The sequence below is a fragment of the Anser brachyrhynchus genome, assembly GCF_964034855.1.
Source record: "Anser brachyrhynchus genome assembly, chromosome: 8".
NCBI lineage: Eukaryota > Metazoa > Chordata > Aves > Anseriformes > Anatidae > Anser > Anser brachyrhynchus.
In genome coordinates, this window is record NC_137702.1 from 26,491,050 (window position 1) to 27,544,533 (window position 1,053,484).

At 38.5% G+C, this 1,053,484-nt stretch overlaps 18 protein-coding genes and 5 long non-coding RNA genes across 73 annotated transcripts; 10 read left to right on the plus strand and 13 right to left on the minus strand.

Annotated features, from left to right (window-relative positions):
* Positions 1 to 130,020: 130,020 nt before the first annotated feature.
* Positions 130,021 to 189,477, plus strand: LOC308198768. Its single transcript, XR_013954194.1, has 21 exons — positions 130,021 to 132,329; positions 132,655 to 132,781; positions 133,147 to 133,279; positions 142,434 to 142,515; positions 146,204 to 146,336; positions 148,341 to 148,469; positions 148,950 to 149,255; positions 149,857 to 149,965; positions 152,737 to 152,860; positions 155,009 to 155,111; positions 159,875 to 160,087; positions 161,993 to 162,154; positions 162,289 to 162,653; positions 164,334 to 164,410; positions 171,431 to 171,572; positions 174,124 to 174,257; positions 175,263 to 175,593; positions 177,697 to 177,787; positions 177,955 to 178,076; positions 184,927 to 185,040; positions 188,714 to 189,477. It is a non-coding gene; the product is annotated as an uncharacterized lncRNA (long non-coding RNA).
* A 6,039-nt stretch (positions 189,478 to 195,516) lies between these two features.
* Positions 195,517 to 286,467, minus strand: LOC308198769. Of its 4 annotated transcripts, none has more exons than XR_013954195.1 (6): positions 285,855 to 286,467; positions 274,486 to 274,593; positions 227,248 to 227,332; positions 226,098 to 226,269; positions 201,473 to 201,601; positions 195,517 to 196,037 (listed from the first exon to the last, which is right to left on the minus strand). It is a non-coding gene; the product is annotated as an uncharacterized lncRNA (long non-coding RNA). The 4 variants fall into 4 exon arrangements; XR_013954196.1 differs by lacking the exon at positions 285,855 to 286,467 and adding an exon at positions 274,693 to 274,750; XR_013954198.1 differs by lacking the exon at positions 285,855 to 286,467 and adding an exon at positions 249,977 to 250,053 and having other exon boundaries at positions 274,486 to 274,686.
* NR5A2 (nuclear receptor subfamily 5 group A member 2) lies at positions 281,239 to 371,834 on the plus strand. 4 transcript variants are annotated; one of them, XM_080601759.1, is made up of 8 exons: positions 281,239 to 281,588; positions 290,556 to 290,693; positions 292,137 to 292,255; positions 293,522 to 293,663; positions 296,398 to 297,044; positions 332,936 to 333,055; positions 345,355 to 345,502; positions 368,534 to 371,834. In XM_080601759.1, exons 1-8 carry the CDS (start codon positions 281,525 to 281,527, stop codon positions 368,779 to 368,781), a joined length of 1,626 nt encoding a protein of 541 aa, XP_080457885.1. In that variant the 5' UTR covers positions 281,239 to 281,524; the 3' UTR covers positions 368,782 to 371,834. The 4 variants fall into 4 exon arrangements, with proteins under 4 accessions (XP_080457885.1, XP_080457884.1, XP_080457886.1 ...); XM_080601758.1 differs by lacking the exon at positions 281,239 to 281,588 and adding an exon at positions 288,783 to 289,360; XM_080601760.1 differs by lacking the exon at positions 281,239 to 281,588 and adding an exon at positions 289,435 to 289,653.
* LOC308198767 lies at positions 292,277 to 305,557 on the minus strand. 2 transcript variants are annotated; one of them, XR_013954192.1, is made up of 4 exons: positions 305,297 to 305,557; positions 299,320 to 299,421; positions 296,827 to 296,909; positions 292,277 to 292,599 (listed from the first exon to the last, which is right to left on the minus strand). It is a non-coding gene; the product is annotated as an uncharacterized lncRNA (long non-coding RNA). The 2 variants fall into 2 exon arrangements; XR_013954193.1 differs by lacking the exon at positions 296,827 to 296,909 and having other exon boundaries at positions 305,297 to 305,553.
* LOC308198770 lies at positions 312,095 to 321,925 on the minus strand. Of its 3 annotated transcripts, XR_013954199.1 has the most exons (4): positions 318,602 to 321,925; positions 318,279 to 318,441; positions 313,664 to 316,022; positions 312,095 to 313,204 (listed from the first exon to the last, which is right to left on the minus strand). It is a non-coding gene; the product is annotated as an uncharacterized lncRNA (long non-coding RNA). The 3 variants fall into 3 exon arrangements; XR_013954200.1 differs by having other exon boundaries at positions 313,664 to 313,864; positions 318,279 to 321,925; XR_013954201.1 differs by having other exon boundaries at positions 318,279 to 321,925.
* On the minus strand, positions 337,655 to 398,372 carry LOC308198766 (uncharacterized protein). Of its 7 annotated transcripts, XM_080601762.1 has the most exons (11): positions 398,226 to 398,372; positions 396,624 to 396,859; positions 394,214 to 394,339; positions 393,259 to 393,309; positions 389,352 to 389,465; positions 385,794 to 385,835; positions 360,146 to 363,023; positions 356,932 to 357,040; positions 356,056 to 356,091; positions 355,359 to 355,556; positions 337,655 to 337,918 (listed from the first exon to the last, which is right to left on the minus strand). In XM_080601762.1, the coding sequence occupies exons 7-11, from the start codon at positions 360,232 to 360,234 to the stop codon at positions 337,856 to 337,858; spliced, it is 495 nt and encodes a 164-aa protein (XP_080457888.1). In that variant the 5' UTR covers positions 360,235 to 363,023; positions 385,794 to 385,835; positions 389,352 to 389,465; positions 393,259 to 393,309; positions 394,214 to 394,339; positions 396,624 to 396,859; positions 398,226 to 398,372; the 3' UTR covers positions 337,655 to 337,855. The 7 variants fall into 7 exon arrangements, 1 of the variants encoding a protein (XP_080457888.1); XR_013954186.1 differs by lacking the exons at positions 356,056 to 356,091; positions 360,146 to 363,023; positions 385,794 to 385,835; ... (3 more) ...; positions 396,624 to 396,859; positions 398,226 to 398,372 and adding exons at positions 343,787 to 345,010; positions 357,442 to 358,576; XR_013954187.1 differs by lacking the exons at positions 360,146 to 363,023; positions 385,794 to 385,835; positions 389,352 to 389,465; ... (2 more) ...; positions 396,624 to 396,859; positions 398,226 to 398,372 and adding exons at positions 343,787 to 345,010; positions 357,442 to 358,576 and having other exon boundaries at positions 355,359 to 356,091.
* A 15,668-nt stretch (positions 398,373 to 414,040) lies between these two features.
* Positions 414,041 to 449,450, minus strand: LOC308198926 (uncharacterized protein). The gene is made up of 7 exons (XM_080602189.1): positions 442,559 to 449,450; positions 422,305 to 422,430; positions 421,426 to 421,517; positions 421,003 to 421,200; positions 417,232 to 417,942; positions 415,491 to 415,651; positions 414,041 to 414,825 (listed from the first exon to the last, which is right to left on the minus strand). Exons 2-5 carry the CDS (start codon positions 422,352 to 422,354, stop codon positions 417,827 to 417,829), a joined length of 456 nt encoding a protein of 151 aa, XP_080458315.1. The 5' UTR covers positions 422,355 to 422,430; positions 442,559 to 449,450; the 3' UTR covers positions 414,041 to 414,825; positions 415,491 to 415,651; positions 417,232 to 417,826.
* A 544-nt stretch (positions 449,451 to 449,994) lies between these two features.
* Positions 449,995 to 454,666, minus strand: ZNF281 (zinc finger protein 281). Its single transcript, XM_080602177.1, has one exon. It carries the CDS (start codon positions 454,420 to 454,422, stop codon positions 451,756 to 451,758), a length of 2,667 nt encoding a protein of 888 aa, XP_080458303.1. The 5' UTR covers positions 454,423 to 454,666; the 3' UTR covers positions 449,995 to 451,755.
* A 5,295-nt stretch (positions 454,667 to 459,961) lies between these two features.
* KIF14 (kinesin family member 14) lies at positions 459,962 to 520,350 on the minus strand (the record flags this gene model as incomplete). The annotated part of the gene is made up of 36 exons (XM_080602164.1): positions 459,962 to 461,330; positions 464,973 to 465,053; positions 465,711 to 465,812; positions 486,066 to 486,183; positions 488,311 to 488,534; positions 489,300 to 491,853; positions 492,516 to 492,566; positions 492,954 to 498,633; positions 498,766 to 498,904; positions 499,509 to 499,583; positions 501,086 to 501,205; positions 501,916 to 502,074; positions 503,329 to 503,513; positions 503,678 to 503,899; positions 504,676 to 504,770; positions 505,457 to 505,557; positions 506,014 to 506,152; positions 506,919 to 507,012; positions 507,593 to 507,719; positions 508,395 to 508,547; positions 509,283 to 509,430; positions 510,268 to 510,428; positions 510,636 to 510,738; positions 511,498 to 511,682; positions 511,876 to 511,939; positions 512,046 to 512,193; positions 512,807 to 512,979; positions 513,783 to 513,901; positions 514,416 to 514,532; positions 515,428 to 515,535; positions 515,881 to 515,911; positions 516,495 to 516,547; positions 517,125 to 517,223; positions 517,939 to 518,026; positions 518,614 to 518,868; positions 519,248 to 520,350. 29 exons carry the CDS (start codon positions 520,348 to 520,350, stop codon positions 498,242 to 498,244), a joined length of 4,956 nt encoding a protein of 1,651 aa, XP_080458290.1. The 3' UTR covers positions 459,962 to 461,330; positions 464,973 to 465,053; positions 465,711 to 465,812; positions 486,066 to 486,183; positions 488,311 to 488,534; positions 489,300 to 491,853; positions 492,516 to 492,566; positions 492,954 to 498,241.
* Positions 520,301 to 550,449, minus strand: DDX59 (DEAD-box helicase 59). 11 transcript variants are annotated; one of them, XM_080602186.1, is made up of 11 exons: positions 550,359 to 550,449; positions 549,992 to 550,164; positions 539,880 to 539,975; positions 530,954 to 531,779; positions 528,969 to 529,136; positions 528,329 to 528,418; positions 527,676 to 527,927; positions 526,660 to 526,812; positions 525,565 to 525,693; positions 523,588 to 523,847; positions 520,301 to 520,438 (listed from the first exon to the last, which is right to left on the minus strand). In XM_080602186.1, exons 4-11 carry the CDS (start codon positions 531,773 to 531,775, stop codon positions 520,417 to 520,419), a joined length of 1,896 nt encoding a protein of 631 aa, XP_080458312.1. In that variant the 5' UTR covers positions 531,776 to 531,779; positions 539,880 to 539,975; positions 549,992 to 550,164; positions 550,359 to 550,449; the 3' UTR covers positions 520,301 to 520,416. The 11 variants fall into 11 exon arrangements, with proteins under 11 accessions (XP_080458312.1, XP_080458311.1, XP_080458308.1 ...); XM_080602185.1 differs by adding an exon at positions 544,956 to 545,073 and having other exon boundaries at positions 549,992 to 550,360; XM_080602182.1 differs by lacking the exon at positions 539,880 to 539,975.
* A 116-nt stretch (positions 550,450 to 550,565) lies between these two features.
* Positions 550,566 to 631,489, plus strand: CAMSAP2 (calmodulin regulated spectrin associated protein family member 2). 4 transcript variants are annotated; one of them, XM_080602168.1, is made up of 18 exons: positions 550,566 to 551,061; positions 562,304 to 562,563; positions 592,409 to 592,570; positions 593,221 to 593,304; positions 598,861 to 598,893; positions 603,096 to 603,237; positions 606,262 to 606,401; positions 614,114 to 614,207; positions 615,277 to 615,364; positions 617,981 to 618,051; positions 618,562 to 618,631; positions 619,392 to 621,603; positions 622,709 to 622,845; positions 623,314 to 623,534; positions 624,554 to 624,653; positions 626,044 to 626,159; positions 627,030 to 627,148; positions 628,219 to 631,489. In XM_080602168.1, the coding sequence occupies exons 1-18, from the start codon at positions 550,923 to 550,925 to the stop codon at positions 628,522 to 628,524; spliced, it is 4,494 nt and encodes a 1,497-aa protein (XP_080458294.1). In that variant the 5' UTR covers positions 550,566 to 550,922; the 3' UTR covers positions 628,525 to 631,489. The 4 variants fall into 4 exon arrangements, with proteins under 4 accessions (XP_080458294.1, XP_080458295.1, XP_080458296.1 ...); XM_080602169.1 differs by having other exon boundaries at positions 624,581 to 624,653; XM_080602170.1 differs by lacking the exon at positions 598,861 to 598,893.
* On the minus strand, positions 626,487 to 636,253 carry LOC308198927. The gene is made up of 2 exons (XR_013954282.1): positions 636,145 to 636,253; positions 626,487 to 635,449 (listed from the first exon to the last, which is right to left on the minus strand). It is a non-coding gene; the product is annotated as an uncharacterized lncRNA (long non-coding RNA).
* A 262-nt stretch (positions 636,254 to 636,515) lies between these two features.
* On the plus strand, positions 636,516 to 660,480 carry WDR47 (WD repeat domain 47). 5 transcript variants are annotated; one of them, XM_080602174.1, is made up of 17 exons: positions 636,520 to 636,683; positions 637,782 to 637,910; positions 642,365 to 642,531; positions 644,032 to 644,115; positions 644,555 to 644,639; positions 646,282 to 647,084; positions 648,655 to 648,781; positions 651,245 to 651,423; positions 651,539 to 651,570; positions 651,679 to 651,796; positions 652,619 to 652,694; positions 654,492 to 654,649; positions 656,121 to 656,290; positions 657,218 to 657,388; positions 657,813 to 657,944; positions 658,361 to 658,579; positions 659,062 to 660,480. In XM_080602174.1, exons 2-17 carry the CDS (start codon positions 637,794 to 637,796, stop codon positions 659,202 to 659,204), a joined length of 2,781 nt encoding a protein of 926 aa, XP_080458300.1. In that variant the 5' UTR covers positions 636,520 to 636,683; positions 637,782 to 637,793; the 3' UTR covers positions 659,205 to 660,480. The 5 variants fall into 5 exon arrangements, with proteins under 5 accessions (XP_080458302.1, XP_080458300.1, XP_080458299.1 ...); XM_080602173.1 differs by having other exon boundaries at positions 651,539 to 651,796; XM_080602172.1 differs by having other exon boundaries at positions 648,658 to 648,781; positions 651,539 to 651,796.
* A 909-nt stretch (positions 660,481 to 661,389) lies between these two features.
* Positions 661,390 to 675,769, plus strand: CLCC1 (chloride channel CLIC like 1). 2 transcript variants are annotated; one of them, XR_013954307.1, is made up of 11 exons: positions 661,390 to 661,774; positions 663,629 to 663,724; positions 664,623 to 664,730; positions 665,674 to 665,895; positions 667,028 to 667,168; positions 668,558 to 668,651; positions 669,764 to 669,861; positions 669,942 to 670,088; positions 670,668 to 670,965; positions 671,526 to 671,772; positions 675,442 to 675,769. XR_013954307.1 is itself a non-coding variant. In XM_080602294.1 (11 exons), exons 1-10 carry the CDS (start codon positions 661,643 to 661,645, stop codon positions 671,751 to 671,753), a joined length of 1,563 nt encoding a protein of 520 aa, XP_080458420.1. In that variant the 5' UTR covers positions 661,392 to 661,642; the 3' UTR covers positions 671,754 to 671,772; positions 675,442 to 675,769. The 2 variants fall into 2 exon arrangements, 1 of the variants encoding a protein (XP_080458420.1); XM_080602294.1 differs by having other exon boundaries at positions 661,392 to 661,774; positions 670,668 to 670,961; positions 671,523 to 671,772.
* GPSM2 (G protein signaling modulator 2) lies at positions 673,335 to 699,258 on the minus strand. Of its 5 annotated transcripts, none has more exons than XM_080602291.1 (15): positions 699,105 to 699,245; positions 690,059 to 690,371; positions 683,514 to 683,735; positions 682,321 to 682,456; positions 681,740 to 681,882; positions 681,123 to 681,246; positions 680,727 to 680,842; positions 679,940 to 680,095; positions 679,025 to 679,133; positions 678,478 to 678,607; positions 677,800 to 677,870; positions 676,394 to 676,570; positions 675,424 to 675,586; positions 675,087 to 675,304; positions 673,335 to 673,954 (listed from the first exon to the last, which is right to left on the minus strand). In XM_080602291.1, the coding sequence occupies exons 2-15, from the start codon at positions 690,118 to 690,120 to the stop codon at positions 673,790 to 673,792; spliced, it is 1,992 nt and encodes a 663-aa protein (XP_080458417.1). In that variant the 5' UTR covers positions 690,121 to 690,371; positions 699,105 to 699,245; the 3' UTR covers positions 673,335 to 673,789. The 5 variants fall into 5 exon arrangements, with proteins under 5 accessions (XP_080458417.1, XP_080458415.1, XP_080458416.1 ...); XM_080602289.1 differs by having other exon boundaries at positions 673,335 to 673,978; XM_080602290.1 differs by lacking the exon at positions 699,105 to 699,245 and adding an exon at positions 695,794 to 695,813 and having other exon boundaries at positions 673,335 to 673,978.
* A 99-nt stretch (positions 699,259 to 699,357) lies between these two features.
* AKNAD1 (AKNA domain containing 1) lies at positions 699,358 to 711,199 on the plus strand. The gene is made up of 15 exons (XM_080603584.1): positions 699,358 to 700,952; positions 701,557 to 701,686; positions 701,799 to 701,950; positions 702,064 to 702,123; positions 702,595 to 702,728; positions 703,068 to 703,203; positions 703,539 to 703,696; positions 704,170 to 704,263; positions 704,844 to 704,935; positions 706,359 to 706,444; positions 707,620 to 707,739; positions 707,828 to 707,938; positions 708,779 to 708,860; positions 709,755 to 709,836; positions 710,227 to 711,199. Exons 1-15 carry the CDS (start codon positions 699,822 to 699,824, stop codon positions 710,344 to 710,346), a joined length of 2,688 nt encoding a protein of 895 aa, XP_080459710.1. The 5' UTR covers positions 699,358 to 699,821; the 3' UTR covers positions 710,347 to 711,199.
* A 142-nt stretch (positions 711,200 to 711,341) lies between these two features.
* Positions 711,342 to 735,970, minus strand: STXBP3 (syntaxin binding protein 3). Of its 2 annotated transcripts, none has more exons than XM_080603592.1 (19): positions 735,793 to 735,970; positions 732,216 to 732,265; positions 730,532 to 730,613; positions 728,643 to 728,719; positions 727,930 to 728,008; positions 725,892 to 725,992; positions 724,711 to 724,865; positions 722,912 to 723,002; positions 721,800 to 721,924; positions 720,217 to 720,321; positions 719,969 to 720,026; positions 719,695 to 719,760; positions 719,205 to 719,285; positions 718,144 to 718,282; positions 717,423 to 717,529; positions 716,829 to 716,927; positions 715,826 to 715,911; positions 714,889 to 715,037; positions 711,342 to 712,773 (listed from the first exon to the last, which is right to left on the minus strand). In XM_080603592.1, exons 1-19 carry the CDS (start codon positions 735,833 to 735,835, stop codon positions 712,682 to 712,684), a joined length of 1,785 nt encoding a protein of 594 aa, XP_080459718.1. In that variant the 5' UTR covers positions 735,836 to 735,970; the 3' UTR covers positions 711,342 to 712,681. The 2 variants fall into 2 exon arrangements, 1 of the variants encoding a protein (XP_080459718.1); XR_013954653.1 differs by having other exon boundaries at positions 712,107 to 712,773; positions 716,829 to 716,985.
* Positions 735,971 to 736,710: 740 nt separating this feature from the next.
* Positions 736,711 to 754,306, plus strand: FNDC7 (fibronectin type III domain containing 7). 4 transcript variants are annotated; one of them, XM_080603591.1, is made up of 14 exons: positions 736,711 to 736,853; positions 737,334 to 737,443; positions 737,938 to 738,195; positions 740,058 to 740,312; positions 741,020 to 741,280; positions 741,788 to 742,045; positions 743,480 to 743,734; positions 744,457 to 744,714; positions 745,128 to 745,382; positions 746,129 to 746,383; positions 746,933 to 747,193; positions 747,844 to 747,873; positions 748,343 to 748,406; positions 749,634 to 754,306. In XM_080603591.1, the coding sequence occupies exons 3-13, from the start codon at positions 737,946 to 737,948 to the stop codon at positions 748,378 to 748,380; spliced, it is 2,376 nt and encodes a 791-aa protein (XP_080459717.1). In that variant the 5' UTR covers positions 736,711 to 736,853; positions 737,334 to 737,443; positions 737,938 to 737,945; the 3' UTR covers positions 748,381 to 748,406; positions 749,634 to 754,306. The 4 variants fall into 4 exon arrangements, with proteins under 4 accessions (XP_080459717.1, XP_080459715.1, XP_080459714.1 ...); XM_080603589.1 differs by having other exon boundaries at positions 736,719 to 736,853; positions 737,334 to 737,352; positions 748,814 to 754,306; XM_080603588.1 differs by having other exon boundaries at positions 736,719 to 736,853; positions 737,334 to 737,352.
* On the minus strand, positions 752,302 to 761,593 carry PRPF38B (pre-mRNA processing factor 38B). 3 transcript variants are annotated; one of them, XM_080603612.1, is made up of 6 exons: positions 761,093 to 761,593; positions 757,874 to 757,942; positions 757,417 to 757,568; positions 757,272 to 757,332; positions 754,657 to 754,880; positions 752,302 to 754,378 (listed from the first exon to the last, which is right to left on the minus strand). In XM_080603612.1, exons 1-6 carry the CDS (start codon positions 761,375 to 761,377, stop codon positions 753,520 to 753,522), a joined length of 1,650 nt encoding a protein of 549 aa, XP_080459738.1. In that variant the 5' UTR covers positions 761,378 to 761,593; the 3' UTR covers positions 752,302 to 753,519. The 3 variants fall into 3 exon arrangements, with proteins under 3 accessions (XP_080459738.1, XP_080459739.1, XP_080459740.1); XM_080603613.1 differs by lacking the exons at positions 757,874 to 757,942; positions 761,093 to 761,593 and having other exon boundaries at positions 757,258 to 757,332; positions 757,417 to 757,431; XM_080603614.1 differs by lacking the exons at positions 757,417 to 757,568; positions 757,874 to 757,942; positions 761,093 to 761,593 and adding an exon at positions 755,524 to 755,594 and having other exon boundaries at positions 757,272 to 757,315.
* Positions 761,594 to 766,469: 4,876 nt separating this feature from the next.
* Positions 766,470 to 775,737, plus strand: HENMT1 (HEN methyltransferase 1). 2 transcript variants are annotated; one of them, XM_080603610.1, is made up of 6 exons: positions 766,470 to 766,601; positions 767,440 to 767,552; positions 768,661 to 768,795; positions 769,145 to 769,327; positions 770,048 to 770,225; positions 771,791 to 775,737. In XM_080603610.1, exons 1-6 carry the CDS (start codon positions 766,485 to 766,487, stop codon positions 772,199 to 772,201), a joined length of 1,137 nt encoding a protein of 378 aa, XP_080459736.1. In that variant the 5' UTR covers positions 766,470 to 766,484; the 3' UTR covers positions 772,202 to 775,737. The 2 variants fall into 2 exon arrangements, with proteins under 2 accessions (XP_080459736.1, XP_080459737.1); XM_080603611.1 differs by lacking the exon at positions 769,145 to 769,327.
* Positions 775,738 to 776,434: 697 nt separating this feature from the next.
* On the minus strand, positions 776,435 to 800,820 carry EEIG2 (EEIG family member 2). The gene is made up of 11 exons (XM_080603615.1): positions 799,395 to 800,820; positions 787,721 to 787,841; positions 787,008 to 787,037; positions 786,418 to 786,534; positions 785,171 to 785,217; positions 781,634 to 781,737; positions 780,596 to 780,691; positions 779,836 to 780,022; positions 779,618 to 779,745; positions 779,218 to 779,287; positions 776,435 to 778,890 (listed from the first exon to the last, which is right to left on the minus strand). The coding sequence occupies exons 1-11, from the start codon at positions 799,634 to 799,636 to the stop codon at positions 778,848 to 778,850; spliced, it is 1,185 nt and encodes a 394-aa protein (XP_080459741.1). The 5' UTR covers positions 799,637 to 800,820; the 3' UTR covers positions 776,435 to 778,847.
* On the plus strand, positions 796,615 to 831,252 carry SLC25A24 (solute carrier family 25 member 24). Of its 5 annotated transcripts, none has more exons than XM_080603607.1 (11): positions 806,591 to 806,967; positions 817,625 to 817,751; positions 818,239 to 818,326; positions 818,785 to 818,896; positions 821,471 to 821,629; positions 821,971 to 822,123; positions 823,059 to 823,166; positions 824,950 to 825,117; positions 826,287 to 826,437; positions 827,107 to 827,299; positions 830,790 to 831,252. In XM_080603607.1, the coding sequence occupies exons 1-10, from the start codon at positions 806,785 to 806,787 to the stop codon at positions 827,283 to 827,285; spliced, it is 1,428 nt and encodes a 475-aa protein (XP_080459733.1). In that variant the 5' UTR covers positions 806,591 to 806,784; the 3' UTR covers positions 827,286 to 827,299; positions 830,790 to 831,252. The 5 variants fall into 5 exon arrangements, with proteins under 5 accessions (XP_080459735.1, XP_080459733.1, XP_080459734.1 ...); XM_080603608.1 differs by having other exon boundaries at positions 830,794 to 831,252; XM_080603606.1 differs by lacking the exon at positions 830,790 to 831,252 and adding an exon at positions 827,626 to 829,667.
* Positions 831,253 to 869,332: 38,080 nt separating this feature from the next.
* On the plus strand, positions 869,333 to 1,044,410 carry VAV3 (vav guanine nucleotide exchange factor 3). Of its 3 annotated transcripts, none has more exons than XM_080603587.1 (27): positions 869,333 to 869,553; positions 906,823 to 906,939; positions 937,955 to 938,013; positions 938,946 to 939,011; positions 941,761 to 941,869; positions 945,889 to 945,981; positions 946,086 to 946,154; positions 949,378 to 949,481; positions 951,646 to 951,745; positions 953,122 to 953,217; positions 954,930 to 954,998; positions 957,378 to 957,464; positions 957,953 to 958,038; positions 958,419 to 958,551; positions 958,855 to 958,964; positions 976,192 to 976,293; positions 978,786 to 978,886; positions 985,891 to 985,913; positions 989,015 to 989,060; positions 1,011,620 to 1,011,756; positions 1,019,923 to 1,019,988; positions 1,024,034 to 1,024,068; positions 1,025,446 to 1,025,562; positions 1,026,247 to 1,026,334; positions 1,030,059 to 1,030,188; positions 1,039,903 to 1,040,054; positions 1,041,873 to 1,044,410. In XM_080603587.1, the coding sequence occupies exons 2-27, from the start codon at positions 906,880 to 906,882 to the stop codon at positions 1,041,912 to 1,041,914; spliced, it is 2,280 nt and encodes a 759-aa protein (XP_080459713.1). In that variant the 5' UTR covers positions 869,333 to 869,553; positions 906,823 to 906,879; the 3' UTR covers positions 1,041,915 to 1,044,410. The 3 variants fall into 3 exon arrangements, with proteins under 3 accessions (XP_080459713.1, XP_080459711.1, XP_080459712.1); XM_080603585.1 differs by lacking the exon at positions 869,333 to 869,553 and adding an exon at positions 877,231 to 877,513; XM_080603586.1 differs by lacking the exon at positions 869,333 to 869,553 and adding an exon at positions 877,231 to 877,513 and having other exon boundaries at positions 978,786 to 978,883.
* Positions 1,044,411 to 1,053,484: the final 9,074 nt, after the last annotated feature.

Here is a 1,053,484-nt window from a genome sequence, read left to right on the forward strand (position 1 = left end):
GCAAGCAAACATCTGTCCAGGAAGATTTATTTAAGCCATAATTAGTAGCGTCTGGAGTCTTTCAACAATTTCTCCTTATTGCACTTAATTTTTTTTTAAAAGAAGTCTGCTCATCTTTCACTTAGAAACTGTTTTCACTTCATGCTTTATTAGAGATCCAGCCCAGCCAGGACCGAGTCAGATTTCTATTGTCTTCGCTTCTTCCCCTCTGAATGTAGTTTTCAGAATCTAACTTTTGCTGGGGGGAAAGGGGGGCAGCCAGGGGGAAAGACCTTATTAAAGGTCTTACAAACATTTGCAAAGAAATGAACAAAAATACAAATCGGTGCCTCTTGTTAGACAGTTATCCATTTGGCTTCAATTTCTTTCCCAGAGAAGGAAAAAAGCTCTGCTTTGTCTGTTGCTTCTGTTTGAGAACTCTCATAAATCTTGCCCAGAAATCAACTTGGGCTTAAGGAGATCTGGCCAGCAAAGCCCTGGGAAGCATTTGCAATGCCTCTTGCTTAGAAATATTCTCTTCTTTCTGCCCCCTTCGTCCCCAGTGCCCCCTCCACCCCGACCTTCTGACGTTGTGCCGTGGCGAGCCCCACACCCTTCCCCACCCCACCGGGCAGGCGAGCGAATGCAAATCGCAGTCAAGAGGCAGTTAAAGTTGCTTATCAAAAAGCCTCTCCTCGGGCTGAGCGAGTCCAGATCTTGCGCCGGTGGTGTTTTCTCAGTACAGCCATAACCCTCTCCTCGCGCTCCCCCGGCCGCTCGCTCTCCCCCTCCCCCCGTGGAAGGGGTGGGATGGGAACCTTGCTCGACTTCATTGTTCCAAATGTTAGAGCTATTTGCCCCAAAGTGTCTTCGCTGTCTTTCATAGCTAATTATAATAACTGTCAGATGAATGCAAAGTCTGGGCTGCCCTTGCTGGCAGAGTTAAAGTTTGCCTTTATTTTTTCCCCTTGGGGACAGATCAGGCCTGATTAGACACACGGTACAAATAAAAGTGAACAACGTACATGTGTAGGGCTTTTTGTCTTTGTTTTTCTTCATGAACAAAGCAGCATGCTGGCTATATCAGGAAGCAGTGTGGCATGCAGCGTGCATGCAGGCACTGCCCTGGAGGAGAACTCTTTTTTTTTTTTTTTTTTGAAGCATGCAAGAAATATTTCTGAATTTGAATAACACTTTTGATACTTGTTCATCTCATACAAAAAAGTAACCCTCAATTTGGTGCACATAGCATTTTGATGATTTTAAGCGATTTGCTTTTCAGACTGAAAATAAAAATAAATAGACCTGTACTCACAGTTTTGTTGTGCTGCGCAGGTTGCTGTCTCCTTCCGCAGAGACCAGGAGGGTAGGAGGATGTCAAGGGTGCAGAATTCCAATTTAATTCAGCAGAAATGTACAAATGCACTTCTTGAAGTCGCCTGGAAGTCAGCCACTTGTGCTCAGACATCCCATTGCTGCTCTGCACGCTATACTATCTGCAGTTCTGAATTGAACTAAATACTGCCCATGTGAAAGACAGGGGAAACACAGTCATGTGGGACACACAAATCCACTCTATTGGCTCTGAAGGCACAACTTCAGCATTCTTGCATTTCCACCATTGGTTAACAGTTCAAGCTGAAAGAGTCTAGGTCCTCCTAGTGAGTCCGTTTTCCCTTTATGTGTGGAAGAATGACTGTAGGATTTTACAGTGACAGGATTAGTTAAGAAAGGGACTGAAGTCATCCCTTTGACTGAAGCTGGTGGGTGGGGATTGGAAGCTGTGCTTTTCTCAAGTCGACGTTTTTCCTTTTTCTGCCTGCGTTCGGTGCGTCAGGAAATGCTTGCAGTTAACTTGGGAAGCACAGAGGAACTGAAGTGACTTTCTTCGGGTTCAGGCACAGGGACTTAACTTTAGAGTGAGACAGACTGTGCGATGATTTTATGGGAATAACTCTATTTACTTTGGCTGGCCACAGAGTGGTTATTTTCTCTTTTCTAGATTTTTAAGCCTAGAAGGGGCTATATTAGGATCATCTAACTTGAGCTTTTGCATCACACAAGCCAGACAAATAAATCCAGCAGTTCCAAAACCTAGATTAATAATTTGAGTGGCAATAGAAAATAATTTTTTACAAAGTAATTAAATCTCTTGGGAATATTATGATGTAGTCGTCATATTTTGTAAGAAGCAAGAAATTTGATAAACATCTGTAATTGATGATATTTGGTCATTTTTAGAATAACTAAAGTATTAATATTAAATAGGAGGGAAGAAGATTGACTATTCCCTATTTTGGTGTTCTGTCATTGCCTGATTTAGTTATGCCGGCGTGAGCAGTAATTTGAAACAGTACTCAGTCATGTGTGACATACTTCTCCAATTAACCCTTATTAAAAAGACCTTTCTGAAATCCTACATGCATGTTCTCCTAGAGCCACAGAAAGCAGAGGTATGACAGATTTGTCAGGAGTTCTGCCCATCCTCTCTGGGCAGGTTTGTTTCCAGGGTTTTGACTGCTGTCGTTCTAAATACCCTGAATGTGTGGCTCCTGTCGCTGGACTGTTGAATTTAGGGCCCTAATTTAGCTGCTGAAGGGCTTAACTAGTCTTGGAAATTTACCAGAATAATTCTTCTGCAATAGTTAATTCGTTATAAGCCTCGGGTGTACGCAAGGCCAAGCACTGACAAGCCACGTTGCGAGTGCTTGTGCTACATACAAGCTATTATTCAGCAGCTTATGCCTAGCTCTGGGTGTCAGGGCATCTTTTTGTTTCTACCAGTCAGGCTTGTTCAGACCACCTTAACACAGTGCTTCTTCCTCTTTGGAGTTCACCCTCTTAAGCTATTTATAGACTTTTATCATCACCTCATTGACCACCCTTGTCATCACTTAGCTGGACGCCGTCTTCCAGGTGTAGCTGCAAAGGAACTGCACAGGGTATGGGAATGTTCCTCCGCAGCTTATGACCTGGTATCACTGCAGCAAATCGATATGTGCTTGCTCAATAAGTGAGCAGGAAATATTTATATTTAAAAAAAAAAATCTACTTACACACCTGACAAGCAGGATTTCAGAGAAGATGAATACGCTACATGTTCTACTCTCACATAAGAAGAAGGTCTTTTGCAAGGCCTTCTTTGCTTGTGAGTGCTGAGAAGATGCAGAATATTTATTTTCCTTTAGCAGGCTCACTTTAAAAAATGGTTCGTAATAATGTATAAAAGATGGGGTTTAATTTTTGTTGTTGTCTTTGGCTTTTTAATCTTCATGAAGAAAGGTAATTGTCTGGTTTGGATAAAATAAGACTATAGCAGTAGCATCAAAACTTTCTCTCCTCCCTCCAAAAATGTTTTCGACTCCACTGGGCTTTCCACATCTGGAGTCCAGAACAGTGAGGAGAGAGAACTGAAAACCCTGGGAGACATTTTCTTTTTTTCGCAGTGCTGGTGGTCTTCGTAATTTTGGTTACTTTTTTTTGTTGTTGTTGTCGTTTAATTCAATTAAAGTGGGAAGAAATACTAATAAAAGAAACCCTACTCCAGAGAGCAGTAAAAACTCTTTAGTTTTAAGACTAGGACATAGTCTTGTGTTAAACACATCTTTTTCATGAGTGTCAGTTTCTGATTTTAAATGTTGAAAAGTTATTTAAAGAGAGCAAATAAACATCTGAATTCGTTTAGTATTGTTTAGCTCTTTCCTCTGACAAATCATGGGTGTATTTTGGAGAAACGTAGGTAATCTGGAGCAATGATTGTTTACCTGCATTTCTCAAGCCATGATTCAAAGGCTTAGGTGATACAAGCAGATGTTTTTGTGATTTGTAGTATAGTATTTTGGAGAACAAATTAATAGTTAGCATTTTTTTTCCATATCATCTCAATTGAAAAGAAATCAAAATGAAGACTGAGTCTACATCAGTTTCACTCTCCTCAATTAAGAAGCTGCTGCTTCCTCTGTTATTGGTTACTAGAAAAGGCTTCACAACTATAGGAGCCAATGGATGAGAGCATCATAAAATTATCACAGCATGGGAAGTAACATTACTTCACAAATTCTGTTGTGGTGATGCTTACCTGAGACAAGATGTTGCTGTATGAACAGGGCTGTCAGTCAGGGGATCATACTGTTACTGCTATGTGGTCCTCTGCGATTCCATCCATTGACAGAAAGGATTTGATACTTAATTAAACCAGTGTTAAAATCTAGTTGAATCAGTAAGATACAAGCATAGGCTTAACTCCTACCTAATAGAGGTCCTGTTCCTCAGAGTTTTCACTGTCTCCTGACGGGGAACTTCAGGAAATAAAAGAGAAGACTGAAGTAAGTTTGAAATGGTTGTCAGTAAAAGTGCTTTTTTTAATTCACTGGAATTATTAGAGAGCGTATAGTGTGAGATGAAAAAATAGGATGTCCTTGATCCTCTCATATGGGGTACATTTCAAAAGAACTTCACCAAAACAGCTAGTGATTTTTGTTGTGTAAATCCAAGCACAATGACTTCTGGAGGGGGGAAGCCCCTTGGCTTCTTTATTATGACGTGTGCCATATTTAGAAAGGCAAAACATCAGATAAATTTCTCTCAAAAATACTTTGAATAAAGGCACTTATGCAGTTTGCTGGTTGATGTGGATACTTCTGAAAATGTTAACTGTTCCCTTAGAAAATCAAATGCAATTCTATTTTATGTATGATGTAGATTTCACTTACAAGCCTTTTTATGTTTTTTTTTTTTTTTTTTTTCTCGTGTGGAAAATAACTGAACTTTATTGTATAGACTGTGTATTTGCTTGCAACTTTGCCAGAGAATGCTTACTGTTCTATACACCTTTGCTTTTTATAGTTCAGCAGTAGGTGGTATCTGCTAAAGTTTAAATCTTGTATTAGTCACTGCTGGTAAAATCCCTTACTGTGATGGTAATGCATAAGGAAAAAAAGAAAAAAAAAACTCAAACAGGAGATATCAGAGAAGCTGGAATAAGGCAGAGAAGAAGCAAAGTTCCAGGAAGTCCAGGGGGCAGACAGTGGAGAGAAGGCACCCACAGGCCATTTCATAAGGAGGAATTACCAGGGCCTGGAAATATGCACGTTGCTTGCAGTGTGTGCTTATATTCCAGAAATGATTTTAAACCCTAGCTAAGAGCAACCTTAAGCTAACATGTGGAGATTTTCAAGTGCAGCTGATAAAGGAGGGCTCTGAAGGAATGTTTGTTCTCATCTCCTGCACCAAAAGGGGCGAAACTTGCGTAAATGCTGTCTGAGCAAGTCATCTGTGCTGTATATAAACCAGCTGGTCATGCTGCAGTATCTACCATTTCCATAAAGTAAAAGCAACAACAGAGCTGTTAGTGTCATAACTCATTTTGATTTTTTTTCCTGTTTTTGTTTGTTTGTTTCACCTCCAAAATGATTCCTTCATCATTCCTCTCTCTCCCCTAGCTATTTATGTAGATAAAGTGAATAAAACCAAATGAGATGCTGGGAAGATTTTCAGCAGGTGGAGTGGGAGTTTGTATCCTACTACTAGTGAAAGTCAGAGGAACTTACTCCTGTTTCCTTTGTAGGCTTCCTTCTATTTGGGGTCAAGTCTTGGTGAATAAATTAGATAATCTGGCTGCAGTTTAACCACTACAAAAACTTCCACAGATTCAGTATGTTCTTGACCTATACATACTGAAATTAATGTATACTTCAAGCTATTAGATGTTTCATATTTACAAACCCGATTTTGGTTACAGGACTCTTGGTGAGGAATTCAGATATCATCTCATTCAGATGAGGTGATAACATTAGGAAAAATCCAGGATTTTTTGCTACTCTATTCTAAATATTTTTGCAAGATTTATACAATGACAATCAAAATAATCTGATAACTGTATTTGTAGAGGGAAATTTCTAGATGAAACAACCATCTATAAACAATGGGTTGGTAACTGCAATATTGTTCAGATGAAATGAAGTGATAAAAATGTTTGAAAACTTGGCTATATTTAAACTGCCACAGGATTATGATGTCCAAAAAGATTTGATCGACAAAGCTAGAACCAACAATGCTTTTAAGCTGATATACCTCAAGTTTAAAATATATAAAATACATGGTGACAATTAAGGTACCATTAAAATGATGGACATTTGAACATTTTTTAGATCATATCTCCGGATTCCAGAAAGTCTGGTGATTTCCATAAAATGATGCATTATTTTTTTCCAGGGAGCTTTCCTGAATTTTTGGTGAATCCTCCAGTTTTAGTCCGTTTTCTCCAGACAGTTCTTTCCATAAGTCCTTTCAGTACAATCAAATTCTCTTCTCCCTAATACCTGAGCATGAAGCTCAGCTGGCCCAGTTTTCACAGAAGAATGAAGGACTTTGAAGGGGCAGTCTGACTTGTTGCTCATTATTTTATACTTGTTGCTCTCTTTTCTCAGACTATTCTGATGGGTTTATGTAGCTCTTTCTGGTTTCAAGTAAGTTCTTTGATCCCCACATACCCTATAATTGTATATAAATGTATAAACTTTATAAATTATGTATCCAACTGCCACTTTATTATAGAGGTCTGCACTTGGCACTTCATATTCTCAGTTCCTTCTGCTGTAAGATGTTCTACGGGCTTCAAAATCTGATATGTATCAACATTTTGTGCCAATATTTAGTGAAGAATGATGCTACTTACCAGTTCACATTTAAAACATTGAAGTCTTTTGATGTAAAAGTTATATGTGGTCTAATTTTGTAATTTTTTATTTAATAGATCCTTCCCCTAGGATAAATCATCTCTCTTTTCACAGAGGAAATAGATGAATGATTAAGTATTTCACACTATATGTAACAAAATTAAATAGAGCATTAACTCTATTGTCCCAGCACCTGCAGCACTGTCTGCAACAGAAGTGCAGTATTGTTGGTGAAATTAAAGCATTGCAGGGAAACAAGTCATATGCAATTGCAATTTTTTTCAGTAAAAAGATATTACAGTTATAATATATAGTAAAACTTGTTCCAAAGTAATGGATTATTTGGGGGCCAACATAAAAAGCTTGGAACTGATTTTTTTTTTTTTTATTAATAATTTTATCTGAAAAGATTTCCCATTTTGGGATTTGTTCTTCTTGTCTGATATTTCTGTCTCTTGGGGATTAAGACAGTAGGTAGTTTGCCCCACTTGTGTTCCAGTTTTGGGTGGTCCTAAACCAAGATAGTATCAAAAGGATTTTTTTTAACCATCTGCCCTCCACATTTTACTCCTTAATGATTTTTTTTCCCCTTAAGGGAGGTTAATACTGCATAAAGGCAGTACTAATACTGTAGTTTTCCTTGCAAGAAGCCAGACCTGTGACTTTAAGGATGTGCATTTTTCCTCTGGTAGCTTATGAAAATTTAAATTAAAAGGGTTTAATAATTTAAGCAGCATAGTTTAGTGACTGAGTGTTGAAGAACAGAGGAGTTTGAAATTGCTAGCAAAACACTAGACATTTCAGAGAATATAGCTCAATACTGCACTGCCTTAAGGCACTGATCCTTGCTACGTGCATGCAGGGTAGAGATGCTTTCAAAAATAGATTATTGTGTAGTTGAATAGAACTGCTACTTAGTAATGGCATTCTATCTTTAATTATATATTGGATTACATATTCTGTATTGATTAATGAATTTCTTATATGCTAAAGACCAAAGAATTCCTTCAGCAAGAGTATTTTGATCTTGGGTAAAGGACAACGTGGAGACAGAGGGGAGGAAAGTGGCGGGGGGGCGGGGTTGGGAATCAATGCAAACCACACTTGTTCCAATAATTGTAGTCACCAAAGGATGTTCACATATTTGTCTAATCCTTGTAGGGAAATAAAGTCCTATCCTGAGCCCTCCTCAATGCCCTCATACTTTAAGTAATGTCTTTCTATCATTTTTGTTTAGAGAGCCATCATGATGGTATCTAAATATCCTTACACTACCCCTCTTGCTCGGTTTCTCCTTTTCCTTCCCACTGTTTAATTATGGACCTTGTTTGTGGCATATCACAATCTAAACTAGAGGTTTCTTGCTTGAGGGACCTTGGCTGAGATCCTGACCTTGGTAAAATCAAGGAGGAGAGTGGGTTACAGAGTCTTAAGTGGCATCAGGATTTCACCCCTGCCTTTTTTTCAGGACACCTCTGGACAATTGGAACAAGTGAGAACGAAGTGCTTGAGTAATAAGCCAATTATTTCTTTTAATTAGGACATGTATAGAGAGCTCTTAAACTGAAGAAAGGGTGGAATCTACTGAATAAATTATTCACAGTAAATAGTCCACCCAGCTCTAGTTCTGACAGAGATAAAGCTGCAGTGGCATCAAAGTATCTGCTCTTGCAGGGTGTTGCTCTAACACAGATGTCAGACGACAAATCAACATGAGGTGAACAGATGAGTCCTATTCACTGCCTTGCTCAGCTGGAGAGATCGCCAAGGGTGGTCAAATAGGCTCCAAAGATGCTTTTAGAGCATCCTTTAGCTGTAAAAGATAAATAAAACTGGCCAGGAGGTAACTTCTGTAATTCTTTTAAATCTGCTTTGCAGATATTACAAAGGGGAGACTACAAATAGCTCCAGAGCTATTTACCCGTGTGGCAGGGAGGATCAGTGAGACTTTGTGGCCGCCTCCCCTAAGACTGAGAAGAGACCTAAACATTTGAAACCATTTTCTACTGGTGAAATGGGTGTTACTAAACAGGAGTTTAAAGTAGCTGTGGTTCATTTTACCAGTACTGAATTTGCCTCCATATTTTTTGCTGGTCTACAGTGAGACATCTTTGAGACTTGGTAACAGTGGTGAAAATTACTAAGGATGTCACAAACAGACAGCGATTTAAGCCCTATTATGGGGATGATGTCCTGACTGTTTGTGTTTTTTGAAAATGCAGTAAAAATCATAGTTTCCTTTGGGCTCCTGTTACCATGTGCAATTCCTGTACCACCTGCTGAGTAACTCCAGCTTCTTAGCCTATTTTCCATAAAATTGAGTGCTTAATCAGGGAAAACCAAAACCACCAGATTAAAGACCCTTTAAATACTTCCTGAGGACAGGCATCTAGGAAGGGGCCTCATTCATAATATTCCTCCTTCACGCAGGACTTTGGTAGAACTGTTTAAACGTATGCTGTGAAAAGAGCCGTGCCTACGTGCAGAACCTGACGTGGCAGCTGGGGAGATGGGGTCGGCCAGGGCTGCCACACTAAGGAAATTTCTGAATTCAGAACAGGTGCCCCTCTAGCCACCAAGCTGTCATTCATGTGTTTTAAATGGCATAATGTTGATAAAGGGTAATTTGGGCTGAAATAATCTTTTAGAGCACCAAATTTTACTGTGGGTAATAAAACAGGCTTTAAAAAAAAAACAACACACAAAATAAAAATAAAAATTATTTCATCTCTTCCTTAAAACAAATACAAAATGAGCACTAGTACTTTTTGCTGCTTTCTGTCCCTCCTGTCAGACTGTGCTACCTTCGCAGTCTTTGTTCTCTAAGTAATGTTTCAAGATGTAATTTAAAATCATTGTAACTCTGTATCAATATTTTTTTCAATACTTTTTTATTTTTATTTTTTTGGAAATTGTGTAAAATGATGTTAAAATGCAATTTACAGTCCTGTGCCATAGTGAAAATACTTATTTTGTAGTGACACATTTTCAGGGTAATAATGATACTTACTGTATATGAGATATAGGTTAAAATTCTGTAGCTTTTCAATTCCAGCATTCTGAAATTTCTATGAGTGTCTTCCACAAAAACAGATTTATACTGAAAATTAGTTTTATCATACCGTTAAAAACTGTACATCATAGACAAACAATTCATGTAGAAATATGTGCTTGTTCCTTTGAGAGAGGTGAATAGATAAACTGTCCAAGGTACAGGGAAATAGAGCATGGATAATGTGGGTCTGAGATATTCTGTTGCTTAAGTGATGCATTAAATCAATATTCTGCAAAGCTTTTTCTTGTTAAGTTATTTACTTGGCTGCTGTCACAATTCACCATTTAGGTCATCGTCTTTTTTTAAAAAAATGTATTTTCGTGTGGCCTAATTTAACTTTATCTAAATACTTTAGTTCCTTAAGTAATGAAACTTCTTCAAATGCTAAAACAGTAGCACTGTTTTAATGCCAATATTTACACTGAAATTCCTTGCTTGGTTAATAGGCTAGAAAAAGAACAGACTTTCAAGTGAATGACTAATTTATCTGCATAAAAATCTATTACTATAAATGAATAGCAGAAGGAATAAAATGATGTTAATAATCTAATAAAAATGGGAAATACTTTAATAGGGTTCTGAAAAGAGAATACTGAGAAGAAAAAGACAAGCACTCTCTCCAACTATTTTGATTTTAATGTATAACTGCATAAATGGAATCAGAAGTTGCTTCTTCTGAACAGTCAAAATAACCATTCAAATATAATTATGGAGAAAATCAGTGCCTTGTTTTAACAGGAGCTGAAGGCGTGCGCTCAGTAACCTTCATCCTCCCCCCGTTCGAATGGCTGAGTAAGAGCCGCAGAGCTTCAGTACCCTGGAGGTATTTCGTTTGTCCAAAAACATAGGCATGTCCTGGATCATGAATCACCTCTGTTGTGCTAAGGTTTTACTGAGTTTAAGATAACAAAATCATTTTAAAACAAGCAATTTATACAATTAATTTTTCCTTTAATCAAGATTTAAAAGGGTAAGATCCCTCACTTCCTGTTGTAAACTGTCTTAATGGTCTATCATCTATACCGTGCTGTCTGTGAGATACCGTTTACATAACATGTAATTAGTCAGTGTCTAAATATGCGTGCAGCACTTCACTTGTAGGTGGGTTTGTATTTTTCAAAGAATTTTTGAAGGAATTATAATCACAAGTGACAGCCAAAGAGCTGCGTGTCTGGTTTTTGTGTTTTGGGGTCTTTTTTGTTTTGATTTTTGTTTGATTGTTTTTCTTTCTAAGCAGTTTTTAAATTTTCAGCTAGACTGAAAACCTGAGTTTTCAAAGAGAATTTCCTCATTCTCATAAGGGCATTTTAGAAATATGGGTATTCAAATAGTGATGAAAACAGTGACGTGTGGGGCTTGGGTTAAGGAGACTGCAAAGATTAGGATTAATTATTTATGAAGGCAGAAGAATTAAAATGGGCCATGAGGAAAAAAAAATCATGAAGTACTGAAGCCTGTAGAGGAGAGAGATTGGGATTGGTGTCATGACTGTCTCTCACACAAGGGATGAGAGAGGTCTTCAACCTAATCTGAAGATAGAAAAATCAATAATTTTTTTTCAGGAAAGGATGTGCTTTTACACACAATGTGTAATTAAACTGTGGAACTCACTGGCAAGATGAGTAAGGCTAGACCTGTTTCTTAATTACTATATAAGGACTGTATAAGGACTGCTTTGATGCCCTTCCGTTATTTTCTTCATTTGACTGTCTCTCTCCCCATTCTCCATAATCAAAGGTGTTGTTGTTGCTTTGTTTTTGTGAAACCTTTTCTCATGCACCATTTCCAGTTTGTGGGAACTGAATGCAAAACATTTACTATCTTGCTATCTACTTTTCTTCAAATTTCAGAAGCTTTTTAAGAAAATACACAGATTGGGCAGTGTGATTATATTTCACCAGTACTCTGTCATGTGTTCATTTAGAAAAAAAGCAGGATTCACTGGGATGCTATGGAAAAAGAAGGTATATCTTGTTAATTTTGCTTAGATAAGAATATTTTCATTGCCTATCATTCTTCTGCAGAAATAAACTTTTTTTTTTTATCCTCAGTATCAGGTGAAAAGAAAAAATCAGTACTTGAAATCTGCTTAACAGAATTTCAACTATGTAAATCATTGCACTTCGCAAAAGTAAAGATGAAAAATTAAAATTATCTGAAGTAAATGAAGTTAGTTTTCTGATTAATATGGTAATGAAGAAATATTTATATGCTTTACTGATTAATTAAAGTGTACAGGAAGCATACCTTTCTCCAAAAAAAATCCCAGTAAAAAGGAAAAATTCTATTTTTTACATCTTTTATATATGTTCAGCTACCTATTAATGATTTTGTGAAAGTGTTGTATTGTATTTGTATTGAATAATGCTGCATGCAATGAAACGTAGTATGACTATCAAAAGTACCATAAAGTCCATTCCCCAACTAGACAAAACACCTAAACTGCATGAAGCAATACACTTTGCAAACAAAGCAATTGTAGACCAGATAGTATAGATGTCTTTTTTATTTTTTATTTTTTATTTTTTATTAATTACAAGCGAACTCTATCCCATGTCAAACCAAGGGGAAGTTGCTTTTAGTATGTTCTCAGTGATCTGAAAGCATAAAAGGATGCTAGCATGTCGATGGAACAAACTACATCAAGAAAAAAATGGAATAGCTGCATTGATGAGAACATGAAGTTCCAATGAGCTAAAAATTCACTAAATCCAAAAATGTAATGTGCTGACCCCTGTTGACCTCAACAAGTTGTTAATTAGCAGAGGATTAACACCCTTTTCATGTGGTGGCAATCACTAGAAAATAATGTGCATGCATCAAAGAACTTGAGGGTCTAACAAAAGATTAAACACAAAGATTCTATGGATTATAAAAGTGGAACCTGAAAGGGGCACTGCACTGTCCTGTTGTCAGTGTTGAACGAATGACCAATACACTGGAAAATAAACTATTTTAGGAGGAAGCTGAACTGAAATTGAAATATTTTTAAAAGCTTATTTTTTTTGCATTCACTTCTGAACTCAGTGTCCTAAATGTTAACAACTGACAGCAAGAGGTATTAGAGGAAAATCTGGGCACATTTTAAAATATTGCAAGTTTATTTAAGAAACATTTTTCTTAAACTGCTTTTCAAAAGTGCTTTAGAAAACTTCATTCCTGTTTTTAATGACTATGGGCACAAAGTAATTGAGGACTCTATATAAACCATGACCTGAGAGGAATACTGTTGTAAGACAGTAAGACCCACCAGAATCCCCTTGTTCTTTCCATTGCGAACTCGGTTTGGGCTTGCAAAGATTGACGAAGGTTGAATCGAGTCTTGTGTCAGCAGACCGGTGAGGTGAGGTGGCAACCTGCAGCGTTTTAGGTGTCGGCATGCCTAGGAGGAGGCCGTGCTGCTGCATGTGCCCAGTGCCACTGGGCAGGTGGCCCTGGGCCCCACGCTGCCATTGGCCTGGCAAGCATGGCCTCCACGGGCCCCAGCACTCTGCAGCTCCCGGCTGCACAGGGACGGGCACACGGTGCTCCAGGGACCTGCCCGTGGGCGAGAGCTGACTGAGGAGGAGCCCAAGGAGCATCAGCTGGGCTGTTGACTGGGTCCCAGCAGCTGAAAGCTTAAATCGCAAAGCATGTCTGTTTTGGCTGATGAGGATCGAAACCACACCAGCAGACACAAGCAGAAATAAGGCATTTTTGAGACTTTTTCAATGACTGCAGCTTTTTAAATGTGTTTCTAATAGCTTTGAATAGAATGCAATTTCAATCAAAGATGTATTGCTTTCTCTAAAAGGGTTGGTTGCTTCTTAATTCTAAAAATGTGGCTAATATTTTGAATGTACCTGCTGGAAAACAGAATTGATTTCCTTTCAAGATGCACACATAGCCTCATAATTTACTAATGGTGTAGGTCAGGACTTTTATTCTGATTTGGACCCCAGAAGCCACTGGGGTGTTGGAGGGCTGCCTGCATGCTGTGCCATTGTGCGGATAACCCGCAGCTTGCAGGAGAGCCATGTCCCACCTGGGTTGCTCTGTACTATACCTCAGCTAAGCAAGGAATGTGAAGAAACCTAAACCATGTAAATGTAGCGAAGCAGCATCTGCCTTTCCCTGCTTTTGTAATTGCCAGCATCAGAAACTTCTTCAGGGAGCTGGCCACCGGGGCACAGCCCTGCCCTCTCCCAAGCTCGTGATTTGCTGCACAAAGCAGTGGGTTGATGAGCATTTCTTCTTCTTGTAGAGCCCGTCTTTCATTTCAGTATCCCCACAAATATCCAAGCCATTAAACAAGTGAAACCTTTCATCGCCAATGTGACAATGTGTTCTGCAGGTTAGTTATAAAAATGTGTGTCCATTCCCAACCAAAGGAGGTAACTTTTGTAACTGCTGTTTTATCAGAAGTACAGTATTCTTGCTTTTCTAGGAAGATAAAGGCCCCTTAGAACATTTTAGTTGTTTATTTTTACTTCAGTCATGCCTAGTTTCATCTTACCAAAGTCCTTTTTCTTTTGTTCTTCCTGCATTACAAATTTGGTATATTTAAATCTTTATGATGGACAGATTATGGAGTTATTTGTATCGTGAAAGGGGAGTATTGGTGGCTCCACCCATGATTTTCAGTGCTCTGTTCATAACTGAACTCATCAAAAGGAGCCCATGTTTTGACTCTTATCTTTAAGGTCAGTTTTGCAGGGCTGACAACTAAGAAAAAATATTTCTCAGATAAGCTGAGTGAATCGGACCTGGAAGTTTCTGAAAGATAATAAACAGGAAGCTGTGCAATTTTCAGACTTGTTTCTCAACAGAGACACAATTGAAGCAAAAAGACATTCTGTCTGTTGTGAATATGATCTCCTAGTACTTATGGTGGGTTCTGTATTTTCAAAGATCTTTTACATGATTAATTATGCTCAGATGCAGACTAGCATGTGTTCTAATAGTATGATTGGTTTGCCTCTCACCTGTTCAACTACTGAATGAGAATCTGAAGCCTCAAGTTGATGCATAGGGCTGCAAAAAAGCCTGCTATTTACTGTTGCCTGGTCACCCCCATGACTTCTGAAACATAACCAGATTCAGTTTCAGACTTTATATGTTAATAGTTAAAAAGAAATGAAAAGAACCAATCTTCTTAAAAGAGAAAATTAACATAATGGGCTCTAATCATATGTAATTGTATATGAAAAAAGCTATTGGTAATTAATATATAAATAGGCATTAATTTAACTCATTTATTCACATAGTTAGGATGTTAATTCAGAAATGTTTCGTATGGTGACTGTTTAATTCTCTATTATGTTTACTTCAGCATTCTGATGAAATACTGCCTGTCAGTTATCTCCCTTCCTAATTAGATAAATGTTTTGACCAAAATTCTTGGAGGGCCAGATTTAAATTGTGTTTCCATAAAAGCTCACATATGCAACTTTGACATTTGCTTTCTGCAAATGTTCATGCCAGCAGAGTTGATTATTTGAACACTGTTGGAAAGCAAGTAAATTAAAATGAGTATTCATGAAAGGTGTTGCTATTTCAGATCTAGGAAATGCACCTAGAGAGACAGCTGCACAGCTGTAACTGTTTCTAGCAAAACCTGTATTAGTGCATACCAGATTAAGCCTTCCTCTTTATCTAAGACTATGGTCTCATAAATACTTTAAACTATTCTAAATCATGTCTCTCCAAAAGGCAGAATTGTCCTTTCCAGGAGAAATATTTGTCTGGCAATGAGGGAGGTGGAGCGTTTCCTTCTGTTAGCATGGCTTTAAATTGGTGTAAACCAACTGTGAACTCTGCCATAATGTATGATGAAGAGAGAAGGTAAGAACACAAGAAGATAGATTCTTTTTCATATAATTTCCTACTGCTTAAAACTCTTAAATCAAGATGAATGTTTCATCAGAGTTCTCATACTTTTCTCAAGACTTGATAAAATTAGATTATTTCCACTCTTTAAAGGTCACAAACAGCATCTTTTGTTGACAATAGCTAAAACTCAGAAGTGATCTCTCAGAACACTCAAAACCCATGTCTGAATGTAGAAAAGATTTGTTTTTATGGAACTAACTCCCTATTTCAGTGTTTATTGTTCGTTTTCATCCCTTTCTGTTAACAAACTCACATAAAGTTTGCTGCAGTTACTAAAATCCACAGGCTCTGAGGCATGCACAACTTGTAATTATTTAGAATGATAGACGGTGGCCACAAACATCCCTATAGGTTCTGCTGGCTTTTCTTTTTCCTTGAGCATTAGATTAGATGTGGCAATACAACATGTGAAGATGAGGTGTGGAATGTTACCCATATCCAATAAGAATACAGACTAAAAGCATTAATATGGGTATGGTAATTTTATTTATTATTATTATTTATTTTTTTTGTGATATCCCAAACCTATCTTATAAAACTTTGGAGTCCCTATGAAATGCAGATTTAGTTCAATTACAAGACTAAGTGGATCAATTCAAGGTTTTTCTTGGGGGCACTGGCTTTCATAATTCTGCACTCTTTTTCTCTGCAAAGTAGTGTGGAGGTAGTGAAGGAGCTGATTTCCTTGCTTTCCAGAAGTTGAGTTTGTCATGGAAAACTCCATGGACCTGCAGGAGCTTGAACAGAAATAAAGTATGGTGGAGATTTTGTTATAATTGTCCTGTTCTTCTACTGCTCCCACTAATTCCAAATTTAGCCCCTGCTTATCACATGGTGGGAGCTATTTTCATTATTGTTTTTATTAATGCTGTTCATGTTCAAAGTTAGGTTAGCACTGCACATCCCATTTATCACGAACTCAGTATGGAAAAGCCATATGGTGATCAAGGCTGGGAATTATGCCCCAAGTTTCACACTAAATGCACTTATATGGTCTTATGGCTACTTACGCTTGATGCCCATCTGTTAGGATGGCAGGGGGCCCACTGCTAAGTTGGCCAGACAGTTGCCCTTGAGGATAGTTGCCAGACAATGTTTGAGTGTCAGTAGGCAACATAGCAATGGAAAAGCCATCATTTTTGCTAAAACTCACTCCTTATACCAACAATGCCTTCTTACGTGCACTTGTAATTTCTATTTCACATAGAAAATTTATGAAATAGAAATGTGACAATGATGATTTATGTCCCTTGCATTAGTGCAGGTTATATTGCAGTGAAGAGATGCAAAAATCATCTTGGAAAACTGTTTCAAGTCAGACTGCAGTAGGTTAAAATTATGGATCTTCGGTAAACATATCAAATGGAGAACTAGAAAACACTCTGATGTAATACATCTGTGGCAAACCCAAAGATTCAAATTGTAAATGTGCTTCAGGAACTTAGCTCAGGAAATGAGCTTTAGAAAGTGAAAATTGTATGGTTCAAGTCGGTATCCACCATTCAGAAGGTGGATGAATGATAGCTTTGTCTTTGCTAATTTCAAGCAACCAAAATACTTTGCTTCATTAAAAAGCTAAGGAATTAAAGTATTGCTTTGGGGAAAAAAAAAAAAATCCTTAGTTTGCAATCTAAAACAAATTTGGGCACTGAAGACAGTGTATGAAAATAAGGGTAAGAGGGTAAAATGATAAAAAGTTGATAAGGACTGAAAGTGATGAGTATACATTATATAGCAAATAGATTTTGTAAGACATGAAAGTACAGATTAAGCTAAGAAAGGAGGAACTAGGAATGGGCAGTGCAGAAGGAGGTATAAGAAGCAGGGAGAAGCAAAAAATCAGTAGTTTTTTTTATTTTCATTGGAAAAATCCATTGTGGTCAAAGTCTTAGATATAGACCAGGAATTGACTACACTGAAGTTAAAAGCATACAGTCATGACTCCAGGAAAGAGAGGGAAAACATAAGCAGGAAAAAACATTGTCTAAAAAAAAAGAAAAAAAAAAAAAAAGCTTTCATGTGAAGGGGAGCCGGGAAAAGGCAAGAAATTAAAAGCAGGTGGTGGCAACTGGAGTTCAGTTCTTCCATTGAGTTGTGTGGATTAGGGTGTAGTAGTTCTGAAAACTTGATTGTTTAACACTATGGCTGAGAAGAAAAGAATTTCTACTGATCTCAAAGTGCTTTCTGGGTCTGGACAGCTCTCCTGCATCTAAAAGGTCTACTCTGTCAGAATATCATCTTTGGCTATACAGATGATGGTTCATTTATTGCTTTAAAAACACTGCTTTTTGTATCTCTGCAAGATGCCTTAAACTTCATATTCTCATTTCAAAATTCATGTTAATCAGAAATACTTGTTACTGAAAAATACTGATTGGCATTGAAACTTCTCATAGGTTTATAACAGTTTTGACAGAGGTTGCATTGGAAGTGATCTTTGAATCCAGATGGGATAAATCCAGAGCACAGTTTGGTGTTCAGAAAAACTGCTTATGACCGAGAAAGTTGCATGCTAGGTCTTGTTGTATCTGGTTCATTCCAGAATGTTCTGGCACATAGGCCAGGCAAATGCCTTGCTGGTCTGGCTTTCCTGGAGGAAATGGGCTTCTTTTCCATTGTCTTGGTTTCATCTTGAAAAGGAATCACTGAAATGAAAATATTTAAGAGCATGAAAACCTCCAGGGTCACATGGTAAAGGAGCTGTTTTCTGTGAAGCTTTAATGAGGAATGGGAAATTACTGGCCCTGGGATGTGGTGTCCCACCCTGGAAGGGCCCAGGAGAGGTGAAACTGGTTGTAGTTCAATAGTCAAAACTCCTATCAGGTAACCAGGAGGAAAGTCTAATTTCTGCTGTGGAGATGTTGGTAGCCATCTTGAGTGTGTCCAGTCTGAAAGGGGACTGAACTAGTTGGCTAAAAAAATGCTTGAATTAGAATTGTTGTTAGTGCATCTGATTGTTTTTCTGCCCTATTTCTTTCATTTCATAGATAGGCACTTTCTAAAATAATAATGAAAATCTCTCTCACTACTGTGTGGCTCAGGAGATTAGGTCAAGTATGCTAAATGATAAGGGAACCACTCATGCAAAATGGTAATTTTGCTTGGAATTATATTTTTGTAAGGACCTTTCTTTCTGTAAATAAGCTTGGTTGTTTGGTGGGGGCTTTGTGACATTCTGTAGCAATCATAACAGGATTAATAAATTAAAAATGAGCTTCTATATTCTTTAGTATGTCTTTTGGCTGTGTAACATTCATAAAGAGAAATAATACAAATTCATACTGACTTTGCAGGAGGCTTTTCAGATGTGAACAAAACCCATGAATTTAATTTTAGCTTGGCCCAACATCTAAGATTAAACACGCAAGAACCCAGAATATTCAGTTCATTCTGGACCAGAACTCTAGCAAAACACTTTCGTCTTTTAAGTTTTTCTGAATTAATTGAAATACAGTACCTATTAGTAACCAGTTGTAATTTAAGGAAAATACTTTCAGTTTTAACAGATGGGCCTTTCAAAACCAACTACATGAATCTAGTTTATTTTGAGTGTTTTGTTCCTGGAGGGACAGCATTTTATTTAATCATCATAGCTCTTATTTGCATATTGTGTTTCATTTGTTTCATGACCACATTAATTAGAAGAAAAGGCTATCTTGCTGTACATGACATTTCAGTTTCTGAATGAACTAGGACATGAGCTGCAGGCAAGTTGCATTAATTTGGTCTGTATAGAAATTAATAACTAGTGTGCTTCAAACTTTCCCCTCAAAAATAATAATTTGAATATTAATGCATTAGAAAAGGCCATTCCTGACCCACGGCCAAGAGGTTTTTTTTGTTGGCTTATCCATAGAAAAATATTTTAACTATATTTTACATGAGTGATTTTTGAAGCATAACCATAGCACACCATTCTTACAAAGACTTGATACGAAATTTGTTTCATCAATTTGTTTCAATCAATTAGGACATTGATGGTGACCTTAGAGGCTAATCTCGATCTTGGAATGGAAACGCTAAATAGAAAAGTTCTAGACAAAATAAACATGTACGTCCTAATGAAAATCCAAAATTTTGGACTGTGAATCATGTAGTGACCAGAAGAAGGGAAACTAAGGAACAATGATGTATTTCATGAGTTTTAAGTCCAGAAGAGCCTATATTAAATTTAATCCAATTTATTGCTACTGAAAATGCTTCCAAAACTCTCTTTGGAAAAGATGTCTAATCCTGAAGTGTGGATTTCATGAGGGAGAGGATCTACTTCATCTGTTGTTGGTTGTTTTGGTGATTAATTCATTCTTTGTTTAGGAATGAGTGTCTTCTCTGAGCTACCCAGCTTGAAACCCTGTCTCTAGCTCAAAAGAATGGTGAAAATGTATGGGAGTGCATGCATAAATAAACTCCAGGGTAGCGTGATAAGGTCAAATAAAGTCCCTAGTCACTCCAGGAAAGTACAAAATCTTAGGGAGGTGTGCTAACACTGCAGTGCCATTCCTGAAGAGGAATTTTAAATGTGTCATAGTTTTGAGATGAAAAAAACTCATCTTAGAACTAGAAAATTCATTACATATACATAATTTCTAGGACTTGGACTTTTATATCTTAGAATTTTTATTAGGCTTTCTTGATAAGCAAAGTGTGCTCTGAGAGTGTAGCTTCAACAAGAAGCCTCAAGTAGTATGTAAACCATATTGACATAAAATATTTTTCTTTGAAGATATTACAGTTTCATGGGTTCCATTGGAGAAGAAAATCCTTTTCCACTCTTCATTGCCTGGAGTGCTTTATACTTGCAGACTGCATACTTTTTAAGATCAAGGGGAAATATAGTTGTCCCTTTACCATTGCTTTTCTGATTGTTTGGCTGGAACTAGGACTAATTATCCTGCCCTAAACTTCATGGGGATGCTCATTCCTGGGAAATTTACATGAAAAATATCATCTTGAAAGTCACTGAAATTAGTGCATGCAAATAAATAAAACATTTGTTTTTAGAATCTAATTTTTTTCATCATAATTCTATTTTTTTGCATGGAGAAACTTTGTGGCATCTGTCTTTATGTTTTTATTTTAATCATTATCTTCTTTCCCCTATTCGCTTTTACAGGTGTTTAGCTATATTCCTACAATGGCAATGTCATTCTTAGAAACACTTTAGAAAACAGTGACTTCATTTTGATTTTGACTTTCCATTTACAATTTCTTTTTTTTCTTGTATTTTATTCAATCTTATTTTCCTAGCAGTTCAACAATTCTGGTCCTATTTCCAACTGAACCTGAATGTTTTGACTTCCAGATCTCCCAGCAAGGGAGTTATACAGTCTCCTAGACTTTCAGGGACAAAGAACTGAGGTACAAGGAAAAGGAAAAATATACTTTTTTACACTCTTCATTGTACCTTCTTCTTATCCTTAATCTGAAGACAAAATACACAAAAACTGATAATAAAAGCAAAAACTGTATCGCCTTTCATGTTCATTTCAACAGTAATTTCTCAAAATAAACAAGACAAGGAATCAGCCCCAAGGCATTAGAGACTAGGTTTATTTGGCAGTAATGGTCCATCATTTGTGCTTGATTTTACCTACACAGTCAGTAAGAAGGGCATCAAGTTATGGTAACTCAAATGAGGACAAAGCATGATCCATGGCTTGAAATATTTCCTCAGCAGCCTGCAGAGAAGCCTCAGCCATTTACAGTCATCTGCTTTAGCACTGATGTCACTGATGTTGTATGTTTCTGCAACAGTTACATGTATTCCATTCATTTTACCTATACACATTTTTTTCTTTCTTTTTTAGTTCTAAGCTTCCCAATACGTTTCTTGAAGATGATTAAGCAGCTTACAGATCACATCTAATAAAACACTTGTATCAGGTTTTGCACCTATTCCATCTAGGTTCCTTTTAATCTGAGAAAAAGAAATATATTCCAGTAGCCATTATGTTGTTAATGCAAGCAAATGATGTTTAAGAGGGCTGGGGTTCCCCAGCAAATCTCCTTCTATTCTGCAGCTCTTTTTTTGCTTGCGTTTTGTTAATTTTTGAGTGCTGCTTATGAAGCCAGGAAAGCAGTAAAGTCTTTGAAAAGCATGAAATAAATTCTGTTCAGTGAGTGGGTAATTGTTCAAGGTCATCTGTTCGTTGTCTTTGTCTTGATTGTTTGAATTAGTAGCTAATAATGGGGCTGAACCGTGAATGAATTATTATCCATAGGGCATATTTTGGGGAGTGTCAGGAAATATTACAGGGTAATTAAGGTTATCCAATAGCAAGGCTGTGTTACCAGCAGATGTCTAGTAATTACTATGTTTAAAAAGTGTGGGGATTAAACTAAGATTATAGCTTTTATATTGTCTGCCTCTTTACAAGTCATATTTGGAATTTATTCAGTTTATTCTGCTGCCCTTTTCCTTTTGTTCTGATTCTGTCACTTAAATTCCAACTTAAACACAGGCCTTTCCTGGCGAATTAAAATAAACATCAGCAGATGGTATGCAGTGCATGTGTATACAAAATAGGAGTGTGATTATTGAATACTATAAAGATAACTACAGTGATAAATACTTACTGCTACTATTTGCTAACAAGTTCTGATTCTGCTGTAGGGCTTTTTAGGTCCTAAAATAGTCCTGAGATGAGATCTTGGTAATATTTTTCAACAGCATGATAGCATTTAATATGACAGGAGGGCTCATTTGTTGGTTTTAATTTAATGCATTGTGTTGGCCATTTTCAGGCCAAACCAAAAGTCCCAAGTTCAAAGTTCTGCTGTTATTATGGACCCTAAGCTGGCTTAGTGCTACCAGAGGCCAGGGAAGGGGAAGCATTTGTTTAGTCCCTGATCCAGCAAATTTGATTTTAGCAGATGGGCAGAAGGGAGATAATGTAATGGACAAGTATCTGCGGCATCTGGAATGTCTGGATTTAGCACAGTTGACTGACACTGGGGTGGGGAGAACTGCACAGAAGCTGTCTGCGCAAAAAGTGAGCCTCAGAGGTAATGGGAAACCTCCCGGTAGAAAAGGATGATGACTAGGGAGAAAATGCCTGGACATTGAGGGCTTAAAGCAGTAAAAGAGGAAAGGTGTGAAGCCTGAAAATGGAAAAGAGATGCAGAACACATGACAGGAAAGGGAAATCTGGACAGCAGTGAATGACGGCTTTTGAGCAAGTATTCACATGCTTTCTGGTGCCTCTTGCAAGAGGAGCATGCTTGCAGCTGTTTTTTCCATTAGCAATCATTTTAAAACACAAAATAGAGAGAGTTCACTTTGCAAATTGTGGGTAACTTTCTGAAGTCAAACTTTGTTCTAGAGAATTTTGATCCTGCCTTTCCACTTCTTTACACCCTTTTTCATCTGGCTAGCATTAAGCATCCTAATTTATTTATTTTGCAGACTGGTGGCAGTGAAGGAGGTGCTTATGCAGAAGCATTACAACCTTAAAAGTCTGGCGTCTGTTAGTGATTCTTACTGGCATGTGGCTGGCTAGCTAGCAGCAGGTGAATTAGCCTAGGGGAAATGCTACTTGTTGTGGTCCAAGCTCCTGCTCACTCTAGCTGGCTTCTGCAGCCATCGTACTGCACATTCTGTAGTTTTAGAACTTTATAGCTAAACTAGAAGGCATTCATTAACGTTGCATTGCCAGCTTCTTTGGCTTTAAAATAAGTGTGGTAAACGTTATGTGTTTATGATTAAAGTGTGTGCAAGTTTTAAAATACTAATTACATACTTGCATGCATGAGCAAAGAATAACCTGCAGTAACCTGACATGTCAACACGGGCAACTGGCTTAATGTGGACATACAGTACTGAGATGAAACTCTTAAGAGGTGTAATGCACAAGAATTGACTTAATTGCATGTGAGATTTTATTAAATTCAAAGGAATTTTTAATGATTTAAAATTACAGACCACCTCGAGTTTTATATTTGACTAAAACCTTCTCATGAAATTCTCACTTGAAGGAATTCAAAATCAAACCTAAAAAATGCTCTGAATCAAACCTAGAACTTCTGAGTTTAAAACTGGACTAATAAAAAATGATTTTGTCAGAACTAATTTTCAAAATAAATGTATGACTTTCAGTGAATTAACCCATATTGGAGCTAACCTTTGCTTTCTGGTGTAGAACAGAAGCTGACAACATGTAACTGGAGAGACAGGGAAGGGCAGAAACTGCAAGTGGAACATTTGGGTTTTGTGCAGTTAATGATAAAGATGAAACACGAGGCATCTGTGAATGGGCCTCTGTTTGCAGTTATTCTGAGTTGAAGTCTATATTCATGCATATATGTTGTAACAGGATTTTGATCTGTTTAGGTTTCCTGAGTTTAAAAATCACAGGCTCTTCATCAGATCAATTAAGAACTTCAATAACTATCAGTCCCTTCAATGTAAATACTGTAATGCTTCGTTTGTATTCCAAGTCATTGATTTCCATACATTAACATGATAACTGGTAAAAGCTGATGTAAAATGCTCCTAGCTTTATAAAAGACATCTATCTTCCTTGGTTCTGCAGTTATTACCATACAAATGCTTGAGCCAGAGCCTGTTTAAACTTAATGAGAGTATTTTTACTGACCTCGCTATACTTTGGATCAAAACGGAAAACCACTAAACTTCTCTTCTGGCAAGTTATGAGTTTTATTTTTAAAAAATGTAGGGTTGACATTTTGTTTGATGGAATTAGTTAGGGAAAGAGCAGTGGAGAAAGAGAACATTCAAACACCGAATCTCACCTTTTGAACTGTAAATTAACAGCCATTGAATTAGCAAAAACCACTGTAGTTTTTATAGCATCATTTTGTTTTCATAGTTGGAATAGGTCCTTAATGGAAAAGCTATATTTTACCCTAAAGCTTTTCTTTCACTTCACTTTGTAATGAAACACTGATGATCATGTTTTCCTATGCTGACTGAGTTTACTATTGCAGCAATGATTTTTCCAAGGAAATCTCAACACTACCAAACATAACTAAAGGCAGTGAGTACTCAGGGCACTGCATCGCTCCCTTGTGTGTGCTGATAATGGCCATGGTCGCCTCAACGAAAGGCAGCCTCTGCAAGTTCAGGAGCCTCTCTTATACATGACAGTGGATAAAACCAGAACATTGTGTTTGCAGGATAGATAATGGAGCAGCCAACATGGGTGAGACCTAGACAGATCCAGTAAAGGTGGAAAACACAACCTCAGTCATGGTCTGAATTTAGGACTTTTGCAGATTTCCTTAACTTTATTCAACATGTGACAAAGCCACGCTTTTGCTTGCTTTCGGAAAATTGTCTGTGTGCTTCTCTAAAACAGGGAACCTCCCACACTCAGGGTGATGTTAATAACCTTCAAAAAATTTAAGAAACACAAAAGTCCTCTTTTTTTTTTTTCTGATGAGAGATCTTGTTAACACCTCAGCAACTGACCAAAAGTCTAAAACAGGTTTAGTAGTGAAATGCAGGTGAACTAGTGAGGTACATTAGGGACTGTGGAAAACATTCCTGTTTTTATATGTACGTATACATTTGTATTGATTTGAAACATCTTACTTTTCATGTTGGTGCTGTTATACTGAAGCTGTTCACAGCAGAGAGGTTTTGAGCTTTTACTGCGCTTTTATCCACCAAAAAAGGAAATAAAGAGCACAGGAGGAGACATGCAGAGTCTATACTTTGCTTCATGATTTAGGGAAGGAGAAACGGCCATTTGTTTAGGCCCACCACAATGTTTGATCCCCCATTGTAGTGAATGGTCAATGTAAAACGGATGTAAAAAAAAAAAGTTCAGAAAGTAAGGGTTCTAGTAGAAAAAAATAATTTGTGAATATTAATTTTTGTAGCATTGATCAGAATTAATAAATGGGAGAACTTTGAACAATTTCTTTTAGTTTTAACCATTGGGAAAAATATTTAAGAGCTGTAATTTTGGGTGGACGATTGCTGTTTACTTTGATTTAAACCACAAATGTTTGAAGAATTCTCTTGACAGACATAACATTCTCTGTGTTCAGAAATCAGTGAAGCAGAATCTGCTTGGGCTCAACTTTGGAAATAAATAGGGTTGCTCACGTATTAGAGGCTAAACATGTGCTGGTGTATTTGTGTGATCAGAGATAGAGATAGGAATATTGCAGTGAAGTCTGTAGCTCGCCATGGCAAGCTGTTTGAATACGAAGTCTTTTCTGGGTGACCGTGTCCCCTGGGTCGATGTGTGTGCACCGGCCCACGTGGAGCGGGAGGCCGCATCCTGGCACACCCAGCCCCCTCCCCTGTGCTTGTGGTTGCCCACCCAGCTGGCATTCCCAGTGACCTGCAAACTGCTGGTAAGAGGGATCAAGAGGTATCCAGACCACTGTCAAGGAAAATATTGAAGAACAGCTGGTTTAATGTTTGGAAACAGTGACCTATTTGACTTCTGGCTGAAAAAGGGCATTTTTAGTTTAAAACTGGCCATAATAAATGATAATTAAAAAGTTTGCTAATTTGCAAATACAATATTTTATTACAGTTTGCCCAAATTTTTGTTCAAATTTTTGGGTGTTGGTCACTCAGATGAGAGTGTGAAATCAAGAATTTCTTTCTTGATTTCACTGCATGGAATTTGAGGCTGTAATTTCTCCTCTGAGATCATGTTTGTGAAAGCCATACAGTATATGTGGCAATCCCTCATCTGACTCTAAAACCATGTGAACTCCAGGGCAAAACATCATGGTGTGAAAGCATGTAACTTTAACTGCTTTTACTTTCAACACCTTTCAGATTAGTAAATCTTAAATCTGAGTTATATTAAGCATTCTTGCGGACATTTGTTTCTTATCAGTCAAGAATGCATGCTCTAACATAAAATCTTAAAAGTAGGGGAAATAGTTGACTGCAATTTTTTCAAATTCCTTTTCCACTTTTGCATATATCTTTAAAAGTCCCTAACCTAAAGATCGCTTTCTTTCGTAACTTCAAATGTAAGTCGTTCTAGCTGGGGGAAGAAATAATTTGCTGTTTATTTTTGATCTCATAATATCCTCATCTGGCTCTGGCTTTAGCAAGAGGGATGGCTGGTGTTTATTTTTAACATGTTAAATCAAAAAGGAAATACAAATGGTCATTTCTTGAAACATGATTTGCTGGACTCTTAGAAGAAAAGGGTAATTTAGTGGGGTATCCTGTGACAGGAAATGACAAGCTACCTTCACCAGGGCAGAGGCTGGGCTGCGGTGCTTGGAGCAGTATACAGCTGTTGACTTAGGAGAGAGACGCTTGCGCAGAAAAAGCAATACTTTGTTTAAGTCACCGGACAGTCTGAGGATTTGGGGAGGAGGTAGGGAGGGGCTGAGGGCTTATGCTAAAAAAACCCAAGTCATCAGACTTTAAAATAGTATGTGTGGCCTTGAACAGTGAGCATAAAGAGTAATGTGGCTATAAAAAGCAAAGTAAACTACCAGTTGACTGCCTCTTTTATGCCATGTATATCTTTGAAGGTTAAATTTGTTATTTTAGAAAAACATATGGTAAGTCTGAAAAGAAAACCCAGGTTGTTTTTGCTTTAGTTTTGTATTACGTGAACAGAAAATCCTCTTGCACCGAAGGAACAAAAATCCTCACCTTTAATGTAGTTATATTAATGATCACGTGTGCCAACTTTTAATGTATCTTTAATTATCATTTAGTATTTAATATTTAAATGCAGTTTGTAATATTAGAATTACATTTAAGTTTAGCTATAAAAAGGAACTTCACTGGTTCATAAAAGTGCAGAGATTTAGATTTCCATACTGCAGATCTGAATAGTTAAAACTTTCACCCAGTGTTGAAAGCACATTTGTTGATCTGCTTTTGCTCATCTCAAATCTGTTAAGTCATCTGGAAGCATCAGGGTGTCAGCTCTTTCAAACCTTCTTCTCCCACTGGCCCACCTGGAAACTGGTTGTCTTTGGCAGGACATCTCTTTGGGTTCTTTGGATGTTTCAGCTCATTGTTCAGACCTCTAAAGAACTCTCACAACCTGGAGTAGTAATTGATGTTCTTTAAGCCATGCATTTTGTTTACTTTTGGCTTCCTTTAGAAAGCGGACCAAATAATTAGAGACATAATTCTTATGTGCATGTGAAATTATTTTATGGTTAAAATGGTCAATGATTATTGCAGGTCCAGGCAATTTCACACTCTTATGAGGTTTTCCCCTTTTTATGGTTCTGTACCCTTCTCAAACATAGTGAAAATGACAATGCCAGAGGCTCCAGGGTTTTATCTCCCCCCCCCCCCCCCCCCCACTTTTTTTCCCCACTACTATTCCTCCTCTCTTCATCTAAAGATTATCCTCACTTCTCAAAGTGTTTTCTAATGACCAGAAAATTATTTGCCAAACTTGTACTGGTTGTCTAAGGAACATTACAGTTGTTTGGGAGCAGTATCTTGACGGTCTGAATTTAACCATCAGTTCTCTGCAAGCAATCAGTGTGTGCTGTTCAAATTAGGATGGTCAGCTAATGTACGTGACGATGTTTCTGTTCTTCAAGTGGATAAGTACTCCTGTTGCAAATATTTGTGTCTGAACCTGAATACTTTCCTTGAATACTTCCACGTGTGCCTTTGAACTTGCCTTCTATAACCATTTGTGCTCACAGGGCTTGTAGACGTTTTTGCAGAATGATTGCCAAGGGGACAGTCTAGGAAGATTAATTGAAAAAAGAGGAAAAAAAAAGCACCCAAGCATACGATATTGAGAACATATAACTTAATTCTTTCCTCTTGAGTATTCATTCCTAAAGTGAATATTTGAAAAGGGTGGTTAAAATTAATTTCTAGAATTGAGATAACACTGTCGGGTGTACTATTTGTTTTTCTTTTCACCTATATAATTTGCTGGCTACACTTAACCTCTCCTTTCCTCTCTTTTTAAAGAAAATTGCTTCTGTATCTTAAGCAGATTTTATTCCTTTTTTACAAATGAATTTTAATAAGAACTGAAAGCTTTTAATGATTTAATGAATGCACACTATCAAAAGGCAACTGAGTCATAGGCATGATCTAAAACATTCAGGTGATCTTGCACTTCCAGCTTCTTTGTGGTGTTTAGTGCTAATCAGTTATTTCACAAATTGGAAATTTTACTTTTTTTTTTTCTGCTAAAATATTTTTAATCACAGTATGGTCATAGTACATTCTTAGTAAGTTATTCTGCAGTTTTCTATTTCAAAGTAAACTTGACTTTATTTAAAAAATTTCATTGAAGTGAATGTGAAATAGCTTGTAAAACATGTTTACCTGAAGAATGTATTTGAAAAAGGAGGAGGATGATATAAAAATGCAGGAATGAGAGATATTGCTTCTTTTGGAGACTGCAGCATTGGGAAATTCCACGCTGCTAAGATTGCTTCATGAGACAGCATTTGGTTGGTACAGTGTGATACAGTGTGATAACCTCAACAGTTCAGGTCTGAAGGAGATGTATACATCTGCTGTTTGAAGAAGTGTTTGCATTATAGCATCCCATCAATTTTGCTGAACATCTCATCTAGGAAGCTGATAATAAGTCCAATTCTGGTGTCTCTGTGTATTCAGATAGAGTGAGCTGTATTTCAAAGGTTGCAGATCAGAGGGCTCTTCTCACGGGTGCTGGGATGCGGGAAGCATGCGCTGCGCTGTTGGCGTTATGGGGTGGGAGGAGCGGCAGAGCTGCGAGTCCAAGGCGATCGTGTCCCCAGCCCTGGGCAGGGAAGCAGGGCAGTCCTAGAGCTGGGCAGACAGAGGAGGAGGAGCAGCCCCACGGGACAGAATAACACCTTATTCCATTCCATGTGGGGCAGGGCTACGAAACTGCCAAGAAATGCTGAATCACCATGGTTTGCGTATTACATATGTGGATATAATGACGTAGAATGACTGTGTGTTGCTGAGTGCATCAGGCCGACACGAGAGCATAATCCCACATTTAATAGAAGCTGCGGATGATCTGGGCCATCTGTCTCTGTACATTTTCACAAAAATGAAATTAAATACCTTCTCGTCTAAGTTATCTCTAATAGTCTTTTTTCTGCCTTTTCACAGAATCACAGAATCACAGAATCATGTAGGTTGGAAGAGACCTCCAAGATCATCTAGTCCAACCTCTGTCCTAACACTAACAAGACCTCCACTAAACCATATCACTAAGCTCTACATCTAAATGTCTTTTAAAGACCTCCAGGGATGGTGACTCAACCACCTCCCTGGGCAGCCCATTCCAATGCCTAACAACCCTTTCAGTAAAGTTCTTCCTAACATCCAACCTAAACCTCCCCTGGCGCAACTTTAGCCCATTCCCCCTCGTCCTGTCACCAGGCACGTAGGAGAACAGACCAACCCCCACCTCTCTACAGCCTCCTTTCAGGTAACTGTAGAGAGCGATGAGGTCGCCCCTGAGCCTCCTCTTCTCCAGGCTGAACAACCCCAGCTCCCTCAGCCACTCCTCATAAGACTTGTTCTCCAGACCCCTCACCAGCTTCGTCGCCCTTCTCTGGACTCTCTTGAGCACCTCCATGTCCTTCTTGTAGCGAGGGGCCCAAAACTGAACACAGTACTCGAGGTACGGCCTCGCCAGAGCCGAGTACAGGGGGACAATCGCTCCCCTAGCCCTGCTGGCCACACTGCTTCTTAAGCAAGCCAGGATGCTGTTGGCCTTCTTGGCCACCTGAGCACACTGCTGGCTCATATTCAGCTGCCTATCAACCAATACTCCCAGGTCCCTCTCGGCCAGGCAGCTTTCCAGCCACTCATCTCCCAGCCTGTAGCGCTGCTTGGGGTTGTTACGCCCCAGATGCAGGACCCGGCACTTGGCCTTGTAGAACTTCATGCAGTTGGCCTCAGCCCATCGGTCCAGCCTATCCAGATCCTCCTGCAGAGCCTTCCTACCCTCGAGCAGATCGACACACGCACCTCCCAGTATGAAAGGAGATAAGTTTTTAGATATCCATGAGCTAATAAGCCTTTAATTATTGAAGCTAACATCTCAATAGCCACTGTTAGAAGCAGACCTGATATACCACAACACTTTGGCTTTCTCCAGTACAGTCATTTTACCTGCTTACAAACAGGGCAAAAATGAGATGGCTAGCATGTTGGGGAACTTGTTTTACCCAGCGTAGTGCTGGAAGGGATCTTGCAGGATGTAACTTTTAGCCAGATGCTGTTCTGTGTGTAAAGGGCTGGGAAAAGTGTAATTTTGCCATAGCTGGAAAACAGGACAAGAAGTCTGTATCCCAGGGGGGTGGGGGTTCCCACAGCAGAACAGAAAAGTGAAGATGAGAGGAAAACACGATGACTTCACCGAGTTGTCAGTGGAGGTGATTTCCACTGCAGGACTGGGCACACAAGCTAATGAAGCGACAGAGAGAAATATCCAAAACCACACCACCAAAACCCAGAAAAGCCTCCAGATTTCAGTAAAGGATGTGGAAAGATTTCTGCCCTCCCAGAGGTCATTCCCCAACAAGGATGCTGAAGTGGGGTGATGTGTATTGCATTTTTTTTTTCCCTTTGGGCCAGTGTCTCTTTTGTTTCAGAAAGCTGTGTGAGGCCTGTCAGTCTCTTTGCCTGTATGATTCCACGTACTTCAAGTGTCACTAAACCAGACAGCCTATGATGCTAGAGTACGAGAAGTGCTTTGTTCCCACCAAGCGGTGAAGTCCCACGTTGTGGGCAGGGTGACAGACTTTGCTCTGAGAGTTCTCCAGAGAGAGGGAGAAAACAGGCTGCTGCCCAGCTGTGCCACGGGAAGGTCAGGAGGATGTGGGGTGGCCATCAGGAGGACGTGGGGTGACAGGAAGGCAACCAAGCGTGGCAGGTCGTTTAGTGTCCGCAGGGAAGTTCACTATTAGGGCTGGATGAAAAGAGAAAACAGCCTGTTTGGTGCGTGTTAGACAAGGTGGGATCTGTGGTTTACCAAATGCAATGCAAAAAATGGTGAATCATAGACAATGTGTGCATTTTGACGTTTTAGCACCAAGAAATAGTATTTTTACTTTGCAAGACACAGACTTTGTTCTATTGTAACACTGGAAGGTCCTTTCTGGCTTTACGATCTGCCTTACAGACTTGATAAGCTCTCCCTCAAGACCCTGTAAGACGATATTAGCCAACAGTGATAACATCAAAGGTGCTTTATTGAGTATGATCAAGGAACCTCTAATGTCAATACAAGGGGCGTTCATTTTGCAGCTGGTTGGCAGCCGGCCAGTTGCCATGCAGTTATGGAGCTCCTTAATGTTGAAGTGGCTTTAAAAGGGTGGTGAAAAAGATTGATGGAAGGCCTGCAGCTCTCGGCTGTGCAGGAAAGGGATTGCTTGTATAATAAAAAGGTAGTATTTTTGGTTTATGTTTTAAGGTGGGCGGGGTGGAAGGAAAGAAAAAAGGAAGGAAAAAAAAAAAAAGCAACTATGTATTTTGTCAGCTATATATGCCAACCTAAAGACCAGTGAGAATTAGTGAAATTTTACCAGTGGCCTCTTGTCTCACCAAAGAGAACTAAACTGAGATACAAAATTTGATGTATAATATGCAGCAGAATAGCAGAAGCTCTTGTGACCCTCCATAGCAGGGATTTTGTGTCTGGATTCGAGTCCTTCTTGTGGTCGCAGGCAGTAACGTGAGACGTTTCAGTGCTGACTTTATTCGTACAGTGTGGGCTGAAAGTAGCAGCTGCCAGCATGAATGACCAAAGGTTGAATTCCTCAACTGTATGCTATGCATTCAAAGGAAGCTTAATGGTGTGTTTTTGTGTAATTTGTCATATATATATCCTTAGTGGAGGCTGGGCTTGTGACACATTTTAGCACCTGTACCTTGGGCAGCTGCACGCTTTGTTTATGGACGTTCCTTCTGGTACTATTTGGACAAATCACCTTAAAAGTGCAGTGGTGTTGTCAGGCATCTTCTAGTGGTGTTGAAGGTACGGAGCTATCTGCAGACTGTCTTAGTGAAAAGGCTGCAAGACAAGCAGTAAAGTTTTCTCTTTGCCGTGAGATTTTGGAGCAGTGCCACAGCAGACAGGTTACCAGCTATCTACAGAAAGACCAGATACAAATGGGGGCATAAGGTACCTACAGCATACACAGATTATTCTACTCTGTTTTCTGTGTGAATGGATGCTATTCAAGTTATTGTGTTGTCCCCTTGGATTATGTATGTTAATTTTTTACTTTCAAAAAATGCGTGCATCTCAGTCTCTGCTAATGCTCTCTCACCTATACAAAAGAAAGCATGTGAACAGTAAAATCCAGCCTTCCCTCCAGTCCACTTTCCTCAGTCCAAACCCAGAAAAAAACAGTTAAGACTTTAAGCTACCCCTAAGTGAATGAAATAAGACTCCATTGGTTTGGCATATTATCAGCTGATGCCATTGTTACCCGTGAAAGCAGGGATAAATTGTGCATAACAGTGCAAGGGAGCAGTGAATGAGGCCTGAAAGGAGTGTCAGTGAAAGCTCCTTGTTTTACTGCAGTTGCTGGCACAGAAATGAGAAAAGGTTGATTTACATTCCTGTAATCTTAATGGTTTTGTATGAATATTAGTTACAATATCTATCTATGCTCTATCTTGCTACTGCAGAATGAGTTTACACAAAGTCTGGAAATGCAGAATGCAGGCCAGGTTCTCTGTGCTGACAAAGTGCCTGTGGCACATCGTTGGCGAGCTGGAGAGAGGAAAGGGTGCATTTGTTTCAGTGCACGTTCATGGAGGGAGGGAGGGAGGGAGAGAAGGCATTGTAGTTAGCAAGCTGGGTTTTAGTGTTCATGCCAACAAATATATGCATGAGAAATGTCCAAACAACCTCTTAGCTGTGTATAAAAATACATGATCAAATATTTATGGTCTGATAAAGGCATATATTTACTTAAAAAGTTGAAAGTGCATGCTGAAGCCTGATACTCGTTTCATTACAACTGTATGGTTTCCACAATGAAACTACATGCTATTTCTAATTTCAGTGGTTTACAAGTTCGTAGTTTTAAAAATGAAACTTAAATGTATAAACTGGCTGTTACTTTGCAAGTCTAGTTGAAGGTACAGTTTAATTAAAGCGTGGTAATTTTCAGAGTGTTGCAAGAAAAACAGTCTACTTTTTTAAAGTGGAAGATGTCCTGATTAACTGAAAAGGCAGGTTATAAAATAAAACTTCTAATTAAAATGAAACATTTAAATGAGTTCCCAGAGTCTATATTTAAACTTCAGATTTAATTTGAATTTAGGTCATAGCCATTGCTTTATTTAATGTGAAAGTGTGAAAATAGCAAATATTAAAGAAATAAGTGTTGTGTGTTTTTTGCTTTGTTATTGTTGTTTTGTTTTGTTTTTTGGTGAGTAGTAAATGCAGAAATTCAGACAGATTTTTGCAGTAGAAAGATTTTATGTTGATTCTATTAGCCATCTGATTCTACTTTCTTGCATAAAGACAATCAATGAGATGTTTTATGAATTAGGAGAGTGAAAACATAGGATGAAGTTGTCTGTTTTAACACAAATTACAGTAGCTGAACAAGTAGACTTGGTCCTTGACATCCAACTAAAAATGATAACTATGCATTTGAAGTAGAATTAAAGCTATTTTCACTAAATCCTATTAAAAAAACACTGCTGATAGTCATTTTGAGATTTTTGCATTATACATTTTTAGTGAAAAATATTAGCTCGGCATTTCAGAATTTTATTTTTAAACACTCTTCTAAATAAATAGGGGAAATAAAAATGCTTTCAGCTACTCATGTTACTGTCTTTGTTGTGTCTTTTTTGCAGCAGATTCTGGACATTGTTCTTTCTTTTTTCCTACAGCAAGTTCTTTAATCCTTTCCTATTAACTCTTCTAAATCAATATCCAACACACCTTCCTGAACTGCTTTAGCAGCCAAGCCCAAATGGTTCTCAGTCTTAGACCATAAAAAGCTTTCTGAGAATTGAATTAATTGTGAAGCTCTACTTGGATTTGAACAGTTCACCTAGCTTTCAGTCTTGTTCTGTTTGTTTATAAATTTCATTCTTTAGCTTTCCTGTACTCCAGTAATAAGAAAACCCTCACAAGAGTGGGAATTAATGAGTTTGAACGCATGTTGTAGCCAGACAAACTGAATTTGCAGCATCTCATTTGAATGCTAAGATATACGTTCCTTTAAAAGTTTTGCTGCTTTTGGCATACAAAAATTGCACAGCAACAGTAATATTTGTACCATAACAACAGTTATCCATCTTATTATTAATGCATTTGTAATTTTTTTTTTTGTTGGAGGGAGAGGAGATGCTGACAGCTGTGCTTAAGTGATGGCACAAACATTTCATAACCAAGTGATGACGATAAACCTGAGCTGCCATACTGATCAGAGCATCATTTTTCCCTCTTGAGCCTGTAAGAGCCACAGAGACTGAACCTGGCAGTGCTCCTGTCTGACATGCGCCTTGTAGCTGAGTTTCTGGGCTGTGCACATGTGTTAGTTCTGGAGCAACAGGCTGTTTGGTTCTCTGTAAATCCTGATCATTTATTTTTCTGCCTTGCTCATGAAAGCCTCTGAACTGACTTTTTTGGATAATAGGAATTTCTTTTTAATCTAAATTTAGTTCACTTCTCTGTATGATTAGTTTCAGTAAAACACTTTGTTTGTGAGCAGCCTTCTACTTTCACCTAGAAAAAAGTTGTATTAAAATAGGTATTTTAACATTTCTTTTTCCTTTGATTGCAGACAGTATTCCTGCTAGTCAGTAAACATCCTTTAGTGCTTTTCCATAGAGTCCTTACAGCCCACCTACTTAACATTCCCTTAGTGCTGGCAACAATCTGTGTTTTACCAGATCAGAGGATGCCAGCAATGGCTTTATATTATATTATTTTTTCAAATTAACTATTGACTGATTGTACAAATAAAGACATTTCTGTGACATTTTGTCACTGCTCTCAGGTTGTATGTTTTGATTTAAATAAAAAAAAAATTACTGCTCTTTTGGAGTGGTGGGCAGTTGTTAGCATTCTGTACAGAAACTGGTTTGTGTTCTTTTTAGAGTCAGGTCTAAAAACAGGTGACAGTTTTGAATTATATAATCATCTTTTACTTCAAATGAAATTCAGGCATGCTCCGTGAAATAGTGTTCCATATGAGCAGTTACCAGACTGTGTCATATACAGGCTCTTCTGCTGCAGCTGTCCTTGCGCTTTTCTTTATAACAAATAAATACACTAGTTGTATGAGAGGGTGAGTGTAAAATGTTTGTAATGATTTAGATTATATCAGTATTAAAGTACACTACTTTCTGGGCTGTTAAAATACTAAGTTACTGCCTAAGGAAGTACCAAATAGTTAAATATTTTACTGCATTTTTTGAATAAATGTGTAGGCAAAGGTTTTATCCTAGTAAGGTTAAACTGTACCTTTGTTAATGCAGCATAAGTTGAATTGGGTGGATCTTCAGAGTCCTCTAGAAAATGGAGCAAACATTAAAGTTCCCAGAAGAGTCAGCATGCATCTATCTAAAGATAGCAGCTCTCGGAAAATACAGCACTCTCATGTCTATTACTGCTTTTAGGAAAGTTTTGCATTTTAAAGTTTCTTGTCATTGAAAAGAAAATGGTATAATTCAGAACAATGTGCTTTGTTATATTAACTTTTAAACTTATAACCGTTATATTGCTTGGAGAAAGGTCACTTACTTTTTCCTGTTGGGAAGTTTTCAGCAATGACCATTATAGACATAGCATGGGAAAGAACATATACTGATCATTTTGGTCACATTCAGGAGTGTTTAGGGTGATTTTGTTCAGACCAGAATTGTACACCTAATTTTAAGGTCTTTGAGATATTATCTCATTCAACAGCTTGGTGTGCAGATATTTGTAAACCTTCTCCCAAACGAATCTTCTTTTTTCGGAAAGGTGGAAGTGGTGAGAAACCGTTAAAACAGTGGTTAAGAAGGTAGGTGTCTGTGGGTATTGATGAGAAATTGTCGTTAGAGGAAAGCTGCATCACCACACAGGAAGAAGCATAAAACTCTTGAAAGCATTTTCTCCAGCTGTTGCGGAAGAACAATTTACACAGTAGAACTTGAAAGCCACATATCTTATACCTCATTTCTAGCTGAGAGAGTCCTTCCAGAAAAAGGACTGATTAGCTGCACTCATTTAACAGCTCTCACAAATGCTCCGTGTTTTCACAAAAAAGATGGGTTTAACCGTGAGGAAACAATAAATAGTGAATATGTAATCAAATTTATACAGGATGGCTTTCAAGCTTTACAATGAAAATCACGAAATGTGAAAGAAAAATAAACAGTGGATCTATGATTTTTGAAACAGAATGTAGCTCCATAATTTACTACCAACCTGTTTGCCAATAAATAACAGCTGGAGAAACTTCTACAAAAATGACATTTAAAGGCATTTATGACTGTAAGTAGCTCCCCTTCATCCAGTCACATGATTTCTTTACTCTCACAGCTATTACATTTTGGGTTAAGGGCTGGGCAAGATTTCCCTCTGACTTCAACAGAGTCATTCAGTTATCTGCAGGGGCTATGAGCTGACAGCTCCAAGTTCCTCTTTCTTTCCCCTGCTCCCTCGGGTCTGTCTCAACAACTAGAGAGACAATTTTTCCCATATAACTGTCCAGTACTCTGCCATTAAGTAACTTTAACACTTATTTCACGTGACATATTGTTGGTAGCTATTCCACTTCTAAAAGATTGCCCACTAGCACCCTTGGAGTAAATATTTGCAACTTTTCTTTGAAGTATGTATTTGGAGACAAAGCAGACCAGCATGCACTTTAAACCAATATTTTTCTTTCAAATAAGATTTAAGGGAAGCAATATGATAGTTTATAAGAGCAGTACATGAATCACTGAACTGATGGTGCATTTTATAGTCCTACTTCTGTTCCTGACCTGTTACATCATCATAGACCGATATTTCATTTCTGGTTTTGTGCTTTCCAAGGCAATGGTGGTCACTGTTGCTTTTTTTTCCCTGTAGTTTTTTGAGCAGCATTTAGTAAATTGTGCCTTGTGTAGTGAATGTTTGTGTATGTACAATGTCACAGGCTTGCAGTGCTATCTTTGGTCATCATGTTTAAAATTTAAAGCATTTTTTCCCCCAGTCACAGCTTAGAGTGATGTCATTCTACAAAGAACAGGCTGTCTCCCCCTCACCCTCACATAGAAGCCATGTCTGTAGTTCTTGGGGAGAACCAGATGATGGTATCTCTCAAGCACATGGGAGAGCTGCTGGTGACAGCAAAATGGAGCTGCTGTTGTGGTGGCATGTTTGTGGAGACATTCTGAAGCAAAAGCACTCTCCAAGAACTGGTTAACTATCTTCTAAGATTTATGGCAGTCTCAATTATTAAACAGAACTGGATCTTTTTCGTGTTTCTTCTACTGACAGGTTTCTCTATGCATTGTGTATTTCCATAACTTAATATTTTTTACTCATTGGTTTATAATAATTTTGAGATAACTGTAGCATCCTGTATTGGTGCATACTTCTAACTTAGCAAGTATAGTCTTTACCTAGGAGTACGCTACATAATTTCCATATGCTAGGAGTAATCTGCATAATTTCAAATACTACAGGATGACAAAAAAGGTAGAGAGAGACATACTAGAGATAGTGCACACATATCGAAAGGTGCAAAGTCACAGGCTGTGCTACAGTCAGGAGAAGTGGGACCTAACTGAGAAAGGAAAATGTAAAGATGTCAGACAAGATCATTTTGACCATCTATGTTATTACTCTTTCAAATTCAGCATCTCAAGACAATAATCAACAGGAGCCTTACTGGGAATTTTGTTTGCAAATAATCTATAATTTAACTATAGTTTACTTTGCTTATTCCGAAACTGTGGTCATAGTAAGTGATGCACATATAGTTTGTAGACAATATTGCTGTTCCAGGGATATCATTCTTGGGAGAAGGGAAAAAGACAATGGTGTACTGGTTCGGAAAAAAACTCCTGAAGGGTGGTAGTGTTGCAAAAAAAATAAAAATAAAAAAAAATTGTCATTACTAGACAGAATTGAGCACTTGTATGTCAACTGAAGAGAAAGGAGGACACAGTAAAGTCTGTGGTTCTTCTCCCTGATAGCTAGCCTCTGTAAGAATAATGATAGGAAAAGCAATTTTTCTACCATGTGGGCAACTCCAGAGTTCCTAAAAATGCATAGATGATGCATTCAGTATGCATTAGCTTGACTCTAATCTCCTGACCCAGAAATTCTCTCTCTCATGTTGACAGTCTACATTTTATGTGAAGTAAAAAAAATAAAAAAATAAAAAGTGATGGGTAGTATACCTGCCATAGTACAGATGTTGCTAATGTCTCTGATGCTAAGAACTGGATCCAGCTGTGCTGCCTTTACTGGAAATCCTAGCTAAAGTTTTTCATGTGTTGATATTTCCATGTGCTGATTCTCTTGGGCAACACCTCAAAAGTACTTGTATTTCATCTCTAAAAATTGTAGTCTCATTGAAAATAATTTGATTTGATTTTTTTTTAGTTTTTATTTTTAAGTTTCACCAATTACTACATCAGAGGAATGCATTAAAAAAATATAATAAAATAGATAAAACTTCTTTAGGTAGAAATCCAGAAGGTATATGGTCTGAAACTTGAGAAACAAGACATAACTCTCTTCCGTGCCATAGATCCCTATGTCATCTTGAACCAGTTGTCTAATATGTCTGTTCCTCACATCTCTACTAATCAAAGGTGAATCATGTTATTTCTCTACTTGGAAATAACACCTTACAGAGGCTACTGTATTTATGTTGGTATGTAAAATATACATGGTTGCCTTGTTCAACAGGAGCTCTTTCTGCATATTTGTACCAGTATTATAACTTTGGAGAAGAGAGCCCTGTCAAGGACTGCACCTAAGTGGGTGCATCAGGTATTACTTCTGTTCCCCAAGTGCCATCTGAGAAATACTTTGGTGGCAATTAATTGATGTGCAGTACATTTCAACTCCTGTAATTCAATCACTGAAAGAAAACAAGTGCCAAGACTTTTGCCACTTACTTTCACAGTGGGCATGGGGCTAACGAAGCTGCCCTTCTGTGTCTATATACTTCATACATGAGTACGATGATACACTGGAAATGTATATTCACATAAGAGCAGATGGTATCTGTCAATAGTTCAGGCAGCCTGTGAAAGCCAAAAAACTTCTGAAACTCTTCCAAGAAAAATGACTTGTTCCCCAAGAAAAACTTATTCAGGATGCAGTTACCAGACAGAATTCAACATTCTCTGTTAAGAGAAGCTGTTTGAGCAAAGGCGGTTATTACATGCTATAATGTTTTGAAAACGAAATTGATGGATTCTTCTCACGTCTGGAGCAGACACTAATGGAAACTCTTCTGAATGTGCTGAGACCATGTGAACAAGCCACTAGAGAGCTAAGTGCTGAAACAGCACAGTTAAGCCAAGTCATACCACCAGTTCTTATTTTGTGATTATTGATGCATGACTTATCTCTTCCCCACCACCCCCAAAGGCATCCAACAAGGAATCTTATTTGTTGCCAAAACATTTAGGGGAGAGGAAGAAAAAAAAAAAAAAAAGATGGCAAAGACTATTTAAACCATTTTTCAAGTTTAGAAAAAAGTGTCATTTTTTTTATAGAAGTTTGCTTCTAAATTCATTTCTTTGAAAAGCATAGTGGAAACTTTTTGTCAGAATGGTAACAAGTCTGTTAAGTGACCAAAGAAATCTCAAGGCTTGTGGAACATTTGTATTCCTTGGGCTACCACTATTTGTATAAGCTTTTTGAAACATTGCTCAGGGGAGATATACAAAAAAAAATTACATGTTAAAACAAGCAAAAGAGAGAGTCATGGACTGTTGCTGTCCTTTGCCTTTGCTGACTTATTGAGCCCAACTTAAAGCAAAAATCTGATACTCTTGTCTGCTGAGATTTCAAATAAACCATCTGGCTAGCTAATGTGATAAGTGTCTTGAATTTGAATTCCATCCCACTAATTTGTCATTTAAAACAACAATGACAACACTTCAGTAGCTGAAGTTTTTTTCCCTATTTTATTTTATTTATTTTATTTATTTTATTTTATTTTATTTTATTTTTTTAATTCTACACAGGTCATGTTTAAACCTCGAAGCCTGAGTAGCTAGGCTCTCAAGCAGATTATTCAGCCTGAACTCCTAGTATTCGTTTGTTAAAGTCACTTCAGATAGCATTTAGGAACTGGTTAATTAATCACTAAACCAGAAAGGTAATGTAAAAATGCCTGCTTTGGAAAGGAATATATTTCTGCGTATATATATATTATTCCTTCATTTCACTGAGTAGACAGGATAGACTTTTCTTCTTGTATTGTTGCAAATTGTTCATAAACGGCTTGTGCAGTGCATTGTGGTATGGGATTGTTCCCTGATTACACTTTGATTGGGAATGGGGGAAGTATAAGAGGTATTCAGTATTGGAAAGTACTTCCCCCTCTCCGAAATTCTGAGTGTTTCCACTACAAAGAGTGACGTTTTGAAGGACTGAATTTATTTTAGTGAATAACGGTAGCCATGTAATTACTGGGGAGTAATAATGTTGTAGAGCACTGACCAAAAGCTGGGCCTGCTCTGTGCAGGTAAGTCTGCCGCAATGGGCTGTGGCCCATTTCACCAGTGCCGTTTCCTCTTACCCAGACCACTCAGCCCATGGTACAGACTGTTCCCTATGGTACAGCAGAGAGTCTGGAGAGCTGGTGGGCAACCAAAAAGTGTTGGAGTCCACCAGTAATTATAGTAAGCTCAGAGGGGCAATCTTTGGTATAGTGACCTGAAAAATAATTTCTTTGTTATCTACTGACTTTTCAGTTATACAATTAGTTTGATTTGCTGTAAAACCACATGTCCTATACATAGTCTCAGTAAACTGTAAACTATTTTGTGTGTAAGAGTTATGGACGATCTGCTTCTGACTGACAGCTTTTAGGGAATTGAACAAAGCAGATATCTAATATAAAAATAAGAATTGCATGGGTGCTGGCTTGAAATTATCTACTACTAGTTGCCAGAGTTGCAAGAAGGTGTGTGCAATTACTGGACATAGCTAAGGAGGAGGAAAATCTGTAGGAAGGTAATCAGCATCTGTATTTACTCTGAAGGTATAACAACTGGCTGGAAGTGAGCCTTGCTTTGAGCAGGGAGTTGGACCAGATGATACTCAGAGGTTCTTTCCAAACCAAGGCATGCTGTCAGGCTTATTTTAATTAAACATTCCTCTATACAGAAGTCTTGGTTACTGAAAACAAAACTCCTAATGGAAAGCTCTTGACTTTGGTGAAAATTATGCTGGAAATAAGAGAGTGAGAGAAGAGGGGAGCCCAGAATACTCAGGCATTTGTGTTAATTCCCGATGAGGTGACACAGGTTAAGGTCCAAGCTCTGATTTGGAAAACATGTGAACCACTTCTCTTAATCTTTCTGTACTTTTAATGGATTGTGAAAGTCTGTTTTATTTTGATATGTAAGAAAAATAAAAACGGAGCAACACAAATGCTATAAACCTGGTAATTACTGGTTTCTTGCCAGGCATACTCAACTGGACTTATGTAGGGAAAAAAACAATTTGTGTAATTCTATTGTTTCCTTTTCTTTCTTGACTAGAACAGATAATTGCTTAATGATATTTATTGCAAGTTATGTCATTTTAATTATGAATGTCTAGTAATTACTTCAACTTAAGTTGTAAAAAAATACGTCTGTATGAATTGCTTTACAACTATTTTAGGAAATTTTCTTATAATTCACTCACAGCTGGGCTGAGGTTCTCAAGAGCATATAACAAATATTGCAGTGACCTAGTCAGTTTACAATCTGAAAGAAAAATATAGAAAACTATCAGAAGATATTAAATAATAAGGATAAATATTTTTTTCCTGTGGGTGGAAATCCATATGGTAAGAAAAGGTATGAAAATCTCATATGTTTCACTTTTCAACTGTAGTACAGTAGAAGAGTAGATAGGGTAAAGTACGTTTGTAACACAAATTATCAAGGGAAATTCAAATATTTAATCTTCTGCATCGTAATTGAAGGCCCAAACCAAGGGTATCTATAGAATCAAATACTTCTGTAGCCCAATAAATATTTAAGGTCAAGAGAAGTAAGTAGCTCAGAGCTGGACTCTCAGCAAGTGAGAACAATGATCTCACTCGGCACTGGACAAAAGGAGGGAGCAGCAGGCTGCAGAGAAATAGCTGCGTTTCTTACTGGTGCTGTTAGTGTAACTCTCCGATTTAATGTCGGTGAGACAGTGTCTCTCAGAAGATGGAACAGAATTAGCACGCATTATCTAGGAAAAACACCATGTTACAATTTACGTTCTTGTTCTAAACTGGATAATTATCATATGGTGCTAATACCCATTTTGCTCTTTTGTGGAGCAGGTCTGGGATTTAACATCTTGAGAACAGCTTAATCTAAAACGTATGTGTTTTCTTTTATTTCATGTGTGTTCTGCATTTCCCTTTTTCCAAGCATTAGGATCAGCATGATAATATGCTGTGATGAGAGAAATACAGAGTTCATTGTTGTGATATAGCTACAGAAACAATATGGGGCCTACAGTAAAATATGTATGTTCTTTTCTGTGGGTTTTATTTTCTGGTCCAAGATAGTGCTTCTGTTAAGTTTACAAAGTGGAAGTTTCCCTATCAGGGAACTTGAGTTTTCCCCCCAGAAAAGCTTTAGTAACTTAACTGAATATTTACTAGAATTTGCAGCAAAGGATGAAGCAGTCTGACATGATAAACCTTCAACATGTGTCTGTCTTCTACCATGGGAATGCTGTGAAGGAAGGCTCCATCACAAAGCTTGCGATCACTTAGATATTTGTGGCTGTTTGTGTCTGGATCTATTTAAATCTAGCATTTTAAGACAAAGGACTGAAAGCCTCTTTCAAATAAAAGTATAATTCATAGCATTAATTTATCAAAGTGGAATCAAAATATATAATATATTTAACTCAAAAAGCATTTCATGTAAAGATGCCGTTTCCTTTTATTGCTTGAATATAAGATATCCTCTAATATTTTCTTTTGTTAGGTAGAGCTACACTCCAGCATAGTACAAAATAAATTAAAGTCCCTGTCATAACAGTGCAGTATATGCACTTCTAGCAGAATTGTTTGTCCAACGCAATTTGCTTTCTAGTCAGAAAACCCCTAACTGCCATGATGAAACTGTATGTTCTGGCAAAAGAAGTTCCCTTGATCAGTGCTACATCGCCACAAGGGAATTTCTTTCGTCTTTTTTGGTCATAAGGTTGTCTTACTGTGTAAAACTTGTTCAATATGTTAAAATTAAGTCTCAGCTGAAAACTGATTATGTAGCACAGTGCCTCATCCTAATGTGTTGTTTCCTTTTCTTTTTGCCCTGTTTTGAAATTAGTGAATATGGAAAGTACATTTGAATTATATATAACCTGAAAATGAAAATCCCCCAAAAAAGACTTACTGTCTTTTCTAACAGGCATCAGATGTCTTTTATATGTTTTAACTGTTGTATTTGCATGAAAACTTCTCTTTACCCCAGTGAGAATTTAATGGAATTTGTTGGATGTATTGAGTGAACATGCTCACTGAAGCTGGGAAATAATTACAGAAGTTATCTAAAACAAACCTTCTATTTGACCTACAGTCTACACAAGACTGCAAACACAAAATTCTCTTTCATGATAAGTCACGTAACAAATCTGGGAAGGGCATTAAATTTTACTGTGTAATTAATACTGTATGTATAGTTTCCGTGATAGTATTCCAAGTGGAACAGTAAGGAGTTGGAAAAAAAATGAATAAATCCTGGTACCATACTACCTAAATTGAATGAAATGTAAAGTTAATTTCCTGGATAGAGCAGAAGAATGAAGGGTATGGGAAGACATTAGGTGGTCACTGTTTGAGAGGGAGCACCTTGTCCTTTGCTCAATGCTGACCGAACATGCAGGGAAGCAGAGGGGCAGCCTCACCTTTGGCAGAAAGTGAAATATTTAATGGAAGAATTGTGCAACACTGCCACTTCTTCTCTTATCCTTTATTTTTCAGGATTACAAAGTGTCAAGGCAGGTTTTTGATTCTAGATTGTATAGATCAAGCTAGTCAGGTAGATCAAATTTTCGTCTTCCCTGCGTGGAAAATGAAGGGAGGACCTGATTTTCATGAAGAGGTCCAAGTACAAGAGTTCTTGCTCTGCCTTCTGCATAGATTCATCTAAAACCAATCCCCCCTTCACCAAGGTAAAGATAAGATAGATGACTCTCACATGTTGCTCAGGATTCCTTACCCACTAGATACTAAAAGTTTAAAATATCATGAGGCTTCAAAGTTTATAAGGAAGGGAAAAATCCTTTTTTCCTTGGTTCTGAAAAATTGTGTTTTTATTTTTCTTTAATTGAAATGAAGTTTGATATCAAGGACATTATTTTTCTGAAACTTTTCTGCATCTAAAATGGAAATCTGCAGCAGACATGACCGCTGCTGAAAGAATGGTACATGAAGTACATGTTGTTTATCGGTATTATATGTATATTAATTTGGTCTAAGAATACACTGCTAAGTGATGTTTGCCAGATAAAATGTTTTATGCTTTAAGTATAGATTGTTAGTTCTTAGCCAGAGAAATGGGTTCTTTATGACACAGTTTCAAAGTCTACAGCTCAGTAACCTTTCAGAAGCATTCTTATATAAAAAAAATTCACAGACCACTAGCAAAGCAGTGCTTTAATCTTTTATAATGGTGCTACAAAAGTCAAATTTGCTTGGCCACTGTATCACATGGTATATAATATAGTTTTATTATTCGCTGAATAGATGTTTGAGTTTTGTTTTTAAACTGGCATTTGCAATAGAGAAATGCATATTGTAAAGCTGGAGCAACAGTTATGGATATATGTGCAAAGGATGCAGGTAGCAAGGAAATGTCAGAGCAATATCGTTTCTTGTGGCTGATTATTGAAATGTACAGGATTAATTTTTATGCCATTATAGTGTCATGTGGCTTGAAAACCTTTGACAGAAGATGACTAACATTACATAATTATATATACAAATATGTTTATCAACCTCTTTGTTCTCTGAAAGAAACAGGAAACTGCACATCTGGCTTACCAATGATACGTGTCTTTTTATCACAAATAGGAAAGTTTGCAATCTAGTTTGTATTTTTTCCATCTCCTGTAATAAGGTTATATGTCCAAACTCCCCATCCTTACAGAAGGCAGTGTAAATCTATCCCATACAAATATTTCATTTATATAGTTATGAAAAAAGCAACAAAAATTAATCTTAGTTATTCTGAATAAAGACTATATTTTAGCAAAAGAAAACAGTCCAAGACAGAAACATAAACAGGGAGACTAGAGTAGTGCTTTATTATCCTTATGGTTTATCTTGCTGGGAAGCTAAGGAAAACTCTTTGAGATCTATTCACAAGTACTTAAAACCTTTCCAATTTTTAAACATTCCTAACTTTCAAACCTTTTCAACTATTTAAAACTTATAGGGAAATGCCTTGGCAGAGAATTAATAAATTATATGACAGGATTCTGTCTTCAGTTTCTGTTTTCCTGTAAGATATATGGGTAACATTATGAAATCTAGCTCTTCCTTTTAAAAATGTTATTTTACTTTGGTTAGTAAGTCTTTCTAAACCATCTGTTTAATAGAATGAATTGATTTTTTTTTTTTTAGTTTGATTTTGCTTGTGACTTGTCTCTAAAGAAAGATAACCTCAAAACCTGTGCAGGAGGAAAAAAAAAAAAAAGTGGATCTATAGAAGGCACTGCCAAGCCCAAAAAAACAAACTAATAATAATAAAAGCAGAACAAGGAAACAACAAAAAACTTAGAGCATTTTCTATCTTTTAACTGGGGCGGGTTTGTGATTTACCAGTTAGAAACCTGTGCATGAGAGGGACCGACTGGGCTGGCAGGCTGACAATTGTGTGACAAGCAGCTAATCCCGGCGGGCCCAGGGGACATCTGCTGTTCCTCCTCCCTGAGTCTGCATGGCACTTCTAATATCCTGTAACAAGCTTAAGCCCATGATAAAAGACCTATGGTCACAATTACAACGTGCCACAGAGAGAAGGCAGGAGACCTCAGAAGCTTTATTGGTATCCCAGGACACCACAGTAGCAGGGAGCTTGCTACGTGAAATTCCAAGGGGAGCCCCAGCTGCAAGGCAGGGGCTGCACTAGCAGGGGGGAGCCGCAGCCCAGGCTCCTCGGCCGGGCAGAACTGTGGGGAAATGCCTTCCTGGCTGCAATCTGGCAGTCTGCAAGTGCTTGAGCCAAGCATAACACAAGCGTCAGAGATTTTTTATATCAGCCAAAGCATCCTGTTTCTATTTCTAGCTATAACTACGTTACCTCAGAAAAATGCCCCTGACGTTAGCTAATATGTCACCTTGGGGAAAGTGTGGGGGAGAGAAGGTGATGGAAAGAATAGCTGCTGGAAGCTGCTATGATCAGTGGATCACTGAAGCAAGAGGGAATACAAGTCTAATACAAACGTCGTTTTGAACCATCTTGTCACCACCCTCACAGGGTATACTAAAAACTGCAGGGCTGGGGTCTCATACTATCAGCTTAAATATGTAGCTCCAGCATGCAACCCTATCCCCCTATCCTTCCATTCAGTCCCTCGCCAGATTATCAAACTGTCCTGAAACGGGCTTGCTTCTTGGCGATGCCTTTTTTTTTTTTGTTGGTAAGGCTAAACCTCTGATGTTCAAATCTATATGAACTCATGTCTAATCTCTATATCCATTTGACCTTCTGTCAAGATCTGGTACTCCCAGCGTTGATATTTGTATACAAGCAAAAACATTTTTACATTATGTATAGAGTCATCTTGTCACATCTCAGTTTGCTTCCATCGGGATAAACAAGTCAGTTGCTTCCCATAAGGAAGGTCTTCTATATCACTAGTAATTTTATCACTTTTTCTCCACGTGTATTATATTTCAGATGCTTCTTTTTAATGTAGGAATCAAACAGCTTATGTTTTCTAAATGATGTTTCCCTTAAGTCGTGTGTAAAGAAAAACATATTTCCTAATCATACTGAAAAAATACTTCCCAATCTGTGCGGAAAATAACTCCCCTTTGCACTCTTGGTTCTCATTTCTTTAGAATTCTGCTCGGTTTCGGATTTTGCTATTTAGCAGGTGTAAGGTATAAGTAAATGCCCAAACTGGAACCAACTTCAGGACAGGCCTCCAAGGCAGTTGTTATCCTCAGAGGAATTCCCAGTGCTTTCCAAGTGTGTAAGTGAAATTTATTTTTGTGGTGGGAGGAGGCTGGCCTGTATTCATACAATCCTAGAATGGTTTGGGTTGGAAGGGGCCTTAAAGATCATCCAGCTCCGCACCCCGTGCCATGGGCAAGCACACCTTCCACTGCACCAGATTGCTCAGAATGAACAGTGTTTTTGTGTGTTAAAACATAGGGATGTGGATGTGTTGGGGAAGGAAAGCAAAGCTGATGGTTGCTGAGACATGGCATGTTCTAGAGAAATGTTCCATGTCTGCAGAGTTGCACCTCGTGTGCTCTGTCCTTCTTCCCACCCTGCAGTTTGGTTGGACACGTGAGGTGCTCTGGATTTTGGCCACTGTGGCCATGAGGTGTGGGACTAGAAAGAAATGTAGAAAAGGGTCTTCTCCCATATTTTAGTGATGATCAAAGCCCATCCACATCTAGCATCAGCAGCTGGCTTCTTTTATGGTGAAATGAAACCAAAACCAGAATGCAACATCACTTGTACTCTTTGGACAGTATCCTCATTAGACATTTCCCAAAATATTCTTTTTGTAAAAAGCTAAAAATTAATGTCTTCTGCAAAAATTATATATTTAAGTACTTGCCTTTGCAAATATTTATGAGAGCAGCCTATTTCCAAACAATGCTTGATCTAAATCAGTTATTGAGGTGGTTACTAATGCTTGTTTGAAAAATCTTCCCTTCCCTTCCCACCCCACACAGGTCAGAGCAAAACAAAAGCACATTATGTTTTCATCCTTTCTCCTCAAAGCTCTGATAATTCAAACGTGTCCTTAAAAAGTTTGATGCATCTTTGGTCATTAAATCAAAACCTGTTTATTAAGCAATGTATGTCTGTAGTTGCCTAGTTCTCATTAATTCAGATATTTAGCTTGAATGATCTGTGAATTCCCATGAATGATTTAAAGAACTTGATGTAAGCTGAAATAAGTTAAATGCCTAATTTTAAGCATATAGATAATTGAGTGACCCACTTCCTTTCTGCTTAAGATATTCAAAGAGGCTTAATTTCAGTTTCTGATGGATGTATTGCTGTTTTATGCAGCTGTCTTAATCCCAGTCTTATATAAACCATAGCATTGGTGCATTTTTAAGCAGAAAACTGAGACAAGAGTTTCCATGTGTATTCTCAGATAGTGAACATGCTTTGGTAGCCTGAAAACAATGAACCAGAAAAACTTACTAGTGATGTTCCTTGGGTCTGAAGGTGATACAGCATCCTGCAAAAGTGTGAAGGGGAAATGTCCCTGCCACACTGTCTGATGGGGTGATGGAGTTGTCAGTTAACGGAGTTCTTTTTTTACTCAAGGCAGTCCAGGTCTGTATTTCAGTGTGACAGTTCCTAGGCTTTAATCCTCTCAGCTCCCATATGTATAACTATGTATGTCCATGCTTTTACATTCAGAGAGATTTAAAACAAACAAACAAACAAACAAAGTCTTAATTAGCCTTACGATGGCAGTAGTGAAAACAGTAATACCATTCTGTGATCCTTGATACCAGCTCACAAACTACCTAAGCCCAACACCCCAAAAGTTCAGCTCTAAATCCAGTGTGAGTTCTCTCCATCCTGGATTTCAGCTCAGCCATTCCAGAAACAAAGGCCAAATGCTATGGTTTGAAAGGGGTTGAACTCAAACATCACCTGACTCTAGTTGTACACTGTGACTGCTTTCCAGCTCTAAAAATAGCAATTCTTGAGCTTTGACAGAAATAGATTTGGAGCACAGTTACAGGTAGTATAGATTTAGTGTGGTTGAGTGAATTTTTATAGGATTTCTACATGTTGCCTAATTTGAAGCTATGCTATCCACAAAGAGGATGTACCCAGACAAGGTCTTCTATGAGCAGCAGAGTCAGTTTTTTTGGATCCTTTAATCCAATTTTTATCCCAAATCACTATACTCCTTATGCCCTTATCTCCTGTTTCCCTCCACTTCTTGTTTCTTACGTTGTTATCCCTAGCCTCTTTGCTATGCTTCCAGGTTTCCCCATGTGACTGGAACTTGCCAGGCTGAAAATAATTTTGCAGAATTATTATTACATTTGGTAACTATGGGCATAATGTAATTGATAGTAAAGATTTATATCTTAAACTTTTTTTCAAGTACATAAATGCCAAACAAACCTGAAATACACTTACAATTTTTGTCAGGTTTTTATTACTTTTTCCCTGCAATCTTTGGGAATTAATTCAGTGCATCTAGAAATTAAATTATTGTTGTTCTGAACAAATGAATTAGAGTTTTGAAAACTGAGAATATTGGAAAACTACATAGCACATAGTTCACTACAGCACCTAAGAGTAATGACTGCTTAAAGGAAATGTCTGTCTGCTTGCTGGGAATAGTGTTAAAGTACACATCTCTCTCTCTATTGGAACAAAGAGGAAGTTTTCATATAAAAGCACTGACACTTTTTCAGCCTCAGTAAACTTTTACAAAGTTTTTTCCTCCTTTAATATAGCCACAAAGCAATAGAAGTTTATACCGTATACTGTACCTCAGGTTTGAGTGATGTCCTGGAAACCTTCAAGCTTTCTTCAGAAAGTTGACCTGGGCTTCTTATGCATGAACACTTTTCCAATCTACCTTACAGTAGGTTTTTTGATCTCTGAGTGTTTTGTTCACAATGACTAAATTCAGGTAGATTTTTTTTTCTCCCCTGTCGAAGCTTATTCACTTCACATATGAACGGAGACAACGTTTTCCTGGATTTTTTTTTCCTAAGGTGGTAAGTGCTAACAATGACAGTTAAGACTATAAGAGCTGGAAAAACAACAAGATCAGTTGAATAACATAAGGAATAAATTTGGCCTTGAAATTTAAGGGGGGGGGGGGGGAAGTATCTTTATATGGAAAGATTCTTCACTACCACTACATTAAGAAAAAAAGGAAAAGCATTATTCTTGTGTTCTCTCTTTTCCCCTTAAGGCTTTGTGATTATAATTTTTTTCTCTGATACTTAAATTTAGTTCTGAACAAAGCACAGTAGCTCAGTAGCCATGCATTAAGATCTACATTGAATTTCACATGACAAGATTTACATTTGCCAAAGGCTTGGGGGCTATAGTTTTAACAGTCATCTCGCTCACATTTAGGTTGAACGTAGCTTGATGCATGTCTAGGAAATTTCTGTTTTGCTCACACAGGGGATGATTCAAGTCTACAGCTGTCGCAAACAGTATGCAGGGCCTAATTCATGAATAAGCTGTCAGTTACTACATTCCCACAATAAGAGCAAATTATAATCACAAAAGGAAATTGGCATGAAACATAAGATGAGAATTTAAAGAATGATCTTTTTTTGAAATCACATTGGTATTAAATTTGGATAAAGATTCACTTTAAACATTCAGATACATACTCCAGCTTCAACTTGTATTATTGCAACTGGATCTCTGTAAAGCACACCTCATCTATGAATATCATATTCAACATATGAAGAGTATTACCCTTAAAAATGTAATCTAAAATGCTGTGAAAATATCTATAATGAGAAAAGCATGTTCTCGCCTAATCATGCTGTTCTCCCAGCATTTATGTCATCAATCTACCATGTAAGGCGAGCACTGAGAAATGCCATGTAAGGAAATTACCCCTTCATAGCTAAAATGTGAGTTCCCCAAGAACATACAAAGAAACCCAACAGACCTTTATGAAAGTGATGTTATCTCCTAAGGCTGGGGTAAAAATGCCAAACACCAAATGAATTTTGTTGCAGATTTGATTATTTCACCCTTCTGTGTGTGGGACTTTTTGCACATTTGGTCATAATACAGTATTATGCATTTATTTACAGAAGTTACATGACCATGTGACATTCCTACTCTATTTCCAAGCATGAAAATAAGTACAAAGTGCTTGTTGGTATGGAAGTGCTGATGCGCTGAATTATTTCAAAAGCTATTATTTCTATGTGTTCTTACCCAGACGGTAGAAATCATATCTATTATTCCGATAAATATGAACCATAGTTATATATATACACATAATAAAAAGGTAATTAAGCTAATGCTTGCTGAAAAGTAAAGGATTGGTAATGATTTAATATCAGAAAATATTGTATTGGATTAGACACCCATTATTCATACTGAAGTGAATGAACTATAGAAAATACCAAAAAGAGCATATTTATTTAGTATTAGTGTTTCTGATTGCGTCTTTTGGAGCCCTCTTACTGGAAACCTGTCCCCCTCAAAAGACAAGAAAACTGTTCATAGGGGAGATACCCGAGTTATAGAAAAAACCCATCTCAGAGGGTTAGAGCAGTCAAACACCATCACAGGAAATGTGAATATATTTGTGCAAATAAGCAAAAGGTCACAGGTATGAGAAAGTCTTGAGATGCATACAATAATAAGTTTTCTAATAGTTTTAAAGAAGCATCTGGGTTTACAAGTTTGGTTGTAGTATTGCTAATGCACTCCCTGACCTATTTTCCATCTTAAAAATGTTTTCAATAATTGTAAAATAATTTAATGTTACAGTTTCTGAGTACAAACAAAAAACAAACCTATTCTTTAGACATAAAAACAACAATAAAAGCTTTTATTTAGCTATACTTTCCAAGCATCTGAAGTACACCCTCCCGCACATGTATTTTGCTAGTTCCCCTTACACTAAACCTTTAAAGTGAACAGCAGGGGTGATACACTTGCCATGATGTCCAAAATAAATGTTAAACAGCTCTCAGTGTAGTTTTCAGCTGGTACTTTTTACGTTCTGATGTTACCTCCTGTGGCTTGCAGAACCTCAGAGGAAAGTTGTGTCATTTTCTTTGCCGTTTATGCAAATATTATGAATATTCCGTCGAATGTTATAAACATTAGAACTAGAACTACAGTATATCTCAGTTGATTATGCTTTTACAGTACGGACAAGACAAGGAAATCTTTTAATATTAAATTGAGGTTGTCTTTTCCTAAAGGTGCTCTTTCATTATAGCTATGGATGAAGTATGATCATTGCCACTTACACTTACCTGGGATGCTACTGTTGGCTGACCACATACGTGTCATTATACTTTATTTCTAAATCTTAATTTCAACATCAGCATGAATACAGTTCCTCCATTTCCCTTCTTTTTGTGTCCCATATATAAATATCACCAACCTTATCTTACACTTCAAGGAACTAACACTTTCCCTGGCAGCCTCTTCCAGCCAGGGCTCCAGAGGTAGAAAGATAGCTCCTTGTTATGTGGACACAGCTTTCTCTTTCATGTCAAAGTTTATTTGACATCCCAGTGAAACTACAAGAGTGTAGTTTTCATGTGTTACATTCAGTAACAACAATGCTTAGACTGTTGCTCGCTCAACTCTCAAGGGCTGCATGTGCCCTAGTTTATACCAACTGTTGGGTAAGAACAGTTAAATACTAATCTGATAATTATTAGTGCAACATAAGAATTACAGTGCAAGATCATCTGGCTGGTAGAACAGATGCAATTCTTAATGATCTATTTTATGTACAGGAAAGCTCCATCTGTAGCCATTCCTGAATATGATGTGCTGTACAGGAATTATTGTGCGGCATAGTTATTTAAAATCATAAATTACTGCACTGAAATTAAACTAAATTCAAATAAGCTTGCATATTTCAGAAAATATTTTCATACCTTATGTGAAATACATATCATGTATTGCCCAGCATACTATTTGTTAAAGACCACTAGCATGTAAGCTTTATGCCCTGAAATGTCCATCAAATAAGACCTTTAGTAAATGCAGTATCATTGCTACAAACAAGTCTCAGGAATTGTTTGAGACAATTAAAGCTGCACCACACAATAGCTCATTCGTGTATGTAACTTCACTTCCAGTTCAGTTGTCTCAGTGTGCAGATCACTCAAGTGCTCTTATCTAGTTTTCTCCAAGCTTGTTCTGACAAGTTGGAATAGTGGTGGTTTGTTCTGAGGCAGTCAGTCTTTCTAACAATGTGAAGAATTAGGCTTTTGTCAGTGCACATCGAGTGCAACAAAGGCTCTGTTCTGCACAGCCTGATTTGGTGGCTGTTTTTCAGCAGAACTGATGACTACATTTCCAAATTGTGAAAACTTAACACTGTTAGCATGGCTGGAGCTTCATTTTTTCTCATGTGCTCTGTGCCAAAAAAGCTCACAGTTTAAGTTGTTGCTATTTTAGAAGGGCTTGTTTTATTGCTATGGTTGTTGGTTTCTAAATGCTACAGGCCTTTCTTTCTGGGTATACACAGTCACAATTGGTTTTATTTGGCATTTAAGGGAAATGTCATACCGTTTCCTGAAACTTTGTGAAATATTTAACAAATGCTTCTGGTCATAGTTCATTCTTAATTTTCAAAACCACTGTAATTTATATTTTAGAATTCAAAGCAATAATTACAGGGAAACCATAGTTGATTATCGTAATAGTTACTGAGATTTAATTTGGTTTATTTTATGTGTCTTTAGTATAATGCTTATTTACATTTTTAAATTACATGAATACTTGCTATCTAAGTCATCAGTGTGCCCTGGCAGCCAGGAGGGCCAACCGTACCCCAGGGTGCACCAGGCACGGCACTGTCGGACACTTGAGGGAAGGGATTGTCCCGCTCTGCTCTGTGCTGGCACGGCCTCACCTCAGACACTGTGTGCAGTTTCGGGCACCACAGTATAAAAGGACATAAAACTATTTGAGAGCCTCCAAAGGAGGGCAACAAAGACGGTGAAGGGCCTAGAAGTGAAGGTGTATGAGGAGCGGCTGAGGTGACGTGGTCTGTTCAGCCCAGAGCAGAGCAGGCCGAGGGGAGGCCTCATGGCGGCCTGCAGCTCCCTCACGAGGGGAGCGGAGGGGCAGGCGCTGAGCTCTGCTCTCTGGGGACAGCGACAGGACCCACAGAAACGGTATGGACCTGGGATGGGGAGGGTCAGGTGGGGTGTTAGGAAAAGTGTCTTCACTGACAGGGTGGTCAGGCACTGGGACAGGCTGCCCAGGGCAGCGGTCATGGCATAGATCCTGAGTTCAAGAAGAGTTTGGACAAAGCTCTCAGACACATGGTCTGATGGTGGTCCTGTGTGGAGCCATGCGTTGGACTCCATGATCCTCGTGGGTCCCTTCCAACTTGGGATATTCTATGATCTAAATTAAAAATAATTATATTTTTAATTCTTTACACAGGTATTTCACTAATATATGTGCTTTCATCTGAAATTAACCCTACCCCATTTTGTCATGTAAAGTTTGAGTGACTTACAGATGTAGGTTTTTCCTCTTTATTCAGATAAATATGGATAAGAGGACCTTGTGAGCTTAGTGACGTCGGTGTGAGTCCAGATGCAGTACAAGGTTGATCAGTCAGCTTCTCAAATTCTGAAAGGTATCTTTCTCACAGTTGCATCTCATTTTTTCAATGTAAAGATGTTGCTGTAACCTAGAGCTGAAGTGGCTGGGTGGACACTTGGGAGCACAAACCACAGCAACTGGCATAGGGGTTTTAGAGGTTGCATACGTTGAACAATCAGAGATGAACATGGGGAGAGAGAGCTGCTGGTGGATTTGCTGGACTTTTATTTTATATGTATACAAGCTTTCCTCATAATGACAGGGTGTTTTGGGGGAGGGGTTAGTAGTGCTACAGTATCTTTTGCCCAGGCATACAGTGAGTAGCTTCCAAATGGGTGTAAATGATCTGTTCTTTCCTTTGATATGACTTCACTGAACACAAAGCATAGATAAAAGGCTCTTTACAGTTTATTATAAAATTACTAGGCAAAATTAGAAACCCTCTGGACATACTCAGATCCTTAAAAATTTGCCAAGTGTGTTTAACTGTTCCTGTCTTCCTTCACTACAGCGTAAGCTGCAAGCAAACCCAGAGCCTTCCTTCTCTAGGCATATGACAGAACAGTCTCTCTCTGAGCATCATATGACTGTAGGACAACAGGATTATATCTTCTGGTTTGTTTGTTTGTTTTTGCCTTTATGCATACACAGAACATGCTCTTTCTCACTACTTTCTATTTTTATTCATTGTGCCTTCTCTTGTCATTTTTATCTACTTTAGTGAGCTATTTCAGGTCCGTATCAAGTTCAACAACTGGTCAGTTACCAATGGAATGTTGTTTTAAACATAGTTTCAGAGGTAATTTCTTGTGGGAAAGGTTCATCCACAGTTACAGAAGGTGGTATTTGATGAAATTGAAGAGAGAAATCCTTAGCAAGTCCAGACAAAATTTCCTGGAAAGAGGAAGAAAGTAGACCACTGATTTTCTATTGTAAATTTATTATCAAACACCAGCTCCTTCCCTCCCTAAGTCAAATGTGATCATTGGCTTGTACCTTTTTAATATAATCTGTATTCACACAGTGAATGCTATAGAGCTTTCTGAAAGATGGTTTATCATTAACCAACCACATTTTGCAAATAGGTTGTATTGCGTGGAATATCAAAGGCAGAAACACATTTTCTATCAGTCCTATCAGTCCCCCTCATGAGCAAACAGGGTCAAGTTGCGCTACTGAATATATGTTGGCAGGGAGGTAGCCTTGAGGTAGCTGTACACCAAGACAAGGGTCTATATTTCTAATCTACAGTTGAAAAAAACACTGTAATTAGTCAAAAGGGTAAAAGGGTTCTGAGATAAAAACAAAAATGTAGTACTTTTATTCTTCAGATGTAATTACTGGAAAGCAGTCCTGGGACTTCTCTCTCTCTCTCTCTCTCTCTCTCTCTCTCTCCTTTCTTTCTTTCTTTCTTTCTTTCTTTCTTTCTTTCTTTCTTTCTTTCTTTCTTTCTTTCTTTCTTTCTTTCTTTCTTTCTTTCTTTCTTTCTTTTAATTAGGTCTCAATTTTTATTTAGAATAAGCTGAACTGAAATTTTTGACTCATTTTGCTACCCTCATTTATCAGATTGCAGCACCACTAATGGGGAAGTTAAACTTGAGAGATAATGGTGGAATTACTAAGCCACTTAAAAGACTGTTTGTCATGATGGTTGCAAGACTTTATGATGTATTTTACTGGAATTAGAGTTTATATATGCAGTCTGACAAAGTATAAAAACTGAGAATGCAAACATTTATCTTAGTGTCTGTTTCGTAATCCTCTTGTGCAACATAAACACATCATATGTCCATGCTTTTAATTAAAGTGACCATACTAATTCCTCAATACTATATATCCATCCTCACTTAAAAATGCATTTGTCATTTTTGTCCTCCCATAAAAGTGTAGTCCATATGTGGTGACTGGCAAAGGAACAACATGTGGCAGGATGCATGATGTTTCAATTAAATAGTGCAGGCATATTAATTATCTACAAGAAAAGCCTAAACTCTGAAATGGCACAGTGTGTCTGTTAACATTTCATCTTGTTTTCTTTCGTTTTATTTTATCTTAATTTCCTTAACACTTAATTGATTCTTGCATTTTCTTTTAAAAAGAGACAAATCAATTGTTTTTAAAATGGAAAATATATATATTTTTTAATGGAATAGAAATTTTATTATGAAAATCCAGACTCTTCCTTTGTGGTTGTGGCTAACACACTTGATTTTAATAAGCCAAACTTCACAGTTATTTTTCAAATGCAGTGTTATTCCTGGTCATATTTTTAACTCTAGTGTTTCTAGTAGACAATTTATGTAGGCTGCTTTGTTTTGTTCCTCCATTTGGAATTGCAATATAACAGCAGATTCCTGAAGGAATTCTTTAGCCAAGCATAAGATAAGGGCATTGCTATTTAGGTCTTTGATTAAGTACTGAAGTTTTTAACCAAGTTTTCCTGGAATGTCTCACTCCTAAAGAAGTAGTGACCTATTTGAATAGGTACGTTTCTCATGATATTTGGGGCCTCACTGAGATACAAGGAAATATTAAAAAAAAAACCTTCTTGTTGTCTTGACTATATGCAGTCCACAAGCATATACAGGGGGTTGTCCCTATTGTTCTTCTGCAATGTCAGTGGCCAATTCATCAACTCAGTTGCCAAAGGGAGAAGGCAGGTGGCTGTTTCAGTTGCAGCAATGTAGCTGTTGGATGAGGATCAGGTTAACAACCTGAGCTGGTTTTACTGGAGCAAGAAAGTGGGGAAAAACATCCTAAGAGATAGACATGATGACTGTATGGAGCAATATCAAAATAAAAGAAATACTCACTCATAAAGCCAGGTGTTGTAAGAGCTTAACAGACCATCTGCAGAGAAATGTAATGCTAGTACTTCCAGGCCGTGCAATCGGATCATGCCAATAACCACACGGAGGAGTCGTACTCTGCAGGTGTAGGACATCTTGGCTAGTGTAGAACTGCATGGCCAAAAAAAAAAACTAAATTAAAAATTACTGATTTGTCACATATGCATCTGGAAAATTTTCAATTTACTCTGTATGTGGTGTGGGATTTTCCCAAGAAATAATACTGAGGCATGTCTGTGTAGGTGTAGACACAGGGCCTTGCTCCGGGGTCTTAACAGGGCTCTGCATCCTACAATCCTCCTAAAATCCCTTGAGAATTATCCCTCCTCCAGTGGCGGTAGAAAGAATGTGCTGTCACCACCTGATCTCCCAGAAGTGAAGCCTCTGTGTGTTCACGCTACAGCTCATATTCTCCTGTTTCTTTGCCTGCCTGTTTTTGACTTCTGCGTGGCCGTCGTACCAAGGCAACATCTGGGGCTTCCAGCTGAGCAGCAGCTTAGGGGATAACAGGCAACCCTCAGGTGCCACCTCTGACAATACCCTGGCTGCTCTGGTATGAGGGCAAGGGCTCCAGCTGGCTCCAGCCATGTGCTGTCCCTCTCCCTTAAAGTGAGATAAAAGCAGATGAACCTCTCTGTGTACCAGCTCGTGTTTGGACGGGTTTTGTTCCTACACCTGCTAGTATTTTTTTTTTAATCAACCCAATGAATTCTTTATATTCAGGTTAGTGGAAGCTTCAGTCTTTACATAATTGTAAGGATAAAAAATAGGTTGTTGACTCTGATCCTGTAGGGATAAAGGAGATGTTTTAACAGTGATTGGATAGTTCTTTCTTGCACCAGGGCTGTAAGTAACCTTTTTACTCCGTTCGTGACTCAAAAAGACACTGGCTCATAAAAAGCTGGCTTTAATTTTGACTTAAAAAAAAATAGAAAAAAAAAAAAGAAAGAGGGATCAGTGAGGCAAAGATCCTTTGTCTTCTAGATGTGAGGTCAGAAAGTCCTTTCATTGCTCTGACTGTTTTTGGAGAGTCTTCATGCTTTATTTCAGTCCATGGCTGACTAGCTGAGGACACAGAACAGAAGGGGTAGTATTCAGTAGTTTATCTGCTGTGATTTGGATGCATGTTTGCTTATACTGTAATAAAACATGTCTTGCCTCAAGACAGTTTAAGATAAAGGTTGGAAATTACGAAGATTTTGGCAGGTAGTTAGATTTCTGAAAGCTAATATAGAAATTTGTGTTGGAAATTTTACTTGGATAGATTTCCTCTTTATTTATCTTTGTTTGATTCAAAATTTCTTCATCATGGGCAAATAAGAATGTTGGTATTTATGGGGATGGAGTTGACAATAACACAGATAGAATGGTATCTAGTGGCTTTGTCAGTGCTTTGGGAATACAGATTCCTTGGGTAGACTTCTGCTCTATTGTGCCTGTTTTTCTTATTACGTGCTGTCTTCACAAAATACTGTACTACTGTGTATTGATCAGGCACCAGAGCCACAGCAACTTTGCAGCTGGGCCTTTGGTTTCAGCATTTTTTTTTACTCTAATTTATAGCTTTGTGAGTCTGTTATAAATATATCAGCAGAATTTTACAAGAAACTTTTAACTGTCTGATTGTGTTTTTGTTGCTCATTAGAGAATGCAGCAAACTATATACAAAGGTGCTAAAAATGAATAAAATAAAATCCAAAGGTGCTGAAGACCTGCCAACTTGTGCTGATGGTACAAAGCTTGTACCACTGGTACTTAAAGTATGCGGGTTTTCCTGGGTGTGGTAAGGAACTGCACACTATGCCTGGGGATGGCACACAGTCAGTCTTTTGAAAGAAAAGGTATTTATTTGCAGAGGAGAAGAAAAAAAAAAAAAGGAAAAAAAATACATTCTTAGTTTCCATGAGTATTAGTATGTATTGCATTAGTATGTATTACTTGTTAGTTAAATATTGGATCTGTCCGGACGATTCACAAGATGACTAAAAATAATAAACTAAAAATCCCTGCAATTACAGTATTTAACAAGAGTTTGAAATACAGTTAGCACTGGAAAGGTGATGTGCCCAGAAGATGCAGTGATTTAATACTTCTCTTCAAAAAGTGTCGTATTGAGTATCAGCTGCAGTCTGGTTTCTTCAATGGAATTATTATAAACCGTAATTACTTTCTTTGTCAGATGAATTTATTTAGTTAGCTCTAGACTGTGTTCAGTTGGAATGTAGTTGTTCAGCTGTATTTGGACAATAGGCAATATTTAGACAGCACCTGTAAATAATAAAAAAAAATGTTAATTTGACTATTATTAGATACCTCATGTATTATACACGGTAACAACAGAGTTCATTTTCCAGATTGGTCTTTTTTCCCTTTTTCTTTTTCTTTCTTTTTTTTTTTTTTCCTAATTTTTTATGTCTCCCTTTAATGCTAAATCCACTTAATAATAGTTTTTGTTTTGTTTTGTTTTTTTTCTTTCTTATTATTCTTACAGCCCCTCAAGCATATCAGGATAGGATTCTGTCTGATGTGCATTTGTTTGTATTTAAGACATTAACCTGTCAAGAAGTGAATATGGTGGAAGATCGTATTTCAAAAATATGAATGTATTCCAGCTTTGTGAATCAAAGACCTTCTGACAGAGCTTTTACTTGTCAAAATAAAATATGTATTTTAACATTTCTATCTGCATACCCTGATGTATATCCTCTTCCAACCTGTATTTAAAATGTCAATTGCCTAACACAAATTGAGAACATACATATAAAAAAGACTTTATCTACGTGTTTGGAATTGTTATTTGGTTTTTACTTTTTAAACGCATACATTGAAGAAGAGGACTTAACAGTTACTTTAGTGTTGATATTAAAAATCACAAATATTTCTTAAACAGTGAAAAATTCACCAGTTCTTTTATTTTAACTGCAGCAAACTTTACTACTCTGTTGGAAAGTTAATGTTTTATCAGCATTGCACGTCTCTACTGTTTAGGGTTCTGTTTGATTATATTGTACAAAAGATAAATATAATTTGGTGATCACAGGTCACAGATAGCCACACAAGTGTGTCACAATGCATTATATTCCAAAGACTTTATGAAACAGTATTATGTCTGCAAATTTTCTCAGTTCCCTTAGATTGTTTTATCTGACTGCTACTGTCTTGAGTTAACGTATCTCAGGCTCTCATGCGTCTGTTGTCTTCAACTCCAGACCTTTGAGGAGATTGATTTGTTCTGAAGAAATATTCTGATGTCTCTTTCTTCAGAAGCCCACAGACACATACACAGCATGTATGAGGCATAGGAGAAAACTTGAAGCATTTTGAATTAAATACCAATAGCATATTAGTATTCATTTCAGCCAACCTGCGAATCTCACTTATTTGGTGGAAAGAACAGTGTAGACGAATTTAGTAGCAACAGCACTGGGGAGGACCCTTTCAGATAAAGAAAAAAGTGCTTAAAATCCTAAAACACATTGAAGTGCTTGAATAGAGAAGAAACAGGTCATTAACTCTTGCATAAAACTTATCTTTTTACCAACCCAGGAATGTATTTCTTGTTTGTCAAAATGCCAGCCGTCAGGTCAGATCCCTGCTACACAACAAAACACAAAGGGCTTCACTCAGAAAGCTGGCAGCAGAGAAGAATTACAGTATCCCCCTGCAGAGGGGCGCTGGGGCTGAGGGGGTGCCCTCAGCCAGGCCACCACCTTCTCACCCATCCATGGAGGCAGCAAGCCTGCCGCAGGGTGCCGCCTGGGAAGTCACGCGGCCTATGCTCCAAAGAAAATTTGTTGTCAGGATCACGTGTTCTGTTTGTTTGCCAAAGAATATACTTGATCAAAGATCTCTGGGCTTATCTGTCTCAATATTTTTGTCATGGATTATGTGATGTCTGTATTTTCTAGGTCAGTTACATATTACGCTTGTATATGAACACGTCAAAGGAATGCTTTCACTAATATATGTTTAATGTGAATGCATCTGAACTGTTATTCAAAGAATGAATATTTCTTAGTCCTTAATACGTTCTGCTCAACTCAGTTTGAAAATTAACATCTCTTATTTTGAAATTATCCATAATCCTGAATACTATGTGCAAATATGATAGGTTTAAAAAATATAGCATTTACAGTTGAGCCTTATACTCCAATGCATGTTTTTCACTAATTAACCCATTTTAGTTTCTTTGTATCCCAAGATGCTCTGTATCCATCATTTATATGCTCTATTTAACTCTTTTTCAGGCAGGAGACAATATGAATATATACAAGCAAGCTCCTGCATATGTTACCCTAGTGAATTGCTCATTGTTTGATGAATGTGGTAGCTGGAAAGCGATTAGTGTAACTGAATAGATAATTCCTGTTCTCTTGTTTTTTTAAAAAAAGAAATGCACATTTTCTAGGACACCCTGTTCCTAAAAGTGACAGACTGACTCTATACGAAACAGAAAATACATACCAAAATTACAATTTCTTAGATAAAAAGAGGTTTTCAAAATTGTTATAAGGCTAACATCTATGATACACTGTGAAAGATTGTAACAGCCCTAAATAACAGACCCCGCAAAATCATTGATGTTCCTTCTGTGTTGTCTCCACAGAGCTTTTGAATGCATGTATGCATTTGGAAACCTGTTTTTACCAAAAATATTTGAACCTGAAATGCCTGATTCATATCCCAACAAACTGATTTGGTAAGTAGATATTATTTCTTTTGCATAATTCAGTAAGATTAAATTGAATGTTTTTTATTCTAATTCTCTAAATGCTTCAAACAAAATCGAGTGTTCTTATAGGAATTTTCCCTCTTCCACCTGGAGAACAGGATGCTCCTGACATTCAGAACTGTAATAATTTTAGCAATGCTAACTAGCATCTCTGGCAACCAACGTTTGCCATAATTCTTCATAAAGCCAGTAACGTTTTTCATGCTCAAGAGGTATGAATGCACTGTTCTCAAGAAACTGGTGTCCATGTCCTTGATATAGATTTGATAATCCCAGCCTACCAAAGTAACACACAGTTGTGCCTTGGATGAAACACATTATTGAGTATAAAGTCATCTCCCAATCTTCGTTTCTTTTTATTGAGATGGTTATCTGTGGCAGTTTATGCTGGCATGGGATTCTTGTGACTAAATGGACAGACTTTGAATACTTTCAGTACTTAAATTTAACGCCTTATCATCAGATGAGTCAGAAAAGGGTCAAGGGAAGAGTTCATGGTGCTAATGGAAACCATGAAGTTGTCTGTTATAAAGATTTGAAAAACATATTCAAAAAATCTGAAGTCGTGCAGGAGTAAACTCTCTTCAGAAATGCAACATAAATATCTGTGCCATCCACTTTAAGTATAGAACATATGCTGGTTTTTATTTTGTTCAGTAACACAAGATGTTGCACAGTGCTTAAGGTACCGTGCTGACCTTTAGCATGACAGACATTTCCTGAAGTCTTTGGTGTTACACATTGGTGCAGCAAATTGCATAGTTCAGAGTATTACGCTCAAGTGCAGAACTCTTTGGAAGTTTTAAAAATATATTGTTCTATGTGACTGCATAGTTTTACTTGAAAGTTTCTATATGCTCCACAAATTCGGAAATGGTACGTATGCAGGATAAGTGATTTCAGGATTTAAAAGTTTTAAGTGGAGAAGAATTAAATGGAGTATTCAAGTGTGGTTTGTGATTTTCTTTTTGAACTACAGACTGGTTTAGGCTGTGCACAAAACTATACTCACTCTTTTTTTCTTATACTGTATGGGGTAAAAACATTATTGTTATATAGTTTATTGCACTGAAAATGAGAGTTTTAATTAGATTTCTGTTTCCATCAAAGGCTATCTGAAAGCTGCTGTTAGAAACATCTAGGTATTTATTTTACTAAAATGACATTACAAGAAAATAAGTCAATTAAAATGTGATTAAATGTCTATAAGCAGGCGTGTGAGACTCATAAAACACCTTTATTCCAAAATATTTATTGAAAATTGATATTTAGAAGGCTTAACCCTGTGGCTAGAACAGAAATTAAAGTAATTCCCAAAGCAAGCACAGATTTAAAACTTCTAAAGATAAATTTAAGAAGAGAGAGCAAGGAAAGTTTCTGTTTGGAACAAGTAATTATCTTTTAGGATTCCACCACAAATTGTATGAATGCACTGGTACCCGATTTAACTTGGAGCACCAGCCTGTCATTTATTACTAAACTCCTTCTGTTTCTGTACATGAATTAAATATTCTGAGACAATATCACGCAGTGACAGTTTTTAACATATTGCGTTTTGCAACTTCACATCCATTTTCTAAATTTAGTAATCATCAATGAAACTGTGTGTGTCTGATTTCTCTATTTTAAAGGAAATTCTCTCTGTAACACTGTCAATAATAGATGATTAGTCCACAGCCTGAAGTTTGTGGTACAAATTCTGAAAGGTAGTTCATTGGGGGAATTCAGCTTCAAACTAGAAATAGGTCATTTGTTAAGTCACAGGAGTAACAGATATTCTTTCCTCTACTGGCCTTTCTCTCTTTTTCCTCCATGAACTTCATATTACCAAAATGCATTTTTTTCCAGCACCTGAGGTTTGCTAGTATGTTGAAATGCATTCATCTTGCTGAGACTTGTTACATACTCAAGTTTTATTGTAATTGACAGTTCACAGAAGCACTGTCCCTTGAGTTTTGCGTTTTATTTTCTGTTGAAATGTTTACTGCCTTGTGCTGATAATCTCTGTCAGTGAGAACAGAACAAAAAAAGGAAGGGTGGTGTCCTCATTTCAGAAACACTGCAAGGAGACCAAAGATCAGAAGGACACACTCTGGGGTAGGAATTATTCAGAACTGGCTTGTGGGCAAATGCAAAACCAGCCTGCCTTCATGGACAGCACTGGCCATTAAATGTAGGAAAGTCATGGCATCCATTTGCCTGGGAGAACTCAAAGGCATTTACAAAGGGAGCCATGATTTGTAGTTGAGATTCGTCATAGAGATCAATAGTATGTGTGAATTTTGACTGTTCAAAGCTCAACACAGCATTTCAGGCTGCATGACCCCAAATAAGGATTTAACAGCTTAGCATTTATTAGTATTCAAATTTAAAACTTTGGGCTTTGTGTGAAGCTAATTGTATACTGCTCCGTTTTATACGTGTTGCATGATCTTTGTGACATTTTAAGTGATACAAAAGGGGAAACATATCCTCCTTATATACATGGAGAGGTGAAATCATTTTCCCTGGGGGAGCATCCTCAGAGTCTGATTTATGAGAGCTGGAGTAATCTAGGTATAGTGAATGCAGTGGTAGTGAGAGGGAACTGAAAGGGCCTGGCTCTTCCCGGTTGCATACAGTGAGGTTTCCTTCCCTGGTCCCTCCCTCACTGCATGATGAAAGATTTGAGCCTTACATAAAACTGGGCCTTATGCAAGGATTTTTACTCATCAGTGTTCACTGGAAGTCACTGGAGAAGCCTGTAGGTATTTCTGTACCTTTTAGATTTTTTATTTAAAATATTTAGGACCTAATAACTGAATTCAAGAGAAGCAGCAACTGATTAAAGCATCCTTATTTCATAGGGAGCATTCAACATCTTTAGAAACTGATGCTTTCCTGGATGGATTTGGCATTGTCGGCTTGCTTTCACTGTTATTTTTTGACTGTTACATCTACATTTTTCCTCTAGTTGTCATTGGTGTCAAAAGAGAAGTAAGACAACTGATTCAAAGGTCAGAGACATCATTTCAGATTTGATGAGTCAGTGACAATAGAGCTCAGAGAAGTAGCCCTTGGCAAGTTTCAAAGTAGTGACAGTTTTGATGGAGAAATGGTTACAGGCAGTTGTGAAGGAGGCTTCTTTCTACATATAAAGATGAATAATGAGCAAAACTTCTATTGATTCATATAAAAGATGTAATCTGGGACAAGATTAGTCCTTAGTTTTCATACCCTGGAAAGTGCTGAAGGATAGGCTATTATGGCTGATGCTGTTAACGGATCACACTCACCAGCAGGCGGTAGGAAGCAGGTCTAGACCTAGGACTGAATCCCAGCCCTCACAAAAGACTAGAGCCTTTCTGCTGGCCTGTCCAAACAGAGCCAAAAGAAGCAGTCCTGCACAAAGGGACTGGCAAGGAGGAACCAGAGAATGACACTGAAATGTAAACCTATGTTAATAAGGACATGAAATCTAAATGCTGAGACTGCTATTAATTGTCTTCCTTCTCAAAGTGGAAGTACATCTTAAAATAAAAGTAATGAGCAGCATTAAGTCACACTACAATGTTTCCTATGGTGTAGATCCTCAGCAGGCAAAATGATGTGCGCTGCTCCACACCCTGACCTCTCCATTCATCATTTAAACACTGGAAAATCTAGATGAGAAATTGCCATAAAAATGCATGTCTTACAGGGGAAAACACTGACTGTGTTACCCACTTTGATTTTCAATAGAATTTCACCAAAAATATCCACATCAAATTTTCCTGTTGATTCAAATGTAGAGTCTACAACAGAGAGGAAATCTTTGATAATATTAATAAAAACTTCCCTGCTTTATGCTTTGATTCTTGCCTAGAGTAAGAAACTGGTCATGGAATAAGTAGGTCACTGAAATAATTACTGTACTGAAAATAATATAGCCTGACAGTTGTGGGGCTGAGCTACTGTATGTCCATTGGGCTGTAGCAAGTTTGGGTCTCTGAATTAACATAAAGATGGAAATCTTTAGTATTTAACTTTAGTTGTGTACTTGCCTAATCTGTAAAAGGTGATTCCTTGTCAGCTAGAAGAGATACATTTTATTTTTTAAAGCCTGCCAACTATAGTAAAAAAAATATATATATATATAAATGTTCTTACAATTATTACTTTTTTGTTTTAGCAGGCTCTGCATTTTTTCTGATATTGTTTGCTTGTGTTGTCCAGTTAGCACTTAATTGCTCTAATTTTTGCACAAAATTTAATAACATTTCAATTCTTTTAGTAACATTTCAATTCACTTACCTAGCAGATGTCTGTGTCAAGTAGAAAAGAGAAAGGGGGGGGGAAGGACCAAAGGGCAACTGAAGGTCAGATTGGAAAGTCTTTATGTTGCATTAATTCCCAACTGTTGCTTTATATAATATATATGATGTACCGCTGGGAGAAAGATTTGACTGTGAAATATATTTTCCTGCGTTTCTTTATCTCACGATAAATGTTCTACGTAAAAGAACAACAAACAAACAGAAAGGAATGTTTTAAACCCACTAGTAAATATACTTTCTAACTCATTTACATGGAACACAGTAAAGGTAAGAAGCAGTCTATGTCTTCCAGTAAAGACATATAAATCAACAGAAGAAAAACTGTCTACAAAATACAGGGCTGAGCTCCAAATCGTAGGTTTTACTAAGGACGATATTAGAAAAATGAAACATGATTGTAGTTTTAGAGACAATACTATTGCTTCTTATGTGTCACAATTCTATTTTTAGACATCCAAAATCTCCAGTGTGTTAAAGAGACATTCCTCATGAATTATACATTTGTTCTTTTTCATTTGGCTACAGAGCCTTTGTCATATGAGTCCTCGAGATACTGAAGATGTATGTATGGTATGTCAAGGTTTTTTTGTTGGCGGTATGCACAGTTGTCTGTTCATGTTTTTGACTTGTTTTGTATATTTTTATGTTGACTAGATCATACACTTTCTTTGTGACAGTGATTTTTTTTTTATTCTAGTATTTTCAGATAGGTCCTAGTGCATTGCTTCTGCCTAGACTTTTTTAAATTATTCGTTTAGGAATGCGGGTATCAAATTTTAAAAAATAACCCACTCTAATCTATAAGGAATGGTAGGGCAAACATGTCCTTCAGTTAGCCTCCCAGCTTCCCTTATACCTTACTGAGAGATACGAGGCCCTGCTCAGTTGTGCTCAGTTTGGTGTCAGTGTTGGATTAAGCATTCTGTGCATCTCTTCACTAGACCATTCTGTAAAAAAAATTCATGGCATAAAGATGTATACTGTAACCCTCAGCTGTCCATCATCAAGCCAGTACTTTCCTCTTACAGTTGCAACCCCCCACCAAACTGTCGTGCATGCTAATGGCACATTTGGTATATTACGAAAAAAAAAAAAAAAGAGAGAGAGAGAACCTCCAAAGCTGCATGTATAATCTAGTTCTCATTATGGTGTTATTTAATTGGTGACATAATTCAGCTTGAAAGAAGCGGTGGTTAGGTTAGTCCTAGGATGTAGGCTTGATTTTGTGCTTTACCTAATTGATTTGTGCAATTCGTTGTCTCACACTAGCTTTGTAACTGATTTTCTCTGTCTTCTCCATCTGTAAAATGAGCACGAATGCCCTATTTCACTAAAATGTTGTGAAGGTAAATAGTCTTTGCGTAGCATTCAGGCACCCTCCTCATGAAAGTCAGATAAGCATCAGAGATCAACAAATTGCAAAAAAACAGGACTTTCTCTGCCATTGAGAGGACCAATGAACATAAAAATATTTCTTATTCTCACAAGAACGTTTGCCTTAGCCTTGAAGGAAAAGCACTATCTTACTCAAAAAAAAGTGCTTGCTCTGACTACTACTTCCTTTTCTACTTAGCTATTTCCATCATCTCAGATGACAAAGATGCCTTTTTGCAGACCGTCACAATCACTCGTCATCTGTAATGCTGGGTATTTTGCTTGTGCCTTTCTCTGCCCTGGAAAAGCCACAGATTAAATATTTTTTCTGCTTTCCAGCAGCTCAACTCATGCTTAGTAGTTCCACCCTAGCAAGTCAAAAGAGGTGAAACTCTTTTTTCAAAAGTATTTATTCAAAATGCACACCTATTGAAATTAATTCCTACCTTGATTAGAAATGCAATTTCTAGTGTTGTGTATTTAATATGTGAACTTTTTTTTACTATGTTTTTTTATGGTAGGACATAATTTTAAATCATGGGAGTTTGCTATCAGTATGAGTAATATTGAACAAAACGAGTTAATGTAAGTTAAGTCTCATAGCTGATGGCAGAATTTTCCCTATGTTACAGTACTTTTAGTTTTCTTCTGTCAAAATACCTTTTTCTGATTCATGGCAATTCTGAACACTCAGGAGCTGTAAATTACTATTATTTTGACATATTTCTCATTGCTCCCTTCTTTTTAATTCTGTGGTTATTTTAAGTATCTAGTCTTTTTTTTCCTTTTTTTTTTTCTGAACCATGCTTTTTATTTGTACTTGTACTTCTCATATTGCTAAAACCTGGAGAAGAAGAGCTCCGGATCTTGCCTGAGCGTTGGAAGGCAAGCTGGCTGCTGGGAGGGTGGCCATAAGGTAGGCAGTGGGACTAGGATGGAACTCATGCATGGGAGTGGCACAGGCGCAGGACATGTTGCCTTTCTTGTCCTGGGCTTGCTGCACCGCAACCTGAGTTCAAATTGCATAAATAAATGTAGTATTGCATAGTACAGCTGTAACCTGCACAGGAAGACCAGTGCTGGGTCTCCCATGGAGCCTATGGGACGTGGGAGAAGGATCCTCCCCAGCCTCGGGGATCCCTAAGGACTGCTAAAATTATATTACTGCAACTATTAATAGAACATGTATTCATGTTTTATACACTGGGAGAATGAGTGTAAAAGCACAAAGAGATCAGTTGAAGTTCTTACGTTATTTTTACAATCCTGAAAAATTAAAAATTATATATACGTTTAGGAACCTGTGACCTTGATCTATCTATATTTTCTTTGTATTAAACCAAGGATAATTTTAAAATGTGTTCAGTTACTCATAGCAATTTTACTTTTAAAATGATACCAGTTCTGTAATTAAAAAGGTGATAACAGGGCAAAGTGTAATTATATTTTAGAACATATTCCTGGCAAATACTGGTAGGACATAACGGGTCTAAATATAGGAACTAATATAGGAAGTTTCCATGCTCTATTTAGATGACATTACTGAGTTGCAAAGATCTTATAAAAATAAATCCCACTTTTGCCACTTTCAAATTGTCAGTATAACTGGTTCATATTCATACCACATTATTCAAGTTTTGACTTCTTGCTCTGAGTTTTAAAATACGTTTTCTTTATTCTATTCTATAGATGTTAGTTGATTCTACAGTTGGACTAGATGACCTTAGAGGTCTTTTACAACCTGAATGACACACATGTAGTAGAACTTCCCTTAAAAAGAAATTTTTATTGGTATTTTCCTGCCTGTGCCTTACAAGGAAGAGGATGAGTTGTGCCATACCTGCCTGTTCTGGCAAGTTGGGACCACTCTGGCCAGCACTGTGATGACAGCAAATCCACCTTACTGAGCCTCACATGGGTGAAGTTGAAGGAAATGCCAACCATGCCTCTATGCATTCAAGCCAGAATTGCTTGTGTTGTGCAAAGTGAGTTTGTCTTAACGTTGCAAAATGCTGAGACGGTGCAAAAGTTGTCAGTCTGTCATGGTAATTAGATAACCCAAGGCTGAAAAAAAAGCTCACAACTAGACCTTCCGTGTAACCCAGACAGTTTTAGACACTACCTCTTAACCTCTCTGAAAGTTTTCCTAACTAAAATTTGATAAATAAATAAATGTTGATATCATTTAAAAGCACAGCCATTAAGAAGTTGAGTCAGTTGGTTAGGAAGCATCTCTTATGTGATGTCCCAAGTGCATTGAAGAGGTATTTTCTTGAACAGAGTTTTCTGGAAAAGGAAATGTACAAGTCACCGGAGAAAATAAAACTTTCTTTGCTAAAAAAAAAAAAAAATGAAAGAGAAATTAGGCAGATGATTCACAAAAGTGTCTGGATACAGGCTTCAAGAACATGATCAATATAAATCTGCGTTAGTTGTTGACAAAGAGAAACGTGGCTCCATCTCATTTTACAGACTTATTATCTGTAATGCTAGCATGATTCCTAACTGAAATTCAATGTTCTTTCTTTGACCAAAAATTAGATTACTTGGAGTGATCAGGGCATTGCATTCTGGCCTGTACTGAGAACACAAAAATTAGCTAGTATTTAAACAAAGCTGAGTTGTAGAAACGCAATACTTTTTGCAGGCTGTCACCTGTCCTTGCAATTTCATTTGCTAAAAGGTTAGGTGGATGTTTGCTACAGCACTTGTTGCTATGTCCATCTGCTTGAAAATAATCAGCTACATTAAATTTCCAGCAGTCATTTTCATTCTCTTTCTTTGCTGGCTAGCTGGCAATGTGGAAATAAATTATTGAAATATGGGTAGTTTCTTTTGCTCCGAAATTATTTATCTATCTACTAAGACTTAGGGAAAATCAGTGAAATGAAGGGCACAGGAATAAACTAAATTAAGAAAATCAGACACTACACATGAATTGCGTGAATTTGAACCTGCAGCTATTTAATATTAATATTACAGAAAAGTCTCAGGTTAGACCCCATTGTTTCTTGCAGTGAATGAAGATATGACAACACCTGAAATAAGGAATTTTCAGTGATTCTATGCACAGGACTAAATTATATTCGCTTATTAACAAACATAAAAGACAACAGAGAAGAGCATTTAATTAAGACTTCTGAAAAAGTTGCAGGAGTGGAAGTTAGCATAGGGTATCTCAAATTTTAGGTTATGACCACCAGTACCATTGCTTGGACTTGTGAAATGGCATAAGAAGCTATGGTGATCTTGCCATGCAAATGAAGAGTGAGATGGGTACTGTAAACAGGGGAATGTAGTTCTGAAATATTTTGAGATTCTTTTTGTTTTTGAAATATATATATATATATATATTTAAATCCCTGACTCCCAAAACCCATGAAGAAAGAGAGTACAGATGTACTGTCTTGTAACCAGTTGTCCTGGTTTCAGTTAGGACAGAGTTAATTTTCCTCCTAGCAGCTGGTAGGGTGCTATGTTTTGGATTAGGATGAGAAGAGCGCTGATAACATGCTGATGTTTTAATTGTTGCAGAGCAGTGCTTACACCAGGCCAAGCACTTTTCGGCTTCTCGCTCTGTCCTGCCAGCGAGCAGGCTGGGGGTGCAGCAGGAGCTGGGAGGGGACAGACCCAGGACAGCTGACCCAAACTGGCCAAAGGGGTATTCCATACCATCTGGGGTCATGCTAAACAATATATAGGGGTGGCTGGCCGGGGTGGGGGGCCGGCTGCTCGGGGATAGGCTGGGCATCGGTCAGCGGGTGGTGAGCAATTGCATTGTGCATCACTTGTTTGTACACATTATTAGTAGTAATACTATTATCATTGTTATTATTGTTGTTTTTATTATTTTCCTGTCTTAATAAACCGTCTTTATCTCAACTCACAGGCTTCACTTTCCCGTTTCTCTCCCCCATCCCAGAGAGGGAGGGGGGAGGGTGAGCGAACGGCTGTGTGGTGTTTAGCTGCCAGCCGAGTTAAACCACAACACCAGTTTTAAATAGCAATGTTATCAATAAGGGACTTTAAGGAGAAAAAACAACCCCCCAGACATTCATTCCATCTGTCTTCCATCACTTTCCATGAAGGCACGATGTTGGCTTTTCTTTGCCATATTCTTCCTTTAGTACCTCTCTGGTGTGAGGGCCTCAGAAGCCAGCCCACGCTTCCAGGGTGTGGGAAAAGGGAGGCCGCAGGAGTGGCCTCTGTGCGTGGCACAAGAGGACAGCCTCTGCTGGGCACAGCCGAGTGCAGGCGGAGGCTGAGGCACGTACCGGTGCTGCGGGAGCCCTGCGGTGCCCGGGGGTGCGCAGCGTGTGCAGGGCTGGGGAGACACCTCCCAGCCTGTGCTCTCTGTTGGACAAACTGCTGCTGCCTCTGCCAAACAAATCTGAAAGCAGAGGGGAGAGTGGGCCAAGAGAGAATTGAGTGCTTTTTTTGGAGGGAATGAGGCATCTAAGGAAGAGTTAAAAGTGGGCGTTAAACTAAGCCAAGTGTGAAGTAGCTGGGTCGTATGCAGAAGATGGCTTATTGCAACTTGCCAATTCAGGCTAATATTTAATTACCTTAAAAATATTGAAGGGGTTAAAAAACATAATGGCTAGAGCAATCAAGCCTATACAGTTGCATGAAAACCCAGTAGCAGCAACAAGAACCTGCTCCTAAATACTAAAGCTGTGGACCAGCCTAATCTGAAATGCTGCTTTGAAGCTATGGGTCTCTGCAGTTGCTTGCTGACTATCTGGGTGTTGGTGATTTTTTCTCATTCTGTGCAGCAATAACAGATAATAAACGAGTTGTTTTCTTAGCAATCTTGAATTTCAGTTACTGGGATGCTGGAGGCGGACGGTTCTGGTGGAAGTCTGTCAGCCCCAGCATTTGTTTCCCTGTTGGTTTGTCAGAGCTCTTCTTTTGACCTTCAAGGTGCAGAACAGGACTCATCTATTCACTCAAGCTTTTGCCTGAGGAGAGGAGACTGAGGGAAATCAAGCCTGCTTTTGGATCACAGTCTATTTGGCTTGACGTTGTCAGTAAGCGTTATATATCACTGTAAATGTTTACTTAGCCTGTTGGTTAAGCGCACTTTATAAGATGAAGGATATAGAAAAGAAGTGTGTATATGTGTAAAGAGGGAGGCAGTTAAATGGCACTAGGGCAGAACAAAGAAAGGAAAGAAATGAAATGTATTTTACTGTAATCCACCCCAGTGCATCTGCACTGAGGTAGACACTGACAATTATTTTCCATGGGTTTTCAGACTACAATGTGTCTACTAAAATGGAAGACTTTAAGCATTGAATGTGTTGTATTTTACATCTATGAAAATACGTGTTTAGATTTAAAAGAGAGCACTGAAAGTTGCATAGGAGAAGCGGTATTTGCAAAGGTTGATCTGCTCCTCCTTAGTATGCGGACTACATCAGGAGTAAAAGCTGAGCGTGAACTTGAGGAAATCCGAGGAGCCAAGGGGCACGGGGTCTGTGGTCATTCAGGCTGTTTAGCATGTGCCTCTGCTCATGGGCGACAGAGCTCCCAAAACCTGTGCACAGCAAGGCTGACTGCAGCTTCCCACATAGCACAAGTGATCCTGAGGAATGCCAAACCGCTATTGTGAGCCCCGGAAAGACCCAGTTAAGGAGCTTTTGGCAATTTACAAATGATTTAAAAAAAAAAAAAAAAAAAAGGAGGTCTGGCCATGAGCAGGTCCATTTTCTTGCATGGATGGGCATTCACATTTTAAAAGTTTAAAACAAATAGCTTTTAGAGATGTGGTAGGTTGTCATGTTTCTAATTCTCAAATTATCTTCAAATTTCAAGCTGTCTGGAACATTTTGCCTGAAAACTTTTTGCCAGCAAAAACTGGAGCTGAAATCAAAAACAGAAGTTTTGTCTGGTAAAAGTAGTAATTAATTTTCTTTAGATGGGAAATTTGTTTTAATTGTAACTTTAGTTCTGTTTCTGATGGAAAATGAAGCAGCAAACAGCTGAGTCAAAATGACCAAAAACATTTCCTGGGAAAAAAAAAAAATTTAAACAAATGCTCCCATTTTTGAGCAGGGGAAGGAGTTGCATTCTCTGGCAAACTTTTCCTATAAATATTTTACAAATCTGAAAGGAAATATTGAGGAACTAAAGAAGACAAATATTGTTTCTCCACTTCTACAGAATACATTCAAAAAGTCTCTTCTTACTGCCTAATCTTTTTACTGGTGTATGCAGAGCAAGGGTGATACAGATCCACTGCTGCTCTTGACCCATAGCAGCAAGCCACTCTGATCTCAGTGTGGCAGGCATGAATTCTTAACTGTGTGTGAATGGCAATATCTTACACCGTCCTTGTGCCCTGTGTATATTTATATGCATGGTATATGTGCACTGTGTGCCTATATAACACAGGATTGTGTTGTCTTAGAAAAGCACTTTTGCAGTCACTATGGCACAAGACTTCCTCTGTCTCATCCCATCCGAGTCAAAGTGGTTACAGCTGTGTGACTGCAGCTAGCACAACGCGATGCAAATGCTCCTTTCCATTTACTATCACTCAGAGCAAAAATAGAGCACGACTGGATCAGACTACTGGCTAGACCATCTGAGTGTAGATTTAGGGAATGAGAGAGATTTTGTGTTTGTGTTTTGTTTTTTTTTGTTTTGTTTTGTTTTTTAGTCATTCCTAAAGAATATCAAAATCAGCTCAAATATCAAATTTCTGAGAAATTATTTCTGTGAGTAAATCTGATCAATATGTACTTTACATCCATCCCCCTTCCAGCACACTTGGTGAAAAACCTCATCTCTGAACATGCCTTCAAATGTTCTGAAAGTGCAGATCTGAACAGGTAGGTTATTGCTAACATATAATGTTGTTTAAAAAATAATAATTTGCCATGAAATTCTGTAGGCAATGTGTTAGGAAAGGAATTAGGAAATACAGTGGGTAAGAAATAGATTAGCTTAGGCTGTTATAACCAACCTAAATTTTTTAAATGGCTCTCCAGTTTATCTCTCCTGCAGCTGTATCAGACCTTATAATGGGATTAGGCTCTTCCTTAAAAAGCAATTCTTATTTTTTTTCTGAGCCATAGGTTTCCAGCAGGGAGTAAAATCCTAGTTATTCCCCAGAGATGATGCACTTTTTTAATGGCAAAGGGGAGACACCTATGGAGACTGAGCCAGAGTGGGAACTCTTTTCAGCGTGACAGGGAGTGGTACACAGTGTGTGCTTTGCACAGCAGGCTCGTCCCCATGTTGCTCAGATCCACGTGCCAATACTGGAATGACTTTATGGCTCAGTAGCCGTCTGGATGAATGCTATAAAAATCCTCCCTCCTCACAAAAAGAGAAGGAATGCACTTTTAAGAAAAATATAATAAAATTTTATGCTTTGCCAACTCTGACCTTAGTAAGAACAGAAACTGTGCCCAGTGAACTGTAAGCATTAAGATGCCCCAAAATGATGGAAGTCCTGAAGTTTTCAGTGATGTCAGCTGTTAAGTGGCTGATGCACTCTTTCTGTAAATGTGCCTGGTAAAATGAGCATCCTGATTATAGAGCATCCTGACACACTTGGCGCTCAGAACTGGGGAATCAGATGTCTATTGATACTTATAATGAAAAAGCAGGGAGAGGAATAGGCTCTGTGAGTAAGTAACAGTTGCTGAAGCTGTTGAGAATATCTTCATAGAGATGTGCTTTGTCTAGCAAATCGGAATATATCTGGGATTCAGTAAATTCAGTCTAGAAAGTCAGTAATTTCAGTTTAGTAAGTCAGCCGTTTCTTTAAGAAAAGTAATTCAATATGTATACAATTGGTAAGCACACTGTGGTTTGCATCTTGGAAGCATGGCAAGCGTGCAGCACTCACTGTATGCACAATGTGCTCCTTCAGAGAATGCAGCGCTCTTTCCTGCTCTTCCGAAGGGATCTGCCGGGGTCACATGCAGAGCACTGAGAACAGTACTGTCATTGCTCTTAGTGATTTATTTTGCTCCTGATTTAAGCAGGATTATGAATCGAGGTTAAATTGTACATCTCTTTAATCCCTATTGTGGGTAGTTTGGGGACAGACATGCATGTGTCAGGAATTCTTAGTGGAGTCCCTGTTTACCATGGATGAGAGCGGGGGGGGCTGCACCACACAACCTGCTCTGAAGACAAATTGAGAAGTGTTGCGTTGGCTTGATCCCTGCAATGACCTGGATAATTCTCCGTAGGTGTGGCAGTTTTTCTTGCCAGGCCAGCATGTCTTTGGGAGGCTGTCCTAAAGTGTGATTAGGAAAAGCCATGGAGTTGTGCCATTTTTCAGTGTTCCTGTCCCAAATTTAAGCAGGATTTGAAGCAAAAGCCTATTAATCAGAAGGATTGTAGTCCCTAGGTTACAATTCTTTATATAGTCATAAAGAATATATATAAATATGTATAAGTCTGTGTGTGTGTTTATATGTATCTATATGTGCACATGCAAAAGTATGTATTTGTCCCTGTTGTTAAGGTCACTGATTCCAGGATAATATCAGCTGAAGGTTCCAGCCTGGCTGCAAGGAGCAGGCATGGCCCTGACTGCAAAAGTGGGAGTGTGACTGGGGCAGATGATTTCATGGGGCGGGACAGCATCAGCTGGCACTGGACCGTAGCAAAAGAGGCTGCAACATCATCATCTGTTATACTTGTTCCTCTATACAGTGTTAAGTGTTAAAACCTGACATCGACTATGTGTTGAAAGTTCTTTTGTGTTTGTTGAACACAGCAGTATACAGGGACTTATGCATTAAGCATGACAATCTGGTTTTCAACTAGACACTGTCCTGGATTTATAAGGCCAGTTTCTACCCATGCATACATGCAAAAAACACTGCTCTGGGGTAAGGTAGACCATTCTGATTTATGTTTTATCTTTTCCTTTTTTTTTTCCTTTCTTCCCCCCCCCCCCCCCCTCTTGTCGTGTCACTGATTACTGTGTAAAATAGGTGTATTGAGTGAATGTGCTGCTGAATATGCCCTGGGTCATTTAGAGGAAGCAAGTATTTGCAAAGATGTGAATCTGTAATTTTCATAAGCAACATATGCATTGGAGGGCATTACTTTCAGTAGAAAAAGGACTGATAAAATAGGTTTCCACAGCTCCTAGGACTTAATTTTATGGTCTGTCTTTCTAACAAGCTAGAAAGTGTTTGACATGTGTTCGTGTATGATTTTAAATGAAAAAGTATACTCTGTGCTCTATTCCGGCCATATAAACAGAAACACCGACATGAGTATTGAGCTACAGTGAGCTGCTGAGCACAGAATTGAACTCCAGCCAACTCCACCCCCCAACACTGTTTTAAAAACAGCTCAGCACCAGTTTTACATTTCCGTATTAGACTTGTGTTGGGATTACACGGGCCTAAAAACAAATGGCAGAGAAAAATCACCTTGAGGCTAAGGCTTTCTGTTAACCAGTAACAAAGAAGGCAGCTCCTGGAAAGGAGAAAGACATCCACAGTAGTGCCCTGGTGGAAAAAGATAAAAAGGTGGGAATAGGAGAATTTGGGTGCTCAGGCTGAATGGGAAGAAAATAAAAGGGCTGTCAATGGCAGAACAGGGGAAAATACCAAAGAGAGAAAATGCGAATTTTCCAAGTGTTGTCTTTAAAGAGGCAGCGCTGCTGCAGAAGAGATACGCGGGCTATGAAGGAAATCTTTGCCCATAATGGAAGCAACCGTGCACTTTGGTTGATGTTCGCCCACTTGCTGCAGGACCGGCCCATCCTCCAGTTCCCTGAGCTGGGAAGCAGCTCCAGGGGGAGAGAGATTTTCTGTGTGACAGCTTCAATCAGTCAACTGTTCAGCAGACAAGAATCAGAGTCATGGTAGATTCTGCCATCAGGATCTTCCTACCTGTTAATTTATAATGTTTTCTGGGAATTTCTGGTAGCCTGGGCCACTGAGCATGCCAACCTTTGGGCTCTGTTTTTACAAAGAGAACCTGGGGTGGGTTAAAACAGGCCTTAAGTGAAATCGTGGCCCAAAACTTGATCAAGAATGGTTTTACTAGTTGTGAGCAAGACAGGAGGATGAGAGGAAGGATGGCAAGAATGTTTTAAGTCTTTTCCTTTTGTTCCCCCCCCCCCCCCCCCCCCCCCCAGCCCAAATCTGATTAATACAAGAGATACAACTGCTAGTCACAGAGAGGAGCTGTTCTTCTCATTTTTCATGCCAGAATGAGAAGACACTAGTAGAAATGCTGTGAGAGAGCTAATTCTCAAGAGATATTGGACACAAATTTTAGGCTCAAGTGCAAGATTTTCAAAGACAGTCATCTAAATTAAATTATTCTCATCAATGTCCCCACTTCAAAATGCATGAGCATGGGGTACTCCCACTGTGATCAGTTTTGAAAATTAAACCATCCAAATGACAGAGTTTGGGTGTAACATTAGAGCTTCCATATAAAGTCAAGAAAGAAAGCCTGCTCAAGAGATTCAGTTAAATGTCTAACTTCTGGAGGGTAATAATCCCATACAATTTTACAAGTCATCCAAAAATAGATTGTCATTATTTACGGGAATTCCAACACATTTCAGAAACTCTTGGGTATCATCAAAAGGGAATTAATATGTTATTTGCTGAGGGGCTCTGTAAGCAAAGCTGTTAAAGCCAGAGACTTTCAGAAGTACTTTTAGGGAACCAGGACTTACCAGAACTTCAAAAACCTGCTTGGATTAGGGCTTGTACAAAATCCAAGATGGTTATTTTCCTCCACTCATTTTTCTGTTTCTATTTATCATGGCATTCTTAGCATCAATAATTCCTCCTCTTACTGTTATTCAGAATAGTCCCCATCACATTTTAACATTTCATTTGATTTAAATACTATCAGGGTACTCTCTGCTAGACACAGGACTAAAACACAGTTTTATTCCTTCAAATATGGTTAAAGAGGACTTGTTGAGACTGATACTTATTACTCAGTTTAAGTCCACCCAATTTCATAAGTAAATTCTCTGGCATTCTTTTTCATTTGGGTGTAGAAGCTCTTCACATACAATAGTTAATTGAAATCACTTTCCCCACTGACCCCCAGGCAGCCTTGATGCAACACGTTCCTAATTTCTGATCGCGAGTCCAGAAGTCAAAAGCAACAAAAGATAATTATTTTATTTTCAGTCTTTGTTTTAATTTTCAATTTTGAAGTTAAGTGCTTCCAAAGTTGCCAGACAACGGTGCTTTGCCTTTTTAATTGCCTAATGTGAGAAATGTTTGCTAAGTGCCTTGGTATGTGAAGAAATGCTGCAATTTACTGATTAATAAAAGCCTTCTGTAATTTAGTGTTATGTACCATACTGACTTTCAGCCACCCAAGGAAAATGTCCTTTGACATGTCCTCTTTTACAGTCTTTGATTATTTGAACAGTCATTTATCTGTGTTTCAGATCTATTTATGTACAAATAACTGCTTTAACAAAAAAAAAAAGAAAAAAGCCCTTGCATGTGGAATATGCACAGATCCCATGAATCTTCTGCATGACTTGAGCTTCATAATTGTACATTTAGTTCTAAAAATGGATGTCTTACACAAGGGAACGCTAGCCTGCAGCCATGGTTGAAAGTGCATATCTCTGTGAAATATTCAAATGTGAACCTGAGTTTCCAGAGTGAAAATGGAGATTTACATATTTGATAAGATCTGGAATTGCTGTATGTCATGCAGCAGACCTAGATGTCATATGGGTCATTGCAAAGCCATGGACAGTAGCAACAAATTAGATGTAGTTCAGTGGCAAGTATCACTGGAAGAGTAACGCAATGTTGACTGTCACTGGGAATTGTCCACTTCATTCCAGTTTTAGTTACAGATGAGAATTATTCAAAATGTTAAGCGCTTTTATTGAGACAACCCTTTGGAAGGTGGCGTCCTTATCAAATTTTCCTTGCTCAGAAAGGGAAGGTGGATGTCTCAAAATAAAAGATTTCTAGTGTTCTTAGCCTTTGGTCTGGATGGAAACAAATGAATAACTTCATCTGAATTCTGCAGTAATTTTGTACTCTAGTAGAAATGGGAAACTAAAGGAATGATAAATTATTCTTACCTATTGCTTTTGGTTCATGGATATGAACAGATTTCACAAAGACAAGAAAATGTTTTTATGTGGATGGGTTAACTGAAACCTAGCAAACTTAATGGCCTAGTTTTTCAAGGTTTTATAGAATCACAGAAACGCATAATGGCTTGGGTTAGAAGGGACTTTAAAATACCATCCAATTCCAACACCCTGCCACAGGCAGGGAGGCAGTAGTTTTAGACAGTTGTACCTGCCAGTGAAATAATTGTAATCCCCATTCCAACAGATTCTCTAAAAAGATAATAATTTATCTGCTGTGTGAGGGGTGACAAACAGAGGTGAGTAATACACAGCAGAGTTTTTGGAGGAAGTTTGCCTAGGCTATGCAAGAGGATTGTTTCAAGTCACAGTTCAGTGTTGATGGCCAGCAATGGCAGTGGTTGGAATCTGCAAGATACATACTGTATTTCCTTTCCTGCTTTTACATGAGGCTAGCACCATCCCCGTTAACCTCAGAGCTGGGTGCAGCCCTCTCCTGGGCTTAGCCCTGCAGTGGTGAGTTACTTCTGTGCAGGTGGCAGCAGCAGTCGTCCTGGCTCCTCCACTCCCCTGTGCTCCAAGATCATTTTGAAGTGATTCATATACCATTAGTGCTATGTGATGTGCATGTTGAAAATGTCTGTTCTAAGGGACCGTCATTCTAGGCTAATCAGATGCACATTAAACTAATTAGAACAAAATGTATGTGAGGAGGCAGAGAAAATAAGTATTGGTACAAAATCAAAGTATTAGGAACAAAACTGCTTAAGGCACCGTGATATATGAGAAGAGATTCTTTGTCATGAGCTTGGGTAATAACAACACGATTTGGAAACCATCATTTGTAAACGTAAGTTCAACTTTGTTAGTAATAAAATCCATATGATTAAAACTCATTCACTATTTAAAAATGGGGTCCAAGTTCCTCACAAGCTGGAAAATACTTTCCTGAGTCCGCATGGATTAGCTGTCAGAGTGCTCTTGCTGGTAGTGTCTGTATGATTTGGGGATTTGTGGCAAACACCAACATAAATAACAGAGCTTGTAAGCGTAGTGGGAAATGTTTATCATTGGACCATCATGGACCTTCAGACTCTCAAGTCTCTGTACTGGAGAATGTTGGAAATTCTTTAAAAATATATAAATTATAAATATCAATTTCCTTACTTGATAAGTATTGCGTCTTCCATGGGAAATCCATAGTAATCTTCTTCTTAATGCTTATGTAGGTACTTATCTTGGAACTAAATATTGGTGGCTGTTCTGATTATGAAATGATTACTTGAGGTATATATGAGTATAATAAAATCCTAGCTAATTCTCATAAATCTGTAATTGATTATGAGCTAAGTCATAAGGGAAAAAAATAAATATTGATCATACTTTGGAAGTAGATGGCAATATTTTACTTTTCTATCCCTAAGCCTAAAACCTCAAAGTTAGGAAAGAAAACGTTACACTGGTTTAAAAAGAAGCATATGGAGTGGGAGGGAAGTATTTAAATGCAGAAAAGGGATACTTTGGCAAATGGAAAAGTAGAACTGGTAGAAAGTTTATAAGGGAAGCAAAAGAACTAGTATAAAGGTCTCTGGTCAGTACAGAATGGCAATATATTAAATTAAAGGAACGAAGCAATTATATTCCATTACTAGATGAAAAGGTAATGTCCTTATTCCAGGGGAGAGCAGACATGTTCAATAAATATTTCTGTTCTACAACTAGGAAAGAGGTAGATGATATATTCGCATGATAGTTTGATGAAACCTTTTCCATTTCTGCAGTTATTCAGGGGCATTTTTTAATAGCATTGGCTGAATCAACAGGTATAGAATTTTCCTTTGGGAGTTTCAGAAAAAGTCTCTTGAGCTTTTTGGACAGTTAATTTTTATATTTAATAATTCTTGAAAAACTGTGAAAGTTTTCAACATAAGAAAAAATTTTATGTTATCCTCTTACTTAAAAGGGCTAAATCAAATAGTTTATAGGTCTTGTCAACATGACTTCAGACGTGGGAGAAATAATAGCATGGCCTGTATGGCATTACTTTAGTACAGGATGAAACAATGTTACTGTAAATAATATTTTTAACAGAGGCTCTGAGTTTTTATATGACCAGTTTATTTTATTTGCAAAAATGTATTGATAAAATTATAGTGTTAATCTGCTTTGTAAAGCCTTCAGCTTAGATGAGCACAGAAGTTTGAAAAATGAAGTTGAAGAGACATGTATTAAATGAATGTAAACAGGCAGGAGCCAAAATGGAAGTGTTACCAAGGAATCATTGCAATACTTGTTTCCGACTGAACATTTGAACCTTAGTGTCCCATTTCACATTTCATCCATGCCTTCTTCATACAAATCTATATTAGATGTGATAGTGTAGAAAATATCAATGCACGCTGAATCTGAAAGATTAGAGAGTTGTAGCTAAATCTGAGAGACTAGAAAGGACAAGTTTGTATCAGATGGACACAAATTAGGATGCTCATCAAGTAAGAATCTCTGTGTGCCCTCTGTAATCCAGGGAAGCTTTCCTGGACCATTAGAGGCTGCTCCAAAGTACATCAACCTGTACTAGTACATCAATGAAGAGGCCAGTGTGTGTCTCAGTCATCCTTGCCTCAAGCAGTCCTCATCAGTAGAAAAGCTGATTCGGGACTCTGTAAAGGTTTTGCAGATACCACTGCCATCAGGCAATGACTCTACTTTTCATTCTGAGTCCTTAAAAGAACTTTGTATGTCCTGCTGCAATACTTTTAAGAAAGAGCAGGATTATTATGTTGGCCAGAAGCACCTGTTTGTTTTTTTTTTTGTTTGTCTGTTTGTTTTTTGTTTGTTTGTTTGTTTGTTTTTCAGATATCAAGGCAGAACAGTTTTTAACAAATTATAGAGTTAAATAGAGTTTAAGAGAGATTTTGTTCAAAATAAAGTCCTAACTTTCCAGGGAACAGTTCTTTGCAGCAAACATGGTGAAGATCATTATGCGCCTTATGGAGTGTACTTACATTTTCCTGCCTTGATTTGCAGAAAGTTGAAGCACTTCACAAGTGTCTAGGTCATTGTGATGAAATTATGTAACTACGAGTGAACTGTTTTCTTTCCCCCAGATGACTGGGTGCAGTTCAGAAGACCGCAGACTCCGCATTAGCTATAAACCAAGTGCTCTTTGGGGAGAGAGGGGGAAAAAAAAAAAAAAAGTTGAATACAGTATGCTGTATTAAAAAAAAATAAAAAAATAAAACCAGCTTCATGCATAGTAAGCCTTGGCAAGTTCCACAGATATTTTTGTCCCTTCTGTTCCATCTAGGGATGTGCTATTTTAGATTAGGTTTAGTTTACGGCATTGTTAGAGCTTCTTTAGTTATTCAGACACAGGAGTGTTACAATCCTGTGTTTTGTATGCTGCAGCTTTTGTTAGGAGTTTCCTTACTTGTTGGCTATGGAGAGAGTGCAAATTCATTCAAGATGGAGAAATGTAGAGTAAAAGACATAATGTGTCCTGTCAAATGAAGACATCATGGTCTTTAATCTTAAATAAAACCCATTCAGACCAAAATTAGAGTTTTCCTCTTTTTGTCTGAGGACCATAGCACTCAACCAAGCCAATCTTGAGGCATCTACATTTGGTTTTGGTTTGGAGACAGAACTGTGGTTCTAAACTAAACAAACATATTTGGATATAGGTAATTAACATCATTTTTATCTTGGCAAGATGGAGTTTCTCAAATATAAACAGGCTGCTTTCTTAGAGCCAATTTGCCTTAAAATGCCCACCTCACCTAATAGTTTAGAAATTCCAAGGACAACAGAACTCATTTTCCGGCTGACTTCAATTTCTTGTGTAGCTGTTGAAGAGAACTCTCTGATCCTTTTTTGAAATATTTAATTTATACCTTCTATCCATCCATGCATAATGATAGCATTTTTGACAAGTCTTATATAAAACACACTTGTAATAAACCCTGCATCCACAGTTATGTTTGTGAACCCCGTGGACCCTCTGTGGAACAATTGTCTATGAAAACAGTATCTATAGATCACTTAACTATTTCTGTTCCGTCTTTCGCAGGTTTATTCTGCAGTACATCTTAAAAAATGTGGGGGGTTGTACTTCTTTTTCCAACCTAGAATAAATTACGATTCTTCACTAAAGGAACATATATGAAACTAGTGAAGGGCTTTATGACTTTATTAATGTTTACTGTACACTATATGATGTTCCGTAAAAATAGTTCTGCTGAAAGCATTGAAAAGGACTCTTTCAAGAAGCCATAATGAAAAAACGAAGATGCAGATGGGCTTTAGAACAAAGGCATCTCCCCAGCCAGAGCTCCCCGTGCATCGCTGCACCCCACCTAGTGGTCCAGCTCTGCTTGGTATTGGCACCGGCAGCCACTGAGAGCATGTACGCAGACACCAGTGCTAATCAATAACCTGCAGTTCCACATAAGGAGTGCACATGCACTGTCCAGAATTATTTCAGTGTTCATTCTATAAAGAGTTGTGGTTTTTTTCCATATTGCTTCATCTGATTTTAACAGTGATGATTAATTTTGTCACTTGTTAGTACTAAAAGATACCATTTTGCCACTTGTTGTCAACATGAAGTAGAGGAGGTGACCTACCCTAGTGTATTTGCACTGACCAAGTGGCAGCTACAGGGAGGACACTTGGATGGATCTCAGTGTCACTGGCTTAGCAACCAGAATAGGTAAATACAGCTGACAGCATAGCCCGGACTGCCTTGTTTCTGACATGCTGGAAGTTGAGCCTGTGTGGGTTAGGATCTGATCTTGCAGTAACGCTCTGGAAACAGCGTTAGACTTTGCATGCAAGCTTGGAGAGTGTTACTGGGGTGTCAGCATAGCATGTGCTACATTTCTATAGCTGCCAATCATGTGCTTGCAAATACATGGTAAGAAAGGCATTGCCTTCTGGCATGTCCTAACACTAAGAGATGCATGCACTTTCTTACCCTGCTGAAGCAAGCCATAAACCATTCCTTGTGTTTAGCTGGACTAAGATTTCATCCCTATTGTGTTTTTAATTTTTAGATGTAAGTTATATAAGTATTCTTTAGCCACATTGTCTTGCCCATAATATACCCCACTAGGGCTGGAGATGCATCAAGTCTGTTTTATTATGCACATTAGGTAAGTCTGCAGGCTGTGTGCCTCTGTCGGGTAGTCACAGGGAATGGTACAGCCCATTTAGATGTCCCCATTTGGAGGTATAAAATTATGTTGTTCTATTTTCTGAAATTTTAAGACTCCTCGGGAAGGATTTGATATAAAATAGAGGATTAGACAAAAATAATATGCTTAGTCTTAAAGCAGGAAAATGCAATTTATGCTGCTGTGCTAGTTAGCTCATCAAGTTGAAGATGCTGAATTTATGTGACATATGAGTTCTTGTTGCTGCAACACATTTAAAAGATTACATTGAAATAGAACAAGATAGTTATAAAAAAAACAGGTTAAACAGGATTTTCAAATGTACATATGTTTGGGGCATGTGAGACTAGTTAACAAATAAAAAACATTTATTTAACTACATTTCATCCACAGACAACTAATGTTTTTCTAAAAAGTTTTAAACAACTTCCACATTTTACTGTGCCTGGCCAAATTTGTGTTGGCTAGTACTGCTTGTAAACCATTGCTTGCTGTAGGATTTTGCACTCCCAAATCTGGCTTGCTATAAGCCAGATTCATCAATTAAATACTGATATACCAGAAATCATACATTTGTATATAAATGCTAATGCCGAAAGATATTTTATATTCTGACTTGCTCTCTCCAATAATTGAGTTTAAGCAGTGGTATGGATGTCCCTTATACAAACAAAACAACAACTAGAAGCTGCTGCAGCCTATATAGTTCTACCTCAAGGAAATCCAGAAGTATGAGTTTATCTGAATTTTGTCCTTTTCTGTCAGGAGCTTATCATTAAATTCTGAACTGACATGCTTGATTATTCTGATGCCTGATCTCTCATTGCCCTTTAGTTATAGCTGCTGTATTAGAAGAAAGGAATTAAATGCTTAAATGCCGAGGCTTAATGCTGAATTTGTCTGCTTTTTGGCTAGAGTGTGAGATTTTTTGCACGTACAATGTCATTCCTACTCTACTAAGGTTTGTAAATGTACAGTCAAGTTAACTGGACTATCTCTTGTGCTGTATTTTTCTGTTGGTTATGTCTTTTGTTTTCTATGCTTCAATATAGCTTGTGGTCAAAAGACTATGCCAAACTTAAATCTTACCTTAAAAAAAATACTGGAAATGGATTTGCTGTTTATGTGACAAGCATGTTGCTGAGAATGGGATGCTCTGTAGACACTATTTGGAGCATATGCACTTTCAGAAGTTGCATCCCCTACTATATGGCAAATCTCACATTAATCTGAACAGAAAGAGAGCATGCAGAAGGAATTCAGATAGGACGTTTTGTTTGATTGTGTTTATTTGGTCACAAAAGAGATCCACTGTGTAAGTCATTTCTAAATGCAATTTTTCAGTGATTGGGTTTGTTTGGAAAAGACATCAAGTTTAGGCCAATGTCTAGTCAAAAAAAGCCATGTTTTAATATAGCATGTTATCCTGCCAAACTCCAACATTGAAAGTGCTCTACTGACATCACTGGAAAAATCTTGGTAATCTACGTTTTTTGTAGTCTGAAGAACTGGCTCTGCCAGCGCAGACACGTGCCAGAAGCCCCAGCTGGACTCACCATGACGACACAGTAGAGCTCCGCACAGGTGTAGGAGGGTTGGAGTGAGGATATTCTGCCTTCCAGCAGCCCGGACCATAATGTTTTCAGAAATTAAACAGATCACTGACCACAGCAGTAAGGGCAGCAAGTTACTGTTAAGAGGACTCTAGTGTGTAAATGAGTGTCAGCACAAGAGCTGTCTGTCACAGGACAGTCCAGAACAACAAATTACTTAATAAACCTCCCAGGGAGCTCTCCATTCCCACAGAATATTCTACAATGCTTTTCTGTTACGTACTCATAGAATGCACGCAATCAGAAAAGCAAATGCGTGTTCTGATACTGAACATACCTTAGTGCTCTTGTTCGCTTCCCTGCTTGCAAAGCTCAAGGGTTTATGACAGATACCCTCGTTATCTCGGACAGCCCGGTTTTTGAAAGCTAGTTTAACTGCTATGGACGTGTTTTTAGGTACCTAAGGATTAGTGGGACTTTTAAAAGGATGTAGCACTTGTTGCCATTAATGCATGCGTAAGTTCTTTCAGGCATGAGCCGGGGACCTGGGACAGGCAGAAGCGAGGCACCCCACCGACCTGCTGACAGCTCTGCCCTTGGTTGTGCTCCATGCAAGTGGGGAGAGCAAGGACTGTAGACCATGCTGCCAGGTAGTTTTGGCAGTGCAGCTGGGGGAGATGTATACTAATGGCACTATAAAATAGAAAGGTTATCCTATTTGATGGAAGATACAATAAATAGCGCTAGTAGTTCATATTAGAGACAAGTTTATGCCTGCAGATAGAACCCTCTGAGAAAAGAAATTAAACAGATACCTGCTGGTTTGTGACCACATGCTGCTTAAGTCTAAGGTGATTCTGAATAAGTCCAAAGTAGAGATGTAATAATCTGAAGAGTATGAATGGCACTTGGCCACAGATCAAGAGTATGATAGTGATCGCAATGATTTGATGATGTATGTGTATACCAAGTAAATTTGTAACAAATGGCTGGTGTTGCTATGAACATGGGAAGATTTGCATGTAATTGTGCTATTATTTTAATGAAGAAAAACATACTTGGAGCTAACTTAAATGAGGTTATTGAAGTTGGTCTGAACTCAGCAGGCTGAGAAAAGCTAGAAACTTTAGAATTCAGTTTAAAAGAAATGATGAGTTCTGCCAAGTAACTGTTGAGTCTCATGTCTCAGAACTTGATTTTTACATGTTCCTTAGAGTGTCCCTCCAATAATGTTCCTGTATTATGCTTCAGTTCCTACCCCACTGATACTTAAATGGGCATTCACACAGACATTATAGGAGAAATAGCTGAATTTCTAGTGAGGGTGTTGAGAGAGAATAAAAGCAGCTTATTCTCTTTCTTAATGCTTCCCTCTGTAGTTTTATATGACTACACCATAGCATTAAACATCTCCCATACGGAGAATGAGAGAAGCAAGCTGTCTTTCAGATGACCAAATCACTTAAAATTTGGACCTATGGGATAAGCATTAACTAACTCCATTGGGAAGAAGTCATTCATTTCTCATTATAACTTCTGTTACAGTGTCCATTTCGGACATGCTTGAAATTCCAAGTAACAAAGAGTCAGGTATGTGGAATATAATAATCACAAAAGCAGTCAAAATGAAAATGAAATTGCAAAATGTTATGCCTGTCCACAATCTTCTCATATCCAGTCACTAATAGCCTCTTCCAAACTAAAAGCTTACTTAGATTAAAAAACACTTGGAGCCTCACTTGTAATACTTCATTGGAAGACAGTCTTGAGTATTCTTCTGAAATGCAGAGTGCTTAATAACCTGCCTTGACTGTGAATGCTGTCAAATATTTATGCTTCCTTCCTTCCAATGTTTATTCAGAATGCATTTCTGTACAGCTGGGAAGGTTGTTAGGAGCTGACGACTGGGACTGCAGAATGACAGATATTCTTAAAGGGGGAGAAATGAAAACTTTCCATCCAGAAGATGCAGATGTTGATGTACCCTGCAATGCGCAGTGTGAATTAGTGATGAGTAAAGCAGCACCCATGGAAGATAAAAGACTTAAGACGAAGAGGATTCCTTAGTAAATGAATCCTTTGGAAGGAAAGCACCACTTAGCAGCCCAGATTGAACCAACTTGAAACACAGACATAGAAAGAATTAAATTATTGACTAAGTAGCTTATAAAGACTAGGCGTAGAAGAAAGGAGGACTTTTTGAAAGTACAGTGCTAACTTGTTAATGATTTTCTCATCGGATTGAGTACACTTCAGTGACAACTACAGTCAGGTGTCTTTTTCATGTAAATTGTTCTGATCAGTTCTAACAGATAAACAGATAAATAGTGTAGATTATGGTGGTTAAGGGCACTCTCTAAAACAATGTTCTTCAGAAGCTGCCATTCTCTCATTTTCTTTAGAGAGGCTAAGTCTTCACTCTTAGCAATTATACTTCATAATTCACAGTACTTCACATTTTAAAATAGCTGTGCAAACATTACGTAATCTCCCAGCATCCCCCTGAGCCAGATAATGTTGTCTTTCACATTTTATGGTTGGAGAGATCAAGACTCAAACAGTGAATGTTCTCTCTACATTAACCCAAGGGGCAGAGCAAAAACAGCAATTCTTAGCCACATGATTTCAGCTATTTTATGTCAGTCAAACAGACACTACTCTGCTTACTATCCATTTTGATGCAAGTACAGAACTCCGTGATCTTATTTCTTCTTCAAACTGCTAAAAAAGCCTCCTTCAATCTGCTTACCATATTTACTGCACATCAGTTTTCCAACTATTTCAGTGTCCTTTTTTCTATACAGAAAAACGAGACCTTAGGACCTTAATGTATATTTCAGCAAACCCCTCATAAATAAATAAAAGTCTTTAAATGTGCTCATGGTTCAGCAAAAATAAGCTCATTTAGATTACACCAAAATAAAGATCATCTCCAGATTCATAGGCCTCTCACCTTTCCTTTAGCTTTGTTGCATTTTGTTTGCATTCTTCCATCAGGAAGAATGAAGTTATATGCCTGCACTCTCTATTTGCAAGGTGAAAATAAAAGCTATACTACCAAATTCCTAAAATGCCTCCACACAGTTCCTCATCAAGCCAATGAATGCTTAATTTGTAGAAGCCTTGCAAGCACAGACTCTAAAAGGGCCTTAAAAAACCAAGGGAGCTCATGCGAAACTGCAAAGCTGATCTTTTCAAATAGAAAAAAAATAAAATTAAAAAAAAAAGGGACCTGGAATATTGGTACCTAGTAGTCAGGAGGGGACTATTTAGAGATGAAAATCCAAGTGCAAACATAAGAAAACAGATTAAAACTTGAGAACAAGAATAATCTGATTTGAGCACTTATTCCAGAGATGATGCTACTTACTGCTTGCTGCAGACAGCACAGCTCTGATTCTTTCCTCTCTGTGCTGTCTATCCCAAGCAGTGAATAAGTGACATAGCAGCTAATTCTTTTCTCTTCCTTGAATGTAGCACTAAGTCTACAAAGTCCATATCAAATAGATGGAAATAAAAATTCAGAGAAAAGGACTAACACATTTTCAAATGGATTTTCAGTCTTAAACCCTTAGAATCTTTATTTCACTGTTTGATATGCCAATGTGAAGTCAATCAAATTTGAGTATTTTTTTCTTAAATCACTTCTGATTTTATGTGCATAGGACATTTTATCTTTTATATTCACAAGTCTGAAAACATTAATATGTACTTTTAGCTCCACTTATTTAAGTAGCAATTGTAAAGCAATTTAGGAGACTGATTCTCAGGATAGGTTGTGTACTAGAAGCAATCTAGCACATCTCCACACTTTATTTTGCTGTATCATTTCATCTCTGTGTGATTCAGGGGGAAATTATACCTCTTCAGTTTAGATTAGAGAGGCGACTGTTAGATGTGTTGATCCTATCAAGTAGTTTTACCTATCAGATCAGACCTTGCTTTTCCAGGCAGGCTCCTATGGCCTGTAGTAATCGTACCTGCCACATGTAAGACAAGAAATTTTCTGTGTGGACCTGCACCTACGTGACTTTTCTGTTCTTCAGTATGAGCATGAATAGAAGCTGTATAATCCTGAATGCATCTGCGGGTCTAACAGTTGATTTAAAGATGCTGACAGTTAGTTTTTACATTCTTTTCTTATGCTAATGTTGATATGCTGATAGTTATACTGATAAACACTGTGCAGGATGTCTGGTCATTTTCATAATGCCTGGTCATTAAGAGGGAATGATTAAAGGACTATTTTAGGGTAGATTCTGCTGGCTGTCATTTTACAAATTTCAAAATCCATTCTACTAAACTGGATTTATAAGTTTAAATCTTAGTTTAAAATCCCCTGGAAAGTGTTACTAAGTCCAGAACGGGAAATTCCAAAAAAGATTAAAATACTTTACAAGGCATTATAGAATTGCAGGCACTTGATTCCACTTCCAAAAGGGCCTCTGACCTGGATCATTGGTGATAAATAACCAAAAGGGGCAAGCTAGGAGAAGTTCTCTTGTTGTATAAGGGAATAAGTTGGTGCTGGTAAGCTGTTCTGGCCTGCCTGTCAGGGAAAAAATAATGATAATAATATATATAAAAAAAAAAAAAAGGCAAAAGTATCAAGGGAAACTTATGATGAAAATTACTAAATGCAACTAATGCATATTATGATCTCTTGAAATTTGATAGAAGTTATTCTTGCGTAGCAGGAGGAAAACAGATTCTCAACTACAAGAACCTGGTTTTGGATGAACTTTTAAGTTAAAAAAAATACATTCTTGACACCAGTAAAATTTCATTTTATTTACCTTTCTAAACTGAATTTCAAACTGTGTACAGATCAGGCAGTGGTGGAAAAAAAGATAGAATATTATTCACATCATAAGTTTTCTAGCAGTTTGGTCTGCGCATGAGGACTCCACCACTATTTTTCAACTTAGAATTGGTATCTCTGTAGTAACTTTAGGGAAGAGTGAGTGTATTGATTCTTAAAATGCAGCTCTTTACCTTCCAGTGAAATGAGATCAATACATTGAGGGTGTATTATGCAGTACAGCACTGGTCCCACTAAAGCTTGTATGAATGCAGACTCAGTATATCTCCACTAGAATTTTAAGGAGCATAAGTTTAAAAAATACCTTAGAAACGACAGATAGACAAGCACATTTTTTTTTTTGTAACATCTAAAACTCATATATCTGGTATTTTTTTGTTTTGAGACTACAAGAAATAGTCACATGCTGAATACCCTCATGAAGCACTTGCATACTCTTTCTCATGCCCTTAGTTTCCCCTTCTTATTTAAATACTCTCCTCCCACACCATATTAAATAGCCTTCATGGATTACAAGAGAAACAACAGTGGAAACAATAGCTCATACTACAGTGGTCTGAATTGAAACCCTTCCGAATACTCTGAGGAGCAGCAGTGGCACTGGCGGCCTCTTGCTCTGCAGTTTCCCACTCCCACTGCCTTGCACAGCCGGGAAGCAGGACCACAAGTTTCAAAGCATCAGGGCCCAACTCTCATCTTCACTAACTTAATTTTACACCACTGTAGAAAAGTAAATACTCCATTCATATATACCACCAAGAGAATTAAAGGGTGAAGTCTGTGGGTGTGGGGAGTTTAGTATTTGAGTATTTATTGTGCAAGTCTAACTGTACATGCATGCTGTCTGTGTATATCTACTATAAGCAGTGGAATCAAAGAGAATTTTTGGCTAGGATTTCTGGAGAACTGGTAAACTAAAACATGGGATTTTGCTAGTCCCAAAATGGCAGTATCATAGCAGTTTTGCTGCTGTTTATTTTCATATAATCAAATTCCTTTTTGGCTGCTTTCTTGTCGTTTCATTTTTTCTGTCATTCTTTAAAGCTGAGACATTTGATCTGCTGCAGTAGAAAGAGCCGACCTTCTCAATGCCCTAAAAAAAAGACATTTTTATTTTTCTGCTGTCAGATCACTGGCACATGATTTTCTGATGTTAGACATTTCTTTCTGTTAACCGAAAACTTTGTCCTATAAGTGCGTATTTAACTTTTTTTCTTCTGTTTCTTCATCATAAAACTCGGTAATTCCATAATATTTTTGAAATGAGTACTAAAGAAATTTATTTTCACATTTAATCGTAATATTTGTTCCCTTAATGACATCCTTTCTGGGTAAGAAGTTGCTGTATTCACTCGTTTCTAAGTATTGTATCTAACTAAAGTGATTTAATAATGATTTGATCTTTTATCATCTGCTTTTAGAAGGCTTTACTGGCCAGTTTTGCTGCAGCTTGTTCTCTGATTTAGACTGCTGTTATTATTTCTTAGATACTGTGTTGATAAGAGAGCTTCATTTCTGTGCGCTCTACAGAATGCAATTAATGTAGACTTCTAATGAATTGTGAGCTGCGAGCTTTCACAATGCCAGACAACTGACCACACTCTCCACCACGGCAGGATACCTTTTCAGCAAGGCTTGGCAGGAGCCACCAGCTCTCTGGAGGACTTTGTCTCTGGCAGTACTTCCAACCCAGGGTAGCATTATGGGCACTAGGACTTCCTGCTCATTCTCTTCTCAGGTCCCATATATTAGCCCTAACATGTACAGCAACTGCTGTTCAGCTCCAGTGCTTTCCTGGGGAGAGAGAGAGGGGAGGAGAGGAAAGGAAAGCCTTGGGCAGCCTCAGGCCTCCCAGCTGCAGTACCAGACAAGCAACACTGTCCTAGCTGTGTGAAAGGCAAAAGCCAAATATCCACAGCCGTGCTCAGCTGTGCTGCTGGGGCTGCACTGCCTGGCACAGTCAGTGGCATGAAGTTAGTATCATGGCTACCTTGGCTAAATCTGGTAATCAGGATCTTGCTCAGCCCAGCTGAACTATGAAAATGTCATGGTGTCAGTATGGTGCAGAGCTGCCAAAATGCACAGCTCTCTTGTTCAGTTAGCACTCATGCTGGAAAACTTGTCTTGCTGCCTGTGTGATTTCCTCTTCTCTAGTAAGATAGAAACAGGCTTCCAGAAGTGGCTCCTGGTCCTGCTGACCTCCTCTAGAGCTAACTGTCCTCAGCTTATGGAAACCAACACCCAGTGCCAAAAGCTGCCAGAAGTCACCTCGTCTCCTTCTTGGAAGAATTGGTCTTTCTATATAACGCACCGTTCCCAGCCATAAGGTCTGGCAAGCTCGTTCCTTCTGTCTTACCACATATCCCTTGTTTGGATAGTTTGCTAGTACATGGCTCTGCCTGGAATATCCTGAGGAGCCTGCTGTTGAAGTCCACTTTTCTGTAAGTAGCAAAAGGGAGCTAGAGATGTAGGTAGGGACATTGCAGGAGAAGGATGAGCTGTCATAGTGAAAAAGTGCCTGAGACAGGTGGCTGTGAATACCTCCTGCCCTGCAAGATGGTGAAGTTCTTAATGAGAAAAGTGAACTGGCCACTGAATTAAGCCATGTTTTTGGGAGGAATTGTCTCCCTTTTCTTATTCAACATCCCAAGACCTGATGTTATCCTTTACTTCTGAGCCCCTTGACACAGGATTGCACCACCAGCTTATATTGCCTTTCAAGTTTGATAAACTCAATACTGTCTTTCCCCAGAGTCCAGGCCCTGGTTGCCAATACTGGGAAAAGACAGGAGGTCTGAAAGGTTCCTGGCTAATTGTCCTCCTCTCAGGAAAGCTCCTGGTCAAGTATTCCTTTGAAATTGATTATTTGTTAATTTTTAAAACAAGAATCCAGACCTGCTGCATGTCTTCCCCCACAAATGCAGGGCATATTTGATAGTTCACATTTTCTGCCCCTCTGTTTGAGGGTCTGGGCAGTGCATCATCTGAAATGTGCGAATGCTTGTGATGCACTGCATGCAATACACTTTTGAACATTCAAGGGCTACGAATACATTACAGCCTCTGCACTCAACTCTCATTTCTCCCAAGCCCTCCCTGTGTAATCTGTATGCTGAAAGCAGGATCATGCCACATCCAACAGAAGTTAAAAACAAACAAACAAAAAACCCACTATGTTTATATTGTGAGAGTAGCATGCAGGAAAACAAAATGAATTAATAAATATAAATTACCAGCAAAAGGCAATTGTTACTCTCTTCATCTTAGTTAGAAGAAAGTTTGTTGAGGGGGGAAAGGGAAAAGATGCATTTCCTGCAAAGCTAACATTGTCCCTGAAAAAACACAGGCACTTGTGTTCTGTGCACAACAACATTAAACAAACAAATAAAGTCAGGGAATGCAGGGACAGCACTACTAGGAATTAATCAAAGCTAAATAGAGCGAGAGGAAGGGAGGAGGAGGAGGTGCATTTCCTTGTAGAACTCCTCCCTTTCCCAGCCCACCCTAGAGGACACGCAGCATGAAAACCCCTTCAGCCGTATTTACCTCCAGAACAGACTCTGCTTGGATATCCTCACTTACACTTGAGGAGCGTTTCCAGAGAAACAAGAGCATAGCAAGTTGGGTGAACAAAACCCACTGCATTCCCTCTCAGACTCAGTGCTTTATTTTTAAGTTATTTTGCTCAATGTACTTTGGCTATTTTTGTCTGAGGTGCGTTGATTTCATGCCTAAATAATTTAGCAAACTCTTTTAGTTGTCGTAGCATATTGTATCGTTGCTAAAACCTCATGGAACTCCGCTGTTAGCGCCCACGTGGGGAACCTAAAACGCTGCTCTGAACTGTCTGCGATTTATTCTGCTCCATTCATTGGGGTTTCATGTTTCCTCTAGCACAGACCCCAATTCTCTGTGCTCTTTTACATTCTGTGTTTAGTCTAGTACTATTCCTTGCTTGCTTTCTGGCGGTTGTACTGGAAAAAAATTGTTGATCTTATTCTGGCATATATAAGCAGTGAGGATTACACCGCAGTCACTTTGTTGCTTTTAACTCACATTTGAGGTTCGTGATGGAATCCTCTACTTTTTTTTCCCTATTCAGATACAGTAAACTTGGCAGTCTCTCAGAGTACAAAAGATATACCAGGCACAACAGAAGGTACAGACTCCATTCACCAGATGCAATGCAGTGTTCACTGTAGCACAGCATGCTGTTGCTATCATTTCCCTTAAGCGTTCACGGTAGTCTGCTAGAAGAGGGAATTCAAGTAGTTAAAAAAATTAGATGTCTGTTTCCTTCAGTTCATTGATGCCTGTATTTTGAGGGTCCTGGTTTTTACATTTGCGAGTCAGTTGAATGTTAATTATTATCCAGACTAGAACATTATTTCCCTTGATTAGTATTGCAGACATTTATACTAATGAACCCTTCCTGTGGTTCCAAATGTTAAATTATGCTCTTAGCACGGGGCTGTCTCTGAAACACAGGGTCTAGATGCTCAAACAAATTTAGCTACCTACATCTATGAACTGTAATAGCCATTCAAAGTACTATTCTGCAGAAAACTGCTTCATACAAATGAAAACTGTTTCCTACTTTAGTTTATATCTACTGACTTTTCATGCACATGAAATATATATTTTTTTTCTCAAACCTCAACTCAACATAGTACTCAAGTATCCTTGTAATCCAACTGGAAGTGATTTTCACTCACACTGAAAGATTATTTTTTCCTGCAAGAGTATTATTGACAAGTCTGTAGTAAAAATGAGAATTAGGATCCTTCACCTCAAAATGTCTTGCAGCATCAGAGTTACTGAAAAAATACATCACGGGCCTTTTATTTTACCTTAAATCATAAAAACAGAACTGTCATTTAGTATTACAGCTCATAACTCCGAATACTGTAGTAAACATTTTAGCTGAGTTTTTGTCCCACTGTTTGTCCCACTATGGCTATAGTTACATATGAATTAAATTAGATTGGTTGAGGCACAGATTATTTGCTGCCAGAAGATATCACATTACCTGAATTTATATCAGCTTAGATAGTAGACATTGCACCTATTTACTGAAAAACCATAGCATATTTCTAGAAATTGGAAACCAGGGAATTTCTTTGAAGTCCCAGGTAAATGGACTAAAAGAGTAACTAGAGAGAATAATAAAACACCTGCAGAAAAAGAAAGAAGTTATAAAAGCAATAAACCGGAATATTTTATTGGAAAGAAAAAATACATTACTAACATCTATTTGTTGTGTCAACATCAGAGTGAATAAAGGAGCTGTTTGTTTTATGGTATTTTAATTTTTATTGTTTTTGCAAAGTCTCTCCAAAGAGGCTATTAAGATAACCATATATTCAAAGGCTTAGAGGTAGATTGCTGCTGTAGATTAGAGATTTGTAAAGCAGTAGAAGATAAAATAGAAAAACTGGTGAAATTCCAGAGTGGCAAAGAATTAACTGTGGAGTGCCCATAAGAAGACCAGTTGTTTTATAGGGTCTGGAAATGAGAGAGAACATTTGCAGATTAAAATTTGCATATGGCACAGAATTTGTTAGGTTAGCCAGGACCAGCACTCAAGAGGGACCTGTACAATTTAGGCTCTTGGGTCCCACAATGGCAGATGGGCTTAAATGCTGACAAATACATATTGGAAAGGATAATTGGGTTAACATATGATTACATCAGCTCTCCTAGCTGTTTAACTGTCTCATTTTAAACACTTCCTTTGAAGTAGCTGGCAAATACCCATTTGTTTCAGTTAGAGGAGACCCAGATCTGCTGTCTGAAATCAGACTGCAGCCCCATAGCTTGTTTGGGAAAACTGTGCCAATAACAGACTCTGCTGCTGTATTTTCTTCCAATCAGATGCAGAGGTTTTCTGTATTTTTTTTTCCTGTGAGCTACCACTGTTTTGCTCCTCACCCATCCCTGGGTCACACCCCAGTGGCCACACTCACCTTTTACTCCTACCAGCAGCCACTGAGTTCAGTGGAGTTTTTCGCCCAGTGGGAGCTGTGGGACGCGTTGTGCTGCTGTCGTTGTATCTGGTGCCAGCTACTGTGAGCAGCTGGGCCTTGCTGCCCGTTGCAGGGCTCTGGCAGGGCTCTCTGGGGCTGTGGCTAGCACCTGTCTGGCCAGCACATACCCACTGATGCACCAAAGGGCCAGCTCCGTGCAGCTCTGCGTGTGCCACCACTAATCTGCCAGACGCACCATATGCTGGTTGTGTGATTTAGGGTAACTTGCGAGCTCACCCGTTTGGAGGAGAACAAGAAAGCAGTGCTGTGCTCATTTCAGTTCTCTTGCTCAGGTGTTAGTGATTTATTTGTCTTTTTGTCTACTAACAAATATCCAGGGCACTTCAAAAAAAAAGCCAGACTATCTGGCTGTTTATAAATAAAAGTAATTTCAGGTATACTGCCAGCCCTCTGCTTTCATTTTACTGGGTGTTCACCAGCACGGTGCTTTCTCTAAGCCTCACTTATGTTCTGGCATCATCTGAAGAAATGATTATTCACATTATCTCTTGGTTCCTGAACTTATCAGTTCACGCTGCATAGTGCAGAAACATATCTTCCTACTCATGGATGAAGTCTCCCTTTTTTAGTCCATTTCACTGATCTATTCCAGGAGATTATATAATCATTTTGATACACTTTTTTTTTCCCTTAGTTCTTGCAACTCCCTAAAAAGCACTCTTTTCATTAGTTTTATTTTCTTCATCGGATTTACCGCCAGCCCAGTAGGACAGTCCATTGCCAGCTCTCTGATGTCCCCTGGAGGAACCGTGTCTGTCTGTGCCCTCTGAGGTTGTGGACACGAGCACTGATCACTTCATCCCGAGCAGTGTCCCACCCTTGCCCTGCAGGGAAGGGCTCGGTCTCTTGCTGGGGGACTCTCATCCTTCTGCAGCTGGCTGCAAAACTGTTCCCACTCTGGCCTTCATCTCTTCAGCCCATCCCTTGTCTTCCCTCCCCACTGTAAGTGCCAGGTCCAGACCGGTCTTTTTTCTTTTTTCTTCAGGGGCTGGAAAGATCAAGAGTGAGCCGTTGGGGTGTGGGAGGGAGGAGGAGGCTGCTTCTGCTCATGTTGGGTGGAGGCAGAAGATGGGGCTGAGGAAAGCAGGTATCTCAGGCATCCCAGCAGGAGTAGCACTTCCTTTCCTGAAGCAAACAGGGCAGAGCTTAGAAGGACAGGCAGGGAAGGAGAGGGGAAGGGCAGCATCCACCTTCATTGCGCTCCATGACTCCGCCTTGTAACCCTTTGCCACCCAGACCCATCTGATGCTCCTCTGCTCACCTCTCAATCCTCCTGAGACTGTGCCCTCCTCTCTCAATCCTGGTCTTTGTGTTAACCTTGGAGGTCCTACCCACCCTGGAGCTGCTCTGTCCCTCATTTCTTCCTGAATCCAGCTTACCCCTCCAAGTCCCCTTTCCCTCTGACCCCCTAAACCCTCTTTGGCAAGCCAGGAAATCTGGCTTTTGCCTCCGTGGCCAAGCTAGCTCTGCTCTCCTTGAATCCTTCCCTGGTGAGTCTAGTAATATCAAACAGATGTCTGAAGGAATTGGGAACTTTGCCCATTTCTGAGGGAAGCTGGGCCCAGGCTTTTACATGAGTAATGTCTTTGGTGTCCAAAACTCAACTTGTCCCAGGCTCTGGCTATTCACCAGAACCATCTTCCTTTTCTCTAATGACCATTTCAAATCTTTTTAACAGCATAACTTTTTGTCAAGTGGAATGAATGAGTGGCTTTACAAAATATTCCGTTTGGCTGTAGGGTCTGTGAATAAACTAGATGATATATCACAGCAGGTAGTTTGCTTGTGTGTGTGAGAAGTGGGCATGATCGCTACAGAGCTGCTGGAGGTGTGATGTCAAATCATGTCCAGCCACACTTAGCACTAAGAGGAAAGGGACAATTTTGCATGCCTGCTATAACTCAGTGGGACTTTGAAAGTAGTCTATAAAGCCCTGAGATTACGATAACGTCACTTTGGTTTTGCTTCTTTTCAAACTTCATTCTATATAGTTAACCAACTTCTGCTTTAAGAATGAAAAGACTGAAGTATTTGCAATATTTAGGAGTATTCCATGGGTCCCAGGTTTTTTTCAACATTGCTACAGTCTGGATTACATGTTCATTGCATCACACATACTCTTGTAGAATAATGGTGAAGAAATTCTAGTGAATTTCTAATTTGCTCCATTCTGATTTGCCGTAGGTTTGCCTCGATATGGGTGAACAAGTTCAGCTGAAATAACTGGTGAACTTCACCCAGATATTTGGGAGGTTTAAACACATCTAGAGAAGCTTTTTTTCTTCCAGTTTCTAATTCTTGCTCAAATTGTAGGCAACATGCACTAGAAAATGCACGTTTTTCAGCCTATATTTTAGAGTCATAAGGTAGATATAAATACTTATTCAAATGCAAAATGCAGAGACTTTTCATTTCTATGAGGGATGAAAGTTGCTCTGACCCAAACCTCTGATTGATTGAAATAAAAAACCAAAGGTCTTGAATTTAGTCCATTTCTGGTCTCAAAAAAAAAAAAAAAAAAAAAAAGGCTGAAGGATAACATATGCTATTAAACATTACCTCTGTTGGTGAGTATAAAACTGCTAGATTTGTTATATTTTAAATTCTACATCTCATTACACCAAAAGCTAAATAGGACTGAAGTAGAATGTCTGTTCTTATTAAAATGGGGCTTTTAGTTACATATATCTTGAGTTGTGATGTAAATAGTCCTGAGAGTATTTGCAGATCTTGCCCAATCTGTTTTCTGCTTTGGTTGCTCTTGCTGCTGGCATTGCTGCATCTGAGCAATTACTCATTCTTTTTCATTGACATTTAATGTAATGGACTTTAAAGGGTTGCTGTCAACCAAGCTTGTACTTTAAAAATAAAAATAAAAAATGCTGACCTGACAATGCAGTTCATTACAATGAAAACAGTCTTCAAATACCTCTTTTGGGATCTATCACTTTCCTTTTTGTTTTCTGTATTTCACAAAGCCTAGTCTCTGACACGAGAAAATAGCCTGACTTCTGTCTCCATCCAGTTTTATTTTCGGATTCATGTACCTCTGCTTAATGCTGCTGTTAGACTTCTTAGGACTTGAAATTGATACTTTTATTAAAATAAATAAATAAATAAAAATACTGCTTTGAGTTTTAATTAATATTTTGTATTTCATCCCAAGTTTTGCAAAATTCACTTGCAGTTTGGGGGCCCAAGACAAATGGACAGTGTCCCTTTAACAATGGTGGAAGTTTCACAGACTTCCAACTTGGCTCCCTTACAGTTTATTCTCAATATAAATATACCATCTGGGAATGCTTGATTCAATGTTTCCCACATAATTGCTTTCTCATGTCAATTCTTCATTCTTTTACTGTGCAAAGTAGCCTCTACTGCACTATTTTGAGGGACAGCGATAGCAGCCACCACTACATCAGATACTGATGAAAATAATGGTAGCAGCATGAAATGTTCTCAGTTGGCAGCATTTTGTCTGTAAGATTGGTAGCCTTAGGAAGTCCCTTAAATAGAAGGGACTAAATGTATGCAGAAAAGTGAAACAGCTATACTCATTCAGAAAAGGCATCGGAAAAAATACCTAATATTAAGTGTGTGTAACTTCATGGAATTTAAGCTTATGCTAAAAGTTAAGCATGTGTTTAAGTGTATTCTTAACCTGAAGCACCTGGCAAATCTTTCCAACAGGATTTTGCAAAATTAATATTATTTTTTTTAGAAAAAAATATTTTTTTTTACTTTTTATTTAAAATTAATATCTCCTTAGACTGAATTTATCTTATGCTTTTTCTGTGGCTTATTTATTTTCCAAGTGACTAAAAAGTTGATTTTGTCACTGAGGTGGTGTAGCATACAGCAAGTGCAAATTGGCAGAGGGTCTGTGCAATTTTTGGAACAAAAAAGAACAGTTACATTTCAGTTGGTCATGCTGAGGCACACAAACAAAGATAATTTTTAGCATATTATAAAAGAATAAATGCCACATTTATTGTTTTGGGTATTTATTTCAAATTAGTGGCTAAATTTGTTCCCTTAAAAATGACAACAACTGTTGGGGTCTCAGTGGTTTGTGTCCATACTGACTGCTTTGCTGGCAGCTATCAAACTTTCAACTAAGCATCTTCTGGGCAAGCCTCAGTCAGCACGCAGCGGAGGACTGGACACAATGATCTTGTCCATTCCCTCTAGGCTTCACAAGAAAAGATTCACAGAAAACTACGGTTGGAAGAGAACTCTGGAGGTCACCTTATCCAGCCTCCTGCTTTAAACAGGGACAGCTTCAAAACTAGGTCTTTGAAGCTTTGTTCTGTCAGATGTGGGCAATTTCTGAGGATGGAAAATTCTCTCTCTCTGGGCAACGTGCTCCACTCCTTAACTTTTCACAGTGGAAAATTGTTGTTGCTGCAAATAGTGATTGCATTTGCTGTACACCTCCGAGCTGCCTCACGTCCTGTGATGGTTCTCCGTGGCCACTGGCTTCCCCGTTGCCCAGGGGTGAGATGTTCAGCGGGTCTGGCAGAGCCAGTCTGCAGTCAGTTTGTGCAGAACACTATCAAAACAAGTATGAATCTGTGTATTTCCCCTTATTATATAATACCTTCTGGACTTGTTCTAGTCTGTCAGAAATGCATGTACTATTTAACCTGATGGCAGAAAGTGAATGAAGCGTAAGCATCTTTTTTTTCTTATATGGTGTCTATGGACACACAACATAATAAATAACTAACTCCAGTTTTTGAAAGACAGTACTGTTTACTATTTAATGATGCCAGTGACATTTGTGTTGTCTCTATTTTTAAAGTAGCCATGTATAATTTAGATGAGTTTTATTATTCAGTTTCTAAGTGCTAGCCATCATGACCCTAAACCTATAAACAACCTTTAAGCCAATATTGGGCCCCAGCTAAATCAATGGAGTGCTGGAGTAGAGTTTAAGACTTTGATGAAAATACTATGTAGTATTAAGTAATTGCGTATTAAATCATCAGCAAGGGCTTTTCTCATAAATGATGTTAAGTACATAAATCCTTCAAGACTTTTATGACATTTTTAAAAATCCTGTACAAATCTATCAGCATCTTTTGGCACCAAAGTATCTTTAAAAATTTGTTAAAAGTACCATCAGAAACTTTCCACCGGCTTCCCCATTGGTTAACTTGTTTTCTTTAGAATATAGACATACTTTGGTGTTTACCTTTTGCATATTTATCTTTCTTTTGATACGCAATATTTAAATAAATACAGATTTTGCATCTAGATGGACCATGACTTTGAAAAGGTTCTTAAGATATTTAGATAGCTGTCAAAAATTATGTTGACTTATTAATAACTACCACATGGCTTAAATATTCCTTTTTAGTCACGTTCACATCATGCTTTTATTCTACCTAATTGTTATTAATCGAAACATTATTCAACATAAGAAAGCTTAATAAATTCTAGCTCATACCCTGTCGTTTTTCCATTATAATACAACTGTTTGTCATAGAGGAGAAGCATCTCAAATACGCTTTTATAGCTTTCTTTCATAAGGAAGCCCTGAAGTGCTTTAGAGTATGCTGCAAAATCTTTAATCCAGTAATAAAAAGAAAAAAAGTGTGCTGCACTCCCCCATGTCCACAGAAATAACTTTAACAGTAAGACTTTCTTTAATGCAGGTGAAGGGATTCACTGCAGAACTGGGGCAGACTAAGAGACATTGTAATATGGTGCTAATGTGACTTTGTGTCTGTATTCCTTCCTTCACATCTGAGAAGGAAAAAACTAATATAAAACTATACTAACAAAACTATAGATATACGTATTCTTTTCTGCATGATATAGTAACCATCTTTGGCTAAGAATATTATCGTTGTGTGGAGAGTTGACGGAGAGTTGTGTATCTTGAGTAAGGGGATGCAAAAAGTCAAGTAAGGAAGGATTCATCAAGTAGTCTGAGCAGTATCATCATCTGGTGGAGCCCCAGCTGAATTTCTGGATACTTCATTTTTCTATTTTAATTTACTATGTAGTACGACTAATGTTTACAACCTTTTTTTACTGGTAGGTAGAATATTTCTCGAGTGACCTCTGTGTGTGCCTCCTCCTTCCCCTTTCACTCCTCCCCCACTCAATTTCAAACCAATGCTATTTATTCAGCCTTCCCGAAGAAGCAGAAATATAATAGGGTCATAAGTATGCACCAGGTTGGTGATGATAAAGTCTATAAGATCTTGAAAATGTCATTATCTTGTATTTTAACAAATAGGTTCTATAAAAGTTTAATTTTGATTACTGAGACTAGGCGTTTGCTCGATTAACTGAGTTCTGCCCAGAGCTCTTAGCATCTCCTGTCCTCCTCTCCCTGAGCAAAACAAAGCCCATAAGGAACCATTCCACACACCTGTGTTTCCATGTGCTGTGTGTTTCGGTTTATTCCACAGGCACTGCTTTAGGAAGTCCTGTGATCTCTCTTGTGATAAAGGCATTTGTTCTCAGTGCTTTTCAGCAGGAAAGGTACTTTTCTTTGCAGGTAGCGTCTTGATCACTTTGGATAAGTACTCATTCATAGTAAAACTTCAAATGATCAGGAAGTTTTCAGACAGAATATAGGAAACCGGCCTAAGAAATCTGCAGATGAAATGTTGTTTACATTACAATGTTTTAATCTTCTGCCTTTTAGAAACCATTGACAACTTGTGTATCTAACGATTTCATTCAAATCTGAATGAATTGGAAAAGATGAAATTGTGATGCACAATATTATTCATGTACTAAATAACCTAACCAATGTTTTTTCCTAAAAGGTTCTTAGTGACAAAAATAACCATGCCTTACTTTCAAGGCTCTGGTTGGAGACATTAATGCTTCTTGAATATTTTTTTGAGGCTGTAGCAAATTAAGCAGGGACACTAAGATATTTTAGATGTTCCAGGTGGAGGAGCAGGAGCACAAGGCACTCCACCATAATACCCCTTTTTGAATCTTTAGGCAGCCTTCCAATTCCCTCATGCAACACAGTGGAAATATAAGTTTCCAGTATCTGTAACAATAGAGGTTTATTTTGACTTCTGCATTAGTCTTCATCATCTGGCTTAATAAATCACTTTTAATGACAGGGATCATTCAGGATAGCACAGAAACACTCTGTGAGCTTGCAGCTTTTCTTACCAAAGGCAAGAAAATGAGGCAGGTCACCCTTGTCCAGATGATATCCATGTGAGCTCCTCTGTAGCATACTTCAGTCCAGCACAACCCCAAGCGAACTTGTCACTCTTGTGCTCAAGGTCTGTATAACTTCAGCTCATGTGAGCACCACTGAACAATTCCCTGCTGTTTATGAGAGACTTTCACTGGCTCGGCTTCTCTTCCTGATCATATGTTTTGCCCTTCTGCTTGTCTTCTCTTCCCTCTCTTCTGTGGCTTTCCACTCTCTGTCTTCTTGTCCATCTCACCTATACTCTGCACTTTAGCTTCAGAGGGCTTTAATTTTGGCACTGATCATGGGCCTTTCTAATGAGAGTAACCACTAATAAATTGGACACCTATGTTATTATCTGGGAGCCATCCGTACATAGAGCTGCCAGCTCAGCCTCTCCTTGCCTTTCATGCCTGTCCAGGCAGTGCTTGGCTGGAGCATGCAGAAGGCAATCGTATCTCACCTCTGATTAATAACTACGGGAGGTCACAGTGCTACCACGGCCACTCTCATCTATTCGTGGGTTTTAACAGAGACCACTCAATGGAAAGGCTAGTGTGCTGACCCAAGCTGGCTGTCGTTTTCCTACAGTCAAAAGCTGTGTGTATCTCTTCCAAGACGAAGAGAGGAAGTAAAGGCTGACAGTTTATGTTAGTACAAACAGCTTTCTAAAGGAAAGTGAAGGATCTGCCGGGATCCTTCTGAAAACTGGGTTTAGATGTTGACTTTCAAGCCAAGGAAAAAAAAGGGTTGTATATAAACTGGTAAGTTAATTTTCAGAGCACTTTGCATCTCAAGAGGCAATACCAAGTATGGGGAATTCAGTCTCCCATAGTGCCATGAAGCAATTTTTTTGTTTGTTTTGTAACTGAGGCTTAAAAATCAATATAACCATAAACAAAATAAACGTCAGGAATTATCCCTGACCTAGAAACCTGTTCTCTTAGCCTTAAATCCATTGCTTACTCCATAGACCACACCTGTTTCTCTTTGCCTTCCAATAAACACGGGTATTACAATGTATTCACTACAGCTGCACAGCATTTATCATGCTGATGTTTCCATTACATGGGAGTACACGACTTTGCATATAATTAAATGCTTTTTTATGGTTTTATTAGGACATAATTAATCTATCAGAAAACAGCTAGAGATTGTATATGAAATCTTGGAGATATATCAGTTTTTCTCAAGCAATATTTATATTTATCGCATTTAATTTTATGGGTAATAACTATCTTCTCTAACGACTAATTCATTTGAGACCAAGTTGTGTTATCAGATACTTTTAGTTTCTTCACCTACTGTTCTTTTTCATTTCTTTCTCACAGAGAAGATGAGCAGTTTGTTTAAGCAGACATTAACTATTTTCATCTTCATATGTGATTGGTTTTATTCTTCCCAAATGGCCTGAAATTCACCAGAAATATTGTCTGTGCTGTCTCCCCTATTTGTTTCATTATGTTGCAGTGGTGCTAGTTTAGTATTAACTTTTACATCTGGAGAGCAAAGCATCATCTCCTCGATAATTGTGTGAAGGCAAGTACTGACTTTTGTTATCCAGAACCTGAACTAGTGAGAGAGTAAATGAGATATTTAACCTCTTGGATTGGGAATCCTCCATCTCCTTCAGACAAAGAATTCACTGCTATTCTGCTATAAGACAATGACCCCAATCAGAAAGTAAAATGAAAATTTATGTTAAATTGGGCCAAAATTTAGCCCTGAATTAATCCAGGAGAAAAGGTGGCGTTATACGTGAGCTGACCTTCTTACTCCATCATTAATCTGCTTTGTTATGCCTCAAGAATCGTGAGGGTCTGAGAACCGCTGGTAATCTCCTCTGCCATATGTGTTGTAATATCTGAACACAGCAGGATAAATTAAGAATAGTTCCATCCTTGCTTTATTACTTGTAAATCAGCCCATTAATGTTATCTGAATGCAGTTTGTTAGGATTAACATAGATGATATTTGAATTGCCACAGTGATTACTTCTTAAAAACTCTTTACTAATGTGAATTTTGAAACTTAGAAATAAATGAGTACTGAAAGTTAAAATCCCTTCAAATTCAGCAAAAGGAAGACTAAATTATCCAATCAATAGGAAGAAACTACTTGAAACAAGGATATGTAAAATGTCTTTTGTTGTAGTTCATTTCAGTCCCAAAAGACAATCTAAAGACGAAGTATTGGCTTCAGGGTACAATACTTCTACAATACTTCTTGGTGAGGCAGCAGAGCTCAAAAATCACAGCTCAATTTAAATTAGTACAGTAAATTAATATTATGGAAGGCTTTCCTATTTTATTTTCTTTGTAAACATGTCTTTTGTCTGATTTACAAAGAAAACATATTATAGTACTCCCTATCACTCTCTGATCTGGCTTGTCCTCTGCACTCTTGTTTTCTATGTTGGGGTTGCAGTCAGTTGCATTTGAGAGATGAGTAAATTTTTCTGATTTTTATAGCTTCATTTTTAGAAAGAAATCCTCCAATTGTCATAAAAGATCATGAGCAAAGATGACCCAGGATCAGCAGTAACTGCCCATGGGCACAGACAGATTAATAAAATTATGTCTCCTTTGTAAAATTCAGCACCTTCGTTCTCTTGTAAATCTGTGCCATTAAGCAATATATAAACAATATGCCTATAATGTGATGAAAACTAAACAGAAAAAAAAAAAAAAGTCTGTTACATGATTAGAGCGATTTCATAGCATTGATATTTTTATTTGCCAAAGCCCTCCCAAAATTCTTGGTTTTATTAAGCATTGCATATAAAAGTTTCTGAAACTTTTTCATTGTGATTGATTTTGTTACATTAACTTAAAACAGTGTTCTGGCATTGTACAGGTTGATGGCTTTCTTTGCCCTTTTATCTTTGTAGTCATTCACAGGAGTATGGTAGAGATGTTTTAGTGACCACTACATTGCAACAGCCCAGTTCTGAGAAGGGGATGAGGATAGGAGTGGCCTTATCTTGGTAAGCAAGTGGCAGGGTGTGCTGCAGGGGAGGAGCCCTGCACTTACACCCTGCGTGGACGACAAGTTGTTCCACCCCGCCCAGCCAAGCTGCTCAGGGGCCAAGTGCTTCATGTCCTTCTATGTGCTCTGGCCTGAAACCCTGTAGGAAGCCTCAGCCAGAATGTGAGAGGAACCATAAGGCTGTTGCTGGTAGAGAATATATATATATAATTACCTGCAATTACTCGGTCCTGTCTTGAAGACCATATGGATAGTATGGGCATGGGTTGGAAGGTCTCACTGTTTTAATCAGCCTTTCGCTTATATGTAGAAGATATTTATTTTCAAGCAGGTCATAACAATCAGTTTCTACAATAGGGTGTCTTGGATGTTTTCCGCCTTTAGTGATTTTCTTTGAATTCTGTGATAAGTGGGAAAATGAAAGGTTGGCCATAAATGGATGAACCTTTTTGAAGGGAGTAGTGTGTGGTAGAACAGGCCCTGCCATTCACAGCAAGCTTGGCAGAAGGGCATCGTTTTATAAACTCCTGCACATCCTGCTTCACATTGAGAACAAAAGCAATGAGAAACTTTGTTACAAAACAGAAGAATAAAGTAAGACCTTCAAATATCATTTTATTTACTTTTTGTCTTAAAAATAGCTTGGAAAGCTACCACTTTTATGTCCCAATGTCACCACAGTTGTAATCAGAATTTACCTGGAGTTTTCTTTCTACAGGTGGCCATTTTGAGGAACATAGCATACTCTATGCTGGGGTGATTTGGGGGTATTCATATAGGAATAAATGCTCAAATACCTGTTTGGGTTTTTTTTTGTACCAATGTATGAAGAATCTAGGTGCTGGTATTCCCTGAAAGTACTAATGCAGCCTGATCCAGTTTAGCTTGTAATATATCAACATAGCACAGAAAACATAGCAAGTCACATACAAGAGCTTTGTATTCACAGTGATGTAACATAAGATTTATTTTAAAGTACTCATGGATTCCCAGAACCAGGTATTTTCTATTGTATCCTATAACATGTCAGAGAAGTAATGCTTTCAAGAGAAAGATGGCAGATTGTCAACCGCTGATGATGGTAATTTGGGGATGTAGCATTTTTATGGATAGAATTACAAAAGAATAGCATTAACTACCTATGTCAAAGAACACTATTAGGTATTGATAGCATTGTAAGTTAAACTGATATTTTTATGCTGTTACTAGTACCAGAAATATTATTTTTAAATTCACCTGTTACCATCAAATGTGTAGCAAGACTGCTGTTGAAAGCAGGCCCTGTTCAGAGATTAAGTGACATCTGCTATTCTCCAGGACAGCAAACTAAAAATACACAGAAAATGATGATTCAGCTATTAAATAGAAAGTGTTATTTTAATTTACCCCACAAAGAGAAATGCTTTTTTTTTTTTTTTTAAGTAGGAAAGGCTTGTTTACTCAGCTGAAGAGGAAGCTAAGGGCAACCAGCTTGAAAGGGGGTTACAAAGACAACAGGGACAGGCACTTTGTCATAGTGGCAAATCATGTAACAGTAGGCAATGGCCACAAGTTGCACCTTGAGAGATTTTGGACTGAACATTAGGAAAAACATTTTCATTAGGAGGGTAGAGCAGCACCGGAGCAGGCTGCCCAGAGATACCATGGGTTCTCCATCCCTGGAGGTTTTCAAGAGGTGATCATGCAAAGACATGGCTAACTTCATCTGGTGTCACTCTGGGCTGTTAAGTTACATTGGAATTGAAATTGAATGGAAACTGAATTTAAAAATAAACCTGAGCATACAAAACTATTTTAGCAGTAGGTATTACAATGAACAACTTTGTCTGTAGAAATGTGACAATCAAAAAAATATTGGGCACTTACAAATGGTGTTGGAAACAGGTAATGGAGCACTATTAAGTCATATAGCTAGGCATGTGCTTTCCCAGGCAAATGAGCATCCCATCTCATGTTGTTTTTTTCTGATTGTATTTTATTCCTCATACATAAATCTTCACTGAAAAAAAAATATCTCCAACCATAAAACAAAAACACCTTCTTGGGAATTTGTACCAAAATACAAGATGCAAATTCTTTCAGCTGCTGTAAACCATCACTTATCAGTGGTAGTGTAAAAACATTTCAGCCATATGTGCCAGTTTTTTAAGTGGGACCAGTGTCACCATCAAGAAGTTGACAAAACTTGAGTGTTTGAGATAGATTGTCTCCTGACAGAGGTGCAAAAATTTCAGCTTGGAGAGATATGGAGATAACTTTGTAAAAATAATTCAGAGAGGAGGTTGCATAAGAAGGATCATTTCTTGCAGAGATTTCACTGTTTTATGGAAAATATTTAATGTTTCTGTAGTACTTTTCTGAGAGAGTTTGGGAGTCTTTCTTTTACTGTGTGAGCTTGCTTGATGATGGTAGCATCTGCTTTTGCCTGTAGTAACAAATTTTTGAGAATATCTTAGTGTATTCTCATACTGCAAGTTAAAGTATCTGCAAACCTTGTAATAGATAAAAGTATTAATACCAAGAGGCAGGACTCCTGCAGCTCAGAATTGTCACTGCCTGTGACACTTGCCAGACTGGTGTGTACAATTAACTGGTTTTACACTGTGAGATGAATGTGAGAGCCAAGATTTGTAGGCCCACAATTTTATTCTTCATGTTGAATTCTAAGTTGTGCTGTTTACATTTTTCGTATTCATTTCCTGACCAAATGACAAATACAAGCATAAAGCAGCTTATCTCTTGTATCTGGAAGCTTTTATGCATGTTTTCACATGAACAGGAGAGTAATTTATGTAGCTAAATGTCAGGAATTCTGCCTGACCTCCAGTTGCCATTGTAAGTGCACTGTAAGTGCTGGTCATATCTGCCAGTCCTGTGCAGATGCCTTAGGTGAGTAACAGTTCCAGGTTCAAAGGATATTTTCTCCAGCTCTCAAAATGTTAACGTACAGAAAGTTTGAACTGGTATTTGCTATATTAACCATTGCAGCATGCTCAATCTAAACATGAGGCAAGAAAAATAAACAATGAAAAGTAAAAAGCCACTGTTATATAAATCATAGTTCAAAAATAAGGCCAATAATTTTAGAAAGTGAAATGCCTAATATAAATATGAAGGAATGCAAAAACAAAAGCAAGCCAGTTAAAGCTTTCTGGTATTTGTTTTATTCTGCCTAGAAATCCAAATGCAAGAAAGGTCTTCTGTATACAACAGCATAGGTATCTGTGTTCTTATGCCTTGTCAAGAAAAATTCTTCTGTAATATTTACAAATCACCTTGCAGTATATTATATATTTTTTTGCATTTGGAGGGGTGCAAAGTGGTTAAAATAAACTTGCATCTCTGGTTCATGAGTTAAACTAAGACTAGGATGAATTTTTATGTAATTATAAGTCAAAGTTTTCATTTCAAGGCCCAGCAACCTCCTACTGAAACAACTAGCAATTGTGAAAAAAACAAACTGGGTAATGCACTATTTTGGTTTTGGACAGAATATCTCATGATGAGGTGAAAATATATATTCTCTTCCCTTCTTTTATACATGAGCTGAGATGCTTTTAAGGAGCAATTTTCCTTCAGCATTAGAATAACATGGATGAAGTTAAGATGTGCATCCAGCAAGTCTTTACTGAGCTGTCAAGTAACATGGTTAGAATATTGATGATTGAAAACCTCTACTCAAGGCAGAATTAGTAGATTGACATTTTTTAATGGGACACTGGTTTTGTGTACTAGATATTTGAATTCAATTTGCTATTTCTTTTAGAACAATGAGATTATAACATTTTCCAATATTCTGTAGTCAGAAGAAAAGAATCTGTATTCTTCTGAATTGCATATTCACTGTTTTCAAAAAGCTAGTAGGATTTAAACTGCTCTCAAAATTGACACCTCTCAGACAAAGATGGATACTTTTAATTTTTGTAGTGTGTGCAAATAAAGGTCCAGTGAGAGTACTGTTATGTAACATATAGATACTTCAATTCTGAAAATTTTGATAAGGTTGGTAGCATCATTTTCTGTCTGCTGTCGTGTGCTTTCTAGTGCATTAGAACCATTTTAGTAATTACATGATTTATTCTGTAACAAATGCCTGAAATCCGTTTTTAATGTCCCTCAGAGAACTTCTGAATTATCAAAGCTTCAAAGAAATTTTCATTAGTGGCCCATTAATTACATTACAAATTTGTGCATTACGCCATCCTATCTTTATAAAGATTACTTAAGCCTGATTCTTGGTTCAACACGTTTACATATGTGCTAATATTACACCATAACACTGATCTTTGTCAATATTCATCAGTGCTATCCACCTGAGAAGCCTAATGTGCTGGCATCTTTTAGTGGCATTTGTTGATATATTGTGGAATTCTAGAAAGAAAAATCGTCTATACAGGAGAATAAACTTGTGAAAAGTCTGGACAATGCTGTAGGTGACAATATATATATATAGATGTTCATATGGAGATAATAACAGCTGTCCAGCTAGTGACCTTAAACATCTGTGGTCCATATTTTCACTGGGGTTTATCTGAAGGGAAAAATTTCAATCTCTTAGTTACTTTATAAGACTTTTCTTGGAATTCAGTAAAGCTGGTTGTTTGTGCTATTTCTTTCACTAAAAGACTTGTTGATAGTTGTCTTATAAAAGCTCTATCAATCAACTGTATATAAGAAAATATTATGGATTGGTAGTTAATTAAAAAAAGCAACATAGGATTGGAAAATCAGTGTTACGAGGCTGATCTGGGCTAAGGTAACAAGTGCAGTGCTTCATTTGGACTTCCTAGGAGAAGGCTCTGTTGGTGCTTTGTTAATTAGATGGCTAAAAGAAAAGGAACTGAGTTATTTTGTGTTGTGCTTCACAGTTGATTATTTTCAGAGTTTGGGAGAAGGCACCTGTTTTATTATTTATTAAAATGTCACAGTTACATATCGTAGTATGAATCTAAACATAATTGTAATATCTTGAAGTGTGTCTGATAGTTTCTTTGTAAATTATAATCAATACATAATAGATAACCGTATAAAAAAATACATACAGTTCAGGCAACGATATCAAACTGTTTTATAGATAAATACTGCTACAACAGGAAAGCTTAAAGAGAGGTGATTGAAGGCTAGTTCTAAAGATATTATGTAGCTCCTATTCTTTTAAACCTCTCAGTTCTTAAACCAGAAATGAAACACAGGTCTCCTAAATTTCTTCTCTGATCTTCTACTACAAGATATATTGTCTCTCTTGAGATACAAAGCCACAGAGGACGTGAATTATTACACTGAAGAGCTTGTGAGTTGAAAATACATTTATTTGTCTTTCAAAGTCACAACATTTTTCAGGAGGATGATATATAGCCAAATTAATTTCATCACCACAGACCAGACCTCATTTTAAATATTTAATTTACATTAAAAAGAAGATCTCTTATTATGTACTGAGTTTATGCATTTTAGGACATAAATGTAATATATGTCCTAACCCACTAAGAAGATATGAGCTCTTTTCATCCAAGACATCCCTCCTATAAAAAATGGATAAGTACTGGTTAGTTTTAACCCAGTCCCTGTCCTCTACAAAGCTGAGTGAAGACACAGTTTTACAGCATATCTTAAAGGTCAATAGATTGAGTGTTGTTGTTTGTGTGTTTTTTTTCTGTTTTGTATTACTGAATACAACATAAAATGTTATTTTTTTCTTTTTAATGGGTAAAATATACGTTTAAATTTAAAGTAAACATACAGAAACACAGGCACGTCCATTCATCATATCTAACAGTAAAATCGATCCAATTTACCGAATGTATGTGTGTTTTGGAGCTCAGACCTTGGAGATGCTGAACGCCTTGTATTCCCTTACCACAGTGGGAGGCCAGGGAACCCATCATCTTGCAAGATGCAGGATTAGGTATTGCAATAGTCTGCCACCCCCTCAATATTTACATCCCAATATTTCATCATCTTCTGAAGTCCGCAGCCTTCTCTAGCGTACAGGGAGACAGATGGCTCATAAGATTACAAGCTATGGAGATTTGGAGCTATAGACAGGTCCCCCAGTATTCTAAGAAAATTAACAATTTATTTAAACAGCTCTGTCAAATGCAATCCTCTTTGCCTCATTTTGTCTCCTGCTGGCTCTGTCTCATGCAGGATTGCCTGCACATAGATTCACTGCTTAGAGATTAATGATGAAAGAAAGAAAAGAAACATAGTTACAAGCTATATGACCAGTGGGTGCACTGGACGAGCATGTGAGCATAACTGGAATATCAGAAAAATCACACCTCTTATTTTTGTACTGTCTTTATGAAAGAGCTCTCTTTTATGACAGCTGAAACAGATTCTTGCCTGTTGAGCAGCTCTGAAATAAGTCAAAGGATTATCTGTATCACAGTGCTCCCAAGGAGCATCCGACTTCAGATAAGGAGGGCACCAGGCTGACTCTGCACCCTGCAAAACCATAACTGCTGCTTCCTGCTGATCTGCCCCTCATGGCCAACAGAACTGCTCACTGTCTGGTGGAAAGTGAGTACCAAAGAGCAGGCACATGATCAGCAGGTGGTTATTTTGCTTAGAAAACCTTCCACTTCACTGACTATTGCAGCAGGGTGCAGTTTCTGAGCTGACCAATGAGAACAGGTATTAAGGAGCTGGTTGTCACGGAAAGTGTCTCTCTGTGCTGATGAGTGGCCAGTTATAGGATGAAGCAATTAGCCACATGGCTCCATGTCACAGAAGGATAACACATTTCCCTCTTCCATTTCCTTGTCACTGCTGTACTGCAGATATCTTACTCTGATCATTTTGTTAAGGGGAAGGATGATCATTTGCTGCCTTGTCATTTACATCTAATGCTGGAGGTAAATAAACATGCGTGCCAACCAAAGCTCTTAAATTCGGTACGTGATAGTTCATTCAGCTGGAAGGCACTCACTTAACTGCAGAGTCTGCTTCCCACTGTGAGGCATGCTGAGAAAGCAGAGCTGTACCCAAGGGTCTACCCAAGTAAAAGCCTCATGGCTCACACTGCAGCAGTTAGCTTTGGCTTGAGAAAGAGCAATGAAGTAATCAGGCAGAGATGTGCTTGCTTGCTGGTCTCTCCTGTTTCTCTGCATTTCTGAGGAATGTAGGTTCGTGGCTCAGCAACAAGGATGAGGCAACATCCTGGAAATGTGAGGCTGCAGCCAGTCACTTGCCAAGGTCTAAGCAAGGGGGAGCAGGTTTCTTATAAATGTATGCAATTAAGACGGCTCTGTAGAAAAGTGGAAACTGGGATGTGTCCTTTGCCAGATTTGCTTACTATAGACATTCTCTTTGAAAACAGTGCTGTTCCTCTTTTCCTGAGTAAACTAAGTGTAGTTTTTTCCGTACCACTCCTATACCACGTATTTTAACATAGCTTTTCTGAGTGTGAGTGATTAGAATTGTGTATGCTACACAATTTGTCAAAAATGTTTGGTTTTGCTTATCACTGGAAATACTACTACTGAAACACACTGGGTCAGCATTTGCCTTTTTCACGGAGGAATTACAAGGGATGTTTGACTGTCCTGTCTTCATCCCATATCCTGTCCTTTTTCCCCTCTATCATTTCAGATTGAAAGGTTCTCACTTTTTTCATTATCACCTACCATTTCCTCCATGATATTTGGACTATCTTTTATATATACAGTTCATCCCACTTCGGTGCCATCATTAAATTGCATTAACATACTTCTCTCTTTTCTATGACAACCATTACTGGAAACACGAGACATGAGCATCTGTTCCCACACTGGTCCTTGGGGAAGCTCAGCTCCCAGGGAGCCGTGAGTCCAGCAGTTGTTTTCTGCATAACACAATTGTGCTTCCCTCCACCGGTTCCATCCCCTTGTACTCTTCTTCTCAGCTGAACTAATGATTTCTCATGTGGCACCACCCTCAAATGCCTTAATCAGAAGGAAGTAATCTTTTATAATTCCTTTGCCAAGCAAATCAGCTCTGCCAGGTAGTTCGAAGGCTTGATATAGCATAAGATCTCTCTACTAAATCATTTAAATCACTAAAGCATTTTATCGCTTTTCCCATTTTTTCTGTGCTTTCATACATTCGTGCTTTTACATTTTTATTTAGATCTGAGTCTAGTCCACGTTTCATCCTTATTGTCAAATGCTTAGTGATAACACCTTTACTTTGTTGTATTTGTGTATGGTTGAAAATGCTTTAGTGATTTCCTTAACTTCCTTTGCAATACTAGCTAAACTTGACTTTTGTCAAATCTCTGTTTGTTCATACATTTCCCAGCCTTTAAGAAGTACCTTTGCTTGCTGATCAATGTGATTTCTTTTACTTCTTGTAGTTCTTAACTTTATTCTTTGTTCTTCATTTTCCTCCTTATGTCTTCTCAGTCATGGTTTCTCATCCAAGGAGGTCTGGAACTTTTTCTTATCAGGTTCTTTTTTCTTCATTTGGGAAACAATTAAGTCCAGATACTTTTCTCAGCATTGACAGGAATAAATTTAAGTTTCTGCTTAGAGCCCTCTCCTGCCTCCCTCTTCTTTCCTACCATGGTTATGAAGACACAAACTGTCCTGTGGAAAAAAGACCCATCTCTACTCTCTAATTGGCATTACAGAAGACAAAAGCAGTTTTCTTCAAATGCATACATATGTCCTTCCTTTTTCATGTGGTTTTCCACATGCAGTTTGGAAAATCTCACTCAAAGAAAACTGAACTTGCCACAACTTTTCTTTGTCTGAGTCCATGACACACTGAATTTTTCTATTTCTTCTGCCCATAGCAGAAAACTGCCACATTCTTATGTTGCAGATATTAGTAGCTGCCATAATAAAAGTTATTTAGGATGAAGTAAAGAAAAATTGTCAGCAATTCTATTAGACTAGGATCTACCAGCATAAATTATTTTGCATTATTGCTTTCTCAGTAATTGCCCCAATATATGGCTACACTGAAACAAGTAATTTATCATGGCAAATATTTCAGTTCTTAGCTGCCTTATGTCATGTTAAGTCCTTTGTACTTTTGCAAAGGATGTTTAACTGGAGTTTTCCACAAACACAGTTGTCCATGCACTTTTCTTACCAGTAAATTTCTGTATTAGCTAAGAGTTAGCACAGAGTGTTGTTTTAGCCCACCACCACGACAAAAAAAAAAAATCACCACAGTAAGAGTCAATGTACTATTTTAACTTAACAATAATAATAATAATAATAACAATAATAATAATAATGTCCTAAACTGACCTGTTTAAAGCCAAGTAGCAGCTCAGCCCCAGAAGACCAGGTATGGAGGAAGAGAGACAGCACTGAGCTCTCTTTTGAACGTTTTCTGACAAAGACAAGAGGTTGTGGGAATTCTTTGGCTACAGTACCAATAAATCTTGCATCAGAACATAAACTTTCTAGACTTAATTTTCCTGTAACACGAATGCCTCCTTTCCATAAGAGGGCATAAAAGCTGTCTTACAATCTCTTAAATATCTTCTTTAAGTAAGTGGCACTGAAAGGACTTTGAAAAACCAAGAATTTTGTCTTTGGTATTTCTCTCCACCCCAAAACCTAGGGAAATCATGCATTTCATGATTTTCTGTTAGACTGTATAAAGAACTTCTCATTTTAATTTATAGGATATCCTGCTTTCATTCAGCTTCTCAGAGAGACCTGGTTTTAATTTGGCAGCTCTCAGTAGTCTCTGCAATATGATTCAGCTGTTCACTGTAACAGCCACCTTCCCATATGAAAACATTTCCAAATATGAAAAGTCATGGATATTATTTCTTAAAGAAAATAATAATAATAATCCATAAATCAAAACCAAAAAAGTAAAAATACAGTTACTGTCACAGAATAGCTCCCTTTCATCTCCCCCATCTCTTTCTAAGGAGGAAATCACATGTGACTCGGTGGAATAACTGCTTGCATTGGTGTAAAATCTATTGAAAATGTAAGTACTCATTTATCCATCTTCAGAAGGCCATTACTACATAAGGGAGGGGGATCAACAGCTATCAACTTTTAGGTGAAAGAGCAACCTCTCCAAAGATCTCTGAATATCCAAAGATTATATGATATGAGTAGATCCTACACATTTCCTGCAGAAGTGTGTTCTGGTTTTAGGAAATTCTCTAGAATTAAAATGATAATCTGTTTGAAAGTATTACAAGGATACAAGGAAATGATCCATTGAAGGGGAAAAGGCACTTGTCATGTGTCGTGTCGTCATCGTCTCCCCCCCCCCTGCCCCTTGTTGCGTTGTATTCTCAGGTATGGTTTGTTATAAGCTGTCTTCTGCTTCAGGCTCTGGAACTTTAGGACAAGAATGATGGAGAGAAGATTGATTTTTTCTTGTTTGGGAAAAGGCAAAAGCACATGGGGATAGATATGCCTCTCTGTTAATCCAAGCCTGTCTGTCTCTCTTTTCTGCTTTCTGCCTTCCTTCTTCTATTGACAGTAGCAGCGAAATGCGAGTGATTAGCATTCTAATCTCTGAAGCACCTGCATACAGCTGAAGATTTTGTAGCCTACCTATAGGATTAGCAGGTCTAGTTCTTGCTGAAGTTAACGGAATTGGGTATTAAAATCTCAGAGGGAGTTTTGAAAATTACAAGAAGGGTGATCAGCACCTACCTAAGGCTGCTTTTAGCTTAGAGAAAAGAGTTCCTTAGAGGATACTCAGCAAGTGCAGTCCTGAAAATCCTGCAGTATAGCCATATGCTGGATAACGCTTAATGGTGGGCTACTTGGGATAGTTTACTTTTACTTCTGAGTGCAAATGTCACTAATAAACTTTAATTTCCGAAGTTCAGCATATTATTCTGAATAGAAGAATCTGAGCACATTTTTCTTTTAGACACTGGTGAAAAGCATGAAAGGTTTAGTTTAAGCTTGTAGGTAGCAATGAGAAAAAGTGAAGATGAAGGCATAATTCTGTTGTAGAAAGGTGTAACTCCACCAAGATTGTTTAAGACTGCAAAGCTGAGAGAATTGGTGACCTGGAATAGAAGGTCAAATCAGTAGGAATTCCTTAAAGGCATGGGCAACCAGACCAAATGTGATTCTTTTTTTTTTTTTTTTTTGCCATGCAATGTGAAGGAATTGAATGAAGAGTAATTTTGAACTCCCTCTGTGGTACGTCATGGTGTGTTGTAAGCCTAGCAAGGCCAATCCAGTAATGTTCTGCATGATCCTTACAGAAATGGCGAGTTGTGGAAGAAGGAAAACAATTTAATAGCACATAAATGTGAGATGATATCCAGTAGCCCTTCTGCAAGGGAAGTCACCGTGACATTAATCTGAAATTTACTTGGAGCTGTGGTAATAACTCTGTGGCATTTCACGAGAAAGAAAGTATTTTTTTTTCAATTTGGGGGAAGCTTTGAAATATCCAAATTTCATATTCCTGTTATAGTCACCCATAAAATATAAGTACAGTATCAAAAATACAAAAAGATAATATGCATACATGGCACTCAGTATGTCTGGGGGCCAGTTAGTTGAGATTCTCAGAATCTGTTCATAGATATTTTGTCTTTTCTGTAGTCTAAAATTTAAGGGCCTATATTTTATGTTGTGAGTCCCCCCAAAATGCAGATCTGAAGCAGGACTGTTTCCAGCAAGTCTGTCTGTCCTGCACTATTACTTGGTTAGATCTCCTACTTCAAAATTAATGTCTACCACCCATTTTTGGTCAAAGAATGTTAATATCACTGGCTGCAAAGTGAAAGGACAACCATAAGAAATATGTCAGTCAGGAATTCAGTTGTTTAGGAAGGCAGAATGTTGGGTAGAAGCTTCATATTAAGAACTAGGATTTATTGTGCTGATCCGGGGCTAAGGTTGAAGAACAAGAGGAGATGTTCAGGTTCCTTCAAGACTCAAGCTATTGCCAAACAGTCATTAATCAATGACATGGCAAGAAGGATGAGCATTGTACACTTTAAACTGCTCTTAGTGTATCTGACCACACTTTATGTAAAAATATTGCGTGCGTTGCTGAAATCTTACACGTGCAAATGATTGGAATCAGTCATTCTGATAAGAACCTGTGGATGCCCTTCCTTTCCCTTTCTTTCCAGTTAGCTATCAGTGTAAGTGTGTCAGGATTGTAAGAGATTATTTGTCACACAAAGATGTGAACTTATTGACTCCAGTGGCAACTGCAATAAATTATGTTGACTTATTTATGGAAGCTGTTTTATGTATATATCCATTCCTACATTTTAGTCATTTAATTTGTGTTTTTGGGTGTTCACCCTTAAAAATCAGGATTCTGTTAATGAGAAAAAGATGCTGGGAATCATGGTGGTTTATGTCAACTTTAGTATGCTAAAGATGGTGTACTGCAGAAAGTGTATAAAAGATTATAAAGAAAGAAGTGACAGAGTTTATTATTAAATAATTCATCTTCTTCTCTTGAAACCACAGAGAAGTCAAACACTCATTGCAGGCATTTTAATAAGAGCATTAGTGAAACTGAATTCTCACCTAATCAAGTTGCTGTAATCTTACTGTTCTCTTCAGTGTACTGTGTTTCTCAAATGTACCGTCTCTATACAGAGAAGGACCTTGTTAATATTATGACAACAAATCTCTCTGAATACTGGCTTTAGGAGCTGGAGCTAAACAAATACCAAGAATTTACCCACCTACCTAATATCGGTGTTGCTTTGTACCTGAGCAGTGGGTGTGCAGATCTCTGCGTGCTGTCATTAATGAGCCCCGAACCTCCTGTGAGCACTGGTTTTGCTTCTGGAGCCCCAGCTGCATTACAGTTACCACCTCCCAGCCCACCAGACGTTTAACACCTACATGTTACCCTCTGTAAGGAGAGAAACCTACAAGAATCTTAATGAACATATTTAGGGAAGTGTGAAGCAGGGTTGTAATCACAGATAAATCATGGTCCAAAGGGCACTGGCCATGGGCCTGGAGCATCCATGTCTGCAGTGCTCAGGAGAGTGCTAGCCATCTGAGCAAAAAGTGTTGTGGCAGTGATCACAGCAAAGGAATCAGAGGAGGAAGAGCATATTTCAGTGTAATTATAATAATTCATAACTTGAGGTTGTTCTTCTGTTAAAATCTCAAAAGCAGAATATTTTTACTTTCTTATAAATTATTCACAGCCATTTGCTTTGCTTCATGACAAGTAACTTTGCTTTTCTTCAGACAGGATTTTCAACCTGAAAGAATGAAAATGTTGACCTAGTTATGCCTAACAAACAAAACGTGAAAAGAACTAAAATTAGAAATTGATAAAATAGAAATAATGCTTATTTTCTTCTTCCTATTCCATTGAATGCAGAATTTGTAAAAATATTTCACTTAGAAAAAGAAGAAAATAGACTTCAAAATGAAACTGCTCAGGGAAGCATGGAGCATGCTACACCTTTTCTTTATCAAAAAGATTCCTTTCAAGAATGCCCTAAAACGGAATACAATCCCGAATCAGTTCTGCAAACTGTGTACAGTGCCTTGCTAGACTCTCATGCCCTATCAGTGGCTTCTCTTGGGCAGCTTGTGACCTTTGTCATATGTGGCATGTGGATTTCTGCTAGACTGTTATGGGCACTGTATGGGAATTTTGAAACTATCTGCCACATGATATTTTATAGGGTAAAAATGCCTAAGTGGCATCATTTTCCAGCTTCCACAGCACTAGGTCTAGTCACCCCTAGTTTTATAAAAATCATGAAAATGAAAAATCAAAAAGGTTTCATGGAAAAAAATGTGCACCTTTTAACCTTCTGGTATATTCAGTGCTAATGCATGGGATGTTAGTCATGTATTGATCGCATATCTCATTGAAGGAGTATCAATCGGTTAATGTAGGTCAAAAAATGACCTAACTTCTAAGACATAGGGATAAAGACATTCAGAAATAAGATTTCCTTAAATTCCTGAAGCCACAGCTAAAGCATTTAATAGGTAACATTATAAAAAAAATGCAAAACTTGCACTTAAAATTCTCATTAGGATCAAGGATTTAGGTTTTATTATCTGAAGTGCTTTAGACACTGGCAGTAAATAGCACTTCATTAAATAGATTAAGTAAGAAAATGTTTGTTTACTTTATTCTGTAAAGAATATATTCCCACAATTTTTGTAACTTGGACTGTGTTAGCTCCTCTTAAAAGAAAGAGTTAAGAGTTAAAAGAAACGGGGTGCCAAGCAATTTCTTGTCTACATATTGGAGACAGTCATGATCATATTCAAGAGAAGAAGGAAGGCTTGTGTGTATATTTATATATATAAATGTTTGCAGTCCTAGATCAGATCATACATTTTAAATTGGCCAGATGCATCTACTTCTCTTTCTTCTGCTACCACTATTCATAGTATCTGAAATCTGTGTTAGCTCATAGTTCAGCTCCCAACATGCTCAAATTGCTGTGTAACGACAACAAAAGATTCAGATTTTATTCTCTTCTTCATGAGATACACTCCATTGCTACACCTCCTTGTGCACATACATTTCTTTTTCTGCTAAATATTTTTCTGAATTTGTCCTATTTATAGTAATTTCAGTGTCTTGGTAACATCCACTTAAAATATCCAGGCAAATCTTCTGAATTGGGGCGTCTGGATAATTAGAGATCTTTCTGCTTGTGATTTAAAAGACTACACCGCAAAAACTATGAAGTGATCACTGCACTGTGTGTTCCCTGTTTGCTTTGGATGCCATACCTGAACTTGGCTGCATTTGTGGCTACTTGCTTAGGTGTTTAGACGAGTAGTTGCTGGACAGCAGGGAGCCATTTCACTTGCAGATGTTTATTTAGTATTTATCATTTTAACAGTTCAGGAAAAAGGACATTTTACAACCTCATTTTTTCACACGAATTTCCATTCAGTACAGGCTATCAACACCTTAACCAAGCCAGAAATATAAAGCTGGCCTCAGCTGCCTTACCTTATAATTTATAATGATGTTTTGGTAATCGCTAATCTCAGCATGTGCAATGGAGTCAGTCAAGAGAGTCTTGTACACAATTAGTAATGTGCATAGTGGCTCTGAAAAATGGTTATAACATCATGATTCTCATCTGTATTTGGGAAACATAATTTCTCTGCAAAGAACCTGAGACTTTCAAAGAGAGAAAGCAAGCCAGCTGCATGGCAGGCAGCGATAAGCAGAACTGAAGATCAGGCAGTGCTAATACAGAATTGTATGCTTTCTAGCTGCATGTTGAACCTTAGAAAATTACCTCCAAAATAGGAAGGCCTAAATATCTTCTTCATTTAAATGACTGTTACTTGATATTCTCATGGAACAGAAATTAAAAGTTTATGATTTGGGCTTTTGTTTAGTTTTGGATTTTGCTTGCTTTTATTTCTTCCAGTTGCCGACCGCTGCGTTCACCCTGGTTCAGATGTTGTGCTTCTCCTGTGAGAAACCTGTGCAGGTTTCCAGAGTGCAGGAGATTACTGCTGCTTAGGGAACAAGAGCACAGATGCAGTGGAGATAAGTGGATTTGTGACTTAATGATCCCCTTTCTTCCATACTCTTCTCCTTTAAGCAAATGAAATCTGTATAAGCAATGAATCTATATAAAATTAAAGTGGGAGGAGGAAGAGTTGAAATAATAGTCAGAAAACCATTCTACGCTGAGTGAAAGCCTCCCAGTGATGTCACAAAATATGTAAATTCCCTGAATTTTTACATCCTTTCCAAGAGAAAGTAATTTTTTTTTTTAACCTGAAAATGCCCTTTCTCAGTTGTTTTATTTAGATTTACAGTGAATATTTGTGTAATTCATACTCTGTTGACCAGAGGAATGGTTGCTATTGACTGCAGTCAGAGGAGATTAAAACTTTTGGTTCCTTTTAAAGGAAAACAAATTATTCCTGTGCACTAAAGCTGACCAGTTGTGTAGAAGGGACGCTTTCCTTGACCAGCAGGAATCAGTCAGAGGTAAATATCAGGGAGCCTGAATCTGGGAGCAGAGCAGCCACGAAAGCCTTGATGTCTAAGCATTAGGTCATGTTTGGTAGTCTCCTGCATTTACTGCTGCGCTGTTGGCTTTGCTTTTTAGGACCACAACTGCCCTTTCGGGGGTCTGTGACACCAGCATGTCGAAAGAGGTTGGACTGTTCACAGGCTTAACATTAGGCATGAATTTAAACAACTCGCTGATTCAAGCTTCTGATCCCAGTTTTCTTCCTGAGAAAAAATATTGCTTTCTTCTGTAGGATGCAGTCAGAGCTGCATTTAATCTCACATTGATTGATGTGTGCTATCCCCAACATGTAAAGGAAATGCTTATATACTCATAACTACCTTTATTTTAGGGATGTGACTGCACTAATTCCCCAGGATATTTATTTATAAAAAATTACTTTCAGAGCCTTCTAGTGCATTGACCTTGTTTCAGGGTTTAGCTGGGAGGAGGGAAGGCTTTTTTTTTTTTTTTTTTTTTTTTTTTTTTCTTCTTAAGCACTGCAGGGGATTTCTGTCAGGTTGCTTTAACACTTCCTCTCAGATTCTTGCCAGGCTTTCGGGCTAAAGAATTTTCAAACACAGCTAGCCATCACCACACAGGTCTTGCATTTGCACAGCAGTAAATGCAGGAGTCTACCAAATATGAGCTAATGCAGAGATGCCAAGGCTTTGGTGGCTGCTTTGTTATTTTATAAATATAAAATTAATTGGCTTTCAAGCAAAGAGAAAGCAAGACAACATTAGTCTAAAGGCACCAGATAAGCTTGATGAATGTGTGGAAAAGGATCACTTCTGATGTGTCAGATACGTATGTTAATGTGACCACTGTAAGGATTGGCTTCGTGCACTATAGCAATTCTCTGTGCAAAGACGTTGAAGGTTGTTATACCCCTAAAGAATAGGGGAATAGAGAAAGGGAGATGCTGCGCTGTTGAATCTTTCTTTCAAAGCCTAAAGGTTTCCTAGCAATAGGACACCAATTTTAGAAATCACTAAAATACTCATGCTCTACAAATACGGAAGTCTTAGTCAGCTTTACCCTACTGCGCCCTGACCCTAATAGGTTAGCACTGCAAGTGCTGTTAGCAGTACCTTTTACTTTTCCTTCCGGAATGTCTTCACATATATATCTAAGGAAAAGGATACACATGATGTCATATAAATACAATACATGTACGAAAAATACAAGGATATACATCTTGAACCACATTCTCCAACTAAAGTTTCTACTGTTTAGTAGCATAAGGTGCACAGTTATGTTGGTTTTTTTTAGGGTGGATTACTGAATTTACACGTATTTCATTCCCCAAAAATAACAAGTTACATCTAGACTATGAGAAGGTCCCTCACATATCCCTGGGTAACCACACTAAAGCAGCAGCTCTGGATTCATGTTAAAGAAACCCTATTGAAATGACAAGTTCCTAATGCTTCTCATGGCATAGCAGGTAGAACTGTTATTCCCTCCTGTTACTGCCTGATCTTTGAACTCTGTCCCTCACCGCTCTCAGCTTTGTGGCATTTCTGTGCTAATCTTTGAAGGCCTTTGGATACACACTTGAGGCTATGCATTTATATGTACCAGTACTGCTGGAAGCCCTGCTTGGCCAAACAGAAGTTTGGCTTCCCTGGAGTAAAATTCCAAGAAGCTTTCAGTGGTGGTTAAGCTAGATGTAGCAGGTGAAAATGCAGAGCACTGTAAATCTAACTCTTGATTTTATTAATGCCTCAGAGAAGGAGTGGATTATTCTAACTGCAGTGTGAGAACTAACTAGAAAAAGACATGTTTCAAAAAATCATTCATTTATTATATTTTTCAGAATAAAGCAATCACATAGAGTCTCTGCTTTCTTAGCAGAGAATGGAAAGAACGCTGTAAATATCACAGCTGCTCACTGGCAACTAGAAAAAAAAAACAGTCAAATTCAAAGCTTGCCACTTCTATTCACAGTGAATGACTTAGGAGTTGAAAGAATAACAGGATCCTCCTACGTGTACAGTCTGAAGAGAATATTGCTGGTAAAGTTCTGAGAATGTCTCTTAAAATGGGCAATTGCTCACCATGTCAGCTGGAATAAAGTTTGTCACACTTTATGTCTGGATGCTGCAATATGGTGATATATGCAATTTCAGTCACTCTCCAACTTAAGCAGACTTTATCTGAACTGCTCTCATACCCCAAACTCTCTGCATTTTCATTAAAAGAATGAGTGTTCCTGTCATCAGCTTGGTAGGAATAGCAACAGGAAATAAGCTACCTCTAAATGAGAAGATGTATTTTATTGTCTGTGAAGAGAGGGAAATATTAGTCAAACAAGCAACTTATTTGGCAGGTGAGCTGTTTGGAGCAGGGAGTTAGTGCCCTTGTGGAGGTCCAAAAAGCAGCCTGGGGTTTGACAACACACTGGCATCCCGATGGCTGTAGGACCTTTGTAATGTCATTAACTTCTCTGTGCCTCAGTTTCTTCACCAGTAAAATTGTGTTAATGGTTTTCTATTGTAGTTTCCGACTAGTAGGCTTAATTTTTACATGCTGCGAAGTACTCAGGTCTCAGATTGGAACGTACTGCAGAAGTACAAGTATTATTGCTATTAGAAGTCCATTACAGCTCTGTTTTGCTTTGTTCAAACTGGTCCTTTGGTACGTGCAGCTAGACAGCTCCTAATGTTATCTTGATGCACAAAGCACTTTTTGTGTGAGGTTTGACTCACACTAAAATGCCAGTTAGAATTTTTTCCTCAGGAACTCACTGGAGCTTGGCTTACAAAATCTGAAAATTAAATCAACCAAAATAGGTCAAACACAAAACTATATGTCCTTATGTGTCCTCTTGTCCTCTTTTTAGCAGTACAGCACATAGTTGTTTTCTTTTCCATAAAGTTTAGGCCTGTTTTGTTTCTCATCTGGCTTTGATAACTATACCTTAGTTACCTTTTGAATACCTGCTCGTGTGAGTTTTCAGTTTCTATTAAATATAGCGTGGCATGGTATGCTCACCTGTTAGTCGTCCAGAAATAACGTGCTGCATACACAAGCAGCTGATGCTACTGAACATGACAGAAAAGTGTATTGTTGTGTTACAGTTCGTTGGTAGCCATCATTACACAGAGATTTTTGAACCTTAAAAAAGGGAACAAAGCATCTGAAATGTAATCAAATGTTAATATAAGCTGCAGTTTTGGATTTACTTTTTCCCTGTAGCTAATTCTTTAGGAATTATTCCTGTTCACGTAATCCTTTAAGTTGATATATTTATTCTGTACCTAATTTATAATTTCTGTTCATTCATATGTCAAGTAGGTGAAGGTGCTGCTTAAATTAGTACTTACTTCAGTATTACACCTTTTGGAATTGGTTGTTCATTACAGTCATAATGCAGTGAATAAATTTGTTAATATTTGAAGTGGGAAGGGAGGTAAAAAGGGAAACTGTCTACACCAGTCACAGCCCAGCTTTCTGGTTATAACATATTATAATTTATTTAAACTCAATCAATACTTAATCTGGAGTTTAAATTCTGCTAAAGATCTGTGGCATGGCTAAAAGCAGCTGATGCCAGAGAAAAAAATTTCTTCAGGCTGTGATTCTGATGAATTTATAATACGCTCTAAGGGTGATGCATTGACCTAAATTCACAAAAGCACTGCTATTCGTATTTATTATTATGAAAGGTGTCGTACCAACCGTTTTGTTCTTTAAAATGTTTTGAGGCTGCTTGAAAAAGGTGACAGGTTGCGGTGAGGATGACTGCAGAGGAAAGAGGGGGGTCTGGGGGTTTCCCTGCACTCCCTGGCTGGAGGTCAAAGCCGTGGCGAGGGGTGGGGAAGCAGAGGACAGCCTGAGCCCCCTGCTCCACGATGGAAGCGCCCAGCACCCGCTCCAAGGCTTTGTTTTTGCAGCCTGTAACCACAGACCGGGTGGTGTCTCACTGTAATTCTGGGATTCAATGCAGGAATAATTTCAGCGCTGCAAAAACCTGGCGAATATTTGAAGCCAGCAGTGAGGGCAGACTTCCTGAGAGGTGTGTGTTTGTGGTGATCATTTGGATTTGTTTTGCTGGCAACGTGAAAGACGTTGTTATGGCAGGAAGACGACAGTTGCATTGAACACTGCTTCTCCTTTTTATTTTTTTTTCCTCCTGTAGCCTTACTGGCGAAATAGATTTAGATCTCTGCAGGTCTGGTCTTCTCTATGTAGCTTTTTAAAATCCCTCGAGCCCAACCATCAGAGGACAGTACCCATGAGCAACTCCTACCAAAGCTGCTGGGAAGTACACACACCGATCTCTTGTAATGATCAGGCCACTTCATTTTTTCCAATGCATTTTGGCAAGCTTTTCCTCAGCATTGTCCAACAGCTTTTCATAGTAAGTACATGCCTTCCCAGTGACCCGAGTCCTCTTCCAAGCCTCCTTTGTTACCTTGACAGCTTGCTGTCATGTTTGTCTGTGAAAAGCTATATATTTTAGCAGATTCATAACTATGAGAGGCTTGTTTTTTGAAATAAAAATGTTTGAAAGGAGTGAATAAGGGAAATGTATAGTGAGTAAAGGCTGAAAAATCATCCCCATTTCTTTCATGATGTGATATGATGCCTCTCATGTGAAAAGAGATGAGAGTTCAATTCTCCCTCCTAATTGGTACTTGAACACTTGTCAAATACTGCTTTCCTGGACAGCGTCAGTAAGGCAGGACTCACGTCGGCACTGTTCATCCCCACCTCCCTCGCCTGCCTGCCTGCTTTCAGGGCATTTCATCAGACGCTGTCTCCCAGCATGTCCATTCTCACTCTATTTTATGCCCACATCTGCCCATAATGCTACTGTAGTTAAATTCCTGTTGTGATTTATGTCAGAATAAATGTGGGGTAGCATAAATCCTCAGGCTTTGAAGGCATTACCCTGCCTTTTCTCTAGCACAATTGACAGCTGTACCTGGCACCAGGACCTTATTCCACCCCAGCGCGGCCATGTCCAAAGCCCCTTCGGAAGAGCGCTACCACGTGCTTGCTGAGGTTTGCTCCTCGGGGCCAGCCCAGAGGATGAGAACAGCATGCAAACACTGCTTCTCAGCAGGAGCAGCTGTTTGTTTCAGCTTTAACCGTTACTTAAAAATGTGAAGCTCTTGAACAAAAATGCAAAGGCTTGGAGTACAAACTCACAGCTAAGTCAGAGAGCTGGGCTCCTAGATCTAATTGTGAATTTCAGGCTAGCAACAAGAAACTCTGGATTCAACTTCAGTTTGTATTCTCCCAGCTGTAATGCTCAAAGTGGGTACTTCAAGATTCAGATACAAGAGTTCAGATATATTTACCTGCTGGAAAGGTGGACTGGCTGTTTTTAGAGGACTTGGACCCTCCCCACTCCCGAACATGCCAGTCTGATCCATGCAGCAACTTGGAACTGTATCAAGCACAACTACAGACCATGAGTGATCATTGGCAAAGTCATATCCAAAAGCCGTATCTTGTTTCATAATACATCAGATTAGGAACACCAGCAATTAAATAGCTGGAAAAGTTATTTTAAAAATGAGGAAGATAGCTGGAAGATCCCCAAAAGGACTAAAGTTGTATCTTATTCCTCAATGGAATGGTCTGACCAAATCTTCCTAACATGTCTTTAATGATTTAAGTATCATGTAAAGGTTGAAAATTTATATTTTTTTTGTACTTTTATTAAAATTCATCATCTGTCTTGCTTTCTAATAGAAAAAAAAAAAGTATTACAATTCTTTGGTATTTCTATTACAGACAGTAGAAAAGGGGCTGTAGCTGGTTCATGTGCAAGGCATATTCCTTTCCCTACAGGATCCCAGTGGAAGAGTTGGTGGATTGATAAGGTAAGAATGAGGTATAGATTGTGAGAGATGGGCTGACAAATAAAATGATGCTATGTGCTTAGTTTTTAGCTAATCTAGAGATGTAATTGTTCTTTGCTTATGTGCCTGATGATGATTAGGTGCCAGTTTTCTCTCCATATAACAGAAGAGGTGAATTTCAAGAGTATGATTTGAAGGAGGCTGTGGGGGGTGGCTGTATTTTCTTAAATACAACAAGTTTTATCAGGTCAACAGACTGTTTTCTCTCTGTAGTTCACAAAACTCTACAGTAATATTTTTTCTTCCCACAGTACTATGAAAAAAGTTTTTGGCTTCAGTTCATGTGTGAAACCTTTTGCACAACAAAAGTGGTTTCTTGTGGCCAGTAAGACTAAATGTTCTGAGCATTCCAGGAAGCATATAAATAGATCAGTACCCTTCCTAAGGTTACGGAGCTTTATTTCTCTCTTTTTTTCATTGTTTCTTTCTTTCTTTCCTGTCCCCCCACCCCCCATTAATGCTCTCTTTATCTAGGCAAAGACCAAGCAGAGTACAGTGTTTGAAAATCTTGACTATCATTTTCCATTTTATTTGGGTTTGCCTTAGTTATATTTTCTGAAAAGGAATCGTTTAAGTAAATGCAACATAGTAAATTATCTTAAATTACTTCTTACAGTCCAGGCTAGTATTATAACAGGAAAATTGTTACTTGGAGTCTCCCACGCCCCCGGCTGCTGCAGACCTATGTCTCCAGGCTGAGGAGAAACCGATCACAGTACTTATCCAGCAGAGTCTGCAAGCCAATCCACAATGTGGAAAGTGGAGTTTACATAAAGGAGATCTCTTATCCTTCCCCCTCAATCCCACTAGATACAGTAAAGCTGTAGTGATGGTCAAATATAATTAAAACAGTGATCCTGCACTGAAGGGTAGGCATATATCTATGCAGAAACCAGATGAGAAATTATTCGAGCCAAAAACATTAAATCTCATCTCATCCGTGGATACTATAAAACAACCATCCTGTTTCTTTGATCTATGATATTTGAATCTGAATGTGTTAATAAGACATATATGTTGGGCATCAACTTTGTCTTCTGTTGAACAAGGGTAAACATTGCATTTGTCTCTGTAAAAATATACTTCAATAGCTGGGAAGAAAGTGGAGATTCATTATTTTTGCAGTTGTAGAAGACATTTAGCAGCTGTGTTTATACTGGCAGACAATTTGGATATTAGGTGGCAGGACAGAGAACTGCAGATGCACAATATTGTGCAGACATTGTGCACTTACAGCCCATTTCCAGGGAAACATGTTATTTTATATTTCCCTTGGTGTCATTAATCACATTTCATGATGTATCTCACTATTTCAACTCATTCCCCTAGATTCTTTCATTTTTTGGCCTGTTTATTTAATAGTTATTGAGCTCCATTTCAACAAATTCCATCTCAACTACAGATAATAAAGTTCTTTTTGCTTCAGGGGAGAAAATTAAGACAGCCCTGTACTGATTACTGAGGCTACCTGTAATAATCAGCATGTCTACTACATTGGAAAAATATTTTGTTTGCTTTTGGTCAGAAAAATGTTCATACTGTTCTTTGCTGTTTAAAAATTACGCTCATTTCCTTAAAGTAAAAATATGATTCTTATCTTGAACTACAAAGGAAAACAGCTGCACTTTTTTTTCTTGAAGTTTTCCTATCTCTCTGCAGGCTTTCTTGTGGTTTTTACAGGTGAATCCCTTAAACTGTAGAAGTGATGGCCAGTCCCTGGGAGAGAGGTTCTGATAGAAACGGCCAGGAACCCCCCCTGCTACGGAGTTGCAAGCCTGAGGAACCTCAGTGTATGAGAAGTAACCTGAGGCTCTTGAGGAGGGACAAAACTTTTGTCCTTTTTTGGCATTACTTCTGTATTTAAAATAATGTCACTAAATGTTCACAGGTACATTTTGGTGTGTAACTGCTACTTAATGTGGGGGTGCGAGCCACCTCACCCTAGAAGGAGCACCAAGTGGCACTGTGCTCCTCCTGCAGCTCCCCAGCCCATGGGAAACAGTTCTGACGAATCACTGGCTGGAGGAAGAAAATATATGTCTCCCATACAGCTGACCCGGTTGTGCTGGAGAGGAGCTGAAAGAGAGAGGGTTTGTGCCAAACTTTGGTGCCTTCTGGCAGAAGAGCTAGCTGTGCCCCCCGTGTGCTCTGGCGTGAGAGGTGGGCAGCTCCCTGGAGGACCCTGAGGTGGGAGCGACATACCTGCCAGGCACGCTCTGCTGTCCTCCTGGGTAAGGCTTTTCTGTTTATAAACAAAGTAAAGGAGTTTTACTGACCTGACAAAAGAAGCAAACCCAAAGAACTCACTATACAACATGTCCATGGCTGTGCATGAGGGGTGACTTACCCAAGATGGCGTGATCAGCAGATTGCTTGCAGAAACCACAAACCCTGCCCAGTGCCCCTTCTCGAGACTGGTTTAGAATGCTAAATATAACCAGGAAGTATTTTTCTTGGGGATAAATGAAAAGCAGAGAGAAAATTGAACTGTTTATGTTACATGTGGCTTAGCCACACCTAAGGAAATGCAATTTACTTTCACCCTTTTTGTTTCAGGGGATGGCTGTGAGGAGGCTCTGTCCGCTGCACTGGAAGCAGCAAAGCAGTGTGTTTTAAGTACGGTTCTTGCGTTACTGTGAGTTGGATGGAAGAGCTGGCCCCATACATCTGAACTGAGGCTGAGGTGATTTGCAGCTGTATTCAGAGCTCTTCAGAATACTTATATCTCAAAAAGAGATTTATTCTCTGGAAGGTCATGGGGTTTGGACTGGGGAGGAGAGAACCCTGGAGATCATATTTTTATTTCTAGAAACTAATAATATATATATTTTATGTATTCTCAAAGATTAAGTGGCCTGTGAAAGTACATTGGAAGCTGGTGGCAGAAATGGAAAACTGGAACAGCTCTGAGGAACTCGATAGAAGGACTTTAGTCAAAGAAAATTGTTCATGTTTTTCAGGGCCCCATAATTTTACCTTCTCTAAAATACTTGCTGATTCCCTTTGATGTTTTCCGTGTTCCATTCTCTTTCTTTCCCCAACATACAGGTACAGCTCTCTTATGTGGTGATGGCTATACAGCTGATGCTTAACCCAACCTAGCAGAAGCTGTCTCCAAGCACGTAAGACTGGCAGGAAGCTAGAAGTGTGATCAGCTGCTGGCATACTCCCTACATAGATGGTATGATTTTTGATGTACATAGCATAATTTAGTGAGGTGTTAAGTGACCTCTAAATGTCTAGTGCAAGTGTGAGTAAAACAGATTAATGAATTATCCATTAAAAGGTCTATCGATATGTGCTATAATTCCCACTGCCTTCAGATACGGATCCATTTTTTTGATCCCTTTTCTTTCCCTTACTTCCTTTGTGTTCTTCCCAGGTATTGATTTGCAAAACACTTATCTTTCTACTGCAAATAGCTCAACACACCAAATCAGCACCAGGTTTCTATTGCCTCCACTTTCCTAGTAATGGCAGCCTCCTCCAGTTGTGTTACATAGCCCATAGTTTGCACCCTGGCCGTCAGCAGTCACTGATGCTAAGCCATCACTGTTAGACAGCTGAGCAACTTAAGGAGGATGTTCAGGGAAAGCAAAGAGATTCAGGCTGAGCACGTGGTGTGCTAGTGTCACATGAAGGCACCTACTCTGCTGCCAGCTGTGCAGGCCTCAGGGCATTGGGGATGGTGCCCTCAGACCTGCACTACCCGCATAGATAGCTCAAGGGTGTCATCATGCCTCACGGGGGCCTAAATGAAATTAAATCTCTTACAGGGGCCTAGCTGTATGGTCACTGAACACCACACCTGGAATCATTTAGATTCTAGCATTACTAGGCATGTATTTTATTCTTTCTTTTAAAATAAATCTAGGAAGTGGCTAGGTTAATGCATACGACCTTAGCCTAAAGGATAAACAGCCAAGCCAATAAATATAATGCTCAAGCTCCTGCCTATTCCTGTCTATACATGCAATCATCTATAGCACCTGTATCTTCTCTGATGGATGTTTTATGACCAACACATTAAAGGGTAGAGAAAGAGAAATGCTGGTCAAGTGCAATGTATTTAAGTGATTTTCCCCCTAGGAACCAAAGCACTAAGTTGATGATTGTCAGTTCATGACAAGCATGTTTTTCTTTTTAATTGTGGAAATGAAATATTACATTTGTCTAATTGTTTGAAATTTAATTAACGTAAAGTCTTTGCTTAATACAAGTGACTTTCTGTGGTTAGAGTGCTGAGGGGAAAGAAAGAAAGGAGGGAGGGAGCAAAGAGAGCTGCTTCAGTATCCCTGTCCATAACAGCTACTCTCACCTGTCCTGTTTGCCAAAGTCTCCAAGAAGATGCTGTGGCAATGGTGCCCAAGAGGTGGTAAGTCACGAAAAACAGGCTGGTAGCCATTACATTGCAGCAGCTGTGGACTTCACCAACCCACAGGGATCTAACAGGCAAGGCATAGAGTCAGGGCAAGTGCGTACTCTGGCCCCACGACTGTTGACTTCCCTTTACTGTCATTTACTCAGATAAAAAAGAACCTCAAATGCCTGCTGCCAGCCACTTCAGGGTCTATCTAAGCAGCAGAAAAAAAAATAGAAACACTTGCATTTCCTTTCCTGTCCCATGCAAATACTATCAAGAGAGGGCAGGGAAGAGACAAGGATGTAGCTCTGGTCTATTTTACGTGAAGTAAGAGATCAGGCCTGGAACACTGGAAAACTTCTCCCCACCCACCACCCAAAACACAAATATTCTCTTTTTGCATGATTCTCTCAGAACAACATAGACCCCAATGGACCCTGTGGTTTTGTATGCCTGAAAGGCACAGAAAGAAAATGTGGATTTTATACTTAACAAAAATCAAAGTGTATCTTCTGACAGGCACTATTCTAGCTGTGAGACGTGAAATTGTATATACTCATTACTTCATAATAGGGCACAAATAGGCTCTTTGATATTTTTCGTCCAGAGTTCAGAAAGTGACAGTGATGCTGTATTGCTGAATTACAGTGCTTACCACTCAGGTCTGCTACTGTTATTTTCATAAGTAACTCTCATACATATAGAGATGTATATATATATAAACTCACTAAAGTGAGATGGCACAACCAGACCTCTTCAGATCCAAAAGAAATTACCAAGTGTGGTATTTTTTAATTGGCTTCTGGGGATGTGACCCAATTATCTACAATTGCAGGTTACGTATAATATCTGTTATTTCACACTGTGCAATATAAAGGAACCAGTAGAAAATGACGTTCAGCAGTTTAGAGAAATGCTACTGGGTCTAATAGAGAATGATTGAAGGTGATAAATTTGATAAAAGCTGAATTTTGAGCACACCACTTCAATGACCCAAAAGTGAGGAAAGCAGAAGGAACTGCACAGGACGATCTTTTGGCCAAGCCCATTTTCCCCGCGCTCTTGTGCAAACTGCCTCCATGGAGGGGGAGCGAGCAGGAGGAGGGAGAAGCGAGCAACGGAAAGGGAAATGTGGTTAAGGCGGTGGCTTTGGCGACCATCTGACTGGATTCATTTTCTGTCCCTGCCTAAGAAAGTCATTTAGGAGATGTCTGTGGCACAGTGCCATTCTGCATTTAGTTTGGCTACTGAAAGCAGCTGTGCTCACTGCGAGTAGCAGCAGATAGCTTCTCTTACAGCTTCTCCATCCTCTGTCTGTGAAATAGGAGGAGTAACATTTCCTTTCCTTCTCCCTGCTTAGTGTATGCAGTCTTCTGTCTGAGCATGTTGGTACTAACACCAGGCCGAGCTCGTGGGTCCCAGTCTTTGGCACCTTTTGGCAGCGCTTGGTTTTGCTCCAGAAACAAATGACCCTGGAGTTATTCTTCTGTAGTTGCCAGAGGCACCATACATTTATTTTGCTCTTGGAGGATGACTTCTGCTCACTTGTGGAGCCAGTGTGCAATTCAGCTACCAATTTATCTCATTCTGATTGCAGAGTATGTTGTGACTTTTAGAATCCCTTTCATCACAACGACCAGATCCCTGTTTATACTGTAGCCCTCTAAAGGAAACAGCATCCAGCCGTGGTTTTCTTGCTATCTAGTCATCAGGGATAGAGACAAAGACTTGCCTTGATTAATATATAAAATCCAATTTAATGTTAATTCTTTGGTAATATTTAATTCCAGAAGCATATCTGGTTGCTAATATTAATGCATTAGATTATTTGAAATGATTTAAGCTATTTTTATTAAACATATTATAAATATAAAGCATTATGCTTTAAATTTACAACAGCTGTTCTTAAAAAGTAATGATTTATTGCTGAACGTTATTATCAAAGTTGAACTCACATATTCCAAACTGAGTCATCTTCACGTACTGCCCCTAGAAACTTCTTTAGCTGCACATAGTAAACTGGGTGGAAAAGTATTAAATACTTTTGTTATCGATCAGATCAGCTACCCTAATTAGCTGTATCTAACCAAGTGATAAAAGGCCTGTTCAGATTTTAGGTAGTGATTTGTTTTCTCAACCAGAGAATGCAACTGATGCAATATCTGAATGTTGTTGCTCTAGATGAACTTGGGAAACTTAAAAAAAAAAAAAAACAAAAAAAACTCAAATCTGGACATGTCTAAACATGCCCAATGCAAATATTGGAAGTGGAATGCAAATGCTAGGACAGAAAATAGTAGTTGGGCTTTTTCCCTTGTATTTCTGGTTTTGAACACTGAGAGGAAAAAATGTCTTCATATGTAGGAAAACCTGTGTAAGAAAAAGCAAATATCTTCCCTTTAACCCTTTGGAAGAGAAGTTTACAGTTCTAGCTTCAGTTAAAGCTGGAAGGAAGAACCTTTCAACTTTTCGAGCTACAAAGTCCTGTCCTCAGTGTGGGTACTTATGACTTCTTTATTTAAGTACCGAGTGGGGCTTGCAGGAAGGAAACTGAGACAGATGGGAGCAAGCAAGAAGGAACATGACTAGGGTTTGCTCTTCAAGGCACTCACCTGAAGAGAGGAAGGGAAGGAGGGGAAAGCTGGAAAGCTGTTATATTCTGGTTTCTCAGAGAATATCTGTGTCTTTTACCATAAGATATCACTAGAAAATAATAATAATAACTTTAAAAAAATTAAACCTTTAAACTTAAAAATAGAGCTGGTGGGGAGGGGTGCATGGCTTGGTCACATAAAGTCTCCCTGGCTAATTTTAGTTTTATCTTGTTTTTATTTGAGTTAATGATGAAGATTTGTCTGTTTAAATCTATGCAGCTTCTGCCTGTTCAGCATTCAAGATATTTCATTGGGATCTTTAAAAACTGCACAAATGCATGACAGAATGCAATCTCCATGGATTTACACGTGCAATCAACTTCCAGTTATTTAACTAGTGTCTTAGCAACTGCATCCTTTAGCAATACACACAGCAAATCGCAGTTCAATTTAAAGAAATGAACTTCTATTAATCACTCCTAAAGTCCATTTAAACAAGCATCATATATTTCTTAAAAACAAGAGTTTGCCATAAATGACAAGATAATTATTGTGAATGCCTAGTTCTAGATAAAGGACGGGACTTACAATACATGTTTGAAGATATAACAATTAAAAGTTAATTGAAATACTTTTACAACACTCCAATTATTCTTTTCCTTCTGTGTTTATTATAGACCCACAAACACCAATCCTCATATAAATTAGAGATTAAACATGCCTTTAATAACACAAACAGCAAGCATAGTTTTTTTATCTGGTATCCTTTAACAAATAATGAATGTGTCTAAAAACATATTTTCTTAAAACATACTAATATATGCCCTCATTGAGAACCATATGGTTTGCAAATTAATTCAGTCTTGTTTTCTGTGGTCCCTACTTTGTATTATTTAAGACGTGACTACACCGGTGCTTATCTTGTACCAAACAATGTTGTATTGGCCTAAACAGATCTGAGTTCCTGCAGTAATTTTCTATAGCATTAAGTAGGATTATTTTGTCCTTATTTCGGTTCGATGCAGCGGGTTGTTTTCATTGCTGGCAGACCCCCAGTGATATTCATGTGACAGTGTTCAGGTTGTGAACTATGTAGTTGTTTGACAGTGTCAGCCCAAACTGCTTTGCAGGTCAGCCAGTTTTACCTTTCTTTCCTGCTCTAGAGACACATTGATTAGATGCGACATCTCTGGTCAGTGCTGGTGCTCAGCCAGATTCGGTCTCCCCTTTGTTTTTTGGTTTGGTTTGGTTTGTTTGTTTGTTGGGGGAAGGGGGGAGGGGGGGTAGGGCATTGTTTGGTTGGTTTTGGTTTTGCTCATTTGTTCCAGAAACTAAAATGTTAGCATTTTGCATTAGCCCTTCAGTAGGCCATCCATTTGTGTGAGATCCATGCTGAAGTCCTGTGTCTGTTCAGGATTAAGGATGGGGAAATGAAGCATCAGAGAATGTGCGGGGTTGAGAGCCTGAAATGACGTGTACCAAGGCACAAAGGGCAGGGATGAGTGAAGGCATGCATGGGGTGCTGGGTACTGCCTCATTAAAACTAATGATATGAAAATATCTTAGAGAAAGCACGAGCCACCCATCCATGCTTTCATCAGCTGGGTAGAATTTCGCCTTAGGGCACCAGCATGCTCCCCCATCCTGGCAGACGCAGCCAGATCGCGTGGGGAGCAGTGGCGGTCGAGCCGCCGCCTCGCCTGTCTGACAGCAAGCGATCCCAGCATGACAGATCTTGACTTGCCCTTCTCTGCTATCCAGCCTCAGCCATTAACTATTCATGCAAGCTCCCAATTAGACTGTGGAAGATAAGAGCATTAATTGACAAAGTCATATTCCTTAGTGTCTGACAATAATGATGTTACCCTTTCTGTTTTCAGGTAGGTCTTCAGCATTTTATGTTGTTTATTATTTCTTCTATGTTGAAAACAGGCAGGAATGGATGAGCAATAACTGTACCTTCTGACTGGTTTGGAGGACATTCTTTTTGATTTAGAAGCTTTCTTTCAGGACATAGTTAAGTTTTCCATTTTGTGGTATTTCCCCATTAAGATATCGCTCCGCTGAAGTAAGATGCTTTAATAACTTCCCAGGCAGAATCAAACAGGTAAGTCCTAGCTTTACTGATGATGATTAAGGACGGGAGTCATGCTGTGAAAGAGTGACTAAGTGCTGTTATTGAGAGCTGACAATTTTCCTGGAAGACGGATCTGATAACTCCATAACAAGCATATTTCAGTGAAATGACCCAATTTTAGAAGATTAGTATATTTTCCTAAATTCAGTAAGCTTTTATAAAAGTGCTCATGTCTACAGATCTGTAGGATTCTCTAAAAGGAAGTCAAAAAGGGAGACTTGGAAATGTTATCCCAGAGAACTGCTGTCCAGAGGAGCATCCCACAGGACCACTAGCATTTCATGTTCTGGATCTGTGGAGACGTGCAAGATTTAGTGATGATAAAGGCAGGAGGAAATCAAGGAAGGAAAACACAGTGTTCTGGCAGGTCAGCAACTGGCAACATTCTTCCTAGAAAAGAAAAGTTGATGCCAAATGAAGCCTCAAGTTGGTCTTACTCTTGTAAGTAATTAATGTAGCCATTATAGCTAATAGGTTTTATGAGCTGGGAGAACTATCTCACTTGTGTAAATAAATTGCATAATATTTTGCAGGTAGAGGTTAATAGTTAGACCCCCCCCAACCAGGATACAGGGTATAACGAATACAAATGAGAGTCACAATATAATTGGATAGTAGATAGCCACTGGCCTTATGAAACTATATGAAAACAGAAGTATTTTAAATAGAAATGAAGTATCTTACACTGTTTTAAATATTTATTTGTTATTTTCTCCAGCCATAAAAATGCTTTGCATGAAACCCACCATTTGTAATTCACCCTTTTGCAGCCAACTGAGTAGAAGCTTAGCTATGGTCTTCTGTAGAGAGAGGATTTGGTCCCTCCTTTATTTTCCCCCCTGGGGATCCATTTCACATCTGTAAAAGGACTTCTATCAAGAAAATTAGTTTCTATCCCATATAACAAACTTCTCTTGGAGAAGGCAAGGAGCAGTTGTTCAGAGAATAATAACAGTTCCCAGGTTATGTTCTAGGAAGAGAGAGGGAAGGCTTCATGCCCATCCATAGCTCAGCAGAGCCCTGAGATGCTGCTGCTGCAGTAGAGGGAAGAAGATGAGAGCAGTGACACAGCTACACCCTGATCTGTGGCTGCCACTCTTGGGAGAACATCAGAAAATTGTCCTCAATCCCTACTATCTATAGAGTGTAGCTATTCCTTGGGGCTGCCAAGTGAAGACCACCCAAACTCACCTTTTCTAACCCTTCCACTCCGATCCTTTCCTTTTTTCTTTTTTTTTTTCTCTTTTTTTTCCTTCTTTTTTCTTTTTTTCAAGGAAAAAAAAAACAAACAAACAGAAAAACATTTGTTTTTTGCTTTTTTGTTGCTTTCGCCTAAAGTTAACCGAGCAAATTCATAATGGGACCTAGTAAGTAAAGACCTTCTTGTTTGTCCTCCAAGCTAACATAGGTTTTCTATCCTTTTCAACCCTCATCTAATTTTTCCTTACCAGTCTAATTTTCATTATATTTTCCATAATGTTCTGTTGATCCAAAAATGTTATTTCTGCTGGTGCTTCTATTATTCCCACTCTAGGCAAAGTCATGTACTTTTGAAGATTCACACTGCAGCAGGACAGTTTTGTTTCAGTCTGCTCTTTGAAAGACATTATAATGCAAAAAAGTTCTGGGCCCTGAATGTTCTCATTTTCTTGCTAAGCACTGCACACAGTTCCAGAGGTGCCTAGGGTTCTTGGGTACTGGAATTTCATTATTCTGGGTTCTGCCTCCTTTGCCACATTTTAAATAACTCCCAGTATGAAACATAATTTTCGGTGTGATCTGAGTTTTTCTTATTCAGGCTTTAAGGAATCCTTAATCTGCCATTTCCTTTTTTCCTGTCATTTGGTTCATTATGTTGCTGCATATATGACTGACTCATCGTTCCTTCTGGTCTGAATCATATTCTTTAATATGTGCATTTGTATCTGCATAAGAAATATTTTGAAAACTTTAAATATGTCTGGAACACACAGAAGCATAGTAGCTCTAGAAAAAATAATTTTAGGAGATCCAAGAAAGATTTCAAGAAGCAAAGCAGCTGCTTTTGCATTTTATTTTTCTAAAACTCTTAGTCTTTGGTTTTGGAATTTTATGCTGTGTTCAGAATATCTTTTTGGGAAAAACAGTGTTTGTAATGGTGACAGAATCGTTGCCAGATTTAAAAATAACCTCAGCAGCAGCAGCAAAATGCTATCCCTTGCAGTTTGTCTCCCTGCCCCAACATTCCTTGTATATTTTCAGTTATCGTCATTCACAATTAAATAGTTACAAAATGAATTTTATGAGAACTTAATGTGATTCTGAATGCTCTGAAAACCATGTGGTATATATCACATATACAGCTTGCTGAACTAAGGAGAGAAATTATCAAGTCAGTTATGTGGAAGCTTTCCATGGTCTCCTTATGTGACCTTGTGCAAGACCATGAATGTTTGAGGTCAGAGGCAACATCAATATTCATTTCTACATGACTCATTCTGAATACTCCACTAGACAAATTTTAAAATAATTCTAGTTAACCAGCATTGAAAACATTTTGGACATTGACCATTAATGTTCTACATGTTGGTTTGGCAAAATAGTTTTTCCCAATATTTTTCCTAATAAAAAACAAAATAAAAACTTTGATCAGACTGCCCCCTACAGAAAGTGCAGCAATGCTTTTTTAATTCCTATGGTTTACTGTGAAAGATATAGGAGAGTTCAGAGGAAACATGTCACAACAGTGAATTCACCTATAGCTTCCAAAAAATAAGCAAATATTAGACTAATGATTATTTTTCAAGATATTTTAAGTCCGTATTTTGTAGGCACTTATGTGTATTTAAATGGAAATATCTTTTCAGGAAATGTCCTTAAAACGCTACTATTTCACTGCTTCTAAAGGAAGAGCAGAGTGTGGAAGCACAGGCCCCGCTTGCTAGTCTACTGCATTCTGTATGCTGCTTTTCATTCCCTTTTTTTTTGATGATAGTCAGTTCTCCAGGTAGGAAATGACTGGCCCATCCACCCCTTCATTTGCAGCTGGTATCAAGCAGTGTAATTCCACCATGACTGTGTGCCTGATTGGGCCTGAACACATATTCATTAAATGACAACTACTTCAAAATACTGAAATGTAGTCCTGTGAAACTCACATTGAAAGTTTTCCCCTTATTAGCGAATTTAAAAAGTACTTGTCAATGACTTGTATGTTGTGAGCATTTTTTATCTTTTCATTGTTTAAACTCTCTCCCAAAAGGTCTGTGTACGGCAGGGGAAGGCTTCTGACGAAATTTCATACAACTAGAAGTAAAAGAAGTTTTTAATTCAGCCTTCAACAGGTATTTTTCCGGGTACAAGAGAGAAGAGCATTCAGACATTTCCATACACTTAGACAGATTTAGGGTGAAATGCAAGTCTGGATTTTGAATGGAATGAGAAAGATATGCAACAGGCATTACAAGAACTGGTGTTCCCATTAAAGACTGATATTTTGTACAATTAGGGGTTTTACATATTTGTACAAACAGTGACTCTGGCAGAGTCACTGAAAGCTTGAATGTTAGCTTCAAAATCTTTCCATATCAGATACTAAGACCTCAGACTACATTGGGGCAAAGGTTTTCCATTTGACAATGGTGGCTGAGGAAAATTTACAGAACTGCAAGTTTTTGTGGGTACCAGTAAACTTCTGAAAGGCAGAGAATGCCATTTCTAATAGTAGACCATTTCTCTGATGCTTATGGCTATGCTGGGAAACACTGTTGTCTAAAAATTAATTATTTCAAATTTAATGGACTATAAATAATAATTTGAAATATGAAACTTTTTGGAGGAAAATGTCAAAAATGTAACACTGTTTTCTCCACCTCACGGTGCTTTCCTCAGAGACTACCTAGCTTTTATGACATCCTAGGTGATTCCAAGTCCCACCAGCTGAAAAGTGGAAGGAAGTTTCTCAGAGATTGCTGCCTTTCCTATTTTTTTTGGCTGTATAGTTTTTAAGGCATGCGCCAGATCCTGGCTTCACATGAGATACTTGCCCAAAAAATATCAGAGAAAACATTGAATATTTTTGTTATGAATTTTGCATCCTTGAATATTTTGAGAAAATGATTTATTTATATATTTATTTACTGTGGAAGGCTGTTTCTTTCCCACAAAAAAGGAAACACTCCATAGTTAAATCCCAGATCGCACAGCTAGGTGACCTTTTTCCAGACAGACTGTAAGCCAAATGAATGCTGCCATTAGTCTCTTTCTACTTTGTGAGCTTATTGTCCTCTTTGGATCTGGAAAGAAACACCACAGAAGTAGAAGTGCTTATTCTTGCTTCAAAATCTCATTTAATACCACTCACTGAAATGATATCACCACTTTTCCAACTACGTTAAAATGCAGTTATCATATTGGAAGAAAAAAAGAGAGAGAGAGAGAAAGAAAGAGAGAAAGAAAGACAGAAAGAGGAAGAGAGGAAGAGAGAGAGAGAGAGAGAAAGAGAGAAAGAGAAAGAAAGAAAAAGGAAGGAAGGAAGAAAGAAAAAAGAAAAGAAAGAAAAAGAAAGAAAGAGAAAGAAAGAAAAAAGAAAGAAAGAAAGAAAGAAAGAAAGAAAGAAAAAGAAAGAAAGAAAAAGAAAGAAAGGAAGAGAAAGGAAGGAAGGAAGAAGGAAGGAAGGAAGGAAGGAAGGAAACACAACACTAAACACCCATTGTCTTTCAGCATCCATTAGGAAGAGAGCACCTGCAAAGTTCCCATAGAAACTCAAACTAAATAAAATCAGTGTCTTACCTCTTGATGATCATAGTCATTTCCATATTTTAAAAAATGAAGATGATTTCATTATGAAATTTGGTCAAACTTAAGATCCAAATTGAAATATCATAAAACATCACCAAGCTGAAGCCTATTTGGATGTTTGCAGCTGTTTCTTTAGTCCTGATTAAGGGGGAATTTCTGAGAAGTGCTGCACATCCTCAGTCCCCATTCAAAGAAGTTGTAGCTGAGGTATTTTGCAATTGAAATGAGGACTCCAATTAATATGTATCATTTGCATAACATGATTTTTTTCCTACTTGGACTTTGGTTATGAGACATCTTAACATTTATGATGACACTCTTATAAGGTTTAGAACTACATTTATAATCATAAATAATTTTTTAGCTTAAATATTGAATATGCACATTGATCCAAAATCTCGTTGAATATATAATTCTGTTGGATTTAATCTAACAAAACTCCAAAATTTTTAAAGACAAAGTCTGGCTGCTTGATTTTTAATTTATTTGAAACACTGCTTTATCCTCTTATGTTCATGCTTTTTATTTTCACAAATTTTTCACATTATATTTCTAAGCATGGTCCCATTACTCCACCCATGCTCCTTAATGGCAGTGAAAAGAATTATTTTAGAATCAGTATGTAGTATGTAGCATGTATATATATATATAAAGTATGTAGTAAAAAGAATGGAAAGTCTAATTTTAACATAATGTATGGAAGGTATTAGTCCTCCAATAAATGTAAGGCATTACATCAATGTAAACCGAATTAAATAGCCTCCTTACTGTTGGTCTAACTAAATTTGCTGCAGATTTCTTTAACTGTATTCCCACACTGTGTCCTTATCATAAAGTATGTGTTATAGAAGTCTTACTCTATGAAGTACATAATTTGCAGAAATGGATTTTTTCCATCTTTCAGCTTAAAAGTGATTCTTGGAATCTCATGAAGTGCTCTGTTACTCTGGAGGCTGTTTATACTGAAGTCTAAATTCTTGTTTCTCTTTGTGGTCAGAGTTGTAGCTATAATGTGATAAACAAACAAAAAAATAAGGTAGTATGCTTTTTTTTAATGTTTGTAAACATTTTTTTTCTTTCATTTCTTCTGTGAAGGTTGGATAAATAGGTCATTTTTAAGGCAAGTAATTAAATGGCCAATTTTTGTAATGGGGTGTCACATTACAAAATGTGGTTTAATAGGGTGTCCTCACCCAAAAATATGGGTTTTGCCTATCTTTCAGATGGGCTTTAGTAAATAATATTAATATATTCAAAATCTCTCTATAATAGCTGGAGTAATGTTTTCCGGTAATGTTTCTGCAGGAAAGATCTTCACAACTTATCTCATAACATCAACCTTTATACCATCATCATGAATCTTAAAAGATGTTACATTAAATAATTGCAGCAATTAACTAATTTATCTAGATAATTATTTTGTTTCTACATTTTTTGGTCCTAGTTATGTCCAAAATATATATACGTTATTCAAGGAGGACAACAGGGAGGCTTCCTTCAGTGTCGAGCTTCAAGGATACCTTGTTTAAATATTTATAGTGTGAAACACCTAAGTACATTTAGATCTCTGACTATATCTCTGTGATAAGAGATAATATTAAAAACAAACAAATACGCAATGTGTTAAAAATACATTAAATGTGAACAGAAACTTTATTTTTGACTGGAAACATTTGCTATTGACCTTTGTCTCGTATGTGTATTTTCTTCGTTTTCCCTTCTTTATATACTCAAAGAATTCATATACTCAAAGAATTCATCCCAAATGACATGTCGTTTTCTGTAATCTAAGTTAAATTTAAATAATATCTAAATAGATTTATGTTTGTCTTGTAAATTACAGTTATGCTCTTGGCAGCAAAAATTAAGGAGCTGGCTGGTGAAAAATAAAAAACAACTTCTTCCTTCCCTTGTTTTGTCCTAGTTCCTTCCTTCCTCTGCCAACAATCACAATTCTTTCTTCAAACGAAACACAGGGAAAGCCTGACTTTTCAGTTTCTCTTTTGCATTGAGCAAGCTGAAGCAAATTCAGCAGTGCAACTCCAGGCCCTTGTTTGCTAGGCTTCTAAGGAAACTTCCAAGATGTTGTCTATGAGATGTGCCAACATGGTTCCTTAAATTACATCTCCACTAGTCTAAGCAAAAGGGGAAGCATTTAAAAAAAAAAAAAAATAAGTCTTTTTCTCAGTGCTTTAAAACTGAAATACCAAAATACCTGGTTTTCTTTTGCAGAAACGAAGGACATCGTGACCCAAACACACAGATTTTGTTGTATGGATGCAGATGAGCTTATACAGTTAGGCAGCAGATTAACATGGCTGCAAAGTGCAGACTCCTGGCCCATAAACTCTGCATGGAATATCAGGTGAGTCTACCTTTTTAGTGGGTTTCCAAAAGGCTAGAAATTCACAGATAATTGCAGTAATGCATTACCATGAAATAGAGCAGGATGACCAGTCTGTCCAATACACAATCAAAGGTGATTTTTCAATTTTTTTTCCCTTCTCTTGGGTAACACACAAATATGAACTTGGTCCTCATGGACCTAAAACAGGCATAAAGCACAGAAAGGTTTATAGGACTGGAGCCATGGATTGTTTTCCCAAGGACAGTGTGCCACATCTTAGATCTTTGTATTGCATAAGTTTAACTGTTGATTAAAATCAGACTTCCCTATTCCCATATTTGCTGTTTTCTTTTAGCTTTAGACATCACCTTCAAGTCTAAGTTACTAATTAAATTAAGTAGAAAAAAAAAAGGTGAGGTTTAACTATAGTATTTTCAAGTGTGAATAATTGATTGGGAAGATATTTTTTCCCATGTGTGGCTTTTATTTGTTAAATTTTATTCATTTCTGATTTTTGAGTTTCTAAACTGCAGACAATATGCAGTATTACAAATTCATAAGGCAGCCAGATGATGACTGGTTAAAATATGCACAAAAAATTCCTCCTCATTCCCAACAAATTTTTCTCTCCAAAGATTTTATTCCCCAAAGATTTTCTCTTCCCTTTGAGACAACAAATGTTTCATTCTCCTCTTTGGTCACAAGTAGTACTAATAAGAAAACAATGAAGTTTTTAGCTAGGTTTGCTATAAAATTTCTTCCTTTTCTGTTTTTCATACCAACATAAACCTCTGACAATGCCAATTTGGATCATAAAGGTAATGAAAATTGGATTTATACTGAAAGTACAGAATGACACTTCCTAAAAACCTGAGAATATGCAAGCATGCATGCCTGTCAGCTGACCATGCTCTTATTCATTCCCTGACATGAAAGATATGATCTGGCAATGTTGCTTCTCAAGAGATATCTAGAGAAAGACAAAGCAAACAAGAAATAATACAGTAGAAATGTGTGAGATGAGTGGGAGGAAGTAAATGGAAATCCTGATTTTTACATTTTCTAGTTCTCTGACTGTGTTTGCACCCAGCACTAGACAATTTGCTAGGAAAATATGATTGCTAGTCCTAATGTGACAAATATTTGTGAGGAATGCTGATTATATAACCACTCAGAGTCTGAAAGAGCACATTTCTTTCAACTGTGCAGCAGAGATGGGCTGGTTAAGCAATAATAATTAATTTAATTTGCTAAAAAAAAACTTCATCCAATAGTGTATTTTACATTAGCAAAAGAAAATTTGCAATAGCTTTTGTAGCGTTATCCTACAGTCATGGAACACTGAATAAATAGTAAACAACTGTACTCCAGTTCTTGCAAGCTGGAAAGCCAAAGCAGAAAAATGTGAAGCTGGCCACACTAAAAAATGTTAAAGGCAGTTCCAGGAAAATAAATAAATAAATAAATAAAATAAATTCAGGATCATTACCTCATTAGTTGTGCTCTAGTACTGCTCAGAATTTCTACTCCTGAGACAGCACCCCCATTAAGAATGCATTAGAAATATGCATAACTTCACGTGATACATAGAACAAGTAAATAGTTCTGAGCACACTTAAATAAATGTCTTTGAAAATTTGAGTCAGAGAGGCCAGCTAATGGTAGGAAGCTATTTTTCCTCTCAATCTTGCTTTATTTCATTCTCTACTTACAGGATACTATAACTTATGACATATGGTCTGCTTAAATTAGGCAGGCACTCGAAACCTTGTTCCTTCATTTCAGCGTGTGAAGCCAAGTTGTCTATTAATAGGAAAAGCCCTGGAAGAATGTGCATGCAGCAGTCAGTCTCTGTACGGGGGAAGTGAAAGATATAATACAATAGGGAATAAAATGATTTTTTTGTGTATTACAGCCAGGACCACTATAACCTAATACTGTTCCAAACAAAGTGGAGAAGTGCTGTTAAATCTGTATGTCTAGGAGATGGTATGCTAGTGACTTGATCTCTGTGTTATCCAGCATACAGACTTCCCAGAGTCATCTCCAAGTTGTCATGGGCAACCTCTTCTCTGCTACCAGAGAGGAATAAACCAAGACCACCAGCAAAGTCATTATGTAATATGCTGTGGATATGAGCATTGTCCTCAGGTATTGTATTTAAATGAAAGACTTTATGGGAAAAAAAAATGTTGACTGACATTTTTTTTCTTTTAGAAAACTAGAAATTTTACAAGAATGTTGCACAAGAATCTTATAAGAAATATCCAACAAAATGTCCACTTCACTATGCCGCACATGCTTCAGCATAAGTTTCCAAAAATTGTTAAAAGTAATTGTATGGAAGTGAGTTATAGAATTTACTATATGATGATTATTATGCATGAATTAATATATATGTAAATTATCACCAAGCTCAGTTGATTACTGCAATATTCATTCATCTGGTTTTGACAAATGCAGTTTTGCTGGGATGATTTTATACTACATAGCACTGCAGAGATCATTTTCCTAGCCCATCACTTTGACTGTCAAATATAACACTCCTTTTCTATCTGATATAAGCAGCTTGTCTTGCCTTTCAAAGCCATTCATAGCTTCACCTCATCCTACCTATCATCTCTCATTCAGGATCAAGAAATCACTTCTTTCACTGATTAGCCCATGATGCCAGCCTCCTCCATCTACTTCTTAGACTTTTAGTCACTCAGTTTCAAGCTTTATCCTATGCCATTCCTTACATTTGGAAAGAGCTCCTTTAGACATCTGCAAAGCTACCTCATTATCTTACTTCTAATCCCATCTGTGAAGTTTCCCTGCCATTATGCTTTCAAAAGAAGTTTCAGAGTTTGGACTGTATTTGTCTAGTTACAACAAGCAGCTCTCAAAAAAGATTTCTGGATCAAATTCAAATGGATCACTCCCAGAGATAAGAAGGTTAGTATCTCCTACTCAGATGCAGGAGTGTTGGTTCTTTATGGTAACCAGTGCCTCATTTTCAAAGGATGTTGCCTTGCTGTTTTGGGGGGCCAACATATTTTGCTTGAAAGCAATGGAATGAATTAAAGGGTGATCTGTCTGGATTGTACGAGCAAATGTGATAGTCACTGACATTTCTGAAACAAGGGGGTGGTCCAAGGGGTGACTTAGCCTTTCCCTTCATATGGCAGGAGATCAACAGGAAAATATATGATTTGTATTCATGAAGTGAAATAGTGATCCTGTAGCTGGACACATACATTAGAAATTATCCCATACTTGTCAGAAAAGATTGCCTGGGCATTTTCAGTTTTGTTGACCAGTTTGGGGGGATTTGGGGACAGGGTATTGTCTCTGGCTTGCTCAGATTTCTGTTGTGGAATAAATGAGTAGTCATGGGAACCATTGTATTGCACTGGGTCATCATCGTAGCTGAGTATGTTTTTCTTTGAAGCAATTAAATTTGTAGCCTGTAGCCTTGAACATGTTTGTGTGTTGTGTCATGTTTGTATTTTCATCCCTAGTAGCAATGACTCAGGACTAAATCACCTTTTTGCAGGAATTACCTATAAAGGAAACTGGAAACTCCATGGAATCTCTCTGTCATCTTCACCTCCAGATGGTGCCTCCAAATCTCTTCTGAAAGGGCTTGTGCAGAGCAGAGTTGTGTAAGTATTTCTTCTTGTCTTGCTGTAAGTGGCTCTAATTTTCATGAAGATTTATTTCATGATGCTGGAGAGAAAGGTGCCTGCCTCCTCCTCTCTGCCACAGTGATGTCCTGGTGCTCAGCCCCGGGGCCACCAGGGAACTGTCACGGGTCCTGAAAAGGCAGGAGGCCACGGTTTCCCCAAGCTCTTCACCTCTGCTTTTCTTGGGCCTCTTCTGTGTAGTCAACAGCATCTTCATCCCTGAGTCCATCAGCATTTCTAACTGCAGAAGGGGCAGAATGCTGCTCAGTTAGTCAGCATGAGGATGTAACAGAAACATCAGACTTCTTTGTTTACTGCAGAGCACTTTGTTGGTATCACGTTAGCATGGCTGGCTAAAATCTTCAAAAAAGTCTTGGAATTTTCTAGTGATTAAAATGTCTTCTAGAGAATAAGTGACTAGATTCAATCCGGGAATCTTTAGTATAGGGAATAACCATTTAAAAACTCCTTTTATGGAGTTTTTATTGCCCTTACATAATTTATCAGTAGATCTGTAATCTTAGAAAGCCAGGCTGGGATTTCTCCAAGGCACCAATAGGATGTAGATAGCAAGTCAAGGTCTCTTTTGAATTTCAGTCTAAAAACACTCACAGATTTGTGTAAATTTCCCAAAATAAAAAGTAAAATCACTCCCATACTGAGCTTTTTTTTTTTTTTTTTCTAAGTTTCAGCATAAAACTATATTTTTGTAGGCAAGCTATAAATCTCTGGAAATAAGAGTTTATGTGGAAATGCTGATACGGCCTTAGTTATAGCACTGAAAATGGCTGTAGCACTCAACAGTGATTCGATGCTGAAGGCTATTAATCCCAAAGAAAACTTTCTTGGAAGAAGTTGAACTTTGGAGGTCAATGAGATCTCAGAGGAAGCTGGACTGAAAACTGAGAAAAGCTGCTTTTGTCCATGTAAATCAATTGTTATTGTTTTCCTGTCTGATAAAATTTTAATGCAAAGACTAAGGATTTACAAACAGGAAAAGGGAGAACCTCAAAAGGTCTTGTAAGAAGTGGTGATTCATAACATCATTATTTTTTTAGATAGTGCTATTTTAAAACCTTGTTCTGAAGCCATGCTGATGGGTTAACTGAAGGAAAAACTACACGGTTCACTTGTGTGTCCTGGTTTTAAGCTTATGGTCAATTTCAGCTTGTGGAACAGTACGGTGGGGCAGTAATTACAAATACTAGTTTGTAAAAACTGACCCTTACATTTCAGCAGAATTTACGATGATTAACAGAGATTAAGCAAGACATTTTAATAACACAGCCTAGACAATCTGAAGAAATATTTTGAAGGGTATTTTGAGACAAAAAGTGTAAGGCAGATACAGCTTAAATGGGAGCAGTAAGAGCATTTGGCCTCAGAATGATGCTGCACTAGACAGAAGTACAATTCTACCAGCGCAGCACAAGGAGCCCCCTTAGTTTCTAACCAGGGGTATCCAGGACCATAATGCTGTTAAGCCTCTGTGACTTAATTCCTTAGAAAGCTATCACACGAGGGTTTTGCAAATGGCCAGGACTCTGTCATAGTGCCTGACATGCTTCCTGTCATTAGAACTGAAGAATGCTAGAAAACATAGCAATAAATGCTCCCCTCTGTTGCAGCCAGTTAAATCAGATCAACTCTCAGCTGAGAAGAGCCTGAAACCAAAATGTAGACAATAAAGACTAAATATTTTGTGTATTGGCTACAGGTTTTTGGTTAGGCTTCTGATCTCTTATCAGTCTAAGAACAGGACCCTACTTGTGTCCCTTCTTAGTTTAAAAAATAAAAGTTTTGGATGCAATCACAACCAATGATCTTATCTGTCAATTAAAATAATAATGATTAATATACTTTGAAATTTGCCTGCTTTTATTGAATTCATGAAAGTAAATTATTTGCTAGCGGTTGAGACTATGGGGAGTGAGGGGGGCTTATAATTACTAATTAATTACAACCAGCAATTAATATATCTTGTTTAGTGCATTTTCTTCATTTTGTATTTGTTATGTATTGTTTTCCTGGTTATTCCAGAAAGCTTGACAATTTCTTTAAAAATAGAAAAAGAAAAAAAAAAGTATCATACTTAAATGTAAGCATGAGTAAACGATAATTTATACAGGAATGCATATGGACACTATCCAGCTAGCCTAGCAGGAGGTTCTACGCAGCACTGCCAATGTCACAAGTTTGCATTATGTGCAATGGTCAGTCATCAAAATCATCAGAACAGTGCAAACCTTCCACATGAGGGTAGAGTAGCTTTGGCATTGCAAAGAGGTGCTTTACCTTGAACTGCTCCAAGCTTCTGTGAATAAATCTTCTGTCAATAAAATGAAGAAAATAAGATAATAAGATCTACCTCTTTTAAAAGGGCTTATGTCATGGTGTCCTGTTGCTGCACACAGTAATTTAGGAAATATTACATTACCTACAGAGCTGTATTGCTGATCACATAGACTTGTTTCCTTAGGTTTCTGAAAGCAGGAATCTTGATTAACCAGGCTGCAGTGATGTAGAGAGCATAAGTACCAGACACACTGGTAACTACAAAATGTGGGGGTTTATTTTTGATCTATGTTTGACACACAAGCTTGGAACTATATTTTTTAATAATTTGCTTAGAAGGAAAAGGTAAGAAGACAGAAAATCAGAATCACATGTAGTGAATTTAAATAACTGATGACATGCATACAATTTAGAACCAAAACGTTCATTTTTTTTGCCATTCCTTTGTTTTTCAGTACATTAAATCACCACAGAGTGCATATCATTCAGCCTTGTGATGGCAATGCTCAGGCAACAGAGGGACAAACAGAACACAAAACCATGACGGACTTGCAAGCAAGGCTGAAGATGCCCAGAGATGTATGTATCTAAGAGCCAAGGAGAGGAAAATGGCATAAGCAAATGAAAAAAAGTTTAAGCTGTTCCTCTTAAATTGTTTGACTTGTACCGAGTGACTTGATATGGAATTTTACAAAACATTCATTAAAAAGAATATAAGAAAAATCATTGATGCTTAGTAAGGTGGTTCAAAATAGTCATGAGACTAAGACTGTATACAGAAGAAGCAGGAAGCACTTAACCCTGAAAAGACATATTACTTCTCCGAATTCATGTTCAAATATTTGTGTCATAAAGATCTTATGATTTCTGAGAGGCTACATTTAATCTTTTACTTACCAGGAAAGTTTATGGTCAGCTGATTTTGCTTTAATTTAAATAGGAGATAATTTCTGGAAAGATTAAAAAAAAAAATTAAAATATTTAACCCTGTTTTTTATTTAGAGCACCAATTTAAGATATTGTCAGAAGCCTTCTCTAATAATAATGCCTAACACTGTTTTCCAATGATAATTTTTAAATCAAAAGATGTGCATTTTTGGCATTTTCTCTTTGCAATCGAAGTCTCTATGGCTAGTGTTTATTGTGACCTTTGCGCTAGAGAAGAGATGCCAGAAATCAATAAAAACTGATATTGCAACATAAGAGAATACAACAGTTTAATATGAATCCATTTGAATATCTTTATTGTGATTTTTTCCCCTCAGAGTAAAGCAATAGCATAATACCCAGCTGCATGATAATATTGGCAAGCAAGGCCATGAATTTCAACTGCAAACCCTAAACACTGAATGTGCTGTGCTTTTTAAAGAAATCCCCTTTTGTACCAGATATGTAATACCCTTTTGTGCTAGAGTGGTTTGCATAATAATAGTTTTCTTTAGTTATTCGTTGTCATGTGGTGGAGCTGCAAAGTGAGCTAGGCAGTAACAGCATAAAGGACAATTTTCCATTTTTCTCTAATTTTTCAGAGATTTTCTTGTCTTTTAAAATGTAAATACTTTTAACTATCTTCAGAAAAGATATCCAGTTATTAGCATTTCAGACCTAATTGTTACTTTTCTTAATACCCACCTTCATATTTGAGCTTTTCCCTTACAGAAGAAGCAGCAACATTATTTTCTTTGCACTTATGAAGAACCTCGAGCATCTTAATTTAATTGGGCATAGGATCATCTGGTGTAAATTGATGTAACTCAATTCAGAGACATTGATACCATGACCTTAAAAGTAGACCTCAAGACTTCAACAGTAGAACTACTTGAAATCCAAGCAAAAATCATATTATTAAGTGTATAGCCGATATAGAGTTGTATGTATGTTACACTGCACCACTGAAGCAAAAGGTGTTAGCAGATTGAAGTCATCTTAAAAATTAGACATCTAGGACATAGCTAAGAACAAGCATTAACTAAAATTTTAAGAATTGTCTGATGACCTTTCCTATGTAAATTTTTTTAAGATTCCTCTTGGGCTTTTTGATGTGTTCTGGTCTGGGTAGTAAGGAAGGAATATTTCCCAAAGGAGGTATAATTACATTGAAATGGAGCTCAGTCTTATTTGCAGTAAAAGCTACAGATGAGGACTAAAACCAAGGGAAGTTCCTCAGCTAATGTCCAGTAAACTGGGCATTATTCTAACTGACACCATCAAAAGATTTTCCTTTGAAATCAGTGGAATTATGCCAAGTTAATCTAGTTGTGACTTTGGCCATAAATTACAAGTGGCTTTCAACCCCTGGCTTGCAACCACTGCAAGGGACCATTTCCAAGCAATCCCTGAAAAGTAACTAAGGAATGTAAGACTATTTATTACCCATTAGCTTAAATTCAGAGTGCAGAGAGGGTTCATAATTTCACTGGAAAACATTTAGAGGCTTGCAAATTGAAAAAGGTCAAAAACAACTGGGCTAGATTATTTCAGAAATGCTGACGAGGTGGATTAACATGCAACTACATGTTATCAGACTTTAGCACTGCAAAGAATGCCCAGGAAGAAAAGAGTGTTCCAGAGCCCAAAAGCCATGGATTCCACAGCTCCGTTTGTCAGACACCATTATATATAACCACCCTACAAAACTTAGATGAACAAATCCACATATCCCTTGCCAATACAGCAACTGTATATTACTGTTTACTAAACTATCTAAAATACGTCTTTGCTAAATAGGACAACAAGAAATTTCACAGCGCCAAACAATGAACCTACTGTCAGTTAATACCAGGGAGAGAAATGCTATCACTGAAACCATGAAGGAAGTCCTGGAATCTAGGTAAGAGTGTATTATAATTATTATATGGTCTGTAAATCTTTTAATCTGGAATCTCACAACTGAGCCACAGGGTTCTGTCATCTTAGAAATATGAGTTGCCTTGTATCAGTTGGATACCAGATACTATTAATGCACTGAAGGTTTAGCAACATGTTATGCTCATTTAGTGGTAGTGAGACATATTAGCTTAGATCATTCTCCTTGACTAGACAACCTGAAAAAAAAAAAGTCCTTCAGAAGGAAAATATTCAATGGAGTTTTCTGAAATTTTCTTACTAGGAAGGTATAGCCTGTGCTTCATTTACTGTCTCATTATAAAGTACTCTGAGCTTTATTGGAGTAAGAGCTTGTGCCACACAGTCACACAGGTACCTGTCCCTGGGATACAGCCCTTTCCTCCAGTTTTTCTGTTCCTCTCCCCAGGCTTCTAGGATTTTGTGTTGTTTTTTTCTGCTCCATAACAGATGTAGCAAGAATCTTATGTGCTCATCACTTTCTTTTATAATTTCTTAGAAGTGTTGAAGTTTTTGTTCACAGTAAACTGTGAATGAGAATTAAATGTTTCTGAAAAAAAAAAAAAAACTTTTCAAATATGTCATTTTTATGTGAATATTCCAAAGGGATGCAGATGGTCAGAAAATGAAGGAAGCAGTCATGGGTTTTGTTTGATTTTCTGAAACAACTGTTGCTTAACTCATAAAGTAGTGAACTGTCTACCAAAGGCAATACACTCACCTTTTTATACTAGTAAACATCCTTCAGATGGCTTGGCAAATCCATCTAGGTATTGCATGGTATATGCACTTTTACTGATACTAAATGAAAGGGTACAAATTTGACTGATGCGATTTTTTTTATTATTTGTAAATCAGTTTCAGAATTAAATCATGGTATTGTACATTTATACTTGGTACAAACAGGCACCTTGGAAGAAGCATGTAAGAGTCTAACTGTAGGAGTGGCAGCTTAAACTTGCATTTATTTCAGTTAAATTTAAGGTGCAGAAGCACCTTTCTATCCTGTGTCATTATTTGCAAGTGATGATGTTAGTCTTTGTCTTGTCTCATGCAACATCTCAGCTTTGCCAGGTTGAAAGTCTTTAGAAAAAGGGCAGGGCTGCTTCTGTAACACAGTTATCTCCTAGAACAAGCCCAGCTGTAAGCACCATTGCAGTTTAGACATCTCAGTTACTTGTAATGACTGGGACGTATTACATGCAAGTTCACTGTACAGTAAAGGAGCGATCCCCAAGCCCTTAATTACCTTACAAAGTTTGCCTAACTGTAAAAGTGTAGAAAATGTTTGTGCATGAGTATGTAAGCTAGGAGATCTCCTCTGTGCATGACTGCACCTTCTTTAGTGTTAAGAACACAAAGATTGCGCTGAAATATGTACTCCAGTGCTCTCTGGGAAAATTTGTATGTGGATCCAAATATTGTTGCTTGTTTTTTAGCCCATGTCCTAATTACTGCCTGCCCGCTCTTTGAGATGTTTGTGGCTGATTGCACTGGGAGAGAGGATATCACTTTAGATGGAGTACTGAGCTGTTCCTATATGGTAATTCCTATGACACTTCCACTTTAATAGCTGTCGTGAATTTTATATGACAGCTTTCTGTTGTAATAAAACATTTTAATACTTTTTAGGTGAAAAAATACTCATTAGTTTGGCAGATAACCACAGATGCATTAGCCATTACATTCTCTGTATAAATTTGTAAGAAGTCAGTAAGCAGTACTTCAGGAAACTTGTGAAAGTTCCCTGCACCCCTGGAGTGAGCCCAAGACAGCAGAAAGAAGCTCAGGGTGTAAATGGAAAAACTACTCTTCCCTGGTTGTAGCTACAGCGGATAGGGTTGCATGGAAAGGACAGGCAAGGACAATTTATTTCTATTCTCTATGACAACTTAATGAGTATAGAACCCAGTTTCAATTAAACTGAGCTTTTTTCTTGCTCTGTGGCCTCTATACATGAAAATGCAGAATTCACCCCAAACAGTCTTCTGGTGATCCAGTCACTGAGAAAGCTTTCCAAACAGCCAAGGCCTGAGTCTTAATGAGTTTTTAAAAGCTTATAAAACGTTCTTTAGTTATATACGCTTTAAAACAAAAGGTTTATTCTTACATGTTGGCATGTCTTTATTGGCACCATTTATTTACTTTTTATAGGAGTGAGAGCATGACTACTTCTATGCCAGTGTATTTGATTGTGTATGACTAGCTTTACATTTACAGGGATCTATTGTTGCTTATGAGGAAAAATAAAATTTCTGTAGAGTGTTTAGTTAACTCCCTGTTGAAGTTAAGCAAGACATATCTTTGGAAAACTCTTAAGGGATTATTTCTAATAGTGCCAATGGGACCCTTGCTTTGCTTATAAAAATATAAGTGAATTTATAATGGACAAAGATACAATTATCCCAGCATAGCCTCAGGAAAACTCATCAGATTTCTTTCAGATGAGGTGCATAGATATGGATTGCAACATACGTTACTGTTCTCCGGGCAGAGCAGATTATGGCCTGGCTTTTATTTTCAGTGTGAGACACGTTCTGTTACCATTTTCAATGGTCAGAAATAATTCCCTTTAAATTAAGCTACTGCATTTCCTAACTAGAATTAGTCCTTAGTTATATAAGTACAAGACAAAGAATAATCTTATGCAGGGATTTTAATATTGCTAGTGATGAAAAACTGAATGCTCAAAGTCTCTCAGTATGCTCAGATCTTTGGAGTCTCTCACAGTCTGTCCTGGTTTAATCCAAGAAATTGAAAACAGTCGCAGTGTAACAAAAGAAACTATATTCATCAGCCTTTTTCTCTTTTCTAGATCAGGAGTTCTTTCCTCTGCATTTCCACAAAAGCTTTTATGCAAAGCCCTTATAGAGCTGAAGAAACCTTGTTAAAACTTAATTACAAACCCATGTTGTATTAAAAAAGAGCATCTGGAAAGGGCATTTCTCACAGGCTTGTGTTTAATTATTAACAGTTATTTCTGTTGACTCCCCCACTAACTTATTAAATACATTTTCTTCCTCACAAGGAGGGACTCTCAGATATGCAGAACTGACAATTTTTAAAAGATTCTCAGTTCCCCCAGCATCTGAGCATATTTAAACCTGCGGGCCTGGCTGTCCTTCTGGTTGTACACCTGGTCTCAAGCATGATTTACTGTAACAACATCTTCACTGACAGTGAAGTGCTTCTTCAATAGACGTAAGCTTATTGTCTAGGTACTGTTGCTAGGAAAAACAGCTGATTAGAGGGCTGGTGTAGCAGCCAGTTGATGTAATACATGCTTGATAAAACTCTTAACAGAACTTTGCACACTTTCAAGAATGCTCACTAGTAGGCTGGATTTATCAATATAAAAAGAGGCCCATTCTTCCTTCATTTCACTTACCTGTTGGAGGCAGCCTGTCTAGAGCTAAGTTGTAAAGCTTGAAAGCCATGCTATGTCCCCTCCTGCTATTCATGCCAATCACACACCGACACACAGATGCAGCAAAGGAAACGCCAGGTCATAGAGAGGTTTTTTTCCCTCTGTGTCTGTTCTGGTGATGTGAGCAAGAAAGAGGGCTTTGAGCTGCTTTGTTTTGCATGCACAGATGTGCACTCTTTGGAAGATCTTTCAGGTGTTATCTTCAATGAACCACGTTATCTAGATTCTGAGGATGAGAATGCAGGAAAATAGGCCAGATCAGAAGTGAAGTGGGGATAAGTCTTGTGCATAATGTTCAACTGCAATTGTCTCTTCCCGAATGGTATAACTTATCCGAGGTTTCAGCAGGGGATCACACACAAGGCATATTTATTCCTATTATTATTATTCATTAGCCATCAGACAGTTTGGCTTAATGCTATTTAAGGATGTGAAATCAAAAACAATCTTTTACTTTTGATTAAAAAAAACCTCCTGTATTAATTCTTATTATGTAAATCTTATGTAGTTTGCTTAAAGCAAACAACTCCCATCAGTCAAAAGGGAGTATTTCTGTAACTCATGCAAAATGACATTCTTTCTTCTGTACTGCCAACAAAGATGACCAAAAAAAAACAAAAAAAACCAACACCTTTAATCTTGGATAAAATCTAAGAAAAGTGTGTGCCGGATATACTAATGGCTTGTTGATCTGTGATTTAGCACCACTGGTCCTTTTTTGCAGCTGCTTTGTAGAATGCAGATTAGCTCTCAGATACGTCTTAAAAGGCAGTTGATGGATGACATTAGATTGCTAAAGCAGCCCTTACCCCCTTAGATTGAATGGTTACTGAAGCAAAGACTTGGCAGTCCCCTTAGCCAAGAACTATATACCTTGGCAATTTTTGACCTTTGAAATGGCTTCTTGAGACCTTGATCAACTGGGTGCAATTCAGAACACGCCAGTATGTACACCCACCTGAGGAGGAGGGGTCTTTGAGGGTGCATAAAAAACTGAAATGTCATAAAAAACTTATGAATTAGAGTTTCACAGAAAAGTAGCACTACAACTCAACTATATCAGGGACTGTTTTGTAAATTTGAAGGCTCCTTTGGGACCTTAACATACAGAATACAGTAGGAGGCAGAGCAAAGGAAATCAAACCAGATAGATAATGTAGGTACATACAGTATAAGTGGGGAAGCTAGGAGCAGAGGGAAATATTGTATACTACTGATTTGCAAAGAAACCAGTTTGCAAATGAGTTTAAATACAAGGTGAACTTCTACCACAGGACATATACTTCTTGCAAATTGACTCTGTCCTTTCTTTTTGCTTATAGCCCTTGACCATTGAGGTGCTGTGGTTTAATTGTGTGAAACTGAGTTTCAAGATTCAAGATACTGCTCAGATTGTTCTGCAATAAATTCTTCAGATTCAGCAGCTTCAGCATGAGGGAGCCCATGGACGTTGAACTAAGCAGATCTCTGCAGATCACATGAAAAACGGTTTCTTTCTTCTGGATCCTTCAGACTTTTCCCAGCCTTGTTTACAGGTGATTTTTGGATGCATGCCTGTTCTCTGCACATGCCTCTAATTGCTTTCCCCTTTATACTTCTTTTCTTGCTAACTTCTTCATGGCTTGCAGAAGTTGTTAGTTTTACGTGTGTCTTCTCTGTCCTTGCACTCCTCACTCACAAAAGTGCCTTACTACAGTATGCCCTTTTATGCCTTAGTCATTCTTGCTTAGTGCTATACAAAAGGCATAGTCAACCCTGGAAAATCTCTTTCTGTGGCATGCTGATGTATTGTGATTAATGCATTATCAACAATGACAAGTCTGCCTTGGGAAACTCCAGCAACCAGCAACCCATAGTCTTTGGTTTTTGTTTTTTTTTTAAGAAATAACTCTTTTAAAAACAAGTGCATATCCCAAGCAGATGAACTTCTTTTCTTTGATTCCTGAAGGTAGAATCAGCATGTTGATGTTGCACATAAAGATAAGCCAACAAGAGACCTTGCTCAGATGAAACAAACCTGAAAGTAGTAGTAACAGTGATGAATATTATTTGTATTGTCTTTTCATATAACATTGCAGAGAACTCAATAACACATGTGGCACTTAGCAGAAAGCATATTATTCTAGCACTGAAGGGGAAAGCCTACCCTCCTTCCAAGCAAGAAGACTGTGCTGTAAGGCTCCACTACCACTGTATTTGCATTAGAAAGCAAGAAAGCTGATGCCTTGTTGTAAGGCTCTGGACTTCTGTTCTTGCTAATTAGTTTGGGGAAGTAGGAGGAAATATTTCAAAGAAACATCGCGTTTCTTAGACAGAGAACAAGTCATCTTGCAGTTAAGTTCTGTTCTAGGGGTGCAAAACATCTCCAGTCTGGGAGACAGGACTGCTGTCCCAAGCAGATTTTTGAATTATTTTTCTTTATTTTAAAACAAGTCAAGAGTGAGTGTTTTTCTGGACAAACTACTGGCAATTCTGTAACTTCTGACATTAGGTCTGCTAGCACAAATCCCATACATATTTTTCTAAATTATAATTCAAAATGACCATATCCCATAACTCATAATTTAAAGAGTGACTCAGGATTCAAAAATAAACCTATCTTTCAGATAATCTCACTTAATTTAGGAGTTTGTAATAAAAGGAATTTGCAGTCTGTTTGAAATCTCCTTTCAAACTGAGCTCTAGTTACAACCTAACCTTCTGACTAGATGGCTCTAGTTATAGTGCCAACAGATAGAAATTCAAGTGCACAGTGCTCTTCTGTCCTCACAATAAACCTGAAATTTCTCGACTTTGGACGTCAGCCTGAAACGTATTGCATGCCTTCTCTTCTCCTGACCTCGGCTGTCACAGTGGCACCCTGCAGGAAAGCGTTTTGTTTTCCACTGGCCTCCATTTTAGTGTTTCAGGAAGATGAAAAATACAATTTTAAAACTTATGTATTGTTGCATGTGTTCTCTCTGTACTTCTGACATGCCACAAGTACATATCACCATCTAGGAAATGGGTACAGACACTGGAGTTAAGGGAAAGATATTAATGAATCGCATTTTTTTCAAAAAAGAGACTGTACAGAATGCTGTTCAGATTACTCATAAGGCAAATTACATTTTCTGAGAGATTTACGTAGCCCAGCTATGTCTTATATGACAGAAACCTCCTTCTCACGCTTCGGACAAATCATATACCTAGAAAATTATACCGTAAAAATAAATCTGCAGGTGACCATTTCATCCATTTAATATTTTGTACTTATGTCTGTCATTTTTTCACCTGCTACCAGAATGAAGGGAGGCAAACTAATGCTATGAAGTGGGGAGAGGGAGCTATGTTTGATAGGACAGGAAAGAACTTCTATATGCCAACATTCATATATTTTCTCTTTACTTGGATTTTTTTTGTTGTTTTGTTTGTTTGTTTCTTTGCTTTTCTGAGCTCAGAAGTCAGTATGAACAGTAATGGGCATTCACAAATGTGCTTTAGAGGAACCTTTGGGGAAGGTGTCTCAGAGTGCTTTGTCATTTGCTGACAAACTGGTGCCAGGACCAGAACTTAATGAAGTCTTCAGAGAAAATTTTGTGGCAGATCAGGGAATCTCAAAGGTATGGACCTGCAGTAAAACTGCTGTAACAGATGATTTATTTACCTTTATTCATCTCTTGAAAGGCTGAAAGTTCAGCTTTGTGGCAAGCTTTAATATTACCTTCTTAGTTGCACCCATGTTGTTATTTTTCAGATTTTCTGGCATTCCAAAAAAATAGGCCAGGGCAGTAGCTTGGATTTATTTGCAGTTTATCTCCCAGTGATATCTCCAGTCTTTAAAGCCTACTGAGCACCTCTGCTATGCTGCCAATGCAAATTACCTTGGACCATCAGGCAGGAGAGGGCCGAGTTGGTATGCTGCTGATTCTCTGTTGCCTTCCACACTCTGGAGCTGGATTCATGTCAGCAAGTAGGTGCCATTCTTTTTCCAGGAGGACAGTAACAAAATTTGCTCCCTTACATATTAAAGAATCCCAGGAGACACTGTGCTTTCCTGAAGGAGATTGTTTCAGTGCTGAGCTGATGTTTCTGTTACCGCAGAGGACTTCCAATTCTTAGGTAGGACCCTTTATGGGACAGGCTTGTTTACACAAAACTGTTTTGCTTCCCTCTTTGAGATGTAAGAAGAATATCTGAATGGACAAAACCTTACTGTGTTATTGAATATCAGGACAGTAGTAGTAGAAACACATTGGTATAAATAAGTGGCTTTTCTGAGCACTAGCAATTTGGGGGGGGGGGGGGGGGGGGGAATGTAAACAGTGCTTTGATTCTAGAAAAAATAAAAAACTTGCAAAATTTTCTATTTTTTTCCACTGAAAAGGTGGGGTTAGTAAGGTTTTTCTCAGTTCTACAAACCAGGCTTTTTCTCTATTGGAAAACAGATAAGGTATTAAAAAGAGATGGTAAAGTTTTGCTCATGTTAGATAAACACCCACCTCTCAAAAACACTCTTAGACCCCCATGGCCCATCTCGGCCTACAGGCCAAGAACTGAATGCTCATGTAGGGTCAAATACTTTTTCCCTGCTATAGCTATGTACATTAGGATACAAAGCATGATAAAGTGATGTAGCATTGATGAAGCCAGCTGCTGAGGCAGAAGTTCAAAGCAAAGCCAAAGCAGAATTTGGCTGGGAGCAGAACAATTCCAACGCACCTCCATGACTTCAGAAAGCAGAGCTCACGCCACTGCGGTGCCGCACCGGTGGCTGTTGCTGAGCCGGCAGCTGGAGAGCCTCAGAAATCAGGCTGGCTGGCTGAAGGTCAGACCTCAGCCACTCAGTGTCAGTGGGAGGATGTCAAGGGACTTCGGTCCTGCCTGGAGTGTGGGCTCGGTCATATAAATACAGGCTCTCATCTTTGGGAATTGTTGCTCTGAACTGCATCTCTTTTACCAGCCCTACGAGGCAATGCAGCTAGTCCTAGACCCCAGTCCTACACGTAAACGTCACTCCAGTACTGAAAAACTGTTATTTGGTCAGCTGTGGAGGGACAAGGGCTTAAATTCCCTCGTCTCTCTTGTTTAAACTAACTTATGTGTCTGCTCAGTGGGTGTTTGGAAATTACCTTTACTGTATGTATTTTCTGTTTCAAAATTTCACGTTGCGATGAGCAGTTCAGAAATCCAGATGTTCCCTGTTACAATGAGAACATTTTAAAGTGGCAGGTGTTACAGCACACTCTCAGACCAGTACATTTTTCTATCTTTTGTATTGCTTCATTGTCTAATGCCAAGGGATTTGATTTTCTCAGGAACATTTGTTAATTTTTATGAAATGTGTATTTGGATACAAATAGCTAGAAATACCTAGCATCAATTCCTTTCTTCTGATTCCTGTTCTGTTTTCATACATTGAGCTCATGCAATTTGATTTTTACATTAAACAGATTCCTGATCTAAAAGCTTACTTAGCTTTCAAATTTAGATTAAAAAAAAAAAAAATGGAACGGATGAACTTAAATGTTTCTTTTGGATCGTACACTGACAAAGAAAAGGAAATCCCTTGCTGTGGGATATTGCAGTCATGGGTCATGAACGTTTAAGCAGGAGTTACTGCCATCCAGAGGAGAAAAGCCATAAACTGTCATATTTCATTATTGTTTTAAGCATAGAAAGGTAAAACGAAATGGTTGATTCAGTTTATTTCATATTAAGGAATCCAAGAGTAGAGAAATAATATAAATGCACCCAAGGGTTTCTGCATGTGCAGTTTGTTTGTTGTTTGTTTTTACATAGGTACTTATGAAACAAAGTTCAGAGGAGCACTGGAGATGACGCAATATGAAACACATCCGCAGAGGAAGAAGCACCAGGTAATAAACCAAATTTACTTTCCTCTCTGCAGGTGGAGATATTGCAAGAAGAGGTTTTAGAAATAGCTGTTCTAGGTTCCAAGCTTTGGGCATGACCCAGAAAGTAGAAGGAGCTGGATAATGTGTGCCCCTCGTAGCCTGTATGCCTGGGGAGCTGCTTACGCCTTCTGCCCAGTGCGGCCCTGAAGTTGAGCAAGAGAAAAGTTCTCAGCTGAAGGGGGAAAAAATTGAGGGGAAAGGCACAAAAAGATTTAAACTGCTGAAATGCACAGCCTTTTTTTGGACAGTCTTTTTGGACAGTCCATCTTCAGCCACAAATGTGTACAAAATGCAAGAATGAAGATTCATTTGACTAAAAAAAATAATAATAAAAACCACAGATGCGTGCCGGGCGCGGCTGCAGGCGCGGTGTTGCAGCGCCCTCTGCTGGGCTCGGGGGGGGCTGAACGAGCCCGCTCCTGCCGCGGGGGTCTCCGCACCGCCGGGGGGTTCCGCAGCCCGCCCCGGCCTCGGGTCCATCTCCTGGGGCAGCAGAGGCACAAGGCAGCCGGGATGACCCGCTGCAGGAACAGCCGGTGGCACTGCTGACACCGCCCGGCAGGAGTCCCGCACCTACCAACAGGCCGGGAAGCCCACATTGAAATATCAGGAGTGCCAAAAACAACCAAGCAAACGTCCTAGCTTACTGTCTGCAATCTTTCCTTCCAGACAATTATTTATGTTGTGATTGTTTCCAAAGACACTGAAAAAAAATAATAATTGTACTTGTTTATAAATATGCACAATAACATAATCTTTGAAATATGTTTTAATTGTTGGGAAAAAGTTATTTTCCCTTCTCCTCCTGTATCACTTTGAGACTTAAGGGGAAACACGAATTTCTCTGTTACTGTATAATTCTTGAAAATAACACGCATCATAATTCATCACAAAGTCCAGCAGAGCACCCCAGTGATTTCAGTCAGGTACCCGCCACACAGAAATTTAGTGAAGTTGGTCGTTAGACAGGATGAGCCCCGTGGTTTTTTGCCACTCTACCAGATGCCATGAGTATGATATTACATCACCTCCACCTCCATCACAGGATGATCTATTTCAATAGCATGTGAGGAACAACTGCTCCTACAGGTAATGGATAACCCTGAAACAGCATCATCCAAGAAAAGCAAAGCAGAAATCACTGGCTACTGTTTCCAATTAGGAAAAAAAAAATCAGGAAGAGCTGCATTTTACAGAGCCAAAATGACATCCTATTTCATATAGCCTAATTTTTAAATATTGTAATTCAAACAAAAACAAACTTCAGTCAGAAATCTGCATTAAAATTTGGAAGAGGCACTCCTGAGATATAAGGAGGTGAATGGGCCAGGACTCAAAACATTGGATATAGTTCTCCACCACATTTGTCCAACCAAATCCATGTAAACTTTGAGCAAGTTTGGCAAGAGCCACGGTGGTTTTGTTTTTACAGCCATACGAAGGAAAAAAATCCCTTGTGTATTGGGTATCCCTTGAAATGGGTAAAATCATTGTGGTAAAATGTGTTTATGTATTCTAAGACAATCATAAATCAAGACAAGTCTTTGAAGACAATTTGAAGTAATAATTTCATGCCTGTTTCTTAAGTTGCCTAGTCTACATAGCTGCCTAAATGGGTAAGTGCCAGTGTAAACAGTCAGTACTAGGTGCTGCCAAATGAAATCATCACCCTTTTTAGTGCCTCTTACCAAAGCATGCTCCTCACTGGCAGCCTTCAGTACGTATGCAAACCGATGAATCATCTTGCTAGCTCAGAGGATGACAGTGAAATTAAATTTCTTCTCTTCTAAATGCAACAGTTTAGTCATTTGAGACAGGAAATCGCTTTCTGTTGGGAAGCAGTATTGGGTGAATCTCAACCAGTTTCCAGAACTGAGAAGGGCTCAGGTTGCAGGAGAAACGATGTGATTATGATGGGCAGGAAGCAGAACAGGACAAGTTCGAGCAAAGACTCCTGTAGAATGCAATAGCGAATATTACTCTTGATGTAGCTCTTTAATAGCTAGATCAAAAAAATATATATATATACACAAACCAGATTAATTCCTAAATACATTAGCTCCTAGAGCAGTTTTTAGAGAATCCTATTCAAATGTCAGGATTTTTCTCTAAAAATACTTGCCTGTGCCCTGCATCCTCCCGAGGCAGTTCTACAGAAGCATCTTCACAAATGATGATGTAAAGGAGGAGATGCAGTGAAGTAGACAGGGAAGCATGAAAACACACCTTGCTCTTTTTCTCTCCCACATCTGTTATTTGGCATGTGCTATTGCCCAGCTGTGGTATCTCACTATCAGTGGAAGCTGGCAGAAGGATCAGTGACAAGTTGTCATGAGAAAAGGAGGATGCAGACTGCTCAAAAGCACATTGAGAAGTATCTCCTGTTGAGGAACTGCACCAAAACTGATTGTGATTCCTCTGTGTCAAGACAGAGGACAAATTTTGAGTGTTGTCATATCTATTTTTATGATACCAAGATCTCTCTAGGAATTTATGAGACTCTCTCTTTGGATTTACTTATCCCTTCAGGAAGTGTAGATTATAGATTAGTCATTTTAAGCCAGCTGACCTCAGTCGTCTTCATTGACAGGCAAACTCAAGCTTAAAGTGAAAGGATTCCCAGGATCACAGGTTTCTACTAAAGTATGTGTGTGTGCTATCTGAGTACTCAATATGAGAAACATTGATATTTAGTTCCAGAATTATTAATTCTCCAAAGTGGTCCAGATTTAAATGGAATTAAATTCAATAGTGAATCCCACCTTACATAATGATACACAGGACTAGAAGCAATAACGTGTTGAAAGACTACACAGCTGAGCATATCTGGGGCATTTGGGTTACTCAGAGCAGACCTCAAAGATTGCCTGAAAAGGTGCTGCCTTTTGCAGAGCTCACTGTAATCTATCTGTAAATTTTCACAATTTTCATGACTTTTATATGCAAAAATTTCAATTTAAAGCTGAAATGATATCCTCAAAATATTCCAGATGGGTTCATTACATTGCCTACAGCACAGTTGAGCCTGAAAAAGTCCCTTGTAGAGCTCTCAGGCTGTGATCTATCCACCTGCAGCTTCCTTGCATCTCTGACAGACAAGGAAGTGTCCCAGTATTTTCAGTGTCTTTTCAGTGTCTTTGTGAGGCTATTTGTAAAGAAGGAAAAAAAAAATGCTGTGCTTTTCTGGAATAAGTTTTCTTAGCGGTTTATGAGAAACATCATCAAAGCTCCGTGATGTGATTTCAGAATTTGTAGTTATTTTGAACAAGGGAAAAATTAGGAGAAGATGAGGGATTCTATTATAAGAGGCTTATTTAGTGCCCTACTGGAACACTATCCAGATATTTCATCTAAAGACTTCAAGAGTAAAGATTACATTGGATCAGCTATCTGAAATGAATTAAATGCTGGAACATTTTCTTGGCTGCTAGACGTCTGAGAAGTCTAGAAGTGGCAGATGCCAAACTACCTGCTATGTGTGTACTTCCTGTGGTCTTATTTTCTTAAACGAAATGTAGTTACCACAAAGGATATTTGGAACTGAGAAGGTAAGATCATCTAGATTTGGCTTTCCTAAATGTGGTCTATCTCTTAGCAAGTGTTTTACAGTTGCTATTACAACTTTGTGGAGAAGTTTTTCTCATTAACAATTGTCATTTTACATTTTCAGCCTAGAATAATTAAGATATTGGTCTAAGCTTCAAGCCAACATTTTAGCGTTTTAGCAAATCATTTCTTATTGTCTAATTGGGATTACACCATTGGCACCCATTGTGCATTAGTAGGACCATTTATGGATTACAAAGATATAATTTCTAAACAGTTATTAATAGTAAATAAATAATTCCAACCTTGAAATACATAAGAGATAAAGTTGCATTTCAGTTATTTTTAACTTAATAACATCTTTAAAGGAAAAAAATCTGATATCTTTAGGTCAGTTTTAGAACCACAGAACAATTTAGGCTGCACAGTACCTCTGGAGGTCATCTGGTCACCTGCTCAAAGCGGGTCTCATTGCATCAAGTTGCTCATGGCTGTGTCCAGTCAAGTTGAACCCTCCAAAGGCAGAGATTCCCCAGTCTATGCTGAATGCTGGTTACTGTGATATATTACTAAGAAACTAATTCATATGCATAATTATTCTACAGATTTCTGGATACAATTTGAAATGTCCCACCTTCTCTGAGTTTTTTCTCACTCACTGAACTTTCTTGATTGCATATATACTGTTCAAGAATTGTATACCAGAACATGGTGTCTGGTGATAGCTAACAGGTAGCAGGAGATACTTTATCCATTGAGGTGATAGTAATTAGCTAAATAGCTTATAGTGCAAAAGTTGCTTTAGTAAGTAAAATCCTTTGGTTACTTTGTGATTTACAGCTGGTTTTTTTTTTGCTTGTTTGCAAAGCTAGCTATTTTTTTCCAAGCTATTTTAAAGCTATCCTTCATTGTCTCAACAATGAATTCTCTCAAAGATTTTCTAGATATTTTATTTAACTTACAGCATTTTGGTTTCTTATACAAAGTTTTAGTGGTCTTTCATTTATACTTTATACTCTAATATTGAGCCTTAGCTGACATCAAAACCTTTGTGCTCAGCCCTGCACAAATGCATCAGGAGAATTGCTGCAACACTGGAAAACTGGCAATTAACCTCTCTTTATGCTTCCCAACCTTCTTTTCCCTCCCCTGCATGTCAGTTAGCGCTTTCTGCCTCACCGTGTCCTCATCCTTGGTTCTCTATGAGGGGAGTTGTGGTGATTTCTGGGTGAGCAGGAGCAAGACTACATTCTTTGTTTTCTCCTACCTTGGAACATACTCATTTCCATCCAAAGTCATTTTCCTGGCCAACAGTCTCTTTGAAGTAGCAATGCTACAGTCAGATTTCCAGATTTAATTTGTTCTTAGGCTTTTGAGGGTGACAAAAATCTGTAAATTGTCATTGTCATCAGTACTTAAAAACACTCCCTTATGAAGTCTGTAGTGATCTCACTCTTATTTCTGGACAAACTCTGGGGAAGTAAAGCCCATCCTAGGGGCAGATGCAGCTGTTGTCTGGGAAAGATCACAGGAAGGTCAGGGCCCTGGAAAACTGAACCCATCGTCTTCACATCCTGGTTAAAAGCCCATTCCCACAGCAGCTGAGTCCATGAGCCCCCTGACAGGAGTGGACTTTAGAGACCCCTGCACAGAGCAACTCTGACCTCTGCAGAACTGGGGAGCGGTGTTTTTTGCCTCATCCCTACCGGCCCATCCTATCTCCTTTCAAGTTCTACCCACTCTTTTGTGCAGACCTCGGGTCAGAAGAGTTCTGGTGCCAGGAAAGCAATCGTGATGACTTTTGTGGCAAAGAGACAGAGTCTCTGAGACACAGTTGATCCTTACTCCTTTGGTCCCAGTCGCTGGCAGAAGAGAGGTGTTGGTCGGGGCTAGTGCTAAGAGTCCCTTCTTCTACCTTCCTGGGAGACCAGGGCTGTGTTAATCAGCTCCCCCACTAGAAATGAACATGGGGCATTTTGTTTAAACTGAGAAGCTGATAGCGTTGAACCCATCTATTTGTATAAACTAACTGGCTATCTTCTTGCCATCTCTAATGTAAATCTACTACGGTATTGTGAAACTTTATTTATTTTACGCTTGCAGTATTTACCAAAGCAAATCATACAAAAGGGGTCCTTTCTAACTTCCATACCATTTTTCTACTGAATTAGTTGTTGGAAAGATACGTTCATGTATAATTAAATGTGGCTTTCTTAAACCTTTGCAGTTGGTAGCTTAATATATATTTTGTTGTACTTTGAGTACAAAGGCTATATTATGCTTTTGTTGGCATCCTTACTAGTTAGTATGCCAACTGCATAATTTTGTTCTCTGCTATATGTCAGGATTCGAGTGCCGAGGGCTCAACAGGTGGTGCTGGGATAAAGTTCTGGCAAATCAAATAGGTAATGCAGTTATTTCTTTTGTCAAATTATAATTGAAAACAGAGACGAGTAAAATGAAACTCACATTTTCCTGGTGCAAAACAGGGTTTAGAATTAAATTCAAATCAGTTTCCATGACAAATGCACATTACTACTGGAGCTTGGTCTGTAAATAAACATGCAACACCTTAGTTTTGATGTAGAATGATTTGTTCTCTGTAAATTTAAACCTTAAGCATCAGCATTTAAACAATAACAGAAAGCAAGAGTCCTCCATGACTCTTCTGTCTCTCTTGTACATATCTTGCAGAAAACGTGCCAAAAGCTTCAGGAAAACTTTGAAAAGATTTAAATCTAAAAAGTCAGAGAATTTGAGACAATCTGTGATATATAACTCAAATGTTTAACATCAAGAGTTTCCTGCCATATTGTTTTCTAATCATTGCTATAACCATGATCCCAGTAGAAAATGATAAATACACTGGAAATTCCAGTGAGTGTGCTGCATGAGGTGCTGCTTGTTTTATGCTTGACTTGGATAACGTTTATTAATCCTAAAATCATAAAAATGGGTTAAAGCCTTCTACAACAAAAATACAACAAATCATGTATGCATAACTTGTTTTTCCAAACTGCATATAAAAAGACCTATGCTTCCAAGCCTATCCACTTTGCTGTTGTAGCTGCTGTTTACACTGAGATGTTTTTATTTTCCTCTGAGGACCTATGTAAATCCAATGCATATAATCTTATCTACAGCTCCTACAAACACTGTGGTTTTATTTAGTTTTCTGTTCTTCCCCACTCAAAGACATTTCTCTTGAACTGTAATTTTCTTACCTCCAGTTCCATAGACTGATCACAAACATCTTTATGACCCTTTCAAGCTCTCATTTTACTGAAGGTTTTACCTTTATTTGTGACCAGATAGCACATCCTCTTCTGCCACTTAATAACTCATTCCGTAAGTGATCAGAAACTAATCAGCATGAGAAAAGGCTGTCACTTTCAATCCACAAACTTTGTAAGTTTTACTTTTTATTTATTGCAGTTAACAATTGTTTAGTCCCAGCAGAATACACACCTTTCTCTCGCACGCCAGCAGACTGAGGTTGCAATGCTGACTCCCAGGGCTGCAGGCAGGTGATGGAGTCCTGAGGTGCCCCGAACCGAACAGGATGACAGATCCCACGGTAAGCAGCTAGCACATTTCAAGATGGTTTTGATAGGAATTACACAAGGAGATGTTCTGTGAGAAACAGTCGAACTTCACAGAAAACTGAGAGTGAGCATTGGAGATGCTTCGGGGAGCAGGCTAGTACAAGGCCAACAGTGCCTAGCACATATCACAAGGGTTAGCTCCCCTTGCGGTGGTATCAAATACCAAAGTTGTGCATGGATGTAACAAAACTGGGACTAATGGGAAAAAGTAATTAGGGATGGGTTGTTTACCTGGGAGGAGACATGGGTGATACTAGCACCTTAGAGCAGGACAATAAATCCATCATTTTTGTCATACTTGTATCAGACTTCTTAGGCATCAGGCAAAAAGCACAGGTCTTAGCAAACGTGAAGAAAGGTACCACCTGAAAACATGGTCCCTCTCCAGCCTCCTTTAGCAGTGTTGCTCCAAAGCTTTGAATAAATTTAGATCCAAATTTGAAATCTGTGATTAAGGCACAATTCTGTATTTTGGCATGTTGCATGCTATTTTCCTTTGTGTGCCTTAAGCCTGCACAGTTGACTCTCTGTACCCAGCACGGCTTGGTAAAACTCTCAGTGAGTTTAGAGCACCCGATGGCTAGAAGCCATATCTCAATGTGGATCCTGTTTGCTCTGTACTCCCCACAGTTCTGTGGGTTTTGTAATTGCTACTTTACTTCAGGAGTTAGTCTAGAATTCCAAATTCAACATCTACAGGAGTTGAAAATGGAGTAGAGATTGACTGGCTCCATGGAGAGCTACTAAATTTGTGAACCTTTAAGCTGTTGGTCTTTGGTGGGTCAGCAGTTTAATTTCTTCATACTTTTAGATGTGAAGATAGCTGGGAACAATACTTTCACTGAGAATAAGGATCCCTGTTCATCATACCTCTCTTCCAATATCCATGCTTGGACTGAACGTATTCCTGGGGAGACTGCTTCATTAACCCAGCAAAGTTTTACCCAGTTTTCTCAGGATTTAATCTGGCACCTTCACTGCAAGGGACTGACTCCAGAGGCATGAAGTGTATTACAGCCAAAGTGTTATTAAAGTCTCTGCCTCTTCAGAAGTCCAAATGTGCACTACCACATTTCTAGATTGATCTGGGACCTGCAGTGAGGACTGATTCCTGCTCTCTCTGATTTGCCATTAGTGTTCAATGCATGAGAGAAAGTGTTCTTTTACTATTATTTTATTTTATTTTAAATAACTGTTGAATGTTTATGTTAAACCTCAGGTAGCTGTTTAGAAAAGAAACAGCTGAGAAGCTGATAATGTACCCCTTTCATTGACAAAAGATTTATGTCTGGCCTGGCAGGACTTCATACTTACAGAGCTCATGGCTGACATAGTCAAACACAAACAGCACGTAGTCCAGTGTTTATCCAGGGGAACTGAGACTGCTGCTCCCACACTTTTTTGTGTGAAATTAAATTGCCCGCATTGATATTGGCAAAGATTTAAAAACATGATAAAATTCCTATTAAAAAGGGGGGAGAGAGGCTCAGAAGCAGTTTGAATCAATGAATATTGTGCAAAAATAAGTATGCATGAACATTTCTGCTGACCTTCTGCAGAAGCCACCTGTCTAGTTGCAGGGCACCAACTCTCTTGTGGGACTGGGTGAAGAGTTCAGCTAATCTTAGTTGTGAAATGAGAATCTTCACTGAGAAACAAGTTCCTGAAATTCAAAGTTCTATTATTTCATACAGTTCCATTACAAGAAAATGGCAGATTCTTCTGTGGTACTTATGAACAGAGTAATAGCAAATTTTTCAGATTTTTTACAGTGCTACAAATCTGAGCAGAATCTGCCCTTTGCTCTTTCATGTATAGCATTTGATAAATTGAGAGTTCAAAATATAATACCAGTTTTATATTTATCTCTTAGAAACAGCTTGTACCAGGTTTGATTTTTTTTAAAAAATAACTTTTTTCCTGTGTAGTTGTTTGCCATCACTTTCTGTGAGGGTGCATAATGAAACACAGATACTTGGAAGCAGAGAAACATGGGGGCTGGGGATAAGTATGTGTATGCTGTGTATACGTGCCATGAAGGTACGTTTATACATCTCACTCCTAAGCCTGGAACCAGGTTTCCAGTTGTTCTTGAGTTTACATACAAAAAAAACTGTGATTTGGACAGATAGCAGCATCTCTCTGTGTTATTAGAAAATGGGGAATAAAAGCAAATTGTCCGGGACAGGAGTAAGATGGGTATCATTTCTCCTCTCTACCAGTCCTCTTGCAGTTGAGAAATATACGCTTAGAGTTGTATTTTCATCTCAGTTTGATGTAGGAGGTTTTAGCTATTCAAATCCCTTTTTCCATTAGTGTAAGCTAAGCTGCTCAGGCTTCATGTGCGGATGTTGCCCTACTTTTGTTGCTGTCCGTGGGCTTTCAGTTTCAATTCACCTGCTCTACTCTGCCAGGTAACTGAACCCTCATGGGGCTTGGGCTGGCATGTACTCATAGGCTACAGCATCACCTGCTGTACCCACCCAACCAGTGATATATTTCATGCTTTCTTTTCCCTTTCAGACAAAGGCAGCTGCACTCACAGGAACGCAGGCCTGGCAAGGACTGCTGGGTCCAGCCAGCACAGGCAGGCAGCACCCCACTGCCAGGACTGGGAGGGCTCCCAGCTCATCTGTCTGGGCTACTCGGTTCCGCAGGTTAGAGCTGGGAGTACAAGCCTGCATTTACACACGCCTGTGGTTGGTCCCAGACCCTGCTCTGCCATCCCATCTCTCTGCCATCCCACCACAGCTTACAGTTACCCACTTTCTTTCTTGTCGTTCTTGTATATGTGCTTTTTGAATGCTTGTTTCACTTGCCCCCCAGAACTGCCCTCTCTCTTTTCTTTATTATAATTCCATCTTTATTTATTCTTGCTACAAATAATGTAAGGGCTGGGGCATTGATCCAAAGTCCCATTCATTGTGAGACCTAGCATGTCTACCCTGCCTGGTTTCCAGTGACAGTCATCTTGATAGGCACTGCCTTGTGTCACATGCCTAAATTTCATAATAGTGCAGGAGGAGGGCTTGATACCTTACTGTAATCTATTTCAGCCCTTTTATATGACTTTATTATGAGTAATGGTTAAGACTAAACCATTTGTAGTGCATTTATTTATTATCAGAAACAATATTGAAAGTAATTTGACTCCTGTAGTACTTTCCTTTTTTTTAATAATACAGTGGGAAAAAAAGGAAGCTGTGAAATCCTGCGTAGAGATCTTTATCTTAGTTGAACTGGTTGAAATATAGACGATGGAAATTCTCTGGGCTGACAGTGGTATAATAGGAAGCAGAATATGACCTGCTCTTCTGAGCACTGTGCTGTCACTACAAACTACATCACCGTACACATACCAAACATATAAAAAGTTTGTCAGCCTGCTCCTGTGAACTCTTTATTTATGGCTATTTTATTATCTAAATAAAGCCATGTTTTTCATGATTAGAAACACAACAGTCCTGCAAACTCTGAAGTTGTATGAGTGAATGTGAATGCTTTTATTATGAAGTATTTTTTCTGTAAGCACTGGAGAAATCAGATAATGGCATACTGTGTTACCCAACCAGCAGGTCAAGTGTAGCATGCAAGTACTGAGTTCAAAGTCTCCTCACAAGTTGCATTTCACCAAAAAAAATAAATCCCTTTGTTTCTCACAGGACTTGAGAAGTTGGAAACTCAAGCTAATATCTGTGTCTGCAGCTCCTTCCACTGGGGACTATGCCTCCTCTAGCACATGTGCCCAGCATCTTACCTCACAGTGGGTAACCCCAAGAAGGTTCTTCCATGGCTGCTGCAGAAGAGCGGGGTCGCATGCCAGAGTAGTCCACTTACTCCTGTGAGCAGCTGCACCATTCAGCTCTGGAATGACAGTATAACCAAAAATAAGGCGGCTGAGGCTTACGTGAGGAGTGAAGGATGATGTAAGACACTAACTGAGATACTTGGATGCCAGTACCACTTAGTGGTCAGACACTCAGCAGAGCTAAGGTGCCAACTTTCTATTTACAAGGGAAAGAATTATGTACTAATATTGCCATTCTCAAATTTAACTCCTCACAGACAAAGTTAGAAATATCCAGCTTTGCAGCAACTTACCTTAAAATGGCAAAGTCAAATATATAAGGGAGCAGCTAGCACAGTCCTTACAGAGTTTGCTTAAAGGAATAATAAAGGTTCAGCATAAATGTGTATCATTAAACAACCTCTTCAAATATCAAAAGCAGTTATCCTGTCAAAACAGCAGAGAATAAGGCTATGAGAAGTAAAAAGCCATGTAAGAAAGTAAGTCATGTCCAGTGAAGACACAGACTCATAGAAGCTAACTAAAACCACAATAAATAGGCCAACAATGTTTTTAAGAGTGACTTGCTAAACATAGAAATCTAATAATAAAACTGTATTTAGTTTCCTCAGCCTATAGAAGGCTACCATTGAACTGGTGGTGCCAACACATGACAGAGGTGTAAAAAGAGCAGTTATGGAAAAGAAAGCCATTGCAAGAAAAGTAAATGCATCAGTAATCAGGACAGGGAGATTCCTGTCAGACTAGAAGTGTCTTCAGAACTTCAACAGATTAAAGAGTCAAACAAGTACAACACTTGAAGCAGAGGTATTCACTCTCAATTTCTGAATGTACTCGTGAAATTGCCAGTAACAATTGTTTGCACTGACCTTAGTACCACAGGTAGGGAAAAGGAAGATGAAAGTCTGTGAGAAAGGCTTCAGAGGTGACCCTGGGAACTAAGAACTAGTAAGCCTGACTTCTGAAGCAAACACACCGATAGAAGTTGGAAAAAGAATCAAAATGATTGACATGGGAAAAAATACATTCCTCAGAGAGGGGTTCTCCTGCCTCTTGTAAAAGACAGTCGTTTCCCAAATCTAGTAGAGCTCTGTGGAGAAATCAGCAAGATATTACGCTTTATGAGGAAACCCCAGCTGCCCAGTTAAATGTGCACCCTTGGATACACAACTGCAGTTGTAACTAATATTGCTGGGCTTTGGTTTCCTTGCTAGATGGAACTGAATTCTCTGCGCTTGTGATTTTTTTCTGAAAGCTGCAAGCCAAATCTCATATGCATCAATTAGACTGTGAAAATGTACTGCTGGAGCTGCCTATGGAATATAAGTTAATGATAAATTGCATGCATGCCATAGGGAGACATAACAGAATGTTATTGCCATTGTTCATCCTTTGGTATGTGCTCTGCAGAGTCTGAGCTTGTTAATCAGTAGTAGGTCCTGTTTTTACTAGGGTACATTCAACGCCAACAGTGCATTTCCTCTATATGCTTTTCCACTGTAACCTTTGCCAAAGCTCTTTTGTTGAGTATGTCAGTCAGCTGTGCTCTTGCTCTAATTGTGCCAGTAACTCATGTCTGGAGATTATTCATTCTGGGTCCGATGCAAGTAGCATTGTGTCTGAAGCTTATGGAGACACTGCTTCTTGTGTAGACTCAGCTGAAGGTAAGTGTGATTTTGGGCCCTTCTTCAGGTGCACTGAAGCTCTGAACAAGGGGATTTTTAAAGGTGAACCAGGTGAAACACTGTAAAAATACTAATTTCTGTATTGTGCACAAAGAATAAGGAGTACAACAACTTATGTTGTCTGAGTGCTCCTTTTGGGAAAGATTTGATCTTATTGTTCGTGAGATTTGTTTGAGATTGTTACCAAGAAAATAGTAACAGTACTGTCAGGAAAATTATTTTGAATAGTATCTATTACAAAGAACTAGCTACAGCAATACTAGTTCTTTCACTAGCATTCCTTCTTCCTCTATATGTCTGGGGGGATTGTATTACAGTTGCATGTAAATGCAAAACCAGTTGTATGCCACAGACTGCTTCTTCTAAAGAAAAGATCAGCTTGAAAGAGGTCAGCCATTCCTGGTCAGGGAGAACATAACATGTATTTGATATAAAAAAATAGTAATTCTTATATGGTTGTCTACAGTGTCAAATTCCACTTAGCACTAATCAGGAGAGATGCTAGACGCATTCTCTTGAGTGAACTTAGTGATCTTCATACATTTAGAGATAAGCCATTAAATAGACAACAGGATAACTCTCTTGGTTTACTCCCCTTTTCAGACAGAATGGGAAAAAAACATTAAAGAAAACTCAGTGAAGACAAGATTCCCAGAATGTCAGAAGAAAAAAAATTCAAAGGCCAGATTTCCAGGTATGTGTTTGAAATACTGCTCATCCTTCCCATGTTTAGCTACATTCCCATCCTTCCCTTCCTTAGCTATCTTTGAAGGTCACAGCCCCAAATTATATCTGTATAGTATGTATGGTGGAGGGAAATGTGGGTGGAGAATTAAGCCCCACCAGTGTTTTGCTCCACAGGAATGGACTGAGACACGTGAACTCTCCGGGCATTTTGAATTTCCCTGGGTCCTGGGTACTCTGTGACTAGGATTATGTGAGGAAGAGTAAAGCTTTCTGGTGATCTCAGCTGAGCACATCAGGTCAGTAAATGTTACCAGTCTCTCTAATGAACACTGGGAAGATACCTGTCTTGTGCTTCCCCCTCTTCCCATGAGTTTGTTACCGAAGGGGTAAGAGCAGATGCAGTTAATGGTGTTCCTCTATCAGTGCTTTCTGAGCATGGTTTTTTTTCTTCACAATGCTGCAGTTGAGACATTCACATAAATCAAATGTCCGAATGGAAACAAAATCCTTAAGACAACACTATCATCCATCAGTGTAGGAATATGTCTCCTTTCCGTGTGCCTAGGGACATGGGCAGTGTGAGACCCCATCTTACCCAGAAGCATGAATGGGGCTGCACTGACCATCATGCCAAAGCTATTGTGGTGAAGGGAGGTGCACCATCCTGTCTGTAAACACAATACATGTTTGTGCATCATGGCTAGTCTCAGAACAATAAGGTAAACAGAAATGTGCTAGGGGGTGGGAGCTGCCAGTTCCCACTGGAGCTGCCAGTGCTGATTAGCTGGTATCTCACAGGGGAAGCCTGTTGGCACATGACTAAATCATACCATATATAAAAACTTGGGTTTACGATTTATTTTTTTTTACTTTACTAGCAATATGCTAACATTTAATATGAAAGCTAGTCAAAGAAAGAGAAAAATATCTAATGTTACCATCCTGTTTAAAGCAAGATAAAGTTATTTTCATTATACAGTGAAAGTCTGGATGAAAACATGTTTCTTTGTGGTACTTACTTTTCATTTTCACAAAGCTATTTTTGAAATAGTCTTCTGTTGGGATACATGCTGTTCCAACTTTCATCCTTGATAAAACCTACAATAACTAAGGAACAAACCTTACGAAGTAGTTCATGAGTAAGTGGAATTTAATGGGGTCAATTATCCCCACATGCTTGTGTGTAGGTTTCATTAATATTAATAGGTCTTAGACACGCGTATTGAGCTGAAGAATAGGCTATCATTGGCCTCTACACTCTATTTTGTGTGTGCTGATTTAGAATCATTTAAGAGAACGTTAATTTTCAAATATCTAGCATGCTAGTGGGAAGAAAAAAAAAAGAAAAAAAAAAGAAAAAAAAAGAAAAAAAAAGCCACATTTGTCCATCACTCCTGCAAGATACAGAAAAGTTGAAAGAGATAGATTAACCATGAGTGAAACATCACAGATCCCATTTGCTTATTCCATAATTTAGAATCACATTACATGCATGTCTCTTCATAAATATTTAATGAAATGGAAATGAATATGTAGCAGCCAGGGTTCTTCCCTCTAAGGGTTAAGTTCCATTTCTGCAAATTGGTTTGTGCCCTATTTCTGTTGCTGTGTCTCTGTGCATCTAGACATTTTCTTGGCATCTCTAACTCTTCTGAGGTTTCAGGAGATCTTCAGAGATTTGCTAGTAATTGACCTGTTTGGATTGCACATGACTGGCATTTGCTAAAAGATAATACAGTCCTGCATTTTGTTGTTAAGTGCTGGTCATGTTATTAACTTGTGGCCAAACCAGAATAAAGGCTCAGGAGACATCATTTTCCCTTAGACAACTTCATTTGGTTCTTACCGTAATCTCCATTATAAATGAAGCACTTTGGTCTCAGCTCAACAGAGTCGCATATTCTTTAACTTGTCAGCTGTGTTTGTCCAGTAATGAATACACCCACTTTGCTTCATTTTTTTAAGATGTTACTGTACACTAAGGGTAAACAATCAACATAACATCAAAGTCAGATGATTTAACCTTCTGCCACTTCTCTAACCACTAAAGAGTTCCTGCCACTGCTAACTTGGTATTGGAACATGTGTAAACGTTTTCTGAGAAAACAGGATTATCAAATGAAGGAAAGCTGACGCTGTCTCCTTAGGAAACAGGAATAATTAATAAGCTTAGGTCTGCCCAATCCCAAAGGAGTCTGAATGAGCCCTATTTGTTTTAGGTTTATAATGTAACAGAAACAAATCTTGCCGCTAGCTACAAAAGCATCATTCTGGAGGAACCTTAAGGTCTACTGCTGCTGTCATTTCAACTGCTACTATCTCAGTGGAACATAACTGATTTCAGCAAAGTTCATGACGTTTGGCAGCAACTTGAAGGGCCAAGAAAACTAAAAATGAAATTAGATTCTGAAAACAACAAACTAACATTAGCCAGATAAGCACATGCAATCTACTTTGTGCTACACAAAAGTTAAATACTGCTGATCTTTGCAAGTCGCAGTGACAACTCAAATATAATGCCTTTGGGTCTGCAATAACCTGGAGGCTAATTAACTGCAGAGAGGTTTTTTTATATTACACTTTATATTAAATAAATTCAGCACAAATCCATAGAGACCAATAAGCATTTTTAGGCAGTCTAGCTAAATTTTACCCCAAAACTGATCAAGCCACATACAATTCTGGCTTGTGAGATGTGTGATTAATGTATTGTCCTCCAATAATGCAGATGCTTAAGACAAAAAGACCAAAGAAGGGAGGAAGGCAGGGTCAGTATAATTTTCATGATTTTGTATCTTTCTTTGGATAAAAATATATTTTACCTCACAGCTCTATTATACTGCCCTCAAAATACATCATTTTAAAACCAGAAGTTGATATGATCCAGTGAGGAAAAAAAAGCAAAAGAGAGCAGGCCTAGTGCTCTGTATCTTCATTTCGGGGCTTATCCAAATATCTCATAATATCTCAGCCAAACCTGAAGATGTACACTAACTAGTAATATGCAAGTAAAATGCTGCAAGACCAAGTGCAGGACACAGTATGGATATCAGCAAGGGATTTCTGTGGGGGCAATAAGATCATGCTTTGCTCATAAAATACGTAGCTGCAAAATAAGACATACCTCATTTTTTATTTCAAAACTAGCCACTATGCGAGCCAGTAATCTATGTCTGAACTGATTATACTGCACTATTGTCTTCTTTATGAACACTTGCAATGCAGTTATAAACTGTTGAACATAAAAGGGAAAGGAAACAAGTGAAATCTTGAATCTTGTTAGATCCTTTAAGTTGAGGAAGCAGTTTCCATGGACTTCTCTGCATTAAAATGGCAAAACCTCTTAACAGAAAACCTGTATCCTTCCAAAATAGGTGCCAGGTATGACGACAACATCTGGTAGATGGTGACGTCTTGAGAGATCTGAAATATCAATAGGAGCTCCTCAAGCCCACCTGCATATTTTATGTCTCATTAGCAGAAATGTGCTAAACAGAGCAGCATGAGACAAAAAGAAACACCATCTTCATTGCTTTACCATACTTCTCATATATCCCAAATTCAAAAGTAAAGTAGTAGATACTGTTGGATTTTACAAAAATATAATAAATAAAATAAACCTGTACCATACTCCACCACCAGTATAATTCTCATTTAGGACCTTCAATGAGTAGTGCCAAATTTATGCAGGAAGTAGGTCAGTGCAACCTTGTAGCTCCTCAAGTTATGACTCCACTAATAAACAATGTGACAACCTTTATCAGAATAGCTTTATCCACAAATTAACACACAATTTTTTTTACCATCAGAGATCCTCAGCTGTTCCCAAATGTAGGTTCATTCACATAGCTTTTCTAGATATTATGGATAAGGCAAACTTGCTGTGTTTTGATTTCCATAGTCAGAATGGAATAGTAAAGTAGCAAAGCTTTTTATTCATGGGCAAAGTTTTGTCTCTAATATGCAGCTACCCTTTTTAACCTTTTTATTTTTTTTTTAATAGCTGCTTAGAAGTTTCTTGGTCTCAGAATTAAAATAAATCTACTGTTACATTCTACTAATCTAGAATCTACTCTAGGCTGAATCCACTGGACAAAAACCAACAGATTCCACAGTATTTTTGGAAAACAACAGCTGAATCTCATGAATAAAACGAATAGTTTTTGAAAAAATGAAAGAGTTTCTACTGTAGTCAAGAACCTCTGTTAATGAGATCCAGATAGATTTACATTTTTAAAAAGCATAAGATTTGGGGGTTTTGCCATTTAAATCAACAACTACTGTATAAATTACATTCGTAAGACCCCTTGGCTCCAACCAAAGCGTATTAAGAGTCTGTCTAACTGTCTGAGTTATGAAGGGACCAGGTAAGAGGAAGTGGAAAAACGGACAAGCTATAGAATATCCATTAGTAAAATGACTAATATTACTACAAATCTCAGTTCCAGTTTCTTTAGCTACTTTCATGGAGATTTAAAGATAATTAGAGGAAAGGTTCAGGGAAAAAAAAAAAAAGACAGACAAATCCTGCAAAGGGAGGTCATATTTACAAATGCTCAATATTCCTTCAGGTTTATTGTAAATGATTTATAAGGTGCTTCTTAATATTAAAGTTCTTCATGAGTTCATTGCAGAGATGGTCAAGATTAGTAATGAACTAATTGTCATAGGAATAAAAACATTGCTAGCAGTCTCCAAAAATCTAGCAGTTTGCCTTCTGTGGGTAAAAATGAGGTAATGTAGCAAAATCTTATGAGGAAAGTGCTTATGAGGAAACATACACAGTTTTTTAGATTACAGACAATTAAGATTAATGTTATATCCCACACTGTGCTGAAAGGGATACCTTGCCTACTTAAAAATTGTATTTAAAAACCATCTAATTTCTTCGTTTTTCCTATTTTTTTACTTTTTTTAAAATAAATGTTTCCTATTCCAATAATATAACTTTTTCCTTTCACACATATTGCATTTTCCTCAACTTCAGTAATGAAAATAAATTGGTTATGTTCACTTTTGTTTGAAGCCAATTTCCCTTTCGGATTTCCATTCAGCAGCAAAGTATATTAACTCTGAACTCAGAGTTGGAAGTGAGGGCATTGAGGACAAAACCAAATAGATTTCTTCGTCTAATTCATGGAAATATTTCTACTGTTTTTCTATCTTTCAAAATCTTGGAAAATTTAACCTTGAATTAATCTGACAAATTTGTTTAAACTGGGAATGTGGTAAAGTAGAAGATCTTTTAGATAATCATTAAGGTTGGAAAAGACCTCCAAGATCATCTGGTTCAACCGCCTCCCAGCCACCAATGCCACCCACTAAACCATTTCCCTAAATACCACATCCAACCTTTCCTTAAACACCCACAGGGACGGTGACACCACCACCTTCCTGCGAAACCCATTCCAACGCGTGACCACTCTTTCTGAGAAGAAATGTCTCCTAATTTCCAACCTAAACCTCCCCGGACAACTTGAGGCCATTCCCTCTAGTTCTATCACTAGTTACCTGTGAGGAGAGGCCGACCCCCATCTCCCCACACCTTCCTCTCAGGTAGTTGTAGAGAGCAATAAGGTCCCCTGGGCCTCCTCTTCTCCAGACTAAACAACCCCAGTTCCCTCAGCCGCTCCTCACAGGACTTGTGTTCCAGGCCCTTCACCAGCTTCATAGCCCTCCTCTGGACATGCTCCAGGGCCTCGATGTCTTTCTTGTACTGAGGGACCCAAAACTGAACATAGCACTCGAGGTGCAGCCTCACCAGAGCAGAGTACAGGGGAACAATCACCTCCCTGCTCCTGCTGGCTACACTATTCCTGATACAAGACAGATGCCATTGGCCTTCTGGGCCACCTGGGCACACTGCCAGCTCATGTTCAGGTGAGCATCAGTCAGCATCCCCAGATCCTTTTCCTCTGCACAGCGTTCGAGCCGTCAGCCCCAAGCCTGTAGCACTGCATGGGGTTGTTGTGGCCAAAGTGCAGGACCCAGCACTTAGCCATGTTGAATGTTATCCCACTGGCCTCTGCCCATCAATCTAACCTGTCCAGGTCCCTCTGCAGAGCCTTCCTACCCTCCGGCAGATTGACGCTTCCCCCCAACTTGGTGTCATCTGCAAACTTACTGAGGGTGCATTCAGTTCCCTTACCCAAATCATCAATACAGGTTTTAAAGAGGATGGGCCCCAACACCAACTCCTGGGGAACACCACTGGTGACCGGTCACCAGCTGGATTTCACTCATTCACCACCACTCTCCAGGACTGGCCATCCATCTGGTTTTTAACACAGCAAAGAGTGTACCTGTCCAAGCCACGGGCTGCCAGCTTCTCCAGGAGAATACCATGGGAGACCATGTCAAAGGCCTTGCCAAAGTCTAGGTAGACTATGTCAACAGGCTTTTCCTCATCCACCAGGTAGGTCACCTGGTTAAAGAAGGAGATGAGGTCGGTCAGGCAGGACTTGCCTTTCATGAGCCCATGCTGGCTGGACCTGATCCCCTGTTTGTCCCACACATGCTGTGTGATTGCACTCAAGATGACCTGTTCCATCACCTTCCCTGGCACCGAGGTCAGGCTGACAGGTCTGTAGTTCCCCGGGTCCTCCTTATGGACCTTCTTATAGATGGGTGTCACATTAGCAAGTCTCCAGTCATCTGGGACCTCTCCAGTTGACTCTATGGTTGACCGTAATGTTTCATTTTGATCTATTTTCTCACCATTTTGCTGGTTTGGAGAAATATACATTGCTCTTTTAATCATCATCGATGACAGTTAGTTAACAAACTCGTAAGCAAAGTAGATGGATCTGTGTAAAGCAAGAACTCTCCATTTGCCGTGCTTTTCCCTCAGCCTTGAAGAACTGTTACAAGAAAGTTCAGCCCAAAATCCAATCCCGAAGCAAATACCAAGATGTTTAATTAAGCACTTAGGTTTGGTTTGTGGTTGTGTGTGTTCTTTCTAAGCTACTTGTTTTTTCATTTGGTTACAAATACTGGCACCTTTTTTTCATGTTCTGAACATCAGGAATTCAGCAGGAATTAAAGTTGTAATTAAGGTCTCCTCTGATGGCCTATATAGCATTGTAGGAAACATTTGCATACAGATGTAAGATGTCTTTCATTAATAAGCATTTCAACTTTTAACAGAGTAAGTTACTTTTCAAAAGAAGAGATGACCTTGGTAACCTCCTACTGAAACTCTTGTGTTTCATCTTTAACATCAAACAGTCAAGCAGCGACATAACCCAAGCCACACCCAGGGTAAGACTTGCTCACAAATGCACTTCTGCTTGTTTCATGCATGTTTTCAGAACAGTTCTGTCTAATGTCACCATTTTCTGTAATCAGTCCTGCCTTTTTTGGTTACTTGGAGAGGAATTTTGTCCCCCAAACCCTGCACCGATGTTGTCTGTAATGCTACAGCTGTCGTGATATTAACTCGGCTTCCAGGACAGTGACTGCTGATGCAATGAGCAGGCAATTACTGCACTCTCTCAGAGTGACCAGGAGAATCAAAAATGTCTGCTTGAGTATATTACTTTATGACAAATTCTGAGAATCTGAATCTCTCTCATGTTCACAAGACTGAACTACTCCGTAACAACCGCTCTTTAGCATTTGGAGGAAATTAAACTAAATACATCTTGCCAACAGCAAATACTCGAAGGACAACTTTTATTTTAATTACTGTAGACATAGAAAAAGGAGTTCTTTAAGGAAGTCTGTCAACTAAGAGCTATATATAACTCTTAAGGAATTCCTTAGTGATTTTCCTGGTTAAACAGATTTCCTTAAAAAAATTGTTTGCTGCACAGGCTGGAATTATTGTAAAATCAAATACTCATTTTTCAAAAGTCTGATCTGACTTGTAATGCTAACACAGCACATAGTAAACACACACCCATTGGACAAGTCAGGTTTGTCGTATTGATCTTACAAAGACTAGGCATTGCAGAGCCAATGTCTGTATCTATTGAGAAAAGGGCCAGAATGAAGTGTTAACCACTGGAGTTAAAGCTCTTCCTCTCATTGATTTCAGTAAGCATTTTTCCAGATCCTTTCTATTAAGCTCAGTGGTCTTTCAGGCAGGGCTGTGATATCCATTGAAGCCAAAGAACAGCAAAGTTTGTCTGATCTCTTTTGAGACTTCAGTTTCAGCTAAATAACCCAGTGGACCATTCTCTGAATTAGCATTGCAGAATATGTACCAGCAGTGAGGGTATTGCTAAACTGCGAGCTATCTGAGAGGTACTCCAGAACAAGGAAAACAACAAACCATGCAAACTGCATGCAGTCCTAATTTTGTGCTATTATGAAGGAAAGTATATTTTTAACCTTTCATTTCTTTCCAAACTCTGGGATGAATTTCTTTCTTTCTTAGCCTTACATTCTCCTTATGTATGTATTTCATAATTTGTTTATTAAAATATAAATGAATAACATTAGCTGTTCTGGTTCTTAACTTTGTAAGGAGTTACCCACTATAGATTTATAGTTGTAGCATTATTATTTTATGGCACAATGCCAATCTGCACTGCTCTGAGGATTAGTGAAAAACCTCTGAGTAGACATGCATTGAGATGAATTCAGAAAGGATGGGTAAAATAAACTGAGAAAAAGGAACCACAAAGAATCTGTGTTAAGGTAAGTGATAAAAAGAGGGAACAGAAGAGGAAAAGCAGCTAAGTGAATGGTATGTAACACCTAATCTAAAGCACGTTTATCTCTCCTTCAACACATACAAAACTTATAGCAGTTTCTTTTTATGGTTACTGAATACCCACATTACCTGAAATTAGAATTTACTATGCTGAGTACTAAACCCTAACATTTAAAAATAAGCTTCATTATAAAAATATTTATTAATCTGTAACCTACACCATCAACTCTTACATTCCCTATATTCTTCCCATTTTCTCCCAAGGTGAATACCATGAAGGTATGTCAGCCATAGAAATATATTCGATATGCAACTAGTAACAGCAACTATTTTCTGTTCCTTACTTCTTTGGGTCTACTTTAAATGCATGTGTATGTTTGCTCTGCAACTTAGCTTCTCAGACAGAAGGAAAAAAAATGCCTAATTTCTACAGATGTGAAAAGATTTCTATAATATGTAAAATCTAAGTAGCTCTTCATTCAATCACTTTCTCAATGAAAATAGACCAGGATTAAAGTAATCCAGGGAAAGAGAAAAGATTAACCTAGAAAAGGCTGGATTTATTGCTTCCCACTTCAACAGAGTCCTGCAAGGACTGGGCTGCAGCGCTACAGCTCTCACATGCATGGCAGGGGTGGGCATGGTTCCCCTGCATGCAAGCAACACATCAGCTCATGTGAAGTGAATCAGGGACAGCACAATTATTCAAAGGAGGAGGAACACGGTTTCTGGCAGCACAGAACTGCATTTTCTCTCTGGTTTCATGCAGCTAACACAGAGCAGAGGAGCCAGAGAGTATGGCAGTGTAATGGAAATAAATGACTTTGCAGACCCAACAGAGGGAGGTGGGGGAGAAAAAGCATCCTCACCCCCAGACCCAATGACTGTGTAAATCTGTCCCCGCCAGGCGAGCTCCGGGAGGTGCTCAGCGACCGCCACCTCCCCAGGAGTCAGTGAGAGTTCAGGTGCTTACTATGTCATCAGACTTGACCTTCAGATGCGACACTGCCAGGACGTTTGTTTTCCCACAGCAGTGATTGCTTCAGTCAATTATTATTGCCCATCCTAGAGTGCAAACACATAAGGACTTGATTTACAGTGCAAAATATACATCCTGAATTTACTTCCTCTTTTGTTTTTGGACTGTCGTAGCATCTCCAGCTTAAAGAGATGACAGCAAATTACTTCATAGGTAAATATATCTATGTATAGGGAAGGATAAATATCAGTCATTCAGGTCATTCTGAGATGAATGTTCAGTATTGCTTTGGATGGGTCTTGTCAGATGTGACAATATATTTAAAGCTTTTTGCTTTTTCTTATTAAAAAAAAAGGTATCTTTTCCTGCTTTTCCTTGAAGAAAATATCATTAGCAAATTTCTGATTTGGCAATCTAACCTTTAAATCCAGTTTAACATAGATTTAAGATTGCACATTCAGTTCTTTAAGCAATGTTTAGGTATTACCAATATACTAAAAGATAGATGAGGCAGCCTCGTGGTAATACAGCTTTTAACCTTTCCTCTCCTCTACCATGACGGGGGAGAATTACAGTAAATGATGGTTACCTTGTCTGCAGTATGGACAATTGATTTGACCTCACTGCATCTGATGCTCTAATGGACTTTGTGGCTGAATCCCTGGAGATATAAAATATGTCCAAGTGAATTGGTGCAGGTTAAAGAACGGACCCGCTTTTCATGGCTGGCTCAAGCTATAATAGATCTCCCAGTTGTTCTGAGAAGAAGATTAAAAATGATCAATATCCAAATCATTAAAAAAAAAAAAAAAAGTGGTGGCTTCTGTGTAAATCTACCTTGGGTATTTTTTTCCTGCTGATCACTGGAGGGGGTTGTCTATGTTGATGACATGAATTTCTATTACAAAGGTTTGCTTCTGTTTACTCTCTAGTAACATGTTCCCTTTTATATTAAGAATCAGACACACGGATGGCATGAATCAGCATTGCTTTCCTGAAGTCATGCTTGTTTACACCATGAGTAGTCAGGCCTTAGGTTTATTTAAGATAGATAAAATAACAATACTATAATATTTCCTGGAGCAGAAAATAAAATCAAGGACAGATTTCAGAGAATGATGGCAACTATGATAACTGTGAATGTCCTTACAGCTCTGCTAGCCACACTGTCTAAGACAAAAATAAAGGTCTAATTTAGTGAGGGGAAAAGAAAAAAGATTTTCCTTGGCTGCTCTGAGCCTTTCATTTGGCAAAGTGCAATTCAACATCTTGTTTATCCTTTCCTACCCTCTCAGGAATATGTCTGTGCCCTTTTCCCACCAGCATACACGTGAGCCGAAGGCGAGAATGGGCCTGTCCAGCACGTAGAGCTTCAAGGAGAAAAGCTTTTAATGTCCCATGACTGGGAGCTCACCCAGAGACCTTCCTCTGCACACAGCAGCAATGGACCAGGCAATTTCAATGGGATTATATGTATACATTTACTTAACTCCCTGTAAAACCCAAGCCTTAAGAACATATATGTACAGCTGTTCCATGGAAGGCACACCTATATTAGTGCATGTAATTATTAAAATAAACTTGAAATCTAGGGGAGCCCAGATCTTTAACCTGGAAAGTTTGAAGTTGTTTGGATCTTGACATTTCCATTTGTTTAATGCCATAAACAAACTAATTCCAAAGTCTGTGTTTGAAGGTGGATGCACTTTTTCCTAGTTTTGAGAAGTGTCAGGACATAGGAATTGGACTGCCCTATCTCAACTGCATTAGATTAACTGAGTGAATATGAAGAATCTTCTATTATGAAGGAATGGGTTCTCAAGAGCCAGGACAATTCCACGTAAAATTATGGTTTGCATCTACATAAATGGCATGTAAATAAATTAATGCAAATGTCCAACAAATTGTAAAGGTTTAAAATGTATTTTATCCAGTTGTTTGTTGAACAGTACTTTTAGCCTTTCATAGGTTGTTAAAAAATCTGAATGTGTAATAACTTCCTCTGAATGTTTCAATTTAAGCTAATGTACTGTTCCTTTATGTAAAAAGTAAAGGTATTTTGAAGCCTTTTGCTCAAGTCTCTGGGATTGTCTGTACTCTGTGGCTAGGGCTGAGCTGAATGCCTAGCATCCATGGGTAGAAGAGGGAACAACTGCTGCCCCTCCGAACCAGCTATTCTTGTATCTGGAAACATTGTCAGGTGCTACAAGCATCACGCCATCTGAAAGGCCAAAGTTGAGCACTACATTATTGGAGTAGATGACACCTTATTCTTATTCTTCAACAATTCTAACAACTTAGAGTCCCTCACTGTCCCTTTATGAACACAGATGTCATTTTGATGGGGGGACAGCCAAAATGACAAGAAGGTGACCTGTCGGTGAACTCAGGAGCAGGTGAGGCCTGTCAGCTTCTAATTTGAAACTGGTGTCAGTCCTGAGGAATGGCTGGTATAATTACATTTGTAACTGATATCCTATAAACTCTGCAAACATTCACAGTGCGCCTGTTATGAGTAATATGAAATTAACAATTCGTGTTTATGACACGAGACACCAACTGAATCAAGTAGGTTTCAGTAACTGGATCAGCTCTGTCTGTCTTCCAGAGCAGCACATCGAACTGCTTCAGTCGGAGCCAAATTACTGTGTGCTTATGTTACAATAGGCATTGTATTTATTTTGAAGACAAACTTTTGTAACTAGGTGTAAAGTGAAGACCTAAGAACTAACTTCTGGTTGAGTTATTCCATGTAAAGTTTATCTCATTCAAGTCCAGCCCTCAAGACGTTTGTGATTTTTAAGTTAGAGTTTGGGACCTAACAAATCCCATACTGTATCTCAAATTTTCTGAATAACTGAAGGGAAGGCTCTGTGTAAATCTTCTCTCTCAGACACATAAATTACCAGCTGCATGAATACTGCCATTAAGACATGCAGACAAGTGCAAGGGGTGGGGACAGGGCAGGATGCCCAAAAGAGGTGGAGTTACTGAGAAAACAAGACATTTGCTCACTGAGTAATTTATACCTAATCTGCCTTCGCTGTAGCTGAACAAGAACAAACACCACAAGTTTGTCAGGCTTCCTCATTCTCTAATGTCAGGCTATTTTTTTCTGCAAAGTAGGTCTTTTCTTTCGATTTCTACTTGTTTTATATGTATTTTTTATTAGGTAAAGTCAAAACTGCAGTATGTGAAGCTACGCTTTGCATTAAAGTTAGGTTCAAAGATAAACCAAAGCTAAACTGCATTTCTGGTTTGAAGACAGCAAAATCTTGAAAGCTCTCCCACAATGTTTTCAAGCCCAAATTGTCAGAAACCCTGACACTTCAGTTCCTTTCCTGATAATGTTGCTACCAAGCTTGGTGCATAGATTAGAAGAAAGACACACAAAATTGAAGATGAACCATTGCAATTGTTACACTGGAATGCAGCGAAGCAAAATAAACTCAGGTCCAAAACCCAACTAGCTAGTGGAGCTTTCTGAGCAGTTTCAGTGCATCTTCACATATACAAGCCACTTGAGTTAACAGCCTGTTGTGCTGTTCTGTGATAGGCAAATACCACTAATTTCTATTTTCAACAAGAGAACTGCATCCCACAGAGCTTCAGTAATATAATCAAGGGCAGGTACAGCATTACAGCTGTGATCCAAGCTCCAACACCCTTTGCACTCTGGCTCAGCACTAACACAGCTCCAAAATCATCTAACACTGCTTCAATTTTCTGGCCATGAATGCCACCTAATTATCAGAGTACAGGTGTAATTGTGAACAGTCATTTCAGGAGAAGGTGTCATCCCTCAAATCACCAGTGAAACCAACCTACAGAACTCCTGTTAACTGCAGGTGCAGCTGAAAAACGTAGGAGCCATTTTGTTGCTGCTACCTGAATCTCAAAAGTTCATCCTGGACAGCTTCACAAATCACTAGAAATACCCCATCATACACAGGAAAAGGAACTGTCTAACTCCAGCCTTACCAATCCTTCTCCACCACCCAAAAACTCATCTCTGAGCATCAGCCTCGATTTCTAAGAGTCAGGGCTACAAGCTGCACCCACTGCAGTTGAGGTAGTCACCTCTCAAAGTGTAATGCAGTAGCCCACCTTACTCTGATGATACAGCACAATTGTGTGGTGTTTGGATAGAACACACAAAACCTTGATAAAAATGACAGCCATTCAGAGCTTTTCTAGAACTCAGTGAAATATGTTTTAGTTTTCCTCCTACTTACACGCTCATAATTCACCATGTGGTTTAAATAGCGAGCCTAGCCCTATGGAACAAAGCCCAGCACAACAGCGCATGTTCCCTCTGCTTCAAGTCAGCACAGAAGCGCGGCCGTGGGGCAATGCACACCTTCTTGCTCAGGTCAGAGGAGTTAGGCACTGCAGCATGCTACGGTACCTCACACGGTATTGCTGCGGGAAGGCTGGCCGATCTGTTGGAGGTTTCTGAATCTCTGGTCATATAAACACTTCTCTGTCAACAGAGAGATCAGTTACATTTTGGATTATCAGCTGTAAATGTCCGTTCTCTTTTGATTTTTGTAGTAAAGTGAGTTCACGTGTGTACACGTCCCCTACAGTTATCATTAGAGTAACACTAAGATCTGGCACAAGCCCAGAACAGAAGAATGTAAAATTGTGCTAAAAACTAATCTTAGCTTCTCCTGTCGTTCTCACTGAGCGTACAGCATCTGCAGCATCCAGCAGATGAAATACCACAAGTAGGAGCCTGGGAGGCCTCACTGCCCCTTGTCTTCCTCATGTTAAAGGGCTACTGCTACCATCTAGCTCAGCAGATTACCTGAAAGGGTCCCTTTGACCACATCTTACTGGCAGGCAGGTGTGCAGCAGGCAATGCTGAGCTGCTCCTCTCAGCACCAGGACCTCTGCGTGAGGTTGCTGTCAATGGGCACTGCAGCACCAGGCAGAGCTGGGCCACTGCCCCATGCTGTGGCCTCTTTTTTTTTTTCTTTTGTCTTTTTTTTTTTTTTTTTGAACAGGTAACAAAAGGAAAAGGGAAAAATATACATGATCCCTTCTGAAAGGTAGAAAGTAGAAGAATGGGACAAAAACCTTTGAGGCAATGATCAAAGAAGATCCTGATCTTGAGCAAATTCCCCATACGCGGAAAGGAGAAGCACCGGAGCACATCTGTTTTCATGACAAAACTGATGATACTTTGAGCACTCTAGCTCTGCACTTCCCCTTGACCTCGCACCATCACTTTCTGTTAATATAATTAATATTGGGGCATCCTCCATTCCCACCAGCTTTAATTTCAAAGTTAAACACAATGACTTCTTTCAGGGTAATCTTGGAATAGCCAGAAATGCACTGTGGACAATTTAAAAGCAGGCTTACACAGTAATGAGATGTAAGACAGAAAATGGGAATATAAATATACAGCCCAATTTTTAATTTTATTCATTTCCATTACATTGGGGTAGGCAGAATCAAGCAAAAAATATGTGAGGAATTTGTGTTTGTTTCTGGGTGATGCTGAATGGAGAGCCATGTCCTGCATAAGCTCACAGTATGTGAGATGATAGCTGTGCACGAGCTTTTCCTCTGACCAGTGTGAATCAAGGGCTTGAGCGTGATCGGCCCATACCTCATGCAGCTACTGTAACTGCTGTCTTATGTTGTTTTTATCCCAAACTTAATGAATATTTAGCTAGCTCTACAAAATGGATTGGCACTAAGAGGGTATACTGAGCCCATGAACCAACGAGTGGGAAACTAGTCTGGAAAGCAGGTTCAAATCCTTGCTCTGCTTGATTCCCTTGCTGGCTTACTATTTCATAAATCACCACTCTGCTGACTGTAGGGCTCCCATATGCAAGTGCCCTAATCACTGAAGATTTTTTTTTCCTATACAGACATTTCGTCCTGTTTGATAAACTTTCCCCTCAGAACTGATACATTTACAAGGGAAGTTTTAGATTTGGTGACTCAAAGTTCTAATAATAATAATAATAATAATAATAATAATAATAATAATAATAATTCTGTTAAAAAACATAATCGACTTGGACTGAAATGGCACAGTTTGCCTGGTCCCTGGATGCACGGCAAACTGTGCACAGCCCTAGGGAAAGCTCCAACACTGCAGTGAAAAATCCTGGGAACAGGAACACAGCCTTAAAGCCATCCATTAAGTAGTGTTTACATATACTGCTGAGGTGAATTACAAAACTCCCCAGCAGTATTTGCAATTTGATGGCTTAGGAAAGCCATCTGGGAATTGAACCTCAGACACACGATGTTATGCCAGTAACAAAATTAGTAGCTGTATCTTACCCTCTGGAGCCCTTCTCCTCCTCCTATATCCCCAGAAACCAGCATTGCAGAGGCAGTGGGGGAGATGCCCATGGCTCACATCCTTTCCTGGTTCCTCTCATTGATACAGACCTGTAGAATGGCGACGCAGATTTATTCGAAGGCAACATGGAAGCAGACATGGATACATGTGACAGAGCTGGAGGCATCCCAGTATAATTAATGAGTAGCAAAACAAATATTTATTTATGTTGCACACTTCTAATGAATGGGAATTAGTCACATCTCTGATTCTTGGGTGGCTATTTCTGCTGCTTATCTGATATCTGAAAGGAAATTGCACTGAATATTTTCTACTCCAAGGAGGACTGGGCGGTTAAAACAAGAACTGACTTGTGCTTTTGACTAAATGTTAGGAAACTAGTTTCCAATTTTGGAAGTGTCTGGATGTATTTTTCCATATTTTTTTCTTTCTTTGAGTTTTCCTGACTTCAGTCAGGAGGTGAAATGCCAGAAATACCCAGAGACAACCTATCTAACAAGACCGCTCCCCCACGGGCATTGCAGCCTGCCGGGTGTTTTTCCAAACCACCCCTGAACTCTGAACCTTCAAATCATTTACAGATCTCTTCCACGGGGAGAGCAAACCACATCCCTGCGTGACTCCAAAAGGAGTGTGGTGGGGAGCCCAGCACAGCAGCACTCCTGCACCATCCAGCTACTTTTTGAGTGCTGCGGGAATGACCATAACAGCAGCTGTGGACTCCTGTGCCTTCCTGAGCTGGGGACGGAGGCGTCGTGGACACAACCACTGCGTCAGCCTCTGCTTGTGCTGGGTGCTGTTAATGCCCATGGGGCTGAGCACAAGCTGGGCACCCCTTAGCTCCATCATCACCCAACACGTAATCACCTCACTGCCTCGGCTCAGGCTGGAGCCTGAAAGGAACTTAACTAGCCAAAGACAACTGGGAGAGCCTCCATTTCCCATTACAAGCACCGTCTGATCTGATGGTATTTTTCTGTAAGAAACTAAAGCCTGCTGTCCCTGATGATAAGCTGTTTTTTATTATGAAATATAACTGTTGCGTTCTACGTCTCTTCTGTACAATGCAATTCACAAAGTTGGTTCTGGTGGCTGCTGCCATTAGCAGGTGTCCTGTAAAGCAGGACTTGTATTGCAACAAAATGTTCGTGATTCTAAGGCAGCGGAAAAAGAAATATTTCCATGGCTGAAAGTTCCTGTTAGGTAACTATTACTGAAGTGTGTACAAGATTGCATGTCAAAACATTTTTATTGTTAGCTGGTAGGAATTACATTGACTGACAGCAGCAGTGTAACAACTAACTGTAGTGTACTTCGTTATTTTACTTGCTTTTCTATAGAACAGTGCTGTATTTTAGGAGCTGCTGTCATTTTTAAGTTACAAAGCCTGTCTTTAGAAATGCATGTGCCCTTACTCCTGCTTTCAGTAGCTTTACCAAGTTGGTACAAGTGAATAACAAAACAGATTAAAAACCTGTGTTTTAGTTTTATCTTGCTATGTGGTGTCAGAGTATGAGGGCCTCTTAATAATATAGTATAAAGGACTACAGGAAAAGCAGTGAAAATGAATAGGAAATCAACGGGGTGCTGGGGTTTGTTTTTGTTTGTTTCGTGGAGGTGTTTTTAATTTGTTTGGTGGTGGGGTTCCTTTTTCTTTTTTTTTCCCTTTCTTTTTTTTTCTTTTTTCTTTCTTTTTTTCTTTTTTTTTCTTTTTTATTTTTCTTTTTTTTTTCCTTTTTTCTTTTTTTTCTTTTTTTTTTCGGGGGGGGGGGTGGGGCGGGGAGGTTTCTTAAGGTTCAGTTCCTCCCACTTTGCACTTAATCGAGACGCTCCAAACAGGGGGTTCGGTGGCAAGCAGCGCCCTGCATCCACCCGAGGCAGAGGGCCGAGGCCGGGCAGCGCAGGCCGGAGCCCTGCCGCCCCCCAAGGGCCCCTCCTGTCCCCAGCAGGGGCCGCACAGCCGCTAGGTGGCGGCCGGAGCCGGGGCTGGAGCGCGCTGTGCCCGCCCGGTGCTTGCCGCTGGGCTCCTCCCGTCCCTTCAAGATGTTACCTGCAACCGCACGATCACCCTGAAAAATCCCAAATTCTTCCGTGCGTGTGGCTACTCACCCAAAAAGGCTTTCGTGGGAGCACACTCAGAAGTGGGAGCCTCTCGGATCTGCTGTGATGACATCTGCACCCACATTCAGTTTGTTCCATATTTATTTTACCTCCACTCTTTCTTTTAATCCTGAAGAACTGTTTTTTTTTCAATGTTTTTGCAGTTTACTTCAACATAAAGACCACAACTGTAAAACAAAATATTTGCAAGCTACGTAACTTCTCAGGACTGGAAACTTCTGTTCAGACTGCTGTGTTTGCTGGTGTACACAACGTTTCGGCAAGGAAATGATGCTAATTTCGCTGCCGACATTGCATAAATGTTTCTTGCTTGCTGCCTGTTCACGCTATTAACCCAAGTAGCTTGGGTGAAACCTGAAGCAGTGAAACCTGACTTCAGCACATGCCAGCGATGCCGAGGCAGCTGGGCTCACCTGGGTGCGTTCCTGCAGCGCTGCGCTCTGCCGGGACCCCCAGAGCTCAGCACAAAAGCCTGCTTCTCACCTTATCGCCCTTCATGTTCTTACTTGATGTTCTAAATCAGGTCTCAGTTGCCATACACTGAAGATATAAGGGTCTGGTTCTGGATCTAATTGGGCAGAATGACTTCCGGGTAACTTCATGGAGGTCAGCTCCCTATGTCCCGCACAGCTCCTATGTCGGGTTTCTGCATTTGGCTCTGGCACCACAAAAAGAAGTGCCAGTGCGCAGCAGCAAGAGGCCCTGGAAATGGCAGCAGTTTGGGGTCACATTTAGTCCTGGATTCACAATGTCAGGGCAGTTAACAGCATTATTAAATGCAAGCAGAGAAGATGTACAGATATAAAGGACCGGGAAAGGAAGAAAGGATGATAAGGAAAAAGGAAAAATGATACGAGAGTAATATATAGGGGAATTATAAGGCAATGGTTTTCATTTTTTCAGCCTATTGACATGCATGCATGAATGCACGCGTGTGTGTGCTACCCCATCACATGCCTGTTGTAGCTGCTGCTGGAGAGCAAATACGGAAATGTGGAAGGAGACAATGAATAGAAAAGCAAAGTGGTGTAGAATAAGGAAGCCTGTTATTTTTTATTTGTCTCTGACAACTGATGGGCTTGCATCAGCTTGCAGAGCTTCCACATGGAAGAGCTGATTGTTTTGGAAATTAATGCAAAGATTCACTCCTGGGCAGAGAGATTTCAAAGCACTACAACAGTTGGCTCTTTAAAATGTTTCTGAACAGCAACACTGAAAAACTGTAATGGTAACAGCATAAATAAGGCAATATTAATGAAGTCAGTCCTTGCTGGTAAACTACTGCCGTGCTTTTGAAGTAAAAATTTCAAACTGTTTTTGTTTGTTTGCTAGGAGTTCAGCTCGTTCTCTTTCTTTTAATCAAACGCGATTTTGGTTCTGCTGGTCATTTTGAAGAAGATTGGAGAAGAGGGAAAGGCCACTGTGAGAAATGAATTCAACATCCAAATGTCCCTGAGAAAGCAGAGCAGTTCCTCTGTGCCAGGGGGCACCTGGGCGGAGCAGGGGCCTGTACACTGCTCACAGGCTCAGAGCCACCCAGCTCCCCTTGGGCTTCAGAGGTCAGCGGCCACATTTCTTTAAATATTCTGAAAGTTTAAAGAGCTGAACATCTGCCCACAGAAGTAATGAGGAACGTCAGGTGGTGGAAGCTGTTAACTGCCCCTTATTTCACTGAGGTGCCTAAGGAAAAGCTAACACCTGGCATAAATCCTGCATCACGCCCAGTAGGCAAATTCTCGAAGTTCTGTTTAGAAATTAGAAAAACTGAAACAAAATCCTGTGCTTTGAATACTGTCGGTACACATGAAGTTTCAGTTTGAATGGAATTACAATAACTAATTTAAGTTCTGCTCAACATTAGCTTGGCTCTGCCTGAGTTGCCAGGACGCCTTATATAAGGCGTGGGTGTTTGGTTCATTGCGGCTTCCTTGGTAGGAAGGCTGTGCCCAAGACCCACCATCCAGGAGTGAAAAGGTCACCCTGCTTGCTCCCAAGGGCAAAATCCGTTATCTCCACATCCAGGATACTGTTTCCATATCAGGAGATACCAGTTTTGGAAGAACATGATTTCAGAGCATGAAGCAGCTCCACAGACCACTTGGGTTTGACCTTCAAATGCCTTAGACAGACACAAGCCTTGAAAATGACCCTCGGCACCCTGGGAACTTCTGTGGAAAAAATGAAGCACCCAGGGGGTGTATCCTTGACTGTCTGTGCTGCTGAGTCAATGAATTACAGTGCTGTAAATGAGCTGAAGCTCTAGGTAATCTAGGAAAAGAGAAAACAGTGCTAAGGCTGATGGTTTGTGAATGTATATGTTAAATACATGCACGCCCCTATACGCCAGGGAAAGAAAAGGAGTCAGAGCAATTTTATATTCCAGTGCCAGTTATCTGGGAAGAGCGAGGAGCTGAGGCACACCCAGGAGCCGCCCTGTGGCTTCTGCAGTGCTGCTGACTCCCAGCAGCTCGATGGGGCCGCTGCCACGCAGACACCCACCCAGCGCACCCCGCGAGCGGCCAGGAGCACGGCATGGGAGCCGGCTGCAGCAGCTAGAGATCCCGCTCAGCTCCCGTCAGCAGCACACAACGAAGCTGCCTGAACTCGCACCATGAGATGGTTCAATGCAACGTGCCCACAAACAAGGAGAGGCTTTGCCAGACCTTCCCAGCAGCACAGAAGTGGAATATGGATCTGGGAAGTGTGAATTGTGTCTCAGCTATAGATAATCCTGACGCTATGCAGGCAAACACCATTAATGAAAGAGGAACAATAAATTCTTTGGCTGTGTTTGGGCAACAACGTTTGGATATTTGGGGCAAAATACCCAGGGGAGGTTCAGACTGGATACTAGGAAAAGGTTCTTCACCGAGAGGGTGGCTGGGCACTGGAAAGGCAGTCACGACCCCAAGCCTGCTGGAGTTCAAGAAGCACTTGGACAACACTCTTAGACACTTCGTCTGATTTTTGGGTGGTCCTGCGTGGAGCCGGGAGTTGGATTCAATGATCCTTGCGAGCCCCTTCCAACTCAGGATAATCTATCATTCTTTGATTCTACGAAACGCTTCACAGAAACAAAGGCATGGTTTTTCTTTTCCTACCTCTTTATATTTTCATTTCAGCATATGGCTTTTCATACATGAACTTGCACAAACTATCTATGATATCCAGTTCAAACCAGAACAGTTACTGTGGCTCATCTACTGTATAAATGTTTGCAGATCCCACTGTGCTATGTGATGTGCTTTTACAGCATTCAGAATGTGCAGCTGCATAGGGGAATGCAGGAGGGGTCAGCATTGAGGGGATTCACATTTAGCATTGCCTACTGGAATCCCAAAACTAAAAATGAGCCAGAGGAAAACAGCAGTGCTCTTCTTTCCATACGCTTATGGTCAATGAGCAATTCCAGGGATCCAGGTCTGATTTCACAATTCTACACATGCGTCCCACTAAATCTTTTCAAAATCTGCAGCAATAAATGTGTAGGCATCCAATAGTCGGATTCAGATCTGAAATTAATATTTACTTGGATCCATGATAAGTGTACAAACAATCTATGATCAATACCCTAACAAAAACATAACTTTGTCTGTGGATTGGAAAAATTGTATTTGAAGAGAACAATCACAAGATCTCTAAGTGTAATTAAGTTCTTCTACCTCTCACTCCTACCAGTACAGACAGCTAAATTGAGGTTAAATATGTAAATGTTTGTCCTTATTGTATTAGGTCAGAGATGGAGTTTTGTTCCTATTACGAGTACTGCTACTGTGACATAAAACTCTGTGACATAAAGTAAATGAATATAGACAATAAAGTCAAAGTGTCCATGAAAAAATTGTTCAAGTACCTTGTCTGTCTTCCTAACAGTTTTGGTGTTTGCTTTTTTCTTATTTGCTGTGCTCCTTCCTGTGATCTGTTTTGGTCACTCTCAACAGGAAGACTTCATTACAGTAGGTTTTCTTCAAATTGATGCAAGCTAACTTCTGCCAGGCAGAAATTGAACTTTGTGAAGGCTGGCTAGTTCTTGCAGCTTTTCTGATTTAAGCCACAGACACTAATGTAACATAAATGTTTAACAGCACTTAGTAAATTGACTAGTAGGAACTTCTACTAGTTCCAAGTAGTACTAGAAACCAACACGGTGAATTTATGTAAAGCCTACAGCAACTTTGTGATCATGAGTATTTATACAGTTAACTAATCCAGAGAGTTTTCATCAGCCAGTCAGACACAGGAACATGTCACCCAGCTGCTGTGGCTGGTTCGCTCATGATTTATCTGATCAATTTGGAACACTTGCCACAACACTCAGTAATCACTTTAGCAATAACTCCTTGGACAAACTGTTCATCAGACGATAACCTCAAACCACATAAGCTTCAACCTTTTAGTCAAAAAACAGTTTCTTTATTTTCTTTTTTCTAAGGGCTATGTTCTGTGTGCAAGTTCTTGACTATGAATAGCTCACCCGGCCTTGCTAACCCGTGGGCTGGGGCAGCGCCGTGAGCTGGCCCCATGCAACCATCCCCACACAGCTCTGCCACTCACCCACTGACCCCGGGCACTCCCTGCTATTCCATCAATGCAGGACCGTGATCCCAGCCCTGCTCACATATTAGGCAAATTCATCTTTTTTTTTTTTTTTTTAATGTCACAGATATTCTCTCTGTTATTTAGATGAAGAATAACAGACATATTGATGTGGACATAACTGTCTATAGCATTTCTGAATACCTCAGCACCCCTTGAGGCCATGCATATGCCAGTTTGTCAAATCTGAGGAAAATTTCCTTCAGCATCATTTCACTGATTGGCTGTCTGATCCTTACTTCTTTTTTTTTAATTATTCTTTTGACTGCAACATGAATTTGGGTGTAACCAAGCTACTATGAGGTCCTGCTGCATTCAGGGGAGCCAGATTAAAATGGATGTATGAGCCAGCATTGATCCACTCAGAAGAGGGCAGGTTGGACTGTAGGTAAGTACGATGCTAGTTTTTTCTGTGCTACATATAATTACATAATGTGCCCCCCTGTGCATGGAAGTTAAACAAATTGTCCAGAGCTGCTGGTGCCAGCTTTATTTTGAGATCCAGTTTAGAAGCTTGAATTTAGGCCATCTTAGGAATTGTATCCAAACTTGTATTTCATATCAAAGCATGACAGCATATAACATTTCTGCCATTCATCCAATTCTTTAAAATTTCTATTTGCGTGGAACAAGTAAGTATAATCTTATTGGTAAGAAAACATTTTAAAAATAAATAAATAAAACCGGACTGCTGTTTCACCTTCATTGGAAAGACCAATCTTATGACTGGGCTGGTAAATGCCCCTAATCGTTTTGCAAGGTTACAGTGTAGAACGTGGGCCTTAGAAAACAAATCTCCAGTCAAAGGGTCTGTCAGTGATTTAATATTGAACAAGAAAATGACATTTATCAATCACACCTATTGAAGGTTATGCAGCCATATTTCCCCCATCTATATATAAGAAGGGACAGATACTGTATTAACAGCTCAATACGTCTCCAGGTACTTTTAATCCCTTTCCTCGCACTGTTCTTCTATCAGGCAGTCAGCTAAAGTCAGACTCACCTCACTGGCCCAGCACAGCACTCTGCTTTTAGAGGCAGGAAAATCCAAATCTTCACATTGCTGACCTTATTGTTTTACAGACTATTGATTGCAAGTCATCAGGTTTCAGCAGTTCAAAGGGATCAACCTCTGGAAAAGAGAAGCAGAAAGAAGGAATGAACTCATATACAGGATGAGGACACTATTGCAACTGACTGACAAATGGCATTTGATTTTGGGTAGTGGGGATAAACAGCAATTAAAAGAGATTCTCTAGTCTCTCGCGCAGCACTGGAACACAGCCAGCCAGAAGTGTGCAGCACATCAGAGTCTTCACGTGGTCTGCAGAGAAGCAGGTATTGGCAAGGACCGTGGCAAGGGCCACATGAGATGACTGTCCCCCTCCAGGAGCTCCACATGGACAAGAAGCTCCGTGTTTCGCCCCACGGGCTCAAGCCCAGCTTATGCTTTGGTCTAGAGAGAGTGCAAGAGTCACCACCTAAACCAGCACCAGAGTGGGATAGGCAATGGGGTAGGTAACAAGCCCACCAGGGGAGGCTGCTCCAGGGGAGAACAACAGTGACAGCAGACGGCGGTGCCCAGGAGACGGCTGGGGCTGCTGGGCAGCTTCCCAGCACCACCCGACTGCTGGCAATGGAAGGGCAATGGGGGCACATTGGGCAGAGAGCCCGAGTGCCCTGGAGGTGGGACCTGGAGGCCACCTTGGACAGACTCTGACCCCATATCCCAGAACTCAGTGCCCTTACTTAGAGGGGGCAGGTGACCAACACTTTGCTCCACCTCTGGTGCAGGACAGAGGGAGCTGTTTTAAACACTTTAAACTTGGAAAAAGGAATTTGCAAAATTTCATAAACACATCATGGAGATTTATTTAAATACCAAGTTTCAAAACTTGCATAACAAGCAAATAGATGCAGATAATTTTTATGCATCTCACCAGCACTACAAACAAGACCCATTTTTCAATCACAGTATTAAAAACATGTTTCCTCTCCTGGGAAACATGTACCCAGGATTGTCAAGTAGGGATTTAAAAAATAAAAATAAAATAAAATCCACAAGCTGGGAATACTTCCCAGAAATACCTACTGCAATGAACTCATACTCTGCATTGCTCAGTATAGTAATTAGTATAGCTGTACCAGTAAATGGGTCTATACAGACTATTTAGCTCTGCTGAGAAGCAGGATATTTTAGTCAGATGGTCAGCTGAGCTGTAGCTATAGCTCAACTGGCAAAAACCCTTTGCTATATAACACATCTACAGCCATGTTCTTAATACTCTAGCTCAGTAACTGCGAAACGTGGCAAACTTTGTGACCTTAGACCATGGATTGCCGGAGACCACTGTCTCCCTGTCCCTGTCCGCAGCAGACATTTGGGCTGCACTGAAGTTCTGGCTATGCTCAGCAGCCTGTGCCACTCAGCTGTCCCTCCTATTCCTTGTAAAAATCTATGGCAGCAAAATCCAAGATTTTATTTTTTTTTTAATATATTTAAATTGCAGAGTTTGTTTGCCCTTTGTTTCCCTTCCTATTGTATGCTTAATTATTGTATTTATCAAAACCATGGAATCAAATACCTGAAGCAGTATATTCTGAAGGAGATTAAAGATAACAATCAGAAACACAGATGAGCAAAATTCTAATTTAGAGTCCTGTTGTACTTGAAACTCTTGTCTCAGCCTGGAAAACTTTTCAAAACTAGGAAAATGGCAGGGATAACCAGTGGGCAACCAGGTCCTCCCATTCCTCATTCAGAGCTGTCACATTTCTCATCTCACAGACAGAAAAGTCCCGTCAGAAGACATCTAGCTGAGCTCTCTCCCCACCACCAGCAGCCCTGTGCTCTGCATGAGCTACAGCTCAATGCAAATGCATACATTTCTACTAGCTTTTCTTTAAAGTATCCATTTTCCACCGGCTTGGCTTCTTTTTAATGTTGTTATACTTTTGGAATCTCCATTCCACCTTTCATTCAAACAGAGATGGTATTTCCCTAGGAAATGTTTTCATTTTGCCTAGAAATGTTTTCATTCTCACAAGAGAGCCAATGAAACTAAATTTCTAAAGTTACATGTAACTTACCAAGGTTTAGACTAACAACAGAAATAATCTGGAAAAGTATACCTTTATGTTTTGGTTATTGACTGCTTCTACTACTCTTAATAAATATTTTGCAATATTGCTTGCAGTAAGAACTTTAAAACAACAACATTACGACATGACACTAATTCAGGATGCACCGTTGGATATTAGACTTATCAGGCCTTTAGGACACACATTAGGCCATGAACATCAAGCATATTTTTTGATGATCTATTTGGAAATTAGATGTATTCCAAATGTTTGCTCACTTAATTAGGACATAAAAGATGGTTTCTTTGACTGGACCTTTTTTCTGACCCTTCTTGCCTGTGTGTGGTTTGTATTGTTCTTGGCTAATGAGATATAGGATATGTACTAAACATTTACACATTAAAGGCATCCTTCATTCAGCATGAAGGTGTTGATACATCAAGGATACCTCAAACATGCTGAGAATCCAGCAACTTGTCAGACAAATTAGCACCTTTCCAATTGGGGGTAAAATTGAGTTTCACATTTCTCCCTAGTGGGAAGAAAAAAATCAAAAATCACTGCAGTTTAATGCTTTCTTTGTAAATATGAACACAAAAGGCTTTATCACCTCTGTAGTGTAAATCATAGCCCTCACTGACTACCTGATTTTTAATTCATTGGTTTTAAATGATCCTAGGCAGTTCAGAGCAAATCTATTTTGTCGTTCCTCTCTTAGACACTTCCCCTCTTTTAAGTCTATTTCTTTCACAAATATTTAAAACACATCTATATATATTTAAATCTACACCTATATATTAAAATGGAAGTAAACCGAAGTCTTAAATCTGTATGTTCCACTAGCAGGAGATTTTAACCCAAACTCTGAGGAGTATGTGGAATTAAGGGACTGTATAGCAATGAAACTATAAAGGTTTGACTTTTTCAGCTGACTAGTGCTGAAAATCAACACTTAGTGCTTCAGGTTGCTGACATGAGACCTTCAGAGCACTGGGAAGACCTCTGTCAGATAATTCAGCCTGATAAAGTATCCTGATGGAATAACTGGGCTGAAGATAAGGTTAAGGTCAGCCATAGGTGCTGTAGACACTACAGCAGGAACCACTGACTATCCTGTGCTTCTAAGTCACAAGCCATGGCATGGCATGTACTGGGAGATCATGGTGCGTACTGCTACCTACACGAGATTTGAGGAGAGGAAGTTACTATCATAAACCTCAAAGGTGGGAAATATTTATGTATCCAAAGGGCTTTCTGTAACTTACATAGCTGAAACATTTACCCTGCTATGATCTCATCACAAACACACATTTTCCAAAATTATTAGGTCAGAAAATGAAAGCAACCTATAACCTAAGCAAGAGGAGGCCTAAGGTTTCAGTAGAGATTGGGTCTGCACCTATAGGTCATTCCTCACTTTCCCCTTGGTAACTTCCTCATTCTCAATAGTCTCAAATTCAATTATATTTTTTTTTTAATACAGGAAAGAAATTAGTAGAGGACCTGCCTGGTTGCAATTGCTTGAAACTCCCTCAAAAATTTAGGAACTGTCACCATGCTAATGAATTTTACCATCAAGCCCTCTTCCTTTATCATTAAAACCTAATATCTAAACAAAACATACATAGCATCCTGTTCCACAGCTGGACATCTGCTCAATGTGATTGTGATCCTGCAGTCATAACTTCTCCTTAACTCCTGATGTCCTGTATACGATCACCTGTGTTCAAAGATTTCAAGAACATGCACTACACCTTATTAAATCCATTACAGAATAGCTGTCTGGCAAAAGAGTGTTACCATGAGCAGGTATTCAATTCTGAGGATGCTAATTCCTTCTCTGCAGGTGTATTTTTCTGAGTTCTCAATACAAAAAGCGAGTAGGGATGTTAGTGCCCAGCAGCTATAAGAAGGTAGACAAGGGACAGAGCTGCTGAAGCAGAGACATGGGATTGAACACAGACTGCCTGGGCATAACACTGGCATATCAGACTTGTAAACAAGATTCTTATACCAAGAACTTCGTAGAGATATCCAGAGAAAATCAAAGATTTATGTTGTTCATAGTATATGTTTGCATGGAACTTCAGAATATGGCTCCCACTCAGTAATATACATTACATATATTAAAACACCTGCACACTTTTTTTCCATTGAGGAAAAAAAATATCTCCAAGAAAAAGACATTGAATTTTTAAATCCTTAAGAGAGCAAGAAATATTGTTTCCCATTCATATAGTGACGTGATGTATGAATATGCAGTTAAAAGGGACTGATTTACAGACAAGATCGTGAATCTATAGATAAGTGTTTTAGCAGTTGACTAAAACAATAATGGCCAGCACTAATTGGATGTGGTCTGTTGCATGGCTACTGGAATCAAATAGTAAAGAGGATCACAGTTCCTTATTAGTTAGGACCACCTAGGGTGATGGAAAGCTTGAATGATCAAAGGGAAGACATTTTTATGCTGCAAATGTTGATATACTCTCAAGCTTTCCAGTATAATTTAAGATCCAGTGTGCACACTTGACATACTAACTACTGAACAGGGCAATGAGTGTGATATTAGACTACGAAAGTTTTGTCTGCTTGAAAGATAAGTGAATAATATTCAGTAATATTTTTCTATTCCATATTGCATCAGAAAATAATTTTGTATTAATTCCAGAGTTGAATGACTTTTTACCTACTTTGACCAAGATTAAATTAGTCTTTTTTCCTAATATCACATCATGAGAAACTATATCCAGCTTTCTCTTAATATCCAGTGATCACTGGATAGATGATGCGAAAAAGGATGTTATTTCTTTGTATAAATCCAAAGCAATCAAGCATGATTTTTTTACCGTTCATAACTTGGTCACACAGGCCCATGGAATTGTTTCTGTGTCTTGAATGAATAGCTGAAAAGTTTTGAGGAGAGTAATATGCAGTGTTTGTGCAGTATTGTTGGTCATGCCTGGATTCATTCAAAGCTGTCTTTCCTTAAAACACTTTTGTGAACAAAAACCTATTTGCATAAATGTCTGTAAATACTAACAAAAACATAAACATGATTGAAAGGAGCTCTGCTTTGGAACTGAAGCACATTTGAAAAGTGAGGATTGTCTTGCAAAATTCAAGTGTCTTTAATTACTAAGAGCATTTTTTCATTTTTTATGTATACCTGAAGTTATTTTGTTTGGTGTTGTTCATCTCCTACCTTCAACAGGTCATGACTTTTGATTATGTGATTCATCAAATAAAGTCTACTCAGTGCATATAGAAAAACCTTCTAGTTCAAGTGAAAGATGCTGGAAAGAAGTCAGTGTTAAGAAACTTAAACATTACTTAATTCTATCTTTACAAAATATCATCTTAAATTATCATTAAATCAGAGTGGTGACCTGACAGATCTTTCATTTAACATTACGGAGGGACATAAGCAGGAGACGGACACAGTCAAATAACAAGATGTTATTTGTTAGGGCAAGTTTTACTGAGCAAAGAGGACAATGGTTTCTCTTGTGCTTGTTGCTGCTATTGAGATGTGGGAAGAAGGAAGATGGCATAACTGGTAGGAGGAATGCTGATTTCATCCTCCTGTAATTGTCCCACACACACTGTGAAAGGCAGCATGGCCTTCTGCTCTGCTTTGATGCATTTATTAGTGTAAGCTCATGGTCCAACCATATATGCATTTCAGACTCTGATGTATCCTCCATATAAACCAGTTTAGCACTTCCTTCTGAAAGCTCTTCAGAACTCTTGACCCAACCACCTCTAAGTTCTCCAAAATCATTAGGATCTTAAGGGGTTAATTACCATGCTATAACAGGAATTATTTTTATATTTAATATATTATGTTTATACTATATGTTTAATATTATGTTTATATAAAGAGAATATATTTAATGTCTCCTCACTAAATAAGCAGCATGCATTAGCTGGAAAATATTCACAGGCTTTGGGTTTAGGTTATCTGAAGTCTGGAATTAAGCAAATAGATTTAATATAAAATGGACAGTTTTCTAACTAGAAAAGTTGTTTTCTTCTTCTTGTCATTATCTAAAATCTAGTACCTTACTCCTAATATGTCCGAATGTCTTTGCTGCAACAGCTTTCCAGAAGCTTAAGAGAAGAGTTAGCTGGTGCATATGATCAAGTGCACAACTACAAAGTCACCATTACTTCACAGAGCCCTCAATCTTCGTATAGAGGTGTCCCAATCAAAAGCAAAATTTACTTTTTCAGATAATTTAAAATCCTTAATCCTGTGAAACACTAATACAGAATCAGGAATGAGCCTACCACCTATATTCAAATTGAAATGACCTTTTGAAGGCAAAATAACAACCCTGGTTTAGAGTTCAAGAAGAAAGCAAAATATCCACGTTCAGATTTGGAGAATTGATTTAAGCCTTTGGAAGACAACAGAGGTTGGGTTTGTCAACTTTGAACCAGACTCATGTTTAAGGTTCAGACCTCATTAGTTTTGGCTAGAAATGCTCTCTAATTACTAAAAGAGTTTTCTCAAGTTGCACTTTAGAAATTCATCTCTTTTTTTGTAAGCTGTAAAGTATTCATAAAAAGCTAAAAACTGTGGGAAAATTAGCATTGATGGATGTTTTCTTACCCTCCATCAGGAAATGATGTACTTGAAACTCATTACAGATCTTCATAGAAACTCTGCTGAATGTGCCTTGGGCTTTGTGCTGATCAGCACACACTGAGCTTACTGCATAATTCATCTCTCTTGTGTCACATTTAATGTATAACATGTATTTCCTGTTAATTATGAATATAAAGATGCGTCCTTTCTTTTAGAAACATAATCATGAAATTACTACAGAAATTAGGAAACATGGAGTTGTGTTCTACCCGTTTTACATGATTTTTGTTTAAGTCAATATTACCTCTTATGCAGAAACAAGAGGAAAACATCGCTCTGAGAACTCACCAAACACTCTTTGCTGCTCCCCATGCACCAGGCACAGTCTCTCCTGCAGCCACACAGGGATACTTAAGTGGGATCCCTGTTGTCCTGATGGCCACCAGGGCCACCCTTCTAATTGTAGCTGTGGGTCATCATGGGGTCCCCTTAACTTTCTTTCTCACAGTGAGGTTTGGATGTTTTTATGTCTTTGTTCATGGATGTCAATGAAACAGCGGTCATCCTGTATCTCATTTTCCTCATCAAAGGTTGAAGATTATTCTGTAATATTCTATTTCACTTCACCCATCCGTCTATATGAGTCTGTTCAGCTTCCCTCACCAAAAGAATGAAAAAACAAAAATCCCATCTCAGCACCATACCCACACCAAAACATCTTACGAAGTTATATTTTCTGCCACTCTGAATGGGTAGAAGAGGGAAGGAGTAAAGAGATGAAGCAAGAGGAGGAAAGGAGCAACACTATGAACCTGAAAATTCACCTTTCTTATTTGGAATAACAATGGGAAAGGGGGAGGTTCACCTGTACTCACTGGTGCATTCAGTCCCTGTATTTCACCAATACACTGATTATTCTGCTTTGGATCCAGCAATCCCTTGCTGGGATTATTTGTCTCGTGGCTGGTGAGGCAACTGGGTTAATATTACTTTCACAGTTTACACTAGCATCATATCAATATTGTTTTTTTAAAGATCTTTACTAACTACCAAGGCAGGGTTGAGCCTATCCAATAGATGTAGTAGATGTATTCTAATTGTACTATTTTATCGCCTCTCTTGGAGTACGCTCAAGTATCACAGCATGCAGTTCCCTGAGGAAATCTACATTTTCTGATCATAGGTATGTACAACACTTTTCAAAATGTAAACACATGTAGCTTGAGGCCTACCTCAAATGCTATGTCTCCGTGGGGGCTGAAAGGCACATGAGGACCATGGGGTAACCTGAAAGGGAGGACGCAAGATAGCTGCCCTTTGCTCCAGCCAAGTCTTGTTCCTCTGGAAAGTTTGATGGGGTCCTTGGAAACAATGTATGATCCCTCACTTGTGAGGTGGCCCCATCATTTTCCCAATTCAGAAACTTTCTGTGACATTGATGATATTCCCTTTTTAGTCTTGGCCATATGGAAATCTTGGTTCATAACTGCTTAGGTCAGTAAAGTTGGCTAGCTGCCTAGAGGAATATAAAGTTGTGTATCACCAATAGTGCTAATGATCTCTGGAGAAACAAGTAAGTCTGGATAAAAAGACATTATTAGTAGGGGTGCTAGGAAATCAGGATAAATACCCATTTCCCCAGCTGTGCGAAGGCCTGCAGCGGAAACCCACCAAAATGTCCCTGCAGGATGAGTGCAAGCTTTGGTAGTTTCTTCAGGAGGTTTTATCTTCACTGTTCCTTATACAGATATGAAAATGAAATTTAACAGCCAGAGGTCTGTAACAGCCAGAAGTCCCTGTTTAACAGGGATCTGGCTGTAAAAAGAAAGAAAGAAAGAAAAAAAAAAAAAAAAAGGCCTGGAGGAAAAAATCATTCTTACAGAGATGATCTCTGTAAGAAATAAAAACAGGCTTGGAAGAAAGTATTTTGTTATTTTGTTTGCTTGTTTCTTTAACCTTCTCCTTCAAAACAATACCCTACCACAAGTTACTGTAGCATCTGAATTTCTTATGATGGGCATGCTTCAGCATCAACTTCTAGAGTCACATGACTGTGTAAAATAATCCAGTACTTAATGAAAAAAATCATCTATACTTAAGATCATGGGGAAAAGTTAGAATGTGACTTCTAAAACCGCGAGGCCTGGAAGGTTAGACATGCCAAATGTACTCGCTTAAATTCTAACCCATGGCTTTGAAGCCAATCTGATGATTTCTAGATGTTTAAATCATATCTTATTAAAGTAGAGGAAGGCAGTGCTGCAGGTGTTGGGATATAACTTTTATCACTCCAAAAACAAAAATACCTCTTAAAAATCACTGGTATAAGCAGTCACTCCTTCCTTTATGGATACCTGAAGAATGCCACTTCAGCTTGTTTAGAAGGTGAAGATGTAACCCATTGCTAAATAATGTAAGTGAACATGAAACAAGCTGTAAAAAAAAAAATCATGAAACATGCTTCTATGAATGCAGGGATTTTACATAGTCATCTTACAATAAACACTTTTCCCACCACCTTAGCATTTCACCTCAGGGCAAATTCATAGATTTTTTTCAAGGTATTGATTCTTTTGTGTATTCTAAATGAGATTTAAGAAATTCTTTTTATTTTTTCATCTCTAGCTCTCTGTTTTGGAGTTCATTACCTCGGCACAGCCCATTTCATTATTATACACTACACTTGTAATACATTTCTTCCATAGTTAAGCTTTTTTTGCCATTAAAGATGTTTAATTTCTTTAGGCACTTTTTATCTGCTGTAAGTTCGATTACAGCATTAGAAAAAGCAATAGAATAATTAAGACACATTCCATGCTAGAAGTCTACCTGTTCCAAATGTGAATCATTTTTCCTTCCAAGCATAAAACCTTGCATTGTTTTATTTTTCACCCTCAGGTTTCTTTCACTCTTCAATGGAGTAAACAGTGAGACTGATATTTTTTGAAAATATATCTGCGCTGATCATTTGTCCTTTGAAGTACTGTATCTTATTTGCAAGAATATTTTATATATGAGCTGAATTATTGATAGACAGCCTTGACATAACATTTAGGACCAAAAAATATTGCTATATTGTATTTCTTTCAGTTCAGCTCATAGAATAGTTTGATTTTTGTAGTTTTGATCACAGAGATTCTGAAGTCAGACAAATCAAATTGAATCAGATCAAAATGTACTCCTCCTTAGTTCCACTGAAGAAAGACTCCACCAATATCTAAATTAAAGAGGAAAAGAAAGTCTACCCTCCCTGTAGAAATAGGCAGCTCTTCCCGTCCCAGCCTCTTAAATTAAAGAATTCCTGGCCTACATAATTACATTGCTCTAAAAGTTATGTATATATTGTAAAGCTTCTACATAATGAATGCATGAGGGAGTTTTAAATACAAATTAGTACAAATGGTTCTCAAAATAATATTTTTTCAACATTGTCTAAAATTTCTGTGCACGCAGTGTGATTGAAGACAGACAAACTCAGGAGATCTATCCAGACCCCAGCCAGCACCACACAAACGTGCTCAGTTTTCCTAAGCACTCATGCTCTCTTCTGGATCCAATTTAAATTTACCATTAACAATTATTAGTGAAAAGAACAAAAGAAATATGGTCTCATTCTGAACCTATCCAAGGTTCAACTCCAGTCTTTTAATGGGAACAAAAGTCCATAAGCATAATAGCGCTGGGTCAGACCACAGGGGTAGCAAGCTTACCATCCTGGATTCAGCACTCATCTGCTGTTGATCATCATGGAAATAGGCCTTTTTCAGTCAGCTGAAGATAAGAGTTAAAACGGTCCCTACCACCAAAGACAAATCATTTGCTTCACCTACCCATAAAGTGGTGCAACAGTTTTCAGCTCAAATTAATTATAGACTATTCAAAAACAGTACTTCCTCTGCCACTATCATGAACAAAATTTTGCCAAATTTTCTTGATTCATCAAAGGACATTTTCCCTTAATATGCATCCCAGTTTTCATATGTTTGAAAACAGCTGTTTTTTGGTATGACTGCTTTGTAGAACACGTAGTAAAGGAAAACTTTTCCTATATCCCTAGGAGGTCACCTTAAATCCAGAGACTCCTTAAACATAAGTCCCACCAGTCAATTTACTTGCTTTGCCTCCACATCAGGGTTACATTGCCTACATGTCTTCTCTTTTGAGAATGAGAAAACAACCTGGAAGAAGAGCAGAAAAGGCAGGCTCACTAGAGGTGGCAGTCATTGCCTTGGCAAATGGTCTGACAGTCAAGGAGGCATTAAGCAGCTCTTTGGGAGTCCTTTACTCAATGGAGACGTACCAGCAAAGGGTGATTTAGAAGAGTTAGATTAGAGGAATCCCAACTTCAGCATCATATTAAATAACCAGAAACTAATGCCTCCTGTACCAGACTGTTCTTCCTCTTGAAACAGCACGTCACTGTGCATCATGGAAATGAAACAGCAGATGTTTCCAAATATAAAGCAAGATTCACTGTGCTCGTCAGCTGTCTTCCTGGACTGCAGGCATATATTATAACTGTAGGCAGAAAGCCACTTCGAAAATACCTTACAAAATTGGGGAAGAGATCTAAAATTTTAAATAATGAAGATACTCAAAATATTTACAGCTGATATTTGAAAGACACAGGGTGGCGGAGGTGTGGCTGTTAGGAATATCATTCCTCCAGTGAGTCCTTTCAGCTAAATCCCTGCAGAGAGTCCAGCTGAATGTCTGCAGAAGAATTTGACACTAACTTCAATGGTAGTCATTCAGTGGGTGCTAGCTGATGAAAGATATGGAGCTCTCAGAGTAAGAATCCTGTTGAAAACCTGTGGCAGCTTTAAAAACAAAACCAGGTAATGGTTTCCAAAAAGGAACAAAGTATATTGTGAACTTGATACTCCTCTCAATTTATAGTTGATCTTTAATCTGTGAACCCACCCACAAAACAATTGCTAGTTGTTTTTTATTGTATATCTTGTTGAAACAGAGAAGGCAATTGGTGATATGATGTACTTTCACTATGTTAGAAATAGCTTTGCAATTTGGAAGTGGTGGAGAGAAAGTATGAGCTCGTTGTTTAGGACCGTCTGTCTTCAACATATACTGTATCAGATTATTGTTTATTTAGTTAGGAGGTTTTTTTTATAAAAGATGGGTATAAGCCATGCATTTCCATACATGGACAGAGAATAAATTCTTTAAATTAAGATTGATGGTGACAGCAACTACAGGGAGAAATAATATTGAAATTACAAAAGGACTCGGCCTCAGAATTTGCATGGATACAAAAGATTCCTGAGGTTTCCAAAATATATGTCTGGCTGGCTCTCCAGGCTGCTGTTTTCACCAGCTCTGAAATTAGATGACAATCTCATGATTCCAATCCAATGAAGGTAATATTGTTACTTTTCAGTAGGACAATAGTCACTATGGGATACGTTTTATTGAAGAACAGAGCATATTGAGAAATAGTCAATATTGGGAATAGGCTTCAGGGTGGTCTTGTGTAGAGGGTGAAAAGAGAAGGCAAGTCCAGAATAATTGTAACTGCGAAATTTGAATGTCTTATTGGCATGGTGCCCTTTCTCATATGTATACTGCAAAATAAAAAAATCTGTAGAATTCTCAGGATCGCAACATTTCACTTAAATTAGAAGAAAATTCACACTATGGTGTGAAGGACCATAATCTCCTGTCATTTACACATATGCTTGCTCAAGTAGCTCCCTTTTACTGACATTAGATCTATTTCCTCTCTTTTGTAATGGTATTTGTTAGATTTTAATTGCAATGTCAGAAACAGTAAAGATTTTTGTTGTTCTTGGTTTTGTTGTGATCATTCCACAATGAAGATTTAGCTTTTATTTAAACTGGATGACCCAATATATTCAGTTCAGCTGCTAGATTGACTGTCACTGAGTTGTCAAATGCCTGATATGAATAGTATACAGAAAGAGAACAAGTTGACCTTGAACTCACTAAATGTTTTATGAAAAGTAGCCATTTCCAGAAAAATATGCATATGTTTTCCAGATTTGCTCTTTTTGCTTTCCTTAAGGCTGTTACCTGTAATAAATGCCTTTCATCTTACTCAGATGCTTGTTACGTAGAAGGTTTGGGAAGGGTAGAACAACATTTTAATGATGAATTTAGTGCTCATGGATTGCAAAGGATTGATTATATTGTAGGCTGAATTCCTGGACCTCGCCAAAGGCTATGGAGAATATTGTGGCTATAATGCTAGCATTGCTTTGTAAAAACATTCTAATTCTGTTTTATAATCTTCCATTACTGGAATGATTTGGTCTTGGTGATTATTCTTTCCCCTTAATTGGCACCTTCATTGTTAAGTGAAATCAGAGTAGATAATGCTGTTTAAATAGAATAAAAGAAAGCAATCATAGTTTTGATCTGTCTAGCTCACACAAACCTGTGCATTATTTCCAAACATAAAAACCTAACCTTAGCGCCTCCAGCTGGTGCTGGAAACATGTCATTCTCATGCATATACCAGAGAAGACTGCAGGAAAGTGTGGCAGCTAGTAATATAGGATCCAGGTCAGAGGATCCAGGTTCTAACCAATGGAGAAGCACACTAAATAGAATTAATTTAAGACACTTGTGCTCAGCACTGGATTTTGATCAAACACTTCAAAAAGTAAAAAATAGCAGCTAATTTACTCTGCCATGAAATATATTGGTTCCTTTTCAAATACATTGGTTCCTTTTCAAAAGCTACTTTCAGCTCTTTCAGAATTTGTGGACAAAGTGGTTTCTAGCTAATATATAGTTTTAAATGCTTTTTTGAAAGCCTCTTGCATGATAGAGTTCATAGCAACAGCTTCTGCTACTGCTTTAAGAGCACAATAAGGTTTAATAAGAAGGATGCACTTCAGTTCATAGATTGCTTGTTTTCTGCTTTACTTTATTCATCATAATCCTTACCTCACCTCCTCTTAATAAATAAAATAAAATAAAATAAAATAGAAAGAAAGAAAGAAAGAAAGAAAGAAAGAAAGAAAGAAAGAAAGAAAGAAAGAAAGAAAGAAAGAAAGAAAGAAAGAAAGAAAGAAAGAAAGAAAGAAAGAAAGAAAGAAAGAAAGAAAGAAAGAAAAAAGCCAGTGACCGGTATCGATCTTCTCTATCCCAAAGCAGGTTCCCTTGATCTGGATCGAACCTGTCTCTGTCAGTAAGAGTTTTTCCAGGAGACAGTTCTATTTAAAATGTTTCACAGGGCATCTAGCTATTTGTTCATTTGTTAGGAATGGTGGAAGAGACTATAATAGACAAGCAGCCTCAGCTGGCTGCTGGACGTAAGACTAGATCCAGTCATATCACAAAGACAGAATATACTTTCTGTGCAATGTGGAAAATAGTTTTAAGATACATCTTGACCCAAGACTTATTAAAGAAACCATTATCAATATTAATTGAAACTCAAAATGCCCTTTGGAATTTCACTGCAAACATTTTTACTCTAATGCTGGTTTTGATGTTATGAATGAGAGGTGAGTGGTTGCAGTACGGTATACATGATAGCTATCAATTCCACACCACAAGATCTCTCTTCCAGGTGAATGTAAAAGGAAATATGTTTTCCTGCAGAACACATCCCCCACCACATACTCAATAAGTCTGGGAAAAGGACAGAGTCTCATTATCATCTTTTTTATCTAATGAAAACTATCTTTGTCTTTGTGGTTTTTAAAGCACTTCATCTGAAGGATAGCTTCAAATGAACACTGATATTCACAAACAGTAGAAAAGAATGTGTGGTGCAAGTGTAGTCCAGACTGTCCTGTGTCATTTGTAATATCAAAGACCACTAAACTCACTTGGAGAGGCAGAGCGCCCATCCCACGTTAGACATGGTGAGAAGAAACCTGAGACCTGTTCCTTTTCTTCTGACACACTTACAAGACAAACACATGCTCCATTAAAAATAACACAGGTCTGCTCTGCTCTGTTTCCCTCCCATGTGTCTGACTCAAAAATATGCCTCAGTTCACAGTGTTATGCTTATTAAGATATACTATTACTGCTCTGCAATGAGCCACTTCAGAGGACAAAGCAGGGAAGCTGGCTCCCATTGCACTAAACACGGCAGCCCCTTCAAACCCAGTGCTGGAGCAAAACACTCTCCTTTTGCAACACTCTCTCGTCTTGCATCTGGAGTTTATTCTTTTATTTTTTTCTTCTCTTTTTCTTGTTATTTTCTTGAGTCATGACAGTTCCACATCTGAAAAGCTGTAGTGACATAATTGACACTCCCAGCACTTGGGACTGGGAGCACTAGAAAGCCATGTATTACATTTGTATTTCTCTGCACAGGTCACTGAGCATCCAGTCTGATTTTAGCACATCTTGTTGTGGAGAGCTTTTAATGCTAATTTGTTGCCTTTATTTAAGAATAGTCTGCTGATGGGGAGAGAACCAGCATGCTGCCTGAACATTAGATATTATTTTGACCTTGCTTTATTCCTGCAGTAAAATGTGATCGCATGTTGCAAATGCACTGTTATTCATACATTAACCAACAATAGGGGCAACCTAGATCACAACTGTAAGTGGAGGATGAGGGTATGGAAATGATGTAGGGTTTTGTTCTCTCTCTCTTTTTTTTTTTTTTTTGGTTCAGCTATATGAAGGAAATCATGTGTCACTGTTTTTTGCAATATAAAACAATACATCAAAATGTTGGTATACATAATGTAGAATACCACTAAACATGTGGGGCCATACCCAAAGCTTGCAGTTGAAACAATAAAAAGATTGACATGATTAGATATATGGTTCCAGAAGAAGCAGATTGGAAAATTAGTCTGCTTAGTATCTTAGTAATAAAGACAGTTTACATGGGTCTGTTGCCCAGCTTCTTTGAATGAACATGGCACAGCATATGCTGGTTAGGGAATGAAGAGCTGGCAGTTTTTCCCCGGCAGGTTAGCTAGCCAGAGATTCCTCACACTGAAATTCCCAGTGAACAGCTTGACCCCAAGGGCTGGATTGCTGTCATGTGGCCGTGGCTGTGAATGTTTCAAATATTTAGCACTTATGCATACATTAGCTCATCTTAATTGTTTTCCTTCAAAATGCCTGCAGAAGAGCAATTAGGTGAACCTGGTTTTAAAGTGTTACAGGTTTTTGTAACACATTCTTTTTAAAGACTTTATGCTTCTGCAAATTAAAGGATAAGTTTTTTGTTTTGTTTTTGTTTTTATCAGAGCAGAAAGTTTATCACAAATTAAGAACATTTAAATACTTTCTCTTTTTCAGCATAATTCGATCAGCATTTCTTTTCTCATTCCCAGCCTGAATTACTATTGTAGCCGAGGGCCTCCATTCAGAAAAGATAATTTATGAAAGATCTTTTATCATGGAATAGAGCAGCTGAAGATTTGGCCTGGGTATTTTTTTACTCCTTATCAAATCCTGCTTCCCATCCCAAAAGAGTAGGGACTTCATTCTTGTCCTGTGTGAGCCTCTTTTTAAAACTGAACCATGTTTTTAAAAATGTTGTCTATTCACTCCATAACCATTGATGTAGGTCTCACACATCCGTACTTCTCTCAAAAAAATACAGCCTAACAACAACATTTTGATGCCTCATGTGTATTTCAAACATGTACTGCAAAATTTTATGTCTGCATTAAGTCCCTTAGTCTTGGACACACAAATAAGTGTTTTTTTTGAGCTGCCCCAGTAAGGACTCACACAAGGAATTTTTTGATAAATTCATGTGCTAGGACTGGTAAGTAGGTTCCCATTGTGGGGTTGGACAGCCCAAGGAACGTCACGCCTAGTCTGGTTCACGTTATGTATATCAACTGGTTTTATTCTCACACAAAAGTAAACAGCTCAGGAAAAATTGGAAAGGTTCAACTCCGCCAAGTCAATATTCACTCTGGAGACTAGAGAGCAATAAGAAAGTAAAAAGGTACGCCTTCTCCCAGGAGGAAAGACAGGGAAGTCTCTTAAGAGTCCAAAAGAAAAGGCAACCTTGAACTGCACCCAGCCTACACTACAGCAGTACCCAGCAAAGCTGCACTGGAACCTGCCAGCATGTCACTGCATCTACAACATAAAGCATATGCAAGTCCAGCTGACACAGCACTCCAAAATCTGGTAAAACAAGATGGAAAGGAAAGTTTCCAGATGAGATTTAAGAACAGAAGTTAAAAAGAGTTAATACCTTCTTTGAATAAGAAGGAAGAAGAAAACAGAAGAGGCTGTGACTTGGATGGCACTGACTGAGGCAGACAGAAGAGCTGGAAAACCATGATGAATGTGAAAGGGTATTTCACTGCATTTTATGCTGAAAGCTTTATTAAAAATACAACAAAAGAGAGAGGATGCATAATAATAGTCTCAGACTTTGATAAAATAGCCAGAGCTCTGGAGACTGACATAAGAAATATATTTAGGAAGTCCAGAGGGGTGGAATTACGTCTGTCATGAAAGGAAGCAGTAAAAGTACAACTGAAAATTTGAAGAAAGGCAAGGACTAAATGTGAGAGACATGCATCAGCAATAACTGGGAGATGCTGCTGCGCAGGTGTTCAGGCAAGAAAGATGCAAAAGCAAACAAGACAACTGCAAAGTGGCTATCCAAGAAGACAATTTTGGATTTGTTTTTCATGCAGAATGGGATGGCTAAATAAGACTCATGGACTCAAGGAGCATTTAATCTTTCTCTCATTTATCAGAAGGACCACATTACTTTAATAATCGTTTTTAAAAATCAGTAATTAAAATAAATGTATTAAGGGGATGGAAAAGTAATTTTTACAGGATATTTGTACGTGTAGGCACACCTTTTCTCCAGAAAGTCTGTAAGTCCCACAAAAGGCTCTAAACATTTTGTTGTCTGTAAATGATCTCAAATATTTAGTCAGTAGGTTTGATCAATAAGCAACTTTTCCAAAGCTCTCTAAATACCAGCAGAGTTGTTGCCCGAGGTTTTATTTCCTTTTTGCCCAGAAATATATGTAGATGACTTGTCCAAATTAAATCTGATTACTCAGATGCCAGGATTTGTGTTCTCAAAAAAAGATATATAATTTTCTGTTGAAATATGTATAGCATTTGTTTTATGAGAATCTAGTTTTATAAAGGATGAAATTGTCCCCAAAGTGTATACAAACATATTACCATATATGCATGCCTTCATTTTAATTTTGAGTGATAAAAAAAGCTAGATACCAGATACCCATCTTCTGGGTATATGAAGACGTGAGAGTCTGGAACCTCTCTCCCTGCTTAGGTGAATCATTCCTACCATTCTTAATTGTTCTTAATCTACATGTGTCTAGAAAAGTTGAAAAATAGAAAATATATGAAGACTGAGAAAAGCCTAGGAAATTGGAGGGATAATGGAGGGCAGAAGGGTAGGAAAAAATGTTATTTTCTGTTTCTCAGTGGTAAAAGTCCTGATAAGGTGGATGTTTGTTTACATTCCTCAGACATGCCCTCTGTCTAACATTGTGAGTCTTTGGTAAATACGAGCACTGATATGACAGGCACCTATTCAGCTTTCTAATTATGTAAGTAAAAATATCTATGATTTGTTTTTTAAGCAATTTCAAACAGTAGAAATAAATCTGATAAGAAAGGGAAAAGGTGAATTTTTATATGCTAATTCCCTCAGGAGGCAGGGAAGGAGAATTAAGAAGAAATGTTTGTGATCTTAAAGGCAAACTGGCTGTCATTTTGAAAGATATCTATAAAAATAAGTGATTAATAGAGATGGAAGTGAATTGTTTTTCCTCAGTAATTAAAACTTTAGGGTGATTTTTGTTTGTTTGTTTGCTCATCTGTCACTCAAGTCATTCACACACAGTAAGAAAACCTTCGTATTAAATATTCTGTTTTCATATCATTGAAATGAATGTATGGAGCAGCTTTTAGGTCAGATCCAGGAATGGATGAAGAGCATTTTCTGGTCAAAAATGAGGCAAAATGAAACCAGAATCTTGGCGTCCCCTCTTCCTTCTCAAGCTGATAGCTCCTTGGCACGCTGATATACATGTACCCACAGCCGCCTACCCCAGTTGGCCCACAATGGCTGCCTTGACACACAGATTCACTTGGCAGATGTTTACTTGCATCACCTTCAAGACCCCAGTGAGTTACCTTGACTGAAAGTCAAGCCAAAAAGATTCAGTGTTTGCCCCCTTCAGGTCCCGTCCTGTCTCCTCAGCAGCGCACCACTCCACTCAGATCAAAAATCAATTTAGTTGCAAGGTCACATGGAAATTCCTCACAGCGTGAAAAACTCAAGACTCTGTCTTAGCAGTGGCCTTTGGATTAAGCAAACAATTGACCACCTAAAAGCACTGGCCGTACTTCACATGCAAAGAACTTCATGTCCATCTTCTCTTCAGTCAAAGTACAAAACCTGAAAAACACTTTATGTTGCAGTCAGTCAAGCTCAGGATGCATCCACTGTTGGCACTCCAGCTGGTTTTGCTCTTGCTGCATTTGCTGTAGTTCACTAGTAAATTATGACCACTTGTACTGGCTAACCACTGAATTATAGCCTTCCCTTACGTACGCACAAAACAGCTCAGATGATGTTCTTAGTAAGGGGAAAAAAAAAGAGTTACTTTTTTTTGGTTAGAAAGTTGGTTTGGGGGGTTCTTCTCCGCCTTCTCCACATTGGTCAGTTGTTTTCTTTCTTGTTTAATTCTTGTATTTTTCAAATTTATGAATAATTGTGAGGACTTGTGATGCTGATCTATTGTGATGATTTGTCAAAACATAATCACATAACGCAACACAGGCCAAGATTTAATTGTGCTCTAATTGAAGCCCTCATAGCCTTAAAAAAATAAAGCAGAGGAGATTGTTTCACTTGCAACTGTGGGCTACAGACATAATAAGTGGCCCTGTGATGAGCTATCATCGGGGAAGGCCCACCAGATGGGAGGCATGAAACAGAAATGTTGTTTATTTCTGCAATCAAGCCAAAGTGAGCTGACAATCCTGGATGAAAAACTTTCTACAGAACTTTTACACAGAGATCAGAGACTTTTTCTTGGGACGTACCACCTGGGAATTTGTGATCCTTGTTCCTACCACAGTTGTATAACTTTAACATCCCACAGAGCTGACAGACTTTGACACTAACAACTGTGCAGGGAGTAAAACAGATTTACAAGTGGCAGTGACCTTTTCATCAAGGGAAGTAAAGTAGACTTGAATCCACCGTACCCCCGACTCACAGTCCTGACAACATCATTCAACATACAGTAGGAAAAGCACTTCAGCAAAAGTTTATGAAAGTGACATTGACACAGCACAGTACATTAAATGGATCCCACCAACATGCCATGAGTTTTAAGTAGTATCTATTTTTTTTAGTGAGATTAGATGTGTTTGCTACTTAAATACTTTAGTGTATTCCTTTACTCAGCAATGACAATTAAAATGCTGCAGTATCAGTACCTTTTTAGTTATGAACGTACATATTTTGACCATCCTTCTTCCAGTAAAAAAAAATAAACAAATAGAAACAATCTATAATTGAATGTTCCTATCATCATTTCATTCTTATCTTTGACCCCCATACTTCAGTGCAGCGTGGACAGGCCTTATTCACTATCTTGGATCTTGTTACCCTAGCAACTAATAGCCAAGCTGCCTTCAAAAAAAAAATATGGAGGTGGCCTCTCTGATTTTTAAAGGAAATTGACTACTTTAAACCCAATGAACACCTGTTTTAATTGCACTTTTCATGGCTGAGAATCTCTCTTGTCATTTTTTCAGAGATAATAGCAGTTTTATTCAGCTATATGGTTTACTGCATAGAAGCAGTAAAGCAAAACTTCTTCTGTCAGAAACTTCAAGCATAGCTGATTTATTTTTAGGTACCTAAAACCAAAAATTAGGTCTGCATCTGCTTATTCAAAATTTTTGCAATTTCAATATGATTTAAAAGAAAGGCTATTCTTTTAAGCTTCTGTAAGAGGTAAGAGCAGTTTACTAAGAAACATTATACAGTTAATGAAGATACTCTGTCTTCAGAAGAAAGAAAATTGTTGGACAAATTTATGGTAAAGCAAATTTTTCCTATTGATCAAGCCCTAGAGGGGCATTAACAACACTTAAGGGAACAAACTGCAGAAGATGGCATAACTGACACATAAAAAAGACTCGGCAAGAGAGCTGAGCAGGGCTGGTAGGAAATGGAACACTTTAACATTACAACCCAGTCATACCAAGGTCCATTGACCCTGTACTCATTCCAGATAATTAATTTACAACACATTAAACCTCTGTGTGAAGAAGGATGTTATGCATCAGTTGCGTAGGAATAAAAAGTGTTATTGATTTAAGATTTCTACTGTATCCTGCACTGACAGAAAGAAACAATCTAGTGGTGTTTTAAAGACAAAAAAAAAACCTTTTCTGAAGGACAAGTTTGCTAAATAAGTGCACTTTACACTACATTTAACTGAAGTATTGTTGACACCCTAAAATAAATGCTGTTAGGAAAGAAACCCTCAGCATAATTAGGAGACTATGGCATGACTGGATAGTATTGGCATTCACTCTAGGAATCAAATGCTTGTAGGTGATAATGCTCTCTTTTACAGTAAGAGTTTAAAATAGAAAAACACATTGACAAATATTATTTAATGAATAAAATATGAGTGAGACAAAGCCGTTAATACAGTACAATGTCTAATGAGAATCAAGCCCATTTTCCTCGTGAAGGCATTGTGCACTTAATGTGTAAAAGAAGGAAATAGTTGCAGACTTGCAAAGTTTTAAGACACAAACCAGGACTTGCTTCATTGACAGATTCTTTTTTCTGTAATTAAATTACAATTTTCAGATCAAAATTCAGAAAATTCAGAATTTCAGATCAAATGTATTGGTTGGCTAGCACTTCCTACTGCAGTTTCACTTCTCAGGACCTTGGGACACTACAAAAGTCTGCCCTGTATTACTCGCAGCTTTCAGCAAATGTCTACTTTCAAGTTCCTTTAAAACTTCCAGCGGTTAGAAAGAGATTTGAATCAGTCAACAGGCAATATGCTCCCAATCCACGAAATTCAGTTTCACACAAATAATACAAAGAGAGAAAACACAGAAGGGTCTGTAATTGATCTCAGACTGAACTACAATGATCTCATGATAGGGAGAGGAGTGTTAACTTCCTGGTAAAAAGACAGATTGTGTTTGCAGTTTGGTACAAAATACCCAGAAAGAGGCTACGGACAATCTAAAATGAAGCCTGGAATTTTGTAGTGAAGGGAAGTTATTCCAGCTGAATTGAAACCAATATTGGAGTACTGCAAACAAAATACTACAGTCAGTCCAAGTACTAAAAGACTCATAGCAAAGTGTGAAGAATCTGGGATATAAAAGCAGGAGAGTGCACAAATCCCACAAATGAACTCACACACCAAGGCAGGTAATGTGAAACAAGACAGTTGTTAGTGTTTAGAAGATTTAAAAACTGCAGTGTACATTTCTCTGCAAGAGTTTGTGAGCGTTTGCAAGTAGACACACTATGGGCAAGGCGTGTGACAGCAGCAATATTAGATCCAGGACTCTTTTGGAAAAGTCTAGCACATAGCCTCAGGACATAAAGAAGTGACAGCCTGAAAGCCAGCCACAGGAACACAAACAATATGATGGCAGCAACTGGGATACCAGTGCTACAAGAAAGGGTGCACACATCAGTAGTGAAAAAACTTAAACTTGGAAAAGAAGTAATTAATTTAAAAAAAAAAAAAAAACTTTTTTCAGCATTAAACTTGGCTATTTATGAACATCTCCAAGAAATACATGGTAGTTTCTCTCAATGGTACAGTCAAAACTGTAGTCAAGTGCATTATTCATCACGGGTACTAATAAAAAATTTAATGTCAGTGCTCTCAAAGAGTGAAGGGAGCCTTTGGCCTTAGTCTACACATGTAAAAAGTTATGTATCTTACTTATGGAAAGCTTATGTTAACTGAAACTGGTTATAAACTACTTATTGCCATTCCCAATAGGAATCTGATAAGCACCTTTATCTTACCCTCTCCTGAAACTGCATAGATTATTTCTCAACTATGAATGGTGGATTTACAAACCAAATATAAATCTAAGTGAAATTTGTTGCCTACACATACATATATTGGAGCCTTTGATACAGGCACTGAATACAGATTAAAAGACACACGTACCCATCTGACATCCATCTCCCCTTTAACTATTTCTGGTCTCAGACTTGCAAATATGAATAGCAGAAGAATATCAGGCTATTAGCCTAGATTGATGTACTCCTCACTTTCCTGAGATAACCCTGTATGAAGATCCTCCAGTTAGGCTGCAGGGCACTTGTCAGTCCATTTTCATTAGGGACAATGATGACAGCTTTGCAAAACATCACGTGTGTGGTTTGCAGTAAGTTGCAGGTTTTGTCTGGTCTGACAGAGCCTTTCTACAAGAAACTACACTTTTACCCAGTCTTAAACTCACACTGCCAAATCACTATGACCAAAATAATTACAGCAATCAAAAAACAGTATTAGCAGTTCCCTGGTGGGAAAAAATTATCTGTACCATGTTCAGCTGTACACAAGGTAATAAAATGGAAAGTCTTGGTCAGTCACAGGAACAGACGGAGTGACCCCTATAGAGTATTTCTGCATTTTCTCAAAACTCATTTTCAGTAAGACTGGTACAGGCTAAAGAGAAGGAAGGCTCCTGTTTTATAGCAACTCCTGGGCCAGTCTTGACTCTAACTCAGCGACGTAGAAAACCCCTCTCCCAGAAGTCTTACTGGCCCATCACAGTAGTTTCTCAAGTAGGTGAAATCATCACATTTTCCATTCTGCATACACTGAGGCATCCACGCTATTTTTATTTTTAGCAACCAAATTATCATTCGCCCAGAGTAAAGGAGATAATTCATTTTTAATGGATTTCAATTTCAGTTAGCTGTTTTGCTGAAATAACTTTTTTTTTCTTTTAAAAAGATAAATTATTTGGCATTGAAGTTTGAAACATAGCAGTAAGCGATTATCATAATTTTGTAAAATAATTCAAGCAAAATTTAAAATACCTTGCACCCCTCCTGAAAACTGTAATGAAATGAAGAGCACTTTTTTTTTTTTTTCTGATTCTTTACTAAAGATATCTTTTATCTTTTGAGGTCTGAGCAGTGCATATAAATATGCCACAACATTTTGGACTTCACTAAGTATCTGAAGTGATATTTCGGTATTTCTCTGGAGCAAACTGTAGTACTACTTTTTGAGGGGAAAACAAACAAAAAAACAACCAAATAAAAAAAACCTCTTCCCTCTTTCTACAGTGAAAAATAGGGGGACAAAAAAAAAAAAAAAAAAAAGAAAACCGTATTCTTAATTCGGGTTACAGGTTCAAACGCACCAGTCTTAACTTTCTGCGGCTTAAATGGGCAAAATGGACAAAGAACAGTAAGGAGAAGCAAAATAAAGTGATTTTCTGTGGGAACATGATGCACTCACTGGTGGTAGCACCAGAAGAAGAATGTAGGTTTCCTTATACTTTACCCATCTGATGACATTGCTTCTCCAATCCGTATCAGAGTTGCCTGTTACTTAATAGCTTGTACAATTATGTGAAAGTGTTAATAAGTAACCTGGGTGTGTTCACCCTTCACTAAATTATAATCAACAGTTGATTCTACATTTTACGTTTGTTATTCTCTCACTACATGACAAAGATAAAGATTTCATATTTAGTACACCTGTATGGATAATTACACTACTATGCTACTCCTATTACCACAGTTAAGGAACTGTTCCTCTTTTCCCTGATTTATATGGCATGACATGGCCTCATAAAGTATTATTATGTCATTATTTAAAATCCTTGTATCCGATAATGTGGTAGTCAGTCGAATAAGAATTTTGAGATTTCCCTTGGCAACAATGGTGGTGTGAAGAAGGTATTGAACAGCTACACTCAGGCACAGATTGCCTACCTGCAGTTAAGGGACCTGTGCTCCCACGTGCTTGTGCTCCTTCGCTCACTCTATGCCATGGTAACCATTGCACATCTCACAGGATAAGCTTCCACCACACCAAGCTGACTCACGGCAGTTGTATGATTGCACATGCCCCGTACGAAAAGAAGTCCAGCCAAAGCACCTAGTCCTGCAGAACAGAGTGAGAGGCCCAAGCTGTTAATCAGGCAAGAAAGTGCAACAGTGGATAAGTACACGTACAAGGCTGAAAACAGTCTGAAAATGAAACTTCTAATTTCAGTTAAATATACCAATGTTTTATTTTTGCTTATTCTCTAAGTTACTAATTTTTTTCACTTTTTTACTGAGAATAAAAATTACTTACATTACAATATTAGCATTTGGTATGGGATTAAATTTCAACTTTACTATCATTTATTGAGCATTTCTTGCCATGCTTATTGACATGGATCAAGAGCCCCTTACTGATCAGACTAGCACTCAGCACATTATTGGTGTGCTGCTGATGTGTAGATGGCTACTTTTGTTATAATGGAACTCAATAGAACACCCAATTGTGAATCCATGATTCAACTATTTGTTGACTCCCTGAGATCTAGCTGGTAGCAAAATTTAAAGTGCAATGATACAGTGTTTATTCTAGAATCATTGAGATAACTCAGAATTTTGGGTTGCTTTTTTGTTCTAGTAACTGTTACGAGTAAATTATTTACTGCACAACAGACGACTTCTCTACTTACATTTTTTGATTAATTGCTAAGTGAGTATTCACAAAGAGCTGAATCAGATCCCCATTAGAAGGATATTGCTATAGTTCCATGATATTCATTTATCCTCTGAATACATATTTTCTACGTGAACTGTCTATCTTTGAAAGAATACCTGTTACATGAAACAGCATATCACACGAGTACATCAAAAGATAGGATTATTTTATATTCTGTTAATTTCATAGCAATCAGCACCTTGCTGTCCTTTAAAAAAGCACTTTTCTGATGGAGTTTTGTGTGTGTAATAACTGCAACATCAGACTCAAAGAATAAGTCAAACTTTCAAACTAGATCAAAGAATGTAAAGTACAGGTAGTTAATAGTGAGGGTTTTTTTTCTTTTCTTTTTTTTTTTTCAAATTATTCACCCATACTTACTGTGTCCCTCTCTAGAATTCATGGATCATTATTCTTTGTAGCTCATTTTTTCTTCAGTGTAAGATTGTGGGATGAAGTCCACATTCTGAAATTACACACAAATATGTTATAAAAATGGAGTGTTTGAAATCAATTCTAATGTTAAATGCAAAGGACATTCTGGGCTCATTAAGTAAAAATATCTCATTTAATGAGCAGGAAAGCACTGGAGCACACTGAACCCTGACACAAAGCAAATTATTTAAGTGATAAATTATATTTTATGGGGAATGTAAAAGTTAATAATACTCAGGGGTAAGGTAATAAATGCAGAGGTGTAACTAACTTCATTGACTGCTTTACTTACAAACATGCCATATGTACCTGGTTACTTGAAATAGTAATAAAAGGAATTGGCAGAAACTCCTGGAACCCAAGATTCATGCAGAGACCTTTGTAGCATTCTTTTTGACTAAACAATGTGTTTTATTCTTTTCAAACTCATTCTCCTCCCTCTTTCACTTTAAGATATATACCTCCAGTCTTTGCTTTTCACTTTCTGTCAAATATTTGATCTTGCATTCATTAAAACTAAAACCTTCTTATCTTCCAGGGAGGCTAATAAAATCAGTGCTCATTTACCTGCAATGATGCCCCAGAAGTGACCTAAAACTTTACTTGAGGAGAACCAATCTACGCTGAAAGAAAACAGTGGATCAACTGTTAATCTACTGCCCTTCTAACGCACACAGGTTCAGTGGCACTGAATCTCCTGCTGTTATTGTTCAGTGAGATCAATTAAGTAGATGAACTCAGTGAGGATACAGCTCACAAATACGTCTGTACATTAGAATAAGGGGGTTTAGCTTGAAGTTAACTATCAGAGTTAAAACCCCTTCGCTATATTTTTAAAGGGGTAAAAGAGATGATGAAGGTATGTAACAAGTAGAAATCAACTGAGGAGCATGCATGATCAAAACTACCTCCTATGACTACTTCCTTAATCTTAAAATGGAATTTGCAATACTAACATTGTCTTTTCTTTTTTTCCCCAATTTTATTTTATTTTTACATTTCCAGGTCAATGGCTAGACCTTTATTCTCACTGATGCATCTAGGAAGTGAATATAATATCAGTGCACCTAATGTTAATCCTGATTTGGTACAATTTGTATATGGACGGGACGGCCATTCACACAGCATGAGCCAGAAACCTTCAGCAGAGCTGTTGTACAAAAGCAATCAATTGAATCACAAAAAGGATGAATTTCCACTGCATCCAAGATTATCTGTATATGTGCAATTTTTCTCTAGGAATAAGATTTGGCATTCAATCTTGAACTAAGTCAACTTCACCTTACCCTACTTTTTAGTTTGCATCTATAAATAGTCTTATGATGATGGTCAATGATCTTGAAACCATCTGAATGAGCTCAATACATCCCTTTGAATTCATAAAGCCAAAGTATGAAACAACAATGAAAGTGTTTCTGAACAGGTCCTGTATAAAACAAACCCGTAGGAAAAAAAGCCTAACTCAAAAAAAAAAAAAAACCAGCCCTGATCCAAATTCTTCCTTGAGTTCTACTAACCAACAGTAAACCAACAGTAAATGTGATATATAAGAGATCATTTTCCAGCAGAAAAGACATGCCTTTGACAGATAATGTAACTAGAAATATAATCTAGAAATATAGTCTAGAGATCTGCAGTGATTGCCCAGAGCTACTTGTAAAATATTCGGTCTGCATGTCTGCTAAGAAATAGCAGGCAAAGACACATCCAGCCAGATTATAAATTCTCAAATACATGTTTGACCAACTTATTCTCTCCTTCTAAATACACATTTAACTTGGTGTTATATGCTTTTTGAATCTTAACTGAAAAATTCATATTTCACAGGTGTTTCTGAAGCTTGTGTTTTGAACAGTAGCTGAAATTTCCAACTAATCCACTGACTCCAGAAGCCAGGAGTTGCAAGAAAACTTTGAATATTGTAAGCATTGTGAGTTAGAAGTACCAAGAATATGAGCAGATGTATATAAACATTATTTTAAATGTTTTATTGAAGTATTTAGTAAATTAAACTAGAAATGTCTTGCATCGTAATCCAGTGCTACAGCAAGTAAATAAGACATGTACATAAGACTTCTACTACAGCTCAGAATGAAGTTGCCATTGAAGGTCAGACTGCTGAAATGGCTGATACATCAATTCTTGTACTCTGTCAATATAAAGATGTTAAAATGTATAAAGGGGCCAATATCCAGATCCTTGGGAAATCTCATGGTAAGAGCCTTTCCTCTGTTTGAACTGTCTTTCTCCTGGCTTTAAACCATTTCTATGGTCAATAGTCTTTGTACCTGGGAAATACTTCCATGTTTTTGTTTTTCAAACTTCCAGGCTATTAAATATCAGATAAAGAGGATATATATATATATATATAAATATATATTTAAATTGGAGAAGAAACACATCCCTGAAAAAGCAAGGTATGCCTTTTATATATTTACCAAATATTTTAAGTTTTTCCAAAATCACTTCAGATCCAGACATGGCAGGCTCCTCTATTAAAAATAATAATAATAATTCATGGCAAAATGTAACTCTTACCTACAATTTTCAGATTGCAAGTAAAGCAGATTTGAGATTGCAGTGATTGCATGTAGTTAAGGTATGGAAGATCACCACACTAATCTGTCTTCCCAGGAAAGGATTGTTCCTTTCTGTCAAGGTGATGGTAAATTGCTACTAGGAACTGCAGTAAATAAACAATATTTTTAATGCAGAATTTGCTCCTGATATCTTTCACAGCAAGTACATTTTTTTAAGAGAGAAAGAGACCAAAAAATAATTTCCCTCTTTAAAGCATGAACGAACTGCCTACAGAAATATCCTTGTGAAGTTCTTAGACTAGATTCTATTAGGGAGATAGATGAATGTCAAGTTTTCCTTACAAGGTGGGTAAAACAGCAATTTTCTCTGAAATTTCTTTAAAAAAAAATAAAAAATAAAACAACAACAAAACACGTTGCACTTCTTTTCAGAGAACTTCAAAGAGATGCAGGGAGTAAAGACGCTGCATAAAGCCGGGAAGCCAAGGGACAGAAAGGCTCAGCATGTTCTCTGCTGAACTTCCCCATGAACTTACAGCACACTTGATAACAAAAACCATGTCTTCTGAGTCTTTCTAACCAGTAGATGCTGCTATCTCTACTTCTCCAAACACTGCATTTATGTTTTCAGTTACATGTAGAATAACTAATGTACTGGTGCCAGTCAGATACTTTATATCACCAAACCCCCACAAGCAAATTTGTTTTACACAGCAGTTGAATGAAAAACATCCTGTAGAGAGTGCAAACGCAAGGGAATGAGAACAGAAAACAGCACTAGCAACATGATTTAAATTAATTAAGTGAGCATTAATACCTCCAAGACATTGCCTTATTGGTTCATATACTTTGTGGGAAAAGCTGTAATTTACATGTACGATACTTTTAACACCATCTATTAATTAGATATATATGGTTACTCTGTTTAATTGATACTGTAAACAAAAGGCCCATTTGAAAACATATGCTGCAATAATTAAAATGCTATTATGCTGACAGTGCCTTTCTTTGAGGAACTTGTAACATCTGTATTAAGTGTGATAAGCATTGATTATCTGGAATGATATAAATATTTGGGGAGCTAATAACAATCAGGTAGGGTTTCAGTGCATGCTATAGACAGCAGAGATAAATCACAGGAAATCTAGATCAAAGTTGGTTTGTGAATAAGTTTGTTTTTGTACTTAATGACTCAATATAAAACACACACACAGAAAACTCTTCAGAGATTTAAAGCACACGGAAATGCCATAAAGAAACATCCCATCCTGTGCAGCATTTCTGTACATCTGTAGAATCTCCCTGTGCAGCGTGTAGGATGTCAGCACACAAAAAGGGGGAATACATTCAATCCATCAAGTACTTACTGCGCACATTTACCAACATTAGATGCTTCTTTGAAGTATTGGGCTTTTTTTTTTCTTTTTTTTTGAAAGGCAGAAAAAAAGTATGTAACTCTCATCCCTTTCCCTTGGGAAGATTAAATTAGTGATGCAATAGGTTAACTGCAATCTAGTTCCCATTCAGCTGCATCTTGGTTCTGAGTCAGATACTTATTTGTTCTGAGTTACTTTCATTACCACAGACTGCAGTAAGGGCTTACATCACTTGCTGTGGTCCTTTAAAGGTGACTTTTTCCTTCCTGCTCTGACGTCCCTCTATATAAACCCCCACTTCCTTGGTCCTGGTACTTATCCTCCCAAAGGCTCTCAGGCTTTCTGGAAGAGATGCAGGCCTGGTAAGAGGCAAGATGACCTCAATCTCAGTGGAGTTGAAAGGGCACAAGTGAAAGCAGGATCTGCTCTGTATGTTCATTAATGACAATTTTTACTGCCACTCTGTATCCTTCTTTTCACATAAGACAAGAGCTCATTCCTGCAAATAAATGAAAGAGAGCACCAGAAACTGTTTGGGAATACACACAGCAATATGTGCTGATGTACAGGAGATAAGGGCTGAAATCCCATGACTGATCCTAACTTCAGGACTTTGTGCTGCTGCTCTTGAGGCCAGTACACAGGAAGAGCCTGGTACATCAGTGGGACTCTGGCCCCAGTAATAAAATGGGTGCTTTTTGCTGACGATTATGGGACCACATTTTTACTCTAAATGACTGAGTCCAAACGTGCCTGATTTAAGTGACTGAGAAGCCCTATTGACTACCCATCCCCATAGGACTTCCCACATACTTGTGATCAGGAAAGAAGCCCAGTTTATGTAAACCTTTGCCCATGAGTCAGGGTTGAGTAAACAAAGCCTTTTCCATATTTTCTGCAAGCATTCCACTGTTAATACACAGCATGCGACATTTGTTTCTTATTAAGTTGTATTTTCATTTCTTTGCTCTTGTAATTTAGGTCTTTCTAACACTCTTTATTTAATTCTTTTTTTAAGCATTGCATTAACTTGCCTTCCTATAACCTCTGTACAGCTTTCTCTGTGATTGTTGTAACAATTTGTACTATTCCAAAGCACAGGCATTAATTGCGTCTCTAGTTATTATCTTGTCCTTGTTTCTTTCAGACTAGTGGCCTCTGAATTTTTTTTTCACAACAGCTAGGAGGCTAAAAAGACATCATCTTCACAATAGCGTAAAGTAATGTTCTGTAGACACAACAATAGCTGTTTATTGCACCTTGCATAAACTACTTTAATTACCTTCAGATTACTGGTGTTATTCAAAAACATTCATTTACAGCTGAGAGGGTCCATGGACATTTACTGAAACTCTTTCCAACACACAGTACTTCGTCCTAGGTTGCAGCACAGTGTATTATAGTCCTTGTCTATTCAAAAATAGAGTGATTTATACAAAGGAAACTTCAGATATTTATATAGTTTTGATTATCTTAATACTATCATGGCTTTTGTTATTCTAAATTAAATAAACTTAAAGCAATGTAGCTGAACTGAACATTGTTACTTAGTAGTGCAATAGTAGCGCCACCACAAACACATTGCTATGTCTAAACCTATATCTATGGCAGGTTAGTGCACTTTTTCTCAAAATATATGAAAATCCACATGGCCTTATACAGCTACGTATACCATGTTGGCCATGAAGTCTAGTTTCACTGACAACTAAAACAATTCACATTATTTTCTGCAGGCCTACTATATCGCAGAGGGCTATGCTGGCATAGTAGTATAAATGATACGGAAGGACAGGAAGCCTAGGAAGATATTTTAAATGACTGGTTCCTTCTCTTTTTTGTGTCTCAAATGCTCCTTCAACAACAATATTAATATACTTGCACAGGGCACATGACCAACCGAAGAGGTGATTACTGATTACGTGTTGCAGAGTGCCAAGCAGAAATTCGTCTGAGCTGGGGCCTCACTGGAGGTGATGCTTGGAGCAGGAGAGGGTCTTGGTGAGCCCCATCTCTTTGACCTCTTAAAAGACATCAACTAAGAAGGCAGAAAACAGTATAAAGCATGGAGAGCTGATTTGCCCTATCTGATTTCTGGTGTACTACAAAACAGAACTATAAAGTTAATTCCTATAATGCTACTAGGAAAATTAATAAACTTCTGCTTTGGCTTACTATAACCTCTTCTGAGTTAGTTTCTTGGCACACTGTATTGTGCAGGAGGCCTGTATTTATGCTCCATTATCATAAATAGTGAAGGATTGGTTAATTCTACATTTCAATTACAATAATCATATTTTAAATATATAAAGGTTGCCACGTCTCGTATAGCTTACAAAACAAGGAGGTTTTCATTCTTAAGATTCTGTGTCCCCTTAATGAATCTTCTCAACAATGTGGAAAGTAATTCCATTTAGATGTTATGGGGAGGGGGAAATTTACATTTAGGTAGATAGTTGCCTTTCATTTCTATCTCATACAGAGTGCATTGAAAGCTTCACAGGTTTTGCAATATGCTGGAGTAACTCTTGTGTGTTACTGTTATGTTAATAATTGCTGCAATTTGAGACTATGCTTTTGTAAGTACCAAAGATGTCTGAATGCATTTGTTTCTAAATGAGAGAGTCTGTGACAAACACATACTGAATAGCAAAAGGAGGCAGAGGGGCTATGAGACTGTAAATTAAAAAAAAAAAAAAAAGAAACAAAACATAGCACAGCAGCCCATCTGAATGACCTTGATACAGAATCTACTGTTAGCTCTATACAGGGCTTCGGCTATTCATTCTGTTTTGCTTCTTTCGGATGACACTAACTCCATTGAAGAAAGAAAGAAATTTGGGCAGAAATAATTAGATTTTGTCTGAAAGGAAAAAAAATGAGAGTGACTTATCAGGAGCACTATAAAATCTCATGCATCTCCTCTGCAAAAGAAAGAATTTGTACACAACTATAAATTTTTTATGTTTCTATCAAACATTGATAATAAAGGTTTTAATATTTATAGTTACCCTTGGCCAAACTCTCAGAGTTCCCTCTCCAGTAGGGCACACTCACTGAGGTACACATTGCCTTTGGGTACTGCTGATTGGGACAGTAAGCACATTATGGATTTCCCTTTGGAATATAGCATTGATGCCCAGCTCTTCTTAATCTTCTTAATATTCAATTTTACGCATTCCTCTGTAATCAGCTTTATCCTGAATTCTAATGAGTTCTGGTTTTACACTGGGAGCTGTGTCTTTTAACAATCAATGTTATTAAAATGACCCTTGATAGTGCATGATTCCACAGTGGGGATTTTCAAAGCTATGTACAAAAATGCAGTTCATTACCACTTTAATATGGAAGTTTAAAATCAGAACTTCTTTCTGCCTTGTTCAAAGCAATTTCTCTAGCTTTGAACAGTTGCTTGGCACACCACAGTGAGTATTACAAGATTTTGGCTCTCTCTCCATGGTGGCCCAAGAACTCCCAGCAAAGGAGGAAATGTGGTGCTGGAGATTGGATAGGTGGTAGATTTATGGTCACTGGTCTGACTGTAGCCCAGGAAAAGACTGATTAAAAAGCTCCAAGAAGCACAGTGCTCGGTATTGGTTAGATTTTTTTATTGCATTATTATAACTTCATGGGAGTTATTTAATGATCTTTTAACTAGTTTTATTGCTTGCTGTATATAATAACCACCAAATTGCTGGCATAGATAAAATATATTAGGAAATGAGTTTCATCTCAATTGCCCTTCTATGGAACACGTGAACCTCTGAAGTTTGTTTCCATTGTACAGCAAATATGCCCAATACAATTACAAGGAGATTATACAACGCTTTGTTGAAAGGATATGAACTGGGCACTAATTCCTAGGTGGAGCCAAGCTGGAACTCAGGGGAAGTACCAGTCTGCAGTGCCAGCAGTGCATGTGTTCTACCGAACAAAATTGCAACATATGGATCTAGGATTTGCCTGCTCCTTACCAAGAAAGAGAAAACATGCTGTTTTAAGGGGATTTTTAAACTGAAAGCAAGATATAGAAACTGTATTTTGAAACAGACAGATGGAATAAACAAAAAAAATAAAAATAAAACTGTTCAGGAGGAAAGTTTTCATATGTCTTTCAGAATACACAGCAGAGGAATGAGCCTTTTTTTTTTTTTTTGGGAAAGGCTTAGTAATGAAGAAGATTAACAGCTGCTGTGTAGGTAACTACTCATTAGAAGTTACCAATAATAAGACTGTTTAGAGTGAGCAGAAAGGTACTTCACATATAAACTGGAGGAGGGTAAATATAGACTTCTGAAAATCAAATAAAGAAACCTTGAAACTACTTACCCACCCTTCAGTTTCAACTCTAATTTGTTCCGTTCTGAAGCAGAGTTCAAATATTTAAAAAGTATAATATAAAACAGAAATCCCAGGCATCCCGTATTCAACAGCAGTTTCCTTTTCTCCTAAATGTCATGAAAGGAAAGCCTAAGAAATCAAAAGATTGTTTCAAAAACAAAGGAAAAGAATGCTCATACCAGAAGAACATGGTGCCTGCTCAGTGTGAAAAACATTTCCCCTTTGACTTATTTCCATTATTGAGAGTAAATAACCAAATTAATCCCAATGGTAGATTTGAAGTAAGCAAGGCAAAAAAGGCAACACTTCACTTGAAAAAAAGGACCTATCTCAAAATACTTAACAGAACTGAGTCTAAGTGGAATCTGAGTTTGCATTAGCATTTAGGTAAAAATACATTTCTCTGGGTGACTGTAGGCAGATCCTTACCATGGCATTGCATCACAAAGGCATGCTTTGAAAGAAAAATTAACTCTACAAATCAAACTTGCAGGACAAAGAAATAAAAGTTTGCCTGTGCAGTTCAATTATACTCCTGCATTTCTGCATATGCTTTTGGATGCTGCTAGTAATGATGCGATATTTTTTTGTTTGCCTCGCGCTGTGACCTGGCAGGACGCTGCTCTGGAGGTGGGCAAGGATTCCGCAGCAGAGGAGAGGACTGTTAGCCTGAGCCCCACCTCATTATGTCAGAAAACAAGAGAAAGACATGGCACAACAGGATGCAAAACGATGATGTATTCTTAATCTGATGATGTCAGTGTCCTAAATTAACAGAATGATGTCGTAGTATTTGGTCATTGTATTCTACCACACCTCTTAGGCAGGCTGCTGATCTGAAACTAGGCAATTCACCCAACTAAACCCACGGGTGCGATCGGCATGTCTTCCCATATTTACCTATGCCTGTGTTTCTGATAGCTCCGCTGGTGATGACTGAAACTGGAAATATTTTAGGACATTCATCTTTCAGCAGATGTTCAGCATGTCACAGAACTGAGCTCTTGGTCTCGACACTTAATGGGTTAAATCCTAAAAGCTTGATTTGAGGGCAGGTCTTGAAGAGTGAGGAAGAGCTTTAAGTCCTATTAAATTTAATTCACTGTAGTGGCTTAACAACATGTAAGATGAGTCCAGAAGGCACTGAGTTTTTCCCATACCACTCAAACCAGCACAATTCCATGGACCTAAAACTCCTTTCTAACCATGTAACAGGCCTGACCCCAACTCTGTGTCCTCATCTGAACACAGCTGACATTTCTTAATCACTCAGCTCTTCACCTAAGAATATCCATAGTTTAAGAACTCCCTAGCAACTTTTTCTCTAATTATAATTTTACCTAAACAGCGATGGGTTTTCCTTCAGATACTTGTTCTAGAAAAATCATGAAAATTAAGCTAAAATCTCATTGCTGAAGAAACCCTTATACTAATGATGGTTTGGAGCTCTCTGGAGAAGAAGAGCATGGCTCAGTCTAGATAGTCTCACATTTCTGTAGTCTCACCTGGAATTATCCTCTCATTATTCCTTTTGTAATCACTCTCTGAAAAGGAAAACAAATGACTGGCGAATGTCTTAAATACCAGGATGCTTACAAATCCAGGACTTCATTACTCAAATTCGAGATGCAATATATCCTCTTGACATTAACTGCCTAGTTGAAGAAATAGATATCTTTTTAATGTTTGGGAAATTACAAAGGGAGGTATTTACAGCCACTTTAGCCTATTGCAGCACAACCGATTTACTACCAGTATAAAAATTGAAATTTTTCTCATTGCCTCATTGATCAGTATTGAAATCCACGGAAACAAGAAAAAGTGTGGAGGTAAGCATTTATTATCCTATAAAAACAGTTTACGTTGCCTTGTCTTTCCTAAATGACTGGAAAAGAATAACAGTTTGTTCATTTGTCTATTCTTAGGGAAAAAAAATGAGGGCATAGATAGACTATGCTATAGTAGTTGGGACTTAAGAAATGTATTCAAAAATCAGTATTGACTCATGAAGTCAAAAAACCCTGAGTAAATTTAACATCTGTAAAGCAGTAGAAAATAAGTGGTCATATGAACTGATTGTCCCTTTTAAGAATGTAACCTGTTTTATGCAGTCTACAGAAAACAGTATTATATATATATGGAAAAAATATGTCATCTTGGAAGACTAGATGTAAGAAAACACAGAATTAAGCAGTTAATGTTGATGAAATTATTTATTTTGTGTAAAGAATAATGTAAAAATCACCCCAAAAAATCTAAATCTCATCTAAGATTACTTAAAGATTTACTTGAGGCCATATTGTATTTCTTGTTTTCCTGATTAACAAATCATCACTGCACAAAGCAACACAGGTGGTCAGTCCCCTTGGGGTCACATCAAAGAGGCCACCATGAAGCTTCAGATGTTATTCAAAAGCAATCTGAAACTTGTCTCTCACTGTTTGTCCCATCTATTGTATTCCACAGGGTCATCTTTAAGGGAGTGTCTGGTCTGAAAAAAAACCTTTTGTGGAAAATACTTTTAAAAATTGTTTCATAACTGTTGACTGTTTTATGAATGGTCTATGTTTAGAATAGAAAGAAGTTCTAGACTACAGTATTGTAAAATAGAGGGGATTTTCAAATCAGTTGTCATAGTCCCTAGATCAGAACTACAGAATAATTTTGTTAAATTTATTTTTAGGTTTTATGCTGGAATTTGAAAATATGTCTTTTTTTTTTTTTAGGTGTTCTCAGAAACACTAGTGGCACATTAAATAATGTTTCAATGTATTCACTGCACATCCAACACTCATAGAAAAGATTTTTTTGTCATTTTTGTTAACACTTTGAAGACTCTACCAACATTGTGCCTTACTATGTAAGCTGCTCGAAAAGATCAAAGTCTTATTAAGGCCCCGGTTACTCCATCAATACCAACAGGATGTTTATAAACCATGATTCATGTTGGGTATACCAAGAAGAGAACACAGACTTGTAGTTCTCAGTGATAAACAAAACCAACAACATTTCTCAGCTATGGAAAACTGATTAAAGAGTTATGGGCAAGCTGTTATAGGAAGGAAAACCCAACAGGGCTTCCCACTTTTAATAGGCAGGCAGGAAGCTGACTGCAGAACAAGTTTTGAGTTTCTAACTTTATTCTATGCACAATAAAGTGATCTGATAAACTCTCCAGAGAGGATTCACTTGAACCCATAATTATTCATACAGAGTTAGGGAATTCTTTCAGCAAATAATGCATTCATCAAGTGTGGTTTTCAGCACAGACCTATTCAGTTATTTCCAAAGTCACAAACTGAAAATAACTGAGGACTAAAATAATAATCCTGAAGAGGCAGACCTTGCCAGGCCAGGAGGATCCCAGAGGTAAGGGTACTGTTCCACAGATAACAGCATGGGTTTGAATTCTTCTTATGTTCAAGGGGACCCCAATCCACTCCTCCCATCAACTCAGAAAGCATTCAAGACACTAAGCTAAAGGAAAGTCTCATTGTTTCTTGGAAGATCCAAAACATTTAAATATGAAATAAAAAGAAAGAACAGAGCTTAGTGGTCTTGCAGTTCATATCTCCTGGGAAGTAAACTTCAGCTGTGCTGAGACATTTCATATACAGGGAGGATTTAATCACTGCTTTCATTTCCTGGTGACTTGCTAATGTAACAAATTGTAGACCTTCAAGACTAATGACTAAAAGTCAGTGGTAGTTCACCATGCTTCCTTTTGTTTACAGGTCACTTAAGCTTATCACATTTTTTTATATATATTTTTAAGAACATGTTTTTGGAGGGGAGGCAGAAGAAATAAAACCAAAGAAATTATTATAAACATTAAAATGAAAATTTCCAATTTCCAAACATGTAGAGGGCCCTGCACATCTAGAAGAGGGGCACTGCAACATTAGTCCAAATTCTAGAAAATTCTGAAACTGATTAAGACATCAATTTCTGATAAAATTTTGCCCTACTCTAAATACAGCATAAACATCTTACAAATGTACTTTTTCTGCAGCCTTAAAGGATAGATCTTGAGAAGTTACACAGTGGACAAGGAAGGTTCTTGCAGAAACATTTCATTTATGAACGTGAACTGCAGCTTCTGACTCCCTAACAAATGTTGCATCAGTCCTATGCTGCAAAATGCTATGAATATATAATTAGGGGTGTGAAAAAAATGAAAAAATAAGTGTGTTCTGTAGTCCAAAATGATCTCGTAATGCATGCTGTAAGATTTTTTTATATTCAATACTTTGGAATCTTATTTGATCACAGAGCTTCCTCTTTATGAAGTCTGTCTGCATGCACTGAAATCAATAGACCTCTTTAGATATACTCATGCTAGAGAAGGGACAATCCCTAAACAGAAAACAACTAATTTAAGAATCATATTATATCAGGGGTAAACCTGAGTAAAACCAGGTAGTGGAGCAGTAGCCTGAAACATTTTTACTTAACCAAAGACTCTGTGTATTCAATGCTTACAAATGAAACAGCAGAAAAGTGTGTTCTTAGACTTACTGTATTGCCTGGAGCACTTAAATTGACCTCTTAGGAGGGTAAACATTGTGTCTATCCAGTTGACTATGTAGTCAATATCAAACGGAGCAAAGGGTATTTTTCCAACCTAGGAAAATAACCCCTCAGTGAGACTAATTAATTTCTCTGAAAACATCCAGGATATTGATCTGAGATTTGAAAACACTGTTGATGTATGGTAGCCAGCCACACATGAATGAAAACCGTCTTTGAGGGAACTTTAAAGATGAGGCAAACAGTATTTTATGGTCTTTCACCTATGCATGGAGACAGTTCAACTAAGAAATGGAGAACCTGAAAATTTTTTCAAATATTTTCCACTTTATGATTCCTCAGGAAAAAAAAAAAAATTCAACAGATTTAATCAAACAGATTTTTGAGACATTTGTTGAAGATTTTACGATATGGGTAGGAAACATAAGAACTTCTGAACTATCTTGTTTCTCACACTGACAAGTGCAATCTACCAGTTACGAGTACAGAATTTTGGTTTATCTGATATCCCAGAGGTATGGTATCCCCACACCGAACAAACGTGCTTGAAGCATGAATGCATGTTAGATCCAACAGCCAAACTTGCTTTTGCTACTGAAGTCTTTCCCAAGCACTCTTGAGAAATATTCTGCCTTTAGACACATGTGCAATGAACATCTATTTAAATCACTAGTGATAAAACATTTCTTGCTACATCAAAAAGTACCTGTTGATGCTAAGACAGAAAACAGCTTTTTGCAGAGGGAATGATTAATCATTTGAGTAAACTACCTGAAGAGGAGACTATGAAGCATCTGCAAACATGCTGAGGTCTCTCCACATCAGAGCAGTTACTGAGTTTAGTGCAGGATGGAAGATGGGGTCAACCCTAGTGCCTGTACAAGGGGGAGGTGAGGCTGGGCCAGCCCAGCACCACCTTGGGCTCAGTGGGTCTGTGCATCACCCTTAGCCAGAACTGGATCTTCATCCAACATACTCATTGCAGCAGTTCTAACATCTTATTTGGGGTAATTGCAAGCTGCAGTGCTTACAGTCCACCGAGGATCTTTGCATATAGGATCTCCCTCAACACCATGGAAGAGCCAAAAATGAGTGTTTTTAACAGAAGACATTGCTCCATGTTGTGTAGTAAAGAATTCCAGCAGCCGTACAAAGGTAAATAACACAGAGATGTCAAAGGGATGTGTTAACTGGCAGTGGAAGGAGGACAAAGTTAGGAACTTTCTTGTGGTGGTGGTGGATTGGCAAGAGGGGGTTCAGCCAGGTAGGGGAGAGATGAAGAGCACTATTTTTGCATTTGCTGACATTAGGAACACTTTGCAGTGGGTATAAGATGGCATGTATCTCTAAGGATGTGACTGTCCACTTTTTTTCAAGCTATAAAGCATCTAAACAGAATTAATTATGAAAACATGGTTAAGGAAGCCCCTTTGTCAAATGCAGCCTAGAATGCATTTTTGTGTGTTAGAATTTCCTGTTAAATTATAGGGTTTTTTTAAAGGAAATGCTGACAGTTCCTTAACCATTGCAGTGTGAACAGATGAATAACAATATACATATTCTTCTTGCTAATAAAGCTTTATAGCCTTGAAATTCAGCATAGAATCAGTCTATCGATTCTGGACAGAATTTTTGAAAGAAAGGCTTCATGGTGCTTTCCTCATTCCATGATGCGAAAAACAAATAGTTCCAGGGTTTTCATTTATTAGCAGGCTTCTAGAGATACCTTCACTGCATTTTTCCTAATATTTGTGTTCTGTTTATGACAGTATTAAAGACACAAGCACAATTTCAAGAGGATGTAATGACTTTCTCTGACTTGAGAAAGCATTGAAACAAAATATCCAATTTTTTATTCATTTAACTAGAGCCACTGCTTACATCTCAAGTTCATCTTTTTCTTTGATTTTACACTACATTTCCCAAAAGGTTTTCCCATTAATATTAACAGATTTATGAATCTCATTATTCTGATTTATGTCTTTTCAATATATTTAAGGCTATGTCAATATTAAGTTATTTGTCCCTTGTGAGCACCTTCTACAGAGTTTGGATTAGAAATATTTTTAAACATATACTGAGAAGCACTGCTTTGGACTCAGAGGTAACATCCTTATATAACTACAGTGCTTCTTCAATTGTTCAGTTAGCGAATCTGCAAAACAAAAAAAAACAAAACAAAAAAACCAATATTCTCCAGCAATGGGACAATAAAACACTTTTAAGATAATCAAACCAGTATGACAGACTACCATAATCATTTTCTTTAAGGACATACACGATGCTGTAAAGACACCGTACCAAAGGACATACTGTGTACATGATGCCCTGCAAAGTTTGAAGCTGCTCTGAAGTTTTCAGAAGGCCACCGCGGCCTTGCCTGGACATTTACATTGAGCTGGTTAGCCCGACTCCACACTCACGCCCACACAGCTGTCTCACTCCCAGTTTAACTCCCAGCTTCCAGTCTTTTCCAGTCTTGAAGAAGTGAAAGTAATCTGCACAAGATGAAGACTGCCAGGAGCTCCACCACTGCCAGGAACAACTGTTCTTAAGGACGCTTGCTGTAACTCTTAGCTTGCATCTGAAGCAGCTAAACTGGCAGCACATTGCTTCCCTGCTTGTGTGCGCGCATGAGAAGGTACATTTTATTTATTTTTTTTTTAATGGGACTCATTCTTTTCATGAATTTCAAATAAATTCCAGCAGAGCAAGTTAGAACTTGGTCTCTCTATCAATATTGTTTATAGCTTGTTTACACATAAGTATTATATATTGATATATCATTGATTTTTATATAGTCGTATTGTAAAGTTAGTACGAATTCCCAGATAGACTTAAATAGTCCTAACAATAAGGCTACACAAAGAAACAAGGAAACAAAAAAGCTCATTTCTCAAGCAAAGGATCCATGTCTTGTGATTAGAAGTTTCTTTTTTCTTTGCAGAAGATCTGCACAACACTACAATCAATTACTTTGCTAATTACCATGCTTACCATTTTCTATTGATGTGTCAATAATAGAGACAGATGTGGTGTTTAAACATTTCAATATAATTGACACATATTAAAATCTGGCTGTACAATATTCCTTTTGCAAACCTTTCTATGTTGGTCCTGAAAATTATCAGAAATATATTGAGAGTAATTCTATGTATAATGGCAATCAGTGTTCAGGAAAGAAAATCTCTCTATGGACACACACTACTGAGCCTACCAGAAAAATGATTAATGCAAATTGCTTACTAGAGCAATGCACGGACATCATTTCATCTCTTGCTAGGTAAGCTGCAGCTTTGTACTTCTGCTTTCTGTTCCCGCTGACTGGCCTCTCCACTTCCCAGGGATTAGTCCTGGTGACAATTATTTTTTTAAACATAGGGAAGAGAATTTCTTCAGGAATACCTTTTAATTCTTGGATGCTGACATGAAGATAGCACAAAGATTTTTCCCACCGGAGATTTTTCCTAACCTTCCTGTTTAGCTTTTTGCAAGATGAAACATGAATTCATCTGTTCCTCTGACTCCAGGATCTTGTACCAGACATGCAGATCCTGACCACAGAAGAGATCAGTAAAGATCATCTTCTACTGTCTAGTCTCTAGGCATGTCAGGAGAAAAGAGTTTGTTTGCCTGCAAATGTCCACTTCATATTTACTCTGATAAACTTAGTGGCATTTCTATTTGTAAAAGAAAACTATGAGAATTCGTGGATTCTAAATTCCATATTGCTATTAGGCAGACCTAGAAAAGGCCTTACCCATTCCATGTATGACAATTTATACTTAAAGAGAGTATAAATCTCTCTATTAGAATAAAAACCAACCACACCATTGCTCAGGAAAGGTACCTACTATTTTTTGAAAGTTCAAATAGAAATTGATTGCATCAGGAAATTTTTGGCAAACGTATTTCAAGAAAACTTCTTCACTCCATGAAACCTAGACTTCCACTGCTTGAGGAGAACTGAAGGTGTGATAATTTGTGCTGGTTTTTGTCTATGTTGCTTGTCTCTAAGATAGATATCAACACAGCACAGAACTCCTTCTCTTTAGTAAGTTTTACAGAGTCATAACCCTTATATGCATATTATTTATACCTTCTAACTATAAATAAAGGCTAGAGAATATCTTTTTCATATGCATTATTGCAAATACACTGTTTCTGTACTTGGAAGAAATAAGCATTGACCTCATTTAAGAGGAAGCATATATTTCACAACAGAATTTTTATTGTGAAATAACTTGGCCACAACTAGCATTTCCTATCATTTTGTGGTAATGGTGACAAACATTTGCTTTATTAAAAGGGAGCAGGTCAGACAGTAGAGCAAGATCTACAAAAAGAATGAGTTGTGCTAGAACTTATGCTCACCTTGCGTTAGTAAAAACAGATCTTGATTTCAGTCCAGAAATCTTAAACTGGACTTTAAAAAGCTGTACACATTACAATGCACACATCAAATAAGCAATACCAGTCCTACCGCATTTACCACTACCTTTTGTTAGGCATCTACTGACTGTGGGGCCCTATGTTTCCAAAGTACCTTTGTGCACAGATCCTGAGATGTGAGAAAAGATGTTTGACTATGAGCAGATTCATTGGAATGAAGGAATAAAGTATGGGTTAGCACTGCTTTTTTTGTTGTTGTTGTTCCTTCTTAAATCACATGGACCGCCATCTAACTTCCAGTTTGCATCCCGCCTTGTCAACTGACATCTGTCTAGAGGCATCCTTCCATCATCGTTGGGCAAGGCCAATTTTATCTTTACAGTGAAAGTTTATACCAGATAGGACTCCCTCAAACCGCCTGAATTTAATTCCATTCCTTTCTCATGATATTAGAAAATGATTCACAGTACCTAAAAGAATGATCTCTGCCAGCCTCCTTAGAACCATCCTATTCTTCACCTCTTATTTTTAATGAACAGTTTCCAAGACATTCAAGCTAGAAGAAAGCACAACAAACATCCAGGCTGTCCTCCCACACCCATGGCCCTTCAGATAGCATCCAGCAATTCCCACACCTTGCTGAACTGCAGCAACCATGCTGTCTCTGTGTTACTGAAATAGTTTTCTAAAGATGCAATGGGGGAAAAATCCTCTGCATATTCATTTTATTGTATTATACACAGCATTTTGAAAGTAGCACTTTATAAAAGAATATAGTTATTGTGTATTATTTGCTGTTATTTCTGTAGTAAGCTAAAATCAATCAAGTTCATTAAATTGTGCAGATTCTCTCAGAATGAGCAGAACTACCAAAATTTTGCAACCAAAACTTTGGTGTACAGCGGGGAGACCAACAAATACATGCCTCCTCCTCACCCCTGCGGCACACCAGGGAGGTGGAGGAGAAGCAGCAGCCCCGGGACTGTGCTCCAGCAGAGCTGAGCCTGTGCACAGGCTACCACCACCCAAAGAAGAGTAGCAGCAGTCTTGGTTTGAGCTTCCTGAGGCATACATAGCTTAAAAGAGCACTCTGGATAAGCATCATTCTGAAACTCTGTCTTGAATAATCTCTACCAAAAGTTTCATTTCAACTACAAGCTGGAAGAAAACATTCAGTCACTGAAACTCACCTAGTCATGGCATCATCATTATCTGAACACAGGAATTTCCATTAGAAAAAAAGTGTGGTTTTGCTTTTAAAGCACACTGCTGTTCCAGAAACATAAGACTGAAGTTTGTTACATACGCTAAAGGCAGTCTACAAAAAGAAGTGATATTTAGCTATATAGCTGTATACATGACCTCTGAACAACAATTATGAAAAGCCAGACTGATGGGGTGGTCACTCATACCTGTAGTTTTGTTAGCTATTTTTCATTTCCTCCCCAAAACATTAGTTGGATTATTTGTCCCTGGAAATGGCAGCAAGGTATACCAACAAATTAAAATTATTTTGGAGAAATGCAGAGAAATATTTCACAATGATACAAATAAAAAGTCTGCTAACACCCAGGTTCACGTCAGCAATCTAAGGACAAGGCATTTCAGCCAAGCTATCAGCCAAACTCCTTCTATAGCTGCAAATCAGAAGTTGCGTCTCAACGATTCATCCCACCTATCCCAGTGAATGAATTACTACAATTCAATTACTGAAGGTGCCTCTCTTTCTCCATTGACTAGAGGAAGCAGAGCTGCTGAGGACCCACCACATGCTCAACTTCAGAGTGCCCAAATTAGGTGAAATAAATCACTGTCCTCTAACCTACTAAATTATCTGTAAGATAAGCAATAAGGCAGAGAGGTTCTCCAGAGCTGGCATTCCCTTCTATGGGGAAAGCCAACATTAGGTAAAACTGGGAATTAAGTTTACCTAAAAAAAATTAACAAAGGTACAGAGTAATTGTACTTAGTCTGATCAGCATTAAATTCTTTTCATAAGTCCAGTATGAAAAAAGAAGGAAAAAGTTTGTTTTCAACTTTCTGGTATCAGCAGGGAAACAAAGCCACGATAAAAAGGACAAACAGGAACCCCACACCTGACAACAATGAAGAATCTTGCTTTCAAACATCACACAATTGGCTGACACTTTTTTTTTTTTTTTTATGGGCTAGCAGCTGCGTGACTCATTTATGTATGTTTTGCCTGCCTTAGCACTAAGCGGACTGATGTAAATAGGAAGTGATGAGGAAAATCAATTCAGGGCAAACACATTTTTTTCAAGGCTGTAACAGGAAGAGATAGGAAGCCCAGGAAGATACTTGATAGATATTCAACTCTGTAGAAAAGAGGAAGCAGCATGTTGAAGCACTAAGCTGGTTATTTTGAGTTGTTGAACGGAAACGGGATACAGCACAGAAAGGATGCAGATAGGATGCATTTTGTTGCGTAGCAACCCAGGGAATAGGAGCTCCTGCATATAACTGGAGACCATCTGCTTGTACAAGAGGGAGAGAAAAAACACGTGTTTAAAAGGGAAAAGAAAAAAAAGTGCAATACTGAAGAAGGAAGTTTAGCTACACTGTGTGTGTCCTGGCCAAATCACGCCTGGTAAGAGTTTAAGGGATAGAAGAACTGAAGTATAAGGCATTGTGTGCAGCTTCCTTCTACGGTGTGTTTGCATTGAGTATGTTCTTACAGAGCCAAATTAGGCCTTTAAGTAAAACAGGCAAACTGCCAGTGAAGATACTGAGTTGGTTCATTTACACTAAAGCAGACTGTGACTTCTTTTATTTCCTCTACAATATTTAAAGTAAAACTACATCAACTTCTAGCTTGTGCACATTTTTCACATTGCTGCAGTATACCACCTCTTCTCAGAGAGCCAACCAGTCATCAGCTTGCATGGGATTATTATTCAGTCTAACTTCAGCTCTTGGCACACTACAACATCTTTTATGAGTGTGATTTTTGGTGCTAAAATAAAAGAATTGTAGACTGATTTCAGTAGTTGCCTAAGTCAAATTAGAATGAGGATTTCCTCCAAGGCATTGATTTTATGACAATTTCATAGCAAAGGATTTATTAAGAAAAAGAAATGCATTCTGAAGAAGAGAGCTCCATTGATAGTCAAGACTAAGAAAGAATTGGGAAAGAAAACAAAGCTGAGCCCTGCCAAATAGTGTTGGAGCTACCGGTATCACCTAAGAGTAATACCAGTTCTGGTCCTGGAGCAGCCAGTACCCATCACTGTTGAACACTGGTGGAGACCTAAAGGAAAGGGGACAGAGAGCAGGACAGAGAGTGAGACTCAGTTGCAGGGACATGACAGTTAGTGAAGTGTCTGTTTAGGAAGAAAATCCATATACCTGGATCATCTGGAATGCCCCAGTCTCCAGCTGTCTGCTGGTGTATTCGGCTCCTCTTGGCACAGACCGTAGGAAGAAGAGCTAGTCTCTGCCTTTGCATGTGACTGTGGCTATGGGGCATAGATTTACTGTTCTCCATCACTGTCCCCCATGAGTTCATGGTACACCTTCCCTCATAGCTCAGGAAAAAGTGAACACGAAGAACTCTCCTTGTTTTCCTCATTCCAGTTTTCCTTTCTTTTTCTAATACTTTATTATAAAAAGATTTCTGATGGGCTCAGAGTCACTTTCAGTAATACAGTATGTAACTGTGTAGGGAAAACTGTTATAACCATCAAATTTATGGCCATGTACTGTGCTGCACTGCATAGCTTCTGGCAACATTATGGCGTTCCTTTGATTGTATTTTTCCTTATCTGGTAATCATTCGGATGGGACTAGCAGCAGTCCCATGTAACGTGGGCTCTTTTCTGTTTCTCACATCATTCAAAAGCTTTTATGTGTTCTCTGACTTGCCAGATCCTTCTTGTTCTCCAACTTAGACTGATTTCTCTGTCCTAAAGGAAGACAACCCCGTCTTGCTCCCAGATGACTGTAGAGCACAGGGGTGGTAGGCCAGCACCTAAGCCAGCAGGGGGAAGGAGGCAACGTACCCCAAGTGACACTAGGCTGGAGTCAGAAAGCTCATTCTAACTTTTCTAACCTACAAGGTCTCCCAAATAGGGATGGTTTTTCACTAAGGTTTGGTCTAGCAGTCCATGCTTTATGTTTCTTAATAGATACATATTAGATCAGCTTATATCAAGGCATATGAGATTATGCTTCAGCATGTGCCCTAGTTTAAATTCTGCTGCTCCTGCCATGAGTTCATCCCTGAAGTTGCACAACCTTATAATTTTACACAGGTGGCAGCATAAGCATCTACCTCACACATCAGCACATACAACAATCAAAACAAAAAGCACAAGAAACAGCTATCATGAGAAATCAGAATTAAAACAAGGAGTTGTAAAACCTAGCACCAAAACATACCAATTTCACTTTGAAAATTCCTTCTGTTATGCATGCACCTAGAACCACAAAATACTGTAAAATTGGTTTATTTCAAGGGATAAAATCCTGAAAAAGTCCTACAACTGCTCAACTGGTCCATTAGATGATTAGATTCCTCTCAAACCCATAACTTGAACTGCTTTACACCACAAAATAGATAATAGAAACCTGATGTTTAAAAAGGAGGAATTTACATCTCCTGCCATACTCTAAAACACACGTGCCACCCAAACAAGCCAAACCAAACCAGCAGTAAGGCATCCTGCAGACTTACAACCCAGTTGTGTGAAGCCAATCCCCCAAGCACAAAGCTTCCAGCAGAGAAAGGTAGAAAAGTTGTGGCATGTTTCTACACTATTACACATTTGAGATCCTATTTTCACAAGAAGGTTCTCGCCCAGGCTCATTCTTTCACTCATTTTATTATTGCTTCTGCACTGTTGGTCAGTTTACGAAACGCCTTTGTCCTGCTGATGTGCTGCAGAGCTGGGCTTCCAAACAACCACCCAGATGCGAAGCTGAACGAGAGAACAGAAAAGTTATACCAAAACTCTTGCAATTACACAAGAGTAATAAATTAATTTATTAAACTTGTCCAGAGAAGTGCAGAAAAGAGCTAGCAATAGGCCACAGTTCGAAGAATCTGGGACTCTATCCACCCACAAGAGGGTTTTTTTGGGCAGCAGTACATGAGAGCACTCAGAGACCAGCTGGCAGGGCTACAAGCAAGAACACCTACATTCAGCACACTGTTATCATGTGTGCTTCTCCCCGGCACGCACAGCATGACAAGAGGAAATCATTGTAATCCTGATGATGCTCCTAGGGTTCATATTCAGTTAAGAAAGTCTTTGGTAGAGTTCAGTAATGACTCTTTGTAATGCTCAGCTGCCCTTGGGCAATAAAACACTTCCTAAATACTTCTCCTGCCTTATGCTAATTATATAACACCAGAACATATTTTTCCTTCTCTAGGACACCTTCAGACTTCAGATTAACCTAGCATGACAGACAGGAGGAGTGACCCTCTTGTCTAGCAGCATATGCAAATTCTTAACAGCCCTCAGGAAAAAACTTTACCTTAAGCCGCAGTAACCCATCACTGGCAAGGGTGGTTTCCTGCATTCAGCTCAGGAGCAACACTTGTTGGCTACAGCCTGAAAAAGAATACTAGTCCAGATCGAAACAAAAAACAGTGACAGCAAAGAAAAGCATGCTGGTCTATCTGGCATTTGAAAGGTACAGGAGGTAGAACAGACAATCAATGATATATCAGTCTATGTGTGTATGGCCTCCCCTGTAACAGCCTGATTACAGCGGCAAGGAATTTGATCCCAAACAGAAGAAATTCACCAGTACCGATCCTACAGGGAAAAACAGCTAGCTTGGTCAGGGTGGTTCTAGTGCCTGACCCTGCCATTTTTGAGAAATAGTGAATAAAAGTGATTAATGTAATAATTTGGTGCATATCTAATACATATTTTTTTTGTTTTATACATAAATGTACATAAGGAAAATGTTTTTCTGCTTAGGTGCTCACATAGGATACAGAGCACATTCAGAAGAGCTTTTTTTCACCATGTACCACCATCAGGCAGTCCCTATAGCCCCAGTAATGATGGCTGTACTGCTGCTCATTCAGATCTTCCACGGAGCTCTAAAGGTGTTGAACAGAACTAATCTTTTACCTGAATAAGCAAGCAAAATACCTACTGAGATAAACCAGGAGTGCCAAGCCACTACCATAGCGTGAGGTTTTGATTGGTTTTAATGGTTTTGAACTTGAAGCGTGGGCTCCTTGTACTTACGATATTTTATGATTTTAAGGTTCAGCAGAGGCTTAGTTATTTTATTCTATCACTCATTAAAAAGAAGTTAATAAAGGTAACCTTATTTACTAGAAACTATATTGCAAGATCACTAGAATAGCTAAAATTGCCGCTTATTACCCCAAAGTAGTGCCAGGAGAATCCAGACAGGATACTTTTCTAAATAACAGGAGGTATTTAACCTATGAAAAAGTGGTTTTAGTGAAGCCAAACAAAAAATTCCACCTGTGCAGATGTGAAGTCTTTCCAATTGTCATGAAAAGGACTATCCGAATGACAGAGATGCTATGTAAACACATTTTGAAGAGCTGTCCAAGTTTAAACAATGTGAAATCTGCACGTTTTTTCTCAAAACCAATGATCTCCAAGCAAGTCAAGGAAACCAGCATGTGTAATTGTTTTTGTAGTATTAACGTGCTAACTCTCAATGTTCCCAAAATGACAGGCACTTGAAAATTTGGGGACCATTAACAAACCATTTGATAGTAGAAGCAAACCAGAACCTGAATTATGCCATCAGCTCTGGTCTCAATATATGAGGTATAATTAATCCTTAATATCTCAGACTGACACAGAAAAGTCAATTTTTAAGCATCCACTTCATTTTGCTCCTAATGGGTAACAAACTGACATTTAACCTGATTAGGTCAAGTCTCCTAATGCACTGACACATTTATCTACATATAGATGCAAAACAAATATGTGTGTCTGCATGCCACAGATGCCCATCACATTTAAGATGTAGCAGACTATTCCATAGATTGGGAGAATACAACAGCAAAATCATTTGTGCATTTGGCTTAATGAGCAAATACCTTAAACGCTATTATCTGCTCAAAGGGCACTTGCATGGAAAATCTAAAACAAACTAGCATTTGCAGAGGAAACAGGGCCTGTTGGATGATTGATGTTCCACAGATTATATTACTTTTCCGTGTGTGTAGAATAAATAGGAAAAAGCTTAACCAGCAATGGGATAGTCTGCAATATTTTCTTGCTAGTATAAATCAATCTTAACTACACAAAGTATTTGAATTTCCACTTCGGGTAATTTTTTTTTTCTTTTAACTGTCCTCCCATAAGGAATTTCTGAACAGTTGCATCAGTTGCTCCATGAAGAAGCATTGAGTCACCTCACAAACAGAATAAAGAACGTATTACAGGTTTGGGTTGTTTTTAACTGAAAACCGAAGCTCTGCTAATAAAATAGAAGTTATTGCATCATAGGATAGGAACTTTGGCATCCCCCCCGTGCTTTTCTAAGGCAAAGCCTGAGCTAATTTTCATGTACATCCATTTGATATTTGAGAACTACATTGCGTGGATGCCAGTGAGAAGGTTCCAAGATTTTTTCTTCAGCTTAATATTTTTCCATCCTATTATACTCATCTAACAGGAAAAAGCGACTTGGGACATTTCTCCAACATAATTGAACGCATTATGGGGGGGGGGGGGGGGTAAAAGATTTAAGATGTATGAATATTGATTAGAATGAAAACAAAGATATTCTCCCATTTTTCTGTGTATCTTAATGAACTAAGACAAGCTGTTTCCTTATGTTCCACAAACTGCAGTCTTCTAACATTGTTTTCTGTTGTCAAGTATGTTACTCGGTGCTATTACTTGCAAAAACACCCCCTCAACTAAATGAAGTAATTCAATTTTATTGGATGGATTCCTTTAAGTGTTTCTAAACCTATTTTCCCCCTCCTTCCCCCCCATAGATCACTAACCGGAATAAGTGGCTGTAGTGTTTGTACTTTCATAAGTATGTATACATGTGTATATATCTTTGTATGCATCAGTACTGAACTTTATTAAATGCATTTTAATATACACATACACACAAATAGCAAACAGTGTTAGGCATTTTGATTCAGTGTTTGTATTTAGCACAGTAACTTGTTAGTAAAATTCTTCTTTAACAATTTGCATGGCTATAGGAGGACTGGACAAAAGAAACAAAAGAACAGCTTAACAATAAACAAAAACAAATTCCTAAAAGCTAAAATTTTACCTAAAGCACATTTTGAATTTTTGTTGTTAGAAGGGAAGTAGGAGCAGACCCTAGGTTTCTTTCAATGCTGTTTTGTGTATCTAAAGTTGCATATTTATGTATATCAAACCTAGATGAGAACTGTTATTTTTTCTATTAGCTTAGGAGTATAAATTGCATACCTTCATTTTATGAAAACCTATCAAATATCTAAGAACAAATTCAGCGCCTTCAATGAAACTGCCAACACTGGCCATTTCTCCTTTAAAATAAGGGGTGACAAAGTTTATCAGCTGCAATAATTTCTCTCGCATAGTTTACTTACACATTTGGTTTTCAGATTTGGTCTTGAAAATAAGTTTGTGTGAATGGTTCTCTTTGGGATTGTCCAGCTTCCTTCCACCTTCTTCTTAACAGCCCTTCTTGCAGCAGGACATCCTGCACTTTAAGAATTTCAGTTTGTTATCTCAGTAGCTCTGGAAGCATTGTCTGAGTCAGGAGTTTTCTTTTTTGTCTTAAGTGCCTGGTATGCAGCTGGCATCTAACCTTATACACATGTGCATACTTTCAGACCTGTCTTTTTCAAGCTGACATTTGACATGGATATAGTAAGTGTGAAAGAGCTGAATGGGGCACTGCTCCATAGCAAGCAGAGCATCTTGGAAGCTCTGCCTCGCTGCTTTTCCTAGCAGTAGCACCGTAGAGATTTTTCTCTCCATTTGATGTCCTTTACTGTGGCTAAAAAGCTGTTTCAACTACTGTGTTGATATACATACATATATGAAAATATATTTACATGTAGGAATTGGATTTCCCACTTTTCCTCTCCCTTAGTAGTTACCGTGACCCTTAGTAATTCTTGTTAGTCAACAGTAATAGTATAGGCTTGATTGGCTCTAAATTGATCTAGCTACAGGCCAGAGAAGTTCTCCAGACCTATGTGAGAGCTCAGAGACCCCACACCATGGTTATGCAATTCATTACTGTTATTTTCACTGTGACGCAAAGGTATGCACCAGACTGCCTGCCAGGAGATTCCACGACTTTCACCTCAGTCAGCATTCTCTGTAGTAAATTACTCTGGGTACAGAACAGTGTCCCTGTCTGAAATATTCTTCCACAAATATCCAAAGCATGGTGTTATCAGTCATAAAAAAAAAAAACAGTATTGTTCCAAAATGGACTTGGAGATGGGGCTAAAAAAGGTAATAGTAGATATTACCTAGTAGCAATACTCCTTTGCCTCTAAAGATGTTTTAAAATTGTATCTTTCGTGATTCATAAAGGCTTTTTGCTTCTCAGGGAGACTACAGCAGCAATGCTTCCATGAATAGGTCACTGGATCAGGAGCTATACTAGAGTTTTATTTTTGTATGTGCCATAGGGTCACTGTACTATCTTAGGCAAGTCACTGGAACACTTCACACCCTATTACACCAAGGTGTGACATGACCTGGAAACCACAATAATGTGGGGACTCAATATGGTAGCTTATTTTTCTAATTTAATTCAAATGACTCCTGACTTAGAATAAATTGCAACTGGTAAAAAACAGTGTAGGTTTACAAGTCAAAATTTTCAGCTATTTGTTAATGGATCTTGACCCTACCTTAAAGTTTAACTGATACATTAACATGATTTGATATGAGAAATTAAGTTTAGCCTTAAACTTTTTTTTTTTAATTAATGAAGTTCATTTTACCTACTATAGCTACACCCAGATTACTAAGCAAACATTCAAGAGCAATATGGTCTTCCTCTGCACTGGAAAATATACTTGCTTTTAAAACTAATGTGTCAAATGTTTTAAATTAAACCTTCTTTCACATCATTGCTTATTACTGGCCATAATAGTGTCCGTATCGCTGCTTTCATCAGCAAGCAAAGAAGCTGTCTGACTGTTATCAAAAGAAACAATGTCTAGATCACCTTTAAATGCTTATTTTATGCTTTTCCATTTGACACAGATCCCATTTTTTTCATTTGTTTTGTGCATTTATTTTGGTTGTAATCTGTATAGTTAATAGAGAGGAGTAGTAGTTCTATGTATCGAGTCTGTGCAAAGAACTACAGCATCTGAAGATACTCAGCTCCTCATCACTCCCATAATGAGATATTCAACACCTGCAAGACTGGAAAAGAATAATATCTGGCAGTGGTTGTATCCCGCTTCACTTCTCTTTTGAGAATGTAAGAGACAAACCCAGAGAATGTCATCACATTAACACTGGTGTCACTCCACTACCAACAACGGATTAGAAGTTCTGTAGTGGTCTGTTTTAGTGTCTTCTCCCCTGAGAAATACTTGGTCCTTAGATATGCATAATAGTTTTGAGTTGTAAATTATTCTAGCTAGGTAATTTAGTATGTAGTTCATTAAGATGAGCAAGCCATGAAAAAGTTGGTTCTGAAGTTGGCTGCTGCTACAGGTCTGCTGAAAAGTGTTTTCTGCAAAGTAAAGCAGTACAGAAAGCTGTTTGCTATGGAAACTTGAGGATTTTTCTGTTCGTTGGGTTCTAGGATGGTTTTAGACCACAACCACAGGGTCGCATCACGGCATTCAGAGATATACAGTATCTCACATCTCTGGTAAACTACTATGCAAACTGGCGCCTTACTAACTGCTCAAACCCTGTGAAACAAAAATGGAGAAAAGTTTATAGGAATACTATTTGCAAACCCTGACGTACATATCAATAGAGGAGATTACCTATGCCAAAACACTTCATGGTAAATCAAGGGCAGAAGTAACCAAAAAATTTGCCAAGTACAGTAACATTACATGGTTCACTACTGTACTAACCTACCTATAAAGGCCGGTTAACAAAAAGTACACAACTCAAAAGGCTCACAGCAATAATTAGATGAAGAGTATATTTTAGAGTGCCGAAAAATTCATATCTGAAAGTGGTGAGTTCTGCTTGAGCTCAGTGCGTGCTCATGTTTTGAGATATTTGCTATTCATTTGGTTTGCCCCAGCCCATTGCAGTCAGTGAGCGTATATTCTGTTACGTTAATTTTGGATCACGTTAAGCTGGAAAACACCAGATGATTACCAAGCCACTGCTGGTTGTATTGTCTCAAACCACAGATGCTATGAGATGTAGCAGCCAAAGCAATCAAGAAACTACAGCATTTCACTGAGGAAATGCCATGAATTAGCAGCATTCATGCTGCTATCTCTATGCATGATCACCATATGCTGCTCCACTGAAAAAAAATCAGATCCTGTTTAGGAGTCCTAGATGCATTACAAGGCATCAATTACTAATCGTTGCAATAATGCAACAGATTAGAGCCAGATCTATGCCTTTTTCTGTATTTAGTTCACTGCTGTGATGTGCCCTCTACAGCGTTATATATCACACTAATATAGACTAGCACTCTAGTACTTGTATTTTTGGTACTGGTCTTTACATCTTACTTTTTTTGTTCCTTCCAGGCTGCCTTGTTTAAGGCATTTGAGCAAAGTTAAACTGTAACAGTAGTTCTATTGGATCTGATCTCTAACACTACTCTGGTTAAAGTTTTGCTGCCATCTTGAATAGTCTCATCTTAACACACATATGACCAATAAAGAAAATCCCTCCACATCCCACTGTGGATCATTATATCCATCACATCTGAAGGCAAAGCTGTTGAGATCCAGATGAGAGGGATAGGACTGACAGCACTGTTTTTCTTGCTACACTGTGATAGTTTCTTATCAGTGCTTTATTTCAGAGTAATTGAATTTATTTCCATGACCCCAAAAATAACATTGCCTACTTGCTTATAACCCCCCTTTCATACAGCATAATAAACAAGTGAGGAAAATCAGAAGCATTTTTACAATGCAGGCCTATTTTATTTAGGGAGTTCTTTCCCCAGCCTAGCTCTTGGACTTCAACACAGGGATACGCAGTCAGACAGCAGGAGATATTAATTCCCATGTTAAAATACAAAGGTTTTCACAAGGAAGCATGAGACATTACTTATAGACTTCATCAGGGAATCAGGGTGCTGTTCCTCTCCACCAGACTGACTGGCCATACCTGCTGTAAATGTTTTGTAATCAGTCATAAAGCTAGGCACTGTAAAGCTGCAGTCTATTTCTACTGAACATTATCAGTTGTTCTTACCAAGATATCAGACTTACGTTGGGTTTAAATAAAAATGTCCTAGTTAGGAAGGGTGCTTTGGAGCTGAAGCAAGCAATAGTACATGAGGACCAGAGTGACCAAAGCAAACAGAAGGGCATCAGAATAGCCTGTCCAGTGGCGGATTCAAGACAAAACACTAGTTTACAAACAGTTAGATAAGATTTTTCATTATGATGCCTCCTCTGCATAGCATTGAAGAACATGTAGTTCTCTCCACTCTACATTGTGGTTTTCCTCAAGGACATAGTTAAGATGGTATTTTATTTAATTTTGTCTGTAAGCTACAGGCTAAGCTCCATTGCTTCTGTTGTAATGTCTTGTTTTTATCTTATCAGGGTAGTCAAGTCTCATCAGCCCAAACTCTAGTTAAAGGGAACTTGATCTCATCTTCTTCATATTCACATGCATTTTGCCCTGATCATTCACCCAGAAGTAGCCTTCTACAGATCCTGACAGCTTTTGCTGCAATTGCCCTGCTGGTGGCTTTATGTTCTACACTGCCATCAAATGGCAGAATGTATGCTTTGGCTATATTTTAATGAGTTCACTAAAGTAACTAAAGCCCTTCAGATAAATGAGAATGGATCCCTGAGGACACAGCTCTTTGGTAATAATTTGTCTCTGGAAGACAGCTCAGTTATGCTCCAGCCCGCTCTCCACGCACCTGCAAAGGTCTCCTGGAGGATCCAGATCCCCCCGACATTTCCAAAAAATCTCAGTAGTATTCACCAGGACATACTTAACATCTAATCCTGTCAGGAAAAACAGTCACAGAACCTTTCCAACTGGAAGGGATCTCAGGGCTCTCTAAGCCAGCCTCCTGCTTAAAGCAGTCTCAGCACTGAACCCAAACCAGGTTGCTCAGGGCTGTTCCAACTGGGCCTTGAGAGCCTCCAAGACAGCCATTACAGCATCCCCCCAAACCTGTTCTATTGCTCCATTACACTGACTTCTTTCCTCATATCTACTCCGAACTCCCTGCTTCAATTTACGGCGAGTTCTTTGCTTTGCTGCCACACCTCAGGGAGGGCCTGGCTCTGTCTCCTGCCGTTAGGCCCCCCCTGCCCTCTTCGCTGCTGCTGCAGGAACACTGGGCCCACAGCCTCTTCCACAGGACACATCCCGCAGTGCCCACACAGCTCACTCCAGGTCCATCCATCCCTTCCTGTACTGAGGGACCCAAAAGTGGATGAAGTAACCAGTTGCTGATCAGCACAGTAATAGCAGATAGTTGCAAATGCAGCCCCGCCCTGTAATGCTTACCAACAAAATATGAAAGACAGACGTATTAATACACCAGCTGTGGGTGTGCATTTCTTTTTTCACTTTCACAAGTTTTTAAACCTTGTAATTCTATTGCAAGTGAGTTACACAAAGATTTTAAACACTTCAGAACTAGTGAGGCAGGCAAAAAAATTAATTGAAATGTCTTAGCTGAGAGTTCCTTGATGTTTAATGGACATTGGCTCAAAACACCATTGTGCTGAAGTTTATGCAGACTTTCATATCAGAGTAAAAGGAGCACCGGCCGCCTGATAAACACTGGCTTTTTGACTTGATTGTATTTTACGTCCCCCTGTTGTAAATGACTCTGCAAGGCAATGGTCAATAGCAGTTCAGGCCCCGTACCACTATTTTAGAAGCACCTTCTGTTCATTGCACTTGATGGCATCCAGCCTGAATGCACTCAAAATATGTACAAATTTAATCAAGCTGTTGATCGACGGCTTTAAAAGAAATAATGGCTAGGTGTTTGTGGCTTGGTCATAAAAGCATTATTCAGTCACAAATATTCTAAAAGTCCCATAAAAAAACAGCCCCCTAGTATAAATCAGAGAGGGTAAACCTTGCAAAGCAATATCTCTGATGTCTATTATCTAGATATGATTGATTAACTGCTCATCCCAGCCTCATCTAAGTGCCTCTCTATGGCGCACAACACAAGCACATTGTTCCTAAAAATAGAAAGAAAATACCTTGGCTAGACAAAACCTGCCACTTTTGTCATAATAAAACTTCACATCCAAATCAGGAAGTTCTTAAAAATGCTAAAGAGGAACTGGTTAGCAGTGTGCATGGCTCCTACTGAGCATAAAAGAGATTAAAGGCAAATACATTGCAATTTAGAATTTGGTTAATGAATATGAGCAAAATAACAGTGGTGGTGTTGCAGGCCTTAAGTGGCTTCTGTATTTGCATGGCATTCAAAAGTTCAAACTCTTGATATTTTATCTAGATATGCACAAAAAAAGTGTCTTTAGGAATAATATTTCTATTGGGATTTACCAGTGTTAACTTATTTATATTGGGAAGGAATGACTATCCACACATTTGATAATAATTTTAAGTCCAAATAGTTTTAATCCTGGATTATATATCAAATTGATTCATGCTCTCCTTTCCTAAATCATTTCATGCTTACTCAATCTCAACTATAATTCTCAGGGACGAGCACGCCAAAAACGTTCTTTAGCCTCTCTTCAGTTAATAGAGTATTCAGCATCAAGTTTAATACTCAAAAATTAGAAATATTCTAAGTTTCAGTGTATGAAGATATCTCCTCCAGCTGCTGTCTGCAACTTGCTATAACTGCACAGCAAATTCAATATCTCACTGCTTTCTAAAATGTAAACTTCAATCTTAAGGGAACACTTGAATCAGACAAAAGTACAATAGATCTTTACTGAAATGAATACAAATGCACCTTATGGACAGAACAATATCAATATTGCTTAGATGTCTCATGTGATATTTCCAGACAAGCCTTGCTCAAATCCATTCAAAAAAAATACTGAAAACAGCTCTATTTATGGTGAAATACCTTACAAACATGGAGGCTTTTTCTAGTTTTCTTCTTGTGCCTTACTCCACTGTCATAATCTGGATTTTTTTTCCAGAGTTTATGAAGTGATTAAAAGAAAAGCATTGAGATATCAGGAAGAGAAAACATCTTTGCAGCACAGGAAGAAAATAATGCATCCATTTCTGAAAGAATTAGCTATATGCCACAGGTGAAGCCTTTTTGGTTTCAGCGCAGTGCTAGCTGGGGTGAGAGGAGAGCCTCCCCAGGCTCCGCTGGGCAGCAGGCCTGACCCTTCCCTCCCTGCGACCTAGGCCCAGATCTTGCAGGAGAGCAATCACCTAGTTCAAATGCATGTAAGAGCTATGCTGCTACTTTTTGGGTGATATTGATTAGACATAAAGACCAGAATAATCCACACTTACGCTACATTTACACACACACACCCCCAAAAAAAAAAAACACCTAACCTACACATTTACCTCTCTACTAATCCGTAGCTACTATATGCTGAATCAGATACAAGTCTAAGAACCAGATTCAGAAAAGGGCTTTCATGCAACTAACTCCTGCCTATTCAATTTTGGCCAGGATTTTCAAGGTTTTTCTACACACAAAAAACAAAGTTTACAACTAAAACGTTGGAAGGCATTTGGAAACTTATCTGATAATGGTTTTAATGAAAGCAAAAACAGAATACATACGGTAATTAAAAATAATAGACGAAAGCTCTGCTGAAAATCTGATCTCCGTTAATAATGTATTAATGAGGCTACTCTCCTTGCTGGCGCTGGGTCTCGAGTAGAAAAGTCTGTTCAGTTTTTCAGTGAATGCAAGTCTGACATGGAGAGTACTCTGTTTTATGGATATGCATCAATTTAGGGAAAAGTGGTTCAAATACAATGAAAACATTCCTGAGCACAAGGGTGAAGCACACAAAGTTTAGTACTAAATCTTAAGTCTCATAACTGAACAAAATTACTGTATTTGAGACATGTTTGTTATAGAACTTATTTCCTTTTTTTTTTTTTTTGCTCTCCAATTAGAATTGGGAAAAAAATCATGCCATCAGAATAAAGATCAACCTCAAGATATTGATTCTCAGGAATGAGTGAAATGAAAGGGCTGTTATTTAATGACAAGCTTGGGTTACTTTCCAGGCCAACTTTGTTGACTACCCAGAAGGAAGGAACTGCCAAAAAAACCTAATCTATTTAGAGCATGTGTCATGAAACTTCAGTTCCATCCTTCCAGTCCAGCCTAGTCCTCCAGGTAAGTGCTAAAACCTGACAGGGACACATTGGTGCAGAGCTAAACCAGAGAGCTTGGTCCGTGGGTCCCAGGCAAGGAAGTTATACATTGTCATGCAGTCAAGTCTCAATATTTATGCACAAAATTATGCTAAAGCAATTTTCCTTAATAAAGGCACAATGAAAACAGTATTAATGGGCATTAAAAAGACAGCTCATACTACAAGCTATATAGTATTTTACCTTCTACATTATTTTTATCTTAGTATCTTCTATGATGCATTGCAAGCGTACAGTACTTTAGCAGCCTTTATATATTGAAATGCCCTCGTAAATTGTATTAAAATAGCTTTGTTAAGCATTCTTAATATAGCGCAATATTGGTAATACCTGACAATAGGTGATAGCCTGAATCATAAATGCTTTTCTAAATGCGTTAGAATTGGTTTAGCATTGGATGTTCTGGTCTGATAAGAGAGTCCTGCACTAAGGCAATCAACTGAAATTAGCAATTGGCATGGAAATTACTGTACAAGAGATTGTGTTCCCCCCTTCATTTTCCTTTCATTATGCCTTTGTGAACTCTATAAAAACCCATTAAAGTGAAAGTTCTCAGCTAGGAGAGACTGAGCAGTAGGAAAATATTTCCAAAAATTAACTGCAAGTATTTTTAATTCTGACAGACTTGGTACTTAAGAATACTGTCAAACAGAATTCCTCTTTTCCATCTTGTATTTCAAAGCATGTTGAACTGATATTTCATGCAAGTCAGACTAACTCATTGAATATATCCTTTGCAATGAATGCAATGTGTGAGCCTCAGCTGGGGCACTGAACTTGGCTTACAAAAAATAGCAGAACATGTACAACTATTTACATTTGGGATAATGTAGAATAAATGATGGTGCGGGGGAAGAAGAAAAAAAAAGAGGTTTGGGGGTTTGTTTCTTTTTTTAATTAGAAGCAGTTTGGGACTGCTGCTTTCAAACAAAAACAGCGTACCCCAAGTGAGTTCTGAGAGTTTTCTGAGACTTTCTACGTGTTCCACATGCAGTACTCAAAAGTAATGCTAACACCACCTTGAAGAGATTTATGTTCTTCCTTTTTGTTTTCATCTTTCTTGGGAACTTCATTTGATTACCATTTTCTGTACCACTGTACCAGGCTGCTAAGGGCTTCCATAGTAAGATGCACTTTTCAATTATACTATTTATTCTAAATCTAAAATATTTTATTTCTAATTGCCAAATTTTCTGTTTTAGAACAGATGCACAGTGCACTTACTCTGCATGCTGACAGGTTTTTGGCTGCTTGTAAATCCTGAAAATATTGATCAGTTAAAAATATTCGGGTGGTTGCATCCCTTGATTCTGCTTACTACAGCCTTTCTTCCTGGTCAGCTAGGAGAGCACCAGCAATTTTGTTATAATGATAAATGACCCTCATAGACAGGTCACTCTTTTTTACCTAAAGCCACAATTTGCTCCTTCCTTTAGGTCACAACCTGATTTTTCGGGGTGACAGATTTATTACTTTCTTTGTGTGCTAAAAAACAAATCACCAACAATTGCTCAAAACACAGTCCTGTCACAATAACTTTGAACACTTCCCAGCCAGAATGATGTAACACAAGTTTTTTTCCTGTTTTTAAAGCAACAAAATCACTTGTACATTTAGCACAGTTGTTGTGAAGACCCATTTGGCCCATTACATCATACGCATGTCCAAGCCTCTCCAAAAAATAAAATATTTAAAACTTTGTTAAAAGCACCAATAAGTTTTTTGTAATAGGTGGTGTCACTTTTTACGTGACAGTCACAAAAATGCAACTTCAGACTGGTTTGTGGTCAGGATTGGAGTTTTGGGTGGAAGCAGTAAAACATTTGACAGAAAAAAAAAAAAAAAGTAGCTTTATGGGCACATTTCTACCACATCCCTATACCTGAAGCACTTCAGGATCTTTCTCAAGTAAAAGCTATTTTAGTTACTGCACATCTCCAGGAAGACTTTTCTCTGGTGGCTGTGGGCAATACAATGGCCTCAGGACGTTGAGACCATCAAGCAATGTCACAAACTAGGTTTTCTTTTGAACTTGAGCAAAACCCCAATTCATGGTCCCCAAAACCTTGGTCCAGATGCAGTTCCCCAGATGGGACACTCATCATGACTAGAATAGAGAAGAGAAGTACTCAAGCACTTACTTTTTGCCTTCATTTCCTCAGACCATAAATACCTCTCAGCAAATACTAATATTGACAATGCATTGAACTAGTAGCTAACAGACCACAGGCCCAGATTGGTTTGATTGCCTGGATGCTACTTTCATAGGACCAAAACCAACCAACGGGACAGAGGCAGGCATACATCTCTGCATTTCCTGGTGTAGATTGCAAATATATGGGTTCTTCTCTTCTGAACCTCCTCATGAATTGGCTCCCGACAACAGTACCTATTTGTCAGAGGTTTGCAACATTTGCTCGTGTAAGATTTACTGTCTGCTTTCAGCACCCCCTTAATGGTCTGCTGATAACAGCAATTGCTTCGTGAAAAGCACTAAAACATTCTTCAAATATCAGCAATCATTAAAATGTTCAAATCACTCCAAAATACATAATTTGACACAGCTGAGTACTATAGTGCTGCAAAAGCATTCTAGCCCTGTAACCCTCACACAGGCAAAACTACTACTGAACCCGAGGTGGTTTTCCAGACAGATGTGCTGCAAGACAGCCTGCACGGAGAACAGCAGCCTCAACTCCTGAGGCCGGTCTTCCCAAACTTCAATCTGCACAGTTCCAAATCCCAATTAGTTCAGTTTATCATCTCTAACATACTTTTTATTTTTCTGAGCCACTGTCCTTATACTAGGCAATGCTTGTAATACGCCATTAAACACACGCCGTAAACATATACTTCTGGTTAATGCATAATTTAACAGAAGAGTTTTTGATAACCTGTGTGCACTACTGCAGAGTTCATAAGGCAGAAGATACAAACACAAGGAAACAAATGAAGCAGAATGATTTCATTTAGAAACCAGTCCATCCTTTGGAGTAGCTGCCAAATAAGAACACTGTAGTGAACAGAAACTTTAAAGCTTGTGTAAAGGGAAACTCTCCAGGAGCTGGTGATGAGAAGGAGAGTGTTGAGAAGTTCATAGATAAAGCAACTGAGTGAGGCTGAAAAAAAGCTTTTTCAGGTAGGAGACCTGCTTCTGTGAGTCAGTTTGAATGCCATTAAAAGTCCAAATATGCTAAGCTGCAGAAAGTCCTGATTTTCAGTGAGTCACTGATATGCCTCAGTCTTTTCAATACAAATAAGGAATATCTAGCTCTTCACATTTTCTTAACCGGTGTTTGACACGTGCATATGGGGATCCCGAGGTATGAAGAACTGGATTTTATGTTCAATCACTGAGCTATTTGAAATGTAGCTGTTTCCAAACTTTTCTTGCCATTCCACAACAGATATAAGTGTTCTTGAGCTTTACCTTGCACATAGTTTGCAATAAATACAAGCACCATCTAGATGCTTTTAAGGAGTTTAGATTATCCTCCCAGCTGCAATTCTGTACATACATAAGGCTGTCTCCAGCTGGCAACCCTCCATTTCAGAAGAGCCACATAATGAACACAAGTTGTTCCCATTTCTCCCTGATGGTTCTAATGAGTTAATCTTCTGAGAGGTCTTCAGTTAAAACAAAAATAATCACAGTCCTAAGACATGCAGGACTTCCACTCTCTTCCACAGGAGGTCTGCATATGTAACAAGAGCGTAGGCTCAAGACACAAATGCTCAAACTGTCCACCTAGTAGCTACACACGCCATACTTGCACTCTTTACATGAGAACAGTAGTGATAAGTAGCCTAAAAAAGACTACTTATCTTTACTGATATGTAATGAAGACTATTTTCTCTAAGATGTTTTTTGTATTGCTGAAAAAAATTACTATCTTTTCAAACCTATCCCCTGAAAGAAAAGAAAATAAAGTTGGTGATCATTAGCCAGCTTTATTCTATTTACTGAGATAAGGTTTATAGCTCTGATATGAGAGAAAATTCTCTCAGGACAGCTCACACTAACCTTTTAGCACAGAAAGCATCAAGATACTAAAAGATGCTATCCCATCATGACTGCTGCATGATAGAGAGAATGACTTAATGCAGGACAGACTAAAATAGAAAAAGTAACAAGTTAAGCTCTGTTGTGTCAGTTTCTCATCACCTGGTCCCCAAATACTCCTCTTGGCAGACAATTGCTTTGCATGCTCTAACAGGCCATGAAGTACAACGCTTCAATTTAAACTCCTGTCCATATACATACAGGTCACTTTGCAGCTACATTTTGTTCATTTCTCACATCTGAAAAGTGGCAAATGAGGGGCAGAAATATGAAGTTTATTTAACTTCAGAGTTTTCCCTTCCTTCTCTAACACACAAACACCTGAATGAGAGACTTGAAACTAGCAAGCAAGCCTCCGTACCTAAAGTCACCAGGAGAAGACTCCGGTGACTTGCAAGCTCCCTTGAGCACACAAAGCTGTAGGGAGCTGTTCACCAGGGCTGCAGTCAAGCAGGCAGTTCAAAAGCTCATCTGCCAGGCCCTCTCATGATTACAAGCCGGAACGTGCCATTAGGCTCAAAGCAAAATAAAAATCATACAGTTGTACCAATACAGTGGTAAATGCTACGTTTCCTTGCATGAGTGCCAGCCAGCACAGCTGCTAGAACAAAAGTTAATGTTCAGAATTAAATCACCGTGCTGTGCCCTCGTTCTGAACATAGCTGTTTCGTGAGCTGAAGGAATAGACTGAGACAAGAAGAGAGGAGCAGCAGCCACAGGGGCCTGGCCATCTCCCATAGCTGCTCTGGGTCAAACCATGGCTGCTAATCCACATTAAGAAATTAACGTAGCTTTGTATATGGACACACTGTAAAACTGCTTTCCCTCAGCTAAACTTGCTTCTTTAGAATTTCAGGAATAAGATAAGTTAATGTAAGCAGAAATAACCCTTAGAAATCACCTATGCATGGGCTTTTACCAATTTAATTTGCTTAAACGCAAACACCATGGGAATTACTGGCATCTGAAGAAAAACATACAACTGCAGAAAAGTAGAGGCAAGAACAACTCTGTTGGCAGAGCCGTGCTTTTGTTTGCTCCCAATGTTTCTGTTTTTTCCTGTTGACTCTAATCGAGCTCACTTCCTAGTCAGGGTGGCTTCGTGCCTTCCTTTAGGAATCCAGTACAGACGAGGAAGTCACTGGTCTTGGGCTCCTCTCACTGACTTGGCTTACATGTTGCTACATGGTGACAAACCTGCTCAGTGCTTCCCTTCCTGTGACAAAGCTTTTTGTGGTTTAAGTGTTTACCAAGCTGTTTACAACCTTCAAACCAAGGCCCAAAGAGTTAACATCTCGGTTAACATCTCCTAAGACAGGATGACACATTTGTCTCAGTTTACCCATTTCAGCCAGATATCTGTATTAGTGGCGAGACAGAATTCTACACATCCCAGTTTAGCTTCAGAGGAATAAGGACTAACTGCATGTTTTGCTGTACTTCACATTTAACAAAAAAAATAAAAAAAATCTGTTTCTCAGTGATAGTTCTTGCAGGAGTCTCTCAGAGAAGCAGGTGGAATTTTCATTTAGACTCCTTTGCTCTGTGCACAGGGCTACCCAATTCTTAATTCAGAGCTGTAACAATGCATCAGAACAGCTGAGCTGCAGAGAATGAACCATAACCATTTTTTTTTACTTACGAGTATCAACTGCTACTTTTAGCTGAAGCACATCTTTCTGGCACTGTCAGTTATCAGGCCCCAGCAGGACACACACGGTTTGATTGCACAAGACACCTACATACGGTCTGTATAGACAGAGTAGTGAAGTCCCATCCAAACAAGATAACCCAATGAGAACAGTAGCAGATTTAAATGCCTGCGTGCATTAGATGAAGCAGCTATATCAGGAAAGACAAAGCTTCCTGCAAGGCATCCCAGAGCATAACGCTTAAAACTTTTGAATGCCCACCCATTAAGGACCTCAGTCAAAAACCACTGATGTCAGTGACCTCAGAGGCACAGGGAATCACTTTTCCATGAAGGCACAGATCACAGCAGATACTGAACCATCACACATTCACCACTGGCTTTATGTACCCATGGTGCCAGTTACCCCAGATCAGCACAGTTGCTTATTCCTGAGACAACAATCATAGGCATCAGAAATGCTTTCTGGCTTTTATTAAGCAGCCTAGAATTCACACTGCATGAAGAACTCAGGTTCCTGAAACGCAACTCACCTAAATCAAGCTAAATCAGACCGCTCCTTCAGTATAAAGCACTCATCTTCTGACACTGTCTCCTTTCACTTGGACTCTCTAGCTTTCACCTTCTCCCCCCAAGCAGCTGAGAACCAGCCTCCCTTTTCCCAGTTAGCAGCAGCAGGCAATATAGCCCCCCCCTTCTGTGTATTCCTCTCTTGCTACAGAGCATGTGTGGATATAGATAACAGCAAGCACGCCTCATTGGAATAACCAAACAGATAAAATCCACAGGTTATTAACAAACAAAACATCTAAGATACTGCTCTTCCATACATTGAATGACATTACTTGTTCAGTCTGCAATAATGGCTTTAGGTTTTATTAGAACTTTGAACTCCTTCCCACTCTCCACATCAGCTCAGTAAGCACTGAAAAAGCTTTGCATTGGGTAGTCCTCTTTTTAATTTTTACCTCCTTAAATCTTCAGTTCTCATATCCTGGCAAAATCCATTTAAACAGGGCTCTCAAGTTAATGGTTAAACTTGTTGTTTGTAGTACCATTAATATAGGTCAAGCAGCACAATAGTTACAACTGCTGAGAGGGAAGGTACATAAAGACACAGTAAGCAGTTCAGGACCTTATTACAACATGTCTATCAAATGCAGGGGTACAAACAATGTGCCTGATTCATCAGAAAGATAACTTCTGCTGACAGTACACACTGTTCCCTGGAGTCTCTTGCGCATGGCTCAAAAATTAAAATTGGAAGTGGTTTACACAGACACATTCTTGCAAATTCGAGTGTTTCAGCACAGTGAGCATTTCTATGCAAAACACCAGATACAGGCAGTGGGATGAATTCAGCTCTCATTTGCATCACTGAGCACTGAAGAAACTCAGCAAGAGAGTATCTTTACTCTGCACTTTCTCTCATGTAACCAAGGGAAGAATTTGTCCCACCAGGCCCAAGGACACACATTTTTCACTGTGGGGAGCACATACATAATGCCTGGAACAGGAATTACCTTATGCTTTATTCAAGAATATTCCAAAGGACAGATCTTTATGCCTCAGAAAGTTAGTATTTTAGGAATACTGTCAGTAGGTACTTTTTCCAAAGGTAATAGCACCCTAAAGCTTCACAACATGGGTCACTTTTACTCAGTGCCGGTCATTCACTACCTGACAGTTCAAATGCATGTCATTCCCAATCTGGCTCCCAAGCTCTGTGACCAAGGTTTCCAAATTCAAGTGAATTACTAGATACTGGATAGAGTTGAATTAAGCATTTGTATTGCAAACACAGAACAGACACCAAAACCTAGAAGTCACTGCAAATTCCAGCGTGCATAAGACTTTGTTTCAGACTTCTGTGGTTTTTTCATCAGTAAAAATCAAAGACAGTTTTCATCTGTTTATCTCATTGATATTTTGCATTTCTGTGGTACCTGTTATCTCGTATTTCGATGTTTTATGAACCTTGGACTAGATCTTCAGCAAGCATGAATCAACTCAATACTGACTTAACAAAACTCTTGAATTGCACTACCTGAAGCGATTAACTGGCATTGCACAACCACCTTATGGACAGATTGGACATGTAACAGTCTCATCTGACAGTGGAACACTGATCTCAGGTGTGATGTTTTTGTCTCAAAATATTAGTAGCATTCTGTGAAATCATGATTTGAAATGTTGGTTAGAGCTCACCAACAGCATTCTAACCACCTTAAGATAGACAAAAGATTGCATTGCTTTGTGCATGTTATACATTTCATCTGAGGTGTTTTTTCCGAGTAAAACAAATCACATCACATAATCAAACACATTTTTGACACTTCAGATGAGCTTCAGTGCATGCTACATAACAGCTCAATAGACTACTCGGTCTTCTCATTGTATTTATATTGGTAGGGCAGCCCATCAAGACAGCTTGGATAAGATAGCTTGCGTCAACACAAATACCAGCATGATAAAGGGATTTTTGTGCATTCATCTGGACATTTTTTCTACTCCATATTACAGGTCCTCTCTAATAGCTTCATATGTTGCACTTTCCTCACTAGGATGAGATATGCTCCACTTTAGCACAGATGTACAGGAAACTCTACTACACTATAGTTCCTCCCTATAAACAGAGCTAAATGCTTTTTCTACAGACTGCTGACATTAATGCTAGCAGCATTGCCTCACACTGTTTTTTTCTGAACATCAGTAAAGATTTGATTTCATTCGATTACTACAAATAATAGAAGGTGAACTAAAGTAACAAAAACAAACTGACTACAGAATATGAAGAATAAGAAACATAAGAGTCCACAGAACATGATGCAATTGCCTGTAAGAACACACGTGCCTCCTGTCTTCCTCCTAAAACGGATAATTGATGGCATGTACAGACAGTGGGAGGAAGGCTGCTTCCTTAGGTACTCAAGGGATATCTCTGCCCAGTCATTCAAGAAGCATGAGGTGGAGCGGCGCTCTACTGATGTTCAGATTGCTAAGGTAAGAAGCAAAAGGCTTTCTCCTCACCACCATTTCACTCTAACATGTTATCTGCTGAATTTCAGCTAATGACACTTCATCCCATTTAAAATGGAGGGAAAAGCCGAGCACTTCAGTCCAGCAGAAACGTAATCAGCCAAACTAGTTCTATTAGTCTCTTTTTAAAATGTTGTTCTGATCCCAAAGATTTGTGTTATAGTTCAGTGAATTTCCCCTTCTGTTGTTATGGTTATCCTGTTTAAACAGTTACAGGATGGATAAAACTAAAGCTGTGATGATGATAAAGCACTTAGGTAAACGTCGATAAGTCAGTACAACTCAGCATTCAAACATACTTCCATTGTGTCAGCCAGAATGATAACAATTCACCTTGTTTCTACTAAAATGTCAATAGAAATACATCTGCCAATAATGCTACCATGAATTAACATCATACCTTGCACAAAAATTGGTGCAAATTTTTGTGAAGACCATTAGGACATAATAAAACCAATAATGTATCTAGTAAAATCTAGCTCCTTACTCGAACATCTGTGCTCCCAGTTACGAAGCAGGTGGATGACCCTGGAAATTACACTTGCTGTGAATAAATGTATACTATTAGTGGTGCCTGATCTAAAGGCAGGTTCACACTGTATAGGAGTGCCAAGTAGGCTTCATCGCTAAGTTAGGTGGTTGTTAAGGATTCTCTTCTTGCATGGCATGCTTAAAACATGTGATGAACCACTCACAAAACAGCAAGTAGCAAACTCTCCTTTACTACTCTTCAGGAAACTGGTAGGACAATAGGGCCTTTGTGCTTTGGAGTGACTCTAGGACTGAGTCCTATCATCACAGTGATTCAAAATTCTCTAAATGGCTTCTCAGAACAATGGTATAAAAGCAATTGAGGCTTAAGGAGGAGTACAAAGTACCATACATTGCAGACAGCTTTCAACACTGTGGGTAACAAAATCAAATAAGATAAATCCACCTGGATGCAATCCTGTGCAATGAGCTCTAGGTGACCCTGCCTGGCAGGGGGGTTGGACTAGATGATCTGCAGAGGTCCCTTCCAACCTCAGCCATTCTGTGATTCTGTAAAGTGAGGATCATCTCATTTACTATCCAGCCACTCGGGCCTGTCTGCTTTAAAGCTAGTTCTTTCCACTTTCTATAAGGAGAAAGCTGCAGGCTTACAGGTACAACCGGTGAAACCGACAGGTCTCTGAATTCCCCTGTGCACACAGAGGTCTTGCACCAAAGACTCAGGTTTCTCTTCAACATTTTAACTTGCATTTTCTAGTCATCTAAACTTAAAGATGGTTTGGCAGAATCAGACGTGGAAATTCCAGGATGCTTACATTTTGAGTAGGATGGTCATACTGAAGTGGTATCAGTTATTTTTATAGCAATCAAGGTGTAGAAGATGCTTCACATAAGAAATAATACCCGCTCAAAGATCTTTCTTATGGAATTCAACACAACGAATCCCTTCCAAGTACCAAAAATTTGTATTCACTTCTGATGTTACCAAGTTACCTCACATGTACGAGGCAATCAGACATATTGACATGGCTGCTTGAACTAAAGCTTTTCCTCAAACAATCTTTTGCAACAGGATCGGGATTAGCTTAAAATCCCATAAGAATCTATGATAAAGCAGAGCTAGAGCTTTTTGGTTAGTTTGTTTTGTTTTTCAAACTAGAACAGGGCCTGTCTATGTGGGAGTTTAGAGCTTCGTGAACTGTTCTTCTCAGAGAACTATTCTCCCTGCAAGATGACCTTTCCACATGTGGCTGTTTTCAGCATGGAGCAGAGCAGGAATGGGGCCCTGGCAGCCCCCAGCATCTAGTGTCAGATGGACTTGGTAACTGAAGCAATATTGTGGGTTGCAACCTTCCAGCAGAACAAAACCACGGGAATCCAACCACCGTGCTGCAATTGAAGTAAAGAACACTATTAAAGGCAGTGAAGAAATAGAGTGCAAGCTCAAAGGTTAGAAACAATCCTTATTCTTCCAAAGAAGATGATGCAAAGGAGTACAGCTTTAGGCTGTTGTTTTAGTACTGTATATGAAGAATATTTACTGTACCCCATTTTTATACAAAGGAAGCATTTCTAGTTACAGCAGCAGTGCTATTACTGCAAGCAATACAAAGGCCTAACATGGGAAAACGCTAAACAACCTCAACAACTGTATTTCACAAGGTGCTTAGTGTGGGTGCCAAAATAAGATTTCAAAGATATATGGGAAGCAGCAGCCAGAGGAAATATGTCCACAACAGAAGACTGCAGAGGACCAGGCAAAAAGAGAAAAATGGTATCTGAAGCCAAAAGGGAGGAAGGGAATAAGATCAGACAGTAACAGAACAAAGAAGCAAGAGATAAATATGTTTGTGTTTGAAGTAACAAAACATACTTTTATTCTTGTTGTGGAAACATTTTGAGCTACAATTCCAGTTGAATTTTGCTAGTTTCTTAAGTCTAATGATACTATAGGAGATGTGATACAGAAATGTTTGACTTCCTTCCAAAATCCTAGTTTGCTGCAAAATTAGTGTATTTCCCAAACTTTTGAAACTTCAAAACAAAGTCTCAGCTCTTGTCCATTCCCAATATTTTATACAACTAAAACGTCAGTGAGTTCGCTAAAGCAGCTCTCACCAGGATAAGTTAGGAAAGGATTCTAGTTTATTGGTTTTTTTTTTGTGTGTGTGTGTTTTTTTGTTTTTTTTTTAATAAAGAAAGTGATAAAGCTTGTTTGGATTTCCACCAGCTGAAGCCACTGCCTCTCTTCATTTGCCTGAATACTGATATTGAGTCAGAAAACTTCCACACCATTCCATCTCTCTTCTGTCATTCAGTGTTTGTCATTTGTCTCAGTATGCTTTGGGTAAATAACTGATCTAATGCATTTATTTATTTTAAGCTTAATGGATATTTGCTTCAGGACTGAAATTTATTTCAAATTTTTGTGCATTTTATAGATTGTGAAACTTTGACGCCGTAATAAGAGAATTCTGTACAACTTCTGAACATAAGAAATATAAGGGTGCAGGTAGAAAAGATGACACTTCTTTTACAGCAAAACAGGAACGTCGACAATGGCATCCTAGCCTCACTAACAGATTCAGAAATTTCCACACCGTTAATGTGAAATGAAAAATCAATAATTATTGTTCAGTCATTACCTCCCATGAACTGATGTACAAGTGCCAAACATGGCAGTAAGTTAATGGTAACCCAAGTTACAGCAGTTATTTTTCAGGAACAGGCTTCAGCTACCCATTTTACATGTCCAGACCTTCTCTAACCTCTCACCCAGAGAGGTTCTCTCCCCCGCTTCCAGGTGAAAGCAAGCAGCTAAAAAGGCTCACATTGCAACCAGCTGGCACAAGCTTTTCACAAGAAAGATCTTGAGAAGGTCAGTGGGATTCTGTGTAGATGCCACAGAAGGAAAAGTGTGTATTCTTAACTACCATTCACCATGAGCTATGAGAGCAAAAGTGGCTTTTTTATTTTACTACGAGGGAAGCAAAACTATACATCAAAAGGCAGAATCCCAAGAGAGACCATCTGACTGCCAGTCGAAAAGCCTTCACATTTCAACTGAAAAGCACACACAACTCCCACCAAGCTCTAATAAAGCACAAGTCCATGTGCTTCGTTATAGACACAGAATCACAGAATCATCTAGGTTGGAAGAGACCTCCAAGATCACCCAGTCCAATCTCTTGCCTAATACTAACAAGTCCTACACTAAACCATATCACTAAGGGCTACATCTAAACGTCTCTTAAAGACCTCCAGGGATGGTGACTCAACCACTTCCCTGGGCAGTCCATTCCAGTGCCTAACAACCCTTTCAGTAAAGAAGTTCTTCCTAACATCCAACCTAAACCTCCCCTGGTGCAACTTTAGCCCATTCCCCCTCGTCCTGTCACCAGGCACGTGGGAGAACAGACCAACCCCCACCTCTCTACAGCCTCCTTTAAGGTACCTATAGAGAGCGATGAGGTCTCCCCTGAGCCTCAGCCTGGAGAAGTCCAGGCTGAACAACCCCAGCTCCCTCAGCTGCTCCTCCTAAGACTTGTTCTCCAGACCCCTCACCAGCTTCGTCGCCCTTCTCTGGACTCTCTCGAGCACCTTGACGTCCTTCTCGTAGCAAGGGGCCCAAAACTTATAGGCAGTTATGTGCGTATAACTATGTTATATGTCCAGTCCACAAAGGGATGAGGAGAGCTCCTACAAAAGATCTGTGGCAGGAAGAACAGAATGGGGAATAGTGGATGCAATCACTGCTGACTTTATTCACGAGACTTATCTGACTGAAGTAAAAAAAGAATAGTAAAGGCCTCTCTAATATGTAAGAGAACACCATCTGCTGCATAAAAGTACGATCAATCCTCAGGATGAAGAATGTCTGCATCGTTATGATAAAGTTGATAGATAATCTAGAAATTCAAAAAGATACATTTATCTAATATATAGCACTTGCTTCACTGACTTAAGTTCAGCCCTAAACACTGAACCTTGCCCTGAGGGTTTGTGTTTTTTTTTTTTGTTTGGTTGTTTGTTTTCTCCTTCCTTTCTAAACCAGAACTCCTATTGGGCATTACAGGAAAAAGAACAGTAGGGTAGACATTTCTTGCATAAACCGCTATGTTTTTCAACTGGTGAATCTTAGATGAACTTGAGACAGTAATTTCATGGTACAAAAGCTATCAGGGAGCAACAAAGGACAGCTGCACCATAAACAACAGCAAACTAAGAACCAAAGGCAGCCACAATATAGACTGGGTAGAGAACTCACCAACAGAGCGCAGTCCCACAGCACAGGAGCTGGTTGAGCAGAGCAGTGGCAAGTCCTACAGAGTCTCCAGCAGTCATCAGATCAAAGCAGAGTAGAATAAGGCTAGGTCTGCAGTCAAAACAGAAAAATACAAATAATTCAGGAACAGGTCCACATCCAGAACAGCTCAGGAAAGATTCTGAGGCCCCAGGCTAGGGCTTAATGGACCTATGGCCCATGAGTGGGGGCCCAGGTGAGGCTCATCACGATCTAGGTGAGGGCCATTACAGCCTATTAGTGCCTTCCAGGCTCTGACAAAAACTTATTTTTAATCATCCTTCCACAATTACTCTACTATTTTTTTCTTACTGTGTATATATGTATATATTTGTTTGTAAAACAGTATTTTCCAGCGGTCATGATCAGGTCTCCAACTTAATTGTGCACGCTGTTGTCTGCACCACAGGAAAACACTTCAGTCTAGTGGGAGAATATGCAGTGGTGATTAAAGGAAAGCATGAACAACAGCAGTAGCATGAGATTAACGTGAATTTACAGTTATTAAGGATGTGGTAGAAGTACCCAGAAGCCCAGTTTAAGACAAAGAATTTGGTCTGAGCATTGTGCAAACAGAGTGACCGAAGAGATTTATATGTGTCATGGCAGATGCACTAATGGCCTGAGTTAGAGCTGCTCCCTGAAAGGCAGGGCTCCTCAGAAATCCCACGTGCTCCTGTTCTCCCCAGAAATGTAGACACCTAAATTCCAGAGTCATTTGCATTTTGTATTGTCTTCTATGCTTCTAAAATAAAGTAAGTATACTGTCTAACAAACTCTGGGCACGTTCTATTAAAAGATATAAAAGTATTAATTAATATGTTATACTAATCTATTCTTCATGTAATTGCACTAGGCAGACTATGTCCTTGAAGGAATGAAATATTTCTCAGATCCTAAGTCTATTTGTTATGTATTTCAAGAACTGCTATATGTATCAAAAGTGGTACCTAGATGACTTGGAAGACAATGAAAAAGCTGTGTTTCTGCAGTGCTATATATGCTTGTGAAATATATCTGCTGGATGGAATAGATAGGATATTCTACTATGAAGCTTACATCTAAAGTAGTTACTGGTGCTCACATTTCAGCATATGCCTCCAGAAAACAACTACCTTAAATTTTAAATTGTCAAGAGAAAGACTAGTGTGCTGTTTAATTATTAGTGCCATAAACCAGAGCAATATTTACCTGGCTATAACAGGGCTTAGGAAAATCCACTTATCTCTCTTGCCAGGTGCTACATTTCTCATAGTTATTAATAAAATGATCAGAAATCGTTATTTCTCAATGGCCTTTGCCCCAATTTGTTTCTCCTGTCCAGCATACTTCCCAATGAAAGTCAGCTTTGAAAATGGAACAACTTCTGCACTTGCTTGTTGGGAAGATAGAAAGAAGTGAGAGCTCTCATCTGCACCCAATCCACACCATCATGCCAGCACCAAGCCCTGATTCCTCCTCCCTCCAGCGCGAGTCTGGCCCATCCAGCATGCGTTCTCATCAGCCCCCAGACATCCTCCAGCTCCTGGTTTCAGCAGGAGACCACCCTCTGCTTAGACACAAAATGCCACTGACCGGCTTGCTTTTGCTGTCTTTCACTTTCCATTTGCATTCAGCTCAGGCGTACTCCACGGCCTCAAGCAAGGCCAGGCAGTGTGAGGTGTAGCACACGTGCAGCTCCCTTCAGAGCTGGAAACTGGTGAGAGTCATCAGAGCACTCAGGGTCTCTTGGGATGTAGTCACCTGAAGCAAGACTTAGAACTTCCATCCTGCCTCAAGTGAAGATGTTGGGGGTTGGGTTTTTCTGGGGGGGGGGGAGGTGGGTTTTGTTTGTTTGTTTGTTTGTTTGTTTTGGGGGGGGGGTAACTGTGTCATCCCTGCACATATGTACGTTATCTTGAAAAAACAGAGAATTTAGCTACCAAATTCAAAAGATTTTAAGTACCATTTAACATCCAGTTTAAGACTTTTTCTCCTCTCCTCCTTCCAAAATAACGTATTCTTGATATTTTATTAATAATGCTCTAAAGAGAAACTGCTTTCTGCTCCTGAGTGCTATGATGGATGTGTTCACAACACCTGTTACTGGTCAGTACATGGAAGTCATTTCCCCCTGCCTGTTTCACAGAAATCTGTTCTTTTCTCACATAGTCAAATACTCTGCTCCTATTTCTAGTAAATATCTCCTAGATAAGCTTTGAAAAGGTTCTGTAACTAATTAATATCTTTTTTCTTTGTATGCCAATAGGTTAGATTATTGAAGGAAAGGAGGTGGACAAGAAAGTAAAATTGAAGCTGCTTACATAGATAGACAGGCAGACAGACAGACAGATAAAACTTGTCTGGATAGCTCTTCTCACACCAAGAAAAAGTTTGATTTTCTCCGATGCAGAGAGCCAGCACTAAATCTATGCCCCACCGAAACACTAGTCCTTCAGTTAAGGCCAAAGGAGGACTTCTGTGACCCACAACTGTATGTTTTGTTCTGCAAAGAACTGAGTTTTCTTCCCAAGCACTCCTGAAGGCTTCTGGATTGCTCATTTGCACTAAGAAAGTACTTTAAAATGTCTGCATTTACCTCCTACTCTGGATATTAATTTATTAGCAGAAATATTCACTGAAATAACTTTCTGTAAGTAATTAGCAGGAAAAAATCAGAGGAAATAATTTTATAATTTCTACAGTTTATTATGCCTCACCAAATATGGTTTCTACTGCATTGTGTTCATCCAACCAGAGAACAGAAGGATATAAGAGACTAAAACGTTCAAAGAGATTGATGTGATCAAGGAAAACCCACAAAGAACTTACCATGCTTCTGTTCACCAGAGTTGAATTTGAATATGCTGAAAATCACGTGTAAGGTATAGCACATACCAAAATGTATTTTAATGCCGTTACATTCTGTTATCGAGGTGATAAGCATAACATGATTTATATAAGAGGGAATAGAATAAGAAATATACTATATATAAGAAATGTATATTTATAGTATAGTATAAGAAAATGAAAGAAGCAAGACATTGAATAGTGTAGTCATACCGTATGACCAAAGAGTAACTGAGAATCAACTGGTGGAAATAATTTAATAAACGAGAAATTTTACATTTCAGTACTATAATTACTTCACTGAAAACCCCAGAAGGTGAAGATCAACAGATAGATCAGATTCTCTTAATTTCTTTTACAGAACTACTGGGGAAAAGGCATATGACTGTATTTTCAATGCCACAGTTTTGCACATGTAAAATAAAATAAAATTAATGAAGGTGGAGAAAATACACTGAAACATCCAAAATAACTTGGAACGTGATAGATCAGGAAGACTATCAGAATGACTGAAATGAAGGAAAGTTTTTGAAGAGCAATAGAATAGAGTTTGTAAATCCCTTTCCACTTAACCAAAGCTCCAGCTGAAACCAACTGGCCTACTCTCAGGAGCAGAAAATAGCTGGGGCCTGTAGGTGCCACGCCAGGGTCAATGCCACGTTTTCCCTGGACTTTCACAAGGATTCTGTCACTCGTTTGATGTGTGCTGTGCTGAAAGTTTAGCTTTGCTGAAAAGTACTGATAATAAAGTTGACAATACTTTGAGGTGCCATAGAAAGGCAAAGAGGAACATCCTGGATTCAGAAAAGCTACATCCAAAATGCCAAGGAAAACTGACGGACCTCACCAAACTTACACCAACATGGACAAGCTAGGGATTAACGCTCTTTGAAAAGGTCTCTGTTCATTTGTCAAGCCACTTCCAGAGCTTGTTTCTCACCATCCTCACATGCCAAGATTAAATGCCATTTATGAAAATGTCCATGAGAGGAGAAATTCCTTCTAATTCCATTTTTGTTGTAAATGGTTGCAAAACAATTTGATGTGCAAGAGTCAAAGGAGGGATTGTTGCCAAGCTTTTGAAATCAGGTACATTTTCTTTGAGGGACATTTGTCTGAGGGACAAACAAGGGACAATTTCATCATACAAGAACTGGCAAAAAAAAAAAAAAGACAGTAAATGGTTTTCAATTACCTATCTTCATGAAAAAACAGAGAGAAAAGCACATGTGAAATAATAACACTACCTTCCAAAAGCCTTGTTTCACCCTTTCCAGATGAAAATAAAAATAGAATAGAATAATCAAAAGTAAATAATTAGAAGTAAATAATTAAAATAAAATACCTGAAAAACACAGAGATATAAAATGAGTTCATGATGTTGCAGCCCCAGTTAGGAAAAGCTGATCCCAGCAAGACCAGTGGCTTCTTTACCAGAGACTTCCACGTGAAAAGGCTACAGTTCTCAATTACTGATCAAGCAAAGTATTCCGCCATAAACACAAGTATTTTATTTCAGTGAGACAAATATGCCTCATTACACACATCCTTTTTCAGCTGAAGCCCAAACATATCACTGCTAAATATACAGAGGTGCTGGATCATGGGCTGATATAGATTGTCCTGGAGTTTTCCTACGAGTTTATTTTCCACCACTGGACCAGGTACAAAGAGAGGCAAAGAAAGTCTGTCTGGTTGTGCACCTGGCATACACATTCTTCTATCCATGGTGACAAAGTATCAGAAAGGAAAAAAGGAACATTTTTAAGTGACCCTGACATTTGATACTGATGCAAGAAAGGAAAGGAATGACAGAATTTGAAGCCAAAAGCATGAAGTTTCTTTATATTTCCTATGATTTAGTATCTCTCTCCCCCACATACGGCAGATTCCTTTATAGAAGCCCTTGTATATGGGCCAGCAGTGCTCCAGCAATGTCTCCAATGACACAGTAGAAAGTTTCTAGCCTCAGTATCACTTGCAGCACTGCCTTTCTATTTTCTCTCCCATTCTGAAAGACACGTGGTTTTGTTTGTTTCTGATGGAATAAATCATTGTTCATATTTTTTATGAATAGAATTTAAGACCTATTTGATGATCAAATGAAATAGAATAGACAGAGAGACAAATTCCTTAGGTTTATATCAAAACTGTTGTAAAAGCTGGCTTCCAGCTTTCAGTCAATCTAATTAGATAAAATTATCAGTGACCCTGAAAAAACACTCATAGTATCTGTTTCACCTGATTTGCAAATTATTTTTTTCCTGTAAGAAATAGGAAGATACACGAGCATTGCATGCTTCTACTTTTAAAGCATTTCACAAACATTACAAGTCAATAATTCACAGCATTGTTGAGAGGCAGTTGGGTACAGTTTGCTCACTTTACAACTATAAAAAGGAGGAAGAGAAACCTGACTTCTGGAAGTTTTTGGTGCATAGGTCTGTATGATTTCACTTGCAGCATGTACCATAAACAGTGAATATTTATGACTGGCACTCATTTGAGTGAACAAGTAAGTGTCTGAATTGTACACTCCGGCATGGTAAATAAAGCATGCAAAACTCACGTGCAGTTGTTCAATAAGAATTTGGAAAATGAGGCCTTCCCTCCATAGCCTGCCACCCTCGCTGGGGGGCTGTAGAGAGGGCCAGCACTGCACAGACAGACCGCTGGTACTTCAGGGCTCCAGGCCATAATGCCCAAGCCTCACAAGTTGCTCTGGGGTTTGCCACTTCAACCCCGTTATGAGGCCTGCTCAGGCCTGACTGGGAGAAGCCTGAGAGGGTGCTCAGTGTGAGCCCTCAGTAACCCGCCTGCCACTTTATCATCAAAGTGTAACCATCACGAGAAAGTATATAAAAGAGCATATGCTGCTTTACAGCCCTCCACAAATTTCAAGAGAAAAACTCCTGCAGACTTCAAGAGGCTTCAGATCCAGCCCACAGTGGGATAACTTCTCTCTTTTTCAAGAGACTTGAAATATCAAATATCGTCTGAGCACTCAGGCGCGAGCCTGCTCTCAGGAAGCGCCTACAGGCTTCAGACTCCAGGCTGCAGCGACCGCTGCGGGCACCGCAATGCGCCCAGGAGGGGCCCCACGGCCGCAGGGAGCCCCGGAGGGCTGGGCTACCCCCATGGCACCTCTTCCTCCGTGGCCGTGAAAGCGCCCCGTGGCCCGGCGCGCCCACAGCCGAGCTGAGAACCCAGTGCAGCTGCCCGCCGCTCTGCCCAGCGCTTGCAGAACAACCCTTGGCAGCCCTCTGACGTGCTGGGAGTGCGCTTCGTCCCTCAGCAGCCTTAGGGGTGAACACAGTGCTGTCTGTGTACCTTAATCCTGGGGTATCGGTGTTTAGCCATGCTGTTAAGCTCCTGCTTTGCTGAGAGAACAGCGTACACCTTTAACTGAACAGCCACAACCTGGGGCTTGTCTCCAGCCCGAGGACGGGGGCAATAAAGTGATTCTGTCTGACAAAGCCTCCAGCAGAGGTTCGCTCCTGCTGTCACTCAGGGCGCTGAATCCCAGGCACATTCTCAAGCCTCCTTTAAGGAATTAATGCTTGCTTGCTTTGCCATCCAAAGAGTGTTTACAGAAGCCAAAACAACCGTGCTTGCTGTCCACTGTGCAAAGAGGTGATGACATCAGGAAGACAGGTCACAAGTCTGAGTTTATAGTCATTACACTTACATTGGTATGGCTTTTCATCCACTCAGTATGATCTTATGACCCTACAACTTTACAACCTTCCACTCTCTGGGCTTCATAGCACCTCTCCATTCCAGGTTAATCATTTCTCTGCCATTATCTGCCAAGAGTTCTTATCTCTTTTGCTGTCACTTTATAACAGGGTCCTCTTATCAAGCTGTACAAAATCACGTGACGGGGCCAAACCTATCACAAGTTCCAATTCTTCTGATTAGAGACTATCATGAAATGGGATACATGGTTTACAGCAGGTCACTAATGCTGGAAAAAGTACAGAGTCCACTGAAAGACACGCTTGTTACTTTCTGAATTCTTGGATAATTTTTTTGTTGTTGTTCATCACGCCGACTTTCACTGAAGGTTATTATAGCCTGGGTCTCAAGGCCAGAAAAGTTTACAGGCTGCACCCCTTCCGTACTCAATGCTGTACACCTTGCACCCAAGGGTACTGTATATTTACACTTAATAATGTCTTCTAGTTCTCACACGGCCATCATACAGGAATCTATAAAACATGGACTTACATCAGTCGGTAAGTAACAGTTTTCTGTTTTGATGACTCTGCATACATATATTAAACTTGAGGCTGCCCAAACTGAAAAAAAACATTATGATTGGGCAAGGAAACAAAACTGACTAATTTACACGTGGTTTTAGGCTAATGAGAACTTTATGATGCAATGTAAAAACGTAAGAAAGCAGCTGATGACTGGGTGAATGATTTTTTTCTCCAGAGATGTGATTATCAAATATATCATTGGGTAATGGGTAGCATTTTTAATATATTACAATTGCTAATAACTATGAAATCGTGTGTGTAAACATTTGTGAAAAGCACAAATTTATCAACAGATTTAAATCGCTCCTGTTCTGACTGTTCTTGTTGAATAAAACCTCAGGAATGTTTTCATGCTTTTTTCTGTAAGCAATATGGATGTTAAATGCAGATGCCTTTTAATATCTAAAACCACAGGTATATATTCATTCAGTGGGGGTGGGCTGGATGGTGAAAGTTGGTTAATGCTTTAGTGCAGAGAAGAAGCGAATGCTTTCAGCAGCACACGGAAGAGCACCCGCTCTCCGTTGGGAATGCAGGCGGGCACGGGTTGCTCCGGTTGCCGGCACGAGGAGCGTTGCACCCCGTGCTGCCAGGGCTGCAGTGGCTGCAGCTGAGCCCCAGCGGCGCCAGAGGTGGCGTGCCAAAGGAGACTGCTCCTGCATGGAGCAGGGGGCTCCTCGGCCTGTACAAGCCCGCCCAGCCACGCCGCAGGTCCCACCACCCGTGGTTTTGCAAGGCTGTGCCTGGCACAGTGGTTTATGGCAAGGATGAAAGAAGGGAGCTTTGGCCCGGGTGTGGGCACCTGGGCTCGCTCTCCTCCTCTTGCCCCAGTAGTGCGTCATTGCATGCAGGCGAGGCACTCGCCCTGATGCTGGGTGTGATACGGGCACCTCGCCATCAAGGGAGGCTCTGGGGCTGTGGGGATGGAGGGCGCAGCAACAGCTGCAGGAAATAGCCTCAAATCTAGCTGGAACCTGATCTTGATCTCCTGGGTGGAACTGCTGCTTATCCCAAGGAAGGGGAGGGTGTCTGTGTAAGGGCTCCCACCTGGGATCTGGCTGTGCCCCAGACAGCCAGACCCCAGGAGCTCCCTTCTCACTCCCTCCTCCTGTCCCACACCTCCTGCACAAGGACCATGTCCAACACCACAGCGAGCTTTGCTGGGCTGCGAGTGAATGGCAGGAGAATAACACCCCATGGACTGCACCGCCAGGCCCGCAACCACCCGCCCTCTGGCTGGCAGTGTGCTGGGGTGGGATCCCGGTGCCTCTCCTCGTAGGGAGCCACGTGGTCCCGCTGGCAGTGCCATCAGGTATCCCATCCGCAACACCTGGAGAGGGGAAAATAGGACACTCCTCTCTATTATATTTGACCAGTTAAATGTCATTTTCATAGTCTCCAAAAGACTGGCAGGCCTGGGTTCTCTAAACCATGTGGATATGAGGGACAGATAGGTAGAAGACATAAATTATCAGAGCACTGTTGTCATCATACCTCCAAAACATGCTCACATGTGTGCTGCATTGCAGAAATATCAGATCAGATTCATTAAGCATGGCTCAGGAAAAGCAGGTCTAAATCCTGTGAAACTGAAATCGTGTGTCCTGGGTCTGGGGAGGGTTCTGCTCGTGTGTGTCACCGCACAGCCAGAGGTCATGGTGGCATCCCTGAAAACACCCAACTCGGCGTGTGTAACCTGGCCACCACACACTTCTCACGGTTAAATGTGACCAGCACCACTCTGTGGGCTTCTGCTTGAGGGTGGAGGGACCAGGTAGGAAGGAGCTGGATCCTACTCTTATTTGCTCTTGGAGAGCAAGAAGCTGTCCTTCCAGGGTATAAGCACAACCTGCACCAGGGCCAGGTGTTCTTAAGGGTAAATCCCACCTCAGACTTTCGCTTTTGTCCAGTCCTTCCCAACTCCTCCCTCGTTTTTTCCCCTCCAAGCCAAGGCAGCTCAGGAGGGGCCCTGGCAAGGCCTCCGCAGCCCCAGCCCCTCGTGCCCAGGCTGGAAGGTGCCTTGGTGGGAGCACCTGCAACACTAGCGTGGGGCCGGTGGGTGCACCCACCTGGCATGACTTTGTCTGCGGTATGAATGAGTGAATGAATGAATCCAGCCCCCGTGAACGCAAATTGGGCTCCTCCACTGAGTAAAACGGGGCTGGAGCTGCCCCTCGGAGAGCGAACACAGCCAGCCTGGAGCTGGAGTGTGAGTAGGCACTAAGCTTTGCCGACACCTGCTTGTAGATTTATGGTCAAATAGCCAAAAAGGCATCTGGAATCCAGACTATCTTAGCAGTACATCCTATCTGCCAGATGTTGATCGTCACAGGGACTTCTGAAAATGTTTATGGAAGTGCCACGATTTTTTCCTCTACCAGATTCCTGTGCAATACAAAGCTACTCAACTAGTTTTATTTTTCCTCTAATCAGCCGATTCTCTTAGTGGCTTTAGGGACACTGTGCAACTTTTATAAGCACTAGCTATGATTATTTAACAGAAATAACTGCTTCGTTAACTTGAAAAAAATGGTTATAGAGCAGGAAAAATAATCTACTTGCAGTTTCTTACTGTGAGGCTTTTCATCTTGTATAATACTTACTGCCATCTTAATTTTAATGTATGTCCTCGGGCAGTTTACAGTATTATAATTAGTGCTCTTGAGTTTGGCAAGGTTTATTTTTTCTGTATTATTATTATTAGAGTGCATATATAATGCAGTTTCTTATGACTAGCAGACAGCAAAGATTTCCTTTAAAAGTTTGGATGAGGATTTTGGCCAGCAATGGTGTGGGCAAAGCTTCCCCAGAAGTGATCAGTTTGGGGCTGGCCGTGTGAGGGCTGCAAGACCCAGGCCACAGGCAGTTCATGACAGGGACATTTTGATGCTAGTTTTGACTTTTAGGCAATTTTCTTCTCCTTAAAAACTTCTCCCATTGTTATACTGCAAACGAGCGATTTACAGAATTGGCAGTATTTACACCCAATTTTTTCCAGTTAGTCTAAATACCCAAATGCATGAGGCAAAATATCAAGGATGATGCCTGTGGTCTCCAGAGGAAAACCTCCAACGCTGCCAAAACGCCACAAGCCACTCGTCCGTGTGGGTAATTTAAAGGCCAGCTCTCAGGCTGCCTTTATATAAGTTGAAAGGGAAGAATTATCTGCAGCAAGAGTTGTGCTCGGCTGCAGTGTGGAGAAAAACGTTCCGACTTCCCATGCCACGTGATTATTAATGCATAGAGTTTACTCACATACTACCCGAGTACATCATATATATTGCATAGCTAATGTATGCATCGTTAGATATTAATATATATTAATAGATTCTTACACATGCTGAACAGACATGCTTACGTGCACAATCCTTATCAAGATTCTCAGTATAAACTATGCTATTTTATCTTTCCATGGTTCGTTTCATGGTTATACACTCATGAGTGGAGAAATCTTGTGTGATACATATATATATGAGCTGAGATATGTTCATGATAAAGATCAGCTACTAAATTACTTTTTTTTAAATAAAGTTTTCCAAGTTTCAAACCACAATTAATATTTGTGAGAGCGGGGGAAGAAGCAGCCCTAAACATATTTTTTTTTTTCCACCGGCAGATCAAGGTCAGTTGCCTGAGCAAAAAAACAAGAAATTTCATTTTTAAGCCTGCCCGCGCAGGACAGAAATCAATTCTCTCTCCAGGCAGCGGGTTGTGGGGACGCAGCGCAGCGCAGGGGCCGCTCGGGAGGGCAGCGCTGCTCCTCCGCCCCGCACCGCTCCGCACCGGGGCTGCGGCTCGGCTCCGGGCGGGGGGGACCCGGCGTTCGTCCCCTGCGAGGTTTTCCCCTTCGCAGCGCCAGCGGCAACAGGTCCAGGCAGCGCTGGGCTAGGACGCGCGTTCCCTACGGTGGCAGGCGTGCGGTGGTCGTTAAAAAAAGAGAAAATCTAGCAGTCTCTGAATCCCGGGGTGCCTTCCTGCCTAAAGGCCGCCGCGTGGCGAAGGCTGCCGGTGCTACCGGCCCGGGGAAGCCTCCGGCCTCCCTCCGCTGCCTCCCGGCCCCGGGGCAGGCTCCTTGCCTCGGCCCTCGCCCCCCGCGTCCCCGCGGGCAGGAGCACGCACCGGGGCAGCGGCGGCAGAGGCGGCAGGACGCGGGGAGGGCTTGCACCACCTTACGCCACCTCGCCGGTGACTCACTGAGCAATAAAAGCGGGGCAATCACGGAGATGCTTTACCACCCACTTGGCCCGACTCGCTCCTCGCTCTGGAGTATCCCGGCGCTTTGCATCACCCCTTGGTGCCAGGTGTTTAGAAGGCAGCGGCGCATTCCAGCGTGCGGCGGTAAGCTCGGCCGGGCTTCAAAAATAGCTGCTCAGTCAATAATTGACTGTTTGGAAATGTGCTCTGCTTCGGACCAGGGAGGATCGACTTCTCCGTAAGGCAGCAGTGAATGATTCGCAGCAGAAAAATTGCAACAGGCTTTGGAAAGTGATCCTCTGTGGTGTGCGTTTTACTACAGAAAGTATTTCAGCCCGAAGCACCCGCTCTGTTTCGCTGACAGCGGATCAAAAACATTGCAGAAAAATAAAGTGTGTTTTTGTGGGTTGTTTTTTCCAGTTCTCTAGAAGGGACAGATTATTTTCTAAAGCCTGAGTCGGAGGCACTAACAACCTCCACCCAAATGAATCCCTAGGAATTAAACACAACATTTCCTCGGCAAAGTCAGGAGAAGAGCCCGTTGGCTATGGGATTTGGAAAGGTTCAGGGAACCCTCCCCTTTGTAGCGTAGGGGTGATCTGTTTGTGACAAGGAAGCAAGGGAGGGGTGAAGACACGGGGAGAGAGAGAAAGAGGAGGAGAGGAGAGGAGAGGAGAGGAGAGGAGAGGAGAGGAGAGGAGAGGAGAGGAGAGGAGAGGAGAGGAGAGGAGAGGAGAGGAGAGGAGAGGAGAGGAGAGGAGAGGAGAGGAGAGGAGAGGAGAGGAGAGGAGAGGAGAGGAGAGGAGAGGAGAGGAGAGGAGAGGAGAGGAGAGGAGAGGAGAGGAGAGGAGAGGAGAGGAGAGGAGAGGAGAGGAGAGGAGAGGAGAGGAGAGGAGAGGAGAGGAGAGGAGAGGAGAGGAGAGGAGAGGAGAGGAGAGGAGAGGAGGAAAAAAGGAGAAAGAAAAAAAGAAAAAGAAAAAGAAAAAGAAAAAGAAAAAGAAAAGAAAAGAAAAGAAAAGAAAAGAAAAGAAAAGAAAAGAAAAGAAAAGAAAAGAAAAGAAAAGAAAAGAAAAGAAAAGAAAAGAAAAGAAAAGAAAAGAAAAGAAAAGAAAAGAAAAGAAAAGAAAAGAAAAGAAAAGAAAAGAAAAGAGAACAGAGCCTGTGATAAATGCATATTCCCTGGTATAAACAGTCTCGTAAAGTTGGGCGGGAGGGGTGTGTGAGATGCTGCCGCACACGCATTACAAACGCCGCAGCTGCAGAGGGCTCCTGCGCACGCCGCCCGCTGTCCCCCGCTGCCTGCTCCGGGGCATTTCCCCGGGGCTGGGGCGGTGTGTGGGGCGGTGTGTGGGGCCGTGTGTGGGGCCGTGTGTGGGGCCGTGTGTGGGGCCGTGTGTGGGGCAGGCGGTGTGCCGGGGCAGGTTGGCTGAAGCCACTGGTTTCAGGGAGCGATTGCTCAGCTTGACTCTGGGGCTGCACATGTGAGCGCTCAGTGGGAGAGGACGGGGGAGAGGATGCAGATTTCTCTCCTTAAAGACTTCCCTGTGAGTCTGTTTGATTGGCGTCGTATTTAGACTTCCCAACAGAAACTTTCCAGTCTTTCATTAATTTCTTTCATTTGTTTCTGCGAAGTTTGTCTTGAACACTCCCGCCAAAAAGCTCTCGCTGGAGTTTGCTTGCTGGGAAGGTAAATGAAACCTTCTTCGGGGCACTTCCCTGCACGGAGGTAGAACGGATCGTACTGTTTGGTGCTCATCGAGCAGATCCTCAGAGATGGAAATGTCCCTGCTTAGGGGAAAATTTGCCCGGGTTGTGTGGCCTCTTTGAAGCTGTAAGAAATAGGAGCCTGCCTTCAAATAGCATCACACAGAACCCTCTGCCTTGAAATCAGAGAGGTGGAAGAAGCTTCAGATTATTTAAAATTAGACGGCGTTTTTTTAATGTAAATGTACATACATTTAAATAGGGAAGTATAAAATATTCCAGGTCTTGATCCTTGTACTAATCAAGGCTGCTGGAGGCTCCCCGAGCCATCATCTTTTATAATTATAATTACACGCGTCAATCAAGACCTTCAGGCAAAGTCAGAACAGGGCAGGCAAACTCAGGAGAGAAATCACATTAAAAAAAAAAAAAAAAGTTTGGAGAACTTAGTAAGGAATGGAGAAGAGATTAGAAGAAAGGGTAATTAAGGTTGCTCAAGGCAATCGTGAGAGCTGGAACTCCATGTTAAATTAAATGTAGCCACCAGGGACCAGGTATCATTTATAATGTGTACTGCCCTAAACTGTTACTTCGGAGGAACGTGGATGTGTAATAACCACTCCAAAGTATTTTCATCTATGTCGATAGCTCGCGGAGCAGCTTTGCAATGTACACTTTGAACGGGCTCCAAAGCCTTCTCGGAGGAATGACACTGAGCCCACGGGGGGGAGCGAAGCGCTCGGGGACGGGGGCTAGGGCCGGACCCGAGGGGGTGGCCGGGGAGAGCCCCTCCGCCGGGGGCACAGGCGGCCGCCTCGTCCCGTCCCGTCCCACTCCGGCGGCTCCCTCCTGCCCTGTCCGTGCTCGGGGTTTTCTTCTCCCCCGGCTTTCTCCCGAAACGCGGGTGCCGTTCCCGGAGCAGAAGTCCCGGGGCGCCTCCACGCAGCGGGGCCGGCAGGGAAAGGAGCACCTGGTTCCCCGACGGCGCCCCGCCGCTGCGCGGTAGGCAGACCCGCCGAGGCCTGCCGGCGAGCCCGCGGGGCCGTGCTCCGACGGCTGCTGTCCCGCGGGGACGCTCAGCGCCCCGGGCTGCCGGGAGCGGGCGCGGGCGGTGCGGGGAGAGCGGGGGTCGCAGCCCGCACACCTGGGAGCGGCTTCCCCAGGGCCCAGGCGGGGGCTCAGCCCCACCTGCTTCGGCCCGGAGCCGAGGGCATCCCGGCTGTCCCTGCGGACGGCTCGCGGCCCCAGCCCTCAGCCGGCCGGTCCCGCGGCTCGCCACGTTGCCCCGCTAGAACTCGTTGGAGGCGAACCGCTAGGATGTGAAATTGTAAGCGGAGAAACAGCGTTGGTACAGAGCGAGGCTGCCCGGCACCGAGGGGAACGGGAGAAGGGAAGGACCCCGAGAGGTCCCAGCCTCTCTGCGCGTTGGGTCCATCCCCGAACTGCTAAACCCTGCGCGGAGAGGGAAAAGAAAGCGAGAAAATCGATTTCAGCGCTGCCGGGGCAGGGCTGGCTCGGGATGTGCGCTGCTTTAGACGAAGCTCTCTTCTCCCGCTCGGTGGCTGCGGGAGGTTCAAAGCGTGAGGACCGCGGCGCGCCCGGGCCCGTGGCCGCAGGTGGCCGGTCCCCCCCCGCGCCCCATCTTTCGATCGCCCCCAGTGCTCAGCAAGTCAGCACCGGGGGCAGCTTTTACCCAATCCGCCCCAATCGATGGGAAACGCGGCACCCGCGTTGCGGGCAGTGCCGCGCCTCGCCTTCGGTCGGAAGCGCTTCTCGCCGCCGAAGGTTTTCACCTCGGAGCGCACACAACGGCGCTGAGCGCACGGAAGCAGCGCGGGCGGCAGAAGGTGCAGAAGCCGCTCAGCCCGCCCCGGTGCGCCCCGGCGGGAGGGCAGCGGGGCCGGGGGGGGGTCCGGCCGGGGTCACCGGGCAGCCCGGGCCCCCCGGCCCCCCCCGTGCCGCGGGGCCCCCCGGCTCTCGCCGCCCAGGCACGAAACGAGCGGTCCGGGACAGCTCGGCAAGCAGTGCCGGCCGGGGAAGGGAGGCACGGCTCCGCCAGGGCACTGGGTTTTGCGCAAACGGTGCACCGGCACATTTCGCAAGAAGTTTTAGGGAAGGGAGCCCCGAAAAGCCAGACTAGGTAGGGCGAGCTCAAGCGCGGCTCCTGCCCGCTTATTCCAGGGCTGCGCGGCCGCAAGGGCCGGGGGTCCCCGAGCGCAGGTTCCCGCTGCCCCCCGCCCGCAGGGAAGGCGAGCGCCGGGGGTCCCGCAGCCGCCGCCGGCCCCGGGGAGCTGCCGAGGGGCTGCCCGCGGCAGGGAGGCGCAGCCGGGCTGGTGCCCAGGGGGGCTCCGCTGGGGCTGTGGGGGTGGCCGCAGCCCTAGCCCAACCGGCGGGCGGGGGGCGAGTGTGCTCTGCTCGTGCGTGTGTGTGCTCGTGGGAGGGTGTTGCTCATCGCGGCCCTGCCTTCCTGGCTGCGAGGGCGGTGTCAGTGCCCCCCTTCGCAGGAGCCCCCCGCGCCCCGCAGCCCCCGGGCTCCGGGAGCGCCTCCCCGCGGGCCAGGGGCTGGAGGTCCTGACTCGGCACCTCCGCACTTGTGGCGGGGGGAAGAGGGGGGAGGAGGAGGAGGGAGGAAGGGAGGAGGGGGACGGGGGTGGGAACCCTGTCCAGCAGCACCAGCGGCGGCAGAGCGCTCCCGTGCACTGTGCCGCTCCGCATGGATCGGGGCGCCGGGCTGCCGCCGCGCTGAGCCCCGAGCGGAGCCGCTGCGGGCTCCCGGGGTCGCCCCTTCCTCTCCTGCGCCCCCCGGCCTTCCTCCTCCTCCTCCTCTCCTCTCCGCCCCCGCCGCCTGCAGCCCGACCACCGCAGCCGCGGACACCCGGCGGCGCTTCCCGGCGGCCGGGGCCGCTCGGTGCTCCCGCGGCAGCAGGGCAAGGGCTGGCGTGGAGCAGAGGGAGGAAAGAGGAGGAGGAGGAAGAGGAGGAGGAAGAGGCAGCGGCCGCCGAGCGCCCCTTGGTCCAGCTAAATCTGTACTGCCGTGTCCAGGTGCTGGTGTCGCGGACGGTCACGGAGCCCCCAGCCCGGCCCGCAGCCGCCTTGTCATGCTGCCCAAAGTGGAGACGGAGGCCCTGGGACTCGCCCGGTCGAATGGGGAACAGGGGCAGATGCCGGAAAACATGCAAGGTAAGGGGGGAGAGGCACGGCGCTCCCCCTCCGCGCACGCTCGGCTTCTACCCCTCCGGCGGGGCGCCCCTTCGTCCTGCCAAAAAGTTTAGGGCCGCCGGCTCCCGGCGGTAGCCGGGGGGAGCCTTCCCCGGGACACCGGCCGTGCTCGCGTACGCCCGGCGAGGGGGGCTCAGCCCCGGGCCGCCCCAAAAACTCTCGCCAAGTTGGCGGCGACGGAGCTGCAGGGGGGTCCTGCAGAGGACACCCCGTGAGCCGTCCCCGGGGGCCCCGACAGGTACCGGGCTGCCCCCCGGGCGCAGCGCAGGTGGCGGCGGTGCGAAACTTCGCCTCGCTCCGGGGATGGCAGCGGGATGCCCGGGCTGGGAATGCCACCGGGGGGCAGCGGAGCCCCCGTCCGAGGGCTGCCCCGGGGAGGGGGGGGGGCTGCTCGGTGCTCGGACCCTGCCCGCTCCGCCCACCCCCGCGGTGGAAACTCCGGTCCCGGCCGCTCTTTCGAAATTCTGCCCTCTCCTCCCGGGACCTGCTGGGAAGCCGGGGCGGGGTGGGCCGGGGGCCGCGGAGGTGCTGGGGGCGGCCAGCCCAGCCCAGCCCTCCCCTTTCCTCGCTCGCGGAGGAGGCTCGGTGCCAGGGCGCGGCGCTCGGAAAGCCCCTGCTTTCCCACTCGGGTTTTCCTGCGAGGAGGGGAACTCGCTCCCAGCGCCCGGGAGCAGAAGGGGGGGACGGGGCCGGGCCCTCATCCTCCGAGTCCTCCCCGGGCTCTGGCAGGCGGCGGGTCGGGCCAGACTGCGGCCGCTCCCCTGCCCTGAGCCGCAGCGTGCCGGAGGCAGCAGCCCGGGGGTGCCGCTCGCCTTGCTCAGGAGCCCCCCGCCGCCGCCGCCCTTGCCCAGCAGGACCCCGCCGGCCGCCCCCGGAGCCCCAGGGGCGAGTTGCCCCCAGCCCAGCTCGCCCCGAGCTCGCCGCTTCGGCGAGTGGGTACCCGGCGGGACTGCGGGACGCGCTCGGGCTCAGCAAATATTTGCGGGCTGGCGCTGAAAGAAAACTTGAAAGGAAACGAGCGCGGTTACTGGCCTCCGGCGGCACTTCCAGCTCTTCGTCCCGCCTTTTGAAAGCCCGTCCTCGGTTACTTTCGGATTTGGATGAATTCAGTTAGTTGGAGATGCCGCAAACTAGGCGCTAGGTCGCGGGCGCTGTGGAAGTGTTAATATTTAGAGCAGGAAGGCGAGGAGCTGGTGGGGTTGTGTCCCACCTGCCAAGTATCACGCGGGCTTGCAGTTGGGGAAAAGTTACGCGTTCCTGTGCAAGCTCCACTTTTAAAAATAAAACTTCTTGCAGTTCGCAGTGGCGTGCTTAAAGAAGACTTTCCCTCTAGACGAGAACAGTTGCAGAAAAAGCGAGCTATTCACGTAACCTAACTGAATGTGCTATTTCTCCTTTTCCCAGTGTCTCAGTTTAAAATGGTGAATTACTCTTACGATGAAGACCTTGAGGAACTGTGTCCAGTCTGTGGAGACAAAGTGTCTGGGTACCATTATGGACTTCTCACCTGTGAAAGCTGCAAGGTTCTGTACCAATTTCTTCATACAAACAGAAGTACAGCCCCAAAAAAGTTCCAAACAAACAGGAAAAAATGATAATTGAAAAATACAGATGTGTAATAATTTGGCTTACTTCTGATGTTTCTCGTTAGTCACATGAAAAATTAACCACCAAAGCATTTATGATTGGTGAGATCTCATTTGTACAGATGGAAAGAAACAACTTGGACTGGCTTGGATTGGAGCTTTATCACTGTTTTTAACTGTTTTGCTGTTGTAAAGTGATGTAGTTAAAGAACACCTTTCCTTCCTAACTGTCCTAAATATTGATTTCAGTTGATTTATATACATTTAGAGCATTGCTGTTCCTGGAGGATAAAGTGAAAAAGTATCCTCAATACAGATCAGTTTTGCAAAGTCTAACACAGCTTTCTTAAGATTTTTCATCCTTCAACATTATCATGTAGATTTCTGGAATTATGATGACCTTGCACTTTTTTTATATACAACATATATACTCTCAGAGCTCATTTGACACAGAGTCAAGTAACTATTGTACAATTAAACTACTAATTTTGAGAATAAAATTTGTTAATTTATCTTCAAATGTGAGTTGCATTTATCTGAATGATTCTATTATACAAAAGATTTTAAACAGTTACGAATTTATAGCATGTCAAATTTTTCATGTAAAAATGTTTTAAGTTCTTTGCATTTTTTTAAGTAATGCACTGTAAAGGAACCCCCTTTGCCAGAACAATGCAATTTAAGATATTTAGTGGCATGGGAAAATTAACTTAGCACATTATATTTTCATTTAAAAAAAATCAATGAGAAATGAATAACAAGCACTTATACCTTTAGCATGCACCATTGGGATGTACATTAGCAGGAGGTATTCTGTATTTCTGTTATCTTTGCCATAGTGTTCCTACTTATTTCATATACAATTACTTTGCAGGGAACACTTTAGTCGTTTTACAATTATTAAGAAATACAAAAGGAGCTGGTCAACCTCTCTACTGCTGCTACCACTGCTAGGGGCACAGGAGACTATAGCCAGTCTAGTTAAGCTTTGACGTAAGTGTATAAAACATACTCCTAATACAGGAAAACCTCTAGAATCTGGTGGTTTTCTCCTGGGTATGGCTCGCTGTAATTTAAAGTAAACCGTATAACTTCAGAAGTTCTCAAGTGGTGTATAAAAAATACGCTACAGTGATTTCTATAAAATAAAATGCTGAAACACTGTTCAAGCAACAGAGGCTAACTTTTGTGTCTATCATGCAGGGATTCTTTAAGCGAACAGTCCAGAATAACAAAAGGTACACATGTATAGAAAATCAGAATTGCCAGATTGACAAAACACAGAGAAAACGATGTCCTTACTGTCGATTTCAAAAGTGTCTAAGCGTTGGAATGAAATTAGAAGGTAAGCCTTATAAGTTTAGCTCATATTGTCAACTATAGATTAGTTTCTGAAAAATAAGATGATTACATGTGTTATGATGCATACTGGTTTATAAAAATTATGCTATGTATTTATCATGTTTTTGAAGTTGTAGTAAAAGGTGACTTTGTGAGTTCAATGAAATTGTTGCTCTCAAAAAAAATCTAATGAGTAAATGGAAAATCACTAAAGCCTAGTCAAAACCATAAACTCAAATTTCATATACATATATGTTTCGATATTTCAATATTTTTGAGCTTTTGAATGAAGGGATCTAGATAATATGGAAATTAGTTTTGCAGCTTTATAAAAAGACTTAATTTAGGTTAAACATGAAATAAGAAGAGTCCAGATTTTAAAAAGTCATTGTTACAGACAGTGATCCAATTTTATTTCTATTTTGTCTAGGGTTGTTTTCTTTTTTTTTTAATAATATTATCTTGTGATAATACGGCATAAGTGAGAGAGAAAATACTTGTATTTCTCACACTGACTTGCTTTGGGATTAAAGAACAAAATCTCTTAAATTGTCCTATATTTTTGTGATGCTACACCTCAGATGTTTGCACTAATGAAAGAGAATAAATTCTGAAGTATATTTTTTGACTTCAGTTGGCTCTCTCAGGTACAGAGAAGAATGAGAAGTGTACAATACCCTTTGAGATAATGGAATGCACAATTATCATTCTGATTAAAATGTGAGGCTCATATACACAATTAATTTTAACTTTGATATATAAAAATACTAAAATTCAGATTTCACAGCAAATGGCATTTTTGCTTGACCAAGGACAAGCTTATAAATTCCTTATCCTTAAAATCATACTGAAATCGCATTCACCTGAGACTTAAAGGAAGAATCAGACCAGTAAGGGATACAATAAACCTTTAACAAAACTATACAGCATAAGCCCCAGTCACCTGAGTTTGGCAACAGAAATCTGTTGATATAACTGAAGATCAACAGAATACTCAGCCTCCTGCAGTCTGATGAATTCAACACTACTCTAATCGCCCACGAGACTCAGCTAGCACTGACACGGCACTAAACATTCTGAATCCCACAGTCTTCCAAATTCAAACAGTAAAATAACAGGACATTTGAAATCCTTTTCTCATTGTTGACGTAAAGAATGAGGACAATATCTGTAACTACTGCTACTTCTAACACCTCTCAATTGCTGGCAACAATACGGGACCAAATTTTGTGCTTCTGCAATTACATGCAATACACCCTAATATTTGTAGGAGTTACATGAGAGTATTTGCGAATAGAATTTGGCTTACAGTTGTTAATTCTAGAATACTTGGAAGGATACTGTGTATACATATTTAAAGTTAATTAAATCACTATGCTGGTAAATGTAATTATTTTAAATTCCTGCATTTCACTCAAAATCAACATTCAGCAGCAATATTAGAAGCATTTTTATTATAAATGTAAGTAAAGTGCATGTATTTTTAAAAAGATACTTTAAAAACATACTTGAACTTCCTTAGCTGTACACCTTTTATGTACACATACAACTTTTCCTCTATTTAGAAAATCAGAAGAATGTGTACTTCCATAATTGCAAATGATTTTGCTTAATTTTGCATAATTGCTTGTGACATTTATATGTGTATTTCCCTGATAGTGATATATATAGCCTTAAAGTCTAGTTCATAAATTACCATGGACCAAAAAAATCATTAAACGTTAAAGTCCTTATGATAATGTACAGCATTATGCGTATCTAGCATTCATAATAAATTTTTAATGTTCTACTAATCCCTAAGATAAAAAGCTCAAGAACTTAACCTCCAGCAATCTCAGCAGTCTCAACATGTCACCAGGTTGTCAAAGGTTCCTCTTTCAATCTAATTGCCGTTGGGCAAGGTGGGCTTGGTGGGAGCTCCTCGCTAGACCATTACATATATACCATGGTGACAGACACTGCTGTGACAGAGACCACCAGTATGATTCCCAAGGCAGCTGTTGAAGTGGATTTGTTTTAATTATTTCTAATTCCGGAGATACTACAAGCCAGAACAGCGCCAATAGTTTGTCACTTCCACCTTCTACACGGAAGGCAGCAAGCTGACAGCTTTCTCTCTGCACGTACCAACTGCAGCTAAACATTTCTGTAAAGCTGTTCAGATACCTAGATTTTTTTTCCAAGTTTTATACCAATCTGAACAGAATCCTCAAAAGAAAATATTTCCTTTTTTTGCCAAGAAAAACATATTCCCCTTTGTGACTATTGAACATTTCACAATTTACATTTCAGATGTTTTGCTGCAGTGGAAGGCAGTAATGAAATGACTATAACGAGACAATGGGGTCCACCGGATACATCTCAGACAAATTTTGGACATCAGCCCTTGTTTCTTAAGGACATAGTAGCTTGACATAAAACCAAATATACATTGAGATCTCCACATGATCCCATAGCAGGTGTGAAATTCCTGTAGCCAACCATTGTGTTTGTCCCTGTTTCCTAATCAATGTAAAGAGCAGTTCTTTCATGTTAGTGACATGCATGTGATATTTAAATTACCTGAAGTGACATTTATTAAATCTTTTTTTTTCTTTAGGAATAAAAGTGCTACTTTGAAATTGAAAAAAAAATCATGGAGTTACATTTTTACATTTCTGCTCTGTCCTACTATGTTTCTTTAAAGAATGTTGATTTCAAGTTTTCGTTACGATTTACTTCCTTCTCTCCCCTGACAGCTGTGCGAGCTGACCGAATGCGTGGTGGTAGAAACAAGTTTGGACCAATGTACAAGAGAGACAGGGCACTGAAGCAGCAGAAGAAAGCTCTTATCCGAGCAAATGGACTTAAACTGGAAGCCATGACTCAGGTGATCCAAGCAATGCCAACTGACCTGACAATATCCTCTGCGATCCAGAACATCCATTCTGCCTCCAAAGGCCTACCTCTGAACCACACTGCCTTGCCTCCTACAGACTATGACAGAAGTCCCTTTGTAACCTCTCCGATTAGTATGACAATGCCACCCCACGGCAGCTTGCAAGGTTACCAAACATATGGCCATTTTCCAAGCCGTGCTATCAAGTCTGAGTACCCTGACCCTTACACTAGCTCACCAGAGTCAATAATGGGATACTCATACATGGATAGTTACCAAACAAGCTCACCAGCAAGTATTCCACATCTGATATTGGAACTTCTCAAGTGTGAGCCAGATGAGCCACAAGTCCAAGCTAAGATCATGGCATATCTGCAGCAGGAGCAAGCCAACAGAAGCAAACATGAGAAGCTCAACACATTTGGGCTTATGTGTAAAATGGCTGACCAAACCCTCTTCTCCATTGTGGAGTGGGCTAGGAGTAGCATCTTTTTTAGAGAACTTAAGGTAGGTAACAATCTTACATTATATTCAATTAAGAACAAAAGATAATTTTTACAATGTTGTACTTTGAGCAAGAGAATATGGTTTGTCTTCTTTTTTCCCCAAGCATCTCTAATTTATTTGGCTTTAAGTAGACAGATTATTATGAGAAATTTGTACCTGTCTTCTATCTGAGCCTGTAATAAGCTGTATCAAAGAGATTCAAGTTTCAGTTTCTCTCTTGTGTATTTTGCTACTTATCACAATTGTTATTAACCTCCATAGGGGCTAGCATGAATTTTACTCCTTCCTTGTCATCCTTTCTCTCTGACTTGTATTCCGAGCTGTAAGCATACCTGTTACACCGTTCTACACTCATTTACAAACTTATCTTATTATCTCAAGTAACACAGAAAGGAACCCTATTCCTGCCATCTACGTGGACTCTGTGTATGTCCATATTGGAATATTAATTTTCTCACTGGGATATTAGTGTGCGTGTGCATGTGTAGTTAGCCATGAAGGCTAAGTCCTAAGCAGGGTACACACAGAACAGAAGGCAAGGAGGAAGAAATTACCTTAAGGACTTCTTTTGGTTCTCATCACCACTGATACATTGGGGATTCCTGTAATCTACACTGGCTACAATGACCTTTAGGTGCACTAGGAAGTGGGACTACCCAATAAATCCTTATGCACAGCTCTCTGGTGGCCAGAAATTCCCCCATATACATTCGAGATTATTCATTAAGGCAATTTTGTGGTTTGTTGTGGTCAGCTCTGACACAGAAATATTAAGCCAAAAATTTGGAATCAGACAATAGAGAAACTACAGTTTTTAACAACTCAATGTAGAAGTTAGCTCTGGAATGAATAAAAGATCCATCTCAAAAAAAAAAAACACAACACAACAATAAGATAAACGTAAATTACATCTGAATTTCCCTATTACATTGCCAGTCACTGAATCTCCTCCTGCAACAGGGAGATGTTTTTTACCACATCTATTTGCTGCAGAACTCTGTAAATTTATGACCACCCATAACTTCTTAGTTACTCTTGTGTAATTAAGGGAAAATAATACAATACCCAAATACAACAATTACTGTAGAAGTTCACTGAGAAGTGAATCTATACGTATCAAGCACAGAGAGGAGATCTCATTAAAAATCTGCAGTCAGGATGCTTGCCACAACAGAATTTCTCTCATAACCATAATGATGCAGAGATGAAATAAAGCCCATGATTGCAAGAAAAGCTGTGTATGTTGTATATACAATGCCAGCTTCTCTCAGACTTTTCCATACGAATAGTTGCAGGAACCACTATAAGCTCAGCTTAATGAAAAAGAAATAAGGGACAAAGCTTACTCAGAGAGGAAAGAGAAGTTGGATTAAAAAGTGGAAAAAGCTGTCACATCTTAGTTTGCTATTTGCTTTTTATAATTTTTTAGTAAGCTATGCTGCTCATTTTAAGTAATTTAATGATTAGAATTACAATCCGATATATTTCCAAGAGACTATGTCCTAAAAATCAGGGATCAGATCTTTCAACCCATACAGTACTTCAGTCTGGAGTAACCGTTTTAAAAATTACTGAGATTTGCAGAAGATACTGTTCAGTGTAAGAATTTTTAAGTTAAGATCTGCCTTAAAAATCACAGGTATGATACAAGCGATAATATGAAAAGATACTTAAGCAACATTTACTTTTTGTGGTTCTATTGCTTCATCTGTAGGCAAATTTCATATGCATTCAACATGCTGTGCTGGTAACAGTTCTAGAGATTGTCTTCACCTCCAGCCTCAGGCTGGTTGATATTCTTCAACTAATACACGCTTACTACTACAGACATAAAAGACACAAATGTTTTCCATGAAAGTTTTGATCAACTGCTCCTAACTCTGGTAGCATACATGTACTACCACATATATACAGACTTCTAGAAATACATATGTTCTAGAAATTCACTACATACAAAAATGGCCAGTGAACTTTTTCCACACATTTGTGGGAAGCATCAGTTTCATCATATATTCGTACCCCTATATATACATACATATGATTTTTAATTGGACGAGCTCTACTAAACTGCACAGCATTCCAGAACAATGTCAACACATTTGGAAATCCATCATTCGGGGACTGGATAACACAACACTAAGAACTTTAAACTTCTCAACTTCAAAAACATGAGGTTTTCAAAACACATTTAGATTAGACTCTACATTGTCAACAGCACCAGGTAACACCATCTCTTAGCAGCAGAGAATCAGAATTAAACAAAGGATTTCCAAACCTTTCTTGAATACGGCCCTCTTCTGTCCATCCATGCTGTCAGCTCTTTCTGGTCAAGGTAGAAAAGGCAGCTATTTCAGATTGCTCTGGAGGATATGAATACCTGTGGGAATTAAAAAAAGACCTAAGTAAATGACAGATTTTAAATGAAGAAGGAAGGGAAGAGGCAGTTGTGAGGAAGAAGCAACTAGATTTTCAAATCAGCTAACTTTGTTCCCTACCTACACACAGCTGAGAAGTATGTATTTGCTTGAGAAGACACTTTCCTATTATTCCTACTTGTCTACACAAAGACTACATCTTCAGATGTCTTCCAGATAAGATAGGTGCATTAGCAGATCTGAGACTAAATTTTTAAATGACACAAATAATGAAACAACAAAAAGGTACACAAAGGTGGTTCATATGAAATTCAGAATGATTTTGTAACGACAAATGATTTCCTTGCACAACTGGCTGTGAATTACTGAACAGTATGTACACAATTCTCTTCTGTATCCTTTCACTTCACTCTAAAGAATGAAATGTGTAAGACTAGGTTTAATTCATATAAAAGGGCAAACATTTTCCTTTCTCCTAGACACGTAAACATTTGTAGCTAACAGAGTTCAGGAGGTATACAAAGGGAGGAGTACATGATGAAAAATGCTGTCCCAGACTATCAGTGGTTTAAGCCACATTTAGCCTAGATGTACTCTAAAAACAAACAAAAACAGTGAGTTACGGCTTTAAAGCTTTTTCTTTCCATTTGTCTGAAAATTGATCTTTTTAAAATCTCAAGTGATACTAGATGTTTTAAAACAACTTTGTTTCATGAAGCTTTTATCAGTACATGTTTATTACAATTTTCACACCTGTTGCTCTACAAATTGTCAGCATGTCTTTTGGAATGTGTTAGGCATATAGCATGTACAAAGTCAAAATATTCATCAGCCAGAACTAGCTGCAACATTTCACAGAACTGTAGCCTTATCTGAGTTTTAAAAATGTGTAATGTAATGCTTATACTTGCTAAAGAGCAGATCCTTCTATATTCATATTGGATATCAGAAATTAACAGAAGTATTAATGAAGCAAACTAGTCAGGGTGAGTACCAATGCCAGAGCAAGATCCAAAGCAGACAGCTGCAATCTAGTAACTTTGACTTGAACACCTGCTAAAATCTCAAACATACATCTATCTTGTGAAATCAGGGTACTCTGTCATTAGAAATTACATGAGAAATTCTCCTTTTGACTACACATAATGCTTACTTACTGATCAAGAGAACTGTTTCTGTATAGTTCTTTAGACACAGATGAAATAAGAATATAGAAGTAACGTGCCAGTAAAACAGTGAGGAAGGCCTTTGTTGGCTATTTTGGAGTTGCTGAAAGCTCAGTAAATATAAAAGAAAGATATATCCATCTTATCCTTAGCTATGAAAGCTCAGGAATGCCCTGGGGATGCTAGATTTGTACCCAGCTGTCTTAGTCAGGTGAAAGGTCTTTGTACAAAGCTAAAAAGAAAATATTGCAAGAGTTTCTAGAGTCCAAAGGTTACCTGGCCCCAAGAAAGGATGCAGACAGTTCCAGTGGACTGGTCTTTCCTCATCAGCTCACATCAGGGAAAATTCAACAACTACTTCCAAAGTATTCCTCAACCCATAAAAGAAAGCTGTATGCTTAGTGCAGAAGAACACAGAACCTGCACTGGAGAACGGTCCTCAGAATACTTTCTTGTGGCTGAGGATCAGAAAATTCACTAAACATTGATAATTACAAAAAAGGGCTTAAAGAATTTGTGACTCACCAAAAAAAAAATCTACCTTGACTTATTTGGCTATTTTAGCGAGGATGTCATAGGTCAAAGTACTATGTGAGCACAAACCCAATTAGTGAATGATTGCAGGAAGGGCCAGCATACTTCACATAAAAGAAGCTCATCCTAAAACTATTCACTGAGTTTGCAAATTGATTTAGACCATTCACTGATGTCAGACTGTATCAGTTCTGGGACAGTCTCCTTGCTATAAGTACAAATTTGTCTATGCTTGCATTAGCTGTAAACGTGGCCTTCAAAGACAATGGTTTAACCAGATATCTCAAAAGGTTCCTCTCTTGCAGGACTTCTACTGTACAATGGAAACAGATGTTTTGGCAGCTAAAAAGCAAACACATGCCTAGTTTTGTATTACATATCCCTTGTAAACACAACTACATTAGCAGAGTTTCAAATTGTTTCTTAAAGCAGTACAAACTTAATGTGAATAGGGTCAGCAGAACTACTGGTGTCTCTGTCGTAATATGCCTTTAGATAGCTACAGTAATAATAATACTCAATACATCATGGTTAATTTCAAACTTCAGTCTTCATGAAATTAAATGGCAAGAAATGCACAGAAAAATAAGATTTTTCAGTACAGAAATTGAATTATTAAACCAGATAAATACAGATTAGGGGAAAAAATAGGGGGTTGGCATTTTGTTTTGTTTTGTTTTTTTTTGAGAATAAGTATCAGTAATGGAATACCTTAAAAGTTCTTCTTCAGGGTGATGAAAGCTTGATACATTATTTAGACTTAAGTAATCAAAGGCAATTTGATAACTTCAAGTGCTTTTGGACTTTGTAACACACATTTATCAGGACAGGAAATGTAACTAACATAGCTGATGAAATAAAACTGTAATGTTCTTTCAGTCAGGGAAGCAGCCAGAAACTGAGGTTCAAGATTGCCCTTAGTGTCAGTAGTCAGACTAGTGAATATGCTGTCATATGTAGTTACTGATTTTTAGTCTGGTTTGAGTGCATTTGGATCTGAAAAACACATCACCATTTTCCTCAAACATTAAAAAAAATGTTGGGGTAAACAGAAAAGTATTCCTCTCACACAGCTAACATTCTTGGCATTAGAATCATTAGTTTAACTAAATACCCTTGGATTGTGAAAGACAAGTGTTCATAACAAGCACGTTTTGTTTGAAACGTGGAAAGAAATAGTAAAACAATTGCTATGGAAAGAAGCCTCGGCACAAAAAAAGTGTTTAATGAAGCACAGGATTATACCTGCCACCCTACTGAACCTCGTAGGGGAACACTCTGTTAGAAGTTAACTTCATGATCATCTTCTTGATCTCTTCTGAACAAAGTAGGTGACTAAATGCAGTATTTCAGCTTACAGGCATGCCATTTTGTAGCCTTTCTAAACAGCTTGTTCACTGCTAAGCCTCTGGCACTTTTTCTAGGGGTACAAAGACAACATTCTCCTATGTCCATTCATGTCAAAGCTGTGTACTTTCCTGCTATCAGAGGTGACAACATCATACGGTGGAGTCAGATTGAATTCAGTCACCCTGGATTTAGTTACTTTTCCACCTCATGTCTGATGTTCAGCATCAGGATGAGATTATGCAGTCATGCTTCACACAGGCGATTTTTTGTTTGTTTGTTTTAAGACCTACAATTGAGTGGATTTGCCATCATGCGTTCACTGTAGCAAATTTACACAGGCTCCTATGAACAGCCATGATGCAATAACAGTGTTTTATTACTTATCGTAGACAAAAATTTGAGGGGGTAACAATTCCAAAAGTTGTCCAGCCCATCCTAATGCTAATAACAAGAAAAGATGTAATAGGCTGTAGCATGGCCATGGGGAGTTCTGTAGCTACAGCCACCCCTGCCACACGGCCTGAAGCACACACCGCAGCCTTTACAGAGGAGGGACAGGACACACTTGCATATTTAGCTGCAAGTTGGAGCCATATGATGTAAAAAACAGAAGTTTAACATTACAAGTTACTTTTTTTCCTTCAAAAGTGTAAGTTCCCAATTAGAAGCACAAGACAGCAGTGAGCTGCGCCAGTAGAAAGATTAACTGGGTACACTACCAAATGCATATCGCATTGCTGTAGGGCAGTATGAAGACAATGCTGTTCAGAGCTCACATGTTATGGTTAGTCCAAGATAATACTAAATACTAATAATTAAAGTTGTACTGATGTTACTATAACCTACTGTATTTTCAGACCACTACTTTAAACTGTTATTTTCTGCTGTGATGATTTGATATTTTTGCTAAATGCTAGAGAGAGCTTTACACATTAAAAGCAAAGAAAAAAATAACTCCAATCTCTTGGAAAATAATGATGTATTTCAAATTTTGCTCAAGACTGTCAGTTTTATTGGTAAAATGACAGACTTTCATTTGCAAAGAACTCTTTTCCATGTTTCTGCCACAAAAATAATGCCATTTGCACCACCACCACCCTTGAAAATTAAGGCATTTCTTAGAACCAGGCAATAAATCTTACTGTGGGAAGAACATGACTCTACTCTGTGGAAGTTGTTCATTCACATCCAATAATTTTGTATGATACATGTATCACTCTGATACAGTGTATGTGTTCATTACTCTTATAGTATTTCTGAAAGTTTGCCTCTATACCAAGGCTGTTTAGATTTAAGAACATTCTTCTGTTAACCTGTAGACTTTAAGATCACCTGCAGAAAGGATGAAATCCCAGCCATAATGTTGTCACTTACAGACTTCCTATCAATCCTTCTAAAAGCCTATAATATAAAATCATGTTATTTTATAATTTCATATATAAAGATAAGCTGCTCCACATCAAGGGATGATCGCCTTTATATATACAGCACTGTGGAGTCAATAGCTTACATAATCCACTCAGCTCTAGGCCTGAAAAATACTGACAAAACGATAACAGAAGTTGAGAAAAGGGTGATTTATGAAGAAAGATTAAGAGATTCAAGTTTCCACAGCTTGATGAAACAACAAATACAGCCATATAACAACCATGTAGAAGCACAACACCTGAACAAAACAGACTTCAGCCAGTGAGGAACTGTGCTCTACCTGTGGTAGCAGTAACAAGATGGCTTCCGCAAAATCCAGTCAGACTCATTACTGGAGAAAAGGCCTAAAGCTGAGAGCTATCAGGTTGTACTTTCAGGTTAAACACTCAAAAAACAGGCTGAATGCACTCTACAGCCTTATAGTCACAGAAACGTAGTAAAATACTTAACTCTTTTCCATTTCTGATATTAAAATTATTATGAAATTATAGTTTTACAGCTACATATTGAAGCAGTAAAAGTCAGGGGGCAGACTGCACTAAAACTTCTTAGTCTGGTATTTCTCAGCTCCAGACTTCAGCCAGTGTGCATTAACAAGGAGATTTTCAGCTATCTAAAACAGAATAGCCTGCTTCCTTCCAGGGAAGTATGTCATTTTATGGTACCCAAAAACACGGCCATAGATTTTTTTGTTTGGTTGGTTTTGGTCATATATCAAGCTATCACAGTTTGCTCAATTTCATAGCCTCAAGTTACAAGTATTTGAATCCATGCCAGACTGCTTTTAAAAGGAAGTAAAGATTAATTTCATGCTCTGCAAATAAAATGTAGTTGTTTGTTTTCTCCACTACAAGCAAAGATGGAAAAAAATCAGCCTCAAAAAGGGTGAGTTTTGGTACAGGAGGAAAGCATATTTCAACAATTAATTTAAATTTGAGAGCAATTCAGGAGATAGCCAACTGAATAATAAACCTTTGGCTTGAACTTCATTACAGACAATCCAAAGGTAATGACTATGCCCAAAATCTGGTACTCTATTAAATGCATACAGTACAAAAATTTTATTAAAGTGACATACAAAGTGCCTATTTCAGCAGTCCCACTTTTCCCCACACCTGGATGGAAAGATCAGTTAAAAGCAAACTGAAATGTAATATCACTATCTTCAGAACAGCTTTTAGCAGTCTTCTGTTTGTTTTTTCTTCTAATAAGAATCTTCCAAATTACCGCATTTCCAGCCATTTCAGCACACTAACAGAAAGCAGCTTTATTCAGACTAAGTCACAACACACTGTGCTTACACTCTATCTTACCCCATCAAAAAATTGACATGAAGCATTGGCATTTTCGCCCAGTGGTTATTCCTTTTAATACGCTAAGCCTGGTACCTGCTACATACTTCAAACTGCTGGCTCTCTCCTCCAGGTCTTTAGCTTGCATGAGGACAGGGGGCACGCACTGCTCTCCACACACGGAAACCAGCAGGCACTACTCCTCACAGCCGCTGGGCACAAGCCTGCTGCCCCACACACCAACCAGGGCAGGCCTCAGAGGGCTGCAGGGACAAGGGATGAGACGAAACAAGGAGGCAACTGGAGTAGTACTTAAGGGAAAAACCCCACGAGGCGACCTGAAGGGGAACATAGCCTCAGCTGGAGCTTAAATGGTGCCACAGATTGGGGCCAGGTGGGGCCATTAGGGCCTGCTGCAGGCCCGAGGGCCCTCTTGCACCAGGCTGGGGAGCCTGCTCCACTTGCTGGGCATCAGCACCTAACGCCAGGTGCAAAACCTAAAAATGCTGTGAGCTTAAGGGTCATAGCTCAGCCTCTTTCATACAAGTGTTTTCTCCCTGCTCTGAGACTCTGTGCCATGTTCCTTTTTTTTTCTCTGAAATGGTTTTTATTTGCTGTTTTGAATTAAGGACTAAAAGTTGTAGCTATTGCCATTAGTACAAACATGTTTGTAGAGCAACCACAGCAAATAAAAGGGCAGATATAAGAGGGGATTGAGGAAAACTTGGAGAGATAAAGCATGGTTCCAGTAGGAAAATGAAGCTATAATTTCATATGAACACCCTCAATGTCTTTTTTCCATTTGTGTAGCTGGTAGATGTTCAGTTCCAGGTGGTTAGGTAAACATCAGGGCAGTCCAGGCAGATAAATATTCAAGACTGTCCTTTGGAAACACCACAGTCATTAAAGCAACCATTACAGACACAAAAATAAATAAATAAATATACTAAGATACAAAATAATCATACTGCCATGAAAAAAGAAAGAAATTTAATTTTGTCTAATTCTGGAATTGTCTGTCATACACATCACTTAGAGATGGAAAGAAACTAAAATCTGTTTTCACAAATTCAGAAATAGAAAAATGCTTTTTTATATCTAAATACAGCTCTTCATTTGTTGAAAGAAAAGTTACTTTGATATTTGTTGCTAAATAAAATCTTGGATCAAGTAATTTTAATTTAAAAATTAGTTAAGGCAACAATAAACACAGGAAATATACATGAATAAAGTGTTCTAAAAGTCAGGCAACTCTTTTAAGACTATAAATATAACCTAAGCAAGGCCACTATAATTAGCAAAGGGTGAACAAAAGAAGACATCCAGAAATAGATGGGGAGGGGGGAGGTTGGGAGGGTGAAATGTCTTGGTTAACCTTATTCAAGTGTTCTTTCCACAGCATAGGAAATGGTTCCAGCTAGCTCATGAGTTCTGTTCGTATTAACTGATTTTTAAAAGGACATTTCCATGTTGTCTGTATGCCAAGGAAATTCTTTTACTGGCATGTTTGCTGAATACAGGAAACATCATCCTGACTAAGTGACACTGGATGTGACGAAGAATTGTGTCTTTATTCTGGTGTAACAGTCAGCACCCTCTGTTTGTCTCATCTGGATACCTTTCAGTATTTATTGGGGAATACTTACTGCAGTCTTGCAGTTTGTCCTGAGTAATGAGCAACGTCAGTGACTGGTGGTGCTGAGTCATAATCCCTTACCACTCTAGAAGTAAGTTGTTGCAGCCCCTTACGGGAGGTAGTGCCTGGGCTGTCCGGTCACGCCTGAATCCACCTCATCCATCTTAAAAGTATGGGGAGAGGTGAGTAACAGAGCGCTGGGAACCATATTCCTCTCCACGCGATGCCCAGAATTCCCTGTGCACCTACAACCACTCTCTCTCCTAAACAGGGAGCTGAAGAAGTCAGTCCTGCATATAGTGATTTTCAGCATAAGTCAAGTTGTGCTTATGGGTCCTGTATTGCTTATCGGAAGAAAACTTTACTGAAGATGATGAGAAATTTTTCCAAATAAGTAGTGCAAGTTAAGATATTGAATAGCGTATTTCCAGTTTCACTTAGAGCAACTGCCAGTTTCCTGTTTTCTTCTGTAGAGCTGCCTGGGTCAAGTGTTTAAGTTTCATTTGCTACGTGCTATTTCTAAATCCTCTTTTTCTTATTTATTGTCTCTTCTTTTCCTTTCTCTTTCTTGGGAATTATATTAGTACCACAGTCACTAGGCCAGCAGCAGTAACTGCAGTTATTTGTGGCCATGGGCTGCACTGACCCACAGTGAGATCTTCACCAACATTTGGTGTGCTTCAGTGACACTCCCTAGTATTCCTTGTGCATACTTTTAGGAAACTGTGAATTTCTTTGAGATGAGAGTTCAGAGTGGATAGTTCAGAAAGGCCTGCAGTCTCTGATCCATCTTGCTACTCCCATAGCTCAATAAAAACCACCCACAAAAAGGCCACAGAAGTAGCTAATCCAAACTCTCCTTCGGGTAGCAGTGAAATCATCCAGGGAAAATAATGAGAGACAATTGCCCAAAATCTCCAGTTCTGCTCCCACTTGTCTGTGTCGTTTTAGGGCATAACAACCATGACATTTGAGAGAATTGCAGGAGATGGTAGGGATGCAGTAGAAAGGCTGCTGGGAGGCATGAAACTAAATTAGGTGGTGGTACAAATTATCTAGTGTGCAAGTGGAAGCCAAGACTAATGTTGTAGCTGATGCCCAGGTCACCCTGGTCTAAAATAGTTTCAGTTTCTTTTGTAACCACTCCACAATCCCTAATGTTCTTTCTGCCTATGTATGGACAGAAAAGAAGGAGACAGAAAGACTCTCAAACAAATACTATTGGAGTATTGTTTTGATTGGTACATATGTACTGATATTACACTTATGAAAAGCAAGATCAGGCAGTTTTCTGCCTGAGACCTAGAATTTCCCAACAGTGTTTTGCATATTGGCCACATTGTTAAGATTCTACACAGACTTCCTAGTCTTTGAAAAATCCAAAATTGCTATAACGAATAGCATCAAAAAATATTTTTCTGATGCAGGACTTAGACTGTTTATAACAAAGGATAAGTGACAACTGCAACAATAACAACAACAACAACTTTAAGTAGATATATGGATGTGGTGATTATTTTACTTTGTTGAGACCTGCCGTTCTTAAGACACATAGGTTCTTATTCTGCAGGTGTGGTCAAGGACAAAGCTCCCTTCAGACTAAGAATGAATTTTCAGTGAGAGTATCTGCATTGGGAAATGTTAGAACTCAAAATGAGTGTTTATATGGCTAGCTTATATGAGGACATTGAAAAGCATTTATTTTTCATTTGCATCTCTCTCCTTCAAGGCGCAGTCTTCTCTTCACCAGCGGGAGCTCCACATGTTTTGCCTTTGATTCCCCTGCATGCTGGCCACTCTAATTAATATAAATTTTGATGGAGTTTCTCTCTTCCTCTTTCTCTGGAAAAGATAATCTTCTTCAGCACTTTTTTTCCGCACTGGCTGATGTACTTACAGATCAGGTGTGGGAGCATTATCAAACTGGCACTTACCGCCTATCAAGAGTATATCTTCATTTCTTCTCTGTCCCTGCCAAAGCAGAACTTTCCTCCAAACCGAATAACAAATGTTGGCATAACCATGGAAAATATGGCATTGATCATTCTAACAAAGTCACCTCAATTTTGAAAAAAAATACTTAGGTCTTTGTGTTTTGCTTTATTTTAACAGTAATAGTTTTAGCTAGCTAACACAGTCTTTCTCTATAAGTTGCTATCATAGTACCTTGGTGCAATAAATGTGAATTTGAAAAGATCAATTATTTCTTCAAGACCAACATTCCCTAGAGCTGCATTGTGCAACCCATACTAAACCTCAGCCTGCCCTGCCTGAAGTAACCGTGCTTTGGATTTCAGGGGTACTTTGTATAGGGACACAGACGACCTATTGAGCAAGATTGGCAGAATCTGGTACTTTGTTTGCCCTGCTGCTCATTTTATTAAAAACAAACATTTGACATTTTGATCTCAGACTTGCATACCTGCATATACTGAGGGACACAATGAACAGGAGCCACTTTTCTCCTTCGTAAGAACTATCACATGCGGGTTTCTGTGCTAACATAACCCTCCTTCCAATATTTCAAAAGATACAGAACTTCCCAGCATGATGATAAAGTTTTCCTGTGTTCCAATAATAAAAGTTGAACGTACCAGTAATTTCCAGTTCCTCTGTGGTCGGGCAGCCTGTGAAGACTAACTCAGAAGTACCCAACCTGCAATATCAGTGTGGGAGTCGGAAACAGATGTTCACTGGACAATACAATTTGTTGTCACTGTCGATACTATATGGCACTTTTCCCAACAGAAATTGTTTGTAGCTGGAAAAGAATGTAAGGAATGATTCATGCCCCAAATTACTATGATTATTTTTAAATGTTAAATAGCTCTTGTTTTCTTTTGTTTTAAATGACTAAATGATGGAGGCATAAGGACTCAAAAATATAATTAGTTGGATTTGTAGTATCTGCGTAGTATTTCAACCAATTAATTTAAGTCTTTTTCATCGGCACAAGACATATTATCAACAAGAATCAGCTTTTCTCCTTTAGAATGAAGGTGCTGTAACCTTCTAAAGTATTTGATGCTCAGTATTTAATTACATAAAAAGCACATGGCAGCAGGTAAATGGGACAACACATTTTATGTGTATCTGAGAATGTTTATTTATAAAGGTTATAATTTATTACATTAATATAATAATATTTTTCTAGATATAATAACATCTTTAAGTAGTTTCTTTATGCCCTGGAAATTCTAGTAGGCCATTTGGGCATTCAGAACTGATCAAACACTCACATGAGAAAAAGCCTCTCAGAGTAAAATATAATGCCTAGTCTTGATTTCCAAATTTCATGAATATTACAAAAGTAGATGCACTAGATCATACTCACTGTTAAAGGCAATGGATTAGGCTAGGTGCTCTTTAAATTAAATATTAATTTTTCAGGGATACATCAAATATATATTTTTTTAAAAAAAGGATGTAGAAGTGAAAATTCATAAGTGAAAATTTCATAAGTGAAATCAGGCCTAAATACAAATGAATATATTCAGTAGGAGTCTCAATGAGAGCTTAAGATCTGACTGCCAGAACCCTTGGATACATCACCTATATTTTACATCAAAAAGTAACGCTCCGGGTATTTTCAAAAATGAAGACATCTGGGATCTGAATTGGAGTTCACTGAAAGGAGTGGCAGAACTTGCATGTAGTTGCTAACTCTTGTATCACTGGCAGGCTTCCTTTAGACATACAAAAAAATGAAAAGTTGTGCGTAATCACAGGACTCAAATGATTTTAGCATTGTAAAATCAAACAACTGCCTTATTTTTACAAAAAAAAAAAAGTGGTAACACTTCACAGTAATCTTTATATAATAATAATTTTACATTTACTATGTTTACTGTTGCAGTGTTCTGCAACAGAGTAGTTTAATGCTCTATATCAGGCTTATGTCAATGACATTTTCAGCAGTACATTTCTTTTTAACTACTGCAATGATTTAGCCTCAAGTCCCAGCCATAGTTCAACTTTTTCATGCTTTTGCATTTAGTGAATTGTGAAATACTTTAATAGTGGAACCCTATCCCTTCAGATGATTTTGCTTGAATTCTATGAAAAATTTTCAAAGTCAGCCTGTGATAAGACAGAATGAAATTAGCTGATTGGGTAGTGTGTAGCACATGTAAGTGCTGTGCTGAATGTTTGTGTGTGCTTGCATATGTGTATTTTTATATATATTCATGGATTAAACTGAGTTTTTCATCAACTAGGTGTTGGCAAGTGACAAAGTGATTTAGGATTAAGACAGGATTTAGGCTGATCTAGCTACAGTTGTATTTCTCATTTCATCATCATGCCTGGGACACTGTGACAGTTGTGTGGTTTTCTTTTAATTTATGAAATAGACAAAATTAAATGTCCATACCAGACATACCATTAGGTTTTGGGGAGTGAAAGAGAAATACTGCATTAGGTCGTCTTCTTCTGTCTGCACCCAGCAGAGAAGTCCTGAATGTAGAAAACAGCTGGGAAACTTCCTATACAGTACACAGCTTGAAAAATGACTTTTTTTTTAAAATCAATCTGATTAGGCTTTATTTCAAATGACTGCTACTCTGGTTCTGTAGTATGTCTCTTGGTAAAATATGAATCAATACAGATGTTGTGTTATCTAGGTGCATTACATCATTTTTAATACTAACTCTACTTACATTGTAACTGGCATGACAGTTGAATCCCAGTAAATGTTTTAGGCTTTGAAGGCTTCTTATTGCAATACCAGAGAGAGAATGTGCTCATACAAGGTTTTATTACTACTTAGCATTTAAAAAATTACTAGCTTAAAACAGACCCTTTTGCGAAGGTGACTCACCATTTTTGATGTTACTGATTGCTACGTGTTCATTTTGATCTGCTGAATGAATTTTGCAGTCTGCTGTCAATTTACATCTAGCTATCATTTTGGAAAAGAGCAGCTTCTTGAGGAAACAGATTTCGACGTTTGTGTTGTAGGGAAGATTTGAGTAGAGAGGAGAGCAAACGCGATGGCTTCAATTAGCAGGAGCGCGGCCCACCCTCCGGCAGGCAGAGCAGGCAGCGCTGGGAGGGCAGGCGTGCCTGGACCGCCGCTGCCTGCACCAGAGTTAGTTAGAGCGCTCTGAATCTCATCTTTTGATCTCGGGCGATATTTTTCTCTGTTATGTCACAGAGGTCACCTGGCTCATGTGTGACAAACTGCCTGCATAAGTCACAGTGCCAGTGGCAGAGATTTGTAACCATGTCCCTGGTCCATTGCCTTTGAATTATTTCACAGGCCCTCTGCTTTACATTTACACTCTGTCGGAAGATGAACAGGGGAAGGGAGTAAAATCAAGGGCAGGGTCTCATCCTGAAGGACAAGGGGAAACAGGTGGAAGGTTAATGGCCCTGGAGCGTATCCACAAGCCTCTCAGGCTTGATATATGGGCCTCAGGCCTAAAACGGGCATTGGCTTTCAAAGATATATTATTTCATTTGAGGAGAGACATTCTGGAGTTCCTGCATTTGTCTGCTGATAGATGATCCTCTGTCCACAATTGGTTATGGCGTGTGAGTTTTCCTTGGGCCTGCTCCCGTACATAAAAATTTTGCTGAGCTCTCCAACCTTTCACATGCCTTTAAGAATGGGACGTGTGCAGGCCTTTTGGCAGGCTGCTGGATTTTTGTTGCTGCTATTTTCGTAGTTCCTTTTGAACCACGAGGCAAGTGGGGGATGAAAGACACTTCTGTTCATTCATACATAGCTGGACAGGGGTGGCCTCGCGGGGAGAGCGTGGGGGAGAAGAAGATGTCAGGAATCAATTATGCATATGTGTGTCTACAGCCCAGACGGAAGCCGGACTGTCTAATCTGCTCTTTTACGCTGACACATGTCCATGTAAAGATAAAAGCAGGAAAATCATCTATGTGATTTTTACAACCTCTCTTATTATATCTTGTTTTCACAAGGGTTTTCACATGCTTGAGCTCATAGGAAAGAACAAGAGTAGTGATCCTATGCCCTTTTATCAGGGTCCTCGCCACAGCGGCTACATCAGGCACCAAAAAATTAACGGCTACTGGCTGCTTCGTAGCCAAGCTGCTGAGGACCCAGGGCCGGATAATGCCTTCTCACACACTGAAAATCTCTGACGGGCTGAGACGAGCAGGGTTAGGTGCAGAGGTCTGATGCTGCTGGCTGCAGTAGGGCTGTGCTCAGCACAGGGTGCAACTGGCAGGGATGCGGCACCAGCACGATGTGCCATGTACGGTTCGAGCAGGCAGCCAGGCGTGAGTGGAGCAGCCTGGTGGCAAAGGGCTGGTTCAGAGAGGGAGCGAGTTCTGCATGCACCACCCAGCTGGCATTCCCACAGCATCCTCAGTCCCAGCACAACCGCAAGGTGTCACAGAAAATCTGGTTAAAAAACAGAGTTTAAAAAAGAATTAGAAACACTTAATGTACTTTATGGTTTAATGTACCCTACTTAACAGCTTGTTAACCAAGTTGTTCCTTTGATTTTATAAATATACTTGTAATAACTGTTATAGGATTGCGTTTCTAAGACCCATTACTTGATGACAGCATGATTTAAGGAAAGCGGGGTGTATATTTTTACTACATATTCATTTAGATTTGTTTTAATAACAAATAACTGTTCAGTTTCAGTGGATATATTTTGCTTGAAAGAATTCAACATGAATTATATTTAAATATCTCCTGGTTTTACCTTTTTTATTTTTCCTGTAGGCCTACCACTAAAAAAGCAAAGAAAACACAGTATAACAAGATTCAATATAGTGTGCTTTGCTTTTCTCATTGTAGAATTTGCACTTACATAAATAAATTGTGTTAGTAGATTAAATTTAAGCCTACCTCATGTCTCGGTCTGAAATTGTAATTGAAGTGTTGTTTCACTAGTATGTTATTTGAGTAATTAGGTTTTGCTGTCATTGAACCCAACTGCTAAACCCACAGCACCTCGGTGTGAGCAGGATCAGGAGCATGCTGCATTTCAGTCAGTCTCTGTAGAAAATGTCCTGTTGTAATGCAATTATTCTCTCTTCCCTCAGTGTCCTGCAGAGTTTAAGTTAGACAAGTGAGCTAAAGACTTGAGAGACATATTTAGTGTCTACTGCAGCAGTAGGAAGGAAATCTGAGGACTTGTTAAAAGGAAAGATTTAGAAGCAGAAATTCTACTGAGAGAACTGAACAGAGTGTTAGCAGTCAGGAGGATCTGCTTTTCCACTTGTTGCTTTGATAATGGATAAAAGGCTGTCATGAACTGCAGGCTACCAGCTGGGAGCAGATAGAGTAATCCCGGCAGAGGGCTGGCCCCGAACTACACAGGCATTCCTTTAAATCTTAGAGACCGTAGGAAAGTTGTGTTTCTTTTTCCCTACCAACATTGTCATTATTCATGATGATGTTTTCCACCCCAGTTTAACACTTTGGTCAAGTAAATCTACTTTACAATATTCTCATGATTGAAATATAAGCAAATATCACATAGTCAAAGATATTTCAGCTATTTCACTCAACTGCCTAGAGATAAATTCCAGAGAACTAGATCAGGCATAAAATAGCACTGCCGTAAGAAACTGCTGTTTGACTATAAAGGTGTATTGCACCCAACAGGCAGACAATCATAGGGATGATCTGTAACGTGTCTTCCCTGTAATCAGTTGCTTTCTGTAATAACCACACTTGATAAATGAAATCTAGAGGATGTTACTTGAATAGGAACAGAATGTCACTTGCTAGAAAGTGAGGCAGCATGCCCTCTGCGCGGTACAAACGTGCAAACACAGCAACGGGCAGAACCCAGCAAAGCCACGCACGCCTCACTTTCGTGGTGTGCACTGGGCCACCAAGGTCATGTTACTGACATGCTACACGTGCAGGACTGGGCTAGTAGCATTTGCTAGTATGTACACAGATGCTTGAGTAGAGCTGTTTCAACTTGCATTATTCTAGTAAAGGGGAAAAAATAAACAAAAAGAGTGCTTAAAGCTCTGATTGTCATTCTATACTGTTCACTTCAATGATACATTGAGGGGCCTAGCTTACTTTGTATTCTTATGTGTAATTACCCATATTAAAAAAAAAAAAAAAAAAAAAACACAACACTTATTAGTGTTCCGTTCCACTGACTTAATTATACCCCTTAATTAAATCTTGACTAACTGGGGGTCACTGAAGTGTCAGTGGGATTTGTCACTGTTTGTCAGCAGGTGTCTGGTCACATCTATTTCTGGTTTCCCTGTTGCTGTATTCTGTTTAAGAGCGTGGTCTTTTCTACATGCAAAGAACAATTATGCATTACCTTATTGTGTTCAGTGCCTCACAAATTAAATGAAACACTAGTGAATCTGTTCTGTAATACTAGCACTCTCCCAATCTTTACAGGCAGGAGATGTGGAATCAAGCAAATATAAACCTTTTCTAAATAGAGTTTATTACCTCACTTGTGTTCCTTTTCAAAGGCTTATTCTTCCAGCACACAGAGGCCATGGTATTATTAATTTATCAGATAATCTTGTGTTCAACAGGCGTAAAAATATATTGCAAATAGCAATCCAGGGATACTTCTCCTTTCCCCTACCTCCTAAACATGAAATGAATTTGAAACATGACCAGCAAGAACGAGCTAAATCAATATTACATGCATAACAAATACAACGTGGCATGTGCTGCTACTGCCGTGCTGCGCAGAGTCAGAAGACTGAGGCTCCCGGTTCAGTGTTCCCTGAATAATTCAGTGGGAGGTCTGCATGTGCAATAAGGGCATAACAGTGCCAATTCCTTCTATTTCAAATTTGCATGTTTTGGGTTCATTATTTTAGAAAGTTACTTAGGGGAAATATAATTCCCGTGTTTACACATATAATAGGCACCTAATGTTCATCTGAATAATTGATTAGTCAAGTCAGGCTTTCATAATTAGTTGTTGGCTTTTCAGTACAAGCCCACAAAACACTTGTCAATCTACAGACGTTTTTAATTTATTAATATATGTGTTATCAACAGAGCTGCAGTCGTTACCTGGAAAGCATTTATTATTTATTCTGTGGAGGCAGAAGAAGCATTTCCATTCTAGGCATGTATTTTCAATCTATTGTACTTACCCAGAAGATCATCTTTTTTTTTTCTTAAAGTTTTCATGAATGTTCTCTGCTTGTAGGCATTTGCTTACAGTGGAAATCAGAAAGTGGGGTTTTAAAAAAATCCATTCCTGTGTTACATAGACACTAGAGTGAGAGGTTTCATTGATTATAAAATAATGTGTATCACTTATTTGTACACAGATGATATAACAGCCACCAAAATACATGACACTAACAAGTATCCCTAGTGCAACCATATATTCTGTCACCAGCCACATGCATCTGTTGATAACACACGTGCAGGGATATTGCAGTTATGAGCTGGGGCGCTATGAGGTAAATGGCAAAATTCTAAGATAAACTGTATTTAAGATAAACTTCATGACCTCAGTTGAACTCTACCACCAATATATTTTTTATTCTTTATATTCCTGACCAGTTTTCATGTAGTTGCCATCGAAGGGGAAAAGCACCCTCCTTACTCCAGAAATGTTATATTTTGTGCCCATGATACAAAATTCATAAAACAAAATATTTGATTGTGAAGTCCAGAATAAAACTCATTCGTTACTAGTAGTTAAAAACCTAACTGTCCGATAAAATGACAGGACTAGAAATCGTGTTATTTTACTGGGAAAAAAACCACCTTTCCATTGGGATGCAGCATTTACTTCTAGCACTTTTGAGTGTAAGACTGAGTTTCATAAAGATATTATTTATGGAAAAAGTATTTCAGTTCTGCATATGCTATAAGTCTACTTTCCTTTGCTCCTATTCAGAAGAATCACCTTCACTTTAGTGAAAATATGTAAACTTCTACTTCTCATCAGTAAGATCACAACAAATGCTTCAAGAAACATGGAAAGTGCTTTCCTCAATCAAACACCTCCTGAGGCTTGTTCTATTGGATGTGTATTAAGTTCCTTGCTTTACAAGTGGAAAGATGCAAATATAGTACCTGAATTCTAAAAAAACTTTTAAATCCAAAACATTTCTAGAATAGCCCTTAGTTTGTTTGGGGAAAAAATGATGTAAAAATCCCACCACAGCAGTAGAAAAAATGGTATGCTTATTTTGGTGGTGTGATTTATTTAATTGTGGTTCACCACTGAATTATGTGGTCTTACAAAATTCACACAACAAAGTTCTTGAGCAATACTACAGCATCTTGTATACTATATGCATTAATGTAGTATGCATATACCCTTTCTCAGTTTCTACTTAAAGATGGAAGAAATAGCAGAATCTCTTCAAAGAAATCCAGTTACATGCCTCCCATCGAAAAATGCAAATATATTTCTAAGGGTGGCATTATAAAGTTCCTCCTCTGCAATACATATATCTTGTACTAATATAAATTTTTATTATCTATTTTTACATCTGTTACGAAGTAATCGAAAATGAAACACTATACTGCAAAGAACACAAGAAATGTATAGGATTCTGAGCTAAGTTTACAACTACTGTTTTAATTTTCAGTACAACATTTTGTGTACTGTTAGAATTTCAATCACAGCATTATATTAATAGAAGGATTTTCTACCGGGATATTTTTAAGCACAGTGGTTGCTACCTGTAAAGTATTTATAATTTAGGCTGGTGGGCTAGTTAGGGAATTGAGCCATGTGAACAGTTTAATGTCCACATTCTCGCTATTAGTGTAGAAAGTTCTCATCAGATCCCCTGTCTATTAACCTAAGAGTTCAGAAACATTTCCCATTGGTATTGTATGGCTATCTCGGTTCTTCCATTTAGACATTGAAAGAGCATTGTTTCAAGAAATGTTTTACAATTGGAAATAGATGTATCTGCTAAAGAGATTCATATTTCCATGATTAGACAGGTGATCTGATCACAAGGCAGAAAAGAGATCATATAAATAAACAATTAATTAGAAACCTGAATAGGATTGCTAAATCTGTTTTTCTAGGTTACAGTTAAATGAGAAGCATTATGTGGGCTTTCAGATAAACTCACAAAGCTCTTATCTATACAAACCTGATAGATCTGCCATTATTCTTAGTGAATAACAGAAGTTATATCATTCAGTTTCATTAAAAATACATTAATCCTTTTTTAGTAACCTTCTTCTAATTCATTGATTCAATTATACATTGTACAATAAAAATGTTCGGTATAATAAAAATACAGTATTAAAATGTGCTTTATACATAAATATTTCATTGCAATGAGATTATTCAGGGCTTTAAAATTATTAACAATATGAATGTCATGTTCTGAGACAACAAAGTGTAGTTTTGTTCAGCATCTCTGAAACTGTATATCAGAAAGATTAGTCTATATAACAGGACGGCCTGGAATAGTTGCTTAGAGTATTACGTGCAGTCATTTCCTGCATAGACGTCCTGTAAAGTTAGTGACACCAGCATTGGCCAATTAAGGGACAGGATGGTATTGTAGGATGTACACAGGCCTTGCGAAGACAGGTGGAATTCCACCCTCACCTGAGAGATACCTCAGAGCATTAGAGCTCCAGTGTAGCTCTGGACCTGGCAGTTCAGGTAAACCAGTTATGTAGTCCCAAAGCTGAGGAAAAAAACAAACAAACAAACAAGGAAAACTTGAAGAAAATAGGGAGGCCTGTAGCTTGTGTAGTCTCTCTATAGCTTGTGTAGTCTTTTAGCTGAGAAAATAAGGAAACAGAGAGACTCTGTGTGCTTATTGGCACGGCGCACCGGGCACAAACCTACGGACAACAGCTAGAGTAATCCACCAAAGACTTGAATCAATTTAGACACAGCTAATACTTCTTATGGTTTTGTGTTCAATTTTATGTTATTTTTTTTTGTGGCAGGAGAGCAAGGTGTCAGTGGTTGTATTTTACATGATTTTAAACCAACTGATTTTAGCACGGCACAGCTGAGCAGTTTCTGTGCCAGTTGATGCTGATGGTAGCTGTGAAAAGCTGGCATGATTTCTGCAAGCATTCCAAGACTAGAGAAGAAAGCCCTTCGTATTTTCATTAGTCATCCCTTTTCAGATTTACTTTTAATTCTTTCAGCAAAGCAGATTATTAAAAGCAATGACCTGAGGTCTTCATTCAGATATCAGACTTGCAATCCTGTATAATGCGTGCTGCAGGGCAGAGGTCACACTGACGAGTCTGTTAATGCAGTCACTGTGGGATAAGATCAATCTCCATACTTCACCATATTGATCTAATAGCTCATTGGCACTTCCCTCTTTGAATTGATTAGCTCATGTGTGAAAAGAGATTGATGGGTTTCTGACCCTGAGGAGCCCATCAGGGCACACCCATGGCAGGGGAAGTGGATGTTTTCACTGCTTCATTTGGGTGGCTCATTATGTGGATGACTCACGGGGAATAAGGGTCGTAACATTGTTTTATGAATTATTTACAACAAAATATCAGGTTTTCATTTCATTTGATGCTCTACCTGTACTGAATCCTTTATAAACAGAGCATGAAGAAAAAGACATGAACAACGAGTAAGTGCCAAATATTTGCGTGAAGGGAACTAGCGCATATAAGTGACCTTAAAATACAATTTTACTAATATGAGGTAATCATAATAGATATGAGGGTAGGAATAGACTTCATGGGTCATCTAGTCCATTCCCCTTATACTATGACAGAATATTGATGATATCTAGAAATGAATTACATTTTAATTACATATACTGGAGAAGTACTCACAGTGAATCTAGTTCAGACACCTCAGGGAACTTCATATGCGCATTGCACTGGAGAAAGGGGCAATGTGCATGCAACATGTGAGCTAAAAATAAACTACGAACATTTCTCAGTTGTTAGAAGTAACCTAAAAAAAATATTCAACTTCATTTATCAAATAGTCATATATTTACAAAATGCATATATTTGACACAGTAGATTGGATTTTGGTGGTGTGTTTGCTCATGCAAGAGGGAATATAAAAGGAGCTGTCGCCAGAAGCTGAATTTAGAAGTTGGCTCGTGTTAGGTTCTACTTAAAAAAATACATTATCAGTCTTCACAGATATAAAGCAATACAAACTAAGGACCTGCTCCTCAAGTCTTCTATTGAAGCACAGACGTTTTTGTACTTCTATTTGCATATGAATTGTTGACTCAGTCTTAAGGATGTTTATAATAAAATAATTTCTTATATACCATCCAATCTCAGGATGGTATATAGCACCATACCTAGGATGGTGTTGCATAGGTGTCAGGTTTTATTATGCCACAATATAAAAAAATACTGAGGAAAATGTTCTCATTGTGTTGTTAAGCTGACGCTTATATTTAAGAAAGAAAATAGTGAACTTGACTAATAATATATTGCTGTATTGTTTAAATGGACATTCTGGATTTATTTTGTAGACTGGCTGTTTAAAGTGATACAAAATCATATTTACAGAGAAACATCCATGCATGCTTCACACAGTCAGGCAATCCTTTTCTACTATTAGATTTATGGTAACAAACAGGTACTGCACAAAAACATAGGAATAGGCAGTACCACCCCTAAAGACCCTGTAGTCTAAAAGAAACAGACCCTCAGGCAGATTAGTTTAAAAAAACATAAAGAAAAGAGTCAAAGAGGGAATTCAGTCCATTACCTGTCAGTGACATGATGCTGAATATTTGTATAATCTTTCATTGATTTAGATTTCTAAATCATTCAAGATAATTTATATACCATGAAAATTGCCCTGATATAGACTTATGAAGCCATGTTAAAAAATAAGTTCTAATATACCTAGAAATTAGTTGTTATAGGCAGTGTTGCAATCCAATTTCCTTTGATAAACCTGGGATAAATATGTGATTAATGAATGATTCCTGTTATATTTGGGTATCAAAGTAATATTTTAGTCATGGTAAATCTTCAGAAATTAAACTTAATTACAAAACAAAATAACTGGTACTCAGACATAGATTAATAGCAGATTGCTAGACGTTTGAACACAAATGGTGTAAAAAATGATTTTTTTTAAGAAAATTATGCCATTTTTTTACAAGCTCTTGCCCATTGACCAGAGTCTTCCAGTCTGACTGAAACCTCACTTTCACAGTTGTGGTATATGGTGCACTCATGGGTGAACGGGAAGTAATCAGAGCAACCTGATTTTGTTGTTCATCCTCCCAGCTGACATCCAGAAACGAGCTAAGAAAAAGCTAAGAAATTAGATGCTCAGACTTTCCCCCTTTTTCTTAAACTCACAGTTAATCTTTGGCATGCAGATATTTAGGAACCCAGTTTAGAGACTCAAAATTTAGATACCTGATAATGTGTCCAGCTGTGAAAACAGAGCTTGCTTAGCTGTGCTTGCCTCCTTCACCAGTCCACAATCATTTTTACCTGTAAAGTTTCTCCTCATTCCATGTTCTGTACGGCAAAAACTCCTCTTACCAACATAAGAAGAAGCCCAAATAAAAACAGCTTCTTCAAGGATATCTTTAAACAAATATTAATATTAATCCTAACTGCAGTGCTAATGTCTGTATGGGACCTGGGCAGAGATGTGACAACCTTATTTTAATGACACTTCAGAGATTTCCAAATTAGAATACAGGAAACAGGAAGTGGGAATAAATGAAACAATGCCAAATAAAGGGATAAATGGAAAAAACATTTTAATACACTATTCCTTGAACATTCATTCAATCAACACTTCCTGTGATTTTTAATAGCATGGTTCTTTCTGCTCTTTTATATTTGAATTTTTCAGGAAAGGAGATAATTTTCACATAGATGCTGTTCAGAGTTGAAAGAATTTAGCTAGATGGTAGTAGCTGCATGCCGAGAGCCTCCTGCAACGCTTTTAAGATGCAAAGAGAAGAGAGAAGCGCTAAGTCTTTTGGATCGCTCCTATATACACTAACTCACTGGTTCTTACTTCTCCACAACGTGCTTGTATAACTTCAGCTTCCTTTGGCAGTGTTTTTAAGCAACTTTTACTCTCAAATCGGAAAGGTACTAGTTTAGTACATGACAACCCCCATTCCTAACGCTGAACATTCTGTCACTTTCTCCATTATCATTGCATCTTCCTTCTCATTTAATCTCTGCCCCAGTGACTTACTGTTACTGCTGCAGCTCCTGGGATGTAAGACAACCTTTCCGTATTTTCTCTTCATCAGTATACCATCTCCTTTCACATCTTGTCTGAAGACACTGTTTCTTGTGATTTCTTACTGCTTTCGCTGTTATTTTCTCGGCAGTTCGATTACAAAACGGGAAAACACTGTGAAATACATTTGTGTGGCAAATGCAGTGCTTTACCAGCTTCTGTTGCCAAAGGTGTAATATAGGTGACTTCCTGTCCTGTAATACACTATAGCTCCCTGTCTTGAGACTTCAGATCCATATGTTTCGGTGATTCAAATATGGGCAGAAGGAAGGACTGAAAAGTAAAATAGAACAACATATTTTAGTTCCTGAAAAAGACTGAAATGCTGTGCAATCAAATGATAAAGAACATTTAAAATATAAAACCAATTATTCTATTCCCAATATAGTGTTTTATATATATAACATAGATTATAAGCAAGCAAACAAATGGTATCAGTGTAACCTTAATGGAGAAGGGATCTAAATAGGAGCTCGCATGGTTATGTATTTTAATCTAGAAAATATTACCAATATAATAAAAGCAAAATAAAATAAAAACAAAATGTTACTATACACATTAAAAGGGCGTTAATTTCAGAATAAAAATTAGTTCTGCCTTCAGATTTAGTGTTTGTTAGAAATGGTATGTAAGATCCAACGTATTAGATTTTGACAAGGTTTATTCAGTGTTCAGCCCTGGGTATCACTAACACATAAATGGAAAATTATTCTTCTCTCATTTACACTGCTGTAACTTTAAAGTAACTGCTTTTTAGGTATGAAATCAGAAGATTATTTGCATACTCCCATTAGTATAACTGGAAACATAGTCCAGTGCTGTGCACACAAACCAACATCTGTAGGTGTCACCTTTTAAAAGAATATGATTATACTTCTCTTGGCTTGCCCTCTCCCTATAGCCCATACCCCCTTGAATAGCTATACTGGAAATAAAGAAATGCAAACCCTATTAAACAAGGGGGGAACCACAGTGTAATTTAAATGAGAGCCAATTTAAGTAACTCTTGTGTTAATGCGTGCAAAAAACAGCATTATGGGGCATACAGCACTTGAAAGAACATGACCCTGTGTGTTGGGAGATTGCTCTGCCTGCCTGTTACCATATTAAAGGTTCTTTCTGAAATTAGCATGTCTCTCGTGTCACAAGCTAAAAATATTTTTCCATATTATACTTAGCTCATTGAGTTTAAATAGAATATTTATTCTGTAGAAAATAAATTTATTTATTACTATGACTTTAATAATTTACACTATTAATGCACCTCTGTGTGTTGTATTGATCTCTGTCGAGATTTGATGTAGCTGTTTTCTAATAAATTTTACAAATGAGAGTTAATGTAGGAGGTAAAGTTTACATATAAACTATTGGAATAAATGTCAGGTAGAAAAATGGGGTAGCTGTAAGAAAAACGACATGATAATTTATCCAATAAATCATCAAACAGGAAAGGAATATTATATATTAGAAATCCTTTCAGATAATACTATAATATTTGTGACTTGGAGAAGACCATAGAGCCTTTAATTGAAGTCTGCTGTACAATAGAGTGAAACTGCTCATTGAATATATTGAGAATAAATTCACCATCCATTCTTTAAAATTTACTAGACTCAGTCTTGTCTTCTCATTCCCCAGAGGACATCACTGTGCATCCTAAAACGCAGTTCAGACCCATAACGATAATGATGAACTGAGTGGGCCTAATCCTGATTCTATTTACACAGAAGTCAAAGGACTTATGTCCATGCAAGTTCAGACTTAAGAATCTGGCCCAGCACATTTTGAAATTTAGTTTGTTGATATCAGAAAACACAGAAGTATTTCTGGAGTAATTCAAGGGAAAAGTTTTACTGTCGAAATTGCTACACACACTACATAGCATTAAATGATTTTTTTTATTATTTTTTTAAGTTCTAGACCCAACTATGAATAAACTTACATTGTAATAACATTGGTACAGATACTCACATGAGTAGGATTTTGAAGGATTTTGAAGATCAGTTCTATGGAGTCTATCCAGTCATGAAGAAGACATCTCCTTCTTCACCCTGTGAAACAGATGCTGAAAAGAATAATTTTCCTCTTTACTTATCTTTGCATTCACTTTGACAGGGAAGAAACATTGCATTGTAAGCAAAATTTTCACTTGGACTGAAAAGAAATCTTTTCCTTATTTTCAGTTTAAAAAAATGATCCAAAAAAGAACCTGAGAAAAACACATTTATAATTCATCAGAAATAATGCTGACTGCAAAACACTAAGTATCATGCAGTTTGCACAGAGATACATATAGTTTTCAGGAAAAGGAAAAAAAAAAATTTTTACATTGCATTTGCTGTACTCTATATTATATATACACACAAAGTTTAAAGTAATAGCCCTTTCATCTGCTGTTTGAAGAACTGAGATTTGCTGTTTACTTTCCCCTTCATAAAGTGGGATAGACTCCAAACAGATTCTGAAGATCTATACAAGAAGAGAGGTCTTATTCTTTAGTAGGATCGCCTTTTGCTGCTTGCCCATACTCTCTTCAGCAGTGTGAGCCCCTAGACCCATGTGTGTTGTGTAATATTCCTGAAAGAGTGCAGGATGGCTGTGGACTGGTGCTTGAGGCTGTTTTTTTTATGGAAGTATTTTGACTAGTCAGAAGGTGAACACTGAAACTGGGAAGTGACTGGTCACGGCTGGTGTGATCCCCTTTCACAGTGATCTTAGACAGCTGGCCAGGGGCACGCGAGGAGAGATGTTGCAGAGCCATCACTCTGCCCGTGGGCGTTCGCTAAGCAGGAAACACCCCATGCCGTCCGGAGCGTGGGCACTACCTAGTCACTTCAGGTTTTGGAAGGGTAGAAGCATGGGGATGTTCAAAGATATAACGCTGCTTTATGCTACAAATTCCTTATTTATGCCCTTTAACAAAGTAAAAAGTTGCTTGATATTCCAAATATTAATAGTTCTATGAATAGGGAATTAATGAAACATTTTAGTCCTCTCTGGGTTCTCTGATGTTGAAAAAAGGCTGAGCTTATTAGTCTTTCCTTCAGGGCGGTACTTAGCACTTACTTTCCTCTGTCTGGATACTAGTTCCTGGAAGGCATATAGAAATTTAATGTCTTGGATACATGAACTCTCTGTTGAAATTAGCTGACACTGGTTTGATGGATTCAGAAGTTACTGAAGGCAGAAGTGTACACACACACGCGCACACAGGCGCAGGCACATACTGAGTATAATTGCATCTTTATAAGATCCTCTTTATATGCCATAAAGGAGCAGGAAGAGGCACACACTGGAATATTTCTATATTCCTTTCATTTTTAAATCACGAAAAAAATGTAGATTGCTACCAAACTCTAACATGTTTTATATTCACTTCAAACTAGAGCTAGATAGTCGTCTAACTAGAGCAACAGGACAGCCATCTAATGCAACCAGGGCTTGTAAAGCTCACTCCCTGCCTTCACGTAGAATAGGCAATTTTGTATAACACAGGTTTCTAGTAAAGAGCTGGAACGATCGTAGTTAATGTTGAATCATTTTTTCTTGAACTTTGCAGCATTTATTACTGAGGTTATAGACAGTAATCATGTTTTATCAGGGCATTCACTGATTCTGAAATTTTGTGCATTTTCTTTTAAAACCACATTGGCTACTATGTGCTGTTTTTGACAGCAACCTTGCACAGGTTTCCCACTGTTAGCAGCAACCCATCTGCAGAGTCCCAATCCTTTTTTACCCATGTAATGATTTGGAAACCATGTATGCGTTCAGCAGTAAAAATTAGCCTCTGGAATGAACTTGTCATATAAAACTTTGATTTGGGGCGATTTGCTTCACTATAGCATAAGAAAATGAAGTATCAACTCGAGCTGTATGTCTGCAATGACTTATCAGTGATCTCCAAAATACATTTGAAAGGAAGTTCAACCATCCCTTGAACTTGTATGCTTCAGGCTGAACAATTCAGACAGATGTTTAATCACTTCATATTCACTAGGAAATGGCTATTCAATGGCCGTAGAATTTGAAAGTGGCATTGGCACTCCCTTTTAGAAGCATAAGTAAAAACAATTCAGCTGAATCCAACACATTTTTATCACATAAATTTCAATCATCGTATTTTTTGTTTTAATCATTAGATACCCTTTTAAATTTTTAGTAGCAGAAAGGCCCAGAGCTATGGCGCTAGTTGATGCAAATGAAGAGATGAAAAAGGATTCTCCAACTTCTCAGATAGTGGTATAGACTAGGTAAAAGGTGAGAGCATTGTTTAGCTGAACCTACAGCAATAATTATAGGGAAAATATTTAACTTAAAGCAACAACAACAACAAAAAAGCATGACCCCAAAACTTTTAACAGGTAATTCATCAAGTGCCAGGCTGAAAATACCTCTTCAGAAGAAAAATTGCAATAAATCTGTGGTTGTTGGTTCCTGTATGCTAAATATTGTGAAACACTTTCCTAAAAGAAAGATACAGTGTGGTTTTGATAAGATTAAGAAGCATTTCAGCAAAACATACACATTATTCTTCATTTTACCATTTGGCATTTTCAATGTTTTTCCTCAGAGAAAACAAGAGTCTATAATGATTAACATCCCCTGCTGTGGGAAGCATACACTCTACAACAATACTACTCTTGTGTTGCACTAGCCTTCCTCGTCTATAACATCAGCACAAATAGTTTTTCAGATGAGTAACCAGCATTTCTGAGATAAGTCCTGCTTTTAACTGCAATTGATAATGTGGGGTTGGGTGCTGCTGTTTCCACAGAGGCCCAGCGAGCCTGCCGGCCTTCCAGTCATTCCCTTAGCAAAAGCTCGGGGCCCAGGTGAGTGGGAGGGCAGCGTTAGCAGGCAAATGCGACCCCCCGGCCACCAGCCCACCTTTCTGTCCCACCACGAGATCGCGTGTCACCACAGCGCTCAGGATTACAACTTCGCACTTCAAGCTGAGAACCTATTTCCTCCACCCCCGGAAATGTCCTACGTGGCTTGCGTTGTGTTGTGGAAGATAAATCATGCAAACTAATAGTTGTATCTAAATGTGGTCTAATACGTGCCTGTTTTCTAATCCTTGCTAGCAGAGAACTCAGAACAGTGATTTAAAGTCACCTTATAACTCCAGCTTGCAGGGAAGAACTCAGGCATGGCCAGGGAATCTGTGTTCAGACCTGTGTCTGGATATTTAACAGCGTGCAGTTGAGCAATGCTGGGTGAGTCTTTCATGGTGGACATGAAAGAGTGTTACAGTGCCACCAGGCCCCATGGTCCTATTAAACCTCAGGGAAAAAGGGTCAGTGGACTTCAGGAGAAGCGGGGACCATATCTCTTTCTCTCTTTTCAGAAACCTGTTTTTTTGTTTGTTTGTTTCTGTTTCTGTTGTGGTTTTTTTTCCTGGTTTGTTTGTTTGTTTTTTTATGTTCTGAAAGAGAAACACTATTGTACAGTGAAACTGCAGAGCAAGCTAATGCAGGGGGCACAGACCCACCTTCATCAGATCCTGTTTGGAGACACACACTCCTCCCAGCCCAGCCATACAGCAGCTCTGCTCTGGGGCTTTCCTGTGAAGAGCTGGGCCAAGCAATGCCTGGGACAACAAGGGCAGAGCACAGTCTGCAGCCTCCTCAAGCACTGTGACAAACAGGCTGTGCAAGTAGTGACTGCCTCTTGGGGCGAAGAGAGAGAGCAAAAGGTGTCTTTTCGCACAACACTAAAATGTTTGCAGTTAACAGCACTGACAGCATTTGAGACTGTGCACATTTCTACCGTGAGGTCACCGCAGGTATGTTTCCAGGTCAATATGGGAAGGACAACATCTTAAACCCTGATGAGAATATAGCGCATTGTATCCTGCCGTCCGTCTGTACACACAACACCCACCAGTGGATATTGCACAGGCACACTGACTGCACAGTGTCGAGTTCACCGTGTGTGTGTGCCTTCCAGTACTCCAGATTCTGGGAGACCCTTTTTGCAGAATGGACCACGCTGTTACGTTAGTTTATCCTCGCTAGCAAGGGAGCTGGCAGGCAGCACAGAGGTGGTTGCGACAACAACCATTTGTCTTTGAGCTTATGACTCATATGCTACGAGTAGACCAAGCAGCACGAGATACAAGGTTATGAATGACTCCAAATTCTGATATGCTTCTTTGTCCTCGCTGTAAGCACAAGTGAATAGGCTTTTCTTATAGGAAATAATAGGATTTACCTATTGCCATGTACAACGCTATGAGAAAGCTACCCCTTGCTTCACCCATGTATTCCTACTACTTAAAAGACTGGTCAATGCACATGTCCATTTTCATCTCTGCTGGTGACAACTGCCATCCTCTGCTTGTCTGACAAAGTACCTGCTCTTTCTCTACCCCAGCAGCAACATCTACTCTCACACAATCCCTTTAAGCCTGCATAATATCCCATCTCATCACCTTCACCTTCAGTGTTGTACCTGACATCCAACTTCCCTTATGTCTTCTCTCACCACACAACCTCCTTGTCCCCTCCTTTAAAACCTCCTCCTAAGCACTCTCTTTGCTTCCCTTGTTATTCAGCCACTGTTTTACAAGTGTAATGCTTTACTCCTTTCATACTCTTAACATTATTACTCTTCCATGCCACCCTGTGTGCTGGAAATGATCTCCTATTTCAAGTCACACACTCTCCCTTTAGCTTCCTCCACATCTTTCCTTAGACACATTTCTTCAGCAACGATTTCCAGTTATATTGTCTCCACTGATAAGAGTCTTCATCTAAATGCCACTGACCAGACAGGACCTAAATTTAACCATCTGGGCACAGTATTCACTCTCACTTTTGCTTGAGGCTAGATAGTTGTCAAATGGGTATCTCATCTGACAGCTTGCTTAGGTGAGACATTGGTTACATTATCCTTGTGTCAATGGTCTGTTATGGCAGGGAGCAGCTGCAAATCTGGGGAGTATTCTTGTAGTGGACAGTTGTTGGCCATATGATGTTCAATTTTTATTTATAATCATTCCCAGTAGTAGGGACAAAGGGCACTTTGTTGTTATTGTTAATAGATTGATATTACTCTCAAAGATCTCCACAAACTGAAAAGCCTCAAAGTTTAGCCACCAGTACAAGCTTTTGGGCTTGTTTCTAATTCAATGTATACCATGACTGAAAATGATGTTGATTATTGAGGAAAATCCCAGACTGAAGCTAAACTATCACGACAACAGAATCTTACCTTTTCTCTTGCTCACCTTGTTAGTGGAGGACTAGCGTGCTCTGGTGTCACGAGACTGAAGTCCACAAGGTGCATTTTCTGCATAGTACCTTCCTTTTCAGAATTCACTCACCACTTCAGCCATCACAGCTTAAGCATCTTTGCCCCCAGGATCAGTTTAAGGCACATACTTGCTATGGCCAAAGGCTGATTTTTTGTTTTGCTAGATAACGCACAGTTACTCATGTGCCATGGAAACACAAAGGTGTTTGTGTTCTGGCTGAAGTTACACACCTCATAAAGTTTGCCAGCTGATTCTAACATAAGACGTGCTATGTTACTGTGTTTGTTCAGCGATCTACATTATTTTCTATTTTCCATTTACTATGCGTTAGCAGAGTTAAGAAATGTGATTTTCCTCATCTACATGCCTTTCAGAAGTAGGCTGTAATTGATCCTCCATTTTAGTAATTCATGACCCTCCTTAAGGTCATCTGTTTCTTCCCAGTGAAAACTGGGAAGCATTCTGCTGCTCTGCCAGCTTTCCTGAAATGGCAAAAGCAGCTGGATCTAATAGTTTTCTGAATCCAATGTTTTGGAAGTGTATTTTGCTTTTTATGATACCCATTTTAGAGGCTTTCACTGGCTAAATTACAGTGAATACGGAGGAGCAGATTTTGTGAACCACTAGCAGACGTTCGCTGTTGCTAGTTTTATGAGTCTTGTAGAACAGCAGGAACAGGCTATGTGCAAAACATTTTTGTGTGTGTGATTTTGCCATCTCATACTGTTCTCACAGCACTGGCTCAGTAATGATATGGTAAAGCTTGGGAGGTAGGCTTTGATTGCAGACTAGCTGCTGTTGGGGCGTTCAGAAAGCCAGCCCTGTAAAGTGCAGTTTGTTTTCAAAAGTTGCTGCCTGTGGCTGAGACAGATGGGTTAGCCAGAAATATGTCATTTATAATATAATCAAATGCTTGACCTCTTATTCAGGTATTAGTTGTTACAACATGGATGTTGAATGTTTAAACTGTCTCACAGCTTGTTTTGTTCAGATGTAAGCTGTGGTAGCTTTGTGTGAAATGCTAATTTTGGATGAAATTATCATGTTGGCATGATTTATTTGATTTTTGTAACACTCTGTTGTACAGAGAAAAGAATGACCACAAAACAGCTTCATGTAAAAAGCAAGAGTACTAGAATCTGTAAATTTCAAATAATTCCTTCAAATATGCCTTATTTTAAACGTGGCCCACGTTTTGGGTTGGAGTGTTTCATTGTGGTAATTTATAGTTCTCTCTTGAGCTAACAAGTCACTTGGCTGAAATGTTTTTATAGAAAAATACACATTGTGGGCAGAGGAAGAGAGATCTTTTAATATAGAATCAGCCTTGCTCTGTGATCTGAACAGAAATGAATTATCATGGGTACAGACAGCATTGGGATGGAGCAAGGCTGAGTTCGTGATAGCACTAGCTTTGCACTGACTTAGTAATATATCCATCTACAGAGTCCACACCTATTTCTATCCTCCATCTCTATTGCCCATGGATATGTGGCTTACAGGTGTTATCTGAGCTTACATGTATTAACTATGACTGTAGGCAGAAGGGCAATATTTTAAAAGATTATGCTTAGTACCTCAAAGCCAAAGCATGTGAAACTTTTGAACTATCAGAACCGAGAGTGTTCTACCCAAAACCAGTTCAGTCTTTTTATGTCTGTAATAACACAAAGACAATTGGAAAACAAATTAGGAATGGAACAGACTATCTTAATACAAGCATTAAATAATTCTACAGTGTTGGATTTTGCAACCTTAAGATGTTATTTTGGCATAGATATTTAGATATGATTTCCTTTTTCTTTTTTTTTTAATTTCTTGGAGAACAAGCAAAAACAACAACAACAAGCAAACAAACAAACAAAAACCCAAACCACAAAACGATGACATCCTCTAGGCAGACCAGCAGTGGAAGGAATAAGATGTTTCCCAGCACAGATACCTGCTACAGCTGTGGAGCAGGGCCTAGTGAAGGCTATAGGGGAGAAAGGGCTGTACACAGGTACTCCTGCACTGGCTTTACAGTGGCCCTCTCCCTTTCTATCCTGATTTCATTTCTTTGCACAGTCCAGCGAGAAGGAATAATTTAATACAGATACCTAAGGGGAGAAACTGGGACAAGAAGAATTGGGAGAAGATTGTGATGCAGAGAAGAGAAGTTACAGCAAATAAGGGAGTCAAAGAAAGAACTGGATGTCTAAGATGTTGAAGTCTGAGCCATATGGCAAGTGACTGGAAACAGAGAGAAAATACCAGGCAGCTTTCATAGATGACACTTGGAAAATCCATCAGTAACAAAAGTTACTTCTTTTTCTACCACACAACAAGAAAACAAGCTGGAAAGGATAAAGCTCAAAAAAATCATTGGATGAATGATGATAAAATTTGAAAATACCTATTGCATTATTTATTTAAGCTCATGCAGGATTGCTCCTAAAAATGCAGTTTCCCATCCATCATCATTGAAGTTCTAAACCAATCAAAATTAGAACTCCTCAAATAATATTTTAATAGTTCTGTCTGGGAAATTTTATGCAGCTGCCCTCTAAAAATATTCTCCTTGCTAATTTATTTTTTATTTCTCCTATTTTATATAATTTTGTTCAGCATTTGCTATACACGAAGGCTTTTAGAGTTCTTTGAACTGTATACATGCTATTACTGCATCCACACCACGCACTTAATTGTAGCGGGGCTAATGTACGCACCCCTTAACTCTCCCAGGACTGTCTGAAGTCAAAGACTTCCATTTTTTTTAGGAAAGAAATCAGTAAGTTCAGTAAGAACAGATCCACAGGATATTGATGCTTACCATGACTTAAATTCAAAGTCCTTCCACTAATCTGTGCATTTTTTCCCCATGTCACTGCAAATTTTCATCATTTTTCCATGGTTAAAGTGAATAAAACTGAATGCAGTCCAGTTGCAATTACCATCAGTTTAGTGAGAGACTTTGTTACCCTGTAATATGCACATCTCAAATACCAACGCACCAAAACCTTAATGTAGGCTGCTTGTGCTGAGTGCCCTGAAAGTTCCTGCTATTGCTAAATGCAGTCTCTTACTGCCTTACGTACATGTCTTTCTGGCCCTGCTGGTGACACCTGAAGATACCCACCTTGTGTCTGTTTTCTTCTTTCTCCGTAGTAACATAATCATTCTTAGAGAGAATGTTTATCACCTCTTCACTTTTTCCTTTGCAAGGAACCTACTTCTGACTTGGGTTTGTTCCAGCAATAGTGCTCTTGAACCTGCAGATTCTTCTCTATTTTCCAAAAGCTGAGATTCAAGGATGGGGAGTATGGGAAAGTTCATGTTAGCATTGTTTCTGCTATTTTTGCTTTTGGCTAAAAATAATGTCCTGTTGCCATGAGTGTTTCATAATTATCTTATAATACTAGTATTACTCTGCATAACGTAGCCATAGTTCTGATTTCCTGGAATCAACTTCCTGTAATCAACTGCAAATATTCTATATATTTTACAGATAATGTTTTCAGCAATGCCCTATTTGTTCAGCTGAGAATAGCAGTTTTGGGGACAAATAACTTTTGACAGCATTTCTGTTCACATGATGCTTGAAGGAAGCGGCATGTTAGCCAGTGTCCATTAGTGACTCCATAGTGTGATGTAAAATGTAACTCCCAGCATAACGCCACCAACGTTCATGTTTGCTTTACAGGTTGATGACCAAATGAAGTTGCTACAGAACTGCTGGAGTGAACTCTTAATTCTAGATCACATTTACCGGCAAGTGGTACATGGGAAAGAAGGCTCCATCCTTCTGGTTACCGGGCAACAAGTGAGTATGTGGGCTCAGAGAAGTATTGATGGCTTTTTAATAATCATTTTCAAAATAGCAGGAATTTAACTAGGTCAGAAGCACTTCTGTGTTCTCAGAGATTCTCCACAAATAATGTAGATAAAATGACTTGTGCACTCTGTTCCTAGTCTGTTGATTACAGTTAAACTTATAAAAGTAGATATAATCATAAAAACTTTGCTTTTCAAATATATTTGTATACTTCAGTGATTGAAAAACAGCAGATGAGAAGTGTCTCTCAAGAAGCTGTATTTCTTTGGAGCTAAAATGGCTTGTTTCTGACAGCAACAACAACAGACATCCAAAACCCTACGCTGTAGGTCTAAGTAATTTATTTTAATTTCCCATCATAATTATGGTTTACTCAAAAGAATCACTAGCTGGGTGAGAATCCTAGATAACTTGCAGCTACTGCCTCAAAAATATCTTGCTTTTAGACAAATACGCAGATGTGAAGTACTGGGGAGTTGAGACATCTAATCCCAGGAAAATTATTCAGTCCATAAGATATAAATGCAGGTATTGTCTCAGGAACTGTCTCAGGCTATGTACCCTGCAGTTTCTGCACAGCTTTTCAGTGGCTAATTTTCCTCAGGCATCAGATGTTTAGATTATCCAAAATGCAAGAGCAATGTGGCAAATATTAGGAAAACCCAGAGAAAACCCAAAGAAAGTATTAGTTTTGACTCACCCATACTTTCCAAAGCACAAAGGACATAACCTTATTCCCAGAATTCTTATTCTGGCCTTAGCAGAAAAAAAATCACAGTATCAAAGAAAAGCAAAGTGCATCTGTACATTATGGTCCTGATTCAAAGTGAAAACAAATGATGGTCCACTGGTATTTAAGCTGCTACAAATTCACTGTCTTGATTTATACACATGGGAAGGAGTTCCTTTTCGTAACTGTACAGATGAAACATTTGTGTCTGCATGCTCCAGAATCTGCTTACAGCTTTAGTCACAATTCTAAAAGTCTAGACATTTTTTAATGCTAAGAAGAGTTTATAAGAATCAGAAAATGAGGAGAAATAATTGTTTGCATTTGTGATTAAAAGGTGTACAGTAGAAGGGAAAAATTATCCACTTGTCCAAGAAAAGTGGGAAAATTCAAATTCTATCTACAGAACTGACTCCTGCACTTTTGTGGAAAGTCCCTAACCTATGTGAGATGAAGTTGTACTCTCTAATTATATGAGAAAAAAATTAGTTGCATCAGTCTTGATGTATATGAATGCTACTGAGGAAAGTACTGATTCCATTTCCATTTCATTATCTGCAAAACAACGACGATTGTACCAGCAACAATTTTATTTACCACACAAGGTGCTTATTTATAAAGCCACGAGTAGATAGACAGCTTTCTCTCCCTGAGAAAACTGTTAAATGAATGTCTCATTTGTTATGTAATTAGCTAGGTTTTTAAGATACCAAGTGTCTAGGTGCCACTGAAATTGGTAGAGATATATAAATATCTTCAAGTTCTAGCCGCTGTCCCCATTTTTCCACAGTAACAGTTCTTAGCTTGATTAGCCACTTTTATCTTTACTTGCAGGAAAAGACAGCTGTACATGTTCTCATGGCAAAGCAGAGCATTTCATCGCTGTTGGACAACAGGATGCTAATTAAATGCACTGCTTACAAATCATCAGCTGGTTTTGGATCTTGTATATTTCCAACTAAATTAAAACCTGGCTAAACTGAACTGGTTGCATCCATTTTTGCCCTAGCTTTGTCAAGTAGGTTTAATACATCCCTCTTTCAACCCAGTTTGGCATTTCTATGTCAACATTTGTCATTTGAAGTTGGTGCAAGCACCCACAGAGTACCCATCACCTGCTGCTTCACACTTAGGCTGCTTGGAGAGCAGGGAGATGTATTACCAGAACACTAGAGCCAGTCCCCTTCCATATTGACAGAAAGTTTTTTCAGCGTATGCCTGCTGCTGGTTCCTCTCCTCCTCCCTGAGCTCTGCTGCAAACCACTGAGGTCTCGGAGACCTTGTTAGCAAAGAAGGCGCTGAGTACCTCAAACTGGGCTGCGTTTGCTGGCACTAAGTCACCAGAGAAGTCCAGCAGCAGTCCCACATTTTTCTTGCTCATCCTGTAACTAGTTACTTGACATCCTTTGCAAGTCTCAACTCTAGCTGAACACTGGCTATTTTAACATCATCCCTGCGTACCTGGACAGTCTCTTGTTCTGAGCCATTTCCTGCTTTTACCTTTTTGTACTGCAGCTCAATCATGAGTTACTTGTTTAGCCTATCTGATCCAGTACAGCCTAAGTATGAGTACTTCTCCTGAGTATCAGGATGGACCACCCTAGCAGCATCGACTTGGTCTGTTGTCTTTCTAAGACTAAAGTCTGGTTCAAATATATTTATGAAAGGGGAATTATGACTGTTTGTCTCAGCTATGTAACTATAAAATAATTCTGGAAAGCCACAGTTCTAGACCAAGGCATTATCAATATTTGCCACTGCACTAAATGCTGCATACTTGCTGGTGGCTGCCCTGATCCTTTCAGTTCCTCCAGCAGGGAAAGGGAAATAATCGTGCCACCATCTCATAAAAATTAATTGATTAAGGTGTGGAAAGCACTCCGACACTTCTGATGAAAAGTGCTGTATATGTTTTTATTTACTGCTAACAGCAAAGCACTATGAGCAAAATTACAGTCAATCACCTTGCTTTCAAAGATATTAACTTTAAACTGAGGACTAGAGCTAGATAGCCTACTTTATTACCTCAGAGATCATGATTATTGTCACAAGTTACCAAATTTAAGACCTCAGAAGCCTTATTCCTTGCTTTCCTTAATATATCCTTCCATAAAAGCTACTCATAAACACAATCCTTTTTACAATCACAATCAAGAGGGAAGCTGTAAGGGGGAACTTACTACCACTTAATTAGAACATACCTGCTCTCTCCACTCAGAGTGCACAGCCTCTGCTCCTCTGATATAAAAGTCAAATTTCATGTAGCTCTCCAGGGCCATACCATTTGCTGTTCTATCCTAGGTATCTAAAATGGGCTAGTAGTTAGAAGCGCACTCATAATTTTCAAACAGATTGGCTCAAACCTGTTACTCTAGGGCATTCTTATCACATTACCATACATCTGCATTTCCCTCAAGCCATTGGGTTATGAGTTTTTCCCTGTGTCAATCCACTGTTCCCACTTTGATGTGAAAAAAGTGCAGTCAGCAACAAAGAAGTGAATACTGTCCCTTGCACAAAAAGACTGTGTTTTACTTTATTTTGTTATTTATTTGGATGGAGTTTCATAAATGAAGCTCTTTTGTGTGTATGTGTTTCAGGAAAGCTCTTTTTTCATATCATTACAATTCCTCAGCAATTCCTCAGAAACAAGTTCCTCCCTATGCTGCAGACTTCATTTTCTGCACTAAGTACTGCCCCTCAGCAGTAGTAATTACCATTTCAAAAGGAAATAAAGTAGCACAAATGCATTTTACAACTCTCCAAATTTCATAATAGAAAACAGCTAAGCAGTGATTTGCAACATGGTAGTTAATTGTAAATCATTGCCAATATGCTCTCCACACGCCAAGTTCCATTGGCTTGCCATGTGGCATGTAATTTTAACAGACAATTTCTAATTATAGAAATTTAATTCCTCCAGTTTGAGCACTTTCCTTTTGTATCTTCTGCACCAACAATACACGGCCAGCTTCCAAGATCCAGCACACACAGGGTACATACTAAAGCTGTGTACAGATTATCACTGTTCATGCATTTTCAGGCAGCAGTCAACAAACAACACATGAATTGTAGATTCAGTTGCCTAGACAAGCTGCTTATTTTGTTCATACCTACAGCACTCATTGCCAAATTTTCTGTCTGTTGAGTTTGGTCAGTCATCATGGATGGGCAGTCATCACACAAATATATCTTTCCACCTAGATTTGTATTCTAAGAGTAGCAGCAGAGAAGAACATGACGGATAACCAAGATCTCAGCAGTGCTGTGTTTTAAAGCAAATCATAACTTAATTTCAATTAAGAAATTTGTGACTTGAACCTTTTGTAGCTCTTTCAACTGTACCTTATTGAAAGGTGTTGATGCATCATGTAGGGGCTTTGCCTGTGGAATTTTCTGTGGTAATGTCATCTTTGTTAGACTTACCCACTTGCAGAGAAGGTTTCTAGTATCCTGATGTAGTTGTATTTGCTGAGGCCTTCAGAGAATCTGCTTGTCTAGGGGACCAACTTGCAAGTTCAATGATATATCGCTTTGCTGCTGAAAAGGTTTTCAGGAAGTAGCTTTACTTTCAAACTGCAGGCTGCAGAGGACTATATCACAAAGAAGGATCACCCCTGCAGAAGTATCAATGTTGTACAAAGTTACAAGAGTGTTAGAGGAAAGAGTGTCTCAGAAGGACAGGAGAAAGGAACTGGCAAAAACGTAGATAAGGAAACACAATATTTTGTTCATCCTATGAAATGAATAAAAATACATATACTAGTCATGGGTATAAGAAGTTAATGGATAGGTAATACAAAGCAATTACTTCATATATTCTCGGGAACTACTCATTTTTATTTTATATATATATATATATATATATATATATATATATACACAAACATGCATATGTATATTTTTTTCCATTAGGCTTGTGATTGCAGTCATAGTTGTAGTTGGCAAAAAAATAAAAATGATATTGGTATTTGGGAGCCAAATCTACAAATTCTTGCATAGATGGAATTTGACTGAAGGTGGATAAGCACATGGTCAAGCAATCATCATTCTGCTGTTCAGTGTAGTACTTGTTCTCTCGTATCCAGGCTTGTATGGTTCCTCACTCCAGTGGTTTCTGCCTAATGGAAAAGAAAACAAGGTTATGGTGGATGTTAGAAGTGTCTCAACATCTTATGAAGATGTTATGCTAGCTGTTTTTTGGGGCTGAACTAGGTGTTCTCAATTAAACTAAGTAAAACAGATCAGAGTTCAATCTTTAAAAAGTGTCCAATTCAGGTGTATCCAAAGATACACTAAACTTTGAACCTTTATTTTGACTAACTATGGCCACACCTGTGAATAACCTGGTCCCAATTCACATTTGCTTTGCTATATTGTCATGAAGCCATCATCTCACTGTGTTTTTAAGTCTAAAATTCCAATTCCAGTAACAGCATCATGAAGAGAGCACCCAACATGATTCACTGCATGCCAAAACCATTCCATTTCCCACATGCTAACTTTGTCACATTCATAAGAAAAAACATTTCTTTTGTATTCTGTACATACTGCTCTCATAAAGAGAACAAAATCTATTTGGCTGGGGTCTGCAAGGCTGCCAGTCCTGCATACAAGTCCCATACTAGTGAACCTATTTCTCCATATAAATTAATATGAAATTTCACATTTGATTTCAAGATTGTCCATCAGGAGAGAAATTGTTCAGAGTCTCAATTCAATGAAAAAAGCAATACATCAGTCCATCCCAAACAACTGTAGCCTATTGGAGTAGTTACACTGATGGGATCCGAAGTAAGCATATCCAGTCTTACTGACGGGGAAGAATTTAATGTAGTGGAGCAGAGGCTTATATAGGAATATAAAAAGTGAAAATGAACTTAACTGAGCTAAAAGCCCCTGAAGAAACAGACTGAATTAGCACAGTCCTAAGTGATGTTGCCTAAATATTTGCAAAAAGAATCAGTGATGGTCTGTCTTCTGATGAAGCTTATGGATATTCATATTCAGCAATGATTGCATATCATATCTTCTTTATTTAAGAAACAAAGTGCATTGCAATGCATAAGGAAAGAAATGTATTCCATTGTACTCTAGCTTAGTTACGTTCTGTATGTTAACATCAGCATACTAATAATTTGAAGAACCTGACTGTCATCATTAATAGAGTAGAAAATTAATGCTACTGGTTAAAACAGCTCTCTGCATGAAACTTAACTATTTTATCATCATGCATTTATAACATAAATGTATCTACTATAAATTAATCTGTATATGATCGACTACAGGGCACATAATCCAGTCTTGATGTACTAGTGTTTTGGAAATTCAACTACAGGGCACATAATCCAGTCTTGATGTACTAGTGTTTTTGAAACTAAGTTAGATAAAGTAAATGCAGTACTTTGGAGTGCTACTATTTGCATATTATAACTAATTAGCAAGCACAATATCATCATCCTAGGGGAAACGTCCACTGGCAGCTTAATTCATTATCTTCTATTATTGTGTATCATCTTAAAATGACAAGCACCTTACACTGTATAAGTCATCACAATTTTAATTAATATATCCAAAACCGATACAAGCATCTGCTGGTTTTGTCTGTGCTGAGTCCTCCTCAATTTTTGTATGTAGGCATTTCTCCGAAGTGTTTTTTCCACATTCATTTGCTTTGAAATATAATATGAACATTGTTTTAAATGTTTTAAATGAAATTATTAATTATATGAAAAGATCAAAATGAATTTAATAACCACCATCCTTGCCAGTAAAATATATATTCTCTCCTACCTCATGAAACAGTGGAAGAGTAATTATGGTTGTGATAGTAAATTAACTTGCTTGCTATTTATTGTGCGCAATGCTTTCTTCTGGGAGAAATGCTCACCCAGACATGTAGCCACTAGCGCCAACTCTCAGGCTCCCATCTGGGTCAGGACTACAAAGACAGGACAGACTATTGAGGGTGAGTCCCCAGGCTATCAGAGCAGTTTGTCACCCGAGGATGGGAGCAGTGGCAGAGCCCCCCACAGCCCGCAGCAGCCTGTGCTGGCCAGAGTTGCATGGAGCAGAGCAGAAAAAGGACAGTCGCTGTGCTGCACCCAGACATCCTCGGCATCTTGTCTCCATGCCCCAAACACACACTGATCTAACTTACAAATGGTTCTGGCTCACAGTAGTGTCATTCCGGTAGATCAAGTACCTGATAACAGATATTAATAAGTAAAAGCATGCTAATACTACAGTCTGTACACTGTTGCAAGCTTGCTGAAACATTGACAAGGGATGGTACAGTTCAACACAACTTTTCCGTAGGACATATGACTCCACTGTCATATCCTAGAAATCGAATACAATTTAATTTTAGAAGGAAGGAAGGAACCTGATTCCACCATTATACTTTAGGCTTGGTTTTGTGGGCGGAGAGACAAGGACTTAATGCCACAGGCCACCACCTGACTCCACCAGAGCCATCTGAGCCCAGTGAAACCAGGGATTTGGCTTCAAGACCTATTCATTACTATGACAAATCATCTACAAAACCAAAAAGTACAAGTGCTCCCTGCATTTCTGGCCTTCAGCCTCACCATTTATTTAGCCCAGGGTGTAGTTTCATGTTGTAAAAAAGCCTTGTCTTTTGTTCTGCCTCAAACAATACCTCACTATGTTAAATGGGACCTTCATGTGAGAACAAAATCTACAGAATTAGTCACTTCCATCTCTTACTGCTCTGCTTATCAGCTGAGAATTTTTTTTTATGGCTGACTTTCCAAATGCTACTGAACTCCAGAAACTTTACTACAATATATTGTTTTAAAACAGAATTCTCATAAACACTTTGCACTGGCCTAACTAGCTTTCACCATCATTAAAAGGATTTGGACTTTTAAGTCACTTTCAACTGTATCAAGAAATGGATTTAGAAAAAAAATAGTCATTGTTGCCATGTCTCTCTGCAGTCACGTTTAAGTTATGACCTTCTTACTAATACTATCAGCTTTGTGGTTTATTTTCCTTTGCTGCTAGTGCCTCTGTATTCCCATGCCCTCTTGCAGAGCCTGCAGCCTCATCCACTCATCCCTTACCTCTGCAACACAGGGAAGAGGGAAGGCCAGCAAACTAGGGGGTAACTGTAAGAGGTAGCCATCAGAAATGCTGAGAAGTACATGAATGCTGCCTGTCCAAAGGAGCTAAGTACATTTTTCTACTTGCAATTCACAGCTGAAAGTTCTCTCCTAGAGTTAAATACTAAGCAAATCCTTCCTCTCGAAGGTCCCTGCCTTTCTGCCCAATACTCATGATCAGAACACATCCATAGGATGCGTGAGATTTACCTGAGGACACACGCTATTTCTAACTTTCAAAGAGATGACTAGGCTCTAAGTAATTTATTAACTGCCAGGCTATAGTCTGATTTATTTCACACACTCTTTGGACTGGAGATTTGAACTCAGACTTCCCTCATCTCAGTTGACTGCTCCAGTCAGTGGCCCGCTGAAAAATTCCCACTCTGGTATTTTTGATGCCTTAGGTAGATGAAAGCAATTTAGTCCATAAATCTAAAAAGAGTTGTAGCGTGAGCTGGAAACGGTGTCATGACCTGAATAGTCCTGGCTATGCCTAAAGTCAGTTTGGCACCCCAAGAACTAGTGGAAAATGGGGCCATGAGGACCTGAAGCACAAAGTTACGTGGCAGCAGAGTGGAGGTTTCTAGTATCTAATTTTAGATTTAGGCACTTCAGTTAGCAAATGGTACTACAGCACAGCCTGCAGTACTGCATATATAGTGATATCTACGCTAAGCTTAAACAAGCAAGCTTAAGCACCAGAATGGCAAGAACAAGTGGCAGCATAAATTATTCAGTGCTGTTCTGTTGGCATTGCTTTCGTACCAAGCTAACCCAATTAAGCCCCTATCATTACTTCTTCATCATTACTACAGTCATCATGCAAGATAGAACTGAATACTGGCTTGTGAGGAATTTACACCTCCAATTGTTTGTGCAGCCATAACTTCATGCCCATCATTTTACTTCTGAAATAGGTAATGAGGAAGGTTCACTGAAGCATCTGTTTTCAAAAATACCAGTCAACATGCCATCATCCTTAATACCAAAACCAACTGTACTGTACAATGCTATTACTTGGAAAGCAAGATTCTTTTTTTTTTTTTGTATGGATTTGATTTTACCAAATGAAATTTGTGATGCAACATGAAATGCTATGATTTTAGTTTGTAAGTCAGCATTTTGCTCAAGACCTCAAGCTCTTTTAATCTTTGACTTTTAAAAGCAGTTTTAATCATGAATTGGATGGTGAAATAATTAGTACGCCTTTTAGTATCAATTTCTGCATATAGGACCAAGCAAGCAGGACAGCATACTCTTTAATGTGACCACTTTTTCAGAATAGACATTAACGGGGGCTTTTTCATGCACAGTTGATTTTGTATAAACTGATTGACACCTTTGGGGGTCGTCTTTCCACTGACTCATAATTTTGCTCACTCTTGAAAAAAGCCTTCTGCACACCCAGTATTCTCTAGTTAAAGCTGAAAATTCAACTCATCATATTTACACAATAAAAAAAAAATCCATTCTGCATTGTTTTTAATTGCAAATCCTACTCAAGGGACCAATTCTCCTGCTTAGGAGGCAGCCCTGTGCCTTCTACTAGAGAACCAACTGCAGTCAATTATGGTAATGAAATGTCAATAAATATAAAAATTTAATACAGCCTGCTCTTGGTGAGTGGCAGATGAGGACTTGCCTCCCAGACAAATTTGCTGGTGCTGCAAATATTAAATGCACCTGAAAGAGTAGCAGGTTGCCTGAGAGCTTTCCAGTAGAGGGATGGTGGGAGACCCAGACATCTACTGGGTTTTTCCATTACGGCATAATCGCTGCACTAAGGCCACTGATATTCTTGACATCCAGACATCTTAACTTCTTATTATGAAGAGGAAGGCATATTTCCCCTGCAAACTGGAACCTCAGTGAGGGATTTTGAGCTTTCCCCCCACACACATAACAAAGCATTAAAATTACAAAAGGGAAATTAAGTTGAGAATGAGTTGATATTTGTATGTGACCAGTTTCTCAATAGGAAGTAGGTGAATCATGTCACCATATTAAACTGCTCTACAAATAAAGACTATTTAAGGGCATGTTACTAACTTTTTTTTTTTCTTATTTATATAAGCACATATATATAAAGAAATGGGGGGGGGGGGGGGGCAGAACCAACAGATGAACTAGAAAGCAGATTATGAAAGACAGTTTGGCTGGGATTTCCAAAGGCTAGATCCTAGTTTTGTCACAGATTTCTTTGGCCCTGAATAAGCAATTTAATTTCAGTACTTCAGTTTTCCCAGGTGTGACAGACAGCAATAAAACCTATCTCGCAGGATACTTAACCATAATCCACTGATTTCATTGAAACATAAGCATAACTTTAAATGCTTTGCAGAGTTAGAGCAGTGTTATTCTTAACATCCATGCAAAAAGTGGAACTTCATTTTTCTTGTACAGTTGCCTTCAATCAATGTCTTGAGAGTGCTAAGTGTACATATAAATAAAATGTCTTATTAAAAGTCAGTAACCTATTGATTATATTAAGGTCATCCCTAGGAGAAGCTATTTTTAGTCCCTTTCAATCATCTATCTTATCTTTCCTGGCTGAAATTTTGACAGGTTTAAAGTCCTCCCTTTTTTTTTTCTTGCTTTCCAACTATTTATACTTGAATTAAATCAATTCAATAGTTTTAACATTGAAAAACATGTTTCAAAATACATGTTCCTTAACAGTTATTTAAAAAAAAATAATTTTAAGGGATCAGTGCCTGGAAAAACAAAATTGTCAGTATTGCTCTGTTGCCTCCGGTGGTACCTGGTTCTTTATTAATTACTTTATTATGGGAGGCCTTAAAGGCTGGATAAGTGCACCAATACCTTTGAACACATCATTAATCCAAAGTGTGCACTTACCATTAGCTGGGCTTCAGCGTGTGATTACGTGAAGTATGGCTGCCAATTCTCCTGTTGCTATGGAGGCCCCTAAAAGAGAAAAGCTCTGCTAATACTACAGCAGCCAGGCAAGTTACCTACATGTTTCGAAAACATTTCAGTAACTTGTTTAGGTCTCCGCCAGTTGATCAGGGATAGCTTACCTCAGGGGCAAGCAACGTGCCCAGGGCCATTTTCACAGGACAGCGGCACTTGCAAAGCAAAGGGATGAGAGCAGGGCTGAGCTGAAGGCACTTCAGCAGAGGCAGTTGCTCGGATAGCCCAACATGCCGGTTACATCCACTCCACGCTGCCGGGGCTGCGTGGTCTCACAGCCTCCAGCTTCACCTCAGGCCTAGTGTCAGAGTGACTGTCCCCATCCCCTGCACACCCCAACCCCTACGCTACTTCACCACCGGAGCATGGCCTTCCCACAGGCCACAGAGCCTGGGCGCCTCTCTGGGCACAACATCCCACGACAAGGCTTGCAGAAGCTGGTGGTGGCCATCTTCAGAATGGCAGAGGCTGGTGTGTCCTTTTGCAAGGACACATCCCCTTAATGACACTGGCATTTCTAGATAGGTATTTTAGTATGCAGGCAGTAGGGAGGTTGCCTGAATTCAACAACAGTCATCATTGGATACGTCAGGTAGGAAGGGCTTAAAATATACCTTGCTTGTGAACATTACCATTTGTAATATGGCATATTCCAGTGTTCTCTTGGGCCTCTATATACAAGAGTCACTTAGGACAGCTTGTGGTCCAGTCAGCCTCTCCTGAGAAGGGATGAGCAGCACGACAAGGGCAGCAGACTCCCAGAGCAGTCACACTTCTTATTGTGCTCCAGAGGAAGGTGCTTCATGTGCTGCAGTAACTGCTCGGGACAATCTCAGTGCAGCTGGCCTGTGCCACACACCTGCCCGCTCCTCCTCCCTTAACAGAGGAGGAACTGCCAGAACAAGTCCCTTGGAACCAGCTCCAGCAAGTGCCAGGACTGTGCGTAGCTAAGGACAAAAGAAACCACCTTCACAATGCCTCCACTTCCTTTGGGAATATACCGACATTTCTGGGCTTGAATAGATGTTTCTGGCCAAGTTATGGACACCAGACTGTATCCCATGAATACCTTTATGTCCCTCTGGACTAATATGCCCAGCGTAGGCGCAAAGCTCCCTTCAATCAGTCTCTCTCCACAGGATTGTACAACTGCAATGAGAACAAGAGACACCAAGTGTATAAAACAAACTGATAAGGGGCACAGCTACCAGTGTCATAAGCAGTAGTCATATATAAAGCCTCTAAAAAAAGCTAATACAGACAAACTGGCATTCACAGTGATGTGACATACCATTAAGATATATGGTTTAATAATACTTCCAATATATACTGTTGTGCTAAAATAGGTTTGTATATAAAATCATCCTGACTCGATAACATCATTAAATTGAGAGTGATTCTTTTATCCAGGAGCATCCTGGTTACATGTGATTGCTTGAAACATTCTAAAGTGGTTCTGTGGGTACAGACAGAAATATAATTCTCTTTTACAGGTGGATTATTCCGTAATAGCGTCGCAAGCTGGAGCCACCCTCAACAACCTTATGAGCCATGCACAAGAACTAGTAGCAAAGCTTCGTTCCCTACAGTTTGATCTACGAGAATTCGTATGTCTCAAATTTCTGGTGCTGTTTAGTTTAGGTACGTAAATTTTACTCTTCGTATTCCTTACTTAATATTGTTGTTTCTCCCCCTTAAAATATTAAAAATATTTTGGTTTTATTATTTTTTTCCTGAAAAATGAATGAGACTTTAAGTATATTTTATGAGGTTCACAGTAAACTGAGGATTCTTTTTTTAATTATCACTTCACAAAGGAAAATTATGTAGGAAAATTAAAAGTGGATTTCTATGCAACTGATTCCTGAAACATAAGGAATTTACTAGAGTATTACAAGCTTACTGTATGTACTTTATGAATATTCCAGAACAAGAATAAAATTCCATTATAAATTCTAAAGGACAGAGAAAATACTGATTGGTATATTTTTATGATATTGAATATGGTTATGTAAAGCAGATGGTGTGGAAATATGGTTGAAATAACCCTCTTTTTTAAGGGCATTTGCAGTAAGTATAAACAGTTTTGTTTGCATATGGCTGTCACATCCTAACACATAAATCAGGAATGCAACTCATAGTTTGTAAAAAGTGAAAGGAACTCTTAAAGTGTAGATTAATGATAATAGCTTTATGGCAAATCTAGCAAGGAAATAACCTTTAAAGGGAAGATTGTTTTGTATTAGCAGAGAGGACACAAAGGGAAAGATACCTATGCAAGACAAATTAGTTAAACCAGTGCCCTGCAATGAATCAGCCAAGAAATATCACCAATGCCAGGAATAATAAATTAAAATAATAATAATAAAAATAACAAATTAAGAAAAAAAGAGGACTTAGGGAGATGGATTCAATAATAATAATAAAAATAACAAATTAAGAAAAAAAGAGGACTTAGGGAGATGGATTCCTATTGACTTCATAGGAAAAGATTTTTCTTCCTGTCTTCCATTTCAAGTTTGCATTTTGTTGACTTAATAGAACTGGTCTAAATAAACTTTGACCAAGTGAATTTCTTATTTACTTTAAGGAAATAGAAAGGAGAGATCTAAAAACAAATAAGGTCAGATCCAGACGTATATAGATCCCTCCATAGGCAAAATTCTGGTTTTACTCAAAAGTTATTTTGTCTATGAAGAGAGTGAAAAGTTGAGCCAAGCATAATAATGAAAGAAATATCAAAAGTGGTGACATTTAGTAATGTTTTTCTTTAATTATCAGTTTTTTAAAAATCTTATGTAAAGAGAATAGAATTTTACAAATAAATTATTATAATACAATTGCATTTAAATTAAAAGGAGCAAGATGTTTTGGATACACTGTAAAGCCTCAATTACTCTCTGAAATATGCCCTTCCATGTCATGTTTATAGAGTTCGTACCTGTTTTGGAAGGTTTTAGATGAAGCTCTCTTTAAACACGACAATAAAAAATCAATACTTCAGAGGTATAGGACACAAAACATATAGAAAAAAAATAAGAATTACTTAGCTAATGATTGTTATGAATTATGTACATTCTGATTCCTAGGAAAAGAGATGATGGATTTGCTTGGAAGCTATTAATATTTTATATTAAAGACTTTGTCTCTTTCCACATCAGATTCAGAGATGGAAAAGCAAGCTTTCTATTAACAGAAATTATGGTTTATTATTTAATCTGATGAACAACAAGAATTCAGATTTCCTAATTCCTAATAAGTAGGTTTTACAGTCATTAGACAGTGGTACAGAAGTGTCTGAAGAGCCTGTAGCTTTCCTCTAATAAAATATTTAGAGAATTCATCTCAGTTCAGTGGTACTTTAAATTAGCTGAATAAGTGAAGTACATTTGGAAAATGCTCACATTTAGGTGGTCTTTTTGTGTGATCACTTTCATCAGCTCTTCAAGTACTCTGCATTGATTTAGGAATCATTCTTACACCTTCAGCTTTTCTAATTCTGCAAGGTAGCATACTCAGCTACAAAAGCAGATGCGTATAAATACCTTGCAAGGTTGTATAAAGTCAAGTTATCCAGTTTTTCTCTCATTTATGCTACTATATTAGCTACGGAGCTAATTCTGCTGCTAATGGGAGCCTTATAGTCGTATTACTTACATATAGAAATGACGTAGCGAAGAAAGGATCTGCACCTTTGAAACTGCTAATTCACTATTTAACATACTGCATAACTTGATTTGCTAAAAGTCCAAGCTAGATGTTTTCTACAAAGAGTAAAATATAAAGATATTGTCACCTGACCCAAAGAACTAAGGCAAATATTTAATGAGAATGATGACAAAACTCAAATGAAAAACATAGATACCTTTTCCAGCTAAGTAGTACTTAAGTTTGTACCCAAAATGATGAATGAATTGTCTGGCTGAAGTTGAGTGAGTCAGTTTTTTTAAGACATTGAAGTGCCTAACAATGCTGGTAGGCATTCAGCAGGACTGTCAAAACTAATTAAGCATCAAATTCTGCTGAAATAATTGGGTGCAATTATTGTACCTAAGTATCAAGGTGCATTTGACACATACCTTTGTCTCTTAGGCATCTCAACAGAAAACTGGTCTTAGCATTGAAAACATATTATTAATAATAAAATATTTCACAAATCTGAGCAGGCTCTTGTTGAAAATCTGTCTCTGCAATATTTAATGGAATAAGAAGCACTTCAAGACATACCAGCTTTTTTTCATTTCTAAGGATGCCCTCCCACAGTGTTAACCAATCCAGTAAAGCCTTATGCTATTGTTTGTGTGGCAACACAAAGTCAATAATCCACAGAATTAATTTATTGAGAAGAAGCTGTTTTTTTTGTTGTCGGTTGTGGTTGGTTGTGGGTTTTTTTATAACCAAACAGTTATGAAGCTGCCTTCTAAAGCTGTTTGTTATTCCTGGCTGTACCATATTGCCTGTATTTTCACAAGATGGCAATCTCCTTGAGGGCAAATAATATTGTCTTTTTTTCCTAACATTTCAGCAGTGATTAGCTTAGTAAAATATCAGTAAAATAATGTTCAAGCCCCATAGCACACAATAATTTTTTGAAAACATAATTAAATCATATCAGTCTTGCGTGCTAGTTTTTAAATTGTTCATTGTTTACTTGTCAGAGTTTCCAAAGGGTTTAAACAAGAAAATGCTTTTGATTGCTGGTAGCATTAAAGAAGATGCTATTGAAGCTTAGATAGGTGCATGTTTATCGTAACCTTTGTAGTCAGCAGCACACAAATGTTTCTGCAGCCACTCCAGTGAGTGGTACATTCAGGCACTGGAGCTCTGTTCCTTTCTACAACTATCTGTCCCAACTGAACAACCTTGCCAAAGTTGACTCAGTTATCATTCAAGAAGCCAAACTATTTTGGTAACTATTTTTTTAGACAGTGTAGCATCTCCTTGGTGTGTAGTCCTATTGAGAATTAATATATTTAGAATTAGGTAACTTACATTTCTTCCATCAGTTATAAAATAAAACACTTTATAGCCAGGCAGTTCTTACTTCTCTGTACATAAACAAAAATTCCTTCCAAGCCAATGGATCTTCATACTTCAGTGACTGTCTGTCTGGCCATCAGTGGTTCCTCATGCTATTAATCCAGTCACTGCCAGTCCCTGCAGAGGAACAAGTCCATCGCACTTGGGCTATTGTTCTCAGCAGATAACCAGTTCACCTGAATCAATCCTTCAGCTTTTGTGTGCCCATAGGTTAAAAGTCAACAGGGAACAAAGCAGTCCTTACAACCAGCACAATCATCACAACCACAGTGGGGATGACTTCCTTGTGCATGGCAGGGACTCAACTGTGTTTTAGAGTAACAAGAGCCTTGACTCGTAACGACATGAAATGTAGAAACACTTTCCTTCACAGCTTCACTGCACCATCAACAGTCAGTTGATTACTCTGTCAACACACCAGAAGTTTAGACTAAATTTAAATTCAATCACATTACTCTGATCCACTTACATGATTGACAGATCTATTACACTAGTCCAGCAGGGTTCCCTTAAAGAATCACAAACAATCTTTCCATGAGTCAGTCCTCTGTGGTGCTTCCCCAGCTGCGTACCTCCTCACAAACCTCTGTTGCTCTCCTCTCTCGCTGTGCACCAGAACAGCATTATGCAAATCAAGCAGTCTGACTGACACCTGAGATCACATTAAAGCAAATAGACGCAGGTCTTGTGATCAAAATTGCCCTCAAAAGTTTTGGTTGTGTAGCCTGGTATAAACCACCTTCTAGTCACCTCTTCCCCAAGTTGACTTCTGATCGACATGTTTGAATTCTGTACCAGCGTGCTCCTTCGCTGTAAATGATACGCTGGATGCTGATTGAATGTTTTATTTGAAGACAAGATGGACTTCAGGAGCCAAAGCATTTTATTGCAAAGGAGCAATCTGTCTACCAGCATGATTTACTTGAAATAAGTCTTCTGTTTAGGTGGTCTAGAAATAGCAATTTATTTTTTTAATCAATCTCCATTTCAGTTATCTCGAGCTATTAGCCTCCTTGGAACTAAATCAGAACTTCAGTTCTTACAGCTGTTATCTTTACAAACCTTTCTTTCATTGAGGTTTACCTATTTGCAAAACCCAAAACATGACTGCTTTGTGGGGGCATACATTGCAGAATGGGAGAGGAGGAAGAAACCTTTGAGAAACTTGAGTGTTAAACCTACTTTTAACACTAGTTCTGCAGGCTTTACATGTATGAATTCACATCCAAAACGTGGAAAGAGAACATCTGAGAAAGTTGATGTTCAGACAAGTAAGTCTTCATTGAATTTCCTACTAAATAACAAACATATCTGGCTTTCTGAAAGCTAGCCAAACTGACAATAATGCAATTTCTTTACCATAATCCCAGAGAAATACAACTAATTTTTCTATAAAACATAACCAGTATAGTCCACAGTACACATTATCAAAAAGTAGGTCTAAAACTAAATAAAATTTCCTTTGTCATAAATAATTGCTAGTTTGAATCAAGATATACTACAAATAGAAAAAGCAATTGTGCCAGTTTATCAGCTTCTTTGAATTTTCTTTAATGAATTTGACAGTACTTTGGAAGCTCCTTTCTTACTTTGTCAGAGTTAGAAGAGTTAGAAATTAAAAATTTAAAAAAGCAATGTTGAATTATCTAATTCTGGGAAAGAAATAGATAGCCATGTTCCACTGTAGTGAAATCTTGGCCTCACTAAAACGGAAGACAATTTCTCTGATTTTACTGGAGCCAAAATTTGTCTCACTGTTTCTTTGATCTTCTTCCTATCACAGAATAAAGTTCGGATAATTTTTCAGTAATTCCACTTGCTAAATTACTACATTTAAATGATTTTTATTTTTTTTTAATGAAACATATAACTGTCGCCAGTCAGTCACACTACAGACTGGTCACTGAAATCAGCCATTGCTCTTTACCCAACTTCCTATTTGTCCTGCTAATTTTTATTATTCAAATTCAGCAAGGATGATTTGTCAAACCTCCCATCAAAGCAGTTTGTAAAGTGAAATGCCAATAGGAAGAAAGTTAGACATCATTTGACCCATGTCCAGGCACGTGTCTGCCTGGAGCTAAATGCTAGAGTAGGCAGCAGCTGACTGGTACTGCTCTCTTATCATTGTCAGGACACAGATAAATGTACTTCATTTAAGAAATGAAGACTTTATCAATGGGCAAATAATTGCAGAGCCACTATTGATCTCACATCTCACTTAACATAAGACAAGAGGAACCTGTAGAAATGGTAAACATTTAATTGCTATGGACAAACAATGGGCTCTTGATTAAAGGAAGAAAAAAAAAAACTGTTTTCAAACAAACCACGGTGTTACTTACAGGTTCAGCAGAGATCCACCCTGACTAGGCAATAATCCATACCCATTTCTGTTGGGTAAGAGAAATGTTAGCAAATCTTTCCTTGCTTTTAGTCTTCCTAAAGCTCCAGAGCTGAGATTAGAGGAGTAGGCCCCAGTATTGGACTCCGCTATAGGCACTTTTGGAAGATAAACATTCCTATTAAGCTCCTTATAGCAATGAAACAGGCTGAAATGAAGCATTTTCGAGACAGACTCTACCCTTTCTATTCACAGGACTATGAGTAGCTTCCTGTGAACACGCAAAAGAAGCAGCAGAAAGTCTGCCTGTGCTTTGTTTCATCTGATTCCATTAACTCACATCAATGTGGTTATGAAAAACTCTGAAGCTGGAAAAAAAAATTAAAAATAAATTAAATTAAATTAGCTATTGTATTTTTAATGTATTTTATGTATATATGTCTATCAGATTTACAGACTAGCCAGTCTGTACCTCAGTGAGCTTGCAATCTAAATCTACACAAAAGATAAGGTTAAAAAAAAAAAAAAAAAAGTAGCAAAAATGGTGAAACACTGGGCTGTACATATTTTCACTTCCACAGCTTTTGCTGAGGTTTTAATTTGGGGTACGATCTATGCAGATCAAAAAATAAGTGTATAATAAGCATCAACTGGGCATTAAATAACAAGGGATATTGATTAAATGTTGGCAGTATTTATGATGCTTAAGGGCACACAAACAAAAAGAGCAACAGAAAGAAATGAAGGAGTCAGTGAGGCAGGAGGTCTTATCAGGCCAAAATGGCCTGAAGTAGGAAACAGGGAACAAAGGTCTAGAATTAGACAATAAAGAATTAACGCAGGATTATTATAGACCCATAGATATGATACAGATATAAAGGAATAACCTAACAAATTTTGGCATATTTGAATCTTTTTTGCTGCCTGCCTAGTAATTGCACAATACTTTCAACAACTATGGATCTGCCTTTTACACTTCCTGGTTAAAGAGTCTACACCAGGTCATCAAAGCACAGTCCAGTAAACATGTGAACTCACTAAGAAAAGGAATTAGCCAAAAATCAACCTGCCCACCCACCCCGAAATAATTCCAATATTTTAGTATCCAAAAAACTCACAGAAAACAATAATTTTCCTTCATGTAGCACCCTCAGTGCAGGATGTGAGGTAGGTGCTATGAATGTGAAGCGAGGAGTAACGCATGGCAAGGCCTCCCTTGACAAGCCAATATAAGTCCACAACGAAGCACTTACCTAGGGACAGACTGGTCATCACGGAGGTGTTTTCTTACTTGCTGTGACAGACAGTACTCAAGTCTTGAAGACTGTCTTAAGTCTTCAGAGAGCACTGAAGTCCTATTCAAAATAGTTGCTCTAGCAGTTTTTACTTTTGATAGTTTATAAATATACAAATATTTTTATCCTCGATTTTATACATATATTATTGATATCACATACGTATACTTGGGCTGCTATAAGGTGGTTTTATTAAATCCATTGGCAGTTTTGTTATGTTCATTCACACTGTTACCCAAGTGTACTTTTAAGACCGCACCTGATGACCAGTAAGAGAACAGTTGAGGGGTTCTGTACAATTAACATTCAGCCAGGGCTTTCAGGCTTCTCCACATTACATCTGAATTTAAACAAATATGTACTGCACACTTGTCAAGTCCAGGCTCATATCTCAACTCTAACTACAGTAAGCATCTGAGGATAATACTGGCAAAGAAACATTTCCTAAATTTTATGTAATCATTTGGAATTCAGAAAGGATCGATTAGTATTCGGAAGATGTGGCTGTTCAATATTTATGCCACTGAGAGTTGGCAGAAGCAAATAATGGTACATAAAGCTGATGCTTGTCTTAATTAAATGCAGTATAATGGGTGTTGAGGTTTTTTTCCCTTTAGCAAAGAGAACAGTTTAGCAGTGACCAGATATAACTCATTCTGAAGTTCAGAGTTTAAAACTAATCAATATGTATTTATAACAAGGGAGGGACTGAATATAATTTGTTAGCTGAAAGCTGAATAATAGATAAAGATAAGATTTATTTAAGGACATTTATTCCATGTACTAGTGTCTGACAAAATATTTGCCCCCCTTTGATTCTTGACTATTTTTTGCTGTACTAAAAGATTTCAAATAGAAGACTTTTTGGAATGAATTCCCAGCCACAGATAGGCTGGGAATGACACCAGAGAACATAAAATGAGACCTCTAACTAGGAGGATCCTTTCACTATGACAAACTTGTTGTTCAGACTATTAATAGTAACGTTTCCTAATTTTCTGATTCAGAATCCTTAACGGCAGGTGGAATTTTAATACATCTATACTCCTTTAAAATAAGCAGTCTAAATAGATGAGGATCGGTAGGTGTTGACTGGCAGAGGATGGCAGAGGGATGCGAAGCACAATCCCAACACACCTACAGCCCAGAGTCACCTGTCTTAAATGTCACAACAAAAAGTTTTGCAAGGGGATATGAAGAAAGTAGTTAAAGAGAGCTGGGGAGAGCTCCTATTAAGCATGAGTCAGAGTGGAGAAAACAGAAAGCACGTGGTCTGGAAAACTGGTGAACAGATGATGGAGATGGCATTGCGGGCAATTCAGAGGCAGGAGGTGACCTTGTGACACTGAATGGTTGATGATAGGTAGTGAAGGAACAGCTATAGGACCTTGAAAGTGAACACAATTCATGTCTGATATAGCAGAGAAAAGGGAGGATGCAAAAAAAAACCAGCATATTAATGAGCTCGTAAGGGTGTCTTGGCAGTGGTGTACGCCAAGGTCAAAGGAAGAAATTCTGTGGTAACTGAGATGTGATTATGATGAGGCCACATGATATTTGTTAAAAGTTTAATTCAGCAGACAATGGCTGCTGTGACCATTCCATGGAAGTCAACGTAAGAACATATTTGCAGGATCATTGTATTAATTTGGGATTAATTATATTAGAAGTAGTCCAATTTCAAGGTGAAGATCACTGTTTTTTGGAAGAACCCATCTATAGATATAATATGGAGGCTCCCTTTCTTGAAATCAAGGTGACCACTTCTTTAAAGTATTATGATACAACTCAATCAAAAGTTACAAACTTGATGTACAAATTGCCAGATCTATGGCTGGCATTGGCAGAAGGATGAAGGAGGTAATGATGATGATCGTATGGGTTCTTTCTTATCCCCACATCAGTAAATTTCATAGGCAAGATGATTAAATTCATCATGAGTCTCCCAATTTCACAGTTTTTACAAATTTCCCTCAATCTGCTGCGTTTGAACTTGATTATTTATATAGCCCCTCACTGCTGCATGTCCTGCCTTGCCTATGGAAACTAGGTATAACTTTCTCATTAGAGATTATGTGGGTCAGGAGAAGAGTTAAATAGCCAGTCTGATTGTGAAACATTTAACTCTTCTCTGGCTCTCAGGCAAAGCAGCCAAGGTTCTCCACTCTGCTGCTAGAAGAGCTGATCCACTTTTCTACTTCAATCCTCTGGGAAAGAAAATGTATGAATATGGACAAGAAAATCATTTTAGGACCATCTCATAAGGGACTTTTCCTGTAAGGGAGCCAGCATTGCTCAATACAGAAATGAACCCTCTTGTCTCTGTTTTTGACTCCATTACAGACTATGGAGCTTTGAAGTCTTTCATATATCTGTTCCTCTATCTGGTAAATGAAAAGAATAGTTATCTTTGTAAAAAGTGGTGAAATCCAGAGTATTAAAGATACTCTGTAAGGTACAAACAAATTGAAACATCATTGTTTAAATATCTATAGATACCATTTAAATATCTACAGATACCAAAACAAAGACCATAGTTAAACGAATCTGATTTAAAATACCTGGAATGCATTTTGAGTAAATTTGATCTTTTTCTTTGTTAATAATTCAACATGACAGGAGTTCCTTGCTGTATTTTCACGCTGGTGTCTAAAACTTTGCAAAAACTGTGAGAATTCATCTTTTAAGAGATTTTTAGAAGCAAATTGTAGCATTGTGTGCAACATGCAGGACAGAGTGGATTTGCTTTTGCCCTGTTCTTTTATATCTGTGGGATTTTTGAACTCTTTATAGAGAAACAAAAGCAAAGACATCTTACCTTCACTTTATCTATCAAAACCTGTAGCAAAGCCAAACAATTAAAAAGCAGTCCTTGAAAGTTCTTAGAGATGCTAAATGATGATGTATGGAGCAAAGACTTTGACAAACATTCCTTTGCTCCTGAAAACGCTTTTTCACTGAGCTGACAGGTTTTAGTCCAGCCTCCCATGCAGGTTCCATACATTGTGCAGACAGTCTGAAAGAAATCAGGAGAGTGTCTATATTACAGATATGTTTCTTGATGAAACTTCCAATCATTTATTTTTGTGAATAAAATACAGATTATATATATATAATATACTATTATATAGAGAGATTAGAAATATAGATATATAATATATAATATGTATTGAATTCACAAAAAATATATAAGTAAATATACATATATATACTGGGGTTATATGTTATAGTTAAGAATTAAACCACTATTTTTAATAAATAAGTATTCATTCATCTCCACCCTGGATGTCAGTCATAAATGATTAAATTCTTGTAGAATTCCAGAGATTGCCTCCTGTTTCATGGCTGATGAAGTTTCTTAGATAAACTTCACTAAATTATAGAGAAAAATTAATAAACACTGTTGATTTGTCCTGACTTTGTTTCACAAAATGCAACGAATGTTGCAAATTCAAGTAACTGTTGAATATAATAGTATCATTTGAGGCATGAATTTGATCCAATCTGATCATCACCGGTTTATGTTGTCTGCTTGTCTGACAGCTGCAAACCTTGAAAAAAAAAAAAAAAAGACATTAACCATCTTCAGCAAGTACATTTTCTTTTTTTTCTTTTTTTTTTTTTTCTAAAATGCGTATTTTGGAAGGTTTTGAAATAACAATAGGATTAGATGCTTGAGAGAAAATTAGGTCATATATTTGATAGATACACATCTCACAAGTAATTAGAAACACGGGTATCAAGCAGTATTTGTATTCTGTACTGCTGCCTTTGTATGCAGACAGTGGGGATTTCAGAATAACGTGGTGCACTCTGCACTTTTTCACTCTCTAATATGTATATAGAATATTAGTAAGAATGGATTTAAAATAGTTCAGGGTGGGAATCACCTTCAAATTACTCACATTTACATTTGTCTCTGCTTTGAAAATACTTTTAGAATTTCTGTCCCATTTTTAATATACATAGTAGATGTTCAAGGTGCAAGTTTGAGTGTATTTCATATGTAACAAAGGAAGTCTGGGATTATAGAGGGTTTGTTTTTTTCTTTGCTGCTATTGGTAGCAGTGTTTAACATCAGTGGCTGCTTTTGTTAGGCAAGTTTCCCAGTGTAATTTGGGAATAAATGGTTACATATAAAGATATAAATAAATCAGTGAATATACCTAATCTTGAAGCCAGTCAGACCACCCTATATTTTTAATTTGGGCATACACTTAAATGCTTCACTGAGAGAGGAACATGCTAAAGGAAGGCAATGGCTAAATTCACTTCACAGCTGCTATAACATATTACTTATTACATAATTTTAATACAAGAATGTACAGACTACAAACTAGGACCTGCTCCTCACTCATTTTTACTTGAAAACACACTGCAGAGGCTCCTACCTGAAAGTCTATGTGTGTGACTGTCAGCCATGCACTGGAGACACACCGCAGACATAGGCCACATTCCCCTCTCTCTCTTATCCCTCTGATGCTTGTGCCAGCTTGGACACTGAAAGAGAAAAGAAAGCAATGGCTGTCTCTAAGGGAGCAAAAATAGAGGGGTGAAATACTGCAAAGAAACGCTGAAAAGAAGTAGCAGGAGAAATAAATAGGAAAAGGCCAGGGGAAAGAAGGAATTGCAAGAGTGATGGGAGAGGAGTGGTGGAGAAGAGGATACCTGTGCACAGCAGGAACCAAGAGCAGGAGGTAAAAATGAGGGACAGCAGCAACTGGACCAGAGAAACAGAACGGGGGGTTGGAGATAGGAGAGGGGTCAAGAGAACGGGGAAAAGTACAGGAAGGAAAGAGAAACCACGGAACTGTGATCAAAGCCAAGTGAGAGATGGAGAGGGAGGAAATAGAGGCAAACAGGAAAGAAACAATGAAAGAAAATTCAGAAACAAACTTAACGGCTCAGCCTTGAACACAGCTGTGATCACGAACTGGGAGACGGAACGGGACTGTGCAGAAACACTCGTTCCCAAGCTTATGGCTTGGAGCACGTCCCACTGACTTCTGCTGGCAGGAAAGGGGTGGGGAGCGAAAATTGCAGCTCCTCAGGCCCTGGCAAAGCTGCTACTAAGGCTGGATGAACTTTGTAGAGCGGAGGTTCCCTGTACTGCTCTGGGTCTTTGCAGAGCTACTGGGCATGGGGCAAATTGAAATAGATACTTAAGCCCCAAAACAGCCCAGGTGGCTTGCAAAGGTTTAGTCCGCACATGACCATCCTCCTAAAGACATTTTAAGAGTTCACTTTATAAGATTAGTCAAGGATTAATAAGGAAAATCCTACATTTAGAGTTCTCCCCAGCTGATGCATATTATAAACATTTTGCACAACACCTCTGCTTGCCAGGTGAAGGAAAGTGTCATCTCAAGAGGGAGGTAGATTTCAGCATCAGAACAGGAAATTACACTACAACAGCATCTTTCCTCTCTCCCAGCACCAAAAATTGTGAGAGAGATCCGTGAACTGGTCATGATGAGACAAGATGCTATCTGATCTTTCACTGGGGAAAGCCCATAGCCGAGGCAGAATAAATGACACGGACTGTTCTTCAAGCCCAGACTGAGACAGGCTGAGTGCGTGGTAGCTTGAGAAAGTTGTTTCCTTTTGTCTAAGTCCATCTCTTCTGGAAGACCTTTGGCTTTAGAGAACGGACACCAGCAAGGTTGAAACGGATGGGTATCAGACTTTCATCCCCTAAAGCAGTGCTGGAAAACAACACTGTGCACTGAAAATATTCTTTCAGAGAGGAACATTGCCAAGAGGCTACTGGGGAAGCAGTGTCCTTTAAACTTCCCACTGTGCTCCAGCTGGCCAGCTAACTCCTACCTGTGGTTCTTCTTCCCTTTCTGTTTTGAGAGAGGGAAATAAGACCCTCACAATTAATTAAAACCACAGATAAATACCAGAGATGAGCCAGGGAATAAAGAGGGAACAGAGCAATTAAGAACATTCCTGCTAAAACCTCACTAGGCATACTGTAAAATTTTGAAATTACTGTTCCCCTCAAAAACATGGCAGAGAGAAGCGGACACTTAAAAGAGCTTTCAATTACTTACGTGCCGTTGGCACCTTTTCAGGATGCTGTGGAGCTGGAAATGGCTGTGGTAAACTTATTTTCTCTGCATTTGCCTTTCTTGACAAAACAGCTCCAATATTTTGATCTCAAGAATAATCAGCTCTTTTGCGTTTCCTTTTCAACTAACTGCAGACTTTTGCTGTTAAAAATTAATGACTTCTCTTCTTTTTTTTTTTTTAAACATAAACCTTCTGTGCTCTTTCCTGAAGAGGGAAGAAAGAGGAAAAAAAAAAAAAAAAGACTTTTTCCTACAACTTTTACCTATTAATCTAAATTGCATTCCAACCACTCTTTCGCCCTTCTTTTGCGGTAGCACACAAAACGAAATCCACCCCAGCAAAACAACCTGGCCTGCGGAAACCATTATTCTGAAGATGAAACATTGTGTTGTGTCCTTTACCACTATTACGGGCAGTCAGTCTGTTAGAACATATTGGGCGATTATAGGCTAGTCTTTTCAGAGAAAGCCATGGGTTTCAAGTTAGCAGTAACCATCTATCAATTCTTGAGATTATGCCATGATTTACTGTCACAGCATCATGTATTCTCTGATTTTCTGCCTCCTATGAAACATTGTGCTTTCCTTTTCTATTGATGTATCAACTATAATAGTTACAAGCAGCTACAGAAAAATCAATAGCAAACTTTCATTACTGAGCACATAAAGAGTACCATGCTGTGAGAGCACCTAGCTGTTAAATAGTCACCAGCAGTAAGGTGCACTATAAATGTCTGTTATTTTGGTCTAAATGAAGAATGTCTGAATTTGAAACATCAAATATCTAGTATTTTTGACACCACTGAATTCTATGTCAAGTTTTTCCAGTACGTGATTTTTTATCCAGGTGTCAAGCTTGATTTGTCTTTTCTGTGCTGGGATCTCTATTTTAAAAAAAAAAAAAAAAAAAAAAAAAAAAGAAGCCAACCTAGGAAATGAATATCAAAGTATTGCTGGGCTGCGCTTCACTGCAAGATCATTAGGTTTGGTTAGACAGAAATGTTAAGAATTGTGTTAATCTTCATTGAACTAGACTACATCAAGTAAACTGACTTAGATTAAGGTGAACAGACCAATAATCTCTGCGTTAATCATACAGATAAAGTAGAGGTGAAAAAGGTACTCCAGTAAGATGGCAGACTCAGAGGTGCTCCTCGGACTGTGCACTAGGAAAAGCTTTTCAATACAGAGTTTGGAAAAAAATAGTGTAATTTTTGGTTTAAATATGTTTGTTTGCCTGTGGGAAGACATTAACTTCCAATTAGCAAATGTAAACCAAGAATGCCAAGAACAAAAGTAAACGTGCGAGCACATTGCTCCCAACATGTTCAGGCTGTTTGGCATCCTCCAGCATGGAGATCCTGCAGGGCAGGCGGGCAGGCTCTGCTGCAGGAGTCCGTGATTACCTTGGCACTTGGTGACTGTGGTAATTTACAGCTATGAATGCACTGTTTGTTGCTGAATACCTTAGAATTTGAAAGCCTTTGCATTGCCACGAAACTAAAAGTTGAGGATGCACATGTGTACTTACATGAATTGTGTCCCGCCCAATGTATAGCCGTTGTCTGTCACGGACACAAGGTTAGAGGAAAGCCAGGTTTCTTCGCCTGGACATAACATTCAGGAAGATTAACCTTTAAAGTAAGAAATCCAAATTAGTACTACAAAAATTGCAGAAGCAGCTCATATAACTTTTACTATAAAATGAAAAATAAACAAGTTTCATTCCAAATGGCAATTCAGTTCTGTCCACCAAAAAAATACCTACAGATGGGGAAACACCCTGCTTCAAAGAGCACATCTAGGCAAGCACACAGGCTGTGTGGTCAGGCCTGGTAATAATCTGATGACTGCCACTTGCAAATATACAACAGGACTGAGCTCATCCGTGCTTTTCATCTAAGCCTGAAAGTTTTTTGTCAATACTAGTTTGATACAGAATTGAAACAGCATCTCGGACAAAACAGCTTCAATGTACCCTCAATGGTCTTGTGAGCTGTTTGCAGTTATGTTTACAAGGTAAATAGCTGTAAATGTCAACAGTGAAGTCTAGCTCTTCTGAATAGTAAAATTCAAACATTTGGCTAATGGGAGTCATTTCTACTGCAGCTATGCTGTAGTGCTTTCAGCACTGAGCAATTAAATGAATAACCCTTTGCTTTATATTGTTTCAACAAAAGTATATTAAAAACAGTTCTTTCAGCAATTTCCACTTCCCACATCTTACACGGGCATAAGTGATCGTCTTTTTCATGTTCTTTCTAGATTAGAATCTGCTTCCACTAACGCAACATAGTTCAGTGAAAAAAACATGTTCAGTTCCAAGCTAGTGCAAATATTGGCACATAAAGCTAGTGAAATCATGTCTTAAAAAAATATCTAAATAGAGAAAAAATATATTTTTAAAAATCAACACATCCATAAATGATGATTGGCCGATTGTATCACACTGAGCCTTCTCTCAAAATAAGGCAGAGGACTTAAAATTCTAAATTATTTGATGATAACACTGACAGTCATGGTACAGTATTGCACCCCTTTGAGCAGCACATCACTAAAACACCTTTGCTTAGCTATATTTCCTTCTTTCAGAGACAGTATATTGTAATAATCTTTGCTCCTGTGGGACTTTGGATGTAAACAGAAAGAAAAGTGCAAAGAAAATTCACCAAGTAATAAAAAAGTGGTATGAAGTTCTGCTCTTATCCATAAACCACTATAACAATATAATTGGCTGGTCTAATATTTTTAACCAAGTTCAAAAAAGTTTGAAATATAATAATTAAATGCAAATACAGTCCTGATCCCAAAGACCAGAAGAATGCCTTTAAGCTAGTATTTATAACAAGAACTATTCGACTGAGCTGTCTTGTAAATTTTATCATACCTGAGGCAGTTTTCCTCAGTCGATTAGCTGGAAAGCTGAATATATCCTGAGGCAAACCAGACATCTAGTACAGGCTAAATTCAACTACTGGAGCTTAAATTTGGCTTAATATATCCCCACTTGGATCTGCCTGTTTAATTCTCTTTCATATGATAACGTTGGTTTATTCATAGTCTGGACTTGCCACCTGAACAAACTGTACCTCATATCTTATTCTAATGGAATAAGAAAACTTTGCAAAAACCACAAAAGTTCCTGACTGAAAATCAAATGCAAATTTGGGATTAAAAACTGTTTTGTAAAGTGACTACAAGATTAGTACAGAGAGATTTTTCCCCTAAGGAGCACTGCTTTTTATGATCATGCATTTTTTATACTCTGCAGAGACAGATGGGCTTTATAAAAGGATACAGCCTGCTACTCAAAAGGGTTTCAGTGGCAGCTGTACTTCTGTGTTTTAACCTCAGCAGAAATTTATATAGGATATTTTTCCAGAAAATATTTATATTTCTTGGTTTAGGACTATGTCACCCCTTGGTGCAGTTCCAGTGACAGCAGTAGAAATACCTCTGAGATTAACCTGGTCCATTATTTCTATTTTAAACAGTACTTGAGTAGAAGGAGAAGGATAGAGAGGGAAAGGATAGCTAGCATCCAAACTCCTCATGAGAGCAAAGCTAAATATAAATCCAATAATTCAGAAAAGTTGCAAAGGTCTGAGCAAAAGCAAAGCAAGTATTTTCTAGAAGGAAGTGAATTTCTAAAATTTTCATTCCCTTTTTTCCGAACATTTAGCTGCTTCTCATCCAAATAATAGACTGTTCGCTGCTCCTCTCCATTATACAGCACTGCCTATTATCGCAAGCTGCATAGAACACCCTTTCTGCCTCAGTTCATAACTTCAAGGATTTTGCATGATGTCCGTATCACCATTCCCAGGAACTTCATAAATATTTATGATATTTTAAACTATTCACACCCTACAAATTGTAGACACTGGCAGCCAATTCCTTTAAAACACCGACAATCCTGTATTGTTCATGTGTTATGGAAGATTAAAATGATGTTTCAGAAATTAACTAGGCAAACCACGTGGTTCATTAAATTTCCTGTTTATTCTTATTTTGTTAACTCTTTTATCATAAGTTTAATTTTCTATTTTTATCAAATGTGATACTTCTTTTCTGGTAACAGTGTGATAAAAACTAATGCTAGGGCTGTGGATCTGCCTGCATGTAAACATGTACATATTGAGGCCAGCTGATACCGTGATAATTACCATACTAGTTTTCTTATCTGTGCTTATTCCAACAGAATATTTAGAAGACAAACATTTCTAGCCCAGGCATATACTACGGACCTGGGACTTGGTGAGGAGTTAGGAAAAATGAGTTTTAACTCACGTTCTTTCTCAGTTTATCTGTGAGATCTTCCATAAATCACTTCTGCCACAGCTTATTGACATGTACCTGCATACAAATACAATCATGGCTCCACAGGACAGTTGTTTCAGAACTTGTCCCTGGAAAAGAGAGACTTGGGTCGAGTCATTTTTTCTAGGACTGATCTGTGGTCACCAGATCAAATGCACAAAGAATCCTGGAAGCAGGAACCTGAAACCCATGTCAGCCCAGGCAGGTTCCCTCTCCACCCGCTGGCAATGTATAGCTTTCCTTAACCAGCTCTCCCAACTGGCTCTCCACAGCCCGAGCTGTTCCTGCACCCGGCCCTGCTTTTCCCTCACAAGTCTCAGGGAGAAGCACCGGACTTTGCATTTACAGGTGCAGCTGGGGCTGTGGACTTTGGCTCTGGACTTGTGAGCAGCTTTCCTTCCAAAAGAGGCCTGGCAGGACCCCGCTTTATTGTGTTTCAATGACCACCCTATCACATTTGCCTCATTTGAAAGGTATAAGGATGTTGGCTCCTGTGGTGCCAGGATAAGAAGCGGGTGGACATTTTGTTTGTTTGTTTAACTTTCAAGTCAGTAAACTCTCAGCCTGAGCTGTCGAAAGTCAAGCTGTTTTATTTTCTCAAGTGATGACTCAGTAATTACACCAGTAATAAAGATTTGAGAGACCAAATTAGGCTTCGCCCTTTGTCTTCACTGGGACTGCAAGAACAGAAAAAAACTGAAGTTTAGTAAAATAATTTCTCGGTTGTACAAGAAGAGGAATTCAGCTTCATAACCCCTAGCTCCCTTTCCATTGTAGGGCTAACAGTGGCAAAAGCAATTATAAAATTGTTAAAAAAAGTAAATAACACAGTTCTTAGTAGAGGTCAGGAGCTGATATTCTCAGTAAGAATCTGTCATTTTACAACCTTTTTGGCGTAGAAAAATATGCTTCAATATTTTAAAAACACTAGAAAGAAGCCTGCCACTATAAAACACCACAAAAATATGTTGTAGTTGAGTTCTGAGTTGCTCTGAAACAAAGGTCCTCCAAGACCGAATGCTGAGGGGATGGATTGAGATTCGGACTGAGAATTACAGCTGCTTCTCTCGGGAGCATCTTATTCTTGCTTTGGAAATGCATATCATTTTGCCCAACACTTATGCATGAATGAAATACATTGCTAGAGAATAATTTAATCAATATTTTCAAAACAATGTGCCCATTATCTGACGTTACCTTCAACTGAAGGTGAAAATTACTTTATGACCCTAATAAAGTCAGAGATCAGTCGTTACACTGTTACAGCTTAACTGGTGCCAGAGAAAGAATCCTTTAGAAGACGAGAAAAGTTTTCTATGTATTCAATATGGACTTGTGCATCTTACAAAAACAAAAGTGACTGCTGCTGTTATAATGGGAAGGTTTCTCAAGTTTTGGGAAGCGCTGACGATAGCACCTTACAACTGATTAACAAGTACATCTATCAAAATGTGTTTCCTGTGCCTTTTAAATAAATAATATTCAGTACAACCACACTCTAATAGCATTGAGGGGAATTTTGCAGTAACGACCTCATCTTTACCATAAATCTTCCATCTCTGTAGCATTTTGCCTGTGAAGGAGGCATAGATACAGCACGGCGTACACCCATGGCAGATGTGCTACGCCGGGCTGCTTTTGTTACCATTAGTTCCCGTGAAAGAGAACTGTTGGCAATTTTCAGAGACTGGCAGGTTACCAACCATAACTCTTCCTGCCTTCCAAGATTTCTTTATCACATGGCAAAATCTACCTACAAAATCTCCAGTCCAGCTGGAAAAAACAGACAAACAGACATCTCAGCAAGCGAGCCTGAAACCACTTGCCCCACCACTTGAGTTTAGAAGCCATCCTATTTTACCTGTGCCCCTTTGACTGCCATTCCTAAGAGCTGCCAGGCATTGGGGGCTGTTGGCTTTTAATAAAATCCTACATATTGCTTGCAGAGCTGAGGCTCGCACACCCATTCAGGGAGATAAAACTTGACCTTGGGCTAATATCGAGTCTTACTGCCTGGAACACACGTTTTTCCAGCCTTACGGAAGTGAGGAACTTCTACCCACAGAGAAGCCAAAACATAACCTAATTTCATCCTTGCAGTACCAGGACTGGCAAAGGTGCAAAATCCACAGAGGAAACTGAACTATCTGTGTGTGCACCTGTTCATCGCTTTACATGGAAAGGGTGTCTGATAAAAGATGCGTGCAGTAAAATATAACCAGCTTTCTTTGGGAAATATTTACGCTGCAGTTACTATTTTTCTAAGCAGTTACTATTTTTCAGATTTAAATCTCTCATTCTCTTTCATTTTGCTTTTTGAAATTCCCAGACCAAGGGAATCTCTCTACAGATTAATGCACCACCAAATTTTCAGTATTTCATGTTTGGAATATGAGAGGGAGAAAATCTCTCTGAAACCTAAATATTTTCCCCCTCTAAAGACCAGACCCATTTTTGGGAAAAAATATGCAAAAGTGTTCTCCTCAGGCTGAATGTTATATGCAGTTTCAGCTTAAAGCACAGCTTTATAGCAGATGTATAAAACAATCAAAATTTGGGGATTTGTGGGAATACTAGCAGATCTTTACTGTGAGTGCAGAGCAGATCCTGACACACTATAATACTGTTTTTGTCTTAATCGTCAAAAGTAAGCTATAGAGGACAAAAAATTCTTTGTTTGACAGAAAAGCAATTGCTATTTCTTGTAAAACATATAATATATTCCAGAAGACCTAAGGGTTTACTTTCCAATAAGGATAGAAAAAGATGTGTGCCCCACTGTGAGCTCGCAGTAAGGCTGTTTCATGTAAAAAGTTGGTAATTAGTCCCTGAGTGAATAAAGTAGAAGAGATAAGAGACCTATACTTACTGTAAGCAACACAAAACACTTTTTCTAGCTGCTAGGATTTAAAGGGTGTGTGGGTGGGAGGAGGGGGGACCTATTCCTACTCATTTAACTTACAAGTGTCTAAGCCCTGGAAAATTATTTCTTACATTAAGCTTAAACGTGTACTTCAAATTGTTACTAACCGACGTAAAGATTGATGAGAGACATGGCAAGTCTAAAAAGCAGACAGGAATGAAAAATTGTATGAAAGCACAAGAGACTGTTGTGTTGTACATCGGTAGCAGATTTCATGCTCATTGTACATCACTGACTTCAGCAGAGTTACCCCAGCATTACCTGGTGTTTCACCAACCTACAGTGTTAGCATTCAAAGGATCCTTATAGAAAAGGAAACACTTGGAAAACTAAACCACGTACCTATGGCCAAATTCATCTAATAAATGTCAGGAACAAAAACAAACCCAAAGCACAACAAAACATCTACAGGAAAAAAACATATAACTAACGTTATCCAACACTAGCTGATAGGGACAAAGTGCCAGAAGAGAAAACTGTGCAGCATTCCTTGCTGTACCTGCAGAGCTCAGCGCTACTAGAAGTAATGTAATATTCACAGTGCTCTTATATTTTTCCTTTGTTGCTATTCATCTGTATTAGAGTTCGGCCACCATTTTTGATTCTCTCTCAAAAATAACTACCTAATTTATATTGCAATTATGTGCTTGGCAAACCTCTTCTTTAAAAAGATAAAAAAATATCACGAGAGCTTGAGACATGTCTATGGAGCTTTACATAGCGCTCTCTGGTCTGCACAGACCCTTAGACTTCTCTCTTTGTATTCAGCCTGTCTGTATTCACTTTACTACAGCATTTATTGTTAACATACATGAGATGAGAGCACTTTGGATAAACGAGTTTGAGTAGCTCAGGGACCAGGCATGGCAGCTTTGAAATTTCCAGTTCTCCTCACTCTGGATACTGAAAATTTCAGATGATTCTTGTTGGATAGTCATCGTCATTTAAGTACTGCTAGTGAGTTCCTTAAGGCCAGCTAGCAAAATTCAGGCAGAGGTCATGTCCTGGTTCCCAAGCAAGCAGCACAAATCCAGAGAGCCACTTGCTTCATTTCCACAATGAAAGTGGGACAGGAAAGAGGCAGACAGTAACGATCACGGCAGGAAACGCTCACCCCAGCCCATACAAGAGCAACCCTGAAGGGCAGCCAGCGGCCAGCACAGCACGCTGCAGAGGCTCCTGCTCAAAGCCTGGAGGCTGTGCATGCTACCCTGCTCTGCCATTGGGATCCTTGGCATCCCTCCTGTTCTCTTGTCCTGAGGAAAATGTTTGCCTCCTTCAGCTACGTCCCTCATATTCCAGCACACAGTTACTTGCAGGAACCAACACTGGTCTATTTAAAGCACATCTAGGAAAAGGTGCAGTTAGACCCAATTTACATAGCCTCCCAGGCCACTGTTGGACTGGGGGACCAGTGCACGCTTCCCTTTATTTTACAAAGGAAAACACTCATTTCCCCTCCAATTAAAGGCTGGGATTTACAATGAACCAAATTCTGCCGAATTCCCCATCTCCCTTGATCAAACATCCATAAACTGGCAGATTTGTCTTTATTCAAAGTGAATTAACAGAGTACTTGTGCTCAGTATTGCTGCTCTCTAGCCTTACAAGAAACTGTATTAGAGTACTCTACTGATGGTATAGATGATCAAACCTCAACAAGAACAAATTCTCCCAGCAAGAGCACTTTGATCACTTCACCCTTTCTGCATTATAGCAACAGTCTAATTTGCAAGCTTTGGAATAACTCCTGTATTTTTCAGACATGTCAAAAGATGCCATCAGAATTAGTTTTATGAAGGGAATCAAGTAGTAAGGAGTTCATATATTGGCGTTTATCTCTGACTGCCATTTCCAGTGCTTGAACTTCCTGTATATGAAGAAGATAATCAAACAGAGGCAGAATGAGCAAACCCTGCCTGCCTACTGATCTAAGTGCCCCTGTTGTCCAATATCAAAGAAAATTAGCGTGTTGGATTTCAGAAAGCATAGTCAGGTTAAAGGGCACCATTCTTATCTGATATTCCACCCAAAGGACAATGATTTCATTTTATAAAGATCATTAGTCAGTGAAATATATATTTTAGAGAGTTTCTAGTAGGGAAGATTATTTTGGCAGTCACTGGAGTGTACCAGATGGTTCATTAACATAGGCTAGACAAGTCAAAGGCTTTCAGAATCATTTAGAAAATGTCAAACAGAAACAAGAACCCTGTCACTTTTTATTAGAATTAACTACATCATACCCTGGACACAGATTTCACCTTGGGTCAGAAAAATTAATACAGAATTATATGAATTGTGTAACATACTAGGTTAAAGATAGGGCTTCCTCTTGGGACTCATTTGCTAGCAATATATTATGGTCTTCTACTTTAGGAATCCTCAACCTTTCTTTTTGTAAGATATGAAAAGAGCTGACCTTGCTCAGACTCCATTGGTGTCTAATTGATTTGAGGTATATGCAGAATTTCAACAAGACATTCCGCTAAAGCTCTTTTGTGATCATTTTCCCAGGAAAGTTGGCAAAAGGGTTCACTGAATATTCAGCAGCTTCTAAAGTATGCTTTTGTCAGGAGGAAAAAAAATACATCCATTTAGTGAAACACTGCCTTAGTAAACAAGAATTAAAATGCAACTCAATTTTTCTACTTTTTTTTTCTAATTATCGTTCAGACGTCAAAAACCTAGAGAACTTCCAGCTTGTGGAAGGTGTTCAGGAACAAGTGAATGCTGCTCTGCTGGACTACACAATGTGTAATTACCCACAGCAAACTGACAAATTTGGGCAGCTTCTCCTGCGACTACCAGAAATCCGGGCCATCAGTATGCAGGCTGAAGAATACCTCTACTACAAACACCTGAACGGGGATGTTCCGTGTAATAACCTTCTCATTGAGATGCTGCATGCAAAAAGAGCATAAATTATACCCATTAGAGCTTCTGCTTTCAAAGAAAAAGATATACTCTGAACTGCTCCGAGCAACACTAATTAAAACGTGGTTTTAAGACTTTGAAAAATGGTATAATAATCAAATACTAATAGTAAATAAGTGATGTATCAGGGTATTTGTATTGCAAACTGTGAATCATATGCTACACATCCCCAAAGGAATATCTACAGGACTTTAGACTGGAGTGAAGCGAACTTAACAAGTGGATACTGTCACCAATGTCAACATGAAAAAGGACAGAATGATTCTTGTATATTTAACTCTGCTGATTGCCAATATGAAGAAATCTAGGGAAAAAAAAAACTGATCTGTATTATCAAGCTAAGGTAGTGGGGAATTTGAGTGCACTAAATTCCTTCATTGTATAGCAGGACTTCTAAAACAGTTGTAATAGATGCAAAGCTGCATCCACAGCATCTTCTACCATCCTTCCAAGGACCCAACACTTACTTCTTCTGTGATAAATGATGTGGCATCCGTTCAACAATCTGTAAGAGAGAGCTGGCACAGGCCACATGCAATGTAGTATGGCCACCACATGCTATGAGGCCAGTTTTGACTGTCTCTCAGGCATGCAAATAGCTAATATGAAGAGTGTTATCAAGTGAGCTTGGCATTCTTACTGTGTTCTGAAGTTTGTTTTGTCACGTGTTCATGTTGTTAAATCAGGCAGTATCCCTCTTCTACTACTGTTATTGGCTAGCAACTAAATATCAAAGATAAACATGTCAAAAATACTAGCCAAATCAGCTATACACTTTACTAGTGCAGTGGCTAAAATATGGATCTGCTATATATTCATGGCCATTTTCAAATAAAGGAAACTCAGATATTTTAAGCACCACCAATTACAGCTTTTTTGACAAAAAGTCCTTTCTAAGACACTGAATACCGATGTTAAAACAAAAAAAAAAAAAGAAAAAAAAAGAACTAAAATGCATTTAGCAATGCAAGAATAGACAAGTAAATTGTTTGAGCTGATGATACCACAGAGCTTATTAAAAAATGGTCTTTAAAAATTGCCAGTAATTAAGATACCGACTCAAACATCCAGTATCTAATGAAACTTGGTGTTGGTTTTTTTGTGTTTCTTTTTTTTTTTTTTGGAAGTTAGGTAATACACATCTTTTACGCAAAGAAAGAAGAGTGATACTGCTATGTCTATGTAGGCCAAAGTCTGCTGCAGAACAAATATTAGAGAAGAACAAACAATTCTCTCTCTGTCCAAATGAAGATATCAGTATTAACATGTAGTGCCACAGTTATAAGTCTTGCCTTATTTCATTATCCTTAAAGGTAACTGTGCAGGTGTGGATCAACATACATTTAAAATAAAGTATTAATCTCTAACATTAACAAAAACATAGTGTTTACATTCTTTAGGTCCTGTGGGAAAAAACTGTGACAAAATTGCAAAGCAGTGATTTCCTTAATATTGCTTTCAAATTGGTAATTATTTTACCAGTACTTAATTACTGTATGTCGTGAGACACTAAAATCAATAGGGGGTGATTTCAGTTTGACTTTAATTTTTGAGATTATCGGCTGTACAATCACTTGTAGAAACTGTATAAAATCCTAATCCTCTGATTTTTTTTTCATGAAGATTGCTGGCTTTTGAATAGTTTATTTATATTGTATATGATAGTTTCCACTGTAGACAATTACGATGCTAATTTATTGTTCTTTGGTTTCATCTTTATATAAGATATAGCCAGAATGAAGAAGCCAAATATATGTGTTTACTGTAGCATGTCTTCAAGTTAGTGGAACATAGTTCAGGGACACACAAGGGTCTTCACAAATTAAAATCATTTACTTGATTAAATGTCTGTAAATCTTCATAATCCTAACTGTAGTTTATTTAAATCTATTGTAAATTATGTGAGTTGTAGCTTTTTCTGTTTCATGTGAACTTGAAAAGGTGCATTCTCTTAATTTTTTCCAAACATTCATACATTGTATACCAAAGACTTTAGTTATTACATCTGCATTAGTACAAAACGTTATTTTAATCTCCTGTATTAATCAGCTATAATATTCTGTCCACGCATAGGGTACAAACACAGCAAAGCCTAATGTCTGCAACTCCTAGATGCCTGCCTTGTACCACAGAACACATGCACTGTCATACTGACCAAAAGCAAACCGAATACACCTCTCATAGTCATCCTACACAACAGGCATGGCAGCACTATCTAAATAACAGCATTCTTCCTCAGACAAACTAAATTAACCGAAAGTAAGATGCAGGTGGCAATTGACAGTGACTGTGACATACTTATACCCACATGTATAGTGGGTATAATGATGAGTGCAGTCGTTCCTTCACTTTTTAAAAGAAAAACAAAACATATTTCAAGTGTTCATATTCTGTGTTTTCTTTTCTTTTTTTCTTATTGAAATGCTACAGCGAATCTCACTGAATATTAAAGAAAAAAGGACAAAAAATGTTGCTAACCATATTCACAGCACCATTATCTATATACATGACGAAATAATTAAAATAGGGATGTAACAGAAAAGTAGAATTTTTCATACAGTTTAATAGAAACAATTGCTAGTAAACTAACATGTATTTGCCCATATCTGTGGTTCCAAGAATCCCACTAGATTGCCCAAAGTTTGCAAACAAAAAAAAAAAAGAAAAGAAAAACACCCTCATGTTAATTGTTAACTACTTTGTAACCAGACATTTACTTCTGACTGCCTTATCGATTACAGGACATATCAGTAAAAGCAGACTAAAATTCAAAGGTTTTGGCTTTGGCTGGTTTATTATAGTTGTTCTGTGTTTGTAAACAGACAATCTGTAAAGTCTGACTGTTTGTATTACAGATGTTCTGCAGCTGCCTTGGATTTAAATCCATGCAACTTTTAGAATGTGCAGTGATTTACTTGTTGAAGTTCTCTTACTGTATCGGTGAAATACATATTGTCACGTCAGTTCTTGCCAGGAGTTTCTCATCACCAATGGATTTTTTTTTCCAGTATTCCAATAAATATTGATATGCCCATGCTGACTACTTTTAGGTTGTCTTTATGCTAACATCGTTCCACTGAAACAAAGCACTGGTCAAAGATCCGTTTCTCAGAAGAACAGAGTAAAATATAAGAGACACGAGAGCTCCTAAGAAATCTGATGCAGAGAGGATGATACAAATGTGGAGAGCTGCACCTTCAAAAGCTCAGACAGTGATGGTGAAATTGCGTAGTCTCAAGCAAAATAAACCCTGCTAAACAGATCAGAAAAGCTGAGTGTCTAGTCAAAAAGGAACTTATCAGTTGAAAAAAAATGATAATAATGCATTTCATCTCATTCTGCACACTTAACTTTCACTTTAAACGTCGTTCATAAAGGGTTAAGCAGCCAAAGAATTGGAGGGGGAAAATGACAGAACAAAAGAAAATCAGGTAACAGGATCCAGCAGAGCTCAGGATAACCTCTTAGCAATGTAAATACACCACAGGGCCAGGGGCTACTCCAGAGCTTCCAACACAACTGCCAGAGGAGGCTGCCAAGGAGGCAGATGTTACAGCTACTAGAGAAAAATATTCTCCTGAAGTTGCCCTCTGGCTCCTCTGATTGCCATTTCGAGAGCAGGAGGTGAAGTGGTCCAAGAGCTTGTCAGCAGCGCCCTACTGTTCTGAGATCAAGTCCACCACTTCCCCTAAACTGTCTGGTAGCTGAAAAGGGGCTGCTCTGCATGGTGCCAAATGTTAATGGTTCAAGGGGAAGAAACAAGTCTATAATTAGTTATTTACAAATACTGTGCTTGAATGAAACAGAGCTGTGTTGGTATTGCAATAAAAACAGAATAAAACAGATAAGATAATTTTAACATTTAGGAATCTTAACTGAAAATCATATCACATAATATCCAGGGGAAATTTCAGGGTTCAAATTTTCCCTGAGGATAACTAAAATATATGTAATTTGGGGTGATATATTTAGTATATACATTCCAGATTTAAATTATGAGGGGATTTATTTTTAACTGCATTTGATACTGGTTCTGGAACAATCTCCTCTATGTTTTTATTGGAAACATGGAAAGAGTGAGTTCAATGTAACACAGGTCGTCAGTACAATACTTAGCGATCCTGACAATTTCCTGGAATACTGAATAACACTTTTTATTAACCCCTAATATGAAACCTTAGTCTAGGTACATAATGAAGCTTCTAATGACATTGCTACCTCCTCCGGTACAGTTGCTGTTACTTCCCAGGGAAGCTGTGTGGAGGTGTATCTGCTGTACCCTGGAGCTAGGAGTGGCAGACAGAGCATTAAACTAACAGCAATCCAAGAAAGTTGGAGATACATTTTTAGGGGCAGCAGATCTCACAGCTATATAACCCTGTGATGCTGGCACGAGCCCAAATATTTCTGTGCAGGTCCAGCAGTCTCAGTTGCATATAAGCCTTTTGAGGAAAGATTCATCTTCTAAGGGCAGTTTGCCAACAATATGAAAAAACTTTCTAAATGATAAAGGCAGAAGAGGGCTTGACCCACAGCTGGAGCAGACAGACATTCCTACCACGATGTGAGCAGACCTAACCTGAAGAGGGCATTGCTAGAAGATACTTTACTTATTAGTTATAGCCTGGTCCAGCCCACATCAACGGGACAAGACAAGGCTTCCCTCCATTAAACATTTTCCAAACCTCTTATTTTTTCTCTTCTGCAGGACAAAACCCTCTCCAATTTACTGGAGTCTGGCATGCAAGCTTAGACTTGCACTAGTAGGTGAGTTTTTGCCATTGCTCCAAGAAGGTCATCACCCTTATTTCCTGAAACTACAGTAACTTCCTTTAGTCCTAGATTAACTACCAGGCTTATGGCAGTTCCTGCTATCTATGTTTGGTGCACACCCAGGAGGATAATTCAGATTCAAAGTAAAGCAAAATGTTGGTGGAATACAGACTCCTGATGGTGGCTGCGTTAGTTAACAGTGGCTCAAGCTGTAGCACCCTGCTCAGGTCACTGGAGCCTTACATCAGTACAGACTTGAGGTTTGAAAACACAGGCTGAAACAAAAAGCAGAGTCACAATTTCTTCTTCTCACATCTTGCTTTTGCTGTGCTTCAGGATCAGTAAATTCACTGTAAAATGGGGAAATATTTCTCAGTTTGAGGTGCAGGATGCAGGGACACTTCCACTAACACCAGCTTGTTCACCACGTGCAGCTGCAGCTACATGAAGCTGAGAGCGTGCCCTGTTGTAACGCCAGGTGCAGTGCCCTCAACCAAAACCTTCACAGAGCAGAAGCCCCCTTGCGCAGCGTTTGTGTCAATCACCCTGTGACTGATGGTGCTGAATGTTTGCTGGATACTACCACTGCAGCCTGTCCGTTGCAATGATATAGTAAAACAGAGACTCTGCAGCAGAGGGAATAAAGTGTGTTTGCAATAAGAACCCCAAACAAGTCACTGTATGTACAACAGAAACTGCTGAAGGCCATTCAGTAGCTGCTGGCATACCTACAGACATGCACATGTGCCACCTACGGGAATTCCTCAAGCACACTCAAAAATCCAGTTCTCTGATTCCTACACAGGACATTTTGTGAGGCACTGCTCCCCAGGGGGACAGCAGGCTTCAGCCCTCCGTGCAGCTCGAGTCCAGCTTCGCAGCGCTGTCTTTCCACTCATGTACGCAGAAGCACAGTGGCACAGAATAATACAAGAGAGAGGTCGGCCTTTCTGATGGCATGGATTTATATCCTGCCCTACATCATTACAGCTGCGATGCTCTTCCCAACCTGATCTAGACCTACATGCATCAAAGAAGGGACATTCTCCAAAGTGCACTGCTTCCTACAGCACAGAAGCACGTTCCAGCTTTATGTTACAACAAGGTCTAGAGGACGGTGTTTGAATTCCACAGGAAGTGGAATTACGAACATACGGAGTACTGTGGATGCCTACTGTGATCAGTCCTTAAATATAAAAGAGACTGGGGGGGGAAGTGTGCCTCCAAAAGAAAATGTAGTAAAAAGGAAGCACAAATGCGGAATAGACATGATATTTATGTTTCATAAATATTTAATCTTGATTCACTTTTAATCTAAAGAAAAAAATAAATAAAATATGCTGGATTTTTATAATTGCTTTGAAATATTAACAGGACCTGAATAAATTATCATTTATGTATTTTACAGACCTGCCACAGTAAGTGATATTGTTTCTAATTTTCATTTAATAAATGTAGTTTTATTTTACAATTTATATAAATTTCAGATTTAAAAAGGCATGGAATAATTAATTAAATGTATAATTAATTCATTCAACTCCTGCTGTGAAAACTGGAGCTTATTACTGGAGTACATTTTTATTTAAAAAATGTTTTTTTACTTCACAAATTCAGTTAAAATATTCTACAGCAAAGTCATACTCCTACAGAAGACCTGCCCGTGAGTTCCACAGCACTTGGATTTGCAGCTACAAACTTCCACCAGGTCTCGCATGTCTTTGGAAACAGAACTTCAGTCACTGAAGCTGAGACAGGCACTGACGCCGACAAGGTAGAGATGGACGCATTTCAGGATTTTTGTTTCCCTGTGCTAGTCTCCCTCCTCTGCTCATTTACCTTATTCAAAACCCAACTTACCCTCCCAGTGATGACACCCTTATTCTTCACATAAGCTCTTACTACCTTTCCACTTTTTCTGTACTGCTCAGATTCACTCGTTTAATTTTCCTTTTCTGTGTACCACAAACAGAACTCACAAGCCAACTTTACCCAATGCATTCGTATTTTCAGAAGTCATCTATATTTTTTCAGGGGGTGGGAGGGAGGAGTAAAAAGGGGAGTGTCAAGGACTCAGCAGTAAGTGTCTGCATATTTAGAAGCAGCACAGTGACCAAAAATGTCAAAACAGGAAAACTGCTGAACCTGGTCACACCAGGCTAAAGAAAGCCCAGCCAAAAGCAAGACAAGGTCACCAGTCAGCCTGCTATGTCTTGGCTTACAATGACCAGCTTTACAGATCTAAAAAATCAACGGTTCTTACCAAACATTGTTTTCAGAAAAAAAATAGGAAACATACAAGAATTTTAGTTCAAGAACGGCACTAAAATATTAGTAGTGGAATCAAAACAGAGGAGCACTATCAGGGCTAGAATTAAATTATTTTAAGACAGTCCTTTTTTTTGCTCCACCAACACATGTAGCAATATTCAACATAACCAAGAAAACTGCCTTTGCCAAGAAGAGTAAAGGGAACAACATTTTTCCTTTTTTTTCTTTGTTTATATATCCAACTTTGGCATAACCTTACCCCTTGAGCATCCTACAGGGAAAAAATAAAACTAAACAAAAAAGCACTGTACTTTCCAGGCTGACAGACCTAAGACAGTTTTTCTTGTCAGAAAAGCTGGCTGGTTCCTCGCCTGGTGTGCCAGAGCCCTGAGGAAATCTGGCTGAGCAGCATCAACAGCGTCTTGGCAATGTTTTGTTCAAGATGGAACAACAACCGCAAGCAGGCAACAGAGGCACTGGCCGAGATGCTGCAGGCGAAGGCGGCACAGCCTGACTGCTGCCCAAGTGGTGATGCAGCACGCTGGTGTCATGGGTGCCAGTCTGTGAATAGAAGCAGAAGGTAGATTTTGAGGGATCATCAGCTGCTCTAGAACTATATTCCCTCATTTCTATATATTTGGAAGTAATTAATAACACAGAATCATTGTTCATTTATTGAGCTTGGGAGTTGTGAAGAAAATGAGTGTATTTTACCATCATATTTTTCTAATATTTAGATTGTAATTGATTTGTTAAAGGATCTCCCTAGTGATGTCATAGCTTCACCCTGACTTACCTCTCACCTAACTTGTCATATTTACATTTTGGCACTGTTTGGAAGTTGATTTCATGTGAACAACAACACAAAGAAATAATATACACAAAACATGAAAAAAGTTCCAGAAGGGAAGTGATCACTTTAGGGTGATAAAATTGAGGCCAGGGACACTAGAAAAACTCTGCTTTCTTCCTGGTAGTTACTTTGTAGTTGCTCTGCTTTGTTTTAATGTCTTGTCATGAAAGCCATAAGTAATACAATACAAACTAAGGTAGCCAAGAAGAAAACAATAATTTGTAGTTTAAAGAATTATTTTAGAAAATAAATGTATGTACACACATATTCCGGAACAGAGACGAAAAAGCAAAATTTATCAACCCGACTCTTTATCTTTTTCAAGAAATAAAAGAACATATGTTAAAAAATGTACTATCTCTACAGGTCTGCTAGCCCTGAGGTATGTGAGGCTTGGGTTTGTAGCAGAGCTGGTAAGAATGATGCCACCCGGAGATTCAGAGCAGCCAGCCCTGGACTCCCTAACTCTCTCCAGTCACAGACTCCTCTGTAATCCTGGCAAATTCCCAGGATGTGCTGCCTTGATTTTCCCATCTGTAACACACAGCCTAGTCTGACCCACATCCTACGCAGTTCCAAAAATGTGATTATTTGTCACAATAACATTTTAAACTGGTAACAAACGCAAGAACGAGTTGATAAATACCGTCAGGATGTGCAATGCTACTGGAGGTCACTGGCCACCTCAAGAGCACTACATTTCAATCAAACATAAGCAGGGTCTGCAACACGTTCCTTCTGAGAGTATCAGCCTCTCCAACAACTCTCTCAGTTTCTTTCCACTCTGACTTCCCCAAATGCACGATGTGCATTTGTTGGCATGCTAAGTTAAGTGTTCCTCCTTTAGATCATTATTTCCACTCTTTAATTGTTCTTTCAGCCTTCTGTAGTATTATTGTTATCCAGATTGTGTTGGTGCTGCTTTCCAAACAGAGATGAGTAACAGTTCCTGCCCTTCAGAGCGTATATTCTCGAAATAAACCTTTCAAATTCTCCACCCAAGACAAAATGCACCAATTGCAGCCATAACAGTCTTCAAGGATTTTTTTTTTATATTCTGCGAATTCCTATTTCTGATACAAAGCCAAATACGTATCTTTTATTAACGCAAAGCTAAGTGGAGCCTTTTCCAAGAACCTGAGCTTGTATTGAAAAACTGACTGTAAGGATCTAAACTTCCCCAGAAATTTCCAGAAATTCCCCAGAAAAGTCTGCAGTTTTAGATCTTTGTCACACCTCATTCCCGTCAGAAACTACCAAACAACTTCTGTGTCCCAGTCTGGTTGGTTCATGAGCAGAATTTACATGGCACATGTGCAATGGATACAACCGAGACATTGCTGCCGGAAGCCTTCCTCCCCTAACTGACCAAGCCGTTACAAGGTGGTTACACACCCAGTGCACAGACAAGTGAGAACGGAAAAATTAAGAGGTGAGGCTTAATGAGAAGCTATGCAAAGCCACAACAGAAATGCAAACAAAGAAATTTTTGCCAATTAGCACAATAAGAGAAGCCAAAAATGGCTAAGGTTGGTTAATTCACTTTATTCTATGAGTTTAGTTCTATAGCTATTCACATAACATAGTTCATCTGGTTGCCAGTCACTCTAACACACTGCAGAATGCAAACTCCATGAAATCATCAGTCCAAGAGGGTTTTTCTGCAAAAGTGAGGAGTGAGAAAAACTACATGGAGTCATTTAAAAAAAGAAAAAAGAAAAAAAAAAAACAGGTAGAACTGCATTTAAGAAAACATTCTTCTCCAAACCTAAAACTCCACAGCTACTGTTAGAAACGGGTCTCATTCTGTATTTGCCTCTTGAACTTGTGAGCACAGAGATAAGAAGAAGAGATAAGAAGAGAAGAGGAGGCTGAGGGGAGACCTCATCACAGTCTACAACTTCCTCGTAAGGGGGTGTCGAGAGGCAGGAGACCTTTTCTCCATTAACACCAGTGACAGGACCCGCGGGAACGGGGTTAAGCTGAGGCAGGGGAAATTTAGGCTCGACATCAGGAGGGGGTTCTTCACAGAGAGGGTGGTTGCACACTGGAACAGGCTCCCCAGGGAAGTGGTCACTGCACCGAGCCTGTCTGAATTTAAGAAGCGATTGGACTGTGCACTTAGTCACATGGTCTGAACTTTTGGGTAGACCTGTGCGGTATCAAGAGTTGGACTTGATGATCCTTAAGGGTCCCTTCCAACTCAGGATATTCTATGATTCTATGATTCTATGATATGTTCATGGAGATACTGACTCTGAAATACTCAGTTACTCATTGTAGTGTGTCTGCTCTACTGTTGTTACAAACTTCATTAATCATTATAAATGGATAACAGTTGAGTAATATAATGTGAAAAGTAAAAAAAAAAAAAAAAGGCTTACTTTTCACTTTGTTTATTTAAATGTCGTTATTCCTGAAAAAAAAAAAAAAACACCACTGTGAAAATTTCTGCCCAGTAGCAGCCTTACACTTACATGCCTCTGAAGATAAGAGCGTTGATGATTGAGCCCTCATGAGCCAGGGTGAGGGACTTACTGCCACCCAGGACAGTTGGGGAGCACAGGACTGGCTCTCACCCACGCTGCTGGGGGCCCTGACTTGTCTCAAAGGCTGAGGGAGCTGGGATTGTTCAGCCTGGAGAAGAGGAGGCTCAGGGGCGACCTTATCGCTCTCTATAGGTACCTTAAAGGAGGCTGTAGAGAGGTGGGGGTTGGTCTGTTCTCCCACGTGCCTGGTGACAGGACGAGGGGGAATGGGCTAAAGTTGCGCCAGGGGAGGTTTAGGTTGGATGTTAGGAAGAACTTCTTTACTGAAAGGGTTGTTAGGCATTGGAATGGACTGCCCAGGGAGGTGGTTGAGTCACCATCCCTGGAGGTCTTTAAGAGACGTTTAGATGTAGCCCTTAGTGATATGGTTTAGTGGAGGTCTTGTTAGTGTTAGGACAGAGGTTGGACTAGGTGATCTTGGAGGTCTCTTCCAACCTAGATGATTCTGTGATTCTGTGAAAGCTCCCGCAGCAGCTGATGAAGCCTACAAGTCAGATTTTTCACCCAGAAATCAGTGGGTTACCCTAGCATGGTAGTTTCTAAACTAAGACTGTTTGAGAGGTATATGCGACACCCAGACCACAGGGAGAGAGCAGAGGGACAACAGCAGAGCGAGGAAAATGCTTAGTAATAGAGAACAAGGCAAACCACAGAATATGCAGAGGGAACAACAGGGGTCCCAGAGAAAGGTGTTCTCACCAGTGAATCAAAATTTTGACTGAAAGACATGAAATTCTTATTTCATTCACACTGTAAAACATCTCTCGAGCACAACGATCTTTGATTATTAAAGATAAGAGCATACTGGCAACAGAGCTAATTTGTTTTGCTACTGCTTAAATTCTTCTACGCTATGCTAAAAAAAAAAAAAGCCTACTTGAGTCAGGGGAGAACATTTTCGCAGCACATGATGCACAGGAAGTTTTACTGCTGAGCTTTGGGAGGCACTTAGCCCACCATGCGGATACTCAGTCTATTGGGTCGCTGAACTGTAATAAAAGACATCATTAAGTGAAACATTTGATGGAGGTACTTGGCTCATTGGGTCAGTGGTTATAGTTATAAGGATCTCCTTGTGAAGCTAATAGAGAAAAAAATGAGCCCTTTTGATTTCCAAGACCAGCCTCTCTTTTTAAAGAGGGACACATGGCAGTTTCCAGTAATATACAGAACAACTTCAGACATTTTCAAGGAGACTACATGCTGCCACTGTCAGAGTTACAACAATACTTATGTAAATGGTATGTACGACTGACATCAATAAATTTATGCCAAAAAACTAGCTGGGAGCCAACATCATACTATGAGGAGAGCGTTAAGAGTTTCACACCACTAGCACTATTTATCCCTAGCTGGCCAATGGACAAGCCTCAGCGTAGCTGCTGACCAGATATTGCTTTTCTAAAGGTAAAAGCAAGCAGGCCCAGAGGCCACCAGCCCCTTCCCACTTCACCACCTCCCCTGCCCTGAGGCATCCCCTCGGGGACACCACCGGGCTGTCCCTTCCAGCGCCGGTTGGCACAGCCCCGGAGCTGCTGCCGAGAGCCACGAGTAGGAAGGAAATCACCACGCAAACGCCTCAGCTGGCGCTTTGGAAACATTAAGCCTGTGAAACCAGGGTGAAAGGCCACTTACTGTTTTACAGTATGAAAGCAGATGTGTTCACAATGTGGTAAGTAAAGCCAGCTGTAGGAACAGAGACAGAGCCCTGGAATGCAACTTCCAACTTTCCTTGGAGAAATGAGACTGAAAAATAAAAGGAGACTCAAAACTCTGCTCCAGACCTCCTAGCTCAGTTCAACTAGAGGTAAGGAAGAGTCTCCTTTCTTCTCTGACTCTGCTGAAGGTTGCCTGAGAAACCGAGCTGTGGGTGACAGTCAAACTACACGATCCCCATGGAGGGGATCGCGTGTGCTTTGCTTTCACAGCTTCCTCAGAGAGGAAGCTCAGTTTCAGAGGCAACACCTGACAATTCAAACGTACCAGTATGGAGTGCATTGACCTGTGACTGGTGGAGTGTAATTTAGCTGAGCATAAAGCAGGAAAGCTTGGCTCTTACAGCTCCAAACTATTTATTTAAAAAACAGTGGATTTCAAACATGCAGAACAGTGAGCTCACAATCCAGCTCTGGCTGATGCAGCACATAGATCATTAAAAGTAAAAAAGCAACATGCAATTGCAAGCTATTTCTATGAATTTTCTATCACCTTTCCTTAGCAGCAAGTGTTTTTGTGTTCAGGACAGAGAGATTGAAATGTGGCATGCATGTCTGCAACAGGGAGGTACTGCCCTCTAATAATATCACTGCTATTATCTGTATGAGAGCTTAAAAAAAAATGCATCAAATGTCCATTGTGCAGGAAGCTGGATTTTTAATACCAATATGACAAAGTTGTGACCTGGCTGAATATCTAGCTACTACCACAACACACATTTGAAAAAGTTTATTGCTTAATAAAAGATTATCAAATAAGAAAGAGCACTGCTCTCGTCTCTTTCTTCTACTGCCTGAATGAAATGGTTCAGTAGCTACCTGGCCTCTTGGTTTTTCAGGCTCTGCTGCTTTCATTCTTATGCCACCTACTCAATTTTAATCAGAAGAAAGGAAAAAAAGAAAAAAAAAAGAAAAAAAAAAACAGATAATAACAACAAAACAACAGAACACAAAATACAGTTTTCTGAGAATCCATTTACCCATCTGCTCCAAGTCTGGTGTCATGTCATTAAACCATCATTAAAATAATTACCTCTAATAGCAGCCTATAAATGATTCCCCAGTCAAAGACTACAGCTACTTCTATGAAACACACTGCTATATTGGAGGAACACAAGCACTGCTTCCTAAACAATTCACTACTTATTACATGAAAATTCTTATCTCCTCCTGCCGTATCACTGAACACAAATGGCTTCCACAGTCCTTTTTTACACAGCCATCCCAAAAGAAGCAGGATCAGTCGGTGGAAGCAAACTTTTCCTCAGCCTAGGGCAGGCACCGAGATGGCGAGTTCCCACGTCATGCAGGCTGTGGGCTGGGTCTCAGGGGCCGTCACTTGATACCAGTCAACATCAAGCTCTGAAACTGAAGTGACACACACACAGCATCAGACCCTCCCAAACCTGTGTGCAGCGATCAGAGACCAGCAAGGCAACATCTGCTAGGTCTAGGAACTGCTTCTTGTCACAAAACATGCCAAACTGTCAAATTGCCTGTGACCTATCACAGCTACCACTTGCCATACTACTTGAGTTGCCATCAAAGCCAAGACAGAAGCCACAGTGACTGAAGAAACCATTAGAAGAAAAGGGTTTGGGTGTTGTTCTTGATTTTTTTTCTCCCTCGCTTTACGCTTCTGTGTCAGTAATAGTGTGCCAAACCTAGCAGTAAAAACCTTTCCTGGGACCTCCACCCAATGAAATGCTCCCCCAGTATTACACAACTAGAAAAGAACACCTATTGCTTCCCAAACTAAATACAAACAGCCCTGCTTTTCTGCTACTAAGAAACCTACATAGAAATTCTGTTTCTGTCTAAGTGAGGGGGACACGAGGCCCATGTACCAGCCAGAGTACAATCCCAGTCATGAGACTGGAGAATACCACTGGCTGCCCAATTTCAAAAAAATCAAAATAATGAGAGAAGGAAAACAAGTAAAGTCTACCTTAAATATAACTTTTTTCATTTTTTTTCCTGAGATTGTACCTATCTTCCTATTATTTTCTTCAAGCTCTCTGTCTAGACTTTTAATAAATAAGAGTAACATTTTACAAAAAGCCAAGGTTATACCAGTATTATTAAAAGACAGCAACATGACTTTCCAGCCCCAGCTTTCATGCTGCAAAACACTTTTCTGTTGGCCTGACAAAGATGCAAATCTTCATGCACAGATCTGTTTTTAACAACCCTGGTTGGTAACACCAACTGTAATACCTTTTATTGTGAGGTGCTCCTGGAATACCCACTAACTTCACGATTTCTGGTAATTATGAGCAAGAGAGGTGACACCACCATAAGTTAACCACGGCAATGACTATCACAGAGACTGTTATCAGCATACTAAAAGAGAAAAAAAAAAAAGTACACAACTAAGCACTGTGATTGCAATAGAGTGCAGTAACTAGAAAATCCAAATGCCAGCACCTTCCCCAATTTATATCTGGGGTTCCTGCGGCTGCAGTCTCAGCTGTCTGCCTGTGCACACTCAATTGAGAATGATCTGCAAAGAGCAATCTGCCATGTAGGAGTACACGATTGGGTCACCATTCCTGCAGCAACTGTGCTGTCAGTGAGGAACTCCTCAAAATTCAGCACTTGGTACAGCCTTAGCACATGGTACTGGAGGATTTACTTGTCTGGTTGTGCTTTTCGAATGGCAGGAAGGAAGATGGTGCGCCATTGAAGGGAGGAGTTTTTAGCACCGTCCATCTCCTCCCCACTTACCTTTACAATGTCAATGCCATCTAGTGGTCAAGATAGCGGGATGTAAAAAAAAAAGGGTCAAGTTGCACACTGTCTTGGCAAATTTCTCTTGGCATTGCAACCTGAGAAATGCAACTTTTTATACTGGATACTTAATGACTCTCATCATAGAGAACAGAAGAGCAACTTATACCTGAGACATTGTTTTTCATTACCAAGAAATGTTCTTGAAAGCCTCTCTTAATGGATTCAGCTAAGAAGAGTATTTTACATCTGTCTCTGTAACATTCTGTTTCTAAATGTGGTAAATAATAATAATAAAAGAATCAATACTTGGGAAAATCTTGCACCCAGCCCTATGAGTGGCAAAAATTAAATTAATGAAATTTAACACCAATATTTATCATTGCAAGACCAGAGCATTTGTGAGCTGGATTTTCAACAAAACACAAGCAATGAGTACTGCCCATTCAAGGGCATACATCCAAGTCAATAACATCCATAGCATCCACTGAATTGCACTGCATTTGCAGAAGGCAACAAATAGAAAGATCAGAAGGCTAAATGCACACTTAATACCTAAAGAAGCCTTTTTGTTAGAAAGCAACAAGTGAGATCACCATTCATCACCATCATTGGTATTTAATGTGTTGTAGAATTAAGATGTTGAAGAAATGGCTGGCACACGCAACAAAAAATAATAATAATTAAAATCCAAGGTAAAAGAGCTTTTATATCTGCATAAATCCTGAACAGCTTCATTTTCCCAAAAACCATGATAAAGTGTAAAGGAAGTTGCAAAAAATACCATGAGAAGAATCATGCCAACATATTTCAGGAAAATGCTGAGCTTATGTATTTCAGCATGTATCACATTACTCCTTGAAAGGGAATTAAACTTGCTATTTGTTCTATTAAAGGCAGTTTCTCCTCCCCTCACCAAATTTTCTGTACATCTGTCAAATAGAGATTTTGCAAACATATGGCTCCCACCTCAGTCATGGTGCCACCCAGCTCAACCCTTTAGAGGGGCCCCAGTTTTCAGATCTTCTTAGCTTGTTCTTGCACATGCAAGATTTTTTTTCCTTTTTTTTTAAAAAAAAAAAAAAGTTTCACCTTTCGCTTTCAGATATAGAAATACTTGCTGTTTTCTACTTCATACACACAGATGCTTGTGCACTAACCCAACCAGTTGGTAATGTTTTGAGTAATGCATCATAAGAGCAATGGCACCTTAACGATATATTACATTAATACATCATCAAAGCTATGGCACTCTTATGATATATTAGTTTAATTCATCATAGGAGTGCTGTATCTTGAACAATGTATTACTCCAAAGCATAGCAATAGCCAGAAAGCTCTCAAGATAAGTTTGGTGTTTTTTCAACTTATTTACATCATATGAGTTTGGGTTGTTTTTTTGTGTTTTTTTTGTCTGTTTGTTTGTTTTTACTATCTCAGAAATAACAGTGTTCAATAGGGACAGAAGACTGTAGTTACCTACTTATGTCAATATTCCCAAGAAGCTGTTTCACAGTCCACCACCTAACACACCCGTACACATGCACACAAAAAAGGGGCTTCAATGAGTAAATTAGCAAAGCCAGTTTCACCTAGTAAAATAACGTTTCCAGTACTTCACCCAAATGTTGTGATTTTTACTGTGACCCTCTGTTAGCTTTACAGCCCCCCACCTCACTCCCCAAGTTCACACACATGTAATGCATAGTTTTTCTTGGGGAAAAAAAAAATCCTTCACACAGCTGCACGAAGAAATAGTCAGATCACAGCTTAGATTATTGTGTTGGGGTATGCACAGCTGGCACAGCAAAGGTTGGTGTGTGCCTGCTTTCACCACCCTGAGCCCCATGCATGGTGCTGGGGCAGGAACATCAACCATCCACTCATATGGAAATGCAGCACCACAACCAGCTCCATCTTAAAACAGCAAGCAAAGGTTTGGTAAAAGGAGGGCTTTCTTAAAGACAATTTTCCTCAAAAAGATTTCTGGATAAGAGATGGAACTTATTTTTTAAAAAATCCTCTGCTTTTAAACACTCTGCTTGTATTTGCAGTGATGTATCAAAGAAAACCACCAAAACAGTGAGATGTGTTCTCATCATATTACTTACATGCATCATGCCACCCATCAGTCTCTCTCCTCTGCTGGTAATCTATGGAGAACATTAATGAAATGAAAAAAATAATCTTTTACTTATTTATTTCGTGACAGTGACATAGAACACATAGCTCACTAGTATGGTCTATATGTTAAATTACTAACAGAGATTATTTATAGAAAAACAGAAAAAGTCTTAAAAAGAGAGCTCTTCCACCCTGTTTCAGTTTCTTTAAAAAAATAATAATAATAATAATAAAAACTTTAACTTATCATCTGCACCACGTCTTTCCAAGAAATCATGGGGCTTTAGCCAGTGCGGGCAATAACACTGATCACCTCACTGATCAGCTGGCAGTACAGGCAATGTTTGTATGAATAAATCACTCTTTGGTTTCTGTGATAGCAAAGGATTGCATTCCACTGATCACACAGAATACGTTAGGTCTCCCCTGGATGTTTTATTGAATTAGTGCCAAAACATACCAAGAACAGTTTGACCAATGAGTCTGTATGTCTACAAAGTAAATCAGATTATGTATGCATATATGATTTGGGAAGGGGTATTTTGCAAAAGTTCAAAGACAAAAAAAAAAACAGGATACGTGCTGGAAAATAACAGAAGAGAAAGTAAGAAGTTAAAACAAAGTACCTGCAGCAAAATAAAGATGAGAAGGAGAAAACAAAATTATCATCTGGAAACAGGGGGGTGGGGGAAAAACAGAAAGAAAAGAAGAAAGTCTTCACATAAAAATAAGCTGAAAGAAACTGAGAAGAAAGTGCCTTCCTCAAAAATCTTCCAGAAAAACTAAAGCTAAGCAACATCAACAATGCAAAGTTTCAGAGCCAGGATTCTCCATCACTCCTCCAGCAAGAGCAAAAGCAGGACCATGAACATGGAGGGGGAGCTCTCAGAGGCACCAGCAGCGGTCAGTGTTGTATCTGAAGCTCCCTCTGTCAGGTAAGGCCCAAAAGCCCTCAGATATCCTGCAACTTGCTTGCCTCTGTTTTGAGGAACAAGCAAATCCCTCTTTCTCCCTCTCCCCAGCCAACCTACAAGGCACGGGGACCGTCACAGGAGGCCGCAGCACTGAGGCCTAGGAGCACTCGTGGCAAGGCCAAAGCCCAAAGCCAGCTGTGGAAAGGTTTGAGGAGGGCAAGGCGCCTGCTGCTCCATGGATACTGCCCCTCACCTTCACGAGCAACTGGCTGGGCAAATTACACGGCCAAACAGGAACACAAGTTAGAGGAAGCTGCCTGGTTGTTCCTTGGGACTACAGGGCTCAACAAAGAGGTGAAAGTTTAAAAGGTTAATCCAAAATTATTTTTATGGCCACAACATAAATCTTTACTCCTATTATTTATTCATAAATTAGTGATTCATTTCATTTAAATCACTTCAAACACAATTACATCGGTGTTTCAGTTGTTGCGGAAAACCACGGTACTTTGTGTGGAGCCTTCAGCTGCATTCCCCTTCCTCAGGGCTGGGCTGGCAGGGCCCCTCTTTTTGGGGCCCCAGAGAAGGTAGCTTAGACACAAGCACTTTATGTTTAAAGTTACCTCTTTCCTGAGGACACTGCTCCTCTCCAACAGGAGGCACAAAAAGATTAAATTTTAAAGTGTTCTGCTGAAGCTCCCCACCATGACAGGTGTGAGGTAGCAACGCCTCCATTAGGAGGCTGTGTCCCCAGTTCCAAGCTCATCCCTTGGATGAGTCTTGCTGAAGACAAAAACACTCAACCTATACAAAGAAATCCATTTATGTATAAATATGACAGTTGTATGAATGCTGACTTGTTTTGTGTTGTTTTTCTGGTCTTCTTTTACACTTCTTAAGTAGCAACAGACATTGTCAGAGATCTAGAGTCTGACATACATTTTGGATAAACTAAAATTATATGAAAACTTATTTTAATTATAAGATACTGATTATAAAATATCAGCACCTAATCCATTGCAAGACTGTCTTTCAGAAGTCTAAGTACTGACAGGAGAGGTTACAGAGAAAATGGAAAAAAACATTTCACTTGAAATATTAAATCAAAAAAAAAGAACATACATCTCCCTGAAAAAATATATAATATACAGAAACCACAGATTTAATAGGTGAACAGAAAGATTCAGTTTAGTTGTTAGACTAAAAGATGACCTACAAGGTAAACCTAAACATTCACCTGAATGCAGAAATAAGTTCTGCACATCAAGAGTGAAAGCAGAAAACCTCTGAAGAAGACGTAATTTATGGCTCCTGCAGAACCCCTCAGCCAGTTTTGGGTTCATACCTGACACTTAGAGTGCATCACTCTAGGACATAGTTGTTGCACTAAAGCAGAGCATAAAGCAAATGGAGAATTGCCTGTTTTTTCATCCATAGGACAATAGTGAAGACAATAATAGAGAGGAACATATAAAAACTGTGTGCTATACCAGAATAAGTGCAATTCTTACTGGTGACCCTCTGGGACATTTCAGTACATTAAGGAATATTCAGGTGTCTTTGGTGTCAACACCAAACACTGAGCTAGCTAGAGGACTTTAATGGAGCTATAAAGAAGGTTTTCCAGAGGGTTTTAGATTTATGCACTGAATTCTCCTCTCTCATACTGCCCAGCTAGCAAGGGAACACAAAGCTTATTTTTCAGTGCATTCATTCCATGTGAAAGTTGGCTTTATTGCTTATCTTCAATATAATATTGCCCAACACCACAAAACCTGTGACCAAAACTTATTAATATTCTCAATAAATTGTATTTTGTGACTTTAAATTTGGAAGAAAAGTCTACACCTTCTTGTGAAGCCATTTATACAGTACTTATGGCACAAAATCATCAGCTAGGGATAAGAAGACTTCGTACCAGATCCTTTATCTAAAACATCATTAAGTAATAAGTAAATCCTGGTTTCAACTCTCACTCCTGTCCCAGGTATAGCCCCCATTCCAGGTATAGCCCTCACAACAGGTCCTCAGGGCCCGCAGCAGCAGAACACGGTTGGAAGGCAGAGCTGTGCAGCCCTCAGCGGGGAGCTGTGCCCACCCTCGAGGCAGCCCCTGTTCAGTGAGCACTGTACGTATAATCAACACCCTGTTCTTCCGCAGCCTGCAATCTCAGGGAACAAAGTAAAGCCGTGAAAAGGTTTTGCCACTCATAAAAAATCACGTCCTGAGGGACGGCTCCTCAGACCGACCCGGCCAGTTCAGCTGCCTGCAGCCACGAGCACAGCAGCAGCAATATGCAGCATTGAGGCTTCCCCCAAGGACCGGCACAGGGGAGGGGATGGGGTAGGAGACAACCCTCAAGCCCTCAGGGAACTACTGAGGCATTCTGCAGAGATATTTTCTGCATTGTAACTGATTTATCACTGATTCTACCTTTCACCCAGCCAAGTTTTGAATACCATCTAACTCATTGTAACCAGCTCAGGGAACATATTAAGACAGCCATGTCCTGGACTTGTTACACCAATGCTTAAAAGCTGTAGCTTAGCTTGAGCCTCACCTGATATAAACATGTTCATAAAGTGTTAGTGAATTTTAAGGGGAAAATGGGCAAGAAATGCAATAGCTTACCTGTAAAATTGGGGCTTCCTTTTCTGGGGAGTGATTCAAGTATTTCTCTGAGATCCATTACCAAAATCTGGAGGGGCAGAGGGACTAAAAGAGTCGTTATGTTGTGCAAGTCACCTGTAAAAATTAGGTACATGAGAAAAAACAGAACAAAAAAGGAGAGCCGTGCAGTGTTAGAAAATTTATCATCTAAAATCCAAGGTTCAAATGATTAGCCAAAAAAATAAAGTCCTCTACGTAATTCAACGTGTATTTAAATTCCTCTGGTGTCAGCTCTCCCCACTAAGATTTGTTCAGATCACCACAGGAATTTATTGCAAATTTTGCAAAGCTTTTGACCTGTATCATCTTATTAAACTTTTATGAAAAATCAATGGAGTTCAATCATGTTATGAGCTGTTCTTCACACACGTGTCAGTGGCAAATGGAGAAGTCTATTTCTTCCAAAGTCTAGAGTGAAGATGTTAAATTGGATACAAGTCTCTGACCATATGTCCGTGGTGCTGATGAGCTTAGAATAAAGATGTAAGAAAATAAAATATATGCAACTTTGGTGAAACTGAGATGGAGAACTTGGAATCAAGAGCTTGGGAGGTTGATTATATGTTACATAAGTGTAAATTAAATATTTTTATCAAATAAATGTTTAAAATATACACCCTAAGGAGCTATGCTTAGATTCAAGGGGAAATAGGCAACTTCGTCACACAATTGTATCACCAGCATCATGAGCAGGAAGAGAAAAGAAGATGGAAGCATACTCTCCCCTTTTCCTGTTTAACTAAGGCGATTTTTGACAGCACAAGCAGGTCTTCGGAGCATACTTGGGTAAGGAAGGATTGTTGGTGCCCCTGTCTATGACTCTGCACGCAAAACAAAGTGCTCCCCTGGCACGCACCGCAGTTCTGTGTGGGAGCAGGAGTGCACAATAGCTCAAGTCAGTCAGGATAGGACAGGAGAGTATGAGACCTTGCACTCTGAGAGGGTGAATGAGCACACGTCCAGACAACCCAACATCAGCTGTGCCTGCCTGGTGAGTCCCCGAAATGTCAACATTTACAGGGCTACAAGCAAAATAGTTAAACAAAACAACTGCCTCTCTATAAAGTATCACACCTTGAATACGGATTCTAGGCTGCAGGGCTGCTGCTGGCAGCTTACTACTCTTTTACCCATTTTATGGGCACACAGATAGGGCTAGAAACTTGACACTGTCTTTTAATAGCAGATGCTGAAACAAACTGAAGCCAAGTTCTGCAGAAACTCCCCTGGGTAAGATTCAATACTTAAAGCTCCTGTATATTAAACAAGCATTGTACAGCATTTTAAGCTTAACAGAAAAGACAGTGTCTCTTGTTTGTTCTATTTCTTTATTTTTCTTACCTATTGTTTTGTTTTTAATTTCCGTGAGTAAGCAGTATTGGTATCCTGCTGGCTTCCTGCTAGCTACAGGAGAAGGAAGGGGAATTTTTGCAATAATTTAAAAATACACTGAAAGTATGGAAAGGTTAAGAATTTTGAAAAAATAAATAAAAAAAAAAAAAGCAAAGGCAAAAAAAGGCAACAAAATTAGCTTTTATCAAATAATCAAAGCAGGTGAGAATTCTACAAAGAGCCGGGCAAAAACTGGGTCTGATTAAAAATATGGCTATGTGGTGGGTTTTGTTTTGTTTTGTTTTTTTAATCAAAATCTTCAGCAAGCCATCCCAAGGTGCAGAACAATGAGACTACTATTCACATTTGTCAACTATAGGCATAATGCAAATGGAAAAGAATCTTGTGAAACCAATTACCATCTTTGCCAAATCCATAGGCTACTTAGTTTTATGTCAGCCTTTTTTTTTTTTTTTTCCAGAAAAAGGCATCTGATGCTTCTCATAGACAGAGGGTGTTTTGCTACAAATATTTTTTTTTAAGTGACAATCATAAGAGGAAAACAAGTCTTGTGTCTTAAAATTTTCAAGGCTTCAAGTGTTTCATACCACCTCTTTCACCTCCTAAGTAAAGGAAGGCATCAGGCTCAGACTGGTATTACATTAAATAAAACACCTGGAAAGGCTATTTACATGCATTTAATCAGAGCCTGAGACTCTTCACGCTGCAAGCATACCTTAGCAGAGACCTGCAGGTTTACCTGGCTAGCGTGAACCAGGGTCAATAGGCCAGCTTTGACCAGCAACAAGTCTGAACCTAAGGAGCTTTATGCAAAGCAATGTTTTTTTCGCTACGTTAATCTGCAGCCTCATACTTTTTACCTTGGGTGTCTTCACTATAGGAAACTGAAGTCACACTAGCATATAGTGCAAAAAGGAACTGGTACCAGGGCTTAGTCTTTAACATACGTGCTCATTTTTTTGCTGCATCCTCTGAAGGGAATGCTGTTGTGCTGTCTTCAGCTTTGATTACTGTGGGGAAAAGCCCTAAATGGGATATTCTTTTGGCCTGATAGACAAAACATGTGTGTTGGTGCTTCTCACAATGTGAGCACAGTCATCAAGGGAATTGTTGCTTAACCATTCTAAAGTTAATCTGGGTATTGCAGTGTGTTTTCATGATGTTATGTGTACTGAAAAGACAATTGAGGAAAAAAAGATTTAAAATAGTATTTTCTGCAATTTACATCAAGTACTACTATAATTTAAGAAGCAAACAATAAATGATGATAAAAATAGAAAATTATAATCAAACAATACTCACTTTACTCAAGATATAAATTCTCTCATCAGCTGTTATTTAGCAAAATTTATCAAAACAACAGGGAATGTCTGGAAAGAGACTCTGGCCACCTTTTTGACTTCAAATAACATAGGAAATAAACTTGATTACATTTAATGATTAGTTTAACATCTATTAAAACCAAATTTCCAAACCCCAGCTCTACACTATCATTAAATATAATCATCCCTTGGGAGAAAAAGAATTCATTCAGTTGTATATATTAATGATATTTTACGTAATGTCTTTTCCAAAGCTCACTAGTGGCTTGGGGTGGTTTGTTTGTGTTTATTATTATTATTATTATTGGCAGGGGGTGAGAAGGAGTTTTGAATAGTAACGAAGTTTAGAACATCAGTGTGAGGTGTGAAACTTCGGTATGTAAGTTCGAGGGATGAGTGCCTGAGCCAACGTCAGAGCTGGACCTGAAAAAAAGGGCTTAAGACGAGTTTCAAGCAGCCAAACTAAGTTACACAGATTACTACATAAAGTTGCTCAGTTTCAGCCTGTAAAATAGAAACAGTGAGATTTTTCTATCATATAGAGGTAGTGGTAAATTAAAACCCATTAATCCTTGGCAAGTATTTAGGTACCATGGCAATATAAGCCATATTCATAAGCAAAAGAGCTCTATTTAATTACCAGGGTTATTCACAAACCAGGAATAAGTGATCAAAGCAAGATCTTGTTTGTTTTCATTAGGAGTGCTTAGATATTTCTATTAAGATCTCTGTCAGTACCTGACACGATATATTCTTTGCTAGTGTTAATGGCAAGAGGGCCATAAACTTTAAAGCTAGGCCAGTTGACCCCTGAAGATCATGTTGAAACCTGAGCATGATGAAAATATGACTCCTAATTCCATTAGATTTGCAGAAAAGCTACAGAATGGTTTCTTTTTTTTTTTCTTTCAGTTATGCAGGTTCAACATAGTCTAATTTTTTATTATACTCTTACTCTGCTCATATCATGCATCAGTTATTTTAAGGGAAAACCTACTGCTAGATTAATAAAATCCCTTCCAGCTTCAACCCAGTGCTCTTACAAATCAGTGCAGCATGTGTTAAAGACTTGATATCTAATTATAGTAAAGCAACAAAAAGGTAGAGGGGCAAGAAATATGTAGTTCATTGTCAGTCATTTTATCAAATAGCAATCTCCAAATTAGCAATCTCCTTCCTCGCTAACTACTCACCTTTAGCTTTTAAGCCAGGCATGTAGGTAAACAATGGAAGTTCCTTGCTATCTGTAAAAAAGCCCATTAAATTTAGTAAATCTTTAGTTTTTAAAGAAAGGCATAAAGTAGATAATGCAGAACTCCAAAATAGGGCTCTGACAGGATTAACCTGACTATAATCAGAACTATTTCTCATTGTGCTCTGATTTAAGGGGAAACAGCAAAGCGCAGTGAACTCTGCCAGGTATGTTTGATTTTCAGTTCACCTGAGTAGACGGGGTGGGGGGAGAGGGGGGGAAATTAAGAAGTCAACTAGAAGCTATACTGCTGAATAGCAAAAACAAACTGTTCATAGAGGAACTTCATAAACATAACAGGCAAACACCTCTGCTAAGAATATTTAATTTATCTTATGACAGACGGAAAAATGTAAATTTGTAATATCCAAAAGGTTATTTTTAAATTACTAGACCAGGTTTTAATTGCTGATAACCTCAGGTCAGATATACAATAGGCCAGGCCTCTGTGAAGCAGTAAACTTGGCATCAGTTCTCTACATTCAGGCAGATTTTGTTTTGCAACAGTCACTTAATTAGCAGTATCAGTAACTCTTACTACCTTAACATTATCTTCCTTTAGCTAATGATATCATTTTGCATGTGCTCAGTAAAACAGGAATTAACAAAATTCCAATGGCTTACTTAAATGATAAATAACAAGCCATTTTAAGGAAGAAATCTCCTAGGGAGTGCGGAAAAACCTGCAGCTGAAGGCAAGCGAGTCAGGATGTGTAACTCTGCACAGGCATAAACAGGAAACGGAGCAGCTTGCATTTGGATTGACAATCTGGCTCCAAATGGCTCATCTACAGCGGGCACAATGCTTGACCCCTGTCAAACGTGAAAACTGTGGTTTTGTAATAGTTTTCTGTCCTGACACCTCTCGGGGCTCCCTTATATAAGAAAAATCTTACCTTCTCTGTCATTTTGTGTGGTCAAGGAAGGTCTTGCTTAGTGAAACACTTAAAATCAACAACATCACCTTTATTTCAAAATGTCTTCTGATGCATCCAGTTCCTATGGTTTTGCAAATAAAGTCTCTGGAAAAGAAACAAAGATTTTTTTTTTTTTTACTTAGAATAATATTAATTTATTTTATTGTCATGTTCCAACATAACATAGGAACTAGCTTGACCTTCTAGAAAAGACATCTCAAATGTTTACCAGTGCCAATAGTGTTTAACTCTATTTCTTCTACATACTTCATGTTTCTGATGCACTGACCCCTGAATAATTAAACACTATGCAAATTCTCTTTGCAAAAGCTTACTCTGGTGTTTCTAGAGCACATGTCCTGCAAGTAAAGTTCACCATAATGCCAGGAGACCACCTCTGTGCAAAGCGGTGCTGTGTACATTCTAGGTTCAAAGATTAAGGGGACATGAAAAGGAGATGTAAACTAAGGACAAAAAGGTGAATCACAGGCCCTTCATGACAAATGTATTAGGCCCTCTTCATTACACTCCATAGAAAAGGTGCCTGTAAGAGCCATTTCATCTCTGAAAACAACGTGGGCGTTGCAGACTCAAAGGAAATAACGAGCAGTAACTTTATTCCTAAGGATGTGTGCCAAGCCAAGGATTTGGTTGTTGAACAACAGATACAACTCTAAGGAAAGGGGATTTAACCATGCAGCAAAAAATATAATAGCAAGAAATACTTTTTTTTTAAATGGGAGTTTGCTCTGGTTCTCTGCAACATTTTAGGGGAGAAAAAAAAAAAAAGGCAAGATTTTCAAGTTAAGAGCCTATAGTTAAATATTTTGTTAAAGCTCAAAATTAAATGGAACTAACTTGAAAAAGTTATCCATACCTCTGCCAACTTATTTGGATACCTAAATTTGGACCTGGAAACTTCATGTTCAAACTTTCTGAAAACAGGAATTGGTCTTGTATTCAACAGAATGATTATCAGCTAGAACACACCAGGAAAAAAAATGCGCTATCTGCAGTATCATCACCTTCACAACTAATAGTAAAACCAGATATTAAAATGTCATGGTTTTTATTTTACATTATGGTCACATACTGTTGTCAGAAATAAAGATGGATTTGTAAAACAATACTTTTTTTTTTTACAAGTACTTTTTTAAGTTTTTTAGTTTTTAAGTTTTTAAAAACACCAAGATGGACATCTTTCAATTGTTCATTCATCCATTTATAAAGAGGCAGTTAAAATCACAAAGTAGCACATCACTTCATATTTCTCAGTGCTAAAATAGAAGTCTCTTTATATCCAAACAGTTGTAGTCAACATTGTAATGAACAGGCTTAGAGAATAACAGAGCTACTGTTTGTAAGCAAGCAAAAAAAATTGTTCTAGCATAAACTACTGTACACATTATAAAATTACAATTTTTTAAGATATTAATGGTTTATTAAAAAAATCTCTTGAATTTAGAATGACAATTTCTCTACGCATTTTGTAAATGCACTAAATTTGAGAATTATAGTACTAGAAAAATCTGTGTGGTATAAACATTTTACAAAGAATATGACTAACATACTCAGCATAGACCATTTTTGTAGCAGCACTGTTTAGAGCTGCAGAGCTCTATTCAAAACCTATGAAATGTGACAGGATTTCTCTCTCAGAAGAAACATGCATAGCTTTGTTCATCTTGAGAAAGTTCTTGTGAAGCAAGAAACTGAATGACATAAGCTTGGATAAATACAAATTATATTAGGAAATCATAGTGAAAAACCCAAATTAGATTTGGGTGGTTTAACAATGTTTTTCAGGTGCCATTTTATCATTTGTCCCACTGTAACTGGTATCAATTGCTGGGTGTACAGGGCACAAAAGACAGGTCCTTACCTGAAAAGGCTGCTGGTTCCATTTATCTAAGACCTGAAACCCATGATCTTTGTGGGGAGGAAAGAGGGCTGTATATATTTAATTTTAAATAAACCGTTGATTTGTATTTTGCAAGCAAGTATTCTGCAGATGGATAATAGTTTTGATATAGTCTTTCACTCATTTAAAAAAAAAATTTTTCTTGATTGTTTAAAAACATGTAATTTTATAATGACTTTTGGTCAAAATTTAAGTGCTTTAAACACTTCTGGTCATTCTTTTAGGAATAGCATACAATTAACCAGAAACTATACTTGCAACATACGGCAACATTTTGGAAAGATTTCCTCACTCACAATCTTCCTAGGAATTTCATTGCAGCTTCATGAAAAATGATACACTGAGAGAGGCTCGTGTCCCACCAATTTATTTCAGCAAGTAGAAGGCACGGAGGTGGACTTTCAGTAATGTGGCTACCAGTAACAAGGGTCAGAGGAAGGAGATGTAAAATGTCCATTTGTCACTTACACATCTTACTCACTAATGAGACAGCAGTAGATGCCTTAGAGCATTTCAGGAACGAAAGGCTGCCCCACACACCCACGTCGCCATCAGACGAACGGCACACACCGGTGGCACTCTGCTCAGGCAGCAAGAGCTTGGGTCGGGTCCAGAGGCGACGGGTTAGCACCCGAGGGGAGCCAGCACCGTGCCGCACGCTGAACGCCTGTGTAGGGGGGGGGAGGTGCTGGAAGTAGCCCACACTGGGGGAAAAGCAAGGGGAAATTAGATGGGACAATCAATTACAATATTTGAAAGCATGTGATTAGCATACAATGACCAATTTCCTACCTAAGCAAAAAAAAAGAAAAAAAAAAGTTCAGTGGCATGGATTTGGGGTATATTTGCAATGTTATTTTAACACATAAGCAACAATAGTTTAGAAATCCCTGATATGAACTGAGGATGGAGCTAAGCACCCCAGCAGTGACACAATATAAACTTCAGCACATGAAATACTGGAAGTTGATGTAAACAGCTTTTAATAGCAGTGAACATTTGTTCGCTTTGTTTAGACCATCTGGATGTTCCATTGTGTTCGGTTCAACACCGACTGCCATCGGGTGACAGTTGATATATGTTAAGTACAAGCAAAGTGCCTCAGCCCACTCCAGGGACCCCGAGGAGAACTTTTCGGTGTTTTGTGTAATACGCTGTCAGAGCGCAGCACGGTCGCCTGCATCCTTAATGGCTCCGAGCCAAAGTCCTCCAGCTTTTTATCAAAGGAGAGTTTTGCTTTTACTGTTTGAAAGGTTAGGAAAACTATGCCAAAGTTCTTCCAGGCAGCTTGGAGAGCATCAGCTGACAGGAATGATTTTCAATATGGAGCAAAGAATAAAGAGAACTACTAATCCTGAGAGATTCCAGGTCTCACTCATTTTACATGCAATGTGGCTAACAGCCTTTTGAGTGCAACAAAAGAAAAAAGTTACTAATAAACATGATGATGTAATTGTTCTGAGAAAAAAAAAAAGTTAGGAAATCAACAGCTAGGGGTACACAGATTTTTCCATGCCTGTCAAGCATGGAACACAGAAACGGCAAAAATCTGAAAGCTTATTTGGATGCATTTACACAGAAGAAAAGAATACATTTTTTTTTAATTTTAGGGAACAAAATTGGTATAGTTTATCTCAGCCTTCCCTTAGGATATTGATAATTTATAGCAAAACTTTGTATACCACCAGAAGCATTATTATTTAACAAATCATGATACATCTGGAATGCCAGTGAAAATCTTAACAGTACTCTTTTTTTTACTTAAAATCTAAAAAGATAGCAACAAAAGTACTGACTAACATGGAAAAATACACCCTACGTACATGCTTACAGCACATAACATTCTCTTCTTTCTCTGTTATACCTGACAGATTATTTAATTTTTTTTGTTACGGGCTTTTTCTTGAAAAGTTTAACTCTTAGAAGTTTTATTCTTACAAGCTACTGCAGCAATCTATCATCCACCCAAAAAGTAGCATATAAGCAGCAGCACTCCAACGTTTCTCATGTTATACCACAGCTCTAACAGTGGCTGAGAGTGCATGTTAGTTTCCATTCAGCTTCACCTACCAGGCCTTTCCAGGGAGTACCAGGTGATATCAGATGTTTCAGAGGTACCCACGTCAAACCATGCCGTGAGAATCAATCTTGTTTCATAGACTTCAAAGCTACCAAGCAAACATTATGTAGATGACAATTTTGGTCACTCCTCTTTCTTTTTTTCTTTTTTTCCAGCCTAAACCAAAAGAAATGACAGTCAAGGCATAGAAATATCATCTTCTGAAAAGATGACAGAGAACATCTCCAAATTATCTACAGAAAAATATCCTGCAAATTATATGCATTTGAATGAATGTCATCTTTTTCAAATGTACTCAAAAAAAGTAATGCGTCCTGGTCAAGTCATGAAGTAGTAAATTCGTTAACTGAATTAAAGAATGCTTTACATAACTGAAAAACATCCACGTCTTACAGAATCAGGTCATCAAAATCAAGTGATCAACAACACACTCTGCATTGAAGCTCAAAGAACACAACCAAATTCAACCATAGATCACTATCACTGTAAAGGTTCCACTTCTCAGGTTGGACTTCATAACCAGCTAGAGATATGAAAAACTATATTTAGGACCAAATCTCATTTATATTGCTCACCTAAATCAATAGGACAGCCAAGTCAGTTAGCTAGATTCCTGCTGGAAGAGAACAACATACCTACATTTCCAACATGCAGGTAATTTCTAAACCTTCTGGTCCATCTTTGTAATCTTTGTAATGCGCTAGCTTTTACAATTCTGCAACCATAATAACAGTTAACACAGGATTGTCTCTTTTCAACATTTCTACGAGTTTGGAGTGTTTTTGGAAAGTATAACACGTGGCCAATTAACCATTTAGAAATGTATATTAGATATGCTATTTGAATATACATGTATGCTAGGATTTCCAATAGTTTTGCAAACATTGAACGGATACTGCGATACTGCCGAACTGCAAGTACTACACAGTACGGTTCATCCAATTTCCAGAGCCAGGCATTGAGAAGGCAACTTAGTCAACATCAAAGGGCACATGACTTCTAGCTCTGGCTCTGTAGAAGAGAACATCTATCCCAAATGCTGCTGTTGCTTAGGCATTAACTTTTCCAATTATTACTTGAAGTATTAAGAAAAAAAACAACCCCTCTTTTCAGTTTAAAACCATGAAGTCACAACCTGTCAGTTCAGTCAGATGTACCATGCAGCTTTCAGTTAACCATTGACACCTGTGACATTAAAGGAAATTGAAGCTGGTTATTTACAGGCCAAGCAGTTTGTGATCAAATGTTTTGCACATTTCCCTGTGCTGTTCCAAACATATATCCCGTCCTTAATCACATTACATCCCTAATTTCCCTAGTTGCTTTAAGCTCCCTTTTTGCCCTTACATCATCTAGTCAAAAGAGCTGCATATCACAGCAGGCTTCATAAGCAGTGGCAGTCTCCAGCCTGGAACATGCCCTTGTATTGTACAACACAGGTACAATACATGCTATACAGAGTCATTGTCCTAGCATAATATTAAGGTTTGAAAAAAATGATCAACTGATTAATATTGCATCAGACAAAAAAAAAAAATCTATTGTAAATTAATAAATCATGAAATAATTTGCTCTTTCAAAACCAATATAATCAATAGTTCTCATACTATTTTATACCATCATGTAGTTAAGCAAAAGAAGAATGAAGACATTATTCAAATGTCTTATTTGGGAAAATCTGTAAAGTTTCTGCTTTGCTTTTAAAAGACTGTAGTGCTTATCATCAGTTTACAAACGTTTGCACATAAACCAGACGAGTACTTAATTTTTGTGTTTGTGTAGCAATGTAATATTTCAAAAGAAATTGAATTTAATCAGTTGCAGTAGAAGTTATTCAATAGCTGATAAATGGATGTACTGTAAAATGTAATGTCACCTAGTTAAAAAAGAAAAGAGAGAGAAGATGCTAATTCTGCTGATGAAGATATTGTTTTTCCCCTCTTGTGCCCTATTCATTATGCAAGGCTGCAGAATATGAAGTGTAGTGTGTGATCCGGGTGATCTAATGATCTCCCACACCTGCTCATCTGGTACAATTTTAATTAACACTCCAAGGAGGTTTGTCAAGAGTAATCAAAAACATTGTCGCTTATAAAGCTGTGGCAAGAAATCAATAGTTTTCATCAGAAAAGGTAAGGCCTGGCATAACTGAACCATTTAATTGCTTCATTCCAATAAACAAAAACTGCACATTTTAATGACTTGATTTTGGAGATCAATATCTAAGCACATATTGCATTAAACAGCAACATGTGGTGAGATATTCAGAGTCATTTCAATTCAGAATGAAGCATTCCTCTTTTTTTATTTCATCTCAAATGGCAATAGGTTGCTGAGCCTATGCAGTGCTATGATTTATATCAAATGAGTGACCTCTAGGGCCCTAAGACTAGAACGGGTGACTAGTTCTCAATGGTAAGCTACTGGCACTTGACAAAGTGCCTGAAGCAGAATGAATTTACTTCTCTTTTCCTCAATCATCAACAGGCTCTGCCCTGACCCCCATACTGACTCCTATAACAAGATCTCCTGTCTCTGACTGAAAAATTTACTGTCATGTCTACTTTTCATTGAGCTCAAGTGAGTACTTCTGTCACCTTCAGTGAACTGAGTCTGTAAAAGATTTAACTAAACACCAGTCACAGTTTAAAAACTCAACAAGAACATCTCATACAAAAAACACTGCTTTTAAGCGCTTCTGTTTCTTAGAAGTCCAGGAGCTATGTCTTTTTATCATGTTTTTGCCTGTGTAAATGTTTGTCATTAAACTGCTAAAAGCTACTGCTCCAGAAAGAAATGAGTGAGAGACTCACTGCCTGGTGCACGTATCGTAACATTGGTAAAATCGAGCCTCACTAGAACACTCCTACTGGATACAAATGCAGCCAAAGTCTAAATGCTTGTAAAGTACAAAAGATTCAAGAATGAGAAATTTTACATATGAAGAGAGAACAGCTATAAATCACACAGCCATTTGAATTCATGCTATGATTTTTATATGATGTAGAGAATCACCATGCTCAAAATGTCTATAGACAGTAATGATATTAACATTTTCTTTCTATGCAAGAGATTTTAAATTTTAAAGCAATACTTGTAAATCACTTTTTCTACACTTCCAATAACAACAGTTATGCCAGAATATATGATACCTAGCTACACATGAAAGCATACATAGCATATGTTAATCATTTTAACTAGTATTTTACTAGTATTTTAACTTTGTAAAGTAATAAAAACTAATATTGCAAGAACCCTTTCTATCAACAATAAGGTAGTTAAAAGGCTGACACTTGATGGTTTATTCCAACATCTCACTAAAGCCTTACACAAAATTTTCACTCCCTCTTTAATTTTCAATTCTTCTACCCTCCCTGCTTCACAGCTTCTGGCTATTGGCTTTTACAATCTGTCCCTAGAGAGCCAGGAGTTATTACCCCTGTCGATGGAAGAGAAAGGGATGTTATTCCCCTGTCACCCTCTCTGGCTCCAGCAGATTCCTAGCTCTGATCTATAGCCTTCATTGGAGAAAAGCGCCTGACATGCTGTTAGTTCTCAACCCTGTCAGATCCATCTACCCATGCTACTGGCATTACTTACTGGAGCCAGAGTCACAGGAGTCAGACCAAAAATTTTAGAAGCAAACACTATATATGCTTTGAATAAATAGAAGAGCAAAATGTCTCCTGCAAAGTGTGCAGGTTTTCAGGGGACACTGTGCCACACACACTCTGAAGCTGGGCTTAGAAATAGCTGAAGCAGTATCTGGAATTATTCACGTTTACAGTACCAAATACTTCATAAGCTAGGTAGCACCTGGTAAACCCAAAGGATACAGAACAGACAAAGAAATGAACTTAAGCAAATTTTACACTTCTTTCAATACACTTTTAACAGACTATTGCTTAATCTTTATTGCTTCTTTTTAGTAGGTATTCACCTGGCTGCTACATAAAATGTGCACCTTCAATGGCGAGGGTGCAGAAGCATGAGATAGTTGCACGCCGTGTTACTTACATTCTGTCGTCTCACAATACAAATTATGCATCAGCATTTTGGATGTGTTATTTTACAGGACTTCCCCATTTAATTAAACTTTAATTAGCAAAGAATAGATTTGTTCCCCCTTTACTGTTTTACAAAGCCAGCTCCCCCTTTCTAATATGTCAGCCTTAAGCAGGGAGGCTGAGTGGGGAAGATGTTGCTGTGCCACTTCCTTTCTCTCCCTGTACTCAGCTGGAGGTGGGAGCACTTCAGCTCTTTCTGGAGGAGCTACAGGGTCAGAGAGAAAAATGACTGTAGGTGGTGCAGGATGAGAGCTGCTGGACATCTACTTTTCCAGGTCAGAATTGCTTTTGACCAGTGAAACCTCCACATTTTTTTTAAGGAAATCAGGAAGGATGGCAAATATTCTGTAAATGCACAGGTAAGAGGTGGAACATAAGTAGACTTCAAGATTCAAGGGAAGCAAGGGAGTATCCCTGCAGAGGTGAACAGCAGATAGCAGAATAGGATTTTGATCTTGAATGGGTTTCTGCTGGAATATAAATAATAAAAAGAAGTCTTCCCTTTTGGTGTCCCCCCAAACCCAACCACATGCTACCTACTAGAACTCCTTCAATATTAAGAAGTCACCTCCTGATCCTGTTGGATCGTCTCTTGCCTGCTTTTAAAAAGTTTTCACATTTATTCTGATTTCTATTCTCCCACAGAGGAGCAGCACCTGGAGGTCTGCAGAGCATATTTCTCAACTGACAAGCAACACGAACAGCCTGAAATCTCACAAGACAGACCGGTAAAGTTTTCCGGATAACTAATGGTTTGGACATTTTTATACAACCATACACATTTCTCTCACTTTCCTGAGATACAGACAGAGCTATAACCATAATCAGTTTTATCTGCCAAAGCCAGCAAACAACATCTTAAAATGATTTAAATAGGCACAACAGAAGTTTTAAAGCACAAGTAAATGGGATCTTACAGAGAAGAAAAAAGGGAGGGAGGCAACAACAGTATTACTTTAAATATTGTGTATGAGGATATACAAGGTTATGCTTTCTGAGAGTGAGGAGAAATGAGGAATTATTTACTGCATTTAACTAGGAAACTAAAAGAAATCAGGAATTATGGAGGAGAAAAAAAGCTAGATACTTTGCTTTTGCACAATGGTAGCTGCTTTTTTTCTTAGAGTTGCTGAGCCCTGTAGGAAAGGATACGGATTGCTTTCTCATGGCAGTTTCACTCAGATTCATTTATTTTTTCCTCCTGAAAGTTAGTAATGTTCTTCTCACTGTAAGACAATATAACTGTAAAAGATAATTAAACGCCTGCCTCAAATGGGGTGATGAGAAGACATTTAACTCAAGGACTATACTGACAGTTACAACTATACATGTGTATGTTTGCACATGCAGATTTTTACACACCTCATCTGGGAAACGTCCTATACAGAAAACTGTCTGATATGCATACATGAAAAGATAACATACCGAAGTGTAAATGACCAGCTTAATTTTCTACAAGCATACCTATCAGTATTTTTTCATTCTTTGTTCAATTATCTTTAATACGTAATACTTTAGTGTTCAGCCTTCACAAGCCCATAAAATTTAAAAGAAATGTAAAATAAACAGGCAGAGTTAAAAATTAAATGAAGTACAAGGGAGCTAGGCAATGCAAATGCTAGAAGGTAGCAGTGTTTCAACATTTGTACTAATATATTCCTTTATTGTGATATTTATTATTTCCTGTACATACAAAAAACATATGATAGATTCTATTTCAGAACATACAGGTTGCCCAATTTCTGAACTTTGTTGTCAACTTATAATAGCTTTGCATTCTTCTTAAAGCCTCAGCTCTTCAAACAAAATAATTCTAGGAAGTGCTTTGGCATTTATTCAGTGAAAACTGATACGCTGCGTTTCTACCCTTCACCAGACTGCAACCACATTTAAAAAAGGTGAGGGGGGGGTGTTTCTAACGTAACCACATGTTTGTTGATCCCAGAATAATTAACACATGGCAAAACTTTGCTGTGGACAAGAGTCCAGTTTTTACATCCTTTAGCAGGCAACGTAAACTGCAGCAGGGACTCCATGCACTTCAGGATGACACCAATGTCACCAAAGGGCTCCTAAACAAGCAAGCACATATAGCCAGTATGCCAGGGACACATTTAGAACCAAAATATGAGCTTTGCTTTTTTTTTTTTTTTTTTTTTACTTTGTATGTAGTTCAAATAAACGGCATTATAAGAGCAGTAAGGGGATGCCAACTACGAAGAACAAGCTTTGAAAAGGCTCTGTAGTTCACTGTAAACTTTGGAAAATCAACATAAAACATTTTAAATCACAGGGAAGAGGTCCCAGCATTGCAGACCTCCAGTAAGCTTATTAAACATTCTCTGTTCTATTCATTGATTCATTAATATCAATTCAGATTTTTTTTTTAAGTTGGAATTCAAATTATTACTGAATGTGAATTATTATGCAGAAGAACCCTTCGGCATCACCTTATCACTTTCCAGTAACAATTTGTAAAGGTGGAAAATTTAATGTTTCAGCTCCTGAGCTGCACAGATAACCCACTACTTACTAGAACAATACACCAGATCCTCATCTTTGAACTAATACAATCTTTTTTTTTTTTTTTTAAATACCATATAAACACTTTGATCTAGCCTCCATGGGGTACACAAACAGCAGAAGAGAAGATGCTCCTAAGGGGACAGAGGAAATAAAGCAACAAGGAAATAAACACATCAGGAAGATGAAGAAAAAATGGGGGACTTTGGGACAACATCAGACAATGCAAAGGACAAGAGTCACGTCACTGATAAGGAAGCTGGAAAGAAAGTGCTCAATGAATCAGACAGGCTTTGGCATATCCTGAGGTAAAGAGTAAGAAAGCAATATTGTTCATAGGATTGAACAGGACTGCAGAGACCAAACTAGAAGAAATTGTATTAGGTATGAAAACTAGTTATTAAAGCAAAGACGGATATGTTATTACAGGAAATTAAACAAGCAGTATGCACAAGAAGAAGCGACAAGGTTTGTCCACCAAGATAAAGGAGGAAAGGTTCAAGTGTTGAGATCACTACCCTAACAACATTATTCTTAATACTGATTGTTAGCAAACAGTGACTGAGCTGGAGGTAACCAGATATTCTGAACAAGGAAAGAAAGTCAGAGACGTGAGATTTCAGATGTTGGACATCATCAACATGAAAACCCTGTTTGAGTCTTTAAATTCACAAGTCAGTCACAGAGTAAACACAGAAAGAAGAGATGAGGATTTGGAAAAACTATTGCAGAGAAGACTGAACAGAAACCAGTAACAGTGAAAGCAAAGGAAAATGTGTGAAAAAAACAACAGAAAAAGCATTCATCGAACCCTGGAAGCTCAAGAACTGGGGGGGGGGGGGGGGGGGGGAGTGCGCAGGGCAGGAGAAGACCAGGCAGATTTTGCCTTGAAGAATCTGTTAGTGATCTTATTCAGGGAAAATTTAATTGCGCTGAACAGGGAAAGAATCTGACGACTAGTCACCATGCAAGAATTAGCAAATAAAGAAGAAAAAGCTACGACAGAGGTGGCATATTTATATTTGAAAGGTGTAGGAAGGAAATGGGAAAAGTATCTGGAAGCATTCATGAGATCAAGAGATTTTATTTATTCTCTCAGACAATGCTGAGTATGGTTGACAGCACATGGAAGTTCCTATCCGTTAATTTTATTTTCCCTGGAAAACCCTCCAGTATGGCTTTTATTTTCCCTGGAAAATCCTCCAGAATAACACTGGAAAGAAAAAAGCTATCTAAAACAGCAAGATCTCCCTCAGAACATTAATACTTCAGCCACCCCATGGCAGAAAAAGCTGTAAAGTTCTGAATTTCTTCCATCTAGTCAGTTTTTTTCCATCTGATCTTAATTATCATCTCTAGGGTTTCCCTCCTCATTTTAGTTCTTAATCATGAGCTGAAACATCTTTCACACATTCCATGCTATAAACACATTACATCTCAAAATGACAATTTCAGGCCTAATTGGTTAATTTCAACTACTCTAAACACCTTACAAATTACATTTCTCTCTGTTCTGCAGTCACATGGCATAGTGTCCTCGAGAAGATGATCCTAACCAACACCAGCTGTGCCCAGCTGCCATTAACATTACAGCTCCAGAACACTGAAACAATCTAAAGAACTGACAATTTAAAGCTCCCTTTTAAGAGAATATCAAGGTCATAAAATTCAAATCCCATATTCTAAATCCACCCCTCATCAGCCTTTGCAACTCACCAAAAGTCATGTGATCACAGCTGGAATTAAACTGGGGCCTTTTCCTTTAATCCAGCAATAACCACCATATGCTGCTTTATCCCAGAAGCAACAAAGCAAGAGAACGGATGTGTCTCCGGCTCAGCAACACATCAGTCAAATCAAGCCAAATGTTTCTTCTTTCATTTAAGGAAAAAAAAAAAAAAAAAACACAAATGAAAAATGCCATTAATAGGTGGCAAAATCTATTTTTTAAAGTTTGCTTGCTGGGAACATTACTTGTCCCTCAAAGTACCACGTAAAATTATTTCTATCCTTTTTTCTATCCTATGCTTCAAAAGAAACAAGTTGATTAAAAAAGCCCTCAGCTTATTTTGTGAGCATCACAAGAGATCACTAGTTCACCACTGGTTTCAATTGTACCCTCCTTGTTCAAGGCCACAGGAGGAGCTTCTCCCTAGGACAGAACCACATACCACTGCAGAAACAGCTGAGGTAGTTATTACCACGGTGGGTGGAAGAGGGAGATGGAAGAAAGAGAAGAGGTGGGAAGGTAGATATAAGACTTAACATACTGTTTGATATTCAACAGAATAGTCAGTGGAATTCAGGATAGATTATTCACTTAGAACCTGGAAGAAAAAGGAAAAAGCTTTTCTGGGGAAAGAAATCTGCTGAATACCAACCAGTTTGGGATGTCTCAAAATGAATTGCAGCAGGCAGTGTAAGAGCTTGCAAGGACTGCCCCATCTGTTACAACCACCAGTATGCCTATGGGGAACATAAATTTAGCCTGGGGATGCACCACCCCTGCATCCTACACGCCTTAAGAAAACCCCAACCTAAAGCACCGCTCTGTAATCTGCAGGCACAAAAAAAAACACGAGTGGTTTCACCACATTTCAGCTCTTCAGCAACTATCAGAATTAGGTGGGTGATTTCACATGAAACACACGGCCCTTTGAAAGAAATGGGTCTTTCGTTCCCCTTGAGAAATGTTTATTACCCTTAAATTACAAGGTCTTTGCGATATTACTCCATAAAAGCATAAAATCTGAGTGATAACTTTTCTAATCACCATAAACCTCTGCCTACTACCATAACTTCTGTACACAACACTACTTTGGAAATACGCTTTACATTTGTTATTTTGGAGAACAGGAGATGGGGGAAGTTAATCTATTCCTTACAGGATGATGATTTTGAACAAATTATAAAATAGCCTGTCATTTGTATTACTTCTTGACCAGGTAAATAATATTTAGTACTTCTCTTGTATTTTCCCTGTGAGGAAAAAAAAAAAGTATATGATGAAGGTTAAATTTAACTTGTATGCCCATGTGAAGAGATATTACTATTGTCTCATAAAGAAGATACATAATTAAGGCTGTGAACTGCATGATCAGTTCTATCGTTAGCAGAAGGGATTTCTCAAATCTATATTGATTTTTGCTTGTGCATCTGCATTAGCCTAATCCTCATATACAAGCACTATGAATCCGCAAAGAATTGATTTTTATCCTTTCGTTCACAAAAATCTCATGGCTGAAATTTTTGAGAGAAAACTAACAACAGGGCTAGGTGTCTTCCAAGCATGCACATGCAAAATAGTACAAGTTGTAGGGGAGCATTTTGCTGTAGACCCTGATTTGAATATATTGACACCTCTTCCAGGCAAATCATGCTTTGCTTTATATTACTTTTAAGGAGATCTCAATATATCTCCATCATAAATAAATATAAGTTATAAAAACAATATAACTATAAAATAAATATATATTTATTAATATAAATATTTCTTAATATAATAATTAAATATAATAAAAATAAATATAATTTATAAGTATCTCCAAAATCTCTCCATTATAAATATGATCATGTATTACAAACATTAGATATGGCATATTACCAAAGATATATATTTTTTAAAAGCAAGGAAAAACATAAAATATTAATAGGACAAGTTCAACACCTAAATACACTGATGCAAATATGTGACAGATTAGCCCAGTCCAGAAACTCTTTCCATACCCTCAGATGCCATACTGCTCCTAGCTGTTGGCCACATACTGGATTTGAATGCAACATATCACTGAATCAAATGTAGCCACAGCCTGCCACCAGAAGAAAGAAACACTTTGAAATCAATCTCTACGACTTGACATTCATTCCTTAAAAATACAGGAAAGCTCAAAATGGCAGTGAAAATTGCCCTTTAACTAAAAAAGATGGCACAAAGAATTGTAATGCTGACTTCCCAACAGGAGCCTTTGTACCACACTCAGAGTTTGAAATCAGTAACTTCAAAGTCAACATTTTTTAATTGAAAAAAAATTACTTTGGACTTCAACTTTTCAAATTATAATATTATAATTTAAAAACCTATCTTGGCATATGTGCACTCCTTCTCTTCCCCCCCCTCCTTTTTTTTTTGTTTTGCTTCGGTTTGCTTTGTTTTTGTTTTTAATAAACAGAAGCTGACCTGTAACTACAGAGAACCCAACACATCTGTTAAAAGGTTGACAAAGAAGGGAAGTCAGATGCTGGGATAGCAATGCATTTTACGGTTCCTTTAGGAATCTAACTCCAAGAGCCAGCATGTGTTATTAAAAACAAACTACTTGCGGTAAAAATCTATTTCTGGGGATTGTTTACTGAAATGAAATGTTTATTCTCTAGGGCAGTATTTAAAGCTCCACAGATAAGTGCAAACAGTTCCTGAAAAGATACAAGATGTAATAAAATGCAAAAGGGAAGTGGTGACAATATTAGCTTTACACCAACTCATTTACAGTAATTTCAGATTTCATATATGCAAATTAAAGGGAATTTCCAATCACAGACTGCTTAACAGTGAAAGGCTTGCTGTAGTATAATTTTAGCACTTCTAACTTCACGGGCTCAAGATTATTTTCAGGATTATTTTATAACTGAGTCTGTACAGAACGAGGCATGACACTGAAAAATAGACTTAATTACGCCTACAAAAAGATTCTTGGCATGGGTCCACTCCGTATCAGCTTAAAATACCCTGCGCTGTTCTATTGGCAGGACTGTATGTTTACAAGCACTGGATTACAGGAGTAACCACACCTCCAGACTAATTTAAAACAATTTCTGTTAAATAGAAACAGTAGGTCCTAATCTCGTTCATGTGGAAGGGGAGGAAGGGAGGAACGTTGCACAGGATACTAGGGGAGATGTTGCTATTATATCTCTCAGCTCATCAGAATACTGCATGATAAAGAGCAAAGTTTTAATCCTAGTTGACCTCAGCAAAATTAATTAATTCAAGTAACAAAGTTTTTTGTATGTTGACAAAGCACATAAAAATAGACTTTGAGTTGTTATGGAGAAACATCATAGCACGCACACTGCTCCCAAAATATTCACAGCAAATGCTGCATGGTACAATTTGTCATGGGATTCTTTTCTCCCCCTAACTAGGTGCACTCCAGCAGCAACAAAGCATTCTCAGGATGGCTGCAAACCCTCTTCCAGAAGCAGTGCAGCCCCCCCAGCACAGCACTGCACCTGGGCCACCGTGATCTGATCCTCAACAGGGTTAAGATGCTGAAGGAGTGCTGCTATTTAGTACAGCAGGACTAGACTGTTTGGGGATTTAAACAACTTGTGACATTTCCACATCACTGCCAGGAACACTAGTCAGAAAAGCACAACTGCATTTCTAGTACCCGAGGTGGGTGCTTTTGGTTCCCTACTATGGGGTACTCCAAACTACAGGAATACAGTATAAAGGCAGGCCTTCACGCCCATATTCTTGCCATCAGAATCTTAAAAATGTTTACAGAATTATTTTAGCCTTTCACACTAGGGAATAAAGTGTTTCCTTTGTCTTGGGGGCTTTTTGTTTTTGTTTTGTTGTTTAAATAACCCCTATTGACCATTGCGTTACTAATTCCTTATGCACCAGAAGGAAAAACGCTCAGGATGTTTGTCAGCCATACTGTCGTGGAAGTCAAAAGCAGATACGTAAGAGAAGAAAGATGATCACATTAGACATAGAAGAAGAAAGATTAACCTATGAGAGCTGTAGAAGCAGAAAGATGAGCGAAAAGCGGGGGACTCGATGGCTCTAGGGGATTGGTAATGGGTTAGACTGCCTTCCTCCTCTAGATCACTGGCTCACATCCAGCCCACATCAGTAGTGGCTGAGTGTCATTACCACCTGATGGATTTTTGGTGACCTCTGCAAAAAAGAATCGATGGTTTCAGCTCAGCTGAATAAATGTTCCCATCATAACAGGTACACCACTGTCTCAGCAGGAAGAGAGAAAACGTGGACAAGAAAATGTACCTCTATCTCTACAGACCAGTTTAATACTCAAGGAAGTCCACTTACTAGAAATGCCATAGATTTATTTAATACTTTCATAGCTAGAAGATTGTTCTATTTCTGAAGCCTTAGTGTTCACCAGCCCTTCACATTCCCCCTGCCTTTGCCCATGCCTAGCTGCCTGTAACTAAATCAGGGCAGTAGAACGGAAAGTCTCTTCTGAAGAGACAATATGATTTCAAATTCAGATTATACACCATTGCTAAATTCCTCCCATACTAAAGCACACTAAGATAATGTAGTTTTAAACATGTCTCTTAAAGAGCTCTATTTAAAAGTTGTGTTATATTAGCTTCACAGAACTAAGTGACACTCCCTCCAGCCCAAGTTCCAGGATGCACTCGTTGTCCCATAACTGATTATCAGAGAATGCGGCTGGGATGACTGGAAAACAGCTGAAATCCACAGGTCACTTCAGGCGGGGGTTAGCAGGTTCCTCCCAGCCAAGCACACAGGAGCCCAAAGAAACTGCAAAGAAGAGTGCTCGCTCTGTCCCAGGCACGCAATGGCAAGCACTCCAAAGTTCAACTCGCTGTCATACTCCCTCTAGCCCCTACAAAACCAGGAATTGAGAATATTAAAAAGAAAAGTCACCATTATTCATCACAAGAGAGCAAAAGGCTTGACACATAGTTTTCTTTGTAGTTTATTCAAATGTTAATAAGAATTCTTGCAGCCTCAATGACCCCATTTCCTTGCTTTGCTCTTTTTTTGTTGTTTTTTAACCCAAGGTGAATAAGCCCCCTGGATTTTCCTATCTCATGACTTCTTCAGAGACAGAAGTTTCTTTTAAAGGCAATGGAAAAATTGTGTAAACTGGCTGAGGGAATTGAAACTATATTGTGAAAGCATATTTTGCTTTGACGTTCATCATTCAGCTCTGGTATTTCAAATAAAAAATTGAATATTTTAATATGAATTGGAATATGAATACAAATAGAAATTTGAATAACTTGTTTTTTTACAACAGATAGCAACCAGCATATTACTGGCTGTGGTAATTACCTGTAGAACTAAAACACCTTATTCGAGCCCTGGCAAAGGTAACTCAATACTTTTCCAGCTGCCTGCCTTTCTCCATCACAAACAGGACTGCACAGTGATTTGTCTTCTCCAAAAAAGTTATATGTATAAAGTCTTTGAGTTGTTTCAATTAGTAATCAGAGTATATTAGAGCCGACAATCTTTAAAAAAAAATAAAAAAGGCAAACAAACAAGAAAAACACCACTATTTCCTGATATTTTCGTGTAAGAGAGAGGGTAAGGAGAGACTGGGAAGAACCGCTCCACTGATCTGAATGAATTGATCACATACAGCTGAGAGGTTTAACAGCCAGGCAAAAAAAGGATCCTGTGTTTCTCCTGGAGAAATTTTACATGAGTAGGTCTGTATCGCAATAGACATACTCAGGTATGGTCATGGCAAAATCTACATGAAAAAAAATCTTGATTTTGCTATTTTTTCAAAAGCAAGTACTTATTTCTAAATTTCTATCAACACTTTATATATATATATATGTACTTGGTTCTCCTCATTTCTTTTTCCTAAGATAAACAGCAGTTTCAAGTGTCAGAAACTTCTCAGACACTGAAGCTTGCTTCTTTAAAGGAGAAGAAAGAAGAAATATTTCCCTATTTTAACAAGTCTAGACAAATATTCTCATATGATGAAATTGCTGTCCTAGGAACTTTTTTTCTTTAATACCACAGAACCAAACAAAAGATACCAACACAGAAAAATCTTAATCCATCTGTACACTTATGCGCTCTTTGTTTATATGTAGCAAAGAGAAAATCACTAGCATATGTCCTAGCTTTGGCAAATTAAAGCTCAACTTTGTCACCCTTACTAAAACCAAAGAGCAATTATTCCTGCAAATAAGTACAATGGTACTATTCATTCAGGTAATACTGTTCCACATAAGGATTGCAGAATCCAGACCTGCAAGAAAAGCAACACTTTTTAAAATGCCTGGTTGGTCTCCGTTTTCAAAGAGAAAATGAAGATCAGTCACTCAACCTGAGGGATAGAGTCATTATTTGAAATCTGAATACATATATTCAGATTATTGTAACTGCATTTTTAAAAGAACTTCCCACTAGCAAAATAATATATTTGAGCCTTGTATCTGATTTCCTTATTTGAAGCCTAAGCACCTGATAAATGTGTAAGTAAGTGATATACTTTCAGACACAGCAAAATAAGCAATTACTCCTGGGGACTATAAGCAGATAAGTAGCCTGGCTCAATTGTCTTGTCATACCTTATACTCTCCTCAACTCCTTTGTTCCGGTATCCACAAAGCTTTATTAAAGTAGAGTTCAGTCATTTGTTCACTGCAATTCCAACAAACTGAGCCAAATGAACCATGTTCAGCCATCTGGAACCCCTTCCTCCAGCGCCTGCTCCCTTTGGGCTGCAGAATCGGTCTATTACCCTGGCATGACAAGATCCAGAAACTTGCTACTGCTACAGGACCTCAATTACAATTCCCAGAACGGGTAAAGCTGTCAGGGATTCTGCAATGCAACAGACACTGCATTTGTACCACACTACTGCAAAGCTATTAAAGCCTCTGCGCTTGGAATTCACAGGCAACATTACAGGGGCTAAGGACCAGAGAAGTCTGCACTGGCTCAGCTGGACTTAAAGGTGGCCAAGAGCAGCAGGACGATGAGCAGCTCTATGGTCAGATGAAGGCAGGGCAGACGGGCAGTACTACCCTCTGCACTACAGCCACTCACTGCAACGAGGACCTCAGCTGGGGTGAGCAGAGGGAGAGCATCAAGGGCAGAGGTCCATGCAAACCCTCCCGGTAGCACTGGGAAAAGGACAGATCAGTTGGAAAACAAAGAAAAAAAAAAAAGAAATGCTGGTAACCTGTGCCCTGCTTTTCCCCAAAACACACAAGGGACTTTAAGTGCTGGCAAGTCATTATCTCTTAACAACCCCTGACACTTGATTCAGGGGAAGATGCGTGGCTGTTCTCCTACTTGTCAGCCAGCCAGCACACTCACAAGTACACTCAGTGATGGGAGAAGGATGTTCCCAGACTGAGAACGTGACCTCCTGGAAAGAAGCTGCTGGCTGCACTGCTCCTTCCTCTGCCTATAAGAGTCACTTCTGCATCAATATGCAGGTCAGGCAACACAAGGAGGGGAGGATGCTGTGGCCAGGCAACACTGATGAAACAACAGGACTTAACCTAAAGATTGAATGCACTTTACTCTTCTTTTACAATGGCAGATGACTATTGAAATCACAGCAAGCAAGCAAAAAGAGACATAAAGCTTGCAGACTTTTCTCAAATGTGGCTAAGAGAGAGGTCCTTTCAAACATATCCAGAAAAATGCTGAAGTAGTTTTTTTTCTCCTGTCAATATCATCATCCCTTAGCCAAGGCTAAGGGCAGATAAAACCATATTAAATACAGAACTCACTCAATCTTGCTATCAAGCACCAGTTGGAAAGTATATGAGCTCAGCAACTAAAACTTTAGTTTTAGTAGGGCACCAAGTCAGTGGCCTGATTAACAAACGCTTACTGATTACCTCAGAAGATATCTCACATGGACGTTTTCCTTTTGTTTGGCGATGCAGCCTGTAAGTTAGCAAAGTGTGTGCTATTATTCCTACTGATAAACATAAAAGCTTTTTCCTCCTATTAAAGCTAGTTGCATCACTTGTGTTCAAGGAGAGTCCTGGTTAGCCCTGTCACTTCAAAACTATCACTACACAGCAGGTCTGGCCTCACCAAACACTTTCCCTAATGTAAAATAAGCAGGTTTTACACAAAACCCCAACACCAAAGCTCCAAGATCCATACCTGTTCCTGTCACTGGGTGCTGCCCCTCTTCTCAGCAAAACACAGCTGCCGTGCCAGAGAATCCCTTCTCCTGAAAGCTTCTCTGCTTCACAGGGCTTCGAGCCTTGGCAACCAACTGGTGAGCTGGTAGGGCAGTGAGTGGGCAGGTTTTATATATGTATACTAACAAGATGACCAAACAGAGGAGTTTAAAATTTGACATTCAAGTTGTGGGTTTATTTTTTTAATATTCTAGAATTCTTTCTTCTACAACTATTTGCACCTGTGCACAGATCAGATATTACATATAGAATTAAAAAATCAAAAGACGGGCAAAAGCTCAGAGAGTAAGAGTATGTCAAAAACTCATTGTTCTAGTCGGCCCACTAAGGCATAATAAATTCAGATCTCTATTCGGAGGCCCCAGTCATCAGAAAGGTTGTCTCATAATTAAGTTTCCAAATGATCTAATAATTTGTCTTCCAAATATTTATGCACACTAAATAATACCTCTATTTTAATAAATAATACCTCTATTTTAGATATTTTTTTTTTTTTTTTCTCCACCACAGTTCACTACTCCAGCTTTTGTGCAGTTCTGACACCCTTCTGCAGACTCTCTGGGCATCTGCCCTGTCCATATCTCATTCGTATTGCATATCTCATTCGTATTGCATATCTCATTCGTATTGTTATCAAGGTCCTACAAGAGACAATGCTGAAGGTCTTTCTAAAGTCAAGGTATACAATAGCCACTCGTTTGCCCTTGCAGTCATCTAACTACCAATCACCTCAGCACAAAAGGCTACCTGGGTGACAGTTTGGTGAATTCCACACTGGTTGCTCCCAATCATCGATTTATTCTCCCTGTGGCTGGAAGCAGCTTTGGGATGATTTGCTTCATGTCCTTCCAAGCAAAAACGTAAAGCTGACCGGCTTGTAGCTCCCCAGATTCTCCTTCTTACCCTTCCTGAAAGTGAGGTAAGGGTTTTTATTTCAGGTCATCAGAATTAAGTTACATGCAAATCCTTTACAAAAAGTACTAAATAGGAAGAAAATACTTGCATATTTTTTCATAATGACCTTCATAATATTTATAACCCTACAGAATACAATTATGTCCTTCAACTAAAATTTCAAGTGTTGCCCTACTTCTATGGGTAGTAAAGCTTTCCTACTTTGATAAAAAGCTTAAAATTAATATTATGAAGATCAAGACAACATGTTATTTCTTGAGCCATTCAACACATTCTTTAAATACACTTTCATAACAGGTCCGCACCAAGCCACTAGAGATTGAAAAACAGACACCCTACCAAAAATTACATTTCACATATAAGCACAGCAGTATACTTGGTATAAAATACTTCTGATAAACTATTCACGCAGGCATCCACCATCTCATGTGTGTTGTTTGCTTTTCTTACTACGTAAATATTATGCCAACTCCAAGTACTTATTGTTTTCTTTTGAAGGGAATAAGCGAGCATGAATTAAAAGCTATCTTGTATTCCATTCTTGGAGAACAATGGGATTGGGGTTTTCTTCATAGGGGCTGGGATACAACTATGGTGAACCTGTAAACAAATTTAGATAATTCATATTTTTCATATCTTTTAATTCCTGCTTCGCATCACAGAGTGTGCTTGCATTCTAAAGCAGATTACAAATCCAATTCCACCTCTAATTGCTGTCAATTCTTAGTGTATTGCTGCAAGTTGGAAAATACTTCATGTTTCACTTTAACATCAAACTCCTGGAGGGAAATCCATACAGAAGGATCTCAATTAAAAAAAATAAAGTCCATGATAAGAGCAAAAAAGATTGGAAACAATCTAGGTGCATTATGCAGGCTTCAAACCCTAGTAGCAGGTCTGAAGAACCCAAGTACTATTTTACACCTTAAAAATAAAACCCTATTATTTGTAAGCCAGCCCTGTGATTTTTTATTTATTTTTTTGTAGTTTTAAAGCTCAAACAAACTTTAAATAAAGAAATATCTCAATATTACATTTAATTTCTCATTCAGTACCCGGTGAGGATCAGACTCAAAAAGATGGCAAGGAATGTCACTAGCCCTGTATATTTATAAATGTTAATGGTATTACACACATACTGATACAGGTTTTTCGTTATAGACCTATCTACCTATATATACATACAATAAATGCTTGCTTAGCAGAGACTTAGAAGGGAATGCTTGTGGTTTTGTCTTACTCCAAAGGAGCCTGACTGTCAATGTTTTCTGAGTGTTTGCAAGATAGGTAAAGTATCTATGTAGATAACAGCATGCCCTTATTTTAGGAACACCAGGGCAGCAGGAGTTTATATAACTGAATTCGTAGGACACCATATGACCAAGTTAAGAGCTGTTTCTCCCCCAAAAGTCCTGAAATAGATCATAATGCACCACAGAAAGGACTCTGGGAAAGGGTAAAACAAAATAGTCTGCAATTTAACCAGATCATCGCTTCACTATCAAACTGTCACCTAATTACGGACTTCAGGAAAGAAATAACATGGTTGCCTGGGAGAGAGGAGTTTCATTACCTTATATGAAAGAAGAGTTTCTTCAGATTCCTCTTCACCCAAGATTGGAGCCTTTGCTAATCTTTTTAAAACTTGCAACACAGGGATTTTAGCAGTAAAGCTTTATCAGCACCATACTGAAACTTGGCACAAAATCATTACCATGTCTCCATTTGTGCCAACTACCCTCACAGTGGGGCTATCCTGCAACAGAAAGAAAAAGCAGTAACTGCAGTTACACCGTTACAGCTTTTCCTTCTAAACCCACTAGACATTATTTCCTCCTCCTGACGCAGCCAGGGACTAGCAGGTCTCTTTTCCCACAAACCAGGACTACCAGCAGCCCCTCGCACTTCAGCTGTTCTGTGAAGTACCTGTTCCTCAGCAGCTCTGTGAAGATGACTCTATACAGTGATGTAAACACAATAATGACATCTAACACACCAGTTCCCGTTACCAGGCTATGTGTGTACCACCATCCCATTCCTACTTTTTGCCCTCAGCTACATTTTGGAAGTGTCTCTACAATACCTATCTGAAGACAGAAGAATATTGTCCTTGCCATCCCTACTCTGCAGGTGACTTGCTTAATCACAGAAGGACTTTTCTGGCTTATTCAAGGAGTGTGTGGTAAAATCAAGTATCCAACAGATCTCCAAAATCTTAGGTCACTGCTTTCATCACACGGACCATTACTTCTCCTGTCAGATGAAACTTCCAGTCCACCTTCACCTATGAAATAAAAAGCAAAATTGGATTCTACAACCCTTTAAAATATTTCATATTACATCACAATCATTTAATTTACCTCAGACCTATGTCTAGAAGAATCAAGGCTTTTGTGTGATATTGATTGCAAGTTCAATGAAGGAAGCATACAATGAAGAATATTGGAGCTGAATCTTACTATCCTAAATCAAGGAAAGCGAAATACCCACTGAAGGCCCCCAAGGAGCTTTGTTTAATTATGGACTACAGAATTTGGGTCACAGTGACACATAAATGGCAAAAATTCAGCCACTTCATACTTCAGCCACACTCCCTGGACACTGGCTGTCTCTTCGCACACACTTTCAGCACAGCACACAGCAGTGCTTACCAGGACCCATCACCAGCAACAAGCATCCAAAAAATCACCATCTCTAAGGCCAGCCCCCAAAGCCGGTGACATCCAGCAGCCTGTGGCAGCAATTAGAAAGCTGGCAGCTGCAGAACAGCTCTCACTCATCCCACCTCATCTCCAAAACCCATTAACTCTACCACAAACAAGAACAAATGAATGACTGAAGTATATTTTACAATACACCTCAAAACAAGCCAAGGATACGCCACTTGCCACAACGCTATGCCTGTAGCAGAGTACTTTCCTGAGCGTCCAAAGAAAACCTGAGCAACCAAGTATTTGAAGCGAGCCTAATGGTACCTTGAAACAGCAGTAACTTTCAGGAAAAGAATGGCTGTTGTAATACAAAATTTTGTGCCAGAAACTACAAAAAAGGCCTTTACAACTGCCACATATAGAAAAAGCAAAGGGACAGCACCGCTTCCAGCTGCTCTGCACAGAAATCACTGGTAAGAACGGCATGGTGTAAAACTAAAGGAACGTCTATCAATGCTTAACTGCATTTCTTCTGAATACGAATAAGCACCACGCTGGTGATTTCTGAATTTTTGGAGAGCACTAGTTTTGTGTAAAACCTATGTGTATTAACCACAGGTCTTTGTTACATTCACAGACTGCTATGTGCATGGTCTTGTTTGCATGTTGTTTATTCAAATCGCAAGCATGCAATGCTTGCATGCAATACTAAAGATGCATATTTAGATGTTTCTCTTTGTCAAATGTAGTCCTCTACCTCTGCCCTGCATTGGAGAAGTAAAATAGTTTATTGAACACTAGTCTTACAGCCAGAAAACCCAGGGCCAACCACTAGTATCCTATTTGATGCTGCAGAAGTCCTCAAAGACCACGTACTTCAGCTGCCCTTCTACAGTATTCCCTACCTCCACAAAGCACTGTGAAAATAAACACATGAATGATTGATAGGTGCTCACTTATTATGGGGTTAAAGGTCATATGAGGCAGAAAGAAAATTAACATATTCAAAGAAAGGATTACAGCCTGCTTCATAGTTTTTCACCAGCTAGGGTAACACAGAAGTTACACAAAGAGTTATGATTCCTATTAAAAAAAAAAAAAGTGACATCCAAGATACAAAGAAAAAAAATCTTGCTGCCATACACTATAAGTATTGAAAAAAATGTGTTTTTTTTAATTCATTCAATAAAATTCACTATTGGAATTAGAGATCCACAAGTCCCAGGTAAATAGATGTGCCACTGAAACAACTACTCCTGCTGCATTTGTACGTTAATAAGTTCCCCTGACTGCTTACGGGTGACATGAGGGAGCAATTCTGCATGAGGCTAACAAGGGTGGCAGTGATGAAGCCATGCAATATCACAGCCCTTCAATCGTTTGGAAATTCATCCCACTCCATTCTGATTTCTCCTCTGCACAACGTCACCACTTCGGGGATACAGTCCTCTTGGCAAGCACCATCAGATCCATAAACTTCGCAGAGTAGTGAATTGCTGTTGCTGTTTCTAGGTTAACATTGACAAGAACTAACAGAGTCTTCAAAAATATCATAAACTTTGTTTTAGAGCTGACACACAATTGCTACATAGTGCATTACAGGATCATGCACAGAGCTGTACGAGCAGATCCAGCACTGCTCAGATAGATGGGGTTTGTCATCCTCTAAACCTTACCTCTAACAGGAAGGGGGTGGGGAGAAGAAGGGGAATGGAGAGAGAGAGAAAATGAAAGGGCGAAAAAGACCTACTACTAGAAATGCCTTAGACTATAGTATTTCTTGTACAGATCTGACCTGTGCTATGTACAGCAATGTAACCTTGAAAAAAATATCAGTAAATAACCTAGAATACTTTATAAGTGAACAACACAACAGCACCGCTCTGCACTGTCATCTGGGACACTCAGTTTCATTCATCATTATGGTCTCCCGTCTCTCTCCCCAAGTCAATTGGGATTCAAACTGCAGTGGAGAACAGCTCATTCATCCACGGGGGAAAGCAGCATGCTTCACATTGCTAAGGAGTTTCCTGTGATTCTCAGTGCCAAAGTACATTATCGTTTCATTGTGACTCTCAGAAAATGAGAGGGCATTTTTTAAGCCCCTTTAACATTTGTTTCTATTAGAAACACAGTGGAAGAGTGATCCAGGCTGCTAACAGATCTCCCAGCACTAGCATGTGCATTCTATTTGCAAGCTTAACTCTGCAACAAACTCTGGAGCCCACTAGAATGGAATTACATCCATGATGAAGTACATTTAATCTATCACAGATTACCAATGGAAAATTGAAAAGTAGTTGGTGGGGCCTTTGAAGGGAGTCACATAAAGGCCTCCTCCTCAAAAAAGGCCATGTAGGCATCTTCAAGAAATAGCGGATGGGAAAGTATTCGCCAGGAACAAGGAAGAAAAAATTGCAGCCTTCAAGCAGTGGCATTGACTTTATTCAATAGGGGAGAAAAAAAAAAAAAAAAAAAGAATAAACATATATCGTCAAACAAGAAGAAAACCTCAGTACAACACAAATAAGTTGTATTTCAGATGATTTCACTGTGATCATAAAAGTGATATGTAGCAGTAATAGTTGCTAAAAAGGTTGTTCTCCAAAGCAATCTGGCTTGGTCAAAATGCAGAACATTTCTCTAGCACGTCCTACTCACAAAAATAATTACCAGAATAACTGAAGACAAACCATCATTGTAAAAGTCTTTTTCTTTTCTTCCTTGGAAGTTATTAATCAAAACCTCCAGCGAATGGCAGCCAGCCAGCGATGGATTCTGCAGCATCTGCTCTGGCTCCGTTTCACAGGGGCTGCAGCACACACCTTTCACAGTGCGACAGGGTTGATGCAGCTGATTTAGTCTCCTGTTATCAGCTGCCACTCCCTGACCTAGGTAAGAGAATATTTGGTTTTACACAATCAGACATTTGCTTAATCACTGAAGTTTTGTGTATAGAGCCTGCATGTGATATTCAAAATTGTTAGCATGGCTCCTGTATCTGTATCAGTCAGCATAGCAGAGCTATTTAATACCATTGCTCATGTTAACAAACTACTACTATTGTAATCAACAATGAAATCTCCATTTTAAAAAATCCCACCACCCCCATCCACCTTTTTTTTTCACCGACTTGCAGAAGACGAGGTATAAACAGAGCAAGGACAGTGGAGTTAGTGCTGCCACCTTTTGGTCTCCTGTAACAGTGCTAGAGAAAAAAAAAGGGAACTTCATTACATTAAAATTAAGTGTATTGAAAACTTTATCATAAGTTGTAAGCACAACAGGGAACACTTTTCACATGATGTTTTTGGACTCCAATGCCCATGTATATTATAAAAAATTGAAGCAAAGGGTTTCTTTATACTGTTTCTCAAATTAGTTCTATTTATGCAACTTAAAGATTTTGAGGAAAATCAAAGATTATAAAAACTTGAGCTTTAATTCTAAGCACAAGTGATTTGTAGTAAAGTACCTTTGAATAAGCAAAATTCAACTATTTACTTTTTGTGGAAGCAAAAAGAATGGGAATGATCAAGGAAAGGAAAGGAAAATTAGTTGCTAAAATAAAGTCTATTTTACACAGTAAAATTGGAAGAGCTTCCAGAGGAATTTGAAATATGCTTACTAGTGAGTTATATGTATTTTAATGCTGATTTTACATATATATACACACACACATACATATACACATATAATATTTTGTTTCTACTTCTAAGCTGTGCTCTTCTGTAAGCCTATACAAAAGGACAAATCAGATGACACTCAAATCTAAGTTTGCACAAATTGTTAAACGAGCCTCCATCTCACATGGTTAGCAATGTAATGCATAAAACCGTCCGGTGCAGCCAGGCAGCTGCAAACTGCAGGCACCAAAAGAAATCCTGGCAAATCCTGGGCAACTAGGCACTGCTTTCTCTTGCCCATTTTCTGTGCAACTCAATTAATTGCTGTTATTTGTACAAAGAATGGTTTAGGTAAGGTAAAGAAGGTACCTGGTAAAGTAAATCAGCAAAGGAGTAGAAATGAAATACAGCCAGGCCATAAAATGGACTGCTGTCCTCGTGGTGCTGTTCAGTACCTAACAGCTCATCTTCAGCAGGACAAGCTTCTACAAACTCCTAAGAAAAGAAAAAAAATGGCATTTTAGACTATTTTTAAAAATCCATACTTAAATCTGAGGAGAAAAGATTCCTGCCACAAGAAATATTACCATATTAATTCACAATTTGGGGGGTGATTAGAGGGACCTCTTCCATTGGCTCAAACGAATTCACAACGTGGCTGTGCGCTGCCGCTGACAAACCAGGCCACATTTACCTTGCTGGTGCACACAATCAGTACCTTACGGGGCCAGGACAAGTTTGCCCTTTTCCTGAGATACTCCCAGCTGTAAACAGGCACTTGATGTTTCCAGCAGAGTACTCTTCCTTAGGCCACAGTGGAACATGAAGATACCCAGCTGGTGGGCTTAAATGCCCACGCTCTCCTCCACAGCCTCATTTTCTAAAGGGCTATGCTGGCAGTCGGCATCGAAATGATCCTGAAGTGTTGAGACCTCAAAACATTCCCCAGGCAAAGACGATGCTGCCAGGGACACACACACTTTACAGTCACAGAAATTAATAGTAATGGAGATTAACCTAATTCAAAGAGTAAAACAACACTGCTTCCACCAGTGATCTCAGCAACAGATCATCTCAAACCATCTGCAGGGCCAAAGGATAATCCATTTACATTGCTTTCACAGCATTAGAAAGGGCAAACGTAAAGCAGTGGAACAAACAATACAGTCCAATACAGACCAAGTAGATTTCCCTGTAAGTTTCTCTAATTTTCTTCATTTCAATCTTCTCAAGGTACAATTTGAATATGGTCCTAAAAATATTCCTTTGATACCTGATCAAATTATTTTAGTAAACTTTTGAGTCTTAGAGCATGATAGAACTCTGCTAAAAATCCGTAAGTCCTCTTAAATGCATTGTAAAGACAATCTCCCTACACTGCTCCCTGATTTTCTATGAATATTTTTCTTTATGGGGCAGTGTAAAAAAAAAACAAACTTGCATTTCATACAGTGTTTACAGAATCTCCTGAATTGCTGAAATTAAAGACAGACCAATACCTTGGCAGAAATGTTGTGACTTCATACATGAAACATATTTCATTTCTACATCTTCAGAAATAACTACTATAAAAACTGGTTTACTAACTTGAAAATATTCCAGAAAAAAAAATGCATTTGTAATAACTAACAATTGAGCACATAGAAGAACAGAAGAGCCAAATGAGGAGAACTGAATTAAAAGGCATTTTATAAGAGTTATGTTAACTAATTTACTCCCTGCTGCAATCATAATAATTTCTTTTTCACTTTTTGGATTTGTCACCTTTTTATTCCCAAAGCTTGCTTGAAAAAACAGTCAACAGCTTATGTCATTTTTTTTTCTTTTTAAAGTAATTTGAAAAAACTGAACCAGTAAAAAGCCAGCAATGTTAACCAGAGACAGATATTTAAATTAATTGTCTTTGTATTTATTATACATGCAGATGAAGACAGAAAGACTATCGCACCATTTTAACAGTTTCCCCTCCACTCTCCATGTTGTGTAGCTATTTTTACAAAGTGGATTTTGGTGATTTGGGAATATGTATCTATATTTTGGTAGGTAGTCTTTTTCAAAAGAGACTGAAAGCAAGCTACATAAATGCTAGCATTCACAATCATGTCAGTGTTGTGTCATTCTCCCTCTTCCCCCCCCCACCAAAAAAAAAACCTCTTAATTTCATTTGATTAATCATCGTAACTTAAAATATTAATGAATTTCTTTTCAAATCATTTGAAGTTTACAATAACCACAGAACAGGCAATGATCATTGTTATTTACACTATTGCTTTTGACCATAAGCATTTCAAAGAGAGAGAAGGAAATATGGCAAAAACTGCCCTCTTGTCTGCAGTATTTACATGCTTTACATAGTTTAAAAATATGTGGCTTATTAATGACTGATTTTTCAGCCTCTCCAATAAGCTTTTTATTAACATGACAGTCCTTTACTTGCAAGTGTCAAGCAATTTCATACTGTGCATGTATCCTTTATGATGTTTAATATAAAAGATAGTACAGTATTTATATCCCTCACAATAAGAGAATGGATTGTTTTAAGGTTATACAGCCCAGTTGTGATAAAGAAAGAAGGAACCTTACAAAATGATAAATATTTTCATTAAAAAACTTTAAAACTAAAAGTTCAAAGATATGTTCTCCTCTCTTATATCTTGTCAAAACATGACTTAGGACCCAAAACTAATCTACTTTCAATTTTATTCCATATTTCAGTGCTGTCATAGTACTCAGCAGAGAGTATTGGAATACGATCATTTTTTATTTTGTTGATGTTACCGACAGCTTTATTTCACAAAGCAATCTTATACTATGTCTACCACTGGCAGGTCACAAAGGTCAAATAGTCTATCCTTACAGGTAGAGAGCTTATTAAATGGCATGTCTATTAAACCCAATGGACAACATAAAGAAATATTTCAGCAAAATATTTTTAACATAGTTCAGTGAAGACAGTCAAAAGGGTATTAAATAATTTGTAATTATTTTTTTTTTACAAACATCTTCAAAATTATGCTTCATACAAAGCATTTCAAACAGACACTAGGAGAAAGACCTGCAAAAAGATGAACTTTGACTGCACAAACATTTACTTTGTCTTATGCATTTAAAACTGCACACTCAGAGCACATTTAGAGGTAGGTGGTTTAACAGAGATAAGTTTCTGCTTTCTAGGACTGTAACTTAATTTAATGTTCAAATTAAAGTTATCGTGAAATTCATACTATACATTCTCCAGCAGTATTTGTATATGTGCTTTACATACCAACCTGCATCATCATAGAGTAATTCTTCAGAAGCAATACATCTTAGCTAATTCGTTTTAAAATGACATAACTAATCACAAAATGGTTTGGGGAAAAATTCAATTACATAAATCAGAAAGGCACTCAAAATCTTCATACAGTATCTTGTAAAATCTGTAAAATGCACATTTTTAACCAAGAGGGTGTAGGCTTTGGAAGACCAAAATATTTATAAACACATAATTGTGATTTTATCTCTCTTTCTGGCATCATTTCATTATTTCACTATTTGCCAGTTATCTATCATATGTTGAATCTTGCTATTTCAATATTTGTATTTGCATGACTGCATTTGCAAAGGGATAATAAAATAAAGACATCTTTGGATTGGGAAACCTATACATTCAGATGTCCTTCTTCAGACTTAATCCTTACTGTCCAATCAAATAAAGCATTCCTATCGAATTTCTCAATCAGACACAGTTATTTCTGTATAGGTAAAATTCTGAATGCTGTTATGCAGACTCTGTGGACTCGCACAGACTTTATCTCATAAAGTACTTGGTCCACTGTTGCCAGAAGATTCGCCCAGTCAGATAATTAATAAGATACAGAAACATAAAACATGAGTTGTTAAAGTTCACAATTACCTTCCCTCACAGCTCCATTCTAAATGCACTGTCCTTGCTTTAACACATAGTAAATCATCTACCTAAATGTATTTGCACCCAATCATTTTTTAAAGTCACAATCTTTGTAGTGTCAACTTGTCAAGGGTCAAAGGGAAGAACAGGCAAGATTCCCAAATCAATCTGCTTGTAGAAACTGTCTCATTTCATTTCAAATTACCTGCTGTGGCTGAAGCAGGCTATGGACAAACTGCCTTCCTCCATAAACCATGACAGCACAGGTCGAACTTATGTGATCATTCATAAGGGGCAAGTCACGCCGGGTCTGTCATTAACTACTTTTAAACTGCTGTGCAGGGTTAAGTGATCTTGCAGGGCAGCAGCAGATATAAATACTATTTGGACAGTTTAATGTCAGGCGACAACTCCTCTGGGATTAAAAGCGTGTAACCCAATAGTAGTGTTATCGATATAAGGATTAAGGTACTTTGGGAATGTTTCTTGTAGTCACAACTTTTATGCATTTTGCATGCTATTAAGGTATCAGATGCATAATATAACAGCCCTTAAAAGGCTCTCTCAAATATTAACAGCAATGCCCGCTGCCTTCTGTGTAAACGTCCTCCATCGTTTTAGTTTCACCCTTGTGTAAGTGCCCAATCCAGGAGAGGACACTGCTAATCTACGCACATAAATACATTGCAGCCACCGCAGCACGTCGGGCTGTGTGACTCACGGGCAAGGGGAAGAGCTCAGAACCAACGCTCCCCAAAGCCATTCTGGCAGTTACAACAAAAGTCCATGTTAAACAAGGTACTTAGGCGGATGCCCACTTTCAAACACAGGAGTGGACCTATTAATGGAGCCTGCCACAGAGCCGATAGGCATATACAAATAAAATTTTAAAAAATCAGCCACAGCATGCAGCGTGCAGGCACGGACCCACCGCCATCACTGCTACAACTTGCCCACATAGAGAAAAGCCACAGTTTCCCAAAGTTCATAACTTTTTTAATTCAGACAAAAATATCACAGCAACAATGAAAAGACAAATCAATAATGTCCAAAATATATCTACAAGAGTATGCTAGTTCAAAGCAAATAAACATAGGAATGTTAAAATGTGCAAAAAACATTGCCCATTTTCCACTAAGTTCATACCTGAAAAAAAGAATGCTTCCTGCTGAAACTTTTCAAACAGCTACGTCAAATTTCTGCCCAGTGCCTTTAGTTTAAGAGTTATTCACAGCTGAAAGGAAATGTATGACAACGTTGCTGCTACGCTGTGTTAATAATGTCACTCAAAGTAATGGAGTTCTGGCTGTGGCATTGTATTTTAGCCCTTCTGGAGAAGATACCATCTTTTTTGGAAATCTACTAGCACATAACGAATACTGACATAAAGTGAAATAATAATCCAAACTTATCCCTCTGATTAAGGCGATTTGCATAATTCACTGTTAAATTATTAACAGATTACAGATAAAGGAAAGGACAAGAGGAAGAAAACAAGATACTGACCTGTGTTTGTGAATCACAGACATACACTGTGTAAGCAGTGCAGATAATAAAATATTTCCAGATATTCTGTTTACTTCATATCTGACAATCAAAAAAAAAAGGAGAAAAAAACACCACAAAGGACTATTCTTGAATACTACTCTAGGCAAATGTTTAATGTAAAGAACACAATGTCAATGCTTACAAGCACAAAGAATGTACTTTAGGACTACAGCTTGCGTTCAAGGTGTTTCAGGTCACTATTTTCTAGTGTGGAGTCTTTGGGCAATCTCCCAAATATACATATATTTTCCCTCTTCTGTAGTGATCCTTGTGACAGCTACCGTTCTTTTGGCTAAGTGGAACTATGCTGGCTTCAAATTGTTTTAGCCAATAATTTTGTTATTTAGTAAATCTACTCCAACAAAATCTCTTGAGTTCATAAGCAACACATACTTACTATCAAAAAGACTATGCCCTGTAAGATGCATTAAAAAAAAAAAAAAAAAAAAGATTTATTAATTTATACCACTTTTTGTCCTTTAGATGGCATCACATAAGAAAACTCTTCTACCTTTCAGTTCTATGGTGGCTGCCTGCAGTATTTAACTCTGCAGTACAAGCTTATCAATATCAAAATAGTAAGTATGCAGATCCTCAATATTTTCTGTATACATCATCAAACAAGTAAATAAAAACTAAATCTGTACATGCTGGACAAACAGGTGACTCAGTTACCACTTTTCCATGCGTCCAAAATTAAACATTTATAACCATACTTCATAGTAAATATGTGATTCAACTTACAGTCTTTTAAAGGTATTCTTTCAGATCTAGTAATTGCACACTTCAAATTAACAGCATTTAAGACTGAGTGAAACTTGCCATTTTTACCCTCTAAAAATATCCATTGTAACAAATGGAGGTTTTGAGTCAAAGAATTTCAGGATTTTTTTTGTATGGCAATGTATTACTAGATATTAAACACCTTTTCAGGATGCAAAGATTTTGTAAATAAATACATTTATTTTATATTATTACTTCTGAGCTAGCACTATGGCAGAAAAAAAATATGAATCAATTTACGCAGTAACAAAATGGTTTTCAGCCTGTGGCATGGTATGGCACATAGTTTACATGTATTACACAGACACCTATGCTGTCACTGCAAAATGTTTAGAAGACTAAAAGAGTAGATGGTTGGTCAAAACCTCCAGGTCAAAAAGGGCAGAGTAATAAAAAACAAAATGAAAGACAAGGGAGAGAAAGTTTGTTTGTTTAAAGGTCATATTTCTCAGAGAAAGAAAAGAAAAATAAGCTTTGCACCATTTGCGAATTACATCTATAACTACTTGAAACAAGCTCTAATGCCATCATTAAAGATGAAGAAACTGAACAGAAAGACAAATCCTGGATTACCTTTGACCTATCTGCAACAGCTGATTTATTGGAAAAGTAGTGAGCAGCTTCTTCATGTGTCCCTTTCTACAGTTTCCTAACCTCAGTAGCAGAGGGAGGCTAAGGACAATTTGTGTTTATCAGGATTTTTCCCTAAGCAGGATGAAAATCACACTTAAACACACTCCACTAATAGAGCTTCCCTCTTTTCTGAGCTTTTTGTAGTGCTATGAAGAAAACAATTTACCAGGTTCACTGCATTTCTTCAACTACTGGGAGCTATTTTGGCAGACTTATTCATGATGCTGAAACAGGGTTCCCTTTTCCTTACCTAGGGCTGAAAAATGTAACATCTAGAGCTGGTCAGCTTCTCCTTGATCACCTGAAAAGAAATTTATCATATTCTTGGCAAGTAATTATTGATAAAAATTCCTCAATGCTATCTTTAAAATTATTTTAAATTAAAAAGTACAAAAACAGTAGAAAGGATAACTAGCTAACTATGTATAAAATATATATATAATTAAATGGGATTATTTATATACTAAAACATCTGAGTTGCCTCCAACTAAACTCAAAAGCACTACCTGAAAGTTATCATTTCTGTTATGAAATCCTCCCCTTGAACCATAAACTATGGAGCAAAAGAATAACATCCAGTGTCATGGTGATACAGAAAACAAACTACCCTGTTCCCATAGGGATACAATGATTAGCTTAACCTACAGACACCTTGCAGCATTGCCTAGTTGGAGGAAATCATTGAAGCAGTCAGATCAAACCAGAATCGCCAAAAAAAATCCCTCTAAAAATCCTTGAATTGATAACAGTATGCTCTGAATTAGCATCAAACTTGTGCAGATGCAAGGCAAGTTTCAGAGAATACACTGAAACAACGGTCGGCAATTGCACTGAATAATAATCTATTACAGGAATCTTCATGACCCCTCCATGAATGCCATCAGTCTGTAACTCCTGAGGGCTCATTCTTTGCCACATCTTTTCTTTAACAAGGAATGATTACAGGATACAACAAGTTTCAAACCTATCCATATGCAGATGTCAGCAAGCTATGTACCTTGTTAGCGAATGGGAACAAGTACAGTCACTTCGATAACACAGTATTCAATTACAATGAATATTTGAATTAAAAACAGATGGCACAAGCTTGATTGAAGAATCAAGTTGCTTGGCAGCAGAGTGCAATAGGAACAAATGCCTGACATGAATTTTAGTAATAAAAATTATTCCCTTAAAAGGATACTGAAAGGCAACTTCATGAAAACTCCCAAGTCGCCCTGGTATTTCTTGGACAATACCTTCCACATTGAACAAAAACAACAACAAAGCATCTTAGAACACAACTGTTTTCCCATTTGTTGGCAGGGAAAACATCTGTTGACCATTTCGTAAAACTGCCGTAAGATTTTCATTCAAACTGCAAAAGGCTGAAGTTGATTACTTTCAAGGAACAAGCCAGTCTTTATGCTCTCTCAAAAAAAATATTTGGAAAGATGCAATGGAGATCAGAATCTGGAGCCTCTATGGTCAGAAATGGAGGAGGAGGAGCTGCTCCCCAGCCCTTGGCACCTTCGCCCGCTGCTACATCTGCCCTGCTAAGTGCTGCTGCCAGGCAGGTAAAACTTAATTCCGAGGTGATTTAAACGACTTCCACTCTCCAGACTGCTACGAGATCGGCTATCAAAAAACTCTCTGGTGAGTCACCAGGGCTAACTAAGCCTCCAAAGCCCATCCTCCCCTGCGGTCCACACATCATCTATTGCAAACCAAAATGAGACACTGCAGAAGAATGTGACGCCAAAAGAAAACTTCCCTCCCTGAAGTCAGGCCCTAGCGAGAAAAGCAGGGGCAGAATGCCCGTTACAGGAGTCAGGACTAAAACATTTGCTTCCCGGAGGTGGGCTGGGTGCTGCTGCCCTCCTCGTTTGCCACGGGCTGCACTTTGTGCCTCACAGGCAGCTTCAGGCATGTGCACCAGGATGCAAGCAGATCAGGATGCAGGCCCCTAACCCTAGCCAAGGGATGACACATTGGCACTTTAGATGTTTCATGTAGCTGCGCGGATTAAACAAAGTGACACTGAAGGTTAAACAAGCTTTACAAAATAAAATCTACTGCCACAATAGGAAAAGCAAGTAAACACTGCAAAACTGAATAACAGCCAATTTTCCTCCACTTAGTGTTTTCCAAAACCATTGTTTATATCCTCATGCTAGAGCTTTCCTTGTTTAATAAACTCATTTAGTTAAACCATTGCAGACCCATGCACAGGCCTTATTTTTGTTTTGACAGGCTGGGTAACGGTGAATTACAGTTATGAATCACATTTATTTTTAATAAAACAAACCTTGAACCTTCCAAAAGTAGGAGCACACACCAGAAGATTTTTGAGGTAACTAAAAAACCATTCCGTTCAGCATCTACACAGAGTAGGTTCCTTTACAACACAGCAGAGATTAGCCAGCCCAAGGGAACTGTTCCTAAAAATAGTAGGTTATATAAATTGATGTTTCAAAACTACATGCTGCAATGAAAAAGAAAATTTCAAACACTGATGTAATTATGGACAAGAAGTTAACCAGAATATTTTTCTTTGATCAGTTTAACATGACAGATACTGAACTCTTGGTCCTTGTGTGTTTGGAGCCATCCAGAATTCATCGGATTTTTTTTTTCTTTGTATATAAAAAAAAAATTTGCATTTCCACTAATTGGGATGCCAAGGTACTTTTCATGACACATTAAACAAATATTTACTTAAGTCATTCAATTATGTCTCAGAGTCACCCCAGATAAGAGATTTCTCCTAGCCAACAATGTTTTCAACCCAAAGCCAGTTTTTGCTTTTAGCCCATACAATTGCACAGACTTTGCTTCAAACCCAGAGCTCCTCTGCTCCACAGTGCTTCCTTCTGTCTGTGCCACAAAGCCATCCTCTACCACAAAAAAGTTAAATGATATGAAATCCCTACGATGCAGTCAGAGGAAAGTACCAGTGCCAGTAACCTGCAAGCATTTTCTTTATAAGAAATCGATAATACTTTGAGAAAAAAATTACATGCACAGAAGCCTTAGGGCTCACCTGCAAAAAAAATCAATAGAGAGCTTTAGTTGACTGAAGCCAACAAAGATGGCCACAGCCTTGTACATAAGCCCACAACAGAGGAAGAGGAGACACTGTCCTTTCCTTGTGCTAAAGGTCATAACAGTGGGACCAGCAGAGAGAGCAAACATGAGAACCATCAGCAGACGTTCAGGGTAAGAACAAGGCTAGGTGGACAGAAACAGAAAGGAAGAATGCAAGAAGCTAAGCAGAAAAAAAGAGAAAACTCAAATACTGCTTTTGAAAACCAGTTACTACGGATTAATTAAATCTGGAAAAAAATCGTTGCAGGCAAAGATCAAAACAAATTTTCAGGGATTCTTCTAGATGCCAAATAGCAGCCTAAAAAACTATGCTTCTATTGACATTAATACTTACTGCTGATGTCCTACTCATTTCTTTGTTCTAAGTACCATAAAGTTCACTAAATATTTAGTCTTTAATTTCACCCTTGCAAATCTTGATCTCTGCAAAGAGATCAAAACCTCAAGTCACAGCAAGAAAAATTTCAAAAGAAAAACATTTTGATTGCAGTAAGTACTCTAAGAACCAAGTACCCTCCCCTCTGCTCAAGTTTAAGAGCATGTTGCTTCACTGTTATATTGAACTGAATCCATAGTAATTTAGGATGTAAGAAATTGTTTCAAAGACTTTCTCACCCTTTTAAGAACAATGCTGAAAGGAACTTATCAACTTAAAAAGAAAAAAATATTTGTGATGATTGAAAGGTTTATAACATTAGATGTGCAAATTAATACATTACTCAATACACATTATAATCAGAAACACTTTGTGAGACATTATTCCTCTATTATCTCTGCATTTTATTATTTTTCTCTGCATTTTTATTAATTTTATTTTTATTAATTTTATTACTTTTGTCTGCATTTTATTAATTTTATTAATATTCCTCTATTATCACTGCAGATATTTTCAAAAATAGCTTTGGTGCAAACGACCTGTAGTTAGCAACCTCAAGAACTGCTAACTCTTCTTTCAAGAAAAGAAGCTTTATGTGTTCAGTATCTGTTCACTGCATCTAGCATTTTGTGCCCAACAATTATTTGATAATTTCGTCACGTTTCATACAAATGCAGATGCTTTGTAAAACATTCTCAATTCAAGGAATGAAAATAAGGAATAGAACTATGAAGGTGCTAAGCAAGTACCATTGAATATGTTTTTAAAGGTAAAGAAGAATTGTGTTTTGTCACTTGGTGAAATCTAATTTTTTGGATGTGTCAAAGAGGAAGGGAGGCAAGGCCTCAAGTGACTTTTCTACAGTTAATTTGCATCCATAAAGACATTTCATTTTACACAAAACATTCACCATACTTGCTTTTACTTTCCAGCTTCTCTTCGGGATTCTATACACTATACTGACATCTTTATGGTTCCTGGTGCTCTGCCACATCCACCTGTTTGACTCCTTTGGACATTCCCATAAAGTCAGTAGGGAATTTCTTATTAAGCAAACCCTTTAGGGTAGTTAAATCTTCCATGAGTAGCTTTGAAATCCTGCCCTGTAATGCACTGACATGACATAGTTGTAGTTGATTGACAGACAGCTTGAAGGAAAGAAGAAAAAAACATACAAAACAATTTGCTAATTGCAGTGACAATAGTTTTTTCCCTCAGTGCTCTCAGCCAAAAAGCACCACTGAACTGTCATTACGCATCTTTATTACTGTTGACATTATTTTTCACATACTAAATAACAACTTTACATTTATTATGCACACTGCTAAAATATGTCTTGCAATGTTCTAGAGCAATTTGAAGCATGTTGGTTAATTTTGTAGGAAAGCTCATTTTCCACCCATTCTCTTCAGTTTTAACCCATCTAAACACTCAGGACTAAATGAGTCTAGGTTTATTTTTAACACTCTCACACAATATTTCCACTAGGTATGTTCTTAGTATTCTATATGAATCAACTGCCTTGTTTCAGATGTCTTTGTGTCAGACATTTTTTCCATTTCCTTTAAAAAGTCAGTAGTGTGATGCTATTTTATAACCATTCACTGAAGTTGCTACTTGAATTAAAAACAATGAAACTCATCTAAAGCTAAATGCTATCTATCCTTCATAATGCTATTCTCCAGCACGAGGAAACAACAGAGAGCAAGAAGTCTTTCCAAATACAGCCTCCCTCTGCTAAAGGCGCAGAAGTACTCTGGCAAAAGGGAGGAACTGCATGAAGCAGAGACCTTGCCTCACCTTCCCCTGACCCTGGCAAATAAAGCTGGGCGGCTCTATGTGGGAGAAATCACTGGAGAATCATCAGGCAGCACCAGCGGAAAGGTGCCCTTGTTTTTATTTCCCTCCACATGCTTACTTTTATTCTCTTATGCAGCCACTAAAAATGAACAGCAAAAAGAACAGCAAAAAAACAATGTCTTTACTTTACCTCTGTTTCTGCCAATGTTCTTCCTGTTTGAAACCTGAAAGTCCTTTCAAATGTTCAAGGTCTCCCTACATTTGCGGAAGAATTTGATGCCAGGGAATTGACACAATCCAAAAGAGGCTCTTCTGCACCAGAACTGCCACAGTCCAGAGGGGCTTGGGAACACGGTCAGGACAGCTTGAAACAGTAACATGCCTCAGGGATAGCACATCAAAAGAAGAAATGACCACAGTTTTAGCTCATGTCAAGCGCACACAACTAGTTAATGCCATTATATTCCTAGTGACAACAAAGCTACTGAAGTTTAACTAACATTGCTGGTTGACGATTTTTTTGTGTGTTACAACCACAAAAATAATTACATGGCTTTGTTTCTCATGTGGATACTGCTAGGCTGCCCTCAAACAGCAAAACCAGGATAAAAAAAAAACCAGTCTTGTTTCCACTAAGCAACATTAAATGTTCTTACTTCCTCCTTTTTCGAAGGGGGGGAAAAAAAAAAAAAAAAGAATGCCTTCTGCTAATAGATCTCACTGCTGAAAACAAAAGCGAAGCTGCTGGGCAAGATATGAAATGAGTGGAGAAGCATGTTCCCTTCCTCAGGTCCTTCACGTAAGCCTGTACATGGCTGTGGTTCCAGCCCTCCTACCCCAGTTTCTACAAATAAGAAAAGACAACAAGAATATATCCCTGTTAATACCTTGCATAAAGCACATTTCATTCTATCAGTGCTTTTACCAATGAACAATCCCAAGAGGCACAGAAATTTCAAAATTTCTACCAGGCAACTGTTTTACTTATAAACTCTTTCTTACACCAACTACCAAGCCTACTTTGCTCAAAATAGTTAAGACCTTGGGTCAAGGAGACAGTGGCATTAGCACTCAACAGAAAATGTGCTTCTCCACACTAAAATAGCCACTTAAGCAAGAATGTGGAAATGATTTATCTTGCAATGTTTGAAGTTGGATCTTCACCTCAGCTATGTCATGACTGCACAATCAGTCAGAGAAAGACTGTTACACTTTCATACAAAGAAAAGGGTATTCAGCTCTTCACTATGAGTACCTAACAAATGTTACCTTTTAGAAAATAAGAAAAAGCATAAATATTAGCTAGTGGAAACATTCACATTTATAACATAGGACTTAGAGACCTTCACTGTTCCAGTGCCCAAATATAAATCTCAGTGTTTAATAACAGTAAGGTAATGTAATTTCACTGTAAGCTGTTTCATTTAACTAACATGGTATTTGCAATCCTAAATATTGCAGTGCTACGTTAATGAAGATAATCATAAAAAAATCAAACTGAAAATATAAATGAAGCTTATTAATGAAGTCTTGTAAAGGAAATCAGATTTTTGAGGCAAGAAAACTGCCAGATAAGCTTGATTTGGGATTCAGTAATACTGTTTGTACATTCTCCATTCTTTACCAGTTATACAACCTATAGGCATCTTAAAAGTAGGAGACTCTAAGAGACTTTTGAATAACAATATTGAAAATGCACATAACATATGCATATGCATGCACATAACATAGTTTGGATCTGATAAAGCAATCAGATGGACTTCTGGAGAGTCCAATAAAATTACAAAATTATTAACCTGTAAGAATTCTGTTATTATTATTTTTAGTCAAAGTGTCTACCTTCCAGTGATGTACTTACCTTTAGAAAACCCCTTAAAACAATAAAGCTACTAACGTAAAAAGTTGTCATAACTACGGGCACAAGTACTTCTACTGAAATTGAGAAAGCTGCCAACTTGCAGAGAATCTGGCTGTTAATCTATTCTTCCTCTATAACTTGCTCAAATGTAGGGTCTAAATAAAATCAATCACTGTACTCTTGAAGAATTACAAAGTTCAGATTTCTCACATTTATAGACATTCTGTCAGCAAGAATACCAAAACTGGAAGGAATGAATTAGGAATTAAGGAATTTTAGACAAAAACTCCATTAATTTTACTTTTCTTGACCTCCCCAAAACTGCGTATGTCCTTGTAAAGAGTGAAATTCAGATGGTCTTTGGGTGTCCAGTATTTCAACGTTTCAGTGGTTATTCAGAGAAGTAACATAGTAATTCAAATGATATGACGATAGGCATATTCCTAACCTGTACGTACAAAAGGTTGGGTGTATACATTCTGCACTTGAATTGCAGTATTTCTACAAGAACTCACAGTATTCTTTATTTTAGTAATACAGACATGGAAAGAAAGGTCTATACTCTATAACTGAGGATGGTGCAGGTTTTCTTTTCAGAACCAAAAAACTTGTGCATACATCAAGAAGTGAAACAACCTTAAAAAGGTCAAACTGTAAATGAAATTCTTTGCCTTTTCATCACCTAAGAATTTAGGAAAAAGACAGTGTTATCAGTTAGAAAGAATTGGCATTGTAACTGAAATAATCCTTTCCTAGCATACTATAGACAATTATGTATGTTTACATCACTTAGAGAGATCTCTTTATTCATGCTTTCGTTTTGAATAACATGCTAACTTTAAAGCGAGTATATCAGAGAAAGTACTAATGGCAAGACATGGAAGGAGATGAATGCATGGATGAAAGAGGAAACTCCACTCTGCAGGCATAAAAACTATGTCAGCAGACTAGACCTGAGTTCTAGATCAAGTACAACAAAAGAAAATAATCAGCAATTCAACTAATTAAAAAAAGGAAAAAGAAGTTTGTCACAAAAAATCACTAGCCACGTCCCATTCATGGTTCCCCATGTACACCTGTGCCTGGATGAGTATTTGGATAGGCCATGAAGAATTGGATGAAGGATATGATTTTTGCAAAAAAAAATCGTCTGTTTTGTTTTGTTTTTCCTGGAAAGATAAAGTAAACAAGTGCTGCAGAAGGTAAACTGTCTTCTTTCCATAATTGTGTGCTGAAGCCCATTCAAAATGTAGCCTCAGAACAGAAGACCACTGACTGTGCAAAAGCACAAATAAAATCCTTCATACTGTTACTGTGGAGCTTTATTTCATCACACACACAAAAAAAAGTGGAATAAAAAAATAACGTTTCCTACCAAACTTAGCTAAAGTAGTCTTTCACTCTGTGCTAGTCAATAAAACAGCACTTAAGATACTGAGAAGTGCATACAATGTGATTGTATGATGCACTGCTTTAGCTTATGATAAATTTTTAAATCAAACTAAATAACATCTTTCCTATTCTCAATCTGCAGTGTGAGAAGGTTATTTTAATTTAGCTTAAAATAGGTAACTCCTCAACTTAAGCTAAATATCATCTGGTTTACGTCAAAAAAAAAGTTTGTTGAGGTTTTAAAAAAATGGTTTAAAAATTACCTCTAAAATACAGTTGATGTAATTTTCCTCTTTAAATTCATTATCGGGGCAGTTACAGTTCTCAAAACTATTGTTCAGTATTCCCTGTAGTTAACGAATGCTTCATCTATGCAATACTATCAATTTGATATGCATGCCTAAACTAATTTCTGGCTGCAGGTACTATTAGATGGTGAAGATCCCTTTTCTACATATCTTCCATGAGGCTCCGATTGTTTTCGTGAAGAGGCTGGTAAGAATTAATTCGGTATTTCCTTTACACACAGATGATTAGAAAAGTCAAATGTTCACTCGAATGAAATAACCTGCTAAAATTCTTCACTGCAAAATGAAAAAAAATAAAAACAAAATTTGGAGGGGCAACAGAACCTGCAAGTCATGTCCTTCTGGGACTAACCATAACATAACCATACAACTTGCTTATACTGCAGCTCATTCAACTAAATAGCATTGAAAAGGCAGAGATTCTGATGGATTACAGAATTATAACTGGATAATTTACAGCAATAGCTCATCTATGGGAATATAGAAGTTGCCACGTGAAATAAACTAGCTATTGTATTTAGTCACATATATATCTGCCTCACTGCCTGAGGCAATGCAATTCCTGATGCTTCAATGGGAGTTGTAAGAAGTCCAGTCTATCTTCACTGTTTTTATTATTATTTCAACTGATAAAATTTACTGTAATTAACAGCACATAGATTGCCTACATGTTAGCAGAAATGTTACCTCAAAGCCTTTCAAGATCTCGCTGTCGGTAGCTAGTGATTGCAGAGCTGATCACTCAAGCTGACATTATCATCAACCATATTTGACACAGCTCGATTCTTCCTGTGCATGCACGCACATGATTATAAATATATACAAGGCTTATTCAGAAAGCCTTGCTTACTTCTAAGAAGAATGCTAATGAAAAATAATTTAAATCAACTACGCCAAAAACAGAGGGGTTTTTTTTCCCTCTTTGAAAAACTCTGGTACTCTCAATGACAATTGTGTCTCAATAGAAAAGTATTATTTGTGTCAGCAGTACACTGCTTATTTTCAAGAAAATCAATCCACATTTACTCGCAATATATAAATTTCTGAAAAACTGTAGTTTGCCCTGTTCCTCTAATATACTAGAATACGTGCCTCCCACCCTGTCAAAACCAAACTATCCACATAAAGGCCAGTTACAACAGTTCTACACTATGACAGTAGCAAGCATCAAAAATAGTGTGCCACTTTCATGCACAGGGAAGATGACACAGGCTAGTCTTACCAGGTCCATTCTTTCCATCAAGAGCACATTTCCATCCCCACATAACTCAGGCATGCTGTCTCAAGTGTTTGTGAAGCTACCTACTAAACAGAGAAGTGGAAAAAAGCCTATGGCTTAAAAAAAAAAAAAATTATTCCCAAGTTCATTAACCCTGGTCAAGCTCAAGCAAGGGGGTGATATGGAAGTGGGAACAAGCAGACAAGGGACAGCTGGACTCCCCTGTGACAGCAACAATTAAGGGAGTTTTTATCAAACAAGTGTGAGAGCAGGGAAACGCTCTCTTACACTCTTTGTGAGCCTGCAAAACATCCAAGCTGCAAGCAAGTACCAGTCCTCTGACTCTCATACAGAGGAAAAAGTCCATGCACAGACAAAAAAAATAGCACCTGGAACAAGGAGTCTGGTGAAACTGGAGCAGGAAGGAAGAACAGAACATGTAGCTGGATGTGGAAACTGGTTAGGCAAGGAACTCAGGAACAGAAATAACAAGACTAGGACCGGAAAAGATGGGAACACAGAATATGGAATTAGAGAAGCGGGAGCTAGAAGAGAAGAAAGACAAACACTTGTAGAGCAGGGAGACGTGAATGATACGACTGCTGTGTTTGCTTACTGAGATGTTAAGAACTGCCCTGAGAAGCAGAAGTGGAATAAGGTAGAAGGACCAAGGATCAAATCTGAGATAACAAGAGTCTGATAGAGTTACTGCATTCTGGCCCACAACAAAAATGAAAATAACCAAATACACCATTATTAAGATGTCTGCATCTACTCATGAAAACAACTCTCAGATGTTTTCTCCACTGGTGCTGTTCCATTGAGGGTGACAACCAGCTACTATTGTACTGCTCAACCAGAAGAATATCCATAGAAATTCAGCCATGTGCCATTTTGCCCATTTTCTCAGCTTGCTATCTTAAAAATATAAAATAATAAATACAAAAAGCAAGAGAAGTACAAGAATATCAAGATTACAACTTGAAGTCATAAATTTGTCCTGAAGATAGTTGTGAAACATTTTCTGACAAATTCCCTAAATTCAGTAACTACAGTCTGCTACACACAGTAAAGGGGATGTCTCTAGCTTTATACCTTACTAGAACAAAAAGTTTGATAAAAATCAATAATTACACTGTTCAGCTATAATTTAGCAGTGCATCTCAAAGAAGATAGTATCTTCTAACACTTTAGTGGAACATTAGTCCAGTATTTACCCTTTAAAAAAGAGATAACATATTTCCATTGCAACATCTATGTGAACCAGGGATTTTCACAGAAATTTTCACTGCATTTATATTATATGTACTTTAAAACTAAATACAGTATGCACTGAAAAAAGTTTAAATGCATGAAAAAGCTATATCTGTAAGCATAAACCAATGACTTGCTGTTCACAGAAGCCAGAAAAGTTGAAAAAGAAATACTGAGTTAGTCCAACCACCACCCAGTGATAAAACCCAAGGACTGTGATGAAATCAAGTCCAACAAACGAAAGAAGTATAGGACACAGAAATGAAATACCTATAGCTAGTATGCCAAAAAATTAAATTAAAAAATGCTAACCTCAGAGGCCATTACTTAAAACTAGTCCTACAACAGCTGTCTGAAAGATATTAAACTTCCCATTATAATTGATAACTATCACCACATGAAATCCCAGGATTCACTATAGCGTCATTTAGCAACACTGCCCTGACCATGAGAAACAGACAGATCAGACCCACCTAAGCAACACTAGACCCACATGACATCACCATAATATCCAGCTTTGATTAAGCCTTGAAAAACATCTGGAATACAAAACATTTCTGCTGTTATCCATTCCCCGTATACATTTTTAGTACCCATCCTTTTCACTTTTTTTTTTTTTTTTTTTTAACTTTGCCCCCCCCCCCCAAAAAAAAGAAATCTGGCTCAACCAGTCAAGACAATCTTTTGCAACAACTGAGCCCATGACCAGGAAAACAGCTAACAGTAATGCCTGAAACAGCCTAACACTGTTACAACTTATCAACAGACTGATAAGATAACACCCTATGCCTGCCTTTCTCTAGAAGACAGATTTCAAGTTAAAGTCTGAACCAAAAACAGAAGCTGCATTCTCTCGGCTTTGCTTTTTTCTTTTCTTCTGCATGAGCTCTGAACAAGAGCAGCTTCAAACCAGGCCATTTTAGCTAACTTTGAGGGAGAAGAGAAAAAAAGCAATTGGAATGTCCCAAATTATATAAAAAGACATGTCGGATAGACGTTTTCTTATCACAACTTACTACGGTTAAGAAAAAAGGAAAGAATGAAAGCTAGTAAAATATAAACAAGATTTTATTTCAAAATGTTTTCACTGCATTATCTTCTTAACCATTAATAACAGACTATGGCAGCTTGTTGTGGAAAATACCTACAATTTAAAGCAGACTGAAGTTCCAAGCCAGAAATCAGAAACAACATTTAACTGCTCAACACTGCATAGAGATAGGATTCCAGGCAACGTCTAGAACTGTCTAGCACATTTGCTCCATTAAACAATGTACTTTCAGATACCCTACTGTACCACATCCTATGAACAAACAGCGTCCTCTCAGCATAAATCTGACATTCCCGTTTGGCACTGACCAATGATCAAACAAAACTGTAGAGAATCACATAACTGTTGCTGTAGGAAAGGACCTCTTCAGGTCAGCTTGTCAAAATCCTCTGCTTCATCCAACTCAGCTAGAGCAGGCTGCCCAGGACCATGTCTAGTCAGGCTTTAAACATCTCCACACACATAGACCTCACAATTCCTCTGAGCAACTTACTCCTGTTTGACAGCCCTCACAGTAAAATAATTATTTCCTTGTGATCAGATGGAATTTCATGGGTTGTGTGTCCATCATCTCTTGTCCTGTCAGTAGGCACTACCGAGGAGAGTCTGGTTCCCTCACCTTCACTCCTACCAATAAAGTATTTGTACACAGTGATGAGAGCCCTGAGTCTCATCTCCAGATTGAACAGCCCCAGCTTTCTCATCCTTTCTTAATATGAAACGCTCCATCTTCATGGCCCTGGCACTGAACTTCCTCTCTTGTACCGGGTAGCCCAGAACTTGACACAGTACAGCAGGCATGGCTTCACCAGTGTCGAGTAGAGCGGAAGGATGTCTCCCTCAACATGCGGGAAGCACTCTTTCTAATGCAGCCCATGACACTGCTGGCCTCTTTTCCCACACAGGCATGCTGCTGGCTCATGGCTAGCTAGTTGCCCACCAGCACCCCGAGGTCCTTCTCAGTACAGCCGTCTCCCAGCCAGTTGGCCTCCAGCATGTACTGGTGCCTGGGAGTACTCCCCAGATGCAGGATTGAGTGCTTCAGGTCACTTTGAACGTCAGCACAACCCTTTGGCCTATCAGCCACTCCTCCCAGCTCTGTATCATCTGCAAACTTGCTGAGGGTACACCCTGACCCACCCTCCAGGTCATTAAATGAAGATGTTGAACAATATTTGAAGCTGCAGAGTCTCAGAGAAGATAAAGTCCATGTCTTTCTCATCCTCTCCAATGCAGCCTGCTGACTCCTGCCACAGCTCTTTCACCTGGTGGCACAGCTCCTCAGTAACTGCACACTAAAAGAGTGCTTAATCCTGCCCAATTAGGGGTCAGGTAGAACAAAGGCTGCAGGTACTCTTTAATCAAGGACAGCTGACAGAGTTTGTTAGAAGCTGCTAGAGCTATCCTTACCTCAGCCTCACCTACCTGCAGCAGATAGGTGCCTCGGAGGGCTCCCAGACAAAGCGCCCAGAAGCTGCCTCTGTTCGCTGCGCTCTGGGCCTGCCACTCATACAGGCCTCCCCCAGCACAGGCAAAAGGCCAGGCAGGGCACTTTCTGTTTCTACTAGTACATCAAGGTTAAAAAATAAAAATAAAAAAGTAGAAATAATTGGTTTACCACAGCTTTGCTAGCATGTGGAGAAACTGCATAGCACTTGATTTTCACCAAGAATTTACCTCACACTCCTTAGCACACTTCTTCCCCTGGGAGAAATATAATCATTGTTTTCACTTCTCAACCCTCAGAGAATTTGATGTGGAATTACAAAAATAAAAGGCTCCAATATAAAATCAAGCAGGTTCTAGCTTATAAAGTAAGCTTTATAAGGCTTTTTAAAGCCTTCTCATTTCCACAGGAGAGAACATTACCTATATTTTCCAACTGACTGTTAATGTACTATTCTACATATCTTTTGATCTGACGTATTTTCACTTCTCACTGTGCGTTAGATATGTTCTATGTGTTTACCCAGAAATCATTTAAAGACAATATTAAATGGTAACTGCTGTTCTATCTGTTAAGTTCACATAGCTCTAAAATAACATGCACATTCTAAACTTCACTTTTTGTTTGTTTGTTTTTACACCCTGAAAAAGCCTACTGCTAAAGAGGCACACTCACAATCGTCAAAGCACCCAATCCAGCTACTTGCCCAGGCCACGGCCTTGTGGGAGTAGCGTCCATGATCACCAAGGAAACAACCTGCTCTTCACATTAACACGTAGCCAGGTCCTTGAAAAAAGAAAGAGTCAAACAACCAATTTTTACTCCTTTAAAGGGTAAATAAATAAATATCTGGTCATAGAGAAGCAGGTCTATAGATAAGACTTCTCTTTTACAAAAACATCTCCATTCATTATCTTCACTGCTCACTTTAGAGTTCGCTCTCCCAAACAGGCCTTGCCTTTACAAGAGACAGCACAATTCAGATCGACATTGCTGAAACCTTGAGAAAATCCTAAATGAGCAGGTAGTGTCATTATTTAAGAATGACAGGTGATTCTCTACGGTTAAAGAACATTGCTGAGCACTGCAATTCAAAAATGACTACAAAAGTTGGGTGGAGCAACAGGGCCTCCCCAACAGCAAACAGCCACAACTTTTATGTGCCTTCTGCAAAATACTCTGCTTTTTTATATATGCCACCAAGAAATTTGAGCCTTCCTAATTTTTCAGTGCAGTGCACTACAAACCTGCAGAGATGCACCAAACCAAACGGAAAATGAATGACAAAGATTTGTTATTTTTCTAGACTCCGAATTATACTGGTAATTTTGAATATCACATTGTTGTGTATCTAAAATCAAATCAGGACATTGCACAGTATAAGAAACCAGAAGGCTCTTTATAAGGCATACAGTCCCTCTACTTTCCTTTCTTTCCCACCTCCTTGCACATCATTCCTGTAACAATATGTATATTTAGAGAAAGAACTCCATGTTATTTCTAGATTTTGCAAGCTAACAATTTACAATACATTTTCTAATCTTTTGATTTTGTTCACTGATGGGAGAAGGGGGATCCTCTGTTTTATTTGTGTCCTTTCTGGCGGAGAAATAAAAAAAAAAAAAGAACAGCTCTTTGAGAAGCTTGTGCCAGCTTCATTGTCAAGACAAAGGTCACTGCATTCCTATTCATGGTGACCTACAACTGTACCCATTTAAAGACTTCATTATGCTACATTAGAAGGAACTCTTTCTCAGAGGTTTTCATTTAGCTTCATTGTGAGAAGAACAAAACATGCAAGCATCAGAATATGGTGGTAAAAACAGTAAAACTGATGATTTTAGTTACCAACTGTCTTATTTCATTTGCCATCCACTCTTAAGATGGTATTTGTGAAGGATGATTTCCAGAATCATGTAAAATAAAATATGAAACTACTTTTACTCTACAGTGCATCTCCAGACTCCAAAGTAAATAAGCAATCAAATTCAGCATACCTACTCAAAATGGATTGCAATCTCTCCAAAATCAGAGGTTCCAACATCTCTCGAGTTGAGCAATTGGTTTAGCCTTCATCTCCTTAGAGTAATATTAAATAAGACTATTACAGAAATAAAACTAGAAAGAAGTTTTAATTATGAATGCTCAGGAAATACACTTTTAAATCACCCGCACCTTTCATACAGATTTAACTCTACACTAAAATCACTAAGTATTACCATGCCTAGTTGCAAGGTTTCATAGACCAAATAAACAAACAGTTTCATGATGTAATTTGACCAAACTTTTAAAAGTTGACAAATTTCTTAAGCTACACAGCTTAAATATTTTTAGTCACACACCTCCACCAATTTTTTGAATAATCCTTTGGACTAAAGTTGGCCAGAACCAAGATAACAGAATTCTTGCACAGATTTCTGCTTTTCATTTTCAGAAAGTGAACCAATAATTGGAAATGGCAGGTCTTTGAAAATAAAATAAGTATTAAAAAAAAAAAAAGTGTTCTAAGAAACAGAGCTATCGAGCTTTCTGCAGTGTTACACTTGAGCATCATCACTTACCACAGATAAGCTGCAAGTGCAAAGCCATGTTCTCTCTACTGAGATTACATGATTGCTTGCCCCTTAGACCACGGGGCCAGAAGATGCTACTAAATGTGTTATTCCGTATAACCTGACCAAATTCCAGGTAGACAGTTAACTAATACAATATAAATGTCCTCTTCAGTTGCATAAGCTATTCCTTATCAGTCTCATTTTCCAGTATTACCAAGCACTCTTTAAGTTAACCCACTTTTCATTGTAGAGAACCATTTCATTTAATGGATACGAATATACATAAAAGTTCCTCAGCAGAACATGCGAGATGTTTTTCCACACACCTATATATTTTCCTATTACAGGAAAACAAATTGAAGTGATTCAAAACCTTGTCACTCAAGTTGCATATAGACTTCTTTGTAAAGTCTACTCTTCAAAACAGATCTTTGCTTTTATGTCCGCTCATCTCAGAGAACAACCTCCCATCTTTGAGACTTTTTCCCCCTCCAGAAAAAAATATTCAGGACCTTTGAGCAGTCTGAACTATCCTTACCACTGTCAATACAGTCTCTGGCCTTATGCCAGCACCCAGGCACATCAGGATCCAGTCAAGACTCTAGCCTCCTATGCAGTGAGGAGAGAGTAGAGAAGTACACACTGTGAAGAGAAATTAAGGGATTAAAAATAACCTGTCTTCTAGCCTTTGAGAAACCTCAAAATGAAATCTCTTTTACGAAAAGCACGAAGTAAAGTTATGTTACAAACAACAACACTGAAAAATTCTGAATGGTAATAACCTACCTTTAACAGGTTTTTAGCATTGAAGGTAGCACATGCACTACCACAGAATATCTGGCACATGCTGCAGCTCCTGCATAATAACCATTTCATGCCTCGTTAGTTCACAGAATGTTTTGATATTTGTAGCACTAAAGAGACAATTTAAAAAACATTTTAAGGTAAGTTAAAGTATATTAAAATAATTAAAGAAATGTATAGCTAATTTAGTTCTTCTTTCATTTTTTAGTCTGACTATACAACACTTTATTCAATTTAACACCGAGTCCTCAATTACACAAGCATTTTTCAGGTGTATTTTCATAACATTGCTTAGGATAGCCTTCAGTTTTACAATTGCAAAATCTACTAGAAATTTAATAAAAACAAAATATTAAAACATACCAGGATGTAAACACAGTAGCATGCTATATACATAAATTTACATTACTATCAAGATTATAAATCAAGCATTAGAAATTAAAAATGCCAGCACTAAATCTTCCATTTAATCCTCAATTCACCTCATCTTGTATTTGCATTATGACAGACTGATTACATGATGGCACAGTATTTTTTCCAAGCAACTCTCTGTTGCTGTTTATACCCACAACAAATAGGATGACAACTCTCCGAGAACGAAGCAGGACTGTGTTTCACAAGGCTGCTCTCTATAGAACCTGTTTTCCCTGGATGCTGGATTAGCAGTGAACACAACAGAAGGGAAAGAACAGATTTAGGCTTCTGAACATCACCTTAGAGAATTAAACTCCCCCATGACTCTGCCCCATAGCTTCTACTTGATTCAAGACAATCAGCTACTCCACATTTACTAAGCTGGTAACTATTTCTCAATCTATCTCTACACAGGGTTTGAAACAGCAGGGGTCTTACAGAAGGAACTCAACTCCAATCAATGTCAAAGAAATGAAATTCCACTACCTATCCCTTCAGGTCATAGGTGTCAAACAACCTGTGCATCAAAAAGTTAATTTTTAGCATCAGTGTCTATAAAAAAATATATAAAATTAAATTATTGGTATGGGGATATGAAAAAACAAATTTGTTCTTTGGTGATGTCTCACTGTGTTGGGAAACAATGCTAAAAACAACTGGGTTTTAGCTGCCAGTGAAAAAGGGGACAAGAAGGATGCTTTGAACAACATAGACAAATTGTATTAGTATTTCATAGCTATTGACTCAGTGAACAGGTTATATCCTGGGTTCCAAATACTACACAAAATACTATGCTTTATTTTCTTAAATTTTTGTACAAACAAACAAACAAACAAGCACAAACATCACCTTAGAAGAACATTAAAAGTGAAACCTGCAGATTATATAAGCCAGAAAGCAAACTTCACTATGTGGAAATGTGCAACATATGCCCCAATATAGGGCGCACAAACACTATGTGAACTAATGTAGCAAATAATTGTAATGGTCCCATCTGTTATGCAGGAGGGGTCACCTTCAGAGATGTACCCACCCAACTTTTAAGTATCTGAATGTAAATGCATTTCCAAAGAATTTGAAGTAAATGTAATCGTGTTTTCAAGAACAGTCAGTGACTCAAACGAGACTAGGTTGGTTGGGTGTCCCTAAGTCCAACCTCCAACATGGATGTTGCTAACAGGGTGGGGTGTACTCATTTGTTTTTAAAAAGTGATGAAAAAGCCAGTGGAACAAGCAAGTTTTCTTCCTTAATTTTGTTTCAGGAAATATATGCAGAAGATAGGGTAAGAAAGATAGCGTGTGGAGCATGAGACAGACTAAGCCTGGAAAATTCCAGACCAAATGGTTAAAGCCAGTAGTCAGAAAGGGCTGAAAACAGGATCTTCCATTTTAAAGTGACCAGACTCCTTTCAACACATAATATATTAAAAAGAAAAAAAAAAAAAAGAGAACACTGGCAGCTTAAACATTCGCACATGTATCTTCTCAGGCATAAGGAACATCTCCAGAGTAGCACCTGTGACTTCACATGCACAATACTAATTTCAAGTCAGTGGGAAAGAAAAGCAGAGGCATCATTCAGACACATTGTTGTCAAACATACCTAAGGCAGAGAAAAAAAAACAGCCAGACCAAAATCAAAACAACACTAATGGAATACATGGTATTATTACAAAATCTTCAAGGTTTCCATGATACATCGGGCTGCCTTTTTTCTAGTACATAAACCTGAAATTGTAATCTCCCACCACATTTTCCCATTTTTTAAACCCCTTTTATTCCACCAATTTCTTATTCTAAAAACTTCACCCACTACCCACAAACCCTGTATCTGATCTGGCTAATTTGGGAACTATTGCTCATTTTAGCCAGCTCTTCTAGCTTATCTGCAGGCATGTTAGCCATGTAATTTTAGTGTCCTGGAGCATACTCCAGGAGCATACTCCATCGAGAAACACATTCACGATTCATACTGAAACACATTCACGATTCACAGTACCATGATGTGCTTGGCCCAAGCAAAATCACATAATGTGAGTATTTATAGTAAGAAGGGGAACACTTTATGTACACTTTTCTATCATATCATCACACGTATCAATTCTTATATCCCCTGTGTTAGTGATAGGAAACAGATTATCATTACCCTCCCATAATCTCTTGAACAAGAAAATTTAACCAAGCACTAAAGTGAAAAATTACATTCAAAGGCCATTTTGCTTTCTTTTTGTCCTCCCTGTCCATGCTGTGACGTTACTAATACACAGTTCTTTTTACTATCTAGCATGTAACACCATACTTGATTTCGACCATATCATTTTACCGCACCCTTTAGCTAACCTGAAGAAAAATAAATTTGAACTCCATACCAAAAAACTCTACTTGCATTTCTTTTTCTGAATGACTGCTAACATGTGGAGAGAATATACAAAATTCCAGTAATTTTCCCTTTCAGATCTTCCAAAATTATTCCTAGCACCTCTCTGAATATCTTAAACATTTAGTATTATTTTATATTTGCTTGGGAAGATTTTCATCCTTAGTTGTCATGTATCAGTACTTCTCAGCATACCGGTGATTTTTCTCTTATTCACGTCGTTGCCTTGATTCAAACTGCAATCTTCTTTTCTTCGACACTGCAACCATTCTGAGACTTTCAGCGCTGCTACTCTTACGATCACATGCAACGTTGAAGAAAAACACAGCTTAAGGTAACGGCTGCAAACCATCTTCATACTAATTAATATGCTTTCTAGTATTCTGCTGTACTACTATTTTTACGAGGCTTTCCTTAGAAGGTAAAAGTTAGCACAGAAAAGAGGAAAAACAGATATAAGACTTTCTAAAACCTTTACTTTGAACAAAATCGTATTATATATGCGTCATTCCGTATTTTCAGCAATTACAAAATGTCTTTGAAGTTAACAATACACAGTTGTTGTTTTTTATTTTTAACCAAAATCTTATATAAAAAAAAAGACATTTAAAAAGCTGAGGTCGTGTGAACAGTTTAATTTAAGGAAATCTGTTATTTTTTTTTCCCTTGGAGACTCAAGGTATGAAATAGGGCCCTGATTTCTAGAACAGTGCATTCGGACTACATGACCCAAAAAGAAATTGAAGGAAAAAAACGAGCTCAAAACATGCCAGTAAATCACATTACTCCTTCTCAAAACTTCATCTCTTAACATTTCCCTAATAGGCTCTTACAAGTGTGACTGGATAATAGAAGTGATATCTTTATGATTTTGTGAATAATGGGTTTTATTAGTATTAAGTTAAAGCAAACAGCCAGAACAATACATATGCAACTTCTACTACACACAATATAAAGAAAGTAAAATATAACCTCTGTAAAACAAGAGAAAAGGTACTGAAAAAGCCAACAGTGGTTATGGGCTATTCCATTCCCAAAACCAGGCTGGGATCTGTGTATAGAGAACAACTGTTGTTCGCCTTTTTCAACTGAAATAGGGCGAGATACATAATCAAGGATAAAGAAAAAGTTAATGGAGCTACATGGATTTTCTGAACAAATTCTAGATTAGTAAGAAAAAAAAGTTCACCTAGTAAAAGAGGTTACAAGTGGGCTCAGGTTTCAAATTTTAGTGGTGAGGGACAATGGGAAAAATTACCAAGGATTTTTGTAACAATTCCTTTAATAATACACCACTTTCATAACAGAAGTGTTTTACACTTGCACAATGTTAATAACTTTATTATACATGGAAGCCTGTAATAGGCTGATTACACAATAAGACTGCAAACATCCACTGGTACTTTCCTGACACCAGAAAAGTACGTTAAGACTGAAACATCACCAAGAGTACATAAAAAACCATCAGCATAAACGTCACCAAAATTACATTAAAAAACTAATCAAAAAATACATTTGCAAAAAAGTGGTTCAGAGCAGTGCCACTGCCTTTCAGCAGCTTTGAATGGCCACCAGTATTTCTAGCAGGTTTCCGTGGCTCCACAGGCATTATTCAGGATTCACATATAATAAATAATGTACCACAAAATATACATAAAGTAAGGCAATAATTCCAAAGAAAAGTTCTGTTGATATTGAGAAGCCGCTCAAGTTCTACTCTCGTAGTTGACACCATCACCAGAAACCTTTGATGGAATTGCAGCCTTAGGCCCTAAGCCTGCAATGATAAACTGCTGCAAACCCCTGTATCCATAAAGAGCTCCAGCAACACCACCGGTAACGCTGCAGGGCACAGGGGTCCATGTGAGCTGATCCTGATGCAGGATCGGGGCCTTCATATGTACAGTTGGGAGTAGATTATTTCTTATTGTACATGGAAACCTCGACAGAATTCTAAAAATATGTGGGTGTTCACTGTTCGTTATCTGATGTCATGAGACATCAGAAAGTACACAGTAAGATATGCACTTTCTGGAATGTAAATTTTTTTTAAATGTTAGCTATTAAGTTGGGGGTGAGAGAGGGAGTAGGCAAGAAGGGGACGAAAAAGGTGTAAATTAAGAAAAAAACACAAATCAAGTCCAGAGGAATTGGGAGCACAACAAAAGAACGGGAACCTTATACATTAAAAGAATGTGGAAAGGGGTAAGAGCAAGAGACCGACTTCTTTTGAACCATGTAAAATAAATAATGTATCCCAAGAGCATATCTAGAATACGACTGTAGTTTCAAGTCGGGGTTCTAATGACATGAACCAGATGCACGCACTTTGTTCTCATGATTTGTGTCAACAGAATCTCTTTACAGAATTACAGTCTTACACAGGAGTTCTGGGGACATTATTATTTATATTAAAGCTACCGTTCCGGGCTCTCAGTACAGATCCAAGAATATTTGCTCCACCTGTCTGGAATGAGCATCACCTGGAAGAACAGGAGTACTTTAAAAGCAACAAGATTTAGGTAGCAAACTTCTTTCAGATCAGCCGAGACCTAAGAGACAGCAATTTGAAATGTTGTAGATCCCTTCCTCAAAAAGCTTGATATATTTGTCACTATCTGTAAATCGGAAGTTCCAATACACTAGTGGTGCATAGAATTCCCATGCTTCATTACACTTTCCTGAGAGTAAAGCAATTAGAATAAACCTTAGTCCTAGGAACAAAGTTAATTTTTTTGCATTTTAAACTTTTGGGCTATTCCCTGACAACCTATATTTGAAAATTTGATTGCTAAACGTTGTCACTTGAACAAAAACACTATTTCAATCTATTGATTTTTGATTAAAAACCATAATAAACAGATCTAAAAAAATCACACTAATAAAATAAACTAAATATGAAAAGTTGCATTGAAAGGGCATGTTACATTATTCGTAATAGGACCGTGTAGAAACATTCCAATGGCAGTGTTGTCAAAGTAAAACTACATTAAGAAGACCCCACAGCCCAGTCACAGTCGGGACCTTACCTGTAACTCTGGCTAGTTGGGGTTTTTACTCGTGTACTACATGGCTCACTCACATCAGACATCATATTTGAATACCCTGAGAAATCTGACACTGAAGTCCTTACTCTATGGTCCACTTCCCCATTAGAGTTAGTGATAAAAGTCATTGGCACCCTGCTGCCCGACTTAAACTGAGAACCAAACGCTTGTGCAAAGTTCTCGATCTGGTAGGTTGCTCTAGGCTCTATGTCCTTCTGAGGATCTATCTGACTAGCTAACTCCTGAGATGGGATCTGAAAGCTCGTTGAGGATTCTAAGTTTTTCTGTTCCTTCTGGCCAGTCAGTTTCTGAGATGTAGACTGGTAGTTAGATGAAGTCTCTAAGTTTTTTTGAGGATCGATGAGATCATCCAGCTCTTGAGAAGGAGTCAACTGTTGATGCGTAGCCTCCAGAGCAGATAAATAAAAGCCTGGCTGAGATCCAAGCAACATCCCAAACGGAGGTTTTGGCAACGCAGTTGGCAATACTGAGGTAACGGACTGGCTGAAGCCACACTCGAGCGGAGATGTAGTGTAAATCTGTTTGTCTTGAAACAGAGTGTGGTTATGCAGAGTTGAAGACAAGCTAACAAACTGGAAACTGGGTCCAAAAGCAAAACCAGTGCTGTTGGTTGTTCTTTCAAAAGCTTGTTGGAGGTATTTTGAGTATTCTTGCAACATGCTCGCCTTATCATTTGAAACTGTTTGAGAGTTAGGGCTCAGGTTTTCTTCCTGGACCATCTCCGAATGCTCTCCAGAGCTGTGCAAGTCCACACGCTGTTCAGTTATACTGAAAGGATCTTCCTTCTGGCCTTCTGATTTGTGAGAGTACTGGTCCAAAAGGCTCTGTAAAACTTCATCGGGAATACCAGACTTGTCATGGCAAGACTTTATTTCGCTATTTAAGGATGCTGAATCAATGAGAGATAACGGAGTTTCATTATCCATAACACTAACACCTGCAGACTGGATGACGGACTGCTGGGAAGTCATGTGTCCGACATTAATTGAAAAGGCACTGTTACCGCTTGCAGTTTGCAAGTATCTTCTTTTCTTTGAAAACTGCATGGCGTCATCGTAATTGCTACTTATTTGACCTGGTTTACCACCTGTACTTTGGAGAAGACCAATAGTTTCTACACCGGTATTGGTTACTAGGGAGCCTAGAGAGCCACTCTGTTTCCCAGCCAGTGGTTTATGCCCCAAAATATCTGGCAGTGGTGATACAAAATTAAGGTAATTTTTGTCTGCCTGTTTCCTGCTTCCTTTCTTGAAGACCAGTTTTGGCACCTTTTTCTGAAGTTCTTCAACGCCTGTGCCGGCTAGACCACCACTGGAAGACACGATAGGAATATCAACTGCATAATTTGGCATGGCCACATTACTTGTAACTTGAGACTCAGTTACTTTGCTGCTACACTTACTTCCTTTGTTTTCAGTGGATATACTTTTTGTTTTACTTTTTCTCCTTGAGGAACTTGTATTTCCCTGAGACAACGCAGCCAAGCTACCCATGTTATTTGACGATCCGGGCTCCATTCCAGCACCTGCTTTACCTATGGCTTCACCACACGTTCTTCTGTGCTTCAAGAGTCTATCAGTCCTTGAAAAATACTGCTGACAAGTGTCACATTTGTATGGCTTTTCTCCACTATGCGTCCTCTTGTGTCTTTCCATGTGGTACTTCTGGATGAACTTCATGCTACACTGGTCGCACCCGAAGGGCTTCTCCCTACTGTGGATCTTCTCGTGTCTCTGCAGCAGGTACTTCTGGATGAAACCCATGCTGCACTGGCTGCACTGGAAAGGCCTCTCCCCGGTGTGAATGAGCACATGTCTGCGCAAGTGGTAGGAGCTCCTGAAGGCAGCGCTGCAGTGTTCGCAGACGTGAGGTTTCTGACTTGGGGACGCGATGGCACCTTCCGCATCTCCCACCAGGGGGGGTTTGGATGAAGCGCTTGGCTTCCGCTTGGCTTTGATTCCCTGAGTTTCTGGCTTTGGCCTCTTTGCCTTCTTGACCTGGGTATCGTGCTTTGGCTCACCCGAGCTCCCAGGGGCGCCCTCGCCTCTGCCACTCAGTAACAGGTCTCGGTGGGGATGCTGGTGCAGGTGGTGAAGGAGGCTGAGGTCCTGAATCACGCTCTGGCCGCTCCCTTCCCCGCCGCCTCCGCTGCCCCCCAGGCCCGGGGGCCTCTCGTCCCCCGCCGCCCCGAAGAGCCCCCCGTAGTGGTGGTGGTGCTGCTGCTGCGGCGGCTGCTGCTGCTGCTCATCCTCCTCCTGCTCGCTGGGCTTCTCCTGCTTGATGCTCACCAGGGACTGCAGAAAGCCCCAGGGGCTCCTCTGCGCGGAGGAGGCGGGCGCCGAGGGGAAAGCCCCCGCCGGCTCCTTCTTGAAAGTCACGTCCTGAGGGGGGGCGGGCGGCGCCGGGGGCTCGGCCGCCGCCGCGGAGGAAGCGGCGGGAGGCAGCACGCACTGCGGGGGGTGCTGGGCCGCCGCGGGGGGCGCGGCCGCCCGGGTGAAGCTGGTGACCGGGGGCAGGCGGTGGTTGAACATCACCATGCCGGGGGGGAACGCGGGCTCCATGGCGGCCGCCGCCCTCTTGCCTCCTCCTCCTCCGCCTCCGAGGAAGCCGCTGCCGAGTTTCATCCCCCGGCCAGGCGGCCCGGGGAGGAGGCGCGGCCCTGAGGGGCTGCGGGACCCGCCGCCCGCCCGCCGCCTCCCGCCGCTCAGCGCCCGGCTCCCGCCGCGGCCCGGCAGCCGCCGCCCGGGCGCATGGCCGCCGCCGCCCGGCTCCCGGCTCCCGGCCCCCGGCCCGGGCCGCACTTACGGCTCCCGCCGCCGCCTCCGGTCACCGACGCCGCCGCGGCCGCTCCACAATGGGATTAGCAGCCCCGAGCCCCGCGCCGCACATGCGCGCCGCGCGGCACGCTGGGTACGGGCCCCGCTCCGGCAGCGCGCAGGCGCCGCGGGCCCCGCCTGCCTCCCCGCGCCTTCGCTGCCCCGCGGCGCCGAGCTCTGCCCCGCGCCGCCCGCACCCGGCGGCCCCCGGCGGCTGGCGGGGCTGCGGCACGGACGCCGCCCGCGGCGCTCCGGAGAGCCCCGACCCGTAGCCGGAGGCGCGGGCGCCGTTGTGGCTGCGGGAACTGCTGGCAAAGCAGTACGGGGCGCAAACGCATCGTGTGGGTCCTCAAAATAACCGTTCCGTTACACACACGGAACTCCAGCGTCTCTAGGTGTCAGACGTTAGGGTGTCTGTAACTACTTCCACCTCCACAACCAGGACGTCCAGGCGTGCCGCTGACGGGACAAAAGCTCCCCCCCCACCCAGATGCACTGCTAAGGTGGTTTCCATCTGAAGGATCGGTCGGGCCCAGCTCTCCCCCCCAGCCCGGACACCGCACGTTTCGCAGGGTGTGAGGGAGCGGGAGGGACCCAGAACGATCATCCCGTGCAATGCCCCTGCCGGAGCGGGAGCACCCACATCAGGGCACGCCCGAACGCATCCGGGCAGGTTTCAGATGGCTCCAGGGAAGGAGGCTCCACAGCCCCTCTGGGCAGCCTGCGCCAGTGCTCTGTCACGTTTCGCTGGAAACCCTCGCAGCTCCCAAACTGAGGGTAGGTCCGGGTGGCTCAGCCTCTTGCCAGGCCCAGGCCAGGCCGTACTTGTGAGCCAAGGGCCAGCCCGCGCGCCCCACCGCCAGCCTGCGCTCCCCGTCAGCACTGCGCCTCAACTACGGCGTGCCTGGACCCACTCGTACGACAAAATGACGCTTAGAACTAATAATACCCACTATTTTAGTTGCACATACAGAAATAACTCATTGTTACAAAAGAAATGAGATAAAAATCAGTATTTTGAAGTAGTTTTGTGTGTTGGAAAACAATCAGAAGATACTTTTCTCTTTCAGCATCTTTCTGATGGGCTATGCCCCCTTAAGTGCTAATAAAATCTGAATAAAATTCTGTTTCTATTGACTTTGAAGGCCCTTTACATTTCTATAGGGGTTTATTACTGAATTCCAAATTCTGTTAAAATCTAAACTGCAGAGGTACCTTAAAAACTTGGAATTGAACACATTAACACTTTTTTTTAATCTTAAACATAATGGAAGTAATAGAAGAAGCTGGATAAATACCTTATGATTTTTATACTTTCTCCTCCTTCAAATATATTTCCCGTATGAGAGTTCAACCTGTAAAGATGAAATACTTTCCATAGATCTCTCCAACTGTTATGAAGCCTTAGGTCAGATTTTGAAATCTTAAAATTATCTGATTAATATTTAAAAATAAATTGATGCAATTTCTACACCCAACAAAATTTTGAAGGCATGTAAGTAAAACAAGTTCCTTTTAATTTTTAAATAGTTTACTTGAAATAGCATGTAAACTAACAGTTCACTTTAAAATGTAAATTAAATTATGAAAGTTTAGGACTGCCAGGTTTATCTAAGTGTTAAAAGACAGACCAGAAATTCAAGAAACTTAAAGCAGCAGTAAAATATTAGTCAATGCCTATGAGAAATGAGTCTGTCCCTTTATTCAGGGTGTCTGTGTTTAATGGTAAGCTGGGATGCATATAAGCTAGTCCAAGCATGAAGGGCAGTAGGACACTCATATGGAAAGCCAACTTTGTCCCTCAGTTATCAAGATAAGAAACCTGTCATTTCTCTCATTCACTCTGTCAGCCTTGAGATACTCCAAGCAGACTTACCTCTGTGTTGTACACCCCATATATCAGGAAGATGAAGAGACCCTGTAAAATAAAATGGAGGGAAAAAGCTGTTAACTCTAATCATTTCAGCAGTAGAAATACCTGAAATAAACTTTCCTGGGAACAGACAAAAGAAGACACACTTCATCAAGGTCAATTTATTTTTCTATTTTTCAACATTATAAGCTGTACCTTGAGCATTTATTTGATAACGTGGGAGTACATCACCTACGATGTTTGTGGTATTCAACTGTTTGGCAATGAAAAACTCAGCACACCAAGGGATCTAAAACACTAATTAGGAAAATTAATTTTAGGTGTGAATGATCTTCTGAACAAAACCACAAAATAAATTAAAAATATGAAAACAGATGCTACTGCGAACGAAGAAGGAGCAAACATCTCTACTTGTCTTCTTTTTTGTGTTTTGTTCTGTTGTTTTTTTCAATTGAAATTAGGAAAAAAATATATATTACCAGATTCTATACTAAAAAGATACATATTCTCTCATACTCATTGACAAATATACACACTCCAGTTCACAATTTTATAAATCTAAGTAGGAAGAAAGCAAGAGATGCATGAGGGCAGAAAGAAGATTTAATGCAAACAACAAATAGTATAGCTAATTTACCAAAGCTTTTTTTTTTTTTTTAAACAGCTTTCTTGATATTGGACCAGAATAGCACAAAACAAGCTAAAAACAACTAAGATATTCACATTGATGAGTTTTCTCTGAACCTTTTCACCTTATTGAAACATGTTTTTCTAGGACCTAAGTTAACGCTAACACATTAACAATTCTTGCAGTCTGCAGTCAGGATACTGAAAAATGTGGGCAAATTACTAGGAAGAAAAGCATAGCAATTTGAAATAAAATGTAAAACATAAAAGTTTCCTAAGGAAAGGCTTTCATAACTCAGATTCACTAAGTGCTTATAACCATTTTTTTAAATTCATTTGTAAAATGAGCCTTTCTTGTAATACTAATAATTACTAATACTTGTAATTACTAATAAATACATTTCCATGTATCAATAAAAAAAACTTTGAAATTGATTTTTTTAAAGGAACATACACTTAAGTAACAAATAAATTAAAACTTTTTAATCCAACATGCAAATTACCTAAAGACAGCTGGATTAATTCTGGTGTTGCTCACCAGCAAAATCACTACTTTATTAGGCAGGGAGCAAGAAGAGTTATCATTCATATGTAATGTTTCCCTGGATTACCCAAGGCTGGTGTAAAGTCCTTGGGAAAAAAAAAAAAAGTGATTTTGTTTCATTTCTTTTGTTAAAAATAAAATAAAAAACAAAATCCAACACCTCGTTTCAGTTATTTGCAGATGCTATCAATGAACTCAACAAGATATAAAAAATAGATTCAGAGAATATATAGCTAAATTTCTGAGCATGTCTTTGTATAAAATACACCACATTTGCATCATGCTGCTTATTTGTAAAAAGAACAACCAGAGTCCAGAAACGTTGCAACTCAGACCAGTAAATTTCTCACAAGCATAACTGATTGTAGAATAAAGTCCCACTTCTCTCTTTAAATTTATTGTTAGTGGACCATTCTGACTCCTTTCATAATATTGTCCAAAGTCTGCATTTAGACTATGAAAAAATAGACTGGAAACTTTCTCTAAAGTTACAATTAAATTAAATTAGTTTTATCAGAGATAAAAGTAAATATTGATGTTATAGGAAGAAAGATAAGCACATCATAAAAAGCATTGAACATAGGCTACTGGCAGCTGATTAGTCAGTTTAGTCAACATATAGCAATGCAGGCAGCACCACAGGTTTTTTTTTAACTGACTATTCTGAAAAAAAAAATCAATGTAAGCAAAATGATTTACTACAAAGCTTTTGAAGATTCATTACGTTTTTGATACTACTGAAAGCTGTCAGTGACAACTTTTAATGTTAACAGTATAAGCATAAACAGTGAAAAAAATACATAAGTTATTTTAGCTTTATTATTTATGAATCTGATTGCAACCTCCTATATATATTAAAAAAAAAAAAAAAAAGAGGAGGAGGATAAAGTGTACACCTTTAGTTCCCCCTTACCTCCATTGTCAGGTTCCTAGGATTTTAGGGACTTCCCTGCTGGGCAACAGGCCAGAACAGGTAGATGCAGAGAATGATCAGATACAGATGAGGACACAGAGAATGATCAGCTGTTCCTAAAAAATGAAACAGAACAAACTGAAATAATTTTTATGGATTATTATACTCATATATAAATATATATGTACATATATATGTTTATACACACACGTATATATTATTTCTCAGGTTACTCTGAATAGTTAGTAAAATCATACAGTGCCTGTTACACAGAGATATTTCCATGAGTGAAAAGTCTTGCCAAAACTGTCAATTAAGACAACTGTCAATTAAAATTAAAAATTATTCAAGCTTTCTGGCACACTGGAACACTTTCTTTTTCACCAGCAAATGTGGAAATACACAAATACTATTTTAATTGCTTCTTACGCTCTTCTGAAGTCTATGAATTTCATATAATCACAGGTAAAAAAACGAGTTAGCTACATAGGTTTGGATGTACAGTAATCTTACAAAAATTTCAGAAAGAAGTTATTAAGGTTTCCATATCTTAAATTGGCATGCCAAGTTTTTAGTTTTATTGAGCTTGATAACAGGTCATATAAATATTTAACTATTGGAGATATGAAGTGTTGTGGGCATTCTTATCTTAAACCTTCACGTAGACTTCTGGGAATAGTTTTTTTTTGGTTGGTTGGTTGGTTGTTTTTCGAAGGGAGGTTTCTCTCTTTTTTTTTTTTTTGGCACTTGAACATCAACAAATTACGTTAATCCAGTTAGCCTAACAAGGATTTTACTTATTGCTGTAATAAGTTATAACACATTAGCACCCGCAAATGATAATGAGGGGTAGTTTTCCACAAAACACTGACATCTAAAATTACCAGTACAGGATCGTTTGTGGTTAGCCTGAGACCAAAATAAAGAGGCAAAGATCCTCAGGTGTTTTGAAATGTTAAAAATAATATGGTCTTACATAATTGATAGTTCAGCTTCTTTAGCTCATTAGTTGAAAACAAATGAGAGCTTCTCTGTTCTTCATTAGACTGTGGTGTTACCCGCAGCGTGGTTCCGTAAGCGGCTGCCTCAACTCTTCAGTTGCTCAGGCTTGTCAGACGTTCTTTGCACCTGGGAATTAAGTTGTGTTGTGATCAAGCCAATAATAAAATGTTCTGGATAAAATTACATCGGCTGGGATTAAAACAAACCCGTCATTAAGAAGCACAGCAGCCTTTTTTTGTGTGCACACGCGTTCCAATCGCATGTACAAACACACAGAGGAAATGTAACTGCATTGGGCTAAGTAGTGTATAAACACAGAATAAAGCAGCCCATGCCTTGAAAAGGTTAAATTCTAGACGGAAAAAAGCAGGCTATGTGTAGAGAGAGAGGGAAAAAAAAAAAAAAAAAGAACACAGCAGCACAATTGTCATTTTTCAAAGCTACCAAGAACAAATCCTACTTTTCAGTGAGACATCAACTAGCAGTTAAAAACCTTCAGCTGAGCTACAAACCTGCTTTTTGGAGACTGAAGAACAGAACCTCTGCACACTTAATTACAGTTGTATTTGCAACTCTCTGCAGGGCATAAATTGATTGCTCAGCTTTTAAATTTGGCAGGTCTTAATAGAATTATCCTTGCTATCTTGAATAAATCAGTCTGTGGACAGTTAGCATCTTTAGCAAGTTTGTCAGGATCTGTTCCAATTTGGGTGGTACTACTGAAAGATGATGCTCTTATCAGAAGCACACTCTACTCTACGGCAACACAAGTCTTCAAAGCAGTGGTTTTTTTTAATCAGTCTGTCCCCAGTCTGTGTCGTGTCCCCCTCCCCCAGTTTTAACATTTGTCTTCAAATCTGTCACTATTTGACATTTCCTAAAAGCGTTCTTTTATAGACAGCACATTTCATTCAACGTTATATAAGTTATAATTAATTTTGGTATAGTGGGGAATGTTACACCAGTACTTTTAATATTTCCCATTTGAACCCTTTTTCAACATACTTATCTTCAAGTATGTTGAGTTACTTAACCCTTCTCTTGTTATTTTTTTAAACATTTGTTCCTTCATTTGATATAACTAAAAAAGATTTTCAAGAGCTCTGAACTACTAAAATTCACACAAGAGTACTTCATCAGGTCAATTAAATAAAACCATATTAACAAATTATGCATGTAAAAACTATATAGAATTAAAATCAAAAAAATACATTCTTAGTAAATAGCTAATACCAACAATATTTTAAAGCATTGCCTCTACTATGAATTTAAAACTGTCCTTCACTGAAAAAAAAAGTTAATTGCAAGAAATTTTCTGCTGTATAGGAGAGTAAAAGAAAGATTATACGTAGCTGTACTGAACTAATTTTGCTTATTTTTAATAACTGTATTCTGGCAATGGAAACTGCAGACTACAAGTAGCGCTCACTTTACTCACACAAGCAGCCTCTGTAGTCCTAAAAAAATTAAAAATCGTCTTGGCAAGGATAGATTAGGGGCTTACTGTTTTAAATCCATACCAGTGCTATAATCTGTAAGCCTCAAAAACTTTGTCCATACATCAGTGTTAACGCAAATGGTACCCAACCCCAAAGTTACATTTTGTTTCTAGAACAGATGAAAAAGTTCCCTTAGTGTGTTATCAATCTTTATTTCTACAGTTAACAAGTTTGACATTTGAAACAGTACCACTGGAGTTTCTAAATCCGTGTCCCACAGGCACTGTCCCTTCAGCTTCTGCAGTTACCACTGAAATCCTGGCAAACAGGAAGAGACAAGATGACTGATTCAGATTTTCTGCCTCTAAAAACTACAAGTTTAAAAATAAATGAAAAACTAATCAAAAAGTTCCTGGTGCTACCAAATTAATAAATCCTCAGAATTGGTTTGTTTTGTACATATTACAGATGAATGATCTACTATCGTAATTTTCAAAGCTTAATGAAAAAAAAATTATAGAAGGGATGCTATGGCACCTATCCTCAGATACACGTGCTAAGGAGCCACATAGGAAGTAACAGATGAAACTGTATAATACATGCAGTGGAATATCTGAACTAGTATATCAAAAGAGCAGCTCATATTGTCCACAGCCTTTAGCAAGTAAGTATTTCGTATTGCTTTCTGCTACCTTGAAGTTTGTTTTAGAAAAAGTCAGCAATAACTTCTCCACACAAAGGTAATTTTAGAATGATAGGAAAATTTCATGTAAGCTTTTGTATGGCAGGTGTAGCAAATTTCCAACTTTACTTAAGTATATCATCTAACTTATTTGTGTTTTTTTTTAAACCACCCTACCAAAATCCTGTTGGAGCACCTGGAGCATCCTGTGTTGATCTACTTTTTCCAAGGTTATTGGTGTCCTTTTTTTTCCACCTGTCTTTCAAGATGGCTATTTGACTTGTACTATAATTCTATGAGCAGTTAGGTTACACTTTTTTTTTTTTTATGGGACTTTATTATGAAAAAAAAAAAGAGATCCCTTCTTCTGTCAGCAAGTCTTTTGAGTGACTTGTATCTCTCTTCAGTTACACCTTACAAATACAGATATTGTTTTGTAGCATTACTGTTTGCACGTAAAGCCAAAGTATGAAGCCATATTGAATTTGAATTAAAATTAATTAAAATATGTATCAAAAATCTAAAGATAAATACAGTGATTCAAGTCACCAAGAGAGAGACTGTTAGGCTTTTGTCCAGTTTTTCAGGCATCCGTTGTTCACTCATACACAATGTTCAAAAACAACTAACACATACTCAGAGCTTGGTCTTGCTATTCCATTGCTTAATTCCACTGCTGTACAAGAAGGGTCCTTCTATACAGCATTGTACTTGGAATACTGTCAGTTGGAAAAGAGCTGCAAATTTCATTCTACCTGCTTACATTTAGCAGCTTATAACTTCTTCCAGCTGCCATCTGTTCCTCGTGACAGTCATCAGCTCAGTGATACCCTTTCTGTTTTTAAACTATGCTTTCTCATCTTACAAGAATTTTTCCAAGTACTTGTACTGAGCTATGGAAATGCAGGGAAATACATTATATTTCACCCAAAGAATTAATTCATGATCTTAAAAACAAAAACATCAAGCTAAAAAATTTGTATTGCAAAATTTTTAAATGACTCTCTCATTTTACAGGTTAATTTGCTCCATCCAAAGCAAGTTCACATACATAATAAACGTGAAATCTAATTGTGGTGAGTCATGTGGTGCAAAGTATGTTGATTCACACCACATCAAGCTAAATTCTGCATTCTCTGTGTTTACTAGCATCCCACAACACAGTTAGCCAACTTAGTCTAGATCATTCACAGGCATTACTACATTATTGCTAAATGTAAGTAGAGGAGGAAAAAGGATCTGTCTTTTGGGAAATTAAACAATTATTAAAAGGCAGATTATACTATAAGAATCTCTTTAAGATCTCTACAATAAAGCTCGAATACAGTCAAAGTATAATCCCAGTGTTACTGTTATTTACAAGTTTATGTTTCTAAGTATTTCTCCACATTATACTCACAAACAAGTACACGTATTGCAAAAGATCCCGAGGCTGTAGCTGGAAAGTACTGGAAACCGCCCAATCTTTTGACATTTAATAATTCAAATATTAATGTTAGAGTTTCTCTGAATTTGCAGACCCTAGAAAATCTTCAGCGAACTGCAGTGAATGTAATATTCACTTTTCTAAATTTCTTTTCTTGGGCTCTTTAGAAATAATAGTCAGAACCCACAAACCTATAGCCAATGGCTGAAAAACACCTATTTGTCATCCATAGCCCCAAGCCAGGATTTTTCCACAGATTTGAAAACATTTAGAACAGCTCCTCATACTCCATCCTAAACATTCTTATTTTAATATATATATATAAAAGTACAATAGTAACTACTTATACTTAATGGTTGAATGTGTTGGGCTTTATTTTATTTTTTTAATTATTTTTTAGCTATAACTCTGGGCAGAACTTTCACAGCTTAAAATATTTAGAAGATACCGTAATGCACTTACATTTTCACACATTCTAAATGGAGTTATCCATCCTAGATTTCACTAGTAGCCTAAAAAATAACTCCTAGGAGTTTTCTATCTAAATTGCCTCCAGTCAGATGGGTTCATATAGACACTGTTTCCTATAGAGCTAATCTCCTTACTCTGAGTTTTGCCACGTCCTCTTTATTTTTTATGTCAGATCAACTCTGTTTGTATTAGATGTAGAGATATACAGCAAGGGTAACATGGTATCTGAGGCCTCATTCCAAACACATCTGTGCCTTTCACTTAGGTTCCTGATGCTGCCCTCTGTATTAGCTGAATCCCTTTTGGGCTTTCACACGAGAGTTCTGCCGAAGTAAGGAGAAGGGCTCTTGGCACAAAACAGTAGAGGTTTTGCTACCAAATCCTTCCAGAATGATCAGAAAACTGCATAAAGATAAGACAGCCTGAAGTGCTGTCTCTGGAACTACTCCAGCACTAGACAACAGTAACAATTACCATAGAAATGAATATAAAGCATGTGTATAAAAAAAAAATACTATTATTATAAGTTATTGTAATGCTACCTTTTACTAGATACTACACATTTCTGTCAGTCCTGAATTTTGGTGAGAGGGAATAACTATTTATGGTCAGATTTGCAGATGTCCTTAGACATCTCAGTTGTACTGATTACAAAATAAATTACAGAGTGAGTTAGATTCCAACTGCCATTGCTGATCTGGAAATCTCTGATGGGCCCATGATAATACACTATTTCATTCAAGGCCATACATTTTATCATTTATATTATGTTTACCAATACAAACCTATAAATATACTATAAATCCTTAGCAGGATGAGCAACTACCCAGAAATAGTTATGGTTTGTTGTTTCTTGTGTTTGTTTGTTTGTGTTTTTTTGTTTGTTTTTTGTTTTTTTCCTGATGCTTTTTGTTTTACAATTCTTCCTAGCAAGGTAAGATCTGGTTTTCACATGAAAAAAAAAGTGGCAAATATTAGTGTTGTAACTTCAAATTTATACTTTCAACATGATAATTCAGATGCAAAAGGAAAAGGCCAGATGTTTCCAAATTTTATTCCAGGTGTCAAATACATTGTTTTGAGAAAGAAACTTAGAAATTTATACTGTCTTAAAAAGTTAAATGTGAAAATAGTTTCCAAAGGTCATGCTTACATTCTCTTGATTGTTCCATAGCAAATATGTTCAGTTTACAATTTGAGTTCTTTTATGAGCCAGCACTGCCATGATTGTGAAAGATGAGATGGATTCCGATTGCTCATGCATAATCAAGTTATCTCAGCTATTTAGATTTATAATGCATGTTGGGTTGCAAATATGTCTTTGAAATTTTGCTTTCAATCGTGTGTTGCAGTTATAGTACAGACAAACCACTGTGCTTACATGGTTTGAAGGACTCTTCATAATTTTCTTGCATACTATTCAAGGAAGTCTTAATCTGCTGAGCTGAAGATGGTATTTGACCTTTAGAAAAAAACAGTAAGTATAAAATAGTATCTCAAATATAGTTAATAAAGAGAACATACAGAACTTGTCCACTTGTCTTTACAAAACAAACAAACAAACAAAAAAAGCCCATTTAACTGTAGTGCTGAATGAAAAAATGATTTTTTCAATCACTGTCTGAAGATAGGCACTGAAACTAATTGCTACTTCAGGATTGCCCCCAAAGGCGTATGTTATCTGTTTTTATGGCACAACCAACAAAACCATTTACTAATGGGGGGGGGGGGGGGGGGGATGGGGGAAAATAAGTATTTAAATTTCATTTGATTTCTTGCTGGAATTTTTGAGCCATCGCAAAAGTATATTTTTAAATGGTGGATTTTAAAAGGGTGAGCATATTAAAACAAATTTACACCCCAAAACAACTCACATTCTCACTATCCCTTGAGAAAACCAGTCTGAAAATCTGATGCGAGTTACTGTATCCTTTCTGTTCAACAAGTTTGTATTTCTGCCCAATTCTAAATAATTCATAATTCAGCCAAATTTAAAATGACAAGGAAAAAAAATATAAGGTCTATTTCCACATTAGCTTGCAAATGGGACAAAGTGCTCAAGCATCATATTTTAAGAATAGCAGTCATTTAAGTTTTATATTGCAAAGAATCATCTCACTTGCACTTGCACTGCCTCTTTCAGCTGTTCTTATCTTTCATCAGCAGCCATCCTCCTGTTCCATTTGATATTGAAGGAGCGCCATCAAATTGTTTTGGAGAACTAAAAGAAAAAAAAATTAAAAAAGAAAAGAGAGGCTCAACCACCACACATACACACAGATCTCAGTATATTTTCCTCAGAGCATGTTTTCTTTGTGCCGAATTTCTTAGTTGGAGTCTTTTCTTTTTTTTTTTTTTCCTCCTCTCCCTCTCTCCATATTTTCAGTGCTTTTTTTTGTCATTGATACTATTACTGACCATCCACAACCATCATGGAATATTTTCGTGCCCACCATCCCACTTTTCTCATAGTGTTGTCCTATTTAACGTTATGTATGTGGATAGCACAAAAGGGAAAGCAGCCATTCCATGAAACGCAAAGCCACCCAGGGGCAATATTATCAGTAAGTAAGAGTCAAACAAGAAGAAGAGCAGAAAAGTGTGAAGTCAGAGTCAGTATCAGGCTGCTCAGACAAGTGCAATAAACATAGCTTAGAAAAGATGGGCTAAATGCCAGAGATGTAGTCCCAAGGCTATACAGCAGAAGAATTCTTAAAAGATAACTATGAAGAGAAACAATTCTGCAGCTTCCAGGAGATCACGAATAGGATATCTGTACAAGCAAGGAATTAATTGAATGCACATTGCATTAAATCCTCCTTTCAAAACAGAGGCAATCACCTGCAGTTCAATCCATTTTTAATCTATCCAGACAAAAATGCACTTAAAAAGTACAATGATAGTTAAAATATCGCATAATGTCTAAAAACAAAAAAACAGTTCCATGCAGAGTGATTTAAACGAAATCTTTGTTGACCACTCAAAGCACCGAAAGAGCCTATAGGAGAGCCATTGAAAAGCAAGGATGAAAACAGATACAGAAATGAACATAGTTTTCTACTGTTGTCTTCCTTTTACTATATTTTACTATGTATCTATTTATTTGCATATTACCAATAATGTTTAGAGATTCAGTAGCCATTTTCATCAGACTGTGCATGGCACAATTAGTAATTTAATTGAGCTAGCTACAAGAGCAGATTAGAGATTAGTAGCGATTGAAGTTCTTTCCTGTTGAAAAACTCTTATATCACAGGGTCAGTAAACACATAAAGAAGCCAAAGAGTCTCCTAAGGCCTGAGAGAACTAAAATAATTTTAGGGGAAACAGGGTTTTAATAGGAACATGATTTTTTGTTTGTTTGTTTCAGGTAGTCTTGTGAGACAAATTAAATCAACAGCATTGCTTTTAATCTGATGTAATACTTGGAAACACACAACTAGTCTGGAGAACCTACAGATATAAGCAACACTGAATGGAAGAGGAGGTTTCATATTCCACATCTAAGAGCAAAGCAGAGATGTTGTTTTGTTGTTATGTTTTCGCTTTTTTGTTTGTTTGTTTTGTTTTATATCTCCTCCAAATATTTTAGATTTTTCTTCCAGGAAGTATTTTTCACCATGCAAGGGTAGATTGCATGAAATTTTAATTTTAAGAAACGTATTCTAATAGCAATAAGCCATGCCAAGGCGTGCATTACTAGACTTCTTGGCAAGCCTTTCCAGTGATTGATAGCACTTGGTCTTTAGCTTGATTCGTTGCAATGAACTCTGGACTCGCACTAATAGCCTACAAACATACATCTTTGTGGGGCTTATTACTACTACACGTTATTTAAACCAGCACAATGTTGGTTACTAATTATTCCTCTAGATTTAGAGAGTACTGAAAAACAAAGATTTTGTGTGGAGTTAAAAGACCAGAGTGTGTTTCGGGTCTTGGAAAAAACATTTTCAGTTCAAAGAGACAATACTTTCAAAGTTCCAATCAGCACTTAATTTTGTGAATGCAAGCAACTTCAGATACCATGCTGGGATTCTATTCTAAAAGCTGATGATAAATACACAGCTGGTGGAAGTTGGTCCTACAGTGAATCTAAAACAGGATCGTATGAAAGATTTTTTAATAAAAAAGCACAATAAAGAAACAATTCTATGTCACTTATCACAAGAAATACATTGATGTTTCAGTGCCTGAAGAACATGGATCGACTCTACTATATTTACTAGCTACATTTACTTTCTCAGTCTACAAAGCACAGTAATTCTAACAAAAAGCTGCCTGAAATTATAAGAGAGTAATTACTTGCCTGTAGAAACTCATTCATCAATATCTACAAATTCCTGGACGATGTATGTTTTACCTGCATCGTCTTAGTGTTTTCGAAAACGTTCTTCACTATTGCAACGGATTGATGTGTTACCTTGCGTGTGTATGCACAATATGCAACACTAATTGTGTTCATGACATGGAACATTTTCTTTGGCTGATGGACTGAAAACAAGAACCCTGACTTACATGATTACTCAGTTAAAAAATAATTTTGATGTTTAGCTCATTATGGAGCATGTTTAAGAGCTGCAGCGCATCCATTCTGGAACTTCAGTGTTCCTATAGAATCCTATGTGATTTGTTTATGATGTGGTGATGATTGACTGTCAGTTACTAATAAATGGTAAATAAAAAAGTAACCTGTGATATTAAAGTACTACATTAGCTACATTGTGATTAAATTACAGTAACACCACCAGCTATAAACCTTTATAGAATCTCCTCAGCCATGCAGTAATTCTCCTAACTATACTATTATGTAGAGCACAAATATTTCTTTGTAAGTCCAAAGCAATACATCAGGGAAGCATTTACTGCTAAAGCTAGATTGAGAGTAAATGCATCTTGGGTTGCTATGAATAAAGCTCTAGCTTCTCATTACTTTATGACAAGACACAGAAATTCACTTTACTTTTCATTTAAGCTTTTCTGCTCCAGTTTATAGATGTATGCCTTCACGCTTTTATTCCCTTCTCGCTTCAGCCGTACGTAATAAATGATTATAAATTTTCACATTTGACCACCTCTCTGCTAGTCTCATGCTTAATGCACAAAGTTGGGAAGCTGCAGGTAAAAATTTCACAAACACTTTTATTTATGATGTTGTCCTTGGTAACGGAAATTTCAATGTACTGAAATGAAAAGTATGATTAAAGGGATACGACGTCCTGACAAGGATAGTAGAGGGCAGCCTTCTATTTCCCACTGAAAATATATAATACTTTTCTGACATCAATTTCATAGAGAATAGACATGGGCTAGTCATGAAAAAAGACACAAACACGTTTTTAACTTCAGTGTTGTTGTGCTGTCTGAAATGAAACTTATTCCAGAAATACCTTGCCCAAGTAACATAGCTTTTAATTTTGAGTCAGACAGAGCTAATTTTGTAAAAACAAAAGACATGACACTGTGCAATTAAAAAACTGTCCTAATGTTTTTTCTACAAAATTTTTAAAAATACAAAACACCTCTCCTCCTAAGAGAGATACTCTCTTCTCATTTCCTCTTGTCACTTTCCCTATCACTTTACTACTACAATAAGATTTATTGCTTGGAGATTTTGTCAGTTTCTGGTTCTAAATTCATTTTCGCTAACTTGTATTGTCCTACAGAGCCAAAGAGTTGTGAAGCATTTTAGAAGTAGTGCTCTAAGAACGACTGGTTTATTTTAGTTTCTCTTTATTAAACTGGAAAAAAAAAAATATATATATACGGCTTTAGCAGTTTTGATCCTGTTCATGCATAGAGGTGAGGGGAAAAGAAATTACATTAGGTTTATGTTACTAAAATTTATAGTTTTTCTTTATATAAAAAAGTTAATCTAAAATCTCAAAAATGAATTTCATCTTCCTGAGCAATTTTTAAAATAAATTACTTTAGCTTAACATCTACTCTTAGAGGTACATATTAATTCAGTGGCACATATTTTGGCATGTGATATCACCAATTAAAATAACTTTTTAACTTTAAAACAAATATAAATAGCCACTAAACACCTGCTAGCACTTACCATACAGACAAATATTTTATCCACTTTCCAGTACAAACATCAAACATAGCTTTGAAATCTCATGTTTATGAAAATAACAATTGAACACCTACATTCCAGAGAACTAAAAATCAAACGGTGTTTAAATATATTAAAAAAGGATTCAAGGAAAAAAAAAAAACACTTCTACATTTAGGCTTTTTAGAGGAAAAAAAAACACTATGTAGATGAACTGGATAGTTCAGGAATTCTCTACACGAAACATTGAACTTTTCACCCCTAAATGACTGTTTCCAATCCTGCTTAGATCGGTACAGACTAAAACTTGCTTCTATACATTGGATGTTCAACAATATATACAAAGCTCTTAGTTTATATTCACTGACAGATGGGTCTGTGTACACTTCACAGCGAACATTTTCTGTAACTAGCATTAACTGGCATAGTTAGCAGAGAAACAGCAATGACCAAAATATTATTCTAATCCTGTGGATTTCATATGTTACTGCCCTTGCAGGGTAGCTCTAGCAAGTTATACCTTTTCTTTAAGGGTACAAATGATTTGAAGAAAAAAAAAAATCCAGAATGTGATATCGGTACTAAAAAGTTATGTTTATTAAATTCTTAAGGCATTGTTATGCAGACAATAGTTGAGGATTTAGTATTTGCTATTTTTTTTCCTCCTTCCCCTCTTTAAAAGTGGGTAAACAGTATCCTGTTACAGATACCCAATCATTATATTATTAAGCAAAATATCTCATAGATGTACACACAACATTTTTCAGTCTGGACTCCTAACAGCATCATACCTTCTTCACTAACAGGAGCTGCAAATATTTTGTGACAGATCCCATTTGTTTGCTAGCTATCACAGAACCCCGAAAAATACATTATGTCCTCTGTCAGTTATTAAAAAAAAATCACAAAGTATAACGAAAACAAAATTACCAGCAATTATCATTTGAATTTCTATCTTAATCTATTTCAGATTGAATGTTACTCTGAGGTTTTACACCTTGATATTTTTTTCTATCTTACCACACAATTACAAGCTACTGTGGTCATTTAAATGATTCCTTGTATAATCGTTGCCATTATAATACCAGCAATCTACATTACTGAGTATTCTGCATAGTATCCTTACTGAAGCACACTTGATTCTAAATGCATTTTAATATTTGCAGTTTGAAACCTGACAAAAACCCCTTAGAGTAGACATATGGTATCAATTATGCGAAATAAAGCATACAGGTTAGAAGTACCACAGCAGAGATCACACTTTCTTTTTAACTCGCTAATGTCTCTGACCCCTCTGTACAAAAGCACTTTAATCAACATTTATATGTAATTTTTTTTTTTAGCCTTACCATTTAGCAGGCTGTAAAAAATGTTTAGCAATCAATTATACACATCAAGTTGATATGCTGCAGGACTGAGGGTCATTTAAGCTTACAACTACATCTGAAAGAGTTTGGGAAAGCCACATGGGGAGCAAACTAGCTTTCCCCTTTTTAAATTTGCAAGCAAAAGGACAGCTTAATTAAACCCAATAGAGGACGTCTCCTCAACGTTTCTGAAGCTCGCAGTAAAAGCACTGACAACCGTTCTTTTGGGGCTCAAGAGCATTTGGGCTGTGAGCACACACAGCGCCAATAAGAAATGTCACCGTCAAGTCATCATACTAGATAAATTTTATTCTGATTGCCAGGCCTAATCCAGTGCTGGAACAATAACCTAAATCTGGACCTGGCTACTGTTGTCTGGTATGAGATATGGGTCAGTAAACCTAAGTGCTCTATTTGTAATCATAAAAAGAGAGATAATGCATAGGATGCTAAACTATTGCTTTGCCTCCCCTTCATCTTATGGGGAAATTGATGGTGCATATTCTCCAGAATGATAGGGAGAGCATGTGGCTGATTAGGAATTAGGGATTTGCTCTGACTATGGATCTTTGTAAGAAACTTCTTTCCCCTCTCACCAGTATTTTCAGGAGAATGTGAGTAATAAGACTGTTCGACTAAGGTAATGCTTTTAGGGGAGGTTTCTCAGTGAACTCCACCTATTCTTTTCAGGTTCATACATAGCCCAGCTTTTTAGCTTTTAAAGAGTCTCCAGACTGTCACATTATTTGCAGAGGCTCTTTGCTAGCCTCCTGCTAAGCTAGTGTGAAAAACTGCAGCAGCTTTGTGGCTTTCTCCCACTGTCACTGACAGGGAGCAGCGATGCTTATTTTAGAAGTGTTTTTGGCTAATATTAATCCCATAGCACCTATTCCAATTGTGCTCTCTGTTCAGACCTTCTCAATAACTCATGGTGCCCAAAAGAAAAAAGGGGGGTGGCATTTCACTTTGACATCCTCATTTTCAGGTAAGTGCTTACTCATAGAACAAGTCAACAGTTATACAGGAGATACAGTTTAGAGGTTTGACTTTGTTCTTCTTTACTATAGTCTTCAAAATTAGGACAACCAGCACTCTGTCTAGAACTGCGTAGGACGTCAGGTATATTGTGTATACATAGAACACACTGCATACTCTCAGTGCATCCCGCACATTCGCAGTGCCTCAGTGCATGTGCTGTAGAGTTAACAAACGTCCAAACACCTGAGATTCCACCTAGCTGACAATTCAGGATTGAAAAGATCCAGGGAAATCCAGACAGACGGTAGCCCTGTTTTTGAAATCTTTCCCAAAGTAAGGAAGCTCTGTAGTTGTACAAGTTAAATAGTAAAATGTGGTTTAGTTTGGAAGAAAGACCTCAAAAATATTGTTTCTTGACCTCATTTTTGATGGTCCTTAACCTGCATTGGGCATTTGTCTGAATTATTACAGATGCATTGATCTGACTTCAAGCTGAAGTTACTAAGGTTTTATAAGACTGCAATAAAGCTTTCTTTGCATTAGCCAGCCAAGCACATAAACATTTTAATGAACTGTTTTTACATGGTTCGTTGAGTAGCTCCTGGTCTCCTACGATACAAATCATTTCTCTGTCACACTCAGCCCTCTCACAGGCCTTTCTTCTCAGTGTACGAGATGCAAATTCAATAGCACTTCTATGGAAATCCAGCAAATACTACATGCCAGTCAGTATAGCTCCCAATATTAATTGTTTAAGCTGTTGTGTCATATAAAGAAATTCTCCAGCAATCACCAACAACGAAATAGAACATGTGCAAAAGCAAGCTTCACTGTTATCATGGGCAAACTGCTAGGGACCACTACAAAATAAGCCTCTTGGAGCTACCGCATTGCACCGCAAGCGTTTCAGACAATGAACTACAGTGTTGCCATGGAGTACTGGGGGAGCTAAATTGTCATTAATCATAGACTAGACCATCTCCCAAACAGGTATTTATTTTATATTGACCTAAAGGCTGAAATAAATTATTGAAATCAACATCAATGCAGAACAGATCTCTTTGGAATAATTAAGTAGCATTAATGATGAGCATTTTGGTGTATTCCAGTCAACCTTTAAAAAGCAACATGAAAAGCATAAAATATTTATTGTTATGTTTTCAAATTAACTTTACGACGTATTATGTATTTTCAAGATTAAAGATTAGTTCTAACACATGATTTAATAATGAATGCAAATTATGAATGAATATTTAACAAACCATATCACGTTTTATGTCTTAACATATCCTTTGCTATTACTGTGACTGAATGAGAAATGGCTCCGTGATGTATTGTCCTGCTGCCTAGAGCTCTGAAGTTTTCACCTTGATATGGCCTTTAAAATAAATTAATTTGTTAACGTTTAAGAACTCTGTGTAAGGGTTGACATAAGACATTTGTAAGTCTGTTTATGATTGAATGAGCCACACGCTAATCAGATAATATTTATTTTAAAAAGAATTTATTTGGCCAATTGTTCCAAGAAAAAGATTTGGAAATGTTTATTTCCAAATTGAGTTTAGGACTAAGTGGTACTAATGGTACCATAAAGATATTATATAGTGTTAATATAACCTGAGTATTAAAAACATAATGAATTTGCTATTTATGAACCATTACGTTGTACCTCAACCCTAGAATAAACTTGATATCATTACAGACCTATTAATAACTTTGCTGTCTCTTTTACTTCTCCTTATCCTTATTACCATCACAGTTTTCCTCTACATAGTCACAGAGACATATTTTGAAGATATTTGTAAGGTGAGTTAAAATTGTTTTTAAAATACAATGTTGATTTTTTTATTCTGGGCAATATACTCCAATATTCTGTTTGCTTAATTGGAGGTTTCACTACACTATCCAACAAGTTTTAGTGAATGAAATTATAAATCTCATATCTGCCAGTGTTCAACTGACCTGACCACATAGATCATTGTCCTAATCTAATTGGCTGGGAATCAGACCTACTGTAGGTTATAACATGAATTTGACTAGGAACATCATCTAATTACATAAAATTCTAAATATTTAAAGAAGAATTTTAAAAAGAGATAAAATTCTAATAAGAATTTTCCTCTACTTGCCCTTTCAACTCAGTATTTCTACATCACTTATGATCCAAAGTACCTAAAGCATCAGATATTTAAGGGAAAAAAGAAGAAATATTAACATTAACAACGGTAAGAGGAGAACAGGTCAGGAAGGATCAGATTCAAAAGGACACTGCAATTAAAGGACAGTAAGAAACAATGACGTGATTATCCTTAGGTGAGGAACAAAGTCAAAATAAAAATGCATTTCCTAACTGACAAGGCAATTCTTACAATAGCAATTCTTACTCTCCTCTGCTAGGATCTGTCTTTTCTGTATGGATTACACTAATACAGAGCTTTGGATATTCATTTGCTTTCACATTATGTATATTCTCATATTTTCCCCAGCATTTCTCTACCTCCTGCTGTCTTCTTGCAGTCATCTCTCCGTCTTCATTTTCTTGTATAATTTTCTACACATTTTGGTCTCTATCAATGACCATCTATCTCATTGCTGTTTTCTTGTGTTCACATCAAACTATTCTGACATAAACTTATCTCATGGTCAATTTGATGATCACTCCTATTTAGGCTCCAACTCAGTTACGAATTTTTTTCATCTGCCCACTTTTATATCTTGTGAAAAGCTGCCACCATCACAAATTCACTCTCATTTTGCCTCTTGAAAGAGATCTGAGAGTATCCAGTATTTCGTCATGGACCAAAAATGCAGGTGGCTGCTTTGGATTTGGAGAGATTTTTATTTTAAAGTCTTTCAAGAGGGCCTGATAACTGAGTTCAGACACTACAATTAGTGGTATGAGAGAGAGAAAGCAAGCAGTGCCAGGTAGGACTATCTTGTCCACTGAGCTGCTGTATTTCCGTGTCATGGCTTATACAAAGTTCTGTGATTGTGCAGACTGATTCCCAGCCTAACCATAGGGAAGGAAGGATGAAAGAAAAGGTGAGAGGGACAACTGTGTGAGGGTTATTCAGCATTTACCTTTGTTTTCAGTTCTAAAAAGCTATTATTCTCATGGCACACTGTAGTTCTGTGCTGAGCTCTTCTCATATAAATAGAAGCCAAAACTGAACACTGGATGACAGACTAGTTTCACGCAGTAAAATATTCCAGTTCTCCACAGCATTATTGATGACCAAGGATGCTTTTGTTACGGACTGAAATCCAAAGAATAATCTTTTGTATGTCTTTCCCACATTTTTGACTTCCCATACTGAAGCTCAAACTCCCCTCAAACACTTCAGACCAGCGTCTTCTCCTTTTGTCTCCAAACGGTTAATGCAGCTGAGATAAAACACCATACTTCAGAAAGAAAGAATTTAATAAGCCAGGAAGCACATCAGACTACAACAGGAGAGCTAACCAAACTTAGATTTAACCGTCCATGTTCTCCATGTGTTAGCCTGCAATGTGAGGCCTGATGCTCTTTTCAAGTCCGATTGAGATGACCATTCTTTTCTCAATAAGCTTAGAATAAAGCTACAAACACCAATCTCCTTAATTCCAGGAAAGATTTCCAGTGGAGATGCATGCATTTGCCTGCATAGCCACCGCCACGTCTCAAGTTTCTCAGCAGGCAGCGACCCCGTGCTCAGGCCCCTGCCCCCATGAAAGCCAACTGGAGCAGCTTCAGAGACTTGGTCATGTCTGATACAGGGCTCAGAGGTAGCCAACAACCATAAGTCAACAAGCAGCTCTTTTTGTAGATGTTGCTCTCTAACTCAGCTCTCCTGAGCTCTTAAAAAGCACACGCTAGGTGCAGCCTAATATGCTAGGTAAGAAGCATTAAAACATTAAGCATCACTGTACACTAAAGCCAAGAGCAGGAAAATCACTCCACCTGTGGCAACATACAATTTGAGTCAAGGTCCACACAAAGCGGCACTACAATATTGCATTCATATTTATGTTGTGTTCATTCTGCTGCACGTATCTAGCTACAATCTCCATTTTGAAAGCCAGCGGTTATGCCTATGTCCAGAGAAAAACAATTAAGCAAAATTTAGATGTGTGAGAAAGCATTGTTAAACTGTTCGGGATAAACAAGGGACAGCAATCAAACAGCTGGTTCAGAAAGCAGCAACACTTTCAGTGTTTCCACCTGAAAACTTAGGAATGAAGAAAAGAGAAACAATTCCTGGCTGAAGTATAGACAAAGAAGATAACCCTCCCACAGGAGCACAGCATGATAAGTAGCCACAGCGAGAATCACTGTGATCAGTCAGAAAGGCAGGAGAGTTATTAGCTTAGCCCTGAACCTCCTACTTAATGTGGGGCCAGTGGTGATAGTTAACAGACCCTGGCTAAGGTGACAAGCTTTGGACCTGCTTGAGGAAATCCAATTGAGAAGCAGCCAAGAGGAACAAGAAGCTAGAAACAGATGTTCCAGCCACCAGGATGTGCACACATTTAACCTGAATATGTAGAAAAAAATATTATTTTCTATAGATAGTGATTTCATCTCCTTCTGCAGCTCGGGTACTGTCAGATCTCATTATCCACAGCTAAAGGGCTTCCTTCACATTTTGGAATAGATCTTAAATCCAAGTGGAACTGCTTGAGTGATGGCTACTGAATAAAGAACTCAAGGCACTAGATTGATATTCTGAAGATGATTCTAGTATTCAAGCAAAACAAGGCTAAAGACATGGGAATACAAAAAGTTGAATTTCAACAGAGAGTTGAAATAGTTACTAATAGCCATTTAACACTCCGCATAAACCATCAGGAAAGCTAGCTTTCTTTCGGCTGTCAATTCGTGTTTAGCAACTCATGTTGATTGCATGTACTTCTATCCAGAGAAAACTAGACCACTGCCAAAATGGGACACAAACAGGTTCGTCAAAAGGAGCTAATTGCACTCAGACGTGATTTGTGCCAAATACAAAAGAAATGCACAGATTAGCTTTGGACTTGGACATCTCTGGGCTCTATAGTGTACAAAGGAGTATAAACAAGTCTTGTGGGATGTTATTATCATATATACAATATATACTCTGGTGCACATTTTCCTTTTCAGTTCTATAAATCTGATTAACATTCATGAAAAGTACATATGCACCTCAAGAGGAGAAAATACCCCCACTATGTCGGTTTTTACAACAAATTTCCTGTTCTCAACACAACATACATCTGGTCCACATTTCAAACACATCCTTTTTTTTTTTTTTTTAGGGATGTAAAACATCCCTAGGTAGTTACTGCTAAATTTGTTTATGGTTCTACATTAAAAAGTAAAATAAATGAAATATGCATAAGAGAAACTAATATCAATGACTGATTGTAAAAGCCTATCTGAGCACACAAGGAACACTGGAGTATCTTTACAACCAATATTTTATTCTATGTCTTTCTTAACTTCTAAGCCAGTATAGCTTCAGAAGATGAGAGTAAAATAAACTACTCCTTCAAACTATGACTAATATGACTATGTTCTCTTTTGCTGACATTTCCAAAGTAAATAATCTGTCATTTCCAAAATAATCATAAATAAGTCCCTTGCTAAAGATTTTTTTTTAATTGCTTCTAATTAACATAACAAAGTATGATAAATTACTCTGATATTTAACTTAAAACAAAAGAATGTTTTCAGTTGCCTTTCTCCATATAAGTAATACCATAGCATGGATTAAAAACAGGAGAGGTGGGGGATTAGCACATAAAATTAAAAACTTCACTAACCAACCAATAAAGTATTTGTATGTAATCAAAGATATGAAACCTTTTTTCATTCTTAATTCTTCTGAATCCTAAATTCTCAAAGTCGGGTGTCAAAGATACCAGTTTTTCCAAATTATAAGCTGTGGATATAGGGATATAGAAATTTTTGTTCCATATAAATTTATGGTGCATTGTTTCTTACAAACCCAAAGCAAAACTTTAAAGTATGAAAATAATAACAACTTTGGAAACACCTGGAGAAAAATTTTCTTCCTAAGGTAGGTTCTACTTGAGAGTAACTTAGTGGTCAAAAGGTTGGGAATATGCCTCTCCTTTCATATATACTCAAATATTTCATCTAAGCCACTTCAAGAAGATACAGGTTTCTCCCTACTGGATAATAATACAACTTTCCTAAAGTAAGAGATTTTTAAAATAAATAAATAAATAAATATTGTATGTACTGAATAAAATACTTGTAATGAACAAAATACTTGCTGCACTTGCATGTAGTATGCAATTCAGTTTCTTCTTGTACTTCTGTAGACATAGACATCTGTATATGTCTAGGTCTAACTAGAGACCTTTTTTAGCAGTCCACAGACAGGCTTAAAATTCACACCTCTAGATCACGCCAAGATGCTTCAGTTGTTCTACAGCCTCCTTCCCATGAGCTGCAGTGGTGTATTTTACATCACACATCAATCCTGATGTTACTAGCATCAGAAATACCACCCAGTCTTCCAGTGCTGAAAGGACTCCAACCTACACAATAGTTCAACACCTTATGTTGAACCAAGGTCCAAAACAAACCTCTCCCATTAGCCAAGAAACCCCATCACTATATTATTTCAAAATTGATTTAACAAAAACAACAACAACAAAAAAAACCCACACACAATTCTGATGCTAACCTCCATAGATTTCTCCATGGGACTCTATATACAAAAGACATGGCCTGAATATCCAGGGACTTTTTGGAGGCAGGTTCTACTTTCTGTTTTTGTGGACGTTGACCCATGACTGGACATCCTAATTAATTCTTCAATATAGCAATCAAAAACAGTGAATGCATTCTATTATCACACCATACCTCTAAGGGCCTTTCTGCATGTTAAAATAATTCTTATTTCAGGATTGTTTTTTGCAGGCCTAGCACGCTGAAAAGAAGGGACATCAAGTTCAACAAGCAACTCAAATTTTCATATAAAGCAATATATAAAGACCCTATGAGTTCAGTTCTCTTCTCCATAATAGGTCTAAGTTAGATGCAACTGTTTCAAAACACGTAAGGCAAAGAAGTTCACTAATCACACAAGCTGAATATTTTCATATTTAAGCATGCATTTATGTATGTGCATATGACAACACAACCAACTTAATACAGTTAAGTAAATCAGTTAAATATTTGTAAGCTTGTCTTGTGGCTGAGTGCGAGTACAAGCATCAACATTTTGAAGCCTCCACAAAAGCATTCCTTTCAGCAAACATGGGTTCTATCTTAAGACTTGACCGTGCTTCACTGCCTACAGATTTATTAGTCATGAGTATTACATGACATTGATTGTGAAATGGTTCAACCAATTCTTCAAATTGGCTCTGAAATACTACCTTGTGTACTATAGGGTCATTCTATGAAGTATGTTGGAAATTCCTCTGAATATTTTCCAGGGTGATTCCGCTGAACAATAGCAGGTTTGAGGATTATGAGGTAGGTGCCAAGAATATTCTGTATACAGCCACATTTAAAATGACTGTGGTTATATTAAATTAACAATGTATGAGGAATTCTTCACAGCTCCAAAAGAAGCCTAGCTACTACCACAGTGCAACTGGAAGTCTGCAGAGTATAAAGGACAACCATCCAAAAAAGTCACAAAGGCTGCTTCCTCTGGCCACAGATTGAGATGTGCATTTGTGTGAATTTTAACTTTTTAACTGCACTGCAAGCATGGTTAAAAACTTCAGTTGGACAGGTATTATCTCCATTAACAGGTGGGGAAACTAAAAGCGAAGAGAATTACCAAACATTATTCCTTCAGAGGCCTCAAAACTATCCAGGCCTGCTTAAGTACTAATCAACTTGTACAGCCACTTTTTCATGTGCCCTGATGACTTGTTTTGGACAGCTATTAGATACTTTGCAAGTTAGCAATCAATTTACTTTTACAAGATTTCTTCTGTAATGGAAAGGGCTGAGATTACAACAGGCATTTCAGTATCTGACAGACTGTACTGCTGTGCTCCCTATGTCATTTCCATGTTTGGTTTTTGTTTTTGTTTTTCTGGTTCCATATATGGCACTAGATTTGTACTGCAAATATGTTTTCCCTTCAATACCTGGAAAATAAAGAGTTATTTTCTAGCTCTCTGTCATTTATTCTTTTGATAAAACATATCTGAATTCTTAAGTTACAAATAGACTTTCTCAATTTCTATTTCAGTACCTCTAACAGTAGACTGTGAATCAGATTATTAGGACATAACAAATATTCAACATCCATACGAAATTCTAAGTGCCTTCAGCAGAACCTAAACAATATAATTTCCTGAAAGATAAATTAGTAAGGCAGACACAAGTCAGACAACGGATACAGGATACCAGAATGATCTTTAACCCATCAGGCAATGTTCTAACATAACTCATTCTGTGGAAACTGGAGGTTATAACAGTCTTTTCCTAATTACACGGGAGTTTAATACTAGAAGTAGATATCTATTTGTACAGCTTGCCTGATCTAAGATTTGAAAGCAAAATTTTTCATCCCAGATCAATCTTTTCTCTAAGGAAGCATTTGTAGAAATTGTGGGGAATAGAACCACAGCAGCTCCCCTCTCCCCCCCCACCCCCCTCCCCTCCCCAGGAATATCTAGAAAAGAGTTACTGAGTTACTGCTGCTAACCCTTTTTACCTGGCAGAGGGCTGTTAGCCTTTACATTGCCCACAGGAGCATCAGTTAGATTTCAGTGTATTATGAATAAACTCATGCATCTGTATGGGTATTAAGAGATTTTTCATCTAATGTAACTAAGTGAAACAGTACCTGGGGAGTAGTCATAAGACCACCACTTCCACTTTAAAAGTACAAGCTAAAATGCCCTCAAACATTGAGGGTCATTCCACCTCACCATGCTGAGCTACATTTCATGGCTAGCAACAAGATAATCTTATTTGGTGCTGAGAAGAAATGTCACAGTCCAGCCCAGGATGAAGAAACAAACAAACAAAAAAAAATACAGGTGCCATCTCTGCTGTCTATAACACAAATACCTGAAGTCTATATGCAAGGAAACAAGACTAAAGAAAATGTCAGCTCCAAATGTCCTTGTTTTGTCCTTGTTTTCATGTTTCGGTCAGACTTCTATACTATCATTTCTCGTGCAGTCAGGCTAAGGTACCTTGGTTTTCAACTCCACTCAAAATACAGTTTCCTGATCTAATCCTGTTTATTACCAGTGTGAACATTTTTTGAGCATAAAAGGTATCCTAGCAACATTAATGACCCAAACATTAATACCTAAAAAGGCAGTATGTCAATTTACTGAAGCAAATTCCTTTTTGTCCCCAAGTAATCACGCCAAAAATGCTCCTTAAACGATAAGTGAGGGTCTTTCTCACAGAACCTCCTTCCCTCAAATAAGCAAGACGTGGTCTGAGTTCAAAGCCACATAGTAACTTTCAAAATATATAAAATTAAATCTAAATGTTTTCCTTTTACATCTGAAAAGGAGGACAAGTCTATTTTTTTAAGGTATCTCGATGATACCCCAGAAAAGCTTTTAACTTGCTGATATGTTGCCGTAACATATTTAGTCATCGTGTGTTTCGTGAAGTATTGTATCAAGCAAAAACAAAAATTTTATAACAAAATATTTTATATCCATATTGGAAATGCAGATGCATGTGCCTTGCAAATGATTGGTGTGTTTAAAGTATGAAGTTGATTGACACATGCTTTCACTTAATGATGGTAATTACAAAGAATAACAACTCCAAACCACATCTGTTCAATATAACAATCTTGTTGTGCTATGCAGATTACATTGAGAGCTGTCAGAAATGCCATTTTACCACAAATCATGCATAAGCACATTTGTAAGACAAGAAACAGATTAATAAGCATCAACACTTTTCTGTAAACACTTGTTGAAGAGAATAAAAGCTGTTAGCACTGAAGGAAATGATACAACAGTGGATGCTTTTTCTATCAAGTCTGAAATAAGAAATCACAGGAAGGACAAAAGTGCAGGCTGGATCCCTAAAGAACAAGTACCTTGTAGCAGATCAAGATGTGTAAAACTCAACACCCACACTTCATGAGAGCGATATTTAACCTCTTTGCTTTTGATCAATTTTCACTTACCTTCCTTTAACAAAACACTCAATAATATACAAAAGAACATCTTTAGACAGTACCAAATTCAAGCATCTAAAATACCGTACAGAAAAGAAAGCTTATTTCTAAGTAAGCACAGATAAAAGTCTATAAGAATTATTTGTTCACTATTTTAATATTCTTTTAACATTTTGAAAAAAAGAATAGTGCTTTTAGAGGGGTTAGTATTTTTTTCAATTGCATAATATTCAAATGAAAATTGAAGCTAAAACAACTAAATGCAGAAAACTAAAATAACTGAGTCATAAACACTACAAACTTTTTACCACATTGTAATTGTAGGTGCCTTTACTCAAAGGCTGTTTAAGATTCAGGGTCATGTTTTTTCTATAGCAAAGGAGCATGGAATTATAGGCAGGCAGTCATATGATCTCAGACAAGTCATTAATGTAACATGACTTTGTTTGCTTTTGTATGACACAAGGCATTACAGGATATTGCTGACATACAATATAATTGTAGAATAAATAAACAGCATGATTTAAAAACAAAAAAGGTCCTTAGATATGTTCATCTCAGTAATATAACTTTTTCTTTCAATTTTAGATGAAACATATCATCTCTGAGAAATAATTTTCCACTAACATGACTTAGTTATTCCTAAATAATCAGAGAAACTTGATTTGGTACATACAAATAATACAAATTTAACAGATCGTCTTTTGGGCTGTAAGTATTTATTTTCCAAAGTTATCTGAATGTATTCTTGCTCACAGTCCACCACAGTATACTGTATACTCCCTTAGTTAGACAAACTGCAGATTTAGCCAGAAATGAGACCTTCCGCATGCATCGTTCACTTTCAAGTTTAGCTTCAATTTTCCTGTATTTGTTCAAAGTTTTTGTTTTTTAATTTTTAGCAATAATGCTGATAGAGCTGTCTCAGGCTGTCTCAAGCATACAGATAAGCCAACAATGATTTACATCACACCCGAAGATTTCATAAAGAAAATATTTACTACATAAGTATTATAATCTAGAACATGTCTAGAAATAATAGAACAGTTATTTTCATGTTGTAGGCTTACTCAGTTTGCAATAGAGTGAACAAAGTTTTGGTAGCCAATAGGAGAGATTCCCACAGAATATCAGATCTCATATCTTGCAAACTGCTTCGTTACTGAGACAATCCTCCTCGAGTTCATACAAAGTTAGGATTCAGCTCCTATTTTGTATAAAAATCAACATAGCTTTAGTGTTGTTCTGTTAAAACTGCATGATTCCTATCAAGGTACCGAGCCGCTTATGAGATCATGCTGGAGATCACAATTTCCAATAAGAAAGCCAGAGAAATATTTTTCGAAAGTATTAAGAACTTCTGAAATTTGCATTTATAAAGCGTCTACAAAACCTACTGAGCATTGCAACAAAAATGGCAGCTACCAGGATTTTAAACACACTGTAATATTGCTTCTGTCAAACTATTAGCAATAAAGTTTACATTGAGCGATTATTTATTGCAACTGTCAAGCAGAAACAGCGATATTACTTAGCCAGCAGGTTTGCAAACTGTGTTGCTGTATGAGCCAGGGTTGAAAGTTCTTGACTAAGGGGTGCACCTGCCCATCAGAACCATTGTTTAACCCTCTCTTCAGGGTAGAGCACAGCATGCTTCCTAGTGCAGTAGAAAAGGATTCTTTAATGCAATATTCTTCATCACAACAAATATGTAAGCCTGAACAAATTTTCTCAGAAACAGCTGCTTCTATGGTATCTTGGCATTTGAGTAAATGATTTGCAGAAATTCCACAGGGAAGGAGGTACTTTAAAGGCTGCCAGGGAGTGTGATAGGGCTAGAAGAAGAGTGAAGAGGCACAGCTGTGACAGCTGAAAGCATAATAAGCTGCCACTGATCTGTTTCTATGCTTATCACAACACCCATTAATCAATTCCAATCACAGCAGGCCCACCAACTAAACTACACTCCACCTCTCAAAAACTGACTACTCAGCCTTGTAATCCTCTTGAAAAATTGTTCATCTGAAAAAAAAATGTCAGAGGGACACTGTATCGCTTACTTTATTAAAATATAGACATTTGTACTAAAATAATAATAATAACCCAACAACATTAAAATATCCACAGGCCTTTCTTCCTAATTGGATTCAATATTTCATTTACTTGTTTTTTTTTGTATGTAATTTTTAATTTTCCTTTCTGCCTTCTTTAAGTTGTGCTATAGATGCTACTTGTAGTGAATTTAACTTGACAGATTGGACTGTATCTTCAAGTCAATGTAGAATATAAAATGGTTTATACCCTATCATTAAAAAAAAAAAATCCCTAAGTATAATTCTCATGCAAAAAAAAAAAATAGAACTAGAATTACATTTAAAATATGACAAAATACACAAAATTATATACCAAGTTGAACTAACTGAAGCATAGATAGGTACATTCTAGCTGATAGTAAAATATCAATTATTTTAAAAGTGTGTTTTAATAAGTGGACTTCCCATTGACATTAAAGCCATCATATATTTGAGTTGTATTCTGAAAAAAGAACTGAAAGGACATCACTGCTCACTACCTGTATGTATCACCAGCTAATGTGGATGAGCAAATTCTGCAGGTTTTGAAGAAGCAGTCTAATTTGTTCAGTACTTAAATTGCAATAATACTTGTTCACTAGAACAACTGAGTAGGCAGTTCTGTAATTTGTTTGCTTGTTCACTAATTTTCCAGTCATTAAGGTGTTTTAATTCCTGCTTTTGTGGACCCCAGGTCTATCCACACCAAAGCAAAGTTGCAGATTCAGAGAATAAAACAAATAATTAAAAGCAGAATGAAGGAAAATATTTCTACCCAATGCCAGTTCCATGAGATGTTAAAGGATAGGAACACCTTTCCAAAGATTTTCATAAGTCAAACTTGACTGAGAGAGCTCTCTTGGACCAAGGAGGGAGGATATCTGAATTCCAGGCCGCCAATGCTGTTACACAGAACTCAGTCCAGTGTTGACAGGCCAAAAGCTTTAAGCTCGACTAGGCATCAAAGAAAGCACTTAATCAGAAGTCTGGATACTTATAGCCACCACTTGGAAGGATTAAGTGCACTCGGTGTATCTCTTTGCAATGTCAGTTTAGAAGTAGGAAGAAGCTTTTCAGAATAACTAAATGGCTATAGAAGCTGAAAGTCCCTTTACTATTCAGTGGTATCTTTGCACTAAATAACATGGCAGTTTTTAGAAAAAATCCCAGTATGATACAACACTTTAACAATTTCTTTATTTATGCAGCTGTCATATCTTTGAATAATTGTATTCAACCTTTTTATTTTAATAGTGGTATAGGTTTACAATAGCTAAATACCTGTTGTGGCATTTGGGAAATTTTACTAGTTACCAGAGAATGGCATTGGTATTTTCCAAAGACTACATTACAAATCCATGTGATATGTACAGCTTCATCACATATGTATTTGCTAAGAGTTATCGTTTATATAGCATCAATAGTTTTCTGGTTGATATAGAAGAGATCATGGAATAATTACCATACAACAGCACAGAACAAACAGCAATATTTTATACTACTCATTCAAGTAAATGGCAGCCTGCAACGGTTAACTTTTGAATTCTTTCTTTATTTTTTAAGGTGGTGTCAACTGTCAAAGAGTGTCAAGAGACATCTTTCATGATAACCTTAAATATCTTGTACTACCAGGCCAAAATTCTGAGAGTTCTACATGTTTTCATGGAATATCACATGACCTACCTTTTGTCTGTTATTAAAATTATTCTGATAAATAGGTGATTATTTTATATGCATTGATATTGCAGAATGGAGACAAACGTGACGGGGAAATTCAGGAAATTGAATCAAACCATTTAAGTGATATAGTATTTGTAACTACGAAAAACTCGGCAAGAACAACAACTGCAACTCATTTTACTATGCACATTGTCTTCCTACCTTTTGTCGTCATCATCATGTTGGAGATTTAAGGAATTTATGTGTTTGGGTTTTTTTTCCCCATTCCTTGACCTCCCTTCCAAACTGGTAAAGCTCACCCTTCTTCTACATGGTGTATCTAGAAACAATAACATGACATAAGAAAAGTTACTTGTATAATATAAAGAAATTTTGATTCTCAGCCCCTGAGAATCAAATCCCCAGCTATAGTTTCCCAATGAAGTTTTTGCACTTGTTTTCTGCTCTAAACTCTTCAGGACAGAGATTTCCTCTATGTTTGGAAAATGCCTACCAAATGCTGAGTTAAAGCACAAGTTAAATAGCAAAAACAAATATCTGATCTAACAAAAATCCTGATGCAGCCTCTGCGGTAGCAAACTAAAAAAAAAAAGTTTCACCCTCTTCAAACTACTTTTATAACCTGAGTTTTTGTTTACACTAGAATAGAAATGTCTATATATTTTTCATATAAAAATAAACAAGAAAAGCTGAGGGGGAAAAAAAGTGCTTCCAGCAGACAAAGCACAGCCTGAGCAACTACAGGCAGCATGAACCTAGAGGTCTGCATCTCATGAAAATGGAATATACCAATGTGCTCTCAATATTGTGACATTTGAAAGTACAGAAGTAATAGAAAACAGATCAGATGTGTGCACATAAGAATGTGCTTACTCTTTATTTGCAAAGAAAACATACTAGCATGGAAATCTATCACATACGAGGTCTGGATGAATCTAACAGAAATACAATAACTCAGTCAGAAATTACTATTCTACATGAATATGGCTTTTATTAACCTATTTTCATCATAAAAAAAGAACATAGATAAGCTGTAAAGAGAAATGTACACAGCTCCTTATTTACACAAACAAATACTCAAATGATAAAGTCAGAGAAAGTGACTGTAAAAATAAAATTATCTTATTCAATATAAAAGCTAACTTTGTGCATTTAGAGTTATATTTTCAATATAACACAGTTTTACTAGTATTTCTTATTGTGACTTTACAGCCCAGACAGAAATGGGAAAAGGGGCTAATGCACTGCATATTAAATTATTATCTTCCTATTGAAAATGCCTGACAGATGAATCCTTCCTCAAAAAGACATAGGAAATGAAGACATTTCATGACAGGAAAATTTCTGGTAGGCAATAATCACACTAACAACTGTGTAACAGTAAAAGGTATCAGCATCCAGCTAAATACATGGCTTCCATCTTTTAACACCTAGACAAGGTAGAAAAATATTTCAGATTCGCATTATGACTTCAGCTTCAAACTTCCCGTTTAACTTAAATATACCAACCACGAGAATCTATTTTTAGGAGTAACTGCTTCTATGCAATATTCTGTTTCCAAAATATTTTGGCAATCTTCAGCCATTTACAAAACAGTTTATTTCATACTATTAACAGCAAAGCCTTTCAAGGATTTCTTCTTCAGTGTTTAGAATTTTCTCTGAAAGCTCCTGTTATCTCAGAAATCAGAAGAAAAGACATTTATCCTGTTTTGCATCTCTGTGCATTTGTGCAGAAGAGGTCACTGGTGCCTTTAGCAGTATTCTCTGCACTGAGAAGCACGTGCCTTATCAGCGTACAGCACCGCACATAGCATGGGACTGTATTCTCTGGACATCATAACCTACCAATACAGCGTTGCCTCTGCAATGTGTCATAAATGTGTTTTACGTATTGTATATCTTACTGAAGTCTCATCTTTCCTAGACCACTGCTGTAAATGAATCGCATGGAAGTCTAGTTTCAAGCAGAGTGAAAAGGGGTCATTTCAGTGACGGATTTAAATGCAGGTTCCAGAGGGATTCTAGGTACAGGTAAGCAAAACTGCAGGGCTCACTTGCATGCAGTGCTCCTAAGTTCAATTAGTAAAGCAGACTTCAATTATTGCTGTATAGAAGATTTTTGTCTACAGTTAGTTTTAGAAAGTTAACTATAAGTTCCTGGACAGTGTTGTAACTGTACCCATGCAAAGTACATACTAAATTAAGAATTAAACTCTTGCAACAATTTATGCATAGGCTATTCCCTAAAGGTTTAAAAATACCAATCAGATAAGCAAGACCCTGCAAAAGAACATATTTCTTCAATAACAGCTGTTCATAAAAATAGAATTCAACCAATGATTTGCTGTGTAACCGAGATAGGAGCCATCCAATCTGTTTGAATACTTGCTCTGCAACACCGCCTTCCCCCACCTGATCCGTTGAACGGGAAATAGTTTCTCACCTTTACAAAGAACTCTGAGATCTACTAGATGAGAAACACGGTAGATTTTCACATAACTCCAGCCACAGCAGGAGAACAGGAGATAGTGTTACGACAACTCAGTAGCATCAGAAGTTGGAGAGATCAAGCTGCAACTATTATGATCCAAGTACATTAGTACTCTGCAAAGAGAAATCCTCTCTTTAAGCTTTATCTGCCAAGAAATGTATCTAAATCTTGGTTTTCTAAAAACAAACAACAAAAACAGCACATCAGGAGATGTATTCAATACTGATCTGTCTACTAAATGTACAATATTGCCTGTTAGGTATAAAAATTATTTCTTTTTAGAGATGGGGCTGTTGGCTTTACTAGTGTTGCTTTCATTTCACATCTACTCAGTTTTTGTTAATTCTTTTATTTCACTGCAACACCACTAAAATGAAGACAGAATTCTGGAAGAATCCCACACCACCAAGATGGTTAATAAATTTGTTTCTAAACCCATGGTCTCAGTTTCTGTAAGCACTATAAGTAGGCAAGTTGGATTTCTTTCTGCCCATTTTTATGCTGTTATTGGAGGGGTGGGACATAGGTGGAATTGGAGGTAAATGCAGATTGCTCATTAAATTAGGAAACTCTCAAAAATGTTCTCACAACCTGATTTACAACCTCAATCTCCAAAATAGCCTAGCCAAGGCTGGAGAGAGATACATATAATTTATCTCAGATCTTCTTATACATTTAGATACATTGCAAAGTTATGATGTAAAGTGTGCTAACATATACCAGGCAATATTTTAAAACAGAAAAGTTACCAAATAGGTAACTGTTGAACTTCTTGATGATAATCAGCAGTTTTTCTTGATAATGTTCCTTTTATTCAGAAGAAATATAAAACCTTCATTTTCACCTCGAGAACATATTCACCACTTGTATTTACAAAGTTGATCTATATATATAGAAAGGGGGGAAAAAAGAAAAAAAAAAGACTGCAAGCTATTTCTTACCTGTTAGTTAAAACAGGTGACACCAGTTTGCCATTTCCATTCTGAATTTCATCCTTGAACCCCTATGTGACTGGCAGGAAGAAGAAAGAGACATCTAAGATCCTGTGCAGTAAAACACTAGTTTATTTTAAAGAACTCTGGTGAATAGAATTGACTGAAGAATGAGCAATAAACAAGCATAAAATTTGCTTCATTGAGCCATCATCTCTCCCTGCTTTTCATATTCCAATATTGAACTTGAACTAGTAATATGGTTTCTTCTGTACTAGTCCTGTGAACATCAGATGAAAGTTTATTCCTTGAGCTTGTTTATATATTTAAGTACACTGTTTTAGAAATACATTTATGACATTGAGAAAAACTGTTATTGAATTTTATTTTGCACAAGCAAAATTGCATATTTAAAAAAAATAACAATCAACTGAAAAATACTAATCTAACAATGTGAAAAACTAAGTCAAGCAATGTGTTTATTTTTAACAGCTATCATTGTCTGTATGGTTACACTATAGCTTTCATATAATTACTTACAGGACTATATAATAAAAAAAGTATTCTATAAGCTATGCAAGCTCCCAAACAGATTTTCTATGGCAATGATTTTTTTGATAATAATACGATATGCACGTTAACTTTTAGTCGGAGATGATTCCTCCCCTGCCTACTCAGCAAATGCCGCCTAAAGGGCTCGCAACCTGAATACCCTTGTGAGACACTTCCATCTAGTGGCTGCAGTTAGAATAACTGTGCCGCGGTAAATGCTCCAGGGCAGTAAGTGTATATATACATACTTTGTATGTTTTTTTTTTCTTTTTTGTTTGTTTGTGTGTTTTTGTTTTTTTTTTAAATAAACACACATTTCACCACTTGATTAACAGTCTTGTAGAGGGATCCAAGTTTATGAGAAGAGGTTAAACTTGCATATTACCGGTTATAACCGAACAAAAACTGAAGGCCAACTAAACCAACTTTGATAGAAACTTTTCTGGTTCTACCCTCATTAATCACTAAATATTTAACAAATACTTTCACGAATATAGGTTTGATATTTCAGGGGTTAGAAGCAAGTTCAGAAATACTGAAAGAATTTCCCTGGATGGGGAAGGTGGCAGTGGGGGAACAAAACGGAAGACTAACAGAGGCCCATTTATCAACTTTGCTGTCCGCTGCTGAGGACAGCTCAGGAGTTCAAAAACAACATTTGTTTTATTCCACTCTTACCCTTCTGACTTTGTCAAACCCCTTGTAGCACAACTTTCTTTTAGAATCTGCTTAGGACACCTACTGTCAGCATACTACAGAATTAAACTACAGGACACTTCACATTTTAAACGAAGTATTTGACATTAAATATTTGATCTTCGAATTTCATCTTGATATTTTGTTGATTCACCTTAGGTTGGTTTTTTGGTTTTTTTTTTTTGGTCTCCTTGTATACATACACAGATTGTAAAGTTATGCTACAAACTAATGGTAAAGAATTTCAGATTCCATTTGATGTTTATAAGGTTGATTTTCTTTCCCTCTTCCATGTATGTAGACCATCATCTTCAACAGTTCATCGTCTTCATAAAAACCATCCTTAGTTGTCATTCTGCATTCCTTTTCTAGACAATGATTTACACTATACATTTACAGAAAATGCAATAGTACATTTAAAAATTATGTAATTACAGCAAATACAAGTACTAAAAAGCACAATTCTTAAAATAAAAACATTCTACAGTTGTTTTTTTATTTTATTTCATGAACACAATTTCTGAATTCCATCCAAGAACTGTATTTTCTGATGTTAAATGCCTGAAGAATACCAGCACTAGTACTTTGCTATACCAACAAACACTTAAACTTCCCCTAGCCAGTAATACACCTGATGGAACCTAGCTATCAGAGTAGCACCTAATGCAGTCTTAGCAGTGATCAGACCTCTATTGTAGGGGTTACTACCACAAGATTGCTCTAGTAGCTTACAGTCAAAATAGGGCACACATTCCCAGAAACAGGGATGGAGGAGGAAACACACAATTTGAATAAAAGGCAGTGGACTTTAATAGAAAACTGGAAAAGTGTCTATGTGTATGAATAGACACATTCAAAGTAAAAAAATCCAAAAAATTCTCTGAGAACTCAATACCAGGGCCTGAACAAATCCTTAGAAGGCAGATAAACCCATTGACACAACTCTAGACTAGCCGATCCAAAGATATGAGAAAATTATCACCACAACCAAAATGTACCAATCATTAGCTGTACTACTTCCTTTTCAAGAGCTCAAAAGTTATTCTTCAGCTTGTGGGAAATGAGTTTTATTTCAGATCCATGACCATTTCTTGGGCTATTATTTTACAGAAATGCCTTTTACACATTTATATGTATACAGATAGCTAACTACATACAGACCTTTATGTTAGAGTAAAAGAATTTGCACAAATACACTTACATGAGTATGTATCACAGCTTCTTGTTTTTCCAACGTAAACTTACGTGAGTATGTATCACAGCTTCTTGTTTTTCCAACGTAAAGAATCTCTTTATCAATACCATTGTATGCACACTAGGGGGACATGTAGAAATGTATTGATTTTATAGAAAATTACATCATCGATAAAACAGTTAATACACATATCACTAACATAATTCAGTAAATGTATTTTTATAGCAATATAAAGTACAAATAGGCTACAAGACCAAAAGCAGAGTGTTGTACTTAAATGTACTGTTGCAGTTTAACATATATTTTAATTGCTTTAATGTTTCAAAATCACACTCTTAAATAACAAGTAATTGTGGTTAATTTGTGGGTTACTTTTTTTTTTTGGTTAGTTTTTTTTTGTTTAACTTTTGAAGTTTGTCTGTTACATATAAGTCTACATGAAAAAATAAAGTATTTAGACACTAGCATATAGCAATGTAAGTAAAGTATGTTACTAAAGCTACCAGATTTGTGTAAATATTAATCAAATAATGTTTGTAATAGGCTTTAGGAAACTGGATGAAAGACACTGAGTATAGTTTATGAGTATAGTTTAAACTTCATATGTTTTTTTTATTATTATTATAAATGACTGCCATGAGTTTATCTAATACTTTCCTTCTTTTCCATCAACTCTTCATAGACCTTTCTGATTTACTTATATTAATTGAGATATTCAAAATTAACTCACAAGGCTGAATGATACCTCCAATATTGTTTTTTATATTGTCTACAGTGCTCACTGTTGGTAATATGTCAGCTCAGGAGACTTCTTCAGTTTTGTTCTGTTTTCACTGCAACAGTCAAGTTATACGAACATGGATTAGGAAAAATACCATCTCCTATTCTAGAAGGCAATACCATCAGAAACACAGACACACGAAAACAAACACAGACATGCCAAAACAACAACAACAAATAGATGGCAGGGGGAAAAAAAAAAATCAAGTCTAGCCAAATTTTGTTACTTATATATTCCAAGTCCTAAAAAGAACAGAAAACAAACAAACAAAAATAAGATAACAAATATGATCTGTAATTCTTAATAAAAAATAAAAGGACTTCAAAAAAAGTGAGCAACCCATCCTTTGGAAAAAGCATGAATATTATCCCACTTCCTACTGAAAGCTAGGAAGCAAATTAAAATGCAATTCTAAAATAAATAAAAACTACAACCTTACCATGAAATTAGAAAAGTTGTATAAGCTTCAGTAAGCAACATGACTCTTCTAATCACAGTATGTTAAGGTATATAACGAATGTGAAGAAATTTCCTGTCCAAAACCAGCAGCTTGTATTCGCAGAGCTGAAACAGATGTAGTCTCCTCTTCTGCCTGCAGGTGCCATTACCGGACAAAATTAAATGGTAACTTGCTGTTTTCCTCTGCAGCATTCTTATGAGTCCCTGAGTGCTGTAAGAGTTGACTTATACTTAATTTCTAACACTGGTATGTGTCCTTTAAGAGGCATAAGTAGAATGTGCCTTTTTCTAAAAGTGTATTTACATAAAATATACTTCAAAAGATGGGCTAATGCTGTTTGGAAGCTTCTCAAGTAATCCACTGTTTGTATTCTGAAGATATGCTTCTCCCAGGATGGTTACCTTTATCTAAAAGAAAGCTTATTTTATCCCGATAAGGGATAAAAATGAACTAAATAGTTCATCAAAGTAACCACAGTTAGTTGACTCCTGTATTTTGACCAATTTAAGCAACAAAGATGAATTTATTTGATATTTTTGTGTGGTAGCTTATCTCATCATGCTAGCTGATATTAAAATGTGTAATTTTAGTCTTATTTTCCTACTATAAACAAATAAAACTAGAGGCTGAGTTGTAAAACATAGTAAAGTAGCAGATCAACGCTCTCAGAATCAGTACAAACTATTAACATTTCCAAATAAAGTTTTTCAAATAAACTACTGAAGGGAAGAATACCTATTTCTTAGTAACTTCTTTAAGTTACTTCTAGTACAAAGAGAATGTCGTTGGTTAGTTAGATCTTTCTTTGTTTCTATTTTCAAATGCAGCTACAGGGAAGAAACCTGAATAACCCTCCCCCCCCTACTTTGTATTTGAAATTAAAACAAAGCTGACTCCCCAGTCCCTTTTTCTCACGTTAATTAATAAAACTCCATCAGAAAACCACCTGAAGTTCTAGTTACTTTTTTTTTTTTAAAACCTGAAATCTGACTGAAGAACGTTTTCTTGGGGGAATAAGAAAGGACATTAAAGGAGAAGAGGAAAGAAGAAAATACCCACTAACTACTGATTAAATGAATAAATTAAAAAAAAAAAGGCATTATAACTTCAGTAAACAATACCTCCCATTCAAGTCTCTCAACATTTATTCTTAATGCTTTCCCCACCACCACCCCTCTCTGTGCATGTTTCTGACTGTTCACTTTTTTTTTTTTTTTTTAACAGACGTAAATTTGAGGTAAATGGGTGCACACCCATGATGAGAGAAAGGCCCCACTGAGAGGCTTTCTGGTCACCTTCCTAAAAGCCACAGGTGAGCCAATACGACCCTTCACTTCAGAGTCAGACATTGGGATTGGCCTCACAGTTGTTGCATTGCTCTAGCCCCATAATGAGGAGTGATTTGTAAGTGTGGGTGCAAGCAAACCAAACGAATAAGTGAAAGGACTGTGAACAGTTACCTGCTAGAAGTAAACATCTTAATCCTATTAACAGCAGTTGATTAATCAAGGTGTTCTAATGACTACTGGTTGCGATCCCACTCCCATGTCAATTCCATCAAGGAAATTTACAACACTAATATGCATTCCCGTGGAAGTAATTAACAACTTTGTCACATACTAAAGTAAAAATTCTTCTGAAATTGTGCTCCACAGTAACTATCACAACAAATACTACCACTGTCTGCCAGAAGCTATTCAGATTCTGACTTCAAAGTCAGATCTCCAAATATGCAAGATGGAGAATAGATCAGGACTGCAAAATCCTTCATCTCGGCAGCATGAGGCTCTACTTCATTTCAACACTATGCTTAGCAGGTGATGTAGACACTGTGCTCAGCCATGTCAATTGCTCTGCTGTCCCAGGCCTAACTCACGCCTACCTCTAACTACTTGGAAAGGCAGAAACTAACATACCATTCACAGCCATATCAATCCATCCTAAAATCTGTCTGCCTGCCATGATCCCAGTTCTTTGACATGGATAATTTACAGATTGACCAGCCTATAGTTATAAATATACCTTACTCTGATAGTATATTACACCAATAGATTACTGGAGCTTCAGCAAGGCTTGCTGATGTATTAATGCAATATGTTATGAGCACTAGCTCACTCTGATGATGTATGGTCACCATACGTACCATAAGAGTGAAGTACTTCAATGATGTATAACTGTAACAAGGGCACCAAGCTGAAGAAAACACTAGCAGAAGTAAGTTTTGTTGACATATACTAAAATGTGAATATGGTATTAACAAGGTGCTTTAATCAGTTTCTACAATTCACTTTAGCATGGATGAGGAGAACACAAGCTGCAGGAAGCTATTGGCAACATTTTCATTCATCGTTCAAAAGCCAGATGTGATGGGATTGAAGTTGCCCATCAACCTTCTGCTACCTCAGTTAAAACTCTATCAGAAACCGACTTGTTTGCATGGTGTTTTTCTCATGGTTTTCATAAAGGCTAAAAACTGAAAGTCAGTGTGAGCTCCGAGTTGTGATGACCTTGTTCTTCCCTTTAAAAAATAAGTAAACAAATTCTAATAATAATACACAGAACTGTAACAAACAAGATACTTTCTCATCAGTGCTTCTCATTAAGTACAAAAAATGCAAACATGATTAATCATCTAGCAGGTGGAATGTCAGCAAGTAACACACTTGAATAACTTTGCAACTGAAACTTGGCATAACACCACGGTATTAACAAATGGGAAAAGAATGGATTGTGACCTTGAAACGTGTAGATTAAGTCACAAGTATTCAGCATCTAAACGTGTGCTGTTATATGTCTTATTAGAAGAGAGAGAAACTTAAAGTAGTCAATCTTCTGGTTTCACTTGAGTGCTATAGAAAATACCTCTTATTAGTATTTCGGAATGTTACATTGCAATACTACACCAGCAAAGGAAGGTCTCAAAAGAAACTGTAAACAGACGAAAACTGACAAGGAACTTACACGTGTTGTTGTACAAGTTTTTACGCAAGTTGTAAAAACTGGTGATCAGTTACATGATTTAGTTTCACAATGCTTGCATTTAGATACACGATTCAGAAGAACCACAAATGTTTTTAAAACTTTCAAATACAAAATTGTATATTTACAGAAGTACAAATATACCAGGATAGTATTCACGCTTAAAAGCATAAAAATCTGAATAACTGAATAGACTTTGTTAACCTCTGAACAGACTTGTAAAGGCCTTTAAAGTAAGAAAGCGACTAAGCAACATTGCACCTCATGTGAGATAGACATTAGCAGATACAACAAAAAGTGTCAATTAATTTTCATGTTAGAACTGCACTGCAAGACATTTTTGGACAAAATATTAAGGTATACTAGTCTTCAGAAAAAGATCCATGGGTTATGGATAACTATCATAACAGCATAATTACCTTTCCACATTTCCTTCAAGGCAGGTAAGAACAAAACCACTGAATGACAGCATTGATTACTACTATGAAAGTTATCAAAGAAAAACGATGACTGACTCTCTTCAATGTAGTCCATTTGTAGAAAATGGTTCTAAGAGCCTGAACTGTTCTCACAGACTGAAACTCTCAAGATGTTGTGCCTCTTCTCTCAGAAGGAAAGATGATAGCTATGAATATCTGGCTCAGAAGCTTTGAAATAAACAAAAAAAAACATTTAAGTGTCAGCTCCCAATTTTCTCAGCACGATTATGAGCAAGATGTGTGAGGTCCAGGCCTCCTAGAACCCAGTATTAAGGATTAAATATTCTAAAAACATTTTCATCCTTGCAGTTAGCTTTCACTGGCTTCAGCTAACAGACTAAAGGTACATGATAAACTATGTCTACAGTAAAAAGCACGAGGAAGTAGTTGGTTGACAAAGTCGTTGTTTTAGCCTAGTGTAGGTCCACTTGTAATGCTGCTGTCATTCTAAAAGCAAAAAGCATAGGAAACAATCCACAAAAGGCAAAGACAAAGATCTGCTCCCTATCCTTTCACCAAATCACAGCCCAGTACAAGTAACAAAAGAACATGAAGTAATATTGAATAACATACAGCAATAATCTTGTAAATAGCTCCAAGAGTAGCACAGTTAAGCCTAGGTCATAGCACGACGTTAACTTCTGGAGGCAGAATGGTAAGCTAATCAAACAGGTGACATGGAAGCAGTCGAGTTCAACGTTCTCTCAAACTTAAATTCCAGCATCAGTGACATGAATGAATATTGTCTGCATTTATCACTGGGAGTTTTGTTATAATTCCAGAGTACAGAGTCATCTAGATTTGCAGAATATCTTTGAAGGATGTTTAGAGATGTGTGTAGATTTAGTTATGATATTTTCCATCTTTGCCTCATTTTTTACCTTGAAAGTGTGGAACTTGAACCCCATCCAGCCCTACATCTGTAATACATACATTCTAGTTTTACTTGTAGATTGTTTATCAGTGCAACTCTCCACAGCATCATGGGATGACTGGCATATTATTTAGGAAGAGCTATGCTTCTGATACACTGTGAATTAATACTGAAAGCGATTTGAGCAATCAAAGATAACCTCTACCAACACCACACCACATGAACTTACTTTAGATTGAGTTGAAGAGCATTATCGCTGCTGCTTCAGGCCAAGATTTTTCAATGGACTACAAAACCACTAAAGATAAGCATTTATCAGTTAAAGTTATAAAGTTTTTTTTTGTTTTTTTTGTTTGTTTGTTTTTAAACAATCTCTCTCCTTTACATAAATAAATACTTTTAAAAAAGACATTTCAAAAAATGAAAGCCATAAAAACCAATTTACTAGCCCTACTAGACCATAACACAGCAGAGGTGAAGCAACAATGTTAAGAAAAAAGAATTGGTACCCGTATCATCTACCTTTCACTGCTACACAAAAGCCCTTTCTCTTAACATAAGGCACCTAGGACAGGCCTAAAACAAAGAGATGCAAATGTCCTAGCAGGTGTTTGCATTGCTCCCCTACCCCCCCCCCAGTTTTAGTATCCGTGTCATATCACCTCCAATAGTTTATTTCTTAACTTATTGTTAAATTATTTCTTATAAGAGTAGTTGATACTAGACTTTTATTAAAACAAGACACTATATTTTACAACCTAACGGCATCTTAAGAAATTTTTTCCTGTGAAATTCTGGGTACTTATCACACAATCCTGTTTGTTTACTTTCATACCACTTAAAAATCGATATTAGCAACTAGTATTATCTTTTTGTGATATATTACTTTCCCTCCATGTAAAAGGAAACAGTTTCCCTGAATTCTTGATAGTATTTTATACCCACTGTATCCTGCCAGGTGAGAGCTCCCCTGAAAACGTAAGCGATGACTGGAGTTTATACATGTGTTTTGGAATCCCCTCCAGTTTCCAAGCAAATTCATCTTCACCTGTTTCAATTTGTCTTCCTTGAGTCTCAGTAGTTTCATTACAAAGAGGCTGAGATTTCAGATTTTGCTGCCCTTGTTCAAGTTCAAAATTCACAATAAGGGAATCAACCAGAGAGTCCAATTCATCCAAGTTCATAAATGGCACGGGTGTTCTCTGGATAGCATTGTTTGTAGAAGTAAAAGACAAAGCAAATAAACTGAAATAATTGTACAAATATCCAGCTATGATACAAATCTCTCCTGCAAAGCTCCTGAGAGGGCTTGTGTTTCTGAATGACCCTATGAGAAACAAAAACAGTAAGAATTAAATGCAGTATTTTGCAAAAAGAGACCAGTCTTCCCTTCCTCTTGCTATACGTCTCCTTTAGTCTACATGTTATTAGCAAGACAGGCAATAACCCAGGTAAATACCTTGTAATGTAGAAGAAACAATCTGATAGACTTCAGCTAAGCACTGCTCCAATTCCAAATATTTCACAGCTATTTTAGTACTTCTCTTGATTTCCTGATACACATAATCTTCTTCTGGTACTTGAGATTCTACTTCTTTCTGTATTAATAAAAAGCAATTTTAAAAGACCCAAGTACATGACAGGAATGTTTAATAGTTAATACATTATTATGGATTTAGTCACACAAAACAGGCCACTGAAATACAGTATGAAAGTGATGTTAAGTCACAGTACATAAGACAGCTCTGGAAAGAAGTGCATATTGTTGAAAGGAGAAAAGAGTAAATAAACTAACTCCCAAAAAAGCTCTTAATGGCATTTTAAAACATCTGTCCTGCCTTTTAATTCAAAATATCAATAGCTGTGTGCATAAAATATTGCAGTAGCTATTTATACCACTATTACCCTAGCATTACTGAACTTCAGGGTGTTCATAATAAACACAAATGGACGAGGATAAGCTGCAAGTACCTCTAGAAACACCAAGTAAAATGAAAACCAAGTACTTTTGAGTGGAAATGCAGTGGCTAGAACAGTTGCAGTGTTCCATTCACAAGAATGCCACTGAGCAGGAATTGTTGTCATGAAACTGTAAATATAGCAATTTCAGATGCAGGTAGTTTCAGATTTGTTTTGTTAAGTGCATCCTTTACATTTAAAACCCAGCTTCAAAGCCCACATTAGGTGAAATATTTCCCTTACCTTTCTGCAAGAAGAGATGTTATTTTCAAGGAACCTGGCTAATGCCACAGCATCATCCTTTATTCTATTTTGAATCTACAAAAGAATTTTTAATTATATTGCACACTTGATTCAAGACACAGTAAAAGTACGTGAATGTTTTAGAAGCGTAACAATGAACACCAGCATGCTGACGAGGAAAACATTCAAAAGCAAGAGCAATGTTTCTGCAACATAACACACATTTTTCAAATAAAATTGTTAACAATGTTGTCTACCTGTTCACATATCTGCAAGACTTCATATAACCCCTTAACACAGGAGGGTCAAATGAGCAAAGGTAAGTGCTCACTAAAGAAAGGTTCTCCTGTAACTTTTATATCACTGCCATTCTAAGTGGCAGGGGTAAGCTCTTAGCTAATACCTTCATTTTCTGCCTGCGACTTCACACTAGCTGGAGACATTAGCTGAAACATGAGCTCAACCAACAACAAGCATGTACAGGACCCCTGCCTGTAGATAAGAATCTGCTGCAAGTGAACAGAATTATTTGTAAAGCAGACTGCTCCATTCTTTTTGCTAGAAGCGTGAAGCTTGTTGGAGTTAAGTAGACAGGAATATAAAAGATATGGGGCAATTTCACTCCTATCTGGAAGATTAAGAAACACAGTGAAAATCTGGGTAGGAAGAAATTTTTGCTTTCCTTGAAATAAGCAGTTTATCACTCCTTTCCAACTGATTTGAACCATTTACTCCAGATCATTTATTATCTATTTTTGAACAGAAATAAATTCTTCAGAAATATGTATCATATCTAACCCAACTCACTATGCAGACTTTCTTACTGGCCGTAGTCCTGCAAATTTCTCAAGTTTGAGGAAAAAAAAATAGAAAAGTCCATGGCAGAAGACAGGACTGCTCAGATACAGGTACACAGCCACCATTGGTCTTGACTGTACAAAAAAAATGTTAAAAGATAACACAGAATTATTTTAATATTTAGACAGCATGTTGTTTGGGACTAGGAGTGTAAGAACAATGTGTGACAAAATAAAGTCTACAAAAAAAGCAGTCTTTTAAACTTCATCACCTTTTCAACAATAACAGTGTAGGAAATAGAAGTATTTGCTATTATCATTATAAAATAACAATTAACCTTTAGGATCATAAGACATTACTAGGTGTTTTTTTTGTTTGTTTAATACAAAACAGTTTAAGAACAATATACAGAATAAAAAAATGGCATCTTCACCATTTTGTCCAGTGACATCTTTGTGAGAGTTTTTTGTATTCTCCCTCTTCTTCATGGTTACACCATGAGATTTTACACAAAGTGTCCCCAAAGCGCCCTCCAATTCAGAAATTACTCTGAATTAAATACATTTAAATATTCAGATTACATATGGGTGAAAGGCTAAACACTGGAAAAAAAAATCTGCAAGACTGGTGTCACTGTTCCCACCCATCTCAAACTTCTGTTCAACTGTAATAGCATTCCACACAATTTTTCTAGAAAAAATTGCTGAAAAATAAAAAAAAAATATGATCAAGTGCCTCTAAAAATATATCAGTAGTTTATAATCTTCTTGACATCTCACCTCATTTTGTGGGTGTTGTTTTAATAGTTCTTTCTGCACCATTCTTGCTTTTTCCTGTACTGTATCCATAAGAAAGTCCAGCCCCAAACCTACTCCATCATAAACAGCAAGTACGAAGTCCTTTTAAAATAAAGGTTCAAAACATAATGATTAAAGGAGTTGATTTGGCCTAGGAACTAAAATAGATTTTCCATAATGGACTAAAAACAATTTGTGGGTGTGGGGTGCAAATTGTTCAGCGCTTCAGACACGTGTGACTCTCGGATCACAGTGGCTCAGCACTCGAACCTCCTTTTCTCCAATTTTCTTCAGATTTCTGAAAATTGGGTGTGGTATTTAGCCAGATTATTCATATAAGCATTGAATTTTACTGAAATAGGTATACTTGTACAATCTCTGCAGAGATGCAACCCTAAAAGCACAGCATTTCTTCTTGCTTGTAGGTGAAAGTTATACAAACTTAAAAGTTTGGGATTTTTGTTTCATTGTTTTTTATTTCAAAAAACATTAAGGGCATTAACACATTTATATTAACACATTTTTTCCTCCAGAGAAACAAAAAGTAGCATTAGATAAACTGAAAACACTTAATTCAATTGATCAAATTGTTTTATATAACCATTATAATTATGAGCTTGTTTACTTGAAAAAAACGTGAATGTCAACATGGAAATTACTTCATTATTTAGTGCCATATCCTAGGATATAGAAGCATAAAGAATACAAAGGGAAAACCAAAGATATTGTTTGGAATAAGCGTAAAGTCTTCACGCTCAAGTATTTTTGATACTCATCTACAAAGTCATTATTTCTAACAAACATTTTTTCACCTGTAGACTAGTTGCAGGAAGGTCGTTCTCTTCAAAAATGGAAATATCAGTTCTTGTGAATACTGCCAAGTGTCCTATGCATTTAATTGTTTGTTTTACTGCTTCGTTCACTTTGCTCTGTGCTTCTGTTACCATTGAGGAAATATCTGAAGAACATCCCTTAGAAACAAAAGTGTTATCATTCACTGAAACTAGCAAGTATCTCTGGTCAAAGAGCACAGGATTTCTATAGTGCAAGAGTTTGCACTGCATGATAGCTTGACATGTTTTCAGCTTTCTATCTTCCCACTTCCAATGACTTATCTACTACAGCTAAAAGAGAAGCCAGCACAGCCATAAAGAAAAATGGTATCATAATGTAATGGTATCATTATGTAATCACCAGTGATAGGACCTGTGGGAACGGTATGAATCTGTGGCAGGGGAAGTTTAGGCTGGACATCAGGAAGAGGTTCTTCACCGAAAGGGTGGTGACACACTGGAACAGGCTCCCCAGTGAAGTAGTCACTGCACCAAGCCTGTCTGAATTTAAGAAGCAATTGGACTGTGCACTTAGTCACATGGTCTAAACTTTTGGGTAGACCTGTGCGGTGCCAGGAGTTGGACTTGATGATCCTTATGGGTCCCTTCCAACTCGGGATAATCTATGATTCTATGATTATACTACACAATTAAAATAGAATTACTCTTCACAAGGCTGTACCATGAATAACATTTACCAGTGACTGGTTTTATAAATCCATAAACACTTCCCAGAATACAAAACTAGCAATCACTCTTGTCACTGCATATTTTATTTTCCCCTTTTACCTTGAAGGAAAACAAGAGGGCTAAGTGGCATCCCTATCATCACTTTGAAGGATTTGCTCAATTGTCAGATAAAACTAGTATATGAATTACAGATACTTTTGAGGATACCTGTATGACTCAAAGAAATATGGGTATGATCCAATTAATAGTAGCTATAGTCATTCTAATTTTAGAGTTAAGAACAAAAACAGCAAAAAAATAAAAAATATACACACCACCCCACCTACCCACAACAAAAGAGATGCATCACAGTGATTCTGTGCCATCCTTGAGAAGCAGAACCTACCAGATCAGGACTGATAGCATACTGACAAACCTTTGCTGCTGTCAGGGCCTAGACACAAAAGCCTACATCACACTGAATTAGCAAAAAAAAAAAAAAAAAAAATATATATATATATATATATATATAGTACCAGTTTAGCCGGTACAACAAACATACCCTTTGCTATTCATTTTCCTTAGGTCTGTCCATTTGTTGTTTTATATGCTGGATATTTAACTGTGTTTAGCCCATCTGTAGTCTATGTTGTTTTAATGCACAGAACTTCTCTACACACAGCAGCTAAATTATATTTTCTTCTTCCAAAATATATACTTTACCTGTAACAGTAACTGTAAATAACCTCCCAGGTTCTTTACTTCCTGTTTTAATTCTTCATCAGTCTTCACAGAACCAGGGCACTTTTGCACATGGTTAAGCCAAACCTTGGCTAGAACCACAAGCTGGTCAAAAGCAGAGGTAATTTTGATGCTGTAGGACTGAGCAGCATGATCAGTAGAAAAAACTACAAAACAAATAGGAGATCTATCAGCAGGTCTGCTCCGCAAATATAAGTAGGAATATTTATTTATTCTTTTCCTCAGCAAACATATGAATGTTTGTAAGTCTGAAAGACAAAACAAGACATTTAATAATGTTTACTTCAACAGTTATGAAAGTAAGACTTACAATTTTTTTGACATTCTTCATCTTGCTGTTCATAGGCTTTTGAAATGGCAGAAACTCCAGAGAAAATGGTAAACAAATTCCTTAGTAGATGATCTGCTATGCTCTTTCTTCCTTCATGATTCTGTTCCAGTAAATCTAAAGCTGAACTTATAGATTCTTTGCAAATTCCAGGAAGAAGTGATTCAGAGAAGTTTGGGCATATGCTGGATTTACTCTGTGAACCTGTAAGGTAACAAAGTAAAATACATTGGCAATAAACTCTTCACAAGAATAAGCAGTCAGAAAATCCATATAATGAGTATTTTGTATTGTTTCTTTAACAACATATAACTAACAAAGACAGTAAGTTAGAAAAAAATTGCATATATAAAATTCTACATAGTTTTTAGATTCAGTTAGTACAAAGAAATTCCACAGTGAAATTCTTTAACATTAATCCATCTTTTTCAATAATGGAACCTACAGAGAGACAGAAAATAAACCTCAGCCAATCTAAAATAACTCCATAAAAACATTTGGAAGCCTGAAGCATCTAGTTTTTCACAAAAAAAAATACATAAAACCTGACAAAGAGCTAGGGGAAACCTTAGCAGTTAAATGAATAGCAACAACTCAAGCACAGTCTCCAAATGATTGTATCAGGATTCAGCCTGAGGCAATTTGTTACATGAATTATCCTCATTCTCCTGTGAACCTGCTTAGTTAACGATGGGGTAATGTTTTAAGTAAAACTCTTAAAAAAAGGGCTGAGAGTGACAGTTAGGAAGTTTTCACCCTAAAAAAACAATCAGAGAAACCAAAAAAAGATCTACTGTTAACAGCTTGATATTGTAAGCTTGAATACATTACAAACAGGACATTTTCCAGTTTGTTCTCTGGCCCACACCTTTTTATATATTTTTTTTAAATAAGTATTAGAAGTGCATGTGTTTTATACAGGTAGTATTTTCATCAAGTTCTCGGTATGAAAGGTGATCTGCCTACATATCAATAAATACCTGAAATATAGGAAGTTTGTGTATTCTGGATTGGTTGCAATTTTATACCAGACAAACATCCAGAAATTCTCTTGTTCTTCATGAAACTTCTACTTCTACAAAGGATGAGAGAACAAAATCATAAAAAACAAGAAAACAACCTCTCTCGAAGTGCCCACTGAAGGTTCAATGAATATTAACAACCACCAGGCAAATAAAAAATATTTATATATACTTTTTATAATATATTCTTTTAATATAAAAATATTTTTACATAAACCTTTTGGATCTTGTTTTTTGGACAGACTAAATTGCTTTTGTAAAGCCAAAGGGGAAGTTTTTTTTCTTGGTAAAACACAGATATTCCACAAAGCTCTCCACCGTCAGACAAGCCAAAAGCTTCTCTAGGCTAGCTCTGGTTGCTTACTTAGTCCCTGGCACCCAAGGCCAGTTCTTGGTAAGAGAGCAATTTGAGAAGCCTCAGCCAACCTTGAAGTCATTAATGAAACAGCTGGAAGAAGACTCATAAGGAACTCCCCCACTCATTTTGGAAGCTGTGTTTAAGCTGAGGCACTTGCCCTTGGTTCTGCCTGACTTGTTTTAACTGTGCTTTAACTTTCCCCACTCCTCACAAATGGCTACATAACTTTTCACTTAATTTATAAGTTTGGCACTATAAAAAGGTAAAAGAAGAATTCATAAATAAAAAATTACAAGAGTGGCAGAAAAGTATTTTTACGTAATTATAAAAATTAACTTCTGCTTTGTTTCAAGCATAGCTGAAGGAACTACAAATTATCACCTTCTCCTGGAAAGAGAAGAAACTGAGGCATCTGAAAGGTCGGGTTCCCACTCATCAGCAGGGTCATAAAATACATCAGCAGCTTTATTGTTATCATTACTCTGGAAATGAAAGAAAACAGAGGAGGAGGAGTGTTAAGCAGAAATAGAGTGACAATGAAGCATACAACCCAGGGATGAAGACAACATTTTGGCTGTACAATAGCAGATTCAATGTTTTTCTTTTTGTTAGGATAACCTAGAAGATAACGGACTGCCAGCTATATTGAGATGTAATTGTTTAAAAATAAATAAATAAATAAAATGTTTAGCAAAGACAACCATCTGGTATCTGAGATATAGGAATACCAAGTTTAGAAAAAAAATACACTTTTTCAGAGCTCTCATATGCCTTCTGTATAATAAAGGATCACACATTTAAAAAAATAAAAATAAAATTAAGAACACATTGCAAAAACAAAACAAAAAAACACCAAGCTTCCCATCCTATATGATTATTGTACTCTCTTTGAGAAAATACTACGAATTATTAGTGGTTTTTCCTCAGTTCTTACTGACCTCATAGAGTTCTTTCATTGCTGCTAGTTTGCATTCAAACTTCTCCAGGCTCCAGAAAGTTGCTATCCCCAGTTTGATGTTACGAACCTGCACTTGAGCAGAAGATACTGTTCCTGTTTTATCATCGATTTTGTCGTGCCTAAGAATTTGAGAAAGTTTAAAAATAATGACAGATAAGTATAAAAACACTAATTCACGTTTCAAAAATAAAATATTTGTAGGGAGGATCATATAGAGATAAAGAAGTTGGTAACAAGCCCAATAATCACCTGGGACATCGCATTTCTCACAAAACACAAACATTAAGTGTCAGCCACTGAATTTATTTTTATGAAAAACAAAAAAGGAATCTCTGTAATCAGAGAAAGAAGTCAGTACTAGCATACAAATTCCTGGTTCTCAAGAAACTCAGAACTAAACATATGCTACAGACTTCTGGCAGAGTTCTTGTTCTCGCTAAGAACATCTGGCCATTATAGGGATCAACTTCTAGAATGCTCTTCAGCTATGACTAACACGTTACACAGCACAGCAAGAGATCTATAGAGTGAAATGAATTGTCTTGAATTCTTGCTATCTACTGTTTGCATGTTCTGAGGTTTTTACTGTGTGTTTTAGGACTGCTTTAATATGTGAAACAAAGCATGATGGACATAGGTATCATGAGATTCACCTCCAAAGCACATGTGATCCAAAATGAATTGTCTAATGTAAACATTTAAATTCTTAATAAAAAACACACTTCAAACTAACGCAGCTAGGCTACACACTACACTAAACCTAGTTGAGAAAAGTGAAATGCCAAGTTCAATTTAACAAAAAGCTGTTAAAAGAAAAACAAACAGTATAGTGCACTTCCAGCATCCCCACCATACTTGTATAAATCAACTCACCCAGATACTCACCTGCAGAAAACAGTGTTTTTCCCTAGTTCATTACTAATGGTGTTGGCCTCTTTGATCATCACAGATAACTTCAAAGAATTCCAGGTAAGAGGAACTAATAAAGAATGTAGTACATAATGATTAAACTGATCAAACAACACTTTGCAACAGCTGAAAGGTTTTTAAAAAAAAATCAAATAGAGTTTAGCTATTAGTAGCTCTCTCAATAGACTGGGATGGGGAAAAAGATAAAAAAAAAAAAAAAAAGCCTTCCCAGCCAAGATAACACTTTAAAAAAGAACACATAAAGGGCATTTCAGAAATAGAGACATAACACTAGATACTACATAGTACACTACTATGAGGTAGGACACTTAACTGAAAAAATTGTTAGTCTAGTTTCCCCAGTGAGTTAAAATCTTAACTAGTTCAGCCAGACAGAGGAAGGACTTTTAAGTAATAGGGGAAAATGCAGACTACATGTATATCCACCAAACTGCCCTGACTTATGATTAAAACAGATCTCTTAGCACTGTCTGATAAACATTGCTTAAGAAGGTAAAGGATCATAGGAACCATAAGGCTCTCCTTGTTCCAGATTGTTAGAGAAGTGTTAGAGGAAGAAAAAAAGGGTCCACAGCCCCTAAATCCAAGTCCACTGAGCATTGCTCCTGCAGCGTTATGTACACACATACTAGTCATAGTTTTATTCCCCCTTCCACGGTTCTTCTGAAGGGTTTGTATTTCTTCAGCAATCTTCTGTTTCTCAGCTTCCAGAGCTTGAAGTATCTTTGCGTGATGAATACTATGATCTTCCAGAGCCTGAGAAAGAGGAAAAAAAAACGAACAAATAAGCCTATCAAACTAAATGGTGTTTACTTGTGTGAAATAGTTTTGTTGCTGTAATTTTAAGGACTATTAGAACAGAATGAAACGTATCTTCTGCATCTGCCATCAGTATGAAACCCTTCATGTTCAAACTTCAACAATTTTCTTGTTTTACTTACATATTCAAATTCTTAAAAGAAATATTAAAATGAAAAGGATGCAACATTACAAAAGTGAAATAGAATTTGTTGCAGAAGTCAGATATACGAACACCTGCCAAAAAACATAACCACCACATTAATTCTTAGAGTTATAACTTTTGGCTTAGGCAATGGTCACTCAAATTTGGTACATAAGCAAAATGGTTCACATGACATAAGAAATAACAAGGTCAGTACTAGTTTATCTCCAAAGCGTATGTGATAGCATACTCAGAAGGTAAGCAATCTAGTTATTTGTGTAAAACCCACACAGAAGAAAAATATTTGGAAAACAAAATATTTGGAAAACACGCCCCACCCTCCCCCCCCCAAAAAAACAATCCACTCCCCCAAGTCATTGTGTCATCCCTCCCTTCCGCCCAAAAACCAAACATTTCATGTGCAATGATTTATTTAAAAGACAAGGTTTATTGCCTAAAAAGCTTTTTTTTTTTTTTTTTTTAAATACCTGCTTGGTAGCTAAGGTCTCCATTTCCAAACGCTTCTTGTTGAAGTGCAGTTCTAGCTCAAGATTTTGCTTTGCCTTCTCTAGCTCCTGTATTTTAGTTGCAGCCTTTTGGTTATTCAGTTCTTGCATTTGCTTCTTACGAGATTCTTCTCTCTAATATAATAAAGGACAGACAAAAGGAGGTATATATACTACTTGTACAGCATTTCAGATCCATCCTGTAAGCAGATATTAAGGTTTATTTTTACTTCAGTACATTGAGAATATGCAGCCCCTGTGGGCTACCCAAGCCCACTGTCAGCAATGAAAGGTTATACGAATGAAAGCAATGGAAGCTTCAGAAGCATCACATAATGCCACCTATAGCACATTTAAGAAATAAAATACTCCATCTTTACTATTGTTTTGCCATGATGCACAATTATATACAGAATTATAGTCTTGTAAATTCTTTTACATTATATAACAAAGGAGCATGCAAACTTGGAAGAAAAATAATAACATGTTCACTAAAACGCTAAAATTCTAGTAATTTACATAGAAGAAAATTTTGCATGCGAAAAATCACTACAAGTTACATCCTTCTCAAATTCACACTAGATTAATACTTTAATTCCTAACTAATTCTATAAACCAAAATCGCTAGAATAATTCTGAAGGGGATACCTACTTTACAACTTCTTGTGTTAGCAATAACGACTTTATTTATGTATACATGTTTAAATAACTCCCTAAGACACTGTTACGGTATGCAAGAAAAAATAACAAAATAACCACCACATAAAACACAATAAATAAATCCCCACATACTACTGCTTCTGTTTTATTACCTTCTGACTTATTGTACTTTACTGCTATGTTTTATATAATGATGCTAAGGCAACTTACCACCTCTGCTTCCAGTGATTTTATTTTGCTTTCATAAGCTTCTTTTTGCGATGTCAGTTCTTGCTGAACCATCTCTTTTGCTATTTGGACACTTTGCATCATTTCTTCCTTGGCTTTAAGTCGTGCCTCTTCAATTTCTGATTCAAGCCTACAAATGGAAATATCATACACGTAGAATGCTGGCTTTAATCTCTTACAATTTGTATAGAGATTACATTCTTATTCACTTCTGTCATAACAGGAAGAGCTCCTCTACAGCCTCCGAACTTAACAGTGAAAACGTATTTCACAACTTTTATATTTTACCTAGGTATTTTTGCTTTCATAGGGAAAACAGACAGGTGAAAAAGAAAAAAAATCCTAGTATTTTACACTCTACTTGATTTCCAAATTTATTGTATTATTTATCTGTTGCAAAATTAAAAAACGTAATAGAAACTCACTAAATCACACTAAGATGAAGAAAAGTATATTTTAAGTCAATAAGACTCACACTTATTAACTCACAGGAAAGAAGCAACTATGAATAACACTGCACTATCTCAAATTCTCCACTATCACAGACGACCAAGGTTGTAACTTTGGTCTCTTGTCTCCTTTCATAGCATGTTTGCTTTTCAGCTTTGTGCCTTTCTCTAAAACATCAGAAGTCACTTTCTGACTCATTATGTCCTTGGAGAGAAACGCAACTAAGGAAATACACTACTCAGTGGACCTCTGTAGCTTAGTGTTTCTTAATTGGTGGTCTGTTTTCTTGACAAGTGGACTGCATTGTAGAGATCACCTCTTATATATATACACATTGACTTCAGCTAAGTCTGGAACTTACATTTCCATTATAAAATGAGTTAAAAATAAGCATTCTGTTTTCCAGCTTTCACGTACAGTGAAATAATCAATGATCTTAAGTTTCTTAGTAAAGTTACTGCATAGTTGCATTAACAACTGTAAATCTATTCTTAGAATAAAAAGATACAATGCTTACTGAGTTTTCTGTGCAATAAGCAGCTCATTCTTTGCAAATTCAAAATCTTTAGGACCGTCATGCAAAAGCGTAGTCCCACAAGATGGCTTTTTAACTTTCTGAACCTCTACCGGATGATTAAACCTGAAATAATGGTCTCCCCCAAGGATCACTCGATCACCCTACAGGAAAAAAAATAGTTTATTCTGTAACTTTTATATTTATATGCTTGAAACAGAGAAGGTAGGAGTAGAAATTGAAGGGGAACACAGAAGTATTTAAAGGTTTCAGAGACCTCTAAGAAAACCTTTAGTCTGAAATTGTAACGTTAATACAGCTACAAAATCTACACATGCTTATATTCTTCTTTTACCAAGTCAATTACTTACATGATGCAGAACTGTCGGGTCTAAAATGCATTTCCCGTTTACATATGTCTTTGCTTCTCTCAGTGGAATAATACTAACTTGGCCAACATTATTTTTTATAACACTGAAAACAAGAAACATTTGTGGTATCAGTAGCTTGTGTTAATTGCAAGTGATGTTTCTTAATATATAAAAATCATGCTGTACATAGTGTGCTGTTATCCTTTTTCTAGGTGTACAGTCTTACTGTTTAGTTACACTATACATAGTTCACGAGTAACAACCTGTATGTTGGAAGAGAATCTATATTTAAATTTAAGAACCTTCTACTAAAATAATCATTATGATACCCTGTCATCTGAGCATTTCTTTGATAAAGCTTAATTTCTCAACATATCCAGGTCTTTCCTATTTTCAGTAATTGATTCATTAAATTTCTTCCAGCATTCTGTCTAGGATCCATAGCACAAGATGCACTTCAAACATTTCAGAAAGCTGGCCAAATTGTTCTCTAGTTTCAGTTTTAATTGAAAATTGTAAAGGCATTTCACTATTACATTAAGTTGAATGGGAGAGTTATAGACAGCATCATTTGATCAGGTCCTTCTCCAGAATTTCTACATGAACAGAAAATTTCATTCCACTAACAAAATGTACTAAGAAATTAAACTACCTTGGTTAACAGATTTCTAGGGAGAAATAGAAGGAAGTTACCTTATTCAATGAAGAATACAAAAATTATCCCTAAGTAATGTCTTCCCTAGTTAGAAAACCATGTTTTGTTAGAAGGAAGAGCGACTCCAAAAGTAGGACAAGGATCAGAAGTATCTCCTGCTCTGGCCTAAGTATAAGAAGAAAAACGAAATCAAAGAATACTACGTACCAATGGTCATCAGCAATTAGCACTCCAGAAAGCTGGATATCATGTTTTGAATTCGGTGTATACCTTCCAACTGTAGTTTCTCCTTCTTTGATCATATACAACAGCACCTCAGAAAGTTGGGGATCTTCATTGAGATTAACAAGGTTTGGTAAGTGATTGTCCATTTTGAATGCAATTCCTGCTTTCTAGATTAAAGAGATACCAGCAAAAAAGACAATTTATTTTGTGTATCCAAATATCTATATTAATCTGTTAAAAGAACAGCATTCATGAAACCAAATCTTTGAACTACTCTAATTCTTCTGTTTGCCGATGCTATTTTTTTCTGTCCTAGTTCCTAAGCAAAGTGAAGGGACAAGTGGAAGAAAGAAAACATACCTGCAATTCCTTTATATCTTCTAATTTCCTCTTTTCTGCTTGCTCAAGTTTTTCTTTCCAGGCCCTTAATATATTAAGGGGAAAAATAACTTAACACTGTCTAAGGAGCAAAATTAAAGCATACAGATTTTACCACTTGCTTTTTTAAAAGATGTTTTTGACTGCCCCACCTTTGCATTTCTGCTATGTCCCTCTCCTGTTGATGCAATTTCACCCTCAGACATGTTATTTCCTGCAAATAACGCCTGTATTTTTCAGGATCAGTGTTCTGAGCACTTTTCTGAGCTGCCTTCAGTTTTTCAATTTCAGCTTTCAATTCTATATTAGACAAACCAAAAACACAGTACACACACACACGAAAAAAAAATAACAGATAAAATAGTATTTAGACATTTCAGTACAATACTAGAAAATTTATCCTAGTATCTAATTAAAAGCAAAACATCTTTCCCTATTAAAGGTTCTCAACTGTTGTCCAAGATACTGTCTGAAATTTGGAAAAAAAATAAAAAACCACACACACAACTCAAAAAGACACGTAGAATTACAAAGAAGATATCCTATTAGTCTAGTTGCAGGATTATACATGAAAATCAGAAAGATTTTTGTATTTAAAAATCACAAAACACCTGATTAGTGTGTTATTAAGAAAAACTGAACACAAATAATACTCAATGGTAAGCATCATTGGGGCACACCAAAGTGTTATTTATCAATTAAATCAATTTTTAAAAGTTAATGAAACAGCAAAACCGTCTCAAAGATGACGGTGTTTGCAATTTATAAAAATCTTGACTAGCAAACATTAGAGGAGTAAATAAACCAGTGGTCAGTCAGCACAATTATTAGTAGTAATCTTCCTCATGAGCAATAAGTTAAACCCAGGCAGAAACGGAAAAAAGCCATTAAAAGCTGCAGATGTCAACCTCACCTCTGATTAGTTTGGCATTCACATCCTCATTTACTTTAGCAATGTTGATAATTGAACAAGCTTGTTTTGCATAGCGAAGAGTGCTGAGAGTTTCTTCTGTGCTGCTGGCAGCTGGACTTATTGTGGCAATCATAGCAGTTTGTGAATTTCCACCAAGGCTTTCCTTCAATAACCTTCGTTTGAGCAGAAATCAGAAGTTATTTTTCTCCCTCCCAGCACTGAGATCAAAGTTCAATCTGAACAGAATAAATACAAAATACCTAAGGTCTTGCTACTTTGAGAGTAGTGGGAGAGTGATTGACAGCTACTTATAGTACAAACCAAGGTCCTGTTCGTTCTTTATCTGATTTATTCTTCCCTCTGTGTGTCACCTTGAAATGCGAGTTTCAGATTTCTAAGCAGAAAGAATATTTGCACTAGGTGCAGAAACATGGGAATTGCTCTAACAGCAAGCCACACTTTCCAAGTTTTGTCCTTACCTGAATGTCACTATGGAATTAGCACCAGAATGTGGAAGTAACCTTTGTGCTAAGCCACCTAAGCATCTTAGTTCAAATCACTTTAACCTGTTGCTAGCAAACCCATCACCAGTAACACAAGAAGCATTACAAAACCGAAGTTTTTGATGCAAGATGACATAACAAAACAAATGATACATGATGCAAAAGAGCTGTAACATTCGTTCCATAGTAAGACAGACAAGGAACAGCACCAAAGTGAGGGTGGTGTCAGCCAAGCGTAACAACACATTTCTTTGTGAAGCATATGGAGGAAAAGAGGTGATGAATGTACTAGACCCCAAATCAGAAATGGAATAATTCCATCCACCCTGCCTCTCCTAACACCCTACTTCTGCAGTAGGGGGCTAGGGGTGGGCAGCGCAGAAGTCAAGGAGGGAACAGCTCCTGGGCAGAAGGGGAATCCACAACCTGCGAAGGCCTTTACTTCTATATAAAAAATTCTGGAGCATACATACCAAGTAAGGACAGATTCCCGGTAAGGAATGAAAGTTTTCTTTCCATTTCGAGACTGCTTTGAGAGTGCAGAAATAACCTTTCCAAGGGTTAAAAGTGATTTATTAATACTCACACCCTCCTACACAAAGCAAAAATAAAAATAATTATAATACAATTGTATTTACTTGTGTGATGTTATTGACTGTTGATTAACAATGTTAATTGTGCTTATTCAATGTATAGTACAGATGTGCTATATTAAATGTCACCACTGATTAAATAACAAGATGATGCAAGAATATCCTAGATCTTCACTTGGAAATAACAAATACCCCAGTCTTAAAGAGTCTCGAGAACCATTAAACTTACAAAGGCAGGTTGAAAGAAAGTATCTTACTAGAAACTGTTTACTAAATCCCAAGATAGGGGCAAGCCTCAACTCTGTGTACAGCATCTGAGACTTAAATGGAAAGTCAGCTGCTCATGCATGCAGTTCATGCTCATTCCTTTCAGATGACCACCAGGCCTGCACAGCAGAGGGAGTGTCTTGCCCAGGAGCCCTGGTATGTGAGGATATTTGGGAGCTCAAGTTTAAGGGTATTCTGTGGAGTCAATCTTTCTCTACTCCACACAGATTTCCAATTGTGGTTTACCTTCAGCCTTTCTCCAGTGGTCTGAGCTGCAGAGCAGCATTCACTGCCAGCTAAATCAATTAGATTTATGTGACTGGTAAGACTACGGTCACGTTGCTCTTCATCCACAGATTCTACCTGGAAAAAGCAGAGAAGCTTGCATTTGAATCAAAATAAAAAGACTGAGGACAAACAAAAAACTAACAAACTTTTCATTTAAAAAATACATAAATAAAAATTGACATTTCCATTTACTTTTTGACTGGACACCTTCGTGTACATTCCCAGAAGGTGACTAAACCTATACTATTAACCATAGCATTAAGTGTTTGCAGCTGAATAACTATATAAGCATGAATTGCACAAAACCAGATATCTAAATTCATAGTTTGCTGCTGAAGTTTGACTATTGCCTCTACCCATTACCCACAGAAATCAGTAGGCTGTTACTGACTTAGATTAATGATGATCAGTTAAATAGTCAGTGGAAAAGTCTCAGGTCTAATTCTGATGGAGAGAAGTAATCCAGGGGTGAGAATGGTGAGGGGAAGGATGACAGATTAGGTAACTGGGCTGAAAAATGAGAACAGCCAAGAACAAACAAACAAGTTATTTGTAAACAGAGAAAACTGACAGTCTGTAGACTACTGAGGAGCTCTACTTATTTCACTTCTGTTTTCAGGATTATCTCACAATGTCAGGTTTTGTCTCTTATACATCCGTAACAGAAACGAAAAATTGTAGTGCCCATATTCTGGAGACAAATGGGTGAGAGATATCCTGAACTACTTGAAACTACTCCTAGATCTGCCAGTCTAGGAGTATTTATATTACTTCTATAAATATAGGTAGAACAGAGAGAACAGAATGTAATCAAAGCACATAAAATGAAACATGCTGGCTGCACAGAAAGACGTGTTAAAAATTCACTGGCCTTTATTCACCTTATTCAAGCATACTCTGCCAATTCTCTAGGCATCACACAATTTTCTACTATGCAAGTTGAACAGATAATTAAAACACCAAGCAATACCTTGGTTTGTGTCATGACAAGGGTGAAGACAGAATGAGATCTAGAACTCTTGTCATTCATTACTGTAGCAGCTGTCGCTCTCTGCTTATTCCCTAGTTCAAGCCAACTCTGTAAGAGAGAAGCCAGAACATGAAACCAAAATGTAATTTGGGTAATTAACTGCAGTTTAAAATGTTTGCAAATGAAGTTATTAACACAAATAATGACTCTATAAGGGAGGAACCAAAACTTGAGTTTAAGAGGTAACCACGTAAAAAGAGGGACGCATGCCTGTATGCGTCTACTCAGCTCCATGACACAGGACTAGTGCTCTTTATACTTTTATGTCATCAAGCGAAACATCATAAAATATTGGGCAACCTGTAAAGTGTTTTTTTTTCCTTCCTTTCCATGGAATAGAGTTTTCAGCAGCAACAGAAGGAGTGAGGAGATATATAACCAAATAAATCTTACCTGGATATCAGAGTAAGAACTGACAACATTCCTACAGAGGGGGGGAAAAAAAAAGTTTGTATTCAGACTGTTTCTTTCTATAGTTTCCCAGCTGCATGAGCTTTGAAACACTTCCCGACTTACAGACAAAATAAAAATATACCATGAAAACTCTCGTTGTCTCAAGACTTCCATTTGTTTCTAAACCTACTAAAATAATTCTAATCATACTAAGGCCAGTAGAAATACAGCAAGTCAGACTAGGTTATGTGTTTCTGTAAAACTGCATGAAACTAAGATTTTGCCTAATTCACTCATGAGTTAACAGGCTTTCACAGAGCCTCAAGATAACAGCATGCTATTTCAGGATTATGCCATAGATCTATTAAAAACACAGAATGCTCAAGATCAGAAGAGACCTCTGGAGATCATCTGCTCCAATCCCCCTGCTCAAGGAGCGATACCAAAAGCGGGTTGCCCATGACCATGTCCAAGCAGCTTTTGAAGATCTCCAAGGCCATTATGAAGATCTCCACAGCCTCTCTGCGCAACCTATTTCAGTGCTCCATCATCCCCACAGTAAAGGAAGCGCTTCCTGATGTAGTTATGATTTCCTGAGAATAGTTAAGACTTACACTGTTAGGTCTTCCACATACGGTCCTAACACCGGATGTTCTCTTACACGGAGCTGGTAAGAACAGTTAAAAAGGAAAACAACTGTTAGTATCAGTAGCAAACAGGCATCCCAGAAAATAAAAAATACACAGATATTTTTGAAAGTGAACCGACATTTCAGTAGGAACCAAGAACTGAGGAGAGAGATTGTAATGGATGAAATGCAGTTTTAATGTTTTATGCATATATTTATATTATATTAATATGTTAATAATATTAATCTGAATTATGTATATTATATTAATATAATCTGGAGATGTCCTAGATAAATAATATTCTACGGGTCTTTCTTATAAAGGCTGACAGTATCTTCTTCACTTTGCAGATACGAGATGTTAACAACAATTTTTAGAGATTCAACTGAATCATCTTGCTTCTATTTCAGCAAGATTTTTTGCTTAGCATTTCTGAAGTGCCACACATTTTTCTTGAAGTCCTAAGACTTTTTTTTTTTTTACCTTGAATTCCACTAGCAATTTAAATACTTAGATAACAAAGCAACAATCACTTGCTATTTGTGTATTTTTATTTACAGAACAAATGCCACTGTTTTGAGGTTGTGTATATACTTGTTTCTGTGTGCAACTTACTGGTTGTTTCTTCTGTCTGCTTTCAGCTTTGAAGACAAGCAAATCATGAATTTTCTCATTGTAAACTTCAAAATAGCTCATTTCAAGATGATACAACACCTAATAATAACAAAAAGAGATACTCATACAGCCCAAGAAACATTGCATCATTCTTTCTGTTTTGGAAACTAACAGTTTACCAGATCCTTCTATTCAATATGATTCTCTACGGAATTCTCTCTCTATTACTATACCAATCAATGTGGGGAGAAACAGAATGAAAAAACACTTCCTTAAATCATTCTGGAAAGGATCATCACTTTGTTTTTTAGACCATTGGAAGGCCACTCTCTCATATAGTTACATACAAAAAAAAAATATTCTCAGAACAGAAAAGGAAACAAAATGTTATTTACAACTCAAATTTTAAGCCTCAAGAACGCAGCTGGGCGTTGCTCAATTTTTATTTAACAAGTTTCAGTAATACTGAACTAGAAAAATATAATTAGAATACTATTCACGTGTATTTCACATTGACGTGACAATGTTTTAAGATTAATTCATATGCTTTGAATTCTATTCTATCATGCCCTTATTTATTTTGTACGTTATTGCTGCTCAGGAAGCGAACAATGTTGTTTTGGACTAGTTAAAGAATCCTGTTAATCAGATGTGCTATCAGAAATAAAATTTGAATCAGCAATAAAAGGCAGGCATTAGCAGTAAGTGGATCGGCACTAAGGTATAAAAAGAAGGAATGAAACAGTTATCAAGATACTGAAATGCACTAGTCTCCTCATAATTCAACATAAGCTCGAATGTATAAACATGTTACCTGTTGTTTGTCCATCTGTGCTATTTGAGTGAAAAGATCTTCACAGAGTCTTGGAATTATCCCTCGGTCTTCATCAAACCCCATCATCCTGTAGTTACAAAAAACCTGAGTTCAGTTTTCTCTCTTTATAGCTAGTTTTAATATTAATTGTAAAGTTAAAGTTAAAACATCGTATGTTTCTTTAAGTAATAGAAGTAACTAGTTACAGAAATAAACCTGATCTATGTTGGTATGTGTTTAAGCAGGAGAGTGGACCTGATGATACCTGAGGTCTTTTATAATTTCCCTGTTTTACCCCTTGATATATGGGTAGAAAAGCCAAGGCAAAGAGAAACCCTAGAGCAACTGAAGAAGAGTAAATTGTACTATAAACATGAAACCTATAGATGTTTCATATCCTAAAATGTATCTATACCCTATTCTCTGCAACCTGTCAGTGTAGTAACCCAAGCCCCTCTCCACCTCTGGCCTAGATGTTTCCTGCCCAGCTTTGCCACTGCAGAAAATAGTTTTAGTATTATTGTTTTCATTATTTGTATTGTTTTAAAATGTATAAAAACATTTTAACACAAATTAATAACTATTAGATCTATTACATATAATCTCTTCTCATAACTACACACTGCATAATAATTGGTGCCTGCAGAATTTTAACAATTACTTTTAGGAACTTACGTGTATGATTTTCCAGAACCAGTTTGCCCATAAGCAAAAAGACAAGTGTTATATCCCTCAAAAGCTCTTTCTAGGAGCGGCAGTGCCAAAGTTTTATAAATCATTGCTTGGCTTGCAAAATTAGGATGACACTTGTCAAAAGACCAGAAAGAGAAGTCATAACTGAAGTTGTAAACTTGGTTTGTGCTTGGATTTCGTACAGCTGTCTCTGAGCCACTCATGGAGACTACAGGAAGTGAGTTTTCATTTTTCTCTCTGAACAGAAGAAAAAACACAATTAAAAAATAAAAAGCATAAGCTACGTTCTTTAAGTTAGTAATTTCAATCAATCGCCTTATGAAAATAAAAAGTTGGGTAATCGCTGTTTAAAAACAGACCTGTCTGATAAACATAAAAAGCATTCAAGCTCAAGTACTTTAGTTAATGACTATTTAAAGCATAGTCCCAAGCTACCATGAAATGAATTCAACCTCTTAAAATCTTCACCTTGACGTTAAAATACTTGCTAATTTTAAAGTATATATTATATCCTTATTTCGCAAATGAAAAACAAACAATTCAGAAAATAAAACAGAAACGTACATACACTAAAGAAGGTATTATGTAGCATCAGAAACAAGTCCAAGATACAAACCTGTTACTGAAAGGCCGTACACGCACAGCTACAGTCACTTTGCTGTTTTCCACTTTGAAAACATCTTTCTCAGTGCTACTGTTCTCAGCTAGCATTTCTACATTCTCTTTTGCTTTTGCACTTCTACTCACAGGAGGAGAGCTAGAGACACTGGTTTTCTTTTTTGACACCACTGGAGGATGAAGTGTTCGTTTATTTGAAGCCGATAGAGATGACTGATCCTGAAATGTGCTGTTCTTTGGTGTAAGCTTAAATCCTTCTGTTGAACCTTTTGTTGGTGTCCTTGGCCTTTCCAAACTGTTATGCTTTATCATTAAGTGTTGTAACCTTTGCTTTCCCTCTAGCTTATTTATGTCACCTTTTTCATTCAGTTGTTCTCCTGATATCCTATTAATATTCTTTGAGGTAATTAATTGCTCTGATTTATGAGCTTCATTTTGAAGTTTTGAGTCAGCAGTGCTTGTCTTACATTTTACATGTGTGCACTTGTCATTTTCAACATTGCCAAACAAGTCCTTGCTGTTCAGGTTAAAATGCATCTTCGTATTTGACTGACCCTCAGCTAACTTACAGCTTGGATTAACATAACAAGTATCATTATTACTAATATTTGGTCGAAGCGGAGTCTTGTTATTTCTTTCTGCAGCAAAGTCATTATTTTCTATTCCAGGCACAGCATTCCAATTAATTTTACTCTTCTCCACAGAGCCAGTCTTCACACGCCTCTGTAGAGTAAGTCTTTTGCTGGTTTGTGTATTTTCTATGGTCTGTATTATGTTGTTATCCGATTGTTCACTACTGGACACCGATTTTTTGCTTACTCTAGTTCTCCTCTGGAGTGTTAATCTGTCCTGAGGCTTCAATGTAATTGATGCGTCATCTGCATTATTACAGGCTGAAATCACATAGGTCCTATTTACTTCCTCAGTCTTATTCTGAGACGATGAAAGAAGATCATCTTTTTCTTTTCCTGACATCTGTGATGTCAGTTGCTGCCCAGATATTTTGCTGCTGGTAAGAGCATTTTGTGAAGAAATCTTCTGAAAAGTGGTAGTACATTGTGCCTCTGAGTGATTTCTTGCAGGAACCGTGTAAATAGGCATTTTGTCTTCAAGCAAGTTAACATTAGGATTATAACAAATACAACAGCTTTCCTAGAGGATTATATCTCATTGCTTCTTCTCACTGAACCTGGATAAACAAAGCAAAAATTTTATGCTTATGACAGACATGAGGTATATGTCAGGGCATGAAGAGCTCCTTACATATTCTGCAGTAAATATACGTTCCCAAACATTAACAACAATTAGTGTCCCCATTTCACCTACAGCACTTTAAAAAAAAAAAAAAAAAGAAAAAATGTCATTCTATACTTGAATAACCATCTCCACCCACAGTAGGCTATTTGATTCCATTTATTGAATTCTCTGATTTGCTTCAGAAACATCATGAAGCAGCACCATTTAATACAAAGAACAATCTATAATTATTTAGTAACAAAGATGACCATGGACATTTGTTCCAAATGACTTCCAATGATTCCCAAGTAAAGAGAATTCAAATTCATGCCTCCATTCACTCAGAACTACGTACACTTATGGTGCTTGACAACTAACAGACAACAACAGAATAACAAAATTATTAACAGGGGCTAGGAAAGCTGCAAACACAAAGAACAGATTTTTTTCAGTATTCTTATATATGAAAGACAGTGTAAGAATAAGATAGGTAATAAAGACACCTAATAGAATATGCTTAGAACTTATTTTAGATCACCATATTATACATATATGTACGCATAGCTAAAGCAAAAAATAACTAACTTAACAGATTGAAGAAAAATTGTAAAGAGCGTATGGATATAACTTTCCAAATTTTTAAACGTAGAAAAGATGAGAAACAATCCGTATAGAAAAACACCCTTTCATTGTTGCATATGCATAGCAGTCATTGGGTTGCTATAGGTGTGACACCAACACCTCTGCAGACTTGTCAGGTGCCATTAAAAATCAATGTTAAATCATCTGCCTTGAGATCCTTTAAAAACTGCATACACCGTTGATATAAAAAAGTGAATGGTCACGTGGAAAAAAAGGAAAGCAAGTACGTCAAAGCAGCAATCTAACCACTGCTTCAACAGAAGTTTTTTTTAATGCTGAGCTCTGAAATTATGGCTTTCGGAGCACGCTCAGAACTGAATGCGGTTCCGTTCACTTCTGCCTACCCTGACTACACACAGAGCTTTTAGCGTTCGAAAGTTGCAGGGGAAGCGTGAAGCGTTTCCGAGCGCGTTTGTTTCCTCACCCCCGTGCCACAGGAAGCCACGGCTGCGGTGCCCAGCGCTGCGGCCGCTTTGTCGTTACCCCCAGCGGTCCGTAAATAAGCACGGGTAGAACCCAGGAATCGTTCCAGTGCTTTCTGGCACTTCAATCCAGCTTTAAAATAAACACCGGAACAACAAATTTCCCCTCTCTCTGTTCATATAGCTGTGCCTTGAGAACACTAAAATACTGACCAGGTTCGCAGCCCCGCCCGCCCCCTCAGCAGCAGGCCCGCTCCCCTCAGGGACCCCCCTCGGGGACCGCCGCCGCCCCCGAGGCCCCGGCCCCCCGCGGGCTGCCCCGGGCGCCGTGAGGGAGCCGAGCCCGGCCCCGGCCCCAGCCCCGTCCCCGCCTCACCGCGCACCGGCCGCCGCCCGCGCTCGCCTCGGCCCCGTTTGAATGCGGCGGGCGGGCGGGGATTGGCTGCTGCCGGCTGCCGGCTGCCGGCCCCGGCGGGGCGGGGACGGGGCCGGGAAGGGGCCCCGGGGCTCCCCGGCCCCGGCCTCCCCCGTTGGAAGGCGGGAGGAACGAGAGGGACAGCCCGAGAAATAAAGGGAGCTGCTCCCGCTTTACGGAGCAGCTATGCTTATGAATACCGTACAAGTAATTAATAGGGAAAAAGGGGTTGAAAAGTCCAGCAGAGGGAGACAAAAGGCAAAGCAAGGACTCAAGTTCAAGCCCTGAGCTGCGCTCGCCCAATCAGACTACGTTACAGGAGTAGCAACAGCGCCTAGAAAACCGTAAAAATTCCAGCAAGCACCTTATTTCTCATCAGCAACCACAGCAGGGGCTGGCGCTTACACAACACACCCCTGCTGAAGATGTGCCAAAGTCTGTGCCCTGTCCTGCAGCAGGTCATACCTGCTCTTTTTAGCTCCAGCCAGGGGAGGGGGGATTCAAAACAAAACAAAACCAGCCACGAAGCTTTTAAACATGAGCTTGATACCAAAGACATCCTCTCACACCGCTGTCCTTTGGCCAAACAGCAGACATACAACGCCTAGAGCTACCACCTAACTACCTGGGAGGGCTGTCTGCCAGAAAAGGACGTAGTAAGGCAGGAAGAAACGGCTGAAAAAAATAAGTTCTTAGCCTCAGCCTAAAAGAAAAAAATAAATAAATAAAATAAAAATAAAGTAGTAACACTAAAAGTAATGTTACCTTGATAGAGTATTAGTCTGTTTTCCCGGAAGAAAAAAGAGCAGCTGGTGCCAGGGACTACCAAGAGTTACACTTAAATGAGTAGCAAATAAGTAAATGCCATCAGTTATATATTAACTATCATCTTTCATGGAAAAAAAACTCTAAGTTCTTACTTAAGCAGTTTACCCTATTCCTCTACAATGAAGTTATACTAACAACCAAGTATTTCTACTATTGCAAAAGTGCTTGAACAGGACTGGTTTGTAGGCAATAAAGGTGAAACTAAATTTTCTTTTTGAAAAGTCATTACTGTTTACAAACAAAACCTGTATATACATTCATAACAGACCTCCAGTGACCATCCTGAAGATTAGGAAGAGATGTTCTCAGCGGAAGCTTTTATGTAAACTAAAAGGAAGAGCTTCAGGGCTTGTTTTCAGAGACTCATCTGCCACCTTTTTTCTATTCCTTTTGCGCAAAAGGTGTCCTTTACAAAGATCTTAACTTAGCATAATGACATAAAAATTACCAGGAGAATGTTTCTTCGGAAGTCTGAAGTGATTATTTAGAAATATTATAACAAGATGAAGAGTATCTTCTCCATTTATGCTTTAAGACAAAAGACTACTGGTTTTGAAAAAAAGGTTTCCATAAAATAGTTTAATTAGGCACTACTTCTATTACAAGTATTTTGTATTTCTAAAGTATTTTCTACAGTATTTTGTATTTCTAAATAAAGATAATATAAAAATTAGACTCCTTAAAAAATGAATATGTAAATTCCTTATAAGAAGGCAATATACAAGACATCATAATTCAGTGTTTATTTTTTTCACACTTCCATTATAATTACAAATATACTTATGTCTTTGTTACCTCTGAGAATTATTTTTGTCATGTTTCCTAATGATGTCCATAATATTATCTCCTGTTACAAGACTATTCTGTAACTGTTTAAGTCTCTGTTGTTCCCTCCTCTTTTGGTCATGAAGATATGGGGAATTAAGCAGCTGTGGGGGAAGAATGGTGCCTGTTGGTTTTACTCTCTTCACAACATCCCAGAAGAGTTTCTTGCTGTTGTTATTGATAAAAGTTATTGCAGTTCCACTGTGACCCAGCCTCCCTGCTCTTCCAACCTGAAAAAGCAAAAACTCAGTTTAAGTTATCAATATCAAATGGATTTCTTCCATACCTCCTTTATTTCCTATTGTAAAACAGGTTTAGGTGTCACCTACGTTAGTTGCTGAACAAGGCCGAACTTCTTTATCTCATCCCCTAAATACAAAGATTTGATACACTCACTTCCTAAATTCGGGACATCTGAAGCTTTAATTGAAATGCACCTAAAATTATCACTTGCTTATGGGGCATACCAGAAGTCCAATACTGATACTGAAATGCATGATACAGCCTATATAGGCAATCACATGCTTATAATAAATGTCACACACCTGTATCTCATATCAAGTAGGATATGTGCAAATATTACCATTTAAAAAAAAAAAACTTTACTTTCAATGTTCTTGTGACTTAAAATTATTTCTCAGTATTATCCAAAGTGCTTTAAAATTTAGAGAAGAATCTAAGACTCTTTATTTACAAGAAGAAATAGGATTTTAGTACTGGCATAATTCTGATGTGAGGAAAGACCATTTTTATTTACTACTTGCTTGAAACCTAAACAGAAAGATAATAAAAAGCCAGAGAGATATGCTGCAGTTAGTAACACGGAGTACTGTAGATTAGGAGGACTTCTATTCAGAACAGGGATAACTTCCAAGTTAGATCTTGTTGCTCAGGGCCTCATCCTCCTGAGTTGTCAGTGTCTCGAAGGACAGAGGTCCCACAACCACTCTGGGCAATTTGTTCCACTGCCTGACCACTCTCTTTATGAAAACCATCGTTCCCTTTCATCAGGTCAGAATCTCTCTTGCAGCAAGTTATTTCTCATTCTTTCACAGTACATCTCCAAGAATAGTCTGTCTCTGTCTCCTCTGTAACCACCCATTACCAAATGGAAGACAGCAATTAAATCTCCCCTTAGCCTTTTCTTCTCCAGCCCACACAAGCACAGCTCCCTCACCACTCTTCATGTATCATGTGCACCACCCCCTGACTTTGGATTTGCTCCACTTTGGTTTTGGTTGTTTTTTCTTGTAGCGATGTCCTTAAAACTGTACACAGAGTTTTAGAGTACAGTGGCTTCAAGAATGCCAAGAGGGTAGTAATCAGTTCTCATGACCTGCTAGTACACATACGTAAATACACACAACTCACAAAACATTTTTAAACAGGAAATCCTCAGGCACATAACACAAAAAATCAGACAAAGGAGATACTGGATCAGACAGAGGAGATACTGAAGTAGGAAGAGGGAATGAAAAGGAAGATCAACCTCCTCTGTTGTTATTACATGCATACCCCACACTGCAGATCAGCTGCAGCAGAAAGAGGCGTTTGGCCTTTCTTCAATGGTAAGCTTTGGTTTCTACACATAAATGTAGAAACCATATATATACATGGTAAACTTTGGTTTCTACATATGTATACAATTACAAAAGAGAGTACAAAGCTGGAAGAATAATGTTGCAAACAATTCTACGTAATCTAAGAACAATGTTCTAGCTGTTGGCAACATAGGAGATGCAAGAACAGTGTTCTGAATTTTTAGTAACTTGCATAAAAGACATATAAGACAGTCAAGCCACTTTCCTATAAAGACAATCTAATGAAGATAAACATTATCTTTATGTTTGCATCTCAATTTAAGTTTCCAAAGGTGAATGTCATATTTCAGGATACTTTTCAAATAATGCTTTGACAAATAACTAATACAATATTTTTTATTTTTACCTGATGTACATATTCATCCATACTTGAAGGCATGTCAAAATTTACTACCAATTTGACATTGACAAGGTCAAGCCCTCGTCCAAGAACTCCAGTACTTACTATTACTTCATATTTTTCTTGAAGCAATCCCTGGCAAGGGAAGAAAAACAAAAATTACTATTTTTTACCTGTATTTCAAACGCATCCAAGCATAGGCTATAGTTACTCATACATTTGTGGTATAACACTGAGCTCTTACACACAGTTGGAAGAGAAATTCCCTGCAGTAAACACAGGGAAGTGGTGAGGGAAGGCACTGTGGGTGGCTCCTCCTTTAGGAAAACACAAACCTATTTGTGGGGTTGGCTTTGCTCAAGGACCTGGGTACATTTGGTGGTTGATGTATAAAGATGGAGATACCCAGTGTGTGCCTCAAGGAGACGGGTAAAACTAATCGGTATTCTAAGTTGTATGGTGTAGGAAGACACTGCAGATGCAACAAAGAGCTAACCTCACAAGGATTTGAGTGAATACAGCAATCCAAGCTACTTCTCCTGTCCTGAGTGACCACTTTAACAGATGGGGCCTAAGTCACTGCTGGTTCTTACGGACATTTTGGGAATTGAGAGAGGCCCGTGGAAAAGGAAGACAGTATCTATATATCTGTTAAGGCACAGGGGATAGTGGTGATGAGAATGTACAAATCTGTATGTTGGATGTAACGATGACCAACAATTTTGTTCCATTGTGGAAGAAAGAATGGCCCCCTTGTATTCTTGATTTAAACAGGAGTATCATTTATGAAGAGCTAGAGAGAGACCAAAACCACAACACTAATAAGAAAGCATCAGTTAAGGTTAAATGCATCTTCAAATTCCTGTTTCAAAGCAAATAACCCAGGAAATAGTAGTGTCCAGTATATATCTACATTTAAAATGGTCTCATCTGTAGTTTTGCCTGGTCCCATCCATCTTCCCTTTCTCCCCCAGCAATACTCCAGGTTTTACTGCAGAAAAGCAGTAAATTATGATGTAACTCATTCAAACTATGCCACCTTTAAAACAACATTGGCCATTTTAAATCTATCAAAACCACTGTACTTTATGAGGCGCAAACCTGTAATGTGGCTGTTCTTTCCACCTGAGACTTTTCAGAATGCATAGATGTACACTGTAGTCCTGTAATCTTATGAACAGCATCACTCAACAGATCTGCTCCTAACTTGCAGTCCACGAATACCAACACTGGAGGCTTGAAGAGTTTCTTATCCTGTAAAATAAAACAGTTTATAGAAGAAGGTACTGCAACAGTTTGCCGCTCATCATCAGAAACTTGGATAATCTCTACTGATTATAACTAATAGTAACAACACTTTTAGATGAATAAATATTCTTACATTCTAGGTAAGAAGGAAAAAGATGCCAGCCATGAAACTACACAAATTTGTACATTATAAACATATAATTATTTGTAAAGTCAGAACCGAAATTTCTCTTAATAGATACACTTTCTAGAAGTCTGAAACCTTTTTGAAAAAAAAAAAAAGCTACATAATAATTCTGACTTCCTTTAAGTTCTGAGGTTCAATTAAAAATTCTTATTTATTTCTTGCATAACCTCAGCCAAGAATCCACCCTCCCCAAAGCACTCATAAAATATTCATATGAAATTAAGGTCTGCATTATCCATACAAAGAAGATTCAAGAAAAAAAAAAATACTTTTTCACTGTTTTTTTTTCCCCACGATCTTTAAAATGACAAACCACTCCTATGCCATAAAGCAGCTAAGACAGTTTAAGAAAATCCTGTTCCTCCTCTATTCCCATATAACCAGTGCAAATCTTTGAGGTGCCATTCTGTGAATCACAGAAGTATCAAAATTGCCTTTTTTAACTCAGCTCACTGCAGAAAAGGAGGTGTGAGTGACAGGGCTGGAGTAATTCCTAAAATTGCCACTACAGTTCTTGCATTGCAGCACTACTGAAATAGCTAGTGCACTTAAATGTTCAACATCATTCCACCTCCTCACTACATACCAATCAGAATTAAAGATGAAAACCTAACAGAGCTTTGTAAAGACACACAAGCATTTTTATAAGTTGTCATATGAGAAAAATATTTATTACACTTACGTTTAGAATTTCAAACAGTTTCTTCTTTTTAGAGGGTTCTTCTACCCACAAAATAATCTGGCGAACATTGGAACATGGTCGATTCTTTTCTCCAACTGTTATTCTTACAAAATCGTGCAGAAGCTGATTTGCTAGGTGTTCAATGCCCACTGGAATTGTGGCTGACACCAGTATGGTTTGATGATCATGAGAGATGTCTTCCAAAATATCCAGCACTTGCTGCTGGAAACCCATTTTTAACAAGGTGTCCACCTGAGTGAAAAATACTAGATCTGTACCAGACTCCTCAATAAAGAGCAAAATCCTGAGCTCAAATTCAGAGGGGAACCATAATGTGTATGATCAGCATGTAATAATCCAAATGTGGAGTACTTTGAGTTAGAAGAAAAGCTACCATGGGAAAATTAAAAATAACTGGTTCACAATGGTCTAGCAGTATTATCCTAGCTGTCAGGTATGCAAGTCCTTTGAAGCCAAAACAATATACATTGTTCAAACGCATTTGAAATAGTTAAAATGAAATTGTCTCATAAGACATATATTTTATCTTTATAGCAAGCATTCTTTACGTTTAATCATTTTGACTAGGCACCCACAGTGACTCTTCAAGGACCTCTGCATAGGCAATATAGCCTTAATAACTAAAAACTTACTTCATCCACTACGACAATTTTTATGCCATGAAGTTGAACAGAATTTTGCTTTAAAATCTCTAGAAGTCTTCCAGGTGTTGCTATTATAACCTTAAAAAAAAAAAAAAGACAATAACAGGAGAGTTAAAAATTCCCTTAAAGGAGAGATGATTGTCCTAGAAAAACTATAAAGTTACAGCACTAAGGTGAGAAGGGCAATAATTAGTGAAATTACTTATGTTCAAATAACTCCAGAAACTTCTATAGATAACGTCATGAATTATGAAGACTTAAAAGGAAACGGATTTTTAGTACTCTAATGGTAATGTCTACATACCAGCAACGTAATCTACATTAAAAAGAACTATTTTTGCTGTAAACTACAACTCTTTGACTAATAAAATGGCATGTTTCAGTCCCTGAAAGTGGAATGTTATGCGCAAATCTTTTTCAAAACCGAAAAAGCTACTATATGTTTGATGTAAAATGTAAAAATGTATTGTTGTAAAAATTTCAGTAGTTAAGAACTGTTTTAGTAGTTTACACTTACTTAGGAAAAACTCCGCATCTTTGTATGTATGTCAACGGTAACATTTTTCTTTGCTGTGAATATCATGGAAACACAACTCTCCAAAGGACCTTTCCCCACCATAGTTCTTACCTTCACACTTTGCTTGAGACGATGAAGCTGTGGTGGCAGTGGTAAACCTCCTACCAGGAGAACTGTCCTCATGTTTGGTAAACCAGCCATCAGTTCTTTAGCTTGTCTCTCTATCTGAATTGCTAATTCTCGTGTCGGTGCCAAAATAAGGGCAGATGGAGTTTCTGCCTATAAAGGAGGGGGAGGTAGGAAATCTGTTGAACTCAGAATTGCTTTAATTTTTAGGTTAAAAGCTTTCAAGATTACATCTCAGAAAACTAAAATACAAAATATATAGTGCAGCTACTGCAGATACAATTAGACTGCTAATATCCTTTCTGTGTGATCTGAAGACAGAATATAGAAAGGGATTATACCTGAAACAATACATACCAAGGAAGTCTACCCCTCAATTACTCAACTTCTGAAAACAAAAAATAATGCATAAGTGCACTGTTAGAATAGCTTCCTGACAATAAAGAAGGGCCAGAAACAAAGAAACCTGACGGGATTTTGTTTTTGTTTTTGTTTGTTTAGTTTTGTATTTTAGTTACTGCACTGAATTTACAACAGAAATTCATCATAAATTCCACATGAACTCAAAATACAGGACGTTAGCTGAATCTAGAGAGACTACAAAAAAAGTTTCTAGAAGCCTTGATATTACAGGAACCGTATTTTTCTGGATCATTATTTGTTTCTTTCTATTCTTCAACTGGAATATCTACAAACGACCAACAGAAGCAGGTTATTCCTTTCTTGCTGCATTATCAGAGAAACTACATAGTTAAAGACTTGCATCCAGAAGAACTTGGTTAAATTGAACACTGCTGCCTAGTTGGAAATAACTGAAAACTTACCACCACACAAAAAAGATTTCTAAGTAGATGAAGAAAAGACAGGAACTGTCAAATATTATCTCGTAACCAGATTACCATTATGTTCTTAATGCCTCAACGCTCTGTTACATCAAAATGAAAATTATTTTAAACAAACAAAATCTTTTCTTGCCAAGTACATGAACGCATATCCCGAAGAGGGAGAATTAAAGAGATCTTGTAGTAAAATACTGATCATTGAGAATCCAATTTTGTGCACACCATTATAAGAATAAAACTGTCATGCAAATTTTAATGATAATCAGACAGAACAGATACTAGAGTATAATACTCCTGTTGATAAGTGCTTCTGTATAATCCCTAATGATATAGTACTTTGAAGATTAAAAGAGTTAAATTTTTTGAATTTTATATATGTATATATATATATATTTTAAATGACTTGGACATCTAAACAGTCCAAATCATCTATTAGAATAAGGTATAGAATTTTCAAATATATTCTAATTCAGCACTTTTTGAATAAAGCCACTAAAGCAATAGTGAACTAATATACAAGGTACAGAATACTATTTGCTATTATTTCTCATCATAAATTCAAATTCTTCTGATGCAAACTTTTTCTTAACTGCTTTCTCCCCTCTGATATTACAAGCTCTTTGTAAAACCAGATGATTTGGGGAATTATATTACCCTAAATTCCTGTAGTTACTTGATGGTCAGCTAAAACTATTTCAACACAAATTACTCCAAGGAATCATATAAATGTCAAAAATTTTTCAGTCACCTGACGCATTAAAATCTAGCAACAACTACTTGTAGAGTACCTGGAATCATTTGCATTTTCTATTTTAAGTCATTTAGGAAGTTCACCTCAAAATGTAGTTACCAACTACAGATTCAAGTAGTTAACAAGCGGAAACCATATATTAAGTAATATTAATGGAGATGATTTAGCTCCTGACCGAGGTGAAAAAACATTCAAAGTCATTAAAAATAATCAACAGACCACTCCGCCCCCCCCAAGAACCAATGCTCATCAGTCAAAAATAAAATAAATAAACGATTTTCAATTAAAAAAAAACTGCAATTACATTCTCAACTACACTGAGAATCCTGGAGACAAAGTTGCAAACCACTTTATCTAAATACACGCAGTTTTATTACCTCTTTTAAAACCTTCATAATAACAGGGAGTAGGAAGGCCGCTGTTTTTCCTGAGCCTGTGTCTGCGCTAGCCACAATATCCCTCCCTAACAGACCAACAGGGATCATTTGCATTTGGATGGGAGTTGGGACTTCATAACCAGAATTCTTTAAATTGCTGTTTAAAGTTTCAGGAAAACCACAGTGTTCAAACTCTATAATAGGTCTTGGAACTTGCTGGCCCTGGACTGCAATACCTAATTGCAGTTTAAGGTTCTCAACCTGCTCATCTTGCAAACCTAAAATAAAGGAGTGATCTTTGTAGAAATAAGGTGTATTAAGCAGGTCAGTTTCTGCTTGAGATTCTGCTTTTGTAGGTTGATCAGATTTCAGCTTTTTCTCCTTCTCTTGAACTTGTAGAAGGTGTTTGGCTTTACACTCCAGGCTACAAATATCTTCATCCGTTTTATCGCAGATATACTCTCCATAGCGACCACAGACAACACATACAGGTTCTCCAGGCTCTGCCCAACGCTGGGATTTGCTGAAGGATTTTATGGGCTCTTCCAAAGAGCTATCTTCATTGGTATTTTGGTTGTCCTTTCCCAAAGTATTACCCAAACCGAGATTTGATGGAATAGCTACAGGGTCTGTGCATTCTTGCACAACTTCATTCGGATTGCATCTTGAAGCAGAAGTTTCTGTTGTAACTGATTTACAGTCTTGGAGCTCAGCATTCTCCTCTAACAAAGATCCTCCAGAAGACAACTTATTTTTCTTAGCTGTACAACTTTTGTCCTCATCAGCACTCCTCTTGACTTTAACAGATCTTGGCAAAAACATGCTTCTGTGCAGTAGAAAGAAAATCGTTAGATGTTAGAAACTATTATCATTGAGAAAGGTGCAAAGTTGAAGAAATAAATTTTCAAACCTAGAAATCAACCCTTAATCCTCAACAAGTTGTAGAAACTGCATCCTTTAAAAAATGATTTTGGTCTTTGCAATGTTGATATAATGTAAAGTAATACTTTAAAACAAAGTGGAAGCACGGAACAAAACAGACATCCACCCAGCTTCTGGTAGTATATAAAAAAAAAAAAACTTTGATTTTCACTATCTACAAATTTAGTTAGTCATATTTAAATGCTTGGAGAGTTTTGTTTCCAAAATGACACATAGAAACAAAACATGCGTTCTAGTTTAGTTTAGAAAATTGTTAAAAACAAACAAAATCATCAATCTTGAAACTGACGTGAAATTTAGCACGACACCCTCCCAAGATCACTACTTTTGGTGTCCCTTTCAAAGTTAACCCAAATTTGGTAAAGCTGTAAACTTTGAGTTCCTCTTGGGGTCCAGCTCTGTTTGTCCAGGACATCAAAGAAAGCAAAGACCTACATGACCGATTTGCTAAGCCCCTCCTGTAATACAGGAAGCTGAATTAATTGTCCATAAATAATTGTAACTTTGTATTCTGAAACTTGACCTCGAAAATGTCAGATGTTCTCAATGATCATTCGGTACAGTACAATCCATAAGCAAAGTAAAAAATACTGTAACTTTATTCTTTATGAATCATGCCATGCATACCAATCTGCCAGCTTCTTTGTACATCAGTTTTCTAAAAGAACGGAAAACTACCTCTGTGTTTACAGAGAGCTTTTTTTCCCTGTGTGATTCAAGGCAATTCTGAACGACGAAGAACCATCAGCAACGCCCGATTAGCTAAAACTCTGCCGCCCGGAGCTCACAGGCAGGACACACGGGGCGATCCCGGGTGACTCGGGGAAGGCCGCTCCCCCCTCGCTGTCGGACTAGGAGCCAAATCCCACCGCTTGTTGCTCGTTTTTAACTTTTTAAGGGATGAAAGCTGCCCCCAGCAGCCCTCCTGACGCGCCCGGTACCCGCCTGGGTGACATTAGGAGGCAGCAGCACGCCAGGCTCGCCACGAACCGCGCTCCTCGCAGGCCCAGCGCGCTCCCACAGCGCCGGGAAGCTGCTGCGGGCCTGCCGAGGAGCAGGGCAGGGGCAGGGCCGGCGCCACGGCAGACCGCCAGCCCTGCAGCGCCGGGAAGCCCCGCTGCCCTCCTCCCGGGGCAGCAGCCACCCACCGTAGGGGCGAGGGAGCCGGCGCGCACCCATGACCGCCCCCACCGCCCTGCCCGCACCCCCACCTCCGTGCTGCCAGGGGGAGCCCGCCGCCTCCGCCTCCTCCTCCTCCTCCCCGCCGCCGGAGCAACGACACCGCCTCCCGCCCCGCCGGCGGCCGCCCGCCCGCCTCCCCTCACAAAATGGCGGCGGCGGGGAGGGCGCCGGGAGGGCGCGGCCGGGGCGAGCTGAGGGAAGGGAGGCGAGGGCCGGCGGGCCCCGGGAGGCCCGAGGGAGCGGCCCGTCTGGGCTCTGCGCTCCCCGGAGGGGCGGCCAGGCCCCTGTACGAGGCCTGGCCCGAGTGAGCTGCGCCGCACCGAGCCAGGGCGGCCTCCCGCTCGGCTCCGCGGTGGAGGGAACGGTGTTTGCCTGCTTCGGGGCTGGCCGGCCCGTGTTTACGGCATGAGGTGCTGCGGACATATACCAAGTTATTTGCAGAACACATTACTGCATGCGATGGAGGCGCAAAGTATGCTAAATAAATTCCTAGTACGTGTATTTACCCACTTAAAACAGGTGCAAGGGCATGATAGAGCTGTTCATATATGGCGATCAAGGAAATTACTTTTTTATTTTCAGTAATAAATAAGCACACCTTACTTATCCTGTTGCTACATCACAATGGGGAACACCAGAATTTATCACATTTCGCAGAAGGGCAGCAGCAGCCTTCAGAAATTGCTTTTGTTGGTGACCACCACCACTGCCTTCCTGCTAGCAGAGCCTATAAATGCTGGCAGCCCCTCTGCAAACTGTGTTGTGGCAGTCGAGAGGACCAGAGGAGCCAGTGTGAACAGGGTTAAAACACTCACACAAAGCTGAGGCAGGTGGGCAGGTGAGACACACCAGCAGCAGCTGGCTGCAGTGCTCTGTACCTTTGATAATCCAGTCCCACTTAAACAGCAGCTTGTCCTACACTATGCCGGATTCCTCTGTGGTGGACTTCTCGCAGCAGCAAGGTTAAGTTTGTGCAAATGGGAGGTTTTGGTCTGTGAGGGATTTTTAATTAACTGGTGCAAGTAGAGGACACCATTAAGATATTGGAAAGATTAAATAGGCATTTATAGAACCGAAAAAGCTGTCAAGACACTCTTTACCCACATTCCTTGCATTCTTCATTGCCTGAAAATCTCCACCTTTCCCTAATTCAGCCTTTGTCATTCCTCTGCACTTTTTCCTCTTTTCTCTCCCAGAAAGCTTCTAACATGGACTAATTTCCTGTTCTTACTTCCATTTTTGAGCAGTCCTTTCCAGAAATTCAAAACATCATTTGCTAAATAAAGACCAATATTTCAACAATATTCAATATGTTTCGTATTCTATAAAGACCATATACATACGGGATGTTTTATTTGGTGTATCAGCTGTTTCTACTTTGCTAACAGTAGATTTCTGTGACAGAAATGTTAGCCTAATGGAAACAAGTGAATATAAAGAACATTAAAATAACTTTTTATAGTAGTAAAATCGCTGTTTTGTTTTGCAGAAAGCTACCATTCTGCCTCAACCTGCCATGAGAGAAAAGTTGTCACTTCAATTACACCCAAACTCCTAAGATTAGCTAATACTAACCACACATAGTACAGCTCCTTATTGGTTTTGTTCATAGTGCATATTCCTGACGTTGTGAGCTGCAAAGTGCAGAAGGAATAATGTAGCTGGTGGGTGTATTCCATGATTCATTTTTGGATGCATGACTTGCAGTTTTTGCTCAACACCGTATTTGTTTCACGAGAACACTGGTTAATAATGAATACTTTCTGATTGGGTACTTTTTTTTTTTAATCATAATTTTGGAGATGCACATATTATGTTGCATTTTTAACACCATTGTTATATAACACACAATTATAAATGTAACATGAATTGAGCTTGTCCAAACAGAAAACCTGCCTTGACTGTTGATAATACACGTTCTATTCCTGTCACTTTCCCAAGCTTAAAAAAGAATGCTGAAAAATATAAGAATAGATAACCTTGGCAAATCTCATTCCCCTTCTTCCAGCTCTTGATGCTGCTAATGACATCTAAATAAAATTTTGAACTTCAAGTTTTGTACTTCTAGTGTTCACCATATTGTACAAAATATGCCCAGATAAGATACTCTTAAAAATCCTAGGGGAGTTTTGTCTTGGTATCCTTCCTCCTGAAAACTAGTTAGTTCAAATGCTTGCTGAACTAAGTTGGTTTTAAGTCCTGTTAGAAAGCCATTGATAATTAGGACAATCATTTACGCATATTCTGCACAATTTATCCAGGGATATCTTTATGGAAAATCTTAAGGTTTCCAGGTCATGTTAAAAAAATAGTACTAGCATCTGGATTTTGTGTAGTCACACTTATTTTTTAAAGCACTAAAAATTTACAATCGCCTTGTCTTAGCAGTGAAATGAGCATCACAGTCTATGCTTCATGTGTTACAGTACAATAGCTGCTACAAAAATTATCATGTGTGGTTACTAGAAATCCATCAAGTATTGTTATTAAAAATCCCTGTCCAAATACACCCCTTATCTAATTAATATGACTCTTCAGAGTAACTTCTTAAACAAATATTAGGAGTTAATGCTATAGCAATGTAATAGAGCACACACAAACCCACACGTGCAAACGAACTAATACATACTGACATAGATTTACCACAACAGATAATTTCAATTAATAAATGTATACAATTTTCTGTTGAAATAGTGAAGATATTCACTACAGACAAAAAGGCAAAAAATGAAAACTCATTCAAGCACAAATTACCAACATTAAAGGATCCCACTTTTTGGTCTATTTTAAATCATACCAAAAAGATTTTTCCATGTTCATTCATGGCTTCCATATCAAATACGCAGAAAGCAAGTGTGGCATCTTGGATTCCTGCCCTCAAGTTAATACCAGATACTTTGCCCTACAGTTTCTAACATCTCACAGCCGTTCTATAAAAGAAGTGCGAACCAACTTTTTGCATCACTTGTAAACAATAAATAATTCAGTAACACAAGACTGGATTAAATCAGGAGACTAAAATCCCTCTATTCCCAGGCATGTTCAGAAGAAACAGGTGTTGTACATACTAAATCAGAGATGGTATCACAAGCATTTCAAAGAGCTGCTTAGCTGTAGCATATGCCTCAGCTCTCCACAGTGATACCTGCCAGAGCGACCCCTATTAATTAAAACCTCTACCAGAACACAACCTGTAGGCATCTTGCCAAGAATCTGGCAAGAAGGGTATTCACAAGTTCCCTACAGGGTCTGATTAACAGATAAATACACCCCAAAAGGGAAGTGTCCAAAATGTTTTAATACGGTACATTTTTAGTTTTCTTTGTAGCCAAAATATCCTCATGCAAAGCCTGCATCTTCCAAATGGAGTGAACTCCCAGTGTAGGTAAACATACTGAGAATGGACTCAAATTAGTGTCAAAATAGAGCCTAACACATCACTCCCTCAAGTGGGAAGTGGCAGTACTGACAAATCTAAAAATTAAATCTTGCCTCAAAAGAAGGGTGGTATCTTGGGTTTTCACCATCAAGAGTGGTATCTTGGGTTTTCTTTATGATATTATTTTAATTGTCTCTGTATGTATCCTATGTATCAGGATAAAGAGCAAGAAATTTACAATGATGCCACTTACAGAATGATTCCCTGGAATTAAAAAAAAAAAAAAAAGCACATGCCACAGCACCTATATGTGGTGTTAACAAAACATCTGCTGGCTGGGGGAAGAGGAAGGAGGCTGCCTTTCCATTCAGACCACATGGAATCAAACACACGTTTACCTGGGGACTGGCCGTTTGTCTGCTCAACCTGATGCTACAAAACTCTTTTTTTGTTTGTTTCTTTCGTGTTTAGGGATTTAGAAGCCACTTTGCAGGTTTGTAGGTAAGGTTGTCAACAGCAGCTCAAAGCCAAAGCACACTTAATGAATAGTTCTTTGACTGAATGAATCAGTGAGTCAATGACTCCACTGGTTTCTGAATTACAGCTTTGAAGCAACCACACAGGAAAAATCTAGATAATCTAAAAATAAACAATGGTAGCTAGCCATTAACTAGTCAATTCTGCTAATATTCATATAAATTGTCCTGATGTAGTACTGACATTTAACACACTACATTTATTTTGAGGCCCAGATTTTTTTTTTAATTTTACTTAATGCAAACAGGCAACTCCTAAACTTGTTAAAAGTAAGTAATCAGTAAAAGAAAGCTTGTACTACGATTTTTAGGCTTCCTGAGCATTCTTTGTTTGAATAGCCACTTTCTAAGGAGATACTCGTTGACACTAGTCTCTGCAGAAATCTGCAGTAAAACTGGAATTAATACAAGTCTATTTAAATCTGAATACTTAAAATATATTACTGAGCTGTGGGTTTGTTTGTTTTTAAAAAGCAAACAGCAGTCCTACCGTGAAGCTCTGGCATTGAAAGCCCGATTCCCACAGGTACAGAATGTATTGATTTTTCTGTGCTAAGCCTGCCAGATGAGAAGCAGTAATCATCACCTATTTCTGCTATTTGTATTTTTGTTTTACTTATTGTTTCTTTTTTTATTTCATTTACTGCTTGTTGTTTTAGAGTTCTAAATGTCATGTTTACAAAACATTAAACACACTGCTTCTGGGTCTCTCAGCTTGGCTTTTTTTTCTGTGATCAATTATTTTTCCTCTATTAATGTTACAGATCCAACTATTACAATGTACAGTTCCTTAGGTGGCTTGACTAAACTTTTATTCATGTTTTTTCATTATGTGACTGTTACACTAACGTAGATCCACAGAAGTATTCTACCAAAGGTAGATGACCTGCATTTCCACCTTCCTCCTCAATAAACCTTTTCCAACCATATCGCTTCCTAACAGATGAAGACGTTTCTTGTTAACCAGCGACTACAATAAACTTAAGAGTTTATGCTCTGGTATGTTGCATTTGCATTACAGGGAGAGTTATGATCCATTACTGTGGAAGGCTGAAAAAAAAATCCATTATAAGCTTTTTGAATAACTGGATAATAAATGTCCATTACATCACTAAAGCTCTTACCAGCATTACTAGTTTTGAAAATAGAAATCGCTGGACTAAGAATGCACTGGGAAACATGCAAGGGAGATGCTAGAAACTAGACTTTTTACCGGTCTTGTTTAAAATCTATGGCAATATTAATCATTGGGTTTAACCTTATTTCCCTACATTACGTTTGGTCCTATTCTGCCTACGCATGAAGGCCTAGTTGAATCCTTCACACAGAAATTATTAGAGGGCACAGAAAGGCTCTAAATGAATCTAAAAAAGCCATTTCACTGCTGCCAGGGTAGAAGGCAAATTCAGGATGTCTTTGCTGCTGACTGCCAGCTGCCACTCCTCGCTTTGGAAGCCAGTGGCAGCTGTTATAAAACAGAGGAGCCTTCCAGCGCCTGTACTTTCTGCTGGCGGCTGGCTAGGTGGCTACACAGCTCTAGGATTCAAGTCTCAAAAGCTTCCTTTATGTCAGCCTCCACTACCGCTCAGTGTGACTGTTACTGTTGGGCTCTAGCCTACAGATTTTTAAAATCTAAAATGTCACCCTGTACACAGAGTATTCAATGCAGTCTTAATAGTTCAATTAAAAAATAAATACACTTCAGGGATAATTTTTTCCACTGACTCACTGTGAAGACCTCTGACGTTCATTTTGCAGACCTGTAACTTATTTGGCATTCTTTTCACTAGCAGAAATATTTGTCACGTGCTAAATACTTTGTACATGACTTCCAAGCAAAACAGAGGATGAAGTAATTGTGACTTAATTTACCTAAATAAATTTACATCTTCAGCTAAAATCCCTTCCAAAAGCATTTTATTGCAATATAGATACTTGGTCACTGAGCCGACCATTTGTCCATGACTTTTTAACAGAAAAGTGTACCAGAGTTCAAAAGGAAAACATTTTATTACTTTCATTTATCTCCAAAATACGTGCATCATTTTCACTGCTCCTTCCCTAGAAGTGTTTCTTTCCTGTTTCCTTCTCTTATGCGGAGAAAAGAATGAGCAAAACAACTGTTAACATTTGCTATGGCTAACACTCATTTTTTTCCCATAACTTTTTTCATAAACACCATATGCATAAATTTGAGAAGCTAGAAAAGCAGGGCTAGAGCCTCCTGCCAGTTCCTCTTTACTAAATAATGTATAACTATTTGCCCAAAGGTTTGTTTGTTTGTTTTCCTATCACCTGTGAGGCCATGGTTTTCATTAGCTGTAGCAAATAACATAGTGGCAAAAAAGTAATCTGGATGTGGCCTTAGCGGCATTACATTTCTGTCCTAATAGCCAGAATACACAATATAGTGTTTATGCCAGCTGCACCAGTATGGACAACACCTAACTCCATGTAGAACCTATCAACAGAAAGCTACCATGCTGAAATTTGAAATGGAAAAACAATTTTATAGTGGACAAATGGTTTGCATTATATAGCACTGTTAGCGCTAGAAATGATTCAGTGTCATTTAACTAAGACTTCAAATATAGTTCTGCCCCTTTAGTTCTTCATATAATAATTTTCTAAATATTTCTATGCAAAGATGAAATAAGATAGTTTCCCATGTAGTAGAACTTATTTATTTTTTCTAAAAATGTATTTCAATATAGCTAAAAATGCCACAATTGAGTCATTACAGAACCAATGCACTACTCAGATTTTATGGAGTTAAAACACCTGTGTAATGTGTGAAAGCATACCTTAAAATTCCAATATTTCAATTTGCTCATTTATTTTTCTTGCTTCATCCATACAAATAATTACCATTAATGTGATCATTTACCTAAATTTATCCTCGCACTTGGATATTCACACATGGCAAAGATGAACTGCCCTCCCAGACAAATGCTACTGTATGCATACATGTGTAACAGTCATCCTACAAAACACAAAAGCAGAGATTAAAGAATGACAGAGTAACAGCACTGAACAGCAAGTCTTGGAGTTATTTATACCTATTTCCTGGCATAAAGTGCCTAGTATGTAAGGAAGTAAAACGTTTTATGCTACATCCCAATCTGAGAATACCAAAGCCCCATGGATCAGTCTGAAGATGGACTGGGTAAACAAGAAAAGGAGCAATCTGTGTAAGTCGAAAACTAACTTCACCCTGGGCCTTAGTAGTCCATCTCTGAACACATACCGTGTCAAAGCTTGGCTCTAATTACAGGTTTCTCAGGTTGTTCTTATTTACATTCTTCTAAGAAACCCAGTTCAGACAAAACAACTGAGCTCCGAGTTCAAGTTCAGCTAACTCCGCACTTGCTGGTACCAGCACATTAACTCAGAATATCCCCTCAAATCCAAACCTAAGAAGTAGAAATTACTCTTGAATTTGAAAACTCTGAATTTGAAAACAGCTTCCACTCCATCCTCTCTAAGTCCAGTGAAGACACTCTCGGAACATAGCTTGGCTCCTCTGATCAGAGAATGGCACTGTACCAAATATTGGATATCGTATGGATTTTTCACATAAATGTAATTCTTACACAGCTCAGCAAGGAAGAACACTATTAAATATGAAAACATAAAACTGAAGAACTGTTATCTTATGGGATGTATCTAAACTCAGTAATGTGTAATTAAGCTTTACTGCATAAAAGAGAATGTTGTCTCTTTTAGACTACACATAACAGCAAATACAGTTAAGGTGTGATAAAGCTGAGGCCTTGAAAGGACCGAATCAGTGGAAATACTAATAAACAGCAATTATATAAGACTATAGTATTCAAGGTTACCAAAAAAGAGGAGAATATATCACTAAATGCTCAAGAAAATAAACCCTTTAACTCTCTCTTGAGCTTTTGCTTCTATGAACCATTTATTAGTATTTATCAATTAGTTACAAACACTAAACAGACAAACCTCCACTTCTCGCACATTGTGGCCCTAAGTTGACACGCTGTTTAATCACAGGTTGCAGGACCATGAAGCTCTGAAGAATAAACCACAGATTTGTCCTGAAATTCAACTAGTTTCCTAAACTTTGTTTGCTGTGAGAACATGCAGGCGATGCATTAGCTCAGGTTGATAAAGCATGGCAGCTATTAAAAAGAAAGTGAGCCTAAAAAATGTGACAGATCTCTCACTACCACACTTGAATGACTGCTCCCTATGCTTTTTATTAGAAAAAATCAAGGATGCCAGTAACCTTACAGCTGGTGACTCCACAATAACAGAGGGTAGCAAGACAGAAATAATGAATGCCTCCTTGTTAAGCAGTTTAGTTTGTACTGTTCCAAGAGAGATCTGCCAAGAACTTTCCATGCAAACCTTATTTTTCTGGGATTTCTAAGTTGGCTGCAAAAAAATTCCAGCATGATAATGCCTGCTTCAAAATAATTCAGATTATAAGTTTTAATATATACTTCTAAATTTTGGAATCAATTACATTTACACTAAATAAACAATTTAGAATTCATACATTTTTAGTTTTTATATTGAAAAAAAATCTGATTAGCAACTTTGCACTCCAAATCATTATGTGTTTTCTAACCCTTTGGGTATTAAAGTCTGAAGTACTGCAGTGTAAAAGAAGACTTTTGTGCTATATGTTAAAGACTCCACTGACGTATTTTCTTTTTAAGGAAAGCAGTATGAAATTCTTATGAAAGACTCATGGGATTCTATCTGCTCAACAACTCAGTGGATTAAATCTGTGCAAATTCTTAATACAACTCAGCTGACTTGGGTGTTAGGATAGGTTGTGAAAAACTGACAAAATAACACAACATTCTTACACAAAGCAAGCTTAGAATTTCCATGTTAAAATGGTTTTGTTTTGTTTAAATCAAATGATTCAAAACTTTGAGCTGTGCTAAAGTCCAATTTCACTGTTCCAGCTTTCTTTTCTGGCACACAACCCATTAGGACAAGGTCATTCTGTACAGTTTCTTGCCACAGCAATATTGTTTTTAGTGGCAACTAGCAAGATACATAGAAATTAGATTTCAGACACAACACAGGCCGAAGCCCATGCTAAAGAAGCTCTCTTTCAGGCAATGGCAAGGTATCAAGAAGCAAGAAGGCTATGACAGTTGCCCAAGCACTGAAAAGAGCTGGGGAAAAGTGGTGGCTTAGGCTTATGCCCAAGAGGAAGAAACCTCCCAGCAATTAAAAACTAAGAGAGAGAATCAAAACATACCAATCAATTGGTATGTTCTGGATATATCTGGTGAGATCATTTCAAAGGAAATATTGGAAGGAACAGGGCCAGAAAATACCAAGAGACGAAAGTAACAAAGAAATGTTTCTGCTCTCTAGGCTAATTTCTTTTTCCCTTAGGGAGAAGGAGGGGGGGTATGTCTAGAGCATGTTGGCCCCCAGAATATCTCTGCCTGCCTTACAGTTAAGCACAAATTAATACCAAGTAAGCCTATGAAACAACAGTTCCGCTGACAATATTTGCAATTCAGCCAAACATGCCGGGTATGTAAGGAAAAAGGCCAGAGACATGCTTCACCGGTCCCAAGTAGCCTGTATGAAATGACGAGGAGTTAAGTCATGGCTCTCATTCTCATTCCGTTCAGCTTCAGAGTAAACTAAAGCTGCAGGGAAACAGCTCCCCTTGACGTTACTGATTTAAATACTTGAAAATAGAGCATTACTGCACTATACAACCTGAACAAGGAAAAAGTGTGGCTAGACAGACAAGAGACAAGTAAGAACAAAGAGCTCCTACCAGATCAGTGGGACTGGGAGCAAAAACATAAGGTAGTGAAAAGGCTTCTGTGTTACCAACACTGTCTGTTCTGTGAGAAGCCGCAAAGGTAGTCAGTGGTTATAAGAGGGTGTTGGCCCTGGGAAGCATGACAGTGTGTCTTCAATGATTAAAGAGCCAGCAGAAGTGCAGACACACAGCATCTCCATGCAGATGGCTCTTAATCTTCTGTTGATACACAGGAAACCTGCTCTCCAGCAGCAGCGAGGATATTTCTGTGGGACTCAAGTAATGAAATCAGAACAATATAATAATATCAAAGCCTTATTTGCTACTGCTTGCTACCTAAAACATTATCATTCTGACTCTGAACTAACATAGTTCATCACTTTGTTCTGCACTCTGACATCCTGGCCTCTGACTGTAACTTCTACAACACAATACAACAAAAATAGCATTTATAATTCTTATTTTTCATCTCTTTGTGCTTCGGTATCCCACCTCCAATTTATCTCTTCCCTCAAAGAAGTCCAATAGTGTTCCTAATTATACCAGCAAAAAAACACTTAAGGCCTTGGTGGTACACTTCGCGTACACTTTCTTACTAAGCCAGTTTTTGCTTCCCAGTGTCTCTCTTCTGGTGACCACAGCTTACTGCTCTTCCTAATCCTAAAAGAAAACACTGCCAGCTGAGACAGAGACTCAAGTACCCAATTCCAACAGATGCCCTATGCATAGCAAACTGCTCACTCAACTGAACAAGCTGGACCTGCATCAACACAGGGGTTCATTGCAATGATATCTCTCCTGCTACCTTAGGTTCTCCAGTCAGACAATTGCTTTCTTTCTGTTAAGAACAGAGAATAAAGCAGGAAAGAGCTTGCCACAGACAAGACTTGCCAGACCAAAGAGAAACTTACAGATATATACCCCAGCATCTCCACATTCTTGTACAAAATTTCCAGGGGTTACTTTTGTTGCTTCACATAACCATTCCCTTGATTCAACGCAATGCCTACAGGCATGCTCTTACCCTGGCTGCATCTTCCCTCATTTAGTAAATTATCATCTGTAAGGACTGTACTGTGGCTGTTAAGACAAAGCCTGTATTATGAGGGATTATGAAGAACTGTGCAGAACTAAGAGTCCCAGATGTTCTTTGTCTGGCTTAACTGCTTCCAGGGCAGTGACCATCACAACCCGGGCTCAAATATTCCCTTAAAGAGCAAGTTTCAGCCTTCCTTCATCCTTGTTCAACTACACTGGGTACTACAAAGAGATGGCTCTGATTCTGGCACCCTTGATTTCGACTGCCACTTCCATACTCTGTGCTAACAGTAGAACCATGGCTGCTCCCTGCCCAGGTAAGACAGCCAAGAGAATGCCTTGTGTTTCAACACAGCTGTGTATATTGTATGGCAGCACAGCAACCCAGCCTCCAGTTGCTTTAGGGCAGCTGAGAAAGAGCTAGTTGATAGGTACTGGGGTGGAGCAGTTGATGAGAGTCTGAAGTTAAGAATACAGTCAGCTAAAGTCATCCTAAAGAAAAGGGCTCTACTTCATAACAATCGTAAATGAAGGTATGGTAATATATGGTGACTATATGGTAATATTCGCACACAATATAGGGCAATATTCACACACAGCTTTTAAAAAGTTGTCAAGAAGCATCATTACTGACATTAACAGAATGGACAGAGAATTAAATTGTGCAATTCCTAAATGAGCAGAATCCTATTAGAATCAACATTTGTTTCAGCAGGAGAGCACCCGGATTAGTGTCTACAGTAATGGACTATGATATTTACATGTTTATATTAACTGGTCAAATAGATCTGCAGCAAAAAGTTGTAATTCTATCCATTTCCAATAAATTTCTATAGGTGTTATAGTAAAGGTGAAGTAAAAATCTCCTTAACATTACAGTTATACACATAAAAACAAAAAGCAATTTATGAATCATTTAACAATAGATACTGTCACAAAAACAAACAAACAAACAAAAAAAAAAAAAACCAGACCAAATGTAATACTGGAGTCATATGACTGGAGGGGCTTAAAGATGCAGGGGGCTGCATGCTGCTGGATGGGTACAAGGGAAATGACAGAGGGAAAAGTGAAATTATCCAGAAGCCTTCAAGAAAACAGCAAGTTACAGCAAACCATTACAGATGGTATTAAAAAAAATAAAATTCTAACCTTAAACAGTGGTGTGAAAGGTGCTGACATAACAGAGGAACTCTTTACATGCCTTCTTGGTAAATAAACAGCTAATACAAAAGTAACCATCCAATCCACTTATCAGTTTTTCAACCTGCTGGAAACAAAATGCTGGAAAAGCTGTCACATCAGAGTAGGTAAAGCATCCCACGTATAACAGATGTGCACGTAAGTATCCAGAACTGTTGGGTGGTAGATTAAGTGATTTTGTGAAGGTTAACCATAGCAGTGAAGAATAAACAAGTGGAGGACAGAACAACCAGACAGATGCATAAATCTTTTGTAGTTAATTTCTCTTTTGAGACTTTCTAGAAGAAAGAAATCATCCAGGTTATTTCTTCAAGAACAAATATTCTGCATGACACCTTTAACCCAGAAAGACAACTATATACAGACTTAAATTTAATCATGTCTGTAGTGGCAGTGATTTCAAATGGGAACTACACATACAATTAACCTTAAAAATCTTTGTTGGAGCCAAGTATTTATTACTAAATATAAATGTAAACACATACATTTAGTTTAGGGCAACCATTAAAGTAATTGTTGCTCTTTCCACGTTTCTAATATATATTGAAATAGGAGACTATTTAAATCAAGTTGTTCTACATGAGGCTTAGACATCCTATACATTTTCGTATATTGAAAATGTTTCCAAATTAACTGTAAGGTATACTTCTTTAAAGCTACTCAGAAAAAATTATAAACAAATTAAAATGATGGCAAAAGAGAACTAAATGTAGTAGAATTCTGTGCACTCAAATTGTGATGACCTTCCCATGTGTGCATAATCAAAATCTCCAGGAACATCAAGGGTCACAATATACCAACGAATGGACACAACACAACTCTTTGTGAAGCACGCTTTCCGCAGCCACTTTTCAAAAAGCGTTCCAGCTATATACACTTCTTTTCTAACTAAATCATTAAAAAATCCTCAGTAACATGCAACCTCTCTGTAAGTTAAGGGAAACTTAGAAACTGCCTAAAAATTCAGTGAATTAGATAACGATGTGTTGAAGTAGATAAATAGAATAAAAAAACTTCTTCAGGTAGTCTTCTATGCTATTCTCTTGCTTTCCCTTCTTCATCCACCTTCACTACCATGCCTTCTAAGAATATAATTCTGTTGCAACTAAATGACACTAGAATTTTCCCATTCTAACAGAGCATTCTCTAGTATTTGCTGCTGGTCTCATTCAGACACACATGGGCTTCAAGGGAAGCTGAATGCAGGGCCAAAAGATGGAAGACTAAAGTCTATTCATGCTCCACCAACAAACACGCATATGCTTCCAACGAATTACCTCTTTTGAGCATTGAGAACTTTCTTCACATACAGGAGCAGAATGAAAAACAAAACATCCAGTCACTTCAGTATAGTTCAGGATAATTCAACAGGAAAAAGCGCACAATTTAGTACTTGCTCTCATTCAGACTTGGTAAAAAAAGAAAAAGTCTTGCTAACTGATTTAAACTTCTTATACCTGAATACACAATTCAAAAGCTAGAGTCATATCCATTTTCCTCTGAACTAGAGTACAAATAAAGCATTATCTAACAGCCATCATTATGGTAATAACACTGCATTTCATTTTTGTACAAAGTGTTTTTTGAATTAAATTACCCATTATAAAATTTATCTTACAGTACAGCTAAGCTAGCTGTAGTCTTTAAAGGTAACATTTGTAAAATCATGCTTAGGATTTTCCTCAGAAAACAGTTCAGACATCCAGATGGCCATAGAGGAAATAGATCTCTCTTACTGAAAGAGGGCAGGATCTATTCCATATGTTTCAAGGTTTCCAATAAAAAGCATTAGTTATAGTAGGGGAAACAGTAGTATTCTCTCTCTTCACACACACCCTGATGTTATTGGAACGTCAAGAAGAAAACAATGGAATTAGGGAGTACTACACGGTGCCCAGAAAGAGAGGTCATCGAAAAACCCCTGGCACAAGTACAATTCCAGGAGATGGGCAGGACATGAAAGCTGCCAATGTGAAAAACAGATGTAAACAAACAAACAAAAAAATCTTGGAAAAGACACAAAAGTAAGCAGAGAGAAAAGGACAAACGGAGACAAACCAACACATTGTAAGTATCAAGCAAGCTGAAAGTTTTCATTTCTGATTGCAAATTAATAGAACTTGAAACACGAAAAATATGTAACTGCTCTTGTACTTTTGTATCATCCTGAAACAGGAAGAGCACACTCCCCTCCAAAATGATGCCCTGAGAAAACTCCTACCTTGCAGAAACTACATACATACATTTCTGTAATGACACCGGAGAAGTTTAATAATTCAGACAATCACTTGCACTTAGCAATACCTATTAAAAAATATACTTTCCTAACTCTCACACTTTTACTGGTCTTATCATCACTTATGAAGAAGTATTTAAAAAAATACTGAAACGGTAAGATTTAAAGGCTGGCGTATCGTAGAATCATAGAATCATAGAATATCCCGAGTTGGAAGGGACCCTTAAGGATCATCAAGTCCAACTCCTGGCACCGCGCAGGTCTACCCAAAAGTTCAGACCATGTGACTAAGTGCACAGTCCAATCGCTTCTTAAATTCCGACAGGCTTGGTGCAGTGACTACTTCACTGGGGAGCCTCTTCCAGTGTGCAGCCACCCTCTCGGTGAAGAACCTCTTCCTGATGTCCAGTGATATAAAACATATATCATATATGTCCACATATCAGTGATTCAATTTCAGACATCTTCTTTATGTTGTAATATCTATTAGCAAATCCTTTATAGACTACCTGCTCAATCTCATACATCCAACCCAGAACCTGTTAAAGTCAACAAGCACACTTCTTAAGGATTGCAGCAGTATGTGACTGGTCCTTCATCTGCACATTGGCAGTCTGGCAGCATCACATCAAGCTGGGCACGCTGCCTCTTCACCAGGGGCTACGGGGCACACCTCACCCCTCAGCCGCTGCCCTTTCTGTCACGAGTGCTGTAACCTCTAGAAGAGCTAAGAAAAATAAATGGGAGCATCTTACATAGGCAAATTTCATAGTAGTAATTAAAGATAATATCCCCATGGTGTTCGTCCTAGCCTTTTTCCAACATCAGGACTGAAGCATTACATGCCAGAAAAGTTTCCATAAACTGTTGTTTGTGGATTTTCCCTAATACAGTAGTTTAAAGCAGCTGTTGCTGGTTGGTATTGTCAATTAAAAACATTTTACTTCACTGTTACCGCACAGTATTATTAAATATATATATATATATATATGCATTAGATCTTATTCCAGCCTGAACATTCCCTAATCTAGTGCTAGCCCTAATTTAGACTAAGGACATCTACTCTAGACATAGCCTCTTCAGAAGCCCCGTGAAATCTTGACACAAGTGAGAAAACCAAGATACATAATTGTTAGTCAAGGTTCGTTCCACTATCTCCCAAGGTTAAGACTATTAGCAACAACTATTAGCAACAGCCGTCATCCACACCATTATTCATAGCTTCATGGTCATATCTGTTCCTGTTGCCTGACACTGACTACAGGCTCGGTACAACTGCTGTGTGCGTGACTAGGCACGTGACAGTGAAGAATCAGGTCTATGATATAATTTCAGGATAAAACTGGGCAAATGGGTTTCTAATCCAGGGGAGAGGGAAGGAGAGCAAAGGAAGGGAAAATGAAGGAAAAGACATCTGGGAGCTGCTTGTTTTATTTCTTAATGCGTCGTATTTCCACTTGGAATAAACTTTAAAGTATAAAATACTTTGCAACAAAAAGATTGTGTACAGAAGAGATTATCACTATTTAAAATATTTTGAGATGAATAAACAGGAACAGAGCAGAAGGGGATGAGCCCTTGCTCAGTTTTTCTGCTTATCTCCTCTGGACAATTAAAGTAAATTTTAATCATTTTCCATGTTGACTGTTGATATCTTTGACAGTGCAGTAAGCAAGATCACATTTGGCACGTTTGCAAAAGCAGAAGAACTGGCATGAGCAACTAGTGGTGGTGGTCTTTTTCACTTACACAGACTTCATATCCATGTGTTCAGTTCTAAAAGCAAGTTAAAAACATTTTTATTACACTCACCACAGACCACCTTTTCTAAATATTCTTCGGAGACTTTCAAAATCTTGTGACCTCTTAAAGTGGACCCATACCCATCATACCTAAATTATGGCCTTAGAGTTTTCATAAGCATGTCTTCCTGTAAGTCACCCAACTTTTAGGCATTTTCTTAGTCATACAAAAAGCAAGTGAGTTGGAACATAGGAACTTGTTTTAGGTCTAATCATTTGAGGTTTTAAAGCTCGTGAATTACAGGTGTTTGTTGTTATATATACAGGAAGAATTAAATGAGCTTTCAAGAAACAATGTAAAAAATCCGTATCAGGTAAAATAATTTTAAGTGCCTTATATATAACTTATTCCCAAAGTATATTTAAAAAAAAAAAAACACACACAATACTAATTCAGGAAAACGCGCAAGTACAGGTGTAACTTTAGTTGTTGAAAGCTAAGTATGTACTCTTTCTGAACACAGAACACGTTCCCAAGTCACACCTATATTTTAATTTGTTCTTATTCCTGTTCCTGCTGGGGAGGATCTGGGAATTTCAGCCATATGTGTGCTAAAAAAGGGATTTCTAAACTTTTCTCCTTCCCTGCCTCCTGCTGAATACTGCAAACAGCAATCCCTTGTTTTGTAGCTCGCTATGCACCACTTATGAGTGGTATGTATGACAGCCTGGGAATCCCATCCCAGAGAGCATGTGTCAGCAATAACCTCTTCAAACACTGGCCTCCCCAAACCCTTTATTTACGCACTCATTGCTAGTAACTATAGACTCGTGTCACTAAAGCTGGGAAGCACAGCACAGCCTCATAATGACAGCGTTTGTATCATTAGTGCGAGAAGCATGGCTAGCCACGTAATGATGGGAAGTACTCTGTCCTGATCAATTTAAAGTCCTCTTTACAAATAACGAGATAATAATTTCGATAAAATACTATCTGAAAGCCTTACCGCTTCATGCCAAGGCTGTATCTAAAGACTCCCTTCCACATTCAGCTGGGAAATAAAAAGATGCTGCCCTGCGCTGCAGGAGGTGGTGGCCACTCACCGACCCTCCAGGCGGGCGGGGGGCGACCAGATTAGCTTATTCTTGGTCGGGGCGGGTCCCTTCAAGCAAAACCTCTCTGAAAAAAAATAAAAATAATAAGTTTTCAGTCAGGCGAAGCGGCTGCACCCACAGCTGCCGGAGCACAGGGCAGGAGAGGCTCGGTGTCACCTCAGCGGGCCGGAGCCCTCGGCAGGGCTCAGGCCAGACCCCCCCACACCCCTCACGGGGTGCCTGAGGGGGTCCCTGAGGGGATCCCCCCCCGTCCCTCACCGCCACCGGAGGACTCGGCCCGGGCCCAGCGCCCTCCCGCCCCGCCCCGGCGGGGAGGCGGCAGCGCCTGCGCACGGCGCGTCGCCCGGCCAGTGCGGCAGCGGCGGGCGGGCGGGAGCCGCAGCGGCGGCGGCGGGCGGGGGGCTGAGGGCGGCGGGCGGCGGCAGCGCAGCGCCCGGCTGAGGGGCGGCGGGGGGCACCCGGACCCGCTCCCGGCTCGTTCCGGGCCGCCGCGTTTCGGGGGCCGCACGCCGGCGTTTTGACATCTCGGGGCCGGGCAGGGCCCGGCCGGCGGCTGTCGGGGCCGAGCCGGGGGCTGGCGGCCGGTTTTGGGGGGGCGGTGGCGTGAGTGGAGCGAGACAAAGAGCGAGGAGGAGGAGGAGGAGGAAGAGGAGGAAGGGGACGCTCGGGCTCTGCCACATTCCTGCGCGGAGGAAGGCGGCGATAGCCCGTCACGGACAGCTGGGCTCCGCGCCCTCGGCTGCTCCTGCGCCTCTCCCGGCCTCGGCAGGAGGAGGAGGGACAACCATGTAAGTTCGGGGCTGCGAGGGGTCCTGCAAGAAGATGGGGGATGCTGCGGACGCCAAGGAGATGAGGAAGACTTTCATTGTCCCTGCCATCAAACCCTTTGACCATTATGATTTCTCCCGAGCGAAAATCGCCTGTAATCTCGCCTGGCTGGTGGCCAAAGCCTTTGGGACAGGTAGGTGGCGTCGGCTTCTTCCCTGCCTTTGATGCTGGTTCCTGCCTGGTTGCTTCGTTCCCGAGGACGTGCGAGCAGCTGGCAAGGGGAGGCACAAGGTGCCGGCAAAAGCATTTCGGTCCTGGGGTCCCTTGTACCTCCTGGTGGGTTTTGTTGGTTTGTTTTTTCCTTAATTACCTTGTGGTCTTCTCAGCACCGCTGTTTCCTTCAGTATTTTTTTGAATTTTACAGCTAATGTAATTTTATTTTAGGATTTGAACTCTGCAAATCGTGGTTCGTTTTATTTATTCCCAGGGTCACGCTTCTAGAAGGCCAAAAAAAAAAAAAAGCAACCCAGCAGTCTGTGTTTGGGTGTTTAAGAGATGAATTGAGGGTTAGCGATGGAAATGGATGTGCGCTGCAGTTTGACGTGTGTGCCAGTAGCCTGTAGCCATTTGAACGGTTAAGCAATAAGAAGGATTTGGGGGAAAAGCGTTTAATGCTGGTTTTTGGCCTGCAGAGTACAGTAGGCTTTCCTTGTCTGTGAGTGTAAATAGAATTGATTGTAATGCCTCCAAGAGGCGTTACTTCTGGGTCTCTGAAAACCCAGGCCTTGAGGAATACCAGACCTATTATTCTATCCTTGAAATACTGTTAGGCGTTGAGGAACACCAGGCTACAGAGGTCTTCTGAGGAAGGCATCTTGAAAACTTACCAGGCTGGGTGGTGTTTTTTTTTTTGTTGTTGTTTGTTTGTTTTTATAGCTGTAGTATATTAATCGTCTAGTCTTCTATGATTTAAAAATAGGGGTTTTCTTTTAAAGGTGAGCTAGATGTTTGCAGTCTATATTTTTACCCCTCTCTTGTGTAGAATAACAGGAAAAGGTCCCTCCTTTTGGAATTTTGTGGCTTTTGCATTTAAGGCCAGAGCATTGTTTTACATACTTCAACAGGGTTAAAGGTGTACCATTATGATGCCCCTGGGAACCAATGATATTTGACACGGGGCTTCCAAAAAGCCGCTTTCAAAGTGTTTGAACCTAGTGAAATTTTGCTAAGGTCAGTGACTACTGAAATAAAATGCATATTCATCACATCAGAAAGAAAAACATCAAAGTACTGTTTTCATATTATAAAAAATTGCCAGTAAGTATTCCTTACTTTCCTTTGTAAACTGAGGAGGTATATAATGCTTTTGTATAAGACTTTATCAGCTTTGCAGATATAAGAGGTAAATAGTACTAGTGATAATTCTTGAAGTCCTTGTTCCTAGGTTTTGAGAGATGATTATCTTTTTGAGTAGCTCGGCTTTATAGGTTGTATTTGTGGGGTGTCGGGTGTACAGTGCTTGTGCAATTACATAACCCAGCATTCTAACCTGAAAAGCTTTTTCTATTGGAGCTGGACAAATTCTCAGGCTGTGGTTGAAATGTCTTGGTTCATATTGGTGGAGTTGTTATTGGATGTGTAAAGCAACTTCCCGGGTACTTGTCAGTTAACACTTTATGGAAAGCGTGATCCAAAACAGGTTCTTGTACTCCTTGTTACTGTGGTGGTTCAGAGACACACAAGTGAAACATCGTTAGAGGAGGTGATAGCTCCTTTTGGCCCCTAAATACTTCCATAACCTAACTGGTAAGAAGAGAGCTAAACAGATGCAATTGTAGTGTTTCTATTCTCACGGTTCCTCTATTTGGTTAATATCACTAGAGCTTCAAAGAAGAATTCCTGTCTAAAGCAGGGAAAAACAGTATACAAGACTTACATGTCTGCAATACAAACGCTTCCTTTATGCTTGGAGAGAAACAGAAGAACTGACCTTCACCTTTTCCAAGAAGGAAGGAAGTTTGACAGGATTGGATTTTTTAAACTATTTGTTTTAGTTCTTTAGAGTAGATCACAACCTCAGCCACGTCTCCTGCTAGCTATCGCTATATGCATTCATACAAAGGAATTACAGAGGATTATTAGAGTGCTTACGGAGGCCACATTTTATTTCTTTTTTTAATCCTTGAAATACTGGAATTCCTTGAGTGGGCGGGAGAAGTGAAGGATTTTTCCCCGCCCTCTCTGCAAGAAATGATTGCTGTTCACTTGGATTAATGAAAGACATAAGTTGCTGTAGTCCACATCTCTGTATATCAAATGGGTACATCTTTCAGGTCCAGTGGGCATATTTTGCATTCTTAAAAGCATATTGTAATACAGTCAAAATTGTTGGGTAAAGCTTGAGCAGGTGTTGTGAAGAGAATTCTCTTGAAGAAGAATTCTGGAATATGGAGCATTCATTAAGATGTAGTAATGACTTTTGGTGGTTGATAATTGTTATCTGCATTGAAAACCAGAGAGACCAATTGTGTGTTGTTATCCTCCATGAAGCTGTGAGAACAGTCTGGCTGACAACATAGCCAAGTCAAAGTAAGTTGTCTTGCTCGTAAGCTGTCTTTATTAGAGTAAGTACACTAACATCTTGAAGGCATCTTGTTTGAAGAATATATGAAGATTTTTTTTAAGAAATACTGACTGAAGACAGCATTCACATTTGTGTATTGACAGAGTGTGGGGTTTTGTATCTTGATGGTTCTCGTTTGTTTTTTTTTTTGCAAAAAGTGTCCCCATGTTAGTGCAGGTTAGATTAAACATTTTGTGATAACATTTTATGATGATTTTAGTGACACAGCTAGCAGTAACTTAGGGGCAGTGTTTGACCTTAGAAATTAAATTTGCAAGCACTCAATTTCAGTGTTAACTCCCAATGCTGGGAGTTAACTATTTGAGTATAGAAAAACTGCTTTCCAAAGGAGTGCTTGAACTGTGTTGATGATATTATATGATTTGACTTAAAATATAATAATAATTACTAATCTTATTAATAAGAATCTAATTAACAAAAATAATTTTTAAAAGATCTTAGTGTTTTGCTCTGTATCCTTTTTTTTCTGAAACAACAAAAGTGGATGTCATCATTTTCAAGTGTGAGGTTTTGTCTTCTCACTCTACTGTAGTCACAGAAGATGTAGCTGGAAAAACTCTTCTGTCCAGCATCCTGAAGATGGGCAGAGCTAAATATACATTATTCCTGATGCTTGTTCAGCCTGGGTTCTTTTTTTGTTTTGTTTTTAATCTGTAATTATAGAGATTCCATTGTATGTCTGGTAGTCAGTTTGAATCCTTATATATCTCTAGATCTTGGAAGAGTATAATAATCTTCGTGTTTCTCGCCACATTGTAAATCCATTACTTCCTTGTTTTATTGCTGGTGGATGTGAGGACAGTGGACGCCTTACCTCTTTATAACACCTTTCACATAATAAAGACGTAATCTCTGTTCTGCAGTTTAGACAAAACAGGCTTTTTTCAAATTCATTTTAAGTCAAGCTTTTATGGATTCTTTTTTTCCTCTTCATCATCTCTTCTGTGATCCTGTTCTGCATGAATACTGGACTCGAACCTAGATCTAATTGTCCAGCTAAACCCTTGCCAAATCTACAGGGTAGATTTGAAAAAATTTCCTCATCTTTCCAACCTATAATATTCTCTTTTATTCACTAGAATACGTTTGTCATTTTTGCATCAGCCTAGAATTGTTGACTCATACAATTTGTGATTCACTATCGCTCCATATCTTTCTCTGCAGAACTACTGCCTACTCAGTTGTTCCCATCTTGTAATTGTGTGGTTGTAGGTTCCTGCTTTGCAGCTATACTTATATTTATACATCCTATTTTCAAACCACTTCTTCCACTAATCAAAATCATCTTGAATTATAATTTTGTTTTCCAAAATGCTTTTAATCCCTTTGGAGTTTGGAATCAGTTCTCTAGAACCTTGGCCAGTGTGAATGAAAGCTCTCATTCTTGAACCTTGAATCATACGTTCCTCCAGTTTGGTAGGGAACCTCTGAATATTTTTTGAATATCTTTTTTTTCAGCCAGCTTTGCATCCAATTTTTAGTTTCTAAGTTAAGACTCTCCCTGACATTTATGTTTCTGAGAATATTATGGGAACAATTTTAAAGTCAAGCTAAACCTCTTGCTTTTCTACTATCCATACAACATGTTATCCTGCCACAGTAATAAATTTCACTGGCTTAGCATGATTCTTTTTGACAGGACTAAAGCTAAATAAAAGCTGCACAGGTCTGAGTGCTTGCGCTAAACCTTAGTTTGAGTGTTTTCTGCAGTCAAAACAGAATAGTCCATGTGGCTTTTAACATCCAATTTGCCACCTATAGGTGTCTGAAGCAGTAGATTATGAATTGCATCATGTGCAACTAAACATTAGCCAAGAAACTTAAAAATAGCTTTCTCCTGATGATTAATATGTTCAGAATTTATTATATGCTGCTACTTACTGCTATTTGCAGATGTTGCCAGTAGAACCAGGAAGGGAGGAAATGAACATTGTGTGTCTGACAGAAGCAAGTTTTAACTAAATACTCTCATTTGCTATGCTGGTTGTTGCAGGCCAGAATGCCTCATAATCTTTCCTTAGCAGAACTAATTTCTTTACTCTGGCTCAGTTTGACAGCCAGCAAAAACTTGCACAAGAGTTGGGAGTATAAAAGCAGACATTAGGGATTCTTGCCAGGATAGCCTTTTATTTATATATATATATATGTATTATATATATATATATAAAATGATCTTTTTCCTCACCTTTCTAAACTATTTGCTGACAAATTGATACTTTGGTCAATCCTACTAGAATCAGTTGATTGGACTAATCATCGACTGTGATGGTCTACTTGAAGTTTATTGTATCCCTCATTTCTGTCGAATGCATGAAACATGGTTTGACTGTAAATTTTTCTTTTTTTTTAAAGTAAATAAAAGCAAATGAGCTTTTGAGCTTAACAGGTTTGCCAGAGTCATTTGTAGTTGTAGACTGTGGATGTACAGAAGTATGAGAAGATGAATTATTAAGTTGTCAGAATTCTTACTACATGATAAAACATCAGGTAAGGGAGTTTATGATCTATTCTTTCAATGACTTCATGTTATTCAGCCTACCTGGAGCACAGCTGTCATTAAAACTGAAGTGCCTGCCTGCAGAAGGTAACGTGAAGTGGCTAACTAAATGCTTGTCTATGTGATGAGAAGAAGTGTACTTCCACTACCTATACTTCTCTTTTATATTCTTCAACGATCATTGCCACTACTACAGCAGTCCTGTAAATTCGTTCTTTCAGTGATTTAGGATAGTCCGTTGGGTTAATTTAGTGACTCCATGTTTAAAGGTGCTCTCATTCTGACTATCTGTCCATGGAAAGTGGATTGGGAACTTCTCAGCTTTCCCATAGGAGATGTGCTTGTAAATTCATTTTTTCTAGCTAGCTAGGGGATTTGAATGAGCAAAACTGGATATGGCTCCATTCCTGAAAATAGTAACTTTTATCCACTTGCTTTGGAAAACCCAGGGCTCTGAATGAATGCTTTTGGTGATCACTGTCTGGAAAATAGGGCTGGGGGTGAAAATCCCTCAAGACTTGCAAGAAAAATTAAGCAACCCCCCCCCCCACCTTCCCTCCCAAAAGTTCAGGATGTAGTAATGGAAGATCTTTTTGGTACGAAGTTGAAATGCATTTGCCTAATGCAAATATTGTATAGTTCTAGCAGTTTCCTAACCATTTTCTTTTTCCCAATTAGAAGCAATCTTAAACTAAGAGAACCTGTAGTACAGACACCAAAGCAGATGTTTCACCTCTTGTCTGTCTAGTTATGGCTGACAAAAAGTTGTCTTAGTGGTTTGAGGTCCTTAAGTTCAAGAAGTAAGTCTTTATCTCTAAATTTCTGAAATAATCCTTTATTTAAAACATATCTTGATTATAACTGTTATCAAGGTGCCAAATGAGTGTGACGGGATTATAACTATATGATTATCTTTAATTCTTGTATCTCACCCATCCTGAAAACAAGTTCTGAAGGCATTTATGCAAGTAAGAGTTGATCCTTTTATTTCCAGGGGTAATTTTAAGTTATTCTTAGGTTTATCAGAACTTGAATAAATAGGCAGGTGTTGCTAAAGCAGATGTTACACTTTCCCATTTTTTCCTGTATGCTTGGTGAGCATTTCCTGTTGTGCTACTGAAGACAGAATATGGGACAGGCTAGGCAAGTAGTGTGGCCCAGAACAGCTTTTCTTACATGATGCTCAGCGCTCCAGAAAAATAACTGAAGTCTGGATGGGGCATGAAGTTAGAGTTTGCACAAGTTTTTGTTTTTGTTTACTTTGTGGTGTTTGTTTTGTTTTATGTGTCTGAGATAAGAAATCCTTCTAGAAACGGAGACCCACATAAAAAATAATAATAAAAAAAAGCTTCTATGACATTATCTATACCTGAAATTTAGATCTGATATAACTAGCACTCTTCAAAGCAATACTGTGTTGCTAGAAAGTATATTTGGCTAATTGTTCAATAGTGTGTCTTCTATAAAACATTTTTTTCCATACAAAGATCAGACCTTCTGTTGTATTCTTCTTCAAGCAGTCATCATGACAGAGAAAATAATTCTCTTCCTTTGTCCAAAATAGTCATCCATAGGCAAATGGCTTTTGTTGAGTTTCTTTGCACAAGATTTCCAAGAAGACTTGCTCTGATTGGTAAAGCAGGAGAATGTAAGGTGAGGAATAGCTCGCAATATACTCAACCCCTTTGTATCTTTACGAGTTGTTTTCCAATTCGGTGCATGAGGTAGAACTGAGGATTCTAGGCTTTGTCTCATGGTAAGCCTGTGGGTAATGGAAGCTACTTACTTGCTGTGTTTGAGGGTGGCAGGGCTTCTGTGTTTGTATTTCATCATGGCTCATCAGCAAGATACCCTCAGAATGTTATGTGAACTGCATGCTGAAAGTCCAGAGCTGCTCCCCAAGGAGTGGGCTAGCGGTCTATTTTTGTGGCATTTAGAGACGGAGGGGTAGGGCCTGGATTTGTTTTCACAGAAATACTTTAAATAAACAAGTACCTCTCCAGTTCAGTTTAGTTGCAGTGGAGAAAGGTAAGAACTGTAACAGTGAAAGTCAGTCTGCCATTAGTTTTTAGAGGCTGATCTTCTAGGTGGTTGCTCCTTGGCAGAAGTTAGTCAAGAACAGCATAAGAAAGTGGCGGACAGAGCAAATCAAAGGCCCCTCCAAAACACAACAGCAAGCTGAAATGTCTTCCTCATCTACTGAGGAAACTATGAAAATTCATCAAAAGCTATATTATATGAATCACGTTTTCCTGGCCTGTTCTTAGTCCTCAGGGACTTGACTTTCATGAAGGCTCTACTCTTTTTGTGTCGAAATGGCAATGTGGCACGTTGGCAAGTGGAGTCTGAATGGCAGTAACTTACATTGATACTGTATGGCAAAGGCATACCTTTGCTGTCCCGCAGAAAACTGCCAAGTGATTGAGTCCATTAAGAGCTGGCATAAATTCATCTACTGGTTTGCGCTAGGAAGTGCTTGAAGGTATTAGTCAGAACTTTCACAGAATAAATCTTTGTTAAATCTCAAAGCCTTTTACAAGTAGTTTTTTTTTAATGTGCTTGTTGGTGGAAGTCAGTAGCCTGTAGAGTTGGAAATTTTCTAGTCTGAGGTTTAATGTGGCTTTTGGCTTCCAAGAATAGGGAAGCCCTAGTATTTTTAACTTATGTTATCTTCTGGAATAGAAGCCTCCATCAAAAAGATCTCTTATTTAAGTTTTTACACTTCCTTAATGCAAGCATTCAAAAATCTGGAGTTTTTCACTATTGTCATCTTGTAGTCATGTAACTCAGGAATTATATTAGTCTATGCGGAAATCTGGAAATTTTACCCCCAAAAAAAGTTAATTTTTAAAGAAAGCTTAGACTTTCCACATTATAACAAATAACTTTTTCCCAAGAAGGAAATGACACTGTCTCTCAAGGAGTAATTCGCCTGAGCAGAATTGAGTTGTGTGTGTTGTCTTTTTGTTTTTTTTTGTTTTAATAAAGCCATTTCTAAAGGTAAATTCAGGGCTAGTAGCCATGAATTATTTTTAGGTAATTCTATCTCTTTAAAGTTAACTTTTAAACTTGAAAGATAAGCTAGAATTATTTCATTTACAAAAATCCCTTGTTTATTTTAAAGCTTGGAATGCATCCTTTCATTTTTTTTCTTCTCCAAAGAGAACTTTTTTAAAAATAAATCCATATCAAGAACAGGCTTCCAAAACTGAAACCTGTGATCCTGTTGACAATTTCAGGGGAAAAGAACGGTGCAAGTGATCTCTGGAGGTATGGTTTATCTCCCTGCTCCAAGCAGGGCTGTTTGCCAAGCCAGGTCAGGCCTCTCAGGGCTTTGACCTGCAGAGGCCTGAAGCCTGTGAGGATGGTGGCTTCCCAGCCTCCTGGGCAACCCGTTCCAGTGCTTGGCCGCCATTCCTGTGGAGAATTCTCCTTATGCTGAGCTGAGATTTCCTTCATGGCAGCCTCTGACCGCTGCCTGTTTTGAGAACAGCCCGAGTCTGTCTGCCCAAGAGGTGCCCACTGGGCACTGCAGGCTGGGCCTCACGGTCTCTGCAGCACAGCAAGCCCTGCTCCCCCGTCTCCTCACGTGCTGAGTCCCGCACTGAATGTCCCCAGTATATCTCTCTAACATAATCACTCTTCTTTGCCATGAACTCCAAGGTCAGTGGTACGTTGTGGCAGAATGTGCGACACTGTATTGATGATAAAACTGTTCCTTACTGTTAGAGCTTAGTATGAAAGACTCTTGTCAGCTGGGCAGAGGAAAGGGACTGCTGAAATGCACATAATGGGCATTAGTGTTAAGGCACTGCCCTGCCTCACAGGGCAGTTCCACTCTCTGCAGTCGTGCCGGCGCTGCTGGTAATAGCTTTTGGCCCCGTGGTAGTTGTGGCGATGTGCTAGGCACAGCCGTCAGGTTCCAGCTCCCCAGGCCTGTCAGGCAGCGCGTGCTGCCCTGGGAGGGTTCCCCCCACATCGAGCTGCTGTGTTTTGCCCTGCTCTGTTCTCCTTCACTGTCACATAAGCTAGCCTCCAGTCGGAATCTTCTGTCAGGATCCAGTCTGATATCGGGCAGTTGGATACACGCATTAGAAGTGGGGAAGAAGTGCGTGTGTTCCTGTGTGCAAAACTTAGGGGAATTTTTCTGAAGACAAGTTTTGATCTTGTTACGGCAGGGATTCTTTAGGTATATGCCTTCACAATGTTTTGTTTTGTTTTTTTTTTTAACTTCAGAATGTCTGCAGTCACCATGTCTCTTGGTAGCACCTTCTGTCTATGTTCTATTTCTGCAATAACTTTTTATTCCGGTTTTATTTTTGTGAACACCATTAAGGTTCTGTTCTGGATTCATTTTTGTGACTACCAAGGAAGAAAAAGAAATGGCATAAGTACAATTTTCTCTCTTGCTGTATTTTTCAAATACAGAAATATTTTATAAAAAATTCTATTTGTCTTTGATAGCTATCATCTTGATTTTAGTGTATTGTTTTTTTAATTATTAAACCCCAGTAATGGATGTCCTTCTTTCATGGCAAATACACCTAATGCATCTTGTCACTTTCAGGTATGTTTCAGAGATAAAGATCAGTAAAGACTCACAGACAAAGGGTTTGCTATTTCCTATCTTAAGATTTCTTTTTTGGCTCAATTTTGGGACTTGAAATCTGAATTTCAAAATTTCAGTCTTAAAATCCATTGTTCTGAATCTAAAGCGCAGAGTGTGTAGCTTCTGTTTGTGTGTATCTAACTGCTCCTACCTCAAGGTTTTGTTTGATATGGTAATGAGTTTTTTTAGGCTTTCTAAGAAATCACAAAGGATTCGGTCTATTCATTTCCACCACCACCCCAGCCCGACTTCACATGTAACTCAGAGAAGGTCTGATGTTTGTCTTATCCTTTCTCAGCTAGAAGGCGGCTAGCTCTTCATCTGGAGCCCGTAATGGAAGCACATGGGCAGTAATAGAATATGTATGAGGAAGAAGATAATCTGTTATTATCTTGTGATGGCATGTTCTGTGGGTTTTTCTCTGTCTCTCCTGCTCCACCCGTATTGGGCTGTTTACTCCACCCTCTGCTTCAAATCTTGTCTGTGTAGCCATTTAGCCAGCTGAAGGCGGAGGGGATAGGAATTGGACAGAAACCTGGAGTTGCATCACTGTTTTCCTACACGCTTTTTTCCTTGCAGCAATTAAATAGGCTTTTCCACTTGGGTTCAGGGAAGGAATCACATGCTCTTTCTTTCATAAATGCTCTTGGTTTAACTAATTTTAAAACAATGTGGAGTGAAATTCTTACAGGGGGATGTGGAGCATGTTGCAGTGCGTATCTCTAGAAATGTGAAGTCTGAAATGATGTCCAAGTTATTTTCCCCATCACTGGTGATTTATTTTACTTGATTTAATATCATATTGAATTAATTTATAACTATTGCATTTGTGGTAGACAACAAGAAGTATACTCCCTGTTATACTGTATAAAGTATTTGGAAAAACTGTTACAGATCGTCTTGGACTGCCAATTTTGGGGTTAAAATTGCAGTATAAACTTGACAGAATTTTGCATAGCTTTCTGTTTGTGCTAAGCTAGTTTCTTTTAATAGTAGACTTTTTTCTTTTAAAATGGAAGCACTAACACAAATAGGCAAATAACACTTCAGTATTTTGTCAGAAGAAGGATACCTATAATTTTCATTGTGTTTTGTTTTCATTTTAATTTCATTAAAACATTCATTTATTTATGCTTAACTGCTGGATTGTCATTCTGTAATGCATAACCTTTGACATAAGCAGCACAATATGCGTATATAAAACCTAGAAGGCTGCTGAGTGGAAGTTTCCCTTTTTGCCTCAGGAATTAATCTTTGCTCAAATGTTCCATTTCCATTTTATTATGGTAACAGAGACAGGTTTTTTTGTGTTTGAATGGACATTGTTTTGTCTTTAAATGTCTGACCTATATAATACTGTGCTGAAGGAAATTAGGATGTTTGAGCATGTATTTGGAAAAAACAGAAAATCTGAAATTAATGATGATGTGAACCACAGGTTGGCCTTCTGGTGTGTGGCATTTGCAGAGTGGAACTCTTTGTATTTTTCCTGAAGTTTCTATATATTGTTTAACTGTTACCTTTGTATGCAAAGTTACTGAGTAAAGGTTCTGGCCTTCCCTTGAAGGTGCTTTCTATGACATAATTTGGAGTCCATATGCTTAAAAACAAACCAAACAAGAACTAGTGCTATACCTATCCTTTCTAATACTGACAGATGTTTTATTTATTATTTTTTTTGGTAGAAAATGTTCCAGAAGAACTGCGAGAACCATTTTACACAGACCAATATGACCAGGAGCACATTAAACCACCTGTTGTTAACTTGCTGCTGTCTGCAGAACTCTACTGTCGTGCTGGGAGCCTTATTCTCAAGAGTGATGCTGCAAAACCACTTCTAGGTCATGATGCAGTTATACAAGCTCTGGCACAAAAAGGCCTTTATGTCACTGACCAAGAAAAATTGGTGACTGAACGAGATCTTCACAAAAAACCCATTCAGATGGTGAGTGTTTAAAGTGTACATGTTTATTATGTTTCTTCTGTGTACTTCCAAAAATTGCATACCTGTTTCTTTTTAACATGCATCATTTTGTTACAGTATTTTTTTTCAAATGCATTTCATTACTGGGAGGCTTATGGTTGTTTTGTTTTGTTTTTCCATCTCCTCATAGCTGTCAGTACAAATGTATTACCTTAGTATTAAAGATTGAAAACAGCTATCATTCTACGTAGTGCAAGTGTTGCATTTTTAAACATAGTAGTGGCAGTATGATCACTTTCACTTCTGTTTTACAGCATTGACTGCCAGTGAAAATTTCTGTTTGAAAATTAAGGTGTGTTTTTAACCAGAGATCTTTGTAAGGATGGAAAAGGAGGGAAAAAAAAGAAAAAGTTAAGATCATGCAGGCTATTCAACCTAATAACATTCGGTAGTCACTAGTTACATATTAAATTACTGTAAAACCTAACAACGATATATTCTTTTGTGAAGACTTAATATGCTTTTGCTTTCTCCAGTTGCTTAAAACATAGGTTTAACAGATGAATGATTCTATTACTAATCTCCTAAGCCATGGATTCTCCTCCTTGATTGGAGATGAAGGAATAAATAAGTCCTTAAAACAGCTACATATGGCCATTTCCTTTCCTCTAAGTTGTATGTAAACTGGCACTATGATAGAATAATCTTCAAAGTGAGGTATTTAAAACTGTTTTCACCTTCCTGTGTATTTAATGCTTGATACAGAAAATAAGAAAGCAACAGTATGAGACTACTGGAATTGAGGTGACAACTTCCATTCTAACACAGAACTTTACTCAAGTTTGTTCATTTGAAATCACTTAAAATTTTTATTATGATTTCAATAGAATTACTGTTCCTACTGCACTCTGTCCTCTTGAAGTCCTCTGGTTTTTATGGTCAGCAGTTTTTAGCTGCTGCTGAAATGGAGGAAAAATTAATATAGCAATGTTTTTATGCTCAGCTCATTGGGATTGTGTGTTTACTGAGATATAAGAACGCTAACCAGCATTTGGCAGAGTATGACTAAAGGCAGCCTCTAATTTCATCAATTGTTACTGCTTGATAAGTTGCAGAGGCTTTACGGGTGTGAAATTAAAACTACTGATTAGTAATTAATGATTTCTTCGATGCAGTATTGCCAGGAAGTACTAGACCTAATAGTTTGCACTTCTTTTGTTTGTTTGTTTTGTTTTTTAGAGGTGGTAGTAGTCAGTCTGTGATACCAAGATTAAACTCTGAACATTGGCTTTGGTTTTATTTTTTGATTGAAAATTCTTTCCTGCTCAGAGAGTGCTCAAGATCTGAAAATGCCAATATTTCAACAATAGTATAATAAAACAAGTCAAGACACTGTTTCTGTGTGTTTTAGCTGTGATCATTGAATGCAGTTAACTTGAGATCTTACCAGTCTATTTATTGAAGTCGATACCCTTTTATAAATGAGAGTGCAGCAAAGAACAAGCGGTGTTTCGGTTAAAGAAGGTGCAGATATCAAAGGAGGTGTTCTGAAGTGATATAAAATTTGCAGGATGTTTGCAACAGTCATGAGGTGTTGGTTTAAAACGTTCATAAAAGTAAAAACTTTTAAAAGAATAAGAAACAAACTTCCTGACTGTTCATGTTTTTATGTAATTTCCATTCATGTCCCTGAATGAAGATAAGGTTGCTGATTTGCGTTCTTGAGCCTGGCTTTTTCATTTGATCCCTTTCTATAGCAGTTGTACGAGGTATCTGTTTTCAGAGCTGTCAGTTGAGGTATGTCTGTATTCTCCAGTATGTCAATGTTTAATTCAGTAATTAATGTTGCTTAAAACATACTTCAGTAGCAATCTTGTATTTCTCCAGTGCTTGAGGAAATCTGAGGCTCTTCCCTGTATTGTTTAGATGTGGTCCAGCAGGTATTTATTCACGCATGAATGTTGTAACAGCTGACATCCAAGATTTCTACTCTGGGTCACTTGTCCCTGCCTCAGTGCCAGCAACAGATCCTACAATCATAGAATGGTTTGGGTTGGAAGGGACCTTAAAACCCATCTAATTCCAACCCCCCTGCCACGGGCAGGGACACCTCCCACCAGACCAGGTTGCTCACAGCCCCATCCAACCTGACCTTGAACACTTCCAGGGATGGGGCATCCACAGCTCCTCTGGGCAGCCTGTGCCAGTGCCTCACCACTTTCATTGTGAAGAATTTCTTCCTTATATCTAATCTAAATCTCCCATTTTAATATAAAGCCATTACTCCTTGTCCTATCACTCCATCCCCTGACAAAGAGTCCCTCCCCAGCTTTCTTGCAGCCCCCTTTAGGTACTGGAAGGCTGCTGTAAGGTCTCCCCAGAGCCTTCTCTTCTCTGGGCTAACAACCACAGCTCTCTCAGCCTCTCTTTATAGGGGAGGTGCTCCAGCCCTCTGGTCAGTGAATCAGGTGAGTGAACCGATGCTGTTGGGCTGTTTCATGAGCAGCTGTGCAACAGCTGGGCCAAGGCAATGTGACAGGGAACACCAGAAAGCCCAACTGTCTTGGGCAGAAGGACAGCCAAGTCTGACACAGTTGCTACCAGAGAAATGGCTGTGAAAACTGGAGTCTTGATCCTAATATTCGTAGCCCAGGGGTTTTAATTTGTCATGCCATGCTGAAGTCCCTAAGCAAATTCCTAGCAGCAGCACTGTGTCTTAATTGGGAAGTCTCAACCTTTTTCCTTATTACTCAGTAGAGTTGGCAGAGGACATCAAATCTGGTGGTTGTACTATTGCCAGAGTCTTAAAATTATCCCTTTGACATCTCCCAGTACCTTTTCCTAGTGTTCCATATGTCTCCGTTCCTCCAACTCTTACTATGTAAGCTATATATCCTGTTTTAGAGCATGGAATGATTTTTCTTTTTCAATTACGTAGAACAGGAAAATTTGCATGTGTAATTAACTCATGCATTCCTCTGTTAAGCCAGATTGTGTTAAACCTGTGCTCAGTCTAATTCTGAGTAATTTACTGGAAAACTGTATGGTAGTTCTTACCTTTGTTATCCTGTCTTCCCCACAAAAAAGGAAAAGATGGTGTTTATTAGCGGATATTAAGTGTTTTCTGCTTAGATGTATTGCATTTCTATAGCAGATAAAGGGTGAGTTACCTTAGGAAAATAGGAAAAGAGATACGAGCACAGAATGGTTTGTTTGATTTATGCTCTGTATGTAGCTGCAGTCAGCAGACTTGGAATTGCTTGTACTGTGTATGTGTTTGTAGTAAAGGGATCGCTGCAGTGATTAATTCTTGATTTGCTTCATGTATAACTAGAATACTTAAAACAGCGATGTCAAATGTTGGCCTTCTCAGTTTCTTAGACAGCAATAACTGAACCTTTTGCTAGAGAGCACCTAATGTAATGAAAACTGAAAAGCCTGAAGTGGATGTGTTTCGTTCTTTATACATTTGGGTCAGGATAGATGCTAGTTTCCTTGTTAGTCATTACTGCATTGGTGTCTAATTGGGGAAACGGCAAGTTTTTGTGTGTGTATGTGTGTACGTATGCATGTAAATACATGTATGTATGTGCATACATAAACTAGTTTCCTACATGGGAATGAATTGAGGAAGACACAAAATTAACAGACAATAACAGGAGAAAAGGTTTCTGTTAGAGACTCCCCTGTGTAGGGTGGGGAAGTCTGTGTGGGGTCAAGTTTGTTTTGGCTTCTCATGTTTGGTTTGTTCACGTCTTGTCTTGCTTTTGTAGTAAAAGTGAAAGCTAGGTTATTTTTTAGGCTTGTTCTAATTTAAAAACTTGTGATTGAAACTGTTTCTGAGGGACTGCATCTTGACATGATATTATATATCTCTTCAGTGGTACCTCTATTTCTGTTCTCCATGTATTGCAAGCCATTAAAACTTAATACTATGTTTGCTTTTGTTAAATTTTATTATTTGATAGGATCCTCCTGTTGCTTTTATTTTTGGCAGGGGAGCAAAAGAATGAAATACCACGTTATTGCTCTCCAGTTTGGAACTCATGGAGTCTTGGTTCTGCCACGTTAGACTTTGAGCATTGCAAAAATAGACCAGAGCTTGAAATTGACACAATGATCAACCAAGAACCAGAGTATTTTTGCTTCTGAAATCTACACTTCAGTAGTGAAAAAATAATTAACTGATACTTAAGATGAAAACTGAGTTGCAAAAACATGAGCAAGGCTACTTATTTCAGTTGGCAAGTTCCAATGCGTTAACACACACACAAAAAAAGTCTTAAGCAGGCACTCCCATATGGAGATTTTGACAGGCTATAGCAATTAGAAATAAGAGATAGTTTAAGAATTCAGAATTCAGCACGGTTCTGGTAGTTATGCAATAATTTTTGCTTCCAGATAAACATGCATAGGATCAGAGTTCAAGTCAAGCTTAACTTTTATATTTCCAAGTTGATTTTTTCCATGTTAATTTATATATAATTTTATATATATATATATATATATACACATATAGGATGAACCAGAGGAGACTTTGAGATGATTTTCAGCATTTTACCAATAATTGTGTACTAACTGAATAGTATATTTATGACAAGCCCAATCCTTTTACAAGAATTTTGATATTTAATCATTCTGACCATTTTGTATCCATATGCTAGTGGTCTCTGTCAATTTTCTTCAAGTGGAGGGAAGAATAGATAGATTCAGTGAGGAATTAAAAACGTTTTCCCCCCCCTAAGTCCCTGTAACACGTTTCAGCCATTTGGGGGAAGGAATAAGAATCAGCATCTTAATTCTCTGCTGCCTGGTACTCTGCAGGGAAACTGCCTGATACTCTGCAGGGAAGCTGAAGCTGCGTAATTACCCAAGCTGTGGACTTCTGTGCTGCCCAGTTTCTGTCCCTAACATGGCAGGGCCAAGTCTAACTAAATTTCAAGCTTGAGGAATAATTACGTGAAATCTTAAGTACTTGTTTAAAACCAGTGTGTATTAAGGGGTGAGGGGGAAAGAGCATGAACAGATACAGGAATATTATAGACTACTGCCAAGCTTGCACCAAAAATCTATCAATATACGATAATGAGGGCAGGAAAATGGAACGTGTTCACTTGATTTAAATATGTAAAATACTTATTTCTTAAAATTTAGTGACTAGAAACAGATCAGTGAATATATCATATATAAACACTATCTCTAGGGAAATAGGCTATTATAACATTTTTTTCTTTATATAATTATCTCAGTAGTGAAAAATACTTAAAAAACAAACCAACAACAACAATAAAAAAACTAAGCATAAGTTGTGCATAAACCTGAACTCCTATTTGGAAAAATACTGCTGCAAAAAAAAAAAAAAACATCAGCCAGCTGAACAGTGATCTTAAATGTATAATCATTTTTGAAAAATGCTCTCATTAATCAAGAAACACTTAAATTCTCTGTATACTCCCAGTTTGTCAGCCAGTAGTGCACTATCATCCAAATTGTTTATCAATTCAGCTGCAGATTACTTTTTTCCTTAAAAATGTCTCCTGTGAGGAAGTCTGGCAATGATTTTCTTTGTGGTGATTTGTGAACCTGGGCTACAGCTGATGTATAATTAGATGTCTGTATTAGCTTTTCAGTTGTGATCGGGAGCGTTCTTTTAATGCAAATTTCCATGTCTCTCCCAGTTACTGGCTTGCATTGTGGAATGATCACAGCACAAATTCTGCTTTTTCAGAAGGAGCAAAACTGGAAGATGTGCTTGCTCTAGGATCACACCTACAGTTGCCCACCTGCCAAGGGGTACTCGTTTCACAGGAGCAGAGCTGATGCGAAGCAAATCTGAGAAGGGAGTAGAGGCAGTTCCTGGGACCTGTGCACCAGTTCAGCTCTTCTGTTGTCTGCTAGTAATCGTAAAGTTAGTTGTGGCCTCTGAAATGTCTGGGGAAGGAACGGGGATTGATGATGCCATTTTGTACCCATAGCTAGAATCTGCATCTTTTCCTGGATAAGACAGCAGATGATAAGTAGTTAACTCATCCTCCAATCCAGATTTTTGATCTCAGAGTGCATTCATTTGAAATGACGTTCCCTCTCATCAGAGGAATATTTATCCTTGACGAAGGACTCCAGCAGCTCACCCGTTAGCTTGCAGCTACATGCTGCAGCCTCTGCATGTTGCTGAATTCCTTTACCTCTGTAAGGCAACAAAAAGTGTACTCACACTTCACAGAACAAAGAAATTGCATGTGGCTTCTGCCTTGAAGAATTTGTTGTCTGGTTTTGGGCGTGATGTAACAAGTTTCCATTCCTGTGCTATTGTGAATTACTTGTTAGTTGAGGGCACGTAAGAAAAGCGTGCAATTACTCGACTTGAGCCATTAGATATTATCTTAGTTAAAACAGCAGAATCTAATATTAACTGACTTGTGATACTTAAGCATCTTGCATGGCAGTATGCTTGACAAAAGATTACAATAGTAAACAAAAGTAGTTTTGGCACAACCTGAATTTAGAATTATTTTCTTAGGTTTAGACCTTTCAGAGACTAATACACCACACAAAAGGCTGGGATAAGGTATTCCTTAGGTGTTCCATATTTTTCCTCTATTTCTGCTGTAGACTGAGTTTTAGATTAGTCTCTTCTCCAAAGTCCCTTATCCGGTTCTCATTTGCTTAAGAAGAGCGATCCAGTATTTTTGTTATGTTGTATCAGATACACCATCTCCCTTTGGTTAGTATTGCACACACATCTGTCGAAGGTAGTAAATCAGTGTCCCACAGGCAGCATGGATCCCAGACCCGTGGGGCACAAGGTGTCAGTTTGTACTTTGGTTGTGGTAACTGTTACACTTCTCATAAAGTCTGTTCTGCTCAGAGCTCGTAGGGTCCCAGTGTATTCCATGCAGTTTATGTTAATTTATAGGCTCGGGATTTTGTTCTGCCATCTCATACTGCTGTTTGTTTTTTAAATGTTTCTTATGTAAAATGGTTTTTTCAGTTTCATGTAAATAGCCACAGGGACTGGGGTTTGTTTCTAGGGTACCTTTGTCTAGAACTGTGTGCACAAAACCAGTGCAGGTTATCAGTGCGAGTCACTGGGATTTGTTTCATTTACCGAATTTTCTGGGACTGAAGAATGTATTTAATCTCGGTCTGTTCCTTTTCTGAAACTGAATTGTATATTTGATTATTTGGTGTTAATGCATTCTTTAGCACTGTTGGTGATTAGTATGGGTTGTAGTCAAAAGAAACTGCAGCTGAACTAAAATTATATATCTGAGTTGTTCTAAGCTTACTTTTATCCATACACATCTTAGCCTACAAATAGCTGAAAAGAAAAATTGGAGCAAAAGACAATTAATTATTAGAAATCTCTTATGGGAGAAAATAGACATTTATTCATAGAGTATCAATTTGGAAATCTGTTTAACAAAGGCTGTAGGCAAGTATGGGTAGGAATGAACTCCAGTCATGTAGGTATCGATATCAGAAATTTGTGGAAGACTTAGGTAACCGCAAAGCCTTCTGCAGCATCATTAAGGTTTCCATGGAATGCTGTCTACTCAACTTGTGCACCAACTAATACAGCAGGTAGCAGAGCTACTGATGCCAAAGTTGTCTATAAAGAGTACAAAATAGGAGTACTTTGGCTGATCCTTTCCAAGAGTTCTAATGTATTAAAAACAAACAAAAAACTTTTCATATTCACAACTGCCCCAACAAAAGAAAACTGAAGTCTTCTATGTTTCTTTAGCTTTAATTTTCACACTTGTCATTTTTTTCCCCTTTTGCATCCTGAATTTCAGTACAAACATCTGTGTAGGATTGTGGCTTTACTCAGGGTTCCAGCAACGTATCTGCAATTTCAGGTTTGCACTGATAAAAATTCTTGCCTGTAAAATAACACAATCTGATTGCTCTTTAACAGCTCTTGTGAGATTCATTTCAGTTGTGCAGGTCGTGTTGAATAGGTCGTGATGCTTGTATTGCATTGAAAGTACATTCTCAGAACCACTGTAAACTCCCTGATCTGTACAGAGCTGGCCTTAGAGCTCTCTTTGCCAGAGGAATGTAATAGGCAATGTTCGGGAATAACAACAAAGTACTTCGTGCTTGTTTTGATGTGAAATTATGGGCATCGTATTTCCTCTCTCTCCAAAATGAGGAGAGAATATTGCAGAATATCTTCTTTCAATTGATACGTAACACTAAATAAACACTAAATAAACCAAACCACTATTGTTAGAATGATGACAGGAAGTAAAGTGAAAGCATACCTGAGAGAAGCTAATACTTTCCAAAGTCTGATGACTTATTGGGAAGATACAGTAGTGCATCATTTTTGGTTGTCTGTCTTGTTCACTTCCTTGCTAATTAGGAAGCGAAATGCTGCTGGAGCTGAAAAAATACTTGGTGTTCCTCTGCCTTAGGTTCACTAAAGTTTTGAACCAAAAAGCTTCTGATTGTATTCTTGTTTTGTGTTCCTTCTCACGCTGCTGTTAACCTCACACAAAAAAGGGGAAGAGAAGGAAGGGCTTAAAAGAACAAAAGCAACAAAAACACAGCAATCCTGGAGCCACACAAGGGAAAAGAGCTAAACGGAGGGACAGATTATGAAAAAAAATATTAAGAGCTAAAGCCTGTGAAGGATGGCAGATACCATATACAAAACGCTTTCTAAACTGGTCAGGAAGTATTTTCATTAATCTTGAAAGAAATACAGTTTTGTTAAACAGTTTAAGATCATCTTCTCCCAGTTTTAACGATACTGCTTAAGTAGTCCGGTTCAGCTTTTGGCAGCCAGTTCGTTGCTGTGAACTTTCTTTGTCTGTTGTTAAATATGTGAAAAGTTTATTTAAATATTTAGGAATGATCTTCATTCTGCTTGGTTAAATATGTGTTTGGAGTTATAGTAACTAAGCTGCTTTTGAAAGAAGAATCTCTGAATAGTTTTACAGACTACCTGGAAGATCTTTCTTTCATTGGTCTGTTTATATTACATGAAGAGAAATCTTTCCTAATATTCTTCTGATGGATAGGGGAAAGCTAAAGATCCTGCATGTTTGTAGTAGGCAGTGACTTGGTTAAGAGCAGTGCTTTCTTCCTATTATGGAAAATAGTGAGCTGCATTCAGCAGGAGGTATGGGTCTGTCATGTAAACATAAGGAGAGCTTCACTACCAGCTCTGTGGAGTACGCACACAGGCAACGAGGGGACAAAACAGCACTGAATGCTGAAGGAATACAGTTTGTGCTCACCATAATGCAGCAGCTGCTCCAATGCACTACAAAAGAATGCTGCTAATCTACATTTGTTAATCTGCACACATGAACCTGGCAGTCTGCCCTCACTTATCAGCCAGGAGCACACTCTGTCATCACAGTAGATGTATCATAACATTAAAATCTTTGTTCTTACAGTCTCTTTGGAATTTAACAAATTTCTGGGACTTTTTTTTTCCTCTGAAATTGAATGAACAAAATGCTCTAAGGTGTTCATGGTATGTCTACTCTTTTTGTTCAGCACTTAGTGAAATTCAGTAAATATCAGTATGCTTGAGTATTTTATATGAAATGGTAGGTTTTTATAAGTTTTCTATAGACTAATAGGAAATTTTATTACTTTGCAGAATGTATTTCCAAGTTACCCAAAGTAAAATCTAATAAATTTCTCCTATGTAAATAAAGCAATGTAAGAGTTTTAATGAAACACTAACTATCTAGTAACTTGTTAAACTATTTAAATTACAAGCTAACTGCAATAGTGCTCTTCAACAAAGTGACTGTCTACTATAAACCTGGAAGATTTTCAGCTTTATGCTATCCACCAGGAATCCATCAGGAAGGGTATCTCCCAGCAGAAGATATCTCTCTGGCTTCCCAAACAAGAATCTAAGACCAGTGGATGAGAAGCAAAACATGTTTCAGAAAGAGATGCTACAACTTGATCATTTTTAGGGAGTGGAAAAAGCTATTTTTATCACAATTTATATAATCATGTATCTGGATCATACGTCATCTCTACTAACTGGAGATCTACAACAGTCTGTCAAGATTGATGGCATCTCTCAGAAGTTGAAGTGGCAAAAGCTCTTCATAAGCTTTAAGCTGGATGTGTTTGGAACACAGTTTAGAACACCTCCAAGTCAGTATTTATTAAATGGCATGTCTATACAATGTGAAGTATGTATTGCAGTTTTAAACTGCTTGGTTTAATAAAAAGAAGTGTCAAGTGAAAATGATTGAAAATTTTAAATTTTAAAATTTTAAAAGATGAAAACTTGCAAGAATAGGAGACCAAACACACAGATATTGGGTGAGCATGTAAGGGTGGATCGCACTAATTTTTCATTTGGAATACTCAGTTTTATAGGATATGACTGTAAGATACATACTAGGAAATCTCGTACATAAACTTATGTTTCTTAAAATAGATTTGAGGTATCTGTTACTAAAGGGTACTAATATCTTTTGAAGTAAACCAGATAGTGGCATTTGGGCAACTAACCTACTACTATAGTAGATACAAATTAAATGCTGTTAAAAACAGCTAGAAAATGCAATCTGTATTATCAACATCATTTGTTTTGAGGCTTGCTTACAGGTCGTTTACAACCATAGTCCCATTTTTACTGACGTTGGCCTGCTGACCTGTGATTTATGAGTTAAGCTCTGAGGTTTGGGGGCAGCTGTGAGGTCTTTTTTCTTCCATAAAATTATTTTGCTGCATCAGCAGTCAGGAGAGCCCTACCACAGGGTCTCAACATTTCATGAATAATTGCCAGGAGCGGATGAGCTAGTGGTGATGAGGAGGTAAGATACAGATCAGAGCAAGAAGGCAGTCACGAGATGCTCTCTGTCTCAAGTTCCATGTGCCATTCCTAGGAGGTGTCTGGCTACCTCTGAAACCAGGCTAAATAATAAACACTTCGGAGCCTTCCCAGGGAATTTGTTGCGATGGTTCCATTGTCCTTACTGTTGCCTTTACTTTATCCTACTTAAGTCTTTTCTGTTGCTGTATCAGCCTCTTATTTTGTGCTGTGTCTCTGTGAACACGGAGAACAGTTCATTCCCTTCCTTTCTGTAGCAGACTCTTTTCTGTGGGCAGATAACGTCTTTCTTGCACTTTATTTCCCACACCTGAACTTCATTCAAAGTGTCCTCTATTTGATCCTAATCCTTCTTGATATCTTGTACAAAAACTGGACTCAGGATTCTAACCGGGACCTCGTCGAGGCTTGTAGGGCACAGCAGCTTCTGGTGCATTTTGCAGACTCAAGTATGCAAGTCACATGTATGCAAGTGGCAGCTGACATGCAGGTGAGAGCACGACATTGCATGCTCATGTTCAGCTGGTTATATGCTCTAACCTCAGGTCCTTTCTGCTGACCAGCTACTTCAGTGTTCTGCCCCCTGTAATGAAGCAGAAGGTGACTTTGGACACTTTTATTGTTTTGAAGCTGAATATACCACACATTACTGCCTCGTGCCTTTGGTAGAAAATGGCCTGTGTTTGATTTTTCAAGGACATGCTATGATGGTAATAAACATTTTTAAAAGCTCCCTTTTCTATTACATAGCAATAGTTCTGTAAACCCAGGCGCTATGTTTCTGGGCTATTGGTTTATGAAGGTAGCCAGCTTAGGTAAGGACCTCCACTTGCTTTTAAGAGTTTTATTACACTGATACCTTTAATCACAGAATTATAGGGGTTAGAAGGGACCTCAAGAGATCATCTGGTCCAAACCCCTGCCCGCGCAGGTTCCCTAGAGCAGATTGCCCAGGTAGGCGACCAGACGGGCCTTGAATATCTCCAGAGAAGGAGACTCAACATAATGCTGAGTGAAAAGAGAAAAAAAAAAGTTGAACGTGAAATGACTGTGTGGGGTTACATCTTAATTGCTAAAAGGGAAACAATTAAATTGACAATACGTTGATGGAAAGAAAATTCAGTTCAGTTTTAAAGAGCTTTTACTCTTTTCCCTATGCCTCACCTCCTACCCCCCCCCCCCCCCCCCAAAAAAAAAAAGGCAAAACCAAATCTGCTATTTAGAAGTTCTATGTAAAGACATGTTTGTGTATATGAGGTTAAAAAAAAAAGTGTCTGCCTATAGGAAGACTGCAATTTAGGGTAATTGTCTATCATTCTGTCAGGGAGCTTCATAACTTCTGTGTTGCTGAATTCCCTACAGGGCAGTATGCCTAACAGATAGGTTCTTGCAGAGAACAGGATTGTTCAAACTCTTGACTTTAGCTTTATCTTCTGCAACAGGAAGAAATACAGAGAAAACTTATAGGGTAGTTTGGGGGAAGTAAAATGGTATAATAATGAGGGAGTTGAAGAAGAGAGATGTACAGAGACTAATAAAGGACTGCTAGAGAGGAAATCCCTGGTGCTGAAAGTCCTGGTCAGTTTACTTACTGAACTTGCTGTCAGGTTTTGGGTAGTAGACAATAACTGCCTCAGTCAAATAAACAACTTGGGTGTACTCTAAAGTGTTATGGTGTCCCCCAGGTAATCCCCAGTGTTTGTTGTTGTTGTTGTTTTTCACCCTAATTTTTAGTTAGAATTATGAATTGTATTTTCTTTAAGTCTCAACATGCATATGCTAGAAAATTCTTAATTTTCCAGGTCAGAGCTTTGGGGGGGAAAAAATCCCAATCCTGCTCAAGTACAATGTGCTTCTGAAAAAAAAAAAAAGTAATTATAATACCCATAAGCCTCTAGGTATGGAGGGATAATTTGGTTTTCCCAGAACATAGGGAGACCGAGAATTTATGTAACAGGCTACATGTGGCTTGGTATTATTGGCTTGTACTGATTATGGGGGAGGGAGAAGGATAATGCAGCCTTGCTTGTTCTAACAAGATCTGATGTCTTAATGACTTAAACACAATTATGCTCTTATCATACATGTGGCTGTAGTGTCAATTCCTTAAGCTTAAGGTTCTTTTCCTCAAGCAACTGTAAACCTTTATTTTATTAGAAAAGATACCAACTTTATGATAAATGTAGCTTTTTTTCTTTTTTAATCTGAAGTGGGCCCTTCCATTTCACTGTGGTTTATTTGATTCTCTTCTCAGCCACCTCGCTACCCTCCAAATTTGAGAACTGATTGCTTTACTCCTCTGATCCATTCTCTTCCATAGTCACTTTTCCCACAAATCTTGCATTCTCTTCAAACCTGATCAGTGATGAGTTTTTCTTCCAGGCCATTAATAAAGATAAATAGTAAGAAATGGTAAGATAGCTCGTCCCTGTGGTGTTTCTCAGAGAATTCACATATTCAGTGACGATTTGGGGCTTAGAGTTCCATTTTAAGCTTAGCTGACCAGATTATAACTCCACTTAATGTATCTAGAATTAAAAATTCTATTTAATCAGGACGTATTAGTATGAAGTTAGATGCCTTGTACTTCTCAGCTACATTTGTAAATGAGTTTTTTAAAAGTGGCTTATGTTGCATAGGTTCATTTTTTTAATTAGTAGTTTAATCTTTTTTTTTTTAATATACCAAGCTGATTTGTGACTCTGAAATTGTTTTGCATGGGATGGGAAGAAGAACATGGATTCTTATAATTATCAGTATTGTCTGCTGACTCTAAAAAAATTATAATAATAACGATCCATTGTTTCATTGCTTCTAGTCATTTGGAATGTCCCCAGTGTTCTTAGTGTTACTGAAAGACTAGCATGATATGTACAAAGAGATCCTCTTTAAATTGTTTTGTAATTTTTTGATACATTTTTTTGTTCATTTGTTTGCTTTAGTCTCTGAGATGAAGATGCAGGTTATGCATGAAATCGGCAGACTTGCAGGTAGTCCAGAGGCTGTCAATAATATGCCTTTTAGAAGGCAGAAAAGACTTAAAGGTACTAGTCTCTGAAGAGCCAGACCACAGTTCAGGTATATAAGCTATCTTTCATATTGCATTATTTGTTTACATCACTGCTTCCATGAAACTGGAAATATTGGAAGAAAATAAAACTTTGGGACTATCCATTCTAACAATTATTCAATTTAAAGTGTCAGTGTTGCATGTTGTTCCCAAATGAGCTACTAACTTCAGATGGCAGCGCAAGCAAGTTCAGAAAGGGTTGCCTTTTGTGACCTTGGAAGCAGTAGCTTGTGCAACAAATTGATGATGGGAAATAAAGCATTGAGCAGCCGATATGAGTGGGATGAATAAATACATATCTGTTGAACTTACAGTAGAGTGACGCTATATGCTTTTAGGAGGATCATGATTAAACTTCTATTAAACCAGCTATCTTAGGCATCACTTTATGCATCTGAACTCTATTGAGGAATCATGATTAATGTGTCTCTAAATTGGTAAATGAACTTAATGATGCATATTGGTAAAATATTTATATGAAAAGCAAGTTTTTGCTTTTGAGAAAGATTGGAGAAGATAGGTGCTTTCATGTCTGAATTTAAATATGCATATTTCCTGTCAACCCCTTCGTCTATATGAAAAGCATTCAGTTATAAAATCTCAACATCATTGTAACTAACAATTTTCACCAGCTTAACACTGAGCATACTTAAGGAGGACTACCTACAGAATTGCTGGTGGTCTCTTTTGCATTTGCAGCGTTCTTGGAAAATATGAAATCTCTTTCACGGTGGCTCAACTAGAAGTCCTTCTTATCAGGCCATCATTTGATTTGATCTCACAGGTGATCATGTTAGGGTTGAGAAGTTTCTCAGTACACCATCATCCTTAAACGTAGTAAGTATTTTCAGTCATCAATGAAATGAGCAACTAGCCATCTTTATTAGGCTGAGAGCTTGGACAGTGGCACAAAAGACTGCCCGCATTGTAATCTAAAATGTTACTACACTCTCTGTGGTGAAAAATGTCTGTTTTTCTTGCCAGATACATCACTTTTTTCCTTTATGAAGGTCTTCGTTCGTAATTATTTTTAAATAACACTTAACGAGTATCTGTATGAATAAATTCAAGTTCAAATCATGCAAGACTGATTTCCTAGTATTTTAAAATATTACTATTTGACTGTATTGTCCTTTTTGTTGTCTTATCCAAACTGTAGTCTTCTAGATTTTATCTGCTACTTATTTCATCTAGAATAACACCATTCTTCCAGTATGACGACTGACTACATTTATCTTCAAGTTTTCCTGAAGACACACATTGCTGATATTTTTCTTGGTATTGCTTCAGTATCTTTCCCAGCCCTTCTTTCAAAAGAATTTAAAATACGATCTGAATTTGCAAATTTAACTCTAGTCAAATGATACTTTGTTTCTGACTGTTGTTCCATTTATTGCATGGCCTCTATCTGTCTTCTCCTCGTTATTTATTTGACAAATTCTTTCTTGTTCAAGTTTTTACAAGTATATTGGAGATAGCTGTTGGACTAGAGAAGAGAGAGACAAATTTACTCATTTGACAAAGGAAAGATGGAAGTGCGATCCAAATAGCTGTGGATTCTGATGAGCTTCCTTCCTGGTCAGACAGCACATACTGAGAATTGTTCAGGAAGGCCCTCAGGATGAAGGTTTGAGGAAAAATGGGAGAGATTAGAGTGCTCAGGATGGCAACTGGATCTTCCAGAAGACTTGGAATGAGGGCTGGGTAGGAGGGTAAGGGGAAGTGAAGTTACTGCTGAGCCCGAAGAACACAGTGCATGAATTCACAAAGCTTTGTTATCATCAAGCAACTTAACTTCTTTCTACTTCCTTCTATTTTGTTACCAAAAGATAACCAGAGCTGAGTGCTTGGAGATCCTTCCTGAAAGTTCTTCAGTTGTATCATCTAAAAGGTATCATCTCTCTGTGCCAACCCCAATAAAGTAGAGACCTCAAGATCTGTGTGTAGGCATGTTGTGATAATGCCTATTGCCAGGAATATCTTTTACAGAAGGATGATAAATGATTTTCTTCTGCAGTATAACTCCCACTTCTCCTCCTCTGTCCTTGCAGTGGCATCTGTGTAGATGGTACTTTGCAGATTAAAATAATACACTGCAAATTGTTAGGCGTGACAGTATTACTTACCTTATTGTCATAGTTTCTGGGGCAGAATAATGTATTTTAGTTTAAAACGGGAAATCAGAATATATTACAGGAAGTTACAGATTTTGATAATTGTTTTGTGTTTTTTTTTGATAATGCTTTTCTAGCCATGCATTAAGTGATATTTGCACTGATGCCAGTTACTAGTATTGCACTAAGTCCACGTGGAATTCAGTAGTAAAGTGTTAAAGGTTAGCTTTGAGAAGAGACAAGGTGAAAATGAATTCTGTGGTGCACAGCTCAGGGAAATACCTTTCTTTGAGAAGTGTTGGATTACCACGTGCTATCTGTGAGAGGGAGCAAAAAGCTTTTTTTTTTTTTTCTATCTTACTTTTCAATCAAAGTATGAGACCTACAGAACAAGCAAATTGATTCTCTTTGAAAATCTGGCAGTGAAGTATCTTCAGGACTTTCTTTCATTGTACTACCAGCATCACTTTAACTAAAACAGTAACAGGTGAGGGTCCCAACTTATACTCCCTAAGTCACTTTCATGAGAATAGCAGGTCCCCATGCAGGAAAGATTAATTTTAAATCTACTATTTACTTTGTAACTGAGGCTTCCAGATGAAAATATTTGTTTAGAGCATCAGAGACTTTCAGAGAATTTTGTCTTTTGAGTAGTGCTTGAGGATGCTAAGTGTTCATGCATCTATAGTGTGTATTGCATTAATTTTCTTTAGCAGAATTGTTTACTGTTTTGGATTATCAGGTAGACTGTACAGACACTGTAATGTGTATTGCCTGTTACCTGTGACTAAATGTGCTGTGATATTTCTTCTTTAGAGAATTATATACCAGTTTTTCTAATGGTGTCCATGCCATCTTGGCATCATCATCATCAATACTGATTTTCTTTTTTTTTTTTTTTTTTTTTTTTGAAATGGATTGGCCTGTCCATGCTGACAGACAGATTTTTAGGTTTGATAATGTTTTCCTTTGGGTTCTCAGGTAACATAAGTTACGCTTACTGCCTTTTATTCTGATGGCACATACAAGCTGCTGACTTGTGTTTGCTAATACATTTAGTAGTGTATCTCACGAGCAGTTCAGACAAGCTTCCAATAATCACCCTTTCCCATTTAGGGATTATGGGATTACAGAGTTGGGACGTTTGTAAAGAAAGAACAGATGTCTCTTGGTTCATAATTTTAGTGAGAAGGAGGTGTGGAAAAGAAAACAACATTTAAAACACAAAGTGCAATAAGGCAGTCAGAGTTGGACAACTCAGTGAACAGCAATTTCTACGTTGCTTTATTTAGTCCCATTTTAAAAAAAATATATTAGTGGGGTTCTTGTAGCAGTACCTCTCCGGAGTTTTTGGCCTGCCCTGATGACATTCCTCTGCGGTCCTTATTGTTCACACCACCTTTCAGGCAAAACTGTTTTCAGTTCCCCCAAATGTTCTGATGCCAAATATGCCCAGCAAAGATCTTGTTCTGTGACTGTACCCCATCGCCTTGACAAAACAGTGCAGCTAATCAAACTGCCTGACTCTGGCCTGGATTTGCACCCTTTTAAACACACAACAGTTGTACGTATCTTCTGCACTAGGCCAGCGCTGATCTAACTATTGCAGCACGTGGCACTGCTGGTGGGACATGATGCTTAATTATGGCTGTTATTTTCTGAATCTATTGAAGAATAGTTAAAAATTCTTGGCTTTCCAGAACCCTCCCTTCTCCACTCCTCTTCACAGTTCCCCCCAGCACAAGAAGGCATGGGCAGATAGGACAAGGGGGTATGGTTTTAAACTAAAAAAGGTAGGTTTAGATTATAAATTAGGAGGAAATTCTTCATGATGAGGGTGGTGAGGCACTGGCACAGGCTGCCCAGAGGAGCTGTGGATGCCCCATCCCTGGAGGTGTTCAAGGCCAGGTTGGATGGGGCTGTGAGCAACCTGGTCTGGTGGGAGGTGTCCCTGCCCATGGCAGGGGGGTTGGAACTGGTTGGGCTATAAGGTCCCTTCCAACCCAAACCTTTCTGTGATTCTGTGATTAACAGTGTGATTTAATAGCTGAGATTGGGGATCATTTGTTTTGCTGAAGCACAGGATCATTCATTTGCTGAAGCAAAGACTTTGTCATTATGCCAGGGGCCTGTGTGGTTTCTGGGCAGCGTGCACTGACATCTCTTGTGCTTGTAGCAGAGGTTTCGAATAATGCTGTTGGTATTTACCACTGGTGTTGGAGGCGCAGCAAATGCCTACATGCATTCCAGTGATCGCCATCTTTAAGTCATTGAAAAGTGATATTTTGCAAATGAAAGGGTAGGAGTTAAGATTTGTCATGTTTCTGTATTCTGTTCTTGTCTTCAGCTGTTTTGTCCTGTTTAGTTTCATTTATCATCCCAGCCTCTTACTCAGCTTGCCTTGGTTGGGGAGAAAAGGAGGAGCGGTATTTTGCCAAAGAAAATAGTTGTTTACTCCAATGTGAATGTTATTGCAGCAGCTTACTTTACCATTTTGAGAGGTACTAATTACGCAACACCTCCTGGAATAACATTATAAACCAAAAAGGCATGAGGAATGAGAACATGATCGTGTGTTTTATTGTTTTAATCTTTAAATAGACACATGAACTGGCAATTATTTCATTACCAAAGGGAGGTGGAGGGGAGACACTTTTCCAATTCATTTTCATGCCTTAAAAAGTGCAGCTTACAATCAGATACCCGTGTAGCGTGAGACCAGGCATCTTTTTTATCTTGGTTACCAATTAACTAAGAGGTACTCACAGCATTTCTTAGTGGGCTCCTGCCGTGTCCTTCACCTTTGGGGAAAAAAGCATTCTGGTGTTTTCTATGGGGGGGGCACAAACTAATTATCCTTTTGATTTTTAAAAAGGCTTCTTGGAAAGAAAATGTGCTTAGGGAAGATGGTATTATAATTATTTTCCATGCCTTCACCAAAATAATTTCTAAAAGGAAAAGTGTCAGTTACTATTCCAGTGAACTTCCCGTTTCTGTGAAAAGCTGATAGAAAGACATTCTATCACCTTACTAGGACATACCTTAAATTCCAGATTAACTTCAAAGTGAAGAGATTCATGACAATGGAAGCCTGTATCATAGCCTGTTTGAAGATGTTCAAGATCAGTCATAAGGAAGCTTGGTGTTTAGTCTGGATTAACCAAACAAGTGGAAAGGCTTTTGAATACATTTATCAAAACAACGCTGTGCACCTTTCCAACTTATGTTATAGCATCGCTGTGGACCATTTCCATGCTTAGCAGCCACTGTTACAGCTGGCCTGTCACAATCCTTTAATCACTAGATGAAAAAATGTTGGTCAGCTGTCTGATTTAGTAATGCTATTAGTCAGCAGGTTGTCACCTACAAGGCTTTACGACAAGAACAGCCATAGGGAAACAGGTTTCTTATGATCAGTGTAATTTCCTGTGCCTGTTTTAATTTCTTTAATGCTGCTGGTAGAATTCAGTTAAGTAGGAGACTGGGAAACTTCTTTTGACCTTAGCTGTTATTTTAAAAGAAAATGTATGACAAGGTCAGTTTCCCTCTCATGTCTTATTGTGCTATGTTATGGTTAATAAATGTGATGTTGCTATTAACCCTTCAGGACAAGGACAAATAATTCCTATTCTTAATGTAATTGCCATTACAATAATGGGTATGATGACTGTATTTCTCTGCCTTTCTTATGGTTAGTAAGGAATAATTAGTAAGGAATGTTCATATGCAAATGCAGGAAGGTTTCATGTGTTTTCATACAAAAATTGAAGCTAGTTTTCCTCTTTTTAAAGACAGCATGCTGGAATGACCAGACATAATGTTTTGAATTCTTTAACCGATATTTTCCTAGATTTGGACCAAGAAGAATGGCCACCTCAAAAAAATGAAATTACTTCTGAAAAAATAAATAAATAAATAAATAAATAAAGCCTCTGTTTATAATCAAAAATTCTTCCTAAAATGTCTTCACTGAGTTATTTAAGTCTTGATTTCCAGTATAGTATTTAAGCAAGAGTCACACACAACTTCCAGCTATGAGGCATGTTTCCTAAGGAAAGGGAGTAGAACACAGCAGCTGAAATTTTACCCTGCTAGGCTGGTCCCAGCACTGTGCAGATGAAGCCACGTCATCATAACGTTAGTAAATGAAAATTTAGAAAAACACATGTTAAGGGTATATGTTTTTTTTTAAAAAAAAAAAAAAGGCAGAATGGAATTTATAAGGAGCCTTGTCAGGTGAAAATGTAGGAATCTTTTATATAGCTCTTCACACACAAATTCAAGCTTGTTTCCTACTTCTGAAAGATAACATCCTATTTGTTTTCCCACTTCTCATATTGTCTGGTAAAACCTTAGATTTTATGTGGTAGGCTGAATTATGCTGAACTGAAGTCTGTATTGTTTATGCTTGTATTAAAGGAATACTTGATTTATATTGTAAAAGACAACGACATGGTAACTTGTGTTTGATTGTGCTGTGGATGACTGCAGGGTTTTGTTTGTTTGTTTGTTTTAGCAACAACACTGGACTTTAGTTGAAGATTTCCATTGAATGTCCTACTGTAGTCGTTTCTGGTTTGAGAAATGAGAGAACCACTTCTAACTTGATCTCTTTTATTATAGGAGAGGAAGTGTTCTGTATTTACCTGTATCAAATAGTGATATTGAGAGCTCAGACTCATATTCTCTTACTGAACCAAACGAGCTACATAGTCTTTCTGTAGGGTTTAATTTAGCCATATACTTTCACTGAAGCTGGGATTTTGTACTGAGATTAAAACCAGCAAACTTTGACATGATGGAAGACATTAGGTAGGTGGTTGCCCACAGAGATTGTAGGTTCTCCATCCTTGTTGATATTAAGAATATGACTGGAGAAGCCACTGAGAAACTTGAGCTTGCTGGACCTGCCTTGAGGATGTTGCTCTAAATGAAATCCAGAGGTCACTTCCAACATCAGTTTTTCTTTGACTTGAAGTGTTCTTTCAAATATTATTTGAGTTTTGCTCAAGCAAATTGTAGAAAATGATCTACTGCTTACGTTCTATGTAAAACTGAGAATCATCCTAAATTGCAATGAGTAATCAACCTTCCAATCTCTGGTGGGTGTCAAACATAGTAATTCAACAAACCAGTGTATGGTATTATTCATCGCAGTAATGAGAGCAAAGAGAAAAATGACACTAATTAGTACTCTGTGCAGAAGAGCTTATTATTAGACCTCACTTTGTCAGAACCCAAGGCCATAGGGCAGTAGAAAGAGATATGTTAAGTGGTGTGACAGTAAAGAACCAGTTTCATGGTAAGGAAAAGGCAAAACAGAAGTGTCGTCAGTCAGAAAGCATGCTGCATCACTTACCTGAGGAACACAACTCTCATTTGTCATTCAAAAATGGCTATTGATAGTTTAATGGAAAGTAAATTAACTAGAAGTCTGGGTTGCAAGGTTTCAAAATGTCTCAGAAACCCCAGGGCGCCGTGGGTGGCTTTGTCAGTGGAACTTGGAGCACAGCGCATTGTGCACTGGAGAAGACAGGCCTCTGCTGTCACTGCCTTAAATTAGTACCCCAGACCTACATATCCTTTTATTCTGGGATCTCAGCCTCTTTTCTTTCTCTCCCTTTCTTATACTTATAGCACACCACCCAAACCTGAACTCTCCACCCCCCAAATTCTGTAGCAGCATGGCTTGTCTTGTCTCTGCTCCTGCATCTCCACACAGAAGTGGTAGTTCTCCAGTATTCCTGAGCACACATTCTGCAATGAACAGGCTGGGGTACTGCTGTCTGTGACAACAGCCTCCGGATGTGCTTAGCTGAGCTGCCGGAGAAGTTAAACCACTGCTATCAATGGCATTGCTATGCAGGTATGAGTGAGTCAGGAAGGGGGAAGCTACTTCCCATTTGTATATGGATATGCGTGGTTTGCAACCAAAGCCCTGTCTCTCTTTTTCCCAACTCCTATATTCTGCAAAGATTGGTGGAGATTGTCGTGACACAAAAAGTTCAGATGGTATTTTATATAATTACTGTTTCTTCTTGGTTTAAATGTCTAGAGCATAAGAACAAGCAAACAATGCATGTTTGTGCACGCACAAAACAAAAATTGTTCTACATTATTTTTGTTTCTAGTTTATCTGGACAGGGTTTGACTGTGCGATCCTTCAAAATCCTTAATTATCAGCAAAAGCAAAATACTCCGGGAAATTTGAGGCTGGTGCTGTTTATTCCTCTAAATGCGTATAACTCATCTTGCTATCAGTTATCCTGTATTAATTTCTCATTTTAGTTTAGCCTATGTAACTGAAAATATTTTATTTTGGGAAACTGCGCACTTGATATGAAGACACTGAAGTGCCAATTTCTGGAGTAATTCTTGGTGGAGTGTGTGTGGGGGGATATATAAATATTTTTTTTAATTTATTTTTTTTAAGTAGTGTGAAACTCTAAAATGATAAAAATAATAGAATGACCTTCATTTGCTAGTTCTTGATTCCACTGCTTGTTGTGCAAGAATTTTGTGGGTTTTTTTTTTCACTCTGAGGAGACCTGGAAGGGTTCAGGGGCAAAGTCCCACTTGGTGATGTGATTCTAAAAGAATTTGGGAATCCGTTAAGGATTTAACTAGGATTGAGTTAATAGATCAAGTTACTAAATTTCCTAACTAGCATTATGAAGAAACCTTAGGCAGGAGAACTGTTACCAAAATGCTTAACTCAGCAAGGTTATATACTTAACAAATCTATTTTTAGAAATGAATTATTGCCCATGACAAATATGTATAGTGAATCAAACCATGATGTTTTTATACATTTATGTAACTGATTACCAAATTTAAAAAGTTAACCAAATACAGAAGGTTATAATAAACACTGAAAATAAAGGCATTCCCTCTACCTTGTAGAACCTGTTACGATGTGTTTAGCATGACTCAGTAATGCCCGTTCTTGCTGAACAAGCATCTTATCGGAGCTAAGTGCTTGTTCCTCATGAAAATGCCGTGAGGTGATTCAACTTGATCATTGCATTGCAGGACAAGAATAACTAGACAACTGGGCTTATTTTAGAATTGTGCTAGGCATAAGTATTGTGTGAGGCAAGTGAAGAATTAAGTCCAAAAATTGTGACAAATGGCAGGACTGAATTCCTCTGACTGTTACATTTTGTTGATCGGACATTGAAACACATTCCCTCTATAGTATCTGAATTGTCTCCATTTTAATACATAATAAATACACGATAACTGAAGCAATAACCTTGAAGTTTGTAGTAGGGTTATTGCCCATTGTCTCCACTCATAAATTCCTTCCTCACCTCCTGCAGTATCAAGCCTTGGCCTGTGCTTCCCATGAGCTGCGGTTCAGCCCTTTTCCATTCCTAAATGAGAATTGGAATATAGATAGTCCTCTCATTATTCTAGTAGATTCTTGTAAGACTTGGATTACCTAGGTCTTTGGGGAGGGAGAGGGTGCTTGGAGGTTAAAGCCATCTCAAACCATAGAGTTCATAGAACTCAAGCAGAATTCAGAAATGTGGGTTAATGTCATGCTTGAGGAGATCGCCACTGTGGTCTTAGCACACCTTTTGCTGCTGTTATCCTGTAAGTTTAATCCTCTATTCACTTGCTGTTCCTGTCTGTTTTTTACTGTGTGTATCAGCCACCCGGTATTCTTAATTTTCTTTTCTCCTCAAGTACGTGCCTTATAGTGGTTAGCCTATATGATCCTTAGCAATTATAAATTCAGTGGTGTTTTCTATGGGGATGATCTCTTGGCTATTGTATTCTTGCTTATTTTGTTTCTTTCCAGTTATCTTTGTTCTGTATTAACTAGCAAATAACCTGCACTAGTAGTAATCATGACGGCATATTCAACATTAATTCAAGAACTGGCATATACTGGCAGAACATTTGACATTTTATTTTAGGAAATGTTACCTAGAGTTAGCTTTAACAGGTCAGATATTTTTAAGAATGCACTAAACATTTAACATATTTGTAGTTTTAGTGTTTGTATGTAATATCTTCAGGCTGTGTTTCATCAAGCCCATGGAGTTTACTCTGTATGTTTTTGTTCACTGAAGTAGCGGTCTCCAGTGGTATGAATGCTGCATGTGAACGTTGTGACCCAAACTTGGTTGTTTTGTTTTGTTTTCTGTATTTTGAAAAATACATGAATCCAAAACCTTTTTTCAACAGGTAAGCACAGTTGGCTACAAGTATAGCTATACATACAAAAGTGATAAAACATTCTCTCAGTTAATTGTAGTGATCTGATCTTTTCTGTTTTCTGTTCAAGTGCCTAGTCCAGCTTGGGCAAAATCTTTAGAGAGTTTAACTAGAAATGTATTTTTATTGTGCAAGTGAGAACTACAGTGTAAAGACTTTTTTCCTAAATGTGACCAAATTCCTTCACAAAATTATTGTCAAAAAATTCTTGAACCACAATGAGCTTCCTTCCATAAGAACGTAAATGTGTATTTCTGTTTACAAAAGCCATATCCTGTCAAAGATTGTCTATCAAAGCATAGTGAGACTAGGGGACTTTTTTTTTCTAATAAAAAAAAACAAGGAAAGAGTTGGGGTTTTTGTTTGTATGTGTGTGTGTGTTTTAAGCGTGAGGATAACAATTATATCCACTACTTTTCTTCTTTTTTTCTTTATTTTTTTCTGTCCTTTGCCTCAAATACCAAACTGGGAAATGGTTTTATCTATGATTTTCCTAAAGGGCCAGGACAAAAGAGACCTCCTGACTTGGATCCTTTAATGAAATAAGATAACTGTCCTCAGTAGTATGTAATAATATCAGAGGTGTCTATAATATGCAGTATCTATCCATAAGTATCCGTGTGTGTAAGGTATCATGTACACCTTTTCCACAGTATGTTTTTCTGTGAAGTTGTTGGCAGTTCTTCAAGGGAGATGGAGCAAGCTCTGTAACCAAAGATGAGGCAGACAGAGAAAGTATTAGCAGTGATGCTTCAGAATAATAATTCTACAGTTCACTAAGCCTCTTACTGAACTATTCAGTAGCAGAAAATAAAGCTGTGGAACCTACATTAAAGAAGCAGAAAGGAACCAGTAATTATATGAGATTATTGAGTTAAAACTCTTATATCCTGTGCAGGGTGTAGCTGTGAGAAAGACAAAACCACGTTTGTCTTAAAAATAAAGTATCTCTAAGAATATAGCATTTTGTATTTTTTTAATAATTCATACTGTGCCATATAAAATCTTAGTACTTTGCACCATTGTAGTGATATGATCAAGGAATTAGAAGATTACTTTTTTAAAATTTGGCTTAGACCAAATCTCAGCATAACAGAGTTCTGCTGTGGTAAGTGCATTACGTCCTTTGTTGTTCACTGCTGATGTATTATAGAATATCTAGAAGAAAAAAAATTAAAAAGATTAATGTTTTTGTAAATCAGTCTATAATTGTTAATATAAAATAAAGTTTTTTATTTATTTCTCTAAAAAATGTGGTGTTTTTTTTTTTCAAAATCATGCCTATTTATTGAAATATGCTTTGCTGCAGTTCTGGATGTGGGAGGGATATTACAGTGTGATATCCTTCCTGGTTTTTAATTCTGCGTGTTAGAATGCTGATGTGTTGGAGGAAATGGCAGTATTTAGAGTACCATCTTGGTTCCAGTCAGCAACAGCTCCAGGGAGTTCCTTCAGATGTTGTATTACAGCTTCTGAAGAGAAAGAAGACATTGCTGAGCAGATGATCCAAGTTTCTGCCCAGCTGAGAATGGTATCGGTGTTTCTCTTTGGGTATAAAAGATCGCTTCCTTATAATAAGGTTCAGTCATATTGTGGACCTTACTAGTAAAAGTGACTTCTCCCTTTTGCTTTATTAACTCTACCTAAAATAGACTGCTCAGTGAGATGCACAAAAAATGGAACTTGATTTCTACAATAACTTTAAATTTATTTTTTTCACAACTTCAGCAGTTACGCTGATAAACCCTGTGTTTGGAACAGTAGGATACTACTTTTTTTAGTGCAGTTTTTAATTTAGTCTTTCTTGTTTAGCATAATGAATCAAAAGATGTAAAAGAATGCAGCTTGCCTGACTTTCTCCAGGATAAGTGGGGAAAAAAAAGTGGAACTGTGTGTGAAATTAATTTAAAAAAAAAAAAAGTAAAAATTTTAGGTGTAAGTTATCTTATTTGTTATTTGGTTGCTTACAATTTTCTGGGGAGAAAATTCATATTTGATAACGTTTAATATTTTAATTAGTACAGTAACTGTTTAAAGTTTAAGTCTGTTAAATAAAATTTGTTTTTTCAGCTGGCAAAAATCAGTAAATTTGTGGATTGTTTCTCAGGATCATAGATGCAAATTGACTAAAATTCTTATTTTTAATGTTCTATAAAAATGACCTTTTGAGTGTCCTATCTGAACTATAAGGAAAATAGTGTTGCGACATGGATCCCATTGGTGTGTGTGAAAGTTGATTAAACCTTGTTTTGATAGTACAGACTGTCTAAGGTCATCCTTTTCATTCCTCTCTCTGTTTGCTTAAGTAGTTTGCAGTTCATTAATAATTTGCTAGAAACATTGAAAATAGGTGACTCAGCTAGTTTGTTGTCATTAATTTAATTTTCTCAATGGATTTATAACGTATTGAGCATATTGGTAGGCAGCAAACAAGTAGTGAATAAAGTTTCAGAGTGATACCAGTGGTTTGCTCTATTGTTTTTCTCTCCAGTCACTCAACAACATGTGCATCAAACATAGATTGGGCAATGTTGTATGCGTGTATTAAACACATGAATGTGTCGATGTTTGAGTAGAAGAAATGGACTGCATTTTAAGTTGTGGGTTTCAGAACTAAGTAGAATTTGTGTGAATGCTGTGGTAGAGTGAAGAGAGTTTTACATGTAGGCAAGGGTTTATTTTTAAAGTCACAGCTTAAATCGGAAAACTTATCTGAAATCCAGCCAACAAATGTTGGTATGGGATACAAAAGTAAGAATAGAAGGCAATTTTCCATAAAAGTAAATATCCAGAAATAAAAACGTTTGTAACTGACAAAAACTTCAGTTTCATTTTTGTAAATTTCAGTTGTGTAGCACGGTGTAATGAGTTCACTTCGTTTAAATCATGTTTTCAGCCATTTTCTGTATTTACGGATACCATGGATACTGACTCTAGGATGTGAATAATCTGTTTACCAATTTGTTTGCACAAGTATAGGTGTTTTTCCTCTATAATGAGGGCAGACTTCACTGCAGTACCATGCTGTTTAATGTGATTTTTCAGCTGTTGCTTCATAACCTAATTCTGAAGTCTCTGAACCAAGCTGCTCAATGAATTTTTTCCATCTCTTGATAAAATGCCGCAGAGAAGGCAATTCCCTCCCTGTGTCTCAGATTGTTTTTAGGTGTAGGCCTTTGGCCTTCCCCCAGCTTTGGAGTGTCAGCCTGTGTATGAACACACACTGTGATGAGCAGTTAGGTCGCACACTAGGGTGTAGTTTTCCAGTCACCTGTGTTGCACACCTGCTAGTTTCTGCCAGGGCTCCAAGGGAAAGGGTAGAGAGCTTCCTGGAAGCCTGTCTGGGTAGAGCCAGATTTTATGTCCAGCATGGAAGTGAGTCTGGCTTCTGGCTTCCTTGGCACTTGGAGCTTCTTAGGCCTCATCTGCTGCACTTGCTTCCTCCCCATCCCAAAAGATTCCTGTCATAGCCTGCCTTTGCATCCCTTCATCGCCACGGATGTCTTCTGATAAGCATGTCCGTGAAGCTAGCTTAGGCTCTGAACCAGTCAGCAGTCTTCTTTTAAGGTGAAGAAACTTAAGCCAGCATATATCCAAGTGAACAACTCTTACCTGAGTTCTCACCTGTTCTGCTCTGAGGCGAGCCACACAGGGTCTTTAACCAACATGTAATGCCTTAAGTCAGTGTGTCTGCACACAGGGGGCTGAGGCAGGTCTTTTTCAGCTCCTAAACCCACCATGGAACAAGGGGAACAGCCATTTCTGTGAACTGACTTCTTGTTCAGTAATGTGAGGACTGCCCGGCTTTGTCCTTGAGGAGTCTGCTCCCTGCATCTTTTCAGGCAGGCACCCAAGTTACTGGGGGAGGGTGGCAGGCGGCCGAAGAGAAAGGATGTGTGGGCTGGAATGAGTCTTCTCTGTGCAAGAGATGGACACTGACGTCTTCTGGGGGGATGAAGAAGCGCTGAGTGATGCTGGTTACCGGCCCGGCCGTGCTGCCTGTGCTAGCAGCGTGGATAAGAGTCTGCAGCAGGCAGAAGGGCTCACGGGGCACATCCAGGGTGTGCAGAGCCTAAGCTGTTGCCAGGAAGGTTGCCTATCAGTAACAGTTCTGTGAACATCTCTAGTTAATGTATACAGTAACTATAGTCTGCCTTTTTTTTTGTCAAACAAAGCAGCTTAACTGCGTAAAAAATGGTGTGTGCTGCTGTCTGCTCCTGAGGCCAGCATCATCACTTTCTTTAGTAATACAAACGCTAAGGACAGCATGAAATCTGAATCTGTTCGTCGTTTTCCCCACTCAGAATTCTGGAATAAACGGTGTGTGTGTACAGCCTCTGCTGTGATGATTATAGTGTATTGCTGCGTGACTCGTGTCGTTCATTGCTGTTGCCATGGCTGTGAAAGCTACCTTGTGAAATATTTATATGAATATTTTCCTACAGAATTGAACCGAAGTGATGGTGTTAACAAGTGTTTGGGGTCTTTGTTTGCAATGTGAGATGTGTTTAAAGGCAATGTTTTCAAAAATAGCGTCTTTGGAAATCGTTCTGGTTCAGGAGAAATGTTCCTTAATACTTAGAAAGCTGTTGCTGTTCTCTAATCATGAAACACGTGTTTCAGAAGACAGTGCCTATACAAATTGACATCATTTCTGTAGTCATAAGAATCTAATGAAAATCCTGGTGGTTTTTTGTTGTTGTTGTTATTGTTTTTAATTATTAGAAAATGTGAAATAGCCATTGTCTTTCAATACATAACAGTATCAGGAGAAACATGTCTGTTAACAGAAGATATATTTTATTTATAAGCATATGCCTATCATAAATCAAGTTGTGCATATATAGCTATATCTGCATAGAATCATAGAATGGTTTGGGTTGGAAGAGACCTTAAAACCCATCTAATTCCAACCCCCCTGCCACGGGCAGGGACACCTCCCACCAGACCAGGTTGCTCACAGCCCCATCCAGCCTGGCCTTGAGCACCTCCAGGGATGGGGCATCCACAGCTCCTCTGGGCAGCCTGTGCCAGTGCCTCACCACCCTCAGAGTAAAGGATTTTGTATAAGATAATCAGTTTGCCAGAAGAAAAATTAATGTTTTCTGTCATTATTTTTTTTTTATTTAAGGTTTTTATAATTGTATTATCTTCCTGGATTATGAGTTTAAAAATAGGTAAGCCTCCACTTATGCAGTGTTCACACGACAATGACGGTTGTTTTCCAGCCAGTCTCAGCTTTTATTTCCAGTACAAATAACATCGATCAGGCAGGGGGGTTGTTTTCACTAGGGTGAAAACTTCAGAAGATCTATTTGGCTCTGATAAAACATCAAAGTGATTTAATGTTTGAATCATAAAAAATATTTATTCTTTCAATTTCAAGTTCATTACTTTTGTTGATTTTACTACACAAGTTATTTTAATTTGCAGTAACTTTTTAGTCAACATTCCTATGCTTTGTGTTGCATTCTCAAATCCACTATGCATATTTCTGTCATTTGTCTTTGATTCAAAAAGTGGAAAACAGACAGAAAACTTGTAGCTCTTACAGTTATGGTCTTTGTGTATGTCTAGCTATGTTTGCAAACAATAAGTAAGAAAGTGATCAGGCATTCCTGCTTCTCTTTGTAGAGTGCTCACTTGGCTATGATCGATACTCTTATGATGGCATACACTGTAGAGATGGTCAGCGTTGAGAAAGTAATTGCATGCACTCAGCAGTATTCATCCTTCTTCCAAGCTACAGATCTACCTTATGACATTGAGGATGCTGTCATGTTTTGGATAAACAAGGTATGTATATGGGAAAAGCAAGCTGTGATTTTCTTTGTAGCCCATATAATTCAATTAGAGATGGATAGGGAAATGTATGTACATAGGTCTATTAAAACTGCATCTGATGCAGATTGTTGCTTCATCTGCTGCGTGTGGATAGTAAAAAGCAAAGTTTGCAGAAATCAGTTAAATGGGTTATGTGAACAAGATGAATGGCAAGTTCAAATAAAATACAGTAATACTACATGTGACGTTGACTATTGTGTTGATATTTTGTGATGGCTGGTTGAGGGTCTCTTGTTGGCCCTGTTAAGAGTTGACTTCATATTGTGTAATTTATCATGCAAGGTGTTCTGTTTGTACTTGAATGCACCTTGCTTAAAGTGATCTACCTGCACCACGTAATCTAATCAAATGACGGCAATACACTCTTAATCAAATGTGATGAAACATAATAAGGGACAGGATAGTTTGTACAATGTAAAGCTAACAGCAAGTGACCTAAAACGCAGTTGAAACATTGACATTTGCTGGTTATGCTTCAGGGTTATAGAGTCAGAAATAAGTGTTAAATCTTTTCATTTAACTTGGTGGTGATTTACAGACCTTTAGAAAACTTGCAATTTCTACGGTTTGTTAGACCACTGAATAAGCTATTTTGTCTCTAGGTAAATGAACATTTGAAAGACATAATGGAACAGGAGCAAAAACTGAAAGACCATCACAGTGCAGAATCTGCAGGAGGTCAAAAGGTAGGTGTAAGAGTTAAAATGCTTTAAACAAGAATAAATTTATCTGTAAACAAAAACTACTTGCATATGGTATGTATAGGCAGACATACATTTGCAGACATTGAACTTTTAACTGTTTGTTAAAGAAAGCTTTTAGTTCTCATAGAATCATAGAATATCCTGGGTTGGAAGGGACCCACAAGGATCATTGAGGTTCATCTCCTTTTCAGTTTTTGTTATTAGTTTAATGATTTCCATGAAATGGTTATTTCAAATGTAATAATAGTAGATTTGCACTTCCTATTCCCAGTTGCCCTTTCTGACAAATAAATCTTCGATATTAGGGAAACATCAGTTATGTTAGTCCTAAGGAATTTTATTAAGTTAATGAATATTCTCCAAATGAATTCAAACTGCAGTTGGATCTAAGATGAAAAAGAAAAGCATATTTTTATTCATGTTTTTTTCAGTGTTCACCCTTGTGAGTTAGATGCATCTCAAAAGAGATAAATCTGTATGTGGCATCATAGGAAGCATTTCTCTGTCTGTGATCCATGATACTGGTTGATTACAAGTTTTATTATATAAATGATAAAAATTGTTTGATACCCTTTCCTAACAGGTGTTTTTTTGTTTTTGTTTTGTTTTTGTGGAGCTCAGTTAATTAAATAGCATTATACGCCTTGAAATGTAGAAGGCTTGCATATGGTTCCAAAATACATAGAATTGCTTGTTTCAGGAGATTGTTTACCCTATTGTGATACAATTATTACTGGGGAATTGGTAGTTAGTTAGATCACCCGTTGGTATTATCCCTGCACTTGAAAGCAGAACAGATTTCCTATCTGCTTAAAGACTGTAATCCTAGTTCCCTTCCTGGTCTTGTTTTTCTGTGAGCAGCTAGCTCCCTTTTAGTGCTTCTCCAAAGGAGTTGGGGGTTACCTGGCGAGATTAGAAGTCCAGCTTCAAAAAGCATGGATGCAATGAATGTCCTTGCACTTGTGGTTTCTTTTTAAACATAAGGAATGATGAATGCTGATTAGTAAGTATGTGACTCAGCAAAAGAAAACAGTATTCTTTACAATTGTAGTGGGACCCTGATGCATGTGTTACTGTTTTCAGTAATGGCATAGAAGTTTTGAGAATACTGTATGCTTGACAAGTTCATTTCATTTCTCAAGTTTAAATAAAAAAACTGGGGATGTGGAAGAAGTTAGATCCTCTGTCTTCCAGTGATTTTTTTTTCCTTGAAAATAATAGTAGGAAGTTTTATGTATTGTTTAGGTCATTTTTGAAAGATTAGAATAATTTTTAAAATCCAAAGCACATGAGAGTCTTATTGTGGCAAAGAGTGGCATATGAAATAAAACATTATCAAAGCAATGACATCAAATTATCTGTATTTGTTAAAAATAAATCAATGTTGGTTTTCACTTATTACTGTTTGCATTTTGTTAAGAATATTAAGATTAAATTTTTAGTTTATAATGTCATTGTTCCTTCAACTGTTGAAAGATATGTATAGGCTATAACTATCCTGTAAATAAACCCAATAGAAGAAAAAATTTGCCTAAAGATGGTGCATGTATTTGTGGAGTTTTTCTTCTGAATTGTGAATATCTAAAACAATCAGAGCCCTATTCTGTTGGCCAATGTATGAATGTATTTCCAAAATAGCAAAATCATGCTACAGTTGCCATATCATGGAAAAATTTGTAATTAAAGCCTTCTATACACTGATTTTTAGAAAGTGTTATCCCAGTTGCATTTTAGGTTGTTTGACTCGGTGTGAGATTCAGCAGCACAAATTACATTGTCATGTGAAGCATTCCCTTCTAGGGGTTTGTATTAGGGGATTGTATTATCTGTATAATTGTACCTGTTATCTAAAAGACTTAGTGTAGGTAAAACCTCAAGTTGACCCCTGGATGTCTCATCTGCCAGTAAGAGTTTTTGGTAGATTACAGTTTAAAAAAAAAAAAAAAAAAAGATGAATTTCTTGAGAAAATGAGTCAAAATATCATTTATACCATAAGGTTTCAGTGAATACAATGACAAGTGGAATCTGCTTTTAGAAAATAAGTCTAGCATCTGGAATATTCGGTAAGCTCTATTTTAAAGTACTTAAGGATTTTGAATCACTGAACTTTTTCATTTTTCATACAGGTAGATAGTAGTGTTTTCAACTTAGATTATTTTATTCCAGGTTTTCTTTGGGAAACACTGATCTGTTCAATTGATGGCTCATTTATTAGGAAATCTCAGCCATTTTTTGTATCTCGCAGTATTTACCAAATTTCCACCTATTTTTGCTAAAATAAAGGGGCGGCTGCCATTGCATTCATTTCTAAAATGTGGTGAGGTTTTGAACCCAAGATAAATTGAAATGAAGAATGTCTCATCTGCTGTTTTAGAGAGAAGGCCAAATAACCATGGGAAGAATAGGTTGTTCTAGCGGTTAGAGAAAACTTTTCTTTAGTTTTAATTTCTGGCTGAGAAGCAACAAACTTAGGTATCTGAAAGCTAAAACAAAGTTAATAAGTAGCCTTCTGATTTCTTTTCTAATCTCTACCGTGATAAATTTCTAAATTTATCAGTTGTAAAAATAGATTGACCATGATGCCTTTTCTTGTTGCAAATCTGCTGTGAGCCTTTTCTCAATCAATAGTATATCTAGTATATTCTGTATATTTATAAAAAAAAGTGTCATATATATAAATAATACAACTGGTAAGATACCTATTATCTATTTCTTGGTAGATAAAAACAGTGTTAACAGATTATGAGATTGCTTTTGTTTTCCTTCACTTTCTTCTGCTGCTAGCTTCCTGTAGAAGATAAGAGAGGAAGGAGTATGTATGATTTTTAGCTCCAGGTAGTCCTCTGCGGATCTTGATCTGCCGGTGGTTGTGGTAATCTCGTCTTTTTCTGGTAGAGTCTCTGCATCTTCTTTCAGAATTAGGATTTCAAGTTTTGTAGTAGCTTTGGTTTTCAGGCTTCCATTGAATAATATGTAGTGAATGTACAGTTGCACTGGTTAAACTAATTTTCAGTGTAATCAAAGCTTTCTCAAAAAAAACTTCTATTTGTCTCTGCATTTGTGTTACAGACTGAGTCAGTCTTACCAGTTTTGAGCCAAATCAGTGCAAATCCCATGTGGAAAACAAATTTAAGTGTATTCAATCCAAGACCTGAATTCTTCAAACATTTTTTTAATTAGTTTAAACAATGCAACTTTTTGCGTGAAGGTAAAACTCTAACACCATAGTTCCACGAACAATTTAATGTGTCATAAATCCACACTGCTAGTAAAAGCTAACTTGTCAAGAAGAGTTTGCAGCAAGATCAGCCTCCTGATCTGGTTAATGCACAGCTGCATGAATACTAACTGTGGTGCAAGAAAGACACCAGAAACAAGTACATGATGAAGGCCATGACTGCCATTTTTAAATCATGTTTTAAGCATGAATCATGTTTAAAACTTCTTTTAACAGTAAACAACAGCAATATCCCTATAAGACGGTAGGTCTTCACACAAAGGACTGTTTTTATTTTTGCCTTTTTAAATATATATATGTGTGTGTGTGTTGGGAGAGGTCAGTCAGTTCTATCTTTTCAGATTTTTTTTAGTGACTGACTAATTTTTAATAATTTCCAGTATAATAAGTTGATACAAAGGGCGAGTTCAGCAGCCATTGAATTCCCATTGTGTTGCCCAAGAGATTTCAGCTTTTCTTTGTCCTCTTAAATACTGTTACAAAGTACATGTTTATACATCTTGTAGTGTCTCCAAATTAAAAATTGATAATATTCAGTCTTTCAGCCTCTTGAAGCATATTCATCATCTTAACCATAATTTCAGCTAAATAGATAAACGTGTATCAGATTGCTAGGTTTTAGTTCAGTTTGTACCTTTATGGAGAACTAATCTCTGGAATTGAAACAGCTGTGTGCTTTTTTCAAATAAATAAATTAATTAATTAATTAAAATTTTAAAATTTTTTAAATATATTTTTTTTCCAGCCTATCATTGAATAGATGTTGGTAGACCTTTTGAGTGCAGACTGGTCGAATAGTGGGAAGTCCGAACTATGCTTGGCCTTTATAAATCAAGTAATATCATTCATATCAGTGTTAAGTAAAATGATAGGCAGAACAGATCTGATCTTAGTCCATTTACCTAAAACCTTCCTTTGTTTTACTTCCCGATTGCAGTTAAAATAGATTTTTTTAAAAATTTAAGTACTTTTCCATCAGTTGTCTAGATTTCAGTTTGTCGAAGAGAAACTGAACCCTATAGAAAGTGGATACTTGGGTGTGATTGGAATATCTAGACCCATACATTAACATGCATCTCTTGGTTCATTTCTTCTAAGTGGCCCTGGGATTCCCCACTGTGACAATTGAATGTAATAGAGGAGAAGAATGCTGATAATAGTCATGTTAGGAATGTGCACATTTCCTATACAATAATTCTTTATATAAAAGCTTTTTTTATCACTACAGTTAAAGTTTGTTTTTTTTTTTTTTATGAAGTGCAGTATTCTGACAACTACATAAAATAGCAAGGTTCTGTAGCAGCTGGAGTTTTAAAACTAATTTTCACTATTTCCAGGGAATAATTTCTCTGTAAATAAAAGTATTTTTGGTTCCTACACTGCAATAACATAGAGTGGGTTTCTGTGTGTATTTTTAATACTGGTACATGTTCTCTTTTTTTCCTGAGCAGTAGAAGTATTAATCTAGGCTAGTCTGTATAGTTAACAGAAAAATCCACAAACTTCGGTATGCTTCATCTTAAGCTTTTAGGTCAAATTTAATATCTGTAAAACTTTCTTTATAATTTGTACTTTTTGATGGCGTATCAGTTTAGAATTGTATATACCAGTTGTGACCACTTCTGTGCTAGTAGCCAAAATTCCATCTACATTCCAGATCATTGCACATCATGCAGCTGATGCTAATGTGATTTGTCATTGCAAAACTATAACTGCCTGCACCTCTTGTTGTTATGAAAACTTATATGACTGTTTAAAAATACTCTTAAACGTTATGAACAACTGTTTGGCTTTGAAGTAACTAATGCAAGCTTCACTGCAATTGGTTGTAATGTACTACAGTGTGTTTATACCTCTTTTTCATTGCTTTAGCTTCCCTGCTTCCCCATATATGCTGTTGGAGTTCATTTTGATACTTGTGATACCATGGCTTCAAGTCTCAAATGAATTCTTTAGTCAGATTGCATATTCAGGGTATAATTAGATGTGTGAAAGCGCTTAATAAAACTGCATTGATATAACAATCTTATCTGTTCATGTGGGAAAATTATAATGTTGATCTACAAAGATTGCAGATACTTATTTCTCCAGTATTATTTCTGCTAATGAGCTCAATACACAAAGGTTAGAGTGCACTAATGTTTACCATTAAATTACAACTCAATGTTTTACAAAACTGAGAATGTTAAAGAAAATTGCTTTGTAAAAGTAATTTATGAAATCTGATAAATTGTTCCTTTTTTTTTTTTTTCCTTTGCTTTCTGCTTTTATTCTTATTTTCCTACTGCTTCCTCTGAAGTCTCCTACCAAATGGTTTTGGAAACTGGTTCCTGTAAGTTTGCCCAACTGCTTCACTTTGATCAACTAGCTTATTTTGGGAATGGCTTTGTCCATGTCATGCTGGTCTAGTTATTCATTTCATTTATCTCTACAAGATAATTTTATAAGAGATTGCTCTGCAAAGGTGTGCATAATACAAAACCCTGTTCTGCAAGGTAATCTGTGCAAAATAAATGTAAGATATGTTACTGGATAAGGAATTACTTTTTAAGCAGTCAAGTTCTCTATGGTTTTGTATAAGATAGTACTACCTCTTACTAATTCATGTCTCTTTTTTTTTTTTTTGCAAAACACTTTCCCATAAAGTTCCAGTAAAGATAAGCTATTTGGTATTGACCGTTTTAAAAAGAGCCTTGCAGAAAATATTTTTGATCGTTAATACTATATAGAATCTCAAATTTTGTTTTATTTTAACAATATTCAATCATTACAGCATTTTTCTAGAATTCCCTAACTTTTCAGCTGATTTCAGGTAGGTCTCTCCCCAAAGAAAGTAACCCAAAACAATCCACTGCTAGTTAGACAATAATTTCATTTAAAAATGAACTGTTCAGGTCTGTAATAATATTAAAGTTTTAATATAAAGTTAATATTTGTTTTCTCTCTGTTGTTTGCTTGGGATTTTCATTACTTTTCATCAAATGCAAGGGGGTATTATTTATTCTACAACAGGTTTTGCAATATGTATAATATCTTATCATGGACACATACCTGTGGTTTGGCTGGGAACAAAATAGTCAGCTGTTTAGGTATATGCAGAATTGCATATTTCTGGTCTGAATTCCAATGAACTGATCCCGATCCATCTTTGATCTAAGGATTACCAAATAACTGACCTAGCAGTACCTCAAGTCTTTGTTGTCCTAACTAGTAAAAGATTGTTCATACATTGCAATGAGAATTTAAAAAGTAGCAAGACAGTTGCGTGTAGACAGCAACAGAAATTACCTGGTATCTGGATTTAAAAAAATAAAATAGTACTCTTTTCAGTAGACTAATCAGTATTCTAAGCTCATAACAGTCGATGCTATTCATGCAATTTCTCTATAATGCTGTGTATTACAATTGTGACATTTACGCGCACAAAGACTCTGCTCTTCACAGTATAGAACTTGAATTTTGTTTTGGAATTAAGATAGCACAATTAAGTGGAGGGTATAATACAAAAAATTAAAATAAATCAACTGCCCGTGGCCTTCACTTACACTACAGAAAATTAAGCACATTTCTGGTTTTTGTTCCATTCATACAACAAAGGGGCTACTTCAGCGCAATCTCAGAATGTTTTTGTTCTATTTTTGCCTACAGTCTTGGTTTACTAATCATTCTTTCATTGCACAGAATTTGTATTCAAATATAAAATATTCTACTGAAAACTATAACCTAAATTTGCCTGCCAGTTGTCTGTGAACAGCTTGAGGTAGAGGTATTTAATTTACTTTGAACTTACTAGTTTAGAAGGGATACAGCAGAAGCCCTGGTGCCTACTGACAGTATAGTAGGAAGGCAGTGGCTCAGATGTTCTAACAAACAGTTCAACCATTCTTCTCATCTCCTCACTTTACATAGTGCAAATGGTCTACGGTGAGATAGACCAGGGCATATAGGCAGCTGAAAAGATAGTCTGAGGAGTAAATTTATAATATGTTACCTACTATTATGGTAAATGGATCAGAGTGTTCGTTATTAATAACCTCAGAATACACGAGCACTTCTGACAGGGTAGCTGATGTGCTTTCAGGTCATTTTTAGCTGACCTTGTTTATATGGCACTGTTTCAACTATACTTAGATTTGTTCAGTGGAATAAGCTCAAAGATGCTAATTCAGGCTGGTTTCTGTAGAATCTCAGGAATAAGATGCCTGTGCGAGCATTTGTATTTAAAAGAGCACTATAAGATTATAAAAAATGCAGAGGTTTGTGTCTTGCATTATTGCATCCATATTTATTAGCAAACATTGCAACTGATTAGAAGACTTCCTTGAAATGGAAGTTTATTAAAAATGCAGTGCAATTACCAGTGTGTTTTATTTTTCAGTATAATTTCTTTTATCTTTTCGACCAAATTGAAACATGATGCCTATTATACCTTAATGAACCTAGTATATCAGGTTCTATTAGTTTCTTTTTCCTGAAGTAACGTGCTTGGCCTCCTCTCTACAATGAATTAAGTCCTCTTTCTAGGTCCAATTTAATGATTTGACACAGTTTCCAGAATTTGTAGGCACTGTTCGTAAGGCTGTTTGAGGCATCATTAAAATGACAGACTTTGACAGAATTTACTGCACAAGGTGATTGTATTATCAATTTAAAAACATTTTCAAATATTCCATTGAAAAGGTACTAGAAGAATATATAAAATAACACAGGACTAGGTGGGCCATAATGTTAGAGTCTATCTGTATCCCATATTTTTGGTCATTATTTCATAATTAAGTAATAATATGTAAAGCACTTAATTCCAGTCATTGGGGGGTGGGGAGTACAGGGACATATTAACATGGTATTTGAAACTTAGAGGGTTTTCATAGCAGCAGGTCAGTGTATTTCCAAAGAATGAAAAAGAAGAACCTTTCAGTGCAAGCAAAATTGGCCTATTTCATTAGAAATAGTAAGCAGTATTACTAACATGAGAAAAACAGTATTAATAATGCATGAAACACTAACATGGTTTTGTTTGGCGTTAGTGAATCTTTACCATAGCATGCAAAATACATGACAAAAATACCAGTCCATTTCAAGTATGAAATAAAGACTAACTCTGGTTTATTTTAAATATTAATTGGTTAAAGTGATAGTACTCAGGGCCAAATACAAGCCCTTTGTTTTCCTAGAACTGATGTCTGCTATTGCCAGGCTAGATTTGTGCTTCTTGGGTCAGTTAGAGGACATTGACATACACTACAAATAATCCCATGTGATCTTCCACAGAAATCCAGTGACAGTAAGTATAGCCTTCAGGGTTAGTTAGTCTGTGGTTCCCTGGGTTGCTTTCTTTTTTTTTTTTTTTCCTTTCCAGTACAGCTAGTTAAAACAGTTCCCACTCCACCCATAAAACCTCCAGCCCTGCCCCACTCAGTTGCTGCAGAAGCAAAAGAGAAGAGATGTTTTACGTGGATCAACTCTTACCACACAGCCCCATCAGTAACTGCTCCAGCACAACTAAAAGGTCGAGGGAGGGAGATAGGAACTTTCAGCGTCAGCTTTGCAAGGAAGAATTACATCCACTAAGACTTCTCAGAATCCCCACAGTGCAACTGCCAGTTTAATGTATTTGAATGAAAGTAGTGTAAAATTTACTCTGAAACGTTCTTGGCATCATAAGTAGTTCTGTGGTATGAATGGGAAAGTAATCCTTCAGTACCATTGTAAAAAAGTCTAACTAAATATTAACACATTAAAATCTTCTGCCTCCATTTGTTTTGAAGTCATGAAACAAAATTAAGAATGATAAATAACTTTTTTCAAGTTAGCCCTAAGCCCTTTGCCCCCTCCTGCCCAAAAAAGAAAACCATAAAAAAGTATTCACTTCAGGTAAATGCTCTCTTAGTTTTCTGAGCTACTGATCTCTTTATATACTGAGTTAATTTTAAAATTGTTTCCTTTTTATATCCAGACCACTGCCTGGCCGTCACATTTGACCATTAATGTTTCTCTGTGTTTACAACTGCATAGAGTGACACTTACTAATAATAAAAATGTAGTTGAACAAACGCAGATTTCCTTGTTACGCAATTTGCCATTAAGTCAGATATATGATTGAGATTTTGGGAAAGATTCTTAGGTGTTTTACTTTCATAGTCATTTGAGTTGGCAGTAAACTGAAGTTAGAGCAGCTAAGGGTCTGTCTTGTGTTTACATACAGAGAATTTCTGATTGTATAGTGATGTGTTGGATGTTAAATAAGTTGTGTGATATTTAATTTAGCATGCTATACAGGGATCATCAAAATTTCGTAGTTTTGAAGGAAAGCCTCAATTTTAGCATGTAGGCACCTTTCCTCTTAGATATTATTTATGTCATTCAAAATGAGGTATAAAGTGAATAGTTCTAGGAAATTTGACACTGAGAATTTTCAGTTACTTATTGAATACTGCTTTTTCACTAACTGAGCGTAAAACCTAAAATACAAAGCTGTTTCTTCGTACATTTCAGAGCCTTTGTCTCTCTTAATCTCTTCATTCTATATTGTAGGCTCGTTATAGGAAGGAGCAAACGTTGCTCAAGCAGCTGCCCTGCATTCCATTGGTGGAAAATCTGCTGAAAGATGGTACAGATGGTTGTGCTTTAGCAGCCCTGATCCACTTCTACTGTCCAGATATCGTTAAACTGGAGGGTATGTCTAACGTGTCTCAGCCTGTAAACATGTGTCTGCGTAAGCTGAAATGTCTGTATTTGATATATATGTCAAGGAAGGTAATAAAATATTACACAGAAGAGACATAATTTGAGTGTGGCAGTGACAAGTCCAGTATTTACTTGGTACCTATGTGTTATTAAATAGAAAGAACCAAGGTATCCTTCCATCTTGTATTTACTTTTACGTTATCACACTAATATAATTGTACTACAATATATTATTGCAGATCTGACTGTGGCAACACATTTGCTGTCATGCTGTGAAACTGGCAACCATCTGGAAAACTCTGGTTCTTGAAGCTGCATAAGTGCTTTCATGTGAATCTGAGCAGTTACAGTTATAAAACATGGAAGGGTCACTTCTGTCTTTCAGGTAGACAAGCTCTGCATAGCTGCACTGTGTGGCAAATAGTTGTTCTCTGTTCAGGGCTTTTACTTCTTTGATAGCTACCTATAATATTGATAAACAGGAATATAGTGTAGAACTTAGTGGTGTTGTGCTGTTCTGTAATAGCAGTTGTCTGAGGATGAGCAGCTTCATCTCGTTCTTTTGCTCTGCGGCCTGGTTAAACTCATATCTTCCTCTTGGCAATTGAGAGCCTCGTGTAGCTGTAAAATGTCTTGGCAGCTAACACCCGTCATTTTCTGCCTATGTTCTGTCCATGATACCTTTGATGTCGTGGGAACACTTGTACATAAGCATCCTGAGAAATCCAGGAATTATGAGCAAGGGTATAAAGCTTGAAAAGGTACTGGAATATGGAATTCATATACACATCTGCTTTATAGGAAGCTTCCAGCACAGTAGGCGTTGAAGATGAAAGAGAATAAATGTATGCATTCTCCATTCTTCTTTGGCTTGTGAATTTTGAAAAACACAACTTTCAATTTACATAAATGTTGCAGCCAAATATATACAATTGTATATGATTACAGAAAAGTTAATACTTGGGTTGTGTTGAAATTGGGTAACACCTTGTTCCTTCTTACTGCATGACTGAAAATACGGACTGTCTGAAGGATCTTGTATACTATTGCAGGATGACATTTATATTTAACAGCAGATTCCTCCAGCCTCTGACTTTGAGCACAGTGTAACACAACAAGGCACTTGTCATCTTTGAACTTAGCTTTAATGTCTGTCGAGTGTCCTACCCTAAAGACATACAAACATGCATGTCATTGTCTCGGAAGTAAATTCAAAGATACTCTAAGCAAATAGAAGTACTGTAAAAGACTTTGCACATCTTCCCTGTATTTAAATACTGTTTTTGATGCATGTTACATTTCACTGAGATTTTGTTCTGTGTTGAAACTGAGAAAGGCAGGTAGCAAATGCATATGCAAAAATACTTAAAAATGCTTTAACAAGGAAAAAAAAAAAAAAAAGGAACCAGACTACAGAGCTCTAAAATAGATGTTTTCTTCTCATAATGTCTTTATTTAACTTCCAAATCTAGGTTTCCTTCTAGGAATCTAAGACTATAAAGGGCTTCGTGTGTCAGTGAGACAAGAAATTGGCTATTGTTCAAAATTATATAATCCTTTGCAAGATGTTATCATGCTCTGTGATAAAACTGTCTAGCTTTTTAAAATCTGTACTCTTATTGAGACTGTTGCAGAGCTCCACTTTTTACATAGTTTTAAAACTTCTTCTTCTTTCCTACCTAAATGTGCTTGTAGCCTGTCTATGTGCATCTGTTGTTCTTCCAGCAGTGCCCTTTGGCTTGAATATCTTGTCCTAATCTGACATCTACCCCTCTGATATGTTTTGTTTTGTTTTGTCTTTTTGCCCAGGCTACTGAATCAAGCCTTTTCAATTTCCCCTTCTGATTTGGATTTCCATTCTTGTTATTACCCTTAATAGTTATTTTCTGTAACCAGTCTAGTTTCGGTTCATCTTTCTTGAATATGAATGGTCATAATTGTACATAGGTATCCTGACTGACATCTTAGTACTGCCTTGTACAACGCTTCCCTGTCACTACTAGAAATATATTTTCTGATACATGTTTGCATCGTGTTTGCTTCTTTCAGAGCTAAGTGATGCTGAAAGCTCATAAGCTATCTCTGCGTTGGCCAAAACACACTGCCTTCCTACTCTGTATAGCTTTCAGCTAGTGAATCACATTAGAATATTATTAGGTTAAAATGCATGAGTTTGAATTTGCATTACTAAACTTAATCCTATTCTGGTCAGTTTAGTCAAACGTTTTTTCAATCAGTATTATACTCGGCATTGGTTGGGGTGATGGAAAATTTCTGAATCCCTCGGGATGGGAATCCTTATCCTGTTAGCATCAAAGTTCCCTTCCTAAGCAACCTTGTATCCTACACGCTTTAAAACTGTTAAGTGGAGCTCTGTCATACACTGTTGCTTTAGAAATAAAAACCGATGCGTGCTCTCCAAGTACATCTCCTTTCTTTTATTTTCTTCATTCCTCTTTTTTACAAGGGCTGTCTTTTTTTCTATTTAGTCTTCTAAGAAGCTGTAATAAAAAGAGCAGGAGGTTAGCTGGGTATAAATAATATTCAGAGCACACTGTATAACCACACTAGTCTATCCACTGCTTTGTCTTTAAATAGCACTTTGAAACATGGAGTGGTAATTCATGTATCATGTTACCTGAAAACTCATTTCAAGCATCCAAATCCACAAAAAGAAATATATAAGACTAAACTGATGCTGCATTTGTGTGAAGATTCAGAGTTAATAACATTAAAGTATACTCCCTATGCAAAGAGAACTTTGTGAGAAAGCATGCATTCATATATAGAAAATCTAAATTTAAAAAAGTTTAGAAAATGTCTAAAGCTACAAAACTGTCTTAAAATATAACATTGTAATTTCTTACGTTTCTGAAATAGAAGAATAAATCTCCTGACATACAAAAGAAAAATCAAGTTTGAATTTATCCAGAAAAAGATCTAGAATCCATCAAAAGAAAAGTACTTGTTGCAGATCTGTCGCTATATCTAATCTTGGCTTCTTTTTTTTTAGATATTTGTTTGAAAGAGACGATGTCTTTGGCTGACAGCTTGTATAATCTGCAGTTGATTCAAGAATTTTGTCAGGAATATCTTAATCAGTGTTGCCATTTCAGTCTTGAGGATATGCTATATGCAGCTTCTTCAATAAAGGTAAAAAAAAAAAAATAAAACAAATGTAAGCAGTATCCACAGGACTTTGTTTGTTGTTGTTGTTTTCTAGTGGTATATAGAGCCTTTTAATCTATTGCTATATGACTGACTGAAAAAGCATGTTGCATCTTTTTGTGGTACAGCATGCAACAAATTTCAGCAGGATGTTAAAACACCTTCTGCATTAGTTGCAACTTCTAAGACTTTCACAAAAACACAAAATTTTTAATAGTTGTTTATGGAATTATTGCTTACCATCACTATTCATTTCTATGTACACTGTAATTTTATGTTTTTTAATCTTAGACTTTTTACTTTTGTAAACATGCTATATTTATATGCTGTTTTGGTTGGGGTTTTTATTGTATTTTTCAGTTTTTGCTCTCCTGAGTTAATTTCATTGAATCATCTGATATTTTTATTCCTGGAATACAAGCAGGGATGCAAGTCCCACACACAGATGTTTGAACAAGCAATTAAGCATTTTCAGTTATTCTAAGATTATTCTCTTTTTAGAAAGTTAAAAAAAAGTATTTTGTTTGGTTATCCTATAATTTTTAAGCTGTGTGGGAAGTCAGAATAATTGAATTATACCTTGTCTAATTGTAAATTTAATTCTTCATTATTGTGTTTCTCTAAGAGTTTTCTATATAAAACACTGTTCATTTGCTTAAGAGTCTTATTGGCCTGCCTTTAGGGAATGAAATCTTATTTTTAGGGAGTCAGCATATCCATTGCAGATGGTATGTAATTGGTTTCTTAATATCTGGGTCATTTCACTGCTTTTTATGATCTTTACAGCAACCTCACAAGCTGAGTCACAGAGGCCAAAGCCTGAATACAGCTTTGTTGTCTCCTGTAGGGTTGAACCTAATCCTTTGCAAATAAGTAATGAGCTGCCAGGATGAGTAAGGGCAGTAGGTCTAGGCCCATCAACTTAGCCATCGCTGTTCTATTTTGTGTATGCAAAGCTGTCTACTGACTATTTTCATTCAGCTTTTGGTGTCTTTAAATTTCATGTACGGTAATCTACCTACATACTTGAAAAAGTGTGTTGTATTGCAGTCTCTAGTCTGTAGTTCCAACATATGGTCCTACAAATATTTTGGAAGATCTTGAGTAGGTGTCCTTTACTGGATTTTGAATATTTCTTTTTGCTTGCCGATATCTGGAATAAATGGAATTCATTTGTCTTCAGTTTCATCCATAACAACTAATAATACCATTGCTTTATAGTACTGGTTTGAATTATTTCACAAGCCACTATGAAGCATCAATTAAAAAAAAAAAAGTCGATATCTCTGCATCAGACCTAACATTAATAAAATGCTACAAACTCAGTAACTTTGCTGCTTCTGAACAGTGTTTTAGAGTGGCGTTAGAGTTCTTTCAAAGATTTGGAGTATTTCTAGAACTGAGAAGGCCCTTTTGTGATCATGTTTTTACAAGTTGCTGTGGTGTGGATGCTTATTTAGATGTAAATGCTACAGAGAAGGGCTGCCAAGTTTTTCTTTTAAACCTTGGCATGGAAACTTTGGCTAGTGCTATAAACTCTGTTTTTCCAGTGCTAAGAAGTAGTTTGCTTTCAAAATAAATTCACAGTTAAAGGAGCTCTTTTTAAGCTTTCCAGTGCATCTGATTAGACTAGGTTTTAATAAATGTGTATATTCCCCAATGAATGTTATTGTCACTTGGAAAAACTTGTATTGCAAACAGATATTTTAAATATTATGCATTGAATTATACTGGTCTGCGGAAAGTATTTAATTTCAAGGTTTAGGATTTCTAGCAGCATGCTTTCAGGTGTCTGTTAATCAGCAAAAAATTCTGTTTATTTTCAGGGTGACTCATACTGCACAGTAGGTGGCACTATAGTTTTGTTTAAAAGTCTGTTACGCTCTCATATTGATGACAGAAATAACAAGAGAACCAAACTGCTGATACGTTACTGGAAAAAGTTTCAAGAAAAAATAAAATAAAGCTGAGTTTTGCAATGACGGTGGTGGTCCTAGAAATTATGCTAGATATCCTGACTTCATGCTTGTCCCAAAAGAAGGGAGTAGAGCCTCTCTCTTTAAAGTGGTCAAGCACGAAGAGCTTACCTTACATTCTTTACTGGGTACGCTGCACTGTGCTGTTATGCTAAATCAAGGTAGGTTGTGGACAGTATATGGTAAGGAAATCTGGTGCAGGTCTTGAACAAGCTGATTGTGCCCACTTGTATCTTCCCTATCAAAAAGTACAGAAGCCAAGTTGGATTAATATAAAACTTCAGTTAACAAGCATACAGAATATTTGGTATAGGCTCTCAGCTTTTGCAGCAGATGAAACTGTTTTTATTCTTTTTTAACATGGAGGAAAAATAGGCTTTGTCAGGATTTCTAGACAACTTTAATGTGTCATAATCAAATGAAGCCAGAAAGTAAGTTTTGTTGCTCCTCACTTGCCCATTTCTTCTCCTCTAAGAAAAATACATTTGTGAAATTCATCATAAATGTCTGCAAGGGAAGGGCTGCTAATACATTCCGTGGATGCTTGAGGCACTGCTAAGGGGCCATGCTGGTTCTTGTTTGTTTTCCTTTGAGACAGGAAAATACAAGTAGAGAGAGATGACAAAAATAATCACAATAATTTCTGAATCCTTCCTGCCCATTTAACAAAAGGAAAGAATTAAAAATCTTGGATCTCTGTTTGGTTTTGTGCATTGCTTTGTTTTCCCTTTTCCCTTCTGTAAGCAATTTTATCCCACAAGCACTTTTTAATTTTTTTTCTTTACTTGTATGTAGATTACATAGCTCTGAAATAGCTATCTTAAGAGACCTGTGTGTTGATACACGTGCTCTGCCGAACCAGAGAACAAGTTTGTAGAACTAGAACTTGAGTGAAAGGAGTGCCTTTACAGGGAGCATGAACTGCCCTGCAGAACAGCAAAGGCTTCTTTACTGCTTCGGCCCTGAAATTGATGAGCACTGCGGTGTGATAGTGTGTAGTATCAGGGCATTAAGTAAAGGTCTTATGGTGTGTATATGATGGATGTTGTAAGGGTCATGTAAGGTTTCTGAATAGAAAGAAAAATGTCATCTCACTTGTTCTCCTTGTAATGTGAGATAACCGTTGAAAGTACTTCTAAAAGAGGAAGAACCCATCTTTGGTTGTATTTGTTTATACTCTTGATGTTTGAGATAGTTCTCTGCCAGTTTATTCTCAGAGGTCCATAGGGCCCAGACCTAAGAACTATCAAAGAGGGGACTGAGAGAGAGCTTGAATCTTTTGATGTTTACCACGGTTTGAGAGCTCACATCGGAACTTGGCATTGAGTCAGTTGACACAATTATTGCCTGTTCTAAGTGTTCCTATATCTAAGCCTTCAAAGACATGGTTGGGTTTTGTTTGTTTGTTGTAAATAGTGATCCTAAACTTGTGCTACACATATTGTTGTGCATTCGCTTTTCCTTGGTAGAGGATTGAGTCAGGGTGAAAGACAGATCATGATGTTAGAAGACCTTCTATTAATTAAACTGCTATTATTAATAGAACAAATCCATTATTAATAGGAGATAGCTATTCACACAGCACATCCATTTGCTCACACAGTTCACACTAGCTCAGTTATTCTTATTAGATTGGAGCAACACCTGGGAGCCTGCCCAGTGGCCTCCTGAAGCAGGGGTCTTACTGGCCCACTGGTGGCTTTTAGGAAGGTGTCCAAAAAATCTCTCAAGGGGCTCCTTCTCTTGTTATTGTGTGTGTGTATTCATGTAGTCTTTGCAGATAGCAGCTCCTGCCTCCTTGGTTAGGGTTATACGACCTGTTGTTGTTGATGTGTGCTGGTGGCCTTGGACAGCCAGCTCCTGCTCTTCTGAGTGTTTGGGTTCGTGTGGATTTGACAGGGCCACGAGTCTCTGCAGCCTCTCAGTTCTGGGGAGGCTTTCATGTGCTACTGCTCACCATACATGCCACCTCTCTTTGGCTGCTTTTTTCTGGTAACCACAGAGTCCTCTCACCCAAACCCATGTAGAGGGCACTTCAGTTCAGGAGAATGAAAGCTTTCTGAACGTGAAGTGAAACAATCCTGAGACGTCATTGCTGCCATTCCTCTGAGAAGCGTGTTCCTCTGACCTAAATGTGGGCCAGTCTCAGCTGTTTGGCATTGCAAATAAGCACAGGGAATAGGTGCCTTATTTTGCACTTAGCTACTAAGTTAGAGCAGCATGAACAAACATCTGCACTGTTGAAGGCCCGGTAAGCCAAATGGAGAGAGTCTGGTTCCAGAGCTTACAATAAACATACCTATTGCATTTGAGTAGTTTTGAATACATGCACTTGCCCACATCAAGTAGAAGGCGACTTTGCTAAAAATATAAGCAGAAGCTGTAAACGAGCCCCATCTCCTGCGAGATATCCATATACATCACAGAGATTAATTGTAGAAATTAAGGGCCAGGCTTTGTCCACTAGCAGAGCCTTCCCTCCTGTCTCCCTGGAAAACCAGTGCAGATGAGGCCGTGTTAGCAGTTTCAGGCCGCGTGAGCGCGGGCGGGCTCCTGGGGGAGCCGGCAGAGCAGCTGCTGGGCTGGGGGGCGGCTGGGGCGTGTGGTGGGAGGCTGCCCTGGGACTGGATTCCCATCTGGCGGGTTTAAAAGGATTGCGGATTGGGAATGAAAAGGAAGATGCAGCCGGTGAACAGTTGGTTTTTTTTTAAGAGATTTCCCTCAGAAGAAGGACCTTTGGTTCCTCACTTATTATTTAAAGGGTAGCAGCGGGGTTTTATTTCACTGATGTTAATTGGCAGGTTGTCCTGCTTCTTTGTTTTGTTCTGAAATAAGTCATTCTGACATCTTCAACTTGTTGTGGCATTCGTTAACCTGCGATGGGACATAGGACAAACTTGTAGCTCATGGATCCTACACAGAACAGTAATCAGGACTTGTACAGTTTTTGAAACACTCCGGTTTTCTTCAGTCTTGATGCATCTATATTGACACTTTATAATATGCAAACTATGGATTTACATTTGAGGTAGCTTGCTTTCCTGGCCTACAGAGCAGACAGCTTAATGTGCATCATGACGTGAATTTTACAGTATATTTTTATGTTCATTTTGAGAAAATTCCTAAATGCATCTATGACAGCTTTTCCGTTCACATTTAGTGGATTCTAGTCTGTCTAGAAGTGATTTGTATCATTAGAATATATGAACTTGTAGTTGTTCTTCTCCATCTGTGCAGATCTAAAACCTATGAATATTACAAGTGAAGTGGTTTATTTGTGTGGCAAGATTGGATGTACTATTTTTGTTTTCTGTATTTTCCATTACTTATATTGGGAATAGGGATATTAAAGAGAAGAACTTATCTTTTTCATATACGTTTTTATAAAACAAGCTAGCTTATGTCTTCCTTTGATACAAAAGCAAGTAATGACTTTAGATTTTATATTCAAAATAAGGGAGTTTTTTTCAAAATCTTCCAAAATCTATTAAATGGTAGAATTTTTGTTGTACAACCAGAAGATACAATAGATAAAACTTAACCAGTAGTATAACTTATTACATGCAATTTTAATGAACAATCTGCAAATAAGGTAGAAATATGAATCTGAAAAAAAAAAAATCAGAATGTTTAGCAAATGAACGCAGCTATGAAGCTGCATGTCTGCCATCTGCTGTTTAGTATTTTTCAGTCAGTCTGAACTGTTCAGAGCTTAGTTGTGTATTTTTAACTATTAAAGTCCTGTTACGCTTCTGAGTATTTCTGTGTATACATGCCTGTGATAATAATGTGACAAACTATTAGAACATTTGTTGGCATAATCAAGGTGAAATCTGTGGAAATAACATCCTTTCCAACCCTTGGTAGCAGGATTACTCCAGACACACAGTTTTTCCAAAAAAAATTAAGTTACTGATCATCTGTTTTCCCCTTTGGTAATTATTAACATTTCTTTCTGACTAGAAATGACTTGAGAGTAAATGCAGTTTCCATCATGATGTTTCACCATGAAACATCTAAAGTAGCCTGAATTCTAAATTAGCTGTTCAGCCTGGAGTTTTATATTTTCTTCAATAAATACCAATTTTGTTTTCGGAAAAAGAGTCTTTATTTCAGTAGTTCAGGACTGCACAGAAAATATTTTCAGGAGGAATATCTTAGTCCTTCATAAAATAGTCACACTATTAAATGTGGCATCTCACCATAAAAATAAGAAATTGGAGTACTTAAACCCAATGCTATTTTAGATTGGAACAAAGCTAGAATTAGAATATTTTGTAATTATTTTCATAGTAAAAATATTTCATGTTAAATATGTAAAACTTGTAGGGGAGGGTGAAAGTGTAAAACTTGTAGGGAGAGTGAAAGTGTTTATAGCTGGCATAGAAATTGTAATATTAAAGATCAAACTTTGTCTCAGAAGTAAATTTGATTTTTTTTCTTTATGTGTATTCTTTCCTAATGAAACGTGTCATACCAAAATGCTATGCTTAGCATTTTGTTTGAATGGAAAAGACTTTGCTGTGAATCTTTCCTCATTCAGTTTCTGTTGTGCTGACTAAGCAGATACGGGGTTTTCGTAGCCTATTTCTAGCATGTGTATAATAACTGGCAACATCTGACTGATCCCTTCACCATATACTGAAGTATATATGTACACTACATATATCAGTGTTAATGACATGAAAAAAGTGACTAAAGACACTTGTAAGCACTGTTAGCTGGATACTATTTCATTTTATTGCAGAAAGACTTTTTTTTTTAAGTGGTTTAAATGTGGTTTCCCAATTTAAAGCATAAGTAGAGATTTGTATTGTTCAGATTTTCAGCCTCTGTAGCACTGGTGACACGAGTCTGTGCGCCTGCTGGAGCCCTCAGGCCAGGAGGCTCCTTAACCTCATCCAGCTGGTGTTTCTAGATAAGAGGTGGTGCTGACCTGTATGGACTTTGCAGCTTATATCCGCGATCATTGGGCCTCTGAACTCTTCAGCTTCCACAGTCATCAAACTTTCTGGTCCTTTGCACCCCTTTATATAAAAAAAATATATATTATTATAGACAATATACTCTTGCACCAGAAACTGCTACTACTGCTTCTGCCTATTTTTCCTCTCTGATTTTTTTGTTGTTGCAGTTCATATCACCAGCTGTTTCTTCATTTATTTTTTCCTCTGTTAAACCTTACAGCTCCAGTACTTCTGTGTTTCGTAGCTGTGTAAGGGGATCGCTGGAAATATGAAGGCAGATGTATCAGCAGTACATTAAGCGTGCACAGATCTTTGGAGCTAAAACCTCATTCTAACTGGCCTGCATTTAGCAAACATTGATGCTGGGTTTTGTTCTGTAAAGACTTGGAAATCTGAGTAGTTGTTCCTTAATGTGGCAAAAATCACATGCCTGACACACAGACTCAAAATTCCATGGCTAATCTGTTTGACAGGCATCCTCTTCCACCCATCCTGTACCTCTCTACCCTGCCTGCAAGACATCAGGCCCAAGTGATGCCCATTATGAAACATTTTGACCCAAACTGTTACGATCTGGTCAAGTTACAGGTGTTAGATAGTTGTACTACAGATCACTCTGATCTCATTTTCTATAGAAGTAACAGAGATGAGAATGTAAACTGTGTGAAACAGAGGCATATCCCAATGTTGATTATGCTATTTGTAGTTAAGGTTTATGTTTTAACATAAATTTCCCTTATTATCATTTCCATAGAGCAACTACATGGTGTTCATGGCAGAACTGTTCTGGTGGTTTGAAGTGGTGAAGCCATCATTTGTACAACCTCGTGTTGTTGTGCATCCCCAAGGTGATTATAAAGGATTGTTTTTAATATGCATGTTTTTAATATGTATGTGTTCAGATTACCATAGTGTTCACAAATACAGTGAATATTTTAGTTAACGGGATTTGGCAGTGTACCACCCCGTTAAAGAAGGAGCTATGTACTCTGTCCTATGTTAATCTTCATCTTATCTCATAAATCGTAATTAGATTTTGTTGTTTATTACCAAAGCCTTATTTAAATTATTGTGGTATAATCACTTGCAAATTTTCCTGACCAAAACAAGCCTAGAATCCATTTATGTCCATGCAGGGATTACAAACATAATGAGCCAAGAACATAATTTAGCCTGAAAACTTGTACTGCTGAGGAGAAGGTACCAAGAGAAAGGGACATAAATCTAGGGAAAGCAGACAAATAGTTAACTGGAGGCTTGCATTTTGCACCTGGGTGCAAAGGCACAGTCTTCTTTCAGTAAGTTCCTAACTATAAAAATGCATCTCTCAAGCAGATCTTGAGATCTGTTAGTAAGCATAGAGTAATGGTAATTTAAACATTCATATAGTAGTACTATGATTGTGTGGCAAAAGCTAGGAAGAGAATCCCACTGTGTATCTTTAACACCTTTTTTCATTTATATACTTTATGACACACAAAAATCTGATTTAAATTCTTAAAATATTGCTAACTAATTTAGGATGTGACCAAAATGTTGTTTCCTAGCTGGAAAGTTAAGTCTAAGGGCTTGGGGGAAGAAAAACTTTTATTGGAAAATAATTTCTTTCAGAATAAGTATATTTATTTTTGGTTTTAAAAAAATGTTTTTACTTTTGTCTCATCTTTTTTTTTTATTTCTTCCTTTGCCTTACCTAGTCTTTTTTTTTTTCATTCTCTATTGCCTTAATCAGTGCCAATATGGCAACTTTGTAGAAGGTAGAGCTGAAGGGAAGTGACTTCATTTTTAATCTAAATAATGGAACCTCTGAAAATGTTTTAATTCTTTGGAAATAATTCAGGTTATTTCAGACAGCTTTTCTGCTGTGGATTTTAACTGAATACTAAACTATAACTTGAGCTTTGTTCTTCCTGGCAGCTGGAAAAGATACAGCTTCTGCTCACAGTCTGAATGCTAACAGAAGAAATTATGTGGATGGCCCATGTGGTTCTGACTTCGTAGCCAGGTAATGCTGGATAAGCAGTAGTACTCTTTCATGGTCTTTCAGTCTTTCTTTTGATGGGGTAAAGGAAACCTTCCAGTGATCTGGTCGGAACATAGTGAATGCGTTATATTTATCATTTGAGGACAAAGGTTTATGGATTGTGTCTGAACAGACACACAAGAATAAAATTAGGAATTAAATTGAATATTCAGCAAATTCTTTCTTGCCAACCCAGCTTATCCTGTTCAGCCTTTTGTTTTGTGGTGGGTTTTGTTCGCTTGTATTTAGGAATCTGTACTAACTTTGAATTAGGGAATTATATTTCGTACAATCATAATGCTTTGATCCTGAATCTTTTTACTGTGTGTATCTGAAGTGTTTCACATGTAGTCAATGAAGTTATTTTAAAGTAAATTGAGCGTATGTGTCAGGAGAAAAAGTAGTTTTGGATATACCTGTTGAAAGAGAGGTTCTCAAACCCACTCACACCTTGCAAAGCTCCTGCAAGCAGTCCAGTTAAGAACTTTGCACTTCATTTTTTCCTTTGTCCTACAGAACTTATCCCTGTTCTGACAAATTCTGTCAGTAACAAAGTACCTTTTTCATCTAAATAAATCCACATTTTATCCAAATGTGTACATTTTGTCTGCAGATAATTTTGGCTTCTAAGATGAAGAGGACTTACTGAAAATTCTATGATAAACATCTGAATTCAATTCATAAACACACCAGTACCATTCCAAATTTAACTATCAAGTCTGTAAGTTGCCACCAGTGTGTTTTGTAATATTCCTTATGTTTCCCGAGGCATGTACAGAGATACAGTAAAAATCATTGTGAGCTTTGTATGGCTGGTGGAAAGCATATTGTACTAGTTCATCACAATCCTTGTTTAGTTTCTCTACAAGTGATGGGTATGGTTTGGTGTTGGAGGATTATGAGAGCAATCCATAAGTAGGAGAAGGAGCTATATCTTCCTTCATTAACCAGTGTATTTTATAGAACTTGGTGATACTTCACAGCATCATATGACAAAGAAGGGACCTAAGAAGTTATTTCAGATGCTAGAAATGTAAAACACACAGGCTGCAGTTCCCCATCAGCTGAGACTGCCCTGACTGCAGGATGGCTTGGTCCTGGCCTTCCTCCTCATCCCAACTGCACAGTCCTGTCTAATTCAGCTTTTGATGTTGTCGTTTCAGTACACTGACAGAAAAAAAAAAAAAAAAAAAAACACAACCCAGTCAGAAAAAGTGAATGTTTTCTGCTGGCTGAGCTACTGACATGGCTCAGAGCAGACTCCAGTGGAGAGCCAGCTTCAGCACAGAGGAGGAGTGGGACTGAGGCAGTGAGCAGTTACAGTGTCTGAGGTTGCCATGGAATCACAGTCATGGTGCCAAAATCCGTCTTTTTGTGAGGGAAAATGAAGCGTATAGATTTTCTTTGTGGCACAACATATTTTGAAAGGCTGCTGGATAAAATTTTGAATGCATACTTTTCTTTTACGATAAATATAAACATTACTTCCATGATTTAATAGTTTTTGCAGGATCTTAAATGCCATTTAAAGCAGATAAGTTATTTAGCTAATGTGTAGTTTTATTAAACACCAAAAAACAGGAATTTACGAGAAACTATTTTGAATAATTGTAATATATAATTACAGAAAATGCTTCTGTACATTGTAAACTAACAATATTTTTCTTAAATTGACATGAATATTCTTCCTACAAATATTCTTCAGAAACATTTCTAAGCATACTGTATATAAACTATAAAAGCTCTAAACAAATATTTTGAAAATTAATTATTTGAAAAAGAGAGTTTGGGAGTGTTCTTTTAAAATTCAGTGAACAAAATTCAGAACATGAAAGGGTTTAATTCAGCTTGTTTTGAAGTTTGGCTTCTTTACAAGCATTTTACATACAAAAGCATGTGTATTTATGTATATGTCTTTGTTGTTCTGGTCCTGAGAAGTGCCTGGATCACAAATCACTGAATTATGAAAGCCTATTCTGGATTAAAACAGCTAGTCTATTACAGACCTTCTCTGTGAACACGAACAACAACAAAAAATGTGTTTTAACTAGAAACAGAGAAAATCTTTGTAATTAGTGTTTTAGTAGTGAATATATTTGTTCTATTTATTAAGTCATGTCTGTCACAAAATCTCCATTATCCGCTCCTAGTGCATATTGCAGTTCAGGCACAGTTTGAAAATTTCAGGCTAAGCAACTGAAGAGAGAGATGTGTGACAAGTGAGTGTTACTTGCTGCAGTCACTCAATTTTTATTTTGTTGCTAAAATCAAAACTAAAAATGAGAACCTTCTAATAATGACATCTACTTGAAGTACATTAGGAGACACGTATGCTAACACTACTCTGTGGCCATTTGCATAATAGAAATACCTTTTTGACTTTTTGTGTCTCTCTGCATTGCATCTAGTTAAAGGTAATAACATAGTATGCTCCTTCTAATTAATAAAGTAATGCTTCAAGAGGAGAATTACACCTTACTTTCTCCTTTGTCTTAAAAACCAAATCTCCTTTGTTGACCCAGGACAAGAAGTCTGGCTGCCCTTTTGTAACATGGCTTTTGATGTATTCCTACTAAGTTAATGTCTCTTGCTTTATAGATTGGAAAGTCCAACTTATACACCACCTCACCAACTGCATACACCCCAGCAGCCTTATTCATCTGTCCCAGGTAATAATTTACAAGTGGGTAGAAAGGGTAATGAGGCAAGGTGTCATCTTCTGAGTGCATTGCTATGTTGTTTATATTTCTTCAAACCTTGTTCAAGCAGAAGTTACTGGGACAGATTGACATGAAAGGCTAGTGAATGAGTTCTGTGATCCACAAAACATATAAATGGGAAGCTTGTGTTTGTATCTCTGGTACATGTTGTTAGTTTTTTTTAATTTGAATTCTGTTTTCATTATGTGGAATATGGGTTTCAACAATTATTCGTAGTATATTTAGTAGTACTTGTAGTATATTTTAATCAATAGTAAATTCTCTGAGGGATATAGTATATATACAGGATGAAACTAATTGACTCAATTGTTCTAGTTCTATTCTGAATATAAAAGCTTTTTTTTTTGCCATTGCAGTGTTCTGAGTAGTGAAACAAACTAATTTGTTGAAGCAACCGAATATAATGTTAAAATGATTTTTCATAGCAGTTACCTTGGATTCTATTTTAATTTCACTTAGGAGTCATCAGAAGGTCCACATCAATGTCTTATGTAGATGGATATGTGGGGACATGGCCAAAAGAAAAAAGGCAAGTAGTCCTATCATAAGAGCTGCTTAAAAAATGATAATGTATTGGTCATAAAGAGTAGTAAACTCTCCATTGTGGTTTGAATTTCCAAAATCTTGTAACAACTTGCAGAAGTAGAAAAACAAGGGGAAAACTGCATCACGGATTCAGAACTAAGTAATAGGAAAAAAACTTCAGAAATAAACCATCAGTCTTTTACATTGAGATGAGGTATTCTTGCATTAAATATTTGAATTATTGGCATTAAATATGTTTACACTTACCTATTGCAATTAACCAAATGAGGTAAGAGTCACATGGCTAAAGAGCTCACTAGTATCAAAAATTGTATTACTGTATGTAAGAATAATCAGGCTGGATGTTTTGTTTTTTTCAGTTAGACCCATCATAAACTCTTCATGTGTAGGATGTAAACTAAAGTTCAAATGGTAAGAGTTAGAGTGAAGGATTATTCAGCAAATCTAAATTGTCTTTTCATACTTGTCTTCTTATCTAGCATGGCAATTCCTATATTCCTAAAGTGCCCAGGACTTATCCCAAACTACTAAAAAGCATTGACTGGCTCTGAAGAAAACACACACAATAAAATAGAATATAACATTTTTAATTACTTTATTTGCATATTAATCTAGTCAAAATACAATACATAACAGTCCGTTTAATACTACAGCGTTAAAGTAATTGAAAACCCGAATGTGAATATATTGCTATTATTAATCATGAGCTGGTCAGTTATTTCCTTTATTCTTATCTCAATTAGGTCATCATTGCATGGAGTTTCATTTGACATTTCTTTTGACAAAGAAAAAAGCATTCCAGTACCTACTCCAAACAGAGGTATTACTAGATCTGTGAGCAATGAAGGCCTTACAGTAAACACCAACCGTGTGCCCAAGCATATTAGAAAAAATCTGTCCTTCAAACCTGTAAATGGAGAAGAGGAAAATCAAGATATCGAAGAGGAAAAGGATGTTATAACTCATAAAGACACAAAGGCCAATCAGTCTCTTACCATAAATCAAAGAAATGCCAATGAGAGCCATCACTACAGGTTTCCAAATGGAGCTTTGCAAAACAGAGCAGTTCTGGATGATTTTGGCAACCAGATTGAGACACCAACCATTGAAGAGGCTTTGCAGATAATTCATGACACTGAAAAATCTCCCAGAGTTATCCCACCAGACCAAATTACAAATGGATTCTTTCTTCACAATCAGGAAATGAGCATCTTGAATTCAAACATTAAACCAAATCAGTCTACTCCTGATATCATCACAGACACAAAAGGTGCTCTAAGTCCTGTGACTGACAATACAGAAGTAGATACTGGAATACATGTTCCTTCAGAAGATATCCCAGAGACTATGGATGAGGATTCTTCTTTGAGAGATTACACTGTAAGCATGGACTCTGACATGGAAGAACCATCTAAGTTTCTTCAGGATTATGACATACGAGCTGGCAATCACAGAGATCAGTTAAGTCCCTGTCCCAGCTCAGTAAGTACCAAATCACAGGCAGGCAGCAGTGCTTCTTCGAGTTCAGGAGTTAAAATGACTAGCTTTGCGGAGCAGAAATTCAGGAAGTTGAATCACACAGATAGTAGAAGCAGTGGAAGCAGTTCTCAGAAAACCACACCAGAAGGTTCTGAGCTGAATATTCCTCATGTGGTTGCTTGGACTCACATTCCTGAGGAGGCATCTGTTCCCCAAGGAAGAGACACTACGCAGTTGCTGGCTTCAGAAATGGTGCATCTCAGGATGAAGCTGGAGGAAAAGAGGCGAGCGATTGAAGCACAGAAGAAGAAAGTTGAAGCTGCGTTCACTAAGCAGCGGCAGAAAATGGGAAGAACAGCATTTCTTAATGTTGTGAAAAAGAAAGGTGATGGAGTATCACCTCTCCGAGAAGAAGCAGCAGGAGCTGAAGATGAGAAGGTATTCACTGACAGTAATCGGTTGAAAGAAAGAGAAACTCAAAAACCAGATGAACAAACGAGTAAGACTTCAGATGTAGTAAAAGAAAGCCCTGAAAATTCTCACAGCAAATGGTCAAAGTCTCCTGCTACTCCTATGGATGCTGAAAAACAGTGGAATTTAGCAAGCCCCTCAGAAGAAAATTTTAATGAAGGAGATATCTTAGAATATACAAAATCTATTGAAAAACTAAATTCTTCCTTACACTTCCTACAACAAGAAATGCAACGGCTATCCCTTCAACAGGAGATGCTGATGCAGATGAGAGAGCAACAGGCTTGGGTTATTTCTCCTCCTCAGCCTTCTCCTCAGAAGCAAATTCGGGAACTTAAGTCTTCATCAAGGCAACTGGGAGCTCCATCTCCCATTGCACCTTTCTCACAGGAATCTCCTCGTTCTACACATCAGTCTCCACAGTCATCCAACAGGAAGAATGCCTCTTTTCACATTAAAATGCAAAGGACTCCTAGGCCAAATGAATTGAAAATAACACCTCTCAATCGTACGTTGACTGCCCCACGGTCTGTGGATAGTCTTCCCCGTTTGAGAAGATTTTCTCCAAGTCAGGTTCCCATTCAGACTAGATCATTTGTTTGTTTTGGAGATGATGGTGAACATATAGGTGAACCGCAGGTAAAGGGAAATCTTTTGAAGGAAGTCAAACCTACGGAAGAGGTAGCAAAAGAGGAAGGACCAAAATTACTGAAAAAGAGTGAACAGAAGTTGGAGGAAAAGGAGATCAAACCTCTTGAATCTAATGTTTCTGAAGTATTATCTCAGCCCATCACAGAAACTGTCTGCCTCACCCCAAATGAAGATCAGCTAAGCCACCCAATTTTACCAACAGCAGCTCCCAAAACAGCTAGCTTAATTGAAGTTTCCCTATCAGATTTGAAGCCACCAGAAAAAAATGAAGTACCTGTTGAGAAATATGAAGGTGAGAGTGATAGAGAACAATTTGAGGATGACCAGAAAGTGTGTTGTGGATTCTTTTTTAAGGTAAGAGCTGCTACTCAGCTTCCTTTCAAAGGCAACTTCTTAATTCAGATACAGCGTTTCAGTGATGACTTTCCATTGAAGTCAAAGGAGATAGTTTTGCAGTCCTAAATGTGCACACATACTTTTTGCACTTGATGACTCATAAGAGTGGTCAGATTCTAGCACACTGCAATTCTGAGTGTGCTAGAATACTCCTTTCCTTCTATAGTCATGGAAGGGTGCTTGGGGTTTTGGGGAGAAAGATGCATGCTGAATGTAGGTTGCTTTTTAACATAAGCTTTTTAATGTAAGACCTTAATTAAATATGCTCACTTCTCACTCTCACTTCCCCATTCCACACCCAAGTTTAACTGAAAGCTTGTAAAGTACAGCCTGGGTTTTTCAAGATGGGGAATGTCTCGGAGTTGCACTTCAGAGCGCATTTTTTCCCTCTACTGGCTAGCTGAGGTAGTATAGTCTTTTGAGACTCCCTTTTGAAGTTGGCATTTGGGAACACTCCCTGTTGTCTTATTAAAGAGTTATATTCAGGCAAGCTTATAACTATAATGTACATTATTAAGAGAGAGGTCTAGACACTGGAAGCTATCAAGATTTAGAATTTCCATCTTGGAGTACCCCAAAATCATGCAACAATCTTTGCTCTGCTTGTCTGGGAGCATTGCTTGGTTCTAAAAAAAACACCTGAATTGATCAGCCAAAATTACCTTTATATGATGCATAGTTATTGCTTTTTGTAATAAATTGTCTTCCTCTCCATAAACATAGAATCTTCCAAAGCTGAATGCAGGAGTTTATGCAGTGTGGAATCTGACTCTAAAGTAGAATATTTCACCTGGAAGTTTTTTCATGTGTCCAATATGTTTATATATTTATATATATATAAATTTCATGTTTGACTTAGGAAGTAAAAATTCCTTTATGGAAACTTTTTAGTGATCTTAAGAAAAATCTTTTGAAATAAACTTATTTCCAATACATCATCTTATGTTAGGATACTGCAACCCAGTCGACAGAATTAAGTGTCTAATCACTTTGCAAAATCAGTTGATAAATGTAGAGATTTTAATAAATCGTGTCCTTTTCCTTCAAATACTGTTTCTGCTAGGATGATCAAAAGGCAGAAAATGATATGGCAATGAAACGAGCAGCATTATTGGAGAAGCGTTTGAGAAGGGAAAGAGAGACTCTGCTTCGAAAGCAGCAGCTGGAAGCAGAACTAGAACATAAGAAAGAAGAGACGAGGTAAAACTAACTACACGTCCTGATTCAACTGACCCGTAACCCTGAACAAAAAAATGACATAGCTGGAAGTGCTACTACCTACTTAAATAATTGCATCTTAATATGCAAGGATATTTAATCCTAGAGGCAGATGTGCTGAGGAGCCCAGCTGAAGACACATGCTAGCTGGTCCCATGAAATCAGCAGGTGGCATCAGTCTGTAGCTTAGATTCAACATGAACCCTGCTGCCCTGATTGAAGCTCCTCAGACTGTTACCATGCCTTGCACTTTATATTCTGAGGGAGAGCTTATCGCTTTGGGCTTCAGTCTGCACAAGTGCACAATGGCAAGTTCCTCTTACTGATGTCTGAGAGTACTAAAGTTCTGAAAATTTAATGCCTGTGTTTTCCTTTCTGGCAATATGCTAGCTGTAACTGTTACCCTGTAAAGTTCTGACTGTTGAATGTATTTGATGGGGTTTTTTTTAGACGCAAAACAGAAGAAGAACGTCAGAAGAAGGAGGATGAACGAGCACGGCGAGAATTCATTAAGCAGGAATATATGAGAAGGAAACAGCTAAAGCTTATGGAAGAGATGGATACTGTCATAAAACCACGTTCCCTGTCAATCAAGCAGAAAAAGCCCCGTCCAAAATCCATTCATAGGGATCACATTGAATCACCTAAGACACCAGTCAAAGGTCCACCAGGTAACCGATGTTCATGTGGAAGAAGAGTCTGTTCATGCTAAAACACCAGCTTGGGTTTTGGTACTAACAAACACATGCATTTATTAGTGCCTTGTGCCAAACTGAAGTTGCACGTGACAAAACTAGAAAGCAAAATTTGCCAATAGAAATTAAAAGATGAATGTCACTTACCTGTTATGCATGCATGCGTATATCAACAAACCAAAAGGTTAACTGTATTGACCCAATGGAAGCACCAATGTATGTGACAAGTTTCATACATGCCCATGTATTATTCCCAGTCACTAATCTCTTCTTGCACCTGTAGAGCTAAGAATGAATAACACTTGGCAGAAAAGAGATCAATAAATAAAATGGTCATTATAAGGTAAGAGTACTTGAGCTCCTGCTTAATACAGACAGAATTAAAATAGAAAGGTTACTTTTAAAATTCATGTTTTCATTCTGTTTTACTCACTAAGCTACTGCATGTGTCGTTATGAGCCTAGCAGCACTAATTGTATGGGAAAATGTAACATTCTTTTAGATACCAAATGACTGCAGTAATGACTAAAAGAAGTGTTGCCAATTTACAATCAGAAAAAAATAACCAATGCTCAGTGATCCTTTTTGTTATAGCATCATATAACTGCATTTTCTCTAGCTGCTTCCCTCCATCTTTCAGCATAATTTAAAGTATTCTCTTAACATCTTTCAAGAGTCCATCCCTAAGCTTTAAATTAAGTCTCTTAAGCTCTTTTATGAGAGCTTTTTAACTTTGATTTGCATAGTGCCCATGTACCCATGTTCATGCCTCATGTTAATGCTTAGTCACAGACTATCCCAGATGGCTGCAAGTGGCTGGGTGTCCGAAAGTGTTCAGATAAAGCATGCCACATATGCATGTAGGTATATCATTTATGGGAGTAAGAGTCACGTGTATAAAAGCACTTAGTAACTTTCTTATGCTGGTGTTGGGTATAATGAACAGACTCTGCTACTTGCATAGGTTTATAAGCTTTAACTTTGTTTTTATCCAGGTTCACAGCTTTATCGTGTTTTTTCAGTATCTAGTCTTTCGCTGGCATCGCTGAATACAGGGGACAATGAGAGTGTGCAGTCAGGCAAGAGAACACCAAGGTAAAGCTAAAATAAACATTATATTTAATAAAATTTGATAATCATCTACATAAAATTAGCATTAATTTTAAAGAGGTGATGTCTATATTTTTCCTACTCCAAGAGCAGGCATGTTTTTCTGATGTGAGATATTGATTGATTCTACTGTTGAGTATTAGGGAACCAAGCCATGATAATTTTTTTCACAAATTTTACCAAGTAAACCGATTGGGTGGCTATAAATGAGATCAAAATAAAATGCTATTCACACAGCCTCTTTAATTCACCTGTTTATAGTTAAGTCTCAGCTTGTGGTTATTTTATTAAACCTGTACACTACATGCAGCTGTACAGCTTCTTTTCTTCCTTAACATAGCAACTTCTGTTCTGTTATTTCCTCTTAGCAGTAGTACAAGAAAGTATTAAGTATTAACTGTAATTTCAGGCTTTTCTGAACACAAGAATTTATCTTGTATTAGAAATGAACTGAAAATGAACTGAGAGATAAAAATAACAGAACCTTCTTAAGTACAAAATCTATATTATAGTTCAGACAAATAAAATTATTGCTGTATAATTATTTAATTTTATTCACATAAATACTATTCTTTAATAGAAGAGAAATGCAAGAAAGGCAAACTAGTAAAAGGGGTTTAATCACGAGTATTGCATGTTACTTTATCATGTCATGTTTTCATGGCCAGTGTATGTGCCCCATCAACTCCAACATGCCTGCAGCTGTTTTCAATTGACCTTTCCATTTCCCTGATATCTTGAGAACTGACTTTCAGGTTATTACATAAAAAAACATTAATGCAGTGATCCAAGTACCCTAGTATCTCTCAACATCTCTTACAAATGATCAGCTTTATTTAAAAGGGGGATTTCTTACAGCCATATTATCTGTTGGAAGAGGCTTGATGTCACTTACATGGACAGACTTGACAGGAGGTGACCCCTATCTCTGTAGATTTAGTTGTGCTATGCTTTACTACAGCTATAATGAACAATATCTGGCTTTAGATTTATTTCAGGGGTTGGGATTTCTTTAAATATGATATAATTCAGAACAAATTGCCGAGAGGAAAAGTGTTAGAAAAATTTTCAGTATCTTTCCAGAGCCATACTATAACCTTTTCTTCAAATCAGAATTGTCTTTCAGTGATGACACGGGGTGAATGTCAGTGATATGTTTGAAGGTCTTCTTCATGCATCGCTCAGAATAGTTTATACAGAACACTAACTCAGTTATCCATGAATTTCTTCTGTTAATATTATGCATTTTAGTCTACAGTATATGATTCAAATTATTGTGTTCTACATTAATACAGTCTGCTTTCTTTTCATGTTAGAAGGTTTTTTTTTTCTGAAAACTGTAGTGTTTTAAATAAATTTTAAAATTAATGTTTAGGTCTGAGTCAGTGGAAGGATTCTTATCTCCAAGTCGTTGTGGTAGTCGTAATGGAGAAAAAGATTGGGAGAATGCATCTACAACTTCTTCAGTCGCCTCTGCTACAGAATACACAGGTTGGTGGCAACAATATTTAGAAAAGTACCTGGCTATTAGTAGTTCTATGCATGAAAATATTTCAGTTATCTGTGTTTGGAATTTTTAAACTTATCTGGGGATCCTTCCATAGAAATGTAACTTTCACCTATCTAAAACAGGCAGTAATAATACAAGATTAAAACTTTAAATCCAAAATAAAAGTACTGACTCAGTAGCATTTGTGATAATCAGAATAAACTGCAGTCAGGCTCAGAACAGCAAATGGACCCACCAGTTACTCTGTGCATTTTAGTAGTCTCTCTGGCAAGGCAAGAAGAGTTGAAATTTAAGTTCAATTTAGAATAGATCTAAAAAAAAAAAAAAAAAAAGGAATGGGAAAATCTGCTTAGTAATGTGGATTTAAATATTCTCCACCTTTTATTTCCAAACAGATCCTTTGTTGTTTACAAAAACTTCACAGTCTGACTTGTAATCCTTTATTATATTACAAGTCAAATAATAATGGTATCTCTGTCTCTTTTCTCCAAATGCATAGTACATGATATTGCAAAGACCTTGCATCATCGTGATTGTAAAGGCTGTGTTTTTGCTCACCTCATGTCACTTTGTATGGTAAAGAGGATAATAACATTAAGTATATTAGATAAACTTTTAGGGAGATCAGGTTTGAATGATGGACCTGCATAGCTCTATCTGTGCTGGCAAATGTTTATTAATAACAAAAGAATGTCATTTTACTTTGTGAAATTTGTGATCTCTAGTCTTATTCACAAATTTGTATTTTTATGCATGCAAAAGATGAAGGGCAGAAGTGCTTCACAGCATTTCAATTAACTGTTTGTTGGCTTATTGATTAACTTAGCTGATTTGTCATTCCTCCTTCACAGGACCAAAGCTGTTCAAAGAACCCAGTGCTAAATCCAATAAATATATAATTCAGAATGCCTTGGCACATTGCTGCTTGGCTGGAAAAGTAAATGAAGGTCAAAAGAAAAAGATACTGGAGGTAAGGGTATTTTTCCCCAAAAATCATAAACACACTAGTCAAACCACAGTTAAGGTACTAGAAAAGCACTCGAGCATAAATACAAATATCAAAAGGAATCTTTGTCTGAGGTTACGTCAGCTCTTAGTAAAAGGTTTGAGTAATTTGTGTGACTTGTTTCCTTTGTGGACAGAAAGGTTCTCTAGTATTGTAGAAACAATAGCTATTGCCCTGCACATGCAGCATGGGAGGCTGAATTAATTGACATGTTAACTAATAGCTACTGTCTGTTTAATGGAGCAATTTCAATATCATTTGTTCACAAACTTTGTTTCCTTACCATGAAAAATATTCGTTTTATACATATGGATCCTCAGATTGAGACCTTTAGAACTAAAGATACTTTTTTGGAAATAACAAGTGAGATATCAATACAGACTCTTTTCAGTTCAAGTAACTCAGAGCATAATAACCCCCAGAAACCTCAGGAAAGAACAGCTGTAAAGTGGTTATGCTTAACTCTAGAATGCAGTGTACATCACTTGGCTAAAACTGTACGTGTTCAGAGCACATCCCATAGAAGTTCTGTTGGGTGGAGCAGGGATCTGAAAAAGAACCTTTGCTTAATACATATCAACTGACTTCATAGTTTGACTAATCTTGAATGGATTTAGGGATGACTGAAACCCATTTCAGCACTGGACAGTCTTTTAGGCCCATCTAGACATGTTTAAATCTCCTGTTCCTAAACTTAAAGGTATTAGGCTTGCTTACTGAAATGGCTCTAAGTATCTTTATTTGGTCTACAAAAAAAATTGTTGGGATGTCTATTCTTTAGGGACAACGAGACAAGTGCAGCTAAAATTGTCTAAATAAATAAGATTTCACTTGATAAATACCCACCTTATCAAAATTCAGATGGTTGAAGCTTAGCAAATTGTAATGGTTGAAAATAAGGTATTTTAATAGAAAGACGGAAGTTTCGGCTCTGATAGATTAGAAATTCAAAATGGCAGTCTGACAATTTTGAATGTTTTCTAACTATAATGCAAATTTAATGTTGTGAATCTTTCTCTTTCTTTCTTTTAAAGGAAATGGAGAAATCTGATGCCAATAATTTCTTAATCTTGTTCCGGGATTCAGGCTGCCAATTCAGATCTCTGTACACGTACTGCCCTGATACTGAAGAAATTAATAAATTAACAGGGATAGGTCCCAAATCTATCACAAAGAAAATGATAGAGGGACTGTATAAATACAACTCTGACAGGAAGCAGTTTAGCCACATACCTGCCAAAACTTTGTCTGCCAGTGTTGATGCAATTACCATTCACAGCCATTTGTGGCAAACCAAGAGACCAGTAACTCCTAAGAAACTTCTACCCACCAAGGCATAGTAGATGGGAAAATCTTGCTTCAGACAATTATGATAAACTTGCACTTCATCTTTACTGCCTATAGGAAATAGATTTCTAGTTGCCAACAAGACTCTTAGAACTTAAAACTGGACACCAAGTTCTATTATCATGTCCAACTGGAATGTAAACAGTGTTTAGGAGTGCAGAAGATATCACTTCAGTGAGTACTTATGAGTGACTATGGAAATGTCTGACTTGTGTGGAGATTTGTATGTGCTAATACAACATATGGAGTATATTTGCTCTGTATTTTGATTAGATACACTGAAGCACTGAATGTTCATATTTAGTGAATCAAACTACATTTTTTTTACATCTGTTGCCTTATATGTTTGTATTTGTGCTTGTCTTGAAATATTTTTTCTTTCTCTAAAGAAATACTTAATATCCTCAATACCATTGAACTTTGCATATTGACTCTTACAGTAAAGACTCAAATGATAAGTTAATGATGTGTCACTGAAGAACATAAGAATGGGTCTGTTTTGCAAAATCCTTATTGTGTGCTGCAACAAAATTAATTCATTCTCCTAAGTATTTATAATTCCGTTTCAATTAAATAATACTGGTTTGCTTATAGACTAAACAGTAAGGGAAAAATCTTTGAATTGCATAAAGAAATATTTCCTTCAGGTGAATTATTTAGCAAGTCAGGGTGTAGTTGGATGAAGTAATTATTCCTGTTTTAATAAGTTAGCATCTGAGATGTAATGACTATGTGCGCGCTCATAATCCCATTAAAATGCAAAACAAAAAGATTTGGCAGGCCTCTAAAACAGTTTAAGCAAATATGCATTATTCTACGTTGTTGCAGATAGAGTGAGCACATAGTCAGCTACTGCTCCTCCATGGGAGGAATAGAAACTTGTGAAACACTCAGAACTAGATCCCTGATTTTTGCCTGACAGAACACTAAAAATATTCAGAAGAATCACAGAACACACTAAGTCACAGATCTTTTGGAAGCACTGTATCTAATTCCCAATGATTTTTAAGATCTAGGCCACTGTCCATTCTTCCTGCCTGCAGATCAGATTTAAAACAATTTTTCAGGGAATAGACATCTGATAAGAATTTTTGGTGTCCTAGTAAACTGTTTTCTCGACATGCTCTAACAGATGATGTCTTGTGACACTTAGCAATTCTAAATATATATGGCAAAAAAGCCTAAGTGACATTTCAATAAATTCATAATACAACCAGTTACAAAAACAAACTTTAAGCATATTTCAGTATTATTTACAAAGGGCTGCATTTTATTTCAAAACAGTGTTTGATTATTTTATAGATAACTATTCCGTTTCAGTGTTTGTTTCTCTTAATTTGCTTTTAACATAGCACTGTTCTGAAAAAAAAAAAACTACAAACTTGAAGCCTCCCCTAAATCTGTGGCTATTTTGATAACGTACACCAGAGGATTTGTTGGGGGAAAAATCTCATTCTCAGGAAAAGACTTGAATGATTTGTGATTCTGTTCTGTTTCAGTGTTGTGACAACTACATTAACATAAGACAGTATTGTGCTATAAGTATGTAGTCCATTCTGTTTCACGGGGAGACTAAAATTAAGTTCATATTTCTCTCATTAAACTGCTTTGAGAGAAACAACGCCTCACTACTATGATGTACTCATTTACTTATATGAGATGCACCTGAATGAGATACCATTAAACAGTTTAGAACAGTACTTTTTTAAATTATTATAAAGCCTTAGGCATCAATGCATCTGCGTTATAAACATTTTCTCAAAAATGCTGTCAGTTTTACTGTAATTTATGTTCTTATATTTATGTATATTTGTTAAATCTGTAAAAGAAAAAAAGAAAAAACACTTTAAAATACATGTTTAAAATGTATGTGGCTCAAAACTATTTGTGGTTAGCTGATTCCTACTGTTTGCATGTATATCACCAGGATATGTAACTCTTATATTTCAAGTGTATACATATTGTGTATATAGGATATAAATAATATTAAAAAGGGGGAAGAGGGTTTGCACATTCTGCCTGTTAGACAGTTCCTACAAATACCGTTGTAGGAACACCATGAATAACTTTATGAAATTGTCTATAGTATAGAGTGATTCAAGAAACTAGGAGGTTGGAATTAACTCTTAAACATGGCGAATGACTTCAAAAGAAGTTTTAGAATGGGAGGCTTTTTATTTCTAAAATCTGTCCTATGGTTTAACTGAAGATTTGCAACACCATAAAGACACACGCATCAGTCTAATCAAAGTGAGCTTACATACATGACAGAGGAATTATGTGAGTCATTTTAAATATGTCTGAATGTACTGCAAAATTTACATTTGTCAACAGGTTGAAGATTTGTGCAATGTCTAAAAGTAGAATGTGAATAATGCAGCTGAAGAGTTTGTTGCTCGAAGTATAAAGTTTTACTTAATATGGGAAAAGTAAAGCTATATACACTTTTCCTTTTTAAGCCTGCAAATTTTCTAATTACAGTGGATCTATGGTTGGGATCATGTTTAAAAAATAAAAAAGTTAAAAAAAAAAAAAAAAAAGAAGCTTTCCATAAAGGCCAGTATTTATCACTGACCTTTTCAGAACACACTGGTGCTTTCATCAGGGGTATTATTATCGTTGCTATGACTGAATTGCCAAACTATCATCTTAGTTTTTGGAGCAAAATTTCATATTCTAACAGTCATAATAGCTACTGAAATCTTTTTTTTTTTTTTAATTTTAGTATGACTGTTAGTTTTTATTATTTGGCTGTTTAAAGCCAAATTCAGCTATTTAATTATGATTTAATGGGCACTGTTGAAAAAAAATGTACAGTGTATTGTGTGCTTACTTGTCTACTCTATGGAGCATAGCTTCCATATTTTTTCAGATGCTGTGCTGTAAAATATTGTCATTGCTACTTATGTGGTACAGTGTAGTTTTTCCTTTCATTTAAATAAAAGCATGGCACCAAAAGTAAACTTTTTTGTTCTCTTGCTTACATCTAAACGTAAATTGAAACTATAACAAGTTCACATTCGTGTTTAAATTTTTTTTTCTGATTGTATTTCAGCAACATAGAAATTTTAGGAAATAGCAAAATTTTGATTTCTCATTTTGTTTGTATTGCTGTCTTTCACATGTATTTTAGCTCTCTGATGTTACCAGACTGAAGCTGTTAAAAAATTAGGCTTCTCATTACATTCTTGAGGAGAACAAAGAGTTTTCCTGTTCTTTTTAAAAGTGAGTTTCACAATTTTAAGCCAGCTGATAAACTTCTGTACTCTGGTTAGTTGTGTGTTGAAAAAAACACAGAAACTTAATGGTCAGCATAATAGGATGGCTTCAGAAGGTAAGGTTTTCAAGATTATCTAGCCTTATCTTCACACAGACAGCTAATAAAGAATATGACTTTTTGTGAAATAACTTGTGCACAAGTTGTGCAATCTTGAACAGAAATAGTATACAAAAAAAGAAGTTTTATTTTCCAGATATGTGAATTAGAAAGTTTTTCCATTCCGAATCTTGCCTGTTTTGTTTTTGTGGTGTTGTGCTGGATTGCAGAGCAAGGGCTTCTGTTGAAAAGGGACATGACATGGCTGCAATGTCAACAGACAGGCTGAATTGTTAGGCTAACAGGCAGATAATGAATCGGTAAATTTCAGAGGTACTCAAAGGGCAGCTTCGATAATACAGGAAATCTGATAGCAGGGCTTTTAGTAATGAATTGAAAGCTAATGTGGATGAAAATGAATAGCTTTCCTTCCACCCTTACCCCTCCAACTGGTTATTTTTTAGCCAGCTCAATCAGTTCCCGTACAGCATCAAAACAGGCTCACACAAGCAAAGAATTATGTTGGAACACAAATGGTAATTGCACCCAGTAAAGCTATTTTTTTTAGTGGTGGGTCCAGCTCAAAATTTTCAGCTAAAACCAGCCTTTGTACAGAGAGACTGGAACAGACTTTATTTTCTTTACCCATTGACAAGTAACACCATATTTGACAAACTTCTGATCACGCCCTAGTTAATTTGACTGAGCTGTGTGTCTGAATTTGTACAGCATTTGGGAATCAAAACATATGTATACTGCTGTGGGATTCAGTGTAGATTTCTGGTAGCAACAACTGCAGAATAATCATTTCAGTTACACTTAGAAACTAAGCTTTCAGATCAAGCACAACACGAAGGCAATGTACAAAATAGCTTCTTTTTTTTTTTTCTTCCCAATCCAGCTATACTGACCTGGCATAGATCAGTACATTAAAAAAAATAAAAAAAAATAAAAACACAGCTTTTCGAGAGCTAAACCTTTAACTACTTAAATCTTTTCAAATAGGAAATTATCATTTTTGTGACATTGTTACTACTTTAATGAACTGAACAAAGAGTTGGAAGAATTGTGGCTATAGAGATCTGCCTTTATGGCCACAGCCCCTTATGCTTGCTTTTTCATTTACCCTTCTAAGCTCTTCAAACCTGAAAATTCTACTTAAATATATATATATATCTTATTCCAGATTTGGATGCCAGAAAAATTCAGTATTTTTATATGCATGGCAACTTTGTTCATTTATAAGCAACTGGTTTTAAAAGGCAAACTATACCATCACTCAGAAAAAAGGTATGAAGTGTGTTTGTGTATGCGTATGTACAAATGCACAGTTAAATGCACGTATACTTTCAGACTTAGATGTTTACATGCAGATATAAAATGCACTTTATTTAGACAACCACAGCAAGGTTAAATATGGTAATAAAGTTACTCTAGCTTATTTCTTTTAGAAAGCAGCTTTGTCTGTTTTATTCAGAACGACTGGTATACATATGAGGAGGGACGCAATATACAATACATACATTTAAGACCTCAATACAGAGCCTTTGGGAGATGGAGTTCTTACCACTAGGCTTTTTATCATTTCCTGAATTCAAGGATAACACTAATGGACTCGAGACAAAATTGCCTCTGATCAGAAAAGATAAAAACTAGGATTTCAAGAAAGGATGATAGAACAGAGGTAAACATTTCACTGAAAAAAAACATTTAAAAGTTTCTTCAGCCTCTTATTCAGCATTACTAAACAACTGGATGTATAAAACTTTAGGATTAATGGATAATTCATTATCCATTGACGGATTTATTAAGCAAGATACTGAAAAGATTTTTTTTCATGTAAAATGTATGTATTTTTATGTCACTGTTAATCTGTTAATGGAGTTTTGCACAAAGACAAAGCTAATATAAAGCTTTCCATCAAGGCAGCTCTGCCTTATCCTTTCTGCATCATCGCTGATCTAAATATCTGCATTACAAGACCTGGCAAGGCCCCACAAACCTGCAATTATTTAAATTACTTGAAGCCAGATTATCCTTTAGCTTGGTATTTTTCTTGTTTAAGCTACCTGAAACTCGAGTTGCGATGCTGACATAAGTGCCTAATTCTCCTACAGGTTATGCAAGAGTATTTTAACTTGTTTGCTGAATTGTTACCTCAAAGTTTTGGGAAACCTTTCGTGAAATGAGTGAAGACTGTTTCCAGAAGTAAAGTTTTCAACACATTATTTTTTTTTTTTTTGCAACTTTTTACAAGATCATGCAAACATAATATAAAAAGTAAAGATCTGAATGTGTCTGTTATAATCACTAAAAATCAAGGGCCCATTTTAATGATGACAACACAAAGAGGCTTTACACAAACCGCTGGATTCCGCTGGCAGATCTTGTGCAAGGTTAACACTGGAGAATAGTTCGAAGAATGTATCCGGCCGTGCTAACATTGTCTGTGGCCACCTGCGCAACATTGGCAAAATAGTCGCTTTTTTTTTTTCTGAATTGGTTCCAGAACAGACTGCAGTGCTCTGCCTTGTCACTAGGCAATGGAGAGCTCCTCCTCTACTAATCCTGATTTTCAGGCTCCCTGAAGCCCACACCCAACAGCTTTGCTATTCATGGGAGTTACCTTCTCTGCAATAACCACTTGGGAGTTCAAAGCAAGCTGAGGCCATCCCAAAGTATTCTTTCTATGCCAGAGCAAAAAGTTCTGAACGACCAGAGAACAGGGGCTTCTCTCTCCTTTACCGATAGGATGCTTCTATGTATCCTCTCCAGATACTTAAGAGTAGAATTATTGCCCTCCCAAGCTGGCACATCAAGTAATATTAACTATTCTTCATCCCTCTTCCTGAAGGCAGACACTTGGTTCTTGAAATCTCTTTCCAGACTATAGGAATTTACATTCCTGTGAAAGGCCCTATATTCCGAGCAGGAGGAAAACAAAAAAAAAACAAAAAAAAAAGAAAAAAAAAGAATTTCCTCTTCTTTTTGGGTCTATAACTTGGAAGAAACCTTACATCTTTCTTCCATTCCAAAACTTGCCTTCCAGAGGTGAAGTCTCACAGGTTTGATCTCAGGGCCTCCACTGAACACAAAATTATTACAAAAAGATTGGTAAACCACTGTAACACTGTCGTAAAATCAAGATTAAAATTAAAAACAGATGTGCTCAGCCCTAGCTTTGTTAAACAAAGTTTAAAGGAGACTCATCTAAATGTATGTTCAGCAAAGTTATACATACAACTTTGTTTGGACAACCGAATTAAAGTCCTCTTGTTTTTCCCCACTCCCTCCCTGATTATCATCCCTATTATATCACTTGTATGGGGAAGCAGTTTCATTTCTATAATTAAGTTTTCTATTAATCTGTGCCTCCAGATGTAACTAAGCAACAAGTGATAGCTTTATTAGCAGGAGGAAGGATTCCGTGTTTTACTAGAGAATCGAGTTTCCTGGGTGCGATGCTGGGACTTCGGCGGTGCAGAAGGAGCCAGCAGGTGCCACAGCCTCACTTCTCCGTTGCAGTCATTGCTGCGCAGCCAGGTGGCACCTTGCCTGTGTTGCTCCTCACGAGACAGACTGCAGGACATCTCTGTGCATTCCTTGTCAGAGAGAGGGAAGAACGGTATGAGGGGATTTCCCCGCTGCCCTTTGGCTGATTCTCAGCCAAACAGTTTGCAAGCAGGATCAACTCACTACTTAACATCTGCTACTTCACATTTTTAACCATCGTTGTGAGAGAGAATCCAGTTCAGCTTCTTGTCAATCCCTGACAACCTGACACATGTATACACAAACATAACTTAAATATATATATATATATATGGTCTTTGATACTTCTGTAGTCCCAAATGTTCTCTATCAGAAAATTGTCAGTCTCCATTTTGATAGGGCCTGCCAATGCACCGCTGTATATACACTGGGGTTTTGTCCACATACAGTATTGGCATCTCAGCATGACTTTTTGTATTTCATCTCACAGCTATATTTGAACACAAAGAAAGCTTATAGATGTTCACCTTGATCACTCTTAGATTCTACCATCTTCTGACAAACATGCATTACATTTAACAGAATATCAAATTATATATATTTTCATATCACATATATAATATATATACATATGATTTTTTTTAAAGAACATGTACTTCTTTCAACCATCTCAAGCAGCAGAAAACAGGAAAACTGTCTTAACAAGATCCAATGCTGGCCTGAAATTTGGAAGCCTCTCTTGCCGTAACTAAAGGCATTGCCAACAAGCCATAAGCCTCCACCACATGAGCAAAGGAGACGTCACCGTGGCAGAAGCGATGACGGTTTGGCGATCCCAAGGGGAAGAAAGGGCATGTGTTGGGTACTTGTGCGTGGTTTTACCCAGTACAAGGGGTGTGTGAGCAGCAGGGTGGCAGCGTGCGTGTGGCGGCGTGGTTACACGCCTTTCACCTCAGCACCTCGACGGCACAGGCGGAGTTAAGGGTCCGCGCACCAACACCTGCCTTGCGAGGTGCAGGCGGGGGCCTTGGCGGCGAGGGCAGAGGGCACAGGACTCCCTCACCGGCTCCCTCAGCCCCGCGAGGCACGGCCGGGAGCGGGGCTGGCCCCGCCGCTCACAAAGCGCCTCCCCGCCCCGCCGCCCCCGCTGGGCCGCCCCTTCCCGGTCCCCGCCCGCCCCGGCTCGGGGAGGGGCCTGGACGCCGGGCAGCAGCGTCGGGCCGGGCGGCAGCCGCAACGCCGAGCGGCAGCGAGACCCCGGCCGCCACCGGCACCGCCAGCGGCAGCGAGCCCCGCCGCCATCTTCTCGTCCCGCAGCGGCGGTCGCCGCGCGGGGCCACACGGGTGAGCACCGCCGAGCGGGGCGGGGGGGCCGGGAGCGGCCCGGCGGGGGGAGAGGGGCCGGGCAGGGCCGGGTGGGGCTGGGCAGAGCTGAGCCGAGCCGGGCCGGGTAGAGCCGTGCCGTGCGGCGCCGCCCGCAGGGGGCTGCGCCGCGGGGTGGGCGCTGCCCGGCGGCCCCGCCGCCCCCGGCGTGGGCCGCGCCCCGCTCCGGGCCGTGCTGTCGCCTCCCCCGCCGAGGGGAGGGGAGGGGAGGGGAGCACCGCACCGCATCGCCCCCGATCCCACAGCGGCGTCTGGGGCGGTGGCGGCGACGCCCGAGCGCCGCCGTCTCTTTGTTGTGGCATCTGCGGGGCGGCTCGGCCGGGCTGGCGGCGTGTGTCGGGCCCGGCTCGGCACGGCACGGTGAGGCGAGGAGAGGCGAGGCGGCCGTGCCGCGGCCCTGCCCGTGTGGTGGCGGCGGGGACCTGGCAGCGCCCGGCCCGGCGCTGTGTCACGGACAGGGCTGGTGCCGAGAGCCGCGGAGGTGAACCCGCCTGGGGTCCCGTGTCAAGGAGCAGGAGCGAGTGCCGCCTCCTCGCATGCCTCCCCTTCTCCTTTAGCCCCTTATCTCCCATCTGTTTTCTCTGTGTGTGGAAGCGCTGCGGGATTTAACGTCACTTTTGGGGCATTTGTTGTGCGGAGTGCTCGGTAATCTGTGCGTGTCGACTGGAAAACAGCACGCGTGTTGAGTCAGGCGCTGGTGCGCGCCCAGGGCTGTGCCAGCCGTCCCCAAAACAGGGCCGGTGAGGATTAATCAGGTGGTGGCTCCCCTGAATTATGTGGTGGTTCCCCTGCAGCAGCCAGGGGATGGGGTCAGTCCAAGAGGATCCCTGCCTGCTGGGTGCTGAAGAAGAAGAGGGCTTGAGCCACAGAGTTGAGCTGTACAAAGCGTGGTGAAGGGCTTCGTGTCTTCAGTATAGCTCAATTGGAGGAACGAATCGTGGAGTCACTTAGGCTAAAATGGTTGTCACTGAGTTGTGCTAACTGCTGTGGAAACCAACTGTAATAAAATTTTGGCCCATAGACCTTTTTTTTTTTTTTTATACGCTCTTTCAATTGTAGAATAACTGGAAGATGATTGAGGGCACGTCAGAAGCGGAGCCGCTAGGTACTGGCCGGGCCCCGATTCCCCCGTGGGCTCTGCATAGGCGGGACTCTGGAGCGGCCCCTGGGCAGGCCGGAGAGTCGTATGTAAGTTACTGCGGGTGGATGAAGGGTGTGAGAACGCTACGCAGAACTGTCCGCTGCTTAAATACATATTCCTTCTTTACACTTCTTTTTTTTTTATGCCAAATAGTTCGTCAGGATGCTGAGGTTTTGTATTATGTGCTACAGCTGTCATTGAAGTCGGCTAAGCAAGACTTTTCATTAGGTGTTGCTTCACTGTTGAAACGCATGGCTGGTCTCTGTCAGTATGACAACTAGGGTTTGAACTGTAATCTCTAACTACCCAGAAATACAAGGAAGAAGTTCTGAAATTCCTTGCCTACTTCTGTGAATGCATAGTGTATACTGTTGGCAAGTGGTCTACTTTAGACAATTAAGATGTTGGAATAACAATTATTTTAGAATTTTGTAATTCATTTTTATTTCAGAATATTAAACCTTACTGTTATTTTCTGTCGTGTGAATACATATGTATTTTCAATTTCTTCTAGAAAATGTACCTTAAAGACTATCTAAAAATCATTTACAGTTTATAAGCATTTTCCCAAAATACTGTGTTTGCAGGCCTACTTAATTTTTTAAAAGAATTATTTTCCTATGCTTATAACAGCATGAGAAGATTCTTGCTGTTGGTGTGTTCTTAGAACATACGTAAGAATAGAACAAGAATGAAATTCCTCTCTACAAAATATACGAGTAGATGGATGACGTTCCAAAGGACATCTTGTCCACTGAAGCTAGACAAAAGGTGTGTCAGGTTAGTGGCAGGAAAGTTTGGGTTTTTTTAGTTGTTTTTTGTGATGCAGGTTTATTTAGGAGGAAAACATGTCGAAGTACAGAACTATAGGGGACAGGAGTGTGGAAAAGTTGTGAAAAGATCGGGTAAGAAAAAAAGGTTGTAGCAAAAACCCTGTCAGTAGAAGGCACCTGAAATTTTAAGCTTTAATACACACTTATCTTCATTTATATCTCAAGCTAGTGCTGCGCTTCAGTTGTTCTTGAGTATTAGTGCTTGAGCTGATCGGATTGTGATGCTACATGCCATATGGGCTGGCAGAAAGCAATGCAGTGGGATGGACTGGGATGCAGCTTGAGCTCTTATTTTGCGTTTCCCTGCTGTTCCTTTTATTTATTTATTTATTAACACATACACACCCCACCGAATGTCAGAATAACTGATTTATTTCATAGTGTCATGTGTAAACCTATGTATATTTATGATCTCATCATGGTGTTACAGTGCTGCTTACTATTTTGACAGCATAATGCAGAGAAGCCTGGGCTCATCAGTCTAAAAAAACCCTCAATTAAGTGGAAACCTTCTCTAGTAGGTTTACCATTTTCTAGCTGTCTGTCAATAGGAGTGTTGCTCTGACATCAAATGCGTGCTAGTTATTTTCATAATATCTCTAATTTAAGAGCTTATTAGTGTATTTCAAATAGTCTTCAGAAGTTCAGCATCCAATCTATTTATTTCATTTTTCTTAGCAGGACCTCAAGAGTGTCATTACTTAGACCTATAAAATAGAGGGTGCTGATCATCCATTATCCAATTTATGTGGATGATATAAATAAAGCAAAAGAACGTAAGTTTTGGAACTTGGCAAAAGGGTCTACGTTCAGGACAAACCAGTCCTGTTAAAACTCTAATGGAAAATGGAAGCTAACTACTTCTTGCAAATGTTAAATTTTACTTAATGTAGTTGTACTCTTAAGCAAAGTACTGAGTGTTATGCACATTTTTCCATCAACAGTCTATATGAATAATTCAAGATCATTTTGAAGCTGTGTAGGGTGGCTTCCTATTCAGATTTGAGTTCAATGGATATAGTTGGAGAGAGAGCTGGACTTGTTCCTTTCTTCAAAGGGAATATTAGTGTGAATTATTCTAGTGGTTTTCTTATGGCGACTCTCAGTGCAGCTTTGCCTAGGTTTTACTTTGTTGTTTGGCAAGGAAGCTCATGTAAGTTACATGAAAACCACCAATGCAATAAAGCATAATAAAAGTGAAATGCAAATACACTAGGTGGGGAATTAAGATGTTAATGCTAAACTGCTCGTTGGATTTGTGTTGATTTCTTCTCCAGTCTATAAGAATGGAATTGATTTTTTTCTCTGGGAACAAAAATCCCTATGCAGTTGCCAAAAAGGGGAAATGGAAACAGTGCTAAAACATAAGGAAAAAGCATCTTTCTACAAGTGCTGGCTTTAGGTTTGTGTGTTGTCTGTCTGTTTTCTTTCCTGCAGAAAAGCATGCTGCATGCCAGATGTTTTGTTTTTTTTTTTTTTCTTTTGACTTTACTAGCCAGGAGTGGGCACGTGGTCTCTGGGTGAGTCTTCCATGAGACCTGTCAAAATGCCTGGTGATTGGAGTCTTCTGTGACTAAAATAAGAATTAAACACAGCCATTTTAAAAAAGAAGTTAGGCCATTTCATCTGGCACAATTAGGTCTCTGTTGTTCCAAAATAAACTGTGCTGCTATAATCAAATGCTTTCCTAGTCAAAAGTTCATGCAAAAACCTTCTTGGAACAAAGTTGGCATATAACTGTGAGGAAGATGGAAAAAATCCTATTAATGCCTCACTTTTTGTGTCTCGTAAAGTTCAGTAGTCCTGGTTTGTGAGGAACAGTGAGAGGTTTCACTGGAGTGTTTCTCTTTCCTTTGTCTCTGTTAATTAATGAATTACCATGTAATACTTGAAGTCTCTTATCTGAATTATTCAAACTTATTATATCTGTTCTTTGACTTCTTGTTACCAGTTTCTGTGTGTCTTCAAATATGAGATAGGTATCTAGCTTACAGACTCAGGATTTCCAGGCCCAAGGTAGTCTGGAGGCAGCATGGCCACCTTTCAGCTTGTCTTGGGAGCTGCATTACCGTCAGGTGTTGTTCAGCCTCTTGCTCGCTAGATTTTCACATAAGTAAGTAGTTGTATGAAGGAATTTAGCAGTGTTTTTATCTTGACTTTTAACTTAAAAGAGGTAGTAATTAGAGTAACTGCAACTTCTTACTGCGGACATTTTGCTCTGTGTGGTAATCTCCCTTTTTTCATTTTCTTTATCACTTTCATTCTACTATCCTTGTTTCTGGGAATAATGCTTCCTGCTGGGGGTTCATCATAGATACCAGCTTCTCTTCTTTTGTGCGCGCTCATAATCAATTTAAGTTGCTTGGATGCTTTGCTTCTGCCATGAAGCGCAGCTGTGCGGGTTCCTGTCAGCGTTAGAGCCCCGTGCCTGCAGGGCAAACCCACCGGCCTTTAGCGTATGCCCAGCTTGGTGCGAAGTGTCAGGGACATGGGCAGAAAGCAGGGGAGCGTTTTTCTTTCTGCAGGAACCTGGATGTCAGCTGAGCCCTGCTGGGTGGGAAGCTGTACCCAGGTAGCCACCAGGCTGTTGAGTCTTTTGGAAGAACTCCCCATGGGGCAATGCTGTGTGACTTGACTGTGTTACAGAGTTTCTCCTTAAACTCCAGATAGTTTTTCCTCAGATCAACCAAGTTGATCTGCTGTGCAGCTATAAAGTCTTTATGTTAAAAAAAAAAAAAAAAGTTGAACAGTTTATACTCCCAAGTTAGGCCTAAGAAACCATGACAAGACTTAGCCAGCAGCACAGTTTATTTTGGGTTTCCTGAGAGAAGTGCCTGCTACAACTTCCATATCCTTGGAGGAATGTGTGGCAAAGGAGCATGGGCACGATACCCAGCCTTGGTGCTGGGGGGTGATCCCATGGCAGCTTTAAAGGAGCTGGCTGCCAGCCCTCAGCCTGCCCGTGCCCTTTCTGCTGCCGGCAGCGCCCCTGGGAGCACCGAGCCAAAGCCAGCCCCGTCCTGTGCTAAGGAGAGGCCAGGAGCCAGCACCTGGGGACAGGGGAGTGAATGGCACTTGTTAAATGGGCTTGGGATGTCTTGGGTTTGCAGACTTAGATTCTTCCTAAAGCATGCAGACAGAAGTAGATGTCCTTACAAAGGAAGAATAGAAAGCTTTGGTGTAATTGCCATTTACAGCTTCAAAAAAGGGGGTGAAGAGACTTCCTTTTAGTGGGCTTTGCTTTTTGTATGTATTAGAAGCATTTAAGTTTATGTGTAAGATTATCTAGATAGTGACATAACTGACTTGTTTTGTGTTCTTTGAGGTTATCTTCTGAAATGCAAATAGTTAAATAAAATTTTACATACTGTATACTCGCTAACAGCAATACTTCCACACTGTGGTAGGATTGAGTTCTCTGTAGATCTATTTCTCTGGACCTATATGCATAGGACAGAAATACAAAGATGCAGTGTTAATCTTAACTGTGGCTACATAATAAACCTCTTAAATAAACAAGATTAGGAAATTGGATTTTATTTTTGTAATGCTCCGATATTATGCCCTTTAAGACTAGACAGAAAAAAAAATGGTAGCCACCATTTGTTAAACAAGCATAAAATAAGATATTGATCATGGCTAAAATCGTCTCTTCTCTTTCCTTTTAGGCTGCCATCATGACGGCTGAAGAAACGGTGAACGTTAAAGAAGCTGAAATAATCAAACTAATTCTAGACTTTCTGAACTCCAGGAAACTTCATATCAGTATGCTGGCACTTGAGAAAGAAAGTGGGGTCATTAATGGCCTGTTTTCAGATGACATGCTTTTTCTAAGGTAGGACTTCTTTCTCCAGTTCTTAAATACCACATACATGAAAGCATACAGTGGGACTGTGATTCCATGCGCAGCCCCATGCCGCTAAATAGGAGGTCTCACCTTATTCTGCTTCTTCCTGATTCCAATTGTGTGGTCCAGCCCTGTTGAGTTCCAGCTCTGAAGTTAATGAAGTCTTTCTATAAGCCACTTGAAGTAACTGACTAAGCATCAACAAAGGCTTTAGAGTTACATTTGTTTGTCTTTTTCGTTCATTCATGTGTTCATTTATTTTGACCTTGGTTATTTTTCTGGCGTGCTAGTGAATTAAAGTAGGAAAGGGTCTTAACAAGTGCCGGTGTCAGCACAGGCTAAGTCAGAAAAAGTACGCAAGCAGAAGTAAACAGGAGAACAAGATCTTCTGTTAGCAGCAGTGATCTGTTGTTACCTGCTTACCATGTCACATGAACTGAGCATGTAGTTTATTGGCTTCTAATATAAATAGAGTATTTTTAGTGTTCTAGCCCTATGCTCTGGGATGAGTATAGTGATATCCAAAGCTTTTCTCTTAAAAAATATCTGTATTTTGAAACAATACCTAGGTTTCTCTTATAGTTAGCAATATGAAAGGGGTGCCTGAGGTCATCAAGGCATGAAACTTTGTGTGATTTCCCATTCATGATATCACCCTCTAAATTATTAAAAGTAGTTATTGTAAATGCACAGTAGGTCTTCAGCATTGCAGTCTTCCTTTTCATGCCAAAGGTGTTTAAAAAACTTTTCTGGAAGCATAAGAAAACTATTTATCCAACTGTTCTTAACTTGTTTGGTAATAGAAATATTTTTAACATTTTTTCTCATGTGGCTTCCCTTTTGATGAAATAATTACATGTATTGGAATAAAATGAAAGCAGAATTAGAGAAGGATTGCAATTATTAATACTTTGTTTCATTCTTATTTCAGTATACATCTAATGAGAAATACAGCCTTTCCTTCTAGAACTGGACATTTTACAGAGAACTCTGTGCATTATGAGGATGTGAAGGAACAAAATGAATCCACCTGTGCAGTCTAGCACACTGGTCTTGGAGTTGAAGTTCTTTTGCTGACGTAGTTATTTCCAAGCTTTTCCTTTTACATTCCTAATACTGGAGGCTTGCCCCTCTTTGTATAAAATAGGTCCAGCAGTATTTATACAATTATAAGTCCACTTTCATTCTTCAGGATGTCTTAATTGAATAAATGTATTTCATTTATACCCTTCAAGCAAGAATTTTAAAAATATTCAATTATCTTGTACAAAATAGTGAGAAAGGACTTGGATTTTGCACTTATGGCGTCTGTCATCTTAGCATCTGTACAAAGCATTAATTTTTCCAAACAGGTTGATCATCTGTTGTATGCTTAAATATTCATTTGTCATTTAAATATACAACTCGTGATATTAAATGAGCTGATTGCTTAGAAGAAAGCTGTACTTGTCCAGTGAAATTAAAGCAGTAACTTTTTTCTTTTACTAGACAGTTGATTCTTGACGGTCAATGGGATGAGGTTCTTCAATTTATTCAGCCTCTTGAATGTATGGAAAAATTCGACAAGAAAAGGTAAAATAGAATGTATGTTAGAGTTCACGTTTTTGTGATTTTGTTTTTTAACTTAAACTGTGAAAAATATGTGCAAATAATGTGTAATGAGTTTTCCTGTATACTTTAGGAATGCGGTACTGCATGTACTACTGTTTTATAGTTGGCTGAGCTGTCACATTTCTGTTTAAGAAAGGAGTATGCTTGCTATACTTATTTTACTTGTGACCCTTCAATTATTTTTATTGTGTTGTTTTTGAAAGCAATAATAGAAGAAAAAAAATCTGCTAAAACTTTTAGGTTACCAATTTGTTGAACTTTGATCAGAGTTCCTTGTCACTGCAATTTCTATGCCTACCTCAAAAAGTAGCTGTAAAATACCCTGCTCATCTCTAAGAGAATATTGACCTACTTGATCGAGATGTATGGTGTTTCACTGCATTTCACTTCTTACCTGCAGATTTCGTTACATTATAATGAAGCAGAAGTTCTTGGAAGCCTTATGTGTAAACAATGCAATGTCAGCAGAAGATGAGCCTCAGCATGTAAGATTTCTCTTTGATTTGGGATTTTTTTTTTGTTGGCAAAAAGCTTATTGAGATATTGTAATTAAAAGCAAAATGAAAACTCCCACACTTAATACACAAATTCTATCTATTACCAAATGGTTTCATAGATAACAAAAAAAAAATTGTCCTTTGGAAATGAATGTGATTGCCAGGTCTCAAATAGAATTTCATATGCAAGGGTTGCTTGAAACTTAGCAGTATAGATCAGTGACCACATGTCATCTTTGTGGTCCTGATCTTGAAGTTTACTTTAGGCCATTATGCTAAAGTACAGTGCTTCTTTTCAGAAGTACTCTGAAGCAAGCTTGAGAATCAGGGAAATTTATTGTCAGAGTCAGGTCCAAATGAAAGGTTCTAGTTTCAATTAATCTTAAACTTAATTTCTGTTGCTTTTAGAGAGAAAGGACGTTGTTTCTTTGAAAGGAGCAGATGTGGTCACAAAGGACTGATTTAGTTAAATGTGCAAACAGCAGTAGTTGTGAATTTAGGTTCTTAGTATAGAAAGAGACATGAGTGACAACGCACACTGACAGAAAAGGCATGCAGATTGTAAAGATTATTAGTGTATCATTTCTGTTGATAACACAGAATAACAGATTTCTAACATAAAAAGTTATCAAACTAAAGGATTATAGTAGTTTTAGGATGACTGGTTTTGTTATCCAAACTAGATTAACTTTAATTCTCTGTCCCATTACACATATGTTAAACTTTAGAGTCTTGACAGTATAGAGAAAGCTTAAAGTCAGTCTTTATTGTTGCAAAGGGAATGTGTGCTTCTGCACTAATCAGTCTATCTTTTCACGATTATTAGATAACAGCACAGGGAAAAATAAGTCAGATTTATGTTCTTTATTTTTGTGCTGAATGCTAACAAATGTGTTGACATATTGTGGATAAAAGGCTGGTGTATTGAGAATGTGCTAGGGAACATGGATAGGATTTTTTTAATACATACTTAAAATCTTTGTAGCTAAAAATACTAAGTTACGTGTACTTAGCATGTTTTTTGGCTTTTAGCTTCAACAAGCTTTCTACTAAAGCCACGTATTCATTTGGAGGTCTTATCTTCAGGGATTAACTTATTGAACTTTGTTTTGTTTTTTACATTTTTATGATTGGAGAACAGAAAACCGTGATATAAAACACAACCTACAGTTGCTACTCACTGAAAACTAGAGAAGTATGCAGCTTTACGGAATTTACGCCAATAGCTTTTCACATGCACACAAAGAGAAAAAAGAAATTCAGTTGACCCTGTGAGTGGAATTAACCTTCTGTGCTACAATAAAATTGAAGCTATTTAGCTGCTGGCTTAAAATGTTAAGCCTCTAAAACCTGCAGTGACATGAAAGTTCCATAGATCTGTAGGCAATGAGACTGGCAGTGGGGCTGGGGGGGATTTCAGAAAGCCAAAACATCCAGGAATTTGACTCTGTTGTAACTACATTTGCACCAGCAATTTCGGTCTCTATATTACATGCTATTTTCCTTAAATATAGACAGTAATAGTAATAGAGGAATGATAGTGGAGAAATTCCGCTACTCCTTGTTCTTCTTCAACTGACTGTGGAAACATACGTACTACCAACTACTGTTCACCTCAATATTTCTGTAGCTGGAATTCACAATGCGAGAGGCTGTGCAGTGCCTACATGCGTTGGAAGAATACTGTCCCTCTAAGGAAGACTACAGTAAACTCTGCTTGCTGCTCACATTGCCTCGCTTGACCAACCATGCAGAATTCAAAGACTGGAATCCCAGCACAGCCCGTGTGCACTGCTTTGAAGAAGCTTGTGTAATGGTGGCAGAGTTTATTCCTGCTGATAGGAAACTGAGTGAAGCTGGTTTCAAAGCAAGTAACAATCGTTTATTTCAGCTTGTAATGAAGGGATTGCTTTATGAATGTTGTGTGGAATTCTGTCAGAGTAAAGCAACGGGAGAAGAAATTACAGAAAGTGAAGTATTGCTGGGCATTGATCTCTTGTGCGGTAATGGGTGTGATGACTTGGACCTTAGCTTATTGTCATGGCTGCAAAATCTGCCAGCTACTGTTTTTTCCTGTGCTTTTGAACAAAAGATGCTTAATATTCATGTTGATAAACTCCTCAAGCCTACAAAAGCTGCATATGCTGATCTTTTGACACCTCTTATCAGCAAGCTTTCTCCATATCCATCATCCCCAATGAGACGGCCTCAGTCTGCTGATGCTTACATGACCCGTTCCTTAAACCCTGCCTTAGATGGGCTGTCATGTGGATTAACAAATCATGATAAGAGAGTCACAGACCTTGGGACCAAAACTTCTCCAATGTCGCACTCCTTTGCTAATTTCCATTACCCAGGAGTACAGAATCTCAGCCGAAGTCTCATGCTTGAGAATACTGAGTGTCACAGTATTTTTGAAGAGTCACCTGAGCGGTAAGTGCAACTGTAGTTTTATTTTTTACCTTGGCTCACATTACATTACTAGATTCTTACACATGTTGTATTTTTGAACATAATTGTAACTTTGAAATAATTTTTTAACTTCTCTTATAAGTAAAACCGTAGACTAGAGTTTTTCTCTCTGACGGTTTTATGATTAAAAGTAGATTTTCATATTTGGTCATGAGCCTTTTGGTTTCTAGCTGGACTTCCTTACAGTTTAGATATACAGAAACTTGAAATCCTGATGGACTTGATTTTTTTTCGTATTGGACTTAGAGGTACTTAACGTTTATTGCTATCATAACCTATAATAACTTTGTTTAATGCAGTGTAGACTGCAAAGTTGACTTCTTTGTTAAGAAATAACGAAATAACATCTTTGCTTTTCTACTTTCTACCCTTTTGAGAGAAGAGTCTTGGTAACAAGGAGAAATAGTACTTGTCAGTTAAACACTTATGTTTTTGCTTGGCCTTTATTTTCATCAGTAATTCTGTTCCTTTCTAAAAGGTTTGTATAAATGCAGTAACTAACTGCAATCTTCTGAAAACCCTTTGTATAGGCATTTGAATGTGATATGATGTTAAATGAAGTTGATAGATCTTAACATTTTTTTTTTCTTCAGTGAATCTCTTGAAGTTCAGAATGACCCTAGATAGCTTTCAAGACAGCATTGTGTTTTTCTGGAAAAATCCAACTCTGGATTGCGTATCCAACTTAAGTGGCAATATTTATGAGGGTATAAGCTGGAAAGCTAAGCTTTCTCAATATCTAGCCCCTGCATCCTTTTGGGTATGGAAGAAATATGGTATTAATTTTGTAAATTGTATTTGGCAAGCAGTTACTTGTCTTTTAGTCAGTTAAATAACTTTTGTTAGCATACAGAGATAACCAAAGAGTTCAGAATAACCTTAAAGAGCTTTGCTCCAAGTCACTGAGTAAATAGGACTTTGTAAGTTGACAAAACTGGAGTTGGGAATCCAAGGATTCTAATGTGTTATGAGCACTTACTGCTTGCTAAAGCATTTTGGAAGGTGTTCCATGGGAAATACTTATATAACACAAGGATAGCCAATTTCATACAAACTTGTTCCTAAATAACACTTTCAGGATCGTTCAATCTGATGAATGTTAAGCATAGCTTAAATTTAGATTGGTAGCAGTAGATTAGTATTAATCGATTGGTAGATTAGTATTAAAACTAATACCCTCTAGAAAGCACTAGTCACATGGTTAGTTTAAAGGTATATAATTAATGTGTAAGGATAGAAAATAGAGGACTTCAATATCGCATGATGCTAAGGTGTGTAGGAAAATGTTGGTACATCACAATGCCTCTCTGCTTTTTGTTAGTTGTTGTTGTTTGGGTGTGGGTTCTTTTTAGTGCAATCTGTTGCAAGTAGCATTTTTTTCTGAAGCCGTATCTTCTGTTTTATGATTTAAGTAGGTTGCGCGCTTTGATGTTATCAGTTTTTACTCTAGAATATTATCTTTCTTACCAGGGGATTTCCTACTCACATTTTTTCTCATTTATGCTTTTCTTCTTTTCTATGTTGCCACAAGAAGTGATACTCCCGTGGAGCCACAGCATCCCATCAACAGTGAGACTTTGTGCCAGAGTTCTGTTCCAGAAAATGAACCAGTTAATGGAGCACAGAGTCAGGGATCTGCCAAACAAGAGAAAAATGAGGTAGTGGTTGTTTATTTAAAAATAATGAGGCCCTTTGCGCTATGTTCTGATACATTCATAATTATTTGCTTTTTATGTTGAGAACTTCATGTATGACAATGGATTGTTTTAAATCTTGTTTTTATAAGATTTTAACAAGTGAAAATACAATATTACATCTCCAAGAAATTTCTTTTTTTCCATTATATGAAGTTCTGCCATCACTTTAGTCTATAATTCACCTGATGAGTGTGCATTCTTGCATCAGTGTTGCTAAAATATTGCCTGTATCTTAAAAAAAAGACTTTGCAGTACTCAAAGCCAGCAACATTAGTTTAACCATGGTTAAGAATCCTTCTAGTGTTTTAGTCATGAATCTGGCATGTAGTCTGCAAATTTGGTGTTAATAGCAAGTTTCACAGGCCACCTAATGTCATTTCCTGTCTAGAACACAGAGTGGTGAAGATCAAATAATTCCCTAGTAAATGTATCTTTGCCATTCAGAATTCAATAGCATAACCTTTTTTGAAAATAAATAAATAAATAAAAAATATTCTTTTGAAGGCCTTGTGCCTTGACTTTTTTTTTCCCTTAACAGCAATGTGGAGAAAGGAAAATAGCAGTTCAGTAGAAAGTAATGAGAACAGTTACCTATTCTGTTTCCTTTCCACAGTTTTAACTATCCACCTCTTATTTCAGTAAGGATGAATTACGTCATCTGAATATTTGTGCTAAATGTTTGAGTGCTGAAATAACATCAACTATGCGGTTTGTTTGGTTTGTAGACTCCAGTTTGATTTTCTTAAGTAAACTCTTGTCTTGGCTTGTGACATCTATATGGCACTGAAAACCAGTCCAGTCTTCACAAGGTTATTCTCTTGTAGACTCTGGATGCTTGAGTGAGGCAATGGGGCTATGGGAGGATTACCAAAGTCCTTCAAACACAAGGACTTGACTGCATAACTTCTCCACTGCAACAGCATTGTGTATGTGGGATTGGGAATAAGGGGGAGAGGAAAGAGCTGTAACTAGAACTGTGACAGAGCAGACTTCAAATAGCAGAAAACCGGCGGAAGATCTCTACGAGAGAATGAAGACAGGAGATGCTATACTGTAGGTGAATATGTTGGCCAGACTATTATACACAAGTATAAAAGAATGTAACACCAGTCCAATTGCTTCTTGTTTTGTTTTCTACATCTTAGTGCTATATGTGAGAAAGAAATTGTTAAGTTTATTTTCGTTATTTTTTATTTTTGTATTGTTCGTGGAAAGATTGATTTAGAAGGCAGGGTTTATACAAAAGAACATGTGGGCAACAAATTTTAGGTTTAGGTGTTAGATCATTATTATTATATCTTTATATAATTTATCTTATATATTGTTATTGTATTATTACTCAGACTAAACAGTCCAAGGATCGGATCCAATTGCAACAAACAAGTGTCAATCATGCAAAGGTATTGGCCAGAATATACCTGTTCCTTAAAAGGATGATAACCCAGTGACCAAGAAACAGCTTACGTATTAGAAATATTTAGAATGCTTGTTAAACGTCTGAGGACAATTGCCCAATTTTGATCTTTGGAAACCCAATGTGGTAAACATTTTACAAATGCAGCAGCGATAGGAAATCACTAGATGACAAAGATGTCATTTCTCTTCAAGCAAGAAACGTTTTTTTTTCTTATACTACTTTTTTTTTTCCCTTTAGTTGGTAAAAATTGTGTTAGATTTGTGTTCTTGGGAAAACACATGGCACGGTTGTTGATACTTTTGGCCTTGGACTGAAGTTCTTTCGGTTTCCCGTGTGTTCCATTTTTCATTTTCAGCTTGTTCTCATCTGGTTGTGATGGTAGCATTTGGAACTGGTGACAGAGGGAGAAAGTGAGGATCAGAGAGTGCAGATGGCAGAGAGTCCTGAGGAGCTGGCAGTCGGTGACACGGAAGATAGTACATAAATGGGAAGAGATCATGAAAAAGGAAGCACTTATTTGTTTTGTCCAGAAGTGCTGCATCTTATTTTGATGTTGATAAATGGCAGATGTAAATCTGCTGTGCAGATTGATAGCAGAGAGGTGTCAACACAACAGAAAATACAAAAATTACATTGGAAATATTACTTGGAAATTGGAAAGTAGCTTACGTTGCTTTCCAACTTCTATTTTTTCCTTTTATTTTCAGCTCTGTATTACTTATTTGTTCTGATACTAATTACTACTTTGGGAGCTTTATGGATAAGAGCAGTCTTTTCCTGAATAAGGCACAAAGGCAGAATTACTTCAACAGTACAGAAAGACAGTGATTTCCATCTTTTAATAAGTAAATTGTATCTGGTTTTAGGGAAAAATGAAAGCATTGTTCTTCAGAGGACAATCTGATGGCTTTGTGATGCATGTGGTGAAGTAGTGAACCAGAGAGTAAGTATTTAGGTTAACTACTGTAACTATTTAATTCTCATTGGTAATTCTAACTTCTTTCAAGCTTCGTGATTCAACAGAGCAGTTTCAAGAATATTACAGGCAAAGACTACGTTACCAGCAGCACTTAGAACAGAAGGAGCAACAACGTCAGTTGTACCAGCAAATGTTGTTGGAAGGAGGTGTAAACCAAGAAGATGGAGCTGACCAGCAACAGAATCTTACCGAGCAGTTTCTCAACAGGTTGGGGATGTCTGTTAACTTCCTTCTTCACCCACTCCTATGCCTTGTCAAGTTCTCATAATAACCTGGTTTGGTCTCCTCCCTTCCCCTCCCCCCTTTTCTTTTTTAATATTAGATCTATCCAGAAGCTAGGAGAATTAAATATAGGTATGGACAGTCTTGGAAATGATGTGCAAACACTTAGCCAGCAATGTAATGGGAGCAGAGGGAATGCATCTACTAACCCAGCAAGTAACTTTACATCACCACCTTCAGATGCTTCTCAGAGGTTAACAGCTGATGGCCAAAATGTTAACACAAGCACTCCTCGAAAACGTGGATCAGCTAATCAAATACCCTTTCCTGAAGAGTCGCCTGTGCAGGGGAATCAAACGTAAGTTATTTGAGACTGCTTAGGACTGGAAATCCCCCTATTTTAGGAGGGAAGAGCCATTGGTTTTGTTATCACATTAATTTGTCATTGAATTAGGGGTATATAGTTAATGGCTGTTGTTACCTAGGTATTTCTATACTGATGATAAAATCAATGTTTTAACATACAAGAAATAGTGGTTATTTGCCGTTTGTTGTGTGCTTATTTTTAATTTCTTCTTATTCCATCTTATTTGTATAGTTCTTGTTTATTTTGTATTTCTGCTAAGCTTCTGAAAGCTTTTTCATGAAAAGGTTGGTTGTTGGCTTTTTCCTCTTATGAAATGCTAGTTAAAAAGAATGAGAGGCAGGACAGAGCGAGAATTGGATTTCTTCCCTTAATCATAGAATGGCTCGGGTTGGAAGGGACCTTAAAGATCATCTAACCCCAACCCCCCTGTCAGAGGCAGGGATGCCACCCACTAGATCAGGTTGGCCAAGGCCCCATCCAGCCTTAAGTAAAGGTACCACTGACCTGAAAGAAAGAAACGTTTTTCCAAGTGCATGTATGTTATGGAATGAAAACAAAAATCTTGTTGTTTTTTTCTAACTTCCTTTGACTTATTCAATGCCTGGAGTACCTGCAAAAAATGGCAACATCTTGCAGAAACAATAGTTTAATGATAAAGAATCAGACATGCGTAACACTAGTCCACATAAAATATAGTTCTCAGTATGAGTTATTGTAACTTCAGTCCAAAAATATTTATAAACAAATCTATTCCTCCTCTTGTTTGTTTTTTGTTGTTGTTATGAATTCAAATTCTTCACCAAATCAAAACAGTGCATCAGAACATGCTGTCACTCAGCCACAGTTGGACGACTCTTCAGGGAATCTAAGTAGGACAAGAGGTGATGAGGTGAGTTTCCTTACTGTCTCTTGCAGTGTGTTTTCATAAGATTCAGTGTTTTATCCTGAGTATGCAACATCCTGTCAGTGTTAATAGAAGTTTACACTGAATTTTGGCTGATGTAGTACTTGGAGAATCACAGAACTATTGGTTGGAAGGGGCCTCTGGAGACTGAATCCAAACCAACTACTCAAGATTCAACTACAGCAGGTTGCTCAGGGCCTGTTCCAGTTGGATTCTGAGCATCTCTGAGGATGGAGACTCCCCAGCCTCTGTGGGCAGCCTGCATCCATGTTTGACCACCTGACCACCCTTACAGTATTGTATTTAAAACAACAGAAATGTTTAAATTGAACCTCCTGCATTTCAATTTCTGTCTATTGCCTCTTGTCCTTCAGTGGATACCGCTGCAGAGAGCCTTGCTCTATCTTTATAAATACTGGACAGGAGGAGTATTCACAGACAAGATCTGCCCCACCAGCCCCCTTCAAGCCTCTCTCTCAAGGGCAAACAGTCCTAGCTTTTTCAGCTTCTCCATGTGTAACAGAGACTCCAGTCCCTTAGTTGTTTTAGTGGACCCCAGCACTGGACACAGTATTCTAGATGTCAGGTGTTAAAATGTGGCAAAAAGAACACTGAGCGGTAACTCAATTGTTTTTTAATCTATTGTACCTTATGTTCACTGTAAATAATAAAGCTGCTCCTGATTACAGCTTTCATTTGACTGTCCTTGCATTTGTCTCTTCTGAGTCTGTCCCTAAATACTACTACAGAGTTTATTCGTTGATCCAGTAACATGATTTGCTGATTGAATCAGCAAATAGCTATCGAACTAATACTACTTCTGTTGGTGAAACAATTAGGATACACAGGAATTACATAAACTGCTTATTGGTAATCAAGTACTTGTTATTTCCTCTGCTTTTTAGATAGCCCCAAAGCTGTAATCTCTCCTCCTTATGAAGGAAGCTACTTTGTATAGAAATTGAAGAACTTAATGATTTCTGTCCTGCTTCTTGGGAATGTAGGGCAACAGAGTCAATACTTTCAAATTTGAAGTTCTAGATGCTGACAGCTTGCTCAGTAGCATTGCAAGAATACTTACTGCACGAACTGCTGTTGCTATAATAATTGACAGCGGCGTAATAGGTGATTACTTTGTGTTCTCCAGGTTAAAATTATGATCATTGGACTCAACTCAGTATGGCCCAACTTTAGGGAAATAACTTTGCAGTGAGGACATTCCAAAGTTTCTGCATCACATAAATGACACCAAAACATTAGAAAGGTGGTGATGAAGCCTTCTGGAGGACGATGTAATAAAGTTTTGCATAAGTTGAATTATTAAATTGTTTTAAGTGTTAACTGCATGGTGGAAAAGGTGGTTCTTATGCTTAGTATTATATCTGTTTTATAAATTGTTTGACCTGGACTGTTTTCATTAAAAATGTACCTTTGCTCTCCTTACAAGTTTCACCCAGATCAAATATGTTCACACAGAAATAAAGTGTAATATCAGGCTTCTGAGATAGGCTGTTAAGGAGAGTTGTTGGTAGCCTGGAGGGAAACTAAGGAATGTTCATCTAATGTCAGCTTCACAGGGAGTTGAGCTAAAGAACTTTTGAAGAGTGCAATTCCGTGACCAGGAATAGACATTGTTTTACAAATCCCTCAGTTTAGTCTGGTGCTGCTGCTTTTTAATACTTGTTTTTTTAGAATAATTTATAACTATTATATCAGTCGAGTGCGCTTAAATGTCCAGTTTGATATTGTAGAGCCTAATTTGACTGTGATCGTTCTACACAGGATGACAAATCAAAAAAGCAGTTCATTTGCATTAATACTCTAGAAGACACACAAGCTGTCAGAGCTGTAGCCTTTCATCCCAGTGGGAGTTTATATGCTGTTGGCTCCAACTCTAAAACTTTGAGAGTGTGTGCCTACCCAGAAGTAATTGACCCAAGGTAAGAAAGATTGAATAGTTATTTATTTTCCTGTGTCCTTGCACTTTTTTCCTGTAGCTACTACTATCTGTATGTTTCATACCTTTATTTGGTTGTCATAGTGAAATGTTTTCTTTTAAGACCTGAACTGACAAGCAAAAATAAAAAGAATCTACTGAAGAATTTGTATATTAGTGGGCTAGTTTTTGTTCTGTTATGTTAAATGCTTTGCTGCAGTACTACAGCTTTACCGTGTAAAAGTGGTTTTTTGCACTTGTGGTTGGGCCTCTCTGTTTACTCTGATGGCTTCTGCTTTCAATACTCTGGTTGTAAAAGTGGGAGAAGAAAGCATGTGTCAGCCTAAGCAAGCAGAAGATGGGTTTTATGAGATGGAGTTTTTAGCAGAAGGACAGACTTGACAGTGGAGAAACCAACAAATCCAGCTGTTACAGCAAAGTTAGAGCGTGTCTATGAGTCTCTGTTATTATAAATACTGTTTTCCTGATACTTCAGCTCCTTGAAAAGAAAAGGGTTCTTTGTGGTTTACTGTCTACCTAGTCTTCTCTGTTAGTTTTTCTTTTTTCTCGTTTCCCCTCAAAACCCTTATTTTTAATTGAGGGATGTGTGTATGTGGCCTTTTTTCACCTGGAAGAAAATACTGCCATCTTGATAGTCATCTTGTCACTACTGTAGTTACATTATTTTCTTGGACCAGAGGGGGAAAACATACGCCTAAAACTTCATAATTTGAGAGAGCTACAAGTATGCACAGTGACTTTTTATATGGGAGATCTTTCAGTTTAGGATTTGTGGTCAGGCTTCTAAAGTGTTCAGTAAGTAATCAGATTATTTTTTTCCCCCCTCTAAAACATAATTAGTAAAGTAGCCTTTGAAGTTTAAGTCCAAAATACTTATTGGCAAAATATGAAACAAACAACAACAACAAAAAAAAAGGTGATTTTTCTGATACTCAGTGCAAGCTGGCTTGCTGGGCTTGAAGCCCAGATAACCTCTCCTTGATTGGTAAAAAGTGCAAAACTCTCTCAGTAGGACAGATGCTTCATTATTGACTAATTAGTCTCCTCTCACACACCTTACTTTTCTAACTATTGGGAAACATTCAGTTGATTCTGTAGCCTTTGTCTCTTGTTAGAAAAATCTTACCAATTTAGGAGCCTGGGGATAAGGATTCATTCATTCATATGTAGCTACAATTTCTATATTTTTATCTCTATCAGCCCTCTATAGATGAAGGGATCATGGAAGTTCTTTTACATGTCTAATCACAAACACAATGGAAGAAAGAGGAAAAAATGAGAAAACAGAATGGAGAAGATTGTTTTACTTTGACTTAGATCCTATGCATTTGTTTCAATGCTAACAGTCTTACCTATGTCATGTTGTCCAAAACAAAAGGAAAAAGTATTTTTGTTTTAGAGTGCACAACTTTCCTTACAAATAAAAAGAAAACATACTTTATTTTCTTTTGCAGTGCTTATAATACTCCTAAACAACCTGTAGTTCGCTTCAAAAGAAACAAGCATCATAAAGGATCAATCTACTGTGTAGCATGGAGTCCCTGTGGACAGTTGCTGGCTACTGGCTCTAATGATAAATATGTGAAAGTACTACCTTTTAATGCTGAAACTTGTAATGCCACAGGTCTGTGTATAGTTTAAAGAATTTATTTTTGCTTATTTGTCCAATATTTGGCAAGACTGTTCAAGTACGTATGTGTTTGTTTTGTTATTCTTACTCCAATACTTGAATTAATTTAGCCCCTTTTCCCATTCACCATTCCTGTAGTCTTTGTTCAGCAAATAGCCCCAGAGGTGTTGGGAGTGGGGATTATTGTTTGGGCTTTATTTTAGTTTGGGTGTTCTGTGCTTTTTTTGATTTCAGGCATTTTTTTTCTTGGTTTGGAAGATTCTGTGCTATTGTGCTGTGTTCTCGTAAAGTGTTTTTTTTTTTTTTTTCAGATATGGGTAAACAAGTAAATATTCTTACTCAATTTTAGTTCTTGATTGTCAGTAGGAATTCAAGCTCTGCTTTTCCTTACCTATCTCTGTCATCGTCTTCCCCATCTTAAAAAGTCCAATATTTCTTTCCTGCAAATACTGTTTTCTATGCCTGGCCCTTCTAATCAATACCCTGAATATGGCTCCTCTTTATTTTGACCTCAGGGTGACTTGTCCTGTGTGACTCAGTGTTCTTAATGATCCTTTCCCCCTGGCAGAGGAAGCCTTCTTAGTTCTGTTACTTCACCACAGATTACAAAAAGAAATGATTTTACTGTATAACGTTGCCTGGGATTAGCTATAGAGATACAGTTTGGTATGCTTTAAGAACTGTAGGAAGCTCAAGCAACACTTGGTGTAAATAAGATTATTGAAGATTTTATTTGAACACTCGTAACTCAAATGGGATATTCTGCAGAAAGTGCGCAGTGTTTATAGTAGGTAGTATGCCACCCTTGTCTGAAATGCGCTTCATCATCACTGCAACTGCTTTAAAGATTGTAGCGCTAACTGTGCTAAACAAAGTATGCCTCATCTTGTTTTTTTATTATTTTTTATTTATTTTTATTAGGACCAGATTTGGAATTCAGCATGCATGATGGGACAATCAGAGATCTTGCTTTTATGGAAGGCCCAGAAAGTGGTGGTGCTATTTTAATAAGTGCTGGAGCAGGGGACTGTAATATTTACACTACAGATTGTCAGCGAGGGCAAGGTCTGCATGCTCTAAGTGGTCACACTGGTATGTTGCTGCTTCTCTCTGGCACTTCCGAAGTCTGTATTATATTCAAATAATGTTTGTTTTCAAAAGATTTTATTTGTCTTTTTCTTTCTAGCAAGACTTTGGTCCTCCCCAGACTGCTCCAGCTGTTTTTCTGTTTGGGGATTTGGAGTATTTGTTTTGTTTTGTTTTCTTTGTTTATGGGTGACTCTGGTTAGGTGCGTTTAAATATACTGGCTGTTAATTTAATGGAAAGTGCGTGCTTCACTCCAGAGAAGGTGCAAAGCTGGCTATTGCCTTATACTGTTGGTATTTTAGACCATGCAACTTGCAGGTTTTCCATGGGACTGTTTAATCTCTGAATACAGAAATATAATCAGAACTGCAGTATTTCATTATTTGATTAACATTGTTTAATCAAATTAAGAAATCTTCTTGTTCATAGGTCATATTTTAGCACTTTATACATGGAGTGGTTGGATGATTGCATCTGGATCCCAAGACAAGACTGTAAGATTCTGGGATCTGAGAGTGCCAAGTTGTGTTCGTGTTGTGGGAACTACATTTCATGGAACAGGTAAGATTTGCTATCATGCCTCTGATCATTTTTGCATAAAAACTTATTTTAAGGACATCTAAGTAGTGTAGAGTGAATGTAAGGTGTGGGGTGTTTCCTTTTTTTTTTTTTTTTTTAATATATCACAGAATGGAGATGCCCTTAAGGACATCCTCACCAATTTTCTTTTATCTGTGTGTTTTTTCCCTTAAAAATCAATAAATAAAATAACATCCTTTCAAAAATTAGCTACTTTCTTGCCTTGTGACTATCAGACAGGGTACTCCCAAACACATCAGAACAAAAGATGCATAGCTGTTTCAGAAGAAAAGGAAGGCTGGCATTTGGTATTTTTATATGGTAGCTTTTCTTTTAAGCAAGAACATACAGTTGCATAAATGTACATGAATTCGGGGGGGTTTGTTTTTCTCCTGTAGGAAGTGCTGTAGCTTCTGTAGCTGTAGATCCTAGCGGTCGTCTCCTGGCTACGGGACAAGAGGACTCTAGTTGTATGTTGTATGATATTCGAGGAGGACGAATGGTTCAGAGCTATCATCCTCATGCCAGTGATGTTCGCTCTGTGCGCTTCTCTCCAGGGGCTCACTACTTGCTCACGGGATCATATGATATGAAAATAAAGGTGACAGACTTGCAAGGTAACATGCTACAAAAGATGTAAGGTTAACTTTGAATTTGATGGTTTTAATATTGAGGTTGTAAGAATTTCACTCAAAAGATAGGGTTTTTGTTTAAAAGGGGAAAAAAAGAAGCTTGAAGCGTTTGAAGTGTGTATAAATGTGATTGTGTTGAGGAGGGGCGGGAGGCTGATAATGGTAAAACTAATGCTGTTGCTTGATGAGTTGGCCTTTGCTTTCAGACAGCATTTAGAAAATTGACTCTTAAAAAAAAAAGATTCTTATGCTTACTGTGAAGAGTTGAGATATATCTGATATATTCCCTTTTCCTATGAACTTGTTTTTCCTGGACTGCTAAATTATGTGTGTGTGTCGAGAGTTCAACTTTGCTTCACAAGGTGAGGTATATATGTAAGTTTTATTAAACAAAAACACGCACACACAAAAAAGAGCTAAGATGTAAGTTCATGGAATGACTAATGATTTCTGTTCCTCTGCTGTAGGGGACCTCACGAAGCAGCTTCCTCTTATGGTGGTAGGAGAGCACAAGGACAAAGTTATTCAATGCAGATGGCATACGCAAGATCTTTCCTTCTTGTCTTCGTCTGCAGACAGAACTGTAACCCTTTGGACCTACAATGGCTAGAGTGCAGCTAAAAGCAACCTATGCAGCTAAAGCACAGAGACCTGAGACTACAGAACTGTAAAAACCAAGTAATAATAAATAGGCATTCAGAGAGCAGCAGTTGAGTAGGAAAGTGTCTTATAAAGAGGAAAGGCACTTGTCACGGATTTTTCTGGTTTCTCGGAGGTCTTGGTGTTTTTAGTATATTCTTTTGCAGTGCTTTCAGTCTTCCATGTGAACTTATGCTGCTGTGACCTATTGTAGTCTTGTTGCCAAAGTCTGAGAAGAACTCCTTTGTTGTCGATGTGCACTCTGAGTAACATGAATGATGTGTTTACAGTTTGGTATTAATTGCATTCCTTGGTCTTTGCCTCAAAGAGAATTTTATATAGAAACTTAAATTGAACAAAACTTCAAGTTAATATCAAACTAGTTCCACATGCACATAAAAGATAAATTACTTCCACTGTTCTTTCAGATTTATTGTATTCATCACTTCTCCACGAGAGGTCAAACTTTTTAACATCTCCATGGTTTCAACTTTTTTAGTAATAAACTCTGAACTTTAAAGGTGACTAGGCAGTAACCGCATCTTGATTATGGTCCATAGTATAGTGTGGGTCTTTTCTTTCTCTTCATCTAAACTGGGGGAAATGTTGCCGTTTTTACTACATGACATTGTTTTCAACAAGCTAACATGTTGGAGGGGGGGGAAAGTAAAATATTGTGGTTTTTTTGTTTCGTTTTTTTTTTTTGCTGTAGAAACATACAATATTTTACTTTTTGAATGCAACAGAATACCTCTGTGTATAATGTACTGTAGAAAAGAGTGGATTGGCAGCAGTTGTCACAGTGAGCTTAATGGCTATCAGTTTTCAAAGTAAAAGGGATACCATTAACACTATAATAGAAACCAGCATGGCTTAAAATGCTATGTCTGCATGGTAATTTAAGAATTAAGTCATTTAAATTCCCAGGTCAGAAGCTTATTTGAATTTTATTTCTTGCACTGTTTATGTAGGGGAAATTACAGTTCTATTTCTACAGAACTTTAGATTCTAATGTTTATGTATTGTTATATTTTTCATATTGTACAGTTTCTTTTACTTTTTAAATTTAAACCTTAAACATTAGGTTATTTATTTATTTGAACAGTTAAGTTTTGGATTCTCTTAATTACTAAATTATATGTGCACTGTAGCAAGCAATTTTAACTATCGTATAAAAGTGGAAAGGTAAATATAGAAGTGTATCTGTGCTATAATCTCAATAAAGACCTCCAACACCTGCAGCTATCTCATTTGTTGTTTTAGACTGTTCTATAATTCCTCCGTGCTGCTCTGATACCTGAACTATACATCAAGATCTGTTGTATGATTTGAATTATAAAAGGCTTTGGATGTTCGATACGATTTTCAAGTATCTCACTTTGCAGCGTGGTAAGTAATAGTACAGTAGAGGTAAGAGCTTGGTAATTTGATACATAGAAGTCATGTTTTCCTTAGCATTAGGACCTTAATCGAACTAATCTGTGCCTCCGGCTGTGTGCCTATCTGTGGACATAGCCGACAGGCTGTTATTAAGTAGCACCTCTTGTTAAATGCTGCCTTTCTTGAGTGAGTGTTATTACAACGTGTGTCTTAGCGTTGTTATAAGTGCTAGGCTTCTGTTGTGAAGCTGAATTGTTATTGGGTGAGAGAGCTCCTCCCCCTTGCCTGTGTTTATTGCTTGGCTTTGCCGAAGAGAACAGTTCTGAATACCCAAACAAGAAAGGGAAATCTTTCTTCCTGTATGTATGTCTGGAATTGTAGATGATTAAAAAAAATAATGATAATTTGGACTAAAACCCCTGTACTCGAAAGTCACTAAGCATTTCTACATCATGTGCCATCCAGCTGTGCCTGCCTCGGGTGGCTGTACTTGATTTTTAGCCTCATTATAACTTGGGGGGGGGGGGGGGGTACACGTTTTGCTGTCTCTGCTGCCAGCAGTTGCCGACATCACAGACAGCGGCGTTCTTTCTCTCAGATGCCCGTTGCTCCTTCAGCCGCCGCCATGGCCGCGCTGGGGCGGGCAGCGCCGCCCGGGGCCTCAGGGCCGCGGCCGGGCCTCGGGGCGGGGCCGGGCCCCGGGGCGGGGCCGGGCCCGGGGAGGAGGCGGCGGGGCCTGGGCCGCTGGGCCTCGCGAGGGCGGCGCTGAGGCGGAGCGGGGCGGGCCGGGGTAGCTGCCGGCAGCCCGCCGAGGAGCGCGGCCTGCGGCTGGGCCGGGCCCCGGGGCTGCGGGGCTGCGGCGGGGCCCGGCTGAGGGGAAGGCGCCGGGGCCTGGGCGCGGCCCGCGGGGAGGCGGCGGCGGAGCGGGGACGCGGTGCGGTGCGGTTCGGTTTTTAACGGCGCTCGGGGGGCGCTGGTGTGGCGGTGCGGGGCCGTGTTCGCCGCGACATAACGCCTGCCGGGCCCGGGATGCTGCTCGCCGTGGTGCTGTGCGCGGCCGTGCTGCCCCGCGCCGGGGCGGCGCCCGACGAGGAGTGGATCGACCCCACCGACATGCTCAACTACGATGCGGCGGCCGGAGCCATGAGGAGGCCCTACAAGGTGCGGGGGAAACGCCTGGGTGGAGGGACAGATAGCTGTCCCTCCTAGGTACTCCTTCAGCCGCGGCCTGTGGAAAGATTGCCCTTAAGTTGTGGAGTTCAACAGAATCGTATAATAGTAGACGCTATTTATAACAACAGACTATATATTTAGTAATATATAATTATAAATAATAGAATTATGTTTGTATCACCTTGTAAAGTTATATCCTAATCCATAAACAGAAAACAATTGCATGCCTAGTAGTAAAATTGAAAGAAAAAAGTAGCAACTGACATACTGTAGTTATGTAGCTTAGGGCCTTTTACTAATAATTTCAGTTATGCACTGATCAAGTCGCAGAAAGTACGCTCTTTAGTTCCGTACAGGTGGTGGTCAACTGATCTGTGCAGGTCGTGGCTCTGCAGTTGTTTCTCTGAGAAGTACGGGGTTAAGCAGCTCTTGATGGTCTCTGAAGTACAGTGTTAAATATCTGGAAGGGTTTAGTCAATAAAAGTTGGAAGATCTGAAGTTAATGGTTACATTTGACTTGAATTACCTGGTTCCCCAGCAATACAGGAATAAAGTCCTCTAACGCTTTGTAAGTTGTATAAAGTTTTATAGTGCTGGGCGTTGGAATCTTTAGAAGGAAGATGAGAACCAGGGCTGAGTACTGTACAGCTAGTATGTCGTGAATCTGGAGAAGGTGAGACATGAACAGATAACTTTGAGAAAGTGAATTGTATCCAGTTGTCTTGCATTGGGAGGGCTGTATGTATATATCATGGGATGCATATTATTTGTCTATGATACATGTGCACACAAGGCACTGTAAGCCACAGTTGGTTGTACAGGCACCCTTGATCTTGTCATTCTTCAGTTTTAAAGTTTGGCTTTGCAGTCTTGAGTAATACCATTTTAATGTTTCAGAACTTAGTTTTATGGAGCTTAAAAAATACCGACTACGTTATTCGTCTCCACAGAGTTCCCCCTCAGCCTGCACCTACCTCAGTTGCAGCTGGTAGTCATTAGCGTTTGTAAAGTTGAGCAGCAAGCTTTGGAGTCTTTAACTTTGCTGCCCAACTGCTTCTACCTGCATCAGAAATATTCGGAGTTCTGCTACTGTCTCCCATGAAAAAAGGGAGAAATATGACTGCTTTGGAATAATCCTTTAAGAATTTATTTTCTGCTGTACAGTTAGATTTTAGTTTTCTGCTCTACAGTGAGAGGTTTTAGGCAGGCAGGCTACGCAGCCAAACTAAAACTTCTTATCAGGTGATGTGTTCTAGTGAGGTCACTTAATTCTGTGATGTTGTGCTTCCTTTTGGAGACTTTCCTCAAGGTGCATACCAAATCATGTAGAAGAAGCACTGCTAAGACTGCAGCTGAGCAACAGCCAGAGAAAATGGGATGTTCTTTCAGGGCAAAGAGGGAACAGGAAGGTTAGGGCATGCAACAAGGAACGTAGCTTTGTGTTTACTTCCAGTCGGGCTGCGTGGCCAGCTGGGCCGGGAATTTCATCTGGCTGAAAATGGTGTGTGCGCTTGCTGAGTCAGTTTTTAGCCAGTCAGATATCTAATCTGATGCTCCGTGGGCTCATGTGATCACCAACACTCTGAGGAGGGGAAAGGGCAGGTGGGGGAGGAAAGGGCATGACCTCTCCTTTTGATGGCAGCATGCATTTAGATAAGCATAAAGTAATTGTCACTCCAGATGGAGCCTAAAACAACAGCAGAGAGGCAGCGGAATATAGCTGAGGGAGTACATGCAGAAAAGACCAACACTGTTTTTAGCCCCTTTGCTTTTTTTAAAGTGGGCTGACCATAAGAGTGTAACGTGGCATATTGACAAATTTTTCTTCTTTTGTAATTTTAGGTAAACTATTATGATTCTGAGGATAAGACAGTGGATGCAGTCAACACTGAGAAGTTACCAAGTTGCTTCAGGGAAGTGGATTCCTTGCAACAGAAGGTTTGTGTCGGAACTTCAGAATATTTTCTGGTCTTTTCTAGTTTGTGCTTTCTGACAATGCAGAGGCACTGGATAGCATAGAGCAGGTGAATTGCTGGCACGGTTTGAGAGAGATCATGGGTTATATAGGGGGAACTTCTTCATGTAACTTTAAAGGAAAAATTAAAAGTGATTTGAACTTAATTCCAAATTGCTGGTCAGCCTACCAAGGTCTGTCACCTAAAACATTCTGAGGTGTAACAGAAGTCAGGAGGAGTTGTGTGCTGTTCGACGCTGACAGTTTAACCGTGGTGGTGGTGGTGTTACTCCATGCTGCCAAAACCCAGGAAACCTGACCCTTTGTTTGAGCTGTTCAGTTCTGTAAGATTTTAAGGGGTGGGCTGTGGGTGTAAAGAGCGCACTTGTGGCCAACCATAGTGCGTGATGGTGGCAGCTCTCGGAAGTCCTATAAGTGCCCCACTTTGCTTCTTCCCCTGAGCTCAGAAGGATGCAGACATGCTTGTGTAGCTACCAAGACCTGCTTCCCTCATCCATTTGGAGACCCAGTGTGAAATGTAATTTTAATACTGTTTGACTTAGTATGTTTGGATACAAACTTAAAAATTAAGGAGATCCAGATCTTAAGTTTTTCTCATCTTACTGAGGTTGGTATTCAAACCATGTTATCACCAGAGCTGAAACCTCTACTACAGGCCAAAGCCATGGAAAGCAGCAGCAGAATGGAAACTTACGCCTTAGCAACTGGATATGATTTTTACCTGGGGTGCTAATCATGGGATTATTGCCAAACTAATGCGCTTCCATTAATTGTGGGTGTAATGTGTTGGTAGTATTTTTTTATCTCCTACAAACAAGCTGGTTTGAGCAACAAATGAGTAAAAGCATCTTTACATTGTAGATTGCAGAATGCGAGAAGAGGAATGCCAAATCACGGGAAAGCCGGAGCTTTTATATTTTTAAGCGATACTTGAATAAGATTCTAAATGAAGCTGGAAAACTTGGCCTTGTAAGTATTTGAATATTGCTTTAAAATGAATTTGAATTCATATTACCACTTCCTTTGTTTTTCATAGTTAACAAGTATTGATTAATTATTCTCTCATACTTTACAATTCAGTTCCCTTCGTTTTAATTTAAAGAAAAAGATGATACAAGTATGTGCATTCGGTATTGCTGTTAGAATTACTGGTGTTTGCTCAGTTGCCACTTTATCTGTAAAGCACCTGAGGGAAGATTGTGAATTCAGAATGTGTATCCAAGTATCTGTTGCTGGGGTGCAGCTACAGAAATACCCCCTCCAGTTCATGTCAGTGGTTGTTAAACTGAAAAGAGCCTGATCTCGTTTGTTCATTTGTTTTTATGCCTTAGTTTTAGACTTACCACACTACCCATTTAGGAGTAGTAGCTTCTAGAGTCTGCGTATAAGAATCACCTTATTATTTTATTCATTACATTGTCTTTGGAAATATTTCTTTTTCTGTTCAGAGATAGGATAAATTTTTAGCAATTAGCAAAAATAATATTTTTAAAAAGAACATTATACTTAGCAATGTAAGATTTCTTATTTCCGTGCTTAATAGCTTCTGTCTGTATTACCCAGGCATGATCGAGCCCAGTGGCACACATAATGCATTAGTCATTAATACCTGTTAATGAGAAGCAATTGTAAAATTTAATAACACTACATTTTTTTTTTTTGCAGTAGAATTAAAAGAGAACAAAACAGTTGAGTTCATGATTTGTAGGGGTGAGGTGAATGAACAAAAGTATGATAGAGCTATAGTGGGCTCCCTGTCCCATGTCTTCATCCTGCAGTCTACCACAAAAAGGGGCTGGTATAGGACGAGGGTCTGTAATCAGGATTTTGCATAGCGATACAGTTTTTCATATATCCATGTATTTCCCAATAGACAACTTCTGACCATCATTTTGCTTTGCTTTTAATTCAGCCTGAGGAAGACATGGACCGTGTGCATTACGATGCTGAGATCATCCTTACAAAACAGACGTATTTGGAAATCCTCAAGTTTCTCAATGAGGAAACGTGGCAGTCAGGGGCTGTGGATGATGCCCTTAGTGATATTTTGATCAATTTTAAGCACCATGATGGTAAAGCTTGGCATTGGAGCTTTGAAGACACTTTTGGAATTGATTTATGTAATATGTTTATGGTAAGAGAAGAAAGGTGATATATATATATATATATATATATATTTTTTTTTTTTTAATTACTGTTTTCTCCAGTTTCTTTGTGCAAGTCTAGCCAATGAATAATACTGTCTTAACTCCACCTGAAAATCAGCTCCTTCCATCGTACGTACAGTGAGTCGCTCTTGCTTCTTGGCTGCTGAAGGTAGAGGTGATATAGTCAGTTAAAGTAAGAATAAAACTTTTTTTTTTCTGTGGTCTGATTTTCTTTTTGTAGAATTGCAATTTTTTTTTCTGGTACTCGTTTTTTTTTCTTGCTTTTATATCTGAGTTGTGTGGTTGTGTGATTCCTTAGACTAGTTTCTCATCACTAACATTTAAAATGCACAGGTTGCTCGTTTTCCAGATTTGCCTCTTGTTCAAATAGATGCTGTAGCTGTTGGCTCCTGCAGGAGCTGGATTACTTTTCTGTTGAAACAAGTATATATTTGATGTCTTAGATTTTATAGGTTAGAGTTGTGAATTGAGTAGAAAAAATTCGTCTAGTGCTGGAGAGGAGAGTGTGACTGTGTGAAAACGTCATATTCTCTAAATGGAATTAGAAAATGTTAAACTGAGAATAAGCTTGTCTAGTTTTCAGGTAGTTCATAGAGGCCAAATAAAAAAGCAAGTGGTCCACATTGTAACTTTGCTCTTAGGAGTCCTCAGATGGGAAAAGGCTGTAAAGTGCTTCCCTGAAGTCCTGCTGCTGGTACTTAAACTGCAACTTGGCCTCTTAACCAAACTGCCGCTGTTGGCTGCAGTGGTTCAGTGGTTCATAGCATGCACTTCAACACGCAAGTGTTGGATTGTATCAATTTTGTAATTTTAAACGATGATAATTAATGTGATACGTGTCATAAGGAAGAAATAACAAAATATCATAAGGAAAAAAAGAGCAATAGAAAGGTAAGGCTGTGATAGGAACAACTGGTAGTAATACCATGACACTTTTCTGTTTTGTGCTGCAACAGATATGCTATGAAAACAAGAAGTTTCCTAACTGTTTCTGTGTGAATGGTGCTGGTAAAAATGAAAGCTGGCAGTTTTTTTCAGATGTCCTGATTGTAAGCTTGGAAAATCTGGATCATAATTCTTTCCTATCTTCTATTTCAGATACTCTCGTGCTTAGTGTGCACTGTGATTTTAATAGCTACGGAGCTGTGGACACGTATTCATTGGTTTGTTCAGCTGAAACGTGTTTTATTAATAAGTTTTCTCATCAGTTTTGCATGGAACTGGGTTTACTTATATAAAGTAAGTTGTTTTGAAACCTAAATGGCTTTTAGGCTTAAAACCTGACAGTTGTGAGGGAGTTAAGGTTATTTAGTTGACTGCAAAATAAAAGAAGGGATGAAAGGCTGTGTTTTGTATGTTGACAGGTGCGTTAGGCTTAAAGAGCAAAAGAAACCCTGCCGATTTTTATCCTGCCACAAAGGTGCACAAAATTCACAACGCAGTAGAATGGTGATTTCACTGCGTGGGCAAGGAGCTCTGTTCCGTGACACAAACGATGTCTAAAGCAGCTTGGTAGAAGTCTTATGAGAAAGTACTGAGTTTTTTTTGCTTACCAAAGATTCCCCACCTGAAACTGTATTTAACAGGTGATAGACAGAGACAAATGCTTAACGCATGGTGATAAAGTAGCCGGCTGTACAGTGGTATTGGTTTTAACGGGAGGAACTTGACCTACTAGGTCATAGCCCGGCCACAAAACCTAGGACACGTCCTGTCGTCAGAACTGCAGAGCGGGTGAGGTGCCAGGGAGTAGGATGGTTCGTGAACAGGAATGGATCGCTGTGCGAAGGACTTGGTTTGAGTCATTGAATAATGACAGAATTTTTCAGCTGATGATTTGCCTTAACTACTTCTACTTGATTATCAGCTGCAGACTGTCAGGCAAAATTATAATCACTACGGGTGTTTATGTTAATGGCACAATTTAAAAAATTAAAGAGAACATAAAGAGAAACTGTAGTTTTAATAAGTAATTTTGTAGCAGCTGTCTCTGTTTGGAATCCAGAAATACTTAAGGAAGTGTGATGTCAGATTGCTTTTGCCCTGGATTTACATCTTTGAACACTGAAGTTTACTGTTTTGATAATTCAGTCTCCGTTTGGAGAATAAATCAGAGGTAGCCAGCTTGGGAGGTTTTTATCCATTCCCAGGAAGTACTTAGAATCTAGCTTGGTTTAGGAAGCAAATTTTTTAATAGACTTACCAGGTAACTATCCCATGCCCGCTAAAAGCAGGTACATGGCGTGGTGCTGCGCGGAGGCGGGCGTTCTGCGCAGGTGGCTCCGTGCTGGCTGCTGCGGAGGGGTTTTGGGGTCTGGGTGCCCCTGCACCCGGCCTGCGCGCTCTGCAGTGCCGCGGGGATGGGTCTCAGCGCAGGCACTGGCCCGGGGGCTGCAAAGCTCTTGTGGACTGCAGCTGTCCCAGGGGTTGTGCTGCTGACAGCAGGAAGGTTTGTGGTGGAAGCAGTCAGTGCCTTTTGAAAATTAGTTTTGTCCCTGCAAAGAAACTTCAAACTGGGTTTGGCTCGTGGAATGTTGCTTTTTCAGATGTGCAATGAATCTTAAAAGTTTTTACAGATGATGGCATCTCTCTCTCTATTTTTTACAAATATTTCTGATTCTCCTGCAGCTGGCCTTCGCGCAGCACCAAGCAGAAATTGCCAAAATGGAGCAGTTTGATAATGTCTGTGCTGAGAAATTGGACTGGAGGGACAGCCTTATTGGTAAATATTTGTTTCATTGTTTTGTAATAGTTTTTAAAATCACAAAATACTCAGTAATTGTACCCAAAATATTCTAGTGTCTTCATAAATTGTAAGTACACTGAATGTTCTTGAGCAATACGTGATTATGTGGTTTTACCATTTTTCCATTTCACAAGACTTCCCTTGCTAGGCCTTTGAAGGAGAGCCGACGGCAAAAATGTTCTTAGGTCCTGTCCTGGGGTTACTTCTTTTCTTTTAAAACTTGGCCCATGAGTGTTTCACCAGCTCCCCCACCCCCAGTGCCATTCAGTGCAGGTCATCAAAGATAGAACAGCAGAATTAAAGATTTTTTTTCTATCTTTCAGGCATGTGAATACAACAGAGTTCAGAAATTCAGTCTTGCAACGAATTTCTTACTCTACTTTCGTTATTATACAGAGATGGCTGAATTTTTTGATAGCCATTATTTACTATCCAGTGGTACAGCAGGTAGATTAATGATAGCAACTCCTAATAAGTGTCTGTTGTGGTCTTTTCTTGCAACGTAATGGCTGTGATTGCTTCATTTATGTCAAATTTTGGTGGTTTTTGGTATGACTGCCCTGAATTCAAACTACAGAAACAAACACTGGTGTCATAAATTACTTAAAGTTGTCTTAAGGAGTAAGACTTTCTGCTTAGATCTAAGAAGTTCTCTTGAATATACCAGATGCACAAACATTCTTCTGCATACTTGCAGCCTGGCAGGTAAGTGGTAACACTCAACATTACTTACGTTTCAGTGCTTATGGACAAAATCTGCCAGATAACAAGAGTTTCCACAGGCCGTGCTTCTTCTTCTTCTTCTGTGGCTTCTAGGCTCTAAATTCTTCCAATAAAGAGAACTTCCTTGACTAAACATGGGAAAACCTTAGATTCTTCTCTTTCCTTCCTTGCTTCCCTGCATCCCTGTGACTGGATAAGCTATACTGCCAAGCTAATTTCAGATTGTTAAAAAAAATAAATCTGGGCTTTGAACCATATCTAGAAGATTTCCATAAGTAGTTGAAATGCTACTGTCTGTATTACGACAATGTCATAAAATGTGTTTTTTAAAAAGTAGTAAAAATGTGTCTCTGCTTTGAATACAGAATGGCTCAGAAGTATGTGGACGTTGCAGGATGATCCCTGCCAGAAGTACTATGAAACACTACTAGTGAATCCTGTTCTGCTGGTTCCACCAACAAAGGTACATGCCAGACCCAAAGCGACTGTGTACGATTGTTTGTCAGCAGTGACAATGTTATTTTTTGGGTTGTGTTTCTGTAGGCATTGGCTATTACTTTCACCAACTTTGTAACTGAGCCTTTGAAGCACGTGGGACAAGGCATTGGTGAATTCATCAAGGCGCTTATGAAGGAGATACCACTGCTCCTGCAGATTCCAGTGCTAATTATAATGGCTCTGGCTGTCCTGGTTTGTATGCATTTCTTAAATTTAAAAGCTCACATTTGTTTTTATATACTAAACTTATTTATATGGAAGTATTGTTATATGTTATTAATTATTGCTTATTTGTACTGATAAACAGAGTTCATAGCACAGATGAAATTATTTCTACAAGGGATTTTTTTCCTAGACTGTACTCTTTATAAGTACAGTTGGTTTAGCTATTAAAATAAGTTTGTATTGAAATTGCATCACTTTCCCATTGCGCAAGGAGGATAAAATAGCATTAAACTGCTTACAATCCTAGACTCTGACAGTTTATTTGAAATTATGTTCCCTTTTGTTAAGTATCATTACACAGTGATGCATCTAATTGGCATTTTGTACATAACGCATTGAGTTAGAGCCTTCAGCACCTTCCTTCTAGCACCAAAGACAGGTTACAACCTGGCAGCTCCTGCAGTGTGGTCAGACTGCAGAGAGCCTGAATTTTATCGCAGCCATTCTGGTCATCCAAGCTTTTCTTTCAGTGCTGATCAGGTTTGTGACTTTGAATTCTGTGTGAAACAAATGTTTGCAGTTTTGTTTTTGTTTTTCCACCCCCAGGCTTTCTGCTATGGTGCAGGATCATCCGTGCCTGTGATAAGATATTTAACATCTTCTCAGAGGAGGACGCTTCCTCCACCTGACAGTCAACAGGAGAAAATAGACTTTAGGCGATATGATGGGAGTACATCAGATGGCCGTTATTCACAGAAGATTCCTTACATTTATAGAGGACCTTATGACAGAGGAGATGCTCAGCTGAGACCTGGAAATGGCAGCAGAATCCCTGACATGTTGCATGCAAGCAGTGAGCCAGACACGCAAGTAGAAGAGTCTCAAAAAACAGACCCTGGTGTATGTTAGTCTTTGAGCTGGGATTAAGTTTGCTAGATTTCTGTGCCGTGTGCTAGAATGTGGTTAAACAACACGCTTACCCAAGCCTTGTGAGGAGAGGTGCCTGTTCCCCTATAGAACAATGTGGTATAGGTTGTTTTGGGCATACTTTGTTCTGGAAAAATACTATGTGATGGTTAACTGTGTCAGGAAACCACTTAATTAAAATATTTGGTAGTAGAGACTTAAATAACTTGTTTTGAGGGATCTTATGTACTTATAACTGTATGACAGTACTTATGTCAGCCTCAGGAATATAGATTACTCATGGAAGGGGGAAAAAAAGCCCAATGGACTTTCCTTGGAATTACAGAAAATTTAAAACAGATTTGTACTCTAGATTGTGCTCATTTCCATGTGCTGTTTCCCCAAGGGGAAAAAAAAGATTCCAAGATACCTGTCAATCATACTTAAAAGTTAGGAGATGTGGGGGAGTTCTGCCCTTGAGCTGAGAGGCACTTGAAGGAATGGACCCCATCAGTTTGGGTTGGTTGATTAATAGCTTATTATTAATTTTTACAGAAGACATTGCACACTGAGTCTGAAGTCTGTAGAGTAGAAACTGCCCCAGCTACAAATGTTACTGAAGAACCTGCACTGGAACAGCAGAAACAGCAGCCAGGCAAAGCAGAACAAGAGACTGGAGAAAACTGCGATCTTAATAAAAACCTCGAAGGAACAAGTTCCACAGGGGGTCCACTTGAAGAGAAGAAAAAGGGCAGTACGTGCGACTCACAGGAAGGAGGAGACTGAGGAACCCGCAACCTCTGCTGTAAGTTTTGTCTGATCTTTAATTGTCCCATACTTAACTAGCTCTGCTCTAGTTCAGAAACGTTTTAGTTCTAAATGAGAGCTCCGTAATGATGAGAACTCACTGTTGGTCAGAGCAGTGGTAAGCACAGCTGTGAGGCAGGGGTTAAAAATTGAGATTGTGTACCATACTACTGGAACTGGAAATAAATGTGCTTTTAAGTAGGATAAAACAATGTCAAGTAGCTAAGAGAACAGCTTTGTGCAGGTGGCTGGCTTGTTAGAAATCAAGTTTGTGGCACAAGTTTCAAGAAATAGTAGGTATTCTGTGGTAGGAAAGCACCGATACTCTGTGATTAGCAAACATAACCCTAATCAGATAATTGGAAAACAGCTTGAAGAAAGTTGCTGATAGTCACATAATTCATGTAAGACTAATTGCAGCTAAAATAGAAGTCTCAGGAAGGACTACAATTGTTTTATAGTCTTTAAAATCAGTTTTCAGTAGTTAGAATTGCAATTAATCAGCTCAGTTCTGGGACATCTTGAAATCAAGGGCAGAAGTGTGAGAAACTAATGTTGCATCAGTTTGCTTTAGGGATGTTCAAAGCTGAACAAGGAATAAGAAGCACTGAAGTACAAGTACCAAAGATGAGCTCACTAAAATGATCGTACACCTGATTTTGGAGCAATGTTCTGGCATTTCTCCTTAGAAGAAAAAAAAAAATTTGTTTCAGTAGACGTCAATTTTTCAGGGCTTAGAAAGCTACAATAGCATGTCTGTAAAACTTTTAACAGTTAAGTCTACTTCATTAGTCTTAAAATGCCATTTTACTCTGATGCTAAAGGTAACTGTCAATTCTTCTCCATGGGTATAATACTTGAATTAAAAATGGAGAACACTTTGTTTATAAATGACCAAAGTAAGCAGTTTGCCACCTTAGCCATTAAATCAATGACTTTCAACTGAAGTCACGCACTTAAAACAGCACAGAGACCTCAGGGTTCTCCAGAGCCCTGTACTACACCAGGGCAGTCCAGGTGGCCGTCACAGGTGAGCACTAACACTTAGAACAGCTTTTCTCAAGAAATCCCCAGCACAGCGCATGGTCTTTTCAGGAGAAGTAGTTCGGGTCAAGTAATAAGCAGCATACATATGTCTGTTGTTTGTAATGCTTAAAATTGATTTAGAGGAGGAATTACCTGATGTCCATGGTAGCCCATGCCAAATACCTCCCACCCCTGTAGAACACTAGTGGTGGTGAAAATGTACCACAATCTATAGAACAGCATTGATAGCTGTTAAATAAATATACTATTATAAATATATACATATACTAAATAAGTTAATATATAAATATACTTAGATACAAGTATATCTTTAAAATAGTCTGATTGTTTCATACATTATTCAGTGTAGTTTTATATTTAAGTCAATTAAATATTGCCAAAATAAACCCAGCATATTTTTAAAATAATATTTTTGTTTCAAAGAGGAGTAAAACTAGGTTTTGAAATACTTTTTTCTTTTGTAAATAATCATGATTGTAGAAAGTTTGGAAGAAGCAAAGACAGACTAAGTACTCAAGCTATTTCACAATTACTTTTATTTTTTTAAAAAATTATAAAAGAAAATGGGACTGTTTTCCAGGGAGGTACAAATCAGAAAAAAAAATCAAGTTTTCTTTAAAAAGAGCGTATACACTTAGGTCTTAACACTAGATGTGGGAGAGTCCGCACATCAGCACTGAGAATACCTTGATGGCAGAAAAAAAATGATGTTAATGTTCATAGACTAGAGCAGTTAAGCGGGAGATACAGTAATCAGTATCTCAGACACTGCTAAAAGTAGCTGCCAATATAAAGAACAGTGGCAACTCCAACTACTGGTCACGAGCGTGATGCTGCTATTATACAGAAATGATTAGAAAGGAGACAAAACTACTAATTATAGTCTTTTGTAAAAAGGCATTTATGTTTTCCAACAAACATAATTGATTCCTAAGATGCTAGTGTACAGTACGAGCCTGTTAATTTCCTCAGCTAGAACTTGGTCCTTTTATAGCAGAGGGTAAGTGGACTCTTTGCTCATCCATTCTCTTAGCTTGTGCTCGCAAAATCAGGCTGAAAAAGTCCTCATCTGGTACAGTTGGTCCTTTTGCAGATGATGGAGGAGCACATCTTTGATCATCCAGCCTGGAGCCCTGTAGACAGACCAGGCAATAAAGCTGCATATTTACAGGAAAATGTATGTCTCAATAAGCGAACAATATAAATGAAAAATGATTGAATGTTTGTTTTTCCCAGATTTAAAGCTATTACATGGCTTTAATAGTTTAAGCTTTGGTGCAAGTAGCTAACTAGGCCTTAGCCGTTCTCAAATGAAATTACTAATTTAAAATTGTAAGTGTAGCTAACATGGTGCCTCCAACTGTATCAGAAAATACAACCCCCAATTTAGTTCTTGTTCCTATTGCAGAACATAATTCAAGTATCTTTTGCCAGAAGAATTTGTGTTAGTTCTACTAGTTCTAGTCTCATATGAGCAAAAACATGGTTGCCTTCTGACATACCAGCATTGCTCTTTAGCCTAGGATTGTTACCCTTTTCTTGGCGCTTCTATTACAATAGTATGGTTTTTACAGTTGTCTTCCTGCCTTTCACTATAAAGGGAATAAAAATAGCTACACTGTAGTAAGAGTTGGATAAGCAATATTTAGAGAGAAGAGGTTTCCTTCAAACTCAGACTGTGATTTAAATGTACTGATGTTACAGAGCAGTTTGCATAGAATGTCTGAGCTTGTTTCCGTGTTCGTTTCACACGGTTGTCAGCTCCTGGTCAGATTTTACAAGGTCTGGCTGCGGACTGCAATCATGTCCTTGACTAGAGTTGTCTTTGAGATAAAAGTCTCAAAATAAGCAACTCGTTTGTGCATAAAGCAGTAAAATCAGTACTGGATGACAAGATTAAAGTTTTCCATTCTTTTCTGAATGAGCACAGTCCAGGCGTATTACGTATTTGCTACACATAGTGCATAAAGAGACAAAATTTACCATACTAATTTCTAGATTCTTTGCTTGACTCAAAAAAGTAAATAGGCAAGTTGCTAAAATAGATACTTCATCAGATTATATAAATATATATTAGATATATATAATATGTATGTGTATATATATGTGTGTGTGTATATATTTATGTACGTATGTGTATGTATTTACATTCTTACCCACCAAATCAGTTTGTATCTTAAAACACATGAGAAGCACAGAGGCTTAGTTGAAGACACTAAATATTTAGGCTGCACAAATCAAACCCCGAAAGACTCAGAATCTTACCTGGCATTTTATCAATATATCAAAGAAGTCATCATCTAGTTCTCTGTTGTTACTTGCCATCAAGTGCCCCAGGACTGACTGACTGTTGTGCTGATTAAGACGAAGGCCAGGTAGGTTACTGAAGCTAGCGCGCTGGTCATCTAGGCGGCGGCTCTGGGAGCTGGCAAGTAAGTCTAGAAATTCATCCGTGTGGGGTGAGACTACAGAAGTAGAAAAGGCTGGGGGAGGAAGAAGAAAAACAAATGAGCCCAGAAGTAAGCACCCTTTCATTCAAATACATTTTTAGGATGTCATTTGACAGGAACTAAAAGCTACAGGTTTTGTTTTTAAAACTTACATTTTCTTAATGTTTTAGGTGGAGTAGAGGATGTTGCTACTGAAGCAGCTGAGAATCTGTTCTTCTCCTGGAAGTAGCATCTCTGATCATCCATCCTGTTACTCTGGAATCGACTCAGCAGATCAAAGAACCCTTCATCTGCCATTGTCTCGCGACTGTTTCTCTGGAGAGGAGAGAAAAAATAGAGGTACTTTGAACTCAGAAGTACCTAAAACCAGGACAACTGCGTGGCAGTTTCATTCCAGTAGTGTGTTTGATAACTGAAATCCAGTAAGCTAATTTTTTTAGTCATCCACTTCTATAGACAGCGATTTAGCCTAATAATAAATGTTAATATTATGGCAAACGCTTCTGGAAGATAAATCTATTAGAAACATTTTGTTCTCTGAAACATAATGAAATAGTGCTCTTATCAGTACAAATGGAGTAATTCCTCCTCAGCCATTAATCAACCAACAACCCAAATATATGCCCATGAAAGAGAAAACAAGAAGAACAACAATGAACAATATCCATTTGCTCCTTAGGTTTGTGGTCAAAAGCTCTTTGCTCTTACCAAGATCCAATGACTTTTTATTTTCTTAAACTGATTTCTGTGAAGAGTGCAATAACCTAAAAAAATATGTCAAATATCTTCCTGTATCTGAATCAGAAAAGCTATGTTTTTCTTTAAGTTAGGAAAAGCAGGGTCTGGGAGAAACTCTAGATATAAAACGTATGTGCAAGCTGACCTGTAACTTGAGAAAATCCACCAGGAAAAAAACTTTCAACAGTAGAAAAAGCTTAAAGCTGTTACCACCCAGGAGACAGATGTAGAGTGCCAGATTATCGCATCAGTTTACAGAGCCACAGTGTTTAAATCAGGTAAACAAGTAAAAGTGAAATGGGCATCTGCAGGAATGTGTTTTTCATAATTTTGGACAAACCGAGATAAGTAAAGGCTGTCATCTCCACAGCTCTCCATACCTACCCTCTGAGAGTTGGGAAGACGATGATCAATAGAATTACTGGAATCCTGCAAAACTTTGGAAGCGGTGCTGGTTTTGTACTTTTTGCCTTTTAGTCGATTTACAAAATGCAGTTTTGCTGAAGGTTTGGCAACGAGTGGTTTCTGTTTAGCAAGAATCTCACTGTTCCAGTTCTGAACCTAAAAAAAAAAAACAAGACTCATGAAACTAAGCTTCCTAATCTTGATCCCTTACGGTTACCTCTTATTCAGTTCTTCTTTTCCTCATCAAAATGAAGCAGCTTTACAATATTTATTTTATTCAACCACTAGGACAGAAAAAGTTAGTTTTTAGTTCTATTTACTTGACGTGTGGTTATTGATAATCTCATTACCTGAAGCAGGTTAGTACTGTTATTGACCAAAATATGGTCAAGTGGTGCATTTAATCAAACTTGCTGAAATTTTCCTTGCTGACTGCAGTGCAGGAACTCTAGTTCATGTCAACTCAAAACATGACATTCTTATAATACTAATAACTTTTACAAAGCATGAGTGCAAAACAAATCCCTAAGGCAAAACAAACCTAGATATTTAATCAGCTTTCTATATAGTCCTTTACATGCACAGATTTCCCAGTGAAGATTGGAGAAGAAGGGAGAAATGCCAGCACAAGAGTAAACAGGAATAGCTATCTAATTTCACTGAATAACAGAATGGATAGCTTTATCAACCTGAAAGAATTTTCATAAAAGAGAATTCCCCTAAATTCTCTTAAAATAAATATTTTAATCTATAAAAATGATCATTTCATCCAGAACTAACAAACTTCTGTAATATCTGCACAAAAAAAGAAAACCTTTAATCCTGATCCTACATCAGAAAGTGTGAACACAATCACAAATCTTTCAGCAATACTGCCTACCCCCATGAAATGACTTCTAAAGCTTATTAAAGATCAACACACACTCCACCTCCAAGCAGATGGTATCCCTGTGCAGTCAAACCATAACGCTAGTGTCATATGTTCCATATATCGAAGACATTTATGGAAAGAGTTTTTGAAACCTACCACATGAGTATCTTGAAAAAAAAAAACTTTATAAGAAATAAGCTGCAATACTATGTTACTAGTTGATAATAAAAATCCACATTAAATATTTTAGTGTATTTATTAGTGAAACACACTACGTGTATTTGAAGTAAATTGATTGCAGCCAAAGGAAAACTGTTCAGAGCAGCTGAGCTAAAACTTTGGAATTTTACACTGAATCACTTTCTGCATCAACCTCAAAACACTTTTAAAAAGGAGATGAAAGGAATTCCTTTGGTGCACACTACATGCATAATTTTGAATATTAAACCCTTACAGAAGCCTTTAGATTTTGTTGCTGTCTAACCAGCAGAACAAAAAGAAGAAAATTGCCAACCTTTTCTGGTGTTAATTTCATAAGTTCCATGTTCTCCATGCTGTGACGGCGTCCTACTCTGGGTCTGGTACCTTCAAGAAAGAAAAAAAGTTCATCTTGTTATCATTATGACTTATTGTGTCACCTTCAAAGCTGTGGCAATTTTCATCAAATGTCCAAGATACAGCAGTTCTGAGTTCCAAAACTCAGCACAGAATAATTAATCACTAGTAAAAGCAGCCTTAAAAACCACACCCATCTAAGGTATGTAAGCTGCTTTCACAGGCCATGGAGAAGAGCCAAGGACCTTAAATTCAATCAGGAACATCAAATGAACCAGCTTTAACTCTAACCCCATGTTCCAAAAACGATTGGAAGAAAAAAAGAATGACATAATTTTGCAGCTAGTAGACAAATCTCCCACATTAAAAAAAAAAAAAAAGAAAAAAAAGAAAACACAAAACCCAGGAACAATTAGAAACTAAGGGTGATGCATCATATGAAGAAACTAGGCATTAACCTGTGATTCACAACAGAAAGCCATCAAAAAAGCAGGAGGTGAGGGGGTCCCATACTGCAAAAACAACTTTTTTTTTTCTGGAGGGAAAAAATATAAAGCATCTCTAGTCAGAAAACAGTGCAAATAACAGATTCATTTTGAAGTTTACTGTTAGAAAGTATTCGGAAAAAAGCACATACCATTCAAATTGTTATCTACCACATGGCTTTCTGACATCATGGAGTTGTTTGTGCTGTAGCTTAATCCAAGAACCATTTGAAGATCTGAGAGATTAAGTCTAGCAGTGAGCTCTCCACTTCTATCTCCTACCTGCAAACCAAATAAAATAAGCAGTTCTTACTGTAAAGAAAGATATATATATATATATGTAAATACAAACATTGTCCCCCCAGACTTCTGAGAGAAAAAGGTTTTCCTCGCTGAAAACCGAGACCACCTTTTTCATGAAGTACACAAAAACTAAAAGGTTCAAACCAAAGCCTAAAATAACCTCTGCTAGGCTAATAACTTGGATCCCACGCTGACATTACTGGAGGTGACACTAGAACTAAGGCTGCAACTGCAGTGACATATGGCTGACATAACTTTGAATAAACTATCTCAGAAATTATTCAATATCCTTTCCATTATTCAAAAATCACATGTACAGACACACCTCTGTAACATTACTGTGTTAAGTGAGAGCAAAAACCAGGCAACCAGTGTACGTAAGCGTGAACATCATACCTCTCTAGAAATCTCCAAGTGCCTCTCAGCAAAATGCATAGCCTGGTCGTGATTTCCCAGAGCCGTGTACGCGTTCCCCAAACTCCAGCATGCTCTTCCTTCACCAATTCTGCAGAAGAGAAACATCTTCAAGGCTGTCTCCTAATACTCGCTGAACACTAGGGGTCGGGTTTGTGTGATATTACCAGATTACTGTGCCAGGAACAATTAAGACTATCTTCAGAAACCATTCCACCACCACCACCACGCTAAGTATTGTAATTAAAGGACTGTGATCTGGCATAAGCATAAATACAAACAAATTCATCAAAACTTGAATTTTTAAATTTACAGCAAACATTTAAATCACTCTTTTCAGTTTTAGAGGCATGGAACATTTTATAACTTCCTTTCTTTGCCTCAGATTGCATACCTTATAGTTTTTCACAAATTTTGCTTCCTGAATTAGAAAAAGTGCATTTATGAGTTGTAATAAAAAAAAAAAAAAAGTAACTGTACCCAATATTACAAAAAAGCTGTGGAAGTCATTATAGTTATTATTTTAAAATAAGCATTATTTACTACTGGATTATTCTCCCTTCCCCACTCCTTACTATTGTCTTCATTTGTGGAAAAGTAGAAGATGTATTCTTATGAAGGTATGCAAAATTATTATAATCACATCATGGGAAAAAAAATGCTTATTTTACAAAGATGACACAAACATAAGAAGATTCAGAGACATCATTCATCAATCCCTCTTTCATCTCAGATTCATTAGCCACAATCCTTTCACCAGCATTTTTTCTCTCCATTTGAAAGTTGTAGGGAATTCACATTAATTCAGATGTCATTTATAAAACAACGACAGCGGAGTTAGAGGTAACAGGATTTGGTTTAAGTGTCATATACATGAAACAATCTCTTAGGGCTTACTTATCATTTAATTCCTGAGCAATCACAAGGTGTTTCAAGTGATAATCAATTGCTTTTTCATAGTCTTGAAGCAAAGTGTATGTGTTTCCAAGGCTGTAGCAGGCCTGTGCTTCCACAGCTCTATCTTTAAGCTGTCGAGCCAGCTGTAATGTCCTCCTGAAAAAAAAAAGTCAGTTACGTCAAAAAATCACTGAAGCTTTGAAAAGTATATTTGCACAACTAAAAATCAGTTGCACAAGTTAAACAAATTAGGACAACTTGTAAATTAGCTGCTAACAAACTACTATCTTGCAAAATCTTAAGAAGGAAAAGATCTTGATTACAAACATGGACTAAATGTGTAAAACCATGTTGATACGCACCACCAACCCCAGCTAATGAGTGTACCTAGGACAGGTACCCATCTCGAGTGTATTACACTTACTGAGACCATTCCAGAACTTGCTAAGACAGAGATGCTTGTTTCTAGAGTAAAGCTGAATAAATGTGTCTCAACAGAAAGGTGTCTACTGTGCTGAGAATATATTTAAAGCAACGAAACATTGAAAGATTAGCACTGCATCTCCCTTAAAATAACCTGAATAGTTAAGTAAGTAGGGAGAAACGTTGGGCGGTTGGTTGTTGTGTTTTTGTTGCCTTTTTTTTTTTTTTTTGCTAAACAAATGCAGCTCTTCCCTAAGTATATTTTGAAGAGATGGCTATTCTACAGTGAGCTGAAGTACTAGGCACAACAGAAATGAACTGTACAAGAAGAGGTATGAACTGTATTTATAAGCAGTCAACTAACTTGTAGTATTCAGAAGCAGTTTCAAATTCTCCCAGGAATATGTAGGCATTTCCAAGATTGCTGTACGCTCTTCTTTCTGCTGATCTATCACCAAATTCTTTAGCAATTAGGAGACGCTTAAAAATGTGAAAGAATTGCATTAATTACTCCATTTTGTACTTCATAGCGTATATTTGCATACAAAAACGCATGTTCATAGATTTTCCACGCTATCTATTCTTTAGACCAACAATGCTTGAAAAGAACAGTCTGGACTTGAGGCTGTGCCCTTAAGATCTAAAGCTTGCATTAAAAAGCTTGTGACAATATCCAAAAAACTACATGTATATAAAATCTGTAGCAACCGGCGATATTTTACAAGAACAAACAAAATTGTTTACTAGCACATTGCAGTACCTGTTCATGAGCTAAAACTGCACTCCTGAAGTTGCCCAGAAGGTAGTGTGTGTTTCCCAGATTTCCAAAGGCACGTCCTTGTGCTGCTCTATCACCCAGCTCTGTTACTATCGTCAGGTTCTCTCTGTTTTGGGGGAAGTGAGGACAAGAGGAAGACTAGTGACTTTTAAGTTATGTGTTTTTCATAATCACTTAAACAAAAAATCTTTTTCCCATTTAAATAAAAGTAGATTATTCTACCTTGTCCTATTTTAATAGCCCTTATGCTACACAAGTTTTCCACTGAGTAGGAAACATTTTCTGTGCGATATCCAGCTTAACTGCATTCTTACGCTGGCATACTCATCTCTAGCGAAACAGCTACATTATATGCAGTATACGTCTCAGTCTGGTTCTAAGAGTTATGCTGAATTCTAACATAGAGAAAGGACACGCCAGGTAGTAAGAGGTACGCTAAAAATGACAGCTTAACAAAAAATAATGTACTCTCCAGTTTAAAGGGGAAAAAAAAAATCACAGGTGCATTAGTTCATGATACCACAAACCTCTCAATATTTTAACAAGCCAGATGATCAATCATATCCTCTCAATCACCAACATTTAAAGCTGCTACTTACTCATAATAATCTGCAGCTTTTTGTAAAGCATTTTTCACATCATCTGGAAGTTCCCCTGGATCATAAGTCCCAGCACAAGCTACATTTTTTCCTTTAGAGTGATAAACATTTCCCAGATTATACAGTGCTCTAGCTTCTCCAACCTAAAGCAAAAACAAAGTAAGGTATTAAAAGGATGCTTCAAAGTCTTGTGTCACAATAGCAATTAGAACAATCCACAGAAGGGAGAAGAGGTTTGGTAGCTACTTGTCAACACATGCTCTCATTGCCCAAGTTACTCCCCACCCAGTCACATTCCTCAATCAAATTGTTTTGCATATTATTCCCTTTTGAGGTGTAAGATACATAATAATTGTTGAGGCCAATTATCATTAAAAACTAAACTTAAAAAATATTTGAGGATCTGGATACTGTAGACTTCTAGGTGCAAATAGCCATCTGACAGATTCTTATAGTCAGGAAGGAATATTTGAATATGCAATATTTAATTCCCTCTGAAAGGTGGCACACTCATTACCAATACAACAAGGTTCACCACTATTTATTCAGAGTTTATTTCCAGATTCCTAAGCAATCCTTACCTTATCATTAAGTTCTCTGGAAATATCCAGATGTCTTTGACAACAAACAATAGCTTCTTCAAAGTTTCCAAGTACCTTCAAGGTATTGCCCAGATTCCCACTAGCTTTAGCTTCTCCCAGTAGATCTCCAATTGTCCTAAAATTGCAGCAGAAAAGCACCCAGTAAACAGTGTGCAATTTGAAACCAAGGAGATGATCAATGCGTGGCAGACAATCCAAAGAATTTATTGAAAGAAAATTGTGTGTGTATTCAGTTCATTTTATATCTAAAATGCATTCACATAAATATAGTTCACTCTGTGGTTACAGAAACATCTGATTTTGTTGGTGCTGTTTGCGGTATTGATCTACCTACTGTAAATCAAAAAAGAAAAAAAGACATCACTTCTCCTAGGGAGAGAACATGGATACAATTCTTAATGATTATGCAGAAAGACTGTCCCAGGATTACAAAAAGTTTTAACTGTTTCTGCATTTGACTTGACTATCATTCTTACATTATATATCCGACCTACCAGTCTCCCAGAAAACTCAGAGGAAATATTAAATTTCTAGCTTCTAAATACGACTAAGGCAGAAGATGGGCACTTGAGCCACTCAGTCTCAGATACTTGGGGAAAAACAACAGAAAAAACAGGTTTCCACAAGGACGCTTAGTGAATTTAGGTACCTCTCTGCTTACAGCACTTGAACAGAAAAAGGGGGTGGGGAGAACAGATTTTTGCCTAAATTGTGGTTAAATTCTACATCAGGTGCTTGTGTCTTTTATTGGATCCGCACTAAATAAAAGTCAGATGCATAAATAGTGTATGAAATGCATAGTAGTTTTAGACTTCACAGGATTATACTGTGAGTTTTACATAGAGAAACATGAATGAGCTCTGTCTATTAAACAAGACGGCCAGAAAGACTGAATTTTAGAAACAGGAAAGGGTGGATTTAAAGAAGCTACTTAATTATCCACAACCTGGTGAGGCCTCAGTTAGTACTAGGATTACGGTACTAGGCTGAGCATTAGCTCCCAGGTTAAAGGGCAATCAAGTTACTTCCCAGACTCCCCAGCCCTCTGCCCTCACCTCCTTCACTCATTATCTACTGTTAATAGCAGGTTTTGGTAGGCAAATAAACAGCCAACTGCTCATCACTACAAGAACGGGATCAAACAGAGAACATGGTTAAAGACGTAAGATTACCTTGCAAGAGTTAAATCATGGTGATGGTATTCCAAGGCCTTTGCATATTCATGCAAGTAGAAATAGGCATTGCCCAACTGGCTGTAAATAGCACTGAGTGTTTTTAAATCTTCAGTTCCCACTTGAACAGCTGCTTCAAAAAAAGACACACCCGCTCGGCAGTCTCCGGCTTTACACAGGCGCTCACCTTCCAAAGCCAGCTCTAGGCAGGAAGCCTCCATCCTGCACAATTTAAGTAAAAAGAGAAAACTGTTATTCTGCATGCAGTACTCTGTCCAATAACCTAAGTTCTGAAGAGATGTATTTTACTCAAAGGCTCTCTATTTGTTCAGGACAGGAAGTCAGCACCACAGTACAAAGCAATGAGCTTGATACTCTAATATCAATGATGCTATGAAGCGAAGGCTGAAATCTAACTTGGCACTTCAGTAGTGATAAGCAAATATTTGTTCTACATAACAGCAGAACAAATGGCTTCAACTATATATTTATATTTAATTTTTTATGTCTTGGGGAGAAAATCCAAAGACTGCTTCATCCATACGTAGCACCTGTAGGGTTCTAAAATGCAGAGTATTTACCGCCTAGGCAATGTCAGAACAATGACCTCAAACTGATGTGACTACTGGCAAATGCTGATTTTGACAAATGTTGTATAGTATTAGCTTTTTATCAGTAGGCTTATGGACACAGAACAATCAAGAAAATAAGTGTTGTAACAGCAAAGCAGAGGTACAAATGGATGTGACAGTATTTACAGAAGACAAACGGCAATTGCTTTCTGCTTTCCACCTCTTCCTTCCCAAAAAAAAGTGGAATTGATTTTTAGGTAGATAACACAGTTACATGCAAAATGTCTTAAAAAACAAACAACAAAAATCTTCCAAGTTCAATATTCCTGTGTATCAAAGATCATGACTACTTTTCCTCAAGTTGTTTCCTATGTAGCTAAGCGCTACTTGGCACTTCATTTCCTAGTGTCACTGTTAGGAAAATTCCACAGTGTGAAGAAAAAAGTAGATCTAATTAACAAAATGTACATCAATTCCAGTTACTTAACTGAGCAGCCGTAATTTCAGAAGCCATTGGAATATTTTTGATTATTATCAGCAAATAATGGTGTGATCATACAGGTATAAAATAGTGCAAGAAGAAGGTACTAATTAATTTGCAAATTACATTTTGAACAATGAATAAAGAAGCTCTTACAGAAAACAGTGGCTACCAAAACACATCCATATGCATTTATGCTGTTGTGAATTTTGGTGTACAAAAGGCAAAAAGGCAAAATTTTATTAAGTGTTAATGAATATACATGAACACTTCCTACTTTCCAGTTCTCAGATGTGAGGGAGGTAGGGAGGAAGAAGATGAAGAAGACAACCTCAGGGTCTAGTCTTGAAGCAATATGGTTCTCTAGCTTTTTCAGGCTGTATGCACTTTAAAAAGCTCACATAAATGCCACCGTTCTACTTTCTAGAAGATTTTTTTGAAAAGAAAATCAGTAAGACATCCTCTAAGTGTTTTAAAAGTGTGCACTTATATTGCCAGAAAATGTTGGACATCAGCCTTGTAAATTTGTATGTTTTGCATTTTTCTTCAAGATGGACTGTTTTGGTTGTTTTGGCCTGCAGTCCAGAACAGAACATTTTGCATGATTTAATGTATCTTTGTTATATCATTATTTGATATTTACCTAGTTTTAAGAATAAATCTTCTGTAATTCTAGCCCTAAAACAGTTTTCCTTCATATGCAAGATCAGTAATAGCAACAATCACAAATGCTCACTACTCCGACAGCTATTTTAATGGCAACACCAGAAGACAGCTGTTTCGTCAAGATACAGAAATGCAGTATGTAACAGACCCGCGATGTTTACATTTCTTTGTTTGTCTAAATCAGAAAAAAACAGGCTACACAACATTCTACTGAAGTCTGAGTAAGAAGGAAGTATTTTTGAAAAATCCTGAGTTTCCAAGAGAACTAGAAGAATTTGGATTGTAAGCAAAACAGGCTACTAACACAAAATAGTACCATACCTGCTGGTCTTCGACATTCCACAACTTAAGCACAGTGAGATGACAGACATATTTAACTTTTGCAATTAAAAATACTGTATGCGTGGCAGTTGGTAAAGATGCAGACAGCAAACAAGAACTCAAGCATGAAGTTCTTCCCAGGCCCAACTTCTCAGGTTGGATATCCATAACACATGCAGTATTTGTAGGTTTAGAAACTTCTCAGAGAAGTTAAAGCATTGCTGTTTGCGAGAACAAACAACCTGGTTTTCATTACATTGTGCATGTGCTGAGTGTGAGACAGAACAAGGCAGAAATGATTAAGTACAGCATGTTACACCATCAGCAACTAAAGGTTTAAGATTTAAAACACTTCATTGGGTAATCTTAATCCTATCCAAAGAGGTTCTCTACGGGCACCTCATGTTAACTGACACGTCCAATTAAAGTGATGGCTAGGAAATATGGCTCTCCTCAGTGCAAAGATTTAGAACATTATACAATCACATTCATTTCCTGTGATTTTTAGCTTGAAGGGATTACATTAGAGCTTTCAGTAAAACGTGCATATGGCGTAATAGTCACAATGCTGTACCAGACTCAGTTCCGTAAGGGAATTTGGCTCATTTAAAAAAAAATCATGTTTTGATTTGCAATTTGTGATGCAACAGTCATCGAATCAATTAAGAAAAGGCATGGACTAAAATGGTACAAAGATAGTATCAGAGAACACTATGAAGCAGGAATTTTTCAGGTACCTCTCCAGTCAAGTAATTTCACGTCATTCCAAAGACAGCCAAATGCCAAGGCAGCATTAGGCAGCATTACCACTTTGGCATGGAACTTGAAACAATCTTCTGACTCTGCAGCCCAGACTTAATATAACTTACACAAATGAAAGATGTGGTTGGTTTTGGTTTCATACAGAACCTAAATAGCTATGAAGCCAAGTCTTATAACCCAGGCTGATGAGTATCAGCTGTTCTTACAGTGCATCAACTCAACCAGAATTACAGGAAGTAAATGAGAATAAGAATTAGTAATTGCTTGGGTAAAAAAGAACTCAAAATGTAATATTACTATTGAGAACAACTCTAGAAAGGCTGTATTAACAGGTAGCTAGAACCTGTACAACAAACTAAAGCTATACATCCATCTGGATCTGTTCTTACTGACCTTCTACAGTTTCAAAGTCTAAGTAAGCTATTAAAAGGAATGAACAGAGAAAATGAAATATTTATTTTAATCTTATTACAGTTGCCTGCACCCAATATAAATATTTTATTCACACTACATAAAAGCTTTGGAATTATTTGTTTTTTTTTGTTTGTTTGTTTGTTTGTTTTTTTACCACTTAAGAGCACAAAGGTTTCTTCTTCATAAAGTACAAAAATGGACTCAGAAAAGGTGGTGGTTTGGTTTTTTTTTTTTCAGTCCTTGAAAGACTGTTAGGAAAATCATGCAACATTTTAAAAAGAGGTACATAATCCTACAGTCAAAACCCTGTCATCTCTTGTTCTCAGAGGCTGCTTTAACCATCACTTCCAATGGCTGAATAGCATGTCAGCAGACTAAACAGGGCCAGGTTATCAATGTTTTAGGAAGTCATTAAATAGTTACACGGAGAATATAAAATTACTTTCTCTGTTCCTAGGGGCTGAATTGAATTACTTATTTATTCAATACTGAATGGCTAAACAAAAGATACATTGAGCCCGCAGAGACAAGAGGAGAACAAGACCCATTCATCTGGGTACTTCTAATGAAATTCTGTTCCTGCTAAACAGGATAAGGTTCTTCCAGATATTACTGTGGAAATACTCTTACAGGGCTTCACTTTGTTATTCTGCTTATAGTTGCCTCGACCTGTTCTCTGAAAGGCTGGCATCTCCTGAATAATTTCTCATTTGTAAAACTACCTCATCCTTATCTCTCCCTCTAAGCTCTTCATCTTGCCTGGCTCCCTTATGCTTTCTTTTTTTTTTTTTCTTTTGTGTGTGTGTGTGTTTTTTTTCCTGATCTTGGTTCTCATCTTAAAAAAAAAAAAAAGAAAGAAAACTGGTAAGAAATAAGACAACAGAAGACAGCAAGAAGATTACATTGATTATTACAGTCTCTAAACACTACTAACGTAGTTTTACCCCATTCAATCCCCACTAAGAGCATTTCTGAACATTTTTGCTATTGGGGGGAGCTGCCACGTGACTATGCTGTGAGACACATGGATACACAGAAACAAAAAAATTCCTCTCTCTAATTCAGAGGCATAAAACTGCTACTGCCACAGAATCCTATCCTAAAGATCCCACGCTGTTCCCCACTCCTGCCCCTGTTCTTGGTTTCGATGCACACTGCAGAAGCATATCGCACTGACCACTCCAAACAACCTAACTGCATGCCCACTGGAGCACTGTGCTTAGTCAAACTCTTCAAAAAGTTCTAAATTTTTGTGGTGTATGGACTCAGCAGGCCAAGACAAATTAGTTCTGCAAATATTTACTCTACAGATCACTTATTAGTCACATTTATTAACATCAGCATTTTATTTTCAGTCATTAATCTATGATTCTTATAAACTACGTTAGAACAAAGAATAGTTTCTTTCCGCCACTTTCATAGCTGCTCAAGTCAGCTCTAAGTTTACCATGGGTCAGATACCTGCAGTGAGGGGAAAGAAACAACTCGCCCAGGAAGAAACTGACCCAGAGCAAACCTTTCCCTTAGGAGTGGGCCACCAGTTTCTTTTAAAGTCAGTTCCACTACAAGACCAGTAGGAAAGAAAAAGCAGTGTGAGAACCAAATGAGCCTGGGATGTAAAAAAACAAAAACAAACAAAAAAACCACACACTGATAAACATCCCCCCAGTAAGCCATGACGTTTTTTTCCTGGATTAAATTTTAAACTACAAACAAAACAAATCTTTTGAAATTATAGGTATTAAAGTATCATAAAAATCTGATTTCTATACTGAATTAATTTGCAGTTTCCTCTTAGGGAAGTTTAATATTTTAAAAACCACCGAGGAGTAATCCTTTTAAATTTTTCCAATGTTCATCAGATTACAGTTCTTACAGAAACGTTTAATAAGGCCATGGATATTTTTGTTGTCAATTAGTACCATTCAAGCCTGGACTGAAATACAGAATAAAGCTGTGGGACATTTTGCCTTGGCTGTACTTGCCACATTTTTAGAAGTTATTTTTGGCTTGTCAATTTGAAACAGGCAACTGGCCATACCGCTTTCTTCATCGATTTACTTCCACAGTGGTAACCTGAGCAGCCCCTGCTTTAACTGGAGAGCAGGGTCTTCTGGGGTTGTCTGGGGATGAGCAGGGGCACCAGCTAGCTCCACCCTAGAAACACTGAGCACAGCAGAAATACCATGCTCAGACACTCAAGGATTCCTGTAGTCGAAGCCACTATATCAAGCTTTTAGCAAAATAAAGAGAGCAGAAAGTAAATTACGTTTGCCTATTTCTTTCCATATTGACCATGAAAAAGCTCTTCCTGTTGAGTGCACTGCTGACCAGAACCAATACTGCACTTCTGTGAAAGGAAGACCAACCTATCAGCAATCCAACACTGTCACAACAGCTGTATGAGAATGTTCTCAAAGCACCTCCCTGTTTTCCAGCATTAATTTTACGCCACAGCATGTGCTGTTTTACAGGTAAGGGTAGTGTTTTTTCCTGTCAGCAAGGAAAAAGCCCCCAAGCAAGGCTGACTGGGGAGAGGGTGGGGGAACGTACAACAAGAATCACGCTTCCCATTTGTGTTCAGAACAATCATTCCAGTGTTCCCGTGTCCCTTCCTACTGAATGAGCTGCAAGATTTACCCTCCCAAACACCAGCCAGCCAAACACGCCGCACTACACAATGTTTCTGTTGTTCTGGTTCATTAGAGCGAGGCTGCAACGCTAGCACGTTATCCCACGTCTGTAAAGGGGATTCCAGAAGAAAAATGATAAAAGCTCTCAGAGGGAAATGGCACATCCTCTTGACTTGCAGTAATAGCACTGTTTTAGTCCAAAGTATCACAGCAGTTTTTATCTATCAAGCATAACTATTATAGGCAGGGAAAACACTGCTCTACATGACAGTGCACCTAAAAAGTCATCATTCATAGGAGCAACAAGGGGACAGGTACAGAGGACATTAGCAGACAGAACTCAACCATTTGCACAGGCAGTCCAAAAGCTAAAAGGAGAGAGAGCACGTATTACCAGGCAGGGATCACACCTCGTATCATTCTGTCACAACTCCAGGCAGAAAGACAATGAGGTACAAACACTCATGCATTATTCTGTAGCTGCACACAGCTCCAGCATTAGGCAATCCTGTAATTATGCCTGTATAATCTGCTATGCAGCAAAAGTGAATTTTTCTAACTCAAAAATCAAGAAAAGCAAAGTTGTCGTTTTAGCTTTCAGTTTCATTAATACTGATAACATAAACACCAAGCTACTTGTTTAGTTTTCTATCATTAGCAGTACTAAAGCATCCATACTGAAATTAGTTGTCTTACCTGTATCGCACATGAAAGGAGCGATCTTCACGCATGCTTATCAACACATTACTTTCCTCCATTGAGTTGCATTATCAGCAGAGCAAGTACTACTGTTCTGCAGCAGGTATGTACTCTGCTGTGGAGAACTGTTGTCAGAACACCATTCCAGTTAGTACATTAATAAGTTGGAGTAAAGGTATCCTAAGCTCCTGTTGAAATACTCTTCTTTGTTACTAAGGTAAGGAAGTCACTGCCAGACACATCTTACACTTTCAGAAACGTGTTCAAGTTCTTGCATCTGTGGCCCTTTTAGTTCCATTCAGCTGCGTTTCTGCAAAGGGAACACAAGATGCTTGGCTTGAAGTCTCACATTCAGTTAATAACTCATAACCATTTGCAGCTGATGCAGAAGCAGAGCACTACTCCTACCAAGCAGGAAGCGTCAATCGACAACTTAAAGCTAACACCAGAGCCAAAACCTGCCACATATACACAACAATTCTTGTAGGCAAGCAAGAAAGCAGGAAGGTTTAACGAAAAACGTGCTCTTTTCTGCTGGAAACTTTGAGTCATTTGTCTTTGTTAGTATTTCTTGGCCTCATGCAATTCCAAGTAAAGGGCTTAAAGGATGAAAGCTGCAGAATGAAAGGCATAATAGGAAACAAATCACAAACTGCTTCACATGTAAACAGTCCTGTTGAAACCATGCAGCTTCCCCAGAGTCAGAACAGGCTGACACAATCCCACCTAGAGATGAGCTGTTCTGGAGCTCATCCTGCCTTGAACATGACGAGCACAGAAGCCAGCAGATGTTTAAGCCCTATTCCCCTTCCCCTCCTCCCTCAAAAGGGACTTTTTGTTTTGCTTTTTTTTTTTCACTGGCTTCACATTCCAAAATGCTGCAACATTGTCATATGAGTTCCAAACTCGGCTTCAAAGGGATTGCAGCAGCCAGTACTCAGAAGTCAGACGTGTTTAGGCTGGCAGGGAAAACAATTTACAAAAAAAAAAAAATATTCAAAAAGTTTACCCACTTTAAAGTATATTTTTAGTAAAAGAGTTGACATATTTATTGCTCAGCATTAATGTTACCTTCCTTTGCAAGTAAATGTAGAGTTGTGTAACTCACAAACGCATATTTCATCAAGAGATGGCGGAGATGTCACAAAGTAAGAGCAGAACTTAGATTTAAAGCTGTCACCAGAAGAAAATGCATCCGTCTATAACTGTCAGTGCAGGCAGTGCTTTTCCTCTCATGAGCTTTATCAAGTACGAGGAATGAAGATTTGTGCTTCCCATCCTCCTCCTCCTCAACAGCATCCTTCAGACAGCCCATCCTCCTTCCAGTCAAACAACTTTGCCCTTCCATGCTCTGCAGCAGAATTATTTGCCATCAACAAGTGGGTGTGGGCATATTTTTGCAATTACAAAGTGTGACGCATACATTTTAATACCATTACAGCCCACATCCTGGGAAGACTGCGTTACTGCTATTCACCCTCTGGAAGTTTGTCCGAAGCACTCACACCAGGAGATAGCTGTAAGTCACCCATGAGCGGTCTTGGTGCTCGGCAATAGCAGGGAATTGAAAGTTTGTTCGGAGATGGACACCCTCATGTACATGACTGTGTGCCACAGACCAACAAGTGTGTGCTTGGGCAACTGGCAGGGCTCATGAAATAATGGCTGTGGCAATTTGTTTGTCCATTTGCTCTGTAATGGTAATTAATAATTTGTATCAACCACGCCAACAGGTAATCAGAAAACAAAGCACATTAATTAGAGTGACAGATTAAAAATTAAGGAGGCAGGTATCAATGAAGCCTTTTGCAGACACGATCTCAGGTGTAAGCTGGCCTTGGAGGATCACACTTCAGCAAACTGAGCCTGGCTCTTTCAGTTGAAGCACGGTGACTTCACAGATCATCTCTGTAATCCAGCCCTCCAGAGCTGGAGATCAGCGCCTCCGAGGGCGCCGTACTTCAGCAGCACAGCCTCAGGAGTTCGGGGAAGCTGGGAAAAGTTCTACCGTATCTGCATATCTCACAGTGAGACAGAGTTTCTCCTAAACTTGTGTTTTTAATTAAAACTTCATACAGCACGAGAAAAGCACTTGTGATTACTAGGAAAACTCTGTATTAGTGTGAAGCAAAAGCTTTAAATTTATTCTCTCCACAACTTGAAGCAATGAAAAATTAATGTACACCTAAAAGAGTTGCCTTTCACGCAAGCACAACCACCATATTGTAGTTGCACGTACAGCTGGAAAATGCCCAATTTTACTATTCCAGCTAACAAATGCAGGAAGTCCTTGCCCCTTTTGCCATTTTAAAATGGGTGAGAAAAGCACAGCCTTGAGAAGTGGAAAATTAACTAGTGTTCACAATTACACAACAGCAAGACACCAAACAAACAAAAAAATCAAATACAGCAAGGCAGATATTAGGCGAAGTGGCAGAGAGTTTATACCCCCAATTGACAAAATATGCACTCTTATTAGAAGAAAACGGTGAGCCATATAGGCTTATCCATCCTGTCAACAAACAGGTAAAGGATCTCTAAATTAAACCATTAGTAAAAAGCTCTCTCTGCATCAACGGGTAATCACAAGGTAGATGCAGAGGGAGATGACTTTTTCCCCTGCGTTTCCTTACCTCAGTAAATTCCTGCAGCTTCATTGGCTCCTTCCCTCACCCCACCGTCTCCCTGAGCCCATACCTTCCCTTGCGGAGCTGTCAGACAATGCGAAGACATTTCCGTGCTCACCTACAGTTACACGGCTCCTGGCTGGTCACCCAGGGGCTGAGTAACGGAGAATTTCACAGTTCGTTTCTGCCTGCCTTTCCCTAAAGGAGGCAAGGAGTCATGCCTTCTCTATCCATCTGCTATTTTCACAAAGCTATAGCGAAGGAGCATCTGCCAAATGAAGTCATCACCGGCTGAGAGATACAAGTTACCAGGGGAAAGTACAGATTGAGGCAGTCCAATCACACAAATTCTATTTCCTTATATAAACTAGCTACAGAGGTTTGCTGTTTCAAGATTAAGGCAAATTTTCCAATGTTGAACTAAGTTTGAATTTCCTTTCAGAGACAGGCTACAGCATGGGTGGGAAAAAAAAAAAAAAAGTTGCAATGGATTACTTGAAAATAAAGAAGAGTTTTGCAGCCCTTATGGAGAAAAAGAGACTAAGCAACAAAAAAATGTAGTGACAACTGTGTTACCGAAATACAGAGACTAGCTTGACTCCAGATGCTGAAATTATAAAACAGCATATAAACATAAATAGTAAGACTAGGAACACCAAAACCACAATCAGAACTAGACAAACCAAAATTTCAGTCTTCAGTGATGTCCAAGGATATTTTTAAAAATCACCTGAGCTAACACAAATAAGCCCCCCAAAAAAATCTATATCAAGTTTAATATTGTATTTGCACAGAAAACAGCACGGTCCATAGCATTTGTGCAGTAATAAACATTCCCCTCTGAACAAACCTTAAAATAACCGTGCGACATGTTGGGACACGGGTTAGGTTTTTCAAACCTTAAGCACAGCGGGATACAAGTGGTGCGAGTGGGCCAGGCAGATATGAGGAACGCTGTAAGAAGATGACCAGCGTGGTGGTTACTCTTGGAAGCTGAATTTTATACTCCTCTCTGCACCACTTTTGACACAAGCTCACCAGCTGAGAAGCTAACAGCAAATAGAAACCACGTTCACTGATGAAGTGAATTTGAGGTTTTATTCAGGGTAAACTATGCCGTGCAGCAATACCTGCTCTGAAATACTGGCTTCTTTCTCCAGCTGGATTTCCACATGGAGCAGACAGCCTCAGAATAAACCACGGGGCTTCTGTGAAAGGACTGGCTTAGAAGCATGCGAGACGAGCAGCGCTCCAGCCTGAGTGCCGCTCCTGTCAGACACGAGCGGGCTGCATCTAAAGGACCGCACAGGAAAGCGGAGGTTCGTAAACAACCACCCCAGACACCCCACCTAGGTGCTAGTCCAACAAAGCCCATTCTGCAGAGCTTGTAATTACTGCGGAGCACGGACAAGACCCAGCCTAGCACATCCAATGCTATCAGACACACCAGACAAGCTGTAAATAAATTAATACCAGTAAACAATGTGCTTCGTTCAGATGCTTCCTCCTCCGCCCCAATTATACTTGCCATGCTGACTTACAAGTATCGGGCCCTATGAAACCAAGTCACATTACCGAATACTGTAGACAATCCTAAAACAAACCTGGCAGTAAGAGCCCTTCTAAGTCTTAAAACACTAAAAAAATACACAAACAAACCAACCAAAAAAAAACTAACAGGTGGTGAGTATATTTGAGACCAATCTTGCTCACAAAGCAGTGAGGATCTCGCTGCATCCACAGCTGAAAATGACAGCATGGACTTGAATTCAATGCTAGAGAGCGCAGCTCCAGCACCAACATCTGTTCCCCAACTGCTAACACAGTGCTGCATTATGACACGCATGGTAACAGTGGAGATAATTAATTTATCGCCCTGTTTCTAAAAAGGCTTGATCTAATTTTTATGTTCTTTGGTTACCTAAACCCAATTGGCCTTGCTGCATGGCGGGTTCTAAACAAGGTTAGCGAAAGCTCGTTGCTTCGGTGCCCTTTCATGTGCACTCAGTCCTCTTCAGTCTCCCTCCACTCATGGCTCTTTTTGACCTAACAGCGTAGACAGCCTGCCTTATACAATATCATGGTAAAGGCAAACAAACATGTAGGAGCATTTCTGCATGCCCTCTACTGTTATCTGTATATATTTTCCACTTATTCTGTAGATTAGGAGTAGGATTTTTTTCTTTCATGCCTGTGGAGTACCTAGTTGAGCAGAGTTTGGGGCCTTAATGCTAAAGGTCTTCAATATGGCAAGCCTTTTAAACTCTACGTATGCGTTTTGTTCATTTTTTCTCTCTGCCGTTAAAGGGTTGTGCAAATGTCTCCTTTAACAAGTTAGCATTGCCTAGCATTATTTTCAACATTACTCACAATTATCAGCCTAAAACACAAGCAGAGTCTTAATGACCCAAGTTATTTCTGCCAGATCATTAAAAAACTATTCCCAACAACCATGATAACTGATTCCAGAAGCATCTTCCTACTATGAGTCAGAAGGAAACTCGCCCGCATTCTTAAGGGTTATTTTCTTTTCCTTCCACACAAAACACCCAAGCCATAAATAAAAACTGCATACATGCTTTGCAACAAGAGAAAAGTACATCATACAAGAAACTGAAGGAGGAGAAAAAAAAAAAACTTTCAATTAAGGAACTTGCAAATATCTGGCAAGAATCTGGGAGCTCTGCTCAACACTAAATGCCCTATTTTCACCCAGCAATCAGACTGAAGCGTAAATACATTCCCTATAATGGAATCATTAATTAAGAGCAGAAAGAAATGCCAGAAACTTAGGAGAATGATGCAACACATAAGTGGCAAAACCCCACATATCCTCATTGCTAGCATGTTCATCAGAGTACTGTCACAGTTCCAGGGCAGCTCCATTAACTCCAGCACATGAGGAGGTGCCCTGTCAGGCAGTACTCGGTCCTACAGGTTTGTAAAGAGAAGTACTTCAGGCATCTGGCAACGATGCAGGCCGTATCCTGACTTACAGGCTAAGCATGTACTTTTGACAAAAACAAACAGAAAACTATCACATAGACTTCCACTACATGGAGTAACACAAAGCAGCAGCAAATGCACGTGATAGCAGACTGATACCTGAGTACATGAAATATCCAAGTGCAGGGATGCAAAGGTGGACTTCTCAGCACCTCTCTCACAGAACAGCTCTCAGAATGGAATAACCCCTTTGAAAATAATTAATATTTAGCTGAAAATCAGCTTGCTACTTCATGTATGTAATTGCTGTCTAGTGTGCAAGCTAAAGAACCGGGTGTAGCTCACGCACATAACCACAAGCATTTTTATTATAAGGACAGTTCTGCAAATAGTTCATGTAAGCCATCCATTTAAACTCTGAAGTAAGGCAGTCCCACACCAAGACAAAATACGAAAGAAAGAGTGCACAAAGTGCCTGCAGCACAATGTAACTAATATCCGTATAATAAATCTAATCAGGCAACCAGGAACTCATTCTAAATGCAGTAAGATTAAGATTTCAGATGCAAGACGCTAGAGTAACATCCTCTGTGCATTAAAAAAGAGCAAAATCTGAATTTTTTTTTTTTTTTACATATTTGATACATCAAGTTATTAGGATTCCTTTATTTTTATTTTTTATTGGAATAACGAGTTCTAAGTTTTTACACATTGTCATTTCCAGACTGAAAAATACTGTGCTGCCAGCAACCTTCTTTCCAAGCATCCCACAACAGAAGATAAGATTCACAGTTTTCAAGCACTTAAATGCCACACCAGCCTTCAATGACGATTCACAAGAAAATAGTATCTTGTGATCTTTTTCTTCTTCTCCCATAAGTTTTAAATCACATTACCACAAAATCGGTAAGAGTTTTGTAACCGAGACCTGATCTTAAATTTGAATCTCACTCCTTCTGCTTGTTAGGGACAAGCTCATCATGCAAATGATGAGGTCTCTCTTTCTCAGCCAGCCAGGCGTTTACTCAAATACCTTCACTTTGGTAAATGGAGCACGTTGTAAGATGCAAAAGAACACCAGATGGGAAAAGTTCAATATAAAATGTTGTAAATATTGTGCTTAAGCTGATGGAGCATGTTTATTGCAAATCTTTCCAACAAAGTGTTCCACTTAGCTCAGCTCCTTCTTGGCCTATAACATCTGTTAATAAGAGATCCTGGGAAGTAAAGAAAGAAAACAGACTGAGACTGCACAAGCACCTTGCAAAGAGAGGAGAAAATCAATCTTAAGATCTGATAAATCAAAAAAAAATGTCTATCTTTAGAATCACGAGCAATAAAACACACTAGCACATACAGGTGAAGGAATAGAAGTGATATATCACTTCTATGTCGTGCTCATTCAGAGATTAAGCAAGCATTCAGCTTAAAGAACTAATTACCACCCCAGCAAGAGTTTATCCTGCAAGGAGCAGATGTAGCTCTTATAGAAGCTGTGTTACACAACTGAAATGATCCCTGATAGCTTACTGCCAACAGCATCGTGTGGTGCATCACCTGTGTCCCCTAGTTCGCAAGTACAAACAGCAAGTGTTAACGTTCCTCTCACTTCTGAGCCTACAGCTGAACAACATGCAGTTACAGCCTAAGTGGAGATGAACACACAGCACAGAAAGAAGAGCACGTGTTGTTTTTCCTACCGTTTGCTTTTTATAGATACAGGTACTGTTTATTTATGGCACAACACTTATGCAGATTTAAAGAAAAAATCTTTGTTGAGGTGCCAAGTTGCAAATTGCTTTGCATATTTATCCTAACATTTGGGATGCAGGTGCAAGTCTCTTTAGAAGCTGTTCAAATCCATTTTTTCAGTCTGTGTGACAGATGTTGAACTGGCCTCCATTTTGCCACTGTTGCCAACGGATTTGTGTAACTATATTTCCACATTGTCACACAGATACTCTTAGTCACAACACTGTATGCTGTCCAGTAACAGCCAACGATTGCCAGGTAAGATACAGCCTCCAAAGTGTTGCTTGCCTGGAACAATATTCTGAACAGCAGGACAATGGTAGGAAAAAAACGTGGTTCAAAGAAATAAAAGAAGATTTAGAGAGGCTTAGGTAGGTCACGTACAATTTTCTTCCCCGTAATTTTCTTCCCCATAACTCTGCTGCGTGAACGTTTCTCCTTCTTATCAGTAGAAGGTTCAAATTACACAAAAGTTTTATGATCTGAACAGGATCCCTAATTTTCAAACAGATTCAAGTCCTAGGAGGCAACTTGATGTTAATCATCTGTTCAACACTATGTATGTTTCAGACCATCTCTTACCAGTTTTTCTACTTTTTTTCCTGTATTTTACACTGTTTTACTTACTCTACTTACTTACTTTTTTGATGTAATCATTTGCCTAGCTGACTTGTTATTAGATGCCTAAATGAAAGTTACAGGCTTTTTTCTTCACCTGGTAGCTTTCTATTCTTTCATTCAAGGGACAAGTAACAGCCCTAGCAGGTTAATCTTTCTGAAAGCCCTAAGATCAGCGCTTACTCCTTAAACACAAACAATTTCATTAAGATGTTAACACTAGAGACTACTAAAACCAAAACCATAGTTACCAGATCTGGGCATGAATGTGGAAAGTGAAATTGACCGCACAACAGCTACAAAAACTATGAATGAGAGAAAGAAAAAAGTACAAATATCTTTGCTGTTAAATTAAAAAAGTGGAAGACCAGAAGCTAAAAATGACCCGGTGGTAAGCAAAACCAAAAGAATCCTGAAAAAATTGTCAGACAAAAAAAAACTCATCTGTATGCTCAATAATTAAAATTACTGACAGATAGCAGTTGCTTTTTTGTTTATTTCTTATTAAAGCTTCTCCCAGCTGGTGGGGAGCCCAGCTGCTCCCCGAGCCATCCTGCACACCGGGACGTGCAGAACGCCGGTGGGGTAAACGGGCCTGCTGTCAGCTGGTGGCGAGAGACGGCTGAGGAGCGGCGTTAGGAGGGGTCCTAGGCAAATCGGAGGAGATTTTCACGCCGTCACGGTGTGAGAGATAACGCTCGCTGTCAAAACCACGCAGCTCTCCCGTACAACGCCTCAGAAGAAACAGGCCGGCTGCTTTCGCGGCGCTTTCACCCAGCACTCGCCCCTCAGGAGGCCGACCCGTTCGCCTCCGAGGGAGCAAAGCGCCGGGGTCTGTCCGTAGGCGCCTCAGCACGCACAAAGGAAAGCAAAGAAGCCATCTGAGCGGCCAGGGCCGCCCCCGACGCCCTTGGCGTTACTCAGCCCCAGCAGCGGGCACCGCAGCGCTCCTGCCGCAGCACCGCGCGCAGCCCGGCCCCGCCAGCGCCCCGAGGCCGCGCAGGCCCCTCCGGGCCGGGGCTCAGCCCGCAGCCCCCGCCACGAACGCGAGGGGCCCGGCCCGGCCCTTCCCGCCCCCACCTCCCCTCCCCTCACCTCACCTGAGCCGGGCGCCGCCGCAGGCCGCGGCCCCCCCGCGCGCCCCCGCCCGTCTCCACAGCGACGGCGGCGGCTGAGGGGAGCGCGCGGCCGCCCCCGCCCCCGCGCAGCCGCGCTTCGAACCCGCCAATGGGCGCGCGGCCGCGGCCCCAACGGCCGGCGGGAGGCGGGGCCCCGCGCGGGGGCCAACGGGAGCGGCGAGGGGCGGGGCGGCGGGAGGCCACGCCCCCTGGGGCAGGGGGCGGGGCCGGGGGGAGGGAGGGGAGCGGGGAGCGGTAACGGGGCGCGGGCACGGAGCCTGGGACGGCCGCGCGGGGCTTCCCTGCGGGCGGCGGTTCCGCAGGGCCCAGCAGCAGCTGTACCGCCGTGAGCAGCTCCTGCAGCTTGCGACAGCACCGGGGGCGGAGAAGCAAGGGCAGGTGCCTGGCGCTGAGCTCCATTCTCCTCTCCCCACCGCTTTCAGCACTTGCCTCTGTTCTTTTCCATCACTTTCCATCACTCTCTTTCTTCTCTTAGTTGGCTCTGTTTTTACCCTACAGTAAGTGCGGAATAAGGGGTAGGGTTGTAAACGTCAAGGGGTACAGTTCTGAAAACCTGCACCAGGTTTACAACATAAATAAAACTGGAGGACGTTTAAGACAGAGGGAGGTAAATCCTATTCTCAACTGTACTGACATCTACATAAATTCCTACTACTGCCCCCTTACAGCTTTTTATGCATGCAATACATAAAAGCTCTACCCCAGCATCAGAGAGGAGATGGTATTCATAGGGCAAAGAGGGGGGAGATGGAGACTGTCACAGAGCAGATGAGAACGCAGGCGCGCAGCTCCCTCGTCAATAAACTCAGCCCCACTACAGGCTCTACTGCCGGGGAGCAGGATGACTTGCCTTACGATGGAGACGAAGGACTAACCTGTAAATACAACAGTAATTCAGAGGATCTGCATGACCGCATAGAAAACATTTCTCATATTTTGAGTTTATCCTGTTCTGAAGATAACAACAAAGCAGCAGCAGCAAGGTATGAAACTCATCCCCAACCTGAAGGCGTCAGGGATTATCACACAGCTACCACCCCAACAGCTGGAATTTCGGCTGAAATGCCTGCAAGTGAACCTTCCTTTAAGAAAGAAGTGTCAGACAGGGGTTTTGGTAAAGCAGATGGCAAGGAACATCTAACTAACTCAAAGATATCCAATGTCCTCTTGCGTCATTTTTCTGAAGGAGAGTTACTAAACACGTGCCAGCTAATTGAGTGTGAGACCATACCAGAGACGTCCTACACGGAAAGTGTTGGTGAAACTACGAACAAACCTGAGGCTTACAAACATGGCAAAGGCTCTTTAACACCTGAACAATGGGCAATGGAATTGGAAGGGTATTATTTAGAAAAGCATGAGGATGCACACATGGGTGGGAAAAATCCACGTGTGCTAAATGGAAATAAATTTGTTTTAAAGAGATCTATTTCTTCTACTGTTAACTGCGGGTGCAGACATGACAATTCACAGCTGAGTAACAAGTATGAAGACACACACCTCTCTCACAACACAAAGGAACACAGAGAACTGTTTAAGAAAACCGTTTCATCTCATAGGCTCATACATGGCCAAAGTGAAATTCACCATTGCCTTCCTGACTTCTCTAAAGTTACTTCAGAACTAAAAATGCCAAAAATAAGTGAAAATATTAAATCAGTTCCTACAGTCGAACGAACAAAATCCTTCCCTATTTTGCTCAGTCAATCAGTAACAGTGGACAACATTCTAGAAAATAACTCTTTTCATTCTGTTGAAGTAGAGAATCAAGAAGAGATGAGCATTCCAGAATTGTTTCAACAGCTCAAGGTAATTAAGATGCTTTAAAACATTGTTAATACTTGTCAAGAGTGATGTTTACCATAAAAAAAAAAAGATTCTGTGTCAAGTAAAATATAACATGACTAATTCACAAAAGCATTCCATAGCTATCAGCAAGTGTATCTCTCTTCTGTCAATAATTGCTTTCACGGTTTTGTGGGACCAAATTTCTACAGAGCTTTCATGTCCAAACAGTTAATGATGCACTGAAGTATTATTTGTGATTGCAAATCATCCTACCATTAGGCAATTATTAATTCATTCTCTTATCTCTAAGAATATGAATATTCCCCCAAACTGTTGTATTTTATATTGTACTACCCGTTTACACAAGTTCTCTGAACATAGATTTTCCCTGACATTGAGTTAAAGTATTTATATATTTATATATATATATATCAATCCAGCATTTATGCAGTGAGATATTATCCATACTGAAAACACAGCAAATTATGTGGTGCAGTTATAATAAGCATCTCATTAACAACTTGTACTATGTATTTCTGAATTCTTTAGTTAAATGTCCCTGAGTGTTCTATACCCTGTTTCTCTACATATTCCGTTTCTCTAACGGAAGTTGTCATTTTAACAGATACTGCCTCGGTCGGATTTTGCAAGTCCAAGGTTCGTTGTTTACTCAGGAGGCGCTGGGACATCTTCTGAAGTCTTTACAGCACGTGTTCCTAACAATACACAGGCTACACAAGATTTGCCTGATCCAAGTAAATAAAATTGCAGTAACTATGCAAATGACTCATTTAATGCAATTTGATAGTACTTTTGGGCAGAAGTTTTTGGCATAAATTCTAACTGATCTTCTCTTGTTTTATATAGGATTACCACATGGGACAATGGTATCAGCATTTCCAGCAGCTGGTACAGTACAAGTACAGTGTCTAAGTCCTTCTAATATACTGCCAGAACTAAAACAAGGAGAAAAGATGTCTCAAATACTAAAAGAACAGACAGATCAACTGAAAATTAAAGTAATAAAGAGCTCTGTTTCCATATCTATTTTGCATTGATGCTCAAATTGTATACCCATTTGGAATGCTCATTTTTAAAATCCAATATAAAAGTCTAGTATTTTCTCTTGAAGGTGGAAGATTTCACTAAACATATGACCCACGAGACATCCCTTTCACAAGACAATTACCTGGTAAATTAATATATTTTCAATAATCAGAAATGTTCTTGAATTGTCTATAGACTTAAAATTTTCTGGCAAGATATTCAATATTTTCCTCAAATAGACATTTAAAAAAAAGATTTTTAATCAATCTCAGATTTAAATCGAGTTTAAGAAGCAAAAATTAAATTGTTCAGTACATGGCTAGATTAGATTTCTTTTAAGGATTTACAATTCAAACCTATCAGTTAAAGGCCTTAAATTGCCACAGAAGCTATGAGTTTTGACACATAGAGTATCAGTTCTGAAGTCAGTTCAGTATTTTACTTGTACATAATTGAGCAGCACAGTGTACGGGGTGGGCATATGAGATGCAGTCCTGTTCTAATTCAGAGCAGTAGCCCAGTTCTTACCAACATCACTGCAAATGGCATAACTATGCTTACTGTGACTTACTAATGAAAATGTAATTTACTACTGAATTATTTCTCATTGGTGAAGGCATTAAATCAATTGAAAAAATACCTTGATGCCTTGGAAAGGAGTTACTTAACTGCTAGAGAGGAGCACCATGTTTTACAGCTGCAGAACTACAAGGACAAGTCTATCCACGTTGGAGAGTTTGATCCTGAAAGGTTAGAATATATGTGCTAAGTATTGCATCCGTATATTTTCCATATTTTGAGTGTCTTAGAACCATTACTTCATTTATCCATTAATATTCTTCAGAGGTGAAAACATTACCTTAATATTACATGGAGTAAGCTAGAAGTGATTTGGCCAAAATTCATGTCAAGCTTTACATATTGCTGTTATAATTAGGCTAACGGATTAATTCAAGTACTTAAAAGAGACTCAGTGAACTCCATTAATTTCTCTTCCCCCCCCCCCCCGAATATTTAATGCAATGCCAAATATGGTTATCACAGTAAGAAATACATGTTTCACTAGCTGTGTATTGTGATCGGTTTTAGAAAGGTGGAAGGGGAAATATTTAGACTTGGCATGCTGCTTGAAGACATCCAAGAACAAACTGATGATGGCAAATACAGCTTGGCTCCTTCACTTATTTCTGATGAATCTGCCCATTCATTGAATCCTCTTTGGGAGGTAATTATGAGTTTTATCATTTAAAGACTACATTTTACAGTTTTACTGAAGAAAATCTCAAAACAGTGCAGTTGTATGTTTTCCTCTAATATTTGTAAAGCATGACAGTTTTGGATAGCATGCCACTTCAAAGAAATCTTTTTACCCATGAAATATCAGCTTCATTAATTTTGTTAATTCTAACAGAAAATTAAGAGAGCTTTCATAGTCACTATTTTAGAAACCAGTCTTCTCTGAATCCCAAGCTAGAGGCATTCAGAAAATGCTGGCTGGTAGAAGTCATGTACTTGTGATACACTGACCATATACTACCATCCTATGGTTACTTTGTACAGAGCTCAGAAGTTTCAAGCACTACCGATCCTCCAGAAGAAACCACATTTCTTCAAAAGAACAGCAAGGGAGAAAATACAACTCAGACAAGTGACGTAATCCCACAAACAAATCATCTGATTTCTTTAGAAGCTGAAAAGTGCAATCTCTGTCCTCACATGTAAGTGTAAAACTGACAGCTATTGAAGTTATTAAAACTTTTTCCATAATTATTTGCTGAGTACAGAAAGTCAGGATGTCTAGAATATCTGAAAGTAGGTAGAACATTCCCAGATAACACTTATTAGAGAACTCTAAACACCCAACAATTCCTTGCAGCCTGGCATTTCTACTTTGAGACCTTTCCTGAAGCCAAACCATTACCAGTAATCATATCTCTGCATAAAAATTTATTGCAACCACACTAATTCAGGATGTGAAACACTAGTAAAAATACAATACTGGTACAGAAGAATTTGTATTACTTTTTAATTAAAAAAGTGAGGGATGCAGATACTTATATAATTAACCATCAAAACTTTGTGAAATGACACTAGAGACCATCTCCACCCTTTTAGAGAATATTTCATACGTGTTAATCATCTCAATGAGATTAGGAAAGTAAAACAAATGTTTTTTCCTTAACCAATTCAGGTTACAAAAGAGAGCTGAATCAACTTCTGGAAGAGAAATGGAGCCTCTGGGAAAAGGTTATCTGCTAGCAAGCAAGCACTCTTCCAGTGTAATGGTAGGAGATCTGTTTGCATATTCATTTTGACTTAGATGAACATATTCAGCTTTAAAATTATTTATGGAACGTTTTTCCCCTTATTGCACAGTGTGATGGCTGAGCTTTTGAGATACTACAGTCTATCATAACACTGCTGAATTGGTTTCCAAAGGAAAAAATTAAATCCGAACTTTTGAGATTTGTGATCAAGTTCACTTCTCTTAGGAAAGATTTAGCTGTGTTTACTGGCCTGCCTTTGTTATTTGTTCAGAAGGCAGAAATCTACTGGCAACTCCTTGCTTACAACATTTATTTTAATTTTGAGGCAATGAGAGAGGTGAATGAATATAGGCTAATCCTTCTCAAAGCTACGTAAGACTTCCCACACTCCCAACTTCACAGATTAAGAAGTGTTGTTATGGTGTCCAGTCTGCTTTACAGTTACAGTTGTAATAGATGAAATTGTAGAATTAATGGCAACTAAAGCAATACAAAAAAAAATGTACACCCGATGCTACTGTTCACACTTATCCTGTTTGATGAGTACGCAGTAATATAAACAATACTGTCAGTTTGTTTTGCTTTCTGGGTGCTACAGAGATTCCTTTCACCAGAAGAAAAAGGTCTTAGATTCCATACTCAGGGTACGTTAAGTCAAAAATGTAACGCTGATGAAGAAAATAAGAAAGGGTAAGTGTATTGTGTTTCGGCTAGTCATAGACACTTTTCTACAGCTAAATGAACTGATACACGCATGTGCACCAGTCTGTCTCTACACTGGATTCTGCCCAGAACACTGAATATTTAATACGTATAAAATACAAGGATGACCTGTTTTCAAGAGTATTACTAGTTAATCACATAAGGTACACGATGCAGCAGACTACTGGAGAAAGGGCAAAACTCCCATCAATTTCATTAAAGATAGGAATATGTTCATATTACAGTGGTCCAGTGAGATGGGCTTCTTTAAGGCCTGTGGTACTTACATACCACGAACAAATTTTAATAGTGCATGAAAAGAGGCAGCTTTGTGCCAACCTCCCCCCGCCCCTTCAGTGATAAATGATAGCACTCTGAATAAGTAACTACAAACTATTCAGCAACTACAAATATTTGAAATTATCATTGTCATAAAATAAATCTGGTAGGCCTGGAGGGATATTTGATATTTTATTAATTGATTATTATAAAATATTTTTAATTGATTAATTATTGATAATGCTGCATATAGTTCAAGTGTAAAGGCCAATCTGTAGAGTTTCATTTACAGAAATGTCAACGTGATAAAATAATTCTACGTGCCTTATCTGGGAGTTTGAAGTTTTGGCAAATTAAATCTCTATCCAAAGTCACATCTTATGATAACATGCAGTGTAGACTACAACAATACTCTAAGTTTGCTGGGAGAAGAATGCAAGCATAAGAGAAAAATCCTCTCAGACTATTTTACTGAATAGATAATGCTTATCTAGTAAAACTCACCTAACTTCATTTTTTCCCCTCTCTATCGTTTAAGAAAAAATAACTCAGTCTTCTGATCCTTGTTTTCATGAGTGGCTGGAAACACTTCCAAATAAATTTGAGGATACTTTATGCCCTGTTGAGAATACATATGTCAAATATGGCAAACAAGGATCTTTGATCTTGTTCTGTCAGAAGGTAGATCCCAAATATTCCTCTAATTCCGTAAAGGCCATAAAATTAAAACCTTAACTTAGCTCAAAGTTACTAAAAAAACTACATCGTCTTTACCATTGATAATATTGTTATAGCATGTTTAAACACTTATATGTAAATGTATACCATTGTATGCTACATTGCTATTCAGAACTACAGTTATTACTTCACTTTTAGGCATGTTTAACTGCTCTGATATGGCAAGGTCTTTCTGACAGACTGTATTCTTGGACAAGAAGTCATTATTTTGTGATTGGTTAATTCTTCATTTAAGCTTCTACTTCCCACCTTTTCAGAATAGTGAGACAGTTCTTTCTATAAGTAAATTTGATATCTTCTCAGTTAAGAACTGGTCAGACCTTATTTTATGTTCATAAGACTCATACAGGTATTAAGATAAAATTAAGATATCATTCTGTTTCCATGCTCAAAGAAATAAAAACATCCAGGAGAGGAAAACTGGAGTATGTTCAATCTTCATTCAGAGAAAACCAACTGATTTATCAGATACAAATCTGAGTAAGTAGCGATGCGATACAAAGGTCAGAACCCTGTACTTATACCTCCTATTCAATCTTGTTAAGAAATGCATTCCTGTCACATCTAAGCAGTGAGAAATTTGTTTTGGAGTTTCAACAGATGTTACTGCTTAGCACAGCACAAGGCAGTAAGAACACAGTTGACTTTTGAGGAGACCACATCAAATCCACTCTTGGTCAGTGACAGACCAAGAGGCAACAGACAACCTACAACAAAGGAATTGCCATTTAGATACGAGAAAAAAGTTTTAAGTCTGGGTACAACCAAATATTGAAACAAATTTGGTAATTAAAACATTTCACACTAAGATTTCCACTTTCATTTTTGGGATTTAACTTTGTTATTCTGCATGAAAATCAAGAACGTTTTCTTAATCTTTCTTCCATTCAGAATAGAGACAGACTGGAATTGTTCTCCTTCCTCAGTCCAGCTCCTAATAGTTTCACCAAATGTAAACCAGAGCCTACACAGGCTACTGTGAATGAACTAATTAAATCAGCTGTCATCTAAGACTCCAGTTCTTAGAGGTTCACTAGGCATCTGTAAGCATTTCGTTCTCTTAGGGCATCTTAACTTTATCTTTCTAATGTAGAATACTCTGAGGATGTCTGACAAACTAAAAGAGCAGCATGAGCTGTATTAGATTTAGCTTGAAATCTCAGCATGTGGGCTGTTCATGCTTTGGGCCTACCTTTTGTCCTTGACTTCTCCGTGATGTCCTTTCACTTTATTACAACACACAGGGGCCATTATTCTTAATGCTGATTTGTGCAATAACTAAAGCAGCGCCATACTATATCCTCCCAACTTCTTTGTGATGTTCCTCTTGGGCTGCATTGTTTTCACAAGTGATTTTAACCTCCAGAACAAAAACCTAAGGACAGTGAGAGGGTGTGTTTAGTTTTGTAAGGACACTTCTGGGACTGGGAACAACAACATCTGCATTTGAGGCTTCAGGTTAAAGCTGAAAGCCAGTCTTTACAGCTCTATCCCCACCTGTAAAATGGAGGAAAAAGAACTTATTCTAACTGCAGTATTGTTAGTGACTGTGAAGGGCTCAGAAATTACAGTGCTGAAAGCCCAATAATTGTTTAGGTACACAAGCCAAAACTTCTAATATTTCAGATTTTTAATATATATTTTGGGGATTTTAGGCACTGATTCAGAAGACATCTCAGCCTGTGATTCTTATGGTTCACAAAGTGAGGAACTGATGGAACATGAGACTGAAAGTTACAAAACATTCAATACAAGATTACGGCAAGAGAAAAAAGGTAAAAAGATTGCAAAAAAAATACCAAAATCTACACAAAATATCCTTGCTTATAGTATTCTACTTTTTAAACATGTCTTTGTTTTCAGGATTTATATTCAGATGCCCTAGAGAAAGCAGTTATCAACTCAAACACAGGAATTACAAACAGTCTGTTCAGTCTTGCGCCCTGTGTAGAAATAAAAATTCTGGTTCAACCTGTAAGTATGGTTTGTTACAGAAATATTTCAAATTGTGGGCTAGATCTTAAGGAGCAAAAAGTCATGTTGCGCATGTACCAAGAAAAATTTAGCTTAGCATAAGAAACAGCACTACAGCTAACCCATAAATGGGTATAGGTCCTGCAAAGTGAAATTAGCAAATCCAACCTTTACACACCTGCCTGGGTTTAATCCTTATGCACGACAGCTTTAACCTTCTCCAGTTCTGAAGAGTCCTGTATTTCACTTCAAACAGGAGCATCTCCAGCGCCGCATGGAAGAACACTAAAATTGGGCATTACCACGCCAACCTTTTCAGTACTAGCTGGCACTGAATGTAGCACAAACAAGTATTGAAAGGAAATACCAGCTCTGCACTGAAATTGTGTGTCATGCAGCAGAGTTAGGGAATACCTATTTTTTAAAAAACATTGAACATCTAGGTTTTAAATCAATTATCTTGGACTCTATACTGTAGAAAGAAACTGCAGGCAGAAAAATTGAATTAATAAGTTAGCTATTTCTCTGTATTATGACTAAAAAAATCAAAGTGGTATTTATATAATTATTAGGATTATGATAGTCTGATGATTCGATACTTTCTCCATGCAGTCTTTCACTGTACGAAATTAAATACAAATCTATACATCGTTTGTTGAAGAACTAAATTCAACAGGGAACCCAAAAGGGAAAGTTTGGCCTCATTTACAAAAAAAATCATAATGTATTCAAATTTTAATTCAGCAGTGACATTGAGTTGAATTTATGCTAAACGGAGAAAGATGTTAAATATATAGAAAATACATTTATCAGTTTTAAACATGGCCTCAATATCTTAAGCTTATGCACAGAAGAGAATCTCCACTCAGAAGGCTCAAACAAATAAACGGCCCCGTGAACTTGTAAACAGACTTTCTGAAAGGTAAGTTGTAGTAATAAATGTGTGTGGTACAACAGAAAATACCATTAATAAAGATCCAGCATGAAAAATATTCAGCACTATCATAAGCAGGGGCAGTGCTTTATCTTTTTCAGAGCACACTATCTTTGAAATTTAATTAATGAGTAAAATTTTAATATATTTACCGTAAGCACAAGTGTAAATAACTCTTGGGGTAGCTCTTCAGTGTTTCTAATTTAACGAATCAGTATCTGACCTCTTTAGCTAACACATTTATTCCGAAAAACAAGACAGAACTAGGACTCCTGTAGCAAAAAGAATTGCATATTAAGTATTACAGACTTGTTTTAGGGATCTGTGAATGGAAACATACTCTTAATAAAGTAACGTGTGGTGTTGTTTTTTTGTTTTTTTTTTTAATAATTTGTTAACATTAAATTACACTCAGAGTCTGAGGAATAGAATGGATTCTTAACTATAGTTAGCACAGACAAGATAAACCAAGGCAAGTTTTGCAACCATAGTTTTTGACAGCATTACTAAGTAGCAGTAATTGCCTGAAAGTACGGTAGCTGCACTTGAGTATCAATGGCAGACTACTCAGAGGTTACAGTGCTGAGACAATGATGCTAGAGAGATTTCCTAACTCTTAACTGGGGAATGTTTTCTGTCTTACTGCAGTACAGATGCAATACAAATTATGATTGGCTGTATTTTTACAGGTAAATGAAAGATTCTATTCGCTGTAAAGTTAACTTGCAAATGTGTTATCAAGGTGTACATATATCTAATTCACAGTTTAAAATAACTTTGCATGTTTTATTATATACTTTATATTTAGACAATTTTTTTAGGTTGATGAATCCTCCTTTTCAAATATATATGATAAAGTTGTTCTATCGCATCAATATTTAGGAATGTCAGTGTCAAGAAGCTTGCCCGAAACAAACCTGCAATCAACATCAGAAACAGAAATACCAATGATTTCAACGCAAATGTAAGACTTCAGAGTGAAAATTAAAAGCCATATAATTATCTTTAAAAACATACGTCCATACCATCATGGAACTGTTTAAAATACCCTTTCTTAGCACACCAGTTATTACCATTTAAGCTTGTCTAATCCATTTGAGGATAATAATGGAACAGGAGAGAGTTTAAAAAAACAGTTCCGTAGCTGAAACTTTCCATGCTAATTTAAAATAATGATTTATTACACTCAAATCTTGGAGTAGTCTACCACATTTTTTGTTTTAAACTTGTCAATGTACTTTTAGAGTAGACCTGTTGAAAATGCTACACAGAACCTTAACTGGACATCACTTCCTATTTCATACGTATGGAAACAATCGTACTCAACAAGGCTGTATTTTATTGTCCCCAACAGATTTTAAATTCTACCCTAGATCATGCCATACAGACAGCAAACAGTTTGAAGAGAGCTACAGAACGAATGGTACAAGCAATTGCAGAAGATCTAGCTAAAATTGCAAGAAAACATCTTTAATTATCCAGTTTCAAATGCTGTGTTGTTTTGCTGGTTAATACTGAAATATCAGCGTGTCTGCAAACATAAAATAATGAATACAAAGATTGGGTAGTCAGCTAGCTTCAGTTCTGTGACCATCAATACTAAACTAAATGAGAGCATACCGGTACTCTGCATCTTTACACTCGCTGTCTGAACTAGAAAAAAAATCACTAATTCTACTGGAAGTTTTTGGTACATTTGCTAATACCTATTCCTGCTTACAGCTGCCTTCTCTAAGAATTCACTTAAGGTAGCATTACAAAAATTGATTTAAACAAGCAAGGTTAGCTTTTTGACTTTTGCTTTCCCCCTACCCCAAACAGCAGAATAAATCTCTCATTCATTACATATATTTTCTCTTCAGACTTCATTGCAGCTGCTTGAGCATGTGAGCCTCTGCATCTGTAAGCATCATGCTAGCATACCAAATCGCTGTTAACGTATGTAATTATTTTGGTTTTAGAGTGTGCCACATTGAGAGCGCTTTAATTTTAAGATACTCCTCATGTCTCAATAACCGAGTAACACCATTTGTTGTCTTGTGTATCCGTTACAATTAAACAGTTCTTTCACTGTGATGGCCTTACCTTGTCCAATATATCTGTTTTTGAGATTTCAGCTGATGATGTAGGCTGCAGAATTTTAAAAATTATGTAGAAATACAGTGCATCAAGAAAATTAATCTATTATTTTTCTTCTGGAAGAAGAGCATGATGGATTCCAAAGCCACAAATTCTTAGTCTCATATTTATCAGCTATGAAGCGCTGAGCTATTAATAGCATTTAAACCCAAAAAAACAAACACTTGAAGAAAGTTTAAATGCCGACTGTGGGAAAATAGTCCAACATTTCAAGTTGATATTTCTTCAACCATATACAATGCATAAGTATCAATACAATGGGTTTCATACGACCTAATTATTTTAGTCCTTAAATAGGACACTGATATCAGTTATTACATTCTGCACTTATTGCTTTTAAATCATTTATTTTTATAATTTATAAACTGTTTTGAAGGAAGGAAAAAAAAATGTTTGACCTCTTGCCACCTTCTAATCAACTTCAAACAAACTTACCTAACAAAGATGTTCTCAACCTACTAGTTAACCTGAGGGCAAAAAGAAGGAAAAGAAAACACATTTCTGCAAACCAAAAAACAAATACCCTTACAGTTTGTAAAAAAGGTAAATAAACAACTTGAGTAATCACGTTTTATGATATTTCTCTCAGATTCTACATATAATATACTAGCATATCAATGCACATCAACACAATGTTATCCCTTTAAAAGGTTAATAAAAGTTTACACTTAAATAACTAAGACAAATCTAAATATTAGCAGTATTACAGAATTAATACAATTTATTTGATCCACTTCATCACAAACTGATGTATTTCTTTCTTAATAAGTAACCAAAAATAAAACCACAAGAACTTATTGAATGCATCAGGTTTTGTTGTTTGGTTTGCTTTTTTCTTTTCATTACTAAGCCCTGCCAAAGATTTGGCTGCTTCCCCTCTTTTTTTCTCTCATCTTACCCTCCCCCTCCAAAAAAAAAAATTGAAGCTTACAATTTGAAAATTACATGGGAGCTCACAGAACACTATTATAGGCAACTCCATTTATAAAACAGACGCACTACGTAGACACAATCATAAGCAAGTCTGTAGGAAACTTTTTGGAAAGCTTTAGAGATAAGTATATGCTTAAAGTGTACTTCAGTCCACAACTGACAGCATTTCTCTGATGTTATTTATTGAAATTAAGTGCTCAATATGTCCATGACTGGATTTCTACCTTACCCACAACCACCCAGAAAAGAAAAAAATCATTTTTCATAATGACATGCATTTAAAATTATTTTACAGAGAAGTTAGAGACATTGCACTTTTATGAAATATACATTTTTTTTTTAAACAAACTTGTATTTACAGCTTTCTTCTGAAGCCTTTACCTCAGAACCTAGATTCTTTAATTCAGTGATTTTTAGAAATAAACTATTATAGAAAGGTTTCACAGTTTTCAAAAACAACTGGAGTATATATATAATCATGATAATTTTTATCATAACTTGTTAGGGATGAACATGCCCTTTTGAAAAGGCACTTACAGTGTACCACTGCCTATACTAAATACAACCTAGGAAACGTGTTATTCTTTTTCCCCTTTCTCTGCCTTCTACTCCCCCCCAAAAAGCAGCAACTTCAGATTATACATGACATTCCATTAGTCCACGTAGTATCCCAGTACAGTATTTGCAAAAGTCAGTTGTATGAGAACGTTTTGTCCTTTCCTAACACATCACCATTTCTATTCATCCTTAATGCAGACCGTATCCTTGGGTTTACTAAGGCTCTTTACTTCATCCAGTAGTCTTCTAGGTGTCAAAATATGTGTAGAACCTGACAAAGCAAACAAATTTCAGACTGATGAAGTTAATAGTTACGCTTTGCAGTCATTAAAAATATATTTACACACACAGAAAAACAGTTCCAAATGTTTTCATGTGTTACATAATGTACAACTCTAACTGCCATGATTAGGAAGGCCTAAGAGGGAAGTGTCCTCCTTCCACACACTGTGGACAACCAGAAAAAAATCGTTGTCTTTCTTGCTCTGCCCCTTGCCCCAGTTCAACAAAGGCTACAAGTATTTTGGGACCAGGAGAGTGTGGAGAAGCAAAGAGGGGAGGACAAAGACCACATCCCTAGTACTCTTACTTAGGACACCAGTTTCAAGTCCCTGCTCTGTCTGGTTTGAAACACAGCCTTGAACCTAGTCCCCTTTCACTCTGTAATTGTCCCAAACTGCAAGAAATCTGCCCGTTCTGTGAAAGGGTGAGTTAATGAGAGGCTTTATCCTAAAAAAATCAAGAAGTCATCTGCATTAAGGATTACCACAAACAGTTCTCCATACAAATAATGGTTAGAGAAAGTTAGCTTTTACCAACTAACATTTTTTAAAAATTTTCACAACAAATTCCAAATTTGGAGCGGCAAAGAAAATCCATACTGTTCTTGAAGAGCACACTACTGTTACTTCTCTGATTCTCATGGACTGATATAACTTCTGCCTTGAAGGGTCACCCTGCAGTTATAAAGGAAAATCTTAACCGTTTAAGATTAGGGCTGTCTCAAACCTTGAGTTTTAGCAGTGTCAACCTGTACAGGCTAGTATTCCTTGAATTCTCAATTCAAAATTGAGTAAGGTTTTCATCTTGCAGTAGGCAGCATGGAAATGTTAACACCTTCCCTCAGAAAGCAGGTTTATATGCAAAGCTGCAAGAATCACTTGTAAATAAAAAAAAGGAAGATGATGCTGAAGTTAGTGCCAGAAATTACAACGGAAGTGACCTACGCTAGATGCAGTTTTGTAAACAAGTCTTAGATGAAGAAACAGCCTTGTCAAACCACATTCCTCTTGTCCTCGTCTCCCAATTGCAGCTCAACACTGGTGTTAAACCTACCTCAATCACCACTAACAAGAGCAGCAACCAAAAGAAAAAAAAATAATAATGGCAGATTCTAGTTCTCGGAATCAAGGTTGTTACTGCTTTAGGGAAGAGTCTTATTTATTTAAATGACAGTATATAGGATTAAATCCTTTCTGACACTCAGGCCTAAAGTTTAGTTGCCAAAACACAGGCATCTCATGCAATTTAGGATGCTTTAGATGACCCCGCACCCAGACAACAGTTGCTACTGCAGATGGATACAGGTCTCTGGTAGGGTTCTAAACCTTGGATTTTTGTTTTGATATACCATATACCCAAGTGTTTTAGCACTTAAATTTAAATAGCAATAAATGATTATCTGGAACACAGCAGATAATAGAAAAAGCATTTGCTGCCTCTAGGTATTAACTGAGGGAGTATTACTCCTGCTAGTGATTCATGCATTTACAAACACACTGCAGAATCCTAAGAAGATTAAGGAGATCACTAATTTTTAGAGAAAATGCTATTAAGCATGGTGTGTTTTGTTTAAATTTTCTGAAAAAAACATGACAAGAACTGCAAGATGTTGTAGAACAGACTTAGCTACACTTGGAAAAAAACTTTTAAAAAAATACAGAAAAGGAATAATTGTTTCTCCTTCCTCCCACAAGGAGTGATTACTTTTGCACTATTCTACCAGCTTTCCTACTACTTACAAAATTAACCACAATAATAATTGTAGCTGCAGGTAAAGCACAGGCAGATGCATGAGTTTGTGAGGAGACAGTGTAATGCAGGGAAATATAGATCTATTTAATATTTTTTGCTATACATCAGGCTACTTTAATAATACATTTCTCTGATTTAATTCATGATGATCCTTCTGTAGTTTTCAGCACAGCAGTAACTTCTCAGTTTAAACATCTAGTTTTAAAAGATACATTGGCTGTAGTATTAGTTTACTGAATCAACTTTGGAAAAGAAAAAGATGCTTACGTTTTTACAGAAACGCATCTTTAGACTACATACTCTTGTTTAAAGTAAATCTCTGCGTATCACCCTGGTCCCAGGACAGGCTTACCAATGATAACTTCACAAGACTTGTAGGCTTGAGAAACTTCGTAAGCACTGCGCATCTCAGAATATGTAATTCCTCCAATCACAAATACAATCAGTCTTGCACTACTCTTTCGCTCATCTTGATAACTAGCTTTAGGTTTCTGGCGAGCACTGCAAAATATTTCATAAGATGACATTTATACAGTTTTACGGATTAATTTTTGGTAAAAATGACACAATGAGCAGTAATCACTTCTGTCATGCAGTTCACACAGCAAAAAAAATTTAATAACTAAAAGAGTTTCTAAGAAAGCAAGTTAGTACATTATAGAAACTATTCAGATATCAAAAGGGAAAATAAATACAAAGCAAAAATCTTGTACACAGCTTCTCTATGAAGAAGCTTCATTCTGCACGCTAACAATTACAGGGAAAACTTTCATAAGAGTTCATTTGAAAAAGCTAAAATCTCAAGTATTTTATTGTCCATACATGAATAGAATATAACTAAAAATAGATATATTTAGCTGTTATCAAGTAAGATTCACATAGCTAGGAAAGATGAAAAAATAAAACATACTTTTTCTAACATATATACTAATTGCAGATTCAAATTATCAGTATACTGATAACACATTCTTAAAGCTACTTCACACTAAAAAGCTCAGTGGTTTAAGCTTCTCATTCTAGGAATATGGAAATGCTATTTCTAAATTAGAAGCAAAAAGGAGATACTCTACACAAGCAGCCATGCAGGACTAAGAAGATTTACTAAACTAACAATCGAGTTCAGGGTGTTTTAGGTGAGTTAAAAATTATGGTTTTACACCTTAACGTTACATAACCACGTATAAATCATTTTACCACTTAGAAAGTGCACTTCTGTAATGCTTTACAACTCACGTGACAAAAATATTGAGAAACAGGAACATTGTATCTCAAGATATTAACCAGTTTACCTTACTGCTCCTGAACCATTCCAGGTAGGTGGACACTGGGAACAATAGGGCCACTCTTTTGAATCTAGTTTGTTTTCTATAGCATCCTGAAGTGCAAAACAAAAACCCATTTTAAACAACCATGGAGAACCAAAGCTCAACAAGTTTCAACTTCCAGTAAGAAAGTCGAACTGACATTTAATGACAGCACATATAATTTCTTAGAACAACCAGTAGCAACCAGCACCCCCAAAACAGTGTTCTTGCATACCAGAACACTAGACCACATAATACTAAAAATAATTACAAGACTTCTGTACATCAGAAATAATGGGAGTACACATGCTTTCTTTCTCAAAATGATACTGATTTAACTGCTCAGATATCACTAGCAGTTTTTCATCTGCAATTACTCTAACTTATCTCATTTCTCTAGAGGACTATATAAGAGAATTCATGGTCTCCTGAAGGCACATCCAGTTACTGAATTAACAAAGTCACGAAAACTCTAAAAATGAGTGCATTCAGTCAGACCAAAGATCCAGTAAGCCCACTATTCCATCTGACATCAGTGACAGACTGATGCTTAGGAGGAGATTTAAGAATAGCGCAGCAACTTCTGCCAAGTAAAATTTTCTGGCTTCTACCAATCTGCAATTTAGATTTGCATTACAGCTTGAAGACCTATTAGAAGAAAACAAAAACAACGAAGGAGGTAATATCCAGATCTTTAGAATACACTAAATATTACCAGTGACAGGACAGGCAGCTCAAATTAAAAAAAAAAAAAGACATTCACTTTGGTTTGCTTTAATCTTAAGCCAACCTCCAGTAAGTAGAATTAACAACATACAGCACTCTAATTGCCTATATTATAAACAGACTAGAATTGATTGCTTTACCAACGGAAGTATTTAATAGAAGTAAATCAAAATACTATAAAATTTCAAAAGATGGAATACAGTTGCACACTTGGATATATTCCTGCACTGCACCCATGAAATAATTACTTGGTCAAAATTACCTCCATAACATCTTTGATAACAGGCGTCCACCTAGAGAGTTGAAATGTTTCTTCTGAAGAACGGTCCCTTCTTGTTTGCTTATGTTGCTGAACAGCAGACTGAAGAGATTTTCAAAACCATAGATGTATTATACAGTACATTTGGGTTTTTTTGAAACTTATTCCCAGTTCACAGCAGGTGGGAGAAAAAAAAATCAGTAGGAAATTTTAAAGAAATTATCATCAATTACGGTGATACCACGTATGATTGATAATCATTCCACAGGTATAATTACCTGTAGAATCCAGGATACACTAAAACACACCTTTCAGAGGCAAGGAACTGAATAAGTTAGTGCTTCCCAAAACCAACCAGCTAGCATCACCATCTGAAGATGTTACAAGGGAACATTATAGACATCTCTTTGAGAAGTATTCAAGTTAATTGTTTAAAGGATTTACCTCCTAGACACATCATGAAAATAGGAATGCCTAGTAATTGCCTCCTTCCAAAAAAGGACCTGGTTAATACTGCTAAGAGTTGCTGAAAGAGCTGTAGACAAGTGCTTGGATGGTAGGAAATTTAAAAAAAAAAAAAAAAAAGAACAAACTTACTGAAGAGATAATAGGCACACCAAGGTATTTCCAGTTTCTTATCATATCACTATCACTTTCTATTTGTACATTCTGGATCAGCTTGTCCAAGTTCTCCTGGGTAGTTCCTTTGATATAAGAAAAATATACGACTTAGTTAGCATGTGACTTCGTGACTTTGTCAATGCAATGAGACCAATTTTGTCTCTCACATTCTGAGCTGTTATTGTTTAGTCCAGGATTTTTTTCTTCTTTTGATTTGGTTGGCCAATACACTACTGTGTATTTAACATAAGTTTAACATAATCCTATATTTTAGCATAAAAGTTTAACAGTCCATTTTTGAGAACAGAACTCAATATTGTTACAGATTCCTTAGACCCACATTTTGATAGTTTCCTCCTTTTTTTTAAGTACAGATTCTCCCCCATTTACTTCATTTACAGGTTCCCTTAACAGCTTCAACACTGTGTGAAAAGGAGAAAAATTGTTACAAACATTCAAGCACAGGAATGATGCTAAAGCAGGGTATGGATCTGTGCTTCTATTGAACCTCTTGTTTCTTTATCAACACTATCTTTACTACTAATCTGAGGGAAGAGAAGTTACAGAGGATAGACTTCTTTTAAATTTGACCATCAACTGACACATATGCTTGAGTTAGTTAAAATACTGGACTCTTTCACAAAATTTGAGTTGAAGTCCATAGCACCGAGACAAAAACCAGGGCAGCTTAACATACCATTTGTGCTGAAGATATACAGGAGAATAGCTCTAATTTTGTCATAGTTGTCATGACTTTTGTTGAGCAGAACTGGCAGGAGGACTCTCATCGAGTCTTTCACTTTTTGACCTTCTGCATCAGTTCCAAGAGCCAAGTCCTAAAGTAAAAACCAAGTAAATCATTTCAGCGAGTACCCATTTAAGAAAAACTGTTTTGTTTGTTCTGAAATATATTTTTATGATAATAGAGGCTTCAAGAAAAAAAGCTGCATCCATTTAAACTCCATATGAAAAATTTTAGACAACTATTTCAATAGTGATGTGGTAATACTATATAATGCTTTTAGACATTTTATATTGTTTGAATACAGTTTGCAATGGACTTTGAAAAAGCTGCAAGAATACAGTTTAGGCAAACAGATTCAAATTCTCATAAGACGATCAAAGACATTTGTATAAGAGGGATAAACCAACAGCTCAAATACAAGCAGCTACAGTCTTTGTTGTATTGTTACTTTGGACAATAGCTCTGTCAGATTTCAACTGCTAGCCTCAATCCATGCTACAATAAGAACAGTTGTATTCCTCTCTCCCCGCAAAATAAAGATATTTTATAACAGTTTTGAGGTATAGAATATTAATTCAAAAAATATTATCATCTCCTGTCAAGTTACCTAGAATTCATAATAATATGAATGTTGAACTTGAGATTAGTAGTACAACTGCAATGTCTCACCTAAGCAGGTGCTTTACCCAGACATTTAAAAAGGGCTTCCTTCAGCAGAAGTAGTAAGGCAACTTCATAGGAGATTTGAATCAAGAAAATTCAAAGATTATCTTTATACAGATCAGCCAAATTTAAAGAAAAACAGAACTCTAATAACAACTCTTTAATTGGCAGAGTAAGAGTCTTGTATATCTCACTTAGTTCCAATATTACTACCTCAAAAAGTGACTGCAGAGAAAGAAAAAAAACATAAGAGACTAGCTTTGTCAGTTAAAATCAAGCACCTATTCCTGCCAGCAAAAAAGTTGCATTTGCAGTAGTTTTGTGGGGTTGTTTTTTTGTTTTAAACATACCTGTTCAGTTTTACAAAGCCTTTCTATATTAGGCTTGAACTTGCTCATGCAATCTTCTGCTAAGTTAAGATGGACAACTTGCTAGAAGAAAAAAAATCCGTTTTCATAGCTTGTTTTTTTATTTTAAACAGAGCAATCATTTTTATTGGTTACAAAACTCGGTCTTTCACCAATATTCAGAACCATCATGAATTGTCCATATTTTATCCTTCACTTAAAGATTGATCCCCCCAATACTTTCTAGAACATTACTCTTATATCTTCAGTCCTTAAAGTACACACAGTTTAGAGTTAAGCATTTTTATGTATTTAAATGAAACACCTGGAAACAAGTTTTCTTCTCAAAAATTTACAGTAGTTGAACATAAATTGGAGAAAAGTTATATAGCACATTCAACACAATAACGAGTGAATAAATCTAAACATCAACAACACAATTATAGCGCATAGATTATTTAGCACTGAGCTGTACTTATGAAATACCCCTTACCCTAGTTATCTCTTTACGATAGTGTGGCATCTTTTTCATCAATTGAGCCAAACTGGATAACGATAACTGTGAAGAAACAATAGAAGTTTATTTTTTTCCCCCCAGTATTAGACACTGGTATTTCCCCTCCTGTTGCAGCTTTACATTTTTCAAACATCACAATTGGTATAGGTTTGTACATGTATATTTAGGTTTCTCTAGTAGATCCATGAATTACACAGATCTGATCACCTGAAAATTCAATTACCAGGAAAAACAGCACTGAATGACTTACTTTTCCTTCTGTTGCTTTCTTTTTTGATGAAACTTCTTTCAACAGTTTTGGTATTTCCCTGCATAAAAATAATGAAATAAATAATGAAATGCAACAGCGTCACAGTTCTTAAATCTTAAGACCTTCTCTATGATAAGCTATTTTTATTACTCCCTATACTCCTACTTCCTTGACAGTTCGTGAGACATATACCCCTCGAAGAAACGTTTATAACTTGCATTTAACAATTTGTTAACTGATTCACATACTCTATCACATCTGCAATATGCTTGTGCCGAATCTTCACCCAGAGCTCATCATCTTCCTCCAGAATTGCTTCCTTTTCCTTCCCAGCCGGTCCATCTGTTTTGTACCTTCAAAAAGAGGATTTGAATGACAGGTTGTTTTGCCTTTTTTTTTCCTCTTCTTTCTAATAACTTGCTAGATTATTAATTGTTATCGTTTAACGAACATACATGGTAATAGCAGCAATGTACACAGGTTTTCATTTGCAAGTCCAGCTATGGTCTTACAGAGAATGCAATTTATGTAAGCTTTATACAGATTACATCTTAGAATACGCAAGGAGGAGATGAATTTTACAATGATTCTTAGGGGCAATTCCTTCTGGATATTCTATTAAACCAACAGCAACCCCAGTTTCAACCATATATTTATATGCACCTCAACTTCTTTTCAGCTTCTAAAATAAATTTCCCTTCAGCTTCAAATTTAAATTGTGTGTGAAATAATACACATGGATATTGCAAAGCACAGCTTTTTGTACCTACTATAAAACATTCTGTAACTCTGAGGGAAAAATCAAGAATCTTAGTCCCCAAATTAAGTCCCATTCACACACAGAACAGACAAGGCATGACAAATTATTTCACGCATACAAGTAACATGCTTCACAGCATTACAGACTATTACTTTCAACTATTACTTTTCTACCAACACAAATCAATCTACGTAACAAAATAATCTTACTATATAACACTTCCAGTTACAGAAACTCACAGATAAGGTATGAAACCAGAATGCAGAAAAATAGAAAAAACAAGATTAATTGTAAAAGTTGGATCATGACTCTACTTAGAAAACATACTCTGCTATATTCCCATACCCAACAAATTTCAGATTTGCAAACTTCTATGTTATATGAAAATACTCAGTGTTTCCAATGAGCATTCCTGTTTGACTATAGCAAATCAGGTCAAATTGCCTCATTGTTCCAAGAAGCAGTCATCAAAAAGAAAAGTCTTACCAAAATCTTTGGTGTCAGAACAATCCAACAGCAAAGTACCATACTCAAAACAATGTCATTATTCCAATTAGTGATGAAACAATGCATATAAACTGAACACGGCTTACCTAATTGTCTATTTGAGGTAGAAACATGTAAGTTTACAACAACTACACAAATTAAATTAAGAACTATAAAAGTAAGTCTTCTGGAAAAAGAAAAAAAGCTTTTTCTCCAGAATTATTATCCTATTACTGGTCTTGTTTATCTTAACAGAAGCCAGGAATCTGAATGTGCCCTACCAATGCCTTGATACAAGTCTAGCACAAAGGTTGAAAACATTAGAAAGAGAGATTACTTAAGCAGACAACTAAAAATAATGTGTCAAAGTCAAATTTAGCAAAAACATTAATTAGTCCCCACCTAATCTCAACTAAATGAGGAAGTTAATAAAAAAATTTGCAAATTCAAGAGGAAAGACTAATAACTAAAGCAACCCTTACATATTAAAAGCACCTTAAAAATACCTACAGTGCAATTCAGCTCAACAATTCTGTATATATTATCATGAATAAAGTGTTTAGATTAAAAAGAAAAAGTACTTGCTTGTAAGTATCATTTTCAATTGGTAGCAGATCGTATGCCATTGCCTGGAACGTGAGTTCATGAAGTACAGTTGATACTGGGTCAAAGCCACGATCAATTATTATTAATTGTGAGTGGGTTTTAGCCTAGAAATCCATCACAAAGATGTAAAGATAAGATGCACAGTACAAAATCAATGCATCTTAAATCTATTTACAGTAGATTACTTCACTGCACACATTCTTGGAAAAAACCTATCCTATTGCTTGAGGAATTCTCCATAACTGAAAAAAATAGGGTCCAAATGTTTATCAACATAAACAGAAACAAATATTTAAATGATAATTGGAACACAATGCTTTTAAATAGTAATCTTAACGCAATGATCTTAGGACCACTGCATTACATTCACCTCACCTAATCAAAAGAAAATAAAAATGCTTTAAAAAAAAAAAAGATTTAAGGCCTCTCATTACCTATTCATAAATATGTACATTGCTTTTATTTCAGAGTGGATTATCTATACTGTGCTGCAATACATAAAAAAAAAATCTGCACTAAGGCCTCCAAACATTCAGCTCAAAGTTCCATTTTGGGCTTTAGTACAGTAGCATCTGGTACATTTATTTCTGTAGCAGCGTGGAATGTCACTAAGTCAAATCCTTTACCCCATACTTTTGTGTTTAGGCTACTGCCCATGATGTAGCAATAGATCAGAAACATTATTTATGTGAAAGGCTCCGTGGAAAAAGAGCCCTTAAAGGGTGCCATTTCACATACGCATTGAAGTCCCTTTTACGCACAGACCTATGAAAGATATTAACATAGAAGTTATCAACTTTCCTTCATGTCTGTATCATCCCCTATATCATCATAGGACCAATTTTCCACGTACAACTAGTTTGTACAATAACACACAAATTGTATTTACTTACTTAAGTTGCTACCTCTTCCAAGAGGCTTATATACAAACAGCTAAGTGGCAACTAGTTGCCTTTACTTACAAAGGAATAAAACCTGGTTTTGTAGAACTATTTACAAAACATACTCCAAAAAGTTTTGTTTTTTTTTTTTTTTTTTTTTTTTTTTAAGCGCACTTGCAAAAAAAGCAAACATTTTAGTTCATTTTCTACCTTTATTTGGCTTTTCTCATCAGTTTTGTAGTAGTCTTCAAGATGTTTTTCAACAAGGTGTGCAAGTTTGCTGGCATTATCTGATGGCGTGCTGGGAAAATAGGAAATGAAAGTAGCTTAGTTTCTTAATCAAAACATTAAAATGCTACCTTTAAAACAAAGATCTCCTTAGACCAATTCCCTGGTTTTACATGCAGTTTCTGTATACCATTCTAAGTATTTCCATTATGTTTTCACTCTGATATTATAATTCCACTCTTTTCATGCTTCAGGTACTTCGGACAGTAGGAACAGTGTCACTCAGAAGATCAACATAAGCTGTCCTATTACCCAGCACCAAAAATTCTCAGAGGTGGGAGACGCACACTTTTGCCCAGAACCACCACCTGGTCAAGAGCCTGAAGCTACTGTTTAAACAGCCCACCATTACCTTTGCTTAATTTCCAAATTATTTTTCTTACAGAAATGTTACAGCCAGCTTGACTAATGTTTTAGGCAAAACCCAACCTAGGAAGTGCACATTATTACTTCTAGCAATGCCCACAACCCCCAGGCTTTTCAGATAAGTATAGACATGCAAAGGAACAAGTCATCTGCAAAGCCAGATGGTACTGTGGCCTAGGCAGAGCACTGCTCATAGTAGACATTAAGACACTCTTCAAAACATCATGAGGAGAAAAGTCTCACTGCTAAATTTTCAGGCAGCTACACATTTAAATTAACAACTGGAAAAGAAATCTAAGAATGTACTTTTTTTTTTTTAATCGCTTATTTGTCTTTGCTTCCAATATACCACAGAAGTCTTTTATAACTAGCAAAGAGATAGAGATAAAAGTTACATTTTTCCATTAAAAGAAACTTGAGTCTAGTTTTAGAAGTGAATATTGCAATTCAGGAAAGCACAAGACCAAGTCCCTGAAGTCTCTAAGCAGAAACCCTAAAATTTTTGGTGCATGAAGCTTATTACAGATGAATATCAAATCAACAAGCAAATGCAACACATGCAGTTCAACAAACTAGGGTAGGTCCAATACTAGGAGCAGGTCCAATACACCTCGGATATGCCTTACTGCAATGCATGACGCATATATTTCAATCATGAATTTTCCCAAAAATTTAAGTTTAAGGTCAAAGAATAAATCTGTGGTCAAACCTCAAAAAAGTTTCATATCATTTTGGAAAAGAAAAAGAGAACAGAGAAGAAAAACAAGAAAACACAACCACAGTCAAGCAATTATTGCTTCATTACTCTCATTAAGAATATTAGAATGCCATTCTTGAGTGTAATTTCAGATGCTTACTTTGATTTCAAAGCTACTACCCTGTCCTCTCTATCAAAGCTCAACAGAAGTATTCTCAATTTCTGTACTATGAAGAAATTCAGAAAAAGCATTATTGTCTTTCCTAATCTCATCTGCCTCAGCAATTTATTAATTCCTTGATCTTAACTGGAGCTACACAGCTTCCGACAGCAGCATCTCTGTTATAGGACTGATTAGACATTCTGCATAATGGAGGGCAGCATGTTAGCATCATCCTATAGCCCAAACATGAAATACAAGCAATTCATAACAAAACATAATAAGATAAGCACTAGTATGTGAATACACACAAAGGAAGAATCCACTGTTTCGCATACACTTTACGAATTCCTACCGTTCTGTAATTAGAGTTGTGGATTAAAATCAATTAAACCACAATAAAAGAAACAATTCTACAGCTCCAAGCTATTATCAAACTATGTGGCAAGTCCCAAAAGTGAAATCACCTACACAAACAAACCACTATTTTTTCCCCACCTTTTACATCGTACTCCTGGATTCTCTTCTAGTGTGGCACACAGAGTAACAATTTGTTCAGCCATTGTTTCCATTACAGCATCTTTATCCTTTGTCTTTTCCAGAGTTGGACTATAACAGCGGTAGAATGCATCTGGGACATTGAGAGTAAATACCTAGGTAAAGCGCAACCAAGAAAAAAAAAATGGCATAAATCATACATTTCCAAAGCATCTGTTAACTATTACATAACTTTTTAGTAAAGCCTGTAGTTTATGTAATAAATAATAATATTAAAGCAACCAAATCCACAGCCTCTCAAACTAAATAATAATTTTAAAAAATTATTAATAAAAGAGCATGTCTTTAAATTAGGAAATTGTATCGTGGATGGCAGCAACCTCTCCTATATTCACCTGCTATTGAGTATACATGAGTTCTTACATTTGACATATAAGATTTGAAAGATACAGGAAAGATTTGTTGAAAAATCATTTACAGTTAGTTCTGCAACTCCCAATAGCAGACAGGGCTTAGGGGTTTCACTGTATTAGCAAGTATCAGAGCGCATTTCAGCTTTCCCTATCTTATACGGTATACATTAGCAACAAGTTGTTTCTCAACACAGTACTCATTGTGCGCTTTCACACGGCATCTACCCCATGGTTGGTGGTTTCCATGTCTCCTTATCAATAAAAAAAAGAGCTCTCATTTTTTTTCCCTCCTTTTTGTTAGGGACGCTGGGTTTGGTTTTGTTTTTCCCCACCTTCAGTTTTCTTCATCAGTTTGCTCTCCCATTTCTAGTTTTCACTGAGCAATTAGCTCTGGAATTTTACCTATTCCTACATACCAACCTACCTAAGTCTGTCAAGATACCAAAATGTACTGCTTCAAGACAAACAAGAATACCTTCCTTCGCTTAAGGAACAGATTCCTTGTATGACCTCTCTACTAAGGTTCTCTACCACAAATGACTCTGAGTCTTGCAAAGAGGTCAAACGCAACCAGTAAATGCTGTTCCAGCACAGGAGCATTTGTTTTCAACAGAAAAATATGGGAATGCTCTGGAAAAACATATGGTAACCCGTCTCACAGTTTGTCAATAAAAGAATAGAAGAGGTACGTTCTATGTAATCATTTTCTAGTACATCAACAACAGTCACACAGACTTAAGTGCTGTCGAGATAAAGAATGGAACTTACCTGAGACTCATATGGGAAGAAGGAAATGTTGATCTCCTTGCATCTCCTTATTGATTTGGAGCAGGAAGACTTCATTTTATTGAAGAGGTTATCCGGACAAACTATGGAAAAAAGATACTACACTAAAAATCTTTTGGGCATACTCCAGTAATTACTTTAGTCATTTAGTCAACTTACAACCTTAAAAACCTCTAACATTATTTTTTTTGTTTTCCAAAAATGAGTATTTGCAATTATTGCTTCTGGAACGACTTCTTTGTAGGTTGAGTTCTGATCCCATGGCTTTCACTGAATGTATCAGTTTACCACACCGTTCAATTATTCTCCTTTCAAAACAATGCTAATTAAGAGCCAGTTATCAGTAACATAACAAAGTTGCCAAAACTTCCTGTAGTGAAAGAAAACATACAACCAATATCTTGTATGTGAGATCTCTTTTTAAAGACGCATTGCTGATCATTTTTACTAGCTTTTGGCAGGTGAGTTTGTATAATAATTTTTAGTAGTGTACAGCAGTGAAGGATATCAACTATAATAAAGCAAGAATTTCTTTTTTTTTTTCCATATAGGAGAGAGAAAACATTTCCCATGCTACAAAGAAGGTTAAAGGAAGAAGTACTATATAGATATCAAGTATAAAAACAGAAATATAGCATTCAATTACAGATCTCACGTGTTCCAACAAATTCACAGGCTACATTGGATCCCAGTCTAGAAACTGAACTAAAAACCACCAACATTTTGATGACAAATACTATATAGACTTGAAAGTGACCATAGAAAGTATTTCTCTCTCTCAGAGAAATTTTGGCAAATACTCATACTGAAAGCTTGCACATTTGCAACATGAGAATACACAGCAGTATTTTTTCAGGAGTACCAAAAACTGCTACATCAGCAGTAAATGAAACAATCTGGGAGATGTTGCTATGAATTTGGTAACTGCTCTGAGCAAATACAGTTCCTTGAAAAAGCAACTAATGATACCAACCTGAAACACCTAAAAACTGCTGGAAACAAGACTAATTCTTGAAATAAATGGTTCTGTAAATCTGAAAGTGATTTGAGTGTAAAACAGAGACAAGTATTACCAGCCTTTACTAAGCTCCTGTCAGTGACAGCCAGACAGAAGCAGACCCACAGGAGCGGCTTGTCATACACAAAGAACAATCTTCCCAGAAATACTCAACAGAGACGGAACTTCACCTGAGAAGCTTGAGTAGTTTGCAAACGCAACTTTAATGATGGAAATCTGACAAATCTTAAAGAAACACTACAGAAATTCTGTCTTTTCTTTCACTCTAAATTGCTACGCATGATATAGAGTAAAAGGGTATGATTCAAATGCCAAAACATGGTTGAGATTTGGAGTAACAAAAACCCAGCCGAAGAACTACATTTGAGTTTTGGTTCAGGAGCTTTTTTTCCCCTAAGAGCTAGATTGAGCTGGCAAAGCAACTCCAAAGTAGCAGACACACAGACATCATCCACAACACCTACAGAAACTGCCACAACTTAGCAGCACATTTTGTTTCTTTACTTTTTCCCCCCCTCCATGCCATTTTAGTCACAGACAGTGACAGTGGAGGAACGCACAATCACATTAATCATATTTGCATTTGGTATCTGCCTTGCATCACCCATGCAAGGCCTACATAGGCACCATAATCGCTTTTCAGTTGCACACAAAAAATGCTGGCTCACACGTAGGAGTGAGCCTTCTCTCCTACATGAGTAGGAACTACCTACAATAAAAAACGATAAAACATCATTCTTGCAACAAAGCAAATCGTCGTGCGTTTATAAATAGTTTTACTTATATGAAGTACATAGTTTTACTTTATTTGTGGAATGACTGAGCATTGCCATAGCATCATGAGCAAGTTCTGGCAGCCAAAGGATGGTTAATGACTGGAGTCTCAAAACCTCTCTAGAGAAACAGGACCCAAATATTAATGCATTAACCTACAGAAAAGACAGACAAGAGGCTTACTTACTTACAAAACAAAGTCAGACTACAACATAAAAGCTTACTTACAGTCAGTGAAATACACATATGCTGCCTTGTATCTGCTTGATGATCTGCTGATGAAGTCATCAATAAGTCCATCTACAGACTTGTGGGGGAAGAAAAATATCACTGTAGTGTTTTGCCCTTCCTGAAGTACCAAAGCTTCTCCCCCTACCCTTTTAGTTACCCAGTCCAACTTAAGAATGCTGCAAATCCGCATAAAATACTTGAGTAGATTTTTTTTATTATTATTCAAAAGGAACATTAATAAACAGTTACAGAAAGTCAGTCCTGACTGATTTGCCATACCCCTCTGCCAAGATTACTTTGGGAACCCAAGTAGGATACTTGTATCATTTTTCACCTGTAACAGTGCTGCGATTTGTCCTCTTATGAAGTTTTAGGAAGTAGCTGTAATCTCTTACTAGAGCCATCACTTTGAATTCCATTGTTTAGTGCATTGCATTATTTGATGCATTGTGTCTGTCAGTGAGGTTACCAAAATCTACACAATGAAACATTGTCTCCCTTGATCAAAAGCTACACACCTGCAACTCAATGGGTGGTGACAATGCACTGCCTTCTCATTAGGGCAAGTTAAGCAGCACACAGAGCAGCATCACACAAATATAAAAAAAACACTGCATAGTCATAATCAGTATATCAATACTCGAAAAAAAGATTGCTTTTTCAGGCTGAAAGATTTTGCAGAACTTTTTTTCTTTAAAAAAAATACGCACCTTTTTGGTCGGAGTTATGAAATATATTGCTTTCATGTGTGGAACAGGCTCCCGGTTTTTATACACGTTCTCCACCACTACAAAGTAAAAAATACTACTTTTTGAAATTAAGAGCTTTATGCTTTCATAATAAAGAGACAAATATTTTACTATAGAGGTAATAAAATTAAGACTAATGATGTTGTCCTCAAAATTACTGCCAAGCATCTATCTTTTGCCTAGAGAGTCTTGTTTTTATTTATTTATTTATGTTAAATAGAACAAATTACCATAAGACTTTTGCAGCCTGCACCCTTGTGTCAACTCAAGTTTCACATCTAAATTTTCCTGGCTATTCTACACAATGCTGGCCCTCACACAGAAAATTAGGGCAATACAAAGATGCTCAAGCTATGGGGCCCAGTATGAAATATCTTAAAAGAGATCTGCCTCAGCAAGATTATTCTTTTTCCAATACATTGAAGTAGAGGGAGAATGAATACATGGAGGGCAACATTTTGGACTCTAATCCACTATTGTCTTTTGTTCACCCTTTTCCTGTGTACTTATTCTGTTTCAATATAATAGCAGGCACAAATTAGATGTTTTCAAGTAATCAGCAGTTTCATTCATCTCTTGCTTTTCTCTGTTTATTAAAGTCATTACTGTACACAGTGGTACAATACACTAGATCAAGAATGCAGAGAGATTCATGATGCTCAGTAATTTTGAGGGGGAGAAAAGAGCAGGATAAATAATGTCAGATGTGGAAAGACAGGTTCTTTTCAACACTATTCACTGAAAAGGAAAGGCTTCATATTGATGAACAGACTGCATATTTACTGATTTTTTTTTCACAAAGGACAGATAAGTAGTACTTATGATCAAAACACATTCAAAAAAATCAGTGTATACAGCTCTGCTATCATTCCTCCTAAAGAATCATGTTATACAGAATATTCGGAACATGTAAACGCATTGTAAAAGATAACACTGAGCAAATTTTCATAGCTTCAGGTTATAAATTAAAAGCCTAATCATGTAATCTCTTCTTTAAGCAATCTTGCTACTTATGTGAAAAAAAGCTAATTCTCAGTATTGCTCTCTTACAGAAGCGTTTCTAAAAATCTAGAACTAGAGGCAACGAAAAACTAAGTTACTGATGTTTTTTATATCTGTTTCAATTTCAAAAGTAAGTTTGGCACAATGATATACTAAAAAGCATTACAGAACGGCCAATAAAAAAAATTGAGAAGTGGCTTATGGTAGGAAAAACATCTGTTGTTTTGTGGGTTTTGTTTGTTTGTTTTTTAATTGTTCACTAGAGGAAAAATACTTTCATAAAATGTGTACAAAAACGAAACCTAATGTAAGCAGGCATACCAGATCTATCACAATCCCTCTCTTATTCACTTTTGACAGCTGCAAACACCAAGCATCAAGGAACATCAAAGACACTCCAGAATATGTGAGAAAAACACATCCACTAGAAACTACTTCCAAGCTACTGGGAAAAGTGACAACCTGATTACTTTACCTAGAAGAAAACTATATGCAGCATGAACAGTGATCATTGATATCACTTAGTTTCAAGCATTTTTTCCTGGTTTTTTTTTTTTTCCAGTAAAAGTTATCTTGTTTTGAGAATAGGCCAAAATATTTCTGCACAACTCAAATTTAAATTCTTGTATCACATCCACTTGCTTGCAAACACCCCTCATCAGTTTTCTGTTATTGTCTATCGGTTATAATAAAAGCCACAGTTTGCTAGTCTAATACCCCATGGTAATTTAGCTGTTGAAGACAAGAAAAAAGAAAGTTTTATGTGAGGGTACCATCAACTTCATTCTTTCCTTCCTTTTTTTAAATCAAGACATAATAATGTGTATATTAAAAAGAACTATGCTTACCTGTGATACCCTCTGCCAGCAGATCAGTCATCTTACAGCAGAGTGACAGTAATTTAGTAGTATAGTCATCTAAAAGAATTATCTAAATACATAAAACATCAATTAGATAAATTAATCAGCTGTAGTAAAACCATATTATTTCCTGAATAACTTGCCATGAAAATTTGACACTGAAATCCACTTCTTTATTCTGTATCTTTCACCACCTGTATATAGCAGCTGTAGGAAGAGGAAGAAATTCATCTCCAATAACATCAGAAGGATGTTACATACAGCATTTCAGAAGATGAACTGCATCTTAAGTACCTTTGTACCTTAGGTACCTTGTCCCCTTGTCTCAAAACTTTCACTTGGACATAAGCCTTGAATTCTGCCTAATTTACACTACGGCCTTCTTAGGTGTATCTGTTCTTATTCTAAAAACAGTTTTACAGCTTAAGCAGCTGTTCTCTCCTCCCACCCCACCTGCCCAGTTCTAAAATTTTTTATAATTTCCCTTAACTAACCAACTCTCCTTCCTTTCAGACTCATCAAGTGATCAAGCTCTCTCACCATTCCTGACCATCTCTGTGTATTCCTGTGCTTACATCAATCCTGAGCCATTTACAATAAAATGCAAGACCTCCCTGGTGTTTTGTACCACTGCTTAAGTACTTTCTCATGTCTTCACTTCTCTACAGCTCAGGCACACGTGAATTTGAAAGATTTCATTAAAAAAAATCAAAATGAAGTCAGTCAAACTAATTGGCATAATTTTAGTCCCAAGAAGAAAAAATATGACAATGGATTTCAGACACAAAGTCAGCTGCAAATAAAAAAAGAACAGTCTGTTTGCATTTCTTCCGAAAATAAGAGGATCAGTAACAATTGGCTTAAACTACAACAACAAAAAAACATTAATTAGACAAGGAAAGATAGACATAAGAATACATCGTGTACTGAAAAAGCAGAACCTTCAATCGGGAGCTCTCTCTAATATATCCTTTAAACAAAACTTTCAAGAATGACAAATAATAATTAGATGACTAATATGGTCAAGTGCCTTCCAAAGGTGATTTACAGAACCCCAGGAATCTGTGGGCTGCTTGAGGGCAGCTGCTGAAAGGTAATTCAGAAAAACAAGGCAACAGTCAGCAGACTACGGGACAAGAGGGAGTGAGGAATAGGTCATACTTGTTCTGAAAGATATATAGAAATTACAGATCAGAAAACAATGGAACACTTGAATCAGATTATTTTCTCAGGGCCATTTCGGCTGTACTTTCCTATTATTTTTACTACTGTTGATGTTATCACTGAAAACAGCAAACATTGGTGGAGCTGGAGTCTGGAGCAAAGCCTGTCTCATACTGTTGAATCCTGCTCCACACATACCACACAGCAATATTATTTTCTCCTGGCCACCACTGCAATTAAGGCAGCAACGTGGAGTTCTAGAGAACTGAATAAAGTGCAAGTCATTCAGAAGAAAAGTGAAGATAAACAGGAAGAATTTCTAAACTTCGCAAAAAAAAAAAAAAGAATTGAGACAACTACCCATTTGTTCTTCCTCTGCTAACCCTTACATTTTGATTTGTGTGTTACACAGACCTAACTTAACAGAACTAAAATTCCATTATTTGGAAAGCAAACAGAATTTTAAGAAAAAAGTTAGCCGTTAAATGATATTTATACAAAACTATACCTTCCATTCATCCTCTTTCCTGCAGTCATCAAATATTGATGATTTCAGCTCTGTAAGAAGGAATAGAGATGTCTCCAGTTAGAAGAATCAAATTGTTCTAAAAAAATAATAATTTCTGCTAATGCCAAGAATCTCCATAAAATCAGTCTAAACAGTCATAGGCCCGTAAATATTTCATTTTGTCTTTTTTTTCCTTATTTAGTGGAACGGTTTGGTTCAATAAAACAGATTGCACACCTGCGAAAATCTAAGCTACTCTTTAAGAAATTGTAGTTACATCAACACATTCACAAACAGTTAGACCTGTTTTCCAATATGTGTACACTTCACATGTCCTTGCTCTTTCTCTGGAATTCCAGAAAAAAAACTAAGAAAATACCAGTTTAATCAGGAAATAAAAGTTACCTTAAAACAGGTATCCATTAACTTTTCCTGCTATGACAACTCTGGGAGAAATGTCGATTATAAATCATGTACAGGAGTCAGCAGTAAGAGTCAATATCTAGTTATGTCCCACAGCCATTAAAGATCACCAGAACTATGAGCTGCAGCTTTCCAGAGCGCGGTCCTCACTCTAGTGCAAATCTGACCACGGCAGTAATATTTACAAATTACAAGTCAGAAAACGTGGAGAATTGATGAGCCAATATTATAAACACAACAATAAAGAAGTCTTCCCAGAGAACAGAATTTCAGATGAAGCTGAGAACTATGGCTGTCATCAGGCCTTTTTCCCAAGTCCAAATATAAAAGTAAGGGAAACAGAGTTCTAAAATACAGACTAACAAAATCGGCACACATTTTGTGATTCCTGCCAAGTGAGACAATCACAAAGAGCTCCAGAATAGTAGCTGCACATACAACAAAGTCCATCTACTTCTTAAGTTTTTGTAAATATTAACATCTTCATTTACATTCAAGGTCCTTTGGCATGATACTATACCTAAGATACCCAAAACTAATACCCGAGGCCATTGTGTAATACAGGAACATTTTTTCCTGTCCCTTTCACACTTTGTACATTTCTTCCATTTTCTTCTGGGTTTTGACACAAGTTATAAGAAAAAAGCCGTTAGCTTCGTCAAAATTCATTAGCCTTCGTATTTTCTGAGAACACTCTTACCGATGACTTAGACTTTAGCATTACAGAGATCTTTTTAATAATTTGACTCAGAGTCCCATCCAAAATCTCAAGTATACTGTTTCCTACGACGCTTTAACTTATTTGCCTATAAAATAACCCAAAACATACAAATGCTTAAAGCAGTTGCCTCAAACTTACTCAAACTTAATTTCTGTAACCAAAAAAACTCAGCTTTCTCCCAGTGAAAGATAAATAAATTATTCCAAGCTACCAGTTTCCCAGATACAGCATATTTTCCAACTGCTATTTATTTTATCCCCAACCTGCAACTACTTTACTCAAATAACTGCAATACCTAAGAAATTATACTGGTTTACAGGATCTCAAAATCATCTCATTTGCCTCCAGTAAGTATTCTGAAGGCAACACAAACAATCATAAGGCCATGCATAAGTAGTGCTCCATTCTTGTCTACGGTGTCATTTCCTTAGTTCTTGTAAAAGTTTCACACTTAACTACCTTCTCCACTTCTGGCTTCTCCAAAAACATTAAATTAGTTTAAGGCATTTTCCTTTTACTTAAGAGGATCAAGAAGTAAAAGACTAGACACAACCCGGGCAGATCATCAGACTGCTAAACCGCCATATGGCAAAAAAAGCCAAACAAAAACAAACAAAAAAGCAGACCACGCCTTGGCAAAGTCAATGACCCATTCATACTGTACTTCCTCAAAGTACTACAACCGCAGCTTTCACCAGAAGCAAGCGTAAGGGAAAACAAACCTGCAAAAAAAAAATGCTGAATCATAAAAATATCTATGGCTAGGTTAAAATGTTACTATACAAATCTAGAACACATTTTAAAACTGTTATAAGTTTTTAACGACAGAATTTCTTGGGTAAAATATCCTTATTTACAGACACTGCACCCGTGTGTGTATCTGGTTAGTTTTCTAATTCCATTCACAAAAACTAATGTCTCCTAAATACAAGTAGCTTTCCTTTTATCTCCCTCCCTCTTTATTATTATCTGTAAACTTTGGTAAGTTTTTTCCACACACTTCTGCTTAGATTCAGTCTTAAATTGCACCTTACAGAAATATACATTCCCAAGGAACAAAGACTCTTAAATAGCACCATGCCACAGTACAGATAAAACACTTTTTTTTTTTATAACTTTTTTTCCTATTCACAGAACAGGAATAAGATATGCGTTGTTAACAAGGTGCCACATGAAATGTCAGCATCACTGATGGATTATTTCCAGACAAACCAACCTTAAAAACATTTTGCTTAAATATTACAAAGCTGCCGCTTCTGGCCTTGAATTACCCATAAACAAAATGCCAATTCACTAAAAACACCTGAAACTTGTTCATCAATTTCAGAATTGTTGTGGTCTTGAGAAGACAACAGTAACTAGCTATCTAACAACAATTCAAAGGAAACTTTACTTTTAGGAGATGTTTTATTATTAAACTGTGAAGCAGTGCTAATCTTTTTTCCCCCCTCCAGTCTCGTCCACACCAGCAATGCCACTTTCCCAAGTTCATGTGCGCCCTGATAACACACTAGCACTTTGATCAGGTTCCCTCCTTATAAGGCCCAACTCTTCTCTAAACACCTCAGTATCCACCAGAAGAAAATCAGTCATGTCACAGTCAAAGGCACAAATAACTTGGAGCAACCCAGGAGAAGGAAAGGAGCAAAAGAGGGGATTTTTGAAGCTCAAATGCTAAATAAATATCTCTATTTACAGCATCTAGGGTATTTATGTCAGTAATTTAAACACTGAGCACTCCAAAAACGTGCACCTTTCCTCTTTCTCCCCGTTTTCTGTTCCTTCATTCACTGACAGAGACCAGCCCCAGGAGCTTGCAGGTGGCAGCAGAAGACACTGAGGCACAGGCCCTTCCATTTTAGCCACAGTCGGTCGGTCACCAGGCTGCCTAAGCTGCCCGCCCAGTAACAGCCCCAATACAACTCAGTTTGGCGTGAGGCAGCTGTTTGCTTTTCTCCGGAGGTTAGTTTCGTGCTACCTGAAGTACTCCTAGCCCTCCTCCTCCAGCAAAACACCAAGCAATCACCGCTTCACTTTTTGTGAGCGATACCGGCAGAACCTGCTCCCGAGCACGGCCATAAAACCTTGCAGCTCACTAATGAAAATACCTCCGGCGGTTTTTTTTTTTTAATTTGTATTTATTTTTTCTTCCGAAACCTGCCAGACGCACGTTGCCGCTCACTGACAGAAAGCTCCGTTCCCCCGGCAGCCCCGAGGGAGCGGGAGCCCCCCCCGAAGCCGGGAGCCCCCCAGCGGGAGCCCCTGACGCGCTGACTCTCCTTAACCTCCCCGGGAGCAGGCAGGGCTGCCTCTATCTGTGTTCCACCCAGCCTCGGAACGAGGCAAAACTGTAATCCCAAAGCCGTAGTAGCGTAGTGCCCTCAGCAGCGAGGGGACAGCAGCCCCCACTGCTGCAGCGAGCCGCGCACTCACTCTGCCACACCAAACTCTTCAGCCCCCGCACCGCCGGCGCCATCTTGTTCGCGATCCCGGCCCTGCGCAGCTCCTGCCCTGCCCTTCTTCCCTTCTCCTCCTTCCCTTCCGCTGCTCCAGCCCGGCCCCACCGCGCCCCTTTCCGAGGCGGCCCTGGCCGGCGAGAGCCGTGCCCGCCCCTCCGCGGCCGGTGTGAGGCACGGCGGTTCCCGCTGGGGGAGCGGGAGGTTGGCGCACGGGGAGCTCGGAGACCGCAGCCCGGCCCCTGAGGAAAGTTCCACCTCAGCAGGGTGCGGGCCCGGTGAGCCGCGATCCCGGCCCGCCGTGACACTGCCCTCTCTGTAATCCCAAGCTACAGCTCCTCTGCCGGGCTTCCCCGTAAAAACGCCCCCCAGACTCTCTGTAGAAAGTAATCCGACACAGCCCTGTCGGTTCACAACAAGATCCCCTTTCCGAGCCCGTAAAATCAGCGATATGACGTTTTAACTTGAAGTTGCGAAGGCCGTGTCGTTAAAAAATCCCAGAAGGAGTCAGAAAAACTGAGGAAATATCTGTTTCTCTTCGCACAGCACAAGGGCTGAGGGACGATAAAGCTGGTACAACATCTTTCCACTCAAAATATGATGAGGGGTTAATTCCAGACAGAAAAAAGGCGCTTGTAAGTGGATAAAAATAGCAACAGTGAGCTGAACAGCAAATTCCTAATTTGTGTTGAGCTTAATTACTTCATGTATCATGTATACTCAATACAGAAACTGTATCTTGAAGGGAAAAAAAAAAACAAAAAACAAACAAACAAAAAACACCTGCCTGCCTAAAAGTTCCATTCTGTGTGGGACTCATTTCCTGTCACAGAGGAGGGCCCAACCTAAGGCAGCCCGCCCTTGTCCCCGCGAGTAAACCTACCTGTGGCCACAGTGCTGTGAAATATTTCCAGTCATCACAGGCATCGGCTTGAACTCATCCAAATGTGAAGCCTGGGACAAAGTTCTGTCACGATGTGCGGTTCAAAAAGTCAGTCATTAGTATTCCTTGGACTGGTTTTCAACAGCCTAGAAATGGTGAGTGCAACTAATTTTCTTTCAAAATATTTTTCTAGAATGATACTGTGCTCTTTGTAAAAGTAAACTAAAAGCTAGAAGCTATTTGATAGAGACTATCTGACACCCGCTTCCACATTCATATTTTGTTACTGTTACCCTTATGCAAATATTTACAAGTGACTGGTTAGGTTTTGAAAATAAGGGTCAAACATAAAATAGTGTTTTAGGGTCCTTTCAAAGTCTGTCAGCAAGTGAACACTAAATCAACAGGCAGATTCAGAGAGGAAAATGAAGTAATATAATCTGCACATCTGTACCATATCTCACTGGTTGCGCAAACTGTCTGTGCTTAAAGAATTGGAACAAATACATCACATCAGTAGGATGTGCTAAAAAGTGTCATGTTTTAAGCTGTTACTAATATTATCAGGAGTTTTTTAATTTCCCAAGTAAAATATTTCGCTTTGTATTTCTAATTTTTTACATCTTCCTTTTCAGGTTTTTTCATCTAGCACAGGTAAATCTTCAAAATGGCATTTTGTTTGTGCATGCTTATTTTTGAACGGGTCCGAAGAGAACAAACAAGTTTCTGATATCTAATAAATTCTGTAAGTTTTCACAGTTTCATAAACAAAAAAATGTTTTCAAGTTTGATTGAGTTTCAAAAACAGTCTGTGTTGATATATTTATAAACTTGAAATCTCATTTTGAAGAGACCCAGTTCTGTTGGGCACTCGCACAAAGATTCTCACAGGCCGCTTATACCATGACATTGGTATTATCTCCTAAGCACTAAATGTTTTTAATATTTTGCAGCATTTTATACTTCCTACAATCTCACATTTTGTGCCAACAGCTCCTAGTGCCTTAAGCATGCATGCTAACTAGTTTAAAATATGAGGAATGCAAGACTGCAAGGAATGCTTTTAGAATCAATTCATTCTCTAAGAAGGGTGATAGTACATGTTTCTACATATATTGAACTGTTAGAGCCTTGGTAGAGCAAGAGTTAGATTTACTGATTTTCTTGCTAGAGGTAGATTAACTGAAATGTTTTTCTGACTGTGGTAGGTTTTTTTTTCTTTCTTTCTTTCTTTTTTAGGTTTCTCTATGTCTATATATGATGTGACATCAAGAAGCATTTATCTCAGATGGCCCAAGGTTTCAGGAGCCTTTTCCTACAGAATCACAGCTACAGCTGTGAATACTGTAGGCCATTCTTTACTGGCTCATTTTAGTGATGTTACATCTACAGGCATGCTAACTTCATTAATTCCCAATACTGTTTATGCTATACAAGCAGAAGCCATTGACAAGAATGGAATTATTCTGGCTGAAACACAGATTATGCAGTCAACAGGTTAGTAAGAGAACCTACATGAAATATGATTTCCATTGACCTCTGTAGCACTGGAATTTCATCCCTGGTGTTTATTGTACCTGTAGGGAATAGCTGCCATTCCTGTTGAAGCCTTTTGTTGGTCCTCATACCAAGTTCAGTAGTAGCATGATTAGCTCATTTGCCGCTCTTCTTTTTTTCATGCATGTTTCCCTAAGCTACCACACACAGCTCGCTCAGATTGCAGCTTTCCAAATCATCCACCTTCACATTACAAGTGCAGATGTGAAGCTGGATATATTTTTCAGTACTGATGCTGATAAATTATATTTTTGTTTCATTTGCAAAAGGACTTGTGGCATAAAGTCATTGATGGATAGTGAAAAATTTACATAAACCAATTTCCTTTTTCATCTCACCACTGAACTGTAATTGAGAAAACATTCTGTTGAAATTCTGTTTTTAAAATACTTTTAACTCATAATTTTTAGACATAGACATTATTTTTATAGTAGAATGTTCATTATAAAAGGAATTGTTACAATAAAAATTAAGCATCAAAATTAAAAAGTAGCAGTGTTTATCCTGATAAATATAAAACCCCTCTAGTGATAGATTAGTTATCTGAGAACGGATGTTAATGACTCACGGTCTATAATTTATTTCTGATATTAATCATATGCTATATATTGTCTACTTGACCTTTGGGCAAGCAACTCTCTTAGATTTGCATAAGGGTTTCCTGCACATATTTTTTAATGAGTTGCTTATGAAGATAATTTATTAAAAGAAACAATAAGATCATAGTGTGGTAGCTGACAATTTGCCCAAAGACAGAGAAAGACACACCTGCAAATGTTCCATAGGTATCATGATATAGAATATATGTTACCATTTTTAGGAGGGGGCAAAAGAGGATGTATGACTGTAACTAAATGAGAAAATGCTTGGGTCTAAGAGTGCAGAGATAATGCTCAAGGGTTGTATACCCATGCCTAATATTTTCTGCGATCTCGGAAATCCCAAATTAGCTGCATTGCTACAAGTAATTTTGCCTCAAGGAGCACACTGATGTCCCAAATACGTGGCCATTTCAATAGTGATTTCAAGAGTACTAGAATATTTTCATTGGAAGATTGAAGATGATCTAGAATACCTGAAAATTACACGTGTTTTGTTAATGTTCGTTTACACTTGTTTTAGACCTAGTGCAGGATCATTTGTCTTTGAGGTATGCAGCGTCTTTCATATGAGGAGAGGCTGAAAGAGTTGTGACCATTCAGCTTTGAGAAGAAAAGGCTCAGGGAGGATCTCAGCAATGTGTATATACTTACTTGATGGGAAAGAACGAGGGAACCAGACTTCTCGGTAGCACCCATAACAGGACAAGAGACAGTGGGCACAAATTCAGACACAAATTCCGTATGAAGAGGAGTAAACGGTTTTATACTGTGAGGGTTGTCAAACACTGGAAAAAGTTGTCCAGAGAAACTGTGGGAAAGACAAGCAGACCTGTATAATAAGAAAACCCTAGAAAGCCACATCCTCCCAAACAGTACCTATCAATCTAATCGATTCAGAGTCTTTCACGCTTGAAAGACAAATGTGTGTCATACCAGCAGCGAGTCTTCTAAGAGTTCCCAAATATTACAATTTTCAGTAGTCATTGTACTGCATGCACTGAAAAACATCTGTTTTATTTCCTGAAACAAAAGTAAATACACTGTACTATTTAACTTTTTTTAATTGAATAATAAATTTAAAACATTAATAGAAAGTGTAGACCATTTGTTCTGATCAGTCTTTGTGCAATGTTCAGAGCACTCTGTTTTAGAGGGCTGAGTTCCCCAATGTCAGCACATCTATTGTTATTTCTGTTTTAGCTCCAGACATACCTGTTATTGATCATGCTTACTCAAAACTTAGCAACAGTATCACAGTGGAATGGAGAGCGGTACCTGGAGCTACTAGTTATCTACTGTCTGCACAAGATGGAGATACCTGCACTGAAACTATAGTCACAAATTCACCGGGTACAGTTATGGGATTGAAACCTGCCACCTCATACAGAATCACTATCAGATCTATAAATGCAGGAGGAAAAAGCCAGCCTTCACCTTCCAGAAAAGCAAAAACAGGTGGACTTTATTTTTATTTCAAATTCTTTAATATTATACTATAAAGCACTCATGGAAGCATCCTAGCTTAAATATATATATATAGTATAACTTAAATATATATTTTTTATATATACGGAACAAAAAAGAAACAGTGTAGCCCAGAAAAGTACCAGTACAACTTATCATAATTTTGTGTTTTATATTGTATTGAGCATACTCTCCTTGCAGTTTTTGAGGACTAGAATTTGACTGTCTGACTTAATGAGCAGGACGTGAGTCTGACTTGGTGGTTTGCTTTGTGACATTAAGTTAAATGTTTAGTAAAGAAGTTTTAATAGAGTCTGTATGAATATACCGATTTTATTTTAACGAAAGGCACATCCTGAGAGAATAGAATACATGAAAAAACAAAGTACAAAATAATAAGACAGTGCAAAACTTAGGTGATGGGAAATACAGTATCTTAGTGGTTTTCATTCTTCTGCACCCTCTGCTTTCATGCATTGTATGAGAGTTTCTTTCACTTTACAAAACCTGTTACGTAATGGATCTACTAAATCAGTTTCCTGATTTATTCTGTCAATCTTGCACTAATTTGTCTTTTTGTTGTTGTTATTGTTTTAATAATTTGTTGATTTTGTATTCTGTGTATTCATCTGTAATATGGACCTTCTAAACTGTATTACTAGCTAACTGAAAGCTAAATTGATGTTCTTTCTCAACAGTCCTGGCTGCTCCAGTTCTGTCTGTTAGTTCCCCGAGCTGTGACTCCATTGCAGTGAGCTGGAAAGCTGTGTATATGGCAGCTGGATTCTCTGTGTCCCTGATGAGATCGGATGGTTTGGGCAGAATGCTGAAGCAGAACACCACCAATACTTTCTTCGTATTTACAAATTTAGATCCAGGAACTCTCTATACTATCAAGGCATATGCCTGGAATGCCAATGGGCTTCCTGGAGATGATTTCACATACAACCAAAGAACAAGTAAGAAATTTTATTTTCTAAAACTAAGTAAGCATTAAAAAAAAAAAGATATACCAAGAAGTGTTTGTGTGTGTATGATTGTGTTATGTTTTTCAAAGATACATTGGGTAGATTTTCATATCGTGTAAATCTTAGCCCATCTCAAACTTCATGGAAACCAGATGGTGTGGCTATGTCTAATGAGTATTACTGAGGCAAACATGCCATTAACTACCACTGAAGATTTACAGGCCTGGGTAAGGATTACACAAGCTTAAACTGTTTGGGGGATTTTTCTAACTGCGAACAGCAAGTGTTCAAATAAGGCAAGGAATTTCAACAGAAAGCTTTATGTCAGCGTACAAATAGAATCATTTATTTAGAAAATTATGTTGCAACTTTAATATTAACAAGGGTGAGGTGTGCACCACAAAAAATTGTACTTCATTTGCAAGTTCTGAAAAACTTCATGTCTGTAGGCCATACGCAAAGTTGTACTTACAATTATTCCCAATTGATATACCATAGGTCCTCAGGCACCAGTGGATGTTCAAGTAGTTTTCAATAGCGGTGCTTTAAGAGCTGTTGTTTCTTGGATGCCAGCAGAAGGAGCTCTAACTTACAGTGTGACAGCCTCCAGTGGACTCCTGAAACTAAAGTGTAACACATCGTCTGCCTCCTGCGTGGTACCGTCACTCCAGTGTGGATCTGAATATTCTGTTTCTGTCACAGCACATAATGATGCTGGATCCAGTAAACCTACTGATGCAGTAAGCTTAAAAACTAGTATGTGAATCATTGATTCTTACATAGCTTATGGCATTTTAACATACATTTCTTTAACTTCAAATGCTAGTCCAGTACAATTCCTGATTCTCAAATAGTTGTTTCTGCTTCTGAACTTTGCATATGAACTACACCATATACATTTGTACTAAGGGGATAATAGCCTAAATTTTCTTCAAATTTCTGTGAGAAACTTACATCAGTGTATATATTGTTAGCTGAAACAATAAGCCTGCATTTTCCTCCTACCAGAAGTACTTGTTCTAAAGTCAATTTTCTGAGTGTAAAACTAATCTAAGGAATAGCAGATCTGTTCCAAATAGATCGGGAGAAGTCTGTGAGGAAATAGCATGGAGGACTGGCCTTAGGCTGAGAACTGCTGTAGGCTAGATTTAGTTGCAACTTAGAAAGCAGGTTAACAAATAACCACTCCCAGCTAAATGGTGCCATGAAACTGAATTCAGATAGTCACAGGCTGTTTGCAGGTTGCAGCTTTGTCAGTACAAAAGATTGCTGGTCTCAGCTACTTAGCACCACGTCCATGTCACAGATTTATGCTTCCTGATCTGTTAGATGAATGGCTCAAGTAAGCAAGACCTAAACCATTTTTGTTATGTGCTACCTTAAGGACAGAACTTTATTTACTGATTTATTTAATGTTACTTGTCTCATTCTGACCTCTCACTGTATCAGTTAGAGATCACCCGTGTGAGCAACTCAGAAGTAGTTCTAATGGGATGAAAGCCTTTAGCAAGAGACACTTTTAAGCTGTGGGATGTAATCTTCTCAACCAACGTTGCTTCAATTAGATCATTTATGTTCTAGTAGCAGCAAGCTATACTTTTTGAACCAGGAGAGGAAAGAAAAATGTTATGTGAGGAAACAAACAAACAAACAAACAAACAAACATGGAGTTAGAAGTTTATTGTGAAATTTTGGTGTGACACCAGAAACGAAACCTGAGCAAAAGACTCGTCTAAGTCAGACAGAGTCAGTGAGTTTCATACCAGTATATAAAGTGTTTTCACATAAAGGTTTCTAGATATCAACAGCTATTCAAGATATTACTCTCGTTTTCATCCAAAACTGCTATTCGTGAGCACAGAATGTGCCAATTCCTTTTCAAATACTGACTAGTGTCTCTTTTTCTTCATGGGGGCTCCTTAAGCAGGTCTCTATTATGTAAGGGATGAAGGTAAGATCTGTTTTGTTCTGTAAAAATCATACTACTTTTCATCTAAATGTAAGTAGCATCCTCTGTAAAGAGGTATGAGTTGCTCTTTTTGATCAAGACAATGCTAAATGTCCAGGCTGAGTATAATAATTCTGTATATTCCTCTATTCCCGATTTTACTTTTTTTTTTCCATAAAGTATAACTTAAAAATATTCTGATGAAAATTCTTTTTCTTTCTTTTTATTTTTATTTTTTTCAGTCCCTTGTGCACCAGGAAATATATCAATTGAAGAGGATGAACCTGGCAACTTGTTGGTATCATGGTCCAGTGTCAGTTTTGGCCATTATTATGTGGTTTTTGTGAAGAGTGATGATGGCTTGGAAGTACACTGCAACACCTCACATACTCAATGCCATTTCCAATCAGACTGCGGTTTCACCTACTTCATTAGTGTCTTTGCATACAACAAGGCAGGGCAGAGTCCTTTAGGCGATGTATTCAATTACACCACTGGTAAGTATTAATGTATTCTTGCAAATTCATTTTGGATCCGTTAACTGTATTTATGATAGAGCTGACTGGTCTTTTTTGTTTGTTTTTGTTTTTTGGAAGATAATGACTTGAACTATTTTTATTCAATTTGGGGACAAAACACACAGAAGTTGGCAGAGAAAAATAACCACTTCACCTTGCAGTTGATTTTAACTTAACTAGTCAAATGCAACATACTTGAAGATAGCTTTACCTTCTACAAACATTAGACAGGAACGTATGAACAACACACAGTCCTGGGATGACATTTGAATTCTAGTCCTGGATTTTTTTCTGTTGCCTTGAGAAGGATGTACAAAAGCGTTAAACTTCTTTAGAGATGGTTTTCGTATTTGGAAAACTAAAAATAACCAGTTAAATGTGAAGAACATTGTTAGAGTTACTTAGAATTTTAATGTTACTTGAAGTTACTTTAATGTTACTAGAGTTACTTGGAATTTTAAATCAAGGACATATATAATTGTATGTATATATAAATACTGTGTGTTACATTAGAACGCCCTCTATTAAAGGAGGGATATGGAAATAATTCAAAAAGTAAGTCTGGAATTCAGTTTGCACAAAATAAAACACTTCTGGAGATTTAAGATATGAAGCACAGAGGTAAATGACAAAACACTGTTCAGTTTAATGCCCAGTCACTGTTCCTGCTGAAGTTTCCACCTCTTTCTTGCCTCTCCCAGCACCTTGCTGCCCCAGTGACTTCCATGCTGTGCTGGTGGCGAGTGACACCGTGGAGGTGACCTGGGCTCCTGTCCGCGGTGCTGAACTGTACGAGACAAAAGCTGCTGAGGGGAGCAGTGCTGTGCTCTGCAACGACACCGCCACGGCCTGCACCTTGTCTGCTCTGCGCTGCAACACCCTCTACAACATCACTGTTTACTCATTCAGCGAGGCCAGGGGCAGCAACACATCATGCACATCTAAATACGTGGCAACAGGTATTATGATCTTTCTTATTTTCCTTTAGAAATAATTAGGCTACAATGATTAATGGATGAAAAGAATTAATAGAGGGAGTGCTAAGTTACTGTAACTAACCCAAATGAAAAAGCCTACTGGAAATATTTAAAAATATATTGTAATTGGGGACCTTAAAAGGGGTTGGACTGAAAGCTACTCAATGCTCCAAGTTTTTGAAACTCAGATTTACAATTCACCTCTCTTTTTCTATGCAAAATACTTACATTGCTATTTCTCTCACAAGTTCTAAATTCTTACCAGAAGTAACTCTTTAAGGATTACATACTTTTCCAAAGTAGTTTGTCAGTTCTCACTGGAAGGTAATTTTCATGTGTAATTGATTTAGCATGCATAAACAGTGTTTAATAACTGTTAATATGAAACTTTTCAGCTCCCTGCAGTCCTGAAATTAAAAATATCTCAAAGGAGGCTCTTTCTGTAATCACTGTGCATTGGCAGTCTAACAATGAAGAAGCTACATATACCGTAACTGCACGAGGAGAAGCTGGACTTTGGCATTGCACAAGCTCTGGAAACTCCTGTACCCTAATTAATCTTCCCTGTGGATCTGCTTTCTCTGTTAGTGCTATAGCAAGGTCACAGGTTGGACAGAGCTTACCCAGCTACAGTGTTCCTTTAGAGACAGGTAGGTGGGAATTGTAAAATATTTAGCATCTTGACATTAAAATATTTCTACTCTGTTTATATTTTGACTTTTTTTAATTACCACATATGTAAATTATATTTTCTGTTGCTGGATGTCTTCTGCTTAAACGTGTTTGTGTGTGTGAGAGAGAGAAAGGCACTTAACTGATACTGAGAAACGTGAGTGCAATCAGTTATCATTTGTCACAGCTAACAACTATAGTAATATCATCCACTAATATATTGCATAAATTCCTTGTCAACATTTTGTTTTCTAACATTGCCAGGAGAGGTAATAAGGTGGTGTCCACCCCAACAAATGAGACAGTCTGAAGAACAGATTAAAGCACATCTTACCACCCTTCCTGCTATTAATTTGTTAGCACGGTTTTGTCCTATATTGTTTGCCCAGATAATTCCCAGGCATAGTTGTGGGATAAATGTAGGCCAGTGTCAATTTTTAGCAGGCAGTTTGTCTGTTAACAGTCATTTTATTTTGTAGAGAAGGAAAATTTAAACAGAGACAGAGCTAGACTGAGTCATATGACTTGACGGGTAAAGACGGACCCTGCTTAAACAAACTATAGGTACAGCCTGAGACTGTTTTTCACTATGCTAATATTTGCCTGAAAAGTATGCAAGCTTTCATTCCTTCACTCTTCAACATGTAATACTGTAGTAGCAATGCCTCAGAATTATTTCAGTTCTACAGGTAAAAAGCAGAAATTATTTTTTTTTCTTTTTAAGCTCCTTGTTGCCCTAACGACCTGACACTGACTCAAGTGACACAGTCTGTAACAAACATCAGCTGGTCTGCTGGGATGGGTGCTCAGACATATGTAACAATGCTGGAGTCTTCAAAAGGATGGGCAAAGTGTCACACTCCTCTAAACTACTGTCTCCTGGGATGCATCACATGTGGCACCAACTATACAGTATCACTGAGAGCAATCAGTGAAACTGGTTTGACAGCCAGTTGCACGTATCAAGGATACTCTTCCAGTATGTAAATAAAAAAAGCAATTGGAAGACCTAATATAAAACTTGGTATAGCGTTCCTCTCATACAAATGGTGAAGCTGAAATTCAACAAATAGTTAATACACTTGCAGTTCCCTCTTTTACATAAATGCACTTGGGATTAATTTTACATATCATTCAACCCCTGCTCTTATAACTGTTATCAGGGGCTATATAAAGAAGTTTTAATAACAATGTTCCAGAACCAAATATTTAATTATGCTACAGCATAATTAACATCTGGAGTCCACAAAAGGATCCTTGCCTTTCTAGGTAGCCCTGGAGCCTCCATGAGACAGGCAAGAGCAACAATATTCCAGTGTATTGAACAAGTACCGAATTCCTGCTCTATAATATGAGTCTGATAGAACATTTTCTTCCCTATTCGATATTATTCTGGCTTTCTGCTAAATGCTAACTACTCATTGAAATGCTGGTATTTAGTGTAGTAGTAATGTCACGTGGTATAAATGCACTATAACATATTGTGGGTTTACAAATAAGGTTATTGATATATTGAATGTCTTATTAGGTGCTTGCTGTCCTTCTGGAGTGAAGCTATACAGAATTAGCAGTAACGGTATCCGGGTGTACTGGCGAGCTTCTGCAGAAACCAAGAGCTACAATGCTGATTTACGTGGTTCAAAAGGCAATTTCACCTGTACTCCTAGCTCTGGGCGAAATTACTGTGATATCACTGAGATACCTTGTGGGGATGTCTACACAGCGGTAGTATCTCCAGTTACCGATAAGGAGCCAAAGCTTACATTTTGTCCTAAGAAAATATATTCAGGTAAAATTTAAATTAATTGAACAATATATTTTTGTCAATACATGCTAGATTGTTAAAATGTAATCAGAAGTTATGTGAGTAAAGACAGCACAAACCAGAACTTTTCTATTCTATTGTTGACTCCAGAGTAACCTTTATGGGTGCTATCGCGCAGTATCTGTGACTGGAGCTTCAGAGGAGCATTTTGGGATTAATGCAAAAAAAGTTTGTTTCAATGTATTTCTTGCATAAGGATCACTAGCACTTATCTACACAGATGCCTCTCAACTGGATCATTTCTCTGCATAGTGAACGCAGAGAAGTTAGTTTCAGCTGGGAGAGTAGTGGTTAGACTACAGAAGCAAGTAAATGAGGATTTTAATTGATTTGTTTTATACTGTTTTTGTTTGTGGAGAAAAAAAGAAACAAATCAAGAACTTTCATGAACCACTCCTAAGGGGATAGGAGGTATTATACATAAAAATTGTAGTAGTAATAGTTGTAGTAATTTCCTTGGGATTCCTTTCCCAGGACATAAGTTTAAACTATTATAACTACAGTTATCTGATGAAAACGCACCGTTGAATAACATGGACTACATTCTACAGCCTACTGTTTTCCAGTTTACAACCTGGTATCTTAACATCCATACCACTTTCATATCATTTCAGTAACGTGTTCTGGAAGCTCTGTTGGAATGGGTAAGAACACATAGCACATTCATTCCAAATTCATGATGTTTGTAAAGCTTATTAACACTGTGACCCCAAATAAGTTGCAAATAAGTTATATTAGATAGTTAAGGCTTAGTGTTATGCAGGGTTGTCTCACCCCTGTCTTATAATGCATTATTTAAAAAATTGTTACCTACATTATTGCCTTTATAGCATCATGCCATTTTACCCTGTCACATGACATTTACTGTTTATCTAATAGTACATAACAAAAGGCAGGCTTTTGTAGCACAGCCATATCCAATTACAGATCAAACTAGGTCACTACTCTGGCTATGACTTAACTGAATCTATTCTACCTTATTTTGCAAGTGTTTCAGAGTAGTCTTGTGCTTCATTTCTCTATGCAAAATGCCGAAAACAGTTTCAAAAGCTCTTCCCTCGACAGTTGCTTTACTCTAATTGAAATGATCTTAATTTCTGAATTCTGTTACAGTGATTTATAGAGGAAAGAACAATGCAGAACATGTCTAGATGGAAATTCTGGTTCAGACAGGGAGGTAAGTTCAAAGAGTCCTAAGATTAGGATGTTGTTTGCTTTTTTTCAGCTGCTTAAATCTTTGGGATTGAAGGGATAAACTTCACTAATTCTATCAAAGTTATTTGTTAAAATCCATCATGTTTACCACTCCTACTATCAACACTCATTTGTCCTCTCCTCCAGTAACCCATCTTTCGCTTCCTTAAGCCTTTTCTACTGATTTTATAATACCCCATCAGAGGAACCCTCCACCAAAGACAAATAGATCAAGCTACTCTCCAGTACTCAATTGCCATGTCTTTCTCCCATCTAAAACTACTCAATCTTCCACAAAGTACTCATTTTCTGGGCAAGTTACTGTCCTTGTCTCAAGGATGTTCTCAAAAGGATGGTGAGAAGTCACTGCTGGCTTTTTTCTTCCCCAAGGTTAACTTCCTCTCTGCTGCTCTCCAAGAGGTATCTTGGATATTAAGGATGTTGCTAACACCATCCTCCCTATTGCTCTTTCCCTGAAGCTGGAAAGATGACATCTATGCTTAATTGCAACAGTCACAGCTGAAGACAGGGAGGAGGGAAACTGAACGGCTAGCTCTACCTGAAATCTAATCCAGAACACTGAATTTCAGCCCTAAATGATGAGATCATTTTTTAAATGCAGTTGAATGTAGATAGAGATATTGGTTACCTTGAACTGTAATTTTCCCTGTAAAGCAATCAGTTGTAAAAGCTGTTCCAAAATGGTTACTAAGTGCATTTTAGACCTAATATACCACTGAAGTAGTGAAGGCCAAAAGAAAGCGTAAAACTTATTTAAAAAAAAGCAACAGTTTAGGTGCTCTCAGAACTATTTTGAGGCAATCTAAGTATGCTATTTAACTTTAATTAAAAGAGTAAGTTTCCTCTTTGCAATTTTGAGGTGACTCATGAGGGTAAACAACAACCTCTTCAATCCATTTTCTGCTTTGTAGCTAACTAACAAATGCCATTTATTACTAACATTGTTAGCTTTTTTTTTTTAAGGCAGAACTTTTTTCATACTCCACTGTGGTTACTTTTTCAGCCAACGTAGCAAATATGATAAAACATGTTCAAGAGTTCCAGTTATACATAAAATTATTAAAAGATATTTTACAAAAACAGTCTTCAGAAAATTATGGAAATAAGGTTACCAAAGTCAAGAGATTTGTTTGGAACACTTTTCAGGTTATAAATGCCATGCGTTGTGAAAAGTTTCCTTTCTTTGCAGAACACAGTTGTACTGGCTCAGTCACAGCTTCTGCTCTCTTACATGAAACCATCTCATAGGAATCTGACTCTTGAGTGTAGATGTCACAAGAAATCACACTGCTTCTTAGAAAATGATTTGCATTGACTGTCAATCAAGGCATTCTTCAGAAAAGAAGGCCTAAAATTGCCCTGCGTTATTTAACAGTTTAAATTTGTTTATTTTGTTCAGTTTTCCTGTTATAAAAACTTACATTTTGCAACAGTATTTGATAAGCGTCTGGATTTTCAGAAGTCTAAGGCAGTAAGTTTCTTTTGGAATCATCTTAAATTTAGACCACAGCTTTCCTCCTTTCATGTAAAGAATTCTGATACTTTTGTTCTCTAACATGCACTTGCAGCCATCAAGGAAGTGCTCAAGCATGTAGCAGTCAGTGAAAGTCTTCCCCTTAAGATTTCCTGATGCTTTGTATGCTGTTTTTATTATGAGTCTAGAGTGATATTCAGCTTTAAATACTAAAACTACAAGCTCAGTAATATTTCACCAACATATAAAGACAGATGAACACAAGTACTCCCACAAAATGCAATCTGATGTATAGCCCTGCCGTTCAGATTACTTTTTCCAATATAGAGACAATCAAAATACCATTCCTAACGTGTTCAGAAGTCAGATATGCACAAGTAATTTTTTATTTACACCCTTTCCCTGCATAGTTATGTGGCAATAGATATAAATCGTTAGGGTCACAAAGCCTTCATCCTTACTTAAAGGATGCCAATTTGCTTCCTCTTAATGTCTGCAATGATGTTCAGCTAATTAGGTAATATCTTCAAAAGGAAAGAAAAATAATTAAGTAGAAGCGTATTTCTTAAATTAGTATTATTAGTCCAGATAAGTACTTACCTTTGGAGCTACAGGAAATTTCCATGACAGATTAGGCTTCAAGAGGAATAACCACATAGCTGTGTCAATATGTTCAAACACTATGGACACATGGCAAAACGTGGAAACTTCAAATTCACAGTGCTAAACTTGTTGCACCTTTAACCTCAAAACAGAGTAATTGAACAGGCTCTTGTCAGAAAGAAGCTCTGTGACCATGCCTCCTAGGAGAACTGTCACAACACCTCTGATGAAGTTTTACAGAACTTTCTCCAACAACCAGGAGACAAATGCGCGCTGCAGCTTGTACTGCTAGCCACCACATCAGACCTATCAGCACTCCACAGATCTTACTGTTTCTGATCAGAGCTGTTGTGGAAGTTGTTTGGATCTGTTCCTTCAGGTTTCGAGGACAGTCACACAAAATGTCATCAGAAAGACAAAAAGGAATTAAGAGTCCCTGTACCCAAACCCAAGAGCTCTAAGATACTAAATCCCAATAACTTAAGACAGGTGTCTTGGTTTAAATGATTTTCACGCATTTTGGTCAGTCACAAATATCATGCTATCCACTACATTGCTAGCTCAAGTAGACTATACGGATCAAATCAAGTCCAAGAGTCAAAAAGTCCTATTTATTAAAAAAAGGCCAAGTCCTCAAAATTATTGCATTTGTAAGAAACACTAGCATGGGCTGGCCTTCGCACAAGCTGTATCAAAGCGTTCACTATTGTTATTATAGTGAGACAGCTCTATCCACTTTAAGGAGATAGTTTCTCATGTATCTGGATTTTGTCTGCAAATAAACCAATCCTTCACCGTAACTCCCAGCAATGGAAAAAGAGAAGCACTCAAGACATAACTGGAAATCAGTAATTAATTTTCCCTGGTATGATGAACACTTGCCTTACAGCTGCTCTGCCAGAGAATATACTTATTTCAGAAACTCATAGGCTGAAGGTTAAAAGCTTACAAGCCCTCCAGTGGCAAATAAGGTGTTCCATACACATCAAAGCTGTCCTCATTGTTTTGAAGAAATCCTTCCAGACTCTTCTGGTGGACTGCAAAGTTAGTTCTAATCATCTACTAGTCAAGGTATTTCTTGAATGGCCAACATAGCTTTTCTCCTCTGCCACTAAACGCAAGTTTGAACACTGCAAAGAAATAACTTGTTGAAGGATACACTTAGTTTCAAGCTCAGATTTTCAATTCAGATAAAAACATAACACCACCTGAACAACCTCATTATCGACATTTCTCACACTGCTGATCATGGTGACAAAAGAAAGACTAACTCCTTGCAAAGCACTAAGTGCAGAGAGGAAGAAAAAATTGAGTTTGTTATTTTTGCTTCCTTAACTCCTACAGAATGAATGGTATTATTAGAAATCAAGCACTTTTTGTCGTTTTTTCTCCTCGTGGAGGATTAGTGACAACATAAGAATTGTTTTACTACAGTAGGATGTAAGATAGATATTAAGTTAGTGAATACTCAGGAAAATGGTCTAAAGAAACATTAATATTTCAATATATTATACCTAGATGACCTGCATCAGACAGAAGCAAAAAAGGCATAAACATCAATTTATTCCTACCTTCATGTCACTTCAGAACCATAACTTAAGTCACCTGCACATTCTTCCCATTTCCTGGGCTACTCCATTTCTTTGTTAGTTACATATTCTACATAAGGTACCTATTACATAAGAGGCCGTATTCATAAAGTGTCACTTGGTTTAAAATGAAAGATGGAGGAACACAAACACTTCTCAACTGGCAATAAGCATGCAGGGAAAAGCTGAGACCCAATACAAAGGAATTAATTGAGAGTTTATTCCAGATGGTTCTCCTCACTTAGTATACAAGTCAGAATAATCTATCAAATAAACCTGGACTTTAATGAAATGGATTTTGTTTTTCCCTATAATGCATTTTGGTTTTTGCTTTTAACAAACTGTTTAAAAAAAATCTGCCAGATGAAACGTTCAGCACAAACTGCAATCTTCCTATTTGTAGAAAATATGACTTAAAAAAGGACGCTATCAGGTAATTCTTATTTTAAATGTTTACACTTAGAAAAATGCTTTGGAAGCTTGAAACTGAAATCTTTTGTAATGATCTTCCTCCTACCTCCCTCTTCCCATCTTAAATGCCTTTATTAGCCCAAGATTACCATAAATGACAGAGTGCAGCTGCTGATTAAAAACATTAAAAGACCACAAATGGATAAACTGTTTAAAAAAACTGGAAGCTTACATGATTTTTTTTCCAAACAGAATGCATAGATGGCTACAGTACTCATCCATCAACCTTTACAGTGTCTGCTTGAGGTAGCCTTTCTAAAGAATTACTAAACAAGCCCCAACATAATCTAAAATCTTTGCATCAAAACCACTATCTCCTTCAAAGTCCACTCTCAGTTTAACACCAGCGGTGATCAACAACATAATACATTTTAAAAGCTTTTGAAAACAGCAGGTACAGTGGACATAAACATTATTCTAAATCTGCAGCCCTCCATGTATGTTGTATGCACATAAATATCTCAGCTATAATACACATTCAAGATCCATCCCTAAAATAGCCATACTATTATGTAAAGCACAGCCATGCTAACTTCAGGATACAAACCATAATTCCACGTCTACAAAATGCAAGTAGAATTAGTGGCAGTTTATTGCCTCATACAAATTTAACCAACATGGCAACCATGCCAAAGGAATTAAAACATTTTCAGGACATATGTACAGACTGTACATTTCAGAAACATCTGAACAATAAAAATGCAAGAACAATCTCTGCATTACGAATTAAACTAAACAAATGGTTTGAAACCGTCAATGTGTTGAATGGGTTTACAAAGGCACTTCCCTACCCAAAATAGGAAATGACAATCTGCAGCCTAGAGGGAGGTTGGAGAAGAGTGCTCATCAACTACTGCACAATCTCAAATTTAAGAAAAAAATAAGCAGGATTTAATCAAACATTTATAGGATTCAATGTGATCCACTTCTGAAAGAGTTCACACAGTCTCATCTTTGTTTTTGTGTTGCTTTTCTTGGCTCTCTCGCTCTGTACTTTGGCTCCTTCGACGATCGTGTTTGTCCGAATGGTCCTTGCTATCACTGGGATCATGTTTGTGGGAACGGTCTTTGCTTCTACTACGCTTTCTAGATCTTTCTTTACTGGGACTGTGGTCTCGTTTTTTGGACTTCTCGACACTATCTGTTCTTCCTCTGCTTCTGCTCCTACTTCGTTTATTTGATTTCTCTTTACTTTCACTTTTATGTTTACTTGATTTGTCTTTGCTCCTGCTTCTGCTGCGCTTACCTGTATTCTTACTTCGACTTCTACTCCTATGCTTTCTTTCCCGGCTTCGACTTCTACTATGTTTTCTCTCTTTTTTGGAATCCCTCTTATCATCCCGGTGTTTCTTGTCATCTTTGTCATCCTTGTGTCTTCTCTCTTCTATATCACCCTTACTTCTCCTTTCTTTTGATCTTTCCCTAGACCGATCGCTATCTTTTTCCCTCTCGCTACCTCTCTCCTTGTCATAATCTCTCTCTTTTTTCCGGCTGCGTTCATTTTCTTTCTCTCGTTCCCTGTCCCTGTCTCGTCTATCTCCTTTCCTGTCACGACTCCGACTACGGCTTCTGTACCGTTCTCTGCTTCTGCTTCGTCTCCGTTCTAGTGTGCGATCAGTACTTCGAGATCTCCGCCTTTCTTTTTCTCTCTCCTTAGCTTCACGTTCTAATCTCTGCCGTTCTCTCTCTCTTTCTAGTTCTCTGTCAAAGCTAGATGATCCATGTGGTTCCCGATGATGACTTCTGCTTCTGGATCTTCTGGGAGACCTCCTGGGACTGATGGATCGCCTTGGAGACCTTTAAAAAAAAGATATTCAGTAAGAAACACACACTTTTAAATGCAGGGGGAACCTCTTTACTTTCCATTTTGTACTTCACATACACGGCCTATATTTAATCTTAAATACCAAGTATCCCGCAAATACTATAATATCATCTGATCTTATCCATTAGCATCCATAAACAGTTTGGGCTGCTGCCCTGAAACTCATCTCATTGAAAAAAAGACATTTCTGGTAGTAAGTCATTCAATATTGAAATTTCAACGTTAATTTTCAAAATAACATGCATATGACCTTGAACGTCTACGTTCTACATGCCGGTCTATTTCTTCCATTCCCTCCTTGCCATCTTTCTTGATTTTTCTGGGTCTGCTTTTAATTTGTTGGTCGATAGTTTTCTGGACTGGCACAGGAATTCTTGGAAACAACGTGGAAAACCATTCCAGCTTAGTGAGGAAGGAACGAAGCATCTCCCCGATGGTCATAACACAGCCCCCACCTGCCTTCACATCCAAGTCCTACAAAATACAAACAAGAAATATTCTGATGGTCAAAAATATTCTTTACTGACTTTCAAAAAAAATGCTGCTACATTACTGCCCTCTTGAAGTCTCATGATTATGAAAGTTTACTTGTCTTTTATTCTAATACATTTCCTTAGAAAACTCCAAACTCTGTACCCTTTGCATTTGACAGTATGTTACAGATAGGGCCTGGGACTTAATACAAATGCATGCAGGAACACACTAATCCTGCAGCCATCTGGGTGGTAAGGGACTGTCAACGAAGAGATTAAGACAAAATCCCCTTACGCAGTCTGGTTACATGGTGTGATCTTGTATTTTATATAAATGCCACAAAGTTGAGAAGTCCTCTCAAACTACATTTAATACTTCATTTTGTGGATGCACAACTGCGTACCATCATACCCAACCCTGTGGCCTAAATCATTTAAGAAATGCATCATCGCCTATCTAAAAATGATCATAGAAAAATCTGTAGTACAAAATGGCATCCTAACAAAATTGGAAGCAATAGCAAACCAACTGCCATGAAGCAGTGAGGTTTCTAATTTAGAAATATGTAAAAAAATAAATAAATGAACAAATAATTGGAAACGCATAATCCATGATGACCATTGTCTCTGAAAAGGGTCATTACCGCATGAAGGCCTTCTTGCTATGCCCTCTCACAGCTCAGGACATGTTAGTCAGCTATTGTCAGTCCCAAACCTATAGTGCAAGCACACAAGGAAAGTGAGATTTGTTATCTAAACAGGAAGAGAAAATCTAAATGTAAAACTGCTTGCACTCACACACATTTAAGTGTTCAGATATACAGTATTTCCAAATATAATCGCTGCAGAGATCTAAAGAAGAAAAAAAGGAGTTAAACGTAGCACCTGGAGAGTACGTACAGTTAAACAAAATAAACATAAGAAGCATTTTGAAAGAAACCCTGGGAAGTTTTTCCTTTTCACAGCAGCATGAGAAAAGATGAACTGCTTCCATATACTTAAGAACTAGAAAAAAAAGAATCCTGTAGGTTTAAATAATTTTATAGATAAGTTGGCTTCATCCTGTAAGTTTGACCAGGAGGGGTAAGAAACTTAAGAAAAACAGCCCCAAAGCACCTTTTCCTACATAATGCAATGCTACCGAAAGCAGCTGGGAAAGAAACACTAATTCCAAAAAACAGCATTCCAATGGGATGTTTTCAACAATAAACAAGTATGTCCTGATAACCAATCTTCCTGTTAAAGTTTAACGCAGCACTGCAGAGAAGAGTTCATAATAACTAGCTCCACCTAGGGGAGAAGGAGGGTATCACAGCTATGCAATCAAGATTTAAATTTATTTTGATTTTGTTATAAACATACAGTAATACAAAGTTACCTGAAATAACTGCCACCTTTGCACATGGTTTTTGAAACTTAACATGACAGAAGCTGTTTAAATACACTGTATTGCAGTCAGATACAGGTATAATTAACACATTTTAATGCAAGTATTTCGATATCATTTGCAACTACATGTGAAGTTTCTTGAAATAGATGCCTACTGTCACACTGAAGAGGGCAAATGGTTTTGCCTGTCCAATTCCTAAACCTGGGATGCAATTTTAAACCTGTTAAATAAATACAAATCGCCACACTACGTAGCTGACTGACTACCTTGAAACCTCATCCACAAGTTCCTTGTCCATTTCTCCGAACAGTAAATAGGGCTAAAGGCATTATCCTATCCTACTGCATAATAATGCCACCTTCTTTACTGCATTTTTTAAGTTATCAATTCACGTTGCTTTTTAGTGTCCCCTTAGCAAAGACAGTAAGGTTAATAACGTCACATAACACAGCAGTTTTTTGTTACTCCTCCCCAGAAATGCTGCCTTCATTTATTCCAAAACATAAAAGCAATTACCAGAGAGATTTTTTGGTAATTTCATCTTATTCTAAGGTGAATGTTGGTTTCTACTACATTCTTTCCACTCTTCACCTGAATACCAACTCCCCCTGTCCCAGTAATAAACAGGAAAGAAATTTAGCACTCAGTACTTACTATACCTTGTTTAAATATAATGATTTTGTCTTGAAAAAAGTGTACAGAACCCACACTCAGCCTACTGCCCGCATTCTGATTTAATAAACCTGTTTTGCATGGCATCATGGTACTTGACACAAAAACATCCTCATCAATTGAAAATTCCATTACATCTTGGAAATCCAAGCAAAAAGACCCAGGTCCCAGCTCTGATCTGCTTTCTGCATTATTTAATGAAAGAATACAATAACATAATATTATTTGCAGCATTCAAACTACAGCAAAACTTATCAAACAGTCTTGAATCCTAAAGTAGTTATACAAAAAGAAACAAAAGAAAACAAATTATTACCCTTGTCGACATACCTCTTCATCATCAAGAAAGGATTCAAACCAGTCCCATAGATCTGTAGGTGGTTGTGTGTACCTTTAAGTACAAAAAGAAAGCAAAAACTTTAATGCAGCTTTCTGTATAGTGAATTTGTCATTAGCTGACTGTATTGACACTTACCTAATATACATAAATCCAAGAGCCCTAATATATGGAGAGTCTGTATGAGTTATAAGGCCCATCACTTGCTTACGGGTGAGCTTCAGTGTAAATAATTTGTAGAGCAGACAAAAGGCAGTAGACACAATTCCTCCAGTTCCAACACCACGGACCTTTAAAAAAAAGTTAAGTGACGACACAGGAAGCCACAAAATCTTTATCCGGTATCTACAAACGTATGATAACTAATACAGGATAAATTCTAAATCTACAAACAGAATTATGTGAAAAAAGTAACACTACTTGCCTCCAGTTTCAGCTCCTCTGGAAGCAAGGGGAATATATCAACTCTTTGTAATAAATCCTTGTACATGTAGGGACTTAGCCAACAAGCAACATACAAGAAGTTTCAGCTATGCTTGGGAAATGTATTCTACCAGACACAGAAAAACTTAAGAAGGCACGTACTTCTACTTACCCCTCCACACATTCCTGTCTGGCCTGCTGTTTTTCTACTCCCCTTTTCCCATGGTTCAACATGTGTAACCTGAAAGGGTGGGGGGAACAAAAGAAAGAAAGAAAGAAAGTGACAATTATAACCTCCATAATGTTTAGCTGCCTATACAAACCTAATTTAGACAATGGGTTTCCTAAATCAATCTTGAATAGCTTGTTAGAAGACAAACTCAAAACCAAGTCTGCTCTGTCACTAAAGCAGAGCATCTGGCTTTTTAAATTACATTAAAAAACGATACCCCCAAATCATGGATGAAGTAAAAACAAAGTTACCAAAGCAAGTGTCTTATTCTATACTCCAGTTTCAAATACTCCATGACTAAAACATATTATTATTTTCAGTGGTGACTAAATGACCTTTATTTAAACTGTCTCAAGTTCAGTGATACCTGCTGGTGACAAAAATCTAGTCTCATATTCATAAATCTCATTTATGCAGTGAGCTTAACTAGAAATTTGTTCTGAGTATTACCTACAATTAGAAAAAAATGAAGATGCCTACAACATAGTGTTTTAATCTAAAAGGCTGATGTTATTTTCCTTGTAGACTGCAATGATGATCCTGTAGATAATGATCCTGAAGACTGCAATGAAAAATCCTAGGTAAAATGCTTCCTATATAATAAGGAATAAAGTTTGCCCAATTCAAATCTTCTTTTGAGATGCATTTAGAGTGCAAGAACATAGTTAGCCATCATTCCTTAAATATGACAGTAAGAGTCAAGTTAAGAATCATAAGACTGCCCAAACTATGTTTGAAATAGTGAAATTCAGAGAAGAAACATCTGTGTTAATGAACAAGTGAGATTTCCTAAACACAACTTAAAACCCGGGAAAAAAGTGCATAGCATACAGTTGTGTTATGCTAGACTGGGGATAAAGGCGTGTGGCCAAGATGCACTGTAGTTGAGATATTACAGTTGTTTAACAGTAAAAATTAAAGCTAAGTACACACACAATCACTTGAAATCCTAGAGATACTAATGGACAAAGGAAGCTGAACTGTTTTTGACAGCTGCTGTCTTATCCAAATGGGAAAGATGAGAGATGCCAATACTGCATAATTTGAAATCTACAACTTCCCATGTTATTAGCATCATGTAAGAAGTTCAGAGATGCTACATAAATAATAGTGCATACCCTTCAAATTACTTGGTTTTGCCTCAAACTAAAAAGTACTTTCCATATCCTGTAAAAGGATTAAGTGTGACACTATCACAATAGTAGTTCCCGATTTTTCCTTCTTAAATTACAGTTACGTTTTGATTACACAAGTCTTGATCCCTCAAAGACTACTGCATGTGCTCAACTTGTTGGAAGTACACAGATTAAATGAAGCTGAGGAAGAGCACAAAGATATAAGATCAGGAATAACGAAAGAAGTCACCCATTTTGCAGATACAGAACTAAAACAGATAAACAGAAAACTGGAACTACATGTGAATTAATTTAAGTATCTACAAAGAATCTGTATTTTCAATAATGGATCCTACCACTAGCTGTCTGTGTTAATTTTGAACTTCTTTTCCTACGTCTCCAGCACCCAACGTTTGATTTTTATTTTTTTTTTTTTTAAAGTGAGCCATTTATTCTGGTTCCTAAAACAAATACACCTAAAAATACTTGTGCTACAGTGGATATTGTGCTCATTAAAAAAGGAGAAAAAAACAGGAAGAAAAAAGGGAGAGACCATCAGTTATTCAACATGATTCAGGAACCTGAAAATATAAGCAGAACTGAAGTCTTCTGAGTATCAGTTAAGTACCTTAAACCATCGGGCCATTTTCTCCCTTATGTCTACTATGTATGAGTAAGTCAGGGTCTGAGTGTTCTCTTCAGCATGCACTTTTGAGTCAAATAACTATCACGTTCAGTAAATCTTATTTATAAGGGATTAATATATTAATATTTAATGATATATCCAAATTCTTCTCCAATTTAAGATGAAGCCACTTAGGGAATGAAACACTAGGACAAGCAAGTAGAACTAGCTGAACTATTGCAGTTGAGCCCTACCAATATAAAGAAGGTGGATCACATCAAGTGTTTTTGACTTCATCTGAAAAGATCCATGTAACAAATGTTATGTTCTCAAATTTTCTCCAAATGTCTTAAACCAATTTTGAGCTCTTGACCTCATTTGCAAAAATAAACTTTGCTGTTTTACATTCCAACAGAACAAATATATTTTTTATCTCATATGCAGCAAGTGCTAAGTTAACTAACAAGCTTCCTCTATAATCTGTTACTCAAAGTACTAAAAAAAAATTAAGTAGTCTACTCAAAGTGCCAAAGTCCAATCAGAGGTATGTTGTCATTCTGAGGAAAAATATACTGTCTTCATAAGTGCATGCAAACAATGTCAAAAATCTCAAAACACTTCCAAGGAGTTATTTTTCACAATTATGGTGACTTGACTTGCCTTGGTTAAATGGATACCTTTTTTTCTTTCAAAGAACTGAAATCTGTTTAGAGACACAGTAACATTACTGAGCAGAATCAACATACCTCAAAGAAAATCCCCATAATATCCTACATACAGCTGACTGAAGACAGCAACCTGAATTATTTAAGTTTTGCTCTCATTATCAGAACAAAAATGAGGCTGTGTTGATGAGCATTAATTATGCATACCTCTACCTGGGAGAGCGGCTTGATGGAAGCCTCGCTGCAAAACTGATTCAATCCTGGTAACAAAACAAGAACTGAGACAGGGGTGCACTGATGGTTATTTTCCCAGCACATCCACCCTAATGCCAAGAGCAACGCTGTAAAGAAGTCGGGTTTGATTGGAAACAGAGCTAGTGGGGAATTCCTGATCTAACTGAGAAAGAAGGCCACATGCAAGCTCCTGTTGAGACCACCTACTACCATGACCGTACTTTCTGCGAGATCAGGTCCCCTCTCGACTCGGCGCCTGAGGCAGCAGACCTCGGACGGCCATTTCATCCCCTCCGCCCTGACTGGGGCCGCCCTCTTCAGAACAACTCCGCAATCCCAACTCGTACAGGAAACAGAGCTCCTTTAGAAGAGCAAGAGGACAACAGCCTGGATTCCCCATGTCCGCGACAAAAGCGCCTTGCTGCCCCCCCTGCCGCAGGACGAGGAGCAGGGGACGAGGCAGGCCGCCGAGAGGGCCCCCCCGGGCCGCCGAAGCCTCCCCCCGCGGCAGCCCCCTCACCTTGAAGTAGATCTCGTCCACCACCTCGTGGTACGTCTTCAGCTCGTAGAGCTGCACCTTGAAGTAGGGCGACGAGAGGATGTTGGTGAGGATCATGGGGTTGAGGTTCATGGTCTTCTCGTTGCCCCACAGCGGCAGCACGTTGCCCTGCTTGCCGGAGGCCGCCGGCTTCGGGGCGCCGCTCTGCAGCTGCTGCTGGCCCGGGGGCACGGCGCCGGGCTGGTGCTGGGCCGCCTGCTGCCCCTGGCAGTTGCCGGCGCCCACGGCGGGGCTGTTGTTGGCCATGGCGGCGGCGCGGGGCCTGCGGGGCGGCCGCGACGGGACGGGCCGGGCGCTGCCTCCGCCGACTGCCGACAAGATGGCGGCCCCCGCGGAAGTGACGCCTGCGCCTTCCGGGGCCGAGCCCGCCAATCCCCGCGGGGCAGCGCGGCGGCGCCGGAGGGAGGGGCCCGAGGAGAGCGGGAGCGGGGAGGGGAGGGCCGGGCCGGGAGCGCGGGCCCCGCCGCCTCACGAGGCCCCGGAGCTGCGCCTCGGCGCTGAGCCTAAGCGCCCGTCTGTCTCTGAAGGTGGTGCCAGCGCCGCGGGAAGAGCCGGGACAGTCACGGCCATTTAACCGTCTGGGAGGGCAAAATGGCTGGGTTTAGGAATCGTGTTCCTCTTTTACGATAATCGGTAACAGGAAACAAAAAAATTCTCCACTTTTGCCTGGAATATCTGAGAGACAAATTCAACTTAAATTTTCAGGTTATATTTAACTTATTATTCTGGGGTTTCCCACAGTTTTTTGATTGCATGTTGTTGTAAAAGCAAAAAAACCCTACCACCACCTAGTCACATCTGTGGGTTTAATATTTTAACCTTAAGTACAAAAGGGAGACAATGCAAGATTTAGGAGAACAGCAAAGACTGCAAACATCAAATGACTGCAACAAAACTGAAATTCCACCAAAGTTACTGCAAACTGCATGGTGGAACAAAACAAACTGGGTTGTACACACAGACATGAGATCCAGGTTGCTCAACTTGTCAGGAAATGAGTGCAGGGAGAAGTTGATATGGAAGCATCCATGGAAATCACCTCTCTACACTTCTGCGATTTAACACCAATTTAGATTTTGAATTTAAAAAACAGGAAATTAATACCACTGGAAATAGCAATACGCTACCTTCACTCTTCATTACACAGTGAAGATTCAAGACCTGAGAAACAGTACTTCATTACTCTGGTCTTTTAATCTACCTTAGAGCAGTGCTCATACTATAGCAGAAAAGCATTATCAGACCACGGCAGTTAACAGTTTCTCTAAACTGCCTGCTCTGCTATCTAGACTTTTCATTCCTGTTTTCTAAGAATAACTTCACCAGCCGCCCTTCGGCCTGCTCCTCCATGTCGTCTAATTTCCAACAATTGCAGGACTCTACTGTCATCGTCATCATTGCTTCTGCAGTAAACATCCACTTAATCTTCTACAAAATTAAAAGAACTAATCACAAAAATAAATTCTGAGATAGAATCTTCATAGCAATAAAGTAATCTTATTCTGCAGACAAGAGTAGTAACTTTACTTTGAAGCTGAGGGGTTTTTTTTTGTTTAGCATAGCCTTGGCTCTTTGAGCATGTCCTTCATTTTTCTTGCATAATCACTTCAAGACAGCTTGCATTTGTTATCATTTATATTACCACAATTGTTTATTCACATATTTTTCTTTTCCTCTTGGAATATTTAGTATGTTCCAAAAACTCAATGTTCTTCCTCTGTAAAAGTTATCATTTTTGTAATTCTTATACAGTTCCTCTTTTGTGGTGATGCCGCAAGCTTAACTTTAGCTGGAACCTATAATCCATTTGCTTCAAATTAGATTTTCTTCCCTCAGGCATCCCAGCTGGTCTTCATACAGAATCAGAGCCAAAGAAGAAAAAATCAACAAGAAAGTGATTTTGACTTGCAAAGAGTAAGGAATTACATGTAATTACAAAAAAGGAAGATGATGGTGATGTGTGTAAGACCTCACTTCTCATTCACATAGATTAATTGAGAATTTTTCTGGAACAGGCATGATCTGTTAGTTGAAGCTGAGAAAAAAGACGGTAATACTTAGTCATAAAACATCCTTAAATTTGGTTTGAGTGGAATGATTGTTAGCTCTTGAATGATAGATTAAACAGTACTGATATGTGGATTTTCCTGTCAAATGTCAGTGTGGACTAGTGTCTTCTGGCAGCGGCACTGCATTAGCTTCCTTTTGCTATTGTATTTAATTATATGTATTGCAACTTTAAAGGGAAAGTACAGGAACTGTACACGGTTGTTTTTCTCATCCCAAGTGCATTAAATAAATGTCAGCAGTTTAGGATTTCTTAATTAATGCATTTCTACTGTGAGATGCATTTCTTTATTTATAACCACATAATTTGTTGCATTCTTTGTAGTACAAATAGAATTAATTTCATAAGAATAACCCACATAATTTTGCTGGAATTTATTTTCTGATAATTTTGAAGGATTCACAAACAGCAGTACATTTTGGAGTACTATTAGAAAATTGTACAAATTCATAATGTATTATTATAAATAACAGAATCTATAGAATATTTAAGCCAGGCAACACAAGACTAATAATGAACTATATAATCTCTCTCTGAGGTAGAAAAATATTATGTACAGTTTATAGATGGTACAGTTGAAACGGAGATACTAAATGATGGTTCAAGGCTAAATAACAGCCAAAAAGAGCAAACGCGTTATAAAACACAGAGCTTTTATCAGACATTCTGAGTATCAACCTATCACATCTTGCTCACGTGTCCTTGTTACAGTGTGTTTTCTAAAATCAAAACTTAATTGAAAGGTAAAATGAATTTACTAGATTAATCAGAGGGATTTCATGGGAATTACTGCCCAGGCAAGTGTTTCTATGCTTGGCCAGCTTTGGCTGTATGGGTCTTTAAGCCTTCTGGGAGGAAAAATCCTACAAAAAAATGACTGGTCAGGTTTTGTATATCCTTTAAAGTAAATTTTCTGTATGATTAGAGATTGGTAATAATGCAGCACTTATTTAAAGCCTCTTTGCAATCCAAATTCTGTTTGGCTTACCAGCTCTCAGGCTGCCTTGCATATACGGTGGTTAGCACTTGAGCTGTTATAACGAAAGGAGTTGTAAAATTGTAGACCTGCTACTCACACCAGAAGTGAGTATGAAGAGGCCACTACTGCTACTCAAAGGTAACCAAGGGACCCCTTCCACTAACTTGAGATCCCTTAAGAGCTGTCAAGACAATCCTTTCTCAAGTATCCTTGCATGACTTTCCCGGCCGTTCACTACCCCAGGTAACTTGCTGCTAACTATGTACGCTCGGTCTAGGCCAAATCCTGCAAATCTTAAAGACGTTAGCCAAGGTTCAAGGTTAAGTCCTCAGAGGCAAATACCTATATATTTATATATGAATATCTATTTCTAGTAACGGGAAGCACTGAACTGTGCTGTAATACAATTACCAAACGCGGTGAACGCACACCTCAGCAGGACCCTTCCTTCCCCCAGGCCGCAGCCTCCAGCCCCGACCCCCCGTCGGAGGCAGCCCCACCCTGGGCTTAGGGGAAGGCCCCGCAGGCTCGTTAACGCCGCGGGAACACAATCCCTGCCTGCCTTCGGCTTCGCCGCGCACGCAGCCGGCTCCCTGACGGACGAGCTCCACCCGGTCCCCTCTCCGCGAACGGGGGCTCCCTCCTGCGCCAGCGCCGCCTGCTGCCCCCGGGGGCCGCCTGCGGGAGGTGGGCGTTAGGGGAGAAGATGGAGGGCGAGGCGCCGGCGGGAGGGCGGCGGGCGCTGAGGCGGCTCGGGACGGAGCCCGAGGGCGGGCGGCGAGGGGAGCCCAAGGGGCGCCCCGAGGTCCCGAGCATGTAAAGGCGGCTGCTCTGGAGGCTGAGTGCGTAGACGAACAGACATATGCACAGCCGTGTTCGGGGACCTTTACACCTCCACGGGGAGCGCCCGCAGCCTGGGCCCAGCCTGCTGCCCGGGGGGCGCTGAGGGGAGCCCGAGCCCCCCCGCCCTTAGGGAGCGGCCTGCCCTGGGCCGGGTTTGTGGGGTTGGTGGGGTGAATCCTTGCGTAGGGTTCACGTGTGCTAAAGCAGAGGTCTTTGTAGAAGATGGGAGAGTTGGAGTTAAGACTCCAGTGCCATGCTGAATCGTTTTATACTGCGTATAAAATGCAGGCACTAATAACGAGGTCACGGCCATGCTAAACCTAAAGGCTAAAGCCCAGCATAACGGGCCCTCTTCAGCGTTGGAGTAATTCCAGGTATTGCCTGCCGGTTATTACGTTGCACAAATTGTAGTGAGCTGTGCATACGGAGATCTGGATATAAAGTCATCTGAATAGTAAGAGAAAACATGTAATAGGTGAGGGACTGTCCTGGTTCCAGTTAGGACAGAGTTAATTTTCCTCCTAGTAGCTGGTAGGGTGCTATGTTTTGGATTAGGATGAGAAGAGCGCCGATAACATGCTGATGTTTTAATTGTTGCAGAGCAGTGTTTACACCAGGCCAAGGACTTTTCGGCTTCTTGCTCTGTCCTGCCAGCGAGCAGGCTGGGGGTGCAGCAGGAGCTGGGAGGGGACAGACCCAGGACAGCTGACCCAAACTGGCCAAAGGGGTATTCCATACCATCTGGGGTCATGCTAAACAATATATAGGGGTGGCTGGCCGGGGTGGGGGGCCGGCTGCTGGGGTATAGGCTGGGCATCGGTCAGCGGGTGGTGAGCAATTGCATTGTGCATCACTTGTTTCGTACACATTGTTATTATTAATACTATTATCATTATCACTATTATTATTATTGTTATTATTATATTCCTGTCTTAATAAACTGTCTTTATCTCAACTCACAGGCTTCACTTTCCCGTTTCTCTCCCCCATCCCAGAGAGGGAGAGGGGAGGGTGAGCGAACGGCTGTGTGGTGTTTAGCTGCCATCCGGGTTAAACCACAACAGGGACAAAGAGGCACGGACCTGAGCGAGAATTTTTTTTTCTGTCCTTGATAGAAAAGTTAAGGAAGATTTTATGTTGTAGTCATGTCAACACCATGTAGGATGTCCGTGTTCTGGATGGAGAAGCACAATAAATTATGAAACCTGCGTTTTTAAAAATGTATATAATATATGATTGTCTTATAAAAAGGTTATTCACATCACTATACGTGGATGGGGCAGCTACAGTCCAATTGTGCTAATTCCCTTTTTTTTGTCATTCTCTAAATAGAACAGGGATCAGGTCTTCCCCTGCTTAATTGTGAATTTGTTGCCACTGAAGACAGCAAATTCTGTATTTTGGCATTATAGAGTACTTAAGAAACTTTTTTTTATTTATTATTTTAGACTTACCAAAATACGATGGATAAGAACTTTCAAGAAGAACAGTGTACTGGTGTGATCAAATTCACACCACCACTGTACAAACAACGTTACCAGTTTGTTAAAGACTTAGTGGGAAAATACAAACCTAAGAAGGTTGGTATATTTTGTCTTTTTGCATTATAAATTTGAAAAAAATATATTAAGTATCTCAGAAAGGTGGGAAATGACTAGGTAATCTGGTGACTAATTATCAAGCAACAGTACTGGAGGAGCTGCTGTTAAAACCGAACTGCTTTAAGAGAAATCTTATGATCTGGTTTGTTTGTTTTATCAGGAATTAATATAATTAATGCTAGTTGATGGGAAAAGGGGAAATACGAACAAGAAAAATGTCTTAGCCTATCCTGGAGAGTAGTTAGCATTCTGGTTGTAATTTAATGTGGAAGACTTCGGTTCAAGTGTCTTTCATCATAGTGTTTTTGTTTTTTAAAAAACTTTCTTAAGCTTTTAGGTCAACGAACAGTATTGGGTTTACATTATTCCCATAGCATAGTTGCTTTCAGATGAGAAGTGACATTAACAGTGTAGGAATATGTAAGGCTAACTTTTCTCCACCTAAAAGTCTAATTGATGACTCCTGTTCCTCCCCCAAGCTATCCTGGGGCTGGTGAGCCTACAGCTTTAATACTTACTCCCTCAAATCACTGGAGTATGATATTATGCCTTCATGTGGAAGGCATTCTCTGGAGTCAGCGAATGGTGTACATGTGTTTGTTTTATAGCTGTAATAACAAAAGGTCAACCCACTTTAAGCATCTTGTAAGATCCTCATTATTTTTAACATTTTCTTAACTTTGTCACGGCTGCTAGAAGTTAGGATCGTGAAACTTTTTATCATTAAAATATTTTGATTATAAATACAGAATTATTTATGAAAGCCTCAAATTATTTAATGTGCAAGTGCTCCATATTTCTAATATCTAATTTACAGGTGGCAGATTTAGGATGCGCGGACTGTACACTTCTCTGGATGCTGAAATCCTACAATTGTATTGAAGTGTTAGCTGGGCTAGATATCTGTGCAAGTGTGATGAAAGAGAAAATGTAAGCTTTTGCATTGTGTTTTTTTAAGGCTTATGTTTGGTTTGACCTACTGGCAAGATACGTAATTTATTGTCAATAATTTCAAAATGAGGGTAAATGCAGAAATACCAGCTTCGCAAATGGAGAGCTATCCATTGCTAATTGGTTATGATGCAGGCTGCGTCAGATTTGCTGGGAGGACTGCTGGGCTTTAACATCCCCTAGTGCAGCAGAAGGCTATGCTCATGGAGTGGCTGTGAAGGTGTGTACATCTAAGAAATACACTATTTGGAAAGGTACAAATACCTTGTGTGTAGCTGTTATTCAGTTTATGCTCACACATGAGATAATTGTATGCAAAACGTATCTTTTTGAAATGGGCATGTTACACTTCTGGTCACTGTGGTGGTGCCTTCATTTTCGTTCACCCATTTGAAATAGGAAGGCTAGCTCAGTGTTTTGTGTTTGACTTATAAAGCTCTAAAACTTGAAGTTTATATGATGCTTGAGGCATGGGGCAGACTTGTGAAGAACACCAAAGTTTTTTTCTTGAAAGCTGTTTTCAATTCAAAACTTGATGTGGTTTCAATGAATATGTATGATCTAGATGCTGACCTTGTCATTTACTCTTTCCCAAGAATGAAGAAAATAAGCCTTTTATTAAGTTTAATGTTTATTTGTATTTTTTTCTGATGTAGTATTTCAGAATTAAATTTGCACATATATTTTACTTTACTTCTTTTTACTAATTTTTTAATTTGAAAAAAATATGTTAATATGCTTGCTTCATAACTTCTCCCAAAATCCTGTAAAGCAGGTCTAAAACAGACTTACTGTGTTTCTAGAGTTGAGCTATTGTCAGAATTTACAGTATCTTCTCAGTGCAAGCGCACAGAATATAGTGCAAGTTTTTGTAAACTTGAAGGACAATTGCTGGCTTAATTCCTCTGCTCTTTCCGTCCTATTGCAGATGGTCATCAAACATGCTTGTTGTTGTTGTTCTGTAAATATTTAACTTTTTGGAGATTTACAAAATATCTAGGTAGGGCATTTGCTCGTAGAGTTGCATGCAAAATTTATCTCCTCCTAAGGTCCTTTGTATGGTATCACGTTTTTAATGCTTTTGTAGGCATAGGTTGTATCCTCTTCCTGGTGATTATTTGCAGCCAGCTGAAAGATCCCTAACTGTTACACTGCATCACGGCTCAGTTGCTCATGAAGATCCCTGCATGCTTGGTTTTGACTTGGTAACATGCATTGAATTGTGAGTATTAGGCCAACGTGCTGTGTTTTTCTGAACTCATTAGGGTTTAAGAATTTTGTTCATAATCTAAACAAGACTTGGATCAAACCAAGAAATTCAAGTGGTGCTAGCTCATTGTGGCAAAAGATGTGTAAAAGAGTACATAATGCAAGAGGGGGTCTACTCAGACAAAAAAAAACCTTAAAGTTGTCAGTCAGCCACACTACCAGTGCTAATGTTGCAGACCTAGGTTTAAAATTACAAGCAATGGTTATGTGTTTTTCTTTTTTTTTTCTTTCTAATTTGACTGGCTAAGAAAATTAAAATGCAGTAGGGTCTTTTTTAAGGACATACGTAAACATGTTTGCAGGATAGAGCACCTGGAAGAATCAGAGCTAGAGAAGTTTCCTGAAGTGGTGTTTGGTTTCATGGCTCCAACCATGGTGGTTATCAGTACTCCAAATTCTGAATTTAACCCCTTGCTTCCAGGAGTGACAGTTTTCAGGCATCAAGACCACAAATTTGAATGGGACCGAGCACAATTTCAAAGTTGGTGAGTTTACTAATCATATGCAGACAACTTTGAGTGCTAAGTAACGTGAAAGAGGAATATAGATTCAGAGTGGTTTGTATATGTGGCTTGCTCTCAGAGTTTGACACCTACTGATTTAGTGAAATGTTTCTTGGCTGTTGTAAATAGTATGCTCTCTGGGTTTTGTGTTTCATGATAAGTTGGCTTGCTTTTACTGTAACTGCTCTGCAAAAAAGTATTTAAACTTTTTTATACATTATCGTTACAGTTAATGCATTTCAAGTGTAAAGTACTAAATAAGCCCTCTCACATAGTAATACCCTGCTGTAGAAAATCTTCATGGAAACAGAAGGGTTCTGCTATGTATGGTGTGTAATCAAAGCACTCAATTACTCTGGGCCTTTCTGTAATAGCACGCGAGCAGATTTATAAAATAAAAATTTCAATAGAAGAATGGTGTTAATAAAGTTAATGATGGTTTAGTGTATTGTTGCACAACGAAAGACTTGATGCAAAACATGCAACCATGAGAGGGTTGAACAAGATACAACAGTAAGTTTTGGTTGCCTAAGTTTCTGATACTGAATGATTCAGACTGGTAGAAATATGATTAAGGCTCTGATCCAGCAAAAGCTTTTATAGTGTTTATCTTCAGGCATGTATTCTCTCATCTGTGGGAATGCATCTTTATCGCATTAAAGCTGAATATGTAGTATGATCAAAACATGTTTTCTTTCTTAGGGCTTTAGATGCTGCTAAACGCTATGATTACTCAGTGGAATTTACTGGTGTAGGGAACCCCCCAACAGGAGTGGAGGATGTTGGGTTTTGTACCCAAATAGCCGTGTTTGTTAAAAAATATCCTCAAACCAGTGAACCAGCACAGTCTAAGAAACCCACTGAAGCAGCTTACAAAACAGTAAGTATTCTTTTTTTCCTTTAGGAAGAGGAATATAGAATCAAACTTCCTATGACCTGCTGGTGAAGCTGTTCTTGCTATAGTCTACTGTTGCTATCTGGTCTTAGCTCCAATTAACACACACCAATCACCTCAAAAAACTCGGAGCCTACGATTTGTGTTTCTAATTGTACGAAGGCCTTTAACTTCTCAATTATTTGCTAAATAGCAATATGGATAATTATTCTTGTTTTACCGGACTGTTATCCTTAGAATGAAAATTCTCCTTTCTTACAGGTATACTCTGACACTATAATTGTTCCTCTAATCACTTTTTACTTTATCATAAGGCTGTTAAGACTGTTGGCACTGATACAGACTGTTTCAGATGCGTACAAAATAAAAAGCATGAATAAGTGTTTCTAAAAGTGTATGTTTTGAAGAAGTGCATAGCCTTGTCAAATTTATTACTTAAGGAAGGCATTTTCCTGAACTTGCATTGACAAGACCTGTTTTCTGTGGTTGGCCTTACTGTCTAGTGTTTGTTACACCCTGACCTCAGGGTTTTCAGGTAACTGGTTTGGGCTTTTTGCGAAGTCATAGGATCTCGCGAGGTACCCCATTCTCTAGCGGTGCACAGGAAATCTTCCTGTTTTTTGTTGTTTTTTTTAGCACTAAATGGTTTGAAGTTTTGTGTTAAAGGTTTGTGTATACCTGTTTTTCAGAAAACAAACAAACAAAAAAATACTGGAACCAACAAAAGACCTTTTTAGACTGATTGTTTTATGATTAGATAGATACACGTAGTTCTTTGTGACTGAGGGACATTGGTTTCAGTGACACACTTCTGTGTTCCCTTGCTGTGCTCTTAGGACTGGTGTAGATCCAACATTTTTATGTAGTTGTGTAACCATTTTGTGGGAATAAATCAACAGTTCAAGATCTCATCAGAAAGTAACGAGAAATTGTTACAGACTCCAACTTCAGTGGCAGTGTTTGGTAGTGTTTTGGTATAAAGCAGTTACTAGTAAGCTAGTGGGAATGAGGTTGTCTACCAGGTTTCTTTAACTTCTTGGAGTATAGCTTAACATAGAACATAAAACATGTTCAACGATTTTTGATGTCATAATGTTTTTTTAGCATTCTCCGCATCTGAGAGAAACTTGTAATGGTTTGCTCTGAAAACAGAATAAAAGGCATATTTGCAGTCCCAGTTTCTAGATTAATTTAGAACCTAAGTAGCTGTGGAACTGTCACCAGAGCCTCATGATCAGTAACGTGTGAAGAGAGTGATTAAAAAGAATTAAAGAATTGCAGGGCTTTACCTGGCCTGATTTAAAAGTACAACTCGCAGATTAAAGCCTGATTTTTATTTTTTAATTTATTACCTTTTCTAATCACCATTGTAGTTGTGATAGATAAAATCAAGTCATATTGTCTAGTTTTTCAGTACCTGAAAATGTTTAAAGTCCAAAAATGAAAAAGGACTGAATCAAAGTGGTTTGCATTTTAGAAGCTTTTTGACGAGTGTTTAAAATCTGAATCTGTGGTAATAAGTGTTTTGTATGTTCCTGCATGTTGTAAAGGTCTTCAAAGCAGTGTATCCAAGTCTTAAAGATGAGAAGTACCTGCAGAATGCAGTGGTCACTGAAGTTATGTTCACAGCACATGTCATTAAGCGAAGTCTGCTGGACCATTTAGTGTCAGAACAGGAGAACTATAATGATGATCCTACTGAGAGAAAATTGCAACTCCAACGTTCAGTGAACTGTTTCTCAGAAGATCTTGAAACACTGGCTGTTGAAAAAAGCGTGGAGCCACTTACCAATGGAAGTGTGGTTTATATACCTCTAAGAAAAATATTTTCTTTTCCCAAAGTGAATCGACTTTGTGGCACCTTTGAGAAGTTATGCGAGCTTATTACTGGCAAGGTCACACTGAGCAGTGATGGTTCTGCTGTGGTGCTCAATACTGAACATGAAAATGAAGAGAATTAGATCACATGTTTCTCATTTAAAGTTAAATTAAAGTAATGAAAGCACTGACTTTAGTAGCTGTAGAATGGTATGTTCTGTATGCTAACTATAACCACAAAATCATTCTTAAACTTCCCAGTTGTGTATCCCTCAGCACCTCTCTCACTTAGTGATAGATGAATGGTTCTGACAAAGATTCATAATCACACTTGGGATTTTGAGGTGGAGTATCAGGTGCTAAAAAAGTTCACTTCATGAAGAAAAATTAATTGTGTGTTTGCCATTACCATGTTGAAGCTATCATGACTAGACTCTTCTTGGTAATCTTTTGCTAGCTTCAAGGACAGTTGATAACACAGAACTATGTTGTCATGCTGAATAATAGTGTCAGACATAGATTTAGGGCAAGGTTGTTTTTTGTTTTGTTTTTAATAGAATAAAATTTATGAATGCCTTTTTCAAGATGAGCATATGCCCAGCCTTGGTAAAAACCAAATGTTATTCTAGGTAGATGTCTGTGACATTCCAGTTTAAAGGTCAGTAAATTCAACAATGGAAAAAAGTACAAGGACGTTGAATTTAAGGTGACAAAAAAGGGAGATTTAGCCCTATTTCTTTATCCAGTCTCTTGTTAACTGCTGGTTGGGAAAATAATATGCATCTAGCAACTTTCCAGAAGCTGAATTTCAGTAATTTGAGACTGCTATCTTTGACTGTTCTGTTTTTGAAAAAATAAAAACCCCATCATTGTGAATGCCAACCTGGACCCAGTTATGAAAAAAATCTGCCTTTTCATGCACGTAGAGATGGTTTATTAAAAGGCTGCATTTATCTTTCACAATATCATTGGCACCTTGGAATAAGCTAGTATTATTGGAACTGATTGATGTTTTTGAAACAGGATTTTTACAGCTTTCTGAAAATAAAAAAAAAATAAAATATGTAAGCCGTGACTGTTTCTTAGAGAGGATGGTTGCATACTACCTTACAATTTTTTTTGAGTTTGTTAAAGAGTTGGTCCAGGTGAGAGACTAGGCATAAAAGGAAAAGGCAACTGTAATTCTTGGAATTGAGAAGTGGTATGTAGTCTATAGCAGGCTGTGTTTCAAGGAAAAAAGAATTATTTATAGTGTTCTGTCTGAATAATTAAAAAAAAAAAAGCTTACTTAAACTTTCCCTTGTGGGAGATTGTTCTCCCACAAAAGATAGACATGGATTATTAAAAGTAATATACTAGTTAGAAGTATTTATTAGAATTAATTAAAATTAATCTTGTATACAATATTTAGAATGGTTTCACTTTTGAAAATGAACTTGCCATACTTTCTATGTTATAAAGTAAGCATAGCTGTTCGAGAGTGGGCATAGTAGCACTGGTTTGCTATGAGAAAATCTCCACAATTCACTATATGCTTTAGTGTAGTTAGGTTTTTGTACCACGGAGCTTCTTCCCGTGTAGTCTCTTCTCGAAACATTACTTCTTCAGTGTGCTTTGTAGTATGGTCAATTTAGAGGATCAATCAAGAGGACCTGTCAGATTTGGATGATAGGTGCTTTGAATGCTGTATTCAGGTAACATCTAATTACAGGGATGTCTTGTGAACAGCCAAGAGCGTATACAAGTACACATCTGTCTTCTGCAAACATCGTACCCCTAAGTCTTCATAGCTCTGTTTGGAAAATGGATTAGGTGAACTGAGGGACACAAACAGTAATCCAGTTTGTAAGGGCTTGATGAATTCTATCTTCCTTCTTTGTAAAAGGGTAGAGGTGTTTTTTTCGTTTGTTTTTTTTTTTTAATGATAGTTCAGGCAAATATCAGCTCTTATATTCTTGCTTATTCCTTTCCTGCGCAAAAGCCTAAAGTCAAATTACAGATGTTTGGCCATATCTGTTCAGTGTTCCTTAGTACACGTATGTGTACTGAAACTGAAGAATCTATTACATATCATATACAGAAGACCTATTTGGAATATATACGTTTTAATTGAGACTGCTACCTTTTAGTGAAATAAGCAATATCATTTTGTGTGCCAGCTTTCCAGGTTTCCACTGGCTTAAATCAGTTTTAATCAAAGCCTTCTTTAAAGGATTGAGTTAATAGTCTTTTCAGGAGCAGTTAAGCCCTCTCACAGAACTCATTGTGCACAGTTCTCTGTTTATCAGCTTGATGTTTCTGTTATTAGGCCTTCACATTTAAACTTGTAGTATGAAACCGACCAAGGTCAATTATGATGTCTGGAATCAAGATGCTGAAAAGAAGTTTATGAAGAGTAGATTTTTTTTTAAGTTGCATGTGGCAATATTACCAGAAGATGGCACACGCATCTCAAAACAGATCAGCCTTAGTTTGTTCAAAACTAAAATCCAAACCAGGTAGATCTGATCTTGACATTTTGATAAAACATTCTGATATAAGAAATATTTATCTATTACTATCACAGGAATTGTAGAAAAAGATTAACAAGTATAACAACTGCTTGCTCCATTTATACTTTGCATCAAATAGCTTTATGTTAAAATTTTGACTTTGGGCTTTACAGAGAAGTGAAAGTGCTCTGGGAATTGCGTTTAGTTCCCTAGAAAGCCCAGTTGCTGTATAGGCGGAAGCTGGGTCCGAGAAGAATTTGGTCTGCTTTGACTTTTTTGCATTTATTCTTTTATAAAACTTTCTTAATGAGGGTTGGTAGGTTGGTAAGCAAATTTCTATATACTGCACTATTGAAGGCTGTGGGGATGGAATTGTTACTGATCTGGCAGAAGAAAATCTCAGTGAAAGCCATTTGAGTTACTTCAGCAATTTTGTGTTTAATTAGGTGTCAAAGTGAATTAAGAACATCAGAAGGCCAAGGCGTTGTATGAAATAGCCAAATTTAGTGTTGCGAAATCTTAAAAGTAGAATGAGCTCAGACCCAGAAGATGTGTTCAATGCATTGTGGCATCAAAACCAAAGCAGGGAAGTGGAGAAAGCGCGCAAAAAAAAAAAAAAATCCAAGATGGTAAAAATTAGAATGGAGTATCCTGAATATAAAGAAAAGAACTATTTAGCAAGTTAATAAGCATTGATTTTGGCCAGAAGGGCTCAACAGAATGGTTGCCTAAGTCTGACAGCCTGGAGGCATCTAAGTGTCTATTTCCCCAAACCTTTCTCAAACAGTTTTCACAGCTAATAAACTTCTGATCTGTGTCAGTCCCAGCACAGGTGGGCTTCCAAGATATTAGGCTCTATTTCACACTCATTACCATTATATTGATAAATGAGGTTTGGATCATTCAGTTAGGTTATGTGTAACTCGGGTAGTTTTTAGGACGTTCCTGTTTTTCCCTTTAAATTGAGTTGAAGGAACACAGGCTTCTGAAATGACAGAAGAGTTCTTATGCAAAAGTCCTTTGCGTTTTCTTCCTGATACACAAATTGACCACATTTTACGCAGTAATATATGCAAGCAATTTGCTGGGAACATTCCAAAATCTAATGCAGTGGCACTAGTGTATATTTAAGTGAAGATACGGGGGAAACATTAGTAGATCATAAGAGAAGGCAATTAAAAAACAAACCCCAAAAATGAGGGCCATGTTTACAGCTGTATGATCAGTTTTAGTTGGTGGAAGAGCAGTGTGTACAACTCTGAACTTGGACAAAGCTTTATTTGATACCATGCTTATGGATTCCTTCACTCAAAAAAAAAAAAAAGGTGGGAGGAATGTAACTTAATGATTATTAGTTTCTAATAGGTAAGCAACACAGTGAAAATAACCTGCCCCACAGAAATGTTAAGAAATGTATTAAGAATATCTGTCTCTCCCCTTCTCATTGGCAGATCCTGCTGTGTGGTGATACAGGGAATTACATTGTCTAAGCTGTTTCAGAAACTTGTACTGGTGCAACAGGTAGGAGACGAGAGCAGGCAAGAATGAGCAGCTGGCTGGGGAGAAGGCAGAACTACTTACATTAGAAAGAATTTTAGAAAGTCATTTTTCTTCCATGTTTATCTTTCCCTCTGTGTTGTTAGATCATGTCAGAAGGTCCATAAAATGCACCCAAGTGTTCAGTGACAGCATTCATAGTGTTGAGGGATAGCATGGGTAGTTCTGGTGCTTTGTATCTCTTTTTGTTTAAAAGGAAAATTGTTTCCCATACTACAATAATGATTGGGTCTTGATATACTACATATGTGTATGAAACAGTGGTGCACAGCGTTATTTTCATTATTTTCCTTCCAGTTTAAAAAATAACTGTGTGTAAATGGCACATTTTCCTTGCAACATGAGTTTATTGCATCTGAGACTTTTACATTAAATACAGTTTAAAAACATAACACAAACAGTTCACAACATGTGTTCAATATTCTTACAACACAGTTTACAAAAAAAAAGAAAATACATCCAAGTATGAAGGTTACGTTCCACTTAAAATATGCACAATTACAGAATCACTACATAAAGAGTTTTAGCTTGAAGTGTGAACAATAAAATGGTACAACACAGCTTTATTTAAAGCTTGATTTCCATGTAAACTTCCTTCTTACTTAAAAGATCTTAGGCAAGAAATAGCAGTTTCTAGTAAACAAAACACCTAATCTATGGCAGTTACCTGTGTATTTTAACACAAAATACAAATCTAGGCTATGGAAATTTCTTTAAGAACTACGTAAGTTGTTGTACAATGCTTTTTTCCATTTCTTCTTACTATGCCTATTTTTCCTAGTAAACTTAAGTAAACTACCATCTAACTACTACTGGTTTTAACAGATTTGTCAAAGTGTAGCAGTGTCTAGGAGTACTGAAAGCAACATAACTCAAATTTCATGCATCTTTTGGCTTGCAGTAGGATATTTTTTGTACAAAATAAGTATATAAAAGGAAACTCATGCTCTGACAGATACTATACTAATAGTTATTTGTTTTCTGTTTAAAATTCCTGTGAAGAAATGGATAGATAATACCACACTTCTATTAACAGCAGCTAAAATAGAATCTTTGCATTAATTCTTTTTACCCATTAAAATGCTTACAGATTATGGTTTCCAGTAGGAAACAACTGTTGAAGTACCGTAACTGAGAAACAATTCATTCATACTTAGTAACACTACTCAAGCTTCAAACTCTGAAATTTCCTTAAGAAATTTAAGAAATAATTTCCTTAACAAATAAGAGTTTAATAACGACTCTGGATTTATGGAAAACAAATAAGGCTTACTTATACTTCAATAAAGGAATGTCAAACATCAATTTTGGAAGAATTTAAAGCTTTCTAAGATGGCCATGCAATTTTTATTTGTATTTAATCTAAGCCTTACTGATTAACAATACAATTAATTGTAACAAAATACAGGTCTCATGCATTTTGCAGTTAAAAATACAGCAGATCCAAGCCTGAATTTGAAATGTGTCACCTAGCACATTACTTGAAAAATGGATTCTTTCATAATTCTCTATGAAAATTTTAAGAGATCTTTCATCTTTTCTGTCTGGCAGGCAGATGGCTATTTGTGCAAATTTAAATACAGTACATTGACCTTAATGTAACAGTGGACAGATAGCGAAGGAGTAAGTGTTCAACATCAGAAGACAGATTTGTTGCACAGTAATTCCTTTTCAGAGTGCAGAATACATCTACAATAAAGTGCTTCTCTTAATAAGTTATACTGGTAGCAGTTTAGATGTTTACCTAGTTTTAAAGCTTAAGTTGTTTAGTAAATATTTTAATATCCCTGTACCTCCCCTATCCCTCAAGGCACCTTCAAAACCCAAGCAAAACACTAACTGGGAAGGGTTAAGCTACAATAAAAAGTTCAAAGTGGTAGTAAACTATTGATAAGGTTTGTAAACAGTACCATCCCTCTGAATCTCAAGGCTTGTGCATTACTGAAGCAAGTTTCTGTTGGAAGAAGCGTTTGAACTCCAGAGTTAGCAATCCTTAGGGACACAGCCAGCTTTCTTGATAATACACTACTGTGTCACATTTTCATGTGGTATCCTGCTTCTTTTGTTACTTGTACAAAACCATCATATTTGATGTACGTAAGCCTCTAGACTTCAAGTAACACAACCTATTACGGGCTGGTTTAGATCTATTGAGTCTTTTTTAATGCATGTAAACTTCACCTCCACCAATGCAACCTTATGAGAAGGTTTTGGTTATGTTGAAAATATAGTTGGGTTGTTCTGTGGAAGCCATAACCTTCACCTGGTACTAACTTTTGACTGGATAGAAGGAGTTAGCTTCTTTAAGACTTCAGTGACAGGTACAGTCAAAATTGAGGCTAACTGGTTTCTTCAGGTCTGTTTAAGGCTTTCTGGAACTTCTTTAGAAAAGAAGTTGTGGAGCACATGACCACATGTGACCTCTGTGGTGAAATACTGAAATAGGACCCACTTAATCATGTTTCTAAAAAGTTAGGGAACAACTTGAAAAGTAATTCACTAACATCAGATACAGCTTACAAAAACAGTCCAAGTGCTTTCACAACATATACAGAGCTTTATCTTCTATGGTATCAAGGCAATGTTTAGCTATATGAGCAGGAGGCATTCCATTACTTTTCCAAAAGAAGTTCACACTGAGTTCATCTTGGCTTTCACAGCTCTTGCAAGAGAGTGAACTTGAAGAAAAGTGTCAATGCCAGAGTTCCACGTTCTCCACTTCTGTTCAAGTCATTCTAGTCTAGCGTTTTATCACCACCTGCTCATACGCTCCAGATCCAACTCTGAAAGTGTTTGTAAGAAATTAGATGAGTTGCAATTAAAATAGAAGTTAAAGAAGTTAAGTTTGAAACATTGCTCATAACTGAGAACTTTGGAACTAAGACTTCAGGACCTCCAAAAGTTACAGCGTTTTCGGCTGGCACTTCAGTTTGATTTTAGAACAAACCTTTGTGTTCTGCTTCACAGCCTGACAATCTAGTTCTTTTGGTGCATTTGAATGATAAAGAATAGAAAGATGAAAAGATCACAAATGTATACACAGAATAATTGCTATGTAAGATACATTTCTGTTTAGTGTTACTCATTGATTAGTCATTCAGGCTACATACCTGTTAGGTAGATGATGGCTTCCAAAAGAAGTGCTTCCACCAGGGCCCACAAATAATCTTAAGCCTTCCTCTAGAAAGCAAGGCAATTAATTTATTAGCTTCATTTCTAAAACTGACATTTTACATCTACCAATTTTGTAACTGATACTTTGCAGGTTATAGGTTGGAGGACCTAACTTCCTTGTAGATTTGTCCCTGCTGTTATCTTTTTGAGAAAAGCAATTCACTGGGAAAATTACTGGAGTCACGCAACAAGGGTCTTTTCAACTTCTGGGAAACAGGATCAAGCATATGCACAGTCCTTACAATTACAAGCAACAGGCACTATGAAGAGAGTCAGTTTTCTTAAGGCCTTTAATGTGCATCAACTTTCCCTAAGCTTCCTTATTTCTCTCAATACCTTCTGCACTTGAGTCTAAACTGAAGTCTTGACTCTGGAGTATTTTTTCAACTACATCATCAGCATCAACTCTGGTAGCATCAACCCTCTTCAGCTGTGACTCCACGGAGTCTTGTTTTACAGGATGTCTGCAAAAATAAATATATTTAGAGGTCTTAGAAGTGATATAGTAAATTCTGTTTTCCTTCTGCTAGGCAAGGCTTTCAAGTTGAGCATACCTGCAAAGTTTTTCTGATGATGCATCTTTAATAGATGTATCAATGTTTGTTTCAGTTACTTTTGGATCCATCTCTTCACAGGGCCCTAGAATACTTCCAATTCCTGTTGAGGTACTACTCTCTGAGGTGTTTCTCCTGTGGCACAGTTCAGACATACTGGATGACCTAGAGTGAGATGTGCTATAGCCTGTTGGGAGAACACAGGAGAGCTAGATGAGATATGTTGTTGACAGCCACGGTCATCAATTATCTTTTACAAAGCAGAATTTGTGTTTTGTCTTCTTGAAAAGGAACTTCAAAAGCCTTGTGAGTATATATGCATACACCGAGTAGACAATCCATTTTGGTTTTTGTATTCTAGCACATGCTCTTTTCTTTTTATTCTAAATAACTTTGTTTCCTAACAATTACAATAACTTGGTGTCATTCCTTCCTCTTAAACTTTCAGAGCTGAGTCTCCATTCATAAGCCATTTATTTTTATGCATGTAAAAGTTAAAAATCTTTCAGATACGTTAATTGGAGCAGCAAAGCTCAGGGAAAAAGTTGCCTCACATTTGAACAGATCATTTACAATCATGCTTTTAAGAGGAAAAAATGTTACTTTTCCTCCCAACCCCCTCCCACACCTGAAACTCCTAGGAAAAGGCTTCAAGTTCACACCATTTTTTAAAAACATAGAGGTATACTTATTGTCTACAGTCTAAAAGTATGGAAGCTAATAAAATGCAACAATTCATGAAGAAATGGTTAACAGCTACCTGACAGTTTTGACTGCTGACTTGCATAGCTTGATGTTCTGGAATGTCCGCATGCACCAAGTTCGTCTGGGACTGAGGCACTCTTTGATGAAACATCTGCAAAACATGCAAGTCGGACAACGGTCCTAAAGCCAACCTTATTATCACTTTGCCTGTTATTTTGATTAGACTCCAATGTCAGATTCCCCAGAGGGATTTAGTGATTTCACACTGTTTTTCTATGAACCTAGTCAAAGATGCAACTGTTCAAAAAATACTATGCATTAAGGAATATTCATTCTCTTAAAAGAAGAATCTATTAGAAATGTAGTAATATGGTTCTGCTCCGATAAAATTGAGAGTAGCATTGAGTTAAACTGTTTTCTAAGAAGTATAGTTCTAGATTTGTCTGTACTGTGGATGTTAAAGAGATTGCCATGCTTGTCGTAATAGAATAGCGTGTCAAGTGTTTTCTAATAGAAAGTACAGAAAACAACTGTGGTTAAGTCGAATTAAGCTGTTTAGGGTGGAAATTAATAATCCATATAAGGGCCTGAAAGTTGTTTAGAAAAAATCAACCCCTAGTACAGTGTTTTCATAGTAACTATTTTTTCATATTGTTTACATACATACATTATTTCAGATGAACGACTTCAATTTAAAAAAATGTATAGAGCTTTCACTATTGAAAATTTGGGGATAGGTGTATCCCTAAAGACCTGATTCATAAATTGAAAATCAAGGGCCAAATTAAATGTACTGTTGAAACACAAATCCAAAGCAAATAAAGAAATGTGTCACACAGAAAATGAATGATTTTAAATATTAAAAAGAAGACAGGCCACCAAGCCCATTTTCTTTCTGTCTTTCTGTTAAAAAAGTAAAAAAGAGGGATTCTACTGCTGTTATTTAAGAGAGGGTATCTCAGCAAATAAACCAAAGAAGGTCCCTTTGTGAGACAACTGACATCCTTTTAAGATTAGAAGTATTTCAAGTATCTCCTTGAAGCTATGAAGCCAGTTAAAAAAGAATTAGGAAGTTAAGAACATTATTTTATACCTGCTATACCCAAATGTACTGTTAAGTTTTCTCTGCCTTTCCTGTCTTCATGCAAAGATTCTGATTCTCCAGCAATTGCTATAGACATTGCTGTGGAAGGAGGCCTGTAAGAAAAAGGTGGTTAGAATTTGCTCTGTTTTTGCTGATTCCTCCAAATTGATCAGCATATTTTTTTCAAGTAAACAGACATAATTTGTACTGCGCTTCAAGTTAGTCGTCTCATAACCTTTTTCTGAGAACATGCTGTCTAGCCCCCTTTAAAAAAAAAATGCTTTAGCTATTGAGCTTCAGGACATTTTACAGAATCCCTCTGCTCAGTCCTTCAGGCTTCTGGGGATCTGTGGAAGAGTTTTTCTTTTATTGATAAGCCTTTTGATAATTGGTGGAGTGATATGTGTTAATTTTGAAGTTTTTTTGTCTTTTTTTTCTGAGTGTGAATTGCAGGATCATTTATCTGTAAAGAATGTGTATACCTCAATACTTCATGGAATACATGACAAGATGGTAAATCAAAAAAAGAAAGAAAGCAACCAAATATACAACTACAGTTCTCCTACTTGGCTTGTGCACTGTGATGTACTCCTGGCTTTGTTTCATCCCTGTTGCAGTATACAAGCAGACTCTAGGCTGACAGCCCTCCCCTCCTAGCAGAGGGGCCTCTGTTACTATCTCCATGTGTTCCCCTCTAACTTCCAACGCCAGTGAATTAAAAAAAAAAAAAATCAAAAAAATCACATACCACATAATTTAAATTTGGATCACTACTAAAAAGCTTTTCATACAGCTTAAGTGCTTGTTTCAATTTATACCAACACCCAAAGAGATATTTTATTAAAAAGAATAAGCCTTTCAAGTTTGTGTTTTGCTAGTGCAAAAGACTTAGGAAATGAAAAAGGGAAAGTAACCTGCACTTGCAAACAGTCAAATACAACTAAAATGCATTTCAAGACATTGCCTATGTTTTTTTAATGCTTTGTTATTTTGACCTTGAGATCCATACTCTTGCTCTGCATACAAATGGGTATTTGTTGACATTTTTACATTGGATATTCCATAAATTAGCTGCTGTCTTTATATACAGTAGCATGTCTCCTCTTACGTTAAGTTTGAAAGCAAGAGAGAAAGACAGAAAAAGCACTTCTGGAAATAAAATGCTTGTATGACTTAAAAGCCTAATATACTTTTGAAAGCAAGAATTGAATGCTTTAAGGGATGTCACCCCAGATCAAATGTCAAGCTTTCTTGACGGCTTCATAAAATATGTAGCTGCTTCTAGATTGTGCAACTGTTTTAAGGCTTATTTTTCCTTCTACGAAGAACATCTGTGTTGGATAAATTATTTGTTCTGTTTGTGTTGAAAGTTTGTGTTCTGGGAAATGGTTATATCATCAGTTTGGAAGAAAATGCCAAGACTGAATAATTTCAATCAGAGAGTTTTTCCTAGGGATGCAGAAAACTATTTAGTTACTAAGTTCATCTATATGAGTACCTGCACAGAAATACATTGTTCCATGAGTATACAAGACCAATTATTAGTTAATTGGCTTTGAGAAAATGTTTATGTGTACGAGTGAGATATTTGTTAATAGGTCTCACTCAAAGTAAATGAGGAGGTACTCAATAACCAGCAAAACAGAAAACCTTTGCCTGAACAAACAGATTCAGATAGTACCATCTGACTAGTTGTTCAGTGAGCACAGGACAAGATTTCACACTGCTCTACTCTTCTTTTTGAAAGGTTAGAAGAAGAGGAGAAAGACACCTTAGTGGTGCAAGCGGGTATCAAAGAATTCCTGCACTGAATCATCTGAGCTTTACTGGTGCAGGCCACATTCTCAGATCCCTTCAGAAACAGTGGTAAGGATACAGCCATAGCAGTAATGCAAAGTCTGTAGCTGGTATAGAAAAGTTTTCAATTGTCCTAATTACACCAGAATATATCTCAAAACTGCTGAGACATTACTTCATACTTGTGCCTCAGAATAAGTTAGGAGTTCAGTGCTGCTTTTCTTGGAGCTGCAGCTTCATTTTTTATTTTTTTTTAAACTTCAGATTTCAGTATATATTTATTGCTATGTAATATACCTGTATGAGACTGGTATCCCACTCTGTTTTATTATTCAGAGGGACACTGATTGCCTATGTTCATCTGATAAAAGATGAGTTCAAATTCAGTTTATAAGAGTATTTTGAACAAAAACTATGTCCTGCTGAAGTAAAAGTGTGTCTGTACAGAGTTAGTAAGCACTAACCATATCTTTAGAAGACATTTTTGATCCAGTATAAGGTTTGGAAGTATAGATTAAAGTTGAGAACCTACTGAAAAAGATGAAACTGACATAAGAGTGAAGCTAGCAATTTTTTCCAGATTGCTTTTCTTTTCCTTAAGCTGGTCTTTCCATGTTATATATAATACTTCAAATTGTCTTAGATTGTTTTTGAAAGTGCTAGTAAGAGAACAAGCATGTTATCTCAGAACATAAATTCATAACTGAAACATCCTGTTTCTGTCAGCAGCAAACAGGTACTGAGAGAATAGGGGGCACATATGGTAATTCACCTCATTATTCTTCCAATGTCTCATCTGTAGCTTAGGGATTTTCTGAGCCTTGTGTGATATTTTATATTTAATATCTCACAATAATTTTTCATTCAGGAATTTCTCTTAATTCTTTCTTGAACTTAGAGTTTTAGTATTCATGAAATGTAGTAGCGAGGAGTTCCACAACTTAATTGATTTCATCTCCTAGTTTCAGTATAACAACATAGCAGTCAATGAAATGAACTGAAGAAAAATTCGAGTTGAAGTAGGACTTAAAAGATCAAATTTATTTTGAAGGAATTATTTCATTAACCCGTCCCCCAAACACCTGTGACAAGTAAAATACAACTAAGTTGTTTTAAACCTGTTATAGACACAATTGCCATCTACTGTTACATGAAATTAGAAAAGACTGGCATTAAACTGAAAAGCCCATCAAGACAGCTTACCAGTTTTAAGAGATGGAAGATTATCAACATCCTAAGTTAGGGAAAAGCAGTGGCATTAAGTATCTTAGCAAGTATTGAGGAATTTTTGACACTGCATTCATGAAAGCATTCTATATATTTTTCCAAGTCTGTCCTTAGAATGAACGGCTTTCAGGTTCTTGTAAAATATCTCTTACAATACAGATGCCATGTAAGAGTCCTTCATTTCCTATTGGTCAGGGTAACTAGGTCATGGCTATGTTCATGTAGGGTTGCTGTATGAGTGACTTCCCTTAAGTGTTTCTTTATTTTTATTATTATTATTATTGAAGATGTACAGGCTAGTACCTTTGCTTGAAAATATACTGAGTATTTAACTGCAAGAAGAACTGTGAGACTTCTGGTATTTTTACCATGTTAGCCATTATTCAGCTACTATCCTTTTTTATAAAATACTGTTGTCAGATTGGAGATATTCACGTATGCAAAATAGAATCGTAATTCTGAACATGGACTGAGAAACTTACTCATGACAAAATACTATCCAACAGCTTTTTATAAACTTACATTTTAAAACATGGGTCTCCAGACATTAGCTGCATGTTGATTAAAACCTACACAACAAGAAAACAAAACACAGAAAAAAATTGAATTAGTCTGTGATACGTAGTCATGGCACTAAGTTAGATTTGCCACAAATCTTACATTTAAGTAAAGTAAAAAAACATCATATATGCAAATAAACACTTCTGCAAAAAAATACTTCTTGTTCTTTGTACACATGCAAACGCTTGCAAAAAAAAAGAGCATGTAGACTAACATTAATGCACTTAAAGGATTCTCTAAAAGATACGTAGTTCAAGAAGAATCTTAAAATTATTAATAGCTAGATAGATTTCCTGTCTCTTTTGTTTTTCCCTTGAAACCAAAAGATTCATGAGCAAACAGAATTTGGTTTGAAACAGTGGATGCTGATATATGTTCTTTGCTTGATAATAGTGTTTAGCAAACTGCCAGCACACACAAACTGTACATGCAAACATCAGACATAAAATAAACCCACAAAATGTAAATAATGCCATAGGACAATAATGCATTGAGAAGGCTTGTTGGCTGGGACAAAGCCATTAGTTTTAAGTTTTCTGGACAAAGTCAATGACTATCTTAAAGAAACCAGAAAGTATATGCTTAGACAGTATACTCAGTGGTATGAGGAATTCATCCTAGTGTTTTAGCAGGACAATTTTTAATTTTTTAATTTGCTTGCAACATTCTGTAATTAATTTCAGTTTTATGAAATGCAGCTTACTTCATTTTTTAATCTCATTGGACTAATGAGGGAGAACAGCAGGATGGGTTTCTTTCAACAGTTCTTAACAATTGTTACACATTCCAGGATTCATGGAGGTGATAAAGCTGGCTTACACATAAATAAACCAATTAAGAGAGTTACTTGTAGGAGAGCTGCACAGGAATTTGCCCACTCTTAAAGATATAATTGCTACATTTATATGAATGTATTTACTTTTTTATTATACTTCACTATTCTCTTTTTCAATTCCTGTCAGAGTAGGAATACTTTTTGAACACTTTTGTTTTACAGCTTTCCGGCTCTATATCCAAGAGTAGGACAAACTCTATTGTTGAGTATATGGATTTTAATGATTCTCTAAAAGCAAAGCCAATGTTTGCACTTTTAACTAGTTTTCCCTCTAGAAAGAGGTTCAGCACATACATTTTATATCTCATTAAATGTTTAATCATACCACTTGTTTTCTGTTTTATTAGTTTAAGTATGAGAAAAGAAAAATTACCTTGAGAATGGAGTTATCCTGTCTTGTATTTTTGGTATCATAACCTTCTAGTAAACAGCGACGAGTGGTATTTCCTGATCCAGCAAACTCTGCTAGATTTAGATCTGCAAAGCCCAGCTGTTAAAATGACAAGTTAGTAGTAATCATATTACTAAATGCAGGCGCTTGTTACATGCACAGTATTGAGTGCTACTCAACACTAGTTTCTCTCCAATGTAAGATGATGCCCATTGAAGGGAGAGGCCCAAGGCAAAAAGCAGAAAAGAAATGCTGAGCATCAAATTCTGCATAGCTTTATCTTCAGTTATAAATTATAGTCGCAAGACAGGAAAAAAAAAAGAAAATTTATGTATTTTTAAAAGTAAATACATGCAAAAGGGTTTACTTTCATCAATCCTTTCTATATATTAAATTTAAAGAAAAAAACATTCCAGTGATAGAATGTTATACAATAATATTAAACTTACGAAACACACTGATCAAGAGCTCAAACAACACTGTGTCACTATAATGTACCTAATGAAATTATGGCTGTTACAGCAGTACTATTCTGCAATTACTTTAAAAGGGTATAAATACATTAAATTTACCTTTGCATATGCCTTTCCTCCTTTTAACTCCTAGGGGGAAAAAAAAACAAACAAACATACTAGTAATTATGCAAGCCATCCATTAAAGATAACAACTTTTTTTTTTTTTTTAAGAAAAGCAAATCACAGAATCACAGAATTGTAGGGGTTGGAAGGGACCTCAAAAGATCAGGGTCCAACCCCCAAATAATAATCTTAATTTTAAAATAGCTCGGCACACATTTGCTAGGTTATACTGTGGTCATTTAGAACTTCGTATTAAATCAGTGCAGGCCAGCAGGAGACTGTCATCTTGTAGGAGGGGACCAGGGGAGAGGTGAGTGCCTGATGCCAGACCAGCATTTGCCTCCTGTAAAGTCTAGCCCCAGGGGCAGGAAGTGCTTCATACAAAATTGTGATACTTAGCACAGTTCAAGGCTTCTAAGTTTACTCGTGCATACCAGCAGTATCTATCAAGGGCTAACTTTATGAAGACCGATGAGTGCTTCCTTACCTGACCTGCTGGAATAACTTCTTTTCAATAAGAATGTAAAAACTCGTGAATTAGTCAAGATAAGGTAATAAACAGAATTACTATGTAAATGTTTTTAAAATACCTGACATGGTTGTAGCTAAAATAGATTTTATGAAATTTATCAGCTGACTAAAAATACAATCAAAACAAGTGATGAAAGAGCAGGGGAAGAGCAGAGGAGAGAAAAAATGCTACTTACCTTCCGTACAGACACCCTGCAGATGCAAGTGTCCAGAATTCCTGTTGTGGCACTGGCACTGATTTTACACATAAATAGGAACTTTTTCTTCCAGCGGACACAGTTTGCCTGTACTACCTCCCTGCAAATAGGGAAGATATGCTTAATGCCAGTTGCATATGCGCTCAGGACCATAAAATGCAATAGGATAGCTTAAAAACAATCACTTCTGTTCGTGAAGTGGCCACTTCAAGCAAAGTCTGTTCCAAAGCCTGAATAACCCTCCTTCACTCTTCTCTTTGTGTAGCAAGACTATTAACTGCTTCAAAACCTGAACACAGCATTAAACCTAGAGAAAAAAAATGAACAGCCATGTGTTTTTGCAAATGACTCAGATCGTCATTTCTCCAGTTTGCCTCCAGAGAATGTGAAGTCCTTCTTCCTGAACATTAGCTCCCAGGCACTCTCTTACAAGCTGCTGAGCTTTGGAATGTACTCAGGGATACCATCTTTGATAAATCACGTTTCAATACAGGCAGAACTAGATAAATTTGAGGCCTGCACCAGTTCAGAGGAGAAGACGTACAATAATCACATACAAAGTCAAGCACTCGAGGCATAGAATAATTTCAACTACATTCTGGGTATTTGTCTTTTGAGAGCAAAATAAGATGACTAATATCTGAACGGATTTGTTCATCACAAGAGAATTACAAGCCAGCAAAATGACTTAGCTAAGAAAAAGGCAACTGTTGGATGCTTTCAGCTATATTAATGTTATTATAAAAGTCTCAAGTGGCACACATTTTTCTGTTAGGGTAACTCCAGTTGAGAACGAATAGACTCCAAAATAAACACATGCAGGGAGAATAGCTAGAAGACTCCTGTATCTTATCAGGAAAAAACAACAACAACAAAAAAACGAAACAAACAAACCAACAAACAAACAAAAAAAAACAAACAATAAAAACATGGTAAGTGATTCAAACACGGTAGACACCAACTAACTTTTTAAGCTAAATGAGAAGTGGCTGGGGCCAAGATAAGGCATAATCAAAACATTTAAAACTGAAAATTACAAGGTCTCAAACCAGAGAGCAAATTTCTAGAACAGCTTTCAAATAACAGAAATAGAAGCAAAGAAGTCTTACTGTATGTAAAGAAAAGGTTGGCCAGTTTGTCATTAACACGATATAAGGACTATGATTCTGGGGAACCTGCCTCAATGATCAAAAAGCTCTTTTCTAGTCCCATGTTTCTAAACACAGACCTTGGGAGTGTGGAGAATCTGATAATTTCTTCTACCACCCTAGTCATTCAAGTACAGTCTTCACATATTAAAGCAAATCTGTCCTTCTTTTACTTTTTTTTTTTTCTAATGCACATATTCCTGTGTTTTATATTAACTTCCTACAGCACTTTATTATTGAAGACCCAGTCTGACATCTTTAGCACAGAAGAATTCTTTGGTTCCCCATAGGCTGGAGTCAGAGTTTATCACCTATGGAGAAACAATGATTCACAAGGCTCCTATTCGCTGTGCTGGGGAGACTGCCAGCTGCAGCACTCACATCCACAATGACTTGCTAAGGTAGGAACAAACTACCCTGTCTAAAATGAGTCAGTTTAATTACGACAACAGACTAACGGATTCAAATGATGCAACGCTGAGTCACGTTCAAGCATGTGACCTAAGAGGAACAAGTTCTACATACCACGATCTACCTTTTATCCATTAAGTCTCCTCTTGTAAACTTGTCTATGCTGTGGGAAAAGAAAAATCCAAACTGCCAGTATATGAGTTATTTAAATCCAGAATAAAAGCAGAATTCAAAAAAGGCAAATTACAAATAGCTACTACATCCTCTACTGGAAACAGGCTCAAGCAAGAAGGAGCCAAGTCAAATACAACCTTTAAGGGATGTGTGATAATTGTTAACATTTGTTACACTTAGAAGGGTTTAATTGCTATCGTAGCACTTCAGTGACAGTTGCCCATCTCTCAGGTAAAGCAAACAGTCAGCTAGATGTCCACTGTCAGGCAGAACACAGCTATGCAAGTGCGTGGGTATCTGGGATGTGCATATTTAGGTTTCATGCACTGTGCTCTCTAGACAACACAACTCCTGAGAATGGTCTGGTTTTCTGCCAATCACAGTGGTCCAGGCTTACTCAAAGTAATTTACAAATGAAGTCTCTAGAATTTATTTCTATTTTTCTTGAAGCTATTTTTTTCTGAGTAATATTTTGATCTTGTCCTAAAAATGAAAAAATTAAAGGCCTTCGTCTTTTAAAAATACCACCAGATCAGAAGCAGTTCTACTATAAGCAGGTGAAAAGCCTTTTTTCCTGAGCTGCCTAGCTACAATATTTTGCTTCAAATAGAGAAGAGATCTTAAGTCACTAAATTCACTGTAGTACTCTAGTCCTTCTGTGAACAGTACTATCAGTACATTCAAGAATTTAAGAAACTCATATGAAACAATACTCATGTCCTCATGCGAGCACTAGAAGCAACAGGCCTCCACTGATAGTAAAAGACAGTAGATGTGGTCATGTCCTTAACCCTGATGGTAATTAGCCAAACTTTTGGGAATTTGTTAAGCTAAAAAGACTGAGTGGGAAGGTGAACTTGAATGCAGGTAAACTTAGTGATATCATTTGTCAAGACTTCTTTTACAAAAAACATGATATTTTGGCACACTGGTAGTATTCCTCCCCCACAGAAACAAATGCACAGACACAAAATCCCAGAATCAGATTTTGTTTTGTTTCATCGCAGAGTAAGAATCTTGGTTTAAGCACAACACTGTATTTAAAAACCTATACATTAAGAGGATAACTGAAAATGCGGTTCCTTAAAATAAGTGATTTTTGTAGCTGTCAGTTGTGCTGCACTTCAAAGAATTCCTGAAATTAAATTCTAGCAGAAATATCTAATTAATACTGTAACACATAAAGTTGTGCAAACTTGTATTGAGTTTGCAAGAACTCTTGCCAATCCTTTGACCTCACCTCCTCCTCCATTCTATCTCTAGTCTCAGATCAAGGCATGTCAGCTATGGCCACAGGGAACCTGCATTTATACATTACTATGCATCAAATAATATCTGGAGAAAAAATCAAATGTCTTTTTTGTAAATAGAAGAAATGCAGACTTTTGCTGAGTCTCTCACTGTCACCCATAAAGGTCAGAAAATGACTTCCCCTAGTATCTGCTCATCATACAAGTAAGGACATGGTCATTGCTGTCATTTCAAGGTCTTTGAAACATTTATCTACAATGTGCAGAAACAACAACAACCACAAAAAGTGAATTGTTCTTCTTTTAATTTCATTATACAATTAAAAAAATTGTCACATTTTAATAAAGGTATTTTTTGTGTGAATAAAAGCACCAGCAAGTTGTTCCCTTTATGCTGAAAGGAAATAAATTTCTTTATTTCTAATTTCTATCTTTAATTTCTAAATTTCTGAGAATCTTAGTTCATATGCAAGGCCTTTAGAAAATAAATAGTTTTATTGATTGGTTACTATGGAAATGAACCGACATAACTTCTTGGCAACTGTGCCTATGTTATGGGGCACGCTGGAGAAAGCTTTCCGTTATGAGTCAGTTTCCTACGAGCCTCATAGTCACTTTACCACATGCAAAGCAAAAGCAGTTGTTTTATGAATCAAAATGCATCTTGGTTACTAAGATACATTCAAATATGTACTAGGCTGTAGTTTAAGAACAAACACTGTTAGAGTAAGACCTAGCCAAGAATAACGCAAGATAGGCAGATATTTTAAGATAAATTGATTCTAAAGTATAGTTTAAGCTAACCATCAGTTTAACTAATTGTTTTTCTCTTCAGAGGGTCATTTCCACTTTGACTAGATTTGAAATGCCTGATTTCAGCTGTAGACAAGGCTTCTCCCGTATGTATTTTATGTGCTGTACACAATTCCCATTTAGAATAATGAACTAGTCTTCTATTTTCTCATCCACAAAAGAGAAAAATCAACGCAGCAAACAACATAAGAGAAGCAACAATTCCTAATCCAATCATCATCTCATCCTAATTTTTAACAAGTGATAGGCTTTTTTTTTTTTTAGAAGCATTTATGATCACCAAATTGTTTGTTCATTCCCACATGGATAAAGGATCTGAATAACAGCTTGTTTCAGCAAATAGCCACAAATGCAAAAATAAATCACTTCTAAAGACCTTAAGTGTCACATGAAAAATTCCTTTTTGCCAAATGGGAAAGCTTAAGCAGGAAAGGCTTAGAAATAAAGAAGCTAAAACTCTTTAGGACATTTAGAAAAATATTGTGTTCCATTAATTAGAAACTTGTTTATCCAAGTTTTTATTTTAATTATTCTAGACAGCTAATTATAACATTTAGCCATATGCAATGATCATGGTAAACGGATTCTTTTTCTAGCACAATTACTTTAGAATTATTGGTCATCGAGGAAGTAAGAAATTGGGGGCATTTGTTTTTAGTTTTAAGGTGCCATTCAGGCTTTATATTAGGCAAATTTTATATGAAACTCAAAAAATACTTTCAGAATCAATTAAGTAGGTAGTCTTCATTATATTAAGGAATGGAAGGGTTGTTTAGACATCTTACAGCTTTTGTACAAAACATGAGTTATCTCAAACCTCACTCTAAATACTTTGTAAAATGGCTTTTTCAGTCCACAAGGTAAATAGGAATATTATTTTGACTTATTACTATTTTTAAAGCTGGTGATTTTATGCAAATATTTGCTTTAGACTTTCAAGAATTTTTGCGACTGGGCATTGACAGTCCAAAGTACAGTGAATAAAATGACTTTGGAAGAGTTATCTCTGAATTAGTGCAACTTTTCCAATATTACTTAAGTTTTGCTTGCTTCTTTCAGGAGAAAATATATTATGCTGGATCAAGGCTGCTACAGCTCCACATCCCAGGTCCCACCAGTAGTGAGACAGAAGATGCATTCCCAGTATGTACGTGAAAACACCACATATATACACAGCCAGCCACAAATCCCAGACACAGATAGCACCAACAGCCTTGTTCCGCTCCCCTCTCTGGCTGGACAGGACAAAGGCTCACTAGCGAGGTCTATATATACATGGACTTGATCAGCTTGATTCCTTATAGTGCTTATGTTACCATAAAAGTCAGTCAAAGAAAATCTCTACGACTCAATTTGGAGTTTTAGAAGGCAGGCATTCTTTAATTGCAGCGCTGGACACACAGGGGATCACTCCACCTAGTATGCGTGTCGAATTGTTCAAGCTACAGGGGTTATATACAATCAAAACATATTCATTTGATTTCCAAGAAATAACTAACATATCCACACTATTTCCTGGCCCTCGTTAAAGTATGTAAATATCCCTGACCTATGCACATTTGTTTCTACTGGTGGTCTTTCAGGGCCTTGATAGTCAACTTAGGCATGCATACTAAGCTTAGTCATTTACAGGTCCAAGGACATAGGCATACCATGAGTTCCTCACATAATCTTTTCAGATACATCCTCCCAGACTGCGTTATCATTTACACATAGAAAGTTTCCCCTGTTTTAGTATGGAAGGTCTTTTAAAATGTAAATAATATCATATTCATATATATATACATCTATAAAATATATATAACATACGTTTCTTCTGCAGAATGCCGAAGCACTTACAGAAGGTCATCCCATTTTTCTGAGGCAGGAATGAAGAAGGCATTAGCCTATAATCTTAACAGTTTTATCAGCCACACTTCCAGTGCCCTCAGTGGTTCAGGTATGTTACACTAAGACTTGATCTTTCCTAGGCTATCTGCAGCATTAGGAAGGTATTGTTGGATACAGCTCTCATTTGTATAAGGGAACACACAGTGGCTTGGCATGCAAAAGAGGAATGCTGACATCCCGCTTGTACGATCTTCCCCCTTATTTACTTCTATTTCAAATTAGTGAAGTTTCACTGTTGAGGAAAAAATGGAGGTACCTATGCAGCTGTCTCCTGGAGCAATCAAATGTCTGTTTCTAATTAGTCCACTTTAAAGCAAAACATCATATGGTTAAGATCCTTGAAAAAAAATTACTGTACAGTTCTCTCTTCTTGTTTGGTTTAGATCCATGCAGCTGCAGTGTCAAACAACAGGGTTTACTCATGATTTTTCATTTAATGTCTCTACTGTATACACAAAAATATAAACAAGATCACGCAACAGAGAAATCCTTTACTTTCAAATTAAACTAAAAGCCTTTCCATTAATTCGATGGAACGGAAGTAAAAGCAAATGCAAATAGACAAATAAGAAAATCACAAGAGGTATTATAAAGGAAATAAAAAAGATCTATCACCAACTCCGCCAGGACCAATTTTATTCAAATACATTCTATGCATCTAATACAGAACAACTGTTGACTACATGCTGCCCATGCACATTCCAAATCCAATTTATTTCCTATATTCAGGAAGACAGGTTTACTTTAATATTCTGTTTCCTCCATGCCTGAGTCATAGAAGATGCATTCTCTCCAACAAAAACATTTTTTTCCTAAGCACTGCAAAAACAAACAAAACCAGTCATTTACAAACAGAGCTTCAATGTTTCCTTAATGTTTCACAAATTTCAGCACTAAGCAAACCAGCAAACAGCAAGCTCTGCAGGAAGAGCTCCACTTGTTTATAGTGCACTACTCCCCATTTAATTTGCTGTTATTGCAAGCAAAACTAACCACTTTCTATTTCACATTTTTACTCATAGTAACCAGGTTAAATCTTTAACTAGCAGTATTTCACATTACGTATTCCATATAAAATGTGTATAAACTGATCATGACATGGAAGCAGAGCTGCTCTCGGCTAATTTTTACTTACGAAAAACTGCTGGTTACAAGCAAATGCAGAGACCTAAGAGAACTGGTGAAGTGAAGGGCAAACTGTACTAGTGAGACTGTAGCCAGCAGTTCAAAAGAAGTGACTGTTCCCTCTGTTGAACATTTGCAAAGCTTTATCTGTAGCACTGAATCCACTTTGGGGTCCTCGAGTGAAAGACATGATAAACTGAGGCAAGTCCTGGGAGTATGAGGTGAGGATCTGGAGTCAGAGCACCAGGGCTGAAGCAGGAGGAGAAATTGGGAGAACTGGATTTTTACAATCTCAAGAAAATATGTAAATGGATTTAATTGCTGTCTTCAGACATCTCTACTGAGTTAGAGAGAAGATGGAGCAAGACATTTCTCAGTGGGGAGCAGAGAAAGGACAAGGGGCAGTGACAGTGGTGAACCCGAGGTGCAGGTTGTTTACAAAAACTTACCTCCATTCTTGCGGGTTGCATGAAGTCAACTGGACAAAGCTGAGATTCCTGATCTGAGCTTAGTCCTGTTGGCCTACATGATCTCTAGCAGGCCCCTCCATCCTAAATTATTCCACTAAGTAACAGAAATAGTCCTTAAAATATGAAGGCAATCAAGCATTATAGTGCTTGCAAATAGCAAGTTTATGACAGCAACATAACACAGCAAAATGTGCTCTGTGTCCTGTGCTGGGGAAAAAATTCTCCTGCATAAACCAAGGGACACGTTATGCTTTTTTTTAATAAACAGGCACTTTTAGTAGATGTCTGTCATAAACCTATTTCCAGGAACCTTTTCCTGAGAAGTTAGCTGTTGCTGTATCTCTTACCAGTTTTTACAGTAAGTCGTCTCACAGGGATGATCCGTTTCCATCTGTATTAACCAATTAATTCCATGCAAAATGTAATCAATACAAACATTTTATTCTCTGCTACTATGGACCAGAGACATCCCTCCTCAAATCTGATTTTATTTTCTTTCTAATACTGCTTTGAATTCCTGCCCTTCTATTTCAGGAACTTGATTTTTTCATTCCTCTTGTTTCTATATCGTTATTCTTCCACCTGTCCCCATGAACTCTGACATTAATGTTTCAGCCTTGTTTGCTTCTCCTTCAGCTCTGTCTGGAATATCCGTGCCAATCCTTGCACATCATGTGACCTTCCTCAAGCATGTTCTCTAAATCTTTCATCTAAACCCATTTTATTGCACCTCTTCAGCCTTTCATTAACAGATGCAAAGAAACTACACTTAAAAATGCATCCTGTAATTTGTGTACAGAACTTCTTCTTACCTTCTTCCCCATAAGGTCCCTTCTTACCTTACCTCCCCTGACAGAGAGTGACAGGGCCTGAAAGCTTCTCACTAACAGCCTGTTTGCAACCGAGACAAACTTTTAAATGGATTTTCAGGATATGAAAAGAGCAACTACAAAACTGCTAGCCCGGATTTTTTTGCCTACCACTTTCTTGCCTCACAGCTTTTGAAAACTTACTTTGTTACATTTTCTCTATTGGCAAATCAGGTTGCAGCTGCAGAACTATTAGAATAGTGCTAACAGTGCTACTATTAGAAGTACTATATCTAATACTATAATATTATATATATATAATACTATATTATATATAATACTATAGATAATACTATATCTAATAGTGCTACTATTAGAAGTAGCACTGCCGACTACCAAGTATGAAGACTGCAAACAGAATTCATACATAGTGCAGGAAGGTGAGACTGGGAGGGACAGTAGTTCCATGTGACAGGTAGATCATTCTAACAAGTACTTTTGTTTAAGAACAGAAAACTGTTTAAGCTGTCTTAGTATCAGGAGAAGTTCTCCCTTTCAAACGTAATAGCAGCAAGAAGGGAAATGATGATTAGAAAGCAATTTGAAGAGTCCAGTGAGGCAGAAGATGTGCTTACCAGAGTCAAAAAAGCAAATGTAGTTTTAGTCAGTTGAGCAGGAAGCAGGTAAGCATCACTAGAAATAAGAAACACCTATTATCTGAAAGATAAGAAATCAAATTCTACAGAACAAAATTACTTATTCTACTCAGTATCTGTTAGGAATAAGAACATATTCACACAAGTAATGCAAGAGCTCTGTGACTGCCTCTCAGAACTCAGAAGCTTGTTGTATGCGAACTTCTCTGGAATTTGCCAGAGAATAAAATGTTTTGATGAAAAAAGCTAGTTTTCAGCCTCCTCCCCCCTCATCTCTATCAATTATTCTTGTCACACAGATATAGATCATAATCAGCTTCTTAGTTTTGACTGTGTTGAATGCTGTATTGTAACAGAATGAAGAGAGAAACATCAGCAGTCTAAAATACCAGAAAGCAGAACTCGGAGCAAGAGGAATATGACCAAACTGAAGACTGCAAGCGTAAGAACACAAAAAGCCATTACTTGTATTACGTGCCAGGGGGTGGTGGTAGGGAAATCCAAGCAAAAAATGTAACTATCAGGCTTATAACTACTGTAGCCTAAATTTGTACAGTACAGTGTTGAAAGCACCCTCTTAAGAAATAAGATGGTTTACTTTCCAAAAGTCTTAGAGTTCCTCATATCCACATCTTCCCTTTTGCTGGTGGTGAAATAATTCAGCCTCTGAGCACTTATCTACCTTAGGGGGCCTATCAATTATTTCTTCAGTCTATTTAGGTCAATTACAGACAGCCTATGATTCCAGTATATTTGTCTGCATTGTACTAGCCTTAAGGAATATGCGTAGTATTCCTCCAAGTCTATACCTTAGAATACTATTCTTTTCTGTTCAAAATATTCACAGGTGTAACTTCTACTTTGATGTTTGTATCAATACAAACTGGAGAACTTAATAACTTCTCCCTCAAAAGTTATAGTATACTAGACCTCATTCAGTAACAAAAATAAAGCTATTAAGGAGATATGGTCAGTTTTTTCATGTATTATACAATACTTTAAGATGAGTATGTATATTATGTTTTGAAACACAATCAAGTTTTTCAAGCTTTTTATGACACTTCAAAGATCTCTACTTTCAGAAAATGACCACCAGTTCACACTAGAATAAATGCATGCATGCAGAAGATGACGGCAATTAAGAAAAAAGTTTGTAACTGACAAGTTTTGAAATGCTGCCACCCTTGTTAACTTACTTTCATCCTTATTTATTCGGACCTTTGCTGAATCACCACTGTGAAAATCCATCTGTTAATTCTTAAGCCAAGAGCAAAGGCACTCCCTAAATTGGCATTGAAGGATCACTGCAGAGGAATGCTATACCTTTCTATAAACATACCTCGACGCTTTTCAGTCCAGCAAGAATAGACCAGTTACACTCACAGGGATTTTGATACACCAGCAAGTTTCTCTGCTCTTCTTATTTTGAAACCATACCCCAAGAAAAACAGAAGGATTGTAAAGCTTGAGTCCAAGATAATATTTCTTCTGCTTCTGTCATGCTTCCACTGACACTTCTTAGAGACACATATCATACACATTGCTCACATCAGCTCATCTAAAATCAACTTCTTTGAAAGAGACTGTCCAGCAAATGCAACTCAGCCTGTGAAAGTGACTCCAAAGCAGTAAGGGCTGCATTAGAACAGTAATGGCACATCAGTGCCTAAACTCATGATTGTCATCATCTGTTACTCATGATGAAGTTGCTCAGAAGAATGACAAGGAAAAGAGACATGAAATGAGAACAGAACACCACTGAGTTGAAGACCCTCCAACCATAAAGAGAAAAGATTAATATTTGACTATACATGCAAGTATATTAGAATGGTTAAATAAGGAGTTTTTAGTTCTGTTTTGGTGCTCTTTGTTCTCTTTAATTCAATTTGCAAAATCAAAAGCAGATACTTTAGTGAGCTCTATAATAGCAGCATCTATTTTAATAAGAAAATAACTGAATAGTCATAGATTTGTGACTAATTTCTGTCTACTCCCGGAATTCCATGAGGCATTTTTCAGTAAATCCTTCTAGTAATAACATTAGAGTAACATAATAAGCCATACAGCACCAATAAATGTAATGGGAAGGCCACTCTCTCCCCACAGTGGAGAGCTGGGCAATGGTCCCGCACATCACAGCACACCCTTCCCACTGCCAGGAGTCTGCCTCTGCCTGACACCTGGAAAATGAAGCCACCCGCACTCGGCTTGGCCGTCAAGACCAGCAGGTCCGGACGCTCCAGTCACCGCAGATGACAGCTCTATTGCTGATGCATGAAGAAGGAAAAAGGACACCTGTGTCTGCTGCTGTGTTTGCACTGCAGCATTAAACACGAACAAAGTCAGTAAAGCATAAGACCTGAATATGTACAGGAAATAAGATACTGCTTTTCCATAAATCTCTCATGTTAATTCTCCACGTAAGGATCCACAAGCCGAAGCGCAGCGAGCCCAACAGAGCGTTGAGGCCACAGCTCGCAGGCACAGCCGCCAGCCACGGCTCCAGTCCCGGCTGCAAGAAACCCCTTGCCCTCCTTGTACCCACACCACCGCGAGCCTCACAGCTCAGGACACCCCGGCACGAGCGACCTCCCCGCTGCCGGACCCCGCTCCGCTGGTATCAGTATTTACGAGCCTTAACGCCTGTGTCACGGCGTTCCGCCCTGGGGCGGCGGGCAGCCGGCGGCTTCTATCCTGCGGCCGTTGCCGCCCGCACCCGCCTCGGCCCCGGCGCCGCCACAAGCCCCGGGGCAGCGGCCCCGGCCGCCTCACAGCGCCCCTCACGCCCGCCCCCGGCCCTCCGGGCGCCGCCTTGGCCGCCAGCGGGGCCCCGCCGGGGGAGCCGAGGAGCCGGGGAAGGGGGCGGCGGAGGCGGGACGCGGCTCCCCCAGGAGCGGGGCCACCTACCGGGAGGACTCCCCGCTGAAGCTGCCGCCGTCCAGCAGCCGCACCTTGCAGAAGAGGATGCCGTTGACGAAGGGCACGGAGGAGAGCTCGTCCAGCTCCAGCTCCACGCGGAACTTGAACTTCTTCTTCTTCATCAGCATCGCGAAGGACGCGGGCCGGGGGCCTCCCGGCGGCCGCCCCCACGGGCGCTCAGCGCCCCGCGGCAGCTCCGCGCCGCGCCGCCCGCCCCGCTCCGCGCCCATACCCCGAGCGAGGGCGGCACCGCCGCGACGGGACGGGACAGGGCTCGGCTCCGCTCCGCTCCCGCCTCAGCCCCTGGCGGCCGCTTACATGGCAGCCGGCGCCTCCCCCCAGCCCACCCGCCCCGCTCCGGCCGCCCCCGGCGCCGCCTCCCCGCGGTCCGTAACGGGAGCTCGGCCGGGGCTGGGGCGCGGCGCCGTGAGGGGCCCGAGCCCCACAACCCGCGGGGCGTAGCGGGAGACTTGAGCCCCGCAGAGCTCGGGACTTCAGCTCCGCTTTCAGGATCCTTCTGTTGTCGTTCAACCCCTTTCGGGGGCTCTTACTGCAGTTCGGCTTGTGGTTTACAGCGGTGTTTTGGCTCCACTTTGATTCAAGGAACAGATGGTCATAGCCTTGTAGAGCAGTGTGCACATCTGTGTTTACACTTAGCAACAACGCTACAACACAGATGATCACAGCAGCACGCACACAATACTTTTTGTATAATGAATAGTTCAGCACGTGATCATCGAGGAACAACTTTGTCTCACCAGCCCGATCCGGAAGACTAAAACATAAAGCAAGCTTTGAGCAGCCTCTCCCAGCACATCAGTTTCCTCTTCACAGAATGTTGCATAAGCTGACCCTTACATGCAGCAAGTCTGCCCACAACCAAGCATTCCTTCTCATGAACAGAGAAGGAACTTGTAAGATTATATGCGGTGTGTGATGCTGAGCATCTGAAATCTTCAGAAAGTTCATGAAAATAACTGCTGCCTTACAGTCAGGAAGAGTACTTCGAAGTTTAGATCAATATAATACATACCCCGTGAATGCAGACGTCAGAAGTGATGTGCATGGCTAAATACACCAAAATATCAACAACTGTCCTGTGGCATGATTTTAGAAGAAAAACAGTAAAGAGGAAAAAAAATCAGACTGCAGTGAGTGGAAGAAAAATGATTTTACTTTCTCTGTTTTACAATATCCTGAGCATAGAAAGCATTTTTATACAGAGCATTACAGTACTTAAGAAAAAAGTAGTTCCAACCCCATTATCTGTTTCTATTTGTAGTAAAGATACCCCTAAAACACCCAGATGTTTAGTAATGTCCAGTAATTACTGTGAAGACATATTTTAGAGAATACCTAAATATTAGGCCTTGACATAAGAATTCCCCCCTCAAGAATATTTCTGTGATGTACTCTAAGATAATTCTGGAAGTCTTTTTAATAGTTTCCAACAGCCTAAAGATCTCACATTATGGCAATTCCTTATGAATCATATTCATTAGCTCTCAAATGAGCTAGAAGAGCTTCAACATCTACGGAGAATGAATTTGTACTGTTCATTAAGCATGAAGTAATACCAGAAAAGCACTTCTTTCCAAAACACACAACTCCAGAGTTCTTAGAAAAGAGTTTCAGATTAATGAAGAAGTTTTCATAATTAGCTTGAAAGTTACACAGAATAAGCACATAAAGAACTATTAAGAAATGAATATATTGAGATATAAAAGAACTAGAAAAAAAGAAAGCTAGGTACCAGGTGGACAACCTGCTGAAAATTTGACAAATACAATTGGTACAACTATTAAGTAATACCTTAAATAAAGTCTGACTATGCTTAACTTTTCTGAATACACTTAACTTTAGTTAAAAGACATGAAAAATAGATGAACAACCTTCAAAGACCCTCTCAAGATAACATTAGCAGCCCCCACTACAAACAGACCCTGCATATATCCAAGACTCCCAGGGCGGTGTGAGAGTTTATATGCCCAGTCAGGGCCCCAAGCACACCAGTGAGCTGTTCCGGCCCTGACCAGCCACACCTGGAGCCTCACCCACACCCTGCCCAGGGACCTAACCTCAGCTTCAGGGCAACAGTTTTTGTGTAAGCTCTGATATTGCTTGGTCTGGTTTGTTTTTTTAGTTTTTTTCCCCCTATATGCTGTTGTGGCCTCTGATTCAGTTTGATCTTAGGTTTGTATTGTCACTGTAGATCTATTCCATAATTACTAGATGGTGGATGATCAGCAGTATTTGACCTGGCCTTGTGTTATGTTCCTGATATCACCTCAGATGTGTCTTGTTGAAAGCTAATTGCTGTGGATGCTGATGCCTGTTCTCCTTCGTCAGGTGTTGCAGGGTGGGTTCTAGCCCTGCTAGGTATGTTACTGAATCCTTGTTATATTTCCTTTAAGAGAAGAGCTTCCTTGAGGAAGATTTCTCTTGCTGTGGCTTTTTATCCTTAGATGATCCCTATTAAAACTAAAGGGGTGTTGCTCAGTTATTTTAGAAGGCTTTGATTTAAATACAGTCCTTACTTTCAAATACCCCTTACTACACCAACAAAAAAAAGGTTATGTGTATATTCTGAAAGTAATAACTTTCAGTCTTCTGTATCAAATATAACCTTTTTGGTCAAAGTCAAAGGTGTCAGATGCATGGGTTTCTAAATATATTTAGGATCTTTAATCAAAACATTCTCAAAATAGCAGAGGACTTCTTTGAAGAAAGATAAACACTATGAGTAATGTAAGAATTCTGCATTGTCATTGGTGTGAAGCTTCTGCAAACTTAAAGCCCTGAATTTTATTTTGGGAGAGCTTCATACATTTTTAAACAAACTGGATGTTTCTCAAGCAGGTATAAAACTCAGTTTCAAGGGAAAAACACTTTTTGAAATACCATAGTTATATCAAGATAAAATAAATAATTCCAGTGTTGTGTATTATCTTACAAGTAGAAATTTTCACTTGCAAAAGGTCAGGAATTAAGTGTTTCTTCATGCACAAGTGATTTTGTGGGCAGGTTATGTCAATATCTCTGGGCTTTTAAAATCCTCTGAAGCATCATTGTATATATCATCATTGGAGACAAAATAGTAATGTGACCTGTGTTTATCTGCTCACCTACTTGCCTTCCATAGCATTGTTTTTCTGCTGGGCGCTCCTGTTCCTGACTTGTATCACTTTTTCCTGAGAAGAGTATTATTAAGAAAAAACTAAATATGCCCTTGCTTTGGCTTTAGGGGACTTAATGGTATTGATTCGATGTAATGTCTGGGCTACCACCTGTACCCAGACTAGCACTTCCAGTGGCAAGCACTTGTAAATACTCTATCTTGGCCATGGAGTAGATTAATTTTGATGTCTGAAACTAAATTAAAAAGTGGGTTCAGTGGGAGCTACATGTAGCGTGGGTAAGTAAACTCTAATCATGATGCTTCTCATAGAGATTTAAGAAATGTATGTGAAGTCTCAGTTCTCCAAATATGTTTGAACATATTTAGTATTAACCTACATAAGTAGTTCCTCTGATTTATCTACTGAATGATCGCTACCTTAGTGTTGTATGCCTGTTTCAAGCTGTATGGTAAATGAAACTCAGGTAACAGCCCCAGTCCTACAAGGTGTTCTGTGTCCTTCAAAATCATGATGTGTAACAAGAAAACCTGTGCCTTTCAAGTCAGAACACAGCTAAAGCATCTCTAGCTTAACTTCCACTGACAGATAACAATTTGACTTACAGATGCTTCTGTATTACAGTTAAGAAAAATGTGAAAAACAATAATAGAATTTGAATTTACCATTGCATGTTGTCAGAAGGTAGTACGATTCCAAAATGTTTACTTTGATGAAATCTATGTTGATAATATAAGGCTGAGCTAATTAAATCTATGTATTAGAGCAGGTATTTATTTTATCCCAAAACAACAACAGAAAACCTGAACGTTGACTTTTTCCTTTAAATATGTATTGCCTTGGTCTTTTCTAATTTTATTCTATGTATCCTGATAATTATTTCAGGTGCAATAAAATTGCTGGAGGTACTCACATTTCTCAATTGTAGCAGAGATGGATATGATCTCATTAAAAATTACTCTACTTCAAAGCAGTCCCTAGAGTTAAGCCAGAAATGATTTTTGGCTCATGAAGTAGTCAATTTTCATAATTTTAAGGGTATTATAAAGTGTTTCTCTTTCACAGAAAGAGCTATATCTAGAGTAGGTACTGAATCATGCAATTCAGCTGAACTATCTTTTCTTTCAGTCTATTAATAAAATATATTGTCTGTATCTAGCCTCTTAGGGTCTGTGATATTTATAGCACTTCCCCTAAGTGGGTAGTATTGATGTAATTTGAAATGTATTGATATACTAATTAAAAGGTCTTGTTTTACTAAAATGTATATATGATGTTTTTCATGTTCTGATACTATTCAGTGTTGATATAAGTAGTCATATAATAGAATTTTTGTTACAATTTTTAAAAAATTGTTACAGAATTATATTTAAATCTTGTTTTTGATGCATATCCTCAGCAAACATATCTCCTGATTCACAGATGTCCTCTGTGGCTATGCAGTTCCTTCAAGCACGGTAAAAATGGCCAAACTTTTTTTAATAAGACCTCAATAAATAATGCAGTCTCCAAATCTGTCATGCAAGACCATCTGCAGAAGAACTAATAATTTTGGTATTGCTATCTTCATAATGGGGAAGACTTATTTACTGGTTATTAGAGATGTAAATGAAGCAGAGTTGTGGAACTGTATTTGTGGTCACTATCTTGAACATCCCTGCAGCAGGGCACTTCAGCCTGACAAGTGTCTATCTTTTAACAAGGGTAATGGCTTCCTCACAGACGCAGAGCTAACAGTTTATCTGTTGCCACCTACAAAGTTTGAGACCTTTACCTGCTTTTCTTATTGGTATCGTCTAGTTATACTACAGTCACAGCACTTAAACATTTGGCACAGACATGTGCTTACTCCATTTTCAGGGAGACCAGTGCAAGTCTGGAGTCAGTCCATGAAATAAGTTTGATATTTGTTTCACATCTTAGATAAACAGTTGGGCCAATAAAATACAACCTGTTCTTTCAACCTTCTGCCCTGTGTGCAAGTCAAAGCAGAAACTGTTGGCAAATATGAATTCCTGAAGCATCAAGCTTTATCTGTTCTGTGGCCTGTTTTCCCACACAACTGCTGATGGCATAATGCACAACATAGTGCTTATAACTATGTACGATCCATTTATGAAAGTCAAATCTGTCAAAACTAGCTCATCTTGCTTCAGGAAGAACAAGTATACCTTTTACCTTTAGTTTTGGACTACTGACACTAACATTCACAAGTGCAAATGACAGCTACCAAGTACTTTTTAAAACAAAGTGTCACAATGAGGTTCTCTGTCTTGATTTTTAATTCAAGTAAGAAGTGGCATAAATCATCCCCTATCAGGCATTACTTTTAATCCATACTTCAGGTAAATTATAGCAAGTTCTCAAGCTACAAACTTGTATTTCCACTAAAACAATATTTTTATATTAATAGATAAATATTTGTGTATGTGTGTACATATATACATCTGTATGTATGGCTCTGAAATTTGGGAAATTCAACAAAGATAAATGTGAAGTACTGCGTGTGGGAAGGAATAACCTTCTGCAGTGATAGAGGTGGGGGACTGACTGGCTGGGGAGTGACCTGCTGAGAAAGACCTGTGGTCTTGGCACAGAGCAAGCTGGAGCATGCCAGCAGCGTGGCTTGGCAGAAAACAAGGCCAGCATTGTCCCAGGCTCTTATCAACAGAAGAAGGGAAGTAATGGTCCCTCTCTACTTAGCACAAATTACACTGCATTTAGATAGTCTGGGTTGGTTTGGGGCTCTCCAGTACCTAAAAGATACAGACTGGAGAGTTCTGTAGGGCGTCGCTAGGGTGTTTAGAGGCTGGAGCATTTTCTGTGAGGGGAGGCTGAAGAACATGGGCTGTTTCAGCTGGTACAAGAGATGTGTTTTCTGGGGGCCTATATGGAGGCCTCTGCCCCTCCAGTACCTACACAGATGTTAGAAAAAAAAAATGTGAGTCCAGGATCTTGGCAGTGGGATATGGTGGGAAGATGAGACACCAGGCACAAAATGAAACAAAAGCTTATACTGGGTTAAAGGGGAGAAGTGTCTTAGCCACGAGGAGAGAGAGGTGGTAGGGCAGGCTGCCTGAGGAGATTGTGCAGTCTCAATCCGTAGAGGCTTTTAAGACTGCTTCAAGTCTTCAGCAACCTCTGCCGACTACATGGCTGAGCTTGCTTTGAGCAGGAGGTTGGAGTAGATACCCCCTGAGGTCTTTTCCCACCTAATTTTGTTGATTCAATAAACCTATAACGCAATCATAGCTTTTAAAAATGCAAGGTTACTTATTCAATAGTGTCTAACTCGATAAGTAGTCTATGGTCAGACAGTATTCCAGATTAGCTTTATTGATTACTTTCTGAGCAAGGCTACTAAGTTCATGCTGTAAGGCTGAAACACTCGCCCTGGGTGTACGCTGCCTGCCTATTGCACCACGAGAACGAGACTCGGTTCAGTTGCTTTGTTGTTCACTGCAGCTCTCTGTGCGGACAACGGGCTCTCAAATGAACAGCCTTCTTGCTGACAATTTTCCATCCATTTGTTCTCATACCAACCGTGCCCTTTAAGTAGCTCCTTTTGCATTCTGACGTTTATGCTACTGATTTATGTATGAAGCAAGAGTTTCCTCTTCTAGCCTTTGTTCTAGTGGGCTAAACAAGCCAAGCTCTGTGAAAGGCTGGCAGTTGGTCTCTAGATTATCCTAGCGACTGTTCATCTGGCTTCAGTGCTGACCTGACTGTAGCTGTGTTGGGGACTGAGATGATCCAAAGTACCCGAATTAGATCTCCGAGTGTCTTGTGCAATGCCATGGGTATTTCTGCACTTGGGTGGGAACTATTTAACTTGATACAACTCCGACAGTGCACATCCCCTCAGTCAATTCGCAGCAGTGCGATCGAGCACAGCCAATCCACTATGTAACGAAGAAACACATTTCCTATTCGTAAGAAAAAGAGGCACGTCGCGAACGGAACCACCCCCCTTTCTCCGGGGCCGGCGGAGGCACGGCCGCGCCCGCCCGCCTCTGGCCGCCCCGCGGGGCGGGACTGGGGGAGCGGCCATTTCGTGGCGCCTCCCGCCGGGGGCGAGGCGGTGATGCTGGCCCGGCCCGGCCCGGCGCTCCCCCCTCGTCTTTCCCTTTCCCTCCTCCTCTCCACGGGCGCGGCCCCAGGCGTTGGCCGTGGCACCGCGGCCCCTCCTGCGGGAGCCGATCGGCGAGTGCCCCGCCGCCCGTCCCGCTCAGCACCGCGCCATGCTCCAGCTCCTGCGCCTGGCGCTGCCCGCCGCCGCCTGCGATGGGGGCCGGGAGGGCGAGTCGCGCTACGCCAACCTCTTCAAGAAGCTGGACCTCAACGAGGACGGCCGGGTGGACATCGCCGAGCTGCAGACCGGCCTCCGCGCCATGGGCATCCCCCTGGGCAAGGAGGCGGAGGAGGTAGGAGCGGGCAGGGCCCGGGGGCCCCGGGGCCGCCCCGCACCCAAGGGTGCTGCCGCTGACTCCGCTGCCGAGGGGCTCGGCCTGCTGCTGCCGCGGGCCGCCCCCCGGCCGCGTGGGCTCTGGCTGCGTGGTGTGTGGTACTGTGTTTCCGCTCCGGCACGGCACGGCGGGTGACTCGCGGGTTTTGGATGCCGCTCCGTGTTTTGTACGGTCTAGGTCGCAATTCGGGAAGGTGTATTTTGGGCAGCGGGGAAGCGAATCTGCGCTTCAGTCCGTGTGGCAGCCGGCGGCAGTGTCAGCTCCAGCTCGTGAAGCTGCCTTCCTGTGAGCACGCTGATGTGGGATGGCACAGGCAGTGTCCGATCGCGAGGCTCCTGTGCGTGAAAACACACTGTAACTTCGGCCATCAGACCACAGACCAGACAGCTGTCACTGGGCTGTGGGTTCTGCAGGGATCCGCTTGGACTGTTGCATTCTTTTGTCCTATTTTATGAGCGATGCCTCCTGAGTCAGTAAAACTTGAGTCATCGAGTGTCTAAGTGCTGTTACACTAGCAAATCTGACCTGTACCTAGGAGAGAAACTTCCGTTTTCTAGTTGTCATCATTGATGCCTCAGGATCAGAACATGAAATCATTTAATGCACAATTCTATGGGTGTAAGTAATTGTGTGATAAGGCAAATTGTGCTGAAAAGGCAGCTTTTAGGTTGAGCATTTATCTCTTTAAAAGGTATTGCTTATGGAAGCTGGTGAGGTTGTCTTCAGTGGGCTCAGTTAATTATAAAAGTCGTAACACTGTCTTTGTCTGTGGTTAGTAAATTGAGAGCTGGCACATTGAGATGTCAATTGATTTGCAAAGAAAGTAGGTTGTATCTGCAGTCACATAAGACGTACAGATTGGACTCGTGTTAACAACAGTGTGCATTTGTACTTAGGCATGTACTGTTTGTGTTTGTACATCATTCAGAGGGCACGGGCGTGACATCCAGGTTTTATGGAAGAATTTGTATTTTACCTGCACTTCTGAAAATCAGACATAGCTGCAGTTGGGCTGAACAGGTACAGCGGAGGTCTGTGCTGGAGCTACTACTTTAACAATGCTGTTCTTTATTTCAATATGACGACTGATCAGCATTCCACTGCCATGCCTGCATTAGGCACTGCGTAGCTTTGGAAAGAGGTTCAGAAAAGTCAACCTAAATTTTGACTGCAATGTTCAGGTGTGTTGGGTAAGGCGTTCAATGTCAGTGACTATATGCTAATCCTGGGATGCGGCCTCTTCTTTCTTCATTACTTGGTCTCTATTTTACCTCTTTATATTTAACTCAGTCTCATATACTTAAGGAAAAGTATCCAACAGGTCTCCGGAGTTGAATGATGCTATTGTGAGAGTATAAATGAAAGTCCTAAGCATGCATTCACTTCAATATTGCTTCTGGTCAAACATCTTTACAAGCGTATCTTGTGTTCTCAGACTTTGGTCTGGAAAGGAGGGACAGTCTGGTCTGCTTCCCCGTGAGAGCTGTCAGTCATGTCACTAGTTGCAGACTTCACTCAGGCATTGTGGATGCGTTGTTGAAAACCTGTTGTGCCAGTTTGACTATAACAGTGTGTGTTTTTAACCTAGAGTGAACAACAGAGGAATAGGTGCCCAGTTTTCTGACAATTAATGGGGATGGTCTTCCAACGTAATTTACTGAAAGCCCTGAGACACGGTGTATATCTTAACTTTGGAACAACTTGTAAGTGAAATTTCAAATGATTTTTTCTTGTATTCAGCACGATATTTTCCATTCAAAGTGCAGATCTAAGTATCTGCCAAAGCCTCGATTGCTGCAGGATAAACTGGAAGTGAAACCATGAAATCAGTTGAGATAAGCTACACTTTCGTGGATGTAGTGGGGAGCCAAACTGGCTGTCTTGGTTGCCTGAGAAACACAGAGGAAACAAAGTAAGCCATGAGTCATGCTGCATGTCTGAGATGGGTGGAAGAATTATTGCCGCGTACTGCAGCATTTATATGTTCACCGTTTTAAACTTAACGATGCACGTGATTTTTACTTGAAGTGACTTGTTAGAATGAGACCCCCATTAAGACTTGCCTCCAGTTTCTTTCCTGTCTTTACGTAGCTAATCTGCTTCCTGTACTGTTCCTTGAGGCTAGAAGCTGCCTTCTACAACTTGCTCCACTTCAAGCTCTAAACTGATGTTTAATTCACTAAAATATCTTTTTACTACTTGGTAAAAAGGCATTTTATTAATAAAATTATGCATGCAATTGTACTCCTTGTGTTTGTGGAGGCAGAAATAGTCTTATAATTGCTAACAACTAATGAGTAAGGAAATAAAACCTGGAAATATACAACATGGCTACACATTCAGCACTGCTGATTCAGTGGTTTTATGGGTGTGGGCAGACCTTTGGATGTGCTGAATAAGAGTAGACTTCAGTTCCTAGTGGCCGGGTCAGGGTTTCAGGCCTTGCACTCTTTTGTTCCTAGGTGCAGGTGGGGGTTAGGTTTCCAGAAATGCTCCCGCATGTAGTGAAATAGACGTGCTGGGCAGTCTTGGTCACTGTACTGGAGGGGAGCGCTGCTCACCCCGGTTAACTGTTGGTAGGCTACCAGGTGGGTGTTGTGTGTTTTCACTGCCAAGTCACTTGGGTCATCCTCAGTCATCACCTTCACAGTACTAGAAATTAGTGTTTGTGCTACTAATATTGCTTTCCTCTTTTCTCTTGAAACAGTATGTAATCCCTTTCTGGAAGGAACACGCATGCGTTTAGAAGTTAGCAAGCTGCTATCCATTTGGGTAGTAGACAACAGTATGCTCTTTTCGTTTGACCTTTCATCCATTTTCTTGATGGCTTTATTAATGCTTAATGTGTGATGAGACACTCTTCTAGGTGAAGTAATATTGTAGACATCAAATAGATGTGGTGTTGGAAGTAGGTCACGTTCTTCTTGAGGGAAGAATCTTTTTCTCCATAGAAAGACTTCATCGCGCAAAGTGGCAGAAGCTTCTGACTCTGGTCTGCTTGACCTGCCTCCTGTAAGCGTGTGACAGAAAAGTAAGCCACTAAAAAGTCTAAAGTGTGTACTTCTTAGAGGCTGCCAGGATGACTCCTGTTTTATATTTTAGAGTATATTGCTTGCTAGGAATGGACAACTTTGCAGAGCTTTATAAAAGATTCCTGACTTCGTATATTAGCACCTACAAAGAAGGAGTTGATTGCGATGACAGTATCAAATGGCTCTCTACAAGCCCCGTTAACAGCTATTGTACAGTCAATTTTGATTAGCAGAGTTGTCTGGTAGAGATACAAAATAGATGCTGGGATCAGATCTCAAATGATCTCATCCTGTGTCTTCAAAATGCACTGAGTCTCTTAGATGTGAGTACCATAAATGGTGTGAGTGGTTATACTATTTTTATTCCCGCTTTCCTTCTGTTGCAATCAATCCTTACAGTAAACCTGCAGGAGGCAAACTCCGTCTTTCACGCTTCAGTTTGTGGTAGAAACAGCCAAGCATTCACATTCAGGTACTATTTATACATTGAGTCCCGGAGCTAAGAGCAGCAAGATGTTACTGAAATGAATAACTACATTCTGGAAACAATATGATGTTCTTATTTAGACTGACTGTCAGATTTAGACGTAAGTCTTGTCATTCCTGGCTACAATAAGGCTTTAAATGAAAATAAAACAGTGTGATGAGATAACTCACGTGAAGGTACAGTGTGATGTAATGGAAACAAGGCCCAAAGAGACTAAATTCTCAGCAATCGGAGTACGATCTGCTTGGAGTAGTCAACTGTGTTTATGAGAATTGTAGGCCAGCTATGTTAAAAATACTTGGAACACTTGAAGTGTGTTGCTGCATTTAAAATAAAAGGAACTAAGAATTTTGTCAAGCAGACCAGATTCCTGTGTTGTATTACAGTGCTGCATTGTAGTGTGAGACCACAGGTGAGAACAGAACCAGGTGTGAATGCTGAGCTTTTCTCTGGCCTCTTCAAAACTTGAGCTTAGTAGTGCTTCAGACCATGAAACTTATAGCTGTTTTTAGCCCAGAAGCATATCCCTTTACAGATATTTGTTTAGTAACTAAGCTAAACATAGCTGTTAATATTTCTCCACTGTTTTATTATGTTATTTGCGCTCTTCTTACTTTTGATAACTTCCCTTATATGGCAAAATTAGAAGGCTAGTAGACCAAATTAAATGAAGCCTCTTCATTACGTTGTACTTTGGTTAGGAATGTATAAAAAAAGCGCCAGTTGCATTAGCAGCTTCTACACAGTACCTACACTTAGAAATCATTACCATACGTGACATGAAGATTCAGTCTGTAGAAGCAGAAATCTTTTCCACTTCTATGTCTCTCAGTGCCATTTTTTTGTGAAATGAAACTTTTTTCTTAGTTGTATGCCAAAAACTAATACTATAGGTTTAGAGTGGATAGACACCTTCTGCTTTTACGAAAAACAGATGTCACGTGTTTGTTGAGAAATGGCACTACTTAGTTACTTTAAACCTTGCTTTTCAGGTCATAAGAGGTGTTAGAAATGTGTCTCATTATGGGGACTTAATTGTGAAATACCATAAACATCTTCAGTAATATATCTGAGTCCGGTTGTAAGCAAACATTTAAGTTATTTGATTTCAACATGCACAACTTCAGAAGCTTTTAACTGATGCATGCTGTAGTCACCAAGTATCCATATGAAATAGCAAGATGAATTTAATTTAATTTTCATAACACTTTAAGCATACAAGGAGGGAAAAAAATTGTTTTTCTAATACTAACTTGATAGTTTTTTTTTTTTTTTTTTCCCCTGAACAGGGTACAGTGAATGACTCATTCTTCTTGTTGTGCAAAATACAAGAATGCTAGGTACCAAATATGTGAACCCCTCTGCCCACCCTGGAAGATCTCTTAACCACATGTTGAAATGCTTTGCTAAATCATTGCTTTGAGACAGCAGTGTGTCCCAGGTGACAATGGTACACTGGTAAATCTTCTAAGATGTGTGCAAGGTAGGGATGCCTGTGCAGTAGAATAGTCTTATTTGTCAGAAAAGTTAGTCTACCAAGTATGTTCAGAGTTTGAAAAAAAGAAGCGTAACTTGCAAGGAATGCTGAATGAAGTTGCAAGGGAGGATAGTTTGCATCTCCCATTTACGCTGTTTCAGATTCTTGGAATCTAATTCATAGTTGTGAGTTGAGAGTTTATCCAGGTCCTGTGGGAGCGGCTTCTGCACTGCATGCTGGAGAGCACACTCACAGCTCGCATCTCTTCCTTTTTAGGCTCATTTTATAGAGATTGTTACCTGAAATGAACCAATGGGAAGGCTGTGGCTGGCCCTTCAGTCGTGCTGAGAAGAGAGGTGCTCAGGGCAAAGAACAGGAAGGGGAAGCTACTCTGTAGCTGATGGAACAGCTACATCTCTTAGTGCAAAAGTCTGCTGTATGGGGGTGGGAGGTAATGTCAGGGTCTGACAGGTCACCTGCTTGGGTACTGTTTAAATGCTGGTAGCATCCTGCGGGAAGGAAGTGAACAAATAAGAATGGAGCATTTCAGTAAGCTGAGGGTTCTTCAGAGGTAGTGCCAACGACTGTTTTGCTCACAACGCAGTATTGTGTAGGTGTTTTTAAACTTACCAGCAGTCTCCCTTGTGTGTTATTTGGGCTCATTGGTTGGGGTAATGTGTGGGCGCATCCTGGGACTTTCAGCCTTTTCGCTTTGTTTTGGATTTATCCCTCAACTGATGCAGAATGACGAGACTGATTTAAACAATCTTTACTACTGAGTTTTGGGTTATCATTGTGTCCTAAACTTCTGTAGTCCTGGCATATATAGGTAGGAAAAAAACACCATCATTTTTCAATATTGTAGGATACATGTTCAGTAAACAGAGTTGCATGTGTTTGAGCTGTGGCTGAATTTGGCTTGCAGCAGGAGTACAGTCCACAAATTTATAATGGTAGAATGCAGAGTTATATGAATGACTGTCGCTAATTATTTTGGCTCCAAAAGGGGGAAAGAATAGGAAGAGAAGAGAAGAAGGGAATGGCAAGGTTGCCGTTGAGATAACTACGTAAGATAAATATCAAGTTTTGAAAGAAAATGTGAACTTTCTGAATGTTCGAAGACATGCTGTTCTTACCTTGGTGCTGGTGGATTTTCTGTGTGATTTTTGTAACTGTGCCCTTTGGAGCTCTATTATTAGATTACAGAACAATGAACTCCTAATTGCACCAATTATGAGTCTTTACCTGCTGTTTGTTTTTATTGTGTCTTGTAGGTAGATAGCATGATAGGAAGCCAGAAATGCCCAGTAACTTCTTGATGGATCACTTCCTGTTAAGTACTCTTTACATTGCTTTAATTAGCTGAAATAACAAGCTAAAGAATAGATGATTGGCAATCATTTGTACTGAGTAGCCCCACCTTCCACGTACAATTGAATTTTGTAACCAGAAGAATGGGAAGGCTTATACAGAATACAGAAATAATTGCAACACATAACATAAACATTGAACTGTGAATTAAAAAGAAAAGTGTACGTAAAAGCATTAAGACTTGTATTATCTTGCATTCTCTTTCTTTGCACTGTAGCTATGAATGTTTTAAAGTTCATAACTTTAGCACAGAGTAATGTAATAACTCATTGGGACGCTTATATGTGTTCAGTATCTTTAGTATCTTCAGTATCTAAAAGTATCCTCTTAGTATCTTCAGTATGTAAAGCATGTCCGTAATTTTCCTGATTTTTGTCAACAGACCTGCTGGCTTAGGTTTATACAGCCAGAGGACTTCTAGAGGAGTAGGAATTAAACACTGCAGTGTGTTGTATGTAATACAGAAATTGTAAAATATTTTTTTTCTGTGTTTCGGCTTTTCACATTGGTGTTGCATTGCTGTGCAAGACTTAAAAAGCAGCTGCATTAACTAACTACAGAGCAGAAAACAAAAGTAACAGAGTTGTTTTTAAAAGGCAGCAATGTCATGACCAAATAGGTCAGCATGAGTATTCTAGTCCGTACGTGTGAGGGCCCTAAGTGTTAACAGGAGAGAGAATCTAAATCGTCGTCTTAGTTCTGTAATTCTTTGTGGTCACTGTTTCATTGTATGGTGGGTTATATTTATTGCCTCAGGGTTAAAGTTTTCGCATGAGAAAAGAAATGGCACACCTTGAAAAAATAAACCATTTCCTTTTGGGGCAGGGCCTGCCTAAAGGTGAAGTGATTCCACGGTGAGTCTGTAACAACAAATGGCAGGTTTTAGGTGCCAGGCACACTCAGTATTGTTTCCCAGGACTTCAGTGCAAGGGCTGGCAGCTGGGTTGGTTCCTGCTCGATTGTTGTAAACGCACCCATGTTACAAGGCATCCAGTTCTTCGTCAGAGAAGTTGGTGAACCAGGAAGTGGCACAATAATACAGATAATACAGGTGGCTATAACTGCAAATCCTGGTATCTAGCAGCATATTAAATGCAGAACAGCAGAGTCTGGTTCCTTGCTGAACTTCAGTGAGGGTGATCAGCCACTGGAATAGGTTGCCTGGGGAGGGGAGGCTGTGGAACCTCCATCCTTGGAGATGTTCAGGACTCAGACGGACATGGTCCTGCTCCCCCTGATCTTGTTGGACTGAGTTTTTCCGTGATGCTGTGGATGGGCGGTTTGCATCCGGGAGGTGGTGTCAGGCTACCCACACAACCTAGCGTCTGCCCACTGGCTGTGCCCGTGCAACACACAGCCTCCCATGAGGGAATTTCTGACCACCGAGTGGAAGGCAAGCTCTTTGAGCATTCCTGTTTGTTCCACAAATTGGCTAATTAGGGGTTTTAATCTGAAGCTTTAACACCCACGTAAATAGTGCATTTTTTGTACTGTAAGAAGCTTTTGTTTGTATGAACTTTTAGGTTCGTAGTGTGAGGAAATAGGCACGTGCCTGCTGAGGTACAGCATACATTTTGTTCCCTGTTCCTTTGTTCTGCTGCACTGAGGGTGGTTGACACTGGCTTGAAGTGCGGAAAATAACTAGAAAACCAAAAGTAGGGAATGGAGAATGGGCTTGTGCTCATCCTTTTCTAGTTGTTGCAGGGTAAAATCTGCTTATTTGGCAGATAAAAGGAAAGCTGCCCCCCTTCACACACACTAATCGCCAGCTCTCTAAACCTCCTAGGAATTTCTGTTTTCTTTGGCTTACATCATCCTTAGCAGTGGAGGTTTTGCAATTGGAATTTAGCTAAGATTTTGTCGTATCTGTGAGCCAGAACAACGCTTTCCTTGTTTTATATTTTTGTGTACTTCAGATAGCAGCAGGGAATGGCAGCAATTTGTGTTGGTTAGAATTAACTGTGTGCGTGTGACTGCCACATAAACTGCCCCTTCTCAGCTGCTTGTGGGAGCCTAGCAAGGCACAAGGGTCCTGTGGTACACGGCGCTGTGTATGCAGTACAAGAGGGGCTGGGATGGCATTTTCTTGGAGTTGGGGGCTCTTTCTGCCCAGAGTCATTTTTAATGGATTTATTTTTGAATGATTAATCTATTTTTTTTTGTTTATTTTCTTATTAGAAGGACATAGTCAGGAATGCATCCATAAACTTGAGTAAGCATAAACTATTTTTTTTTGGTAAGGCAAGGGCATGAGATAAAACTGAATTTATGAGTATATTTGTGTTGACAAGTTATTGGTAGAACTGGCAAGCTGGACTTGAGAGCATATTAAGATCAGTACTGCAGAAATATTTTTCTAGGCTGAAATCACTTATCTGAGTATGCAGTATCTTGCATGTATTCTACTGTGCGTAACTTGCTGTATTATGGGAGATAAATAATTTGCCTTGTATTTCACTGTGTAGTACCACCTAATACTCCCCTTTTTAAACGGGAATTCATTTTTTTTTTTTTTAAGATTAAATGTTAAAGTACTCTTTTTAGTAGAGGAGTAGGAAAAAAAAGGAGGCAATATAAATATATTTAGATGGTTTCAAAAGTTCTCAGACACCTACAACATGTACACCAGAGTTTTTAGCTTCCTTTATGTTGAGTTTTTGTAGGCTAGGTCTTCTTGGACTTGGTTCTTTTAAGGACTTAAGCTGATTATAGTGGAGTAAACAAAATTATTTAAAAACAGATGTTGCAAATTAGAACAGCAATGCAAATCTTACTTTATTCAGAAACTACAGCTGTGCAAGGCATTTGGAAAAACAGAAGGTATTTTGAAGACTTTTTAATATATGCTGTAAGCATACTCTGAAGTGCTCAGAAACTTGCAGCAACTCAGTGGAGAAATTCTACTCTCAGGTTTCTTGTACCTTATACAGCGCTTGTACGGTATCCTGGCCCCTTAGGATTTCACATACTCAGTGACAACACAGGAACTAATGCCCAAGTGATGAGATGGGGCATAACATCCCGTAAATCTTCTGGTTTAGAGCAGGGCTTTTGTGGTGGCCTTGCCTCCTGTTTCCTTGTGTCCTGCTGGACACTGGATGTGTGAGAGAGGACGGGAGGTGCCTGTTGCGGTAGTGCTGCTGCGCCTTTCCTCTCGTGACCCCAGCTGCCGTCTCTGCAGGGCTTTCTTTACGGAGTATCTGTTGCTGTGGCTTAAAGCCCCCGCTAGTAAATCCTGTGGAGCTTACTATCCTCGGCTTCACTATTCTTGGGGCTTTACCTCTGAAGACCTACTTCAGTGGTTACAGACTGATGCTCTGAGGGGTTGCTGTATTTTCCCTTTTTTCATAAAGTATGTTTTCACACACAAAGATGATGGACTTTTCAGGTGCTTTGTTGATGAAGGGAAAGTATATGCCCAGGCAGTCGTGCCACACCCCTTGTCTGTATTTCAGGCTTGTTTCCTGCTGTGCTGGCAATCATTTATCATATTCAACTCATAGTTAATTTTATACGTAGGCGTTTCTGATCTGCAGGGCTGTTACTAGCAAATGCATGCATAAGTGGAAGATAACTATTTCTATTTGCTACAGGTTTGTTGTAGAGTGTTTATATGGTGTGTAGTGTTTTATGTGTGGTGTGTGTGTTTTGTTTGTTTGTTTTTTGTCAGGGCTTAGGCTTGCCTTCCCAAATGCTTAGGGGTGGAAGTGCTAGTCAGGTAAAACCCTAGTACTTTTTGGTCAACACTTAAATAGTTAATTGCTATTTATACCGTTATCTTTATAATGAGGACAGAGCACTCGACTGAAGAGGACAGTTAGAACTATTTAATTTTACTGGAATATTGTCGACCCAGGTACAGCTAGAAAGTTGGAGGCCTAAAATTGTTCTTTTTTGTGATTTTGTCATGTCCACCAAGCCCTCCTCCACAAATAACTTGGTCCCTGTAGGTGTAACTTTTCATTGCTAGTAAGAAACCTTAAAATCTTTGAATAGAAAAGTTTTAGGAATAATAAATAATGCTTTCTTAAAGCTATCTTTGCTGCTGAGAGTTTTCTGTCTTCATGAAACTGTTGAGAATGTGTTTAATGCTGGAAACAAAACATGGTTCTGAAGTGTATGCTTAGGTATCTTCCTGATTTGACTCTCAAAGTGACTGATATTATACTTCGTAAGCCTGAGCTTTTTTTTTTACTTTGTGAGTTTCTATAATTTGGAAAATCGAAATGTTAAATTTTCTCTCAACAGAAAATCTTTAAGGCTGGAGATACTAACCAGGATGGGCAGCTAGATTTTGAAGAATTTATGCAGTATCTTAAAGATCATGAAAAGAAAATGAAACTGGCGTTTAAGAGCCTGGACAAAAACAATGATGGTATGCCTTTATTTTGTGTGTTGAAACATTGTTTGAAGAAACTATGTGTTAAAAATTAATTTATATTCTTTGTCTAAACTGGAGACCAAAAATTGTGTGTGAAACCTCTACTTCATCCCTTTAATAGGAATGTAGTTATTGTGTGCTATAGATTGAAATAATTATTATAGTCATCTTTTTATTATCTTCCAGGTTGGTTGATCTGGGGATCTTTGCTTTCCAGATAGGAACTTCCTTATAGTTTATCCATGTATCTATTAAACTATTAGCTATTAACTTACTGGATGTTTGCATCTCATTTAGCTGTATGATTTTAATTTACTTACCTTTGCTCGGTCCTGATAGTGCATAATAAAAATGCATCATCTCTGTTTAAAATTTAAATCATCTTTGCTATTGTGTAGGTGGTATGATTTAATTCAATGAGCTGCAAGTGTATGAAGTTCAATGTTTTAAATATGTATTATTTTTCTTTTAATGTTTTAAGGAAAAATTGAAGCATCAGAAGTTGTCCAGTCCCTCAAGATACTGGGTATAAACATTTCAGAAAAACAGGCGGAAAAGATCCTGCAAAGGTCAGGAATTGTCGTTTCTTAAAATATTTTGATCTTCTTTGTATTCTTCATAAACACATTTTCTAATTCACAGAACATAATATTTGAATGGGATTATAACTTTGAAAGATTGTTGGTAACTTCAGTGGCACCTCTACAGTAATTCTTGCATATTCCATCTATTCTTGGGTTATACAAAGTCTGACCACTGTTTTAGCATCTGGTTATAGGAGGGGAATGTTTATACCTCAGTTCTGTGCAAATGTTGTTGATAGAATCAAGTGTTTTATATTTTTAAATGGAGAATGTTAGATACGCTTGTATAAGAAACACATGATATTGAAAGAGTGGCAGATTTACCCTTTAAGTCTCCATGTCCAGTCTACAGACGGTATCACTGTGATGGCCAGTATTTAAAAACAAACACGCGCTCAACACTGCTGCTGTTGCCTTACCTGTTTTGGTTCAATTTCTTTTAGTATTGATGCTGATGGGACAATGTCAGTAGACTGGAATGAGTGGAGAGATCATTTTATGTTTAACCCTGCTACAGACATTGAGGAAATAATTCGATATTGGAAACATTCCACTGTAAGTTGAACTTCTATTTTTAATTCAGTGCAGCTCTTAAATTAATTTCTACTGTGATAAGTTGCAGTGTTGAGTATAACAGCTTCACTGTTGTATTTCATACATTTAAAAGATTGTTTGGTTTTCCGTTTTGCTTAATGCCCTCTCATTTACAAGCGGGATAGTATCATTTGAGTTTCTTTAGAAGAATAACTCTTTCTTCATTTAAATTTTAATGCCAGTATTTCCTAGGAAGAAATCCTCTTCTTCCTTTGAAGATACTCCACAGAAAGATACTAACCACAATATTCAATCTTTTTTTTTTCATATTACAGTACATTTGTATTTTCTGTGCTTTTGATGTGGTGAAACACATGTAGATTTCATTACCATGAAATCGCAAGTGTCATTATTGATGGCTTTCTATGCTATATGTTCTCACATCTATTATGTTATAGAATTTGATTGAAGAATGACAGGGTGTACAGCAACAAGGAGGTCATTATTTTAAGTTACTATTGAACAGAGCTCTTAACGCCTTAGTCACTGACTTTTAAGAAGCAATAATATAGTAAATAAGCCAATAATAATCGAGTTTGCTTAATATCCTTCCTGTAAATGAAAGGATAAACCGCATAGTTATGGAATAATTCATAATGTTAGGTAAAGACAGATTTGAGTATAGTGAGACCATTTATATCTTGAGGGATCAGTCAGCATTTCTGTAGTAAAATTCAGTTTGAGACATGAAAGTTTTGAGCAGTTGACACTGTACAAACTCAGTTCAGAGATGCTTGACAACAGGGAGTCAGCTCCCTGTTCGCTGAGGGAAAACCCTTGGAGCACTGCTATGAGATAAGGTAGTCCTGCTCCCAGCTTGTTTAGTGAAGCATACTTTTGCTGTAATAATATGCTTTCTACCACTATTTTTTTTTTGATACTACAGAATAGCCTCAGTTACCCCCAAGGAAAACGTTTAGGCATCTCTTCTGACTGCGACACTGGAAGATCACTTGACCCCGTTATCACAGCAAGCAAAATCCAGCCACACAGTAGCACAGCTGCTGCTTCAGATAACAGCAGATGTGAGACTTCACATGTCTGGCTGTCATTCACAGTTGTTTTTTTTTTTTTTTAATTGTAAAATTGCTGTCACTCTTCTGAGCAGACAGCTACGTTGGCATAGAAGTATTATGATAGCTGTGGTCTTCGTTACAAATCCCCCCTAAATTTAGCTTTAACTTTTGATTTCTTAGACTTTGTGTTAAAGTTGCATTTAGGACTAAGTAGATATAAGGTTTAAACTCTGGTAGGTATGTGTAATATCTGTAAGAACCCTGAATCTATATTTTAAGGGTTCTGATTGTTCTTTTGATGACTCCATTTGTGGTTGAGTAACTGAAGGCACCTTGCTTGGAAACAATGTCAGAAAGATGAAAGGATTTTCTCATTAATCTATTTTATGTTCAATATCCAGAAAGGTTAGGTCTTTCCTTCTTTGTACAGTGGATAAATGCATAATCTGCATACTGCAATTCTTAAATTTCAAGTGAGCAAGACAGAATAGTCTACTTAACAGATAGGGAACTCAGCATAAATAAGGTGTAGTGTCCGAAATCAACATTAGCCATAGTTTAAAACAAAAAGTTTGTCAGTTAACATACTTGCTGGTCAGTACTTGTTATCAGTTATTAAAACATTCTTGCTTCTTTATAGGCTTAATTTATGCATAATACTGGCTTTGCATCATCTAAGGTGCAATTTTTCTCTTTCGTCATGGTTATAAGTTACATGGAGAGCAAAGATTACTTTTAAGAGATATATAAAATTACTACAGGCTTTAGCAATAAAGCTGTCCAAGGCATAAGACTGTGGAATGTTCTTCTCTGATCACATTGAATAGTCATACAAACATGTACCTGTTAATGAAATGTCAAACTTTTATAGCTGAGTAGAAGTCATTAATATGTATTTCAGAATAATTGATAATGAGAGGCGACTTAGTAAAGCAGTCAAATTCATCATTTTGTAAGCTAATACACAACAGCTGCTGGGAATTTAATATTCTGATATATCAGCTATAAAAATGTTACTTTAAAATGTCAGGGTGAGGGGAAAATTCCCACATATTTATTCATAACTTACCATGAGAGTGAAATCTCTTGTTAGCATCCTTAAGAGATTACCAAACTAATCCCAGAAGACTGTCCTGTGAAAGGTTAGAATCAACATGTAAGCATTAGTGCTCGCTGAAGAGATTTACAGATCATGACAGGATGTCTTTGTTTGGGATATACTCAAGACGGAAATTTGTCATAGTTTTTAATGATGATGGTGCAGTCTTTGAAATGGTGGGTCTGTGGTGTTATTGCTTGGTAGAAGTATTTAAAAATGCTGTTAACTGGATAACAATAGCAATCCATAGCAAGTTGATTTTAGAATGTAAATTATTTTTTTTATTTATTTTGTACTGGCATTTTTATTTACATATTCTCAGGTTCTAGGCCAATTTGCAATTAGAACTGTTGATAAAATTGAGATGGTAGAATAAGATGTTTTTTTTTTTTTCAACCTGTTTGCTTTGGATTCTAATAGGTGCTGGATATTGGAGATAGTTTGACTGTTCCAGATGAGTTCACAGAGGAAGAGAAAAAGACTGGGCAGTGGTGGAAGCAGCTATTAGCAGGAGGAGTGGCTGGTGCTGTCTCTCGAACAGGTACAGCACCGTTAGATCGCCTTAAAGTGATGATGCAGGTAGGTGCAATATTTAAGTTCTTATTAGTCTCCATTGTATCATTTCAGTTTTTAGAAAGTTGATAGAGAAAGATGATGGCCAAATACAATATCTGAATTCTCGAGGTCTAGCTGTGGTTCCACAGTTTCAGTACTTTGTGTCCATAAGACAGTTTTGCACAGCGATATTGGCAAAAATATAAGCAAAGTATTATACTGCTTGTGCAATTAATATAATATTTCCAATAGTGAATGTGATTTTGCTAGTTCTTATAAGCAATGATAGGCTACTTAGGTGATGAGTTTTACAGCCTAATCAGAGCACTGTTCCTTACTGTGATTTTTTTTTTTTTTTTTTTTAGGTCCATGGGTCAAAGTCAAACAAAATGAATATAGCCAGTGGTTTTAAGCAAATGTTGAAAGAAGGTGGTGTCCGATCCCTCTGGAGGGGAAATGGTGTGAATGTTGTGAAAATAGCTCCTGAAACAGCTATTAAGTTCTGGGCTTATGAACAGGTAAGATGCTAAATCAGGAATGAAAATAATGGTATATAAAATACTATATAATTCTCACTGTTTGTCATTTGCACTATTGTATTGTACAGGAAGGAGTTCTTATGGGTGGGGATTTTACCACAGCAATTTAGACTGACTTTCCAATTACAAATAGTCTATTTTTTCTGTTAATAGAATACTTACTTCACAGATTTTGCTATTATATTAAAAGCAGTATAAATAAATTGTCATTATTTTTTAACTGTCCTCCCATTTTTATAACTTTATATATAGTGAGAACAACCAAAACCCCTGAACTCGTACAAGATTCTGTTTAAGTCAAATATCTTGGTTCTATATAAGGTGCCCTTGTCCTGGATTTCAGAGTTATATTTACCTCTGTTAAGGCCTAATCTTACTTTGGAAAATGAACTCCAGTTCCGGTGTAGCTAACCGATCTTTGTTTTTCATCTATAGGACTTGCCTCAAATAATACTCAAGTAACATATTGTACATTTTTGTACAACTATGAAATCAAACCAACAAAAAGTCAAGTAAATTTTGGGGTATCGCAAGACTGAATGGCAGAATTCCATAGGGAAACTTTGAGCACACTGTTAATCTTGCCAAGCCTTTTGGGAGCTGATAATGGTGCATTCTTGCATGATGGCATCTGTCTTGATTGAAGCAATATGTAAAACTCTCTAGGTGCCTCTGTGAACAAGTTAACCTAATGTAAAGGATCATTGCATGTTAGTGTTTTTGTGAATACCCGATAACAGAGTTGGAGCAAGCATAGTGCTAAGTTTGCTGGTTTAGTAAGTACAACTGTTAATACACACACACACACAATGCAGTTTGGAAAGACGTTTTGTACTGTACTCTTACTTCTTGAGGTAGCTCTTGCATCTACTGAAAAGCATGTGATACTTATTTAATGTACTTTATCTTTACAGTATAAGAAGATACTCACTAAGGATGATGGAAATCTAGGCACTGTTGAAAGATTTGTATCTGGTTCTTTGGCTGGGGCAACAGCACAAACTTCTATTTATCCCATGGAGGTTAGTAACAGAAAATCTGCTTCCATTGGAGACGGCCAAATGTCTGGTTTGGCATTTTTACTCTTGAAAGTATTGGAATTCCTATATCCTAACTTATTTTTACTTTGCACTTCCTTTCAGAGTTTCAGTGCTAAACACTTCAGAATATGCTATGTTCTAATTGATACCTCTCATTTTTTTTGTATATGTGGATGTCCTTTTTAAATTAAATTTACTTCTTTATATATGGGGAATTCAGGTGATGGTGTCATTTACCTCTGTATGTGAGCCTGAAACTTGGGTTATTGTATTTTGTGTGATTGCACCTTTTGATATTTGCTATTCAAGTATGTCTCTCCATAGAGCAATGTTTAAATGTATCTTTGCAACCTTGTCCAGGAAAAGAAATCCTGTAATGCATTTAAGATTAAGTACACATTAAAGGCAGTTTCTGAATTCGGCCTAAATCTTTCCCACTATGTATGTAAGCAAGGAGCGATCTTCCCTGTAACAGGTAGGAAGTTGTTGCATTGTAATTGGGAGCTGGGTCAGATTAGGAGATCAGTTGGGAAGGAGAATAAAACAGCTACAGCTGAGGCTTGATGGATTAAATGGTCTTTCCTCTGTAGGACATATTTGTATGTAGTACTATGTATGTTGCAATTTAATTAGGATTAAAATATGAACTGCTGTAGGGTAGCTATTTCACATCCTGCTTTTTTAATTAGAAGTAGAAAGTATTTCCTTATTTTCTTGTTCCTTAGAACATATCTTTTTGTGCAAATAACTGGAATGTATGTTGGGGCAGGCATTAAACCAATATCAACATCAAAATTTTGAATTAATTTAAAATCTAACCTACATACTTTTCCATAAGGAAGGGTGTCAGTTGTAATAAAACTTACCTGTTTTTATTGCTGGCAGTGATCATTTTTTTTTTTTTTTTTTTTTTTAACTCTATCCTTGTCATCAGAGCTGCTGAGTCACAGCTAGCCTGAGTACAGAGATGGCTACATTAACTGAAATGTTAGGTTGAACACTAGGAATAGGCTGGTCAATAGAGAAGTGAACTGTTCTACAGGTAATATTCCCATCTACTGTCCTAGAAATGCTTTTTAGGGTGCTTCTAAGCAAAAGAAAAAAAAAAAACAAAGCCTCGGGAAACTCCTGAGGAAGCGGCAGTCCTAAGAGGTTTTAAAGTAGGCCAAATTCTTGCTCATAAATTCTATCTGTGGTTTCTTTTACATACTGTTTTTTATTTCTTTGTCCTAAAGTGCTGTATAGACTCATTTTATTATTAACCTAATGTTGGGTTTCATTAGTGAAAAGCAATCTTTATATCCCTTAAGTACTTCTCACAGGGTCATGCCTTTTGAAAAACTTTCTTAATGTGCTTTGCTGTTTCCAGATCAGAAGTAAGACCTGCTAGTATGTGAATGCTCTCACTTTTTATTTGGCTAATGCTTATGTTAGATATTGTCTACACTGATGCCTTCAAATTGATTAAAATCTGCTTGTTTTAATCAGGAAGATAAAGGTAAAATGAAACTTAAGAAAACCATGTTCCATCATATTTTCATTTTTTTGGCTAAGTTGTAATCTAGTGTATGTTAGTGTGTGCTATTATGCGTTAATGATAAAATCTGAAGAAACTGCTAGCCAGGCCTCAACAGCAGCCACAACAAAGGAGACCTGAAGTACCAAAATGCAAAGCAATTCCAACAGATACATTGTGTTTCTCTGTATTTATAAACTACAGTAATGAATAGGTATGTAATTAAGGCCACTGTTTTTTCCCTTTCAGGTTTTGAAGACCAGATTGGCTGTGGGTAAAACTGGGCAATATTCTGGGATGTTTGACTGTGCTAAGAAGATCTTGAAAAGAGAAGGTTTAAAGGCCTTCTACAAAGGCTATATTCCTAACATTTTGGGAATAATTCCTTATGCTGGCATTGACCTTGCTGTTTATGAGGTGAGTTTAATCACTGAATGTAAGCTCTTACTAGTTACTTTATGAAAAGTGTGAATATTCTTTAGTCAGATCTGTATTAGTCAGATTTGTGATATGCTTGTAGTATTGCAGTTGCCATCAATTTGAAATAGATAAATGAGGATTTCCATTGGATTTAACTTATAAGATTTTTCTTTTTTGCCCTTGCTGGAGGGAGTGCCTGTACAGATGGGTCCTTACATGCAAGTTTCATTTAGCATGCAGGGCTCCTTTCTTCCCCTGGATCAAACAAGAAATCTGCTAAAAAGGAGGCATTGTATAGACTTGGGTGATACAACACTCTTGCGTAACTAAATGACCCAGTTGGCTTGGAACGTACCCCTTATATAGCAAACCTGAGTCAGATTTTTACCTGACTGATAGGAATAGTATGTTACGTATTTTGCAGCTTTGCACATTTTTTGCCATCTTCTCTGATTTGTAATTGGATTATAGTAACTTGTATTATGTATGCATCTGTTCCTGCCACCAGAATTCTCTGTGGCTGGTGTGTAGTTCTCCTGAGGAGTTTGAAATACTGCTGTTTCCTTTAAAGATGAACTGACACATCTTATACCCATCAGCACAAATTAAAATATTTTTATCTACTTTAGGTGCTAAAGAGTTGTTTCAAAATGTGTTAAGTAACTTATGTGCATAGACTAAACTTTTTCTAGTCTAGACAAATCTTGTTGGGATATTGCAGTAATACTAATCAGCAGAATTTCTTGTGCGAATGTTTCAAAGCAGTATGGGAGTTCTGTCCTACAGTTAGCATCTGTACTTCTGCATGGAGTAACATACCCAGCTGTGTGAGCTTTTGGTACACCCTGTGGAGTGCTGGGTCATTCCCACCCCTTTTCCCAAAGTCTTAACTGGTTTAGAGCATGGGCACTGCTGCTGCCTGTTGCTGTGGCTGGATATTTAAGGATTTCTCTTCTAGGCACTAGCTATTGTAGTCTGGTTCAAGTCCATTCCCGGGTGTGAAGGTATTTACCTGTACACTTTACACCAGCCCTACAAGTGTATTTTTAGTGAGTTTGATGCTTTTCTGGTTTGAATCCATAACAAGTCTTATAAATAAACATGCGTTTATTTACTTTCTTGAATGCAGATATCTCGTCTTACTATTTAATCTTATATCTTGACAGCTCTTAAAGACTACGTGGCTAGAACACTATGCATCAAGCTCTGCTAACCCAGGTGTTTTTGTATTGCTGGGATGTGGTACTGTTTCCAGTACATGTGGGCAGCTAGCCAGTTACCCTCTCGCTCTTGTCAGAACACGCATGCAGGCTCAAGGTGAGTCCGGTTGTACCGAAAATATTTTGTGTGGTCAGATCAAAATTGTACCATTTGTGATGGCTGCAACAGGAATGTGGGAGTAAAGGAATAATAATTGAGGCAGGGAAAAAAAATACTTGAAAAAGCAAGGATTATCTGGAAAAATCTTAACAGTAGGTGTTTGTCCCTGTTGCCCATCAGTGTTCTTTAGCATACTGGATTCAAACGTAACGTTACAGACACCAGTGTTCTGTGTGTTTGGAGAGCCACATTCCATACAAGATGTAGAGCTCCTGCCATAGTCTCAGAATTCTGTCATAACAGTTAGGTTTCCTAAACTTTAGAGGCAAAATGAAAAGTACTTTGACTATGCTGTGAAGGTTGACAGCAATGTTTGCTCTGGAGTAAATTTCATGAAGACAATTTCATAGTGGAGATTATTGCTTGATAAGTTTGTGCACAGACTAATAATAGCAGCAAAAAGAATATAGGTGGACAGTGCATTTCGGTTGGATCTAGATGCATGGATCTCTCTCGAATGTCTGGATATTAAAGAGAGATCTCACTGTGAGCATTGAAGTTCTAATCGATGACCCTGGAATTGATAGGCTCACTAGCCAGGTGTTTAATACTTAAGAATTTTTAATGTTACTAGAACTGTTGTATAACACTATCTTCTTGTTCTAGCCTCAGTGGAAGGAGCTCCACAGCTAAACATGGTCGGTCTCTTTCAAAGAATTATTGCTACAGAAGGAATCCAAGGACTTTATCGGGGCATAGCCCCTAATTTTATGAAAGTGCTTCCAGCTGTCAGCATCAGTTACGTTGTATACGAAAAAATGAAACAGAATTTGGGAATAGCATGAAATGAAGGAAAAAGGTGAGATGTTTGTAATGTTGGAAACACCAGAAAAAAAATGATTTCTCAGTCTCCTCTTACAGTTAGAGACAGATCTTTGTGGAGAGGTGCTGCAACTTCTATTTTTGCCCTCAAGAGGGGAAAAACTTTCTTAATTTGTAATTCACCGTTTCTAAATAACATTTCTAAACCTATATTGCACTTTAATGTCACTGAATTGAGAAAAAAAAATCAAGAACCTGTATCTTTAAATCAATAATATGTTTATATTTTCAGGAAATCATGCATATTTTACTCATGGGCTTTTTTTCTTGTATTTGTCTTCTCTAACTATGTATTTGGCTCAGATGAAACCAAAGGTAGGAGAACTTTGTACTGCCTCGATAATGAACAGATGAAAGTGACTTTGTTTTGTCATGCTGCCTATACTCAAGCAATTCACAGGCAACATTTTGCACTTCTAGAAGTAAGCACTTACTATTGTTATTTCTGAAGATTTAATCTAAGTTTTGAAAAACATGACCTTGAGATACAGAAAGGAATGGAGTAACACATTGAAGTGTAGCCCACCACCTTTATCTTCAAGTTAACCTTTTTAATTAAAGTCTAAGAGCCTGAGAAATTGTTGTTCCACAGTATCTAGAATACCTCACTTGATTTACATGGTATTTTTGTAATACAATCAGTGATTTTTCATATCTTGCTTAGTTGGACTTGATTTTCATTGCACTTGTAAATGCTATTGTGACAAGCTTTGGGTTACAGTTGTATGTTTTTTTAGGATCATAATATACAGAAACAGAAAAAGCTACTGAGTTACTGGATTTTTTTTCCATACAAGTGCAAGTTACTGTTTAAAAATAGGGTGGAGGATCCAGTATTAAGTTAATAATGAATTATTTATTGGCTGTGTTAGAAGAAATAGACTAAATTAGTCAAGAACTCAGAGCTCATCATAACTGCCTTGAGGAGAGAAACGCTTCTTTGGATTCGCCATTTCTTCCCTTATTCTGAGGGTTACAGTCCACTGTGTGCTTTTAGTCAGTAAGGGATTACATTATTATGTAAAGGATCATCATGTGAGATAAATCTGCTTTCCTTCACAGTTATCTGTGTCCTGTGCATGCTGACTGTTTTTGTGAAATTTGGGTCATAAAATACTGAAATATTTTGTCTGAGTGACCAAATGGAACCATGGATCTCAGGTGCCCATCAGATTCATGTTAATGAAGCAAATGAAGCACATGCAGAGAGCTTGGTAGTATTGAGAGACAGTTCCTCCGCAAAAACCAAAGCAGCATTTCGTCAGTGTAGAAAGTAGTATATTCCATGTATAAGCAATCCCCAAGTGACTTCCTTTTTTTGGAGATGGGCGGTGGGTTTGAGGCTGGTGATGTGACATTTCAGTTGCTTTCGGGCAACATTGAGATAGAGTAACAATTACTGCTCAACTCTCTTGTTACACTTTTTCTGCTTTCTGCAGTTTGTGTGGTGTCTTAATCCCAAATTTACTAAGATCATCTTTATACTTGACCTTCTAAAAGCCACTTCTCTTAGACCACTTCCTGAAAGCGGATTACTGCAGGAAGAACTTTGTTCCTATGCTAAATTCCTGTAAGGTCTTTGAGGGTCTGTGTGTGTACACACAAAACTAAACACCCATGAACAGCTGCTGCATATATATGTGTGTATATATATATACACACACACACACATGAAATCAAACACACAGGTAACTGCCCCCTTTAGGCCATATTCTTCAGACAGCAGGTCAGATATAAATCTGTGCTTCCATGGTTGCAGTTTATATTCCATAAACCAATATGAAACTCCATAAGGATACTCCATAAGATTCATGTTATAAACGTTTTATCAGATTTTAGAAAATAGCAGCTTTAGCTGTGTCTTTTGGCCTTCAATTTAGGGAAGCCTTCGATATTGCACATTAAAAAAAAAAAATAAAAATTCATGTATGAAAATCATCATCCATGTGTACAAAGCCTTTCTGATCTGAATGTTTCTTGGTCTTGCCAACATCTTTTGTATTTTTATGGGATTTGTGATATCAGTTCTGTTTCCCAACCATTTTGTCTGACTGTGACCAATGAGCCAATGTATTGCATGTGTGATATGGAGATGACTTCAGAAGTGTGTATCTTCTAGACTTGGTCCATTTTGTTTATAGTGTGCAAGTGCCATTACGAATATTGAAAATTACATTGATGTTTTCAAACATGGAAAAATGGAGTCTTCTTCAAATTTCATTTTTCATTGTGTGTCTCTTTGATGACTGTGTTCAATTGTATATTTTTTGTCTCTTAAAAAATGAATGTTTACCTTTTTAGCTCATAAACTACCAGTTTCTAATAAATGTTCATTTCCTTATCTGGCTCGAGTGTGCTGATCTTTCTCATGGCCCAACAGACAGATGACATTTCTTTATTGCACTGCATGCATACTACTCATTGTCAAAGGTAATTTATCTAACGGTATTATAGAGACTAGCCTATATCTCACTATTATTTGATGTATGAAAACCTACTTTGAGATTAAGAAAAATATTCACAGTTGATAGTCATGCTCTTAAAACACTGTTTCATTGATGAATGGAAGATCAAATAATGATCAATATTTTCTTCTTGCTCATTGGACGATCTAACACAACTGCTACCTGCGTGACAGAGCTCTTGATAATCCAGCGTGTTTGTGTTCTTCATATTTATCTTCTTTGTTAATCTTTCTTCTTTAGTAAAAGGATCAATATAAAACATTTTCAAGATAATTGTCTTAATTTACTCTACATGCGTAGCATAGCTATCATACTAAAAGTGTGCTCAGTAGCTAGCTTTGACAACTCCATATGAGTTTTTCACAATACTTTCCCATGTTAAAGATCACTGTAAACAAGTTAAGGGAGGTTATTCTTAACTTTGACTTCTGCAAATATTCTTCTTGTAACAGGTAAGGTTTGGAAGCTTCCTTTTGTGTAGTGGAAGAACTAGACGCTCTGTGTGCTATTCCTGACTATATGAAAAAATTGACATTCTGTTCTACTTGACGCAAGAATGATATTAATTGGAAATTATCTGCAGAGGCTGGGTTTTTGACGACCAGTCTTTTACAGTGATGAGGTGTTAAGGTGTGCTCTCAAGATGTCTGAGTTAGATGGTTCTACCCATCCCCATAAAAAAGAAAATTCATTCTGCAGAATGTAGCAGTGGTATTTAAAGTGCTACTTTGAAATTAACCTACTGGGCAACTGAATTCTATAGTTTTTTATCAGTGACTGGTCCTGATATGATGCTTTTTGATGTACAGGAGCTGTTATATGTACAGTATTACACGATGTATGTTTATATGATGGTTTTTGAAATATCTCACATCTGCAATGCATATGACTACATGCACAGATCTGCAACCATTATTTTTAACTGTTTGTAGTTACTACCATTCTGAAAAATCACATTGCTTTTGTATCTTACCATTTGTTATGTGTTTAATGTATTTCAAGACAGATGTATGCAAAGATGGTCTGTACAGATCATGTGGAAATACTGCTGTACAGCTTGGTACTACCCCTTCAGTCGAAGAAACAGGCATGAAGAGAATGTAAATCAGGTAGTGTCATGAATAAGTTAATAGCAGGTTCAGGTTCATAAACTTAAACGTGTGTTTTTCAAATGCTTCCTATGCTTCCTTATGATATATGAGTGGTCGTGGGATGGCTTTTAAGGCCTACATTAAAACAAGATACTCATCAAAATTGTATTTTGTGGAGAATGCAGTTTGTGAGAACTGTGGATATTGAACACAGTGGTTTTAGTATATTGGCAATCTGGCTTTGTAAATTATGTCTAGATTCTGAGCAGTTCTGGTGTCTGAAAATATGTTGAAAATTATGTGGATAATATTTGTGCAGTTCAGAGTAAACATGTTCTGTCAACTAAGTAAATGCATAAGTATTGCACACTGAAGTTCTTAGGCTGAGTCTGTTTTGTCAAATAGTTAACGATGGAATGAATCTACTATGTGTAATGTATGTATATAAACCTATGTAGTGATTGTGTATACACACATTTTCAGTTATGTATAAAGCCTTTTCTTTACACAAAGTTCATGCATTTTGTTTGTGCAATTGCTGGAACAGTTTCCAGAACAGCCTTTTAATTGAACACTTCTGAATTAACATAACTGTCCCTGCAGACGTTTCTTATGCAAGCTGAAGCTATGAAACCGAAGAGAAGTAGCCAGTAGGTTCTCTTATATAATGTCAGTAGTAGAGGCAAAAACATTGTTGAGAAATTAAACCACTTGAATGGGTATACCTGTCATGTTACACCAAGCTTTTTGCTAACATATTTGACCCATAGTTTAGCTCTTGCTAGAGCACTGACATGGAAACACTCTTATTATACAGCAAGTAACACATGTTTTTTAATCATTGTTAATATGTGTCATGCATGAGCCACTCTTTCCCTGGTGAGCCTGAACTGCCCCTTCTTCTTTGCAGTGTTTGGAGGAAACTGTGCAGATTCAGATTGAATTCGAGCAGTGCCATCTACTGGCGTGTTGTAATACTGATTTGAAAGGGAGAATGGCTTTTCTAGATAAAACATCTGAATTATTTTCGTGGAGTTATATTTATAACGAAGGGAAAAATAGTTTATAATCAGGTTAAACCCATTTGAGCCATCTTTTTAGTGGTGATTATGTTAGTGTGAACTAACATAATGTGTGGGTGCCATACGCTTCTGTGAATTACAAAAAAAACAAGAAAAATCATCTCTGCTTAGGGTAAGGTACAGTTAGAATTCATACCTTGTATCAATTGGCATGAGTACTTCTAATCAAAGACATTTGAAATAGAAGATGGGCTTTTTTTCTGTTCTCATAAAATGCTTTTTAAATGTCAGTGTCTCAGTAAGATCTGCTGCTGTGAAGTGGAAAGGTTCTCTACCAGCATATGACTAAAAAAGGGTACGAGACTACATGATTATGTTAGAAAAGTGAAAAATGCTCTTCTTTATTTCAATACTTACAAAGTAAGTATTATATCAAGATCTGCACTGAGAGCTATGTTAACTATTTCACAATGTTAGAACACCATCTAACTGAGTGCAGGTAGAAGGTTTTTCACAATTCCTCACTTAAATTTTACAAATTCACAGAATCATAAAATATCTTGAATTGGAAGGGACCCCCAAAGATCACTGAGTTCACCTCCTGCCTCTGCACAGGACCACCCAAAAATCAAACTGTATGTCTGAGAGCATTGTCCAAACGCTTCTTGCACTTCCCCAGGCTCAGGGCTGTCACCACTGCCTTGGGAGCCCGTCCCAGTGCCTGACCACCTCTCAGTGAAGAACCTTTTCCTGACACCCAGCCTGACTCCCCCCCCGTTGCAGACTCATGCTGTTAAATTTTCCCACAGCATCCACGTGCAGCCACTGATTTGTTTTGTGATGCAGTTGCTGTGTTCTTTCAAACCAAGCAAGTCTGGACGTAGTCCAACTCACTCTGGCACAGCGCTATTCATTTCCACCTTTTGGGCTTCTTAACAAATGCCCATCTGTTTACCCTACAGCCTGTGTGTTTGACACACCTCATGACTCCTTATCCACAACTCCAATCCCAATCTAATATTCTAAATATATTTCATTGCAGGAATTAGGTTTGTGCATTTCCTGCTGTGGAACCAAATGTCCATTCATCATTATATTGGAAGTTATGGGACAAGTTAATGATCATCATGCGTTCCATCTTGCCCCTTCAATGGGGTCTACTCTGGAGAGCAAATCCCATATCTAAATGAACTCTGTCAGGTTCTCTGGAGTGCTGGAAGCTCCGTAGATTGCTCATGTTGTATTTGTGATACTCTGAGACTCTTGCATGTACAGCTGGCTGTACATGTACAATGGCAGCTGGCTGGTTTGCACAGGCTTAATTTTTCTCTCTGCCTCAAATTTTGTGTTCATTTATGCATAGCACCTTGACTTCCATGTTCAATCCTTGGACTATTTCTCTTTGTTCTTTTGAGTATGCATGTGACCTCTAATTGTCTAAACTGAAGGAAAAAAATCTAGTTGCTGCAGTGACACTGTTGCAAGATGGCCACTCAGCGCAATTTTCTTCTTGATTTTCTGTTTATCATCTATTGGAGAAAAGGGGGTCTGCTTGGTGGCTACCTGCTCCCCAGAGAAGGCCCATCTCAAAATCATTTTGCTATATTTCATATTCTGAGATTTTCCCAGATACAAATGTGTAATCATTTGAATCTGCTACCCTTGGTACCTGGAAGAACAAACAGTTATAAGAGTTGCTGTTTATCTTCCTCTCAGCTGCTGGGCTAACCCAGAGCAGGTGTGTTTTGTCCCTTTGGGCCTCTTGAGAAGGAACCCAGTGCAATCTTACAGCTTGGAGGTTTTCTTTCATTCTGGATCTCTTATGCTGACCTCAGATAGGGAATTTTTACTTTCTGTAACTTCTGCTTCTGCCTACTTCTCTGATTATCCCCAGGGGGTTTTCCATTTTCTTTTTTAGCCCAGGCTTCAGGGCAAGACAGGCTGCCCCTTGGTAGTGTGACCAGACCATGAGTTACTGTCATCTGCACCATCATCAGGAGAAGCCGAGGAGACTTGATGCAGTAACATTGCACCTTAACGCCATGCTGAGATCTTTCAGGACTGTCAGGCGTGTTTTCAGAATTTAAGCTTTGTCAGATTCTGCAGGTGTGACATGCCTGTGAGCAGCCTGGTAGCAGCTCAATAATCTGCTTTAGCTGCTGGTCTTAGTGCCTGAACTGATTCCATCTGCTTATGTGGAGTTCTATCTCTTGCTCATGTATTTCTAAATTATAGTCATAGTTTCTGGCCACATAATAATTTAGTTGGTTAATTATCATGCAGGTGAATGGTATTATGCTCTTTAATGACGCGTTTAGTAGTAAATAGCCTTAAAAATGTAGTTGATGTTATCAACTTTTAGTACCTTTTGGTACAGAGCCGCTTGTTTTCTTGCCTTTTTATTATTTGTGATTCATACTTAATGTTCTTATATTTCTGTTTTTCTTCTCAGTGGCTCAAATTCTTCTCACAGAAACAGGAAATAAATGGGAAGAGGGTTGTCCGCAGTGAGATTGTATCCATATCTGATATCAGTTCAGCTTCAAGGCTTTTTGTATGCCAGTATAGCTTTCCTTTGTAGGCAAGCCCTAGTGCATTTTCAGATGTCTGCAAAATTTATTATCCAAATGCTTCCTGATGGTACTGTACAGTCTTATTTCAGATTCACCCCAAAGGCATACTCCTGTGCATGCTTTGCTGAGGCTACACCAGTTGGTTTGTCCAGTCACCCTCACCGTGCAGCGTGACAGGTGCCACACTCCTGATGTGAGGCAGGGCCACAGATCTGCAAACACACGAGTGAGTCTAATCCCTTTTTTCATCCATTGCATCAATACCTCTTTTAGTGCAGAGTCATGTAGGTTTGCACAGCTCTTGCTGGGCACCTACTAGGTTAATGTAATACGTAGCTATGGATTTTAAGGTCAGCACTCTGAGCTCATCTTTTGTGACCTCTAATAATTGCAGGCCAAATGGTTTCACCAGGTTATTGTGGTGTCCATGTCCGTCCTACTGCTTCTAGTGTTCCTGTATAAAAATGCTACACAAACCTTTCAAATGGTTTGGGCCTGGCAATAACTGACTAAACAAGGGGAAGTTCAGAGGTGGGGGTGACCCCAGGGATGGTGTAATGGGAATTGGTTTGCAAACAGGATTTCTTGGTGGTAATCTTGGTGGTAATCTTGGTGGTACAGATCACTGTCTCAAACCGGGCTGTATCTCTGAAGCCATCCTTCTGAAATTAGACACATAAAAAGTGTTACCTTTGTCCCACAAATGCTAAACCTAGTCATTCACATTTTGTTGATCACAGCTGTAAAGGTTTCTACTGTCAGCTCAGAGGTTGCTTGCAGTATAAAGGGAAGAGCAATGTTTTAGAATTCCTTTTCCAAGTTTGTAGCTTCTTTCTTCTCACTACTTGGACAGATTTTACGAAGGATTCACTAGGGAAGAAAGAGAGATGTAATTGCAACCTGACACCAGGTGATGAAGAAAGATGTCAAATTCTGACTCCATCATCACAAATGCCTACTTTTGTTATGAACAAGATCATGTTCCTCTTATGGATTAGGAAAAATCAGAAAGTTGGGTTGTGCTATGTGGGTGGAAAACTGGGTTCCCCCAAACTCCTTGGTTTGCTCACACAAAGCCTTCTGCCTCTGGGGTGGCAGCAATAACAGGCCCTCTGATTGTAACCTGTCCCCTCTGCAGTGTCTGTGCTAATGAATGAGTGGCAGTGCACACATCCGATACATCTGCCTCATAAATACTTAATTTTGCTTTTACCAGTCAGCCAGAGTTTGGCAGAAGATTGGCTTCTGTGCAGCCCAGGAAAAGATGCAAGTGCAGTGTTGCACTTCTCTGCAGGGAATTTGAGCTAGGGTAGGAGCACCTCTAAATCAGCCATAGACACTGCCATCCTCTCGAAGTTATTTTGATGTAGACATCAGATACTGCTCACTAGTCCCATAAGGAGTATCCAGTTTTAGATTATTGTTTTTCCAGACTCCTGCGGTTTCCCTAGCCTAGGGAAAAAGGGATAAAGAGGAAGATTTATTCAGTGTTCTCATTTGTTCCAGCAGACTGATAGCTGACATCCATACTTTGCCGCAAGGCAGTCACTGGACTGTAATCTAATGGCACTCATCATTTCCACAGTATGACATTTCGGTAGGGAACGGTGTGATCCTGCAGATAGGCTGGCAGATGGAGACTTTCGTGACAGTTCTGCTACTGATCCTACGTACGTCACTTCTCAGCATCTCTGTTTCTTGTCCTTTCTTGTCTGTAAGGCACTGAGCTTCCTGGGAGCGTCCTGCTGTGATGGTTCGGTGTAGCCTGAGGTTGTGCTGTGATTCAGATGCTGTTCTGATAAAAAATTAAGGGCTTGGCCTACAATAGCACTTGTTAAAGTAACACAAACTTTATTTGCAGAGTTTTTCTGTTAGTTCGGTGTTTAAGGTAAATAATAGTAATAGTACAGCGCACAAAAAGCCCTGATGTTACCCAGGAAAGCAATCACGTTCTAAAATAGGTTGGTGGACAAAGTTGCCCAATGGGATAAATTCACAGGAATCTTGAAGAGAGCCTTTCATCTGCGAAAAAGCAGTTTGGCTTCCTGCTTGATTATTGTTTTTAGTCATTCCTTCTAGTTTATTTTTAATTGGCAGCAGCATTTCCATCTCTTCTACAGCGATCTTAGTGCGAGTTAGGGCTGCGTACACCCCTCGAGGAGAACAGCCCGAACCCGCTGCGCTGCCGTAGTACTCGGCTGCTAAAGCAAAAGCGAAGCAAAGCACAACACCGCCGAAGCGTTTAGACTGGTGGTTACTGGCACCCCTGCCTCCCCTGCTGCAAGTGCGCTCGGCCCTGGGACAGCAGGTGAGGAGCAGGAGGTCGTCGTGCTGCGCCCCGGCTGCAGCCCAGGTGGATTTTCCCTTGGGGCCGCCCTAACACCGCCCAGCAGAGGCCGCCCCTTCCCTGCTCTTTGGGTCACAAATCGCCAGCACAGGGGCTGCTGCCTCTGAGCTCTGAGGGGGGCGAGCAGGGGATGGGATCGAAGCGAGCAAATGATACCTGAGGCTGAAGGTCAGGAAAAATTTCCTGACGGTGCAGAAATCTCCCCAGGGGATTCCTATTGCTTGAGATGCTGTTTAAAAATAGCATAAATCAAATCTACAGCAACATGTATCACATGCAGTCCTGTACTGCTGTAGGTCACTTAGGACTCAAAGAGCCATAGACAAAGAAAAGAGACTTCTAACTCTCCTTTAGCAGTCAGCTGAACTGCAGATTGCATCAGGACAATCTTGGATCTATTTTGGTTTTCTGCTGGAGTCTGAGCATGTAGGATGCCTGAGGTACCCAAACTGGAGACTAATGAAGTACGTAGACAACTGGAAAGGAGCAAATAAGCATTGTAAGCTGAAGCCTTGTGTTCACAGCCAGTCATGGAAACTTCTCGTGAAGAGGTTTCAGCAAATAATTTGATATTTAATTGTTGGTTAATGTTAGTATTTAAAAAAGTTAAATTGCTTTTGAGTAATTCTCAATGTTCATCTCCTTAAATTTACTATTGTGCTATAAGAAATTACTCAAATAGCATCTAAGATCCCAAATGGGAAAAGTTCTGGAAGTTTCCCAGGTAGTAGAAGTTGACTTTCATGTGGTTTTCTCTCAAGGGCTGGTATTTGCCATGGAAGATGCGTGGTAGGAAGCCAGTGCTCTAGGCATCTCTTCCCCAGAAGTTGTGTCTCTGTGGAACTATTTGAAACTTGTAATTACAGGCTTTTTCTTTAACTTCCAAGTATATCTTATTAGTATGTGAAATATAAACACTTAAGGAATTTATAATGCAACTGTTGAGTACAGGCCTTACATAAGGAATGACTGAAGCTCAACAGAGATATTTCAGTAGTTCTTAGGGGTTTCCACAGGTGAAGACTTTACTCCAGTGTTTTTGTTTGGAAGCTGCTTTTCATAACAGAGAAAGTTCTCTCAGTACGTTTTCCTCTCCAAATAATTAATCTTTGGTTTTCAAATTCTCAGTGCCTGAACATTGGTGAAGCTCAGCCAACAGTACTTGATGGCTTTCAACTGTTTGTGAGAAGCCAATTTGTGTGTTACCACCGAGGGGAGGGTGTTGCATCAAAAGCGTTCCCCCAGTCCCAAGCTATACAGAGATATCTCTGTTGAGAGCCTCAGCAGAAGACCCAAGAGGGAATGGGGCTGGAGCATGAGCTGCTTCTCCACCATCACCACTGTGTTCTCTGGTTAAGAACTGGTTAAGAAACTTGCTTAGAGGGGTTCAGGGAGACTTCAGGCCGATTAGACATGGCAATAAGGGCTATCGATCTCTATTATCGAAGCATCAAATTCACACGAAAATATTTGCCAACATACAGCCTTCATTTCTGGTGAAGGCTTTAGAACTATCAGGAAAGAATACAAACAGGCAAATGTGGCAAAACCTAGATCCTAGCATTTTTCTTCATGTTTCTTCCTTAAGGACTTGTAGAAAAAGTGCCCAGAATGCATTAAGAAGCTTTTAGTCACCAACTGCTACGTGTTCTTTCTGTCGTGACTGCGTATCTGAGGTCACAGTCAGAAGCAAAATCTTTCACAGAGCTATGAAGGAGGAAAAACTGCAAGTAGCCCATCTTGCGGGCATGGAGGAGGGCCGACGGGCTGGCGCCAAGTCTGGTTTTGTCACTTGGAGGCAGATGTGCAAGCCCTTTCTCTCAGCAGTCAGTCTGCTGCCGAGGGGACAGGAAGGCAGCAGTCTCCTTGGTCTCAGACACTTGACACTTAACAGGAATGGAAGAACTAGAGCTGGCTGTCTTCTCTTAGATATTTCTGTTATTTAAGCTAAACGAAAATGGCCAGAGCATCAGAAAATTGGTCAGAGCTAATGATCAATCCGATACAATATAAGCAAAACAGTTTGTAAGGTGATTTTCTTTTTGTCTATTAGGCATTTAAAGCTGTTGATCTGCCAGAGGGCTTTTTTCTTTTTTCTTTTCTTTTAACCATTTTTAAGGATCGCATATTTCTTTTTTTTTTTTAATAATTCAGCCTCAAAGAAGCTTCATTAAAAGTTTAAATTTTTATTAAGTTTTTAAACAGTTAATTATTAAAAAAAAAAACTGGCAAAAATTAGAGATTTATAGTATTCAAAGTTAAATTCTTAACTCATGTTGTTGAACCTGAGTTGGCAGTTTTATCTTGGTACCTAAATATGCCAGGTCTTTAACTCCAGACAGAAAAAGCAAAACAAACAAACAAAAACCCCTGCAATGAAGACATAACGAGATGCAAAATGATTTGGGGCATTTTGAATAAGGTTTTATGCTTTCTTTCTGTACAGTTCTATATGTTTACATTAAAAAACATTCATTTCAGAAGACAGAAAATGAACATCTGCCAGGAGATAACAAAGCTGGGATATTGAAGCAGCCTTTCTATTGTATGTGTACATACAGAGGTTTCAATATTTGTTGTTAGGTTGCTTATCTCCTGTTAATTTCTAATAGCTTATTTCCTAAGAACATGTGAGATGTTTTCCCTTTCTAGTTAAAAAAAGCAATTTTGATTTGCTGTGTTTTGAAACTGTTACTAGGGACCTTTGAAAAAGATTTTGAGCGCTGAAGTGGAACATGTTCAGCAACGTCTTTGTCCTCCAGTAGACACTGGCCTTATGAGGCATCTTAACCTGAGCCACCTAAAACTCCTTTTCCTCCAGTGTCTACTGCATGTGCTCTATACAGCCAATTCCAGGGGTTGAAAAGTCCTTTCTGCAAAGACTCACTCTACTCAGATTGAGCCACTTTAGGGCAGTCTGTATGGCTTCTGCATGTAGATTATTTTTATGTATGAAAAATGTATGAATATTCCTTCAGGTGTTAATTAATGCGATTCTTAGTTATTGAGATTTTAAAGCAAAAAAACAACACCAAACCAAACCAAAAAAACACAAGGTTCTCAGAGTATTCAAATGTACTCATTACATCTAGTTATTCAGTCGTGCACCTTACAAGCATTTAGCTGAAAAGCCTTTCTCCTTTCTTGCTTATGCTTATGACCACACTGTACCTTTGTAGCAGGGAGAATGTTTTCCTTTTAGTTTTGTTCATCTGAATGTAAAATAAAGAATTTTTTGTACATTTCTGTTCACAATAATTTTCCAGTTTCTAATTTGTAGGGTCTCCTCTAGTGGTGAGGTCAAGAAGAGGAGCTTAACACTCAGTTGCAATCACATTATGAATACTTTGTCTGTTAATTCATTTTATTAGTAAATGGCAGTGAAAGTCTATGAAATGTACTGGGAAGTTTATCAGATGATAAAAACAGAGAATGAAGAGTTAGAACGAAGTATATCCCTAGGGACACTACTGATGAGCCTTCAGATTGGGTGGGATAAAGATGTTCATAACAGCATTGTATTCATGCTCTCCATAGAATAGGTGATGTTCTGGAAAGAGGATCTTAGAAAAACAAGTGTTGATGAAAAGGAATGAAGGGGAATTTGCTGCAGCTGGGGGAAAAAGGAGGTGCTCTGGGTTCTGACTTTCAGATTGCACTCCATAAAGGGAAGGCCACTGTAACATCTCAAATCACATCAGGAAAACAAATCTTCTCCTTCATTACTAAGAATAGCTCATGTTATTGCATTGAAATAATTTCTCAAAGCTATTTTTTTCTTTTAGACTCCATATTTGCTCTTGTAGCATCTGGGAGCACAGACAGTGGAAATCAACAGACTGATCCCATGAACAGTTTTCATTTGTCTGTACAGAGCTGACTCTTTTGAGATGCCAGGAAAATGGGCAAATTTCGAATCCCACAGTTTTCATTGGAAGGACTGATTAACTTGTAAACAATGCTGTTAGTACCAGTTTGGGTAAGGAAGAAATTAATTTTTATATAATCTGTATTCTCAGTCAAATGCCATGAGTTTGTCTGGCCTTTTCTGTCCTAGTGTGAAAGAAAATACAAAACTGTGTGTACACCTGCTAATACTTACAAAATGCACAATAACAAAACAGTGCTGTAACTGCGTTACAATCTCAGAGAAGCAGAATTGAGTTGCTTGTTGTCTATTTGGAGATAAACCCTAATTGCATCAATATTTAGTGACTGTGGTATGGACCACAAAAACTATTAACCTTTTGGCACACCCAGCATACTCATGCTAGCAGTGCACATGGGACTTCCAAGTAATTGTGCATAGAGGGCTTGCAAGATCAAAAGCTTTAAATGGTACCTCCACGAGTAAAACTAGGATTACAATCTCTGCAATGGATCTGGGAGCATTTTAGTAGAAAGCTCTGAAAAACAAAAGGCAGCAAAATATTTTAGATGGCAATTCCACCTTGCTGCTATCTAAGAAATTAAAATGTGAATAGAAGCCTGTAATTCGGTGCTCAGTAGCTTAATTTAATATGAAGTGTTTTTGAAACTTGATGGCAAATCATAGATAATGGTGATCAATACAATACAGATAAAAGTCTGTGCAGTTCATTGGAATGACATCTCTTCTTGCATCGTTATAGCAGCCCTTAAGCTATGCAGCACCAGAGTTAAGGAGAAAAAGACAACATGTAAGTAAAACTCTCAGGCTTAGCTTTTTTCTAGCTCTAGGTTCAGGTGAGCCATGTGAAGTGTGCTGTGTTGAGTTAGGATGTGAGCAGGAACTCTGAATTTCATTACAGGTTTATAATTCAAGGTACCCTGGTTATTTATTTAAAGCAGTATTTTATTTTTCTTGAATCTCAAGGTTGAAGAAATTTATATACTTGTTTACATAGCAGCTGCTTTTAGCTTTACATTTAATACATGGGATTTGAAGACTATCACTTGAAGCCTCCCTGATGCCTCTGTCAATTTCTGTGGAATTCAGGCTTTCTTAAAAACAATTGCTTCTAACCTGCAGGAAATATTTAAAGAATGTGGCTAGTGTACTACCTCCTTGTGCATGGTCTTTCCAGGCAGCTCTCCACTTGAGCACTACCATAAAGGTCCTGCACAGGGGCTGGCTTTCTCTAAGTCAGCATTATCACTGGTAATTAGGAGTAAAGGTGTGTATACCAGCATAGCTTTTGTTTCACTGGCCATGTAAATCACCTCACTTAGCCAGACACTCATTGCAATGCACAGTGCTGGTGGTATCTCAAGTCAGAACTAAATGATACAGACATTGAAAACTTTCAGTAATTATTTGACCTGGACAATTTCTCTGATAGCAGTTGCCTGGAGGTAGATTTACAAGAAATACGTGAGTGACGTGAGTGACGTCACTAGCTGTCTTCTTGAAAATGACCTTAACTGTGAAGGTGAAGCAGAAGTGGGTTCCGGACTTGCTTCCTTTGGTTGTTTGCCACATTTCTCCCTTGGGCGATGTAAAATAGGTACATTTAAATAGCTGTCTGTCTGTGTTGTGACACTGTATGCGGAGATAAAGGCAAAGCACATCTGATGGAAATGTTGTTTGGTGCAGAGAACTAAAATGCCACTAAATAATGCCGCCATGAGGGAAATAAAATGTTGAACCCTTATGCTACTTCCCATCTTTCCCAAACCATGAAGTTTTCCAATGGTATTTGCATTAAAGGACAGCATTGAATTATGTTCTTAAGCTGCATATCAGACAGACATTGCAGTGGATGGAGAAGTTAGGTAACTCTTCCAAAGTCACAAGAGAAGTCAGTGACCACCAGGAATAGAACCCACACATGCTGACAGCCAAGTCTCTGTGTGAGCCACAAGACCATCCTTCCTCCTGCACGCAGAGAGAAGAATCAGCAAGAAGCGGAAGGAGTTTCTGTGGTTTTGGAAAGGCTGTTCCGGTGATTCGCACATAATCAGCAGAAGGACAGGAGATAGTCTTCATTTACATAGAGGGCTGGCTGCATGGCTCTTACTGTAAGTATCTTGTAACTTGGCTGCTTTCAAACTAGACTCCCTTTTCCCAGGGTTGGCCAAATATTCCCCAGGTAGGAGGAAGAGTCAAAGATGAATCGATGATAACTCATCTGTGGAGAGAGGGTAATTGTTGATGGGGCTGGTGAGTTAAAGACACAAGCAGCAAAAACAACACCTTCATACAGTGCTGGTCCATCCTGAGGAGTAAAGTCCTTTGGGCAGAGTAGCTGGGCAAAGAAAGAGCCTGTAGGGCTAATGAGGAGAAATGTTCTTTGGTTGCAGCTTTTAAATTTAGTCTGGCATAAGCCATGGAAAGCATCACTAAGTTCAGCTGTTTTATTAGTGATTCTCAAATACACTCATTTTTTCCATGGTTAACACCACTTCCCAATTTTCATCAGTCATCTTTTGAGTAGCTTCTCTCCCCCCAGCTCCCTTCAGTCTGCACTGTTAGTAATTCTAGCGGCAACCAACAGCGTAAGTAATACCACCATGTAAGCAAGACTGGGGAAATATGATCAACACTTAGCAGAAGTAGCTCGAGAGCCAGGCTAACCCAGGTAGTACTCGGTAGATGCAGCTGAGAAGTTTTGGACAGGGAGGGAAAAGGTAGGGAGCAAAGTTACGGGACAAATCCTGTCCCATAACATGGAGTGGGTGCTGCCACAGGTGGTGTTGATTGAGGAGGAGTAGCTTGCTCTGATAATTTCTCCAGAACTGCATGTGCTGGGTGCTAGATTGCAGAAGCATCAGGACGGTCTCTGCAGAGCTAGGTCTCAGCCAAAAGCTGGGGTTTGTCATTATTAAAAATTGCCTAGACCATATTTCTGTAAGTAATGGAAAGGCAATAGCAAAACAGCTTTCTTTAAATGTAGTTGTTTATCCACCAACACTAATGTGTTGGGAGGTGAAGGAGGTTATTGGCCATTTTATAGCATATGAAATAAAATGTTTTTCTGCAGTTATGGTTTAGCTTACACGATGTATCATAATTTATCTTAAATCATCGACAGAGAACTTTTCTCTATGTTGTCATCCTAGAATGAGATGGGAATGACAAAAAAAAAGTGTCAGTCGTGTTAATTAACATGACTATACTTTTCTTGCATATGCAACAGAAGGCAAAAACGTAAATTTGAAATCATTACATAACATTGTTGCTGCAGTAGTGATGAAAGGCCTTAGCTAGATCAGAGGTCCCCAGCCTTTAGGTGTCGTGCAAACAGTAAATAGCTATTTCTACCTTAGAGAGTATACATCAGCTGACGGTCTTTCTTTAGGCAAGGCTCTCTGTGGGCACAGAGAGGGCTCTTGCTCTGCTGTGACCTGGAGATGTCATGTTGAAATTGTGAAGGAAGCACAAGGCAGGGTAAGCGCAAGTGAAAACAAAATTGGGAGAAACTGAAAGAGAGAATGCTTCTGTGGAATAAAAAGTCTGGTGAGCATGAAAAAAAGTGCTGGGTGCAACTTGTTTCAGTGGGAGTTTAGCTTGTGTAGCAGCTGGTGAGAGCCAAAGACATTTGGGTTCCTGAACGTATGTAGTCACGCTCTGACTGGTGCTGTCAGCTCAGATGTGGGAGTCCGAGAGGCCTTTTCAGAAACAACTTGAGCATGTAGGCACGTAACGCCCCTGAGCTCCACTGTGGCTTTACTTGAACAAGAGAGAACAGAGTCTCTGATGTACCTATGCCCAGATTGTCAGAGTTTTAGGTTCCTGAGTCTTACTGCAATGAATTCTTGGGAAGAATTCATTTCTCAGTTCTCTCAATTCTCCAGCCTTTAAATTCTGAGATTTCAGTGTCTTACTACATAATTTTTTTTGCCTTACTATAGCATTAAATTGCATTCATTTTCACATCCATTCCCTTCTGGCAGCTTTTCTTCCATTAACGTTGCTCTGATTAGCTGCGAAAGAGTGAGCAGATATACTTGAAATAGGTTGTTCCTGAGGACCAGCCACTCTGATGTTTATCCTCTTATAGTATGGCACAGCTGGGAATGGCAATTTGCTCTTGTGACAGGTTGACCAAGGATCAGCTACAGTATTAAAAGATTAGTACCCATTAATTTCCAGTGAGCTCTTCCGTAATAAACTCAGCATGTTGATGCAGATGTTCAACATTTGAGTATCTTCCTCATTTACAGAACATTTCATTTGAAGTCTAGCTAAAATAAAATGTAAATAAATCCCATTATTTTAAATTAAGTTATACTATGTGTTTAAAGGATGCACGGGTTTTAAACTTACTTTGTATATAACAATATATATTTTTTGACATCTGGACAATAGCTCTGACAATGCAAATGATCTGCTCTTAGCTAGTAGATTGCAGTGCTGACAACCAGAGGAAACGAAACGTGGACTCAGTAATCACAAAAACATCCATCTAATTTGTTTTCAAGGATTAATAACATGATTCAATCTTACTTATTAATGAACTGTGTACCTACATAATTGGATACAGCTGTTATAACAACTTCTGCATTTATCTAGTGCTGTTGCTGTAGACAGCTACCACTGTAGTACTGCAGATCCACTTCTCATTTTTTCAAATGCTTAGCTGCTACATGACTGAACTGATTTGTTATGAACCCATGTTTCTTATGCCAGGAGAGAGAAAATGAACTTGGTGAGGATTTCCTGACTAATGCTGACTAAAATTTAAGGACTGTCCTTCTATTGTTTTTTAGTCTGCATTCTTCACAATCACATGTTCTTAATGCAGCACGGTAATTAGGTTCAAGATGGGCTACTACATGGGACAACGACAATAGCACTACCTTTCTTAGTCTTTAATTCATTAGGTGTATCAGCATCCTCGTCCCTCACTGCCCTCTCCATTCTTCAGAGTTACAGAATCTAGGACTCGAGTGGTGCTTAGTCACTCTACAACAAACTCCGCAGAGGGTTGGGCAGGCAGGATCAGTCCTTCTCGTCTCACTTTGAGATCTGGCCTTTAAAGAGTCTTGCCTCAGAAAACCCCAAAACCACAGAACACACACATCACCCTGAGGAGCGGTCATGAGCGAGCTGTAAATGGTGCCACTGACACCTTATCCAGCAGTGGCTGCAGGGCAGGTTGGGGTCGGAAGGCGTGTTTCTGCTCTTGCTGAGGATGTGGGCTACGGCAGCGAGCGGGGATTCTGCCATCAGCCTGCTCTCATGCTCTTGGCAGTCTGCAGTGCTAATTCTTTGTCTGGTGGCGTGAATCCTGCCTGGATGTTTTTCCACTGCCCTAGATACAACGACGTTTTGACGTTACTTTGGATCTTACCCAGGGTAGATGCTGCAACTCTCTTTTTCCCCTGGGAAAAGACAGTGTGTTCTGATCTGTTCTAGTCAGGTGTTTCAAGTTAACTTTTACATTTGAAATCAACTATGCAAGAAAATTGAAAAATGTCTTTGACCCCAGAGTGAGATTATCTTTCTTTAGAACATGAACAACACAAACAGGAATTGTGTTGTTTGTCTCCCAGCCTTGGGAGCAGTTATAATGCCAGTAAGAATTACGAGATGTATGTGTTGTCTTTGTCCACAGCATCTCTGAGCCCAGGACACTGTGAAGTGAACTATTACAGACCTATGGACGCTGCGGCAGCTTCTTTTGAACTGCATGAAGTTGTGCCAGATCTGATCAAAATAATTTAAGTGTGCTGGATTTACTCACTTGTGCTCTGTGTGAACAACAGAGTAATCTGAGCACGTTCCTTTCCTGCAAAATCTAGGAGAGGCTTCAGTAACTCAGGGTTTGAAGCACTGGAAATTGCGCTGAGAAGAACCTTGAGTTTCCATCCTTTAAGAAATAAGATCTCTGGTTCGTGTATAATAAGAAGAGGTACCATTTGCAACTGAGTGCATTTGCTTACTTCTCTGTTGGTTGTTGAAAACTCTGTCACTGACGGCTTGTTTTCCTGGTTTGCATGGCTGGCTTGTGAGCATTTTAGTCACTGTGTTCAGGTTTGCCGATGCCCCACTTTGCATCTAAAATGTCTTGGCAAAGAGCATGAAGTATTTTTCCTCTTCTTCCCCAGAGGCTCTGCGGAAGCTTCTGCACAAGCTAAGCCTGCCTGTCACCATATGTTTAAAAAATAAAAAGCAATTACCCCTGTTGTCAGGCAGCCGGTGAGTAATGTGCCTCTTCGCCTTGGAGAAGGTTCCCAGCCCCCGCTATGCTGCTTGTGTATGGAAGCTGGGCTCATAATACTGCAAAATAAAATCCAGGATGGTGCCATCAGCCTGTGGTTGGCTTTGGAGGCAGGAAATTTAATGGACTAAGCTCTAAAGTCAATAAAAGACCGTGTTTTGCCCTTGCTAGTCTTGGCTTGAGATAAAAGCAACTGTGGGCGATGTATTTGATTGGTAGGAATCCTACACAGTGGAAAGTACACTAGCATTTCAGATTTATGGTATTTCTAGCCCAACACCTTGTGTCCAAAAATAGACAGTAATTTCAGCAGCAACAATAAAACCCATATGAAAAGTGATTAAGCAACAACATGTCCATGGGGCAGGATATTTTTTACTCTTGGGAGTAAGTAGTTGGCTTTTTTCTGTACACTTAGTTTTCTGTCCTTTCAAGTGTAATATGCAAATTGCACATGTATTTATAATTTACATCGGTATTTGCAAACAAAGTCTTGAGCTAATGAGAGTCTGATAAGTACAATTCAAGAAGAAATATATCACAATTGATATATTTTTAATATGAAAAATAATTCTTTTCATGCTATTTTTAGAAGGCAAAAAGAAAAAAAAAAAGAACGTCTGCATAAATAGACCAGTCTAAAGCCAGTGTTCAGTTACATAGAAATTAAGTTCAAATAATTAATGTTTGGTCACGTTGTAAGTATCTGAAAACAGTGCTTGATAATCAGAAGACTGTGAAAAGGTCAAGCATCCTTAATAGTAGCCACAGTTCTAAGCCTTACAGTGAAGCATGAAAGCCAACCTCTCATTTCCTGTGTTGCGATGTAGGCATTGGAGGTATTTACCATATGTACGTTTACGATAATAACTTCATGTGGCGATGGGAGAAGTGAGACTTCTTTTGCTAGGGACAAACCCGTACCTCTGAGAATCACATCGTGCCTCCAAGCTTTACAATCTGGAAGTGAGAGCAGAGGAACTGCTGCCTCCTTCCTCCCAGCTGGGCTGTACAAGCGCAGCAGAGATGGGCGCTTTCCTTCTTTACCCATCTGCCTGCCCCAGAGTCTGTGTTTGCTGTGCACAGGAGTCCGGGGTGCCTCGGGTCATCTTTGCCTGACAGTAAGTCACTCACAGCACTGGGGCGTCAGGTGTTTATACATCACTCAAAAAGAAAAAAAAAGGGCTTTGCAGGTTTTTGGAGTGAACAGGAATCCTTCTCTTTGTTCATCTTTTTCCACTTCTGTGTTTCTCTGTCCCATAAGACTTACTTTAATCTTTATTTTGCACAACACTCTTTTGAGATGATAGAGAGAAATTAAAATTTTTGGCCAGGACCACAGTGGATGTGTGAAGGATTACTAAAGCAGAAGCCTATAGAGAATCACCTTCTTTTCCTCCTAAAATCATTTTGAATTTACCACCCTTTGCCACCACTCAAGTAGTTAAGACAGAACCAAAACTAGGTTTGCCAACTCCGGCAGAGAAGTGAAAAAAGGAGAGTTGGGATAACGTTGCCTTGTGCACCTGGAATCGTACAAATATCAAGATAAAGATATATATCATTATGTACATGTTTCCAAGTATCAGTAAAAGAATTAATTGCAATCAAAATTAGGGAAGTCTTTTCTAATATGCAACAGGTGATTTAGGTCCAGAGGCGTAAGCTGCTGGTGGCTCTTGGAGGCTGCACCTGGCTTCCTCAGCAGAGCTATGTGGACAGCTGCTCCGAGGAAGCATCTTCTGAAGTTATTTTAGTTGCTGTCTCAACTTTCCAGGCTATGTCTTTGCCATCTATCTTTGCCAGAATCGTAGCAGGGCAGAGGTGTGTGTCGTTCCAGTGCAGCCAGCCATCACAAGCCTCACGCTGCCCACCTGTATCTCACCTCCCTTTGTACCAGGATAGCTACCTGGCTGTAAAGCCGCCTGCTTGTACAGATGCATCACAACGGTCTGGATTTCATAGCCAGTTTCACAGAAGTTAAAGAACTCCAAGCAAGTGCTTTAAAAATGTGAGTATGCAATGTATGCATGCTGTGCCTGATTCTTGCTTGCCTTAAATGGCATGCCATCACTCTCACAGGTGCAGGGCGATTTGTAGGAGGGGAAATTGCGACCGACTCACAACCATAACACTTCGCACATTGGTGGAAATGACTGATGAAGGTGCAAAGCAACAGCTTTCAGAATATGGTCCTAAGTTATTAATAGAGCTGTGGTTTTGCTTGCTCAGGAATAGTGCAGCTGCGTATTTTTTTCTGCGTTCCAATGGACCAGTGGAAATTAATTTAATTTATTCTTTTGTCTTTCTCATAACGGTGTTAATTTTTCAGTAGCTAGCACGCATCTCAGGGCTGAATCCTGGGCTCTGCTTTGATACAGCTGATGGAAATTGCCACTTCTATCTGCATCATTAGCCTAATGTTAGTTAATAATACTTACAAGTGCCTGTGCAAAACGCTATCTTCAAAGCACTTAGCAGTTATTAGCTAATTAATCCTCACAACATGTCTGTGAGTTGGAAGGTAAGTAAACACTAACATTCCCATTTTAGCAAAGGAGGAACCAAATAGGAAGATTAAGTGATTTGCGTGGATTTAGTGGCAGAGTTGGCAAGAGAAGTCCTGTGCTTCCCTGCCTATGCTCATCCTTCCAGCCACACTGACTCAGTGTGAATTAAAGCCTTCACATTTATCCTCTGGAGCCTTTCCAATTACTTTAGTAGCTGTTCAGAAATAAAGTTTGTTCGTTCGTTGTGTTGGTGGTTTTAGCTATGGTGCTGAAGGCTGGCTGCTGTGCAGCGCTGCAGGCCTTCACGTCCCGGCACACAAGGCATAGGGACGCCATCAGGAGGGAGGCCACAACTCCCCCGTAAATCCATGCCAGGCCTATCTTTAGAATGGCGCTGTCAGAAGGAAATCCCGAGCCTTCCACTCAGGCCTGTTTAAACACATGCGGTACCTGGCCTCTGCATTTACAGGATCACGTTAATTGTTTATGTTGCCATTTCACTCAATGCTGAATCAAAGCCGGAGTACCCAAAGTGGTAAGTCTTATTCTGGAGACGATTCTGCCACTCTTAACGACCCGCAAGGAAGATTTGGGAAGCTATGGGACCCATGCTTGGCCGCACCCCTTCCTACCCAGAGGTCTTCTTCTCCGTGTCCCCTACGCTGCACACATCTGAGGTGGTGAAGAGCCAGTGGTGGCTGCTCTCTGCCACCCACGGACACCCTGCTGGGGGGGATCCTCTTTGCTGGCAGTCAGTCTAAAAAGGGTACAATGAGTAAGGCATTTGGCTCTGACGACCTTCACACCTTTCAGTGTGACAACATTTGATCTCGATCTACTTTTTTCTGAGATGTGGTCACATCTTTGGGGCTCCTTCACAGCTGAGAGGATCGGTCCGTGTATTCTGCTGAGGTTCTAAGTCTGACGGCAGAGACATTTGTGCCTTTTATTCCCTGTGGCCTCATTGCTCATACTGGCTTGTAGTACGTGCCGAAATGTTAATAGCTGCCATGACGTAGGAAGACGTCAAGCTGTGGGATGAGGAGGTGCACCCCATGTACAGGATTCTCATTTCCTCCTGTGTCATCTTACTCTGGTCACCTGCCAGTCTGCCTTTATCCAACTTGCTCGTGCTTCACATTTTGATGTATGTGAGAAGGATGTTTCAGAACCGAGCTCAATGTTTTGTTGAGATATTTTCCCGATTTCGCACTTGTTAATTGCCCATTAGAGCTGGGTGCTCTGCCAGAAAATAGGCGACAGAGATTGGAACTATAAATGATTTTAACGTGGATTTAGCAAAAGCTTTCAGCCAGAGACAAGAGGAATTAGGACATTTGGAAAATGTTTTAGTGTTTTCTAAACAGTGTGTTGAATTTCAAAAACACTCAAAGTTCAAATGAAAACAACCAAATATTATTTACCAAAATCACGTTTTGCTTTTAAAAGTGACCTACACTAATAAAACAACAGATGAATTGTTTTTTTTTACAAAATCTGAATCTTGCCTTTCAGAACATTTTTGCTTTAACACAAAATGACACTTTTTTTTTGTCTCTGCTCTTCTGACAGTGAGGATGCTTTGCATCACATAAGAAACACTTTTAGATATTTGCATCAATCCCAGCTTTTTGGTACTTCAGCCGCTAACCCCAAAACTTTGCTTTGTGCATCTCAGCTTTTAGTCCAGTTCTAAGTTCTCTTTTCATATCTATCTATGTATGGTTGTTCCCATCTTTTTCCCCTAACAGCTGTGCCACTGATGAGCTTTTTTTTTTTTCTCCTCAGAGCAGTGAAAAATCTTCCTTGTACCAATCAAGCTGTTTCTCTCTGGTGGCTGTCACGCATGCTGTAGGCTCCTTCCCCCTGCTTGTGTTGTGGCAGCTTGGTGACACCGTCCGGGCGCTGGGCGAGGGGGAGATGGGTGCAGCATATTTAACTTCCTCTGTACCATGGCACACCAACCGCGTTCTGCAGAGAGATTCACTCATGCTCCGAGATGGCTACAGGCTAATATTGTTCGTAGAAACACTTGGAAAGCTCGCAAAGCCTAGGAAGTTCACCTGGAAATTGCACCTGTGTTTCTCTGCAACCAGGAGGAGTTTAAGAGGACGTTTGCCTCTGTTTAGACCGTAGTGCACATTTTAAAATTGCACTTCCAACCAGCAGTCCCACAGCACCTGCTGGCATCCTGATAGAAAGTGAAGTGGTCTGTGCTGCTAGAAGCAAAAGGACCTGGTGTAGAGCAAATACAATGGCTTGAAAAAAAAAATTATCTTGATTTCCTGCTCACTCAACATCAGGAAATGCTTTTCTGGTTCAAATACATATTCAGTGTTCTCTGCTTCAAATTTCTCCTTGCTTTGTGAAGCCAGTGTCAACTCACAATGGAAGCAGGCTTTATGCTGTTTTATACAAGCCTGCACAGCTGCACTTATAAATTATATCACTTTTTATGAAAGTAGGTGGTGTCAAAAATCCTAGGTTGAATAGATTGCTGTTTTTTTCAGCTTAATAAAACACTTACTATAGCTATTTTTTTGTGTGGATTTTCAGAGGAGTGAAGTGATCCCAGTTATCTTCCTTAGCAAGATGTTCCCGTACTCTAGTGAAGCAGAACAAATACTTGGCAGGGGCAGCTACGTGGGTGCCTGGGGGATGGCAGGTCAGAGACTGGTGCTGCAGAGATGTGAGCTGTTGCAGTTGTGCCAGAGGTAAGGCCAAAGATTGCGTTAAAAGGAATTTTCAAACACAGGTTTTTGTCCTGCAGATTTCTAGGTAAGAGGAGGAGAGGGACAAAAAATGCAGGGGAAGGAAGTGAGCCTTATGGCAGATGACATGGCTGCAGTGTTTAGGCATGGTATGGCATCCCAGGGCAAAGAGCATCTTTTTGTTTCATGTCTGTCTGCCTTGCACTAACATAATGCCCCCCTCTGTGCCCCTCAGTACAAACCTAGGTAATTCATAATAATAGCAATTTTAGCAAGTGTGCAATTTGTAGTCAGTATGACCCAGTGAGTCCTGTATCCTGTTTGCCACTGCCAGGCAGAAAAACTGGTTAAAGTCGCAGTTGGAAAGTTTCATTTTGATACCTGCTGCAGTTTCCTTTTTTTTTTTTTTTCTTTTTCTTTTTCTGCTTTGATTTCTGACTACCTCCAGAACAGGGAATGTGTAAGCATGCCTTCGACACATTTCCGTCTCTTTTCCCCAGCTGTAGCATCTGAAAATGTGAGCGTGACGAATGCTGCCTTGTCGTTTTCCTCACAGTTGCAATGCTTGAGGTTGTGGTAATCTTTTTTTTCACTCTGTCCAAAATCAACTGCTTCTTCTGCCACAGGCAGATGCTGTTTGGCCAATTACTCGCAGCCAGCTCTCCAGCTTTACCCGGTTACTGGTATGTTTTGAACAAACACAGATGAGGGGAAGTATGAGACACCATGTTAAAATACTTCCTGCCCAGTCCCTCAAAGAAAGGTCCCTGTGCAAATGCTTGACATAGAGATCATATTCGACCTTTGATCATCTGTCATTTTGTTGTAAGAAAGCATGCCATCATTTGCCACCGTTTAAAATAGACCCAAAGGAAGTTAGGGCTTAATCTTAACCTCAAACACATTGAGCCCTGTATTTCCTATCCAGCTACCCAGCGTGCTATCTGGTTTCCTACACCTCAGGCCTGCTAAGTTTAGTTCCCCCGAGCCAGCTGCTAAGAAGGAAGGGAAGCTGTGCTCACTCTGGATAAAGCGTTTGCTGTCCACAGCCATCCCAGCTCTTTGCCAGCCTTTACGGATGGGCCTCCTGAGCAGCAGACAGAAATATACTTCTGAGGTTTCTCACTTATAAAAATATACATTCTGAATTATTTTCCCTCCCTCTCTTCATTTATCCCATTGGTTTGTACATTAAAATTTTTGATGACAGGCTTTCTGGGGCTTCTCTAGAAAGAATGCTATTAGTTACATGCTTAGGCGTAATCATTTAACAGTTATGAATGTCACGTGGTTAAACCATTGCTAAATTCAACACTGGAGCATTATGCATTAATTAGTTTTATATCAAACCCAGTACAGTCACCCAGGTCTTCTTTCATCTTAGGAAGTAAATGAATGAATATGAATATATAATATACTATACAGGAATTAGATTGCTTCACCAGAAATGCTGTTCATCATAGAAAGTAGCTGCATAAAGTAGCTGTGATAAAACTGACCTGTTTTTCCTTTCTATCAGTGTGATTTCTTGTCCATTTACTTCAGGCAAAAGGATTTTTATCACAGAGGAACTGGCTGGTTCCTTTTTTAGAAGTCCTCTCTCAGGCCCTCCTGTGAAAGCCACAGCCATGTTTCAATAGTACATCTTCTGGGGAACTTAGGTATTTATTAACTCAATTGCTCTTCTTCCCCCAAGTTTTTTTGTAGAATTATGGTACATTTTACATAATTGTACCTACTCGGTTACTGGGTCATATCTGGCAGCCACATGTCACGGCACACTGAGCTATTCTTCAGGGGGCAGATTCAGTGAGTCTGTACTGCAGCACAATGGTTTTTTTTTCTTTTTTTTTTCTTTTCCCAAAAACAACAGAGCTCTTCTTGTTAGAATTTTATCTTTTTGATGATTTACAAACCAAGAATCTTAGCAATATTAATATCTCTGTGAAACCTACAGGACTGGGAAAATTCCCTCCTTGTCCCATCTGGCCCTATTAAACATTGGTTAAGCTCCTTCCTTCTGTTGTGTTAACAGATCTCCAGCATTTCAGACCATGGAAAAAAAAATCCTTCTGAAGGAAAGGCTTTACAACACTGTTAGGAACAGACAATACACAGAAACCCTTGGACAGGTGCAGCAGTTCAGCACAGAGATACATATCTCTCCCAGCTGAAAGACTTTTTATGGAGTTTGTATGGAAGAGCTGTTTTCTTTTCCTAGAATTGCAGACAGCTTTCTCTGAGTTGTTCCGTTGTTTCCATAACATTATATCCTTCTACCCATGCTCAGCCCTTGCTCCGATTGGCAGCACTCATAAATTCAGTTTTGAATTTGGCATCAGGAACCATTTTTCTGAGCAGCAGCATGAATAAAAATATGTTCACATGAAATAATCCAGCCTAACCTAAAATACAACAGATCTCTGTAGAACACTGACATATGACAGGAAAAGAAGTGGTAACTTCAACCTTAAAGTGCTCTCCCGCAATTTTATTTCAATACCTGCATATATCTCATTCTTCCCTCTGTCCCTCCACATAATAAGCTATTTCTCCTCTAATTTTACCCATTTTCAAATGGGATAATTTATAAGCTTAAACATTGCCTTTTTTGGTTAGAGGCAAATTGGGCCTGATGTATGCTTCTTTTTTTTTTTTTTTTTAAGAAGCAGTTAAATGTGCAAAGAAGAATACAAAACAGCAGGTTAGTTTTATGGTAACTCTAACATAAATTTTAGTACAGAGCACTGTCATACAGATAAGGACAGAAAATGAACAACATGGGGCTGCAAGGCAAACAAATGAGAAAAAAAAATTGTCTGAAGCATGTAACTAGATTCACATTAATCCAGTCATGCAGACAGAAGAACCTGATGGTACTGCCGTATTAACCTGCTCAGAAATGGCAAAAAAAACCAAGACGAGAGTCTCCAGACACCAATGGCTCCAGAAAACTGCTGTCACAAATCTTTGGTCTGTTGGGACTGGTTAATGCCAAATTCAAAGCTGAAGATCCTTCCGAGCCAAAAGAGACTTCTGTGATGAGGAAGCTCCAAATACACTGAATAATTCTAGCAAGGGATTGCAAAACGCACTGTGATAACAAATAGGGAGCGGGAACATGTTTGTCTGTTTATTCTCACAAACGTTGGGATTCAAAACCTGCCACACTTCCTTCCACGGCTACACACATAAGTCATCTCACTGATTTTAATGCAAAGTACAGTAACACTTAGCCTAGTTCAAGATGGCTAAGTAGCCCAGATTAAGAAACTTTAATGAATTTTTGCCCCAGGCACAGCTGTGGTGGCAGCATCTAAACAATGCTTCCTGGTAAAGGTAGGTTGTGAGAACCTTATATAATCCATGTGTAGGTTTGCAGTAACACCTTTGTTTTTAATCGGTGACCTTAATGCTTTGTCTGTATTTCTCTTAATAGATTCAGGAATAGATACCTCCATTCTCTGGAAAAAAAAAAAAAAAAAGATCAGCAGGAAAGCCTAAATCCATCTATTTGCCTGTCATGTGTTAGGCAAATGGTGCTGACGTTAGGAAATGTGCAACACTTGACACGTGCACTCTGTAACAGCGTGGCCGTAGCCAGCAGCCATCGCGTGCAGTCAACGCTTTATAGTGCTGACAGGATCCTGACAGAGAGCCACGGTACACTGAAAGGAGGACAAACGAATATAAAGGGTGTGTAAATACATTTGTATATACATAAGTATGTATGTTAGTGCAGATTTCAGAAAAACACCGTCTATTGCAGACTTATGTATTATTTAAACAACTTTTTGAGGTGTACAAACTTTTTAAATAGTTTAATAGTCCAGCATGTTTTAGGACGATTCTTGCTTTGACGGCACCATGTTGGGGCAGAGGGGCTGGGCAGGCTGCTGGGCAGGCCTCGCTCCTGCAAGCACTATGTACGGCCCCTGTAAAGGGGGCTGAGCCCCCCTGTGTGGCAGGCTGGACCAGGGGGAGACCCCGGGAGCCCCTGGAGAGATGGGTGGCTTGGGAGGGAAAGGAGGGCAGGGGCGGGCAGCTTGTGGCCATTTAAGACAGACCCGAGGCAGGTGAAGCCTGGGAGGGAGATGCTGGGGGCCTGTGTAAAACAGCAAGCTCGGCCTTACTTGGCTTGAGCGTGGCTACACCAGAGGGATGTGCGGCTTGGGTACTCACATTATGGTGGTCGCAAGCATGAGGCCTCCTGAGGCGGGCTGTGGGGCTCAGCTGCCTGGCCCCGGCCTGACAGGCCCTGCCTGAGGGGATGGGCTTCTGAGCGTCTGAAGAAAAATCTGAAGAAAACAGCGTTTGAGAAAAATCCTTGCACATTAATCCGTGCCCTGGGGAACGCTGAGTATTGTGTTTGAAGAGAAATCAGCTCCTGCCTCTGCACTCCCAGTCACAGCTCTCCTCTCACTTTTCTTCCCAGGCCCGTCAGGCTGTTCTCCACACTGCTCCACTAAGCGAGAAGAAAAATCCATGTCCAAACCCCTTCACCAGCCATCCCACCACCTGCACCCTCCTTGGAAGCTGCCCTGTCTGTCACAGGCAGCCGCGGCCAGCCCAGGAGCGAGCTGGGGCCCTTCAGCTTTGCCTGCCCCCACGACATCGGCGTCCTGCTGGGCTTCGTCTGTGGGATGCTGGTTTAAAAAGAGGTCCAGGCACATCACAGAGAGCACCGTCAGAGCTTCAAAAAGAATGTTAAAAGGTGACTGGGACCTCGGCAGGGAGTGATGTGGAACATTGATGTGCCCATGGAATCTACCTGCCCATTAGGAAAAGGACATGAAGCGACTTCAGTGGCGGGGTGGTGTTCCTGGCATTATGCTGATGAGCTGCTGTGCGCATTGTACGACATCTGTGCAGAGCCTTGAGCAACAGATGACTAAGTATCATCTGATGTTCTGTTATTAAAAAGTAGGTGAATGTGTGTGCTTCACTGAAGGAAGGAAATGACAAAATTTGGGCGACATACTTGGAAAGAAATCCATTGCAAAACCCTTTTTTCCTCTTCAGGGTAAAGGATTCACTTCTAACAACTCGGTTGTAATAAGCCAAAAATGATAAGAAAGCACAGTCATTTGCTTTTGAGTCCTTTGGAGTTATGATAGTGAGATAGTGACAGAAATTTTATGGGGCATATTTCCAGTGTGAAGTTATGGAGCGGGCAGAAGATTCCCTGCTATCTCTAGTAACAATTGGGTCTCCGTATGCAGATATGTGCCCAGCTGCACTCTGAATTTAGAAATCAAGCGTCACTCTCAGCAATGACTTTTTAAAACCTTGATTTTTGTAATGTAAATGATCTCGTAATGTGACCTTGAGTGAGGCAGATCAATGCAGGACCACTGGAAGCAGCACTCATTCTCAGCAGGAGCACTGACACCGAGTTGGGCAGCCCTGACTATGAACACAGCAGTTGACTTCCACTTCATCCTGGCACCGAGCTCACCCTTTTCCTTCAAGGCCCCCCTCCTCTGCTGCAGGTACCAGGTGAGCCGCTGTGGTGGCAGAGCTGGGTGCTGGAGGCCTGCAGGGGTATTTTATGTCCTTGGGGGTATCTTGGTTGTACCTAAGCAGCAGGTTCTTGCGGAGATGCTGCAGACCACCTGGCTGTTTTGTGAGACAAGGTCACAGGAACCCCCTGAGCAGGAACAGGGGTTATGCTTAGATCAGTCCCTAGCATCGTTGGGGCCAAGAGGTTGCAGGCTGAGCTGGGGTGATGTGTCGAGCACAACGCCTGGTAATTGCTCACAAAAGGTTCTTGCTCTCAGAGCTAGTATTTTAAGTATGTGCAGGGAGAAGAGAAGCTTTTACATCTTTAATGCTTTTGTGATCATATATTGTGATCACTTCTTTATGACTTCAAATATTCACATGAAAAGCACAGGAAATAACAGAAATGCAAAATAAGCTCAAGAAACTTGATAGCCTGTGCATCACTGTAATTTCCATTATTTCCTGGATTTGCTTAGATCAGAAATAGTACAGGAAGTGCTTTTTCTTGTGGTATTTTTGCTTCCTCTCCCAGCAGAGCCAGAGCATTACACAACAACATGAAAATGAGAAAGGGACCTATGCTGCTGATGGCCCAGCTGCGGAGTGCTGGTGTTTGCTGCCTGTGGCAGTCCCCAGCGTGGCAGTGGTGGGTGAGGGCTGGCAGCCACACGGGCTGGAAGCGTCCTGGGCACTGCTGGTGCCACAGGGAAGGGCTGCAGGGAGCAGGATGTAGCAGGTGGCAAGTACGGGGTGAGCACTGACATCGCTTCTCCTCTCTCCCCATTATTTGAAGCCTGCAGAGAGGCCAACCAACCAGAGGCATTGCTTTGAAGCTTTAGGCTAGTTTTACAGTATCTGAATGAATCTACCCACCTCCAACACATGGCCTAGTGAACACCCAGAGGGGTTTAGCCCGTTCCTCAGGCGTCCATTATCATTTCGAGACATTCTGAGGTCTCATTTAGAGAGGTGGAACTCCTGTAACCTTCTTGCAGCCAGCCTGCATGCTGACCAATCGACATTTTGTGGGGTGAGCCAGAGCGTATGCATTAAATCCTACATTAAAGCTCTGCTGATAGCATTATGCTTATTAAATAATACAAACATTTTTCCTGTTTGCCAAACAGTGGGGATCCCTAGTGCACACTGGGGAGGTATAAACTATAAAAGCCTCTATTCTTTTTTAATTAGGTCATATCTAATTAAAATGATTGCCTGCCATTACTAGCATTTATAAAGTATTTTCCAAGTCAGCATGACTCATGGGTCTGTATGGAGACAGATTGCACCGCAGCCTATTTGGGATGTGTTTGCCTTTGCCATGCAGTTGTCCTTTATCATCACAGGCAGGCAGTGTTTGTCTGAATTATCACTTAGCGTGCGTTGCTAGCCTTCCCGGCCTCGTGGTTTCTCTTTTTAATGAACCGATTAGCATATTTTGCATACATATGAAATCTGGGTTTGAGATCCAGTCTGGGGCTCTGAACGGACAAGTTAAGGCAAAAGTGGAAGCGGGACTGTCTTTAGAAGATGCTGGTGGGGAATTTAACAGACGGAGATGACAGGGTACTTCAGTAGTCAGCTACTGAAATCAGTTTGGAGACATTTTCTGCCCTTCTGTTACTGTGAGTGGGAACAGGAACCATTGCCTGCACTTCAAGCAGCCCACTCCAACTCAACCCTGGCTGAAGCAGAGACTGCTTCAGAGCAAAGAGAGGCCCCTGGCCATCATATGGCATACGTTGCCATTGGCCACCTCATCAGAGCCAAGGTTAGCCAGCAGAACCTGCTGTAGAGGAGCCGGGCGTTCCTGACAGGGAGAGCTGCAGAAAGCCGGCCTGGAGAGATGGGCCGTGGTCGTGGGCTGCGGTGGGCAGAAGCTGAAGAACAAAACCGAGCCTGACTGGAGCGCGGGGCGCGACGGAGCATGCCTGGGAGGGGAACCAGTGCGGCTGGTTTACACGGGCAGCCGCTGCCTCCTGACTCAGCCGGGCGAGGGACACGGCTCTGCTGGAGCAGGGACGGCCACCGGTGCCGGGGCAGAGCGTAAGAAGCTGCCCGTGGCGCGGAGGCTTGTCGCTGCAGGCGGAGCACTAGGGCCAAGGAGAGGTTGTGATGGTTTGGAGGGGTCTCGGCTTGAAACGTGAAAAGTAACACGCAAATGCATGGAAACCTGAAATTTTCAGGCTGACAGCCAAGTTCCCAGTCATGAGGACATAGGGTTTAGAGCAGCACTTCCAAAGGGATCAGACACCCTTCTCCCGGGAGGTACATCCATGTCGAAGGACGGCGTGGAATGGAGCAGGATAAGGCCCGTGAGCGTCTCCGCTCCTGACGGGAGGCAGGCAGCAGAGCAGTGCTTCAGCTGGGGGTCGGGCAGCTGCTCCCCTTCCCTACAGACCCTGCTGCATTCCCTCCTGTGTGCCCCTTGTCTGTCGGCTCCCGATCCGTTGCTGCAGGGCTTTGGGTACACAAGGTGATGGGGGGTCTGAGGGAAGAGGCATATGAGCAAGGTGCTGCATGGGGAGAAAGAACGGCAGTGGGAACTGCTCACTGAGCAACTGAAAGCAAAGGGCTTAGCTCTGCAGAGGGTGAGTTGAAGCTGGTGCTGGTGTCAGTGCAAATTTTGCAATCACACTTGAGCTCTTGCTCTCTTTCGCTTTCACAGCTTGTAATTTTGGTGAGTTTTTCTTCCAAGGGTTATTACAGTATATGAAACAGAGGTCTTATGCTATTATTGCCTTTCCTTTAAGTCAATACAGCTGAAGTAATGCATGAGAAGACAGAATTAGGTTAAAATTAAAATCTTACCATACAATTGTAAGTTTTTAATATGGGCTGCCCATTTGAGATTATTGCATCTTTATTCTGAATGCTGAACCTAATACAGAGTAAGATGGAATAGCTGCTCTGTGATCTGATCATCTAAAAGGCAGTGTCTTAAAAAATAAGCAGTATTTTCAGCCTTATTTTGTAGGTGAGGAACTGGGATACAGAATCAAATTACTCCAATGTCATGCAGACTAGAAATTAAAACGTGTCTTGAATTTCCAGTTTCGTCTTAACCACAAAAACAAATTTTCTCTCTGAGTGGGGTAGTTTGTTCTGGATTTTAGAACATTTCTCAGGCAATCCTAAAATATCTTAAAAAACTCTTGCTGTAGGTGCTCATACAGTTAGCTTTATGGCTGCAGCTTTTTCTTCGCCCATCGCAGATCAAAATATAAATTTTCTTGCCTCATGCACGACAGTCTTTGCTAAGAGTACTTATTTTCTTCACTGTACCTTGAATTGCAGTTGCATGCATAATCCAAATACTATAGCACTATTTCTGGTGCTACAACAATAACAAAAACGCCCTGCTTTTTCTCTTGCCAGCAAACACCTTGGTAATTAATGTGAATGCAATTATTTGTCAACTGCCACTTACGTGGGCTTTTATGGGTCACTCTTGTGCTCTTTTTCTTTCCCTTTAATTACATGGTAAGAAAAGGAGAAGCTGAGGTTGTACATGGGACAGGGCTGGCGGCGCCAGCTAACAGGGATGAGCTTTGGAGTCATGTTTTCCTGTTGCAGAAAACAAAACCAGTCAGTGATCTCATCACTAGGCTGGGTCTTGCTGCCATGACTGACAGCGCGGTCATCTCCTCGGATCTGCTGCTCGAGCTGAGATTTTGCCAGGACTGTCGTAATGAAGCTGTGGATGAGCCACCTGGGCTGTCATTTCTGCTGTCTCCCACTGGAAGTTAGATTTACCTTCAAATTTAGGAATGCACTAATTGCACCTCTAGAGCTGAACATAGCATCCTTGGCAGATTCGGGTATGGGCAGCTATTTTTACCCAGTTATTACAGCAGAAGGCATTGGGTTAGATTGCCTGGGTTCTATTTCATTTTCAGTAATTTGTTTCCAATTTCTTAATACAACAGCATTACTCTGGACACCCTAAGTTCTCACAGGGAAAGAAATGGGAGGAGAGTGTTAAAATGAAATTAGCAGATAACAAGTTTATACTCGTTTCTTATGCTCTTTCCCTCGAGCAATTGCAAGAGACAGGAAATTGAGCTAGATGGTCCTTCGGTCTGATCTGAAAAGGTCATTCGCCTGTTTGCATTTCACAAAAGCAAGCTACCTCACACATGAGGCAGGGGTAGCACAGCTTCGTCCTGAGCTGAACATGTGAACCCGCAGAGAACTCACACGCCAAAACACAAAAGAAAATGGAAAACCTGATTGTTTGGTGTAATCTGGTCTCGCCAGTTTTCAGGCTGCCTGAACACCGTTTTCAGAATGAACGTGCCCCTTACGGCAGAGGATTTACCTCTCAGTGCCTTGTGCCTAGGCAAGGCGGTGGTCGCAGCGCTTCCAAAGGCAGGCAGCTCGCCTGGCACAGCTCCGCTGCTTCCCGACAGCGCTGCAAACACGGAGCTGCCTGAGATCGAGCGGGCTTTGGCAAAACTGAGCTGCATCTGAAAGGGAAACACTGCCAGAGCAGTTAAATATAGCCATATTAATTATTTCTGGCAGCTCCTGCAGCGTCAATTAAAGAAGGATTTACATTCCCCAACGATTTTAGCATAATTTTCACTTTCAATCTGCTTTAAGTCCTAACTATGCAATCTATTAGAAGATGGTTGCTTCCCCAAGTAATTTAATATTATTTCATGAGTAAAAAAAAGTTTTTTAAATATTTTTTTTCCTGTAAGAAATCACTTGTATATGTGCTTTTAGCAAGTTCTTTTTAATTAGAATTGCAGATGCTACATTTAATTTGGTTGCTTTTGTTTACTTGCTGTCGGATTCTAGAGACACTTTCACCCTAGCTCTTTATTTTTTAGAACTAAGGTAGGAAAAAATGTGCTTTTTTATTATTTTTGTTTTCCCAAGCCAGGGGTACAGCTGGAACACAGGTGGGTGTTGCTGTGTGACCATCCATTAGAAGTGCATGAGAAGCACAACAGAAATTCTGTTTCCTGGGCGCAGACACGAGCTAGGCAGAGGTGCATTGCTGCGCTGACTTGTTAGTGACCATAGACACCGTAGTGACAACTTTGCAGCAGTGGAGCTGTATTTTCACTTTTGTCCTCCTGTATGCTGCAGCTCCCCAGTGTGTCATTGTCACTGCCCTGCACGGGCAGAAGTTGTACCGGCATTACAGTCAAGCAGTGACATTTTCTGTGCGTGAAAACCGTGTAAGCAACATTTCCATGGTGGAAAGAAATTGTGTCCAGCACCAGGACTGAAGGAATTTCTGTACTAGCATCCACCAGGGAATTCGGGATGGGGGATCAAAGAAGGTATTGAAAGCAAAAGGGCTGGGATGTTGTAGCATCGTTACATTGTATCCGCACTATGGAAGGTGATGTGATGATCAACAAACATCACCGAGGTGGCTCATTCTCCTTCCTTTCACGCACTGTCTGCATTGAGCTGGTGTTAATACTAGCGAGCTTCCGATCTTGTCAGTGAGGAAAGCAAATCTCTGCAAGCAGGTTCAGCCATGCAAAGGGTAAAGGAACTGAGCAGATGAGCGAAAGGAGCCCTCGGAGCTGGCAGCCTAGTGATAGTGTTTGAGATAGTCTGACAAAGGTCACTGTACAGAGCAGCACTGCTCCTGCGCCTGAAGTTACGTGCTCACAAATACTGGTGTTTGTCAGCGTGTTAGGGTAAGGACAGTACAACCTTCCTGTGAAAAGCACCACAACCTATGTAAAATTATATTTTATTTTATTTTATTTTATTTTATTTTATTTTATTTTGTTTTGTTTTGTTTTATTTTATTTTATTTTTTTATTTTTTCCGTATTGGTAGAATTTCTTTGAGGTAAAAAGCAAACTGGTATCCAGGATCTGCTGGCTGAGACCACAAAGCACACAGTATATATCATATTGCATTAACAGTTGTAATACCTCTGTCATAGTAATTGTGGAGTAAATATAAACTTACATCTCCTGTGAATATGCAAAGTGTGTGCCCACAGGTAAAAGGAGGTGTTTCACATTGGCTAATAAACACATTCCCAAGCTGTTACTTCATTGTCATCTACACTGACCCCCCAAAATTCACATGTATAACATGGTTGTAAAAATGATCACGTTTGAGTCAGTAAAAGGAAAAGGATGCTGTATGAAACTGTAAAGTGCACATTTGTGTGCTCTCACACCATAATAAACTACATCTTCAAAGAATTTTAGCTACAAAAATAGTCACAATATCTTAGGAAGGGCCATCACATGTCTCTCCTCTGCTCACTAAGCACCAATATGCTCCTGGGTTATTTCTTTGTGAAAAATCTACAAATGCAGCACCCATTTCCTTTGTAGATATGCCTGCCACCCTTTATTCTTACACAGCTTCTGATGGTATCTAATGTGGTAAGTGCTGGTATCTCCTGAGGTGCACCTCCTTTGTCTTCATCAATAGATTCCCTGAAATACCCAAAGATGCTAGTGGTGACAGCGAAAATAATAGTCTCCCTAAATTCAAAACAAGAACCTTTCATTCCTGATGTTTGGAGCACTCTTTCATCAAGGAGCCCAGCTCGGCCGCCCTGCATTTGGTGTCGGTGTCCGTGCCCAGGCAGAGGCTGCGCAGCCCCCCGAGGCCAGACGCAGAGCACCGACCGACCTCACGGCCTGCTCCTCAGGCAGCACTCCTCACCGCCTCCTTAGGTAACTGCTGGAAGTATCCACATGGTCTTTTCTATGTGCACCACGGACTTTGCTTCATGAGTGTAGCTCTTGACGGTGACAGTCCTGGTAAGACCAGGAGGCCTGGCTGTGCGCTCGCGTGATGACAGTCAGTCCGTGCAGCCTCGCAGCCAAAGGGCAGCGCCTAGGGACCAGGTACTGCCTCGGCGGCTTGGTCCTGAGCGACAATTGTCCCGACCTTGTATCCAGCAAGTCTCCTCCTGCCGGGGATTCAGGCCAGTCTGGCAATGGCCATCTGGCAAGCAGCAGCTCGTGCACGTCCTGGGAAAGGTGTGGGAACCTGTGGGCGACGCGCAGGGGACATCCTGCCAAGGAAGATCTCACTGAGAAACGCTGCCTGTCCATAGCGTGTCTTACTTCTGTAAATTTGGGGCATGGCTACGTCAGGAGATTTGCCTTCTGAGAAGGTTGAAGGCAGTCAGCCTGTAAGAAATACGCCGGCATTTCCCCAGGACCAATGCAGCTACATGTTTTGTGCCTGCGTTGTTCACTCACCTCTGCCAGCTGTCTCTTGTTTATTTGGCTGTGCCTTTTTGGGAATGCTGATTGTCAGCTTGGGGATTTCTCTGGAGAAAATTTGCTGTGATTGTAGGACATCAGGAAACCTTTTTTTTTTTTTTTTTTCCTGTGGAAAGATGAGGAAATTTGGCAAACACTGAATAGCATGCTCCAATCATTTGTAAGTGTGACTTTGAGTTTGTTTCCTTTCCCTAAGCTATTTATGCAGCACACGTTTGAAAGCAAGCTGTGAGTATTATGTAAAGAAATCTGCTAGCAGGCAATCTCCAGGAGGAGATCTAATATTTAATTTCAGGCAGGATCTGGCTGAAAGCAGATCACAGGAGGAATTGTTATACTACCCTGATTGACCTGAACCTGAAGCTGCCCAAGTCACAAAAAATTAGCGTTTAATGCTTGCATTTTCATGCTACATTTCTGCCGTGGTGAAAGGCATTTGCATGCATGGAACCAAATGAAACCCCCACTGTGTGATGTGAAATCATTTTTGTCATCAGCTGAGGAAACTCAGGTGAACATAAGGAGGGGCGAGGAGGCTGGCTGGAGCCTGCTAGCCCGTTAATTGCCATGAACCAGCGACTGCCCCATCCTGCTGGTGGGCTGTAGCGAAGCAGAGGGAGCAGCAGAAGGAGAGGAGGGGGCTGCCGTCCCGTCTGCCCACTGCGGGGAACAGGAGTGAATTTAAGTTCTGTGTCTCTGGCTACAAATGCTTAACGTAGGAAGAGCATGAGCTTAATGTAGTGGGTGGGCGGCGTGGTGCACTGATGTCTACCAGTGGCCTTGGGCTCGTTGCACGCTGCTCAGTTCACGTAGTCCAGCAAAGTCGAAAGAAGATAAAGGCTGCTATCACCTTTCTCATTTTTGCATTGGCTCTGACGTTGTAAATAATGCATTCCCTCAGGCTGCCATAGCCATCTCTCACAGCTAATGAAAAGCAATAGTGTCTCGTTTCAAAAAATCAATATTTTTGCATAAAAACTTAATTGTGACCTCAGCTGTGGTAAAGAAATTAGTAGTCCTCACGAGGTGTCCCCTCTTCACCCGGAAGGCAGGATGATCTTTCCCCAGGCAGCAGTTAGATTCCCTGAGCCCGGGGGCTGCAGCTGGCGGTGACAAAGTCTCCGATAGCCTGTGCAGTGCCGACAGCTCCACGCTGGGCCTGCGGGGAACAGATCTGCAGGCTTTGTTGTCCTGCCCATGGAGACGGAGGGGACTTGTGCTGTCTCCAAATATGCAGAGAATTTGACAACTGCTCGGAGTTTTCATCAGCACTGGGGCTGGACAAAATTCAGTATTTTGTGAGAAATCTCACAGCTAACTGCATCCATGCAGAGAAAGCAAGAAGTAGCAGCTTTTATCTAAACCGATCAGAGCTGGCCCCACGATCTTTTCTCTTTGTCCCCTGCTGCTCGCCGTGCGTTGTGCTCACTCCCCTCCCTGCAGCCACGCGCCGACCCGCGGCTTTGGCCTCTCCGTTCACTTTGGCCTCAGGAGTGCCTTTCGGTTTGTGATAAGTCAGAGGGTAATCTCCCGTGCCTATCTCTGACACCAGCTTTTGCTTCTCAGTTTTTGGAAAGTCCTTTTTTCATCTCACTTACTTCTTTTTTTGCCTGGCTTCTTAGACTCCCAGAGCCGCCTTCCGTTACTGAATGCATGCAGGACTGCAGCGGTAGCAGTTCACAGCAGTGAGTCCGACACGGGAATCTGACTGTGAAAACAGTATCCATGAAGTTAGAGCTGGCTGCATGATTTGTTTTTTAATTGAAGTGTTTTTGAACATTTGCAATTGCTGTATTCCAGTACCTAAAAGTAAAATTATTTCTGAGAAATCTCCCTTTTGAGTCGGTGTAACAGGAGGACACAGCCTGATTAGAGGACAGAAGGCCGGCCAGGGCACGTTTGCCCGGCTGAAGTCAAGTGTCAAAACTCAGTCAACTTCACGGGGGCCAGGACTTCTCCCACAGAGGCGGCGCTGCTGCACCCAGGTGCCCCGATGGCCTGCCCTGGAGCTCTCTTGGCCGCGCACCGCGGAGCTGGGCTGGGGGCGTGGGCTGGGGAGAGGCGGCAGGATCCAGCCCCGCGCTGCACGCTGTGTTGTGGGACAGACGTGGGGACAGGTGCCGTGAGCCCGCATCTACCGGGCCGTACTGATCGGAGACCAGTGCGGCAGGCACACAGGTACGGTGGCTATAACCAGGAAGGAGATTTTCATTCAGCAGCAGGGAGAGCTCTATTTTGCCTCAGACTGACACTTTTAACCATCTGCTTAAAACCTTCCTGTTTCCTAACAGCTGTTTCCAACATGTTCTTTCTTTTTTTTTTCCCTTTTAGAGTAATCATTATGTTGATCTTCCAGATTGTTTAAGGTGTCAAATGCAAGCGTGCTGTTCCAATAGCTAACAATTGCTATACGTTTGTGTTTGTTGGATTGGTGTCTGGTTAGCAAGTTTGTTTTTCTTAGCTGTAAATGCGATCCGTCAGTGGCTTTAGTCTCACTAAAGCATTATATCTGAGCTTAACTGCATTCCTGTAACTAATCCCAATTGGCCAATTTTAAAGGGATATAGTGACTTAAACTCATGCCTAGTATAACTACAGAAATTAGCACTTTTCACCAGGCATGAATGTATCTCAGTATTTAGAGTGCCCCTAACACACACAGAGGGGTTGTTAGCAGCAGGCCCAGGACACAGCGGTTGCAGGGCTGAGCAGCCACGTAGCTGCCTGTCCTTGAAGGTACTGTGGGGGTGCGCTCCCCCACCGGCCTCCTACATCCCCTCCTCGGCAGGAAAAGCCTCCAAAAAACCCACAGGTGCTGGGGGAGGTTGCCAAGGAGGAACCAAGATTTCTGTAAAATGCCATGAGCAGCTTATCCTGAAAACGGGGAGAAAGTTCAGACTCTTGCTTTCGCAGGCACTGAAATTCCAACACAAACCTAAACAAAGACACCTCTTATATCCCAAGGAATATTTTAGAAATCTAGTTAATTCTAAATTAAACAGAAATGCGGGCCTCTTGCATGGTGAATGCTGCAACAGACTCACAGGCTCTACCAGCCTCTCCAGTCCTGCATTTTTTCAGAGCTACCTGTTGAAAAATGTGACATCCAAAAGGACGCTGTGGCTCAGCAGTGGGCTAATCCGTTATCTCGTCAAATACCATCCAGCAGTTTGCAGTGAAGACAAGGAAGAGTCTTCAGACTATCATGCTGTGCAATTTGAGGCTGACATCTGCTTAACTCTTTCCCTAAATGCTCGCAATGGCTGGCGGAGAGCAGCAGAGAGGAGCCGCTCCTGGGCACGGCTGCTGGCCCCAGACCCGGCTGCTGCTGCAGGATTTCTACGCAGGGGCAGCAAAAGAAATGCTTTAAAGGGCAGTGAAAGGCTGTGCCAAATGTTTCCAGTGTTATTCCAATCCAGAAAGGGAGCTTTCTCACTTAGATCTATGCAATCCAACTTTTCCACACTCTAATTTTGGAGGAAATTAATGTTAATGTGGTCATACTATTGTTTCTTTATTTTTAATTGCAGAGGAAAATGACACTGTAAGCGTGGCATTGTATATGCCCATTTATTTTGTGCCCTTTCCTCTAAAAAAAGTGAATTTCTAAGTTCTCTCTCTTGCCTTTGGCTACCCAGTGGGGTTTCTGAGACTTGGGTTGGGATCTCAGAAACAGAAACTGCAGTCCAAGGCAGCCTTTGGGCAACTTTGCAGCCGAATAGCAAATAGTTATCGTTATCAGCTGTGCTAAAAGGACAACGCATTTCAGTGCCCTGTACTTCTGTCTTTTCAGATTCATGGCAGACTCGTTGCGTACTCGCCACCTGCAAACAGCAACTGGTGAATGATCAAATGATCACCAGCATTATTTGTGCTGTCTCCTGCTGCAGGGAATGTCACAACCAGTGAAGGTGAAGGCACTGATTATCAGTGTCCTACACATAGTGCAGAGTGATACTGGATCAGTCAGTACAAACCATTGTGTAGTAGCATTTATAACACAAGAAGCATTTGGAGAAAATACAAACAAACAAAAAACACTTTATTTTTCTATGAAGATGATGTGTCAAGCTAGCAGGGCTGACACATTGGTACAAGACTTGCCAGTACCTTGATTAACTCATCTAATAACTTTGTGTGAGATCAGTGAAGTCGCTGTATGTGCACATCTTCCTTTTCTTGGCAGTCTATCACTGTATCACATAGCCCAAAGCACTCCAAGAGGATCCTTCAGTCAAGAAGTTCAAGCTAACCTGTGCTCCCCCAGCCACCCAAGAGGGCTGTCCTCCGGCCACCAGGAACCTCAGTGAGTTCAGCTGGCTTAGCACAGCTGGCCGTGAGCGCAGGCTGGGCCACCTGCCTACTATTACTCTCCCAGGAGACTAAATACTGGCTTCTGGGGCTGGCTGCTGTTTTGCCCAGCCTCTGGGGTGGGTGCTTGGTGGTTGGTCATTGGGTTCCTGTTCTGGCCTTGGATCCAGCACAATGCCTTGACTGCCAGACTTCTGCCTGCATCTGCCCTTTGGTGCCTCCCTGGGAAAAAGGGAAATAGGGAAAAGCCAACAACTCAAGTGCTATAATCCTGCCTGTGTTTGTTTGTTTATGCAACTTCATTGTAAATCCAAGGAAGCAGGTAATGTAGCTGCAGATACTTGTGAAAGGAGTCAGCAGGTACAACTCTGCAGAATTTGGGCTTGGAGGACAGGGAAATACTGTATGATGGTAGCGTTGGCTTTTGCTGCAGCTCTGGCAGCCTTTGCAGAGGACTGGTTCCTGGTGGTTGTACCTATGTCCTTCTGTCGCTTGCTGGCACGTTGTTATTCCTTTGTTTTGTAATATTGGCATGGGTTCATCTAATTTGGATATGTAACCTTTTGATATCATATCATAGATGTTTTTTTCTTTTAATTGCAATTAAAATTGTGCCAAGGTCCTGTGTGGTTAGCATCCACAGAGGCTGAGGGAGGTGCTGGTACCCGGGTGCTGAAAGCTTTCCCTGTTTGAGCGTTGTGTACAAGATGCAGTGTCGTAAGAAGGGCTGGCTGCAGGAAATGTGGAAGAACAAAAATGGGAGGAAGGCTCAGTGGTGCTTGGAAAGGGCATTTTCTCAATTTTGTCTACTAAATCAGCTCTGTAGTAGACAGAGCTGTTACACTTCTGTCATTGGGTGGCCATACCTTTGTCTTTGGCTGTTGTTTGTATTATCTTGTCATGCTCTTTAAGGCAGCTTGTGTTTATATGTTATTCCCTGTGCCTTCAGAATAACCTGTGTTGTGTCAGGGAGTATTGCCTCTTTCCCCCCTGCCAGAAACCAGTTTTTTTTCTGAGAGCTGTTCTCTGGCACTCCTCACTCTTCTGTAGGTGAGATAATAGCCCACAGAACACCTGGGTCTATGCAGGTTTATTAGCAAGCAGGAGGTAGCTGTTGCTCCTTTTGGAGCCAGTAATGAACCTTCACTCCTACCTGAGTCCTGGTACAGTGCTAAGGGCACTATAAGAAAAAAGAGGTGGGAGGGTGTAATAGTTTTACAACTTGCCAGGCTTCACTTGGACTTCAGATGGGTAAATCTCAAATGCTTTATGTTGGCAAATGCCTGCCACTATTTTTGATATGGTGAGAGCAGCGTATCTTGGTTCTGACACTATTCCACGTGACAGTCCTGAACTGAAACCTTTGTTTCTAAATCATCACTTCACATGGATAGTTTTATCTTGAGCAATATTTCTCAACCAGGGTTGGGGAAGTTTTGATATCAGCATAGTGGGTGGGACTCGATGGCCGTGAGATAAAAGACACTTTTTGTCTGTTGTTGTCACTGTGGGAGCAGGCTCTAAAACTGAACTTGCAGAAATGGAAGTTCAACACGCTCAGAGGCCAGTTTTCAAGATTTGTATCTTGTTCTTGTGGTGGCTTATTCTTCTGAACTGTAGGCCAGGGTTAATGGCATCGATTAGGTACGGGCCCTAGTCTAGTGCCGTTGTCCCTGGTAGTGCAAATGCCATCCCTATGGACTGAATAAAGAGCCCCCGAATTCTTCAGCCTTTGCTGATCTGCAGTCTAGCACTGGCCCAGCTTCATTAGATGAGCACTGCCCAAGTACACTCATTATGAGAGACTAACAAAGTAGGTAGCAGTGTGTTCTGAAATATTTATATTCTTTATTCCTGAGGAGTGACAAGCACAGGAGACATTAGAGGTGAAGCTGTGCTGCCTACTGAAGTGTTTAGAAATACTTTGCCTGCTGACATCTCTAAAAATAAATTCTGCAGTTTTGCAGTTAAAAAGCATTAATATATTTGACTTGTGAGCATAAAAGGTAACTTTCATTTGCTGAACATAGATTAGTATGTAAATAAAGGTCTAACACTGTAGGTGGAATAACTGGAACAGTGTCTTTGAGATTATATGTGACTGCCCTATTTACTATAGCTGTTAGCACAGCATGAGATTAGAGACTAGTGGTAAACTTTGACTGTAGGATATGAAAAATTCAATTGCCTAATACTATTAACTTTGAAATAATATTCTATTAGCAATAGAGTTATTAAACGTTGCTTCAAATATTCTTTCACTCTTTGAGTAGACATTTCATGCATGGTGCTTTTCAGATTTTTTCCAAGCTTTAGGTAGAGATTTTTGTTTTCCTGGACCTTATATTCAGATCTCTTCCAGCAACTGATGCTTTCATCCAAAGCTGCAGGAAAATCTTTCTGGATTTGGGGTTCTGAACAAACTATGGAAACAAACAAAAACTATTTTTCCTTGCTTTAGGGCTTACTTCCTGCCAATCTGTAGCATTCTGCACTCATATCTCAGTTACATGTACCTGAACACCTTGACCTTTCATAAAAATATCACTTTCTTGTCATCTGGGACCATGAAAAGTACATTTGTCTACATCTCCTCCTATCTTTAGTGAAAAGAGGTGTTTTCACCATCCTGTAACCCTGTCATCTGATCTGATTTTGCATTTAAAAACATCATCAGACTGTTGAGAACAACTTATGGAAGACAAGCAATGGAGGTAAAATAGGGGAAGGGGTAAGAAATGGGAATATTGGATAGAGGCATCAGTGAAGTCAGAGGAGATTGAGATGGACTTACTAAGACATAGGGAAGGTGACGATTTTCTTTACTGCTTCAAGTTGCTTGGATTCTTAAGACACCAGCCTTTTTGCTATTTTGGTTAAAAATGTTGTAAAGTACTACATAACAAATTCTTTTTTTCTAACTTTGTTTTCCTTATAAAATTCGTGACTGCATGTTGACAGTTACATTCCACCCTTTTCAGCTCAAACAGATGACGTACCATTGTTCCTTTCGTATGAATGGTTTTTAGAAAGGTGGAGTTCTGGTTTCTAGAAATCAAATGTTGTATGTTAGGAATAGAACAAAAGATTCTGTACCCATTGAAATCAAGCTTCTGTTGACTTCAGTGGAAAGCAGATTTCTGGCAGGGGAAGTAGATGAAGTAAATGTTTTCAGATGATCGTTTGGTAGGTAGCTGTTAGATCTAGGCAGCCCACGTGACTCCTTCAACACTTCAACATTGACTGGTTTAGATGGATCTTCCCTTGTATACTCATAGGTTTCTCAAACATTCAAATGCATTTTGAGTATCCAGGCAATTTTGTAATAAAAACAGCATCTTGGTGTTCATCCGGTGTCAGATGGCATTGACAATTCCTCCTAGTTCATAACTATCTACACGTTTACACATGTTGACTGACGGCATCTTTCAGGTCTCTACTGAAAAGTGAATTCAATACCAGCTCTTGTTCTGCTCAGTTCCACGCATCCTTTCAGCTTATTGTTTTGTTTGTTGTTGTTTTTTGTTTTCAGTGTTTCATTTAGATTTCAAGTCACTATGATTCTTTCCATGCAAACTTGAAGTAGTCTTTTTAAAGCAATGTATAGTGCTTTGCTGAAATTCAGATATTGATTTAGAATGTTTATTTTTCTGAAAGTCTCTGATTAGTGTAAGACTTTTAATGATAACACAATCAATTAACAATCAATTAACAAATAATTAACAATCAAGCAGCACTGCTTTTCTTTCTGCCACAAAGTTTCCGCAGTAGTTCTGAGACTGGAGCTGGTCACAGTTGGATACAGCCTGGTGCACCCGGGAGATCCTGATCCACATTCATTTAAGTGGCAGGCAAATTATTGAAGAATGCTGGTCAGCGATCTTACCGTCATTTACTTTTACTGCAAGATGAGCAGGCTACTTGAGAAATGCTGGACTCTGTCCACCTCCTGATTATTCACTTCGAGCCAAAAAGAGTGTGGTTCAAGGGAAGCTTCTGGCCAGGAGCCACGTTAGCCCGGCGCGTTTTCAAGCAGGATAACGATACAAGCGTCTGAGACAAAGGCTGTATATTTCTGTTCTCTTGCAAACTGCATGTAACTGAATTTTCTTACTAGTATAATTAAGTGGATCTAATTGAGACATGCTGAGCATGAGCTCAGTGCTGGCTCAGCTGGCACGCAGGCATTTAGTACCCACAAACAAGGGCAGTGCTTCACTTCAGCTTGCCCAGCTTTCTCTGGGTTATTCAAAAATGCACTTGAGCTATTGTCAGAGGACAGGAAAACTTTAAGAGCCAGAAATGATAAAGCTTATAAAACTAATTGAGTTCCTCTCAATAAAGTAACAAGAAAGGAGCTGGAGTCGCCACCTTCACCGGATGCAGCACAGGGTAAAGAGTAAAAGCAACAAATTTATGATGTCTCCAGCAAAGAGACAGTTGTTGCTTGGAAGGAGAGAAAAAACATGCAAGAGTTCTTTCTGGGTGCTTTTTGTTGTACAATTCTTCAGACTTGCTGCTCTTTAATAGTTTTTTTTATTTTTATGTAGTTGACTGGAAGTATTTTGAATGCAGGAATGCAAGTCCTTAATGTTGCTGGTTTTGTTTTAAGAATCTGAAGATGAACTAATTCAGTGAGTGGTTTCCTGATGTGTTAAGGGGGGGAAGAAGGTATGTAAAATAATGTGAGCTTTTTTGAGCAACCTAAACTGAGACCTCCATGTTAGGTTTGAGCATCAGTCTGTCCTAGTGGAGGGAATGGGCTGAGGTGACTTTTAAACTGGGCTCTCTATCCATCTGGAGCACCCTCCAACTGGGCAATTCTTGGAGTATGAGGAGGAAGCCAGGATGCAAATAAGTCAAATTTCCAGTATGTCTCAGTATGTCTTCAGCAGGTGGTTCATCGAAGTACTTGATATTTCAGTTATGGTGTTTTTTTTGCATATGTTAACAGCAAAAATGGTCAACGTATAAGTAGCTCTTGGACCCAAACAAATTCAGGATTAATTCAAAGATCAAACACCCTTCACTAAATGATTGTGGGCAATGTAGGATGGTGAGGAAGGTTGGGAGAAATACTGCAAGAGGAAAGGGAATGTGTGTCTATACATCCACTGTCAGCAGTGAGCATCTGCTCTACCAAGGCTGCGCTGACCATGAATTTCACCTGTTTGCCCCTTCTGTTTGCCCCTTCCCTCCTTCCAAGCACACAACTTCTTGCAGAGCTGGTTTTCTGGAGTTTATGTAGAGATATGGATTCTTCTCCGTGTGAGTCTCCAGTAAGCTTCAAGGTGTCCTCGTTGGTAAGCTACGCTCAGTGCAGGTGTGGACAGCCAAACGCTTCCCACAAAAGTTTCTTCCACTTAAGTGCACAAGTGGTTATTTCAGTGATGACTTTTATTTCCCTTTCAATGCATTCACGTTGCCATTACTAAGCATGGCCAGCTACATAACCTTAATATATCTGGAGGAATGGCACTTGGTCGATATGTTTTTGTTCCTCTGCTGTATTTTGAATGTAATTTAGTTCTTACGCTTCAGTATAACAGCCTATGACCTACAAACAATTTAAAACCCCAGAATAGGTTTATAAGATGTCTGCTTCCACATACTGCTTTTAAAGCCCACAAATTCTAGTGATAGGAAGCTTGGATTAAGGAATGGTGGATTGCTCCTAACAAACCATGTAAAAAGATCTTATCAATTTGAGAAACTTGCCTGAAGTGTATTTTTTTTTCTGTTTATAAATCAGAATGGTGCTTGCTTTTCTGTATTTCTGCAAAAGCATCCCAACAGCTTATGCTGCCTTGAGCGTGCTGCTGTATCACTGATCCTGGCTGCAGGCAGCTGAAGTGGGGGTGTAGATAACAGTGCTGATGTTTTTCTGTTTCTTTCATTTATTTACTTTGCTGCCTGTTGCGTTGGCTTCAGCGTTATGAATGTCCTCAGTCTGAGTGGGGATAGCTCCTGGGCACCACCAAATTTTTTATTCAAGTGCCATTTTGTGTTTAACTTGTTGCAGATTTAAAAAAAAAAAAATCTTACTACGAGACAGTGCTTTGTTGTATTCTTGATCAAACTGCTCTGAAGTTCAATCTGTTGGGCGGTGATAACCACATGATCTCAGGTAGTTAACTTCAGTCCTGTTTGATGTCAGCAAGGAACTGAGTTGTCTCTAATTCTGCCTGGCTGTGGGCAGTCCGGCTCTGTGTGTCCTGTTGGTGATTTGCAAGCTCACCTGCTGCCCAGGAGCTGCGGCACAGGCGAGCTCGGCCGAGGGAGCCACTGGGATGGAGGCAGGGGAACTGCAGACACCACCCACACTGGGGTCGTGCTCTCCAGGGTGCACGTTATTCTGAAGATTTGAAGCTCAGCTGCACTGCCACTGATACTTTGGATTGAGGATCTCTCTTCTTGCTCGCACAAAACCCTCCCACTGCTACATCGGGTTTGTGTTGTGCTAATGGGGGTTTCTGCTCTGACCGGCCCGGCCTGTGTGGAGCAGCTGGGTGAGCTCCCTGCGCGCTCGGTCAGAGCTGGGGAAGTCTTGGGGAGCAGGCTGGCTGCTGGTGGCTCTGTACCTCCCTAGTGAGGAACCAAACACTGTGCCCCATGTCCTGCAGCAGCTGTTGTGCCTTCTAATTAGTGGCAAGTCACACCTAGCTGATGTGCTGTCTGCTGGGTGACTGCGCAGGTGTCGTGGGTGGCGGATCCCACTGGTTCGTCTGCTTCTGGGGGCAGCTGCCCCACAGCGTGGTGAGCAGACCTCCGTGCCCGATCCAGGGTTAACAGCATGTTCTACTGGGGAAAATCACAGAATCATTAAGGTTGGAAAAGACCTCCAAGATCATCTGGTCCAACCATCACACTACCACCAATGTCACCCACTAAAGCATGTCCCTAAGCACCACGTCCAACCTTTCTGTGAACAACCCCAGGGATGGTGACGCCACCACCTCCCTTGGCAACCTGTTCCAATGCCTGACTGCTCTTTCTGAGAAGAAATGTCTCCTAATTTCCAACCTAAACCTCCCCTGGTACAACTTGAGGCCATTCCCTCTAGTCCTATCACTAGTTACCTGTGAGGAGAGGCCGACCCCCAGCTCCCCACACCTTCTTCTCAGGTAGTTGTAGAGAGCAATAAGGTCCCCTGGGCCTTCTCTTCTCCAGACTAAACAACCCCAGTTCCCTCGGCCGCTCCTCACAGGACTTGTGTTCCAGAACCTTCACCAGCTTCGCAGCGCTGCTCTAGACATACTCCAGGGCCTCGATGTCCTTCTTGTACTGAGGAGCTCAAAGCTGAACCCAGCACTCGAGGTGCGGCCTCCCCAGAGCAGAGTACAGGGGAACGATCACCTCCCTGCTCCTGCTGGCTACACTATTCCTGATACAAGCCAGGATCTTGATGAAAATGTCTGGAACAACAAGCCCGTCACTCGCAGAAAAGGTGAAGCAGCATTTTAAAACAGCTTAAACGTGCAGATGGGCTGTTAGGCCTCAGCTTTTGAAATCCATTCCCAGAAATATCATATTAATTCTTGAAGAAATTATTAAGAGCTTTTGTGGGGTTAGTTTGCTCAGAAAGCGCTAAGTGTCAGGCTTTTAAGGGAGGAGACATGAAAATGAGGGATAGCTGTGGATAATCATGTTTGTGTTCTGCTGCTGGAAGGCTTTCTCACACTGGATTGTTTTTTTCCTCAGAGTGGCACATTAATAACACTTGAAGTGTTTTCTGGTTATTAAAAAAAGGCTTTTTAATAGAAAAGGGAAGATGTTTTGTGTCCTACTAAGAGACTGCTTTCTGAGAAGTCCCCGGCGCTGCTGGAGGAGGGCAGCGCTGGCTTTTGACACGGAGATGGGGAGAGCTCTGCGTGCAGCCAACTTCATTTTTGGCCATTTCCACTCGAGGCCGAGCCCTGCCGCTGCCCGAGCGCCTCCTGGAGCCCGGGGGGGCGGCGGGGCCCGGTGCCGGGTGGGCTCCGCCCGGCGGGGGCGGTCCCGGGGCGGAGCGGGGCGGCGGGAGCGGGCCGGCACCGGGAGGGCGCCGCGGGGCCCGGGGCGGCCGCAGCATGGCCGGGATGGAGCCGTGGAAGCAGTGCGGGCAGTGGCTGATCAGCTGCAAGGTGCTGCCGCCCAACCACCGGGTAACCTGGGACACGGCACAGGTCTTCGACCTGGCGCAGACGCTGCGCGACGGCGTGCTGCTCTGCCAGCTGCTCAACAACCTGCGCGGCCACTCCATCAACCTCAAGGAGATCAACCTGCGCCCGCAGATGTCCCAGGTGCGGCCGGGGGGCTTGGGGGTCCCGGCGCTGCCTTCGTCCCCCCCCCTTGGCAGGAGAGCCGGGCGCTGCCCTCCCCCGCCACGGGGAAGGACGGGGGGTAAGGCTCCTGTGCCCCCCGGTGCCTAAGGCGGGCAGCCCGCAGAGCATCCCCACCTCCCTAATTCCTCCGGGCCGACCCCGGGCCGTGCGTGCGGGGGGCGCTGAGGGCTGCGGGGCGGGGAGGCAGGCTGCCTGCCCCCGGGCCGGGCGGGGGACGGGGCTGCGGCACGGCGGGGGCGGCCTCCGGGGCGCGCCTCGGCCTCGGGGCCTCCCCGGCCTCGGCCTCAGCCTCAGCCTCAGCCTCCGCGGGCGGAGGTCGGAGCGGAGCCGGGGGGCCCCGGCTCTGCCGCCCGGGGGTCGGGGCGCACGGCGGCTCCCCGGGCGGCCGCTGCCGGGTGCCTTTGTTAGGTAGGAGCCGGGCTTTGTGGCTGCCTCGAAGCCGGTCTCGGGTGCCGAGATGAGGGGATGCTGGTAATTGAGGGAGAGGAGGCTCCTGCGGGGCTTCCTGCGGAGGCATCGCGCACACCTATGGTGCCGCTGAGAGCGGGGACACGAGCAGATGGCTGAGGGGGAACTGAACTTGGAAGTCTTTGGTGTGCTTTGAAACAGCCAGCACGCTGTAACAGCTCACACTGGCAACTCTCCTTCCCATACGTGTAAAAGCATTCGCGTCTAGGACGCCAGCAAAAAGCATTTTGTACTTCTAGGAGGAACGTTCTTTGTCTGTGTTTACCCACAGCGTCAGTTATCTTCTGGCTTGTTAATTCCCTTTTCTGACATCTGCGCTTTACCACTACAGTGCCATTTTCTGTCAGTGTAAAAGGGGAAAAAAAGCGTCAGGCGCGTTTCAGCCAGTTGGGGCAAAAGCTGCCAGGCCGCGGTGCTGGGTTTGGGCGGCAGGACGGGCATCCCAGCCCCACGGAGAGCTGCCTTGCCTCCCGGGCTTGGGCACGCGGGGCTGGTACTTGGGCAGGGCGATGGACGTGAATGGAATGAATCTGGGGAAGTTCTCACGTGCTGTGCGCTGTTCCAGCCCCGTGAGGGAATCAGGACTTGATAAACTGTGCCAGAGCCTTGGTTTGTGTCTTCATTATGGTTAGATTGCTGCCAAAGTGACCCTTTTTCACCTGAGCTTGCAGAGCTGTAATTTGCATACGAACTGTTGGACGTGGTTTCCTGCCCTGTTTATAATGGACAAAAGGTGGCCTCATGATATTACCCAGCGTTATTTGGATAGCTAATTGAATCAACTGCAATTAGAGGTTAATGCTACTTGCCTGGGCCAACATCACTTAATTTTATTTTTGATGAATAAAAGTTGTGGCGGTCTGGTTCTGCTTCTTTTGAGTATCAAAACACTTTGTCTTCCTTGATTAGAGCACATTGAGAATTGTTAAAGTTTGTATTTACTTTTCTGAGCTTTTGAACTATGGCTTGTAGTTGGAGATCTTGGATTATTTATGATGCATAGCTTGAACTTGAGCTCTATATGTGCATAGTGTGGACACTGACACTTCCCCAGCCCCAACATCTGCCCCTTGCCTGCTGAGTGCCCGAGGAACCTGCGCTCCGCGGTGCTGCCGGCTGCTGTTGCCACGGTGCGTTTCTGCCCTGCGCTGCTTCCACCTTTGCAAACAGGGAACTGTTGCTGGATCAAAACCTGTAGTGGCTAAACCTACCTTCCTGTTACCTTCGTCTTCTGCGAGATCAGGGTTTGTTGATCTTTGTGAGGTTCTGGGGGGTTTAATGAAAAGTCTCTTGGAGGAGGTACTTTTTGCTGGAAAGAATTGTTCTGGGAGAATTTCAGATGTTGTCATTAAAAATGTAGTTGGGTGAAATTCGGCAGGTTGCTTGTAGTTTGCTGCTGAGACTGTAAAGACAGCTTAGCAATAACTTATGCTGACTCTCAGAGGCTTTAAGATGATTAATTTTGAGCTACTTGGGGTGTGCAGAGTTGAGCCTTAGTGATTTTTGTCAGAATAACACCTGTCAATAAACTGACGTGTTTGGTGTACCGTAGGATCTCAGGGGCATGTAGAAACACTAGGTAATGCTCTGTTCCTTGTGAGGCAGTGATTTATGGGCACTGGAGGCATGGGGTGCCACAGCAGATGTGGCGTTGGGATGCAAATATTCCCAGCCTCTGATCAGGTAGCCTGCTTGAATGTGCTGCCGCTTCCGTACTGCTTAGCTGAGCTGTTTGAACCTCGCGTGGCCCTTCCGTGCGGTCTAAAATTGAGCTATGGTTCCCCTCCACCATGATCCGATGCTGTTTGTGCTGCGCAGTCTTAGAACAGTCAGGGGATTCTTGCAGCAGTTTTTGAGCAATAAAACCAGAGAATGAGAGGGTGGATGAATGCTCCACGAATGGGTCTCATGGGAGGTAGACTGCCTGATTTGTGCCTTAGCTTGTACTGCTGCTGACATTTGTCAGGCCTTTCTCTGTGAACCAAGTTTTCATGGCTCGGGGGCTAGTTCTGAAGTCACCAGCACTGAAGAACAGGAAAGCGCGTGGTGCTGCCCCAGGCGGGCCGGGGAGTAGGCGCTAGCTCTGACGGGAGAGCCGAGTCTCTTCCATTTCGTTACACGTTTATTTTGTTTCAGAGTGAATGTGGCAGATCAGATGTCTGTAATGCTCATCAGCGCTGCTCTGTAGATCCTGGTAACGCATTAAAAGCTACATCAGAAGTGCAGAGGGGTTGTGCTTGCTGTTGTTTCTGCAGAGGCTGCTTCTCGCTGGGGGGGCCTCGTGCGGTGGAACTGGAGTCCTGCTCAGCTGCTGTTGGTGCTCGGGGCAGGGGCAGAAACAGGCTCGTGGTGCCCGATATTGCTGCACAGACACATGCCTGACCTAAAGGCAGTGGGTATGGGCTGTTTTATGGGCTGGCCAAGGCAGGAACTGCATGTCTTGGTGCCACCACCAGCCACGCACTTTGTCACAGCTGTCCTCAGGGGTGGTCTGTTTGATGCACCTGAAAGCCGTGGATTCAGCCCCTCTGCCTGCTTGGAGATAATGCCTGTGTAACAGAAGTGTCTCCGTGGTTCTAGATGGCAAAACAAGAGATTTAGAAGCTATTTGGATGTTGGCTGTTGCTGCCTGCATTTCTGTGTTTGTGACAATACATTTGGTTACTGCAAGTTGTCCTTTGAAGAACAAAGCTGACTGAGTCAGTTATGCAGAAAGCAAGCCTCAGATGGGAAAGGCAGAACCTCGCCTTCATGAAGGAGTAGCAGGGTTTGTTGCTGTGCTAATGGATCTCCCACCGCTGGGTCTCCAGCTGAACGCTGCCTGCCTTCTGCCTTAGAAGCTGGCGTGGCACAGTGCTTGGTCGTGTGTGAAAAATGGCACGTGGGCTGTGTGTGAGAATGGGAGCTGCTGGCTTCAGGGATTTTCTCGTCCATTTTTTTCACTGTGACTGAGAAGAACAGCAGTGCGTGGCCTCTAGCAAAAGCTCTTGTGTCAGGGCTGCAGAGCACTTCACTGTCTGACCTCTGAAGGGCTCTAGCACCACCAGTTGTCATTTCCGTCCAGCGCATGTGCGATCAGCGAGGGTAATTCTGAAGACAGATCACATAATGTCTTCTGGGCTTGAAAACCAATTATAGGGGAGTCTGATTGAGACCTGAGAGCTGGTAGTGGCCTTCCTTCCTGGGACTGTGAAAGCAGTCTTACTGCAGGCATGCTCTTTACCATGTGAAGAGTGAAGCAGCCAGTAGGAAGGGAGCTGGAAGAGGGAATGTGCTAAACAGGTTGCCCAGACGTGAGTGGCATGCTGCTGCGTGGCCAGGCTTCCTCTGAAGCGCAGCACGAGTGCTGGGTGGCGGTGAGACGAGGATGGAGCGGCGGCGTCTTCTGTGGGAGCTGTTCACTGCAGCCAGTCACTGGGCCCAGATGCCTCTTCGTGGATAACGTAGGCTGGGGAAAATAACAAAAATAGAAGTGATCCATAACAGAGAGTACTAATCCTAATGTTTCATCTTGATCATACAAGAACTTGAATAATTTATCAACAGAAATTTAAAACCTAAATCAGTGGATTACAATGGATTTGCAGAAGATGTCATCTGTTCAATGCTTATCTTCTATCTTTAATACTTTGTAAACTCATTTTGAAATAGTTTTTGCAAGGCATTTAGTTAGCTTATGAGAGATTGCTCAACAGGAAAACTGCACTTAGTGCAATACTGGCATGGGAGTTCACTAAAGGAGATGTTGACATAGGTTAAATATTAAAAATAACTATTTCCTATTATTCTAATAAAAATAAACAAAACATCCCTCGGTTTGTATTACAAGTTCAAATGTCTTCTAATTTTAGGGAGTTATTTATTTGGTGTGACCGTGTAGTGCAAGAAAGTTCACGATTGTTATATCTGTGTGATGTTTTTGGGTGGCATCTGAGCATTGAGAAAAAGCCACTTGCTTTTTTATTCCAAATCTTGGCCTAGGAGAGCATGTCAAGTATCGGGTATCAAACATTGCTTATCACGTGCGAAGGAGCAAACTGGAAGCATCTCTTGACTCTGTGCCACCAGTTTGTGAATCCCTGCCTGAAAGGCAGGCTGGGGTGTAAGTGGATTTGCTGACCTCGGTGCGTGAGGATGCGACTTATGGCTGGGCTCCTGGGGGGGGACCAGAAGAGCTGAGTGAGAAAATAGAAAAGATCCAGAGTGGTGCTTGTGCCCTTCCCAGGAGTCACGGGGTGTCACTCTGTTTTCCTGGGGCAGAGAGATCTTATAGAGACAGCTGGCGTGCAAGATAACAAGCAAACACACAGAGAGTTATGGTAGCAGCTAGCTTATTGAGTTAAGGAGGGCCCACAAAGATGCATTTTGATTAAGAGAGTTGTTCTGAAACTGCCAAACCTCTTGGGCTTGAACAACAATCTGTGAACTGGTTCCGTTTTTATAGGTGTAATAAGAGTGTGAGTAAAACAAAACAAACACCTCGGAGCTATTTAAAACTGTATGTTCAGTGTAATTGGTTTCATTTTTTTGAACTTTTCAACCTTTTCAATCTATTTGCTTCTTTGTTGGTACATCAGCCCACTTAATGTCTTTAACAGTTGACCTTATTTCAATGATTAATCTGAAGGAGAACTGTTATCCATAGGGGATATATGTTATCCATAGGGGATATATGTTATCCATAGGGGATATATGTTATCCATAGGGGATATATGTTATCCATAGGGGATATATGTTATCCATAGGGGATATATGTTACACACATATGACACATACATATGTGCATCTTCTGCAGGTTGGACTTGGTAAATAAGATATTTTGAACAAATACCTACTCAAAGCAAAACCTTAACACGACCTCTGTTTCGTGCTAAGAAAAGCACTGACAGAAAGCGAGTGACCCAGTTTTTGTAGGTGGCTCTGCTTACCTTAAGATGGAGAAAATAATATTTGAAAACTGCCATAATATTTTTTGGTTCAGGTTGATTATTTTTGGTTGCGGGGGGAAGGGAAGACTGCAGTTGTGCTATATTTGTACTGTAAAGCTTATTTTATATGCTATATTTATCTAAGAGGTATTACATGCAGAATATGCATCTTGCCAAGAATTGTCTAAAATGTCACCTCCTGCACAAAGTTTTAGTGGGCTGGGAGCTGTGTAATGCATTAATAGGAAAGATATTCGTACTGGTTTCTTCTCAGAGATGCTGTAGTGTTGGTTATCAGCAGATAATTGCACTCAGTGTCTGTGTGTGGCGTGCTGCTCTGTCGTGGGGGAGAAGCCAGGTTATTTCCTTGTGCGACAAAGGTGGGGTGCCTGTGGTAGTGGGAAGAAGGACTGTTTAGGAGAAGAAAAGAATCAATATAAAGCGCTCAAGGGGAGAGAGAAAGGGCGTATAAGAAGTAGGAGGAAGCAATGAGAAGAAACTAGTATGCACTGGAGAGAATGGTCAGGAAAAGCCGGGAGATGGATCTAAAGGTGTATCAGCCTGTGAGATGCTTTGGGATGTTGAGAGAGGACTGAAAGTAGGATTTAAGATTTATGGCTCGTTAAATGCAGAAAACCAGTCTTGGCTATGCCGTGTTGTTCTGTAATGATAGCGGGATCATCGTTCAGTGACGGCGTGCTGCTTCGCTCCGTAACGTGCTGCCTTGGCTCGGCCGCGTCCAGGAGGCTGTCACCGGACTGCAGCGCTGGGTGTCGGCGTGCCTCAGTACAGCTTGTGCCTGGGCAAGATAAAGGGTCGTGGATTTCTCGCCCTCGTCCTTCCCCCTCTGCTTTGAGGGTCAAAAGAGTTTAATAAATTCTAGGTGTAAAGATTAAATTGGAAGTGTAAAGAGGGCAGTGCGGAGGGGTAGGAGGGAAAGGGCTGTCGAGTGAGAGGCTGCAGCTCCTGGCACGGGCTGAGCTGAGCGAGGGCGGCGTTAGCGAGGAGGGCTGGTGGCAGCAGCTACGGGCTGGTAAGGCATGGGCAGGGAGGGCTCCCGGGAACACTGCTTGTGTGTGGTGAAGGAGCTGGGCAGGGGAAGAGTGTCCTCCGCTGGAGTGGTGCTGGCTGCCTGAGGGGTTCAGGGAGTCTGCTGCAGTCAGCTCCTGCGTGCCGGGAAAGAGGGGGCTCGTGGCTGGACGCAGGCAGGGAGGTCCTGGCTCATGCCCTGCGTTGCGTGGGGACCTCTGAGTACAGAGGAAGATGTATTGGTTTGTTCGGTCACTGGCAGTCTTACCTTGAAGTTTGTGTATTGCCTGATACTCTGTAAGGGGTCAGTTTTTGAACTTGCTCCTCCCAATACTAAGGTTGTAGTTCTGCAAACAAAACACAACCAACAACTCCCCTGCACCAAAAACCTTTGATTTTTTTTTTAATTTCCCTTCCTATTGCTCTAAAGCAGCATCGTAGTACTTCCATATTATTCCATAATATTCCACAATAGTGTTTCCCATTACCCTATTCTGTGTTATTTCAGCACTTCAGAAATTGTTTCACAAGGTAAAGTATGAATTGATGTATACTTTGGCAAAATGTCTATTATTTTTTTCCGTGTGCTTTCCAGTTTACTCAGCATCATCTGGAGCTACCTTTCCTTTCCTCTTACTTTGCTTTGACAAGTTTAAGACTTCAGGCATTGTAAAATACCAGCTGTTTGCAATATATAAAGTGTAATCTAAACTGTTATCTTTATAGTAATGTTTTGAATTTTTATGTTTCTGAGAAAGATGTTCCCTCAAAGCTCAGTGAATGCTGCTGACTCCGATTCAGTATGTTGTCAAGTGAGAACATGTACTTCAGGCAAATGGAAGTGAATGACCCTTTCTTTCATCCTGTATTAAACGACAATAGTGAATGCGTTGGTAACATGAAACACAGAAGGATTATTAACAGGATATTTGATTCTCTGTGTTCTCAGAACATGAAACCTTAGTCACAAATTGTGTAATGTAGCAGTATCATCACAATTTGTACATTTAAAACACTTGCAGACCTGCAAGTATGAACTAAAAGAATTGGGAAAATGACGTTCAGCTATCTTGTTTTATGATATAGGTACTTTGGACCTGTAAGTTACCTTTACTTTTAATCAGAATTTTGTTTTATATTTGGTTAGTAGGGATTTGGTTAATCTGCCGTTACCTATTTTTCTGCTACTTTTATCTCCTCTAAAGATCACTTGAAAGGTATTTTAGGTGATATAGGGAACGTGGTTTGGTTGTCTTGCAGAAACAAACAAAATGCATATTTGACATTCGTGCTATAACAACATGTTATCTGAAAAACAAAACAAAAAACCCAACTCCACAACCAAAGTGAAGTGTTTTTAAAGCGTGTTTTTAACTGGTGAAGCTTAACAGGATAAGATGATTTGTATTGCCAAAATCCTTAGATGTGCCATTTAATCCTTGATACGATCAAATTTATTCATTCATTTCAGTTATGTAAGGCTATGCATTGTGTAATCTATGCTTAGGATACCTTGTACCATTGGTGGCTTTTACATTCACATCACTTAGACGTGAGAAGAAGCCTTACAGCAAACTAAAGCGGAATCATTAGAGCTTGGCCCTTGCAACCTTTGACTGCTAGAGCAGCCTGGCTTCACTGTCAGGTAGGAAACCTGGTGCTAAAACACTGACTGCCCACACTCTAAATTAATACAGTAATAACGCACAGGCTCTGAGGATGCTGTCAGTTTCTTCTGTTTTGCTTAGTCTAGAAGTAAATTACACTTAAATACTCTAGGGATCGGCTGTGAATTTCCCCAACTATTGCTTCACATAGCGGTAGTGCCTTATATCAGCTAAGGATGGCCATGTTGTTTTCCCCTCTGAATTACTCGGGATGTGTGAGTGCGTCTGATTCTGTTGTGGGGTTGGTTAAAGGAGGTAGAGGTGCACAGCATTGCTGCACGAATGTGCCCGGCAGATTTTAGGCCTCTCTGGGTGGAGGTGCAGTGATGACGTAGTCCTAGCATGTGAGCTGTAACTCAGGGTGAACGCTGATCATCCTACTCATATCTGTAGGATTTAGCTCAAGCTTTGAATGTCTTTATCTGGGAGAACAAGTGGAAAGTAGAGAACACCGGCGAGGCCATGGAAGCTATTGCCTGCAGCTCCTTCAGCTCTCGAGCCAGCAGACAGACTGGGAAGTGCCCTTGCATGCTGCTGCCTTTGGGCTCCCGGTCAGTTGCTGCCTGCTTGGCTGAAAAAGAATTTCCTGCAGTCTTTGAGAACATAATTTGTATTTAGGCAGATATTTTGAAAACCGCTTCATGCTTCTTTGAGGCTTAAGTTCTGCATTTCAGAGCAGTATTGGTTTTGCTAAATTGCACCAAGTTGAGTGAGGGAACATTTAAGTTTCACTTTCTTTTAGTGGTTTACCCTCTGGACAGAGTGAGGTGGTATTTCAGGTTGTATAGTGTACTTCTGAACTGGCAATTGCTTATTTAAAATTTTTTGAACAATCCTGTTGAGCTTTGATTTCCCACCTGCTTTTCCTCTTGTCTTGCTTGTTGTGGATCACTCTCAGGTTTTGGGAAGCTTGGCATGAAGTTATAGTGCTTGGCCTCGCCCAGGGAGCTTGCTGGGGATGTATGTCCTCACGGGGCTCTCTGTTTTAGGACATTCCTAGAGCATTTTAAAAAGCAGAGGCTGTGTTCAGACATCAAGTGGGCTCTAACAGGTGTGTAAATGTCATGACGTTGTGGAAGCTGGGAGCCCTAAATGGGGCTCACCTGAGCCATTTTTGAGCTCTGTCTGGTCCCTCTTATGTCCTGCTGTGCTTTTTATCCACCAAAAAGATGTGAATTGATGTGAATTGCTGCAAATAGCCATGAGCAAGTTATTCAGGGCCCGTGTTCAGTCACTTTGCTGCTGTGCCCGGCAGCACTGCATACGGTGGCGTGTCTCCTGTGGGTTGTGCTGAGGCCACAGATTTCACCATGAAATACTCTGAGCAGGTGGCAGTCTTTGTAAAAGCTGAGGTTGAATTCCACACTTCTTCTTCCCAGCAGTGTCTTTGAGTGGTGCTGTTAGTTAGAAGGACTGTGCCTTCGAACATGCTGGCAGCTGCAGTCTCTTTGCAGGCTTTACGAAGCGTTACGGAAGCGGCTCCAGTAACCCTACTGTAATGCCTCTATAGCTGTATCAGTCCTGTGGATTCCTGTTCCTGCGGAAGACCCTCGTAAATTGATTGGCAGAGATGAAAGCCTTTGACGAGGACCTGAGCGACTTGCAGACGTGAGGGAGTGAGGGCACGGGTGGAGGCAGGAGCAGCCGAGCCGTGCGGGCAGCTGAGCGGCGGCTCCCCTGTGCTGGGCATGCTCCAGAGCAGCAGCCTGGAGAGAGCTTCAGATCCGGACCTGCCGAGCCGTAATTGAGCAGCTTCGCAGACCCCTGGGAAATCTGGTTAATTTATATCATCTACGTTCGCTTCTCTGAGAATTTAGGCTTCTGTAGCTCGTAAGCCCCATAGTGCATCATGTTGTTTCAAGGGCACAAAGCTTTAGCAATAGTACGTGGAACATGACTTGCTGTCTAGTGTTAAAAATATTTATTAAGGAATAAAAAAGATCTCTTGCAGTTCTGTGTGGGATTCCCAATTACAATGGCATAGGATTCCTGGATTTTTTTTGAAGAAATTGTAAGTTGTTTGCTTTCTCCGAATGGGAGAAATATAAGAAAATAGCTGCTAAAAATAATAATAATAATAAAAAAAATCACACACCTGAAACGAGGAGTGCGTTTTGTAATGTTCTCTCTTAGCACCCCTTGGTAGGCACGGGCTGGAAGGAGTAGGTCCTTTTTCTATCAGCAGTGTAATGGTGGCCATGAAATCATGTGGCCTGGGGTTAGCAGTGACCAAGGGATGAAATGTTCCCCTTTGGGGCAGAACTGGTGTTTGGTAGGGTTTCTCTGCGCACACCCACTGCTGGTGGTTGCCGTTAGTTAAGGGCTTGGTCTTTCCATCTCAGAACTCGGTTACCATTTCTGTGCTGTGGGAGTTCAGGCCTGGGGAATTGTTCCCAAAAATCTTTGTTTGGAAATCCGACTCCTGAGTGATGCATTATTTTAATTCTAGTGAGGAGTTGTGGTTTCGTTTCATGTTGTTTGTGAAACCCGTAGTGGAGCAGGTCTGCAAGAAAATTAAACCTCAGAAGGCTTTGCAGGAACGTCATTCTTGAGAGATGTTCTTTAAGCTATTTGGAAAAGAAATGCAGTATTCAGTTTTTCCTGTTTCATGCTGAGTATCATTAGAGTTTGACCTTAAAATTCAGTGTTTCAGTTAAGTCACGTTGAAGTTTGCACTTGAACATGCCTTTCATCTTGATCTGAAATAGCAGCAGATTTTGAAGCGTTAGGATTACTGTAGGATATTTCATTTTCCTGTCAGCTCTGGTAGTGATAACCTCTCTTCAATCTGCCTTACTTTTCACATTTTTCTCCGTTGACTCAGGTGGCTTGATCTCGCTTATTGTAACTGGGTGCCCTGGCTGCTCTGTGATTAGTAAGAGGCATTGCTCTGACAGGTCTGTTTTTTTTTAGGGGGGGATTTTTTCTTTCCTCTTGTCTCTACTTCTCCCTCACATTGAGTCATCTCAGTTCTGCAGCTTGTTCTGCTCCCTCCACCCTCGTGCTGGGCTGGTACTTTCACCTTCTTCATTTGCCTTGCCCCCACCCGCCCCAGTATTTTCTCATCCCTCCGGTGCATCTGTTTCCTCTTTAGCTTCTTTCCTGATGCTTTTTCTTCCTTTCAGCTGTTTTCCCTGCCCTGTTGTCCTACTGGCCTCATCTCTCCACAGATCCTCTAAAATCTGTTTCCTGCGTGGCTGAGTGCGTCCCCTCCGGATGCCGCTTCCCGCGTGGGTGCCGGGTGGGAGGGCTCGCGTCGAAGCTGTGCTCTTCTGTAAGCACAGACAGGGGGTTCAGCGCACCAACACCAGGCCACACGTGAACAGAAGTCACGTGTTAGGCTGTTTTAAACTGCTTTTCAGTGATTAATTTTCATAAATGGTGATAACTGGTAAAAGGATAGCTGCTTCCCTCCCGTCGCAGCCAGAGGCTCCACCATACATGAGTGCGTCCCCAAAATTGCTCTGTTTTTCCTGCTTGCTCCAGACGATGGGGCAGAGCACTCCAGTGGGGCGTGATGAGGATGGAAGCCGGAGCTGGGAGTCTGCAAGGTGAATCGGGCACTGCTGCTGGAAACTGCTCTTTTTGAAGGCAGCACCACGTGGTTCCTGCTGTCCCACCACGCTCGGGAGGTTTGTGCCACTGCGGCAGTGCTTGAGTTTTTTTTTTTTATTTTTTTTTTCTGGGGTTGTGTCCTGAGGGAGCAGTTGGGGCTGGGAATGATGGTTATTTTTAACCACTTTTATTTTTTCAGATTGATTTTCTGTGTTGCTTGCAAGGCAGAAATTGCCAGTCCTGGTAGCTGGCACGCTCATCACGCAGCTCTCTCATGTTGGGCATCCATCTCCAGGGTTTCTTTTTCTTTTCCAGTGAGCTCCACTCGCTCTTCAGGAGCTGGTAGAGGTGACAATTTTAGTTCTGCTTCCCAGATTGGAACTGAGAGGACTATTTGGAAAAATAAACAATAGAAAATATTTTGAGAATTTTAATTGGCCTTCCTGTGGCTGAGGACTTTCTGAGCTGTCAAAGGATTTCCAACAGGGTGGTGTCCCTGAGGGATTACCTTGATGACTAATGGTAACTGTAAATCAGTAAACGGAGAAATCAGGTTAGATGGAAAGTTAAAAATAACTTTATTGGAGATCACTTAGAAGCTCTTAGTATATCCAGACCTCAGTTTGTTTTTTCAGGTTCTAAGTTTTTGTAGTAGTGATTTTTAACTAGAGAAGTTCCTTTAAAAATTGAAGTACTCTTTAATTTAATCCTGTTAGTTTCCAGCCATTATCGTGTCTCTGTAGTCACTTATCGATGTGCTTAGTCTCATCAGTTTCTGCGTGTGCATAAAGGCAGTGATGATGCTAATTGCCTTGTCTTGGGGGGATGCTATCCCGCATGTCATCTACACTTTGACCTGTTCCACTGAATTCCTGATGCTGCTTCTGTGTGGTTTTCTCAGGTTTTCTGTCAAATACCCTTTTTCATGTCTACAGACATGTTAGGAGTGGGCTATGAATTCATGAAAGTGTTTCTGTGCTTTGGGAAGTAATGCTGCACCTCGGTCTGTGCCTGAGACTTTTTTGAAATAATAAGGATTTAAAGGTTGCTTATGTTTGCACGCAGAAGTAAACTAAAGAACTGAGTGACTGCAGATGCGCAGTAAAGGTGCATCATTACCAAATACATTGTAGGTTTTTCTGTCCAAAAAATTATTTGGACTATGTCAACTCCTTTTGTATTCCTGATAATGCTGTTGGTTGCCTTAGGATTATTTAAAACTATTTTTGGAGGTAGAAGTCTTCCTAGAACTGTAAGGAAGAAATAAATGAATGGCAGATGCTTCATTTTTTTTTTTCAGCTGGCATTGAAATGGCCATGATTTTTTTTTTTAAATCATCAAAGTTTTCAAAACAGTTGTGGCTCACAAAAAGGAGAAGTCATTTCTATGTTGTTGCATTTGGAGGTCCTTGGATTTCCTATATGTGTTCTTCAGTGTCCTCTATTGCATTCAGGAAATAATTGCGTTTAGCAGACAGACTGGGCACTAACTTGACTTGGTGAAACAGAACTGGAGGTAGGACGATTCATTTTTTTACTGGTTCTCTGCAGGTGTCAAAAAAAAAAATCAGAAATCAGCCGCAGTGGCAAGGCATACAGGTGTTAAAAAGGAAACATCATTTAAATCGGAAGATGTAAGACTTGCTCTCTACTCTAGAGCTTGGATTGACCTCAAATACTTACTTTCACAGCTCTGCTCTCAAGCAGCAGTCATGCTAATTGATCTCCCTATAAATGTGCTTTGAATGTTTCTCTAAGTTTTTAAAAGTTTAAAAATCTGAGGTTTAAAACTATTTCCTGCTACGTAGATCTTGTGATTTACAAAAATGAAGTGAAATCATCTAGTGTTACATTTACTGTTTTATTGTTTACATAGACTGATAAATACTACCCCTAAAATCCAATTGTTGTTTTTACTTGTGTTTTTGGTTAATAGAAAAAGAAGTGTGACAAGTTGCATCTCCTAGCTGTGGTATTGCTGCTCTAAATGGATGGGTGGATAAGAACTGCATAGACAGCTAAGATGTGGACAGTTTGTAAGTCCCCCTGTTATCCTTAGAGTAACTTTCCTGGTGAATTACAGAGAATGGACTTAGAGCAAATTTAGTTAGCTCATTGCTGGCAGCATGTAACTTGACTGGGTTTCAGCATATGTTAGGTTAACTTGTTTGCCTTGAGCTGCAAAGGCTTTTAGAGCCAGCAGGAAGGTGTGAGCAGAGCGGCTGCAGGAGAGCTTGCCGAGGAGACGTACTGAGGTGCTGTGGCTTGCGATGGAGCCGCTGAGCCTGGTGGTGCATCTCGACCCGGGTTTTGGTAGACGCGTGAGTCACGTTTGGAGGATCAGTCAGCACGGCCAGTTGTGTGTGGCACAGCCCTTCTCGGCGGGGAACAGTGAGTCACAGCCTTGTGAGTTTCCAGTCCTTGGTGTAGAAAATACCCATGTGGCTGCTCCTATGGTTTCATTTAGAAATGAACGAGTGGTACAAACATTCAATAACTAAGCTATATACTTCAGGTCCCTACCCTTTTTTGCCATTTAAAAAAAAAAAAAAAAGAGCTGATGTGCTCTTTGTTAAACAGCTGTTCAGAAGTAGCACATAACTGTTACAAATGGAGAAAGGCTAGTTGCTGAAAAAACACACACACCGCAATTGGGATTTCAATAAAAACAATGATACAGCCACAGAACTAGTTGCAAGGGTCTATTCTAATTGTCTTGCCTCTTTACTGCCCTTGTTTCACATAACCTCACTTCTGATTCATTCAAAACGACGTTACTAAATCATTTTTCTGTCTAGTTGTTCACACTGTTTTCTTCAACAAACGGACAGGTTTGTTGCTACAAGGACTCCATGCTGCTGTCCTGCTTATCTGCCTTCAGAGGGGAGAACTGGCCTTGCAGTTTTATCATGTCCACTGCTCTGAAAATAACTCATATTCTTTCCCCTGTGCTGAGAACCGTCTCCATACAGAGGCAGAGGAAAATCTGTCATTGTTATAAATTCCCAGTTACAAACTACATATATATTGATTTTGTTATTCTTTCTAATCTCCATCTGCTTTCTTGTCTCACCAACCTATCGTGCCTTTTAGAAGACAGGAGCTGGTCCAGGATCGTGCTGTATTTTATTTACATTTTCTTGTATTTTGCTGACTAGTCAGTAGAATAGAACAACACGAAACAATCAGTTGCAAACTTAGGCTTTATGGACGTTGCTATAGCTTAGCTCCAATACTTGTTTTTACTGTTAGATAAAAAGAAAACATCCTCAGGAATCATTTCTGTTTAAGTGATGTTCTGGTAGGCATTTAGTGAAGTGGTGCTGTTCAGAGGTCTGAAAGTATGTTACAGCAGCTGCTTGTATTGGTTTTGAATGTGTTCTTTTGTGTAATAGCTTAAAAAACCAAACTGCCTACAGCTTGCAGGCAGGCAAATGCTTTCACTGACTCTACAATATGTTGCTATGTTTTCCTTTATGTATACATCAGTGCCAAAACTAGTTACAGATTACTGCTCATGCAAACGTTTTTTTAGCCATGACAAGAGTGACTGTTGGTTTTTATGTGGTTTTGTGCAAATATGCAGTGTCTTGCTCTGATTTTAGTGTGCTTTTTAAACTTAATTTTATTGATGTTATTAAGTTTAGGATGATGGGGATGCTTCTGGTTAAAAAAAAAAAAGTTGATTTCTGCATCCTCCAAGCATATGTTGCTGCTAAAATAGTAAATGGATTTGTTCTATTCATATAAGTGCCTTATGATTTTAATAGACTTAACTGAGTGCAGTAGGCAGGGTTCAGCCCCTTCGCCAAGTTCAGAAGAGCAGCAGCACGCTGCACAGGGATTTCCTACGGTAGCAGTTCGCAGCTCCCCTCTGAGGGAGAAGGCTTCCAGCACCCATCTGCATGTTACTTGTAAATTTGAGGGAGAAAAATATAGGCATGAAACTAACGGCAACCATTTATGCAGGCCTTCATTCAGGGATGGAGAATACCTACTGCAGGTGCTTCTGAGGATGTTTCAGGAACTTGCGTTTTGTGAGGTCACCAGGATACCTACAGTGTTCGGAAGCCATCCAGCGGGAAGTCAATAGCTTGAAGACTAGGATGAGTTCTTTAAATTGCTTTAAGGTGATCCTTAGCACAGTTCACCATCCAATGACCCTTCAAGTACTGTGGCAGAACTCAAAGCATGCTGTACGTTTATAACTGGAATGAGGATTTTGGTAGAATACTCTGTAGTTCTTTTCCTGAGATGACTGCATAGCAGGAGTGAACGTACCTGCTGGCGTGACTTGTGCGTGACTGGCTGTCACTGTAGGCTCCCTGGGCACTTAGTCCAGTGGAGCAGGCTCGTGTGCTCCTCCTCTGCCTTGTTCCTCCTCTGCCCCTGGCTCTTAAGTCCCTGGGCTTCGTCAGCACCCCTGCATTTAGTCATTTCCAGTGCAGGGACTGCCAGGTGTGGTAACAATAAAGCCTTCTGCCACTATGCTGGTTGCCTTTTACACTGCTGAAGGATTTAATTATTGCAGGGTCTGAGACCACGTGCTGGAGGCTTCATGGAGGCATTCAGCCTGCTTGGTGTCTTGGGCTCCGTGCTGCCCCGTGGCTACAGCAGTGTTCATACGTCCTCTTGTCACCTCTCCTGGACTTCATAAAGTCTGGGGACTGGGTCTTCAACAATGATGCTCTGCTCTGTGCTGAACCTGCCTTCAGGTTGGTTGTAGGGAGCTGCTTGAAACTGCCAGCTACGTTACAGTGATTTAATAATAAAATTTTTAGTTGAATTGGAGAAAAAAGGAGTTACTATTATCGCCACATTTGGCATGGAGTGGAGTCAGGTAAAGCAGACTGCTCGCTGGCGCTGATGTACTCCATTTAAACTCCTGCTGTAGTGTAGCAAAGGGCTCAGGGTGACAGTCCAGGTAACTCTAGATTGCACTTTGCTGCAGGGATTTCGCTATATTTGTCCTGTGCACCATTTTATTGTTTTAGGTGATCTAATACCATTTTGTGCCCTAGAATTTTGATTTCAAATTTTTTGCTTTCATAAATATCCTTCTTCGTGAATCCATGCTTGTGGCTGTTTTACTTCGAGATGCCGGACTGCCATCCTTTGAAGAAGTCGTGGGCTGTTCATCAATGTATTTCAAAGGCTGCTGCCAGGCGAGGTGTCAATGTGATTCAGCCCTGACATCAGATGGGCCGCATACGGAAGTGACAGTTGAATTTCCATGACCATTCACTCATTTGCTTCTGCTGAGATTATCACAGCTGCTAATTCATAGTAGTGAAGTAGGTGTTTACGTGACCGATACATCTCCCACACAAGTTTGGGCTGCTTCAGTGATGCGTTTCGCTTTGGCAGACAGCTGGGGTAAGTGAATGCAGCCTTTTAGACAGCGGAGACCTATGCCAATACTTGGCTGAAACATCTTATGTCAGGTTTACCTCTCACTGCTTACCAGCATACTTAAGGAAGGAAACCTGCTGCTGGTTCATAAGGTGTCAGCGTATTTTAAGCTGATTTTGTAATTGAATGTTGCCGATGGTAGAATTTGATCTAAACTTTATCAGTTCTCGCATGATAACTACTTAAAAATATATATATATTATATTTCACTTGGAATTCCTTAATTAAGAAGTTCACATGTCACTGAAGAAGAGGAGCACAGTTTACCTAACAATGGCTGGATTTGAGAGTGACTCCACGTGAAGAACATGGGTATAAATGCTTTAGTTTCTGCATCGTTAAAGTTGTATTTTAATTGACTTCTCTTGTTTTTTGGAAGCTGAGAACTATTAATGCGTTTGTGTCCTGTTTATGTCAATATCGCAAGAACTGCAGCTGTGGATCAAACCACTGTTTTGACTAGCTCAGTATCTTGTGATCATCTGGACCTGACTCTTCAGAGCAATAATCTGTTTTGGTAGACATCTGTGGAGGATGTAGCACCCCAGCGTTTTTGCAAAGTGCATTTGTAGCAGCTTGTTTTGTGCCCAAAACATTCATTATGCTATTATGCATCATGGCCCATTATTCTGCTGCAGTCTACTGCTTAATCCACAGTGTGCCTGCGTTGTGCAGTTGTGGTCTCCTGTTTTAAAAAGGGCATAATAAAATGGGAGCGGTGTGGAGAAGGGCAGCAGGGGTTCCGAAGGTACGAAATGCGTTCTGGTGAGGAACGGCTCAACAGAGAAGGAAGGCTTTTTTCAGCTTTGAAAAGTATCAGTGTAAGAGGAGATCATGATGGACGCCTGAGGGAGCAAAGAGAAAACTGTTTGCTGTCCCTTCCAGTATGGAAATGGAGGCGTGTGCAGGGGGTATCCAGTGGAAGCGGTAGGTAGCATATTCAAAACAAGCAATAGGAGATGCTTCTTCAGCAAACTGAGTTAGAATGCGTGGTCTGCTAGATCTTCTCTTTTTAAACTTTGGGTTGTGTGGTCTATGTAATGGCTTTTAAGTATTTCGGAAAAGCTCCGTCATTAACGCTGCAAGTGTTTTTTTAATGCTCATATGAGGTAATGCAGTACTATAAATGATCAGATCGAATAAGTCAGAAATCGCGCAAATGACTTCTGTCCTCTGGAAGACTTTCTGTGGTGTTTTAAGATAAAGTATCAGAGTTTTAGATTGCTGTAATTATTTATGGAATAGATGGTATTATACATTTTTCCTCAGTGTAGGTTGAAATAAATATGTAATTTACTTTAAATATCTGCGTTTCAGTAGTTAGTGCAGACCATGAAGGTCCTGGGGTGACACGGCCTGCCTGAGAACGTGTCTAGGGGGCAGAGCGCGCTGGTTAACCACATGGGCTGTGCGCAGTCGTGTACTTCAATCTTGTTGATGAAGAAAATGAATTGTGTGCAGTATTTCTGCTTTTAAAACCACTTTACCTGGCTGTGTTATCTCAAGACGTTCAATGTTGTACAGTCTTACTGCCTCAGGCTTCCTGTTTTCCTGGTGCGATCAATTCAGTCTCATCAGGTGTACAAGGACCCTGGCAGCAAGTTCTGCATTTGCTTGAGCCTTTGGGTTGTGGCATCCCCTAATGAGAGGGGATGGACAATCCTGCACCTCCACTCACTGGGGAAACGGCAGGGAAGGTTGCAAGTAAATGCAGGCTTGAACTTGTTTCCCATCTTGGTTCAAGACTGGGTCTTGAGACACTGGTACGGCACAGTGACCTTCAGCGTCCTTGCTGGGGACAGAACTACAACTGGAGCTTTCGGTGTTTGGTGAATGAAGGCTACCTTTCTGCAGTCTTCTCATTTCACTAGTGAGTGGGAAGATATGACATATCTGCTACCCATTGCTCTACTTGATGAGGGCGTGTGAATCTGGGAATAGTAAAGCAAACTGAATTTGCTTTCAATAGATAACGCATTGCTACTGGGAAATGCTCAACTAAAATACACGTGGTAATAAAGATTGCAGAAGGATCAGAAATACTCAGCCTGCTAAGTACAATGGTCGATATGTTAAAGCTCCAGAGAATATCACAAAGGTGTAAAAATGCAGTCAGTTTCCTCAGTGAACACAGTTTTCACCTCCAGTCCTGCAAGTTTACTGCTGGAATTTGTTTTTCAGACGTGCCTATTCCCACTGGTTTGTGGTTTGGGCTTCTGGACTTAACTGTTCTACTTATGGAGCTGGCAATCCTTGAAGTGCTCCCTGAGTATGTCAGAAAAGCCTGTCCTTGCTACAGAGAGCAGTCTAATACACTGCAAACCTGAAATGCCACACTACCAAAAATAGAACAGTGGATTTTTAAAGTAGAGGACAGCCATGTTCGTTTTGGGGCATTTGTAGAGAGCTGTACTACGCCTTTAAGGTCTGGCTAGGAGTTGATTCTGCTATCACAAGAGCTTGGAAAAGCATACTCATGCAGTTCAAGAAAACACCGTATTTCATGAATCTCATGCGTTAACATGAATAATAATGAGAATGTTAGACTCATATTCATAGACTTAGAATATGAGCTTATGTGATCCGCCTGTAAGAAATGGAAGAGTGTAGGAGTTCTTTGGATTAGGTTCACCTTTAATAGGCACTTCCTAACTTACGGGAGATTGTTCAATTGGGTCCAATTTCCATGAATGATTCAGTATTGACCATTTTTGAGACCTTTCAAAATAAATGTTGAATCTGTCACGTATAAAGTTTGGAAACAGTACTTAAAAAAGCACAAGCAAGTACATGCTAATTTTAAAAATTATTTTAAAAAAATCTATACCTTGAGCCTTTTTAAAGGAATTTTGGTGGCTGAGATCCAGGTCTGGCCTTGTAGGCATGTCCAGGACAGTGGGGCCACAACTTAATCCCTAAAAGTAGATCCAATTCAGATGATGAGTTGAACGAGGCTGATTCTTAGGAGTGTGGAAAGGCATAGATAGGTAAAGGGATTATTCTTCTGTAATGAAGCTGAAGTTAAGTGTAGATCTTCTTTGTGAATTCTGGGTGGGGACTTCTATATGAAAATCTTTTGCCACACCTTCTCGGGGCTTCTCACACCCCAAATTAATTTCCCTTCCACAAATAGAGGCAGAAAAACTCTTCTCGTGTTGTTATACTAATGTCAGAGACTTGTAAAAACAAAACAGTCATGAATAAAAGATATTAAGATGCAACAGAAACAGCATCTTAGTGTGCCAGGCTACCAGTATGAAATGTGTTGGGTGCTCTCTTTACCATCAGTGTGAAGATCTGTACTTCATCCTGGAGCTGGAAGCTTTTCATGGTTTAAGCATTTTCATGGTTTGAGTGGATATGTTTTTTTTTTTTTTTTTTTTTAAATCATGAAAACATTGGTGGTAATCTGTTTGAGATTTTCCATTTGTTTTGCAGTTTTCATGTTTCAGGTAAGCTGTAGGTTATAGTCCCCCCCGCCAAGTTTAAATAGATTATGTAGGTACATGTTTTGAGGTTTTTCCAACTACCAAACAGTTTGATGGAACTGCCCATGTTTCTTCAACTAAGCTGAAAAGTGAATGATCAGAAACCCTATGTTAGAACCAAAGAAAATGCATCTTAGCAGAAAGTAAGCATCCTTTACAGTTCTGCCTTCAACAGAAGTGTTTTCCATGGCACGGTTTGAAATACAATTCACAGCACAGTGACCGTTATCTCACTGAAAATGGCAGTTTTATAAATAGGTTTGCCTGAAGCATTTTAATACCAAAATGTTAACACGCTGTTCCCTTGTGTTAGGCTTTTATTTATTTTTTTCTCCCATGGTTTAATTATTAGAGAGTCAAATGTCTTATACAGTGGGAACAACCACTTAACCATTTTTTTTATCAGTCTATTTTGATTTCTTTTTTAACCTTTGTTTCCAGTGTGGGTCTTCCTTTCCTGTTCCTTTTCCTGTGGTCCTCTCTTCATTTCCTTGCTGCTGTTTTTCTCCTATTCCTGTTCTTCTCAGGACAGTCTTCCATATTTCCTTTGTGTTCCTGCCTTTTGGATTTGTTCATATAACACTGAGATACTTAGAGAAAGACATCTTAGGGATGCAGATTCAGGACATAAGACGGATAGGGCTAGTCACTTGGAAAGGTAACTTAGCACAGAAAGCCCCTAGCTAATTGGTGTGCTTTGCATACTTAATACAGTATTCTAATTACTGCTCTTTTTGACAAGATACTGCAGGATAGACTTGTTAAGTCTTGCTAGCAGGGCACAAAGGGCTCCCCCAAAATTGTTCTTTGCAACAGGATGCTGTCCTGAGCTCCCACCACTGCCTCTCGCTAATTACACTTATTACTTGGGGAATTCCTGTATATAGGGCTCTATACTCAAAAAATTGCTCTCTGTTTAGTGACTGTGTGCTTTCCCCAAGCTCTGTTATATTCTTCACCTCGCAACGGGCAAAAGAAAAGGCTTCTTCACCCAACCTGGTGATGCCTGTTCTAGTGTACATGGTGGGACATGGAAACTGTTGGGTGAATGGGATTCAGTGACCGTTTACTAGAAGTTGCCAATTTCATGGCTTGTAGGAGAGCTTGATTTAAAAAGCACAGATAATTTAAATGCTTCTTTGCCCTCGCTTTCAATCGGTGCTATAGTGCCAGCATAGCTGAGGAGAGAGAGTCAGGAGTACAAGTCCTGAATTTTTTTTTTCCTGACCTCCCTCCACCCCATATCAGTACTAACAAAAGCTCAGCATCCTTTCTGCTTCCTCAGCTTTTTCAAGTTTCAATTTCCATTTTCTTTTCTTTGAAGCATAGAGAAGAGCAAATGTACATTAAAAAAAAAAAAAAACTCCTCCATACTCAAGCCAAAATGCAATAGACACAATTGAATAGTAGTCAGTTAGGAATTTTAAGGAGAGCTTTGCCATGAATATTTAATTACTACATTAACTGGGCAAATAAAGAACATGCTATTAATATTCATACTGTGTTAGCAGTGGTTCAAAGGAATTTAATATGTTTTATAGTTCATACAGCATCCTGTGCGTTGTGTAGGCCTTCAGAGAAAGCCTGCACCCAGTAACGAGTAGCTCTACAGATCTCCCTAGCTACTCTGCCTGTAGGATTTCACATTAAAGTATCCTCTCTGAATTAAGGAATGCCTGCTGTTCTCTGCAAAGCACAATTCTAAGCAAAATTCTTCACCGTTACGTAGTGGCACCAGTCTTGCATGTTTTCCTACCCAGAAAATGATTCCTGCCTTAAGTGACTATGTGAACAGCTAATGCATGGGCTGTACGCAGCTGAGATGCTGGTAATGAGCCTGCCTCTTCCAGAACTCGGTGTGCTGACTCCTGCAGCCTTATTAGTGTGTCTGCTTTGTAACAGAAATAAAAATATTTCTGGACAGTCCCTTCTGGAGGATGAAGGTTAGGAGTATTTAATATTTGGCTTGTTTGCTCCTGTTTACAGCTTTAAAAATATCGATTATCTCAACGATGGAGATGGTTTGCAAATCAAGAGGCCAAATGCAGAACTTAAAATTGAATTCCTTTGTTGTGAGTTGTGTGTTCTTCCTGTGTTTGTTAGTTTTTTTTTTTTAAAGGTCATTTGCAAGTTAATATTTTATATGAGAGTCAGAGTAATACTCACTTGTGGTTTTGTCACACTCAAACCCAGGAAGCTCATGAGATGGCCTTTTAGCTTTCATTAATGTACTGAAAATAGGAGCACTCATCCCCTTCCATTGACATGGTCTTTACATTCCTTATGGCCCTGTGCATCACCTACCTCAGGAGGACTCCAGATCTAAAAGATCTTCACGAGAAAAGTTGCACACAGACAATACAAATGTTAAACCTCTGTTCATGACTTGAATATTGCTTTTCCTTCTTGCTGGCTCAGGAAAAGACATTAATAGATGCTGAATTAAGACTTCATCATTGGGTCCGTACTTCATTCACTGAGAATCCTTACAGCTATTTTTACTGCATATAGTGATAATTACCCCTGTTGGCAGAGCAGAACTAATCTAATCTGCTTTGGCTGCTGAAATCTGTGAAGGAGCCAGGAATGATTTCTGTGATGAATTGTTAACCCTGAACATGCAGTTCTGTCAGTATCACAACGGGCCACCGCTTTGTCTGAGTACCTAGTCATCAGATGTTAATGAACATAGCGATAATGGCTTAAAAAAAAATGTTTAATAGAGGTATAACGTGCAGCTGTTTTGGTAACCCTGCTTTTGGGATGGGTCTGTCAGATGGCATGTGTTGGGAGACTGTCCAGCCTGGCTTGCAAAGAGGAGCCTTTGATATCAAAGATCAAATCTATCTGTAAGTACCCAATTTTCTTCCTTTATTGGATATGGCTGAAAGAATTTTACTTCTTATGTTTATTCTCTGCAACAGGGTGGAAATAAAAATGAGATCTTTCCAGCTAATCTTTTCTCATCAGTATCCCCAAAAGTGGGCAGGAAAGGTGAGGAGCCTGTGTTCTGCGCTAAGCGCTGAGGTCTAGGAAGAGCATGGAAGTGTTCTGGCAGGGGTCTGTTCCTCTTGTGTTCTTCTGCCTTCTCTTCCTTTTTGCTTAATTCTGCTTTCTCTAAGGCCATAAATAAGGACTGACAAAAAAAAGTTTCCCATCTTCACAAGCCTGTATGTGCTTTCTTGCATGCAACATCAGAATTTCACAAAATAAAAAAAAAAAAAAAAAGATTGTTCCTTCTGAGATGCATGAGTTGAGGCCACATTTGCTCACCTGATTACTTCCCTTTTATACACTTGTTTTGAATGTCTGGCCTTTCTTCAGCTGTTTTTGTAACTAATGGTTGCCGTTACCTAAGATGCTGCCCTTTTGGGGTATGCCTACGTGGCCGATTTGGCTGTATAGGCACAGGCGAATAGCTGCAGCTGTGCAGTTCATCACGTAGCGCTGTCGGAGGAAGGGCAGGAGGGGAAGCTTTCAGAACTTTCATTGACGGGCCCTGCTCTTCCCAAAGGAAGAGTAGTGGTAAGGTGGTTTGAGAGGGCAGCTAGCTACCCCCAAATCCTCTTTTCCTGTGCTTTTACTTCTTGTCATAGTTCCTACAGGGCAGCTGCTGAGAGTGACTGGCTGCAGTGCTGGCGGTTATTGGGAACCTCCTGAAGGCTGTGCAGGGCTGTGACTGCGGCATCACAAGGCCTGCAAAGTGTGGCGATGGAGGGATAGCTGTGGAATGTCTGGAAGGAGTAATGGTGCCTGTTTAAGAAGTAGTGGAATCATAGTTTGCCACCTTATTTTTAAAAGGAGAGCGGAAAAACCCACCTTCCCCCTGACATAGAGTAACAGTGGTCTGCTTTGTATTCCTGCCTGTGTGTAGCCTAGCACCTATTCAGACTGTCTGAGGTGCTCAAACTTCAGTTTGGTCTGTGCGCAGTGTTTGGTCCTGGCTTGTCCTACATACTATGAATGGCTATTGGTACGGGTACAAATATGAGGAAAGTTTGCTTCCTTGCTTTTGACTAGAAGCCCTATAATAAAAGGGGAAATAAAGATGAATTGCTGTGTTTTCCACTCTTAACGATTTAAACAAAAAAAAAAAAGTTGAAAGTGTGATTAGAATTCTGTCCTCTCTAAATACTTGGCGTTTCTCGGCCTTGGGTTTTCACTTGCCTGACTGGTGTTGCTATGTCGGAATTTCATATAAATGTCTAACGGCACAATTTGATCTTCAGAGCTCTTTGTGTTGGTCTCTGAACTCCCTTAGGAATACCTTTTAGTACAAAAGGTACATCTGGATATGAATATGGTCTGTACCAACAGACCTTCATTCCATTGAAGTACTTCATTGCTAAAACATATTTTCTGAGAAATACCTCTACCTCTATAGAAATAGAGGGAATATGAAATTGATTTTTTTTTTCTTTTGCATTTCATGTTTCACTTCATTAAAGGACTGGCTAGAGAAATCAGTCTTCCCTCTGGGCAGCTATAGTCCTGCCTGTGCTTTTTGTGTCTAATAAGTCATTTCTATTCAGTTCCCTTTGTAAAGTCTTTCTATACATTTCTGTCAGCACCCATAACCATGCGCTGTGTTGGAAAGCCTGAAATAAATGCTTCTTTTTGTGTCAAGTAGCAAGCATTACAGTAGAAAACAGCATGCTTTTTCTATGGAACTAAGTATAATTTGGTTTGCCCACTCTTATCCAATTTAAGTTCTTACAAATACAGTACCAATTACATAAACCCTATCTTTTTTTTTGGGTGGTAGAAGTTTTTTGCAAACTTGTTCTTCATTTCTTCATTTCTATACATATTATCTTAATGCCTCTTGCAAAATTAAATTCAGTGCAGAACAGACCAGAGGCCGCTAAAACTCTGATCTGTTGCATTAAATGACTCAAGGGCTTATCAAAAGAGTTGTAACATCTCAGCAGCCCTGACAATGACAACATCATCCGTTTGTAGAAGTGTAAGTACCTATGTGAAGGCACATCCAGCGTGCTTCAGAAATATCTTGATAATCTGCACACATTTTGAAAGGATTTTTTTGCCCCCCTATCATATTAAACATACCTTGTGGCAATATTTCTCCAGCCTTGCTGCCAGATAGGAAATCTGGGAAGCTGTCAGTGGTGAACATCCATTTCTGTGCAGGGAGTGGTGGGGGTGGCTGGAGCTATCCCCCTTTTCCACCTGTTTGCAGGGTCCTGACCGTCCCTGTGTATGGTGGTTTTTGATGGTCCATATCTGTGTGTGCTCTCCTCTTCTGCTACACCTAAAGAAGAGAGAGACGAGCTTTATTTTTCACTAGTGTTTTGGGACTTGTGGCTTGAACCATCCTCCTGCAATAATTCTTTTAGCAATCCACATATTAAGATTCCTAGGTTGTGGTGTCCTAACATAGCAATGAACCCTTTTTGGTAATTTTTTTTTTAAGTATGTTTTTAAGTTATCTTCTACTGAAGAGGCACCAGTTCTTGAACTGAAAGACAACATTTCCTGTGGAGGAGACTTTCAGAGATGAGACCAAATGAGAGATGTCTAGCTCTCATTGCATCTGTATGAGAACTGCTCGTCATGCCTTTGATCTCCCTGTGGTGTACCAAAGCATAATGTTTTTGTTTGAAAATGAAACACAAAAATGTAGTAGGTTTCCAAATATCCTCAGGACTATACTTATAAGCGAGAGGCTGCAGACTGATGCTGCCTTTTTCTTATTGCCAGCGAGAAGGGTTGTCTTCTGTAGAACTTCCTCAGTTTTACGCGTGTGCACTTTTTTAATTTGGAGGTTTCTTTTACTAATTTGCACTTCTTCATACAATAACCACAGTGATAAAAATCTTTGTTTTCATTGAGAAAATTGTTTCTGTAGATGATTGCAATATAACATTTTGGAAAATTTTCTGAAAGCTTTGTGAATAGCATAATTAAGTGACTTTTGGAAAATATAAGTAGCATATAACATTCTTTGTAAATATTTTTTTCTCATATGCTTTATTCAAAAATGTGTGCATATAATATGAACGTATTTTAGTTTTAGTAGTCTGAGGTACATTCAGGTAGCTACTGTGGTTAGCTTAATAGTTCAGAAATAAGCCTTTCATTTTCAGTTTTGCAAGAGCTAATTGATGGTTCGTGAATCATTAGATGCTCAGCTAAACCCACTGAGGTTTCTTTGGACTAGCAGGGGTTAGTCTGTATTGTCCGGAGGCCTGTTCTGTTAAAGGCACCATTTGGCACGCTGTAATTGATGATGTGGTCCCATCCCAAGTGAAGGTAGATTTGACAAATGCGTAGTCTGTGGTTTCTAGATCCTACAAGAAATGTAATATAACTGCCGTGTTGTCTTAGGGTTATTGAATATTAGATTAAAATTATGTCAAGCCTGTTTAACATATGAAACGTTAAATGCAGTTTGCCGCTTAATGAATTAGTGAGTATTGAGTACAAAACAAAATGGGGGGAGGACTGGAATCTTCTTTGTTTTTTTCTGTTAGAACATACCTAAGAATTCCATTTCTTACTTGCAACATAAGTGCTTTAACATTCCCTAGCCCACTGTTTTTAAAGGAAAACTTAATTTCATGTAATTTGCTTTCCCATCTGTCTTCTGTTATAGGAGGCCTCTGTTAGGAAAACTTAGAGAAGTTTTGCAGAGTGGGAAGAGCATTTTGTTTGTGCATACCTGCTGATGCACTGAGCAGTTTTTAGCTATATTAAAAAGCCAAATGCAGCTCCTGGAAATACCTGTGGCGAATCTAGGCCAGATTTCAGGCCCATGACAGCTTATGTCTTTCCCTTAACTTTAGGTTTTCTTAAGAGGTAAACAACTTAATGCAGCTGTGATCTTTTTGTTGGGAAATGGCATTGCTAATGAACCTAAATTCAAAAATTTCTAGGTGTTAAAAAGGCAGCTGAGTTTTTTCAGTGAGGAGAAAATTTAGCAGCTGTGAGAATTTCAGTGCAAGTAAATCAGTATTTAGGCTGAATCAGTACTCTGCATAGAGAAACCTAGTAGCCTTTGGCTTTTAAGAACAATAATAATAACAAAAAGAAAACTATCACTGTTCTATACTCATCCTCTGGCACTTTCTGACAGGGCTAGGGTGGAAGGAGTACGATGCCTTATATCTGATAGCGGGCTGTATCTTCTAACTGTGTAATTGTGACTTGAAAACTGTAGTTTGTGTGAAACAGAGAAGCTTGTGGTACTGACTGAGCAATCTAGGCATGTTTCCTCAAATTTCAGCAGGTGTAACAGGCCAGCGTGACTCCAGTGTGGTGACTGAGCAGCCGTGGCCACAGCCTGGCACCAGCTGCCCAGAACAGGTGTGGGCCTGCGGATGGGGCTGAGGGGAGCCCGGGCCGAGGTCACAGCTCTGGCCCCGGCGGCCCCTTAGGCCTGGTGTGGATGTCATCAGTCTCAGGCCAGGGCTCATCCTGGTTACCTTCCTGCCGGCTCCAGCTTGTGCGGTGATGGCTTCTGTGGTGCTTTGTGAAGAGTTTGGCTGTCGCCTTGTCCTCATCCACTGGAGCTGTTCGCTCTTCAGGCTTCTCCTGTTGATCGGTATAATGTATAATTTCCTAATCGGTCTGATCCACCGGGTGCTCTGCTCTTCCCGTACCTGGTTGGTTAGTTCTGTCTAAGACATGAAGTCAGGCTCCCTGTTGCATTGGTGTTTTGTTGTCTCAGGCTGAAGGCAAAGCAGTGACATGTTTTGTCTGACTGAGCAGTTTGGGTATTGCTTTGCACTCTGGATGCATATGGTTGTGACACTTTTTCTGTATTAATTTCAAAAATACTGTTTTTATGTAAACAATGTAAAGTTGGAACTTGCAGCAATGCTATGATCAGTTGTAATGTAAACAATCCACATTCTTACGAATCCACGATAATGTGAAGAACTCCAGGAACTCCGCTCTAATAGTGAGCTGCTGTATATAGGTACTTACAAAATGCATATTCAAGGCACAGTGCTGTGTTATTTGAACTACTGTGGCTTATAAATAGTGTATTTTGTTTTGTACTCTACTGCATACAAGATCTTAAGGACTTTGCAATGACATCTTTGTGGAGCTAATGCCCTTCTAAGCAGACAAAGGCAGAAACAGCCCTTGATTCAGTACAGAAATCCAGGTGGTTTGAGGATATTAAATTTCCAATAGATAAATTGTAGAGTACTTTCAGCTGCAAATTTCATCCCCTCTTGTGGTCTACATGGAGAGTATGTATTCATAATGCCTTTACTGTACTAAATTTGTACGTGTGATCACTAGGCATTCAAACTAGACTTTCACCTTAACAACCGAAGATACATGATGTGGATGTAGAATAACTTTTTTGTATTAATAGCTTTATTAAGGTACTCATATTTGAAAACCTGCAGTCTTACTTGTGTTCTATATTTTCTTGTCTGTCTAGAACTGAAAAGTAACTCTGCATTTAAAGTACCTTGTATCTAGTAGCATATTGCCATTTCTCTTTGTTTACCTAAAAAGAAAATTCTGTATTCAGAATTTGGTTAACACTTCTGAGTCTGAAGGGAATGTTTGACTGAATTGTGAAGTTCATAGCATAGTGGAAGTGCTGACTTAAAAATAAAACAAACAAAACCACGAATAATTGAGTTCATGAGTTTTATAATATATTTGTGACCAAAGAGAGCATACAAGTTTCTGATTGATTCACTTCATACTTAGCATTTTTATTTTCTTTCCCCTAGTTTCTTTGCTTGAAGAACATAAGGACCTTCCTTTCAGCATGTTGTGAAATATTTGGGATGAAGAAAAGTGAACTTTTTGAAGCATTCGATTTGTTTGATGTAAGAGACTTTGGAAAGGTAAGCATTCTTTTATCATTATATCCTGAGTGACACCCATGTTCTGCTGCTTGAGGAAGGAAGACTTTTTTTTGTAGATGTGGTGCAGGAATTGTAACTAATGGATGAGTGTTCCCTGGGGGGAAAAGAACCACAGTGGGGAAGAATTAAGAAAGCAGAGGAATTAAATTGAAATTGGAGGTTGAATAAAGAGCAGAGGAAAATCCGTGGTAGGAAATTTTTGAAGGTGTGAAAAGTAGAGAGAAATTAAACATGATTGAAAGATGCTGAGATAAAAGTGGATGAAATATGTGAAGATGGCAAAATGTAGGCGAGTACTATGTGGTGAAATCACTTCTGATTTAAAAAAAAAAGTGTGGAATCAAACCCTGGGCCTTCTCATTGTAAGACCATGTGGTGCACAGCATGTTTCTTCCATCTCAAGCACTTGAAATTCATTCATATATTTTCCCTTCCAATTTTGTTTGCTGACAATTGTTTATTCAAGCTGTTGGGTTTTCTAGCCTACTGTAAAGCTCATATACAGCTGTGGTAGGTTAATGTGACTATTCTAATTTACACACCATAAGTATATTCTTCTCTAAACCTATCACTAGTTATTCTATATATAAAAGAATTTTCCAGTATATCGTTCACAGCCACCCACGTATCTGTTTGATCTGTCGTTGCCAGCATATGTTCAGTTCAACTTCGGTTTCTGCTTTTGAGTCATAGAGTATCATTACCCTATTTCCACAGAAAAGGATCTAGAATTTACCTGAGGTAGCAGCAAAAATAGTTATTTATTCAAATTTGCTATATTTCAAGCATTATTTCCTTTTTTTAAGGTATCATACTTTCACTAACTTCTATGTGCTGCCTTTTTTGTAAGTAGATGCAGAGGTAAATCTGATCTAAGAGTGCTGGCATGAATCAGGGTTGCAGTGTGACTGAGTGTTTGACAAGGCTAAGTGAGTAGTATTAACCAAAATATCCTTTTCTGAATCTTTTGTCACGTTTTTGGCCCCCCCCCCTTAAAAAAAAAAAGCTGGTAATTTCACTTGTTACTCATGGATGCTGAATGTCTTTTGTCCTCATAAATCATATTTAAATTAAAGCATTTGTTAAAACAGTCTTTTTACAAATTTAGTACGTTTCTTGTTTTAGAAAAAAAATTCCTTTTGTGCAAGTAGCAGAGGAATTGAAATGGTTGGTTTTGATTGTCTTTGTGCAGTATCAATGCTTTCTTCATTCAGGTATTTAGTAAATCAGATATCTTAATGTTTGCATCAAATCTTTGACGTGTATGCGTAATGTACAGATGTCTTTGTTTTATTATTGTAGTTTCTAATTGATCGGTTTCATGTTTTCTGCTACATGAATGTACCCAGCCTGTTTTTTAAGCAGTCTGATTTTGAAGAAATATTTTGCAGTACAAATTATTGCTGTATAATTGAATACAAGTAAACAAGTTCTGAATTAAGGCTGAATTTAGCCCAGCACAAATGTTTCTGACACTCTTTACTTGTAGTTATAACAGAGTTTATTTTAGAACATATTTTTATGAAAGTAGAATAACTTGTTTAAAAACAACAACAACAAAAAACAAGTCTTCCATCCAAGATATTTACCATTTCTCATCCCAAAGTAAAATTAGATCCAGAGACTTGAAGTTCTGCTTCTGTTGCCACAGTACAGCATAAATGGACTTAGTATCCCTGGTACAGTTATTTCAATATTAGGGATGGTGATGGTGCTTGCTTAAAAGCAGTGTTTTTTGTAGTCTTGGCCTGTTCAGTGGCCATCGTCACCTTTCTTGCAGAGCTGCCAGGTAAAACTGCAGTGACAAACTTGGAAGACATGGGTCTGTGGGATTCTTTAGTGAGATGAACTGTGTGTGAAGTAACAGCTGCTTGTGCAGAGGTGGAGATGACAAATCGAACAAGCCTGTGCAATCCTTCCAAAAGCTGTGCAGGGCACACCTCTGGGCGCATAATGGCTCTGCTGTTCAGCTGTTGGCATTACGTGCTTGTGTGACTGCTTGCCACACAAGCCAAGGTCGCAGTGTGCAACAGGTCTGCTGATCTGTATTTTTTTACTAGCCTCTGCAATAGCATTACGCTGAGTGAGTTCTATAATTTAACAGTTACATGTTTGCACAGTTAGCTTGAGAGTATTTGAAGTGGCATGGGATTTCATATCTAATAAAGTACCTCTCTGAAAATTCTGATTCGCCATTGCTAGTGTTGGGAATAAGCGAACTTATTTTTCCAGTGTTTTTTGCTTCTCAACTTTCCCCTTAATTATTATTTATTCCTGTGAATAACTGCTCAAATGTAGGCCTAAATCTCCAGCTTGCTTGAATTTGAATAGAATATTGTACGTATGCAAAAGGCCAAAAAAGCAGCGGCCCAGATTCTTCCTGCTGCTGCATGCAGCTAACTAACTTTGCTGTTTCTAAAAATAGTTCTTCAAACTGCTCTACCTAAATATGCCCAAAATATGAATGATTACAAGCACAAACAAATAACATAGGAAGGTTTAGAAAGCCTCGGAGACGCATGTGTTTCTCAGACTGTTGACCCAAATGGGTGATGTTTGTGTGATTTCCACAGCCTCTGAAACATCTGAATACCCAGGGAGCCAGACAGTAGCTGTCTTGAGTTGTCAGAAGTTGGCAAGTACTTTTCAGTGCTGAGATGTAAATAAACTGTCGCTGAGGTGATGCTAAGCCTTACATAGTTGGTACTTTTAAAAGTTCCAGTTAAATTTAAGTGTTCTTTTTTTTTAAAACCCAGACACCTGAGTTGGTGATCTTAGGATAAAATATTCTGCTTTATGACAGATTTTAATGACTAAGCACGCTAACAGGGGGAAGATGAGAAATGTGTCAACAGTAAATGAGCAATATGCTTTCAAGGAACTAAGACTGAAATGGAAAAAACATGCCCTAGTGATCAAAATCATCTGTTTTTGAAATATATATGTCAAGTTTTTTTTAAAATAGTGGAGCAAAGCCCTGTGCCATGGTAGTAGTGGCTGTATACTGTCTATATAGTCATAGGCCTCTTACCAACCTTGGGAAACACTGCTTACAAAATGGTTGATTATAATGGTGAAACTTATGTTTAATAGCTAAGGGTAAATGAATTGCTTTCAGATATTATGTCAAAACACATGAAAATTTGACTTGAACTTTGTGCTCTGCTTTGGAGAGACTTTGATCTTTATGATTAGAGTAAAAGAAGGGTGTATGCAGTTATTTTTATGGAAAGTAGGGCTGAAGCAGCAGCACGTACAGAGTGAGGGACAGGTAAAGAAAGAGGGAAGCAGGCAACCCCACGAGTATGACTTCAGTGCGTAAGTGCTGTATAAGTATTGACATCAGCTGTTAAAGGATGAGGGTTTTCTTCTGTTTCAAATATAGCGCAGAATTTCTGGTTTGTAGGCTGGCAACTTGAAAAAGAGAGGGGATACATCACACAGAAATGGAAAGGTTCTCAAACCATGCTTTCTGAGCATAAAACCCCCATGTTTTGTCTTCAGTTCTGCATTGTTCATCCATTCCCACTCAGTTACCTTTCTTTCAGTAAATTTCATTGTTGCTGCGTTACGTTCCTGACGGAGCATGAAATGCCCTCCCACGCATGTGGGGTGCCAGACAGTGTTTTCATTGCAAATTCCATGCTGGAGAGTCATTTTTCACTAGTACAGGGCTGTCAGGTTCTTCCTTTCTACCTGTGTGCCAGAATCAACAAATAACGTTGATGCTTGTTCTTTCGGCTCTGAGCCCTGCACGCCCCTCGAACAGTGTCTGCGCTGTTTGGTATGCCGCAACAAATTGTTGCTATCCCTGTTGTCTGAAGGAAATTTCAAACTCATGTGTTGCAGAAATGGGAATTGGGATTAGATTGAGAGCTTGTTGATGTCAATAGGCACCCGCTGGCCTCAGGAGCAGTGTTTGAAGTCCTGTGGGGAAAAGGCTGTCCGGATATTGTCAGAAAAAGAACTTTGTTTACTCTGCTTTTATATAATCGAAGCAGTGTGACTGAGCATTGTGTTCTGTATGATACAAATGATCTTATACGAACACAACTTGTTTTTAATTTTTGAATCCTGTCAGTAAAGAATAAATACACCTAATTTCAAAATTGGTTAAATAGCAGCAGTAGGGCACTGTAATAGATGTCTAGAAATAATATACAATAATTATGATTTGAAAAAATCAACAGGATCAGATACCGGCTCCTACCAATCAAACAAGTACCTAATTTTAAAAAAAGCATGTTTTAAGAGGATTTAAGATAGTATCTAGTGTAGCCAGCTCTCCAGTAATGCTTGAAAAGCTTGCTTATTTAAAAGAAGAAACTGCTGTGAAAACACTGAATGCATATATTAAGGTCATGTAGTCTGTGATCATTTTAGTCACTCTGTTAGCGCAAAGGAAATCCGGGCAATGATGCAGCAGAAAGTCATGCTGAAGTTGAGGATCCTGGTGTGTTAGTATTCCCTCAGGTTTAACAGATTCCAGGAAGATCAGGCAGATGTGCCTGAGATGCACACACCAAAATCAACACAGCAAAGAGCAACAGTTGTTATAACAACTTATATACCTTTCCAGGAAGAGAGAAGAGGAAAAAACATTTAGGAAATCTTCAGTAAAACTGAGATATTTGAGATCGACGTCAGTTGTTTCACATTTTAAGCTGTGAATTTACAGAGCGAGATAAGAGTAAAAATTTTACAGAGTAAGATTTGAACACTTTAACTAATAGTCAAAATAAAGCTGCAGAATGTTGGGAATGTGTCAAGGCATAGCATATTTTTGTAAAGATACTAAAGCCTAGAATGGGGAAGGAGAAAGGAGCTGGTAAAAACGCAATGGTCATTAAAACCAGAGGTTTTTATCTTCACTCTGAGCTCCCAGTGGTAGAATTAAAAAAAAAAAAATAAATCGTAGTTGTTTGCCTAAGAAACCAGCTGTACAGTTGCTTTCAGGGGTAGCATTTTAATGTGAGATGGACTGTTTTGGGATGAATGGCACTTGATAAACTCCTTCAGTGTGTACTTCAGAATGTGGGAGAATGAGGAAACAGAAAAAGATATAGACAAGTTTCAGCTTTCTTCTCTACAGAATTGCCGTGGCCAAAATGAGTAGGAAAATACTACCTGTTTTGTAAAACTGATGAAATGTTTGGCATATATGGAAAGCCTTAGTTGTTAGGTCCTATTCCTGTTTGTATAGATTTACATAAAGGTCAAACACTCAGTAGCCTCCCTAAAAGCGTCCCTTAAAATAACAAAAAAACCTTTTCAGCCCCAAAGAACATAAATCAAGCTTTTGGGATAAGTGGTGAGTGGAGAGAATCAATAGGATGAATGATGTTGTACCTTATCAACAACCTTATTGAAAAGTCCTTGAAAAATTTTAGAAATGCATTGCCATGGTGTGCCAGTAGAAACAATTACAAACACTAGATAAATTCTGTGTTTTGGTCAGTAATAATTGCTACTGCATTGGTCATCTCCAAATTGCTCATACAACTTGCTAGGCATGAAATGTCAATAGTTCTAAAACCGTTAGCATGAGCTTATAGCTTCTAGATGAGTGTACACATTTAAGTGTGAATATTTCAGGATTATGCTCTTGAATGTTCTTGTGACAGAATACAAGTGGACAGCTGTCTTTCCAAATGAGCTTTTATAAGTTTCTTAGGTTTGTCATAACTTTTTCAAGCTGTAATATTTGCTTCCAGTTGATGAAAATGATAATGATAATCTTTGTTTTTGACCACATCACAAAGTTAAAAGTACCACAAGTATGTGATTAATGAAAAATTCTCATCTAGGGAGTGCTCAAAATTTTTTGCAAGTATCAGAAGACATCAAGTCCTTATTTAGTGTAGACTTCATTATATTTTTCAGCAAACATGAGCAGGCTTGGGAAAGTCAAGATTAATGAGCAACTGCTGATGTGAAAAAATGAGTTTGTGAGCACATCTCCCTGTTGCTATGATGATCTTATCCGAACGTTATGTAGATCCAAATGTTACGTGTAATGTTTTTCACATATCCAGCAGATGTTGGACTTGCAGCATTGAATTCTGGTAGCATGCCTTCTTCTGAGGTGGAAGAAGTATTGGAGGAAGAGGACAATTGGAGCTTGAGTAGGTTTGATAATGTTTAAGACATAAGCCTTCTCACACATTTATTCATAGAAATAATTTTAAACCTTACTTTTAAACAGGTAATTCATTCTCTGTGGTACCTGCAAAACAAACTTATCAGAGAAGTAAATGGAAGTTGATGCTGGAAGAGAGAACTAAAACCAACACTTAATTTATTACTGTTGGTCTCACAAACACAATTATAAACCAAATAAAAACAGAAGGCAAAGGAGTAGCTTCCAGATTAATCCAGATGGACTTAAAAGAGTCTTTTTTACATCTTGTTTTCTTTGAGTGACATTGTTCACCCTCTAAGAAGGATAGGAAACATTTTGTTTGTTTGCTTTTCCCCTCTTTTGCAAAGCCTGGAGTAACCAGGCTTCTGAAGAGGGAAAGCATGGCACTATTCTGCAACTAGAGCAAAGCAAATGGAAGAGGGATGGGAAAAGACAAGTTGAAGTACCATTTGTATAAGCTGTTCCATCCTATCTCATGTTTGCAGTTTAGTTAATTTCTAGGAGAATCTCCCATTTTGACCTAGATTCTTCCACTTGCTGTCTAGGTTCTCTGCTTGTGCCTTGAACTGCTCTGGGATTTTGATATTCAAATTATGTGAATGTAAAATTGTAATGACCCTAGAAACAGATAGAATAGGGTTATTGCAGTTACCTGGGAATGTTGATCATTCTGTTATTTCCAGTTATGCCACGAAATGGGCTTGACATCAAATTAAAAACCCTGTTGCAAATGTTTGAATTTCAGATCATGTTAAGATGGAAGATCGATTTGCCGCTGAACATGAAAAGGCTTAGACCTTGACTTCGGACTAATGTGATTTTATTTTTGTCATCAGTGGTGCAAATTAAATGTTCAAATTGGACACTGAAGTAAGGCACTGTTTTAAACCTAAAGGATTTGCCATTTTTAATCAATGATCCCCTGCCTCTTCAGAGCTGTGGCATGTTTGCTTTCAGTTGATATTCCTCATGTTTGCTTGAAGGTGTTAATTTGGAGTCCAAGTGCCATCACTGTGTAATAAAGGAGATGTTCCATTTGATGTCCAGATTTTTTTCTTTTTTTTCTTTTTTCTGTAATACCTTGTTCATTCTGTTTATATTTTGGGAGTGAGGAAAGGGAGAAAGAACTTGATGTGGCTCCCTCAGTTCTGAGGGATTCTGTCTGTTGCACATCAGCCTTTTATTTCCCTACTCAGGAACTGGGAAAACCCATTGTAGTCATTTATTCTAGTTTCCTAGGTAATTACCCCCAGCCTCTGTAAGGCAGACTTGATCTGGCAGAGCTATGAGATTTAAGACTTACAGCAAAGTCATATTAACATTTGTGGTAACAACGCATGTTTTACCATTAACATTAATTGCTACCAAAACTACCTGGATGTTTTCCTATTTTAATTTCTTTTACCTTGTGGTAATCTCTGGCTGGGCTTTGCATTGAGTTCAGGGTTTGTTTTCTGAGTTGGTATGTTTAAGGTGCTCTCTATTTCAGATCTAAATCTGTGTTCATTTATACACCTATTTTTCCATCACAGTAGGTTCTGACATGGTTTGCTGCACACCCTTTTTAGATCTTGAGACAAGGCTTGTGCCATTGCACGTCATGTTCAGGCTTCGCTTCACCTCCTCTTTAGAGTTTGCATTAATATTTCTAGACATCTTTAAGTGGTTTGGACTACACTTTGCTTGTAACAGTCATGTTAAAGTCAAATGTTTCATTAAGCCACATGGACTCAAGTGAAGTCTATTTACAGAGTTGGGTGGGTTGTTTTGAGCCCTTGGTTGTTCTTATATCTGAAGTAGTAAGCCACTATTACTATTAGATGCTGGTAAAAGATGAAGCAACAGAACAGTTTTGGTTATGGTATCTAAATAAGGCGGTTAGGGACAAGCGTGTGTGCTTGCCTGCTGTATTCAAACAAAGTATCTCCAGGATTTTAGGTAACAGCAGACAGCAGGCTGTATGAGGTGCCTTAGCGTTGATGCACTTCAGCAGGCTTAATCCTTATGTAAAAAGTTCTCTGTTGTTCTTGTTGATATGTGCTGCTACTTTCCTTTGGCTTTAATGAATGCATATTCATGATTTACTTGCTTATGCTGTTTTTATTGTAATAGTGCATTCAGCTCTTTAACATATAGTTTATCACTTTTCATGTTGTTTGGGCCTTATGTTCCCTCCTGGTGTTACTACACCTGTATCTACACAATTTTCTTCTGCTAGTGTTTTCTAGCTGCGGATCTATCTGGATCAACCCATTTGATGTATTTCACATCTACTTGACTTCTTGAGAAGATTTTAATACAGGTTGTAGAAGAGAATATGAGAGATTATTCATTTAAAAGTGTCTCTTGAAATAAGCTTTGCAAGGTTATGTTCAAGGTATGGTAGGATGCTTATTCAAAAGTAATACTAAATTGGGCATCTTCTTAAAGATGGGAAGTGATTTTGTGTAGGACTTGCATAAGAAAGCATTCAGTTTGTTACTGTTGCGTCCTTGAGGAGTTCTGATTACAACACTTGGCTTAATTACTATGATACTGGTCAACTGTTCTTGTTAATGTACCATTCCTTTGTGCCTAGCCATCTGTCTGAGCAAGAGACTGACAAACAGCACTATGAATTACCTAGAGCACCTTTTGCACTACTGTCCTCCTTTTTTTGTTGTTGTTTCTTAGAGCTTAACTTGAATCTTAGCTGACTTGATCTCAATAAAAGTTAAAGCTTGAGGGAAAGCCGCAGAAACAAACAGAAAAGGTTATTTGGAAGTGAGCAACTTGGAGTAGTTATCAGTCCCTATACTGCTTGCCAAAATGTCTTGATTGTATGCATAAATGATGACAACAGTTCAGTTAAACTGGTACATTGTCTATGCATGGTTTTAAAAGAACAAAGCTGATGCCTTTATTGCTGCATTCCAATGTAAAAAAAAAAAAAGTGTAATAAAGTATATTTTTCTTCTATTATTTCTCCTTGGAATGATTTAAAATAGCTAAGCTTTTTCTTTTACTGAAAGATGTCCTGGCCTCTAGACTTACATATGTGTTTAAAATGTTTCTGAAGAGCATCTGTGCTAAATCTTCACCAGAGATATTTGGACCATGGGCTTGGTCACTACCTGAGAGGCAGAAATTACAAGCTACAGTGAAAGTGAAATGGTGGCCTCGACCATCTGTAGTGCAGCGTTGGGGTTTCCTGTGAAGAGTTAATCAAGCAAGTGCAAGTGTCCTCCAAGCTTAAGTGTGGATGCCATGGTGGGACCAAACCTGAGAGATGGCAGTGTGCTGTGGGGTAGCAGAAAGTGGGTTTCTGTTCCCTCTGTGGGAACCCCCCTTTTCTGTATATGCTCATCCCCTCCCCTGCACTCTCTCTCTTCTGAGAGTTTGTCGTTGGTAGTTTTATTATGTAAAGCAGAAGTGTATTCTAGTGTTCAGTCCCAAATGATAGCCTGTTTTCAGAGATGATAGTGTTTGTTTCTTTGCGAGTATTAAAAGTTCAATGCTTGTTTGGCCTGAAGGATGCTCTGCTAGTCATATTGGTTATAGTTTCATTCACTGCTTTTTCTGTACAGTTTCAAGAGAAAGTGAAACCTATAGTGAATGGCTTGCAGCAGGAAACACTTTGAGTGTTTCATAAAAAGGAAATAGGTATGAGTTAATGAGAAGTGCTTACAAAATGCATTAGAGGGCTCTTACTTAACGTGTTGGTGACGGGACTAGGGAGGTGTTTGATTAAAAATTGTTCTGTTTTTCATTCCGACAGTAACTGTTGTGAATTAATGTCTGATGCGCAGTGTTCTATGCCTTTGGAAAGCAGCATGAATACTTGAAATAGTTTGGAAACAGAAATATGTCCGAGTATATACAAGTGTATTTACAAATTTAAAAATACTTTATTTGCTGTAGTTGACTGGGATCATAAAGACTACCTCGTCGTGAAAACTAATGAGTCTTCCTGTGCAAAACATCAGGTGTATTTAGGGAGATGGCTTCTTTTGGCTTAAGTATGTTACAGAAGAAATGTCAGCCAGCTGCTGCGGGGCTAGGTGTGCCTGGCACAGTCTGTCCCTCTTCGCTGATCAGATCAGCGGGAAGGGGCCCTGTGGTTCTTGCGGAAGTTGATTGAGGTTTGAGAGGGAAATTTTTCAAAATGGCTGATTTTGGAGCAGAGAAAATAAAAGATGTTGAATAGCTCCTGGGCCTGTGTTGGTCAGCAAGGTGCTGCCACTTGTTCTGTGCGGTCCTGCGAGGCTCTAACGTGGCTGGATGGGAGAGGCAGGAGGAAGGTAACTTGGGAGGTGAGCCTCGTCTGGTCAGGCGGAGGTGGTGGGTGCCTGGGAGCAGCCACGGCCTCACTGCAGCGGGGCTGCTCTCCCGTGCCCACTCCCTGTCAGCCCCAGGCCGGACAGCAATCCTGCTGCTGCCTTGGAAAGCCTCTGCTGTGCCTCTGCCCCTCCGGAGGCCCAGCCTTGGGGCTGCCAGCACCCGAAGGGTGAGCTGTGGGCCGGCGAAGCGCCTCGCTCGTGGTGCTGTAGGGCTGGCGGATTCGTTGTCGCTGTCACCACCATAGGGTTTGTATGCAGGCTGAGTGATCTGGAGCTGTGGCTGCCTCTACCATGGCAAGGAGGTGGTTTGGGACTGGGCTTTTGGGTCCTAAATGTTTGTAACTACATATCCTGGTAGTACCTTAGCAATGAAGAACACCAGGAGAGGGAAGGGGGGACCTATGAGGGGGAGTAGAAGAAAGTAAAAGGGTGCTGGGACAAGGAGACCAAGGTGACAGTACCTCGGAGACAATAAAAGTTATTGAGTCTTATGCAAAAACTATGGCTGTGTGTTCAGATAGAAATGATAAATTTAATACTTCATATTCCAGCATGATTCACGAGGTTTATCTGGACAGGTTCTACTGAGCAGACTGCTTGCACTTTCAAGGCTTTCTGTGTGAGGTATCTAAGGTGAAACACAAGTGATTGAAAAATGGGCATGCTGTTTCCAAAATAACCATTCAATAACAAAGTATTCGTCATAAAATTTTTGCACTGAGTGTATTTGTTGATCAACTTGAGAACCTGTTTAAAAACTGTTGTGAAAAGCAACAGCAGCTAAGTGGAAAGTGACATTACAGAAGAAATTACAAGTACTGCTAACAGAAATTAAATGATTCACTTCAGCTCGTGCTAACTCTGCAAGTGAATCAGTTGCTGAATTTCACCTTATTGTTTAGAAGTGTAATTTGCTGACGTAAGTCTTAAGATCTGTCTTTAAAGAGCCTTTGATATGAAGTAGCAACATGGGCACATTGTATAAATGCGCTGCTATGCAGAGGTAGCTGACAGAAGCATATCTGAATTTTTGGAATGTGCTATTCCAGGCATGTTTTATGTACAACTGTTAATCTTGGAAATAAAGTAAAATAAAATTCCTGAATTAAACAGAGTTACTTACAGAACTGGATGTATGTTTAACTGAAAGCCATTTTGTTCAATGGACATATAAAGGACGCTTGGCAGAATTACACAGCAAAGCCAGTTGAGGGTTAGCGCTCATGAATATATCCCATTCTCCACAATTCTACTTCATGGTTAATTTAAAATGCTGAAAGGCTCAGAGTGCTTCTGAGTTCGAACTGATTTGTGCCAAAATCCATCAGTGATGTTGTGCAAGCAGCATGATGTGTGTTTCCTGCAGTAGCTAATTGATAGTAGCTGAGGAATTCAATGCACTCTGTAATCCACTTTTTACCAAAATATGTAAATGGCTTTTGAGGGAGGATTTACTGCCTGTGCCCTTGCAGGGAGTAGAGGGAAAATGGGAATGTAGGTCAGCGGTGGCTGGGGGCAGGGAGTTTTCCCATTTCCCATTCAGCCTTCGCTGGGGTAAGCTGTTGTCCAAAACTCACGGTGCGGTTTCAAGTGTGGAGCAGAGATGCTGCTGATTTCGCAGTGACTCACTGGCGTTCTGTAGCGTTTTCCTCCGTGGTGCTAGGTCAGTAGAGAATAGTCTTCCTGTGGCTGGTGCGGGGTACTTCCACGTGATACTGCAAGTCGCAGTACCTACTGCGTTGGGCTGTATTTGCCAGCTCCGGATGTGCTGTAAGGTGTTGCGATATTATGGAACAAGCACACTGGGGTATTTAGCTGACATGTCTAAAGCTGTATTTTGAGAAGGACTCTTCTCTCCAGAGGAGGGAGAGGAGTGTTAAATGCCTGCTCCGTGAGGGACAGAGGGGGTGTCAGTGTGGGCAAGCAGGGATAATGCAGGGAAAGACCTCCCTAGTCTTTCTCTTCCGATGTATCCCTTTCCTTTGTGGACTAAACTAAGCCAAATCCGCCAGCAGAGCCTTGGGATACATGCTGAGAATAAGCATCCCCTGCAGCTGCTGCACTGGAGGCACCTTGGGGCTGGCTCCTGGGCCGGGGAAGGCGGCCAGCAGGCAACATCACCAGCTCCTTGCAGAACGTGGCTCCTGGGGATTAGCTGAGTGCAGCATGGCATAAGGAAAGGAAATAATGCCACGCTTGTGGCAGTCGCACTCGAAACAGCTGGCTCTACATACTGTCCAAATATTAGTGCTGTCAAAGTCCTGGTTGTAGTTTGCATGTTGTGTGATGATCCCCTGGAATGAACTCCTGCCTTCAAAAGCTGTCCCTTCAAAAGCAGTGAATTAAGGAATTAGACCAACTTCCTTCATATTTACATATTTTATCTGCAGCTTTTCCTTGAAACTGTCCTGTCTTGGGTAGGTAACGATAATGAAATTCTGTAGCTGTTTGAAATGGCCAGCTTTGTGAAGGAATTAGCAGTGTGTGTTCCTCTTGAGAGTGCTTTCTTTTGCATTTACAATATTTACTTGGCTCTTGTGGCTTCTCATGTTTTTAAATAATCTCCTCGTCACCACCAGTGCAAAATATATGTGTACATACATACCTATATATACACACCATCTTTTGAGACTTAAGCACTTACCCTTTATTACAATTTATACTAAATACTGTTGACTGACAGAATTCTGAGTTTATTTTTGAGGCTGTTTTAATGTGTTGTGATTTTTTTTTTTTGGGGGGGGGAGATCTCCCTTAAAATCTTTCAGCTAGCAAAAAAGGTTAGCTTGAGCACCCAACTTAGTGGATGGATGCAGCTGCTCTGCTTGATCTGTGGGGAAACGACTCTTGGAAGCAAGCTTCATTATGAGTCTTGAAGTATTAGCTTGGTAAAGTTAATGAAAGGTCTTAAACCACCTCATTAGAAATGTCAGCATCCTATTTTCCAAGTGGTGAGGTCTGTTTTTTGTTTATGCTAACTCGGAGGCTGAATGTAGTCTTGATGAGAGATGATGATTTTACTCAGTTGCATATTTTGTGGCAGAAAACTTTAAAATCATGATTGTGCCTTAAACAGGTTTTTACTGTCCAAATTAGTATAAACTTGCTTTAAATCATGTTTTAATACTGCATCAATATTTTATTAATATTTTTAATAGACAGTTGTTAAGCTAAAAATAAGTGTCATACTCTAAATCACTTATTTTCTTGGATGTTTTGCCTTTTGAGAGTTGAGTTGCATTATTTCAGTCAGAGTAAAATTCAGGTACTTTTTGTGTCTGGCTTTATTTAAAGATTCAAGATGTAATAGATAGCTGTGATATTTGGGATTTTGATAATTACACTTGACAAGCCTAATCAATCCTATGGAGAAAAAAGTATGATTGTGTGGGAGAAGGAGGGACAAATAAGTTTAGCTTTCAGGATTTTTTTTTTTGATTTATGATTTTTTTAAACTTTTAACCAGAATATTTTTCATATGTTAGGCAAACAAATGACTAGATGAGGTTAGAAGGAAGAGTTCAGTTATATAGAAATGATAAGCTTAAACTTGTCATCATCTATGTATCTGAGAGTGGTAGGAAAATTGCTAGACCAGAAGGTGAAGCTTTCAAGTGCTTTGGTTGAGGAAGGTGAAGCTTTGGCAGGGAGTCCATGGTACCTCACCTGGTGAATGCAGAAGTGGGTGCCTGTGGTGCAGCACCTGCAGCTGGGTATTTTAAGGGAAATAGAAGATGAATTTTTTTTTTCCAGAATGCAGGAAAGACATACCTAGCAAGCATTAGATAATATCCAAAACTCAGTGAAAGAGCTCAAATACTGGGAACATAACCATAACATGCACTTTGATTAGGTAAGTTTTACAAAGTAATTCACATTTACATATTTTTTTTGATGGAGATTTGCCACCCACAGGTGGGTGGCATACATTCAGAATCTGTAGAAACCACAACCAGACTGCTTCTAATGCATACAAGGGCAAGATGTATTAATTAGATTAACCAGCAGTTCATCAGTGCAAGCATGCTGATGCTGGATGCCAAATTAAGTGGGAGTGCATGAGAACCTTTCTATTCAAATTGCAGAACTTCTGCAGATTTCCTTATGTCTATTTCAGCTGTGGAAGTGTTTTTTTCTCTAGTCAGCATAGTCCACCTGTGCCTGTAGCAGTCTCCTAAACCTTAGGAAAAGGTGATGCTTAGCAACTTCATGTTAACAAAGCAATAATGGTACCAAAATAGCAGTGCCCCCCACCGTGTGACTGGTTCAGAAATAAAGGATAAAATCTTTTGATGCTCTCCTGTTTATAGCTTCACTGTGGATTTGCTGGGATTAGTTGGTTTTGAAGTCCTACAGACATTTTATCCCTCCAAATTAAGAGGAGGAGAGCTGGCCCGTCTCCTTCCTCCATGCGGGGCTCTTAGCACTGTCTTGTGTTCTTGTTGCCCTAGCCTTACCCCTAATGAGCACAGCCCGTGTGACTCTTTCTACTTAATTATACTCTCATCACATTTTTAAACTCATTTTCCCTGTTTAGTTACTGTTGGATCTTGATCATTGCCTTGTCTCCTTTGCCTTCATGCTTAGCCCCTCTCTCATCTCTTTGCTTTGAAGTCTGCTGTAGTCCTTCTCCCTGAAGTGCTTTTTGGGCCTTTCTTGTTTCTGCATTTCAGGTTTGTTTCGGCAGTCTCATTTTGTCTTGCTTTTAGTCAGGAGACTGGTCCTGTTATGCCTGTGTTCATTTTAATACATCTCCAAATTTTTCTGCCTACCAGATAAGTACTCCCTACTTGTAAGAGAATTATAACTCTATTGGAAATCCTGCACTTCAGCTTTCTCCCTTGTTGTACGTTTGCTAGAACTTGCATATCATGCTGTCGTCTCTCATTTCACTCACGTAAAAAGGAATTTTCAAGTGTGGTTTTGCTTGCTTCCTCTCTCATCTGATTCGGAGTGTATTTTATATGTTGACTAGCATAGTAAATGAAGACCCGTGGTCTTTGTTGTCTGACACCAGCAAGCCTCTGAAAAGGAAAGAATTCTTAGCACTGATGTTCTGATAAGGTTTTATTTCCTCCCTCTCAACTGAGGGGGGGATGACGACATTAGCCCTCTCCAAGCTAAAGAAGTAACTTACAACTTGGAAACCAATAAATCATTTAATAATTTTCTTTAAAATTTGCAATCAATAAAATAAGCTTTCATTTATTTGGAGTGATTCACAAGATGCTTTGACTGAGTAAATCACGTAAAACTGATGTAAATCATGTAAAACTGATTTAGAGAATATTGAATCTGGGAGGATGGTAGAGCTTTCTTTTTCTAGTCAGCTCACTACTACAAACATGACTGAAATCTGCTACTGGGGCTTCAATACAGAAAGCAAGGCGTGTGTCACAAGGCAGTAAGAGGTACCAGCGTAACGGAGCTTCTTAGAAGCCCTGACTAGAAACGCCAGAAGCCGATTAAGATCTTTCCAGAGGAAATGCTGTGTAGAAATAGCAAGTCTTGTGCCAGTGCACAGCTGTGGGCTGAAGGGAGAGCGCGGGGCGAGGTGGGAGGTGGAGGCCGGGCCTCTGTGGCACGCTGCTGCTTGAGGGCCTGTTGGCGGGGCAGACTCCGTGGTGCCGACGGCCTGTGTGGTGCGTGGGGCATGTAAAGGGAAAAAGGCACACAAAGGGGTGGGCCAAAGGAGTCTGCCATGCAGTTACTGATGTACCAACTTCCGTGAATCTGGCCACGGGGCGGTTGTTGTGGTGCGAGTTCTCTCTTTGCATGCGGGAGGCCGCAGCCTGGCTGTTCAGCCCTGCTGTTAGGGTGGAAACGGGACCCCAAATCCTCCCGCTGCAGCTTCCTGCACGGCTCCTCCTGCTGCTGTGGGAGACGGGGTGCTCAGGAGGGTCTCACCGGGTTTGTGGGCCCCTGACCAGGGACTGTACAGTTACAAGTCTCCGCTTATTTCAGGGGGGAAAAAGGAGTATCTAAAATGATGTTACTTGCTCGTTTGTGCAGAAGATGATTTGGTTAGCTTCCAAGAGGATGCTGATACATTAATTTTTTTGTTGGGGCTTCTGTACCTGATCATATATACAGACACTGGGAGACATCTTCAGCTCCTACTGCTGTGGTAGACGTAGCACGTGGAAGTAAGCCAACTGGGAATGCTCTGGATGTTCCTGGCTAAGAAGAAAAAAAAAGTGCATCCCATTTAGGAGAGTGAATAAAAGTTAGTAAGTTTTCTTTCTCCTTAAATGTACTTTATCTAAGCAGTGTAAGGCATCTTTCATGACTGCCAGAAAAATAATCTAAAACATTTTCATTTTCAAAGTGTTTTCCCTGAAATGGTAAGTGATGATGAATCCTGGAACTGGTTTAGAGAAGGCAGGTGTTCCCATAAAGATTTGAAAGTACTGCTTTCACCGCTTTTGAATAATGTAAACTTCTGTGGAAGTCAAGCTGTTGTCTACACTAAATCATGAGATTCTTTTTGAAACACTTCCATTCCTCTAATGTTAGGAAAAAATTACACTGATTCATAGATAGTAGACAAAGCCACTCAATTTACTGTAGTAACACTAGGCCTTGCTCTGCTGTTTGCACGCATGTTGAAAACAATTTGACACAGTGAAATTTGGTTGTTCCCATAGGTATAGTATCTGACTTGTTTTTCCTTCGATGCATGTTTACAAGTGCAGACCTCTGGACATTGAGGGGAATTGAGCTATAAATTTGTCTTGTTAGCTAAAATGTTAAAAGCAAGGTCTGCATTTTCCCAATGTTATGACTTGGTACAGTTGTATCAGAGCTGCCTGGCTGATACAAAAGAATTGGTCTGACGGTGTGCCACAGACCTCAAGATGGCTTTAAATTGATCCATGTTAGTTCACTTGGCAGATGAAATCCTTACAGGAAAAATCTTGCCGTGAAGCTTCTAATAGCCAGCAGAGCCTTGAGCTGGGCAGGCAGCAGATCCCATCGGCAGCCCTAGCCTCGCCTGCTCTGTTGGTGTGTCAGCTGCAGTAGTCAAAGGCTGCCCGAGGAGTCTCGCTGGGACTGTCACAGGCAGTGGGCAAAGTAAGTGTCTCAGCATGCAAACATCCACTGACAGATTGAACTTGCATTGCAGTAGCCTGGCCTATTATGTGTGTAATAATCCATTTTGACTGAGACCTACAGCAAGAAATTAACAATATTAATATAGCTAACGAAGATTCATGGGATATGCATACATCCTGATAATTTTGTCCCTTTTTGTGGAAAACATGCAGCATCTTTTTTTGAAACAAGTTACGGTTGAGGGAACTGTGTATTTTTGTTCTCGTTTTATATCATTTGCTTTTCAGGTTTGGTTTCAGTTTTCTTATCCTGTTTTCTAGTTTTTGAGGTGACATTTTTGTCATCTCAAACCCTGTCAGAGGCTGGCAACATGACTTTTTTTTAAATGAGATTGGTACTTTTCCCTCGCCTCACCCTCCCTCCTTTGACTTTCTTACTTGCTGTTGTTGACATCTCTCATCTTTCCAAAAATTTAGCTCTTGCCAAACCCTCTGACTTGACTGTTGTCTGAGGATTACTTTTCGCACATCTGCCTCAGTTGAATATTGCTCTATTTCACTGTTTTTAATTCTGTCTCATTCCTGAAGCTATTATTTTTGGTCTGAGCGTAACAAGGGAATTCGTGTTGTTGGAAATGACTGTGAGTGGCATAATTGGTGCTTGCCAAGTAAAAAGGGATATGTATGGAAGGACATAATTTTAAGAAGCATATTGTGATCAATATGGGGTAAAACTGTAAGCGCTAATGTTTAACAGCTTCTTTGAAATCTTGGCATTGAGGCTGTTTGTCTTTGGCATCCATGAGCCTGCATACCTTTTGACTGATTGTTGTTTATTCTCCATTTTTTTTAACATGAAATTGAATAAGGAAGAAGCATAAGTCAACTTAGGTTGCTGCTGGACACAGAATATAACTTCGAAATGTTTGCTCCCAACCTGAGCTTGTAGTGAAGTCTGAATGTTGCTGCTGGTGTGAAGAAAGGTTTAGATACTTGAAATTTTTCTTTCCCCAGGGCAGTTGTCCCATAGAAATCTAAGCTTTTAACATTGGCTCTCAATGAGACCATTGTACATCTGACAGTGCTACTATTAGAATATTAAATGCTTGTTATCACATAAGGTTTTTATTTCATATTGTGTGCTAGACAAATCCAGGGTGCTTAAATAAGGCTATTGATTGCAATACATTTTCCAGTTTTATCACCCAGATGTGACTTTGTGCATTTACTATAGAAGATGTACCCTTACGTCCATAAAGCATGGCCACTTGCATTAGCTTATTCTTGTCTAGGACAGAGAATAGTTTCTAAAATTAGTCGTGGTGTTACCTGGGTGCACCTACTTGCCTTGCAGTTACTTTTGCATTAAATCCTCCTTAGACTTCTCTGCTGAGGTGGTGTTATTCAGTCCCACTGCAGTCACTGCATACCGTGCTTGCTGTGGGTGCTTTGTATTGGACTGAAATTCCCAATTCATTTGAAGCACTTCACTGAACTCTTGGGTGCTGCTCGTGTTTGTCATGAATGGGGGTAGGACTGAAGTTGACCTTAGATGAAGCTTTATAACCTGCTGCCAACCCAGGATATATTCAGCCCTGTTCCCTTTCACAACAGCCGTTATGTGCAATTTCACATAAAATATTTGGAAATGCCTATAAACACAAGAGTAGAAGTGAGCTATAGTCCTCTGTGCTCTAATAGGCAAGATTAATGTCAGAAGTCACTGCCTCTGCTTTGCTGCTTTCCCTTTGCCATGCTGGCATACCTGTCAGTGTGGCTGAGGTGAGAAACAAGCTAAGAGCTCATCTGCCCTTCAGAATTGTGTTTTAAGAGATCAGGCTTGCTCACTCTCTCCATATCCATTCTCTGATGTGATTTCTGACCCAATGCTGTAAACAGTTGGTTTAGCCTGGCTAGGACAGTAGTCAACTGAGGCGCGGGGCAGAGGGCAGAACTTTCCCAGGTCAGTAGTGCTACTGAAATCCTGTGATACATCTTAATGCTAAATACAACTACAAGGTTAGCGATAGACATCTGTGGTTTGCTGTTGTTTATCACAGTATCAGCATCGAAGATGCATGGTATGATCCCTATCATGGACTTGAAAAACTTGTGAATATACAGCCAAGTGAAAACTGAAGAACAATTCCCTATCTGAAGGATGTCATATATGAGTGACTTAACTTTTAGATATATTATGAGCAAATTTGATTCCTCTCTGCAGCGTAGCTCTGATGCTGCAGGTCCTAGATGAGTTTGAGACGTGGTGGCTGCTGTGTGTCTTCTGATACTGGGGCGGCAGAATAAAGCATTCCTTGAAATAATACTCAAACCACTTTATTCCTTTCTTCCTGTGCCTAAAACCCCACAGCTTTGCTGGAATTGTATTACAGTGTCCGTGAACAACAGTGCACCCCCCCCGCCATGTGAAAATGACAAGAAGACTTAAAGCAAGTATTGTTTTCCTTAACCAGAGATGGCACCATGTCCTAGCATAGTGCCTAAAGTAATTCTAGTTTATACTGCGGGGAATCAGGCATGTAGAGTTGTTAAGAGGTGTGGTTCTGACTGTTTGCTGATGTGGGCACAGTGCCTAATGTGAATACTATGCTTGGTACAGAGATGAGAAATTTTTGATCTTCTGCTGTCGTTCTTGTCTTCAAATATATATATATATATATATTTTGCTTTGTGTTCTTTGTATTATTGTGTTCAAATGCTTTTGTGTTTTACAGTGTTAATATGTGGGTGGCTTGGGAAAAATAACTGACCCAAATAGATGCATGTGGTACATGATTATTATTTTTTGAATGTGCTGACCTTCAATGTATTGTTTTTCTGAGAGTTCTGTCTTCTAGCTGATCTTCTCGCTGATGATCTTCTCTCGGAGATCCCTCTGGCTTAATTCTGCCATAGGCAGCAGAAGGACAGTGTCAGCGCGAATAAGCATACGATGTCATTCAGACGCTGACTAGCACAGAGGTTGTATTTTGTAGGTTGTCGTCGTTATGTGCAAATGTATTCCAAATTTTTTAAGAAATGAAAATAAAGAGGAATCCCACTTTGCCTTGGCGAAGCAGTTCTGAAGCAGCATTTTGGAGATGCAGTACTCTTACTGCAATGTAAGAGGGGAATGTATGTATATATGAATAATGCTACAACTGACAAGCTGCTGCCTGTTCAAGGGAACAAAATGAGAGAAATGAAGCAGTAGTAAGTAAAATTAGTTTCTAGTTTCTCTCACTCAATTTGTAATTTTCAGAGTACAGATTAAGGTAAAGGAGAATGAGGTACAAGCTCGAGAATGTAAATCTTGGTTTGTATTTTCTTTCACTATATTAAGTGCAGTTTTGCTCATTATCTAAATGAACAGACAAGTGGGGAGAAAAGAAAACCACAACTCTTTTCAAGTTTCTATAAAGGGGGTTGATAGTATTGCCTTTCCCATTGCAGAATGTCTTTGGGTGTATCTTGTATTGTCCAGTATCCAAGGTGATGATTTAAAATGAGATGGGAAGAAGGTGAGAGTAAAAGTGAGTTGAATCTTTTTGTAGTGTTGAGGGCAGGTGCAATGCTTTTCCTATGGACTGATTCAGACCCTCATCTCTTCTGGTTGAGAAGAGAGATCTCCAGAGCACAAGACTTGAAGATAACTGGGGGCTTTCGAAAATTACAGCGCAGGTGCGTGATGATAATTGTATCAAAAAGAACAACTCACTTCCCTTTGCACTGCCCACTGTAGCAGGGGGAAATTTTTTTCTAATAAAGAATGAAAGTGTATAGAGAGTGCATTTACCCCAATAAATACTCTTACCATCAATGACTGTACACTGGAGTATATTCAAGTGGGACTAGGTACCGTTCAACAATCTCAGTTGAATTTGTAGTCAGTGGTTAAAGTGAATTCAGGAAAGGGAGAAGTGTGGCGGTGCACACTTCACTCAAGACAGGAAGCGAAAGATCTTCCTCTGCTTTTAGCAGAAGAGATGAAGAGACGCTCCTTTATGCAGTCTCCTCCTAATATCCTTCTTGCTGATACCAAGGTTGACAAGGAATAGGTTGAAAATATAAAAAATAATACAGTGGGAGTGTAGAAACCACATGTCAATTAAACTGTAGGATGCATACCTAAAGTAGCATTTGTTTGAGGTGCAATCAATAATGAATATGAAAACACTTGTTTCTTTCTAGAACATTTTAATGCTAATATCGATCATCCATGGTCAAGCAGACCAAAAATGTATACAAAGTGTGCAAACACCATAGCTAGTGTTTTCAATTTAGATAATTTGCTTGTTGTTTTCAAATTTAAAAAACAAAACAAAACAGTCATTTGAAATCTGTTCAAGGGCAGTAGCAAAAATGTGATTTTTTTCAAGACACAGCAATGATTTATATCCATTTATTAAAAAAAAAATCTGTGTTTCAAACTCGGAATGCCTTTAAAACTCCTACTGTTAGTTGTTAAGGATTAAAAAAAGGATGCTTATATTAAGGAAGAAATTAGGACTATATTAAAAAGTGTTTAATATGTAGGAAAAAACTAATTGGTCCTTTAGTGTTACCTCATAAAATAAGGTAAAAAATATGATATTGTCAATAAGAGTGTTTGTACAAAGCGCTGGGAGAGAACATTGGATCAAAGCCCGAATATAATTTGATAATGCTGTTCGTAAGTATTGGTTACCCTAATAAAGTTGATTGTGAAGGGAACTGGAACGATTCAACAACAGACAGATTTTACAGAACTGTCCTGGGCGTTTCGTTTTGTATTCCTTTGCCTTCTATGCAAAACCTGAAACATAATAAACGCACCAGAAGGACAAAATCCTACTTTATTCTCTAGCTTTTACACGGTAGTCTGCTCTCATGCTATTAGCTGCAGCGTTTTAGTGCTCTGGCTGTTAAAGCAGTGCTTGAAGGAAGGAAGACTGTCATTCTTCAGGCAACATCATCTTAGCAAACAAACAAAAAACCCACCAAAAACAAAACAAAAACCCAACCCCTTAAAGCATGGTGAGGGCTCGAAGGTATTCATAGAACCAAAACCACAAGCTGCAGGCAGGAAGCAGCTGCTGGGGCTCCCTTCCCCCACTGCTGTCTTTGGTTAGTGTCTGGACTTTCTGGACAAACCGACCCAAGAGCTGAGGAGGAATATGCTGCTTGTGCAATTTGGATTTTCTCAGTTCCTCGTAAGAGCAGAACTGTCTAGGGAAGCTTTCATGCTTTTGGACTAGGAACTGTAGCTTCATCATAGACTGAACTTGAAAGTGGGCTTTTAAGCACAACTCTTGTTTAATGGCTATAGATTTGTCCGTAATTGGATACTAGTTATTAAAGACTTGCTCATTATATTCCTAATAATATGACATTGTGTCTTATGAATTCCCGGAGAACACTCAGTTTTTCTTCTCCCTTTTATTTTAAGTAATGTTCAGGAGTCGTGTGTGCTGCATCCATCTGCCAGTCCCACTGCTCCCATTCAGCAGTTGGAGTGGTCTGAGGTATTGCTCCCTGCAAAAGGGATGAAATGTTAAAAACGTTCAGTGAGCCAAAGACATGCAAGAAGGGGTTGGTTAGCATGGGGTTTGACCTGTCCTTTGATATTGCTTGAAACTACATTTATGCTTCTATTTCAACTACCATCCTAGAGAGAAGTGCTATGGATACTTCACATCTGTAATGTAAGTACATGAAATCGGGTGTTGCTTGGTTTAAGTTAGAGCTCTTAGGAGAGCAAGGAATGTAGCAAGGAATGAAATGCTTCTGTCCAGCAGTGAAACTAGATATAAATGTTTGGAATACATATGTAAATATATGTTAAAAAAACAGCACAACAGAACTCTTCATTTTTTTCTATGTATTTTTTTCCTAAAAGTGGAAAATACACCCAGCCTTGGACTGTTCTTTTAGACATGAGGTTTTCTGTTCTCTCATATCTTTCAGAGTGGTTTTTTTTTTTTTTATATGATGCACTTCTCTCTTTGGCTCTGCTTGCCTTCCTTATGCCGAACTGCCTGCCTTACCTCTTCTTTTTACAAGGCTTTGGAGAAAATGTTGCATCTTCTATAGCTGTTGATTCCCCAGGGTGTTTGAAGTCCCAGTAGTTTGCAACTCTGTACTTAGCTTATCTACAAACAGGAGGAGACAACACCCAGGAGCATTTCTTTTTTCTTGGCTATTTCTTTTATTCAGTCTGGAGAAATACTTTCCTGTTACTTCGTTATCTATGAAGACACTGGAGACACAGTGGAGAAAACTGATGCAAGACGAGACTTCCCCAAGGCAATGCACTGCACATAGCATCCCCTGCCTAGGAGGGAAGGAGGAGGTCTGAACCTAAGCCCACCATGCTTTCACCGACCAGCACAGCAGCACTGTGGAGGTCTCTTCTTGCAGCTGGGGCTGTTTTCAGAGGAAACGTGCGTGACTGCCAAGAACAGCTTTTACAGCAGTCGCTCTACCCTTGCTCCCTGTGCAGAAAAGCATTTGGCACCTGGTTTCAAACTGTTTTTTCAGAGTTGCTGGCGGGCTCCTGTCAGTCACAAAAAAACTTGGCTTGCGGTTGTAAATTTCTCTACAGTGACTCACTGGAATGGTTGGGCTATTTACTACTGCTGTGCTGGTACTAAGCCTGCATGGGAAACCATGGAGGATTCCTCAGGTATATTTCTAGAGGATGCATTTCAGAGGAAATGGAAGAACAGACAGTGAGAGACACCAGAAGTAGGATAGCTGAAGGTCATGTCAGTGAGGAAATGGCATCCCGTGGCTGGTGATCACCTTTGTGGAAATGAATGACTTCAATGTGCTCTTCAGATTTCACTGCTACACCTAAAGCTTATATTTCATTATTTGAATGAGAGGGAAATCGGTATTTAGCTGTATGTGAAGCTTTGTGTCAAAACCAGGCTGTTAGGTTTCTACGTGCTGGATGTCTGTAGACCAAGATGTGCCTAATGAGATGCTGGTGAGGGTGCCAGGGCTGTACATTTTCTTTGCTGTATTTGTGTCTGTGTAACTTTGACACCTCACTGTATGTTATGGCAGTATTTAGTAGAGGCATATTTGCAAAGCTGGAGATTGAAATTGACTATTTATTTTTAAGGGCCTGTTAGAGGTGCGAAGCTAAGGGTTTGCTTTTAGGTCATTTTTAAATGTTTTCATTCTGCCTTTTTTGAAAAGACTTCATTCTTTGCTAGACGCTTGTGGTTTAATTAAAACTAATGTGAACCAATACAGAGTACTAACACTTAAAACACCAAGGCAGACGGAGAGAAAATGTTCAATTTTACTAACACCCTTTACTTGGAATAATATGCTTGTTAGATATGTTAGGTGTGTAATTGCCCTGGAGTTGTCTGGCTGCATGTCGTTTTTCACATCTGTCAGCCAGGTTAAATGAAAATGTCAATGTAGCAGTTCCTGGAGGTCTTTTGGTTCAAAAGTTAATGATGGATTACGGTAAAATAGTAAGATATGCGCTCCCCCCTTCAGTGCCAAATGAAGTATTGATCCAGGACTGTCCAGGGCCTGGTAAACTTAGGATGCTTTCCTCAGAGTAGCAAATAATAAAACTTCATTATTAATATAAGTCATTTGAGAACATATTTATGTATAGCAATTTCATCTTATCCATGAGTGACAGGTATGCAAAGTGAAGATTTCTTGCTCATTTTCTATCCCTACAATGTGATGCATGAGTGAAAACAGCTTGATGAAAACCCCCTCAGCCTGTGGGTATGAGTGGCAGTACTGGCTCTGAAGCATGCTCAACATGATGGACTTGGAATTGGCCTTGTATGAATATTACCCATGTCCCAAGTAATTCAGAGTTTGTTACCCCCCCCCTCCCCCCCCATTTGTAGTTGATTTAGCTTTTTGTTTTTCATAATCTGCCCTTAACTGTGGTAAACGTGTGTATATATATATGCAGATAATTAATATGTACATGCACAAGTCTCGAGAATCTGTACTTTGGAATACTCTTTCTTTATGTTTCCAAAAGATTCTAATCCATTTCATATTCATGGTTATGTGTTGCTGACAAATTCTGTTGGGAAACTGGTTGGAAGCTCATGTACACTTTCAGAACAGAGTATTTTTCATGTTACCCTATCAAATGAGCAGGTGCCTTCATTGTCAACAGATACTTGAGCGTCCTTGAGACGGGCTTTGAATAGGTTATTGAAGAAACAAGGGGTCAGTATGCTGGTATTGCGTACAAAAGTGAAAGATGCTAAGACTTGGTCAAATCTTGACAGAAACGGTCTGAATAACCAACTACAGGTATGCCTGCTTTTCTGAGGAAGTAATAGCAGCTCTGTAGTCTCTTTTGAGTTGGTGGTACCTAAGGTACGTAAAGCTGTCTTATGCAGCTATGAGATTGTCTTCATGGTTAGACTTGAGCCTGGGAGTAGTTACAACTACTAGTAAAGGGGGCATTATTTCAAGTTAGTTGATAGTGGGTATGTTAGACGTAGTTACTAATCTCTGAAGTTTTCTTAAAGTGAGATGGCTTGAGATCACTATTCCAACCCAGAGGCTGGAATGGGGACACATTGCAGCCAGAGACGATCAACACTCTGAACGATTAATTTTCCTGTATAAGTGGGGATTTTTTTTTCTATTCCCAAAATTTGATGTAGGAAAATAAGTCCTGGTTGATAAGAAACCAACATGCATTTTTCAAAACAGCATGTCAAAAAGTAGGTTGGTATTAGAAGTATTTTTCACTGGTAAATGTAACTTCTTTATTTCTTCTTGTATGTATCTGCTAAATTTACTTTATGGGAGGGAATAAGGCTGAGTTGTCAACAAAATGTGGCACTCATATACTGAACTGGATGCACAGACTTTGAAGAGAAAACAAAGGAACCAAAACAACTTCAAATATAATATGGTTACATATTCGTGGTGACTTTTGTATTGGAAAAACACATCCTCTTGTAAGTGCATGCATGGGAACTGAACTGCTTCAGTCCAGCCCATGTGTGAGTGTTATTCGTAAGTTTCATTGGCACAAATTCTGAAACTGTTGCCATCACCATTTGTTGATCACTTCATGTTTTCAGTTTAGCTAAACATCAGAAATTGAAATATGGGTTTAATACTGAAAGCAGCTGTCAGCAGCAAAGAAATATTGCCTGTCTGGGGAGACAGGAAGCTGCAAAATGATGTATTTTTGTTTATTCTAAAAGTGGAAAAGTACTTCTAAAAGGTATTTTGTCTGCTTTTGAACTGCAGGATTTTTAAGCTGCTTTTTAAGAAACAAGATGGAAAACTGACCCGACCAAAATACATAGGCCCATTCTAAATTCAGATTCAGAGATGCCATGGCTACAGAAAAAAGTAAAATAGTCCCTCTAGTGTACTGCTGCGGTAGGTATGTGTAGGAATACCTGAGGTGATTTACTGAAGGGCATGGCTGCAGGAAATTGCAAAATTACTGTGATAAGAGATACGCAAGCCCTTACATAAACTGGAGAGCCTGACCTATGACAGCAAGTCAAGTGAAACATATCAAGCCAAAAAAATAAGTTGTTGGAGTAATTCATGAAGTAAAAAATTAATGGCTCGCACAAGGCTGTGGCTGTTGCTGGCTGTGCCTGAAACAACGCTGAGGAGCAGCGTCCCTCCCCGGTGAGCAGGCCGAGGTACGCTTCCTCTTGCAGGGCCGTAGTTTTGAATTTCACACTATGTTTTGCATAAACTGGCTGTATACTGAGAACCAGACTTGGATGATCACGTCATCTTGAAGTGAACGTGGCTTTGGTGTGACTTCTGAAGAGTTGCTCAACCTCTGTCTGACAGAATTGGTCCGTGGGAAGCGGCCATGTTGAGCCGGGTGCGGGGGGGATCTCCTCATGTGCCTCCTGCTAACACCTCCAGATTTATGGTTTGCTGTAGGAGAGTCAGAGTTAGTGAGCCTTCTATTTTGACTACATGAATGGGTGTAGTAGTTGCAGGATGTTTTGGAATATAAAGCTTTTATTTTTAATGTGTCATAGCTTGCAAGAGCATAAATGTGAATCCTTACTCAGCGTCTAATTTTCAGTGCCTATTCCTGGTCACATTGTGTGTGGACAGGCTGTGCAGCCCTTTGTACAGTTATTTGTTGTAGAGTAGTCCCAGCCATAGAAACTTTGTTCTGGATTTTGTATGAGCAAGGAGCGCTAATTTTGCGCTTGAAACTAGGATCCAGTTTAGCCTCATTCAGAGGTGCAGAAGCATCTGAGTGATACGTTTGAGTCCTTGCTGTGGGAGAGAATTGGGAATACATCTAGGGTTAAATGGATAAAATGGGTGAAGCTCCTCTGAGTGCAAAAGAGCAAGGCAAAAAATGCTTTTCTTGTGCCTTTTTTTTTTTTTAAATTGAATGTTATGGACATTCATGTGCACTGTAATTTTGGAGTTCAGAATGGCTCTATATTATAGGTTCCCTCATACCAGTTGTATTGGGCATGAAACTAGAGCTGTTCAGAAAACTCCTGTCTTTTTCTCGGTCAGTTTGTTGAAAACCAGACATTTTACTGGGGATAGTTTGATTATTTTGATGAACTTCTTTCAAAATTCGGATCGTGTTTCTGACAACTTAGCCAGTCCATAACTCAGACCTTCCCTATGGAGTCAGAAGTAAGCCAAGTCTGAAGAATGTCTGCAGTGCATTAGAAACAACTGAGATTTCATGTGGGAGAAGTAGAAAATCTTTCTCTGCCCCTACAAAATGTTGAAGCAAAAAAATTTACACATGTGATGGTGAATCAATTCTAGTATGACCAGAAGCGTTGGTTTCATATATTTGTACAAGTGTGGTGTGTATCCTGACATTTTCTAAGAATTCTTTTAAAACAAAACCCCCACACAAACAAAACCCAGCAACAACAAAATCCTCGAGTAGAACCCATTATGTTTCCAGACAGTGAAGTTTTAAGTTGTGCTTTAATAGGGGTGTTCAATGAGCAAGCATCAAATTGTATTTTGTAGAAGTTGCATCCGTTTTCAGGTATTTTAACTTTAAAAACATTGTGTGGTTAATGGTCTTTGGTTCTTAATTGTTTTCAGATAGAAGAACAGCAGTCTCTGCCCAGTGTTTTCTTTTGTGATGCTAGCATGACCACTCTTCATCACCTACTTCTGCAGAACACAATATTTCTGCTGAGATAGTGACAGCTGTTGCAGTGATGGCCATTTTCTTGTTAATGGGTTATCCATTGTTCAGATTTTGATAGAAATCTGCTTTTTGGCTTTCTGTCACTTAGTTTTCTCTTCATGGAGTGCCAGACCCTCTCTATTCCCGGAGCAGTGAAAATTACTGGTTGCCTTCCATTTTCTCTCGTTATGGTTCCTTTTCAGCATGTTCCTTTAAACACTTTTCTGGCTTCTTCAGCTTTGTGTTTTTTTCTTAAGGGAGATTTTACATCGGTTCCTGAAAGTCTTTTTCTCACAATTTCTAACACTTGTTTTTGTTTCTGTTCTATTAATAGCTGCAAAATACAATTTGGCAGTAAATTTGGGAATACCATTTGCTAGTTATCTTAATAAAATCCATATTTTTGTCCAGATTTTCATTCTATGTTCTTCAAACAACCATAACTAGTTATAAAGAGTAAGCCATACTTCGGAGTGATTACGCTAGATAAGCGAGAATCCCTTTAAGGAAAAGGGTTTGCGTGGGTGTAGTAGTTTGATGTTGCGTGTGCTGAGAAATAACACGTTGAAACAGGAAAGGGATATTTAGTTCACCAGACTTGCCTCTCTCTTTTTCAATAATCATTAAACCTCTTTTCCTGTTATTTTGCCAGTCAATATTCACCCATCTGTCAGGAGAGATCACCTTGTCAGCTATTGAATTTCCAGTGAACTTCCCGTAGAGCCTTTCTCGTACAACTCAGCATTCCTTGCCCGGGTCAGTGCTGAGATTGTCAGATTTGTGGAGGCAGGTTGTTCCTTTGTATATAAACCAGAACTCACCTGGTTTTAAATAAGCAAGATATTTTAAAAATCTTTTTCCTTTCTGACCTTTTGACTAATGTAAAATAATTTTAAGGTTTTTATTCACTTTATTTTTAATTTTGAAAACTTTTGTCTAGTTTGTATTGCAATATTTAGTTTTTTTAGGGGAATTAACCATGCCTGAACCTTTAATTATGTACATGGCAGATTTATTTGTATTCAATATTTTGTGCCTTTTCTATTAAACAAAACCAGGTTTTCCATAGTGTAAACTTTTACAATAGCTTAAATGAACCCCAAACATTTATTCGACTGGGGCAGTATAACCTATTTCACTTTTGAAATTGTTTTTTAACAAATGAAACTTGATTCACTTTGGAAGCATTTCTACTTCAATTTAGGCTCTGTAGTTTGCGATTCTTTTCTGTGGTTTTACTTTGTCATTTTCCTGTGTGAACATCTCATTGTCCTTCCTCTGAGAGATGTACTTTTAACTCTGTGAGCTTTATAATCAGTCTGGTCTTGTAATTAGAACTTCAAAAATAAACAATTTTAATTGTAAACTTTATTCACAATTTCCATGGAACAATCATTGCTATGCCTGAATTTTAATCCTACTGGTACAAACTTTCTCAGGAAATTTTACTTCAGTTTAAGAATTTTAAGTTGTAAAGACCCATCCTGAAACTCCTGGGAAGTTCAGGGAACCTTGTTGTTGCAAGTATGGAAATTGCTACTGGGTGTCATTTTGGCTTTTTTTTTTTTCTCTCGCGCAAATAAGATTGGCCAATCTGAAACTGCTCAAAAAAAGAGGAAATCATTTGTGACATAGAGGACGTGCTAGGTAGAGTACTAGTTGGTTCTTGTACTGCAGCTGACAACAAAATCTCTACTTGTACGTGACCAAATATTCTCTACCCACCCTAATGTTCTCCTTCTATTGTGTATAACCTTGGGTCCTTATGTGAAGTATTTTTTTAGAACGGGATCTCCTAGACTGATGCTATCACCTAAAATTAAAAAAAGCTTATGAGCTCAAATTCGTAGCTTGTTTTCCTATTTGTCTAATAAAGATTACCTTTACTTTGCAAGCAAGTTCTGAAAAAGGCGCTTTCATTTGTCATTTGGCTCCCTCTTCTGGTCAGCGTTTGGAAAAGTTCTAGTGAAAACTTTTCTGTAGATAAAAACCTTCAGAGCAGTCTGTAAGAAAATCTGGTTACAATTGCATCCAGGTCCAACTTAAAACTACCACATGACCTGGTTTTAAGTCTGCCTTAATTGTTTTTAACTTGTGCTGAAACTTGTAAATAAGAAATTTCCCTGTGCTTTCTTTGTGCTCCCATCACTTCCATCAATACACAAGAGCTGAAGACCACATCATAGGAAATTTGTGCAAGTCAGCACTCAGTATGTGGCATGGCCAGAATTCGTGTCTACCTGTATCATTTGCTGTGATCAAAATAGGATTTTTTTGATGCTTTCATTCTTAGAACTAATCACAGTTTTTCTTTTTTTTTTTTCAGGTGATAGAAACACTCTCAAAACTTTCCCGCACGCCTATTGCAATAGCAACAGGAATAAGGTATGTTATTGGCCTAGTGAATGGTGGGAATAATGCCTCTTGCATGGTGTTCCTTCGAATAGCCGTTGGAGGCCATATAGGTAGACTAAGCATTTTAACAAGAGTTTGGATGATCAGGCGAAAGAAGTAGAAATCTGTCTCCCAGTTCATCTGGAAGTGGATGATACATGAAAGCTCTGAAGGTTATCTTCTGTTTCTGGTACATTTACTGAAGTGCCTGAAGCCTTCTTGTGATGAAACATGGAGTAGACAAATAAGCAGTTAGTATTACAGAACTTGTCCAATAATTGTGATGTGGGTTGTAAGTTGGACTCATAATCAGGGTGAAGGAAGAATGGACTTTTTCCTGTTTCTGCCTTACAGAAATCAGTAAAGCTGTCCAATTGGTGCAATTGTTGTTTTCAAAACAAACAAACAAGAACAAACACAACCAAACAACATCAACAACAAAAAAAAACAACAGACAAATGCAACTAAACCTAACCTCATGAATATAAACACGGGCTGTGAGAGAAGGTGAAAGACTGCATGCTTTAACTTGGGAATTCTCCATCTTTTTTGAGTGCTGTGATTCAGCAATCTTATGTGTGAATGGATGGTGTTTCTAAAACAAAACAACTCCTCTTACTCCCAATCTCCAGCTAGTCCTGTAATCCACTTACTATGTTAAAAATTCAGAATTCACGGTAAAAACTGTCAATAATATGTGTTAGTGATGATATATAATCCCACTATGCAGTAGGGTTTTTATCAAGTATCAATACATACAGCCAAGACTAAATATATATGTTTACTGCTCATCAGAGAAAGGAAAGAATATATACCATGGTAACCTTAACAGTAATCTGTGTGAAAATATTAGAAACCAGACCAAAACCACTTTGCCACTAGACTAATGCTATCTATAACTTAGAATATTTTTCTTTCTATAGACCTTTCCCTACGGAAGAAAGTGTTGATGATGAAGATGTCTACAAAGGTCTTCCTGATTTAATAGAGTATGTCATAAATAATTTAGTTAAATGAAAGATGTTTTTTTTCAGTTGCACACTACTGTTTTAATGATGTTGTAGAACGGTTTTGATGAGAATGGGGAATTTATTTGTTTTAAAAACATTTGGTTAGTCGTTATGATGACCAGGAAGAATTAATGATGAAAGCTTATCTAAATGATTGTGATAAATTTGTATATATAAAGAAGCATGTTTTGTGAAGGGTTCTGGTAACAAACTGAATTGTGAATTCGTTTTTGAATAATTTGTCTGAACTATGAGAAAGCTTTCATGGAATTCTCAGTTGTAAGGAACCCAACGAGAAGGTCTTGATCTTGGGGAAAAAAAAAAAAAACAACTACAAATTATTTGTATAAGTGCATTTGACTTTCTGGGTAAGTGTTTGAAAGATTATTAATTGCCCATTTTTGTATTTGTTTTGAGGCACACGTGAGATAGACATGAACATTCTGTATACCATTAGCTAGCACCTTTCAAGATCTGTTAGGAATCATGATGGATAAGCATAGTCAGTGCATGCTGTCCCAAAACTCAAACTTCACCAGTACTCAAATCACGGGTCTCCATCTCTTTCCACACAGTATGTTGCTTGCTGTGATGTTGTGAAGTAGCTGCTGGTCATACCAGCAGCTACTTTCCTTTCTTTACTGGGAAAGGGAAAACCCCACCACACTTTGCATTAGTTGACCTACCACCTTCTCTACAAAACGTTCTCCTCTCTTGCAGCTGACTGGCTATCTCAGCTGCTTTTCACTTGGTGTAGCTAAAAATGTGGAAGGTAGATGCTACAGATTCCTCTGAGTCCCAGGTGGGTTAGCAGTGATGTCTTCAATTCTTAGATGTGGTGGTGTTAGTACTATCAGCAAATATTTTTAACAGTTCTTATATAGGTATACAAATTCACTACTGAGGTGGTCTTTCATTTAAAAAAAAAAAAAGGTCAACAGAATACCAAAGAACTTGAGATTGGTAGATGGTCTTTTGCAGCAATAACAAGTATTACTTGCTGAAGTTTGATACTTACAGGCTGTCACAATTGTGGAGGAGGCAATTTAAGAGGTACCCTCTTCATAAAAAGAAATAAGTGCCAGTGAACGATGCAAGTGGCCTGCATTTTTGAGTTTCTCTTAATTAGTGAAGTGTGTTGGACTGAAATAGTTGTCTCTGGGTCTAAATGGTGTCTAAGGAATTTAGAATGGATCTAAGGCCTTTTGTCAGAGCTGTAATGGTTAAATGTTTCTATCCCCTTTTGACCTTTTTACCAGCTTTTGTTCTCCAGAGCATATGTGGTAAAATGCAGTATGTCTGTGCTGCATCTAAAACAGCTGCTAATGCTTAATGTGAAATGCTAGTGCACCTTCATCACTGCTGTAAGCTGAAATGCCAGACTAACCTGGAGCACCTGAGTGTCAAGGGCATGGTGTCCCTTGGAAAAGGAAGGGGCGTGTGCGGTATCTCTAAATCTGTCTGTTGGATCCTATAAATATTTTCTTATCATTCTGTTTATTGGAGCTTCCAATGCTATTTCTTTATCCTCCAGATGTCCTTTATGGAAAAAAATATTCATGGTGTATTTGATGAGAAATAAGGAATTTGCTTAGTTTGTGTATGTTACCCTGACCACAGACATGACGATTTGGTCTAAAATTTCTAAGTTGTCTGAGTGGAAGCTGCGTTGGTAGCAATCCCGTTTTATGTTGCCTTGTTCGAAATCATGGGTCTCTGCCAGTAGAGCTTCGGATGTACTTGAGCACTGACAGTCCGCCAACAGAAATGGTCATCATTCCTAATTCTAGTCTTGCATCTGAGTGGTCCAATCCTGAGTCTTTTTTTCACTCTGAAGGATTTCAGCATTCTTTTCAAGCAACAAAAAATGCCCAGATTAGCAGCACATCTGATCAAGTTTCTGTATTACTATGACCAGACTACTTTCAATATCTTCTCAGGTTTTTTATAGACATACTGTAAGAAATATGGGGGCAAGACATCTTATGGATTAGGTACAGTCTTAGTGTGAAGTAGGCAAAACTCCTACAGGACTGACTGTAATGAAGCTGAATTAGCTGAGGGTAGAGCTGAGAATTGATTTTTATGCTGAGATATTTCTGTAGTCTGTGTAATAGAAGAACACTACTTTTGCTTATCCTATTTTGTTAAACTGATTTTTCAGTTTGAAAGATTGTTTTTAATTTTGGGTAGCTGAGGGCTGCTATGTGACGATAAAAGGCACTAAGTTATGGCACGGATGTGCAGACTCTCAGCTGCTTACTCCAAAGTGTTAAGTGCAATTTAGCCCAGGTAATTTTTTCTTTAGGCAGGAAGGATGCTGTGCCACTGTCCCGCGTTGCAGCAGGATGCCAGGCAGTCAAGAGAGGCAGCTCCATGCCTCTGATTGTGGTGGGAAAAGGGATGAAGTGAAGAGTGGTTGTATAGTACCTCCTGACAAAACTGTCCTGACAAGCTTCTTTTCATGCCTGGTTTAGTTTCTGTGTAGTTATAAATTGATTCAGCCTTCAGTGTTGTGTTGATTTCATACAATCATATTTTAAATGCATTGAGGAAAGACAATTAATGGACTTAATTTCTTGTAATGGATTCTTTTCATTAGGTAATTTTATTAATCTGTTTACTGTAGAAATTTTCCTATAAGAAATGTTCCCTTGCAGAGCTGACATGGTAATTAGCCTGTGCTGCACAGCTGCTTTTTCTTTTTCAAATTATTTTCCTTTTTCAGTGAAACTGGTGTTGATGAAGATGAGGAGCTGTACGACTGTGTCTATGGAGAAGATGAAGGCGGAGAGGTTTATGAAGACCTAATGAAAGATGAAGCAGCACAACAACCTGTATGTTTTCTAATTCCTAGTTATTTTGAACAACAGTATTTTTTTTTTTAAGTTTGATGTGTGAAATTACCTCTTCATAGCTAGTTTTACTGAAACTTTGCTCATGCTTAGTTGTATGTGGAGCTGTAATGTGCAGTGCGTTATCTCCTACATTGCAGTGTCTTTTTGCAAAGGCCTGAACATTAACTATGGCAATTTTTTGAAAGAAATGTAGCTTCTTACTGGAAGTAACTTACTGTAAGATTGCCAGTTATGAATAGTAAGATTTACCAGATAGTTTAATTAAGACCAGTTACATTAACTGCTTACTTCTAAGTGTCCCACTTAAAAAAAATTAAGATATGATGCTGTGAAACACTGTTGTTTCAGCCATAATTTGGACAACTAATCTTAAAAAATGACAACTGGTAATTGTTTCATACCAATGAAAATCATGTTTATTCAACCATGTGCTTTTGTTGATCATCAGGTTGGCCTTACTGGGAATGGTAGCTTGTTTGTCGTCCAGACTGTCATTAAAAAAAAAAAAAAATCTAAACTTGAGCAATAAAATGTACTCCCTAATTGAGGGAAGCTGTAATGCTCTTGTCTGCCCTTCCTCAGAGATGTGCTTTCTGATCTGGGAAATGTTAGTCTGTGTCCATGGCAATATGTGTTTTTTATAATACCTTAGATCTTTTTCTTTCTCCTTCATACTCTGTTTCATGTTTTCTTATGTTGGAAACTCACCTCTAGTTTTCCAAATTGCTTTTTATTAATACAGTTACATGAAGAAGTGAACAATTCTTAAGATCTTACTCTTTTTTTTTTTTTTTTTTCTCTTTGTGTATCCTTCCAGTACAAGTATAGAAGATTGCTAATGTGATTTGGATTTTCTGCTGTTACGGTTACTGCTATCTGTTTTAAAAACAAAACAAAAACAAGTCTGGGAAAAGCACTAGCTTGTGTTCATCTCTGCTGTAATAACAGGATAGTTTTGAGTATAAAATGTTTTCAAGCCTGTTTTTCTGCTAATACAGTATCCTGCGGCTACTGCACATAAATCGAGGATAAGAGAAACTTGTTAGTTTTTCACGTTTTGCTGAATTCTGTTTAATTGCAAAATACGAGGCTTTTCAATGAAAGCCAAATAAAAATTGAGCTGAAAAAACTGTCTTTTATCTAATGAAGTTGTATTCGCTTGCAAGTATGATGTGCTAGAGAATTGTTTGAATCGTAGGAAATGTTTTTAATGATGTTGTTTTTATTTTATACTGAAGCTCAATGGCAGTAAGGTCCACATTTCATGTAATGGGCATGGGTTTTTTCAACAGTTGGTCATGTCTGACAGTTGGCAGTTTGTACACTGATTCTTTCTTCCCTGTTACAAATATTACTCTTGCCTACCTGTGTTTCTAGCAAATGATTAATATAGAAATCAGAACTTTCATGCTCTAATTGGGTTGCATCTTAGCCTAGATACTTCAGATTGAACAGACTTGTATTTGTTTCTAATGGAAAGTAGATGAGAAATGAAAACAATACAGCTAAATATTTTTCCACAACATATGAGGAATGGAGACATTACAATTGCTTTGCTCTGGCAGCTTTCTTGAGTGTGGTAATTATTTCCAGTCTGTGATAACTTCATCTCAGGTTTATAAATTTACTGCATTTTAACGTGATTTAGAGCAGTTCTTTCATTTGAATCCTATGCAAGAATTTCTTGAATATGAAAAAGATTAGCACTGGCCAATCTTCAAGTATATCTTTAGAAGAACCTCAAACATTTGCAAGTCCCTAATAGCAGCCAAAATGCTTTGCATCTCCCTCATCTTTGATTTATTATTGTTATCTTGCAAAGCAAACTATTCCCTATATTTTCTTTAGCAGTAAATGACCTTCAAAGGCATTTTTTGCCTTTCACTTGTACTGTTGTTAGCACAATTTTTTCCGTTCACCTTTGAAAGGAAAAAATTCACCTACGTTCAAATTCCAGAAGTTTGTAGTATGAACAGAAAATTGGTGTATTAATTTCTGCCACAAGTGCCTATGGGAATGACCTGTTCAGGTTAGGTCTGAACCAAAGTCAGTCCTTTTGAGTGGAATCCTAGGATTTTGTTTGCATTTCTCATATGAGTTGTTGAACGACAAATAACCACATTTTGCAAGTGCATATATGCTCCTATTGGATACAAAAAAAATGTGTATTCATGCAAATAGTGCAAGAGTAAAGGTGAGAAATAACTAGAAACCTCAGTAATGTCAAGTTCCAAAACTTGATTGACATTGTTTAACTCTGACAAAAACCCCCTCGCCTTACCAAAGAATTTGGGAATAAATGATAGCTTTTGAGATGTGGTTGATCAGAGAATGTTCGCAAAGTATGTTTCTGGTAGTAATGATGGACTGCTTTTTTATTTTGTACAAAATGGTTATTTCTACATCCATCCAATAAGGACAGCACTTGTTTGATGTGGGAAAACTGATAACTGCAACAGTTAAGTTTTAAAGATTAATTTGAGAGAGAACACAGCACCTGGTAGATGAGAGCGAGGAGCATGTTCAAGTTGCAGGAGTTACTTGTAGAGTCATCGAGAGAAACTGAGAAGGTGAAAGGAGACAAATCAAAATAGCAAAGAATAGTAAGATTTACCAGATGAAACTTCATGTGCCTATGTGACTTGATAATTGGTATGGAGTTCACATATATTTCCTTCTCTTCATTGGTAGCCAAACAATATCAGGGGAGCTGTGTGGGGCTCATGGACAGTTTAATAGCGTTTAGCTATTTGCCATGATATGCTCAAATTGGCTGATAGTGCAGAAAGGGAGTGGAAGGATTATAGCTCTTGACCATATTAAGAGATAATTTTTAAAATTTCATAGTCTAGAAGTTTTGCCATTGCTGGAAGAGAAAGTCATTTGCTCAAATGTTGAAAGTCTTTTTTTGGAGTGGAAAGGACTGTAAAATTAAATTGTTAAATTCTTTCTGACTTCCTCTGTGCGTGAGTAATATCTGGTCGTCAGGTCTGTTCTATGTAGAGTGTGGATTGCCTCCTTACACAGGGTGAGAAAAGGTAAGAAAGACACCGAAGGATAGCTTGGAAGGGTGTTGCAACTGGTAGTTAGGCTTCAGGAAGGATGTGACATTGCTATTACTTGTTATGTCATTGCTTTTTTTTTTTTGAGAAAACATTTTGGTTCAATTACTACTTCTGAGACAGGTCAGGTCTGTACTGTGTCAGGTCTTGAGGCAGACGTGTTTGTCTCCAGGTATTTTTAAGGCTTGCGTGACATGAATGCTTCCATACCTGCTTCAAGGTATCTAATTTTTTTACTGGAAATGAGATTTACAAGTTATTGAAGCTGTATTCCTGTAAATGTGAACTTCAGTAAGAGTGCTTGTAAACTATTTTTATGGTATCCTGTGCTGGTAATTACTTGAATTTCCTATGAGTCTGATTTACACAGAAAAATCCCAGAGTCTCATTCAAGACAAGCACACAGACATGCAAGAGATGGACTTAGAGGTCACTCTATTTCCTGGTTCAAAGGCATGCTCACATTGTGTCTGAAGAGAAAGCTTCCCTTGAAAACTAAAAGGGAAAAACTGTAAATGAGTGCAGGGATTAGCCTGAACATTATATATTGTAAAGTTACTTACATGAGTTAGTCCCATTAAGTTTAATAGAACTACTAACTGCTCAGTATTTTAAATAAGATTTCTTAGTCTGGATGTAAGTTAAATGCGACCTTATATTTCAATTTCTGAAGTATATGCAGACAGCTGAGCTCTCTGTCTAAACATTAACTTTTCATAATATTCCTTTGATGTGGAATTTTAGTAAAACTCTTCAAGTCATCAGCTAATTGAACATTAAAATATTCTTGGTTATTACTATCATCTTTGGAGGCTGCAGTACTCAGAAAATTTCAGGAAGCAGTTATCCTAATTGCTTAATTTTAAACAAATAAATACATTTGTTATCCATTAGGTGCCTGTTAATGACATGTATTTGACTTCATTGTAATTGCAGAAATACACTGAAAATGATATAAGAAGCTGTTGTCTCGCTGAAATAAAACAAACTGAAGAGAAATACACGGAAACTCTGGAATCAATAGAGAAAGTAAGATACTACTAACTTACAGAATTGTTACATGTGTGTTTCTATAGCATTCTAGAATATGTAACAACATAGTCAATGTATGCATATATGTTTTTCCCCTGCAGTTTTTCATGGTGCCATTGAAAAGGTTTCTGTCAGCATCAGAGTTTGATACTGTTTTCATCAACATTCCTGTGAGTAATTACATATTTCAAGAAGAGTTATAAGATGCTTATCTGATTATGTTAGTGTTATATGTTATGGCATAAACTGATTATTTGAAACAGTGCAAAATACATTTATATAGCTATTAGGTTACTTAAAAAAGCATATACAAAATATTTTTTCCCCGTTTCACAGAATAGGCCGAAAGAATAGTAATACAGTACCAGATAGCAGATGGTTAGAAGTTGCAGTATTCTTGTCTTGCAGAAGATAACTTATAGAAGATGGGTTGACTTCTAAAACATGCCAGTATTTTTGTGACTGTACGAAGTTTTGACTATTAGATTGCCTACCACTGGACATTGCAGAGTACTTTCAATAGGATTTCTGTAGGTACTCTGCAAATCCTTGTATCTAGCCTGGATCTGTCATCACTGAAGTTGTTTTAAAGTTAAGATAACTTAATTCTGGATTCTGAATCTGGAACTGGACAGGATAAGCAAATCCTCTGTGAAGTATATAGGAGATATCTCGACTGAAATCTGAAAGGTTTCCTGTGATTATTACTTTGTCCCACTTATTTCTGGCCTACTCACAATAGTGTGACAATTTTTACATACATTTTTTATAGTTCATATAAGTATCCAGCAGACATCTTTCCTTTATCTGACTTGAAAGGAAGACATCAGACACATCTCTTAACACAGACAAATGAAAGGACTGTTCTTTTATGAGGCAGACTGTAAAGTAAGGATCCCCAAAGTGAGGCCCACAGACCACATCAAACCTTTATCGCCTGTGAAAGATCATCTTTGTGTTGGCTGTCTCTGGCATATCCTGCAGCCTCTCTGGGATGTGGGAGGAGGTGCTGGGGATTTTTATTCAGTGGAATCTGGACTGCAAAAATGTTTTTAATTGCTGTGCTAACATCAGCCTGACAGCAGCTAAATTATGACAGTTGTTAAACTGATGAATTACAGGATGGTACCTGACATCTTGCTATGTTTGTTCCCGTGTTAAAGTTTTTGCCACAAACCTGAACTGCTAAAATTTCCTCCTCTTTCAATGCTAGTCCAAAATACTGCCATGGCTATCAGTAACCTACTTGTTTTCTTCGAGTATGTCAGTCAGCTGCCTTTAGAGAACCCTTTGCTTTCAAAATCAAATTGACATTCCATCCTACACTAACGTTTTTTCCTATTTATTGTAAATGTAGCCCCGATGCAGCCTACCTAACCTCCTGTAAATCTCTTTCCTAAGGCTCAGTGACTTAAGGGCACTGAAAGCCACAAAGCTAGCCAATGTGACATGCTGCACCGCGCCGGGATGTAAAAGGGGCTTATGCATTGCACACACAAACCGAAAGGTCAGCCTACTTGCTACTCCTTAAAGAAGTGTCAGGGAATCAGATGAGAGGAGTAAAAAGGTCAAAAGCTGTTCATTTGAAATTAGGAAGATATAAATGGTTGCGTTCAGGTTGTTTTACTTTTCATTATCATGATTAAGTATTCTGCTCTTACAAGACCGTGGTTATTTCTAACTCCAGTAACATTTCGTAGGCATCTAACAACCTTAAAAGAAATGTAGGGCTTGCCTAAGCCAAAACCACGTGCAAGTGCTTTCTGTGCTCAGACCTTGTCTCTGCAGCAGTTCCTCAGCAGGAAGGCTGGAGGGCAGTGGAAGCTTGTTTTAGACTAAAAATAGCTGTTACAGAGCTCTACAGCAAACTGATGTGGAGAGCAGAGGTGGTGGTCTCAGAACAGGACGGATTTGCTTCTGTTTAAAGGTTGTACTTTACAACCTTTAAATTAAGGATTGGTACTTTAGGGTGGTGCTGTATTCCTTATATAGACTGTGAAAGATGCTTGCTGGATAAAATTATCTGCTGGTGTCAAAAGGTATTTTATTTTTAAGGATAAAAACAAAACTACCAAAACTCACTGCTGTAAAGTGAGTGCCTTTCATCAGGGCTTAGAATTTGAAGATTTGTCCTATAAAACGTATATACGGCTCTGTACTTGTGTGTTACCTGTGCATATCCGTCTCTCTATAATAGAAGCATTTGTATGTATGTCTCTGCATGAATTTGAATTGAGACATATATGCAGACATACCGAGGGAGAGAGACGGAAGTATTTATAACATACTGAAGTATTTATGCTTTCGTTAACTTCTAATGATGTTAACATTGGTTTAATTTAAAAAGTTAAATATTTTCAGCGTAGATATAGGAACAAAATGTCTTTGAGCTTCTAACATTTACATTTCATGGCCATTGCTTAGCTGAGTCCCTGTGCACTCCTGAAAAAAATGTACTGTTGTAATATATTCATCTGGAAGCATTTCTGTGATAACATTTTTATATGCTGCAATTTAAGGTTATGAGGGATATGGCTGTACAATTGCTAGCAACTGAATTTGATTGGTTTTTAGTTTCTGCTACCTCAACTGTGATGTCGTGATTGACCTTATATGTACTCACAGTTGACATCAGTGTGAAGTGAAATGCTTTCCCTTTATTCAGAACTCACTGTTGTGTGTTTTTGTAATGTATCATTTACTGCATTAAACCATTTTAGTGTTTTTTAAATACTCCTTTGTTTTTAATTGCAGTGGTTTTCATGTCACTTAATTATTCTGATTTCAGAACTTCTTAACGTGTTTTGGCTTTATTTCTTGTGACTTCTCTGACAGTATCCACATAGTATTAAGGATGATGTAATCTACAGTAGCATACAGATTTTTATGATAGTAAACTCTTCTACCGTGCTCAGGGAGAAAATCTTTCTGCAGTATTCTTGCCTTTCTCTCAGCCATTAGTTACTTGCTGTATTGGGAAACTCATTATGGTTGCAGTTAACTTAGCATTAGAACGTCACTAATTGACCAATGTAATGTACAAAACTAATTTTTCACAGCTCAGGGACATAAATCATTACTTTATCTTGTCACTAAAGCATTTACTTGACTTGCTTAATTTTAAAATTATCATTATAAAATGAAGATGAATTAACAGTGCACGTTCCAAGCTAGAATAAATTAGTCTTTAATAGGTAGTTCTTGGAGTTGAGTTTTTCTTGTTTCCCTATATGGAAGATGTGGCAAACCTTTAAATTAGGTTCTAATCTCAAATGATCTGTTTACCAATTTATTCAATTAATGGATCTAACACAAAGCCATTTATTTCTGTATTCGAAGCTTTAGTAGTTCTGTTTTTAAAAATATTTTTTCCTCCTCATTGTTGTTTTTAAGGATTTGGTGAAAATTCACAGGAGTCTAACACAGGACATCAATGATTCCATTGTTAACAAAGATGACCAGAACCTGTATCAAATTTTTATTAACTACAAGGAAAGGTAAGAATTATGCACTAATTTTACTAACTGTGATAATCTGTGTCTAATCTATTAAAGCATTTTATTATATTTTTATTTGAATAGTTCTAAAACAGAATAGAATTCAGTATCTGGATTACTTACGAAGCTAGTATTTTGTGTTAGGAGCCTGGAAGTCAAAATGTAACTTACTGCTGAATGAGCTTTCCTTTTTTTCTTTTTACATGCAGTTTTGACAATTATGTCAAATGACATACTAACCCTCTCAAGTTGTGCCAGCGGAGGTTTAGATTGGACATGAAGAATTTATTGATGGAGAAGGGTGGTCAGGCATTGGAATGGGCTGCCCAGGGAAGTGGGGGAGTTCCCATCCCTGAAGATATTAGAGATGTGTGGATGTGGCACTAAATGATATGGTTTAGTAGTGGGACTTGGTAGGTCAGGTTGATGGCTGGACTTGTTGCACAGTGTTTTTTTTCTTTTCCCCATGCAAATAACCCTAGGTATTTTATAGCATGCACCTGCATTGTTTAACAGGAAAAATGTTATAAAAAGGGCAAAATAAGACAAAAATGTGTATTAAAGCCATTCCAGCTTAAAGAAAACAGGAGAGGTGGTAACTTGAAAGAAGAGAAGGCAGGTGTGAAAGGAGAGAAGAGACTAGCGTCTTACTGTGACCTGCAGTCAAATGTGTGATGGTAAAGTAGACATGCTTTACCTTCAAACTGTGAAAAACAGTCAGACTGATAACAAGATAGCCATGGGAGCGTGCCGTGCCCTGTAGGGTAGTTACCATTTTTTTACCCAATTTTTCACATTTTTTTTTGCCAGTACCGAACAACTGTTGGGCTGTATGATGAAGTGGTATGCCCGTAATACTTAGCTGAAAAGCTGTACTGTGGGCTATAGTGCTGGTTTACTGTGTAGTAACCCTTGGGTCATGGTTAAAAAGGAGTTTCTTCTGGGACCAGAGTGCAAAAGACCAGTGGGAGCTAATTGGACTTGCTTGAGGGTGATGGGGAGGAAGAGCTGTTGGAGTAATAATGAGATTGTGAAGAACTGGGCAGCATCATCTGGAAAACGTTAGGCAGGAGAGTTGTTTTCTGAGGAAGGAGGGTGTCCCAGGCTTCCCATAAACAAACTTGCCTTTGGAGGCCCTGTATCTCAGCTTTTGTGTCAGAGCAGGACGTAGTTATTTCCCAGGCTGTTAGACTTTACAGCTGCTGTAGGAGGGTATTAGGGGACAATAAGTTGTTCTGGAAAATGCTTATTTTTGAAAAGCAGTTCTGAGATGTGTGCTACAAGCAGAACAAAGGACACCAAGAAGAAACCTCAAGCTTGTATTTATTTTGCAAAAGGGAAACAGTTGGAGGTAGGCCTGGTGTCTTACCACATAGTTACTAAAAGTAATCAGAAGTGGTGTTAAATCAGTATCATTGTTTTAATTGTGTAACAAGAACAAAAGATGAATGGTAAAGATTAGAACAGGGGAAAATGAAATTTAGGAGGCACCAGTGGAAAGTCATGGGAATCCTCCAAAAATGAATTTGAAGCGTACAGGAGCAACCACCTGAAGAAACATGGATAAAATGAAAGGAAACAGCAGTCTGCAGGGAGACTAGCAGAAGCACTTCAAGCAGGGGCAAGAAACTTCTGTTTTAAAAGCAGGCTCTTTTGAGAAGTACAAGTGCTGTTGACAACTACTGAATATTTCTTGAACTTACATGAACTGTTACTTGAATCAGAAAGCTCACAGGATGTGTAACCTGATAGAAACTGTTGGAGGTGGTTCAGTTTGAGTAACCTTTAGGTCCTTTAAAGGGTAGATTCAATTAATTCTGTTGAGTCTCTAACAGAATTTGTTCACTACAGTCTTGGAAATCTACAGTGTTGTACATATAGACTGTTGGTCTTTTAATGAGTCCTGCATTTATCACAACATACACGTGTGAAAGTTAAAGGAAATTGCAATGATTCTACAGTATTTTGAGGTTAGCTTAAAATTTTATTTTTCTGCATATTTTTCCTTATATTCACATTGCCCATTGAAATCCAGCTAAATCTGATCCTTGCATATCTAGGCACCGTTCCCATTGAAAGGAGGATTGTTACCAATTTGTGAAAAATGGTCAGGACTTGTCCTTAAATAACAAATGTTCCCTTTATTCTTTATATTTTGGTTTAGATTGGTTATTTATGGACAGTACTGCAGTCAAGTGGAGATAGCCATATCATGCTTAGACAACATCTCTAAGACAAAAGAAGATGTTAAACTGAAGTTAGAGGTATCAGTATTTACTTGTGTGTATGTATTACATGTGCTTTGATGAATATGCTCTGCTTTCATCCAAGTCAAAAACCTTGTTAATTAAAACTGGCTAGACTGATATATGAGTGTGTGTTTTTCTCTCCTCTTTTCATTTCCTGGAGTCTCTGATCAAATGAATGTGTTAGCTATGCCAAGTCTGGCATCCTGAAGAGAAGAAGTGAACGTGTTCTGCCACTGACAGCAGTAGGGTTAGGATGCTTTTCAAGAATGGATAGGATGGTTTTCAAGAAACCCTTCTGTTTGTGATATCTCAGCTGAGAACATAGAATCACAGAAAGGCCCAGGGTGGGAGGGACCTCCAGGCCAAATAAGCCCCAGTCTCACAGCCTTGCAGGGCTTGCTAGCTACCAAGAACATCACGTCCTTTCCAGCAGGGCTATTGGCCAGCCCTCAAGGTTGATGTGTCCTTGGCTGGTGTGTCCCAGGTGCAGGATTCTGCTTTTTTCTTGTTGGCGTCACGAGATTCCTGTTGAACGTGTCCTGACGAGCATCACCTGCACCTCCAATCTGGTGTTATCTGTGGACTTGTTGAGGATATCCTCCCTGTACCCTTTCACATCATTGCTAAAGATATTAACTGGGAGGGATTTCAGGACAGACCCTCAAGGAGCCATACTTGCAGCTGTCCCCCAGGTTGTGTGGGCTCTTTGAGCCTCATAATCTAGCTAGTTTTTCCATGTACGTAGTAGTTCATTCATCCGAACCATAACATACCAACTTGGATATATTAGGGTGCTTTGGGAGATGATGCTAAAAGCCTTGGAAAAGTTGAGGTAGACTCTCCCCATACGTTCACAGATGTAGCCATTTCATCACTGAAAGCTGTCAGGTAGGTCAAGCGTTGACTTACCTGTAGCAGGTTGATGGTGAGCACTTGATCCATAATTTCTTGAGAGGCCTGAAGGGAGGCTGATTGGCCTGTAGCTTCTAAAATTCTCTTCTGCTTTTTTGAAGATGGATGCAATGCTTGCCTTCTTTGCTGTGCTGATAAGCAATGTCTTTTTTTAGTTCAATTGAATGCTTAATTTCTGTCACGATGTTTATTCCATAGTCTTTCTCATGTTCTTGAAATACCTAAGAACAAATGCATAGACACAGTATTTCTTAGTTTAGCTTTTATTGCCATATCAACTATTTTCTTCCAGTTTGTTGATGTTCTTTACTTCAAGTTTACTACAGTTGGTTGGCCAGTGTATCACTTGGAATTACCATGTATGTCATTTGAATACGTTATAATACATAAATGTTATTTATCATCTATATACATTTATTTATTTGTATATAGAGTTTATATAACTCTAATCTTTAATCTGTTAACGTGCTTTGAACTAGGAATGTTCCAAGAGGGCCAATAATGGGAAATTCACGTTGCGGGATCTTTTAGTGGTTCCAATGCAAAGAGTGCTGAAATATCACCTACTGCTCCAGGTATGTGTGTGTGTGTGTGTGTGTATATATATATATATATATATACATACACATATATATATTTAGTTTTTAGGGTCTGAGAACAAAACAGTGGTTTGTTTATCATCAGTTGTTTATAAGAATGAGAGCTAAAAGCCTTTATCAAAGGGAGGTGACTGACATTTCTATAGATTTGAGGCTTATTTGCTATGAAATAAAATCCAGTCAAGTGCAGATTTCCTTATGGAGATTGTTCTTCGGAGCTGAAGCACATCTGGGGAAGATGAATACACCAGAATTGTTTCCCTAGTATCTGAACCTTTCATTCTTGGTATGTTTAAAATGGTTAGTAGCACCAAACTATAATCATTGTGCTTTTAAATGTGGACCATTATCCCTAAAAAGGAAGCTGAAACCATACTTACAGCATACTTTTAAGATGCTTCTTTGCTGTCATAAATTACAATAAAGCCATATTTATTTTGAAATGCTTCTTGTTATAACCCACAAAGCGTTAGCTTTCACAGTTAGTCCTGTAATAAGGGTGGAGAGTCTTATAAATTTAATTTGATAGCTGTGCCAGGAGACTCATTAGTTCAGCTGCAAAGAAATATATTACTATATTAGACTGTCAACCCTGCTGATGCTTGTAAAATGTCCTTTTAAAAAGATCTACTACTTGCATGTGAAGCATAATTTTGACTCTGTGGAGCAACATACATTTTGTATATTAAATTTTTGAAATATTTCTAAGTCATCAATGTTTAGATCAACAGCAAGTTGGAACAAAATGAATGGTAAAACTGCTTTTTAAAAAACTTAGCTCTGTGTCATAAATTTATCAGCCTGTATATTATGAAAAGATGATAAACAATATGTCACTATGTCCTAATGTTTGAGATAACATGAAATAAGTTTGCATTGTACAAGAAATATTCTATAGACTTTGAAAGAAAAAAATCCAGTAATTCTGTTGGAAATGCAATGTGAAGTACAAATACTTATTCCCTTTTTTTTCTAGGATTTTAGCAAGTTATTTTGTTACCTAGAATGTATAATTTTCTTAAATTATAAGGAAAAAAATCTGTTTCCCTAAGAGGTTACTTTTTCACTTCAGGAAAAAAAAAACAACAACAACACTTTTTTCCAAATGGAAGGTGGCTAAAAAATATCTTTAAACATTTGCATGTGATGTAAATGTGTCTTTTGAGTCCGCTTTATCTGTGTTAAAATGAAACAGTAACTTCTTTTAAGTAGCTGCACAGTTTTGCTGAGATCTTAATGCCAGCATACATCCCTGTCTGCAGACAGGTGTGTACATTGGAAAGGGATTATATGCTGTATGGCAATCAGCAAATGAACTTGCGTGTTTACATGTGCTTTCAGCATGCACATGCTTTAATGGTCCAACTGGCAAGTTTTAAGTGACACACAGACCAAATTAACTTCGAAAGATTGTTCGTTAACACCTCAATCAGTGTTTAGGCTATGGCATTCTTAAATCTTGCGTGTTTAGGCTATGCCATTCTTAAATCTTGCTAGTTATCTCTGCAGCAGTCTCCACTCAATTATAGGTGGTCAGTATAGAGAAGAAAATACGAAGTCTTGGGTTGTGTTTCCTGTTTCTAGGTTTCTTTGGGGGGTTAGGAGGGATGGGGCAAGCAATAATAGCTTCAGTTGTTGTTCAAACTGTCAGACAGCAGGTGAAAAGTTGTAATTACTCTTGTCAACAGGAGCTGGTAAAGCACACTACTGATACCATGGAGAAGGCAAATCTAAAACTGGCACTTGATGCAATGAAGGTAAGCGTTCATGCCAGTGAAGTATTTATATCCATGTTGGCAGTTAAAATGGTAGTTCACAACTATATTTCCTGGAAGAGATGATCTTCACAGCAGGTCAAATAGATGTTTTCTCAAGTAACTGTGAACTTCGTGAGTACATTAGGGCAAGTATATAGTTGAAAGCTTTGCTGAAGTCTTTAAACAAATTCAGTAACTTTCTGAAGTGGAGTGTTTATGAATGGAGCTTCCTCATTTCAGTTTACTTTTAAAAATCAATTTGATGTCATGTATTGAGATAAAAAGCAGGTGTTTCAATGATGCTCGTCTGACTTCGAAAATGTAGAAATACTTCTACCATGGTAAGCCAATTCTAATCAGGGTCAGTGGTTTCCCAGTGAGGTGTAGATATTCTCTTCCTTTACAAGAATCACAAGACTCTTTTCCTGTTGTCTTAGTATGATCTCTGTCTTTACCTTTGAAAACATTTGTATCTTTCTGGAGGTACGGTAGTAGTACCTGCCCCTCTACAAGTGGCACAAACAAATGGTTTCTAGAATAGCAGTACTGCCTTAATATTACGTTGTGTTCCTCTGCACAATGTAATTTCTGCTTCATTTAACTTTGCTACATGAATTGTGCAATTCATGTGGTGAAATTGAGTTTTTCTTCCCTCCCTTGGAGGGGGAAGCTAACACAGCAAAGGTTACGCCTCCTGTTGTAATCTGTATGGTTCATAGAAGATGCTGAAGTCAGAATAAGTTAGTTTTGGGTCACACTTTTTTGGGTTTCATTATGTCAATGTCTGAATGCCCAGAATACAGAGTAGCTCACAAAAGGTGTTTTTGGCTCCCCTTTCTGTCATTCAGTTCTGTGGAGTGAATGCAGAGAGCCATCATGATAATCTCCCAGGTAGATGCCTGAAACGAGGGTGATATAACATTGCTTCCATCTAGTGGCGATCCATGCATGCATCTTGATTACTGGTAATTGGTTAGGAAAAAAAAAGTTTTTTTTTCTCTCTTTTCTTTCCCCTTTGTGTGTGTCATTGTTTTTGGTGATTGGACTCAAAATAAGATTAAAAAATCTCGTTTCAGAGTGGTTGTGGCAGTTGTGTCCTGGCTGGCAGAACATAACCAGCCAATAATAGTAAATAACACTACAGGAATTAGCATCTCTCATTAAGGTCACAACATTGTTTCCCTTCTCATTTTACTGTATTGTCTCTTAGTAAACTGCCAGAGCAGTAACTGTGCAGTGTAGGTATGTTGCTTCTAAACGCCCTGGTGTGTCTGCTTGAAAGTAATCTTTGGAAAAAATGTCCTGCTAACAAGGTGGTACTGCCACCCTGGAAAGAAGATTCTGGGAGGAAATCTGGCTGTCGGTTTCTTTTTAGCAGCAAGAAAAAAGTTACATAATTTCTGTACCAACTCTTTTAAGACTGATGTGCTGTATCCTGTCTGGTTTCATTTGGGAAACTAGCATAATGATTGCAGCTATTCTTGGATTCTGATTAAAAATGTCTTAGCAAGATGCATCATTTTTCCACCTTCCAAATTTGTGACCATATTGAAGGATACTGTAAAAGCAAGTTGTGAAGATCAGAATACCTTTTCTAACTGCTGCTCTCGGCATCTCTGACCTCACCAATTACCACTGCCGCTTGTTCCTTATCTCTAGCCATAAACAGAGAAACCCCAGTAAATTGTCACTATTACTCAAGCATGTTCAGAGCTTTTTAAAGGCTTTAGTGAAATGTGTACAACGTATGTTCTGGTAAGGGGGACCATAACGATCTCAACCTGTGACTTTAGGTAATATATCCGATTAAAAGCCTCCTAAAATCAGTGCAATACCTTCTCTCTGCTGTACAACACTACTGCTGTACAGTAGCTTCTTCTCTCCCTCCTAATAAGCACACAGACATGTTTATACCTTACATGCTGCTTTTGAGCAGCATTGCATATGTTTTCTACTATATGCTATTTTTTACCCTCTGTCTTATTCTCAGGTATTGGATGTTGTTGGTTGCTTTTTCAGACCATAATTGTGCTGTGTAAATTACATTTCTGTCTTTAGTTTTGAAAATAGGACATTAACAAAATTCAGAAAGTTGGCCCTTTTCTAATATTCAGTATGTTCTCCTCTTTCTTGCTACTAGATTTGGGTTTGAACAGATACAATGAAGAAAGTTGTAAATATGATTTAAGATAAGCAGAGGCTTTTTTCCTTCTATATCTAGGCATACAGATCGGTAACTCTTGAACATGGAAGATGTATATATTTTTAAATAACTAAATGTGCATATTAATATGCTTTGGCAAATTTATTTTTAATTCTGCCTTTGGCTTAAGTGGACAGTTTTGGATTTTTTCCTCCCTTTTCCTGTTGATGCTCTAGGACTTGGCTCAATATGTAAATGAAGTGAAGAGAGATAACGAAACACTCCGTGAAATTAGACAATTTCAACTATCAATAGAGAATTTGGTATGTGATAGTTTGCATTTATACAATTTTTAATAACTTCTGATCAAATACAATGAAGTACTTAATTTTTTCCCAATTTCATGTGAGATTATAGTACTATTGGTGAAATTCAAATGCAAGTATGATTTCCTTGGCCTAGAATGGTATAAATATTCACAGAAATACCTGCAGGGGTTCTGTAAAATTCCAGTAAATCCGAGCTGGGGGCCTATATGTAGTTAAATGTATTTGTGTAGTTAAATGTGTGTATTTGTACAGTGATTCAGGTGTTTTTGTAATGCAGAAAATGTATCTGTTTGAAGACAAATATGGAATGGACTGATGCCTCACAGTAATTAGTTTAGATGATAATGAGGAAAAGATGCCTTTTTTTTTTTTAATGGACCTGAAAAGCCCTTTTGTGGGGTGAAAGGAGGGAGTGGTCTAAGATTTGAATGTGCTATCTTACTGCTGTTGCTCTACTGAATCATACGTACTCTTTGTTTCAGAATCACTCCCTCTTACAGTATGGAAGGCCTCAAGGTGATGGGGAAATAAGGATCACTACATTAGACAAACGTGCAAGGCAAGACAGGTGATGGCATGGCTTCTGGTGTTTGTTATTAAAATACCTGTAAAGTGACACTCTCTTTTCAGACTTGAGGTCAGCTTAGTGATTCGTGAGAGCACTCTCATTTCAGTGTGCAATCTTAGAGCTCATCACTGTTTAGCAAGTGAATTTGCAAGGTGATTCATGGGAAGCTAGCTATTACGTTATCATGTAAGATCATCTGAGTCCCTTACAAGTAGTAAGTCTCTAGCAAGAGTACTTCTAGTGTTTCTTTTTCTGTTATTCAGTAGTTTAATTGTTCACCTTGAAATTTGTAAATGCAACAGGAAAACGTTTATAAGATAAGACTTAGGGTGTTGTCTATCCATAGTGTTTTTAACCCTTTTCATATTGTATTTTTGTAGGCATATCTTTTTGTTTGATCTAGCTGTAATTGTTTGCAAACGGAGAGGTGATAATTATGAAATGAAGGAAATAATAGATCTTCAGAAATACAAAATTACAAATAATCCCACTACTGATAAAGAAAATAAAAAGGTAAATATTTGATAGTAATTCATGCAAAATGTATATCTTTAGCAGCAGTTCAAACCTTTTAATAAGAGTTAAGAATGTACATATACAATTAATTTCCAAACTTTTATGTATTAACCGCAAGCAAAAATGAATATTTAAGGATTTTAACTTAGCTTGTTCTGATGTTACTAAAACATTTGAGTAAGCCATTCTCAAGTGAACAGAACAGTATGGTGTTTCCAAAATCAGGATTTTTATTACAAAATGTAGAGATGATTTTTTTTGTCCATAATTGACCTGTTTATTGCTATTGTTTTCATGCAGTGGTCTTATGGCTTCTACCTCATTCATATCCAAGGTCAAAATGGTTTAGAAGTTTATTGCAAAACTAAAGATTTGAAGAAAAAATGGCTTGAACAATTTCAGATGGCTCTGTAAGTATATATATGTATATATATTTTAAGTAAAATCATGTTCCTCTCAAGTCTAAGGATGTCACTTAATTTAAGCTGAGCTACTTACATATTTTACTTTTTTATACAGACTAGTTACCTGTTTTATTTGACTTTCTCAAAATCAATAGTGCTGACTGACATCTTCATGAACAGAGTGTTTTCCTGAAACTCCTCTTGGAAAAGAAAGAGGGCACTCTAGGCTATGTATTACTTCACAAATTTGCTGCGAAGACTGTTTCAGGAGTATTATCTTAAGCAACAAGGGGAAAACATCAATTATTTTAGCAATAAATATCTAACGTAGTGGCGACTCTTTTCCCCTTACGTTAGTGTTTTGATTAATTGAAATATATTTTTGAGAAGTGATGCTGATGATTTAAGGGAGAGGATTCTGCCATTTTTCCTAGTGGCTTTTAACTAATCTATTCTTTAGTATTTGGAATAAGTTGCTCAGCTTATTACATCTTGTTTCAAAAGGCTGATTTTCTTTGTATATTTTGAACTGAAAGAAGCAGTCTGCTTTAGACTTCTTGAAAAGTTGTTCACATGTAGCACTGCAGATTACATTATTGCTATGCAGCATGAGCTTTATTTCCATTTCTGATTCTTGTTGGAAAGACAAACATGGTTGTTGACACCTCAGGTATTCTGATTAAATTTAAAACATGTAAACAAGGGAATCAGATGACAAGGTGATGCTTGCCTTACTTTAAAAAAAAAAAAAAGTGTGAGGGGGAGTGAGATATACCGAGTGAAGACAACAGAATTAATCAAGACTGTTTTGGATGTGATTGCAAAGGTATGTGGAGTGGGGAAGAAAGGCTGCTATGAGCTGATACAACTGAAACTTGCTTACAAGCTAAATGTATTTATTTAAAACCTTAGTGGGATGACTGTTAATGATGTAAATGTGAATAGAAGGGAGGAGAGCCCAAGCTGGACAGATATTATGAGGCCCTCTAACCAAAGTTCCCATCTTGCTGATTTTAGCAAAGACAAAATGGCATATTTTGGGGAAAAAAAAACAAAAAAACAAAAAACCAAAAAACTGGAAACCTGGATAGCAGAGTGGGGAATGGGAAGAGGCTTCATTTGTATGTGTGCAGAAAGCCAAGTACTTCACCTTTTCCTATCTTTCTGGCTGCTCTCTCTGCTGCACTTTTAAAAATGTCATTATTGATATTTACTTAAACATAGATAGAACATGTATGAAAGGCATGGGGAACTTAGATTTAGCAGCTTTAGCATTGCAGCTATTGATCACTCTTCAGGCTTCCAGTTTCTGACCTGTGCGCAAAAAATCCCACCCAATACAGCAACAAAAGTCAGTTACGGAGAGCAGTAAGAGTTATGTTTTTTCCCCATGAGTATGTCCTCAGATATTCCCAAATATCATTACAGTTGTGTGCAGGTTGTGCACCCATTTTCATGCCCTCTGCTCTTTGCTCTCTGGTCTCCAGTGCCCTCAGGTTCTGTCCATCACTCTGTGTGCAGGGGATGTGCAGCTCCTCCACGACTGCTGGTTTGAGAGTCTGAGTCTCCCTCTCATGTGCCTCATCCACCTTCCATTAGTGCTGTTTGCAGCCGGTGGTTTGGGACCTGCAGGGCTGACAAGTTGATGTGCTACTCTTTCTTCTTGGGCAGGTGGAGTTTCTCACTGAAAATGAGCATTGTGGTGCCAGCCTTGTCTTGCGTGGATGTTTGTCCCTCTCGTAAACCCATACCTCTGGGTTACCGTCTTCCCGCATGATTCAAGGCTGTAACACAGAGGCAAGGGAACTGGAGCAGCAGGGTTGTTGTGGGTCAGGGCTGAGGAGTAACGTGGTATAGGGGTATGATTTGCATTAGCCAATTCTTTTGCTCCATTTTATTTTATAACCACTTGGATTAAAAAGAATCTGGAGCTTTGGTGCTTCCTGAAGATTTTATACATTCCCCGAGTCTGTTACGTTTTTTTTTGACTTGATAGCATATTTCCCACTGCAGCTCTCCCAAAACGTACGTGGGTGTACATAGCAATAATTATATTCTGATATGTACTGAGGCACAGGAGTTTGTATTTGGGAATAAACAACATGACGTATTTTGTTTTGCAGGTTTCTTTGATTCGTTGTTTTCAGGGGTCTCATGGCCTACTGTGTAGGATAACTATTCTAATGTGAATCCATTCTGAAAAGTAGCCATGATTAGAATTATGCTATTATTCATCATACTCAATTAGCATTGGTACTTTTATGGGCAAGATACTTCTTGTTACTTGAAAATTTTACTGAGACTGCAGAAATAGCACAGTTGAGAGGGGATGGGTTATTAGATACTTCCTTGATTATTAAAAATGATGTTGTTTACTGAGTTCCAGACAGAAATTTCAATGCAGTTTTGTTGCCTTATTGATAGCATTCTGTATGAAATCAGGTCTCTGCAAGTGTTAATCCAAGAACATAACAAGAGAACAAATTGGGATCTCATTTTTAAATTAAAAATGAGCCTTGTTTCCACTAGAATGTTTTTTTCTTTTGCATAACTGTTAAATAGTATGCAATTTTACTTTTTTGTAGGTTAGATGTTTGTATCAGTGTACGAGCAATTGTGATTATAGTTATATTGCTGAAAAGGCACTTACTGTACAGATACCTTACTTCAGTTCCTGAACCTGTGAATGTATTTCAAGAAAAGAGCTGTTTAAAAATCTTTTCAGTGTAGACAAGCCCTAAATCCAGTGAAATGTGTTGAATTATTCTTTTGCTGCTCTGGTGTAACTGAGATGAGAATTCGTCTCTGGGTACGGAAGGCTTATGTTATTGATGAAGTATGAAATAGAGGAGAACACTGCTTTGCAGGCTGGGCTTAGTTTCAGCTTGGAGGGCAGGAATACATTAGGCACATTTGATATGGAAAATCTTTTGAAGGAAAGATGAAATCCCAGTGCAATTTTTGAGTGCTGTTTTTCAGACAAGTTAACTAGTAACTTTGTAAGAAAACTATTTTCACAAACCTATGAAAAATACTCTACCACTTGGCTTGCTTTGTTGTTACTGTAGTATGTGGTGAGGTGTTCCTCATGAGGGAGGTTGGGTCTACAGTTGGTTACTGCTTGTAAGAAACTGAGTAAGTTTGTATTAATATGGCAGTTCTACTATATGCATATATTTGCTGTTTTCCTGAGACTTTATTGCTTTATTTAGAAAATACATAATACCACAAACCCATAATTATTATTTTTCCTAAGACTTTGATAAAGATGATTAATGGAGCCACTACTTAGACTACATTCTCAGCAGCAGTGGCACTGTAACACAGCAGCACTGGTGCTGTTGACCAAAGGTGAGGCTGGGTCTTCTCCTGCCCTCCCCCGCGCCCCCCCCCCCCCCCCTTTTTTTTGGATGTATATATAATTTGTACAAACTTCAAAATTGCCAGTTAGCTGGAAGCACTAGATCATCGTAAAGTGAAGCAGGATATTGAGGCAGCACAGTCAACATTGTAGTCAAGCTCCTGAAGCTAAAGCTTTGGACTCTGTATTTGAGAGGTTTTCATGAAGTTAGCAGAGACCAGTGGAGTGAGTTTTAGCAGTAGCTTGGGTGTTGCGAATGGATTAGCTCGCTCTTGGTGTGTCCGTTCCCTCTCATTTGTGTGAGTGGAAGTTTGGCATGCACAGTGAGAGCGTACCTGCTAATGGCCTCAGAGGAGCTGCTTAGCAGCAGCAGTGGTTAATTCAAGCAGTTGCTACTTTGTTCTTGGAACTCTGTTAATAATAATAGATGAGCTTATAGCTGTATGGGTAAATAAGCACCTTTTTATAGATAGTACTGCAAAGACTTGTTGCACTAGATGTGGAACCTTTGTTTAATCTAGTATGTCAAATAGCATCGGTTTAAATGCAGTCATTCCATATTCAAGATAATAATAGGAGGAGCGTAGAGCTAAATTACTGCACCAAATTACTGAGCCACGCTAGAGATGACGTATTAAGAGAAAGTTTGTTAGCAGTGTGATAGTGCATGGTTTATTTGCTGTAGCCAAGCCATTGAAACCTCAAAAACAGGTTGCAACTGTCAGACACAACTTTGATAGATTTTTCTAGTAACATGTCCCATCTAATCTGTTCTTTTCTCCTGCACGTAAAAAAAAAAACCAACCAACCAAACAAACAAAAAAAAAAACCACACACAAAACCCAGAAGAATCAGAACGAATTTGTCTCATAAATAAAAATTACATATAGTATATGACATTTCAGTGTTACTCAGATGATAGTAAAAGATAGCACTGGTTGGTATTGCTTTTTCCTAGAAAGTTCTCCTACAGATGCTTTTTTTTTTTTAAAAAAAGAGACTAATATCTTTATTAATGAATTTCATGCTAATTGTTCTTTATTAAAAGAAATATTTGAAAGTTGAAGTTCTCTTTCTGTATTGTATGAGCACACGTTCCTCAGCTGTACTACTTTGTCTTTGGAACTACTTACTGGGCTAATTATCAGGGTTAATTCCTTATGTGGCAACTGCTTTTCTTGTCATTGCTGTGATGAGATTCATTCTTTTTTATTTCATTATAAGATGAACGAACAAATACTGATATAAAAGATGTGAATTATTATGTCTCATGGGGACACCGAACATTTTCTTCAACCTACTAAAATTTCTTTGTGCCTAGTTGGTTAACGCTTCTTGATCACCATAGGGCATGGAGCCAGGTGTATGAGGTCGTCCTCACAATGGCATTAGAGACCTTTTTCTTGAAAGGCCATGTATTGAATTTTCACACTGGCTTAATATCTGAATCCATTAGTGTAATACAGTATGCCGTATCTTATGCTGGTTTCTACTGAATTCAGTTTGTAATCATGATGTCTAGTTTGCTAATTGAATTAAGTCTTTCTCTGGTTTCTCACTGTGCTTTGTAATCCGCTCTAAAAATGGCCATCAGCAAATTTGGCTTGAGTATATTTTACTAGATAGGAACATATTATGCAGAAATGCACTTTAAAATGAAACCAAAGAAGAATTTAGGTTGGAAGGGGTGTGTGGAGATTGGCTACTTCAGTCTCTAGCCCATAGCAGGGCTTAGGTTGCTTGGGGCCTTCTTTGCTTGAGTTTAGTACTGCTGAATTTCAAGATGCACTGAACCAATATTGCAAAGCCTCATGCAACAGTGTTGTAACATGCCTTTTAATTAGGCTTTACTCAACATCTTTCACAAACTAAAAAGTGTGTGAAACATCTTGCAGACAAACAGGCCTTTTAAAAAGTAACTAGTTAAAATTTCACCTTCAGAAGTACTATGATTGTAGGTTCTGCTTTGACATTGTTAGTGAAAATCGCAATATTAACATCATCCCTGAAACATCAGTGGGAAACCCAACATCATTATAGTGATTAGTGTACACATTAATTGCGTGGAGTTAATGAATCTGATTTTTTTTTTTAGTTTTGTGTTCATAGAGAAGCTTTTTCACATATGAAAGCTGTATAGTCCTAAAAAAACCAAACAAACAGAAAACACAAAATCTCCACAAAAAAAAGTGTTTTTTAATCTTAACTATGTTATATTAAATTTTTACATCACCTAGAGTTTGTGCAGCAGGTCAGGTACCATCTAATATATTCTTGAAAAATTGTTTCAATTAGACATCAGTTCACACTGTTTAACTCAAGGGAAGCAGAACACATCATCTGATTGAAAGGAAATAATCCTGAGATTCAGTGATTCTCAGACTTGATAGGTGTGTGTACAACATTTTAGATTAGGCAAGCTACATAAATTGTAGATAGAGCTCATTGGTTTTCCAGATTTTATAGAAAACTAATATAAACCACAGAGTAGGTGAAAATTGTTCTCTTACCTATTATTTCCAAATTTGCTTTGCACTCTGTGACTAATGACATTGGTCAGATTCAGCTCAAATAGATCTGTTCCCTCAGATAGAGCATTAATAATGCATATGCATTAAGACTCCTTCTGAGAGAATATTTGAGCTCTGACATATTGAACACTGACAAATTAAAGCTTTCTTATCAGGGTACTTCAAAAACCTTAGATACCAGTTGCGTTTTTCAAATAGCCTGGAAAGGTGTTTCTCTTATACCAACCTCAAATAGGTGGTTACCAAAGCAATAAACAAACATTTGCCATTCTTCTCCATCAGTATAAATATTTCAGTACTGCAAAAATGATTACAAAGTTCTTGTCTGCCAAAGAAGAATGGCTGCCTGTTCTTTGCTTAGATTCCAGTTGTTTGTGATCAAATGTTTTTCAGGGTTACAAGCAACCATTCACAATATATTTATAGCTATGTGATTTGTTTAGATTATTCTGGGCACAGCAAAAACCGTGTGAAGATTCTGCATATGATTAAGAGTGCAGTGTAAGGATAGCACAGAATGTGAAAGCAAAACAATTTATGAAAACAGTGTGTAAACACTTGGAGATAAATATACTTTGATACTGTATCTTCTGGTTCACAAAAAATAGATTTTCCTGTCCTTATGTTTCCACAAATTACCTTATAACGTGTGAGTTATACTACTATGAAAATTAGTAAGCATTTCATAAACTTGAATATCAACATGAGTTAAGACTGCAGTGATACCACATCATAATACTTAAGTACCACTGTCTAATACTGCTTTTGTGTAAGGTGTTATTTTTTTTTCAGTCTCTAAACATGTAATGCTGATTTTGTCCTGTTACTTTGACCATGTGAACAAATGTCCTAGTTTCTCCCTGCAAACCCATGCTATCCTTTTTGCCTACTTAAAAGATTTAGGTGTTTGTCCTGCAATTCACAGATTTATGGTCCTATACAGCCTGTGGTTTTACATTTTGTACACCAAAACAGACACTTATATTCATTAAATGTGAATCTGTGATAGAACATCTGACGTTTATCACAGTGAGCAACTAAAGTTTACAAATCCAAATTTACAGAATGCTCTTGTAAGACTCAGCCAGTGAATATTTAAAGTATATGAAGTACTTGAAGTACGCTTTTGACTACAAATAGTCAAGTGTGACAGAGCTTTGTTCGTATCAGGTGGCGGTGTCCATACACCTTATAATGAGAATAGATCAGCTCAAAGCAGTCTATCTCCCATACTTTTCAGGGAAGAAGCTGATAAGGACAAAGGAGAGCCATTATCTTGTTCGAAACAATGCATTACAGTTCTAAAAAGTTAACATGATGATTTCTTTGATCTCAGAAAAGCTACTCATCATATGATCAAATAAGTAAATTTCCTAGCAAAGTCTTAGAAGTTGTGCGTTCGTGATCAAAAGCACAATTTACTTGTGATATGGTTAATTTAATTATATAACATGTATTCTCGATGGAGACTCTTTGATGTGACAAACCAGAATGTCTGAGTATTAACATATGGAGAATTGATTGATTGATTGATTTAGTAAATATCTTCTTCAAAGATGGTTCTGAAATATAACAGCCTATCTGGAACAGGGAAAATAAATTAGCTGTAAGTAATCAGTGTTGCTCCTTGAGGAGAGAAGGTGGAAAAGAAGCTGAAAATCATCCTTTGGAAAAAGGCATCACGCACCTCTAGTGAGAATACCCTTTAAGAACACTATTTCCTCTTTTCATCTTTTTACAGTTAATTATAAAATCCTTGTAAATACCCAAATGATTTATTTGTATTTGTGTCCCTGCCCTTTTGCTTGGTTACTCGATTACACAGGTGCCTTTCTGTTAGATGCTAGCATGTTGTATGAAGTGATCAGTTGAAATGGTGATAATAGCTCAGCCACCAAGTTTCATGTGGAAAGAGAGGATATGTGAAATGGCTCTGCTGTTTGTGGGCAGTGTGATTCTTAGGGAAGTCTGCATGACAGAGCAGGAACTTTTCATGAAATTGTTCACAGGAGGTTTTGCTGTAAGCTGTTTGTCGGCTTTGACAGTAACATACACGGTTTTCTGATTCATAAAAAATAACATGGATAGAAATTAAAACACTTAGAAAAAGTGGCTAACGTCTGCCATATTTATTGGCTTACTAAATTTCCTAAAGTTTTCTAAGATGCATCCAGTTGACATGGCTAACTTATAAGGTGTATAAAACTTTGAAAGTTGGTCATTTGAGCAACTAAGTAGGAATTTTAACTTAGGCTGAGTCCTTCTGTAAATAACTTCTGATGGCAGTTAATAACTTTGGCTGATCTAGGTTTGATGCATTTTCTGTGGTGTTGTCAACTATTAGTCTAAGTGAAAACAGAACGAAAATTTCTAGCATCTGTAGCTGTTAATCTGTGCCATTGTCTTGGTAGGCTATATTGCATGATTACCGCATCAGATTTCTTGTCACATATGCTTGAAAATGTTCTTTAGCAGTGTGTGCTCAGGGTGTCCATAATACTGAACTGTTCTGTTTGGAGCATTTTAAATTCTTATAAGCATAACATGGAGTGCAGAATAATAGCAGCTCTAAAATGCAAAGGTCTAAATCAGGGTTGAGAGTCTAAGAGAGTTCAAGGTATTGAGTTTTATCTGAGCTCCCTGTAGTATTTCTTCTTTTAATACTTAAAACAGTTTTGATTCACTGTAGACTCCTTAGCTGATACTTGATGCACCTGCTTATTTGTTATGCCTCAGGGCTCACGGTTGGGCATACATACATTTAATGATTTTTCTAAAGCCATGTTTTAATTGAATGGAATGGCTACTCGTTTTCAAATATAATACACTTTTGAGATTATGGGATATTTTGCATACATTGCATACAGTCAAATCTTGTGTACCTTCTGATAAGATTGCATTTCTTGAAGTGACCGATATGTGAAAAGGAGCTTCAAAACCTAACCTAAATAGCATTAATATTTAAAAACAAAATACAACAAAAACCTGGCCCCTCTCCCCCTGATTAAGATATAACATTTTTTTCCCTTTTGGTGGAAAACTGAAAGTTGTTAGTCTGAGAACCTGTGACTGCTGGACAGCGTGTTCCCGAACCAAGAGCACCCATAACAGTGTGTTTTCTGCTTTTCTTGGTCACACAGAAACGTGCTTGTGGGATTGCTGTTCTGGGAGGAGAAGGTTCCTCTTCTATCCAAGTTGTCTGTCCCACTTAGTTATGATCATCTGGAACAACATATTTGGACTTTAATCATGGAATCATAGAATGGCTTGGGCTGGAAGGGACCTTAAAAATGATCTAGTTCCCCCCCCCACCCCCTCCCCCCGCCACGGGCAGGGATTCCACCCACCAGACCAGGTTGCTCACAGCCCCATCCAACCTGGCCTTGAACACCTCCAGGGATGGGGCATCCACAACCCCTCTGGGCAACCTGTTCCAGTGCCTCACCAACCCGAGAGTGAAGAATTTCCTCCTAACATCCTCCTGAGAAAAGTGGCTCCATTCAGTCAGTGTTTACAATGCTTTTGCTTTCTCTGTGTCTTGTAACAGAAGAAATGATCTACTCGGCAGCGTCTAGGTCAGCACCTGCTCTTGCTGTTACCCTGTCTTGTTTTGCTGCTAATTCACTTTTGAAAGGATGTTCTTCCATCCATTTGCAAAGGGTCACTTACTCGTTTGTCTGAGTTGGATGTATTTTTTTTTTTACTCTTCTATATATGCTGCAATTCTTGCAATGAATCATATATATGCTTTGCATGGTGGAAAGGTGATGTGCAAAAATCTGAGGAATATTAAATTTCTCTTTTTTTCCTGTAATAGTTATTTTTTTCTTTCCCATTTATGAAAAATAAATTTAGATTAAAATTACTTGGAGTCTGGAAGGGGAAGTTGAGTTGTTAATTAAGTACTCCAGAGAAGCAATTTTTCAACTTTAATTGAAATGTTTGTAATGAGTAGAAGCAACACCTTCCTAGAGGCCTTGACCCAGGGAAGGAAGGGGGAGGATCTGTACAGGTCTTAATTGCCGAAATCTAGCTAGTATTGAAAAGCTGCCAAGGAAGCAATTAGAAGAAACGGCCCTCAAAATGCAGTGAAAGAGACAGAAGAACCAGTCACTAGTGGAGAACAGCAGTGGACCTCGCAGGCAGATGGCTTAAACCACCATTTCGAGCTGGTAGTGTTAGAGGTAATAGTGAATAGATTTAGAATAAAAGAGATTTGTTTTCTTTGTGTTGTTCCTAGGGGCTTTCATTTAACTCCCTATGCCTGCAGAATATGCTCCACGATGGTAGACTTGCTGCTTGCTCTGCGGCTGTGTGACTTATTTTCACGAGTGCTGCATGAAGAGTTTGGTACCCGTAACCAAGAGGCCAAAGACCCCAAATTCTAGTTGCTTCTGCTCTTTACATATTAGAATATCCGTCTCTTCTCTTGTATGCTCTTTTCCAGAAGAAGTCATGTTTGCATTTCATTAATTTCTTATTTAAAGTTTAAACTTCCTATAAGAATTTAATTAGTCTAATCAACCTAATACTTCAAATTATTCCTTTCCTATATTTCTGTTAATTTGTTGGCAGCCAGCAGGCTTTCGGTAATATGCACATGAAAAATAAACTTCAGACAATAGTTCTTAAAGTCTCTGAGGCTAAAGATCTGAAGGGCAGATCTACCTTGAAGGATCTCCAACGGAAGTAAAACATCCAAGGGAAGATCCAGTCAGTACGTTAGAATTTGTGAAGTAAGGATGTGTCATGGTGTGTCTTCAGAAATATGACCATTGTTGAAATGAAGACTGGGATGTTCGTGTCCCTGTTCTCCATGTGGGGAAAATGGGAGGAGCTACAGTAAGCTATTTTAGCCTTCCTTTATTTAATCTCTTGGGTTATGTTATCCATTGTAATTATATATTTAATAATTGCATACTTAATTTTAGAGAGTGATATAAGAGAGTTTTGGGGGCTGAAATTTTAGTATTTTTCTTGGTGTATTTTATTTTATAAGCCTTAACTGGGTAGAGAAAATTAAATTGATGGTAAAAAGAAAGCATATTTGTGCCTAAGCCACTGAAGAAATTAGTTTGTTTGTTTAGTCTGACCTCCTGTTGTGAAAGGTATTTTTGTATAGTTCTTGTTGAAAATGAACAAATGTCAGAAGGCTGATAAAAACTAAACTGTTGCTACATATTAGCCAAATGCCTGTTGTATGCTATTGGTATTTGGGCACATTCTGATCTTTGTTTTCTCAACAGAAAATGATTCATATTAAGCAAAGAAATACCAGCAACACATCCCATCTAACTTGCTTGGTATTGATGTTGTACTCTTTCCACTGTATTGTGTATCTTGGAAACACATTAGACCCAAGACAGTCAAAATTCAGTTTTGTAAAATGAGGCATAGAGTTCATGTTGTTAGATATTTCAAGATTGCCAAGGTTCGTTGCTTTACTTGGACTTCAGTATTAGTGCTTTGTTCATGACATGTTTGTCTTGAAGGTTTGGAGTTACTTCAGGTTTTTGAACTGTTATCCCAACTGCTATAGGAAAGTAATAAAAATATAGTTTCAACTGTTGCATTGTATTCATGTGCGCAATATTATGGTAATTTGAGATGTACCTGTACATGTGGCAAGATAATCTTGGACTGTCAGTGACGTTATTCTGTGGTCAGTCACGCCATTAACCTAGGTGAAGGTGATTACTAGAATGAATTCCCTCTGCAAAAGCTTGAGGGGACTGTTAATAATGTGACAGTTTCTGACACTGTTTATAAAGGTGTTATGTGGGTGGCTGAAGAAAAGGTGGTCTGTGCATCAATTTACTTTTCTGAGAAGTAAGAGTCAACTGCATCACTGCAGATTTGTGGCCTTTTTAAAAGGGGAATATTTCATTGGCACGATGTCAGCAAAAATGGAGTGCTTAGAAGCCTGATATCGGGTGTGATTGTGTAAGTCTCCTGGTAACTCTTTCCTGCCCTGCACTCTCCAAACTTCGCAGGTGAGATCTGCCCAGAGCTGCAGGGCTGACTGAAGCAGATGGTCATTCCTTTCCTTCAATGGTGGCTCTGATGGCTTATGCAGGGATAAGAATTGAGTGCCCAAATGATGAAGGGGACTAGCAAGACATGCATCTGCAGGTCTCTGGGTGGTGGTGTAGCAGTGAATTGGTCCCAGTGGGACTAATATTCTGCAAGAAACTTGAAAAGAGAAAGCTTTACTAAAAAGGCTCTGGGGCAGCCCAAGGACGTTGCTCTAGTAACTGGAGTAAATCTGGTTATGGGGATATAGTGCTGTACAGGAGAGGGCACTTATGGTTGTCCCTTACAAAAATTCTGCTGCTGAATTAAGGAGAGAATTGGAAAAAAATTCTTAATTACAGATTCACTCTGTTTCTGTATTCTGACATCTTGTCCCTGCTAGAGCGTAGGAGTTATAACATTCTGGGGAAAAAGTAGAAGAGAAAAAGGGAAGCTACTTTTGACTCCCCGTAATGTTTGTAAGAAAAAGAGGCAATTTTACAATGAAATAAGGGACAAAATTCTCTGTCACTATTTATCTCAGATTAAGTATTGCTGGTATAGGGGTGACTTCCTGCTCCAGATGCTTATCAAGATTTTTCAAAAGCAGCGATGGATAATATGTTCATTGGGATGAGCATGGGGCACCCTGTGATAGAAGTTGAGAAGGCTGGACTGGTGACTGCGTCCCACTCTGCCTAATGGGAAAGGGACCAAGTTTAAGTCCTAAATCAAATTTTTCTAATACTGGCCACAGAAATTGTTTCAATTGTATGATAGAATTTTTGTAACAGTTGTGTGTGAGTTCCTATTTATTTTCCTGGCAAGAAATACTCCTTCTCAAGACAATATTCGTAGTTGTGAGTTTAAAATTAATACTGGCTTAATATTAATTTTCTTCTGTATTTTGGAACATGCCTGCATGTTGGGTAGTAAGTTTTTTTTGATGCCATGTCATTAACAGCTCTCATCTGTGCTCTCAGAGTATCAGTGTAGGGCTTGAATGCTGTAATGGGCTTGAATGCTAAGTCCTCCTTTATGGTTGGAGGTGACTATGAAAGGTTGTGTGCTGTGCCATGGCTCATGTTTTTCCTTTGAAGTTGCCAGATATATTTACTATTTTTTAAAACTGAAAAGACAGTATATGCTGTTTAGAGTAAAAGGTTTTATGGAAAAAAAATCCCGTGGTTCTTGTGGTATGGGCCATAGACAAAAGATGAGTTGTTTTTGATCTCTACTTTGAAACTTTTGTGTGGTATCACAGAACAGGTATTAGATGCCAAACATTTCATATGTTGATATGTATGTATGCTATATGTATATAAATGTTCAAAAGTAATATATCGAAAATGAAAATACCAATCCCCCAGATTTCTTAAACTTCAAACTTTACGTTAAGAGCAAACTTTATGTTAAGAAACATGTGACTTGATATATACTGCTACAGTGCATCATCGCAGACTACATCAGACTTGGCTGGTGTGACATAGTGTGACTACAGAACTGGATTTGCCATCATGCAGCATGACTGAAAGGTGCTAAATATGAAAGCGTCTTCCTGTCCACAGTTAGCAGTGAAATACATGTATTTAGATAAACCTTTCCTTATTCTACCTCCACATTTATGGATGTTACAGTTCAATCTTTTTTAATGTCGTTATTAATCTCACTGTATTTTCATTCGCTTTACATTACTCTGTATTCAGAGTAAACAGTTTGGATTTTGCACTGTTCTTTTCTACTGCCTTTGTCAGTATATTGACAAATGGAAACTGCTTTCATATAAATGTGACAGCTTTTTTTGAGGGGTAAGGAAATGCGTTCTTGTCTAACATGAAAAAATGATGCATCTAAGTAATTAATATTTTTAATAGACTTATCTCTTCATAAAGAGAATCCTAAGAAATGATGCGTATAAAACCAAAGTTTTTGAAATGCGACGTTCTCAAATTCAAGAATATATTTCGCTGATATGTGCCCATTCCCATTTTACCTCGAATTGTAGACTACTAGGAGGAATGATCACTAAGAAAACGGGAATGATGCTCTTCTCAGTGAATATAATGGCATGGTTTGTTTTGAGACTACCATTTGGAAGTATATTTAAATATAATCCTCTGCTCAGTCTTTCTTTTTGTGCAGACTTCTGATTCCTGCTCTTTCTTGGACAGAATCTTCTGCAATATTCTGAGGCTTTAGTCCCTTCAAGATTCATTTAATGTGTGATTGACGTACTTCAGTGGCATCTCCTTTGCTTTCTTGTTTGTTTTTGCTTTTCTTTCTGGCTTTGGGGTGAGGGGTGGGAATGATATGTTTTGAGTGGTGGAAGGGATAGCAAAATTTAAAAGGCTCTTTGGTTTATGAAGACTTGTTGCATACCCCTAAAAGAGCTGCTCAGATGTAGGTCTTTTAAAAACAGCAGTTCTAAAGGATCTTTGTGCAAGTTTGGCTTTAGCCAGCAAGTAAATACGTGAAGTTCAATGGCAGTGAATTGACAGGGAGTATGAAAGGCTTGTAGGTGGTGAAGAAAATGAGTGTTTAGAAGGAGAATTTGTTGAAGCAATCTTCAGAGTAGAATCACTCAACTAAAACCTGGTGGGATTTATAGAACCTTTGAGAAATGATGCATTTATATGATCCTTAAGAACTGAGGAGTATTTGGATCTGAGCTATGCCCTCCTGTAGGTCGTGATGGACAAGGTAAATTTAAGTTTGCATTGCATTCCGAAGTTTGTCTTGTATTACACGTTTCCAGTTTATATTTTTCTACTTATACAAACAGGACGCATTTACAAATTTTGGCATACAGTAGAAAGCTGAAGTACTAAGTCTGTTCATCGGGATAAACCTTGTCTTGTTTAGGACCTGGTAAGCTGATAGTTTAGTCCATAGGTGAAATAAAAATAACTTACTATATTATCGGAAGGTGGAAGGCCTTGTGTCAGCTCCTCTGTGAAGGGACAGCTTCATTCTTTGCCATTTTAGGACTATGCTTCATTTTTCTTCTCAATAAATTTTTCTAATAGGGGTTATAAAATAAAACTGAATGGCTCAAAAGTTCCTTTTAATAGAAGTATCAACCCAATGTATTACTATTGTTCTGTTAATAGGAGGTATATTTTCAGTAGTTTATATGTATTTCGATCTTTGTAGAAGAGTCCTAGGGAAGAATGGAAGAGAACTTTTACATATGACAGAAACTTAGTCACATAGTTGCGTTAAGCAATTGCATGCAATTCTTTGGTTCGTACTTGAAAAATGGTCACGATGTTAGGATTAATTTTATATGCTTTGAAACGTGATGAGTCTCTGCACATGAGGTGGGTGCTTGTGACGTGGTTTTGCAAGCTATGCTGGTCTGAATCAAATGGTTTAAAGACAAAACTGGTTTAAAAACAGCTTTTGTTGCAATTGTAAGTATTGTGACTCATTCTAGAATTTTCAGCATTGTCTGTAGTGAACTGTGTAGCCTCAGAGGTTTTATCAGACCCTTTGCAAATGTGTTGTGCAATACAGGCCTTGCTCTGCAGAGTTAAGAACCCTGAAATAGTGCATTGTTTTTCTGGTTTTAAAAGTTCTTCTGTTTTGAAGATTAATTTAGCCTGATACCTGTACCTTCCTGCTCTGTATAGGTAGTATCTGTGCCTTTTTGAGTAGGTCTTGTAGTACTGACATCTTGCGTAGCACAGCAAGAAGAGACACTGGTGAGCGAGTTAAAACAGGACTGTGTGAAAGGCTATTCTCGAGCATAAAAGCAAAATCCCATTTGCTTTCTGAGTATGGTTTCATTTTCAGCACGTTCATTTTCAGCAGGCAGATTAGAAGACTGACCTTTCTGACACTGGGTACTTAAACAGGTTATCTGAATGTTTTTTTCATAAGCCTTTTCATTCAGTCCTGGAGAGATTGATGCTTGCATGCTTACTTATATTTGTTTCGCTGCAATTTGTGGCTGTTCTGTGTTATAGTCCAGAAGTTATTTATAATACATAAAAATGAAACTTGCCTAATAAGTACCTCCAACTTTAATGCCTGAATTTGTAATTTTGTGTGTCAGGAAAGCTTCTTATCTTTCCTTTTGAGTATTGTAGATTATTCCATTCTTATTCTCTGTTTTTTCCCTGTTTTAATTCCTATGCATCCCGCGTTCCTTTGTTTTTGCAAGAAATACCAGAATTCTATGGAGTCCTAAACATTCCAAGATAAATAATCTTTAAAAATCCATTAATGTGTCCTACATATATTCTTTTTGTCTCGGATAGTCTAGCTTAATGTCGTCGAGTATTAAATTATGCAGCTAGCACTTCAGTGGTTCTGTTTTTGTAAGTGTAAGGTAGTTGCATTTTCGTAATTTGAGGATATCATTGAATTAAAGCAAAAGAGATGACAAATAACTTAAAACTTCCTGTCCCCTCTTTCCTCACGGAAATGTGGAAAATGACAGAAAAAAATGGATTACTTAATAAAATTTAAATAAGCCTGCAAACAGTCACCAGTGCAACAAAATGAGTGGGTCATATTTAACTTAAACTCCCACTTTTAAATGGGATCAGTAGAGAGGATAAACAAGAGACAGCAATAGATTAGTGCTTAGGCAAATTAGATGTATGGAAATAAGTCTGCAACTACCGTGTTGCAGTATTTTAGCAGTATAAATAGTGATCTTCTACTTCATTTGTTAAATCAAGGTTGTGTAGCAACAGCTGTAGGCATTGAAGAAGCTCATTTAAGAAACACTAACAAAACCCCTAAATATTTTCTAACTGCTTTTGAATTTGCTCTTGTTATCCAGTGTATTGTTGCATAATTGTGACCTAATTGTCCCAAATTTGCTGCTTATGTTTTTCTAATGGCGTGGTTCTGAAACTGTGAGCTGCTCTTCTTTGTAGATACACACAACAAAATATTTGAGAATGAAGAAGTGAGTGTTCTTTGGGTCTGTAAAATGAACCTACTCAATGAGGATTAAAAAGCAGACTTGTATTTTCATAGAATCACAGAATATCCTGAGTTAGAAGGGACACCCAAGGATCCAACTCCTGCTCCATACAGGACCACCCCAATTTTTTTGATGTATAGTAACTGTTTTCTAGTTACTGTGGTAGCTAAAACAGTTCGGATGTATTTTAAGGATCATGTATGCAAAATATAATGATTCAGACTTCATTTAAAGGTATGTGATAAAGTCCATGTTTTGAGTTCACCTCAGTGGTAATCATTGAAGTGTAAATAGAGTTAGTTGTTCACAGATTCAGATTGCCTGCTGTGAATAGTGTATTATGTTCTAAATCTTGGTTTAAAACAGATTTTCAAATAATTTTTATTTTAGGTCAAATATACGACCAGACTATGCGGATACAAGCTTTCATGAGTTCAAAATGCATACTTTCAGTCGTGTGACATCTTGCAAGGTCTGTCAAATGCTTCTGAGGTAAGAATTTTAAGCCCCCACCAGTAATATTTGAGTGAAAGTGTGATGAAATACATGGCTAGCTGGTTACCTCTACAAGATGGACAAGCCATAAAGCCAGTCATACACAGTATGAGTGAGATTTTATAATTAAGTACCAAATATTAGCAGCAGTGCTGTTGAAAGATCAAAACCTGAAGGTACTACCCCATTTCCCATTTGTCAGAAGGCTGCTTTGTCATAATTCTCTTCAGTAAGAATTCCCTTATTAAATAAAGTAATGCTCATAAGAGTAAACGATGGCCATTTTATATAGTGTTGACCAGCAAGACTGGTCCACAGGTCCCATAGCTGTAGACCATCAGTCCCAAGAACAGATGGAATATTTTTTTAGAAAGGCAGATGATGAAGATGCTTATAAATGTTTGATATGGGGAGATTGCTTTGTGAAACAGAAAATAATTGTCTCACAAAAGCTCTGCTGAACTAGAAATATGTAGGCAAATTAAAGACAGATGTTACAAAGCTAGATAAATGCTAGTAGACCACAAATTCTTCCAAGAGCGAGGATTTGTAAGACTAACTTGAGTTGAAAAAAAACTTTTCTTTCTTTCTTCTGAAGTATGTGCATGTACATGCACATCTGTGGTTTCACATGGATTACTTGAGCTATCTTTAAGCTACCTGTATTTCTGTAAACACAGTATGTCTAATGGTCCAGATGTATATATTGAACCTAAGTTTCATAGTGTAAGCTGAAGTTGCAAGAGCTCTGTTAAAAAACAAAATGTAGCCATAGCCTTTTAAAAAGGGTGTTTAAAGCATAGGTTGTGTTTTTGTTAAGCACAGGTGTGGAGGAATACAATAACCTCATGTATGTTCCTTCTTGCCTTTTTTTCCTTCAGCAACCTTTTTTCTGAACAGTTTTATTGACTTGGATTCTGAGATTTTTTTTTTTAGATGATGCTTTGCTCAATGCAGTAAGGTCTAAGTGACTATGAAGAATGCTGCAGACATCCTGAATTTAGAGATGGCATGCCTAATTTTTAATTTGAAGCAGTATAGTTGAGTCATTGTCTCTGTTACTGCACTGGCTGCTGTTGCTGAGAAACGGTTGTCTTGCTTTCAGGACACAGGCTGCATGATCCTGCGTGGTTCTGCACAGGCATGCCAATTTGCTCCAAGATAGCTTAGGTACCCCTAGGTGCTACTTAGTGATACATAGACGTGTTCCTGGATACCCAAGTAGTATTGAAAGCATACTGGGTTTACGGTCCTAAAATGGCTAAATAATTTTTGAAAGGATATTGTCAGTTTAAACTTCAAAATGCTAAACAGAATGGCACGTAAATACTTCAAAGTTTGAACCTTTGTGCCTGATCTTTCTGAAGTGGGGATAAAATGTCAGCCTTAAAAGCATCTATAGGGATGGATAATTTTGTCCTCTGCTCTTATGTAGAGTCTTGTATTCCTGTGTAGCAATAAGAAAAAACAAAAACAGAACAAAGTGGATTAAAATATTTTTATATTTGTTTGTCTCTAAGCTTCTGTATTTTGATACTTAAAAAATTAATGTGCTTCTGAGTTTAATAAAGGCAATTAATTGAAGTCTAGTACCTGTTGTAGTAAATAGCAGTTGCTGTATGTTGCATTCAGGTTAAACCTGTCCAGTCCTGTGTTCCATATATGAAACTTGATTTTCCTTTGAAGCTGAAGATGTCATGTTAGACTAGGATGTGTAATCACTCCAAACTGGTCAGGATAATCTTGGAGACAGCCAAGTCTAGTGTGAAGATTAAGCAGACACATCAATAGATGGAACTCGTGTAATTGCTCAGAAGTACATGTAAAAGACTGTTAGCCCTTTTGTGGATTGTACCTGAGAGAAAAGCAACACACACATCTGAAAATAAATGCGTTCTCAGACTCAAATTCAGATTTTAGTTCATTAAGGGGAATTGGAGAACATTTAGAGTAAGGAAAGTTACTCCTTAGCAGGTCTGAATGTTAACCGAAGTGTATCCAAATAGCTTATTTTTTTTATTTATTTAATGGACATTTTTGAAGTCGAGAATATTTGCATTGGAGCCTATAAAATCCTTAGTACTTAAACATATATTCATACTTGAGGCTTTCCCAAAATGGATCTATTCTTCATGTTGTCTGAGCGAATTCCCATTGAAATGAAACAGAGTGTAGCTGTATGGTAGGATAGATAGATAATGGTACAGTTTCAAGTGTGCTGTGCCAGAGTTGCTTTGGGCTAAATAGGAATGAAGATTGTTATTCTATCAGTAGTTCAGAGGAACTATCTGGTTGTTATTTTGAAATGGCTAGCAGTGACAAAAAGCTGATGAGCTGCTTGTCAGTTGTTGTTGCTGTTTCTCAGGTCTTTAAGGACTATCATTATGCAACAAGGCAAATGGCTTCTAATACCTTCTGCCATGTCTTTTATTTCTTTATGCATGGAATTTATCACTTCTAATGTATCACTACCTAATTTTATTTTACAGGGGAACATTTTATCAAGGCTATTTATGCTCTAAGTGTGGAGCTGGAGCACACAAAGAATGCTTAGGAAGATTAGACAATTGTGGCAGAGCTAATTCAGGTGGTAAGTCATTTTTATTGTTAGAATACCATTTTTAATTAGGACATAAAACTTGCTAGATATAATTAAGGTTTAATTTACCCTAATTTGTGTTTATCGTAACATACATGCTTGTGAAACTACCATTTATAAGTACAATTAGAATTGCATTTAGAATTCATGGGGACTTTTATTCGTACTAAACTGAGTTGTTAAAAAGCGCAAGAGAGTGAACTGTTATAGGTCAAACCCAATTTCTTTGTTGGTGTCCTGTGTATACAACAAGAAATAGATCTGGTTTTAATCATAGACGGCTCACAAGTAACACTTAGTGTACGGCATATTATCTAGCATCCCTTGTTCTTCCTTGATGTCTGTATGAGTTTTCATATTTTACTCTCAGCTCCTGAAACTGTGTTGCATCAGCATCCTCTTTAATCTCATTGCTTTCCATCATTTCTGGCCACTCACAATATTCAGAAAAAAAGGTGATTGGCTTATTACTGCCAGCATCTAAGGACCTTCCCCCCCCCCCCCCCCCCTTAATAAGCTGCCATTCTCCTTCTGCCATTTGGGACTTCAAGGCTTCTCTTGATTTCAGCCACTGTTCAGTCTCCCTCTTAGGGTGCTTTCTCCAAATTTGACCTCTTCCTTCTCTGCTCAGTAGTGTTTCTGTAATTCTCTCTGACACCTCCTGCTTATAATGCCAAATGTTAGTGCTCGTCGTTAGCACATATTCCCTTCCCCGTACCTGTTCAGTCAGTGGCAGTGACTCTGTGCACTCCAGACACCTTGTCACATAACAGTACCATTTTTGACTCTTACCTCCGTCCAGGTTCTTATATTCTTTCTAGAGCTGATTTGTTGGTGGAGCAGGAAAAACGCGCTCCCTCCAAATATGAACTTGCCCCACCATTAATACATTCGGATTTCTTTTGCTTGTGTTTGAAAGAGAAAAAACACTGGAACACATTGTGATTTCTGCAAGGTGTAGCTGTATCTTTTGCGGAAGCTTTTTCAGAAATTGTCCTACTTGCTTCACTAAACCTGTACGTTCTTTTTTTCAGGAACATTTTATAACTGTGTGAAATTTCTTGCATATCTCACATGGGCTTCTGCAACCTCTTAATTTTTTTTTGGTATTGCCATCTATAATCTTTGCAAAATGCTTTGAGATAATCTCTCTCCCTCTGTTTGAATTACATCATGACCTCATCTTCTCCCCTTCACTAAGCTTCTGCTTCAAGTTTTTGGTTCTAGCTTTTTGTTCCTTTCAAAGCTGTATGAGCTTGCTTCTGTCTTTGCCCCTGTTTGTGTTACTTCCTGACTTTTGCTTGGTTTTTCACTGTGTGTTATTTGCCTGCTTCCTCCTTTCACAAAATCATTGGGATGTCAGATGCTGACTTCTGCTGCAGCCAATGAACTTTGATCTTAGTTGTTTTCCTGTACTGGAACTCTTCTATGCCATTATCCTAGTCTGTCTTTTTTTTTCTTTTTTTTTAAGATCACCTCTTGTAGATCCAAAAACCATACAAGCAACCACAGTATTGTTCATTCAAATTTTCTTTTTCTATTTTTTTTTCTTTTCTGGAGGATAGATTTTTCACAGAACCTCCTATATATATATTGGAGAAAAAAATAAACTTACATAAAATAAATATTTTAAAGCAATCACATTTGAATTAATAGAGTGCAAAAGCAAAGGCATACTGTCCTTCACAAGAAAGATGTATCTTCTCCAGTATAAACCACCCCTACTACTTTTTTTTTTTTTATTTCCTGCCTTCTGTTCCAATCACTTTTGTAGTTTTTATTTTAATTGGATATCTGGCACCCTGGAAGGCAGCAACTTACCTTTCAGTTTTTCTCTAAAGATCTGTGGACACATATGGTGCAACGTGAATCGGTAAGAATGACCATAAATCCGAAGATAACACAAGGTCTGATATCTTGCAGTTTTCCTGCCGTATATGTTTCAGTAATACTGTGCATTTGCTTGGGGCAAAACAAAAAAAAAAAACACCAAAAAAACCCACCCCCCTTCTTACCCAAACAAAACAAATGAAACATTTAGGCTACCTCACGACTATAAGAAGTTATTTCACAACTTCGAAGGAGCAGAATTTTTCTTTAGATTTTATTTAAAATACATAAATATTTGGTAAAATAATACTGTATGAATCTTAAGTGAAGTTGGAAGCAAATGGGTTGTTAAGATTCTGTTTTTTGTTGCATGTTCAACTTAAATCTAGGTGTACGCTACTTTGTCCTCTCTGCAAACTTCTTTCTCTTTCCAGTCTATTTTTCCTCTATGCAAAGGCTCCCAGGTTCAAAGGCTTCATAAAGGCATTTGCAGAGCATTTTCTTCTGTACTGTTTTTCCTTTTTTAGTACAGTTTAACATTGTTCTTTTTAGATCACTGAGCAGATGTTTCTGCTAAGCTTTCTGAAATTATGCTTAGAACACCCCTGAGTGGATTAATACTTTTTGTATTTTATTCCAAGTCAGTTTTTGAAAATTCAAAAGGCAGACATGCAAAGATAGATGAAGCCTTTAGAATGACAAATTTAGTAAGTGTCAGATTAGGATGATAAATTTAGGAGAGAAACACTGACAAAATCTGAGATAAATTGCTGTATTGTCATGTTATACCATATACAAAAACATATGCCAGTTCTTCAGATGTTTTGCTTCAAAGAAGGCTAGTTCATCAGACTAAGAAGTTGCAGTGATAAAAGATACAGGCTTAATCAGTTGAATTAATAAATAGAACAAAATGTCTGCATTTAGCCTTGTTTTTTCTTGTTATTTTTCCTGTCCATGTTGCTCTAAATGTTCAGTGGTGATTGAAGTTGTCTGTGCTCACTTGTCTTTTGTTTCACTTCCTGTCCCCTGAAATGCTGCCCTGTACATGCTCAAATATTTTCATACACTTATGCGTTATCACTTCATTTTTCTGTGACTTGAAATTCTCCATTATCCCTCTGTGTTGCTGATGTTCAGGCAAACTCCTTCAGGCTGCACAGACTTCGATAGAAGGCTCTGTGAAGCCATTATCCTTAAACATAAGGATTATGAAATGGATGCATGTATTTCTTTTACAAGGCCATTTATATAGGTATACGTGCTGTGTTTTATCTGCAGTGGCTGACATAGAGATTTCCTGGTTTCTCGGTGGCACTCCTATGCCTTATTTCAAGGCAGAGTACAATTCTTACATGGTGATGCTCCCCCACCAGTTGGAAGGGTTTATATTTGGTAATCTTTAAGAGTGGGACCACTGTTAAGTGAGCATCAGTAAAGGCACACATTTATCATTTCTTAGGCACACTATAAAAGGCACGCTTTATATCACGTGTCACAGAAAATACTGCAGAACTTCAGTCCATTTCCTAGTCTAAAACAGCAGAATTAACAGTCCACTTCCATTGCCAGACTGGAATTTTACCAACTTCATCCAATTATATTAAATTAAATGTTCTCAAGCAAATGTTTTCTGGTTACACAGGCTATTGAATATTTCAATTAGATGAATCTTCAGTAATGGATCTAGAATCTGAAAATATTTGAATATTTTAAATACAGTGCCAAACCATGAAATTCCCTTTCTATCTCTGTTCCCAGGGATGCTAGAAGCATCTGTCATCAGGGCATAAATCGATCACAAAAACATTAATCGGGCATTTTTGTGTTAACTTTTAGTTATTGCATGCATGATTTTTTTTTTTTCTCCTTCAGACTATTCCATTTGAAAAAACCCTGCTTTTCCTTAGGTGGAGGAGTATTTCTTCAAATGTATGAAGAAAGTTTAAGAAAATATTACCATACGAATGGGTTAATTTCAGGGTTGCTTTCATATGCTAATGTGCATGCCCAATAATATAGTCCATGCTGCATATGTAATAATGGCTTGCTACAGCACGTTAGAGAGTATTTATAAAAAACATGCATTTTTTGACATCTAAAAGGAAAACAGCAGCTTTCCCTGTTTACCTTGTTGCTGGCTTGATCAACAGTTGCAAAATTGCTGGCTATTCTCCAAACCTACTATGTCAACAGCATTGATGAGTAAATGTTCAAGTCCCAGAATGTTCATTGGAGTTATGCCACTTGTTTAACTGCAACAAAGGTTGAGCTGTATTATTTAACTAACCGTCTGACTGAACAAAAGTCACTTATGGGGCTTGGTATGTTGTGCAGAGACCAACACCGTGGTACTTCTATGTTACTATTTGCTTTTCTTCTGATTATTCAATGTCTGGCTAAGTGACTGGAAAGTAGCAGATAGTCCCACAGCTCTTTTAAGGTGGTTTACTTTCTAGTTCCTAGTTTTAAAATATTTTGAATTTTCTTTTAAAATAGGAAGTAATTTACTACATTTTACATTTAATGTAAATAATTTGTTTACTCTCCATTGAGTTATCATGCAAATCCAGCAGCTCTGTTGCATCCCTGAGGAAAGCGGCCTAAACCGGTTTTCTGATCTGAGTTTTCTTACATATCGAGGCCAGCTGTTGTTCCTGTTGTTTTTGTAGTAAAATGCAATTACCAAAATTTGACCCGGTAGTATCGTGGCTTCACTGAATAAACGAAACCTAAAAATTGTGCTGAACCGTGGCAGTAAAAGTACCTTGCTGTTGTAACTAAGAACTCACTTGCTCCTTAACTTCATAGGTATGTTGGTGATGAGCAGAAACTTGAATTAAAGTTGTCACGTGTAAAATATCTACTGGTGGATATCCTCAAACATTCATTTTCCACCCTCAGTATCGAAGTAGATAGAAATTTATTTTTTTTTTGCTCTTGTGCTAATGGAACATTTTGGGAAAAAAAATAATTTTGAACTCCTGATGGAGCAATTGACATAATTCAGTACAAAATACCCTGAACTACAGGAATATTGAAAAGAAATAAGACAAGCATAAGCCTTAATTTTTAATAGGCTTTTATATGGAAATAAATATTAAATGTTCTTTTGTGCATGTTAATAGTGAAATAACAAATCAGATTTCAGTCTGTCAGCGTTGGCTATGTTTTGGGCTTTTTAAGGGTTAATGTGGAGTGGAGACGGCTTAAAGAAAGTGTTCTTCATTGGAGTTGCTATTATTTTTTCTGAGTTTGAATTTGTTCATTAGGCTTTAATGACAAATGCCCTCCTGGCCTTGGTTAATGGAGCAGTTTACTTTTTTAACCTATGTATCAAAACAAAAACCCCATGCACTTCTCATGAAACTCATTTTATGCAAATTATTGGGTTTATTTATAACCTTCCTATGTAGTGATTTCTTGAATATTGATACTGGAAGTTAATGAGTTTCTTAATTATTTATTGTCAAGAGTGTTGGGATGCTGAAATCATCAAATGGAGCTCATTCATGTAGTTGTTTGGGATATTTGCTAAAGGGGGAGAAAACCCACAACTCAACAGCAACTGTTAAAAGTCAGATTGATTCATTCCTGTTGGAGGATAGAAAGACATGTCCATTTCTGTTTTGTGATAACAGATCTTCAGAACTAAATAAGGTCATTCTTAACAAAATGGACCCTTCGAGTCTGGGTTTGAAGTTTTGCTTTTGCCCCTCTGAAAGTACTTACCAAAATGACTTTCCCTTGAAGTCATATATAATGCTGAGATGAAACATTAAAAAAAAGCGTGATTTTATTTAGATTTTGGCAAAATTTCTGAAAGGCATACGAAACTGTGAAAGTAAACACCAAAATTGAATTGATTTCAGCAGCACTTAGGCAACTAATTCCCTCAGGCTCCTTTGAAAACCTCCATAGTCTACCTGCATTTCCTCCTTTGGGGCTGGCTTATATTTCTTCTGTGTGCTTGCTGTTCAAATGCAAATCAACACTTTTGGAAAGGGTATAATGATGATAATATTTTCTGAGAATGATGGGAAGATGCATCTTTGGCATACGGTATGAGAAGAAACAGTGACTAAAATGATACATGAGAAGAATTTCTGTTGGTGGTAAATAGGCTGGGCCTCGCATGCCTGGCCCCGAGTCCTCAGCCAGCATGCTGGGTCTTGGCATGCCTGCTTATCTTTGCATAAAATGCTAGAAAGCCAAAAGTTTTTTTTCCCACACTTTACTGGTTCGTGTCATTCTTTTTGTTTTTTTGTGGAACAAAATCGACTTGCAGTTAAAGCTTTTTATTTGATTTATTGCAAGTGTTGGCTCACTGTGTACAAGAAGTTACAGTAAAAGTGTTCAAATGTGACAAACTGGGCATGGGTAGTAAGTACTCTGTCTCAGCAGCATGTGTAGTCCTAGAGAACATGCACAGGTAAATACAGTTGTCCTTTGAAAAGGCACTGAACCAAAACCATCTAGTGTACACCAAAATATCAGTTATCAGATTAGACACAAAGAAAAAATACATATAAAAAATGCAACTTTTAGTGTCTCTGTAGTTATGTCTGGTGTTGTGTGTGTGCAAGTATTACTGTCTTGATGCCATCTGATCAACCACAAGACTATATTTTTTAATATCATTTATAAGTAGTATAAGAAATGCATAGCAAAAAAGCACATAAAAACCCACAGGCTTTAAATTCCATTGCATACTAATGCAATGCTAAACTGAAGTACAAGAAATGTAGAAAATGTTTCAGCTGAAGATACACATCTTATCTTGATACAACTTGGCATACTCTGAAAAGACAGGTGAGAAGGGGTGCAAACACTATTTGCAATGAAGAGCAATACCTTTTAATTCCCGACAAGCTGATACTTAGGAAGCGCACTGGGGAGGTTGCAAAAGTCTGTGAGGTGTGTTGGATCAGGCTGTCCTGCACCCGCGGGCAGCTGGCGGGCGCGAGCCCTGTGCAGTGCTGGCTGGAAGAGCCAATGAGCGAGGCGAGCACGGCCTGCACGGCGCTGCCCGGGCGTGCTGCAGGTATCAGGTAGCGCGGGGCGTAGCGGTGCTTCTCGTCATGCACACAGCGCAGGCTGAGGAAGCTATATACGCAGCGTAAATTTACAGTTGACAATAATGCCAATTTTTACTTACCTTTCAGAACACGGGAACCTGAAACATGAGGTAAGGATTTGTTTTCATGTGACTTTTGCTTTGTTGATGACATTTACTTTGTGCATGTGCTGTTGGAACATGTATGGTTTCTTCTGCCTTTACTAACATATTTCTTTAGAATGGTGGAAAACAGTTATTACATACAAAAGTACTATGCTCCAAGCGTGTGTCAATTTTCAGTTGACATGGCTTAATGCTGAGAACTGGAAGGGGTGGAGATGTATTTATTTTTTTTTAATTACAGGGAAAAAAAAAAAACACTTCACAACTGATGTCTAGTTTTTCAGTGTTGCTAGACCAAATTTGGCAGTGGAATTAAGTCTACTCTTCTTTTAAACAGTAGCCAGTTCTGCGGCAGTGAAGTGCTAGTGTCCAAGTCTGCTTCTCCACAGACCTCTGGGCAGTGAAGAACTGGCCGGGCAATTTTTGCCTCTTTATTTAAACATGCGTTTGTCAGAGTTATTCAGTGGCTGTGGAATTTGTCATCTTGAGAGAACGTTAAAATGGACACAGTGGTATATGTAGTGTACCTCAACTTAAACTCAAGAACACTGCTAGTTTTACTGGGTTATGTTCTTGCCAGTTACTCGTGCCTCTCCACTGAAGCACAGAAGGGCGTAGCAGTTATTTTTTTGTCAGCCAATTCTGACAAAAGAAAGGCAGCACTAAGTCTTAGGGTATAATAGTTCCTAGCATATATTTTACACCAGAAGTTTATGGTAATTTAACTGCTTAAGTGCCACACTGGTTATGAACGATGTATGAGGATGTGTGTTCTTTTTCTCCATTAACACTGGTGTTTTGGTGCTATCTCTAAGATCAGTAACGGAATTGAAAGGATGTTATGGCTGACGTGACTGGCGCAGAAGGGTTCATGGTTGGTCACACACAAGGCTGACTCCCCTCATGCCCGCCTACGTTTGAGCTGCTGCAGTGTTGCTGGGGAGGGGAGCCCCAGCACCTGGCACATTCAGTGGCCGGGGGCCTGGGCTGCAGTAGGCCGGGGGGCTGCAGTGAGCACCAGCCTTTACAGCTGGGCTTGCTGGGGTTCCTGGGGTCTGTCAGGGTGAGGACAGACAGGGTGGCCGGGGGAGCCCAGAGTGAGGAGAGGGGTGCTGGGGCTGTGTTACCACAAGAGCCTGTGCTTGGCGGCCCTGCAGCCTGCCTGCATGCCCCGAAATGTCTGCCGCCTGCCTGCCTTCCTCACGGTTCCCTCAGCCAGTGTCTCGCCGGCTGTACTTCCAGCCACCTGCTGCCTTGTCTTTACTGTCTCTGCCTAGAAATGTCTGCTAGGTAAGGACACTTTTAAATATGAAAATTATGGCATGGTCTGTTAGCTTAAGTCTCCTGGTACTGCAGCTGACAGGCAGCACTGGGAAGCCATGAACAGATTGCTTGCTGCACCTTGTGGGCCATGTTGCCAAGTATGTAAAGCTAAATAAGGTGAACACAGGTGGCCAGATGAAGAAAATATGTATACTAATTGTAGCTAAGCCCTCAAGACCCTAAGCTTCTCACCCCCAGCGTGATTCTGAAATCTTTTCTTTTGTGTAAAGAGACAGCTTCCTTTTGAGAGCTATTGATTTGGTATTGGCTATTGATTTGAGCCAAAATGTTTGAATTAGTTTCATTCTTAAATAATTGCCTGTTTAAATTAATTTTTCAACAAGAGGTAATTTAAGTATAAGTTAGAATTCATGATTCTGGGAAAGATGGATTTTTTTCATACCAGTAATTAAGTCTACTGGTACTGCAATATATTTAAGGGTATAGAGCATCATTTTCTATCTGGTGCTTCGGTGTATTTGACTTGTGTTGTCACATAATTACTGTATTTTTTTTCAGTTCAGTTAAATGTCTGCATCTTCCTTGACATTTGCTTTTTCTCTTTACCTCTCACGTGCAAATCTGCATTAATCCTGAAAAGTAATACTGCCTCAATTTCTAAAAAATGGAGTCAGATATAACTGAGCCATTTATTTTTTAACTTTACCTTCACTTCTTGTAGCAGCAACTCACAATTTTCTTCTTTCCACTGCAGCTGAAAAAAAAACAAACACTGCATCCTTTCTTCAATTAGAATGTGGGGTATAGACCAAATAAGTCCAAAGACTCAAGAGTCTGAAAGCTGTTTTTAAATCAAGCTTTTCCTTTTTACCAGCTTGCTATAGGGCTTAGTAATTTGGTTGTGCCTCAGGTTACTGCTTTCTGGCTCACCTTGGTTGTGCGTCCTGCATCAGCTTATATCAACTGCAAGTAAATCGGAGCAATCTAATTGTTCCCTTTGTTATGCAACGTGCTTTCCCCTGCTTGGTTTGATTAAAAAAATAAATAAAAATGCATGAACCTTAATGCAAGCTAGCAGTTAAAACAAGTTTGCAAAAGTAGATAGTAGTTCATAGATGTGCCTTGTTTCACAGTGATGTTTTCAGGGACCCATATTATATGTCCTGGAGAATAAAGTATATAGAAAAACAAAACAACAGCAATAACAACATCAAAAAATCAACCTCATCATTAAAAAAAAAGTCTCATTCTTGTTAGTGTTTCTGATTATGTGCGGCTCTACTTATCCAAATTTAAAAGAAAGAGGGAGGGGAGTTACTAAACACATTTAAGTACTTGCCCAGAAAATTAAGAATTTTCTAGGAAATTCCACATACCTTAAGTGCAGAGTAGGAACAGAGAAAGTTTCTACCTTATTAAAGCAATAGAAGAAGAGAAGCAGCCTCACTACTACTGTGTTTATGGACGTTATCTGGATCAGATGTTACCAAATTGTGTATTTTTCTATTGTCATGTTCGTAAATGATTTTTTAAAAAGTGCTTAGTATCCAAAGGAATTGATATATGAATAAACCCTCTGTGGACTAAGAATCTTTTGAGCATCATGTCAGGAAAAAATAGGATGTATGAATAAACTTTCTGCATTACTAAGAATAATTTTCAAAGTAGGATATTTCTATCAGATAGAGATAATTGTGGTGATGGTGGTGAGGGGAAATAAGATAACCATCTTTGCCTAGTAGATTGTGGGAACGAAAGGAGCTTAATATGCCTTCGTGAAAACAAGTTTATTCATATCCTTAATTTGTGTTTTTGCTATTCAGAAACGAACGAATGGAATTAGAAGAAACTCCAGACACGTGGACCCAGGTTTGTGTCATGACTTTTTAATAGTTAAACATTAAATAAAAAGAGCAAGAAAACTGTAACTCACTTCATCAAGTTGCATTATGATTGCTGTTCTAGTGTATGCAATGTTGAGAACTTTCTTTATTGCTAAAGTGAAGGTATAAAGCAATTTCTGTGTTAGCGATTTCAAAGATATGGCCTATTTTTTTCTTGTTTTCTTGAAGCAGTGCTTCACTTCTGTCTGAACAATGAAATGCCTCTGGGCTTTTGGTTAACTTGACACACCTACTGTACTCTGCAATTAAAGAGGTGATGAGAAGGAGACAGTTGCTTACAAAGCTTAGGTTCTGATCTGCAGGGTTGTGGATATTCTCAACTCGTTACTGTATTGGTGCTTAGTGCTTAGCTCTATTGGATATGAGTTGCTCTTCTAAAAGACATAAACCAATTGTAGTTTAATATAGAATTTAAGTGATTTTAGTTTTTGTTTAGTATAGAATAGATATTTTTGTGGAATCGTGGCAGCAGCAATCCTTAAGAAAATTAAATGCTTGCTTATAGATTGTGTACTCAAGCGGGTGAATGTTTCCTCTGGAGACCCGTTATGTGCCTGAATAATATACGCAATGTTTTTTGGTGTAACTGTGTGATATTTTCAGTATCATTTTTTACAGTAATTACATTTTTGTACTTTATAGGTTTCTTGTATACTGTAATTACTGGAGATTTGTTATGCAGATACTATTTGGAAAGAACCTAAGCTGTAGATTATTAAAGATTTCTGGATCTGGACACCTGAGAATAGTTGAGTCAAACATTAAACAGAATGGCAACTTGATAATACATTGTAGCCTGGCAGAGCTAAGCAGTTTTGAAAAAGTAAGAATGCTAGTTGTGCCACTAGCATTGCAGCTGCCTTGGCTTGGGAAGTCTAAATGTTGTAACTAGCTGAATCAGACCACACCTTTCTTACGCATGTACCTTTGAGGTGTTTTGGACTGTGTATTGTCACTTTGTTCCCTCTAGTTTAAAAAAAAAAAAAAAAAAAGCTTCATGATGCCCCTAAGTTCTTTGTGTTGTTGGTTGAAATTCTTAAAGAAAAAGAAAAAGTGAGCACCCAATAACTCTAAAACTTAGTGTTTCCTCTGCTGGCTATACTAAGAATATCAAGAAAATAATTTGGAAGAGGATGAAAATACTTGTTCCAAATGGAACTGAGTTCTTTAATTCAGTCATATATAGTGCTGTCGAGTATAGTGTATGCTTGCAGAATAGTCCTTACAGGCCTAGATCTTTAAACATGTCTAATATTAGGCTTTGAAAAGGTTAGATAATTTTGTCTTTGAGAAGTTTTCAAATATACTGGTGGTTTTACTTATTGTTGAAGTCTGGTAGAAATATTTACATGATCTTTATATACAAAGATACTTTTTAATTAGCTTTTATTGAAGACTAAGTACCATTCAGATCACTGGGATCATTGAATTAAACAGATTCTTAAGAGCTTTATGAAACTAATGTCTAAATTATGCGTTTGTTCCTCCCTGTCTCTTTACCTGTACAGAATAGTACTGTGAGTTCTTGAGGGTAGTCTTAATGAGTAAAGTTCTTGGTCCCAAGTTTATTTCTGAAAGCCAGTAGAAATGCAGAACATGTGCATTGTGTTTACTTCATTTAGAGATACTATTGCAGAAGACTATTACAGAATTGCTTCTGACATTATTCATTTTTAATGAAAAAAATTACATACTAACACTCCATATGTATACTTTGACAGTTTTCAAATTAAGTGAACTTTTTAATTTGTATTTTGTCAGCATATGTGTTCTGAGTCCTGCTATAACTTGGTGGAGATAACAGACACGAATGTCTTTGGTAATCTCTTGGCAACTCCTTTGAATATTCTAAATAATACTACTCATCAGATATCATGTTGTCTTGAGAGACAGAAGGTGCCATCCAGAGAGCAGCACTTTTAAAAGATCAGTTATTTTGGGCATATATTGCTGCGTAGACCCTAAGATCTTTTCAAGACAACCGTCACATAAATCTCTAGAAATCATAGCACCACGGTGATGTTTTTGCTGAGAGCAGTAGTCAGTTATAGATACTGTTTAAGGTCTTAATGTACTGCCTTATTGTTGTTGTTAGCATTTCATATGTATTTAAAGGGAAAAGTTTGTTGCCTGGACTGGTGTCTGTGTAAGAGGTCTAACATGCTGCTGCTAACCATATTTCATGTCATGGTACTGAAGCATCAGTACTAATTTAGGAAAGCAGGCATTTGCTGTGAATCAATTGCAGGCACCTGCAGTGCCTTAATATGATGGAGTTTATCAGCAGTAAATAAAATCACTGTGGGCAGCAAGTATTTTTACACAATCTTTTCAGCATCGTGTTCTTGCCTGGTGTCTTTGACTAGTTTAGTAATGAATAATGAATACAAGGAGGCTTGGCACAGTCAAGTTCATGTGTTATGGTTGTCTTTTTAGCTTTATTACAGACAAATCCAACTTCTACTGACACCATTTAGTCCTGAATGGAGGGGGAAAAAAAATTGAGAAGTACTGTGAGTAAAGATAGTCTAAAAGAAGCAGTTGTTAACATGAGGATAGTGGGTTAAAATATCTTCTGCTGATAAAGTTTCAAATAACTAGCTGAAGTACCCTAAAAGCAGTAAATTGTTCATGGCAGTATCATTTTTTGAAGTTTGGTTATAACTGGCAGTTTCCTCCTTGAGATTTACTTTTTCTTCTTTGTGTTGAGTAATAAGGAAACATAGAAGGAAGAGTGATTAATGATGGGAAAGCAGAGAATTTCCTGGGAAATGAAAGAGCTGTGAGAAAAGAAATAAGCGCAGAAACAGTGCCGATAGATATTTTCTTTTGCTTTACAATTTGTTCTGTCTCTTCTATATGGCATATTGTGACTTCACCATGTGGTCCAGTTGTACATGGCTTGAACTGATCCATCTACATTTCAGGGGAGCCAGGTTTTGGAGAAACTTCCTTTGGATTAATTGGCAGATGATAAAAGCCAATGAGTGAATGAACCTGTAAATGCATCTGCACCTCTAAAACTAGAAAGAACTTAATCCTGCATTTGCATTTTACTGTGGAACTACACAATTCTGCATAAATATGTTTGAGAAGTGATTAGATTGATGTCAGATTTTGCCTGGAATAGGCATGTGGAATGATAATTATATATAAGGTTTTCCTAATGTAAGGGATCTCATGAAAGCTTTTATACATGTTTAATTTTAAGCATGTGATTTGCACTGCTGATCTGAATGACAAATGGATCATTCATATGTATATTCGTAAGCATAAATCTAAGGTTTTGTGTGTTTTTCTTGAGAAGGATGGTGCAACCTGACATGTTTTTAATAGCAGTCATTTCGTATGCATTTTAATAAGAGTGAATTTTTTTCTCAGCTATTGAAATATTATACTGTATGTTTGCTGTCTTTTTATTTTTAAGGGTGTAAAGAGTCTAAATATAATAGATTCACAGTTTGGGGATTTTAAAACTAGTTTTACCCTAAACACTTGTGCTAATATAAACATTGGAACTTTAATCTCTAAAAGTGTGAAAGCATATTTCATATCAGAAGGATAAACGTGGTAAAAATAGAACACTATAGAAGCCTTGTACTCAAGATTCACTGCAGATTAAACTCAAAATCTGATCTGTGAAAGAATGTCATTGAGCATGTTCTGACTTCTTAAATAGCTAATTTCTTTTTAAGCATGGATTAAAACTTAGAAAACCTCAGTTCTGAACTAAGGAACAGAAGCAGCAGGCCTCTTGAAATAAACTGAAATACTGACTGAATCTTGTGGGGTGGAGACTGTTAACAAGTAATGTATGCAATGGCATGTATATTGCTGTTGGGTGAAGTTGTTGTTCAGTCTGAGAGTTCAAAGTTCAAGCAGTAATTTTAAAAAGAGGTATTTATATTTCTGGTTGGTGTCTGGTCTGTACTTGCTTTGTGAAGCAATTCTTTATTATTGATTTTACACAGATCATAATGAAAAGAATCTGAAGGGAATAGCTGGGTTTATGGCCTAGAGCATATATATTAAAAAAAATGCAGCAAGAAGTACAGCACTGGAGATTTTAATTAAATGTGGTGGGAAGTGAGCTACTGTGTTCTTCGTACTTGGTTGCAGTTGGGTTGTGAAACCTTCTAACTAGGTTGTATCATTGTTATGTGTTTGATTACTAAACAGTGAAACAGTATTCAGACATTTGTGTGTTGTGATAATGATTGTATCTAGTCTTCATTGTGAAAAGCTAGTAGTAAAATACAGATGGGTTAAATTTACTTTCCAGCTAAGAATATTGAATCATGAGATATTTCAACAAATTCTGATGCTGCGTGCTCTGTGACAGTCAAGTTTAACTCTAATTTTGGTTTCGGTGCCAGTCCAAGCATATGTCCAGCCTAAAGCAAAATCTGGTCCAAACTCAAATGCCAGAATATCCCAACCTGCGATTAATTCTTTGCCAGGCATGCGGCTGTTCCATACAAACCTACCCTTTTTAACTGAAAATTTGAAGCAGATCTCTGATTTTCTGATGAGCTATCGAGACAAGGCTTTGATAGTCCTGATTGATTGTTGTCTTTCCTTGTTCATCCCAAACATACAGAGAAGATCCAGTTTCATAAATAAGAAAAATAGCCTTCTGTAACATTAAGCTCAGTGCTGAAAAACTGGTGTTCAGGAATTTATTTCTTCTCAGCAATGAGGGTAGTTCCCTGTGATCCTGGCCAGATCTCTTGTGGCCTATTGCTGACTGACCATTAATATCATTTTTGAGGAGAGCAATTTATACTGTTTTTAAGCCACAGAAAAAGGTCTCCCCAAACCACAAGCCAGCGTTAAACAAGCCCCCAGTATTTAGCTTTCTCATGAGCAAGTGAGGAGCTGACTGAAGTCACTAAAAGTATCTCTGTATTACCACTGTCTTCATCAAGATGGATTACACCGAGGCCATGTTTTTTCTTTACTGCAGGAGTTCCTATGTATAGAGTCAAGAAGTATATTGATAGGTATGAGGCGTGTGATAATGTAGGTTAACAATTGTTTTCCTGTCAATAGAACGGGCGTGGATACCATTCCCCTTGTTAACAGTTCTTGCCTCTCCTTTCAGACTGAGCAGAGCAAACTATTACAGGCGATATGTTTCTGCATCTTCCTTCAGGACCTTACTCAGAGTCCTGCAGGCATATTTCTTTCTATATTACATATCTTTGGAAAGGTTGTGGGACAGTCTTCCTGACAGCATAGGCTGAAGTGCTACAGTGCATGTAGGACATTCTTTTCAGCTTTAGATATTGTTTACGTTGAACATAAACATGAGTTTTGATGGCTAGTTAAAGTAAATGTGTATATGAAGGAGCAGCTGACTGTAAATGAACTCGGGAGAAGCCTGAAGGAAAGATGTTTCACAAAACTTGCTTTGGTGATGGAGTTGGTGGTTTGACAAGTCTGAGGTCTTCTGTACTGCTTACTGTTAAGAGAAACTGTAAGGTTCACGGTAATGAAACATTTATTGCATCCTGTAACAGAGGAGGAGACTTGGACACTGCTGCATGCAGACTAGCCATAAGGACCTGTTTGTTAGGTCCTTTCGATTTAGCTTTTGAATTTCCATATTATAGGTGGAAACATAGCCTATATGGCTTATAAAAATAAAGGAAAAACAAGCAACACACCAATAACTAGTTTAGACTTGAAGGAACTCAAACTTTTACTTCTCTGGGAGCTAGTGTCCAGTAACTAACAATTATGTCCAAGTATGTAGAGTTCTGCATGTTTTCCCTAGAGATAATGCTGCAGTGTTTGCAGAGTGTCATATTTCCTAAGTTGCTAAAGACTTCTCTGAAATGTTCTACTGTAATGTAAGCTATAAAACCTAAAATGAACTTTGATTATATATATGTAACACATGCTTAACAATTACGGGTGTTTTATTGGGTTTTGGATGCTTCTCCTTTCCATACGTGGCACCTGAACATTTTATTCCAGGTGCATTAAAGTATACAGTGTGTGTCTCTAGGAATCTGTGTGAACCAGATGAGTCTCAGGTAAGAAAGGGTTTAGCAGGGCAGCTAGGAGTTCTCTTGCTGCAGAAGAAGGACTCCATGCTCCAGGAAGGCAGGCAGGCAATGCTTCTTGCCAACAAAAGTGTAATTCTGAATGTGCTGGAGTGGTTCAAGGAAATGGATTGCAGCTGTAATTTGAGCAACTTTTAGTATTGACTGCTGTGTTTTGACATGTTCTGCATCATGTGGCTGGGACAGCATGGGGGGTTCAAGACCAGATTCAGTTAATTTCCTTGAGGTCACCGGATTCTTAGGAGCAGTTGAGAGGACAGCCCCCTGCAGGTGGATCTCAGCAGCAGTGAATTCAAAGATTCCTTGAACTCTGACTTAATTTGTGAGATTGAATTAAGTCTTTATCCCACATCTTAAAGAATGTATCTTACATTTGGGTGCTCTGCCTTTGTGCTGCAGCACTAATGCCATTTGCTGAGCTATTGTTGTTTCCCAAGATAATGTATTCATCTTTGTTGTGATACAAGAAAGAACATGTCTAATGTTTTGCACCGAGAAATTTTCCACTAATGCATTTCTGGGAGGTGAAGTAGAGTTTTGTCTTCCAATGAAGCATTTCAAATGCAGTTTAATGAATTTTATTTGGGTTGTTATATTTTAAATTGAAATGATTTTTACATTCCTGTTGGGGCAAGGTATTTTGAAAAGTGCCTGTCCCTTTGGCATCTCAGCAGTGTGCTAACATTCAGAGAAGAACATAGCCTTTAGCCTTTTCTTTTAATTAAACATCAGAAGACCCAGATGCCAAAGGGTGAAATATATTTATTTTTTGAACTCTTTCATCCTTGCCCAGTTGGATTGCAAGATTAGTTTGTAGTTGAGTAATTTAGACTCTTTTGTCTTATTGGATGTGTTTTGGGGACAGTCTCTAGATCTTGAGCAACTAACACTTTATTTTTCTCTTGAGTAATACGGTGTTTCATACATGCTGAGCATGTATAAATATAACTTTTAAAGTGAGGTCGGTTAACAGTTCTATAGCATCATTTTTTCTACTTAAACTATCAGCTTGGAGTGTTCTGGGAAAAATGTCACTGTATGGAGGGAGTTGGCAGGCACAAAAAATAAGATTGGGATGAAAGTGGACAAAACGGGCATTGTATGATCAATAAAACCAAAATGATACTGTTTTGCATTTTAATAAACAATACAGCACAATTTAAAAAAAAAGTAAAAATAAGAGGGGAAAAAAACGTGTGCAGACCTGAAGTTGCCTTTAGTTTCCATGGCAAGTAGAAAGGAATTGCATAGTATTTTGCTAATGTTTATTGGGACCTGTAAATCTCTTATTCATCCTCAAGAGAAATACTGCATTTACCCATGTATTTCCATATCTGATTTTAATCTTCAGGGTACTGTTGTTCTCCGAGGGCAAAACAAAGTAAGGCAATGATTGATTAAAAATAGTCAAAAGTTACTGAATTTTAACGTACTCTAAAGCATATGGTTTCTTTTTTTGTGGCTCACTCATTTAACTAAATCAGTATTTGATCACTACTTCAAAGTAATTCTCACACAAAGAATTTGGGAAACAGTGTAAAACTAAAAGCATCCACCCCATGGGAGAAAAAAGACTGCTGAAAATTCACAGAAGAGAGGCTCACAGAACTGCCTCAGCCTTCTGCCTAAGGAAGATTTTGCAGCTTGGTAGAAGGGGCCAGAGGCAAGACCCTGAGAAACTGATGTAGCTCTTCAGGAGAGTTTTTAATCTGCTCACCTCTTTGAGCTTCCAAGAGAAGAGAACAATGAGGCCGAGTTGGGCTGCGGGCCAAGCTTGCCCAGGTTCGCTTCTTGAATGGTAACCAATTAAATGGATGCTTAGGGATAGAATACGGAGTGAGATGTTGTGGTACTTCCCCCCCCCCCGTAGCTTCTGGTTTTGTTTCTTAGCTCCTAAGAAAAATATGTGGAAACTCTTTTTTCACTTTTTGAGCCAATCTAAAGTCTTGATATTCACAGCATCCTTTCACTATTACTTTTGTGATTAGTCATGTGAATGAAGTACTTGTTATTTTAAAGCTGCTGTTTCTACTATTACTTTCTTTTTTTTTTTTAAACCAAGGAAGTGAATAGTAAATGGATATTTTCTCTTTTCACGCTGTGCCACTCTTGAGTTATCTCTGTCATATCCCTTCTAGTCAAATCTTCCAGCCCTTATCTGCTTAATTCTTCTGATACAGAACTTTTTGGTACCTCTGACCATACTTTTTGCTTGTCTGCGTGCTCATAGATCCAAGAATGATCTTTCTCACCAAAACTGCATGCAGTATTGAAAATACAGATACCGTATTTGAGATACAGCCCAATAATGAACTTTTCTAGTTCTGTGGCATACTCCTAGAACTTACTCCTCGAAATTTCTTTGAATTGGTACACAGTCGTATTAGATTATGATTCTAAAGAATTGATTTTAAAGAATTTTTACCAATTACTCCAAGATCTGTTGTTTAAATAATAGTAGCTGCTTGAGTCCATCATTGTGTGTGAATATTCCAACCTTTGTGTTAATTACTTTGTATTTGTTAAGTTACATCTTACATGAAGTTTCGATGAAAAGAGCTCCAAAGGTTTCTGCAGTTTAAGCTAATCTATGATCTATCATCCTATTGTACAGACACTTCAGTTCATGAAATCTCCATTTCTTTGTAAGTAGCGTTCAAAGAAACAATTTTTCATCTTCTGCAAGCCTTATTAACCCATTATTTACTCCATTTCAATACTGCTTATCAATTTTTTGAACAATAAAAACCAAGTACTTATAAGGGGGAGACCTTCTTGGAAACCTATTTGGGGGGGGAAAAAAAACAACTGGTAAAATCTTCTACTTCCTATGCTTTTGCTGCTTCTTTTTCTGTGGGAACTGTCTAATCATGAAAACCAGAAGAGAGCCTGATAGTGAGTCCTGTTAAAAGTGCTTTGCTGATCTGTTAGTGTATCTATCATCTTGATCCTCATGTTCATTGTCTACTTCTAAACTGTGTGCCCCATTTTTCTTTTTTCTTTTTTTATTTGTTGCATTAGTTATCTATATTTATCTGTATATTAGCAAATTCTGGTTTAATAGTAGACTTTACCAAGCTGCCTGGTACAAACATGAGATATTCATATGGGGGCATCTACTGATATCAGCTGAATTGCTTTAAAGCACTGCTTTCACACTCAATGTCATTTATTTCTCTGGTACTGAGGCTGTTTTAAGAAAAAGGTTACAGATCATGATTAACAACTCAGCAATTTCATATTTGAATTCATTTAGCACCGAAGAGTCATTCCAAGTAGTGACAGTACAAAATTGATCTGATTGATTTTTTTTTTTTTGGTGGAATCAATTAGTTCAACCCTCTTGTTTTAATTCTTTGATGTTGTTCATCCAGGAAAAAAAAGGTAAGGTAACTTTATAAGGAATTCAAAGAAAGTACTTGAGTTCAGCTTTCTTTACTGCTCTTGCTGACCTGCAAATAAACAGAAGACTTGTTCAGTCTTGCACTATTCATAGCTTGCATTTCTTAATCTATAGTGCGTAACAGGGAATTAAATAGTAACTTTATTATCTGGTACCTTGAAAACTGCCACGGTTCATAACCTTAGAGGTTATTCTTTAACCAACTCATTTGGAGTGGCAGATGTGGGGAGAGGAGAGAACATGAAGCTCTGTCTTTTAATTCACATGGTAAGGCAGCATGTTTACTCTTCTTGGATTTTTTTCCCCTTAATTGGATTTGACAGCAGCAAATCGTATGAATTATGAAACAGTAACAAAAGATGCAGATGTGGATCACAGCTTTTCTTCCAGAGTAAAGGGGCATCTCTGGCAATAGCAGTTGTCTTGCAAGTACCAATTTTAGTAGAGTGAAATTTGCATAATACCACTAAATTTTCGACAACTTATTTTTTTTTCTCCTGTAAGATCCTGCAATTTGCCTTCTGTTTTTCCTTCACTTTTTTTTTTTCTTGATCACGGAGAGAAGAGGATAAATGGGGAGAGGCTCAAAAGGATGAGTAAAAGAATTACGAAGGTTTAAATCTGACTGTTCTTGGGTGTTTTACCCTGCTTTTGTTAGTGCTCTGTTTCTGATGCATTGGAATCCTGTAGGTAGCTCTGCACATGGCTCAGGCATCTGAGAAATGTTGAGTGATCAACTAAGCTCGAAGTGCTGATGCTGGGATTTAAATGCATAAAGGACATTCATTGCCAGAGCAGCATTTTTGGGAGGAAGAACCAACTCCATGAGCTCTGCTGATGTCAGTTTGATCTCTGGTGGTTCTTTGATGTAACTACAGGCTGCTGCCACAAGGTGTGGTCTTCCTTCCCCACCTGGCTATTCCCTCACTGTATTTTTTTAAACTATAACGGTTGTCTGGTTATAGGACTAAGTTGCTTCAGAAAGTTGATGAAACGTCATGAGAGGAGGTGGTGGTGACGAGGGCATAAGTGATTTCCTCTGTGATCGGGTTGCTGAACCAGTGCAGTCCTGTGGCTGCGCATTTAGTGGGGGGTGCAACAGAAACCATTCACACTGGGTTCTGTGGAACATTAACTCTCATCCTTTGTTGCTTTGTGACGTGATTTGTGTCCTAACAAATTTCCTGGCGTTTGCTGGAGTACACAATCCATATTCACACTGCAAATAGAACATAGGAGATCTCTCACTGTTGGGAAGATGTAGCTGAGGGGTATACATGTGTTTATTTTATTTTCTTAAGTAGGAATTGGGAAGGAAAGAGGCCAAAAAATCTTAAGATGTAGCCTGATTGTTATGGCAAGACTGACATCTAGACAGAGGACTAGATGTGATTCCTATCTCTGCCTGTGATAATTTAGCAATAACAATTTATTTCAACAAAAAAGTGACCGTTGATCACTTTATCGTACACTTGCATTTATATCTTTATGGGGAACACCCTTTTACTGCTTGTTTATTTATCATGTGATCCATTTCAAGTTAAGTACATAAATGATAACAGAAAATCAAACTATTTAATTTTTTAAACAATTTTTGGATTTGTACTAAAATTGCAAATAATTTTCTTTGTTAAAAAGGGAGGGAGTTTGCAGAAATTAGCGCATCAGAGTTGCGTGTAGATTGTGATATGCCAGTCATGCCAGAAGAGAGAGGGTACTTTATAAATGAAAAAAGTGAGATAAAATAAAATGTAGGACATGCATGTATGTACAGATTTTGTTACATTCATTGGATACTTGAAACATGACCTGAGTTTCTGTGTGCAGGTACGTTGACTGAATGAGGCTAGGGATACTACAAATGCATAGAAAAGCTGGACATACCACAAAATACCATGCCCTTTGGACTTCTTCCAAGTTACGTGCATAGACTGCCGGTGCTTCAAATGTGCAAAGTATGCAGAATAAAAACAAAATCACAAGTATGGATTGGGGATAAACAACTTGATCTACGTTGTGGTAACAGTGAAATCACAACTCGACCTTTTTTTTACTGTTACAAATTTTTTAATGAAAGCAAGTTTTTGCTATTTTCAAACTGTAGTCTATACAAAAAAGAGATCAGTAGGTGTACTTTTTGAAGCCATGTTTCAGGCAAAGCAGCAGTGTCCCTTCACTGCTTAATGCAGTGCCACAATTCTTGACAGTGCTTGTCTATATAGATGTTTCCATGCAAAGAATCTTTATTCTGTGCTGAGACTTTTTTTGTACGTAGGGTAAGAGCTGCCCATTAAGAAGTAAAAGATACCTGCCACAAGAAGGGTAGAGGCTAACAAGAAGAAATATTGCTTGAGGAGGAAGACCACAAGAGTGTTTAACTTGGAATGCTGAAGGATTATGCAGCATTATGAAGAGGGTGCGTGCAAGCGAGCTTAATCCGTCATTTGCTGGAACCTGCCTGCTTTGTCAGGCATCTGCCACTTCCTGCTCGTGTTATGTAATCGTTTAAAGCAACTGTTTTGCCAGAGAGTTTGTTTCTTGTAATTAGCAGAAACTGAGAGGAAGGTCTTTTATCTTAGAGTCAGATGCTATTAGTCAATACAGAGCACAAAAGAAATATGAAAGATAATTTTTATTTTTGCAGTGTCTGATGAATAAAATCTCAGCACATTTCCGGTAATGCATATTTTTAAGTTCTATTTGAGACTTGCTAAAGATGCTAGCTGGCTCAAGTCTGCCTTTTTATAGATTATAATATGTACAGTTACCATCTTGCTGTCCACAAGTTACTTAAGTGTACAGATAGCACAGTCAGCAGGATGACTAATTCCATTTGTGCTGATTAGACTTGTTGAGAGGTAGGGTTGCTTCCCGTCATGCTGTGCTTTCAGGTATGCTGCAGGAGAGATTGGACTATCATACTGTTACTGCAGTGTATATGTTTTTTAGAAAGGACAATTTTTTGTTGTTACTGAACTGACCAACTTTTGTTCAAAATTAGTCGGTGAATGTGCTACAGCTTACTCAACAGAAAATGCTGAGGTCCTGTTCAAGGTTCATGACATTTCACAGTATTAAATTAAGCTTACAAAGTTGGCTCTTGTTCTCCAGCCTTTTTCTTCTGACTCCTTGCCACAGAATTATCCCTGGGCCTGCAGAAGATAGTATAAAAAATACAGCTTGAAGTAATTACTTCTCTGAAGTCATGGATTATTATTTTCTTTTTCTTCCAAGATTTGTCCCTTTTTTTCAGAGCCTTTTGCTGCACGCAGCTTCCTCCTGTCTGGGCACACCTTCATAGCTTGTCTATAGTATCTGCCCAGTAAAAGTTGTTAGCTCCTCAGGGCATATACTTGTTTGAACAAATACACCTTTTAGAATGCCCTACCTGTCTTTGGGACCACATTAAAAGACATGGTAATTAACAATGGTTAATCTTCATACCTTGTACCTTTATATAAAGCAGCACCTTATTTACCGCTGTTTTAAATTCATACGATAAAACTCTGGTTTGCTCAGTTTTGAAGAAAATAATGAGGATTCTTAATTTTGAAGCAATATTATTTTTAAAATTCATATTCCTGATTTACTCAGTAGATTACACTAAAATAAAGTGCCATTAATTTGTCAATAGAAGCAAAACCAGTGTATTTTTGAAACCTGATGATTCTTTGTTTATTCACATAACAATATTTTAGCACTAGGGCATATCTAATGCTTGTTCAGAGTGCTGAGATTCTTTTCAATCTAGACGATTCCAAAACCCCTTACTCTACCAAAGATACCTACTTACATCACTGAAAGTAAGGACTAGTTGCTTGCATAAGATCTTGAAAAAAACATGAGAGATTATACAAAACATTTGTTTGAAAGAAGACATGCTATGAAACAAAAAAAAGTGTTTCATTGAAAGATAAGTAGTTTTCAGTCCAGTTTATCACAGAATAAATGTGAATGTGACCCTTGTAAAGTGACCTTCCTAGCTCTCTGCCCCTTTCTTTCAGTACTGTCTTTTTGGAAAGGATAAATTGCAGACGTCAAAGTTTTAAATACTAAATACAAATTTCTGGGTATAAACAATAAGCTGTGAAGGGCACAACCAGGTATTCCAGAGCAATGCACTGAAGTCTTCAGTGTCAAGCTTGAAATACAACTGGAGTTTAGTGAAGAGGTCTCGTGTACTTGAGATATTTGAAAATGGGATTCTTTATTGCTACAGTTACATACGGATGTACAAGACCCAAGTGTGCGCGTCTGTTAAGAAATAAAGCTAAGCAAAGCATTAAGTTCAGCCTTGACTTGGCAGCTGCTACTGAGGGAGGAGTATCTACCTCAGTGAGTGTCAAAGCACCTGTGCTGCTAATATTACTAATGCTGCTCTTATTGTCACTGAGCATTAAAAAGAGCTATCCTCAAATATCTTTGCTGAACCCCCCCCCCCCCAAAAACCACTAGCTAATTAGTGCTGTTGTTCAGAGCGAGGGAAGATGTCTCTGTGCATTGCTCTTAAACCAAACTACTTCAATCTTAAATATTTCTACACAGGTTTATTTTTACAAGTTGCACAATTGCAAAAATTCAACCATGTAAATTGAATAACACAGCTAGACTCGTTCATTTTCCTTGTAGTGAACTCTTGCTATGATCTGCAGTGTAACTCCAAGTTTTGTGTGGGTTTTCTCTGGAAATGGAGCTACAGCTACTTATCAGGAGAATTTTTGCTAACGATTAGGTCTACAAAACCCAAAGAAGCAAAAGGACTTCCTAAGTTGTGGTGTTTTTCTGTTTCTGATAACAAGTTGTTGATCAGACTGTTAGCAGACAGATTTTTTCCTCCCACACAGCATTATTTGAGTTGATGGTTGACCATTTTTGCAGAGGTCTTTGCCAAGAATACAGCTTACATACACAGCATTAAAGAGAAATGGTGGAAAAAGTCTTTGAATAATTAAAGGAAATGGAGATTTGATGAGCAGTAAAGGACTGGAGGGAACTCTGATTGCTGCTTCAAGATCTTTAAGGAGATACAATAGCAGGAACAGTTGAGGGGGAACAGTCATGGAGAACAGGTTAGAGAGCTTTGATCTCTTTGTTAGTTCTGTTTGTCCTGTAGGATGGCAGTCCTGAAATCACCTGTCTTGAAGTGAAAGAGAAATATGAATGTGGTTTGGAGTGTGTTTCAAATTCATCATCTGAATCATGAGACAGTGAAGCTGTCCTCCGTCTGTGCTAGGGAGTTCTCTGTTTATGGAAGGGAGTTCTGGCTGGGCTGCATAAGCAGAAATTTAAACAGTTGAATAAGGCTAATGGCAACTATTAATTTTTTAAGAATCAGCCTTCTGAAGTCTTCTGACTTAAATTCGAGTGAAACAGCAAAACCATTGTTTTGGTTAGTCATGTGAAAAACACGGAGTCTTTACTGAATATTACTCAAAGACAAACTTGTAATCAGAAGACAAGCAGAAGTGAAACATTCAAAACTGATTCTTGGGTACCCTCAACGTTTTAGTCGTCTTGCCTGGATATAAGATTTATGTGCAATATCTAAAATTAGAACTTTTAATTATGATGACATTCAAAAATAATGACTTAAGATGGGGAGAATAATAAGTTCAATTAAAATATCTTTTGAGGTATGTCTATGTACTTATTCACTGAATTAATTTTTCCCAATAGTAATTATTTAAATTATTGCCTCTCTGAAAAGGGCACTTTAAAGACTGCGCTGACATGTTCCATGAGTTCTGTAATTTGTCAGAAGTTACTCAGCCTAAAAGTAAAAAACAAAACCAAACAAAACCCCAACCACAACTATTGTCTTCCATGTCTTTAGTAGACAGTCCAGCAAGCTGAGTGGTGGCATTGCTGTACTTGGGTCCTCTCACCAGCTACGAAGTCTTTCTAGAAAGCTTTTCCCTTTGGCAGTAACTGTATAATGCGATTGACTTCCCCAGTTGCAGAAGTAGATGCCACTGATTAGGAATTAAGAAGCAGTTCCCTGGATAAAATGCAAGAGAAAAATGCTTTTAATTCTGCAAGGAAATCATTAGGAACAGGAATTTAAAACAATGATGAACACAAAGCTAGAAGGGCTGATTTGAAGAACATACAGAGAGCTGTAGGACTTTGTTTTTATGTACTCCGTGCTCAGAGTAGAACATCTCTTTAATTAGCTTTTTATAATATTAGTGTTGAACCAAGATGTTGCCAAGAAAGGTAGTAAAGCTTAGGTTTTTTTTGTGTGTATAAAATCAGCAAATTGGCATGGATGCTCAGTTTGTAAGTGTAACTCCATCCACCTGCTCTTCACACTCCTGTCCCTAAGAAGCCATCTATTTTCCTCTTTAAGTGATTTTTTTAAGCTCCTTATTACTTTATCATCTGCAGTTATGCTTGATCCGAAATCTTCACAGCCTAACTTGACTGACTGTAGTATAAATGCTAATTTTGGATTCCTTTGCTTTTACTTAAATGTGGGGCTTACTTTGTCTGTTAGTCTTTAGTTTGTGCTGTTAATGCATTTGCTACACTGTGGGTCACTGTTCAGATATTTAATCTGATGACTCAACGAGGTGCTGCCATGAGTTGCTTTGCCCTTATTTCCTTGTTGAAGGGTGAAGCTGGCTGGAGATGTCTGCTCTGAGAACTGAGACAGAGTATTTCTTCTTGTCTTTGCTATGGGAGGCTTATCAATCACAGGATGTCAGTCTGTTCCTTGTCCTTGCTGCACAGCCTGTTTTTCTGCAGCTATAAAAATAAGTAACAAAGGTTTGGAACAAGTTCAGAGTTTCCAAATAGACACCTAGCATGCTCTTTTGGGGAAAGAAAGAACAGAATTAGTGAGACTTCATGTCATTTCCTGTAAGAAAAGCAGCTCTCTTTGTGTTGAGGTTCTGGAAACATCAAGATGTGGCCCTGGCAGATGGTCTGAAATTCTTTCAAATTCAAAGCTTCTTGAAGTCAGGAGGCTTTCTTCAATTATGTTAGTGGCTTTTGGATCAGTTTATAAATATTCGGTAACTGGGATGTATTTTTCCTAGAGAAAAAGTAAGTCTTTCTTCCTTCAAGACTCATGTTAACTAGGAGTGCATGTTCTGTGCAGATAAAGCTGTTTTATGCCTTTATGCTTATAGTACATAGTGTATCCACCAATTCACCCTTGTATCCTGGTCTCCCATGCTCTGTCATTATTCTGTATATTAAAATGATTCCTACCCAAAGCAGAAACCATGTTCTGCATTGTTTGGAAATAACAGATGCTGGAATCAATTTTGACATATATAGGTTGTTGTAGGGCATACATTATGCATGTTGTTGGCCAAAAAAAAAAAAGTCAGCATTTTGAAATCTGCATGAAACTCTGAGGGTCATTCAGTACCTTTCATAAATGGAGAGCTGCTGTAAGGAATATAAGTAGTTTATATGAAATGATGAAAACATATATAATGGGTCTTCTAACTTTGTACTGCTTCAGTTCTAAAATGTAACCTTCCTTGACTCTGGATGCCATCCAGAGGGACCTGGACAGGCTTGAGGGGTGGATCTGTGCGAACCTCATGAACTTCAACAAGGCCAAGTGCAAGTCCTCCACTTGGGCTGGGGCAGTCCCAAGCACAAATCCTGGCTGGGAGGAGAATGGACTGAGAGCAGCTCTGAGGGGAAGGTGTTGGAGGTGCTGGTTGATGAGAAGCACAACATGAGCCAGCCATGTGCACTTGCAGCCCAGAAAGCCACCTGTATCCTGGGCTGCATCCAAAGCAGCGTGGCCAGCAGGGTGAGGGAGGGGATTGTCTCGCTCTGTTCTGCTCTCGTGAAACCCCACCTGGAGCCCGGTGTTCAGCTCTGGGGTCCCCAGCACAAGAAGGATGTGGACCCGTTAGAGTGAGTTCATCCAGAGGAGGCCATGAGGATGATGAGAGGGCTGGGGCACTTCTCCTGTGAAGACAGGCTGAGAGAGCTGGGGTGCTCAGCCTGGAGAAGAGAAGGCTCTGGGGAGACCTTACAGTGGCTTTCCAGTACCCAAAGGGGGGCTGCAGGAAAGGTAGGGAGGGACTCTTTGTCAGGGGGTGGAGTGATAGGACAAAGGGGAATGGATTTAAACTGAGAGGGGCGTTTTAGATTGGATATTCGGAAGAAATTTTTTGGAAGAAATTCTGTAATCAGAGGGTGGTGAGGCACTGGCACAGGCTGCCCAGAGAAGCTGAGGATGCCCCATCCCTGGCAGTGTTCAAGGCCAGGTTGGATGGGGCTGTGAGCAACCCGGTGTGGTGGGAGGTGTCCCTGCCCGTGGCAGGGCGTTGGAACTGGGTGGGCTATAAGGTCCCTTCCAACCCCGACCGTACTATGATTCTATGACCCGTAGCTATAAGATTAAAATACTCAAAGGTGTGGTGTGTTTTCTGAAGGGTATTATTTTTCTATAATGCAGCTAAACTGGTACTTATTTAACTCCTACTCTAGCATGCTTTCTGCTTTTCTCACAAGATTTGCTTTAGATAATCAATTTGCTTAGATCTGTGACCCACAGCTTGGCTATGAAGACTTTACTAGGAATCTTGGTGTTTTTCTCCTTTTCAAGTGAAGCAAGATTTAGGAATTTATTTATGGAATAACTGGGCCAGTTTGTTGCTCCTTGATTTGAAGGTCAGAAACTGCAAAGCTGGTTTAGCATCTTAAAATTAGGCAGGAAGCTTCCTGACAAAAGTTTTCAGTTACGTGGAAATGTGACCTCATGGAAATCAATGAGATTTTTGTTGGAATGTTATCTGCTTTTAAACATAATCATGAAAAAAAAGTATATCTTTTTGCCAGATATTTTTCCAGGAGTTTTCTGGAGTTGTCAGATACACTCGATACTGCAGTTATGTACATCATAATGGCAGTCTCTAATGTTAATTGCATTTTACATTCTAGTCTTTATTTGTGATAGAAACAGTATAGAATGTTAATCAATGGCTACACTTAAAGCAGTTCTGTAACATACCACTTTTTCCTGTTTTGTTTTCCAGCAAGTACTCAGGTTTGTTAACAAGTGTATTTGTGATGAATCCGTGTGCAAATTAAGAAAGTAACCTCTAGAATATTTTTCTTGTCTATCTTGAGCTTGCCTGAGCTTCAGTCAAACACTTGATATACAGGCTCAGAGGAACTGATCTGTTACGAGAGGAGGCTAGAAACTTGGCTCATTTAGACTAGCAGAATGAAAGTTAGAAGGGGTATGATTGCTGTCTGTAACAAATGCAGGCAGGGAAAAGAACTATTCAGCCTGTAACCACTAGGTGAAATGGATCTAAGTTGGCCATGAACTGATTTATGTTGGACAGTAGAAAATGCTGAAATGGAAGTTGTGAAATGAACAGTAGCAACAAACAAATTAGTTTTAGGATAAGCTTGCTAAACAGATAAAATTGAATGAGCTGGTTACTCTGGTAAGAATGGATGGGATTAGATCCATCACACCTCTCTGTACTGTAATTAACATTGCTGTAGCATTTTACAGAATTAAGCATATTGAATTATATGAAAGTATTCTAGGCATAGTATATTTTAACATGATTAATTCTTCATTATAATTTAAATAATTCTGCTAGTTCACACACTGCATTTTTCCAAATTCTATTGGCCTGGTTTTCAGAGATGCTAAAAATCATAATTACCAGTGAAATACCGGTAAATAAAAATTACAAGTAATTTTACACATTTATGATTAACTTAATAATTTCAGAAATGTATTGTCTTAAAGGAAAATAAAGCACTGCAAACAATAGGATTTGCACTGAAAAAAGTACGAGAATTTCTTCATTCTCACCTGGGATTAATACAAAGGTGGCGTTTTAAGTGTGTTATTTCTGCACATTAGTAATGTGATAAACTAAATCACCTGATACACAGTTTCATAAAGCAAATAATGTTTTTATAGGTTTGGTTAGACTTCCATGTATGTCTCTAAGATGAGGGCATGCTCACAGTTAATCATGTATGCAGAGCTATCATTTATATTGTGATGAGGGAGTTTTCTTGCATTAGGATGAAGTTGTCAGCTTTGAGTAGCTGCTTGTATGCAGCATTGCTTTCATTTGCCACACAATAGGTGCAGTGTTTCTTGATGCTCAATCAGAATTTCAAAGCATGACAGCATTAAGCTGAGAAATAAAGCAAGGTCTGGTATTTACCTAAGTGGAATAATGGCCTAGTAATAATTAGGTGCCCATTTTAGGTACACCAGTAACCTGAAGAAATAGTAAAAGTTATGAAGTAATTTGGATTGAGTAATGTAGGAACTGGTATTATTTTGCTTAATGTTTCATCAGCACTTGGGAGTATTATTTATTCTTAACTACAGAGTAGTAATTATTGAACGTGATTTCTTTCATGTTTCATACAATTTAGAGGAGATCATGTAAGAGATGACAAATAATTGTGCTTCTTGCCGCCTAAATTGCAATAATGATCTTGCAGCACGATCAGGTCTTTTCCAGACGTACCAATCCTTTCTGTTAGAAGTTAATCACTAACCTGGTCTCCTATGAGAGGATGACCTGCTTAGTAGATGAGGGAAACAGAGGTTGTTTAAATGGATTTTAGTAGAGCATTTCACGCTTTTCCACAGGATTTTTTCAGGAGAAACTGTCTGCTTGTGGCTTGCACAGGTGAACAGTTTGCTGGGCGAAGAACTGGCTGGATCTCTGGGTTCAGAGAGTCCTAGAGAATGGAGGTCAGCCCGCTTGGTGGCTGGTCACCAGTGGTGTTCCTCTGGGCTCGGTGTCGGGGCCTGTTTTGTTTAATGTTCAATCTAAATGCGGGGACCGAGTGGGCCCTCGGTGTCTTTGCAGACAGTACCAAGTTAGGTGGGATTGTCGATCTGCTTGTGGCTTTGTGGAGGGATCTGAATAGGTGGGATCGATGGGCTGAGTCCAATCACATCACACTCAAGAAGGCTACGTGCCGGTTCCGATTTTGGTTCATAACCCCATGCAGTGGTACAGGTTTGGGGAAGAGTGGCTGGAAAGTTGCCCAGCAGAAAAAGACCTGGGGGAGCTTGTTGAAAGCAGACTGAACATGAGCCAGCAGTGTGCCCAGGTGGCCAAAACACATATGGCATCCTGGCCTGCATCAGAAATAGTGTGGCCAACAGGACTTAGGGAGGTGATTATCCTCTTGATTACAGCACTGGTGAGACCACAATTTGGATATTGTGTTCTGTTTAGGGTCCTTCACTGCAGGTAGGATAGCGAGTTGCTCGAGTGTTTGCAGAGAAGAGCTGTGAAGCTGGTGAAGGGACTAGAAAACAAGACACGTGAGAAGCAGCTAAGGGAATTGGGTTTGTTTAGTCTGGAGGAAAGGAGGCTGAGGGGAGACCTCATTGCTCTCTACAACTACCAGAAAGGAGGCTGCGGTGAGGAGGGTGGTGTCAGTTTCTTTTCTCAGGTAACAAGTGACAGGATGCGAGTAAATGGTCTCAAGTTGCAACAGGAGAGGTTTAGATTGAACATGAAGAAGAATCGTCTTGAAGAAGGGTGGTCGTGAGCTGGAATGGGATGCCCAGAGAAGTGAGGGAGTCACCGTCTGTGGAGATATTATAGACATGTGTGGGTGTGGCACTAAGAGATATGGTTTAGTGATGGGACTTGGTAGGTCAGGTTGGTGGTTGGACGTGATCTTGAAAGTCAAACTCAGGTGACCCTGATTCTATTACTTTCCAGTAAGAAGCTGTTTAAACATGGCTGCCCAGTGACCTTGACTTTGTGTGCCTTCACTCGTATTTGTACTATTAGTATACGTTCTTACAAAATCTTACTTAACCAAAAAAGTTTGAGGTTAAGATTATAAATGGATATGCCCACTTAATTATAGTAATCTTGAAAATTCCATGTGGAGCTAAAACCAGGGAAATTATTACACAAAGTATAAATTAAAGGTAGAGCGAGAGTGATCAACAGTAGACCTGTTCTATTGAAATGATGCTTTCCTTGGCAGTATAAAGACTGAAAAAAATGCTATCATAACATCTTTTAAGTCTTTGCTATGTTTCTTATGGAGCTGGCACTTCTTCACATGATTTCAAGTATTCTTATAATATCACAGGACACTGTTTTAGTGCAATAGACTAGCTGTCCATAATGCTTTAAGTATTTTTTTTTTCAAGTGCAATTATAGTTATAAGAACATGGAGTTAGAGTACCCACAATTTTCTCTTCGTGCTGAAATCTCCCTCCCCCTTATTTCATATCTACTGGGGAGGGCTCTTGAACTGTAGTCAGAAACAATGACTTAATTCTTTGTAGAGGTAGCGAGAATAATCTTTGAGTGAAATATTTTGTTTCTCTAGGGGTGGATTGCTCTCTTTAAATAAAGAAAGAAATGTGGTTCAGCTGTCTAAATGCAGCCGGTATTCATTTAGAAGTAGTAGTGTGCAACCAGAGTTCTTGTCTTGAAAATGAAACATTAAATTGATCTAAGCTTCACTACATGTAACCCAAAATATTGTCAAAAAATGAAGGAATGTCAGCCTTATTCTCTTGAACATGTTCACAAGAGCAGTAGGCTCTTCAGTAATATTGATCTAAAAGCTATGAGATTGTCCATATTGGTATTTTTAATACCTGTTCATCACAATTTTTAGCTTAGAATTACAAAAATAACAGTGAGATTTGAACAATACGCAGATCCAGGGATCTCTGCACTTATAGAAGGAAGAGGAGGGAAAGGAATGAAGGAGGAGGCTCTTCTAGGAAGAGTCTTCATGGAAATGAAACAAACTTTGCCCTAAGAAGAAGGATGGACAAATTATTTTTTTTCCTGCCCTTTTTATTTAAAAATACTTAAAAAAAAAAAAAAAAAAAAAAAAAAAAAAGCTAGGCTGTATGTGATAATAAACTTGTATGAGGTAATAACCAGGTGAAAGAAATAGTCTGCCTTTGTGCCATAATCAGGTACCTATTAAACAGTGTCTTTTGGATGCTTTTATGGTCTTTATACTTCATAAATTGTTGCTAACTAAAATATATTTGATTTTTTAATTTGTTTTTTGTTTGTTTGTTTTTGGTTCAGGTTTACCAAAAATGCAAGTAATTCGAAACTACAATGGAATACCCCAACCAGCGCCACAAGATGGTCCACCGTTGCATATCCAGATTGGGGACACTATTGAACTTATTACAGGCGATGCACATAGCTTATTTTGGCAGGTACTGTATGGTTTACCAAATAGCCATTAATCCCAGATAACAAATGTGTTGATATTTTGCTTTTGTAACTTCCTTTTTTTTTTTTTTTGAACAAGGAAAATCTGATTTGTTTTAACCAAAATAAATATCTAATACAACTGTTCTTACTTTTGAAGTACCAACAGTACCTATATTGTGTAAGGCTTGAATGTTGCAGCCTTAGAGTAAAAGTCGTATTGAGTAAATCTGCAAGAACAGGACATAGGTAGCAATCCTTCCGTTGAAATTATAGGAGTTAAGGAGAGGGTTTGACATATAAATGGCAAAGTCCTATGTATTTTCACTCATTGCTTCTCCGGCATGGCAGAACTGGAATCTGTATTGGCAAAACTCAGTTACAGGTAGTAGATTTATAGGGGAGAGAAATTGCTCTGCAAAACAGAACCACACCTAAGCATCTTGATTACCTCTCAAGTCATTTGAGGGTAGTTTTTATGTACAGAGGACAAGTATAATCTATTGACAGCAACATTAGTTACCTTGATAGAAATTCAGTATCACATAATACATATCACTACTGTTAATGAAATTTCTTTTTAGTTGAGCACTATAAAGAAGAATTAAAAATGCTGGAAAGTTTATTTACTTTAAAGATAGGTGTATGAAAACGTCTCATTTTCTTGTTTTTTTTTTTTTCATACTAGAATCCTGCATACTACTGATATTATTGGATTATAGATTATTGGATTGAAAACAGAGCAAAATAGAAGAACATCCAGGGTAGTAATAGAACAATAACAGGGAAGCATCAGCTGTCTTCAATTGTTGTAGCTGTTTGATTTTTTTTGTTTGATTTTATTTTTTCTCTATGGCTATATTAAATTAATAAATATAGTCATAACAGCTTGGTCTGTAACATGAATTAAGACATAATTGTTTTTCGCTGGCTTCAGTGAGGATGATCTTCTCCAAACTATTCAGGACAGAATCAGTGAACTCTGTTCCTATACTTCTGGGTGATCCTGAACAACTTTTAACCTGGGGAGGTCATAACCAATAGAATTACTTTATCTATTAAACAATATGTAAATAATTGTAAAAGAAAAAAAATTGCTATATAGCAGACCGATGATATTTCACATTGTGAAAAATAAATTTTGTCAAACGTTGGTAGTCAGATTTTTGCCTATATAGATTTATATTTAGGGCTTTGTTCTTTAATTCTGATTCAGAGAAGTACTTAAGCATGTTCTTGATTTGGGATCAAGTGACCAAGCAGACAGTATAATTATCAGACTAATACACTTCGTATAAGCTAGAATTATTGTGACCTTGTGGGACTAATTCTATTGTTATGTCCATATCCATCCATCCATCAACTCAACCTACTGGAATTATCGTCAATGTTATTTATACCTATCATGTTAAGTAATTTAGCTAGAATCAAATTGTGTTCAGCTAGCAGAAACTGGAAAGTGGGCGAGGCTTTTTCCTCAGAAGCCTCAGTAACAGTTTTGAATCTTAGTGAAAATTCTCATGTTCAGTAGAATCACTCAGGAAATCTTTTCCTTAACAAGTGGTCTTGTCACAGACTGCTCAATAAAGGTTTTCATAGGACTTGTGACAACATTTGTATTTTAAAATGCATATTAAGAAAACTTCAAAACATTTTTATGAAAATCTAAATTTTATTCAAGAGGCATTTTAGTATAACTTGTAGCTGACCTGCAAAATAGTAATATAAAAATGAATTTTTAAGTGCACCATTGCTCATTTTAGAAATTCAAATTCTTGTAATAGAGAAGTATTTGTGGTTTAATTTTTTCATTCTTTACAGTATGTCAAACACCCCAAGTTATTAAGCAATACTTACTTTAAACTACAGCTGGAAAGCAATACTATCAAATGTGTTTTGACAGATATCAAAATTCTGTGAAGTTAATGTTTGCATGAATGATTGTATAGCAGTTACTGTGGTAATTCTGCAGTCAGTCAAGGCTGTACACAGACATGAATCTACCTGTTACACAGCCTGGAAAACAGAAGCAGGATTTTTTTTCTATGATGGCCTTCCCAGAGACCATCTGACCAATCACAGAGACATTAAGATGGTTGAGATATGTATTTCTGTATGCTGTGCATTTGCTTTCTGCCTCCCCACTAGTATCATTCAAAACCTAAGCTTTCTTTGAAGAGAAGGTGCAAGGGGATTGATGCTATCACAAGAAATCTTACTGTTCTCAGTAAACACTTGTGTAGAAAAAGGATGGTCCTGTGCTGATCCTCTTGTATCCCATTTTGCATGACTGCTTTTCTTTCCTGTCAAGGTGCAGAACTGGAAGAGCCATGCTCTTTGCCTAGGTGTTGCTTGTTTATCCTCACTTACAGAATGAAATTAAAAAAAAAAAAAAGGGGTGGGGGAGATTGAGAGTGGGTGGGTGGAGAGAAATTTTGACATTTTAAATGGAAATTTCAGACCCTTAACCAGAGCACTACTAGTTGTTTCAGCTGTAATAGTGTACCTTTTGAAGTAGTCTTGTTTTTATTGTGGACGTGAGCATTTCTCTCCTCTCCAGTTTGCTCTGAGTAAACTGGTACCTGCTTAACCTGAGGGCAGGCTTTCAGGGGTGCCACGATGCCTGCCATAAGATATAATGTAATTCTAGCTTTGCAGGTTTCCACTGCAATTACCCACCATCCTCAGGCAATCGTCTTTCTCAAGTATGCTGAAAGAGTACAGGTAATTCCTGGGCTGATTCTTTCCATTCTCAAAACCAGCTTTTCTTTAATGCAAATTAAACCCATATCAAGTAATTGCTAATACAGATGTCCTTCCTAATGCTTCAGTAGTTAGTAGTCCTGCTGTAAACATCCAAAAGACATTAAGTATATTGTAAATATACTTATGATATAAAACTGGAAATTGTGTTTGAGAGCGAATTAATTTTTCTATGTTGCAATGTAATGACAACCCACTGGGACAGTGGAAAATGATGTTGTTACACGCTACTGTGTGAAAAAAGTCAGAATGTGGAGAGGAACTAGCATGAGCTCCTTATCTTTTCCACACAAGTATGGAGCATAATTCTCATTTGGGAAGAATTTTGCAGAAAGCTAGGAGTTACTGTGTGATTGCTGCTAAGAGAGGGAAATATGAATCTGATGTCTCCGTTCAAAGTAGTTACCTCAAGCTAAACTGACAATATTCATTTTAAGACTTTCTAGATAGTCAGTTGGTGTACCCCAAAACACAATGGGTATTGGCTTTGATAAAGTATTTTAAAGGCTCAATGTGTAGCAGATAGGAGGAGGTAAGCTTTCTGATCCTGAAAGGGTATGCTTTGAGAGGGAGCAGCTTAGAGCTAGCTAACAGGAACTACTCTGCACAGAGAGCATGCAGAAGAAAACTTGGTTTTGCTGGGAAAAGAGCAGATCTGGAATATGGTTCCTACTCATATATGTTAAAACATTGCATTTGTGTATATTTGGGGGGGGCAAAAAAAACCCCAAACAAACACTAAAAAACAAGGGAAGTAAGGGCTGGAAGTTGAGAGAGAATATAGACTTCAGCTTCCTCAGTCTGAGGTGGGAGCTGAGTACGAGGGAAAGAGGAAGAGCTTGAAGCACTTCTTTGCTCAGATGAAATGATGATAGAACATAAGGGCCTTAATTTATACATCAGAAAACTTCTCTGTGAAATTGTTCCTAAGTTTTCCCTGAGCACCTGAGTAGATGTGCTGTGTGTCTAGTTTTTCCTTTATTTGGAATTTTTGTCTTTTCAAGGGATTTCTCATAAATGAGCAGAACTTGGGTGGATGTTCTTAAGCATCCTCTAGAATTATGCTGCTTTGCCTTGAATTTAGATGAAAGGAATTCAATAGAGAGCTAGCCTGAATTAGGTCTGAAAACTGCTTTTGTCCTGGTTTGGCGTTTTCCATGTAATGCTGATGCTGGTTGAAAATGTTTATAAAGGGATAGATTTTTAATTACTTTCATTTAAAATACCAGTAATTTTTGAGTTCCTTATATAGATTCTGTATATTGCTACACTATATTGGAAAAGTGAGTGATTTTACTGTGCAGCTTTGTAGGCTGTAGCAGTTCATTAATAGGAGATGATCTTAATTTCACATTGTGGTATCATAGCTGTATATTGGGTTAAGATTTTTCAGTGTATGTTACAATGCCCCTTGTTTGTTAGGCAATTTAAAACTCTTATCTTGAAGGGTCTCTTAGAAAAGTCGCTTTCTCATATTAATGGTAGTCTGTATTTCTTACTGAACATATTTTTCTGTCTGTTGCATGTATATCATGTAATCTGTCCTGCATAGCATTTCCCTCTGTGGCTGTGGGATAAGTTAATGCATGTGTAAGTCATGCATGAGTACTGCAGCAGCAAGGACTTCCGTGAGAGAGGCTTGTTTCTCTCCTGTCATGCAACTTTTAGGATATAAGCAGGTGTACTGTACTGAATTTTCCTAATTTTAGTCTTTCAGCATGAAGTAGAGTTGACAGTAAATATGTTCTGATATTCTGCTGAATACAGGCAGCATTCATTCATTGTGGTTCTTACAACATGCTTACCTGTAGACATGATGTTTACGATACATACAAATAAACTGGTATTAAACTTAGAGTTACCTAACGTCTTCTGAAATACTGGGGAGGCATCACTGTAAAAGTGCTCTCTGAAAGTGAAAACAGGGCTTTTTTCTTTCAGTTTGTGATTTTTCCATCCAACTCGTGTCTTTCTTCACCAGATACTTTGCAGTAAACAAAAAAAAAATGGGTGAAGGACACAATAATTAATAATTTTTTAGGTATCCTGGAATGCTAGCTCTGTGCGAGCCCACTGAAGTTGCAGCGCATTGCATAGCTAAATAGCAGGGAGGAGTCTGGAAATAGCAGAAGTGTCATTTGACTTGGGAATGCCTCTTCCATTAACACAGGTACAAGAGTAGCGAGTCAGCCTCTAGTCTTGCTGAGAGTGTCATTGAAAGAAATGGACTGAAGGGCTTCATTGGCCCTTATATATATTAATATGTACGAATACATGTACCCACATGCACATATATATTAAAACATAAATACAACGTAATAGTGTATATATATGTTAAAAGCAGTTCTGTCCAGTCAGTTGCTTTTGCTTTTATGATGACCCTAAGTCTTTACAGGGAGTGTTCAAAGGAAATGAAATGCTTACTCATCAAACAGTAAGCAATTAGCAAGCAGGAAATGTAAAATAGAAAGAAATGATTAGTAGAAGTGAAGCATGGTGGCATGATAATTTTGCTGTTAATCATGACCAGTTGATGGATAGATCTTAAAATTTAAAACCATCATCTGACAAGTCAGTTTCTTGTATGAACGACACCAAGCCTTGATGAGTTTAGCTAGGATTTCTGAAGGTAAATAAATTAACCTACTATCTGAAGAGCATTATCAAATGACTTATATCAGTTCATTATCTACAGAACATTTTCTAGTGAGCACTTTCCTTGAGCAATCTGTGATAATCAAAACCTGTTCTGTTTTAGGGATTGGTTTTGTTTAACTAGCAAAGACATCTGAAGAGATCCAATGTAAAGCTTTTCCTCAGAAGGCAAAGCCTTTCTTGGGGTTCTCTCAGTGTTTATTACATTCGTGGTATTGTTCAAAATGTAAAGGCAAAGTTTAGTACCAGTCGTAGTACTTGAGGAATTGGTGTCCCAGTGATGGTAGTGATGTTTTGTATGATGAGAGCCTGTCCACGTGACGACTACTGCTTTCACTTTGGGTTTGGTATACGTCCATAGAATGCATGCTACACTTGTAGCCTCTTCTTGCCCAACAAAATGACACACATTTTGACACAAAATGTCCCACAGCATCTTCTGACAAGTGGGAGTATTTGTTAATCGGTACCTTTCATGTTAGTTTGTCCACTGATGACATTCTTGCCACTTTTCATTTCAATGAATGTTAGGTGTGTCAAATGAATCTTCACATGATTCATTTTGTGCTGCAAGTGTGGTTGACTTGCTACCTGCAGAATACGTAATGAAAGTGCGCATACATGTTAAAATGTTATCCAGCCTATGGATTGCAGTTCAGTTCCTTTATTCTGAGTGTGTCTACATTGTAAGATCTGCATTGTGATGATAATGATTTAATGTGTGGAGCACAGCTAATCTCATGATTTTTGCAGCTCTGCTGGATTTTTAAGCTGTGATTCATGGCACTGTGTGCTCATAACAGCATCTAAACCAGGTAGTATAATGCTGGCTCTGCATCTTACTGCCTCGTGGTTGGGTCTTTCTGTACATGCTGCAGTTCATTTAGTGGCTGCAATGTGGCTTTTCTCTTCCCCCCCACCTTCAACTTGAGGGCATGAAACAGCTATGTTCTTGTTATAGCGTCGTGCAGATTGAAGCATTTAAGTGCCTGCAAGCTAAAATGAGCTTTCATTCTAGACTTGTGGGTGGACAAAAAAATTCTGGAGGAGAAAGATAATCCTGCAAGTATCCAGACTGTATTTCTGATTTGAAGGATGTGGCACTTTGATAATGTCCATAGAGTTTTAAACACTGTTGAACATCTGAAAAGATGTCCCTTCTTGCGCTGTCAGAAGGTACCAGAGATCTCTGACCCTGAGCTCATCAGATTTTGATCTTTTGGCTGTTCTCTAGATGTGGACATACATTGCATGATGTATCATCTATTTCAGCTTCTTTTACCTTATATAAATGTTTCACATATATAACAATGGTGTGTGGGCACATACAAACTTATTGGTTAATTGTGCTGCTTAGAATGCCTTTTCTCATTAATATATTTTTTCTAGTGGCTGGCTGTGTTGACTGTGATATCACTGTTCAGATGAGATTAGTATGGTAAATAGGGATCGTTAAGATGGGAGACTGTCGGAGGTACGTAAGTCAAACCTGTAATTCAGAGGTATTCACACTGGGGGGTGAATACAGTATAAGGATGCAAATTCAGGCAGACAGAAGGAAAGTGTTTCTGAAGCATTTTTCCCCTTAAACTTTGTGTTGCAGGTATGTAGTCAAAATAATAAATGTTGCTTTCAAGATTACATTGCTAACAAAATACTTGCTCTTGCTCTTATTGCCAAGTGCTGATAGTATGTTATGTCAGCATATTAAACTTAATGGAGCTTAAGCATTTATGTGCTCTCTAAAATCTGTTAAGTGACAACATTTACTTGCCAAAATGCACCTTTTGATGCCTTCATTTTAGACACCTGTTTGGAAATTTTAGCCATGTGTTCTATGCTGCTCTGAGTGATCTGGTTGGCATGGTCGCAGCTGAATGTTTACTAGCACTAGAAAGGTGTGGTTTTCTTTTTTCTTTTTTCTTTTTTTTTTTCCTGTTCTGACTGGCTGAGAAAGAGCTCTTCAGGAAGGCTTGGTGATGAATTTATTGCTGCTTAGGCATGGCTCTGTAATGATCAGGTCGCATTTGGCACTGAGAAGCCCAGAGGAACTTGGTGGTCCTGCAACTTTGATGGAACCCAACTGGTACCCCAAAGGCTCAGTTTAGGCCTTGGTGAATGCAATGCTGCAGCTCGTCTGCCAGCTGCGTGCCCACATCGACAATGTTGTTGTGACTATGGCATAAGACAGTAAATCTCGACTTCTGTTGGTGTTCTTGTGCCCACACAATTTCCAGTGATTTGCACAATTTAGGGAAAATCTTAACTGTAGAATTTGATATCCAAATTGGCTGATTTATTATTAGCTATAAGTTCCTATTGGAGTTGGCATGATTTCTTGGGTGCTGCAGCCGCTACTGCATGGTGGTGGTGTTTGGGGGTTCTGTGATGTTGTAGCGAGGCAGCTCTTGCTAGAGTGATGCCAACTTAGGTGGAAGTGATTTGAAAGGAGGTAATTGGAATCACCTTTAATGAAGACTTCAGACACTGCAGACATTAACAGGACTGGGAATTACAACTCAGGCTTGGAGTACACCTTGTGCTTTATCTCCAAGAACTCTCATCTATGTCATCTATAATTACTACTTAATTGTATATTTTTAAAAAACACCATTGAGTAACTCTTTATTAGAGTAGCATTTTTATTCTAAGGGCTCTCTTTGGTAAACTCTTATGGTTCTAAGTTGCTGTGCGTGTATTATTTATTATTAATTGCCATAATGTCTCAAAAATGGGATTTTTTTTTTTTCTAGGGCAGAAATCTAACAACAGGAGAGCTTGGCTTCTTCCCAAGTGATGCAGTAAAGCCTAGCCCATGTGTAAGTACAGTTGTTCACTTCAGTTTGTCAATTTATAGGAAATTTTCCTAGTTCATACCAGCACTTTATTAATCTTACCTTATCAAAATCCTATTATTTCTAGTTCCTTTGTGTTTTTGTGGTGTTCAGTATTGCTTAAAATATAGCATTGTAATACTTTAATTTACTGGATTTAAGTTGCACATATTAAGAAAACATGTTTCAGAGGTAGGTTTAACTTTTGGGAATATTAATAAATTGAATTGTCTAAAGAGTTCCCGGAATATAGAACAAACATTTTATGTGCAAGTATACTTTCTTCCTTCTCCCACAGCAAGGTGAGAATGCTATGGTTCTAATCTATTGCCCAGTCACTTTGGGTTAGAGAGAGAGATTACACTGTGAGTAGTGAGTTTAAAAATGTGTGAAACTGAAATAAAACTGAATTGAGAGTACTTGATAAATCTCATCTCTGTACATTCTTACCTGCCTTTATTTAACTCAATGATTTTCTTAATCAAGAAAAATGCAAGATTAAAAAAAAAAAAACAATGAATGCTCATGATTTTTGTGTATGGATGTGATGACTGCATTAAAAGGCTGCGTGCTTGGTCCTTCATTCTGTCCTCTGTGATGATGTGCATCAGATCACTGTTTGTCCCTTTGTTGAGATAGTTCATGTAAACACATAACAGTGACGAATTATATTCCCCACTTTGCTTTGACAGCTTTAACTTTTTAACTTGATTCACAACAGTTTGACTTATTAATGGAATTACTTTCATTACAGCAATCAAGATGCCACTTAATCATTTATAAGTAGATGGAACCAGCTGTTAGTGGCTACATTTTGATATGCCTTTAAGGCTTACATTATCCCATAGTTTCTCAAACAAATACGTGTGATCCTAAAGAATAAACACATTGTTATATCTTGAGACATCTTTACCGTATATTTTGAGAGTTTTGTTTGAAGGATGCACAGAATTTCTGTAAGCACAAGGTATACTAAATTGAGTGACAGAACAGGTCTGCAATGATGATGAAAATGTTATATGAGCTTAGCTTCCTTCTCCAGATACCTTGGTTATTATAAAAGTTGTGGATTTCTTGTGCCCTGGTGTCACCAGCATTGCTGCTGGACACAGGCAATACATGCTGTGGATAGGCTTTAGGTTCCTGAAGCCACACAGTCAGTCATACTGTACTATTGCTGACAGCAACTGCAGCAACATTTCAGGAACCGCCACTATACTTTAAAGCAGAGGAAGCGGGATATCCAGACTTATGAAAAATGCTGTTGGGGGTGTTGTGAAGGTTGTGTTCCAGTGATAAAACTTGCTGCGAAGTTTAGAAATAAACTATTAAAAGGAGTATTGAAAATAATACAATTTTACAGAGTGAATAAATATTATTCATGAAACGTTACCAACTGATGTCGTGATCAGACCAAAAAGAAAAATTGATGCTTCACCACTGTTAACCTGGAAGAATGAAATATAAACATGTTATTATGACAAATGACGCAGTTAAAGAAACTGAAACATCGATCAGGTTTTTTAACATGCTATAACTTTTACTATTATTATTAAGTCTAACAGTCTTTACAACCAGCTGATATAAAAATGCCCAGAAACAGCATAAAATACATATCTCAAAAGACTTTAGGAATGAATATTGAATGAAAAACTGCTGAGCTGCAGAATATCTATAATCCAGACTTTTCACAGATGTACCTATAAACAATTTCTTCCTGTTTGCCGTAAGTAGTATATATCATTAGATATTTTCTACACTAAAAGAGTAATGTCTGGTCCTTCCTAGCTTTCCTACAGTTTCCTCGTTTCTATCGAGGCATTGTATATATAGCACAATGTGAGCCAAGAGCTTCAGGAATAACATTTGATTTTACTCTATTTCCTGACAGTGAACAATGGTTGTTGTATATCTTGGTCTATTGAAAATAAATGATAAGGACTAATCATCTGTGGTTTAACTGTTCTGAAGCATGGCCTTAAAACCATCTTCAAATTTGTATGTCCTTTCCAACATAGCAGGGATACTTGACACATGAAGGGTGTTTGTTTTTAAACTGTTTTTTTCTGTTGGTTTTGATAATATGCGTTAATTAATCTTAAGGGGGATAATGGAAGTCATTCATGGTGCAATTTTTCTGTAGATGAAATTTATTATTTGAGATATCTTGCAACATGTAAAGAGTCTGTAAATGCTCCCTTGGCTTTGAAATACCCCCCATTTGATTGCTTCACTAAAATATTTCTCATGGAAATTCTTTCTCAGGATGTTCATAAGCTGCTATTTTTTTACCGAAGTCTCACCATTAGAGGCAGAAATGCTTTAGTAACCCCATCAGTAGTTGTGGCAATACCTAGTGCCATTGCTGCTGGCAGTGGTAGTACCTAGCTGTGTTAGGCCCTTACACATCCGAGGGGTTTGCATACCACCAGCACTACAGTACTGCTGTTTGAGGGCCCTTTGCCTATTCTATTAGGGAGTAATATATTTTTGTCTGTTGTTCCTCTTTTCTCCCAAGAACTAGACTAATGTAGTAACTGTTTTAACACCTGGATAGATGTACTGCTGTGCAAACTTGAGCATGTGGCCATGCTTTTTTTTATCGCAAAGAACTTCCCTCTGTTCCATATTAGTACTTGTCTTGTTATTTAAAGAAAATGTACATTTGGGACTGTCCTGTGTAGTTGACAATTTTATCATAAACATCTTGGATGGAGAGGCATTCGAGTAAGTGGTTATATCTTAGTTTGCTTACTACCTTTGGACTGTTGCTGCTGTAACTGCAGAATAGGGTGCTTAAACATGCAGTGGTATGTAGTGTTTTTTTTTTTTCACTTCAAGGTCAGGTCTAGCGACCTCATAGAAAACACTTGGTTGATACCTGAGGTCATCTGTATATAGCTACATGTTATTTAGCATACAAGCTAGTGGGAGTTATAATTAATTTAAATTTCAAGTATTTTATATTAGTGGGCCTGTATAATACTGTCTTTCTGAGTTAATCTGTGTTGGAAGTCTCTGATGAATACAGTCTGTATATCATTAAAAATTGTAAGAAGAATGATACTGTAATTTTTGCCTTATTAGGTTCCAGAAAATAATAGAACATTCTTTGGTTTTACTGAGGAAAAAAAGCACAACTACTTATTTTAAAATATATGACAGTAGGTTATAAGTCTTCAAAATGTGTGCTAAGCTTCCACTAAAATCAATTTTTTAGCACCTTGCAAGTTTCTCACAAATTATTTTAGAGAAGGATAATGCTGACGTATCAGACAACAGTGGAGAGATGGTAAAGATAAAATGCTGAGTTTTGTGAGGACTGCCATATTGTGCTTTTTTGCATGTATTAAAATTATCTAGACATTCTTATATACAGATACATATATCTCATATGTATATATCTTATATATACATATATATAAGATATATACATATATATACATATAACATCCATTTGACAAACTGATTGTAGTTTGCTTCATTTTAAAAATTTAATTCAAGAGTAAAACAAAGTACAAAGGTATGAATGAAGTCATAGAATACAATCCATGTATTAGTATTACCTCTCTGAGATTATGTACTATGTTTCCTAGTAGACAGTCTTTCTAGGACTCACATAATCTTGGAAACATGGAATGAAATCTGTAAATGTTAATGTACATTTGTTGCAAATTTTAAAGTATTTTTCAACAATGTACCATGAGGCTATTGTAAGTACTAATTTTAATGTAGGCTTTGTCAAAAGAAAAAGTATGACAGTTCTGTTAATAAATGAACATAAAAACAGTAAAAAAAAAATCTGTCATAGCAGCAAAAGGTTAAAATATTCTGTGGTATTCCAGAAGAGTACAGAATATTTGCTTTTTATTTTAAGTTTCTTAAAATGAAAATAGAATTCCAGACTAATTAGATTGTCTATTTCTTTTTTCTTGTTTTATGTGAATAAAGTATTAGATCAATACTGTTTATGTGCTGAATAGAAAAAAATCATCTTGATCTCCATTCTCTTGTATTTCCTTTGTCTTAGGTTCCTAAACCAGTAGACTATTCGTCACAACTGTGGTGAGTCATTGTCTAATCTTATAAGAAGCATCTCTTTGAAAGAAGTGGTCATAGAAAGATAACTGCTTATTACAGTTTAATTTACGAAAACAGCACCATGCATTGTCTAAAAGTGTTTCTGATGTAATAATGTGCTTAATGATTTTGACATTTTATTTACAAGTTTGTAGCCTTAGTCCCAGACGTCTGAAATGGAATTGTAAGAGATCGGTATAATATGAAGCATGCAAGTACATCTTACATGCTAAGTAACTAAAGAGAAGGATTAATGTTAAATACATTTGGTCTTCTGCTTTTCCTTAAAAACAAACACACATGTCTAGCAGTGTAAGAGGACAGTGTATCAGAACTACAATTAACTGCTGGTATGGGGTATATGTAGTGTTGTGAATGAACTCTTTACTGGAATTCAGCCCACCTCTGGAAAAGACACATGCTGATTCTGAGAGAACAGATTAATCATCGGTTGTGTTCTTTCACTGGTTTTATACTTTGTTATTTAGAGATGAATTCTGATTTCCTCTAGCTTGCGTGAAGTGAAATCAGAATCAGATGAAAACATTGATTTTTCACAACAAGCCAAATAGAATGTTTAACATCTAAAATTTTGTATTTGTAATTCAGTTCTAACACTTGCTGTGTTTCTAATTGGACATCACTGTGATCAGTCTTGATTTTCTAAGATTTTGTAAAACTTAACTGAAAAATTACTTCAGGCTGAAATGCTGTAAAAAGTCCTGTATTCTGTGATAAACTTCAAAATGCATTCTTCCTGGTGTGTTTGATAAAATAACTTCTTTTTAAGATCTTTTTAAGCTGATAGTGATACATTAGCAGGAAATTTTTCAGAGTAGTGGTCTCTGACATTGAGTGCTTTTAGATTATTTTCTAAAATGGTAAAATCAGCATAGTTTTCCTGTAAGGTAGGTCACTTTCCCCCTCTTCAGTTAACAGCTTAGCCTCTAGTTTTGCAGTGTCTACAGACAGCTTCTTATGAAGTCCCTCCCAAACTGGCAAGGTGCAGAGCAAGGGCACAAATCTACTTATGCAGTCAGACTGCAGAATCAGTGACTTACTTGTCTTACCTTCTGTGGTGATTTTACCCTGCTGGACAGCTGAACTCCACCACACTGCTCTATCACTCCCCATCCTCAAAGAAAAAGGCCTTTTCTAATTTTCTAACTAAGGATTTCCCCACACCCATGGCATAGCTTCTTTGCACTTTATCAAAAGTCCTGGAATTAGCATTCAATTCCAAATGATGTGTTTGTAGATCACCATCTCATGCAGAATACTGGGACTCTGCAGTGCATATTTGGTAGCTATCTTTGTACCTTTGGGAGGACTCAAAGACAATTTTACTTTTCTGTGTTGCAGGTTTGCAGGAGCAATGGAAAGATTGCAAGCAGAGAGTGAACTTATTAACAGAGTAAACAGCACTTACCTGGTGCGGCACAGAACCAAAGAATCAGGAGAATATGCGATTAGTATTAAGTAAGTGGGATAAGATCTACAGAAAGTTTTTCTGTTTTCATTTATGTTTAAATAACTCAATATTTGAAATCGATAAGGAAAGAAATAAAAAGTTTTTCAATTTATATAACCATACACCATCTTTAAGAGTCAGTTTAGGAAAACCGAATTTGCTGACAAATACATGGACTTATAGTAAGAAGTAGTAGTTTTATAATGTTAGTGTAGCAAACAGGTATACAAAAATGATAGTATAATATGTTGTGTAGAACTAAGCTAGTGTTTGAAGTGTGATATGATCTGCTTCTTTTAAGTGAGTAAGAATGTTTCATTTTCTTCAGTAGGAATTTGTTAAAACTCTGCTTTTCAGAAAAACATGTTCATAAAATTCCATGGACAGAAATTATCACAAAGGTCTTGTTTGCTTTCATATTGATTATCAGCATGAATTTAAAAGCAAGCAAAATGTGGGAATTCCGGATTAGAACAATTAGTTGAAACTTCTTTTCTCAATACAGATTACCTCTTCAGCTGTACTTTAATAAATATATTTGGTTAATTATATGTCAACTTTGTTTTGGCACGGATATACATTTTGTCCTAAGAATTTATTTGTATAGTGTTACTGGGGCAGGCCCTCAGGTAACTATTGATTGCCTCTGATTAAAAACACATTTATATTCATAAGTTATTCATTGCCCACAGGTACAATAACGAAGTGAAACACATCAAGATTTTAACAAGAGATGGCTTTTTCCACATTGCAGAAAATAGAAAATTTAAAAATTTAATGGTAAGTATTGATTAGGTTTTTAACAAGGGGTGATTTCTATGTAACTTGCTGTTAAAGTGTCTGCTGCTTTGGTTTGTAGAATTGCAGAAGGTTGTGAGAGAGAGAGATTTGAATCATGTCCTGCAAATAAGGTTTTTTTTAAATGTTTATGGTTTAAACTTTAAGTGATGGTGGCATGTGCTTAATATTATGTATTTAGGGCTGGATTGTGTACCTTGCAGTGGTGTATGGATGAGAGGAGGAATTTGAATCTCATACATCAGCCCACTATAGCATTATGATAAATATTGAAAGCAGAATTTGATGTTTTTGGATCTGTTTATATAACAATGATCCTCAGAAGTAGTTAGGTGAAGATTCCTTGCCCCTACCCCACTATGTGTCCTGAGGAGCAGAACGATGCCTATTGATGTGTGAGTTCAGAGGGAGAAGGACGTAAGTTGGAGCTGTGTCAGAGAGCCCAGAAAAACTCGTGAGAGCTAGTCTTCCTGGTCATGGTACACCAGAGAGAGGGTAAAGAAGTGTATCTGGAAAATGGGGCTGTCAAAACTACTGATAGCTTAGAAATCCATTTTGGAATAGTCATCTGGGGTCATTATCAACTAGTCTAAATTACAGCAATGTGTGGCTGCTTATTCACTGTAAGAGCTTATTCACTATATTACGTTTAGTCCAATCAGTTAGTTTGCACTTATACTGCAGCCTTCCTGCATGTATATCCAAATTCTCTGAAGCAGTAAAGTAAAATGAAAGACAATGCAACCTAAGAGTAGGGAGACAAGCTTTAAAACTAGGAGGTCTTAGAAATTATTTTGTTTGAATCACTGACACTCTGTAAAACAAGAACAGTCTACAAGTGATTTAAAAAAAAAGTACGAATCTATGCTTTGTGTCACCCTGATTCAAATAAGTGCCCATTAGAATGGGACGAACATAAAATTCCTGATGAAAAATGCACCAACCTGTTTCCACAATCTGATATCATTTGGCACTTAAAATCCAGGAAGTGTTTAGTGTTAGGGCTGTGGATGCTAGGGCCTTATCGTTGGTAACAACAAAGAAATGGTGGCATTTCTCAAATGCATGAAGGAGGTAGCTACTTTGTCTACAAACACTATAAATAATTGCCTGGAAACTGATGAAAACGTATGACCACACTAAGATCTTGACAAAGCACGTGAGCTGGAGTTGTCTGCCTGGATAACTACTTCTGACGACGCAGTTTTATGCAGTCATGGATATTTCAAAATAGAACTGAAGGATCAGAAAATAAGTACAGGACACAACCCCCTGATAAAAAGGCAACAAAAAGAATGTGCATTCCATCAGAGAACTGAGAGGACAAAGTAAACTTCTGATGTTTACACTAGAGGCCTTCAGGCCTCATTGCTACCTGTTCAGCCTTGCTAACATTCAATTAGGACAAAGTAATTTCATAACTCAGTTTTATGATATTATAAAGGCTGCCCTTGAGAGTTAAATTGACAAGTGATAGTGTAAGTACTGTTTGCATATGCTGTGGAACATCTACTTTGTCCTGGATAGATACAAGAGGAAAAAGTAATCGTGTCTGGAAACAGAGAGGAACAAAAGTAGTTTGAGTAGAATTGGGAGCAGAAGAGACACAAGCCAGCAGTCGTGGAAACCCGAAGTAACGATTTGCAGTGACAGAATTCTGTATTGCTTGGGAAAAAATGGAGCAAAACAGCTCTTGCTTGTTGTTTTCGTGGTACATTTGAAAAACTTTCACAAGAGTAATTAAAATGTGCTGCGTGTGTAAAGCATGCCTAAGGACATACAGTGAAAAGTCAGCTCCGAGGCTGGTGTGGATTACAGGGATGTGACAGACTTCTTAGAAGCTTGTCCACACAGGCAGGGGCTGTGGCTACTTACCTGTTCATAAGTTTGCTACTTTAATTTGTGTAATGAGTGTTTGAGACACCAGTTGATTTTTGACTGTTTCTAGTGTTAAAAGTGAAGGTTTTAAAAGCAACTGAATCAAGACCCGAATTTATTCTCAATTTGAAACTATTTTACGTACTTTGCCAATAAATAGAATCTGTCTAGTTGATATTCTTGCTATCTTTCCCAGTCCACATAATTCTCAAACTTGTGGTGCAAAAGTAATAAAATAAGTTTCATACTAACTGTTTTTCCATTTATCTGGAAATCTTACTTTAAATGGTGCTTCTTAAAAATCACCCTCTTTGTTGCCTTGGTAATTTGAATGTGTCTTGTACCTGGTGTTATGTGAAAGAAAATTTGGTTGCTGACATTGTGGCTTGCCTGCTATGGTAATGTCAAGGTAACAAAGTGCAAACAGTTATTCTCCTGGCCTTCCTGCTTAGTTGTAGTGTCTGGCAGTCTGTGATTATGAACTGTTTAAAGCAGGTATAGATTTTACTTAGCTTTAGACTGTTTTAGAAGCATTTCCAGAGACATACAACAGCTCACAGCATGGGAAGCAAAGTGTTCCAGAGTTCAGTTCAGAAGATAAACTTCAGTCTGTTATCAGAAACATATGATTTAGGCAGTAGGTCTTGGACTAAATCATTTGGGAGTAATTTTGTTGGCTGGAATTAATATATCTCTGAACTGATCTAGGCTAATAATTTAGTTTTTTTTTGAACTACAAGGAATTGATTGAATACAGTACAATTTCCTTATTTTGACTTAAGTTTGGCTTGGTCAACTCTTGATTTTAGAAATCTAAATGTAAGTATTTAGAATTGAATGATTGAGGGAGTTAGTGGTAGGAGTGAAGGGTTTGCAGTAAATATATTGCTGTGCAATTGCATTTCTGAAGAGTGAAATCTCACAGTTGAAGTAACATTAATCAAATAAAATATATTTGCTTATAATTGTCTGGTTACTTCTAATCTTATTCCAGGCTCTTTGTACAAACTGTATGATGTCATTATTAGAACTGATTCAAATCTAAGAGCCAGTGACAGGGGTTGAAGGTTGCAAAGAAAGAACATGAGTTGTCAGTATTTTGATGTGTGCTGCCTTCTTTAGAATAGAAACTTAAGTGATTTATCTCCTTGGTTACATAAACTATGTGATCCAGTTCAATGTGTATATAAAGAAATGTGTAAGTTTTTGGATTGGGCCCAAGGAAAATGTGAAATGCTGGATTTTTTTTTATGCAATGTGCACTATGAGGGAAAAATAATAATGGCAGAACCTTGAAACTTTCATATGGTCCATGTATCTGCACATCAGGTTGTTGCCTTATATGCAAGCCTTACATGCTTATTTGGGGTCTGTGTGCTTATAAATTCATTTGTGGTTGAATATCACATACTGCAAAAGAAATTTGTGAAAACAGTTGCCATTATATACTTAACGAACATTGCCTTCAGCCCGACTGGAGAGTAGCAAATACATGCTCAGCATGGCTCAAAGGAGCAGTAAGTGTTGACTCTGACTATAAAGTTCTATTAAAAAAAAAAAAAGCATATATGTATCATTTTAGTGAAAAATAAGCTTTCACTGTATAAATGTGTTCTGTACTCCAGGGTAAGGATTAAATGACACATTGTTGAATGAGTTGAAGTATAAAATGAACCAATATTTAGGATACTTGATTTTTTCATATAAGTGCTCTGTGGGATGTTGTATATACAAGTAACCTTATTTTGTAAAACTGACATTGACTGTACACCAGAATCTTGAAAAGGATGTCATTTCAGTTTCCAATGACGTTTTTCCTTTCTGGAAGGAACTTGTAGAGTACTATAAGCACCACTCTCTCAAAGAAGGCTTTCGAAGTCTGGATACTACTCTTCAGTTTCCGTATAAAGAATCTGAAAACTCATCGGGTCAAAGGAGTAGCAGAACAGGTGGCAACTGTAAGTATTTTAAATTTATGTACAACTTTCTATCGTAAATATTACAAGGGAAAGGTACCCTAAATATCTTCATTTTCCATTTTTGACATATAACCAATTAATATGGTAATGCCTTTAGTTAGGATTTTTTTAGCTAAGCAGATTCATATCTGTCAAGAGGTTTATAAACATGTCTAGCAAGTTTGTCTTCCTGCCAAACATAAAATCTCCTTGATATTCAAAAATCTATTAGGAATTCTGGTGAGAGAATCAATCACATCCTGCTTATTTTTTTCGGATATTTGCTGAAGTGTTAATAAGTATCTGTGACAATTTCTAATCCTTACGAAAGGATTTAAATAAATCAGTCTTGTAGTGCAGCTGTATGAACTAGGATCTCAATAACACCACAAATTTCGTAGATAAGCCCAACCCTATTAGATTTACCGTAGCATAATTGTTTTTATGCTTTCCCTTTAACCTTAGATGTTTATTAAAGGCCTGTGTGCTTCTAAAGGTAAATGAACTACTGTACAATGTAAATAGCAAATAAAAAGTTTTGAAATTTAGAAGTAAACTTCAGAGATTTACAATGCACACGGTATCCTTTTTTCTAACACATTACATCTTAAGTGGAAGCTGGCTTGATTCTTAGAACGTGCAAGTTCAGTGTTAATGATAAAAATTACCACATGGCCCACCTCTGGAAAATATATACCATTTCTGTCAAAGAGCAAATATTAGATTTGCAGTTCTGCAGACAGTGGCAGTATCTTTGTACTGTACCAGATAATAACAGGGAAATAAGAATTGATGGTGATTTTAACAATATGAAGACTTCTATGAAAGACCATAGAGTCCAGTCTAGTCTTTGTGATGATGAAGCTGGTGGAATTCTTTTCACCTGCTGTGTTTGTAAGCTTTTGTTTACTTGCTTGCTTCTCTCTGTTCCATAACATTTCTGTAGCTTCAGAGATTTTCTTCCTCCCCTAATTAAAGTGAAGATAATTTAGGATAGGTGATTGTAAGAAACCATTGTGTCTCTGTGCATTTCATTTACTCTGTCTCTGTATCCTAATTCCTCTTTATTCCTTTTGTTTCTGTTCTCTTTCACTGCTTCCCAGGAGTTCTGTCTATTTTCTCCCTGCTATGCTGTGTCTCAGTGTATATCTGTTCTTGGTGGATTTCTGTCCCGTTTTTTTCTCCCTTTACCTTGTGATCTCTATTTGCTTTTTTCTTCCTCTTGCCATCTCCTGTACTTTCTTCTTCTGTTGCTGGCTCATGGCATTGAAGCTTTAATTGTTGAGACAACAGGCCTTGTGTGTTTTTGTTTGCATTTGTTTGGTTGTTACTGAATGTCAGCAAAAACAATTCTTCTTCCCTTTCTTAGACCAGTTAGCGTATGTCTATATTGTCTACCAACTTACTACTGTGTAGGAGCATTAGCTCAATTGTTTCATGCTTCACAGGATTCAATGGAAATGAACATGGGATGCTCTCATTTTAGTCAAGGGGATGAAAAAGTACATCTCTGCTACAGTACATTTCAGCCATTTAATATTATAAAGCATACTGATGAGGAAAGGCAGGTTTTCTCTTAAGCCAAACTGACCAAAAAACTCTCAGTTCTCAGACTTGTGTAAAACCTAATAGATGCCCACAGCTCTGCTAGCCTACCTAGATTTGCTCTGGATGACACTTCACTTAATGGATTTGACAGTTTTCTTTTAAAAGAGTGTCAGCATGTCCCTGTAAATTTTCTTTTAAAGCAAAATTTCCCTGATTAGCAGCCCATCTGTGAGTCATGTTGCTCAGTTTTACAACTGTCCTGTTAGTTTTTACAAAGCTGATATAAAATAACTGTGTATTGAGGCTGTGTGAACCCTGCAGGACTGAAGTTGAAAAGGTGTTGATAAACTTTGGGATGCAGTTTTGTTTAAGGAAGGAAACAAGTCATATGGCAGCAGTTGGACGTTAGGGTTCACTTTGTTTTGGCCCTGAGTGTCAACCTCCACACAGCTGTTTTCTGTGACCTCTTCCCATCTAATTGGAATGCAAAAAACCCTAGCTGTTAAAAGTGAGAGAGGGGCACTCACATTTTTCAGATGTGTAATTACTCGATATCATACTTAGCACATTTTAACAAGCATGAGGTTGAAGCTAGTGAATGCCATGGACTTTCTTGGCTTGAAGCTGAATTCAAGTGGGTTTTGGACTACACTATTCACATGACAGTGTATCTGAATGTTTTAACGAGGACGTGTTTTGAAAAGGTATCAGCTTATTCAAAGCAGCTGGTCTTTAGCATGTATAATTGACAGAATAAGTGGGAAATTATTTCTGAAAAATATCAGATAAAGTACTGTAGACTTTGGAGGAGTTGTATCATTTTCTGCGGACAAAGTCTTTGAGCTGTCCCAAAGCTGAGTGGCCATAATAAATTAACTTTGCTTCCCAGAACAATGTGAGAAAGGATTGAATTTATTTTTGGTAATTGTCAAGTTTTCACTTGCTCATTGAAGGAAAGAATCAAGTGGAGTTTCAGTTTATTTGTAATTTCTGATATGAATCCTAACAAATAACTTTGTAACATCTTATGTTTTCAAGGAATTTGCTTTTCCTTTTAGAATCTATTTTTTTTTTTAATAACAAAATCTTCATTTTGTGGAAACAGCTAATTTTGCTTCCCATTTTAATTAGAAGTTCTTCTGGTCTTAGATAAGTCATCCACTCTATTCTGATACTTAATACACACTTTTAATGTGGTTGTAAAAGCGGTTAGACATTTCCTTTTCTCAATATAGAAATTCAAGTTAATTAAGATGACTTCTAATTTTTCAGTTCCAGGCTTTTCTAGGTGTAGTATGATCTTTTTTTTTTTTTTTTGCTACACAGAAATGTTAATTCTTACATTAGGTTTGAGGAGTGATCGACCTTTTAATGAAATGAAGGCAAACATGGAAAAGAACAGTTGACATTCCTTCTGCAAAAATAGTTCTTGGCATTTTATTCTAATCTGCTGATGCAGAGCACGACTGAGAAATCTGCATCTTTGTGAAACTTAGTTTTAAATGTACCTAAATTATGACGCCAAATATCAAATGACTGTTTTCATCACCTGTAGACTAGGAAGGAGGTACCTTAATTATATCATTCTACGTGCGTTAACTGTGTAAATGTGACATCAGTTGAAAAAGTAAAGTAAAACGAGTGTCACCTTAGACCATACACGAAGGCCAACACCAAAACTTTTACTAGTGACGTTTAGGAAAAGGCTGGTTATCTGTAGAAGTCTTATAGGAGTTCCTTGCCCACACAGATTTAGTGGACTAGAATTTGGCAGAAAATCAAACTGCCAGTTATATCAGAAATAGAAATTCTGAAAAATTAAGATGTGTATGGACAGGACAGGAAAGGACCAGGTACCCCCCCCCCCCCCCCCCCCCGTGTAGTATCTAGCATGTGGTTATGTGATAGATTTGCTCAATGTCAACACGCTGCTGTAGCAATAAAGGCAGTTATCCCGAAGAATGGACGCACTACTTGAGCAAAGTTGTCTTTTTGGTTTGCATAATGCATTTCCACACAGAGTTGTCACCTGGGATTACTGGGTCCAGTATAAAGATGTTCTTCAGATAACCTCATGCATTCTCAGATAATCCGTTTAGTTTTAGAGGCAGAGAAAGCTTCATTACTGTGAATGATCATAAGGCAGTTTTTTAGTATGCAAGAAGCCCTGGCGTATGTTTCTTTTGTATTTCTTACTTTCAGGTACTAACCCATAGATTACATACATGAAAATACATTTTAAATATTGGGTGTTATTTAAAGGCTAGACTATTTATCCAATTGAGGACAGACTTTCCAAGTGCACAGCTGGGAGCAAATATCCCAACTTATTTAAGTTTTGCATGTTATATGAAGATATGGATCTTCATTGCTTCTTCAAAGGAGTGGCGGAATGAGAGAACAGGACAACAAAATGTAGTTCCACTTGTAGCCATTTAACTCCATTTCAACTAGTTTTGCATTTAAAAATATGGTGACAGGTCACCCTGGGTTTGTTGACAGTAGTGCACATACATCTCTAATGTTCACCTGTGGAAGCTGTTACAGTGAGTAGGGATGGTGTGCTGGTTCTGCCTGGTTCAAACTTAGGCCTTTTTTGTTTGCTTGAGGGTTTTCCCTCAAGTATGGGAGAACTGCAAAGATGAGAAACGCTGTTTGGTCCTTAGACAGTACTGTTGAGGAATTGCTATTGATCTTAATGGTTATCAGGGCAAAAGGCATATGTTTTTTTCCCCGTGCATATTATTAGACCCCATTTCAACTGGTACTTAGACTGTGTTCCTACTTAAGGGTGTGTGATTATTGTATTTTTGGGCTCAAGAGGAATTCTTTCATATGCATGAGTGCCTGCTTTTGTACTCTTACGAAGTGGGGCACACAAAATTAAAAAGAAAAAAGTTATATCTGCGAGAGTCTGCGGTTTTAATTTGCTTCTCTGAAACCCTGAATGAGTGTCTTCTTTCTACCTTACTCTTTGAAAAATGCAATTGTTAAAAATTAAATCATAGATCCAAATTTTCTAGTTATTATAGTCAATTTCCTTCCAGACATCCTTAGTAGGGAACCTTAGTTTCCTTATTATCAATGAATTATATAGTTAAAAAGCTATTATTTAAATCTTGTGCCAATATTTCAATGTTCTTTTGCTTGTCTCTTTTTCTCTTTCTTTCTCTAAGCCCCCTCTTTGTTCTGTGGGTTTTCTTTTGTAACTCCTCCAGACTACAGCTTTGTTCCCCCTTCCTCCACTCCTTTCTGGTCAGGTACTGCTTTACTGCTTTTATATTCTAAATTTGTTTCTGTTTATTTCTGTGTGTCATGTGAGGGAAGGGACGAATTTAATATTTCAGTTCTTCTGAGTCCAGAACCAGAGTTATTGCGTGTTATTCCTGAAGTGTAACAAAAATCAAACTCCTAAACTTGTGAAAAAGTGTATGTTACAGTAAAGGAGTTTGAATAGCTGTTGCAAAGCTCACTAGTTGCACCAGATTCAATCAGTGATCAATTAATTGACCATTAATTTGCTGCGTAACTGTGGCATTTATAAATTTTATATTTTAATGCGTTGGTTCTGTTGCACAAATCTAAAAATTGCTGTGTTTCTAGGTAAATAATATTTTCGTCCCATCCCTGCAGCAAATCATACTGCAGAAACGTCTTAGAGCATAGTAGTCTTTTTTTCATAGAAAGTGTTTTCTTTAAATTCTGCATTAACACGGTCTATTAATTTTATCCATCTGTTTCCAAATATTGTTTTCTTGATTCTCATTTAACCTTCTTTGGCTTTAATAAATGCAAACATTTTAAAGTGAGACTGCATAAAAATGCTTGAATTAGTAGTAGTAGCAGCACTAGTCTCAATTAATGTACTAGTGCAATTACGACTTGTTCTGGTCTTTAAGACATAGTCTTCAAAGATGTGAACTGAACTGCTGGACAATTTGAATGGGATTTTGCTAGTGGGAAGGTAAATGCCTTTGAGGAACACAGAGCAGGAGGTACTTTTGTTGATAATATAGCAGCATTCGCTGTCATTCCGTGTACTGGCTTCCATGTACACGGGATAGAAGGATTTCTAGGCTCTGCAAATCTGGACTGAGGCCAGCTCTTGCACTGGGGAAAGGGAGGTAGCTAGCATGCACGAATCCAGATGCAGTCGTAATCAAAGTCTGGCTAGAAGATGTGAATTGGTGTGTTTTATTTCTTTCCCACAAAGGTGGTCTAAATTGCTTAGGGCTCTGAGGAGGATTCTGAAGGTGCTCTGTAGTTTCTAGAGGGAAACCCATGTAGGTGGCAGCTCCGGAGTAGAATGGTTAGTGTGTTTAGTTGTGTTGAGAGTGCCTCCAGTGAGCCCTCCCTTGATTCATGCTAGGATCTTCATACACAATGTCCTTTGCTGTTTTTGAATGTTTTGGCGCTCAGTTGGTGCACTGTTCTTTGAGTTCGTTTCTTCGGTTCCTATCTATAAAGATATAAGTCCTTATATTACAGTTTTTTGGAGGACAGATATTTACTCCCTTTCAGTAGTCACAGCATTGACTGAGAATACAGGCTGTAAGGGACTCTTCCACTTAACATTTATTTACATAAAGGGACACATCTGTAGGAAGGATGAATAGAAGGCTGTTTTGGCAGAGCTGTTTATCCTATGGTCATAATATTCAGCTAGAATGTCTGAAGCTCTTGAGTCCTATTTTAGTCACAAAACACAAAGGAGTTAAGTTTTGGTACTTTATTGCAGGTGAGTACTGTGAGCATGTGGCAATCGCCTTCAGGGTGGGGATAAAAGATGACCTCTCTCTCCTTCAGTTGCATGATACTTAATCATAAAGGCACTCTTCCTGTGTTTGTGTTCCATGGGGTAGGGGGGGAAGTCATGAATTGGCCTACAGTGACAGACCAGCAATCAAGAAATCAAGGCTCAGTGTTACTTTGAGCCTATCACACAATCCTGTATATTCCCACATATGATTTCAACAAATAATAATTTTTTTCCCCTATGAAAAACTGCTTGTTTGGAAAATTCATAAATTACTAAAAATAAGTAAGGATTCCATGTCTTGTATATCACAATGTGATATGTGAAGTATTTCTTTACACAAGTGCAAAATAATAAGGGAAAACACTAAGTAGTAATTCTTAATTTAAGGTTATATACCTGTTTGGATGGTATTTCATGTTTTGATAGGCTACAATACTTCGTATGTTCTTAGTAATGCTCTTAAAATACGCAAAAAAAGCTTACATTAAATAAATACTTTTTGATGATATTATAAGTATTTTTTTTTCAAAAATGTGTCTTCAGAACTGGCTTACTTCTGCTGATATGTGGAAGTTGGTAACACACAAGAAGAGTTTAGCAGGCTGTTGAGCACTACTGGAGGTGCTGCCCATGCCTGCATAATAGAACTGAGGTTTGGTTAAACAGTTCAAGAAAATGTACGTGGCTTCAAGGCGCATGGAAGCTAATACAGAAGAGCAACCCTTAGGGGATATGGCTAAGACACTTGTGGAATTTAAGCACAGGCAGAAATGTGAGCTAATCCCATGGAGCCTTTTCTGTTTGCATCCTAGTGGCTTCAACGTTGCACCAAGCTAGTATTAAAATTTGTTGGCAGCCCATCTATCTCACTGTCAGTGCGAAACTTGTCTGGTATCCTCTAGTGTGAGACAAAACTGACTACATTTTCCTGTCTTCTTTCTGTTGTCTGAAGGAAAGGCTGGATCAAGCAAAACTGTATTTTTCCCATTTACAGATGTACCTTTTATTCACTTCCCTTGGATTTCTCCAGTCTGTTTTCTATTCGTTATCCCGGTATCTCCCTCCTAATATACAAGATCTTTTTTTTTTATTACACCTTCCTTGATAGCTTTTGTTTTTTATTGGTACTTCTTTTTTTCTTCACATTCTCCTGTTGGGCACTTTATTTCCATCAATCTCTGCTGCTAATCCCTTCTCTCCTTCCTTATTCTCCCTGTAGCCACCATCCTTCTTTACTTCACTCAGTGTTTTCACTCTTTCCAGTCTGTACGGGTATCCTTTCTGCATGCTGTCATCTCTCAAGATTTATGCAGGGACAGCTTGGATTGGGATTTCAGGACTGATATCTCTGTGCAAGTTTTTTTGTGACTGTCACCAGAGAGATAGGGTTAATAGTTTTCCAAAAGAAACACTGGGAATTTTCCTGTATTCCCTAATTGACTGGCTTCCTTTCATATATTTCCTGTAACAAATATCTGTTATTTGAAAATCTAGATGGTTGGATTCTAAATTAATCTAAATTCTGCTACTTCCTGTCTCAAGGCTTTATGCTTTTGATTTTTTTTTGCTTTTGTCATCTTTTCCTTGCTGGTGTCACAACTTGAAAAAGAGTTAGTCCTCCTCCTTTTCCCCAGATCTGCCCTACTTTATTTTTCTACCCTAATTCTCCTTGGTATTTTCCCTCCTTCTTCATTATTCATCAATGCATTTTCATCTGTCATTTTTTCCTTCTTTTTTTTTCTTTCTCAAATTTGTTCATCTTTGTCTCATGTTACCTTCTTTCTTGCCCGTTTTCCTCCTTTCTAGAATATGTAGTGATACGCCATTCCCCAGAATCACTCCCTGCTTCTGCAGGGAGATTTGCTTTTGCAAATCTGACAGTGATATTGCTGTGCTTGTAAATGGTTCCTTACACTACAACCAGTAACTCCTTTCTTATTTTCCTCTTCAAAACAATTTCTGCCTGTGCTGTGCTCTTTCCCTGCAAAATTGATTTCTGAAATCCTGATAAGATATAGGACATAATATTGATGTCAGGATCTAAACAAGTAGTGTCTACAGCTGACTTGCGTAGAGGGGAAAAAGTATGTTTGAACTCCAATACACTTAATACATGGCCTAGATTTTTACAACAGCTTCATACTGTAAACACGAGCACTGTGAAAACTAGATTCTTACTGCTATTTCCTAAAGACAATTGGGAAATTCTAAGAAATTGGAAAGGATTCTGAGGGGGGGAAAAAAAAAGATTTTATGTATATTATAATGAAGTCATCCCTCGTGACTGTACAAAAAATTCTTTTGAAATCTTTTCAGATGGAAGCTGGCTTGTGCGTATAAATTTCTACCTACAAAGACGTGCAGTGGAAAACTGCAAAATAAAAGGCATTAATATATATGTGTGTGTGTTTTTATATATCAGTGTTTTGGCCAAATACTTTAATTTTAAAGTGTGAGATTAGTAGATGTTTTTTCTAGGCTGATCATTAACTCTTAGCTGCCTTTGAGGGGGTTGAGGGGTTATTATGCAAGTTACGACACTCTACAAGAGGGTGAAGATTTTGGTGAGGGGGTGTCTTGAGATGAGATTTTTTTCCCTACGTTTGTTACTTTAAAATATTCTACAACTCTTTGTTGTTTAAAATATCTGTGCTTGACATCGGCAAAATCCTTACATACTGAAGTAGGTTAAATATTGTAGGTAATAATTTCACTGAAATTTAGGAAAATTTTTCCAAGCATTGTTTTGTTGTTGAGAGATTCATAGAGCAGATTCACTGGTGATTTACAGAATAAAGTCCTGAAAAGAGTGAGATTATATTAGCTGGTGTTCATGCAGGTTGTAACAAATGATCTATACAAATTTGCTGTGGACACTTTAATTTTTTTTCTCATGCTGACGTTAACTTCCAATTTGATGTGCATTAATATTTAACTGAGGAATTGTTTCTGAAGGAACAGCACCTTATTCTGTTTTGCTTCATTAGAGGAGTAAATGTAAATCAACAGTGACTGCTAATAATTCATTTGGAAAGAAACTAGTGACCAGTAAAATATGTTGATGCACGTAGCTGGCAGCAAGTTTTATTATGAAACACAAAAATACAATAATTTCAAATGTATTTAGCAATTTGGGGGATGAAAGTTATTTTTTTACGGTTTATTAAATTTGATTTTTTTCTAATAATAACAAACTATAACAGATCATTAATCCCTTCAACTTTTACCATTCATCTACAATTAAACCTTCTTGATATCTTTAGTGCAGATGCTTTCATATTTCCGTAAAGTTAATGTCAGTATATGTTGTCATGAAATCATGGTCTTATATTTTACATTAATGCTATTTATCTTATTTAGCTGTCAATTAACAAACTCTAATAATACCAACTTCTGTTTGGTTTCAGTGTTAAGCCCAAAGGTGATAGGCATTGCCATAGCCAGGTATGACTTCTGTGCAAGAGACATGAGAGAGCTGTCCTTATTGAAAGGGGACGTTGTAAAAATTTATACAAAGATGAGTGCGAATGGCTGGTGGAGAGGTGAAGTAAACGGAAGGGTATGTTGTTTTTATATTATTTGTATTGCCTTCACTGTGGGTGATTTTTTAAAAAGGTGTGTTCCAATATTGTAAACCTTCTTTGTACATTAAATACACGAGATGCAACATGTTCTCATCTGCTTCATAGTAGCCAGGCAGCACTCTTGCCAGGTGGCTTTCCCAGCATCTAAATTAATTGGTTATTTAATGTAACCTGCCAGCCTGAATATTTGGACAAGATAATATGGTTGGAAAATAACCAGGATTAATAGTAGAGCTACTGCTGATTTTTCTTGAAATGTCGCACGTGGATTTGGGGGAGGGGAGGTCAGAACCTCAGGATCTCTTTGAGTTCCTGGTGCTGGGAGTCTGGTTTGCGGTTTAGTGCAGGAGGATTGCAACCTCTCTGCTAGACTATAATGCTGTGGAATCAGCTATGGGTTTTTAAGAGGCTTCTGCTTTTGATCTCTTAAAAAAAAAAAAAAAAAAAGGAAAAAAAAAAAGGTTCCAATTAAGTGGTGTATACATCTAGTAGTGTTTTTTTACAAAGTCACTTCATACTGCACTCTGAGACTTGCATGGCTTTGAATGCATGGAAATAAGGTTTCAGTTCTGACCTACAAAGACTATATATTGTTTCAATCTTATTGTATTGCTCCTTAATGCACATTAGTCAGGAGAATTTGGAGCTGCTGTTTACTTGTCTAAAGAGCTGAGCTGCAATGTCAAGGAATGCCTTTTTTCCCTCCTGTTTTGTAAATGGGCTGGAGAAAAACGAACTGTATGGACACTGGAAACGAAAGTTGCAAGTCCAGTAGAAGAAGATGAGGGAGCATACGTCCAGATTTAGTGCTTTATGCAATTTAGAGATCTTTTTTTAATGTATGTGGAACTGGTTATGATCTTAAAGTGAAAGCAGTCAGGCAAGAAGAAATAAGGAGGAGGAAGTGATAATCCCATATCCCTAACATGTCAAAGAAAACGGAGCATCTCATTCCAATGTAGTTACCTGCTTCCTAAAGGACACCCTGTTGTGCACTAGAATTCCTTCTGATGGCTTTCACAGCCCAGGCTTGAGATCATGAGATCACTGCTGTGGGTACTTTGGTCATGTAGTCTCAAAAAATGCTTATGCAATCACTTCTTCCAGTCATGTTCTAGGTTTGGTTTTGAGGTCTTTTGTCAGTGTTAAATTAAGAATAAAGTCTGAATGGAAAAACTGAAGTGAATAGATAAGACAATAATACAACATTGCTTCTCTGTATGTCTAATATAATCCTTATTTGACACATCATTAATCTCAGAATAGAGATAAGTTTGTAAGTTATGAAGTGTAAAACACTGATCTCTGCCTTCCGGTTCTGTTTAATCTAAAAGTCCCATTGTCAGCAACGGGACCTAACTCCATGTAATGCAATGGAATCGGTTGCTATTGCCTTTGTAAGGTGATTCTCTGGACCTGGCCGAAGCCTGTGAAATACTTAACTGCCTATCTGTGTGTTCAAAAGGTAGCAGCATCCTGTCTGTAGTAAAAGCTACTTCTGCTCTTGACTTTTCTAGCTGTTTTTTTTTCCTAAATGCATAGACCACCAATATGGGCAAAGGTGTATTTTCTTTTTCTTTTTTTTTTTTTTTCAAGTGGGGAGGTATTTAGTCTTGAAATCATCATATCTATAAGTTACTCTTTTAAAATTATTTTAGAGTAATCAATCTAACTGTGGCAGGTCAGTCATGTTTAACTTTGTAATGTTATTCTTACATTTACTGAACAGATCCATTCTTTTACCTAGTTTGGCCATTAAAAAAATGTATTTTGTTGTGCTTTTTTCTTTTTAGGTGGGCTGGTTTCCGTCTACTTATGTTGAAGAGGACGAATGAATTAAATTTTCCTCTGCTGACCAGCAATTTCAGGGATTGTAAAATTTAATAACTTTAAAGTGTTACTGGTCTTGTTAAGTATTTAAGCAGCAGCGTTTTTGTCTGTCTGAACCTTCCAGTCTTAATGTTGGGATTTATAACAAAATTTGTGCTGACAGAATATTACCTTGCCCAGAGCTGTGCAAGAAACAACCTGCCACTTCGCCATCACTGGGGATCAGTACAAAGTCCAACCTTCGCCTTCCCAGAAGATCTCTGGAAAACAAATTTATTTATTCTTATTTTTCCCTGTAGTACACCATGAATACTAGTTATGGCTGAATGTTTAATAAGTCAATTTTCTTCTAACTAACATCTGTGATGGTACAAGGAGATGAAGGTTTACTATTCCTTATCACTGCATGCAGAAAACAGAGTTCAGTCATTCCAGTAGGCATGGGCTTATCGTGAAACATCAAACTACCTTACTTATCACCTTCTAAACAGTTTTACACTAAAAAAAAAACACAACCCAAAACCAAAAAAAACACCTGAAGGAAACAAATGTACTGAATATGAGTAGCATTCATGCATATATAATTAGCTAACTGAATTCTTTGAGGTCCTGCCTAAATGTTCTAACAATTTGTTTAAAGAGAGCGTTTTAAAAAGGTGTGTTGACAAGGTGTTGCCTGAAAAATCAACAAAGCTGGAATTCTGGAATCTTTCCCTGTTATTCCAGCTGTTTTCTGAGTTTTTTCATTTAAGCAGCTGACCATAAAAGTGCAACCAAGGATAGTTATGACAAGATTCATTTTAATATTCTAAGCATTAGCATAATTGTGGTGCTATTCTGTAGCAGGATATACTGATGCAAGATAATTTTACTTTTCAAGAACAAAATTGTTTATCTTAACCTCATGGTTGATTCAGTTAAACTTTTTGATGCTTCCAACTATAAACGGTTTTTTTCATGGTTAGACAGGAGCTTCTATTCCTAATTAGGAGATTGACACCTTTTGTGCTCTTCCATGGTAATGCAGAGGGGACTCACAGAGTTTAGCGTGCTTGTTCCTCTCTTGTCCTCTAGGACCTTAATGGCAAGGCAGCGAGTGATCTTGTTGCAGTATTGTGAATATCCCCAAGGAACAATGTATACAGATTAGTTAGCTTGAAACATCAGGCCTCAAAGTGGTGTCTACTCCTTGGGTGAGGCAGTCATTTGAAGTATTTGTAGTGTCAGAAGTGCTGTAAATTAAAAGAAATGTGGGTGATGCCTTCAGATGTGCAGTTTCTAATGTTTACATAATTTCTAACCCAGTTTGAAAACTTCTGAGAAAGTAAAGCTCTTAAATGTGTTTTTCTTCTAAGATTACATTGTCTAATCAAGAAAGTTAATTCATTCTATTCCACATTCTCTTTGTTTTTCCCTGTCCCCTTCTCACATAAGCATCGTGCAATTAGTGTGCACTGCACAATTGAACACTGCAAGTTTTCCCACTCTACAAGCAGCATCATGTCCACTGTCCATCCACAGAACAGAATCTGTGGTAGTATGCGTTTTAGATTCCTTGGCTGCCCCCAGTATTCTCTGCTTCTTTCTGGCCTCCTTCTGGCCATCATGAAGAACCAAGCACAGCACAAAGGATGACAGAAATCCCCTCCTCTCTGCAACCATCTTACCCATTTGCTACATCTAGCATACACTGCTGTGACCAGGTGTAAGTGAGGATCTGCAAATTAGAAATCTTGCACTTGTGAGATTCAGCCTTGCCGATGAAACTCTGCTCTTAACTTTTCAAGGATTTACCTCAAAATTATGTAAACTGTGATTATGTTAATTATATTACTTGATGGAACAATTCAGAGCATTTGTAAATATGTACATTGTGCACAAAACATTTTGTAAATTATCTGTACAGCAGTGTAGTCTAGGGTATACTCTTTGATCATGTTTTGCCATGCAGTTCTATTGTCTATTGTGATCCTGATCCTATATTCCTTAAGTAGACAAAACTGATCTTTCACAGTTTTGTCTGCTCAAAGGGTAGAGGAATAGGCTCTAGATCTGTCAAGTGTTCAGTGCTTTGCTGTTGTATAGTCCTGAGAAGAGGCAGTTTAATTCAGTGAGTTAAAAAACACATCAGTCATTTTTGACAGCTTGGTTTTAGAATTATTTTGAGTAGTCTCTTCATCCTAAAGTTGCTGTAAAGCTTTTAAGCAACTCGTGAATCCTGTAATCGGCCTAGGAGAAGAATGAAAGCCATAGCAAAACTTACTTTTGTGGCATAAATCTACGCATTGTCTGTGTTTAATGCCCTGTATTAATTGAGTTAATGCTGCAACTTAATCTGTATTTTGAGTACCAAAGACTTCCTAAATACTCTGGAGTGTCTCTTTCATGTGCTGCTTTTGCTTGTATGGAGGTTTTGTTGTCATGCAATGATGGAGTTACAGTACTTTGTAATATTTTGTAAATATGTTAAATATAATAAACTGGTTAATTTTTTTGTTTAACATTATGTGTCAAAATATGTAGTTGGCTAGTATGAAGGTTGTACTTGGTTTGTCTAACTGCCTTCTCATTGTGAGCGAAGGCTGATAATGTTTTGGTTTCTCAGATCTGTATAATCCCTGTTTAGCTATAAGACTGAGGTTTTTGGGAGATTGTTGTTGTTGGAATATTTTGTCTTTTGCCACATCCAGACAAGTGGTGGTTTTGTTTGTGTTAGCTCTAGAGAACACCTTGCAATCAGTCATACACTGTTGATTCTTATATGTTGAAGATGGTAACTTGCAGTCTTTGGGGAAAAAATGGTTGTAAAAGGTTTCCTTTTATGTGTTGTGTTTCATAGGAGTGTCCTTCCTCATCCACCTTCTGCTTCGTCTCTTTGTCATATGTAAATTTACGTACAAATTCAGGTTGAATTGAGTTGAAATCTCAAAATACAGTATGTCTAATTTCATGGGCTACTTGATAGTATTTTCATGATGTAACCCATTCATACATTTTTTACAATGTAGAATTCATTATTAATATGTTTATAAAAATATTTCTGGACAGGTGAATTAATTCAGCAAGGTCAGTGGTGATACAATTGCAGTGTTGTTTCATTGTGTCACTTATATTTTTCAGTAGCAAAGTTTTTCTTGTGGAACTACCCTTCTAACATCTAATTATTAAACTTAATGAGGCATTTACACGTCTGTACAGATGTAAGGCATAATTTTCCTGTCAGCCATGAACATACCACATAACTAAGAGACACACCTAATGTGAGATGCAAAAATGTTTCTCAATTAAATTCTGTTGTTAACAGTATCACACTCAGTCACAGATGTTCTCCTTCCCCTTTTATGTGAGAAGAGATGTGTGTCCTCTGATGGGTGAGAAATTGAGAAAGCAGTGAGCACTGTAATTAGGGCATAAGAACCACCTGTGACTGGGTTTCTGAATAATTTTTTCAGTTTTAAGGCTTGGAGACTTATTTGAAAATCTCAGCTTGAAAAGCAACAACAACAAAATAACACACACAAAAAAGACTTGAACAATGAAAATTATGCCTACCAGAATACCTTTCTCCTCTGCCTCATAGGCAAACTCTAGATACTCTGTGAAAGAGAAGATAAGGTTGATTCTAAAGGTTTTAATAGCTCATAGAAGTAAGAAAGATATGCTGTCTATAAAGAGATGGGCTTGTTTATACAAAATATCCAGCTGTGCACCCAGGTTTTGTTCTGTTGACTTTGATGTTCAGTACAGAAATGTTCGTTTCTAATTCATAATCAATATTTTCAACACTTTAGGAAAAGAAGCTGCAGCTCCAATTACAATTTAAACACTAATGCTGTCATGCAGATTCACCAAGTGTGTCGACACTATACTAGAATCACAGAATATCCTGAGTTGGAAGGGACCCACAGGGATCATGGAGTCCAACTCCTGGCTCTGCTTCAAACTGAGCTGCTGAGAGTTTCACGTTACCACTTTATTTGGAATTCAAATTCTTCTGTTCGTAGAGCACTGCTTCTTCTATTTGAGCAAAAGCGTAAACACTGAAAGCTGATTTGTGATACAGGATTCGAAAAGTCTTACTTTCATCTGTAACGTGGTGGTGATCATCGTGAAACAGGTAAAATCTTGTCAGCCAGGTTACACCAGTTGTAGCACCCTAGGAGCTGCTATGAGAAAGCTGTCTAAGCCAGACCCAGTGTAGCAGGTATAAAAGTAAAATAATAGGTAAAACAGGAGATGCTGTGTGTACATAGAATCCATGGTACTTCAGCAAGCCACAACAGTATCTTTACATCAGATTTGGTGAGGGCCATCGCTGATGCACAATGTTGAATGTTTGAATCTGTGCATTTCAGAGAAAGAAGTTAATACATTTCTTAGCCTTTCTTCAAATAAGTAATGGAATTTTAGCTTTTACACATGTGGGGGAAGAGTAATTTTGACTTCATAAAGCTGTGGGATGAGATGTTAATGGTACGTACTTTTTCACGAAGTGCTGAAGTGTATGATGCATATATAATTAGATAATAGAACGTATAGAAAGGATTAAGCATCAAAAATTGACTTCAGAAGGGTGATTCATTGCATTAGCTTAGCAACTTCCTTTTCAAGAACAAAGAGTCATTTGTTTTCATAGCAAATGAGATTTGAGTTTCTAATTTAGTTTTATAATTCCTGATCTGCAGTAGTTTATTCTGTCCATTCATTATAAGGATCTCTACTGCTTTACATGACAGTGAAGTTAGATTTTAATTATTCACCTGTAACATTTGAGCTATTGGTGACTTTTTCTGTGTTAGTTTTTTATCTGGTAATGTGTTTTTCAGAAAATATGCAAGTTCAGTTAAAAATGTTCCAATCTGACCTTAAGTAAGCATATAGTTACAACAAATGGCCGGTTTGGAGGTGGTTGTTGGCCAAGGGGCGTGAGGCTGTTTTGTTTCTTTCAGTACTTTTTTTTTTTATTAAATATTAATAGGCTAAAATGTGTGGCTTTAGGAAGAACAGAAATAGAGATGATAGAACAAGAAGTAAAAAGTTGATACCATACCATATGTGCCAGAAACAGCCTGCTACTAAATTCTTATAAAGGATTGCTCAAAATATTAAATATTTAATCTTAGCATTGGATTGAAAAGAAATTTGTCAATGCTTTTGTATTGAAAAACTTTGCTAATGCAGTAGAGGGATTGAGCACACTTGGACTTGGTCCCAGTCATACTAGAGAACTCTATAAATTTGTCTTCAATTAGCTTTATTTTTTCCCAAAGCAATTAAAAGGCTTCCTCAAGGAGATGCAATATTGTTCCTGGGATTCAAATTCTTACTCATGCATAAGGCTAATGGAAATATGTATAATTGAAGGAACATTTTCCTTAGTAATTTTACAATCTGTATCCTGGTAGCTTGTCAGCTGTTTGTGAAGTGTAATGTGGCAGGAAGCCTCCACCCCACTAAGTTGCTAGATGATGTAAAAACAGCTTTCTCACCTGTTCTAGAAATTTGTCTTTTTGAATCTTGAATTTATTTTTCCCCTTCCTGTCAAGTGTTATTTAAAGCAGGTGACACAGAAAGCCATTTAGCTGAATACAGTTTGAACACAGGGGGTGGGGAGCTTTCTCTCCTTCCTGTTCCTTTGCATCCCTACTGCTTAAGATAGACTTCAAATGGCTGTAAGGAAGGTATAGAAAACCTTTTGTTTTAGTGCAAGAGAAGGGAATGCCAGACCCAGAGGAATCTGTAGGCCTGTTTTATTCTCTTCATTTGGTGTTTCCGAATATAGCTTCATTAAACTTGAGTTGTGATAGATGAGTGATTGGCCTCCTTGGAACTGTGATTACTGTAATGTTCTGGGTGTGCCTCTTCGGTGTCATCAAATTTGAGTAGTTTGGCTGAAAGAACAGTTGAAGGTACTTCTGCACTAGGAAAGGGAGGTACCAGTTCATGTGCCCAGTCCTGTACGTATATTGTTTGTCATCAGGAATATTAATGTGGAGAGAAGAAAAATATAGGTAGATCAGAAGCAATCATGCCTGATTTTTTTGTTTTTGTTTTTGGTAACACGCATTTTTATTGAGGGTGTGTGGGATATTCATTACCTAATATATCAACTGTTAATATTCCCAAGGATAATTCCAACTGGAGAATGTAGTAGTAGGTTTTCTATTCTTACTTTAAAAAGAACCATTGATTGTTTTGAAAATTCTTTAACAAAGAAAGCATATCCAGTTGGATCAGGTAGACACAGGAACCATGTGAGATTAAAATGCTTATTGCTCTCTGAATCAGCATATCATTGTGACCTTTTTCAGACAGTGAGTGTGGAAAATCAAGCTCCAGAAATTTAAACAAAACCTAGATAGTTTTTCAGTCTTTGCAACTTTCATTCACACTTAAGGGGAAGGTTCACTTTTTTTTTTTTCAAACGTTGTCCTGAATGTGAGAATGCAGGCTTAGACTTCGTGTCACCGGGAAGAAACAGAATTTGATTTACAACTTCTCAGATTATACAGGACTTAAAAAGACCAGCTGCACAAAAGCCTTTTTATATTGTATCTTTGGGGGGATGCCAGTAAGCGTACGTACAAGTACACAAAGGATTTATATGGAAAATATTTCCAATCACATTATCTCTTTTGCCTCTTACCCCAAATCGTTGTACAGCTTTAGGAAAAACAAACAGCTTCCAGTGGTAACGGTTCCCTGCTTGCGCATTCTTGAGTCTCTGAGGGTCGCAGTCTATTTTTACCGTGTTAGGATTTATCTTGTGCTCAGGGATGTTTATTTGAAAGGTGACCTTCCCCCAACAAACAAATTCTTCACAAACAAATGCTACCTTTTCTTGTCTAGAGCATAAAAATATTTGCAGATGATGTCATGCAAGCATAGGTTGCGAATGGGCTGGAGGATAGGGTTGTAACACACATACTGATAAATCGGTAATATATAAAAAAGATGCAATTAAATTAACATCTACAAAGTTACATTTACAGATGAACTGAATTGTGTACACCAGTTCAGGCTGGGGAACTTCTGGTTAAGCTGCAGTACTGCATTAAAGAATTGAGGGAGAAAAAGAAAAGTGAATGATGGACAGAACGAAAGTTACAGGATTGTACTGTGAAGAAGGTAATTGCTGTCTTGGTGTATAATAATGGAAATATCCTCTATAAAATGTTCATTTCTGGAAAGGTTTCTGCTGGAGTACTCGGTCCAGTTTTGGGCACTAAACTTTATGTAAGGTAAGGCTCATAGAAAACATTACTGAAGAGACTAACAAGGAAGGGTGAAGAAATGAGCTGTTTGATGGAGTTACAGAAGAGCAGGCTAAGGGTGGTGGCGGTAATAGTGTTCAAATAAGTGAAAGGCTTTGCTTACCTTAATGAGACGAAGCACAATCAGTGTAAATAGTACCAGGAAAAAAAAAAAAAAAAAAACAATCCTTGAACTGCACAAAGGAGATGTAGACTTCAGGGAACTTTTTTCAAATACCAAGCTGCCTGGATTTGAAATTTTCCGGGGAAATAGTGGAACCTCCATCATTAGAAGTTTTTGAAGTATGGTTAGCTAAGCAATATATCAGGGATAATTTATAGATATCTAGACATAAACATGGCAGTGGCGTTGGAACTAGATGATCTTTAAGGTCCCTTCCAAGCCAAACTGTTCTGTGGTTCTATATGTAGTTAAAGATGCTAAAGATACTGACCACATGTTTCCTTGGAGCTCCTGCTGTACTACCTTTCTGTAATTGCCTTTCAGCTGTGCAATGCTTCAATCAACTTGGCGTTTGCCAAAAAAACCCGCAGAGATGTTATGCCAGCGTAGAGAGGAAAAGATCTATGACAGGTAATAAGCTGAACATACAATTTAGAGCTAGCAGGTTGCTCAATATGCAGAGTTTGAATCTTCACAAATTAAAACAATTTCTTCAAGAGATGCAACTGGATCATATTTAGCTCAAGTGGCAGTGTAAAACTGGTGTAAAAAAAGAAAGTCTTAAGAGTTGGTTAACAGTAGGAAGACAGAGCTTGAACAACATTATTTCCATTTATAAGTTTATTTTTGAATGTATTGTTCCTGCAGCATATGTAGTGTTGTCAAAATCAAAACTTTTTTCTTAGATATGCATTAATTTCAGGGATGGTTAACAATGAAGGCTTCTCAGGTACCATGTCTTTCTACTCAATTCCAAACAAAAAATAAAAGATTTGAGAAGAAGGTAATTTTGCTTCAAACATCTTTACCTCAAATCAATAGAAAATGTGTTTTTAAAAAACAAAAAGGTGGGTTTGTTCTTGTGCTGAATTTGTATAAGTACTGTAATACTACAACTTGTCCATAAGAGAGCAGTAAACCAGCTATCAGCATGATTGGAATCTTCTAAAATGTCAAAGGATTGAATGCTAGTGCTAAAATTAATTCTACCTGGTACCTGAACACATCATCTTTTTTGACTTTATAGATTAATAACAACTAAGTGTTAGCTTTTGGCATAGCATTTTTTCTCTGTGTTTTAACTATTCATACACAGGTACAATGGTTTATCTCCTAAACACAGTTGAATTGAGTCTCAGTTTGTGGATTGTCATAAATATTTAGTAGTTATCAATGAAATAAATCAACAAGCACAGAAAAGAGCTATGGTCCAAAAAGAATGCATCTATTCAGTAAGATTAAAACAAGGTGTTTTCTCTTTCTGTTTCTTCATCAGGAGTGCCCTGTGAAGAGCAAGAAGCTTTATTTGAATGTCACTGCATGTACAGTTCTAAGTACTATTAGATTTCAGAAAAAAAAAGTAGTAAATTATTGTTAACTAATAATTAATAGACCACATGATGTATGGTTGGATGAAATGACAATGATTAATCTGTGACATAAGTGAAGGTGCATGTAGAGTAACTGGCATGTGATGTGTGTTCGTATTTCCCAGTGTCATTGGAGTTTCACCTGTGTCTGTTCTCCAAATCCACAATGTGTTCTCTTGACTTGTGCTTAGAGCATACACAATGGCTGTTGTGTAGTGAACCATGTAGTGGCTGAAACCTCTTGTCATTGTGGCTGCTTATTTTGGAGAAGGTATTGGTGGGTCCTTGTGTAGCTTTATCCTACCTTCAGAGAGTTGGCAAAATGTCAGGATTTGGTCTACTGATGTTTTAACTTAATAGAGTTTTTAGAATTTATTAAAAATTATCTAGACACTGATTACAGCTGTATTTGTTTGATAAGACTGCCTTCAGATTCAAATATGCGTACAGACTGTTCTTTTCTTTCTGTTCCTTGTACTTCGCCACGATTTGGAACCTTGCTTCTTTTAAGAGAACAAAAAGGAGTAAAAAATGGTGTATTTTCTTGGTGCAGCCATTAAAATTGCAAAGACTATACAGAGCTGTCTGTTTTCCAGTCCAAGCATCAGTTTTATCTCCAGAAACTGAGGTTTTTGGTGAATACATGGTTCAAAAACCCACCCTTTTAAATCTCATTTGTGGCTTTCTGCTCTGCCTGCATTGCTTCCCTGTTTTTTACACTTTTTTGCTTCCTTTCTATCGCTCCCTCTCCTCTATGCACAAGAGCAGAAGACTCCAACTCCTCATACCTGTTTCAGTAGGCACTAACTGGAGAGAGGTCTTTTGCCAGCCTGTATTAAGTTTTCATGAGGAGCGCCTTGCCTTTGGGTAGTGGTTTCTTAGTATACTTAGTGGTGCAAGAAACATTTAACTGCCTTTTTTTTTTTTTTGTATAGCTAGTGTGAAAAGTGCTTAGTAGATCATTAACTTCAAATTGTTGGAGTATACATGTTAAAGCAGCTAGATACACTTTCCAGCATAGTAACACAGCATTCTGTGTGTGTGTATATATAAAAACTAAAAGAAGCCCTATGGAATACAGGTAGTATCGAATTCAGTGGCAAAATGCACCCTTGATCAGGTACAGTCAAAATTCCATCTTTTTTTCTTATTTTAAAATTGAGCATTTCCTGTAGATATAGAATTTTTTTTTTGAAATCATGTTCTATTCTGAATATTTTGATGAGAACAGAACCCTAAAGAGGATCACCATATCACCTAGTCAGTAGAAGCATTTTCTTACAAAAGAGCTTACAGAGCCATCTTTTTTTTTTATTATTTTATTTATATTTTTTGAGGTTTGGAGGGAGTTTTCTATAAGAGGGAACTGAATGCTCATTTTAACAATATTCTATTGAATAATGAAACTTTCCAGAGATTTTATATTATTTCAAAATATTTTGTACAGTTCTTCTGCTTAGGTAATCTACTGTGCCTCTGATTACAATAGCTTGTTATGAAGAGGGGGGAAACCCCAAACTGAGATACCCTTTAAATTTTATCAGGTTACTTTCAAGATAAGAATTCGCTAATATACTTTGTAGCACATAAAGCTAGAATCCTATAATATTTGCCTTAACCTTCTGTGATGGAAAACATGTCTTAAGCACACACCATGGTGATGTAGAATATAGTCAACTTCCTCTGAATCAGCTCAAGCTTGACCAGAACTGAAAAGTTCTGTTTTACCATGGACCTTTCATTGTCAAAAGGACACAGAGAAGTACAAACTGAAGCCAAGTGGATCAGTTGAGATGCAAGCTCTTGAGAATTACTCAGTTGCTTGAGTTTTAGCAGTGACAGTGCCCGCAGACATGTCTTAGTGTAAGTCATAGTTATCTGGTAATCACATATAAATAATTGTCCAGAAAGTTACATTACATCTTAAGCATGCTGATCTTCACTGCATAGGGAGGAACGTGTTAGCATCACACGTATGAAAGTTGAGGTTAAAGATAAACCAAAATTTGCACAAAAGCCTCAACTTAAATTACTTCTGTGGGAGTTAAGCATTCCTATGCTTGGGCCTAAAAGCTACGGTAATCCTAGAGCATCAGAAATAGAGTAGAACAAAAAACCAGATCTATTGGTTTTACCCAGTTCTTTGTTCCATTAAGGGAAATGTTTGAGAACAACTTTTTTGAAATTTGAATGGCTGATATTTTGAGAAAACTGTTTATGATGAAGAATCTGCTGAAAACAGTTTGAGTGGCATTGTTTGCTTCCTCCCTTCTTAGTTTGTGATTCCAACAGTAAATGCAGAGAAAGCCCAGGCATTTTTACATTTGCTGGGTTCAGCTACAAATTAGCCACAGGGCAGCAAATATGTTGGCTGAAAATGGACTGCTCTGTCTCACTGTTCTTAAGAGAAACTGTCATGCTTACTAAACATGTTAGTATTATGATTTTTTTTAAATCCTCCTCCTATCTGCTTTTGAAATAATAAAAGATAGTCAAAAACTGTCTTACATGACAAAACTGACAAAGCCAAGAGTTTCAAATTAAGTTCACACCTCAGTCTAGACATAGTAAGATGAAAAAACATTCAGTGGCCGATAGTAAAGAGCTGTAAGTCTGTTCATACTGTTCATAGAAAAGTTAGGCAGTAACCAGGTGAACAGAAGTATGAAACTTGACAATTGAAATCTACAGGTGGTCAGTCCATTTGTTGACTTGAATGGAAGCAGGAATTCATTATGATACCACAGTTACTGTAGTCTGAGACTTGA

Bases quoted from the DNA above. Each gene is read 5' to 3' on its own strand.
- NR5A2 (XM_080601758.1), top strand. From the start codon at position 289,033: ATGTGCGCTGCTTTAGACGAAGCTCTCTTCTCCCGCTCGGTGGCTGCG. The intron at 293,664-296,397 runs GTAAGCCTTATA...CTCCCCTGACAG, and splicing joins CGTTGGAATGAAATTAGAAG to CTGTGCGAGCTGACCGAATG. The intron at 345,503-368,533 runs GTACGTAAATTT...ATTATCGTTCAG, and splicing joins TCTGGTGCTGTTTAGTTTAG to ACGTCAAAAACCTAGAGAAC.
- LOC308198766 (XM_080601762.1), bottom strand. From the start codon at position 360,234: ATGTTATGTCCAGGCGAAGAAACCTGGCTTTCCTCTAACCTTGTGTCC. The intron at 355,557-356,055 runs GTGATGATCAGA...GATTTCTTTCAG, and splicing joins CAAGCAGACAACATAAACCG to ACTGTCTGCACAATGTATGG. The intron at 337,919-355,358 runs GTAAGATGTCTT...CTTTTCCATTAG, and splicing joins TTTTGATAGATAAAGTGAAG to GCAGAAACCACTGGAGTGAG.
- LOC308198926 (XM_080602189.1), bottom strand. From the start codon at position 422,354: ATGGCCTGGCTGTATTTCATTTCTACTCCTTTGCTGATTTACTTTACC. The intron at 421,518-422,304 runs GTACCTTCTTTA...TTTTTTCTCTAG, and splicing joins TTGCTGATTTACTTTACCAG to CACTGTTACAGGAGACCAAA. The intron at 421,201-421,425 runs GTGGATGGGGGT...TCTCTTACCTAG, and splicing joins CAAGTCGGTGAAAAAAAAAG to GTCAGGGAGTGGCAGCTGAT.
- ZNF281 (XM_080602177.1), bottom strand. From the start codon at position 454,422: ATGAAACTCGGCAGCGGCTTCCTCGGAGGCGGAGGAGGAGGAGGCAAG.
- DDX59 (XM_080602178.1), bottom strand. From the start codon at position 533,525: ATGTGTTCTGCAAATAACTTGGTATATGTCCGCAGCACCTCATGCCGT. The intron at 527,928-528,328 runs GTAAGTTTTTAG...TTTTTCACTCAG, and splicing joins AAATTGTCGTAGTGGATGAA to GTGGACACCTTGTTAAAAAT. The intron at 523,848-525,564 runs GTAAAAATAAAA...TTGCTTTTTCAG, and splicing joins TGGATGAATATGTACATCAG to GTTGGAAGAGCAGGGAGGCT.
- CAMSAP2 (XM_080602168.1), top strand. From the start codon at position 550,923: ATGGGGGATGCTGCGGACGCCAAGGAGATGAGGAAGACTTTCATTGTC. The intron at 551,062-562,303 runs GTAGGTGGCGTC...TTTTTTTGGTAG, and splicing joins GGCCAAAGCCTTTGGGACAG to AAAATGTTCCAGAAGAACTG. The intron at 623,535-624,553 runs GTAACCGATGTT...GTTTTTATCCAG, and splicing joins ACCAGTCAAAGGTCCACCAG to GTTCACAGCTTTATCGTGTT.
- WDR47 (XM_080602173.1), top strand. From the start codon at position 637,794: ATGATTGAGGGCACGTCAGAAGCGGAGCCGCTAGGTACTGGCCGGGCC. The intron at 644,640-646,281 runs GTAAGATTTCTC...ATATTTCTGTAG, and splicing joins CAGAAGATGAGCCTCAGCAT to CTGGAATTCACAATGCGAGA. The intron at 648,782-651,244 runs GTAGTGGTTGTT...ACTTCTTTCAAG, and splicing joins CCAAACAAGAGAAAAATGAG to CTTCGTGATTCAACAGAGCA.
- CLCC1 (XM_080602294.1), top strand. From the start codon at position 661,643: ATGCTGCTCGCCGTGGTGCTGTGCGCGGCCGTGCTGCCCCGCGCCGGG. The intron at 669,862-669,941 runs GTACATGCCAGA...GTGTTTCTGTAG, and splicing joins TGCTGGTTCCACCAACAAAG to GCATTGGCTATTACTTTCAC. The intron at 670,089-670,667 runs GTTTGTATGCAT...TTCCACCCCCAG, and splicing joins TAATGGCTCTGGCTGTCCTG to GCTTTCTGCTATGGTGCAGG.
- GPSM2 (XM_080602289.1), bottom strand. From the start codon at position 690,120: ATGGAGGAAAGTAATGTGTTGATAAGCATGCGTGAAGATCGCTCCTTT. The intron at 681,883-682,320 runs GTAAGGATTGCT...TTTTTGCTTTAG, and splicing joins CCAGAGAACTTAATGATAAG to GTTGGAGAAGCTAGAGCACT. The intron at 677,871-678,477 runs GTATGTGCTTTT...TCTTTCTTGAAG, and splicing joins GGTAGATAACAATTTGAATG to GTACCAGACCCAGAGTAGGA.
- AKNAD1 (XM_080603584.1), top strand. From the start codon at position 699,822: ATGCAATACATAAAAGCTCTACCCCAGCATCAGAGAGGAGATGGTATT. The intron at 702,124-702,594 runs GTAAATTAATAT...TCATTGGTGAAG, and splicing joins TTTCACAAGACAATTACCTG to GCATTAAATCAATTGAAAAA. The intron at 707,939-708,778 runs GTAAGTATGGTT...CAATATCTTAAG, and splicing joins TAAAAATTCTGGTTCAACCT to CTTATGCACAGAAGAGAATC.
- STXBP3 (XM_080603592.1), bottom strand. From the start codon at position 735,835: ATGGCGCCGGCGGTGCGGGGGCTGAAGAGTTTGGTGTGGCAGA. The intron at 728,009-728,642 runs GTGCGTATTTTT...TTCCCCCACAAG, and splicing joins TCATAACTCCGACCAAAAAG to TCTGTAGATGGACTTATTGA. The intron at 718,283-719,204 runs GTATGTTTAAAA...TTTTTACTTTAG, and splicing joins GGCTTTGTAAAACTGAACAG to GACTTGGCTCTTGGAACTGA.
- FNDC7 (XM_080603589.1), top strand. From the start codon at position 736,791: ATGTGCGGTTCAAAAAGTCAGTCATTAGTATTCCTTGGACTGGTTTTC. The intron at 744,715-745,127 runs GTATTATGATCT...GAAACTTTTCAG, and splicing joins ATCTAAATACGTGGCAACAG to CTCCCTGCAGTCCTGAAATT. The intron at 747,194-747,843 runs GTAAAATTTAAA...ATATCATTTCAG, and splicing joins TCCTAAGAAAATATATTCAG to TAACGTGTTCTGGAAGCTCT.
- PRPF38B (XM_080603612.1), bottom strand. From the start codon at position 761,377: ATGGCCAACAACAGCCCCGCCGTGGGCGCCGGCAACTGCCAGGGGCAG. The intron at 757,569-757,873 runs GTAAGTAGAAGT...TTTTTTTTAAAG, and splicing joins AGACAGGAATGTGTGGAGGG to GTCCGTGGTGTTGGAACTGG. The intron at 754,379-754,656 runs GTCATATGCATG...TTTTTTTTAAAG, and splicing joins GTAGAACGTAGACGTTCAAG to GTCTCCAAGGCGATCCATCA.
- HENMT1 (XM_080603610.1), top strand. From the start codon at position 766,485: ATGGATAAGAACTTTCAAGAAGAACAGTGTACTGGTGTGATCAAATTC. The intron at 766,602-767,439 runs GTTGGTATATTT...TCTAATTTACAG, and splicing joins GAAAATACAAACCTAAGAAG to GTGGCAGATTTAGGATGCGC. The intron at 770,226-771,790 runs GTAAGTATTCTT...CATGTTGTAAAG, and splicing joins CTGAAGCAGCTTACAAAACA to GTCTTCAAAGCAGTGTATCC.
- EEIG2 (XM_080603615.1), bottom strand. From the start codon at position 799,636: ATGGGCGCGGAGCGGGGCGGGCGGCGCGGCGCGGAGCTGCCGCGGGGC. The intron at 787,842-799,394 runs GTAGGTGGCCCC...CCCTATTTGCAG, and splicing joins TTCAGCGGGGAGTCCTCCCG to GGAGGTAGTACAGGCAAACT. The intron at 780,023-780,595 runs GTAGCTGTTAAC...TTCTCCCAACAG, and splicing joins TCAGCAGTCAAAACTGTCAG to GCTATAGCACATCTCACTCT.
- SLC25A24 (XM_080603607.1), top strand. From the start codon at position 806,785: ATGCTCCAGCTCCTGCGCCTGGCGCTGCCCGCCGCCGCCTGCGATGGG. The intron at 817,752-818,238 runs GTATGCCTTTAT...TAATGTTTTAAG, and splicing joins CCTGGACAAAAACAATGATG to GAAAAATTGAAGCATCAGAA. The intron at 826,438-827,106 runs GTGAGTCCGGTT...TTCTTGTTCTAG, and splicing joins AACACGCATGCAGGCTCAAG to CCTCAGTGGAAGGAGCTCCA.
- VAV3 (XM_080603585.1), top strand. From the start codon at position 877,301: ATGGCCGGGATGGAGCCGTGGAAGCAGTGCGGGCAGTGGCTGATCAGC. The intron at 939,012-941,760 runs GTATGTCATAAA...TTCCTTTTTCAG, and splicing joins GGTCTTCCTGATTTAATAGA to TGAAACTGGTGTTGATGAAG. The intron at 953,218-954,929 runs GTATGTGTGTGT...TCTTGTCAACAG, and splicing joins AATATCACCTACTGCTCCAG to GAGCTGGTAAAGCACACTAC.